We start from the raw sequence: 1,153,433 nt of genomic DNA on the forward strand, positions 1-1,153,433 counted from the left end.
CATGTATCTTAAAATGTAACCTCAAGAGATGATAAACACTGAAAAAAAAATTTCCTCTGCAGGTCGTTTGCTTCCTTTCTAATCAATTATTCGTAAGGTAACATGATGATGAGAAGAAATACGTAGGTGTAAAAATGTAAGCTGATAGGATAGTTGAGTGGGGAGATGCCACCAACCAATGATAAAATTTATGACCAGTGATGATGATGATGACCAGCGGTATATTATGCTTCTGAGTTTGTTGCTTTCAATCTCGGTTATTCGGGTTGCTAAGCCAAAAAAAAACAGTCGAAAAACACGGCCTGAAACGTATGGCGATTGAATACATCTCTCTGTTTCATTACATCATGTATTTAACAAAGTAGATCCAGCATTAGTAGTATTGAGAGACAGCTTTTTAAGTGAATCATTCCCTGGTGAAGAACGTCAGAACACTTCATCGATATTAGCTCTTTTCTATTGGTAATCGCTCTACTTCCTAATGACTCGAAGATATTTTCCTTGAGGAAAACTTCATTTAAACGACTAGGGCATTGAAAATCATCTTAACAACAGTTTCTACAAGAGAATTCAGTTTTCATTGCGGCAGATGTATTGATTCATAGGATTCTTAGCGTGACGATATGAGAGGCAACAAACAAAATGTATAAATTGAACGAAGACTCGAAAATTCACGAATGCATCAGGTTCACTCACAATAAAACCAAATATCAAGGCATATTCCCCCTCGACAGGGTCTCTTTTTTCTTTCTTCTTGGCGCAGTAATTTTAAATATCTTAACGCCGTCAACTAAAAACTGTTTATGCACGCATTTCAGCCCTCAATCCAATTTTAGTGGAATACGTGATGGGAATTAAGGTAAAATGATGATTGTTAGAGAATTTTTATCGGCCCAGAGTGCCACGTTTGATTCTCACGGTTTTGATTGGGTAACTACTCATCTTTTTGTTTGGAAATTACTTTTTCTTCTAAAAACTGAATGCGTGTCCTTGGGTTTCTTGTTCCACCCTAGCTGAGTCTGCTGTCTCCCTCGGTGGTACGGCCCATTTACATTCTTCGACGTGAGTTTTGACTGATTGTCCCATCTCATCAATGCATTTCTTCTCGCACGTGTCTCTCTCCTGCCCCTTCTAGATGCAAAAGAATTCCATCCCAAGTGGCTCCTATCAAATCATTTTTTATATTAAAAACTTGATAGGACACGTGCGTAAATGTGTGCATCTGAGAAGCAGGTTTCTCATCCAAAACACCAGTCGAAGACCACAGCGTGAAACGTACGGAGATTAAATACATCTCTCTTTTATATTAGACCATCAAATTGACATAGTAACGTAGAATTTATATTTTTCTTCTTTAAGTTGTTAACATAATTACTCCTTGCCTAGCTTGTAGTCATATTCTTGAATGATTTCAATAGAATATTTCTTTGAATCGATTCGTTTCGGGATATCCTCCTTTCATCATTTGTAAGGGATACACTCTTTTGGTGTTTGAAATTAACCCAGAGACCTTTAGTAATACACAAATATTAATGTATGCTTTAATTTTTTAACTACGATAACCCTCTTTACAATCATTTTAATTATTGTGCACTTATGGGTTCAATTTTCATTTCGCTGTCATGCCTAAAATACATTGGTTTTCATTAAAATTTTTTGAATTTATTCCTTCCATTAATTTTAGTCGGCAACTGTGCTCTTATTCTGTGTTTAGCTAAATTATGTGATATCTTTTCATTGTATTATTTGACTTTTGCTGAAAATTTTCCATTCCGGAAATTTGAACATCTGAAGGAACAGAAGATTGCTGATATCGAATTAGTTTCACGGTTTGACGTGTCTCTTCGTGTTCCAAGCTACGTGAGACAATGAGCATTTTGAAACGGTACCCACCAAATCGTTGACAAATCTTTTGTTATCTTTTGTGTGAATCTTGTCGACCATTATATATCCAAGTGAGCGCAACTGTTTTCCTTGTCACAGTGAACGTAAAGGCCCATCATTAACGTGGAATCCGTTACGGTGCATCACATCCAACTCACATAAATACTCCGTTTATCCCCAGCCCTGAGCATTTGCTAGGTTCACCTTCGGATTTCTCATGTGCCAGTGACATTATTCCAACATGGACAATATCGTGGGCAAAGTCTTCAAGATCTTCATCGCGGTGTGCATCTTCTTCACTGCTTCAGTGAGATCTTTGGAGGTTGACGTCATTTCAAGCGTACTGGGTGAGTAGACATCTCACTTGATGCAATGTTAAAACGTCCATCATAACGTTTTTTTGTTTTTATTATGAGGGAAACCATTACATTAGTGATTTTGCGAATCTGCATTCAAATTTTGTCAACGACGATATTTTGTGTGGTGCCTCTTATATCATCACCCTCGGAGCATTTGATTTGAGTGAATTTTCTATTCTTCTTTCAATTTTTGCTAATAACGATATTTTACTTGGTGCCTCATCACCCTCAGAATGCTATGAATCAATCCGTCTGCCGTAATGAAAAGCTAGTTCTCTTGTAGAAACTGTGGTTAACAAGTATTTCAAGTCATAGTTTTTTATGTTAACTTATCCCCTTTTGAAATATCTATGAGTCTTAAGGAGAAAGACTAGCTACCAGTAGAAAAGAGGTGATACTAATGATGTGTTCTCAGGTTCTCCATCGGGTATTTTAGGGCGGAATTCGACATTTTGTCGCCATACTCTAGCATCGTCGTTAGGAATTTAATATGGGCCGTCTTACTTACCTGAATGACAGCTCGTGAAGACTTAATCAGCATTTTACGCCGGAAGTCACCAGTTCTTTCTAAATAATTGAGGAATAGGACACTATTCCTTAGCGAAAATGAAAGGATGTTATTGAATGCAGTGTCGTGCGGTGCAGAAACATCGTTTTAAAGATGACGATAATAGGTATAAGGAATGTGATATGGAAGGATATAGGAAGGAACAAGAAAGTCCTCGAATTAGTGAATAGGAAAAGGAAGTTGCGAGAGAAGGCAAGAGTAGACAGAGTGTGAGGATGACTTGATCGTGAGATGCAGGGCCATAATACTCTGTTGACTGCGATAGAGGGTAGAATATTGGAAAAACAGCGGAAGAGTTAGAAGGAAACTGGGTAAATGAGTGTAGTAATTTGAGATAGGCTGTTATTGCTTCCTATTTTTCAGTTTATTTAGGGTTGATAAAATAAATTATCAGAATTGTCTTTAGCCAACAGCTCTTTCGTGAAGGGGATGCAACACTCTCGCTCGATGGGACTTTTCTCGTGACAAATTAAGTGTCAGCTGTCATCACGAAGTATTTTATCAAAATGGTACCTTAAGATATTACTTACTCCACCATAAAACAACGCAGTTTAACGAGGTAGATGAGGCTATAAAATAAAAAGATCTCTGAGCATGCCTTTCTAAGGTTACCCCATAATAAACGATCTAAATTTTGGCTAAAGATAATTACATAATGCATCGACGAAAGCTCCAAAAAATGCTAGCCAAGGGCGCGATGGTCAAGAATCTCACCGCAGTTATAAAAGTATCCTCAAAAGATATGAACTACTGCGCAGTATTAACTGTTTTTAGTTGTTGTTGGTAAATTTTGAAAATGCTGGGTAAAAAATTGCTCGAGCACTGAGAGTTAAAAAACCAGTTTTTAATGGTTTTTCTTTCTGTTAAAATAATTATGTCTGCTTACGGTTTTTACTGAGATGACCCAGATTGTACCGTAGGTTTTAGTCAGCCATTCGTTTTACAGAGAAAAATGGTCTTTCATTTTCTCGCAATCCTTTTGGTAATCGCAGTCATCTGCTCTGAGGCATAGTTATTTGGAATGAAATGAAAGGCATTTTGGGACGAGTTGCACAAATTTATCGCCACCGTAACGTCGCAGGTCATGGTTTGATGTAGGAATCCAATAAATGGCCATGGTTGAAGTCGTAAATTAAAATTGTGGACTCGGTCCCTTCCGAAATGCTAATTTAAAACTTTAGGACGCGCTCGGCCGGACCCCTTGTGGGTAAAAGTTGACTTTTAGAGACAAGGACTTACTCGACAAGTTTTCGTGGCAATTTTATTTGATTTCGTGGCTTCTTGAGGAGGAAAGGTCTTTACTGTAAGTTGATGACAGAAAAGAGTACATATTTTACTCTGAGGGATTTAGTGTGAAGTATTGTCTTCAAAGATTTTATCTTATCTGATAAAAATTCTTAAAATGGCTCATTTACGAAAATCGCTATTTAACATATTGCCGTTTACTTACGAGTGCTCACATTAAATGAGAAATCTTACGATTTTTCATGCCACGTTATAACTCAAGGTTATTCATTTTTGAGCGAACTATTTCAATGTCATGTTTTCACCATCGTATTAGAAGTATTACTCTTTTGATATAATGGCTTGCAGACTTAGAATTGAAACAAACACTCTTAATTATAAAATCTTTTATAATAAAAATACAAAAAAAATTATATCTATCACAGAAGCAACAGTATGTACACGTTTATATTACAGCTGCGGTTAAATGTACATCATTATAAAATTCAATATTCTGATGCAGCAAATTGATTTATTTGTCCTCTTAGCATTGAAGAGGTAGAGCTATTTATAAATACTTGGTAACCAGTGATTGAAGTGTAACAAGTGAACCCTCCAAATGAAATAGATCAAAACACTGAGATTTGGTTTGGGAAATCCTGAGTCTAAAAGTAATGAAAAAACAGAGAGCAGAATTAACAAAAACGTCAGCATTTCACTTCAATTTTTTAGTTTCAGTTTAGCCGGTCATCAGGTTCAACTAGTACTTTTGCCTTACTGTTAAAATCAACATCACTTATGGTGTAGCATTTGGTTGAGTATCAATGCTACCATAGATCACTAGCCTCCGTCACGCGTTTCTGCCTTGTCCAGCATATTGGCCTCCGAGTGCATTAATGTTCGAAATGTCTTGAAGACTCGTGGATGGATACTGTGAATGAGACAAAATTTTTACTCGTTAAATTATTTAGTTGATAGGGTACCGATCAGATCACATGAGTTTGGATTTTACTTCCAGCCCTATAATGTTTACTCTCAGTGAAATAAGTGTAATTTAAATTACGTTTCAATATTATAATAGCATGAAGAAAAAACTATGTGGACATGAATAATTTCTTGGACCACATATATTTATGCAGTGATTTTGTTTTAATATCCATATCATATCTAAAATTAGAAATCGCTCATTCAGTTAGGACATTATGGATGAAGATAAATATTCTTTGCTTATACTTTACAACTTTAGCTACCTACCTATTTGTACTCATAGCTTTGTTTTTATGTAAAATATGAGGTGGCTATAGGAGTTTGAGGTTTTGCCAAAAATTATAAATTGTGATAGTGATAAAATATGAATGCTGGGAATGGAGTTCAGTTTTCTTAATTTAAGCAATTAAATCAAGTGACTACATTTATTCTAGAGTCTCAATGTATCGATTCAGTTTCAAAATTTTTTGATCCAAAAGTGTGCTCTTACTTTTGAATATTTAGAATATTCTCCAAGCAAAATACAGTCGAATCATTTTTATTTATTTTTCATTAATTTTTTAAGCTTTGATTTTAGTTTATAATTTGTCCCTGGGAAGGATCTTGTAAGGTGCTTAGTTTTAAACCACAAAAAGGTGCCGGTGAAGTAAAACTATGGCCTTAGCAAAGGAGAATAACAATTTTACAAAAATATTAGGAACAGAATCCGGCGATGGAGGCGGAATATGTTACGATATAGCTTACGCGAGCAAAGGAAATTCCTAAAATTAAGTAAAAACGAATCGTTATTTTATAATTTACGAATTGTTCAGATCAATAAATCGCCTACAACCGACCTTTTATTGTCTATTACCAATACTTATAATAAAACCATTTGAATGTTTGAGAGTCAAGCCAAAGAGCAACACTGCCCTAAAGAAAAGAATATTATTGGACTACGCCCATCTTCCATTTCCAAACAACCGTTGTCTTCTTCAGCCATTCAAATTTTCTAAGCGTATGAATGGACTCAGAAGTAGAAAATGCTCACCTTTGATGCTGTCTCGCCGAACGGGATATCTGCTTGCCGTTGACCTCCGCCATTGGCGGCATTGACTAGTAGGCCTTGTCTGGGCGTTGACACGGAGCTTGACGTGTCCTGCGGGGACGGATCAACCTGTGTGTTGGCAATTGCCTGACTTGGATATGTGGAATCCCCCTGATAATAGGCATTGTAATCCTCCTCCCTGTATTGAACCTGAGGGGACGTATTTTGCGAGAAATACGGTGTATTTTGGGAATGAACGGGATAGTTGAGGGGGTGGGAGTTCGCGTTCCCACCCTCCCCCAGCACGTACGCGACGGGTCGAGTGTTCACGACCAAATACGGCGGGCCACTTCCTGGTTCCGGCGATGGGATCACCGTTTGGGCCGGCGGGCCACGGCTATCGAGCTCCGGAATTTGACTCGCAAAATCCAGATAAGCTGAGGAGGTAGAAATTTTCCCGCCGAAGAGAAAGTGGCCCGGTGTGGGGGTGCTGCCAGAGTTGGGGTCGCCGGCCGCCGAACTTGCCGGCGCGCCGACATGAACCTGTCCGACTTCGGGTTTCGTGAGCGAGCCGACGTAGACGGGAACTGGATACTGTACCGGATGTGGGACATAGGCGGTGGGCGAGAAGGTCCCCGGGTTGGTGACTTCTGGACCGGGTACTATTCCGTTCGCTGCGGGGGAATAATAATTAGTTCCGAAATTTTCACTCGATCCTCCTCCATCGCTTTCTCCGATGTCGCCGGGGTACTTTGGCTTCCCCCGCTGTCTCGACACGGGAACTTGCAGCCTTGCTTCCTCCTCCAATATCGAAACCGGAGCGTCGGCTTCCTTCGCTTCCAGCTTCCTCGAGTCCTCCCGCAAACGATTCCCCGACTTGCCCGGGGTGTGATCGGCGTACTTCAAGTTTGGGTCGACCACTATGACGAACTCTTTGCCGTCTGAATTCGCGAGCTCTATACTTTGCGATATCGTCAGATCGGAGCTGCTAAACGTGCTTTCTTGACTTCCCTCAGTGGGAACATTATTCGTCTCTTCTACGACGGTATTTTCGGTGGTGGAAGTGAAATTCTCCCGATCTAGCTTTATATATTCCAACTTGACCAGCTCTACCTTCACGTCCTCTTCGGGGTTTTCTGGTTGAGGAGCGTTATAAAAGTTTTCATTCGTGGCAAAAAATGTGGAAGGCTCTAAATTTGAACTGGCTCCATGTCGTAAATTTTCGGATGTCGTCGTAGATGTTGTAGGGCTGTAGCGGCTGCCAATTTTTCCTCCCTTGCCCACATTTTCCAGTAGTTTCTGTCGGCCAACATCCTGGATAGGCCCCACTGCGTTCCAAATGTGTTCCGGGGACCAATTGACCGTTTCTCCCTGATTGACCGTCTCCAAGCTCGGAACCTCAGCTGTCGTTGGGACTGGTTTGGCAGGGGTATTCTCGCGCTTATACGTGGGAGTGGGAATTGGTCGCTGATTTCGAATGGCATTGAAAATCTCATTCTCTCGTGATTCCAATCGGCTACTCCTCGGTGCGTTTGGTTGCGGCTTATCCCCACCTTTTCTGGGGCTGTTGTTAATCTTGTAGCTGAAATCCGGCCCGAGCGATGTGCTCGGGTCGTGGTAGTTGTTCTGTGGTCTTGGGTTCGACCCTCCTCTTTGATCTCCTTCGGCTCGCCTCAGTAGGGCCTTAGAGTAGTGGAGTAGGAACCTGGCTATGAACCTTGTCACAGCCTTCCTCATCCTTTCAAATACGCTATACACCCTGGCGCTCGCCCTTTGGACGAAGCCTGGGCTTGCGGAATCTGACATTGATTTTTCATCGCTCAACGTGGGCGTATCGATTCCATTGGTCGCCTCGTTTCTTGCTCTGGTGATGCCTTTTAGAAGCTGACTGTATGCTTGGCCATTTACTGTCGATATGACAGCTACCATTAGCGTCAGGAAGATAACCTCCCGGTATAACATCTGAAACATAAGTAAATTAAAGTTTCTGAGTGTTTACACTTGATTTACTGCTTCAATGAGACTTTTAATAGAATAAAATATAACAGATTATATAAATAATTTATATCATATTATAAATAAAGTAAGTAATATTAAATAATTGAACAGGCTATGAAAAGTTTAATTCCTCAGTTTAAATACCAAAATATTTCAATATCGCATGGTAGAATGTCATCCATGATAAGCATTTAAAGTGCATGCTAATTGTAAAACACGTTCCCGCGAGCTATATTTTTCTCATTTTTATCCGTTATTATAAATGAGTAATACTCTACTTGATTTTATTGTTGTTTATCATATACTTTTTATGCTATGGGTCGCATTAGTCCTTTTTGATAAATCGATTGTCGTCCGTGTTAACGTATGCCCTCTATGGATTCGGTTTTTCTAGAGGTGAATGGCTAAATTCAGTAAGAGATAATAGAATTCGTAATTTCTTTTCCTTGGTATTAGCGAAACAGCTTCGTGTCTTGTGCCTTAGATTCGCGACAAGAGGGATAACGAGGTGGGCTTTGATGATAAATAATTGAAGATTTAAGAAATTGATTGAAAGATGCTCGGATAGAAGTGCTGCGAAACATTAAAAATTGCGTGCGAAGGCGCGTGACATTAAACGTGAGGATATGGCTTTATGAGGGATATAAAGTGAGATTGCACGGTTTGATGGGTTAATGAGGTTATATGGCTGCGGAAGAGATTTTTGATTGGGATAAGGTTATGCCTATGTTTGGCCATTTGGAAAGTTAGGAAAAAAAGGTCGAATGATGAAATGCTTTTAGAGGAATGTAAATGGTGTGAGGATCAGGAAGGTAACCAGAGAAAACCGTTGAATGTGAGTTCTTAGAAATATAGGGGTTTATAGCGCACATAGTTATGGCAAATTTTATAGTTATGTCAGATCCATGTGAGGTGTAAATTACGGGAAAAGTAATTGAAAAATATTTCCGGAAACGAAAACCAATCGATTGATTTTTTTTTACTTCAATTTACGCATGTTATAAGGAAATTTAAAAAACTGCCGAATCCCGTCTCACTTTCTTTAGCCTTGCTTTTGCAGCTAAATGGAATTATCTCTGGATATAATTTACTTGGCTTTTCGAAATAAGGTATATTGAGTTTCGTGAGATTATATGGTGAAAAGGGAAAGTCGAGAAAAGTAGAGAATATCGTGCTCGGCTTCGTACACATACATGCTGCCTGGTATGAAGTGAACACTGGTTGAAAAATGGGTGAATTGTTTATTTAAATCGTTTCAAGCGATATATTATTTTATGTGCGAATTGTGTCTCGGGTGGAAAATAAGTAGAAGCTAACTTTAAAGGTTTGGTAACAATGTGAAAGCTTAAAATAATAGGATCTAAAAGTTAAAGGAACATTTTTAAGAGTTAGAGCGCGAGACATTAAAAAAGGAATCAGCGGTGTAATGCTATGAGCATGTATTAATTATTTTTTTTAATTTGCAGTAATGTACTGCACTTCCACCCAACCGTTGATACCAAAAATTTTTAACCCCATGTCTACTGAAAGCGTGTGAAATTAATATTGGAATGTTGCACTTTAACATCTTACATCGGCAGAGAAATAAAAGCATCAAGCCGCAATCAATAAGCTGAAATATTTATAGTTAGGCTATTAAATAAAAGCCCATATAAGGAACTCCAACTATCGGATAAAAATAAAAACAATATGATTTCATTCGCATTACCGTTATCAAGCATGCATCTCAAGTACGTCATGAAAATGTCAAAATTAAAAGTAATATGTTGTATATTGTTATCTAACTGAAAGCAAACTAAAAATGTAAGGCTCTGCGTCAAGAGGTAGCGTGAAAAATTAAACTATAAGTATTTATGATTTGTAAGAACCAGAACTAATTCATGGAAATTTCGAAATAAAAAGATTCAAGGAAAGTATTTATAAATTCATTAAGAACGCATCATTCCCGCACGACTGGTCCTATTTTTGAAATTTTCTCTGATATATTGCATGTTGAAAAATTAGCGCTATCATCTTGAAATTATCAGAATATGCAGAGAATTTATTTTTCAATATTTACCGGTATCTTAAACATAAACTTTTTAAATAAGAAAGTATTGTGATAAAGTATTCATGCATGAAATGCAGGTAAAGTTTTACAAGAATATTTAAACATTGATCGGGAAGATGATGAGGGTTCGCAGCTGGTTATACATAAGAAAAGAATGACAATAGGGCGTACGAAATTTGCCTTTTTCTTAAGGTATCACTTGTTTCAAAATAAGGCTCTTTCCTGAAAATTTTCGGGATACATGCCCTGGTTATTTATGTACACAAATCATACTCCGAAGAAATTACTGAGGTAAAACTTTAAAACTCGAGGCACATGATTTTATTGGAAAATTATGTATTCTATACTACACTATGTACCCTGAAATTATCGAAACATATCTACAGTAGAGAATATGGTGCATCACTGTTTTCAAGCATGCATCTAGGGTATGTCACGAATATATCAAAATTAAATGTAATTGAAAGGTTTGAAAACAAATTAGAAGCTTGGGAAAACAATAAATGAGATACGAAAAAAGACCGTTCGTGCGGGAGTGATAGTTTCTTTAAACAATTCTACAGGTCAGAGGCATCATGAAGCATCATTGATCATGAAATAATTAAGATGATAATTTCATTATCAATGTTCCCTGAAATTATCAAGATAATACCTTAGGAAAACAATTAACAAGACACGGAAAATACCAGAGAGAAATAAAATCAGCAATCCCCAACTAATAAGCTGAAATAATTATATTTGATCTAGTAAATAAAAGTCCGTATAAGGAAAAACCAATACAGAATAAAAATAAATTAAATAAAGTTTCATAGGCACCACTGTTATCAAGCATGCATCAAAAAATGTAATATAAATGCTATATAATGCAGGAAGTTGCTATATTTTACAGCGGGAGTGATATATTCTTTTAACAGTGCTGCAGTTGAGTGCACCATGCGGAATGCATGGGAACGTGCGAAAATGGGAAATAAAGTACTGCATAATTCCTCACCTTGAGTCCTCCAATTCGCGTTCTCCTGTGTAGATCCGTGCACTTTCGCCGCTATCCATTGAGCGGCTGGGCCATTCCGCGGAAGACACTCTCACTCTCGAACGGTTGATGCTTCTACTTGGCGTGATCCCCCGGCCCAAAGTGGCCGCGCGCCGGAACTCGGCGCCCGTCTATATATTTCCACATTTTTTTTCTCTCTTACGCGCGCGTCATTATCTTCTTCTTCTTCCGCGCTCACGGCGAGGAAATCTCTCCTCCGTGATGATGTGACGCGTGCGAAGAGATTTTTCGGAGTCGATGGAACGGAGGGAGAGGATACGCAACCTGTCGGACCTGTGCAGGCAGACCTCTTCCCCTCCCTCTGCATCGCCCATCTGCTTTCTTGCTTCCTTCCGCTGCCTCAAGAGAGGCGTCCATCCGCGGCCGAAGGTTCGGGAAGTTCCCCAAAGAGACCGGCTTCCCCCGAATACAACGTCTGCTTCCCACCCTCTCCCGCGGGGTCAAGACGGGGGAAAGTGTTGCGGTCTGAATGACGCACGTGTTGAGAGACTATGAGGTCTCTCAGTCGAATCTATCGTGGCGATGCTGTAACTCTAGTGCTTTAATTAAATATAATTTAGCGTAAAAAAACTTTAGTGCGAAAAAAAAATAAAAATAAAACCTAGGTTTCTAATACTATATAGCCATTATCAAGGTATATAGTAGCTGATTCTATATAGCAGTTGAAACCCAGGTTCTGATAAATAAAGTTTTGTGGATCATTACGAAGTGATTTATGTCGCACTATAGAAATGTGGTTCCACCAAGTGAAGCGTGAACGCTTGATATGTAAAACTTTATAATTCTTCGTCAATTTAATATTTTACGACCAAAGTATCGACGAGTCTGTTGCGAATAAGCTGTTACAGTAATGCTATAATTGAATGTAATTAAATGTTTTAAAAAAACTTTACAATGCCACATAATTTTAATACTGTACGACCAAGGTATCGATGAGTCTCTGGGGATAATGCTGTAACAGTGGTACTCTAATTTGAATATAATTGAATGTAAAAAAATAATTATAATTCCACGCAAATTTAATGCTGTACGATTTAGGTTTCGACGTGGCCCATCATCATCTGGTACAATTGTATCGAAGGCATTCCGTGGAATTATAAAGTTATTTACATTTAATTATGTTCAGTCGATTCTATGAAATCACGCCCGGGACAACGAATTATACTTCAATTGAGTGTCAGATTGTTGATGGAATGTCATCTATTAATGCAGGCTCTATTATGCAAGGATGGGAGGAGGGGTCTGAAAAAAACGTAGTTCCTGATCGGTGAATTCCTCTCGGCCCATGAGTTACTGAGTAGCCGATTTTTCGTTGAAAACGATTGGTTTCTTTCATTTCTCTTGACCACTATGTTTAACGATGATGTGTATTTTGGAGTATAGGTCTGGAAGAATTTAAATGCAAATTTTTGCCAACGTGTTGGTATATTTATTCGATTACGTTAAACTTCATCAGGGCCTTTTTGCAATGAATTAGATTGTTGTATTACTCATTTTTATTAACAAATCCAATTCATTGCAAAAAAGGAATCCCTATAAGAAATTAATCAACGTTGAAAAGGATATCATTCCCCAATTTTATTGGGGAAATATTTTGACGAATTTTTATCTATATATATTTTATACATTGCCTCGGTATAAAGCCAGAGAAAATCGCCAACAACACCCGAGGACAATAACTTTTTGTTGATTTTTTTAAAAGCTTCATGAAAACTGAGACGGGAATCCCATGTGGCTAGAGGTTGTTGAGATGAGCTAGGAGGATTCAAAGCATCGTGCAATGTTAGCATGCTCTCTTATTATCTGAAGTGTAAAAAAACATCATCTTTAAGTTGCTGTTGGCCTAAAATTTTCTCTCTGACTAAAGGTTGTTGACCTGTCCGCGGAGGAATCAAAGCACGTGAAAACTATTTTCGTCGTCCGAAAGTGACATGGGAATAATTTAAATACGAATACTTATTATGGGGGTGAGTGAGAGTACAGACCGGTGCAGGTGAGTCCTTGCTGTCCATCTGGTTTAATGCGCTTTCGAATGCTGGAAAAGTGATCTGGTTTTCTTTCGGCGTGGACCTCTCATTCATTTTTTTCCCTTTCTCCTCCTGCGCAGCGGTCAACCGAAGTTGGGTTTCTCAGTCTTGAGGATTCCCTCGTATCGCTTCCAGCCGGTCTGGTCATCGTCGTTTAGTTGGGCGTCTGCCGTGTCGGCGGTGGTGTAGTCCTAGGTCAATTTCAGGGCGTTGCCCTTGTTTTCACCGCGTCGAACGGTTTTGTTTTCGTTGCCTCTCGCGTGCAGACGCCGCCGATGCCTGACAACTATATCTACTTTATAGTCCTCGTCGCGGCGTCGAGTCTACCGATAATAAGATCGTCTTTTCATTTTTTTGTTTGAGAACTTCGCAGCTTCTTCTGTCTTACTTATATGATCGGTTTGGAAGCCAAGGGGTACAATTGATTTCTTTTTTCTATACACATTTAGGTAAATAAATTAGGCATAGGAAACAAACGAGATGAATTAGAAATTTGATATAGAGCATTTGATTTTCCACTCTATGTTAGCTCAGAACTCAGAACTAGACTCACTCGTATCCCTTGCCAACTAATTTTTGTGTATTTCTTCTAACAATTAACTTTACCTAACACTGCAGAGAAAAAAATCACTTGTACCCCTTGGCTTCTCACTACCTAATATATTATTTCCGTGAATGCTGCGTGGAAATGATTATAACCCATTGTACGCCAATGTTGCCTCTATGTAAAATCAAAAATTTATACATTTTCAGCTGTATTCAGGAAATACATAGACCACGTGTTCTTTTGTGCTGTAAAGTTTAATTACGAACTATTTACCTGCCATAATAATGTTGATTGTGTAGAATATGTTCACATTTTTAAAATGAGAAGTCTAGAAATAGTGCAATCAGGAAGTTGTATAAATTTGTGTTGCGAGATTTTTCCTGGAAAGATAAACAAGACAGCGAGTATAATAAAACGTGTTGATAAAATGCTCTATAGGCTGGTAACCCATGCAAAATCGTTTCCGTGGTAACTGCGGAGTGCATCCAAGAAGTATTTGCTTTGTCATAGCTTAGTAACTCAGGAATTGTATCCATATATTTATGAACGAAAAATACTTGTCTCCCCTTCCACAACTTAAAGTATTACAGATTCCTCCTGGAACACCATGTATATAAACTCCGCTATTTTCTTTTCCTGCATAAAAGTTTAACACCTATAGATTCAATTCCGTATGTACTCAGGATTTTCTTTTTGACCGAAAATTGAATTTCCCATCCTTTCTACATCGCTCCTGCGAATGTGGTTGTAAAAAATATTTCGCCTTGGTAATTACCGAAGAATTTCCAAAACTGCTGGTGTGGTGAAAGTAATTTTATCGTTGTAAACAGAGGGAGGAAGACTGGTTTTTTTGCTGATGGTCACTGGATGGTAAAGAGGAGAGTGAAAGTATATCTGAACTGGAAACCTCTCCAAAAGATTGAAGATTTTTATCCATTTGTTACGATGATTTCACTTAATTTAATTGGGGTGATTTAGCTGACCGAACCAAACGTTGAGTTAGTATTTGTTTTATAAAGTTCTGGAATAAATAATTTCCAATCAGTGAATACCAGCCACTATCTTTTGTCTTTTACTCATTTGGAATCAGGTTATTTCTATGTCTATTTGTCGGCATCTAATGTAGATCCAAATATAAATCTAGTTTGAAGTGATCGAAAATGTCCCATTAAAATTGCTCAAGGAGGAGTTGGGTTTCATCAGCACTGAGATGACGGTCGTAGTCATGGATCAGAGGACTTCCAGAAGTCGGCATGGCTCTTCTCTTGTTTTGAATGGGAATGGACGTAATTTTTCACACTGTTTCAACCTCTAACCACGGTTCATTAAAAAAATTATCTTTTATCGGCATAAAGGTCAAGACATGTCAATGCTGAAGCCTTTCGTGAGTTTTCCGGCTGTCGGTCCGCAGTATAACTCAACTACTAAGTCAACAGCATTTCTCTTCGTAAATGACTAGCAATAAGTAATAAAGATAAATTAAATGTCTTTGGCGTAGTTTTAAAACGCATATTTTGTTGTTTATCTTTCGTGACTGTGGCTAGAAAACTTAAGCAAACGACTGTATGGGGTATCTCAGGTACGCCATCTATAATTCATAAATTATATATTGTATTTTAGTCTTTACTGTGATTCAACACCTTTTTTTCAAGATATGATATATTGTTTTGTATAATTTATAAATAAATTGTAGGCTTAATTTAGGTTGGTACTTACATTATTTTTGAGGGAAATGGCAGGAAAATTTTATATTTTTCTATTGTTACTATACATTGACTAAAATGCTATGAAGAAAACAAGTACAAAAGATACCATCACGTAGAATTTTGGCGTCATTGAAGTTATAATATAATAAAATTGATTGTGTTAAACTTTTATCCCTGCACTCATACAACAAACAATTTTTTTCTGCCCGCCAATGACTGTGCGGGGTAACTCAGCTACCCCACCTATAAAAATTAGAGTTCTCAAAAACAATTTAAATTTTAAAAAAATCATTCGTCGCCAAAATAACGGCTAAGTGGTTGAGCTCAAATGCAAAAAATATCAAAGGAAAATTTAAAAAGTAAAAATTATACAACATTAACATAATTTGCGGTAACAGAGTTACCCCGCACAGTCACGGAAGGGTTTAAAACGAAAAAAATTAAAAGTTATCTAGTTCGACATTTCACCCAGAAAAAATTTAAACCGATTGAAACGCTTTTTAATTTACTCTTAACTTCTCTATGATCCATAGAAAAGCTGTGGTCCACTTGGCACTTATCGTTAATGCCGACTCCGGGTATCTATCCACTCTTCTTTCCCGACTATTCCACCTAGGCGCAAATTATCTCAACTGTCGGTCACCTCCTCCGAATACCATACCTACTAGAGCAAGATAGCATCGACGCCGAGTTTCTATTTCCCTTTCGTCCTCTCTTCATGACGCAAGTGACTTCAGCTTTCAGCTTTATTCCATAATTCTGAATGTGTATAATATTAAACTGACTTAGACAGGCGAGATGTAGCGGAAAGAATACATATTGGTTGAAGAAAACGAGTCAGCACTTTTTTCCACAAGTTTCACTTTGTTACTTCGCGTGTCGACCGCTAGGTCATCATCAGGCTCATAATTTTTTTCACAGACTGGCCAAAAATTTTGAGGGGGCGGGAGAATTTCTATTAAAATTGTTCTTAGAATGACCCATTTTCGTGAAAATACAATTGAAAGGCGTAGTACCAACGTAAAGCTTGCAAAAGAAGTGCTATCTTAATTTGCATACTCAATATGTACAGTGCACACTATTGTTGGAAAAAAAATCAATCTGCATTTGTATTAGCGAAAGGGTTCATTGCGATGCTTTTATCGTCAATTTAATACCACGTATTTTTCAGGCAATATAAACTATAGTCACACGAGGTAAAACCCTAAAGTAAATATGTGATAAATAAGTCATAAGTCCATCCTTATTTAACTATAGGTTAAATAAGGATGGACTATAGGTTAAAGGAGGTTAACTATAGGGGTAACTATAGGTTAAATAAGGATGGACTTCTCGACGACTTATTTTGGCGACGAATGATTTTTTTTTTACATTTAAATTGTTTTTGAGAACTCCAATTTAACTATAGGTTAAATAAGTATGGACTTATGGAAAAATTCAGTTTCAGAGCACTACACACACAGGTTCAACTGTGTGTGTAAAGCTCTAAAATTTAATTTTTAAAGCGAAGACCTTACGAAGTGAGATGATTACGGGGTAAATATAAGCGAGCGTACTCATTGATGCTACTTAGAAGCCAAAATGTGATATCTTAATTGGAGCCCCCACTTTTAATACTGTAATAGGAAATGGTATAAGTTGTGGTAAATGGTATAAGTTACTGTAATGGAAAATGAATTAAAACAAAAATAATTAAATTTTAATAAAACCAACTTCACCTCCACTTTCGTGATTACTTCAATTTTATGAAAAGGAAATTCTAATCGAAATAGTGTTCAAACAATCACCATCTTCGAAATCGACCAATCAGATCCATCACAGATCACACATTCTAGGATTTTACCATTTTAATGGTAGGTGTTTCTTAAAAAACAGTGACAGCAGTTGAGAGGAAGATATAAGACCATGCTTTCTGCTACACCACCAACATTATGTTCCCACAATGGAATAAATAGGCTCAACTAAACCAATGCACTCCCTGGGTCAGCAGAAAATGAACTTTTAAATGCTTTTTTTAATCTGGAGTATGATTGATTGAAGTAAAAATATGCTTCTACATAATGAATGTTTTCTCTTGTCCATTTATGAATTAATATTTGCCTTTTCAAAACCGAAAAAAACATTATCAAAACATGCACCCAGCATTATCAATACCATTGGCAAGTGAACAGAAGCTTACATTTATTCCAAATGAATCCACTCATTGCATTAACTTCTATTATTTACAAACAATTAGCTGTATGCACAGAAACAGGAAATTTGTTCATATTCATATTTACTATGAGGAGAGTGTGATGTGTGGCGTTGCTCTCATCTTATCGTCCGTTCATTTATTATGCACCTCTGCTTGAACGTGATGAAGATCACGTACGTCGTGATTATCGCTTAACCCAACGGAGAGATTTAATGGCACCTTGCCAACCCGTCCTCCCTCGGGCCTCCATCCTGCCCTCTTATTTTCGCTTACCTCTCGAATGCTGTGCGTCATGCAAAAAGAACTCGTTGACATCGCTCTTTCTCCGGTGCCTAGTTGCATGTTCATAGAAGCGAACCCGAAGTAAGACTTCTCCTAGTCACTAGTTCTTCGTCAGTGGGTTTGATTTGATTTTGTTTTTGCATATGATTTTGGAAACTGAAAACTATCAACTCTCTCAGCCTCATATCCTTCGGTCAACAAATCCTTTGAATTGATGTCAAGATTGCAGCCTATACAAGCGTTTCGTCAAATTATTAAAAACTTAAGCCGTCCATGGCAGTGAAGATTTCTTGGGTCTCACACCGGGTAAAGTCCTCCATATCTCCTTCCGAAGTTTGGATGTGCAACTCGCCCATCGTCCTCTTAGGTTTCAGGAATCCAATAATGGAGGTTTATCAGAATTCCTTTTTCCCCCGCACGATAAATGACTTTAAAAAATGCTAGCCGTAATTTCGTTGGAGCGTTTCCTATTTATATTTAAACGGCTGGTGTCCTAACACCCCCGCCAAACGCCTATTGAGGCGGCTTGAAGTATAGTATGAAGATTTAGATGTAAATGGAGGAAGTAAGTACACCTGATAATCAACCGGCCAAATATTTCGGGGTGATTTCAGCATCTCAACCCGGCTTTCCACCGCTCGCTACTGCCTTCCGGGCGATTTCATGGAATAACTCTCTATCACTAGCCTTCTGTGACCTTTCACTTCAAGGTAAGTAGAAAAATACGGTGGTTTCCTTTTTCTTTAATTCCCTAAATTGCAAGATTATTACTCAGGGAGTACGTATTTCATGCTTTTAGATTTTTAAATGACGATATCTATTTTTCGCGATTAAATGAAAAGTGAAATATTTCAAGCGCGCGAAAACGCGACGGCTAAGTATGAATGCTGGGAAAAGCAGACGTGTGACGTCTGGCCGCTCCTGCGTGAGGCCACCTGGGTGCGAGGCTATGAACGCTGCTACGATGCAAGCTGCTTGCTGCCGAGCATGGCGGCAGCGGCGTAGAGTACCCTGCCAGCAGGTAGCGCTTGGCTTAAATAAGTATTATAATACCCTATCAAACCAAGGAAGGAAACTTTCCGACCTTAGGCAGTTTTAATAGGTGATTATTAAGACATGCGTCATTCTGGTTCCCGCTGTCGCCAAGTGAGGTGACCTTGGGGCGAGGCTTTGAGCGCTGATACGACGCAGGATGCTAGCAGGTAGCTGAGTACCCTACTAGCAGGAAGCGCGTGGCTTAAATAAGGATTATTAATACCCTATCTAACGAAGGAAACTTTCCGACCTTAGGCAGTTTTAGTAGGTGATTATTAACACATGTTTCCCTGAGCTCTGTGCCCCATGCATGCATTGGTAATCTCAGACGATGTAAAACTCCTATCTACTCGTGTAGAAACTAGGTCCCTGTGACGTCACGTGGAGTGGCATTGCATGGGCGCCAATCTGACCTTTTTCAAATGAGGTTAAAATGGACCAATAACATTCGTCTAAAATGGGATTTCTAAAACCAAATAATTTGTACATTATGAATACACTAATGGTGGATATCTAACCGCAATCAATGCCTTTCGTTTTCTTTAACGATGGAAACTACCCTATTGGAGCGCAATGTGTAACTTTATTTTCATTCCATTCCGTTACAGCTAATTGAACATTAAAAGGACTGCGCATACGCTTAAGTTATTTTATTTTCTTTATCAACTTCGACATTGCCGTCAACATACGTCAATATGCAGCGATCGCAGGATTATATCGAAATCAACATAAATAATATTTTGTGGCTCATGGTCTATCAAAGTATTTGAATATATGTAACTAAAATTGTTCCAATAAATAATTTTTAACATCCAAGAAGAGATAGCGAATTCAATATTTTTCTATTATCTACAGATACTTTGAATGTGGTATCAAATTAATTTTCACAATTTTAACTAAATTTAATTTGTTTATTTGCCACCCGCTACTTCTGTGGATAAATTCCTATCTTTGTAATGAGATAGTGAGATGGGTGAAAACGAAATGCCGTCATCAACTTGGAAGCCGTGCTTTATCTGTGCATGTCATAATTATCAACCCTTGAAAACATTTCAAAGCTTCAACTCGTTGATAATTATTCCTCTTGAATTATGTTCTGTCACTGCAAATTACAGGCTTTTAATAACACTTTGGAGAGACAACTGACCTTAATTTTTAACTAAATGGAAAAGTTTAATCTGAAAGAAATGGATGGCATGAATATTATTACCAGATGTATTGCTGTCACTACCAGTGGTGTCATTGCAAAATTAGCAGAACTTTTCCTTAACTTTTCTTACAAGTTAAATATTACTCTGTGTTTTTTCTTATTAAAAATTATTATTTACCATTTGTTACAAGAATTTTTGTTTTGGTTAAGAATGCATGTATTAGAAATTTTTGTGGTATCAAAATCGATAAAAGTGTTATTTGACAATTACTTCTTTTCTTAATCAGTACCGAAAGGCGGTTCGGGCACCATGACACCATTGGTCACTACTACAAATATGTTAATATGGATAATGTTTCGGTAATACATTTTTTTGCGATTAAATGTTGTATTTTTCACTCATGAGTGGCGATGTCAGCCAAACGACAGTTCTACCAATAGACTTCATCTTTTTCCTTATTTTTTAACGCTGAGCTAAATTTATGTCAATACAAATATAATTTATTAAATTTTCTGTGCAATGATGAATAAAATCAAAGATGAACTTTGAAATGAGGTTTACATTTCCTTATGCGTGAGGCTAATTCCCACAGCGTTGGTATTAATTTTTCTTTTCTCAATTTAAAAATGTAAACTATCGTACTTCTTGGATTTTCTTCTCGAAAACTTCACGCTTGATGAAGCGTATTTACTCTTTTTTACTTACCACAGGTATTATATTCTCCTGTCTCATATTTGTTGATGGTCCAGTCTGTACCATTCCATAACCAAATCTCTTGTAGAAAATGCTATCCTATTCCATCTACCAAAAATGTGTCCTCTTCTGACAAACAAAATTGCGTCTTGGAACGCTATTTTTCCCTCTACATTACACTCTTATTACGAAATATGTCCATAAATTAAGAGTTATGAGTTTCTCTATCTTATTTTTAAAAATTTATCTTTAGAAATCACGTGATATTGCAAGAATATGTGTTCCTTATTTTCCTCCTAGTCGCCTTCCCGTTCTATGCAGGTTTTAGACCGTGGCCCAAGCGCTTTGAATCCTTCTTCATATAACTCTCCCGCCATCTACTTCGTTCACTTGTAAACTTTTGTTTCACCTCGACATCGACTAAAAACTTTTTCCTAACCCAAGTGAGTCTTCAGTAAGGTAAAAAGATGAAAATTTGAAGGCGCCAAGTTAGGGGAGTACGCAGAGTGGTTTAATATGTCCCAACTAGGGATGGTCGGATCGGATACCTCGGATCAAAATATCCGCGGATATTGCCCTTCATCGGATACATCGGATCCTAAGTCGCGGAAGACATCGGATCTGGATCCGAAATTTAAAATAATAGCTTCAGTGAATGCAACACCCCATAAGGGTGGAAAGAGTTCCGATTCTCTCTTCGAATGTGCCGTCGCAAACGATTCTTGTCCTACGCCACTGGTCAGTGGTTAATCCGAAGATTTTTCCTATTTTCATCTCAAAACCCAAGCGTAACAGTTTAGGTCCTGAAAATGTAAAGATGTTTTTAAAAAAACAACTTCAAAGCCTATAAAAATATTAAAATGTGTATGAAAATCTAAAAAGCATTCCTTCGATTGTGCGTAGGTACCCAGAGTAAACTTGAATAATTACTTCGTTTAATTGTAGAAATTTAAAAATGCATTTGGATCCGAAAATATCCGATCCGAAAGATTCGGCTCCGAAAATCAAGGATCCTATCCGGATCCGAAAAAAATCCTGAATCCGTCCACCCCTAGTCCCAAGCAAACGTAATAAAAAATTCCTTCCACGACATTGAACCTTATGACAGTGAGCACTTGGCGGGATTTCTTATCGACGGCGGCCACCACTGACCAGTTTTGGTAGGTACCAAGGAGCCCGTTTTGTTCAGGGACTACCCCCACTATCACTCAGTGTTGCCAAATATTGAAAAAAATCCCACGGCTCGAGAGCACAACAGTACTCATACTTTCTGGAAATGACTCGTATTCAAATATATTTAGTCTTTCATATGTAATTTACCGGTGACTGAAATTTGGACTGAATATTGTGATTAATTTTAGCATATTGACATATTAAATATGTTGTGCCATTGCCTCTGCTCCCCTCGTATTCCACAAAATCTTTCCATGAAATGTTTACACTCTCAGTTACTCAAAGCGGATCCAGGAAATTCAGCACCGTCGTAACCAATGAAAGTTTTGATGGCATCGTTTATGTATTGGAAAGGCCTAAAATGTTCTTACAACATATCTAAGTACCAGTTTTTCCATTAAGTTTCTCCATTAACTAACATTTAAGACCACTCCTACTAGTTGACATGACATTATTTTGCATCGCTGACTTTCGACGATTTGACAAATGAAAGTGAAAATACTCTTGCATTATTGAAGGTATCAGTATTTCTGCAAGTAGGGCGCTTTTTGCTTAAAGGAAAAGGCTGGGCAGGCGCTAAAGAAGGACGAATAGTCATTTCTTAAGGTAGCTGTTACCTCATTACGGCTTTGTTTTCTTATATATTCTAAGCTAACGACGAGGAGAAACTTAAGTAATAATTCATCTCTGTAAGGCATAGTTACATAATGTGGTAGCGGATATACTCAATATTTTCCTCTGTCAGCCAATGACTGTGAGTAACTACACAGTCATTTATGTAGGTAGTGTAGGTGTGCCTGAATAAAAATTTTCAAAAAGCTAGAAATACTAAATGGATGAATTTCCTCTTGGCTTTCTTTTAAATTTCACATGTGCACACTCACTATTCCTCCGGTATTGAAATGAAAGGTGGTTGCAATGTGTTACAAAATGACTTAATTCGTATGACGCGTTTCGGCTCGCAGAGCCATCATCATGTACAAGACACTGCAGTGCATAAGAACATTACCTTTCATTTCAATATGTCTAACTTCCACTGTAAATCGCCCGAACTAGTTAAACTTATTCCTTTGGTACCCTATTGCTAGATATCCGGCGATTTTTTGATATAATTTATAGTATTAAAACAATCGCAGATTGTTGTTTCAAATTATCACATAGATCTTGCTAAAATCGAAAAACTCTCATCTTTGGAGTTTGGAGTCATGCTACGATAATTTTTTTTTCTAATTACGTTGTGACAAATATCCCAGGGTGCCTTGGTCAGTTATATATATTCTTAGTCTTTCTTCTTTTTGAATTGGTAATCCACATTATTAATTAAATGTCTTGAAAATATTATTCTAAATGCGTGACATTCCTGCCTATTCTATCTAAATAATAAAAATCTTTCAATGGCGCATTTCTTATTGCTGGGTTGAGCAATTAAAAATCTCCCTTGTTAAATTTTCATAGAGAATTATTATTTTCCTTTTCATCATCCCGTGGAGGAAGGAAATTCAAAATAATGTTGGATCTACTATAGTCACTAAGAGTAAGCGGTGGGTTCATTCATTTCAAAGATAGTAATGCATATGTCTTCATTAACATTTGTTATTCTAAGCATTTGAAATAATATTTCAAGCTCATTGTATTCAATGGTTCAAATTCTGAGGGTGTAGGAAAAATTGATCCCATAATCATTTGATTCCATTAAAGAAGTCCAAGATGTTTTTGTGCTTTTATTAAAGGGTGGAAGATCATACAAAAATAAAATCAGTAACATTTTTTTAACAATATTAAAAATACATATATCCCAATGATGGTAACAATATATCTTGAAGTACACTAATTTAAAAAAAAAGGCTTAAAAATAAATGGCTATTATGTACTCCCAGAAGGAACAAAGCTAACCTAAATCTAAAATAGTTTGTTCTGCATGTTCAAACATATAATAAGTACTGCATATAACTCATACACACACACTCACATGATAACGCTCTTATATTATAAGGAAGTGACAAGGCAACTGAGCAAATGATTGCATGTTACACCATTTCATCATTGCAATCATAAAATTAAAATACACATCAGAAAAATACATTTATCGTCTAAAATTAGTGCCTACGTTTAAACAAATCACCGATAAGCATTTTGCATTCTTATCGGCAATTTAAATTTACATTATCGCTGCATTCACAAGGTTTACACATTAGTACAATGAATAGTCTTAGCGAATAGCTTCATTCATGGGACTCATCTTCTCTATGCACATAGGAGCTCAGTTATGATTCCAGATGTACATTGAGCACGTAAGTCACCATACCGTGTCATACAGATGCTCACGTTAGAGATACCATAAAAGTATGTGTTTCTATTCTAAGCAATGGTATTGCTATGCCTTTTTAGGTCATTAGGAGCAACAGTTTTTTTTATGACCTAAGCAGGGACACCACTTGCGTAAGATCCTAAATCCTTGTGATCGGGTGAGTATTCCCTTTCAAAGATCTCATCTTTGGAGTTTAAAAACGGAAAAGTCTATTACGATCGGGTACTTACATAACAACACTAAATTTAACTAAGCCTATTACTAACCTAGAATGTACGCAATGGTAATGACTTTCCCGTTTCAAACCAAATGAGAATAAGGTTTTACTTGAGCGTGTAGGTAGTGGGGTCCAGTCTCTACCCTAACAGCGCCCATGTATCACCATTTAGATGAATACTGACTTATATCTGATGTCACAGGTTTTTCTCACCACCTGTAGGTCTTCTTTCAAATATTGATGCTTTTGCGGAAAAAGCTCAGTATGCTTCAATGAACCAAACCGCAGGAGCACCTGAAGGCCACCATTGCTCCATACTTCAAATGCGAGGCATTGTCCACTTAAAAAAATATGAGGTTTTTATGCCTCAGTCAGGGATGTTTTAGGAAATATGTCAGCCATTTTTATGTGGCATTTAAAGCTTTGTCTTGTCCGTGTTTTCAAGTATATCTATACTTCTGGGATTTTCATCTCTCTTTTGACTTTCAGATTCATTACTTTCTCTCCAATTTTAACTTAACTAAGAAATCAGTCTTATAGATCTCTAAAATTAATAACATGGACTAACCGTAATTACTCTCAGGTACATAGTTTTTTGAGTATTATGAGCAGGTACTTTTGGTCCATTAACGGTGCCAGTTACAGCTCCTTTCGTACTTAATCCTATTGTAAAATAGATATGAACACAGTAAACTTAAGCTCTAAGAATGTTTTTGAATGAAAAGGAAGCAAAAATTTACAGCAGCTTATTTTATACAGGTACTAAAAGATACACGTTTTTTTTTTACTTTTTTAGAACATATTGGCAGCGGAAAAGTAACGATTTTCTTTATATCTACTCTAAAATTAAACTAATAGTTTAAAAAATAATTTCATATTCTACTTCCAACAGTATCTGTTTTAATGCAAAATAGTCACTTTTATCTGAGCTTTTTTATCCATAAAAAACTTTTGTCAAAATCTTATTGGCTTCATTTTATCGAAGTTTAAAACTTAAATTCATCCACTATTTGATTGATGGTCACTATACACGGCATTACCATAGATCCCGCGGTTTTGTAGAATATGGAATAGTTTTTTTTTCATATATTGCACACCTGAAGTCACAGTTAATCATTCATACCAACAATTCGCTTAATACTATATAATTATGATACATTTCATTACTTACTACGGAAATATGTGTGCCACGATGAGCATAACGTATGTATATCGCCCCTTGATGATCATATTGGTATTAATATAATTACAAATCTATCTTAAACTAAACAAATAAAAAGAAAACATGAAATAAAACCTTGTAAAAATACATCTAGTATCCCAAAACCAAACAGAGAGTAATTGTTTAAACCATAGTAAATAATTATTTTTTTAACATTCTTCGTTAAACCATAAGATTGCTCCTTTAATATTTTTATGCATACCATAGGTATATAAATACCCCATTGACAGCGTAACAATATTTCTATCATTAAAATCTGAAAGCTCTTCATTCCTTGGAACTGTTATGAATACCTGTCGGAACATTCTTGGTGATACTGCTAGACAGATGAATGCTTTGTATGCTTTGCTTTTACAATTTTAGAATGCAAATTTTAGAATAGGATTTTGAATACCTTGAGACAGATTTTTGGTGGTATATCAACTCGTGTCTCACATAATTTTCTGTTCCGAAATTATTTTTCGTTTCAAAGTAATGGATATTTTACTTGCACTGGCGAAAATAGTTTTTTTTTCTTCTAATGGTTAATTCAAAATTCATTTATTTTGGGGATTGGGTTGTGGTGCTGGATAGAATGTTGGCTTCCCACCCTGTGGGCTCGGGTTCAAATCCCGGTGGTGGCAGAGAATTTTCAGAGACTGCTCGATCCCTACTTGAATGTTGTGTGGAGGACATTTCAACCACAACACTCTGTCCGTCGGATGGGACGTTAAGCCGTGGTCCCCTTGGCGCCTTTCGTTATGAGCAGGCTTATGCCGACACCGGGTTTCTCTCTACTCTCTCTTTCTTCCTTCCCTCCAAATGACCACAGCTGTTGGCCGTCCCCTTCAAATACCACACCATCATTTGTGCAGTACATATGGTAGCTTCTTTGTGTCAATATTTTTTCCAAGAGAATATTTTTCTCTTACGGTCATATCTCTTCTGTCATTAACCAGCGATTATCACCGAAAATCCGATATATCCTCCGATTCCCATCATTTCGTTCCCTTTCATTCATCCTCTCACCACCAACCACGAATATTACAAATAAGGATCCTCAAGTCTGCCTCGTAATGTGTTGTCGCACACCGCGCATTTAAATGGGTTTACAAAAGTCGCTACTACCGTCGCTGACAGGCATAGTGATCCGAGTTCCACGGTGAAATATGGTATAACTAAGGGTGCTAACCTAAATTTATGCACATGATGATGTGATCTATCAAATTCAAAACAGTTCAATGCTATTCGTCTGAATGGGGAACATGCACAATTTTTTAAAAGTGCTGTAATAAGAAGGTGCCTACTTCAAATGCACTCGCCGAAAATCTGGCTGATGAATAATGGTTTTTGGCTGAGTCTTTAAAAATTCATCTTCATAGGCTGCTTGAAAAGACGACGTCATCGGAGCGTGACATCACGGTACGGTATCCACTGATGAAAGACAGAGGAAGTGGATTTTAAAAATCGGTCAATGAAGGGGCTCAAACGCAAATTTGGCGAAAATAATTGCTACTTTTACTTCTATATCTTGCATTCAAGGCTCTACTGCTCTACTCTCTTAGCGAAGTGAATGGTGTACCGTCCGATGACGTCAGAAGGCGTTCCAGGTCAGGTGAGTTCAAGCGATATTTCAACACTTTTAATTAGCATTTAATGAAGCTCGTGGAATGCTAGTAGAGTTTTAGCTTATACATTCGGACTCATGGGAAAATTGTCTATTCAGTGTGACTTACCAGCACGATGAACAAATTTCACGCATGTTCCCCATTACAAACATTATTCTGCAAAATATCGGGAAAAAAATGGATCGCGTTGCACCCATCACCGCGCCGCGGACGTTTTTGAAAACCGATTTAAAATGCGACCGAAGTGACAACAGGAATTAGCCTTCAATGGGATGGATTTGGGTCTCCTCTATGCAGTCTCCTTGCCACCGACGATTTCCTCAGCCCGCGTTCCAGAGTAGGACGAATAACTCACGCTCGTCCTTCTTTTCGGAGATTACGTCGTTCGGAGATTACGGAGAGCCAGGTCGTTCCTCTTGGCCTCGAATCCGTTCGAGGACGCCGTTCCTCCCGAGTGATGTGGAGGTCTCGGTCACTCCTTGACATGATCCCTCCAAGGACTTCCATCTCTTCTTTGATGTTTCTCTTCGCCCCGCTTACGGATCACGATGTCCCAAACGCCAGCATCTGCGGATGAAACGGTTTCTTTTCAAATAACGGATTAAATGAAATTCAACTTTGATTAGCCAGATTTCAGTGAGAAACCAAGGAGATTCCATTAATGTCATGCAATGGGCATTATCGACCCTTTCATACTCAGATGTGCTTCTGGGGAAACTAAATTAGAAGCATTCTGATTTTAAAGATGTGAATATTTTCTACTCAATCATAATGGGATAGTTTCCTTCATCAAATAAAAAACGAAATGCATTGATTGCGATTCGTTACCCACCATTAGTGTATTCATAATATACAAAATATTTGGTTTTAGAAATTCCAGTTTAGACGAATGGCAATGGTCAATTTTAACCGTATTTGAAAAATTACAGATTGGCGCCCATGCGATGCCACTCCACGTGACGACACAGGGACCTAGTTTCTATAGGAGTAGATAGGAGTTTTACATCGGCTGAGATTACCAATGCATGCATGAGGAACAGAGCTCAGGGAAACATTTTTTATAATCACCTATTCAAATTGCCAATGGTCCTAAAGTTTCCTTTGTTTGATAGGGTATTAATAATCCTTATTTAATTCACGCGCTACCTGCTAGCAGAGTACTCTGCTACCTGCTAGCAGCCTGCATCGTATCAGCGCTCAAAGCCTCGCCCAAAAGTCAACTCACACGGCGACAGCGGGAACCAGAATGACATCTCACGGGGTTTTCCCAGCATTCATACTAAGCTGTCGCGTTTTCGCGCGCTTGAAAATTTTCACTTTTCATTAAATCGCGAAAAATAGATATCGTCATTGAAAAATCTAAAATCGTGAAATACGCACTCCAGGTATAATAATCTTTCGATTTAGGAAAAAATAATAGGAAACCACCCTATTGCTGTGACAGCTATATATTTCGTTATTTAACTTTAAGTGCAGCACAAAAGAACACGTCGTTTAAATCTTTCCTCTATAGAGCATAAAATGTATACATTTTTCGTTTTACTTTGGAGCAACATTTGGTTATAATGGGTTAAGAATTAAATGCTGAATGTTTTGGCCAACGTTTCGAGGCCACTTATCAGGTCTATGAGTGAATATGATTATTCATGTATAATAATATTATGAAAATGATATAAAAATATTCCGAAAAGTTGGGCACAAAATTTTATGATTTATTCTTAAAAACTTACACTCCATGGCAATAATGAGCGTTAAAAATTGAATACAAGAGAAAGAATTAAATACTCAAACTATTTTACCCATAATAATCCCATGTTGCTTCTATGTTACATCAAAAGTGTATAAATTTTCAGCTCAATTCAGGAATAAGTTAAACGACGTATCCTTTTGTGCCGTAAAGTTTAATGGCGAAATATGAAGGTGCCACAATTATTATGATTGAGTGGAAAATTTTCATATTAAAAAAATAAAAGTCTTGAAATTTAATTTCTCCCAGAAGCAGCTAGCATGATTATTAGAGGTTTAAAATCAAAATTAGGCTACATAAGACTTGGACATGGAGTCAATCATTAATGCGTAAATTAAGTTAATTAACGTGGTATTACTTTCATTACAATGCATTTGCAAGTAACTCGATAAGTAACGCGGTTACGCACAATAATTTTATTTTTATGATGAATTTTTAAGTATAATGAAGGTTATATGTATTTGCTGCCTATAAGGTATTTATATTTAAACGGTTATCAAAGTATTTCCTAACCTTCGACAGAATTCCGAGAGTTTTTCTTTTTCCTTTAACCATTTGGTATCTCCTTACTTTCTATCGCAAAAATGCACTTATGTCAGTTCCGAGATAAAAACAATGAAAATTGTAACCCATCAAAATATCTTGCGGATATGCATGTCGTGAGGTTTCTGAGTAGTTACTCTTAAGTGTATTAATCCACTAATTTTGAGTGCAATCATTATGTCGAAAATTCTAAAAACAAGACCCTAAGAACACCAGTTCCGATTCAAATGTCAGGAGCATATTGAGGGTAAGCATGGGTATTTCCTGCGGTCTTATTTGCATACATCAACAGCGAACACTTTCCGTCAAATTCAAACTTTGCTAATAAAAAAGTGTTTCATTGGTTAAAATCCTTTTTTCCGCCCAGAAAACCTTCTAGATGCGTTTGGGAAGATATTTAGGTTACGTTGCCCCTATCGTTGTCTTTAGTAGTGGAGTGAAATATTTTATAGCGACTCATCGTCTTATTACTTCAGGATGACCGGTAACCATATGGCTATGTGCTCATTATCTCATGCTGGTAAATTTCTACGAGAGACCTTGACAGTAAGGATGAATCTTCAGGGCAAGAATATTTTTGGATGTAGGAAAATTAAAATAATCTATACAATGCCATTTCCTGTTTAATTTGATGATACTTGCATGCAATGCCGTAACTAGGAATATGCTTTGGGGGTGACGGGATAGCCTATGGTGGCGACTCCCCCTCCCCAGGTGGTTCGGGAAAATTTTAAAAAATTATACGCCTGGAAATACATTTCACATCATTTTAGAATTAAAATTTTAACTTAAAGCTGATGCAGCTATAATATGTCAAAGTTAATCCAAAAATTTAATAGTTTTTTCCCTGAATCTTTGGGGGGGGGGATCTATCCCCTGATCCCCCCCATAGTTACGCCACTGCTTGCATGTAACTTACAGGCAGTTGGCATATTGAATTTCCGTTTCGCACCCGTATCTTCCTATCAGTGAGCTTGTTTCGACCGGACTCAAAAGTAAACTTAAGTCAATGCAAGTTTCAACAACATATTTGTGACACATGCACGGCAAAAAGGAGTGTGCGTTCTCTTCAAGAGCCTCATGCGCACACGATGGTGGGATGTATCCATATGACTACGTTGGACGGAAATCGGTTAACGCTTCATCAATTCGATGAGTAGGATTCGAATGAATGGTAATTTTCTGGAGTAGAAATACTTGAGTCATCCGCGTATCAAAGGAATTCCTGTGTTTCGGCTTTGGCTAACCAAAATTGATAGCAAAAAGGAGTGCGCGTTTTCCTACTCATATGCTCAGAATGGTAGAATGTAGCCGTATGACTACGGTGGGCGGAAATGGGATGAAGATAGACTGATGTTTATTAAAAGATATATACACTTTCACTTTTACAGTGGTTAGCTAACAATACTGTGAAAGTAAAATTTTAAGCATCAACGATTTTCCCATAGTTTCCTGAGCGATCCAGCGTGTTAGAAGTTGACCTTGACTGTACGAAATTCTCAGTGTAATCATTATTTCGAAAATTCTAAAAACAAGACCCTAAGAATACCAATGCTTACCATCAATTACTATCAGCTTATCCTTAATCAATGGCTGAAACTTCCCCTTCCTCCTACGCATTTCTGATTCAATTGCCTCATTACCTCACAGCTTCGTGAGAAATGCTCTTTGTAATCACATTCGCTTCATTTCGCTCGTGAGTCGATATAATTACGTGATTCAGCGTCCTTGGTCCGCAAGTGTCCTTGAACTTCAGGAGCGTCTCGCGCTAACAAGCTGTATCCCTTCAAAGCACACTGAGAACGCGTCGTGCTTTTACCCTATTATTCTCATCCCACGTCGTTGGCGCCTCTCTTTCAAACTAGGTCGGTTACTTTTTCATGTTGCTGTGCTTCCTCCATCAGAGAGGATATCTATTATTGTCACTCATCAAGTTTGACTTTGGAAGGTATCAAATTAACATTCTGGAGAGTTATTTCCTGAATTCACGCTTTTTAAAGCGTTGTAACTGATTGATTGATTATTAATTATTCATTTATGCGTATACATCTACACCTACATAACACCCTGCGAGCTACCTCTAGGGTGTTTGGCAGGGGGAAAATATAGACTTCCTGCTTTTAATAAATTTTCGCTTTGGATGAATTTATAACTGAAAATGAACTATTACAAAAGCGATAGATTCTATATCGGATGGCTTAATGTACCATACAATGACTGCTACATATAGGGGGAGCTGAACCACAATTCTATCCTTTTTACATCATAAGATGGCATTGTCTTGTATACGTGTATAAACAGTTAAAATAAAACTTTCTTAAACTTTTTTATGTGACTTGATAATTTTTTTTGACGAAAAAATAAAAATTAGCTCAAGATACATTTTGCACCCCCCATGAGTTTGTTTTATAATCCGCTACTGATACCACATAATATGATATTTATTACTTTCTTATTGGATTTTAATAGATCTGTTGTCGTTATTGTTTGCTGAGAAATGTTTCAAAAAATTAATTTTCGTTTAAAAAAATTATTTTGTTCCTTCACAAATTTCTTTGAATTTTTATATCGCCTTACTTCGTGAAGTGTTTATTTAATAGTTTCTGCATTTAATTAATTTATTTTTAACTTTATGTTTTTAGTTAGATTAAATAACTACGGCATTCATATTTTCCGCCAATTCTTAATGGCTATTTTTGGCTTTTGACCGAAATTTAAACTTTCACCTATTTTTGCAAATTAAATCGAAACTTGAAGCTTGTACGTGGTTTAAGGGCTCCATCTCATTGATAATATTTGCAAGAATATTATTATTTTTGCGAATGTCCTCAACCTATTTCATCTCAGAGAAGCGTCTTACTTTGCCGTATCCATCCGTTCTGGCTACAAGGTCCACACTAGAAGGTTGTCTCTAGCCCAGAACTCAGGTGTGATGTTCGGTCCTGCGATAATCCCTGATGATCCTAGCACATGGGTGTGTCTGGTGTCATCGAGAGCAGCTGCAATAAGAAAAAAGAAATAAAGCTGTCAATATCCTCTCACTTCACCATCTTTACAGAAACAGTTTTGTATGCTTATCATACCTGAAATGAACACGCTATTAAATGCTATATTACCGTTTTATGTCCAACGTACCAAATATGTAAAACAATATTCCTCATGCATACATAGTATTATTTTTCTTTTTTACCTTTGGTCATTGCTATAACTTATTTGTGCTTTACATTTGTTTATTCTTATACTCAAAATTATAAATCTGGAGCAAGAATAAAGCTGAATAACATTTAGTTCTAATTTAATTTTGAAAGTTTTAATTAAAGCTGTAGAGTATAATACAAGACAAAATACTTGTGCATCGATAAACAAATTTGAGGAAATGAATAGCGATACCTAATATAATTTTTTCTTCCTGATAAGAATGGTAGGGTTAGAGGATGACGCACCTTATATAGATACCGAAATGAGAATATTGGAGAAATATTAAGGTGGCTACTTGTTTAGTTGGCCAAAAACATTTATTTAAATGAGTAAAATGAAAAATGGTATAGATAAATAATTTTAGATGTAGAACGTGCATGGATGAGACATGGAGACGTGTGATGGTGACTAGGTAGGCCTACAGCAGTTTTGAGTTTGCAACGGACGAACCCTAGGATTGATGACTTATGTTGGCAATGAATTTTAATATGTCACCATGTGAGATACATTTCGCAACTTTTCGTAATATTGGAATGGCAGGGTGGACGTGGGCGGGACCATATATGCCGAAATGAGATTAATAGAGTAATAACATCGTGTTTACTTGTTTATTTGGTCCGATATATTGGTTGAAATAAGTAATGTAAAAAATTAAAATCGCGTGATCGTGACTAGGCTATCCGAGAGCGGGATAGATTTGTGCAACGGACAAACCCTAGGGTTAATGACCAATCTATTAACACCAAGAATGAAGTTCGCCATGAAAAAATATATTGCTTAGCCGAGATTCGAAGCCGGATTTCTCGATTGCCAGTCAAGTCCATGTGTTTGACAATTACACCATCATCTCAGAACGTCTTTATAACGTATACGTCGAATTTTAACCAACAAGGAAATTGGGAAACGGCGAAATATTAATGAAAAACGCGTGATAGCGACTATGTAGTCCGATAGCAGGAACGAGTTTTGCAATGGACGAACTCTAAGGTTAACAACCCATGTTGGTAATGAATTTTAAGATGTCGCGAAATGGCGTAAGATTAATGAAAAACGCGTGATAGCGACTAGGTGGGCCGATAGCAGGATTGAGTTGTTAGGGTTAATAACCTATGTTGGTAATGAATTTTAAGATGTCGCCATGTGAGATGCATTTCGAAAATTTTCGTAGGATTGGAATGGCAGGAGGTTAGTGAGGTTGTGGGCGCACCTTATATGCCGCGCACTCCGACCCCGGCGTCCGGGCACCTCGCCGCAACCGGCCGTACCAGTCCCCGGCGACGCCGCATCACGAGTGGCAAGAACCACGACGGCTTTCACCACCTTTATACGGCCCCCGTGGGTTATCCAGCTTTTTGGGGATGGTCCAGTTTCGACGGAGGAAACCCGAATATCACTCGACGGACGAATGGCAAGTGGGTGGGCGTGGCCTTGGGAGGGTACCACCCCGCGAATTTCTCCCCCCCCCCTTAACGACACACCTAAAACTGGACAAAAAGAGAGAAATTTTGGTGTCGCGGATTTCGCCGGGTGGTGGGGGCGATAGAATATTTTATGACTGGTGATAAGTTCGATTGGCGATCATGGAGAATTCCGTGGAAAGCAAATGGCGTCCATGGATTTACCATTTTGGTCCCTCTGAAACAAACTTTGCGTTTGACAATATTTACAATAATATTGGCAATGAAAATAGTAGATATTACCCCGAAGTTTCTGCCTGTACGCCCATGAGAACCGACTTTTAGGAAATATACTCTTCCATTTCCTAAATTCTCCATTATGCAAGACAGTAACATTTTGTGAGGACTGAACAACTATTTGATATTCATTGGGTTGCGCGCTAGGCTTAGATCGCGTGAGCAATTAAGAATGGATATCTTTAAGAGCGATTCGGAGAACATCATACTGGAGTCCCAGGTCTGATGGACAGAAGCGATAAATTAAGAGCCGATTTGCCGATCGCATGGATAAGGGAATTCGCTTTTCCCCCGAACTATATACGACTTCAATAAATGCTAGTCGTAATCTTGTTTGAGCATTTGTTTTTTATATTCAAATGGCTGGTGTTCTAAATCCCCATGCCTCACGCCTTTTTAGGCGGCTTGCGGGGTAGTATGTAGATGTAGATAATATCCGTGGTACATTGATTGAGGGAGAAAAACTTACCTATACGGTGGAATAGCTACGAATTTCGGTTTTCGGTGGCGGTACTACGAAAATAGGGTTTTCTCGAAGCAATTAGCAATATTAGTTACTTTAATTACTATTTTTAAATATTATAATTTATTGTTTATACTGTAATTAATCAAAAATTACATTAACGCTACAACATGTATCATTATCATCATTAGTCAATAATACTAAGATTAGTTTGACGTAGCTCTCCATTTCTCTCTTCTATCCGCTAACCTATTTATAGCGACGAATTTCTTCTCTTTTGCATCCTTTATAACCTGTCCTATGTAACTCATTCGAGGCCGTCCCTTGCCCTTCTTCCCTTCCACCTGTTCTTCAACGATTGTCTCATCAGGCCATCATGCCTCAAAATGTGCTCAACTAAGATGCCCCTGTCCCGTCCCCCGTCGCCCCGATGCCCCGTCTTCTGCTTTAAGGTTTTTAGGAGGCTTCCCTTTTCTCCCACTCTTCTTAGCACTTCCTCGTTACTTATACGGTCAATCCATTTTATCTTCATCATTCTTTGGTAGCCCCACATTTCGACTTCTCTGCTGCTGTCAACGTCCAAGCCTCGCTTCCATAGAAAAACATACCACTATAATGCATTTAATATAATCAATAATACTAAACATCTCGAAGAATTGAGACCGATTGTGAACATATCGTCTTACTAATTGAAATTTATTTAAATTTATCTGCTATTTATTCATCATACACTATTCATTTTTATGTTTTTTTTCTGATATTGCTCTACTATTTGAAAGTTAAAGATTATGCAGCCCTAGTTAATCCCCATACTTGCTTTCTTACGAAGTAATTTTAGTAAATGCTTTAAACGTTGTTGAGTTACGCGTTAACGTCCATGAAAATATGGTGGAGTGAATCGAATTGCAAAATTGCTTCAAATTAATTTTTATTGAATTTCCCGCATTCCACAAACACATGATATTTCATGATAAAGAGGTCTTTGATATTTACAGCTAGTCAGTCGAAAATTTCATCAGAGAGTAACCTTGTAGTACCTTTTTTCAGGAAGATTTTACGGTCAAAACCGCTCATTGACTTAATATGCAACAGACATGTTAAGGACTTGGTATTGTTTTTTTCGAGTGGATAATCTATTATGCATTGAGGCTGTTTATCTAATCTCTATTCTAAGCAGTTTTTCTAACTTCTCAAGCATGGAAACTCGACCACCCGCCGGAATATAATTAACATTTCAACCAGCCAGTACAGGTTAGCATATGATGTAATTAATATTCCTTTCTTAGCAATTTCTCTACTGAATAACTTCTGACCGAATAGAGGTAACTTCCGAATTCGTAGTACAATAATGATTTTCGGATTGATCTTGTTAGGTGTTCTAAGGAAAATAATATTTAGCTTTGGATAGTACCTACTTTAACTCTTAGTGGAGATATCGTCATTTACGGTAAACTCTTTAACATTGTACATTATAAAGGAAATTAACGGAAAAAAGAACGTAAACAAAAATAAAAAGTTATCACCATCACAAAAAATGAAAATAAAATCATTTTTACCTACCTATATTAAGTAAGACTTGTTTAAAAGTCTTTCTACTACAATCGTGTATCGCCAACGAGATACGAACTATAGTCAACAGCACGAATCATATTTCTAAATTGGCATTTAGTGCACTTGTTAACTTTGAAATTAATAACTACCACACTTTCGATGTAATATATCAAAAACAACAACCAATTTCCTACCTTATATTTCTCCACTTTTCATTTGAATTAGTGGAGATATCGTCATTTACGGTAATCTCTTCCAAATTTTTCACTTCAATGTTGCATAATTCTGTCAATGTGCTTTCTTTGTAAAGTTATTAATTTTATTCTAGCTATTATTTAAACGTGTTGCATCATTAGTTTTGATATTATTGGAACACTCTATAGGCAGTTATAGGCAATAATATAATTCAATACGCTATTCTTCCTATATGACATGAATTACAGATAATCAGACACCTCATTCAAATTACGTAAGTCATTTGCTGTTCATGTTCTGAGTCGTTATTACTCTATGTACAAGAAAGAGTTAGTGTTTGCACGATAGTCGGGACTTGACTAGACTTGACTAGCTTTTTATTTTACCTGGCCCGGATTGGACCACAATCCGGTCCACTCTTCCCCCGGACCAGGGCGAGACCATAGTGGAAATTTCGAGAAATGTCTCGAACCGATATCACTTCAAACGAGACGATCGAAAGTTTCGAAATACGGATTTATTAGTTTAATTCGTTTTTAGTGTATGATTGACTTTAAACATCTGTCTGTCTTACAATACGAAATAAATGCGACGTGTTCCTGAATTGGTCAGTGATAATATCATGATAACGCTCGCATTCCTCCATAAACCTTGAGGAGAAGACGCGACAACTTAGTTGGCCACATTATATGCAGCATGATGGATTGATGAAAACAATCGCAGGGCAAGTGTTAGGGAAGAAGGGCAAATGACGGCCCCGAATGGGTTACATAGGACAGGTTATAATGGATGTAAAAACAAGAAATACGTCAAGGATAATATCAGGGAGGGGAGGGGAATGCAGAGCTGCGTGAAACCAATCTCAGGATTGTAGACTAATGGTGATGATGATGATGACTATGATAACGATGCGATGAACATTTGACAACTTAAAATTCTTTTCCGATACTATTATTTCTGGTGGCATGATCCTGGCATGTGGAGATAAGTAAGGTAGTTCTATTAGCTTACGACCTATCCTTAAAAACTTATTTTCTTTTTACCTTGGAAATTATATTTTTCAAAATAAAATTATTGGCTCTTGAGGAACGAGAGTCAAGACCGACTCGAGACCGAGACGATACCCAAGTTCAGAGAACGGTTCAGAGAGGCAGGGTAAAATCTTGCCTCTTCTCGCCTCGCGGCAACACTAGAGACAACTTCTAAGTAATGTTCAGTTTTTTAATTATTTGTGATTTTTTAGGCGAACATTTTCATCAATTTCGCTCGAGTGAGGGAGTACAAACTTTTGAAATTATCTCTTGTCGGAATTACAAAAATGAACATGCAGTCTCATCAAGTAGCATGCAAAAATTTCGTCTCGACTTTAAATTTAAATGTCGGCGATAGTTCAATATAGTGCTTTCCGCCTTATAATTTTGTAGTTTTTCCCCAAGTTTTGGATATTTCGTAATAATATTCAACCTTCAATGAGAGAATATTCAAGTTTTCTATTTGTTTTGCTTCTGAACTGAAAATAAATGAAACTGAAATATTATGCGTATAATAGCTCATGCTAAATTAATTTTCTGTAGAGAAGTGTGCGATTTTGGCTGTGGATCATTGCTTCACAACTGAGCGGAATGATCTTACTCCGGAAAATGTGTGAACTCTGATTTTTCTGGCTTAAACATTTATTCACCATTCCTAGTCCTACGGTGCATATGTTTTCGAAGAAGATGGCCTGCGTAAAAAAACCGTGGAAAGCTTGTTATGATGAAAGAGTGTTACAAAAATAGTGTTTACTTTTGTCGGTTGCACTCATCACACAATAGCACGATAATTTGGTAAGCATTGCATAAAACTGCTCTTTTTAATCACCAACCGGGAAAACTTAACATTTACAATTTTGTATTTAGCGATTACATTTTCAGTCGGTCTTTTTCTACGTACATTGCACTATTGACGGCACCCAAAAAAAAACTTGCTGCAATGAAAATCGCAAAAAAAAATCTTTAAATTTCCGTCGAGGATATTATCACAGTGACCCCGAGAACGGTAACAGAAAATCGGGAAAAATCATTGCTGTTGCAAATAGAACACAATAGTTAGGAACTTATCAGTTCACTTATGTTAATCACTTATTCCCTAATGTAGTAGTTCAACAACTGAAATTATAGTTTTGTAATTCACAATTGCGGTAGTAAACTGTTTCAAAAGTGCTGAGAACGTAGTTCTCTGCAACGTTATTAATAAGCTCGATAATCAACCGTTCCCTGATCCGATATGCCTTATAGTGATTATATGTTTTTATATTATATATGATTATATATTATATATGTTTGAGCAGTGAGCTCAGGTGTGGAACATCTTCACAAAGATTTGTGGAAATACGGTCTATTTGCTCCAAAAAGCATTAATAATACACCAAAAACCTAATCCTCCCACCAGAGATGCACAATTTATGTATGAAAGATAACTCGCCATGTTTTAAGTTATTTTCTAGGTATACTCTCGTCAATGGGCGCAGAGATTAATGTCGAAATTTTTTTTGCTTGGAATTACTAAAAGGAGTTAAGAGATTTAAGATAAGAAGTAGTTATGTTGAGTACCTTGGAGTACCTTGTTGAGTTTTGTATGTAATATTGTATTTCCGCTGCAGTATTTTTTTAGATGACTGGGCGTGTTTGGATAATGCATTTCACGGACAAAGTTGAGAGGAGCCCGTTGACAGAAATTTGATAATGAATGCCGAATAAATTTATCCGCCATAATATGTCGTTTTTTCAATTATTTATTGTATGTTCCACTTTAAAAAATCATTTTAAATGTGCCCATGTAATTTCTTTGGGGCAATTATAAGTGTCTACTAAGTTCTATTTGTTCAGCTGGTCGTCTTGCAAGAAAATAATCCTATTCCGAGTCGTACGAGGTATAGATAAATAAATTTTAATTCGGCCTATGCTCTTTGCCTGATTTTCCGTTACATGCTACGTGACCAAATGAGAACGAGGAAGTTGTTAAGTCTAACTATTGCTTAATATTATAGAACAAGCTATGTTAACATGATTATTAACAGCTATTATATGTATAATGAACTACGACTTAATTTCCGATTTAAGGATTATACATGCATGACTGAATTTGTAATGTTTTGCCGTTTTCGTCTATCTGTGAATGTAAGTTATATTTTTTTTCGATTTTTTATCGATTACAACTTATTCCATATTTTACTTTGGGACAGTGCGACAATTTTCTTGGAAAATTATGGCCAAACCAATTTGCACAGGAGCATTATGTTATAGGCTTTTTGCACGGTGATGAGTTTACTCGTATATTTAGCTAGCTCCTGCAGAGCTAAGAAATGAATTCAGAGTAGGGACATACAATCACATCGCAATCAGAAAAACAACTTGCAGTTAGGGCTATGAGAAGAGAGCGAAGCTTATTGTAAGGCCTCAATTTGTGGGATGTTGGAATTAATAATAGGGTGGTTTCCTATTATTTTTTTATTGCCTAAATCGAAAGACTGTTACTACTGGAGTACGCATTTCACGCTGTTAGATTTTTAAATGACAATATCTATTTTTTCGGATTAAATGAAAAGTGAAAATTTTCAAGCGTGCGAAAACGCGACGGCAAAGTATGAATCTTGGGAAAACCCCTTGTGACGTCATTCTGGTTCCCGCTGTCGCCAAGTGAGGTGACCTTGGGGCGAGGCTTTGAGCGCTGATACGATGCAGGATGCTAGCAGGTAGCGCTAGGCTTAAATGAGGATTATTATTACCTTATCAAACGAAGGAGACTTTCCGACCATAGGCAGTTTTAATAGGTGATTATTAACACATGTTTCCCTGAGCTCTGCGCCTCATGCATGCATTGGTAACCTCAGACGATGTAAAACTCCTATCTACTCGTATAGAAACTAGGTCCCTGTGACGTCACGTGGAGTGGCATCGCATGGGCGCCAATCTGGTCTTTCTTAAATGAGGTTAAAATAGACCATTGCCATTCGTCTAAATTGGTATTTCTTAAGCCAAATAATTTGTATATTATGAACACAGTAATGGTGGGTAACGAATCGCAATCGATGCCTTTCGTTTCATTTGATGAAGGAAACTACCCTATTCTGTCGTTACTTTATACAATTGAATTATGATATGCATATATATGTAATAACTTAGGAATACTGTAATCTGAAGGTGAAACCGGGCGTTGAAACACGGGTCGCGACTTTAATATAAATCTTTGCTTGCATTAGTCGTTGCAATAAAACCAATCTCAAAGATTACGCCACCCAACCGCTTCACTTAAATGACTGAATTTTTATCCACCACCTTCGTTGATAGATAATTTTAAAAATGTGTTTCTTTTTCAAAATCATTAAACGTACTGGACACACGCGTATGTATGGTCGTGATTCCAGCTGCAGACGCCATTTTGAATGTATCTTATGTAGGGGTGGGCATGAAATCTTGAAACAGCTCCTTGATTAAATTTATAAGTTCGAAAAAACGTTATCAATATTAATTATGCGGTCGGCACGACAATTTTTTCACAGTTAAATATGACCAAAATTTGTAATGCTTGAAAATTCCTTCGTCACATGCTATTCCATGTTTTCGTATTTAATTCGCGAATGTCGCTAACATTTCCGTCTCCAGTGTTTAACATTATCTCGTGGAAATTTCATGGTCTCCATTTCATGGTGTTTAAACTAAATTACGAATCCCTGATCTCAGTTTTTTTTACGTTGGAAATAAACAAATCTCTCACCCTACCAGTAGTGAATAGAGAAAAAACGCAAGGGGGACCGGGAGGGGGGGGGCTCAAATATTTCTTGAGCTACCTTTACTTTTATCGGAATGAAAAATAAGGCGCATACAAATTTTGAGAAAGTTTTATTTAAGCTGATTTCACAATTATACTAGATAATCTATCTTATGATATAAAAAATTTACAATTTTGGTTCAGCAATGCTCGGCAATGCAGATGACCCTGTAAGGGGGGGGGGATACATATTGGGGGCGCCCCCTGCGCCCCCAATATGTATCCACCACTGCACCCTACTTTATAGCATTGCGTTTCTAAATGACTTAGGAAGCCTGAATATAACGCTGATCGTTGAAAATTTTCCCCTACCATCTCTTTATCTCATGTATCAGGTTTAAAATTAATCTAAATCATAATAATCAGAAAATGTATAGTTTACTACACAAGGAAGGATTTTGGCCAGAGTAAGAAGCTAAGGCATACATCTGTTTTTTTAAGTACTAATTATTAACTATTAATTAATAATAATAATTAATTAACTATTAATATCAACTTAATTTTCATCATTGGCTTGTTGATTTATCGTTGGTTGGTGGTGAATAATGTGATTTTTACATTTCTAAAATCCTCTCTACCTTCGGTCCTGTGTCCGAGTGAAGACACCATCTTGTTCAGTCCAAGAGGCTAAACGGGTCCGTTGTTTCCCCCTCTATCCGTTCCTCCCCCTGTGCCCCCACCCCCTCGTGATTTCACTGTGACAGGCCCGTGCCGAAAAACCGGTAAGCTGGGTGCGCCGTAAATTTCATAAATTGACGGTAGGAGAAAATCTACCGAATGAGTAATCTCGTGTGTAATTTTAAAATTCGAGTTTATTAAAAGTGCTTGCCGGCTTGTCCTTGCTCGCGGATGTCTCTTTTTCTGGATGTAAATTTTAAAAACGATCTTTCATATAGCCCTCCCAGGATATAAGAATTAAGTATTCCCCTTTTTCTTTCGCCGTACTCGCTACCCTCGTTTTTATTCTCAAACCATGATCTTTTTACTCGTTACCAACGTTATGGTCCTTTTTCTTGATGGCTTCTATTGAAGTTCTCTCTTATTCCCAGTGAAATCTACTTATCAAAACTTTTGGCAGATTACCACACGTAGGTACCCTACCCACGTGTATTCTCTGTATTTAAATTTTGTTGTTCCTTCGTAATTTTTCACTCTGTCAGTATCTGCACCCGTGTTTTATTTTATCTCATGGGCATTCCATGATTTTAATATGCTGGTGTTTAAACTAATTTATGAAACTGATCTCAGCTTTTTTCGCTGGAATGAACTAACCTCTCTCGCGACTTCGTGGCATTGCATATCTAAATGAATTCATAGCAATGACTTAGAAAGACTGAAGATAATACTGAACGTTGACAACATTCCCTTACCATCTTTTTATCTAATGCCTCGGTTATATATAGTAATTACTTCGCATCTTTTAAGGTGCCTATCAATGAGATTTTATCCACTAGTTCAACCACTTTCCCCGAACCTCACAAATCCCGCCTAATCATCGCACTTGCCACCAAAAAAAATACTATGAAATATGAGGTAAAACTGTGACATGGATAGTAAAGCTTTATGGAGTAGTAGCATGGACAATGAATAACGAGGCTTTAAATAGGTATTAGTATGTGGGGAAATGGATAATGGGAGAGGGACGGAATGATGAGGAGCGAAGAACTGCTATATAGGGTGAGTGAGGGGAGGACCGGCTAAAGATAGCACTTTTTCCACAATTTTTACTTTTATTCTTCGCGATTCGACCGCTAAGTCATCATCAGGTACATAAGGTAATTGACCCAAGATTACCGATTGCGCTACGCACATGATATCCCATGGGAGTTTAACTACTAGTTTTTCTTTGGATCTACGCGTTTCCACAGAGTGACACTACGCGTTTCAACATACGCGTTTCAAAGTCCTACCTGGTTTTCTTCAACCAATATATATTCTTATAACTGCATCTCACCTGCCTCAGTCAATTTAATTAGGAAATAGATGCTTGGATGGACCTCACATAGAGGTCATCATTATCACTGTTCAACAATCCCAAGATTGCTTTGACGCAGCTCTCCGCTCAGTTCTCCTATCAGCTAATCCTTTCACAGCTACGAATTTCTTTTCTTTCACATCCTTCTTCACATGTTCCATGTACTTAATTCTATGTCTTGTATAAAGTTATGGAAGATTAATGACAGTAATAAGGGGGCGTGGAACAGGGTCCAAGATGTAATAAGAATTGGCCTGAATAAAGAAATGCACCGTGAGATTGTGAATATGTGGAAATTATTTCTGAAATGGGAGTGTGTCTTATTTCATGCTGTTTATTCAGTCTTTTCTTGCCTATTCCTTAAATTAATAAAGTAAAAAGCCTAGTTTTAAATTGTCTATCCTTTGTAGGTTTTTCTTTTGCCCTGGACAATTAGCTATTTAAAGTGAGATCCGAAAGTTTCATACGGAGTAAGATCTTGATAACTTGTGCTAACTTTTAAACGTTAAAAGTTGGGTCGCCGGAAATTACAAATAATGTCTTTCAAAAGCTGAGTTACGTCAAAATTGAGGCGTCACGCTCACAAATACGTTTCATTTCCATTGTAAGTGTTTAGCAAGTACGGTTTTTAGGTCAGGAATAAAAATAACTGTTCTGAAATCGTAAGATTTTACTTTAGACATTCAGCTAATCATTTTGGCCTCGGTATTTTTCACCGTAATATTTCCTATAACTTCTCTTTAAGCCCCTTTTTCATCTAATAGTCTATCGAATCAGTGGCGGATCCAGGATAGGGACAAAGGTTTTTAGTATTAGTGAGGGTAAACATTCCAGCAGTAGTGGGGATAGGAAAAAAATTTCCATTCTATCTAGTGTAAATGTGACACCCAAGGGGGGAGGGCTATAGCCCCTTAGGTCCCCCCCCCCCCCATAGGTCCGTCACTGTATCGAATATATTCAAACGTCGTAATTGTGCAATCTGCTTGTACAATAGCGGTCTATATTATGGTACCCCCTTTTATCAATCCCTATTTTTATACCTATTTTTCGGTACATGGGAATCTAACGGAAACCTCATTTGTTTCGCTGTGACGCAGTGCACACTTTGTGGCTGTAGCCTCCACCTCTCTAATGACTTCAACTGAAGATCATCCTACAGCTAAAGCAAAGGTCAAGTCAAACATCCTATAAGGTCAACTTCAAGGCCAGATATGGCCCGAGGGCTGACGCTAATTAGCCATCCGTGAAGCGGTCCACACCAACCGAACTTTGCCGTTACATTTATCGCTAATTTTTCTTCATGTGAACTTATCCCGGGACGTAATAGCGTCGAGAGTTGAACACAGGACTGCGGGGTATTGTGTCTTGGTTTTACATCTGCATTTAGCCTCCAGAAATACCGATTTCAGTGCCTCAGCGATACGTTTTTCTGATCCCCTTGAACTAAGATAAATAACAGAATTCTTGATGAAGGAAATTTTTCTCCCTTCCATGATTGTATACATCTCAACCAACAATGGCATACTACTTTTAGAATGGCGCCACTATTAGAATTACTATTTACTGTCCAGCATATCAGGGAAGGTGCAACATAGTCATGTCTTTCCACAGCTATGCTTTACCATGTCAGAGCTGACCAAATTCTCGTTCTGAATTTAGGGTACTTATCTGTGAAAATATAAAGTGAGTGACAAAGGTACTTAGGCCCAGAATTCATATTTTTTCAATCACTTTTTGGTCAATAAAACCTAGCATTTTCGCCGTTTCGCCGTCTGCCCGGGACTCAGTGTTATGTACAAGACTAATATGAGGGAGCGTAACAATCGTCATGTTTGGAACAAAATCCCCTCTACTGTACTTGCTCATTAAATTAATAGTTATTTAATGGTGTGCCGAACGGTCATCTGGTTTTTAGCTAAGAATTGACTCTAGTTCCTTCATTTTTCTATCTCAATTTGTGTACTTAGCCTCACTTCAGTTAAGGTGAAATTTTGTGGTACAAGCAACCGCTTATCTGCAGTTGTCATAATCAATATCGGCGATATTTTAAACGGAATCGATTAATTGGTTATTATTTGAAGCACCTCTAGGCCCTGTGGATCACACTTTGAGAATTCTTTCTCTCATTTCTTCGCTGTCTTTTCAAATGTCCTCCGCGATCAAATGATTTGATCCTTATCTCGGCACACTCCCCCGCGTAACTCACCAAAAGAAGGTCATTTCTCTTAAGAGAATGCAGCCGACCAATTTTCCTAAGCTTCAACGACCCAGATTTTTATTTTTTTGTGCCACTTACAACTCGGCTCTTATTTGGATACATTTATATTCATGATGTTAAGAATCGGGAATGCCTACAGATAAAGCCACACCTTTGGCGACTCGAAAATCAACCAGAATCGCAGTTACACTTTTTTTTTCGAAGGTAGTACTACCCATTTCTTCAAATAACGCCATTTTGGCTCAAACTTATATTTTCATTAATCCAGTTAATATGAAAGTATTATTTGTCCATTTATTCACCTCCTCAGGGGATGTACGAACGTCTATCCGTTCAACCATTCTTTAGCTAGTAGTAACCGTTGTTTTATATCTCTTTCTGGGATTTACTTTATTGTCCATAGACCGTTCATCACTCTCCAATTACCATTCTTCGTCAATGATACTGGAACTTGAATAAATGCGTCCCAAAATTCTACCGTTTTTCCCAGACACGTATACGAACTGTTGTGCCATATCCATCTCTTCTTGACCCTAGGATTTTTAATAATATAATATACATTTTCTTCCATACATGTTTATGTACAGGAAATTATTTCCATTCAGGGAAGTAAAATAACGTATAAAATCGTATCCGGCTCGATTTTGTGGAAGTTCTTTATATCCATGATAAAAAGAAGAACACAATGTTAATTTCCACACTTTTAATATTACAACTCAGCACCGACCACGGATTCAACACATAAGTGTCATTATCAAGGTCTATCTACCTTGATAATGACACTTATGTGTTGAAACCATGGTCGGTGCTGAGTTGTAACATTAAAAGTAAAATAACCTGTAAGGCAATAAACCTGTAATTTGGATAACTTCAAAATTCTTAAATGTGGAAATGGAAAAAAACAGAGTACCAAAAATACTCATTACCTAAACATAAACATTATTCATGCATTGACTCTTGCAATTTTCACTTCAATGATGCTCATTATTGTTCTCCTTACGATTTCCCAATTGGCATCCCACTCCTTTACATCTTTTTTTCGTTCTGATTTTGCTCCATGTTGCATTCCTCTTTGATAATTTTTCCTTCTATTGGCTTCACCGTCACACGCCGCCGGCTTAAGGTTTGAAACGCCTTCAGTCTCGTCATGTATGATTTTACAATTTCCCGGCGAACAAAACAAATAAACTTTCGTAGGGTTTCCGCGCGGTTAAGATATTCTAAGAGCGCCGACATTTCGGGCTCCGACTCGTCACCCATCCTCTGCTTATTTATTGCCTTCGGTCTCTTCTACCTTAGCTGTTTGGGATTCCTCATTACCTCTTCAATTTTTATCATTTGATGATATTTTACGTTAACTCTGCGAAACTAAAAAAAAAATGCCTGCGACTTAAATGTCTTATTTGAACACGTTAAAGTCTGAAGTTTGGCCTTGTGGGGCATGTTATAAGATTGTCCATTGATGTCCTTCAGTCAGTGATATCGAAATGCCTCACCACTTGTTATCCTTGCCCTTCCCCTCCATTGCTTGTTTGTAATATGAATCTTGCGTTTACGTAATGTCCTGTGCTAATTTTTTTTTTAGTTTTTCCTTTCGCTTTTTGAACCTGATTGATCTCCTTCTTATGATTTGACAAACTTTTGGATGTTGTTGAACTCTTTTCGAGATTCCCACCGGGTTAATTTGTCCATAACGGCCAACGTTTCAAGCTCCGACTCGGGGATCATTCTCAGGGCGGCTGATATTGTTTTATTTGTTTTTTTACCATAACAGACTTGAATAGTAATTTAAAATATTATCAAATGTTAAAAATTTATACCATGCCATTTCAATGAATGATTTCAACCCTACTCTGGCTATGTGCCAGATCGTAAAACAGTCCTTTTCATTATCACCCGGCCCGCCATTTCTTTTTGTTGCTAGTTTCAACCTGCAATGTTAGATCTTGACATAAGCATACTTTTGATGCATAAGAAACTGCTCGCCAGAAGAAGGAATTTGTTTTTCTTTATTTTACAATATGTGCCGGGCTTGCTATGAATAATATGATTCCAGTTCCATTTCTTCTAATCATATTATTTTATGTGAAATATGTCTTTGAATCATATGCACAATTTACAGAATATTTCCCTTATTTTCAACATTTATTCTGATACTAGAACTGCTGCTTCCATAAAATTGAGATATTGATGTTAACTTTCTCGTTACATGAGAATTTGACTTTCAAAAGTAATATTTTAAAGGTATCGCAGTTCTAATGCTTTCATCGATAGTATGAGCATGCTATAATTTATTTCTAACTCTAATGTTGTTGCTCATTGTTTGTTTTCATGGTTAAGAGTGATAGGAATGAAGATAATGAGTACGCCAAATTTGAAAGGTATCGAAGTAGTTGAAAAAATCGACTAAACTTGCACACAGGTGTTTTGTCGTCATGTTGAGAAAGGCAAAGAGGGGATATCTCGCTAATTGCCGCAGAAATTCTGCACAAAGATTCAAATTGGTAATGAATTTGATGTGTGTGAAAAAAGGCTATTTCATTTTCAGTGAAAATTTATGTATTCAATGACTAAGGGATCATGAAATATACAGTGTGTCCCTAAAAGAATGACCCGATTTTAACTTGTAATAATATTGAAACAAATGTCTCTAGGCAAGCGAAACAGCGCCAGATGTGATCGGCATTGTTTAGAGGTTTAGAAAAATCCGCTGAATGTCACTACGAGCGCTGATGTGGAGCGTGCAACCCTTAGACCATTGGTCTAACGCAGCGTTTCCCGAACTTTTTCTTTCCACGACCCATTTTAGCCCATACGTTTTAGCCGCGACCCCTTAAAAATGGTTGTCTAAGTTTAAGTACATAGTTCACCATATTATTTGTATACATCTCGCGACCCCTTTCCTAACGGCCCGCGACCCCCCTGGGGGTCGCGACCCCCAGTTTGGGAACCGCTGGTCTAACGATTAGGTCTAACAATAAGGTGCAGCCAGTCTTGCTGAAGATGACGTCCCCTGACATAACTCCATGGTCCTAGGTCCCCTGACATAACACCATGCGATTTTTTCCTTTTGGGAAATGTTAAACAGCGTGTTTACGTTCCTCCCTTACGTCATGGCATTGATGAACAAAAACATGAATATCAGCTGCTGTAGCTTCAGTGACAGAAGACACCTTACACTCAGTTTGGGATGAATTCAGCTATCGGCTAGATGTCGTCCGCGCAGCCAATGGAGGACATATTGAACATTTATAATGGTTTTTTATAAACTTTTTTCTTTTGTGAGTAATTTAGTATGCAATATGTTGATGTTAAGCCCTTCCTCCTAATAAATAATTCTATTTAAAATCGGGTCATTCTTTTTGGGACACACTGTATTTGACATTTTTGTCGAAAATATTTAGGGCTATACCACGGTAGCCAATCGAAGGAATATTACTTGAATCTTCATTTTTTGTTTTTTAATATAGTCATACCATATGTAGCCTGAACCAATTGAAACTTAATTAGCATACAATTATTCCACTAATCTCATTTTACATGGAAAAAGTTGTTGGCATTAAGTTTTGAAATAATAGTCGCACAGTATATCCCATGGTGGGGTTCAAATAGACGCTATGTTTTTGTCATAGGTAGGCAGTGAATTATTCACGTATACTTGCAAAATTTTACAAATTTTATGAAAATCTCTCTCAATCTACTCCGATAATATCAATTAAATAAATCTCCGAAGGTAAAAAAAATCTTTTGAGGGCAAAAAATGAGGCGGTATTACATAAAGAACTCCAAGGCACCAAAATAAAATATTTGGAACAGACATGAAAAAAAACTTCGAAATGAAGGGATCGGCCACAATTGGTGAAAAAATTATTGCCTTTATAGCGTTGCCATCTAGTGAGAAACCGAAGCAATTTGTTCGAAGGTGATGGAGGGGGCAAGCATCTGAAGAAGGGTGTAGGAAGAGGGTGAGGAGTTGATTCAAGAAAAGTGGCCCAAGAAGTCAAAGAGAAGGCTTTTTTATTCCTTGGGGGCTCTGTCATGGTTGAGGTAATCTGGATGTAGACGCGAGACGGGAGATGATTAAAAGGACTGTTTTACGATCTGGCACATAGCCAAAGGGAGTATTAACGAGCTTAAGCGACCACCGCTAATATTAACCCCCTCAAACGACTTTCTGTGATTCATTTTCGTACATATTCAGAATCAACTGGGCATAATTCGAGTGCTTAATTTCTTCTGAATGTGGTGTGACTAGTGTGATGAGAGTGCGCGCGATAAATTATCAAGGATTTCAGTTGTCCAACATGATTGCGGGCGTAAATTATTTATACAGTTTATTAGCTTAGAAAAAAGCTAATACTTCAGTTCAAACACTCATGAATCAATTTCGATTTTATTTCTGACTGCAAAAATGAACATTTCGTACATTTAGTACTTAATAATGTACTTTCTTAATACTTATCGATGTACTCTCGTTCATTTTGAAATACCTGCGACAGTTAAGCTATTGGATTCGGACTAGGAAACATAGGCCCTGAATATATAGTTAATAGTTTACTATAATTGCCTATATTATCTAACTGCATATATTTCTTGGCATGTTATAACTCATGCATGAATCATGCGCTAAGCTAACTTTTCGTTTCCTGTTACTAACTAATACTTTTATTTGCACGGTAGCATATTCGTGTCCTTAGCACACTCCTAGTTTCTGGTCTGACCGCGTGTCGTTTTCCCGAGTGCTTGGCCAGTGTCCAGCTAGCGAGTGCGGTTCCGATTAAGGCTGGGGTGAGTGTTGCATATCTGGTGTGGAATTAGCCCGTGCCGCACACCGTAGTTGCGGCTTGCACGGTACATCGTAGATATAGGTATAAATCTTTTATTTTAGGTGTTGCTGACGTAATAGGGTAGTTTCCTTCATCAAAGAAAACGAAAGGCATCGATTGCGATTCGTTACCCACCATTACTGTATTTATAATATACAAATTATTTCGTTATAGAAATACCGGTTTAGACGAATGGCAATGGTCCATTTTTATCCTCATTTGAAAAGGGCCAGATTGGCGCCCATGCAATGCCATTCCACGTGACGTCACAGGAACCTAGTTTCTATACGAGAAGATAGGAGTTTTACCTCGTCTGAGATTACCAAAGCATGAATGAGGCGCAGAGCTCAGGGAAGCATGTCTTAATAATCACCTATTAAAACTGGCTAAGGTCGGAAAGTTTTCTTCGTTTGATAAGGTATTAATAATCCTTATTTAAGCCAAGCGCTACCAGCCAGCAGGGTACTCAGCTACCCGCTAGCAGCCTGCGTCGTATCAACGCTAAGCCTCGCCTCAAGGTCACCTCACAGGGCGGCAGCGGGAACCAGAAATACGTCACACGGAGAGATTTCCCGGCATTCATACTTACCTGTCGCGTTTTCGTGCGCTTGAAAATTTTCCCTTTTCATTTAATCGCGAAAAATAGATATCGTCATTTAAAAATCTAAAAGCGTGAAATATGTACTCCAGGAGTAATAATCTTTCGATTTAGGCAATAAAAAAGTAAAAGGAAACCACCCTATTGTCTAATTCCAAATGTTTCGAATGACCCTTAGCATTTGCTATGAAATGGCAATTTTCGAGAATTTCCTTCGCTTGCAGCTAATCGATTGTATGGGATTTCGAACTATAACGGCTCGAACGGCTTTGACGTTCAGCCGGAACTTTGCCAAGAACTTTGTCGTGGAACTTTGTCGCGTCACTTTAAGAGTCGCAAAGAAGGAAATTCTCACTATTTGCCGCAGAAACTCTGTACAAAGATTCAAATTGGCAATGAATTTGATGAGTGTGAAAAAAGCCTATTTCATTTCCAGTGAAAAAATCACTGATTCAATGACGGAAGGGTCATGAAACACATTTTATATTTTTATCGCTTATCTTCATGACTAAACCTCGATATCTAATTGAAAGAGTACCACTTCTATCTCCTTATCCTTTCCTTTTTTACATTATATTCCTTACTACTTTACTATACTATACCTTGTGTAACTTCTTCCCAATTTAAGCTTATTTAGCATCCAATTATACCACTATTATTATGTTTGTATGCAAAAATTGTTGGCATAAATCTTCGAAGCCACTGTCGCATTATATAAAGCCGTGATGGATTACAAGGAGACGTGAAGTTTTTGTCTTAGGTTGGCAATGCATTAGTTATGTAAACTTGCAGAATTTCACCATTTTCAATGAAAATCTCTATCAAGAGACCTCATGGTATTCTTTCAATGGGAATCCTCCACGGTAAGAGCCGACTGTGAACCTCCTCAGTCCCAGGAAATATCTACCGTTATTTTGTGTGAATCATGCGTCTGTATGATGCTATCATCCATCAGTAAGCATTGAGCTAGTGCAGTAACGACATTTCACTGAGCTAAGCGGTAAAAATTCAAACATCGTTGTATCACATACAATACGCCGGGACCGAAGAGGTTAAGAGAAATCAGCTCTAATTGGTATTGTCAATCCACCTTATGATGAAAAAGTGACGTCATCCTGAGGAGAGTTTTCATGCACGATGACGGAATTGGATGACGTTGAACCCAGTCATTCGAACTCCAGTGACCTCGGTGGTCACGCAGAATGCGTCACTTACTAGAGGAGTTGCATGAATGCACGACTGACGTAATGTTGTCGTTTACGCCATGAGGGAATTGACCCATTTCCATTGCACGCTGAATGAAAAACTGCTCACGGCTTACTCAGATACTTACGTGAGTGACGTCGTCCGCCATTAAATATTGTGATTTCCATGATATCCGTTGCACTTTTACGCCATTGTTTCTCAAACTTCTTCCTGCCGCCAACCCTGGATCTACTAACCTATCCCCAGCGTACTACCCACATGCAATAGGGTGGTTTCCTATTTTTTTCCTAAATCGAAAGATTTAGACAATAAAAAAATCTCTCTGGACTCTCTGGACTCCGAGACTCATTAGACTCCTGGAGTATTTCACGCTTTTAGATTTTTTAATGACAATATCTATTTTTCGCGATTTGATTGAAAGTGAAAAATTTCAAGGGCGTGAAAACGCGACGGCTAAGTATGAATGCTGGGAAAACCCCGTGTGACGTCTGGCCGCTGCTGTGCGAGGCCACCTGGGTGCGAGGCTATGAACGCCGCTACGATGCAGGCTGCTTGCTGCCAAGCATTGGGGTAGCATAGCAGGTAGCGCTTGGCTTAAATAAGGATTATTAATACCCTATCAAACAAAGGAAACTTTCTGACTATAGGCAACTTTAATAGGTGATTATTAAGAGATGTTTCCCTGAGCTCTGTGCCTCATGCATGCATTGGTAATCTCAGGTAAACTTATATCTACTCGTATTGCATCTAGGTCCCTGTGAAGTCACATGGAGTGGCATCGCATGGGCGCCAATCTGGCCTAAACTGGGATTTCTAAAACCAAATAATTTGTATATTATGAATACACTAATGGTGGGTAACGAATCGCAATAAATGCCTTTCGTTTTCTTTGATGAAGGAAACTACCCTATTCTCTATCTGGGCGTTTGAAGATGAGGTCTTCGTTGAACGTACTCACTACATGTATATATACAAGGGCGTAACCAGGATCATGACTAGGAGGGGGCAAGCTATGGTCTAGGTGGGGAGGCAAGCCATGGTCCTGGGGGGGCAAGCCAAGTCGTGACATTTTAGCATGGAAAAGGTAAATGAAACCAACATTTTAAGAAAATTATAACATCGCTTTATTAGTTTACGAGATTATTTCCTTGAAAAATAGTTTTATTTTAGTTACATATCTTATATTAATACATATCATTTTTCTTAGGTTTAAAGAAATTTTGATTTTTGCTTCTGGGGGGGGGGCAGCTGCCGCTTCCCTGCCACTCACTGGGTACGCCCATGTATGTATACATTTATGCTGTGAATGATGTAGACATAAAGGTAACAGATTAAGTGAAGTATCGAGGATTGACGATAATTTTTTTAACTATCGTGAGTGGCACACATAAGAATATTTGTAGCAGAGCCCGGAAGAAGCTGTGTAGGCTGTGTAGGCAGAAGAAGTGTATTGTGGGAAGATTTTCGGAAGAGAAAGTAAAAGAGAGGTGCTATTTCACACTCGTCCGACCACACCTTGATTATGCAGTGAGCATATGCGATCCGATGCAGAAAGAATTAATCCGTGAACTTAAAAAAAATATCCGAAGGAAAGCAGCGATTCTTCAAAAACTGCTACGGGAGTATAGAAGGCGCTAACAGGAGTTAAAAGAATTAGGTTGGAGGCCGCTACAGTCTCGGAGGCTGCGCGCTAGGCTTACACGGGGCACGTACTTGCACAATCTGACGTGTGTACGAAGGTGCACTCAAAATTGCGTCGTGTAAAGCGGTGAATTTTTAGAACACAATGCGAGAATGCGTGGACGTAAGATGGCAAAATAGCCCCTGTTCTAATTCCGTTCATGCACTCGCGCAATTCCACGCCATTTTTAGAATGAATGCAGTTCTAACCTGCGCAATTCCGTGCTCCGTGTAAAACGGCCTTAAAAGTTCTTGAGAAATTTAGAATAGGCATCATTAAGAGCGACACGGAAAACATCATATCAGATCCCCACTTCTTTTCCAGGTCCGAGAGAAACGATAAATTAAGAGAGATATTTCGGTTAACGGATAGTTATGGGAATTAGTTTTTCCCCCGCACGATGAAGGACTCTAATAAGTGCAATACATAATTTCGTTTGACCATTTCCTTTTTATGTGTAAAAGGATAGTCTGCTAACACCCCCCGCCACATACATATTGGTCGTTAATTACACATTTTCAAAATTGCTTATTTTCATCACCTCTGCAGTGAGTATGCGGTTTATTCGATATTTTCCCTACACTCTCTCTCCCGTTACAAACGCTCATTTATTCAAAAGATCAATATATATTTTTTCGTTGTTAAACTTAGTTTTTTGGTCAATTGTAAATTTAGTTTTCAAACGTTAGCAATTTTTTTGCGCGTTCCCACTTGGGAACAACACATTTAAAAAACACATTTAAAAAATTTCGTTCGGGTTTTCTTTCATAATATCTCTTAATTACATGTTAAATAAAGAGGATATGCAATAATATCAGTTGGTGAGTTAGTTCGCTCTTTAAAGAGTTAATGGGGCTCTCCTCTTTCTAGATGAATCATGTAAGGTTGCAACAACCTACTTACCTCTGCCTCTCTTAGGTATCTTCTGTTCCAGGAATAACTTTTTCCAATAAGGATTCCAATACCTGACTCATACCATTTACGCTCCTCTTTCTAAAGAAAAATAGCAAATCCTGAGTACATTCATCTGAATAAATATTCTATTCATATACATTCATGCATGTAATTTTCGGTTGATTGGTTCGCTAGGTACGTCGCAAACTTTCACTCGTGGCAGTTGGCATCACTTTTTTTATATTTTGCGAGGTGCGCGCTTTATAATCGGTACCGATTTAACGGAAAAATCAACTCTCTAAGTTTTTATCTTGCCTACAGAAAATCTTTTAATATTACCGATTATGACACCAGTGACTGCATAACATGCAATAGAGTAGTTTCCTTCATCAAAGAAAACGAAATGCTTTGATTGCGATTCCTTATCCACCATTAGTGTATTCATAATATACAAACTATTTGGTTTCAGAAATACCGGTTTAGACGAATGGCAATGGTCAATTTTAGCCTCATTTGAAAAAGGCCAGATTGGCGCCCATGAGATGCCACTCCACGTGACTTCACAGGGACCTAGATGCAATACGAGTAGATAGGAGTTTTACATAGTCTGAGATTACTAATGCATGCATGAGGCACAGAGCTCAGGGATACAGCTTTTAATAATCACACATTAAAAATACCTAAGTTCGGAAAGTTTCCTTCGTTTGATAGGGTATCAATAATCCTTATTTAGGCCAAGCGCTACCTGCTAGCAGGGTACTCGACGCTACCCCCATGCTCAGCTCAGCTAGCTGCTAGCAGCCTGCGTCGTATCAGCCCTCAAGCCTCACCCCAAGGTCACCTCACACGCCGACAGCTGGAACCAGAAATACGTCACACGGACTTTTCTCATCATTTCTACTTAGCCGTCGCGTTTGCGCGCGCTTGGAATTTTTCGCTCACTTAATCGCGAAAAATAGATAAGTATCGTCATTCGAAAATCTAAGAGCGTGAAATGAGCACTCAAGGAGTATTAATCTTTCGATTTAGACAATAAAAAATAACAAGAAACCACCCTATTGTTTCACTGTACGTGGATTTTTCGGCTCCACTGCTGATCAAATCCATGCTAGATGTGCCGCTACAAAACCCACGTAAATGATATTATTCCAAGCTATAATGAAACGTAAATAGAGTTGTTGGTGCTCGCTGGGCTGATAATATTCATTAGGATCCTCCAAAGTTTAAATTATTTCTTAGACGTTTAATTCAACAGCTTTTGAATAATTTTTAACAAACCCAGAAATCCGTTTCAGTGTTATATTTGAAGTAATTCCAATGATTGCCTTACCCTGAAATTTGTAGTGTAATCATTAATGAATCTGGATATCGTGCTGTTTTTTCACTTTCCTGTTTTACTCATTATTTTAACTTTTTTATGAAAATAAAAAGTATTTTTTGGGGCGGAAGGGCGGTTCAATAAGGTAAAGAATAATGAAATCAGTTATTTGTGCTGCATGCGTGGAAAAACCAGTACCGAAGCTAGGTAGCAGCTGGCTGCTTAATCGGCCGGAGTGATTATTGTATCAGAAGTATTCTTTCCAAATGGAAATCCAGAGAGGAAAAGACTTTTGCCAAAGGCATTAGGGGTCCTGAAAATAGATCAAAAATCGAAGGAATAACATTTTAAAAAACATAAAATTAGTTACGTTAGGATTCTCTTTGAAAAATTATTGCTCACATTGCCTATTCCAGTCAAACCGTTACCCATATACCTTTCTGAACTTGTTGCTAACTAACCGATAAATAATTTAGCCAGATATTATTTTTTCGGATTTATCGCAATAGACAACATCATGTTGAGTCTCAACATGTGAGATTAAAGGGATAATTAAGCTTATTACAGCGATTATCTATTCATGGCGAAAGTTTTCATTAGACCTTAGATTTATTTACTGTTATGCTTGTAATATCTCAACCGGTAGAGGCTTAGCCATGGGAGAACATTGTTGTTTTTGGTTATTAAAGGTAAACGTCATACATGTGCGATTCAACTCCTTAAATCTAACTCTGTTCCTTTTCCCGCTCTCGAAGATTGTTCTCTTACTCGCAGTTTAAGCCTTTTCACTTCGAGAAATCGTGGCAGTCGGACCGTAGCGTAGCGCCAAAATGGAAAGCGGAAGGGACGAGAACTTCCTGATCAACTCCGAATGTCAGTGGTCGAGTACGAAGTTTATCTCATGACCTACTTATATTACGGCGCAACTGCTCCTATCGCACAACCGTAGCCAAATTCAAATTAATCGTCTCCTCTCCATTTTGTAGCTGACCTTTTGGTTTTTTATTTCGGATGAAAAATTTTCCAAAAATTGATTTCATAGAGAGTACACTCATATAAATTGATTTTTAAAGTTATTATTAGATTAATTTTATGATACATAGAATCATGAAATGTATTACAACTTAAAACTTTATTGCAATGATTCATATTGCGACTTCCCCTCATCTTAAAGCTTTTATATTTTACCTGAATTTTTTATGCTCGACTTGACACAAATCAGCATATAGTTAAAGAATGCGCCTATTCAACCTTCGTATTCGGATGAAAGAAAACTTTATTACTTACTTAAATCTTTGCGGAAATATTGGTATATTTTCTAATAATAAATTCTGGTAAACATTCTCACCCAATTTTCCATTCTTACATATTATGGATGAGAAGGCTTCTTCAGCTATCCCATTTTGTGGAATGATTGAAGGGACAATGCTGAGTCACTACCTGGGATTCATGCGGAGCAAAAATTTTAAAATAGACTAAATATTTATCGTGTCATGCAAACACTATCATTATCGATAGACAAATCGGAAACATCAAGATTTTTCTCATGGTAGTACACATTGTGGAGTAATTTTTAAGGAAACATTTTTCGTCGTTTTTACCGATAAATTGCCGTAATATTTTTTTTTTTATATTTTGAAATGCCTCGAGACATTTAGGCATAAAAAATTAAGCATTTTCCTTGAAAGATAACTAAATTCTTTTAGGGACATCGCTAATTTATGCGAGCTTTGTTCCCTCACTTGTTTTTTTTCCTCCAATCCATACAACATATTTTCGTTAAATCGTCATCATAAAACCCATATATTCCACGCATAAAAAATATTATTTATTAAAGATAAAACATATTTCAGTTTAATCGTTTTCATAAAACCTATATATTCGACGCAAAGTCATTGAACGTTGGGTTCTCGAAATAAGGTCATAATTATTATCTCTTTACTTTTTGGCGTGTTATGACTTTTAACGCTGTTTTCTTGTTTGATATTATCTTCATCATTCATTTTCGAGCGAATTCTTCCGATCATTTTTTTTGTTTTGGTGATATCTTGTCTTGCCAGCTTCTCCGGCACTCCATTAATTATATTTGATTAATTTTACACCGTGCAGGTGCTAAAAGTCTGGGAAAGAAGGATGTCTGAAAATTGATACCATCGCTTTTGAACGTGTTTTTCCACGTTCTTTCGCTAACAGTTAAAAAAAAGGGTCACCAATGTCCAGCACTTTTGGCACCAGCCATCTTACCAAAACCAGAATACCCTCCTGTTCTTTCGTCGTTAAAAATTAATTCCCCAATATTTTGGCAAAATGAGAACTAATTAGCTATTATTATGGATTAATTTCCGCTGTATTAGGCGAGTTGTGACGGAACAACATGGTGAAAGAATTGAATAAAATTTTACCTTACTGTACATTGTTTCTTCGGAAAAATTAACTGCGTAATGTACCATCATCAGTTCGATTTTATAGGCACAGAAAAATTTGATCTCGAACCTGATTATTTTGTTCAGCGAAACAATTATTAAAGATAGAATATAGTATAATAATAATTACATTTATTCCTCTTATTCATAAATTACAAAGCACATTTATACAATAAATAAAACAGTAAAGTAGAATAAAGGTACCCCTCAGGTACATCTGAATAGGAGTTACCATTATCTCTTAAAACAATAGCTGGTGCTGATTTATGAACATTAAAAAATATGTAATAGCACAAAAATAATTTTGATTCTCAAAGGTATGATGTGTACTTTACAAGATCGGAATAGAGAAAATGGCATTCAAGAATTATAAAATATAAAAATGCAAATTCAAAATAAATCATGAATTCAAATTAGAATAGAGATTTTTTTTAGAAAAACTTTTAGGATTATTAACTTTTAACAATTAAAATACAAAAGAAATAACAAATTAAAATAATCAAGATTATACAACAACTTTTAACAATGTTCAATATTTTCACTCTCAACAGTGAAATAATACATTGAAAATATGGAAATTATTTTCTGTTTCCTGCGAGTGGAATCATACCCTGTCTGTGAATCATGGAAATGGCCATTTTTGGCCGTTGAAAAATATGCATTCAACCAAATACGGTTTCTTTTCGTGGAAACATCGTATATTCATCATACCTGAAGATGCCATGCAATATAGCTGGATATTGTTCGTCTAAAAGTGTGGATAGAATATAATGAATACATTAAAATAGTTTTGCTTGATAAATTATTCCCCACTTTTTATATTAATATACATTAGTTAACATTTTTAAGACCTCCAAAACATTTTCGGAAATCATGATCTCTTTTTCATATTTTCTCTCATACTTGTAGTTTTCAAGTAGGCGCATCAAACGATGCAGATAATATCAATTGAATATATTTGGGTTCACCATATTTACTGAAGTATGTAAAATGTCTTTCTGCATGCACTAAAAACATTTTGCTTCGCATCTATAGCTATACAATTATAAATGGCTGTCTCAAGCATTAGCGTACAAATATGCGTAAGGATAAAGTAAATCGTACTACCTTGCTGGCGATGAGACTCCTCCAATTACGCCATTGTTAGCTGATATTCATTAAGTAGGGCCACGTACCTACCTGTGTGAAGAACAATAAAGGGGAACATTTATAAAGGATGTTTATATCTCGGTTTAAGAAGTCCTTTATTTTTATGTTTTTTGAATAATTTAACTAAGCAATCCATTGAAATTACTGTCCATTATTTACTATAAATCCATTTTCATATTTTACTTGCCTTGAGACTCATAAATCGAATACAATATTGTAACGTCTTCGTTTAGTCGGAGGAAAATACACAAATTATTACCGCACGAGCTCCCTTTTATCAGAATACTGTCTCTAGGTTAGTTAGTGAATAAGATGCATATAGCGAACCATTGCTTCATTTAGAACTTCATTCGAGGTTTTTTTAATACGAATTACTTGGCATTTACAAATTTTTGGAAATAAGCCAAGCAGTTCCAGATGACGGGATGAATGCAACTCTCAATACTTTTCCTAGAAACACGCCACATGAACTTTTTTAACACCGATGTACATCTTACTCACTTTTGCGGCTCACTTCGCGTGTGCGACGGTTGGACATGCTTCTCCTTCCGTGGCGTCGCGTAATACTGCCCCTGGCCTTTCAACTCCTTGAATGCCAACCCGGAACAGCGTGTGTTTGACCCAGTCCCCGATGTGACGCACGGACAGACATCTCACTTGCTGTCATGTATGCCCGAAGGAGGATAATTGGCATGTCCTCCTGGTATGGGAGTTGCTAAGAAAAATTATGTCCGATCCTAACCAGCCCTAGAGAGGGCCTATCACTGAGGCTCGACTAGGAATATCTCGTGACGTACCAGGTGTTTGGTTAAAACTTTTTCTTGGTAAAAATTTGTCATCCTGAATTTTTCAGAGAATATGCCAACCTTGGAGTGGATCCTTGTCAACATTCGCCTTTATCACAAATTAAAATTTTTTCTATAAAATTAAAATTTTTCTTTCTCGTATTATCACATGCATACTCTGTTATTGCTGATATTATCCATATTTTCGCCGAAAATCTATTTTATGATTCCACTTAGTTCTACAAGCATGGTCAAGCTTTACAATGTCTTAATTTGAAAATTGTTTGCAATAATTTTACTCTTAATAATATTACGATAGCTTATGTTTTAAACTGACATCACCTTGACTGACAAAATACGACCGTTTGGTCGCAAATGATTCATCCTCTTATTACAGAATGTTTTTGTAGTCAATCCCTGGAAACAGAGAGGAATAGAAATGTTTCAGCTCCATACATATGGAGAACTTGTTACGTGGTAGCAATTTTTTTGATTAAATGAAAGCCGAAGATAGGATTAAAAGAGCACACAGTAAACACTGAAAAATAAATTTGATTTATTTCTTTTTTAATGTGGGTGTATGAGAGGCAAATTGTGTGTTTGTTTTTTTTTTTTTGTTCAAAGAAAATTATCGGACGTAAAACGGAAGAAATAAGGACATTTCTTTATTCTTTTATGGAAATTTATGCTTTAAGTATTTACTCCTAATGAAGCACCTATCACCTATTTTGTGAGTTAGACACTCTAGGTAAAATGGAGATTGTTATTCGTAAGACGGAATTAAATTACAACTAATTGAATAGGTCAAAACAATATACAAAATTTCTTCCTTACGAAATTTCTAGTCATTTTATTAGTATTTTCTATCACTTTATGGATGATATTAAGGAGCTCTTGAATGATCAAACTAGGATAGTAGTTAACTTTAAAATTTGATTTTCGTTAAAAATGGATTGAATTGTTGAATCGCCCTTTTTGTTCATATAGATGGCTAAGTTCTAACAGCACGTATCTCAGAAATAGCAACTTTTCAGGAGAGCAAAAAAACGATAATTTTTTTATAATTGTATGCTGAAATTAAAAAACAAAAATTCATATAACTGAAAGAGAAGCATGCACTTGCCAACAAAGAGTTGTTTTTTGCTTGAATTTTATTTTTTAATGTTGGTTTTTTAACTTTGTTTAAGACACCTGTGTCAAACCGGCCAAATTTTGAGATACGTGTCGTTCGAACTTAGCCATCGATATGTGTTCATCACATGGTTATTGACCCGTTAGTCTATGACTCATGTTTTACGTAATCGAAATCGGTGAGACTGGTCCTCGGAGAAATGAGTGTTGGTTCTATTTGAAAACGGCTCTCTGACGTGGTTACCCGAGGAGATTTCGTTATTCAGCAAGCGGGTGGAGTGCAGAAAGTGATCGTATATAACTGGTTATACCGGAAGGCGAAGAAAGTTGAGGGAAGCCAATGAGGGAACAGTTTGCTCACGAGTGAGCGGTCCCTGTTTTAAAAGTTTGCTCTGGATTAATGCACCGATGGGGGGATAACGCCCGCCACCTTGCGAGATCGGCATTTGCCCCTTAGAGGCTGTAGAACTTGATGGAATGTCGGAGAGAACGCGATGCATACATGATGGTTAGATAAATCTTCCTGAGTAGCCAGGACGTACATCGTTCCTCACGTTGCGAAAAGCTCTCCGTGTGAAAATTATTCACCTTGACCCGATATCGAACCAGGATCCCTCGAATGCGTATATATTGATACATTTATAGAAGCTGGATTTATTGAAGTAAAATAGTGCCGGATAGTCTTTACAGAGGCTCCCAATGGGTGGAATCTGTCGCGTTGCTAAAAGATTCTCAGTATGAAAATCATTTGACCCGATATCGAACCAGGATCCCTCGATTGCGTACATATTGATAGAGTTATAGAAGAGGGTTTATTGAAGCACTATGTGCAGGATAGTCTTCATAATGGCTTCCAATTGGTGGAACTCGAATTTCCAAATGTCCACTGTCCATTTTGAGGGGAATTTGCTAATCTCTGAATCCAGCACTGCCAATTACATTGCATCTTTAAGCCGGATTCATTCTTACAATCGTAAATGAAAAACATGTTGCCTGAAAAAATCCGTGAATTTAGGTTGAATGCGCGAGTATGACAAAAAAGATGCTAAATGTTTCAGAAGTCTCTACTGATAAGCTTTATGCTAACAAAAAACACCTCTCTACACACGTCTGAACATAATACTATTTTCACAATCATTGACTTTACTTCGAATTAAATGTTAAATCATGTCATTTGATTATCTTCGGTGATGTTCCTTGTTATTTTTAAACAAATTGTTGATAAACAATCTTCTAGAGTAAAGGGAAACGGATTAAGTGTTTGGATGCGCAGAAAGAAGTAAAGGAACTCAAGAATCAAAAATTCACATTTCCTGAGAATCGTTATAGAGTTGCTAATATAATATTGTCGTATTTAATTATGCAGGAATTAAATCTAGTAGAACGAGAAAAATGTATTTGAAATTTCAATTCCCTTTATTCCGCCTAATTAAATTCGACTTTCACATAGCTTTGTTCCGTAAATGTGTCTTAGTTGAGTTGCGAGTCATTATTTTAGCTTATAAAACGCGGAAAATGGGGAATTAAATAAATCTGTCAGATACGAGCATTGGCATGTAGCATTCATTAGATAAATAAGGCTTTTGCTATCGCCTCTGCTATACAAGCGGTGATTCTCGTTCTCCTTTCCCCCGGTTCTTCGCTACTGCACATCCTATGCAATTCAATAAAATATTCCACGTTAATAGCCCAGTAGTTTGTTTCCCTTTATTTTTTCACATAGCTATTTTATATTTCACATAGCTTTTTCATATAGCTATAGCATTGTTTAGTCTGAAACAGAAAAATTTTCTGATCAAAATTTCGGCAAAAATAGCAATGCAATAAATCAATGTTATATTGCAGTCAATTCATTTATCTCAATAATATTAAATGCAATCTGTGAAGAATTGGAGGAAATATTTAGATTCGCCCCCTGCTGAAAGGGATAAAAACTGACGTAATCGCTTGAAATTTATAGTCGGCATTATTTATATCGATTTTTTTGATAAGGTGAACTCTACAACTCCCCATATTAACTAATTTATTTCCCCAATATTTAGCCATTAATTTACGTGAAGTGTCTCGGCTCTTCCATCATCAAAACTAAGCCGTTAACGTATCGGCTTTATTGACCGTGAAGGTTGAAAACTCGTGCTGCTGGATATTCGTGAAAGACGCTCATCTGATAAAGACGATAAAAATGTAGTGTCCCTCCTAATTAATGGGGCGTGGTCAGCTTCTTATCTAGATGCGGATCGGAATATTGAAACATCTATGTAAAAAATTCTAATTTTTTATAGAACCTAAAAGATTTTTTGAGTTCTTTTTATCTTATTCGAGTTCATTCGCCCACTTTCATATATTTGTACGGAAAAAAATGACTGTAGTGATTGAAAAAAATCTTGATATAAATATATGTTATAAAAATTAAAACTATTTTATTATTTTGATACTGCCACCGTCTATTACATAACCATCAGGGGAAAACAAAATCAGCAGAATAATATTGTGGAATAAGGATTTGAGTGGCATAAAATCATTCAGTTGTGAATATTGTGTTCAAATATTGGGTGAATGTGAAAAGGCGGCCAATTGCAATAAAAAAAATTTACTTTTACATAAATTTCGTGGACCCGGGAAATATTCTACATTTTATCCCAATGGAGAGAAGACCACCTTTTTTCATCGTAATAACGTAACATGCCAATAAATGTATTTTTACTGAACCCATGGGCTCGGGTTTAAATCCCGGTGGTGGCAGAGAATTTTCATAGACTGCTCGATCCCTGCTTGAATGATGCGTGGAGGACATTCCAAGCGCAACATTACGTCCATCGGTTTGGTCGCTAAGCCTTGGTCCCCATGGCTCTTTCGTTAAGAACAGGCTAATCCCAACGCCTGGTTTCTCTCCAGCCGTCCTTACATACCCTTCCCTCATGGCACAAATGACCTCAGCTGCAGGTCACCTCCTACAAATACCATAACGTATTTTTACCGCATTGCGCCTCAAGAGCATATTGAATCAGCCATAAACAGTAGGTATCTAGTAAAATGCAGGACCTAGAAAGAGGAGATTACGCGAATGGTATGATCTAGTCTACATAAAGATAACAGGAAGAATGAACAGATAATTAGGACGTAAGATATGAGATATCCACTTAATTAGCGCTTTCGAGGGAGTTTTGTGCGACCCTGATGGAAGTAAATTGTGCCTCCTTCGAGATCTATCAAACAAGCTTTTCAACAAATTAATCATTTTTGAGTTTAGAAAGCTCTATGTTCATTTGAATAATTGCTAAGAGGTGAACAGAGAGTAACTCTCTAGTTAATTCATCCTAATAATCGCTGGAGTGCCATGATTTTAGTAGTTGTATGCCGCTTGTAGTCATATTGAAAACGTGAACTTTATTTGGATCGGTTCCAAGAAGGTTGTTGACCCATTCGGGAAGTGATTGTCTTTTAACGGCTTGACCAAATCCCACGCCTGACAGAGTTTTTTCGTAAATTTATCAGTAGTGGGCGAAACTCATTTGGGATTTGATTGTGGCACATTTATAAATTAACATTTCATCGTTTAAATGAATGAATTGTCCCGTAATATTTTCGATGAAACTTATTGTGCTCAGTGATGTTCATAAAAATAACATATTAATTGCTCCATTCACAGTTTAAACATTTAAATATCATAGAAACAAAACTAATTTTGGAGTTGTACGTAACCCCGTATGCTATTGTCTGTCGGTGGGATCGCCTCCAGGAAACAGTAGTAATCGTAGTAATACTGTGTATGTTGAGTAACAAAAATGGCTTCCAGACGAACTTTTGATACATAAGTAATATACAATAAATATAAAGTACATAAGTAATATACAATAAATTAAATGATTGATGTGAGCCGTATGCATATCGTATTTTGCGCATAAAAATAGTTAACTTTGCTCATTAAAAAAATTTTTCACCAGGTACGACAGGCTGCTCTGATTCAAATTAAAAACTAAATTAAGCAAATTTGCGAGGGATGATATTTTCTTCAATTGCCAACGGGGTGAGATTTTTCATTTCAATAAAAGTTTTGAGGCCTGGCCATTTCTCAGTCATAAGGAACGAGAACGAGCTATTTACAATGGATTAGCACACTTCTTGACAGCACGATAAAATTTAAAAAAAAAAAGCTATCAAATGAGTCCAAATGAAGCGAAACAGCACTGCGCGTAGAAAGGGAAGCTTTGTCCCGTCCACAAAATGTATTCTTTATGTCGCGTTTCAACGTCATTTTGATCGTTGAGACTCGGAGGGTATTATCCTTGTTTAGTTATCATTCATTGTGGAAAATTGTCAAGTAAAAGGTTTTAGTTCACGGAGACTCGCCGGTATGGTTGTTGTTGGCAGTACTAAATGGAATAGATTTCTGAGGGGTGTTGAGTGAAATATTGATTATCAAATGCCATTAACGGGCAAACTCTGAGCATTCTGGCGTTGTCGTTTCGAATCGTGACGTTTACATCTCTTGAAAAATATTTTGTGGAATTGGCATATTTTTATTCCGTAGTGATCGTACAGATATGGTATCTATTTATTTAGTGGTGTTAGTATTTATTTATTGATAGTATTCTTCTTCTTATAAATCTCGATATTAATTACAGCAAACTATGTTATTCTTACAAATTAATTTATACATTTGTTTTTACAACCAAGTAACGATTATGGAGATGTTCAAGGATAATTTATATTTTATCTTACCTATGGAAAATTTAAATTCATAGGAATGGAATAATGTCGATGAAAATTCATTGCTGTTGTCATCAAATTAATACCACATATGCAATAATAAGAAGCGCTATTATAGAAAATATGTCATCGAATTTGACCCGCAAGTTTTTAAGCACAAAATCTCTGAATGAGCTACTTGTCTAAAAACCATTCTTTTGGAATGCTGTAATAAATTATTATCGGTAAGACAGATATTTCTCTAGTTATAAACCTTATAATTATAAGTCACAGGTAACTGTTATATTTGAAGAGAAATCACTGGGAGACACTAAGGCTTACCACTTTTTCTGGGGATGAGCCACCTGCGATGAATTCCGAACGAATTTTCATTAGATTACAAGTTTAAAACGTTATGTGCCTACTGTCATTTCTAAACTATTTATAGGTATATATCTCCATGAAGTTAAGATTTAGTCAAACCTCAGAATATCTTCATGGTGAATTCCCATCCCAATGTGTAAGATACGAATCCATTATAGTAAAGGAGTCTAGATAGTGGAGAATTACTTTGGAAATTATTTGAAGGAATCATATTCATTATCGCTAACCAGTCTATGTGGTGGGGCATTATTTGTAGGTATCAAAATCATTATCGTGAACCAGTCTAGGTGTGGGGATTTTTTTCATATTTCCTTCCCCGAAAGTCACTTCTACTTTCTTCGTGATATAATCGGTCAAAAAAAAAGACTAACGCCCGCGTATTTTTGTTATGTCACGAACCACACATCCTTTTAAAGTAGTCGAGACAGCTCTCCAATCGAAATCGGAGAGCGGGCGACTGGCAGTGAGTTGGCAGAGTGTTTTGTTGCCTCGAAGAAAGTATTTTTGCATTCCAGTTTCGATTTTTGTGGCCCGGAAGTCTTCAGAATCAAAGGCAACCGAATCGAACCTTTCGCCCAACCTTTTTTCATGTCTTCACTCGTCATTTAAGAGGAAATGGAACGACTTCGTGGGAAAATTTATTGAAGTTCATTTTATGTCAGCTTTCATCTTCTCCAACATCACTTACCTCATCGGCTTCCTCTGTGTTGACGTTTGTATGGGTGAAAGTTCCTTCCTATGAGGCATTCCATCACTTACGAGGATCAAATGAGATCAGCCGCAATATTATTATTATTATTTATTTCAACAAATCTTCAGAATGGACATCTTTTCCCTCTCTTCACTCCATCCGCAAAAATAGTATATCTCTCGATTAAAGGTATTCAATTATATGAAGGGCGAAATGCGCCCATTATAAACTATAGAGTTTTTTCGTCCATAGTTGCTGATGGATACAGAATATGTATGTACCAAATCCTATAATTATATTTTTCGAATGAAGTCGTTTTACCTCTTGCCACTATGATGTTTTCAGGTGGCTGAGGCTATTGTCCACGGAGGATAAAATTTTCCCATTTTTGAGTTATTTGAACTCAGTGATACAACCAAAATTGGGCTAGCGATTTCAAAAACAAATTAAATATTGTCTCTTATCAATTCACTCTGTGAAAAAAAATAAATTTAAATTATCTCTGAACTCCATTATTAAAGAATAAAGCCTGGATTATTTAGGTACTTCGATTTAAATCAAAGATCAATGTTTTCTAGTAATGTAAAGAAGAAAACATATTTTAATTTTTTTATCGAATAAGCTAGGAGTTTCTTCAAAATAACTCTGAGAATTTTACTTGTAGATCAGTTACTCCAAGAGTTATTTTTTCAAGATATTTTTAATTCTTCGACTTATTTTTGCATTAATTCTAGTTCTCCTCTTAATAATGAATTTGGATTTTTACGTGTAAATGAATAAAATGGACACCGATGTATTCATGAAACATTTATTTATGATTTTATATTACAATGACTTAGTAACTTATTTACTCATATGTACACATTTTTGCCCAACGGCATATTACATTAATACTCAACATTCTCAATTCCATTCTTATGAGATGCATTTAAATCCGTGATTGATAATGAAGATGTACAATGCGGATGATCGACAGTGTATTTACACAGACTTATGACGGATGCATCGAGAATTTTCAGTCTCAAATCTTCTTAATTGAATGTTAAGAAATGAAATGTCATTATTTACATGTAATGATTTGATGAATCTCATATGAGTTAATTGCTGAGAAAACATAAAATGATTTCTTAAGTAAGATTCATCAGGAATATGCCTATTAATGCTGTATTCTTCAAGAGTCTAGGTCGTGTAAAGAGTGGTAACAAAATGGTTATACAAGTGTATGCATGATTTCATTTCACCTCAGAGTGGCATAGCCAGGTATATCCTTCGGGGGGAGGGGTCCAAAACCAGGGGGGGGAATTTTTTAAAAACGGGGTACTGAATAATTGGTTTTAAACTAATTTTAAACCTTTCCATAATCGAAAAACTTCATTTGTTAAAGAAATATTGAGTAAATTCATGATTGTTCAATATTTGTTTTCTTTTATGAAGGAAAATAACTGTGTTTTTATATTTCGAGGGGGATCCGGATCCCCCGGTCTCCCCCTCTGGCTACGCCACTGCAGTCGGAGGCCATTAGCGTGATGAACAGGTACAATTTTGTTGCATTGGTAACTTTTCGCGTCTGCAAGGTTTCTCCCTTTTGTGATGGACTTCCTCAGTGTCCAGCTGGATGGACAGACTTTCCACTCTTCTTCACAACGGCTTGGAAGCCACTCCCCTTATCCGAATGGTACTCCACCGTCCGTACGGTGCCGTCGGGTTCATGGAGGCTGTAGGCACCCTTCACCACATCTCCATCGCGGGACTCCCATTGGTTCTTGATGTCACCGGTGTGCGGGTCGTTGACGGCGTACTCGAAATGGTACTTTGGGTGTCCCTGTTTCGGAATGATATTTTCGTTAAAATTACCACAAAAACGTATCAAGTGTTAGTATTTAAGGTATTTAGTTACTACAATTTTAATCAAAGACCATTGTTTATTAGAAAACTATTGAATCAAACAGATTTAATTTTTTTATTGAGTAAGCAAAAGGTTGCATCAAAATAACTCTGAGACGGTAACTTGAAGCTCAGTTATAACCGAAAGAGTTCTTTGTTCAAGATATTCTAAATTTATCCATATTGTTTTTTATTTATTGTAGTTCTCCTCTTAACGATATATTTAGCTTTTGTGCGTACAAAGGGATGAAATGGACAACTATATTCGTGATGGAAAGATTTTCCACCCCTTTCTCAACTATCTTTCTAACTTTCTCAACGCTATTTTAACATTTGATTCGCTTTCAAAAAGTATTTAATACTTTCAATCTATCTTACCAATAAAAATGAAATATCACAATCATTTTCGACCTGAAATTTTTGTATGAACATACCTCCTTTCCGTGAAATTTAACTGAAACCAAAGGAGAGGTATAAGCCATAATATCGGACAGACAGTTCATAGGACGGCTATTTATTTCTTCGATTATTTAAGCTTCATCATTCACCATGATACATTGTTTTAATTTCTGCCTTACCGTTGGTTATAGCGATTTATAAATCAACTACACCGTTACGTCATTTTTCTTTAATATATTCCCATAATAAGTTAAGGGGATCGTAACAGAAGCACTCTTGAAGGTGAATTTCTAAGCCTTCCATTTAAAAAATAGGGGTATTCTCGTTGAAGGCGAATAATATTTCCTCTGTTAGATTTTTTCTCAAGTGCAATTTTTGATCATGCCTTAAACTGACAATTTTATAATGACGTTGATTTTTAAAAGACATGATTACGTTTATAATAAATATTGAATTCAATAGTGATTATAACTCCTGATTTTTTAATTTTACTAACGACAGAGTAAAAATAATTGCCTCAATCTGATGAAAAAAATTGTGGACCGAGAAAAACTATCATCAGTCGAGTGTGGATTTGATCTAATTTATGCAAGTCATTCCATTTTCACTTAAATTTAAATTAATTGCAGTAATTTTGCTAAATTTTAATGTAAAAATTGCTATCATTGTTCAGTAAATAATAATAGTGAAAAATAGATCTTTACCGAAAATATGAATGATTGCATTCTTAATTGTCAATTTTATTAGCAATGCAGGTTTCATCAATATTTTCCTCGCTATCAAATGTACTTTATATTTAAAATATTTTTGTTGCAGATCATATAATTATGGAAATTGTCAATATTTTAAAAGAAAATGATATCATGTAAATATTTACGACACAGATTTTTGCATACTGTAATCATCTTACCTCTACTTTAATGTCTTTGACTTATTATTATCTTGTTTCCGTTGTCTTCAACAATGATAAACTCAATGTTTGTTTAAACTTTGGCATGATCACATGCAATCACGAGAATTTGACATTGAAATATTGCAAGCCTATAATGTTGCCCTGCCACTCCAATGAAGAAATTACAAAAGAAATTGATCGTGGAAAAGATCATTTTTGGCTAATATCAATGCTATTAAATATTTCCATTTTTTGTGTCGGAGACTTTACCGATGGAAGGTAAAGAATTATAGCATTATTGCTTAAGGTTATTATCGTTTATTGCATAAAATTTATGTAGAACCGAAAAATTAAAAAATGGCTCTTTTTTGCGAATGCGAAAACTTGTAATTTTGCCACTTGGAAGCTTTACCGCAAGGCACGATATCGCATAATTGCCTTTTAGAAATGGTTTCCGATGTCGAAAAAATTAACCGTAATAATTATTCTTAAAAAATCATACTTACGTAGTAATACTCTTCGTGACCGTCGGCTACGACCAAATGCTTCACGGCTGAACCAGTTTGGATGTGGCCTGCTGCACTTTGGGCTGCAAAACCGGTGGCATGCCCAGATCCAGAAGCGTACCTGATGCCAGAGAAGTCCAAAGCGGCCTGGCCACCATGAGCAATCCTGTTACCGTAGTTGGACCCGCCAACAGAATAACTGGATGCAGAACCTCCGTTATGTTGATTTCCCCCAACTAAAGCGATACCTATAGAGCCTGCGCCACCTCCGTGCCCTCCGACAGCTCCTGAACTGACAATCTGGCTAGAACTGCTGCCACCGTATGAACCAGCGACGTACCCTGATCCACCATTTGCAACACCATGACCGACCTGCGCGCCTAAGACATTGGCATACCCCTGGCCAGCCGCTGCCTGGCTTCCTGAACCATGGTTGATGTTTCCGGAGGAATAAGAGACTACCCCTAGGTTCTCTCCACCTTTCTGCAAGGTACCAGCATCGAATGACTCGCTGTATACAACTCCTCCATTTCCACCCAAGGCAGAGTAACTCTCGTGCCCGCCCTGCGCGGAAGCGTATCCGCCGATCCCACCGCTAGCACTTCCTCCACCAATGCCAACAGCTTGTTTCGATTGTCCAGCCTGGGCTGAGAGTGAGGAAGCCGTATCGACGTAAGAGTGTCCTCCGATACCTAAGCCAACTGATAATCCGCCGCTCTCTCCTCCATTAATACCGCCGATGTTTTGAGCATAATATGCCCCCTCAGAGCCTGAACTTTGAGCTATACCAGCACCGTAACCTGCATTTTCTCCACCGCTGACGAAAACAGCGCCCGAGCCCGCCCCAGAGTACCCACTCTGAAGTTGACTCCCTCGCACGGATTCATCGTAACCCCTACCAGCTTCCTGGTAGCCTAAATTGAAGCTCTGACTGGCCTGTGCCCCGCTATCTTTCGTCGCTCCCTGTATCCCTCCGTATTCGACACGACCTGCGCCCACTCCAGCGCCGAGGTATGACTGAGAAGAAGCTCCTTGGCCGAGATAGGACCCTGAGCTTTGACCTTGGCTGTAACCAGCCCCAGCTCCTCCGGAACTAGCTCCTACGTTAAGGTAACCAGCTCCAGCCGAATAACTTCCGAGTGACTGACCATTCCCACTATAGCCAGCGGCACCTAAGCCAACTTGTCCGGAGTATTGATTTCCTCCTGCTGCTCCAACTTCGGCGCCAAATGACCCTATCTGTCCCCCTTCGTTATAATTTGCGTAGGCAACCTCACTTCCTCCCCCAATATATCCTTGATTTCCAGCAAAATTTGCCCTGTATCGCTCTTCTACCCCTTGTCCGATGAATTTTCCCATGCCGGAGTAATCTGTGCTGGCAGCGTAGCGAGTATGACCGTCTCCATTCTGATTTCCTCCAAATGCGGCAGCTGAAGAGGCTAACTGCTGCAGACCTAGCGTTTTGCTTTGCTGAGTTGACAGTCTACCGGATCCCAGAACTGCCTGTCCTGCATTGCCTCCTTGTCGTAGTTTTTGGGTCGCGACCTGAACTCTAGAAGCACCCTGCGCAACAGCCTTACCGGCACCTGCGCTTGTGAACAACGCACCTACATTTGAGGCACCAAGGTTCGCGGATCCTGCTGCGGAAGAAGAATATCCTAACCCGTTAATTTGGTATCCTTGGTCTACACCACCAAAATCGGCTGCGAAGCCACCTTGATAACCGGCCGCTTGAAATCCTTGGGCATAGTTCAATGCGTTCGAAAGCTGAGCATTTCCTGCACCCAGGGTGTATCCTAGTTGGCCATCCGGACAGTTATGTCCCAGAGCTCCTCCGGCTATCCCGTAACCTGCAGCCTGTCCCGCTGTTGTGATAGCGTTCCCGATGCCGTAAGATAAGGCCGAGGCCGCCTGAGGAGCTTGCAGTGGCTGGGCCAGAGGAGCGGCGTAACCTCCCTTGCCTCCAAATTGGGCGGCCAAGTTGGCCTCCGCGGCTGCCGCGGCACCTTCTGCTCGAAGTTGGTCCGCGTACTGCTGGGCTACGTTTCCACCTTCGCCATTCTCCTCCTCCACGCCGTAGGCCATGTCCTGGCCCTTGTTGGCCGTGGCCGAGACCTTTGAGCCCATCCTCTTGCCGTCCGGTCGTAAGATGTATCCGTCAGCTCTGATCTCTCCTCGGCCTGCGGACGGTCTAACGGGCTGGGGATTTCCCTGCGCCACGGCCAGAGCCATGGCCAGTAGAACGTAAAGCTTCATCTGGAAAAATAGGAATTGAGCAAAGGAGAATTAGTCAGCGAGAGATTCCTGCTGTTTCATGGAGAAAAATAATTTATGCGAGCATATATTCGCCAAAGCTAATTGTTTGCGAGGAGACATGTTTTTCGTTTCGCTTTGGGACATTTTTGTTCGTTTTTTGTTCCACGTTATAAGGCACATTAGTTCATTTCAGTTTAATAAAAAAAATTCAGCAATGAATGTATAGATGAGACTGGGTTGAAATATATCACCACATTTCTTAACCACAGGCAGGAAAAAAATTATTCATATATTTATCATGTGGCGTTCATGCACTGCTTTAAGCGCAATGGGTATATTGTGATGGAAAATGTATTTCGAATGATTTAATTTCGTAATTATATCGTTCATTTACCATGGCAGAAAATAAGATGATATTTAGCACATAAATTTGATAATTTCCGCAGCAGACGTATTATGACGCTGGCTATATGGAGATGGAGAAATAATTAAGAGAGTAGCGGAACGGTCATACACCCGCAATATTACCTAGTGATTCGCCATGAATTCTGTGATGGATAATGCAGTAATAATTTCTTTATATTATTTCATGTTATAAAAGCTTATGATATTTGCTGAGTGTTAGAATCGCACTCCCACAGAACTTTTTATATGTAACTATTGCTTCCTTCAGTTCATCACACTTCCAAAGATTTCTCATCTTATTCTTAACCATGACCTTCTTCTCAGCCATTCCCGCTCACCTAACATCCAACTCTCATGAACTTCATTATCCCGTTGGCCGTCAATACCTGGTTCAACCACTTCGCTTCTCTCCTCGTCTCCATATTATGAATACACCTTCATAAATGTTGGTGATTCTCCCGGGTAGGATAAATTATGTGTAGGAAACTATTATCAAAGGATCCTTTATGCCGGGAAGATATTTAATTAGTGGAAACGTTTGAATAGGTTAATCCAATTTATTTCTAATTTCACCCTTCCGCCCTGTTTGACGCAATGCCTAAACTTCATACAACGTGAAGCTTAATTTTCTCGAGCACATTCTGCTTAATTTTCCCTACCATAGATATTGTTGTGAACATATTGTTATGAATTATATTTATTGGAATTTCTTATTATTGTGGGGATAAGTTACCATGACGCTGGCAATATGGAAATTTGTAAATAATTAAAATAGTACTGGAACGACCATGCATCCACAATATTACCTAATGCTTTTTCATGTATTTTTTGTGAGGCAGAACATTAATATTGTATTTTTTACGTAACTTCAAGAAATCAAAGTTTATTATATTTTATGATAGTACTTCATTATGACGTTGAGAAATGATGATATTTAAAAAAAATTCCCTTATCTAGGTCGCGTTTGAATCAATTTTGTGTTCTTTAGTCACTTAAAGTCATAATTTGTCAGCATGGATATGATAACATCACACTCATTGACGTGCTCGGTTTTGTCTTACAAATACTCGTTCCAGATTTTTATTGTGGTCTATTTTTTGGACATCTGTTTCCGGTCGCGAAGTTACTGTAGTGCATGTCACGGTGTAATTTAATCATCTTTTGCCGCGAAGTGATCTAATAAAAAAAAATGCTATTTTTCTCGACGTTTTGGTTTTCAAAAATCATGCGTGCCTCTGTGTGGGAGCAAAAAAAAGGGACAGGCTTTCGATTATATCGTCTCGCGTTCCCATCGCTGGAGGCGAGCACCTCATTCTTCGCCGTACAACGAGTTCTGATTGAGAGAAAGCGGCGGACCGAGCGAATGAAGTCAGCAATGCATAGTCAACCTCCTCCGATCGAGGAAGTGAGTGTAGTTGTGGCGACTCCCGTGAAAAGTAGATTTCACAATAGGGAATGTTTTGCTCTTTTTCCATATCCTTCTGAACCGGGACACTCTCTCATTATTATTACTATTGCATGCTAATTATTTCGAACTCGCCTATCGAAATTTGTCAACAAGAATGATTGAGATGTATTGTGGCACGCGTTTGTAAATGAACTTATGATACGGCTTGATATCGGAGATAAATTTTATACTATTAGTAGTCGTCTGTCTCCTTTACCAACCAAAGCTTTCAATTTTTTCTTCTTTCACGTACTTAAAATATGTTCGAATGAATACTACAAAATTGGCCATGCTTACCGCATCGTACATCAGATATTTCAAAATGTGCCTGATTTTGTCTACTATACACTACTACTTAAGTCTACTACTTGTCTACTACTTTAGTCTTTATTGTGCCTTTTGATTTTTTTTTTAATTAGCGACATTTTCGAAATGTTAAATTTTAAATAAGCAGCCCAAAAAGATGTGATCTAATTGAAAGTAAATTTGCAAACGCGTTCCTCAAAATAGCTCAGCTATTCCAACAAGAATGACTGAGCTGTATTGTGGCATGCGCGTGTAAATGTATTTTTCATTAGATTTCCCATTCGTAAAAAATCAAAATTCAAAAACTCGACTGCACGTGAAGCTATTTCATTTTGGCTCTGTAATCTTGTTTCCTGTTTCACCCTCTCAACCTTTCCCAAGCCAATGGAATATACCTGTATGGAATATACTCACTGTTGCCACTAATTCCCTCGAAGTTAGCGTCAATATATCTACCGAGTGAAATTTAGCTTTCAAACTGTGTTTTCGCACTATTTGAATAAAAATGCTATGATCAGGATGTTGCCTGTGTTTATTATTTTTACTGAAGTAGAATAATAGAGACATTCAGTGCTTTTATGTTTTACTTGGCAAAATTTTTACAGTGAAACTTTTTAAGTTGTATAAAATATTTTAAAAAGTCTTTGAAATGTTTGTTCAATAATTTTGTATTTCTCTTTTAGTTAACTTTATATTCTACCCTCATAAATCCTCACTGTTTTCCAGGGGAGGAGTTGAGAACTTATAAGTTGGAAACTATTACCAAATGATGCTATATTCCGGAAAGAGTTTTATTTAGAGGAAACGTTTGGCTGGGTTAATCATATTTATTTCTATTTCCTTTGCATCCTGTCTTAGGCAATGAACTTCATGCAGCGTATATTACATTCACAACGTAATTTGTGGGAATTTAGAGGAGTAAAATAATTTAATATCATAATTTCCACCTAACGAATCAGAATATCATAAGTAACCAATCAGCTGAGGCATAAGGTATTGGAAAACTATAAAATCATACGCATGTGAATTGAATATTCATGGAATTTTTAATTTCTTCTGGTTGTCATACTATGTTAAATAAATTAAAAACGTACGCGCTATTATTAATCACAATTTTAGCATATGGTTACTTCTCTAAGTTTTCCAATTCAAATTAAGGGAGGAGAACCCAAATATTCCGATATCTTACTTCATGAAATCTTGAGATATCTGAGCTATTTTTTGGCACGCGTTTGCAGATTTGTTTTCCATCAGATTTTCCATTCCCTAAAATAATTATAATGTAATACTCGGCTACATGTGAAGCAATTTTATTTTAGGCCCAGTAATTTTGTTTACCGCTTTAATCAAACTTTCTCAACCTTTCCCAAGGAAATCTTTCGTGAGAAAGAGGATACCGGGAATTTTTGTGGGGGCCACGCCCATTAAATGTGGTTTGATATCTGTATGGGTACGGAAATTCCGATATTTCCTTGCGAAACTTCTGAGCACCCGAAAATTGGTCTATCGATATGTATTAAGACTATATATCCTCAACAGGAATAGGTGGATCTAGAGACGGTATTAAGTGTAAGCAAGAATTAGGATCAGTTATCAGTTTCTATAAATGAAACGCAAATAATTGATTGATATTTTATTCTGCAGTTTAATCGCCCAATCGGTTCTTTGGTAGGCCTCCTGTGAGTCTATGGTATGCTTCTCGTCTCAATATGTGGAATAAACTCGTAGTTTCTTTCAGAAAATCAGTGAGAGATCTGAAAATCATTATGAAACTGCTTAGGTTTGGGCATTAAAGCACGTAGTGAGCATCTTTCTGAACCTGAAGATGGCCTTATTGACCGTTTCATTTTTAGTTCTGTTCTATGAATAATACTACGGCTAATATGAGTAATACTACGGCTTGATATCGGAGATAAATTTTATACTATTAGTAGTCGTCTGTCTCCTTTACCAACCAAAGCTTTCAATTTTTTCTTCTTTCACGTATTTAAAATATGTTCGAATGAATACTACAAAATTGGCCATGCTTACCGCATCGTACATCAGATATTTCAAAATGTACCTGATTTAGTCTACTATATCCTGCTACTTAAGTCTACTGCTAGTCTACTGCTTTAGTCTTTACTATGCATTTTGATTTTTTTCAGTTCGCGACATTTTCAAAATGTTAAATTTTAAATAAGCGGCCCAAAGAGATGTGATCTAATTGAAAGCAAATTTGCAAACGCGTGCCTCAAAATAGCTCCGCTATTCCAAGGTCTAATGAAATAAGATTTTGGAATATCTCTCAAGAGTTAATAAATATCACCAAGAAAAAAATTCATATTGCTCCCATGCAAAAATTACACTTTCCTTTGCTCAAATGGAATCGCTCGTGTCTGGCTATTTCAATTTCCAAATCGTGCAAATAATTTGATACTGGTCATGCATTCGCTAATTATCTATTGTATTCCTGTAAGTGGTTTAAGAGAAATATTTAACTTCATTCAACTTACCTTGTGCTTCCGGATCCCACGGCACTCGGTTGGGTTCTGCTCCAATTCCAAAGCTCAGGGTATCTTCCTCTCGCGTTAGGGTCTTCTTTGTCTCCAAGTGCACTCTTTCCCTACGCTATGAATGTAATGATTTCCTTTCCTCCTTTGAGTCCACTCTCCCTTTTCAAAATCCGCAGAACCAACCGATTAAAAAAAACCCTTCCGATCCTTCCAACGTATCGCGAGCAAGTGTTGATGATCCCTACTCCGCGCCTCGCTTTTATAGCTAAGGACGGGGCTGCTCCCCCTGCTCTAGCGGGATCGGCGTCCGGCCTTTCTCCGCCCTCAAGTCTGTCCCACACTCCCCAATGCTGCCTCTGCAGACCCGCTTCACCCGGTTGCTTGCCGTAACCCACGTGATGCGGTGCATTTGTTGGGGAAGTTCGTAGGGAGAGGTAGGGTGGGGTGTGGAGGGATTTTGGTTGTAGCTGGAACAGGGTATATCTGTGATGCACAGTGGGTGTTTAGAAAGATGGAAAATATAAATGAATGAACGGCATTCATTAATTGTCCTGGGGATATACAAAAAATAAATTTACTTTTTTGAGCAAATAAATAGAATGTTAGCATTGATGAAATATTAAAAATATGGAACTTACACCGTTCAAAATTTATAAAAATTTTCACGATTGCAAAGCTGAATGTATATTATTTTGGTATCCATTTCAAAAATGCTTGCGTATACTTTTTTAAAGTGAATAATGTAAGAACTGCACTAAAAAGCTATAATTAAAAATGGGAACACAGGCACTAAAATCCATGACAATATGCAAAATAATAACAGCATTTCGTGGTCAGAAAGTTACATATTATAATATTTCATCTTAAATCTAGCACCAGAAGAACAATTCATCAACATCTTTCTCTCAGAAACCTCTTGGTAAAAAAATGAAACCATTATGACAGCACATAGTATTCTGTGAAAACATTACAGACGTCACGGAAATATGAGGTAGTTTAAGATCGTTGTTTTGAGGGGGGATCAATACTTTCCGGGACGCGTTGGTGGTATGCAATACTTCTCAGCGATAACACGGCACCTCAGACAAGTTGCTTATATGACTTAAATATCCTCAAACGTTGTTTTTTTACCTTGTGAGAAGAGAACTTTCATTCGAAGTCACTCAATGATTACGATTTTCTTTTTTTTTGTGGAAATTATGCGGCCGCCCTCCCTCCTCAATCCCCATCTGGTAATGTGAAGAGGAGGGATTCTATTGGTGGGACAAAAATGTTAACTTCTACGCAACTTCTAGCTCAAAAATTATGCGTAAAAATTATTCTGCGAAAACAGAAAATACAGTACCCATCCGCAAGGGTATGATGTGAATTTCGTCCTCAGTCTGGGACAGAATGTGAATATTATATGGGTCATCTTCAAACAAAGTGAGAAAACTGTATAAGCATCTTTTTCTTCGTACATTCACCTTAAAACTTAAAACTTTGCGTAAAATACGATATTGTTCAAAACGGCAGTCAGGACTGATCGTCAGAGATATGATTGGGCGTTAAGGGGTTGGGAATCTATATGTAACAAGGTACTACAATATGCAAAATAATAACGTACTTCATAATGTTAGGCGTGTTAAAAAAAGTAAGAAAATATGCCAACTAATTTTTCTTGAAAAGAACTGGCTTCAAAATTAAAAGTGTGTGATAAGTCAAAATTTCTGCGAAAATCGGGGCAAAAAATTAACTTGAAGTTACATTAGTGGTATAAATAGAAGATTTTCATTTCCATTTCAGAAATTTTATGCTCTCTGGCATTATTTTTATTAATGCTCGTTCTTTTAAAGTTGCCCTCAATTTCTGACGGGAAAACTTTTTGCTCTATTTTTTCTCTAACAATTGATGTCTTCTTTTAGTAAGTTGTTCGAGACATAAAATTCATCATTTTTAAGCGACACTCCTCGATGAGTATATTGTATCGCTGATAGGATATCTATTCTTGTACAAATAACTCGAGGTAATTTAGCATTCTATCAAAGGTCATTTCGATCTGAGACGGCCGGGTGGACAAGTCCTCATCATCGCAATGATGTGAAATATAATGACCCTTTAATGTGATGATTTCCTCTGACCGCAAAATGATCCCAGACCCCAATCATGTCCCACGGATGTCCCACTAATGGCTTAAACAGTTTTTTATGGGTTGATGATGATTTATAACATGCTACCTAAAAATGTAGGTATTTTAATGTCGTAAATTAACCAAGTACCCCTTCTATTTCGGTTTTCTAGCGCTAAATAAATAGAATAATTTGGGAATTTAACGTGGTTTTTTTGGGCATGTTTGTAGAAGAAAAGAGATCTTTATGTAAATTTTTATCCAAAGTGACTTATCTTCAAGAACCTTTCTCCTAAATATGATCGTAGGATTATTTTTATTTCATCGTTGATTGCGCTTCTACTGCGGTAAATTAAAATTTTGCTTCTTTCGTAACATTGAATTTTTACCTTTATTATAACATTTTCTGTCAGTTTCAAAGCAACTTTTTGAAACTCTGATTTGATTTATTCACCATAACATGAGTGTGGAAAACCTCCTCTGCATATATTCATTGTTTTTTCTTCTAATGCAGACCTACTGCCTGATGCGTCCCTTATTATTCCGCTAGATATTTTTAAGAAAGTACTTGCACCATTCAGTGCCACTGTAATCCGAGAATTGAATAGAGACGGTGTGCAAACAAGTGAAAAATTTAAGAGGGTGAAGGCCTAGCGATGTGAAAGGATTTGAAGAAGCTATAAAGCAACGTACACGGACTTGAGCCCATTATGAACCCTTCTCATCCATGAGTGACTTTTCTTAATCAAGTTTCACACAATAAAGAATCAGCCGATCTCTTTTGACGACAATAAGTTCGTGGTTGGTATTTGGCCGAAATATCAACTGCCACAGGGCAGTGGCGTAGCTAGGAATACGCTTTGGTGGGGATAGAAATTATTTTAAATAAAGTGAGAAAAAAGAAAGAATGATGTTAATTGCATGGATTGACCGAATGAGACGCGAGAAAGGGCTAACACGGGACGCTGAGGGAGAAAAGATTAAGTACCTATCATCCAGGCATCGGGGTGTCCGAGAAATTTTTTAAAAACGACATGCCTGGAAAATGCATTTTACATCATTTTGGCTTACTAAAGATTTAACTTTAAGCAGTTGCGGTCATTACATGTAAAAACTAGACAATAGCATTAATAATTTTTCATTTCTATGAGACTTTGGGGGGGGATCTATCTCCTCATCCCCCCTCATAGTTACGCCACTAGCACAGGGAATAAATAGGCTCTACAATGTGGTCTATATAAAGACTTCACTGTTAAAATTAACTCTTAGTGAGAAATAAAGCTATTACCTGTCTTTAAAAAGGAGGTGAGAGTTAGAGAAAGCGAATATCCGCATGAATGTTATGGTCGCTGGAAGGAAATGTTTAAATCCCGAAGGGAAAACGAATTATCTCCAACTCTCGGATGTCCGGAGATTTTTTCTTCCTCTTCACAGTATAAAATATGAAATTCTTTGGATGGATTCAATTGGAATTCGTGAATGTAATTTGGCTAATTGGCATTCAGGTGTTTCGAATCATAACCATCAGTGCCTAACCATAAGAGTGAAGGAATTCCGTCCGCAGTAATTAAGTAAAGTAAGAAGACATTTTCTATTCCATTCTTTTTATTCCCCTTCGTACGCCGAATGCCTTGAATAAGTTCTTTCATTAAATACATTAAGTGCATACAGGGTGGGGCAGTATTTTAAATTACAGGTATTTTAAAATACGTATTTGAAATACAAGTATTTTCAAATACATTTATAATTAGTACTTGGTATTTCAAATGCACGACCTGAATGTATCATGTATTTGAAATATATATTTTTGGTATTTTCCCATTCTAAAATAAAAATACATTTGTAAAATACTTTTGAAGTAGCTCTGATAACACTTCTGTAGCATTGTACTTCCAATATTACTTCGCTTTCGTTAGATTTTTTTTTTCATGTTTGGAACCATCTATTACGTGCAAAGGAAGGTTATCTTTTCTTTTAAGGCCTCTTAGTTTCCATACGAATGTATTTTGTACACTAATGGTATTTCCACCACGACCTCTTCTGGTTGGGAAAATAGAGGTTCTAAAGACGGCATTTTGATGGTTAAAAAAAACGGTAGAAAATATGCCCAGAAGACATATTTTGTGCCCTCCTCCATGATCCGAGAGCAATTTCTAAGAGTTTATCAAAAGTAAGTCATTAAAACGTAAGCAAATGAAGTAATTTTTAATAAAATTAATGAAATAAACAACAGAAAACTAAACAAAGGATACTTCATTGTCCGAGAAGTTTTGGGTATCCTTAATGATTCAATAATTTACTATGAGTTGGTGTAACTTCACCGATTTTCTGAATTTTGAGGAGTCATAGTTGACATTTTTAAGAACACATTAATAATCCTAATCCACGTCACTCAAGAAAGAAATACATTTTAAATTTATTAATAATCACAGTGAAAACTGATAATTTATAACTGTGAACTGCCTAGCTAGCAATTTAAACAAATCCCGGTCAACAATTTCAACGGTCTTTTCTTTCATCTTCAAGACCAAAGTTTACCATTAGCCATAGGGTGATATTTCTGACCTCTTAAAGATGATTTAATGACCACTTTGTTCTCCCTAGGCAGTGAAGGACGAGCTTATTTACCCGTTAGGCTCCTGATCTGGAATATTTCTTTGGCTACCTTGTGCTGCTGATAGAAAAACTTGGAAAAATTCTGAAATTATCCAATTCTCCTGGATATTATATTTCATTTCATAATCATTTTACTGTTTTAAGTTGGTACCCTTACACACAAATTTCATGTAGTATAATAGTGTAAAACACCCAAAACAAATCTGTAATGATGAAAGGCGCTAACCAGCAGTATATTTTGAACAAAGATGCCGAAAATATGACACAATTTACGTCTAGCCAAGTACAAAAACGTAGCAAAAGAGAACCTTAACTCTTTGCACAAATCTCACGGAGTTTTCCGGAGTGGGTGAAGTCAAAGAATCTATCTACGTGTTTTAAATCGGAGATGTGAGCTGCATTTTGATAAAGAACCTCATTATTACATATTCATACTCTTTCACTTTCCCTACTCTATTTAATGCATTGGTGCATTGCATAATTTAGAATCTTTTGTTCTCAATTCTCCTAATATTCCTATTCTTGACTGCATCCTCTATTTTATCCACCAATGACTTTCTCCGTCCTTTCCTTTCACTCACACCTTTCCCCCGTCTGTAATAAATTCATTTCTTTGTTCGGCCCACGACCATTCTCTTCTATTGATCCAACCAACGTGATGCTCTATTTTCCTAAAGCTTTGGACTGAGAATGCCTTTATCTGTTGATGACTTTTTCACTAAATGCAAATCTTTTCCGGGATTAACCACCTCTCTGCAAATGTATCTGCTAGATGAGTTTTAGGATTCATACCCTGATGTGCAGGGCGTGTCAGGAGGAATTTTCAATTCTTCGGAAGTTGGTAGGAAATACAATTTAAAGCATTTTTAATACATAAACATGAGGTCACAACTCCTTGGTTACCGATCTTTGGCGACGCAAAAAGTTTCTTTGAGGCACTTTTCAGTCATCATGAAAAGTTTTTCCGTGGGTAAAAAGCGTATACGACATTTTATTTAATGCTCTGGATTTTAAAGGACATAAAATTATTAACGTTGGAAGAAAACAAGCTATAATAATGGTTGGAAATAATTAATCTCAAAATGAGTGAGACTTATCAATCCTATTGTTGATACTCGCTCAACAATAGTTTAATTTAGCTCAAATATTAATTATTCAATTATTAAATATTATATATTCGCTTATTTTTGTCCAACCTTAATTATTTAAATGCCATTATTATATTAAAGTTATCAAATGCTGGTTAGCCAAGAAAAACCGTTTTCATGGTAAATGCAAAGTGCATCCGAAAAAAATTTTTGCGCAGCCATATCGCAGTGACTAACGAGTTGCGATCCCATGTTTATGGACTAAAAATGGTTAAAATTGTTTCCCCTACAACATTCTGAAGTATTTCAGTTTAATCCTGAAACACCCTGTATCTTCAGGTTTGAACGCTCTCAGAATCGTCCACCTTGTGATTTATAAATTAATTAATTATTTAAATGCTATTATTGTATTAAAATTATTAAATGCTGGTTAGCCAAGAAAAACCGTTTTCATGGTAAATGCAAAGTGCACCCGAAAAAATTTTTTTGCGCAGCCATATCTCAGTGACTAACGAGTTGCGATCCCATGTTTATGGACTAAAAATGGTTAAAATTGTTTCCCCTACAACATTCTGAAGTATTTCAGTTTAATCCTGAAACACCCTGTATCTTCAGGTTTGAACGCTCTCAGAACCGTCCACCTTGTGATTTATCTCTAAGGATGACTTGATATTTGAGGTTATAAATGCTCCGTCATCTTAATTCTCTTGTTAATTGTAGTAAATTAATCCTCCTGAGCATAGGGTACTCCATACGGTACATATATACGAGTCACTCAACAATCAGGATGAATTTAGCTAACCTTGGTTCACTTGCAATTCCTATTGTTGGTTCGTCAAGATGAGAGTATCTCATCGGGAAGATCTTTGGTTGGTATATCCATGTTCTTGGACGCACGTTTTATTTAGTGGTTCAAACTCTTACCAAAGGACCACCACAAAAACCTATTGTTTGAAAAGTTGCCAGTAAGCATCATCTACAAATGAAACATGATAAACATAAAATCTTCGCGTATAAAGGTTAATTAAATCAAAGTGAGGGCTTTGGGTTTTTGTCAATATCCACGGAGAAAGAATTAGTATACTGCGATTTGCTGATGACATAGTAGTCATAGCTAACTCAGAGAATGGTTTGAAGGAGACCTTGAAAAATGTGGAAAGGGCGATCAACAATTATCAGCTGAAAATCAGCAAAAAAACTAAGGTACTTATAGTCAGCAAATTAGAGGAGTCTACGACCAACATTAAATTGGAAAACAAAAGCTTGAAGGGGTGAAAGACTTTTGAAAAGGAAGCCGATTAGCCAACGATGGACGAGGCAAGGAAGAAATAGTAGAATACACCGAAGGTTCGCCATGAAAAAATATTTGACTTAGCCGGGATATGTCAAGCAAATGTTTTTTCATGGCGAACTTCATCCGTTGGTGTATTTAACTTTGCAACCGTGCGCGTGACTGCGTACAAAGTCACTTGTTCCTGCAGTGCGAAGGAATAGTAGAATAGCACAGGATGAGTGCTGCATACCTGCAGTGGAATCAATCTTTGCTACACACGCTGGTGGTGACTTGCACGGTGCCTTGTAGATGTTGATGTAAAACTTTTATTTTAGGTGTTGCTGACGTCATTTTCGAATTCTAACTCCAAACTTTTGGAGTGTCCGTTTGCAATTGTTGTGAAAAGGCAATTTTCGAGGATTTTCTCATCTTCAAGCGAGCAGATTATATGGGATGTCGAATTATTCTGGCACTGCCGTTCAACCGTGGAACTTGGGCAAGAGACGCGTCACGTTGAAAGTGGCAAAGAATAAAACTCTCGCTATTTGCCGCAGAAACTAAGTTGGAAGATTCAAATTGGCAATGAATGTGATGATTGTGACAAAAGGCTATTTCATTCCGAGTGAAAAAATCATTGACACAATTACGGAGGGGGTCATGAAATATATTTTATATATTTGTTGATAGTCGTTTCAATTATTTAAAACTATTAGTTAGCAATAAAAAACCAAAAGCTTTTATAGAGTGATTCATGTATGAGTTAAGGCCGTTTTACACGGGGCACGGAATTGCGCAGGTTAGAACTGCATTAATTTCTAAAATGGCGTGGAATTTCGCGAATGAATGAACGAAATTAGAATAGGGGCTATTTTGCCATCTCATGTCCATGCATTCTCGAAATTCTAGCAAATCGCCGCTTTACACGACGCAATATTGAGTGCGCCTTCGTTCACACGTCACTTCGTTCACAGAGCATGCATTCATGCACATGCATGTATGGGCTCCGTATAAAACGACCTTTGCAACATGCCTAGAAATGTATGCATATAGCTAGTATTTAGAAATGTAGTAAGTTATTAACTATACATGGAGAGCCTCTTTTACCTAGGCCTAGTCACTAATCCTAGCTAAGCGACCTCAGGTGTTAAAAAATATACGAAAGTACAGTACTGAGAATTACGAAAGCACATTATTAAGTAAATAGATTCATGAGGCTTTTAACTTAAGTAATAGAGTTAAGTTTTAGACTACATATTGATTTAAAAGTATTGCAAAGATGTTCAATGAATGTTGTTCATGCATTACCGTCTGGTAAGAGCAAATTGACCCACGCCGGTGGAAGGTTGAAAAACGACGCGTCTGGACGTGGGTGGGTTTGGGGACAGTAAACCTCTGGGAGGAAACGTGGCAGGTTTTTCAGGAATCGTGATAAGAGAAAGGAACTTGCGAGAGTGGACAAAGACGGGACACTGGCGACGTGCAGTTCATTCGGGGGAAAAGATGTTTGACGCAAGGTTTTTTTCCGGAGCGCGTGGGCCACCCGACGCAGCGCCGAGAGACTCTTATGACATTGCCCGCGTTTCTTTTCGACCTGCTGGTCCTCCGTCCGGACTGAAGGGAGCGAGAACAGCTTTCTGGGGTGAGCGATCTGGATTGTGTCTACCCCCGCGGCAGGAAGCGTTTTCGTAACCGCTTCTCCTGCTTGACTCTTTAATTGGTTGTCCTTCGTAAGATTTAATTTGCTCGAATTTTCGCCAGTCTTCTATTTATCCGCTACACATCGAGTTTTTCCTTGCTGCCTTGCGAAGCTTAGTAAATGTGAGACTTGAGAATGCTTTTAATCATTCTCACCCCAGGCCAGTCAATTAAATGTAATTAGGTACCCTAAAAATTTGATAGAAAGAGGCAGATTATATATTTTTCATGGCTAAATTCGATGGGTCTATAGTTTTACAAAAGGAAAAGGCAGATTTTGTATTTTTTTCATGGCCAAATTATTTTTTAAACGCCGTCAGAGACGTTTTTGTAATTGGATTGCTGGTTCTATCATTTGCTGTAAATTCACGCATGTTTCATACTGTCGTATAATGCTGTCCTGTTGTCTCAAATCATTTTTCTCTCTGTAAATCGGAAGCTAATGCAACAAAACACATCTAATATTTGAATACAATTACTAACCTCGTAAAATATAATTGTGCCAATTAGGTTTATAAAGCACCTTTGTAGCGTCTTAATAATAGAATAAATCTACCTAAATTAATTTGACTCATGTAGCTATTTGAAGATATAGTGTTGGTCACTTCGGTTATTTAAGAAATTCAGACCAAAATGAATATTTCACCGTAGTCCTCAAAATTAGAAAATTATTTTTTCTCTCTAAGGAGTGCAGAAAATCAATATCTATTCTCATTTCAATGACGTCTGTTTTTGGCGGCTGTTGTTAGGATTTTTGTGGTGCATGCTAATGATTCTGCCGTACACGTGTAAATTTGTTACTTTCCTCGCGAAATTACCTCTATGTTTGATATCCTTCACAAAGAAGTGCAACTTCTCTCCTGGCTTAAAATATATTATTTATATATGCTGACCACTGATTTCCCACCGCTATGCCTTTCAGGAAGCCATTTCTCTCAATCCTAGACTTCTTTTCTGCTTCCTCTAGATCTAATTCGTCTGTCATTCCTCTATTATGACATCCAAAATTTCGTAGCTTACCATTCTGTCCTCTCTTTAAGCATATTCCTTGCAAAACAATCCATTACTTATTGGTGAAGCGACTTCATTACGTTCCTACCGCTTGGGTCAAAATTATCTGCATTTAAATTTATTGAGTTCTTATTCATATCCACTTCCTCACCCTCATAGCGCCAATTATATTCTGCTAAAGTGCGGTGTTGATGAAATGAATCATTCTTAGATCTTTTTCACGTGACGTCTGATATTGTGCATTGTCATTTTGCACCATTATGAAATCAATCGATTAGGCTTTAACTTTGTAAAAATCCAAGTTGAAATGAAAATACACAACCTTGGTAACTTTTCACTGGAAATTATTTATTGGTACGACGCGTTTCGACGCTGAGGCGTCATTCTCAAGTAATTGACAGTACATTCAAAAGTACTTGAGAAGTACATTCAAAAATACTTGAGAATGACGCCTCAGCGTCGAAACGTGTCGTACCAATAAATTATTTTCTAGTTAAAAGTTACCGAGGTTGTGTATTTTCATTTTGCACCTTATTATTTGCATGACATTTTTCACAAATAAGCTGAATTTATAGATTTTAAAAAGTGCATGCTGTTATGATACATTGGTGCTATAGGAAAATACAATGGAGCACTAACTCCAGCTCTCAAAACTTTAAATCCTTGGCTTTACATGGTTCTTCACGGATAATTACTTCAATTATCTTTGCATCCAAGCAGAAAACACCTGGTCGAGGTAATGACTGTTGGACGTTCCTTTTTTTGATTCGGCAATTCCCCTTTCCTTTCGGAGGATGTAATTTAAGTTTTTTGGTGAAAAAGAGATCAACTATCAAAACCCGGCTCTTTCCCTTCCACAGCGTTTTCATTAAATTCCAATACGGCTTACATACTAGAAATTTTCCAGAGCTATTCTAAAATTTGAAGGGATTGTTCTATCTCAGGTTTCATAGTTGAATAATTTTAAGCTCAGATATTTGATCGAAGTGATTTTATGAGATTTTTCCTTCTCAATTCAGAGTGAACACGTGAATGAGGCGAGTGAACCAACTTTTATGTAGCTGAGGCAGCGAAAAATTGACCGGGAGAAAATTATCAATCAGGTCTGATTATTATTTATCCCTGCAGAGACCGGTGCTGCAGGAATTGGAAGTAATCTTGCGCAAAATTTCCTTTCTTCTATGATCTTTACCATTCTTTTACGTACGTGATGCTGTGCCTGTGAGCGTTTTGCAATACCTTAAATTCTGTGGAGAACCAAAATTTATCGAGTGCTTTTTGGAAATGAAAGGAAACTCGGCAAGAGATTTCATTTTGTTTATCGCAGTAAGTAGCGAAAACCAGACGAGTGATGAAAAAAGTAATGGGAATCCTCATCATTGGAGTGATTGCGAAAAACAAGTGCGCGCGACGATCATTTGCGAGTGATCACTCGAAAATGACGAAAAAATGATCGAGTGGTTTAGACTGTAGAAGATAGATACAGCGATCGTGAGGGTTTCTTGGTACGTATTAATCTCCCATTGCTATTTTAAATCCTTAAGGCTCATGGAAGAAAAGTCAAGAGTGGAAGCATTCGAAATGTGGTACTAACGAAGAATGATGCAAATTGGATCGACCGAGTAAGTAATGAGGAAGAGCTAAGAAGAGTGGGAGAAAGTAGAAGCCTTAAGCAGAACAATTTAGTTGGCCACCTTATGAGACATGATTGCCGGATGAAAACAATTGTAGAAGGGCAGGTCGAAGGGAATAAGGGCATGGGACGGCCTCGAATGAGTTATGATGTTGGTTCATGAAACATCAGTCGAAATCTGACAAAAGCGTACATGATTTTGGATGGAGACACAAACCACAGAGTAATTTTAGAGTAATATTTAAGATTCTTATTTTGCTATCGTCTGTGCCCAAACCCTCGGAATGGGAAGCTTGGTAGCCACCAGCTAAGCCAATCATTATTTACCTTCGTTTATTTCAGCTCGAGACAGGGGTAGTTTGGCTATATCGGCTGGTCGGCAATCGCCGAGCGTACAACGCTCGCGTCAATCGTGAAGTGTATATGACTGGTGTAATAAAAAAGAAAGTTTCAGATTACTTGAACCAAATCATTTTCTAATTATAAAAATCTACGTTTTTACTAGTTGCTTTATTTATCAAATGCTCTCGGTAAAAAGGTTACATAAAAATAAATAAATAAAGTTGTCAGAGGACAAAGCTTTTTTGAAAATGTTATTCGAAAATTCTATTAGAGTTTTTTAGATTTCAGAGCAGTTTCAGGGATAACATGTACTAAATAGATTAAATTTCCATCATGCATACTAATGTTTTATAAATTGTGAATTTTTTATTGTTTTTCTTCTTACGAAATTGCTATTTTTTGTTAACTTTTATCTAGATTTTAAGAACCAGAATAGCGTGAGATCCATTTTCGGGCATTAATTTCCTAAAATTTTCTGGGGGACGACTCCCCAATACCCCGGTAAGGAGGGCCCCATTATGAGCCCCAGCCGAGGGCCTCCAAGCACCCCATACCACCCCTGCCTTGGGGTAATGTGCCTGCATCTGATCCTTGGGGTGTCTCGATCTCCAAATTTTCCGTCACACTTTTTTGTAGATATCTTTTATTTCGGACGTTATCCGTCCGAACTGACCCGGACGAGTTTCCATTCTCCCCGCCCTCTTCCTAGTAGTCGAAGCACTTTCCCGCATTCATCCGATACGTCGACCCAGTTTTCCCGCGCTCCCGTCTTACCCCGATGGATGGGGTGAACGAAATGGGGAGAAGGGAAGGTTAAAAATGGCGGGAGAAAAAGAAATGAAGAATGCTGCGCGTCCATTTCCATGACAAAATGGTGAACAAGGGACGGCTGCAAAGATCTGGGAAGTCAACTCATTCAGTGTTGCGTGCGGATTGAAATTGGAGAAGCCTCGGGGGAGAAATCTTGTGCGTGTTTGGCTCCAGTTGGTCGATCTGCCGTGACCTTGGATCGATCTTTCCTCTTGTTCGATCTCCCGGGCCCATTCGATTCACACGTATGCGATGGGTTCTTCCTCATTCTTTCATTAGAACGATGGATCGAGAATGCGTTTTTTTAATGCACATTGAGCTGAATTGGCATTTTATACACATTCAGCACCACGAACAGGACATTTTTTCAACTTGTAATGGCGAAATTATGGGGAATGATTTGCGTAAAAAGGTGTACGAGAGATGCGGAGAGTAAAAAAAGATCTATAAGTGAACATGACTACATAAATACAAAATTAAAATATTTCATTGCAAGGCAGTTTAATTCTTTGATTTGCTTTCAAGTTTTTTTTGTGATCATAATTTTGTCGGAAAAAATTAGCATGAAAAAAATCCTCTGGTGTTACTACCGTAATCATAATGACAATTAAGAGTGGTGCGGCCGTGTTTAATATGTTTTATGAGAAGGTAAGTTTGAGTAATCGTTATAACATACACGAAGTGCTTATGAAGATATTAAATCGTTGAAGTACAACGGGGTAGGGTGACGAGTAAATATTCAAGCCATTGTAACAGTTCTTGGATGATGAAAAAATGAATTTAACGTTGACTAACGTAACCTTCTTTTTCTTTTCGAAGTGATTCTGATGCTCATTCATTTACAATTCTCGATAACGCATTTAAATTCCTCACAATACAGTCTCCGAGGTTTCAATTCGTCTGATCTCTACTGAAAATAATAAGTGGACAATAGGCTTCACTTTTATCTTAATTTCTCCGTGTCACCCAATGTTTTGAACACTATTCTAGAAAATGAGAGATTCGTTATCCCTCTGAAAACCGCAGTAAAACCATCGCATCTCCTTGCACTGTGGGTGACTACCAAGTGAAAAAAGCAAGCTTCAAAATGCCTATCGGCTTGAGTAGCGTCGATAGACGTAGAAACAGGTGATGAAAGTGAAATTTGGCGCCTTCTTTGGGGACGGTATGGGTAGATAAAGATAAGATGTTATTTTTATTTATGGCAGTCATGTTCGCACATTAATTTTTTTTACTCGATGAATCGTATAAAATAAGTAAAAGGGAATATATTGAGTTCCAATTCGATACTTCGGACTCTCCGCGCCTCTCGTGCACCTTTTCATGCAAACCTGTCCCCATAATTTCGCAATTATAAGTTGAAAAAGTCGTCCTGATCGTGGTGTTGAATGTACTGAACCTCTTTCTCCCACTTAAGGCGTACTATCGCCTTTTGAAACTTCTAGGAACGATTGGCATCTAAGTGCTCTGCAGCACTCTCTCTCCCTGGAGTGGAAGTATCCCATCATATCTTTTAAATTTCCTTAAAATATCTCTCACCTTCTGGTGATCAAGCCATGAATATGCAGATATCTCATGGGGCACAGCTGTTTGCGCCTTGGCCTTTGATTACTTTTGCACCTACTTGCCGTGACATGTGGCTGGCTCATACGAGTGAAATCATGACATTCCTTAGTGAATGAGGGAAGGTTAGGGTCGGTCAGGAAATGCAGCGGAACTTGTCGCTTTGGATGGATAAGCTATATAATACTTCCTCTTTTCCTTCTTGTCAGGAAGCCAAGTCGCCTTGGGTGGGTTAGGAAGTTCTAAGATCAGCTCGGTTGTTTTGAAGTAGTCGACTTGAAGAAAATGTGGGAATGTGATGATAGGAATAGTTAACATTAACAGTGCTTTGTAAGGGTTAATCTCCGTTTGGCCACAATAAGAAGCATTCTTGAATGCAAGAATGCTTTTTGACATAGTTCAAAACTTAGACGTTTCTTTATTGTGAGCCATCATCGTATATTTGATAGATCTACGGCATTATTGAACAACTGCTTTATAATATTCGGTAGTTTGAACGATCATAGGCAGAACAATTATTTCCCTTTCCAAAGTTTCACATATCTAACAAAACTTCTTCATGACTTGAGGTTATATTGAATTGAGATAGAAAAACGAAAGGATCACATTGATGAACGAAGCAATTCTTGTCATTGGTAGAATAAGAATCAACATTAGGATAGTCAAGAACATAGGTGGATTAAGGTGAGGGGCACGGGAGCACGTGCTCAACCCCCAGACGCTTAAAAACTGACAAGGTTTTTAATATGGTTATGGTTACGTTCGTTTTGTTTTGTGTATTACGGAGCCTCCATCATTTAATTTCATGTTAAAATAAATAGAATATTTCGTACAGTAATTGTTGCATGTGGTTTTTAATCTCAAATATGAGAATACTGTTTACTTGTCAGACCCTTGTGCCCCCCCCCCCCAGAAAAAATCCTGGATCCACCCTTGGATAGGAATAAAAGAATAGGAGGTAAAACTTGATCTTTAGAATTTTTCCAATAATACCATCACTCGCAAAAATCTCTTTTTTCAACTTCAAGTAAAATCTTCTTCTGCATGGTGCTCGACGCAATGGATTGTATCTCCGCAAGAATCTCTCGCCGAAATGCGAATCCCAGAAGGTGACCGGCAATTTTCTTACATCTCCACCACCTTTGCGTTCACTTTCTACTTTGCTAATTTCCCTGCGAACATTCTACGCCATTATACGAGAGTGACAGCAAAGTCAAGCGAAATAAAATGCAAATTGTGCGAATGGGACATGTACGGTTTTGATTCTTTTTTCCACGATCATATTTGAGGATTCTCAAGTCCACCGCTGGAATTGTTGTCGCTGCGCGCGCATTAAAATCAGTTTTCAAAATCGCCACTCGCGGCGCTGCCGGCCATCGATTTTCACTTGTCACGAGGACATAAACGGAATTGGAATGAAACTGATGGAATAAATCATTTAAACAACACATTTAACGCATGCGAGACGATTGTCAACTAAAAAAGACTGCTTCCACTATGATTAATGGTGAAAGTCGCAATGAATGAGATACGGATGCGTAGTGACGCCGCCAAGTAAAATGGGCGCGAAACGGGAACAGATATTTCGCTTAAACGACAAGTTCTTGAGCCTTCTTCAATGGAGTCCCTCTACATTTTTCATTTCCATTTCTTAAGCGAAGCCGTAAGGGTAAAATTTTCTGTTCGTGCTAAGACGATTTTTTATTTACCTACTTATACAGTGAAATTTACTGTGGTTGGAGCATCAACGGGTTTGTGAATGGAGTAATCATTTTATGTGGGTCAATGTAATATCATTATTAAAAGTTTGATTTTAGACATCAAATCTTAATCCTATGATTATTTCATTTTCGTTGTGTGCTCATTTGCAGGTTTTCCTCGACTTTTTTTCATATCATAGGAAAGCATCTGTGTATCTCAAAATTTAGTTCTCTGCTGCACTTGCCAGGATTTTTCATTCGATTCTCCTCAAATGCACATCAATCAAAATAAATTCCAATTCTCCTACGATTACGGTGTTGGATATTTGGTGATCTTGACTGTTTTTACGTAGCCTAATAATGTAGCACAAGCTATCTCTGTGTTATGGATGGGATATTATTAATCGCGAACCAAAACTGGGAAATATTTTGTTCCCTCTCATATCGCTACATAACTGATGGGCTGTAATGTTAATTATAGTTATTATAACGGAACTTTTAATAATATTTTTGGAATATTGTGTTTTATATCATTTTTTTGAACTTTGTATAACGGAATTCTTTTGTTGTACTGCCTTGTTTCATTTGCTCGTTGCTCACAAATAGTTAGTGAGTTGATTTAATTATTTGATTTTTTTACTGGTATTTTGTTTTGTTAGTCTTTGAGGACACATGTCCTAGAGCAATAAATACATTTCTAAATCCATCCCAAGAGCCCAAATTTAACAGAAGTGGCATTTGATAACCTCGGCTGAAATGCTTTGAGGCTATCGACAGGGCAAGCTAGTAATGCTCATATTGAGAATGGATGAAATCTTTTTGGGTTTGGCGTCCAGTAAGGACTTAAATATTCTTACCCGGTGCCAACCCCGAGAAGATTTCATCAATATTATTCGCCGGGAAGCTACGATATTTAATAAGATCTTATTCTTTCCCGGCATATGATGCTGGTGAAGTCTTCACGGATATCCACCGGGTGAGTTGATTGCAGGCCGACGATTCGATGGATGCCTCCGCCATCTTCTTCAGGGCATGACAATTAGAGGATGTTGCCTTCCTATATATCGGTCAGTTTCACACCGTGACACAGGTTACGCTTTTAGTGCCGCCTGGAACCCTGACCAAAGAAAACTCAAGGAGGAAAGGCAAAAAAACCAGCGCGAGCCTATCAGGTGTGACCTGACGAATTTGGCGCGACACTGACCGGTATATACAAGGAAGGCACCATCCTCCAATGGCCTTGCCCGGAAGATTATGACAGAGGCAGCCATCGAATCGTGGGCCTACAATGAACACACCGGGTCGAAAACTCGAGAAGATTTCACCAACTTACGATCTTTCATCACATTGCAAATGTTTACTTTATATGTGTTCCTCATTTTATCGTTGCAGAAGATGAACGGGTGCTCGAATTACTGTCGAAAGAATTTCACATGGAGGCGGGCCGGGAAATGGCCGCGCGGTTCCAGGGAAGACAGGAGCCTCAGAGAAGCTTCAAGGTTGGAAACTGCTACCGCACCTGTCGCTTAGGACGACCTCCCCGTATCTGCCACTACCAATTCTTACTGGACTCTTACGTCACCATGGGAGAGTGAGTACTTCTACCACGGCAAACACATCACTGAACTGATACGCCTTTCTGTACATTTTACAATCCTCGCAGTTGCAGGATATAAGGAAAGGATATAATGTTGCTTATTATCCACTGCTCCATTACCGTCATTATCTCTAAGCACTCTAAACGTTGATCATAATTTTATTTAATTCTTTATTCTTTTTAAAATTCATGATTTCTTTTGCATTTTCATTGTTATTTTTATTATTCTTGAATATTATTTTTTTATTCCGATCTTGTACAGCACACATATACTTGATTACCTAAATTGTTTTTTTTTTCTATTTTGTTTTCTTTTTATAATTATAAATCAGCACCTGCCGCTGCTTTAAGAAATGATGGTAACTCCTATGCAGGTATACCTAAGGGGCCCCTTATTCCTCTTCTCTGTTTTATTAATTGTATATATGCATTTTTGCAATTTATGAATAAGTAGACAAGATATTATTATAATTACTATAAATATATTTCAATACGGCAATACATCTACGTGATGTAGTGAAATATATTTATGTACATAATATTTCCGATATTTGTCTGTCCGCAATGCATTTCCATAAGGCTGTACGGATTGCAATCAAAGTTAGTACGTAGGTGTATCACATGCTTTTAATGCCCTTAGTGCTACTTCTGGTGGTGTACAACGCTTACTTTGCGTTGTCATCTCAACAGTTTGTGACGACACGTCATACAACATAAGGGCAACAGACGAAGTGGGAGTTACGATAACCTCGAACCTCAGGTGGGGAACACATATAAAGAATATTTGCGGCATAGCTCTGAAGAAATTAGGATTCGTCAAGCGTATTGTGGGAATATTTTCGGATGAGAAAGTGAAAGAAAGGTGCTATTTCGCTCTCGTCCGACCGCACCTTGAATATGCAGCGAGCGTATGGGATCCGGTGCAGAAAGACTTAATCCGCGAACTGAATAAAATACAAAGGAAGGCTGCGCGTTTCGTCAAAAACTGCTACGGGCGTACAGACAGTGTTACCCAGATTTTAAGCGAATTAGGCTAGGAGCCGCTGGAGACTCGGAGGCTGCGCGCTAGGCTTAGATTGCTTGAACAATTGAGAATGGATATCTTTAAGAGCGACACAGAGAACATAATATTATAGCCACTCTATATTTTCAGGTCCGATAAAAGCGATAAATTAAGGGAGATGTTTTGCCGAACGGATAGATATGGGAATTCGTGTTTCCCCCGAACCATAAAGGACTTTAATAAACACTAGTCCCAACTTCGTTAAAGCACTTCCTTTTTTTAAACTGTAAACGGCTGGTGTCCTAATCCCCCCTGCCACACGCCTTTTAGGCTGCTTGCGGGGTATTATGTAGATGTAGATGAACATCTGTGGTTGGACATCCTGCTGGGTAGGTTCACCCATTGACGCTCTTAAAGAACATGACTCAGAGGATTACTACACTCGCCAATAAATCTTATCGGTGGAAATCTTTTTGCTGGGGTATGCGTTCACACGACGTATTTCGTCTAAGCACGTACCAACACATAACGATCAATGTAGTTAAGCAGATTCCTATGCGCAGTATTCGGAAATCGCTTTCTTTTTCGTTGCTTACTGTTAATTGTCTTCCGCTCACCGCCTTACATACTTCAATTTTGATCCAACTGTGGGATACATTATATGGGATAATTCCAAGTTTTCCACTTCTCTGGGTACAATCCTTTCCAAATAATACCGAGTGACTTGCTAGTTGTCCATAATTCTGAGTTACAGATAAACAATTGAGAATTTTAATCGTCAAATATTCAACAACTTAATCGTAGAAGAATTGGAATTATCCTGTACCCTTGGTGGAGCCTAAGGACTCCCCATACAAAAATCCTGGAAGGTCGTAGATGATCCAGGGAAAGGAAATGGATCCCATCCTGCATTCATAGAATTCCAACACCTCTGCCTTAATCCGGTGTGAGATCTATCTTCACCAATCCAACCCTTCCTTAGGGATGAATATCTGAGTTATTGTCTATGGGTCTAAATCGACACAAAGTCGCACTTCCGCTGCTATGGAGTTGTAATGAGGCTCACTTCAAGTCATAACACCTTGCTGTATTGAAGGCGGCCATGAGGTAGGAAGTAAAGTAAATTTCTCCCCCTCTACCTTTAACGTGTGACATGGGCGCACCCAGCAGGGGCCAGGAGGGGGCAGCCCCCCCCCCTAGAAACGAAAATAAATTTAGTTCAAAGCGAAAGTTTTACTTTTGTATAAAAATGATATAAGTGTAAAGCATGGAACTAAATAAAAGTCATTATTTATCAAATCAAATAATAATAAATATTAATAATTTGCTGTCATAATTTTCTTACAATTTTGGTTTCATTAACCTTTTCTGTACCAAATGGTTACAATTTGAACGACCACAGCTATTTTTCATCCTGTTTACGCCCTTTACGTGTGATACTCGAGCGAATCGCATACTTTTGGGCAAACTCTACTCACACCAAACTAATCTAGCCTAGGGTTTGTAACTAGAGTGAATGAGTGAGCAAACTTGGATAAAGCCATTCCCTGTCAATCATATGAGATAGTTTCGACTAGTTCTTTTTAGCATTGGATGCGATGCTTATCGTCCTATATCGTACTCACTCCCTTTTAAATATCAGAGATTGCTCACTGAGTACTAATCAGACATTGATGTAATATTTATCGCCATAAATAGTTCTGATAACATCATCGTGAATCATCATCTTATCTGCAGTCCACTTACGTGTTTAAATCAGATTGCGAACATCATAGTTACTGCCTACTTCTAATCGGAAAAAAAATTGATTAAAACTATCAAACTGGCGTGATAGGGAGTCGTTTTGTTAAATGTACATAAAATTTGATGCAAATAATTAAGCACTTGATTTATTTTATCAAACGCACTTGATAAATTTTATCGAACATTTCTATATTTCATAATTTCGTCTATTCTAGGTAAGAGTTTGGTAAAAATAACTGAATAAATTCGATACGCTTCAGAGCTTGGTAACTTTCATTGAAGATATGATTAACTTTACGAAAATGCTTGCTTGTTCATTGCTTCCTACAGGCGTAATTTTTCTCCAATTTTTTTATTTCTTTTGCGGAAACTTAAACTCCTAATTTTATGATTTTCAATCAGTACCTAATCTATGTAATCAGTTGATCTTACGTGGATTCATGATTGAATGAACGCCAAAGAATCATTGAAAGTGAAAATGGAAGAAACTGGTGATCGTTTAAGAGTAAGCGTAAGAGAAAAATGCTTCTCTTGAAAGATTTTTCTCCTTTTTCTTACTTATGTTTCGCCCTTTGCTCGCGGTTTCATTCTTCATTGAACATTTATGTGAGTGATCTAACACTCTATTACTTAATTTTACGCTAATGTGAAATTTGCTGGATTACAAAATGCTTGTATACGATGTATTTTGATGCCCGCGAACACAACGATCGTGTAGATTGTCGCAGCGAGATAACCTTGAGGCAATAACTTAACAGTTGAGCGTGTTTTTCATGGATTTCTTTGAGGCTCGTTACAAACGGCTTCTTATCCCCACTAGAGTAATGGGGACATACGTAAGGTGAAAGGAAGGAAGAGCAATAAGGAGAAAACTTGCTTTTAAAAAAACTCACCGAGACGAGCGACGCTCTGTACCGATACAGTTAAGTGGTCATGTCAATTGCGTGTGCACTTGACTATCGAACATGAAAGTGAGATAATACCAATTCCTTTTCTCCATGATTTCCAAACAAATGCTCTGTGGGACATACTGAAATTACATTGTGATACCTCCAGCATACTTATACAGTTCGACAGCTGCATGCCAGTAAAATACTGTTGGACGTAATTTGTTTGCATCGTAACCTTTTAAATTTCTTATAATGTTCGTGCAATGCAATCCCTCCAACGTACCCATTTCACAGTGTGACATGTGTAATGCTGTACCAATGCAAGTAAAATACTTTTGGACGTAATTTGTTAGTATATTATCCATTTAGATAGCAAATAATAATCGTTCAATGTAATTCCTCCAACATACCCATTACACTGTGCCACAGCTGTAATACTATATGCAAGTATAATAAGGTTCAGGTGATTTGTTTACATATTAACCATTTTACTTGCTTATAATTATTGTGCTTGAGGGATTTCACAGACATTTAAACAATCCCGACTAGCATTAGGGGAAGAAACTTGGGAAAAAGGAATTGTTGCTTGCCCGCTTTCGTGTCAGATTGTCGATTAGACACGCACTGGCATGACCACTTAACTACATCGGGGAAGACTGCTGTCGGTCTCACTCCAGGGCTGAGACAATAATTTGAAATTTTTTTAAGGGGATCGGATTGGTGTGGTGGCTTGAGTGTTGGCTTTCCACCTCGGGTTCAAATCCCTTAAATGCTGTGTGGAGGATATTTCAAGCACAACACTCCGTCTGTCGAATGGGACGTTAAGCCGTGGTCCCCTTGGCGCCTTTCGTTAAGAGCAGCCTAATGCAGATGCCGGGTTTCTCTCCACCCTTCCTTACCTACCCTTCCCTAATGGCGCAAATGACCTAAGCTATCGGTCGCCTCCTCCAAACAACATACCATACCAATAATATTTAAGGCCATATGCCAAAGTAATAGGTATGCCCAATAGCCAGTTATAATGTTAGTTATTCAACTATGTAGTAACAGTATTGAATATAAAGAGTGCGTGGATGACTACCGTTAATTTAATCTCCTTAATCCATTATTATTACGGATGGATGTGTGATGGATTACGCTGGGGTACAATTTTTAACTTATTTTCTGTTGACTTCCATTTTTGAGCCGCTTTGTATTGAAACAGGCATGCTGAATTAAAAGCAGTAGTTGGTTTTCTTCCACCACGTCAAGTCTTTTCATTATTCCTTTAGTAATTGTTACGAAATGAGGCATCATTGCTCTCCAATTGGCTGACATTAACCTAATCCCACTGGCGCCGGGTGACTGACACCGTAGGAGGCCAGTCACCCGGCAGTCAGGCAGGATTCATAGCAGTCTAGCTATGCCAAAGTAAGACTCTGGCACGTGGACCAAAGTTGACTTCATGTGGGACCTTAATTGTTGCGCGGGTTGCCCACACGGATTTTTTTGTCAATTCACGCGCATCTGTACCTTTGCATAAATTAAATGATTTTTTACGGTAAGATTTCACCCTCATTTTCAAATTTTGTATGACACATGAGAAAAAAGAGGGTATCCTGTAGCTTTTCACGATATTTTCTATTCACGAGCATATCTACTTTTTGATTTGCATTTGAATTAACTCTTTATGTATGGCCAGTATATACGATAAGATTTCCCTTAAAATTCGTTCATTTTCAAATTTTTTATGACGTAAGAGACGAAGAGATGGTATCCTGTTGCTTATAAAGGTGACGTTTAAGATAAAAACTGATATAATTTTCTTATCCGGAGGCCAAAAGTAGGTCAAAAACAAGTCTAAGTTCTAAGGCAAAAAAATGGCTATTCCCTAGAGCTATGAAAAAATTTGAATTCATGTTGAGTATTTACGCTACCCTTGTTTTTTATTTCACTCAAATATGTATCCATAAAATTTCCTACATTTTACCATTTTAGGTAGAGAAATTTAAAATACTCTGCATTCGCATTTTTCTGCCTCTTAAGATTCAGTTGGTGTGAATACCGATTGAAGCTAAATCATTTTAACAAATATCCTTTACTGAACTTACAAAATAAGCTCTTAAGATTGACAGCCGTGGAGCGAAAAATAGTAGCCCAATTTTTCGTTTTTGTTTAAAGGGGAGCGTAAAATATCTGATAAGTTATGAAGATATGACATTGACTTAATAACATACCATAGAACAACGACAGGGCTCGAGAATTTGGTATAATTATGCAGTGTGTCCAGCGACCGGGAAAATCGGGTATTGTGCGTGAATTTTAAGTCCCTGTAATTATGCGTGAATAATTCATGAATTTTTGCTCTACGAGGATATTTCAAAATATTTTGTTTCAATTCATTTCAGATTAAATTTTTCCAGTTCAACACCCATTTCCTGGCCTAAAATGTGCTTGTATTTTTAAGCGCAGTAGCCAATTAGAATTTTTATAGTCGCATCGAAGCGTGGAACGTCAGAGAAGACAACAGAATCGAAATTTCTAGCACTCTTGACTCAACTAAGATTCAAAAACACGAAAAATAGATATGCCAGATGACTTGAACATCTACTTATGAGGTCGAAGCAATTTCTAGGCTTGCATTGAATAAATTTGAGTTTTTAAATAGAATGTGCGCCAGCTAACCTATTCCTTATCCTTGTACATACATTAATATAATATTATGTAAAAGTATTGAAGTAATTTTGGGTGTTTTAAAATTCTTATCCATCGCAGTAATCACGTAAATTTAACCTGTTATTTTGTAAAATTTCCATGGAAAACCAGGAATTATGATGAATTTTTCTGCTTCAATTGGCTGTACGATGGCATGGAATTGAATCATTTTAGGATCTTTGGTGAAATTTTTGTACTAAAAAATATCAACGGGCAGTCAAAATGTTCAGCCTTTGGATGTTAAGTCGGTCATTAGCTTGCCCCCTTAGTATACAATGGATTGGCTTTGGAAAGGGATGCCGAATGCCTGTTAATTAATGGATGCATGGCTACAGCTTTATAAAATACCACAAAAGTTGGGCAGAGTTTCATTATTTATAGAATAAGTAATTAGTGTTATCATTGGTACTTTTTTGTGGTTTGAAACTATCGGTCAAAATGTTCAGCCCTTCAATTTTGTAGTGGATTATTAGTCTCGCTTATCGATGCACGAATTTTGACCGTAAAATCATCCTGTATACAAGAGCTGCATTCAGAATATCAATCTTTAACTCACTCGTCACACTTACGAATCCGGTTTGATTGCTAGAGTTCGAACTTCAGGGTAAAAAAATCCATATCGTTGCGTAATATTTGGAAAGTTGCGACACTCCAGAGCCTTAATGACCGAATACCTGTTCGCAATTCGTCCGTCATTCTCTTGTCATCCCGTAACCAGCTCCGGATCTGGCCACAGGGGGCTGCAAATATTTACCATTTTGCACGCTTGGATTCCTCTGAAACGGGAAGACCATATCAAGCTTCCAGGCTGGATATATTCAGAGCCGCTCGGGAGGGTATAATATTTCGATCCACATTTTAACCCAGACCTGGCGCATGGCGACGAATCCGTTCTGCGGTTTCGGGCTGTTTGACCGCATTAACCCGGAAAATCGACTCCTGACGAAATCTCAATGGAGAGAGGCGTGAGGCCCGCCTCTTCCCAACCGAAGTGTTTCCTTTCTCCCGATCTCCATCTATGTGATAGCGTCTCCTACCAAACAACCTTCCCGTCGCCCAATTAAGGCGATTCCGGCGCAAATCTGGCCCAAATTTGATGGACACACGATGACTTTGCTGTTGCTAAGAAATACTTGGCCCGAATCTTTGTCGAAGGTTTGTGAATAGACCTCAAACGTAAAAAGTTGAATTCCACAGTAATAGATGTGATCAATATTTAATAATTATGGTAACTAAGTAACATTGTAGTGATATTATTGAATATTGAGAGTGCGAGGACGACTACGGCTAATTTATCTCCTTAATCAATTATTTTTATATGCGATGAATTATGAAATAAATTTGAATTGATGTCGATTATTTCTACGACTCATTTTTCATTTTATTTCATTCAAATATGTAACCATTAATATTTATACTCTTCTTCAGTTCATATAGAGAAATTTAAAATACTCTGTTTGCGCATTTTCCTGTATTTTAAGAACAAATAACATTGAACGTAAAAAAATTAATTCCAAAGTAATACGCATGGCCAATGGCTAATAAAAATGTTAATTATTCAACATTGCGATACTAGCATTTAATATTAAGAATGCGTGGATTACTACGGTTAATTTCATCTCATTAATCAGTAATATTCTTAAAAATACTTGGCCCTAATTCTCTAAATATTTATTTAGAGAATTAGGGCCAAGTATTTTTACTATAATTATTTATATTAAATTATTATTCTATTCAATTTATTTCGAAATTTTCTTAAACATCGAAATTGATAAGTTTAATTCATCGTCAGTGAGTGGAATATGAAAAGAACTTCATCGTTGTCACGTTGATTTTAGTATGATTTCAATATTCTTGCTCTTAATCATATGTGATTAGGTGTGGCTTGGTACTTTATATAATGGGCGTTGAAACGCTGGACCTTAAACAAAGCCCTAGCCTTTTTCATAATTTTGAATGGCTTTGAATAAATTTGCTTCTAATTATGTTGACTTGATCTCCGCGTGATTTAAGTCGGCTGTTTGGTCCCCTGCTCATGTGAAGAATTTATGCAGGCAAGCTTTTTTCAGTTTGACCTGTTTCATTTCGTTCGTTTTCCTCGAAAGCAATGAACAGCCAGAATTAACGACCTCATGCATGCGTATGTTATCGTACCATTGTATTTTTATTTCTCTTTTTATTATAATCTGTCTCTAAATGCTTGTCCATACTCTTTGTCAAAGGTTTATGAATAGGCCTCTAGCGTAAAAATTGAATTTTAAAGGCGTCCTCAAGTCTCCACGTCTGATTGTAGATCTGGAACAATAAGGGACAGTCAAAATTTTCAGCCCTTGATTGTTATGTCAGATATTAGCTTAGTCCTCGATTTACAATGGCTTTGGAAAGGATTGTCAAACCTGTTGCCGGCCTCGGTGGAGGCGAGGTAAAGTCCGTCTTTTATAATATAGATTATTTATTTCTAAATAATTTCATCCAATTCAGGCGTGGTATAAAGGGAAGTTAGACGAAATTGAAATAAGAGGAATCGCACTTTTCCACAATAATTTAAAAGTTTAACTAAGGTTAAAAAAGTAGTTAAAAACTAAAATAATTTGCAACCTTTCTTCGGACAGCGCACTAAAGTAAATAAATAATTAATTCACATTAAACACAAAATAATTATTTTAAAATAAGCTTTCAAAGTGAAATGAAAAAACTAAAAACGGTAATACATAATGAAAATAATACTAGATTACCACAAATAATTAAAAATTTCGATGGGAAAAAATTGGAAAAAGTTGGATGGGAAAATTACCGCGTGGTACATTCACATACAAAATATTATTTCATTTTTTGATCCCCACTCTCGTGCGAAGTAAGTGAAAAGTTGAAATCAAGAGATTTCAACGAATGATACTGGGTCAGTGCTCCATGGAGTACGTTTAGAGATTCAGTGGGCCAAATTAAGCAGTTACATCGAAGTACTTAGGTTTTTACTCCTGCAAATGCGTGATATTCCGCGTAATCTGTTGATTTATTTTCAAAGCCTGCTACACATGAGTAGCTTGCTTACTCTATTAAAGAAATGGATGTTATTTTACGTTTGATCGTTAAGTTAAAAACCGCGACGTAAAAGGCCAATGGTGATTTTTTCAGTGGTACAGGAATAAATAAATAAAAGGAGACACATTCCCTCCTAGTGTTATGCTAAGAAAAAAATCTCGTTGGATGGGCATTAAATGTCGAAGCGTACGAGCAGATCCATTAATATATTCCTCATATTGATGAGTAAGGACTATTCATATGAAACAATATAGGATGGAACATCAACATTTCGCCATTTCTTCGGAGAGGGTATTTTTTTTATATTTGCGAAAATTATCTTAAAAAATCACCCAAGTACATTTCTGATACATATTACGATTTAATCTTATCAATTAATTTCCCAATTCTGTGAGACCGGAACATTCTATGCTTATTAAATAAATTGTGAAGGCTGATACTTCGTGGAAATCTATTGTAGGATATGAAGTAAAGATACTTTGCCTTGTTCCATATAAATATTTACTTAAAAAGGAGTCAACTAGTTGCATTTCTCTGCAGTAGATCCTCATGTTATCCATAAATACCGCCCAAGGCCACAGGATATATTTTTCAAATTTCAAGTTTCAATGGAAATTTTCCTTGCACTGACAAAAAAATGCCTCCAATATTACGGCTATGTTATGATGTGATGTATCACATCATATTGCTCTGGCATATCATGGCTATGTAATGAGTATGATTTATTAGATAAAATTGCGCTGAAACTATAGTCGTAAGTTAGTTGCCTTCAACGATAGGAGTTCAAAGCTAGAAAAATTCAAACTTGGCGCGCCGTAGTGGATTAAAAGTCAGTGGGATGAGGTTCGCTCAGAGAGCTAACGGGTTCGTATAAGTATGATTCTCTCTCCTCGCTTCGATATGCTGGGAGTCGTGGCGTGCTCCTGTAATCCAGCTACTTGGAGGCTTGGTGCAGTGGATGGTATGTGTGCGGGGGTCCTGGCGATGGGTTGTCCCACGTTGACTGGGCGTCCGCACTAAGCTCGGCATCGACATGGCCAACCTGGAGGAGTCTGGGTTTGCCAGGTCGCCTAAGGAGAGGCGGATCGGGCCAGGGGGGGAAACCAAGCAGCCAAAAGTCTCCGTGGCGAGCAGTAGTGGGATCGCGCCCGGGAGTGGGAGCCCACCGACAGCCCGCACACATATCCAGACCTGTACCTTTTGACACTTTTTTTCCCATCGGAATTTTCAATATTTGTAGTAATTGAGTCAAATTTCAGTTTATATTACAATTTTGGGCCTTTTATTTTATCTTGAAAGGTTATTAACGACACTATCAGCATACCTGAGTATTTTATGAACAAATGTCAGGATATTATTTCATTAGGACAAATGATACAGTATTGACTACGGAAAAATGTTTTCGTATTAAAAACTTGGTTTAAAAATCTTAATTTTTAATAATTGCGGTACCTAGTATATTTTTTTGTAAAATTAAATGTTACTTCGTTAAACAATGCATTTATAATTTTAGCATATTAATTACTACTTTACATACCTTTGAAGTATTTTCATTTGACCATTTGACACTTTTTTTCCTATCAGAATTTTCGATACTTGCGGTAATTGAGACAAATTTCAGTTTATTTTGCCGTTTTGAGCATTTTAATTTATTTTCAAAGCTTATTTACGTCATCATCAGTAATATACCAGATATGCTGGGAGTCGCCTAACTGTAAACCATGTTTATCATTACTAATTTTCTGGACGAATGTCTAGGCGATATTTGAGTGCGAAAAATGCTACAGTTATGACCCCCAAAAAAACGTTTTCGCATTAAAAAATTTTTTAGCTTGATTTTTAATAATGGCGATACTTGATATTCACCATCACACCATACATAGTATTAGTAGTAATTGAGTCAAATTTCAGTGTATTTGACCATTTTTAGCCTTTTATTTTTACAGAGTATTTTCGCCAACAACTGTAGTATGAAAATAAAAATTTCTTAATAGTAAAATGTCAAGAATATATTGAAATAGGAAAAATGGCACATTTATGACTAACAAAAATTCTTTCATATCGAAAAGTTTGTTTAAAAAAATCTTAGTTTTTAATAAATGCGATATTTGAGTCATCATCTGGTATATTTTTAGTAAAATGCAAATTCTACTCGGTAAAACAAAGCAGTTATACTTTTAGCATTTAACATACTAATTTTCATGCTTTTTCATCCTTTGAAATATTTTCATGAAAAGATATACACATTTATGAACTTCAATGAACACCAAAAATAAAGACCTTTAGGCAACTTCAGGTACAATTGATATCATCAGTCTAATTACAACTCAATAGGGGAAATAAATTCTTTATTTTTCACCATTACTAATTCTCAACTAATACGCCACGATACGCCATTTTGAAATGAAAACCACTATCTTACTAATCAAATACCGTGATATTCTACGACTGATTTATCTTAATTATTAACGTACGAGTATGTTTCATGCCATAAAAGATGCTTACTTTTTGAAGGCACTGAATTTATAAGTATTTTTCAAATCATGGAAATAATGAGTTAAAGATAAGCTTTACCTTGGTTGTCGCTGTAATCAATTTTTTTCATAAAGAGAAAGTAAATCATGTATGAAATAATAATCCATGCGTGCATACCTTTTCATTCATTTATATTTTCACCTATTATTAAATTTCTATTCCCATAGAACTCTTACTTTTCCGTGAATAAATATAACTCTAAAAAATATATTAATCACCCCTAAATCGTAGCGTTATTATGGTATTCAAAACAATTCATTTATTTTCATGGGCCTGTCTTGTCCATCATATATTGTACAATAACCTTGCAATTCAGGAAAATCAACTAATTGAGGCTAACAAGGCTCATTAAGTACAATTATTGACCTTTAAACGCATTAGGTTTATAAATATGTAGTTTTGATATACTTTTTATCTTTAACGATTATTTTTGGAGACTTTAAAGCATGTCACTTCTCTTCATTAATAAAATGAGTGTAGGTTTCATCTAGAGACTATAAGAATACATAAAAACTGCAATGATTTTCTAATGACTCTCAGTGATTCAGTCTTTTAATTCTACCAGCATTAAACCACGTGGGAGCCCTTAGTTATGTGAAAAAATACATTTAAAAATGCTTAATACACCAATAGCAAGTAGTGAAACGAATCGCTGTCAATGTCTTTCGTTTTCTTTGATGAAGGAAACTACCCTATTATAAAATCTAAATTAGTGCTATTTCTTTTCTATATCTCCTTGTAAAAACCTATCATAACATTATATTATGGGTGTTGAAATGCAACCTTAAACAAATCCCCTAACCTTTTTTTTTTAATTTTGAATGGCTTGGACTAAATTCGCTTCTAATTATGGTGACTTGATCTTCGTGTGATTTAAGTCGGCTGTTTGGTCCCTGCTCATGTGAGTAATTTATGCAGGCAAGCTTCTCTCAGTTTGACCGGTTTCATTTCGGCTGTTTTCCTCAAAAGCAATGAACGGCCAGAATTAACGACCTCATGCATGCGTGCGTTATCGTACCATCGTATTTTTATTACTCGAATGTCTTCCGTCGCGCAATAGAAATCCGCTCAATGACGCTGAAACTTGAGAGAAAACCCCTGTAAATATCGCTGTGGAGTGTACGAATATTAAAACGACTCCGAATGGATTCCATTCCGATCTTAAAATGTATTTAGGAGGGCATGTGAATTTAACGAAATCAAGAACTAAGAAATCACGGATTTTGGGCTAATTAATCATCTTGCCCCTGCGTAGATTTTTCGCGAGGAATAACCTTGCTTTCAGGTCGAATGATGGATTTGTTTCTCTTTGATCCATAGAATTTAAGTATTTTGTAGTATCTCTAAGTTTGAGGGCATTTTCTCGATTCGGTCCTCAAGTCGAAATCGCCTTTGAGCATAAACTTGGAGCTAGGTACTTCGAATGGACATGGTGAACTACTTAAGTAGTAAATTATTATTTTATAATTTTTTCTATTTGTCACTAAGTGGCATGTTACTAGTTCATGTAAAAACATCTTGACTTTTTGCTATATTTCAGTCGATTGGAGGGTAAATAACTTTTTGTTTCTACTTTTCAGTCTATTTTCATATTCTTTTCATATCTTAATATTTTTGTTATGTTACAGGTCACATTTTATTTTTATAGCATTTGGTGCATGAATCACTCTTGAATTGTTACATAATTCACGTACCTACCGTATCAAGTTGCCAACGTGGAAACCGCTTGAGCAGCATGTAATTGGAATTATTTTCAGGAGTTTAACATTTACCAATCTTCAATACCCTTTAATTGGAAATTTTTCGGAAAAAATGAAAGTAGTTATCATTTACTTTTTAAATATGTGCTCGTCTCACGGTAAAAACCGTTTCGAATAGGGGCAAAATTATCTTCCGACGACAGCAAACTCGTGTCTTAAATATATCCTGAATGTCAAAAGAAATTTTTTCCTAGATCTGAAATTTTTCCTACGTCTAGGCCACTTTGAAAAATTATATATTTAGTTTTTAATTTTATATTTTGTTGCTACCCTTCTACCAATTTTAGGAAACTTTTCTGAATATCCGACTAAGCATGAAAAGGATCCTCCTAGCTCAGTGTTTTCAATGCACTATCATTTCATTTGCGTTCATTTCCTACTTTTGGTATAACATCAAGAGAACTGTAGCTCATCTAAGCTCATCTTACCGAACTTTGATACTTAAATTTTTGTGTTAAATAGGGGTAAAAATAAATCATGAAAATAAACCCAACTCGCACAGAACCGGGATAACCGTATTCCATTAATGTCTGACGTTAGGCCCTCCTGATGAAATCAGGAAGCTTTAGCCAATCGTCTTGCAGACTTAACTACCGATCGCAGGTTAGAACCTTGCTTGAGTCACGAAAATCTTATTTTCATGAGTATTCAATCTTATACGAACCGTAAAGCTTCCACCATTCAGTATTCTCGACGAATCACGTAATGGACTCCATAATCTCAGCGAATTTCAACACTCACCGTCTCTGATTTGAGTGCATTTCCAGGTCTCAATTCTAACCTGCAAATCAACTATAAGCGCAGATGTTGAGTGAAGTACGTCTCGGTATGCTTACCGAATAGGCTTAGGCGTTTCTTTGAGATTCAATGAAAAGGAAATGGGAAAGTTGAAAGTCCTGTTGAGAGAGGAGAAATACTCGCCATAAATCCTCACATACGTGTTCAAATAATGATTATTTGGACAAGATGAACATGCGAAGAAAATCATAACCTGGGTGATAAGAAACAGACAATTTATGAAGAATCAGTGTATACCTGAGGTTCAAGGTTCACAAATGAGAATCCGACTTAAGTCACCTGTTAATTGTCGTGAAATTGGCGAAACAAAAAAAAATATTTTTCGTTTGCAAGCTAAATTTTTCTGGAATTTTATACAATCTAGCTTCACTATTTCATGAAGTAAATACCATTTTTCACATAGGATAGCAGATGCTTTTTTTAGAAAGACGAGCCATAATCAATGCATAGCAGACTTGACGAAACTTTCATCTTTAATAGTTGTCTTCAGAGAACAAATACTAAATGCATAGAATCCGTAGCACAATTTGCGTCTTTGTGTTATTGTGATTGAGATAGAATTCCAGAATGAGACCCACTTATTTATGCTCGCCGAATTGAAGATGGTAAGTATTTTCGTGGGTAGAAATAACATTTGGTTCTGCTCGTCAAATACTGATAACTAATTAAATTAACGCGAATACAGTATCACCTGTTCGTTTCTGACTAAAAGCTCTTAGCATATTTTTCAATTTGAATTTTGAGCGGTTAGCAGGAGTAAAAATTACCCCGACAGCTGTACAAACCTCGCACTAAAACAGAACAAGGATAATCTATCTATGAATTTCCAGATTCCTATGTTTTTAAATCACTCACCAGAGAATCAGGAAGTTGCAGCCAAACATTTTTCCTACTTGCCCGGTTTTTTGGAGCATAACTTAAGTCACGAATATCTTCGTATAGCTATATACTTTTTATTTTATAATAGTAGCAATAAATTTTAGGCCGAACAGTATTTCCATTAAAATATTAAATAAACGCACACACTCCAGCTGGTTTTTAACTCTCGAAGTCTCTTATTTGAGTGCATTTCCAAGATTCGGCTCTTAAGGCGAAATCGCGTTTGAGCTAGATACTCCGAATTCATCCAACTTTTATTGAAGCTATGTACTCCTAATAGACTTGGCGGAGCACTTTGCGCCCTCAGAGATAAGCCGGTAGTGTTTTTCCCTGCGATGAGCATTTTCGCCGAAGTCATTAAGCTTACAACATGGACGCGGGCCGATCATTAAATCCTGAGAGCTCGTTACGAAAAGTTCGTACGTGACGTCTGCTCTATCTCCGCCGACACAGGCGCCTAAAATTCCTTTACTTTCACATTCAATCGGTCGTAATGGATATTCCAACGCGTAGGCGGAGCCCCTCGCTCGTAAAACTCGGACAGTAGTGACCTGGGACGCTGTAAGGAATCCAATTCCTACCCATTCGACGGTGAAAATTATGCCCTCGGATTATATCGAGCGGGAGGTACCCACGCCTCGATTTTTGATCATTACTGGCGAGTCATAAGCCTATACCCTTCTCTCGTCGGCACAAGTAAGTTCCTCTACTTAATCGGACTGGCCCGGTCGCTATGCTTTCGATCCGTGCTTTCTCTTTATACCTTCCTCTGAATATAAATTCCGATCGTGTTCGCCCGTATTTTTCACGTTCTCTAGGTATCTCGAGAAAAAGGTGTGTAAGCTAACAACCTACACATTCAAGCGGCTCATTTTTCACTGACTTCCATGAAATGTCACACAAATTTCACACTCATGAAAAAAAAAATAGATGTTTTCAAGGTTGGAAAGAACATCCTCTCTCCTTTGCTTAGTTTATGTACCGTATATAAGGGTTACTTTGGCTCATTTTCAAAAAATTTTTTTTAATTCTTCACATTTACACTTTTTTAGGTCTTTATAACATTATAACACATAACTGTCTTTAGTACAGCATCCGAATAGTTTTAAACTATTTTTTAAATTATGTTTACTTAAGAAAATATTTTTAACTGGGCCAATGTTACCCAAAAGTTTGGGTTACTTTGGCCCAAGGTAGTTTTAACCACTCAAAAGCATTTTAAGAGTAACTAGGTCTAAATAAAGACTTGGATTCAGGAGAAATCAATTTATTTTATGTAAAACACATTTCGAGGCAAGTTTAAACATGTTTGTTTCAAAGAAAGTACATTTTTTCAAAATATATTTTTACATAAAGATCTTATAAGTAATTAAAGAGTTCAACTATACTAATGCAGAAAACATGAAGTTGCACAAAATGTGAGTGTTATTTTATTTTTATTTTTTCCCATTTATTATTTTAACCGAATTAAATTTTCTATATTTTAAATCCTTATCTATGGAAATATAAAAAAGCACGTAGCTCCACCTGTGGCCCAAACAGCCCCAGTATTTTTTTATAGTTAGTCTTGTTTCATATTTAAAATTGAATATAAGCCGGCATATCGATGGCTAAGTCCTAATAACACGTATCTCAAATTCGGCCGGTTTGAGACAGGTATCTTAAGCAAAGCGTAATGACATTAAAAAAATAAAATACAAGCAAAAAACAACTCTTTGCTTGCAAATGAATGCTTCTTTTTCAATTTTATGAACTTTTGGTTTTTAATTTCAGTGCGCAAGTAACAATTATTAATCGTTTTTTTGCTCTCCTGAAATCTGCTATTTTTGAGATATGTGTTGTTAGAACTTAGCCATCGATATGGACATTTTCAATGATATTTTTTGTGTAAGTTCCAACACTTTTATTCGGTTGTTTTGCCAGCCTCTTACGGAACTGCAGCCGGAAACAGGGCAGATGTAATAAAGAAAGGCCAACTACTGACTTTGACTCAGAAAAAAAACAACACAACATGAATTTAAAGGATTCATTATGGGTGGAAACGAGGTTAGCAAAAGTACAACCTACTTTGGTCCAGAAAAAAAGCAGGGCCAAATTAGGTCTTAATTGTGAGGTTTGGAGACCTGTTGCTATTTAGAACTTTTTACATATAAACCTTATTAGTACTTGAAATATCAACTATACAAATGCCTTAACTATTGAATTATGCTCATTAAATATAATTAATACTTACTTATCAGACTTGTGGCAGATGTAGAGCTGTTTTCGGAAACAAAAGTTTAAGGACACAGAAATACATGTCGTTGCACAAAGAAAAGAAAACCACTTGTGGTGAAAAATCAAAATGCTTGGAAATTATCACTAAAATCTTGAAACTTGATGCTTCATCCGAGTGAAAACTGCTGGTATCAGTTAAAAAAAACCTATTTCCTTGAGGTAACCATAGTACGTTATACTTTTTTCTCAGTTTGGGCCAAAGAAGGACCCCATGGCCATAAAGAAACCACTATTACGGTATTTCACTATATGCACCATATTTTAGCTTTAAATTTAATTCTCATTGGTATCTTCTGTGTTACTTTCAGGTTTGCTAGGAATCGAAATATCTTTGTCTTTAATTCACTTCACCCTGCTTTGTACCACACATGGCATTCGTATTAGCTTCCTAGACAGATTAGTCTCGGCAGTTCCGGCATTGAGTGAATGAGTGTTGCTATCGTAATCCTGCCTTCCAAAAACTGCAGGCATTCGTATTGCGAAAACGGGTGAATTAAAGGGAAATATCTAATCCCAATCCATTGAAATCGCCGCCTTTGTTGTTGATCTTACACGGTTACGAAATAACCTTGTGGTCAACAACACGACGGACGTTTCGTTACATGAAGAAGACTTACGGTCACTTATGTTAAAATTAGTGATAAATGTTCCCGTCAATTGGTCAACGACTTCCTCTTTTGCGAACCCCTTTGCAGCTGTTTCTATCAATGGCACACTTGAATTGGGTCAGCATTCTCCTTTACTATCGCGGAACGTGAGGCCATCAATTCTCCTCGGTCAGTCATCATTTTCATCGCTTGGTCATCGAATAACTAACTATAGTTTGACGTAGCTCCAGGCGATAAAGGCGCTGCTCAACATTGCGCCAATCTCTAGCGTCATCGGATATCGTCACCTTAAATTTAAAACCTCGTATATCAAAAATATCAAAATTTACAGTACATCGCCTCGCCGGAATAGGGTAGTTTCCTTCATCAAAGAAAACGAAAGGCATTGATTGCTATTCGTACCCACCATTAGTGTATTCATAATATACAAATTATTTGGTTTTAGAAATCCCAGTTTAGACGAATGTTAATGGTCAATTTTAACCTCATTTGAAAAAGGTCAGATTGGCGCCCATGCAATGCCACTCCACGTGACGTCACAGGTACCTAGAAGCTATACGAGTAGATAGGAGTTTTACATCGTCTGAGATTACCAATGCATGCATGGGGCACAGAGCTCAGGGAAACATCTCTTAATAATCACCTATTCAAACTGCCTATTGTCGGAAAGTTTCCTTCCTTGGTTTGATAGGGTATTAATAATCTTTATTTAAGCCAAGCGCTACCTGCTAGCAGGGTACTCTACGCCGCTGCTGCCATGCTCGGCAGCAAGCAGCTTGCATCGTATCGGCGTTCATAGCCTCGCACCCAGGTGGCCTCACGCAGGAGTGGTCAGACGTCACACGCCTGCTTTTCCCAGCATTCATACTTAGCCGTCGCGTTTTCGCGCGCTTGAAAATTTTCACTTTTCATTAAATCGCGAAAAATAGATATTGTCATTTCAAAATCTAAAAGCGTAAAATACTTACTTCAGGAGTTATAATCTTTCGATTTAGGCAAAAAAATAGTAAACCACCCTATATCTAGTTCGTTGACTACACTTTGCCCAGCCGCTAAGTATCTCTCCATTGCATTTCCAATTTTTTTATTTCAGTTATTATTTTGCTCAATAGTCAAGTATGGCAGGAAGTTTATATTTTAAGGGGAAAGAATATGGTTGGAAAGGAATGTGTTGCGCGATTGTAGTTATGCATGTTAACGCAGACGTTCATAAAAGTTTATAAATGCTTCGGTATTTAAATTAATCTGGGGTTATATCAATGGTATGGCAAATAAGATATGCCCATCCCATCTATAAATAATAAGTCGATACCAATAACAGTGATAATAGCGTTTGCTTTTCATTTGGAGTTAGCTTTTTAGTAAAATAATAGTTCCTCAAATCTTTCCAAGTATCTAGTATCATTTATCATACTATTGAAACAATCTGAAATCCCTTAAATATGATTTGGCACAAGACTATTTGAGAGTATATACTAAGAGTATTTTGTGAATATAACAATGTGATTTTTATTATAAATGCATCATCTTAATTGACAGATGTTTCTTGAATATCTTATTATTGCAAACCCACCAATATTTTTAGAAATATTCCACTAGTATTTTCATCCAACCAATTCTGTTCTTATTTTATCCAATGAATCACAATCCTGTGGCAAGGATCACAGTTAACTGCTACGCATCGCATGATGAAGCATTAAATTTAACTGTAGTCGTAATCAATTTTTAATCCAGTCGTTATATTTTTTCGATTTTACTGAAAGGGTCTCGCGGACAACTGCTACGCAATACGTGATGAATCATTAAATTTAACTTTAGTCGTAATAAATTTTTTATCCAGTCGTTATATTTTTTTCGATTTTACGGAATGATCATTTTTTCCTAAGGAAATATGATTCTGATAACTTTTCAAGTTAAATTTAGCTTTCTTTCTCATCTTAAAATACTCAACTATTGAAAGGAATAGTGCCGAGATATCAAAGGTTGGACAACTTGATTTCGCATTCGGGAAAGTGAACATATTTGATAAAATTTTATTATGTACTATAGATTATGCAGTGAACTGATTGACTTTAATGCAAAAAACATATAATAAAAAAATTCTCTTGTACACATCAGTGTATTTAGTTTCTCGTGATGAAAATACTTATTTAAACTCAACGAATTCACTTTTTTGACAGTATCTGGCTCTATTGTATTTTTTCTTACCTCCGCGTACCTTTCTTTTCGTTCGGCCAATATTATTCTTAAATCTTACGTCTTCTAGTCATTTTGGATGCTTCCATCTCGAACAAAGGGATAATGATCGAGTTCTGAGACCAGAGGCAACCGATGGCGAGCAATGAAGCCGCACCGGAAGGAGGTCAAGTGTTTTGAGGGAGTCGTTTTTTATGGTCATTTCGGCCCACCTGAGGTAAAAACCTGATCTTCATTGTGCCTCAAGTCCTGAGCTCAAGTGCGTAAGCAGAAAGAAAGGCAAAGTAAAATGCCCGACCTATCGCAATCACTCTGTCCCTCAATATGTCGACCAGGAAAGTCAATCGAGATAGAAATACTGACGTATCTTGATTTTCTGGCCCATAAATCCGTATGTCACAATATCAGTCAACAATGGACGAAATCTCAGATACTCTTTTATGGATCAAATTTTACTCATACGATTTTCTATGCAAGAAATTCAAGATACGCCTTATCCATACGAGTTACCCCCATTGCTAAACGTTAAATTAAGCGGGCCCATAAGTTTTTTACGTTAACTTAAATGCTCTAGCTTTGATTTGTTGCATTTTATTCTGGAAATACTTTGAAATATATATTATCTATGCTTATGGATTGCTATAAAATTGTATGCCAGAATAGCTGTCAACAATAGACGAAATTTCAGATACGATAAATGGATCAAATTTTACAAATTCAATTTTCTGAACTAGAAATTCAAGATACACCAGAATGGAATGATTTTTTGAGATACTACTTCGGCTAGGAGCGGTGAATATGTCTTCCAATTCTTCTTACTCGTCATCTTAGAGGCTTGAAATCATTTACTTATCCGAGATGCTAAACGTTTAATTAACTAGGATCCGAGTGGATTGGAAGTCAGTGGGGTGAGGTTCGCTCAGAGAGCTAACGGGTTCGTATAAGTATGATTCTCTCTCCTCGCTTCGATATGCTGGGAGTCGTGGCGTGCTCCTGTAATCCAGCTACTTGGAGGCTTGGTGCAGTGGATGGTATGGGTGCGGGGGTCCTGGCGATGGGTTGTCCCACGTTGACTGGGCGTCCGCACTAAGCTCGGCATCGACATGGCCAACCTGGAGGAGTCTGGGTTTGCCAGGTCGCCTAAGGAGAGGCGGATCGGGCCAGGGGGGGAAACCAAGCAGCCAAAAGTCTCCGTGGCGAGCAGTAGTGGGATCGCGCCCGGGAGTGGGAGCCCACCGACAGCCCGCACACATATCCAGACCTGTACCTTTTGACACTTTTTTTCCCATCGGAATTTTCAATATTTGTAGTAATTGAGTCAAATTTCAGTTTATATTACAATTTTGGGCCTTTTATTTTATCTTGAAAGCTTATTAACGACACCATCAGCATACCTGAATATTTTATGAACAAATGTCAGGATATTATTTCATTAGGACAAATGATACAGTATTGACTACGGAAAAATGTTTTCGTATTAAAAACTTGGTTTAAAAATCTTAATTTTTAATAATTGCGGTATTTGATTCATCATCTAGTATATTTTTTAGTGAAATTAAATGTTACTTCGTTAAACAATGCATTTATAATTTTAGCATATTAATTACTACTTTACATACCTTTGAAGTATTTTCATGAAAAGATAAATACCTTTTTGAACTTCAATGGGAACTAAAATAAGGGCCTATAGGCAACTTCAGGTATAATTGGTAACATCAGTTTCTATTTCAACTCAACATCGGAAAGCCTATGGTCTTCAACCCGCGTCCCGCCGGCTAATTTCTTGTGGCCCCTGGAGGCTTAAGGAAATGTTGTAACGTACCACACAATAATTATTATGCATCGACAAACTCGTCAAAAATAAGCAATGTCAAAAATCGCATAGAGTAATTGAACTTTTTAACCAAATGAGATTATTGTACTTTGAAATTGTTTTTTTTTTAATATGGTGATAAAGTGACGTGGAGCATTGTGGGGTCCAGACGATGCGAAATTGATTTTTGGCCCTCTCATTAAAAATGTTTGAAAACCCCTCCATTAGACTATCAGAATCCCCTTTATACTAGAGATTTTTTTCCCTTTTTTTTAGGAAATAGTGCAAAACATAATCCCCTGTTATGTTATCAGTGATGTGGTATACGTGTAGTTTTGTGGTATCTCCAACTCTAGTTCATTTACATAGACTGAGTTTTTATTTGTTTTCTTTCTGTTTACTCATTAAAGCGCTTGCGGAAATTGCCCTACGAACAGGACGGCATGTTTTGATCCACAATGCATCACAGGTGACGGATATGAGAAGACGGTGCTGACAGTCAACAGAAAAATCCCTGGACCAGCTATTCACGTGAGTATCTTGACTAAAGAGGCCTCATTTTACTCCTCTTTCGCTTATTTGGCATTTGGGTTTAGATATTCTTTTGTCTATTTATTTTATATATTCAAGCTATCATTCTGGACTGTAAAGATGTGTAAGTGACTCTGTGAGCTTAGCTTTACGCTGACAAAAATTCAGCGACTCTTGCCAGAACAGCGAAAAAAATTTGTTTTGCTTGCGGAGAACATTTTATTACAAGCCATTGTGCCTGCGTAATATCAGTGGGAGAGATCGTAAATGTTTCATTTTAAGGGTTGTTCGGTCGATTTCGGACACGAGAGATCTCAGTTTCGTTCTGATTTGTTAAAATTTTATTGTTAAATAATTTACTTTTTATCATTAATCATTCTAGCAATTTTTGTGTTTATCTGAATAAATTTTAAAAGTATGCCTTAATGCATAAACGAGTCTTGAACGTAGCCCGAACAAAGTCTTACGGTAAGTCTTTATCGACGATTCAACACCAACATTTTTTGTGAAAACTGCGAAAATGCTTCGAATAAACGATTGAAGGGGAAAACTTTGAGTATATTCAGAAATGAGTTCAAATATAGCATTAAAATTATAGAAATCCGTCGGAAAACACTTAAAACTTGGTTGTTACTTCAATGAGATGGAGAATAGGCTCAGTTTATGGAGCCAGGAAAGGAGATGAAGGATGAATAGAGAGCTGGTTTCGTGTTAATAGTAAGACATTATTGATGACGGAAGCGCAAGTGCCAAACCGTCAAACGCGCAGTCTGTACTCACGGTCGAAATTAATTATTTTCCTAGCATTATACGCGTACACACAACCATCATAGCCCGTATGCACTTTCAAATTCGAGAAATTCGCTTTTACAACATTAAGCTTAGTCAAGCATTCACTTTCATTTTTCACCCTTTCATCCAATCCTTTAATAATGTTAATAATAAGTGTGTTTTGGCTTCAGTACCATTCCAAATAAACCCAAAATGTGTGACTAAAAAAGTAGTACTTTCCCTAAATCTTTTACCAGTACCTGAACTCTATTCTCTCTCGTACGCCTCGCAACATTACAGCGGGCTGTAACTTCACCAAATTTGATTTTCCTGAGATTTTCAAATATAAATATATGAAATGGATAAATGAAAGAGAGTAGACAAAAATCGGCGGATAAATATTCTCATGTGATATTTCTCTACCGAATCGAGAAAAATCGAATATCCACTGAAAAGCTAGAAATATCCCCACATCCATTTCTATCCCATGGGATATTTCTCTACCGGAAATTTTGAATTTTTTTTCAGTTTTAGTCGGATTCTAGTTGAAGAAGGCTTTACATTTACTGTATTTAATAAAAATTTTAATGCAGCCCTCCCACATATGTGTTGAAAACGTTTAAATTGTTATAACATGATTATAGTAGAGGTCACAATAGATTTGTACAAGCCGAAGATATCTTTTCATCGTCTCTGCGAAATAATAATAATAAATTCGTTTATTTCGTGGGCCTTGTGGCCCATGAGAAAATTATTGTACAACTTTTACAAGTTCAGCATGACATTACAATCATAAAAGAAAAGAAAAAATGAAAAGAAATACAAAATATTCACTCGTTGCAGACCGCCGTTAACTTACAGACAATTCGGCAAAACAATATTAACGAAAGGAAAATTATCATACTGCGATATAACTGACTAATTATTACAAGAAATTAAGGTGACAATTTATTATGACAATAGTGCCACACACACAATATTTTCAAAAAAAGAAATGACAGATTGGTATAACACTCTAATTTGACACAATTTTAAACTCAATTTTCTGCAAAAATATGTTTGAACCAAGAATATGTTTGAGAAGATTATTGTACAACTTATACAAGTTCAGCGTGACATTACATTCATAAAAGAAAAGAAAAAATGAAAATAAATACAAAAGATTCACTCGTTGCAAACCGCCGTTAACATACAGACAATTCGGCAATACACCGCAAAATAATCATATCGTGATACTCAAGGAAAAGTACTCGAGCGTACCAATAGATCTGTCTGTCAATATCTTGCCTGGTATATTGGTAATATTCGTATGGCTAGGCGTGTACGATGTTATGGTGTCTTTTCATTTTTTTCTCCTACGTATCTCGGCCGCATAGTGAATAAAACTCATCGCGTATCCACTGAATGGATACTTTCTTTTTTTCCACTAACTTTAACGCAAGAAATCAGAAAAGAACTTATTTCCTACTTCAGAAGTTTTCAGGAGCTTGGTAACGATGCCAGTTTTCGTGAAGCGTCCTGCTTTCCTTTGATATTTTTGTTATTTTGTGCATAAAATCAGTCGGTGTTGGTTATGAAGCCCTCAAGTTTTTCCAATGCACGGTGAATTGAAAAAAACCGGCTTTTAAACTTAAAAATCTGTTTACCAACTGGATCACTTTCAGTCCGCGACATTCCTCATCGTTTATTCCATCGTTCCAGTTCAACAACTATGGACATATATCCCTTAACACTTAGGAAATGGACTGGTTTTGCGTGTAAGCATTTGTATATATTTTTAGTTCTATTAAAATGCTATAGCGGGAATGCAAGCGGAGAAAAAATTTTCATTCATATTTACTTCAATAGTAGAACATCATTGTAGAATACGACTCTTGCTAGGTATCACAAGTGCATTCACTCATCACTTAGTGGATAGTATACGGCTCGTGTCCGACGCGGATAACGACTTATTGTTAGTGAATAAATTAAATAAGTGAATAAATGTCACAACCCATCGAGGCCGGAACTCAGGTATAAAAATAGTTCTCATAATATGACTCCATCACCTACTAATTGAAAAACTAGGCTTTAATTGGAGAAAATGAGAGTACGGCAGATTTTTTAGTTTAATAGCTTTCATTTAAACCCAATTAGTCAATTTTAATGAATGATTCAGATTAACCTACACACGAGCAGTGACGCAGGGATATTACAAAGTGTTGTAATATTTTTTAAATTTCTTTCTTTGTGTACTTAATTTCCATTTTTGGGCACTATTTTTTCTCGATATGTTTTATGTAATTCTTTTTATATACAAGTTTTTTTTTATACAAGTGTTGTTTTTGTATCAATAGTTTTTGTTTTTGTAGTACAGCAGTTTCGTGAAAGCGTAAAAAACGAGACAAAAATGTATGCCGCACAAGCCAAATTGAAAGTTGAAATTTGGGATTATTTATTAATGAGTGAGTGTGCAATCATAAATCGAGGCGAAAGCCACGAGGGAGGTCCAGTTCCAATCTTTGTTTGATTTTTTGTTTGTTTCATTATTTATACTCGCGTTTGCTGATAGCTTCCTCGTTAAACTGAATGAGAAAAGTATCAGGAGTTGGAGTCTCCAAATCATACGACGGTGAAATACCCTGATTGAATACGTGGGTAACTGGCGTTCAAGTCTCCAAGTAAACTCAGCAGCGAGCGAGAATCGCTAGCCGTCATTGAGTTGAAAGTGAAACTGATGTTATCAATGCCATCTGAAGTTTTCTACAGGCCTTTATTTTTCATATCCATTAAAGTGCATTAATTTAACTTTTCATGAAAATACTTCAAAGGCATGAAAAGTGGTATTTAATATGCTAAAAAGCATAAATTCGTCGATTTACCAAGTAAAATTTAATTTTAATCATTCTAAAAAAATGCAAACATAAGTGGGGCAAGAATTTTTAAGGACAAATTTTTTCCGTAGTTATAACTGTAGAACTTTTCATATTCTTGGCATTTGTTCAGAAAATACGCATGGCATGTAAATTCTTACACGATAATAATTCCTATAACTCAGCATAAGTACGAGCTTGTTAACGCCATCAGAGTGTATTCAAATGGCGTAAATAAGCTTTCAAAATAAAATAACGGAAAAATTGGGCAAAAGATTTTTTTGTAGATATAACTAGATAAATTTTCATTCGACTAAAATATATACTTGATGATGACTCAGATATCGCAAATATTAAATTGTAAAATTAAAACTTTTGATAGAATTTTTCGATAAACATTTTCGTAGTAATAGATGTACCAATTTTCTTATTCAAACATCATCGTGACATTTTTCAGGAAATATTCAGTGTATTACAGATGTTTGCGAAAATAATCTGTAAAAAAATGCTCAAATAAAATAAAATAAAATGCTCAAAATGGTAAAATATACTGAAATTTGACTTAATTACCGCAACATCATCTTGACATTTTTCAGGAAATATTCAGTGTATTACAGATGTTTGCGAAAATAATCTGTAAAAAAATGCTCAAATAAAATAAAATAAAATGCTCAAAATGGTAAAATATACTGAAATTTGACAGCAAATATTGAAAATTCGGATAGGAAAAAAGTGTCAAAAGGTACAGGTCTGGATATGTGTGCGGGCTGTCGGTGGGCTCCCACTCCCGGGCGCGATCCCACTACTGCTCGCCACGGAGACTTTTGGCTGCTTGGTTTCCCCCCCTGGCCCGATCCGCCTCTCCTTAGGCGACCTGGCAAACCCAGACTCCTCCAGGTTGGCCATGTCGATGCCGAGCTTAGTGCGGACGCCCAGTCAACGTGGGACAACCCATCGCCAGGACCCCCGCACACATACCATCCACTGCACCAAGCCTCCAAGTAGCTGGATTACAGGAGCACGCCACGACTCCCAGCATATCGAAGCGAGGAGAGAGAGCGATACTTATACGAACCCGTTAGCTCTGAGCGAACCTCATCCCACTGAGTTTCAATCCACTACGGCGCGCCAAGTTTGAATTTTTCATCTTTGAACTCCTTTCGTTGCAGGAACTAACTTACGACTACAGTTACAGCGTAATTTGATCTAATAAATCATACTTATTAAATAGCCATGATATCTGACACGATATTTTGTTAGTGCGAGAAGAATTACCGTTAAAACTTTTAAATTATAATCTTTTGGCCATCTAAAAAATTCGTTTTGTGGATGGGCGCATGATTTCATTTGAAACATTCGGGGTTTAGAAATCTTTAAATATTATGAAGTTTTTCATGTTTTCAACTTTTAAACTCCTTTATTCGTATTTATTTAGAAAAATTTTGGTGCATTACCATGGCGGCAGAAATTACTAATTCAGCTGACACTATTTCATTTATTATCTAGTGTCGTTTTACCCTTGAAATTGATTTAATTTCGAAAAGAACAAATATACATTCAAATCAATTCATGGCGAGTAAACATTGGCGAATATATGTTCATTTTTTGCTGAACTAACCGTGAAGTTATTATCACTGCCTGGCGTTAAAGCCCTTGATCAGGCGTGTGTAAAATAATATTTTTGTTTATCGTATAAGTAAAGGTGAACCGAATTTTTTTAGACGTCCGAATGTATCTACTACAGGAGGCCAATATTGTGTATATTAATTTTTTATTCCATTTTATGCATCAATAGTTTCTGAGCCACCAGAAACTCAAGAACTTTTAACTATTAATAACTATTTCAAGGTTCGCGGCATTGCCGATAGGACAAAATAGTTGTACGAAGAATAAATTGTATCTACGTATAAAATCTAATTAAATAAATCACTGAGAAAGTTTTTCTTTTCTTACCTGTGATTACCTTCTTATATTTGGTACTTTTATTCCCACATTTTAAAGTTGAAAGCCAAGATTATAAATTTTCGCTGCTATCATTACATTAGGACCAGGCTCAGAAGAACGAAATAGTATCGAATTTATGAAATTGTTTCTTTCATGTGTATGCGATGTATTCATGATAAAATAATTTTTAATGGTAATTTCCACACCTTAATATAAAACTCCATGGTTTTGACACGATGAACCTTGAAAATGACATTGTCGAAATCATGGTCCGTAGTGGACTTCTATACTTAAGAGTGAAAAATACCTTTTATTTGTTTCTATTTTTCATAGATATATCGAACTCGTTAGACTTTTACTAGAGAGATGGAAAATATGCGTGTCATTTGCAACGGATGAATTCTCGATATTTAGCAGGAATTGTGTTCGTGGGAAGTCTATGTCCCTTTTCTCTTATGAACACAGATTCGCGTTGGAAAGAGTTTTTAGTTATTTTTATTTCGACTAAAATTCTATAGCCGGAATACATGTGGAGAAAAATTCTTCATTTATATTTACTCCAATAATAGAACTTTATTGAAAAATTAGATTTTTCTGGGCATCACTAGCACTTTACAACCGCATTCACTCATTACTTAGCTGAGACCATATGAATAGGCTCATGTCCGACGCAGATAATCACTAGGTTATACACGTGTTTGTCACAACCCATTAAGGTTGGAGCACAGATATAAAAATAGTTACCAGAATATGGCTCAATCACCTACTCACTGATTAACAAGGCTGTAAATAGAGAAAATAACAGTGTAGTAGAGTTAGTAGATTTCGAGTTTTCAGTTTAACCAAATTATTCCAATGTAATGAACACTTACTTTTGGTAACAACTTGATCGTAAAGCTCATACGTGAAAAGTACCAAGCGTTGAAGTCTCCGATTTATGCGACACTGAAATGCCCAAATTGCTTACGCAGGCAACCGGCGCGGGCGTTCAAGTCTCCAAGCCAGCTGACCCAGCAGCGAGCTAGAATTCCTTCTCGCGTTGAGTTAAGAGAGAAACGGATGTTGTCAATGCTACCTGATATTGCTTACAGGCCTATATTTTTAGTCTCCATGGAAGTTCATAAATACATTTATTTTCTTATAAAAATACATATATCTATTAGAGAATATAAAATATTCGCATTTAATCAGAAAATATTCAGGTACACAACTGGTGACGTATTCGAGCTTTCAAATAAAATTAAATGCTCCAAATAATAAGATATTATGAATTCATGACTCTAGTACCACAAAGAAAGAAAATTTTCAGTGATCGATTGCGTTACGAAATATAATGAATAAAATTTCAAACGAGAAATACTGAAAATAATGAATACAGGAATATGTTGCGATAATAGAGTTTCTAAATGAAACAAACTGCTACAATTGATATTTTTTACTGAGACACGAGAAAAAATTGAAAATTTCAACAATACAAAAATGGAAGAAGGCATAAAAATGTTCAGGTACAAATAATTATAACAAATAATGGCTTGAATGTGAATTCAAAGTAAAATAAAAGGCTCAAATAGTAAAATATTCAGAAATTTAAATCAAGTACCTTTAATATAAAAAAATTCGAAGGGAAAAAAATTAACAAAAGGCACAGTTATCTCAGATTATAATCGATATAATCTGAAGAGCTTTAAGCATTTCATTTGGTGTGTTACACCTAATTTGTAAATTTTTTCGTAGTCAAAGCAAAAACATTCTTCCTATTTAAATGTATTCTTGACATTTCTCCGGGAAATTTTCAGTATATTACTTATTGCATTATTATTGGCTAAAATAATCTGTAAAAATAAAATAAAATGCTCAAAATGGTAAAATATACTGAAATTTGACTCAATAACCGCAAATATTGAAAATTCCGATGGGAAAAAAAGTGTCAAAAGGTACAGGTCTGGATATGTGTGCGGGCTGTCGGTGGGCTCCCACTCCCGGGCGCGATCCCACTACTGCTCGCCACGGAGACTTTTGGCTGCTTGGTTTCCCCCCCTGGCCCGATCCGCCTCTCCTTAGGCGACCTGGCAAACCCAGACTCCTCCAGGTTGGCCATGTCGATGCCGAGCTTAGTGCGGACGCCCAGTCAACGTGGGACAACCCATCGCCAGGACCCCCGCACACACACCATCCACTGCACCAAGCCTCCAAGTAGCTGGATTACAGGAGCACGCCACGACTCCCAGCATATCGAAGCGAGGAGAGAGAAAGATACTTATACGAACCCGTTAGCTCTCTCTCGCTCTCTCACGCTGAATGAACCTCACCCCACTGACCTCCAATCCACCACGGCGCGCCAAGTTTGAATTTTTCTTGCAATAAACTTCTACTGTTGCCAGAACTATCTTAGAGCTATAGTTACAGCAAAACTTTATTTACTACATCATATCATAACAAAATCCTTGTATCTGATGCCTTATTTTGTTACTGCGATTAGAATTTCTGATAAATCTTTATACTTTTAAAATATAATATGTGACCTGGGGCGGAAATTTGGCTATCTTCAAAAGTCATTTCGTGGATGGGCGCGTAATTTCATTTCAAAAATGTTCAAAAATTAAGATTTTTGAACATTTTTATGCAAAATAAAGTTTGCCATGCTGGTAAAGTTAAAATTCCTTTGTTCGTATTTATTTGAAAATAATTTTGGTGCCTGACCTCAGCGCCAGAAATTACCATTTCGACCGCAATATTTCATTTTGGGTATAGTGTTGTCCTAGCCCTCATATTGATTTAGGGTTCTATCTATCGATCTAACCATCTGTCATTGTTCTAACAAAAGTTTTGTAAGCATCAGTATAAAACCTACTGAAACTGGCTCAAAGTCTTCTTGCGATGACAAAAAATATAGTATAAAAAACAAATTTGTCAATAAGAATAATTGACGTGAAAATGGCCGTGAACTCGCGCCCTAAAAATGTTATGCAACGAACATAATTTTGCGAAAAACCTGTGATAATTGCGAGAGAAATCTGTGAGAATAGTAGTAATTTTTGCGTTGGGCCAATCGAAAAAAAAACAAGTTGCCAGAACTTAAAAAAATAAGGCCATTTTCGAGTATTATGTATTTCTGTATTCATTAAATTTAATATTCACGAAAAGGAGAAGTGCCTATCAGGATTCTTAAAACAAAGGAAGCGCCTAAATAAAACGCACCAAAAATAGCTCAATGTCTTTTTACGCTGGGCACATTGATATAAAAATTATATAATTAAAAAACAAATGTGTAAAAGAGTGTAATCAACGTGAGAATGGCCGTAAACTTGTACCCCAAAAAGTGTTGAGCAACGATCATTATTTACCAAAATCCGCAATGGTTGCGAGAGAAATGGGTAAGATGAATATATTTTAGGAAATTCCCATCGACATAAAAATACAATTTTAAAATTAATACACAAATACCTTTATTAGTACTTTATATTTAATATATGTTTAATACGAGGAACATAACCAGTTTAAAATTATGGTATGCGTAGAGTCAACTTGGTGAAACAAGCCTCTATGCAAAAAAAATATATCTAACGCAAGATATCGAGGAAATTTAAAACTATGTGTATGTGAAATTTCTGCAAATTAGAGTAGAATGGAAAAAATTTCCAAACGTTTTATTATTAAATATGTTATTGTAACCAGAGGCATATACTACATCCACACTCAGCTTTTTGCGTTGGGCCCATCGACAAAAATACACAAATTCACTGGATTTTTTGTCAGATTAAATTGAAATGAGTGGAGAAGAGCCTGATAGGTAGTAAGGTTTGGCGCGCAATATTTATATCTGAACCTAATCAATCCCCACGCTTTACTCTCTGAGGGATGAAAAGTTATTGTTTTACTTTTTTGTGAATCTTAGACTTTTTTGGAAAAAGCGTGTTATTTAAATCTTTTTTTATCAAATTTTCATCTTCTACCTCTTCTTTGGTGATTCACGATATTGATTTAACTAGAGCTGTTAAATAAATTTCTGCAAAAAAATTATAACTAACGCCATCTATTGAGGAATTTTAAAATTATTATCCCATAAGGATATTTATTTAAGAAATTAGATCACAATGGAACTAATTATCAAATTCTGATTATTGAATATTGTATTTTCATCAAAAGCAAGCGAAAGTGCAATATTTCAGACCAACCCGACAATGGAAAATCAATTAAACATCAATTACCAAGTTGAAGTATAATTAAAAAATTACACTTCAGTATTACCTCATCTATTACAAATTCATATCATTGGTCTTTTTTGTGCCAATCGTTCCTAACGCCGACTTCCCTAAGCTACTCACATCGTTGTCTAGTTTCCCAACGAACGGAATTTTAGAGCTAATGGTCCCCTCAGCTTCAAGAATCTCGCAAAGGAATAATGGCTGCTACCCTCTTCACCTGTGATTGTAGCGGTGTTGCTCGTGCCTCAACTGCCGGAATCTCGTATATACTTGCGATTGATGACCAGTCATTCATTAAACTAATGCACCCTTCTATTATGAACACCGTAAATGGTTTCACTGGTGTGGAAAAAACATGATTGCTGATTAAATGTCATGATCCACAATTGTTCCGCCGGATATTAATGGGCATGTAACCCCCAGTCGGTCAACTTCCTCGAGTACTTCCGCTTTGTCTGATTTCTCCGAATCCAGTTTTTAAGGTCCACTTTTTCTCATTTTGTTTGCAAGGCATTGAAGCATAAAGCATATTTTTCTCTTGTATCTTCACGTGTTACCTTTTTCATAAGCAGTAGTGAATAAGCATTGATTATCTCTCATCAGCCTTTCACTAGCCTGCCTCTTCGTCTCATGCCGCCGGAATGATTACCCTTATGATTAAGTTTGAATAAACCAGCATATTATGGGAAATGAGGGTATGTGTTGTTAAAATATCTACGAAAGAAAATGAACTTTGATGTTATGCAATAAATTTTTTTCAAATCATACGTTATGGCAAAAATTTCTTCGAATTCAGTCTACTTTTTCTCCAGCACTTTGCTGTACTTTCATCTGTATGCTATCTGCAATATGTGGGTTTTGTCGTTTCATGTTTTTTGGCGGTTAAATTACAGTTGTCTTCCAGCTGCTTGACAATACTTTCACTTACTGATTGAGCACTAATAAAATAATAATGATCAAAATGTTAATCCAAACGTCCATTTTAAATGAGGGAAGCAAAAACATTTGAACTTGCGAACTTAATTCTTCAGCCTGACAGTACTGTACAAAGGATCCTCTCATCATGGAACGCTTAGCGCAAATAAACAATGTTAAATTATAATTTGCATGCCGTTTCTTAATTAATGCGGGAATTCCACTTCATCATAAATTCAGCAACTCTATTTACAAAGTTAATTGCTCATTTTTCTGATATATCACCGCAACACAATGTCTAAAACAATTCATCAGATAATCCTATCTCGCTACTTTTCCAGTTTATGCTGTTGAAAATTTTATCAGGCATCAGTTCACTTGGTCTCTTTACATCCTTATAATCTGCTTAATTTGCATTCACGATCAATTTTTGGTGCTCTTCTTCGTTATCGTTTTTCGTGACTTATCAATGTGTGAAACGTAAGGTAATATCTTGAAATTTCCTCGGATATATAAGACCCATGTCAATAATTCTCTATATCTCAAACGTGAAAATTTTACCTGAGTATCTTCTCACAGGGGCGCAGCTAGGAATCAAGGCTGGGGGGGTGGGGTTTTAGGCGCAACTAATACTTACGGAAGTGGGGGTATTGCATACCCACCAGGGTAAGTGGGAGTTGCGTGGGCCCTCCTCCAGAAAATTTTAAGATTAATGGTTCAAAATGACTAGTTTTACCGCTTTATGAGAGATATTTAATTAATCCTAACACTATTGTATAAGTAATACTAATCCATTAAGTAAAATGGATTAAACTTAAAAATTTATTTGAGCTCTGGGGGGGGGTTTTATCCCCCAAAATCCCCCTCCCTCGCTGCGCCACTGTTTTCTCTGATTTAATTTTCTCATGCATGACATACAAGAAAATTTTGTCTCGGGCCCACTGAAAATTCAAAAGAAGAGCTTAATTTTTTTAACAAGCAATAAGGTAATTAGAAAAGACAAATAATTACCGTTATGTTTCTCGATCGAGAAATTCTAATTTCTCTCTTTTCAACTCTCCGCATCTATCTTGAGCACTAAAAAATCCTTTGTTTTTATCATTTCCGGTTATGAATAATAGTTTCACGTTTTACCATTGCGTAACATTATCTAAAGAAGTGACCACTCCTTTTTTTTGGGATTTTCAGGCACCTTTTACCTTGCATCCAATATCTACATCTCCATTGATCTCCGAAGCCTATACTTCCGAGATCGAGTATATCTGTATCTCTCTCCTCATCTTTCGAACAATGCGCGATAAAAAAAGAATCCCATGACGCACCAAACAAGCAACGTTACTCCACAATGCGCGACCACCCGTCTGCAAGTGTCCAGCTTTCTCCGCAATTAAGGCGTCCACCGGATCGTGTCTCCCTGCAATCGATGCGATCGAAAGATTGAATACGGTCAATCGTGAGTTTAAATCAAAGCCTCATATTTCTCGTTTTTGTCCGAAGTGCGTTTTTTCCAGCCTTTATATCAACTCACCAACCTGTCTGTTTGTCTGTTTGTCTGGTACAAATCTTGTAACTCAAATTTGACTCACTTCCTGTGAAGAAAAAACGCTGAAATTTTGCACACTTCTTCATTTCCGATGACAATACATGAAAATATAACTTTTTCTCTCCAACCCCCCTTTAACCACCCCCCAGTCAACCTATAGCCCCCCAAAACATGTTTTTGATCTAAGAATTTTTTTGATGGTCCCCCAAATGGTCGATTTTCTTGTTTTGCGACCACAGTAAAAGTTATCCACTTTAGGCATATCCACATAGTAGGCATTTAAAAGCATAGGGGTGGCATTTTGAAACATAGGGGGCTTACCATTCACTGAAAATTTAATAAATATAGTGACTTTTTTAATACGTCACTTTTGGTTTTTCGGGGTCACTGAGTTTTTTTGCTTTGTGTCATATATAAACGTTGCTCATCCCCTGTAATCTAAATATAAAGGCTGGTTTTTAAAAAAAAATTTTTTATAAGAGCTTATTCTCTTTCACAAAACGACCATCTGTAGGTCTTCTTTTCTTGTTATTCTTCGGTTAAAATGATCGATTAAAATATTTTTTGACGAGGAAGAGCTAAGAAGAATGAGAAAAAAGAGAACTCTTTTAAAAGCCTGAAAGTGAATACGGGACAGCATTAGTTTCTCACATAATGAGGCATGATGGCCAGATGAAAACAATCGCAGAAGGACGTGTGGAAGGGAAGAAGGGCAAGGGATGGCCCCGAATGAATTATATTGGACTGGTTATTAAGGTGAAAAAGAGATGAAATGCGTCGCTATGAAAAAGCTAGCGGATAGGAGAGAGGAAAATCTGGAAAGCTGCGTTAAACCAATCTTAGGATTGTTCACTAATGATGGTGAGAATATTTGTTAAGCTTTATTTCATTTTTTTCGTAGTCAGTTTTTGTGGACTCAAATCTGATCAATGCTTAAATTATTGCACTTTTTTTATATTCAAACGCTTGAATGTTTCTTCGGGATGTTCATGCAGACTCGGCTAGATGCTTCATCCTTAAAAAGTCCTGGTGGTAAAAGAAACGAATCACATTATTTTTTTAATCGAGCAAATAGATTAGTTTTCTAATAGAACTGGTTCCGAACGAAAGCTAAAATATAAAACCTCAATATGGATTTAGTAGTGCACCAAAAGTGTTACATGAGCTGGAAATCGACCCACCAGGTCATTTTTTATAATCAAATTTCCTATTTCCCTTTTCCTTTCCTTTTGCGGCGTTGCGCGTCCTGCAATCACAACATGTAGTGATTAATCCAAAATTAAGATTTTAAAAAAATTACAAAAAATAAAGCAATTTTACATCAGGGAAGGGAAATTTCCGAGTGGTTTACTACTAAAATTACCATGACGTGTATTTTTAACTGGCAATAAGATATTAGAAAAGACACTCAAATGCACCCTAATACTCCGAAAACAAAGGTAAATGATTCGATTCAATAATGAATTTCAGTATATTCACGCAATTAAGACAAATAATATCGTGCGCAGCATGAAGCCCAAAGTAAGGTAGAGTTTGATGGAGGCTATTATTAAGCTTTGAAGAGCCTTTTTGCTGACATACATTTTATATTCTGAACCATAAATAAGAGAAACATGATGAGAACCCAGACCTTGCTTTCTCTTCCATGCTCCTTTCATTTCGACTGCATGTCGTTGGCTTAAGATATCCGGCGCAGGATATCACCATCGAATCGACAAATATTGCTTTCGTTCCATACCTGGATTCAAACGGTCTTTTCTATAAAAGAAAATCTAGGTCGCTTAATCGCACATTTATAGCACACCTTCCCTTAATAGGACGTATCCCTAACCGACTGGTCTTTTTACGCGACGCATTACTTAATCATAACTTATGCAATTATCTTCAAACTTGTAAGGCATATACAGACCCTTTATAACATTCGTCTTTATCTTAAATACAAAATATTATTTTCTTGTTCTCCACGACTTGAGCCTCTTTCCTAGATTTATTGATTTCAAATTTCTTTGTTCTACTCCTTTTTATGGATTCCGGCAATTTTTAAACTTACAATATGCTTTCCATTTAAGCTGAGGACTGTAGTATTTGATAAATTTTCATTCGGGAGAGAAAACCTGTGGGTTCGTAAAATGATGCTTGAGTGAATCTATAAGACGGTATTTCATTTTAAGGCTGATAAGGAGAGCACGTAATTTTCGAGGTTTATGGTTATCATATTTTTATGGAAAAGCATGGAGTAAAAAAATGCAGCTATTTCCCGAAAAAACTATGTCATAAGCTTATAGTTTACTTTTAATTATTCAGTTTATTATTAAAACTTCCAAGTAAATAATATATTTAACTAATATATATCTAAGATGCGCAGTGACCATTGCTGTTCCTTGATCCACCTGATCCCGAACTGATGAAGAAATTGCCTACCCAGAAGGATATAATGTTCAATTTTTTATTAGTAGTAAAACGTTTAAGTTCTATTTAAAGGGGGTCAATGTACGTTTTTAATTTGCTCCGTAGAACGTTATACGCGACCAAACCAACCCAATATTATTGTGTTATCAATATTATCGTATCATTTACTGAATTTGGTTGGACGCGTATATATAACGTTCTTTGAAGCAAATTAATAACGCACAATGACCCCCCTTGAATAGAACTTAAACGTTTTACTACTACAAAATTCAAAATTCAAAATTTTATCCTTCCGGTTCGGCAATTCTTCGTCTCTTGGTAACAAGAAAAAAATTCCGAAGAAACTTGTTCCAGAAATGCTTACTTTCTGAGTTTTTCATAACGGCTGAACATGTTTGGTCCGGAAAAGCATACTATCTGCAACCTGCAGTATCTTTGTGTAAATATTGCAGTGTGTGCGTCTCTGGACCAAGGTTTATTGGACTTTTTTCGTGTTTTGTTGGATACTACCACTTCTCAAAGTATTGCACACTTTTTTTCGAACTGCAGTGAATGTTTGAATGGATTGAAACTGAATTTTCTCAGCTATTTTATGAAATGCATGGTTTTCCGTTGCGTGCGTATTGCTAGCAAAATAACAGTAAAAGCAACCCGCATACCACCCCAGCTCTCCCCGATAAAAATTTCTGACTTCATGGCCGCCTCCGGGAATGTATGCTTCCTCCTTCTTCATAAGAAGCTTGAAAGAAATGCCGCCAGAGGACAAGAGCAGCGTGCATCAGGCGCGAAAGTCGTGAATAGGAATTCGAGACATCGCTCGCGGTGATTCCCGCGGTAATAGGCCGCTGATATTATTTTCCTTGGCGCGCAGTAGTCAGAAACTACATAATGGTTAGCCCCAGGTTACCTTTCAGCATCACTGCTTGGAGGTTTTGTTCCTCGGAACAAGTATTTCTCAACGGTTATGGATTTCATCCGAGCCAAGGCGAAACTGTCAGCAGTCAATCCAGCGGTGACTTCGAGAATTGCATTTGTTTTAAACCTCTTTTATTGTGAGTCCGTCACGAGCTAAGAAGTTGAATAGGTAACTAGGTCACGTTGTCTCGGATTGAAACTTAAATTTTTTAAACCTTATTCAGATCGTTAGCGATCTTTGCGAGACGGTATTAGTAGTATCAATTAGTGAGGATTTCTGACACTGATTATGAATAAAGACCTGTTTAAACCAGTGGCGGATACATATGGGGAGCGCTGAGCAGTGGCAAAGCGAGGGGGGGGGGGGAGTTTGGGGGTTAAACCCCCCCCCCCCTAGAGCTCAGAGAAATATTTAAATTTAATCCATTTTACCTAATTGCATTGATATTACTAATAGAATAGTGTAAGGATAAATAAAATATCCCTCAGAAAGCCATAAAACTCACCATTTTGAACCTTTCATCTTAAAATTCCGCAATTTATTAATCTCGCACATACCGCTTATCCTGCTGGGTATTCTATACCTCCACACACCCCGGTATTAGTTGCTCCTAAACCCCTCCCCCCCCCCCCCCCCCACAGCCTTAATTCCTGGCTGCGCCCCTGGCCCTGAGGGCGTGCGGCAATGTTCGGCAATGTAGGCGACCCCTAATAAAATGACACATCAAACTAAATTTTGGTTGCGGGGTCGCCTGCATTGCCGAACTTTGCAGGACCACAATTGTAACTTTTTTATGTCATAAGATGGCATTGCCTTGTACATGTGTGTAATCAATTTAAATGAAACTTTCTTAAAAGTTGCATGCGACTAGATTATTTTTTTATTGCGATAATAGTAAAGGTACCTCAAGATATCCTTTGCGCCCCCCCCTTGAGTTAGTTTTTTTCTATATCCGCTACTGGTTTAAACGATACATTAACACGTACGAGTTAATCTATCGTTTAAACCAGTGAATGCATGAACGATTTTTGTCGACTGGAACGAAACTTGTCCAAATGCATTAATCAAGTTAGTACAAGTTCTATTTTCTATTCATGCGTTCGCGCAAGTTGGATGTTTACACGGTGCATTTTGGCGTTCATTCACGCATTCATACATTTTAGGTTTGTACGAGCTAATTTACCGCTTACAGGCCATAAGAATTAAGAAATAGGTTATGTAAAATATCAAATCAAACTAACTTGGGCCAGTAGCGGATACCGAAAAAACTCAAATCTAAAGATATCTTGAGTTACCTTTACTTCTATCGTAATAAAAAATAATCAAGTTTAATTGAAATCCTAATTTAAAATAATCAAAATTTTAATGAAATTCATAACACACATATACAAGGCAATGTTATGTTATGATATAAAAAAGTAACAATTGTGGTTCTGCAAAGTTCGGCAATACAAGCTGGCCCGCAAGGGGAGGGGCGTGCGCCCCCTGTGCCCCCCATCTGTATCCGACACTGATTTGGGCATATTTTCTTTTACAGTACTTTTGGCACTACGTGTTAACTTCTATTATTTCAAATTGTTCCGCGGACATTTTAAATAACGTCCAAATAAACTTCCCACACTTTTTTTACTCGTGTATTTTTCAAGTATTTTGATATTCCATCTTACATGATCTCCCTTTTCTATAAAATAAGTATGTATCAGTTGCATGAATTGATATTTTTGTTCTATTTTGATTGTTTAGGAGGGCGAGCAGCTTGCAGAAAAATATTTCACATGAGGAGATAGGTCCTATAAAATATTTAATTGAAAATCCGTTTTGCAAGAATTGCTTAGATAAAATTTGTTAAGATTTCAATATTTTCAGAAACTTTCATCGCTGTACTTAGAACTTGTTTATCTTACTTACTGAACACGGTTGGACGCGTATAAAGGTCCGTGGAGCGAATTAAAAAGTAAAATGACCCCCCTTAAATAGAGCTTAAACGTTTTACTACGAATTCAAAATGTTATCCTTCTGGTTAGGCAATTCTTCGACTCTTGGGAATTCTATCAAGTGACAGCACAACAGCACAATCTCTCCACATCTAAGAAAAATATTTGCTAAATCTATCATTTACTTGCTATATTTAATCATAAACTGGATAATTAAAGCGAACTATAAGCTAATTGAATAGTTTTTTCGGCAAATAGCTGCATATTTTTTACTTCAACTATGTAATGCCAGTCAAACAACCTTCTGCTGAATGGTTGCTGATTGTGGATGAGTTTCACGTATTTTATCTGGTGGCCTGTTTGTTTTTGCATGTGCATTCTTGATTGAACAGTTGTTGACTCCCAGGAGTTGACTCATATAGACATAGCTGAGCTAAAATTTTGAACTTAATGCTGATAACTTTTCTTGAGCTTTTTCCCAAATTGATTCTTGTGTGACGTTACGTCGTAAAATCTGGTTGATTTTTCACGTAAGTCCAGACAAGGGAAATACTCCAACCGTCGGTCACATGCTGGATCAGGGAAAGACTCCACAAACAAGAAAAACAGCTCACAAGAAAAAGGTAGCCAAAAACAATTTACGAGTTATTACCGTACGATATCTATTCAAGGTAGAGTATTCAAAAAATCAGAAGTATTACAGAAAACAATGATAGTAATTCATGATCCCAAAAGAAAACATTACCAGCTAAATACCAGCAGAAAATTGCTCAAAATATGCCATGGCTCACAAGACATGTGACTCCCAGCAGGTCACGAGCAGAAAGAGGGCTCTCCTATTCAGGAAAAGCCAGGATTTGAGGGGAGGGATTCTTCCAGGGAGTGGAGGGGTAGGCAGGCGAATTCAACTACGGCGCCACTCTGCATAGAACGGCCGCTCCACAAAATCAGCATTCCCTGGTTTTGAGACAACAGCACTTGTAAACCCAGAATTTTCCCCTCAACTTCTGGGTTGCAGACATCAGAGGAATCAGAGGGATAGTTCATTGGAACACATGGAGGGGAAGGAGATACTGGTGTGAGGTGTTGGAGGGAGAGAGAGTTGTGATAGGACAATGGTAAAACTTCTCACTCCAAGTGCAATACTAAGGCCTTAGCACCGATTTCCCCTTGCTTGCCAAGGAGTAAGTATTCCTCCGCAGTAGTCCTATATAAGTCTTGGATTGCAGGTAGGCTGGGTTCGGTGCTGGGTTCGGTGCTGGCTTCGGTGCTGGCTTCCGGTGCTGGCTTTCGGATGCTGCTTTCCGGAGGCAGCATTTTCCGGAGACAGGATTTTGCGAGACAGGGTTTTGCTACAGGCGTTTTGCACGAAAAATCCTTTGCGCGAAAAATCCTTTGCGCGAAAAAACCTTAGCGCGAAAAGTTCTTGGCGGGAGAAGTTCTGCGGATAAGTTCGGAGGAAGTTCGAAGAATTTCTGGGGGGGGAGGGGTACCAGAAATTTGGGGGGGGGGGGGGAACACTAAAAAATGCCACACTTGACTTATTAATCATCTTTCGGGTACATTTTTTCTCAAGTGCATGCACTGCTCATTTAGTGAAGTGGGACGCTAGAGATCCACACTATAGTGGAGATCAGGGCACATTTATACAGATTTAGATTTTTTAATTTTCCTGTCATGACGAGTGTTGTAAAGAAAAGTCAACCAACGCCACATATACTCAGAAGATAAGAAGTAATGATACTAGACGTCGCAGAAGGGGAAATAGTGTAGTCATTGTAGGTAATTGTGTAGTCATAATGCTATAATATATAATATACTATTGTCATAATTGAACTTGGCAAATTTTAAATCTATATGCACGAAGGAAGCTCAAAATTATATTTGCTGAACAAGAGCAATGCTGTGACATCACTCTGTGTAAGCATGTGGCACAGAATTGATGTATAACTGTCCATTCAAAAAAATTAAAATTTAATTTCATGGAATAAAGTATACATTCTCCTCAAACTTAAAACTTGCATGAATAGCATTTTTAAACGTAGAAAAGACTTGATAGGAAACAGCATTAACATAATGTGACTTGTGAAGCACTCTACCATACCGATTTTGTGCAATGAATAGTGGACATACTGATTGTATAGATGTGTTATCTTTTGAATGTGTCTATTCATCTGGTATCTTCAACGAATCTCTCTCTGTTGATGGAATAGGTTTGCCGCAATGACATAATAGTAGTTGATGTGCAGAATAAGATGGCTGATCGCTCCTCCAGTATCCACTGGCATGGAGTTCTCCAAAAGGATACTCCCCACAGTGATGGAGTCGCCCAAGTAACACAGTGTGCCATCCCTCCAGGAACTACCTTCAGATATGTTTTTCAGGCAACTTTAGCAGGGACCCACTTTTGGCACTCCCATGATGGTAAGAGCTTGAAAATTCAACGCACACCTGTTTAATGGCATCAACAGATGCCTCTTTATGTGTTAGAGCCTATAAATTGAGCCAATGCTTAATATTAGCTTTCATTGACTAAAGAAACTATTGAAATAAACTTTTCATCAATATCTTTATATATATATATTTATTTTCATCTTATTTTATTTGACACTGGGCAGCTGAGACCCAAGAGGTTTTTAAAATGTGAAATTTTTATGGCTTATTGCTTAAATTATTTAATTTTTCATCTTTTAATCACATGATTTAATTTTGTTATCTTATTTATTTTTATTATTATAAAGTATTATAAAATTTATTCCTCTGTGTAAGCATGCGGCACAGGATTATAATGATTAAAAAGAGAAAAATATAATTTCCTGGTATAAAACGAAAATATTCTCCTCAAACTTAGACTTTCACAAGAATAGCATTGTTAAAGCTGGACAAGAAACATATCTGACAACTCTGACTTATTACAAATGTTATGCAGTTCATGTAAGAAGTAATAAATTTTACAAGCTTCTCCAGTTCCAATTCTGTCTGTATGAGAACTTGAATCATGTAAGAGGGAAGAATGCAGAACAGTAGGGAATGAGATTTAATGATAGAATGTATGGGAAAAGGCCTTCATTGGAATTAAAGGGGGAAATTCCATTTGGGGAGGGGGATGGTTGGGGATGATTCGCAAATTGCACCAAGTAAGCCTACCTTAACCAGTAGAGAACCAGTAGCCGATGATGACAATGATATTAGAAAACCATAAAAGATCGTAGACTTTCCTTAGGAACACTATTGATAAAATTTTCTCGGGTTTGGCAGCAGGTAAGGCTGTTTAAGGCCAACGTTTTAATGAGAAACTCTATCATTAAAACTCAGGGCTGAGACTGACTGAGGGAGTTTCTCATTTCAACGTTGTCCTTTCATAGTATCAACCCTCTTAGTGCTAACCTTCTTCCTGGTGTACTGGCGAGAAATGGGGAGGGTATTTTAATAAAATGTAGCAACTAGGAAAAAACAATACAAAGCTATTTTATTACTTATCCATGTACGGTTTTTTTTAATTGATGAGGCTAAACTGGTTAATGTTGGCAAAATACTTAACATTTGCTGAAATATAAATTTAACATAATAAGTTATAGCAAATTAAATAATGGACTACGTTAGAGCTGATACTTCAGCTCGCTGCACTTTTGCCCGAGTGGCATAAGCCAATATATCGGCCCGCCGCACAAAAAGTTGAACCCTTTAAGGTTAAAGTAATTAGGAAATCTTGTGTATTTTTTGTTGATGAGGAAAATATTTGCATGATCAATTTTGAAACAGTTGATTTCGTATCGATTTTCATCTAATTAACCACATGCTGTTACTGTGTAAGATAAGTTTTAGTAGAAGTCATTCACTAATTTATTCATTTTTCATCACTGGTCTACAATCCTAAGATTGGTTTGACATAGCTCTCCACTTATTTCTCCTATCAGCTAATCTTTTCTCACTTATGTATTTCTTCTCTTTTACATCCTACTTTACCTGTTCCACTTATGTAATTCAATTCAATAATATTTCCTCTTTTATTATTCATGAGAATGACATATATTATACCAAAATTAACCTCAAATCCCATAAACATTTTGATTAAATCACCAGGACCATAAATTGCCGATAATATAAATCTAGCATTAGAAGGATATAATTAACTTTTTCTGTTTTTTTTGCACTGGGCACTGAATGAGGAAGATTTTTGTTTGCTGTAACCTATCTTTCCCTTCCATATGCCAATATTTCTCCTAAGGGCTTCAAAAAATGGACGGCCTGGTGGGGAATATGGTGGTCAGAGCACCGTCAGAAGAGGATCCCAATGCGGGGCTTAGTGACACAGATTTCAAAGAGCATGTGATGTTGATCACGGATTGGCTTCATGACCTCACTGATGCACGATTTCCCGGAGTGAGGCGTCGCCTTCCACCTGAACAGCAGAGGCCTGATTCCCTCCTGTTCAATGGATTGGGGCGATACACTGTAAGCTTTTTATGTTCTAGATGGGGAATTTACATGGAAGTAACTCCATCCATTTTAAATTTACCGTATTTCTCCAAATATAGTCCCTGTCTGAATATAGTCGCCCCCCTAATTTTGAGGCTTCAGTTTTTGGAAAAATTTTTATAATGCATCTGAGTTCCCTTTCTACTTTTACCATTGGCATTTTTGGAAAAAAAGGGGGGACTATATTCAGACATATACGGTACTGGTATCTACTATTTAAGTTATGTTTTTACTCACACTCCAGTGATCGATCACTTAGCTCAATGAAAGGTTCTCTCTGAATGACTTCATGAGCTGAAACTCTAATGATGTCACCAACTCAGATGGTACCTAACTTTAATATTTTTTTTAATTTTATAATAGAGAGACAGTGGCTGAATGAGGAAGATTTTTGTCTGCTGTAACCTATCTTTCCCTTCCAAATTTGCCAAATTCTTTAAATGAATTGGATTTTTGTATCTAAACGGGGAAATTAAAAATTATAATTAAAAAAAGGGGAAATATATATGAAAATATGTTACATATTTTCCATGGTTTATACATTTTTTCAGGATCCTGCCTCTGGAATGTCAACAGGCACACCTCTTTGGACAGCCACAGTGTTTGTGGGAGTGAAGCATAAGTTCCGTGTTGTCAATGGTGGCTGCCTTACCTGCCCAATCAGTCTCACAATTGAGAGACATCGCTTCAGAATTGTAGCTTCTGATCTACACAACGTTGAACCAGTCACCGTAGACTCAATCGTCATTCTTGCTGGTAAATCCTACGCGACAATCATATTTTAGAAGACTTTAAATTGTGCTTCATGACACTCTCCACTTGTTTTTCATTCTAGAGTATTAAGGCTTTTAAAAGGAATAATTATTAAAGAGTGGCTTTATAGTTAAAGAGACTATTATAGGCAGGTGACTCTCTCAGTTCATTTTAAGGGTTAACAAGGGTTAAAGAAAGCAAAATGGAATGAACAAGTAAGACCTATATAGGTCTTTAACTATAAAGCCACCTCATTCCATTCCAAATTACTAACTCTCCAGTCTGCTTCATACAGATCTGTCTAAAGCAATGCATTATGTGATGTCATGATTATTGCCTACCAGTGAGCTATTTTTGTAAGGCTAATCCCTAAAGTCCATTAATTACACATGCAGAATTAAAATTGAACTGGTTTTTCATTTTAATTCTGCATTGCTCTATTTTATTATACAGTAGATTCCGTTTGATGGGTCCACCGGTTACTTGGGGCAGCCGCTTAATTGGGGCAGATATTGAAGAACAGAACCCAATAGAGGAATATCCCAGAGTATTCTCCACTTAATTGGGACAGCATGCCGCTTTATTGGGCCATGAGTCAGTGACATAGACTCTATACTCACGACGAAATTAAAATTTTTTGTTTTCAGATTACTATTTTTTTATATTTTCCTCCTTTGATTTACTCTAATTTTTCACAAATGCTCCTATTCTTGCCCTATTTTGAAAGCTCTTGTTGGAATAGTATCTGCTAATCTAATCTAATCTGCTAATAGGACTTTTTTTAATAGGTCTTAGTAAAAGACATTCATTCAGCATCGCCTGTGGCTGTGAAAAATATTTTTAACAAAAATGTTATAATTCTTAAAAATGATAATAAATTAACTAAACTCGCTGATTTATTAATTAAATTAATATTTTAATGAACTTATGTTGCATTATAAACATTCTTCAGTCTTCTTTCTACCATTTCAAAGTTTTTATGCCCATATACAAGAGAGTTCGCCTAATTGGGGCAGCTGCTTAATTGGGGCAAAGTGCACAAGTCCCGATATGTCCCAATTAACCGGAATCTACTGTAACTTCATTGAATAACATCTATTTTTATATTCATTGGTTGTAATGTTTAGCTATTTTTTTTCAGGAGAAAGATATGACTTTGTCCCCATACCTCCCGATAATGTTTCTGATGGTGACTCATTCTGGATCCATGCGGTTGTCACACAACAATGTGCAACTACGAACAACCCTCCATCACAAGTGGCAGTTCTCCACTATGTGACGGTGGATTCCTTTTCATCTCTGACAGAGGAAAAAGAACCCATCACAGCTGTGCCACCTATGGGGTTCATGCCAGCAAATGGAGTGGTAGGTTTTATAGGAATACTTATGCGATGTACACCAGAGCAGAGGTAAATCGAGATGTAAATTTTGGAGGATGGAAACTTCTCACCCAAACCCCAACATTGCAATAGCCTCAGAAAATACAGGCAAGATACAGATACAGAGATTGTTTGGCTTGAAATCACAAATTATGAGAGCAAAAAATCCACTGAGGAAAAATCATATCCGTTGAGTGGAATTCGAATCCAGTTCCTGCAAGCCCAGTTTTTTTCATTTTTGTAATATAATTAGTTCCCAAGCATGATATGTAATGAATATGCATACTATTCTATTCCCTTCCACAAAAAAAACTATACTATGGATTAAATGGGCACAAAGGCAAATCAAACTTAAATCAATTAATTTGTTTTGTAAAATTTGTTAATCAAATGATTAATAATGGCTACTATGTCTCTTTTGAAAGCCTCTTTCATCTATTATCTTCATTGGCATAAATATTAATCAAAATTTTATGGTAAAACTACAATTTACCCTGCTGATTAACCCATCCCAGGAAACACAATATGTTGCGGAAACGTTGCGAAAGGGTTCCGTGAGGTTGCCGGAGTTACAGGATACAGCTAGGTGTTTGACAACATTTCTGCAATGTCCTAATTGTGTCGCTCATACACTCGTTTGGTCTGAAAAATTTTATAACGTTATATTTTAGCCAGAAGATATATACATATTTAAATCCGATTCATACTACTCATTAGACACTGATTGTATGTGAGAGTGGGATATTCACTGGGGTGCAGAAAGGTTGCCACATGTTGCCGGTTGCGGATTGTTATTTGGACATAGTTTTCCCCAAACATATATTCAAATATGGCATTTTTAAACCGTATATTAATCTTCTGTAGCAAATTGGCTCTTACAAGAAAATTTTGTTTTTCGCCCTTAAAACAGAGTTAGTAAGAAGAGGAGGAAATAACCTCATCAATGGAGTGTTTAGCATTATGTCCTACATCTTTATGGATGATATCGGAGGGCTTTTCTTATATGTACTAACGGAATTCAAAGAGTGGCATGAAAAAAAGGTAGTTTAGCACCTTGCTAACCTGTGCCTGCATTTTTGGTGTGTTAATTGTCATTGAATGGATACTTATTTGGGGAATAATAATTATCACCATACTGTAACTGAAATCGAAATCCTTCATTTAAGATGCTTTTCATTAAAAACCAATGCTGGCATCTTACAGCCACAATGATGTTAAGGAGAAGGTAGGTATTGGCTGAGGCATGCCAATTCAAGGCACCAAAGAAATAAGATGAAGGGTGAAAAATCTATTTTGTCATACATAAATATTTTTTTTCCTTTAAAGGCATATTCTGAGTATTATTTTAAAGGGTTGCATAAATGTTGCAAGTATGTTGCAGGAGTTGCATAAGTGTTGCAAATACGTTTCACCAGGGGTTGCAGTTACGTTGCAAAAATGTGGTCGAGAGGACTTTTGACTGGTTTTGCAAGGTTGCCATTACGTTCCAGCAACTCCATGTTGGTTGCAGCACAATGTTTCTGCAATGTTGTCACAATGCTTTTGGTTTACAGGGATACTAATTCATAATTTACTGATAACATAGGAAGAAAATTTATTACTTCAAAGCCCTCAATGCAAATATTGCTACTGAATGGTACTCTGTCTATCTATTATATCTTATCTAGTACTCTGTAGATATGTAGTAATCTCTTGAACTTTCATTACAGTCTTTGAATTCATTGGGTGGCGTATGCAGGCCCAACCGCACCGAAATATGTAGCAGCTCCTTACGATTTAAGCCATCTGCAGTTGGTCCAAAACTCCCAAACTATACCTTACCTCCCAGACAAAAACCATTTCGATTTGTTGTCCCATTTGGATTTCATGTATTCACAAATGATGAGCTGTTCAGATCTGGAAAGCACTACAGATATTTTCGTGAGTATTAATCTCATTTGAGTATTAATTTACCCATCTTGGATGTAGAAGTTCTTTAACCAACTACGTAAAGGCTATTCTATAGATCTCAACCTGATTTTTTATTCATTCAAGGTTGACTTTTTTTAATCGATCAAAATTGATTTATTTCCAAGTTTTCCCTTGCCTTTAGAATTTTGCCACCTCCCTTTGCTGGACACTTGATATGCTATATTTATATGTCAGATAGTCTGAATTTATATATAGCATATAGGTATATTGCATATTTATAGCATATTGTTTGTAGGTCATCTTGTAAAAGCTTCAAGATACACTGATAAACAAAATGATGGCCCTTATGGAAGTGATTAATAGGTAGACTGATAATACTGATTAAAGACATGTATTTACAAAATTTTTGAAAAATGCTGCTCCTGATCACTGGTTCATGTTGTAGGTATCTGTTAGCTAGTCAGCTTGTGAGAAAAATTGTTTTAAGGAACTATAGAAAATGGATACAATAAGTAAAAATAAGGGTAAGATAACACCTATGTTAGTTAAATGCTAAGATAAAAGATAGAGATTAAGGAGATGATATCATTTGTTTTTAAAAAAGATGTTGCATTGATGTCATACTAATCACAAGGTTATGAAATAATCTTACCTTTATCAGCCATTAATTGAGGTTATACTTAGTTCTGATCCTTATTTACAAAAGGAATTGTTATGTTATATGACTGCACGAAAGAGTTTACATTTTTCAAAACAATTTTAGAGTCTGCATACAGGTAAAACTTGGAATGAATGGATTTTTAAAATCAAAGGAAAATTTTCATTGCATGAATATATGTATATGGTTTTTATCATAACCCTCCGGCCAGTGGAGTCTTTTAGAACTTAAGTTCTCACGATTGCTTTCCTTTAATTGCAAGGTCCTGGCATTCCATTAAGTTCTACAATAAACAACATGTCCATGATGCTACCGTCATCCCCTCCACTTTCTCAGCTGGATGATATTCCAGACGATGAATTCTGCTACCCAAGGCACGGCAGACCCCATCCCCTGTCACGAGGTGGTGGCGGTATGACTTTCAAAGAATGCTTCCATGTGGTTAACGTGCCCCTCAATGCTGTGGCAGAGGCGCTCATTATTACCGATGGTAAGTGTTTTACTTCAAAAGTGTTTTCAGCTACAGTTCAACTCCTTCTTTTTCAAAAACCAGTTCATGTTCCTGTAATGAATCCTGCAAAATTTTCAAACCTTAAAATATCCATCGTATCATCTTACCATCAATGCTTCTTCAACCTAGTTTTTCACAGATCAGAGCTAGAGGTTGCATGTTGCAGTTGCACAGTAGGTTGAGTGGCAATGGCAAAGTGTGATGTTCACGCAAAGTTAGTCATCATGTGCATGGCGGGTGACATGTTTTCAGGGTACCCTTTTTTTCATGAAATTTAGCCTGTGTGCAAAGAACAACTCTTAAAAATCATGATGCCCCACACTATTTTTCCTATGTATAGCCAAATGTAGGAAAGAAAGAGAAAAGAATGCCAGGTCAAATGAGTCCAACCCATCTTGTTGCTCATTGCTCTCTTACTGTCATGAAAATTGCAAATTTGGATGGAATACTAATTTGATCATCGATTATTTTATTCTCCCTAATAATGAATATCATATGGAAGCCTATAATAGCTTTCCAAAGTAGCGAGGAACAATCACATTCATGTATATTACTCTGTGCACGGGAGGTGAAATTCTCCTTGGTCCAATACAAACATAAGCGTAGATTATCACTACCCTAGTAGAAAAAATTGTGTTCTTTTGGTGTTCTTTATATGTTCATTCAGTGTTCAAGTGTTCTTTTGATGTTCTTTTGGTGTTCTTTTATGTTCACCAATTTCTTGGTGTGTTCTTTTTATGTTCAATTTATGTTCTTTTTATGTCCATCTCAGTGAACACAAAATGAACATTTTTCTTTATGTTCATTTTGTGTTCACCATGGTGAACACAATATGAACATTTTTTTATGCGTTCATTTTATGTTCACTTTGTGTTCATTTTATGTTCACCATGGTGAACACAAATTGAACATTTTTTTATATGTTCATTTTATGTTCACTATGTTGAACACAAAATGAACATTTTTCTTTATGTTCATTTTGTGTTCCCTTTGAGTTCATTTTATGTTCACCATGGTGAACACAATATGAACATTTTTTTATGTGTTCATTTTATGTTCACTTTGTGTTCATTTTATGTTCACCATGGTGAACACAAATTGAACATTTTTTTATATGTTCATTTTATGTTCACTATGCTGAACACAAAATGAACATTTTTCTTTGTTGTTCTTTAAAATAAACCAGTATAAAAATTCTCATTCCTTGGAGGTGATTGTGGATAACTGCAGTTCATGTGTCATGACAAGTAGCTTTACATAAAACAAGTAATACAGATGATTTTGGAGACTTTGTCTACCAAAAATGAGTTTGAATTTCGCCATCTTGAAATCCACAAAACTGTATTTTTTAGCAGTTTTCCATAATATTTCTAGAAATTTAAAATAATGAATTTCCGGGAAAATTATCCCAAAATGAAGGCATATCATCAAAAAATGGACATTGAACGATCCGAGAATGCAATCAAGGAACACCTGAAAACACTCTCAATATGTACTTTATTGCATACTAAACAGGGATAAGGCCTGAGCATTTGGCTTCTACTATTAAGTTCGTTTCTAATAAAAAAAGCTGGAAATAAAATGATTTGAAACTTATCCAAACACTGACATCTGATTCGCAAAGATGTGAAAGTGTTCATGGTAATGATGGGACTTCCGTGAAAGCTTTTTCTTTGTTGTTCAACAAAATGTTCTTTTTATGTTCATTTTGTGTTCTTTTGATGTTCAAAAAAGTGTTCATTTTGTGTTCAAATTATGTTCTTTTTATGTTCACAGACGAGTGTTCATTTTGTGTTCTTTTTATGTTCTTTCTGTCACAAAACACATAAAAAGAACATAAAGTGAACATTCGGTGAACATAGAAGGAACACAATTTGAACATTAAATGAACATAAAAAGAACACTGAATGAACACACTTTTTTCTACTAGGGTAACCATTTAGACAACGCATGCTTCGCATCCACAAGAGATATGGTCACGTATCCTAGTTTTGCCTAATTGTCATCACTGAATGAACTTGAGAGGCAGATGGGAACTAACAATATAATACTATCTAAATAATTTGATCTATACTTTGCAGAAAATTATTTAAATTTATTTCATAATCTACCCATCAATTTTGTACCACCTAATGCTACATAAAATTTGTGGGTTTGGAAATAGATAGGTATAAAAGTGGCTCTCATATTGAAAGAAATGGTGAACCCACATAAAATATGAAGTACATAATTCACTTTTTGTTTCACTTTCACTAGGTTAGACCACCCAGAGCAATCAGATATCCCTGCCGGGGATGACTGGATGACTGATGTAATGGGCAGGGTAGAAATCATTGGTGTATTGGTACTTGAGTTCACGTCTATATTTATGCAGATTTTTTATAAATGTTGTTTTATTCTTCAATGAGTCTGTTAGCAATGGTGATTTTATTCTCCCTAATAACAAATATCATATGGAAGTCTAAAATAATGATAAACTGACTTATAAATTTCAGTATCGTACAATATTGTATTCTCTTCAAATCAAAATGTAAGTATGTGTTACTGTCGTCCTCCAGTAATTACAGTACTCGATTTCCACACCAGTTCTGGGATCAATTCCCGTCAATGGTACATTTTTTCATAATATCCTTCTACTTTGTTGGACTCTTGCTATTCGCAATTATTTTCATGATTTTCACTAAAAATTTTATTTATGTGTGAGAAAATATTTTTTGATGTATCTAATTTTTTCCTATTTTTTTCACACAGAGGCTTCCCTTGAGTTATTTTATTTCCATTACGCAACACAATGCATTTTTAAGATACACATGTAATTCATTTTATTTTACGTTTCAATATGATATTGTAGACTAATTCTTAGAATTCAAGCCTAGTGTTCTTAGTTGAAATTTCAACACAACGGAGTAGGAAAAAAACATAACCGGAAAGCAATATGCTGGGTTGATAATTCTCTTGCTAGAAGAAGTAAAAGCAAAATTTACCTGGACAACATAATCTTGGGAGCCTCTTGTTACAGATGACTCGTATTCAGATGAGTGACCGCTTGTCAAAAAGATGGTTGACCATCTGAACCAACTCAAAGGAAGTGATCATTCTCTCCCAGGCTCACCCTCTCTGGATTTCAACTGTTCTTTTCCAATGATTCAAAAATTAGACTAGAATTGTAAGAAAGAGTCCAAAATACTAAATTCAAAAAATGAAAGGAAACCAAGTACAGGGGTATCTTAAAAATGTGTTGTGTTGCGACACGGAAATAAAATAATTCAAAGAACCTGCTGAGTGAAAAAATCAGATGCCGCATGTACACACAAAGAATTTCCTCACACAGAAAAAAAATTACTGAAATTCATGAAAATAAATTTGAATAGCAGACTTCTGTAAAAGGAAAAGCAGAAAGATATTATGAAAATTAAAGTACTACAAGGCTCGATCATGGAATGTTCACATGGGAGTAAAATGTCATTAAGGTCCATTAATGTAACATAGGGTCCATTGAATTTCTGAAGGAAATTTAAACTAGTACCTATACATTGACACCTACCGATCCTTGTGCCCCTGGTGACAAAAGTTGGAGTGTGACCCACATTTATGATAGGACTGCTACTACTGCCTATAATAATATAAACTCTTTGGCAGAGAGAAAAAGTTATAGATACTTAGTTGCAATAGGGTAGTTTCCTTCATCAAAGAAAACGAAAGGCATTGATTGCGATTTGTTACCCGGCATTAGTGTATTCAAAGTATACAAATTATTTGGTTTTAGAAATCCCAGTTTAGACGAATGGCAATGGTCAATTTTAACTGCATTTGAAAAAGTCCACATTGGCGACCATGCAATGCCACTCCACGTGACGTCACAGGGACCTAGTTTCTATAAGAGTAGATAGGAGTTTTACATCGTCTGAGATTACCAATGCATGCATGAGGCACAGAGCTCAGCGAAACATGTCTTAATAATCACCTATTAAAACTGGCTAAGGTCGGAAAGTTTTCTTCGTTTGATAAGGTATTAATAATCCTTATTTAAGTCAAGTGCTACCAGCTAGCAGGGTATTCGTCTACCTGCTAGCATCCTGCATTGTATCAGCGCTCAAAGCCTTGCCCCAAGGTCACCTCACTTGGCGGCAGCGGGAACCAGAACGACGTCACACGGAGATTTCCCGGCATTCATACTTAGCCGTCGCATTTTCGCGTGCTTGAAAATTTTCACTTTTCATTTAATCACGAAAAATAGATATCATCATCTAAAAGTCTAAAAGCATGAAATACTCCAGGAGTAATAATCTTTCGATTTAGGCAATAAAAAAATAATAGGAAACCACCCTTTAGTTCCACCTACTCTTTTCCAGAGCCTCCATTGCCTATTGGACATCCATTCCACCTCCACGGATATGACTTTCAAGTGCTCCTCCAAGGACTCTTGGGAAACAATTCTGCTGCGGATATTAAAAAGTCATTCTTCGAAGGAACATTACAAAAGAGACCAGACTCTCCCTTCCCACCTCTCAGAGATACTGTGGTCCTCCCTCCAGCTGGATATGCAGTTATCAGATTCAGAGCCGATAATCCAGGTAAGTGTGAAAAGAAAATATGGGATAGAAATTTTCAATTATCAGGAAATTTCTTCGATCCTGAAGGAGAACATGCGTGCCCTAGATACCTTACTGTTGTGGCATATGGTCCCAAAATAAGGTCAAGGACCATAATCATTACATGGTTTCTGTTCATGCACACAGTAGATTAGATCAAACTAACTCCCTCCAAGGGGGAAAATGGACCTTGTCTCCTGGCAATAAGATTTCATAGCTTGAGAAATCATCTATGTGAATGAATATGTAGTGTGCACATACCCTCAAAAATGCGTAGTGTAACCTCAGAACTTTCAATAATTCAAACTTGATTTTAGATTGTGAGAAAAAAGGTCTGGAAAGTCTGAATAAAATAGTAAATGAATCCAAATGCTAATAAAAGTTAGAAGGAAATATGTATTCCCTTTCATCAGCAGTTGCAAAAGCAACGAGGGCTAGCCGAAGAGCTAACAATTATTGGGATTTGGATTTCCAGTCTTCAGACATGTTCACATTAGCCAATTTATTTATTAGCTCAACTTATTTATCCCAAAAAAGGCCTTATAGAAGGGCATAATACATATTATGTATGTAGTTTTATGATGCACATTGTAGGCCATTGAAAAACTACATATGTATGCAGTTCTTTGCAGGAAAGGGTGGACTGACTACTCTTTGCAGCTGTCAAATGATGTGTAACTGTGTAGATTGTAAATAAAATAAAGAATTCCATCCTTAAGGGGGAACATACCCCATAAAAAAGGGGGCGTAAAAATCATCAACTTTAAGGAAGGCATCCCCTTTTTTTAATGTGAATTATTTTTTAAATTCCCTTTAATTTAATTGTTTATTCAATAGCCTTTAAAACACTTATTTCAAGAGAAAACGGTTTAGTTTAACTCTGAGCAATGAGAAAATCAGTGAAGCCAAATTCTACTCTACACATACTAATAAATACTACAGATTTCTCATCCTCATCCAGGTTTCAGATCAAGAACATAAGTTAGGACATAACTTAAAGAACTGTTCCCGATCTAGAACCTCAGCTCCACATCTGTTCAAGGTCTTACTAGACCAATTTCTTAAATATGATTTCAATTAGAAATAATTTTTGCCAATGAAGTTATTGTAATGGATTAGTATTTGAAATTGGTGGTCTTTTCAGCTACAGAGATGAAATTCCTTCAGAACTCTAGGATTTTTTTCAATTTCCTTTATGTTTTTTATTCCAGGCTTCTGGCTCCTACACTGTCATTTCGCATTCCATTTGGCAAGTGGAATGGCTCTTGTGATTCAGGTTGGAGAAAAAAGAGATTTTGTTCCTCCTCCACCTGGCTTTCCACCTTGTGGTAATTATATTCCAATGCTTGTGTGAATTTGAACGATCACTTACATCTCCTCAAAAATATCCATTTTTGAATGATTTATACCTTGCTAAGTGGTGCTAAATTGCAAGTTCTCTCTTTGACTTGATATTTGAAAGTTGTATTTAGCAGTAAAGATCTAGTTTAGCAATGATGAAAACCAAGCAACTCAAAAACGTCTAAAAGTGAATTAGATATGTACATAGATGTTTAACATCAAGTTTTGCAATCCTTATATGATGATAAAGTAAGTGTTGGATTCTAATTCTTAAGATTAATTTTGGTCTACAGCACTTTCCAAAACTATATGGAATACATATACATATCTAATAAACTCCAATTATAGAAATTCACTGCTACAAAATGGTAAAATGATTGATCAGTGCCTAATTCTCACAATTTGTATTTGTGTTATAGTTAATCATTACATATTATTATTATCCATTCACAAACATTTTATGCCAATGCTGAACTCTGTTTGAATGATTTGAACCCAAAAATGGGAGAAAATGAGGTATAATTCCAATGCTTCAAATCTATTTTTCTAAGAAGAAGCTGATGATACCTACTGAACTGTGTCAAATTCTTGAATTTTTATTAGTGTAACAAATAATTGATTATACAAATATTATTTCAAGACAATGCCTTGAAGATTATTTGAATTCTGTATCATGATCTGCATATTAACTGATAGTGAAAACTCATATTTTGTTTGTATGGATTATTCATTTGAAATGTTTTTCTCAGATCTTCTTGGAAATTTTCGTATTGTGAATATCCACCTCTAACCAAGAGTAGATTGCAAGTAAAAAAATGCATTACATAATAGCATTGTGAATAGTGTATGTTAATGGTTTAACAAGGACTCTTGACTTGTTTTGTTGTGTAATGGAGCTCATTTTAAATATGAACAAACATCTTTGTTCAGTGGAATATTGTTTATCAATACAATACATATCCATTATTGTACATTGGACAATGTTAATTAGTGTGGTATATTTATTCTATTGATGTAAGATATCAATACTTATTAAGTTAAACATATTTCCATAGTGTGCTGGGATCCCATCACCTGGCTGCATTGTCCAGTATTCATTCCATACTTAAATGCCACTATTAACGCTTACGCTTAAATCACTTCAATGGTAATTAACATCTCTGTAAGGGAGTTCCAAGTTTTACAATAATAACCACATGGCTTCAAAGCCCATGGCTGTCTGGACGTTTCATTCTAATATCAAAAGAATAAATACACCACATCCCTATGAAAAATTAATTTCAGATTTGAAATTGGATGGTATGGAACACCGTTTCTACAGAAAAAACAAAGAACTAGTGTGGAGCACAAAACCAGTTTATTCTTGAACCCAATCATTAGGCCATATTTTGAAAACATTCAGTAGTTACTAAGGTTTCAGATCAGGAACATAAGTTAGAACAGAACTTAAGAACTGTTCCAGATCTGGAACCTCAGCTCCACACTTGTTCAAGGCCTCACCTGACCAATTTCTTCAGATCTGATTTTAATTAGGAAGTGAAATGTTTTGAAATTTTTGATAGGGATTCGTATTGCGGCATGAAGACATAAAAAGAATTGACAGCAGCATTGACTTATGTTACATCAGCCCGATTATGTGAGCATATTTATTATTAATTTATTTTGTAAAAGTATCCAAATAAAATTTGAATGAATAATTTGAAAGTTTATTTAATAACTGACAGCTGACTGGAAAACTATTCATAACCCATGGTAAATGTTTCTTCATGAGGAATTATGGTCCATGATGGTGCAGTCTTATTTTGAACATGTTTTTACAAAGCCTTTTGATGATAAAATTTTCATCAGTTAAGCTTAAAAAATCATCATGTTCAGTGAGTTCGGCAAATATATTTGGTTGTAGTTGAAAATTATTTTGCACATGTTTAGAAATCTAGGTCACTTTCCACCTCTTCTCCCTGCTGTAGTTATACACTTTCTCACAACATATATGTATCTTTAAATACATTAGCGTGGTATAAAAACTTGATTCAGCAGACCTCGATGTGCAGATAGTCAAGATATAAGCATATAGGCAAGTTCAGCTGTACACATTGCATACATGTAAGTACTTTTTTGATAGAAATACCCGCCCAAAATAAAATCAAGAATAGGTAAAATTGGATTTCAGGAATAGAATTATTTCTGGGAATACTCCACGTAGTAAAAGAATATTGAAAAATTATTTTAAAATAATGTCTGAAGCATTGTTCTCATAAAGTACCATATCTATCTTTAATTTTTAATTTCAAAAACACGTCATTAGAACTAATATATAGTGTCATTGAATAAAAAGTGATTATTAAACTTAAAAGCAGTAAAATAAAAAAGCAAATATTTTTAAATATTTCAAAATCATTTTTTTAAATTTCTCAATATATTTCAAAATTCTTTGAAACAATTTCAAAATAATTTAAATATTATTTCAAAATTTATTTTGACTTTTCGTCATTTTGATCAGCCACCCTTACTGTAAATCTTTCCCCATAACCATCCCCTTCTGAGAATACTAAGCAAAAAATGAGTGCCGGGTGATCAGATGCGGAGAGGTGAAAAAGATAACGGCACCATATGAAAAATGAGGATAAAGGGCTAAAAAGTGGGATGCTTGCAAAATTACAATGATTTCATAACTAAGAACAATAAAAATGTATTAGCACTATGATTTTGTATATTTTTCTGAGGTTCTAATTTTTTAAGCAACTTTTGCATTTTTTATGGAACTCTTCATAAATTTTTACTGAGGCTATGTTGTTTCTCTCAGCAGTCCACTGAGAAGAAATCAGAAAAAATACCCTTTCTGCGTTTGCATTATGCCCTGGTATGCTGGATAAATATTCAGAAATTTTGAGCAGTTCTGAATGGCTAATTTATGGCTACAGAAAAAACAAAGAACTAGTGTGGAGCACAAAACCAGTTTATTCTTGAATCCAATCATTAGGCAATATTTTGAAAACATTCAGTAGTTACTAAGGTTTCAGATCAGGAACATAAGTGAGAACAGAACTTAAGAACTGTTCCAGATCTGGAACTATCTTTCATCTAACTATGTTTCAGATCTAAATTTACTCTATAGCACACTCCCGACTATCCGGGCTAACGATGGGGAGAGACGACACGAGTCATCGCAAAACACGGATAACCCAAACTTTCATTTAAATGTCTTGTAATGGTAATAATTTACGTAAAACAAAAATATTATATTATTTACGCAGTTATTCTGTTATTTTTGAGTGCTTCCCGGACTCACTTAGAGCTTTCTTCATAAGTCTGCGATCTTTTTAGTGGCTACAACAAGGTTTCACTCATATTATTACGGTTCCACATATGATCTGGTTTCGAAAACCACGCATCTGCAGCTTCATGATCAGGGATATACAAAAGTGGTTTGCACGAATGCTTCAAAACCACTTTGCGACGTCAGAAACAACACTTTCAGGCACCAAGCCACGTAGTCACGTCTCGCACGAGTTGCCCGGGTTGCAGCTGCAGCGGGACGTGTATCCGTGATCACGGAGCGAGATCGCGCACTGCGAGGCTTGAAATACAGGAACACGGAGCACCCGTGAATGCAGGTAGCATGCAAACTCTTCCATTTTACGAAGGGGAAGTCTAATGGAAATAATACGCCTGGTGTATCCTAGCATTAAAATACAATAATTCCAATAATTTTGTGTCCAACATTATTTTTTTATAAAGATCGCGGAAAATATTGAGTGAGAGTGAAAATCATGCACAGATAATCCACACCACGAATATACTGCACCTGGATAATTGGGTGTCTGCTGTATATGTAATCATTATTTTCAAAAAGGAGGACATTTTCCGATTCTTAAAAAATCCGTCCAGACACCGGACGAACATCTAAAATGAGGACATAATTGGATTAATTCGGACGTCTGGTCCCCCTATCCATGAGTGGTTAGCCGTATGCAGTGAGCATTCGAGCATGTAAGAAGGGTTTCCTGGTTATTAGGTAGCCCACAATGCAATAAAGTACTCGCACATTGCAGGTCTCTTAATCAGATTAAATTTCCCAATCAAAGTGAGACTTACCTTTGTTTTCTAAAATGCTGAGTAAACTTAAGCTTCCAATAATTTATGCTCAAACATGTTAATTTTGTACACAAAAAAAATACACCGAGAGGAAAAAAGTTAATTTCAATAAATTCGTAGGAAAAAAAAACAGAAAATTAGTTCATGAATAATGTGCAAAATTCAGAAATTTCTAACATAAAGAGATTGTGACTATTCTCACACTTGATTTCTCCATGTTCCTGGGTTTCACCGCGTGGATTTTCTTTGTGACGACAGTTTCGCCGGTATTCCAACCGGCGTCTTCAGGTCGATGTCGGGATTCAATTTTTGGTGACTTATATAGTTCATTTTTGGCGCCAATTTTTCATACTGGATGCTGATTGGTCCACCTTCTTTTCTCTCGTATGACCCTCTTCCACGAGCTGTGGAGAGGGTAGCCGTCTTCTCTATTCATGTTTTCCGGTGTCTTGAATATTTCGATAGCCTCCTTTATTAGATGCCTTTATTAGCCTCCTTTATTAGATAGCCTCCTTTATTTATAGCCTCCTTTATTTAGAAGACGGCTACCCTCTCCACAGCTCGTGGAAGAGGGTCATACGAGAGAAAAGAAGGCGAACCAATCAGCATCCAGCATGAAAAATTGGCGCCAAAAATGAACTATATAAGTCACCAAAAATTGAATCCCGACATCGACCTGAAGACGCCGGTTGGAATACCGGCGAAACTGTCGTCACAAAGAAAATCCACGCGGTGAAACCCAGGAACATGGAGACATCATCTAGACAACGCCGCGGAAAACTACGCATCAAATTCTCACACTTGTTGGGCATACTCTAATATATCCATAATGTCAAAATGTATGTATGTTCCAATTTTGCTTGCTCCCATTATTAGATGTTCAACTGCCCTCTAATTTATGTCATTTCATTTGCTTTTTGTGCCTCAAAAAAAATTCCTGAGACTAATAATCAGCACATATTTTTGTTCATACATTGATGATCACTTTACACTGAATCATGAGTTAGTATTTTCATGGCCTTTTCTTCTATGGATGCATACAAATAAAAATAATGCAAGTGGGATTTTTTCGTAAAATTTATTTTTTTGCAGCCCAATTATTTCATGGAGGGAATTATTTAGTAGTAGCTATTTTGGAGTTCTTAGCAGCAGAAAAAAATCATGACTTTCCATCCAATAGGAATGGAGTTATGGATGAAAATAAAAATCACCATACATTGCATCTTGCAGCACTGTAGGGGTCCTTACCAAATTTCACTTGCCCGTATTTTATGAATTACTGGACACTAACAGTTCACAAAATCTCTTTTCACACCAAAATGAATGGACACACTTTCATGAACATTGGTGTCTTGGGTACCAGAGCCAGGTATATTGGAATGGACTTGGAATGAACCATCATCAATTTTGGCAACCTTATGATGATTGCAAGTCAATCAAAACACATGTAGCAGAGTTGTGAAATAAAATTAAGTGGGCAGTACAATATTTTGTGTATCCTTGATATCCTTTTCCATGATATCTCTCCCCAAAAAAGTTGCCTTTAATGACAATGACATTGATTTGAAGTGACACTGTATTCTTATTGCTTCATATCAAATTTTATAAAAATACACACGCATACACATTTACGTGGGGTAGAAAAATATAACAAGATAAATAATAATTTAAAAATATTATTTGATTATTATACATAAAATGCCATCTTAAAACTTAATATACATATTTACAATTCATAGAGTTTGGATATGCAGTATTTAGCGATAGGGATACTTTGAAATTACCATAATATTCCAGAAAACTTAAACAATCCCCAAAACAACAATTGCAATGAAAAGTAGAATTATAATCATCCAGTAGACTGAAAAGAAAGAAGAAAAATTATTTATGATTTGAAAAATTATTATTCATATAATATAATATTATGTATTCAGATAGTCTGCAAGATTTATAACATACAGTGCAACCTCGATAAAACAAGACCCCACGGTGCTAATATAAACACTCGCTATAGCAAATTGTCGCTTTACTGGAGGTGGAACAAATAATAGCCAATATACCTATTGCAAACAGTTATACAGGAACAGGAGAGGTGCGGCGACAGAGAAATTTCAATCCGATAAACGTAAGCATAAACCCAGACGAAAGGCGGTGTTTTTTTAATCACTAAATTTCCTTCCTTATACAACAACTACCTAATCAAACAATTTATAAGTGCCGCACTGAATAAAAATTAAGCAAAGCATTGCTTTGTCAATCATTATGCCAATGCACAACCGACGAAGCCATTATTCTATGTACTTAATTAGTGCATTTACGTAATCATTCTTTTATTTTGGTATTTTCCACCGAAAATTCCAAAAACAACTGATAGAACTGTATTACGGAAATTTAATGTCTCAAATGCCATTCCATTCCAAAATTCCATTGGTGTATGTTTATTATTCCTGTACCTTAAGCAGCAGTTAAGTGAAATAACATATTGCATTTGTTTCTGCAGACGAAAACGGTGGAAGGTTGTATAACGATCCTGCCTCGGAAGACATTTCTATCGTATAATGTAACATCTTCATTATCTAAGGTAAAAAGTTTGCTAAGTTTGCGTTGTTAAAAAAGGTTCCTTTTTGAGTGTTACACTAGCGACGTATTCGAAATAAGACACTGAGCAGCACTGCAACAAGCACTGCAACAAAAACAATTAGAATTAAAATTGGTAATGTAATAAAAGATATTAACGTGATATTATTTCACGAAAAAAATAAGCAGATATAATGAATGCTGATGTCACTTAAGTAAAACAGAAGATAGATACTACGACAAATATAACTCATATGGGTAATATTTGCGACAAAGATACGGAAAGGCACCTGATGGACCCTTAGGCCAAAAATCTTAAGAGTATGAATTTATTGATTTAACATTCTCAATAATAACTGCGAAACATGAAAAAGGAATGCAGAATTTTTTAAATGAAATAAACTAAAATCGCAGCACCAGTTCTTCACATATGGCATCTGTGGCAGCGTCAAATAAGAGTCAGTTTCTGTTAGTTCTTCCAGTGTCCACCAGGGGATGCCCAGCCGCCTGGGTGACGGAAGAGAGTGCTAATACGACTTCTACCACTGACCCGCATACTTCACCCTTGTGAATAATGCATTGTGATCGTGACTATTACTTGTAACCGCAACAGAGAATAAATACTTCCATCAGGACAATTCACGCTGAGTATCATTGTACATTAGGGCGGATCGCAAAAATCGATTTTTTTCAAATCCATCTGGCCCAATGAAAAAAAGTTGTGGGACCGATAAAAAATAAGGCCTGAAAAATTTGAGACCTGTACGTGAACCCCTGACCCTCGCTCAAATGCAATTTAGGGGGGGAGGGTCAAAATTCGAAAAATATAATATTTTATGGTCATTCCCTATAGATTTTGCCATGTTACTGCCCTTTTAGGGCAAATATTTCGTGCATTTTGACGTATCTGCCACCGTTTAGCCACAAAATGCCTAATTTGAGTCCGCGTCCGCGAAGAAAATATTCCAACGCCCACGCAGCGTCGCGGATACCAGAGCCGCAGGCCGATCCCTTCCCCTCCACGCTCGCTTCTCCCCCTCCCACGCCTCTGACACAGCAAAATTCATCCCGCGCATGCTGCTAGGAGGTCGTTTATCTTTCATAATATAAATCAGAAGATGGTAGACGGTAAAAAACGATGCGTAGTGAGACAACTTGTCCCTTATTTGGCACCTCGTCGGCGTTAAACAAATCGATGTTACCTACTTTTAGAGAAGTGATGAAATAATTTTAGACCTGCGCACGCAGGAAAGGAGACTACGGTCTATGAAGACGCCTCTCGAGGGGCTATGAAGGTGTGCAAACTATGGTGACGCGCTTCTCTTCCATTATGAATGTGACTAAATAGATTTAGCGGTACCACAGGAAGTACTAAAACTTACGAAAATCTAATACTACTAATAGGCCAAAAGTAGGGTTTTATTGAAGTATAAGACTCAAACAATTTTAAAGGAACATTTTAAATTATGCGATATATTTGCGTGTAAGTGCATGGAGGAGCATAAGGTTCCCCCAATGAGAAGTATTTTGAGAGACAATCTGACGAAAAGAAAGATGATGGCTGCTGGATTGAACCCTAAAGAAACTCGACAACTTAGGAAAAAAGGGAATCGTAGGCGAGCGTTGAGTCATCATCGTCAATTCTTGCACGGGAAAATAGTATCAAAAGTTTTCTTCATCAATTCATCCGAAGAAAATTAAAATGGCTAGAAATTAGCCGATTCGTATCTCTACTTTCCTCATGAAATAAACATTAAGGACTATAACCTCAAATTGGAACTTCTTCGGGGAAAATGCGTCTGCCAACTGTGATAGAGGTATATGCAAGAACCAAGCAACAGCAATGATCGTTCCCGCAACTTTAGCTGACGCAAAAGTCATAACTTCGTAAGATATATCAAAGCTAGTGTACCGGAATTACTTACGTAGACAGAAAAAGATGCTAATTACTGTGAATAAGAAAAGAGAGGTGTCATCAAAGGGTCTCATTTTATTGGAATGAAAGACCATACTCTTGTCTGATGAAAAAAGGGAAGAGGACTTATCAATACAAGTTTATAGTGTGTGGTGTTAGTTGAAGAAACAGGGTCCCACTTTTGGAGGTTTGCCTCCCCCGTCGGAGGATTAGCAAAAGTTATAAAATCGGCGATTATCGATTCCTTTCCAAGTGAAAATTAGATACACAGAATTAAAAAGGATTTGATTATGATGGTACCAAGCGAATACCGCCCAAAAAGGAGGCATCATCCCTTTGCTATAAGCATAATTCCAACATCCCTTGCAGCGTGGGTAGACTCTTCTCGGGATTCCCACCGGGTTAATTTTTCCATAATGGCCAACATTTCAAGCTCCGACTGGGGGCTCATCCTAAGAGATAAATTTTGTTGAACCCCAAAAAGAGTTTACCCACATCATTCGCCGGGAAAGCATCAAATCGTATTTCATCCCTTCCAGTGGTCTATTTGCTAATTGCACTATGTTGACTTGGATTTGCGACATAAACGTTGGGAGGGTAATCTAGGGACCCAATATGCGTTTCCGCAAGGATGCGTTTGGCGACCAATCCGAGATATTTTTTAATTGCTGGATTTTAATATCGACGTAAAGTACTACCCGCTGATGATATGTTGGAGAGAGACTCCGGTTCCTTCGGCTATATCCGAGCTTAGCAGTGTGGAATTTAAAAATCTATTGATGAAAGTTCAAATTTAAATTTCAATATTCCTTTTATTATACATACGGACGAGAGATTCGCGAAAGAATTTACCAAAACTTTGTTGACAGCAGCAAAAGACAAGGAATGACAATAACATAAGAAATACAGACTGGGAAGCAGGTAATTGAATAATTCATTCGTGATTGTTCCTCACTGGACGATGCTGATAAATCAAATATTAGTAAGACTAACGAAGAAAGACGCACTTGGTGTGAATTTTGCTGCATCTGGGGCGTTCGATAGGGGAGCGGGGAGGGTACGCCGGCGGCCTTCACCCTTATTCATCCATTTAGTCACAGCTGTTGGACAATACCGGAATAGAAGTGCATAACCTAAGTTCCCAAACCTTCATAGCCACTCGAGAGGCGTCTTCAAGACCGTAGTCTCCTTTCCTGCGTGCGCAGGTCTAAAATTATTTCATCACTTCTCTAAAAGTAGGTAACATCGATTTGTTTAACGCCGACGAGGTGCCAAATAAGGGACAAGTCGTCTCACTACGCATCGTTTTTTACCTTCTACCATCTTCTGATTTATATTATGAAAGATAAACGACCTCCTAGCAGCATGCGCGGGATGAATTTTGCTGTGTCAGAGGCGTGGGAGGGGGAGAAGCGAGCGTGGAGGGGAAGGGATCGGCCTGCGGCTCTGGTATCCGCGACGCTGCGTGGGCGTTGGAATATTTTCTTCGCGGACGCGGACTCAAATTAGGCATTTTGTGGCTAAACGGTGGCAGATACGTCAAAATGCACGAAATATTTGCCCTAAAAGGGCAGTAACATGGCAAAATCTATAGGGAATGACCATAAAATATTATATTTTTCGAATTTTGACCCTCCCCCCCTAAATTGCATTTGAGCGAGGGTCAGGGGTTCACGTACAGGTCTCAAATTTTTCAGGCCTTATTTTTTATCGGTCCCACAACTTTTTTTCATTGGGCCAGATGGATTTGAAAAAAATCGATTTTTGCGATCCGCCCTATTGTACATCCTATACCATCCCATACATCATATATCTCGTACTGCAAGGGTCTTGTCGGGGAGTACGTTGTAAAAGAGTTCCGTTTCGTCCATGTTATATCACGCGGGGAATACTTATTAAGATACTTAAGATCGGGGTCCTATCTTCTAAGACTTCGACTTTACACCGCAGGCATCACGAGCAAATATGACGGGAGATAATGCTTTGGTGCTTTGAATTAGTATAATCAACCCTCCGAACTCTGGAAGTTCTCCATTTGCAATCTATCCCTTGCTTAGACGTGTTTGGTGCTTTTTGGCCATGGTATCTACCATCAAATGCTTTCTATTCGCGCAACTCACGGACGTGCAAGTATTCTGCCGACTGCTTTCTGCCGCCCGAGGAACAAAAGAAGATCAACCATTTGCGAATGTTAATGCCACAATATTTTCAACAAAATGAACTACTTATTTATCGAATGACAGTTTACTGCATGAATTTGAGACTGAGCACTCCATGTTAACTTCATTTCTAACAGATTGCAAGAAATTACAGAGCTTAGGGACTCTTGGTGAAAGTTTTCCGGCGATGGAAACTCTCGCTATGGCGATTGCCAACACAAAAAGGGCCTGTAAAAACGAATTTTTTCACATGCTTATTATAAAGTTAATTGACAGTGCCTTGGCTATCTCTCGTAATGGCGGGGATCTAGCAATAGCCCGTACTCACTTTAATGAGGTTCCACTGTAAAGTAATGTTCTTAAGACTAAATTCTACATTTCTGACAAAGACTCAAAATGAGCAATGACTAGTAAAAGTATCACATTAACAAAAGTGATTTTCACAACTGTTCACAGACCATTGTCCATCAGTGCTGTTATGTATTTCCCTCTATGTTTAATCTTGGATTTTAAAAAAATGCATTTTTCATGAAACAGTCCTCCAATACTCCATAGTTTTTAATATCATAGAGTGAGTACTTTAATTTTTAACTATAAATTTAGAATAATTCATGACTTGTTGCTTTGATAGGCAATCTGACACACACAACTAAATGCTATGAAATACATTCCTATGTCCAATGTGAAAATCGCATGTTGCATCATCCTTAGCTCAAGTTTTCATTATTGGCAAATTTGATTCAGAAGCATATTATTCACTCGGTTGTGTAGTCAGGAAGGGGTTACCTAGATGGCAATGGACTCTTACTCATTTAACTAGGTTAGATTTCTAGCTGCATCCAACTTAAAGTGTAACCATTCTAAATTTTTTTGAAACAGGAACAAGCATCACAAAGGCATTTCATGGGATATAAATCATTTCTTCGAGAATTTCCCTAACAATTTCATTGTTAATGAAAGAATACTGATTTTCTCACAACTAAAAAATCAACTGTATAGTTCATTCAAAATATTAAATTACTCGCCAATTAGATATACTCTCATGCATTTCGGAAAGATAGTGTGTACACTAATGTAAATTCCATACAGATCCAAAAATTTTGTATTGAAGTAAGACACAAAGGAAACAAAATGTTCTGTCAACTTACCCCACGTCTTGTCCTTCCTGACAATGGTCCCAATCTGCTTCGTTTCCCTTCGTATTCTGGTATCAGTGTTCTCCATGTTTTCAGTCAGGTCATCAATTATGTCTGAAAATACACACAATAAATGTGATAGTGTGAAATTACCAATGTAACTGTTGCAATAACTTAAAACATTATTTTCATACTAAGAATAATAAACAATAGGGTGGTTTCCTATTATTTTTTTATTGCCTAAATCGAAAGATTATTACTCCTGGAGCGCGCATTTCACGCTCTTAGATTTTAGAATAACGATATCTATTTTTCACGATTAAAACGAAAAGTGAAAATTTTCAAGCGCATGAAAGCGCGACTGCTAAGTAGGAATGATGGGAAAACTCCGTGTGATATATTTCTGGTTCCAGCTGTCGGTGTGTGAGGTGACCTTGGGGCGAGGCTTGAGTGCTGAAACGACGCAGGCTGCTAGCAGGTAGCTGAGTACCCTGCTAGCAGGTAGCGCTTGGCTTAAATAAGGATTATTATTCCCCTACCAACAAAGAAAACTTTCCGAACTTAGGTATTTTTAATGTGTGATTATTAAGAGATGTTTCCCTGAGCTCTGTGCCTCATGCATGCGTTAGTAATCTCAGACAATGTAAAACTCCTATCTACTCTTATAGAAACTAGGTCCCTGTGACGTCACGTGGAGTGGAATCGCATGGGCGCCAATCTGGCCTTTTTCAAATGAGGTTAAAATTGACCCTTGCCATTCGTCTAAACCGGTATTTCTAAAACCAAATACAGTCGGATCCAGATTTAACGTCTTCGCATTCACCGTTTTTCCACATTTAGCGTTTATTTTTTGGGGTCCGGATTCATTCCCTATTAGGACAATGTAAAAATTATCCGTAATTAGTGTTTCCACATTTTGCGTTTTTCCGCATTTATGGTCGTAAAATTTTTCCCCCTCAAGATTTTTTTGCCTGATTTAATGTTTTTTAATGACGGTACATGCAATTGATCATCCAAATCTTCGAATTTCTGCTCATTAGCAAGAAGAGTCTGATAAAAGTTTACCAAGAGTCGATAGAATCTACCGGGGAACGCTCCTTCGACTGCTTTCTTCCGCGAATGCAGCGCTGGGACCTTCAACTCGCAAGCTGAGTGATTTGTCTTCTCGTTATGTTTCTCTCCCCTTCTGATCCAAACTCCAGGCACTTTTTGTATAAGATCCGATCTAATGCAGCTAAGTCATCCCTTAATAACCTCGAACTACCTTATCCTTCACTTCTTGAACTTGACTTCGATGATACGTGATGACTGAAGACACGAGCTATCCTCCGATGGCTGTTACAATGATGGTTTTCTCGTAATGTTTTCAATTGCTTTACTTTACGTTGCCATATTTGCTCCAATCAAACTAATGAAAATTTGGTAAAAATTGAGGATTATATTTTTTTATGATAAGGTTAGGTTATTACCAAATCTTTATAAATTTTTCCTCCAAAAACAGAATTCTAAATTTTAACGGAAATACCATGCAATGCATTAAAAGTCCATTGAGTCAATAATTTTGCATTGACTGAGCACAGTATCAATAATTTCTATTAACTATTTCAAATTATTTTGTAGACAGTTGATTTAGAATTGAAATTTACATGACGTTCACAATGAAGAGGATTCATGGAAACCTAGGCATAACTACTGTCCTTACTTTTTAACAAGATATTTTATTTTAGCTGCTGGGTGATTTACAGCACACATTGAACTTCCTGTCAGATAAATGGATTAATATTAAGGTTTGCAACTTTCTGGCCACTCTATGCTCTGAAAATAAGACTGTGCACTGGCTTGAAAAAGGTTTATACATACTTTAAACAGTTTGAAAAGTGAATTTTATAGAAGAACAAGGAAATTTAAAAAGATTTAAAGAAGGCAGTAAAGACAAATTTGTGTAAAGCCAATGTTAAGAAAGTTTGAGACATTTAAAAATGATTACAAGTCAGTAAATTTCTGTATTGTGAAGTATTAGACTTATTGATAGTTTATGTCCGTCTAAAGACAGTTCAAGGCCTTCCATCACAGTCTAAAGCAGGTTAAAAATATTTTTCAGATAAATATGCTTAATTCAGGATCAAAGGTGAAATTAATACAAAATTATATTCAAGCTCAAACGTACTCGAAGATTCTGTCGTCTGCAACTTTCTAAACAACTCTATAAGGTGGAAAGTATCATTAGAGTCGACATGCACTATTGATACTCGCACCAGTGCTCATCGTTTCTGCTCAGAAAATTCGCTGAAATCATTCACCATGTAAACCAGGCCTTTCATTCACAAGCGAATGATTTCATTCACAAGATCGTTCAAATGAAAATTCACTGTGTAAAATGGCCTTAACCCTGCAACCGTACACCTCCATTTCTGTTACACTAACCGTACACTGGGGTACTGAGTGCCCCTAAGAGTTAAAAAACATATAAAATGCAAAAACTTATTTTTATTATAAAAAACATTGAAAACACGTTATTTGGGCCTTAAATTATTGCAAAAACATAAATTGAATTACTTGTTTTGATATTTTATTAAATATAACAAAAGAATTAAGAAACCTTACATTTTCTATCAAAGTCTTCTAAAGATGCAGTTTTTTAGTTCGTTCAACTCTTTCAGCAGGCTTTGTTGCCCAACGGTACTTATTTTTACCCCTGAGAACACTTCTTTTAACTGAATAACATTTCCAGGGACCGTTTTTTCAACTGCATTTTGTTTCTGATTCTTAATATTCATATTCCAGGTGTTCTGGTTCAACTTGCAAGTCTTGTGCATCTTCATTTCGTCTAGGTCGTTTTCTTGCATGTGTTGTTTGTCCTTCTTCCCCTTCAAAATCACTTTCACCAAGAACAAACTCATCTTCAAATGCGTCGGGTGAAAAAAAGTCTGACAACATCATCTCCTTCCAAAATGTCTTATTCATTTTCACTTTTTGACTTATCTTCAAAATTCTTAGGCTCAGAGGAACGAGCTAACTCACTTAAAATGTCCTCCTCAGTTCGTAGCCTATCCATGACTAATACAGTGTAAAAATACTTCGGTAAAATTCCAAAAAATCTACGAAAACGAAATATACACACTTGAATAAAAACTCACACTAACCGTACACTGGGGTACTCAGTGCCCCAAAAACGTTCCAGAAAAGGAATGCGATGTGCCACGGTCACAGCAAACAAAGTAACAGACAGGTCGTAATGGTCAAGTAAAAGTCACGGGAGCCAGCGACAGCCAGTGCTGCCAAATAAAATTTACGACAAAGTTAAAATTCCCAGGGGCACTGAGTACCCCTGGAATTTGACTGGCAGTGAATACAGTCACAAACCCATGATGAATCGGTACGCACACCTTTCCATGAAAGGGTTAAGAAATATATTTTATTGATATTGACCACATATTTAGCAAGCAGACCAATATAAAATGGTTAAGGCCATCAATATCAAAATCAAAATTGGCAACAAAAATTTTTCATGGCAGTATGAAACACAATGCCACAAAAATTGATAAAATATGAAACAGTAGGAAACAAAACCACAGGATACCATGAGTTGCTGACTCACAGAAAATATGACTGAGTATTATTAGGCTAGGAGGCAGAGAATACAAAGCTAGAAGTAAAATTTTACAAAGAGACACACACCTCTGAAATCGATATCCCCATGGAATTTATAAAGAACTATCAAATAAACTAATACAGTGGAACTTGGTTATAACGGCATCGGCTGTAACGTCAACTCGGGTTTAACGTCACATTTTATACAGACCAGCCAAAATTGAACATTTTATGTTGTACGAAAACCTGTTTATATCGTCAACAAATATTGCGACGCTCGGGTATAGCGTCAAAAATTTTGCGATTCTTAGGTTGCAAAAGTAGTAGTGTGATTGTATTATATCCCAAAGTTCATAGAAACCATGTGTAGAAACATCAAAAGCAAGCAATTTCTGAAAGGACTGTTCAAAAGAAGATCACAGATTTTTTTCGACAGTAAAGTAAGATTTTTATTAGGCTATAAAATATTTAATTGTGAATATCATTTTTTTATTAACGTTTTTTATTATACATATTCCAATGTACTAGTAGATTTCAATAAACAGTGTTGTATATAGCAGAACATTTACGTTTTTACTTTTTCCTGTCACTCAGATTTAAGGCTGATTTTTTTATAACGTCACTCGGATATAACGTTAAAAATCTTCTGGTCCCTTTGATGACGTTATAACCAAGTTCCACTGTATATATGTGGAGAAAAACTTTTTCAACAAGCTCCCAGAAATTATACCAGCATGAATAAAACACGACCTTTAGTAGACACATTCTTTGAAACTTATCACTCACCATTTTGGATGTCCACTTCATTACCAATCACTTTGGCAAGCTCTTTCTGGCGGGATATTACTTTAGATAACACCTCCAAACCCTCATCTTGCTCTGGAATTAAGAGTCAACTGTCAAAAATTGACGATAATATCTTCCCATAATGCAGAAGAACCTGAACGTAATCCTTAAATAGGTAAGCATGCAGAGGAGAGTGTTTCAAACTCTATCATAAAAATGATTGAGGATTAAGTAGATCCAGAACGTAAGTTAGAGTTAAAATTTCATATTTTATTGGTAAGCGATAATTTGATCCTCACATTTATTCTCCTAAAATGAATCAGGCAAGGAGCATTAAGGAACAAGATAGTACCGTTTCCATTGTTCCCCTGTAACTTGATATTTTCCTATTTTCCTGTGGGGTCTCGGAAAGGAAAAAAAAATGGCAGAGGCATTGGCTGATGTAGGGCCGAGTGTGGCTTCGTTAAATCTACGACGTTGTTATTATCCTACGGCGCTAAGTTTGCCCCGATTGTTGTCCAAGCTCTTGGGAAGGTTCATGCTATGTGCCTTTTGTGTTTTGCCTTAAAGTTTTCATGGCTGCAATTCTATTGCATTCCTCCTGCGAGAGCATTTAAACAAAATTGTTCGTGAATAGGACAAGCATCGTAGAGCAACGGCGTATGCGAAGGGAGGATCTGAACTTTTTCTACTCCCTCTTCTGCCGCTATTACCGCCGCAGTTATCAAAATTTCCTCTTTCAATTAGTATTGAAAGAGGAAATTTTGATAACTGTCGAAATTCCAGGCATATGTCTGCAACACCGCGATAGTATAAAAAAAATGCCGCAAAATTTTTTTCTTCATAGCTTCGATGCTCAAAATAGGGGTGTGCCTCTTACACACGCTTATACGGTAATATCATAATATTTATTAAAATGTGTGGAAAATATGTTTCATGTGGAAAACAGTGAAATTATACCTTACTATTGAAATAATAATTAATGCCTTCCATGGATGGAATCAACGAGTAAACTTTAACAATGTTATGTTATGTGTGAGTTGAGTGTTGCTGTGACAATTAGCGGGAGAGGAACAATGAGGCAAGTAATGGTGGACGGCGAAGGGGGGAGTATGGCTGTAAAAGTTGTGGCGTGCGGGTGTGTCTTCGCTGCCCAGAGTTTTGCAGTGGAAGCTTTTCAAAGTGTTTTAATTTTGTGTCAGTGACATTTGTGTTTTAAGGAGTGATAATAAAAAACATTACATACTATTTAATTCGATGTCTTTAGTCAACTTAATTCACTGAAGAGGGTTGCATAGAAAATCAATCTTAAGTATTTTTTAAGAGAAGTTATATCTTACGTTTAACAACTGTCTGCTGCTGTTGACGAACGTCATTGATGGAGTAGTTTCCCGAAGGTAATTCAGCACCACCGACAGCATTTTCTTCCTCATCATCATCTCTCCAACCACTAACACCCATGTCAGCAAAAGAACGGGCTCCACGGCCACTACTTGTGGCTGGAAGGTTTCTAGAAGAAAGAAACATAAAAATATACGTGTATAAGGCATATACATTAGAGTATAACGAACATAAATGTTCATCATAAAGCAGCACATGATACCCAATTTTTAAACTGCTTGTGCTATATGGGAAGTCTGCGTTAAGGCAGTTTTACACAAGGCACATAATTGCACAAACCAAATGCATGTAAAAACACATATTGTGTAAAGCTGTTAAAATGCAGGAACAGATAAATAAATGCATTAATGCAATTAAGGGAATGTAAAATAGCCTAATTCTAAAATGACTTCACTCCCGATTGAGAAAAAGATGCCGCTAAAGATATGAAACTCCATGCCCAGTGTAAACCAGGCTTTAAAAGGAAGGATGTTAGGTAAGTTACAAAGGAGGTGAAGAAGGACAGGCATGGGTCATTTTGACAAAATAAAGATAGTTAAAGAAATGGGCATGAGTCATTTTGACTAAAAAAGATAGCAAATGGGACGTTTGAACAGTCGAATCACCTAATACCTAGAATAATGAGCGTTTTATGCTATACAATATTCTAGGACACTAACTACTCCCGTCCCATTTTTCATTAAACATTAAAAATATATTGCAATTTCCACTTTTTGACCCCATACTGCAGATCTTGACGGAAACTTTGATTTTGCTTTGTAGGATTTTGATGTTATGAATTTCCAGATAGAAAAAAGTCTGAATTTATCAGTGAAAATGTCATTTTTTACATTTATTTTCATAGAAAAAATTGGAACTATTATACAGGGTTATTCTAAATGACAGACCCATTTTCAATACTTCATACTTATTCAAGCACAAATCCAAAATGAACAAGCTATATACCAATGAAAAGAGTAAGTTTCAAAGTTTTTTTTTCGTGAATGGCAGGTGAGAGTCATGATTTCTATGTGAATAATACAGCCCACAAAGAAAATGTTGACATATATACTGATGAAGAAAAAAATAAGCCTGTATCTGATTCAGTTGAGACTATTGTTAACTATTAGGAATGTTAAGAATATTACAGAAGATAATGTAGAGCCCAAGATTTTAACAATAAGTAGTGAAAATATTGAGGATGATGAAAAGGAGGTAGTGCAATACTCCGATAGTAAGTCAGATGGGGAAAATGAGGGCAATGTAGAAGTTGATACAAGAAGTAAGTACCTCATTAGATTGAAAAAGATTAGTTAGTATTGTTTTTTTATTGTTCACTAGCAGGCTACCCAGCGTTGCTCAGGATGGATAGTACCCAGAGAATTAAGTACCTTGGAATTCATGGCCACGTAGCTGGATTTATATGTTCTCTAAGTGACCATGTTAAGAAGTGTGTTCACCCAGAAGGGAGTCCAACCGCAGAAGTAGTATGACATGACGTAACAAACAGTAATGAGAAACCAAGCAAATATCGCATCGAACACAACTAAAAAAAACACTACAGAGTTTGGAAGCATGAGATGCACCTATGTAATAACTTTGGTCACAATCCATGCATTGGTATAGAAACTCTTAACAGACAGACAAACAGACATGTTTTTACACATGCATACAGATGTTGATGAGCTCGGGAACTTGCGAATTTGCCTGCTTGAAAGAACTTGGTTCAAAAGGGTCTTGTTATAACTATTTATGGGAGAAAGTTGTCGAGGAGGAGCTTGATGCTTTTGAAACTAATCACACTTGGGAATATGTATATGGATATGCCTGATTGAAAGAACTTGTTACAGAATAAGTGGGTACGTATTTAAATTATAGCAAGACGAAAATCGTGATGCTGTGAAATTCAAACCAATATTTGTAGCAAAAGGGTTCATGCAGTGGCATGGGGTAGTTCTTAATGAAAATCTCTCTCCTGAAGTGCATTTTCAATGCCAAAGACTAGTGTTTGCAAATATAATTGGTCAATTCACCATTTGGATGCAACATGTGTATTTTTGGGCAGTGAACTGGTGGAGGAAATTGATACAGCTCAGCTGGAAGGGATTGTTAGAAAGACTTGTGAAGGGAAGGTCCATAAGTTAAATAAGAACCCAGCATGATGGTTATGTACAGCATGTAACTGAAAAATACGAATTTCAACTTCTAAAATGGGCAAATCGCCTACACCACAATATGTATGAAAACTTTTAGGTGATACCCTTATAAGGGCATTTATATGTTTCTATGAGGAGTTAACCAAAGACAAAGGAGCTTTCACACTTATTGTTCATAATAGTCGATCCAAATTAAAGGCCTAATGCCATCAAGGTTCATGTCCAAGACACGAGTAAATAGATCTCTTCTTCAGTAAAGAGAAAAAAACACTTGAATAGGTACAAAATTAATTTACGTAATGATTAATTTACGTAATCTCTCTGTAGTAAAATATCAGTTTCAGTAAAAACCTAATCAAGGTTTTATTCAGCAAGAATAACACAGTTTAAGTAAACAACTTAAGTGTTGCCACGACAAATACAATTATTAAAATTAAGATCAACAACATAGTATATTTATACCACATTCACCCCCACTAAAAATCGATTAGTATCTGATGTAGTCATTTAGATAGGCTGGTAGCCTTCGCTGCCGTCCACGTGGAGAACCTTTCTGTGGAGATGGACTCTTGGGTTGTTCAGAGACACTCTTACTCGAATTAGGTATGCCCTTATCTTGCCCTGTCTCTTCATCGCATGAGGAGTTTTGTGATGTCAGTTCTCCGGAGTCAATAGATGGGCTCAAGGGAGGTCCGTCAAGCTTGACTGGGAAGTCCCCTCTTGGAGCCAAATGTCTAATGGAAACACTTGATTCTTGCCCATTGGGAAGCTTTACATATGCATAGTCTGGATTTGCCTCTATTAATTCGACTTCCTGAACAATCGGGTCATACTTGCTGTGCCGCAAATGGTTTTTCATTAAAACTTGACCTGGTTTAGTTAACCATGTAGGCAAGGAGCGACCATTGAAAGATCTTCTGGGATGAGTGAACATACGTTCATGTGGGGTAGCATTTGTTGAGGTGCACAACAGTGATCTAATAGAGTGAAGTGCTGACTGAAGCACTTCTTCCCATTGTTCTGTCTTTAACCCTTTTGACTTTAAGGTCAAAAGTACAGTCTTCCATATTATTCCATTGTATCTTTCGACCTGACCATTTCCTTGGGGGCTGTAGGCAGTAGTTCTACTTGTAGCAACGCCTAAGGAGGTGAGAAATGATTTCAGTTCATGTGACATGAACGAAGCTCCTCTGTCGGAATGTATATAAGCTGGTGTACCAAAGAGCGAAAACACCATAGTCAATACTCTCACAACAGTAGATGCCGAAATATCTGTACAAGGAAATGCAAAAGGGAACCTTGAATATTCATCAACAATAGTCAGTAGAAAACGGTTCTTGGATGAGCTAGGTAAGGGTCCTTTGAAGTCTAAGCTTAATCTCTCAAATGGAGAAGTTGCCTTTATAAGCTGCCCTTCATTTCTACAGAATCGAGGTTTTAATTCATTGCAGCAGGTGCAAGAATTAATCACTCCTTTAATTTCTTCTAGTGTGTAGGGCAGGTTTTTAGCTCTAACCCAGTGGTGCATTCTTGTTACACCCGGATGACATAAAGCATCATGTAGTTCTTTGAGGTTCATTCTTCCCTCTAAGTAGGTACTTGCTGTAATCCTCGACATTGTGTCTGCAGTTGTGTTTTGGTTGCCTGGTCGGTAAATGATATCGAATTTGTAATTAGCTAATTCAAGTCGCCATCTCATAATTTTCTCATTCTTTATTTTACTTGAGTGATACTGATCAAACATGAAGGCAACAGACCTCTGGTCAGTGATGACCTCAAAATGTCTTCCGATAAGGTAGTGTCTCCAGTTCCTCAGTGATTCCACAATAGCATAAGCTTCCTTCTCAACAGAGGAATGTCTTTGCTCAGCTGCATTAAGTGTCCTAGAGAAAAAGGCAATGGGACGTTCGGCTTGACTCAGGGTGGCCCCAATGGCAAACTCTGAAGCGTCAGTTTCTACTCGAAAAGGTGTATTTTCTTCTATTGCAGAGAGTGATGCCTCTGCTACATCTTTCTTGAGTGAATTGAATGTTGTCACAGCTTCTTCAGACAGCGGGAATGGTCCTTTTACCAGAAAAGGGCGAATCTTCTCTGAAAATTTGGGAATCCATCGGCAATAGTGAGCAAACATACCTAAGGTTCTCTGAAGGGCTGGCATGTCATTTGGGACAGGTAGGTTCATCAAAGGTGCAAGCCTATCCGGATCAGGCTTTATAACTCTATCTTCGATCAGATATCCTAATATTTTCACAGATTTAGTTGAATATTTACATTTATCTTGGTTTAATGTCAGATTATACTTTTCTACTGCACCTAAAAATCTTTCCAAATTTTGGTCATGTTCCTGTTGGTCATGGCCGCAAACTGTTACATCATCTAGATAAGGAAAAGTACCTTTGAGCTTTTCTTCCTTGATAATTCTGTCAATGTTTCTCTGGAAAGCTGGGACACCGTTAGTTACCCCGAAAGGAATTCTGCGGAACTGGTAAAGTTTTCCAGCAGCTTCAAAAGCAGTATATGGCTTATCTGATTCTAGAATAGGTACTTGGTGATAGGCACTCTTGAGGTCAATGGTGCTGAATATCTTGTATTGTGATACATTCCGTACCAACTCCTCTATTCTTGGGAGAGGGTAGGCATCAAGCATTGTAAATTTATTAATAGTTTGTGAGTAGTCAACTACCATCCTAGGTTTATGATTTTCTCCCTTAACTACAAAAACTTGAGCACGCCATGGTGAGTTACTAGGTTCTATTACACCTTCTTTGAGCAATTTTTCCACTTCAGCAGCGATGAATATTTTGTCGGATTCTGTGTGACGTCTTGACTTAGTTATGACGGGTTTGCAGTCTGGTGTGAGATTGGCAAATAGCGATGCTGCTGGAACTCGAGCAGTAGCTAGTGAGCAGATTTTAAGAGGTGTTTGTTCTCCATGGAATTCTATTTCTACAGATGAGTGACTCTTCAGAAGATCGTGCCCAATCAGGAAGTCAGCACACAGATTTTTCATGATTAACACCTTAATATTTGCATATGTATAGGTCTGAATCTTCAAGGTCAGCGTACCACATCCAGTAACATCAGAACTCAAAGAAGAATTAGCCATGGTTATCTTACCGGAGTAAGGCTTAACGACTATTCCGCATCTCTCCACAAAACGTTCATTCAAGAAACTAAGAGAACTTCCAGTATCGATAAGTGCATTTAGTTCCACTCCATTGATCAATACCTTAGTCATGGATTTTTGAAGGCATAGAGGTGCTGTTACTGCAGAAGCCAAAAACGACGTAGAAGCTGTTGAATTTGTAGATGAATGTTTAAATCTTGATTTACATACTTTTTGGTAATGTCCTTTTTTTCCGCAACCTCTACAGATAATATCCTTTGCTGGGCAAGAGTCCCTTGGGTGCCGTTTGTTACCACAAAAGAAACATTTTTCAGATCGTACCAAAGCAGCTGATGTTGTTGTAGTATCTTCAGGGCTATCTTCTCTATGGTCAGCAGCAGCAACAGGAGTTGAATCTGCTGTATTCAGATAAGACGCTGAATGTAGCTCAGCCAGCTCAAGTGACCTAGCCTGGTCATGGGCCTTCTCTAATGTGACGTTGGTGTTTTCCAGTAATCTTTCTCGAATACGAGAGCTCTTGAGGCCTCGTATGAAAGAATCCCTTATGTACTCATCTTTATATTTATCAGCTGTTACTGCTTGAAATTCACAATCTTTGCTCATTTGTTTTAATACCTGGAGATATTCATCGACTGATTCACCCGTCTGCTGAGTTCTAGATGCTAGGCAGTGTCTTGCAAATATTTCATTTCGTTTTGTGATATATAATGAATCTAGTATTTTGATGGCATCTGAGTAGTTTTCTGAGTCACTAATATACCGAAAGACGTTAGCAGATACATAATTGCAGAGTAATTGCAGTTTACCATCTTCTGAAACCTTGTTCACTTGGCCCAGGAAATTAGCAAATGTTCTTTTCCAGTGTTTCCACTTCGATTCAGCACCCACATGTGAAGGGTCAGTATCAAATCTTTCTGGCTTTAAAAGCTGTTCCATCTTACTAAAGAATTCTTGCTGAATAAATTGTAGTAAAATATCAGTTTCAGTAAAAACCTAATCAAGGTTTTATTCAGCAAGAATAACACAGTTTAAGTAAACAACTTAAGTGTTGCCACGACAAATACAATTATTAAAATTAAGATCAACAACATAGTATATTTATACCACACTCTCATCAACTTCTCGGATACTACTGACATAATTCGAACCCAAGAAACTGAAGAAGATATGAATCAATTAGTTAAGCATTTTCAATGAAAGCTGCGTCGAAAATTGGTCCACTGACCTTTCGCTGAATAATTCCTTCATTTGCCTCTCCTTGCTTCGCAAAACCTCTACCATTCGACTCCTTCTTTCTGCTTCCTGCTGAGTACTGCCAGGTCAATGCACATGAAAATTTGAATACAATAATCACATAGAAGTCATATAATAATGCATAATATAGGACCCAATAATTCAATGACAGGTGTATGATACATACATGGACTTCGACAAAGAAGCCTGCATTATTTTCTCCTTCAACTGAAAAACCTCAGAGGAGAATTGCTTCATTCTATACCTAATGGATGATGAAATTCGAGCATATTCCACGGACATTTTCTGCTCTTGACTTCGCAACGTGAATTGCTCCATGATTTCACGGTACAATTTTTCACAGCCTTCATGTTCAATGGCCCTAGAGATACATATAAAAAGATGACATTTTGTATGAAAATTAAACCATCTTTCATTCCTCTCATTTTGACTGAAATTAAATGTTCACAGACACGGACTTTAAATATAAAAAAGTCTTACCAAGAATCTTCCCCTACAGAGATGAGCGCCATGTTGATCCACAAACGTCAGGTATTTCACAACTCATTTGTTTCCGCAAATTGTTTTTAACAATTCATGTAAATAATGTAATAATTCCATATTCAAGGCCTATTTTGTTGTTATTTCTCTCGTGCATACAGGATAGCACAATTATTCCCTCCCAATGAGTCTTAATATGTTCACACTGATTATTCATTTGGAATTAACACGATTGATTTGGGGGTATATCCTATTTTATAATTCGACTTAGCGTCCTGAATTCCTTAGCATATTTACCCCGAAACGATCACTAAAACTATGTAACCATCCCCAAAATATTTTGTTTGCGTCCCTTAATTTTAATAGCACTTATTGATTACGTTTATTGGAGCTGACTCCCATTAATTTTGCAATAGATTCAACCTGACAGTCGAGAGGACTTGTTTATCTCATTTCTTGTGAGACCCAGTGCCATAATCCTCGTCCCTTCATCCTCATAGGGTCCTCTTTGCGAGTTGATCCATCCTTGAAGTATGAGTTACACAACTCATACTTCAGCTACTACACATGTGGGCACTATGACTATTGTGAAAGACGTCTTATTGCCCACCGTCATTCCCCAAGCTTCGACAAACTATTGTGGCTATTAGCATTATTTCCGAAACACCCTACCTAAATCTCAAGGATTAATCAACCTCAATTACTCTGAAGTAATTCAAACGAAATAAAACCTTCAATGAGTCAAAAACAAAATCTTAAATTTGAAGAATTGTTAAGCTTAGCTTAAGCTATCATCCGCCATCCAAAAGAGATGGAAATCAAGAAACAGAAAAACTTCCGAATTTATTGGTCATTTCATGATTCACGTCAGCCTTAATAGCGATTGACGCACATTTACATGGAAATTATGCACGTGAGGAAGATTATGCGATATATAAGGGAAAGGATATTAGCCTCTGAACAGAGGGGGGTGCAGGAAGCATAAGCTCTGTATTTTATCCAGGCCCCAAATTTCTCATAGATAAATGATATATAATGTATATGACGTAAAAAAATAAAATAGGGTAAATGTTTAAAATAATGACGGGCAAATAAAAGATTTTCAGACATCTAGATACCATTATTAAATCTTATCACTAAATTTGGGACTGATACTGGGACTCTTCAAAGATATTACACAATTCCCAGGGTCCTCATAAGGTTTCTCTATTCAGTAAATCATAGGAATTCATATGATCCTCTAAAAACTTAAGCCTGAATTACTTTTTTACTCAGTCTTTTACATGAATGTAAATGGACAAGTAAGAGATCTTGTGCCCCAATTTATATGATTTCCTCATAACATGCCAGTGGTGTAACTACGGGGAGGATGAGGGGATAGACCCTCCCCACAGCCTCAGAAATAAAAAAATAGTAAATCGTTTTCCCTGCTCTTATCAATCCGTCGAATTACCAGTGAAACCTCAATTTGAAGAGCCAAAATGATGCTAAATGCATTTCCAGGCATGCTATTTTACAAAAAATTTCCCAAATCCCCCATTACCTGGTGAGGGGGTCACCCCCCCCCCCTCCCAGGCCCCTTCATCACTCCCCTAGCATACTTGTAGCTACGCCACTGTGAAATGCTTTGTTCATACTCAACTATAACTTTCTTTTCATTAACTTTTATAGACACCAAATCAGGCTTAGCCCGACTTGCATAAGAGAGCATCAGGTAATTCAAAAGCAATAAATTCAAATTACTCATTTATAACAAACTCACTTTGTACACAATTTCCGTAACACTCTTCACCATATTATCTCCACCACTTTAAACAAAATTTAAGTTAAAAATACATTCACAAAACAATAAATGTCGGATATTTTCTTGACAGTCATATTAACAATTCCTATTCCCACATAATTTAAAGGTAACATAATCATCATACATGCCATCCTTATAAAGGAGATCAAATTAAATTAATGCACTTATAAACCACTCATCGAATCATACAATATCCTGTACATCTGTCTAGAGTTATAATTGTACATGCACAATAATTTCTCGCTCGCAATGAAGTACCTTGAGCCACTAAATATCCACTCTTTCGGATCCAACAAAAACTCTTCAGAAAATTAAATTAAAATGTAACACATAACCGGACACACTCGATCCCTCTTTTTTTGTATTGATCCAGTTGTCCAATCCTTTAGCAAACTTGAGCGACAACTCATGATAAATAAATAAGCTCAAAGTTGTAACCTCTTTGGAAATGTATGCGGCAAATTAGTTCAAAGGCACTGTTGCCACTCAACCATTTGCGTGCTGACCCGAGGTGGAATTTGACGCAGGAGCAGATAAGCTCCCACTGCCAGGATGCTCTGGACTATGTCTTTGTTTCTTGCGCTTCTTTTCCTTCTTTCGTTTCTTGCGTTCCTTCTCCTCGTCATGCCTTTTCTGCTTTTTGTGTTTCTTTTCGTGCACTTCCGTCCCTGCCGTTGAGCCCCCAATGTCTCCGCCACCACTACCACCGCCTGGAGTTGACCCCCCTCCCGTTCCGCTCACTACCGCACCGGGGGTGCCAGCTCCACCGCTGATGACACCCGAAGCAACACCACCACTTGACACATCCGTACCAACGCCTGGTGTGTCCCCACCTATCTTGTGCTTGTGTCTCTTATGGCCCTTCTTGTGTTTCCGGTGTGGTGCCTGATTCACGTATCTGTACTGCTCCGGAAGCTGGAAGAAAAAAACAATATAATATTATGATATGATATAATGCAATCTACCATAGGTTTTAAAAAGGGGCCAAGGTGGGTTGCCACTATCCTTGACAAATCAGGGCAGCCTAATAAATTTACAAGGTGAACAACTTTAGCAGAGACAACAGCCAATCAGCATGTATACTACAGAGTGTAAACCAGTCAATATGCAGCAAAAAAATGGCCAGCACAATAAAAAGGTGGCAAAAATCTAGTCTTTTCACCTTTAAGTTGAATACGAAGCAGGATGACTTTCAAAGTTGTAGTCATTACTACACAAGAAACATGGTTACAGAACCTGGAATCCCTTAATCATCATAACAAGGCTCTAGCTGACAAATTAATTGATGACTTTGATTAGTTAGCATACAACAGAGCCTCCATTCTCAAACTTTTCATTAACAGTTTCCCACTCTACCACTTCCCTAGCCTTTCCCATCATAAACTTCTCCACTTTTTCTCTCCTACCATCCTCCATTTCCTACCCTTATCCCACTCAAACAACTAGTTTTTGAATGTGATGAGTGGAGAAAGTATGGCACAAAAACGGAGATAAAAATACAGAGGATATTAACATGGAAGGCTTAACCACGCCTTTCAACTACGCATTAGAGCTCCTCTCTTCTTTGGGATGGATCTTCAAAGCTCTACTACATAAAGCTTACAGCTACAGAATTGCTGAACATTGGAAACCTTTGGTTCAGTGGCGGCGATGAGGGCCCCATGGCACAGAGAAGGAGGCCATGATGAGCAGAAAAAAAACATTAAATAATTCTGAAAACCAGTGGCAGATCTGTGGGGGTGGAGGCTATAGCCCCACCCCCATAGATAGAATGGACATTTTCTTTGGACCCCCAGTACTGCTGGGAGATTGCTCCCACTTAACCCCCCCCCCCCTTTTCCCTATCCTGGATCCGCCACTGCTGTAAACTACACTTTCTTAATCATAAAATCATTCGTAGGTTTTTTAAAGAAATAGGATGCCTTAAATTCATTTCCACTTATGCAAACAGCTTGTATAGGGGCCCCACAAAAATTGTTGTGGGGGCTCCGAATCAGCACCACCACTGCTTTAGTTTTAAGTTAATTTGCCTGTTAACAACATAAGCAGTACTAGCAGTAATTAGAGGCTAACTCAATTCTTAGAATCTCTTAAATGGAACTGCAAATGGTGCATATTTTGGAAAAATATAAACAATTAAATTATTAAGTTCATACCTATGGATTCAGATTTACAATGTAAGAAAACCTCAACTTCACCCGCAATGCCTTCATATCTTAAAGACTTATCTCACTGGAGGAATAACAGCAGGCAAATATTAGGGGCTCATGACTGGAGACAAACCAATTTTTCTTGGAAAGCCCAGAATGAAATCATGTACAACCTAATACAGTTGTGGTGACAGTTATGGCTACCAATAGTGGCTGATTTTCATCAAAGCAACAGTTTCTAAATTAGAGCCAATGAAAATGTTCTCCGCTTATTACAAAATTGATTTTAATTATGTACTATTTTGCAGTATGAGTTTTTTACAGCAATGCATTCCCTACTCCGTGAAAAAGCTCAGAATGTTTATCGATTCTAGTTATTAGAAATTGAACGCATAAAACAACTTCCGACAGCACAAATGGATGACTCTTGCCTCATTATAAAGCATAACAGCAATGACCGAAGATTGCCAAAAAAATGATCTTTCCAGAGCATTAGCATCAAGCTAAGTACTTACATACTACACTCTAAAATCTAGCAACCGATGAAACGTTAAACAGCCAGAAAACAAAAAGTTACGTTTCATTTTTAACGCTTCACCTGAACCAAAAATATGCCTATACACACAAATATAACACAAAATATGGGTATTATTGTGGAACATCTCAGATGGATTTTATTACGCACGATAAAATAAATAAGTTTTAAATACTATTTTCCTTTGGAGGAATAGAAAACTAGGAAAGTCGTTTAGAGAATAGCCAATTAGAATCAATAGAGAATTTTTTATAAGCTAAGGACTGTTGGCTAGTCAGGTCAATTTAATCGCATGACAGAACCAGTCAATCCACGCAGCAATTCTGTGCAATAGTAATTCAACAAGTTCAAATGCAGCTGAGACATGTACGAAGGAAACCTTCTACAAATTAGCTAGAAACCACAAGAGATGCTATGATAAAGATGCTTCACAGCTACATGATTATCTTCACTTACATAAACATAATGCTTGGCTACCAAATAAAATAAACTTACGGGCCCGGGGTGAAGCCTAAATCCTGCTAATTGCACACTGGTCAAAGGAAGAAGTTCTTTTCCCCCAATAGGTGGCTTCTCGATGACAGAGCGCAAGGAACTGGAACATAAATTAAAAATACATTAGTTTATATTACTCACTTCACATTTTCCAACAATAATTCAACGACTATTTACCTATTGTCTTGATTTCCAGGCGCATCTATCATACCAGGAAGATTCGGAAGGAATGAAGAAAGCTGCTCTTTGACTTTCTTGCCGCTGAACTTACTATATGAATGTTCTAAACCATAGTATGCCATCAAGTTCGTCGCCCCGGTTAAGTCACTCTCGCCTGTAAAGGTAAATAGGATCGTAATAGCTCAGGAAATGAACATCAAAAACCAATAACCCAATCGCGCTACCATTGTTTATCCTACCAGGCGGTTCCTTCATTAAGTAGAAGGGTCCGCTGTGGACGATGGACGGATTTTTCCCGAGGGAGATCGTCGTTTTCAGCGTTCCTGTCGAATCTTGACGAGAAACAACGGGGGACCGTGCCCCTCGGGGGGAAGATTTTGGCGAATATTGTTCCACCTTCCGAAACTGTTCAGCCATCATTTTCCCTCATCATTTCTCCGCTCCCCTACCGTCAGAAAAGGACTCACAGTTGCATTATGGGACATGCGCACCAACTCCATCTTCTGAGCGAAGGAGGCAACCAAAATTTTAAATTGAAAGGCGGCAACTTCAACAGGTGGAGGACAAACATCTCCATGCAATACGAATCGAAATCATGGCATATTTGATATTTTAGGTAAATAAATTTTCATAAAAAAATTAAGTATTAAGAAACTTCTTTGGTCCCATTGAATGGTTTGCTTTAGTTGGACTGAAAAGTGAAAATAATTAAGAGTGAACATAAATGATATATTGTTTCATAAGTATAAGGTAGTACAACAGTCGTATAAGGTAGTACCTCACATACGTTTCCCACCTAATTATTTTGCACCTCTCTTTACCTATGATACGTATTGGGTAATTGTAATAAAAGGTAAAGTGTTATGGAATTCTTATGGTTCTGATATTGGGAAATATAACAATTTACTTTGTAAACTAATTTTGTATCACAGGTCTTATAATAACTGCTTTTCAAACACGAATTTTAGTGTGATAAAAGCATCTTTTGTTAAAACAAACGATCAACAAATTAATACAAATTCATTAAAAACGCATGAGTAATAACACATTGGTGAATATAGCTGAAACAAGTTTCTCCCGACAAGCAAAATCTTTGCAAAACACTGAACAGCTATATATTTTATTTTTTAAATTTTTTATATATATATTTTTTCTGTTGTGAAAGTGTGATGGAATCGTTCTTTAAAAATAATTGTTCTCAGTTATCTTTTCAGAGAACCATCACATGTTTGTAATTGCACTTACATGCATCTCCCCAGCACAGAATTCCATAACTTAACTTTTGAATTAACAAGAGCATAATATGTTGGTCTTAGAAATGATGTTTATGGTGTAGACATTTATTATGTAGAAAATGCAGATTATGATGAAAAACTGTCAATCAAAACTGAAGCCACTTCACCATTTCCGTACTATTTGCTCATTCCACTTTAGTGAGTGGTCCAAATGAGTCCCAAGGTACTTAAAGTGAGTCACACATGCAATAACAACATAATTTTCATCGCTAACTGCAGTGAAATCTAACGAGATAGACTAACTCCCAATGTTACCTTCATATACGAGTAAGTCATATATAGAATACATATTGGATTATCTCAATCATAAGGAGAACACATATTGTCCAAATCACTTACTGAACACGTTGAGTACCGGGGTATTTAAATACCAAGGAATTCTGGGTGGAGGTGTTGAGATTGGAAATATGTGCCTATTAGGGCGCTATGCCGTTGGTTTAACATGGTTAAAAAGCTAATGTTTAGAATATAACTTTACCCTATCAAACGTTATGATTCATCAATTCATTATGAATAACGAACAACAACTGAAAACGTACTAACGAATACGCGTTGTACGCTTTAAAATTGTTTGGGTTGACACACCTAAATGCCAAGAATCTTCGTCATCCGTCCGGAAAGTTCGGGAAAAAAATGACGAGAATTCTCACCATCCGTACGCAACGTGTTAAGAATCTAAAGTCTTCATCTATTTTTTTATAAGCAAGAAAAGCTCTCCATAACTCAAGGTTATGTAATCTGCAAATGTTGCAAGATATCCATTAAAACTATATATGTGATTACATGAGTCGTTAAGATACACTAAAAATAGTAGGTACGTGACCAAGCAAACCCCTTTGTGGAACGACTGCATTTATAATTTTCACATGAACATATTGACCGCATGCATTTAAATAAGTCAGAATGATAATCCAGTGGTGTCCCCAGTATTCCGGTCTTGTAGTTTTTTAAAACACAATGTTATAGTTTATATGATGAATCAAATACCTATTTAATATCTATGAACAAATTTGCTGGGCACTTTTCTACATTCAGAAATGTCCCTCATGAATACTCTTACAGGGCTTAAAAATTCCACAAAATTTTTAAAATTGGTTAAGTAATAATTATTCGAAGCAAGTCATAGTTAATCATGAAGGCTATTTCTACATTTCAAGGAAAAACTTATTTTAGCCTTAATGACTAGGGGTGACATTAGAATTTCTTCAACAAATATTTTTTTTTCTTCGAGTAGGACATTGATGATCAATGGTTTTTATCTAAGTTCCTTGCTTCTCATAAACAGACATTTCAAAATTACTATTCAGCAAGCTAAAACGATAAAAAAAGTAACGTGAAAATTCCACAGAGAAAAAAATCATTCGCCTTGACAAGGATTTAAAGCCAGATCCCCCATTTCTGATCGAGAGCTTAAGCCAGTTAAGCTACCGAGGCATATAATAAACAGATAAATAATACTTGAATTTTAATATTTTTTTTTAACTCTTCATCCTGAAAATATTTAAGTAGTCTTGATTCACAAAACAAATTTAAAAAGTAACAAATCTATATTTCAGGCAGCAAAATTTGATCAGGAAAATACATCAGTCCCATTAATATGAGACACACACATGTATCCACTAAGAAAACTACACATTCATCCATTATAGATGAAAAATGACAAAATTATGAAACAGATACATATCCATCATCTCATATCCAAGACATATTTCAGAAATAAGATGGGTGTTCACAGTGATTTACATTGCCAGATATTCTGTGATGATATGGTACAAATTTAACCAATAATAGATCAAACAACATTCTGTTTTGGAATCACACGATTGAAAGAAAAAGTTAAGCCTGTCATTCTGAATCATAGTACACATGGGCTCAGCTTGTTAGTGAAGCAATAGTGGTCATAATCTTCACCATTAACTCTGCAGAATCCTCATCATAATAACAAACACTATGAACATAAATTTCAAAATAATTTATGAAATTACATTCTCTGCTATGAGGAAACTATTTTACAAAGGTTCAACCACACATAAAGGAACACTTAAAACCTCTCACATTAGCATCACATAATTCCTGACTGCATGGTTTGATGATAAAAAAATCACTTAATCACAGTAAGAATAAAAAATTACTTAGTAATTAAGAAATTATTTAAAGTTCATTTTCTTCCCTTAGTTACTATCAATAAGTAAATGAGATTTAACTATTTTCATTTTAATTAGCATTGCTACATTAGGCTATATACATACTTAAAATGCTTTACCACAACATCATGCTGAACAACATAAATAATTGAACCAAAATAACATTTAGAATGAATAATTTATTCGTTTTCCACATCTTCTGTGCTAAGGACACTCTTATTGCTGCGTTTTGGAGCACCTGTAAAACAAATGATATAGAATTGAATTGATATTTAACAGAAAGAAAACTTTTTTTAGCATTCTAAATTAATTCTATTACTAGTACATTTTAATACATAAAAACTTATTTATAATTACATTCACTTATTAAATGAGACCACTATCATGGTGCATTAACTTTAAAATACATATTTCCATTTCATTTTCATTTTAAATGCTTTTGAAATGTATACAATAGAAGTCCAGTATAACCAGTGTAGCATTAAGTGAGTTCAGTGCTTCGGGTCCATAATGAAAAGCATAGAGAAATCATTCACCCATAACGAGAGCTCATGTTTGCACTAGCAGTATAACTAGTCCATTTTGCTGAGAATGTCCTTCGGGATGTATTTATCTCAGGATATCCCGGCACTAAAGCTCTACTGCAGAATGGTTACAAGCTCATCTCAGAATGTGGGTGCAATTATTTCTAGATTGATGCATAGGCATAAATAACAAAAATTTTCAACTTATCATGACGAAATAACTGGATAAAGAAGTGATTTTCACTGGCTATAACGGGTTGACATTACAATGAGTGATTTCTTAAGTACCTTCAGCACTTGTTTTAACAGACTTCTACTGCAGTTCTCAGGTTGTCTCATTTTAAAATAAGTGAAAATTGTTTCAGTGATGTCTAATCCCCCAAATTATAATAATGAATAACACAGTGATAATTTTAAAGTATACCGGGACTAGTCGCGGTGATAACTTTTACGGGAGTCACCCGGAATGCACAATCGTGCGAAAGATCCACAGAGAAAAACTGCTTGCGGCATCATATGCCCAGCAGTCCAGCAACACCTTGTCCGGTAGTGTCCATAAATATCAACAGGGAAGAATGACGCCTCGGTAGCTTAACTGGCTAAAGCACTCGACCGGAAATCCGGGGATCTGGGTTCGAATCCTGGTTAAGGCAGATGATTTTTTCTCTGTGGATCTTTCGCACTCTTTTGCAACACAGTGATAGTATAAAAAATAATGACGATTAAATTATTCTCTTAAAATCAACAAAAGTTACAACCCCCAACTGAAGCATACATGTTATTGACCCAGGACAAAGTGGACACCTTTTTTTAAAATTTAACTGATGACCTGATATCCAACCAGTTTTTAACTCTAACGATGGACCTGATTTATCGTACCATACTTAACGTTATATTACAAAGTCAAACTTTATCGTTATGCAACTTTATCATTAGCCTCCCATTAAACCTTAAAAAGTGTAAAATGGGAAAAATGTTTAGAGTTAGGAAATAATTCTTTCAAACAGCCAAAACATTTCCTAAATGGTGCAACTTGCATCATGCATTACCACTGCTTTGACATTCTGAAATGCTAGAATTATATATCCCACACTAAAAGGAGTGAGAGTTGCCCAATTACCACAAAAAAAACAATACACAGGCTGTTTGCATGAATATAGTGCACACCAAGTACGATAACTTAAATAAGAATAAAAAACTAATTTAAATAATCTCAACCACAAATAAAAAGCATACTAACTTTGTATGAAATGGTCTGCTGTTCTCTTCCGTAGTTCCTCGACATTTTCTTCATTTGACGCCCACTCCAACACCAACCGCCTACCGTACAAGTGGGTGCTAAAACTTAGGGCCTTAAACGCTTGCTACAGGAAACAAAACAGACAAAAAATCCATTCATTATTATCATTTCTATGACTGTACAAGTTCAATCACTAAATATTTAAAATATCACTCCGATATAATTCCACAGATTTCTAAACTCTTCAATGTAGAAAATTTTCATCACCTTTGCATCCGCCTTAGTAAGGAACTCCACAAATCCAAACCCTCTATGTGAACCAGTACCAACCAATTTTTTTGGTAGCCGCACAGACTTTAGATCTCCAAAAGTTCTGCAAAGAAATAGATGAACAATTTTTCAGGACAAGAAATTACATATAACGAGTGGGCATTACAATGAGCTATAATGTGGCTCGTCATTATTTGATGACTAAGTTAAGTTATAATATCAAAGTTAACGTTAGTATAAAAAAATGACACAAGACTACTGAAACCAGTCAGGATGTACCAAAACAGTGAACGGAGTAGATCCTACTCAGTTTTTTCTTATTTATTTGACCATAATTAAAACCTCTTAATATTAAATACATTTTAACAGATGCTTAATTTTATCTCATCACACAATTTTGTTCTTTAATGTGACATCAGGGTTCCCACTCTAACTGAATTATAAAATTCACGGTTTCTTCCAGGTTTTCTCAGTCTGTATTTCGTCAAATTCATGGTCTGTTTTTTTTTAATCTAGGGATAAATATTGATCACGTAAAAATCACCAGCGTTTACTAAACATTTAACAAACGCGATTAACGCCAGCAATGCAAACGCAGCAATGAAAGTGCTCTTTTTACGTCACCTATCGTTTGCAAAATTTAGAGCTGGCTAAATTTTGTGAGTGGGAAAATGGAGGGTGGCAGGGAATTGAAGAGGCGTCTTGATTTTTTGCAAGGATTAATGAGCACTTTTGTAATCGGTCTTCCAATCACAGGCTTAAGGTCAGTGTCTTGTCATGGCACACAGACCAATAATTGCGCTTGGAATATACGAGTGCAGACAAATGCGTGGACAGTGTCTCCAAGACCTTGAAATATGATCGACATATCGATTTTTCTTTTGAACGGTCAATAGGGTAGTTTCCTTCATCAAAGAAAACAAAAGGCAATAATTGCGATTCGTTACCCACCATTAGTGTATTCATAATATACAAATTACAGTGGAACTTGGTTAGTACGTTCCTCCTTAGTACGTTTTCCTCCTTAGTACGGCGATTTCCCTCGGTCCCGGTACCATCCGAACAAAATACAGGTAAAAGAATTTGGTTAGTACGTTTGAAAAAATTGCGCTTTCCTGGTTAGTACGCTCAATTGCTTGCCGTGACGCAACCCGCAATTCGTTCTCTAGTGTCTTCTTAAGGGTCGCAAACGTCTGAATTCATGATTTAATTTATTATTATTAGCCATTAACATTCTTCCATTCATTCCACATCTCTTTCTTCTACCGTAATTTATCCAAATGCATTTCTGAATTCTTGTGACGTGCTGAATAATAAAATGCGGCCATTTTTCGGGAATTTCTGACTATGAAAAACTACAGCCAATAAGAAGCCCCAATTTTCCCCACCCCGAGCTCCTCACCTTCTGTTGCCTTTGGAGCGCTTGGGAGTGCCCACTGCTGCGCATGAAGTTCGTGAGTGGGCAATTGTTGCTATTGCACGAGTTATCATGATGAAGAAATGAGTCTTAACGGTATTAGACAATTCCCACATTGTCTAAAGCAGTACTGCTCCATAAACTCGACGTCGTGCGTATTTACTTGACTACTGTTGCGGGAGCAGACGATCCTCTGGATCTCCACGCGAAGCTTAGCTTAAAAATACTTGATCTCGGAACGAAAGCAGACGACATTAGACAAATTTTGAAAGTAAATTTCAACTGTTTAATATAAAATTTTCTAGTAATTACGTCGTAATCTAATAATCTTGCGTGTCATCAGTCGATATATCGATCGATTTTACAATCGAAATGGTATCATTCCAGAAGCAAATGTCTACGGCTGTTGCCGTAATTTGAAAGTCAATATAATTTTGCCCAATTTTTATCATGTTTAAAAAACCAGTCGACTTACTCCGGGTCGTTGTTATATTCTCCGAGTACGCTGTGAGAAAGAAAAATGACTTGTCTGAGCTTCACTCGTCCTCGTTCCGTAAATATATATAGGATAAATCACGGGAGATAGACGCCGTAATCATGAAATCGTCTCCGGGATGTCCATGAAAAATTGCGATTTTTATTCACATGGTATTGTTTTTCATGGTAGCGCTCATTTCCTTGATTTTAAATGTGAAAAGAGTTCAGGAAGGCGATCCTATGAGAACTACCGATAGTAATTGTAATTATGACGACTTTTTCACTGACTGCAATAACCCCGACTGCTATTATTTACTTTCCTCGTTAGTACGTTTTCCTGGTTAGTACGTTCATTTTTCGTGGTCCCTTCAGAAACGTACTAACCAAGTTCCACTGTATTTCGTTTTATAAATGCCGGTGTAGACGAATGGCAATGGTCCATTTTTATCCTCATTTGAAAAGGGCCAGATTGGCGCCCATGCGATGCCACTCCACGTGACGTCACAGGGACCTAGTTTCTATACGAGAAGATAGGAGTTATACGTCGTCTGAGGTTACCAATGCATGCATGAGGCGCAGAGCTCAGGGAAACATGTCTTAATAATCACTTATTAAAACTGGCTAAGGTCGGAAAGTTTTCCTCGTTTGATAAGGTATTAATAATCCTTATTTAAGCCAAGCGCTACCAGGCGGCAGGGCACTAGGCTACCCGCTGGCAGCCTGCGACGTATCAGCGCTAAGCCTCGCCTCAAGGTCACCTCACCGGGCGGAGGGGGAACCAGAAATACGACGTACGGAGAGATTTCCCATCATTCCTACTAACGCGTCGCGTTTTCGCGCGCTTGAAAATTTTCACATTTCATTTAATCGCGAAAAATAGATATTATCATTTAAAAATCTAAAAGCGTGAAATACGTACTCCAGGAGTAATAATCTTTCGATTAAGGCAATAAAAAAATAATAGGAAACCACCCTATTGTAGTTTTACAATCAAGTTTGACAGAATTTTAAGGTTTTATGACGAAATTCATGGCTTTTTCCAGGTTTTTTCACGGTAGATGAAATTCACGGCTTAATCACGGTTTTGAGGTTTCACGGTTGAGTGGGAACACTGGACATGCATCTCTTCATCCCATTCAAAATGACTGTTCCCCATTTTCCCTTTCCCCATTGCTCAGAATGCCTGCTCCCATCATCTTTTTCATCTTTTCCCTGGTCCTCCAGAGTTTTTTCCGCACCATAACCTAATTTCCCAGACATTTTCAAGACATCATGTTCTGATTTTTATTTCCCAGGCATGTCCATGGCTTCTCTCACCAGAATGAACCCTGCTACACCTTTTCAGAAAGTATTTTCATTATGGTGTTGATATATGCAGTTACTCACTGAAACAGTTCCGTCACTTCTTTCACTGTAGCCTCAAATGGAATATTCCGCACCAAAATCTTGGAACCTTCTGCCTTCCCAGCTGTTGACTTCTTCCTTGCTGTCGCCACATCTGACCTGCAAGAAAAAGAAAAATGAGAGATAAGTTCCACGAAAGAATATATCAAATGACGTCGTTCATCATTTTACATGAATTGCCATGAGAATGATTCCCCTGGATCGGGAATCAAACCACTGTCTTTCAGCTTTCCAGGGCAATGCGCAGACCTCTTTGTTATTCAGGTTCCTGATTACCCATAGCTAATGTACCAGAGCTCGTGGTACTAGATTTAGGCCATCACAGTCTATTCGAGATGGCAACGCAACAGAGAAAGGACTTCAATGAAGCCACTACCGGTTGAGAGCCTCAAACCTGTGCTAAAGCCTCACACGGCATAAGTGCGTAATCTCAAGGCAATTCATATAAATTTAACAGCCATTTATGGGGCAGAATCAAAATATTACACATTGTTTATCATTCATTTGTCCTTCATTTTAACTAACTTATGAAATTATAGGGGGGGAGGGGGGGACAACACAAGAATAAAACTCCATCATAATGACTGCTACCAGGAAATTATTATTATTATTAAGGCCAATATTGAAAGATTATGATGATTGGAGAAGAATATGAACTTCTAATGCCATTGTCACCACAAAGAGATATACAGCATTTGCTGGCTCTATGGCTAGAAATCTGTTGTCATCTTTGGTTTTTATTGAAGGGACAGCCAGCGCTCATACTGAAGCCAGAGCTCTACCTACTCTGAGGCTCAGCAGTTAGTCTAATCATAAATCTGTATCTTTTCTTCGCCACAAATATAATGATGATATCACTCACCCTCCGTGACTTTCAGTTATCAGTTTCATACTACGAATCATTCAGTAAATTTATCAATGTAACTATACAGAAGGATCGAGTGTCTGAGGGTAGGTGCTCCTCATCTAGTGGTCTCCAATTACAATAATTTCATACTTACTGGACTGCTCGATTAGACCGTTTCAGTTCAACGGAGTGTCCATCGATGCTGGAATTCTGGAGTGTCTTCAGAGCCTTCTCTGCACTAGCCTTCTTCATGAATTGCACAAAGCCAAAACCCATAGAAAGTAATTCCCCAGGCCTCCGTGCATCTTTTTTCTTTGCAATGGTAGCACTATGGATTTTACCACACTTTTTAAAATGCTGCAAGAGACCAGAAGAATTAAGTTTTATAAAATTTCAATGCTGACATTTCATTTCACATACTTGCAAAGAATTTGAAAAGGGTATAAAACAAATGCTAATGGAACTGTGCTCAGCAACAACTGACTCTCCTGCAATTTTGAGAGAAACAACTGTTTGGTATTTTGTCTGGATTATAGTTTCTGTCATCGCACGGCGATTTGTCCCATCTTTCTTATCTCGGACAGTATCAGCTCAGTACTATGTCACAACAAGTCATGCCACATGTCATCACATATGCATGGATTTTAGAATTGAGTATCCATAATTGTTTTATTATATTTCATTAGCAAAATTATAAATGAATACACAAGTTAGGGAAAATGCAATCTTATTCCTCCATGAAATAGCAGCGATACAAAAGGCAAATATAGGTAATACACGAATTGAGGGCCTTCATCCATCACTTTCTGATATGATGAGCACTCGATATAGCGAGCAAATTTCCAGGAATTGTGAGCACTCATTAAACCAAGCTTCCACTGACTATGACAGCTATACATGCCCAATGATGCTTAATTCTTTACTGCAATAATAATAATAATAATAATCTTTATTGGTCAATAGTATTCATTAGATACACAGACCTCGTCACAGATGAAATTCAATTGCACATACATATAGAATGTACAAGAAAAGATAGTCGCAGTTCATAGGCAGTGTACAATTAATAAAAATAATAAAAATAAATGAAATATAATAGAAAGTATATGAATATATTAGAATACAATATCACATGTGTTAAGAGTAAAATATTCACTGACAGAATACAATGGCTGTGAGGCTAGCCATGAGTGAATCACACTCTTGAATTTGGTCAAGCTAGCCATTCTGGCTGAGATAGGGAGATGGTTAAATAGCTTGATACCTAAATTATGTATGGAGAATTGGGTTTTGGTTAATCTGCACTGATTTAGTGATAAGGAATTCTTATTTCTTAGGCTATGGTTATGAGTTGTACTTCTTATAGGGAAAAGATCAAGGTTTTCTTTCATATATAGTAAAACTCTGTACACGTACATACTGTAAATAGTTAAAATGTTCAATCTAATAAATAGTGGGCGACAGTGTTCACGAGATGGAGAATTAGTTAGTATTCTAACTGCCTTTTTTTGCAAAAGAAACACTGATTTTATATCAGGGGCACTACCCCATATTTCTAGGCCGTAATCTATGTGGCTGTTAAAAAAAGCATAATATATAGATTGCATTCTTGCAATCTTGCATTGCAATCTTGATTGTCATCAGTCAATTCAGTTAATTTTTATTGGCATTAGTTATTTTACAAAATGCAAAAAGAAAATAGACTTGGTGAGCACAAGGAGAAGTGAAGTAAAATCTATGATTCAATTTAGAGCTACTTTAGCCAAACTTCAAGAGAAAGCACTATCGTTACCTCAGATTGAACCGAAAGAAAATAAGAGGCAACTTTCCAACTACATATAATATTAATGAAATAGGACTGTTAGTTAACTTTAATCCATTCTATGCAGAAGACTGCTCTGGGATCAGAAAATGATATATAATACCATGATTTTACAACAAACATCAGCAAGGGAAAGAATAGATAGAGGGTTTGGAAATAGGGGTTGCATACCACAAAAACCTATCATACAGCATGGGTGACATCCATAAATGTCATAAATAATTAAAAATATTTATTCAAAAAAGTGGTTTCAAAACTGATAAAACTATAATATTACGCCTTAAGTATGCAGAAATAACTGTGTTGTACAAAAATAACTTTCCGATTCTGGCAAAGTTACCATCTCATCAAAAATTGCTACGAAGGTACATACAGCATTACCCAGATGTTAAGCAAATTAGGCTGGGAGCCGCTAGAGACTCAAAGGCTCTGCTCTAGGCTTAGATTGCTTGAACAATGAGATAAGATATCTTTAAGAGTGACACGGAGAATATCACCTTATAGCCCCACTTAATTTCCAGGTCCAACAGAAGTGATAAATTAAGAGAGATATTTTGCCGAATAGATATGAGAATTCGTTTTTCCCCCAAACTGTAAAGAACTTTAATAAATACAGTGGAACTTGTTTAGTACGTTTCTGAAGGGACCACAAAAAATGAACGTACTAACCAGGAAAACGTGCTAACGAGGAAAGTAAAAAATAGCAGTCGGGGTAATTGCAATCTGTGGAAAAGTCGTCATAATAACAATTACTATCGGTAGTTCTCGTAGGATCGCCTGCCTGAACTCTTTTCACCTTTAAAATAAAGAAAATGGGCACTACATTGAAAAACAATACCATGTGAATAAAAATCACAATGTTTCATAGATTTCCCGAAGATAATTACATGAAAACGGCGTCTTTCTCCCGTGATTTATCCTCTATGTAGTTATAGAAAGAGGACAAGTAAAGCTAAGTCATTTCTTTTTTGTCACAGCATACTCGGAGAATATAACGACAACCCTGAGTATGTCAACGGGTTGTTTTTAAACATTATAAAAATTGGACAAAATTATATTAACCTTAAATTACAGCAACAGCCGTACACATTCGCTTCTGGAATAAAGCCATATCGATTGTTATATCGATCGATATCTCGAATAATAACACGCAAAATTATTAGATTACGACGTAAGTACAAGAAGATTTTATATTATACAGTTGAAATTTACTTAAAAAATTTGTTTAATGTCGTCTGCTTTCGTGCCGAGATCAAGTATTTTTAAGCTAAGCTTCGCGTGGAGATCCAGAGCATCGTCTGCTCCCGCAGCAGTAGTCAAATACGCACGTACTCCGGAGCATTACATCGTGCAGTACTGCTTTAGATAAAGTGGGAATTGGATAAGACTCATTTCTTCATCATGATAACTCGTGCAATAGCAACAATTGCCCACTCGTAAAATTTGTGCGTAGTGGGCACTCCAGAGGCAACAGAAGGTGAGGAGCACGGGGTGGGGAAAATTGGGTCTTCTCATTGGCTGCAGTTTTACATAGTCAGACATTCCTGATAAATGGCCATATTTTATTATTCATCACGTCATAAGAATTGAGAAATGCATTTGAATAAATCACGGTTTGCATTCTGTGCTACATTTGCTAGCAGATTTCTTACTTGTTTCGAAAAGCTGTAGGTAGCTTGAAATATCCGCTATTAAATGTTTTATATTTTAAGATTCTCGTAGCATTACCATTCATGAGGGAGGATATCTAAGAAACATAGGGCAACACATTTTTTGGCAGTATAAGGCAATCTTCAGTAAGTCGATGCGTAAAGGACAAATGTTGTCCACAAATCAAGGAAAGAATGCTTTTCTCATATTGATGTTTTAATTTTATACAGCTACCTTAACATAAGCCTCTGATAATAAAATTAATGAAACTTAAGGTTTCAATTTCATCTTTAGATTTCGTGCATTGGCTGGATTTCTACGGCTTTTGAGGGCAAATTATTGCAGCCATGAGACAATAGTTACACCATTGGAAGGAGAGAAATGGGGTTAGAACTACAATAGGATATCTATCCATTACATGTACAATTCACGAATATTATAATACTGTAGGGTACCAATCGTGTACAAATTTCTTCTGCTTTTTCTCGTCCGTGATTTGCGTTCTTCACTTTTTTTAAAGATCTCCAGCGTCTGCCGCCTGATCAGAGTTTAAAGAAAAACCAAATTTATCCTTTAATAAGAGTCCATTTCAGTTAAGGAACATAGAATTAATTTTTTATCCACGTTAGAACAAACTTCCTTCTCAAAAAATGACTAGTGTTCCAAAAAAGTGAACCCAACTTATAGTACCAATTATAATTCTCATACTCGCCTGCAGAAAGGGCGTTAAGACTTTTGGCCGGGCCATACGATATGGCCCCTCGAGAGTGGAATCGGTATAGGCGGTAATTTCGGGTCAGGCCATAAGAAAGTTACGGCCGGCCATACGTATGGCCTCGTTTATTAGAATAGCCCTGCAGGAAAGCGCAATTTTTTCAAACGTACTTACCAAATACTTTTGCATGTATTTTGTTCCGATGGTACCGGGACCAAGAGAAATCGTCGTACTAAGGAGGAAAACGTACTAACCAAGTTCCACTGTACTAGTCGTATCCTTGTTTGAGCATTTGCTTTCTATATGTAAACAGCTAGTGTCCTAACACCCCCTGCCACACTCATTTAAAGCACATTACAGGGTAATATGTAGATGTAGATCTCATGGTACCACATTGAAATTAATTGTTAAGTGATGGAAATGAAATTACTCCACATTTCAATTTTGGAATCCACTGATGCCAACAGTGAAAAATCATAAATAATCAGCACATGTACTTACTTCAATTAAATCTTCCTCTTTTGTCTCAAAATTGAGATTTTTGACAAACAGCGTGGCATCCGCTTCAGGCTCTTCATCCTCCTCCTCATCATCCTCGTTGACGGCCTCATTCGGTTGAGTATCTATGCACCAGCTTTCTTCCTCTCCTAAAATGACATTGTTCAAGTGAATTAGCATACAAATCAATATCCGTGTTTCATGTATAACAAGACATTTAATGGTGAGTTTCCAAAAACTATCTTAGCTACATAATCATTTGGCTAAAATCCACTTATTTTTCAAATAAGTTTTATCATTATGGGAGCACCTCTTTCTGATTCCGAAGCATTGAGGTAGATTTGAAAGAAATACTACCGGTTATAGTTTCCAAAAGTGCCAGTGTGTGTATATGCACATACATATATCAAGCCTAAACGCATTGACAGAAGTGGAAAGAAAGGGAGAAAAACACACAACACAAAGTGGACATGGATGACAGTGAATTGGAAGGTGGTAGAAGCCAAAATTCAAGGGATAAAAATGTAGCCTGACTGGGATTCAACCCCAAAATCTCCCAATTATGCATCAAGAACTTTGTCAAGTTACTCAACCAGGACACTCATTTTCCCAATGATTTCAGTAGAGGTCTACACAAAAGAGATTCCCCCTTAGATAGAGCTCACAGGAGAGATCAAACAAGTACAAGGCAGCAGAGCAACTCACCATTCATTAACACAGGAATAGGATGTGGACACAAGAAGGAAAACAAAGATACACACACAGAAGATACCAACAGAAGGGAAGAGAAAGAATATGCTTTTAAAAACAGGCCGAGGTCAAGTGAAATAAGCCATATGGCCATTTCATTTGTATATGTAGTCTTATTTTTCTTTAGTTGAGTTCAGTAATTTTACCAATGGTAAAACAGACCTACATCATTTGCCACATTCATATCACAGATGTATTCAGCATTTTTTATGGTAACACCAGAAACGGCTATCAAGCTGACCCAAATACTGGTTTCCAAATGCAATTTCCAAGAAACAGCATGACAAAAACCCAAATGTATTAATCATCTATATGAAGTGCAACTAGAAGAAACAACTACTTTTTTTATTAAAGGTTTTTAAAACTTCGTTTTTTTTAATGGCTTACCCTTAGTTTTTTAGAGTGACCTCCTTAACCTTACGTCAGCCATAATATATCTGACAGGAACAACTTAAGTTTTTTTTTCATTCCTTCGTACCGCTAGGCGGCATAGACCCTTGACGCTTATAGTAGCTTTTTGTTTTCACACGCTCTATGCAACCTTCACTTTCAGCATTTATGCCGACCAATCAGTGGTGGATTACTCAGCAATATTAAGCAAAAAAATGGCACAATAATGCAATATTAAAGCATTATTAGATAAATAAGGTAAGAAAATAAAAAACAATAATCTTATAGAATTGACATGCTAAAATACATTACATATAATAGGTAATACTTAATAGCCTAAAGAGTACGTTAAATTGCACCTTGCTGGATCAGTCCGGGGCTGTATGATGGCATGAAAAGGGGTATACATAACATGAAAGAAATTATGAGTGCGAGTGCACTAATAATGGTAAACTTTAACACTAGGAGGACGGGAGTTTCGCGCTACCTAGAAGGACGGCAAGGGGTCATTTGACCCCTAAAATGTATTTTGGAATAAAATGCCTAATTTTCATCCAATATTCAGTTTAATCGTATTGATTATTGAATCAGTTCATTAAGAACACTATTTAACATTATTACATATTATTTCCATCGTCAAAAGTTAATAACAATTATTTTAAAGAATCATGAATTAAACCGTATGTAGTAGTCGATTGCAAATCAAGTAATTAAATTACATACACTCAATACAAAAGTTGTGTTACATGTTTAAACAATAGGGGTACTGGGTTTACAAAATTTGCATTAAAATTTTTAAAACTTATTACTTTGTTGTAAATCTCAGACACAGTATTTTTTCAGCACTGTTTCCACAAAATATTTGTTTTGCGCTGAATGTGTTCATTGGACGATTTATTCATATACATCTAAATCTACACACTAACCCGCATGACGCTTAAAAGCGTTTGGCAGGGGGTGTTAGGACACGAGCCATTTGCACATTAAAAGGAATTTGGAAAATGGAAAAGAAATTGGTGCAATGATTCAATTTGATGGTATTTGGCACCTTTTTCTTTTTTGTGCCCGTGAAGATATGGCTGTTGGATTTGGAGACGTGTAAATAAATTGATGCATGCTATCCATCATATCTACTCCCGCTTTGTTTTTATTATGAAATAGGATGGTCTATGGTATTCTTTTATTCGTTTCGGAAATGGTGTCGTCTGAGATCATGCTGCTGAATGAAAGTACATTATTGGTCTAGTTTGCATGGTTCTACGTAAGAGTATGGCCTAAGGTATTTTTGAACACTCACGTTGAATGGATTACATGGCTATTTTAGGGGTCATGGATATTTGTGCGTCACGCCTGTTTTTTTCAGATCGTCCATGCAAGAGAAGTTTTCCATTTTTTATGACTTCCTGCCAGCTGGATGGATGGAAAATAGTTGTTACAAGTTACATTTATTCCTGAATTCTTGTATGTTACGGTCACTTTAGTAACTATTTATTTCCCCAACGCTTGATTTGATGGCCAATCATCATCTTTGCTACAATATGGAAATTCATTTAGGCTGTATTTTCATTTCACATCTGTCAAAACCCAGTACTCGATTCCAAATTTGTCTGGTTTATTTGGAATTTACCTCATAAAAGGACAGCTGCATTTTGTTGGATAGAGCTGTGCATTTGCTATCAAGCCAAAGTCGCCATCGGATTCACTTGGACTTCGTCGCTTCCATCACACGTAGATGTTGATGGATTGGTCAGAATGTCCTTGAACTGATGTTTGTGATTCACTTCCATACTGATCTTCAATATTCCCTACAGCCATTTGAATCGCGACGATTCTCTTCTCTTGATATATTTCTCGACTTCTTACTTTCTCCCTCAACTCGCTACTGATATGCATGCAAAAAAATCTACAAACGAAACCGCATTATGGTAGAATCTTCTCTAGTTGCATTGGAGGTATAGAGAGCTGGAGAGCATTAGAAATTCTTACAAAACGACAAAATTTTCAGAAGTAACGCTAATTGCCTTTCGAAAGGCAGGGGCTCAACCGCCAACCGTATCCTGATTCGTATCTTCCAGGAACTTGCAGTAATGCTTCTTCTCCGACCTACGTGCCGATTCCAAGGGTAGAATTTACAGTAGAATTTTACCCCCAATTCCTCCGCTCTCTCAAAAAGAGAGGATTTTTCCCCAGGACGCAGCGTGCAGTCAACCCGCCCCAAACCCCGACGGGGTCAGGCGGCACTAATGCTGGACACACGGCAAAGGGTCAAGTGACAGTGCCGTCAGGCCAGAAAAATTAAAGTTATTCGTAAACCTGATGAGTCGGTATTGAAAATAATGTCTCTAAGACCTCTGAATCTTGGACGACGGAAAACAATTCTTGGGATACGTGACGATTTTCCGGTGTGGGTAATACAATAATCATTGAACAATAAATAAAACAAAATTCAAACATCATAATTACATGAATTTACGCAATAGCGCGAAAACCAGTTGTGGGTCAAATGACCCCTAGCCGTCCTTCTAGGTATAACACGTCATAAAAATTTAAAACAAAACATTATTGTTGAATTTTCTCTAATTTATCAAAATATAGACCAAAATGAACAAAGTCAAAAAGTTTCAAAATTAAAAAAAATATTTTAATAAGAGAAAAATAAATTTGAATTCTGAAAATGGGTCAAATGACCCCTGCCGTCCTTCTAGTGTTAAAGGTGTACCACTGAGCCATGCTATGAGTAAATAATGTTTTTTCACATCTGTGCCTGTCAGGCACATTGCACCTGAACACAGCCATTCCAATATTGCGCCTGACAAAAGGTTAAATGATACACAAAGATATTGTACTTCATTTTAATTTCTCAAATCTAAAACACATGTTTTGATTGGCATGGAATCATCATCAGAATCTCCTAAATTGATACACTAATTCAGTGATTCAATGCAAAGGTTGGTAGGAATGGGTGAGGGTAAAGCTCACTCCACACTAAGCCAAGGGATGTGATACAACACACTAATGGGTCAAGGGTACCTCCACCTTAGGCTTTCAGTATTTTTTTGGGTGTCCAAATGCTTGACCAAAGTGACCCTGATACCCCCACAGAAACACAAAATGATAAAAATCTAAGTTACATTGATACTCTATGATAGAGACTTGAACTTACCTTTTTTGCTCTCATCCTTTGCTGTAACCACAGTCGAGGGTGTCGTAAATGTATCTTCAGGAGCCCATTCAAGATATAAGGGTAAGTTTTTAAACTTGGTGTACGCAAGTTTTCTAAATGCATACCTGGCCTCAGTTGGATCGGAAAATTCAATGATGGCTGAAAAAAATAAACTTCACTAGAAAAAAATTTCCAGATGAAATCTATGCTATCCCTGCTTATAATGAAGGAAACAACTGTTATGACCAGCAAGCTTAAAAATTCATCATTCATTCAAGCCAAGCTTAAAAATGAATTTGCAATGTCACCACACAGATATGAGAATATAATATGTAGCTATGTATGTGTGTCAATGAAACCAATACAATATATGTAATATGAAAAAATATTATCAATGTACAGAAACACCTGGAACGGGGAAAGGGTAGAGTTGGATAATGGGGCATGGGATATGGCCATGGAAAGGAAGAAGCAGAGAATGTACTTAGGGACAAGGAAATGGCCAATGTTTGTAGGTTTTGTAACAATTGAGCATTTTCAATGGCATTCAGCATTCACTTGCAAAGAAGTTGTATCATGTTAAAATCACTCCTTCAATGCATACAGCTAATTCAAGAGTCAGCAATCTTTCCCTGTCTATGTACACAATCAAGTCTGCTTAGCTATGTGAGAATTAAATATGAACGAGTATTAATCACAAGATATTTTTTTGATATAAATAATTATAGTAAACCTCTTAATGACAAACTTCTTGGGACTGAGAAAATATTTTGTTATACAGAGTAATTAGTTACATAGAGGTTAACAAGTTCTTAAACTATTTACAGAGGAAAAGTTGGATATCTTAATTCTTCATTGAGGCTTTCATGGTCTCTGGTTGATAAAAATAATAAACTTTTTCAGGTCTTTCTGCAGTTATCAATTCATATGGCAGAGAATTCGGTTTCAGGGGATAAACCCCCCTCCCCCAAAACTCAGAGAAATTTAATACATTTTACTTAATTTTATAAATATTACTTATAGAATAGTGTAAGGATTAATAAAATACACCTCAGAAAGCCATAAAACTCACCATTTTGAACCATTTATCTCAAAACTTTTCTGGGGGAGGGCACCCGCACCTCACATATTCCCTACCCCCTAGTATTAGTTGCTCCTAAAATCCTCCAGCCTCAATTCCAAGCTGCCCGTCTGATATAGCCTATTCATTCTTCCCACACCCCTTCCAGTCCTATTCTACTGACTTTCCCATCCCATCGATGAGCATTTTGGTAATAACCCAATGAGACAGAGACCAAAAGCTATAGGATGACACCCATGCAAGGCAATGTACAGTGGAACCTCGTTAAAGCGAGTACGGGCTATAGCGAGACCCCCGCTATAACGAGAGAAGGCCGATGCACCGTCAATTGACCCTATAATAAGCGTGTTAAATTATTCGTTTTTACGAGACCCTTTCGGTGTTGCCTCTCGCCATAGCGAGGGTTTCACCGCCGGAAGACTTTCATCAAGACTCCTTAACCTCTGTAACTGCTAGCGATCTGTTAGAAATGAAGTTAATGGAGTGCTCAGTCTCGAATTTATGTGGTAAAATGTCGTTCGATAAATATAATGATTGACGAAACAATGCTTTGCATGATTTTTATTCAGTGCGGCGCTTATAAATTGTTTGAATAATCAGTCGTTATTTGAGTAAGGAAATTAAGTGATGCAAAAAACCATCGCCTTTCGTCTGGATTTATGCTTACGTTTATCGGATAGATGTTTATCTGTCGCCGCACCACTCCTGTTCCTGTATATCTGTTCGCCACAGGTATATTGGCTATTATTTGCTCCACCTCCGGTAAAGCGACAATTCGCTATAGCGAGTGTTTATTAGTGCACCGTGGGATGTCGTTATATCGAGGTTGCACTGTACATCGGTTTCCCCTACTTGATAAAATGTTTTATCTCAAGATTATAGATTGAATAGGTCGGAGACAACTTATGTAAAGGTTACATACCAGTTAAACCACTGGGAGGAAGTACTACTCGTCCTAATAATGCATGCTTATCAAATATTTCCCTCAGTTCAGATGCTTCAGTCCCAGCAGGAAGATTTTTCACCAGTAGAATGGTTTTAGATCTCTTCTTTGTAGCCTGCACATAAAACAAAAGCTAATTTATGATACACGCCAATATTTAACATATAGAAGACAATTTTAAATATGAACTTTTTTTAACAAACATTGACACTTGAAGTCTTTGAAACATTGAAAAAATTTGAAGTCTAGGCAAGGACAGAAGATTATTATCCTATTTAACCTGAGGCTAACCTGATCAAAAGCACTTAAAGACACCCCATTTTCCAGTAGAAATTCCCTTGTTTTGCTCACTAACTGTGTTTCTCCTAGAGCAAGCCTAACAGCAACACTATTGCCACTGCTGGAATCTAGCACCTGTAAAACAAGACATAAATTTAGAATAATTACTAATACCAATGATAAATACATGTTACCACATTGTTTAAAAAAGCCTCATTGCCAAAAAAAGTACACAGTATAGTAAAAAAAATCTTTCATGTCATAAAAACCGTATGGTAAAAAATCGTTCCATAAAAAATTCAAATTGGTAAGTTAAATTTGCATAACCTTTGCTGTTTGTCACAAATATGTTATATGGACTTATTGTAAATTTTGAGGGTCAAAATTGGAAACCAGTCGCCACTATCCATAGGTATGACAAATATTTAAAGTATTATGAAATAGTGTAAGTACATAGCACACTTAAGTTATTTTTTTGTATGGGCAACTTAGGAAGAAGGAAAGGTTTAATAAATCTCACATTAATTATTAATATATATATACTGCCAATAAGGTAAAAATATTGTACAATACTTAAAAACCTTTCCGCAGACCAAAATGATTATGGGTTTTATTACCAGTACCCTGACAGCACACGAAAAATTGTAGACGTATACATTTGGGATATTTCTAGTCTACAGGTAACTTAACCAATGGAAGTTACCAGTAGACCATAAATATACGCGATGTACTACTACCGCAATTGGGATATTTCAAGTCTACTGGTAACTTAACCGATGTAAGGCTGTAGACCAAAAATATACGCGTGATGAAAAGTAAAGAAAACATTAGTTATCTCACATAAATGTCATGTCATGTATATTCATCATGACAGGTAGATTCCATAAAGTTACGCATGAAACGGCTAATTATAAATATACGCGATGTATAATACACGAAAAATTGAAGGCGTGCACATTTGGGATATTTCTAGTCTACAGGTAACTTAACCGATGGAAGGCTGTAGACCAAAAATATACAGTGCAACCTCGATATAACGACATCCCACGGTACACTAATAAACACTCGCTATAGCGAATTGTCGCTTTACCGGAGGTGGAGAAAATAATAGCCAATATACCTGTTGCGAACAGATATACAGGAACAGGAGTGATGCGGCGACAGATAAACATCTATCCGATAAACGTAAGCATAAATCCAGACGAAAGGCGATGTTTTTTTGCATCACTAAATTTCCTTACTCAAATAACGACTAACTATTCAAACAATTTATCAGCGCCGCACTGAATAAAAATCGTGCAAAGCGTTGTTTCGTTAATCATTATATTTATCGAACGACAGTTTACCACATAAATTTGAGACTGAGCACTCCATTAACTTCATTTCTAACAGATCGCTAGCAATTACAGTGGTTAAGGAGTCTTGATGAAAGTCTTCCGGCGGTGAAACCCTCGCTATGGCGAGAGCCAACACCGAAAGGGTCTCGTAAAAACGAATTTTTTAACACTCTTATTATAGGGTCAATTGACGGTGCATCGGCTATCTCTCGTAATAGCGGGGGTGTCGCTATAGCCCGTACTCGCTTTAACGAGGTTCCACTGTATGCGATGTACTGCTACCGCAATTGGGATATTTCAAGTCTACTGGTAACTTAAATGAAGGAAGTTACCTGTAGACCATAAATATACGCGATGTATTCTACCATTGCCTTCTAAGCTAACGAGCCGTATGCTTGAGATGGTAACACAGTTGGTCGTCTGCAGACCACGTTAGTGTATTGTTTTTATTGTTTATGAGTTGCGAGCAGTAGTGAGAGCTTCGTTTGTGATACGTGTTGGTTATTTCCAATGTAAAGCAAAATCTCCGACGATAGAGGCTCAGAAGCCCTCATATTTTGTATTATTTACAATATTAATATCTGAGTAAGTGCTTTAAATATAAACTGGAACAGTGGTTAAACCAAAAAGTCAGTAGCATCGTTGTAGCAGTCTGACAATGAGCCACGACCGTTGGAGGTGGATACGTTAAATGTAAGTTGATGTTATCGACGGCACCTCATCCATTTATGTAATTAGAACAATTTTGATATTTTCTAATGCCTGCTATGCTTTGACTGTCAATAATTTCATCCATTTCTTCGTAGGTACTGGTAAATTCGTCGTTAAGGACTGCTTGTGCTTGTATTATAAGGTGAACACCAGAGAATACAACTTAGTTCCCTATGCTTGGAGATTTTCGATTTTTACTAAAACATCTTTTGTGCCAAAATATGAAAAATATGAAAATACTATGAAAAATTTTCATCGTGACAACTCTCGTTAATTTACTGCTGGCAATCACAGTGCCAGTGTGGTTGTATGCAGTTAAGTTTGACAAGGTTGAAAAACATCAGCCAAGAGTAGTATTTTCAGATTTCCATCGTGATTGAATTGTAAACAGTGCTATTACGCTATCGATAAATGGACAGTTATGTAAATGTCAGTGGCGTGTTATCCTCCGTTGTTCACCGTGGGTATGACATATCACGATCAAGTTATCAAGATCAAAGCTGTGTGAAGTTTATTTTTCTAGTTTATCAACGAATAGCAGTGAGAAAAGTCACCTGTGCCACTTGAATGGGCTAATTAAGTCTCCAAATCGGTGAATATATAGTATTTTTCATCATAACGAGCTCTGTGATTGTAAGTTGTACGTGATTAATATAAGTATGGTAGTGACTTCCAGTTTTTTATGATTATATTTGCCTATTTCCCACTATGTTTTTATGGTGTGTGCTAGTATATCGTTTGTGGATTTACCTATATTATTGAAATACGTTGTTGCTTGTGTGTGTGTGTGTGTGTGTTGGCAGCGGAACCGATTCGCGATCTCAGATGTGAATTGTGTGCATACACTTGCTGTGAATTCGTATTCGTCAAACCAAGGAAATGGTGAAGCTTTGTCACGTTATCATGAAATAAAAGTTTCTTTCTACAATAATTGCATGTCTTGTGTTTCTTTAACTGTATATGACTTTTCATAGATAACTGCCTAAAAGTTATTTTCCATTATTTTAGAAAGTGCTTTTCTTTTGCTCCCTGAATTGGCATTATTGCTTTCCAAACCCCGCAACATACACGGAAAGAATGCAGAGCAACCGATTATTTGTTATTTCATAGGAGTTCAGTGTTTTTGTCTGTAATTAAGGTTCTCCTAAGTATTCGTGATGGATTTTTAGCATTTTCGTAGGGATAGGAATACCTTCTCCGCTAATGCGGCGTTAACAAATTCAACAGCACGGCTCGTAAGCAGTATTAATTAGGCATTGCATCCTATGTTAATAATAGATTTAATTGATAATTCTTCGAAGATAATCATCAAAATTGCCATAATTTCAGTTGAAAATCTACATTACGAATATTGCTACAAGATTAAGCAGTATAAAATGTAATATGTTTTTGTAAAAAAAAATATGCCTGCATTTGGTATAACCGTAGAACAAAATTATCATAAATGGGCGACATTTGCCCCTAATGTAGACCAAATATAGACGTCTACATTTGGTATAACCGCAGACCAAAATTATACCATTATAAGTTACCAGTAGACCAAAAAAGGAAGACATTTGCACCTAATGTAGACCGAATGTAGACCTGATGTAGACCAAATGTAGTCGCCTACATTTGGTATACGGCAAACCATTAGGTTTGCTGTATACCACATATAGACGTCTACATCTGGTTTACATATGGTATTCTGCAAACTTTGTGCTCTCAGGGTAGTTTAATAATCAACTTACAATAAAATCAAAATTTATTCACCTTTTCTTTAGTAGTATCATATTCTCTCGCTATTGCATCTGCAACAGCATTATGTCCCAGGAAAAGTGTATTCCAGTTATGAGTGGATTTAGCTTGGTTTTTCAGCTTCTTTTCTTTCTTCTGTTTGTACGTGAGACCCTCTGAAAATTTTAAGTAGGTACTAATTACAAGGATGGAATGAAATTATGAAATACTTAAAATATAATTTAAAACTAGCAACAGCATCAGGAAACATCAAATTGAGAAAGCTAACACTTATTTTTCTAATGAAGATTGTGCTGAAAGAAAAAAATAAGAAAGAGGTTCATTGGTCAGTAAGGAGTAATGAAGGAAAAGGGACAACAACAATCAGTAAATATGTGTGTAGAAAACTATAGTTAAAAGTTGAGGGTAAATAATGTTGCATATCACACGACTTCTCTCCCGCATGCCAAAGAATCAGAAAAAATGAACCTTTCTCGTAGACCATTACCATAGGGGTCATCCTTCTCCTCATGATATATTGATATCCTTTCCTACCTCTCATCTCATTACATTTCATCCCTTCACTCATAGCTAGAAGCACCGAATTATGCTCTGAGGAAATGGCTTTGTGGTGTAACTGGCTAAAATAGCTGACCGCCAATTGAGAGATCAGGGTTCGAATCCTGGCTAAATCAAATATTTTTTCACGGTAAACTCTCTCTGTATTTAACATAGGTGAATAGTTCAGGAGTATGACAGAAAAATCACAGCAATATGCACAATTATGTGATTGCCATACGTTCATTTTAAAAAATTAAGCCAAGCTATTTGAGCAAATGACTTTTAGATGAAAATTAACTATGAAAAATTTTCACGTGAAATTGTGTAGAAACAGCAATTTAAATTTATCTGCAATTCTGAATAATTTTTTTGTAATTCTAACACAAATTTCACAGTTGGTAAAGCTGATGAGATGGTACTCAACTTCATTCAATATAAGCAATAGTTACAATACATTTCAATTGCATTGTGACAGAATTTTACAATACTTACATAACTGAGGATGTACAAAATTTTATGCACAATAACTTGATGGTGACAACTCAATGAATAAAATTAAACAGCGACTTTTGTTCAAGAGAAAGAGCCACTGCTCTTAATAGCATTATTTAGCATCAGTCACCAAAAATAGAAGAGTAGGACCTTCAAAATGAAAGCATATCAAAAGCTACATACCTAAACTCTCATCTTCCTCTGGCTTAGCTTTACCAGGCAGGAGATGCAACATCCTACCATGAAATGCTTTTCCATCCAATTCTGAATATGCTTTGACAGCATGCTCCGGTATCATGAATGTGATAGTCCCAAATCCCTTTGGTTTCCTAGTCATCCAGTCCACAGGAACATTTACTTCCACAAGTGGCCCTGAAATTAAGTTCATCGTCCATCATAAAGTAAATACTGAGCGGCTAACACCTTCAAGCCGTCATAGATAAAAATTTGAACTCAAATGGATTGAAATTCTCAAAGGCAAATGCAACTAACAAATAAAGGATAATAAATTAATTGAAATGGAAAATTAGAGCACAGAAGATTCCGACAGTACAAACCATATTTTGCAAACAGCTGCTCTACATCTTCCATGGTGACAGTATATGCTAGATTACGCACAAATATTCTTCCAGATTCACCAATAGTCTCCTCATTTTGCAGACTTTCCTCTTGGTTCTTCCAATTCCATGGAGACTTATCTTGATCTTCAGCCTCCTTTTTATCTTTTTCTTCGTACTTGTTAACCATTATTTGTCGACCAGCTGAAAAAATAAAGCTCATGCTACAATATCATGAATCAATATCAACCACAAGCACCTTAACAGCATCAAAGATTACAACGGCCAATACTGAGTAGCCAGCTGGTCAGAGTTGACCCGTGACAGGTAAATGGGCCGAATGAGAGATTGGGGGCAAGGCTGCTAAGTAAGAAACGAAAGTACCCAGAGTATTTTAATACATAAAAAAGGCTCCTGTGATGAAAAGGTACAGAATGCATTCATGAGGTACCAGAAAAAAGGGCATTCCCAGGCATTCCTGATAATACACTTCTAAGTGACAGCAGACTCAAAAAGCTGTAACAACTCACCAAGAAATCCTTTGTTTTTTCCGAGTGCCTGCTTCAATTCCTTCTCCGTACGAAATCCCACATAGGCAATTCCTTTGATGCGAGGTGGCAGGCGAATGGAATACGGTTTTAAGGGATGGAAGAAATGCCGAACATGACTCTTCCTGGCTTTAAACCCAAGGCCACGAATCTTAACTGTGAACAACTCAATTGGTTCTTTCTTTGGCTTCTTCTTTGCAACATCTGACTTCTCAGGCTCTCCTTTCTTATCTGTCTGCACCCCCTTCAGCTTTTGCAGATACTGAAAATGTTGTCGAGCAAAGTGACACCATATGCAATGAGACAATGGATATTTAAAATGCTGACAGATTCAGTAAAAAAAGGCCGTCAGGATTTACTTTTTGTATCACGCTAAAGGCACTTGCTTTCTTATATGCAAAGTTAACTAAAATAAATAGTCAGGCCACCTATTGAAAATTCAAGCCATGAATTCTGGCAAAATATATCAAACGATTTCAAATGATTCCTGTAATATCAATGTAAGTTGGCATGTTTTTATGGATACTAAAATTCACACTAAGAAGGGCATGATAAAATAAAGCACCCCAGAAACAAATTCATTATTGATAAAATAAATTATTCACTAAATGATACATATATGAATGAATCCAAAAGTACTGGAAGGAGAGGTTCCTTTTTTCTATTCAAATATAAAATTCACGTCTAGTCACTTAGTACCCCAATTTCGACCCAGGGGCATAAAGAAAAAAAATAGCCACGCAGATATTATTGAAAAATGCAATCATTGGATTTTATAACCAATACAAATTTTAAATTCTTTTTAATTTCTTTTTTAAAAGTCTTGGGAGGAGTAAAATTCCAACATCATTCATATATCACACGGTATTTTCATTGCTGTGCAAGAGGAGCAAATTTCTTTTATTGTTTATTTGGTTTACACCAATAGGCATCAGCTGTAGTGAAAGTGCTAAAGGAGATCAGTTATGGCAGTTCCACACAAAAGGCATACATTTAAATTGACAGCTCATACTAGAGATAAAATCCAGCACATTCGTTATGCACCACCAGGTGAATGCATATTTTTCAGTACTAAACAATGCTTCTACGAATCAGCATACTTAATAAAACTAAAATATAACCAAGTTGCAGTCCTGGATTTTATGTCCAGCATAAATTGCATGATTAATGTAAACTAATATCTTTCAGATTTCCCATTACTGATTCCCTTCAAAAACACGGTAATTACAATACCGATGGGGAAATTAAAGCCGTTAGAATTTCCATCCAACAGAGATTCTGAACAAGAAATGAATACATATCATTTTCAAGCTGTACTGAAAGTGTTGCGGCTCAATTGAATGCAATACTTTTGGATTTGATGGTTTAACAAAATAACAAGATAGGAAAAATAACTTATTAAAATTCTGAGTTAAATTAAAAAAATGTAAGTAAAATAAATGCTTACAAACATACCTCAAAGTCTGAAATATCCTTGTTGGCAATGGAGGCCTTGTTGTCACCTTCATCTTCAGACCCTTCCCCTTCATCCTCTGCTTCATCATTGTCATCATCACCCTCAGACAAATCCTCTTCACAGCCATCACCCTCACTTCCACTTTTTTGTCCCTTATTTTCATCATCAATCCCGCTGTCATTCAAAGTTTCACTATCTTTCTTCGATTTTTTGGAGGAGATTTTTGCTAACTTTTCACTATCTAGCATATCATTACTCCAAGCAGCTTTGCTAGATTTTAAGTGCGTTTCCATATATTCAACAAATAGAGGGTCATCCTTATGCTGAGAAAGGAAAAAAGTTGTCCCAATCACAAAAGATAAGAAATTAAAAGTTTTTCACATAAAAGCTAAACAGAAAATAGGGCAGGATTTGTTAATTCACTAAAACAATTTCCTACGCAAAAATGTTAACTGCTGATTTATATGTTCTACCTTTTCTAATATATCACCAACATCATCTTCTTCTTCTTTCTCCTTTTTCTTCTTTTCTTTATCTTTAACTTTGCCAGAAGTTTTAGCTTTGCCTGCAGTGGAGTCACTTGCATATTTACTCCATGACTTGGGCTTACTAGGATCTCCTACAAGAGACAAGACAATAGAATTAGGGAAGGCTGAAATGAATATAACATGAGTTAAATAGAATGAAATACCATTTCATGTGCATTTGTAGAGCACATGTAAAGCATTTGTAAAGTATAAACTTATTAATTCTTAAACATTCAATACACAAGTATTATCCTTAAATACAGTTCCCAAGGATTTTTCACAATGAAAAACAAGTTTTTTTGGTGCCAAGTATTGAATTTTTGGAAAGTAGAGAATTTTTCCAATTCTCTTACATTATTTTGATTGAGATCAATGCATTTTTGCAAATAGACTGACATCTCCTTAAAGCCCAAGTCATTGTAGTCTCCTGCCAGTCCGCGAAGGTAGGTTCCTTATTCTTTCATCTCCTCTCCGGTTCAGAAATTCATCCAATCCACACACTTCTTCAAATCAGGGAAGAGATGATAGTCATTTGCTGCAATGTCTGATCTCATGGGCAGGTGTTTGACAATATCCCATTGAAATTTGTTGATGAGATTAGAGCTTGCACAGGTGAAGACGGAATAGTGCTGTTCTGTGGTCTTCCGTAATTATCCTTGGGACACACCTTGCACAAAGCTTGGCATGGCATATCTTCAAAGGTTTGTCAAAATCTTGTCAATGCAGATCTTGTTGGCATCAGGGATCATCTCACACAGCTCCTGAGCCATCACCCAGCAAAAGTTCAACACTGTGTCTTCCACTTTTGCAATTCAGCATGGAGGTTTTCGGGGTTACTACCTCGTAGATTCATCTCTGCAGACAACAGTTTCGCCAGCATTGCAGCAGGCTTGTTTAGGTCAATGAAGTGGAGATCCGTGGTATCGCCCGCCTCTTATACACCCCATCAGAGGTCGGTGTCTTCTAATTGGCTGGTTCAGGAGGCCCTAGTGGCTTCTCCATGTGTTAGGAAGCTGGTATCCATCCTCCCTATTGAGGTTGCTCAGTGTCTTCATTATCTCTATAGCTTCCCTAATGATCCGTGGGAAGTATCTCTTTTCATTGGCAATGACTTTTGCATTGCCATAGTCGGGATTGTGATTCGGCCCACTCCATGTGTGCTCAGCTGACAGCTCAACTGCAGTGGGTTATTCCAAACCCAGGGTGGGCCCGCATGGGATACACTCTTGAGGGCGGGGAACCAAGTCTGAGACTTATACGCCCATGCCATCTCAAGAGGGGAAGGACAGAGGAAGGATAGGTAAGGAAGGACGGGAATACCCTCGCCGCTATAGAAGCGACCAGGGCCCACTACTAGTGAAACCATATTTTAATGTTTCCACGAAAAGGAAGGAAAATCCTACGATTTTTCGTAGATTCCATGCAACTGCAACTCATTGGGAACCTTATTTTATGAACAACTCTCACTTAAATCTACACAGATACATTTTATTTTACAATTGATAATACAAATAAGCCAACTATCAACTTAACATCCATTGACAGATGAAGATTTGCAAGCATAAATTCCAAAGTTAAAGACATAAAGATTATTGCATCACGATATAACACATGGTATCAGGACATTTTTTCTACTTTAGGCCATTTCTCAACTTCCTCAAAAATGGATCCATGGACACACATTAAAATCAGTAGTTGAACCTATTTTCTGTTAAGATTTCCATGAAATGTATATTTCGTATATTCGCGGACAATGCCATTTTTTATCAACAGAAAAAAGTATATATGTACTTTTTTGTAGTCAAGGGTTTGTTGTTTTACTTTGTTGTGACTCTTTAAAAATGGTTGAAGAATAAAACTTGAAGTAGATAGTTGATCCTGTTTTTTCTCCGGACTAACTGTCGAAGCTTTCATAGTGGCACGAAGATTTCGTCCACTGGTTACCGAAACAAATAATTTTTTTTATCAGGTTATGGACCCAGCAGGCATAAGTGCGGAGAATTAAACGTGTTGGTGAAGAAGACTATCGTTTGAGCAAACGGTGATAAACTTCAAGTACAAATCAACCAGAGTCTGGCTTGGAATAACTCGTCGAACTCGTAAAAAGAAAAAGAGAGGAACGATGTCCGGACGGCGGCAAAATCAAATGATGGATAGCGAGTCAGCCCAGGGGCAGTTACCTGTGGCTGATAAACTTGAAGGGCCGAACTATTACGAGTGGACACTAGGAATGAAGGGGTTATTCTTAAAAGCTCAATGTATTGAAGCTATCAAAGGTTTTGAAGAGTGGACGATAGAAGAGAACGGTGTGTTAGTCGCGGCAGATCCGCCGGATTATGAGGTGAAACGGAGGAAAAGGCTGGACAACACATGTCTGGGACTCATCTATTGTAACGTTCAGAAGACTTTTCTGGAGCATGTGGACGCCTGCGATAATGCTAAGGCAGCGTGGGAAGCGTTGGAGACCATGTGCACGAGTTACGGCCGCTCTGAGCTATGCAGCTTCAATCGAGCTATGTGGAACACACAGAAGACTAAGGAGATGAGTATTCATCAATATGTTGCCATAATAAACGATTATCGCAGGAAAATCAAGAAATGTGGTATGGAAATTGATGATGATATGCTAGCTAATGTATATCTAAACGGCCTTCCATCTGACTGGAAGTTTTTTGTCCAGAGTTATAGGAAAGGGAAATTAGTCTCAAGAGAAGTATTGGGTGACATGCTTGTGGAAGAGCAGAAGATGCTATGCATGTCAAGAGAAAAGAAAGAACTCAAATCTGAAGATAATAGCGATGCACATCAAGTTTACAAGGTCACAAAGGAATCAGAGTTTTCTGAGCATGGAGTGAATAGATTTAAAGGGAAAGGAAAGAACAAAGGTAAAGGTGGAAGAAAAAGCCATCCTCCCATCTGTTATGTATGTGGAACAGAGGGACATCTATCTTTCCAGTGCCCCGACAGGAAACAAAATGCTATAGAGAAGAATCAGAATTTTGAATCTGTGAAGAAGGGGCGAGCTTCTGTCATCACAAGAGGATATAAAGCATTGTGTACTCACCAAGAGAAAAGTATAGGAGGTGGGGGATTATGGATACTGGACGGTGGAGCATCAGACCACATGACCAATAGAAAAGATTTATTCATAAATCTTTGTCCCATAACTGGTCAAGTTGTTGTGGGTGATGGATATGCTTTGGAAGTCAAAGGAATTGGCACCATAAAATTGGAGATCTCCACTGAATGTGGTGGCTTTACTATAGACTTCTCAGATGTACTGTACATCCCTGATTTGAAAGATAATTTGCTTTCACAAGGAGTATTGGACAAGAAGGGAATGAAGTTCTCATGTTATCAAGGGGTGAACGAGATATCAGATGAAGGAGAAGTTTTCTTAAAGGCATTTCTCGTAAATAATTTATATTACATCACTACAGTAGGAGGAGTCAGCATTGAAGATGTCAAGATTATTTCTGAGACAAAGAAAGCATCCATAGTATCTACCATAATATGGCATGATAGACTGGGGCATCTAAATGAAGATGATATGAAGAGAATTCCTTTGGATAAAAAATGTGGAATAAACCATTTTGATTGTGATACTTGTAATGCTGGGAAAATGAAAAGGTTAAAATTTCCTAACATAGGTGGAGAAGATACATGCAAGGTCTTGGATAGAATCCATTCTGATGTGGCAGGTCCATTTACACCCAAGACTTTAAATGGAGCTAAGTACTTTGTCACATTTATTGATGATTTTACAAGGTATTCTATGGTCTACTTATTGAAAAAGAAGTCAGAAGTATTTGAAAATTTCAAGAAATTTCAACGTAGAGTGGAGGGCCTGCACGATAGGAAAATTAAGGAATTCCAGAGTGACAATGGTGGAGAATACACAGATAAAAAATTCTCAGTACACCTGGAAGAATGTGGAATCTTACATCGTTTCTCAGTGGCATATACTCCACAGCAAAATGGGCTATCTGAGAGGTACAACGAAACTATTCTGAATACAACGAGATGTTTACTGATAAAATCTAGTCTTCACAAAAGATTTTGGGGAGAAGCTCTCATGACTGCTGTACATCTCAGAAATTTGTCTCCTACTTCTGCACGAAATAGCAATATTCCAATGAGTTTGTGGAAAGGACGGGAACTAAAAGAGATAGATTATAACTATCTAAGAGTTTTTGGATGCCAGGCATGGGCATGGCAGCCAAGAGAGACAAGAGATGGAAAATTGAGTCCCAGAGGAGAAGAAAGCATCATGTTAGGATATGAAGAGGGTATCAAAGGGTATCGACTTTGGAGTCTGAAAAAGAAGAAAGTAATAATCAGCAGAGATGTCAGGTTCAACGAATCAAAATTTCCTTTCAAGATGAGCCGAGATGATATCAAGATTCCCGATCTAGACAGCGATGGCGAACCTGACCCAGGAGAAGACATTGTGGAACAAGGCTATGTTTTCACAGGCGATGGAAAAGCTGAGGAGACTAAATCAAACCAAATTTCATCACACCCGGTGGTGATCCCAGGTCTGACTCCAGTGGTCCCAGATTCAGTTTCAGGGGGAGCAGTGCCTGAGATACCAGAGGAGGCAGCGCCTCGTGTTGCAGTTTTGGAGGATGACGTTGAACAGCCTGTCTTGGTGGTCTACCCCACAGTTACTAATTTAGAGGTACCAGTGACAAACCTTGACCCTGGTGAGGTCGCAGGTGAGGTACCAAGCCAGTCCATTCCAAGGAGGTCAAAGCGTGTTAGGAAGCCAACATCTTGTCAAAGCTGCAACTATGCTCATGCAAGTATTGAGTGTACTTCCATTCCAGGGACAGTAACAGAGGCTTTAAATAGTAAAGATTCTGAGTTTTGGAAACAGGCAATGCAAGAAGAAGTAAAAGTTTTGTCAGACCAAGGAACATGGGAAATAGTGCTAAGACCAGAGGGATTAAATATTGTAGGTTCAAAATGGGTGTTTGCTTTGAAACGTAATGATAAAGGGGAAATTATAAAGTTCAAGGCAAGGTTAGTTGCTCAGGGATATGGTCAAATTCATGGAGTTGATTACCATGACACATTTAGTCCTGTTATTCAAAAGAAAAGTCTGAGGCTTCTTATAGCTATTGCTGTTGAGACAGATTTAGAAATGGATCAGTTGGATATTGTAGGGGCATATTTAAACAGTAAATTAGAAGAGGATGTGTACATGGAGATACCAAAATATCTCGGAGAGAATATAACGGTTGATAGAAAGTTTTATGTATGTAAGTTAAAAAAGAGTATATACGGTTTAAAGCAATCAGGTAGAAATTGGTATTTGCATCTAAGCTCAATTTTGTCTGTGTATGGATTAAAACAGTGTTTAAGTGATCCATGTATTTTTAGCATGTCTGACCTTAAAGTAGGGGTTTATGTTGATGATATGTTGCTTGTCGGAACGAAGGACAAGATATCACAGTTTAAGAGTTATCTAGGTAAGCATGTAGGAGTCAAGGATCTTGGTTCAGCCCATAATATTTTGTCCATCAGAATACAGAGACCTGAAAGAAGTGTGGTATATATTGATCAGGAGAATTACATAAAATATATGTTGGAAGAATTCGAGATGCAAGATTGTCATGGGGTGAATACTCCTTTACCAGTAGATTTTCAAGAGAGAGATGTCGAAAACCAAATAAGCAATTATTTGTATCGAAAAGCAATAGGCTGTTTGTTGCATTTGTCTGGAAATACAAGACCAGACATTTCCTATGCTGTGTGTATTTTAAGTCAGTATATGGAGGAGCCATGTCAAACTGATTGGAAAAATGTCAAGCATATGTTTAGATTTTTATCTAAGACTAGAGGTTATGCTTTATGTTATCAAAAATGTCAAAGTAAAATTAATGCATACTCTGATGCAGACTGGGCAGGCAGTAAAGGTTATTGTAAGTCCATTACAGGATATCATATTTCTTTAGCAGGGGCTCCATTTATCTGGCGAGCAAGGAAGCAAAAATGCATGGCAACCTCATCAACTCATGCAGAGTTTATTGCATTGTATGAGTGTGTAACTGAAATAGTATGGTTATCAGAGTTGTTAATAGAAATTAATCAAGGATGTTTAATGCCTAAACCTTGTGTTATTTATTGTGATAATGAGAGTTCCATTGCCATTGCCAAAAATGATGTTATAACTGAAGGAAACAAACATTTCTTTGTTAAATACCATTTCATCATGGAACAAGTCAAAGAAAAAATGGTGTATTTTATATACGTACCATCAGACAAGAATACTGCGGATATATTTACTAAAAGACTGCCAGGGACAAGAATCAAAGTGCTATCAAAGATGATAGGACTTAAGGATCTGTACAATAGAATTTAAGATGTTTGAATATTTTATAATTATAATGTCTTGTGTTGTTTGGTACTCATTCAGAGATTGAAGGTGAAATGATTATTGCATTTTCAAAACAGGTATTGTCCGAGGGGGAGTGTTAAGATTTCCATGAAATGTATATTTCGTATATTCGCGGACAATGCCATTTTTTATCAACAGAAAAAAGTATATATGTACTTTTTTGTAGTCAAGGGTTTGTTGTTTTACTTTGTTGTGACTCTTTAAAAATGGTTGAAGAATAAAACTTGAAGTAGATAGTTGATCCTGTTTTTTCTCCGGACTAACTGTCGAAGCTTTCATAGTGGCACGAAGATTTCGTCCACTGGTTACCGAAACAAATAATTTTTTTTATCATTTTCTACTCCTTGAGGCAACAAGAATATACATTTGGGTAATTCCATGATAATTCATCTAGGCATGACACCCACCGATACGGATTTGGATAAAATTCTGCAATGTTCATCCTTCCATAAAGGAATGAAACCATGTGAAATTTTTCTTGACAATATCTTTACTAGTTTTTTTCCATGGCCACTTGAAGTTTGGATAAAACCGCAGTTTTTCACTGAATAGGGTCTCCGAGGGCACTTGTACCTCCATAGGTATATAAATTGTTTTAGTGTCATATTTCATCCAAATTTTTATGAAACTTTGCAGCCATAACATAGAAGGCATGGAGATCCCAAATATTAATTGAAGATGATGTAGAAGGGAGTGATGACCAAACATCAGATTTCGCTTTAATAAAAGTAAAAATGTGAGACGTCCTTTTGCCATTGCCTTATTTTACACTCCTTAGCATAGAGTAGACATGAGTCAACACATTAATATGCCTTGGGCGTATTTTTTAGACAGAGGATGAACAATGAAAATATGTATTGAAGTATTATTTTCACTGCAGTCGAATCTCTAATGAGTGTGACAAAAAATCATACTGGTGTTAAAAATAGGTTCAATAACAAGATCAATTCTATCAACAAATGGCATGATCATACAAAGAGCACAAACTTATTTAGACCGACACATTAACAGCATGAGATTTTCATTTTATTTTTGGACAGTTTCAAACCCCTATTGCTCAAAATGAAGTAAAAATACAACACTTATGCATTTGAGTACGTTTGAAAGTGTATTTTGTCCATGCAAGTAAATTTTGAAAATTTTTCGCGAGATCCTGCTAAACAATATCCTCCCAATACATATAAATTTCGTCTAGAATTTTGGCCAGTTTGTGAATATGATATGGAAAAGCATAATAATGCTTTTGTAGAGTTCCCCCTCTCTTTTTTCTCTCTCATAAAATCACATATGAGACGTGTACTCCGTCGAATTAAATCTTTAATTCTTTACTTTCATTCGCATTGAGTTTGAATTACGATAACATAAAAACTAGGAGCACTACATCAGATACAACCAATTAAAGTAATCACATTCACCCCGCACAGAAATTAAGCTGTAAAAAGATATTAAACTAAATACATTTTAGGAATCCAAGACAAAAATTGAGGTAATTGTTCTTACGAGGATAAAACAAATAGAAGCTATACTTACCCAGATCAGCACACAATTCCACAGTTATCTTGGAGGCATTTAGATAGGTGTTATTGAAATATTCAAGGGCAGCTTTACCTTCTTCTTCGGATTTATAACCAACAAAACCAAATTGCCGGAATTTGCCATCCTTGGTATATTTTAATTGAACGTCAGTGATGGTACCCTTTGAACTGAAAGTATCTTTCAGTTTGTCAACAGTGATCTAAAGGAGAAAGAAAACACAAAACGACACAATACGATAAACAATTGCCAAATAAAAACATTTCCAGCTTTTACAGATATATGTACTCACAGATTTCGGCAAATTTTTCACTATTAACCGAGACATAGTCGTTCACTAGAAGTTGTTTTCATCCACGTGCTAAATGCGCATTTGGTTAGGCATCTTTCAAACTTTCATGAAAAATTTCGCTTTCTAAATGATATAGTTTTCATACTTTCAAAGTGCTGTCGCGGTTGGTAAATCTCTTTTCCAAAATGTCTACGAATCTCCCGCAATTTTACCTAAATTTTCGTATTTAACGACGCTGGGAAAAATTTAGATTATAGGATTTAATTCCGACAGGGCGTGCGCAAAATTTTATCGGGCGCAGTTTTCCGAAAATTGCCAAATTTTTGTTGTTATTAGCGTATAGACGTGGTTTAGGGCCTGTGGGACTACTCTTTAACAAGTATTTGGTTTTTGTGAATTTTTAAAACGGCACATAACATTGTGTGACCTCTACAGAAAGCAGGGCCTATATAGCTCTCCACACCTTCCACCCCAAACGCTAGTTGGTGCTGCCAACCCTCTTACACAAAGAATGCCGTTGATTCTTTTCCATTTGTAATTTTTGGACTTTCCCATCACCCACAATGCCCTAGCAGAATCTACAATTAGTCCTCACTTTTCAACTGGCATCAGCCATTTGAATTTTGCTCATATGGATCAAAATGGGCTTACACTCACATTTTCTTCGATTTCCCATTCTCATTTACAGGATCCACAATAAATACATGTTGCCTTAAGAGGTTGCGGAATAGCCTCTCAAATATTGTACTCGTGAAACTAATTTCTCTCATGGTTGAGTGGGCAGAAACTTTTCTAAGATCCAACACAGAGAGGAAGACATTCAATGGGAACAACCCTGTTCAAGTCTGGCTGGAGGGGCGTTGGCACTAATTTATTAGATGGGATAGTTGAAGTCTTATAGCAGGGAGTTCTTCCCCGTTTGAAGTTAATGGACTAAAGTGCATCTGACACATGCACAAGTTCCAAGGAAGGGTATGGTATTTGCAGGATGAGCCCGATAGCTCACATCAATTGCAACGAGGGATATGGGAAGGAAAACAACCCATCAGCAATGGTATCCCTCTTTCATTGAAAGGTGCTATGACTTCCATGATATAATGTCTCATCAGATGGATGGAGCCTTGTTCTAAAGAGTATCACCCACACAGCTCCCAAGCAGTTAGGGATTGGGCTACCTTAGGTAACTTTTCACAACTATCGAACGATATTCACAACGGTGCAGGCCTACAGGATGGAAGTCAAAATTCTGACTAACATACCAACTGAATCCTGAGACCACATGCATTTGAAGGCTGGAGCAACTTTGAGGCTTGTGGGTGACAAAAGAACCACAGCAATGTCGAGGGGCAGTATTAATAATAGTAGTTGAAGAGGTGGGGGAGGCAACTGGTCTCCTGATGTGGTACACCCTAAACGTTTAAAGCCATCTCATAAAACAGGATAAATAAAAATGCAACTATTCAGCAAAAATAAATGTTCATATATTTTGACAACTTTGCAAATTTATGAGTCATCTTCATCCACAAGGTGAAATAATACATAAGCTGACAGTCTTCATCTTCGATACATAGTCACAAGGACCGCTCCTAGGAGCAACTATAATAAAATAAATTAAGAGGTTATTATAAATATGAAGTAGACTAAAACAAAAATCCTTCATGTTTGCTTTACATAGTAAAATCTAGATGATTGGGCCATGATTTAAATACTTATTGAATTTTCGTGAGCACCAGATTATTACAATGCAATTTCCAAGATTTGTTCTCGATAAAATTACAGATCACAGTCCAATGCACAAAGAAGAAGAAACCAAACATGAGACAGCAATACAACATGTGGCATGTACTAACTTATAACAACATAGAAACAAAATGTCTTCTTTTGAGCAATTAACATGGTAAAAAGACTGATATCATTATGTACAATTTTATATGTACCTATGTAACAGGAGGTACACAAGCGATTCACAGTAGCAAACGACAAGAGGGTATGATTACCAAATATCTATATACATGACTTTAGAATATTTATGCTTGACCAGCTTGTAGCAAAAAAATGCACAAATTTCAACATAGAGGCAATAAAATCATCATATGATGACAGTCACAACAGCCAAATTTTAGGCCGTAACTTCAAAAACAATTATGCCTTAAATGATTTTTTTGAGCGGAATCAAAATTAGATATCATTCTCACAGCACATAGTAAAGCGTACCACAGTCTGCACAAACAAGGTAGAGACATGAATCTTCTTTAGTGAAAGTAAAACCGGGTAAAGAAACACAAGTTCCAGAGTGAGTTTCCACAGCCATCTCGAGACGTCTTCGAATCTCAATAAGCCCATAGGGAACTTTTTTATACAGACAACAATTGCCACTGCAACTTATCTGGTTCATTCCATCTGCACCATAGCTAACAAATAGCCTATGTTCACCACATAGAGGGCACATAACATTGTCTTCCTGAAGTTCTTCCAAGTATCTACCATACTCAACTTCCTCTTTGGTTAGTTGTAACAGGTATTCTTCCAGCCTTACTTTCTCTGAAAAAGCAATTTTAAAAGATAATTAATTGGAAGTCTTCAATACATATATAAAGCAACAAAAATAGATTAACACAGAAAAACTACTATTATAAATGAGATAAATAACATTAGGAAAAAATATTTTTTAAAAATAATAATCAAATTGCATGAAAACTGGAAATAAGAATCTTTATTTTACAGTAAGAATAAAATAATTATTTGTGATTACATAGAATAAATTTTTTATACAAATAACAATTGCCACTGTAACTTTTCAGTGATGCTTTCCTCTGTTATTGTGAGAGACAAATTATGCTATTTTTAGTATGTACCTATTGATATGTGCAACCAAAAATGACTTCCAGGCAACTGCATCATAGATTAGCCATCAATGGCTATGGGTGACCTCCCCACCACCTCTTTTATAACCCTCTCTTGTCCCCAACATGACAAGAGGCTTCTGCTTCACCGGCTAAACCTATCACTAATTGCAAGTACCACTGGACAACAGCAATAATTGCTCCAGATAGGGCCAAACAGATATTGTGAGAGGGGTGGTTAAAACTATAGTTGGAAAAGATTATACCAATCACTGGATAATTTATTCTTGGAGAATAAATAAAGTCATAACAACTAAGTTCAGAACAGTTAGGCCTAAATAACTGATTGAAATTTAAGTGCGATGGTGATCAATGCCTCAAAACAGCATCACTTCATGTAATGACTGTGAAAAGAGGTGGAGAGAAGAAACTCAAAAGGATAACTAAAAGTACCACCTAAAGAATTTTACTGAAAAGATATAGATATATGGTAAAATGTAAACAAGCAGTTCATGGGATGAAGAGACAGATGGGTATGGAATTGAATTCTATATTGAATATCGTTAATACAGAAAAGGTGAAAAAAGGTAGACAGGAGAGGGGGAAATAAGGTTATGAGACAGAGAAGTCCCTCTCACCATTTTTAATGGTTGAAGAATACCACCACCGAAAACAATAAAATAACTTCTACTCCTATCACTTGCACTAAATTCTAATCAAAATTGTGGACAGAACTTTCAACCAGAACCCAAATATTCAGTAGCGAGCAAGTGAGCCAGTCACTGGAAAGGAGGTGGAGGGGGTACAAGAATAGGGTGGTTTCCTATTATTTTTTTATTGCCTGAATCGAAAGATTATTACTCCTGGAGTACGTATTTCACGCATTTAGATTTTTAAATGACGATATCTATTTTTGTGCGCGAAGTGCGCGAAAACGCGACGGGTAAGTAAGAATGCCGGGAAATCTCTCCGTGTGACGTATTTCTCGTTCCCGCTGCCGCCCTGTGAAGTGACCTTGAGGGAGGCTTGAGCGCTGATACGACGCAGGCTGCTAGCGGGTAGCTGAGTACTCTGCTAGCTGGTAGCGCTTGGCTTAAATAAGGATTATTAATACCTTATCAAACAAAGAAAACTTTCCGACCTTAGCCAGTTTAATAAGTGATTATTAAGACATGTTTCCCTGAGCTCTGCGCCTCATGCATGCATTGGTAATCTCAGACGATGCATAACTCCTATCTACTCGTATAGAAACTAGGTCCCTGTGACATCATGTGGAGTGGCATCGCGTGGGCGCCAATCTGGCCGTTTTCATATGAGGATAAAAATGGACCATTGCCATTCGTCTAAACCGGTATTTCTAAAACGAAATAATTTGCATATTATGAATACAGTAATGGTGGGTAACTAATAGCAAATAATGCCTTTCGTTTTCTTTGATGAAGGAAACTACCCTATTGAGCTTGAACCCATTCATGTTGGGGGCACCTACAATATTGTTAGCCATGGTACCATCTTGGTATGCCAATGCTAATACCAACTCGATTCTGTTTGTTGAGAGGCCTTAATTTCGGTACTACACATACATGGTAAACTTAATGCCAAGTTAATACTTTCAGACCTAAGAGAGAGAAATATGGCCACAGAATACACTCTTTTGAGAACTCATAAATACAACATATGAAGAATGCTGAGTATTTGACAATAGCAAGCCACAAAAAATACATGACGCAAATGCACTGACCTAAGAGTTTAAGTAGGACTAGTATTCAACAATCATTGCCTAGTAATGAAGTTTCGGTCGGTTGGGCCAGCTTTCGCCACAACATTGCACAAGTTTAAAGAAATACAAATAGTTTTGAAAATTGATAAGACAGCCTATTCAGCTAATACCATAACCAAATTACTGAAGATGGGTTTGAGGACAACCATTCAGCATGGATTTAGTAGAAAATACTTCAAATTAAGATTCAAATTAAGGCCTCATGAACACAAATCCTAGAATTGGTGTCGAGAAAATTAGTGTTAGTGGGGGCTGTCCGCATGTTGCCTGACAAAGCTGATTTATATCCGCCCAGACTCACTTTCCCCCAAAATCGCACAGACAAAAAAACACATTCGCTTCCAAAAATAATCGCTGCAACTAAATGAGGTTCCTAATCCTCCCAATTAGCACAGACGTGAAGCTCAAATAAATATATGGATCGAACGAATATCCTTACCTTGCTGTAAAAATTCCTCTTCTAATTCTTGGACCATTAGTTTTTCATCCAATTCTCCATTATGGTAATCATTAGCTGGACTAAAAAAAAAAATATTCTGAAATAACGCCTCAAATTCGCCAGCAAACATTCCACAAAGATAGCGAGAACTCACCTCCAATCCATTCGGTCAGAGAATTTTAACTCCTGCCACTGCCCTTGAATTGTTTCCATGACAAATGCTTTGAGCTCTTCTTTATTCGGTAAGTTACGGGAAGAATTATACAGGGAAGCACGCTGCTCCTTAATTCTTGTTCTGCACCGCTGAAAATAATAGTTACGGTGACGAAAATGTCGCAGTTAATTTCTATGGGTAGTCAAGACCGATGCAAAGAGCTCTCTAATTAGCATTAATACTTCGACCAAGCGATGTTTATTACACATAAAAGGCACCATTATATTTATTATATCTTACCTCTCTGAGATTTGTTTTCCAATTCGTTCTGCTATGAGAAAATCTAACACTACCGCTGTTAATATTCCTAGGTTGATACATGACGACGATTTTCGTACAGCCCAAAACAAAAAACTAACGTAAAATGCAACCCGCCAGATTCTTTGCAAAAATGAGTCGTTCCAATTAAATAGTTCATTTCATTAACAAACGTCATTTAAAAAAACTGTACCATTATGCGCATGACCTCAGGCAATATAGTTAAAATATATTTTTAAAAATTCTTACTTACTGATATAATTTACTTCCATTAACCTTTTTCATTAATAGAAAATATGTCATATCATAATTTGGCTCTTTGAACGAATTACTTCACGAACCGAACGTTTGACCGCGATTATTTTAAGATTTCGAAGTGACGGTGAGTGAAGGCCTCCTATCTTTTTGAATAAATACTATTCATCCACCATATGCATATTATTATTAATCTAAATTTACATAAAAATCCAACTAGCTGATGATTAATTCTGCTTTAAGAATTGCCCAAATCGATGAAATATAATATATTGTGTTAATACAATGGGGTACTTCAGTATTCCACTTCATTCGTTAACAAAGAAATATTGTGATTTTCGAATGAAAGAAGCTGATGACATGTCTAATGCTAATATTACTTAATTAATCAATGAATTAGGTATGATGGTTGCTATAGCCTATCAATAATTGTGGTATCACTTTTTATGAGTATCAATTATAATTAAAACTTTTGAGACAGTGAATTCACTAGGTCCTCAAATTCCTTTCATGCATAATGTTCTGCTGGATTATTATGCCACTCCACTTCCTCGTTACGGTACTTTACTGATGTTTAAATCAGTAATGACTAATTAGTAAATCAGTGACTGGCATGTATATATATTCTGATACCTCCATTTATTTCTCTATTACACTGACCAAATATATCAGTCTACTTAAATATTTACACTATCCAAAATTCATTTAACTCACAAAAATAATATACATATTTTTTCATTCATTGGTAATGAGAATGATAAAATTATTTCTGTTGAGAACACACATAAAAGCTGTGCTATATCTTTGGATTTCATGTGCAACCTATAGGGGAACAAACCTGCTATCATTTTGTGATTCCTAATTTACTCTTAATTATATTACATATTACAATTCATCTTTTTTATGAACAATGATCTACCTTAAATCTCATGTTAAAATTAGAATTCCTTCCCTTATCTAAAAACAAGCCTCTGTTCTGAAGGGCATTCTTTCTTGAGATTGTTTTCTATGGGATATATTATACTGTCAATCATCTATGGTAATGGAGCAGATATCCAACACAGATAATTGAAACAGATAGGTTGCTATTGAAGATACCGGTCTTTTGGGCTTGACTCGAGTCAAAGAAAGTTTGAAGTCGAGTTTGAAGAAAGGGGAAAATGCAGATCTGCATTTTCCCCTTTCTTCAAACAGTAATTTTTGCAAGCAGTTTCACTTCTGTAGCTCCATATCAGGTCAATTTAGAGATCTGAATAAGCCAAGTGCAACACTAGTAAAACTTCGGTCCGCAGAAATGGACCCGTGCGGAGTCAAGCTCAGAAGACATGTATCTTCACAAGCAAGCACCCTAGTAAGCTTGTATAAGAACTTCACTTGCCTTAACTCAGTGATGTCAAGAAGCCAAGTGTGATGCGTGCAAGACTTTTGTCAGAAGAAATGGACTATATGCGTCTAGCCAGAAAGACCTGAATCTTCACCAATGGAAAAAAGAAATTATCCATTCATGAATGTCTTCTCCTAGAGACTTCATAATCTTTACTTCACAGTATTCATTCTCCTGCTACTAATGATGCCCGGGGCTAATTAAATAGGGTAGTTTCCTTCATCAAAGAAAACGAAAGGCATTGATTGCGATTCATTACCCACCATTATTGTATTCATAATATACAAATTATTTCGTTTTAGAAATACCGGTTTAGACGAATGGCAATGGTCCATTTTTATCCTCAATTGAAAACGGCCAGATTGGCACCCATGCGATGCCACTCCACATGATGTCACGGGGACCTAGTTTCTATACAGAGTTACCTGTTTTTCATACAGATGTATACACGCCAATGACTTATGAATACTTACATAGATAATTTATATGAATGCAAATCAAATAATCAGCCCTTTACTTCAGATTACCAATTTAGAAAGAAGGGGAAGGCAAATTTATACAATAAATTCACACATATGTTATGGGTGCTTTATTAAGCATAGCTAATTCTACTACAAGGGTTCAAGAATGAATATTTTGGGCTTACAAAGGCAAACTTACAATAACATATTGATTAAAAACAGCGATACAAACTGATAACTTGATAAACAACCTGAAATGTATAACAACTTCCCAAATGAGGCAACCCAATCCTTTTTTTTTACCAAAGAGTCTAGTTACAATGAATACATTTTAGACTAAAGCACATAAAACATTTGACAGAGCAGCTTTAATAAGGATTAAAATAACCAAATAAAGATTAAATCACATAAAATACAAACTTTTTCATTAATAGCGACACAATCCTCCACACATACTACCATGGTATAATAAATAATAAGTATAATGGCTTTACTCCAAACACCATGGCATAACAAAGTTATGTATAAAAACAAGCCTCATGGGAAAATTTACATAGCCAGATTCTGTACTCACATAATTAATAGTGGAGTGAACTTGTGCCTTACATATAAGAGAATTTAATGTTACTAGCCCATTATTCTTAGCAATGTGAATGTTGAATTGGGTTGGCTACAAAAAATGATTAGAAAAACAGATCAAGTATTCAATAAAAATTTTTACAACTTACACTAGCATTCAAAAAACCTCACCGTTAATACTTACATATAATAAACTTCAAATTTTATGGTTAGGTACCAAAAAATGCATCCAACAAAACCTTTAATTCATTCTGAAATCCATGTTCAGGATAATTTTCTTTTCAGTCACATCATAGGAAATACAATTCTTTAATGCAACTGCTCAACTTCCTCATTTACAACAGCAGCTGAGTGAAGTGAGAGATGAGTGAAAATATTTTATTCTTCCAATACCTGATATATGACTACAATGTATTTTACAAATTATCTTTCCCTAACTGTCACCTATACAAAGTAAAAAAACCTGTCACGTTATCTACACAGAATTCACAGTATAGGCAATTTGAATGCCTATTATTATTCACAATGTGTAGATGTCATTTAATTAAAATATAATAGAAGATATAACGGCCTTGAAAAATCTTCATTGTAATTAGATAGTATACTTTTACAGCAGCACCATAGAAAAGAATTAACTAGTACACCACTTTATAATACAGGTCTTGCATTACATGGATGCAAGGAGTTAGATGTAATATCATGGCCATTGATTACAAAAATTAATCATACACATACATACAGAGTTACCACGTATTCTCATTAGGCAAGTAAAAACAATATTAAAAGTGTCATGCAAATGCATGGTTTCACCAAGTAGAATGGAACATCACTGCTGATGATAATAAGTGTAATAGTTTCAACCCAGCCATTCCACATACACACCAGAAGGTGAAAATGTCCATTGCTATTTACAAGACAATATTTTGAGAATTCTCTCTCCTTGATTATGCTCAAATCATAGACTAATGTATTTTGGCCCTTATTTGATGCCAACATTAGTTGATGAAATCTTCTTCAATAAAGCAGATACCCTGACTTGCTATTGACTATCTACATGCTTATAACATTTCTTATCAGCATTTTATTAATGAAAAGCTAACACACTTTTGAATTGAATGACAAAAAATATGGAATTTTAGACTTAAAAATGATATTTCTTAAAGGAAATTCTAAACAAAATCAAGACCAAAAATGTACAGAAAGGAACCAATAGAGCACCATAATTCTTGATAGCTTTTTTGTCAGTGGCTCTGTGAACCACAAAACTAATGGATGGATGTATTTTATCAGAACAGACTTATATAAGGTTATCTCCAGAATATAAGCCTTCCAGATTAACCCTATCATTGCACTGGGCTTATATTGTACTCGCTGATGCGATAAAAAAAACACCTATACAAATGATGATGAAGCGTACTCGTCTCGCTCTGGGAGAAATAAGCAACAATTATGACAACACATAATCATCATATGCAGAAAGAGGGACCAAAACGATTCCATTTCATGAGGAAGACAATGCAATAATTACCAAGGCTTTCTTAACACCATTTCATTCCAGTCTCTAACCTATTTACAAACATAGCCATGCAAATAAAATAAAAATGTAAATAGATCTTAAATAGGGGTTTGGGAAGCCCTTGGAGTTTACTGTGACTTGATATCTCATTAATCGATTCAATGTTTATGTGGTGTGGGTATCAAATCTAGCCAAATAGCTTATCAAAACAAGCATGACAATAAGGTTTATCATTCTGTTCCTTGAAAGTTCCTTTGTTGAGCTGCTTCAGACAGAAAGCGCAAACAAAGTGCTCTGGATGGAATTTCCTGAACATGGCTGTGATGCAACGGCCTGGAAGAAGAGATAACAGAACTTATGAGCTCAAGAGTAACGTAAGAAACAGCACATGGACAAACAAAAACATTATAACATCCATAATATCACAAAGGCAGTGGCGTAACTAGGAATATGCCTTGGGGAGGATGGGGAGCCCTGGGGAGGGAGGGGGGGGGGGGGGCGACCACCCCCTCAGGCAACCAGAGGGTCTGGGGAAATTGTTGAAAAATTGAATGCCTAAAAATACATTTACATCATTTTGCACTTCAAATTTAACTTTAAGCAGATGCAGTTATTAAATGTCGAAACTAGACAATAGTTTTAAATATTTTTTTTATTTCTCCAACACTTTGGGGGATCTATCCCCCCTGTCCCTCCCCATAGTTACGCCACTGCACAAAGGTATTAAATAGCACCAAAGGAAGATATCTGCAGAAAAGAAAACGTCCTCTCAGCTGGGATCTCAACCCTGACAAGAAACTTAGTGTAGTTAAATGAACATCGTCACTTTTTCCCACTAAAAAGAAAAATAGATTTATTATTCTTCTCAGAGATAGGGCTACATTTTATTTGGAACAATAAATAAACATAAGGTTTATTAAGAGAGGTCCTTCTGCCTGATGATGACAACCCGCATTCTTTCCATATAGGATTCTCCTTGCTTTCTTTGGCATGACTGCTGAACTCATTTCTCCTTCCCAAAATTCTACCCCATTCTCTGGTCACCAAGTAAAATCAAGTTATCTTAAGAATGGGCATCTTGGAGGCAACCCTGGAAATGGGTGTATCTAGGACTTGGCTGTGGGGAAGGGAGGGAATGAATTAGATTGAATAGCACTCTCAGGGTGTTCACTGTGAAACAAAAAAATTCCAAGATTTCCAGGTTTTCAATGGGAATGGCTCCATTCCTAAACCTAAGGATTTTTGGATACATGCACCTAACAGGGTAAAAATTATTGACCATAGGAATATTTAATACATATTTAGAGATCTTTTCGTAACTTTTTGAGATTGTACATACATATCTACGTAAGAAAGTTACCCCAATTAGATGAGATTCAATAAATTGTCTACATATTTCATTGAACTTCAGGTCATACATTAACACTTGGGGGAAAAACATAGGAATTATCATAATATACTAATGTTTACAAATAACACCATAGTGGACACCTTTCACCAACTCCCTAAAATGTATTCACCTAAAATATTCTCCGCATATCAGAATTAAACACTACAAGAGATCCCCATTAGAAACTGCCCTGACCTATAGCTGAAGTCCAGTACTCAAACAATTCCGCAATCTAAATATGAGCTGAAAGTGAATAAGTGAAGAATATTGAGCAGAAAATTCTTGAAATTGAAGGTTATAACAAAAATCTTCCAATGAAGGGATTCAGATCTCAAGGAAAATTAGAAAAAAATATAATACAATTTTCTTTTGTTTTGAGTATGTCACAAGCATTGGAAGGGTTATTTTTTGCCAAATACTGTAAGTAAAAAAAGTCGATTTTACCAGGAAACTAGCTGATTTTCCTGAGTTTTTCCAGAAGAACCAAATTACTATTGAGTATCCCAGGTTTTCCCAGTTTTCCAGGTTAGCGGACAACCTGATACTAAGCTCGGAAATAATATGCAAAAGTTTGCTTTATAGCAGGAATTTTTAGGGTCACAGGAGGAGTTCTATCCCCCTCATATTTTCCCTATAGTTAAGCCAATCCTTCTAATTAACTCTGTAGACCTTGATTTCTCAATGCCACCAATTTCCAGGGCTGTTCAGATACAGTGACACAGCGAGGGGGGTTTGGGGGAATAAACCCCCCCCCAGAACTCAGAGAAATTTTTAAGTTTATCCATTTTACTTAATTGGATTGATATTACTAATAGAATAATGTAAGGATTAATAAAATATCCCTCAGAAAGCCATAAAACTCACCATTTTCAACCATTTATCTTAAAATTCCGCAATTTATCAATCTCGCATCTACCACTTATCCTGGTGGGTATTCCATACCCCCACACACCCTGGTATTAGATGCACCTAAACCCCCCGGCCTTAATTCCTAGCTGCACCCCGGTTCAGATATATTTGAGGTAAATGACCCTTAAGGGAAAGCTACAGATGGAAAAACTGCCCTTTGAGCAGCCCTTGTGGACCTAAATAAAATTTCCAATTAGGGTAACAGGGCTTAATGTTATTTTCCACAGTTTCATAGCTTAGCCCTCATTGGGCATCCCTAGGCAGCTTGTAGAACAATCCATATTGCCTCTATCTTGATTTCCAACTGATTTTCCCCAAAGAGCCAATTGGGTTTGACTGTGAGTTATAATAAAATATTTCTTGAAAATTTTTACCTGAGTGAATCAATAATTCTGTATCTAATATGAAAAATTTAATCTATAGGTTACTATAGTCAGCGAAATAATAAGACTCTCCAAAAATTGAATGATTTATATATGTCAGACTTGTCTCGAAAACTGTCGTTATAATAAATTTAATTTATTAATATTTTCATATTAAAATAAAGAGAATATTTTTTACAGCCATTGTTTTATTTTGTATTAAATCTCAAATATGAGACGACAGTTTGCCTGTCAGACCCTTGTGCACCCCAGGAAAAAATCCTGCATCTGCCCTTGATTCTAGGTGAGTTTGATTAGGAAAATTTGTCTTGAAAACCCTGAACTACATTATAATGGCAATACACAATACCAATACATATCTCATAGCTTACTACATGTACCACTACAAATGTTCAAAGTTGACAACTTTCACTGGAAAAAATAAACTCCAGCCTTACCAGTGATTGGCTTATGGCATCCAGCACACAAAGAACCCCTCTTGGCATGGTAGTGAGTCTCACAATATGGCAAGCCTTCGTGATCAAAGAAGGATCCACCATGAAATGGTTGACGGCAATCCTGTAATTTGCAGAGAGGAAAAAAATTATGGGATTAATGAGGTGGTTAAATGGGCAAATATTTACATAATGAATAAAATGAGAAGCAATCTGATTAGCTTCCTCAACCACAGGCATAAGGTAGTGATTGTGAGGATATAGAAAGTGAAAAGACTAGAGTACTAAAGAGAGACTTTGCACTTTGCAACATATAAATCAAAAAGCAGGAAAACCGATATAATGCTAAAGATTGTTACTTCCTATTTGTCAAGGAAAATTTGAATAAAAAATAACTGTGTTCATTAGGATCTCTCCTCGGCTACATTTAGGCTAAATAGCTAGTTAAATAAATAGTTAGGTTAAATAAAAAAAAAAAAAATATTTTCATGAAAAACATTATCAGGAGCAAAATTATGAAACAAAAAAGCTATAAACTAATGTACTTAGGTAACCCCAATTGCAATCAGTGCTAGGTTAACAGGAAGGGCAGAGGGGTGACAAAGTGCTCACCACCCTCCTCCTAATATTTCCGGAAAAATTGAAAAGATGGCAATCTTTAAGGTGGTTCTCCAATGAAATATTTTATTTCACCAGATTAACAAACAATGTTTACAACACTTGATGAATATCTAAAAGCCACTTGTCTACGAATATCAGACCTCAGAAAAATTACACATTGCTGAGTGGTATTGCATACCACTAAGGATAGCATTGAACTTCCCAAAACCTCCTTACCCTTACCTTAATCCCTCCCCGATTCCAATAATCACATTAAGGTAAGAATATTCTATTTTAATGGAATTCGTGATCTCTGCATCAAGGAGTAAAGTCAAATCATGGATTTAAATTAAATAGAGGTCCTTGAATACCTCAAGTAACACAAAAATGTAATGGATTTTAGACAGCATGATGACTGACATATCATAAGAATGATCTTATTTTCCTCTTTTAACGTAAGACTTATATGTTAAATTAATATGATACATACAGTATAACAATATATACACTCCAATTGGAGAAATCAAGACATCAGTGACAGAAGGGTCCTAAAATATTTTACACCTTACATTCAGTGAGGAAAGTAAATACAGTGGAAGACTTATGACACAATTTCAAGACAAGAAGTAAAAATGAGATCCAGAAAATACTTCTTGCAAGTAAATAATATGGAAAGAGATTTGCTGTGTAAGAAAGAATACTTTCAGGCATGGGTGTCATAGCTGGGAGGGATACGGAGGTCATGTCTTACCCCATAATTTCGTTTCAAGCTGTTTTATTACACTGATTAACTTCACCAAAATTATACTTAGAATAATTTATCTAGACCTAATTTCACAACTTTAATGTATAAAAACAGTGTTCAGAGAGGAAAACTTTTAAAAATTACCCCCCAGACCCTCCAACATATGTTGTCCCCCCATAAGTAAAAGCAGATGATGCCCATGATTTCACGACTGCTTCTGAAGATTTTTCAAGAAATAAGTAAAAAGAAATTGGTACCCCCTCCTCATCTATCACAGAGTCTGGAATACATCCAAGATAGAAGAGAGATACAAACTGTAGAATTTGAAAGCGAGGATTGACATGATGAGAAGGGCAATAGAGAATAGAATATGTGAGAAAGAAATGGTAAGAAGCTGGATGAAGGTCTGTAATGCAGGACACGATAGAAAACCTAACTTGGATTTAATACAATAAAATGAATTTCATACTATGAAATCGATACTTTCTCAGAGAAACTTCAAGAGAGAGCTTTTGGTCAAGAGGGATATCAATATGATAGCCACAGGTAGTCCATTTCATACAACAGAAACATATATAAATAAATGGCAATAAAAAATTCATTTTCACAGTTGATTTGCATGGATGTTCAACAAATTCATACATTTTATGCTAATAAATATATCAGGCTGGTAAGAACTGACACTCTTCAGTATTTTACGAAAACAGAAAAACCGTTAACTTCACCAATTCATTATTGAGAACTAATCAGGCAAACTGATCATGAATGCTTCAAAGTGAAAACTTTTACTTGCATTGGATGAGAGTGCTAAGGAAAATCATTTAACTTGACTGAGAGTCAACCAGGATATTCCACTTAATGTTCAGACAAACAACCTGTTACACCAGCAAGTCATCATCTATTGATGCTATTTTCAGGGGGGCTAACTAATACACACAGCAGGGATGCAAATGTCCATGGGGAATGTCCATTCCCCTGAAATGGGGAAAATCTTTCATTTATGAGCTGCACACTGCCCACCACTTAAGAGCCATCGTAATAGTTCATATCTAAATACTAGCACTGTCATATTTTCCTAATTTTTTCAACTGCACATTCATTTTAAATATGAAATATCCCGGGGTGTGATGATTAATAATTAATTAACCGTTCCCTTACATTGCTCTTGCCCCCCTCCCCCCAAATATATGTATTCTATTCATACCCCTACCATGCAGAGGCTTAACAAGTGACATTTTTGAAATTTCCTTTGAGAGAAGATGACTTGGTGGATATACTGGTAGCATATCTGATCAGCAGTTGGAATATCTGGAGGGGGAAGGTGTGTTTGAAACATTCAGGATTTATTTTGGCACAACTGAAGACACATCTAAATTTTGGGTTATTCTGTACCAAAATACATCATGAATACTTCAAACATACCCCTCCCCTTCTCCAGGATAGAATCCTGGGTCAAATGATTTTTTCAGAGTGATTATCATCCTTGTCATGAAAAAAATTCCCAGCAGCCTCATTCTGAATAAAAGCTTCAAATAAGGAATGGGAAAACTAAGATTATAATTTTAGTGTCACATTTCCCTTTTGGCCTCATGGATTTCATTAAATGAATTAAATATAAACCAGAAAAAATGTGAAGCCATGGTTAAGTCTACCTCATTTCTGTACTGGAAAGATAATTGACCATTCCTTTACAATTCCGAAACTGCAGAAATACTGAGGAGGGAAGTACGAAAAAGAACTTATAAATGGAGGACACATGATCATTCCTAATACATACTTGCAAGGGACACAGGGACACGGCTAAAAAAAGAGGCATGTCCAGTTCCTTTAATTATGTAACATCTGAGCAATTAAGTACCACCATACTAAAGTCAGAATATATGATGAATGATAGCAAAGATATGATGAGATTAATGAAAACGCTGAAATGCTCAGGAGTTCATTAAAAATACACAGAAGATCATGATTTTATCGGGAACTACTGTCAGGAACTTAAGGGCATTGGTACATAAAAGCTTAATTGCCTCTTTGGCCATTTTGTGGGTTCACCTCATGGCTACCACTCCAGCGATATAGTTTATTTTTTCCAGCTCATCATCAATTTTAGGAATAGAAGAACATGGTCGCAAGGAAATACAGCATATAAAATTTTCAATTTATCACCCAGCATCAAGCCCAATAGGGAAGTGTTGACATGGATTAAAAAGGACTTTGATTTACATATTTAATCTCAAGATAGATTACACACATATTATTCATTAAAGGTCACTTAATTATAATCCTAAAGAATCCACTCTGCATATAAGCCATTAAAAATGTGTTTCTAAAGCATATCAATGCAAAAAAATCATCATTGTAAATGAAGAGCTCACAAATACTCATCCATCATATTCAAATTGTTAAGAAGCCAAAACTCTATGAAAGGTGGTATTTGAAATGGAAAGTGCAGAAGTGCCTATCAATCAAATACTTGTGCCATTAATAATATCAATGAAGTATCAAACAGCAATGAAAGAAATTTATTTTTCCACGTAAACAAAGCCTTGGCCTTGAGAATATATAAAAATACAATATCCTTGCATCGTTGACAAGTGCAAAATTTTTTTTGTAAAAAAGATAAATGACCCTGAAAATATCATGAAAAAATATACTTTCCCTAATTATCTAATCATAAAAAAGGAAAAATATGCCAAAAAATGCATATCACTGGCTTCCTGGAATTGCAGTTAGATGCAATCCCGATGGAAGCTAATTGTGCTCTACAAGAGCTTGAATCAGTTTCGTGATTGTTTGTTTTTTTTTTTCGTTGTTTTTTTTTATTTTTTGTTTTCTTTTTATTATCTCAATACATAAATTTACTGAAAAATTGATATCTGTTATATAAAACATGGTTTTCCAAAGTTAATTGGTGAAAGCATTTGACAAATCCTTTTGTATAAAACTAAAGATTTAGTTAAGTTCTTAAAATGAAATTACAGGAAATGAGGAAAGAACTAGGTCACGATGACAGTTTCACACTAACTTTTAGACCCAGTTCTGCAAATACTTGAAGAATTGTTGGAACACTTTGGTATTGGAGTGTTAAACCAGTTCCCTAGGAATTTCTAGAGGATTTTCCTCGACCGACATAGGAGGGTAGGGAGCATTTTTTTATTTAAAGCATCATAAAAAGGTAGGTAAGGGAAGGAGCATTAATTTTTTTGATGGAGAAAGTCCTCTCATCTCGGGTAAGAGATGGAAAATGCTGTTGAATCATCAATTCTCTCCATCAAAACAGTTCTTAACAACAGTCTTGACTTTCTAATCTTCCTCCTCTTCTTCATCCTCTTCATCCAAACCAACACACTTAGGGCACACTGGTTTTCCCTCCATAACGTAGAACGACTTCCCAGAGACAGCCTTCTTGCAATCCTGTGTGTTTGCCCATTTCCAGATGGACATCCCCATAAGGTTGTGTGATTTAAGGTTGAATGGTGCATGTACAGATTCCAGGGAGGGGAAGTTTGTGATTTGGAGATCAAAGTGTATTAAGAAAAGAATAGATGAGCACTTATAGATTGATAGAGTCATAAAAAGTAAATAAAATACATTTTGGGGAAAATATATAATTTTGGCAAACCCTTCATGGGCCAATTTCATGATACTTGACATAAAAACTGGACGTATCTTAGAAAAGATGTCTTGATTTCTCGATTTCTCCAGAGGAAATTTTACAGCCAAACAAAAAGAGAACATTTGTGGCTTCAATGCCAATAAGCAAGGCAATAATACGATTAAAAAGATTTAATATCTTTGCAAATAGGAAACAAAATAACATATAACTAATGTTGGTGATAGACAAATATTCCACACCATCCTTAAGAGATGAAGTATGCAATAATTCTGAAGTAAGGTTCAAAATTCGCCATAAATAGGAGACCTACCTCACAAAGCATCACTCGTAGCATCATCAGGAACAGAAACTGAAAAACAGAGAAAGACTACAAGTTGTAAATACCAAACCAGCACTTACCCTGCATACAAAGCAGTCGGGATGCCATTGCCCATTGAGGGCAGAGATATAATTCTCCATTATCGGCCTGTTGCAACCTCCGCATTTGGGAGCGAACATATCAAAGTAGTCATCCTTGCAATACGGCTTCCCCTCCTTCTCATGGAAGCCTTCCTCTCCAAACTGTTTGCCGCATTGGGCACAGAAGAAATGTTCTGTGTGCCATGTCTTCTCCAGGGCCGTCACGCATTTCTGGTAAAAGAACAAAAGAAAATGATAAAAGACTGATGAGGCACCAAACTGCATGGGATGCGGTCATCAAATATTGAAGGGAAAATCCATCAACCTGAATGAAACAACAAGAAGGTGTAAATAGAACAGCAGGATGACTTACGTCTAGAATGGGCCCATTGCAGTATGCACATCGAGGGGAGAAAAGATTGTGGTAGTCGGGTTCACAGTATGGCACTCCATCCCTTTCAAAGAAGTTTCGGGTGCCTAGCTCTGAGTTGCAATGATTGCATGTGAAATGCTCTGGATGCCATGTCTTGCCCAAGGCAGTGATGACCTAAGGTAGATAAAAATATCATAAAAATCATTGAAAAATAAAATCAAATCATACATTTCAAGAAAGAAGCTGATGATGGAGATAGTAAAAATCTAAAAGAATTTAACATGAAAGTCTTAGTTTCTGATAAACTTGTCGGAGTATTGATAAAGTACAAGGAGTAGTAGACTAGGATGTTTATCCTCAGACATCCATAAACACCCAATTGGTATTTAAATGAATCAAATTTTGTGGCACATAAAAATTTGGGCATTGCACCAGTCAAGTATGTTTAAAATAAATTTTGAAAAATGATGAGAGCCTGCAGTAAAAACTTATATTCTGAAGCACGGAGAACAAGAATAATCCTTGGACATAAATCCTACACCTGTGCAAGGACATTATCCATTTTATAAACGGGCACATCCAGTGAGTCCTCTGACAGAAAAGAAACTATGCTCGACAGACACATTGATCAGGTCCCCTCGCAACTTGGACTAGGCTTGCACAGCATCCATCCAAAATACTTAATCCTCCATATTTCATTGGTGAACACGAAAGGAAAAGGAAAACACAATGGGAACACTGTTTCCTTTGCATGGGCTGGGAAGGAGCTTTCTTCCCTTCCGTACCTGCCCCACAATGGGCTTGTCGCAGGCGCTGCAGCATCCCTTCTGAGTCGTGTTAACACCCTGTCGGCTCATGTCTGCTTGCAGGTTGCCAAGCATGGAATCCAACTGGTTCTGCTTGGCACTGGGCTGGTGCCTCGGGTGGTGGTTGGTTCCCGGCGGAGACTGCGGTGGGTGGTGGTGCTGGTGATGGGCGTGGTGGGGATGGGGAGCTGGGGGTGGGGTGCTCTTGGTGGCTTTGTTCGGCTTGGCGTACGGAGAGTCGGTCACCGTCTGGTGCTGGTGTGTGCTGGCGTTGATCTGCAAGGGTATATGGAAAGGAGGGAGAGAACACCGAGGGAAAAATCAGTCTTAGAAAAAAAGAAGAAAAAATTCAGTCTTAGGCAAAAACAAGAATCCGAGTTTTGTTTCCTAAATATTGGGATGAAAGAAGGTTTCTTTGGTTGCCACTAGGCCAGGTTGGGAAATGCCAACGTTTCAACAACTGACTCCACCATCTTTAGGCCGAAGTTAAATTGGTCACTCACTGAACCGTGGTATCAACGGAACAACTTCGCAAAATTTCCACAACAATCTAATGGCACCTGGGTTTGAGCAAATAATTGCAATTATCAAGATATTTTCAAAAAGGGTATACATTGATACAGGCCATGATTTGCTAAAACTCTGGTTGTTTCAGCCGAATTGTCGCGGAAATTTAGAAAAAAATATTCCGTAACAGTGCTAGCCAAACACTATCGCCTGATGCATCATGAAATCTTCTCATTGAAACGGTGTTTTACGTCAACGGACAACCTTAGAAACTTTCATACAAAGCAAAAATCAACCACCTGTTATTTTACACCAAAGTTATTTCAAAACAGTACTAGGCCTCAGCTTGGTGGCTGAATGGAAAAGATGCGAAATCTGGGACGTTAGAATAACAGATATTCGGGGGAAGTGACGCGGGCGGTGGTTTCAGCATGGGGATTTGGGGAAGAGCTTCAAGGGTGGGGTGTGTGGAAACGGGACCTATAACCGTGGCTAGGTGGGCGGAACTTCTTTCCTTTGCGTTCGCTCTGGCATTGGGCCCGAACTTAATGGCTATCCATCCCATTCCCCACCTCACCGGCCGAAAAGCGGTCGACTTCGGAATGACAAAAGAATAACACTTTCCGAGGCGCAGAATACGAGATCTACACCAGAGGGGTGTGTGCCAGGCAATGATCGTAATTATTCCGATCAATGACAAGCACATCCAACATCCAGGAGTTAAGACGGGCGGGATGGAATACAGAAATTATCAAATATGGAGTGAAAGAAGAACTGGTTCCTATAATATTCACCGTCGTTAAATCTGCTGCGCAACTCGAAAGCTTCCGAAAGAAGCCGCGAGGACGTGACTGTCTCCAGTGAGGCACGGCTAGATAACACTCACGTAAACGTATCAACCCGCTCACAAGACGGTGCAAATCTATGACGTAACGGGGATGAGAGGTGACGTACGTATTCAATGAAAAATACCCACGTACGCAATTCTGATAAGAAAACATACTTGAAGGCTTCCATTGTCAAAAAATTACTCAAGCGCGATATCTGGCAGAGGATTTGAAGAGGTGTTGCATAAGTAGGTAGCTGGTAACGGAGAAATTGCCGCGAAAGGCTTAGCCTTAATTCTTTAAGCTACACATATAAAAATTCGATACCAATCTTATCGTACTAATGAAATGAGAAAAAAAAAGACATGACTTAGAGAGAGGACTCATTCGCTGTACGTGAACTGTGGCGCCTGTATTACCTTATAGACACTTTCCTAAGAATTACTACTTTGAGGGACTTAGTTTTTTTACGAAATTTTAAATTACAAAACGGAGAGCCTCATAAGCAGATGTGAGATAATCGAAAAAATAATCTAAGAAACAAAGTAGTGAAATAAAACGTATAGCAACCTTATTTTCGTTCTTAGCTAATATATTATAACAAGAAAAAGGCCATTGCCCGTAAATATGGAAAATCCGCGTCGTAAAACTCTGAGGATACATAATTTACGAGTTTTTCAGACCTTCAATCAACTAAACTCACCATAAATACGAAGTTCATAGAGAAAAATCAACGGCCATCGTGTTTCAATTTGCGTTTACCGAGTACCTCGGCAAGAAAATTAACATTTAGATGTGAAAAAATTAGGAAACAAATAATAAAAAAATGATATTTTTTCCAAGTACCACTGATAATAATTCTTCGAGCTAAATCTGAAAACTAGGCGTCAGATACCTAACAGTAATTTTCTAGTACACTATGAAGCAGTAATTATAGGTAAAATATAATAGGCGTTTTGGTGAATCTAACGAGGTGCAATACGGAATTGACTACGTAAAAAACAGCCAAAAATAAGAAAATTTGAAAAAGGAAGATTTTCCGCGAGGAGCACGATAGACTCATTCGCTCTCGGATTCTAAAATCGGATGGACTAGATTCCCCATTTTCGATTCCTGGCTTCTTCCTCCAATTTTTTTTACTGCCGGTCTAAAAAAAGGACGAAAACAGCCGCATCTTGGGTTAGAGACCTTTCTACATTTCACAAATCAGGTCATACCATAAAATTGAAATGACATAACGACTAGAAATTGGTATGATACGAAGTTTACACCAAAATATACGATGGACGGATTAATAAAGAAAATTTTCTTCAGTAAAAAAAAACACTTTCACCTCACACTGCCACGGAGAAAGATGGAAATACTCCAACATATTCCGAAACAAAATGCACTAGTGAAATCGTTGACCGGCCTAAATTTGATAAATATTGACCTAGCGACGAATATTCTTTTATAATCTCTACGATTTCCAATAAAGGGTAAGAAAAACACCAACTGAGACAAAGAAACGAAAATGATGAGAAAGACTTGAACAGCTATAGATCGATTCCTTCGACGCAGTACGACGCGATTGGATGGAAAGAAGCACTCAACGTTCGTACACACTAAAAACATCCCTGCCACTCGAAGGAAAAAACAACGAGAGGTATAAATCCACGATAAAAACTACCAATATTGATTTCCACACTTTAATACAAAACTCAACTACCGACCATGGTTTCGACATGTTACGCAAGGTCCATGTAAATGGCATAACATGTCGAAACCATGGTTGGTAGTTGAGTTTTGTATTGAAGTGTGGAAATTACCATTTGTAGTTTTTATCGTGGATATATCGCAAACCCCCCAGGTCAAGCCTGAAACGATTTTATAGGAGCGGTATAAAGGTAGAAAAGTATTGGTCAAATCCTCGGTCTACCTCCGATAACAAATCAATCGACAAACACCCAAGAAGAAGACGACTGGAGAGCTGGCACGTAATCCAAGAGGCGGACGGCGGATAACCAGGTGGCCGAGGCTATCAAGCGATGAAGTTCAAAGGGCGCACGTGAGATATCTGAGGGATACAACGAGAGAAATGAGACGGGGATGCTAAGAGGGTCCGTCGCCGGTCTATGTACCCTCAAAGAGGACGACTCGTTCAGGACACTCCTCGGACTGTTCGGTGTGGACAAGAGTCGGTGCCTACACCTTCGGATAGACGCCGGGAAGAAACTGAAGACCAGGAGCGATCGAGGAGGATTCGTGGATATGCTAACTCCCCCTTTCCTTATCTTCCCCACCCTTCCCACTCCACTCTTTCACCCCCTCCCCTCTCTCTCTCGCACTCTCGTCTCCCATCGTCCGTCGGGGGAGCCCTGCTCAGCTGCGCCAAGCCTTCCTTGACCACGGTCTCGTCCCCACCACACAAGTGGATACATCCCCACGTCCACAAACGAACCCTACATCTAAAGTATTCTACCGATTAAGGTAGGTTTCCATGGAGTACTTATTTATTTATTCCCACACCACCCAAAACAGCTCACATTGGCCTTTTAGATCGGGGTTATCGACAAGATAACATTTATACACGAGCACGAACAAACATACCCAGGCGGGACTCGAACCTGCGACCTCTTGTTTGGCAGGCGAGGACTTTACCCGACGCCACCGTACCCGGCAGCTTTTTACATTTCCCTTTCATTCTACCTAAAACTCCTATTCTTTTCCTTTTTCTCCCTCGTTTACCCAACATTCTACCATCTAAAACCATTTTCAACATCACCTCCCCGTTAAGTACTCGCTCCATCCATACTTTCTGTCTCCTCCATATCTCATCTAGAAGCTTGCTCTGCTCACCCACTTCGTCGTTCCTCCTCCTTTCCGTCCACTTTACTTTCTCCATTCTTCTCCATACCCACATATCAAACGCCTCTAGTCTTCTCTCGTCCTCCTTCCCAAGTGTCCATGTTTCCACACCGTAAAGTGCTACACTCCAGATGAGACTCTTCACTAACCTTTTCTTTAAATTCTTACATAGAGAACATCTCATGAGGTCCTTCCTGTTCATGAACGCATCATTTACTACCGCAATTCTTTTCCTCATGTTCATACTGCGTTATCCGTATATCCGTTTTCGTCTAATGTGCAGCCCAAATAGTTGATAAAATACATTCCAATCTCTCTTACGATATTGATAAAAATGTTCCAATCACCCACCAACAGAAATTAACATTTTAATCGTGTCATGATGATAACCCTCCTTTCCACATAGGTACAAGAAGACAGTAATGTAAATTTTTCAAATATGAGACAGTAAAGTTGAGTTGACAAGAATCTACTTTATAGTTTAATTAATACAACATAATTATTTCGTTATTTCGCCTTGTTTTTAAATTATTTTCGACTGTAATGGGGTCTGAAAAATAAAGAGACGTTTTCCGTTTTTCGACGTCCCCTACTCCTCGAGCCATCAGCGGCGAAAAATCGACGGGTTTAACTCATTCGCAGAGAAGCTGATGGCGTCACAAACTATTGCCGATCGGCTCATCGCTTCTCCGTTACTTCTCGACTCGTGCATCCATCTCACGCGGGTTGTTGTCATTAACACTCGGGTGAGTGATTCTTTCCGTCAAGGATTGAGTCTCTCTGAACGAGTTAATGAACAAAAACTCCAATGACGTCCTCAACTCGTAAAAAGTGGGTGGCAAAGTTCGCATTTTTTCATTTTTGAGCTACGCGAAAATGGCTGTATGAGGAAGACTGAATTTTCGTCGTCACCCATGTTTTAGGCTTAGCATGAAAATTTGTGCATACAGTTACCATTGGTTTCACTTAAATTTTGATGCGCGCATTTTGATAATACATACCTTTTCTTGCATGAGTCAAAGTTACACACAGAAAAGCTTGATACGCTAATAAGCTTATTTAAAAAATAATGAAGGTTGGTACGTACCATGGTAATAATCATAGTATGGTCCATAGTAATTATGTCATGAAATTCTGTAAAAAAGAGTGGAAATGAGCTCAAGGTAGTTGAGATTCGTCAAGGTGATGGTCGTCTATCGCTTTTAATTTTAGAAATGGGGCTTCAATTACGCAATAAAAATGTAGGGGCTATCTTCAGTGGTAACGTCTCAATGCTAGTTTTCAGGTTCATCAAAGAAGTGCAGCTGGGAGTAGCATGAAAAATACAATCTCTCGAAAGTGACGGCACGAATATCAATCGAGCTGAGATTAGTATTTGAAATTCTATGCATAGTTGTTTGATTAATATCCTCGTTACGGTAGATTTATATGGAAAGTGACGCACCTATTTCACTAATCTTATCCGCCAATATTCGCCTCAGAATTGAGTCATCGTTTAAGTTGTAGTAGCCGCATGAATATAAAAGCTCTTTGCGTAAGCTTCTCCGAGAGGATCCTTCCTTTTAATAACACCGAATAGCGCTTAAAGCAAAGTGAAGCCATTTTTGTTATATTTTTCGCATAAATTAAAAAACAATGCAAAAGGATCCTGCTTTTTGATGTCGGAAGAGTGTTTTACTAGTTTCCACAACAACACGTAAAGTGCTGTTTGTCCCTCCACAGGATTTACCCACAGGAGAGATTAATATAATCCACTTATTTATGTAATGTATTCAAATAATATATAAATATGTACCTCACCAACTCACTGAAAAGAAGCTATTGGCATCGAAAGCTTCAAATAGTTTTTCTCGGGTGAGCTTTCTTTTTTAGCGTTTTATTTTATTGAGTGTGTCTGAGATAGTGACTTACTATTTTTATTACTATGTACTACTCGTATAATTTGTTGCGAAACTATATGTACAAAAAATATACATACATACATGTATATGAATAAAACCTTGTGAAAAATACAAAATTTTAATTATTTCATCATAAATGTTCAACATTTCCACAAGATTCTCTTTAATATTGAAGTAATCAATTTTAATAAAAATATAATCCTTGAAAGTGATAACAGTAGCGCATAAAAGCAAATACGATGACTCCGTTAGATAGGAGATGAGACACCTGAGGATATTTCAAGGAAAAATAATCCAAAATCTTGCGAAAGAAGATCTAATTAATACAAACATCTGCAATGGAACTAGTAGCCATGACATCATAACCCCTCTAGCATTTGGTAAGTAGAATATAAGAGTCTTGGGTTTTCATTTGCACTCCCTGGCGAGATGACCAAACGGCAGGCTATCTGTGGCGGCACTGGCCATCTAACAGAGTCTGAACCAATAATTATAACCAGAAAGCAGGGGCAGTCTGGCCAGGTCGGCTGGTCGACAATCGCCTAGGGCCCCGACCTTAGGGGACCCCCAAAACGCTCGCGTATATCGTGAAGCGTATATGAAAGGCGTAATAAAAAAAGACTCGAATTACTTGCGCCAAAGTTATTTTGCAATCATAAAATTCTACGTTTTCATTAGTTGCTTTAAACAGTATGGATACTGATTGTGAGTGTGAAAAGATAATATAAAAAATAAATAAAACAAAAGCGTCAGAAGGTAAAAGAGATTCTAACGCTTTTTTGAAAGGGTTATTCGAAAGCGTTATTTTGAAGAGTTTTTTTTCAGATTGCTGCGCAGTTTCAAGGAAATAATTTACTAAATAATAGAACCATAATCCATTCGTAAACTTTATAAGCTGTGAAATATTCACAGTATATTTTCTTAACGAAATTGCTATTTTTATTAACTTTTAGCAGTTCTTTAAGAAGCAGAATAGCGTCAAAATTTAATTTCCGGCATGCAACTTCCTAAAATTTCCCGGAGAAGGACCCCCGATGCGCCATGGTAACGGAGGCCTCATCATGAGCCCCAGCCGCCTCAGATCGCCCCTGCCAGAGGGTGAAATTAATCCAAAACACGCGGCGAGTATGAATATGATCACGAAAGAAACGTGGAAGGAGACTTAAAAAGAGTAAGTTTAGCGTCACCGAATCGCATATTAAACGCTATCGCTCTAAATCGGGAGTCATATTGGCATGAATCCCATCCCTTCCATCAGAAAATGGGAGTTATTTCGAAATCGAGGAATATTTTTAAAACTTGGGGGAAAATCGCGAGTAATTTACGATCGGGAGAGCAAACAAGATGAAGCGAAAAAGAGGTGGAGAGGTTTGAAAGCTAAAAAGCTTGCACCAGACTCGCAAAACTCTCCGCGCGATAGTTTTGGCTGGTTTTATTTCCAAGACGTCTCACCTGTCCCGACCGGAGCCTCACGTCTTCCACAGCTTAATCCCCCTATATCCTTCGGAGGAGACTAAATTTATATTTCCTTAGATAACATTCAACTGCCACGTAATCTCACGTTTTACCGCCAAAGATAACTGAGCGGACAAAGATTTTTTCTTCCTCAACCAAATACGTCTTTCCTTACGCATGATTAGAGATGCGTGAAAATCGCAAATGCGATAAATGCGATATTAATGCTATGTGCGTAAATAAATGCGACATAGATGCGATGATTGGACTTTTATGATATTTTTAGGCAAATTTGCCTTTTCGACGGCAAAATTCGTACATTTTGTGCCGAGCGCAGTTTAAATGCTCCGCCGACACTCACCGCTTAAAGCATGTGAGCGACTGGCCAGCTGCTAGTTGGCTGGGACTTTACGTGGCCGCGAACTTTCTGTATTTTGTCATATAACTATGTTTCACTACATTTTATCGTCATCTATCTCATTATGAATATTAAAAATAGACGCTACAAAATGCGATAAACTGTTATTGAAAATGCGATGAATTAAAAATGAAAGTGCGATTTTCACGTATCTCTACACTTGATGCATATTACGTGATAAGCTCCATACTCATTTGGGGCGATGAAAGTCTTCATTATTGCGTCCCTGTGCAGAGAATGAAGAGTGCGGACAAAATGTATCTGTTTTAAAGTTATTTATTCTTCCTCAACCAAAGACGTCTTTCCGTACGCATGATATATATTACGTGATAAGCCTCATGTTCATTTGGGGCGATTTAAGTCTTCATTAGTACGTATATCCCTGTGCAGAAAATGAAAAGTGCACACAAAATGCATCAAGTTAAATGAAATTATTCATCAAAGCTTTACCTACTCTTTAGTGGGCAAGTCAAGGGGTTGGGCGCAGAGAAAGGCAATGAAGAAAAAAACCATGAGTAAATTTCACATGAAACAAAAGTAAAATCCCATCCATTACATCAGAAAATGGGGAGTTATTTCGAAAGGAGAGATACTGTAAAACAAGGGGAAAATCTCGAGAAATTTATGATCATCAGAGCAAAAAATTAAAGTAAAAACATACGGAGGGGCTCGAAAACTTAAAGTCTTGCAACAGACAAACGAAACTCTACCTCGCGATGGATTTGGTATTTTATAAGTTTTTACTATAAATTTCGTTCTTATATCAAGAGCTTAATTATTATTAGTTACTCCTATAATTTGCCAAATAACATAGCTATTGCCGAAAATTGGCTCCATTTAAGGGCCAAGAACTTTTAAACAAGCCAATCGCCCACTTTATAAAAACTTTAGGCGATGAAAATCACCGATTGTGAAAGAAGCATTTTATAAATATTTACACTTCCATTTGATTTAGCTTCAACGGTCGTGAAGGTGTGCTCCTGCCTTGTTATTTCAGGAGTAGAATCTCCTTGCAGTGGGAAGAAAAAGCGAAAGAAGGTCATTCCATACTTATTTAACTATTATGCATTTATAAGACGGGATATGTAGAGGGTCAATCGGCCAATAGCGACAGGTTTCGCATAATAGCGACTATCAGTGATTTATAAAATAACCTTTGCGAACGATTTTAAATAAACTTTTTCTTTAACAGACGACCAGTTTCGCCCAACATGGGTTAGATGATTGCCGCCATGATTTATCACAAATTTGAGGCAGACAGTATTCAATTTATCAAATTATGAAATTAGACTGTAATCCTTCTGTGCATTCAACTAAGACCTAAAAGGTTAGAAATATTATTAGCAGATTTGGAGACTATTTAGTGAAAGAATAATTAGTAAAATTATGACACGGTAATGCAGGGGCAGATTACGTAGGCAACAGGTAAAAAAATGCCTATGTCTGCACAACACATACAGGGGACAGAAACAACGCCTAAAGGTGAAATATGATAATATTCTACACTAAGAAAGAATATATAGTGCCGCTTTAAACCAAGGTGATATTCATACAAATCAGTAGCAGGATGAGAGATAGATGCATCCGAATTCCTAGTTCCTACATGGAATAGACTCCGTCATAGCGCACCACATTGCCGGCTTATGGAGGACAATAATCAGTGTAATCAGACACCCAAGTCTGAGTAATGCGTATTTGATATGTGAAACATCATCGCTTTTATCTAAACCTTGAGACCTCATCATTCGTTTATCTAACTTTTTTTGCTATTCCATCTTTATCAAAAGAAATAGATGAATGACAAAGGAATTCAATGACGTCGACTTTACTGAGAACTACTCAAATGCCTGACACTCCCTTGATCGTAAATTAAATATATTCGCTTAGATCGCAATGCGATATCTATCATAGACCTGTCTCATCCTTTTACAGCCCTAAATCAAGCTCCGCAATTCTCCTAGAACTTATTTCACAACAGCTGAAATTATCTTCGAACCTTTCATTCTGTATCAAACTTTTATTAATACCTCGAATTGAAGCGGATCTTATCGGGTCAAATAAAAAAACCACAGCAAACAGCTTTCATCTGAAAAATTATGGCAGAAACTGGACTTACTACGAAGACGGCAGACAAAAACTACAGTTACGCAATAAATGATACGATATATTTTATTGCCACTATTGGTTATATTTGCTGCCATAATGCATGAGTGACACAAAAATGCACTATCCAATGAAAAATAGTGTATTAAGAATATGTTATCCGCTTATTACACATATTTGAGGGGAGAGTTTTTAAATAACATTCCAAAATTAAAGGAAAACAATCGTTTATTGCATGAGTCGAACCTGCAACGACCTGTTAGTTAGGCATCCGCATTAACAATTGCGCCCGATGACATCTGATAAACTACCAAAGAATGAAATCAGTAATATAAACCAGAATCTGAGCAATCAATTCAAATGTTCACAGTCACAATTTGTGACTCATACTACCTCTGAAGAACTAGGAATAGTGCCAGAAAACGTTCTCATCTGGTTCTGACCTGTGAAGAACGCCAATTTTCCGCCGATAACTAAAGCCATCTATTGAGAAATTTTAAAAATATTTTTCAATTTGGATATTTTCTTAATTCCCCAGAGCACAAAATAACAGAATTTCAAAATCTGATTATTGATTAATGCATTGCCATCAGATTGCAGAAGTGTGCAAAATTTCAAGGCGATCCAAAAATGGAAAGTGAGTTAAAAATCAATAAAAGATTCCATCGTTTAAACGGACGAAGCAAGTTCAGAAAAAAACGTCCAGTACCCACAGTTTATTTTCCGAGTAATGAAAAAATTATTTTTTTAACTTAACAGTGTATTTTACACTGTTTTTAGAAAATGCGTATTTTTTTATTATTTAATTTTGTAGCGTTCATAGGAGAATTGGTAGATTGAAATGTTTTATTTTACTGGTTGTGCTAATGGTGAATGTCCCAGTGAAATATATAATTCATCTTTCTATCCACCTATCAAGAATATGGATTACTTTTTAGGGGCGATAGGGCTATGATACCCACATAGATTCTTTTAATTTCTCCACTGATCTGAGGAGCGGGCAAAAAGAACCACGACCATATTCTTCAACACATGGAGTATCGACCTTGCCTGTCGATGAACTCGATATCAATTGCATTTTGCGCCCGACAGCTCCTGAGTCTTCGTGCCGTTGAGGGGTGGGAGAGAGGGGAGGAGGGCGAGGTGACGTCATGGAAGTCCCACAAGAAAGCATTCAACCGACTAAAAAGCTTGCCAGTAATTAATGGCCAGAATGTAGCCAATTTGGCTTCAGGTAGTCAAAGCGCTCTCAGGTGCGGCCATCAGTCTCGCACACGCTCAAAACCTATGCTAATCCCAAGAAGACCATCGCCAGACCAATGCGTGACTCCACGCCCGTCAATCCGCAGTGAGACCGACATTTATTTTTGAAATGAGGGATTTTGTGCCACCACTTTCAGCCTCCAAGAATGGAAGGCATCGAATTCTGCTACTGGAGGCTCCAGTAACCCAGCGAGGGGGAAGTTTTGGGGGATAAACCCCCCCCCCCCCCCCAGAGCTCAGAGAAATTTTTAAGTTTAACCCATTTTATTTAATTCGATTGATATTACTATTACTAATATAATAGTGTAAGGATGAATAAAATATCCCTCAGAAAGCCGTAAAACTCACCATTTTGAACAATTTATCTTAAAATTCCGCAATTTTTAATCTCGCACCTACCGCTTATCCTGGTGGGTATACTATACCCCATACACACTACAGTATAAGTTGCACCCCACCCCCCCCCCAGCCTTAATTCCTAGCTGCGCCCCTGGGAGGCTCAACTCATTGATATTTGATGAGATTTCGATTAAATACAAATTCAGGGCAGAAAATATATTATTTCCATTGTTGCTATCTTACACTGCGTTAATTCCGATTCTTTCGTAACTAAGGGTTAGGAAACCGTGCCTTGCATCAAGATGATAGAATAATAATATTACTTCATAAAAATATTTTTTTTATAAAAACGACGTTTTTCTCGCGACAATTTTTCAATATAATTTGATTTTTAAAAATTTGCTGTAATGACTTTCTATAATTTTCCTTGCATTTAATGATCGCAGCGCCGATTTCTCCACTGATCTTAAGAGTGAGAAAAAACAACCACGAGTATATTCTTCAACACTGGGGGTATCGACCTTCGCTGGCGATGAACTCAATATCAATGGCGTGGAAAGAATTGCACTATCAGAAATCATTAATCTAAACTGGAACACGAACCACAACACATGGACACCATTGAGGGATAGAGCGACCATTTGTCAACGCCGGCACACGTGGTTATCTCGTTACGGTATTTATGGACTTTCCAGGGGTAGCAAAGGCAACAAATAATGAAGACAAAAGAGGCAAAGCCAAATAAATAAAATTTTAGATAAAAGTCAATCAATGAACACAAGATTCGCTTAAAAAGGGGTATTTTACAAATATTAAATATCTCGAACTGTGATAATCGAAGTGAGAAAAGAAAATAATGAAATAAGCTCATACGATAGCCGCTGAAATCAAGGTAAAGAAAGCTATTTGTTTAACTATGTAAAGAAGACGAAAGAAAACTTCTCCGCATTGAATGGAAGTCCCTCACGGTTTTGCCTGGTAAAATGAATACTTTGAACAGAATACTATTCAACTATCGGCGATGATTTCGTCACCATGTAATCCACTTATAGGTGTAACCAGATGTAACAAGAAATGGAAATGCGATATTGAACAAGAAATTTTAAGCGTCACTAGGAAGATGCTATTTCGGAACTGCATATTTTTCAGGGTCCGCAAGAAACGAAAACATAGGAGATATCATTGTTTATTTATTTTATTTATCTCAATTACCTCCGAAAACAGCACATTAAGGTCTTTACACCGGGAGTTTAAACAATCAACAACAGACGATCACACAGACCCATGTCTTGGAAGGGGCAACCTATCAAGGTGGAACTCGAACCCGCGACCTTCGGTATGGCAGGCGAGGACTTATCCCCACCGCCACGAGGCCGACAACTCATATCTATTTTTTAAATATTTGGATGAGGCGCGTGACCACCTGCCACCCCCACTAAATCCGCCTATAATGACGCATACCGGCGAAAGAATATTTGCGGCATAGCCCTGAAGAAATTAGGATTCGTCAAGCGTATTGCGGGAAGATTTTCGGATGAGAAAGTAAAAGAAAGGTGCTATTTCACTCTCATCCGACCGCACCTTGAATATGCAGCGAGACAATGGGATCCGGCGCAGAAAGACTTAATCCGCGAGCTGAATAAAATACAAAGGAAGGCTACCTGTTTCGTCAAAAACTGCTATGGGCGTACAGACAGTGTTACTCAGATGTTACGCGAATTAGACTGGGAGGCGCTGGCGACTCGGAGGCTGCGCGCTAGGCTTAGATTGCTTGAACAATTGAAAATAGATATCTTTAAGAGCGACACAGAGAACATAATATTAGAGCCACACTATATTTCCAGGTCCAATAGAAGCGATAAATAAGATAGATGTTTTGCCGAACGAATAGATATTGGAATTCGTTTTTCCCCCGAACCATTAAGGACTTTAATAAACGCTAGTCCCAACTTCGTTAGAGCACTTCATTTTTTTAAGCTGTAAACGGCTGGTGTCCTAACACCCCCTGCCACACGCCTTTTAGGCAGCTTGCGGGGTATTATGTAGATGTAGAAAGATTTAACGAGGGGTCATTGACAAATTTAAAAAATATTGTCACCAAATGGAAAGAGCCTTTCCTGAGGGACTTTTAGCTAAATAGTCGGGAAGGAATAAGAAGGGGCTTCTACCTGCTCTGCAGTCACAGAGGGCTTCCTCCGAAAAATTTACTGTAGGCTGGAAAAATATGAAAGCAATTGCCTCCAGAGCGACTTGGTGGAATCTGTCCACGTTTTTGACGAATCGCGTAGAATTATACGAAAAAAATGCAAATTCTCTATCAATGAGGAAGTATGCTATCCCGGAGTGAACCGCAGACCAGAGAAATTAGGCGGAGCCCAGAGATGATATACGCACCCAACCTTTCGGCACAACTAGGCAACAGCCGCTCTTGTAGATGCCAAGTAATCATTTATGCATCGAGTGCCACTAGAAAACACTTAACTGCCATGCACTCCGAGTTCGGAGCCAAAGAGCAATGGATTATGGCATGAAGACGAAGTGTACTGCACCCCTGAATTCCAATTTCTACTTTCTACCTACTTTACTGACTACTTTCACCTCAAAAATGAGTTATTTTCCTCTGCGTCAAAATTTTGATTTTAGAAGCCGTTGAAAAATTCAACGATGCCGAGACTGTACATTTTTATCATCAATATTTAACTGCACTAGCCATAAAGGAAACGCCACACTTGGAATGAAAATCAGTATGAAAACCGACTCCATCAACAATATATGTAGTATAGATATTTGGAATGAGAGCAGCCGATGAGTAATTGTCGCTTCGGCACTTATGCTTCGATAGCCTTCAGACCTCAGATAGCTTCCCATGTCATCTCAACCACTCTTTGAATATCCGCGCCGACGACAGCGGAAATTACTGCATGGACGTACGCATGGACATAAATAAAATTCTGGCCGGGAGTGAGCGACACAAGATGAGAACCAGAGTCGAGGAGTACGTCACTTTGACCGTCTTAAGGTCACAGGTTCGATCAGGTCCTGTGCGAGTGTTCACAAATCATAATACACATTCAGAGAAGCCGATGAATTCATCTTTTACCGAGATGCATACCGCAATCGAAGAACGAGCGGCTTCTTATTAAATGGAAATGTGGATCAGTTGTCGAAAGGAGCAAAAAATATTACTCACATCGATAATTTATGTTGCAAATATGAGAAACACAGTAGCAGTGGCGCAGCGAGGGGGGAGGGCCGGGGGGTTCGCCCCCCCCCCGAAATATAAAAACACAATTTCTTTCCTTCATAAAAGAAAACAAAATGTTGAAAAATTATGACTTTACAAAAGATTTCTTTGACAAATGATGTTTTTTCGATCATGAAAAGTGTTAGAATTAGTTTAAAACCCTCTACTTAGTACCATTTTCATCAAAAAATTTCTACCCCGGTTATGGACCCTCCCCCAACGAAATTCCTGGCTACCCCACTGCACAGTATCTATGCAGATATGAATAGTCTGGCTGGGATGAGCATTGGACGGAGATCTGAGAGTGAAACTGCTCAAGTTCTCCATAAGGTCTCTTCTCTTTCATTCTATTCAAGAATACTATACTCACTCCCATCTATACAATCCCATCAGCCGCTTACCAAGCAATCTCCATCGAACACCGTTATCCGCACCCCACGTCCATCACTCCCTCACCCCCATTCCTCTTCGTACATACATCTCACCTCCTTCATTATTATCCATGTTCCACACGATGCGGCCGAAATTAAATGAAAATGAAACGCCATCCTATCCTGTTTAAAATCTAACAAAGATTTCGAAACTTCATACGAAGACTCACATGGAATAATAGTTTTGAACAATTTCCAAACAGGAAGAACTTCTATTATTAAAAAACAAACAAATTATTTGATATAATGAAAAAGCAGGAGCAATTTCCACAATTTTAAATTAATTGGTACTACCGGTTTCGCTTTACAGCATCATCAGGTGTATTATTCTTATCAAAATATTTGATAAGACAATAATTCACCCTAAAAAATGCTATTTCTTAAATTGTGAAGTACCGAGATACTCTGATGACTTAAACTTAAGTTGAATTCGTAAACTGAATAAATTAATAAACCCTTCCCCTTTCTCCCCAACAGTTGCAATTCCATCAGACAAATGCCTCCAAGAAGAGAGTCATTAATAAGTGCAGCGCCCAACTGAGTGATGATTGTGATTATCTTACTAGGTACCTGGCTCGTATCTTCCTTAGTATATCATACGATATTGCTCACAAATATCTCGTCAACCTTCGACCACAGGGAAGACCAAGTTTGCGAGACATGGAAAGTAATATACAAGAATTGCCATGAGAAAAAAAATCCTCAAGACCGGGAATTCCCATGGCAATTATATCGAGGTTCATGGTACTAGGTGTTAACGCGTTGCCATCCTTGATGGACCGCGAGGGCCTAACACCAATTCTTGTATATTTCACCGTCGTCCAAGCGGTAGGATTAGAAATATTACACATGGAAAGGAATATTTAGTGAGCGCAGCTTCCTGTTGTAATCGGTTAGCGTTCCTACCTTCGAACGTCGCCTTCCACGCGTAGGGTAAAATTTAATCAAGAATTATTTACTTGCTATGAAAAATTTATTCTCCAATATGGCCACATTTCGGAGCCACAAGGATCACCAACAAGTGCAGCACTCAATATAACGCTTTTCATTGCCAACCATTGAGAGAATCGCCTCTTACGCGGACGCTAAATATTCCCCACGAATGATTGACCTAAGAGTCTCTGAAAAATTTCTTTTCCAATAAGTCCAAGTCTTCGATCCGCAAGGATATTAGCATGCGCACCACCGAAGAAAACGCGTTCCCCAAGCCAGCCAACGTAACAGCTGCCTCTCATATGGATGCCCGCGAATCGCCAAACACTGGAATACACTGCCCGAGAATAGGTCTGCGAAAATCTTCTTCCCATAATAAGACCGCGTTTCCGAGCCACAAGGGATGAACATTAACACGTGGAGCGCCCGGCTATATCCACGTACACCCCTCCCTTTTGGGTATCCGGCTCGTCGCAACAGCTGCCTGTCATGCAGCAACCCGCGAATCGCCAAACACATTGTCCGAGAATGGCTCGGCGCAAATCTTCTTCCCGAAAAGACCATGTTTCCGAGCCACAAGGGACGAACGTTTAGAGGTACAGCGCTCGGCTATATCCATGTGCACCCACCCCATTTGGAGATCCGGCTCGTTGCCTCTCGCGCGGTGGAAAAATATTACCCACCCACGTTTCCGAGCCACATGGGAGGAACGTGAACAGGTGAAGCGTCCGACAATATCTACGTGCACCCGCCCCATTTGGGGATCAGGCTCGTAGCCTCTCCCTTGGATGACAAATATTGCCCAACCTTGATGGCTCTGCTCAAATCTCCCCATAAAGACCATGTATCCGAGCCACTCGGGGAGGAACGTTAAAAGGTGCAGCGCCCGGCTATATCCACGTGCACTCATCCCTTTTGGGATCCGGCTCGTCGCCTCTCTCGCGGTTGACAAATATTGCCCACCCCTGCAGCTTCGCGGAGGTGACGGAGTGTGTGAGCGGTGGGAGGGGAAGGAGGAGAGGGTGCTTCGCGGATGCAGGTGGGGGCGCGCGCGGTGGCAGGCCCTTACTTGGCCCACGGCGCTCCCGCGGACTCGAACAGCAGACGCCAAAAATAGAAGAGGAGGAGTCGGGAGGAGAGAAGGCGGGACAGCGTTTGGGACTTTATGAAAAAGGGTGGCCGAGTTTTATGCGTGCGTTCCGCTGGGTGGGGCCCCTCGGCGTTAGGGCGCAAGGTTTTGGGAAGCGGGTGGCGGAAACTTTCAAACGGGCGGTAGCGCAAGGAGATGTTGGATAGAAGTTCCATGAACATTTTGCATGACCAATAAATGACAGTAACTTCGAAATAAGAAGAAAAAAGCTCCTGTGTAACCGAGAGAGATAATACGATGATCGCGGTATGAGAAGGCAAAGAAAAAGGGAGTGTAGAGTCCGACCGAAAGAAAAATCCTAATATTTCCAAGGGTATGACGTTTATATATTGCTAAGAAAGATTTAATTTTCACCCGGCGTATGGCTGACGTAAACAGTTCTCGGGTTTACATCCGAGTTAGATCCTCTACCTCTATCCTAGCCGACGTTTCGACGAATGACTTTTTCATCGTCATCAGGGAGGTCGATACCGGTTCTCGAGTGACCAGGTTTACGTAGCGTCTCTCTCAGGTGAGGTCGGTTCCTATTGGTGGGTGCGTTTTTGCTTTTTCCCGCCATTTTTAAGATAGGAATCCAGATCCAACTCAAGTGGAATCCTTAATCTCTACCCTCGAGGTGGATCTCGATTGCCTACTTTGTAATTCGGTCCCATTATCCTTTTACTCGGAGGTGCCGTTGGTACTGCTTTATCCTTTTTCCGATGATCCCACTTGTTTCTCCAATATACACTTCACCACACTCACATGATATGCGGTAGACACCAGGTGCTTTCAGGCCAGCAGAGTCGCGCACGAACGAAAGTTAATTCAGCGGTAAATTGAAACTCCGTATGTTGTGTACATCCAGTTTTCGATAAATCCTACCGGATACTGTGAAAACATACTGTAATCTTATAGCATAAGTGACAACTAATAAAATACGATTATATCTTCCATTAAATTCTTTTGAAAAAAGTATGGAGTTCTTACATTGCCTATCCAATGACAAAAAACGTTACTGCGATGATGTTTTCAATATTCATGTAGATATTTGTAATATTTCACAAAATATGCATAGGTATTTGCACAACCATTTTCACCGCAAAGCAACATCTTCATATCCAACATAGTAATAAAAACCTCCTCCTTCCTTTCACAACTGCCTATTCCTAGCATAAAACCGTGTCATCTTCCGGACTTCTTTCGGGATTTATTATCCGTCTCTCGTTTCCATGCCAACCCAGCATGGTCCAATTCATCACCCACTTCAACAGGTCGTCAGCACTCCATGCAACTGCCACTCAATATTTCAGTCTCCTCTTAATTCTTCCTCTCCAGCTCCTTTGCTAACCTCCAATATCTACATATTCTTCTTACTCCCTAAACACATTGATGTCTAAATCATAAACTCTCCAATACGGAATATCGAAAATACTGCAAATTATAATTAACAAGATTTCTCATTAGAACCGTAAAAGCCGTTTTATACGGGGAACGGATTTGCACAGGTTACAGCTGCATTAATTTCTAAAATGGCGTGGAATTGCGCGAATGCATGAACGAAATTAGAACAGGGGCTATTTTGCCGTCTCGCATCCACGCATTCTCGCATGTTTTCTAGCAATTCACCGCTTTACACGACGCAATTTTGATTGCGCCTTCGCACGTACGTCAGATTGCGCAATTCCGTGTACCGTGTAAAACGGCCTTAAGAAAAAGATGAAATGCGAATTTTGCAAAGAAATTTTTATACAGCAGGAGCTAAGAGGGGAAAATTATGTTCGCTTTCTCAAGCATCACCATATAGCAGCAGTATTTTAGAGTTTCAATTTAAGAAGAGTTTCCTTAATAATCTAAAAACAGAATATGATTTCAAGGCTATGAGTGTTCCAATAGCAGCAACTACTTCAATACGAATGGTGAAAATAGAGAAAATTTTCTATGCATATGAATTTTCCGAAGGGGTCAGTAGCGCCTCTATATTTTCAATCAAGATACACATTGACAAATTCCATACATGAAACACTACATTCAACGATTACTGCCAGCTCTGCCAAGTTTCACCATTCAATTTGATTATGTAACCTCCTATTAATTGATGAAATCGTTGAAATTCAGCCGAGGAACACATATCTAGTGTATAACACGTAAACCGGAAGAGGTAACTCTGTGAAAGTATTTGATATCAATTATAAAGAACAAGAAATACTTTGCAAATTCTGCAAAAAATTTAATGTCACAGGTTCAACCAAGGTTTCGACACTATATGTGACAATATCAATGTCTCAAAAAGTTAAAAAAAACAATACCATGTTTATTTTCACTAAATTGTTGTACGGGTCGCAATGTTGCAATAGGGTGGTATCCAATTACTTTTTTATTGCCTACATCGAAAGATTATTACTCGTGGAGTACGTATTTCACGCTTTTAGATTTTTAAATGACAATATCTATTTTTAGCGATTAAATGAAAAGTGAAAAATTTCAAGCGCGCGAAAACGCGACGGCTAATTATGAATGCTGCGAAAACGCCGTGTGACATCATTCTGGTTCCTACTCCCGCAAAGTGAGGTGACCTTAGAGCGAGATTATGTGCGCCGCTGCGATGCAGGCTGCTACCAGGTAGCACAGTACCCTGCTAGCAGGTAGCGCTTGGCTTAAATAAGGATTATTAATACCAAACGAAGGAAACTTTCCGACCATAGGCAGTTTTAATAGGTGATTATTAAGAAATATTTCCCTGAGCTCTGTGCCTCATGCATGGATTGGTTATCTCAGACGATGTAAAACTCCTATCTACTCGTATAGAAACTAGGTCCCTGTGACGTCACGTGGAGTGGCATCGCCTGGGCGCCAATCTGGCCTTTTTCAAATGCGGTTAAAATCGACTATTGTCATTCGTCTGAACTGGGATTTCTAAAACCAAATAATTTGTATATTATGAATAAACTAATGGTGGGTAACGAGACGCAATAAATGCCTTTCGTTTTCTTTGATGAAGGAAACTACCTTATTAAAAAAGTGTGTAATTACCAGGACCTTGTCATGACACTATATGCGTCGAACCCTGTGACTGTTGCAAGAAATTTTGAGTGGAAGTTAATTTTTATCATTGTTTATGATACATATCGAGTGTTTCAACAAGTGGGCACTCTTCCGACCACACGCATTATCGAGTTACGCGTTCAACCTGTAAAACGCCACAGGATGAGGGAAACAAACGTCCACAACTCGGCTATCAATTCATGCACGGAAACTATTAAACGAGTTTGATGACCTTGGAACTCAAACATCGCGTTAAGACATCGCGTAAACTACATTCTGCACAACGTAGGGGGTGCTTCAACAAGCAATTATTTCCCCCCATCTGACATTCCTTACCCTCTAGTCGTGCGGAGAGCGGCGCGAAAACATTTACTTTCCCTAATCCTGAAAAACGACTTGCGCTTCCGAGACAAAACAAAAGGACTCAAGGAAATAAATAAGTGAAGCCGATCTTTTTTTTTTTTAAACACTCGTCTTTTCAATGGTGACAAAATCAATGGCGTCGGCCGGGGCACAGAGTGCTAACGGAGAAATTTAACTGATGTTGTCGTAGACGAAATTGTGCAAGACGTGAAGCAGAAAAAAGTGAACCAAGGACTCCCGGTTCATTTTCTAAGGTGGAAGGATGTTTGAGTGGACTGGGTAGGGAATTAAAAGGCGGATTACACAGGCCAACAAAAAAATTTTGTTTGAAAACTTTTTTCATTTTAATAGCTGATCCTTATAGATTTTGATGTGCCGAATCCAAACTGGCTTTAGTTTTTTTGTATAACCCATAGTTTCCAAGTAATATGTATTTAATATTAAGTCTAATACTGTATACAGGGAAATCAATGAAACACTGTGTTACATCATAAAATTGTTTGTATTTACTGTTCACTACATCACGATAAAATTTTCTGTATTTACCACAGCGTGATAATACAGGGTTCACCTGTCGACTGCAATTGGGCTACATTTTCTTTCCCTTTTTTCCTTGAAGCTTCTTGTGTAGCTTTTTCTGCGATGAATCGCTTGCTGAACTTCTCCGTGAAGTACCAACAGTAATCCCCATTATCTTCGTTCATTAGACATACTTTTTCAATTTTATTTAAACTATAAAAAAGCTGTTAAATTCTAAAAATATTGCTTCATTTCATATATTTTACTGTAACATGTGAATAAATGGTGGGTGATACAACATTAAAACCATTATATTTGGATTTAGCAACTTTAAAAACATAAGAATAAGGTATTTTCAGTAAAAAAGTTTTCTCATTGTTTGCCTGTATTATCCAAAGAACGTATCTAATCAAACGATGGATAATTGAAGGACTGGTGAACATGATATATTTTCTAGACTGGCTTCAACAAAGGCATGCATGCCATTTTCAACGATGATAGAGACTGACAAGGAACCGCGAGGTTCAACTCATCGGTTTCATTCCCACTTTTAAGACCCGACCCCCCCAGATTTTAGGGAATGGCAAAATATTTGAAAGGTTTATTACAAGAAAGTAATTTAATTTTCTAATTAAATTATTCAGAAATAATAATTAATGACTTAACTATTAGAGAATAATATAAATAAAACTAGTAAGTAGCAAATATCTAGCAATAAATATTAATTTCTAAATTATTTAACAGTAATAAAACTCCTGAATGGCAACCATACGGTGAGTAATTTCAACTGCCGTATATAAAAAAATAGCTTACGGATGTATTATATTTTGTGAGGGAGGGAGTGAGGGGGGATCCGGGGAGAAAAACTGATCTTTGCCTTCGTGACAAAACTCCTAGTTCCGGCCCTGCCTATCATTCATAAAGGGGAGAAATCTCTCATGTTTTTAATTTAATAGAAGATGCTGATACCGGGTGAGATTAATAGAATGAAATGCTTTTCTCTTCCTTAATGCCCATGATTGGCCAATTGATTGTGGCCATGGGGAGCCTGGTCCCCCTAATTTAAATTGTAATTTGTCCGAAAAAAGTACGAAACCTGTACATTCAAGTACAATGAGAAGAATTACATCAAAGGGTTAAATAAATTTTAGTCTTGGATAGTGCTTAAAATGCTATTCGCAGAGGCTAATTTAAATACATTTTCCAGGAGAGTGTTCCAGAGACTGGGTTTCACTGGGGGATATTCCATAGCCTACTTTAGTCCCAGGATTGCTGCCGAGATATGAAATATATATTTTTGCATAAATTTTCTCAGCTTGCGTGGAATTCATTCTGCTACAAAACGTAGCTACGTGGGTATAACGCTTTGCGCCTGATGTAATGGTCCTTCGTTCAGATCCCTGGTGAATGTTTCGATAACCCGCCAACAGAAATCCTCGTATCGCGAGATGGCCCAGGGAAAGGATCTGGCCCTTTACCCTGAGGGCGTAAATTGCAAACGACTGTGTCTTCAGAGGAATCGTGTTGATGTGGCGGCTAGTGTGTTGTCTTCCCACCCCGTGGGCTCGAGTTCAAATCCTGACTGCGTCAGAGAATTTTCAGAGACTGCCCGATCCCTATTTGAAGATTGTGTGGAGGACATTTCAAACGCAACACTCCGTCCGTCGGATGGGACATTAACCCTCTAAAACCCAATGTTGCTTCTAAGCAACATCAAAAATGTTTAAAATTTCAGCACTTTTTAGGAGATATCTAAACTAAATATTATTTTGTAGTGCAAATTTTAATGACGAAATATTTAGCTGCCACGATAATTAACATTTAGTGTACGTTTTCAAAATGAAAAATCTTGAAATTTGATTTCTCCCAGAAACATCTTTGGGTTAGAAAGGGTTAAGCCTCGGTCCCCTCGGCGCCTTTCGTTAAGAGCAGGCTAATGCCGACGCCGGGTTTCTCTCAACCATACCCTTCCCTCATGGCGCAAATGGCCTAAGCTGTCGGTCGCCTCCTCCTAATACGACTCCCACGAATGTTTCTCGAGCTCTATTCTCACGTTTTCAAACCAACCAACGAGTTTAATTGGTGACCTAGTGATGAAAAACATGCAATTCACGCCAGAGTTCATTTTTTGTATTATTTTGGCCTGCAGTTGGCGAATAATCTATTTTCAGAATAATTTCGCCTTTGGTGAAACGTGGTTCTGGCCTCTATTATGCGAGGGGCACTTAGTCCGCGAATACCTATCCGCCTGGAGCTTTAAAATGCTTGCCTTACCCCCCTTTTCCCTGGCCGTCTGCCATGATGTAATGGTAAGGGGATGGGAGGGTTTGTACCCGCCATAAGTCAAGAAGAGTGAGGACGCTGCCTCAGAAATTGAATAGGGAGTCGCCGGGTCGATTTTTTTTTCTGTTACGTGTCTTGCAAATGTTAGTCGACGACGACCGCGCGTGAATTGGTAAGCATTTTCCGTGTCCCAGCTCATAGATTTTAATTGAAGAGGTGAGTAGCTAAGGGTACTAGTGATTTTTTTCTAAATAGAGTTAGGCACAGAAATTTGGTGAAGAAAACAAACGATATCAACAAGATATTTAATTCTGCATTTGATTTTCCACTTGATGTCAGCATAAAACAGATACTTGTATCCCTGGGCCACCAATTTTCTATTTATTTCTTCTATCAATGTATCTATCTAGCTATGTTTAGAAAAAAAGTCAATTTTAACGCCTGACTTCTCATCCCCTCAATTATTTTTAAAAATTGAGTTGAACATTTTAATTTTAATTTAAGACCCATGAAGACACTCTCCTGCCCCGTGTAAAATGGCTACTATGCATAAATCTTTGCTAGTCGGCTTATTAACGCTAATTTTTAAAGATGTTTCTTATCTTCTGCACCATTCTGTGACCTTCTTTTCTCCATAGGTTTATGGTTGCAGTTGCATCCACGGCTCCCAAAAATCTCTCTTTTCAGCCTTGAGCTTCCTTGTATGAAATGTATCACATTTCCATTGATTACGATTTTCTCGGTTTTCGTTTTTGTCTTTTGGCTGTAATTTTTCTTCCCTAATATTTTTTATGAAGTTGTTGTACCTGAGCTATTAGCCAATTTCGTTTCAAATAGTTATCGTTTTCTATGGACTTCATTTTGTACTTTCTCATAGGTTTTTCTGTCGGTAAAACTAGTAATTGTGATGATAGATTCAAAAATAAGCTTTTTTTTTATATTCCACACTATGGCCGTTTTCCAATTCGCAGTTATTCACCCTTCGTGCACTTTTTGATCGTCAACTTACGGATGTGACGACAGCAAGGGTGGCTCCAATTGGCGAGGGCGCAAGGGAACGAAGGGTAAGTGAACAAGGGAACGTGGATGCTCCCTCGTTCACGTGCCCTCGTGGGAAGTGGACGTGAAAATGGCGGCAATGGAAAACTCATAAATCTTGAACTGGAGTTTAAAGTAATTTTGTGCTTATTATGTTAGCTCTTTTACGTAACATTATATCGGCATTGTGAACTCTTGCTCTCCAAATGCAAAAATATAAGTATTGAGGTGAAATTGATTCTTAAATCAACCACCAGATGCCCTAACACTACCCCGCGCGTCACATTTCGTTGCTGTCTATAGTTCGCATTATTTCCGTTCACACTTTATGGCGCTAGTAGAGCATTAGTAAGGGAGCAGGGTGCAAGGGAGAAAGGGAACAAGGGAATGAGTGTATACTACGTGGATTGGAAAACGGCCTATATTAATCAATAAAACTCTGCCGGTTCGATCTCTTCTGGTCATTATCAAGATAAAGTTAAAGATAATATTTTTAAACATAAACACTTTGTGGAACATTTAGAAGTTTATTTTTTCATCTATCACACCACATTCCTCGAAGTTAACTCGCAAACTATTGATTTGATATTTATTGTAACCCTACGGCAGACCCACATTTCTGCAGATTCAAGTTTGGTCATTCCACTATTCCTTAGTGACCATACCAAGTGTACTGCATAGAAGAGGCCCACGTCTACCCCATAGAAGGCTGATTTCTGTTGCTACTTCAGTCGCATTTCAATGGGTTTTCAAAAATGTCCGCGGCGCGTTGATGAGTGCAATGCGATCCACATTTTAAAAATATTTTGCAGTATAATGTTTGTAATTACGAGGAATAGCATAGAAAAGTTATGAATTTGATAGATCACATCATCAGAATTATAAATTTCGGTTAACACCCTCAAGTATACCTTATTTCCCCATGAAACTCAGATCAATGTTCCCGTCAGCGACGCGAGTGGCGACTTTGGTAAACCCATTTAAATGTGCGGTGGTTCACAACACATTTAGAGGATGTCTTGAGGATCCTCTTTTGTAATATTCGCGGCCCATACCTCACATTTATATCTTATTCGCCTTGTTTACGGCCAGCTCCAAGCTATTAGTGGCTGTGCGTGTAAATGTGTAGTACAGGTAGCGTAGCATTTATTTCGAAATGCTATTACTCGGCTACGAGGGCACGGGATATTTTACGAGGTTTTGTTTTCCATTATAGAAAACGAACCGACGTGGCTAGTGTGTCGGCTTCCCACCCCGTAGGCTCGGGTTCAAATCCCGGAGGTGGTGGAGAATATTCAGAGTTTGCCTGGTCTCTGCTTGAATGCTGTGTGGAGGGCATTTCAAGAGCAACACTCCGTCCGTCGGATGGGACGTTAAGCCGTGGTCCCTCGGCGCCTTTCGTTAAGAGTAGGCTAATGCCGACGCCGAGTTTCTCTCCACTCTCCCTTACCTACCCTCAGTGGCGGATTCAGGATAGGGACAAGTGGGGTTAAAAATTTCAGCAGTAGTGGGGGTCGGAAAAAATAACCATTCTATCTAGTGTAAATTGGATACCCAAGGGGGGCTATATCCCCCTTGGCCCCCCCATATAACCGCACTGCATACCCTTCTCTAATGGCGCAAATGACCTAAGCTGTAGGTCGCCTCCTCCAAATACCATACCATACCTTAAATCTGCCGCCCGGGGCACGAGCCCACTCTTTCCTGGGCCTGATAATATGTATAGTTCCGGGCCTGATGATAGGTATACGAACCCGGTCCTTCCGAGTGGGCCCCCCGAGACACACCAACTCCGCTCAAGAGAACACTCATCGCTTCAAAATAGTCTCCCCCTCGACTCCCAACATTTTGGCAACATTGGCCCACGGCCAAGAACCATCTGAAGAACCATCTCCCCCTTGCCACGAAATGATGGCGAAAAAAAGAGACAGAGGTGTGGGCTGAAAATAAAAAGACTGAGGAGAAAAAAGATAAACTTTCCGCCCCTTCGCAACTATTTTTACATTTTATCCCACGAGGGGGACGCGCGCGGCTTCCGTTTGAAGGGATAATGGAAGATTTTGCGGAACGAGGTCATTTCTCGCGCTTCCCAAGAGACACAAACCCGCTGAGTGATAGGGACTTGGGAGAAAAAGCGATGCGACTTAATCAGGCGAGGGGTAAACGGATTGGCCTCCTTGCAATCAGGCTGGTAGGAGTACACCTGACACAAGCAGAGACGCGGGCATTTTAAAGTGGATGGAAAAATGTACACTGAGACCTTTGGCCGATTCAGACAGGGGTTATCAAATTTATACAAGACAAGCAGGCCACCCGGCGTTGCTCGGGAAGGATAGTAACCAAGAGAAGTCGGAAACTTGGAACTTAGATTTAATGATCATTAAGGATTTTTGTATTTTCTCTTTGATAATGTCAAGAGGTGTGTCTACACGGCAGGATGTCCAAACGCAGAAGTTGTATGACGTGACGTAACAAACAGTAATGACAAAACGACGCTAAGTACGCTTCGAACGCAACCGAAAGTTCCTCTACAGGGTTTGGGAGCACGAAATGCACCTATGTACTAACTTAGGTCGCTTTCCGTGAAGCCGTATGTAAACGCATAGCGGACAGACAAACATACATCCTCTTTCATTTATATACATAGATTAAATGGTAAAGAAGAGTCCCCTAGCCCACTCTTGACCCTATCCTAATTCCGCTGCTAACTGAAACCATCTGATTCTTGACGATCGACTAGTTTCACTGGACTGTAGTATCACTAAGGACAGGCTTGATGATTTGAATTGCAGAGAAGCATGTAAACTTGTCTAATAAATTTTATGCGTGGACTTGAGGTGGGCACCGCCGCCGAATCAGCTTAAAATAAGATATGCAGGTCCCAAAATATATTCGGTACCACAAAAAATCTTAGTTCCTCACTTAGTGATGTAACTATTAAAATAGAGCATTAACTTCGGAATTTGAATAGCAATATCTCCACTATTGCATAAAATTTAAGAGAATCGAAGAAAAATAATATTTACGGTGACGCGTATAACTAAATATACATGTGAAAAGTTCAATGAAATATACTATCTCGACAGTAATAGTTCTAAGCCTAATTCAATTACATCAACTGGCAGTCAGCAGTTAATAACGGTCACAAATATTTCGAATAAAACACCTCCAAACGAATTAGAGGAAGACACGATAGGATTATTTGAGAAGCAATTTACAAATACTTATAACACAAAATTAAAAAATATATTAAAATCATTAAATGAACTAAAATAGGTTAGCAAACGATTCCCACCAATTCGGGTAGGTATTCTGTCTAGGTCTCCTTGCTAAATAATAAGTAATCACAAAATAAAGTAAGGAAAAAATTAGACAAATTTTCCTGAGATGATTGACCAGTTTAAGAACAAGAAAAATACTAAGCACTGCAGAAACAAGTGACTTTGTACGCAGTAACGCGCACGGGTGCAAAACTTAAACACACCAAAGATTGAAGCTCTTCATGAAAAAATATTTGACATACTGCCCCAGGAAAGTGCTTTCATCGAATAATTTTTCTCGGGGGAGCAACGCCTGAGCATATCTAATGGCCACGGAATTAATGCTAATTTGACATAAATGTATACTTAAGTAGACGCATAATATAGCAATGAGGAATATATCACCCTCTGAGATACTATTAGAACAGCAGGAAAAAAAGGCTGCATCAATTTTATACCGAAACGGAACACCTGCCGCGAAATTAATCATCAATCCAAAACTAGCTTAGGCACGCTTCCACAATTGATAACATCACCGCCATCCTGGTAAGCTTTCCGGACATATTATTGGCTCACACGGAAAGAATATAAAAATATCCCGTCTTGATTCCAAAAAGCATAGAGTCCATCTAGATTTACAGAAATAATGACGGAAGCTGTATCATAAGATGTGTAAAAGTGTTTCCATTTATCATACAGAAAAAAATTTTAGAACCGTGACAACGACAAACGAAACTTTTATCCATTTTATTTATCTTTACCTCCCCGAAAATAGCGCATTTAAGTCCTTTATAACTCTGATCTAGCAGAGAGAGAGAGCATAGCTATTATAGTCAGGTTGTACGATCACGTTCCTCGAGTGAAACGGGCAGAAGACTATTGCAAATCCAGATTATATTACTATCCCATGAGTGAATTACGACATCTTTTTGGAAGAAGTACCAAAGCCAAGGTAAAAATTACGCACCATACGAAAATAGAGGGTTTACACATCGAAGCCGCTAATAATGAAGAGTCCTACCTTGAAGTCGGAAAGAGACGCCATGAGGTCATCAAGTTCCTTGGTTGCAGACGAGGCGGCCGGTCCACTGGTCGGCGGATGATAGCCGATGTCCCTCGTTTCGCGGATGGTAGTGTGAATCGTAGTGGTTCGTCCGTCGATGGCATCCCTAAGGGGTGAACAAGGCAAAAGAGAATTGTGAAAACATCCTGGACGAGTATACAACACGCAAAACTAAATGTCATGCTTATAGCCTATGGTAGAGGGGTGGCCGATTGGTGATACCCTGGCGCGGCTACAGTCCAGCCGGCGAGAGGTGTCCGATGGCACTTTAAAAGGAGGGGCGGAGAACCCTGCGCCAACATGGTTTGCAACCAATCGCTGTCCCCCAAATGCACCTCACACCCTCGCCTAGTCATACAACGTTGTCACGTGCATATGAAGCACTGAAACAAGCCTGAACCACCAAAACAAACCCTTTCTGCGAATCGCCAAAACGAAGTATTCTTCCTTAGGATCCTTCACGCTCGCCGTCCCTTCTGGCTGCTTTCTTCACGTAACCCTTTTGTTTACATGTGATGTGGGCGTTTCCCTTTCTTACCTGGCAACCTTGCCCCCTACCCCTCCTAGCTGTCAACGGACAACTATCGGCGGCCGGACTGTAACCATGTATTTTAAAAATTGAACGGAAAACAGCTCATGTTGGCCTTTACATCGGGGCTTTTCAACAATTTTTAACAAATACACGTTCACAAGCAACCATGCCCTGGATAGGGGAAACCTACCCAGGCGGTACTCGCACCCGCGACCTCTTGTTTGGCATGCGAAGACTTTACTCCACCTCCACCGAGGCCGGCAAATAAAACTATATAATATATTATATTATTTTAATTATTATTAATTACATAAATCCCATATACCTTCACTTAATGGCGTAATAGCAAATAAAATGAAATAAATTCAGCTATCGAAGTTAAATCGAAAAAATTAATCGTTACGCTTCCATTTCGGTGGTGGAATTCGAAATTCAAATTGATGGTCAACGATTGCCCGCGTCAACGTAACTGGACGCTGATTACCGAGTGTAAATAGATGATATACCATGAACTACGACAGCCATTTCCTTCCATCAATATAATAATTTACGATGGCCAAAAATAATTATTTACTGATTGATTAATTGAAAAATCGAAGATATTACCATCGTATTTCTTCAGATGTTATTTTTTTACATCAAAAATAGAAGCAAATGTAAACAAAGGTATTACCAATTAAAAAAATTCAAGCACAAATACGCACATCAAGAATTAACCACTTGTCTTCCAAAAGTATGACATGATTTTTCGACAAAATCTGCATAAAAGAGTAAGTTATTCACAGAATTTGTAGTCAATCAACCAGCTAGATCAATGTAGAGAACTAAGACCCAACCATTTCATGTAAAATAGAATGAGGATTCGCACAGTCCGAAAATCAATACTCAAAACAGATGTTCCATTTATATGTCATTTTTCCTTCAATTTTCAAAATGTTACCGTAAATTTTGAACGAATCATAGGAAGGAACTATCATGAATTCAAAATTAAATTCAAGAAGCAAACAACAGACGTTTTGAAAAATCCTTTCCCACCTAAAGGAATAAAGGAACCACCTACCTGACGATATTTTTTAGATCTTCCCCGCTAATGCAAAAATTTGAATGAATAAGTGTTCATCGATTCTTGGTTGATGACAATGTGCTTTATTATAGAGAGTTTGAAATTGGGTTATTTGGGCCAATCTTTACTTGTTAGTTATAATATATTAGAACTAATGTATTGCTTTATATCACAGGTGTGTTTTCTGTTTCTTTAGTTAGTTCTTAGATTGGCAGACTTGTTATTCATTTGTTTAAATATAATGCTGCCACCTATAGCCTGTAGCAATAAATTTTAAATAAATAAATAAATGTTTCACAAAAACGACCGTTAGATAAGTAGCGATGCGTCCTCTTAAGATACGACAACGAAGCCTTGACTCAGGACGATTACAACAATCTACACATACAAATATATGGGATGCAATGCAAGTACGTCTAACCATGAAAGACAGGGACGAATTGAAGTCGCGAGCACTTACCCGTTGGGGACCACAGTGTCTAGTTCGTCGAGAAGACTGTCCACGGAAGGTCGCGGTAGGTCACGGCTGGCACTGCTCGGAGACCGTACCATGGATGGCGAGGGCGAGCCATTGGTCAAATGGGTCATCTCTGAAAAGGAAGACATTTGTTCGTGGTGAACACCAACCGCAACGTGATCAAGGCATGAAATCCAACTCTCATCAATACCACTGTTATAATCTTGCAATATTTTATCTCGTCCTTTAAGAGGAAATCCTTTATCTTGTACTTATATCACGCGCAAAATTACGGTCTGATTTAACATTTACTTTATAGGTAAACTGAGGTTAAATAGGTCATCCTATCGATAACATCAAGCTCTAAAAGTCAATTAAACTTTAATAACCAGTAATTATGTATAAGCATTACTTGTAACCAGAATCAATCAAATCCAACGACATCCTTCATGGTTATAGCATGCCATTAACAAAACTGCAAAAATGAACTAGCTATTCACAGATTTTATCGTCGATTAGCCAGCTAGATTATTTTTAGGGTACTGGGATACAGCCATTTCATGTAAAATAGTAAAATTCGCAAAGTCCAAAATTAAAACAAAAGCTGCGTGCTTGAAGAAAGTAAGACGAAGACAAACATAATTAATTGAGAACTTATCAGCTATTGGCTTATTGCTATTGACTCTCAGCTCATTGGCTTTATTCACGGGTGACATCATTCAATAAGGAAAACTGAGCTGGAAGAGATAACAAAATTTAATTTCCTCTCCAGATTCGAATGAAGATAACAACAATTTATGGCTTCGCTCGCTTAGTGACGTTTACCTCATTTAGTAAGCATAAAAACGATTCATGCTTATCACAGACAACTGCCCAGTTACCACTCGTATTTTGGATAGATCAATAATTGCATTAACGGATTCTAACTATTGACTATTACTAGTCAATGTGGAAAATGCTTCAAAAATCCCATTCCGTTTTCTCTTTCACAATTCCACAAAAAGCTTTTTATTTAACACCTATGAAAAACTAACAGGGCAATTACGCACGTGTTGTAGAGAAAGGCCTCATGTAGTTTAAGTAAACGTACTCATCTAGTGAATTCTACACGCAGTTCATATTGTTAATAACTGTGCAAACATTTTAGTGCTGTGTGCCTGCTCAACTGGTTATTGAAATATGATAGCAATCCGGTTCATTTTTGTAACGAGCACACAGTTTCGACATAGATGTTGAATTTATTCTTCATATTTATGAAAACATGTTTTTATTATTATCTGGGTAATCTCCCGGCATTTAGATAATTCGTTAGAATTTTAACCGGGAATTCATAATTTTTGTTATAGTCAAGGAAATGTGGTACTTAATCCTGTTTCCGTTTTTTCGTGGACTAAGTAGTTCTACTGTTATAAATAGCTGAGGACACTAGAATTCATGCATGGTATGCAAAGGATTTCAAATCTAGAAAAGAAAATCATACGAGTAATCCGACCGGCGCTAACCATTCACTCACAACAAGAGCTTTCCAAGAAACGACTTTTCCATCAGTCTAATCGTCCACTGCGCAAATGCGTTTTCAGCAGAAATGCACTTGACATTCGATGACATGCATCACATAGCACTCACCTTTTCTTTCGGAGTAGCCGGTGTATCTGGCGTTGCTGAGGTCCTGCAGCAGGTTGTCGAGCTCGGAGAGGTTGTTGTTGAGCGAGGGCGGGGGGTCGCGGTGACCGGAGCTCACGTGGTGCGACGTCGGGTACTGGCTCTTGGTTGTCGTCGTCGTCATCGTCTCCTGGATCATCCGCTGGTTCTGGTACGTCGGCTGTAAAGGCAAGGAGAAATAAGAGGTCAGATTACGTCAGACTGCGTGGTTTTCCCTTCCAGGAGCTCAGCTAGGAATTAATTCTGGGAGGGGGGGGGGTTTAGGTGCGACTAATACCGGGGTGTTTGGGGGTTTGGAATACCCACCAGGATAAGCGGTAGGTGATAGATTAATAACTTGCGCAATTATAAGATAGATAGTTCAAAATGGTGAGTTTTTACGGCTTTCTGAGGGATACTTCATTAATCCTTACACTATTTTATTAGTAATATCAATACAGTTAAGTAAAATGGATTAAACTTAAAATTTCTCTGAACTCTGGGGGGGGGGTTGTTTATTCCCCAACCCCCCCCCTCGCTGCGCCACTGTTCCCTTCAACTATATCTATATACTATAAATATAATATTAAAAAAATATAAACCGGCCTCGGTGGTGGTGTGGTGATGTCCTTGCTTTCCGGTCGCGGTTTCGAGTCCCGCCTGGGTAGGCTGGCCCTATCCAGGACATGAACGTTCGCGTGTTCGTCTGATTGTTAAAAACCTCGATGTATAAGGCCAATGGTGTTGTTTTCCGTGGTAGAGAAATAAATAAAATATGCCCACTTCCGACCATTGACTGACTGATTCATACAAATGCTTGGTGTGAACGAGACGAGATACGACAAGATGTAATAAAATCAACCCCTTCTAAAATCACGTGAAACCCTAAGACAAGTTTTCGAAACACAAAAAAATTATATCTATTACAGTGTTACCAATTTCCTATATGCCTCTACTTTATGAGAACATTTTAGGGGTCAGTAACTCGAATGTAATGCGTAATTTGAACATCGCGGAGAAGCTTGGTAATAGCACCAAAGTCATTGAAAAAGCCTATAGTCCACACACCTTGTAACAGTGAGAAAGCCTGGAAGCCAAGAACTGTTTGATATTCCTAGGATTCGATTTAAGTATGTTAGACATCATCGAAAAGCTATCCATAAGGATCAAACGGCAGGCTAAGATTGTAACAACTGTCATAGAGAATAAAAAAAGCCGCAGACCTTTTCCGCGGCCGTCAGAGGGGACAGATCCCCCTCAAAGCGAGAGAAAGCGAGCATGTAAACATATAGGCCCCTTCATGCACTTAACCGTTAAGGAAGTTGGTCATATCATCATCTGGGACACTTGACGTCACGCTGTTTATATTTTCACCTGAAGAGCCCATTCGCATGGCATTTTCACGCAGATAATGGCAAAATATACATTTATTTAAATATAAATGAATAAATATAGTGAAAAAGACGAAGACCTTGTTGATAAGAACCAGTAGAAATTCAAACGAACCAAAAAATAAAACGAAAAGATTTTTTGCATGCAATGACTCCAGTGCTTAATTTCGGCCGGACCGGCATCTCTTAAGGGGGTTTCACACTGTCAAATTCTCGTCAAATTACGTTCGAGACTCGTTGAACAATCTTTATTGAATCTATATGACGTCATGCCAATCGTCATGACTGCGGACATTTGGTCTTGAATGCTCTTGAATCACTTCGTTTCCATCAAATTCGTCTTGTCTTGAACGGTTCTAATTTCTATTGAATCTCGAATGGTATTGAAGCGTTTCGACCAATCAGTGAACGATACATAGCTTTCCGAGCCTTGCCAACGCGACCTTGGAGATAACTATTGACATCATGGCCGTTTGGGAGAGGAACGCTGTGGAAGCCCTCATTAGTTTTTACGAGGAAAAAAGGTGTTTGTACGAAATAAGCTCCCCAGATTACCACTTGAAGTAGAAGAGAAGTTCGGCGCTGCAAGACTTAGCCACTAATTTGTTGCCTGTAAGTAAAATTATAATTATAATTGTTTTGGTTAACCTTGACCTATACCTACCTCGTGAAGGTATTAACTAATGCAATATTTATATAAATATATATTACGTATATATTATATGTGATATCGGAATGCTTCGATAATTGTCGTGATAATATTTTGTACGTTTATTTCCTTAAAATTATAATTTCATTCACAAATATACATTTCTGGAGCTAGGGCTTGTTTCGTTCAAGTGGTGTTGGATATGTTTTTATTTAGATAAGTGGTGGTCCCGTAGTGGCCTTTATATCGAGTTTTTTGTAATACGAGGTTTCAATGAATCCTACAAAGAATTATTTTGTGGTTACAGCCGATATGGTCTTTTAAAATATATGTGTACTCGATACTCCCAACAGTTTCGACCTGGTACCACAGCGGAGGACGTGAAAACGAAGATAAATGGCCTCCGCACACAATACATGGTTGAAAAAAACAAATTAATCAGGTCGAAGAAGAGTGGAGCAGGAGTGGAAGAGGTTGTAAGGCCAAAATTGTGGTGCTACAACAATTTAAGTTTCCTTGAAAGGCATACGGCACCCAGGAAGAGCATATCAAACTTGGATCCAGTGGATCTTAACAAGGTATGCCGATGACACTTGCAAATAAATTCGTCTTTATTACGTATAATTTGTTTTGCTGGAATGTGCATTATTTGCTTCTGGCATGAAGTAATAACATGAAAAGTCAAATTCAAGGGGCATGTTTGGAACGAGTCTATTGTTTGAGATCGTCCATTGACTCCGTTATTTACCATTGTTGATCATCTATTTTGGTTTACTGTTTACGGAAATTTGTGATCTTACGTTGAGTGCCCACTTCAACGCAGTTCCTTCTGCGATATTTATGTTTTAGCTACGCTTGAATTCACGAAGGGACTTCTTTGCACTTCTGAACATTACATTAATTTTTTTGTCTGTAGGAAACCCCCAATGAAATACAATCAGGAGAGTTATCAGATGTCACGGCAGAAGAGCAGCATGAAATTGGTACCATCCCAGTCCCCTTATTCAGTGAAGAGTCCACCTCTGCCAGCGCTGACCACTGCAACATCTCCTCAAGAAGCGGGTCATCAAGAGGAGTACCGACCCCCAAGAGGAGAAGGACTGAGGAAGCAGACATAACTACCTTCCTCTCAAAGGCTTCGTCAGCCCTTGAGCAAGGGACACTGCGGAAAAACACAAAATTTGAAAATTTCGGCCTATTTGTAGGGCAAGAAATTGCCGATATTAGTGACGAAAAAAAACAGAAAGCTGCAATGCAGAAAATTTTTGATTTAGTAATGAAAGCTAAAGATGATGAGAATGAAAGTTTACTATTTTTGTATGTTTTTTATTTTATAATTTTAATTTACATTTTGTTACATTGAATTTGATTGTAAAATAATTGTTAATTATATAATTTGCTTGGTGGAATCACTGTTGTTTGGTCATTTCTTCAACCCTCAATGGCCATTAGTTAAAAAATCTTGAGTATATTGCATGATTTAAGAATTTGTTTCTACTATCATACCAAATAATCGCATAACATCAGGTAGTACGTAAGCTATATTAGTTGTTCAATTATTATTATTATTATTATTCAAATTCTGACAAGGTTGCAAACTAACTTAATTTGAAGAAGTTCTGGAATAAACTTTGGTTTCTGAATCTTAACTTATAGCATTTTAGCCAATAGTCCTTCTATTTCCATGCGATGCAAGGACGCAAATAAGTGCTCTCCTTCTTAACACGATTCATTCCAGCAATTTCCTATTTATTAACCATAGGTAGATAAACCATCATCATAGATTTTTTAATATTGGTTCATTATGGCATAGTAGGCCACTATCACACAAAAAAAGTCTTGATTTGGTTCAAATATAAAAAGCTTTATAGCGCAAGAAGGTTGTGAGTCATCAATAAAGCCAATAACACAAATGAAAAGTGGAATAATTTTTCATAGAACTGCAGAAATATTACAATCTATACTACCACAAAAATCACTAATAACAAAAGGGGGAATGAAATAGAGGAATTCATTAGCACTACCACAACCTACATGCCATTTCCCAATGGTAGTATTTCATCAGTCACAAAATATTCGCAAAATTCATCCCTAATAGCTCTCGCATCGTTATTGTGCCTATTTCCACCCTGTCTTACCAATTGACCGTCAAGTATTGGGCCCTCCCTCCACACTCCAGAAATTACCCTTCCATCACTCATCACTCTATCTACCAGACCTTGAGGCAAGTAATTAGCGTCCATCTTTGATCTCAAAAATTTGTGTAGTACTATACAGGCTAGTGTCACAATTTCCACTTTTTCAACAGAGAGATTGATACAGTTTAATAGTATTCTGAAGCGGTTCGCTAAAATACCGAAAGCATTCTCTGATGTCCGCCTTGCCCGGCTAAGGCGATAATTAAAATTTCTCTTCTGCAAACTCAGTCCCCTATCTGGATATGGTTTCATTATGTTATATTGTAGAGGAAAAGCATCATCTGCCACAATCACATGAGGGACACCGAGTACACGGCCAGGCAAAGCTATGTTCGGGGGTATATGCAAAGAATTTTGGCGCAATGCCTCAGCAAGGGTGCTCTCACGAAAAACACCGCCATCACTCACTCTACCATTCACCCCGACATCGATGTATAAAAATTTATATCTGGCATCTACTAATGCTAACAGCACAATACTGTGTGAGCCTTTATAATTGAAATAGAAAGACCCGTCTGCTCTTGAGGATCTAAAATGTATATGCTTCCCATCAAGAGCACCAATGCAATTGGGAAAATTCCATTTTTCCTGAAATTCCCTTGCTATTTCCCCCCATTCATCAACACTTCTCGGCATCTGAAATGAAAGATAATACATTAAAAATTCAAATCGAGGAATGTTATACTTATGTTCATATTAAATGGAGTATATTGTACAAATCTATCTAAGTATTTATCTAATTAGCTCGTTTCAAACAACTTACCTTCAAGAAATTCTCTTTCAGAACTTCATAAATAGCTCTGCATACTTGAGGTACAAAAAGAGAAATAGTATTGTGAGCAATCCTCGTAGAGTACTGTAGACTTTTGTAAGACTACAGTACTCCACGTAGTGGCTAAAAATCTCAGAGTCACCGCCAACCTATGTTTTGCCGAGATACATTCCCGTAAAATTGTGTCTCTTTTAGATATGAGAGGCGACACCAACTCCAGTAACTCTCTAAAATTGTTGTTATCCATCCGGAGGAAGTTGGTGAAAGATTCCGGATCCTCCGTTTCCAATTCCCGGTACAGCAACCTCATGCTACCAGCGGCATACCTCCGGCTTAGCCATTCTCTTGACCAAAGCCTTCGACGATTTCTCCTCCGACCTTGCAGTACTGCTGCATCTACTCCTACGCAAAATGCCACTCTTGCTATATTTGCGTTGTCATTATCCATCGTCGGACGCAAAACCAGATTTAATAATTGTAATGATGTATCAAATGATGATATCAAAACGTTGTTATGAGTACGGGTTTCTACGCGCTTTATCAGAGAATAGAACGCTATACGTTTTTCCTTTGTCGATCATGTTGACTATCGGTATTCAAGTCAATTCAAGCTTTCTGGAACAGTCTGAAAGAACGTTCCACTCGATTCAATGTGTGTTGAACAATCACTCTTGAAAGACCGTCTCGAATGGTCTTGAATCTTCATTTAGCGTTCAAGACGACTTGTTCAACGTTCCTTGTTCATGACATCTCGAATAGTGTGAAAGAGGCTTTAGGGAAAATTTGGTACAATAAATCGTCGCGGCGCCGATACTGATAACCGGTGAACGCAACACGTCCAGTATGATGCGGTTGTCATGAAACGTTCCCAATTTCTAAATACCTTTCTTAAATTAAGTCCGACACTAGACAGTTTTTTAAAAGTGAGTGGTTGAAGTTTTGATATGATTTGTCTCTATCCATTTTTGAGAGTTGTATATTCATCAAACGTTTAAAAAATGCCATCTTTTCTTTATATTTGGCAAAGAATAATTCCTAACTTCTATTAGAATTTCTAAAAAAATCGGAATTTATAGGGAGGCGGCGGCTTATATTTGAAAATCATGTTTGGATTAAATGTTTGGGCATGCGTTGCGGTACCTAAAATTTTTAGAAATGAAGCACTGACTGGCGCTACAGTTGCTTTATCACAGCGCAACCCCAAATACTGCTAGACAAACTCGATACAGTCACAAAATATCTCCCAACCACTTGGAATCGCGCATATTAGTTTTGAGTTCGGAAAGTGGGAATAATTTTAAGATGTTACGAGGGCGGACGCCAATAATAACCTCGGCAGGGGGAAGGCACGATTTTGCCGAAGAGGCATCTGGAAAAAAATAACACTCTCTCACAAGATGATCCCGGCGGCGACCTAAAATTAAAACAAAATAATGATTCGGGAGAAGACTGGTGGGGGGGATGTGGGTGGATTTGGAAAACTGGGTAACGTGTCGGAGACTAAGGGGAATGGGCGGGCAAGGTTGATGAGACGGATGCCCATCGCAGACGGCGATACGTTCAAACTTCCTCACTACGATGGGCTAACCAGCCCACGCGCCTCAGGAACTTGGTGATGGCACGTGACGAACGTTTGGGCTCGTGACACGATAAGGTAACCGAAAACTGAGGTCAAATCACTCCCATAACAAGATGACGGCTGATGAGGAAGGCGTAATTTTACTCACATACTCTTAGACTAAAATACATGTGGAAATGAAAGGTAGTTGCACTTTTTCACAGTTATTCAATCACCTCTCTGGTTATGTAAGGATAAATTAATTGGCTTAATGAAGTTGATGGTTTGAGGCATTACTTTATGGAATTTATTCATATTGAATGTTTTAAGGCCTGAGGATGACTTAGTGCGGTGATACCATGGTAGTGATCTAATAAATTTTTTAAGTGAAAAAATATTTTTTCATTTAATTAATTGGCTTACGTAAGCTTTCAAATATTTTTCACACATTTTCTCATCGACTTTAAAATAGAAGCCAAATAAGTTATTCCTACGCAATAAGAATAACTTATTCGGCTTAATGCGCGGGTATGCGTTCCGGTACCTAACATTCTAGAAATGAAGCAAAGAATGACTCTACAGTTGTTTAATTAGCTACATTTAATGGTAATTTATATTCAAGCATTAGATGATGACTCTGTGAGCCGAAACGCGTCCTGCGCATTAAATAACGGATAGCCTGGGTGTAGGAATGTGGAGTAAAGAGGTAGAAAGGGTGTGGCGGGAAGGTACTCTGATATTGAAGTAGGAAACAATATCAGGACTGTCGAAGTGGGAGTTAAGGGCATTGTAAATGAATTTGATGTCTGATTGAAGTCGGAGACGGGAGAGACTAGGGAGGGATAATGAGGATTAAACTGCACTAGTAGGTGCCTCGCGGAGATTTGGGTTTCTAAAATTTCATCTGGAGCTTGATTATTTTCCTAATAAGGTATTCTTATTATATAATCGTATATTCTAATTGCCACCTTACCCCTTTTCTTATTTGAGAGATTATTCTTTTCTGATAAATTCTCTCCCGGGTGATATTGATCCGTTTTCTCTGACAATTAAAAATTTTACTCACCTGGCATCAACATATTTAACGCATGAATGACTATACAGCTGGATAAATGCTTTTGCTTTGGTTTTTTTATTAAACATTATAATAAATTATTTATTTATTTAATTATTTAATATTAGTAGTTATATGTGCACTATGAATTGGCAGTCTTGCTGTATATGTGCAACTCTATTAAAAAAAATAAAAAATATATGTATTCCCAATTTTTTTCTGTTATTATTATAGTTAATTAATTAGCGCCTGATGATGATGATTATTCATTGAAACCCGGGTCGCGTTCTTATATAAACAAATAAGTGGTAAAAGTATTTGTGTATATCCAGGAAAAACTTATTATTATAGTATTCCACCGATTAAGGTAGATTTCCATGGAGTACTAAAGAAGTGGTCTGGGAGCCTCCATTTCCTTCCAGCACTGCCTTCTTCAATTCACTGTAAGGCCTACTCTCTTTTAATCTATCTAAAAAAACCTATTCTTTTCCTTCCCCTCCCTCGTTCCCCTAACATTCTACCCTCTAACACCATTTTCAACATCCCCTACCCACTAAGCACTAACTCCATCCATACCTTCTGTCTCCTCCGAAACTCATCTAAAAGCTGCCTCTCCTCGCCAACCATATCCAGCACTTCGTCGTTCCTTATACTCTCCGTCCATTTGCTCCCTCTCCATTCTTCTCCATACCCAAGTCTCGAATGCCTCCAATCTTCTATCGTCTTCTTTCCTCAGTGTCCACGATTCCGCACCGTAGAAAGCTACGCTCTGGATCAAACCCTTCATTAACCTTTTCTATAAACTCTTACATAACAATCCTCTCAGAAGCTCCTTCCTGTTTATGAACTTCTCCTTTGCTAGTGCAATTCGCTTCCTGATATCCTAGCTAATGTGTTCGTTTTCCTCTGATGTGCTGCCAAAATATTTGAATTGCTCTACCTGCTCAAGTTTTTTCCCACCTACTTTTATCTTAAATCTCACATTCCCCGCTCACGATGCTTTACAAAACTGCATTACCTTAGTCTCCTTGTGATTAATCCTCATCCCATACTCCTCGCAACGCTCGTCTAACGCATCCACTAGAGCCTGCAGTCCCCTCCCGATAAATGCTTGAATTCTACTTAGAACAAATCTCTATTTAAGATACTATAGCTGCAGTACTGTAGAATGCACCAGAAGATGACGCGCCATGTCGAATCCTAAGTTGTACAATATTTAATTTATGTGGAATTAAAAATTCTTTGACATTTTATTACAGAATAAATCCTTCTTCGTAGGATGAGTGACTAAAAACATCAATTGGACATTAGTCTAGGCTTTTGAGCAGAGGGAAACGTATCAGAAATGGCGCCTAACGACTTGCCCCGTTTAAATTTAGTTCCCCGTTGCGCCGATGGGACATTAACACCGCCATCTTATGGGGCACATAAAAAGTTTAATTCGGACCCGGGAATGCCATGAGTTTTTCCTACTTTATTTTTTTCCTCTACTTTATTTTCCGACTAACGAGAAGGCTACCACAGCTTTCGTTATTTTAGTAAATTTATTTCGTCCCTAACCTTGCCTTCTTCACTTGCACCTCCTAAAGATAATTGGCGATACCTCTTCTCATTAAGAGGATGGAAATACCGTTTCACAAACGAGACCTTTTAGCTAACCAGGCAATGAATCGAAGAAAGTAAAAAAAAATTCAATTTCTGCACGCGTCCCAGTAGCAGTGAATGATCGCTCTCGAGTTCATTCATCCACATATCCACGTCAATTTAGCCTTCCCTAAGTGACAGAGTTCACTCTAATAAGGAAACATGTATTACTATCCAATTAACGTGGCGAAACATTCGTCAACCGTGTCAAAGGAAATCACAATTGGCCGTGAAATTCCCCTCCGTGACAAAAAAAAAAATTGCAATGCACACTTCAATTTTATGAAGAAAAAGATCAGAGTTGGATATGATTCAAAATTAACACAAAATATTCATAAAATTTGTGACTATTCTTCTTTTACGTATATCCTTATCGTTGCAGCCACGAAAAACGAAATTGCCATCAAGTTAGAAAAGCACAATAGGTAAATTTTTTCCAGTCTACGACGATTTGGTAGATTTTATCCACCATGTCATATAAACACTGTAACTTTGTCATATACACCCTAATTATTAAATTTATGCTTGATGCAGAAGATTAGGACTGCAAATCCATCCATTTTAAAAATGTACACTCAATACTTGCCGAGGTAATTTTGAATTTAAGAGTTGTACACTGTACAGCGGCCAAAGATTTCTAAACCAAAGGAATTTTTCGCTCACGCCACGCTTGCTCGCATTAGTATTTCAAGCCTGTTCACGGCTAAGACAAAGATAGCACTAGTGTACTTCGTAAGAAGTAAGCTATTGGGAATGCAGTTTACAATTTAGTCAGGAGAGCGATCCAACGGAGAATGTTTTGTCTGGAGGGTTACGCATTGGCAGGCTTTCTGACCAACCTAAAATTATCCAGGTGAAACGCCGAAAATTTATGAATGCAGGATATTGAGCAATACTTATGATGGTACCTTCGTACTCAGTGAGATGAACAAAACAGTCTCAAAAAGAAGAAATAAAAGAGTAAGGCGACCATGAGACTATGCGATTACATATGAGTGGGTTGGAAGCGAAGGGGTACAAGTGAATTCTCTTTTCTATACAGAGTTAGGGACAGAAATTAGGTATAGAAAACAAAGGAGATTAATTATTCACTGAGAAGTGCATTTGATTTTCCACTCGATGTTAGCACAAAACAGAGACTCAATCGTTTCCCTTGGAAACCAGGTTTTTTGTGAAATCATTCTAACAATTAAACTTACCTAACTCTGTTAAGAAAAAAATCACTTGTACCCCTAGACTTCCAACCCACTCATATAAGATTAACTTATAGGAAAAAAGATAAAAGCATAAGATGAAAAGAAAAGATGTATCGCCAATAAACTACAAAGAACAATAAGCAAATTAGGACGCTATCGAAATACATCGACACTAGATGATTTACTTATTGAAGAATAACTGAAAATAGACGGCACTAAAAATAAATACTTACAGATTCAACAAAAGTCATCCTTATCACTATTTTGAATTTGTTCTATATTGAGCATTAAATTTCTCATTTTTCCCAAAACAAACTATAAGTATCGGCTGGATTTAACAAATATGCATTCGTAAATTATTTTCAACGAATAATTCAAGCATGTACTCCAAGAAGATTTTTTTCGGTACTCAAATACATATTATGATAGTTTTTGGAATGCATAATTGACATATTTAGTGCAAACTTGTCTTTTTCGATCGAAATTACCGATTCATCGAAAAGATCGATTATTCGATAATTTTGATTTATTTGTTTAAATTTTAGCTTTTTATCACCGATTGAAAATCGATTTCGGCAGATATCTTCCCTTTCGGAAGATCGATTTCGCTCGATCGAATCGATATTTTCGATTAATCGATGATTTCGATTTATTTGTTCAAATTTTAGCTTTCATTCAGATTAATAATCGATTTCGGCCGATATTTTTCCATCGCTAGTGGGGAGCATCATCTGAACTACACGGATACGACCCATTTGGACTCATCCTGTATTGGTAGGACGCCATATCGTAAATATCGTTTCGTGGAGTAAATGAGACGCGAGCTAAAGCGAATAAAAACACGCCTCTCCGCATGGGAACGGTGCGGCGTTAAATTATGCCGCACCACCAACCGCCCCGATTCTCCACACCCGCCGCTCTCTTTGGTCCGTGGCCACGGTAAACAACATCCGCGGGGGAGAATTTTTTTCGCGCACCTCCTACGTCTCACAAAAAATATATATACACGCAGTGGGAGGTGCAATTAAAAACAGCGGGGAGTGAGGAAAAATCGGATTTCGTACTAATCAAAGTGCACTTTCCGGGTATTTATTTATAGATTTTTTTACATAGAGCATGATGTAAAAGAAAAATTTTCGATTCGATGAAATACAAACTTTTATACGAAAAGAGAAATAGACTGTTTTATCTTTTGGATTATCATGTTTCATGCGATATTAAGTACACATTCTCATTCACTCTAAGTAATATTATGCACAAATTTATTCAGGATCTTTGAGTTGTACTTTCTGATTATGCTTTATTTCTCGGTTGATAATGTCAATGTATTTGTTTGGTTGCTCGGTTAAAAACGTCTAAAAACCACGACCATAAATGTTTATCATTATTGTAACTATAGTAATCACACCGATGCTCAAACGTGGAACTTCAGGAGCCTGTATCACGCAGTACAGCATTAATATTGTTTGTATAAGGAAAAAATTGGACATGTGGATTGAATGGACAGAAAAATTACGAGGAAGAAAACTGACACCATCCAGTCTCTTTCCCAAAAGTTTCAAATGATATTAGCGAAAATTACCGGCCACTTCTTATGATTTGGTGATTTCATTAGGTTTCTGGCTCATTCAAAGATATGGGAAAAGTATTGCAAAAAACATAATCGGGCTCAATAACAATTACACTTTCGAATTTGCCGTCGAATACAATTAAAAATCACTCTTTTAAAAAGTAATCATTAAGATTACAACTACTTTTAATCTTGCTCATGTGCATGATGTAATTGTTGTCAATATTTTTTAAACGGGGAAAACTTCCATGAAAACTATGGTTAAATTATTTTTGTGTTTTATTGTTAAATTATTTATGTGAAAATGTTTTATTTAGTCACTTGAAAAATCAATAAATATTATCCACCAAAAATTTACACCTTAAGATGAGGTTAATGAAGCCGTAACTGCCTTTCGATCAGGGCTCGCAGAATTCAAATGTTCACTTCTGATAACTAAAATGTAACGCCCGAGCTTTGGAGTAGATTACAATCACAAATAGATAAGAAAACGTATGGATTATGTGTAAAAATAAATTTAAAAAATTTACGATTAAAAGTAGAAACTACTATTTAAAAATGTATCAATTACAAGTAAATATTATTAAAAATATATTTCGATTACAAGTAAAAATTACATTAAAAATGCATCGATTTCAAGTAAAAATTACTTTTCGAAAGTTTATCGATTTAAAGTAAAAATTAATATTTTTTTAATGTGCTTTGATATGCGTACATTAGTATTTACTACTAACACTTCATTAAAACTTTAGTGTGCCTACATTTGTAAGTACTTGCTACTAATACCACAATCACGTAATATGAGTACATTTTTTGGGATTTTTTCAATACCTCAACTGTGTATTTTGAGTGTTTTACGGATGAATAATAAACATGTTTAACGAAAGAATGAATAAAAACGAACTGCATTTATAAAACCAGTCAATTTTTTCGATTAATCGGTCTTTTGGTTCAAATTTCGATTTGCTGAAAATTCGAACTTTTTATTTCGATAAAAAATCGATTACTCGAAAATTCGATCGTGACTGACATTTGTCCGTCACTAAACGCGGCAGAGTTGAAATATTACGCTAGCCCACCAGGGGAATGGGAGAAATGGTGAAAGTAGACACACTGCCCTCCTCCGCCGCCTTCATCCACTCCAAAAATACACGCTCTATCGGGTCGCCCCGCCCTTTTCGGATCCCATACCTCCGCCCCTCCACGATAGAGCGAGGAAAACTCTTCCGCACGCCTCCGTCCCCAAAAAAAACCTTCCAAACACGAATATTACATTAGAGGACTCTCGAGTCCGCTGCTAGAAATTAGAAAGTGCATTAAAATCACATTTTAAAATCGCCCCACGCGGCGCCATCAATCATCGATTTCCACTTTTCACGAAGAAATACACGGCAATAATACGTATCTGAGCCAATAAATAATACAAACTACACATTTAACAAATGCGAGAAGAAGGTCACCTAAAAAAGACCACTTCCGCTCCGGTTTATGGCGAAAGTCACACTGATACCGCTGCCTAGAGGCGCCGCTGAATAAAATGCGTGCGAAATGGCAACGGATGTAACGCCTAACCGCCATGTTCTTGGGCTTCCTTTAATGGAGTCCCCTTGCTTTCAAACATCAACCAAACCTACGTGACATGGCATTTGGAACGCACAGTTTTCCTTAGTGTTCACGGATTGTCTTTTTGCACCGAATCCAATATGCTCGCTGCATATTCAAGGTATGGCCGGAGGAGTGCGAAATAGCACCTCACTTTAACATTATCGTCTGAAAATATTCCCACAATACACTTGACGAATCCAAGCTTCTTCAGTGCTCTGTCACAAATATTTATTACGTGTGTTCCCCGCGATAGGTTCGAAGTTATCGTAAATAGGTGTCGTATAGTGCTCAGCGTCGCTAGGCACGGGTGCATATTGCACGGGTGCGCTTCCTAGATAGTAGAAGAATTGAACCACCGACTCACATCCATTACGTCCCTGCCCTTGATAACTCACTCCCAAGATAAATACGTTTTGCCGAAACTTTTTACAATAACAAACAAAAATTAAGCAACGCACATCACGAATAGTTACAGTGGCTTCAAAATTCGTGGGGCACTTGATGACGTTAAGTTTAAGTCAAGGCCGTAAGCACAAAACATTCGGGGTGGGCGTAGGGTTCAATGGCAGGATGCACGCATATATTTATCTCCCCAGGATTTCGGCTGTTTTTCAACCCCACTCGCTACAGTCTCGATTAAATTGTATCCGAAGACTTCAATTACCAAGTATTGTACTCTGAAGTACCATTCAGAAAACCTAGTTCTTCAATACAATCCGAGCCCACGGAATTATAATACTCACATTTGAGTACCAATAGTACATGATTATTGAAAGTGGAAAGATAAAACATGAGCGTCCACTGTTGTTTTGCGCGGGAACCTGTTTGGAAAGGATTTATTGGATAAAAAAAGTCGTCAATGCTGCAACCCATGATTTAAACAACCGAAAACAAGGTAGGCAGGTACCACCTCGAAACGGAAATTCACGAATATCGTCTGTTTGCGTAGGAGTAATATTGAATGGAAATCGAGCTGAACGGGGCCATGCGGAGAAAAATATACATCAACAGAGATCGAATGACAACCTAAAGATAGCACCGCTGGCTCATAACTCGAGGAAACGATACCCTAGCGCCGATTCCTAGAAGATCGTAACGCGGAAAACAAAGCTAAACATCAAATAAAAACCAAATACGTTTTTATGCTATATCTAATTTTGACATCAATAATAAATATTTATAACACTAAGATCCCCATCAAGGATCGTACGGCATTATAAATCCATAAGTTCATCTTACTTTACTCGATGGGGAAATAAAAACATCGCATGCATCACTTATCATGCATCCACGACATCCATTACATCCCTGGACAGCAACCTGTTACTGAGAGTATCATTATGAATTAAGTTTTGAACGGCACTATTTAAAAATAAGGCGCTATTTAATAGTAAAATTAAGTATTTACCACAAACAGACTAAAAAATAGCGCACACAGTTTCCGTATTTGTTCGCAAAACCGCCGATTTCAATTGGTGCTGAATATTATCAGTAAGTTTTTGCTAAAAGTTAATCTATTCTAAATTAAATTTCTAAAAATATAATGAAAATCCTTTTCAACAGGTACTTCATCTGCCAACACAACAAATGTATGAATTTCGAAATGAATTTTTCGAGAAATTCATAGTGGATAACATTTTTCGAAATTTGTGCGAAAAGTCGAGGAAATCACTGAAACCGTGTTCGTGAGTAGCACCAATACATGAAAACGAGAGTGCACGATAATATAAGGTAGAAAAAATGATCAGCTAAGGAAAAAACAGTCATTTTAAAGAAATAATACAACGACATCACACAAAATACGAACACGTAGACGGGGTAAGTAAACGAGAGGAAAGGCGAAAAGGAAATTTTGCCGACTGATCCAACGAAAGTAAATGCTTCTTTTCCTTCCGTCATTATAAATTTAGGACCCACTGAAAGCGAAAACACTAGAGTGAAGTCGTCGCGCAAGAGAAGACATCGGAGTAAAACAAATACGAGGTGCCTGACTGATTATACAAAGAGTCCAACAGGCATGAAGCCGACACCATCCACTAACCTGAAAACTGGGCGACGCGAAGTCACACCACAACAACCACAGGAAAACACAGAGATTTCTCACGTAAGCTCTCAATGCGAACATAAAATATGGCGTTATTTCACTAATTTATGCATTCAATAAAAATCATCATTTAAATTTCCAAACACTTTTAATATATCGCCAACCTCAGGTCCAGCAAGGGAATTTCAAAATTAAGGTAAGGACACTTGACAATATCAACACGTAGAGTTGTTTCTTAATCCGGAAGCTTAGGTAAGGCTTAATCCGGAGGAATTATAATAAATTTATGAATTGAAAGTTACTGGAAATTTTCTAAAATTACTTTTAATTTAATTTTACAAACGTTTACAACGCATTCTGCATTAAAATCTGACCGGACCCTACTAAAGATACGAAAACCTGATATCAACAAAAAATGTATTGAAACCGGAAATGCATTTTATTCAATTTAAATTTTCATAAATATCAGCACTATTTTCGACAATAAAACAATTTTTGGATGCTCTATATTAGACTATTCACATAAAGAGCATGGGTACCATAAATTTGAAGGCTGGGTTACAATATTCTCATCCTGGAAATTTGCATTGTTTTATTTTAACGAAATTATTGAAGTTTGGGTATTTTTTCATCAAATACCAGCCATTGAGATAAGACTGTTATCCCTAACTTATTTAAACATAGTCTAAGGCAGGATTATTCGTTAAAGATGTGATATTTATAATAAAATACCATCTGATGACGATCGGTAAAGCCCTAAAGTGAAGGTTTGAATTAAATATAAACGCAATGGAAAACAGCCCAAGATATTACTCTCGACATTAACACATAATGTTTATGATACTTTCTTCTTCTATATTTACTTTGATAAAGTCATCTCTGAAGGGGAAATAGGTGTAGTGTGCATGAAATTCGCAGAAGAAATATTTAAGAAAGAAAATCTCTTTTTCAGCGCACATTCCAAGTCACACACGTCATCACTTCGACTTACACACGTCCTGAGTAGATATTTCAGTATATTCAGTTTTTTCTTCCTCTTGACCTCACTAATAGTAATGATAATAACACTAGCTCTAGAGGCCCTATAGGTATGTATGAAGAGTGATCGTCCCAACTTCTTTCTATTTGGGCTTGGGAATTTTTTTGTGTTTTTGAATTTACGGCGATGATGCACTTCTTAATTTAATCTCTGGAAGTTAACTAACGAAGTCTATTTTCCTAAGTCTCTATTTGAAGCATGATTTGTGAGAGCCTAAACTGTGATGGCCATTTCACACGCAAGGGAACATCACTGACACGACTCTCGCTATACATCCCACGAAAAGAAACAGGCCAAAATGAAAACGCTCACACAAGTGCGGTTCCACTGAACTTAATTATTTCCACGAATCTATTTATTACCCTCTTGGCGAGTATACAGTACTTCCACCGCAGACAAGATATACCCTCTACAGGAGAAAAACACTCCGAAAGGATCCCCGTGCCCAATTCTGTAACATTGCTCCCAGTCCCAAAATTTTAAGTGCATTCGTCACGAAATGTGCTCTTTTAACACGAGGTACTTTGAGCATCACCACTAGTGCTGTAAACGTGAAAGACAATGGTGTACTCAGATACTTCCGACAATTTATCCGCAGCTCTCTTGGCGAGTGTAATGCAATTAACGCAAGGGTACCTATGCATCTGAAACTTGGCGAGGTGTAATACGTTTAAAGCAGTAAAACTATGAAAGCTAAATGGTGTCCGTACAAAAAAGACAATGCCCAGGGTTACCACGAGGTGGAAACAGAAGTGGTTAATTAATGTGGAGCGACGCAAGAGACTTTATTTGACCTTATAGCGAAAAGATTTCGGGAAGTATAAAATTAAAGACATGAAAATTTAAGACGTTGTTTTTCCTTTCTTTAAATTCAATTGATAATATTGATTTCTTCAGAAAAAGTTTTGGATTTTTGGCCATAGGTAATATTTAAAAAACTTCAACTCATCGTAAACATTTCGTCATTATTGCGAAAATAATTAGATCTTTAATTCTTTCAAAAAGTTGTATCAATGTCTAGTTTAGGAACAGAGGCCCCAGATGATGGTCGCATGAAAGAACGAAACGTTGGCGATAAGTTGAACGTTGTTTTTAATATTAATTAGGACCTAAACTTCATAACCTTACCGAAGCGCTAAAAATAGCTTACAAAAACAAGATAAAAATATCCACATCTCCTTCCTCACTATAAAATTTTTTTTTGACTCTTTGGCGAAAGAAAATAGGATAGAAAGTTACTAATTTCATGCATCGCCGCCTTCAAAAAACTCAGACATGTTCTAATGCTACATAACGATCAAAAACCCATTCCATCCCTTTCCAATAATTTCCACTTAAGGCCTTTATATTTCAATCTAATAGCGAGTAATTTTGAGTTCCCATTTGAAGCTTTTCCCTCATGTAAAATGCTTACAACCTGTACAAAAGCGAAATGTTACCTCATTCGACAATTTTAGAACGTAATTCTTTTACATCGCTCAAGGCAGTTTCAATACTTATTGGATAAATCTACGGTTATGTGAGGTACACGTGAGAGATTGTATACGATTGGTTTCTTCAGATTAGAGCAGAATTGGGCTTCATTTCATAAAGGCCTTATTTCAGCGAAGTTATGTAAGCAGGGAAAAACATTTTCGATATCTACCTACTTCTAAAATACTCCAAAATGAAGCAATGAGATACTAAATTACGTCTATCCTCTCTGTTTGCTTCAACCGACATTAAAAAAGGAGAATCATGAGGTAGTAGATACATTGCTTTTTGAGACGTCTCCCTATGAAAGTTTTAGAACCACACACCCAAAGTGTCGCCCAAGACGCCAGCCACACGTTTGGATGAATACCATCCTTTTATCCCAGCTTTTGAAACCAATGACGAGCCAACTTGGCGTGAAGAGCCTCCTTGAATCACAGGATTATTTAAGAAGAAGAGGGTTGACATAATCTGCCAGGAAAAACAAAAGTAAAGATGAAAGCTTTGGTAGCCTTCTCTTTTGTGATTTTAACGCAGTCGAGGGATTTCAGTCTGACCTAAATCACTAAAAACGTCCCGAAAAGATAGAAGCGCACATTCAATCCGGCCTAATACAACCAAATCATTCCATGAAACTACAGAAATCAGGTTTAGCTTACTCTAAAGATACATTGGGTTTCACAATTCGGGTTCATTCAAACTGTTTTGCGTACATATTTTACCCAGCTATTGTCCAACGATTTAGGGAGACATAGATCACCAAGCCAAAGTATTAAATTCGATTTACTCCTGTATTTTACACAATAATTAACCACGAATATCACAAAAGAGGATACTTAAGTCGGCCTCTGAATGTGTTGTCACCCACCACGCATTTAAACGGGTTTACGAAATTCGCCACTCGTGTCGCACACGCACAAATAGATCCGAGTTTCATGGAGAAATAAGGTAAAATTAGGGGTATTAACCGAAATTTATACACATGATGATTGGATCTAATAAATTCATTACTTCATTAATTCATTCAATGCTATTCCTCGCAATAACAAAATTATAATGGGAAGCATTGGAAAATAAGTTGATCGCATTGCACTCATCACCGCGCCGCGGACATTTTTGAAAACAGATTAAAACGCGACCGAGGTGGCAACAGAAATCAGCTTTATATGGGATGGAATTGGCCCTCCTCTATGCAGTCCCCTTGAGATACGCAATAACTGTTACTCCCAAAGTCAAATAAACCAAAATAGTAGTGGAAAATGGAATACTCCAAATATACGAGCGAACTTTTTGAGAAAAAATTCGACTTGAACTAATATCATATGTCTTCACCATTTTTCTTGCTCACTGAATGGTAAACGGAGGATACAAGTTTACGGTTAGAACCCTTGGTGTTTTCGTGTCACAATTCTGGTTCATTCAAACTGTTTTGCGTACATATTTTACTCAGCTATTGTCCAACGATTTAGGGAGACATAAATCACCAAGCCAAGGTATTAAATTCGATTTACTCCTGTATTTTACACAAAAATTAAAGAACAAGGCGGTAGATTTATTAAGACTAATATATCTGTCATCGCATGCGAATAAAATTGTGCGCTTTGCAATACCGAAGCCGAAAAGACAAAGGCATTCCATAAGGTTTGGACGACTTTAGGAGTTCAAAATAAACACTCTCGCGAAGCATATTTACTATTCCCATTTATCCTGAGCCCACGTCGAGAACAAGACAGAGACCAATTAACATCCGGCGTTTCACAACCGGGCAAGAGGCGATTGGGACAGAAACACGGGTATAATTTTGGTGCTTACAAATGCAAGTGCTGGAAACAGCGAGAATCACTCGTTTAATGAGACTTCATACGGAAATTATAGTGCAGCAAATACAAAATAATTATGGCTCGTTTATGTTGGATCAGATCAGGCGTCACCTCGTCATCGCATTTTTTGTTTTGCTCCTAAATTTTTACTCTAGATAGTTGACGCCAGTACGAACTAATACTACAGATTATTTATAGGTAAAAAACGCACCGTTCATAAACTACAGAAAGTTAAAGCCAAGCGCTACGACGGGCCGCGAGTTTGCCCTGTTCACGGATGCTCTGGAAAACTTATGACTTCGAATTGAAATTTTATTCACAATTTATGCATTGCCATTTCTTTTATAGTGTGGCTTTGAAGGCGACACGAAGATATGGGAAATCGGAAATGGTGGAACTATGCTAAAATTACAACGGATGTCAGTGAGAATAACTCGTTTAATGAGGCTTCATACGGAACTTTAAGTGCAGCAAATACAAAATCATTATGGCTTGTTTATATTGGATCAGATCAGACGTCACCTCATAATAGCGTTGATAACTCTTTGAATCAACCAACAAGGTACATTTCCTCGAAAAAACGTGACATTTTCGAGGAAAACTACCAAGTCTTGCGTCACATTACACTAATAGTAAATTAACCGTTAGATGCAAATAGAGAGAGAAAGGGCAAGATAATTTATTTATTTTAATTGAACATAAAAAGCAAGAAAATTCGAAGAAAAATTTGATTGCATCGCATAACACCATGTGCTCAAATACATATATAGGTTAACAAGGCTGTGGTAGACTCGAAAGATATTTTTGGAAGTGGTGTTCAGAATATCGAATCACCGATAGAGATGAATAAAATAAATTGCCGCATCCAATCTTTTGAAACCGAATTACTATGTTTCTCTCGAAAATTTCATGAAAAACTAGGATGGCCAAAGTTGGTAGATACGGATCATTAGGCGATTATGAAACTTCATTATTATATGCAAAGCTTGATTGTAATAACGAACCAATTTATATCTGGTGTTTTAAAATGTTAGCGGGGTTTTAACGTTTCACAATATTTATTACACTTAACTTGAAGCTTTAAATAATACATCCAATGGTGAAAGAGCAACTCAAAAAGTTTTGTTGGATGGAAAAAATGAGCATGCGCACCAAATTTCTCCGTCACCATCCGTTGGAAAGCGCTATAAGTAATGATGGCGAACAGAACAGAACATTTTTTGTTTCACAGTTTGCAAAGACAGAATATGTAGTTACTATGCAACATATCGATGGATAAGTTCTAACAACACGTATGTCAAAATTTGGCCGGTTTGAAACTTTCGTCTACAAAGACGGACAACCGCAGTGCACATCCTGTGCATTACTCTTCTGAGACTTTATTAGCAATTACCACAATCAATTTGCAATTAGTAGGACGTGACTTCGGCATTTTTATAGTGGAAACTGCCAGAATGCATATACGAAAACTGGGGATATACATTGTTTTTAGATGCAAATTTCCTCGATATTGACGCTAAAATGAATAATGGGCGCATTCAGGGCGCTACTCAATAAATAAGTGAGCGCTCAGAGAGCTATCACAACAGCTGTGGAATTTCTCTCCGAATCGAACCGCTACGCAGCAGCGCAGTGATTTTTCAGTGGTCTTTTCGGCCGCTACTTGCCTGAGCACTCGTCACTGATTGGCGGGAGCTCAATTATTAGCTCTAGGCGGCCAATGGCGTGTTGTTATATGATTCGAAAGCCTCAACATAGTGCCCGCTCAACCTTTTGCATGACATAAAATGTTTTTTTTTTTTACCACGTAGGCTAGCCTTTCGGAAAGAGTTTCCTTCTAACTTTACACGTGGATTTATTGTTAATGCTGCTCTACTCAGCAAGAATCAACTAGAGAATCTCCTTTAGAGATATACACAGCGAGGTTGAACGGGAGTCAGACATTCCTGGAGTGCTAAGGAAAGGAAACTCAAACATGGTCCCTCGCTAAGGAGAGGGAATTCCTGACGTAACTCTCGGAGACAAAGATTGGAGCTATTTCATTCATTGCCTCCGGGGGACTGACTATACGGGGTACTCAATCTCACGCGATTTAGGCGATCCAACAGGAGACGACAAAATGAAGAAACTGAAAAATGGAGGCCTTTTTATTCGCAAGCTGAAGCTGCCACTGCTCTCTTTTGAATTCAAAATTGGGTTAGATGCAAGTGAAAGCGTTGCTTAGGGTGAAGATGCTAAAAAAATGCAATGGATATTCCACGAATTATATCATTAAAAATTACCAACAATATCAAGTGAAGGTGCTTCTAGTAGGGTCAGATAAAAGTAAGGTTTTCTAGAGGATATACAGGGTAAAGAAGAATAATATCACGAAATTTTTACCCTGGATAGTTGATGCTAGGATGAACCAAAATTACTGATACTTTTTAGGTCGAAAACGCACTGTTTATAAACTACAGAAACTTTTAACCAAGGGTTCCGATGGGCCGCGAGTTTTCCCTGTTGCTGGAAGCTCTGGAAAACTAATGACTTCGAACTGACATTTTCCATCATTTATCCATTATCATTGCTCTCAGACGGTGGCTTGAAGGCGACACGAAGATATGGTAATCAATGCGATGGTGGTTGGCGTAACATGGTGAAACTCCTTCATGATGCACAAAGGTTAAGAAAAGACTTCGCTGTTTCACAAAAATACAATATTTTATTATTATTTTATTGTTATTTTGTGAAACAGCGAAGTATTTTCTTAACCTATGTGCATCATATGGTAATCAGAAATAGAGGAAATATGCTAAACTAACAATGAATTATACAAATTACAATGTCACAAATTACGTACCATAATGATGTCATTAAATACTTTTTCATTCGCAGTTTATCGATTTATCCATTATAATTGCTCTCAGACGGTGGCTTGAAGGCGACACGAAGATATGGTAATCAGAAATAGCGGAAATATGCTAAACTAACAATGAATTATACAAATTACAATGTCACAAACCGCCGACCATAATGCTGAGGTCATTAAATACAATTTTATTCATCATTTATCCAATGTCATTGCTCTTACACGGTGGCTTGAAGGCAACACGAAGATACGGAACATCAAAAATTATAGAAATATTTTAAAATTACAAGGAATAATATAGATTACAATGTCACAAATAATTTATCCAATGTCATTGCTCTCAGGCATCACGAAGATATGGCACATCAAAAATGGTGGAAAAACGTGAAAATCCGTCTTTGAGACGGTCGTCTTGGAGTGGGGTGGGAACTTTTCCTGAACTCATTTCGAGGAAGAACGGAGGTGGAGGAAAGGGGGCAGGGGGTGGAGGTTGGCAGAGTGGTGTCAGGGGGTGGGGGACGCGGGGAGGGCGAGCGTGGGAAGGGAGGGGGAGGGAATCACAGACTCGGGTTCCCCACAGCTATTCCCGGAGCGTGGATCACGTGACCGCACCCCGCAACGACTCCAACCCTCCCCAACCCCCACCCCCTGATGGCTCCACCTCTGACTTCCTCAAAGCCCACTCGCGAATGAAAAAAGAGAAGCACGGTAGCTGATACTCCCCGCTTGCACTACGCTCTGTCAGCTGCTACCAGCTCCTTAGAGGTACTGCACCAGAAGATAGCAACTTATATTAAGTTTTCGCCGAAAGTAGGGTCAAGAGGGTAAAAAGTAGACCTGTACGCGTGGGCTTGTCAGTGAATTTTTCGCGTCGGTTCCAAGGGGGCTTGTGACAGCCCCTAGCTAATGCATACGAGGGCCTTAGAATCCTAGGGGCACAAGCGAGATTTTTATAATTTTGGAGGCAAGAGGAGATAATGGTTGGAACGGTAGACAGTGTTGTGGCAAAGGGATACAAGAGAATAAATAGTAATTATAAACGTAAAGATTCAGTGATTCACTAGTATTCCTTTGCCACAACAATATTGTGTACCCTCCTACCATATTTGCACTTATCTACAAAATAATACAAATTGCACTGGTACCCCTTAGGAGATAACAGCTGATAATGGTTGGTAGGGTACACAATACTGTTTAATAATGTCGTCTTTATTTCACAAACGAATTTAGGACTAGATGGTCCTATCATGCAATTAATTTGTTTGACAATCACATACATCCATACTCTGGATGGAGGTCAAGCTACCCAGGCGGGATTCGAACCCGCGACTTCTAGTTTAGTATTAGGGGACTTTACCCCGGCGCCAACGTGGCCGGCAAAGGGATACAAGAGAATCGCTTGTAATTAAATACGTAAAGATTCAGTGATTCACTCGTACCCCTTTGTCACAACATTGTCAACCATATCAACCATATCTGCACATATCTCCAAAATAAAGTAAATTGAACTTGTATGCCTGGCCAACGGATATCCTCACTAAGTCTCTCACATGAATGATTATGAAGTCAGTGGATAGATAAACGATGGTGGTAACTTAGAAAAAATGCCAGACAATTTATGCAATATTATTTTCACTTTTAATATTAATAGAAACGCAAGTCGACTCCAGTGGCGTGGTGTGAAGTCCTCGCCTGCTAATCATGGAGTAGCAGGCTTGCGAGACCCGTTCGTGAGTGGTATCCAACCATTCAGAATGGGTACGTGAGAGATTCTGCTGGTCCAGTCCCTTCGAAAAAACTAAACATAAGCTACGCTTCCTAGGATTCCAGGAGCATAACGGGCCTAGGACATAATAGTGAGATTATTGTAAAAATAATGATAGTAAAGAGTCCTAATGCATGTGGCATAATTATTTTCTATTTTGACTTCATTTATCGTCGATAAAAAAGCCTAAATAAATCAAGACAGTGAAATTGAAACTATAAATATTTCTTTATCTCCTTTGGTCACATTTGATACAATATTTTGTGGGTTTTTAAGGCCTGGTACCACAGTACATAAACCCGTAAGATCTAATGCCTAAAAGAATGAAAGCATGAATGAAAGCAAAAATGCACCGCGCTTACCACCCAGCTCGTGCAAATGCATGTGCAGAAAAAGAACCTGTTCTAATTTTGTTCAACATATTCAATTTTCGTTTCAAGGTAACAACCACACAGGACCGAATCAATTATGAATTCGAGTAGCTTAGAGCTCTTAGCCAGCTCGCTACCTACACGGTTCTTTACGTCAAGATGTTAGAAGCTTTCAAACAAACCCTTTAGGAATACATCGAACATTGGGCATTTTTGAGGTCAAAAATGAAAAAAGATGTCGAGTTCATAGTCACTCTAAGAATAGGTGTTTGTTGTTGTTTTCTTCATCGGTATATTTTAGCAATGAGGAGAAGTTATAACTTTGTGCCTTAGAATGTTTGACTCTTTAACAACTGAAAATGGAAAATATAAAGGATAGATGGTGCATTGGGAGTAGGGTGAGGATAATCGCAAAGAGGAGAAAGAAAAGATGAAATATTTTCATCGCTGATTTGTGACTCGTTTAATTAATTGTCTTGGCAATCTCATCGGAAAAAACCTTTTTTTATTAACTGCCGGAGATCCCTCTCGGGTGAATGACCCTGTTTCTTCAACCAAGAACTACATCGGAAAAAACAGAAATAGAATTATAGGCGCTGAGAAATAGCTTAGCTGCCTGTATTTATTAGTTTCAGATGAAATGTCAGCCTACATATGATTTTTTTGTATTAAGGCTAATCTTTAAAATTTATGTATACTGGACAACATCAAAATAAAGCAATTATCGAGTACAAATATTCAAAATTGCTGATGTGATGTTGTATTTATTTTAAGTGAAAGTTAAGAAAAATAAGATAAAGAGGATAAAGAGTTAGCCGGGTGGAGAAGTTGGAAACGTTATAATAAAAAAAATTGGATCAAAATTTGTAGTGGCAGCGGGCACAGTTTAGAATGGCTCAAAAACAATTCACATTGAATTTTACCACTGCCAAAATAATGTTAATAGTATAAACATCCATGCAAAAGACGATGTACTTATTAGACCTCCAAATAACGAATGCTTAATAAGAGACGAAATCACCGTGATAGAAGTAACGATAAACTTTCTAAGACTTCGCATCCATGACTTTAAAAACGTCATTCATAAAGAAAGAGAAAAGACAAGAAAAGCAAATGCTACAGTAAATTAAACTTCAATAAACTTCACCACACAGGATGGCAAAGAAAACCTTTGGTTCTAGGTGAACCAGTACCTTTCTTTAAACTGATGCTCAGCAACAATTATATTTCGCCGGCATCGGTGGCGGAGAGTGAAAGTCCATACCTGCAACACAAGAGGTCGCGGGTTCGTGTCCCGCCCGGTAGGTTGCCCCTATCCAGGTTACGGATGTTCGGGTACGGTTAATTGCTAAGTTTAAAAAAAACGATGAAAAAGGCCAAGGGTGCTGTTTTCGCGTGGTACAGAAATATATAAAAAATAAATAACTAAACTAATTAAAACAGTGATCAACCCGAAGGTTAGTTTGGTTCGGTAAAGATAGAGATCACCCCGGAATGGGCCACAGGTGTGTGAACTTCTCACATTCAGGTCAGGGGTCAGTTCCTTTCCCTGGGCCACCTCGCGCTTCGGAAATTTTGGGGGCGTCTGTTAATTACGTGAGGTAATTTTGGCGATTTTTGGACTCCTCCTCCCCCAATAATGAGATATCGCGAGATTTGGCTCGAGCCCCTCCCTCTAATCTCAAGTGAGATTGTTCAAAATGCGTATTTTCAGTATAAATATGTTATATATGCTTCATTGCGTTAGATTTATTAAAAACATTTTATGTTTCATTATTTTTATTGAGATTAGTTAAGATTAGCATTTAAGAGTGCTAATTTCGCGGTTTTGAATCCCATTTACACTGTTTATTGTGGAAAAATATTATGTGATACTTGCAAGGACCCCTCTTCCCCACGTGAGATTGGGCGAGAATCGGCTTGACCCCTTACCCCTCACGTAATGAATGGATGCCTCCTTGGGAGTGTCTGAAGGCTTCACCCGGGATTTGAACCCAGGACCCCTTCGACAGCAAAAAGATCCACCAACTAGACTACCACGCTCACCAATAAATAAATAATGAGTCGAAATAAATGAATAAAACCTTCTACCGAACACGACACTGGCCACTCAATAAATCTCTGCGCTCCGTGTGTGGCCATCGTCAATTATCAGTGGCCCATTAAAAGAACCAACGCTGCTTCTCAGCGTAACAGAAGAGTCCGTCTTCGGCGGACCCGAACGCCTCCAACCCCGGCCTTTGAAATCTCGCCTAGCACCTCGTATACATTTCCATCTTCCCATGCATCATTGCTCGCCATCGGCGCAAGAGGGATAAAAAGGCTGTCTTACACGGAGCAGACTCAAGGGTAAATGGTCATATATTTTATAGCATGTGACCACAAATATGATCTATTTTCATAACTTTCAAGAATGACAACATCAGAAAATGTTCTTTGTGGTGCAAGCCTGCAATCGCATTTCATTACAGGTGAATAATTTTTTGAATATTTCGTAAAAAATTGCAACTTCATTTCACGTCATTTCATTAATTAAAAAAAATATTCTCGACCTTTGTCATATGCCAATGCCAAATTCCAAAGAAACCGGGAAGATAATTTAAAACTACTAAGTACCTTTAAACCACATTCTATCATGAATGGATAAATAGACGAGATGTTTGGGTAAAGTCGGATACCAAAATTTTCACGACCCATAAATAAAAAATATAATCGCAATCAAGCCACAGAATGAGGATGGCAACGAAAAGAAAATAAGGACAGCTCATAAACTTTTCCCAGGTTCAACGCCCAATTTAGGCGGTTTTTTTTATCGTTGAGATACAATAGAACATTTTACAACAACTGGGAAAATTCTACAATGGAAGATCATGTGCCTTGACTGGGGAATAAAAGAATTTTCCTTCACTGAATTTAAGTCGCTTTATGTTCATTCGCAGGTGGCATTTACATGAGAATAAGCCGCTAGCTATTCAGCGGCTAAAAAAAACTTTGACAATTTACATTGATATCTGTGGTGATATCCTACAAAAAAACTTGACGACAAATTATGTAGCGACCATTTATGCCAAATAAACATTCTAAAATATGGGCTTTACAACTCCTAGCTGATGAAAAAAATGAATATGTAAAAATATTTTTCCATTTCAGGCCGCTGTGAGACGCTTAAATTCGGAAAACGCCAGTTCAGGCTCTTCTGGAGATAGTTTTCGCGCCCTTTCGGTTTCGCTACGCTTCGGGATATATATTTCCACCTTCGAGGCGTGACTGACGCCGCTAGTTTGGACCGCTGATGGCACGTCGCCTTCATCGCAGAGGTTATTTCCGCGGAGTGCATGGGGGTTTATTTTAAAACGCCGACATTTTTAAGCTCCTATAAAGCAAAAACATATAGCTGCTTTCGTCGTTCGGAATTTTCTTGCTGATTCGACCAAGGCGGACGTAATCTGCAGTCTCCAAGCCGATATATTAATGATAAAGACATTATGCTTAGTCCAACATATCGCTCATTGTTTAGAGAAGGTTCTCACCAACATTTGGATCGAAGATGATACTATGCGGTAAAACTCTTAGTTGAAGTACGGTCTGAGTAAAACAAGGAAGGGAATAGTAATATTATGATACCAATTTAATTTAATTACGTTAAAAATAATACAGCAAAACCGCCGATAAAACAGACACTGATTACAACAAAATGTTTTTTAGCAAATGGAATAATAAGTTACATTATTGTCACCATGAGAATAATTACAGTGGCAGGTTCTCACCAACATTTGGGTCGAAGATGACGCTATACGGTAAAACACCTTGTTGAAGTACAGTCTGAATAAAACAAGGACGGAAATAGTAATCTTATAATACAAATTTAATTAAAATATGTTAATAATAACATAGCAGACTTTTCGGCGATAAAGCAGGCACTTAAAATAACTAATTATAATCAAACATCAAGTCGTAAGATTATGGCCAATTCATCAAACGTATTAACAGGATGAATGGTAATGGTGATACAAATCATTTTTCTCATTGCGTACGTTATTGCAGTTATAACCTTTTAAAACCAATTAAGCGACATAAATATAATCTGAGGTTTCAGGCTAGATGGAGTGGAAACGGAACATAATGAAGAAGCAGGAGCAATTTCCCCAATTTTAAATTTATTGGTACTACCGGTTTCGCTTACAGCATCATCAGCTACCAATGATGTATCAGGTACCTGATGATGCTGTAAGCGAAACCGGTAGTACCTACCAATAAATTTGAAATTGTGGAAATTGCTCCTCCTTCATTAAGCGACATAAAGATGGCTTTAAGTATCGGAAAGGTTCTCTGATTGTTGTAATCCTACCGAAATAATCCGTCAGGAAAAAGGGATAGGTATATTAGATAAAATTGGAAAATACTCCAGGAACGAAGCATGACATTACGTGCCATTTACGGAAAGATCCTCGAGACTATTCAGATGTCAGCCGAAAAAAATTATTGACCACTTATTTAAACATGGCTGTGTACTTCAAATGGATGTTTTCAAATCCTAAATGCACGATATATTAGTGGACGATGTCAACGCAGAGCTAATAATTTACTAATCAATAAAATTGTATCGTAGCCAGAATACGGACAAACGGATCTCAGTATATCAAATAAAAATTAATAATTACAAAATTAATTCAAACAGTACTGAGAGAGACCAAACTCAGATCAACGTTATTCGCCATGAGAAATCAAGATATATAGTTGAATTGCAGCTGCCATCTACAAGTTGTAAAACAGATTTTTGAGAGATTTTTTTAAGACAAACAGACAATTAGGTGCAACTATTTAGCCGTGGATCTGAAAATTATATTGCTCGACCTTTCCAAGGGGAGAAAAAATGAATTAAGAGTCAAGATACTTGATACTTAACATTAAAACTGAGTAGTGGAAAATGCCCATCCCAAGACAACTATTTAAGGTAAAATAGTCTGCGAAATAAATACTCCCATACAACCATGGAACACACAGGAGAAATACTTCCTGCCAGAATAAATTAAGTACCGAACGACAAAGAAGTAGATGCTAAATTGCTTGACGTTGGGATGCACTGGAGCTATTATGCAGAAAGAGCGGTTTCGGGTGCACATTACCCACATATCTTCCTAAGGTTTTTAATGGGGCACTAAATTGGACACACCGTTAGCAGAGGTACGCCGACGGGTTATTTGTCAATTTGAGGGATATTTTCCCCCTCAAGTCTCCGGCGAGGCAAAGTGACTTACAAGGCAGCAATGACTGTAGAGAGAAGGACAGAAATCAATTGAGTAAGTCTGAATGACAATCTATCACGGAAATTTACAGAGCTCAGCAGAGGGAGCTCCCTTGAGGTACAAAATTCCACTTAGCAAAGAAATAGAATGTGACAATTTTCATTCTAGGGAACAATTCATGAGTAATAGTTAACAGGGCTAGAAGAAGCGATAACACTATCTTAAGTTTCGCCACCCAAATGAATGACTGTGCTGACACAGAACATTTCCGAAGGCATAGCTATCTATCGTTACACTCCGTTCTTAAATATGATCTTTGACGTCCTCTAAGCTGCCTTCCTCCCGCAATTAAGAGTCAGCTCAAATTACTCGGTAAAAAAGGGCGGGAAATTTTTTCCGCACATTTCAACACACCCAACCTATTCCCACAGCTACATCTCTTCACTCATTTCTACTTTTAGGTTTTTAATTGGCCATAAATTGAGTCAGGGAATAGATGAAGCCATTAAGAAAGACTGCCTACACCCGCACAGCTCATCTCTTCGGTCACATTACATACAAACAATCAAGCATACAACATGAGGAAATACTTCAACCAAGAGATAATCTAATGATGAATGATGTTGATGACTACCATCATACACAGTAGGTCTCTACAGGAATATAAAAATGGTATCTACGGTAATAATAAAAATATCACTACAATTGTAAGAAAAAATCCTAACCAAATAATTAGGTAATAATAGTACGAAAAATAAAAACGTCACTACTTAACAGCAAAAATTACGAGGATTTAACGTTAGACAGCGTGAGCACTAGATATACCTAATAATTTAGCAAAAGGCCTTGAGAGATAATTGGCATATCGAAAAATCTCAGCCAACTTCACATTTCAATAACTCTCCATTAGGCTGACAATCGATGTACACGCTTATGAAAAGTTTAACCAAACGATCTCAAGCAAGAAAAAAGTAATGGCATAAGCAATCACAGTTAAGAAAAAAAGAAAGTCATGTTTTCTAATAAATACTAGCATTTAGTGAGTTTTCAAAAATAGGATGAGACGAACTTCAACAGCCCTGCCACTGTTCCCTCATTTACTTAACAGAAATGAGTTAAATGACTCAATACAGAAACATTAAGGAGGAAAAGTTTATTAAGTCAATAACACGAGTCTTTGATCGAAGTCGCCACGTTAATATCAAGTTAGGATAAACGAGCACAAATCAATCACATTCGCCTACGCTAAAAAAAAGATTGAAGATTTCAGGTAAAAGCTCAAAAATAATCCTGTTTATTCGTGTTCCCCAACTCTGAGAAGTCGCTTTAACTGATATGAATTTAACAAACCATCAACTACTCTCTCTTAGATTATTGGACAATTATTATCAGTAAATGCCACCGACAATCTCAGAAAAAACAATCATGCATTTACATAAAATATAACAAATTCTCACTGAAATGAACTTAGAAGTCGCTTTAACTGATATGAACTTAGCAAACCATCAACTAGTCTTTGTTAGATTATTTATTAATTATTATCAAGTAATGCCACCGACAATCTGAGAAATAACAATCATGCCTTTACATAAAATATCTCGAATTCTCACTTATTCATCTAAGGAAGTTAGAATTTCTTCATTTCTTCTTCGCGACGGTGACATCATAATCCATGAACTAATTCCACCACGCACGCCAGCAAACGATCCGAGTGGGAGTCTAAAAAACCAAACATCGATTCGAAACGCGGGAATAGGTCGAGGGGATGAATACATAAACAAAAATATCCAAACGGTTCGGGAACTTGGAACCGACAGACTGACTGGTTGAAGAAGAAGAAAGCATTCCCATACACATATATTTTTTTCCGCTACGTCGAGAATCGCATGCAGCTGGGCCTGCCCAAGAAGTCCCGAGGCGCTCACAAGGGATTCATTTAATGCGATAGGCGATAAAAACTTTTACGACGAAAGCCACGGCGCGGCTGTCTGCTCCCAGGGTCCACTTGAGGTCAACGTGGAAGCGTCCGCATTCGTGCCCACGCGCCCGTTTCCCGCCAAACGAGCGAGAGAAAAAGCGGCAGCCAATCAGGGCGCGCGAGGGTATGGCGGATAGGAGCCCCATTATAGTAACTTTATACACCGTTCCACTCCTGATTATCTCGACTCCATGTGCCAATAAGAAAAAAATCTTCGATTACAACTGCATGCAACTGTTCATCCCCATTTTGGCGTTCTCCTCGATCAGTCCCGCTTACGACACAGAATAAAATTCAAATAAAAATAGCGAGAGGATTCATTTAATGACTTCTACCAAGATTCCATTTCCCTACAAAGGCCGTTTTATGCGGGGCACGCATTAGCGCAGGTTAGGACTACATTAATATCTCATTACGGCGTGATGTTACGTGAATGCAGGAACGAAATCGGAACAGGGGCTTTTTTATGCCACCTCGCGTCCACGCATTCTCGCTTGCGTTACATGACGCTTTGACTGCGCCTTCGTACACACATCAGATTGTACAATTCCCTACCCCGTGTAAAATGGCGTGTAGGACTAAAACTTTGATCGAAATGCGTGCAACTGTCATTCTACAGCACTAGTCGGTTTGAACAATTTCCGTGCACGGAGGGAGAACTCGTAGGGTTTAGAGATGCATGGCCTAATAACGCATGCGATCACATTGCTTCGATATGGAAATCAAATCAGATAATGCTAAATAGAAGAGTTCAAGGTGCTATATGTGACTAAGTACTGAACTCAAGACCACAAAAACTTCACTACCTATGCTCCGAGGAAAGTTTTCTCACACTTTTGTCAGACTATCCATTTTATACCGACGAAACCCAATTTTTGAGGATTATACTCACTAAGGCAGGGAATAATTTTGTTTTAGGTTTACTACACTAGCCAAAAATGCCCTAATTATTGCTAAAAAATCTTTCACGTACCTACTTAATGTCTGGTTAAATTTCATTTTGATTGTCCTTTTTACTTCAGCACCGTAGGTTAGTGATAAAATAAGAATGATCAGCGAAATGGAACATTTTAAACGCATAACGATGCAGACGACGACAATATACACATGTAACTTTACCTTCATAATGTTTAGTTTTCAATTAAAAGACGTGAGTTTCCTAAGCACTAATTTATGTTATTTTTCATCAATTACAGATCATAAATAACCTCATTTCGCACGTGATAAATCAAGTTTTTTCATTTCAAAGACTGCAATTTATAAAAGCGATATTTATCTCGATCAAATCAACGAAATTTCAAAATATTGATCAAAATGCTGTATAATCTGATAGTTTAATTAACACGCTCCTAGACAAAATATTATGCGTAGAGAAAAAATATAGTCATATTTAGAGAGATCATCCAAAGGACATACGTTTTAGATGGTATGTATAGGAAGACTACTAGCTGAAGAATAGGGTGGTTTCCTATTATTTTTTTATTGCCTAAATCGAAAGATTATTACTCCTGGAGTACGTATTTCACGCTTTTAGATTTTTAAATGACGATATCTATTTTTCGCGATCAAATGAAAAGTGAAAAATTTCAAGCGCGCGAAAACGCGACGCGTAAGTAGGAATGAAGGGAAAAAGTCCGTACGACGCATTTCTGGTTCCCCCTCCCGCCTGGTAGGTGACCTTGATCGAGGCTCTGAGCGCTGATAGGACGCAGGATGCTAACGGGTAGCTGAGTACCTTCCTGTCTGGTAGCGCATGGCTTAAAAAAGGTTTATTAATACCTTATCAAGCGAAGAAAACTTTCCGACCTTAGCCAGTTTTAATAGGTGATTATTAAGACATTGAACGTAGGTTTTCGCAGCGAGGGGCATCGTTGATAATGGCTTCCGGGTGCAGCTGCGTGTTGCGCTTTGTCGTGCGAGCTTTCGCGACCGTTGCAGGACGCATCATCGGGCGATGAATGAAATTACGGAATTCGGTGGTCAATTAATATACTCGTCCACCTCCCCCATCCACCGGAGTAGTGGGGGGAGGGGGGCGGAGTTGACGTCAGCAGAACTCTCACCCCTGTCCTTGAGCGATGAGCGGACTCTTCTTGTCTAGCGAATAACCTTGCTGGTAACATATTTGTCGTCTTCTCTTTCGGAAAATCGTTTTCCACGTCTGGCTGAGTCTAACGCCGTCCACTCTGTTGAGATTTTGGGGGCATTTTTCAATTTCAATAGCCTCCCGAATTAGTCGTCGATGATAAAATTTTTCTTGGGCTAATACCTGCGTCTCGTCTATGCCACCATCCCATACGTCGCTGGAACGTCTGAGAGAATTTCGCGTGTTCTGAGAAAAGCCGGCATCGTGACGCGCCACAGAGCATTAAAGAAGATGAGCGACTTGTTTCCATCTGCCAAGGACCGACTACATCCCCTCAACGTGGAAGGCGTTTATAAAATCCCTTGCTCATGCGGGAAATCTTACGTCGGGCAGACAGGGCGCTCCGTGACTTCTCGTCTCAAAGAACACAGCCGGGCGATATTACATCGTGACACGGAGAAATCGGCGATAGCGGAACATGCCTACTCAGAAGATGGACATCGAATTTTAATCGACGAGACGCAGGTATTAGCCCAAGAAAAATTTTATCATCGACGACTAATTCGGGAGGCTATTGAAATTGAAAAATGCCCCCAAAATTTCAACAGAGTGGACGGCGTTAGACTCAGCCAGACGTGGAAAACGATTTTCCGAAAGAGAAGACGACAAATATGTTACCAGCAAGGTTATTCGCTAGACAAGAAGAGTCCGCTCGTCGCTCAAGGACAGGGGTGAGAGTTCTGCTGACGTCAACTCCGCCCCCCTCCCCCCACTACTCCGGTGGATGGGGGAGGTGGACGAGTATATTAATTGACCACCGAATTCCGTAATTTCATTCATCGCCCGATGATGCGTCCTGCAACGGTCGCGAAAGCTCGCACGACAAAGCGCAACACGCAGCTGCACCCGGAAGCCATTATCAACAATTATTAAGACATGTTTCCCTGAGCTCTGTGACTCATGCATGCATTGGTAGCCTCTGACGATGCATAACTCCTATCCTCTCGTGTAGAAACTAGGTCCCTGTGACGTCACGTGGAGTGGAATCGCATGGGCGCCAATCTGGCCTTTTTCAAATGAGGATAAAATTTGACCCTTGCCATTCGTCTAAACCGGTATTTCAAAAACCAAATAATTTGTGTATTATGAATACACTAATGGTGGGTAACGAATCGCAATCAATGCCTTTCGTTTTCTTTGATGAAGGAAACTACCCTATTTAAAGACTAGACAGTTCATTCCAAAAATGACGATGGCAGAGGCATACACTAATAACCTTGACGTTGACCAAAATAGATCGGGTTGGGATAATTTTTTCCGATTGACCTCTTCTCCCAAATCTTGATCTGTTTATTTTCAATATGGGAGCATATGTCTCCAGCCGACGCTGGACACTATCCAAGAAATCCAGCTATTTACTCGCGTTAATGGAGTCTTGCATTCCTGTCGAACTAAAATGAAGGCTATCAATGCTAATCGGGCCAAACAGCGAAAATCGCACGAAAGCTCACATTTCAATTGAAGATATTTCCTGCACGAAAGCTCACATTTCAATTGAAGATATTTCCTGCACGAGAGACACAAAATCTATCGTAGGTGCCCCACAACGGATCACACAAATAATGCATTGTTTCTGCAGAGATTGAATGAATACGTTATTAGTGTAAAGAGTGGTACACATTCATAGTGTGTTACAAATTAAGCCATGTTACGCCAAATTAAGCAGTAGTAAATGGGGACAAATACCTTGGCCACAATGTAATATAGTTGTACGTCAACTCTCAAGCCAGTTTTCCGCAAATAAAGTCCATTCTTCGCCAGCAAACGTCTTAACTTCAATACATTTTTTCTGGTATTCTTTACAATAAACTTCGTATTTTTTAACCCTCAAGAGTCTGTTCCATTCATTACACTCCCAATTTCACTAAAACCTAGCATTTTAATCTATACCCCTAATAAAGTTGCATCTCTCTTTCTTCTAGACTTACATGAAAATTTGTCACCTTTTCTCTCTTTTTGGCAATTTTGCAACGAACTTATAAAAACCCTTCAAATTGATCATATTTCTCAAGTTCCCAATTTAATTCTCACTCATTTGCAACTTTATTTCAATCAAATATACCTTAAAAAGGGCATCACGGTTGAGGTAATGTAAATTACAAAGAACAAATTATTATTCTAATTTAAGCTGTCAAGGAGTGTAAAATCAAGTAAAAAAATTTAAGAGTTTTTCTAAATTTGTTTACTTCGTGTACTTCAACTGATACTAATCAAGTAATGGGATCAGAATATGAGAGGGGGAATTCCGAGGAACCAGGATCGATTCTAGGTCAAGCACGTAGAGTTTCCCCCACACAGAAAACATAACAAAAAACCAAGTTTCCCACACACGAAGATCTGCCGATAAAAATTATTTCAAATTCAACTGTGACTGATAATCTTAATAAATACTAGCTATTTTTCACGATTATATAATTTATCGGTTACAATTTTTCTTCATCATCTTCAAGGTACAAATGGTGTGTTGTGCATTCAGTTTATACAATTTTATTGTGGTGGGGGAACGTAAGAGGAAAGAGGAGGGGGAGAAAATGGGAAAATCTTAAGAAGAGAGTGAATGGAATATAGAGGGGTGTGTAAGAGGGGAATATGATGCGTGGAAAAGCCGGAGAAAGAGTTATATGTGACTGATAGGTCATTTTTTTTTACTTCGAGACAGAGTTTTTGGACATGGAAGCACAAAACTACCTTATATGACTGTGCATGGGAAAAACGGCGAGGTAAGGGGACATCAATTTATTACGTGAGGCGTTTAGGGAGTGGGAGGAGGTCAAGCCTAATCTCACCCAATCTTCGGAAGGGGAGAGTGGGAGTCCTGGCAATTATCATGTTGTTGTTTTCCGAGTGGAACAGAGTAAAACTACGATCTTAATAATTTTAAATACTAGTCTTAACTAATCTTAAATAAAAATAATTAAGCAATATCTGGAGAAAGAAACAGAAGAAACTTTGTGCTTTCACACGACACATTTACACGATCATGGTTTCAACGTAAGACGTCATCATCAGGTTTAAACGACCATTAGGTGACGTCTTACGTTGAAACCGTGGTCTGGTAAATGTGTCTTGTGAAACTACAAAGTTTCTTCTTCTTCACTGTTCATAATGAATCGCTTTCACAAAGTTACGCCTCAAAATATCAATTTTAAACCATATATAACAAATACATCGCAATGAAACATACATTAACGTATTTTAACTGAAAATACGCATTTTGAACAATTTCAAGTGAGATTAGAGATAGGGGGTCGAACCAAATCTCACTATATCTTACTAATTGGGGGGGGGGGGGGTTAAAAAATCGCTAAAATAACATCATGGACGCCACCAAACTACCTGATGTCACTGTGCATGGGCATAGCATAAATGAACAACACGGCCCAAGGGGCAGGTGATATCGATGCAGGGGTTCACGGGAGGGGATGAACCTTCCGGTCGTAAACACTTCCTGGTAAACATTCCCATCGAGGCGAATAAGAAACGTTATACACACACACGTATATATACTCCCACCCGCGGTGACTTGATCAAAAGTAGAAATTCTCAAAGGGAGCCGCCGTGGAACTGAGGCGTGGGAGAAGACATATGGTAAAGGGTTGGGAGTCGAGGAAGGGAAGGAGAAAAAGAAGGAGCAGATGTGGAACTTGGAACTCCACGATACGCTTACATTTTTCTAATGACCACGCATCGATACCTATTTTATACTTGGGGCGCAAAAAGGGATAAAAGGAATTTGGTGAGGACGAATCTCGTACGAGAACGGTTTAAGGAACATATGTGGGACTCTACGATACACCTATATTTTTCCAATGACCACGCATCGATACCTACTATATACTAGGGGATAAAAAGGGATACCAGGAAATCGGTGAGGCCGAATGCCGTAGGGTAGGAATACTGCGGGTGGGTTGAAGGAACAGATGAGAAACTCCGCGACACACTCGTATTTTTCTAATGACCACGCATCGATGCATATTTTATAATATGAACTAAAAGGGTTACAGGTAATTTGGCGAGGCCGAATCCCGTAGAAGAGGGTTGTGGGGTCTTCTTATTTTCTGGGCCCATCCATTGAGGGCTCTCTTATCATTATTTTCGGAAAGGTCGATTCTCAGAGAATATGATGGCCTCCTCCCACACCCCTCAACCCACCCCTCTGAGACGTGGCCTCACCAAATCACCTCTCACCACAAATAGTACGCACGAGTAGACCCATTCCAAGTAACTAAGTCCCACTGTAATGAGGTCAGTAGCAAGGGTGTACAAAATAAAGTCACAGCAATGCCAAAATTCTCCATAGTTGCGCTAACCTCCTTAAAAAAATATTGTATAAAACCTAGTAAATGTAATTATTTAGCTATATTTACTCCATATTAAACTCCATACGCACTTGAGTCACGCGGATATTATCAAATGCGTGATAGAGGGGAAAAAATCAGTCAAGGGTGTCAAATTGAAGAGTGATAAAGAGATAGGGATAAGAGATATTGGTCTCAGCATACAAATACGCGAGATCCGAAGTCTTTGAGAACCTAAGTAAACCGACCGATACGCTTAAACAATAAGAGTATTGTTTCCATATCATTTTCCATGTCTTACAGCCAAATACATTAATCATTCAATGAACTCTATATTCTACCACTCTTAATTGCAGAAACCCTTTTCAGGAAGTCACTACCTGAAAGCGAATGGTATTAGGTACGGAAAATGGTAAAACGGATACATTTTCAATTACTAGGCATAAACCACCTTTCATATACGAGAAGATAGATACATCTGAAAGCACATGAATTACAGAGCTCGCATCGAACAGTGAATTTTGTGAATCGGTAAACGTCAAGCGGGCGGCGACGGGACAATTTGGGAACGCCATGGGATATGAACCATCCAATTCGTCGGGAGCGGCTAAACCTTTCCCGACCTCCCGCGGAAGGAAAGGGCACCACAAGGCGGAGGAAAGTGTGTGAGGATTAATCGTGGGAGACGCCGCGTGAAGACGCCAACCGAAGGGACTGGTTGAGTTGTCAAAGCAATGGTCCGCATATTCATGAAGTGTGGTGGGCACTGCTTTCTGTTATCCCGATCACTGGCCATAGGGCGAAGGCGGCACGAGCCATAGCATTCAAAAAACATCTTCATTGATCAATCCTTCGTAGACTGATCGAGTGGAATATAAAACGTTTAGGATGGAAATCAATCAATCAATTACAAGCAAACATAACTTCAGATGCCTCTACCATAAATCAAAACAGTAGAAATGTTTGCGCGCTATAGAAAAATAGGGCCTCTAACCAGGGGCTCAATTAGGAATTAAGGCTAGCGAGTTTTAGGCGTAACTAATACTGGGGGTATGGAAAACCAGCCAGGGTAAGCGGGAGATGAGGATGCCCTCCTCCAGAAATTTTTTAAGATAAATGGTTAAAATTGTGAGCTTTACGGCTTTTTGATGGACATTTTATTAATCGTTACACTCTTCTATGAGTAATATAAATCCAGTTAAGTAAAATGGATTCAACTTAAAAATTTCTCTGAGCTCCAGTTATCTCCCAAAGCCTCCCTCGTTGCGCCACTGCCCCCAACACGGTATGACATCATATTATTAACTTTCGGTCTCATTTTTCCCATTCATGAAAATTCAAATTACATAAATAAAACGATAGGGTTAAAATTATTTAAAACACTGTCTCTGAGCCTAATATCGATTAAACGTAAATGAAAAATGCCAATGATAAGCAAGTAAAATTAATTTACAAAAAAACTTAATTGAAATCCATGATTTCAGTGGATAGGACATTATACCTTATGCATAAAACGAGAATAAAATCTTCAAAATATAATCGGCGAAATGCCGATATCCTTTCGAACTTTATTTTGCGTTTGGATGCCGACGATATGTGGTTATTAAACACAAATACTCTACAAAAGCACAGAAACGGTTCTAAAAAGGCAATATCCCCGAAAACATTAGCACCATCGTGAGTTTTCAAAATATATAAGAGCTCGTATTAGGTTTTGAACGCTCCATTTTAAGAAAATAAAATTTAACAGTACAAAAATTTCTATTGGTTCTTACATCAATGCTAATTACAGCGCATAAAATTTTTAGATTAAAGTTAAAAGTAAAAATGAGTTATATCAAACAATTATATAAAAGTGCTTCATTATTTTATCATGACGATAAAAATACAGGCTGTCCGATACAACATATTTTGATCAACTGATACAGTATAGGAACTATAAATTACTGCAAAATAGGATTCCTTAATTTAAAAGTGCCAAAATCGACTCGAAAAATTGGTAAAGAGGCAACGTTAAAAAGAAATCCGTGAAAATCAGGTGAAAATATAAGCAGTGTGATATCTCAGTGGTCTGGGTTAATGCAAGGGCCAACTGCCTAAGAGTAAAAACTGGCCCATCTGTTCATTTATAAGATGGAGACATTCGAACTATAATGCCTTAAACTCACCTAAAGGAAAAAGTAGACTTAAAACTGCATTTATACCACTTGAAATAGAGAAAATTAAATACAGAAACATAATTCCAACATAGCTTATGTTGCAAAAAATAAAATTTCGTTTAAAACATTTTAAATTGTTTTTAAAAGTTCGTTTCCTGAGAGATGAATGCAGTTCCAAGACAGACAATTTTACGGGAGTTCAAGACTGATATCTCGACGCTTGCAAATCAGATTCTTGTAGTCAATAAAAATTTTTCAAAATTGGAATTACTTACGATACAACTGTAATGTTCAAGAATGCATTCAAACAGTTCTTTGCGCCAGCATTACAGCATATTCCATTTCTTTGGGTCACTTACCTGTAAATAAAGAGAAAATATACGTGAAATTAAGAGTGATATGCAAGCTCAAAACACACACTATAAAACATTGATTGACCTTTACCACCTCCTGGGTACCAAATATATTACGGTTCAATGATTCAAATATACTTAATGCATTACAAACTTTGTCAATTGCTATACGAAATACACTAAGTCTTTCTTCCTTTTTATGCAATCAAAAATATAATTCGAGCTCAAAATTGAAGAGTATGAAACTTATGAAGAGCAATGAGGCAATATAAAGAAAAAAAATCAATGGTGCCAGTAAATTAACTCGAACTTCACTTGCAGTATCATAGCACGACAACAGGGATACCCCAACTCAAAACACACATTATAAAACATTGATTGACCTTTGCCTCCTCACGGGGGAGCCAAACCAAAGACGAAACGAGGAAGAGAGACAAAGTCTTGAAACCGATCCCTCTTTCCCCTTAAACTTCCGCCGCTGAGGGGACTCTCAAAGGACGGTCATAAATCCACGCCCTCGGTGTCCGAAGCATTGTTGGGATAGCCAAGCGACAGCCCGCGGAGTAGGAGATCAATTTTTTACGTCTCCTCAAGAAGGGAGCGACCAGCTTCTTTAAGTGGACAGTGACGGATGGCCGCGATGCCCAAAGGCTGCTGGCTGCAGGGAAGCTGCCGCAGCGGGGCGTAAATTAGATACTCGATCGGTAGGTATAGGTGGGGAGAGCGGAGAGTCAAACCGCTGTCAAGGGACTTGAAAGATTTCTTGGACGGATTAATTTACATTTTTTTATTTCAAGAATCTTAAGATTACTTTTATTGTAAGAATGAAGATAAAAGTTACTCTGAGTATCACCTTTGAAGGAATATTTTTAAATAATGTAGGTAAAGCTTTTATTCAAGTGATTGTTCGAAGAGATTTAAAGGAATTACTCTCGTTTTACTTTTATTCAAAGATGGAACTGGCGCGAGAATTTGTGTTGAATGGATCCGTGAATTACATAGCTATAGCAAGGGAATATTCCTATCGACCTTCATATTTTTCGTCTCTTTAAGTTGGCACCCCCACTCCTGCTTCTACTCAATTCTCCCCGATATTTCACCCAAATAGCCTCGAATTGCTTCGGCCATTCGGAACATGCGAGTAGCTCCGACCCAGTTTACTGTCAATTAATTAATTTCAGCCGTAAATTATTATCCATTTATCTTATTATTGTAACCTCAGTTACGTAACGGAAGAAGAGATGCATTTTGAAACTGAATACGCCAGAATAAGGGAAAAGGATGGGTAAATGGATTCGTTTATGAGACTGTTTTCCTAGTTATAAAAATATTCTGCTTTGTATAATCTAATTCGTGACGGTCGTTACATAATTTCAAAATATTAATTTCAAAATCAGTCTTATGGCAGCTACATATTAAGTGTTTAGCAAAATTACCCAATAGAAAGAACTTAACAAGTATTCCTTCGAGTTCTCGCCTTCCAACTTCAGAACGCCTTTTTCTACATCGACAATCGAATTTCTTTAGTCTGCAAATAATCGTAATTACATCTTCCATAATTAACAATGATTGCCCCCTTTATGTGTCCGGCTCTTTATGTCTCCAATGGACTGAAGTTCCGCTATAATTGCAAAAACCGCCTTCACATGGAAGGCATGGGACCTAATATAGAGATGAAAGAACGGCTATGAAGAGGAAATGAATCATGAAGCAGTATCATCACCGAAATTACCAACACACCATTCTAAATGTACATATTACCCCGCAAGCCGCATCAATAACTGTGTAGCTGGGGGTGTTAGGACATCAGCCGTCAAGAAATGAAATGGCAATGCTCTAACGAAAATTACGCCAAGCGTTTATTAAAGTACTTAATAGTTCGGGGGAAAAACGAATTCCCAAACATATCCTTTCGTAAACATTTTTCTTTATCTTTCCCGTAGAACCTAAAAATAAACAACCATTACACTATACAAACACATATTAAGGTGAAATTAAATTAAATTCTTTTCAATTACCTTAATTTACAACAAAACAGCACGGCAATTGGATTCCTCAACTTGAAAACGAACGCAACAAAACATTGGCTTCTTTGTGAAGAGATCTCGGGATCGCCACCGGGCCAGGAACTGCATAACTGCGGCAGTATAGCTCTATTCACCTAGAAAACTCATTTCTTCATTGGCTTCTTCATCAAACATCTTCGAGCAAACGAGACAATTTGCAATTCTTGTGAAATTTTAGTCGACTGCAACCAGCGCATGCGGTTTAGAACCCACAATTTCCGCTCTAATTTTTTCTCGAGCATGAGATTCCCATAAATCAACGCATTCCTTACTTGCATGGCTCAACTATAGTTTCCTCAAAGCGATATGTCTATGTCTTCCATTGGATTGACCCCTTACAGGTTATGTATGATGAGACGCCTGGACTGATAGTCCGGTTGCCTGATAACAGGCGCAGCGTATTTTCCAAAATCTACCAGCTACTAGAGTAGTAGGCCTGTACTGGAAGTCATTGTTGGGCATTAGCAGCAACTCTACACAGGTTATTTATTACATTTCGACGACGTTTTCAAATTTTAGATTCATTTTAATATTAACAGATGTAAAAAGTTAGTACTGTTTATATAGTATTCACGCAGCCTAATGAAATTTTAATCTCACCAGCATCCCCATTACTGACTACACACTCTACGTAATTACGAGCATTGAACATAACTATTTTCCCGAAGAGTAACTCAGCAAAATGATTCGCGAAAGAAATATATTCCACCCAGTTTACCAGCCATTCAGAGAGGAAGAGCTTGAATGAATCAGATTGAAAAGCGGCAGATTTTTTTGTGCTGGGAAAGCAAAATACCCTTTCATAATTAAGAATCATCAAAGGGATGGGAAAAATAATCGGAGGAGGATGGCGAATAGAAACCAGAGAATCATGAGGAAGCAAGATTGATGGATACGGCGGGAAACAGACGAGAAGGACGGAGAGTGGATTGGAGGGGGGGGGCGTTGTTGGGAGATCCGAAGGCAATTGGATCGGAATCTAAAGCGCCAAGGGAGAGAAAACTAAGTGGGGTGCCGAGAGAAAAGAGCCACTGACAAATTGAGCAAGCTAGATAAAAAGGATGGGCATTAATTAACCACCACCACTAATGATTCTACGACCATTCTGTAACAACGTCTCGATCAAAGTTTATCGGACAGCGATCCATTAAATACACAAAAAATATACTTATCTTAAAATCACGTAAAATACGGTTGGAAAATATGTGGAAACAAGAAGAAATTACAGTTTATGCGAAGTAAAACCCAATTTATATTTTTCTAAAAACTAAAACGAGCAGTATACCATAATTATTCCGCGTACGTATACAGACTGTCCCACAGGTCGTGTGTCATTTTTGACCTCTAATTTTACTAACGTTGCCTCGATTAATATTCATGGAAATAGGTGTACCTAAGGGGAAAGGTCCTAAGTTTTGTCGAGTGCAAGCAAAATTTTAGAATTTTGACATTTTGACCTCACGATGCGGGTCCAAACCACAATTTTGAATTTGCCACAAGGGGTTTCAATGTTAAAATAATCGAGATTGAAAAAAGTCTGACTTTCAATGATGATGATGTCAATTCTTAGGTTTTCGGCCCAAGTATTGTACAAATACCCGTCCACTAATAGACCTCGAAGGCTAATACGAAGATCAAAGGTCATAGAGTAAAACGTCGGGGAATCATGACAACCAACGTGTCGAACAGTAGATTTTAAAGGATACCAATTCAGTTTTGCAGTTCATGGATCCGTATTGTTGATTGTTTGACCTCTGAAGGTCATAATGGGAGTCAAAGGTCATACAGTTAAACGTCGGACCAACACGACAACATACTTGTAAATGACCCTGTGAAATAGACTATAAACGATCAAGTCTCGAAGAATTATTTGAAATACATTAACTTTTATCCTGACGGACGACCTCATGAATTTAAATCGATAGCGTAGAGAAAGTAACGAAATTCTATTACCTAAAATAACTATGCCCATGAAGGCATAGTTATAGGTCGTTCAGTGGAGTAGACATGAAATTGTTGTCAACGGCTTTCGGGAGCAGCTGCGTATTTGCGCTTTGTCACGTGAGGTTTCGCGGCCATTGCAGGTCGCATCAACAGGGGATGAAATTTTTCATCGCCATATCATCGCCTGATGATGAGACCTGCGATGGCCGTGAAAGCTCGCGTGAAAAAGCGCAATACGGAGCTGCTCCCGAAAGCCGTTGGCAACAATGCTTCTCGCTGCGAAAGCCTACGTTCCAAGCTAGACATGAGATTTTTTCTTGTTTACTTTCTTTTACCGGCCTGAATTTTGGCCCCACAAAAGCTAGAAACACTTACTTGAAAAGATTAGCTAATAGGGGAATTGAGTGATATGCTGCGTCAAGCCGCCGTTTGCATGCTGCATGCTGGAGATTGATCACCCCCTGCCAAACACCCTAGAGGTGGCTCGCAGGGTATTATGTAGATGTAGATGAAACCAATCTTAGGGTTGTTGTGGTTATGATATGTGGTTACAATCTACGCCTTAGATACCATCGTCGCCATCAATTTTACCACTTTTGGTGGAGATGCCCATTCAGAATACGCCAAAAATTAATGCAGAAGAGGAGTTCGAAGCCGATCACCACTTCTCTTTCCTAGAGTTGCGGGAAATGACGTCAATTCCGTTGTGCATACCAAAAGATGAGACCTCCAATCTATGCGTGACATGAATGAGCATCGCACGCCCTAGGGCCGGCTAAAGAACCGCTCCACCGTGCGCTCCTGAAGCACACGCCCACGCACGGCCAACGATCCAATAACACGCGCGAGGCACGTCGTAAAAAAACGCCCCGTGACCCGAAATAGACGCGAGACTTAGGGGCAAAGCGAGTGGGGATTACCTCCATAAGGGACCATGGCGAGACGGAATGAACAAGTCCACACAAGCACCTCAGCGCATACAATTATAGAACATGTGCATCGGCACGGATGCTAAAATTATCGCCTGTTACCCCGTTACCTCTTGCACACTCCTCAAAATTAAACCGCACCCACATACTCACCGTTTTCAAGCGTCCCATCAAGCAAACCACGAATTGAATAGTCGATTAGAATTAACAATAATTCATAGGTACACACCACTATTTTCTCATCATCCCCCAACACAGAATGACCACTTCTCAAAAATCTTTCTCTCCTTGTCGGAGCACGATTATGGAACAGTGTTCCAAAGGATGTAAAAGATTCTCTATCTTTGTCTGTTTTTAAGCTAAGATTTATCCGATACCTACAAATTCTTGAAAGTGTATCACCTATTGTGTTACTTCTTATGCTTTATATTTTAATATTATTTCCAGCCTTTACCAGCCAGTAAAACAGCCTTTTTTCAATTTGTAACTCATTCGAGAGCGAAAAACAGAAAACAATTATCCCTAAACACAGACCTAGGTCACCAGATATTTGAAGGAGAGAACTCAAAAATACTACAAAGGAAATACCACAGCAAACATTTCCATCACCACAGAACGTGCAGGCATATCGATATTCAAAGACGCCGAGAGACTTCTTTCGTGATTAGAGATGAAAACTGGTGTGAAGCGAGTGTTGGAGGTAAAGAAAAAAGGAAACACGCAGGATTCGTTTGAGTCCGTTTGAGTGTGTTCTTGGCGAAGATAATAATTAACCTGGAGAGGAGAATATTCGGACTGAAACGAGTGGATACGAACTGCTGCTTCCGGAAGAGGCTTGCAGGTGGGCCAAGAACTGAAAGAACTTAGAGAAACTCCGTAGGCAGAGAATGAAACTGGTCAGTGGGAGTTAAGTTACTCCGAGTGGGAGGTAGGGAACATATGGATAGATACTGTAAATGAGCGTTTATCATCTTGGGGAAAGGGCACGTCAAAAAACGAGCACCTATCCCGATTGTCAGAAATTATTATAAATATTGGTAAATACCGTATTTCTTAAATAAAACATGGGTAAGAAAAACCCTTTCTAAAAAGATTTATCATTTTAAAGGTTATGGTACTCGATGATTTATGATTTTTAAGGTACACCTGAATCCTTTCGTAGCTTTTGCAAACCTATTTCCATTATCTTAAGATATCATAACATCCATTATTATAAGGTTTTAAAATACGAAGGAAATCGAGCAAATTTTTGGACTTATGGTAAATTTTGAGTTTCAGAATCTATATCCAGGACAATAAAAATAAAAAAATAAAGAAACAGCCATAAATTTGGGACAAAAGACTACTTTAAAAGCGGTTTTTCATACATAGCTTGTAACGAAGAAGCACCACATGCATCAATTTTGATGAAAATTAGTCATATTTTGGGTAAAAAAAGGGATTTTCCCCGTTTTTTGGTGAGTAACAACGCCTGTGCTCACGCTAATACAAGTAATAATAAACGAGAGTGGAAAAATAAGACTAAAACTTCAATTTTAATTGGTTTTCAAATTAAAACGCTACGATAAAAATTAATTCTGCCTCTTTTTTTCGAATAAAGTATCAAGAAAAACGAAAAAAGAAATTAGGGATAAAACTTCGAAGTAAATATGACTACAATTACGTATAGGAAAATAAAATGAAGATACGAAAAGGCAAGTGAGGCAAAAAAAATGAGTAACAGAAAATTCCTAGAATCAACATCCTTAGAGCATACCGACATCCACATGCTACCCCGTAAGCCGCCTAAAAAGGCGGTTGGCATGGGATGTTAGGACACCAGCCAAGAGTAGTGGGCGTCGATCACCAAATTATGTTCGTAATAAATAATATGACAACTACATCAGATGAAGCGAAATACCATCAAGTCACATGGTAAATGACTATGTCGAGCACAAAATAATTAAGAAATTATATTAAGTAACGGAAAAAGAGCACGAAGCTTCAAGGAAACAAATTTTTCCGGGCCGATTCCTCAACACTTACAACTCTTTACTCATCCACTACAAAAAAATTACGATAATTTCATAAGTAATTCATCATACAAACAAAGGAAAGCGGTTGATATTTCACTTCGGGTGATAACTCACAACAATAAAGAGCACACAGAATGAGGAAATATCACTTTTGTAAATTTTCGCAGATTTTTTTATTTGGTACAAAGTGTTTCGACGCTTAAGGCGTCATTCTCGAGTACAAAAACTACTCATTTGTAATCTAGAATGACGCCTTAGCGTCGAAACGCGTCGCACCAAATACAATATTATGTGAAAATTGACTAAAATTGTTTATCTTCAGTCAGCACGAATGTTCACCAAGATAAAGCTGAATCTATCGATTAGAAAGGGCAAATACTGTAAAGAGAAATATGAAGGAGAATATTTAATCAAGAACTACCTATCCACATATCCTTAAAAAATCTGATTTCAACTGCGCAGATACGTCTCTCGCAACAATGAAATCGAGATAATGGGGACAAAGATATGAGCGGGGTTCTGAGTCGTATCTTAACCGAAGCGTTTAATTTGGTGAAATTACATCATCGTCCGTGCTTGGAAACTGTTTCGAATCCACGAGATATGAGAGTCCTCCAGCTGCTCTGCCGATCCAACTGGCGAAAAACAATTAAATAACTCCACAGAATTTAATGCGCCTTCCGAAAGATGGATAAACCGGTTGGCAGCCAGGAAAACAGGACGATTTGGCAGAGAACAGTGGATCGCTTATATCCCGTGAGGGGACTACACCGTCTTCACTCCACGCGCAACCATTCTTGCCAATGACAATTGCGCCAAAAGCTTTGGCACCAACCAACTGCCTCATTTGCACGTAATATCGAAACATGAAAATTATGGGAGCGCGCATAGTTTTTGTTGAAAGAAACACAAACATTTCCATTGGAAGAACATCTCTCAAAAAATTAATTTATCGATTATAGATCAACCGCAGTTCTAATTGAGAAAGAATTGAGACGATCACACCCATATTTTATTTTGGTCATATTTTGTCTTGTTGGTGACGAATAACTTGAGGGAAACTTAAACAATCACGCTGATATTTATTAAATCGAGACAACACTTGCAAAATTTGTACAAGCATTCAAACAGCTCAAAGAATCAGCCTCGAATAAAATTAAAATCCAAACAAATTATCAAAGACTCTACATGATTATTATTAATTGAAACTAGCAATCGCACAGTGTTCAAGCAATCACGTTCCATTGAAGGTCCTGGAAAATGAAGTGAACTGGAATAACCCTTAATTAATCACTTCCACGTTTCACTGCACACGCAAAAAAATCAACTGCCTCAAGAAACGGTTTGAAGAGGAATCCTACGTATCTCTTTCAATGTTAATTCTTACCTAATTCTATCAAATCGCTTCGATTTGGTCTATAGTAAAGCCATACAACCTAAAGCCGGTGTGACGTTATTGCCTCGAAACGTCAAGTTCGATGAATACCAATAACATTACCAGGCCGAAGACCCCATAGGAATACAGCGTGAACCTCGTGTTGAAAGGAAAATAATATCAAACGCGTATTAAAATATAGAAGAAATGAAGAACGAAGGAAGAATCTAACCATATCAACTTGCAATTACGGCTTCTAAGATTATCAACAACACGGAAAATACCAACCAATACCAACCAACCAGGTAGAATGAGTAAAAAGTAGTATCTTCAACTTCTTACGACTTAAGAATAACAACGACTCCATTCACTCTCAAGACGGACGAGAACCCAAGAGACCCGAAAAGATTCATTTTCAGGAAGTTGATTCAACAAATCGTACACTCTCCGTTTCTCGGATTTAGAAGAGAAAGAGATAAAAACAGATTACACTCTAATGTGTTTACGCTAGAAAAACTGGGGCACGAGAATGTGGAACAAACTATTGCACGAAAAACTTACAAAGGAGAGACATTTTGGACATCTAAGAAACAAAAAGTTAGGAAAATAGTTGGGACTAAGTCCTCCCCCTGACTGAACGAGGAAAATAAAGAAAAAAAGTACGTCGTTAAGCCTAGAATCTAGTTCAATGAATCACGAGCATGTGCATGACTGCGGTATGCAGCGATAATCCGTCGTACATGTTGTAATTCGCACGTTGTGCATTTAAGTAATTATTTAATGTGGATTAAATCCTCTTTACTATTGTCAATCCAGCTTGTTAATCATGTCAAATCCGACATTGAAACTGAGAAGTAATATAAAACCACCGAACAGACAGGAACAAAATTAAACCAAGCGTCCCACACTTAACGTTGGTACAATGAAAACGAAAAAGCAAGTATAGGGCGACGAAAAGCTCTTGCAAGTGAAGGTTTTGCAATCTCATAATAACATCTAAGAGCACAGAAGTAGGACACCCGGATGAGGAAATTTCGTAAGCAGGAGACCTAGTTAAACCTTTGGAGATCAAATCCTCCTTACATCCCACGAAGTCATCCGCTGCAGAATATTTCTTAACTGGCAAATAAACACGGACGCTGCTCAGAAACGACGGAAGGATGCTCTCCAACGCACACAATACGAGGAATCGAACAATTTACAAGAACGGTTGGTATATAGGGCGTTACATTTTTCCAGCATAAATTTATCGAAGAATTGTTAGTTTCAGATAAAAAAATTGATACAAATGTAATATTAAACCGAAAAACAACTATCAACTTAATCGCCCGGGAAAGGAAATCAGAAATGTGTGTTAACCTTTGGCTTAATCTGGGTTGAGCTCTATCCTCACCTACGCACATCAACCTTCAACCCAACCAAGTGAGTTAGTGGGTTTTTCTATCCCGGAGATTCCACTTAAAAACTAAAGAAGGGTATTTTTAGTAAACATAACAAAATCACGGATTGAATCAATGAGTGAATAGAAACTTAGGGGACTAACAATACCGATCCTTGGAAAATAGTCATGCATAAATTCACCATATCTACACTCGCTCCAACTCATTAACTACTGTCACACCATGAAGGCTGACGAAAAATCGTAAAAAACTATAAAATACCAACCCTTTTCTTCCATACTGAACTCGACTACATACTTAAAATTAAACAACAAAAAAACACCTAGAGACATATCACCTGTCGCACCATTTAACCCCTCGCCTCCAACGATCACAAGCTTTGCAAACTTCCATCCCCTTCACCGATGACGACACGCCCGAATTTAGAGTTCCCGGATGTAGGATGCCATGGCGGAGGTAAGGGCAGTATATAAGAGGCAAGGAATTAAAAAAAAATTCGCGAATATAAAAAAATAACACTCCTAGTTCAGAAGCCCCACACCCGATCAAATATAATCCTTAATTCGCACGTGAGGATATTAATACGAAATTTTGGATTAAGACGAAACATCCAGGGCATGGAATATCCAAGCGTGAAGGACTACAGAAACAAGTGAGACATTCCGGCATTTCAAATATATCGCGAGCGATTTCTGGAACGCGTTGGATACCTCACGCGCCCCGAGATCACTTGAATGATTCAGCCCTGTCACATCCAAGGAACCTAAAATTCCAGCGGAAAAAAAATTGACCGACAGCACTACCAGTCTGCAACTTCCTTCTCTTTAAATACGCTTAACTCACAAAAGGGAATGACATAATGGGTTGAATCAAATTAAACTACCACGACCACCAATTGGATCCTTTTGCCCATGCCGACTCCTTCGATAAGATTTCACAGTAAATATTTACGACGTCTACTTAGCATTAATCAGATCACCCTCAGTAAAAATAAATGGTTCATACTTCACTCCCACTTTAAGGGAGTATGGACTACGCTTCCCAGTAGATCAATTACGGTATATTAAATACGATATCCTAAGAAGAAAGAAAAGAAAGATGAAATTCGGACAGAAAAAATATATAAAGATAAAATAAAATACTTCACTAGAGAAATACATCAATCCTTTCATATTTTTAATAGGTGAGGGTTAACTATAAACGTTATACCCCTGCTGGTATCAAGCGGTAATTCATAAAAAGTTACCTACAGAAATACACAACAACAGGACACTCGATCAATTCACAATGATTGAGAATTTAACCAAACGACTTAGATAAAACCATAGAGTAAGTATATACTTACTCTATGATAAAACACATTATTCCCACCCAAAAATGAAAGGAGAATCGTTCCTTGTGTTCTAATAGTGATAATGATAGGTTCGATCTGAATCGTATTACAACGAATATACTATACTGCAGCCTCTACTCGATTTTCTGCAATAGAAATAGTTTTGGGGAACTATATTTAAAATGGGCTTAGTTTCCTATTACTTTTATTGATTTATCAAGTTTATTCAGGTATCTGATTATCTCGTACCTTCCACTTGATAATAGGATCACAGCCACTTTCATTTTTTCATCCGTTACCAAATAATACGCGAAATAATATAATTGTTTTTCCAGCGACAAATGAATTTATATTACATTGAATCATTCTGATGGTGAGCATTTAGTCGTCAAAAAGTTGCTTAGTGACAGTATTTGTTAAGTCCACTTATCATGCGTATAAAACGTTTCACCAAGCATGATAAAAAAATACTTTGGGGATAAAATATTTCTCCACATCGAGGAGATAACTGAAAGCGCTTATCATTTGCCATAAGCCCACAATGTCGTCAATGAGATACTTATGTTACGTATTCACGCAATGCATCCCACACAGTTCAACCGGCGCCAAGAATGACTGCATCACGGGATCTAATCTAGCGCATGACAACGACGTAATGTTAGAACAAGCAGGCTCGTTTGTAGATTTCAGAAAAACGATCCCGGAGAGAAGCCCTGCAGTCATCTGCTTGGGCAAAAAGCCTAATTATCATAAGCCTCCGATGTGAAAGCATTCACCCACGCAGTTTGCAATGCAATTCGCACTTCAGGAGGATTAACAGCGGCGCTCTACGGACCGTGATAAATCATGGGGAAGAGATTTGCGAGGCGTGGTCAGCACGAGGACTTGCCAACCACAGAAAAACCATTGCAATAAGTAGACCCAGACAAAAACTACTTTTTATACACAATGTCTAAACTTCCAGTGTTCTTTACTGGATTCTATCTATGTAAAAATATTTATCGAAGAATTATTAAAAATTATTACCCAAAAGATGGAAAATACGTTTCCTTCACATATTCAGAACGTCAATTTGGAGGTGAAGAACTCCGTTGTTTTATAATAATGTTTTTACTAATTAGCAGCAGAACCTAACGGGATAAAATTAATTTCAAGGAAATAGTTTGGGCCCACATACAAGTTACTGAATTTGAGGGAAAATTCGTCCAAAAGTCACAAATATTTTATGAAAAATCCTCTCAGAATTCCGAGGCATTTAAAGCACGCTCTTAGCGTGCAGTAATGGGCTCATCTTTAGTCGGTCCAAAATTGTTTCTCAAATAAATTAAAATAATTTCCATCCATTATTCCATTCAATGATTAAATCAATCATTTCCTTAAAATATTTACCCAAAAACGGTAAATAGATTTAAGGAGGAGCTCAAAAGACTACGCGCTGTCACGAATTGAAAGTAATGATAGCCACTCATTACAGTGATTAATTTCTTTTGTTGTGAGACAATAGTTTTTCTTTTTACTTCCTATTGTGATTTTCTTTTTATTTTATATTATTATTATTTGGATTTGCGCTTCTCCTTGGGTGTATTTTTCATATTGCTTCTTCATGTTTGCCACATAATACGAGTATAGTACCCCTAGTAGCACCTAAAGGATTATATCTAGATTTAATACATATCATGATATACACTGCATACATATTATATCTGTATAAAATACATGCAAATGTCCTTTGCCACGCAGATAATATCTAGGTATTATACGTATTATATATTCCGCCATAATATGAATTTTATATAGATTAGATACGTATAACTCTTCGTAAATCTGTGTATTATACATATCTTATAAATTTCTGATGATCCCTGGTTACGCCGTAAGGATATTACTTGTATATTTTAAAGATTCTGGTACACATGGAGGACCATGGATCATCAGACATGTATAAAATATGTATAATATACAGTTTTGCTAATCTGTACACCGATTATTTCGAAATCTTAAAAATATACAGATATAATCCTTTTGGTGCTATAGGGACAGGCGTTACATTTTAGCTGTTACCCTAGTAGCACCAAAACGATTATATCTGTATATTTTTAAGATTTCGAAATACTTCGGTATACATATTCGCAAATCTGTATATGGTACATATTTTATACATGCCTGATGATCCATGGTCCTTGATGTACATCAGAATCTTTAAAATATACAAATAATAATCTTACGGCGTAACCAGGGACCATCAGACATGTATAAGATATTATGTGCGTGGTAGAGGACATTTGCATGTATTTTATACAGATTTAATATGTTTAAAGTGTACACTAATATACACATTGAATCTAGATATAATCCTTTTGGTGCTACTAGGGTAATTACTTGCCACCTGGATATTGACCTATGTGCCATAAAATAAATATACATCCCGCCTTTCCCGTCTTAATAATGTCGCCTTTCAATGAGTTCCTCCAACAAGCTCTTCAACCGTTCCACTTCGCACAATGCGGTGAGTTGACGAGCGTTTGGGGACACTATCGCCGCCGTGACGAATTGATAGCGTCGTAAAAGAGCGTACAAGACCGTAGACTCGGCCGTCACAAAATCTTCGGATTGAGTTAGCCGCCGTTAAGGGATTATCCTGGTCGCCACATCGCATCAACGTACACCCTCGTATACTCCGAAACTACTACGCGGACACACACGACGAACGCAATCAAATTCCCCCTCGCTGAACATCCTCGGAGGGACGGGATGGTGACTTGAGGACCGACGTTTTTATTAGTCACGCCGCGGCGATTACAAGCGTCCGACACAATTAGGAGGAAGCATCACTCCCGCTGAAGTGGTCTTCTTCGTAATGAATTGCCCGATTGAAACTGAAGCCATAATCTTTAAATATTTAGGATATACACCCTTTTCCACATTTCAATGCATTGCTTTGACAAGGTTCTTACTTAAAAGTCATGTAAATTTCAAGATAAATAATTGTGACTTCGGGATTATTGGTTAACTATGACACGAGTACATCAATTTTGGATAAGTTCAACCGATTCAGGGGTGATATAGTGAAAGTTCGACATTTTGAAATGGAAGGTAATTGCACTTTTTCACAATATAATTAATTATTATATTATTACAATACAATAATTATTACACTAATTATTGCATTAATTATTATGTAAAATAATATTATCGTGGAAAAGAGCAACCACCTTTAACTTCCAAATATCAATTTTGGTGGTCTCCAAAATGCAGGGAAATTCAGTTTTCAACTCAGACTATACTTTAGATAGAGGAGTTTAACCGCACAGCGTTATCATCTACCGAAATTTCAGTTAAAACCTTGTCAAGCCAAAGTAGCGATTTTCCTGCATCTCAAATTTGAAAATTCAGCCTCAGATTTATGTCAGATGAAAAATACTTCCATTGGAGATTCCAAAAGAATACTGACAAATTTCTACTGTAGTCTGCATGAAAATTGGAAGATAAAAGTTTAAAACGAGTAATTAGTCGCGAAAAAAGACAAAATACGACCGGTCAAAGCGTTGGTGCGTTCTCTTACAGGAAACGGCGATGAAAAGACTTCAACTTATTCATCACTTTGGCGAACTTGTATAAATTGGGGTGTGGGAAAAATAAGAAGAAGGAATAGCAAAAGCAGTAAAAGGATCGAAAAAAGGCAAATTTGGCGTTCGGTCAAACGCAATTGAATAAAATGACGTAGACCATTTCATAATTAAAAAATTTAAACCCCGCCTCCTATAACACCTCCACCCGAAAATATATTCAAGCATTTTTAGGCGTATCTTGAATTACTTCGATTTTTAGACACATACTCGTCGAATTTTGGAAAATCTGCGTTAAAAAGTATCTTTCAACGATAAATGCGGAAATTAAATACATACTTCACACGAAAGGAAAAATAATTTTCAGTTATCATAAGGTTTACATAAAAAATGTCCACCATTTTCGAGGATATTATCATCAAGTATCGTTTAATTTTGCACCACATTCATTGAACGACGGATTTCTATTGAAACTTAGTATAACGCATGAATGAAGTTCAAATTTCTCCTTCCTTCAAATCTTAAATGCCAATAGCCACGTGAATCACCACCATCGCCTAAGATAACACATAGTTCATTCATTTCAAATGTAAACACAATAAATCATGGCAGAAAAAGAAAAGGAAATCAAAAGGATTCCAAAGCTCCTTCACTCTGGCTAGCTCCAAAGCTTGCCCCGCAGGTACGAAGAAGAAAAGTTTCACGCCCCTCAACGTGGACATTTACGAGAGCAACAATTCCTCGTTTTATGCGAGAGAGGTGTTGACTACAACAGATCCAAGAAATCAACACTTCTGACCCGAGGACAAAGGACACTATTAAGGGCGGAACGCGAATGAGGGGGTGCGAAGTACCCGCTACCCAACGTCTAGAGTTAAAATTAGAACAATAATTTGAGTAGCTCTTTTTGCTAAAAAAAATACAGGCGAAGAGGTAGAACAGGAAAAACTCATTGATGATAGCATATTTTATTTAAACCTGCTACCGCCCATACATGCGAAAGAACTTAACGAGCTCGTTTACCAATTTTATTTTTAAAATAATAATGGCATTTTCTCTACATTTTACCGGTGCCCTCAGTCACAAACAATCGCTTAACCATTTAACCCCCATTTCCGCCCCAAAAAAATCTGCTTTCTATTGTGAATATTACGAATATTACAAAAGAGGAACCTCAAATTGGCGTTTAAACGTATTTTCAACCACCGCTAATTTATATGGGTGTAAAAAAAGTCGCTACCCGCGTCGCTTACGAACAATTTGATCAGAATTTATGGTAAATAAGGTATAATTTATTTATTCATTATTTATTTACAACTTTCTCGTGAACAACAAATGGAGGCCTATACTACGGAGAAATTAAACATTCATGCCCTGGATAGGGACCACCTACCGAGGCGGGATTCGAACCCGCGACCTACGCTTTGGCAGGCGTGGAATTAACCCCACCGCCACCGAGGCCGACGGATTAGGGATACTAACTGAAATTTATACACATGATGATGTGATCCATCAAATTCATTACTTTCCAATGCTATTCCTCGCAATAACAAACATTATATTGCAAAATATTGGAAAAAGATATCATCACCCCACTACGGATATTTTTGAAAACCGATTAATATGCGACCAAAGGGGCAACAGATATCAGCCTGCTATGGGATGGAATTGGGCCGCCTCTATGAGGTCCCCTGGATGAAGATATTTGATTATGATGCTCCTACGGTCGTCTTAAGTAATCTATCAATGGATGTTCACTCCATCTAAAACACATCCTCGATATTGAAATCAAATTTCTAGAGAATTAACTTTCTTCTTTGAAGCCCATGTTATTTGGGCGGATTACTTCGTTGAGGCCATGGAAACACTTCCTTGAAAAACGATTCACTGAGTCCGATCATAGTTAATAAATTCATCGTCACCAAGAATGCCACTAAACTAGTGTCTCATCGAGTAGCTGCACACAGCGTAGATATTAACTTCAAAAAGATGTAATATGATAATAATTTAACGAAAAACCGGAGACCATCAGTTAAAGGATTGGCTAACCTCCTAAACTTTTACCTAACCTCATACATATTCACGTTCATCAAAGATAGCCAACAACTTATGCCAAGTAAACAAGGCTGTAAACCAAGAACTAGGATAAAAAAGAATATCCATCCAAATGGGAAATCATATACACCTCCTCTTCGCCAAAAGTTTTTTTTTGTTGCCGATAAATTACCACATATGTCAGCCTAATAATTCATCGACTCAAGAAACTTCGAAACGTATTTGGTGGGAACGAATTCAATCACATTTTGGGTCACAGGAACAAACATTTTAACTCTCTTTCAAGGTAAAATTGGCATTTACAACTGACATTTAAAATTGCACCAGAGAAGCACCACTCACTCAGTGATTCACCCTAAATGTTGATTAGAATACGTCAAGGGTAGATCTCCCCCAGACCAAACCAGAGGAGACTGACATCACACAATTTGGGTAATGAGGCCAGTTCACTTCCCTGGGCCATCTCGAATTCAAAGATTTTTGCTAGAGGTGTTCGACAACCTTACGTTGGATTTGAACACCATGACTGGCATGCATGGATATGGGAATACTAAAACCTGAATGCCGGAAAAGATAAGGGAGGTCATCAGAAATCATTGGTAATTTTACGTACACATAGGGAAAATCATACACTACAGATTACTGACGTGGGCGAATAAGAGGTGAAAGGACATTATTCCCTGCCAAATATTCAGTGAGCCCAGCCAAAAGTTACCTGATGCACGGTAGACACCAGAGATCATAGGTAAGCACAGCTGTTCGCAAAAGTTAATATAGAACACCAGGACCGCAGTGATCATTAGACTACCTACATCCCAGAATAAGATCTCCAGAAATGCCAAGAAGAAGATCTCCTTGGCATTTAGAAGACGGGAAATGATAGGTTTGCTAAGTTTTTCCGAAGATATTTGGCGAGATTACTGCAGCAAAAACATCGGCACTGCCTGCGGTCCTAGGAATCAACTTCACATACAGAAACTATAGCATAACGTGACCATTTGACCACCGTGGTGAAACAAGATATACTACATTTAACTTTCCTCGATGTCGCCTTTAGCTGCGTAAAAACTGTTATTCTCGTGTCGAACAAATAAATGTTTAGTTTTTAAGCACGCCTTCACAGTGAGAGCCCAAAAAACGTCGTAGGAAATCCTTTCGCATTAGCACCATGAACCATAACGATTCAACATTGATAACGTATTTAATACACGAATAGGGAAGCTGTAAGTACTTAGTGAAGAATATTGAAGTATCAAACTCACATGTTTATTATGTTTGTTTACATGTACGTGAGTTATTTACTTCAGTATTCTTCTATTATACCTCACATTTATATTTGTTAAACACATGACACTGGTTCAATTAGACTATGTCCCATTGGGAGAAACTTATACCAACAGGCAAAGGCAAATAACGCTTTATTTCGGAACGAGATTTAAATAAAAATCTACAGACATCCAACATCCGCTAGAGAAACTAAATTTGCGAATCTTTAACAGAATAAATTATGAATGAAAATTTCTTAAGGACTATGGTGTATAAATCAGGCTGAAAATTTTATCCCGTCAGGGATTCGAAAAAAATTGTTCCATTTACATTATAAGAGGTTTTACGGCATGATAATCTACTGCTGTAATATTCATCGTGGACAAACCAAATGGATAATTATTACTGTCAGTTGCAAAAATAACGAAAAGCGAGGGGAAAGAGATTGCTGTACAGAGAAAACAGGTGGGGAAAGTGAATTAGACATGAACAAGGCCTTTATAACCCAAGGGTGTAAAGCAAGTTGGTCATGAATAACCTAGAACGTGACACGCAGCGACTCTATTTGAAGACAAGAGAATCTTTCACACCATTCCCACAAAATTATCTGCTTTGACGAATCCGAAGCAGAAAGAGTAATTAGCGGAACACCAAAAGATTAACTGCCACACGTCGGGACACGGATGAGTTAACCTGAGTTAAGGGTACGAAGTAAATATTGTTTGTTTCTTCCTGACAGTTGGCAGCATAATATTTGGATCGAAAAACACATTTGGAAGACAATTAATAAATACCAAATATTACACACATGTATGAAAGAATAAAACGATCATTATCAAGCGCTCGATTTTGAACGATCGAGATTCTAAGGTGCGATAAACGACGTAAAGAGAACGCAGGAATTTGAAAAGAATAACTTGAATATCCGGAACGATAGACTTAATATTAACGAAATAAATAAACACTATAAATTCATAAATATCATACAAGACCATTGAAAATGCTTTCTTTTTAAAGTCCGAATAAAATTACCCACTAATTTTTATTACTCTTTTGCATATTCTATTTATTTTACAATTAATTAAGAGATATTATTAAGAGAGAAAGGAAACCCGATCGAAATTTTTAAAATACGTGTTCAAGCAGGAACATGCCACAAAATGTTGCTATTGCTTGAAAAATAAATATGCACTCGACGAAAAATCTAAGTTTAACAATGTAATATATTTATTGATTTTTTGAATAAATGAGCATTTGTTACTGGAGAGCAAGTGTTGAGAAAAATATCGAATAAACCGCATACTCACTACGGAAGCGATGAAAATAACCAATTTTGAAGAGGTACAATTAACGACCAATGTGTACACAGGACATGTGATTCACTTTAAAAAAATATTTCCATACTTAATTTACATTACAAAAGCTATAAAAGTAAACACAGATTCGAAATATAATTTTCATGAATTTTTATACATGTGTTCCCAAATGGGAAAAAATGGGGTAGTAAACTGGTAAATAAACTAATGGTTTACAAGACCTACAAGTTACATATAAACCGAAAAATCGTCAATACACACTTTTATATTGCTTGACATGAAAGGTTATGTTGTATACTGAGCTCTTATGCTATCCAATGAACTATTAGACGTAATTTCTAGGATAGGTTAGATACAGAAGCATGAACGTAATTAGCATTCCTATTTTGAAAACCTTTAACATTTTCTAATTCAGCTGGAACAAAACGTTCGACGCAGTATCCATGGTTAAAGGAAGTTAACTAAAAATAAATGGAGAAGCATCAACACCATCAGTAATCATCAAATTCCATTCTCCTACAGATAAACACTATTTCTTGTTTCAGGTCTGGTTATGTATTGAGTGGAAGTTTTGTTGAAATATGGGATCTACTATTTATTTTTTGTTGAATTCAATGTGTCAGTTGAAGAAGTCTTCTGAAATCATTATTATTTCTTACAGTCTTCTAATTGCAAAAGCAAGCTAAATTTTTATTTCTGTAAAGTCTTAAAGACCTAAATGGTCCACGACACTACTGAACGTTTATTACAGTGTGTCCCAAAAAGAATGACCCGATTTTAAATAAGATTATTTATTAGGAGGAAGGGCTTAACACTAACAAATTGCATACTAAATTACTCACAAAAGACAAAAGTTTATAAAAAACCATCAATAATGCTCAATATGTCCTCCATTGGCTGCGCGGACGACATCTAGCCGATAGCTGAATTCATCCCAAATTGAGCGTAAGGGGTCTTCTGTCACTGAAGCTACAGCAGCTGGTATTCTTGTTTTTAGTTCATCAATGTCAAATGAATGTTCTTAGGTGATGGTGGTTCAGCACAAAATCGAATACGAAACGCCCGCTGAACTGCGATCACTGATTGAGTACGACTAAATTCGATAACCCAATACGCCTTCTATTGCACGGACGCCATCTTCAGTTAAGACTGGCTGCGCCTTATTGTTAGACATACTTGTTAGACCAATGGTCTAAGGGCTGCACGCTCCACATCAGCGCTCGTAGTGACTTTCAGCGGATTTTTCTAAAACTCTAAACAGTGCCGATCACATCTGGCGCTGTTTCGCTTGCCTAATGACATTTGTTTCAATATTATTACAAGTTAAAATCGGGTCATTCTTTTTGGGACACACTGTATTATTATTATTATTATTAAAAATTCAGATGGAGCAGCAGCACGACCAGTCGAGGTAAGTCTGAACAACTTTTTCTCCGAAGTAAATTAGAATTAGCAGCCTGGAAACTTAGGGAAAACGGGAAGGGTGAAAAAAGAGGATGATTGAAAAAAAAAGGAGTTCTCAGCTGTCGCAGGGACATAAGATCCCGCTGACTTCAAATGAAGCATAAATAGGACGCAGTGGGGAGATGAGAAGGCGGCCAACACACCCAGCCCCTCCTCCACCTACCCAGCGAGAGGACGAAAAATATTCGGGAATAACAACTTTTTTTTAGCGAAAAACTTGAATTCACCCCGTTCACAAAGTTCATCTAAAAGGGCTTTCAAAATTTCTGAAGGAACCCTTTGCGGCATGAACACCCACCAAGACGACATATAAGTGTGAACTCGGGATTACCACTGTTACACGTTTTACCACTGGGCCTTCTATGGTTATTTCTTCCCCTAAGGGTTTTAAGGCCTTTTTTCTACAGGCAACCTACAGCTAACATTAGTAACCGCTAAAAATAGTGAGTATTTAAAATTCCATCCTTACATAAGAGCAAAATATATACTAAATTCATATTACTGTTGATACGAATCACAAAACAATTGACCGAATTATGCATGCTACTTTTCATGACTCAAACAAAAAATTATTAGACGCATCGAATACTTCCTCGCCAAATAACATAAAGCCTATTACGAAAACTATAGTTGTAAATTATACCCTACGCCAAAGTAGGAAGTAAGTGTAGGTATATAAAAGGTGATATTTTAGTCCAGGAAATCAAAGCCAGTTTTTCTCGAAAAAGTACTTTTCAGAAAATATTATCTTAAATGTATTCCTTTGGTGCAAGCCGCCTTCCCAAAGTAGCACGTGGTTCGCATTCTTTTTAACTCTGGCAAAAATTATACGTTTCACGAACATAAAACTTCCACAAAAGATGAGAAGGTTTTCAAAAGTCATACCCGAAATGAAACGTCATGAAAGCGAGAGAGAAAAAATATCCGTTTGAACTTTGGCTTAAAGACAATTTAGTGGCATTTGTGAGTCAAAATAACAGTCTGTTGCATTATTTTCGAAGGTACCGATTAATTAAACATAAGGAGAGAATTCAAAAGCACAAGAATGCAAAATTTTTGCATATGAATCCGACTTTAAGATACTTAACATAAGCTGGAGGTCTCAACAAGAGGTTTTCAATTGCAATAAATGAGCTCCCAGAAATATTACGCACAAACTTATAATACAAACTGATATTTAATACATTCCTTATGAGTGCAGCTTTAGTATCGAATAGGATCAATTACCAAACTGGTAAAACGAATGATAAGTGTAATTCGACTCAAATGGATGGCATTCAAGAACCTAGGGTAGAAAAAATATCGATTAACACACTAGCATCACATTACGTTGCGTACCTCATACTCCTAAGCTTCACAAAACATTTACCCCCTTTACACCATATTACAGGCAATATTCTTCAAGTAATCCTCACCAGGGGCGTAGCCGGGAATTTCGTTCGGGGGGGTCCAAAACCAGGGGGAAAATATTTGAAAAACAGGGTACTAAGTAGAGTGTTTTAAACTAATTTTAACCCTTTTCATAATCGAAAAAACTTCATTTTCTAAAGATGTATTATGTAAATTTATAATTTTTCAATATTTTATTTTCTTTTATAAAGGAAAAATAATTGTATTTTTATATTCCAGACCCCCCGGACCCCGCCCTGGCTACGCCACTGATCCTCATTCATAAATAATCTCAAAATATATCGTCACTCCTTGGAAAAATATTTATCATCATTATCAGAACATTATTAAGGAATTGTGGTACAGTAACCATGAAAGAAAATACACAAACATTTAAAAATACACGCTTCCCACTCTAACTAAATATAAAGTGCACGGTTTTTTAACAGGTTTTCACGGTCTAAATGTCGTAAAATTCACGGTCTGCTAATAAGCCCTTTTAGGCAGAAATATTGATCACGTAACAATCACCGGCCGCACGTTAACTAAAAATTTAACTCCGCAGCCGTTTGAGTGCAAACGCAGCAATTATCTATCTAATACGACGTCAAAAAATCTCTTAGGACGTCACCCATCGTTAGCAAAATTCATGGCCGGCTAAAGATTTTGAGCGAGAAAATGGAGGGAGCAGGGTGGAAGGGAATATTAATAAGTGTATGAACTTTCGCCAGGGTTAATGAACACTTTGGTTACCGGTCTTCCGGGTTTGGTCCAGGCTTGAGGTCAATGTGTCGCCATGGCATACGGACCAATAATTGCGCTTCGAATATACGTGTGAAGAAAAATGCGTGGAAAGCGTCTAGGCGTGACTGACATTAAAATATGATCGAAATATCGATTTTCTTTTGATTCCTCAATCGTAGTTCTACAATCAAGTTTGAGAGATTTTTAAGGTTTTAAGACGAAATTCACGTCCTTTTCCACGTTTTTTTTTCATGGTAGACGAAATTCACGGCTTATTCACAGTTTTTAAGTTTTCACGGTTGAGTGGGATCCCTGCCAGTGGCGCCGACTCCATGGGGTATGAGGGGGCCCGAGCCCCCCCAAAAATTCGCTACAGATGTGAGGAAAAAATGTGTAATGCTTGTCGATTCTCCCCGGAGTGTCCAGTTACCGAGATTCGAGTGAACAGGGTTCTAATGTTGATCATATGACTCTTCTAAAATGCTTAAAAACTTAAAATTCACTACTTATAAAATTTACCGGGGTATGGTACCCGGTTTGGGCCCCCCCAATAGTTTTTGTAAGTCGGCACCCCTGATCCCTGCTGAAGTGCACAAAATGTTCTTTATTTTGACCCACGCGTGAGGGAAATCACTCATAATAATAGAAGGAACAAACAAAAATGGAAAATCTGAATTCTCCTAACAAAGATACTATGCTCGAGAGAGACATTCCATGAGATGGTACATCATCTGAACAGGTGTCCAACCCGACAGAACACAGGTATGTAAAACGCTTCCCACGACTCGTGGAATGATCTCCACGCCAGTTCACCCTGTCGCAAGATGACGGGCGGACAAAACAGAAGCGATTAATCCTCGCAGTTATGTCACCTCCCCAACTCTTTGAAAGAGAATGAATAAATCAGAAGGGAACAACTCGTTAACTCCCGATTCCCATCATTCACCCGCATTCGTGACAGTCTTCACAGTATTTTTTTCCCGCGCAAACGGCCTTTTGCCGCCAAAAAAACGCCCACGCCCCCTGGGAAGAAGAAATCAAGATGACTCCACGCGCTACGTTAATTTCTCACTCCCCATCGCTTTTGAAAAATAAAATCTCGAGGAGGACGTGACATGACGAGCACCATCTTGCGCGGCACGCGCCCAACGAAAGGGAACGTGTGCTTAGGAATAACAAAGCCGTAAATATTCTCGATAAATATAGTTATTCCTGCAAGGTTCTCTTATTATGAATCAGCGGCGCATTCTGGATGGCGGCGTGGTGAAGCTGAAATGGGTGCTGCAGAGGAGAAGATAAACCTGTCTCGTACGTGAAACTCTAGTTTGGCCGGCAAAAAATATACATAAGAATAACGGAGGATACTGAGGTTAAAAGTAGAACTGCGTACCGCAGCTGTGTAATTAAAGAAGAAGAGTGGAACCATCTCAGACTCCTTCGAGGATACTTGCGCGAAAAATACGCAAAGTCTCACCAAGAAATGCAGCCGCTGGATTATTCAAATTGGCTTATTTATTTGTTGAATGGGAGGTTCACAGTCATCAGGCAAGACTAACATCGGACGTGGGAATGCATTGTGCAATATTTGCAACCTTTTGAACATTAATTTGTAAGTAAGAGCCGTCAGAGTCTCCAAAAAAAACTATGGCCTCTGTCCATTCAAAGGCTCCACGGCCTCCCAGGTAATCCAAAATGTCCGTTTTCTACGCCCTTGTCCTCACCTTGACTAAATTTCAGAGTTAAACATTCTCAAAATCTCCGAAGTGTCCCATAGAAGAGTTCCTTGTAACTTCATCCGGCGACTATTCTCCAAAAATGTGAAACAGCCATATGTGCCAACCAAAATGACTGTTTTCTATGCCCTAGTTTAAATTTAACTACCTCGTCTGTTTTAAATTATATCAAAGTAATGTGAGACAACATCCCCAAAGTCACCTTTTTATACTTTCCTCGACCTTCATACAAAACTACCTTACCTTCAAACACACACAACACTTTCTCTATACCTTCCATTCTCGTTTCACGAACTACCTTTCCAACAAATTTTATCCGTAGGTCTCAATCCCAAGGTATCTCAAATGTTTTGTTACAAAACTTGCATTGATGTATCAATGGCATTATTTTGACCGAAATTATAATTTTAGCCAAATAAAAAGGTAGTAATTACCATAATAGGGTCTCCCGAAAAAACTATCACCATCGACCATCGGAAATGAAAGTCATTAACAAACGCATTACTATCGAAACTAAAGGTGAATTTTCGATGCACACCATTGATATCAAAATTTAGCATCTTATAACAGAAAGTCATAACTATACTCGTAAATGATTGTATCGAAAAAACGATCCTCCGTAAAAGGAAAAACCTATTTAATAAATACAAATCCTAATAAAATACTCGTTCGTAAGATTTCCACTTTTTTACTACCCATGGTGATCCGGATATGGAAATACACTGATACGCTCACAATACCTTCAAGTTTACTTTCTGCCATTTGCTCCGATTTCCAATTGTTCTATCCCAGTATTTTCCTCACATAACCAATACCGTACAGTCATGGTCCCATGAAATTCCTCTCTTAGATTAACTCTAGTTTATGCATTCCACTACCAGCATTCAAAAACTGCCAGAGCACTAGCCCGGTCAGGTCCTTAAAAAATCACTTGCTGCAGAAAAATTATGACTCCATTCTGACTTGGGAACTGCTGTGTAGCCCTAACCACTTAGTAGAATTCTGGCGAGGCTCGAAGCCTCTGAGATGTCGGTATTAATTTTCCACGAGGGCTTGGTGTTCTTGCGCCAAGAATAATAGTGAGCGGAGAATGGAAACGGCAATAATGAAACAGTTGGAAGTTCAGATCCACTCGGGCCATGAATGTACCAAGGCCAAATTGAACCGAGTAGTAGGTACTCGAAACAAAATTATTCGAAATATCCCAAAGCGAAACCATTAGACAAGGAAACGATGAAATAATTAACAAGATAGTCCTCAAAGTACTACTCACGCGGACCACAAACTGATCACCATTCAAGTTCTCCTTGGACCATTTATATGCCAATTTCGTAATAAATTCGCCAGGTTCTTTATTAAGTCTTTCATTTATTTCATGATACCGGCTTTTTATACAAGGAAAATAAGCAGCATGTGTCAAAAACTGTGGATCGGTCCAATCATTTTTGGATAGGTAAATAAAATCGTTTAACCGCTTAAAAATTGCTAATTTAACGAACCTTCACATCACAACGAGCAATAACATCACTTAAACGACATTGAGTGGACATGCCCACATTTTTCTGGGTATAGTCCGTATTTCAAGGTAACACCAACCCAGTGAGCGCACTTATATATGAATCAAAAACTTCTTGTGTGTCCCTCCAACGACCTTTTCTTCAACTCCTCAGTTCCGCTTTCACCATCCCTCACCTCCACAACCAAGAAAAAAGGACTTCGTGCGTGGGAATGCTTGGCAGAAAAACTACATTGTCTCCATTTCCACCTTTGAATCTTAATATAGAGCAAACTAAAATTTCACGGCTAATATTAGAAAGTTTGGCGTCGGAGTAGCTGAGAGAATCCACGTTGGCGCTACGAAGAGGAAAAAAAAGTAGTGTGCCTTAACTCTAGATAAGGGACCATTATTTGAAACTCCAATGATCGATGGTGGCGCTGCCGTCAGTGACGTCAATAACCAAGATGGCCGCCAGAACGATGGTTAAATAAAACAATCATGAAGAAGTTGCGGGCGGAGAGAATTTAAATCACAATTTCAAGAGCTAAAAAGATAAAAAATTTCTTCTAAAACCTCCATTCGGTGTTAATCTCGGCTTTCTTCGTCCACAAGCAAATTTATAGCTGATCTAAAATGCTTGTTGAATAACTAAAGGTGTTTATAATTTATCTAAGCATTAAGAGTGATGTTCGATTCTCGACTTGCATGCATCCGGCTCGCATTATGACATTTCCTATCCAAGTTCTAGTTCAAGTCTGTTTATCCATCTCGAGAGGCGATCTGATAAGATAACTTTTCGGCTCCACCAGAACGCGTGATGGCAGGCACGGTAGTCGAGGATTGGAAATTCCTTATCAAAATGCAACTTCTTATCTTGTCCAGGGGAAAAGGGGGCTCAGTCAAGTAGAAGAGGGGGTCAGATTGTGGCCTCATCTGGGCCAGGTAAAAGAAATAAATCAAATCAAATCTCTCACTAAATACGAAATTTTCACAATATTTCTTCACCAGTCATCGGGTTAATTATGAATAGAGCCGCAGATTTGAAAAATAAAAATTATTTAAAATAGGTACTTCCATTCGGGGAAATATTATATTTACCCTGAATTCGATCATATTATGTCAAACAGATTAAGAACTCCTGAATGAATTCGCATAAAAGTGTGAGTTGATTTGTCGATGGTCATGATTTATAGAGCAGCATTTTAATACTCAAGACGGCACTTGCAGGGATGTGCACGGAAAAGTCGCGAAGTGTATTACCAACTGTACTAAAAGAATAATGTCTATTTACGGCACTTATTTATTTCATGTTTAAAAGCAGCTAATGAGTTTTTAGACAAGGCGAACACCACCCACACATGGGGCTGTTGTGTTGCGATAATTTTAATCTCATCTAAGACTTTTTCCATGTTTTCCTTCGGAAAAATTTGATAAAGAAATAACATAAGATACGCTACTGATCGGATATCGCCTCGCTGTCATCAACTCATTACTCATCGCCACTATAAAACAGCCGAAATTATCTCAAAATTCCGCCATATTACGGGGATGATAAGCTTCAGCTACTCACTCGAGACTTTGCCCTTTTCCAACTAATCATCACTCACTTGGCTATCGATTAAAATTTATGACTCCTGTTTTTTTTACCCATTTTCATTCCGTTGCTTAAATAACTCTATATCATACATTGCGTATAATATCATACGTAGTTGGGCCGGTACGGCGTACCCCCTAAAATCCAAACTCGTTATACGCGTACCGGTTAAAATACATTCGCGGCCGGATGTATAATACATGTTCAGCTATTGGAATTTTTGGTGAGTATGCCTAAATTTTTTTCCAACTGCAGCACTGCACCCAAGTAATGGATATTGAATACCGGCGGAAAAAGCAAAGTTAAATAAATAGAGCGACATCGATAATTAATCCCTCAGTAATAAATAAATAGGATTATACACACAAACTCACTCAGCTCATGCATAAACATAAGAAAGAAAAACCAAGAAGAGAAGTCAAGTGAAATATTCCTCAAATTACAGTTGAAAGCTCACATCAAAAATGGAATGGATTTTAGAGCACTTCCGATACGCTCTAGGACTATAACGATAGTCTAAGCTATTTTCCTTGCTATTGATTAAATTAAATTGAGAGCTTAGCTTTGTTCATCTAATGATGATCTAGGTCCAGATACAACGTTTAAAGTCGTCCAAACTAATAGTCTTCTTTCATGTCCTCCACTACAAAGAATTTTTTTTAAACCGAAATTAGCCGAAATTAAAATTTTGTGAAGGAGTTCAGTTACACTTTGCCATGGTTGTCTAACACATCTTGACGAATGACATGCTTTAAAATGAGTTCTTCTCGGGTTTCCAAACGCTTTGCTCCTGAAGTTTCATGGCGGAGTTAGCGATTGAAACGTCGGCAGCAAAAGACCTGACCAGGTGGGAAACCCGAGTAGAATTCATCTCATCATTTCGCCTGGAAAGAAGTAAATCCGACATTCTTTAAGATTATTTTCTTTAAATTTTTCCCGTTTTAAAAAAATTCTTTAAGATTATTTTCCCGTTACGCCTTCTCAGTGAACATTAAATTTAATTGAAATACAGTTTTCAATCGAAATAAACACCATGCGAAATGCTATCTTTGGAACTCGCCAATGAAAACTTTATTCATTACCTCGTGAATTCGGATATTGGCATCTAACCTTTTCACATTTATAATTCGTGAGTTCAATTCGTTGAATGGTGCCATGGTAGATTTAAAAAATAAGCGTTGCTATATTCCAAACAGCATTTAATGAAAACTCTACCGGTTTCGACCTTTTCAGGTCTTATCTAGAGGTAATAGAACTTGTTCTGATATGATATTTCTTGATAATGACCTGAAAAGGTCGTAACCGGTAGAGTTTCGAATAAATACTGTATGTAATATAACAGCGTTTATTTTTGAATCTATCACTTAACTATTGGGCGCTCGTGCATAAAGAATCCGATTAACTCCAGTCCTTATCTTTACTCTGAGGTGGCGCACTGCAATCACGGGGCGTGAATGACTCCTAAAGCACCCTCGTATCATTCCTGACTCCTTTGTGCAACTAATGACGCGGGAGAAGGAAAAAGGATTGAGCGAGTTCAGGAAACCAGGCACGCCACAAAGGGAGGACGACGAAGAAACGATTGCAATCTGTGGAAGCGATTTAATGGGGCCACACAAAGGGCGGGAAAGACGCATTCGAGGAAGTCAAATGGGGAGATTTACGTCCCCCATGACTCTCAAAAAATGGGACCGCTAGCGCGGACCACCGACGCACGCCTTTCGGACGGTGAGAAAGAGTTTAGAAAGAGGAAAACTTAATGAGGTGTTTCTACGTTAGAGCTCTCGTGGGTCATTGCGGCTGTTGGTGACGTGGCTTTAATCAAGTGCATTGTGTAAAGATTTTCGAAAAAGAACGATGCCGTTTCACATCCGACCACACCTAAAATAGGCAGCGAGAATATAGGATCCGGTGCAGAAAGTCTTAATCTTTGAACTGAATAAAATACAAAGGAAAGCTGCGTGGTTCGTCAAAAACTGCTACGGGCGTACAGAAAGCGTTACCCAGACGTTAATTGAATTAGGCTGGGAGCTGCTAGAGATTCGGAGGCTGCGCGCTAGGCTTCGATTGCTTGAACAATTGAGAATAGGTATATTTACGAGCGACACGGAGAACATCAGCTTAGAGCCCCCCCCATATGTCCAAGTCCGACAGAAGCGGTAAATTAAGATAGATATTTTGCCGAAATGATAGATTTGGGAATTCGTTTTTCCCCCGAATCATGAAGGACTAGGAAGAACAATTAAGGAAGGAACCATAAATCCTAGTCGTAATTTCGAAATAGCATTTCCTTTTATGTGTAAACGGCTGGTGTCCTAACACTCCCTGCCACTTGCTTTTTAGGCGCCTTGCAGGATAGTATCTATAAGTAGATGTTTTTTCGAGTGTGCTCCGCGTACTTATTCGGTTTGTTGCCCGACGATTCGTGGCCGTAGCTGGTAACTTTTGCTTAGGATTCTCTAATTCTAATTATATTATAAATTCTAGAGACTCCTAAGAAAAAGTGACCGCGTCCAAATCGACTTGCTATTCATCACTAAGGAGTGTTTCCATCGCTCTGTTACGATTCACATTGAATCAAGATAATAATTTTTTGTGCTCAACAATGGGTGTCAGAGAATATTCGATAGGCTGGGGTGTACCCATGATCACCTCTGTTATCAGCAATACAGTTTCAAGATAAAATTCTACCATGATATTACAGTTTCATTTTTCAGTTCAATTATTTCATAGCTTAAAATAGAGCTACAGCAAAAATAAATTTAGGGAGTATAAAAGTTATAATTATCGTAATTTCATGATGACTACAAGAAGAAAATTGTCGAACAAGAAGAGGACGGGAAGAAAGGGAAAGGACAGTCCCGAATGAGATACATAGGGTAAGTTATTAAGGATACATAAGAAAATAAATGCGTTATTATGGAAAGGTCATCGGGAAAGAAAAAGCATTGGAGATTTACGTACAACCAACTTCGGATTGATGAGTTATAACGATGTCATAATTTTGAGAAATACACGATTCCTTACCTTCAATAATATATTTCATAAAAATAGGCCTTAATCACGAAGATCATGCCTTAAATCAGATTAAATACGATTAAAAAAACGCATATAATTATGATGCATTGTCTTTGTTCTTAAGGCCAATATTTATGAAACAGTTCTTGAAGCTAAGGAATCATATACTTCTTTAAATTATGATCATCAACATCATTTTAAGCAAAATGGATACTTTGAGGCATAAATTCGTGAAATCGCTTCACGTTGAATCAAAAAACCTTGTAGATTTCACAAGGATAATATTGATCTTAATAGAGAAACCTACAAGGTTCTTCGATTGAACATCATTATAAGTCATCGATTCGAAGTGTGTTATATGTAGTTTTCCATTGCTCTCTGTTGCTTGATAATATTTTCATAGCTACGCATTTCTTATATTTTACATCCTTAATGATATAGCCGAAGACTGCAGGGGCGCTCACGTCTCCTGCGTGCTACCGCCACCGCGAGTCCCGTTGCCAAAGACAGTTGAACCGACGACACGGACGGAGATGAATTAAGGGGCGCAGGTAGAGGTGATATTGGATGTGCTTATGACGGGCCGTCCAGGTGACTCTTGGAATGGTCCAAAACGGCCGGGAAAGAAAATACTCGAGAGTGAGACGAGAGGTGGAGGAGGGGAGAGGGAGGGAGAAGGAAAGGGGTAGGTAGAGAGAGGAAGAGAAGGTCGGAGTGGGATATCCGGAGATGGCGTCCAAAAATTTCAAAAGCTATCTCAAGTCCCCATTCCCTCTTCAAAGGTGACCTCTATCATCTGCTTCTGCTCAGCAATGAAAGAAATACATGGGAACCGATCCTTTTAATTACGTAAGAAAAGTGAATGCAATTAGGAACAGTTTGATTCTATAATTGACAAGTGAACACAGTGTGAAGTATCTTTTCTTTACATAAGAAAAGCGAATGGAGTAGGAACTATCTGCTTCTTTAATTGACAACACAGTAAGAACTATGCGCAAATTTAAATTCACCCACTAAGGGTCAGTTTTATATTGTCTACCCTATAAGCGATGATAATCATTTCGATCTCCAAAAGCACAGCCATGAATGAAATAAAGTTTTATTCCCGAGAAGTTTGAGTTTTATTCATGGGAATAAGTGCTGTCATTCAATTTGTTGAGAAAATGTTTTGACTCATAGTACAAATGCAAAGTACATTCATAGTAAAAATGCTCTTTACCTCATCAAATAATATTTAATCCAGAAGAGGGTCAAATAAAAAAGAGTATACAACGCAATATAAACATTCTATAAAAGACATTAATCATATTTCATTCAATTGGCATCATACTCCAACAATCACTGATTCCTTTCAATTGTAAGTAGCATGCGTACTGCCGAAGCTACTGTGGCAAGCATACGGTGAAACACCGGTAGTTATACCGCCGACACGCGGATTTAAGTTTCATCGAAAGCTAACATTTGTCGATAAACTGGAATCAAAATTAGCATCATACACTCTTCATCTTATAACTATTTTACGGATATATAGAATTAACACTTATTTTAATAATATATACACGTCCTTTCCTAACGTTGGTGTCTTCTTTTTCCAGTATCTATATGTAGTATGTGCGTGATTATGCGACGGATCAGACTTCTGCATCCAATGCATTTCATAATTTTAAAACATATACGTGAACGAATGAATGTTTATTATTCTAAAGGATAAGCTATAAGAACAAAGAAATGAAAATACGCATCATGTTATGCTCTGAAAACAAATATCACTTCGACAATATATTCTATAACAGCGATACAAAAAATCGGTTTCGGTTTTAAAGAAATCATAGCGAGGCTTCACAAGAAAAAAAATGTTTTGACAACAACACGATAAAATATTCAATATCATTCAAAACAAGAAAATATAAGTTTTAATACAAATCCTAATAAACACATATAAATAGTAAGTTTTTATAACAACAAAAAATAAACATTATAAAAAATAATCCCATAAAGAAGTATTAACAAGATCTAATATTTAGCTCCCGCAAGGAAAAGATCGTCTCGAGAAGATGAAAAGGAAGGCTCCAGATAGGATAAGAAACAATGGAGAAAATTGATCGATATTTGAGCCTCGGCCCATCGTAGGATTCGGTTGATGATCTCTAGTTCCTTTTTCAGAGGATTTTGGGAGCGACTCCAGAGTCCAGTTAGCAGCAAAGGCTAGCTGACGCCGTTCCCCACGACATCATTTCCCTCTTGCTCTAGAGCCTAAAGGGATCTCGCGGCCGCTCCAACCATTTGTCTCGCTCGGAACTCATTCTAATCTTCGACTGTAGGTGTTAAAAGAGCAGAGCGGAAGTTTTGGAAGGCATCCACTGCACGAATTTCATTGTGAAACGCGTCCAAAGCGAACCCTATGATTCGGCTGACAGACTTAGTGTTCTGAACGTGCAACACTAAAAATGCAAGAGGCTAAACTGCTTTGGAAAGTAGCCAAAGCATACGTGTTCGTACTGGGGAAACACTATCTCACTCATTAAATTTCTTTCCGAACGCAAATATTTTCCTAATCAAAGATTTTCAGAAAAAAAATGCGGAATAAATATGAAATTAGTTTCTTTTGCCATTCAAATACAACAACTTTACAAAACTACAGGTCTTCAAACAACTCTCTCATCGCTGAAGATATGTTAGATTCGATAAATATAAAAAGATAAAAAACACGCTTTTTCGAAAAACAGTATAAAAGGCAAATAAAAGTAAATAGCAAAAAAATACCTTTTCATCACTCGTATAATAAAGCATTACGCAGATTAAATTTATTGGGAATGATTGTACAAGTGCCTGATGAGTTAGTGACGGTTGGCTCGCAATATTAATATCCAAACCTAATTGGCACTGATACTTTATTCTCTGAGTGATAAAGGTTTTTTTTTCTTTATGGTGGACCAAAATTTCAAAAATTCCAGAAAAAATGATGAAACTATCAGGACACGATACACCTAATTGTTTTATGACCACCTACGCAATGTTTTCAATGACGCTACGGAAACTCCCACACGAAGAATCAGAGGAACACATTCATTATCATTACAACACGTAAATAAAGTAATTTCGAAGGTTGGATAGAATATGATGAAGGGCTTCGTTTCCCTGGGCTACTAAGAAACGATACAATTTTGGCAAGGGCTCAACTGAAATTTTACCCTAGAACTCTCAAATCGGATAAAAACTTTCACCCATTGGGATCTAACATTTCATGATTGCATTAGCATGGTTAGAATCAAATACTAGCTAGAAAATTACTCTGCAGTCTGTGGGCGAAACTTAAGTACGTATAAAATCGTATCCGGCTCGATTTTGTGGAAGTTCTTTATATCCATGATAAAAAGAAGAACACAATGATAATTTCCACACTTTTTTGAGTTGTGACATTAAAAGTGTGGAAATCACCATTGTGTTCTTCTTTTTATCATGGAAACTTAAGTACTCTATGTCACTACAGCTGTGCTCGTAACTTACAGTACCCATATGTCTAGGGCGTTTATGAATAGGAAATTGCAGATGAGAGGATCATACCGTAAGAGTAGGAAGAAAAGGCTAATGAATAGTCTCCAATCGAGCGTCTCGGTTTTTGGTGCGGAAACGTGGACGCTGACGAGGGAAGATGAGGAAAGACCGGACGGGGTTGGATACGTGGATTGGAGAATGGCGAGGGTGAGATGGAAGGAGAGCAAAAGGAACGAGGAAGTGCGGAAAGTACGGTGAGGAAAGAAAACTTCAACCAGATATGAATAAGTGGAGTCAAAAGGTTTTGATAGAGCGATTATGTGGAGGGGAGAGAATTCTGGTAATATTTGAAAAGGAAGAATGTAAGGAGAGTTTGGGGGGAGAAGAGAAAAGAACCGAAAGACCAAAGTTATTATGTATTTAGTTTTGGAATTACAAAATATTTCCGTCTTGTATTGAAATTATTTAAGTCGATCCTAAAGTCTTCAGCTTTATGACATTTACTGATCAAAATACAGTAGTAATTGGTAAAGAAACGTAAGCAATTTTATGCAATGCATGAATTACAATCAGTTGAAACTAAATCATAATTCATAATTCCGAACTACTAATATACCAAAATTGAAATAATGTTTCAAAATGAATAGCGGAATTTTAGCACTTTATAACATTAATTACAATATTAAACTAATAAACATTAATTACACTAAACTTACAGCCATTGTAAACTCGTAGAATTTTATGTAATACTGTATGAGTTGCTCTTTCATTTCGCCCTTAAAAGAACAAATTCACGTAGCTACAAAAACAATGTTTTGAGAGAAATCAATATAAAATTGTGATAATAATTATTATATAAACTATTTGAAAGTGGTAAATTATAATTTACCACTTTCAAATAGTTTTTCACAACTCTCACCAAAAAATGCTGCGAAAATAATCATAAAGAAGCCTTTAAATTGATTTAACTCCACACAGTCGTTTACGACAGTTACGTCTGATTGATTCTAAATGGGCAATTTGATACATCATTTTTAGCAGTAAGTTTAGTGTTGAGTTCGTATGTTTACATAGTTGTATGTCTACAGCGTTTTACGGGTTTTTACAGCACGGGGATGCAAATGGGACATGTAGTAAGGGTGGTTAAGGGTACAAGCGGAAGGCAGGAAGCAGTGGAGAGGCAGGATAACTTCAGAAGGCGGCTCTTTTGCAACGAATGGATTGGCAGCTGCCTCATGGCGGGAGACGCCCGCCGCGCCGTGGGCGGAGAAGAGGAGAAGCGGGAGGACGAGGTGAAGGTTGAGGAGGAAGAGGTAGGTGCCGCGGGGGCTGACGGGAAGTCGGGGTACTTAAAAAAGTGGGAAGGGGAATGTGAGAGCAAAAATACATGTTTGCAATGCATGGTCCTAATTGAAGTCATACATCCCGCGCCTACCACCTTCACTTACTTCACCTTCATTATTAACAAAATTCACTAACTCTTGCTTTACTTTGCGGTATTCCATTATAAGTTTCCTGGATATCAGGCAATTATCTATACCACTTATTTTTTATCAGAGCGCGACCCGGGTTTCAATTAATTATCATCATCTTCAGGCGCAAAATAATTAATTATTTGCGCCTGAAGATGATGAAAATTCATTGAAACCCGGGTCGCGCTCTGATAAAAAAAAGTGGTATAAGTAATTTTTTGATATCCAGGAAACTTCATTATTAACCCTTGAAAGTATTCATTATTACAGATATTCCACCGGTTTAGGTAGGTGTGCACGTTTTACATTTTCGTTATTCTCGAACCACGGGATACAGCTCTTATTGGCCATTTTACACCGGGGTGTTCAACAAATGTAACAAGTAAATGTACAACATGCCCTGGACCGGGGAAACCCACCCAGGCGGGACTCGAACCCGCGAACTCTTGTTTGGCAGGCGAGAATGTTACCCCGCCGCCACCGAGAGTAGGCTTATAGGTTTCACGGTCTCGGTGGCGGCGGTGTAAAGTTTTGGCCTGCGAAATAAGAGGTCGGGGGATCGAGTCCCGCCCGGGTATGTTGCTCCTATCCGGAGCGTGGATGTTCGCGTACTTCTAATTGTTATCTTGGCAAAAAACCCCGATGTAAAAGGTCAATAAAGGTTTTCGGTGGTATAATAAATAAATTAATACATTTCATTGATCGTCCATGGCTTTTCCTTTCTCAGAATGAATTTCTTTCTTCAGTACGATATGAGCACAATTCTGTAATTTACGGTATCTTCAAAATATTGTATCCAATACATCTTGCTAGACAATATGCCTGCGTTCAATTTTGAATATAGGAACAATCAAAATTGCACGATTCAGACCCCCTTAAAACGGCTTATATTCACAAGCAACTAGATATAAGCAATCACCAGCAAACATTATTCAGTGTGAGTAAATTACGTTACTTAATGATGCACAGAAACTTCTCCGTAGAAATCAAACTACTACGTGATTAGATTGTAATGTAGAGGTATACATGAAATACATACTAATTAATAATAGATCTTGGTTAATACGTTGTGCCGCAATTATATTCCTTTCTATTGAAATTTGACTGTGGTATAAAATAAAACTTCTTTCTATCTAATAATAATATCGTCTGGTAAAAAGTAGGGCACCATTTTGAGAACAGAAGGTAGGCAAATAAGGAGAGTCGAGAGGGGAAAATATAAAGAAAAGTGAAGTGAAATGGAAAGAACTGGGGAAGGAGGAGGATAGAAGGATGAGAGGCAGAGGTGGCGCCATCTGGCACCCGCACACAGAAATACAACTGTCTCGGAGACTCAGAGACCATTTAAGACCGCGGCGCATAAAAGAAGCGCAAACCTACACCCAGATATCAGTGATTTTGCTGTTTTTATAATGAAACGTACGATTGATTATTATTATTATAGGATTATTTGGACTGAAAGTTTGTATACGTTAGCAGTGTTCAAACGTTCATTCTGTTTCCGTAAAAAATAGTAAATAGAAAAAACTTAGAAAGCATCTATATTTTCCTGAAAACATCGTTTTCCGGTCAGAAAACCTCGGATTCGTCTTCAGCAGCCTAAAACACTCACACCAATCAAAAATCATCTCTTAAGCACTATTTCATAGCAAATAAATTCATATTTACGTATGCCTTCACTTTTAAATCGCTGATAATTTGCCCTACACACCTCGATTGATGGCGAAAAAGGGAAAATAACATAGGATGACGCCTTCGAATGTGGTTCTACTCTATAAACCCTGAAAATTTCAATTGATAGCATTATCTGAAAGCGAGCCGTGGGTCACGAAAACAACACTATACAACGGGTTGAGCTGGTTAAGATGCGTTCTCTGAAGAAAATATTCTACCATGTCCTTTGTCGATCGACGAGGGATATGAATGGCCCCGTTACTGAACGGGAAACGGTGACTGAAGAGTACAGGCGGTGGGGACAAAAAGGTGAACAGTTCTGAGTTCAAAGGAGTGAGAGAAGGATAGGAGATTGGGGACAGAGCTCAAAGGAGTAGGAGAGGGAGGGTGGGATACGAGCGGTTCGACATTTGCCAGAGACAACAACAGAGGGCGGGAAGGAACTTCAGGGCTGACTCGATGGGTTATTAAAAATAAGCAAACAAAAATAAACAGCGCTTAAATAAATCGATGAAAAAATAGCTTGGCCCCAAGAGTGTTTGGGAAGGGGCGAACTTTATTTTTTTCCTCTTCGGAGAAAGATGCCAAAAAATACTCCTGTGGAGATAAATCGCGCAACGGATGACGGGAAGGCTAAGTGCGATGTGGGAGTGGTAAGAAAGTCATCAGGATCTAGTGATATTTGAGATGATTTATCGAAAATGTGCCACGATAACGGAAGGAAATAATTTCGACGGATGTAAAGGGAAGGAATCTTTAAAGTGTAGGAATAGAAATTTTACGATTCACGGGAATGTCAAAACGTGTGCAAAAGTGATACAACTCGCGACAAAAAGCAGTCGACTTTCATTCTTTGCTGAAAATACCAAAGGATAAGGTTGCCGAAAAGACTAAGCAGAGACAAGTCACAATTTAAAAATTTCATTTGCAGTATTGTATTGTAGGGTGCGTCGACAGCGAAGGTCATTTTGCAGCTGTTTCTTTTAAATTATCACTGAAAAATATTTAAATTCATTAAATAATGTTTCTATGGTCAATTTCGATGCCACTGTACAGAGATTATTGTAGTGAAAATTATTTTCATTAATACTTTAAGCCTGATATGCCTCCACTGAGATGGCACAATTGAAACAATTATCTATGAACACATATATATTTTTTAAATCTATTAATTGATCACAAATTAAATACAGTTCCATTCCTTTTAAACCGCCAAACAAAAGGCTATATATCTAACGAATATAATAATAAGGTCAGAATGAATACCATGGAACAGCCTCGAAATAAATGATCTAAGTTTGAAGAGAAATTTCTATTCAATTATTCGTAAAAAAAATTTCGTTAACGAACTTAATTGTAAAGATAAACGATTGTAATGTGACCCGAGACATTTACTTCATGGATAAATCGACTAATTTCCCAATATTAATCCATTTGAAAACCAAAATAACGATTCAAGCGGAACGCTAAATCGTAGACTATAGCCCATAATGTCGCAAAAATTCTGTAAAGCATGCCAATACTTCCCATGAAATAGATAACCCTCAAAATAATTTGAATCTCCGTAATTTCCGAACAGAAATAAGAAGATTTAAATAAAAAATAAGACCAAAGAACTTCCTGAGGCAAGTGAAACTCTGGCTATTTAGCAATAGAAATAAAAATAGGGAACATCTCACAGAAGTATTTTCAAAACATATTCCTTTTTTAATATTATTAATTTGATATAAATTCCATTGTTTTTCTTTATCATATTTGTATTGAGTATTTCTTATGCATCAAAAGTTCATCGGGAAGACATTTTTTCATTCAAAAATATGCACAGTATTACGATTGTTTTTCTGAAGGTAATCCCAACAATATGCAAGAGACTCACCTATAGCTTATAGATGGTTTTGTATCGAAGATATTTTTAAATGTTTGAATAGTTTAAGGAGCAATAAATATATTCTTATAACTATAATCACCATAATCGTAATTATTATAATTATGTTATTATTATTTATTCATACTGGACACTGGATTTCATTATTGTGCTTTCCCTGCACACACTAACTAGTCGAACGAAATGAAAACACATCAGGATCAATTACGGCCATTTCATTAAGTGGTTTTTGGGGGAATTAGATTCTTGGCGAGCAAAGTTACATGTCCTCTCTTTTCTATTTTTGACCCGATTTCATATTACGTCAGGCTGCGTGTCTATTCGGAGATTTCAAGTGTGTTCCTGAGCAGTCACTCTAACGTAACTCCCAATCCCCCAGTGTTTACGGAAAACTTTGCCAAGAAACGCTAAGGAACGGTAATGGTTTCCTTAAGGTCTCAAACCGAACTTTGGGTCACAGTCAAGCAAAATCTAGAATATTCCCAAATCCGAAATACTTTGCCTATGTAATCAAGTGGTTTCCTGTTATTTTAAAATTGCCTAAATCGAAAGATTATTACTCCTGGAGTACGCATTTCATGCTTTTAGATTTTTAAATGTCAACATCTATTTTTCGCGATTAAATGAAAAGTGAAAACTTTCAAGCGCGCGAAAACGCTACGGTTAAGCATGAATGCTGGGAAAACCCCGTGTGACGTCGTTCTGGTTCCGTCTGCCGCCGTGTCAGGCCACCTTAGTGCGAGGCTTTGAGCGCCGCTACGATGAAGGCTGTTAGCAGGTAGCAGAGTACCCTGCTAGCAGGTGGCGTTTGGCTAAAATAAGGATTATTAATACCCTATCCAGCGTAGGAAACTTTCCGACCATAGATAATTTTAACAGGTAATTAAAGAGATGTTTCCCTGAGCTCTGTGCCTCATGGATTCATTGGTAATCTCATACGATGTAAAACTCCTAACTACTCGTATAGCATCTAGGTCCCTGTATCGTGGAGTGGCATCGAATGGGTGTCAATCTGGCTTTTTTCAAATGTGGTTAAAATTGACCATTAGCAAACGTCTATACTGGGATTTCTAAGACTAAATAATTTGTATATTATGAATACACTAGTGGTGGGTTACCAATCGCAATCAATGCCTTTCGTTTTGTTTGATGAAGGAAACTACCCCTTTATTCATTCATTATTCGGCGTCCATGTAAAACACTTTCTTCAAATCATAAAATGGATAAAGAGAGCAAAGATTTCATGAAATACCCACAAGTTATTGATGAATGAAGAGAAAAAAATCCATTAACAGCACCAAGGTGATGATTAATAAATACAGTAATTGAATCTGTAAATCTAAGATTTAACGATATGTCCCTTCCTAATGCACCAAAAAAATCAGCAAAAATAAAAACAGAGAAAGTAACAACAAAATTACAGAACACATCACCTCCTAAAAACCATCTCTGAGTAATATAAAATTGTTTATTCTCCAAAGGTCTTATCTCACTTATCGTAATCAGCTATTATATAGCGAAAGGTAATAGGATGGCATAGTATCGCACAGCATGCGTTACGCTAAAAAGAAACTTTGAAGTTCCAGTACGCATCACAGCAGTCGATAAAAAATAAAAGTTGTTTTACAGCCGCATTGAGTCAAAATAAAAACTAAGGTCCACTTAATTCCCATTAATGAAAAATACGTTATTTTAATTATTCTTAAAACTCAAAATAATATTTAAAATAACAATCTAGAGCATAGTAGGAGTGAAATTAAAATGAACCTCCGAGCACAATACGCTCACGCCAATTTCAAAATTTCCTCGCTCTAAGCCCGCAGTCGCGCGACAGTAACAGCCAGCCATCTCGCGGAGCTTTCTTGAAGGAGAGGAAGGCAGAAACTCGCAAGGTTCGTGAAACGTCCACGATGGCGCTCCTCTCGTCTCACACGGCGGCAATTTGCGAAACGCCATCCCTGAAACGCCGTGCACACGCTAACGTCTTCCGCTGGCTTCAGGAACCAGAAAATGACGCTCTATTTTTAACATGACGTATGATAAGCAATTCAGTGATGTCTCCACGAATCTAGGCCAATTTATAAAAAGACGGATAGGAGATGAGCTTTGAAGGATCTCTCAAAAAGAGAAAGAAAAAACATTTCATCTAGGGATTTCCAGTAAATTCGTATTTAATTTGACAGAAGTAGCAGGCGATTTATTTTCATTTCACCTCTAAATTACCACAAGTATATATTCTAAGAAATAATATGAAAGCAAAAGATTGGAGTGGTATTAGAATGACGGCAACTAATTTAAAATATGTACTAATGCCTCATGTCGGTGAAAATTATCTTTTAAAGAACACTTTGTCTACAAATAATAATTAAAATATAATTATGTCAACGATAATTTAATGAAAAAGGGAGTTAAATAGATTGCACCGGCAGTAATTAATAAAGATCGATTTATTCCAATGCATGGTTGTTAAAATAAAAACCAATCTTGAACATGTCACACATTTGTACATATCGACAGTAATGAGAAAAAATGAAATTTAACGCACTAGTAGGAGCGCAAGAAATTCTTGCTGCATTGGTAGAAAAATAATGATATTAATCCTGGCAGTGCAAATGCAAGTAGCCAGGTACAGGATGTGCCAAAAGAAATACGCACGAATTCATCAATGCTCGCATGCATATGAAATGTCATGGAAGCGATTATGAGTTCACTCTCTCAAACATCAGTATACCATTGATGAATTCGTATGTATTTCTTTTGGCATACATAGTTCGTGTTCAAATCAGGGACTATAAAACAATGGAGAAACTGATATGATCAACAACGTATGAGCAAATCTGAAACCTATAAGACTAACCAAATGAACCATTACGAACTTTCATGTATCGCATATATTCTCTATCCCACTATTGAAACCAGTCACGACTTTTCTCTGACCTTATTTTTTACGCAACTTACGAAAATAATAGCATATATCGAAAGTTAGGTCTCTCAATTGTCAGAGGAGTTTATAAAATGACCAAAAGGCATTATTATGTTCCGTAGCTTAACAGTTATTTCTTAAAATCCTAGCAATGCGATAAAAAGGAACGAGGAACCATATTTTCACACCAAACTACTTAGCACCAAATTAATTTTACAAGAAATGAAGAGATCATTTTCAGTCATCCGTTTCCGACAGTTTTATCAGTCATGTTTCTTTTTCAAAATATAATTTCCGTCACTGCACATCCGGTTTCCTGCACTGGTAATCATATCCCAAGTTCTCCGATGAGTGTTTAGGATGACATAAATCGCGAAGAAAGGCAGTAAAACTGGTTTCATGGACTTTGAAGTCTGCCATGGCAAACTGAATCGCAAAAAAACTGACGGAAATTGCGAAATATGACTAAAAGGAGGCCTCGCACTGAAAGACTAATGCCATCAAAAAACCTTTGCCAGGGAAAATACAACACGACAGCCAGCAGGTTATAAATATGCTAGAGTGCTAAGGAGAAAATATACCATCCATGGCGATTAAAACAGTGGACCATTTCTTACGATACAATGCGTACGTAGAGATTTAAGCACTATATGACGAAAGTTATCCTCGACGTTTATCAGAGTTACCTTGAGCGCTGCTTTCATACAAAACAGAGAAAAATCAATGCATATGAGCATATAAAATGCAAATACCCTGCTAGGGGCACTAAGAGGGCCACTACTCAGTATAGCACACGGACGCACCCTGTCGGTAATGCATCATTCTGATTACTATTGTTCCAGCGATCGTTGGTACTATCGTGCATTCACACAACGATGGTTAAAACCTGTGCTGCCCTCTAGTGCTGAAATCTAAAGTAAACGAGAAATTGACGGTTAGCAAAACTGTTGAGGTATGTAGGGGTAAGATATTACTGTGTTCAATGTGTATTTAACGTATAATTTTCTTCCACCCATATTCTTCCTTGCTTGGACAAATCCATGAAAAAAAGCTCATAGAGCAATGGAAGCTAAACAAACTTATCGTGTTTCTGTTGTCGCTTCTTCTTCGCAGCGCCTAACCACTGTAAAGTGTCAACGTTCGGAACTACGTGAACTATCGCCCGGACATGCATTCACACAACTAGTTCTGCCAACTATTGTTGGAACGATTGCTGGGACAATCGTACTCTGAAAGGGGCGTAATGGGAGGAAGAAACAAGGAATATCCCTCCCTCCTCCTGCTGTATTTCATTACGTTCAAAGAGGCTTGTGAGAAAAGTCGCACTTCAACAAAAACTTTAAATTGAGACAGTGATCCGTTGATGTGGCTGATAAATATATTACGCAAAATTTTACGGTTTTTTAAGATATATTAGACTAAAAAAATCATCAAACATATATCACTCTTCCCATTCAAATTAAAACTGCCGAAATATTCTGATACGACATCCACGTTTTCTCAACGCGACGGAGCACACTTCTCCATTGGCTTATTACCAAAGGCATAAGAGCTATCGCCAAAAGAATCATAAACTCTCCTTTTCGTTCTGATTTTCTAAAAATAAATTCAGATGGCGATGGCGCCTGAAGTGAAGCCAAAAACATTTTGTTTTCTTCACACCATTTTTCCATTCCAATCCTTTGCCAGCCAAGTGGCGCCAATGGCCAGCCAAAGCCGAAACATAGGAATTCCTGTGACACAAGAATGACTCAAGTATTTCGTTTCTGGGCGATTACCACTCATTCGAAACCGGCATATCGGATTGATGATGCGTTAACCGATTTCCGTCCACCGTAGTCATATGCTACAGCCGACTATTCTGAGCATATGAGTCATTACCGCAAATTCAAGGGTGATATGAAATCTATCGTCGACATGTGGTGTCACGGCAGCGTCCTTTGCGAAATGGAAAAGGTGGAATCCGGAGACACGATACTGAAAATGAGGATGGAGCCATAGAAGAAAGATTACAATAATAAGGGCGGAGTCTCACTGGGGCATCGCCACTCGGAGGGGGGGGCCTCATGCGCGGAGGGATGGGGTCCGAGGTTGCGGTAACCAGCCCCTTCGGCGGACCTCCCCTGTGCGCGGCCTTTCCCCTCGGAGAGTGGAAGAGCGATGGAACGTTGAACGAAAGACGTAGAACGGAAAAAATGAATGAATGAAAATGGAAGAAAATGAAAGAATAATGATGATATATTGATGAATAAAACAAGGTGGTGATGAAAAACTTTTAAACCTAAAAAAAAACCGCCCTTATAATAATAGTAATAATAATAATAATATGAGTCCTTGAACTCCTTTTTGCCGTCAATTTGTCACAAATATGTTGTTGAAACTTGCAGTAACTTGATCCGCATATTAGTTTACTAGCAGGACACACGGCGTTGCTCGGGAAGGATAGTACCCAGAGAAGTGGGGAACTTACAATTTGGATTTCATGATTTTATAGGATTTTAATGCTTCCTCTTAGAACGTGACAAGAGGTGTGCCTACGCAGCAGGATACCCAATCGCAGAAGTTGTATGGCGTGACGTAACAAACAGTAACGGGGAAACGACGCAAAGGACGCAAATGAAAGTAGTAAAACGGGGTCCAAGAGTGTCAGATGCACCTATGTACTGACTTTAACACGCTTGAAATAGACTCGGATTTAAAATCACTCACACGACCATCATAAATAAATAAATTAAACTTCATCTTACCCTAGGGTGGGCACGTACAAACAATTATACAGGAAAACATTCCCTCCTCGTATTTTTCGTTTATTTTTCCTATATAACTAAGCGATTCTGGTGTGGGTGGGCACACAGAAACACTTAGTTATAAAGGAAAAATATTCCCTCCATTTATTTTTAGTTTATTTTGGCAATACAACTAAGAGTTTCTGTGTGCCCACCCTAGGGTAAGAAGAAGTAACTTATTTATAGATTTTAGAAGTCGGTCGAAATAAGCCCACAGACGGCAAAGGACAGGTGTGAAACGGAAATTCGATATGGAAGCATACTGCCTATAAATTACATGCAAGTATCATAAAGATAAACAGGAAATGGCATATTACAGATTATTTAACTTTCCTTCACCCAAAAGCATGCTTGCTTTAAAGATTTATCATTTCTATCAAGGTCACTCTTAGAAATTGAAATACATTATATTCTGTCCTCGTTACCATCCTGTCAGTGTAGCTATAAGATTACGGGTCATACCGAAGAAGCAAGTTGGTGTATCATTAAAATATTTCACTGGATTCCTTAAGACGACCCAACGAGAAACGTACCTAAATATCTTCAATACCGCAATCAGAACGTTTTCTGGGCGGAAAAGAGTTATTCGATTCAGGCGATATTTTTCTACTCTGGCAAGAAGTTAATTATCAAAGAAAATGAAGATAATGGCATGATCAAAAAGCATTATGTTTTCAGGAACGGGTATGTGAAGCGTTCAAATTTTTAAATCGATAATTCCTTTACATTCGAGAGAGAAATTTCAACGAAGGAAAAATCGATTTAAAATAATTGTTCTAGAATAATTTACATACATAGTTCGAAGGATGCAAAAATTAAAAAAAAAAAATGCTAGACAAAATAATTCTCGCCTATAGGTACAACAGATGTCTCCAACGAGCCCATAAATATCTCATTTCTATTATTTTTCCTCGAGTCTCGTGAATATTACGATATCCCAAATTAAGACAAGATTAGAGAACGAAGTTTAGTATTTGATGGTAGGCTAGGCGTCTTGGGAAATAATATTAATTAGTATTCCACTTTTTAAGCACCATATTAACAATGAGTTACAAAGAGTGGAAAAAATTGAGAAAGGAAAAGTACACATATTTTATCTCTCTCGATCGACCGGTCGTATTTTTTCCTTCACTTATAACGCGTTTAAAATTAACGATATCATGTTTAAATTTTCAGAATATGAATAGTAAACCCTTGTTCACATTCAACCGTCTCAAACACACGAAAAGTTCCCTCTAGAAAATATTTGGGGAAAATTTTAAAACATTTTAAGCAAAATTTTCGCATTTAAGCTACCGGGAAGTGTTAACAAGGGCCTATTGTATAGATCCGGAGAATAACCACATGATAGGAAAAGTTTTACATTGGTAACGCGAGACAGAAAAAGGTCAGTTGAGCGGGAGAGACGGGTTCTTTTAACTACTCATCGCACATAATGGTAACATACGATTATCTTAAAAATCCCATACGAAAAGGTCAAGGATGCGGCAAGAAGCAAACTCCGTTCATGCATTAAGAAATAATTCGTACCAACTCCCACTTCATTTAAATCATACATGTGGAATTGATGATTCGTATAATTCATTCGGACCTTATGTCCTGAAGGTTTGACTCCACAATGATGAGAGAGGCAGGGCTTCGAAGCGAAAATATTCGAAAAGACTAAATGAGCGCGGCGAAATCAAAGAAATATCACCAATCCCGCGTCGTTTAAAATGACGGAACACGACACCGTGATAATGCCATGCCGGGAAGAGAATTTGGAAAGTATTCTGTGTCACTCTTTCGCACATGAATGCATACACCAGTGGATTTTCCGCCATTTAGCTTCAACGATAAAATGAAAACTTAAGATTCTACGGTGTTCGTTTAAAATGACAGGTAATTTCGGTCCATTCTGGCAAGGCCATTTCTCAAAACAAGTTTTATATACTCCCAAAAATCTTAAATTCTTTCCTTAATGTGTCCAGAATTATAATGGATTATCTTAGTTATAAATACCCATGAGTTTCTATACCGATAATTTTTGCCGGCAAACACGAGAGTGCAAAAGTTAAGATCTGATTATCCTAACATTAATGGGCAGCGAGTGACATTATTCGACTTTTTGTTATGTAAAACTGAACGCTAATATAGGAACAAAAATGGCTACAACTACTAACAGGGTGGTTTCCTATTATGTTTTTATTGCCTAAATCGAAAGATTATTACTCCTGGAGTACGTATTTCACGCTTTTAGATTTTTAAATGACGATATCTATTTTTCGCGATTAAATGAAAAGTGAAAATTTTCAAGCGCGCGAAAACGAGACGCGTAAGTATGAATGCCGGAAAATCTCTCCGTGTGGCGTATTTCTGGTTCCCGCTGCCGCCCTGTGAGGTGACCTTGAGGCGAGTTGAGCGCTGATACGGCGCAGGCTGCTAGCGGGTAGCTGAGCACCCTGCTGGCTGGTAGCGCTTGGCTTAAATAAGGATGATTAATACCTTATCAAACGAAGGAAACTTTCCGACCTTAGCTAGTTTTAATAAGTGATTATTAAGACATGTTTCCCTGAGCTCTGCGCCTCATACATGCATTGGTAACCTCAGACGATGTATAACTCCTATCTTCTCGTATAGAAACTAGGTCCCTGTGACGTCACGTGGAGTGGCATCGCATGGGCGCCAATCTGGCCCTTTTCAAATGAAGATAAAAATGGACCATTGCCATTCGTCTAAACCGGTATTTCTAAAACGAAATAATTTGTATATTATGAATACAGTAATGGTGGGTAACGAATCGCAATCAATGCCTTTCGTTGTATTTGATGAAGGAAACTACCCTATTGGCGTAATAGTTTTCATTACAGAAAGATGCACTCCATTTCGAGTACTCAGTTATCACACGGAGCAACTTGAGAGCAAATACGTTTGCGTGTACTTTATTATTTATGAGGTTGGAAATCAGAGGCAAGGGATGTAAGAAACTAAATAATCACCGTCATATCGACCGTACCGACAGAAGCGATAAATTAAGAGAGATATTTTGTAAAACGGATAGATATGCGATTTCCTTTTTCCCTCGAATCATAAATGACTTCAATGATTCCAGTCGTAATTTTGTGGGAGCATTTCCTTTTTATGTGCAAATGGCTGATGTCCTAACACCTCCTGCCACACGCCTTTTAGGTGGCTTGCGGGGTAGCGTGTAGATACAGTTATAGACATAGTTAACCAGGGCCCTTCACTTCGGCAATTTAAAAAATAATAAGAACAGGAAACCTCACTGCAAAAAAAATTCAACAAGCAACTTGACGAAATGCCTGTACACTGGATCAAAAGGATGTCGATAAAAATTAACAAGGAGGTCACGAAATGGCAAATAAAATGCTATCATCCTCATTTTGAACGATGAGTCGGCTGAATAAAGTTTAAAAGGCATGCCAACACGATATCTCCCATTATCTCGTTTTTCGCACACTTTGATGACTTATCGCAAGTCTAATAATAATGTGACACTAATTGGCTAAGGGTTGTCGTATGATTGACGCGACTCAAAGACGTCGGAAGAAAATGAAAATTATCTATAAATAAACCTTTCCGAGAGAAATCCGTTCGTAATTAGATATTTTTAGATTTCAAAAAACATATTTGCGCTGATCCACAATTTTTAATATCGGTTAAGCCTGAATCACACGATCATTTTTTTCGTCGCGAAAGTGATCACTATTCCCGTCGCGAAAAGCAATCGCTCTAGTGATCATTTTTCTGAATCACACGGTCACTCCCGCCGTCGCTTTTCGCATCATTTCCAATAGCACAGCTCGTTGTCATAGGACCCACATCACGAAAATATATAGCGTGTTTGCTTATTTATGTCGTTCCCACAATTGTCAAACGCTGCGCTGCAATCACACCATACGGTCATGCGTTCCGATTGGCTGATATGGGATTTTAGGGACGGTTTTAGCGACGGAAAAAGCGACCGGACGAGTGATGAAAAATAGCGATGGGAATCCTCATCGCGATCGTGATCGCGAAAAACAATTGCCTGCGACGATCATTTTGCGCAGTGATCGCGATAGTGATCACTTTCGCGACGAAAAAAAATGATCGTGTGATTCAGGCTTTAGCACGAAGGCATCACTGGACTTCGAGCCACGAATAGGACGATATGTTATTAGGAGGTCGACCGTTGAAACTTTTTGATACGTATATTGTTAAATCATTAAGCAAATTTCCAATAAATACAAAACACTGAAAGAAAATTTTCATAAAATGGAAAAGAGGAATCTATACCAATATAAAATCCCCAAATTCTTCAATCAATACGGTGAAAACAAAATGGTGGTTAGCGTTTCTAAATTGTTTAACAAATTACCTAAAGAAATGCATGGTTTAACCACATATCCGGATGTCAAAAGTAAACTTTTAAATTATCTACTTGAGGACTTTAATTTTTAATTTTAAGACATAAGTTTTTTATCGTTTCTTTCATTGTTTTTAGATGTTTTTAACTTCTTGTAAATGAATTATGGAGAACCTGCTGATGAGCCTGTTTTGGCTCAGAAGGTCTCCTAATTGTAAAAATATTTTTTTATTCTAACTTTTGTAATATCAGGGTTTTTCTCTTTTATCTTTTCTTACCCAATAAGTCAGAATATGTGTTGGTTATATAGTGAAAAGCGTGTTAAGAATTTGTAAAGGGAATGTTTTTAATGTATTATATATATTTTAATATTTGAGATATGTATTTTTGATGTATTGTAATGTGTTTATAAAAAAAAAATAATAATTAAAAAAAAAAAAATATATATATCTAACTCTATGTACCGTTCAAAGAACAAGAGTTGTTTAAATATAAATAGCGAATTAATTCGTAATACGCTTTTAGACGGGATTAAATGTGTTTAAAAAAGATCGTTTTAGATGGTAAAATATAGATAGTGTGAACGTATTAACTAAATAGTTTTCGTGGGATTCCTTAGCAGGCCAAGTTTCACTTTCATATGTCAGTGCCAGTGAATTGAAAAACTTATGTCCGACATAGAATTTACAAAACATGACAGGGTTGAACGCAAAGAGCATGAAATGTTTCAGAACAAGAAATTAACACGACCTACAGACATTCGGAAACTTAATTCTACACGGACGATAAGGGTAGTTTAAGTCTTCTTACTATTCGTAAAATAATCTGTATCCTCGAAAAGGATACTCTCACTCGAGCCGCTTTCATTAAGAAAAGTAAACAGCAAGCTGCTTGGGCAGTAGATAGTATATTCGTCTTACTGTATTTATAATACAAAATTCGTACCACGAAAAGTGAAAGAAAAATAAATTATCGAATAAAATCATAACAATATACATGGGCGAATCCAGGATTTTTTATGGGGGTGGGTGGGGGAGGCAAGGGTCTGACAGGCAAACAGTCTTCTCATATTCGAGATAAAAAATATTACATAGCATTAACTGTACGAAAATTTCTCATTCTTTAACATGAAAGTTATTAATGTGAAAATATTAATAACTTACATATATAATGACATTTTTCGAGCCTCTTCCTCACATGGGCGATGCTTTTTTTCGAGCTCTGACTAGCGAATGACCAATGGCCGGCGAATCTGTTTTCTTGAATATGGCTCAAGGCTTAAATAATTGAGGCTCCTTAATACACAAAATAAAACGAACGTGATGATAACCGTATTACAAGTATTGTATATTTTTTAAACGTCAGATGGGGGTAAGGGGAGCGGTACATGTCCCCGAACCCCCCCCCCCCATAAATCGGCCCATGAAATATGATACTATTTTATGAATGAAATACATGGAATAAAATACTACTTTCCACTGATCCATTGACTAATCACCGTTTAACGCATTTAATCACATTTACTCTCAGGGTTCCAATGAAGTAAAGCGTAAACGCTACATTGCATTGTTAAGACACCGATTCAGGTGGATGAGACTTGCATCATGACCTAAGGCACTCACCGAGATGGGTGGTGGAGGCGAGGATCCGAGGTCACCGCGATGTTCGTGTCGGACGATCCTCTCGATGGTGTGGTCACCTCCGCCGCTGCGGGACGAAGGGCCGTTGAGGGAGCCATAGCCACCGCCTGGGGAAGCGGGCCCACCGTGCGATATAGTGTTCTGAAGGTCTGCCAGCAACGCGTCTGCAAAGAGAATAAGAAGATGATCAAATATTAGTCCATGTAAAACACATAATCAAGACTGAATAACACACAGAATGAAATTATATACACCATCAGCAACAATAAAAAGTCAACTATGGAAAATCACTCAATCAAATATACATATTTGCAATTCAATATCGCAAAAAAATAGGGTATTGTAGACCTCTCTCTGGTTATTACAAGGAATTCCTAAGGGTTCAATTGAAACAAAGGAAATAGAAAATATAACTGAAATTTTAATATTAAATTAAAATTTACTTCTCAACAATGAAAACGCAAAAAATGTTAATATAAAAGCGTTTCAAAATATTGAATTTTTAATGATACAACAATAAACAACTCATGAACGTATCGACAATGCATTTATCGTTATAAATAAACGTAGGCATTTTTCACATTTGTGGGAAAAATATAAGGGTTATTGATTCATCTTTTCGAAAAACAACCACAGTAGTAAAACACACACAAGGTGCCTTGGGGGAAGGTTGTGACACTGCTCTTTGTTCAAAATATTACGCTATATTAACTGTACGTTAGCACAAAATAACTTCATTTAAACCATTCCTATCACTCAATTATCGATTAAGCCATTAAGGAAATAACGACTTCATCTAATTTGCTTAGGCATAGGCAGGATAATAACACCTAACAAAATATTTCATTACCTACTAATACGTATTAAAGAGCCACGAAAAGTAAACACTCGAAGAAGGAATTTTTTTTTGTAAATTTCTAGTTTCTTACTCCCAGCATTCGGGGAAATTAAAAGGAACAAGTGCTCCCTGTCTGTGGAGATCGGATACTGTAGTAGTGTCAAAATACGATGAGTAAAATTCAAAACGAGTTCCAATTGAAGCATAATTCTCCCACCAATATCGGATATTGTACCATTATATTAAAGACTTTCCAAAATACAAAACTACTCTCATTATAAGTGCGTTTCAGGATACTCTTACACAATAATTAAGCCTTAACGCCGTAATGAATTGCATAATTCCAAAGTTGAAGCACCTTATTCAAGTGATTTCTGTTAAGACTATCAGATATGAGACGTGAACGGTACCGATGAGATTAGGTGTCCACATCAGAAATCGTTAAGGAGAAAGCCGGAGATTATGAAACAGTGACCTCTGTTTGAGGAAAACGCAAGAATCTGAAATATGCCGCAAGGATATGAAGGATGGTTATTTTGATCGAGCGTTAAGATGGGAACTGATAAATGTATACTTAAATATCATAAAAATAAACGTTATTTTTGTGAGTTTTCTTTCACATGTTTTTAAGATTTTCAAAGAATTCGCCGACTTTGAAATTCTCTCAGCCACCACTTTCTCTCAAAAAGGTAAACTTTAGCCGGTAGATATAATCGATGCGACTTAATATTGTAAGCGACATGAAACAATTTCGGCAAAACAAATTTTAAATCTTAGGATGGGAATGCCTATTCAGGGAATATTGTATTTCAACTCCTAATTCTTAGTTATGTTGGTCACTTAAATTAAAAATTAAGAAAATTTAAAACATCAAATTTGATCAAGAATCAGAAAAATCATTCAATCGATGCATTTAAATTTATAAATTCAAATTCTTACTCGAGACGAAAACTAAGAAGTTCAATCAGATATGATTTTCCGAAAGTATAGACATGTCACCATCTGAATACAATATTTTTCTATTTTTCCAGGAAGATTTATCACGGAGTAAAGCACTATAAGAGCAATTACATTGGTAAGTAAGTTAAGAACTGATTATAATCATAAGTGGGCGATAATTTCAGAGAAGGCATCGATAAATAAGTCTTTAGTGTACCAAAAGAGCCCAAAATTTGTTCAAAAAACAAGCACAAAAGTATTTTGTACACGACCAAACTTAAAAACAAAGCAATGACCAACGAATAACCACAGCAGGAGAAAACTTTTCGCGATAAACTTGATTCTGGTATAAATACGAATTTAGTTATAATATTTACACGACTGCTCGATTATAGTAAACACAGAAATACAATAGATTCATGCTGAAATTTGAAAATTTTAATATCTAGGCCGTTGAGATAGATCGATGATCGAACCAAACTCCGAAGCCATTGTAGCCAATTTTCTAAACGATAAACTGCAATAAAAATTTGAAATCTCGAGAGAAATGGATATTTATACTGCACTTGATCGCAATTTTAAGATATTTAAATCGTCCTTAACTGGTATTTAAAGTTTATGTGTCACTAATTTGCCAGCTTCCATTGTTGTGAATTCCTGCTTCACTCATCCCTCCAACACAGAGTAAAAATAGACAGGAAATAGGCTAAATGGAATTCCTAATATGAGCCTTTAATTTGGAGAAGACGTGAAATGGAATAACAGCTGACTCCATCTGGCTAATGAAGGGTTATTTTAATGACGGCATATTAGCATGCTGATCTGCGCATTTCTCCAACTATAAAAAACACAGCATTTCATTCTTGAAGAGGCGCTTGGCAACGCTCTCCACTGTTGTCATATACAGTTTTTATACTTCGAAGCGCAGCGATCATGCCCTGAATCCTAATCACTCGGCCGGAATCTGTCAATCGACGACAGCCAGCGTCACTGGCAAAAAAAACAGAACATAGAATCATTTCAATCAGGAAAGTATGGACGTGAAATAGGAAATAGCCTTTCACAATGAATTTTCGCGACACTTCTTGCATTAATACTTCGAAAACTAGAGAAAAAATAAGAATATAATACTCGCAAGCCTCTTCCATTCTGTTCGCGGACATTAGCCCGTGCGCAGCATAACGGTTAAGGATGGAGGGCCGATCTCAATGGACCCATTGTCATTCTGCAGAGGATTTGTTCGTGGAATGACTTGAGGCAGTGCAGCCGATGGCGAGGAGTGCAACAGGTGTGCAAAGAGACCTACATTGTGCTGTTAGCGAGGTCACACATTTCTCAGCGATACCTTCGAGATGGACAGCAAGCTTGCCGAGGGGGTACGGAGAATTACGAGCCAAATAAAAACAGAAGACGAACTCAACGCCCACGCATTTACGATGTTTGCCTTCTTAAGCCGTCCCCTGAGTCTTCACGCGAAGCAGTTCCGCAAGGACTGAAGCCTGAAGCGATACTTTAAGAGAGATATTTTGACGAACGGATAGATAAAGGAATTCGTTCTTCCCCCGAAACCATACAGGAATTAATAAATGCTAGTCGTAATTTTCATTGAGCATTTTCTTTTTACATGTAAACGGCTGGTGTCCTAACACCCCCTGCCACACACCTTTTAGGTGGCTTGCGGGGTAGTATGTAGAAGTATATTTCTCGCGAGATAATTGTCTATAAAATGGTGAGATAAATACATTGACGGGGAAAAATTACTTATAAATTATTTTAAGCTATTATTTAGAAAAAAATCTTTCTGCAACCCTCATTTTCGTTCTGTGACTGTCTTTCCGCTGCCCCTTATTCCACTTGGGCTATGTCAATAACTTGACTCTAGGTTGACGATTTGCAATCGAGATAACGAAAACACGCATCCATATAAACCTATTCAATAGTTTAGTCGGAAAAGCGATGCAAAACCCTTCCTCATAACCTAAAATGTAGTGCTTAACTCATGGGGAAGTTGCCTCCCTGATAATACTTATGACGCAATACCATGTATACTTTCCATAGTTCATCATTCCAATGCCCCAAAAAGAGAAAAATATACTCTTCAAATTCAGGAAATGTCTCGTCAGGTCCTCTTTTTTCTACTCTCAGATGCATCCCAGCGACCACCGATTAGTTCGTCACGCCACGAAAGCGGTCGTCGCCGAAACCTCGGGTTACTCCCGTGATTGTTATAGCCGGAAATAATTTACGCTCGTCTCCACTCACGAAATTGGAGTGAACGGAAAAGCGCTTTTAAACGGACAGATGTGTTTGGCGTGAAGGAGGCCAATTTCCTCCATAACTGCGGTCCCCCTATCTCCTCTCACGCCATCAAAATTACGATCCCAATACGTGTCCTCGATCAAATACTTACCCAGGCTTGGGAATAATTTTGTTGTTAAAGTGCTCCATCGGTTATGACAGGTTTATGTGGAGCATCCTGTATACATTCCCAACCTGGACATCATTTATCAACCTGGATGCCATTAGAGATTGAAATAAGAAACAGGTGGCCAATATATATTATTGCCATCGGGAAAAATTCCCCTGGACCAGGAATCGAACTAAGGACACTTAGCCGTCCGGGCCACTGCGCAGAAACCTACGCAATCGGGTTCCTGAATTCCCTTGCCATCGGACTATCGGCCATCGTTTAGCACATCAGCCATTTTGGCTACGTATGTTATTGCAATCTTTAATTCACCATAACGATGGCTAAGTTCTAACAACACGTATATCGAAATTTGACCGGTTTGAGACAGGTACCTATCTTAAACAAAGTGTAATGGCATTAAAAAAAATAAAATTCAAGCAAGAAACAACTTTTTGTTTGCAAATGTTTGCTTCTTTTCAGGTTTATGAATTTTTGGTTTTTAATTTCGGTATACGATTAAAAATGTAAATAGTTTCTTTTGCTCTCTGGAAAGTTTCTATTTTTGAGATAAGTTTTATTAGAATTTAGCCATCGATAAGCCCCCTTGCCCTTAACTCAGTCTCTAACTCCTATTTTCTTCCATCCACAATGAAACTGGAGATGTACCTATTTTCTTTAGTCCCCAGGGGCTGCGGTTTGAAGACCCTTGGTGTAGTCGGTATTTTCGCATGTCTTATAGCGGAGGTCCTCGGAGCACTGGGGACAGCGACCCCCTGTCATCGCGGCGTTCCCATGCTCTCCTTCCGGGGAATTCCCCCCCACTTCCTCATTGCCTTATTCAGCCACTGAGACCTGTTCTCCGTCCTTCCCTAATCGCTTCTTTTGTCCTGCAGAGCACGTCCTCGACTCGTCCTATGCTTCCGCCCCGCCTCCGAAGCAACAGTCTCCTCAACCTTCCCCACTCATCCGAGATGTCCCTTATTCGGACGATTGGGTGCATAGTACCGACCACTCCGCTGAACTCCTCCGGGCTTCACATAAATTTCCACCGGGAAAAATTCTCCTGGACCATGAATCGAACCACGGACATTTTGCGGTCCGGACCACTGCGAAGAACAGTGGCGGATCTATAGGGGGATATCTATATTGGGTCGAAACACACTGGATAAAATCCATTGGGTCGAAAGAGACTGGATAATATCGAAGTCTTTGGGGGTTATCACTTTGTACAAAAGTATTTAGTTATATTTTCCTACATGATTACCTACTTTAACGAATTGAAATACAAATTAGCTCCAAACTTAGGCCAATTTTACCCGATTTTGGTATGTTACAATCCAGAGTTAGATCCAGGGAGGGGCTATCCAATTTACACTACATATAATCGTAATCTCAGGCCCCCTTTGTCCCTATCCTGGATCCGCCACTGGCGCAGAACACCACGCTATCAGGTTCCTGAATTCCCTTGGCATCGGACTATCAGCCACCGTTAAGCATATCAGCCATTTTGGCTGTGGCATTGCGTCGTTATCGGCAAAATATCATTTATTTCCCAAAAACAGCCCGGCACATACATAACTGTACTAACCTAAAGATCTTAGAAGGCCAAATTTATTGAAATAAATTGATGAATAGAATGAAGTAACGAATTTCTCTTTCTCACTCCATCGCGTCGTTCTAGTGTTAAGGGGCCTACTCTGACCCCTCAAATGTCCATGGTTCGACTCCCGGTCCAAGGGATTTTTTCAGAAAACTACGCTGAATTACCCCGAGCAATGCTAACGAGACTCACGGCACTAAATTTTAGACGCTCGCGGACCATCCAAAGTGGAAACGAAAGAAAGATGGGATTTCTATTATGCCACAACCGGTTGAGAGCCTCAAAGACCCGCAAGGCGGTAACGTCTTATATTTCAGGCCAACCCCGAGAACGGCGTTGAAATTAACATAAAATACCATGGGTAAAATTCTCCTGGACTATGATTCGAACCATGGACCACAAAATTCACTAACTTATTATTAACTTTGTGCTACTCCATTATTAGTTTTCTAGGATATTACAATATTACTTACAAGTAAAATTAGTGGTATAAGTAATGGAGAAATATCCGAGAAAACTTATCATGGACCTTTGGTTTTCAGGGCCACTGCTCCGAGGCGCTTCCGGACTTGAACAGAATGACATGACATCAATTAAAGACAACTAATAATGGGCGTAAGAATTGTTATTGGATATGCAAGCAAGTTTTTTCCTAAAGCATCTGCGATGTTCAATCATTGCACTAATGAAACGTCGGTCACGATGGAAAATCTCAATCAGTGGAAGAAATCCGACAAGAGTTCATTCTCCCGGGCTTCCATACGTGACTCGATTTCGTCGTGGCGTCCACGGCAGCAGCAGCTTTTGGGACTTGAATTTATTCGGACGCTCCCCCTTCCACGGCTGCGTGCCTCAAATACCGACAGTTCTCATGTCGTGTTCCTCTCCAGATTGGACGTCCGCAGAAAACTAATGCTCCGATCAAGATAGTCGTGGCCTCTTTCGAACCGGAAGAATCGGCTTCATCCTGCACTCCAGTCGCGACGCTGGCCATGGTGGTAGTTAACCAGCTACGGAGGTTACTTACGACATTTGAGAACAGATGAATGTTCGGAGGATCTTGGAATAAATTATTTTTGTCTTGAATATCATTAAATCATTAAAAATTACATGAAACAAAGTAAACTACAATTGTCTACGATCCCAACATTTTTATTAATCCATACGTCCAAGCAAAGTTTGGAAATGAGTTTTTGAGAGAAATTTAGAGTACCTAATCTATTGGAGAAGTTTCAGTAGGTCTCTAATTATCCAAATCAATTGAGGATAAAAAATTATCTCATGGTGAAATAATCAGAAAACTGATTACAAAATCACTTGAGGAAACGAAGGCTAAAAACCTGAGAAATATATTGTTGAGCAATGCTTAAAAAAATACCCAAAACCTCAATTCAGTAAAAAGCAATTATAAGAATGATGCCAGGTGAAAATTCATAGAGCTAGTAAACCTTAATAACTGCACGTGAATTTCATTAATAACCAAGGTTTTGACTAATGTAGTTAATATCAGGTCGGACAAGATACCTAACGATTGTGTGAGATTACTTAGCTAAAGATTCAATTCCCCAACAAAAAATTATTAATGTATGAGTGATATTGTGGTAATATTGTAAAAAAGATTCAACTACGTCATATAACCCTTTTCGAAGTCTTTTAAACAGTCGGTGGGGTACTTATATTTTGGGATATCACTATCTTGCTCATTCCTGCAAAGGTAATTTCGTTGTGTCTTTGTTTTCGCAGAGAAAAAAACCGAGAACTAATAACGCTTAAGCTACATATTTCGTCCTTTAAGATCACATATATTACTATAGAACGAAAAGCTGACTTGTCACACCCGTTTCTCGGCCGTACACATCCTCACATCTTCACCGCTGAAATTCAATCTCCGATATCATAGTAGGCCGACGCATTCCTGAGGCGAGGAACGGCGCGCGGACCGATATAAAACCCCTTTATTCACGAAGATAGGCGCGACACGAAAGTGCATCTGGTCGCGGCGTCCACCGAAGCTGATTAATATGCATAGGCAGCTGCTTGTATCCATTTACTGCGACGGCTTAAATCCACGACCAACGGACCAGACACTCACAGATCATGAACTCAGATATAACCAAGGCATCCTCCCCCGCCTACTTCGCAAGGTTAAGAAGACGCATCATTCGCCCTCGACCGCTAGTATTATGCCTGTGTATCTTTTCGTGATGTATTGCTCACTCATGACTTTGAGTAAACATATTGAAATTTTTAGGCAAATACAGTTCACCCTTGTCAAAATTTCTCGAGTGGGTAAGTTTCACGTTGGAGAGAGCTGCGAGTAAACATCTTCAAATTTGAGATCCAGAAGTTTTTTTTACATGGGTCTACTTTATGTATCATGATGAAAGCTTCAGTTGGGCATAAGTAATACGTCACAAAAAATATCGTTCAAATGGGAGTGAACTAAAAAGTCATTTTGAATTGAGATATCAGGAGTGTCAACAAAATTAGTGCAACTATAATTTGCTTTTCTGCAGTATTTCACAGTGCCTATTGTATTTCAAACGATTTTTTTTACCATTACATGACATTTCATTAAAATAAGTTCCTTCCAATAAAATTTTTTAAACAGATATAAAGGAATTAGGATGCAGGAGTCTGCACTAAATACTATAAATAATTTGAAGATGATACCATGTATTTTAAGCGCATAACTCCCCGTCGCAATAAGGACTCTATCCCCTTAGCGATTGACAACATCTCTATACGCAGAAAATTTCACGAAGGCACATTTGAGATTAAAGTGTTTATAAAAAATTGTCTACCTTATACATTCTGAAAATTCATGACGGTAGCTTATTTGAAATAAAGATATACACCGGCAACTGCCCGATATATATTGGTACCCAGATAACTTCATTATGGTATCTCCAGTATTTAGCGTGTTTAAGTAGCATTATCATAAACTGTTGTAATCAGTTTAGATCGTTTGTGTTTTTGTGTATGTCATTTCGTTACATTCCGCTGTGCAAGCTATTGCAATGGAACCTTGTGACAAGCCATGTGGCTTAGAGGAACCGAGTTGGTTTATTAACAAGGTCAAGTACTATGAAAGTTTTCGAAAAGTAAAACGACATAAATTCGAGAAAAAATAAATTCATAAATATACGACGCGGTCACGAGACGACAAAGACCTGATCGTCATCCCCGATATCCAAATCATTCACCCCTGACTTCTTCACCCAATTAACAACTCCCAACCCTTGAGAAAACCCCACAGTTAACTTGCAGTTAACCTCACCCGCACTCTCCGTCACCCCCACATGCCGGCCTCAACAACATCCCTCTCACCAAAGACACCGCTGGCGAGTGACGTAACGAGCCCGAAGACGCATACGGGGGGGGGGGGTAGGAGGAAGCGACCAGACTGGATGCAGACCCATCGCGGGGGAGAGGGAAGGCGATGGATGATGGGGGAGTGGGAGGATGGAGAATGGAAGAGGAAGACAAAGGAGCAAAAAGGAAGAGAGGTGATACGAAAGGAGCATGAAAGAGGCGGTCCGCAGGGTTGAGAGTGTAGAGCCAAAGTCAAATATGTGGCGGACCCGTCCACGATCACTCGAATAAAGGATTCTCGGGTTCTCCACCGGATAATTGGCTGCATGTCTCCCGATGTTTCGAAGAACGAACAGTTCTTAACCTTCCGTCGGGCGCTATGGATCTGACAGGCAGAGCGCGAGTCTTTTTTAAATTTCTCCTCACCACTTGGCGGCTTAGACCCTTGACGCTTATAGTAGCTACTTGTTTTGACACAATCTATGCAGCCTTTTGCTTTCATATCGTATATCATTATTTGTATACGATAGATATTTACAAATGTAGATGATATTCTGCAGATAATGCGCAGTATAATATTGAAAATACCAATCTATCATTCAGTATGAACGCGAAAAACATTTTTTTTAAATAATTCCTTAAATTTATGAGTTATTCTTCAGACATAAATAATAAAATCACAAGCTATCCTATACTAAAAAAACTAAATATAGTAAGTTCTAAATGTAAGCACTTTGGGAAGGTAATAGAATACGCACGGATTTGAAAAAGAAAGCTTCCATAAAACAATCCAAGGAATTTAATGCTACGAATAGTCATCCTATCAAAATGAACGTATTTTTCAAAAAAACAAGGCATCCTCTCAAAAACTGTCAGAAAGATAGCATTTTCTTTCTACGTCGGCCCCACATTGGCATATCACCATGAACCACTCATATGAACGCAAAGAAGATGAAGTCATGATGCAGATGAAATAATCACCTTGTGTCTCCAGAGTGCTGTGGAAAGAAAGATTTTTTCGCACGGAGTTCAAGGAACTCGGAGCAAGGGCGAGCCATGTTTGGAAGAAGGTGGAAGACGGGGTGGGATGGAAAAGGCGCTTCGATGTGGACAGAACAAGAACTTTCTTTTACGAAACCTCTTACCGGGGCTTGAGCAGGGATATCTCGACTCAAAATTCTTCCGGCCCATCTATTCACATGAATTCATCTTGTCAAGAGTCCCATACCCACTAACCTCCCACAACCTCTCTCCCATGGATCCTTCAACGAAATTGACTGCATTGGACACATGGGCGAAGTTTACAATTTTATGTTGGGGAATGGGCAGCAATACTGCCGGGGATTTAGGGCTATTGAACATCCGTTTAACACAACGGGGGATATTCCGTAGCCTCTAAGTTTTCCTCACTTATTTATTAAAATACCAATCAATTTCTATAAAAAACGTTTTTGTCACGAACTATAGTATCGCATGACAAAAAAGAATTTGTTCAGTCAATTTTTAAATGAACTTTGATGTAAACAAAGTTGCTGTTATGACTAGCTATCATTCTCATTCCTATAAATGATCGCAGCGCCGACAATGGTTCTTGGTGGTCATTTTTTGAACTAATTTCCATACTTAATTTTAAATTCTGAATAATAATCCAGATACCGTTAAAATCACAATAAAGTGTCAGAATATTGCACTGTCATCTGGTTTTGCGTTATCCTGTAAATTTCAGCTTGACTGCTATTGGGAAAAAGGGTTATAATTGAGTTGTAAGATTTGACCCGGACAAAATGAGAAACAACAAAGCGAGTTTATGCAAACGTTATAATTAGCCTCTGAAAACAAAATTTCAAGTACTATGTAATACTCAAATTTATTTCAATGTTGATGTTACTGTTTAAATTGTACTTGAATGTTCAGGTTTCCTACTTTTTTCTGACAAATTACCATTTAAGTTGGTGGGTCAGGCCCCCCCATTCCCCAAAATTCCGCTCATGCTTGGACATATGGGCGCATTTGTGGGGCTAGGGATATTTGTTCTCGGCCATTTTAGAGATCTCTTTCGTAAAATGAGAGTGTTAAAGGTATTTATTTTTTTATAAATAAAAATCTTAAAGCGATACTGTCTAGTTTTAGGAAAAATAAAACTCAAGGATGATGCTTGCATAAAACGATTTTGGGATTTACCAGATTCTTGGTTTAAAATGGGCAACGTTTCTTCTCCTTCTGCCGTACCCCTCGTCAGGCCTTTTAATCCTCGCTTAAGTTGCGCCTACATATAATATCTATCTATTTCAATGCTTTATCTATTTCAATATCTGGAAAATTGTGAGAGGTATAAATTTATTTTGAGCATGGGCATTGATTGCGAAAGTTTTAAAAACCTGAGAATCAATATACCATTGGTTTTCTTCGAAATCCTTTTTTTTTTCTTATTCTGAAAATATGCAGGGAGATAATATTGCGTATGCTGCGCATATATAAAGTGGGAAACTAATTGATTGATTGTGTGATTGACACAAATTAGTAGCCCAAACTGAGATAGGTGTGGGTATGTGGAATATTGGACGTAAAAGTAAAAAAAAATTCATCGGGAGGAAAAATCTGAAAAGTTGAAAAAGTCGATTAGTTTTCGAGATATATCGACTTGAATTAACATGGGAGCCTTATGGGACTACGACTTTATCGCTTTTATTTTGTACTTTTAAACGCCCGAGGAACAAGATATTCAATGGACATGGACAAGATTTTTTGGTCGATTTTTTGGTGTGGTTGCCATAGCGACGAATTGATATTTAGTATTTTTTATTACTGTTTGAATGCTCTCAATGCTTTTCTTATGGGAAAACTTTGGGAATTTTTTTGACCAACTTGCAATAATCGTACGACAAATTCCTTTGCCAAAAAGTTAGATAATTCTTTGGTTAATTTTTTGGCTATCTTAAAATTTTCGTACGTCGAAACAATTCCGAGGAATAAACGATTTCGATTTAACATTGTCGTGATGGGCGAATTTTCAAACTCGGATTTCAGCCTTGAGACATGTGCCATATGAAAATTTGGAATCTCCAAGAAAAACCGTTAGAGGGTTCTCCGAACCCTCACGTTTGAGCTTACTTTCGCCGTAACCCTCTTGGTTAATTCATAATTAAATTCCGAAAAATGTCCTGCACGCGAAAAATCATTGTCGCCATTTTTTTGTGGAGCATGCAATCTTGAATATCTTAGCAACCGTTTAAGCTAGAGAAATGAAATTTTCAGAGTAATACTTTTATCACAATGGTCAACTTTTGCAATGATGACCATTTCGCTCGACCAATTCATGTGCGAGTTATATCGATACCAATCTCCTTGGTTACGCTTTAAACGCTAATAACTTTTTTTTAAATCAAGGCATGAATGTGAAAGTCATATTTAATACTACTGTTAATGTCTTTTCTTCGATAAAAGTTAAATCAAGCGAATCGAGCGATTACAGTCGAAGTTATGATCGATAAAAGGTTGCATTCGATTGAGCCATTTTTCAGACCTATTTACATAGTTACGGGGATAAAAATTATGGCAATATGTAAAGGAAAGAATGAGTTATGCGTACACATTAATTATTTAGATGAGTATTGTTTCCTAACGAAGATATATCAATATGAATTTATATCTTTTTGTATTAGGTCCCCATAAGAAATACACGCATCGCCCTATATACGTCACTAATATAAGAACATAGGCGAAATTTTGAAAGCGGGGATAGTAGTGAAGAGAGGGATAAGGGTATGGCCATCGAATGGAGGGGTTATCAATAGGATGCGAATTTTTCAATACAGGTGGCAGTATAGTCGAATGTACGATTCGATTTTTATAGCAAATACGCAAATTGGCATAAAATGATAAGTGTATACGTTGGACCAATGAAATTTAGTGAATTGGTACATCATGGTATTCCTCACAATGCGCAATGGAAACATGTTTTGTATATAGTCTCACGCTCGATATATATCGAATCTACTTTTTCTTAAAATATATCGAATTGCTATAGCATATAGGATTTTACATCTAAGGACATAGTAGTCCAGGAAATATATAGTAGATACCCATAGACCAGAAATTAAACCAATAGCATTGCGGATTTTACAGTACAGATGTCAGTATGATCGAAAAATCGATTCGATTATTATAGCAAATATGTTAATTGGCATAACTTCAATAGTATTTCCGTTTGACCAATGAAATTTTGTGAATGGGTACATCTTTGTATTCCTCACAATGCCCAATGAAAATATGTTTTGCATGTAGTCTCACATTCGATATATATCGAATCTGCTTTTTCACAATTTATATCGAATAGCTATAACATATAGGATTTTACACCCACGGGCATTGTTGACCAGGAATTATATAGTAGATGACCATAGACTGGATATAAAAAAAATGTCATTGCGAATTTTACATTACAGATGTCAGTATAATCGAAAGATCGAATAGATTATTTTAGCAAATACGCAAATTGGCATAACTGGATTAGTAAATACGTTGGACCAATGAAAATTGGTGAATGGGTACATCTTGGTATTCCTCACATTGCTAAATGGAAATATTGTTTATGTTTAGTCTCACGTTCGATATATATCGAATCTACTTTTTCTTAAAATATATCGAATTGCTATAACATATAGGATTTTACTCCCACGGGCATTGTTGACCAGCAATTATATAGAAGATGACCATAGACTGGATATTAAAAAAATGTCATTGCGGATTTTACATTACAGATGTCAGTATAATCGAAAGATCGAATCGATTATTTTAGCAAATACGCAAATTGGCATAACTGGATTAGTAAATACGTTGGACCAATGAAAATTGGTGAATGGGTACATCTTTGTATTCCTCACATTGCCCCATGGAAATATGTTTTGCATGTAGTCTCACATTCGATACATATCGAATCTGCTTTTTCACAAATTATACCGAATAGCTATAACATTTAGGATTTTACACCCACGGGCATTGTTGACCAGCAATTATATAGAAGATGACAATATCGTGGAAATAAAATCGATATTTTTGCGGATTTTACAGTACAGATGTCAGTATAATCGAAAGATCGATTCGATAGTTATAGCAAATGCTGAAATTAGCATATTTTGATTAGTATATACGTTGCACCAATGAAATTTTGTGAATGGGTACATCTTGGGATTCCTCACAATGCCCAATTGAAATATTGTTTATGTTTAGTCTCACGTTCGATATATATCGAATCTACTTTTTCTTAAAATATATCGAATTGCTATAACATATAGGATTTTACATCCAAGGACATAGTTGACCAGGAAATATAGAGAAGATTTCTATTAACTGGAATTAAAATCCACGGCTTTGCGGATATTACAGTGCAGATTGCAGATTTATCGAAAGATCGATTCCATAATTGTAGCAAATACGCGAATTGGCATAACATGATTAGTATTTACGTTGGACCAATGACACTTGGTAAATGGGTACATCTTGGTATTCCTCACAATGCCCAATTGAAATATTTTTTGTTTATAGTCTCACGTTCGATATAAATTGAATTTACTTTTTCTTAAAATATATCGAATTGCTATTACATGTAGGATTTTACATCCAAGGACATAATTGACCAGGAATTATGTAGTAGATACCCATACACTGGAAGTTAAACCAATTGCATCGCGGATTTAACAGTACAGATGTCAGTATAATTGAAAAATCGATTTGATTATTTTAGCAAATATTTAAATTGGCATAACTTGATTATTGTATCCGTTTGACCAATGAAATTTGGTGAATGGGTACATCTTGGTCTTCCTTACAATGCCCAATGGAAATATGCTTTGCGTGTAGTCTCACGATCTATATATATTGAATATGCTTTTTCTTAAAATATATCGAATCGTTATTACATACAGGATTTTCTATCCACGTACATAGTTGACCAGGAAATTTAGGGTTGATGATCGAAGACTGGAACAGGATTGCGAATTTTCAAAACAGTATACTTGATAATTCGATACGAAAATGATAGCAAATATGCCAAAGCTATTTTTTTCAAATTGGAATATCTTGAGAATAACTATTTTTTAGTACCAAAGAAATTTGGGGAATCGTTACAATTTAGTATTTTACACACTGCATTATGGACATATGTTTTGCGAGTGGTATACCTTTATATATTTATCTAACGTATCTGCGTTTCATTTTCAAGTTTCGCTTATCACAACGCTTTTGGACTTTAAGAGTTGAAAAATAACCACAAAATCATCACTGTCTTGAAATTTTAAAAACCTTATTCCAATTATGTCTCAATGCTAAACTTAGCCTATTCAAATAATGAACTATCCGTCAAATGAAATCATATTGAAAATAACAAATAATTTTAAAAATAAACAATTAAGTGTCTTACCCTATCAAAAACCGGCAGGCAAATTTTTGAATATTTTTAACACTTATGGACACAATGCTCGACAACACGTGACACAACAATGTTACCACCCTCCTAATTACCCGCTTGAAGAATTCAAGCACCCAATCGACTCGTTAACGTCCCTATAATAGCTGCGATTTGATTCACTGATTGGGTGATTGATACAAATTAGTAGCCCAAACTGTGATAGGTGTGGGTATATGGAATATTGTACGTAAAAGTAAAAAAAAATTCATCGGGAGGAAAAATCTGAAATCTTAAAAAAGTCGATAACTTTTCGAGATATATCGACTTGAATTAACATGGGAGCCTTATGGGACTAAAACTTTTTCACTTTTTTTATGTATTTCTAAATATGTGAAGAACATGACATTCCCTTGGCATAAACTAGATTTTTTGGTTGATTTTTTGGTGTGGTTGTCATTGCGATAAATTGATATTTAGTATTTTTTATGATTTTTTGAAAGTGCCCCATGCTTTTCTTATGGCACTACGTAAAGAATTTTTTTGACCAACTTGCAATCATCACAGGACAAATTCCTTGAAACGCAAGATACTAGATTTTTTGGTTGATTTTTTGGCTATCTCGGAATTTTCATATGTCGAAACAATTCCGAGGAATAAACGATTTCGACTTTCCATTGTAGAGGTGGTCGAATTTTCAATCTTGGATTTCGGCGTTGAGACATGTGCCATATGAAAATTTGGAATCTTTAAGAAAAACCGTTAGAGGGTTCTCCGAACCCTCACGTTTGAGCTTACTTTCGCCGTAACCCTCTTGGTTAATTCATAATTAAATTCCGAAAAATGTCCTGCAAGCGAAAAATCATTGTCGCCATTTTTTTGTGGAGCAGGCAATCTTGAATATCTTAGCAACCGTTTAAGCTAGAGGAATGAAATTTTCAGAGTAATAATATTATTAAAATGGTCAACTTTTGCAATGATGAACATTCCGCTCGATCGATTCATGTGCGAGTTATATCGATACGAATCTCCTTGGATACGCTTTAATCGCTAATAACTTTTTTATTAATCAAGTTTTGAACATGAATGTCATACAAAATACGACTGAAAATGTCATTCATCCGACAAAAGTTAATTCAGGCGAATCGATTGATTAAACTCGAAGTTATAATCGATAAAAGGTTGTATTCGATTGAGCCATTTTTTGGGCTTATTCACATAGTTACGGAAATAAAAATTTTAACAATATGTAAGGAAAACAATGAATTATGCGCACACATAAATTATTTAGATGAATTATGTTTCCTAATGAAGATACATCGATTTGAATTTATACCTTTTTGTATTAGGCCCCCGTAAGAAATTCACGCATCCCGTCCAATTACGTCACCAATATAAGAACATAGGCTAAATTTTGAAAGCGGGGATATTAGAGAAGGCAGGGATAAGGGAGTGACCATAGAAGGGATATCAATAGGATTGCGGATTTTACAGTACAGATGTCAGCAGTGTCTAAAGTACGATTCGATTAGTATAGCAAATACGCAAATTGCCATAACTTGATAAGTGTGTACGTTGGACCAATGAAAATTGGTAAACAGGTACATCTTGGTATTCCTCACGATACTCTATGGTATTATGTTTTGTATTCAGTCTCACGTTCGATATATATCGAATCTACTTTTTCTTAAAATATATCGAATTGCTATAACATGTAGGATTTAACATTCAAGGACATAGTTTACTAGGGATTAAATAGTAGATACCCATAGACTGGATTTAAAACCAATAGCATTGCGGATTTTACAGTACAGATGTCAGTATGATCGAAAAATCGATTCGATTATTATAGCAAATACGTAAATGGGCATAACTTCCATAGATTTACCGTTGGATCAATGAAAATTGGTGATTGGGTACATATTGGTATTCCTCACGATTCCCAATGAAAATTTGTTTTGTACGTAGTCTCACATTCGATTTATATCGAATCTACTTTTTCTTAAAATGTATCGAATTGCTATAACATGTAGGATTTTACATCCAAGGACATAGTTTACTAGGGATTTAATAGTAGATACCCATTGACTGGATATAAATCCAATAGCATTGCGGATTTTACAGTACAGATGTCAGTATGATCGAAAAATCGATTCGATTATTATAGCAAATACGTAAATGGGCATAACTTCCATAGATTTACCGTTGGATCAATGAAACTTGGTGATTGGGTACATATTGGTATTCCTCACGATGCCCAATGAAAATTTGTTTTGTACGTAGTCTCACATTCGATATATATCGAATCTACTTTTTCTTAAAATGTATCGAATTGCTATAACATGTAGGATTTTACATCCAAGGACATAGTTGACTAAGTATTAAATAGTAGATACCCATAGACTGGGTTTTAAACCTATAGAATTGCGGACTTTACCGTACAGATGTAAGTATGATCGAAAAATCGATTCTATTATTATAGCAAATACGTAAATATGCATAACTTCAATAGATTTACCGTTGGATCAATGAAATTTGGCAAATGTGCACATCTTGGTATTCTTCACAATGCCCAATATAAATATGTTTTTTATGTTGTCTAACGTGCGATATATATCGAATATGCTTTTTCCTCAAATATATCGAACTGCTATAACAAATAGGATATTGCATCCAAGGGCATAGTTGACCAGGTTTTATATAGTAGATACCCATAGACAGAAAGTTAAACCAATAGCATTTCGAGTTTTACAATACAGATGTCAGTAGGATCGAAAAATCGATTCGATTATTATAGCAAATACGTAAATTGGCATAACTTCAATACTATATCCGCTGGACCAATGAAATTTCGTGAATGGGTAAATCCTGGTATTTCTCACAAAGCCCAATGGAAATATGTTTTGTATGTAGTCTAACGTTCGATATATATCGAATCTACTTTTTCTTAAAAGATATCGAATTGCTATAACCTATAGGATTTTACATGTAGGGACATAGTTGACCAGGAATTTTAAAGAAGTTACCCATACACTGGAAGTTAAACCAATAGTATTGCGGATTTTAAAGTACAGATGTCAGTATAATCGAAAGATCGATACGATAATTATAGCAAATACGCAAATTGGCATAACTTGATTGCTTTATAGGTTGGACCAAAGAAATTTTGGGAATGGGTATATCATGATATTTCTCACAATGCCCAATAGAAATATGTTTTGTATATGGTCTCACATGCGATATATATCGAATCTTCGTTATCCAAATTATATCGATTTGCGTTAAAATTTAGGAATTTACATCCACAGGCATTGTTGACCAGGAATTATAGAGTAGATGACTATGAACTGGAATTATAATATACAGCGTTGCGGATTTTACAGTGCAGATGGCATTTTAATCGAAAGATCGAATCGATTATTGTAGCAAATATGCAAATTGGCATAATTTAAATAGTATATGCGTTGGACCAATGAAATTTGGTGAATGGGTACACATTGGTATTCCTCACAATGCCCAATGGGAAGATTTTTTGTATGTAGTCTCTCATTCGATATATATCGAATATACTTTTTCTTAAAATATATGGAATTGTTATAACACATCGGAATTTACATCAATGGGCAAAGTTGACCAGGAATAATATGGTGAATGGCCATTGACCGGAATTAAAATCAAACGCATTGCGAATTTTACATTACAGATGCAGTATAATCGAATGATCGAATCGATTATTATAGAAAATACGGAAAATGGCATAACTTGATTCGTATAATCTTTGGACCAATGAAATTTTGTGAATGTGTACATCCTGATATTCTTCACAAAGCCTAATCGAATATGTTTTCCATTTACTGTCTCATTAGATGTATATCGATTCAGTGTTTTCTTAAAATATATATTGAATTGCTATAACATGCAGGATTTTACATCCGCGGGCGTATTTGACCATGAAATATAGGGTAGATGACCAGAAGGGAAGATAAATCAATAGGATTGCGAATTTATATTTTCACATGTGAGTAAACTTGACAATTCGTTATGATTATGGTAGTAAGTATGCTAATTTGCGTATCTTTTTTACTACTGATGTTAGACAAAAGAAATTTTATGAATATGTTTATTAAAGCATTGTTCATGCTGCACCAATGAAATATATTCGTTTGTTATGCTCCCATTCGACACCTATCGAATATACCTTTTGTAAAATATATCGAACTGCTATTACTTACCAAATATAACATCAACGGAGACAGTTGAACATTCTTCGGTTCTTTCTCCAATTTAAGTTTCATAACCGTATTTATATATTTATTGTAATCAATGCGTTTTGTTGTTATAAACCTTCCTTAGATCTAGAAAAATGACAGCATTGAGAGACATACATCGTCAGAGAAATCCGAACATTACTTCATTATTCGAGACATATTTATTCGAATAATCATTTCATTAGTCACTGTTCATTTATTTTCTAATAATGATGTATTTAATTTCATTAAGTCTGCTGTATTCAAACGCTAAAAATCAAAAATAAAGGTGATATAATCCTAGGTTAAGGGCTAAAATAAGAAAAATCGGCTACATTTCATAAGTTCATCTATCGTACACTATATATTTTTCTACATTGCGCAATTCATTCATATCAAAATGGTTTCCCGAAGCATTGATCACCGTGGTTACTAAGAAGGTCTTAAGTATTGTTGACAGTGAATGAGCGTATTGTCCGCATATTTCACTCATTCAAACGATATTTGGGGTGTTTCTTTCGCTTTTTGAACCACTTATGGGCATATGACTCGGAAACATGTAACACAACTATGTTCCCACCCCCCTAATTACCCGCTTGATGAATTCAAGCGCCCAATCGACTCGTTAACGTCCCTATAATAGCTGCGATTTGATTCACTGATTGGGTGATTGATACAAATTAGTAGCCCAAACTGTGATAGGTGTGGGTATATGGAATATTGTACGTAAAAGTAAAAAAAAATTCATCGGGAGGAAAAATCTGAAATCTTAAAAAAGTCGATAACTTTTCGAGATATATCGACTTGAATTAACATGGGAGCCTTATGGGACTAAAACTTTTTCACTTTTTTTATGTATTTCTAAATATGTGAAGAACATGACATTCCCTTGGCATAAACTAGATTTTTTGGTTGATTTTTTGGTGTGGTTGTCATTGCGATAAATTGATATTTAGTATTTTTTATGATTTTTTGAAAGTGCCCCATGCTTTTCTTATGGCACTACGTAAAGAATTTTTTTGACCAACTTGCAATCATCACAGGACAAATTCCTTGAAACGCAAGATACTAGATTTTTTGGTTGATTTTTTGGCTATCTCGGAATTTTCATATGTCGAAACAATTCCGAGGAATAAACGATTTCGACTTTCCATTGTAGAGGTGGTCGAATTTTCAATCTTGGATTTCGGCGTTGAGACATGTGCCATATGAAAATTTGGAATCTTTAAGAAAAACCGTTAGAGGGTTCTCCGAACCCTCACGTTTGAGCTTACTTTCGCCGTAACCCTCTTGGTTAATTCATAATTAAATTCCGAAAAATGTCCTGCAAGCGAAAAATCATTGTCGCCATTTTTTTGTGGAGCAGGCAATCTTGAATATCTTAGCAACCGTTTAAGCTAGAGGAATGAAATTTTCAGAGTAATAATATTATTAAAATGGTCAACTTTTGCAATGATGAACATTCCGCTCGATCGATTCATGTGCGAGTTATATCGATACGAATCTCCTTGGATACGCTTTAATCGCTAATAACTTTTTTATTAATCAAGTTTTGAACATGAATGTCATACAAAATACGACTGAAAATGTCATTCATCCGACAAAAGTTAATTCAGGCGAATCGATTGATTAAACTCGAAGTTATAATCGATAAAAGGTTGTATTCGATTGAGCCATTTTTTGGGCTTATTCACATAGTTACGGAAATAAAAATTTTAACAATATGTAAGGAAAACAATGAATTATGCGCACACATAAATTATTTAGATGAATTATGTTTCCTAATGAAGATACATCGATTTGAATTTATACCTTTTTGTATTAGGCCCCCGTAAGAAATTCACGCATCCCGTCCAATTACGTCACCAATATAAGAACATAGGCTAAATTTTGAAAGCGGGGATATTAGAGAAGGCAGGGATAAGGGAGTGACCATAGAAGGGATATCAATAGGATTGCGGATTTTACAGTACAGATGTCAGCAGTGTCTAAAGTACGATTCGATTAGTATAGCAAATACGCAAATTGCCATAACTTGATAAGTGTGTACGTTGGACCAATGAAAATTGGTAAACAGGTACATCTTGGTATTCCTCACGATACTCTATGGTAGTATGTTTTGTATTCAGTCTCACGTTCGATATATATCGAATCTACTTTTTCTTAAAATATATCGAATTGCTATAACATGTAGGATTTAACATTCAAGGACATAGTTTACTAGGGATTAAATAGTAGATACCCATAGACTGGATTTAAAACCAATAGCATTGCGGATTTTACAGTACAGATGTCAGTATGATCGAAAAATCGATTCGATTATTATAGCAAATACGTAAATGGGCATAACTTCCATAGATTTACCGTTGGATCAATGAAAATTGGTGATTGGGTACATATTGGTATTCCTCACGATTCCCAATGAAAATTTGTTTTGTACGTAGTCTCACATTCGATTTATATCGAATCTACTTTTTCTTAAAATGTATCGAATTGCTATAACATGTAGGATTTTACATCCAAGGACATAGTTTACTAGGGATTTAATAGTAGATACCCATTGACTGGATATAAATCCAATAGCATTGCGGATTTTACAGTACAGATGTCAGTATGATCGAAAAATCGATTCGATTATTATAGCAAATACGTAAATGGGCATAACTTCCATAGATTTACCGTTGGATCAATGAAACTTGGTGATTGGGTACATATTGGTATTCCTCACGATGCCCAATGAAAATTTGTTTTGTACGTAGTCTCACATTCGATATATATCGAATCTACTTTTTCTTAAAATGTATCGAATTGCTATAACATGTAGGATTTTACATCCAAGGACATAGTTGACTAAGTATTAAATAGTAGATACCCATAGACTGGGTTTTAAACCTATAGAATTGCGGACTTTACCGTACAGATGTAAGTATGATCGAAAAATCGATTCTATTATTATAGCAAATACGTAAATATGCATAACTTCAATAGATTTACCGTTGGATCAATGAAATTTGGCAAATGTGCACATCTTGGTATTCTTCACAATGCCCAATATAAATATGTTTTTTATGTTGTCTAACGTGCGATATATATCGAATATGCTTTTTCCTCAAATATATCGAACTGCTATAACAAATAGGATATTGCATCCAAGGGCATAGTTGACCAGGTTTTATATAGTAGATACCCATAGACAGAAAGTTAAACCAATAGCATTTCGAGTTTTACAATACAGATGTCAGTAGGATCGAAAAATCGATTCGATTATTATAGCAAATACGTAAATTGGCATAACTTCAATACTATATCCGCTGGACCAATGAAATTTCGTGAATGGGTAAATCCTGGTATTTCTCACAAAGCCCAATGGAAATATGTTTTGTATGTAGTCTAACGTTCGATATATATCGAATCTACTTTTTCTTAAAAGATATCGAATTGCTATAACCTATAGGATTTTACATGTAGGGACATAGTTGACCAGGAATTTTAAAGAAGTTACCCATACACTGGAAGTTAAACCAATAGTATTGCGGATTTTAAAGTACAGATGTCAGTATAATCGAAAGATCGATACGATAATTATAGCAAATACGCAAATTGGCATAACTTGATTGCTTTATAGGTTGGACCAAAGAAATTTTGGGAATGGGTATATCATGATATTTCTCACAATGCCCAATAGAAATATGTTTTGTATATGGTCTCACATGCGATATATATCGAATCTTCGTTATCCAAATTATATCGATTTGCGTTAAAATTTAGGAATTTACATCCACAGGCATTGTTGACCAGGAATTATAGAGTAGATGACTATGAACTGGAATTATAATATACAGCGTTGCGGATTTTACAGTGCAGATGGCATTTTAATCGAAAGATCGAATCGATTATTGTAGCAAATATGCAAATTGGCATAATTTAAATAGTATATGCGTTGGACCAATGAAATTTGGTGAATGGGTACACATTGGTATTCCTCACAATGCCCAATGGGAAGATTTTTTGTATGTAGTCTCTCATTCGATATATATCGAATATACTTTTTCTTAAAATATATGGAATTGTTATAACACATCGGAATTTACATCAATGGGCAAAGTTGACCAGGAATAATATGGTGAATGGCCATTGACCGGAATTAAAATCAAACGCATTGCGAATTTTACATTACAGATGCAGTATAATCGAATGATCGAATCGATTATTATAGAAAATACGGAAAATGGCATAACTTGATTCGTATAATCTTTGGACCAATGAAATTTTGTGAATGTGTACATCCTGATATTCTTCACAAAGCCTAATCGAATATGTTTTCCATTTACTGTCTCATTAGATGTATATCGATTCAGTGTTTTCTTAAAATATATATTGAATTGCTATAACATGCAGGATTTTACATCCGCGGGCGTATTTGACCATGAAATATAGGGTAGATGACCAGAAGGGAAGATAAATCAATAGGATTGCGAATTTATATTTTCACATGTGAGTAAACTTGACAATTCGTTATGATTATGGTAGTAAGTATGCTAATTTGCGTATCTTTTTTACTACTGATGTTAGACAAAAGAAATTTTATGAATATGTTTATTAAAGCATTGTTCATGCTGCACCAATGAAATATATTCGTTTGTTATGCTCCCATTCGACACCTATCGAATATACCTTTTGTAAAATATATCGAACTGCTATTACTTACCAAATATAACATCAACGGAGACAGTTGAACATTCTTCGGTTCTTTCTCCAATTTAAGTTTCATAACCGTATTTATATATTTATTGTAATCAATGCGTTTTGTTGTTATAAACCTTCCTTAGATCTAGAAAAATGACAGCATTGAGAGACATACATCGTCAGAGAAATCCGAACATTACTTCATTATTCGAGACATATTTATTCGAATAATCATTTCATTAGTCACTGTTCATTTATTTTCTAATAATGATGTATTTAATTTCATTAAGTCTGCTGTATTCAAACGCTAAAAATCAAAAATAAAGGTGATATAATCCTAGGTTAAGGGCTAAAATAAGAAAAATCGGCTACATTTCATAAGTTCATCTATCGTACACTATATATTTTTCTACATTGCGCAATTCATTCATATCAAAATGGTTTCCCGAAGCATTGATCACCGTGGTTACTAAGAAGGTCTTAAGTATTGTTGACAGTGAATGAGCGTATTGTCCGCATATTTCACTCATTCAAACGATATTTGGGGTGTTTCTTTCGCTTTTTGAACCACTTATGGGCATATGACTCGGAAACATGTAACACAACTATGTTCCCACCCCCCTAATTACCCGCTTGATGAATTCAAGCGCCCAATCGACTCGTTAACGTCCCTATAATAGCTGCGATTTGATTCACTGATTGGGTGATTGATACAAATTAGTAGCCCAAACTGTGATAGGTGTGGGTATATGGAATATTGGACGTAAAAGTAAAAAAAAATTCATCGGGAGGAAAAATCTGAAATCTTAAAAAATTCGATTAGTTTTCGAGATATATCGACTTGAATTAACATGGGAGCCTTATGGGACTAAAACTTTTTACGTTTTTTTCGGTATTTGCAAATACGTTAGGAACATGAAAATCCCATGAAATAAACTAGATTTTTTGGTTGATTTTTTGGTGTGGTTGTCATTGCGATGAATTGATATTTAGTATTTTTTATGATTTTTTGAAAGTGCCCCATGCTTTTCTTATGGCACTACGTTAGGATTTTTTTTGACCAACTTGCAATCATCACAGGACAAATTCCTTGAAACGCAAGATACAAGATTTTTTGGTTGATTTTTTGGCTATCTCGAAATTTTCATATGTCGAAACAATTCCGAGGAATAAACGATAACGACTTTCCATTGTAGAGGTGGTCGAATTTTCAATCTTGGATTTCGGCGTTGAGACATGTGCCATATGAAAATTTGGAATCTTTAAGAAAAACCGTTAGAGGGTTCTCCGAACCCTCACGTTTGAGCTTACTTTCGACGTAACCCTGTTAGTTAATTCATAATTAAATTCAGAAAAATGTCCTGCAAGCGAAAAATCATTGTCGCCATTTTTTTGTGGAGCAGGCAATCTTGAATATCTTAGCAACCGTTTAAGCTAGAGGAATGAAATTTTCAGAGTAATAATATTATTAAAATGGTCAACTTTTGCAATGGTGACCATTCCGCTCGATCGATTCATGTGCGAGTTATATCGATACGAATCTCCTTGGATACGCTTTAATCGCTGATAAATTTTTTATTAATCAAGTTTTGAACATGAATGTCATACAAAATACGACTGAAAATTTCATTCATCCGACAAAAGTTAAATCAGGCGAATCGAATGATAAGACTCGAAGTTATGATCGATACAAGGTTGTATTCGATTGAGCCATTTTTTGGGCTTATTTACATAGTTACGGAAATAAAAATTTTAACAATATGTAGGGAAAAAATGAATTATGCGCACACATAAATTATTTAGATGAATTATGTTTCCTAATGAAGATACATCGATTTGAATTTATATCTTTTTGTATTAGGCCCCCGTAAGAAATACACGCATCCCGTCTGTCTACGTCACCAATATAAGAACATAGGCTAAATTTTGAAAGCGGGGATATTAGAGAAGGCAGGGATAAGGGAGTGACCTAAGAAGGGATATCAATAGGATATCGGATTTTACAGTACAGATGTCAGCAGTGTCTAAAGTACGATTCGATTAGTATAGCAAATACGCAAATTGGCATAACTTGATAAGTGTGTACGTTGGACCAATGAAACTTGGTAAACAGGTACATCTTGGTATTCCTCACGATACTCTATGGTAGTATGTTTTGTATTCAGTCTCACGTTCGATATATATCGAATCTACTTTTTCTTAAAATATATCGAATTGCTATAACATGTAGGATTTAACATTCAAGGACATAGTTTACTAGGGATTAAATAGTAGATACCCATAGACTGGATTTAAAACCAATAGCATTGCGGATTTTACAGTACAGATGTCAGTATGATCGAAAAATCGATTCGATTATTATAGTAAATACGTAAATGGGCATAACTTCCATAGATTTACCGTTGGATCAATGAAAATTGGTGATTGGGTACATATTGGTATTCCTCACGATGCCCAATGAAAATTTGTTTTGTACGTAGTCTCACATTCGATATATATCGAATCTACTATTTCTTAAAATGTATCGAATTGCTATAACATGTAGGATTTTACATCCAAGGACATAGTTTACTAGGGATTAAATAGTAGATATCCATTGACTGGATTTTAAACCAATAGCCTTGCGGATTTTACAGTACAGATGTCAGTATGATCGAAAAATCGATTCGATTATTATAGCAAATACGTAAATGGGCATAACTTCAATAGATTTACCGTTGGATCAATGAAATTGGGTGATTGGGTACATATTGGTATTCCTCACGATGCCCAATGAAAATTTGTGTTGTACGTAGTCTCACATTCGATATATATCGAATCTACTTTTTCTTAAAATGTATCGAATTGCTATAACATGTAGGATTTTATATCCAAGGACATAGTTGACTAAGGATTAAATAGTAGATACCCATAGACTGGGTTTTAAACCGATAGGATTGCGGACTTTACCGTACAGATGTAAGTATGATCGAAAAATCGATTCGATTATTATAGCAAATACGTAAATATGCATAACTTCAATAGATTTACCGTTGGATCAATGAAATTTGGTGAATGGGTACATATTGGTATTCCTCACAATGCCCAATGAAAATTTGTTTTGTACGTAGTCTCACATTCGATATATATCGAATCTACTTTTTCTTAAAGTATATCGAATTGCTAATACATGTAGGATTTTACATCCACAGGCATAGTTGACCAGGTATTAAATAGTAGATACCCATAGACTGAAAATTAAACCAATGGGATTGCGGACTTTACCGTACAGATGTCAGTATGATCTAAAAATCGATTCGATTATTATAGCATATACACAAATTGGTATAACTTGAAAAGTATACCCGTTGGACCAATGACATTTGGCGAATGTGCACATCTTGGTAATCCTCACACTGCCCAACAGAAATATGCTTTGTATGTTGTCTAACGTGCGATATATATCGAATATGCTTTTTCTTCAAATATATCGAACCGCTATAACATATAGGATTTTACATCCAAGGGCATAGTTGGCCAGGTATTGTATAGTAGATACACAGACTGAAAATTAAACCAATAGCATTGCGGATTTTACAGTACAGATGGCAGTGTAATCGCAAGATCGATTCGATTATTCTATCAAATACGCAAATTTGCAAAAGTTGATTAGTTTATACGTTGGACCAATGAAATTTGGCAAATGGGTACATCTTGGTATTCCTCACAATGCCCAAATGAAACATATTTTGTGTATAGTCGCACGTTCGGTATTAATCGAATCTACTTTTTCTTAAAATATATCGTATTGCTATAACATATAGGATTTTACATCCAAGGACATAGTTGACCAATATAATTATGTGGAAGATAGCCATAGACTGTAAGTTAAATCAATAGCATTGCGGATTCAACAATACAATTGCCAGTATAATCGAAGAATGGATTCGATTATTATAACAAATACATAACATTGGCACAAGTTGAATAGTGTATCCGTTGGACCAATTAAATTTGGTGCTTGGTACATCTTGGTATTCCTCACAATTCCCAAAGGTAATATGTTTTGCATGTAGTCTCACGATTGATGCATATCGAATATGCTTTTTCTTAAAATATATCGAATCGTTATAACATAGGATTTTGCATGCACGTACATAGTCGACCAAGAATTTTAGTGTAGATGATCAAAGATTGGAAGGTAAATCAATCGGATTGCGTATTTTCAATGCACGTGTCAGTATACTTGATAATTCGATACGATTATAATATCAAATATGCCATATCTTTTTTGCAAATTGGAATAACTATTTTTTAAGACCAAAGAAATTAGAGGAATCGTTACAATTCAGTATTTTACAAACTGCATTATGGACATTCGTTTTGTAAGTGGAATATCTTTATATATTTTTCTAAAGAATCTGCGTTGTATTTTCAAGAGTGGCTTATCACAATGCTTATGGACTTTAACAGTTGAAAAATAACCACATAATCAACACTCTCTTGAAATTTTTAAAACCTTATTCCGATTTTGTGTCAATGGTTAACTTAATGGATCAAAGAATCAATTATCCGTCAAATAAAATCATATTGAAAATAACAAATATTTCTAACAGTGAAAAATTTAGTTCCTTACCCTTTCAAAAAACGGCGGGGAAATTTTTGAATATTAAACCACTTATGGGCACATGACTCGAAAATATGTGACACAACTATGTTTCCACCCCCCCTAATTACCCGCTTGATGAATTCAAGCGCCCAATCGACTCGTTAACGTCCCTATAATAGCTGCGATTTGATTCACTGATTGTGTGATTGATACAAATTAGTAGCCAAACTGGTGATGGGTGTGGGTATATGGAATATTGGACGTAAAAGTAAAAAAAAATTCATCGGGAGGAAAAATCTGAAATCTTTAAAAACTCGATAACTTTTCGAGATATATCGACTTGAATTAACATGGGAGCCTTATGGGACTAAAACTTTTTCACTTTTTTTATGTATTTTTAAATATGTGAGGAACATGAGATTCCCTTGAAGTAAACTAGATTTTTTGGTTGATTTTTCAGTGTGGTTGTCATTCCGTAAAATTGATATTTAGTATTTTTTATGATTTTTTGAAAGTGCCCCATGCTTTTCTTATGGCACTACGTAAATAATTTTTTTGACCAACTTGCAATCATCGCAGGACAAATTCCTTGAAACGCAAGATACTAGATTTTTTGGTTGATTTTTTGGCTATCTCGGAATTTTCATATGTCGACACAATTCCGAGGAATAAACGATTTCGACTTTCCATTGTAGAGGTGGTCGAATTTTCAATCTTGGATTTCGGCGTTGAGACATGTGCCATATGAAAATTTGGAATCTCCAAGAAAAACCGTTAGAGGGTTCTCCGAACCCTCACGTTTGAGCTTACTTTCGCCGTATCCCTCTTGGTTAATTAATAATTAAATTCCGAAAAATGTCCTGCAAGCGAAAAATCATTGTCGCCATTTTTTTGTGGAGCATGCAATCTTGAATATCTTAGAAACCATTTCAGCTAGATGAATGAAATTTTCAGGGTAATAATATTATTAAAATGGTCAACTTTTGCAATGATGACCATTCCGCTCGATCGATTCATGTGCGAGTTATATCGATACGAATCTCCTTGGATACGCTTTAATCGCTAATAACTTTTTTATTAATCAAGTTTTGAACATGAATGTCATACAAAATACGACTGAAAATGTCATTCATCCGACAAAAGTTAAATCAGGCGAATCGATTGAATAGACTCGAAGTTATGATCGATACAAGGTTGTATTCGATTGAGCCATTTTTTGGGCTTATTTACATAGTTACGGAAATAAAAATTTTAACAATATGTAAGGAAAAAATGAATTATGCGCACACATAAATTATTTAGATGAACTATGTTTCCTACTGAAGATACATCGATTTGAATTTATATCTTTTTGTAGTAGGCCCCCGTAAGAAATACACGCATCCCGTCCAATTACGTCACCTATATAAGAACATAGGCTAAATTTTGAAAGCGGGGATATTAGAGAAGGCAGGGATAAGGGAGTGACCATAGAAGGGATATCAATAGGATTGCGGATTTTACAGTACAGATGTCAGCAGTGTCTAAAGTACGATTCGATTAGTATAGCAAATACGCAAATTGGCATAACTTGATAAGCGTGTACGTTGGACCAATGAAACTTGGTAAACAGGTACATCTTGGTATTCCTCACGATACTCTATGGTAGTATGTTTTGTATTCAGTCTCACGTTCGATATATATCGAATCTACTTTTTCTTAAAATATATCGAATTGCTATAACATGTAGGATTTAACATTCAAGGACATAGTTTACTAGGGATTAAATAGTAGATACCCATAGACTGGATTAAAAACCAATAGCATTGCGGATTTTACAGTACAGATGTCAGTATGATCGAAAAATCGATTCGATTATTATAGCAAAAACGTAAATGGGCATAACTTCCATAGATTTACCGTTGGATCAATGAAATTTGGTGATTGGGTACATATTGGTATTCCTCACGATGCCCAATGAAAATTTGTTTTGTACGTAGTCTCACATTCGATATATATCGAATCTACTTTTTCTTCAAATGTATCGAATTGCTATAACATGTAGGATTTTACATCCAAGGACATAGTTTACTAGGGATTAAATAGTAGATACTCATTGACTGGATTTTAAACCAATAGCCTTGCGGATTTTACAGTACAGATGTCAGTATGATCGAAAAATCGATTCGATTATTTAAGCAAATACGTAAATGGGCATAACTTCAATAGCTTTACCGTTGGATCAATGGAATTTGGTGATTGGGTACATACTGGTATTCCTCACGATGCCCAATGAAAATTTGTTTTGTACGTAGTCTCACATTCGATATATATCGAATCTACTTTTTCTTTAAATGTATCGAATTGCTATAACATGTAGGATTTTACATCCAAGGACATAGTTTACTAGGGATTAAATAGTAGATACCCATTGACTGGATTTTAAACCAATAGCCTTGCGGATTTTACAGTACAGATGTCAGTATGATCGAAAAATCGATTCGATTATTATTCGAGAATCCAGACAAGGGAGACGCCAACTATCGGCCGAATTCGAAAGTAGAGCTTCGAGGGAACCTTTGGTGGCTAGGCATTTACCGCAGTAAGCCACGTTGATCAAGCATTGGTATTGTTCGGTATTCTCTGATTTCTGTAGTTATTTTGTTGACATGAAGCTATCATTACGTCGTAAGCAATATATTTTATCCATTGATATTGTGCTTGAGGCTTTTAGTTTGGTTTTATTGCTACAATTCGTCACTCAACTACACAACGTTGGTAATATAGAAACACGTTGCGAAATCATAGGCATTGTAGGGTAGGTAGTCAGTTTTCTCTGGATAAATTGTTAGTGTTAAGCTTGGATAACTTCGTTAGTAATGTACTTTATGCATTTATATAAATGTGTGTGAGGTCTTTTAATTGATTTTGAGCACTGCAATTCATCATTCCCCTTGACGGTAAACCCCGACGGTGGGAAACCACGTTGAGAAATCTTTGACATTGTTGGGTATATTGTGTTTTCTCTAATTACACTCGACGGCAAAAACAATTTTTTTGAGCCCTGATACCATTCCTGCTAATTATTATGCAAAATGACCTCCTGAATCCGAACATGACATCCGCTTTCATCCATCACCTACCATTTACAGGGGGAAGCCCCCACTCTAATTTTCATCACTTTCATATGTCTTGGAGGAATGAAAAGGATTATATTAGAATTTATATTTCTTATTAGGTTTTTTAGAGGTGAAAAGTTCTAAAACATGATAATTAATGGTAAGGTTGTAGATTTGGGGGGATTGATTTCCGTTAATGATTTTAAAAACCCATTAAAATGATGAACCTTTCCTTTTTTCGCAATTTTTTCACTTATTTTCTTCATTTTTCAGCTCCTATTTTATTTTCCCATACCCCAAATATCCTACAATGATGGAAAAATATACATATCAACAGATTATATCAGCAATAATAAGAATATTTAGGTACACGGCATAGAAAAATTAATGAAAATGTGTGCCAACAGTTGAGAAGGTACGCTACCATGCTGGTGCCCTCAATACCACACGCGCATCAACAAAGAGAAAAATAACCAGTGTGAAGTGAAGTAGAAGTTTCACATGCAAAAACAGCAGTAGGCCTAATATATCAACATGCCCGCATTCAATTTCCCTGAAAATCTCCTCAAAAATTTGATGATGTCTTTATAGAACCATTCCCTGTGTTAATCTGAAACTGCACTTAAATATTCTATGAAAATATCCAGGTGTGAATGAAGGAAATGCATTTTTAGTGACACGTTAAACCCCTTGGCCTAATACGCTGACAGCAGTTCACACGTTTCTGAGCTCATTCTCACAGCTAACACACGTTTCAGAATCCAAGCCAAGCTCGATTTTATTTATAATTCAGGTGTTTCATGTACGTCGAATCTTTGAAAAGTTTCCTAATCTGGGGGTCCACGAGTTCCTTCCTTGGTTTTAGCCTCACTCATTGTAAGACGAGGAAATTAAGTTAGAAATCGAAATTCAGCTCCTGTCTTTTCGATTGCCTTCACTAAGTATTTCATCTGTCTTAATTTGATGTGCAATGGTGGCAAGTGAATATTTTCTGTCGAAACCAGGGAAACATAAGCAACATTTTTATAACCATGAGTAAAGCTTTCTCGCAGAGGCCAATTCCGTACTATGTAATGAATTTTCACGGGCGCGGCCGTTGTATTCACAAAGAAAGCAGCACTATTTCGTGAAGCCTGATTGCAGTCCCATGAGTAGAGCGACAACTTTCAGATCAGCGCAAACTTACCAATTGTAATCACGACAATTGATTCTTTCAAGGATTCAACTGAAATATCTGTACGTCTCCTTCATATCAGCAGAGTATGCAGACAGGACAGAAGGTAACTCATTCCCATTGGCCAACAGGTCCACTTTAAAGCTTGTCTTTGACAAATCCATAAACAGTCTCCATTTTTTGGGTCACATGGCATCATCGGTTCTATCAATAATGCATTTAATTATAGAAAAAAACAAGTCTTTACCTTCCATAAAAAGTAATTTCAGTGCTGACTGACAGGAAAAGATTTTTATGCCCTTTTCTAAGGGATTGTCATTCATTTACGCGAAAGTATGTGCCATATGCTACAGTGGTTTGACCAAATATTTGGTTAAATTGCTGTAACAAGTGGTGCAACAAGCACTTGGAGCTTAATCCTAGTCCTGACCGCCAACTTGGCCGCCAAAGTAAAATTTATAAGCAGTTTTAAAAATTAAAAGAAGAGGTAATTGTTGCGATGCTTAAGTCAATTCACCGCAAACATAGTAGAAGCGATGAAGATGATTTTTACACATTTAATCTCGGTAATGATCACAACTCAAGCCCATATACTGACATTCACTTGGAAAAAGCCGGAGTGAAACAACTTCTACTGTAATCCTTGTGTAGGCTTTCGCGGTGTGGTGAGGATTCAGCGTGGAGGTTTTCGGGGTTACTACCGCGTAGATTCTGTAGATTGATTTGCGATCAGATTTGTCTGCAGAGATGAATCTATGTAACCCCGAAAACCTCCACGCTGAACTTCTACTGTTTTGCACAATTTTAACTACTTTGAAAAAAAGGATCATCCTTGTCCGAAACAGCGAAAAATGTTGACTCTGCGATTGCTAGAAATACCGAGGGAAGATTACGACAACTTCAATACACACAATTGATTAGAGAGGCTGATACTTTGTGCAACTCCATTCTTAAGGAGAAAGAATACTTTTTAACTGAAATGAGAATATAAAATCTTAGTCTTATATTTTTCGTGGACTAAGGAAGTATTACTTTTCCTTTTTGGCTGCGAAAGCTAAGAGTATTGCCGTCCAAGGCTAAGCGGGCGAGGCATTGTGAGGGCCAGCGTAGTAAAGTGAACCTTCCGAGGTATTGATACAAATTTTAATCATTGTTGCTATGCAGCAAAATATTTTTATTATTGCTGCTGTTTCTTGTTTTATATATATTTTTATCATTCGATGGAGGAAGACGTGAAATGGGAACTGGAAAATTTTTAAAATACGTGAAAATTTGCGAAAAAATGGCAAAATTGATAATTCTTAATGCGTTTTCACACAATTTATGGAGACTTATTCCCCCCGAATCTACCTCCTTACCATATTTGCACCCCTCAAAACCCTTAGAAAAAATTTAAATGCTAAAGTAATCGTTTTAATTCCTCCAAATGACTGAAAAGTGATCAAAAATGGAGGGGGGAGCTCCCCCGAAAATGGTGGGTGATGGGAAAAAACGGAGTTCATATTCGGATTTAGGAGGTCATTTACAGTAGAAGCAGCAGGAATGGTGTCAGGGCCGATAATCATGCCGTCCAGTGTTAATTTGTTAGTATTGTGATAACGTTGTAAGTAATATATGTTATGCGTTACCAATAGCCAATACTTTACAAAGCCAATACTTTCAATTCACCGCCTTGCTGGCTAAGGCAACCAACGGAAATTAACAATTCCCTCATTTAAAATACACTCTCCCTGCGTGGCACAGCCGCTATTCGTTGTTGCCCCTAGGTATCTATATACCTCTTCATAACCAAGAAAAATCTTCCTCGACATATTTCAATTGATACAGCGGGATGCCTCGACGATACTTAATACCACAGAGTTGTGCTCCTACTACGCCTATGCTATTATCAGAACCCTAACCTCGCTGCGTCGGCCATATTGTCAGCGCCTGCAGCGCCGCCATCGGTGATTTGAGTCTCGAATAGCAAATACTTAAGTGGGCATAACTTCAATAGATTTACCGTTGGATCAATGAAATTTGGTGATTGGGTACATATTGGTATTCCTCACGATGCCCAATGAAAATTTATTTTGTAAGTAGTCTCACATTCGATATATATCGAATCTACTTTTTCTTAAAATATATCGAATTGCTATAACATGTAGGATTTTACATCCAAGGACATAGTTGACTAAGGATTAAATAGTAGATACCCATACACTGGATTTTAAACCTATAGGACTGCGGACTTTACCGTACAGATGTAAGTTGATCGAAAAATCGATTCGATTATTATAGCAAATACGTAAATGGGCATAACTTCAATAGATTTACCGTTGGATCAATGAAATTTGGTGAGTGGGTACATATTGGTGTTCTTCACAATGCCCAATGAAAATTTGATTTGTACGTAGTCTCACATTCGATATATATCGAATCTACTTTTTCTTAGAGTATATCGAATTGTTAATACATGTAGGATTTTACATCCACAGGCATAGTTGACCAGGTATTAAATAGTATATACCCATAGACTGAAAATTAAACCAATGGGATTGCGGACTTTACCGTACAGATGTCAGTTTGATCGAAAAATCGATACGATTATTATAGCATATACACAAATTGGTATAACTTGAAAAGTATACCCGTTGGACCAATGAAATTTGGCGAATGTGCACATCTTGGTAATCCTCACACTGCCCAACAGAAATATGCTTTGTATGTTGTCTAACGTGCGATATATATCGAATATGCTTTTTCTTCAAATATATCGAACCGCTATAACATATAGGATTTTACATCCATGGGCATAGTTGGCCAGGTATTGTATAGTAGATACACAGACTGAAAATTAAACCAATAGCATTGCGGATTTTACAGTACAGATGGCAGTGTAATCGCAAGATCGATTCGATTATTCTATCAAATACGCAAATTTGCAAAACTTGATTAGTTTATACGTTGGACCAATGAAATTTGGCAAATGGGTACATCTTGGTAATCCTCACAATGCCCAAATGAAACATATTTTGTGTATAGTCTCACGTTCGGTATTAATCGAATCTACTTTTTCTTAAAATATATCGTATTACTATAACATATAGGATTTCACATCCAAGGACATAGTTGACCAATATAATTATGTGGAAGATAGCCATAGACTGTAAGTTAAATCAATAGCATTGCGGATTCAACAATACAAATGCCAGTATAATCGAAGAATGGATTCGATTATTATAGCAAATACACAACATTGGCACAAGTTGAATAGTGTATCCGTTGGACCAATTAAATTTGGTGCTTGGTACATCTTGGTATTCCTCAAAATTCCCAAAGGTAATATGGTTTGCATGTAGTCTCACGATTGATGCATATCGAATATGCTTTTTCTTAAAATATATCGAATCGTTATAACGTAGGATTTTGCATTCACGTACATAGTCGACCAGGAATTTTAGTGTTGATGATCAAAGATTGGAAGGTAAATCAATCGGATTGCGTATTTTCAATGCACGTGTCAGTATACTTGATAATTCGATACGATTATGATAGCAAATATGCCAAATCTTCTTTGCAAATTGGAATAACTATTTTTTAAGACCAAAGAAATTAGAGGAATCGTTACAATTCAGTATTTTACAAACTGCATTATGGACATTCGTTTTGCAAGTGGAATATCTTTATATATTTATCTAAAGAATCTGCGTTGTATTTTCAAGAGTGGCTTATCACAATGCTTATGGACTCTAACAGTTGAAAAATAACCACATAATCAACACTCTCTTGAAATTTTTAAAACCTTATTCCGATTATGTGTCAATGGTTAACTTAATGGATCAAAGAATCAATTATCCGTCAAATAAAATCATATTGAAAATAACAAATATTTCTAACAGTGAAGAATTTAGTTCCTTACCCTTTCAAAAAACGGCGGGGAAATTTTTGAATATTAAACCACTTATGGGCACATGACTCGAAAATATGTGACACAACTATGTTTCCACCCCCCCTAATTACCCGCTTGATGAATTCAAGCGCCCAATCGACTCGTTACGCTATTTAAAGCTGGAAAGTAATTCATTGATTGGGTGATTCATCAAAATTAGCAGCCCAAACTGTGATATGTGTGGGTATATGGAATATTGGACGTAAAAGTAAAAAAATATTCATCGGGAGGAAAAATCTGAAAAGTTGAAAAAGTCGATAACTTTTCGAGATATATCGACTTGAATTAACATGGGAGCCTTATGGGACTAAAACTTTTTCGCTTTTTTAATGTATTTTTAAATATGTGAGGAACATGAGATTCCCTTGAAGTAAACTAGATTTTTTGGTTGATTTTTTGGTGTGGTTGTCAATGCGATGAATTAATATTTAGTATTTTTTATGATTTTTTGAAAGTGCCCCATGCTTTTCTTATGGCACTACGTAAAGAATTTTTTTGACCAACTTACAATCATCGCAGGACAAATTCCTTGAAACGCAAGATACTAGATTTTTTGGTTGATTTTTTGGCTATCTCGGAATTTTCATATGTCGAAACAATTCCGAGGAATAAAATATTTTGATTTTCCATTGTAGAGGTGGTCGAATTTTCAATCTTGGATTTCGGCGTTGAGACATGTGCCATTTGAAAATTTGGAATCTCCAAGAAAATCCGTTAGAGGGTTCTCCGAACCCTCACGTTTGAGCTTACTTTCACCGTATCCCTCTTGGTTAATTAATAATTAAATTCCGAAAAATGTCCTGCAAGCGAAAAATCATTGTCGCCATTTTTTTGTGGAGCATGCAATCTTGAATATCTTAGCAACCGTTTAAGCGAGAGGAATGAAATTTTCAGATAAATAATATTATTAAAATAGTCAACTTTTGCAATGATGACCATTCCGCTCGATCGATTCATGTGCGAGTTATATCGATACGAATCTCCTTGGATACGCTTTAATCGCTAATAACTTTTTTATTAATCAAGTTTTGAACATGAATGTCATACAAAATACGATTGAAAACGTCATTCATCCGACAAAAGTTAAATCAGGCGAATCGATTGATTAGACTCGAAGTTATGATCGATACAAGGTTGTATTCGAGTGAGCCATTTTTTGGGCTTATTTACATAGTTACGGAAATAAAAATTTTAACAATATGTAGGGAAAAAAATGAATTATGCGCACACATAAATTATTTAGATGAATTATGTTTCCTAATGAAGATACATCGATTTGAATTCATATCTTTTTGTATTAGGCCCCCGTAAGAAATACACGCATCCCGTCCAATTACGTCACCAATATAAGAACATAGGCTAAATTTTGAAAGCGGGGATATTAGAGAAGGCAGGGATAAGGGAGTGACCATAGAAGGGATATCAATAGGATTGCGGATTTTACAGTACAGATGTCAGCAGTGTCTAAAGTACGATTCGATTAGTATAGCAAATACGCAAATTGGCATAACTTGATAAATGTGTACGTTGGACCAATGAAACTTGGTAAACAGGTACATCTTGGTATTCCTCACGATACTCTATGGTAGTATCTTTTGTATTCAGTCTCACGTTCGATATATATCGAATCTACTTTTTCTTAAAATATATCGAATTGCTATAACATGTAGGATTTAACATTCAAGGACATAGTTTACTAGGGATTAAATAGTAGATACCCATAGACTGGATTTAAAACCAATAGCATTGCGGATTTTACAGTACAGATGTCAGTACGATCGAAAAATCGATTCGATTATTATAGCAAATACGTAAATGGGCATAACTTCCATAGATTTACCGTTGGATCAATGAAAATTGGTGATTGGGTACATATTGGTATTCTTCACGATGCCCAATGAAAATTTGTTTTGTACGTAGTCTCACATTCGATATATATCGAATCTACTTTTTCTTAAAATGTATCGAATTGCTATAACATGTAGGATTTTACATCCAAGGACATAGTTTACTAGGGATTAAATAGTAGATACCCATTGACTGGATTTTAAACCAATAGCCTTGCGGATTTTACAGTACAGATATCAGTATGATCGAAAAATCGATTCGATTATTATAGCAAATACGTAAATGGGCATAACTTCAATAGATTTACCGTTGGATCAATGAAATTTGGTGATTGGGTACATATTGGTATTCCTCACGATGCCCATCGAAAATTTGTTTTGTACGTAGTCTCACATTCGATATATATCGAATCTACTTTTTCTTAAAATGTATCGAATTCCTATAACATGTAGGATTTTACATCCAAGGACATAGTTTACTAGGGATTAAATAGTAGATACCCATTGACTGGATTTTAAACCAATAGCCTTGCGGATTTTACAGTACAGATGTCAGTATGATCGAAAAATCGATTCGATTATTATAGCAAATACGTAAATGGGCATAACTTCAATAGATTTACCGTTGGATCAATGAAATTTGGTGAATGGGTACATATTGGTATTCCTCACGATGCCCAATGAAAATTTGTTTTGTACGTAGTCTCACATTCGATATATATCGAATCAACTTTTTCTTCAAATGTATCGAATTGCTATAACATGTAGGATTTTACATCCAAGGACATAGTTTACTAGGGATTAAATAGTAGATACCCATTGACTGGATTTTAAACCAATAGCCTTGCGGATTTTACAGTACAGATATAAGTATGATCGAAAAATCGATTCGATTATTATAGCAAATACGTAAATGGGCATAACTTCAATAGTGTTTCCGTTTGACCAATGAAATTTGGTGAATGGGTACATCTTTTTATTCCTCACAATGCCCAATGAAAATATGTTTTGCATGTAGTCTCACATTCGATATATATCGAATCTGCTTTTTCACAATTTATATCGAATAGCTATAACATATAGGATTTTACACCCACGGGCATTCTTGACCAGGAATTATATAGTAGATGACCATAGACTGGATATAAAAAAAATGTCATTGCGGATTATACATTACAGATGTCAGTATAATCGAAAGATCGAATCGATTATTGTAGCAAATACGCAAATTGGCATAACTGGATTAGTATATACGTTGGACCAATGAAAATTGGTGAATGGGTACATCTTCGTATTCCTCACATTGCCCAATGGAAATATGTTTTGCATGTAGTCTCACATTCGATACATATCGAATCTGCTTTTTCACAAATTATATCGAATAGCTATGACATTTAGGATTTTACACCCATGGGCATTCTTGACCAGGAATTATATAGTAGATGACCATAGACTGGATATAAAAAAAATGTCATTGCGGATTTTACATTACAGATGTCAGTATAATCGAAAGATCGAATCGATTATTGTAGCAAATACGCAAATTAGCATAACTGGATTAGTATATACGTTGGTCCAATGAAAATTGGTGAATGGGTACATCTTGGTATTCCTCACATTGCCCAATGGAAATATGTTTTGCATGTAGTCTGAAATTCGATACCTATCGAATCTGCTTTTTCACAAATTATATCGAATAGCTATAACATTTAGGATCCTACACCCACGGGCATTGTTGACCAGCAATTATATAGAAGATGACCATAGCGTGGAAATAAAATCAATATCGTTGCGGATTTTACAGTGCAGATGTCAGTATAATCGAAAGATCGATTCGATAGTTATAGCAAATGCTGAAATTAGCATATTTTTATTAGTATATACGTTGCACCAATGAAATTTTGTGAATGTATACATCTTGGGATTCCTCACAATGACCAATTGAAATATTGTTTGCGTTTAGTCTCACGCTCGATATATATCGAATCTACTTTTTCTTAAAATATGTCGAATTGCTCTAACATATAGGATTTTACATCCAAGGACATAGTTGACCAGGAAATATAGAGAAGATTTATATTAACTGGAATTAAAATCTACGGCATTGCGGATATTACAGTGCAGATAGCAGTTTTATCGAAAGATCGATTCGATAATTGTAGCAAATACGCGAATTGGCATAACATGATTAGTATTTACGTTGGACCAATGAAATTTGGTGAATGGGTACATCTTGGTCTTCCTCACAATGCCCAATGGAAATATGATTTGCGTGTAGTCTCACGATCTATATATATTGAATATGCTTTTTCTTTAAATATATCGAATCGTTATTACATACAGGATTTTCTATCCACGTACATAGTTGACCAGGAATTTTAGGGTTGATGATCGAAGACTGGAACAGGATTGCGAATTTTCAATACACGTGTCAGTGTACTTGATATATCGATACGATAATGATAGCAAATATGCCAAAGCTATTTTTTTCAAATTGGAATATCTTGAGAATAACTATTTTTTAGTACCAAAGAAATTTGGGTAATCGTTACAATTTAGTATTTTACACACTGCATTATGGACATATGTTTTGCGAGTGGTACATCTTTATATATTTATCTAAGGAATCTGCGTTTCATTTTCAAGTTTCGCTTATCACAACGCTTTTGGACTTTAAGAGTTGAAAAATAACCACAAAATCATCACTGTCTTGAAATTTTAAAAACCTTATTCCAATTATGTCTCAGTGCTAAATTTAGCCTATTCAAATAATGAACTATCCGTCAAATGAAATCATATTGAAAATAACAAATAATTTTAAAAGTAAACAATAAAGTTCCTTACCCTTTCAAAAACCGGCAGGGAAATTTTTGAATATTTTTAACACTTATGGACACAATGCTCGACAACACGTGACACAACAATGTTCCCACCCTCCTAATTACCCGCTTGAAGAATTCAAGCACCCAATCGACTCGTTAGGTTTAAATGTGCGGTTAACAATGCGGTGCCTTTCACACGCTGAGTTGACAGAAGAAGAGAAGCGAGGGCTGGATTTGGATAAGGTGACCCAAAGTATGGGTCATGGGAACGCGCAAGCCTTTCCACCGCGACAAGGTTGTAGCCCAAGGGAAAGGGAATTTTATCCTACTGAAATAATTAAGCATGGTGAATACGATAAAATAAACACGAGTAATGGTAGGAAGTGGGAAAATAGTAGTACAAACTAGGTTATGAAACGATAGAACCTAATAATAGACTGGTCCATTCGTGAACCTAAGTATATTGTTTTTTCTTTACGAAATGTAATACTATTTCCATAGGTTGTTATTAATCTTTTCCGAAATTAGATGGCGGCTACAGCATCTAAATTGAATTTATACGCGATGGGCTTTCTGTCTTGAAACGGGCTTCAGAAGACAAGGGGCTAAAACCCATGGAACATGGAGCGAGGGTATAAAGAAACTGTTACGTTTTGATGCACGCGAGTATTCGATGACTTAATTTAGAGCGACTGAATTTCTCTCCTTAAATGGACGAGCCAATCATTCCAAATTTTACACCCACCTTGGAATTTTATCGATCGCTTCTCACCGGAATGGATTTTAATGATGCTAAATATTAGTAATAATTGACGGCTGCGTAAAAATCGCCAATTCAAAAAAGGACTAAGAAAAAAAAACATTCTAATCATCTTCCGCATTTTTGCGCGAAATTAACCGTGGGCACGCTTCTGATACATTCCAAGTCGTAAATGGATGAAGACCGGTGACGTAATCGCCCGGTTCCAAAGCAAGTCTTTTTTTTATTTAAAGAAATAGGCACGCGACAGCGAATTCCTTATAGCTATGCGAAAACTATTTTTCTAAACTCTCTTCCGCAAGTTCGCTGGCAAAAGGTAAAAATGAAAAAAATCTGTTACCAAACAGCATAGTCACAAGGAGCGTAGACACTACATTTTCGCCTAATATTCCATAAACGAATGATGTTGGAGGTAAATATCTAGCAGATCAGAATGATGATGAGGAAGGAGGAAGAAAATAAAATACTGCAAGCGTTCGAGTTGGAGGTGTAGAGGAGAATGGAGAAGGTGGTGTGGACGGAGAGGAGGAGGAACGACGAAGTGCAACATATTTATTTATTTAAAGACACACTTCAAATAGCCTAATGGCCCGGAGGCAAGTAATCAGCAGAAAAAATGTCAACCCTGTACTAATATTACATAATTAGAAAACAAAGAATTAGACACACTATGAAAAATACACCCACCGAGAAGCGAGAATACACAGAAAAAAATAATAATAATACGTAGGTATAAAATCATTTCAGGCTTGATTGAAGGAAGTTTGATATATCAATGACGAAACAACACAAATGCTAATTTCCACACTTTTTATTTCCAAAACTTCAAGGAAATGAAAAATGCACAATGTGTTGAAACCATGGTCGGTTGTTGAGTTTTGGAATTAAAAAGTTTGGTAATTACCATTTGTGTTCTTTTATCATAAATAGCAATAATAATAAATAAGAAGAAAATCACAATAAAAATTAAAAAGAAACACACAAGTCTCAGTAAAAGAAGTTATGAGAGGCTACCCTTTGAATTTGTATTAAGTCTAACATATGGCGAGTGAGGAGAGAAAATTTCTAGAGGAGATACAGAGTTTATAGATGGAGCGCGTACTGAGTGAATATGGGATGTTAAAATCTGTTTAAGAGGGCAGAACTTTAGGTTAGCGAGGGAGGGGAATAAAAAAACAGGAGTTCTAGATAAAATGAAAGGTAGCCCTGATTGTGAGTTCTCATTGCTAGTCTCGGTGGCGAAGAGATACAGTCCTTGCCGGCCAAACTGAAGGTCGTGCGTTCGAGTCCCGTCTACTTAAGTTATGCCAATCCAGGGCATTGATTTACACGATTGTCCATCGCTATTTGCTGCAGCACTACGATGTAAAAGACCAAATATTGCTGCTTTCGGTGTGAAGTATTTAAATAAAATAAATAAATCAGTAAGTGCAGATTACGAGTGGAGATAGGTCGGCATTATACGCAAAATTCTTATAGGAAACCGAATTTCACCAGTAGATTACCTTTAGCAATAACAATCGGGCATTTTCGACGTACGTTGACTGGGCCACGGTAAAAGAATAGGGTGGAGAAATAACACCAACTACCTTCACTACCTACAAAACTTATCCGCATTCCATTCCTCCCCAATAGGGCTCACGACTCGAGGGGAAGGGTTAAATATTAAAAAAAAAAACGGTCAGTCAGCAAGCATGCATGTCCACGAGGCGCGGCGATGCGGAACGCTGCCTGAGATAAAGAAAAAAACAAGTCAGAACTCGAAGTCGTAAGATCACTTCGGCTAGAATCGAGGAAATTTCATCGCAAAAGGGAAAAATGCTTAATGTCACCCGACCCGCGACTATCTTCATTTCCCGGAGTGTGGATTTTTCCGCGAAATGCCTTACTTTGTTGGTTTTGAGCTCAGGCGATCCTAAATAAGACGGATTCCACGAGCGGTATATCGCTTAAGAGGAAGAATACCTCCTTCCCAATCGATCTCTTTTGGCGACAGATGGCAAAAAACTTATGCTATCTTCTTGAAATGTTCAGGGTAATCAGAGTAAGCTCAGTACAAAATTTGGCTTCACCTCAAATGCGAAGAATTACATCTGAGAAAATAATTTACAAAAATAATAAAAAGGTAAAATTCAAATTTGAAATGCATGTGAATGTTGACAAAAGCTGGCTCACATCCAGAAAGTACCTCAATGCTGCGCACGTAACAGTGCCAGAATCTGACTATATCAACAGCATCAAATAATCACAAGCAAGGATTGAGTATCATTCCATGTACTTTATTTCCAGTTCAGCTCGCTTATATATCGCATAACATATTCTTCAGATACTTGATACCACAACGCAAACATCGAATGGCAAAGTACATGACGCGCTCCGTTAGAACAATTAATTATCTGGAGAGAGTTTAAAGATAAATTATTATTTTTACTACAGGAAAATCAAAGTATTTTGTAACTATTAATGACAAATTATCAGCGGATTATCTACTGGCGAGTATGTTGATAGTTGTAATTTCATTTATGTTCTCACATATTTATTTCTTTATGGAAGATGTTTTGTCCCCATTGGTTGGCGACCAAACGATTTTTATTCAGGCACTCAGTAACAATAGTTCCTGATGTGATGTTTTTTTTTAAGATCATACATCTTTTTAAAAATGAAGAGTTAAGCGATCTCAGTTGAAGTCCTGTTAGTCATTTGCGCCGCTAAATAGTGTCTTCCAGCGGGAGCATAAGTTCACGACCAAAGAAAACTTCAAATTTCCAATTTCAGAGAATAGAAAATAACTAAATCATTTTTAAACCATTGTAGTATAATCAAAAGCGTAAAGCTACATTTAATTCATCATTATAAGACGGAGCAATGCCACAGTAGCGACTTAGGTTCCAAAACATATTAAACTCCATCAGGACACAGATTATGGCGATGGCAATACCAGCGATGTATACCTTTACAGCATGAAAAATGAACCGCACAGCATTGCACCTTTACAGCATTTCCCATCCACGAAAGAGAGATATACACTCAAGAAAACGGATCTCTCCTAAAGAGACAACCTAGCTGCTCTTCTCACCCGGAACCAATGAGCTCGGTGAAAATGGAATGGAGAGTCAACAGCCCTTCCGGAATCACTACACACTTCCCACAGAAGCGGATTCTCCCGCTGAACTCCAGCCCAACCATAAGGGGAAGAGAAAGATGTGAGGTACGGAGGCTGGGCGAGTTTGTTGCCGTATCGAGAGCACCTTGCGGACTTCTCTTCCGTCGGACGATGGCTGAGAAAGAGAGAGAGGCGGAAACATGCCTGATTGGGTGGCTCCTAGTTCGGTCGGAGGGCGGCAGATCACCGCTATAGCTATCAGTGGAATAAGGGTAGATTGGGAGGAGAGACTCGCGAGGGTACCCGGACGCAATAAGGGACCAAAAGATAACGGTTGGTTAAGAAGACGGCCACCAGTAAAGGTCACCTTTTCCTCTCAGAACAGAATGTGAAGTCAACGGGGAATTTACTAAGATACGGATAAGAGGGTAAAACCCTTGATCACGGGAGGCGACAAAGGGGAGAATGATTGGTAAAACGTTACGAAACACCGAGTTATATTCCGTCAAGCGTATTTCAAAATCATTTCAAGTGTCAAAGAGTAAGTCGTCTGAATAAATCTTTACGCATTTCGGAAGTTAGTAATGCCCAAATAAAACTTTGTATATTTTTTAAACAAATCCTGTTTAGATAAACTAATCTAATAGATGTCATACTCTATAAAACTATAAAAAACGTCACATATGCACTAGTTCGGTCGCCGCTATGCCCTCCTCTGCCTACCCTCCCAAGGTCTCGTCAGCCCGCCCAAAACAGCGGGCTGACCGGAATAATAATTGATTCGGATGGGTAGGATAAAGAAAGCTGCACAAGAAACCATCAGGCAATACAGTTATAGGCTACTGTAGTTATTTGCAGACCGATACCCGAGATCACTTGCGCCATGCATGGCAAAAAGACAGGAGGGACAAGAAAAGATTTTCAGAGTTTTCACAGGGTTTAAACTGAACGTAAACGTTTATATCATTAACTTAAACCATGAACATATACTTACAGAGACACCATAATATGATTAACCCCGTAGTAAGCCTGTGGTAAAAAATTGTAATACGCCCGATTAGAAAAAAAAATAACAATACAATAGCGAAACATATCTATTTTCATCACTTCTAACGGTGAGGAAGGAAATCAGAGAAACGGCCAAGAGGCTGATGGTGCCATTAAATCGTTTGATTAATTGTACAAATTAGCAGCATTAACAAGCCATCGATGAATCACTTCGTTCAGAAAAAAGGGGATCAACAAAATGCATCTGTATGCTTCGCCAAATTATCCTAGTCATCCAACATTTAAAAAAATTGGTTTCCATGGTTATAACCGCACTCTAAATTGCTCTTATCAGAAAAATAAGCAGATTATCATACGCCATTGTCGAGAGTTAAGTCTTTTTGACCCTCAATCATCTGGTCGAGCTCTTGTTTGTAAAATATGGAAAATCATTCCGAAGTAAATGCGAATAACGGTGAGGTATGATTGTAAATATCTTGGGGGCATAGGTGGATTTAGAGGGGTGGCACGGGGGCACGTGCCCCCCCCCCATACGTTTAAAAAGTAGACCAGATTTTTATTACGGTTATCATAACGTTCGTTTGTTTTTTGTATTATGGAACCTCTATCATTTAATTTCATTTAAATAAATTTAATACCAAAATATAGATAATATTTTCTACAGTAATTGTTGTATTTTGCTTTTAATCTCAAATATGAGAAGACCTATCAGACCCTTGTGCCCCCCTCCCCCGAAAAAAAACCTGGATCCGCCCCTGTTGGGGGGTACACTATTACCAACTACAATACTACTGCCGACTCACTAACGAGTACAATACTAATAACTGACGACAATACAACCAACAATAAGCCTAATGCGTCATTCAGATTACGATTGTTCCAGCGATTGTCGGAACTATCGTGCATTCACACAACGATGGTTAAAACCTGTGCTGTCCTCTAGTGCTGAAATCTAAAGTGAACGAGAAATTCACGGTTAGCAAAACTGTTGAGGTATGCAGGGTCAAGATATTACTGTTTTCAATGTGTGTTTAACGAATAATTTTTCTTCCGCCCATATTCTTCCTTGCTTGGACAAATCCAGGATAAAAATACAGCGAAGGGAGCTTCGCTTCCTTTTTCGGTCTCCCAGCGCCTGACCATTGTAAAGTGGCAACGTTCGGAACTACGGTAACTATTGTCAGGACATGCATTCACACTGCTAGTTCGGCCAACTATCGTTAGGACGATCGATCGGACAATCGTGATCTGAACGAGGCATTACTTAAGACGACGCATACCTTCTGTTCGGCTGATCTTTATTAGTGAACGCTCACTTGATCAAAATTAATACTATCATCTTGAAATAGTCACACAATAAAGGGTGTTTCAGGAGGTGGTAGGTAGTATCAGGATGTAATCTGAACGAGGCATAAGAACATAAAACTTCATTGATCACCATCAGTGAAACAGATGTCATTTCCCGGAACTGAACGATATTTTTCACTCGCTCTTTGTACCGCCGAAGGGTTAAAGTCCTAGAAAATCATTTCATCCGAAGAAATTGAGGGCATTAGCTCTAATTCCCCGTCGAACGAGGGTCAATTGGTGGCGATGCCCACGGAAGCGAATGCTCCGAGTGAAACTCAATACACAACTTTCAGACGCGGCGGCAATTTTTTTTCGGCAAACATACAGGACGATTGGAAAGCAGCGACGAGCAGGAAGAGTTCGGCTCTCAGCAGCAAGTGTCGTTAGGGCAGCACTTGTTTCTCACAATACGATAAAACGAATGCGTATTTCAGAGTAAAAACGTCCTAATCGCTGGAAAAAAGTTAAGTGGCCGTGGTTTTCTACGAACGTAGCCGGGCTCTATATTCGTGTTCGAAAAACTTACCCTAAATCTCGCAGTCTCACGCAGAGATTTATTTTTCAAAACATGCCTTTAATTTCTTGTTTAAGAAAAAGGGCCCTGCTTACAGCGGGAAACTTAAATATGGAAGTAAAGAAACAATTTATAAGAACCTACATCTGGAGTATGCTCCTATACGGAAGTGAGGCATGGACAATGACCGCAGCGGAGAAAGCAAGGATAGAGGCCTTTGAAATGTGGTGCTACAGAAGAATGATGAAAATCAAATGGATCGACCGAGTTAGTAACGAGGAAGTCCTAAGAAGGGTAGGAGAGAAGAGAAGCCTCATGAAAACCTTAATAACAAGACGGAACAACCTTATAGGCCACATCTTGAGACATGATGGCCTGATGAAGACAATCGTCGAAGGACAAGTGGAAGGCAAGAATGGAAAAGGAAGACCCCGAACAAAATATATGGAACAAGTAAAGAGAGATGTGAAAGAGAAGAAATACGTAGGTGTGAAAAGATTAGCTGATAGGAGAACTGAGTGGAGAGCTGCGTCAAACCAATCCTAGGATTGTTGACCAGTGATGATGATGAAGAAAAAGGCAGTAAGATAAGTAGTGGGGTAACATAAAAATATGTAATGGGGAGGCATAAAAAGGTTGAGAATGTCACTAAAATACCGCAAGTACTGGGATGGGACTCACTAGAACGGAGAAGAGCAATAAATATGCTTTGCGCACTCATCGGTAAGAAAGATCGCCAATACAAGATGAAATGCCGACCACGAAGGACCAACGTAAGAAAGTTTTCATATCTCAACATGACGATTGGAATACACCCCCTATCCTAGCAACATAAAGATTAACAAGAATAGATGCAAAATATTTAACCTGAAAAAATGATTTCATTACTAATTTTAAATTTTCGATTTCACTGATCTAGTTTTATTTTAGTGATGTATATTCCTTTCATGCTTGTAATTTGTTTAAAAAAATAAAAATATAAGTAGTTGAACGACCTACGGCCGTTTAACAGTTGAAAGAAAATAATAATAATATTAATATGTCTTCACTTTATGTCCAGATATGAGTCGTTGGATAACCATATGGGTAAATCCTAGTTTTAAGGGATATTATTAAATAGACAGCCGTTTTTTGTTACATAGAAGCAGCCGAATTACTTCGAAAATATATCAAATTAAAGTATCGCATAAAAACATGATGTGAATGCTTAGCCTAGAAAATTATCCTCAAATCGTAATCAGCGACATAAATAGTATCGAGTTTCGAATAAACCTCAATATAGCCGTTTCCTCGGAATTTTCGTCATGCTTGTTTCCCAGTACCTAGCTTACAGCGGATGAAACATGACACTTTATATCCCATTCATTGATTACCATTCATTTGGGCATACAAAGCTTCGTTTTCATTCATTCAAGATTCGAAATTCTAAAGAGAAAGTAACTTAGCTTAAACTCGGTCTACCAAAACAGAATTTTCTTCCAGTGCTTATAATTTATTATTTCGTGGTGTTAATTTTAGCTTAAAGCTGCTTACAGCCCCTTCCAAACGGTGGAATTTTACGCTATCCAAGCCTCCATTTACGTCTATAAAAAATGATATCAAAAAATACCAGACGAATACTAGAGATAAAATTATGAATATGCCTACAATTTCCTGAGCCAGGAAATCGTCGATGCATAATGGTCCTCAGGTAAATCACCTTTTTTTTCTTTTCTTTCTTTGACCAAATACAGTTCATATTGCTGGTCATGATATTAAGCGAGTAAACCTGTAGTCGAGTGCACATTAGAAAATTTGTCCTTATTTCCAAATATTATGCAACTGCCTGCCTAAACTGAATGTTCTTCCAATGCTCGTAAATGACTATTTGATGGTGATAATTTGATTCAATAAAACTAAGTAACGGGACTTACCTCTAAAAATGCAAAAATTAATCACGCAGAGTATGGTATAACGCAATATCAACTTCCTCTGCCAGTAATTTCCACGGAAGGTTGATAAAGTTAAGGAGGAAAACCGCACATGTGAGATAACACGCATGACGCGCAATAGCAGCGGAGATGTTGCATTTTCCTCAATTTTTCTGCTTACATACACTTCAGAGCGGAAAAATCAACAGATACCGCTATTTTTCCCGTCGTGTATCTTTCTCATTGAACATGCGACGCAACTTCTAACGAAATTATTATATTTTTCGCCCCGCACTCCGATATAATCAATTACAACCACATTGTTATCACTGAGAAATCTTCAATTTTTTGACTGAATGACGAAGTCTCATAAACGTTTAGAAAATTGGATGCAAATCACCTAGATCGTCTGCCGTTTCAGATACTGAATTGGAACCTCTGCCTTGATATTATGGCAGAATAAGTTGAGTCATGTAATCAGCGATTAAGGATGAATGAAAAGATGTATGTTCCAAATGAAAACCGATCGGAATTATTTCCATGTACGTCTAGCACATCCGTCCTGGACTGAGGCATAGCGAGTGTCCGGGGGATATGGAACCCCCCCAACAAAATATAAAAACATAATCACTTTGCTTCACCAAAGAAAACAAAATTTGTAAAGTCATCAATTTACAAAATATTTCTTTGAAAAATGAAGTTTTTCTCGATAATGTAATGTGCTAAAATTAGTTTAAAACCCTCCACCTAGTACTCGGTTTTTCAAAAAATTTCCCCCCCCCTGACTTTGGACCCCCCCTTAACAAAATTCCTGGCAACCCCACAGGTTCTGGAGAGGGACCCCATTCGCAGCCCATCGAATGCCGGACCGCGACATCCGGATGGTGCGGGGAACACTCTCCAGGCGGCGCCACGGGTCCGGAGAGGAAAGAGCGGCCTCGCGGTGGAAGGCGCCGAAATCCTGGAGAGTGCGTTGCCGCTCCCAAAATACACGCACACGTGCTTCCACTTCGCGAGAGAAATGCCGCAACGTCACCCGGGCGAGCAGACTGATATTCGTCGGAAGGAAATTAGTTCATACACATACACGTCATTTCCCACCCACTCTCGTCCCAATACAACGGCCGACAAAGGGAGCGCCGACTTCCCGCCCAGATTTCGAGTTCTATTTCTGCCATCAAATAAAATGAAAGTTCCACTTGCATCGGATTTCGCGTTCCTACCATTCCCCGCGAACCACTTTAATGCACCAGCGCAAGAGATGGAATCGAGGGCGGAGATGGGGGAGCCAGGGGTAACTTGGCCCTCCCGACTTAAATGGTAAAATGTCCGAAAAAAGTACGAAATATGTACGTTCAAGTACAATGAAGAAAGCACCTAAATTTAAAATAAATTTTAGTCTTAGATAGTACTTAAAATGTTGTTTACAGAGGCTAATCAAAACAATTTTTCCAGGAACACCTAGGGGCTACGGAATACTTTCACTGGGGGATACCCCAGACAGCCCCTATCCTCTGAGTCCTATATTTCCTAAAACTGGACAGTGTTGCTGTAAAATTCTCATTTTTATGAAAATTCATCCCATTGATACTCTCACAATGTGAAAAAGATCGCTAAAATGGCCTCTTTCAAGGAAAAATAGCCCTTTCCACACAAAGGCACACATGTGTCCAATCATGGGCTCAGTTTTGGGGGGAGGGGTAGAGTGAACCTGGCCTCCAACAGTGGGAATTTGTCCCAAGAAAGTACGAAATCTGTACATTCAAGTACAATGAAAACAAAATATCAAAAGTTTAAAATAAAGTTTAGTCTAACGTAATCCTAAAAATGCTGTCTCCAGAGGCTGATTTAAACAAATTTTCCAGGGGAGGGCCACGGACACCCCCCCCCATTTTACTAAGAGGTGTTCTCTAGCCCACAAACCCCCAGTAAGACTTCTACTATCCCATTAGGAGAACTGAACTCTTCGAAAAATATATAGGTGGAAATAAAGATCTCCGATAAACCAGGGGAGGTTATAGAAACTTTTAACCAGAAAAGTTTCGCCGGATGATTACGTAAAACAGGCTGCGCTAAATTCTCCTGACTCCACCTCCTCATAAAAAAATCCTAAAGTATGGTAAATCCCGTTAGCGTTTGCGGGTGAACATTAAAAACGTAATCCGATAAAAAGTAAGCTAGCCTAATTAGTAAAACAGCATTCAAATCAGCATCTAAAGTTCCAAAGACGGGTGAACAATAAGGCATTAAGCAACTCGGATTTTTTTACAAACAAGAATGCGATGGTGGTTGACGTAACATGGTGAAACTCCTTCATGATGCACAAAGGTTAAGAAAAGACTTAGCTGTTTCACAAAATAAAATATATTTGCGACCGGTTTCGATACAGCGTACAGGCCAGATGGTGATACGCTGTATCGAAACCGGTCGCAAATATATTTTATTTTGTTAAACAGCTAAGTCTTTTCTTAACCTTTGTGCAAACAAGAATGCAACAAGAGCAAATCAATAATCGACACCAATAATATTGAATTGCATATAAGTGAGAAATAACAGACTAATCCCGTCGAGAGCATGAATAGAACGATTGGATTTGAGCTCGACACATTATACTAAACAGACATTGGCAAAATAAATACCACACTTACCACCCAACAGTCAATGAATCTATCATCTTAAATAAAGTATACCGCGTGAGGAATTATAGCACTCGTATCTCATGCAGCGGTGTGAAATATTTATACAAATCCTTCACACGGGAGAGTGAGAATTAGTGCCATATTGGTGATACGTATAGACAGGAATAACTGGAGTGGAACAATTTTTTCAATCCATCATTGTAAATACGTTGGCACAACGTTTCCATGTCTAATCTCTCGATATTCCAGATTGCTTGCTGAATTGTTGAAGGCAGCTGAATGGATTGAATCCTGAAGGATTACAGGGAATTGGCAACTTACGATTGAAAAGAATGTTAAGAACTAAATTCCCTCGCAGGAGAAAGGCGAAATGGAGGGGAAATATAAATCGGTCGGATTACCCAGGAAAAACGACGAAATCTGCCAAGTAAATCACGAAGATAATCGTGGAGAGTGTGAATTGAAGGGATCAGTGCCAACCATCATTTCAAGTGTTTTGAGATATTCACATTTAAAAGTTTTGTTAGATCCATAAATGCACTGAATTGTTGAGGCCTTAACTTTGTAGAATTCCATTATATGGTTGGAATGAAATTACTTTGCTTTTCTACAAAACACGCACTTTATTGCCGACTCGTTTCACTAGACTCGTTACACTGTACCATTTTCAAGACTAGAACTAGTCTTGAAAATGGTACAGTGTAACCGAAACTAGTCGGCATTAAAGTGTGTGTTTTGTAGAAAAGCAAAGTAATTTCATTCCAACCATAGATCCATAAATCTTCGAAATCATTTAACAACCAATTTTAACACAATAGAATTAAGTCTTTATATTAAAATGTTCAATTAAAAAACAAATTGAAGCTTGTAGTTCATATTTTTCCTCAGCAGATAGAAGTTCATTTTAGCCGAAAATTATGGTCGGCACTCTTAAAATCCGACCCCTTCAATTAATAAAACTGCTACTCGACGGATAATAATGAAATAAAAACTGTAATTTCCTGATAATTGCTTAAATGGTGAGATGGATCCCACTACGACGCAAACTCTTCATGTGATTCACTTGGCGAATAAACGTATGTCGTGAGGAAATATTTTTTTCATTTTTGCTGCTAGATGTACATTACATAACGAAACACACACTACATAGAAATCAGCATGAGGATGAATTTAAAGGGAGAGAGACTACGAACAAAGAAAATGAAGCTAATTTATCACAGGATCAATGACAGTTCATTGTGAAGATAATGATGATGATACCCTGTGACATTTGGCTCTTTGAGGAGACAACATTCCTCCAACAAGATGATCTTTTCATTTCAAAGCAAATCACTTCTATCCCGCAATGGGCTCTACACAACTTTGTCGCCTTATATATTATAAAATATTCATTCAATTCCTATGAGGGTTGGTTTTTTAGGATCATTTAATGAAAAAATATATTTAAAAAAAATATAAAAATGTTATAGAACAAATTTGAACATTATTTTTTCCCTTTTAAAGCCAAATATGCTAAGAAACCAAATCCAGAAGAACATGGAAATTCCACGACTAAGTGACGTAGATACATCAGGGTTAGCAGAAAATCGAGAAAAAATTCAGTTTGTAACATTTTATCTCGAATGTTTAATCACAAAATACTCCCTTTTTTGCCGTACTATTCCGCAATGCAAATTCATCGCACCAAAACCCTCCGAACGTGTCAATTTTAATGCATTTTTCACCCCTAATTAACCCTTTAAAACCCAATGTTACTTCTAAGCTACATCAAAAATGTTTAAACTTTCAGTCCTATTTAGGGGATATCTAAGCTAAATATTATTTAGTAGCGTAAATTTTAAAGATGAAATATTTAGCTGCCAGTATAATTATCATTGAATGTAAAATTTTCAAGTTTTCAAAACGAAAAATCTTGAAATTTGATTTCTCCCAGAAACAGCTCTGGGTTAGAAAGGGTTAAGTACCAAACAGAAAAATTTTTATGCGCCTCTATTTTTGGATCAAAAGGCGGCGTACGAATTGAATCAAATGAATGGGTAATTAAAACATGCTATACAGAAGGAGACCTCAGTAAACGCCTTTAAAGGGATGTGATTCCTGAATGCGATGGTGAGAAGAAGTCACTCCGAGCCCATTAGCTCCACCGAAAGGGACCATTACTTCGTCATGCACTACACAGAACAGCGCCTCACACGGAGAATAGCAGACGCATAAACGACCGCATTTTGGTAGATGAACGAAGTCCGCATGATAAGAAGTAGTCAGACGAAACGAGCTGCCATGCAATGTCATCCCTTGAAAGAATCCACTAGGAATGAGATCATCAGGCCGAGCATTGAATTCAGCCATTTTTCCTCCTCATGCTTACAAATCTGTTAAATACATTATTGAGCCCGTATACATGGATAGACGGAATTAATATCGAAAACTTATATTTCTTTGGCGGTAATATTTATGAAGAGGAATTTTCTCGATAGATAAATCGGAATACAGCGTTATTTCCGCAGAGCGATCTCATTTTCACCAAAATTATTGTACTTAATTCATTGATAATATTGTTCAAGCCAATTGTGGCAATTTTAAAAATTTAATCACCAAAATAAATTTTAAAAGTTTTAATAAAATTCTTTACCAAGCTCCTCCTGCATGTGACGCGTCTTTTAGCTCAATAAGCATGCGCCTTAATGAATCTAGTTGCGTTAATCACAGCGACATCATCACGAATGCCATGAAAATTAATGCAATTGTAAAACATATATTACCCAATATTGCGATCCGATGTAAAGATTCTATGAGGTGCCATCTCCGTCCGTACCCAATGATGTAAAAAAACGAGTATTTATAACCCATTCCTAATAACATAAATACAGTTAAGTGTGAATTTCATTAGTGTTTATAAAAAATGACTGTACTAAAATAAGTAGAATAATTTTTTTTTATAGGACGACCGATATCAAATTTATTGAACGACGTAACACCAAAGCATCTTATAAAGTATCAACTGTAGGAAAAGTTCCATTTCTCAAATAGGACGCAAAACTCCTTAAATGGTCGTATTTTATCTTTGTTCGTGACGAGCTACCTGTTTAAAACGTCTCCTGGATATAGACAGTTACTTATACCACTTATTTTATAAGAGCGCGACCCGGGTTTCAAAAAAAAAAATTAGAATAAGAGTTAAGAGTTAGTGAATTTTGTTTAAAACGTCTTGAAATTCTTAGAGCTAATGGAGCAAACCCACATCAACATTTATCTGAATCTCATACAGTAATATTTTACACATTTGAAACTGAGAGAATATTTCCAATTCAACTCACAGAATAGTATTGGCAAGGGTAAACTCCACATTTCCTTAAAAAAATTCAGATTTTCCGGTCTTAACTTTTAAAGTAGCTATCATCATCACTGGTCAACAATCCTAAGATTGGTTTGACGCAGTTGTCCGCTCAATTCTCCAATCGGCTTATCTTTTCACATCTACACATTTCTTCTCTTTCACGTCCCTTTTCACCTGTTCCATATATTTACAACATAGTAATCGGCTTCGGTGGCAGCGGGGATAAGTCCTCGCCTACCATACCGAGGGTCGCGGGTTCGAGTCCCGCCTGGATAGGTTTCCCCTTCCAGGACATCGGGGTGTTTGATCGTCAGTTGTTAATTGTTAAAACTCCCTTTGTGCTGTTTTCGGAGGTAATTGAGATAAATAATAAAAAAAATCATTCGAGATCTTCAAAGACAAAGATCAAAGAAGTAATACGCTAAAAAAATGTAGTTTGACTGAGATAATGATGCATAAGGATTATAGAGTTTTAGGAATTTACCAAGACAATGGATATTTACTGAGGTAATAAGAACATGTATGCATGTAATGGTAGGGTACGCGCGAGGTCCACATCATCATGCAACGCCATAACTTCAACCGATCTGGTCCATTTACCCAGGGTGAATTACAAGATGAGTGGGAGGAGAAGGAGGAAGAACCGCCTGTGGAGTGACAAGCGAGATCAGATGGAGTTTCATAAGCGAAAGAAGACGACGAGACAGAGAGAGAGAGGTCGTGTTTTGAAGGCGCACGCCTCTTTTTCTCGAAACTGAATCGCGACACGAGAGAGAGAGAGATCCCCGTGGCTCGTGGCTTGCATCCGTCCGACGGTATTTACACGGCGGCGCCTCCCCGCCTTCATGTGTGCGAGGGCAGAGCGCTGATGGAACCAACTCCATATCTCCCTCCCCACTTAAATCTCAACTCCCTTATCTCGACGAGAGTAATAAATGCCCCACCCGGGATATTAATAAGTGAATCCTTCGCGAATCCTCTTGGCGATAAGTCTTTTAAACAATTAAAAAAATTAAAAAAACAATTGATATAATTAGTTCTTCAAGGGTGACTTTATGGAATCTGTTTGACATAGTGAAAAGTAAAGAAAAATTTGTAATTTCACATAAATATTTAATGTACGACCTTAGATTTCTTCGGTCGATTCTCTGTCTTCGATGCCTCTATTTCCTCTATTAACTGTATTTCCTCACCAGGAAATATATATGCATATGAGATTTTAAAAAAGTTTCTATTTATACCATTATTTATTTGTTACTTAAAAGTGTCACCAACCCGTAGAGATATTATGTAATAAAATGTGCACGCTATAAGTAATCCCATTAAGTGACGCGCTGCAGTTGGGAAATAGCTGTCCCGGTAAACCAATTTCAACCTTATCAGCCAGTTAACAATGTATTATTTATTGTTTGTGTTGTGTGGGTAGTGTTATGTTTGTATTAGCAGAAAATTAAAACTATTTATTGTTTTGAACAAAAAAAGTAGGATTTTTTAAACTATCCCTCTTTTTTATGAGTTTTTTTATTTCCTCATTATTATTTATGATTATTATTTCCTTATAATTATAATGATTTTATTTAATTATTATTATTACACAATTATATTAGCTTTATTTTATTGATTTTTATAATACATACATATATTTTTAGAACATTGTTTTCTTTATTTATCTTTTCAATATTTTTTTAAATTAAAGCAATAAAAATATATTGCAACATGTAAAGAATTAGTGTATTACAATTTACTGACTAAATCTGCAAGAACGGAAGACTCATTGAGGAATAATTTGTTCAGGCAGTTTATATGTTGTAGAAATTGCTGGGTTGCAATTACAGATGGTGAGAAGTGTGTGTACGCTATATTTTGGGGGTACTACATTGTTATATTCATATAAATGGGTACGAAAGGAAAACAAAGGTTAGGAGCCGTTGCTCTAGGCTATCCCAGCAAGAAAACATAACGCCTTCGCTTCGATGAATGGACGATAGGAGGTCAAATTCCACTCGCAGCAACGCGACCGCGAAGCCGGCGATCAGGATACTACGTGTCTGGCACGCAGATCCACACGCACGCGTGCCCGCGGATGGCCAACCACGATTCGTGCGTTAAAGAGCGTCAACGTGAAGCGAGGTAACCGCACCCTCGTCGGCCTTGGAAGCAAAACAAAACCGGTGCTTTGTCCCGAGGCGAGCGCGCGAAGAAATGGGCGAGTTCCGATGAGCGCACACAGAGACGAAAACTCAAAACGGCAACATCACGTCAGTTGTGGGAATGTTACAAATTTAGTCGCCAAAATATTTACCGTCTTATTTTACCGTCCTTCGTTTTTATTCGCTCATTGGCAGCGCCGAAGGCGCGTACATTTAACACTGTACCGGTGTGTCAACCTCACCTCAACCAGTCAGAATGACAAAGAATAAACGGTGGCGTGCGTACATGTTCTGTTGTCGTCTGTGGTTTGTGTGTAAAAGAAACTTACATACTAATTTGACTTAAGATTTTACAATAGAAGCCAAAATATAGTTATATATATATTATATAGGCATAAAGTCTATAAAGAATAAATAAGGTCTATAAAACGCATTATCCACCCCTACTCCGAGCCGGATGTATATACCGTCCTTATTTACCTTGCATAACCATTTGAGTAGTTAAAGGTACAGTATATTTGATCACATTTAGCCCGGTCAAAATAGACATTGTGCCTTGCAAAATTCCGCAACAACCTGAAAATGACAGGAAAGTTAGGAATACCAGTCTCTTAAAATCCTAAAAAGTCCCCATCGATCCTGTGAGTACAAAAAACTTTATTAACGGTCAAAGGTCACAAAAATGGGTTTTTTGCATTTTCTCTGGCAAAACGGTTAGTTTTACGATAAAAATCGCTCATACCAAAATTGTACGTCAGGAAAATGTCTGCAAAATTGTCAGGGTACTTATATCTCTAACATTTATCATTTCTGAGAAAAAGCCATTCGAAAGTTAGCTGGAGCTGTCCAATAATGTTAGAAGGGCGCAGCAATATAGTCATGCACATTACGGAGAATCCGGAACGGAGGTTGGTTCTTGTAGGCGATGGTAGAGCTCACCCAAGAGTAAACATGAAAATGAGCAATATTCGGCTACTGGGCATGCGAAAAATATTGCTGACAAAATCCTAGATCACGCAATTCTCAAACCCAATCCCAACCTTCTTTGTCTGGAGAGATCGCATATTCATTTAATCCAGCGATAGCGATTGTATGCGTGATTCATAAAAATTTAACAATAACATACAGGAAATATAGCACGGTTTTCATAATATTAATTTATAAGTAGGTACTTCATTTAACTCCTTTCAATACGAGTATTTAAATAATGTTTAGCAATAGTACTTAAGCTGGGAGTTTAAGTTTGTCCACAGGTTTTGGTATTACAAAGCCACCTTGCGGACTTCGCTTATATTAACTCTGAGCAACTCTTCCCGCATCATGACAATTTTCATGCTACGGCCGTCAAAAGCCCAGCCCCATCCCACTCAAAAGTGAAGAAAAACCACTTGTCATCACACCCACGACCAAACCCACGACTTATAGGCGAAGGAAAACAGATTTATGCAACGTCTGAGCTGAAAACAATGCACTCAAACAGAAAACACTGGATAAGACGGAGAAATCGATCCATTAATGCGAAAAGAGTACCGGTGAATCCGCATATGCTTTGCCAGATATCGCGACTCGAGCAGTTGAGAAAATAAATAGAATTCGAAAGTCTCCAAAACGGCGACATGATATAGCGTCGGCATTATTCCTAACTGCCGTTTACATCAACGCATAAAGCATCCCTCATCCTGAGCAAAACCGAGATTCGAATCTGCAAACTTCCGTGCAACTGACGAACAGGCAGACTTGCCTGACCGGCTCGCGCGCACGGCGATTTACAGCGATAAATAACCATCCGGAATGTGTGAATCTGATTTATGCCAAGCGAGTCGCAAACGTGAACCAATATTTACGACGTGACACGCCATTACCCATCGATTCGCGCCGCTTGAGCGAGTCAGAGAATGGATTTGAAAAATCGAAGGGCCCAAGAGCGAGCCCTGCGGAACCACCACCGGTAAGAAGGCGCCGAAGTTCCAGCATGACGAGTCCAAAGCCACTTTTTTCCATTTCAGTTTTTGCCACATGCCAAAATAAAAATCATAGATTAACAACGCAGCAAAATTAATATTGTCTTTGATAGATTTAGGCTCACTTTCGGAAACTGGAAAGGACTATATTGGAATCGCAGAATTACAAGTTTTTAACACGGTTTCTCTGCCAGAAATTCTTCTCATATGGATCGATATAGGTTTAGAAGCTGCCCGAGGACGCGGGGAAATCCGAAAAAAGTAAACCGGTAAACACGAGATTCATAGCAAAAAATCAAGTTTTGCCATTTCCGACTAAGAATCACCACAATGTATTTAAATCAAGACACCATATAGAATGGAAACCTATCATATTGTATTACTTAAAGGCCGCTCGGATAGACAATACTTACATTCCTTGTCCTGGCAACATTCTTTGAAATAAAATTATTCCATTATCGACAACAAATTCACATTTAACCGAATGATAGGGACCAAATTGAGCAATTTAACCTATTAAACCCACCTCCATAAGAGATCTTGAAACCTCACGAGTTCAAATTAGTGCTCAAAACTTGAAATTCACGAGTTCAAAACTGGCCAATATTTATGTGGTAGTGCTAATGAATTTTCTTAGTTATTAAAAATTAGGAGTTATACCCTCTAGAATGATACAGGGGAAAAGGAAGGAAAAGTGTTCAATACCTCTTCACGAGAAAAAGTTTTGAAACAGGATGCGTTGAAAATAATGCTGTGCGGAAAATTAATTAATCGTTATTACTCCAAGAAATATATAAGTAATATGATAATATTATTCTTCGTTAAAACTTTCGCGGGTACTTGTTGCGTTAAATTAAACTTTTGGGCTACGTCACCGCGTCAATTTTTGGGGTGGCCCCAACGTTCCCCGACCGATGATCACGAATATGAATCTGAAGCGACCAGCATCGGTGGGGAAGCGCTGGGGCCACCCAAAAGAATTAATGTGGCAACATAGCCCAAAAGTTTTTATTCAACATGATAATATTACTTTTTAGCGACAAATTCGCCACCAAAAAAGGCCATTCGTACTAGAGGTATTGGTCGTCTGTTAACCCTGCGTAGGGCTCGGCCGATCTGACAGGCACAGGCATCGGTTTTTCTTGTGCACCTCCCCTCAGAAGGTCAAACGATACTCGCGATTTTTACATTTTTATTTTTTTATGTACATAAATAAATACTCAGATATTATTGTAGAAAAATATTTTCCATTATTTCCAACATCTTGTTCATCCTGAAAACGATTGGTAAATTTTGGTTCAACTAAATACGACGTTTAAGAGATTTTTTCCGTCATGTGCCTGTCAGGCTCACCTCGCCCCGATTTTTAGAATCCCGGCTTGGGCCCACGCAGGGTTAAGGGTGGTAATTAAACAGAGAAAAATAATTCGAGTTCCGCGTGCTCTAACCGTAGCCAAACGTGTATAAATTACCAATGCTCAACAGGCCGTCCACGGAGACCATCTTCTCCGAGTCGAAGGAATCATACGAGTCCTCGTAGTCCAACGTGGCGGTGTGCTGCAGAGGTGTTCCCCATCTCACCCTTGGACCATGCCCATGCTCCTTCCTCTCCCCGCCGCTGGCCGTCGGCGTATCCATGCTTCACTGCGTGAGTGTTTATCGCTCCACTTCCCGAAAACGCCAATCTATAAATGTCACTCGCGCCCGATGATATTCCTCCGACTTGCTCGCTCTTGCGAAGACTGCGACGAAACGCGACGGAAATGACGACGGAAAACCCACTTTTGGGGGAATATGGGGGCGTGTGTCCCTGTATTACCCAATCGGGAAGCCCGAATTGGAATTATGCGTCGTCTAGGCAAAAATCCTTGAGCGAATCCTCTACAGAAAGGGGAAGAGTTTACTCAAATCCACAAGCACCAGATAAAAACACACAAGCCCCAAAATCACACAATCTTTGAAAAAAAAAATTTCCCTCCTCGATTGAGTTTAATTCCACAACTAACACTTTCCCTGTCTCACCACGGCAGAGCTTTATAATACTGATAATTTCACTAAAAGAAATAATACTTCTCCCTTGCCGTTAAAAAAATAAATTACTCCTTCTGTAGCAACGTAGTTGAGTAGGCAATACTGAAGTTTTCACACAAAAAAACATAAAACTTCTCTGTTGACGTCAATGTCTGTTTTATCAATCAGTCTTTTTGTCTCACTGCAGAGTTAGGCATCATGTATTATTCACTAAAATAAGCAAATTATTTCCCTTGAAGATAAAGCCTTTTTAAATCAATCAATCCTTTGGTCCCACCGCAGAGTTTGAAACACGGATGTTTTCACGAGGATGTGGAAGGTTGGGATGCAATCTTCGAAGGAACCCCTTTCATCCTTTGTCCCTGAGATAAACTTGTAAAAAAAATATTGCCAACACTTCTTTAGACAGGGAGAGAGGGCAAGATTTATTTTTTTAAACGTTTCCTTTCCGAGAAAAAAGGCAAGGCTCTCCAGCAGCAGCGGGGAGCCGGCGATGTGGAGAGAGAAGCCTTTTATGCTATTTCGGCCGCGTCCCAAACAGCTTCCGCTCCTCGTTTTCGGCACCCGGCAAACTGGGAGTCCTTTCGCTTGAGGTCACGACCGAAAATCCAAACGCCACAAGTATGCACACACGCCGGCACCAAAAAAAAAAAAAAAACACGAGGAACAGAACCCACGAAATCGCACTCGCTCGGAAACAAAACAACGCACACGAGCGAAGCGACCATTCACTGACGCTGATAACTCACTGTGGGACTGACACGATCCTCGTTTCGATCGCTAGCGGTCCACCATGAGATAAATAACACGTAAAAACAACCGAAGGCGAGGGGATTTCTTCTATAACTTCGGTCCGCGAACGCACACACACAAAATATCAATAAACACTTCACGGTGGCGATAGCCGAATACTATCCGTACACTCCGTAAAGAGTCCGGAGAAGTTGATGGAGATGTGCTAGGCTTCCCCCGATGGGAAACCGGGTTCGACGAATGGCTTGGAAATCTCCCGCAGTTACGGCAGGAGTCGAATCGGAAACGCACCGACCGGTCGCGGGACTGTCACGCGCTCTGTCACCGAGGAAAGGCATGAACTGTCTTATGAGGAGGAGGAGTTGCAAGGGGGGGGAAGAGATAGGAGGGGAAGGGGGGAAGGAAGAGGAGGGGGAAACGTGGAGTGGGGAGACAGGGGGAGGGGGCAGAGGTTGAAGGGTGGGATAAACACGTCAGAACACAAGACCGCAAGAAAAGATGGAAAGCTCACCGCACGTAGCATTGGAACGGGTCGCGGGATATGCTAGCACACAGGATGGCCGGTTACTTGAGGAGGTGACTGTCAGCGGAGGTCATTTGCACCTTTTAGGACACTCTTAAGAGGGTTGAAATTTCATCGAGAGACGATGCTTCAAGAACGACATCTTCAGCGACAGTGAGACAAGGAGCAAAATGCGACCTAAAAGAGAAGCTCCAAGGTTACTGCAAATTGGTACTTCGGGAGGATGTGGTATATAAAGTGAAATGATCGAATACTAAGTGACGCTAACAGTAAATTGGTCTTCTTCCACAGGCACATTTCCTTCGTACAACATATTTCGAAATATCGGTATTACCATCAGGAACATCGATAGGTCGAAGCGTGCAGTACCATCATAAATGATTCTATTTGATCCCCAGGTAATTGACTGCAAAAATTTTTCTCGGGCTTTGCACAGGGCGATGCTGTGTATGAGTGTCGAAGTTTTAAAAAGAACGACTTCGGGCACGCCAACATATCTGATGATTCCTGACCTCAGTTCAAATTGTAAATAATGAAAAACTGTTAATTTAAATCAGGGTGATTCCTGATGGACCGGTGAGAACCGGCCCTGATGATGCCAACCGAGCCATTTTTCTAAAAATCTAGGATATTACAAATCGAGAGTCAGGTCATTACAAAACATGAGCTAGATTACTAGAAAACAAGAGCCGGTGCAAATCCCAAGAAACATTTTGACAAGTTGTACCCACATCTACTCGTGTTTAAATGCAAATTTCCTATTTTTTCTCAAAGAGAAGAATCGCAATCAATCAGTGGAAGATGGAACAGTTCCACCACACAAAGGGGGCTATATCCCCATTACAAAGCGGGATATTTGTACAGCGGCTCGTAAAAACCCTAGGGCGTTATATTATCCCCTTCCCATCAAAAATAACTCGAAAAGCTGCATTGGGCAAATAAAGATAGTCCCTCTAAAATATATCATTTTCGATCACTGCGAAGTCGAACGCGATTTGGCGGTGACACATAAGTAGTTTCCGACGTGAGTAGATTTTTAAAAAAGAACTCAGGAGCAAACGGTATTCAATGGTAGAAATCACGCCACGAGCAATCTTAATTAGATTACTTTAAAAATGGGCTTAGACGTGTAGGAAGAAGGAGGGAAGAAGGTAATAAAGCGAAAATAAGGGGAGGTAGGAAGGATATCGTTGAACCTTCCTTGCAATCTACCTTACGCGGATATGGGGCGACATCTTTATTTGTGTTGACGCAACTGTTCTCCGACCGCGCTCACGGAGAAGAGAGAGGAGACGAGACCATAGCGGATCGGGGATCGAAGAAAATCCATTGATGGGGCGTGGGTGGAGGGGACGGATAGTGGACGGGAAAATAAGCACATTAGAGCTAGGGATGAGTCGATTCCATTTTCCTCTATGCGGATTCTTTGGCATCGATTTCCGATCGCATCGATCCTCGCTCTGAACAACAGGTGGGAATCATAAATACCTTGATATAATTCATTGTTTCAGGCGTGATTTCATGGAATTGATTAGGCCAAGTGAAATGCAAAAAATATATAACTCCTTAATACACCTAGGTCATACAGCATTAAAATTACGTGGAATTATAAAGTTTTTTACATTTCATTATTACTTGTAAAAACTATTAGAAAACAACCATTTGATAAACTCAAGTATTTGCAGGAATAAGTTAAATATAATTCAATAGCTCAAAATACAAATCAATCGTAAATCATATGAAGGAACTTGAATTTTCCAGACTAATGGCCTGCTAAAATATTGAAGATGTGTCTCTGAGTAAGAAGAGAAAGAAAGATCACTGCTTGTTATTCACAAAAAATTCAACAAACTATGCAAAATTTATTTTTCATTTTCCCTCACAATTTGCCAGATAAATCACAATTCAGTGGCGCAGCCAGGAATTTCGTTCTAGGGGGAGTCCAAAACCAGGGGAGAAAATTCTTTTAAAAAATGGGTACCAATAAGAGGGTTTTAAACTAATTTTAACACTTTTCATTGTAGAAAAAACTTCATTTTTCAAATATACCTACCGTAAATTCACGATTTTCACATATTTTGTTATCTTTTATAAAGCAAAGTAAATTTGTCTTTATATTTCGGGGGGAGGGGTCCGGACCTCCTAGACCCCCCCCTCGCTACACCACTGTCACAATTCCCCGACTTTTAAGATTTCCGGAAGAGTGGACGACTTCCTCAAAAAGTGTATTTTTAAACAAATCGGAGGCTTTTGTAGGAGGAAAATCTATACAGGGAGGGGAAGTAAAAGCAGTGATATAGTAAACACGGCGTGAGGCAAATGGAGAAAGCCTTTCCAAGGATTCAAGAGGGATTTTCAATTTGCGAATGGGCGACAGACGAGATGATTCGAAAAATTCTCTATGTAAACCTATTTTTACCAGCATAATACCATTGATAAAGATGTCTTTATCTCATTAAAGTATATTAAATAAAAAATTGACGGCTGAAACCCAAAATTACTGCAGGACGAGTACATTTAGATTGCTAAACAGCAGGAAATATTATTTAAATTATCATTTTAGCTGGATACCTGCGCAAAAATTGATATAAAAAAACATTAACCAGGCAAATTTTCCGAATATTCATGCCTTTGTTGTCGATGCTATCGAAATCGGCTTATCTTATTGTATCAAATAAAAATGAACAAATTGACACTCAAAACGCAAAATTACTGCCGAGAAAATATGACTCGAGAGTTAAAACGGAGGAAAAATGGACAATTTTTTCATACCTGAATAATATAACGCGAAAAACGTTCAATATTATTTAAAAAATATTCATCTCTCTGGAGCCGATGCAATAGAAGCCGGCTTCAGATCTTTGATTCTCGAAAGTGCCCCTAATGTCTCATTCAGATTACGATTGTTCCAGCAATCGTTGGAACTATCGTGCATTCACACAACGATGGTTAAAACCTGTGCTGTCCTCTAGTGCTGAAATCTAAAGTGAACGAGAAAATAACGGTTAGCAAAGCTTTTGAGGTATGTAGGGTTAACACATTACAGTGTTCAACGTGCATTTAGCGTATAATATTTCTTCCGCCCATATTCTTCCTTGCTTGGACAAATCCGTGAAAAATAATAGAACGATGGGCGTTTCACAAATTTTTCGTCCTTCTCTTGTTGCTTCCTCTTCCGGTTTCGCAGCGCCTAACCATCGTAAAGTGGCAACATTAGGAGCCACGTGAACTATTCTCCGGACATGCACTCACACACTAGTTTTGCAAACTATCGTTAGGACGATCGCTGGGACAAACGTAACAACATAAGGCTCAGAATCGGTGATATTGAGAATCGATATTTCGAATCGAACGATCCTTAGTAAGAACGTGGAAAAGCGGTGGGATCACAGCAAAAGAGGGCAGGGTAATGGATTATAAGGAGAAGACTCCATTCCGGGCACAACCCGTTGAACACAACCCTCTATGCGTAGCCCTCGCCTTATTCTACGATACGGAAGTGGCGGCATCTATTTTATGGCCATTCCGCACTTTCCATACTCGGTGGATTGCCCGGTTCGATCCCCTCGCGAGGCCCTAAACTGGAGCTGGACCGCTGCATTCCGGGCACAATACGACAGGGAGAATCCGCAGACATTGTAGCTGTCCTCTAGGATTTTCCGCCCCGTTTTTTACCTCCATCTGATGGATGAGTATTACCAAAGTAAATAAATGACGGGAGAGAGTTCAAAGGCGGATAAGACACAAACGTCCTAGTCGGCACTCATTCATGAAAACTTTCGCAAAGATACAGAAATGAAATAGTGTTTTAGGCAACATTTTTTGCTTCTTCCGAGAAGTGAATGCACGGTTGTACGAATTAAATAAAATAATTTTCTCTTCACCAACATTTTACGATCAAATTTCATCATCTTTGCATCTGATAGACGAACAGTAAGTATTTTGAGTATCGCTATAGCTACGTTTAAACTAATGAAGGTGGTAAGTTAGTGACTGCGCGATACGAAACAAGTAATTCATACTGTTATAAAAATAGTTTCTTTATCAAATAAGGCATCCATCGACGCTAAGAAGTAAAATCATGGTAAGTATATAGAACGCGAATAGTTTTGCCCTTATATTTTTATAATGAAACTTACTTTAGCTATACGAGCCGACTGTGGTGTCATTTTCGTGTAACTTACGTGATTTAACATCAATATCAGCATTCATACGCTAATTCCTCACAGAGTAATCAGGTGACGAGCTTAAGTTATTGCTACCATCGTTATTAAGGCGCAACAAACTTTATACCAGTCATTGACAATACGAATCAAATTTTCCACGATTTATCAACATTTTTCGTATGCTTAGACATCTCCGTAAGAATATACGAGGTGAAATTCGCGAATTTTTAAACGCATATTAAAGAAAATACAGCATGGAAAGTATTTTTCATCGTCACTAGTCGATGAGGCGTACTTAGGGGAATATATTTTGAAATAAGTATGAAAATGACATGTACTTCGCTTCCGGGACCGTCCCAGAAAAAAGAAAACATAAACACACAATTGGCACTTTCCTTTAGCTCTTCAAAAAAAGAGAAAAGAAGTTACCATGGACGGATTTCATTTAAAGTTATTATTCAAAAAACCTAAATCACCGAATGGTACACTAGAGAGGTATCCTGCCGCCTGAAATAGACATTTTTGGCACGGATATGCTTGAACTGAATCACATGGTTCAGTCTCCAAATGAAAATGCACTTTTAACTTTGTGATAACGGTGCTAATGTCATTTTGTACACAATTATCAGCCTTGAGGATGGCTGCTGGTATCTGCGGTGTAAGACTAAACGTTCGCAGATAATACACACCATAGCAGTGGACTGGGCGATAAACTATCTCGCACAAGAGAAACTTGTTCCCTGACGATATCACAGTAGATATATAAGGTATGTTTATTAGCCATCACCTACGTACATTAAAAAAACGTCACATAGCTTTCGCAACTCCCACTTGAAACACACTGACAGCTCCATCTTGAAAACGTCTTCCTACTGGAAATGAGCAAATACAATGAGTACATTATAGATAGTTCTTCCCACCCACAAATGTAAACATTTTAATGACTATGCAAACGAGAAGTTAGAGCTAGAGGAAGAGAGAGAACAATTTCCCATTAACGCTTTCTTTAAAGTTCTCACTGTCAAACCCATCTTCATGAATATGTAAACGGTAAGACGGGAAAAATGGACAAATTATCTCTCACTCATTCAGTTCTTCAAGCCGAAGGGTGGCTAGGTTGAGTGTAGGCATAGTTCCCTTCGCCAAATGCATGTGAATTCCTCATATTCTGGGTAGGATGAAAGCACCCTTGGTAAAATTATATACACACTATAGTAGAAGGCTATACACACTCAATTTTACCGGCAGATCGTTGTCCATAAGATACGATGTGTTAAATATAATTCGATGATAAAGTAATAGAGGTAACAATTTATTGTGTGCATACTAACGCAATGATGCGCCACTTAAGTATGAACACGATAATATATTACCTTCAGAACTTTATTATCAAATTATTTTACACACATCGCGTCTTATGGACAATGATCTGCCGGAAAAATTGTGTGTGTATAGCATCAAATTATAATGAGTAGGTAATTTTATGAATGGTACTTACCCCCTACCCAGAAAGTGAGGAATTCACATGTGGCCTAGTCCGGAGTTAACTCTACTGACACTAAACCTAGCCACCCTTCTCATGGGCATCTGCTGCCGAGGGGGAGTTTTCTGCGGGATACCCCCCCCCCCCTCAGAGCTCAATGAAATTTTTAAGTTTAATCTATTTTACTGAATTGGATTATTATTACCTATAGAATAGTGTAAGGATAAATAAAATACATCTCAGAATGCCGTAAAACTCACCATTTTGAACCATTTATCTTTATTTATTATGGCGGAGGGTCCCCGCACCGTCCGTTTACCCTGGCGAGTATGCCACACCCCCAGTATAAGTTGTGCCTGTACCCCCCCCTCCCCAGCCTTTATTCCTAGCTGCGCCCCTGGCCATCTGAATGCCAGATCTGGGGCCTTATTCACGAAGCGAAAATCGAGGACTCGACGACTTTATAAGGTGGGCGAAATTCACGCTTGTGACGTCATGGATTATCGAGGGAATGATATTCGATGCTCGCCATTTACACTTGGAAGAACTGACTGTCATTTACATTAAAGATGAAAAGCATTAAGAAAAAAGAATTTGACTACGCTGATATTGGGACCTGGAGCTCCCAATACCCGGTCAGGTATCTTATCAGTTACACCGCAATGCCCTCGTAGTATTCCTGACTAGAAATCAGGAGGTCCAGATTCGAATTCCAGCTAAGCCAAATATTTGCCTGATGAAAAATTTTATCCTTGCGGAAAATAATTTTATACGGCCTAACCACGACTCTACGAACATTTTCAAAGAAGCACTACATAAATAAGACTTAATTAATCGTCTCAACCCCCCATATGGACTTGGACCGACCTGGCAAACATGGCATCAGTTATTGGCAAAACAAACTCGTGTCTTTATCAATTATAGCCTTTAAAGAACCCGGAAGGCTAATGGAAAACATAACCCTAAAAGCATAAGGAACAATGCGGTTTCAGCCAAGTTAGGACCTCCAGCAAATGAAGCCACCAACCTCGGATGAATCTTTAAATGGAACTTTCGCCCTTTTGGCCAGACGCCCACTTGGAGGGAAAAATATTCCATTGGCGTGACCTCAAGACTTTTTATCAAAAGCTGCCCACGTGGTGTGCACCGCAATTGGGCCCACACCCTTGAGGGCCAATTTGTTTGAGCAGCTCTGAGCAAAGCAGGGAATGAGTGAGACTTAGTATGGCGCGACAGCGTGGGCAGCTCTCGAGCGGATCTCCCCGAAAAGCTCAGACGGCCGCAAGGGCGGTGACCCGCGGCACGTCCATCTCACCGCCATACGTGGCGAGAAAAGGAAAAAATTACTAGTTCGAGGTATGGATTAGATCTAGCGATTGAAAACAAAACAATACCAATTTCCACCGAATTCAAAACAATGGAATTACATTAATGGCCTAAGGCGTGACATCACGGAATTCCTAACAATAATAATAAAAAATTATTACTGTGCACTCATTCGTTCTTCGGACATTAAAAAACGAAAAACTAAAAAAAAACACAACTCAAAGAATACAGTGAATGACAGTGTGTGATAAATATTACGTGATAGATAACAATCCGAAATGTACCAAAACTAATTTCCACCGAATTCAAAACAATGGAGTTAAATTAATGGCCTATGGCGTGGCTTCGCGGAATTCCTAACAATAATAATAAAGAATTATTGCCGTGGACTCATTGGTCCTTTAGACATCGATAAATGAACAACTAAAAAAGTACAACTCAAAGATCTTGAATAAATGTGTACTTAATGTTACATAGATTGAATGAGAATGTGTACATAATGTCACATAATAGATTACAAAAGATACAAAAGTCTACTTCACTTTTCATTTCAACATGTTGGAATTAATCACATCCAAAGCTACATTTTAATGCATGGAAGATCATGCAACTTTTAATTTTTGTTTGTTAGTTCATGTAATTCGGATGATAAGGCGGATTGCAGGATAAATTACTGGTATTCCATACGAATTTTAGCTCCAAAAAATGCACAATCTTCATGTTTGAAATTTGTACATTCTTCCATTTAAAATACAATACTTCGGGAGGTACAGGACTGTCTTCAGCCAATCTTCATCTGATTCCTTGTACGTCGTATTTACATACCATCGCAACCGACAATCAATATGACAATACCAGATTGAGCTGAGACCAGAACTGAGATCTTCAATATATCTGAGAACTATAATCATTATTCTATACACTTGAGTTCAGTAATTATTCCACGTATTTAAGAGAAAAGGATTCTCCAGTCGGGCATAGATGTATTGCAACCCGCCCTGTGTCAAAGCTCTGGATATAGCCGGGCATTCAATAAGTTTTTCAAAAGTCGCCAATCGCATCGCAGACGGCAGCGCTATCCGAATTTAACGAGCAAATAAGCTCTTAATGAGGAATATTAACCAAAATATAGTATATTCATAACGATGTAACCCATGGAATTCGTAATTTTTCGATGTTTTCCTTACAACTGATAATACTCCATGACAAATATTGGGAAATAAATGGGTCGCTGCGTACCCGTCGGCGCGCTGCGGACTCTTTCGAAAACCGAAACTGCGCACTTACTAATACTGGGGAGTGGAGATAAACACCAAACACATTTGCGTATTAATTTTCGTGAGGCAAGCACCATAGGGAAGACAGAAAATACCCATTACGCCGAAAACGCCGCGTCGTCATCAATAATTACACGAAAACGAGCGACATATGGGATTGAATGAATCGGATAGCAAGCGTGAATCATCGAATATGAAAGAATCGGACAGCAAGTGTGTCCAAAGGGAAATGGGGGGATTTTCGTCGTGCGCACTCACGCAAAGTACACAAAAAACTATATTTACGTTCTTAATCTGGGGAAAATTACAGCGTTTTTTACTTTAACAACTGCAACAGCCATATGTCTCATATATAACTTCGCAGATTCCAGGTTTGATTGAGATCGATTTGACTCATTTTTGAAATGCATATATACTCTATCAATGAATACTCCAGCATTATATCTGCCAACAATGTAATGGTACCTCACCTGCCTTTAAAACAGATGTACACTCCTAATTTGACAAATAATTATACCTATTCAGTTTTCATGTATTTTGTTAGAGTTAAGGTCCAATAAGTCAATTCACTTCACTCAATTATAATTAATTTATCTAATGTGTCATTCTAATTTGATCTGGAGAATATATACCTAATTCCTACATAAAATGAGGATATTGAGGGTTTCCATGAGGTATAAACGTTCCTTTTCAATGCTAGGGTATGTTAAACCTGACGTAACGACTATGGTTGATCAGCCCCTTTCTTGTCCTCAACGACGAAATAATTATTCGATTACCTTGCAACCACCAATAAAGCCTCTCTATTTGACGGATAATCATAATACAAAATCTGAACTGAAATAACTCACTGATTTTTATTTATTTATTTATTATCAACTTCCCGGTATACAGCACATAACGGCCTATTACAACGACGGTTTACAACATTAACAAAGTACAACACAAACATTCATGCCCTGGATAGGAATCACCAACCCAGGCGGGATTCGAACCCACGACCTACGGTTTGGCAGGCAAGGGCCTTACCCCACCGTCACCGAGGCCGGCCATGATAATATTATCTGTCTTTAAAAGATACCTACAATAAACCATCTTTAAAAGTAACTTCACACTTCCGATTCCTATTCAATTCCCAACTTCAAAAACCCTTCAGTGCTGTTGGGTGAAAAATATCGGAACAAAGCCTAGCCCGCCACTGGAAAGTAATAACTTCTGATTCCTCAAGTTTTTATTCGTACTAGGGATAAATATGCTTACAGAATGAACATATGCTTAGAGACGCATCACATTCGCTAAATCCGTCGTATTTTGTCTTTTTTCTGCAAGACTTACTAGTTTCAAACCGAGGCAACTATGAACTTCAATAACTTGAAATAATATGGGTATAAACAAGGATGTGATGTGTCCTCTTAATCAACCTATCCTCATTTATATTCATCACCTAGAAACAGCACAATTTGGTCTTCAACAATTAACAAAGGATAACCGCAAACAACCATGTCCTGGTTAGGGGTGACCTACTCATGCGGGACTCGAACCCGCGACCTTCAGGCTGGCAGGCGAGGACAGTACCAAGCCACCACCGAGGCCGGCAATAAATACACTGGTACAAGTCATTTCACCTAATGCGATAATAAAAAAAAGTGAGAAATGCATCTCTTCCCCGATCTGGGAGAGTGTTAGAGGTTCGAGAGCAGCTTAAATGCAGCTGAAAAATTCATTTTTGGAGTATGGGGCCTTCAAAAGGCTTAGGAAAACCACAATGGCAATAAATTCGTCTGAATGTCATCGTTAGCCCTCCAAGTTCCGCGGGTGGATATACTATCGCCTTTTTCTTCTCAGCCGAAAAGTGTCACGAGCCGATAAATCGTCTTCGAGGTAGTTGATTGTTCAAATAAAAAATTATGCACAAACTAAACCCTTGCATAAAAAATCAAGTTTTATATACAGATAAAGTAATACATTAATATAAAAATGTAAAAAACAGCATGCTGACGCACCAAAATATATCATAACAGGAATTTTTTTTGCCTCCGTTAATAATTATCAACATAATGTGTTGAGAGTTCGGCTTTATATAAAGTTATTATTAATTCTTCCTTTTATTAATTATAGGCACCATTCTACTCTCCAAGCATTGAAATTCCTACAGGCCACCCCTATAATTGCCCCAATCTTACCCCATAACGTGGGGTAACATTGAGAGAGTGCATTTACCGGCTAGAAAAGACAAGGAGAAATCAAATTATTCGAATGTTACGCATTGTATATTTTTAAATAAGAATCAAACACATAATTGCAAAATACATGGTATTTTAGAAGGAATCTGCAATACTTCAGGAAGTAGTAGGGGGACAATTTTAAGCATTTTTTATCTTATAAACATGGGGTCGCGATTCCTTAGCTGTGATAACGCAAACATTTTTTTTGGATTCTCATTGCAGTTACCATGAAAACGGTTTTTTTAGGTAACCAGTCTTTTCAAAATTTTATTCAATACTCTGGAATTAAAAGGGCATTAAATAATTAAGGCTGGATGTAAATGTGCGATAGTAATTGTACGAAACAATTCATCTTTAAGCTCAGTTAAACGCAGTGGCGCCGACTCCATGGGGCCTGAGGGGGCCCGAGCCCCCTTAAAAATTCGTCATTGGGGTGAGGAAAAAATGTGACAGGGTTGTCGATTTTCCCCGGAGTGTCCAGATATCGAGAGTCGGGTTTTAGCGATCTAATGTAGATCATATGACTCCTCTAAAAAGCTTTAAAAAACTTTAAAACTTAGTACTTATAAAATTTCACGGGGCAAGACTATCGGTATGAGCCCCCCAAATATTTTTTATAACTCGGCATCACTGATTAAATGAGAGCGAAATGTCATCCATTGTGAGATTAATCGTTTCAGTCAATTAAAATAGCAGATTTCCGCCCAACCTTAATTATTTAATGTCTTAAAAATTTCCAGCCCGTGTAAGCTAGGATTTCAAAAAAGCACTTTTTAGGATTGAAAGAGGTCATATTGCTCGATGGGTTTCAGCTATCATTGTCCTCTGTCCCCTCGGAAAGCTATATTTTTTATAAAAAAGCCATTATATTCTCTCTCAAGAGCAATAATTTCTCATTGGACTACTTGCCATATTCTGTGCATAGGGTGTTTCCGGAGGAAAATGCGATACTTCAGGAGGCGAAAGGGGAGACAATTTTGACCATTTCTTTGCCCATTAAAATAGGATCGCAACTCCTGAGTTACTGATCCATGGCAACACAAACATTAATCTTTGAGATGAATAAAACGGGTGCTTTGAGCGTGTATCAGCAATAAGATTTCGCATTCTCACCCATTTTGAGATTAATTGTTTCAGTCAATTGTAATCGCACATTCCCGTCTAACCTTAATTATCAAAAGTATTAAAAAATTCAGAGTATTAAATGAAATGTCGAAAAGGCTGGATAACCAAGAAAAAGCGTTTTAATGATTAATGTAAGGACCCCCGCGCAGTGGCAACTTTTTCAAAGCAACTATTTAGTTGCTAAAAACCCACGTGGTCTATTCCTGCCGGCAACAGTCGACTCACCCTCGGAATAGGTCCAGATGCTATTATTTAGTTGCGGCAACTAAAAAGTCGCCTGTGCGCGAGGCCACAGTCAATACCGTTTGTTTTATTGGAACTTTCTCAAAGCAACTGAATAGTTGCTTTATAAAAGTTTCCACTGCGCGAGGGCTCTAAAGTACATAAACAATATATATGTGTTGCCATAGCTCAGTAACTAAGGAGTTGCGACACCACATTTATAGGACAAAAAATGCTTCAAATTCTCTCCCCAACCACCTCCTGAAGTATTACTCATCCCTCCTGAAACACCGTGTATATATTGGTATATTTCAATACCTTTGGCATTTCTCACCAGTGCCACTCCAAACTGCTCCTGGCGCTAAGAGGGTTAACCCTTTTCAGTGTGGCCACCGCATTATTATAACAATACCATCGTAAAGCTCCACAGAGTTCCCTTCTCATATCCTTCCTTTTATGCATCAGACTATCGCTCTTTTCCTCAAAGTTTCCCCACTCCCGGCGCCGCATCACCATAATTCATCCGGTGACTACTCAGAGCGGATGCCGCAGTTGAAGTAATCCACGTAGACCACCCAGAAAAATAAAGAATGCAGGCATAAACGTTGCTTCGCGTCCCGATAGGAAGAGAGCCCACGCCTGGAATCATTATTCTCCCGAGCAGACACGCGACAAGATTTTTTTTCTCGAGTGCTGGACGTCGCCGCGACAAATCTGTGGCTGACATCACCAACTCCTCCTCCTTCGCTGTCCTTGACACGGAAAAACAGGAGACCATGCTGCTTTCCCACCGAGAAAATTTACCTCTTGAGTAATCCAAGACGTTCAGAGAGCCTTAAGATTCCCCCGGGGAAACAATGCAAGGTATAAAGTACAAATAACTCCTTATAATTGGCATTTGCCTGCCTAACAGTATGATTCCGCAAAGTTCGCCCTCTATTCGCGACATCATGGATGCGATTCCCCCATTCCTCGACCGAAAGGGTCCTCCTAATCCAATTGAAATTCCCAATTATCATAATAATGGATTATCATTTTTACATTTAATGAAGTAATTAAAAAATGTTCGATTCTGTCTGAGCAGACTATCTCCTTATACAATCGTCATTATTTTTACTTATTAACACCAGTACAAAAGATCCGTAGTAGGCCATAAAAGGTGATTCAAAGATGATCGTTAGGGAGAAATTTTAATTCATCGCATTAAAATAATCCTGAATGAATCGAAATGATAATTTGAACGCAAAGCTGACTCGATTCCCAGGCGCTGATTCAGACTAGCCTAAAGCCGGATGCAAGAAAACTAGGCATAGCGATACCTCCACAGCACAAACGCTCATCAATCGCCCATCCAATCAAATCCGCTCATCTAGTATTAATAGGGCTAGTAGATGAGCGGATTTTATTCGGTGGGCGATTGTTGAGCGTTTGTGCAGTGGAGGTGTCGATAGGGCAAATGGTGTTTAGTTTGATTTCTAAGAATAAACTTTCTTTCCATTCCTTCAACAAATATACCTAAAAACATATTTCTTCGACAAAGTACGCCAATATATCTTGGCTGACGATATTTAAATATTTCCGACAAAAAGAAAAATAATAAGTCATTACAATGGAATTGCCAATGAATAAATTCACTAATAATTCATCAAATTTGACGATGGAAGCCAAGTTTTTAACGTGTCGCTCATGTATGAAGCAAGATACACCGCTTACTTCCTTCAACGTTAACTTCAGGATGGAATCTGCAAAGTTGGACCTACCCACAGAATCTCGCATCCTAGAAGCAAATCCGTGGAAGAATAAAAAAAAAGGAATTCAATCGAGTATAAATTGGGGACATAAGTCTAATTATATTCACACTCGTTAAAGTCAGCGAAAAATTGTACATATTTAGCCAAAGTACAAAATCAATTTTAAAATGTTTCGGATCGGTCGAATAGAATTTTGTGTACGCTGATATAAATACAGCTTTTCAATCCAATTTATGCCACTGAATTATAGATAGAAAACAATAAAAAATAGACGATGAAATCTTTCAGCTACATGTAGAGTTCACGGGACATCTTGAGTTTTATTACTGACCAGAAATAACCACATCCTATGGGTGCAGGAAACGTGAGAGGCCTGTGCGGAATATAATGAGTTTTCAGGTCTCCCTGGCAGGAGAATACCAAGAGATTAAAAACCTCAGAAAATATTACATCAGAGGTGGTTAACGCCCTTTACTGTTGGCATGCAAAAAGGGAAGAGCCACAATGCACGACTGAGGGTGGGTGAAATTCCTTCCAGTACAAAATTTTACTGAGAGAATGTAAACTAAATTATAATCTTCATTGGACTGCGGTTCGTTTTTTATTCATTATTTATTTACGGAATAAAAAGTAAACACGAAAAATATTATTATTGGCTAAAGTACCTAATCATAAAATACGACCATTCAGTAGAAAATGAGATATTTTCATTTCTATTCCGTACCTCGGAGTAGTATTTTGGCGTTAACTTTCCACTAAAACTTAGGCAATGAATGACTAAATAAATCACAGACGTATGATAAAATGGGTTCAATAACTTTATTATTAAGGCACCATTAATATGAACCTCCATGATACGAGTGAAACAGTCAAATATTGACAATGTCAGGAACAGAGGAAATTCTTTAAAAAATTGAATAATTTTTAACTTCACGAATGCATACCTATGAAATGAAAGTTAGAAATACGCAAAAAATAGTTATATAATAACAATATATCAATATGATATGAACAACAAAATTTAGACAGGAAAACAATAAAATCAAAAAATAATATGATTGAAAATTGATTCGATATTAAAAATAGACAGAAACCCGGATTATGATGAGTTAAATCACACAGTACAATCCTTACTGAAAATTATAATTTTAAAATAAAGTTCACCGTGTTGGCAGGTAATAGGTTGAATCCTCGTCTGCTAATCCGAAGGCAGTGTGTTTGATTACTGTCTGTGCAGATTATTCCCTCGAGTAATCCTCGTAATTATTACTTGTTATCAATAACACTGATGTAAAAGATCCACAGTAGGCTGCAAACGGTGATTAAAAATTATAAATATAAGAGTAACCCCTTAAAAGTCGAAGTAGTAAATGAAGACATTGAAAGGTAAATTAAAATTGCTAAGAGTCATCCGGATTTATCCCTTAAAGACTAGCTTCAATATAAATCCGCGATTCAATACCTAGGGGCAAATCTTAATTCCACGAAGCGGAGCTTATTTCTCTACATATCCAGGGATTAAAATGAATAAATAAAATAGCAGCCAGTAAGAACCGAAAAAGTGAATGAAGATGTAAAGAGGTAATATAGTTGTTCAAACTCCCTAGAATAATACTGGGTTACTCCAAAAACTTAAAGAGGAAAAATAAAAATGAGCAGACGTAAAGAGGAAATATAATATTAAAACTACAGAGAAGAATACTTCGTTACCATCAAAGCGTAAAGAGGCAATATAGGCATTTAAACTCTAGAGAATAATTGTGGGCTACTCCACCAAAACAATAATGATGACACCCGATAAATTGACGAAGCTCAAAGATTAATCAAAGCTCTTGAAATCGGAACATGAAGAATTTATGAACCAAAGTGAAATCGATTGCTTTGGGCGAATCCCAATCTCGCCCCGAAGCGAAGCTAAAAGCTAAAATCACCCCGGTCCCGCCCACTCGATTCGCCGGCTATTTCTAGCAAATCTTGCGGTCTATTTCCAGCGGGATGTATAAACAAGACAGCGTTACAGACATCCGAAGTGGCAGCAAGACAAAAACACATCCTCTAACTGAACATATGATCGCTTACCTCTCGACGTTTACCGTGGGAATCACTGTCTCACCAGACGTCACATTCAGTGACGCAAATGAATCATGTTCTCATAGATTTGGATCCCAAAAATGTAAAGAAAATCGTATAAAAAGAGAGTCGGCAAGATTTATACATGTGTTTTTTAATAACCTAATATGCTCATTGACAAGTTTAGTGTAGCTTTAATATATTACATTGAATAATAATTCCGATCAGTACACTTACATCACTGCACACGAGCAGAGCATAGAACATCAAGATAACGCCATCAAGACAGCAATTGACTTCTTCTGTGGCATTAACATTCATCAACATTACACGGCAGTCTACGTGGGGTTTTGCCGGTTACCCTCATGTCTAGGACAGATTTCGGACCAATAGCCATCACGGTGGAAAAGAGTTCCAGAGAAATATATATTAAAATTGCTGCTACATGCTCACTAAGATATGTAAACTTGAAATATCACTATGACAAGCCCTAAAGAGGAAAATTCCTAGACAGGGTTCACGCAGTGTATGTCTAATTCTACAAAACACTGTATAAATATTTTATTTAAACAATAAATTTTATTGCACACTGGCATCATTGGAAATAAACAATCTATTGAACTGAATTTGGATTGAATTCGATACTGAACAAGCAGCTGTAACTTTCTCTTCGTAGTAGGATTGGCATGATGAGGAAACTATTAAAATGCCGTAAGAGGACGAATACGTATAGCGGGTGGGGAAGCTGTGTGATTAGGTTAAGTTAGTCAGGAAGTCATCACGAGACTCCTCCAGGGATTTTATTATTTGTTTTACTAAATCAACGAAAGATTTTAAAAGTAGTTTACGACAGCATAGTTTTAAAAAACCAATGCTCCGGGATATAAGAATAAAAAAGAAAAAATATTGAAAACATATCGATACTATCACCTAAGATTTGTCATGATATTCATCATTTTAAAATTATAACTTAAAATTACTTTCTTCCATCAAAACACCTACAGTCTGTGGTCAGTAGTTCCTGTATCAAAAGCAGACAACAGCAGACAGCGAAAACTATTCTAACGATCAAGACTACGTATAAAGTCGAAGTGAAATTTAAAAAAATAACTATACAAAAAGAATATTAACTCTTCAACGTTGCAATTTAAGTTATATCGATATATATATTGAATATTCTAATTAAAATTCAACTGGGATATGTAATGTAGATAAAAAGAGTGGAATTTACACTCCGATCCACTCCACAGGTAATTACGAAGCACATTAATCGCCATTGTACGCATTTAAATTTTAAAAAATACGTATCATTTAAGAGTAATTTATCTACAAGTTAAAGACTAATTATGCAGAGAAATCGCTCATCATAGTCTAAAAATAAAAAAACAATCGAAGCAATGAAGCGGAAGCTATTAACTGAGAGCATCACGCTTTAGAAAATAAATGCCCATGGAATGCTGAAGACGTTTCAGAAAGGAAAAAAACCGGAAATGTGGGGAAAAAGATGATTAGGTACAGCTAGAATCTCGCATAGAAAAAGACGCTAACAACCACATAGTAAACTTTGCGATTTGCAGCTCTCTAAAGGTTCCCGGAAGCCTAATAAGAATCAGGGATAGCAATAGAAACTAAACGAAAGTCAAAAGTAGTAAAATTAATACGGTTTCCTTCCCAGGAGCGAAATGAAGAAACGAAACGTAATGGATTTAATTCCGGCGAGCTAAACTCATGGCCGAAACGAAATCTGAGTGAAAACTACTTCAGGTCGAAACTAAACTGAAACTATGGGAAGAAAAGAAACGTAGATTGTGTTTCGCACCGGAGGGACCACGTGCTTCACCTTCGAACAATTTAGTTTCGACCCACACACCGAGTACGAAGTATGGTTGAATGAAGCAAAGGTTCGGCCTACCGCCACTAGATGCATGGGGCACTCATATTTTTACCACAAACAGGAGAAAGGTGAACACATACTGGCCATTTGATTTTTATGCTCGATGTTTTAACCTCTCTACACGTATGATAAACGTAATGGGCCGAAACTATTCCCTCTTATCCCCTTCCACTCAACTTCTGGGATCGAAACTTAACAATGAGCAGTGGAGTTTCGATTAGTTTAGTTTCGTTCCCGGGAGTAAAGTTTCGTCCAGGGTCGAAACTAAATTCCTTGGTGATGTTCATTTCGAGCGGGAACGAAACTATATCTAGGCCTCGTATTTTGGTTTACCTCCGAAACGAAACATTTTCGCTTCGTTTCACTTGCCATTCCTGCTAAAAATATGTCTACTGCTACCGCTTCGTCTCTTCACATTGGCTTAACATTATAATAGAAAGTATCCCACTTGTTAAGGTTTACAGAGAGAATTTTGCGAATCACTCCGGCCTGTTACCCTTTCTGTGTTTTAACGTCCCTCTTCACCTCCGCATTTCCAATAGAAATATTCTCTCCTCGCCCACCACGTTCAGCGCTTTCTCGTTCCTCTTTATCTCCATCCATTTCACCTCCTCCATTCCAACATCTTAATCCCTACCAGTATTTATGATGATTTCTACTTTACAAATTATCCTTTCAACACAGAAGCTTACTGCAGCAAAGACGTTCATTTTTAAACCAGATAACAGATACCAAATATTTCATTAAATAATTCGTTTCTTCAATTTAATTTGGGTCGGAAGGTCTCCAAGAATAAGTTTCAATTGCAGTTCTTAATAATGCCTTTGAAATAATTTCTAAATTACGAGTGATATATTCCAAAGGAATTTCCACAATAATTAGTCGATGAGAAGACTGGAGGGTGACGGCTTAAGGTTTTGCCGCTGGCCGAAAATAATATGGCCGCTGGCCATTGAAAGATGTGGGTGCTAAATCGAGGTGAACTTAACGTTTTATGCAAGGGGGACAGGTTCGAATTCAATGATGAAAGGGACTGAAATATTTAATAATAAATACATCATCGTCAGCAACGAACTGGCGAATTAAGATTTCGTATGGATGGAGGGAGTAATTAGCAGAGAGGGGATAGCCGAAAATAGTGATAGATGGTAGAATGTTAATTAAACAAAGGATAGGAAGGAATAGAATAGGATTTTAAATAGAATGAAAGGGAGTACGCCTTCTTATTAAATAAAGAGTCCATGAAGGAAGGGGAGGCTGCCATTATGCTTCGATAGTACTCCATGGAAACCCACCTTAATCGGTAGAATACTAATGTAAGCAGCAGGCCCCTCTTACATTTAACAAGACGGAAAAGCACATAGAGGGAAGCATTCTGGCAGCCTTCCCTTCCTCCTTGTACTTTCTCGCGTTTCTTCAATCTACAATAAGGCAAAATCCCTTCCATTGTATCTAAAAATCCTTCCTCTCCCTCGTTTACCCAACATTCTTACCTCTGACACTGTTTTTCGCTTCTAAAATACTCCTTAGAAACCGAACTTATTAGGTGGAATACTAAGCAGCAGTCGTCTCTCGCATTTAACACGATAGACCCGCACACAGATCCACGCCCTGCAACTCAACCCTGCGGGATTCGAACCCACGACGCGTTCAGTCTCCGCTAATTTGTTAAAAAAATCCCCGGGTCAATTTTTCGGCGAAATATCATTAGATTCATGTTATATAGCTTAAACTAAATACATAGTTGGAAAGATTTTATCGAGCTACTTATTAAAATATGGAAGATATGATTTTTGGCCACCCTTTTTTCGATTTCAGCCCACTGTGCGACGTCTGCTCTGGCAATTGCAGACGTTACCCCGCGGTCACCAAGGCGCGGGACAGGGTTCAATGCATACAACTAGCAGAACCATCCCATTTTACTTTCTAACTCTAACAAGCGAACAACGCGCGGAGAGAGAGAGTAAATTTTCCTCGGAACGAGGCTAACATTGGGGTACATTCCCGAGCAGTGACAAGTGGAAACCGACATCGTTTCCCGCCGGGCACCTTTCCCAGAACGTCCCCACAGGAAACCTTCCCACCCTCTTCCAAGGAGACCAAGCAAAAGGGATGAGATAGAGAGGACGTTATTGCATCCGGAACGCAAAGACGAGCGACCAATTAGAGGCGATGGCGCAAGCCGCAAAGACTTACCCACTTCCTTAACTGGAATGGAAACTGAAGGAGGGATTTTTAAAACGTTCGCCGGGCGGAGCCAGACTAAGCACGCCTCATGACCAGATCTAGCGACAATATGTAGACATGTATATACTGCTACTACTAGAGGCTTAGAAAGTTGGCCACGGAGGAGAATTTTTTTTTGGCCTCCTCCCTCCGTCGATGTTTGCCAATAAATGAGATTGCCCCAAGGATGTTTACAGGGGAGAGTGGGACATGTACTCCATTCGTGTGGCATGCGACTTATCTTAAAGACCAATTCCATGGGTTTTAATGATTCAGACGAGCATGCAACGGGCATGAGAAAAGGATCAGGAATAGTTAACTCATTAACAAAACTTTAATACGAAAAAAGAAAATTAAGGAGGAAAATGTGACAGGCATATTAGAAGTAACTACAGTTTCCATGATAATTAATAATTAGATGCACAAATATATGTTAGAGATTTTCTCACCTATCCAAGATAAAAAACCTTCAATTTTAATAGTGACTGAATATAAATACATTTCAATTATGAGGATTGAGAAGCTTGCTAGTATTAATACATTTTCCGACAGAAAAAAATTACAAAACCCATCAAATAATCACTACTCTGAAGTTTTATCTAGGAAGATAGATTTGCAGGCTTTCCAATTGCGATGGTATTTCTTCTTCTTATAATAATACCCACTCCTTCAAAGTAATTTCACCATACCTTGTTTAAATAAACATATCCTTTCTTTATATGACGTAAATGTGGTGCAGCCTAAGATGAGCGTACTGTATCTCAGTAATTACCTATGGATTAACCACGCGGAAGCACGTATAAAGACAGCTGCGGAGGATAATTTGAGAAGAATACAGGCAGTAAAATTACATTCGATGATTATCACGATAAGAAGACGGCAGAGGATATCCAGAAATTCAGTTCTAATGTCGACAATTCTTTATCATTAAACATTTCTTACGCTCCGAATAATAACAAAAAATATTCAATAAAAATTGATAAAATAGCACTTCGAGGAAGACCAAGAGATGAGTGCGTGGGACAGGTCAAAAAGGTACTTCAAAGAAGTACCACATAGACGTTAAAAATGGCATGTCATTAAGAGGAATGCATGGCGGCAATATATCATATTTAGGATTGTAATTCCACGTATGCAAGTACTAATCTTTACAAAGTCAGTATGCAAATACTAAAAAAGTACATTGAAGTCTCTGGCAAAGCTGTAAAGAACAAAGCCACCCTCCAGGTTTTGGTGAAAAAAAACTTGAACACTAAATGGACTCAGAAGTACTTGCATTTTCCTGCCGTGAAACAATATCCTGCGATTAATAGTAAAGGCCTATATTATCAGTCAAAGTTGAACATGAAAACTGAATCAGTAACGAGTATTGAGAATTTTGCATAAGCATATAAATTAAAAAAAAATAGCCACAATTATCAAATACGAGGTAGGTACACTGACTTTTTGTCAAGAAACATATGCGGTTAACTGTTTCCAAGTGTCCAATTGTGTTGGCGATCCTTCTCGCAATAGATGACCTATTAATGAAAGAATTTCACCACACATTCCTTGATCAATCCTAGACTTGCCTAACGCGACGCAACCGTGACACGCGTTAACGTTCTGCATCTTAATCGACTCAAATCTAGATTTCCCTCCGATTTCCGCGCTGCCCACATATGATTCAATGTTACCTCCAACTTCGCGGTCATAATTAAGAATAATCATTGCACTCAACTTGAGCTAAGCATGCTAGCAGCGAGACACTACTGACTATAGGACCAATAGGGGATGCGATACTCACGCGAGCCAGCCGCGGCTAGCCGGCGGAATTTCTAGGTGAACATTGAAGTGGCACTAAGTGAAGGGTGATGGGATCCTTGAAAACATTTTGAATGCTCTCTTCATCTCGCTCAGCTTGGAAGCCGTCGTTATAATATTTATTTCTAGTTAATATCTAATACATAATTCGTCTCGCTACGCTTTTTCCAAGCTTTCAAAACATCGCGACGAGTCAGTTGGTGGGCATTAAATTCCTTTAAAAACTGTAAAGCTGAGAAATGGGTCGAATATTAAGTAAAATTTGAAATTATTTCAGACGTAAGGAAAAAGTTATTAATATTTTAAAATCAATTAAGTACAATTTATTGAGGCGATATCTTAATTTGCATTAAACAATTCAAAATAGCGAGTAAAGTTCATTACGGATGACCAAATGTCATCTAATACTAACTGAGATGAAACCTTTAATGCTTAATTGCTTGATTTAAAAGGGCTTCAATATAATTATTCATACTCAATTTAATTCTATTCAAAGTGGTATGAATTGTATCTTTTGTTTGAATAATTTTTAAATTCGTGATTCAATATTTTTTCAAGTTCAATTTTAATGTCTTTAAAATAATTTAAAAGGCACAAAAAAGTTTTGCAACGACTATTATTTCGTTCTTAGAAGAATTTATCATTCATGGCACTTCTCGATAAATGACTTTTTCAACACGCGAATACAATATTTTTCTAGCAGAAACATTTGCCGTCTAATCCGGCAACTCCTCCAGAAATGTTCTGCTTACTACAGCCAGACCGGCAAAACAACAATCAATGCAGTTTCTCTCTAAAAAGATATCGCACAAATAAAAAATATTTATCTATGCATGCATTTATTAATATAGTTAATTATCATTGGTGTGGAAAACACTCACCTTGCAGGAAAAGGATAAGTATCAGCGTAAGAAAACGACCAGAAACGGAAAAATATTTCTCTCGTACTTACCTAGAAAAAAAGAAAAAAAATTCATTAGCTTTCGGAGTACACATACAGAGCATTGTAAAAAAATGAGATTAAAGATTAAAATGACAACCTCGTTTATTAGTTTCCCTGACACTTAATAACCAATGAAGATTCCAAGTAATTTAACAATTACTATCAAGGTGTAATTTTCCTTTCAAATAACAGGGAACAAAGTTACGTTTCCGTTCATCAGGTTCATTCAGATATAACGTTTTAAAGCCTAGCGAGGACCAAACGGATAGTGGGACCGGGCATTTTCTACAAAATGCGAGTTGCTAGAACTAAAAACATCGACAATAATTTAATGGAAACATCCTTAAGAATAAATAAACTTCTCTCAGGCTTGTGCGCGGGCCAGAAAAATTAAGGAAACCCGAAACGTCGAATGCCTTAAATTTTCCGACCCGCGCGCAAACCCAAGAGAAGTTCATTCACTGTATTCGCCGGGAAAGAATTAAAACTTTGTGTGCAATGGGCGTAATATTACGCCACGTGAAATCCTTCGATTTTTGCTACTTGCTTAATATTATGCCAACTGTCTTCTGAATATTCGTAGTGTGCCATATGTTGAGAAAGTGGTCCTAACCTCTAAGTAAACAAATGTAAAAAACAAAATCAAAATTCACACTCCAGAATGATACCAAATTCCTCGCATTAAAGGTTGGTCGATAGGAAGTAAAACGAGAGGATTGAAAATGACCGGCACTGGGGTACAGATCTACAGTACTAATGTCAGCACGATAAGTGTTAAATTATAAATATACCTTTAGGATTTTCCAATACAACAGGACCTCTCTAATTGAGAGTAAGACTATTGCTGAAACCTAATATCCAGTCACGATATATTTCAATTGCAATAATCCAGAATAATCCGGACACAGATATCCCGACCCAAGGGAAAAGGGCTGGAGAAACGAATACGTACTGAGGATATAGTGAATGATAGACTTCGGTGAGAAACCCTGGAGGGGATGGAAACGAGAATTCTTTGAAAAAAATATTGATACGTGAACTAAAAGCTGCATGTAATCCGTCGTCCTACTTGGACGGCAAGGCAGAGCCTCCTTGACGGGAACATATGTTCTCACGGAAATAAAAAAAAGTACAAGCCGTCTATTCCTGAGGTTAAGAAGCTATCGGACCGTTTAAATCAAATGCTTGGAGTCTGAAAGCGGTAGAAAGGGGATATTGACGCCGATTCACGATACAAAACACATTCATCACTCCGACAACGAGCACCTTACTCCTTGAGACTACGGATAAAAAGGATTTACGGTACATTTCCTCGAGAAAGCTGAAATGCCGGAGAAATCCCTAAAGCCCTTAAGACTATCCGTTTCTGCTTCATTAAGACGAGTTGATTAGGCTACACGTAAGTTAATGGCAGGGGAAAGTATTGGCAAAAAGTAGTACAAGCACAAAAAATTTCGACGTTCTTTAAATGATTTATTATTACTGCATGTTGCTGCAAGTAGGCTATTGCCTGGTGGCAGAATTTACACACATGAATAACAAATGTACCTATCTAGTAACAAAGTAAGAAACAGAAAAGGTACTTATAGTAAATAATAATATATTAATACCGATATCATACAACTAACGATGAACCAATTTCACACTTTCCCTAATAAACCACTATGTAATTTACCAATAAATGATGAACATTTATTCCTAAAAATTTTCGCATTTGCTGGGAAGATCTTAAAAATAACTTCAGGTAGGTAAATTAGATAGGTAACTTCAGATAAAATAACTTACTGTTTTCTGCTTCTTGAACTTAATTTTGAATTTATGATCTTTCCTTCCTATGTATCAGGGTGAGCCCAGCTTTAGACCTATTTCTTTCTAACCCCGATCTTTTGTAAAGGCTTTGTACACCCCACATAACCTATTTATGGTTCATCTCACTTTTGGAGATTTCCATCATAAACACCCTAGCATAGCACTTTCCCCCTTCTATGTTTCCCTGGCTGCCTTTCGCTGAACTTTTTCAAGCTTTAAAGATTTCTAGCACAATTCTAGTTTAAATGATTGCTATAACACTCTCATGGTAAGCGTGTTCAAATATTAAAACCAGTGGAGGCCCCTTAATAAAATCCAAGGGAAGAGTTGTTCAATCGTGAATTTTCCAGTGAGGAGGTGACAATATTTTTTTTCCAATGTTGTATGAAAAGCACTATTTACTTTAGTAGAATTTCTATGATTCCATACGACAGCCTATAATTTGATGTACCTCCATTCTGCAGTAATTTATTTTATGATAATTCATTCCATTAGAAGTAGATATAGAAAGGAAAATAGCCATAAATACGAAAAAATGGCTTCTGAAACCATCTAATACACAGAGCAAGTTAAGAACCAATTGATAAATATGACTGACTCATATTTATCGATTGGCCCCATCACAAACGAAATAGGTAATCGGTACCCTACGTCACCTTTGACTTACACAATAACTACTTATGGTTTCGACTTATCGGAACTATGACACTGCTCAACACAAGGGACTCCTTTCCGCATTCATTGACAGAATTGATTCCATTTGTAAATTGCACTGTGTACAAATTGTAATTGTACTTGATAATTACCTGACGGTCGAAACGCGGCGTACTTTCAATAATAAACCTGAGGAAAAGTGCCATCTCTCTGTTCTTTCAATACTTAAGAGACTCGGAGGCTGCGCGCTAGGCTTATATTGCTTGAACAATTGAAAATGGATATCTTTAAGAGAGACACAGAAAACTTTATATTAGAGCCACACTACATTTCTAGGTTCGACAGATGCGATTGATTAAGAGATATTGATGCGTAGTTTTCCGCGGCGTTGTCTAGATGATGTATCCATGTTCCTGGGTTTCACCGCGTGGATTTTCTTTGTGACGACAGTTTCGCCAAGAAGGGAGAGGATCATACGAGAGAAAAGAAGGTGGACCAATCAGCATCCAGCATGAAAACATTGGCGCGAAAAATGAACTATGTAAGTCACCAAAAATTGAATCCCGACATCGACCTGAAGACGCCGGTTGGAATACCGGCGAAACTGTCGTCACAAAGAAAATCCACGCGGTGAAACCCAGGAACATGGAGATTAAGAGATATGTTTTTCCGAACGGATATATATGGGAATTCATTTTCCCCCGAACCATAAAGGGCTTTAATAAATGCTAGTCGTATTTTCCTTAGACCACTTCCTTTTTATGTAAGAACGGCTGGTGTACTAACACCCCCTGCCACACGCCTTTTAGGCGGCTTGCGGGGTATTATGTAATTGTGGATACATACTATTTGTAAAACATTAAATAAATATACCAGGTAGTACATTAAATCTTTTCCAATTGTAACGCAGTTAATTAGTTTTTTTCCATAGGCATGAATGCACCGACAAAACATTCAAATAACAATTTTAAACAGATAACTTATAACAGCAAACGTACTTCTATAACAGCCCATTCGATACATCAAGAAAAACATGCATAATTCCGCGAAATGAAATCAACATTTTATTTAAAACCTTTAACGTTCAAACACCATCATGCAACTGAAAAACGTCTCTCCTCCATTGCACGGTGTTTATTTTTGTCCCAGAGAGCTGAATGAGAGGTGAAGGACTCCCACGCGAGAAGAGGTGCCACCTCTAAAACTCTTACGCCACACATGTCCAATGCAACCGATGAGTAAGCTCGGAACCTCAGCGTCACAAGGAGAGGGTTAACCGAGAAGTAGGAGCCTTAGGGCGCGGAAAACCACGCAATGAGAAGATGGGGCTTCAAACGATGCAGCCAACGCATACAAACGCGCGACATTTGCAATGCACCAATTTTAGAAATTTGACCAGGATTTATTTTTGGTCTTTATTTCTTTGAGTGACCGATATTTCTTCGTGGTTAACCCTTTGTTTCATTCAAACCTTGCATTAATAAACTTATTTTAATTTCTTACAGCCAGAAAATTAGCAAAGGCGAAGAGGGCTTCCTACAAAAAGAAGAAACTTCTTACAGCTGAGAATACAAGAATAGTCGTAAGGAAATAATTTATCAGTTGTAAATATGGAGCATGTTTCTCTATGGAAGCGAGGCTTGGACGTAGACAGCGGCAGAGCATTCGAAATGTAGTTCTACCGAAGGTTGATGAAGATAAAATGGATCGACCGTGTAAGTAACGAGGAAGTGCTAAGAAGAGAGAGAGAGAGAAAAGAGAAGGCTTCTAAAAAGCTTAAGCAGAAGACGGTACAACTTATTTGGCCACATTATGAGACATGATTGCCTGATGAAAACAATCGCAGAAGGACAGGTGAAAGGGAGAAGGGCAAGGGACGGCCCCGAAAGAGTTACATTGGACACTTTATGAAGGATTTAAAAACGAAACGAAGAATTACATCGCTATGAAAAGGCTAGCGGATAGGAAAGAGGAATGCAGAAATGCGTCAAACCAATCTTAGGATTATTGACTTATGGTGATGATGATGAGCAAATTTTATCACTCGAAATGTAAGTTTATCATCGTAATAATCTATGGTTACATGGGAAATTTGAATTACTTACTGCTAGCAAATTTAACCTTTAGAAATGTCGGGGTATTATGATTATAGTACAGTGTTGCAAAGAGGATGCATGGAAACTCATTATTTAAAATTTATCAGAGAAAAATTACCACCTTCTCAATTTCTCCAGAAATTACAGAGGCTGGAGTATTCCCTCGCCCCCCTCTTAATCCACCACTCGGTTTGGGGAATCTATTTGAGAAATTTAAGCCCAAGAAATAATCAAGGGTGAAATAGATGATATATTTTAGGACTTGGTACCACACAAAATACCTTCTCTAACCGCGCCAATTGATAATATATCCCTTCCAAAAACTCCAACGGAGTGCCACGAACTTTAGATCAATGAAGGCACAAGAGAGGTAGTATGGAGGATTTTTTTTGGAGGGGGGAAGGGTAACGGTTCATTACTTTCCACGGCGCCTTGGTGGTAGGCAATATCTCTCAGCTATATTGAACTTGGGATGCAATGTGCGTAGACAAGTGGCTTTAAGACATTCATTAATTTAAAAAAATACTCTTCGTGAAGCTGGTTAAATAAACACTTCCATTAGATAGCCGACTGAAAGATTACCACCTTTACAAATTTTTCAGAAATTATAGGGGTCGGGGAATTCCCCCACCCTCTCTCAATCCGCCACTGGGCTTGGGAAATCTTTTTGAGAAATTTCATCCTAAGAAAAAATCAAAACTAAAATAGATTATATCATCAAGGAATTGGTACTATAAAAAATACATTCTCTAAATGAGACAATCGACAACATATCTCTCCCAAAAACTCCTACGAAGTGCCATGAACTTTTAAACCAAGCTATTCAGAAACACGAGAGGTAGTAGTGTTCAGAAACGACGCGAGGGGGCAGTTGTGCGAGGAATGGCGCCCCAGATGGTGGCGGCTGCCGAGAGTGTGAGCGTAGCACGCCGATCCACGCAACAACCGCCTCCCGCGAAGCATGAGGCAAGAGAGGGGCCGCTGGAATTTTGGAATCGCTCCAGCGGGAAAACTCTTTCGTTCCTTTGAGCGGGAAGCGGATCGCACTCGGGAGGGATGGTGAGGTCTTAGCGGGAGGGTGGGATGGGGGCGTGCAGTGATGACACGAACCAGAAGGGTACCCAATAGCAGGAGAGGTTATTGGCGCCATCCATTGGAGCTTTGGCGCCCACTGAAACATCAAAAGCTCTCAGACACATTGCAGGAAGTGAATAATTCCCCACGTGAATGTTCAAGTAAGCATTTACATCAAGCTGAAGTTCGCAACTAGTGAGATGGCAAAATTTACCGGATCGTCCGTCAGTATAAAAATAGGAAAATTAAGCAGCTATTCAGCTACCTACACGTTTCTTTAAATTGATTTTGTTTTCACAAAAAATTAATGCACAAAAGAAAATTATTAAACATCATGCAGTTCGTTACATAACAAACATTTTGCCGAATTTTTATTTTTTTTTAAGCATTACATACCATTGCAGAAGTAAAGAAATGCCATAGGAAAATTAAAATTTAGCACATCCATCTCTGGTTACTAAATACCTGTCAACGAGCGGATTCTCCGTATCGAAATTCCGTAGATTTACGTATTATGGAAAGTATTACAGGTACTGTACTTGGTACCTCATTGTAGAAATTGCAGCGAAGGATAAAATACGCATTGATGACACAAATCAGATGGAATCCTAAACGCAGCAGAGGTTACACTGTTTACACAAAATAGTTTAAAAAATGCCTGGCTACAATTTAGGGTGTTTCTGGCTATTTTTGGGTCGCTGAATCCGAAATTAACCTTTGTTTTTTCTATAACCCTCCATTTTTATGAGCAACCCCTAAATTGGGGAAAACAACCCCTGATCTAAACTTACCGCTTTTCACGCGGGACTTTTACTAATGCCATCTGCTTCTGATTGAAAAACCTGACGTTTTAATTTTTGGCGTTTTAAAAAACTGACGTTTTACAGGCGGCATCCATGGAGCTTGGCGCCGTAGAAAGCTCATAGAAAGCTCAACATTCCGAGCAACGAAGAATTTCCCCAAGGGGACGTTTAACTAGTCATTTACATCATGCTGAATTCTGCAACAATTGAACTGGCGCAATCCAGCAGATCGACCGTTATTATAATTTAATAAAGACACCGTCTTAGGAAATTCAAATTTTAACAGAACAGGAATATTTTCATATAAAATGGAATATTATTGGAATATCACAGGAAAGGAACAATTTCGCTGATGTAATATAAACTATGCAACGGTCAAGGATTTTATAGAGAAATTTTCAGGAGATCCAGGTATTCTAGCTGTGATTTTAGGTGCTGAATTTTCTATCGTTAGCACCCGTAGAAACTGCACCGAAGTGCAAGAGTCAGCACCGAGAAGCAATACTTGTCTCCAGCTGTACCATCAAGTAATGGGCTAAATCAGAAGCTAGGCTTATCTTAATAACAATTTTTTTAGGCATATTGTAAACGTTAACCCTTACAAAATCATAGCTACCAAATGCCATAAAAGGCCTCAAATGACTGCCTAAACGGTTCATTTCGTTGAATGGCTGCGGCGAACAAGAACCAAGGGCTTCCACTGTATGAACACTTTCAGGTACACATTTCAATGAATGTCAAATGCGTATGTCTTCCATAATTTCCCTTCTAACAGGAAACCACTATCTCCCGACCCTACGTCCGGGTTAGAGGAAGTTCGCGGGGGCACTCAGTCTATTTTATGTCAGCAACTATCTTTATTTTCACATGCAATCTTCATGCAGTTTCATCACTTCCTCTGACTAAACATCGTCTTGAGTCTTCAAATCGTCTGAAATGAGTCACATATAAAATTTAATCAATCCAAATATAACATATAAATAGTGCTATATAAATATAGGCGAAATTAAAATCAATGATTTTTCAAGAAGAAACAGTAAAATACGTATAAGTTCAACAGATTCAGGCGTTATATGGTGGAAGTTCGACGTATTTAAATAAAAGATGGAAGCACTTTACACAGTATTTAAATGCGTCCGACTCGTTTCGGCTCACAGAGCCATCCTCTGGTACGAGACACTGTATTAAGGCCTGTTTACACGGTATATTAACACGTACGGGTTAATGTCTATATGTATGAACGCGAGAATGAACGCCAAAATGCACCGTGTAACCACCCAGCTTGTGCAAATGCATGCAGAGAAAATAGAACCTGTTCTAATTTGGTTCATGCATTCGTACATGTTCCGTTCCGGTCCACAAAAATCATTCATGCAAGCAGACATTAACTCGTACGTGTTAATGTATCGTGTAAACAGGCCTTTACACATGAACAAATGAGATGTTTATGCGTAATCTGGTACAAGACACTGTATTACATATGAACAAAGGAGATGTTCTTATGTAATCTGGTACAAGACACTGTTTTACATATGAACATCTCCTTTATACCTTGATAAGTATGCACTGCAGTGTCTGGTACCAGAGGATGCTCTGTGAGCTTAAATGCGTCGTAGGAGTTGAAATATTGTGGAAAAGTGCTTCCATATTTTATTTAAATGAAATGCATATACTGCAACACATATAAACGCTTCGTTAAAATTAAAATATCGGACAACCTGCGCAGATAAAATCCTTAGTATGCAATGCATCTGCTAAATTGTGCCTTTTCAGTGGTATTCCTAAAATACTCCAATTTTATGTACGAATATTCCTTGTCTGTTAATATTTCGAACCAAACAGTTTAATTTTTTTAACGCGTGAGAGCCCATCAGAATTGAACAGAGTGGGCTTTTCTATTCTGCAACACATAGAAACACTTCGTTAAACTAAAATAATATCTCAGAAACACAATCTCCGCAGATAACTACAGAAAGGGTTTAAATAAAGACCCAAAAGGAGGAAACAAATAAAAATCGAGGATGAGAATGAAAATCGACGTTCACTATTTTTTTAATAATAAACATTCATTACGCCGACATCTTATTCATTCAAATAAGATCTGCGTATGCACCATAGGGGAAACGGTATCGCTTTCTCTTCGTCGCATTCTCATCAAAACGGCTCATAAATCTTGCCAAACAGCAAAAAAAGAGTGATACTATTCCACAATAATATTTTTTTAAATTAAGATCAAGTCAGTTTAACCAGTATTTAACGGGTTCAAATAAATGGCAGTTTTTTAAACATTGGCACACTAGTTATATTAAGTCCTACTTCTCTCAGGAAATTGTATCATTTATAATGATCACTGCTGAAGACAATTTAAATTCAAAACTCGAAGACATAACACGAGAAGAAAAAATAACTATATAATCAATAGAAGCGCGATTCACTTGCAGAAAAGCCAATTGGCCCACACCATCAGGAAAAGGAATAAGAAAATATATGATTTTATAGATTGACTTGGATTTCCGAAATAGCATTTGGCCACGAACCAGAACAAGCATAATGTTCTTCGTTGAAAAGACTTACAAAAACTGAACTACCAGCTTAAATATAAAAATCGAAGATGGCATTCGTATGACGAGGTTGGATTGGAATGAATATTATTATATGTACGGATTAGAATGTTGAGAATATATCCACAGTATCAGCAATAGCAGACGTTTTCGTAACGTAAGTCGACACGAAAAGTAGTTAACGCCAATAACAGCCCTTACTAATGAAACCTGAATACATTATATGGCAATTAATTGATAAATAGGTTTTTCAAATTTTAATGATTACCGAAAACTATTGTTTTACTATCTGTACCCACAAGTAGTTTTGGCAATACATTAACAATCAGTGTATTCGAAACCCAAGGGCGAGCTCGTAGGGTTATTCCCCTGGGCCGAAGTCTGAAGCTATAAGCTGCACCACAGAAGAAGGAGGACAGGAATGAAAAAGGAAGGAGGCGCCGCCGCGATAGGAGCCCGACGATGCCTCCTCGGACGGGATAGGGAAGGAAGGGATGGGACGAGGAATCCCGCACCGTCACAAAGGCGGGCGGGTCCTACCACTAGCGAAACCAAGAAAACCATTACTGTGCCAGCGATTTTAGAGGATTATTCTATGAGGCAGAATAATCCAACGATCAAATCGCTAGATACATTAACAATCAATCAGAATATTTTTTTCAGCAGAGAAAAATCGCTTAAAAGATTTAAACGATTGCATGAGCGCGTAAAATGGATCAAGGATCATTTTTATCGGCCATTTCTTAAAATTTGAATAAGACTCACCCGATTCAAACAAATATTGAGAATTTTCCTGATCCTCAGTGGTCAAAGGGGAATTTCCGTCTCAGTGCGCAGGTCTGACGTACTTTTCCTGGAGTTCATGCTCATTCAATATCATTTTCGACTTCCGACGAATAAAATGGCGAGCGGAAATGAGCACGACCTTGGATGAAGCCTAATGCATTACGTAGTCTTTGAATTACGGAATGACTCAGGCATGATAGTCCTCGGTAGAGGGTACTTTCTCCCCTTAATTGAGGCCCACTCAAATTTACGCCGGGCCCAAATACACCACGGACGAATGCCTACACTGATTGAATAAACTGGCCACGGAATTTAACGAGACCTATTTTAGAATGCAGAGAGAGTAGAACATTAAAGGCTCTCGCGCGCGACGATTGAAATAGGTCAAGCCTTTATTCATCTCCTGGATCGAGCATTGGATAGCAGGAGTAGCTTATGAATCCAGGAGGGTCGGTTTTCACTAAGGTATTCAAAACATGCATCACACCCGCACGAGCGGAATTTAATCGTGGCGGATTAATTGTTTGAATCCAATGCTACTGTTTAGGCTAAATTTACTTAGTAAATTCGGAGATTTTTTTCGGACGACGTGAAACATATACTACGTTTGCAGTCGTACTGTAGTAAACGTGATCACGGGGAGAAAATAAAATAAATAGACAGAGAAACAGAGAGAGAGATAAATTAGACAACTTTGTCTCGATTAATAGAATCAATGGCGTCACTCGCTAGGATCATTTATTGCATGTTTTTTTCTTTAATTGTTCTAACCATGCACGGATTTTCTATAGGAATTACTGACCATAGGAAAGTTTTGTCTTTGCATGAATAAACACGTATATTTTGCTATTATGCGTAATATTTCACTGACCGTGCGGTGTGGATGTGGCGGTCCTCTTGCATGTTGCAAGTTGGCAATTGATCGCCCTCTGCCCAACACCTTAGAGGTGACTCACAGGGTATTATTTAGATGTAGATGTACCAAGTAGAAATTTTCAGCGCATGTGGATTGCACATTGTAGTACGGTAGAAGCCAGGAAGAAGAGTAAGAGAGAAGAGAAGCCTCATGAAGCCTTAATAAAATGTCGGAAAACCTTATAGGCCACATTTTGAGACATGATGGTCTGATGAAGACGATCGTCGAAGGACAGGTAGAGGGCGAGAACGAAAAGAAAGGCCTAGAACAAAATATACGGAAAAGGTGAAGAGGAATGTGATTAAGAAGAATTACGTGTGTGTAATAAGATTAGCTGATAGGAGAATTAAGTAGAGAGCTCCTTCAAACCAATCTTAGGATTATTGACCACTGATGATGATGAACAATAATATTCACCTCAACCAATTATGCTGAAATATAATATTTTACTTTAAGAACCGTTTTCAATCGGTAAATTAGTATACCAAAACGTTGGCTTCACAAAAATATTAAAATTCAATTATTGATCATATCTCCAGAGAGGTGTGTAAGTAATGAAGACAGTTAACTAACCTAAGTCATTGCGATAAGAAATATCTCTGAAATGCCCTAATTTGAAATTCACATATTAGGATTGTTGACCAGTGATGATAATGATGATGATGAGTATAGTACACCCTTATCAAAATTTTTCTTTGTTAATAATGAAATTTAAACCCTACATTTTTTCCTCTGTTGTACTTTTGTTTTACTATAAATACAGGTAAATGTTAACAAAGCTCCAATTGACTAACCTGAAAAAATGAAACATAACTAACTGAAAAATATAAGACGATAGTCCAGTTTTAAAAAATACTTCAAGAAAAAAGACTATAAGACCGATTGAGGAGAAGTAATAGCTCTACTATGTAGTCAGTCTTCGGCTTCGTTGTCGTTAATACATATGGAATACGTACGAAATAATAGAAACAATTTACTGTTAAAGGGTAAGTTTACATGGTAAAAAAGTCTGATCATCTCGTCCTGCCCCAAACCCACATTGAACTTCCATCATCTTTAATGAGCAAGTATTTTCTGTGAATATAAAATTTTCATGCTTGGGATGTAGGAAAATGGTGAATAAAATTACCTCCATGCATCCTGGAGCGTTCAAGACTATTGCGTAAGTTTGACACAAGTGATACGTCATGCAATAATATACGACTCGTCGAGTAGGAGTGATACATCATGTCAAACATGCGTTTTCGTAAAAATAATTCTTTCTCGTTAATTTCACACGTTCTTTCCTTCGACGGAGATAGAGTCATACAAAATTATTTTCACCATCCGACGAGTGGAATGGCGCACGATGCATTTTAAACCAGGGAGACAAGTAAATGTTTTTGAAATTACTCTTACCCATGCCTTTTAAGTCGACTTCACAGCTATTTTCATTCGGACTAGCATCATGCTTCATCATTTTACTATTTTATTTCCATTTTTTTAGTAATTAATTCGATGATAACTTTGAAGGAAGTAAGACAGAAAACCTTTTTTTTGTTCGAATCATGACTGTTACATTGTGATGTACCTTAAAATTTCTAAAAAATCCCTCATAGTAAATACAAACAAGAACGATTTTCGAATGGTGCTTAATTATATAAATATTCACACGCAAAGATAATGCTTCAGTCTTAAATATATCAAAGAAACTTTGCTATAGTGAAATATGTAGCATAGCTCACAAAGTCTGGCCGCAATACATTTTGCTGGATCCGGCTCGTGGATTACATTTATTACAGTAGAGAAAAACCAAATGAGCTCAGTTTAACGTAACGAATACATGAGTTCCGCGATAAATTTAAATTTAAAGGTGACACGATGCGGTTCACAGACCACAGAGTAATTAGACCGGCCCGTAGAACGTGTTGAGGAGGTTAATTTGGAACGGGTGCCCCAGTGAAAAGTAGGTAAATGGCTTTCCGAAATTAATTCCTCCGCAAAAAAAGCCGGTACCAACGACTCGTCGGCGTTTGTATAATTTAGATAATCCACCGCAATCCCGGGAAGCTAGTACGTGGGTGGTAGCAGCGGTAATAATTAACCGAGCCCAGAATAAATAGGCTTCGTACAGGAGCCAGAAAAACATCGCGGTGACCTAGTCATCAGGCATGACCCGCAATCCTCGTCGGTTCCATAGAAATTAAAAGAGGAAAGTGGGCGAAAAGAGAAAAAGTTGAAAGATCCCAAATGGAGCGGATGAGTGCACGAAAAAGTTTCAATTCGCTTTACTTAAGACGATGCTTACGACGCATACCTTCTACTCGGCTGATCTGGTGACCACTCACTCGATCAAAATAAATACTATCATCTTGAAATTGTCAGGATATCGATGGCTAAGTTCTAACAACACGTATGTCAAAAATTGCAACTTTTCAGAGGAGCAAAAAAACGATTATTTTTTTACTAGTACACTGAAATTTAAAACCAAAAGTTCATAAAACTGAAAAAGAAGTATTCATTTACAAACATAGAGTTGTTTTTTGCTTGTATTTAATTTTCTAATGCTATTACACTTTGTTTAAGATACCTGTCTCAAACCAGCCGGATTTAATATACTTACGTGTTGTTAGAACTTAGCCATCAATATTCAGGTTGTTTCAGGTGGAATCTGCATTACTTCAGGAGGTGGTAGGGGAGACAATTTTAAGTATTTTTGTCCATGAACATGGGGCAACAACTCCTTAGTTTCACAAAGTCAAAATTTTCCTGTTTCTTTCACAAGAAAATTTTCATCGGAGAATATAATGAGGAATCATTTTAAATTTTGAGATACTCGCAAATGTTAAAAGAGTCTGCTCTTTACAACAAAAAATGACGATAATATTAGACATAAACTAAAAACAAATTTAAGACCATAGCATTCGACTTAACCAAGTACAGCATCAAGAGAAAACGGCCGATCGAGCAACAGTGACGTGTGCCCAATGTAAGCTCAGGTGAAAACAAGGTTGATAGAAAATTCAACTGAAACGCATGCATTACACCATATTTCACAATTTATGGCGGCTAAACTTCGCTTTCGAGCTGGAGTTACCCAGTCTGTATTTTATCAAATTCGCTGCAGTGGCCAATTGCGGCCATTTAGCGTGAAAATACTCTTACACTCACAGAACCGTTCAACATTATCGTACTTTCACCGAATTTAAATGTCTATTTCCGTGATTTCCATAAGACATGATTCGGGAACATGAGTATGTATCATTGATTTAACGCATTATCTGCCTCCAAAAGCTTTATAGTTTCATGGGACTCGATCCAGGCGACTGCCGAAGATGAGCCAACACCGAACAACGAGCCGAGAACAGCCCTGGGACATCCCTTGGGGGAGGATGACGTGTCCTCCAGTGGGAGGGGATGACAGGGAAACGGGCCAGCGAAGAGATGACACCACCAGCCGAGAACTAAGCCAGCCGGGATTTGGGACTTCATCCGACAATAGAGCCATTTCCACGAAAATACAAATATTTGCACTCGATCACAGAATTCAAATCTAATAACTACAAATTAATATGATAGCGATAAATCTACTGTTTACATCACGATTAATATGGTATACGAATATCATAAAATTATTTTTGTGAAAATGTCGTACATATTACCGTTTTTATTGTACTGTATTGTACTTTTTATTGTACTGTACAGTGAAGCAATTATCACTTTATACAATCCTTACAAAGCCTTACAACCTTTACAATTATGAAGATTTTCAAACGGGATTTCCAGATATTTTATTTGCACGAAAAAGTTTAAAGAAAAGTTTAAATGAATACTTCTTTACGCTGGAATAAACCGCAAATGTTCTCCTAAAGACTTATCTCAATTGCGTTAGACTTTTATTTGCTGCATGAACTCACATTTTTCTTTTCATATTTTTTGTGTGGTGTACCCTGAAAACACTACTGGAGAACAAGGTCAGTTAATTTCCATATTGTATTTGTATATATATTATACGCATATTGCCATTATTGGAAATAAATCCATCGATTCATTTCAGTGATTGATATATGCAGGGGCGCAGCTAGGAATGAAGGGTGGGGGGGTTTAGGTGCAACTAATACCGGGGTTTGTGGGGGTATGGAATACCCACAAGGATAAGCGGTAGGTGCGAGATTAATGAATTGCGGAATTTTAAGATAATTGATTCAAAATGACGAGTTTTACGGCTTTCTGAGGGATATTTTATTAATTCTTACACTATTCTATTAGTAATATAAATTCAATTTAATAAAATGGATTAAACTTAAAATTTCTCTGAGCTCTGGGGGGGGGGTTTATCCCCCAAACCCCCCCCCCCCCCTCGCTGCGCCACTTGATATATTGACAAGGGTCGACTCTTCACATTACGAAAATTTCAGGATGTTTAAGCCAAGTGACACATCGGTAAACTGGAGAAAATACGACCGATCGCTCTTGCACGATGCGTCTTCTTAACTAGCTCGTTTGTCTGGGAGGCTGGACTGGGGGCTTTCATCATTGAGGGGACCCCTGAAGGGGGCACGGACCCATGTGGGGCGAAACAGGAGCAGGGACAAGGGTATCGAGGGAAGCGCAAGGAAGGGGCGGGAAGCAGTTACAAAGTTTTCTCTGAGGGACAGTCGCCTCCATTCCTGAATTATTCTGTATGTTCCTCACCATCAACGACAGGGTAGATTTGACGCAACAGCAGACAGCCTAGTGAATACTACCACTAGAATCACACTATACGAACGAATTTTAGTTCATATTTCCTTGAGCACGATAATTTTGAATTCAATATCAAATTTTTTATGGCTTCCGTCTGAATCCAACACATTTTCGAAAAAATGCAAGGGTTCATCGCCGGTTTCCGTTCTAAATTAATTTCTTCTTCGCCATCTCTTACGTCTACAGACGTGCATCTAAAAATTCTTTTTCAACAGCTGATTAAGGGATAACAATTGTTGATTTTGATTTGTATCAGCAAGAAAATTTTTTAGTCCAAAATCACTCCATCCGGATAAAAATTCATATTTTGGCAATTATTTCAGGCAGTAAAAATTAACTTCCAATCCGGATATAATCATTTATGCTCAAGAGAACCAATAAGTGTAAAATAATATTGTTATTACTCTATAAATGCAGAAAAAATAGTTCGACTCATGTGCTTGACAGAGGGATAAACCGCTCGCCTACTAAACGAAAAGGTCCTTTATATAGTATCCACCAACAATGACGGGGCGTAAATGATCAGTGAAGAAGGATATGGCGCGTCAACCCCAGAACGATGCGGGCATGGGTCACGCGGGCACTGTCTCGTTATGATGCGCTCCTCAGAGAAATTGCTCCTGCTGGAACCTCGGCAATTTTACTCGACGCACCAGTCAAGCCCCTGAGCCGAGAAAGCAAAGACAACCACGGACACTAAAAGCTGGGGAATAAATGAAGACTCCGACGATTCCCATTGGTTATTTACGCTGGAATGCATTTTCAAAGTCTTATCACCCTCTCCGCGACACTTATTTTGTATGCAGCGAAACTTGAAATGGAAATACGTGAATATGCGATGAAATTGCAGAGAAATAAATATTACATTATAATTAATGTTTTATTTTTTGCTAGTGATTAAGTTATTTCTTATTTTTGTCTAGGTCATTTAATTTGATGATAATATTTACATAAATTTATGAATGTAAAGGAGGCTATATTGTACTTATGCTTATGTGTAAATATGTAAAGATGTGAACTGACGCCATTGGAAATCATAACCCTGGAACCTGCTGACAAGCATAATGCTCAGAGGGAACATACCGAAGAAAAAAGAATGAACAATGCCACCAACACCTTTGTAACCCATTCAGACGAAACAATTGACATGTATTTTTAAAAAAATTTCTTTGCAATAAATTATTTTTATTAGTATCATTATAATATTTTTTATATTATTATTATAGTATTACGTAATAAGGCACTTCAAATCGTATATCGCATAATGGGAGACTTGGGAAAAGCTACTGCAGCTACGCTCGCCCGTTGGTTTCCGACTGAAGGATTATGACGCAGGAGTAAGCTAATGAGTGTAGGCGAGGAAGAAAGGAGTGAGATGACTAATTCGGAGGGAGGTGGGGTAGACTCCAAAGACGGCAAGGGGGGCGGGTCTTTGGCTGGGGAAGGAGCGAGCGCCAATGTCGATGAGAGAATACGCCGACGAGCCCAAAATTAAAACCACAGCAGAATGAGACGAGCCAGCCTTTCTTCCTCCCTTTCGCCCCTTCCTTAAACCGAGGAGAGACCCCGTTTGGCACTCCGTGATTCACTCGCCCGCCCGCGTGTGTTTGGAAATACGCGAACGTTTCCCTCACTACAACTCCTTCGCAGCCTCCCTCCACAAGCAGCATCAATGGTCATATTTTAGTCTATAAAATATCAATTTCAAGTAAGGAAAAAAAAGCAAACTTTATTTTCCACAACTTAACCTTTTATCGTCGACTAATTTCGACTTTCGATACATTGTATCATTTTCAAGCCTAAGTCTGCAAGACTACAATAATACACTGCATCATTTTCGAGACTATAATAATACTATCGAAACTAGTCGACGATTAAAGTTTCTAGAAAGGAAAGTTTGTTTATTTTTCCTAACGGAATTCTACGCTCAGGACTCAAAAATTAAGGATATCAAACTCATATCAACAATAACGCTTTTACGTATCCATTCTTTTGGCGATATAAAAGTCATATGATTTAATTATCACTTCGGATATTAAAATTTGATATCACCACAAAAGAAGAAAAAATTATTAAAAAAAAATAAGTCAGAGTATCAAAATTTGATGCAATATATAGGCTATAGATGAAAGAGTGAATAACATCGTACCTTGGTCTGTTAAATTTTTCATAGCAGCGTCCAAAGCAGTTGATCAGAAATTGATAAGAAAATGATTAATTTTATTTGGAATTTAACCCTTCGAGTGCCAACCGATTTTCAAGGTACTATGCTAAAAGTGCCGAGGTATTTGTGCTGATTTTGCTGTAGGTAAGGGAAAAAATTAGGTCTCAAAAACAACTAAAGGTTTATATTAAAAAACTTTAGGAAATCTTTATTAGTATAAGAGGTTTCACCTTTTTAATGTATTATTTGACGAATTTTTGGCAATAAGATTTAATTTTCATTATTTAAATACAATAGTTAATGTTATAATAAAAAGGAATATTGACTATTGAATGATTAGTGAGCAATCTACATCTAACAGTGACAATTCAGGAGGAGCGCTATCGCACTCCTGACATTTTTCGCGAGAGATAAAAGGATGTGATAGCGCTCCCCAGCACTCAAAGGGTGAAATGGTAAGCAAAATGGCTAGGAAACCACAACTTTAGCCTAAAACAAGTTACAATTGATGATATAACTGGTAAATATCACTTCGGTGACGAAAATGTAATCATTTCTGATGCATAGAAGATAACAATTGTAATTTCTTTTTGAATGCGATGGTGGTTGGCGTAACATGGTGAAACTCCTTCATGATGCACAAAGGTTAAGAAAAAGACTTCGCTGTTTCACAAAATAAAATATATTTGCGACCGGTTTCGATACAGCCAGATGATGATACGCTGTATAGAAACCGGTCGCAAATTTATTTTATTTTGTGAAACAGCGAAGTATTTTTCTTAACCTTTGTGCATCATTTCTTTTTTATATAAAGTGATAAAAACCACGTGGGTCTTGCACATTACTCAGGGTGAATATTAATTACCAAGATGCCAAAACCTCCGCATTCATCCTTTGAGATACGAGGAACATTTACCAAACATAACCTTGGCTTCGTGCATCCTATCACTTCATTCACAGAAAAAAATTCCTTAACAATGTACGTATACTCTCGTACTTTCCACATACCCCTTTTTGGATCACTGACCAATTCGACCTTGCGATTCGGCAAAACATCCCAGATGTCGGTAAAATACACGGAAGCTATGCTGTGTGGTATATTTTCGGACCACTTACAACGGGAGAGATCGTCAGAAGAGTGGAGGCTTGGTTTTCATTCACAGCATAAACGACCCAAGGGCATCTAGGAATACAAGCCATTGAGCTCCCACTCCTCAAGATTGAACAGGAAGGTGGAGACGGAACGAAGGCCATTAGACGATCAAATAACGTAATGATCCGCACGACTCAGATTGTTACTTTGTGGCAATAGCAACCACATAGTAAATATGATAACCTTTAATTTTTTCTAACTTTACGTGGATGGATGTAACTTAATAACTAACCGCTAGAAAAATGTATTTTTCTTTGTGAGTGCATATTTTATGGTAATTTGTAGCATAAAGCGATACATGCTTGGTGGGAGCTCTTACCACGCCCGCAAAATTGAGCATACTATTTATATTATCATAGTTTTAAAAATCTAGTAATTCTCATGAGGTTCACCAATTATATGCTGCATATTGGTGGTCAGTCAAACACTGCCCACACCATAGAACGGGCTGTCAGAGTATTGCGATGTAGATACTACAAGGTCAAGGTGGCTTCGCAGTAAAAAAAAACTTAAGTGAGCATTGAAATCCAAAGTTCAGTATTAAAATGGGAAATGGAAAAATTAGCAAATGAAGGGCTTAAAAACAGATTTTATCCTAATTCTAATATTTCTCCTTCTTTTAAAATAAATGGATTCAACATTTCCGATCAAAATACAAATTATTTCTAACAAATTCTATCGTGGAAGTAAGCCAATCACGTCTATCACATTCAAAACGTATTTCAATCTTGGTAAATGCAGCAGTAGGTAAATAGCTCTCGTTTATAATTACTCACAGATAGCAACCGCTCAGTTGGCAAAACGTTGATGACAAGAATACAGGGCTGAAAGTTATTGACTCGTCGTTAATAATTAACACCCATTTAAAAAAATACAACACCTTTAGATGATATTCATCTTTAAGCATACTCCAACAATTCGAAGAAATTTTAGTACTAACACGGAGATTGAAACAAACTATGTCTACTCATAATCCGCAAAGGAAACATAAAGAGTACCTACCTACTCGCAAAAGAGTTGCGACATGTCGTTCAAATATTTACAAGCCACACAAAAGATAATAAAATCTTTAAAATCTGCACCTTCTCAAACAAATCGTCACGACCATCCTAATGGGAAAAGAAAACCTATACGTCAAGCGTGTCGCCAATCGCGGCTGTCCAAGCAGCACACATCAAAGCAAGCTGGGAGAAAAACTGTTAAAAATGCCGACGCTATGGTCAACATCACATACATTAAAAAACATGACTCATAATCATGGCATTGTATTGGCACATACTAATCGCTTAAAGCAACGACAGAGCACGCCTGGTGAAAATATCCCTTTCGCTTCCAGGCAGAAAACATCAAATCATTTTAAGAGCGGAAATTTTTAATTTTCACAAAAAGTTAAAGGATCATTGACCAACGGAATGAAGATGAAGAAATGTTGCAGTTGATGAGAAACAAACAGCCGTAGTAACTTTTCGACACGAATTTATCCACTCCCGCGAATTCCAAACTTTTTGATAATATTGGAAACCCTATCACTGAGCGAATAAATTACTGAGGAAAAATGCTACCTGCGGCTTTATGTTTCTTATTGATATGAATTTCCACAAAAAGGTCTCGTTAACAATCGATCTTATGTTACAGTTCCTTAACATACTCGTAATACAATCCTTTTCAACTTTTTTTGCTTCGAAAATATGTAACTACCCAAAAAAATATTTCATAGCCATATATAATTTCAACTATTCGTACTTTCATTAAAATTAACTCTCTTCTAACGACCAGACAACACACACAAATAACCGCGGATAATGTACGAAAAAATTAAACACAACACAGGAATGCAGGGAAATTTCGATGATTTTATTAGCGTTTACGAATATTTTCCATAATTCGAGTATTTATGAAACCCTTTCAGTGAACTACTGCAAAATATATTTATGCTTTAAAAGAAACCGATTTCTGATACGATATGAGATAAAAATAACACGCACTGAGGAAGGCGAACAATTTGTTCTCTCGCTATTAAATATCAACAGAAATTATTTTCACTAGAACATCTGCTCATGGACAGAAAGGTTAAGTATACATCTTTCGCAAAATGTGTTCCAAACCCTTTCTTACCGTACGGAGTGCGCGCTCTGTTTACACATTCATCTTTTTATGGGAAGATGTGCCCTATTTTCGGCGGTGAACCCCTTCACGGCACTTCAATGCTTCCACTCTTCTAGCGTTGGAGCACTTGGCTGAATTTCACGAGTCAACACGAAGAGAACCATCGATAAATGAAGACAGCAACAAAGGAATGGCTGAAATACCAATAAGACGTTGAAAACTGCTAACACACTATTATGAAGGAAATTCCATAAAATACTATCTCATTCACGTCATTAAAGTTAAAGCTTAAGAGGACGTATCAATTACTTTAGACCCGTCGTATTTTGCTTTTTTTCGAGGCGTCAAAAAGTGTTACAGGGTAGAATGTTGGTGTAAACGAAGGAAACGAAAGAAGAAAATAGCATTTTTAGGCATAATGAAAGGGAGAAGGCCATATTATGAACTAAAGAGGGATGTATATAAAGGGGAGATAACCAGAATAATTCCTAAATACTCCAGTCCCCTTACAGTCCCAACTTTTTGACAACTACTTTTTTTTATCAACAACGCATAGCAACGTTATTTTAAACAAACAATAAACAACCTAAAGCATAAATCTAGCAAAGCATACATTAATATTGAAACTAATGCAATAAAAAGCTAAATAATAGACGAAGTTAAATGATTAGAGTTAAATAAAATATATTAAATAAAAATGGAGTTGGAAAAGGTACGACGTTACAGTAACTAGGTATGATATTTAAAAATGTTTAAGGAGCAACATAAATAAGTTAAATATATAGATTTAAATAAAATATAGCAAGTATAAATGGAGTTAGAGAAGGCAGGGCAGGTTGCAGTATCCAGGAATGATATTTTAAAATATTTAAGGAGCAACAAAAATATATTATTCACCATTATTATCATTTGAGGAACTTCAACATGCATTTTGGTAGAGTTTTCGCCAGTAGCACCTTATTTCTCATGATTACCTAAGTGCGTTTGTGTAACCATTGATAGTGGGTGGAGGGTAAAAGGGATGGACGCAATTCTGAGCCATAGGCGTTGTCCCCGCCGGTAGATTGGCTCCATGAGGAACGGATATTAGGGAGGGGAATGCGAAAATTGTGTTCGTCGGTGACACACTGGATCAACTGTCGGCTTTCACGTTTTCAATCATATCCGGTTCGACAGAGCGAGAGAAGAGGCAGCGAGGAAAATCCAGCTGCATATTAAGGGAACAGAATAGGTTAACCAAGCGATCAAGGGCACCAGACGGACGCCACGACGGACGCCGCGCTCGACGCGAGCCAGCTGAACAGCCATGCATCCAAAGGGTGAGCTACGTGTCTATACAGAAAGTACAGGAGGCGTTAGAAACAGAACGCATTCGAGAAGATTGCACACGAATATTACATTAGATGATTCTCAAGTCCGCCGCTAGAATTGTCGTCGCTACGCGCGCATTAAAATCAGATTTAAAAATCGCCACTCGCGGCGCTACCTAGAGGATAGCTACCTAGCAATCTAGGTAGCTATCCTCTAGGTATTGCTCTCTCAACACTACTCTCTCATCATGTCGTTATTATACGGCAATATAGAGGACTCTGCGCTGTAGTTGAGCTGGTACGGCGTACCCCCTAAAATCCGAACTCGTTATAAGCGTACCGGTTAAACTACCATTTAAAATCTGTAAAAAAAAAGCCCAACTGTAAATTGTCCGATGGATTTCAGAAAGAAAAATCGGAAATGATTATTTACTTGTTCACAGTAATCTCGTGGCACAACTTGAAACTAATATAAGAGTTTGGCATTTCAATCGCGGCCGGATGTATAATACATGTTCAGCTCTTGACAATTTTTGGTGAGTACCGCCTACATTTTTTTCTCAACTACAGCACTGTCTACCAGTCACCGATTTCCACTTTTCACGAGGCGATACACGATATAAATACGTAAATGAGCCAATAAATCAGAGAAATACAAATTTCTGAGACAAATATGGGCTTATTTCTCGCTAAATTCGGATCGTCCCACCAACAGCGACGCGAGTGACGACCTAGGTAAACACATTTAAATACGCGGTGGGTGGCAACATGGCCGACTGAAGATTCCTCCCAAAAACCTTACATACTACCTACCCCTCTCGTGAATCAGACGATACCCAAGGAATAGGAGGAGACAGTTTGTCCGAGGGTAGGAAACGAAAGGAATAAGAAGAACACGCCCGTGGTCAGCGGAGCGGAAAGATTCACTCCCCGCTGAGGAAGGCCACGCGAGGCGATGTTGTGACGCGGAATTGAAGGCGGCGTGTTGAGGAGGGAGTGTAGGAAGGAAGGGGTTGAGGAGAGCACGCCGCCTGGGGGCGTGCCAATTAATGGCTCGTGACCAGGGCAGTGAGCCACGGGAACGCAGGGCGTTCGCTTATAACCCTCTAACCCACTCCTCGCCCACTAAGTACGGGTACATCTACAAGACACCCCGCAAGCCGCCCGAATAGGCGAACAGGAAGCCAGCCGATTTCAAAAAAGAAAGTGAGCGTTGTAGATATTTAATTAAAACTACTGCGTCCTGCCTCGCATTGATTCATCATCATTATTAGTCAACAATCCTAAGATTGGTTTGACGCAGCTCTCCATTCCTCTCTCATATCCGCTAACCTTTTCATAGCAACGTATTTCTTCTCTTTTACATCCTTCATAACCTATCCTATGTAACTCATTCGAGGCCGTCCCTTGCCCTTCTTCCCTTCCACCTGTCCTTCTACGATTGTCTTTATCAGGCCATCATGCCTCAAAATATGGCCATCTAAGTTGTTCCGTCTTCTCGCATTTATTGATATTTGTAATGCCTTGTTTATTCCCCAACGAACAATGGAAGTGAATATTTCTCGGTGTCAATTAATAAAACTTTTGGGTTAGACCGCGTCTTGTGACTTCGAAGTCAACGTTTCTTCCTTTGCCGGGGACCTCTTCTGGGCTAATGTGAAAGTTTTAACAGCTTCAATATTTCTCGAGTTTCACACCGGGTGAGTTCCTTCACATCACCTTCCAACGTTTCGACATTCAATGCGTCCATCGTCCTCAGGGATTCAGGAATTCAAGATTCATTCGATTCCTGAATCCCTAAGGTTAATGGCCTAGTTGTGCATCGAAACGTGAAAAGGAGATAAGGAGGAACTAACCAGGTATGAGAATAGGTCCGGTCGAGGGTAATCTATGAATCCTCTTAATACATTTAAATCTGCATATTACCCCGAAAGCGCCCAAATAAGCGTGTTTTAGGACGCTAGTCGTTCTCAAAAAAGAAGGTGCGCGTTGTAGATATTTGATCACTTAGTCCCGACTAGCATATATTGAGGTCTGCAAAGTCTATATTTTTCCGGCAAACAATGGCAGTGAAAATTTATCGGGTTTCACACCGGGTAAGTTCCTACAGGCCACCATCCATCGTTTCGTTGTGCATTTCGCCCATCATCTTCGGGGATTCAGGAATCGATTGAATATTGGATTCCTGAATCCCTGAGGACGAAAAGTTGGAAGGAGATATGGAGGAATCCACCCGGTGCGAAATCCGAAAAATATTCACTGTCATTTTTTGAAGTCATTTACAATCTGGCGGAAAAAAAGAATTAAAATAATTATCCGTCCGCCAAATTATATCTTATTTCATCATTCCAGACGAACATAGAAGCGTAATGGGTTCCTACGATGATGCTCTTCGTGTTGCTCTTTCGTAATGTCAATGTATATACTCTAAAGTGTGTTTAGTAACAGAGTTACGTCACCAGGCACCGGAACTCTGTAACGAAACCGGTTCGCTTTAAGTACATGCATGTGAGGCCTTTGCTAGGTTTTTTATCCAAGTGAATTGATCATGAGGAAGTTCCTCAGAGTAGAGTCTAGTAACATTTCTTATGCACGTTTTGTTTTTCAACGGTTATCATTAGCATAACCATATCGCGTTTCATCGCATAAATGAAATCACAAAGTGAAGGCTATATTAAGTGGAATGGAGAAAAATTGAGTGGAGATGCTTGTGTATGTATTAACACCAGCTATTATCCGGCGTTGGGATGCTGTGAATTTATGAATCAGTATCATGAAAATAACAACCGATTCTTCCTCATGAGATCAAGTAATTATTATAAATATCAGCTAACAGCATAAGTTTAAAACAAAGAATTTGATTGTTGACTGTTATAACCCCTCCAGAGCCAAAATGGGATTCAAATCAAGGCCAAAACAAATATGATAAAATTGATGGTATACCAGAATTCTTATTACGTATTTACAGCACTCAAGAATATTTAGAAGGTACGAATGAACAACGGAATCCCATTATAATCAGTCCCTCTTTGCAGTTGAAATATTTGAGCCCGATTAAGATCATGAAGAACCTTTCAAAATTAAGGACCTTATGAGGGCGTATTATTCCTGTTCAACCAGTAATTTTTAGCTACGAATTACTCTAAAAATTAAGTTATCCACTTCAAAAATTTAGAATAAACAGAGTAGAGCCCTAACAACATTTACCAAATCAACATTTCAAATTTTCAAATATCAACTCCACATTTTCTCAGACGTGAATTTTTGCAATTGAGACGCAGGAAAAAATCTACTCTTTACACCCCAAAGATTATTTTTCTTTTGAATGAATGATTTGTCGCAAAAAACGACGTATTTTACCTGTATTTCTTAATGAGTAGAAATTATTGTGCGAGTTTATTCCCTATTGTTGGTATTGATTACCAGTCTTGCCGCAGGTAGAGAAATAACATTTAACGTATTTCCAAGGAGGATACTCAATTGTTAACCAACGTTTCACCAGGTAACCTTAAAAAAATTATAGATTTTACGATTGGGAAAAGAATACCAAGCAGTTTTCATAGAATTTGATGTGGGACATAAAAAGGTGTATCGATTTTTAAAGCAGTATTTCTATGATTCTAAATTAAATTCTAATTCCTGTGTTTCATTGAAATTAGTTGAGAGTTCTAATTTTGGATGGGCTCTTGATGTTGCTACTTGGCATAATAATTTAATAAACAATGCTCCTCCTATTTATAGGCTACAATTAATACCATTACCGGTCGAGATGGTATATGCGTCCTCTTCTTATCGACGAAGGCTGAAAGACCATCCAAGCTAACATATAAACTAAGGTAACATGATTCTTGGACGAAATTTGATACAGAATTTGATAGTGTGAAACTGGCATTGCGATAGCATTTCGTCCACTAATTGCTTTCTTCGCTTAAGTCCCACTCTGTCCTCCCTCCACTGCACGTGTCAGGACGAGGATTTTGGGACGGCCTTCACAAAGTCGAGTCCTTGAACATAAATAGTTGGCAAGGCTCTAGTAAGATGCTAGCTGGGGGTCCAATTAGCGCGATGGTTATATTAATGTCTTACCAAGGGGGAGATCCGGGTTTGGATTCTGTAGCAAAGGCAGAAAAATTGCCAGAAATACCCTAGCCACTACATTGGTACACATACGAAAGAACATGAGTACAGTAAATTGCAGAATGTGTTAAAGGAGATAGAGATAGAAGATTATGCAAGTAGCTGAACGCCGGAATCTTACTGCAAGCGAACAAAACTATTAACGCCTATTTTTTGCAATGTACGCAGTGAAGCGCTTCCAATTTAAAAAAGCTTGAGAAACTTTAAGAAGTGCTTTGGTGGCTCATTATTTTTGTAAATAAATGATTATGATAAAAATGATACGAAAAAAATTATGTCTTCCTGACATCACTATATTTAATTAGCAACTAAATTTCTAGACGTGAAGGTCTATAAATAAAAAAAAAACACTTCAGTTCGCAAATGTTTCTAACATGATGTGTTCTTCCTCAGAGGCTTAATGCATCATTTTAGAATTGAAGCAACAAGCTTTATACAAATTGAAAGAGTAAGTTTCAAAGTTTCTTTCATAATGTGTGATATTGATTTAATTTAACAAATTAAATTATTTGTATTAATTAATACTTCATCATCATTATTCAACCATCCTAAGATTGGGTTGACCCAGCTCTCCATTCCTCTCTCCTATCCGCTAACCTTTTCATAGCGACGTATTTCTTCTCTTTTACATCCTTATAAACCTGTCCTATCCAACTCATTCGGGCCCATCCCATCGATTGTCTTCATCAGGCTATCATTCCTCAAAATGAGGCCAACTAAGTTGTCCCGTCTTCTGCTTAAGGCTTTTATGAGGCTTTATTAACACATACGTAAGAATTTGGGAAAATGGGTCCATAATTGAATTATTGTTTTCTACTTGTTGCACCCTATTGTTTCTTCGTCCTCTAATTTATGCATTGTTACCTGGCCACTATTAAATGGCAACTGCATGCTGTATGTGGTTCTCTTTCTTTAAAAATGAAATAAAAAAATAAAAAATAATTTAGAATAACCCGGTACAATGAAGATCACAACACAAATATAAAAATGTATATTTCCACATGGAAAAAAAACATTACTTGCTGGGATTTGAACTCAGGCACGGTGAGTCACGGCGCGGACGCCAATTCTATTTGCCCAACTCCAATTCGGCCTGGGGTGCCAGACCAGCCAGAAAAAAAGAAGCTGAAAGAGATAAACTTTGCGGCGGTTCTGTCATTTGGGCAGTGGGAAGGTAGTGAGGGGTGAAGCGGGAAGAAAAGTTTGGAAGGTCGCCTCTCAGAAGAGGATCCGGATATTTATAGAGACCGAATCCAATCAGCGCGCACCTGACACAGGATATATGCCTGCATTGAGAAGGCAATTCCCGCGAGGGATTTCAGTAAGGTCAACCGTAAAATGAAGAGTAAATCATTCTCTCCTCTTCCCGGCTACCCACAAAACAGCCTCGTCCTCTTACTCACAGAAGCTTCGAAAAAATCTGACCTTCGAAAAAAATCCAGTCCTTCAAATCCAAGAGGAATAAATATCTACTAATTATCAAACGATATTACATGATTTTCGAGGTAATAAACAGTGACTTAATAGCAAAAGTAAAACCTTGAGTAGCGTAGAATAAAAACATAAAAATAATGCCGAATAGAATCCACTTTTGCAACACTTTAAGAGAGTGATTTTTAATTAAAACAAGGATGACTGCGATCTTAATAGCGTAAAAAAATATTGACTTAAGACATTAAATTCATATTTTTGGGTAGTTCATTTTAAATGCAAAAAGAGTTAAAAGTATTGTATTAACTCAACACAGCCCTAAATAACTCAAAATATAAGACAAGGTATTCTACCGGTTGAGTGTACGTCCACATGGAGTGTTTTTGAAAATTTCATGGAGTAACTACCTTCCCTCACAAAGAAATTCCCCTCTTCAAGTCATGATAAACCTATTAATTTCCATTATATTAAATCCCATTTTCCTCCGCTTCCTCTCCCACTAACCTAACATTCTTCCGAATAAGTTCAATAGATTCAGGCTTCAATTGGTGGATGTTAGACATATTTAAATAAATAAAAGATCGTAGCACTTTTCCACAAGTTTTTTCTGAATGCGTACAACGCGTTTCGGCTCACTGAGTTGTACCAGATGATGACTCTGTGAGCCGAAACGCGTTGCATTAAAAAATCTTGTGAAAAAGTGCTACGATCTTTCATTTATTTAAATAACATTCTTCCCTCTAATGCGGTATTTAATATCCCCTCTCCGCTAAGTACTCTCTTCACTTAAATTTATACTTTGAGATAAAATATAAAAAGTCTTCTAATGAGGTTTGGGGCAGTGTGGTGACTAGAGTGTTGGCCTCCCACCCAGTGGGCCCGAGTTCAAATCCTAGCGGTGGCAGAGATTTTTCAGAAATATTCGATCCCTGCTTAGTTTCTTTTCAGAGGCACAGAACTCCGTCCGTCGGATGGGACGTTAATCCGTGGTCCCATTGGCGTCTTTCGTTGAAAGTAGGTTAATGCCGACGCCAGGTTTCTCTCCACCCTTCATTCCCTAATCTCCAACATGGCACAAATGTCCTTAGCTGTCGGTCGCCTCTTTCAAATACTCCTACCGCTACTCTCTCATCATTATCATCACTAGTCAGCAATCCTAAGATTGGTTTCACGTATCCCTCCAATCAATTCTCCTATCACCTATTTTTTTCACAACTACGTATTTCTTCTCTTTTACATCTTTCTTTACCTGTCCCATGCATTTCAATCGAGGTCTTCCTTTTCCGTTCTTGCCATCCACTTGTCCCTCGACAATTGCCTCCACCAGACCGTCATGTCACAAGAAATGTCCTAAAAAGTTGTTCCGTCTTCCTGTCAAGTTTTTCATTAGGCTACTCTTCTCTCCTACTATTTTTAGGACTTACTCGGTCGATCCATTTGATCCTCTGTATTCTCCTGAAGCCCCACATTTCGCAGGCCTTTGCCCTTGACTTCACTACACACAGCTAATACTAATCAACACGTTAATTTCGCTAATTTACATATCCTTAGCATTAACCAAGGTAATTGTCGACTCAAAAGTACCTCAATCACTGTGTAACCCGCATATTTACCAAATACAAAAAGTTTAATGGAAACAAAATGACCTTTTCCCGTGTATTAACCCTAGACTAAAAGTGTAATCGAAACAAAATCAGGATCCGTCAGGCAGATAAAGGTTTCGGTTGAAACGAGAAAGTCGAAAGAAAAATACTATCAAACAAACCGTGCGTGGGAGTCGAGAGAAGGTTAAGAGACGAAGGCCGTTGCGGTAAGAGGCGGGGGCAAATTACCGGTTCCCCCAGCACCCTTCTCATTACCCCGCTTTGCTCGTCCTACCCCTCCTAGGCCCTTGTAATTGCCTACCAATAAATCAAGTCACCAAATTCCCAATGAACCGAAGCCACGGAATCTTTGACAAAGGCCACAGCAATCCCAAGAGTACATGATTAGGGCGAAGAAGGAAAACGCCGCTTTCCGGTGGTGCATCCTATAATAGGGGGCCCCGAAAGAACTGGAAATCGGTTGGCTTGGAGCCCATCACATAAACACAAGAGGATTTGGGATCGACAAGATCACGTCCTACTTCCCACAATGCGCAGACATGTGATCAACCTATTTGAGATAGCGTTGCCTTCGAGATATAACAGACAGTACCTATACAATTCGTTATCTCGGGCGTGACTTCATGAAATCGACTTAACATTGTATAGTAATGAAATGTAAAAACTTTACATTTCCACAAAAATTCAATATTGTACGATCTAGGTTCCGAAGTGGCATGGCATCATCTGGTACATTTGCATCGAAGGCACAAGATAAACAGTCACACACAGATTCATTGAAAAAACACAACGGTCTGGGGTTTGGGTAAATGAGCGGGGGAGGGGAATTCCCAGGGGCTACGTTACATCCTAGGCCAAACGCTATGGAACTACAATTTTTTTTACATTTTGTTATATAAATAGAATCTACTTCTCTCATGGGGATTTAACACCTGGTATTTCTTCAGACAGCATAATCACTATTTTTATTTAAATTCCTAGCTAATGTGTTCATTACTAACTAATGACACAATATGTTAATTGTGTTGATTTGGATAGGTGAGAGTGGAGCTCACCTCGAACTAAGCCAAATCCTATTCCTAGGCCACCTAGCACTTCTTAATTAATGATCTAGTGGAATGAATTGTGCACGTGCATAACACACGGTTGTACACAAATAAATTTGATTCATGAAGGAATTAAAGGTTATTGTAATGATAACATTTTCTGCTTTTTAAATAAATAATATATTTTAGCTCTTTTTCACAATTTTTTTAACTGCGTACAACGCGTTCCGGCTCACTGGGCCATCATCTGGTACAAGACCTTATGGCCCAGTGAGCCGAAACGCGTTGTACGCAGTAAAACAATTTGTGGAAAAGTGCTACGATATATTATTTATTTAAATATGTCTAACTTCCACCAATTGAAGCCTGAATCTGTTGAACATTTCATGCCTTTATGTATACAATGTATGGACTCATTTTCATTCATGGCTTTGATGAAGGTATATAAATGCACCGAAATGTTGGCAAACATTTTCATTTAAATGCTTCAAGACGTATACTGCAAGGCTCTAATCAACGTTAAAAATTATCACCCACTCAGGTCCTTTCACATGCAACCGCATTTAAACATAGCAATGGGGTGGCAAAAAGACAACAAAAATATATCAATCCAAGCACTGGTCTCTGAATGCCCACAGGGGTAGCAAGAGTGAATTAAAGATAGCGCAGGTCGGAAGACAATGAAAGCAATGAGGAAGAGAATAGTCCGTCGAGCGGATGAAACAATAAGGGGTCAAAAAAAAGAGGACACAGCGGAGAGGGAGGCGTTTGAATAGGAGCCTAGGAGTAGACGAGCACTGCCGCGGAAATAGAAGTCGCGGACGCCATAAACAGTCGGAGAGAACGTTCTAAAAATACCTTGTTTTGTCACACGGAAGGAATCAGAGCGCCGAAAACGCAATTCAAACATTGGCCAAGGAGTTTCCCAGACACTGCCGACTTTGCGGGGCTACCAAATCACACCTCGAATTAAATGATTCAATTCGTTACTCTACATTATTAAACTTACGCAATTCATCTTTAAGTGAAAAAGCAAGTACTTTTACTCCCATTTCTCGAGTTGACTTGTAAGGAAATAAAATACTATGACATTTTTTGGTATAAAAAATTGTAATACTATTTGAAAAATGATTATAGTATCTGAAAATATTGATCGCATAATCTAGCTTATCTCCCTTGTAGAGTTCACCTATTTCAATCCATGATTCCCTAAAAACCCCAGGGGAAGGATGATTAGAATTACCCACGTCTAAGCTACAGCGGATTGCAAATTTAAATTAAATTCAAAGTGCACTGAATTGTTGAGGCCTTTACTTTGTAGAATTCCATTATATGGTTGGAAGAAAATTACTTTGTTTTTCTACAAAACACACACTTTAATGCCGACTAGTTTCGGTACACTGTACCATTTTCAGGACTAGTCTTGAAAATGGTACAGTGTACCGAAACTAGTCGGCAATAAAGTGTGTTTTGTAGAAAAGCAAAGTAATTTTCTTCCAACCATAAATTCAAAGTCATAGTTCAATTGCGTTAAACAATATTTGATACGACAATTCATTTCAGAGCGCTCGTATCACCGCATAAAGACAGTAGCGTAAGTATTCAGATTACATCTTCAGGTTGGGGCCAAGATCAGATCAGGATACATGATTTTAAATAAGGAAACCACATGATATTACATAATAAGAATGAAATACAAATACAAAAGATTAGGAATGATGATTCCTAATCTTTGATCATCATTCTACTCATTGATTAGATGGATAAGATAAACTAAGCGGCAGACGGTAGACAGTTTAAGGGAGTGGAGTGGGGAGATGTTGGAAACAAAAGAGCCTTAAACTGCGCACAACGGTGGGCGTGTCCCACGAGATGCGAGACGCAAGGATGACAACGCTTGACGTCACCCCTGAGCGCTCTAAAAACATCCTCATAATACCCAAGTAATCTCTCAGCTGCAAGCCAAGACGTGGGAAATTCATATCATCCTTCCTACATTTTTTAGAGAATGATGCATTAAACTCGGTGACCTCTACAGGAGAGATTGGCTAGATTATGTTTTCGATATTTTCAGAAACAATAATATTTTTTTCAAATATCATTGAAAACTTTTTCACTGCAAAACGTCAAAGCACTATATTTGCGTAGAACTGAACTCCAAAAATAGAAGCAAAAGTCCATAACACTCATTATTTCATTCAACGATAAATGGTGTAAACTTAATAATGCAGAGTAACATATTAATTATAATTGAGGCAAGGAAACTTTATAAATTGTAAACGTCCAACCTTACTGTAACCATTTATGACTGCCATAATTGTGGCACATTAGGGAGTAGTCAACATTTATTTTTCCATATAGTAAATAAAACTAATCCTAATAGCCACTGAGATAACATTGTAACGCTGAAACAGGTGAGATTTTCCACCGCTCTACCATCCTCCCTGAGTGATCAATATCAAGTTAATAATTTTTGAGATAAAAAGAAAAGAGGCCTTACATAGCGTAGAAAAATAAGTACGTGGATGTGTTCACTACAAGATTATAAACGCATATTTACATAAAATTCTTAACGTCGATGGATGGATATATTGACAAGCGGATGGATGATAACGATCCCGATGATAGCTGGTTTCAGAGTTTCAACGGCTAGACGCAGAAAGACGACGAGCCAAATAGGGTAGTTTCCTTCATCAAATACAACGAAAGGCATTGATTGAGATTCGTTACCCACCATTAGTGTATTCATAATATACAAACTATTCGGTTTTAGAAATCCCAGTTTAGACAAATGTTAATGGTCGATTTTAACCTCATTTGAAAAAGGCCAGATTGGCGCCCATTCGATGCCACTCCACGTGACGTAACAGGGACCCAGATTCTATACGAGTAGATAGGAGTTTTACATCGTCTGAGATTACCAATGCATGCATGAGGCACAGAGCTCAGAGAAACATCTCTTAATGATCACCTATTAAAATTGCCTATGGTCAGAGAGTTTCCTTCGTTTGATAGGGTAATAATAATCCTTATTTACGCCAAGCGCTACCTGCGAGGACTAATTAAATGGGGGATTTACGAAGGCTTCACTTGCAAAGATTGTTAGCGCACGCTCTGGAACGTAAGATTATAAGATTTAAAAAAAACTTCGTCAAGTCTAAAGCACTGAGACACCAAACTAAAGATTTATGAGAAATAATAAGTCTAACCAGTGGCGGATTAAGAAAGGAGCTAGGGAGGGCTACAGGCAAACAGAGGGTCATCCAATTAACGCTACATATAATGGTAATTTTGCTCCTTAAAAATAATTCAGTTTTCTAAATAATTCTGTAATTTTGCTCAATAAATAATTCTGTTTTAATAAAATCTAGTCATACAGGAGATCATTACTTAAACTCAGGTATCTTCGAAAACCCAAGAATCACGGATAACACCGTGGACCGCGGCACCGAATTAAAACGCAAACGCATTATAGAGATTTACTATGAGGTAAAATGACTAAAGATTGACATACGTTTTGGTTTTGAAAAAATTCTTTGGAAAATTAGTTATGAGACAACATAAAACTGTTGTTACAAGCCTCGAAATTCTCAAGATATTCGTAAACTCCCGGACACCCACTACTGCTGAGAGGTTACCCCCCCCCCCCCCAGGCATACCACCTAGCCCCCCCTCGTCCCTATACTGGACCGCCATAGCGTTTAACCATAGACTTTGAAAGTAATAAGAAACTTGATACAACCTGTCAGAAGAAGTGGTAACTTTACTGGCCAGAGTTATTTCATCTCGGAAATGCAATCTAATTGGAGGTGGTGATTGACATTTTTAAAAATTCGCCTTACCTAATTACAGGAGACACTGAATATTTTCCAGATAGGTACTTAAGAAAACAAGTCCGATGACGCAGTATTACATGAGAAAAGCGCAAGCACTTACGTAGGGGAATAGGTCGCAGGAGAGAACTCAAACGGCTGAGCTAAAACAGGAATAAGCCACTTAAAAAGAGTCCACTTTGCCACTCAAGCTCCGACACTTGCCGATTCGCATAAACATGCAAATTTATTCCCGTCCCAACCCCCCCGATCCCTTAGAGAGGTCGCAAATTATTATCAATTTTCCCCCCGGCCGATATCTTTGTGTCAAAAGGCTGACGATACATTCGAAGCGTTATTGAACCGCTTACGTAAACACTTTCCGCTTGCTCGTGCACGCGGTAACGGTGCGTGTGTTTATACAGGTTAGTGCGAGAAAGCGAGCACGTTATTTTCTTGAAAATTCAATAATATGCTGATTTATAAAACTTCACGTCATTCACTCACGGCCACAAAAAAATTGGGCCATCCGCACAAAGTTTTCTGGAAATATCACTTGAAAATTAGGACTTTCATTCAGGTTCTTGAGCAAGTAATAACGAAGTTCAAAGAAGTGTAGGAGAGAAGAGATCTAGCTAATTTTCATCATTCTTGGGTAGCAAACTGTTTCAAATGCCTCCTCTCTTGACTTCTCTGCTGCAGGAGAGAGAAGCCCAATGAAAACCACGATGAGAAGAGCGAACAACCTTATAGAACATATTTTCAGACATGATGACCTGATGAAAACAATCGTCAAGGGACAAGTGGATGCCAAGAACGGAAAAGGAAGACCTCGAATGAAATATATGGAAGAGGTAAAAAAAGGATGTGAAAGAGAAGAGATACGTAGGTGTGAAAAGATTAGCTGATTGAAGAATTGAGTGGAGAGCTGCGTCAAACAAATTGTTGTTAGGATTGTTGATCAGTGATGACACTTTTTTTCTTTACGAAAGTTGAGGAAGGACATTACCTGCAGCAGAGAAGTCAAGAGAGGAGGCATTTGAAACAGTTTGCTACCCAAGAATGATGAAAATTGACTAGATCGACCGAGTAGGTAATGAGAAAGGGCAAAGATTGGGAGAAAAAAGGAGTCTTCTATAAGAAGAAGATGGGATAAATTAATCGGCCGCGCCATGAGAGACGTAGAACACGATCGTGTTAGAACAGGAGGATACGAAGGAGCGATGGCTCATAATGAGTCACATAATACAGAGTAGTAGGAATGTAAAAGAGAAAAGATACGTCAAAATGAAATGGTTTGCAGATAGGAGCGCGGAGTGGTGAGGCGCGTTAATAACAGTCTTAGAATTGATGGCTCATGACTATGATAACGACCATACTTGCCTTGGCTTTCCAAGATTGATTAATTAATTGACTGATATCATAAGTCTTCTCGGAAAAAACATATATATGTTCTTTTTACGTCAATAATCACGTTAAAATAAAACAGGCTCGGCACAGGACTACTTCTGAAGTCATTAGCGACAAAATGCCGTAAATTAAGACAAATCACGTAATTTACATGAAAATGCGCCTCGGTCGATTTAATTAGCTGGAAAAAGTGTTTACTCAAAAAATATTAGAATTGAACTATCCTCTTTATCTGTATTCTCATTCTTCTATTGGATGTCGTCTATGATGGCAAAAAAATCTTGTACCATAAATGATGTGTTTGCTCCCAGTCGCGAATCAACCGGATAGTAAGGAATGAGAGCCTGCCAAGTAATGACACGAGTTTTCTGAATGCATTAAATATATGGAAATTATAGGCTGGTCACCAAACCCGCAAACGAGGCGAGAATCCAGTCTGCACGCTTGGATTCGTAAAAAAAATTGAAAAGCATCGGAGGGTACCATAAAATTTTTAAATACATAAAAAATGAAAGGGTAGAAAAAAAATCTTTAAGCGACGAGGAAATGATTGCGTCATTTCTTAAATGGTCCTTTTCGAGCATCTCGAACCAGTTCGTAGGAATTTTGTAAAAAAAACGAGAGGGAGAGGGGTAAAAATGGCCACCTTTGAGCATTAGATTAAACGAGCGGACGGACCGTGTGACATCATCGCGGAGTAATACGCTGGATGAGCGCCGAGGACGAAGAGCGCTCGGAGCGAATTAAAGCCGACTTAGCCACGCTGCCGAATTAGATGCGTAAGAGACACACTAATTGGCGCGGATGAAAAAATATGAATAGATGACTATCAAAGAAAAGGATAGTATTTTTACTAGCCCAAACTCTTCGAAACTAGTCGCACATATAGCGTGCGAATCAGCAAGGGCTAAGTATAATAATAATAAAAAATTCGTCTTTATATTTCAAGCGAATTTAGGACAGCATTGTCCTCTCTTACAATTAACTTGATTGACAATCACAAATATCCACGCCCTGGATGGTGATCAATCTACCCAGACGGGATTCGAACCCGCGACCTCTAGGTTAGCAGTCGAGGACTTTACCCCAGCGCCACCGAGGCCGGCGGCGCCGGGTATGTATGTAAATATGGGGTACTTACATACATACCCGGCTTCTCAAAAGTATTGCGGGTCCGAACAAAAACTACCATTCTATCTAGTGTAAATTGGATGTCCACGGGGGGGAATATAGCCCCCTTAGCCCCGCACCACTGATAGATCACCACTGCACAGTAGGCCGGCCCTTATTTTTCAGAATTGAGAAAAGTTATGTTTTCCTAGTCTCAAAATGATCCAAATGAGGTTCATATTCACGTGTTAAAATTTGGTTACTTTAAAATGATGGCAACCCGTGCCCCAAGGGCCCTAAGTACTGAGGACCCTCAATTGAGTAAGACGCAAAAGTAAAGCCCTTTAGGGCCAATTTTCTGTTTGTTTTGACCTATCTCTAAGCGTTTACGAGATATCGTCCGTCGTAATGCAATCCACCCCCCTGGGCGCTATCCCGCACCTGGGCGCCCCTGAGGTACGGCCCACACCACTTACTAGAGACTTCCCCTCCACACCCTCCCCTCCCTCGGCAAAGACTTTTAAAGTGCACTGGGGCGAACAATAGCCTTCAGAAAAACCTTGGGAAGAATAATAGCCTTACTAACCAAAAACCATAATCACTCGACTCCAAGCTAAATACTTTAACCTACAGACCCTGATTAGACTCGTACGTGTCACACTAATTGGCGCGGATGAAAGAATATAAGACAACAAGATTATCAAATAAAATGATAGCATTTTTACACGTCGAAGCTATTCCAAGCGCGCATAGCGCGTTTGAACAGCAGACTTCAAAAAAAAGCCCGAGAGGAATAATAATATTAATACGCAACAACTTTTTTCACAGCCATTCATTGAATTCCAACGATAAGTTTTGTAGCACTAAACATAAATGCAAGACGAAATTGGTTCCGGGGGCATCCGCGGTGTTTAAATTAATAATTTTTTTTCACGTAAATGCCGCGTCGACTCATTTTTGGTGGACGAAAGTTTCGGGCGAATTCCAGCTACCGAGCAAACCAGCGCGCGCCTAACTAGCATTGTACATAAGGAATAGAAGCTCTGCAGATCATTTGAACCCGAAGACGGGAGCTGGAATGCGCCCTAAAATGTCGTCCACCAAATAATAGTCAACTCGGCTTTAACCCGAAAAACAATCATCAATAAATAAAACACACTAAAAATAAAAAGCCAGAGAAGAATAAAAGTCCTAATTAGGAAATACTTTCCATAGCTATTCATTGACTTTTCACAATACGTTTTGTAGTACTAAACATATATTAAAAATACTAAAAATACATATCCAGAGAGGAATAATAGTCTTAATACACACATATACTTTCCACAGCTCTTAATTGGCTCTCACAATAAGTTTTGCTGTACTAAATATAATCAAGTTGAAATTATTATACAAATTAATATACTACGAATATTTTTTTATGATTAGAAAACATTATTCATAAATTCGGCCATATCGTGACAGAAATAATATTTTATATAAATAATGTCAAACTCTCGTGACCTTTACGGTCGTCCTTGAAACCGTTTGCAGAGGAGATACGCGACGAATAATTCTTAGCAACGAAACTGCCAATTATCTGGCGTACCATAAAGTATCCGGACATCGACGGCGCGATAAAAGAATCACGTCATCGGCGAAATCTTGGTATAAGTATGGACATCCTGAGGCTCATAGAGAGAGCACTGTCCAATAGCGATCTATCTAGTGGGTACGAGACGAGACAACAATTGATTTCCCTTGCAAACATCGCCAGCAAACTGCCTGAGAACTATTTAATTGAGTTCTCATTAACTTATAATATTTTTGGGTCGTCAATCCGTTATTAGGTAAATACGGAAAATAAAACGAAGCATTTTAAATTATTTCATTGTGTAAAATAAATTTGATGAATCATAATTTTTCAATCCACCGCCACACAGAACGACTCTGCAGCCAAATGAAGGCGTCCATCAATTACGTGAGGTTGTTTTGGCAATTTCTATAGTTTCATACCTTAATTTTATAGTTTCACAGTTTTAAACGTAAAAATTGTTTTCACGTGAAAAAATAGAGCAAATTTTTTCATTAAATAATTAAAATTTTAATCCACGAAGTAGCGGTGTAGCAATCATTATTTTTTTTTGGCGACTCGCAAGCCAAGCAAACACGCAGTGGTCACTAAAATGGAAAACATGACTCAAAAGATTGTTGTCGCTCTATACCTTCCTTATTCAGGAACATTGATCCAATTACAAAAATATTCGGTAAACCCTATAGTAAATACTCGAAGGTTGCCGAAACATGCCGAATCCATAAACACACGGTTTTTGAGGAAACCGTAATCGGACGGCGGACCAATTTGTCCCGGAGGCGTAAAAACAGACGTGTGATGTCACGCGTGACTTTTCTGACATCCTTACCCCCCCACCCTCTTGAGGCAAAAAAATACACCGAACACGGCCTACACCCACATGCGAAGAAGCTCTTACACGCTTGGCACCCGACCAAAAATCCGGCAGGAGCTCCACCGACTCGTAACGCGCGCCTATGGTGGGCGTCACTGGAAACGTGGGCGTTTGCCCAGGAAAATAACAAATACATAACGCACGCGCGCACGGTTGAATATACACATCCGCGCTTGCGTAACGCGACTTCATGCACATCTGTGTTTTTATTTTGATATTTCCTGTCTATTCATGCTTCTAAACCCTATATTATGATAAACACTGCGTATTACGTATTCTTTTAAGGAAGTAACGTGTACAGGTGTTACTACATTAGATTCGACGGATGAAATACGCCGTAAAAAACGTTTATTTACCTCAAGAATGTTTCCAGGAAACAATGTTTAATTCCTCCACAAAATTCAATGTTAATCACTAGATCTTAATTAGAATGGAAGTCCTAAGTAGAGAAGGGGAGAGGAGAAGCGTCATGAAAATCTTGATAAGAAGACTGAAAAATCTTGCGGGCCATACCTTGAGACATGAATGCCTGATAACAATGATCGAGGGACAAGTAGATGGTAAGAATGGACAAGGAAGTACACGAACGAAATATATAGAACACGTAAAGAAGGATGTGAAAGAGGAGAACTACGTAGGTGTGAAAACATTTGCTTATAGGAGAATTGAGTGGAGAGCTACTTGAAACCAATGTTAGGATTGTTGACCAGTGATAATTAATCACCATCATACAAAAGAAAATAATCACGAGATCCCTCCCGGCTGATATTGATCCGTTTTCTTTGCCAATTAAAAATTTTACTCACTTGGCATCAACACATTTAACGCATGATTGATTATACATCTACCTGTATAAATGTAATGTAATATGCAAATGATATGAATGTGATAAATGCAAATGTAATCGGTTTGTTGTTTCGTTTATTGCTTGATTTAAAAATGTAATTAATAATTTATTTATTTAATTTTTAGTTGCTATAAGTGCACTATAAAGTGGCCGTCTTGCTTTATGTATACATTTCTTCTAAAATAAAAAATAAATAAGGATAAATAAAAACGAACAAGTGAATCACTAGAAGAACAGAAACAAATAGAGAGGGTGAACTTCCAAAGGCCACCTTTTTAAACCCATTCCTACGAATCGGTTTAATTCACTAATAATTTTGGGAGGATGTACAAAAGAATAACTGAAATGCTAGGGGTCCTTTCCCGATGTTTTCTAAATTAGAGTAGGAACGACGAAGTGCTGGACATGGTGGGCGAAGAGAGGGAGCTTCTACATGAGATACAAAGGACATAGAAGGTATGGATGGAGCAAGTAATTAGCGGGGAGGGAATGTTGAAGGTTAACAATGTTAAAAGGTAGAATGTTAAACAAACGAGGGAGAGGAATAAGAAAAGAATAGGAATTTTTAGACAGAATTAAAGAAAGTAGGCCTTATTATGTCGCGAAGAGGGAAGTTCATGAAGGGAGGGGAAACTACCTGAATACTTCTTAAATACTCCATGCAAATCTACCTTAATCGATGGAATAATTTAATAATAAAGAGTAACAAATCTGCCGTTAAAGAGTTTTTGCAGAACTTTCCCCCTTCCAAATAATTGAATATAAGATGGTATAATATGTATAGCTTTCACCTATTCCATATAGCTGCCACCCAATGGATTTCAAAACTTTGGGGTGGAGAAATACGGGGGTGGACAAATTAGGTGAGGTAGATAGAGGTTCTACCATTCAATTACGCCCACGCTGTCGAAAATCTCAAGCCATGGCAACAAATAAAGTGGGAGACTGCTGAACAGCCACTTTTTCTAACGCTATTAACGGCAACCTTTTCTTCCGTGACCCTGAGAGGATGTGCACAAGAATTACTGAAATGGAAGGAGTTCTTCCCTGATACATATATATTTTTTAAATTTAGATTAGCCAAGTTGTGGTTAAAAAGTTTTCACAGAATTTATCCACTTCCAAATATTTAATAATGTAATTCATACATTTACCTACAAAACTTAACTGCAAACCAATTGAACCCAAAACTTTAGGGCGGAGAAATACATTACAAAAATTAGGTGTGGTAGTGGTGCTACACTTCAATTACGCCCACGGTCATAGCAACAAATAAAGTGGGCGACCGCTCAGCATTCACCATTTCCCGTGACTCACTAATGACCTTGAGAGGATGAACACTAGAGTAATTGAAATGACAGGGGTCCACCCCCGATATTTTCTTTAAATTATGGTAGCAAATTCGTAGTTAAAAGAGTTTTCACAGGATTCACCCACTTCCAAATAATGGATAACATAATATATACATTAACCAATAACACTTCACTGGTGACCAATTTAAATCAAAACTTTGTGGTAGAGAAATATGGGGGAGAAAAATTAGGTGTGGTAGTGGAGCTACACTACAATTACGCCCACGGTCATATAAACAAATAAGGCGGGCGACCACTCAACAGCCACCTTTATCCTCCGTCATACCTGTGACTCACTAAAACTCGAGCGTGGGTGCGATACACACGAAAAAAATACATCGCTAGACACTTTGAACGCGCGTGCCAAACTCCTAATATCCTTGGGAAACGGGGAGGTCAGCCAAAGGATCCATTACTCACTCAGGTAGTCTTCCCAACGGCCGTGATCCCGGAGGCGTCGGCCGGGAGATCCCGGGGGCCTGAGGCCTGGCGAAGGGGGCAGGGGGCTGTACCCCCGCTGCTGGGCCCGAGAAGGCGAAGGCGAGGAACGCCGACGGTGTCCGGTCATCGTGGCCATACCTCCTGGTGTACGCGAGCCTCTATAAACCTCACACTCCACAGACAGCGCACAAAACCACACCACACAATCTTATATCCCTTGCTGAACACTCCGAGAGGGGAAGAACTTGAAGACCGGCTTTGAATGGGGGAACAACAATACGAGGGAGGGACAGCTGCTGCCCCACAGTAAAAACCTTCTCACTCTTTTATATCTATTTTATTGTATTCCCTCAAGCGCAACCAGCGACACGGTGAGGTAGCCCAGAAGGTATATACTGGACTACTCTAGGTTGACACTTTTCAAGCGGGAAACACACTACTCCAACACACGTTCAGCAACAGGAAACTAATCGGAACACTCGCAAGCTGACGACCGTAGTAAAAATCTCCTTCAATTCCTTAGACGCTGACGAGGTCAAGACGCGGATGATTAAAAACAAGTGAAGAGCACAGTTCACCCCTCAAAACTCTTTAGGTCACGCCCTTCTCCACTGATATGGGCTGGTGGCAAGACTGCGCGGAAAATATCCTCACGAGTTTAACACGACGACGCCGAGATAAGGCAGAAAACCAACACGGCAGAACTCCTCGCGCGAACTGGGTAACACTACGGGCAATCTCTCCGTCACCAAGACAGCAGAAACACCGGTGACAGGACGCGACACCCTTCGTGGACTCTATACAGAGAGAGGAACACAGTAGGATATGAAAAAGGAAGGGAGATCAAGAGTGTTGGACGGATCCGTGTAACCCGGGAAAGAGTTGAGAAATACGGGCGAGGTACGAGTGGGCTTCGGCTCCTTCCACAACCTCGAACACTCCCAACTAGACGCCTCTGCTCCCAGCACTACCACCAGCTCTACTCCACGCTCACCACCTACACCACTTCGGCCGGCTCCCCCACTCCCTCAAGCGCTCCCCTCCAACAAGTCCAGAGAGAGAGGGCGAGAGAGAAAAAAAGCACGACGCGAAGGACGAAGAGGAGAGGAAGGAAGACCCGGTGAGAGGTGAGAGAAAATATAAGGGTCGGAGGAAGATGGGAAAAAGGCGGGAGAATTTAAAATTTAGGGCCGCAGCACGAGACTGGCTGGCCGCGAACGTCGAATCAATCAAAATAGTGAACTGTAATTCCACGTTTTATTCGTACCGACAATAATTTAACTCAATATGTATTTTTTTAAAAGTATTTGAAAAATCTCTTCGTACGCGGCCAGATCGAAATAATGCGAAGACACGTGATTCGCCTCCACCCCGACCTTACCCTAACATGGGCAAAAGCTCATTTGCTGATTCCATTGACGACATATATAAAGCATGGAGCAAAGCCAATCCGAGCCCACCCCTAATTATCATATGGAGGAGTAAAGTACTAGGTGGATATACATTATACCTTTAGCGGAGGGGGAGAGGCAGGATAAAGGACTGAGAATAAGTTATGCTTCAATTATTTTAAATAACGAAAGTCTGTGATATTATACTCTTAAAAATAAAATTAAAAACGAAGCAAATACTTTAATAATAGTAGATGGAAAGAAATTATAGGAATTAGTTTTCCCCCGACAATTAAGGGACTTTACTTAAAACAATGTGGGACTCTGCAGTCCCATATCTCCTACGTGAATCTCTTTTTCTTCACTACGGGTATTGAGGACTAGGTTGTGGACAAATTTAACCGATTCACGCTTGATATAGTGGAAGTTTGACATATTAAAAAATAAAAGTTAGTCGCAATTTTCCAAAATTTTGAGCTTTATGGAATTTTACTGACAAATCTAGGTAGAATTTGGCCTGATATGAATTGATAGCATTCCGAATTTTATAATAGGTAGGGAGATAGAGGAAGTTCGACACATAGAAATAAAAGGTAGCCGCACTTTTCCATATTATGATAGTTGAAAAGTATAAATACCTTTAATTTCTACATTCAAGATGTAGATAGAAATGAAGTACTACGTTAGCACTAACCAGCGCGCTAATTCTGACTTCAGTACCCAATATTTTCTTATTTCCCTCATTTCAGGGGGTGACGAAACCCCATCCCTCCCCCTCATATTCACCCCTGATCACTTCTTCAGTGCTGGACACGGCTCCGACTCGCTGCGCAGCCTACTCGAGTGCCCTTATTATATTCAACTCTTTGGGTCCAGAGCCGCCCCCGCGCGGCACACCAATCAGCTGTTCGCCGCGAGGGGAGAGGCTCCGGCGGTTGGGGAGGTGGAGATGCTATTCTCAACTTCACGACTCTCTCGGGACGCTCGCCACGCCAGCCCCGCGTCGAGGCCAACCACCACCCCACCTCCTCGCCCCTAATTCTCACCCCTCCCTTGGACCAAATCCCTCCTAAACATCCCCCCTTCCCTCTCGGCCAAAGACGAGAACTAGCCAGAATGAGCGGACAGCCACAAATGAGAAGGATGGGGAAAGCGGTGATGTCACTCAGGAGCAGACCCTTCCCACCAGAACCCTGTCCCGCAACCAGCCTTAAGCTCAAGCCGAGATCCAATTCAAAACAACCATCACCGAGGGACATAAAATTTGCTTTGCACGATCCATGCTTGATTATATTATAAAAAAACCGACCATAGTTTCGATTTTTATATTTTATTTATCTCAATTACCCCCGAAAACAGCACAATGTGGCCTTTACAACGGGTGCTTGAAATTGATACTGCAACCAACCATGTTTTCGATGCCTATATAATTATCAAGGCATCGAAGCCATGGCCAATTTTAATAAATATACAGCGCAGAACGTACGAAGGGAATTTTTAAAGATCGTTGGCTCTACCGGCGATTACTATTGATGATATCTTCTCGGGTTTGGCACCGGGTAAGGCTGTTTAAGGCCAACGTTTCGATGAGAAACTCCCGCATCGTCATAAGAACTGACTGCCGAGTTTGGTCCACGCCGGGTTTCTATACTAAGGTTTCTATACAAAGGAAGGTCTTTTTCCCCTCTCTGCCAAATTCAAGAACTAATCAGAATGAGCGGACAGTCACAAATGAAGATGGGGAAAGCGGTGATGTCACATTAGCACCGACTCCCCTCAGAGCCCTGTCTCGCAATTAGCCTTAAACTCAGGCCGAGATCCAATCCAAAACAAGCTTCATCGAGGGACATAAAATTCGCTCTGTACGTTCCACGCTTAATTATGTCATTAAAACCGACAACAGTTTCGATACTTATATTATTACCAAGGAATCGAACCTATGGCCGGTGTTAATAAGTATTCAAAGCAGAACGCACAAAGTGAATTTTATTTCCCTATATCGCGGTTAAACTAAATGGAGACGGAAAACTTACATGAATAATCAGAGTAGTTAAAATCGTATGCCTAAGGATACGGGGGATATCACTATCGTACCCTGCAGCTTCCAGTCCCTATAGCGGTCTCTCCGATACACAGGCGACCACGACGAGAGGGTTGACACCATTGTAATCGAATCAAGGAATATGCGGAGCGGACTATTGATACGGACGCGTAGGAAATGCGGGTACACGGAAGAGTGAGGCCAGACAGGCATGGAAAATTTTCAACGGATACCATCACCAATAATTTTAAAAGGTGATCCACTAGTTAGATAGCTGATATAGAAGCCATAGAGCACTCCTCGATACCCACATCTGCTACCTAAAGACTAAATATTTTAGATAAATTAAAGAGCAGTGTCTTTTCTGACGAAGTTAACCATATCTTACGAACGCCAACATACTACGGAAGATCAGATCATATAAATAAAATAAGAGAGATAGATTGTAGATTTATGGTTTTTTGGGAATATCCCGCGTCAGGTTATTAAAATGGCCGACGTTTCTTCTCCTATGCCGGAGACCTCATCAGGGCAAATGACGTCATTTGCCCTGATGAGGTCTCCGGCATAGGAGAAGAAACGTCGGCCATTTTATTAACCTGACGCGGGATATTCCCAAAAAACCATAAATCTACACACATGGACCGCGAAACCTTTAGTAAAGAGATAGATTGTAGAACATACAGATTCCGAATGTCATTTTTTCCACGATCAATAAGAGATTATAACGGCAGCAATAGAACTCGTAAATATATTGCATGACTTGTAGTGTAGCCTACTAACCTATGTAAAAATTAATGCATGTTTCTTAATTCGATTATTATTTCTAACAGCATATAGTAGTATAGTTTGTTAGTATACGGGACGTTTTTTGGACGGTGTGGTGTGCATGTGGGAGTCCAAATGCATGCTGCATGCTGGTGATTGATCACCCCCTGCCAAACACCCTAGCGGTGGCTCGCAGGGTATTATGTAGATGTAGATGTACCGTGCGTTAACGTGGACTTTAACGAATGCGAAATGGACTGGAGGCATTCGAGACGTGGCAACCTTCGGCACCCACGCGTGCGTGGGTGACGAGGAGAATGGAGGAGACATAGTGAAAGGAGGAAAGATGAACGACGAATTACTACACAGGGTATTTCAGGAGGAATCTGCAATACTTCATCAGGTGGTAGGGGAGACTATTTAAAGCATTATTTGTCCACCAACATGAGGGTGAAAGTCCTGAGTTACTGAGCTATGGAAACGCAAACATTTTTTGTATATACTTTTGCAGTTATCATGGAAACGATTTTTTTGGGGCATCCAGCCTTTTCGATATTTTACTTTATACTCTGAATTTTTAAAGACACAAAATAATTAAGGCTGGACGAAAATGTGCGATTTTAATTGTGTGAAACGATCTCAAAAAGGATGAGAATGCTCAAACGCAGTGTTGATACTCGCTCAAAGCTTTCGTTACATTAATCTCAAAGATTAATTGTTTCATACAATTATAAGCGCACATTTCCATCCAACTTTAATTATTAGATGTCCTTGAAAATCCAGAACACTAAATGAAACGTCAGAAAGGCTGGATATCTCTCCATCATTCCCTTCCTACCTTTCCCTCACGGCGCAAATGAGCTTAATTTTCGATCGTCCTCTCCAAATTCCCCTAAAAAATTTCTTTTCCAACCTAAGTTGAAAAAAAATTACGGCTGGATCGACTGCATAGTTTAAAAGCGAATCATTTAAATTGCCACTAATGCTCACATTCATACTCGCTTTATCAGGACAAGAAACGACCGCTTATTATGACGAAATTTTTGAATAATTCGACTTGACTTACCTCACGTTGCAATTAGCTGATAGGTACCTATGCACACTAGAGTAGTAAACTTAATAAAATATAATAATAAAAATGTATTGATGAAAATAAATTGAAAATGAAAAATACTCAATTTTTGCAGAGACCCGTTGAGAGAGAAGATTTTCTGAGGTTTCTTCAACAAACTCGGGAGTACCTGGGACGCGATTTATTAGGTTGGCGGCCTTTACGTTTTATCATTAAGACATCAAGGAGGTGGAAAGGTAGGGATTAGCTGGAGTGACGCGAAGGTGAAGTTCTGACGTAGAACTCTCCACGGTCAATTATAATGCCTTGAAAGGCGTTAAAATGCCAACAATACGAGCAAGCACGAAATGAACGTGCCCTAGCTGTTGACAGGAGGCCCTTTGAGGATGAAATTGGAGATGCTAATACGGCCACGCTACAGAGGAGAACAGCCTTGAAAGTTGGAGTTCGATAACCTTTGGCGCAAACCCAATCAGATTGTAAGGTTAACTGCTAATTATGGCAACTTTTCAAGCAGAATGATTGAAAATGGCTCCGACGGAACAGTATTTCCTGTACATTTACCAATACCTTTGATTTAATGGCCGTTTTAAGTTTTGTTTGTATTAATTATTCTAGGCATTATTTTGAGTTTTCGATTACAAGTATCCATATAGCCCCATGCTCTCTGGTGCTGCTTGAAGATTTCCAAGAAGACTTCATGAGAGTAGCATTTAGATACCAATTTGTCCTGTACGTACGCCTTGATCTGAGTACTCAATATCACGTTTTTACTTCCCGATCCAGAATCTGTATAGAAGACGATCTAGTTAGCTTGAAATGTTTTCAATGGTTGTCTTTACTCTTTTTTTTACGGGTTTTTCTAATATTGTGTGACTTTCAATATAAATATCAAAGATACTACAAGGCCTCCTGGAGAAGCTCGGGGAGGATATTACCCAAAGAAGTGGATAACTTGGAATTCATGGTCACATGGCAGGATTTTTAGGCAAAGGTACAAAGCAGTTATGGTGACGGTATATCGGTATCGATTTCCGTAAACCGCTCAGCTTATACCCCCCTCCGCAACATTGGTCATGTGTGATGTACGTGCGTTGAGCAAAAATGTCGAGTGAACGCATGCCCCAGTAAAAAGGTTTGCACCGAGAGGATTAACAGGTAAGTGTTGTATCCTTAGAGTTTTCCCCCTATGAGAGCGTCAAAGGGTGTGCCTACACGATAGGATATCCAACCGCAGAAGTTGAGTGACGAAACGTACCAAACAGTAATGAGGAAACAACGCAAAGGACTCATCAAACGAAACCGACAGTAGCACAATGGGGCTCGGGAGCATGAGATGCAACTATGTACTAACTTTGGACGCAATCCGTACAGCCGTGTAAAAACGTATAGCGGACAGACAAACAGACATCCTCTTATATTAATAAGGGAATAACATATAGGGAAACCCGGGGCGGAACGGGGTATGCGATTTTTTTAAGGGCGAAAAAAGGTGCTGCGCAAGGGATGATAACTATATCTAGTCCAGATTGGTGTTGCTTATAAGCTAAGCAACACCAATCTGGACTATTTATGGCTATTACCGCTTCTTTTCGGACTTAAAAATCACTTACCACGTTTCGCCCCGGCCTCTGATTTCTGGCTTTTTCCATTTACCACAGCACCGTTGTCCTCGCCCTTTTTCTATATTATATGCCCCTATCCCTTTCTTTCCTTTCAGGCTGAGGAAGAAGTCACTACTTCGAAAGCTTCCAATTTTATTTTCCCGTGTGAGTGTTTCTTTTTGTGTGTTTATTTTTTAGTGATAGTGACTTGAATCATATATAAACATAGACACATGAAAAGAAAAACTCACACGGAAAAGTAAAACTTGGAGCTTTCGAAAATGTAACTTCTTCCTCAACCAAAGAGTGGATATTTATAATATGTATTACTATTAAATATACATGTAAATATTTATACATATTTTATGGAATGCCCAGGGAGGGAAATATGCAGGCAATGAAAGCGAGAGGAGGATGTAGCACGGGGTTGAGGTCGGACGGCGGTGTGGAGGTTTTCCAGTCCGCTGCACAGATCGGTTAGGCGCTGTCGGGACGGATATTCTCACCAGAGGGGATTCGAAACGCGAACATGAAAGGGGCACGGGAAGACGGACGTGAAAAGAGAAAAAAATACAAAAACACCCCTCCCAGAAGTTTATGGAGTGATGGATGAGAAAGGTGATATTAAAGCGGTAGAAAAAAATTTAAATTAATTTTTTAACTGTAAATAAGGGAAGATAGAGCAGAGTGGTGAGGTTATGACGATGTCAGGAACTCCCCACACCCAAGAACAGAAAAATGATACACATTTGAAATACAATGGAATGTTCACACAGAATATAAACCATTTTCTCTATTGATTGAATGATTATTATTAGTAGAGCGGGCCCACACGATGAATTAACATTATTTAAAAGATTTTCCACTTTAATTCACATAAAGCAACAGCGATATGATTACCACGCGGCTATTGCCACAGATATCCCATATTTTTTTAGAGGACATTTACCCGGTGATCATCACTGATTAGATACGTTATCATATTAATGAATTGTTTTATAAACGGCGGCGTAGTAAACCCTAATATCTATAAAGTAAGCCTAGCGATGAACCAAGATAAAATGGGTCAATATTGAGGGGAGTGTTTACAGTTAGATGAAGAGAGAAAAGCCGTATGCGGAACGGGAAAAATAAATATCAGCTGAAAACAGGGCCCGTAGCTATGAACACTAATACAAGCGCGACAACACTTCTCCGTGACGACTGCCACATGCACTCAATAATTATAATATCGGGCAAACTTAAAAATCCCTAAGTATTTAATGTAATTCTGATCATTAATTAACATTAAGTAATTAATGACCAAAATTACATTAAATGGGATTCTAAGAGGCATGACAGTATTTTCAAGAATGTAAAAGCATTTATCGGGCTCAAATAGCTTTTTCCGCAGGGATTGGGTTGGTGTGGTGGCTAGAGTGTTGGCTTCCCACCAAGTCAGTCCGGGTTCAAATCTCAGCGGTGAAAGATGTTCCTGAGGCTGCCCGGTCCCTGCTTGATTGCCATATAGAAGGCACTTTAAGAGTAGCACTCCGTCCGTCAGATGGGACGTTAAGCCGTGGTCCCTTTGGCGCCTTTAGTTAAGAGCAGGCTAATGCCGACGCCGGGTTTCTCCCCATCCTTTCCTCTCCACCCTTTCCTCATGGTGCAAATGACCTTAACTATCGGTCGCCTCTTCCTAATACCGTACCAATAACTATCTTACGCCTTTAATAGCGTTTTTAATACACTATTCTCATATTCTACAAGCAATGCGGCCAATAACATGGCCGAAAAGGGACGTGTTAGCGAGGGGATAAAATTTTCCCCACTGCGACTCACCGGCACCTCCACCACCCAACCGGGAAACAATCCCTAACCGCAGAACTAAACAGACCGAAGCGCCTGCCACAATGTGGCCAGCAGTTGCGACCCCTAACCGTTGCACAGGGCCAGGGAAAGACAGTAAAAAAATGGAAAGCAGAAGAAAAGGGTAGGAAAGTAAATAGATATGGGTTTTAAAATAAGGGAAAAAACGAGGTGAGGTGGAGGTAAATCCTTTCTTAGAGGGAATTTCCTCCCGACCAGACCCAGAGGCCAGAAGCCTTGCAGTGCCGAACTTGCAGTGGGATACGACCGGATCCAAGAAAAAAATACGAAGATTGTGGGTAGCCGAGGGTGGTAAACTGAAAAAAAAGAAGATGAGGACATCGTGACAGACAGAACTCCGTCGTCGTAGGACTGTCTATATGTCTGCATTCCAATGAAGAGCCGTCTCACGCGACTGACAGGTTTTAGGCCGTGGTGGAAGCGGTCACCTGGAGAAGCATGGTTGGAAAACAACAATATTTTGGTCGCCTATAGTTAAACTACCGGGACTTCACGCCACTGAAACAATAGAAATAAAATATTCACCACTGACTCACAAAATATCTGAGATAATCCGCGAAGTAATTCCAAAATAGAACCGAAGCGACGTTTTTCCTTCCTAGTAAACGAACTTTTCACGGAAAATATATTACGAAACGTTAAGAATCCTTTCGACGATTAAATTGATATGCTAAATTCTGGGATACTTTAGCCCTGATAGTCAATACAGAAGATACGTTATCTCGATTTCTATATACTTATTTATTCCCATACCACCGAAAACAGCAAATGGCTTCTTACATCGGTAAACGGCCTTTGTAATTGCTATAGCATGCCGCAGGTGACATATCTATTACGGGTTAATCGTGAAAGAGATGCCTTCGACGTCCTTGAAAATGGACAGAAAAAGGCATAGAATGAGTGAACTTTGCTGAATGTTACTACTTGTGTTGAATCCGTCCCATCAATCCCCAAAATCACATCAACCTAAGGGAACGCTGCACCATTTTGAGAATAGGGATGGGTAGAAATGAGATCCTCACCTCACGTCACGGAAAAAACCTCACGCACGCTGTTTAGGACGGGCGAGTGATTGGGGCGGTCTGTCGGTAGGAAAAGTGGTTTCCACGGGTATAAAAAAAACACCCTCACCCTTCACCCCGCCCTGCGTGAGAATTGGGATGAATGAGCGGGAAATCGTGGACAAAAAACGTTCTCACCCAGAGTCACAGCGGGTGGCGAGGAACGGAATGGTAAAAGGCCATCTTGCCCTGAAAGCCCGTACTCATGGAGATATGAGAATGGGTTATCGTCCGACGCTCCGGACTGAAAAAAAAACACTTTCTGAAGAGGGAAGACTATTAGGGTGCGATCCGATGGAACGAAATCTCATTAGTAGGAAGAGAAGAGGGGTTAAAACTCGAGTGTAAAAGAAGAGTGGAATGGAAATAAAAGGGAAATTTGTAAGAGGAACTTCGACAGAAATAAGTCGTCACGAATGGGTGGAGAGGAAAAGCTAATCACCATTACATAACGGGAGTTTTACGTGAGGCACATTTTTTCCTTAAATTTTAACCCCCGCACACACTAAGTCCATTCAAACCATGGATAAAATCCGATCCAATTAGCTGGCGGTTACCCCTCACAAGCTTTTAGTTTTATTAGTTTTCTAAGCTTATTAAAAGGGTTGTTCTAATAAGAATAGACAACTTTGATGAACTGATTCCGTTTCACTGCCTTCAACTGAGGAAGGCGTATTAAACCCAAAGGATACAGTAATATTTAGGATTATTTGATTGTTCGGGTTAGCCGAAAGAATGGCGCGCCCCCATATTTATCCGCCACTGATGAAAAGAAATTCCCCTGGACCGGGAATGGAACCACGGACCTTTGGCTTGCCAGGCCACTATGCTATACAGATTCCTATGTTACCATAGCAATTGTACCTAATTTAGAAACCTGGATAGCGTAGTAGTCTGCGCGGTGGCCCGGAAAGTCAAAGGTCCTTTGTTCGATTCTCGGTCTAGGGGAAATTTTTCTCATGTCAATTCATGCACATTTCACCACCGCTCACGCAGCCGCCATTGAAATAATACCAAAAAAGGTTTAATTTATTTTTAGAAAATTCGAATCGGAGCTATTCGGATTAAATGTGTTCGTATGTAGAAGCGAAGAGTTCGTATTAGTAGACTCCAATGTATTCAACACACCCACGTCAGGGTATATCGCAAAAGATACCGACCAAATCACCACTCGCCATTAAGCGCCGTAACCATTCGGCGTAAATGACGTCGACTGGAATATGTTAATCCCCTCAGAACAGAGAATCAGCCGGGGCGGAAAGTCGGAAAGCAATCGGCAGTCTAATCCCCAGGAGACAGAAACTCACACGGGACGAGAAGCGGAGTGTGAATGATCCCATTGCCACGCCAGCGAAGCTATTACGAGGAAAGAATGGAACGGGGCGGTGGGAGGGGGTAATTGCGGAGGAGGAGGGCGAGGATTGCGAATGTCCGGTCGCCACGAGAGGGCGACACTCTAAAGCCGAGGCCACGAATATTACAATGGAGGATCCTTAAGTCGGTCTCATAATCTGTCGTCGACTATCGCACAATTAAATAGGTTTACAGAAGTCGCCACTCGCGTCGCCCACGGACATATTGATCCGAGTTTCACGGGAAAAGAATGTATTATTAATGGTGTCAACCGAAATTTACATTCATGGTGAGGTTATTTATAGTATGCATGACTCTTCAATGCTATTCCTAGCAATTACAAACATTATTACGCCAAATATTGGGAAAAAGTGGATCGCATTGCACTAATCACCGCGCTATGGATATTTTAAAAACCGATTAAAATGAAACCGAAGTGGAAACAAAAATCAGCCTTTTATGGGTTGGAATTGGGCCTCATCCATGCTCCCTTTTCCGAGGCCGAGAGGCGATGGCGGAAGTCAAATCATCAGAGCAAATGCAACGAACATTACAATCAAGGGACTACGTTATTATTTTTATTATAGTATTCAACCAATTAAGGTAGGTTTCATAGGCGGATCCAGGGGGGGGGGGCACGGGGGCACGTGCCCCCCCCCCAGACACTTAAAAATATGCTAGATTTTTAATACGGTCCCATTATCATTTCGTTCGTTTTGTATAACGAGGTATCCTTGTGCCCCCCCCTGAACTAAATCATGGATACGGCCTTACTTGTGCCCCTCCCAGAAAGAAATCCTGGATCCGCCCCTGGTAGGTTTCCATGGAGTACTAAAGAAGCAATTTGGGAGCCTCCCTTTCCTTCCAGCAGAATGCCTTCTTCAATTCACTGTAAGGTCTACAACCTTTCAATCTATATAAAATCCTATTTTCTTCCTCGTTTCTCTAACATTCTACCCTCTAACAACGTTTTCAACATCCCCTCCCCGTTGAGTACTCGCTTCATCCATACCTTCTGTCTCCTCCGTATCTCATCTAAAAGCTGCCTCTCATCGCCCACCATGCCCAGCACTTCGTCGTTCCTCCTCCTCTCTGTCCATTTCACCTTCTCCATTCTTCTCCACACCCCACATCTCGAATGCCTCCAATCTTCTCTCGTCTTCCTTCCTTGGTGCCTACGTTTCCGCGCCGTAGAGAGCTACACTCCAGATCAAACTCCTCGCTAACCTTTTCTTCAAACTTTTACACGACGATCCTCTCAGAAACTCCTTCCTGTTCATGAACGCCTCCTTTGCTAATGCAATTCGCTTCCTAAGGGACTATATAGGGTGCAGAAAAATTGTTTCAAGAAATTTTAACCCTGGATAATTGATGCCAGTGGATCCAAAATTACTGATAATGTTTTTATTGAAAACGCACCATTTTTCAACTACAGAAACTTTGAGCCAAGCCCTCCAATTAACCACGAGTTATCCCAGTTGCCGGATACCTTGGATACATCGCCATCTACAGCAGGCAAAGCATTCGAAGTCATGAGTTGTCCAGAGCTTCCGGTAACAGGGCAAACTCGCGGCCAATCGGAGTGCTTGTCTCAAATTTCTGTAGTTTAAAAATGGTGCGTTTTCGATCGAAATATGGATAGTAATTCAGATTCCTACAAGCATTACCATGGCTTCAAAAAGTTTTCAAGAGTAAATTACCGTCGAGTGCATTCAATGTTAAATTTCAAGAAAGAATGATCGAAGGCTTTCCCGAAGAAAGTTATTCTGAATTAAACGAAAAGAGGGATAGCAATTTTTATACAAATTATTTAATTGTTCAAGAGGCGTTTCGACCGTCAGGGCATTTTTCATTTTCCATTGCACTCGAAAGTGACGTGGTCGAAACTTGTCGAGTTCATAAATGTAAACAAGAGCGCTCTAAGTAGTTGCCCATTCACCAAAACCTTAGGCTGGCGTTGATACCCCTATCTTCACTATTATGATTAAGAGGAAAGGTATTCTGGATCTGGTTATGTTATAGTGGAAAGTTATTCTGGAATTCCAGCGGGTCATTTTCTCCAAAACAGCCGACGTCGACCCATGGTTATTATGTCCTGATGACGATGGACGACTCGTTCATCGAAACGTCGCCCGTTATGGAGAACCTGACCCTGTGGTAATCCCGAATAATCTACCAGGTTGTATTTCAATGTTCAGCGCCGTAAGTTTTCGCTCAAATTATAAAAGGCTCGTGTCCCTACACTCCTATACCCACACTCATTGTTGCGTCTTCCGCCAGCGTCCATCTCCACAACGCGTTTATACTCTTTTATTTTTTCCTCGACCACTTGTTCGCCCTGCCGCCGTCGGTCACGTGACTTGGGTGACACGTCGGTCTACTGGGAGTGCGGGGGAGGCCGAGACGCATCGGAGGGCGCGCGAGAAAAGAGAGAGAGAAAGCCCACACGCTAGACATCCCCACCTTTCTCCTTGCAGGGACGTTCTCGCTGGGAGAAGAGTCGGCCGCACAGGTACAGGGCGCAACCAAGCGTGAGAAAGAAGCACGAGATGATGAGAAGTGAAACTGTTTCACGGCCAACTATAACGCATCAAATCCATCACTCCCACGAATGCGTTTGATTGGCTGACTACGACGACACCGAGTGTTTTCAAGTTATTTATCACGATAGAAATTTCAATCCATTAGATTTAAGACACAGAGAAGGCTAATAACCAGAATATGATGAAAAAGATGGATGGCAATTTTACTTAGTAATGTAGGACGCGTTTCAACGGTCAGGTTATTTTAAAGTACAACGTAAAAATGGAAAATGTATATGAAAAATGATCTGACGGTGGGAACGCGTCGTACATAATTAAATAAATTTGTGGAAATATTGCCAACCCTCTTTTTCATTATATGAGGTTGTCATTCTACTCCATCTCGTCTACGTACGTTAAAATAACCAGAATTAAAAAATATACGTATTAATTGGCGGAGGTTGGCCTAGAGCCTAGTGGTTACAGCGTTAGGCTGCTGATTTCTGGGGACTGCTAATAGGATGGACCGGGTTGATATCCCTGGTGAAGTCTCATATCTCGTTCATTCTAAGAATAATACTGTTAAAGTACGACAATGCAGGTAAAGTGGAAAGGATAAGCGTATTTACTGATCAAAAATATCAATCAGATCATTGCAGAGAACGCTCATGACACCAACTACTCTCGTCCATTCTAGGCGTCTTAATTTCCCAGAAGTCTTACACAGGGTTTGACTCTCTGAGAGGAGTCATCTCGGGAGTCGAAATTACTATAATACTCACAATTACTACTTTGGTAATGTTATAGCTGAGAACAATCTGTTGGTTAATCGAGGGTTACAATGTTTCTAAAGATACTTTTTCAGCAAAGACTCCGGGCTGGATAACAGCAGGGATGACTAACGGCATATCCTCGGAATCCGTCATTTCACTGGGTAACAAAAGACTCTTTTAACAACACATTTTTTTAAACACGCACTAATCACCCACGCCACACGCCCGTTGAAGCGGCTTGAGGGGGTAAAATATAGATTTAGATAGAAATGTGAAAAAAAACAACAATTTATTATGGGGATGCACAAATGTGTCTGCATCCCCACTTGGGGACAAACAACCTTCCGAGGCCTTGGCCTTGCTCATCCCCACTGCAGCTACAACGGTGCAATATATGTGGCCACTTTCTATGGGAAGCAAAAAAAGAAATAAAATACTCGTAGCTCAAGAAATAGCCGGCCACGGTGGCGGCGGGGTTAGTCCTCGCCTGTCTAACCGATGGTCGCGGGTTCGAGTTGCGCCTGGGCATGGTTATTTTTAAAATGTGCCGTCCAATTATTTCAAAATGGTCGTAATGGATGTAACATGTGATCATTAGGGAAATTATTTGAAATCACGCACGCAAGGCCGAAGGTCAGGTTATTCAAACGGCCTCAAGTGTACCCCCAAGAAAAAAAAAACCTTTCGAAAGGCAATAACCTCCTCTCACGAAATTATTTTCAGGCTAAAGCCCGGCACGTACGCCTAAAATATCTAGTGTTCCCAAGAAAAAGGTTTAATAGAATGATTTTGAATTTTATGACTATCACACACCCTGCAGCTAAACCACAAAATCGAGTGAATGAATAGAGATGGGCCGTGAAATTTCTCCGATCTAAGCGTTGCATCCAAAATTAAAAACCTCTTATCCACCCCCTCGTTCTCATCTTGAAGGCTGTGGCGCGCCGCACCAATTAGAATTATTTTTTTTACCAACTTATAAAGAAAAGTACGCAGTATAGAGGAAGGAACGCACGAAACAATCGAAAAACGCTGTAATAACACTATCAATATGAAGACGCTCAAACTGAAACCTAGGAACACGGGTGGAAATGCATAAAAATTTTCATCCATTAAAATGATTGCAGCATAAAATACGACGAAGTATCAAGCAATTAAATAAATGGTGACATAAAAACTACCAATGGGAAGAATTAATTACAACCAACTGAATAACCGGGGTGAGATCATTGGGTATTGGGGGAAAAATTTCCCTTTCCATGCAAAGATGACAGCGCTCGATGTTACAACATAGATACTATTCGCGTGTGCAACTGGTGTGAATATGAGAACACGTAAGTAAACGTCGATGTAAACAACAATGTATACATTTTTCTGGGGAGCAGTACATTCTCCTGCGAGTCTTATATCACTTAAAATACCCGATTTGAATAGAAAGGGCACGATAGTAACACGAAAAATTCAACGAAAACATTGCTTAATCATACTTATTTTAATGAAGAGCCACCGAAAAACCACATTAAAGTAACAAAGATCTCAAGGTACGTTTGAATTTCTTTATGATAATTATAGATCCGTTGCTTGAGTAAAACCAAAAGACACACCGCTCCATTTTATCGGTATTTCAAATCTAAATACGCCAAAACGACAACAATATCACCAACCACAATTATTTTCACAAGGACAATCGAAATTGAGTGATACAGATGACGACAAAAACTTTCGAGACGAGGGTGTGGAGAAGAATGCAGAAAGTTAAGTGGAAGGAAAGGAGGAGGAACGACGAAGTGCTGGAAATGGTGGCTGCGGAGAGGCAGCTTTTCCCTTAGCGGGTAGAGTTTGTTGAAATGAATCATAGGAGGCAGAATGTTGGGAAAACGAGGGAGAGGAAGGAAGGATTTTATTATTATAGGATTTTTAAATATAGGATTATAGGATTAAATTATAGGAATAGGATTAAATATAGCATTATAGGATTTTTAAATAGAATGAAAGGGAGCAGGGCATATTGTGAATTGAAGAGGTAAGTCCATGAAGGGAGAGGAGACTGCCAAAATACTTTCTAAATAATTTTAAGTATACCCGGACGAGCCACGATGAAAACCAAGCGGAGTCACCCGCAAAGCATAAATTGTTAAAAAATTTCACAGGGAAATAAATCATTCGCTTTGACCGGGATTCGAGCCTGGATCCCTCGATTTCCGGTCGAGTGCTTCCGCCAGTTAAGCTACCGAGGCTTCTTTCCCTTCTTTTACAGAAATACTCCATGCAAACCTACCTTGATCGGTAGAATACTTTAATAATAATAATAAAGGTTAATTGATGATGGGTATTCGATTTAATTTAACACCCTTTCACTGCGAAGGAATGGCTTTATTTTATTTGCGACAACGGTGTTATAAATCGGTAGAATACTTAAATAAAAGTGAGGGGGAAAAGAGACAAAAAACGAACTGGCGAGAGGAGGCAAATGGGAAACGATAGTGGTACTGAAATTAAATGAAAAAATAAAACAACTGCACCACGGGAAGCACCGTGTGTTAGAGGCTGTGCTGCGAAGTGACTTCGCGAGATAAAAGAGGGTGACGGCGGAAAAAAGCGGGGGCGTCATTCCTTTGTTTTTCGTTCGCGGGGGAGGTGGTGAGGGGAAGCCGGAGGAAGGAGGAGGAGCATCATCCTGCCCAACCTTCGGCAGCTCCTTCGGGGAGCTCCAAAATAGCGCCGTGACTCTCTGCCTCCCTCCTATATTGCCTCTGGCCTCCTTTCCTTCGGATGGGCGGTCCTTCCACTTCGTAGTAGTAACTCACGGCCACCACTCGGGCGGAAACAAGAAGCTGCGGAGGGTGGCGGGGAAGGGGGAAGAAGGTGGGCCAGGTTGCAGCAGATGGCTCCATGCATGCATGCGGATGTTCCGATTCGATTCACACGCGGATCGATTATACAGGGTTATTATGAATGAAGGGACCATTTTCAAAACTCGTGTATTAATTCAACTACTAATCCAAAATGAAAAAGCTTTACACTAAAGAAAAGAGGAAGCTTCAAAGTTTTTTCATAATGTGTGATGTCAATTTAATTTAATAAATTTAACAATTTGTGATAATTATTTAATTATTAATCTATTTTATTTTTATTTCATAAATCCCAGTTCATAAAAAGTCTGACTAAATACATTTACGTACCACATAAAAAATGATCCGAGTAAAACGATCTCCCTCTTTAGGATTCCAATACGTTCGTTTCAACATTGAAAGTCATGCACGTCCTTTATCCTCTTCCCGGGGATATTGGGAAAAAAATTATATTGGGAGTCTTTTCTGCATACATTTGCGCATCATACTGCAACATAGCTTGTTGGCATTTTGATCTAACACGTACAGTAATAGAAATACGAATTTGAACACAATATATTCGATTTTGAATATGCAGCTTTCACAGGTACCTACTTTGCCCACCAACTCTTTTTTTTTGCTACCGGAACTGTCAATAGCTCAGCTCACGCGACCAATGACGTCACGTGAAATTCCCGGATATCATCCGTTTGACACCCCTGATAAAGTTTATTTGGCCGTGAAATTCGGATCGCTCTAATGGCAGCGTCGCACGAGGGGACTTTCGTAAACTACTTTAAATTCACGGTGGGTGAGGGCACTTTCAGTGGCAACCGGGTATATCCTACAATGTAATATTCGTGCACGTGGCATTGTAACAATCGATGCCCAAAATAAATCACCGCACTCATAGACAAGCGAATGGGCGTTGGGAGGGAGACACGAAAGTCGAGAAATGGTGGAAGTCCTTGAGGAAAGGTCACCCAGTCAAACCAATATGGATCGTAAAAACTTGAGAAGATGGGTGGGACGCAAAGTGGGTGGGAAGAAATAAAGAGAAATTTAATTCCATCCGCCATTGCTTTTTCAAAAAAATAAAATTAAACAAAATACAAATTTTCTTTTCCAGGAAGATTTTATGGATGAGAAAAAGCCTCAGGCATGCGGGCGAAAGTATAGAAAGGAGGAACATCGCGTGTGGGGTCGAATTAATAGTATGCATCCACGGATCGAGAATTTTTCTCTCGTTCCCCACAAAACACGGACGCTAATTCGATGGATAATGACGGGGAAACTGTCTCGCCTCGAGGGAAGAAAAAGAATTCGAGCTTGACCCAAAATCAACATTGGGAAAGAAGAAGGATAGGGAAGACAACGTCACGACCTTTAGAGACCCCTGAGGCATTCTTTCGATTTTGGAATACTTAAAGAAGAGTTAAGAGCTTAAAAAAAACAGAAATTGAAGGAATTGGAGGAAGAAAGTCACGGATTCCGACACGAAAATGAGAGGAAACCTTCCATGCCAAGGGGAAGGAAATGAAAAATTATGGAGAGACATTCGATTAGACTTGATAAGGTTTCAAAGCATGATGATTTACACATTTGGCATTTTCACGTATCGTTCTGGTAATATATGGACATAAGTTAGACATCTATATTTACTCAGAGTCCCACATTCCTTGCTCGTAATGATTTGAAACAATTGCATAACTTTGGTCTTGTGTTTGATTTCATTCTAAATTATTGTACCGCATTTCTAATTAACCCACTAGTGCCCGCAATCCTAGTCAACCGACTAGTTCCCGACAAGTCAACGGCTGATCAACCCGCAGCTAGATTTAGATAGGGGTTAGATGGCAGATGGGACTTTCCAGTCCTGATCTCACCCAATAAAGACGATTTTTTATTATTATTTACACAGTATTATCAGACAAAGCGAATTGTTTTTTTTACAAAAATACTCAATAGTTTAACACAAAGAGAACTGAATATGAAGTCGTCCTCTGTTACAGATTAGATACCAAAACTAGGTGGAATCCGTTTCATTCCTACAGTAAAGATAGTGGATTCTTAAGGATTTCAAGGGATCGAAACGAAGTAGGGAATGACATAGAGAATCTTTATAAAACGCAATCGCTCATGCGTGAGCTGAAGATGGACTGCCACGGAGAGAATCACAATGAGTGGATGGAAATGAAAGCGGAGAGAAAGAAAAGGAGCTAACAAAACGGAAACAAGGTCCACTTGAGAGGGTTTAACGAAGCGATGAACAGATGGAAGAAAACAAACGACGATCAAACCGACCGGAACATGACGTGGAGTGAAAATTAGCGTCGAGGTTATCAATAGGAACCGAGCTTGAGGAGAAAAAAATGAACATCTACACAGATATCGGCGGACACGACGAGGAGAGAAAGGCTGACGGAGAGAGCGATAATAGAAACTCAGCGGTTACTCGGGCGAAGCTGAATAAAATAAGCAAAAACATGGGAACATTTCTTAAATATTTCCCAGCATTCGAAAGTTTCAGAAAAATTCTTACGTGAATACTCATTCCACCATTCGAAAGAATTAGGGAGACATGATGGCCTCACGAAGACAATTGTCGAGGGACATGTAAATGGCAAGAATGGAAAAGTATAACCTCTAAAATAATATATCGAACAGGTAAAGAAGAATGTGATTGAAAAGAATTACACAAGTGTGATAAGATTAGCTTATAGGTGAATTGAGTGGAGAGCTTCGTCAAACCAATCTTACAATTAGGATTATTGACCTCTGATGATGATGAACAATAATAATCCTCCCAACTAATTATGCCGAAATACAAGATTTGCTTTAACAATCAATTTTAATCGGTAAATTAGTATACCAAAACGTAGGCTTCACAAACATATTAAAATTCGATGGTTGACCATACCTCCAGAAAGGTATGCAAGTAATGAAGAGAGTTAACCTAACCTGCGATAAGAAATATCTCTGTTATGCATTCAATTAAGATTCCCACCCAACCGGTATCAAGCTCATGCTTACAATTTTCAACGTTATTTCCAAGGACACTCTACAAATAGCTTCACATTCATTCACTTGGTAAGGTGAGGTTCGCGAGAGTGGGAGAATGGATTTACTTAGGGTTAATTTGAAAAATGTATCTAAAGCCTGAATCACACGATCATTTTTTTCGTCGCGAAAGTGATCACTATCGCGATCACTGCGCAAAATGATCGTCGCCGGCAATTGTTTTTCGCGATCGCGATGATTCCCATCACTATTTTTCATCACTCGTCCGGTCGCTTTTTCCGTCGCTAAAACCGTCACTAAAACCCCATATCAGCCAATCGGAACGCATTCCCCTATGGAGCGATTGCAGCGCAACGTTTGACAATTGTGGGAACGACATAAATAAACAAACACGCTATATAATTTCGTGATGTGGGTCCTATGACAACGAGCTGTGATATTGGAAATGATGCGAAGAGCGACGGCGGGAGTGACCGAGTGATTCAGAAAAATTATCACTAGAGCGATTGCTTTTCGCGACGGGAAAAGTGATCTTGATAGTGATCACTTTCGCGACAAAAAAAAAATGATCGTGTGATTCAGGCTTAAGACTAGCGAAGACAGAATCTTCCAATCATTTCAGCGGGGTGATTGGACTACATGGCCCATCACCTGCTCGCCACGGCCTTGTCACTAGGTGATTCAACCCGCAGGCTGATTTGAATGCGTAAGGGCTCCATCTCAAAAATCCCTATAGTAAGTGAACTCAGCCATTCACGAATTTGATCAGGTTCCTCTCTTGCACCTACTGTGATTTATAAAGTTATGAATTATAGGAGATTAGGACATTCAACGAAGATTTTATTGTGTGTGACAAGGGGATTTAACCCGAATTGAATCCGAGATCCCTCTATAAGCGAAGGCTATACTCACTAGGTTTCCACACACCCGAATTATTCAAGTCCATTACTAAATGTTTCAATATTATTTCAGAATATGACAATAAAGTTAAAACCAGATAAGTTTAATATTGAAACGGTGCAAATTCTTGAAAAGGTTTCTTCTCCCAATACATACCAGAGTACCAATATAATAACCTAATTTGTGATTGACTAACTTTTAAATAAAACTATCCCAGGATTACAATCTTCAAACTTATTTACTTAAAGGTATAACCGAAAATAATATGATAATCCGCGAGGAGAGGTCAATTTACATTTTTGGAATCCTAAGAAGACAGCAAAAGGGAATGTTAAGCAAATTAAATTATTTCGATGGCCATGAAATGAGGAAGGATGAAATCTTTAACTTCAAAACTCAACTATTCTGAAAAACCTCCGCTGACAAATAGTCTTCCAAGCCTTGTATTAACAGCCTAAACATGCCTGAGATTCTCCACCAACGGGATATCAATTCTCTCTTTACACCGCAGTGATAGAGGAGATAAATTATTTAGGTTATCAAACCTGCAAATCATGCCTTGCAATCTCGGCTCACAATGCGGTTCTCCCGTGCACGCTGACAATGAACTTAACCTCGCCTCATAACGAGAAACCCTCACATCATCGATCGAGTAACCATTACCTAATCTAGGTCAACCTCTATCGCGGGGAGCTTTTTTGTCAGATACACCTCTCTCCGAAAAAATGCAACGAAAACCAGAACGCCTTTTTATCGTTGAAACATTATTTTTTCTGCGATATTAAGGGACATTCAGGAAATTAAGCTTACGGGCAAATTAAAGATTAATTGACAGATAAAAGCGCTTCCCATGTACTTGGGGATTATTCCACATATCATACAAGATAACATCATGTTGTATGATATGTGGCTTGATGAGGTGGAAGTTGTTAATATTTTTCAAATGAAACATTGCAATCTTTCCACTGAATTTATTTAAGCACGACGCATTTTGTTGTTACAACAACATTCTCACATTAAAGGAAAAACTTGGGTGCACATGATTGACTTGATAATGTTGTTCTGACAGCAAAACGCGTCGCACTCAAATAAAGCCAGTGAAAAGATTCCAATGTTTCATTTAACTACATATAACATCATGATTAAACAAGATATTAAAATAACTACCAATATGAGGAAATTTAAAGATCCCGGCAGGAAAAATTAGGCTCATATCAAAATTAAATACTATATATCAGATAATTTTTAACCATAGTTAACCAATGACAAGTCCTGGGCTTCACATGAATGATTTTTTGCCACCCAACTGCACAAACATAATGCACCATTGAGCTGACTGTACGCATGTCACGTGAAACACTACCTTAGATAACACGTCTTAGATAAACTCGAATGGGAATCTCTGTCAGACCATAGATTGAAAAATAGACTAAACCTTTTAGATAAATTCAAGAGCAGTGTCTTTTCTAACAAAGTTAGCCATATCTTACGAACGCCAACATGCTACGGATGATAAGATCATATAAATAAAATAAGAGAGATAGACTGTAGAACAGACAGATTCAGAATGTCTTTTTTCCACGATCAATAAGAGATTATAACGGCAGATTTATAACCCATAAACAGATTAGATGCCTTGTAATGTAGCCTACTAACTTATGTAAAACTCAATCCATGTTTCTGAACTTTATTATTATTTCTAACAGCATATGGTAGTATAATCTGTTAGTATGGGTGTCGTTTTTTGGACCGTGTGGTGTGCATGTGGGAGTCCACTTGCATGCTGCATGCTGGTGATTGAACACCCCATGCCAAACACCCTAGAGGTGGCTCGCAGGTTATGTAGATGTAGATGAATACCCACGTAACCACTGAGACGCTGGAGGTACGTTGGGACCAAGGCGGTGACGTCACTCTCCCCCTACTTTCATCCTCGACTCTCTTGGGTCGGCATCGGCAAAGGATACGCGTGATTTAAATCCATTGCGCTCGACTCAAACGGCCTCAACGCTTTATGACGAATGGACGCTGGGAGAGGGACTTTGAGAACGGGCCCGAAGTGCGGCTCCCTTTACGATCGCTCAGGAGGGATCCCTCTGAACGAGGACGAATGGCCCTTGTGGGTGCTAAGTCAAGGAGTGCGAGGCTGATGGAGAGGGAACCTTATGGGAACGTCACAATAATATGGATGGAGATGAAGGGAAAGGAGCAGAGACGGTAAAATGATCGGGAAACGGATCCGTGCTCATTGGGGTGATTCAGGAAGTACTCGAAATGGTCAGGATCTCGATAATGCCCGCGATGTCACATGGCTCAATGGTATGAAGGAAGTCGTAACAGGAAATTGGTGAGGGGTAGGACATAAGATATTGGATGGAAGACATTGATCGTGGTAGTAGAAAGATGGGGAAGCAGCTGGGAAGAGGAACGGAGGACGGTGCCTATACCTTACTGAATGAGACATACATAGTAATACATTAATCAAAATATTAGAAATTTTACATTAAATATAATATTCAGGACCGATCAAAGAGGGGGGGCAAGAAGCCTGGGCCCTGGGCCACCCACCAAGCATGAGCCTTCCGCCAGTATAGAGGTAAATCTCACAAAATTGGAAAAACAAAAAAAAAACATCATAGCTGATGGGATTCCAATTGAGGCTGGGTTGTTTTTTGGTTTAAATGTAATCACATGTACGGAAAGCTCAAATTTACACTAAAAAAATTGTATTCACTAATCTAATCGAAAACACCGCACATTTTTCTGCACGTATGATACTGTGTCGCAATCATTAAATAATGACGCGCATTGATTAAATACGTTGTGAAATCTTTTGCAATCAACGCCTTAGTCATTAACCAATATATTCCATTTCACATTGCTAAAAATAATGCTTGAAAATAGAATGAGACACATCGAATGTGTGACTTTACATTACGTATTATTGCAATGGTTTCATGTTAAAATCAACCTAAGGTATTGTAAACTGAACATGGCATCTGACATGTAAACGTGGGTAAGATATTATTCAACAAAACCTTGCTGAATCAAGTATTTGAAAAGTTTCGCTTCCAGTAGGTATTAGCAATGTCCTTCAATATATTCCACTTAGAAGGCTTACAGGGATTGTAGGTGTTAGAAAAGTATGGTGAGGATAGAAGGTCATATCTACCTCTGATCAGTAGTTTTGACAGATATAGTAGGTCCGTCAGGTCATGCCTATGTCAATTCGAATTAAGGTTTATGTAAGTGATGGAGCCATAGATTTGCCATTAAGATACCTGACCAATTTCGAATAGTTTCTGAATCCAAGTACAGATAACTATAATTTTCATGAGGTAATCATTTAAACAGAGAATAACACGGTGAAAAAATCATTCATTAGAATATGTAATTTGATTTGAACCTTATAAAGTGGATGTGATAGAGATTGAACCACTTCCGAGAGATTATAGTTTAGAAAAGGAATCATCTATTTCGGGTAAAATTCAAGAGAGCGAGAATTTAAGCTCAGAAAAAATGAAAGAGCATAATAAGAAGTACAACAGTAATGATTTCCACAATTTCATTTCAACAGCCGATATTATCAGGCAGCAATGTCCTCACCAGGTTGTAGTCAGCATTAGGATCTGACAATAGCTTGACTATTCTACGGTATCGGCTATTTTTTAAATGGATTGCGGAAATCATAAATGTTATACAATGTCAATATTCTGTTTGGAATAAATCACTAAGGACTGGATTTTCGAGCAATTGGCACCTTTACGGAATTAATTCAACCAGTTTTAACAGGGAGAGGCAGTCAGCTGATCTTAAAGAGAGCGCGACAAGCTAAGATTATTGGGAGCAAGATCACTAATTATGAGAACAGACTTGCAAGATGCAAGGAATGGGAACAACAAAAGAAAATTACCAAGCTTTCCTCAGGTAATGGGTGATATTCCTCACACTTTTTTCCGCTCCGGATTAAAATGAATCCTATAGAAAAGAGATCGATTACACACACTTCACAATTCCACAACGATAACAGAAGCACAAACTACTTTTTTCTCCTTCTTTCGACAGACCACACTTCGAAGACTTGTCACAAGAACGTAACTTTATCACGGAAGGACGGAAGAAAAAAAATATTCATCACAGGTATGCCAGAAAGAGACACCTTTTTCCTTCCTTACGGGTTCGCACTTAACACCAACTTCGCGAGCCGACAGAAACAAATGCACATCAAAGTTCACTCGCACGTAAAAGTTCGACGTTCTCCGTCACTCGCTGCCGGCGGACTCAAATGTCGACACCTGTGATGAGGTCTTTATTTTCTCCGTTCGTAAATAAGTACGCTTTTTTTTCTTCTCTTCGTCGAACGTGCAGATAAAAGGGATGAGATATCGTCACTCACGTACGCACAAACGCAATATCCGCCGCCTGGCGGGGTTGGCCAGAGTTATATGGACAGCTGAGCGGGATCCCTTTGAATTAAAGCTTGTTGCGTAGCTTAATTGACGCAGGAAGCAGGTGGAGAGGGGGTTTGGAGTGGGTGTGGGTAGGTGCGCGGAGTTTCTGCCGACCCTCCTCTCAGCACGGAAGACAATGGTGTTCGAGTCGAGTCACGTGGTGCAACAACGACGGACGCCTACTACCGGCGCGCGCCACCTACACTGCGGAACACTCCTTCCCACAAGGATGCGATGCGATGAGATAGCCTTGCGACGGAACCGAAAAGGCACGAGGGACGAGACGCACGGAGGAATAAAGTACGAGGAGAAAAACAATAGTCAGTTTGATTTAGGCGGAGTCCTCGTCCTTAAGAATCACTCAGTTTCAGTGGCGCTTGACTTAATTAACTAACTGACGTAGGCAACCGAATTGTTTTCAATTGTCCCGTGACTTCAACACGTGAGAGCGAAACCTTCACTTGTTCGATCGGCCTTGTCACGGAATAGATATCCCACACCGCGAATCACCAAGCCTCTGACAGGCTTCAAAACAAGCCACGCTCTTGACCAAGACACTGGAAAACGATACAGAATTTCCAGATGAGGAGCACAAGAATGTGTAGTCAACGTATATCCTGCTCGAGTCTCTCAAGTCAATCACCTTCGTTGACCGTCGTAATGAAGTTAGCAATCAATCACTTCCACTTGCTCCAAAACTACCTCACAGCTGAAGACACAGGTACGCAAATGGTGACTTTCAATGTGTCACAGACGTAGACGTCGTTGAGCTCAGTTGAGATGTCCCAGATAAGACGTGGCACAGAAAAAAATGAAATCTTCCGATATCTCGGCGTGGGAATTGGGAGACTAAGGAAAACAAGAGTTCTTATTGAGGATACGAGCGCGTGAGTTGCGAAAATAACTAGACGGTGGAGTAACACACTATCATTGGCGTGCGAAAAAGATTAACTGACCTTCAGCGCGCCGCATCCGAAACAAGACGGTGAGACAGCGTACCGCTGAGAGAGGCGGCCAAAAATATCGTTCAAAAGGGTTTCACTCGACTGTCAGGGGTTTGAACCCTTGCGCCTAGGAAGGAACCACGACCTGACAGATGGGAGACGAAGACTCGAAGCCACCTCCACTGTAAAGATTCTGCGGGAAGAGATTTTTTTCAGCACGGGAAAAGAGGAGAACAACCACAGCGAGCACGGTAGGCCTGGCACCTGACTCCAGTGATCTTGGCAGATGGAAGACGGAGGCCTTTTTTTTTTTTTGAAGACTTGGTGGAATATAAAATCTGTTTCCACCCTCACTCCAAATATTTTGATTTATGTGTATCAATGAGGAAACGTTATCAGAGCACACTTAAACACACAAAACACACCACGACCTTTGCTTGTGAGAAACCGAAAAGAAATCGATTTATCCTTAAAGTTGACTCAGAAGCTGAACATTTTATCCACACCTTCCTCTTGGCGCATCGGAAACTATCCAATAGGGGTTAAGATGGCGAAGCACATGAAATTGGGGTTCTTGACTGTGATAACTACTGCACTCGTAGGGAACTCACTCTGGTGATCCAAAATAAAAGTTTCTTCTTCGTCCAGATTTGAAAAAGGGGATGTTGGTTATGAAAACTAGTGCGCTTTTTAAAAAACACCGTGGGGGATACTTGAAAAACTTTCTTCGTTACTCGGAAAATACCCAAAAGGGAGAATAAAAGGAAAATAAATTATAATCTGGGAGTCAAACCTAAGGATTTAAGTGTTGGAAACAGTTTCTCCCTTGCACCAGAGGCCAAAACACAGCACGAAGATGACTTCCCTCCTCGTAGAGAAGCGGGATATCAAGGCACCGGAACAGTAAACACTACACGATGATGCACACACAGGTAAGTACTACTCTCAACTAAGTCTCCCACGCACTACTGGAGACTTGGCAGGATGATGACTTTGTTTACTTCCCACCCTTTGGAGAAACGGGGTATCAGGACAACAGAACAGTAAGCTACACGATTATCCACACACACAGGTAAGTACTACTCTCAAATAAATCTCCCTTAAACCAGCGAAGACTTGGCAGGATGATGACTTCGTATACTCCACACCCTTTGGAGAAACGGGGTATCAGGACATCGGAAGAGTAAGCTACACCAAGATCCACACACAGGTATCTCCCTTGCACCAGTAGGGACTTGGCGGGCGGATGACTTCGTATCCTTAGCACCCTTTGGAGAATCGGGATAGCACAGTAAGCTACGCGGGGAGCAAAGGAGAAAGACCAAAGCACACCTTCAGCTGGTCGAGGACATACTGCGCAGGAGGCTCTTAACACGGGAGGCCGGGCACCCCCCTCCCACCGACTCTCCCTCACAGCCACCCCTCCCCCACCCCACATTTCTCCTTCCACACCCCACACACACACAGAGTCGGATGGGAGAGCCGCGGCAGCAAGCAGAGGCGACGTTTACCGCGAGTGGGCAGAGCAACAGGTGCCGCACCCATGGACCGCTCGCTCGCGCCGTAAAGCCCCCGTATCATTACCCAAAAGGGACAGGGGAGGACGCGTGGGGACGCATTGCCCGTGGGAGGGCGGGGTCCGAGGCAGGGAAGGGCAATGAAAAAAGTAGGCGCCGGGAGAGAACAATTCGTACCTAAGGCAGCGCGTCTTCAGATTGACTCGAAGAAAACATGTAAATACTGCTACCCATGATTGAAATAATAATAATACGAGGGTCGTTCAATGAGTAATGCCCCTTATTTCTTTCTCAGAACATATTTATCGCAAAGATACAGAATTTGTTTACAATATGCATCAAGATGTCTTATCCATGCCCTATTTTTCTACGTATTACCCATTACGTTCTAAGGACGTGCGCTAACATTTTGAGGGTGCGTGTATTCCCTGGTGGTAAAAGTTCTTGTCAAGTAGGCGTTACCATGCCGAGCGCCGCTGATCATGGAGGTCTGTTTCAGCATCCCCTGAGACTGTAACTTCCTTTACCCATCGCCCAACTCCACTCTTACCCACTGCAGCGATGCCATACACTGCAAACAAACGTTTATGGATGTTCACCACGCTTTCTTTTTCTGCACACAAAAATTCAATAACAGCACGCTTATTTTAACGTAAGTCATATGTAGATGCCATTTTGACGCTGTACTACGGTCCTACCATCTGCTAGAGCGGTATCAAACTTCATCAGCGCACGGAAAAAACCTCAATTGTGAAGCACCGACAAGGACTTAGATCCATGTATATCAATGACTTCTTAAAAAAATGTGGGGCATTACTTATTGAACGACACTCGTATATATAATTAAGTATTTATTGTCACACTCTCTTAGCACGCTTTATTATTTATTTATCTCAATTACCCCCGAAAACAGCACAATGTGGCCTTTACATTGGGAGTTTAAAGGACCAATAACAGACGATCATATTACGAGGGTCAGTCAAAAAGTAATGCCTCCCATTTTTTTTCTACTTAAAAAAATTAAGTTAAGTGAAAAATTTGAATTTGGCGCCATTCCTCAAACCTTCTTCTGCAATCCACTGCAGTAGTAACTTTCTGTGTCAACAGGTGGCAGCACAGCAGAAGTTTGTAAGATGGCCGACATCGATGTTCGTTTGAGACAGCGTTGTGTGATTGAATTCTTGAATGCAGAAGGTGAAACGCCCATACGCATTCATGAAAGACTGAAGAAGGTGTATGGTGTTGTGACAGTGGATGTCAGCACTGTTAGACGATGGGTTCGTCGTTGTAAGGAAGCTGAAGGGCAAACACCGTTGACTGACGAAAAGCGGAGCGGCAGGCCGGTGAGTGCAGTGACTCCACACAACATTCAGCAAGTTGATGACATCATTCGTGGTGACCGTCGGGTGACTGCAGATGAAGTGTGTCGCATTATTTCTCTCAGTAAAGGCAGTGTGATCACGATTATTAAACAATTGGGGTACTCAAAAGTTTGTGCACGGTGGGTTCCAAGAATGTTAACCGATCAGAATAAAGAGGCAAGGAAAACAATAGCCTCCCAACACTTGCAGCGCTTCCGTTTGGAGGGAGATGAGTTTCTGAAAAAAATTGTGACCGGGGACGAAACATGGGTGCATTTTTTTGAACCCGAATCAAAGAGGCAGTCAATGGAGTGGCATCACACAAGCTCGCCGAGGAAGAAAAAATTCAAAACTGTGCGATCGGCAGGGAAAGTTATGGCAACAGTTTTCTGGGATACAGAGGGTGTGATTCTGGTTGATTTTTTGGAGCAGGGATGCACAATAAATTCTGTTCAATACGTCACAACCCTCAAAAAACTTAAAGCACGTCTTCAGCGAGTTCGCCCAACAAAATCAATGGCAGATGTTCTTCTTTTGCATGACAATGCAAGACCACACACCAGTCGTCACACCTCTGACGAGATTGTCAAAATTGGATGGGAAGTTTTGCCTCATCCCCCATACAGCCCTGACCTGGCACCATCAGACTTCCATCTGTTCGGGCCACTAAAAGAAGCTCATCGTGGGATTCATTTTGAAAATGAGGAGGCCGTCAAAACATCCGTGCGTCAATGGCTTAGCAAGCAGAGCTGTGATTTTTACCGTGCTGGGATACATGCCCTTGTTCAAAGATGGACCAAAACTGTAGAGATGGGCGGAGATTACATTGAAAAATGACAAAATGATCCTCAATGTTGTGGTTTTCAACCTATGTAATTGCATTTAAATTTCCTGACAATTAAACATAGAAAAAAAATAGGAGGCATTACTTTTTGACTGACCCTCGTATTAGACTCGCTCTCTTGTTTGTCCTTCTAAGTTAAAATTTCCAGCTGTAAGTAGATCTTTCTATGTGTGGAATGCTCTCTTCGCCTGGGCTATTTCGTTGGTAATTTCTTTCTTGCATCCTCTATCTCTAGTTATCCCGCTTCCCGAATAAAAGAATTCATTCACCATACTAGCATACATACATACTAGTATATTTACTACTCAAAGTAAAATACACCAAAGGATTATATTCACCATGAAAAAATATTTGACTTAGCCGGGATTCGAACCTGGATCTCCCGATTGCCGGCGATCGGGAGATCCAGGTTCGAATCCCGGCTAAGTCAAATATTTTTTCATAGCGAACTTCATCCTTTGGTGTATTTAACTTAGCACACGTGCGCGTGACTGCGTACAAAGTCACTTGTTTCTGCAGTGCTTTACTACTCAAATTTCAATCACTTACTGATTAACCGATGGAATTACTAACTAATTCCTAACTACACCGATGGAATTTTCATGATAACTCAGAAATGGATGACAAAAAGAGGTCTCTCACATTGTACTCATCATAAAGGTATTATTAATATCTGTTTATATATAGTTTTTATAGCAAACGGTAAAATATTGAGCAGCAAAAAATGAAAATTAAATATGTTAAGGAATACAAGATGCGTTAACTACAGTTTTTTGGGTTTCACAGGAAACTTTCAGGGACCTTTTTAAATACCAAACTGTAATAGATTTATTCATTAATGATTTCATTTATGAAAAATACATAACCATAGAAAAAAATAACCTAACAAGGATATATTTCACGATATAGATATCTATTTCTGCAGTTTTAATAACAGTTCAATGAGCAAAAGAGAGAGAATTCAGTCCTAAAACAGGATATAAGGACAGGGATCAAGTGGCTGGATAACTATTATCTAAGGACAGATGATCAATATGATAATAACCTCTGCACTATAGCAGAGCTGGTCACATCTGTAAGTTAAATTGTGAATGTCAAGGCTCGTCTCCTCGATAGAAGCTAATTCTGAAGCTCAATTCTTTTCCACAAATCCACCTCTCCTCAATTAAGCCTGCTTTTCTGTGGCTCTATTGTGAAAGGCGCTAGTTATCTAGACTACTGATCGCCTTTCTATCCAGCCACCAACCCACCAAAAGACGCCACAATGGAGGGTTCACCAGTTAATGATCCACCGCGAGCGCTGGATGAAACAGAATATGAAAGAAAACGGGACAGAGTATAATGGAAGTAGGGCAATGGTATTCTGTTAAATATGTAGAAAGGTAGGCATGCTTCGTTGCAAATGCCTGATCCAATTTATTAAACAGATGAAGATCAGAAAATCCAAAATCTTTGTTTACGCTAATATAACTCTAACAGATCATCATCCCACCATAAACCAGTAAATTGTAAGCAATTATTTAGTAATTACGAATATTCCGATTCAATGTAAAGCAAAATATATAATAAACTTCCCTAAGATGGAATATGTCATAAATAACATTCCTTCAGAATTAACTGATAAACTTAATTTTACTACAATTCACGACTAGCTACTCATGTTTTGCTTAACTAGGTACGTTAATTGTTTACATCATAGAAATAAGTAGTTTACATAAACTCTCATGGATAACGATCATTTGAATGATTCAGTGACTCACTTCTTAAAATGTTTATTGCCTTTACTCAAGAACAAAATATGTCCTAAAAGAAAAATTCCACTAGAATATATACCAAAATATATTCTAAATTATTTTCGATTCAACTCATATTTTCTCAAAACTCAGCCGGATAATTTCTAAACCTACGCTAATTGTTAACACTATGTTAGGATCACATAACTTTTTTATCCAACAAAATATTCTGGGCAGTCCAGAATTTTCAAAACAAGAATTATTCAGAATTTTAAAGATCGATGCGACCTCCGAGTAGGATGAAACTAACAGAAAATTTTATCCCTGAAGACTGATGATTTTCATGAAGAAGTTATTCAATGGAAGAGCTGTGCCAATGTCTATAAAGTAAGACAAAGTTCTTCCAACAGTTATCTTCTGTCCCAATTCGTATTAACTAATCGTAATCCTGTCTCATAATAAAGTGGATGGATATTAAAATTGACTTTTAAATAAAAACCTTGGTAAATTTAACACAGATGCATTTGTAGACGACAGGGAAATGAAGCAATTTCACTGAGTGACGCATCAAAATATTCATTCATTATAAATTTGAAAGCCAGATCAAAACATTTATCTTAAAAAAGTCTTGTAACCAACGAAAACATATTGGCACTATTTTTTAAATGCATAATTCGAAGAAGGACACACACGAATACTTGGATTAAAACTGAAAAGAGAAGTGAAGCATGAAAATTCTCAGCGTGGGTATTCATTTTTCATCAAGTTGTAACGCAAAAAATCTAGCGCACATTTATCCCGACACCTGCGCGGTAAGAAGCTTGAATAAAAGTGAAACGATGAATAGATTCCCACTGAATCCCAACGTCTGATAAGGTACTTCAATAGAGCCGAATAAAAACCAGTCAACGAATGACGTGTTCGAGAATGAGCTCGAACGTTTACAGCCCGCGATCGACTTGATAAGAGACGTGGGCGGAATGGCGATATTCAAATCACCCTAGTACGTCATGCAGCACAATGAAAGAGGTATAAAGTTTCCTCTCCGTATGAAATACCATTGGCGATTCGAGGTTATAGCACCGATCTCGAACGTAATAAAAAAAAAGACACCGTAGGTAAAAATCAATAATTCGGCGGACAGTCGTCCCGATATTTTTTGGCATTTTTCAAATTACATAGCATCTATTGGTCTAATCTCATGTTACACGGGCAATATCCTAAAATTTTGATTTGTAAATCCTAAAAGATCCAAAATTTCTGCCGTATAATTTCGTCATTACTAGTGATTTCCACTAATCTGGCGTTTTCGGTAATCCGTCAGCACTCTGGTTCTATATCTGCCGGATTACCGAGAGTGCAATAAAAGAATTCAAAGAAGTAAGGCAAGCGTTTAATGATACCCAACTTAAGGCTTCTACAGACAAAGACCCCATAAAAACAACTACGCTTTTACGGAAACTAATATGTCTTGGACACAACTTGAGACTAATATCATCTTAAATTTGTCTGATATACCTGAAATAATTTCATAAAACCTCATATTTAAAAAAAGACATGGAATGAGGAGAAGACAGCGATGAACTTGAGTTTATCTGCACCATGACAGCGATGTGCTGAAAATTAAATATTCACGTCCGCAAGACTGCCGAGTCCTCTATAAATTCCAAAGTGTGACCGATAATTCGAGGGGAACATACGATATTCATTCACACTTATTTTATTCTCGAAAGGTGTATTTTCCTTATCATCGCGGAGTTGACTCAAGGAGATATCGTTTCGACACACTAAAGTCGCAATAAAAGCTGACGGCAGACGTTGGCGCCGTAATTCTAAAAGGATGACGACTCATTTTAACCAACAAACGCAGAAAATATGACTGATTACGATTTTCATCGAGTCCTGGCTGGAATCGCAAGAAAATGATTGAAGAAAATGTGTATGAGTTTCGCAGGTGTTATCTGATATTTATGACACAGAGTCACATCCGTACGAACAAATTTACAGTAACATTTACAAAACACTCAAATCAACACCTTTTTATAATCAGCCAGCAGTATGTGAGTTTAATATCCACAGGAATCGGCACATTATGAGAGGTGATTGATAATGTACAGAATTCATCGCAGGAGACGGAAAATGGACTTGACAGGGACGAATACCTTAAGACATCTCACACGATGAATTCTGCAATCACGAACATGGGAGAGAAAAAGATTACTTCCTTTAGCAAGCATACGGTGGTGAATTAATAATTTCAGTTGTTTTCTCTGTGTTCCCAATTATTTGAACGACGTCTTCGCTTCCTGCAAATTTTTAATACCTTAGGAATAGATTTTAGTTCAGATCATAGCCGTAGTAATTGATATCCAAGAGATAAAAATCCTTCAAGAACATGAATTTGTTGTGCATTTTTATTATCATCAATTCGGCCTGATAGATTTCCCAATTAATCCAGGGCCAAAGACAATAATTTATTATATAAACTCACCTCCATATTCTCTACGTCCAATTTTCCACAAATATGACATAATATGTGACTATGAAAAGAGAAAATTTAGTTGGAATGCAACAAAGCATGAGAGTTGAAGGTAGCAACTTTACCGGGAAAATGTTTCAATGAAAGACAACATGACAAATACTCCACCATTGCTCACTCATCACACATGTGAACACCTGGCTTGAAATCATGATCGAGAAATTCACAACACAGAAATGAACGACAGGATATAACTAACGACATGGAAGTCATTGAAAGGTGAACAATTGTTATCAAAAAGGGTGATATTGCGCAATCGTATTGTTGACACTCGTTTAAAGCTCTCGTTTGATTGAGATCAAAGGTTAATTGTTTCAGACTGTTATAATCGCACATTTTCGTCCAATCTTAATTATTTAACGTCCTTATAAATCCAGAGCATTAAAGAAAATGTCAAAAGCCTGGAAACCATGAAAAACCGTTATCATAGTAACTGCAAAGTGTACAAAAAATGTTTGCGTTGCCATAGCCCGGTAACTAAGGAGTTGCGACCCCGTGTTTAAGAGAGAAAAAATTGCTTAAAATATTCTACTCTACTTCTTCCTGAAGTATAGCAAATTCCACCCGAAACATCCTGTATACCTTGAAAATTTCAGGGTGATAACGCAACCTTTAAAGCAGTGACGTCATGGTAAAATTAGCAGTTCCGGAACGCACTTTCCTTAACTTTTTTTAGAAGTGTGTGTTTTCTTTATTACTAGTTATTATTTACGTTTTATTACAATTTTTTATTTTGGGTACAAATGTATGTATTAGAAATTTTTAGGCACTAACATTGATGAAAGTGTTATTTGACTATTATGTCTTTTGTTAACCAGTGCCGGAATGGCGTTCCGGCACCATGACACCACTGCTTTAAATGAATATTTAGTTGCGAAGAACGATAAAGTATGACCGGGTAGGAGGGTTTAGTGCTTAATCGTATGGTTTTCGAACCGGGTATCTAGCAGTAAGATGTGGAGTTACATAGCAATGAAAGTGGAAATAAATCTTCACGAAAATATGTGGGTAATCTTCGCCATTTACAGCAAAAGTGATTTCCATGGTGTTAGCTTTACCCTGCCGTTTCCTCATAATTCCTATTGATACACACTGTATAGAGCAGCTATACCTACACCAACGTCTAACTGCACATAAAATATAAAAACATAATTTCTGAGAAACATTATGTTTTTAGATTAAGTACGCAGGAAAAGATTGACAGAGTTAGACTCGATGTAAGCCGAAAATTTCACTCTAATACCGCAGGTTTCAAATGAGTGAATCGTCGCGAAAAATATCAGATGAGTAGGAGTGATGCGTCCTCTCAAAAAGAAACTGAAATGGACATTCACAACACGGAAAATCGTTTAAACCAAACGAAACTTTCGTGAAACCAACGGCGCACGAGGCTCAACCAGGGCAAAGGCTTCGTAGCCCACAACCGTCGTTAAGGCATATGCAAATGAGAGACGTCTAACAAGCTTCGTGGATTGAATAATGACGATAATTAATTTTTCATCGGTTAGCGAGGACACGAAACGCTATCCATTTGAATTACGTAACACATGGGCGAGCATAACTCGAGAGGAACACGACCCACAATCCCCGCAAACGTAATCGCCGAGAAAAAAATAATAATAAAAATGCAAGGCCACTGGAACTAAGGACCATCGGAGCTGGAGCGAGAAAGTGCAAAGGACGCATTTGAATATCCTTGAGCAGTGCACTATCTTAATAATTAATTAGTAACTTCAACCTGCTCATATTTGTCGCCATCCATATTCATGGTCAAAGGCAGATCAATGCGAATTTATTAAGTGAGGATTTTAAGAAGGGCGGATTTGATCCGTGTACAGCAATGAGAATAGAATTGCAAGGAAAGTGGCAAAAATTCCTGTTAATTAATTCCGAAATAGCAAACATTCATTAAATACTGAAAGTAGCAAATATTGGTCTATTGAGAATTTTCGCGAGATTAATATGTTAGGAACCATTATCATAGGTAGAGTTCTATTGTATGTACCTCAAGTGCTTTTCATGGTTTGACCCACGTTTCCACAATATACACTATGCCAATCACAAATGTATAGTATCGAAACCTGGGTCAGACCATTAGAAAATGTGTGGAACTTACAATATTACAACGAAGTTAGAAAAAACAACAACTTTTCTCTCCACAATTTACCATTTAATCATCGATTAGATCCAATACATCGCGTCATAGTCTTGAAAATGATACAATGTATTTTAACTATCCGAAGATTAAAGATTGAATTGTGGAAAGCAAAGTTGCTATTTTTCCAAACTTAAAATGGAATTCTACAAGGTTAAATCCTCAACAATTCATTGCAATATTAGTGTCTCTGTCATTATGTTTCCTGACCGATCCACAAAATATTGCCATATGTCATCGGAATTAAATTTTTTTATAAATATCAGAGTAAAAAAATTTAAGAAAATCATAATTACTTTAATTTTATTTATTTTCCCAGGCCATAGGAAAATATTAAACAATCATTTATTCACTTAATATTTTTAAAATTTAATTTATTATATTTATAATTATTATCATAATCATACCTTAAGTTACCCACTTAAAAATAATTTCTTGAGAAATGCATAATATTCAACTACTGCATGACCTAAGAGTGTTCAATACGTCGCACTCAAGGCAAGTCAATAGAACTTCACTTCTCCCGTGGGGAAAACTAGACGCAAATCAGTAGGAGGAAAGCGATAATCGTGAGGGATACAATTGGACGCCACCAAAGTTCAAGGATGTCTGCTAACGCGAAAGCGGAGTCCTTCTTGACGACGAGGCGGTGGCTTGAGCTATCCGTATAAAATACCCCTTCCATCAGATCGAAAAACCCACCCCTCCCCAACGCACTTCTGGTGACGTTGAGTTATGCTCGTAATAGTCTTCCAATGGAAGGCTGGCGTAACCGATAAATATGACTTCCTTCCCAGCAATTTATCCCGACCTCTTACCAGGCATCGGGCTGCGTCTGATTTCGCTTCCCAGAAAGCTTTTATTAACCGCACACATACACGAGAAATATCAGCCCAAGGCACTCTGGCACACAAACCCACACAGTCAAAACCTTGCGACAGGCAGTCTTCCGTACATATTGCATACGTGGCATTTAAATTATGACCATCTGCCTATTGTGCAGCCTTTAGAAAAAAATATATTGCAATCCCCACTATTCATCTGCCCAAACTATTGAAAGATAAAAAATGGATTTTAAAGAACGAGGCATCTGAAGCCGATCCTCAGTAATGACAAAATAGACACTGTCTTTACGTGAAAACAAATGTCTAAATTATCAAAACTGTAATAAATAAAAACTATTAATAAAGTCATATACTACTTGTAAATCATTTCTCTACAAACTATGGTATTGTATTCTATCGAAACTTTGTCAGCTGCCATCGTAAATTTAGACTTCGCATTGGGACAGTATGCCGCTACACTGAATTCTTACACTTCACCTGATGAAACCACATTTTAAAATTAAAATAAACTCACCCCGTAATGTATCACGAAAAAGTTTACTAGATATCGATATGATATTTAGTGCTGAAACATTAGACTTGAAAAATTATTCTTTGTGAGATATAACGAATTGAGTTGATTTCTTTTTTGAAGACAAGAATGAAAATAATTTGCACCATCGCGCATCAATCCAACCTCAGCCACATTACAGCGACGAAAGGCGATCAGTGAGTTACGGTTTAGGAAGTACAGGGCCACAAATAGGACCCTCAAATCGACCTCTAAATGTGTTGTCACCCACCGCGCATTTAAATGGGCTTACAAAAGTCGCCACCCGTGTCGCTGACGGATAAAGTGATGCGAGTTTCACGAGGAAATAAGGTATTGTTATCAGTTCTATCCGTAATTTATGTACATAATAATTTGATCTATCAAATTCGTAGAAGCTCCATGATATTCCTCGTAATTAAAAATTTTATAATACAAAACATTCGAAGAAAGCGGATCGCATTGCGCTCATCACCGCGCTGGGGACATTTTTGAGAACCGATTAAAATGCGAACGAAGTGGCAACAGAAACCAGCCTTCCATGGGATGGAATTGAGCCTCCTCTATGTAGTCCCATTAGAGAGGACTTAAAAGGCGGGCGAGACCGTTTTCTCTTCAATTTGTCATCGGAAGTGAATTATGCTCCACCCCAATCCAAATATACTCGGTGAAAAGCGATGCGGGGCACGGAAACAATGGCGACTCGAACGCGCGCAGGAAGATGCGGGCCTGAACACGAGCTGATAGCTGCAGTCCACAGTCTCAAGCCTTAACAATTGTCTGACCCCTGGGATGAAGAAAGGGGGGCTGGTAAATCAAGAATGTACCAGGCCCAGGATCGAACATCTGCTATCATAACTCGAAGACGCCACCTTCACGAGAGGAGGTAATTGAACTCTGGCCTCTCGTACCAGAATAGATACTTCTATTTCAAATCTCAATGGGCGGAAAAATTTATTGCATGTACTGTTTGTTCTACCAGATAAATTGTGTACCAGACAGAATATCCAGTATTATTGCAACGTAAAGGAAAGTGTACAAAGTATAGGTTTTACGCAATTGTACATGGCGAGAGCTTCCTCATTTCATTACACCTCCTCTCATTGAGTTTATATTATTTTAGTATTTAGAAAAATTCTCTCATCAATTTTTACTGAGAATTTTAGGTACGCACATGAGATATTTTACAGTAATTGTTTTACTCTCAGGCGATAAATGTTATTTTCCTCCCTTTTAAAACCTTGAAACGTGATATTACACTGTTCTGAATACCTATTTTTTATTAACGATAAAAACTTATGTTATTCTGCTTTAACTTTACATAATCAACTAATACAACTCTTTGCAATTATTAACAATCTATCTAAAATGCTGCATTAATTATTTAAAATCATTATTTAAGTAAGTACCTCTAGTCAACCCTATGTCCTCAGAGGACAAGGAAGTTTCAGTACTAGAAATGATGTACATAAAGTAAATCATTGAATTTTTTTAAATGCAAAATATTAAGAACTGGGGGAGGTAAATTCCCTCCTATTTTACAGTTTCTCTTCCAGGCATCTCTCGTGGTATGACTTCCTGCAAATAACTGCCCACATATTTAAATCATTACAGCAGCTGTATGTGACCATATATTCATTTATACAGCGTTAGTAGCGAGAATTATGGTCAATATGTACGAGAATTCCGCGCAAGGAAGGTAAACTCATCACACGATCTCGACGCCTTTCCCCTTGGACTTGAGGGCACAGTGAGTAGACAAAGTGAATAGCAAGAGGAAGAGGACGACATTTGCGGTCGCAGGTGATGTTCAAGAGGAGAGGAGGGATGCTGGGGGCTTGGTCCAGAGACGTGAGTGAAAGAGGGCGTTGTCATCCAGGGAGGCGACAGCCAGACGAAGCGGGGCGGGGGTTGTCGGAGGGAAGGGGTGGGGGGTTTGGTCGCGACGGGCGGACGGTGAGGGCCCTGCTTCAACCGAGAGTTCTTTTATTCATTCCCGTCGTGCAAGAATGAAGTCCGGCCCACGGTTAAGATATGCATGTATCTCAGCACAAGCAAGCATGCCCTACACTCTTGAACGAAGAGTGGAGGAGTTCCGTACTTAAAATACATTACACCTGAAGTGACTTTATTTGTGGGACCAATGCTAAGAAAAAAATTACCTCTAAAAAACTATATCATCATCATCTCATGAAAGTAACGTGATAAATAGACAACCTTTATGGATTACCAGACTACTGCGAACAATGTTTATTTTAATGAGAATTATTTTTATTCAAAAAAGGAAAGAGATAGTTCGCACAATAAGGCGATTTCGCAGGAGATTTGATAATGTTTCAGAGAAAAGGATTTACAATGGATTTAGGTATATATACCACGGATATTTTCTTTGAAGGGAGAATATTTGACTGTTAATTATAATAATACATACCATCGATTCCTACAACCATCTGATAGGCGACCTTCTACATCCCACGCACAAATTCAAAATACGGAGATACTTATGAGGTATTTGATAACAATCAGGTTAGACAAACCTGAGGGAGCATAAGATGGACAGGACACGAGGCTGAAAGACAACATATGCCATCATGGAGTCAAAATATTTATCCACTTACAAAGACAAGACCATAAAGCACGGAAATGTATTCTGAGAAAGTCCGTGAGGATAATAAATACGTATAGTGGAGAGTTAGATTTTATCGTCCTTAATACAATAGGCATTAAACAAGATGAGATACGAGCAGTTTAAAAATCATGGGGAAAGAAAATAAATCATCTGAGAGGTTTTGGAAGTTATAAATTCCCTACGATACTAATATAATTAATCTTCCTACTAAGATGGGTTCCAATAGATAAGGAGACATAATCTCCTAGCATTACACAGGTCAACAGTGGTTTTGGTGCCGGAGGTTTTAAAGCTGATTCTAAGTATAATTGGGGTGCTGAATCCAAATATGATATTAGTTTTTTCCTATCAGCTCTAGTTTTCCAGATACAGATATGTTGTTACTTACGTAAAAAAATGTTCAATATGATGATATTACATAAATGATAAAACCCACAAAATATAAAGACTTGATTTATTTATAGGAATGTTAAATCACCTACAATTACAATAGTTTTACAATACAATTGAATACAAATAGTAACATTTTTTACTGAAATAAAACAATTTAAAGAAAAAAAAGACGTAAAAACGTCACTCAAGACTACGGAAGCTCCTTTTGCGCGATTTTCTTGCGTGCACTTTGTTAAAACAGTCATGTTTTAAGCACCAGCAGTAATCTGCAATCATATGTTTATTCTATCTTCCTTGGTAGCGATCTTACATTGTTTTGATTTCCTGGTGAAATCATTCGCCTTGTTTTTCACTTGTGTCGCCTAAATTTTCAGGAAAACAGTCTAAGTGACTGTGTATAGTGAACTTTTATGCTAATATTACATCCAAGTGGTTTAAAGTTGGAGAGCATATTGTTTACTAGCTCAATATAATTTATCTCGCTTGTGATTTCCCAGAAAAAATTTTATTACCTAAACAAATGAAAGCCAACTGTTTTTTTCAATCTCATTCAATGGCTTGACAAAAGCAGGATCCCTTGTAAGTTGTCTGATTTGTGGCCCATCAAAACTACCAGCTTTAAGTTTTTCTATACTTATCTGCGGCATTTTTATTCTAAAGTAGCCGAAGCATGGTCCATCCTTGTCAAGAACCTTTACAAATTGCTTCATTAAGCCTAGTTTAACATGAAGGGGCGGTAAGGTGATTTTCTCCCGTTCACCAAAGACTCAGCAATAATGTTTTTACCCAATAATTAAGTTTTCTCTCTTTGACCACTCCTTCTTAATCCAGTGGTTTGTCTGTCCCTGCTAGCACTGAGGCACCAGAAACAAGGATATCTTGTGTTGCTAAATTGCTGCCCAAGAAGAAAGTTCACCAATTTTAAATCTACACAAATCACCTAGCGATGTCCCTAGTATTTTATCTTCTGTAAGGCCAATACTATTGTATCATATTCTTCTTTAATTTCAGTTGAATGAGCGATTGGTATTGAGCCAAACTCGTTAACATTGTGAAGGACACATTTTAAACTACGCTTGGAGCTATCAATGAACAAACGATTTACCTAGAACCGCGGGATAGGACTTTTTTGTCCCATACTTATGGGGAAAACATAAAATTTAAGTTTTTGTGTACACTTATTTTGTATGTTGCATAATAACAGTTTATTACAAAGGGGATCGATGCACAGATACCGTTATTCTGCCAGTTAGAAGCGCAGAAGGGAATAATCTGTGCACTGCGCCGGCCGCGTCACCTCTGTACGGCACTACGCCCCTCTTGGCAAACAACACTTTTGCTGTCAAAATAAGTTTACTGTATTCCTAGTTATACTTAATAAAACGTTTTAAACATTACCTAAAAACGTGTTTTGTTCACACAAACCACAAAAAACCGTCAATTATGCTTAAACATGACAGGATCAACGTATTTTGACAATGGGACAAAAAAGACCCATGCCGCGGTTTTGGCGGGGTTGGAAAGTTCAGCGGTTCTAGTGTTAAAAGGAAGGCAAGTGCTGTATAAATCTTAAAAATTTTGGGTTGGAGATCATTAGAGTCAATTAGGAGAGAAGCACGAATTAAACAGTATCTTTAAAACACACATTGGCGATCTTACGTGTACGAACCCATCAACAAACGCGAATCACTAGCTTCATATTGCGGTAGTCCCATTCCTTTCAGAAGACCTCTAACGTCTAAACAAAATGTAAGATTGTCTTCTTGAGTAAAGAGGAGTAGCAGATCCTTTCCAATTGTGGGATAAAAATTAATTTTTGTACCCTGTTCCATTAAATTCTTTTCATGCATCCTTGAAGCTAGTAGTTCAGATGCTTCCTTCGGTAAGTTCAATTCTCTAACGAGGTCGCTTAGTTCATCTTGATTAAATAGTTGAGGATTTGTTGATAATGCCTCGTAGTCACTGTCACTATCGTCAATAGAATCAGGAATGTGTTCACATGGCTCATATTTATCCTCACATACATCTCGTAATGTCTGAAATATTAGGATCGAGATTTCTTCTGAATGGGGTACTGGGTGTCTAGCTGAAGGCAAATCTGTATATTTCCATTTGTGGCGATTGTTTCGATTAATTCTCGAAGCATTTACCATGCAAAAATAACAGTCGTCAATATGGTTTGTAGGTTCTCTCCAAACCATTGTCACACCAAACTTTAAACTTTTCCTTTTTCCTGTAGTTCAATACCGCTGATGTTCTGTGCATGTTTTACACACAACATGCGGTGCCTACTTTTTACCTTGGTTACCAAGCTGAACACCAAAATATCCTAGGTACGCACGTTTCACAAAGTCTGTTATGTTTTTCCTATTTTCTTTTAAAGTATATTCCCCACAAATGTAACAAAACACATCACAATGATTTACACAGCTTCTTCGAATTGAACTCATTTTTAGAGGCTGCTTTACAAAAACTTTGAGAATTTGACCATTTGTTTTCGGAAATCCACTTACTGCTTACTTACTCCCGCCTCTCCATTTTCAAAGGCACACTCTCTCTTTACCCTATACCCCCTTTTTTACTCTTCTCCACTTATCTGTGATTCTTCCCACGTGTCGTTATTCTACAGTTATGACTAGGGTCCTTTTCCACCGTGGGTTTCCCACATCCCTTAGTTGTATCTTTTCCCACTGCCTCCGCTCTGTACGCCTGTCTCCCCCTTCTTCAAACACGCCAAATCTTCCCCAACCCCTTTCTCAAAGGTATAAAGGTGATTTTCAAAGTAAATACTGCAGAGTGATTATGAATTAGTCTATTTATAGATTGATTTAAATTTGAAAAATATTTTCTGAAATATATAAAAAATTTGAAAGAATATAACCATAAAATGCGCCGTATCTAAAAAAGTAGAGCTGTTACATAAAAACGGTTATCATATTTGGATTCAGCACCTCTAATATTGTTAATATCAGCTCAAAAACTCCCGGCACCAAAAAAAAAGTTTTTTTTTGTTGGCCTGTGTTATTCAAATGAGGTTGTTCACTTCGCCAGGAACTTCACTGAATATTTTTTTAATCGATAGGAACAGTCCACTACATACTACGCAGCTAATGAGCAAGCAAGAAAGGTAAAGCATTGAGGAAGAAACCAATACTAGGAAAAATAAATATTTGAAACTAGTACTTTTTAATTTATTTATTATAAAGTGTGCGACAACAGATTTTATTAAGTGGAAATAAGAATACAAAGCATCCTGCAATGAATGACCACATAACATAGGCCTATATTTATAAACGCATCATTTAACAAAATTTAAACAATTTTTAGCCTTGTGGCGCATTAGTTTTTTCTGCTTCCACCCGTTTTAAAAGGTATAAACTACACATTCGCGATACTTCTATTAATGTATAAAAACTCTGTTGTGTCTGTTAGCCACTTTACTGGTGGGAATATCCTTGGAAATATACTTTATTACTGTATTTGTTAAATTCCGTTGCGTATAATAAAATTCAATACCATAAGTGCATTTAAATGACTCTTTTATTCTCGTAAAATTTTATTTACAGCTGAGCTGGTTGTGGAACGTAACCGTGGTGACTGATAATAATTTTTCCCTTGGAAAAGATATTTGAGTCATAACTTCGCGAAGCCTCACAATGAAGTAAGAAAAAAAGGTTTATCTTATGCGTTCCATAGTTTATTTTAATGTACCTATTAATGAGTTATGACCAAAAATTTCACCCAATAGTACGCATTGACCCTTATGGGATTGTCAATGTTTTGGTAAAAGTGGGCGTGGTTGTCCTACCCAAACACCCTCATTCCGGCCACACTTCGCTCCGCGCTCGAAACCAATAGTGCCCCCTCCAGATATTTACAACCTCCTTGTAATTTATCGACCCAGGTTCCGAAAAACTATGCAATTACAAGAAAGTAGTTTGCCGAAACCTACGTCGGTGAACAAAAATATTTGAACAGGAAAGAATGACACTGCTATTTCCACAATAATGTATTCACTCGCGAACCGTTTCGATAAAGAATCATACAGATATCATATTCTGGCAAAATTAGCGACACATTTCCACAGAAAATGATCCATTGTATCGAAACCGGTAGCGACGTAATACATCATTGCGGAAGTAGCGAAGTTTTATTCTTTCCTGATAGTCATGAAAGAATCCCATCAAGTAACGCCTCAAGCCATTATATTTAAAAAAAATATGTGATCCATACCAAATTTTCTCGATGATTATATCACCTATTACCCGATTCCACTAGCTCCTCTTCTATCAAGTTAAAAACACCGTACGCAGCCAAACTTTACACGCTATTCGATAACGTTGACTGAAATTCAATTTTCACACGACCCGAACTATCGGCAAGGGAGTATTTTCACGAGTGGGTGCGTGCGATGTAAAAGGCGATATTTGGAGATGAGGGCGGTGCCGGGGATCGACGCCCAACGCCTCCGCATGGGGCGTCCCACGCGACATCCAGCCACGGCCATCGGCCAGGCGCCCTGCCCTTCCCTCCCGCGTCCACGTCGACCTACCCTGTCCCCGACCTCCTCGGCGATGCACGACACGTCGTCCTTCGCTGCATCGCGAGTTAACGAGGAGGGGAGGCAAATCTTAAGGAGACCACACAGGGCAAGGAAGGCCCGACGAATTTCCTTGAGAAATGAATCCACTATTCGGACTATTGCAACTTTAAATAGTATCTTTCTGACACAACTCCTTCAGAGAATTGTCCAACAGCTCGGCTGCCCACCGTGGATAACACCATATGAGGGTGTTTCAAGTGGAATCTGCAATATTTCAGGTGCCAGGGGAAACAATTTTAAACATTACTTGTCCATAAACATGGGGTCGTAGCACCTTACTTAATGACCTATGGATACGCAAACATTTTTTTGGGTGCACTTTGCAGTTACCATGGAAATGGTTTTTATAGGGTATCCAGCCATTTCGACATTTAATTTAATACTCTGAATTTTAATACATTTAATAATAAAGATTAGACGGAAATAAGCGATTATAATTGACTGAAACAATCTCAAAATGAGCGAGAATGCGAAATCGTATTGCTGATACACGCTCAAAGCTTTCGTTTAATGAAGGTCGAAGATTAATGTTTGCGTTGCCATAGCTTAGTAACTAAGGAGTTGTGACCCTGTTTTTATGGGCAAAAATGCTCAATATTCTCTCCCCTTCCACCTCCTGAAGTATTGCATATTCCTCCTGAAACACCCTCTACAGAGAATATGACAAATAGTCCAATGAGAGAGTATTGCACTCAAGAGAGAATATAATGGCAATGTTATACACATATATGGCTTTAAGGGGGGACAGAGGACAATGATAGCTGAATTTCATCGAGCAATATGACCTCTTTCGATCCTTAAAAGCGCTTTTTTGATATTTTAGCTTACGAGGAGGCAAGGTTTCCTCCAAGGGGTGATTTTTTTACATTCAGGTGTTTGCAATTTCTACAAAAAATTTAAGAACATACAGCTAAAAAGACACAATTTGCGTTAGACGAGGGAATTCCTTAATCAACTCAAGCGAAGCCCACTTAGCGATTGAAACGTCAAAAACCAATGCATCGAGCACAGAGTCAATATTGAACATACCATGGTAGGCGCCGGTTTCTACAAGTACCCAACACAAAGACTTCTTTCTCTATTTTACGCTTTCAATTACACATGTTCACAGAATTTGCGCCACGGCTAAATGGAAATGACGTCCATAAAATGCTATTACCGATGCGAGAGCATTTTAAACGACCCATTGGGAAAAAATGTGCTTGATATACGGCCGACAATAATGATGTAATGCGGAGATAAATCGACAAAGGGGACACAGGGCTGCACTTGCCCCGACAAGGGAGAACACGGACCAAGGAGGAAAAGCAAGGAGAGCAACTTCGCTCATACTGGTCCGAGAGGACATCAAAATGCACGCACAAAACGTACGTGGGCCACAAGGCCTTTTATTGCGGAAAGAGGTTTGCAATGCAACGACTTTTATGACTCTGGCTCCCGCGATCAAAGAATTATGGATCCATTGTCGAGATGGAGCAGTATTCTTCCACCGAGGAGCACCTGAGAGAAATTCCACCGATGGACACTGAAGAAATGAGAAAGCTTTTTGGTGTAAATAGTAAAATAAGATCGAGGGAAAAGTAACTAAATAAAATAAAGAAAGAGTTTATGGATAAGCTTAGAATGTGCAAGCCGAATGTATAATTGAAAAAAAAACGAAAAATATAACCCTGCTGGTATTAGTGCTAATACTACCGCGCTAACTCTCATATGGAGCTTATGAAAACGGTAGATTAAGTCTAGCAATTTGTAGTAATAATACTTAAAAATTATGAGCAAAATAGATCAAATTATATCGTGGTGCGATAATATGTCTGCTATATTATATCTTAATTGTTTGATCGAGAAATGATGGAGCAAATTTCAGTTCATGCCTTGAAAAAGTTAAACTTTTATTGACTTTATCATTAATAATGTTTAAAATAATAATTTTAAGCATTTCATAAGAAATTTTTTATTTTAATAAATAAATTTAATGTTAAACTACTTACTTTTTTATTGCAAACTATTTTTTCCATCATAAATTCTATCTCTATAGAAGCGGTCCGAATTGTCGATTCTGGGATTTTTTTAGTCTCCCCGAATTTGTTTAAAAAAACTCCCCGCGTCAATTTTACGGCAAAATGTCATTAGATTGACCTTATGTAGGCCAAATAAAAACAGTTGGAAGGATTTCATCAAGACACTTATACAAATATGGAAGATATGATTTTTGGCCAGCTTTTTACGATTTCCGCCCATTGTACAGCGGCGCCACGGAGCGGACACTTCATAACTGATACCTTGTTGATGTAGCCGCCTGAAATCCTCCGTATTCGGATTCACCTCCTGTTCTAAACAGTCCTTGGCCTTTACCTAGCTGGTTGCAGACTAGAATGACGGCTGCGTCCGGTCTCACCCACAGTCCTCGGCCATTCACTGGGCAATGTGTCCCACACCCTACAATGCCACCGCCCTAAATCGAAAACCAGCAGAGGGTGCACAGACAGGGTGCGAGTGGGGATGGCCAGACATAAACGTGCCCCGCCACCCTTTTCAAGGGGAGCACATTTGTCCCTCCTGGAATCCAATTTTTCGTCGACACGAGCTCACACACCTTTCCGACACGGGCAGCTGGTCAATGCGACCCATCCATGAAGACCTCTCGCACCTTTTACAAATCTCACCTAAAAGAAACACACACACCAGGGCCTATTCATCCCCTCAACCTAGTCGTCAGGTGAAACTCACCCTCGGACATGTCATACTTCACTTCCCCTACTTCCTCTCCAAGAGAATTGGGACCTTCTATCCACTTCCCTGTAACCTCATACCAGAAAAAGGACAGCGCAAGGCAACAACCTAATTGTAACCACAAAAGTAAAACTTTCACAGAATTTTATTATATGCAATTATTATATAAAAATATTCGTTATGATGATAGCCTGGAGGCGCAAGATAAATTAGCAAAAACAACGCTGCTATTTACTTAGGTCTAATTTTTTCCGATCTGGAACCAATAAGAGGACTGGTTTCTCTCCTTCTTTAGGCGAATTCCGAGGTAACAAAGCCAACAATAATGCCAAAGATTTCTGTCACCAGTGGAATCTTACAACAACATCATAATAGATTGTGACCAGCAATCTACTTCGTTATGTTATTTTTTTCCATTTAGTTCGCATCGTAATCGTGACCAGAAGACGGAGCAGAATATTTTTTCTATATGCCTGGAGCGTAACATGATGGGGAATACGGATTTCTCACCAGAATTGAAACGTCGACTCCTTACTCCTCGACTACAGTAGGGACTAACAATAAGTTTGTTCGAAATGGAATTTTTATAACATAAATTTGACGACTAAAATATAATAATAAGACTTCTATTCGATATTTGAGGTAGAATGATGTTAATTCTTTGTAAATGGTCAACAATGATCTAATTGTAAGTACCTTCGCACACATCCGCATAAATTATGAAAGAAGCTTGAAATGTCATCCGCATGAATTTTCAAAAGTTATATTGTCAATTTTCGAAGAAGAAAGATCTGCATAAATTGTCGATGGAAAAAAACCCTGGACCGAACCGCGGACCCCAAACCTTCCGGGCCACTGTGCAGATCACTACGCTATGGCATTGCATTTATGTCATGTATATATCACCGCCGTTCACGCGGCCTGAAATATCTTTCCGTACTTTGATGATAGAATTTGACCAACAAAGGTGGAGATTTATCGGTGGCTAACATTTATCCACTTATTATCATCTCATAACCTAATACTTACTGTATTATGTCATGAAGTAGTCGAATCTCCACTGGAAGTTAAACCAGATCGAAGCGAAGACTGATAGCGAAATTCCCATGGCGGCCAGTTCGTGCAAATTGAAACGGAGTTCAAAGCTGTGACTTGAAAGTTCCATTCTTTCGAAATCCCTCAGCTCCACAAAGCCAATGCCCACGATCACTATTGAAAGATGATTGAGCCAATAAATTAGGTCAAGAGCCTTTCTTAGATAAATTGGCACAAGCGATTATATCTATCCCCTTATCTGGGTTTCTATGCTACGTCATTTAATTGCTGCGCTAATGTTTATTTCCCGATAAAACTCGAGAGAAATTTTTGCTTCGAAATCGAATATAATTTAACTTAAACACGCAATACTTTATAGAACCACTCTTTCCAGACAAATTAGTATGGAAATTTCTCGAAAAAATACTTGATATCTCTAATCGCAAAAAGCAAGGCCTCGCCAAACTCTATGTTTATAGAGGTAAACTTGATAACATAATGTATCAACTGCAACAGCTGCTACGACCTAATCCATCATTAGTGGCACATACACCAATATAAAAATGAAATAATTTTTCGTATTGGTTACAAGTAAGAGAAATAAATTAAATGCCCTAAACAGAAAATAATGAATGAAAATACAACATTGCGAAAACGGCAAGGGTTATCAATCAAATATATACATTGTATCTTTTTTGCGCTTCAGAAAATATCCACATACAGCAATATGGCCAATACACAGTAACAATACAGCAAAAATTGGTCCAATAACAAGCAAATACATTAAATGTAACTAGGATCAAATATATCAAATATAACGAAAATCAAATCCATAAAAATACCGAAAACGACTATATAAAAATAAAGAGAATTGGAACGATGGAGGGAAATGTATAGGAAGTGATGCTATTACTGTTCAGAGAGGTATGATGGAGCCAAGTTTGTGAAGAAGAAGAGAAAGGGGGAGAGAAAAGGAATCAACGCTCAGAGGCAGGGAATTAAGAAGAGAGTGGAGGCGAAAAAAAAGATCGTTGAATGAGTTTTAACCTGGCATCTGGTACGTGGAACATGGAGAGGGTGCGGGTAGGGTGGGAGGGTACTCGGAAATTATGAAAAGAAAGAGTTCAGGAAAGTCTGTGATAGAGTTGAGGATATTATAACATACATAAATGTATTAAAATAAATAAAAGATCGTAGCACTTTTCCACAAAATTTTTTACTGCATTCAACGCGTTTCGGCTCACTGAGCCATCATCTGGTATAAGACACTGCAAAACATTTGAAAATCACCTTTATACCCTTAAGAAGGGGGGGTCGGGGAGGATTTGACATCTTTGAAGAAGGGGGAGAGAACAGGCGTACAGAGTAGAGACAGTGGGAAAAGATACTTCTACGAGATATGGGGAACCCACGTTGGAAAGAGGACTCTAGTCATAACTGTAAACTTTCAGGACTAATACATAATTACGTATGCTGTAAGGCATCAGACTGATTATATCGTCCTCGACATAAAAAATGGATGACGAGCCCATTATTCATTGGCAAAATTCGAAAATTTATCAACATAATCAAGCATGGTCTTTACTAAAGATACGAACACCCTATCACCTACTACGTAATCTAGCCACTAACTTCACCGAAATCGAGTTCACATTCATCTAAGCACATACCTATCGAGCTCAATCCCTCCCCTCTCCTTTCAACCCGCACACTTACCCGAGATGTGCATTGTGAGGCTCATGATTAATTCCTTTCTGGGACGACGGGAGAAATAAAATGGGATTAGCTGCACTGTAATGACGCATCGCACCCGTTCATTAAGCAATTATGAAGAGCGCTGCGCTCTTTCCGAAGGAGACCGCAATAAAGATGATGGGGGGGTAATCTTCCGCTCCAACCCCCGTGAAGACACGGTGGCGTTCATGTCGATATGCAAATCAGTTTTCACCGCCTTCTCCCCGTGAGCAAAGAGAGCGTGAAAGAATTTAAGAGCTGCGGAATGGCGATCTGGGTGGTCCGAGAGAGAGCCGAAGCTCTTGAGAGTCTCCGCCACCCGAGGGACATCGTAAATTTGGTTCTAAGTAATAATCCCGCGGCGGCGGGCCACAATTTTGGGGCCGGTAGATTTCCCAGAGAGAGAAATGATTAGTGAATGGAACGACGGTCAGGGACACCAGGAACCTCCCACGCTTAAGAGCCCACAAACTCTCTACGTCAAGATCTGCAGCATGAATAACGAGGCCAAACTATGGCTCCATTGAAAGGAAGTTACAGAACTAAGAAATTCAACCCCTCAGTAGCGAAATCTAACAGTAACATTATAGTTACACTCTACCAACTAGCTAGCACTACAACTAGCTTGCACTACAACCAGCTAGCACTACTACTTGCTAATACTACAACTAGCTAGCACTAATACTAGCACTCTAGCAATAATATACCTCACCCTAAGCCTTAGAATAAGTGCAATTTTCGGGTCCTGCGAATGCAAACAAGATTGAAATGAAAAAATCCAAGATCAGGAGATGATTTTGATTGGCTGACGACGACGACATTGCACTCACGCCCGAGAGAGCGGGATTTGAAGAAGACAAATGAATATGGAAACGAGAAATGCCAGATATCAACTGAAAATAAATAAATACAAAACTAAGATGCTAATATGCACCAACATTAGACTAAGAATATTGAAAATTAAAAATTGAATAGGTGGAATAATTCTTCTACCTAAAAAGCCGAAATATTAGTGATGGACGATGAAAGAAATAAATTGTAGACTAGCGCAGGCGAAGAATGCAATCGACATGAAGAGGAATCTACTTATGGTCAAGAATACGAGTATAGAAGTAAGGAAAAAAAATCACCCGATCCTATGCATCAAAACTTTTTCTTTATGGTGGCGAAGCATGGACGTCAACAGCAGCAGAAATGCCACGAGAGGAAGCATTTAAAGTGAGGTGCCGCAGAAAAATGATGAAGATAAAATGGATCGATTGAGTGAGCACTGAGGAAGTCTTAGTAGAAAGAGAGAAAAGAGAAGCCTTATAAAAAGCCTGAGAAGAACACTTAATCGGCCAAATGACGAGGTATGACGGCCTGATGAATATAATCGTGGTAGGACAAGTGGATGCGAAGAAAGGCAAAGGTAGGCACAGAGTGGGATACATAAAACAGGTTAACGATAGAAAATAGAATAATGCATTGTGTGAAATATTTGGTGAAAAATTTGGTGCTTTGAGGACATGTATTGTGAGTGTGAAAAATGGTATTTTGAGGGCTTTTTAAAATTTTTTCCTACTTAGAATTTTGTTTTGTATTTTGGGTTATGTATATTATTGTGTCTTAATCCACTTCCTAAATCTATGTTACCACCCGACTTCAATGTCGACTTGTAACTAAATATTTTAATAATAATAATAAAATACGCATGAATGCAAAGGCCAGCTGACAGGAGAGCACATTTGAGAGCTGCGCCAAATCAGTCTTCGAGTTGCTGACTGTTCTCTGGTTTAACCCACGAAAAAAATAAACACGAGGCTTTATAATGAGATGCCTTCGACGGCTGATGATACTGAAGTTTAAACAAGAGACGAATGAAAAGTATACCGATTTAAATAAAATTTACTAAAAACAATTTCACGAGCCAACCTTTTACATTTCCCACAACAGTACTTAAGTTACTGTGCCATCCGTATCTCCTATACAATTTTCCTCCCATCGCTCATCATGCATATCGCCTCGTTCCTTTCCTTCCTCTTGTGTTGAAGAGAATGAGATTTCATACACAATAAATTCACCAAATAAAAATTATTAAGATAAATCAATGATCAGAAATTACATATCCTCAAACGACGGTCACACTTAGAAGAAGTTGCAACTGAAGATCCGCGTGCATGAACCATATAATAGCCAATTTTTGAAAAACGGATATTTCCAAAAGACCTACCAGCAGATATTGCTTTATTCAATAATTAGTTCCTAATACATTCAGTAGACGTTTTTGAAAAAAATTCGAGTGCAAAAAGCTTTATTTATTTATTTTTCCTCGAAAATTCACCTATGGTTATTATCTAGTTCACGAACACATGTCTTCAATTCATCACGCATAACACTGCGATAAACTACTTTTCCTCCATTCTCGGAGCGAAAGATTTGACATCATGAAATAACGTTCATAATTTACGATACATAAGGTTGATTTTCTAGGCGGAGACAACATTTTACGACGTGATATCACCACTTCCCAAGCACATAAAATCAAGGAGATAATTCGGGCCAGAAGGGAGGTAAATAAAGATTTGCTCCAAGGCCAATGCAGAATCAACACCGCGGAACACTGTAATCGAAAGGTGAGAAATCGAAGAGGAAGAAATGAAAGCAGAGCGAACGGTCATTTCCTAATCTCTGGGTTAGCCCACGAACGATACACACACGAGAGCTTTATAAGGAGATGCCTTCGAGGGCTCAGATTTAAACTGTGTTATCCACGCCGACGCGAAATGGCCTCAAAAGAAAACAAAAGAAAACTAGCGAGTGGGCAAGAGCCTACGCCGAATGGGACGAAACGTTTCTCGTTAAAAACTTCAACCTATTTCCCAACAGGACACGAAAATTTTGCCATTAAAATTGATCCAGGAGGAAAAGAATGCATGCAAAGGATTACTCGTGATACCGTCTGATTTTTTTTACTTTATTGAAAATGCCTACATACAACAATATTACCTACTTACTGTGGCCCAATAACAAGCAAATATACAAAATATAACAAGAAACAAATAAATGGAATGTAACGAGAATTAAATGCATAAAATATAACGGGAATCATGTACGAAAAAATGTAACGAGAATATAGTCTTTAAAAATACCGAAAACAAGCACAAAAAATAAAGAATCGGAACAATGGCAGGAAATTTATAGGAAATGATGCTACTGATGATCAGAGAGGTAAGAATAGCAATAAGGTCGGTTACCATGGTCCAAAGTTACCATTAAATATTTCATTTTCGTATCAACTTGTCAGCATTATATATTATAAAATCATTCTAAATTTCTGGTCTTAGCGTTGGAAGAAGACGATTGAATACCTAGCCTGCTAACCCAATGGTCCAAGGGTGAAATTCAGCGTGAAAGGGATTTTCACCATTCATGGCACGGATGTATGCATTATTAACGAGATATCAACCGTAAGAGCAACTAAACAGTACCAACAAGCTTCTTTTAGTGAAGAACACCGAACAGTGACCATTTACTCTAAGTTTGAAGAAATAGCTTCTTACGATCCACGTCAATACCATTCCTTACACCGAATGTGTCAGATCACTCATCCGTGGCTTGATAAGAGATAAGCTCAACCTTAACTTATCGAAACTAACTTGGGGTTTGAACGAAAGACTATCGGATATATGCTACCTGACCCAGTACTTTCCTTTCTTTACACCAGAGGCTCCTAACCGGTGGTATGCGTACCCCCTTGGGGGCATGCGACGAACAAGTTGGGGGTACGCGGAAAATAATCGGTAATAGCGGACGCCAGCAACTATTTATCTCTTAACCAGGAAATATGCATACCAAATGTGCACGTTACATTTTTGGGGGTACAATATTAGTAATATACGTATACATACATATCGTGCATATCGATGCCTTTCCATTGGTCTACGACCTTGTCGCGGCGAAAAGGCTTGCGTGTTCCTATGACCTCAAGAGGATGACCTCAGACTGGTGGGATTAATTGGAGGCTCCCAGAATGCTTCTTAAGTAGTCCATGGAAACCTAACTTAATCGGTAAGTCACAAATTATCCTTCTGAATTTTTAAACTCCTTGGATGTGCCTGGCTTACCGCCGCGCAATTTACAGTTGAAGGCAGGCTCCGTGGTCATGATTTTCCGCAACGTAAACTAACCAAAACTGTGCCACGGAACGCGTTTGGAGATTAAAAAAAACTGATGATAAATGTCATTCACGCGACTATAATCACAGGAAAATTTATAAATGAGGAAGTTCTCATCCCGAGGATCCCTATGATCCCGACTGATATGCCTTTTAAATTTAAAATAATTAAATTTCCAATTCGAATTGCATTCGTGATGACGATAAAAAATCACATGGCCAAACGTTGAGCAGAATTTAGTAAACCAACGTTTTTCTCATGGCTAATTATATGATGAATGTTAACGGGTTCGTAAAGCATCCGCTTTATTTATTCTTGCGCCTGATAACAAGACCCAAAATTTTTTATAAAAAAAGGTTCTTGAGTCAAGAGAATAAATAGATACAGATTATAAGTACATATAGATTGAATGAAGAAAGTCTTTCTGATAGGCTATTGTAATACTAATTTTGTAGTTTCATTGAATGTTTTTCCTTATTTCATTTTAGCAAGCCAAATATGATTAAAATATGCTCAGCTGTTCTTGATACGTAAATGGTGTAACTAATATGTCCATTGATTGTTAGGCGGTACGAATTTCGCCGGGTCAGCTTAATATTTAGAGGAGTATGGGAGGAAAAAAGAGGTTGGGTTTACACAATCGGGAAAGTGATCGAAAAAGTAGGAAGAAGATATTTATCTCTCTTGAAGTTCCAACTCGATGGCCAGATGTCACCGTGGTATTTTTCCTCTTCACCTCCACTTCCTTAACATCCCATCCCCCTCCTTCCATTGCTCCCCCCTCCCTTCCGTCAACATACCGTGGGAGTTGCCTCCCTTCCCCAAGAGGGCGTGGGCTCCGTTTAAATGTGGGAGGAGGAAATGAGCCGCTTGCCCTTTGGCTCCGTTCCTGCCCATTTTATATCCGCCACCCACCCACCCTCTCCAACCCAAATTCCCCACTCCACCCCTATTTGGCCGCGGTGCGGAAAAAATTTGCTCCAAATGAAGTCAAGCCTTGCGGAATACTTCGCCGCCTCTTAGGGCCATATTCACACAGAGTTGTTCTTAAAGGCTTGTTTACCCGATAAATAAACACGAATTGAGGGGGTGAGAAGCCAAGGGAGAAGACAAGTCAAAATGCTTTCATTGTTTAGCCGCTAAACTAACCTCAACCGCTCTCCAAAAACTGATACAAAAAATAGAAACAGTCAGTTGATAAAGGACGACATATAAGCAAAATTGGACATTGCAATATTTCCACTGAGTTTTATTTTGACAACACGCGTTTCGTTGCTACAAACAACATTACCAAGTGTGTAGTTTTTGTAGCAACGAAACGCGTAGTGTCAAAATAAAACTCATTGGAAATATTGCAATGCCCAATTTTACTTATATTAAGACCTTCCAACACATCGTGCCTAACATCATACGAGATTAAGGACGAAATGATATTACGGCCATGGCTTTCTGGAAGCCAGCTTATTCCCACTTTATATTTAGGCAATTTTCTATATTCTCTCCGGGAAAGAAATCATATTTTATAGCGACTGTCTTTCGGGTTCCATAAAATCATATTTATTTTCAGTTACTTAGCATATGTACGTTCAAAATTCGGTCATAAAAGATATCACACGGCTTGTCCAGGTGAAATGGAACAGGTTTTTCTGAAGAGACCTGTTATTCGCGTTCCTAAACTATACGCATGTCATTTCCATACCACACAATCGTTTATGTGTTTGATTTGTAGATTTTCGATTCGATTTTTGCAGACTCCGGAAATGGAAAGCGTATGGATAGGAAATTAGTGTCACTTCATTGCGGGAATGATTTAAGGATACAGTTCTCGAAGTTCAACGCGGGAAATCATGACATTCGAGGGAGTGGCACTTCGAAACACCAAATTTTAGATACCCAACCCTCTTTTCGACATCATTTCGTCATACCTAACTGAAACACATCTATGTTATTCCTGGCTTTCTTCATTCAGGCATGAAGCAAACTTACGGTATACGAGCTCAAGAGAGAGATTATTTGGCACCCCGAGTAAGGAGATCGTCATGAAGGATCAAAGGTTTTCCCGGCAAATAGACTGGAGGAAGAGTTCTCGGAGGAAGAGTTCTGAATTCACCCTGAAGACGATGGCAGACTTAGCCTTCGAAACGTCGGTGCAGAAAAACCCTTGGACCCGGCTGGAAACCCGAGAACTCTTCCTCCAAGGAGATCGTCATTCGTCAAAAGCCAATCATGGATTTGAAAATATATGGCCACACTTCATTCCATAGGTTGCCACATCCGCAAAATTAATTAATTCGTACCATCATATCAAAACAGTCGCTGGTCACTACAAAATGTCCCATTCCTCACCTAGGCCATACCAGCCGTAATAGGATAGAAGCAGCAACCTTGAGCAAAAACGGGAAGAAAAAGTATATTGACTGTGCAATATAATTTTCAATGCAATTTTACAATCACTGGACAAAGATTCGCGTACAACATAGAATTTCCGAGCATACGCTGACTGAAGTCGAAGTTTTTGTTTCAACCTCCGCTGGCTCATCGAAAACACCATACAAGCGACAGGCGGGTTCTGCGCAGGCAGGGCAATTGCGCGTCTTCTGCACCACACGCTCAAGTCATTTCTGACAGTAATTTGTAAGTTTAAGGTTAGTAGTAAACTCATTAACTACACTGCCTCAATTGATTCTCCCGCCAAGAGTGCACTGCGGAGCGACAGCCAGAAAACTCGCGGAATGGCTTCAGCATTGACATGTCATGACCTTTATGCCGTTAAAAGAGAAATTTTCTTTAATGCAGTGTGGCTAGAGTGAAAACAGTGTGAAATATTACGTCCATTTCCATTCAAAACATAAGAAGGGACATGCTGTCTTCTGGAAGTGTTCTGATCCATGACAACGCCAGTATTCTCAGCGCTGATGCTGCCCAACTGCTCCTTGAGCAATTCAATGGGACATTTTCGATCACCCGCCGTGCAATGGCAACCTAGTGCAGGAGGACTTCCATCTTTACGCTGAAATGAGGATGTGGCTAGGAGGGAAGCGTTTCCAAACGGGCGATGAGCTTCAGGACAAAGGCAAGATTCATTGGAAGCCATTGGCGGCAATATTCCATGAAGAAGGTATAGCAAAGCTTGTCCACAGGCACGACCAATTCCTCGATTGCCTAAACAATTGTGTCGAAAGAACAACACAAGTGTGCTCAACATTTAGCAATGAAATAATTTTTAATCAATCACTTCGTTTTCTGTTCATGACCCATCGGAGGTTGAAAAAAACGGCCCTCGTATGTAAAGGGTGCACCAAATTTAATGGAATTACAAGGAAATAGCTAAGCGTTAATGAAATGAAAAATGTTGTATTCCACCAATTTATTTCTAGGTACGACACGTTTCGATGCAACGGCGTCATGCTCAGGTACTGCGGTACATCCTCAGGTACTTAAGTATGACGCCGCTGCATCAAAACCAGTCGTACCTAAAAATACATTGGTGGAACATGCCAAGTTTCTCATTTCATTGACGTTAAAATGAACTTCCACAAATTTGTGCCTGACATCTTTATTACAGTATTCTACCGATTAAGGTAGGTTTCCATGGAGTACTGAAGAAGTGATCTGGGAGCCTCCCTTTCCTTCCAGCGCCACCTTCTTCAATTCACTGTAAGGCCTACTCCCTTTCAATCTATCTAAAAATGCTATTCTTTTCCTTCCCCTCCCTCTTTTCCCTAACATTCTACCCTCTAACACCATTTTCAACATCCCCTCCCCGCTAAGTATTCGCTCCAACCATACATTCGGTGTCCTCCGTACCTCATCTAAAAGCTGCATCTCCTCGCCAACCATATCCAGCACTTCGTCGTTCCTTTTCCCCTCCGTCCATTTCACCCTCTCCATTCTTCTCCATACCCATATCTTGTATGCCACCAATCTTCTCTCATCGCCTTTCCTCAGTGTCCACGTTTCCGCACTGTAGAGCGCTACTCTCCAGATCAAACTCTTCACTAACCTTTTCTTTAAACTCTTACATAACGATCCTCTCAGAAGCTCCTTCCTGTTCATGAACACCTCCTTTGCTAATGCAATTCTCTTCCTAATGTCCTTACTACGGTATCCGGCACGATAGAGATAAAATAGCTAAGCATCTGCCGATACGTACGTCTTTGCATTACAATCAATCTATGCCAAACGGAAAAATGTCACTAGCATCTTTCACTGACCTAACAGAGGTAATTATACATCCCATCTCGAATTCAAAAACAAAACCATGATGATTTGCTTCGATTGGAACTTTCCTCAGGCAGCGAAGAAACCTGATCTCCCGTAACGCTTTCGACTGACAAGGAAAGGAGCAGAAAGTGGTTGCTCCATCCATGAAAAGTAGCCCTGGCTTAAATAAAACTTCATCTCGAATGAGCAATTTGAGCATGTTTTGTTCCTAATTACAGCTTCGCAGTCAGCGCAATTAACGGTTTTGAGAACCCCTATACCCTAAAGCTGTAAATTACGGGTTTCAACCAACGCCTCCGATACATCATAGTCGGAGCAGCGAATGGAAAATAAACATTTACAGTAAGACATTAACATGTAATCCTACGTTTAGAGTTGTGGCCGCATTCAAGTAAGCTGTTTGGGGTGGAGATGTAATTATTGGGGACAACTTCCACTTTGATGATACCGCAAAGATGGGAATTTAAGCCCCGGTGTTAATGCGAAATGACATCATCAGCATCACCTTTGAAAAATACTAATACCACGACCCTTCGTTGAGGGCTTCCGGGAGAAAATTGTTATCAAGCTGACTATTAGAGTGAAATACTATACATGGACTGAAGGCCATAGAAGTATTTAACTCGGGATTCAGTTTTTTTAACTTAAACAACTAGTATTTTAACTGGAATTTCAATGTAATTACAATAAGAATATTTAAATTTTTACATGTAAAAATAATATCCTAGGTAAGGAGTTTTTAGGCCAATCGGGGTTGAAAATTAGGCAAAACTATGAAAGTGAACCCCGAGCCAAGCGGAAAAATATCACGCAGCTGGAAGTATTTTGGAATAACAAGTAAAATAAGGTGAACGGTAAGTGTATTATGAACAAATACGTTAAGATGATCAATCAATGTACTCCTCGCCCTAGGATGACGCGGAGCGTCGAAACCATGGTAGTGATCCAATAAATATTTTATGTGGATAAACATAGTTAAATTTTCATTCATTATGGATAAATTCCATAAAAAACGCCTCAAACCATCAAAAAATAGGTGCATTAGAAGAACTTCCGCCTAAACGTTATGCAAAACAGATTCTCCACTATGGGCACTAACCAGCAGATATCATAACCCCCGAGTTTCGACTTAAAACGGCGAGCAACATGTGACAAGACCAAACACAGATAATAATTGAGAGGGTGGGAAGCTGAGGGGTACCAGTGATTTCCTTTCTATTAGAGTTATAGGTACAGAAATTGATAGAAGAAATATACAAAATATTGGTGGCCAAAGGATATGAGCAAGTCTCTGTTCTGTTTTAAGTATGCTAGGATGACCGGGACTAGCCACGGTGATAACTTTTACGGGAGTCACACGTAATGCACAAATTGTGCGAAAAATCCAGAGATTGATTTTTCGCACTCACTATTCTGAGCTGGCATCGAGTGGAAAATCAAATCCACTAGAATACATCTAATTGATATAGTTTGTTTCCTCAATTTATGTACCTAATTATGTTTAGAAAAATAAATCACTTTTACCCCTTGGCTTCTCATCATCTCAATTGAAATTTTCACCTACTCCCAAGGATGTTTTCCACTTCGTATTTCCAATTGTCGATGCAGAAATTTCTGATTAATTGAACATAATGAAGAATCTTCTGCTCAAGCAAGCGCAACAAAAGATACAGCCACATATTGATACTGGCCTTTTTCCATTCTATCTGATTTCAAGTTGGAAAATGCCACGAATGTAGCAAACGATTGAACTTAAATAACCATGGATGCTCATCACTGCTTTTTCTATGCCTCCTTGTTCATACAATTTTTCAGGGAATGCATGAATATACTTCTATCTTATATTATTAAGAAAATTACTGGAATCAAAGTCAAGCTATAATAGAAACCATTGATATGGTAGATTAAGACAAAAGAATGGATTCATAGACACTTATCCTTTGTTCTTGATCCAAAGGCACTTTCCCCATCATACTCCAGCGGAAGGTTGCCGGTCATAATTTATTTCTAAAATATCAGCAAAATTGTCGCAAATTAGTGACATAATTGATCTTTGAAAGAATTTCCAAACCTGACTGTTTTCAGTGAGTTTTTAAGAGGCTTATGAACAGTAAAATCGCGGAAAAACGTAATTCCAGTCTATATTGACAAGATAAGTTCTCCAGCTGAAGACAACGACAGCTGAGATCCCGAGGTAGTTAGTCAAAGGCATAATTTTCTAGCCGTTGTGTCCGTAGACCGTTTGCTGCAACCGTCAGAGATTAAGGAGATGTATGGGAAAAATTATGAATTTTTCAACCACGAAGGTCAGCGGAAAACGAGTCTTTAAAACCTGACTTTCAATACCAGCAATTGGTTTTTTGTTCAGGACTATCCCGCAAGTTCTAGGAAAACGCAAATTGTTGTGCATTATTCCAAGGCAAATACGGAGACCAATCAATACCCATTCATTCACCACTCTACAAAGGCTCTTGAGAAATCGTATAGGATGCTTAATCAAGGTTCAGAATATACCTTCGTACGGAAAAAGTGATCCATTATCACGATATATGCATCCTTGCCAATGGCGGCTACGAAGTTAAGAGGTACTTATTTTAAATTGATCTCAGAGACGATTTTTAGCATCCGGAGAAAATAAGACGTACGCCGACGGAGATACGGCGAGAATGTTTACCAGCGTATTGCAAAACACAACGCATGAAAAAAGAAGCCGGATAATAAAAGCAGGAACGAACGATCTTAAGAATTCAAAATACTCGTTTCCACAGAAAAAGACCACCAATGATGATGCAAAGTCAATTTACTGAACCTGATGACGTGACGAATCTATCTTTGTATAGCGATATAAAATGATGTAATAAAACGAATTAATTCTGGATGGACAGCAATTGGTATTTCCGTCACAAATACAAGCCTCTTTTGATGGTAATGGCTCATCAAAAGAAGCTGGAATGCATCACGCCATATTTAATTTATTCACGAAAGTTATAAAGTTGATAATAATATAATGCTGTAGTGTTTTCAGATATATAAATCCAGAAATTAATTCGACGCCTGAACTATAAGCCAATGTATATATGCGAATATTCCATCGTCATATTAGCAGGTACTTGGAAAGGCGGTGAGTAGTTACACTATTTCAACACTTACAGATTCCGCGAAGTACTTCTCTGGGCACAGCCTCACTATTCCACCAAATGGTACTTACCTATAAAAGAGAAAATGCACATTTAGTAGGCAAAAAGACATTCTTGACAGATTTACAGAGAGAGACTTTTTCCCTGAAGGATACTACTCCCTTATCCTCATGTTTTTATCCCACAAAAAGACATCTTTTCTTACACTAAATTTCCACATATACTTTTTTATCTTGTTTGAAATTTTTCTTATAGTGTATATTGTATATTTTCCATTGTAAACGTTTATTAGCCGTTTCAAATATGTTTGAATTGACGCTAACGAGGGATTAGGTGGAAGACGGGAAGTTATTATTCTTAACCTCGCTCTGAAAAAAGGCTCTATTTTTTTATTATTATTTTCATTTTTCCCTCTTGTTATCTTACAAGGATTTTTCACAGTGAACGGACCAAGTCAAGTTCAGCTGTGTTTTGTTATTACTTCCGTAATTATTCTATTGAAAGGAACCGTCGGACAATATGACAGGTGTCCAGGATGACTGACTTTTGTATTTTTGGTAGAGTTTTCTCCAAGTTTAGCTTTTTTAGCTGGTGTAGAACTTCGCACGGTGTGATTCCTGTTGTTGTTATCACTATTGGGCATATATCTACTGACTGCATCTTCCACAAGGCTTTGATCTCTGCTGCAAGTTCTGCATATTTGTTAATTTTGGTGGATTGTGATTTCTGTACATTATGGTTTAAGGGAATTGTCACGTCTATGAGGGTAGTGTGCCGTTTTATTTTGTCTATTATAACTATGTCCGGTCTATTGTTTTTAATTGCTCGGTCAGTTTTTATTTCTGCATTCCAGTATAGTTTGCACTCATTGTTTTCCATAACATCGGGTGGATGGTATTTGTAGTATGGTTCATCGGTGTCCAGGATTCTATTTTTTCTTGCCAGTTCTTGGTGCATGATTTTAGCTACATTGTCATGTCTACTGGTATATTCATTTGCTGATAGAGCCGTGCAACTTCCCATAATATGCTCTATTGTCTCAGATTGGTTCTTGCATCTTCTGCACTGATCGCTGTTTATGTTTTCTTTTAATATGAACTTTCTGTAGTTCCTCGTCAATATTATGCGATCTTGAATGGCCCTCATAAATCCGATTGTTTCCCCATATATATTCCCTTGTTTCAACCATATATTTGAAGCCTCTTTATCTATGTGCGGCATGTTTAACTGATGAGGATGGTGCCCATGAAGCTCTTTACTTTTCCATTGATTGATTAGTTGTTCTGTAGTTTGATTCGGGATGTCTAGTTCACGGTTGCTTAGATGTAGTGGTGTGTAGTGAGTGTCTGTTTTACATACTATTTCAAAAAGTTTGCATTTGACTCCTTTGCCATAGAAGTATTGTCTTAGATCAGCAATTTGCTTATAGCGAAGCTGTACAGCATCAAGAATACCAAGTCCTCCTTCATGTGTGGGAAGTATTACTCTTTCTGTGGAGCTCTTTGGGTGGTGTAAACGGTGTTTTGTAAGAAGGGTTCTCACAATTCTGTTTATTTCATTAAGATCGGTCAAGGTCCATTTGATAATTCCAAAGGTATAGAGAAGGATTGGTATTGCAAAAGTATTGATGGCTTTTACTTTATTCCGCCCGTGAAGTTCCGTTTTCAGGATATTTTCTATTCTGCTGTTAAGTTCTTTCTTTATGTTGCCTTTTAACTGTGTATGGGGTATGCCCATTAGTTGGGCAATGCCTAGATATCGGTAACTTTCGGTGTCTTTAAGGTTTTCTATTAAAGTATTTTCATCGAGGGTATAACCATCTGTGGCTGTTAGTTTTCCCCTCTGTAGATGAATGGATTTGCATTTGTCTATACCGAATTCCATTCTGACGCCTTTAGTAAAATTGTTAGTTATGGTTAGCAGTTTTTGTAACTGCATGGGCGAGTTCCCGTACAGCTTCAAGTCATCCATGTATAACAGATGATTTAGGGTGTAGTTGTTGTTTTTCGGGCTTGTTATTATTATTATTATCATTATTATTATTATTATTATTTTTACTTGACTAAAGACAATGGCGAGGAAAAACATTGCGGATTCCCTTGGGGATGCGGTGTACTTTTTTGTGGGTTTATATCACACCTCCAAGGCATTTCAAAGGACAATGAAATGTAAAAAACTTTGTAATTCATAATATATTTATTACTGTAAGACCTGGGTTTCGACGTGGAACGTCATTTCATTATGTCACGTCGATTCCATGAAGTCACGCCCGAGACAAGGAATCATTTCAAGGAAGTTAAAACTATTAGACCTCTCTCTAACTCCTCCACGCAACAACCTTGACTTGACAACATAATCCAAACACCTCGAGAGGTATGTGAAGCCTGTCATCGAGAATGAGAACATTTACCACTCTTACTTATTATTAGTGAGGTTACTCCCAGATATGATCTGAAAAACTATTATTAACCATAAAAATTACTGATTATAAACAGCCTGAAGAAGGTATAATAATGATTATTATTATTAGTATAGCATTCCACCGATTAAGGTAGGTTTCCATGAGGTACAAAATTAGTAATCTGGAAACCTCCCCTTTCTCAAAGCACTGCCTTCTTCAATTCACTGAAAGGCCTGTTCCCTTTCAATCTACCTAAAAATCCTATTCTCTTTCTTCCCCTCCCTCGTTTACCCAACATTCCACCCTGTGACACCGTTTTCAACACCCCCCCCCGCTAAGTACTTCTCCCAACCATACCTTCTGTCTCCTCCGTATTTCATCTAAAAGCGGCCTCCCCTCGCCAACCAAATCCAGCACTTCGTCGTTCCTTTTCCCCGCCGTCCATTTCACCTTCTCCATTCTTCTCCAAACCCACATCTCGAATGCCTCTAATCTTCGTCCTCCTCCTTCCTCAGTGTCCACGTTTCCGTACGGTAGAGAGCTACACTCCAGATCAAACACTTCAATAACTTTTCTTTAAACTCTTACATAACGATCCTCTCAGAAGCTCCTTCATGTTCATGAACGCCTCCCTTGTTAATGTTAAGCATAGAAAACAAAGGTATCTTCCGTCGAGGATAACCTGTGAAGTTATACCTACTTGTTAGAACAAAAACATAGGGTACGATGAGAAGAAGCGTCGTGTATGCATAACTACGATCACGGGACAGCAAGACGTTAGCTGCTGATTCTCTTTTGCAAGAGCTCATGTCACAGCGAGGAAGCATCTCAAAAACTGACCTGACGGAGCTGATGCACCTCCGTTATTACCATTTGCAAAGTACGACAGACCAATGCGGTAAGCTCCACTACAAATTCAAATCAAGTATTTCAGCATTCCTATAAGGTGGAACGAAGAAATACTCATTGTAAACAGCAAATTACTCATAGTAAACACATATACGTACGGTCCCACAACTTATTTATTGCTTTCGACTATTTTTAAGAAAGACCTTTAACTTGAAAATGACGCAATAAATGTTGAGATCTCACATTATTTGACGAACCAAAGTTTCAGCCGCGCGGGTAAACCCAGTTCACTCCAACCAGCCAGTAAACAATACAAAAGATATTGTACGCATCTGTTTGCGTTTTGAGTGTAGTGTGCTATTTATGATAGCAGAAACAAAAATACTACATTGAAAACATTGGTGATTTCACATTATTATCATAAAGATAAAATTTCTTCATTTTTTTTACAGATTTTTTGATATTTTTTTCCTTTATTTATTTTTCTTAAATAATTTATTATTTTTCCTTGCAAGCAGCGATTTTTATAATTTTGATATTTATTTGTCTTTTCTTTTGATTACTTTTAATATATATTCCTTCTTAATTGTTGGACTCATTCCAACGAATAATCAATTCAAGCATGAAAAAATTAGGACTAGAAGGATATTTGAAATCGTCGCGTCGACAGCAATGAATAGTTTGTGGAAGCGCACATAATGGCGTTTACTATGAGTCCAATACGAAGTGATGCAAGCATCCCCTTGAGACGGTTAAATCGAATGAAATCATTTGGCGATACAATCTGGGGCGAGACCACGAAGCGATTTGATTATCTACCGCGAGGCCGATCGTAAGATGGAAAAAAGTGATAAGTCAGCCGCTAGAGGGCAGGGCAATCTTCGCCCACGCCGAGCACCGGCTTTCTTCCACACTCAGTCGTAGGAAGACTCTCCCTCCGGAAGATGCAGAGCAACACCGGGGGTTTTTGAACTCTTGGCACACACCCTGTCTGCCTTAATGAGATTTAACCTCATAGGATATAGGGTTCAGCCCAGCAGTGAATTCAATGCGATTGGGGGGGGCATAATTTCTTCTCAAATTCCTAGCGAAAATAACGTGGTAATCTTAACTGTGATTTTTCAACAGCGTGCAGAAATTTGCTTCGCGGGAGGGGGTTGATTGTTCGTTATGCGGGTTGTCTATACTAAATTTTTGTTGTCATTTACAATTGTCGTTTGCATAATTTCGAAAGTTACATTCATCGTTAGTTGTAGGCAGAAATTATGAAATGCCACAATATCGAAAACTGGAGCGTCAGAGAACAGACGCTCCTGGGTTAGTGGCCTCCTTAGCAGGTGTATCGCGGATAGCCGCTACAGGGAACTTAATGGAGGTGCCGAACCCACAAAGCTAACCAAACTAGGTACCTGACTGTGCATTGAATTGTCCTTTACATCAGGGTTTCATAACATTTAACAATAAATCATGCCCTGGGTACAGTTAACCTACCCAGACGGTACACGAACCCGTTACTTTCGATAGGGCAGGCGTGAACAAATCGACCGCTCGTAGCTGCAAAGTAGTGTCTCAAATAATCATTTCATACAGGCTTATCTTGAATTTTTGGTCCATTTAATTGGAAGTGTAAAGGTTGAGCCTTACAATTGTACCAGAAATTTCGCCCATTGTTGACTGGTATTCTGACATACGATTTTATGGACGAAATTTCGGATACAATTATAGCGCTCAAATTTTACACATACGATTTTCTGGACTAGAAAGTCAAGATGCGCTTTTATGAAATGATTTTTGAGATAAAACTTTGCGCCTACGTCTTTTGGCTACTTTTCAGTCGACGTTGAGCTGTTTTCGGCGATGCGGTCGTTTAAACAATCTAATAAAGGAGGCGGGGCTTCGTGTAATCACTTTGTTATTAACGGAGAATAATAAGCCTGAGTGAGGGGATAAGAACGAGGAATTCTCTTCACGTGCTCGTCAGGAATCATCGGAATGCTGTACTAATAGAGAAGTTGAAAAGACGAAGTATCAAGATGAGCAAGAGAACATATATATTCAAGATGATGCACGGTCCCTGACCCTCGGCCTTGTGTCAAAACACTCATCAAATGAAATATCAGCATAAAAAGGCACTGGCGGGCAGACTATGTCTATTTTGGTGGTAAGAAATGGGTTTAATTCCGCCGCAACTGATCCTATACAAATTTACAACATCACGAAATTGGTATCCCGAGCGAAAGTAAAAATAAAAATTTTAGGCAATGAATGTCATCTGTATAATCATTAGAAACACTATGCATATAACCATCACCAGGTGCAAATGTTGACAACAGTGTTCACGAAATAAGTAAATAAATAAAAATAAAATATTCCTGATCAACTCTGCAGCAAAATCTGAGCGCCGCACATCACCACGTCTTAATCTCATACGTAGCCGACTTTCCTTCACCTGCTGCGGGCAGAGGTGAACAAGGGAGAAAAAAACAGGAAGTTTACGTCCCACTCGAGCTAAGAAGGATCGCTAAAGAAAAGAGAATTATAAAGAAATAAAAAATAAACTTATGCACGTGAAGCAAAGCGTGGCACACCGCGCAGCGCCCCCGTTCGACGACCCACGCAACAATCCAAACATTAAAGCTCTCCTCAGTCCCCCCCCCCCCTCCACTACCCTTACGTCAATTTAGCAATTCGGCCTCACGTGCCACAATGCTCGTTTTAAATTCACTTCTCCCCGCTCCTCAACCGCGAGTTCCAGCGCTCCAATTGGTGGTTCAGGAGTGGGCCGACTTCGTGTGGGAAGCTCTTTCGAGTTATACGAGGTCGGTGAAGTGGTATTCACGAATGTAAAGAGTACCAAAGCACAGACTAGCTCCGCAATAAAGAGAATTTTTGATGTCGCTGAGAAGAATATCTCGTTTTCAGGCCCTAAAAAAGAAAATATCAGCATAGAAATTCACTGGAATGAAAATGTAAATTTTAGGTGAGAATAAATGACTTTTATTCCGCCAAAAATGATCCTATATAAATTTATAATATCATCATCATGAAATTGACGCAAACGGCGCGTCGAACGCACCTGAAAGTAGCAGTGCGGGCTTTGAGAACATGAAATGCAACTATATAATAACTTTTGCCGCCATCAGTGCAATCATATGGAAACTCATAGCGGACAGACAAACAGAAATCCTCTTTTATACATATAGAGTCCACGGTAGGGAGCCAATTCCTAGACCTGATTGAGTGCGGAGTTCTGGTGAGATACTCCACGCGAGTTAGATCCAAAACAGGTTTAGAAAACATTTCTCTACGTTCTGCGAGAAGCTAGGATGATTTACAGTGCGACTTAGGAGAAATATGGAACAATAGAGTGAGATACAAGGTACACTTGATAGCCGTACTAGGAACACATAAATGGGGACAATGAAACAACCTTGAAGGGACTTTAATGATCTCATCGCCTGAAGTGCTTATTTCTGTATTTGCGTAAGCGTAATCACACAAGCGTATATTTCACTGACAAAACAGGCGCTCCCGTAATTACTGGTGACCATGAATTTCATGAATTCGGAAATGCGAGAATTAACAACGAGAGAGACATAAAAGAGTAAATACTTGGAGTGCATGTAAAAGCAAACGCCAGATTGCCTGATAATTGGAAGTTACGAGTAAAGAAACCAGCCCTTTCCAACATGGAATATAAACATGGCAATGCCGCTATTATGAAGAAGTAAAACCCGCTTTAGAAAATGGCACGAAGAAAAAAAACTGAGATTTGGGAATATTCCTTTCGAAAAAGATCAATAAACAAATGTAAGTAGTTTCCCTCACGAATTATGGAGAAGCTCAATGGCCATCCATTGACCTTCAATTATATATGTTGAAATAAAAACCAAAATCGTCCAAGTGAAAAATATCATATCCAAATTCTTGTAAATAAGTCAAAATAAATGTAATAAATGTAGAGAGGAAAAAATGGATTGGTACACATAACACACAAGTGTGACGTGGAAGATGGTAAACACCGAAAATCAGGGGCTAAAAATATGACCTGAATTAACCCAGCCAGCCCATATCTTTATACACTTTCATTTTCGGCATGTCCTACCTATTTTGGTTATATGTGTTTCTCTTCTCTTTCTATGCCCTTTTGTTAATTTATATTTATTAATTTGGTTTCCTAATGAGTTTGTGTGAATGGATGAATGAGTATTAAACTTATCGGACCGGATATGTTTATGATATGATTATCATAAACATATCCGATTGAGATCAATCAAGTTTTGACCTAATTCCATTTAACACCACCATACACGAGCCTTCGTTTATACCTGTGCCTTTGTTGACGAAGCGATATCCAACTTAAAAAAAAAGGATAAAAAGTAGATCACGAGTGTACTTCCCACATAATGTTAACGACCGAACAAACTTCGGCCATTTATGTCATCATTAGGGTTATTCCTCTTTTGCAGATGGATAAAAAGAAATCCCAAAAAATAAGCACCAGTACTTCTTCGCAAAAAATGCAAACAACTTCTCCGTGAAGGTGTCAGCCAGAAAGGCGAAATGATCTTTCAACGAATAGCTTTACATTAATGCGCTTATAGCTCTACAGAAAAGTTGTATGGATTAATTCACACTCAAGCGCAAGGCAAAGGCTTAAAAAATAATTGAGGATGATCTCCTTTTAGTCAGACTTAAGAATCCTAAAACACAATTTTAATTATCCTCAACAATAACTACTATAAAATTTAATAGTTTCGTGAACTCGGGCGTATGCAGCATATAGCCAATGCATCTGAAAGACACGACAAGTCGAGACAGTCAAAGGTATTCATGCATTTTCATTGGTAACGGGAATATGTTTTGGGTGAGCCAGCCATAACCAAAGTAGCTCACCTGCTTAAAATTAAGGACAGACCACGTAGTTGTTATCCCCCGTAATGTATTTAATTCTTTAGAAGGAAAAACTTTCTTATCTTTTCAATCAAATGAATTCGAGTAAGAGTCGTAATTTGATGTTAATGAAGTCATAACTGTTTTATAACACCGCCAGTTGATATCTCGGACCACATTTTGGCCAATAAAACACTGAGTCAGAAAGAAAAAAATAACTCTAACATTGGGCTTGATAGGAAATCTATAAATTTTAATAATACTTTTTACAATAAATCGTATTTTATGGCGTCATCGTAAAAAAGAGCGACTGATAATCAAGAAAGAGGCTAAGCACCTTTTACATGAAAGAAGACCAGTTCTGGGGAATAGATATAATGCAAATTGAATTACCGCCCCATTGTACTGTTACGATATGAAATTTATAATGACGAATGTAGAAAGATAAAAGATAAAAACAGCAAAATTATTAAACGATTGGCCACAACCTGAATACTACAGTCTAAATAATAAAGAATAATGATCTGAATAATAAATAGCAGGGAATCGTCGTGATACTTCCAGTTTGTCAATTAAATAGTAAAACAAAATTATTTCTCTCCGCTTATTAATTTTTTTACAGGACATTCCCTAGGTATAATTTTCCACAGGTTTTATATACCCAAGAACCGCTTTAACAACACTTCTAGAGGTAAGTAAAATGGGATTATTGAAAAATATGTCAAAGAAACAGAAATTATCCACAGGTAACGAAGTAAGTGACAATCGCGAAACCTATAACAGAATTCAAGCCTTCAGAACTCAGTTTTCCGACGATTTTGTTTGTTAAATATTGACAGAAAAATCTTCTCCTCATCTTGAAACTAAGGAGATATAGTGCAGCATTTAAAAAATCGTTACGAATCAAATCAGTGAATATAATCAGAGTGGCGTTCATACTCAATAGAATAAATATATGAGAAAAGCTTGCCCCATTACAACTGCTGCAAAGGAATACAAATCGTGTCATAACATAAGAGAGTACAAGAATTTTAAGGAGATATCGGATAATTTTCGCATAGGACGACATTGTTTGAGATATTCGCAAAATACTAGTTACAATGTAACACTGAGAATGTCCTTTTGGATGTGCAATGCATTTCTAGGCCCGATGATGATGATTAATGATTGAAAATATAATTTTCCGAAAACACAAGCACACAAATTATTTCCGGCCATATTTTATTTTATTTTAATAAAGTGGTACACATACAGCAAGACTACCAATTTATAATGCACTTATAACAACAGTAACATAAACACACGCCATTAAATTGAGTGAACTTGAAAATACTAATAATAACGTATTTCACCTACGATCACTTTGTAATTAACATAGTCGGTACCGTACTCTATTTTTTATACTTCATTGCGGAAAACTCACGTTAGCTTTTATATTTAGACAATTTGATACCTCCACTGCACAAAAGCTCAGCAATCGTCCACCGAATCAAATCATAGTCACCGAGAGACAATTTGCCTATGTGGCTATATGAGCTATTACAGAGCGTTTTTGTAGTGGAGGTATCGTAATCGATGCTGATGTCGTACCCAGCCATTATTAAAATTTTACACTTTCTTCTCACTCTTCAGTGTTCTTCACGACAAATCCTCGGTCTTGCAGGAGGCCCCTCATACTCAAAAAGGTCTTTCACGTGCATAATACCAATATTTACCTCTGGTACTGCATTTTAATAATAATTATTACTTACTATATAATTGCATTTGTTAGCACATAAAACTTTAGACGAAAAAATAGCGTTTTTGCTCTGGCTACTGCCAGCTGAGTGGATTGCTTGTATTGTTGGGCTCCTTGATGAGCGATTTAATTCGGTGGGCGAATGTTGAACGTTTGTAAAGTGGAATGTAAATGTATCGAATTATTACAGTTTTTATGAAATTGAAAAAGGGTATAGTTAAAATCCCTCACGAAACCAATATTTCAAGAGACACTATTTAAAGCACTCCCTTAGCTTATTAAATTTAGCTGTAATTTTATATGTCAACTTCGCTGACCATTCAATTTAACAAACATTGGGACCGAAAAATAAACAGTTCCGCAGTTTTTATACGCTTACTGATCCAAAAAAAAGACAAAACTATTTATAATATGAAGTTTTTCCCACGCCTATAAATGCACGTCACAGCGAACATATCGTCACTTTCCGCGTCCCCGCGTCTGTTCTCTCTACGGCTATCTCCCAATAATTTGGAGCAATTATAACCACCAATTGATACCAATTAGAAAGTGGCACGAACTAATAAAGGTCCGTTAGAAGAGAACACATTGCGACCATTTCAATGGGTTAATAGCGCACTCTGGTTACATCGTAGACGAATAAAGGGGAGAATGGGAACAGTGTCTCTCCCCATAAAGGAAAAAGAACTACAAGTGTTTCGTTCACGACTTCCACAGATAGCAAAGTAGGTTCAATTCATGAACTTAGATAATCTCACAGAATTAAATATTCAACCGAAAATAATTTTTCAAACCGCCATATTGATTAAAACTTAAAAGCACTACCAAATCCCCACATTTACTTCAGTCCTTTATTAGTAAACGGGCATAAGATGAACTAACCAATGGATTAATACATACCTATAATTTCTAAGTTTACTCCATACAACATATCATGGTAACTTATTTATCCTCGTTATTAAAATAATATAATTCATCGAAACAGTATTTGAAAGTCACTCTAGAAACTTATTATCAGAGTTTCGAAATAACAAGCCCCTTAGATTTCCCCTCGGCCAAAATAGGGTATCAGACTATCATCTGAATTCTTAGTCTAGCTCTTCGATGCGAATTAAATTCATGCAACATATATTTTCAGGGAAATAATATATATTCTACATTAGACCACTAACACGTTAATAAAAATGAAAATGAATCCAAAGCAAAAATAGGCAAAATTAGATAAAAATAAAATGAAGTTTCAGACGTTGTTTGAGAAGTGGCTTAATTCATTAGGTGAGGATAGTGTTTGCCTCGAACCATGCCACAGGTGCGTGACTTTCATAAAATAAGATATGGGGGCCAATTCCACTTCCACCGACACCTCAAAGAGTGAAGATTTAATTCTGAGGTGTTTAATGGACCGAAATATAAACAGCTTCGCAATTGTTATGCGCTTCCCGATTCCAAAAAATACTAAAAATATTTATAAAACAAAGTTTCCCCACGCCTATGCACGTCACAGAGAACTAATCGCCAATCGCATTCTGGAATTGCAAGTATTAACATCAATATGAAAAAAATTATACTCCATTTCGCTGGGATCATCGGATGTTAAGAGTATCAAAACTCTGAATATAGAGTTTGAAAGACAACGCATCCAAAGAAAAGTAAAAAAAAAAACCTACCGAAGACTGGAGCACGCATCGGTAACGACCAAAAACATTAGGCCACAGTAGATGAATTTCACACCTCATAAATACGGATCGCTTTGATCACAACAGACGGAAGGAAGTGAGGAGTAGAGAAAAACAGGAACGCTTTCAACATGAATTCATCTTCACACGCGTGTCGGTGGAAAATGCCTAGACGGTTGGAATTAACCTCAAGCGGGAACACCACGATTATTTTGCATTACGCACTCCTTTCAATAATAATATGCTCACGATTATCAGAGCCAGTGGCGTAACTAGGAATGTGCTCTGGGGGGATGAGGATGCCTGGGGGGAGCGACCCTCCTCCGGTAAAATTTTGAAAAATTACATGCCCGGAAATACATTTTACGTCATTTTGGCACTTAAATTTAACTTTGAGCAGATGCAGTTTGTAAATATTAAAACCAGATGATTGTTTTAAGTATTTTTTTAATTTCTCTGAGGCTTTGTGGGGACCTATCCCTTCACCCCCCATAGTTACGCCACTGATCAGAACTACAATATGAGTTTCTTTTACAGCACTCCATTTCTCTTTATCTAATGTTAGTTTCTTCACATTAAGTATTTAATACTGAAATAAATACTTGCAATTTTTCCGCGATTGTTATTATCACTCAAAATTATCACTTAAAATCCGAAGATGCAAGCGTGATCGGGTGAAATTTCTCCATTTTGAAACAACTACTTGCTATTTTCCACGAATATTAAATATAATACGACCTAGGTTTCAATGTTACTACATCATCTTCAAGGTGATTAATACATTTTTATTTTAGTATGGAAAAAATTCCACTCCAGCCCGCTTGAACCTTCAAATTTATTAAGCTATTAATATTTCTCCCCATACCACACAAACGAATTAATGCCTACTAAACGTGGACGGGATTTGCTAATGCAGGCGTGGATAAATAAAATTAGTTATTATAAAAATTTATTAATTATACATTATTTCATATAAAATTCCTTATTGAGCGATAGCTAGAAGTTTGACCATTTAATGACAACTTCTCCGCATTCGCTAGAATATTTAAATAGGCTTTGTAGAAAGTTTCTTTCTTCAAACCCTTTTCATGCTCAAAGAAAGTGACGCTTACAATTAGAGCAGGATATTATATCAGCGGATGAGATAATTTAGGAAAAAGATATACGTCCAAGGTAAATCAGTAACGGATACGGAAAATACTCAAGGGGGTGGGGGCGCAAAAGATATCTTGAGCTACCTATACCTTAACGTATTTAAATCGATATATAGATTTTTATATAAGCTAATAAATATATAATATAAATAGTTATAACCTTATATAAAAATCGCAATGAAAAATAATCAAGTTACATGCAAAATTTAGGATAGTTTTATTTAAACTAAGTAAACGCATATTCACGACAATGTCATCTTATGATATAAAACAGTTACAATTGTGGTACGGCAATGCGGGCAGCCCCGCAAGGGGGGGAGGCGCTCCCCTTGCCCCCCAAATATATCCTCACTGAGATAAATAAATATATATATTCAAATTTTCGAATTTAAGCCTCTTTGAAGAAATGATGATAAGAAATGTATGCTATCTCGTTAAAATCGCAAAAAAATAGTGCTCGAATTGAAACTAATGAATAGTCGACAGAGTGTATTAATGCAAATTAAATACATCGATGACTAGTGATATTATGAACCAATTTCGGATTAAAATTGAAAGATAAATAGAAGAGAATGAAGAATCTCGTTGAACCTCGGGAAACGATGCATGAAATAAAATGGCCCCTCGAGCGGGAATCGAACCACGGGCTTTTGGCTTTCCGGGTCCAGGTTCCTAATTTCTCATTGTAATTGTACCGAGCCTCAAGGTACTAGATGATCACCCTCGCGGACCATCAAGGATAGCAAAGTGAGGGAGAAAGGACATACGTGGCTAAGAGCCTGAAATCAGCGCAGTGGCTCGGAGAGAAAGGTCCATGGTTCAATTCCCGGACCATAGGAATTTTTTCTCGCGGCAAATCATGTATATTTCACCGCCGTTCACGCGGAAGGTTTTGATATATTACACACGGTAAACGATTTTCTTTCTTGACTTTACGAGCAAATTACTCCTTCACGCCAAGCTTGCAGTACCTGAGAACAAACGAGAGCCGATGGGCACTAAACATGCGCTGTAAAAAAAATAAAACTAGCAACAAGTGGACACGTCAACTTGTGACGAAGTGTGGGCACTCGGCTATGAAATAGTACCTTTTCTAATCGGCTCTGACGGTCACCACCAACCCGATCCTCATAGGGCTCTATGTGCATGAATGCACCATTCAAAAGACAAAAGGTCACTCGGAGAGGCTTGAGCAATACTCAATCCCAATACGGCGCTACTTAACTTTCAAGGACTCGAAAGGAAGGGATTACGTTTCGATAATGAGACAAAGAGATTGATGGTGAACGGATTACTACGGATTCAGGTGCACCATTCATTAATCCAGCTTCTCATGGAGTTCCCATTCGGGGCTCGTTCCATTCCACAAAAGAACATCAGAGCGTGCCGTACAACTAGATGGTTTTCTTTGCTGTTTCACGTTTAAATACAGGAAAGTTTTGAGGGCAAAACATTTCTCAACGATTGAACTCTTCCTTAGATTAATTTTCATCCACATTTTGAATCGTCAACCAGCACACAAAATGTAAGAGTCCCTATGATTTCAGTTGGTCTCACATGATTCGCGATTCACTCATAATTGAGGGATATATTGCCCAATCAGTTTCATTTTCTTGGGAACTTACGCTAACTACAAATTTGCCAATCTTTTGTCATGATTAATGAAAATATACCACGAAAGTTCCAAATTTACGAATGCTTTCAATACCTTGGCAAAAAAAATATTAAAATGCTGGGAGGGTTTTTTTTTGCTAATAAAAATAACTTTTATAAACACAATTTTAATTTCAATAGCTAAAACTTAGGGACATAAGTACTCCCAAGCATTCAAATAAGAAGGCCTTTGATTATTGACGTCCGTAATAATCACCTGTTTATTATCCCGTAGCGCAATATTATCATTGGAAATGGTATTTTTTTATTTAGGCGTACACCTAGTGAGGAAAAATCTACATAGATTTGCTCGAGTTTCAGTGATATCACTAATTTGAATTTGCATGCTAACACGCGATCGGAGTTTATAAACTAAGATGTAAGTAGATACCATTTTTCGAGATAGAAAAATATTTCTTGAGAAAAAATATCAATGGACAGATATAATAAATTATAAAAATAAAGCCATAACATCCCATTTGCACAAAATACAACGCCTGAATGGCCGATTAAAAACCTTACCGCAACCAAAAGTATTTTTGAAAATATTGAAATTAAGATCTCGGTGAAAATCGATCAAATGATAACAACACTGGAATGGGGAGAAAAAATTGTTAGACGGAATTATCATTCCAAGAAAATTACGTGTATGCCAGGAATTTAAAACTATCGGAAGGTCAATAACTGACGTGGGAGTCAACGAGTATTTTCTTACCGCTCGTAGCGTGTAAAGAATGGACATCGAAAGAGATGGACAAAGAGAACAATTGAAGGAATCGTATTTTTCATAGCAAAAGTACGGAGATAATTCGTTGTCTCGGGCCTAACTATGTGGAATCCACATAGCATAATGGAATATAAAAAATTTTCAGAGTAAAATAAACCGCGTTTAGGAGTAAAATGACTGAGAAACATGCGATTAATCGTATAATTCATAGGTGAGGCAAGTTATCCACGATTTTGTGTGCCAATGACCTTAGTCGTCGACGTGTCAAAAAAAAAACCTCCGTACATTCATAATGAAATGTAAAAAACATTGTAGTTCCACATTAATTTAATACTGTACAACTTCGGTTTCGCAATGGAACCTCATCACATGCTACACATGCGTGTGACTTGATTGTGTCTGTGACACAAGCGTACATGCATTTGGTGCATATGTATGTACACTAGTTCTCTGTCTTCAATGCAAATGTACCAGATGATGACGTGCCTCATCGAAAAATATGTCGTGCAATAATAAATTTATCAGGAATTACAAAGTTTTTTCACATTTCAATACGATAAGTGCGGAGGGTTTTTTTTGGTAAGTGGAAGACAAAGTTCATTAGCACACAAAAGCACGGAGAACTTTCTTCGCATATGAATGACATGCTTCACATAAAGGGTAATTGACCTCTAAGGCTTTTAAGCAATACAGAACAAAAGTAGAGTCTGCCATGGCCGTAAATTTTGGCACCACTAGTCCAATTAAATTATTGGCGTAGAGTAGTTGTTTAATTTGACGAGTGGTGCGAAATTATGCGGCCATTAGAGACTCTCTTTTTGTTTTGTAATGATTCACATATGAACTGAAGAACCTAGATTTCGATATGGCACGTCATCGTCTGGTGCATCGAAGACAGAGAATGCATGGTCATACACTAGGTTGTGACTATTTATTCTCCGTCTTCGATGCATATCGATGGCTACGTTCTAATAACACGTATCTCAAAAATACCAACTTTTCAGGAGAACAAAAAAACGATCAATTATTTATTGTATACAATTTTAATTGAATTTAAAAACCAAAAATTCGCAAAAATGAAAAAAAGAAGCATACAATTGCATACAAAGAGTTATTTTTTGCTTGAGTTAAATTTTTATAGACGGTATTAGCAATATTAACTCAGGCCAGCAAAATTTTGAGATAGGTGTTGTTAGAACTTCGCCATCGATGCGCACCATTTATTGACGTACCACTTCTAAACCTAGGCCGCGCAGTATTTTAAGTGGAATTATAAAGTTTTTAAAATGTCATTATGAAAAGCACGGACAATATTATTGGGTACGTCAACGACTAAGGTCGTTAGCACACAAAAGCCCGGATAACTTGCTTCACATATGAATGATACGTACAATCGCATACCTCTCAGTTATTTTACACCATAACGCGGTTGTGAAACACTCAAAAGAGGCTTAGCAAACATTTTCGTAAACACCTTGAAGATGGAAAAACAAGAAATTCGATCCGGGCGAGGCAGCTGGCACTTCATCTATCACCGACACGCGGAAAGCCGCGATGATTTCCACGGTGTCGTCCATAAAAAGAGTTCTTCCCAGCCGTGACGACTTTAAAGGGTCCCCCACAGACACCCACTCCTCAGAGCAGAGGAGGAAAAAAAACTATAACGGGAGCAGCGACGGGTAGGCTTGGAGTTCCTTCAAAGTTTCGATAGACGTCACGGGAGTACAACGAAACGACATTCACCTACATCTGCATGCTACCACGCCAGCCGCCTCAACAGGCGTATGGCAGAGGGTGTTAGGACAACACCTGTTAATGAAAAAGAAGAAAAAAAGTGCACGCATGAGATGTTTGACTACTGAGTCGATAGTGATGGAAAATTTTCTCCCAAAAACCGATTTTTCGAGCAATCGATTTTTAATCGAAACGAAAAGCTCGACTTTTAAGAAAAAAAATCGAAATTTGCATAAATAATCGATTCATCGAAAAAATCGACGGTTCGTAAAAAAGGTTTATACAAAAAAATGTTATTATTCATCAAGAAAACGCTCAATATACACATTTTAGCGGCGCATTACGATCATAATTCAGTTCTTATGGCAAGTTGGTGTATTTTCAAGGTTGGCGTATGGTAAGATGGTGTTGGTGGCGTTCGGTGGGGAGACCTTGGAATCGGAGTTTTTAAATCGATCAATCAAAATAGTCTATTTCACCATTTCCGCTTCTGCCAACTTTTCAACGATCGCTTCCTACCCTGATACCAAATCGTGCCAAAACCCTATCCCGAGACTTAATTATTCATACACCAACTTAAGTATTTATACACCAATTTGCCATTCCCGTCCGTCGGGCCTCCCCAAAAAACGCCCGGCTTACGTAGCCGGATAAGGGCCTGCTGCCTGTGTGCAGATATTACTAACTACCTCTTAAGCGGCGATGAATGTGTGCAAAGTGCACACGCAGGGAAAATATGACGATACAAGTCTAAAGGGATCAGTATAACCTTTCTAGTGTTAATAAAGAAGGATGAGAAAGACAGGCTTCTAGTGAGCGCGTGCAAAAGCGCACTACAACCAGTAGAACTAAACCTATAAGCCGACTTCGGAAGTCGGGAAGTTGGGCCCTTATTGGCCCAAAACATTAAAAAATGTACAAGTATCACTTTTTGTTGAACTTTCAAAATTATTTGATTTTTTTGTTGCATTATTATGCCTTCTGTTTGTTTTATTATTTTTTTTCATGGTTTTCAACAGTTTTTCATTGCTTTTTTTTCTTTTTGCTACCTTGCCATTCCCTATCAATGATTTCCACTTAAGTAGGATCAAGCCTCTAATAAAAGATTACAGAAATATCTCGTTACATTCTCTACAAGGAAGGAGCGGTTTGAGCCACCGACACGTTAAAAGGGGGTCACCGCTCAATCTACATAGTCGTCCCTTTTATGGTAGCGCCGGGTCGCGAGTTACGTCAAGAGGCTGGAAAGGGTGAAGAGAGAAGAAAATGTGTGGGAGCGTGTTGTCGGAGAGGGGGGGGAAGGAAGGAAGAGGAGTGTGGGAAGGGGGTTTGGCGAGTAAAAAAAAATGCGTGGGAGGAATTGGGGGAGTGGGGGGAGAGGAGAGATAGGCAAGCTAAAGAGGGGAAGTGGGAAATGAAAGACACACGAATTTTCCCCGATCACCGTCGACTCGCAGCAAATTGACCAAGGTCGGGCCACGTTAAGATAGTACATCACTCTCGCTAGACCAGTCATTTTAATGACGTATCGCTCGTTTAGAAACTAAATTATTATCATGAAATTTTCAGAGTGTGTAGATAGGCCTCAGTTAACATTTTCCCGTGTCTGAAACATATACTTCACCGCATTATTTTATCGGAAGGCAATACATAATAACAGATTCAGGAAATCTGAGAAAGTGAGTCTCTCATTCCCACTACTTGGGGTAATCTCTTCCGTACAAGATTTGCAAAATACTTTTAAAAGTCGTAGAAAATCGATGTAAATATAAGTATCTAAATTTTAGTCAACTTTTTTTTAATTTTCACGTCTTATGACGATTACAGTACCTATGTTTTCTTTTTAGAAAATATTTTATCAGAAATCAAATTTTGATGTTTGAGTTAGAGGTTAGTGTGGACAAGTGGGTTTACAAATAAAATCTCAAAATGGGTGACACTGCGCGATCGTATTGGTGTTATTCGATCAAAACTATCATTCCATTTATCACAATGATTAATCGTTCCACACAATTATAATCGCATATTTTCATCCAATCTTAATCATTTAATCGTTTATAGTCCAATGCTCCCATTTGGGAACGGATTTACAAAAACTTATGAAAATTATATTTCGTAACTGTGATTACTTTTATAGCTTTTACTATGTAAATAAAGAATTGAAGCATTTTTTAAAGTGAATCGCATGACTTGTATGAACATTGGTCGTTAACTATACCTTTTCAAAATTGGTTATTTTCATCACCTCTGTCGTGAGTGTGCTGTTTATTCGATATTTTTCCCTACAATCGCTCTCCAGTGCGAAAGCTCATTTATTCAAAAGATCAATAAATATATTACGTCGTTAAACTTAGTTTATTGGTTAAGTGTACATTTATTTTTCAAGCAATAGAAATTTTTTTGCGTTCCCATTTGGGAACATGCTTGAAAACGCATTTAAAAATGTTTGTTCGGGTTTCCTTTCATTATATATCTTAATTAGTTGTCAATAAATAGGATATGCGAAAAATAATAAAAATCGGTTCGTAAGTTATTTTCGCCTTTAAAGAGTAAAATGCCTTAAAAATCCAGAGTATTAAAGAATATGTTGAAAAGGCTGGATACCCAGGAAAAACCGTTGTCATATTAACTGCAAAGTGTATAAAAAATGTTTGCGTAGCCATAGCTCTGTAACGAAGGAGTTTCGACCCCATGTTTATGATTAAAAAAATGATTAAAATTGCCTCCCCTTCATCCTCCAGAAGTATTGCAGACTCCTCCTGAAATACCCTGTATATGCATCTCAGGGACATATTAAGGACATGCAGGAAAGGCTACGTGCACATGGGGTTGTTTTAAATCCTGGGAATATTATCTGGTAAAAAGTATTTCTGAAAAAAATCAATTATACAACTAAATGTTGGGATCTAGGTGCCGGCCGACGCAGTTCACTGACAGGAGGTGGCTGAGTAATGAAGTGCCAGTGGGTCATTGCCGGCCGGAATGTTGGGGAAGAACCCAGCTATAAAAGGCCGTACGCCGGAATGAGTTGGGCAGTCTTCAGAAACGATGCTTGCGGCTTTCTTATTGTAATATACGAGAAATAATTTGTTAACCAGGAGTTTTTTGGTCGTTGAAGAGAACGCTACACTAAACTGTACAACGAAAGGATAAGATTGATATCGCGGAGAACTCTTCCAAGATATTTCAAGGTTCTCGGGGAAGTACGAGTTCCTGAAATAATCCATTCTCCAATGATATACGCTGAAAACCTGATTAACATCCGATTTACAAAAAGCTATATGACGAGAAAACCGCTAAGTTATTTCAAATTATAGATGCTGAATTTACGATGATTTCCAACGATTTTAAAAGAGTTCCATACAAGTTTTTTTAAAATCTTCGACGGAAGAGATTACAAAATTGTAATTTTACAGACATAAGAGACACCATTTCCCAGATATCCTGAGTCTACGATGCTTTATTGCATTCAAATCAACTGGCAATTTGTTCCATTTCAACATATATATTTAGGAAACGGGGCGTTGGGATTTATGCGGAGCAATAGGATGCGAATTGTATATTAGAGGGCGGGAACCGAGGGAAAATTCGAGGAAATCGCCAATTGCCGAACGCGCTCCGTAGAATTTTGCGCGCCTTGCATCGCCATCATCATATCCGTATATTTTTCGAGTGGATAGGCGTGGGAGAGCAGGCGTTCACCTCACATCGCAGGAAACAAGCGAACGTCGAGAACCGCATCCTACGCCATAACCTAAGAGAGGCCAAGCGGGTAGACAACTTCGATGGGTCGATTTTCACGAAACGACCATCGAAGGCCGCAATAATTTGTATGCAGCAATTGAATGATGAAAACTTGTTAATTAATTAAATCCGAAGATCCAAGTGTGATGGGGTGGAATTTTTCCACAATGAAATAAACACTTGCAATTTTCCCCGATTATAAAATTTATTCCGACCTAGGTTTCAATGTTACTACATCACGCTCAAGGTACAAAACGGTTCATCTTCAAGTTTAAGAACCATTCTGTGCCTTGACGATGATGTAGTAACATCATCTACATCTACATAATACCTCATAAGCCGCTTAAAGAGGTGTGGCAGGGGGTGTTAGGGCACCAGCCGTTTAAGTACTGTAAGGAAAATTACAACAAGCATTTATTAAAGTCCTTTACGGTTCGGGGGAAAAAATAAATCCCATATCTTTCTGTTCGGCCATATATCTCTCTTAATTTATCGCTTCTGTCGGGCCTGGAAATATACCGGGGCTCTAATATTATTTTCTCCGTATCGCACTTAAAGCTTTCCATTCTCAATTGTTCAAGCAATCTAAGCCTAGCGCGCCTAGCATCGTCACCTAGGTCGGAAAAAAATGAATAACCCTGGAAAATATCAATTGCTTTGTTCAATATAATTAATTAATGTGATCCACCTTTCGTTGACCATGTACGTTTACCGATAACTATTGAATAGCTTTATTTTTCTCGACACGATCACGGATGACGCGCGAAAAAGCTTCAGATGTTTAGATTGAATCCACGAGACGATTGCCCTGAGCTTCACATAACGCAACGATTCTACGAACACCAGCAATACAGATCTATGAAGGGGCTTTGGCCACCGTCACCACCTAACATTTCCCATCTAGGCTCATAATAACTACCATAAAAATTTAAGCGGTGAAACGACCGACCGAATTAGCACAGTGATCTTATCGAATTCGTTCACAATCAAAGAACTAGCCTAAATCCCCGTTTTTGAGTTTAGGAAATCCAAATTTTCGGGGGAGACGACCCTCCTATGGTAATGCGGCATTCCCAAACCACCTCTTCGTATGTACGAACGTAGATATGCCAAAGACTGTCGTACACCGAATTAACTGCATTAAAATCAGGTTCAATCATTCAATTTCAGAAGCCAAAGGTTTGTACAATGTTCACACAGATAGGTGAGGATAGACATCACCCAAGATTTAGTCACTGGCGCGTGATCTCATCCGTTAAAGCAAGAAGACCAGTTCAACTCTTGAGCGAGCGAGCACCGAGGGCGAGTAATGCTTACTGGATTTTACTTGGTAGGACGAATTTGAATCCGAGACCCTTCTATACAAAGACAAATGTTATACCCACCAAGACACCATATTCCCGGATGGATGTTAAACTAACTTACAATCACGCTGTTCCAATATTACCATTCGTTTCCGATATGATAGATAAAATAAATTTGATAGACAGGATCGACCACATTATGAAAGTTGTGACCCGATTTTTAAGACATGATTTCAAACTGCGCGCAGTATAATGTGTAATTTCGGCCATATAATTCAAGAATTGCGGGAAAAATGGCATTAATTATATCAGGTTAGACGATTTTTCTATTTGGTAGCTAATCACTAATCGATAAAAGCTTCCATCAACTAAATCAGACATCGATTCATTCGGCAATAATAGTTAATTTAATAGAAAGAATGTGGATAAAATGGTAAACAAATTTCCTTAGCTTAAACTCAGTCCTCTATATCATCATCAACCAAAGTATAGTTCCAACAAAGAAAGTAGATAGGTAGGTAGTTGTCCCCATAGATACCGTCTAGTGAGATTACTTCAAACTTTCAACGCAACCAACAGAAAAATCAAAACCAAGATTCAAGTTTCTCACATTTTTCGCTTTAAGGACATCGATTACTATAGAAAAAGATATGTGATGATGCGGTAAACATCCACGAGTTTTTCATCACTTACTGCTTCCGCTTACTCTTAACGGGTGTCCACAATTCTTGCCGTTAAAGCACTTACCTGAAAAGAGAGAAAATCATTAGAAACATGATTTAAATAACATGTGGTATTAAAATAGCAACAAAAATTAACGTTTAGAGGGTTAACAATGTGGAAATCCTCTTTCACAAATATCATACATATTAGACGGATTCTGCCCGTAGGCATTGCTGAATATTTCTTATTGTTAACGACAGGACAAATTTCATGCATGGCGTTGCAATAAATACCTAACCATTAAAATATAAATGCAGGAATACCCAATAACGACATACGGAATGGGACTAACGATAGAAATGATGAATTTTGACCGTGGTATCACTCTGAATGGAAATATCATCACATTAACAATACACCAAGAAGCTACAGAATTTCTAGAGGGGATACATGAGATTTTGGTTTTCCACCTGGTGAGCTTGAAACTTAACGTGGATTAAATGTGAATAAACATTAGAAAGTCCAAGAGAATGAAGAAAAAACGAGACATTTTAAAAGGAAAATTATAATAATCACCGATTTGAGAGTGAGCCTCACGTGCTAAATGGACTCATTTGGTTAGGGAAATTATAACATACGGCATTACTATATCAGAGACTTCAGGAGAGGCAGCTAAGTTTGATGATAATACCAATACAAAGAAGAGATAACCTATGCCGTATCTCCGACCTAGTAAATGCTGCTAGTAAAACATCATGAGGAGTTCTCATTTAAAATTACGTAGGCTAATCTAAAATTGATCTCCCTGTCCCACAAAGATATTATCTAAATGCATTGCTGTTACCAACTGTTCACTTCATGAAAATATAGGGTTCTTTACGACTCCCACATCCCCATTCCTAGTAGGTACTTAGCAACACCTAATTTCGAGTATCTATGCTTCTCTCATCAGTCTTGTTTACTTAATCTCAACTTCCCTTAATACTTGAGCCAGTCTCGCCCAGTATGCTTTAAGTTCTTCCTATCTTCACTTAAACTACTCGCGCCCGAAGCCCTCAAACTCTTCCCACATGGATGCATAAATAGCTTCAGCGACAATTCTAAGGGTAAAAAACTGTGATCACATCCTTGATCTTCTATGACCCGCAATTTGGAAATGCAGATTTCATGGTTTTGACCGATGACTTTTTTTCACGGTTAATTTCTTCCTTAAGAGGCACGCATCCATTATGATAAGAGTCTCAAATCTATCGCATTTGTGCAAATAAGTAAGATGAGGATGGGGAAGGAATAATTGTAACGGAGGAGTCAGAAGAGAAAGCTTGTCCGGTAGCGTCGTGCAAAGAAGGAATACCATAAGCCGCCTCATCGGAAAGTAACTTGCTCTGTTTTGAAGAATCTGACTTTTTCCCAGGTCTGATGATGTTAGGAAAGTCTTCCAACGAAACTTAGGCCTACAACATGCAGGTCCTAACCCGTCCGGAAATCCAAAAAAAATTCATTCAAAACATTTTCCGAGCAGCGAACCAGAACAGCAACAAGGAAATTGGGATTCCACGCCGATATCGACAAGTGTCTAATTTTTCGGCGCATTTATTTATGCATACGTCCATTCGGAAATAATGATCCAAAATAAGAATAAAATTCAAGCGTTGGCGCGGAGAAGTAAGGTCAGGTTGGGGACATAACCAAGGTTAGTATTAAGGAGGGTCGTCACACATTGCTAACGCCCACTGCACTTCGAAAATCGCCCGACGAACAGTCCCGGCATGGAAGCGACGCAGCGCTCGGCGAAGTGATTCCCACGCAAAATCGAAAAACTCCCACGCGGCGGCATGCGTGCACACGAAGGCGCGCGACGCCACCCCGCGGAGCCCACGCAAACCACGATCCCGCGCGATGACGACGACCGACCTGCGCACCATCTGCCGGTTCGCTCCTCCTCGGAAAAAGCGGCAGATTTATGGCGCGGGATGATCGCACGCGGGAAATGAGAAGGAGGTCGTGAGAATGCCCACGTACGGGAGTTGAACGACACTGACGATCCAAATAACCACGTTAGTAGGACTTAAGAGAAATATCGAGTAGGACGTAAGAGAAGCATCGAGATAACAGGTTGGCAGTGGTGGATCTGGAAGTAGGGTGGTTGAGGACAATAGCTTCCTCTATTGAGTAGGCACAAGCAGTGGCGCAGCGAGGGGAGCTTTGGGGGATAAACCCCCCCCCCCCCAAAGCTCGGAGATATTTTTAAATTTAATCCATTTTAATTAATTGGATTGATATTACTAATCGAATGTTGTAAGGATTAATAAAATGCCCCTCAGAAAGCCGTAAAACTCACCATTTTGAACCATTTATCTTAAATTTCCGCAATTTATTCATCTCACACCTACCGCCGGTAGGGTATTCCATACCCCCCACACACCCCAGTATTAGTTGCACCTAAACCCCCCCCCCCCCCCAGCCTCAATTCCTAACTGCGCCCCTGGGCACAAGTTTACCAGTATCTCCCGCTAGAACGGTCGCAATTTTTCTTTCGTAGTGACGGTTTACTCGCCTAAAACTTATGCTATAAATTTTCACGTTATAAAACGTAAACCCTTTCTAGCTTGTACAAAAAATGTGAGAATTTTACCTCAGTATTTTTCTAGATGAAAATTATTTTTATACTTGAAAATAAAATTCAAGTGTTGACAAAGAGCTAACGTAAACGATCTAAAAAAACAAAATGATAGCATAAATTTAAAGGTTAAAAAAATACAAATTATCACCGATCACCGGCCCTCGTCAACTATGACCACGTAGGTGATGAAAAAGAATTGAAATATCTATAGTTGACTTGACAATGGTCGGTACTATTGCCATTTCGATGGCATTTTTGGCAGTGAAATCTTATTAACGTCGCTGTGGCTTCTTACGTCGGAGGGTGGCAAGTATCGACTGATTTCACCGTCCTCGACTTTCAAGTGAACTCGAAATTAAGCTACGTTAACATTTTGCTCTTTCGTAAACTGGCCCCGTTGCAGTCTTGCTAATAGTATGCCTATTATGCAGCCATCGACCATTCATATTTGCCCTTTACAAAGTTTGAATTGCAATCGTCAATTGTATATTCATAGTAAATGAAATAAATATTTTTCGAAGTTTCTTTGGGTTAGATTTCTGCTCCTGTGCAATCGAGATTATATCTGACTATCAGGAAAAAATAAAACTTTGCTATTTCTACAATAATTTCTACTTTAATATTTCCCCCTGGGGGGGCGTGGAGAAAGTCCAGGGGGGGCGTGGAGAAAGTCCAGGGGGGGCGTGACACCCAAATGAAATTAAAAAATTACAAAAATAATTTCCTCAGATCTTTGAAATAAAGTCTTTCTAAGTTTTCATAGATGTTTTTGTAAAGTTTCAATAAAGTTGTAAACTTTATCAAAGAAGGTTACAGTTTTTAAAACTACAAAACACACAAGAGTTCAAGGTTCTCAAAACCGTCCCCCTCCATAGCAGTGGAAATAGGGTATTACAAAATGGAAAGCTGATATGTGGTGCGGGGGAGGTGGGGGGGGGGGGCGTGGTACAAAAAAGTTTGGGAACCCCTGCTCTATCGAAACCCGTCGCGGTGTAAGTATTGAGTGAAAAAAATTCTTATGGAACTAGCGAATTTTTATTATTTCCTGATAGTAATGAAGGAGTTCCATCATGTAACGCCTCAAACCAATGCATTTATCAATATCATATCAACTATTTGTTACGACTTGAGAAAAACATAGCAAAAAAAGTAAACAAACTTCACCACTACTCCCTTCCAAGTCGAAATATCACTTGAAGGAGTTCGGCTAAGTAGAGGAATTACTACATAAACTCAAGTCACCAACAACACAAGCGCCGACGGCAACCTTCAGTGCGAAAGCCAAGAATCAGGGAACGGTAGAAATAAGCACTTGATAGTAAATGAGAAAAATCAACTCCTACGCTCATAGCAATTGGCACAAATTGAGTTTGAGGTGGACGGTGATGCATTACGTAAATCACTAGTTTTCTCCTGATTCGTTCCCACGGCATTCGCTACGTTCCATTACCATTTATGCACCGCTGTCGGAACCAAAGATCATCCCGATTTTCCTCACAGTCGCATCACAAGAGCCTTTCCTTCAATGACGCATTTTTGAAGCATCCACCGATTAGTCAGGAAAATACATGTCTCCGATACCAATCCCATCCGAACGAGACATTTCCGGTGATGCCACATCCTAAATTCACGATTCATTTCCAAGAGAATGAAAGTCTGGGGAATATTCTTTGCATGGGCGCAGCTAGGAATTACGGCTGGGGGGGGAGGGGTTTAGGTGCAACTATTACTTGGGTGAGTGGGGGTATTGAATACTTACCAGGATAAGCGGTATGTGCGAGATTAATACATTACGGAATATTAAGATAAATGGATCACAATGGTGAGTTTTACAGCTTTCTGAGGGATATTTTATTAATTCTTACACTATTCTATTAGTAATATCAATCCAATTAAGTAAGATGGATTAAACTTAAAAATTTCTCTGAGTTCTGGGGGGGTTATATCCCCCAAAAGCCCCCCTCGCTGCGCCACTGTTTCTTTGCATCGTTTAACACACATTTTAAGGCCTGTTTACACGATACATTAACACGTATGAGTTAATGTGTGAATGCATCAACGATTTTGATAGATCGCAAGGAAATATGTACGAATGCATGAACCAAATAGAACAGGTTCTACTGTCTTTCCGTGCATTCGCACAAGTTGGGTGGTTACACGGTGAATTTTTTTCGTTCATTCACTAGTTCCAATGTTTAGACATTAACTCGTACGGGTTGATGAACAGTGAATACAGGCCTTAAGAGTTGTTTGAGCACTAAACAACACATTCTTCATTTCTTTTGGCCGATTTTGATTCTGAATTACACGGAGGTTAAACAGGTAAATTTCTCCACTCTTTTTAAGGGAAAAGTCGTGGAAAGTTTACCGCTCGAGTCCAATCACCATAGAATCTGGGAAGAATACACTTACTATTAGAAAAACTTACTGCAACGTGCCTCTCACTAGATAAAGTTTAAAACTTTAGTTAACCGTGCGAACTAATGCTTTGAATTATCGAAAGGCTGAATTTTCACAAAATTTTCCAATGGAGTTGAATTTTCCATCCATTCAACTAATTCGAACAAGATATTGCGATTGCGGGTCCAAGTAATCGGAATGGAAATTCAGAATAAAACCACGAGAAAGTTAAATTATGAGCGGCACTTACTGAGTGTGCCAACCTGACATTTGTTACCTCATGTCCCGGTAGATGACCCAGAACTACATACACAGAGGGTGAAAATCAAGCATTCAGGGGTGAAAGAGTGAATCTTACTCCCTGTGTCGCCTCCAATCATTCACGAAGTTTTGCTATTGATACAGGGCCATTCGATTATTTGATTAGGAGGCGAGGGAATACTGCACTCGAATTTCAACCAAAATCGTTCTGTACGTCAAACTGTAAGGTTTCTATTTAGTGGATGAACATAGGCATAAACTTATTTCAGAAATGAAATATTAAAAAGTAAGTAATATCCTTTATGGTATGCGGCACGATGTGGTGGAGGTTCTTAAAGTTAGTTACATTAAACAGTGCAATATTTCCACTGGATATCATCACAGAATGGCAATCAAATAATTACTTAGGGTTGCACAGAATCCTCCACCAATTTATAATAGTGATGTTATCATGTGATATTATTTCTTGAACAAGATGACTCTGATTCTAGAGAGGCGGTGAAAAGAACAACTAATTGTAAGTTGAAGAGGAGTCGGAGGTTATGGGAAAAAATGTGTCCAAGAACATAGTGGTTCAAGAAGTTTTATTGCCACCCCAAGTTTTCAAATGATGATATCACGACGGTGCGAAATGTACACCTTGTAATCTCACTGGATTTGCTTTCCTTTCGCCGGCAAAGAGCGAGCGAAAGCGGGCACCGCTTTCTGGGAAATCCAGATGACTACTAAACACTTCAAAGATATCAGAGGCGTGGTTCTGCATACAACTATTTCCTCACCTTTCCCATCATTTTAAAAACGTGATGAGCTCCTTCAAGTGGGATCCCACAGAAACCTACATTTTTCACCAACAAAATCCCTAAAACATGTCCCAGACAGGAATATCCGAATGTTACTTTAAGTTAGAATGAATAAATAAATATCTATGTAGTTGGTTTTTCGATTAAACTGGTAATTATCTATATTTATGAATTAAGATTTTAATCCACAAGGCCGAGGATAAGAATGCATTATTTCAAATAAGAAATGGCATTGATGAAATAAAAGGCAACACGACAGGTGCTGGTTATAAATCTTCCGCGGGGTTGACTGGAGGAAATGGTTTTTCGGGTTTATCTGTAATGAGGTCAAGTTTCGCTAGTGTAACAGTGAGCTTCATTCGGAACGAAATACTCCATACTATTACTAGTTTCGTGAATAAATCGAAACCCGTGACCTCCAGCGAAATAAAAATACAAAACTCAACAACATAAAATTGTTTCAAAAAAGTTGTTAAGGTTTTTTTTCTGTCGGAGTTATGGCTCACAGGTAACAGACGATTTAGAAATACCTACTTAGAAATAATGATACTTCAATTATACTAAATCTGCTTTGCAAAGTTCAACGACAACACGAAATTTCCCTTCTTTGCGTCCGATTACTCTAGTACAGCTGAAGAAGACATTTTCGTGTTTCCTTGACAGAAAGCGTCCGTGTTTGCACGTCCTCAGTCGCCGAAAGGAAAGGAAAGAGGTGAGATTAATGGTGCACAACTTGCCGACGCGATAACATTATTTGAGGACTCTCGCTTGGGCGAAAAAATAAATTTAATACACGCTACGGCATTCATTTGTCCCTCAACTTTCACACCCGGAAATCCACATACGACGTTACGAGAATGTTCACATGAAAAAAGCGATCCATTTTTAGGGTTCATACTAACTTTAAATTATCACATTCCCTGAATATTCCCATGTATCTCGTATGATCCGCGTACAATAAGGGACCATAATAGCTGCTAAAGTTTAGCTCTGGGATAGCTTGACTGGGGCTACATAAAATAGGCCTTGCATTCACGGTTAATAACTTACTATATTTGCAAGTACTAGCTATCTGCATGCATTCCTTGTCAGGTTATAACCAGGGAGGGCAATATAAACTAAACTAAAGTCAAAAGCAGTAAAATTTCAATAGCTTTGTTCCCGGGAGCGAAATGTAGAAAAGAAACGAAATACATTTAAACCCAGAGAGCTGAACTCAGAGTCGAAACGAAATCGGAGTCAAAACTACTTCGCGTCGAAACTAAACCCAAACTCTGGGACGAAACGAAACGCAGATAATGTTATTTACCGAAGGGACCACGTGCTTCACCTTCAAACGGTTTAGTTGCGACCCGCACACCGAGTACGAAGTATGCTTGAATGAAGTAGAGGTTCGGCCTACTGCCGTAAGATGCATGGGACACTCATATTTTTACCGCTTACAGGAGAACGGTGAATGCAAAATAGCCATTCGATTTTTAAGCTCAATTTTTAACCTCTCTACACGTATGTCAAACGAAATTGTCCCCTCCACTCAACTTCTGGGATCGAAACTAAACTATGAGCAGCGGATTTTTGATTAATTTAGTTTCGTTCCTGGGAGTAAAGTTTCGTCCCGGGTCGAAACAAAACTCCTTGGTGATTTAAATTTCGTGCAGGAACGAAACTAAACCTAGGCCTCGTATTTTCGTTTCCCTACGGATCGAAACGAAACATTTTTGTTTCGTTTCACTTGCCATCCCTGGTTATACCTCATGCATGAAGTTATTAAGCTAACTTTCCGTTTTCTGTAACTAACTAATAGTTTTATTTGCATGGTATCATGTTTGTGTCCTTATCACTCTCCTAGTTTATCGGTCTGACCCTGTGTCGTAGTCCTGTATCTGGCAAGCGAGAGCGTTTCTGATAAAGGGTAGAATGATTGCAACATGCTTCGAGTGGAATCACTCTGTGACACACTCAGGTGGAGGCTTGCACGGTAACTCGTAGATTTCAAATCAATGGCACCACAGCCATCATTTATGGAATATGGGGACTTTATGGAATATTTCAGCAAGGTATATTGCAAGGGCGTACCCAGGATAAAAACGAGAGGGGGGGGGGCAAGTCATGGTTGTTCAAGTTGTAGCTAAGATTTAAGCATGGAAAAAGTGAATTAAATCAACACTTAAAGGAAACTGTAACAGCTCTTAATTAGTTTTTAAAATTATTTGCTTGAAAAAATATTATTTTACTCAAAGACATTTGCGATTTTTGCTTCTAGGAGGGGGCAGCCGCCCCCTCCTGCCCCTCGCTGGGTACGCCCATGGTATACTGTGAAATAAATTCAGGCGTTAAAAGTAGTAGTGGCAGCAGAACCAGATATAAAGTCAATTTGCGCCGTTTCAGCGCTACCCCGCATTGACCTGCCACGATGGCAGCAAAACAGTAATTCTCTGCCCATTTAACCACGATTTTCGTCTCGTTACTGCGCCTCAGGAGTTTTCCCCGATCATTATCTAATTTCATCGGCATTTTCATGGCTCTCTTGATCGTCATGAAAACTGATATGGCTCTTCAATATTTTCTAACAGAATAAAAATAGAATTAAAAAACACGCTTTTTCCAATAACAGTTTAAAATGAAATGCTAATTAGGTTTATAAGAAATGAGAGTAGGAGAGCCTGCTAAGCTGCCTGCTTATTATTTGCATGGTATTTAGCATACCAAATTCAAGAATTTACGTATGTGTTGAAAATCCTAGCTGAGAGAAGATAATTTTTCAGGTTTTAGGTCATTTATAATTTATTTACAAATCATACCCGGAAATAACGCCCTTAGCGTAGCCAACCCCTACAGGCCAAACCAATGAGAACGTACGAATATATAAAATTTGGTGACCTTTGCCTTGCAGCAATAAAGAAGTGTTTTTACAGAATCAATTCATTCAGGGGAACGCTTAAAAAGTCCATAAATTCGCAACATGGAAAGTGGCGCCCAATAAGTTCCAGCAAGGAATACGTACCCGACAAAAAAAACACAAGCCTTTCATTCATTCAAAGTTAGGCTCCAGCGGGCGATGATTCAATTTCGCAGTAGTCATAGGAACTCAACGTCCTTCCTAACCTTCACTTGGTTTGTCACGTCCGGCATGACGACACTGTCGAGTAAGAAACGAGATAAAACCGCGAAAGGCAGGAATCAACCGCTTCGAGAAAGTTCCCTAAGCTTTGACTGTGACTTATTACTCCAAGACTTAACAACTGCACCATCCTTCTCAAGTAGTTTCATAAAATTCCGATTTAATGTAAAAATAGACCAAATATGGTGAGAACCACAAAAAGAGGTGCGTACCGAGCGCAAAATGTTTTTCAACAAGCCAGCACAAATTACTATATATATATGTAGTATATATGTACATGTATATACTACATATTTATTACACGCGTATTGCGTAGAAAAAATGTTTAATGTTTCTGGAATCTGTAATAATTGAAATTTAAATAATTAAGAGCCAATACGTATAGCATCACTGCCCTACAACAACGCAAGCAATATTCATAAAAAATAATGTGCAAATAAAATTTTTCGCTTTTAATATAGTCCATATCGGATAGAACCACAGAGAAGATAAAGGTAGGATCGTACCAAATGGAAATTATTTTCAACAACCCTGACCCCCTTACCCTGAATATATGGTACCACACATCTTTACTTTAGAATTGGGTAAGCTCAAACTCACCCATCCAAATCAGCCATTTGGTTTAATCATTGGAAATGCTTACATTAGGTTCCTAATACACGCCTTCGCCTTGCTAAGTGCTCTAAGCCTTTATAATGTAGCCTATAGCGTCAATTATAAGTTATCAACGTAGCCAATATTTGATATTTACATTAATAACAAAACGATTCGAGCTAATATCATGCGAGGACTAAACAGAAGATTCGGATTGAATATTATTTATAATATGACCTGATTTTCGAGTTTTATTATGCCATAATGAATCAAAATCGACAATTTAACATTAAGCATTATGTATTGAGCCAATTTTTGTAATTGATTAGGTTTGCCGCTTTCCACGACGTGACGAAGCCGTGTGCGTAAAAATGTCCTTCCTTGGGCAAGATCGGGTGCCTCGCGCGGGAGACTGAATGATGACAGCGCGCGACAGTGGCGCCTTTTGTGGCGAAGGAATACGTGAGCGGCTTCTGGGTGTGGAGTGGACGAGGAATGCAAAAAGCGTCTCTATAGTGGGGAGAGCTGTTTAAAATGTCCACCTTTTTCCTAACATCTGCAAAAGAGCCGCCACATACGCTTATCAAAGACTTGCTCGATGGCCGAGTATTTCTATCCACACCAAATACAAACAATTTATAACAATATTTAATCTCTCATTCAACCACTATTTACCCGAAATTTCCAAAAATTGTGAAAAAGATATTTTTTAATACAATCAATGACGTTTTGATGTGACAATGCATCACCTGAACCTTGAAATAAATTATGGCTACTGCTAAAGTTTACATAATCATATACGACTGCATGCTTTTTATTTAACACAAGGATAGATAATTAGCCGTACAGATACCCATTTATAAATTACCAGCCCAAAGCGTATTCACTCAACTCACACCACTATTCATAGCATGCAATCAGCCTTCTCTCATCAATAATTCCTTCATCGTGACACCAAATCGCTGTTTGTTTCTACGAGCAATTAAAAATGCTGACGTTGTGCTCAAGGGACAGCCATATTGGGAAAAATGGAACAACTATCTTTTAACAACTAAATTATGAAACGGGAATTTCATTTAATGGATAAAAATAACATATTATTGCGATGAGGATACTCCTAAAGAGATTAACGAGACGGCACCCTATAGCTAAATCAGAAGGAATTGCAGCGAGTATAAGCAATTGAATCAAGCACGTTTCCACAGCGTTCCTTCCCGGTGACAACATCGCCAAAAGAGTATAAGGGGATTATAAAAAAAAGAAAGTGCAAATAATTGAAGGCAATAAAGCTGCCTACGAATGCATAAGCGCCCACGCCTCAGGGTGGTCGCAAAAAATTTCATTCGCACGTAGGGGTTTTTCATGGGCGGCGATGACTGGCTTTCAAATATTTTCTGCAAGACGAGACTAAGGAACGTGATGAACGTGAACGTGATGAACGTGATGCAAACTTGCTTGTGTGAGTTCAGAGTACAAAATCGCCTCGCTGACTTTAAAGGTGACGATGAAGATTTAATAAGGAGTGAACCACGATGAGAAACTTCCACGATAGGTGCATCATAAAAAATATAAGTAACTTAAAGGCTCGCTAATATAAAAAAATTAATTGTGGAGAGCTGAATCAAACCTATCCTCGGATTTTTGACTGATAATGACATAAATGCTTGTGAAGAGAAGTTCGATGATAACACGGACATTTAAAAAACTGGTAAAGAAATAGAGCAGCGATCGTATTAGTCCAAAAATAAATAATTGAGTTTTTTAACAAATTATAATTGTTTATGACAAATCCAATTAATTGCAAAAAAATCCCTGATGATTTTGTACCAATATATCGAAACTTTGGCAAATATCTACCTTGGAAACTTTTAAGACCCATACTCGAAGACAATAAATAAATAAAAATACATTTCAGATTTATAAGAATTTAGGCTATGCATTAAGTTTATTTTTAATATATTTTCTCGTTTTCCGATCATAAATAGCATATGTTTTAACTGGGTTTATGACGAATTCCTTAGATGAACAAATGATAATTATGACATTCCCATGTTCATAGTTCAACCTCGTCGTTTCATTCGGTGCTAAAGCCTAAGAATGCTGGGACTACGGCATATAGTCATGGACGTAGTTGAACAAACTCCACTGCGAAAATACTGCGAACAAGGCGGTACAAGTCAGTGACGAGGGAGTTTTTATATTTACGTGAGCTTCCAACACCTTCCAACGTATAAGCCGAATGAACTCGATCCTCGACCGGCATGCACCCTCACGGCGATTCACCGAACTTTCTGCACGAGACAGCTTACACTGCGCGAGGCAGTCAAGCGATAGTGGTGACCTCCACAAACCAAATGGGCTAAGTCAGGAACTATTACAAGAGGTAGCATAGATGATCGGATGTAGGAGTGAGAAAAAGTTCTCAGAAGTCGCGATTATCCATGAGGAGTAATTCCAGGCAGCTTTTTACACAAAAAAAACTCACGCCAAGTAGAGGCAAGCGTTTCAGACAGAGTAAACATAGGCTTGACTCAGGACATTCGCCTGAAAGACATAAAACATTTTAACGTAAACAGGACACACCCACGAATGGGTGCAGCGCTGAGGACCACTATCTTTAAAACAAAGCACAAAAATTCCTCACAAGGTGATAATCCCTCTGACCGACGAGTATTCTAATCATGCAGAGAAATTGCTACCAGGGGCAAGCTAGCGAGCTATTCAAAGAACCTGTAAAATGGGCCCCCTGATTCAAGTAAGACTGAAATATTATTAAGAACATCGTGCCTCAATTTGTCCGCTGAAAAAGGAAAAGGTATTCTGTCGCATTGATTACTTAGTCTTTAAACCAAGTCGATGACTTCACCCCAATTCGTGAAAAAGTTTATGATGGGGCTTCTTAGCTACCAGTAACTTAATAGATGGCTTCGGATCACAAAACAATAAAATTATTAGTTTATTACAATATGTTTGATATTCCAATAATTTGAATGAAGAATAATATATAACTTCAAATCTCGATGGTTAGCTCATTATTCTATAATATTATTTCAGCAAAGTAGAAAAATTGAACGTTACAATGATTATTAAAAGTATAAGTTTACGAACACCGCTCTTCCTATCTCATGCATCATAATGTATTGTATATTCTTGATCACATTATAGACAAAATGGCTTCTAAAGAACTAAATATTTTGATTGTATGATAAAAATTTTGGTGTTCCTCTCTATTTCACTTTTGATCGTTTAAAGGATTTGCATGCCTGTACGACCTCGTATATAGAGAACGGCGACTTAACATGTCAATTTATATCCCGTTCATTAATTGGAAACCATTTTAGATTATTGCTGCAAAGTTTAACATACCTACCTCAAAGAATATCATTTATTAATTTAGCCCACTTCTTTCGATTTCAGCCCACACTGCGTTGTGACACAACTTCGTCAACACTTTATTCCTCCAGTAAGTGGAACGAAACGTTGAGTTAAATATTAATAGCACGCAGACGTATTCCCGAAAATGAATTATAATAGTGGACTTTATTCCTCCCTTAACAGAATTTTAGATGTCAATCACAGTAAGGTCCATCCACAACGGTATGGTTTACTAACACGTTCTCTAGCATACATTATCACAACCTATGGATTCAATACGGCTAACAAATCTCCAGGACCCTCCTCCCCGAGCCTAGACTCCCACAGCCCCATGATTAGGTCATACATCTTTCACAGAAATGTCGGCAAATAAGCCCTTTGTTAAGATGTCTTTAGCAGTGCCAATTTGGGACTTTTCAAAGCTATGAAAGCATGATTATGCTGAATTTTACCTCCAGTTTTCCGGTCTGCTAGCTTAGTGGCTGAAGAGGTTCCACGAAAACTCATGCTTCGCATTCTTTACTTCTCCCCATGAGGCGTGAGTCAACTGCGTCAGCACTCGTCATAATAGCTGTGGAGTATGGCTGGAATTTGAAGTGACTTATGGGGCAGAAATGTTAACGAGGATGCTAATTTCAAAAGAATATTCGAGTCTGTTCATTTTAAGGCCGGCCGTCGTTCATGTTATGGGATAATGCATCCTTCATTTACCTTGAAGACTGCGGACAGTACTTCTGTGCTATATCATATCAGATTATCGGTCATATGATTCAGACCAAGTTACTGCTCGTGGGTTAGCCTCACCGATTTTTAAAATATTTCAAATAAAAAATTAACAACCCTGTCTCATATTTAACTGCTATTGATTGAAATAAACACAGTACACAGTAGGAACTTTTCACGTTTGCACTCATTTCAAAAATAAAAATTTTACCCCAATATTTTCTCACGTAATTAAAATTATTGATTAGAGATATAGGCAAATCTAGAGAAATTTATAACTTCATACGCGCAGAAATTTTCACCAATTCAAATTTAAAACGGGCAACATGTTACGAAAAATATGCGACCATTTGAGCGTTAGTGATGCGCCCAGCCGTATCAATTAGTATGGGATCGAATAAAATCCGCCATTTCGGTATCTGCCTCCGTCCAGTGGCGTAACTATGGGAGGGGATGGATCCCCAAAGCATCAGAGAAATAAAAAAGTAATTTTAAAATATTGCCTAGTTTTGAAATATAATAACTGCAGTTAAATTTAAATTTTTAGAGCCGAAATGATGTAAAATGTATATTCAGGCATGCCATTTTTCAAAAAATTTCCATCTCATCCCCCCCAGGCCATCTCATCTCCCCCGAAGCATATTCCTAATTACGCCTCTGCCTCCGTCCGATTCTGCCAGATACGGTATTTTAGTTTTAAAATCGTTTCAGGCTTCACTTGGTGGAAATACGATGTATCCATGATACAATATAAACTACAAATGGAAATTTCCACATTTAAATGCACAGATCCACTACCGACCGAGGTTTCGACATTATATGTCATTTTCAAGGGTTGAAGGGTTTACAAGGGTTATCCGACATTCTATGTCAGAATCATGTTCGGTAGTGGCATGTTATATTACAGTGGGGAATTTATTAAAGCAGTTATTTGTAGTTTATATTTTATCATGGATATTTCAGTTTTACCCTAGACCCTAAAATGAAGGGACCCAAGACGGTTGCAATCCAAAAATCTCGTGTAAAATACGTGGGGGGATTCTCCTTCCTGGGATTTTTTCATCGCCGACGAGGGGTCAGGAAGAGATGAGGGGAGGTAAACAGACGGTGTCTGCAGAGGAAATGGTCCGGAATCCTCATCTACGCTAAGGTGGAGGCGGGACCCGGTAGACACAAGAGGGTGGTGTGGGAGGTCAGGCCAGCACAGAGGGAGTAAGCGTGAGGGAAGGGGAGATGAGATAATGGCTTGGAGCGGGACGGGAAAAAGCACACGCGGCTTGGTGCAGCTGAATAAACCCTCGGAGCAAATATAAGCAAGAGTGCGCACGATGGCTGCGCAGTGACGAAAAACCAAGCCCCACACTAAAACCCCAACTTCGGTACTCTAATTAGGAATGAAGACGAAAAGTAAATGCCTATCAAAGTGATTTCATTAAAATACTGACTAGCCGCCAAATTTTTCCTGCTCAGATCAGGCTCATCGGGCAATGCCAGTGTTGCACCTAACTACGTTCGCATTGTTGCAGCATTGTTAATGGTACCAAAGACATTGTAGCAGCCATTGGACCACATCTTGTACCAGTCAGAAATTTTGGAAGCCAAGAGCTGTTTGGTATTCCAAGGATTCAATGTAAGAAGGTGAGACATCATAGAAAAACGATCCATAAAGAGGAAACGGCAGGCTAAGATTGTAAGAACGGGAAGAGTGACCGGAAAAGGCCGCAGGCTTTTTCCGCAGCGGTCTGGGGGTAAAGGTCCGCCTCTACAAGCGAAAGCAAGTTCGTAAACATATAGGCCCATGATACATTTTACCGTTGAGGCAGTAGGTCCCATCATCATCTGGAAGACTGACGTCAAGCTGTTTATATTATCACTTGAGGAACCCATTCATGACATGCTTCAGGATCAGGAATCAATGCATGCTCTTGTATATTTTCCTCTGAGACTTAATCGACCAAAAGTTGGTGAGGGTCTGTGAGGATGAAAATGAAGGCAAAGGAAGTCTGGGCGAACAGGCGAGGAGGGTCGAAGTTCAAACTCATTGCCGGCGGGCGAACGAAAACTTCACCGACTCCTCGGAAACAAAAAGTCGTATTTGATGAGAAGGTCTGCAGAAGGCGCGCCCATGGTTATAGGGGTGAGATAGAGGAGCAAAGTTCCCAAGTCTTCCGACTGGGTCAAGAAAGAGGCTAGCTCGTTTCTGAGTGAAACGAAAAAAAAACACGTGAGTGATGTCCCGAATAACACACTAAAAATCAGCGGCAGCGGACATTGGATATCTAGATCACACACCCAGAGATTCAACCCGAAAGTTGGTTTGGATAGGTAAGGGTAGAGCTCACCCTTTAATACGCCGCAAGCGTATTAAGTTCATCCATTTCAAATGGGGTATCAATGCCTTACATAATAATGCTTATTGCTCCATTATTTATTATACATATTATTTACAACAAAGACATTAACTAACTATTAGGAGCCTTAGGAAACCTAGAAGACAGACCTCTGTTTGATTATCATAATTACATAATTATCTTCCATGCATTGTTTTGAATAGCGGAAAAAGATCATATACCAACCTCAAAATTGAGATTACATGAAGATTTACCGCCCTTTTGTACTTAGGTGTTGTAGACTTTCCCTGGGTAATATCGCTCAGCAACGATATTAGTATGAGGATAACCAAAGGGATTCGAACACAATACCCTCGGTCAGTAATCCAACGCTCCACCCACTAAGCTTCTATACTCTATACTCCCATATATAAATTACAAACACCTTACACCACAAATTATACATAAATTGATTAATCATTTACTAGGCATTCCAGCAGATGAATAACAAAGAAGCTAACCCGCCTAAAAAAAGCACACTTGCCTTACAGATCCCTTGAGGATTTAAGAGGATAGGTTTACCACTTTCGTAAACAGTATAAATGGAGTTTTTGTCATCAAAACTTACTAAATAAATGAGTTCGAATTCCTATAAAGAGCGGCATATCTTACTTATAGAAATCAAATTATTACATTACGTGAATTCTATACGAGAAGAAAATACTCAAAATTTTCAACCTAATTTTTACCAACCTTGAAAAGTCAAAATTCTCTCTCTCCCGATAATTATTCTACAGCTCAGTTGTATTTGGATGCACAACGACACACAGGAAGGATGGAGAACTATATGTAAAGAAGGATATAAAATCCACACATTTTATCGCATTTATTATTGAGTTCACTTCCTGATCCAAATTAACCAAGATTCTAGAAATATTACGAGAGACTGTATATGCGACTGCATTCACCGAAAAATCATAGATTTCGTGAAAGTGAAGTTCTCGTCCAACCTAAGTAATTATAAAGAAGGATCCTCTGATCTAAGCGCCGACTAAATCTGGTGGGCGTCAATGGCAGGCGCTGAACAGAAATTTTGCAGCGAAGAACTTCTGAAGTAGATCGTGGCGATGAAAGTTTGAGAGCAGTGATGACTACGCAAATGTTTTAGTGCCTAGAAGCAGTCCTTCCCAGTTGGCAGCTTATGCGGAAGTTTTACCTCTGTCTGGAACTTCGGCTTAACTGCATCCTCGGAAACTCAATCTCGGCTACCTGCCTCTCTAAAATAGATTTTTCCTCAACCTTCACGTGCTTTGCACACTTTAAAACCGATGTAGTACACGGCTCTTCCAGCATTGTATCGTTTCAACATCGGCCTCATATATCGGTGAATGCGCAACAAAAACATGCTCTTTACTTATACTTTCTCTAAATGCCCGTCCGTACCATTAATTACGAGTCACATTAAAGAGGTCGAACCGCGAAAAGAACTAGGCATAATTCAAAATTTTCAGGCGTAACCTTATTTCATGATGATCTTCCATTAGGTAACTCCAGAAAATATATTTTTAACAGGTATTATTTTGCTATTGTACTTTTTACACGGCATCCGTCGGTATTAAAAAGTAAAAAAGCGGAGATAATTTAATCCTTGTGATCTTAAATAACTTTTTTCAGTAATTTGAACCGATCGTACAGCTTTGCGTAGAGTATTTACTTGTATAAAAATTTGACAAAGTTCCTTTTAAGTACCATTATTTGTATGTACGTAATTAAATTTAATGAAAATTTCAAAATACGCTCTTCCGTTATACTCAATGAACTTTTACGGCAACAAAATACCATTATAATACCGCGGTATATTTCATGGAGAAATCGTTTGAAAATCTGCCGTTTCATTCGGGTTCTTATGGGTTTGCAAATGTAAGTTTAGGGAAATTTTGATTACTCCTACAAAAAATAAGTAACTTTGACAAGAAACTGATACAATGACCATAACACCACAGAAAAAATGGTAATCATAAAACTAAGGCTCGTCACCGCGCTACTTTTAGATGTAATAGGTGATGTATGCTGTAATTGACATTCAAATCACGTTAGTTGCATGTAAATGGCGATACGATCGACTCAAATAGACAGAAAGTGTGCGAACCAAGGGGACTGCATAGAGGATTCCCAATTTTATCCCAGGGAAGGCTGATTTCTGTTTCCGCTTCGCTCGCATTTTAATCGGCTTTCAAAAATGTCCGCGGCGCGGTGATGAGTGCAATGCGATCCACTTTTTTCCAATATTTTACAATATAACCTTTATGATTGCAAGGAATGCATAAAAGAGAGATGAATTTGATAAATCACATGATCATGAATTTAAATTTTAGTTGACGCCCCTAATAATACCTTATTTCCCCGTAAAACTCCAATCAATTTGTCCGTCAGCGACGCGAGTGGCGACTTCTGTAAACTTATTTAAATGCGCGGTGGGTGACAACAAATTTAGAGGCCGACTTGAGGATCCCATTTGTAATATTCGTGGTCCGAACACTAGTATTGAATCATCATACCATCTATGCTCTTTTGTTATTTAAACATACATGGATGACGTGTACAATATCGAAATTTTAAAATAATATACGCGAAAAGCATTTGTATTCGAACAAAACTTACCTTCCACCTATTCTCAAGTACACGAGCTCAGAGTAGGTAGACATCAGTCACTATTCGTGTTCCACCGTCTTCGCGAAATTACACCGACACACCCGCACGGGAGAAAAATTATTTGCTCGTTCCACGGACACCCGCTAATCCAGAGATTTCAAAATAGTTTCCCAGCGAGTGATATGTATATATTTCCTCGCAGTTCGGCATTAAAAAATCAAGCGGACAAGATATACGATTCCCGTGAGAGGACGGTCGTAAAAAAAAACGTAACGATCCCAGCCTTTACTAAACACTTTTTCTTTCCTACCCGAGGATTCTCGGAATGAAATACCACTCACACACTCCAACGCACATAAACGGAGCGGCATCCTAAAAATACACAATTCGAACGACCTTCTCCAGGTGCCCTGGAGTCGGAACGCAAACGGGAATTTCCTTGGAACGATAAACTCGGGCGGATAACAGGTTCGCTAAGACTCCAAGGACGTTGGATCATCTTCCAGATCACCCCACCTCGGCGTCAGACCTCTCATTCGTCCAGCATCCACGCCGTGAACGCTACAGAATACGTTCCTTCACGTACGGAACAGAGCGAGGCTAAGATTTCCTTCTTTCCGTGAGCACGGAGAAAACATTCCACAAGGAATACCTAAGATCCTCGTAATATTAACTACGTAGTGTAAAATAATAGGACCCCACTCGGGTTCGGGTTGGTTTGGTGGCTGGAGTGTTGCCCTCCCACCCAGTGGGCTCGGGTTCGATTCCCAGCGGTCGCAGTGATTTTTTAGAAACATCCCGATCCTTGCTTGGGCGCTTTTTGGGGGGTACTTCAAGTGCCACACACTGTCGGATGGGACGTTAAGCCATGGTCCCCTTGGTGCCTTTCGTTAAGAGCAGATTGATAGAAAATCTAGCCTCTCTAATTTCATATTTGGGGGGGGGGTCCGGACCCCCTCCGAAATATAAAATCACAATTATTTTCCTTAATGAAAGAAAACAAATTATTGAAAAATCATGAATTTACAAAGTATTTTTTAAACAAAGAATTTTTTTCGATTGTGAAAAGTGTTAAAATTAGATTAAAACCCTTAACTTGGTACCCTAATTTTAAAAAAATTTCCCCCCTGGTTTTGGACCCCCCCCGAACGAAATTCCTGGCTACGCCACTGATTAAACAGGTATAAAATTTTCATATTTTATAGGTACTAGCATTTGTTGAAAGAGCTTTGCTCCATATGCAGTGAAAACTTCATCGCTCCTTCTAAGAAAGATTACCGCGAAATCATAATAACTGAATCCTATACATTCAAAATGTGCGGCATTTCTCCTTGATTGACCCAATATTTCACCGTAGTTCACGCGACAGACTTCGAAATACTGCACATTAGTTGCCGGTCTTGGGTTTTAAATAATGAGCATAAAAATGCAATAGAAGACGTACGGATTCCGTAAAGGTCTTAAAGGCATTACTTTCAAGATCACGTAACTCAAAATCCGTTATGAAAGGGAACCCGATCATGCATGCATGAGCACAAAAGGCAAATCTCGCTGAGGTCGTTACCTCAACGGTCAGCCACACGAGACATAAGATCCAATAACAACGCTCCATAGGGTGGGATGGGGTAGGTCATCCTCGAACGACGACCTTGAATCGATTAACACCTTCAACGAGACGGAGAACGTCCCAAGAGCACGGGTAGTGAGGTGAGAGTACAGTTGCAGATTAAGAACACAATTACAGATCACCATTTGGTTAAGGTAGTTTTTTTATGGAGCTTAATGCATCATTTTCACTGATCATTCCCCCAGATCCTGTCCCCACAGTGGAATTCCATCGTCAGCATGGTATTAGGCCACACAGTGCAATTTTAAATTGCCAACAGGGAATCTACTGAAGATGAGATAGTGCTAAGTTATTCCCTTCAGTTTATCAATGCTGACAAATGCTTCAAGTGGTTGTAACGGAAATCGCGGATCTCAGATCGGCAATATTAATTACTACATTGATATAATAATAGCTTCATATTACACATGAGGAGAGGTTATTACAATTGGGGATTCACTAATCTTTAATATAGAATTTTAATTTATATTTTTGTCTTCCTTAAAGCCTAATTGTAACATTGAAAGTCAATGACGCTATGAAAAATGCTTTTAAATAAGATTTCACTGATAATTTCGATGGGTAGGCTAAGTTTAATTTATAGAATAGAGCTTTATGATTACATTTACATCGTACTTATATCGAACTTAAAAGGAAACCTTTACCATAATAATTGATTCCGGCAGTAATTAATGGAATTTTCTCCACAGAGATACGAGTCAGATACGAACATGAATGAAATGGTGCAAGAAAATGGCTAATTTACTAGAAGAGTGGGAGAAAAACGAAGGCTTCTAAAAACCTTAAGCAGAAGATGGGACAACTTAGTTGGCCAAATTATGAGGCATGATGCCGAATGAAAACTATCGTAGAAGAACAGGTGGAAGGGAAGAAGGGAAAGAGAAATAAAGGTCGTAAAAGAGAAGAAATACGTCGCTATGAAAAGGCTAGCGGATAGGAGAGAGGAATGGAGAGCTGCGTCAAACCAATCATAGTATTGTTGACTAATGATGACGATGATGACCAAAAATTTAACCAAATAATGTAATTCAAAATCCATGGAATGAATCCTGGCAGGGGCAGATTCAGGATTTTTCTGGGGGGGAGCACAAGTGTCTGACAGGCAAACGGTCTTCTTATACTTGAGATTAAAAGAAAGATACAGCAATTACGAATTATTCTCTTTATTTTATTATGAAAGCTAATAATATTAAAATAAATGATTGAGGCTCCATAATACACAAAACAAAATTAACGTCATGATAACCGTCAAAGAAATTTAGTCAATATTTTGATCGTTTGGGGGGGCCCCTAAGGCCCCCCTATGAAACCCCGGACTTGCAAATTTTTTTACATTGGAATTTTTACCCGCGGTATCACAAATTTCACACGTGAACTAAGTTTCACATTAACTGGCACATTTCCAAGAGAAGTTCCTGCCACTTTAACGCGCGGAGGATATTCGTGCGAAACCGCGAGTCAGAATCGCGCAGCACAAGGGGTCAAATTCCGCGGAAGCAAAACCATATGTCCCCCGCGATCTTCAACCGTTCCCCTCCCTCACGGTCGTCACAGGAATGTTGAACTCTGAGTCGGAGGAAGGGGTAGGGAGGGAAAGCGTGAGGCTAGCCAATGGGAAGAAGGGAGGAGGAATAGTTTGGGAAAGGGACGTAGGTAGGACTGAAGGTACAGCCCACACCTGTGTATAAACCAATTTTTGGCCGCGACGGAGACATTTCCGCGAATTTCAGCTACGTATCGAAATGTTGCATTCGATATCTAACCATCCGTATCGTCAATCATGCCGCGTTCAGATTACGACTGTTCCAGCGATCGTTGGAACTATCGGGCATTCTCACGACGATGGTTAAAACCTGTGCTGCCCTCCAGTGCTGAAAATTAAACTGATCGAGAAACTGCATAACTATTAGCAATGCTGTTGAGGGGTGAAGGGTTAAGATATTACTTTACTCAACGTGTATTTAACTAATAATATGTCTTCCGCGAATATTCTTTCTTGATTGGACAAATCCATGGATAAAAAAAGCAATGGGAGGTTCACAAACTTTTCGTCCTCTTGTCGCTTCCTCTTCCGGTTTCGCAGCGCCAAACCATCGTGAAGTGGCAACGTTAGGAACTACGTGAACTATTGTCAGGACATTCATTCCCACAACTAGTTCCGCCAACGATCGTTAGGACGATCGCTGGGACAATTGCAATCTGAACGGGGTATTACGTGAATCGCTTTGAGGATAATATAATCGGCTCTAGAATTTCTGAGGTTAGTTTTCGGGGCCTTCAGGTTCGCATCACGTTGTCATTTTGACGGCGAAGTTTCACTTCAGCCTGGCCTGAAGACGCCAATAGCACAGTCGGTGAAACGTCGCCATCAAAATTACCAAGTGGACAGGACCCGGATATCAACTCTACTGCGTCTCTTAAATTTATTTCTTTCACAAAAACGTCATGGAACTGTAAAGGACAAACAAAGGACTACTAAAATACCTCAAAATTCAATTGACTATGTGAAATCAATCAATAAATATGGTGCTTCAGAAGAATGATGAGGAATAAATGGATCGACCGAGTTAGTAATGAAGAGGTCCTAAGAAGAGTAGGAGAGAAGATGAGTCTCATGAAAACTTTAATAAGAAGACGGAAAAACCTTATAGGCCACATCTTGAGACAAGATGACCTGATGAAGACAATCGTCGAGGGACAAGTGGATGGCAAGAACGGAAAAGAAAGATCTCGAATGATATATATGGAGACATTTGTTGAATGATTTATATATAGACTTTGCGTTTATTAATTAAACAGTCATCGACGTGACACAAGCGAGAAAAGAAACAGTTAAACTCCAAGAACACCAACTTATTTACTGGTTACCAACCAGACCGCACCGACAATTAACAATCGATAGTATCGATCAAAGGTATCGATACACCCAGTATCACAAATACATAGGAAATACATACATCACCATATTTATGCATTCATATTTTCCAACAACATTTTTCCTAGAAGCAGCTCTGGGTTAATAAGGGTTAGCACTCATTTGTAGCATATTTATTCTGAAATCGACATGTATTCTATCGTATTCACAAACGCTAACCCTACACCCATGCAAGCCTTATCCAGTCCGCTCAACATCTTTCTCCGAATCTGTCTTCGTTACTCCCTCACCCATTCCACACCTTCTCCCACCTATTCTTCTCACGTAGAAATGAAGGCTCAACATTCAGGCATCGAATTTACAGCCTCACTTCCATTTAATTTCAGAGCCAGTGAGTGGGTGGTGGAGTCAGGCAACCTGATTCTGACAATGACGATCCAGAGAACGTGGTTTAGGGGGTAATTCGCACACTATAGCCTGTAAAGGTAGTTGGCCTTCAAGGAAGGAAACGGTGCGATAGCAGGCAACCGAAAGCTTAGCGAGGCAAACCGCCAGAGTTGATTTATATGAGAGCGCTTAAGTTGGCCGCGCAGTGAGGATATGCCAACATGGTGGGCTCCAACTTCTACAATATTTTGAAATTAACGCTTGAAATTTTTCACAGTTATTATAAAATTTTATTCCAACCTTAGTTTCGATGTTCCTACACCATCTTCAAGGTACAAAAGTTGTGAAACGCACAAATTGGAACAATTTTTACCTTGAAGATGATAATGTTCCAACATCGAAACCTAGGTAGGAATAAAAGTTTACAAAAGTGGAAAATTGCAAGCGTTTATTTCAATGTGGAAAAATTCCACTCCATCACGCTTGGTTCTTCTGACTTTATTCTACAATATTATTGGTAATGAAAAACTTTGGCGATGGAAATGTTTATTAATACATCTTATTAAGTATCCTTACACTTCCCTTCTCTGTGAAAGTTGTTGGCAGCTTGTTTACGACAAACGTCGTTTTCCGTCACTCAGCATCCATTTGTCTCACAAGGGGAGTCCCTCAAGAGTCACTACCAGATCTCTTTCAAATTTTGCTAGGTGATACAAAATGGGCACCATATATTGATACGTAGTTTTTATATCAGCCGCAAACCCACAATACTTTTCGAGAATGTAGCGACGGAAAGTACCAGGAAAACGCCTAAATGTCTCACCGTCCGTTCTCGGACGAAGAGCACTGACGTGTAACGGTGCACGGTGTGAGTTGCATAAAGCTATGCTTTCTCCTGTTTCTTTCCGTCGCTAATCTCTCGAAAAGTATTGAGCGTTGCTGGATAAAACAAAAACTATAACACATGGGTATCCATTTCCTATCACCTAGCAAAATTCGATCAAGATCTGTTGGTAACACTTGAGGAACTCTCCTTGTAGGTCATGGCAGTCCTATTCTCTCATTCCTCATCCTTCAATTGATCTCTGTATTCCCCGTTTCCAATTCACTCTCGTTCTTCCTACTATCAGTTTTTCTGGAGGCCTCCAATCCTGGTATCTTGTCAAATTAAATATAACGGCAATAAAATTTCAAACCGAAATCAATAACATAAGAACCACCTAAATTCTTCGAATCAGCCAATCATATAAGTTCGCCTCAGACACCGACAACTAGTCGCGGGTTTAACGCCGCGTTCTCTGAAAATAATATTGTGAATCTCCCAGAATACATTTGAATTCCAAGAAACATACTCAATATTTAATGTAACAGTAATACAGTAACATTTAATCTAACAGTAAACAGTCAGTATTGTGAGAAATAAAGCTCCTTATTCTCGCAACTCAATTCCATCACCAGTTACCGAAGACACCATCGACTTGGACGCCGGCGCACGCTGCAAAAAATAATCCAGGACGCCGGCGCCATCGAATTTTTACCATCGGAGCACTTTTCTAAATCATAATCATCACGTGATTGGCATGATTTAGGAATGTGTCTGCACTCCAGTATCATGGAAACTATGAAATTACACCCTGCAGAGTAATACCTATAAAAACATAAAATGTTGAGCGTTAAAAGTACTCATAAATGAATTACATATTACCTTAAATTTAAATGCACTTAATAGTGAATGGCGAAATTTAGTGCACTGAGAGCTGAAACCAGACAACACGATCATTTTTCACGAAAAAGACTGCCTTTAAAACTAGATTGCGTGCGCAAAAGCCGAAAATCGCACTTGTTTACCAATGGCGTAGCCAGGGGGGAGGTCCGGGTGGTCCCGACCCCCCCCCCCCCCCGAAATATAAAAGCACAATTATTTTCCTTCACCAAAGAAAACAAAATATTGAAAAATCATGAATTTTCAAAGTATTTTTTTTTTATATATGAAGTTTTTTCGATCGTGAAGAGAATAAAAATTAGTTTAAAACCCATTCCTTAGTCCCCTATTTTTAAAACATTTTCCCCCTGGTTTCCCCCCGAACGTAATTCCTGGATACGCCACTGTTGTTTACGTTTACGCAGAGGCCGAACCTCCATGATCATGGAACATATGATTGAAAACTGGTCAACGCCGCGGCTACGACACCGAGTGCTATGAAAATAATAGACTAAATCTCCCATATTTAACTCAGTATACGGAAGCAAACTCAATTTCAATCTGAGTACTATAAATACTAAATTTCTCAATCATACCTATCAAGTGATTTCAACTTCTTCCTTTAAAACCTGGATTGTGTGCGCAAAAGTCGAAAATCGAACTTGTTTCTGTTTACACAGAGGCCGATCCATGGTGATCTGCTACGAAGGACTCCATGATCATTGAATATGCGATTCTCGAGTGATATCCCGTAGGCCGGGGCGGGAGGGGAGGCCGAGTCGCAAGAGAGGGGTGGAGTTGGACGGGCGACCAGACGCGAGATGGCGCTGCCGCAGGGGAGACTGGCTGAGAGGATAGACCGGGACCAAGCGCTCCACCTCCCGAAACACGTGTCAACACAAACGCGGATTACGACGGGATGCCGCGGACAGCCGAGCATTCGACGACACCAGCGGGTCCGAATCCCGCGAAACGAAGCGAAGCTGGGCCCGCGAGCAGGAAGGAGCCCTACGAGACGGAGGCAGAATACTTTAAAAGCAGAGGGGGGGATTGTTTTTCCCCACTTGCCCCTACTCCTTCCGAGAGATGGCGAACAGACAGGTAGTTGTGGCGATGGAGGAGGAAGGGAAAGAAACATCTTCGGAATGCAATCACGCTCGCCAACCAAACCGATCGAAGGGATTCTATATGTAGGGGGAAAATGGGTGGTGATACTACCATATGCGGATTCTCCCTTTAGCCAGTTTCACATGCTTATAGCTAAAACCTAATTAAACTAAGCCTGAAAGCTATGGCCTGATCAAACGATCATTTTTCACGAAAAACAAACATTCTTTTTAAAAATATTTTTAGACATTTCATACGAAAAAACACGCTTGAGTGTTTTATCTTATAAAATACGACACCATCACACGAACTTTCACTGCCACAAATTCATCGCAACAAAAAAATGCTTTGTGTTTTTCTTATATTATGATAATGAACACTAGAAAGTTGTAAAGTAGTAAAGTAGGCAGATAAACACTAGTTTGTTTTTTTTTCTTTTATTACAATGAAAATATTGTCATCTCGTTCCACCTAGGAGAAGAATGATAAGCAGATGTAAGAAAGAAAGCTGATAAAATAAAAAGAAACTACTAATATGATAAAAAATTACAAGAGGGTCTTAATTCACCAAGAAAAACTCTTTGACCGCTTTCAACCATGCTGAATAATTCTGAGAAATAAAATATAAAATCCGCACCAAAACTTATCATTTAGCCGTTAAATCTTATACACCCCAGTATTACGGAGACTGTATGAAATTACTTCCTGCAGAGTAATATATAAACAGAAAATATTGATTCTTGAATGCACTATAAGTAATATAGGCCTTCAATTTCAATGCATAAAAGAGTGAATGGCGATATTTATCCCATTGAAAGCTAAAACCTAATCACACGATCATGATCATTTTTTTCACATACAACTCCATTCATCATTTCGTCAATGCTTTTCAATGGCAGGGAAAATGATTGCGTAAATGATCCTCTGATTCCAACTTAAGGCTAATTTTTGAAGCAACAATCACAAAAACTCCCCCTTGTAGATACTTATGGTGCTGATTCAGCCACCTGATTATAAACGAGTTCCGTGAAATGACATTCCGGTAAAGTAGGGCACTCCGCTACCCATGCGAGATGACATTTTGCAATGGTGTTGAATTTTTGTGAAGCTTTAGAGAAGGCAAACTCAAGAGGAAACAAGCAAAAAACTTGCGGAGAAGACGGGACAACTTATTTGGCCACATTAACAGGTATGATGGCCAGGTGAAAACAATCGCAGAAGGATGGGTGGAATGAAAGAAGGGTAATGGATGGCCCCGAATGAGTTACATAAGACGGGTTATAGAGCATGTAAAAGAAAGGAAATACGTCCCTATGGAAAGGCTAGCGGATAGGAGAGAGAAATGGACAGCTGAGTCTAACCCATCTTAGGACTGTTGACCTCACAAGGATCTATGCAAATCTGGGATCAAAAGCATCGACAACTCATGCCTTTATCAAACAAACCCTACATTTCCGGTACAGAGGAATTTTTTTCCAACTCTTTTTAACGATAATATCCCGCTGGATAACTGGCAAACCCTTGCTTGTCAATTAGATGCATTTAGGATGCAATTATAATAAGATTAAATGCTTGCCAATTTGTAACCCATAGAAATTTTGTAAATGGCAGAATTCGATTAATATTAGTTCCATGTAGTGCGGTAAATGAAAGTTCAAATTCTTGTCGACACAAATTTCTACGATTGCGCAGTGAAATGCGCTGAATTGCTTATTTTTGAACAAAGAACCGTCAAAAACCCCTTCTATAATTTCCAATTTTCATGCAAGTACAGCTACGACATTCCAAATTCTTCAAACACACCAAACACTTGAAAGTTTCCTTTTTCTTCTATTTTGCAGCAGTAATGTAGTTATATCGTAATGTAGTTATAATAGTATAGTAAACCACCGCAACTTATACAGTACGACAGCAAAATCCTAAATAACTTTTCTTGATCTTCGATTTGAATCACCGATTTTTTTAGCTCAAATTCACATTATGAAACCTAATAAAATAGGGTAGATCATAAATACGTACTTCGATCAATATAGCATATAGCGTTCTGCGATAGAGATATTAGCTGCAACATTTAAAATAAATTGATTTGCACCATATATTAGCTTGAACATTGCTAAAGGTTTTGTGACTTGTAAAAAATCCTAACTTATTGATTTTAGTCGATATAGTGGTATAAGTGAAGTCGTGCGAAATTTTAAAACGTCAATATTGATGAGGCTATTCTGATCATAACAGTGGGTATAGATATCGCCAAATTTTATTTCATTCGTCTAATTTTAGTCTAGTGAGGAAAATAATAAAAAATATTGTAACATAAAAATAAATTTAATAAAATCTATTAGCTATGCATAGCGCGTCAGCCTAATGTGGATGGCCTTAGTAATGTTACATAGTACTTAACGATCGCTTTTTACAGAGTTTAGCTTCTTGCATTTGTGATTTTTTTACAAACGTTTTTGACTGCCAACTATTCACTGCATGAGAAAATAACCTAGAGAGAATAAATGACGTAGGACAGTGCCCTGTAATTAATATCGAGCGATCAAAATAGCTCCAAAAGTTTGATCTTAATGGGAACGCATAACGAACTCAGACTAGTTAAAAAAATATTTAGTAATATATTCGTATCAATAGGTCCTCTTCATTTTGCTATTTGATTAACAGCGCTACTTAGAGTCGTCAATAAATTTGAGGAGCATGCTCTTAATTAAAAATTCATAATATTAATTCATCAGAGCAACAGGTTAAAATGAGAACCTGAAAATTGATTTGGGCACGTTTTGCCACTTTTTCTGAGGATTTCTGACGAGTTATTAACGCCGATTGCTTCCATAGAATTCGGCATACATTCAATGGGGCATCACTTAAGTGACTCACCTAAACTGCAGTACTTACATCAGATCTGGATTTTAGCAGCAGGCGTATTATTTAATTTCATGAAAATAGTCCTGCTTCACCATATATATGAGAAGGAACAGTCTTCAGTAATCACGTAGCCTCAAAGAACGATAGAAGAGGTTATTAGATGCATAAGGGATAAAACTAATCAGGGTAATGGACAATGGCCAGTGTAAAACGGTTGATATAGCTATCAAGGGGTGAATATACGTACACTGGCAATGCGACTAATTGACTTTAGGACTGAGCGGTACCAAATAATCTCAAGGATGTCACACTGGATATACTACAGCATCACTTCTTATGCATACCAGTCCAGACCCGTACAAGGAATAGCCGAAACCCTTGTTCTTCGGGATATCCCGCGACCTTCCCGGCATCCGGTCGTAAAAACACAAACAAACTTGGCCTGGATGAGAGAGCGCTAACGACCCTGGGAAAAGTAGCAGACCAACACGTGACCCACACAACCCCATCCCATAAGGGTCTGAAAATCGAGGCCATACGAACCCGAACCGACATTCGGAATACAATTCATATATGGAAGACTTTTCCGATTTTTCGGGTTTTTGCCATGTCGCTCTCTAACTTCATGACAATATTTCCTGATCTACAACCAATCACTTATTCCCAGCCGAATCCAGTCAATTAATATAATCCAACGATATTCAGTCAGTGACGAAGTCTGCGTAGTAAAGCCTTGAGATGAGTTCGGGAGAAATCTTTCGAAAACTATGAGAAAAAAGGGTGGACGAGCAAATCGGCCACATAATGAGCCAATCGCTGAGTTTTTGTTCTCCATAGGAAAATATTTCCTTTCCGTAGAGTTTCCTGGCTATGGAGTCTCAGTGGCATAGATGGTCATGTCCATGTACAAGGGCGTACCCAGGATCATAACTAGGGGGGCAAACTAAGTTGTGACATTAGTTTATGAGATTATTTCCTTGAAAAAACTGTTTTCTTTTGGTTACATATCTTATAATAATACATATCATTTTTCGTGGGTTACAATAAAATTTGTTGAATGCTTTCGTTTCAATTCAGTACTGATTTTGCTTAAAGACTTTTGCGATTTTTGTTTCTAGGGGGGGCAGCTGCCCCCCCTAGTAACCCGGCCCCCCCTACCCCTCGCTGGGTAAGCCCATGTCTCTGTAACTAAGATTTTCCTATGGAGAAGAAAACCTAAGATTTTCCGTATGTTTTCCGCGACACAAAAATACTTTTCAGTTATGAAATACGTATTACCGAATACTTTGGCGAAGGAGTCCATCCCGATTTCGGATCAAAGCGAACGACCTCATTCAGGCTTCAATATGCAAAGAGTTCCCATTGCGAATGCACCAGAAGGACGATTTCGGCTCCCGCCCGCGAGCATCGCAGCAGATGTCGGAAAATTCTCCCTCGAACACTCTCCTTCACCCCTTCCTCTCGCTAGTGGTAGCTCACGACGTGGGTGGGGGCTGTGGGTGGAGAAGAGAGGGGGAGGGGCGGAAACACGTGGGACGTGAGGGAGGACGAGACTGAACGAGGAAACGCGAAAAACCTCACCCGCAGCGCCGGCATCACCACGACGATTATGTGCGCGAAGAATCTTACGTGCTTCAGCACTTACAGACTGTAAGTTACAGTACGTTCATTTGCCGGCCTCGGTGTAGTGATGGAAAAAAACGACTTCGATTAAAATCGAACATCGAGTTTTAATCGTCAAGTACCTCGTTCATATTACGATTGTTCCAGCGATCGTCTTCACGATAATTGGTGGAACTAGTGGTGTGAACGCAAGTCCTGACAATAGTATACGTAAGTTTTCTTGGATATTACACTATTACTTACACCACTTCTTTTTTACGTAGCGCTACCCGGGTTTCGATGAATTATCATCATCTTCAGCAGCAAAATATGATTTATTTAAATAGATAATTATTTGCACCTGAAGATGATGATAATACATCGAAACCCGGGTAGCGCTATGTAAAAAAGAAGTGGTGAAAGTAATAGAAAATTTATCATGGAATACCACAAAGTTAATAATGAGTTTGTGAATTTTGAATAGTACACGTAGTTCCGAATGTTGCCACCTTACGATGATTAGGCAAGGAGGTTTTACTATCCTAAAGAGGGCACCACTGGTTTCGAGCGTGGAGCTAAGTGTGGCCGAAATGGGGGTGCTTGGGTAGAACGAGCCACGCCCACTTTGACCAAAACATTGACAATCCCATAAGGGTCAATGCTTATTATTTGGTGAAATTTTTGGTCATAACTCATGAATACCTTAAAATAAACTATGGAACGCACAATTTAAACCTTTTTTCTTACTTCATTGGTAGTCTTCGCGAAGTTATGCCGCAAATATCTTTTCCCAGGGAAAAATTATTATCAATCAGCACGGTTACGTTCTACAACCAGATCAGCTGAAAATCAAATTTTACGAGAGTCAAATAGTCATCTACCTGCACTTTTACTGGTATTTAATTTTATTATAGCTAACGGAAAACGAAAAAAGGTAATAAAGTATATTTTAAGGATATCCCCACTAGTAAAGTAGATAAAAGACACAGAAATTATACATTAATAGAAGTATCGCGAATGATCTACGGTTGTACTCCACGGATCAGAATGTTGGGTACCAAAAAAGAATGAATTAAGGCGTGTAGAATTATCGGAAATGAAATTTTTAAGATCAGTGAAAGTCTGCACAAGATTGGATAAATTAAGAAACACTCAAATAAGAAATGAACTGGATGTCTAGACAGCCACCGATAAACTACAAGACTACAAACACAGATGGAAGGAACATATACTTCGAATGCCAAATGAAAGAATTCCAAAACAAGCAATGGAATATCAACCATTTGGCAAGATAAGTATTGGAAGACCAAGAAAAAGATGATAATGTGGAGCCGGAACTGGCTTAGTAGCCTAATCCTGGAAGGAAGAAGAAGAAGATAGCGAATGTTGGGGAAAATGCGATGACAATCACTGGCTATATACTAGTGATTATGGTCGCATTTTTCACTGAATGTAGTTCATTTTCATGACAAAACTTAGCCACCTCAAAATATCAGTCGGAGATTAAGTCCAAAAATTGTCAAATCAAGATGGCAGAACTTTGACCTGGCTAAAAACTTGGAAACAGCGCCTCTAGATATTTACAACCTCCTTGTGGTTAGGCGCTGCGAAACCGGAAGAGGAAGTGACAAGGGAAAGACGAAAAGTTTGTGAAGATCCCATCACTCCATTTTTTTCATGAGTTGTCCAAGCAAGAAAGAATATGGGAAGAAGAAGAAGTATGCGTTTAATGCACGCTAAGCACAGTGATAACTAAACCCAACATACCTCAACAGCTTTGCAAACCGTCATTATCTCGTTCGCTTTAGATTTCAGCATAGTTTTCACCGTCGTAGGGTGAATGCACAATAGTTCGTGCGATCGCTGGCACGATCGCAGTCTGAACGACGAAAAATATCGAGAAAATCGAGATCGAGCCATGATTTCCGATTTTCAATCGAAACTCCATTTTTCAACTTCGAACCTGATCATTTCGTTTGATCTCAGCAGCGTCACTATCGGCCTATGATAACGTCATCCGTCCCTAGTGATAGACCTTTTCTAAGGTAGGTCAAATTGGTAAGGAACGCCCTCGATCATCGAGAAAGCACCTCAATCAGTTGATCTTTTTTTAAAACTTTAGTGGAGCTAAATGTTTCCAAACAATGATCCCAAAATTTTAATATGCCTGCATTTGTAAATTTTTACTACAAATAATTAAATCATATATGTACTTCGATTGGATTTTTGGGACTTTTTCCTATTATTCAAATGTGTATTTTAAGTGTTTATTGAATGAATAATAAACATGTTTTGTACGAACCGTATTTAAAAAATAACCGTTAATTTAAATTAGAAAATTAGTCCGTCTTTCGGTTCAAATTTCGATTCTTATTGAAAGTCGGCTTTTCGTTTCGATTAAAAATTGATTTAACGAAAAATCGATTTAACTGATATTTTTCCGGTGGTGGCGAGGTTGTCCTCGCCTGGAAAACTGAAGGTCGCGAGTTCAAGTCTCGCCTGGATAAATTACCCCTATCCACCATAAGGTTATTTATGGGCGCCCATTGTAATTTGTTACAATCCCCTGATGTAAAGGCCAAATAGTGCCGTATTCGGAGTGAGGAACATAAATAGAAACATCGAAAAATAAGAAAAATTCCTGTTAATTGGGGCACATCCTGTCTGTTACAACATTCCTGATTTAGGCGGATACTCAATTTATCCGAAGCCTCAATATGGTTCCGTTCTTGGAAAACCGTCGCAAGTAAACTGCTGCTCCGTATATCAAGAGGACCAAATAACCGGAATATGTGGTCAAGTAAAAAATGGTACTGCTAGGCGCGACGGCGGGTCAATATCCTCCTTTCCCAAATAGGCAATCCCATTTTTACCCAAAAGGGAGTAATTATAATGACCCACTAAAACGCAGTTTCACTTAAAAGCCTCAAATCTCAGACATACCCTGCAACTTCCATGAAGAACTGGAATTAAAGCTTAAAATCTTCAGTAGAAGGATAAAAAGAGAGGATAATCAACGAAGTTTTTTTTTGACAAATCGATGGCCCACAATGGTATTGGGTATAATTAATAATGAATGAGTATTGGGTACTCAACATGAGCTTTCTATGGATGATATGCACTGAAGTAGGCGACTATACAGTTCTTTAGTAACATAGATGGTCATGTCTTTCTAACTCAGTCTCATCTCGAGAATTAATTACGGGTAATATAACAATTAGAGGATGGGTTAAGGATGATTCGAAATACCCACTGATCACAAAATGGAAAAACTTATCACTTTTTACCCCCACACCGCTTCCTTCCACAGTAAGTCGCACTATACCTTACAACTGACTTGCTGAATTACACTGGAGAATTTCTAAAAGGGAACACCGGAAATGTAAGCAGAATGTCATTTGATTACCAGATATATTTTAAATTTCGACGAAGTATCAATCTGTTATATACTAACATTCCGCGAGATCGATAGTTACAGTGATCATTGTCTCTAAGATAGTAATTTTTTTCAAGCAAAATCGCACCATTTCCGCTATTATCAGTGTTTACAACGATCGGTCCACTGTAAACCACGTCTAGCGTCATCAAGGCCTTGCCTCTTGATTGGCTAAATCAATGTGAATGTTAGTATCAAATCTTCGGCGCGACCACAGACAGGGCTACCAGAAATTGCTAATGATTCATCGCCGAATAGTATATTAGTCGATAGGTACGTAGTTACGGATACGGAACTTAATACGAGTGGTGGTAAGAAAAAACAAGTCTGACCACTCCAGAATTACCCTCACGATGTTTCACCACGGTTTTCTTCGACCCAACTCGATTAAGTCACCGATAAAAATTTGATAGTGTATTCTCCGCCAAAATATTAGCTTGGTCCCGCCTGTTTCAGAACTTCAGAACTTAACGGATATTCCCCTACAAAGGAAAGAGAACAGTGACTAATTTTGATAGTTGTTCAAAATTTCCGGTTATATTTTCATCCATCTCCTTCCCGTTTTCTATCATCCGATCCAGCGTGCCGATAATACGAAACGTTATAGTCGGTGTCGAAAAAATGCGAGTCTAAATAGGGAGAGGCATGTTTCAACATCCTATCAACGGTATCCATTGTCATGAGTAAGTGATTTGAAATTCAGCCACCAAACTGTTCTGGCGGGACTTGGCACGCTATATCAATTCTAAAATGATACAAGACTATGATATCTCTTTCGGACAATGCTTCGGAATCGGAAGCTCGGCCCACGATTAATGAATGAGGAATATCAAAGGAAAACTCCCAGGAAAGTGGTCAAAAGCATAATAGTCACATTCATGCATTAAAGATGAAACAGTTTCCCGAGACTGTTACATAACTAAAATTCCGAATGGACGCCCACGCGAATATAGTGACTCAGAAATCAAAGCTAACGGTTCCAGTCGGAGTATAGAAACTTTCGCTGGTGGAGTCCATACGTAAAAGAGTTACTTCTGGATTTCTCCGCGTTAATCATTAAAAATTGGCTGACGTTTCTACTCTTCTGCTGGAAGCTTTGTCAGGGCTAAGACTGGAATGAATAATGGGGAAATAATCGACCCGATGAGGTGTCCACCGTAGGAGAAGAAACGAGGGCCATATTTTAATCACTGATGCGGGGAAACCCAAAAATAACTACGCTACAAAACGTTAACAGCCTTCACAGCGCAATATTCCAATATTATAAAAAGAGCGAGACTCAAAAATACCTAACTTCGGCAAAACAATTTAACAACCTAAGTTTCAATATATATACTAAGTTTTATAATTTAAAAAATCTTGATGAAAGCGCACTAAGCGATAATATAAGTATGTGGCCGATCGAGGAGAACGCACAAAAATGGTACCAATAAAAACATAGGCACACGTAAAAAAGGGACACTCAAAAAAAAACGTTCAGACGTTTCAGCGGGTTGACCCGCTATCCTCAGTGCTGAAGGTTAATTTCTAATAAAAAAATTCAACACCGAAATTAATCTTCCTACTGTAAACCATCAACTTCCCTGACCTGGAGATTTATGTTAATTTATCTCAGGTGCAGTTTCATCAACGTTCAATACATTCAAGCTGTATTATATTTAATTAATGTATTTATTATAACCATAGGCATTCACACATCTCAGTAAACAAGCCATAAACCCGACGAAGGAGTGACATCCAAACGTAATCGATATATAATCCTTACAGCAGTGTCGGTCTTCAATATTAAAGTAATTCATGAATCAAGAGAACAAATTACGCCGCCTTTGAGTAAAATTTACACGTTTTCAATAGATGACGAACCCATTGTCTACTCTTATAAATGGAGTCATCTACTTCATGACTCTCACCTAACTCATGACGAGACTATTCTTTGTAATTACATACATTTGCGCCTATCTGGCTTTCAGTTTTCTGGTTCATTGACATATTCATCCAAATTTTTTTTTAAATATTGTTTCGGTAACATCAGTTAGGCTCAAAGTTATATACACCCACTCACGTTCCCTCGAGAAAAATTCAACCTGGAAGAATAAATTGCACATTGTATAACAGATATTTTGAGGCGTGACTTGCTTCATGTTGAATAAAAAACCTTGCTGGTTTCACGTAAATAATTTTAATATCGACCAGTTTCGTCGCTGTGCGACATCGTCAGGTGCAAACGCGGGGAAAGCATGACCATTACCATGTGAAATCTAAGAGTTTTTTTTTTTCTATTCAACTTTTATTCTGCTGTACTCTAATAATAGAGACACTTCGATGAGTGAGAGTCATAGAATAGACAAAGCGTGCCACTGAGTAACAGAATTTTTTCCGAGAGCACAGAAAGCGAGGGGGGCGTAGCCGTTGGTTGCCTGGCAGCGTAAAAAAAAACAATGAAGATCGTCACACGCACGGAGCATCACTCCGCGAGACGCCTAAACCGGATTCAGGCGAGCGTATATGCATTGCGATGCAGGGCCACGCAATGCACAGCTGTCTCGGAAGAAAGCATTAGCACGAAACACTTTCACGGAGGAATCGTCGAGATAAGCCACGGCAGGATAAAGCGTACGGAATTGTTACGCTCACAGTCACGGGATCACGAACGGTGATGCGCCGTCGTTTGTTCTCTACTCGGAACGAAACTGCGGAGTCAAGTGGAAGTGAATTGCTCACGGAGGAAGAACGCAAAGAGTGCATTTAGTTAAGTCGACGAAGCACTTCTTCACGAAGCAAGCATAATGGAAAAACGCGCCCAAAAATACGTGATTCCTTCGGCATTTGAAGGTGGCGACCGGCAGTTATGACCTTTACATCTACGAGGGTAAATTATGAGTAGACACAGATTCTTGTACATAGATCTTCATTTCGGAGGGGGGGTAGGGGCTTCCTTATATTTGTCCCTGAGGAGCCTACCATACGAAAATAAATGGATTGGTTAGGCCCCAATGCACAGCGAAAACTCGGTGACGGGAGGCGATCGCGCCAGTCAAGACACTTCAGGAATGTTCGTCAAAGTCATAAGGAGATTTCGGATCTGAGAATTTCTCTATTTTTCACGCGTAACCGGCCAAGAAATAGCTTAAGAGGACGGATCAACAATAGCACTGGGGGGCGCCTACTTTAAACCGAAGTAATTTTATATATAAATACAATACGAATATGAAATATATGAGGCAGTATAACTGCATGCTGCAGCCATACCATGGAGGATGATTTCGATTGAATTAATTCAAACGACGCTACGCAATTTTACCTTATATTTGCACACCCCTCCTTCCCCGGCATACGCCTGTGGGTAGAGAGATACCCTACATAAGCCAGTTAGTAAAGTTTGACGCCAAGGAAAACGCCGTATCATACGAGGGCTATACCACGACATAGCACCTCGTTAAGGAACGTGATTCCTCACAAAAAGCCACGCCTACCCTGGGCATTGACATTATGCCGTTAGGAAGGTTTAAGAAGTTCACGACACATGATGAGGATATAGGACTCAGGAGAATAATCTACATATGCCCTCAAGGAAGGTGCAGAGCAATTGAGGAGTCTGAAATTTGGTTATCAAGGGCTGGATTTCATCGAAACAAAATATAGAAATCACGATTCATCAAGTATAGTTTTGGCCAAAAGGAGTCACTTATAAAATGAGTGGATTCCGAAGTGTTAGTAAAAATATAAATAGCACGCATTCCACAGAAAAAGGTAAACATTATTTACAAATTAGTATCAGGTCCTAACATAAAATACAGTTTATATCGTATGGACTTTCACCCCTACATGAGGGCCAAAGGCATAAACGGAGATCAAAAGAGACTCGTCTCGTATCAGCTGTCACGAAAGCTTATTTTCACAGGATCATGGAGCTAACCTAATACGTAAGAATGACAAAATGATTCCAGTGATTCCACATGGATTTGTCAGAATGAAAGGTTTCACAATAGTTATTAAAATATCTCCCATTTAATCTTTATATACTGCATTTTTCCGGTGGAAATATTGTACACGCGTAGCGAAGATACAACCCCATTACGAAGCATGCCTTCCTAATAGTTTCCAACGGAATATTCAAGTTCTGTTATTCACTTCGCCACAATAATCTACGCATGACCATATCACAGTGAGGAATTACCACATCGAGGAGCTGTTAAACTTCGACGTCATCACTCAAGAACAACGTGCCCAAGAGGCGATGAAATCAAACTGACCACAGCGACCAAATAAGCCATCGCATCATCGAACCAGAAATACTTTTCACACTTCACACGAAATATCCACAAGTGAACTGCTCGGGTCCAACGAAACATCCGATGGGACTCACCATTCATGGCTGCACGCTCTCCTTAGAACACTCGGGCGAGGTCGGACGAATAAAATATCCAAATATCCTCGCACTTTCGGGTATCCACAGTCTGTCTGGGAGGGTGAAGTCACGTCGGAGATCTCCGGGAATGAGAAAACACTCCTCTGGGTGTCGGAACTTCCGGCGCAGATTTGCGGGGGCGTCACGACTGCGTCGCCTGCGAAGAGGCTGAGCGGCAGGAGCTGCGAATGGTCTTGTGCTCCGCTCGGAAGAAGGCGGGACAACTGAAGTCTCTCGCCGGCGAAGGGGAAAAAACGTGTGCCCACGAGCGTGGAGGGGTAAAGGCCGCCGCTTCGTCACGAGGGAGTCACCGTCTGAGTGAGGACTGCGGGCGGCCGAGGAGTTAAACAACAAGCCAGGCATTGGCTTCTATACTTGCTCCGCATTCGTGCGCAAAGGCAAAGCCAGATACAGAAGCGTAACTATGGAGGGGGGGATAAGGGGATAGATCCCCAAAAAGTCTCAAAGAAATATAAAAATATTTAAAACTATTGTCTAGTTTTGACATATGATAACTGCATCTGCTTAAAGTTCAATTTTTAGAGCCAAAATGCTGTATAGGTATGAGGTATTTCCAGGAATGTTATTTTTCACAAATTTTACCAGATTTTACTTGGGGGGGGGGGAGTGGTCGCCACCCCAGGCCATCTCATTCCCCCCCCCCCCCCCATGGCATATTCCTAGTTACGCCATTGGCTAGATTATTACACTAATACAAATACTATAGAGTGTATGTTATTTTCGGAGGCTCCACTGCGAAGCAGTAGCAGACCTAATGAGAACGCGTTCCACGAGAATGAAATCGCACTCTAAATTTTGTCTACAACAAAATACAAATAACTCCTCCCACAAGTAAAAAATATTTCACTGCCGGTAGAATATTATCACGCTTTATTCTAAAAAGAGCTGTAATTTTAAAAAGCAAAACGGTAATACATTTTTATAATCAGACGTTATCGTGAGGAAAAATAATATATCCACGACTAGGAAAACATAATTTAGCTAATTCAACAAAATAAGCCATTAATGTAGAGGTCGCAAAAAATCCGGGTATGATTGTTAAAGACGCTATACAAATAACACCAGAGAATACTTCACGATTATAGTTTTCTGTGGACTTGGAAATGTTTCGTTTTCCTAATGGCAGTAAAAATATTCTTCTTTTACATAATACTATTGATCTTTTTCGTATTTACTACCGAGCGCAGGCGGTCGTGAAAGTAGAATCATAATCCGAGCGCTGTGATGAAAATCCAACGCTGATATGAAAGAATATCGGAGATTTAGCACGCGTTTGGAAGAGCATAAAGCCGGCCAGCCACCTCCCTCTCCTACGTCTGGAGAATTTTGGAGGGGGGGAGGCAAACAGTGGTGGAGGGGGATTGACGGACGGCGCTGGAGAGGGGCCCCCGGCTAGCGCCGCCAACCCCACCCCCAACGCCGCCTCCGGACAACCGCCCCACCCCCCACAGGATTCGCAAGTCCTCCGCCCCCTCCAGACCGAAAAGGAATGGATAAATATGAGGGGCCTCGAGGAGGGATTCTCAAAATCGCATGTGACACCCAACTTGCGATGCTCGGGAAAAATTACACCGTGATGCTATTGGAGCTAAAAGTAGGCTCTCGATACCCGGTGAGGTCAATTGTAAGTCAAATTTTAATCATCCACTGCTCCTCCAACCTCCCGCTCCTCACCCTCCACCCCCAGACACGGATACCAATATACATGAATTTAAAGTTCCAAATCATCACATTCCCTTGAGAAAGCGACCAGCATCGGTCGGGAAATGTTGGGGCCACCCCAAAAATTGACGCGGCGACATGGCCCGAAAGTTTTTCATTAATATGCCGAGTACCCGCGAAAGTTTTAACGAAGAATTACATCCACAGTTCACCAGAAATATAGCTAGCAGAAAACTACTTATCAATAACGAGGTAGGGAATGGATCATAATAGAAGAAATTATAAGCTTAGTAATTTCCCACAATCTATATTTTACACCCAATCGTTTTTTTATGCAAACAAGTAATTATCAAAGTCGCAAGCCTCCTTATGGAAGGTACAGCTTTTTCTCTGTATATCTCAAGCTTTCTCTCATTTTAGATTAGTGCCAAAGAGCAGAAAACCAGATGGGAGTAAAATAAATATGGCGAAAATTGCAAATAGCATCATGTTTTCCAGTGAGACATCGTCATTCCACAAACTACTGCATGCAACTTTCGAAGTAATATCATGCAGCAAATTTTCACTAATATGCTCTGTGCTGAGAGACATGCTATTAATAGTCGACCCGATGAAATTGCTTTTGATGTGGGTACAGTTCTATCAGTTCACACAAAGAATTACTAGATTATAGGAGGCACACTGAATTGAAAGTTTCAAATAATTTCGCATCATTTTGGTAATCATATTAAATTTCTTCCTCACATTATTACTCAAAAACTTAATGAGGCACATCATAAGACAAGATGTTGGGACTAAAATAAACGCTGAAAAGCAAGTCAAAATTAAGAACGACATAAGTAGGCCTAGTATGAGATGTATAAAGCAAGTGATGTTGGATATAAAACAGAAGACCTGTGTAAGTGTTAAAATATTAGCAGACAGGAGAATTGAGTGGAGAGCTGCGTCAAGCATATCTTCGCATCGCTAACATGATGATGACGTGCTTGCATTTTATTTTTTATAGTCATACTTGAGTTAAAACGGAGTTTTTCATCAAACAGACATTTATAATCTAATACTTATTGATATTTTCCCTCCGCTCAGACTACAATGCCATTATAGACAGCGAAAACGAGGAGTTTCAAATTCAATTTCTAGAAATAATACCGCGGAAAGCCACCAGTCGATGAAATACGATTAGCGGATCACCCTTTGAAATTTTCATGTAAATGACATACACTTATTCAAGGTATTTCAGCGAACTAGCCATCGGCGTACATTTAAGGAGCCACCCGCATTTGTACATCGAGTGCGAAAATTCCGCATGGTAAAAAACATTCGCCTTTGCCGGGATTCGAAACCGGAGATCCCGAATTCGCACCAGATGTTACACCAATTTAACTCCCACGGAAGTGATGGAACACATGACGCAAATACGAGAGATCCGGGTTCGATTCACAGCCAAGGCTTAATTTTTACCGTGAGAAATTTCCGCACTACATGCACTTAGTTTCTGGCACCAATCGCCTTTAAATTACCGCTTATCACTAAAATTATCCCAATTTTTTCTTGCACTTAGGCCACCTAGAAAACAAACTAAGAGGCACTACGAGCAAGAAAACTACGAGGAGATACAAGGTATCTCCGCTGAATCAATGAAGCGATAGTTGCCAAGTAAAGGCGTATTTACTCTATACCAGTGGCGGAGCGCGGGATCCGTACCCTCCCACCCCCCGAAATATTAAGATATATAAAAAAATTAAGCATGAAGTAGGGGAAAGTATACAAATAATAAATTATCACACCGCCGTTAAAAAAGGCTAGTCCTTTCGTTTAAATAATAAATTATCAAACGATTCGTTTGTGCTCGGCTGCTCGGGTAGTACAATGGCGGTGTATGCTTAATCATAAAAGACAAATATTGAAAAACAATGAATTCCATAGATTTCTTAGAAAAATGAAGTTTTTTCGATAGTGTTAAGTGCTGAAATTAGAATGAAATAAAATAACTATGCTTTATTCCACACTTTATTTTAAATCGTACGACCGGTTTCAACGCTCAGTGTTATCATCAGGTGATACACTCATTCAGGTAATGAGGTGATACACTCATACACATTCAGGTGATGAGTGTAACACCTGATGATGACACTAAGTGTTGAAACCGGTCGTACGATTTAAAATAAAGTGTGGAATAAAACATAGTTATTTTATTTCATTCAACATGAAGCAATTCCACAAAGTAACGCCCAAGACCGTGTCTTATGCTAAAATTAGTTTAAAACTCTCAGCTTACTTCCCAGTTTTTGATAATTTTTTCCCAGGTTTTGGACCTTCCCTCCAAATTCTCGGAATTCCTGGATACGCCATCGCTTCACACCACTCACTCCAACAGGAGTTCATATCGTTCACTCTTGAGCGAGAGAAAAATAGACCCCCCAATCACTAAAGCCTTTCCTCCACGACAACCCCTCGATCCCAAAGATCCGACTTCCTCCTTGAAAGCGTGAGGGCCCCTCAACTTCCTCCCTCGAAATGCACACAGCAGCCCTCACTAACTGAGGAGGGAGCGGCGAATATGAAAGGCGGACTCTGTGATCGCTGCGAGTAAGTGCGGGGCGACAGACAGCTTCCCCAAGGAGGAGGAGGGGGAGAGGGTTATATCTAACGTAAGTGGTTCGGCCGACATGTTACGCGAGACAGCAGGGCGGCGGCGCTGAGACCTCACAAGGGACACACGACGACGGGCTAAGTAAAACGGAAAGCTAGTCGGTGGATGTTGTAGAGGCGAGGGGAGACGGGTGTTCAGCGTCCAGTCGCGCGGAAACGATCACTTCGGGAGAGGAGATAAACCGTCGCCCAACATTTCCATAATCAGTGGCGTAACTATGGGGGGGATGAGGGGATAAATCCCCCCCCCCACAGCCTCAGAGAAATAAAAAAAATATTTAAAATTATTGCCTAGTTTTCACGTATAATAACTGCATCTGCATAAAGATAAATTTTAAATGCCAAAATGATGTAAAATGTATTTTACAGGCACGTCATTTTTCAAAATTTTTCCCGGAACCCCCGTTACCTGGAGGTGGGATCACCACCTAGGCCTCTTCATCCCTCCAAAGCATATTCCTAGTTACGCCACTGCCCATAATGGTATTTTTGTAAGTCCATCATTAGTTTTGGTCAATAAGAGTTAAAAGATAGTTCCCGGCGTAATTCGGTGGAAATCTTTATAATTAACATTATGAGGGTACATGTGTATTTCTAAACTTCTTTATTTCTACCGGACCAGGTTTCGGCACATAATGCCATTTTCAAGGCCTTTGTATCTGTCCATCTGGACACCTCATGACTTCGAATGCTTTTCCTGCCGTAGAAAGCGATGTATCCAAGACATTCGGCAACATGGCACACTCGCGCCCAATCGAAGCGCTAGGCTCAAAGATTCTTTAGTTTAAAAATGGTGCCTTTTCGACCGAAACATCATCAGAAATTTTGGTTCCTACTGGAATCAGCTATCCTGGGTTAATGTAGTGACAAAATTTATCTCCAATTTGAATAATTACAGCGTGCGGACATCATTTTTAATTTTGCGATAAGTATTTGGAATTGCCCGCGTCCGAAATGTTCTGGACAAAATTCATCAAGTTTACTGAATTTGGTAAACATTGCAGCAGTGATAAAGTTATTAACGGTAGAAGTTTATGAAAAGAGGCAGCTATTTTTCTTTCACAAATATTAGACCCAGCGTAATACTATTTCCTGAGCATAAATCAGGTCATACGTACTGCTGTTGACAGCGATGCTCTCTCGCGGACTCCACACGAACTTTCTTCATTTATACCCGGAAACGAGAGACAATCATTCCATTCCATCACGTATTTCCTACTCCACTCCAGCGAATGTAACACGGAAGCCGTTTTAAATGAGCGATTGCCAGTAAAAAATGTAGGCACCGAAGTCATGCGCTATATGGTCCCCGTACTTGGGTAATTACAATTCAAGTCGTCGATTGAATACTGCTGGCTGCGACGGGGAAGAAAAGGCACTTAGGAAGCAATTGTATGTACCTGACATCGTCTGAGGTATCATCCATTGTTGAGGGAGTGAGTCCACGGAATGGACTGCGAAAAGAGGGACACAATGCAAAGTCCAAGCAAAATAAACGAAACAAAGAGAATTCTGCGTTGGAGTGGATGCAAATTAACCATCATCCTTTGTCTACTAAAAATGTCAGCCTCGATTAAAAGGTTTTTTTGAATACCGAGATGGGAAATGCGGAGTACAAATATTTTTTAACTCATGTACTTATCTTTGCTATTCAAACAAGAAAATATAAAAAGAAAAAAAAACATCTCTCATATCCATTAAAAATTAACTGAGGTCGCTTTATATAAATATAGCTGTAATATAAATTTAGCTATCCATAAATAACAAAGGAAAACAATGGGGCATTGATATATGAAATATATTTAATATAACTAAATTACGAGCTAACTTAAAGAAGAAAAGGAATTTCTCAATTGGCCGTATAATTTTATTAACAAGAATTATACGGCCAATTGAGAAATTCCTTTCCTTCTTTAATCTTTCGAGGCCGTAGAAGCTCAATCCCCATTTTTCCATTTACGAGCTAACTATTGATACGAATAAGTGAGGATTGGGCTCGTCAACAGAATTACATAGCAGAACAAAAAAGTAAAGAAAGGGAGAAAGTACAGCATAAATTAGATAACCCTATACAATAGATAGAGAAAGGAGTGTGTATGGATAGGAAATCCATACACACTGAAATACTATTCCATTCATTTTTTAATTCGCATTGGAATGTGATTTGAAGGATCATTAACCACAGTCTTTCTCGATTGTTTACGCACTTTAGAAATCAATTCGCCCACGCTCCAATTTTCCTCGTGATCTCATTAAAAATCCATGCACTTACAGCTGGTGGAAATCTTACCGAGTATGAACGACAAGACCTCAGCTACTACTCATCCCAGTCGCGGTACACAATTGCCTCCATCTCATTTACAAGTAAAGTGCCACAGCTAAATCCAACAACCACTCCCCGAGTAAACAAAAGAAAGATCATAGCCATAGATTCCTCCTTGTTCAATTATTTAATTATGAGGGAGGAATTACCACGGAATCTTCAAGCAAAATGTTCATTTTCTCACAAAACTGACAAGATGAAAATACCAGAGATTCTTTTGTTTTCTGCCTCTTCTGCCAACGCGAAGCGTTTAGGTACTCCGGAGACACTTCTACATTGGTAATAACTGCGAGATATCGTTTTTGAGCCGCTGCTATGGCAACCAAGTCATGACATTGCGCTCATGGCAATTTTACGAAGAACATCGAGAAATTCACTACGTGCATTTGGAAACTGACCGGTCCCATTAATATTACGGGGCTCAGATATAGCTTTTTTCATATTAAATAATATAAGATTTGGGTTTTACCTCCAACGTTAACTCTTTAGCCAGCAAGAAAGTATATGGAGGAACCAGAGCTTGTCAACATGGGAAATCACGCATTTTTTAATTTGTTCGGCTCATATATCGGTTTGAATTTTCATGAGATAATAAAATACTATAAAACCATACAAAATTAAGATATACCAGATGTTCTATCCACAAATTCGAAATTTTCCCATTTAAAACGCATGGCGGTCGACCGTGCTGAGAGGCAGAGAATGATTTGAGTGATCCTCTGCGCGATGAAAGCTATTGTGTCTCGCATGCTTCAAATGCGTGGTTAATATGATTTATTAGCTCAGATATTATAGCCATGCATTTCCTTGTGATAAGTGGATATCGATGACTGGTAGCGCCGCGAGTGGCGATTTTGGAATCTGATTTTAACCCGCGATGAGCGACAACAATGGGGTGCTCTCATAAAATGAAAATGTAATTTTCTTACATGTATAGATAAGTAAGTAAAAGTTATAAATTTTGCAAAATATGTCTTCATAATTCTCAATATTATTGTTGCTATAGAGCTTCAAAGTTCGCGAAAATCACTGAATTCTTTCGCGGTACCAGAACGCCCTGTGATGTCAGAATGCGAGTAAGCAGATTCGAGCATTAACAAACAGTAACGACGATAACAAACAGCTACGACGGTACTGATTCATCACTTGGAGGTTGTATAAAAAACAATTGTGTACAGTTTTAAAGATTTTACGGTATACGTATTGCGCAATGGCTGACTCCGACTTCGTAAATGTGCATTCTGGCAACATTCTGAAGACAGATTAATTCATGGTCGCTCATTTCTTCTACGGAAATGAAGATTTACATAGTTTTAGTAATTCGGTATGCATTTTTCATATGACTGATGATGAAATTAGCATGTACTACAATGAGAAAATAAATTGTACTGAGAAAAAAGTAGTGAGAGATACATAGGTTTTTCTAAAACTGGGACAATCAGTCTACTGGCACCACGTAAATATATTGTTTACTGGACTCTGACGTCACGCTCAGCCAACATGGCGATGGGTCGTTTGGAGCGCAAGATTACTATACAATTTTCAAAGTGGAATTTTACGAATAATACGCAGGTTAGAGAAGAACTACTTTCACTGTAATTTTCAGTTCAGAGGATATTTTTTTATCGTATAATCATCTATTTTCAGTAGGATTCCCAATCCCAGCGATTATTCCAACTTGAGAATCCTCTAATATTCGTGAAAGCAACCATCATTCCATAATCACTGTACACCATCATTCCATTGTGCAGTGTTCAGTACAAGTTTAGAGTCGAAACATCCAAAGTTTCGATTAATCGAACTGTCGAGTTACTCGCGCGCGAACACCCCGATGTAATCGAATAGAATGCCGGACTTCGGAGGGCGAAAATAAAATGAGAGAACAGAGAAAACAGGTTCGCATACCAAAATTATACAGAGGTCTAGTCGTTTTTTTCAGCAGGCAGAGGGACTGACAGCCCGAGTCAGAGTGAGAAGTGGAAGAGAATAATGATAATGACGGACAAAGTATGCGCACAGCAGGTCCTTTCTGACGCCGAGAGGTGATTGCTGTCTGCTTAGCGATATTTTATCAAAATTCGCCCTTCCCGCTTCAATTTTTTTTATTCCTCCCGACTTTCTCCATCCCGCACCTCATTTATAACTTCCTCCCTGCACTGCCATGTGCGTCAGAGGATGCCGAGGGCTTTGAGGATAAGGCGAAGGCCTCATTTGGTGTGAAATTTTGACGGGTAACTTGGTTCACGTACTACAACGAATGAGATAACCGACATTTCGAGGAAATTCGTCAGACTTTCGCAAGGACACAGAGGTAATTGTGAATGTAGTAATTCTCCTTTTACAGAGTTCCCTCCGAGAGAGGAAGTGAATGATGTTTCCGTGAAAATTCCAAAGCATTTTCTTCTGATTGTATTTTAGCGAATTATTATTAAAATTAGGTTTTACATGTTATATTTAATTAACATGGAGGTAGTATAATCTTTTGAAAGGTAATTATTTTATACTATGGGAAAATTGCTTAAGCCATTTAGTCCTCATATTCCCTCAATCGAGAACTAGTTAGACATTAATTCAACGAAACTCCGTGGAAGTGTTTTGTAGCCATTACACCTAAAAATTAGTACCTTCCCACAAATCTTTGAAAACAACAAGTTTAAATTATAAGTAAACATTACTTCCTTTTTTCCAATATAACTACTAGAGCTTTAAACTTTAAACAGCGGCAAAAATACGATTCAATATCAATCAGTATTTGCCGTACTAGTTACTTCAGATATATGTGGATGCATGAAGTTCACAATGAGATTATCTAGCCTCATTTAGAGCGAAATTTTGACGGGTGATTTAGTTCACGTACTATAATGCATGACATAACCGACACTCTGAAAATTTCCGAATTCGTCGGCTCATCTCGGATGCATCTTCGGAAAGCTGGTTACATCGAGACAAGGATGGGCACACACACACAAGTTCCCGGGCAATATGAAAGCGTCTCTTGTTTCACCACGCGAGTGATATTAACCCTTTGAGTGCGGATGGCATAGCATTGATGCCCAGCGTAGGTCCTGCCAACGGGCGGGTGGCATCACATTGATGCCACGGTGGCTTATGTCCTTCAATCGCTCCCTACGCTCCTCCGCTCTATTCTGTCTACCCTCATGATGGCTTCCCGCACACGCAATGGATTAGGCCACCTGAATATGCCTTCCGTTTTTGAAAAAAAGTTCATATTTGTTGAGTAATTTTTTAAAACATTTAGGGAGTTTTTTTTAATTTGTAAGAATTTTCGCCATTGCAAAAACATTTAATGTGATATTTTCTTTACAATTCTGAATATTTGTACTAAATGTAGCCACATTTGAAGGTTATTATTCTCGTTTTAGTCCTACTAAAATTTTTGTAAACAATATTTAGACATAATCTTCCTTCCATCTCATCGACGAAAAATATTTTCGTATTTCAAAATACGGTCACTTTATACACGCTAAACACAGTTGAATAATCTGTTGTTGTTTTTATTATTGTTTAAGCTTAATATTTACTTAATGCCGTTATAACTCATAAAATTCTTCCATAATATATTTGCAACTCATTTTCTGAACGATCCTTTCAAAATTTTGGTTACGGAAAAAGAAATAGATTTTGTCGACTTTTTCTCATTTATTTCGTATGAGTTTGTTAAAGTTACTAGGTGGGAATAATTACGACCACCAATTCGTTATTCACGGGAAATAATAAAGGTTCTAGGAAAACTTTTATATTTTTTCATTTTGAATGAGAAATTAGAATTGGGGAAATCCTCGGGGAAAAAATGATCGAATTTCGGGGCTCAAATAAAAGAGTCGTTTTACGTCACCGCGGAATAGACTACAAGTCGCTCTGAGTCGCCTGTTATCTCTATTTTTAGAAGCATTTTTGCCATTCTTATTAGAAATGCATGCAAGTATTCTGTTGTGTGCATGCCATGGAGAAGGTCAGCTCTTCCTTCTCAGATTTTGCGACTCTCGACATTAGTACAGTCTCTCTTTCGGTTGCGTGCATTTTCACTCCTCTATAGAGATTTTATTTTTTCTAATATTACCGTATGGCCTTTTTCTATTGGACATTTCAGTATCTGGTGAACTAGGCTTAGAATATCTCCTCGCAATAAAACTACCTCTGGCACAATTTACTCAAGTGTATACAAGGAACACTGCATTGGGTCTTCACCGCGAAGGTTTTTTTTGAAGCAATTTACATATTTTACTTTGACCAAATAGAGCTATTATAATCAGAAAAGAAAGTCAGAAAATTTTCTATTCTCAAAGAAACAATTATTTTTGGATTATTATACGTTGCCGTTTTATCTGGAACATACACGTTTAGACAGATACAAATTTCTTGTACGTCGGTTGTAAATGTTGACGCTCACATCTCTTTCTGACTGCAAAAGAGCAACCTCATCATTCTTGTGTATTTTGTAGGTGTAATGTATTTTATTGAAGTATATGTTATAGGTGTTAACTGAGGTATACGTTGAGGATTCAAGTATACGGGAGCTGGAGGAAATATTCTCGTCTGAAAGGCTTTGGTCCATATTGCCAATGCGTCTCAACATGCAGTTCTTCAAGGAATACCAAGCATAGGAATCTTACTGGTGGGGAATGGGAGACATTTTTGGTCTGATATACCTAATGTATGATTGTATGAAGTATTGTAAGATGGCTATCCATTCCAGATTATTGGAAAAGGTAGAAATATATTTTCGATTTTTCTTGCCGTCACAGCAATTTTTCCCGAGACCGATTTCAACTAATTTTCCGTTGCATGCATTTTGGCTGGAACCCTGGAGTAGATGATCCTATACCAAGAAACCCCTGGCATAAAATTCGGCCCTTTTGAATTTCTTCACTCAAAGAATGAAAGAAATTTACTATCCGGGTAAAGAACCCTGCTTCATGAGTCCATGTTGCTTTGGCGTCACAAACACTGTATAACATTATACATGCTTTCCGAGCCTAATGGCCTCGTGCAAGATGCTATAATTTACACTGGGCCGAAGGATCCTGATGTTGAAGGCAGAGGACATGCAAACAAAGTCATGCGAAAATTAATCGATAGATTTCTTCTCTGTGGGCACAGTTTATACAGTCATGTAGCCACGATTTTGAAATGGGGGGTCTTTGCCGGAGATTTTGGTGCCCTTCCACAGGGTGCGGGGGCCAATTTGCCCATTTTTGGCGCCTCAACGGGGGTTGTAATCCATAACTCCCTCCTGTGGCTACCCTACTGAGAAAATTATAATAATCTGTTCAAATATCTATGGAGTTACTCAAAAAAGACACTTACACCACTGAAACTGTAAGGAAAAACAGAAGATATAATCCTCCTCACGTCCTAAGAACGACTAAAAAGTGGCAAACCAGTATACCTCTGATGGTGTACGATGAGCAGAAGTTCCAGGGCTGTGTTTGAACCCTTTCAGAATTATTAGTTAATTTTTGCACCATTAACGCAATATAAAATGTCAAAAAGATAAAATAACTTTCATATGTTTGCATGCCAATTTAAGTTACTAGTAAATTTAAAAATTAAGAAATGTAAAAATTAAAATTCGAAAACTTTTATTTACCCAAAATATGATGCAGGGATAGTGGATTACATCTGAAAAAATATTTATCTTATTTATAATTCAATTCCGCCATCATTTCAGAAATTATTTCATGCTTCTTAGTTGCTACGTAAAAATATGTTGTCCGTCGTTCTTTATGTTTGTGTAACGGGTTGCATAAATATCCGAAGCATATATCACATGGGTGCGGATGGCATCACTGTGATGCCATGAACAAATTGTTTAATAAATACTCAAATGAATATAAAAATCCTTTTTTTATTGAAATTGTATTCAAGTTTTGGAAAAACAAAGTGAATGCAGTGAAAAGAAATTCTCCGCCCATGTGAAACAACTCTGAGAAAATGCTACGCAATGAAAGGGTTAACCCGTCGCTTACGGGAAGGAGAAAAAATTGAAAGGCGGGAGGCGTGAACGGGGGAGATCTGTTGAGCCGACCTAACCTACTTAACATATAAGGGAGGGACGTATGGAAGCCGGCCGCTATTCACACTTCACTACCAACACAGTCTCTTCCTCGCCAAAGTGATTTGATTCGAGGACTCTGCATGGGAAAGACTTTGTGCAAGTTTGCACACTCATTGCACATAGTCTGAAAAGTGGTGGATTAAAGATGAAAAATACAATAACCGTATAACAATGATGAATGAAAATAAAAATCCTTTCATAAATTTGTATTGTGGGTGCTCAAGATGTTTTAAATTCGTGGGGGAAACAGAACAAACCGATTGAATATTCCAGTTCGAGTAAATTCGAGTAAAAAAAATGCATGTCTCTGAGAGGCTTAGGAACGGTTATACCTATGCCCAAAAATTAAGCCTTTAAACAGACATACACTTGCACCGAAATTGTTCTGTTCCCTCCCGGTTGAAATATTGAGACAAAACTCTATGGCTTTGTTTATGGCAAAAACTAAAACAATAGCTTATTTCCCAAGGGAGTGAAAATATTGAAAAATTATTAAGCGTTGTTGTATAATCTTGATTTTTTTAATTAGCTATTTTGTATTTTCATATCATTTCTACAAGTGTTTCTGAAAAAATTCTCTATTCTACTTTAAATTCACAAAAGACATTTATTTATATGAAAGAATAATGGTCAACATTAGCAATTGTGACAGGGTTGTTAGGGCTCGGAGACGTTTTAAAATACCAAAATGCAGAACAAACTCGTTCCTGCAATCCCCTCTAAATACATCAATGAGAATATGGAATGATATCCCTGATTACATTGTTAAGGTTAATAACATTTACCAGTTTAATAGGCTTATGAGAGCTCACTTATATCAAACTTTCCGTGCAAACCTAAATGAAAAACGATCTGGTTCATTGTCCAATGCATAATAATAAGTGTATATATATTATGTTGGTATATTTGTAACTATTCATTTTCTGAAGATGTGTATAATTTATTTTTTGTTAATGTTTACATGGGTATACTCTTGTATGTGTGTTACCTTTTGTGCACACCGAATGAAAACTAATTTGGTTTCTTGTCCAAAGAACAATAATAAGAAAGTGTGCATATATATGTGTATATGTATGTATATATATTTCACACATGTGTGTGTATATAGCTTCAGAAGAGATGCATAATTTATACTTTGTATTTTTTTCCCTTGTGTATAATCTTGTATGAATACCTAAGCATGTTTTCACTGTCATGTAATTGGAATTTTGTCTATGTTAACATAAGTATACTCCTTTATGAATATCTACGAATGTTTCTATTGGCATATAATGCGCAGGTATGAAATTCAAATAATTGGTATATTGTCCATTTGCAGCACCAAAACTAAAAAATGTTAAATTGTAATCCTGTTCCATAGGACACTAGTCCTCGAACAATAAAATTCTATTCTATTCTATTCTATTCTAAATTCATGATTTATTTTGTATTTGCATTGTAACTTTTATTATACTTGAATTTTATTTTATTTATTCCGAAGTTGTACAGCACACATGTATTAGAATATTAGAATTGTTTTTGTCCTATTATGTATATTTTTTAATGTTGATAAATCAGCACCAGCCACTGCTATAAGAGATGATGGTAATCCCTATTCCGGTATACCTATGAGGTTTCACCTATATTCTACTTTACTGTTTTATTAATTGTATACATATATTTGGCAAGTACATAAAATATTATTATTTATTATTATCAATAAAATTCAACCAATTCAGGTGCAGGTTTGAGTGATATTTAAATCACCATGAAAACACGAATGGAACATGTAGAATACACTCTTGAAACATACATACGACTTGATGGCGAAATGGTATATTGAGGCCCAGTTTTCTTTTGTCCATTTCTCATTTTCATACGGACATAAAATATAGAAACATCTCTTGGATTTCCAAATGTGATGCATACTAAAAGGACATTGGGTTTGCTATGCGCCCTTGACAGTTTTTCGAGCCACAATAATAACTTTGATGCCACACATCACTCCGAATTAGCCACAACTACCCATGAAATATTACCATCCAGGTTTTTATTACTTTAATCGAGCAAAAACTGACCAAATCTAAGTATTTTAAAATGTGAAGAGTTCAATGACGGGATGCCAACGTAGAAGGGAGAAATTCTACCAGTTACAAATAAATGTAGGTTTTTCCAGGATATATAATTAAATTCATACTTAGTAAGTTACTTTTTAAACGCTAATAATAACTATAGATTGGTAACACACCTTCGATGCTATTAAAAGATATGGTTTCATGGATGACAAAGATTACTCTTCACATACGGGAGCCCCATATCATTAGTATTCCATCAAAGCTCAGTCTACCGCCTTTCATCCCATCCATTCGTGCTTTTCAACTCATTCCCAATTTACTCAGCATCGTACAGCCTTTAAAACACGATATGTAATACAACCTTAGACTTATTTCTTCTTTCCATGAAATAATTCGTAAATAGTTGTTTTAAATGATCTTGGGGGAGCCACGGAATGAGATCCACTTATCTAGAAAGAGATTAATTACATCCTCTAATTATTTTACGATACATAACATTAAAAATGATTCCTTTAGGTCAATTTTGAAAGCTAAGATAAGACTTAAGTTGGCACATATAGCACTTAATATAAACCGTAATATATACCAGGCGATATTCAAAGGCAGCTGACAAATATCCATGAATGCTAATGACCCGCAGATCCCAAATGATCTAGACATCAGACATGCCGAAAGGGGAAGACTGCAGAGACATAACAAATCGATTGAAATGTGACTCAGACAGATTCTAATAAGTCTTCGATGCCATTGCTAGTCGCTCAAACGCGTGAGTCATTTACAGCCGGCGAGAGAGAACTCTCGTACAACTTTCCAAGACCAAATAAGAGGAAGAATATACGCATAGCGAGATGAGATCTTTCCTGGGTGAATTTGACATAATACGTCAAGCTAAATCCAGTAAAGATCAGTAAAGAATAAGACTTCTAAGTCGGCGGCTATTACTTATCAACCACCAAAATACATTCACCCGTATTTCAAATATACATATTTCTTAAAAGAAAATGCATTAAATAATGCATCAAAACTAAAGCATCTTGAAAAAATTCACAGGACAGGATGTAACCTAAAGTGATGCATTGCTCTTGATATTATAAAACCGACGATGTGAAGTTGGAAAGATATTTTTGAGGAAATAATACAGTTTATTCAATCTTAACTCATTGGAAATGAGACGATGAAATATGAGCTCTCTTACTTGATTGTGGTCCAAAAAAGTAAATATGTAAGAAATTACAAGGATTCTAGAAGAGGAGAATCGATGAAAAAATAAATATACATTTTAATTCATATTTCGGAAAGATACATTTAACTGCTGCACTTAATGATTTAAAGAAGCACGCTCAACGGCTACATTCAATCGTTAAAACTTCAACGTATTTCATAGCATATAATAATAGGAGTATGAGATTCATTGGACCTACTGATACTGCTAGGTCCCATTCTATCTAACGTTTTAAAATATGTAGCAAGAGAAGAGTGAGGTCTACTCAGCTACCCGAGCTCACCCAACGATCCTTCGGATTAAGACCCTGCATGTGAGTGACAATATCTGGCACAAAGGCATCAAACCAACCATAAGATAAAGGGGAACAGCGAAAGGGGAATTTCTCTGCCAGGATGAGTTTCCAAGAACCGTGGATCTTACGATAGATAGGAGAGCAGGAAAAAGCTGGCGTGGGCACTACGTTGACAGAAGACTATCGACAGTTTACCCAAACGAAGATTTCCGGTTTGAGGCGATAATGTGAGAAAGAGAGCCGATAGTGAGAAAAAGCTGTTTTAGTACCTTGAGAGATGAAAAACACACATTCCTAAATCAATCGCTAAATATCTACAATTATAGTCACAAAGAAAATACAACTAATACGACAAAATTGCGTGCTATGTGTTTTGATATAATAGTATAATGGCACTGACGAAAACAACTCCGGGAGAGAAACACAATGATCGACTGAAAATTTTTCCGTGATATATTACATACTGGATGTGGATTTCTTATCAGGGATGCCCTATCAAAATATTGGGGGGGGGCCAAACCGAGTATCTTGCCCGGGGAAATTTTATAAGTAGTGAGTTTGAAGTTTTTTTTAAGCATCTGAGAAGAGCCATATGATCAACATTAGAACCCTGATAACTTATATCTAGTTATCTGGTCACTCCGGGGAAAATCGACAAGCCAGACCCATTTTTTCCCCATACCCATAACGAATTTTGGAGGGGGCTCGGGCCCCCTCAGGCCCCATGGAGTCGGCGCCACTGCTTCTCATGCAGTAAGAGTGAAAAACGTGAAGTATTATTTAATCATAAGAATTAGTTTGCTAAAAATGAAGTCCGATAGAAGTTACTTAAAGTATGTTATTTAAAACCTACTTTTGGCTAAGGAAAGAGGGATTAAATCATAACATATCTCTCTCCCCTCGTTACTTTGGCACTGAATGGTACCCATTGAGTTGAAAAACCATGTATACTTATATTGGAGGTCAGCGTAGAATCAATTGGCCCTGAAATGTTTCTAAGAACGGGAATTTCTACGAGCCAACTAAAATGAATTCAAATCTCATAAGACAGTACAATATACAGTCTGTATATGCAGTGTACATATTCTGATTGCAGTAACTATTATAAACCTAAATATTCTCCTCCAAGTAAATGATCAACAAGCTGATCAATCAGATGAGTGATGAATATCTAAAAGCCATTTGTCTACGCTCATCACAACTCGAACATAATACCGCTGATGAGATTTGCATGCCACCATGGGGAAGTAATGAATCGCTTCCCTCCCTCTCCACAGAACAACGACCTTCACCTTTTCCAACCAATTTTCATTTTCTATTATAATAAGAAAATTTAATTCATTTTATATTCATAATTTTTCATGGGATGAAGTTTTGGATAAGATCGCGTAATTTTTACAAGAAACACGTATAACGTCGTGCCATGTCCAACCAGATTTTTATTTACTTTATTTAACTCTATTTGCTTAATTTCGTTCGCTAATTAGGTTTCGATGGTATTAATTATATGCTACTGTATATTTTTATACGTTGATGTTTTAGATTGTTTATTATTTGTTTAAAAGAACCTTGCTATGCGTTGATGATAAAAAGAGAGGGATTTTCAAAAAGAATGTTTAACAGATAAGACGTTAAATAAAGAGTAGCAATACCAAATTGATTAATTGTAAGGAAATTTATATTAACTGAGGGATTGCGACGTCACACCCGATAATAAATAGATATAAAAACAACCGGTCAAGCGAGATTGACGCTTATCGAACACGTATCATAACAATGGATGATCAAAAACAAACATGCCTAGGGCAAGGATGACCTACCCAATAGGGATACGATCCTACGACCTTGGTCGGCTTAGGAATTCACCCCGTGGCCATGGAATCCAGCAAAGACTGTCAGTGTGGCACTCGAGAAGTTGTTTTCGCGGAGAAAAAAAATGAACATCTGGAGTCTCGACTCGATTCCCTAGGCGTGCCTTCGAGAAAGCATGCCGGACACGTCCCACTACGACTGTGGAGTTCACGCCGCTGCCGCTGCACTCGCTGCTGCCCACTCAACCCACCTGCAACCACGCGCCATCTTTCTACCTCCCGAAGTTCTCAATCGATGAGCAGTGTGGCCACGAATAGGACAAAAGAGGATCCTCAAGTTTGCCTAAATGTGTTGTCGCCCTCCGTGCTTTTAAATGGGTTCACAAAAGTCGCCACTCGCGTCGCTGGCGGACGAAGTGATCCGTGTTTCACGGGGAAATAAGATATAATTAGGTGTGTCAACCTAACTTTATACATATGGTGATGCGAATTAATATCAAATACATAGCTCAGTAATACAAATAATAACATTTTGAGAAGGCCGAGACAGTTACGTGAGTAGTGCGTAGTATATTTGATAAAAATGGGCACGAATATTACAAAAGAGGGTCCTCAAGTCGGCCACTCGCGTCGCTGGCGGACAAAGTGATCAGAGTTTCCCGGGTAAATAAATAGGGGCATAATTAGGGGTGTCAACCGATTTTTCATACATGATGATGTGACTTATCAAATACATAGCTTTTAGTATTTGTATAATAATTTTATTAATTTTCAACTTCCCCGTAAACAGCACATAGAGGCCTTTTACAACGGTGGAATTAACAAAGCACGACACAAACATCCATGCCCTAGATAGGGACCACCTACCCAGGCGGAATTCGAAACCGCGACCTACGGTTTGGCAGACGAGGAATTTAACCCACCGCCACCGAGGCCAGTACTATTACTTGCAATTAAAAACATTGTACTGCAAAGTATTGGATAAAAAAGGTGGATCACATTGCAGTTATCGACTCGCCGCGGACTTTTTTGAAAACCAATTGAAGTGCGACTGAAGCAGCCACAGCTGAAGACTTGTATGGGATTGGATTGGGCCTTCTCTATGAGTCCCCTTAAGTGCGGTCTTGCCCTCACAAACATCCGCTGCATCTGCGAGGAATACACACCACACAAGAGAGATACGACACCAGCGTATTCCTAGAAAAGGTAGGAGTGTGTGCACTGGAAAGGAAAAGGGAAGGAGAGCCTGGCAATCACACTCATTTGGTGCTTTAGCCCAAAAGATTTTATTCATTGGCGAGGTTGGAGCTTTCCCCAGACTAAAGTTAAGTAGTGCGAGATAAAAGCGTTTAGGGTGTGAAGGTGGAGAATAGGCCAGCCCTTATTTTTTCAAAAGATCCGATATAAAAATTCGTGGTCTCAAAATATGCGATATGCTTAATTATCCAGCCCAAAGGATTCAAGTCGGTAATTTTGGAAATGTAAGCATAAGATGGTACTCACATTTACAGCACATCAACATACAAATCGGCAATTTATGAAGTACAACACAATAACTGCACTTACCTAAAAAGAAAGAAAACAATGAATTAGTACCACAATGTGATTCCCCGCGATTTAATAAATGATGAGATCGTTAACCAACTGAAATTATATTTATCACGCGAGCAATAATAACTAGGCAGTTAGCGGCAAAACTTATTGGGTACCTATTTGTAGTTCTAAAAATTATTTGGCTCGTATTTTATGCAAATTTTTCAAAAGAGATCCCTGTTTAGTGTCATGTGGAGGGCACTCAAGGGCGACGCTCCGCAAGACGATTAAGAGACGAAGACGATTTCACTAGCATGATAAATTGAGTTTTTTTCTAACTCTCGACCTCACTTTTTCACGTTGATTAGTGTCTTGGAATGTAGGTCTTTAATAATAAAATGCAATTTTTTTGGCCATCGATTAGGTACATTTTTATACCTTCCTCAGGGATTTTTTTTACAATGAATATAATTTGTTTACATGTGTATAAACAAACCATATTCACTGAAAAACAGCCCTGAAGAAGGTTTTTGCAATGAATAATATTTGCACATGTTTGAATAAAGAAATCATGCGTAGAAGAGGGTATAAAAATACACCGAAACGTTGGCCAAAACAAATTTGCATATAATTCTTAAAGACCTACACTCCAATACATTAATCAACACTAGCATAATGCACACGCAAGAAACCAAATCCTTGAAATTCAAGAGCATAAATGAGAAGAAAAATACTTTACTAATGCAAAAGTTGAAATACAGAAACTATAATCGAAATTTAAAAATTGAAGTTTGAAGCCGGGTGTCTCTATACTCTACTTCAATTCAATTAATTTACTATGGTGGAGCGTTTTGGCCCATGAGATATTTTACAAGACCACAACTCTTCAGTAAAAAGCATTTGACATAGGTACAAAGAAAAAGAAATAAACACGACAGCAAGGCTCAGTAGATCCAAAAAAAAAGAAAAAAAAGGAGGGGAAAAAAAAACAAATATAAACTTATAAAAGCATAAACATAAAATTCCATTCCAAATGCGGATATCCGGGTATCTAGCCACAAATAATTTCCAGAAATTTTAAATACATTGGAAACAATATCACTATTTATTCAGAGGAAAACGTTCAGAAACAGGTCTAACAGAAAAACGCAGAGCACAAATAGACATTTTTATAATGAATGCAAAACACATTCTTCCCTCATCACATATTTCTCGTTCTTCTTATGGAAATCCCATCGATAAATTAAGTAAATTAAACCGTCATGAAATTTATGAATCTCACGAAGAATATGAGTTTTTCCCGGAGCATGACTTGAATGAAATCTTCTCGGGCTTCCAACCGGGTTAGGGTCTGCATTTTGTGGGACGAGGGCTGATGATGTACATCATGCTAGAATAAAATCAACTGATTAGGGCGTTACTTGTTGGAACGATGAAATGTTCATGGTGATACAAAACCCAGTACTGTTCCACAAACTTTTTATTATTACCTGTCAACTAGTTTCAACGTCTATACCGTCTTGATAATGACGGTATAGACGTCGAAACTAGATGACAGCTAAGTTTGCGGAACAGTACTGGGTTTTGTTTCACCATGAACATCATGCTTGAAATTTTGGGAAAGTCACCCAACTAAACGTCGGCCTACAACATGCAGGCCTTCACCCGATTGGAAACCCAAGAATAATTCATTCCAGGAACCTCACCATGCTGCTTCATTACAAAGACATTTAAGCTACGTCGGATGGGACGCTAAGCCATCCCTGCCCTACCAAACCCCCACGGTGTAAATGACCTCAGCTGTCATTCCTGCAAATTCCATACCATTTTAGCAATAGTACGCCTCCCACTGCAGATTCCTCCACAAACTTGGACGAATACTTTCTCCCGAGAGAAAAGAATATAAAAGGTGGCGTCTTTGGAATTCAGAACGTAGGAAAAAGAGAGAGAGAGGTAGAATCAGTGGAAGTTGTGAAGTGCGGAGGCGTGAAATGGCCATAGGAGGAGATTCGAGTGGGCGATTGGGAAACGGTCGAGGCAAAAGGACTAATTGGTTGGATATGGACACGCGTGGGCCTCAAGAGTGTGTGATTGCCTTTACAGGAACGGTGCGAGACAGCAGCAAGAGGAAAGGCGCTCAAACAACACTTCAAAATTAAGAATGTCGGCAGGCCTCGGCGGCGGCGGGGTGAAGTCCTCGCCTGCTCATGAATTTGAATGCTTTGACCGTCGGAGAACGCGGTGCATACTAGGCATCCGACAACAGGGAAAACTCGCGGACAATCGGGGCCCCTGGCTCAAAGTTTCTCAGTGAGTTTCTAGCGCATGTGATTTCGTCATGATACAGTGCTATCCAATCACAAAATATACAGGGCGTAGAAAAATTGGGTTACGAAATTTTAACCATGTTCAGCTAATGCCAGTAGAAATTAAAATAACAGATAAAGGCAAGGAAAGCCAGTGCTTGGAAAATGTTAACATTTTATTTGGTGATTTATTTTGTTTAAATTTCAGCGGGCAGTAAATGAAATAACTTTGGCCCCATTTAAAGAAAATAAATTTCATATAATCTTAGCCTTGGACTGTGTTGTTACTACACATGACTCACTCCTCAAATTATATTTGTATTTATCACATCCATTCGGCATTTGGCCAAGTGGCATAAAACAATTTTAGGACTTTGAATAAATACAAATGCCTTAGTGCCTTAGCTGCCTTAGTGGCAACAATTTTAGAAAAATATAGATATATTAATGCATTATCCTACACGCACGTCCATTCCTTGGACGGGAGAAAATCCAACCAGTGGGATTCGAACTCGCGACCCCTTTATTATTAAGCAAGGACTTAAAAAATAAAGACGAAATAATTACTATTACTATTTGTTTGATACTCCCACTTATTTAGCCTAGTCTGGAGTGAGCTGTACTATAATCTATCCAAAATAATCCTGGGTTATTCAAAGGCCATTTTACACGGAGTACGGAATTGCTCAGGCGAGAACAGCATTAATTTCTATTTGAATATTTCTATATGAATATATTTCGAATTGCGCGAATGCATGAACGAAAATAGAAAAGGGGCTATTTGGCCATCTCACGTTCACGCATTCTCGCATGTGCTCCAGCAATTCACCGCTTTACACGACGCAATTGTGACTGCGCCTTCGCACACACGTCAGATTGTGCAAGTACGTGCCCCGCGTAAAACGGCCATAAAAGAGAGGATGAAATAAAATTATATCCAGTCTAATGCATCCTGCCTTTAAGTCGAAAAGTAGAGGAAGCGGAGATATTTCCACCATCATGTCGCGATTATTAGCGTCCTCACAGGCACAAAAGGCGAACTTTGTAATAAATATACAGAAAATTTTGTCAGAAAGAACCATTCGATTTGATATAACAGACGATTTCAGGCTTAACTGGGTGAAACCTCTCTATTATGAAAAATGAAAGAATGAACTTTGTTAAATTCACTAATATATTTGAAAAGTCACGACCCATAACGTATGTACAACATTGAAGTTAATGCGTAGTTCCGCGGCGTTGTCTAGATGATGTCTCCATGCTTCTGGGTTTCACCGCGTGGATTTTCTTTGCGACGACAGACTCTCCGGTATTCCAACCGGCGTCTTCAGGTCGATGCAAAATATTAAGCGTTATAATATTAAGCGGAAAATATTAAGCCTTCGACCTGAAGACGCCGGTTAGAATACCGGGGAAAATGTCGTCGAAAAGAAAATCCACGCGGTGAAACCCAGAAGCATGGAGACATTATTTACAACATTTGATAACTTAGTTACATCGTCATGATGAACCTGAACCGTGTTTCATAGAATAAACCTTACGATGTAACTATGTACTAACACCTGGGTTGTGCTTTTTCAAAATATATTAGTGAACCTAACGGAGTTTATTCTTCCAACATCCAATTATAGTAAGAATATACCATCCTTTAACAGTTCCCATGGCTGATAACTTGAAACCCAAAAATAAGCTTACAATCATTAAAATAAAATCGGAAACAAGGAAGTAAATGAACTGACACAAATGGTTACAAAACGGAAACGTATTAGAAAGGAAGAAAGAAAAATGAGAATTTAGTTCCAGCGCGAGCTAGCAGAAAGAACTTTCAGGACAATTAACCCCTTTTAACCCTTAGACTGAACACGCCCTTACAAGGGTCATTTCCCTCCCCCCCATCAATCTAAAGCTTTCCCCCTAATGTTTTTTCGAAGAACGAACCAAAATGAAAGGGCTAGTACAGGCTCCAGAGTTGACAGGCATATTAAAATAGGATTAAATATAATGCACACCGCTATAGTCATACAGTGAAAGCTCTCATTCACGGACACATAACGGTCCTCAAAAATGTGTCCGTAAAGGAGAGGTGTCCGTAAGTCGGAGGTGACCTCAAGAAAACCTCATTTTTACGCTTAATATTATCCCTGTTACTATTTTTATAGTGCAAACCTTTAAGCCAGCTGAATTGAAAACTCTCAATTTTTTTAAAGATCGGTCAAAAAACACAAGGCAATAATGCCCGTTAATGAGTAAAACTGTGCCTAAAAAGTGTGTGCGTCCATAAGTGGGAGAGTACGTATACTAGAGGTCCGATACTTCTTCAAATGCATATCTTTTCTCCGTGGAATTGAATGTCCTTAAATCAGAGGTGTCCGTGAACAGAGGTCCCTCTGTACTTCAGATACGCTAGCTCCGGCAATCGATGAATTACTCCGGCAATTAATCTCATACTTCTATTTGCCGGCAATGATACCTAAATGAAAGATGAAACGAAAGCCAGAATCCCAAGCAATGAAACTGAGGAATCTATTCACGTCATTGGAGAATAAGCAAATTTAGACAGGCTTCAATTCATGGAATGACTAACATCAGACAGTTCAAAGGCAACAGCTTCAGCAAGAAATGTAACTCATAACCACCCTTCCCATTTTCTGTACCAAACATTTGCTGGTGAGGCTTTACTTCGTACGGTCACGGTATTTTGTGCCATGTGATTACGATGTCTTTTAATATTTCAACGTCCTCCCTACATCTAGCCACAAAATTAAAGTTAAATTTATGAAAATTTACCAAACATAATTCAACGTCTCTAACGAGTCAATTTTAAATTAAACTGGATGTACATTTGTGAAGAGTAAATAATAAAACCTTGTACAAGGGAGTGAAAAAATAAATTTCTGTGGTAGAAAGTCTAACAACTATGAGCTTGCATCTAACTGAATACCACAGGAAATTGCTAAAGAGAATACGGAAACGAAGTAAAAACTTTCCGAAATAGCTCACGCTTAATAAAAAAAAGGATTTAAATTACGTAAAATATGAATCGCTAACAGCAAAAAAGGTATCATGTCCAAGTTGGACGATTTTTCTTTTTTCTTCTTTGTGTTGTTGCTAGGTGCAAGACTCAACGTTTCCTACTAAAAGGAAACATGTTATGAAAACATATTCTCGGTGTTATTAGCATGACATGTTTCCTTTTAGCAAGAAAAGTTTAGCCTAGCACCTAGCAACAACTTAAATAAAAAAAGGTTAGATCGTCCAACTTGGACATGATGCCTTTTTGCAGTTAGCGATTCATACGTCAACCACACAACAGTTTTATCAAAAAATGGCCTTTCTTGCCACATTTTTGTAGCAACGATTTTTATATACAGACTTGCGACTTAGGAGTCGACAGTAAGAAGATGAATGAAGCAAAACTAAGACCGTGAATGAGAATTAATCCTTGATTACTCATACAATTACCGGAGAGATTTTTTCGGAAAAAATCGCAAGAAATGACGAGAAGAATCTGTTTCCAGCTTGGATTTTTTGGAAACAGAATTGTGAAGCGTCGTACAAACATTCACAATATATGACGTCTTACCATCGACGTTCGACCCCTAAAGGAAAACATATCTTAATGAATAAGACCTTGCATAATTAGATCAATTTTTACCAATAAATTTATATCTGATAATCAAATTTAGTTGTTTTAAATCGTGGTTTTTCATCCGTTTAGTTGCAAACATATTTACACTACACCACAGCACGAGACGGGAGGAAATAAGTCCATACCCTCACATGCTGGACCTTAACACACGCTATTTCAGTTCCTTTCTCAAGAAAAACGAGAGAAGCGGTAAGCTGAGATTTCTAAGAAACTCAGAAGAGAATTGCGGACTGTCGTCCAATTCTCGGAATCCCAGGAAGTCATCGGATTTCGCATGCAACGCGTGGAACACTGAAAACGGTGACGACCGCGATAGCGGAACAAGAGTAGTCCACCCGTTCAGTTCACGAGAAAGTCGGTGGCTACCGAAGGCAAATCATTGGCGGTGTTCCTTCTTTTTCCCGAAGGGATAAAACTGTTCCAGCAAGCATATGAAAAATTCTATAGAGATTATTATACACACAATGGAATATGTAGAGTGATGGTTGCTGAAAGTTAAAATAATAATAGCCTTTGTTTGCATATACAACTTGGTCCTTCAATACGATAAGTCTTGTCAGAAGGCTCCGTTAAAGTGGCATAGAGGCATATTGCAAGAATAATATTTCATATCCTGAATAACATTATCCGACTAGTATATTGTTTGAATTACATGCATTTTACATTTAATACGTAATTTCATTAATAAACGCAATGGCAATAATATGATATTATAACTTTAAGGAATAATGAAACCAAAATAGGAAAATTTAATATTACGCATAAATATCAGACCATTTTGAGGTAATTTTGATTATGTCGTCATCGTAGAATATCAACGATAAACATAATTGGAAATTTGGATAGAAGAGAGTATTGCATTGTCCGATTAAATCATTCAAGGCCTCGAAATAGATCAGTCGTAAGTTACGGCATACCACCGATTTTACAAAAACAAACACGGCTATAACGCATCAATATATCAGTGTTATCCATTAAAGAATAATGAGTCCATATGAATGAAAATTACACGTTAAAACTTCGAGGGAATACACGATAAAAATAGAACAAGGAAATTAGAATTTAGCTATTAAGAGTCTTTCGTCATATCTTTACAAGCATGCGGCGATCGAGATAACTATACGACATTCCTAATACCACACAAAAGTTTAAATAGATCAAACACGAATATTATGAAGTCCCCTTGACTTCTCAGGTGGTACGACTGGAATTGGCACTGTGAAAAATTGGCGCAACAAACTCAACCTCAGTCGTCATGGAAACGGCTGTAACACAAGCGACACTTTCCCATTCTCGCCGGGACAAATACATATTTCGACGGCCGACCTACTCTGGCCGCGAGAAGAGAATCGACATTCAAAACCGAGAGAAAGCAACGCACAGACTGGGGGGAGAGGCTGGATTCCCGACTATGGAAGTGCGATTGCACCACGTGGCGAACAACTGTCACAAGAGACGAATGTCAATGACCACGCCGATCATCAAGCGCAAAAGTTGAAGGAGATTCAATCTCGACTGGGTGTAAGCAAGGTTGCCTTGTCTTCTTCGTACTCGATATCTACATCTAGGTACATACTACCCCGCAAGCGGCCTAAAAGGCATGTGGCAGGGGGTGTCTGGACACTAAATGCTATAACGAAATTACGACTGGTATCTATTAAAGTCCCTTATTGTTCGGGGTAAAAAGGAATTCGCATGTCTATCCGTTCGGCAAAATATCTCCTTTAATTTATCGCTCCTATCGGACCTGGAAATATTGTGGAGCTCTAATACTATGTTATACCGGGTCGCTCTTAAAGATATCCATTCTCAATTGTTCCAACAATCTAAGCCTAGCGCGCAGCCCCTGCGTCTCCAGCGGCTCCCAGCCTATATCACGTTAGACCAATCCTCTGAATAGAGTATGCACACTTACAGCATACTTGTTAGTTTCACGTCAAACACATTAGATAAAAAAATGCGATATTAAATAAGCATAGTGAATTCTTACATTTGTTAATAATAAACTAAGGATAGGACTGGAGCAAAAAATTAATTATTTAATTCGAGCCTTTTTATTTAACTCGTAGTTGCTAATGTATCGCTTAACCAGGCCATTTGATGCAAGAGAGGAAAAACTCGATGGTCGCCCAAAAGATTTATTAACTTTGACTGAACCGGTAACAACTTAACCAAATCTCGCTTTTATTAATCCTTTTTTAAGTAGCATGAATGTAAAATACATAAACCAGGACAATTCCGAGTCATAAAAATCGAGGGCTATACAAAGTAATGTATTGTATCCACAAAAGAGGCAAATTTGATTGACAGCTGCAACTAGATAATTCGCTAAACTAAGGTGGTGTTTTGAGATGAGGAAACATGGTCGCTAAGTACAGTAGGAAGGGCGACGCGACGCTCACATAACCAGAGCTAAGTGGTCCCTATTTAAACATTATCCGTCATGCAGAATAGTTAGTTCACGCAACACATGTGCTGAATGCCGATCTATTTTTCCAACAATGATTTCTCGTTTCCTTCGCAAAAATAAAATTATACTCGCATAACTCTACAATAATATTCATTGTAAGCAAAGTCCTCTCAATGGCCGTTAATAAACTACATATTTTAACTCTAGTTAAAGTAGTATAGAGAACTGCCATCCAGAGGACTCTGATTGTTAGCAAACCTGTGCGCCGATTGGGGGGTTTTCGATTCGAGAGGCCGAAGGTCTTCTCGGATCGAATTAGTCTCTGGTGACCAAAAAGGATTTCCATGAAGTAAGAAGTGAACAAACACGATTTTAAAAATTAGCATCTCCACATCCTAGAACTGATTAAAGTTTGGGAGATTCCCGATCTAATTTTCGGAAGACTTTGAATTGGTGTCTCGGCGTAAACTAATTCACAGCGTCGGCGGCACAGGTAAAGAGCTTCAGTACCAAGATATATAATCGCAGATAGTGTAACTTAAACAATTCGCCATTTACTACTTCTTCGCTGATTGCCTATCAGTTTCTCTGGAGAGAAGAATTTTCGTCAGAGGTTAACGCCCACAGCCTTTTATTCCAATATAAATTTCTTAATTTATGTTTCAACTATGGAGAGAAATCAAGAAAATTTATATAAAATGCTGATGCCGACATCCGTCATGAATTCGCCAAACTCAAACAAACAATTTCATCAAATTCATCGGTACCACTGAATAAAATGAACCTCGATTAAATGCCCGCGGTCAGCACGTAGCACTGGCAGCTTTACGCCTAGCTGGATGCCATCTTGCGGCCTTCCTCTGCACTTGCTTGAACGACGCGAGTGTTGGTTCCAATTCAAATGTCGCGAGGGAGTTTCTCTTGACTGCAGACAGAGGGGGCAACTCATCACCATAGTTCTCTATCCGATCTACGTCCAGGCATCCAAATTTTAAGAAAATACTTTAATTTTTTAGAATATAAAATACATAAGTAATATTAAATGGAAAATAATATCACACCAACGTGAACAAAATCAAAATAACAAGTTCTATTAAAAACGATGCTTCGACTTTTAACATCGTAAACTATTCCATGATAAGAGATTTAGCTGAGAAATATTAATTTAATAACATTTAAAAATTTATCTTATGAAAGTTTACATTAAAAACGTAAATTATTCTTCGTAAAACAAGAAAGACTAAAGCATTATTTTATCACTAAAAAACACTTCAAGAAATAACCAAGCGTGTCAAGGAAATAATATTTTGCCACGACCAGTATATCACTATAGTTTTGACGTCATTCTGAGGAGGCCGATCTAAGAAACGAAGTTGATACAATTTGAATTGAAAATTTCAAGATATTATTTATACACATATTCGTCACCATTGGCTATTGTCTGGGGTTAAATTAGTAGGGTTAAATTGTAAAACATAAAAAGCACGAAACATAAATATGGAGACCATCATGAAATAAAGACATGATAAAATATTTTTAGATCTCCGTTAAAATTTCGGAAATTATCATAAGTGACCAATCGCGCATTTATATTCATTTTTATAAAACCTGTATTTAACAAGGAAAATGTTTAAACAACTCTCCGGGTAATTGGTTCCATTTAATAGATGTCCTGTTTAGCAATGAGAAATTTTGGACGCTCGCTTTCTGGGATCTCTGCTTTACTTCGTGCATTTGGTGTGATATTTTAACCGTAACCTACTAACAGATAGACGCAGCAACGGATACAGAAAAAACTCAAGGGGGGGCGCAAAAGATATTTTGAGCTACCTATACTTTTATCGTACTAAAAAGATAATGAAGTTACATGCAAAGATTAAGATAGTTTTATTTAAACTGATTATAAGCATATACAAGACAAAGCTATCTTATGATATAAAAAATTTACAATTGTGGTTCTGCAATGTTTCGGCAAGGGGCGCCCGCCCCCTGCATCCCTATGAGTATCCGCCACTGGGTAGAAACACACACACCTGCTATATTTCTAGAAATCGCTTTCGAAAATGCCATTTTTATACAGGTTCTAATGTCGATAACTGTATAACCGTGCGAAATACGTTGGCTACAATACATAACTCATTTTCAAAAAATAACTGATGTAATATACGCGGTGCCTTCAAAAAAGAGTCCACAACAGACTATTTTTTGGGGTGATAGCGAATGAATGCTGTAGTTGAAGTCAAATCACGTTAGTTTTTCAATTTCACATTAAATTGGCGAAACGTCGGCAGAAATAACCTTAAAAAGTGTTAACTTTAAAATTTAAGAATTGAATCGTGCACATTATCACATTATCTGTATTCTTCCTGACCTTGATTACTGTGGCCTATTCCGGCAAAACTTTTTTTTAATTATATAAACGAAAATAAACTGTTTTGAATCGTATCATAGGAGAAAAAAACTCGCAAACGAGGCCGCGCGAGACTGACCCATGATGCAACTTATGACCCAGCATTCCCTTCTCTCAAGGCCCGTCATCTTACAGGGGCCATTCCTGAAGTCTTCCCCAGAATACGGTGGCGCCACGAAAGAACTGGGCTACGTTAACTTTTTCATCGAACGCTGGACATGCGAAGGAATGTCGCTGCGGCAAACCGGAGTAAAAAATTAAGACAGCTGTTAAGTTCACGGGGATAGGCGTATGAAAACATCTCACCCATTCCATCAGATGAGTTCAAAAACACCGTGTGTGCAAAGTGATATATTAATTATAAACTTGCCTTCAACCTACAAGATGCAGCACGAAAGCTTAAGGTGTATCATGGCAGACGTTCTTTGGCACTAGAAAAGACTATTTCCTTCTAGATATTTCGATTAATCGACCTCTATGCTTTAATTTCGATTTTTGTAGAAAAGTCGAGCTTTTCATTTCGATAAAAAATCGATTGCTCGAAAAATCAATTTCTTCCGATATTTTTCCATCACTAGACGGTAATCAACGGCTGATTAATGTTTACGACTTTCGCTACCAAAATATGAAATTATACCTCCAAATTTGATTTTCCCAGCTTTCAACTGCAGTGGCTAATCGAGTACCTTCATGGTAATAGTGGATTATACCTTCCTTGATGGACTTGAGAGGAGGGATGGCGAGCTAGGCATCTGCTCCATAGAAAGTTGAATTACCCACTATGAGTGATAATTCCATTTCTTGGCTAAGACACTAAGATAGACACGATGTATACTATGTCCTCTCTTTCGTATCCTGTATTTCTCCTATCCTTCTCACATCTATGTATGAGATACGCGGAATATGGAAGATGAACGTATGCACATGACGTACTGCATTAGAAACAGAAAGCCCTAGGTGAAACGCCAATTCCTCAAAAAAAGACTTTAAAAAACATCAGGGGGCGTAGCTCAGATGGTAGAGCGCTCGCTTAGCATGCGAGAGGTACCGGGATCGATACCCGGCGCCTCCAATTTCATTTTTCACTTACTATGTATGTTTTTACGTGTTTTCGACCAATTAGATGTCATAGTGTTTTTAGTGTGCCGTACTTTCTTTTTTATTTCTCGCTAAATTTCAATATAACGACATCACACAATTATCGATACATATCTCGCCATTCCTCCAGTTCCTTAAGCAGGTGGAAAACGTATGTCGTCAGGCGTACTTCTTTTCTAGTTAATAGTGCCAAGAGTACGGATATTCCGTGAGAAAACAATTGGCGTTTTTATAAACCCTCAAATACATCTAATAATTCACCGCTACGTCTCCCCAAAATTATTTGGGCACCTGTCAGTAGCCCCTTCAAACTTACACATAAAATAGTAGATGAGTGGGGAAGTTAAAGTAATACAAGGAATTGGTAACGCCAAAATGAGACATACGGCACTGGGTTCACTAAACTGAAAGTCGAAGGAAATAGATAAACGGCAGAAAAAAGTTTCGAAGAAATACATTTAACCCCACCGCACATTGGGCTGAAATCGAAAAAAGCTGGCCAAAAATCAAAATATCGACTTTTTCATTTCGAACCGGGAATAATATATTATCATTTTAGAAGATCCAGGGCATGTAAAACTGAAGCTGATTTTCTGTCAAAAATTTTTGTTTAATTTTTATAGCTCGCCAAAAATCAATAAAAATCTATGAAATCGTGAGCGCGCGATTTATGCGTAAAAGTTCAACGTTTGTTCCCCATGCAATGGAAAACAGTTAATAATTCGGAATTTTTGAGGATATTTATTGATAGTACCACTCTTTTAGTTAATTAAGAGCTAACTTTTGTTTTAGTCAATTGTTATTTATTAACTTTATGATTTGTTAAAAATATCACTGTTTTTCGTTAATTTTTTACCTAATCTAGGATAAAAGTAGTTACCGCCGCTTGCCGCTCCTAAGATATTTACACCAGGAGTTAGACTGAAGTCCATATTATTAGTCGGAAAAGAAAAATCTTGCTCCAACTTGCTCCCCTCTGATTTTTTCGTGGTAAAGCAAAATGATGTCGGGCGGTTGTCGCGCCCCATGACCCGCAATACACGGCGTATGCTCTCGGGAACTTAGGATGACATGCGTCGTAGTCCGTTTGAGAGACTAGATTTTCCCTTAATTGCGAGTGCATTGTACTAAACTACTTGTTATTTGCTGTTATTTATGGTTTGTACCCTCTTCTGACGATTATACCCCTGGGTCTTTCCGCTGGATCCGCGTGCGGATGGTAAAAAACCTAACGGTTCGCGCGCTCTCCAAGCCCTTTGTCCTCGGCGGCTACCCCTATGCACCCAGATTTGTTCTTTTACTTTGAACACGTGCAAGTGTTTCCATTCTACAAATTAGGTTTTCCCAAAACATGCAGTCCATGCGATTAGCACGCTCATTTCTAGCCGAGTACTCAGCATCAGTCTCACATCAGTATTTCTTGCTGAAGTGTGTGCCAAAGGTCGTTTACAGTTTGGTTCCCCAGTTACGGATACACCATTAGTGACTCGCAGAGATTTACATAGTTTGATATTGGTAAATAGAAGGGGGACCATCAAGCAGAAGAAATCGTTAGTACTGGAGTTTTTACAATAAAAACTTTTTTGGGAGGACATGAGAATTTAAAAACTTTGCTTGCGGCCCTCATTCAAAAAGTGTTTTTTCATCAATACTTTCGAAAGTGGGATGCGTGCACCAGAGTGAATAGTAGATTTCTGAAGTTGAATCATATTTGGTTAAAACAGCCAATAAATCTTCCTGACAGTGTGTTAAAGTATCTCCCATGTTCGTCTCCTTCAGGTGAATGCTAATGTTTACGGATAAATGATAATATGTACTGCACGCATTTACAACTGCGCGTGTATTTCATACCTTGTTGCCTTAGTTCGTGAATGGTAATTATTTCGTAATTTATCATTGTTTTAGGTTAAACTGAAAGCACTCCTCGTGGAAGACCGCCACAGCATTTCGACACTGCAAGTGGAAGGTCTAAACCTAGAAAAGTGATAAAACTGCGAAGTTCTACTTTACTGGAGGAATCAAGTGTAGCAACTTCCATGGAATTCGCGAAAAACACACCAGAAAAGTTTCTATAATGGCCACAAACTATGACCTTTTCCATAGACTTCGGCTTACGTCAGATACTTTCATTTTTGTTTTGCGTGGATTCCCCGTAAATTAAAAAAATTACCAGAGAAGATAAAAAATCTTCTGGTGAATAGCGAAAATATTTTAGAATATGAGGAGTTTTTATCCTCTGGCTCAGAATAGAATTAAATGTAACACACCTTTGTTTTGAGAAATTTTCAATACAAATATTTGTCAATGGTTTTCATTTTTATTATTACTCTTCAATGACCAAAATTTCAGGTTTAAAAGACTAAATAGCAATTTTCAATCATCAAATATCTTATGAGAAGTTACTGGATAGCCTAAACATAGTTGAATATGGAAGATTTCTGTTTTTCCCTTGATATTCCCATATCAAAATTTTCGACTTGCCCCTGGTAACTACGGTTCCCGCATAACTTTCCCCTATTTTAAAATTTTACTGACCTCCTAAACAATTTTCTGGACTAAATCATTCTAAATAAGTTTCATTGTGTTTATACAATAACAGATTCGAAAAAGTTTCACTCATTTAGCAGTACTTAAGACTACAGCGATTTTTGGCCAGCTTTTTTCGATTTCAGCCCACTGTGCACCGTGACTGTGCCTAGAAAACTTACGCAATCGACTGTGTTTTGCATCTCAGGTACCCCATTTATATTGCATATATTTTGAGTTATATTTCAGTCTTTCCTGTAATTCAACACCATGGCTCTCTTTTTAATGATATCATATTTCGTTTAGCATAATTTTTACTGCATTTGTACATCAATTATATACTACGATGTAGGCTAGGTTTTTACATTGATTTTGTACGAAATGGCAGGAACCTTTCATATTTTACTATTGTAACCGTACATTGACTGACATGCCACGAAAAAACAAGTACAAAAGGTGCCATCGTGTAGAATACTAGCGTTATTGAAGTTATAATACATTTCAATTTATTACATTCAACTATTATCCCTGCAATCCTACTATAACAAACAAAGTTTTTTTCTTCCTGCCAACAGCTGTGGGGGTTAACTTTGTCAGTTACCCCACCCAATAAAAATTGATGTTTTCGAGAAAAAATTAAATGATTCGTCGCCTAAATAGCGACAAAGTGGTTGAGCTCAAATAGAAAAATATCAAATGGGCAATATAAAAAGGTATACTACATTAACGTAATGTGGGATAACTGAATTACCCCTCACGGTCACAGAAGGGTTAAAGAAAAGAATAAATACTTTCGTCAATAAAACTTTTATTCTTCCGAATAAGTCGAAATTGACGCAAAACACATTTCTTTTTATAAGTCAATATTTCATCACATCGATCTCGAAATAATCTATTTATTCAACTCTATGTCGATGAAAAAGGCGTTCGTATATTATTGTATAACCTATGGATTTGCATGCATTTTGTTGTTGCAATAGCATTACTTATATGGCAAGTGTATTCTACTTATTCTTTTTATTTATTCCTGTACCACCGAAAATAACACCGTTGGTCATTTACATCGGGTTTATCATTAAATCATTAAAATCCGCGCCCTTGATATGGATATCCAACCCAAACGGGACTCAAATACGCGACCCCTGATTAAAGGCAAGAGTGGCAGGCAAGGACTTTACCCCGCCGCTACCGAGGCTAATTGAGAAATTATCACTCACCCACCAGGAAAACCAAGACACTGTGACCAATTTTTGGAGCACAACACTTCTGGTACTTACCTATAGAGAGAGAAAACGTAGCAATAGAAAAAAATACATACGTATTGTTGGATCTTAATATCGAATTCAAATGGATTAACTCAAAGCTTAAAACGGCCTCAAAAGAATTTTTTAATAGCAGTACAAACAGAGAGACCAGCAAATCCAGTAACTTCGGCAAAATGAAGAGAAAACGATATGATCAATAACTAGTCAGGTTCAATAAGCAATAAATATCAATAGACACAAATAACAGCAAAGACGGCAAAACGATATGCTATTTAAGCGTCCAAGTCGGTGGTCGATGATGATTGGTTAGATTATGGCAGAGTGAACAAGTATTTCAAACAAGATTATAATTAGGCCATTTGGGGCAGGAAACGTGTTCTACATAAATCTCACAGGAATCCACCTATTTCCTCTCTTTTTACATTTTATAGAAAGAATAAATTTCTATTATGAAGAACAGAAGAAAGTGCGGCACACTAAAGAGGCACGACAGCTAAATGGTCAAAAAACCACTCCGGAAAAAATACATGAAGCAAAATATGGAGGCGCCGGGTATCGATCCCGGTACCTCTCGCATGCTAAGCGAGCGCTCTACCATCTGAGCTACGCCCCCTTTGATGCTGACGTGAGTCTTTCACAGTCGCTTTAAAACAGAGACCTTTGTAATCTTGGGCGGATTGCCATTTGGTCGCTGGTCGTGTATCGTGACTACCAGGCTGCGCGAATGAATGATAGCTTTCGCTCGGCGCCAGTGGCGTAACCGATGAAGGAGAGATGTTCCGTGTGAAAAAATTATGAATTAACTCTAATGCATACATAATAGACGGTATAAATAGCTACAAACACAACTGGCATTTGGCATTTTCTGTTCTGCCGATTTTTCTTCACCGCATTCAATATTTACTCAAAAATATATACTCTAATTCATACTAATACATACTCTAAAACAAGATTAAGGTCACTGTAGATTTAAGTTAAAATTAGCCAAAATTTATGCGCTCATATATGGGCCTCATTTATTGTAGTATCGCTAAATTCTTACCCAAGGTAGAGATCTTCCAATCCGTGGGATTGTTTCACTACGAACTTCTAATTTCATGCATGAGGAAATTGTTATCCTGGATAGGGCGGGTTAAGGAGCCCATTTCTTTTTGATCACGTTTCTTGATGACCCTAAAATCCACTCACATCCAATCATTCAACCCGTACGTTAGTTTTGATAGGTGAGGGTAGAGCTCAAGGGCCAAACCACAGGCTTGATAATAACATGTATTCAGGATAATAATAATAATATTTATTGTTCTTGGACAAATGTCCATTAAGAACATAAGATGAATATTACATACAAAAGAGATCACAAAATAAACTTGTTCAAAATATATCAAATATTTCCGAATGGAATTCAGCACAACTAACACATCAGGGCATAGAAAAGAAATCTTGAAGTTAACTCAATCAATCATAGCAAGAAAACCTAAGTATTCACATATACCCATCACAACATTTAGGGTAGAACATGAGATAATAATTAAATAACTAAATAAGTAGAACATGAATAATGATAAATCATTTACTCCAACAAATATGGCATTCGATTTCAAACAGACCTGAGGTTAATGTTCATCATCATCATCATTGGTCAACAATTCTAGGATTGGTTTGACGCAGCTCTCCACTCTATTCTCCTTTCAGCTAATCTTTTCACACCTACGTATTTCTTCTCTTTCACATCTCTCTTCACTTGTTCCATATATTTTGTTCGAGGTCTTCCTTTTCCATTCTTACCTTCCACTTGTCCTTCGACGATTGTCTTCATCAGGCCATCATGTCTCAGGATGTGGCCTATAAGGTTGTTCCGTCTTCTTATTAAGGTTTTCATGAGGCTTCTCTTCTCTCTTCTCCCTTCTTAGGACTTCTTTGTTACTAACTCTGTCGATCCATTTGATTTTCATCATTCTTCTGTAGCACCACATTTCGAAGGCCTCTATCCTTGCTTTCTCCGCTGCGGTCATTGTCCATGCCTCACTTCCGTATAGGAGCATACTCCAGATGTAGGTTCTTATAAATTGTTTCTTTACTTCCATACTTAAGTTTCCTGCTGTAAGCAGGTCTCTCTTTTGGTGGAATGCTCTCTTCGCCTGGGCTATTCTGCTGATAATTTCTTTCTTACTTCTCCCGTCACTAGTTATTTTAGGTTAGTTTTATAAAACATTAATCATGAATGGTTGAAATCTCAATGACGAATAAATAAATGCACACTTAACAAGTTTGAAAACCAGTAAATACTTTCCAATAGCATGGACATAAATTTTTAAACATGCTAGGGGAAACAATTCCTTTCCCTACGTCACCTTGCTCTCCGAAAATTTAACCAGGGTGCGAACAGGCACCACCCGCGGACCCGATAGCCTTCGGTCATCTGCCAAGCGCTCTACTCACTAGACTATCCCGCTTCCATAAAGTATAAAGTACCAAGCTGAAATGCATCCAACGACAGGAACTAGGAAAATTTAAGACCACTCGGTGTATGAAAGTACCAATACCATTTGGACCAATTACCGATGGATTTAAGACGTTTTTTCCGCGAACAATGTGTGAACATAATAATTTAGCTCTAGGATAGATTAACTCGGATAGGTCCAATAGGTACTCCTATTCGAGAATAGATAAATGAGACGCACACTATCGGCCGAATTCGGAAGTATAGCTCCGACGATAACAAAAGCAATTACGAGGGTCATCCAGAAAATAAGTTCCGTTTTGGTGTGTAGATCAACAGAGGCACTTTTTGACAAACGTGGCTACATTGTACAAAAGAGGGGAATCTTCTGAACAGAATGAGAGGGAGATAGGCTCAGTAGCCTTGAAAACAGAGTCACAGCAACTCGTTGAAATGGAGTCCTCGACGTCGCGTCCCGCCACCTAGGTGCCTGTTCCGTATCGAGTTGTTGTGCGCGGAGTGATTCAATTTCTTCATGTCCGTGATTTAAAATCGGTTGAAATTCATCAACAGCTTGTTTTTGTGTATGGAGAGGGTGTAATGAGTGAATCAATGGTGAGGAGATGGGTTCGTGAATTTAAGGCGGGAAGACATTCACTTGAGGACGAAAGTGGAAGAGGAAGACCCTCAGTTGTCACGGTCGAACTTTTGGCAAAAGTCGAGTGCTGTACGCAAAGATCGCCGTTCCACTGTGGACGAACTCCATGAGTGTTTCCCTGAGATCTCACGATCCATCATTCATGAGATTGTCTCGGAAAAACTCGATTTTCGAAAAGTTAGCGCCCGATGGGTTCCGAGAGAGCTGACGCCCGAACACAAGTCACAACGAGTGGCTGCAGCTCGTGAATTTTTGGGCCGCTACAGAATGGAAGGGGATCCTTTTCTCAAGTCCATAGTCACTGGAGATGAAACCTGGGTGTCGCACTATACCCCAGAGAACAAAAGACAATCCATGCAGTGGAAACACGCCACCTCCCCAAGTGCGAAAAAATTCAAAGTTGTCAAGTCCACCAGGAAGATCATGGCCTCTATTTTCTGGGACCAAAAAGGGATCCTCCTGATTGATTTCTTGCCTCAAGGAGAAACAATTAACGCCTCCCGGTATTGTGAGACTCTGAAGAAGCTTCGTCGGGCAATCCAAAGCAAGAGAAGAGGAATGCTGACCTCTGGTGTGTGCCTTCTCCACGACAACGCATGGCCTCACGTCGCTCGATCCACTACGGAACTTTTGGATCAGTTCGGTTGGGATGTTCTGACCCATCCACCTTACAGTCCCGACTTGGCCCCTTCAGACTTTCATCTGTTCACCAAAATGAAGTAGGGATTAGCCGGAGAACGTTTCACAAGTGACGAGGAAGTGAAAGAAGCAATCACCAACTGGACCAAGGTGGTGGCGGGAAGCTTCTATGAGGAGGGGATTTCAAAGCTGATTTCTCGGTATTCGAAGTGTATTGAGGTCTCTGGAGATTATGCGGAAAAATAGTACATATTGTCAAAAACGTTTCCTGCAAGTTTGAATTTTTTTCAATAAAAACTCGATTTAAAAAAGAAAAACGGAACTTATTTTCTGGATGACCCTCGTACCTTAGTAAACCACTTTGACAAATCATTGGCACTGTGAGTACTTTTTTGTTTCGTTCGTTATTATTGTTAGAATTAAGCTATCAAAATGTCTCAAGTAATATATTTTATGCATCCATATTTATTTGATAATGCCTTTTAGTTGCCAATCATTGCTACAATTAATCATTTACCGTGATTGCGCTTAGTAGGTTTCAGGCGTTTTAGGTAACCAACGCATTACACTTCTTCTTTCTACTCTGCTGAGAATAGTGTTTTTTTATTTGAGTCATGCATTTATGGTCATTAGGAACCCTTAGAGTAATCGCCACGAGCTAGTAGCGGATATGTCAGCCATAATAGGGTAGTTTCCTTCATCAAAGAAAACGAAAGGCATTGATTGCGATTCGTTACCCACCATTAGTGTATTCATAATACACAAATTATTTGGTTTTTGAAATACCGGTTTATACGAATGGCAAGGGTCAAATTTTATCCTCATTTGAAAAAGGCCAGATTGGCGCCCATGCGATTCCACTCCACGTGACGTCACAGGGACCTAGTTTCTACACGAGAGGATAGGAGTTATACATCGTCTGAGGTTACCAATGCATGCATGACGCACAGAGCTCAGGGAAAAATGTCTTAATAATCACCTATTAAAACTGGCTTAGGTCGGAAAGTTTTCTTCGTTTGATAACGTATTAATAAACCTTTTTTAAGCCAAGCGCTACCAGCCGGCAAGGTACTCAGCTACCCGCTAGCATCCTGCGTCCTATCAGCGCTCAGAGCCTCGATCAAGGTCACCTCACAGGGCGGCAGCGGGAACCAGAAGTACTTCACACGGAGAGATTTCCCGGCATTCATACTTACGCGTCGCGTTTTCGCGCGCTTGAAATTTTTCACTTTTCATTTAATCGCGAAAAATAGATATCGTCATTTAAAAATCTAAAAGCGTGAAATACGTACTCCAGGAGTAATAATCTTTCGATTTAGGCAATAAAAAAATAATAGGAAACCACCCTATTACTAACTTCCTGAATCTTTATTGCTATTTGTCGTTGCCCCTAGGAATCGAAATGCCTTCTGAAAACCAAAATCTTCCTTGACATTTTCTATTTCATTTTTCGCAGAGGCTCGACGAATGATGCTATTACATCAATGTCATCATCATTATCCTATCCTCGTTGCGTCGGCCATATTTACAAATTACGTCAACACCATCAGCGCCGCCATCGGTGATTTTTTGAGTCTAGTTATCTAGATGCAATATTTTACATTTCCCCGGCGAACAATATGTATAAACTCGTCTCGGGATACCACGCGGGTAAGATTTTATAAGAGCGCCGACGTTTCGAGTTCCGACTCATTACTCATTCTCAGTGGCGCAGCGAGGGGGGGTTTTGGGGGATAAACCCCCCCCCCCAGAGCTCAGAGAAATTTTTACGTTTAATCCATTTTACTTAATGGATTAATATTACTTATAGAATAGTGTTAGGATTAATCAAATATCCCTCAGAAAACCGTAAAACTCGCCATTTTGAACCATTAATCTTAAAATTTTCTGGAGGAAGGCCACCGCAACTCCCACTTACCCTGGCGGGTATGCAATACCCCCACACCCCACAGTATTAGTTGCGCCTAAACCCCCTCCCTAGCTGCGCCCCTGCTCATTCTCACGGCTACTGTTCCCGAAACGTCGGCGCTCTCACAAAATCTTACCCGCGCGGTATCCCGAGAAGAGTTTAGGTATAAACATCTGGATGCATTTCTTGGAATGTTATATCACATGCATGAATCACTTACTACGCTGACTCTTCGTTTTCTACTGTTAACTAATAGTTTTACTTGAATTGTAGGATGTTCGCGACGTTAGCACTCTTCTACGTTCTGGTCTGACTGTATAACGTTGTCCTATGTGCTTGGCCTGTGTCCGATGTACGAGCGCGTGCCTGATTAAGGCTAAGATATGTGCTGTATGCATGAAATCACCCCGTGCCACACACCCTGGTGGTGGCTTCCACGGTACATCGTAGTTGTAGCTGAATTTCGACAAACAGTATATTTTCATTACTTGCATCCGTCGACTCATTCAGGGGTGTCAACCGAAGTGCAACGTCTTCCCAAACCTCTCTTTGGGCCAAAAATAGAATGACTCCAGCCTGGCACTGCGATCAAAACATTCCACACTCATAAGCGGGTAATGATCCCAAGGAAAACTAAGGACACGACAATCCATTTCAGCTGGATAAGGTAGCATGCGAAAGGCATTAAACCTTTGAGGTCCATTTTTTTCAATTAAAATAGTCTGTTCCAAATGAAATTTTAGAAAAATATGAATTATTGGCAGGATCCATTGGTGCCTTTTAAAAGTTCTATTTTGTTGTTTAAGGTAAACTTCCACTGACTGTAATATTATGCTATAGGTTCAATGAAAGAGTTTATTATTTAAAAATTATTTATGTGCGACATCTCTCGAAACATTGCCCTTGTATAATCCCCTTATATTAACTGGTGATGTTGAGCTCAACGTTGGAGCTGATGTTTGAACCAGGCCTGTCGAGCTAGCCTCGACGTTGGATCGCAAAGGGTTAAAATATATCAACGCACTAGTAGCCACGCACCGCCTAGTATGCCCCTCTCCCTTGAATAAATAAAATTAAGAGGCAAGTATTTTTTCGTAACGCAATTATTAACGCAGTAACGCATTTCGTAACGCAGTTATTTATTTGTAAATACTGTCGAATATTTTTTGTTCATAATTGCTTACGTTGCTTAATATTATTAAATCGTTTCTTCTTTTATTGTGAGTCCTCTGTAATTGGCCTCGTGCTGTTTTTGGACTGGATTAAATAAATAAATATTAGCGGAATACATTCTCCGGATTATGCCACGCTCCACGAATGTTTCACAATTTTTTCCCAAATAATGGAAAACGTCAAGATGATTTGAATAGTTTGAATTACCTTTTGCTACCGTCATTTTACCCTGTTAATCCATTAATCGCTTTAAAGCGCATTCAACTCATAAGATACCATTGAATATTTCAGTAACGACGTACTCTGATAATGTAGATATGCTCCTTCATAGAGTCACCAATGTTTCACACCATCTTTTCTCCGAAACAATGGGAAACGTGAAGGTAATTAGGACTCACTCGAATTACCGTTTACTGGTTCCGTCATTTTATCCTTCTTATGCATAAATTATTTTGAAACGTATTTGAATCATAAAATACCACAGCATATTTCAGGGAAAAAATACTCTATTACAAGTAGTACAATAAGTACATCCAAATAATTCAAAAACTAAAAAATAATCACAAATATGTGCCTATAGGTATTTTCAACCAGCCCTTTATAACAGTTAGTACAATCGCCTTTTGAGCGGCCTCAGACGGAACAGGAGCGCGAGAAATTATGATTCATGGGAACGGGATGAGTAAATGTATCCTGCTCCATTGCTTCATCTCTCTTCTTGAGAGGGCAGAGAGGAAGTAAAGGAGACAGACCCCTCGACGCCAAGAGAGAGGAACGAGAGGGTATTTCCGTACCAAGGATCATCACCATCTCTTAACCCATTCCCTCGATCCCTCAAAAAAGACACCCTAGCGACCCCTTCACTACCGCATCCCCCATAACAAATGCAACAGAACATGATACCTCAAATCTCTCGATGCCCAGGAGACCTTCGCATTGTTTACACGATACTGTTTCCGGCGTAATTCGACGGAAATCTTTGATAATTAACATAATGAAAAGTACATGTCTTCAACCATTCTTATTCATTTCAACTACCCATACAGGCACATAATGCCTTTTTCATGGTCATTTTCAAGAATTTAATGGCCTTGAAAATGGAGTTACGTGCCGAAACCTGGGTGATGAGGAAGGTACACCCTGGATTACCTTGGTTCAAATGAGTGAATCAAAGCGGTCAAAAAGAGAAATAAACGTATTGTCAATAAAAGAGGCTTTGTTACTTACACAATATATTTTTTAAATGATGACCGGTTTCGACTATTACACCATTATCAAGTACAGAGAATATAATTATTGATAATTGTATAACAGCCGAAACCGGTCAGAATGTTTTAAATACATTGAGGAAGTACTAAGTGTCTTTTATTGATAATATGGAGCCCTTCCACCATTTACAAGATTCAAGTATCGGTTTAATTTCGAGAAATAAACATTTCGTTATAAAAAATTATTTGTATCTACATTAATGCATCTAAAAATATGAAAGACTATTAATGGTAGAAGAAATTAATGAAAACGAAAATAGAGAACAGAGGAAGGAAAGGAAAAAAATCACAGATATATTTTTAGAAAACCTTGTAGATACACAGTACCGGAATAACCTCAAAAGAAGAGCATTAAGTTCGTGAACTTCGCAAAGGCAAAATTCCTTCGCCTTGACGGTATTTATTACAAAATAACGGTAGAAAATAAAAATATATAATGATACTCCGATTGTAATAGGAAAACTCAACACTGTGAATACAGTTTCAATTTTAGATTATGAAAGGACCAAGAAAGTTCGAAATCATGATTGAAGTATCTTTCCCATTTATTTCCCATTTTCAATCAATATTATGACACTAGATTTCTATCGTTTGAAGGGAATTTTTAATATAAAATACAGGAGGCACGGCTAACCAAGACGTATCTGTTTTATTTCCGGCATCCCGGAAAATGCTTCCCGCGTGCTGCGAAAAAAGTTCAGCAAACATCCGTTTAAAGAACGCCCCTGACATTGTAAAGAACATCAAACGATCGATGGCAAAATAAAGCACGCCAGCATATTTTTTTGTGCATTCCCTTCGCGCGCACAATAAACATCCGTCAATCGATCCCTATACAAAAGAAGCGTACCTCTTTCTGAGAAATATTGGAGTCAAATTTTATAAAGGATGTTCAAATGGGCATAAGGGCAGGAACTGAGTATAAATCCACACGAAAATGAGTAGATAGCGTATGCGAAAGATAATACTTCACCACCAAGCAATTACTTCCAAATTGGCACTTGCTAGGAAATTGGAGCTTAAAGTTTTCATTTATATTCTCGCAGATAGTCAAGCCGTTTATTCGATTTGTTTCTATTAGTAATAAAACATACAGTAACCTATATATATAAGCGCAAAAAAGTCGATGAGATCGCTGAAGTAACTTCCATAACGCAGAGAAAAATAGTTTCTTTTTTCACAAAGCTTTGCTGAATGGATTTGGTGTTTTGGAGCCCACAGCTTCATTTCCTTTTGAGTAGCCTCAAAGTGACAAAGGAAACCTTAATTTTCGTGATCCAAGATAACCCTAGGATTCCCACAACGGGCCTCTCCAAAATTCAAATTTTGCGTCGAAAAAATTTGCAAAAAAAAATTGAGATAGCACAAAACGCCTTACACTTATCGCCTGATGACGAAAAAGTGGGCAAGGGAAGAATGCATTCTAAGATGGAAAAGAGGAGAAAATAAATCAATGAAGGGTAAAAAATTTGTGATGAATCAACCATTTCTAACCTACTTTGATAAAATACATTTCATGACTTCCCATTTTAAACATGTGAGCATTTTCTACTAAATCATAATTATTGTGAGCTACATATTTCGCCATTAGACTTTACCGCACAAAAGAACATGTAGTTTAAATATTTCCTGAATGTGGCTGAAAATGTACATATTTTTGATGCTACCTGGACGCAACATTGAGTAATACTGGGATAAAGAGAAAATTTCTAAGCGCAAAGGGGATCCGTCAGGGATGATTAGTAAATTGTTAGGTACACGTAAACCTGCCTTAAATGGTATTATAATAATAAATGGTATGAGGGTCCATTAAAAGGAAGTATCTCTCTATCTCAACCGATCGTGTTTTGTCTTTTTGTGATGAGGAATTATTCTTTGCCTTATTTTACAGCGTGTCGGCTTTGGTGGCAGCAAGGATAACTCCTCTACTACCATACGGAAGGCCGCGAGTTCGGGTCCCACGTGGATATTTTGCCCCTATCTATGGAATGGATGTGTGTGATCGTCTATTTTAGTCGGTTGTGAGACCCCCGGTGTTAAGGCCTCATTGTGCTGTTTTTGGGGATAACTGAGATCAATAAAATAAAAATAAGTAATAAATAAAATTAAGAATGTCTTTGAAATCTTTTCTCAAAAAGGCCTTCTGTCCTTCCCCGCACCAATTTAGAATGCACCATTTTCCTCTTTTTTCCATGCGTAAAAAATACATACCGCAAAATGAAAAGGTAATGTTTTCAGATTTTTTTGAGATACATTCAAATGTCGACAAGAGTCTACTTTAGATACCCAGAAACTTTCTACCGTATAGTCTAAGATTTAAAGGCACAACGTGACAAAAAATACCGGTCGATTGGATGTGGTGACCCTTATTGAAAACAGTCTCTTTTCGTCCTCCGTTCTATCCTGTATCCCGCTTTTCAGTACCTGAAGGAGGATTACTTCGATTCTTTCATCCAATCTATCACGGCAAAGGTGGATACGACAAACCTGGGCGCGTCGCGCCATTCCACAAAGCTACTGTACCCACACCCTATGGGCGGAGAAGAAACAGTTCCGTTCAGAGGGCAAGAAACGACACCCCTCCCCCCTCCGATTTTTTTTTCGGGAGGACGGGGGACACCCCCGCCTGATCATCAACCATTTCGTGGGCGTAGCACACCTCATTTGATTTTTTAGTTTTTTTTCTTCTCACCCCTCCCCTCTTGGTTCTTCCTTTCCCCGCCTGTGTAGCAGTCCCCAGGGAACTATAAAAAAAAATAAATAGGAAGATTGCCTAAGGCGCGCCCTAATAATACCACAAGGGTTGGAATGGGAAGTGGTACGGTTGGAAGGGCAAAGGGACAAAAGGACCACGCTTTAAACGACATGGGAGAGGGAAGGTGGGGGCGAGGAAGAAGCCGTCAAGACAGTTTGATCCTTGAAAGACGTTCCAACGAAAACAGAGTCACCGACATTTTTTCATTCTTGTCCTAATTACGGAAAAAACGGGTTATATAAACTAATTCCTCTACCGTTTCACGCATTCTTTTACATCTACAGACTATTAGTAGAATACACGACTCAAATACGAGGGGAAATGAAAAACTCGTTATACCTCACCACCGGACAGTCAGATTCAACAAATCATTCATTGTTACTGCATGCCGCGAATGGAACAATATTGACCTACCACTACGTAAATCATCATCACTCGCCTCCTTCAAAAAGGCACTACACGTAAAACTTCTTCGAGAACAACAGCGAGACATGTGACATCACGGGAACAGTACGAAAGATTCATCAATTATCTCATCCGGCTTCATCTAATTTCCCTTTTCTTTACAGGTACTGGGTGAAATTTTCCATGAAATTTTCCATGTAATTCATTGTATTTGTATACTCAGGTTTACATTAGCTTTCTCTGTAGGTTTTCGCAGGTTTTTCACGCCCCCCTTCTTGTGTGGGCGTTTTCCTGCAGTGGGTTTTTTCCAATAAGGACGACAGTCAATATCCTTAGGTTTTTCCCACGTTCACTAACATCTTTTTACACTTGGTCAATAGTAACTTTGTTAAATTATAATGCTAATTGTTGATTGAAAATGGAACTTCCACTTATTTTTATGTAATTTCTCTGCATGTAATTTCATGAGCAACTTGACAATGTATTTAACTGCATATATTTAATGTTTGACGAGGGGTTAGATGGAAGATGGGACATTCTAGTCCCAATCTCGCCCAATAAAGACGTATTATTATTATTATTATTTTGATGGGCTTCATCCACATCTGCATACTATCATTCATTTACATCTACATAATACCCCGCTAGGCCGCCTATCGATAGGCTTCATCTACATCTACATACTACCCCCGCAAGCCGCCTCAATATGGGAGTGGCGGGGAGCTAGGACACGAGCCGTTTACGCATAGAAATAAAATGTTCCGACGAAACTGCACCTTATTTCAGTATTTTATCGAGTGGGGGAAAACGAATTCTCATATCTATCCGTTCGGAAAAATATCTCTCTGAATTTAGCGTTTCTGTCGGAAATGGAAATGCGGTAAGGTTCTCCTAGTCGCTCTTAAGGCCGTTTTACACGGTACACGGAATTGAACAATCTGACGTACGTGCGAAGGCGCAATCAAAATTGCGTCGTGTAAAGCGGTGAATTGCTAGAACACATGCGAGAATGCGTGGATTCGAGATGGCAAAATAGCCCCTGTTCTGATTTCGTTCATGCATTCGCGCAATTCCACGCCATTTTAGAAATTAATGCAGCTCTAACCTGCGCAATTCCGTGCCCCGTGTAAAATGGCCTTTAGAGATATCCATTCTCAATTAATCAGGCAATCTAAGCCTAGCAGCTTTAAAGGCTCCCAACCTGATCCGCATATAAGCTGTGTGGCTAATTATGTTCACTATTAGCACTTTTTCAGGAATCGCGCCGAGAGTTCACGGATTAAATCATTCTTCGCCGAATACCATTTGCATGCTGCGTTTCAAGGTATAGCCTGGCGAGTGCAAAGCAGAACCTCTCTTTCTTTTTTCGCCCGAGGACTTCCCGCAGTGCGCTTTACGAATCTCAGCTTCTTCAGGGTTCTGGCTTCAGGGCTCTGAGACAAATATTTCTTGGGTGCTCACCAAGGTTCTTATGATTCCCAGGTGCTTAAATTTATCTAACGTCTCCATGCGAGCTGCATCTCTACTCCATAGATTGAATAGTCATGCATTGAGACCTTAATTTAGTATGTTAACATCTTCAGCCACTAAGCACAATAAGAGGAATTATATACAATACAAAAAAATGACTGAAGGAGGCATTTTAAAATATTGACTTAATAAGAGTGAAATAGAGTTCGTTCGGCATAGATTTGAGTAAAACACAAAAATTTACTTTTACAGACAATATTGAACGAATTTTTTCATAAATTTAGCACCCTTCTCACAAGATTAGTATTCCGTTAAACTCGCTTAAATGAAGCCAGGTTTCCTTAAAAAAAATCTACATACCACGTGGCAGATGGCTAAAATGATTATTAATTTACATGATAGTATTTAACTACGCCAAAGATGCATAAATGTTTCAATCCCTAATTTTTTCCACGTAAAAAACACACTTCATACTAGATTTTTACATCGATTATTGTGAAAATGGAAATGCCTCTTTAATTCATAGATACGGGTGATCATCATGTTCACTGTGGAGGCATGAATGCTTACAAAATGAATACTGAACAAGCTCATTCTAATAATAGGGACTGTACCACATATTTCATGATTCTCAAGAACGAAAATCATAATTTTTCTTTATTTTAAATGAAGCGACCCGGGTTCCGATGATTAATCATGATCATGCGTAAATTAATGGCTTTTATTATTAGATAATTATTCATCGAAATCCGGGAGCTTTTTTCATAAAGGAAGAGGTACAAGCAATAGATATTCTTCCAAGAATACTTAAAATGGAATATCACATGCTTAAAAATGAGTTAGTGAATTTAGCATAAATCATTCCAAGATAATGTCAGCGTATTATTAAGGATACGATAAAAACCAAGAAAAAATCAAGAAAATCAAGAGATAAATGGCACTGGAAATACAAACCTAGTCTTCTTCCCACTTGAATCCGACAGCGAACTCGCAAGAAGCTTAGTAGGAAATATAAAAACGCCGGAAGGTAGGCGTCAAGCAATTTTACGCGCATAAAAAGGCATTATGAAGGTGAAGACTCTCTCATGAATTTTAAATGCACAGCTTCATTGCGGACGATTTCGCCTCCGTTCCTATTCACAGTATTCTAGAAACTCCAGGTTTTATGAGCAAATTTCTCCGATGTAATTTTTCCTGTCATCTGTACAGCATACAAATGAGGCTGAGGTGTCATAATTACATCCCATATTCTTCCTCCGGTATTCTAGCCATAGCAGTAAATGCCGAGCAAAGTTACAGCGCGTAGGGAACGCATTCTGAGAGAGTTAACGAATGTCTCCAAGTTCAAAGTAAATTTACCTTTTCAAGAGTTAGTACCAACTATTCAAATGAGTTTTCCTTCCTTCCTTTGTATTTGATTAAATACACATTTTCTCAATTCTGGATTCCATTTATAATGATGGAAGATTATAAAGTGCGTTTCATTAGAAATCCTCCATACTTTAGGAGGTGGTAGGAGAGATAATTTTAAGCATTTTTTTGTTCATAAATATGGGGTCGAAACTCCATAGTTACTGAGATAAGGCAACGCAAACATTTTTGGGTGCACTTTGCAGTTACCACGAAAATGGTATTTCTTGGGTATCCAACATTTTCGACATTTTATTTAATACTCTGGATTTTTAAGGACATTACATAATTAAGGTTGGACGAAAATGTGCGATTATTATTGTCTGATGTAATTCATTTTTGAGCTTAATTACACGAGAGGTTGGAGCGAGTATCAACAATACGACTGCGTAATATCACCCATTTTGAGATGGTTTCTGATCAAGTAAATGAAGTCAAATCACGTAAGTTACAGAAAAATGGCGACATATACATCTAAAATGCCTTGAAAATGTATACTTACTCTTAAAAATATAAGGATTGAATTATCTAAATTCTGTGCACGATAACTTTCCTTTTTCACCTCGAAGGATATCGCTTCTTCAGGGTGAAACATTTCTCTTCAAAAATAAGCGAAAATATTTGTTTTGAAACGCGAAGTCACGAACGCTAAAATTACTCGCACGAGTGGGAACAGGATACCGTCATGGCATAAAGCCGTTTCCACAAAATACATTATGTCACATTTTAATGTTCCTAAAGGTTCGTTTTAAAAATAAACGACATTTTCAAGATACACTCTTTGGAATTCGCATTTTAAAAATTAAATTACACAGGTCCTCATGCATACACTAGCCTACGTACAAAAAATAAATGGTTGATTCAAAAATACAGAGTTTAATACAGGCATTAGGCAGAAACCATTCCCTAACGACAACATTCTCGCTAGGAATTCGGTCTACCCCATCTTATTTTGCGGCAGGATCGACTTGAGGGCCAAAAGACACGGTAGAGGGCGGGGAAAATAGGCAGGTAAAAGCGTGAGTCAGGACAGGAAAAAATAGACCTGGGATGAAGAGCGAAAGCAAGGAGAAACAGAAATGGACCGGTAGGAAAGGAATGTCAAGAGGCATGTAAACGTTTCTCTTGGAACCCCTCTCAGAAAAGTTTACAGACACGCTATATAGTGTCGGAGAAGGCAATGCTAAAAAAAAGAGACTTGGCCGCTAAAACGGTAAAAACAAAGGAGTAAAAAAGACCAAAAAACAACGGCCTACAAGGCTGAAAGTATACCGGGCTAATAGAAAGAAAATAGGCAAAAGAATTTAATGATATGATAGGGTTACAAAGCATGACCATGCAAGGGCAGGACAGGATTAAAATAAGGGGTAAGCCCCAAACGTTGAATTGCAGTGCAGTAACTTATAAGATCCTCACTCTAGCTTTTCTACCGTAAATATACAAGGGTCGTTTTTTTTCAAGCTCCTATGGGCCATGAACAGAAGGCGAAATGATTGCTAAAAATTATTTCATAAGAAAATATTGAGCACACTTGTGGCGTCCTGGAATAGGGTAATTTCCATCATCAAAGAAAACGAAAGGCATTGATTGCGATTCGTTAACCACCATTAGTGTATTCATAATATACAAATTATTTGGTTTTTGAAATACCGGTTTAGACGAATGGCAAGGGTCAAATTTAATTCTCATTTGAAAAAGGCCAGATTGGCGCCCATGCGATTCCACTCCACGTGACGTCACAGGGACCTAGTTTCTACACGAGAGGATAGGAGTTATACATCGTCTGAGGTTACCAATGCATGCATGAGGCACAGAGCTCAGGGAAACATGTCTTAATAATCACCTATTAAAACTGGCTTAGGTCGGAAAGTTTTCTTCGTTTGATAAGGTATTAATAAACCTTTTTTAAGGCAAGCGCTACCAGCCAGCAAGGTACTCAGCTACCCGCTAGCATCCTGCGTCCTATCAGCGCTCAGAGCCTCGATCAAGGTCACCTCACAAGGCGGGAGGGGGAACCAGAAATGCGTCGCACGGACTTTTTCCCATCATTCCTACTTACGCGTCGCGTTTTCGCGCGCTTGAAAATTTTCACTTTTCATTTAATCGCGAAAAATAGATATCGTCATTTAAAAATCTAAAAGCGTGAAATACGTACTCCAGGAGCAATAATCTTTTGATTTAGGCAATAAAAAAATAATAGGCAACCACCCTATTGGCCATGCCCGCCGCCTGTTGCCGCCAATGACTTCTGATGATTTTTGCCTTTGTCCTGAACCTCATCAACGAACGGCTTGAAAATGTTTCCTTATAGCCACATCTTCTTTTCAGCATAAAGATGGAAGTCACACGGCACTAGGTCGGCATTGCACGGTGGGTGATCGAAAATGTCCAATTGATATTGTTCAAGGAGCGCTGAGATGACGGTCATGTTCATGGATCAGAGCACTTTGCAGAAGTCAGCATGTCTCTCCTTTTGTTTTGAATGAGAATGGTTGTAATATTTTACACAATTTCACACTCTAGCTACGGTGCATTTAAGAAATTCTCTTTTATCGGCTTAAAGGTGTGTCAATGCTGAAGACGTTCGGCGAGTTTTCTGGCTGTCGGTCCGTAGTGCACAACTGGCGGGAGAATCAATTGAGGCAGTGTAGTTAATGAGTTAACCACTCATCTTAAACCAACAACTTACGGTCAGAAATGACTTGAGGGTGTGGTACGGAGGACGCGCAATTGCCCCGCCTGCGCAGAACCCGCCTGTCGCTTGTACGGTGCTTTTGATGAGAAGCGGAGGTTGAAAAAAAAACGGCCCTCGTAATATTTTTGCAAACGCTGAACGGTCAAATTATCTGAAACTAACAAGTTTGTAAGGGATCGGCCACAGTGGGCTTGAACATAGTATTTTTATGAATGTATATAGGTCATAGCTTTTAGCATGAAAATAGTATTTTTTTAAACAACCTTCGACGAATCAGAAAGATATTTTTCCTCATTTATTTTTCGATCGTAGTATTCAGCGTGTTAAAACCGTACTCTTCAACCAATGAAATAATTATCAACATTGATTCACAATCCTAGGATTGGTAAGACGGAATTCTCAATTCATATATTCTATTCGCTAACGTTTGTATGTTTACGTCCTCAATAACTTGATGCGAGAATAATACGGCAAGTTTTAATATCCGAACACGGAAAGTTGAAGAGCGGCTCTTGCAAACCCCGGGTCTGTCAAAGCCCTTCCTTTGTAGTGCTTATTGGTCATGTTGTGGGTCGCTCCTCCAAATACCTGTACCGATGGCATATATTCAACCGTTATAATGGAGTAGGTTTCCAAAGAAAATATTTGTAATATTCCACAGAATTTTTACTAGCAAACAACCGGTCTCAATAAGAATGCCGATAACATATTCAAGTAGGGACTGTTTTTTTCGTCCATGATTTCTTCGGCAACAGAATTGAGTCATTTACATTATTACACCTTTTCCTTATATATTAAGAGCAAGTTTTAGGCTGTTTATTTTTAATACATGGTTTTATTTATGCTTTTACATATGGAACAGTTAAAAAAGGATGTGAAAGAGAATAAATACGTAGGTATGAAAACATTAGCAGCTCGGAGAATTGAGAGCTGCGCCAAATCACTCTTAGGAATGACTAGTGATGATGACAATGTTTTTAAAATATTTTTCACGAAATTTTTACCATCATAAACTCTGTAACTAATGCATCATTGAAGAAAAAATTTAAAAAACGTGTTGTAACTGCAGATATGTAGTAAAGCTGTAGCGAATAAATAAAAATTTCGAGCAATAGAGCAAATACCAGAAAGAATATCCTAATACTATTTCGGTCATGTGCAAGTGAGTACGTCAAATATTTAGCACGAGCGAGGAGGGACGGATGAAAAGGTAGAAAACGAGAATGACAATTAAGAAAGAGAGAGAGAGAGAGGACAATGTGCATGCAGGAGGGGGAGCGAAGGCCTCAAGGTCGAAGGGCGATGATATCAATGAAGGAGGAGTGTCCCCAGCTGAATGCAGCAAGGGGTGGCTGGCGTCGTCTGGAATCGCGGGCTGGGCGGGCGTCTCTGCCGGCAGACGACCGCGTGCCTTCCCACCCATCGCAAAGCCCTCCCCGGGACGACTCGAAATACATTCCAGTCCCACAGATGTCCCCACCCTCCGCAGAGGACCAGGCTTTGAGAGGACGCATCACTACGGTTCGGCCAGTCTTTCTTACGAGACGCATTACTTTTAAAAAGTTAAAAAATTACATTATTTTCAAACTGTCGTTTAAAATTTTTGAAATTTTATCGTAGAATTCTGCGTGAGAAAGCAGTAGATTTCAACCAATAAAGCCACCATCATCATCGGTTCAAAATGCAAGGATTGGTAGGACAGAACTCTACTAAAATCTCCAATCCGCAACCCTTTGAACGTTTGCAGCATACACTTCGCGTGATGCAGACGCGCAGCTAGGAATTAAGACTAGGGGCTTTAGGTTAAACTAATACTGGGGGTCTGAGGGATAAGTAACACCCGCCAGGGTAAGCGGGAAATACGTGAGCCTTCACCAGAAATTTTTAAAGATAAATGGTTCAAAATTGTGACTTATACGGCTTTCTGGGGGGTGTTTTATTAATGATTGCACTATTCTATGAGTAATATTTATCCAATTAAGTAAAATGGATTAACTTTAAAAAATTCTCTGTGCTCGGGGGGGGGGGGTGTTATTCCCCAAACCTTCCCTCGCTGCACTACTGGTGTGATGTATACAGTAGATACTTGTCAACATTAGCAAGCTACTATAGCATAGAAATTTAGCCTAGGATTTTCTCTTAAGTAAATTTTCTTAAAGAAAAACGGGAAAATGCATCAAAAGAATACTTAATACACACACAAACTAAGATCTACTTTGAATATACACCTTCAATATGATAAAGCAAGTTTAAGCGAGTAATATGTAACGGAAAACAAACAACCCGCCACTAGGCAGTGATGTATCCTAGGAAGGGGGCTCCACAACCACTTCTCAATTCATAACAAAGACATTATATCAATTAATCAAACTCAGACGATTTTTAGAGGGGAGAATTCATATTGAACATTATTGAAAACAATTCCCACATCCCAATAAAAATTTTATTCTCTTCTGCCTGTCCGCCAATGTTGATGAGAACTAGGAAATCTCGTAAATGACGCAATAGCTGTCGAAATAAAATAAACATTCCGGTAACCATAGAAAGGTTATTAATCATTTGAAAACCTATATCCACTATTTCCGCAAAATGAATTTAATATTTTTCCTCCACAAACGTTGTTCTCCGATGATAAGAGGAAAAGATAAGGGTAACAAGAATGTAAACAGTTCAATTAATTACATTTTTATAATCAGTTTTTCTAGCTATTATAATTGACTGTATTACCAATGTAATTTAACCATAATTAACGTTCTCTGCCTTCAATTGCAGCAGTAGATTAATACTTACTCAAAAGTTAATGAGATGACGAGGCGGATTTTGTTATTATTAGCATAACAAAATTGCTGTGGCACGCAAAAATGAATGACAACGAATGTATCTGCAAATGTTTCAAATTTCATTTTGCAATAATATATGCATGAATTATTGCAAAAATTCAAAGATAAGCATTAGATAACAACAATTAATTATTGACATTATAAGTTGTTAAGCTGCTCAAATATAAAATGAGAGTTTTTCAATGTTATTGTCACAAAAAAACGACACCATTGTTAAAAAAAGTCAAATGCTCATAATCGTCGAGTGACTAGTGGATGGCAAGGACGCAAAAGGAATACTTCGGATTAATTAAATGATAAAGGAAGCGAATGTTAAGAGCCAAAAGAACCTCGTAGGTGTGAAAGATAAGCCCATAAGCGGACAGAGCTGAGAGCAGCTTCAGACCAATATCAGCATTATTGACCGATGATATCATGAAGACTCGGTCAAACAGTTTTCTTCGGTATGTCTTAAAGTAACACTGAAAATTGATTACAGTAAGAGGTAAGCCTGCTCAAGAGATAATAGAGATAAAACATGTTTCGCCTTTCCGTGCGTTTATTCACGTTCCTCCGGTGCACACCAAGATTCATCTATGGCTCACGCTATCAAACAATAGTAATATAAAATAGCAATCGCAACTTTAGTCGCTATTTGGTTCGCTAAACTGGGTTAGTTATGGCAAAAAGTAACAGAAATAAACGACTTGCCAGCATTCGTAGTTTAAACTTTATCTACTGCCACCCTGAGTCACTTTGCAGCCAATGAAATCCTTGGTTCGTGGGTTCAATTATCTGCTGAGTATTTGATTAGAATTTCAAGGTCATTGATATCTCTTACTTGGCAGAAAGCAAATCATAGAGATTACAATGAGCACCATCGGTGATAAATTGGTCTATTTTGAAATAAATTCTAGCGATTTTCCATGATTATAAAATTTATTACGACCTAGATTTCAATGTTTGTACATAACCTTGAATATGATGTAGCAATATTGAAACTTAGGTCTTAATAAATATGATTGTCGGGGAAAATTGCAAGTAGATATTTCAATATGGAAAAATTCCACTCCACCACGTTTGAATCTTCGGATATTAGAACTTGTTCCGGCTAAGATTTTTCCCTTTCTTCTCCGTATTCCACCCGTCCTGACCTTGACATTGTAATTGAAAAGCGGACAATCTTCCTCCCCATTTCTCAATGGATGCATTACTCCGAGATGTATGCATCATAATACAGAGGTATGATGCCCACATAACCCCATGACAAAAAAATCCTAAAAGCCCCCACTAGACAGAAACGTAGATGTTCATTTCACTAAACACACACTCCCCAAACAGGCACCGTCTCCTCCACCTCAATCCTTATATAAATAGTCGCCTCTACTTTAAGAGAGAGAAAAATGAAAAATAAAAGAATTTGTGATTCCGTCGAGGAACCTTAAAAAGACGAGGAAAGGGTAGAGTAGGTTGGGACAGGGGACGTGAGACGCGACTCAGAAATAAATGAAGAAAAACAAATGGAAGGAAAGCGTAGAGAAAAAATATTTTTTTCGACTCATAATGAATGACAAGGAAAGGGCGGTAAAAAGGAGGAGTAGAAATTTTCTGCCCATTAATATCCTTACCCATTATTTTTTTGTTATTTACGGAATAACAAATCTGAATAAATTTACCTGCAAAATTGTTATTTGCCTGCCAAAAAAATTCAAAGTATATCTTTGATTGTTACTGATCTAACTTTCTGAGCAAACAACTTGTGCGAACCATTAATCAAATTTTCCGATTAATTTACAGCCCCGTTAAATAATTCTGATAAAAAATTATAAATTACTGTAATTTTCTTTACCAACCGATAGATTTATTAGCCTATTAAAATACCGAGAGTAAACAATTCATTTTTAGTGGCTTAATTTTAACTTAAAATATTTCAATTATCTATTCTTTTCATATCAGAGGTTATTTTACAAGCTTAAAAAACAGAAATATTGGTGTTGTATATCATATCTATCCAATCATACTCGTGCGATTAAAATTTTGCAATTTTGCTTGTATAACAATGCTCTAGGTTCTCTACTTTTCTCTCGTGGAACATAAATTATGTCAGCTGTTCATGAAAACTAAGCGGAAACTTCAATATTGTTTAATTTAAGCTTACTTATGAGATAGTGGCTGAATTAGAAAACATTTCTTGCCGTAGAATCGTAATCCTCTTAATGAATTACAGGTACATTATAACTCAGGGTGTGATATAGACCTGCGCAACACTGAGGCATTATGTACTTACAAAGGCAAAAAATTAATTACGAACACACTCATTGTAGAGCTACATTTCTTGACATAACTAGTCAATAAATAGTGTATTTACCACGACTAGTGTCATTCATAATCGCAAGCAGTGTGAACAAACCACGTTTGCATTTAATTCTTCGATTTTAAGAAAACACTATTAGTGTTGCATTATTGCAATCCATTTTCGGATGTACGTCTGCGTGCTCTATATTTAAACTCGACGTTTCGTTCCTCCTGCAGGGCACGTCTTCAGGAGACTCTTTTCATATCAGAGGTTATTTTACAAACTACTGACGACGTTCTCAAATAAGACACATGAACACATGTATCGTTCCGTTCCGGAACGAAACGCCGAGTTTAAATATTAAGCATGCAGACGGTACACCCGAAAATGGTTTGTAATAGTGCATCTAATCCCTGCGGAAACCTTAAAACCTAAACTAATAGTGTTACTTATCATAGGCAATATGTTGAGACATGATGGTCTGATGAAGATAATCGTCGAGGGACATGAAGTTAGCAAGAACGGAAAAGGAATACTTCGAATAAAATACATGGAACGAGTAAAGAAGGATGCGAAAGAGAAGAAATACGTGAGTACAAAAATTAGCTTATAGAAGAATGGAGACTAAAGCTGCTTCAAATCAATCTTTGTATTGTTGAACAGTGATGATGAACAAAACACTAGAACATAAAACTAAATTCAAATTGATTTTATCTCTTTAAACAACCATGATACCGAAAATGTTTCCACCACAGACAAATGACGAGGATGGATTACGGATTCATTCTATTGCATTCTTGCTCGCGGGTGAGATTAAATGAGAGTACCTACGCTTCACACCCCGCAAGCGAAAGAATTAAGTCATTCAATCACTCACAATGCTCGGTATAGAGTCGACGAAATGAATTAAGTCCAGCGGATTGATGAAAGGGGTCGGTGGAGCACAAGGAACACGCCAAAGGAGGCGGCACAGCGGGAGAGATGGAAGCGGCAGGCGACTGACGAAAAGGCGATACCTATTCAGGAACAGCGGGGTTCCTTTCTTAGAGGAGCTTCCTTAAGACGGCTTGGATCAAAGGGAGAGATCAGACTAAAGGTGGAGATGGACTTATGAGGACGCATAATTATCGTGGGACCGGTCGTGTTTTATCTCTTTCCTCACGACTTACAAGGGAACTCCCTCAACTGTCATCAACAGATCTCGTTCAAAGTTTGGTAGGTGATAGGAAATGGATACTCATGAGGTGAAGTTTTTGATTCAGCCGCCAACGCTAAATACTTTTCGAGATATTAATCCTGAATCACATTCTCATTTTTTCGTCATTTTCGAGTGATCACTCAGAAATGATCGTCGCGCGCAATTGTTTTTCGCGATCACTCCAATGATGAGGATTCCCATAACTTTTTTTCATCACACGCCTGGTCACTTTTTCCGTCGCTGAAACCGTAACTGAAACACCATATCAGCCAATCAGAACGTATTCCAGTATGGAATGATTGCAGCGCAACGTTTGACAATCGCGGGAACGTCATAGGTATACATAAACACGCTATATATTTTCGTGATGCGGGTCCTATGACAATGATATCGGAAATGATGCGAAAAGCAACGGTGGGAGAGACCGTGTGGATCAGAAAAATGATCACTCGAGCGATCACTTTTCCGGTCGCGAAAAGCGATCGCTCGAGTTATCACTATGAGGGACGGAGCAAATGATGGTGTGATTCAGGCTTTAGCGACAGAAAGTATCAAGAAAATTCCTAAATGTATGCAACCCACAGGTCGACAGTACACCGTCAGTGCTCTTCGTCCTAGCAGCGAAGGATAAGGGTCTATTGTTGCGATGAGAGTTTCATAAATTTAAGTTTTTTCCTGGTACTTTCCGTCGCTAATATCTCGAAAATTATTTAGCGTTGGCGCCTGAAACAAAAACTACACCTCATGGGTATTCATTTCCTATCACCTAGAAAAATTCGAACAAGATCTGACACTTGAGGGAATTCCCTTATTAGCCGTTTACATCTTACGCTAATATCTTATCTTTAATTGAGGGGGTGGGAAGCCAAGGGGTACAAGTGATTTTTTTCTCAACAGAGTTAGTTGACGTTAATTGTTTGAAGAAATACATAACAACTTGGTTGCCAAGGGTTACGAACGAGTCTCACTTCTGTGCTGACATCGAGTGGAAAATTAAATGCACGATATCAAATATCTAATTGATCTCACTTGTTTTGTACACCTAATTTCTGTATCTAACTCTGTGTAGAAATAAGAAATCACTTGTACCCCTTGGTTTCCCACCCACTCAATTTATAGGGTATATATGCATAGTGTTTCAGGAGTAATCTGGAATACTTCAGAAGGTGGTAGGGGAGACAATTTTAACCACTTTTTGTCCATAACTATGGGATCGCAACTCCTTACTCACTCAGCTTTGGCTATGCAAACATTTATTTGGATGGACTTTGCAACTACTATGAATACGGTTTTTATGGGTATCCAGCCTTTTCGACATTTAAATCAATACTCAAGATTTTTTGGCACATTATTTATTAAGGTTGGACGAAAATGTACGATTAAAATTTTCTAAAACAATTAATCTCAACATTGAAACTCGCTCAGAACTCTCGTTTAATTAGGCATTTGTATTTCGAGAATCCTCCTGAAATACCCTGTAGAATAAACACTATTTTCTTTTTTCCAGAGTGTACCAAACTTATCCCTTTCGCAGTATTTATTTTCATGCTTTTCCCCTTGATGTCTTCTTAACCTTTCGTCAGGCACAATATGGCAATTGCTGAGTTGAGGCGCAATGCGCCTGACTGGCACATATGTAAAAAAAACATTATTAACTCTTATCACGGCTCAGTGGTACACCTTTAAAGTTAAAGCCACCATTATTAATGTACTTGAACACTTACATGATGTATTTCATGCAATGTATATAACCCTTAACATGCCGTCATATGGCCCCGGACTGATCCAGCAAGGTTCGATTTAACGTACTCTTCAGGCTATTAAGTATTATTAAATGCAGAGGCGGATCCAGGATAGGGACAACGGTGGGGCTTAGTGGGGTTAAAAATTCCAGCAGTAGTGGGGGTCGGAAAATATTACCATTCTATCTTGGGTAAATTTGATACCCAAGGGGGGGCTATAGCCCCCTAGTCCCCCCCCCCCCCCATAGATCCGCCACTGATTATATGTAATGTATTTTAGCATGTGAATTCTATATGATAAGTGTTTTTTATTTTCTTCACTTATTTATCTAATAATGCTTTTATATCGCTTTATTGTGTCATTATTTTGCTTAATTATGCTGATCACTCGGCATAAATGCAAAAAGTGAAAGGTTGCATAGATCGTGTCAAAACAATAAGCGCCAAGGGTCTATGCCGCCTAGTGGCACGAAGGAATGAAAAAAAATCTTAAGCTGTGCCTATCAGATCCATTGGGCCCGACGGAAGGTTGGCAAGAAAAAATAAGGGTAGGAAACTAACTGATGGGCGTGGTGCGGAAACCGAAGACACTACAGACAGGAAGTGATATCTGGGAAAACGAAGTCACATACAGCGAAACCCCTCGAGGCACTAACTGGCTCCCAGGGATCTACGATCGTCATTCACATCCCTACACGGCGATGAAAACTTTCAAAGGAATGACTGAAAAGAGTCTCAGCTAAGCTAATGGCCCACCACCGCCAGGGAGTTCATATGAAGACACGCGGGAAGGAACGCCTTTCAACGCATGGCATTGTGGGAGCACAGGCTCTCGACATTCCTCCACCCAACAATGAATCTCTTCTCTCGCGATGGCATTTGCCTTTCCAATGCTTTCAATACGAGCGAGAGTGTGATCCTCGCCAAAGATTACTTACCCCTTCCGCGAGAGCAATTCATCAAATGCCCAGAGGGAAAGGAAGCAGGGCGACTCAATGGCTTCTGATTACGGGACAAGACAAGGAATGACCTCGACATGATTCATGGAGCCATTTCACCACAGGATGTAAATAACGCAACCATGTAAAATACCTCCATCAGAGAAGATGATTTGAACTACGATTGTAGGTAAGTGTCAAAATACGCAGGAATTATGCACACTGACTTAAGGGCATGCAGATTAAAGTATACAGATTTAAAATATGCAAATAAAATAAAAATAGATATAATAATGGATAATATCAGCATTAACAGACCTGATGGACAAGAAGAAAATTAAAAATATGTAATGAGCATGAAAAATAATATTAATTTGAGATAAAAACGGGTGTAAATAACGAGAGTGCCAACAATGATTTCCCAGATGAAGATGAAAAAGCACCAATTATATAATTCACGGGTTTTACATCGAGTCAGAGCATTTATGATGGGCAACTTATCACTAGACTCTTGATTTCAAATTTTCAATCTGCCATTGCAGACTCTTTCTAAAGCAGTTAATCTCAGTCAGAGGAGTGCTTCTCGTTTGCCCCCCACATAGACATACACCCTTTGACAACGAAATGTTTTGCATAGATCCATCAGCTTCCTCAGGCCACTACACGATTCAAAGATAGCTGTAGACAAACTCATTTACTTTACCAATGGATTTTCATCTTAAAAATGGATACGACTGAATTTCCCTCACATCTACAGCATTTAAACACGTTACTTTCCACAAAAAACACTGGAGAATTTTATCACCTCCTGCCATATACCGTAACAACCGCCACCAGCATACTACACTTATGATAGGTAGGATACTTTTTTCAGAGGTTGCCAGAATAGGGTGAAGGCCGATCAAGAGATGCATATCGATTGGCGAAGTTCTAACAACACGTATCTAAAAAATAACAGCTTTTCAAGAGAGCAAAAGAAAAGATTTATATTTTTAATTTCACGCTGAAATTAAAAACAGAAAATTCATAAAACTGAAAAAGAAGCATACATTTGCAAATAACGAATTGTTTTTTGCGTGATTTTATTTTTTTAAATGCCATTGCTCTTTGTTAAAGATGCTAGTCTCAAACCGGCCAAATTTTGATAAACATGTTATTAGAACTTAGCCATCGATATAAGGAAACAACGCTACCTCTTTTCCCAAACATAAAAGAAATAGTCATACCAATCATATTTTTTCAGCGCTGTATTCATAATACGCACCTATACAAAGCTAGTTATATTATTTCATTTGAAATCTCGTGGAATCAGCAATTGAATCAAACCCCACACCAATTGATAGTTAAAGGATATTTTTGTAAGTCATAGGGTAGACCGGGGCACGTTTACGCGGATTTTTTTCAATATTTTCTAATTTTTATCTTTTACACATTCTTGGCTTCATAAAGCAGTTAATAGAGTCAAAATTTGTGTACCCAGTGGTTGGTCTATTTTTTTACCGTAAAAAAATAATATGTTATTATGTCCGAGGCTATTTCGTGTACAATGTTCCCCTTACATGCCCAGAGGCAAGCTACGCAAATGGGGCACGGTTACGCATATTATAAGTTTTACCAAGGAGTGAGTGAAATAAATATGTTATCAAATTACAATGTTTTATTTATAGCTTAAAACAGTGTTAAAAATAATGAAAGAAAATTAATTCATTATATTTTATTGGCTGAACTGAAAACATGGGGACTATCGCATGGGGAAAATAAAGTAATTAGTCAACTTCTTCATCTTCATTACAGTTTTTAACACACGAAAAATGAAGTATTTGCTTTTTCATACTGGTCATGGCACCAACTTTTGTATCTTAAACAGTAAACCAAGATTTGTCCTTTTTCGGATTGGTTGCATCGTTTCAAACAATAAATGAACAATCAGTTTTCATTTTCGTCATCAGATTTATTTATTATTTTATTTTTTCCAGAATGTACCAATGTTTTCCCTCTCGCAGTATTTACTTTCTTACTTACCTCCGCTGTCTTCTCGCTTTGCTTCAATAGAAACAAGTAAAATTTTCGCAATTTATTCTGTTTGTGTTGATGTGCCACCATTTTATTCTTTTTTTGTTGCTCAGTTAAACATTAATTGATTATCATCAAAACTAAATAGCCTGAAAATAGTAGATAGGTTTGAGATTTTACGGAGAAAAAAAGCTTCAAGGGCACGTTTACGCAGTAAGAACGTATAAATGTGCCCCGTTTCCGTGTTTGGATTTATTTATAATGTGCAACGTAAATTGATAACATCTCTGTTAATAAAAATACAGTCACTCAAGAATTAAATTTAGTCGAATTTAAACATTTTCAAAGCATTAATACGAGGAAACACAAGTTGAAAGAAAAAATTGCAAGATCCATTTAATTGCAACTTAAATATATCATCCAAGGAGCAGGAACAGATGGACGGAAGCAATTAAATAATTTTATTTAGACCTGGGAAAAAGAAGACACACCCTCCAGTTACTTCAAGCGCGTAAAAAGTGACATTAAATGACAACACGAAACACAATTGACAACCGTAAACATTATGTGATGTATCAACGATCCAGCGAGCCATTTCAAGGCAATAAATACGCCGGTTTCCAATTGAAGAATTGATAACTCCCAAGGAGAGCACAATAAGAAAACCGTTAAAAGCAATAAAAAGACGTTTCCGAAGAGGACCACAACGATTCCATCGCTTGCGGAAGATCCACTATTGGGTAGCGTATGATGTGAAGAAGAAGTTCGTTCGACGGTCGAATAAAACCCAATAAGAAGGCAGTATACTTCCATTCGCATCCCATTTTAGCTCGGCGACGCAGAAAAACGAATACTAGCGACCAACCGCGCGTCGCCATAAAATCCAATCAACAAATCAACCACTCAACGAGATGACCTCACGGGCTTTTTAACTTACGTCACGTGTTGCGACGATCACCGCCCGATACCGGACCAAGAATGGAATTGCGTATCTAGGCGACCTCCTTACTGCTATCCTTTCTTACCTCTCCCACTCCTTCCCTAGCGCCACTCTTGCAACAAAATCCCCTCCCCAAATCATCCATCAGTTTCCCCACGCCAAACACAGCGGTCAAGCCCGTAAGAATAAGCGAGGAGGTAATTGAAAGGTTTGCTTCTGAGGTGATTCACCAGCATTTTCAAGGACTCTATCTCATAGGTCTACTGGTGGTGTCGCGGCGGGGTAGATTTCTTGCCTGCCCGATCGAAGATCGCGGGTTCGAGTCCCGCCTGAGTAAATACGATGGCAGTAATAGTTCCCGATATATATATATATAGTTTAATATTTTCCGTTGTAAAAGGTGTTTCGGAGCTGTTTGAAAATAGAAAATGAAAATCTCGCGATAACTTTCACCTTAGGCCCTTCTTCCCTCGTATATACTCATATATACTTTTAAGATTTCCAAGTTTTAGGTATCAGGGTATCCAGGTGAAGGATGCTTGTGATCGTTCAATGTTAATTGTTGAATATTCCCCGCAATAAATGACTACATATAAGCTGTTCTCAAGGTAAATTGATAATTAAAAAACGCAATTCTTCCGATAACTTTCCCCTTAAGCCCTTCTTCTCTCGTAAATACTATGATATATTTTTAGTATTTCTAAGCATTGGGGGGATCGGGTTTGTGTGTTGGCTAGTGCGTTAGCTTACCACCCCGTGGGCTAGAGTTCAAATCCCGGCGGTGCCAAAGAATTTTCAAAGACTTCCCGAACCGTGCTTGAATGTTGTATGGAAGACATTTAAAGCTCAACACTAGGTCCGTCGGATGGGACGTTAAGGATCCCTTGGCACATTACGTTAAGAGCAAGGTAATCCCGACCCTCGGTTTCTCTCCATCCCTTCCAACAACCCTGCACGCATATTCAGAGCGGACGATCGACAAAATATATGCGTTTGCCTTCGATTGCACAATCACCCGGATGACGACAAAACGGAACAGCAATAGACAACGGAAAGCTGTTAAAAGTGCCATGAGAAGGATACCCTCAACGAAATTGTTGATATAATAGGGTTACGCTTGATTGAAGGGGGTGGAGTTATCCATCATTTTCATTTCCTCTAGCTGGTGCGCTCAATTGGAAGGCGGGTCCTCCGCCATGCGGACTCTGTCGACTAGGAGCCGTATAAAAAGTGGATGCCTCGAATTAAGTTTCGCATCCCATACGGACGAGGAGGCAGGAAGTTCCCTCTTCACCGAAACGCAGCCCCAAAAGCACAAACACTTGACTTGTGACTTCCGATCGAGAAGAAAAACCACATGCGATACTGCCTCCGTTTATGGACACGTCACAAGCAGTAAATTCTTCGACAAATTGCATAGATTAAATTCTGATTTACATATGTATTTCAATTATTGCATTTACAAATTTTTATTTCTTTTTTTTTTATTCCTGTATTACCGATAACAGTACCATTAGTCCTTTACATCGGAGTTTTTAACTTAACACTTAAACTTACAAGAACATCCATGCCATGGATTGTGGCAACTTAACTGTGGCACTCGAACCCGCGACATCTTGCGTGGCAGGCTAAGAATTAACTCCGCCGTCACCGAGGCCGGCTACTTACCAAAGAAATACGTAGCTCAATTCAGCATGGTTACTGTTAGAGATACAGTTATTCACCATTTAAGAGACCTTTTCCCCAGAGATTACAATAAGGTATCTGCTTAATCATTAAAATCGTTTTATAGCACTTAAAGTTAATGAAAAAATGTATTCGATATATATACACTAGTAAGACTGGATCTACAGCATGTTCTGCTACTACTCCGTCATTTAAGTTATTAAATAAGCATAAAAAATTATTTTCTTTACATGGAAACATTTTCCCTATTACAGCGTTTAGGTAATACCATATAATACATATAAATAATACAACTTACTCTGAAATGTAAAATATTTCACTTTGACGACTCTTAAATCAACGGTTCGAGACGCGTATGAACTCTTCGGTATTAATACATATGTCAATTAAAATATCAAGTCCTCGGGAAACTTATGGAATCCATTAAGCTCTTATAACGGATAAAATCACAATAGTTAAATTTTAAAAACTCAAACATACTATGATGTTTGTAATTAACCTTTGAGAGCGAACAATGTCAGACCAAAATTTTATACAACTGATACAGAGGCAAGTTGAGAAGCGATGGCGCAGTAAATCCAACGTTCTGAAAACAGATTTTTAGTCATCGTGTCCTCCCCTCTCTCACTCCAAGTGGATTTCCGCTTTGAACCCCAAAGATGGTGCCGGAAAGGAGACATTCCGACCTGAACTTCTCAAAACAATATCAGCCCCTCAACACGGTCGATGACTCAGGAATGGATCCGAAGAGACCAAAGACGATCCACCTAACCCCACCTTCTTCCTCTCCTCACGATTTATTTCCAGGGGACGCAGATGAGGGAAGTTGAAGACGAGAGAAAATAAGGCAGGCTTCATAATGCCCAGCCACGCTTCGACTCCTCCGAGAGATAGCAGGAAGGCTGCAACTTCCTAGATGACAAACAGATCTTCTAGAAACTATTTTAAGAATTTTTAAATATGGTCCAATGTCAGCCACAAATATGTTCCATAAAACATATTTTAAGTACCAAGTTTTCGATGATAGTTAATAACCTGTATACGCCAGGAAACTTTCCTTTATCTCTAACATGATTACATCTACATAATACCCTGCGAGCCACCTCTAGGGTGTTTGGCAGGGGGTGATCAATCACCAGCAAGCAGCATGCAATTGGACTCCCACCTGCACACCACACGGTCCAAAAAATGTCATAAATACTAACAAATTCTATTGCCACATACTGTTAGAACTAATAATAAAATTCAGAAACATGCATTAAATAATACAAAAGTTATTAGGCTACCCTACAGGTCATCTAATCTATTTGAGAGTTCTAACGCTGCCGTTGTAATCACTTATTGATCGTGGAAAAAAAGACATTCTGAATCTGTCTGTTCTACAGTCTCTCTCTCTTAGTTGATTTATATGATCTGATCTTCTGTAGTATGTTGGCGTTCGTAAGATATGGCTAACTTCGTTAGAGAAGACACTGCTCTTGAATTTATCTAAAAGGTTTAGTCTTATTTTCAATCTACGGATTAGTTGTATTAATTATTTTTTCCTCCATTACCTTAATAATGTATTTATGCCAAAAAGCCGAAGCCAATGGCTTTGTATTTTATTGATAGCAGTACATAAAACCAATCCAAAGGAGGTATAATTTCCTGCCCCTTATGGGACTCCAACACGGCTCCAGCTACGGAACAGCAGGCTATGACTTTACCCAGCCGCCACCAGGACCAACTATTTTATTTGAGCAACTTACCCATCTATACCTATCAATAGGTATCTACTAAACTTATTCAATACAACGGTTGCTTGATTTGAGCTCTGAGATAATAGGTCTGGAAGATTCTTTTTCTAATCTCGAAAATTTTCACAGATGTTTTCTGTTATCCAAAAAGTCTCCTAATTTCTTCCAAAAGTTCCCTCTGTTCACTAAACTACGACGAACACTTATTCGTTCGTTAGAAGACGAAGTTTTCGTCTTATACTAATCGTAAGAAAGTACTTTCATATTCATTACATTGCGATAATTCTTGGAAAAAGTTTACCATACATAATTTGAACATGCAATATGTAAACGTATGTTAAAAACATGAATAAGTTAGGGCACTCCAGATAAAATCCGATCGAACTGGAGTGATCCCTTCTCATGACTTTATCTAGAGCTACTTTCCCGAAAACCACAGCACCATGAACACGTATGTGTAATTAAGACAGATCGCCGCGGCCCACGGGCAAACACCATTCCAACGTATTTCTACCTCACCTTTGCAATAACAAAAAAAAAACTTTTTCTTCGAAAATGTACACAAAAAATTGTTTTTTTTCCACCTAAAACCCATTAGTTACTTGAACAGCGCCGAAACACAACATTAAGATGACGCATCATTCCCGCTTGACCAGTATTTTTTCGTGACGCGTTATTCATTTATTTTGTTTTGAACTAATGGTATCACCATGTAATTTCCGAGGATTATTAAGTAAACCCCTACAAAAATTTCCCCTCATCTTAAATTTGAAGACTCAACTTCAGTATTTTTTCACATGAAAATTTTAAGCTTGTAAGTTGCAGATATGTCAAATCATCACTAGGGTTTAATTCATACATATTCTCAGTTTTCCAAGATGATACAGTTCCAAAGACATGCGTCACGGAAAAAGAAAAAAAAATACGATCGTACAAGCGGGAAAGATGTGACCACTCCAGAAAAGATGTGCCTCATTACAAATATATTAAATACTCACCTGAGAGGACTACAACTTACATAAACGCTAATAGGGACCAGGTCTCTTGAAATATGTCATCCAAACCCATTACCTCCGTCTGAGGAGACCTGAGCACTCAAGGGCGGAAAGATTTCTGGACATTTACTACCTAACAACTCGTCTGACGGGGGACGAGAAAATCCATGAATCAGCGCTTTGTGACTCACAATAAAAATATGGGTCAAATCGGGAGGGTGTCAAGCCAAACATGGCCAAATATGTATACCTGCTCCCAACACTGAGAACGGGAATGTTATAAAAATAATAGGCATTTATGAGATCACGCCAGTGATACAAGTCCTAAAATATTAAATTTGTATCAACAGCCATTTTAGCGAGTCCCCGGTTTTGTGCTATCACACTGCTACCATACCTACCTCGTCCACATATCAGGACACAGTTCTTGCAGATTTTTTCACAAGTTTTTTACATGTAACAATATGAGGGTAGCAGAATCGGGAATAAAAATTTACTTTAGAAATGTTAAGTCACCTGAAGAGATATATTTGCACCCATAATATACTTAGGTCAAAATGTCTATCTCTAAGTTGGTATCTGATAAATATCTGTAAATGTCTAGCTCGAAGTGAACTCCAACTGATCTGCCCAACTGATTTAGTGATCTGTCATAATTACACATGTGTGTTCATGGTGCTGTGGTTCTCGGGAAAATAACTATTGATAATGCAATGAGAACGAATCAATCCAGTGGCTTCTTTAAATCGATTTGAAACGTAAAAAACAACATTACATAAACGAAAAGTAGGATGATAAGAGGTACTGATATGCCACTATGGACTTCCAATATGTCAGTGAGTACTTCAGTTTGTCACATCGCGCGAACAACATAATAGACAAAAAATTTTGAGGATAACTCTAACAAGATAGGGTACAAAACAAGTACCTATCTCCAAAAGAAATTGAGGGGAATAGAGGAACGCAACCACAGAGAAACAAGAGAACTAGATTGGGATGATGAGCTGAAGTAAACCAATTCTTGAAATGGAAAGGTATGAATGCAGGTATGAGATAATTTTGAACGTTATGGCAGGTACCATTTATTCATCATCATCACTGCTCAACAATCCTACGTAAGATTGGTATGACACAGATCTGCACTTAATTCTTCCATCAGCTAATCTTTTCATAGCTACGTATTTCTTCTCTTTCAAATACTCCTTTACCTTTTCCTTATTCCCATATATTATGAACGAAGAAAAATCTAAAAGAAGAGTCCAAAATCACTTGCATGAAGTAATGACCTGGATTTTTTTGTTGCTATTAGTACCTGAGGATGATTTTATAACTATTGAAACACGTTTAGAACTCTGTTATTAAATTTTGGGCAATACGATATCTTCGTTTATCATTAGATATGTTCCACGACATCACTCTTAAGAAAGTTGTTGAATTTATTCGAACTGCGCCACTAAGCGGCACCCCCCAGCAATCTTGGCGCCATGGTCAATTTCCACGTCTGCCCTTGCGATGACCCAGGTAGAAGAATTCACTATGATTCACATCCAATCTCTCCACTTCGCTAAGACCCGTTCTCCTCTAAGAAATCAAGTCAAGAGATTCCCACGTAATGGAGGAGTGAATAGGTAAACCACAAGAAAGGAGGTATAAGGGAAAGTTACCCACACAAATTAAAGGATAAAATGTAAGCCTCAGAAAAAAATCACTAGGTAATGTCAAAATTCCCTTTTTTAATTTAAATTCGTTAGACTTCAAAATCGCGAGTTTCAAATTTAATCATACTTCTTCATTTACTGGAAATATTTCGAAATTACTCGTTTAACAGAACGCTGGAACGAGACGTAATAAAATATAGATTGATTTCAACGGTTGACATTCAAATTTAACGCGTGTACAGAATAAATATCAAATAATATATTTACCATCAAATAATATAGTTAACGATTAATTTTAATCGTCAATGTTTGTAATAATAAAATATTTCCTCTTCGCTAAGGTCCGCTTTCTGATAAACATGTCAAAACATTTCCATGAACTAAAGCTATGTCATGGATGAATGAGAGAAATACTTGGCGGAGAAATAACTAAAACTAACGGATAAAATAAAGATAATTAATTAGAATTGAAAAAAGACCGCTAGAGATGGAGTGATCCGACATCTTAATTAAAAGTATGGCGCCTTGCTGGTTACAAGCGATTTTTAACTCAAGTTGGCGAAGATATTAGGGTGCCATAGTAGTGTTACCTTCTATTTACGCGCTAAAGTTCATATTATCGTACAGTTGCCGGCCTCGGTGGCGGTGGGGAAAAGTCCTCGCCTGCCAAACCGTTGGTCGCGGGTCCGAGTCCCGCCTGGGTAGGTTTCCCCTATCCAGGATTTGGGTGTGAATGTGCCTTTGTCAGTAGTTGAAATACCTCGATGTAAATGCCTCAATGAGCTGTTTTCGGGGATAATCGAAAAAAATTAATTATCAAAATCTCAATGACGTAAGAACAAAATTAAACTCCATGAGCGACTTTTCTGGTGATAGTTAACAGTCGCTAGCACAAGTTAGCGAAGAAATTAACGACTCTCGCTACGGTGACTGTATCGTCTTCTTATGAATACACCATGTTAACTAAAGGTAGCCCATAGCGACGAAAGAGCCAGAATAAACTCCCTGATCAACAGGCCATGCGGTAACCCAGCATTCGGTGGAATGAGGCACGGTGATTCACAACAAATCTCTCTTCTCCGCGAAGGTCCCTTCACTCGTAACCAGTCAGTCATATCAAGAGATTCCCAGGTACGTGATGGGAAGGGTAGGTACGGCGAAGAGAGGAGTAAAGTTAGCCGCCGCGCGATAACTGGGACGCCATTACCCGTGACTCCCTTTCAACGAGGCGTTATAAGGTCACGGTCGCACCTTCCCCGATGAGGCAATTCCCTCCGCTTTTCCTCACTTTCGCGGCGACTCCGCGCGCTGAGATCGCCGCTGGACCGTTTCGACCCGGCGGCGCGGCGTCGGGCGCACAGCTGTTCCTCCCACGCTACCCCGCGGCCGCATATGGACCGCTGGCGGGCAGCAAATGAGTCAACACACGTGCGTACCCTTTTGTGATGCGGTTTTACGACAGTCGAAGGCGATAATGTGCCCAGATAATCGCCAAAAGCGAATGCATACGAATGGCATCGCATCCAGAAGCGATTACACCACAACGGCAGTAAGGTACGATTTCATTTTGTAATGCCGCTCAACGGTTTACCAGTCACAGATCTCTCTACGATGGAATGGACCAAATGGCCTTACCTCCGAGTAAGGCTGAAATAGAGCGCATCTGATCATCATATGAAGGACCTTGAATAAAGACAAAGATGTTAATTGCAACATCCAATAATGGTAAAATATCCTTAACTTGATGCAAAAGAAACGCAAGGAGTCATTTCATTGCTATAAGTTGAGTGTTTACATCACTCCCACGACCTTGCGCCAGTTTCAATAATAGTTAATGATCGGTATTAAGATAATTGCACGTGTACATCATCGAGATACAATTGGTTGGGCAATATTCGCCATGATGCCTGTTCACTAGCACAGGTAATAGATCTAGAAGTAGTAAAACTCTACATAATGTCATTTGAGTTCACAATTTTTAATTACAAACTGCGCGGTACAGGTAAAAATAATATTTTTATTTCATCATTTACTTCAAATAATGTATGCTTTCCCAAAATTTCACTGATCACCTGGGCTCGGATTATTTTTACTTTAAGGTTACATTGGCGTTCCCAGGGGACTTAGTAAAAAAACGTTCTACGTTGGTAAACCAGGCAGGCCACTCGTGCTACACATTCTAATCCTACGGAGTAAATGCACTACGAATAGGCAATAGAACTCTTGAAATTGGCAGTTGGCAAGTCAGTTTTTATTTGTAAAATGTTTATCCAATTTTAAGAAGCTATCCAAAAACAGCCTTAGAAATATAATTTTTAGCTGAGAACAATGACAGCAATTATTTTGATTTATTCATGATGAGTCAAAGGGTACGACTGAAATATTTCTGGTCATCGGTCAAGATGGAGGTCTTATAACCAATAACGACAGACCGAAATTTTATTTCCAATCGTCCATATTTAAAACAATACTTATTTCTAGTCTTACATTGTATAACTACTAAATAAAATATGTCAACTTTAATAAGTCATCTAGAACTAATTGACCTTCGACCACACGAGGCTGGTTTAAGAATCCCAACTGCGGACAATATGGACCTTAATCGGACTGACGGAGGCCGTCAGAGCATGATTTTCAGAGTTAGAAAGTAGTTTCGAAAGAACCACTCAGGTCATGGCACCTATAACGCTAGTTTCCAAAAGAGGAAATAGAAAAAAATATCTTCTAGATCAGAAGATTGTTATTGCGTATCGGACGTAGCAGACAGAGAAGAAAGTAATGACTTTCGGTCCTAATATGACGGATTCAAAACAAACATCGGAGCGCTTGGATGCTGATCAAAGGGTTCCAGTTCAATTCCCGGATGAAGACTTTGGACACTTCCAAAAAAATCCTCAAAGAGCGAGGTGGCCCACGCAAAGGAACTGCTCACCCTGCTCAACTGCCAAACCTGAATGTATAATATTTATACATACGCCTATGGCTAAAGCCCTCAGGTCCTCACCCATTCAAATCAGCCTTCGAGTTGAAGTGAGTAAGTGACTCAGTAGAGCCAATACACATACGAAAAGGTAGAACGTAAGATCCGTAATTATATTCACTTTATTGTAATACCTTTTCGGATCGGAAGTTTTTTTTTCCGAATCGGAAGCCTTTTTGGATTTGAGATGGTTTCGTACCCTCCCATTTCGTACCTTTTTGGATTCGTCCCTTAATTTTATTTGACAGCTCACAACACGTGTTTCGATTTCCTTGAAACCATCGCCAGGTAGTGAATACCTGATGATGATTGCAAGACAATCGAAACACGTGGTGTGATCTGTTACAGTGGCGTAACTATGGAGGGGATAGTTCCCCCCCAAAATCCTTCGAGAAATAAAAAAATACTAATGAGGGAATTAAGTCATTGCAAACTTTAACTACGTATTTTTTTAATACCCACGTCCTTGGCTCACCGGTACAGCAAGAAATCCTACATTCATACACTCAAGAGTTTTGAGTTTAATCCCCAGCCAGCCAGTTAACAATTTGTTAATTAAAAAATGGCGCACGTGTACTGTTGTGGGTGTAATGTGTTGTCTGTGTGAAATAGAAACTTATAACTAATATTTACAACTGTAATATTGGCTTTTTGATAGCCATCACAATGGTATCAATCAATGTTATTAAATTATAACTATTTATTTTTATTATTTTTTGGTTGTTTTATTTTTTTATTAATTTTTCATATTAACGATTTTTTCATAAATATTTTATTATTTTTCTGCCAATTCTTTTTGGTCTTTTTTTAAAGTATTTTTTATATTTTTTTATCTTGGCTACATAGCATTAGCAAAGATATTTTTATTATTATTATTTTTTAATTAAATCTTTAATCAAACAAATATAAACCTTTATTTGTGACAACTCGACATTAAAAAGAAGTGCGGGCTATCTTCAGGAATGCACAGAATGTAGGATGTAGCCATGTGGCTACGGCGAGCGTATATGAGTTTTAAAAAACCCCATCCTCCAAAGTAGACATTAACCCCAACCCAGCTCTGTCCGCTGCCACACCCGGCATCTAATACGCACGGTCACTGGGAAAGCGCTTTCGCACTCCGGACGGCGCGGCGTCGCTCGCGAGCAGGGCGGAAGGAATTTGGCCAATTACCCATGGCCAAAACGATGCCGCGGACGCCTCAACGCCAAAATTTGTCGAGATGAGGAAGGGGTCAAACGGTTGGAGGAACCTCATCATGTCCCCAGCAGAGTGCCACGAAAACAATTTGGAGGGCAATTCACTTCGCTCTGTCACGCACGTGCCAATTCCAAGGAGATTACTCAAGTTTTCCCAAAGTATTATGACTGATTTACAAGATGAATAATCTCCAGCATTATCTCTCGAGAATGTGTCGAGTAACTGATTTAGCGTCTTTATTTAAATTTGAGTATGACGTAGGTAAGCTTCTTCCTACATTCATACACTCATTGTTCTCTTCCTCCTCCCTAATTCTAAGCGGTTCGTGCGAAAAAATGTATTTGCTTACGACAGAAAAACCTAGATTTTTCTCAGGGGCCTAAATATGGGTACAATATAAGACATGGTATGTAAAATCAAGGGTTAATGACGGTATAACCACAATCATAGTGCATTAGCAGTAAGTACTTGGATTCAAGTGAGTAGAATCCAGAACAGTTTAAAACCAAAGCTCTACCGTATTTAATCGTGGAAAAAAACATCGTCTTAAAATTTACTCAGGGAAGTAAATTTAATTTTTACAACGACCCAACCCATTTTCGTCCCAAAAATAATACTTTAGAACTAATCGCTTATCTTCGTTGATATCCCTCTGGCTCACAATAACGCGTCGGAGAAAGTTTAAATTAAAAAAACATTTTTTTTAAATTTGTTAACACGGTGGGTGATCTTTTATGGGAGGATGTGAAACCTTAGATGAGACGTTATTCTCCACGATACCAGTCCATACGCTACGTGACGCAGCAGACGTGCATGGTTAATTTTTGAAGTTAGTTAATCCGTGTCTATAAGTCACTTCAATTTCCATCAACGTTGTCTTAGCCATACTTTAAACTGTTTAAACAAGATTCCGTGCCATTCCTCCTTCGTATCTTTACGGACTTATTCTTTACATTAAATACTGCTTTTCTAAGGATCACAATTTTGCAAGATAATAGATTGGCAACATCAAAAACTCATACGCACAAGTACCAATGACCAACATTTCCACAACAAGTACCAAGGATGTCAACATTTCTCCGGACAATCTCTGAGTAATCCGTCTGTATTAGGGGACACGGATTTTCTTTCGGATTCTTCTTCACTACATTATTGCTCCATTCCTATTACGCCGGTGATAAGAGCACTATAAGCGCTAATGCAAATATTGACAGCAAGAGTTTAAGAGGGGTGTGCAGGCGTGGGAATAAAAAGGGATCTCATGTGATGACAACTCCGTCCACGCGTCGTTGTCTCTCTTCTCATCCAACCGATGAATCCTCTCCGAGACAGTCAAGTGTCGGACATCACGAGTGCATGTAATGTGACGCGTCTCTCGGCCTGTCAGCAACCAAGATTGACGGGGAATGGTCAAGTTATTCGGGCGCACAGAAGGATATACAGTCCCAACACGATACTCCACTCAATCGTTCAGAAACATGGTACATCTGCATCAATTTTCGTTATGTAAACAATTTGTTTTCAAAAAATGTTAATAATACATCCGACTTCCTTATATAAAAATTCCAAGTTATTGGAAGGAAAACTATGGGAATACCAAGCGCTCCAAGTTGGGCAACTTGATTTTACGCGCAAAAAACGGGTACTTCTTTTAGGAAAAATTAAGTACAGGAAAATAATATGGCGCGGAAATTTTTTTAAGAAAATGATCCAACGTACAAATAAATCTCTTTCGTTTGCTTTTTGTTTGCAATGAAATGATTCCCTCGTTTATACAACAGCGCCCTCAAGCAACCAATTTCTTATCAATTTCATGAATTACATTTTACTACTTATTTTGGTCATATCCGGTGATAGTGAGCATGATATTTTAGGTCATAATTAATTGAAGGATTTTCTGCATAATTTCTGGTTAGACCTAAGAATCAGTATATTGTAATTGGATTTAAATTCATAAGTTCTGGGCATAATTAGTTCACTACTCTGGTAATAAAATGTTCGCAAAACTTTGTAAATAAATAAATGACTCACGGGTATAATGTTAACATTCGTAAACAGAGGAAAGGCACTTTGTCCTTTTAAGTCGCGGAAGGAAGGACACTTCGCACTGGCGCCAGAGGGATCGGCCGGAAGTATTCGTCACCGCGCTGGAGGCTCCAGGAAAGGGATGACAGGTACATTTCCACTCGACTGGAGGAAGAGACGAGTGAGCTGAGTGGAAAGAACAGGGTGAGCCAAAGACACTGGTGGGCGCCAACGCGTTTAGCACCCAATCGGACGAGAGGGGAAAGAAGGGATGAAACGGTAATCTACACCATCGGTTCCCACGGGAAGATTTCACGTGGAGAGCTCGGAGCAAGATACGAAGTACAAGTTTTAACCCTCGAACCGGTGCGCTGGCGTATAAAGTACGCCAATGTTCGAAAACCAAGGATTTCAACATTGTACGTACATTCTAGTCTACTATGGCCTCGTGTGTTCTTACGACTAATGTAGAATTTTGACTGTCTATAGGGCAAATTTTCAAATCTCGAAGTATTTAATTTACTTTTAGACCGGCAAGAGGAACCGACACCCGTGGCGTATAAATTACGCCGCGCGACCGGCCGTGTATCACCTGTATCGTCTATTAATGTAGAAGCTTGACCTAATTTTTACAAATAAAGAAATTTTTTAACAAAAATCGAGAGTTATAATACGTCGATTTGCATATGCCTTTATGATATGTATGCATATAAATATCATAAATGCATAGGCACATCGTGGACAATGGAGGCCCGGTCGTGTAAAAATATCAGGCGCGCCCGCTTGAGGGTTAATGAAATTTTCAGAAAATTATCTAATAATCCTGCTGGCCTCGGAGGCGGCGGAGTCAAGTCCTCACCTGCCGAACCGAATGTCGATGGTTCGAGTCCCACCTATGCAATTTGTCCCTATCCAGGGTATGCATATTTGTGAACATTTAATTGTTAAATCTTATGAAATTTCCGACATAAAGGCAGAATAGCGCTGTTTTTTGTAGTGTTACAATATATAATATGTACATGTATTCCGTCGACTATACTAAGTAAAAGTCATTTTTATGAAAATTTCAATTTTATAATCGTATTTCGTCGACTATACGAAGCACAAGTTATTTCCATGATAATTACAGAATTTAATCTTACCATTTAACTTTTACTTTAACCATTTAACAATTACTTTGTCGACCTCATTAAGGAGCAAAAAATTAGACTTTCCTTAAACGGTTTCTAGGTATAGTAGTTGGAAATTCTCATTTCAATTCAATGCAAATGGATTCCTTTGTAACCTCGTAATGGGGTTGCTCCACCATTTAAGGATTCTCACCTAACAGAGCGGCAGGACTCCAGTATACCACCAGTTAGCTGGTCCTCTACGAAGAGCACTGATGACTGAATTCATTTGAATTACCAGGAATAAGTCAGAAGAAATGCAAAGGCATATGCCAAGCTACTAGATACATTAGGTTACGGAAAATAATATGGCCGACTGCGGATAACGAATTAATCGGTCATTACCAAACCTATTGCTCGATACCAATTAATAAGTAGACACAGTTTGATATACATCTATAACTACATTCAATCAAATTGTAAAGTGGGAGTCTAAGGTAAAATATCTAAAATGCAGACAAATTCGAGCGTAATTGGGACCCTCAGTAACACTCATTACACCTAGACAACGAGAACACAATGTCCAAACAATACCTATAGCCCAATAAATATTATATTTAATTGAAATATCGGTAATATCAAGCGAAGAGAGCATCTAAATCGATCATCTATATTAAAAATATTACCGAAATAAATCAAAATATTACCATCCCATTGTTTATATGTCCCAGAAAAATGATATTAATGGTTAGCTACATATCTGATTCCGCAAAAAAGACTGTCAATGAGAAATACATTAGTTTAATTCAAGTGTGTTATTCTTGAGATGAATGTGGCATCGCTCTTGACGTAAGTTCGTTCCAAGTATACTTTTGCTGAACCTTGGAGTTGAAATTTTCAAAGCTGAAAAATTATTTTTTCACAAACATATCTAGATAATTGATCACTGAAATAGTTCACTAGCTCATGTTAGCATCCTGTTGATTTTAATTATGCTAAGGTGTTGCAACGGGATTATTAAATTAATGAGGTTCGATAAACTAGGATTGATTGCTTTTTTCACCACAATGTAACTGACCCTACTATTTGTAAACACATATCACCTAACCGTTGTGTTTTATGTGACTTGGAAGGCGTACTTCAATGTTAAAAAATTAACTGGGAAAGCGCGGTTACATATAAATGTATCATAGCAAAATTTCACTGCAATCCAAATGAAAACAATAATAATATAACTTTATTCAGGTCATACACAATTACAGATATCCCTTTACAAAAGCAGTGGAATATATTGTTCCAACAGAACTGGTGCTAATAATACAAATTTTCCTTTATTGAATTCAGTGATTCTTATTCTTTTTCTTACCACTTGGGTATTCAATTTTAAGAATCCATTTATTATGCATACTTAGAAAACTAACACACATGATAACTAAGTTGATTTCAGAAACACACAGCCATTACATGCACACAAATTATCTTAAATTAAGAACATTTTACGCCATATTTCTCAGTAAAAACTCCACTTCTTCGAAGCACATAAACCCTTTTTTGACAGCAGATGTAAATCCTCATCTTTTCTCCTCCTTTGCCACATTGCTTGGCAACATACTGAATAATTTTGGCCCCAAGTATCTATATGATTGACGAAAAATTTCAGTTGTTGGTCCAGTCAAGAATAACGTTTCCGTTTTACGAATTTATTACAACTATGCTTCAAACGTTACCGTGGGACTCTTTTCTGCAGTGTGAGGAGCTTGGTGTCTTTGCCGCGTCTGCTCTGAATTATGGCAGTTGAGAGTGGAAGAAGCGAAGGCGAAATATAAAAAAAATACAACCGAAAGCAAGGCATCAGATTTCCTGGCCACATGTTTTTTCCGAGCGAGTGCTTTTGCGCACTTTTTCCCGCGACGTCTGCTCTGGTGCGAGTTCATAGCGGCAGAAATCTTTTTTGTCTTTGCCGTCCCCTGCTTCAGATTCCTGTGGAAATAAAGAATCCTCAACTCCCTCTGACGAGAAGACCTCGCTCTCACTTAGTACGTCCATTAACATCCCATCGCTTCAATTTTGTCCTTCGTTATTGTTGTTTGTCAAGTCATGGACGAAAATTAACCAGGTCGAAAACTGGAAAATTAATATTGGCCACAGATTACTACCACTTCGTCTGGGAAGACTTCGCTCTACTAGCACTATGAACTGAAGGCGTAACTACGTGGAAATACTTCATATGCATGTTCAAGAAGACGAATAAAATACACGCACACAAATAAATACATCGTCTAAAAATTCCAAAAAAATGCAATAAAATGCCTTAGGTTTACACATTACATGTGTAATTACCAATGTAAACTCAAGTATTCACGAGGCTCGAGGCCACGGTGATGAGGTCAAATCTGGTCAAAATGTAATAAGTTCTCACTTAATACGTCCAATAAAATCGCATCGCTTCAATTTTGCCTTTCTATATTGTTGCTTTTGAAGTCTAGAACGAAAATTAACTGCGTCGTCTAAACGTAGTCCCCAGGTTAAAACCACGAATAAAATTGTTTAGTATTTTTTTATTCCAATCACCATATCCATCCTTGCAAAAATTCGTAAAGCCCGAGTTTGAAGTGCTATAATTCGGTAACGACATGATCATCAGCAGCAATGAAAGAAACTTAATACATACGTTATATCAATACCATTAGAAACTCATCTTTACATTAATTTTTTTATACGGTTTTATATGAGGGCATGTAGGGTTTTTGACGGTTGAAAAATGGCAACTCCACTTTGAACGCTTCTTTTCAAGCAACTGTAATTGAACCTAATTACTTTTTCTCAGTACTTTTACCAGTATTGGTAATAATACGGTATAATTGGTATCATCCCTTGAGATTATATGTATTTAGAAACTAGATTAAAAGAAAGCGTGGCATCACTGGTAAGGACTGCAACTCGTAAGAGAGATGGGTGACGAGGGTGCGGTCTCCTCCCATGCACCCCGTGGCCATTCTGCATACGCCTGAGAATCGCGTGGGCCGCTCTCGGATGACGCCATCCATATCTGCCGCGTTCTGTAAGAGGCCCGGTCACTTCCCGTTTAAAACGAGTGCGCACTAACAGAAGACGAATGGGTCCTTTTCACCGCTAGGTCGGGTGCTACTGGAGCAATAAGAAAAACGGAATTATTCAATCTCCTGCCGGGGTCTTGGTCGAGACACGCCTTAATTAGCGGACAAAAGGGTGCGGAGAACTGCGGGCATTCAATCTGCGTATGCAAATCTTTATTTCCTCTGGCAATACCTTGGATCCTTGTAGGGAGTCTGGGATATGTATGGTGGAAGCTTAAAAGAGTTAATATTACGAATATAGAAACGGGATTGTCGGCGGCGGTTTCCCCCCGATCCCTAGACGTCCACTTAAATAATAATGTTTTCACGACTGCGGCAACAGGTAAGCTACGAACGGGGAATGAACTGGAAATATCACCTTCCATTTACACAAACCTTATTTAGCAAATAACGTGATGCCTAGGAGAACGTGAGAGACAACTACGGTTCAGAAAATTGAACCACTTGAAGTGGAGGAGGCGGATAGTGATGAAGAAATGTCGGTGGAAATCGATATATCGAGCAATCGATTTTCAATCGCAAAAAAAGCTCTGCTTTCCAAAAAATCGAACTTTTAACCAAAATATATATTAATCGAAAAAATTGACATTTATTGTTCATTCCAAAAAAAAACTAAAAATATACATTTGAGTAGTAGATATAAAATCCCAAAAAATCTACTCCGAATGCATGAATGAATTATAAGAAGCAGAAATTTACAACTGCAGCCACAAACATTTTTGGCATCACCGCTTGCAACCACTAGGTTCCAATCAAATATTTAAGAAAGATCTACAGAATGAGATGCTTTCTTAATGATCTTCTTCTCGTGCCTTTCCAATTTTACCGGCGATAGATTTCAGTCTTTCACTTGGGACGGATAAAGTTAACATAGGCTGGTAGTGACGCTGCTGAGATCCAACGAAATGGTAAAGATCGAAGTTGAGAAATCGATTTCGGGTCTAAACTCGGAGATCATGGCTCGCTCTTGATTTCCTCGATTTTTGACTATCAAAAATCGATTTTCGATTTCAATCTAAACTGATTTTTCCACATCTTAAGGCGGAATCACCGAATGGCATGAAGTGCCATATTTCGCCAACAATTCTATCTCTATCTTCAAGGCAAATATGTTACATCTATATGATGCGCTACGAGCCACCTCTACGGTGTTTGTAACGGATCCAAGTAGGCACAAGGTGGCTGCGCATTCGCAATAACCTTTTCTAGGGTCAAAAATTAAAAATAAATGGTAAATGTTGTCAAAATATTTTACTTTAAAAAATGGCGCCCAACCTTCTTTGTGTCAATTGCATAAAAATATAATTTGCAATCGAAATAAAATAATAAATCATAACGTTATTGTAGGGAATATCCAATCATCAATCTTCCCTAACATGGAAAGGTCAGTCAGTTATGAGCGGAATCTCGTGTACGCGAATACCAAAATAAACCCGCCAATGTGATATATTTCGAAGCCTGTCGTGTAACCTTCGTTGAAATATACATGAATTGCCGTAATAAAAAATTTTCATAAAATGTTAAAGTAAAATTTCATTAAAATTGCCATGGGAATTAATAAACCTGCACAGCAGTAGTCTGTGCAGGGGTCATTGGTTCGATTCCCGGTCCAATGAATCCAGAGTTTTTCCATCACGGTAATTTATGAATCAACTCGCATAATGAAATATTTTCCCAATTTTCACAAACACCCCTCCCAAATTACAGTCCGCAAGACGTAACCCACCCCAGCATTATCCCCATCTTGTAGGCAAGCAACTGGCTTTCAGACGAGACGAGAAATGAGAAACGCGACAGGGGACAGATGTTCTTGATCTTCAACACGCCACCGCATACACGAATCCATGACTTTCGTCGGCAGGCAGCTGACTTGAATTCCCTTCTCTCCGCCGCTCGTCTTTTTTTCGTTAAGTGAACGAGGCAATTGCGGTCTCGCAAGGCATTAATGCGCAGACATTCGTTGGCGGGAAGAGTGCTCCAATCCGCAGGGTGCCGCCGAGGGGCCGGCTGAGGCAATAACAAACAAGAGACGGTCGAAATTCGCACGCGAGCGAGAATGATAGTGGGTGGGTCTCGCGAACCACTGCTCCAGAAAGAGTCCGTTGGATGGCCCGAGAAAAATATGTCACAGCCATAAAAATTGCTCATTAAAACTAATCTACAGTCGGCCATAAAAATAGACTTTTCGCGCTGTACATTCTGGAAACTGCATTGGAAAATCTTAATTTTTATACAAATTTCTACGACGATCCTTGTATTTAAGCAAATGGAATGCGCTGATTTATGTTCGATTATAATACAAGCCATTTAGGGAAAAATTGTTGTAATTTTCTTCTTACTTTGAGAGAGAAGATAAAAGGAAAACTTAGGGTCGTCACCAGAACTAACTGTTTGAGGTATTAGTGAATTGCTTCCGTAATTGAAGTCAAATCGAGAAAGTAACATAAACATGGATTTCAGTGACTGATATCGCTGTAAAAAGCGTTAAATTACAAACAAATCGCTACCATTCTCTTTGTGGATAGCATCAGTGGCGTTAACTAGGAATATGCTTTGGGGCTGGGGGGGTATGGAGGGGATAAGGGTTAGTGAGGATTCTTCTTCTTCCTTGGCACTACAGCCCGGTATGGGCTTTGGCCTCCCTCAAGACGCCTGTCCATTCTCTCCTGTTCTGCACTTTGTCCCACCATCTGACAATCCTCATAGCCTTCATGTCTTCTTCCACATCCTGCATCCATCTTTTCTTCGGTCTTCCTCTTTTTCTCTTTCCATCCATATTTCCATGTAGAATCTTCTTAGGCATCCTTTCTTCACTCATTCTTTTTACATGACCTAGCCAAGCTAGCCGTTGGGTCTTCACAAACCTCACTATGTCTTCGCCTCCGATAATATTTTCTATTTCCTTGTTTGTTCTTATCCTCCAAGTTACCCCATCTGTCACGGGACCATATATCTTTCGCAAAACCTTCCGTTCAAATATCCGCAGAGCTTGCTCGTTTCCAGCGGAGATGGTCCACGTTTCTGCTCCATATGTCACGACCGGTCTGATAAGTGTCTTATAGATCTTGAATTTCATCTCCTTAGATAGAAGAGTTGACTTCAGGAGCTTAATATTAGCAAAGTAAGCCCTATTTCCAGCCATTATCCTCTTGTTGATCTCTTCCGTCATTGAGTTCTTACAGTTTAAATTAGTACCGAGGTAGCTGAAATATTTTACATTTTCAAAGTTGTACTGCCCAAATGTAACGTTTTGAGTCCATCTTCTGTCTTCCGTGGTCGACATTCTCATGTATTTCGTTTTTCTCTCATTGATTCTGAGCCCTATATTCTTACTCTTCTGTTCTAAGATTTTGATTTAGTGGGGATTAGCCCCCCAGAAAAAAATTTGAAAAATAACATGCCTGAAAATGCATTTTACGTCATTTTGGCACTTAAAATTGAACTTTAAGCAGATGCAGTTATTATATATCAAATCCAGAAATGATTTTAAAATAATTTTTTGATTCCTCTGAGGCTTTCGGGGTGGGGGAATGCATCCCCTCACCCCCACTCCATAGTTACGCCACTGGACAGCATAACGAAACGATTTGAACGAAGCATATCTCGAGAACAATCAGCTCAAGTTTCAGATCCCTGCAATCACTGCACGTTACGTTATTCAGCGATTTTATGATGACTGCAAAGTGAATTCAACAAAATGCTTGTGTTGCCATAGCTCAGTAACTAAGGAGTTGTGACCCCATGTTCATGGGACAAAAATGCTTATAATTGCCTCCCCTACCAACTCCTGAAGTATTGCTGATTCCTCCTGAAACACCCTGTATAAGGATGAAATTAGCCACATTACATGCATTCTAAATTTGTTTTTTTCACAATCAATAGATGCCGTCTGTAATTCCGAAGCATTTAAAAATAAAAAAATGCGATAAGTAATTGCTTTGAATTTCGTAGTAGCTGCTTGAAAAGCAGGCGTGAATTCGACCTAAGGAGGCTGAATGGTCGAGTGTGCATCTTGAAGAGCGTCCGATTGCATCTGACGCTTTAGTCGAATATTTAGGCCGAGCAGTTAAGCTGTCAAAGAAGGAAGCGGGCGCAACACTCTCCAGCTTCATCCCAAAGCATTAACCCAGCTGTATGGTGGGAGCAACAGTCCCATAACCAGTTGCGCAGCGTAGGACATATACGTACTTGTTTCGCCCACACGGAGTGACGAAGAAGTTTATAGTAGGGTATTAAACCTTTAATCGGCAAAATTTGGGAGACAAGAGTTATGCGAAGAAAGGCCAATACCCTGAAACGGATTTCGCAGTGAAAATCCATCATTACCAAGGGCATACGCTTTCATCAAATGGCCGATGACAAAGAAACATTTTTTCACAAATTGATAGGATAAATGACCTTTATGCTTCTAACTAATGCACATTCATTGGCGTCAATATGTCGCATTTACCCACCATGAAGATTGAGAAGAAGTTATTAAAATACAGTAATGTAATGTAAGCAACATCCATTTTATCTTTTTTAGCTATTACTTAAGTCAAAATCAGGAGAGGTGATTGAAGATGCTTAACAAGAGTTCTTCACCACCATCAAGTCAACAATCCTATAGATTGGTTTCACGCAGCTCATCACTCAATTCTCTTGCTAGCTTATCTTTCAGCGTATTCCTTCTCTTAAACATCCTCATTTATATGGTTCCTCATTAACAATAATTAAATGTAATGTTGAAGTAATGTGTGTATTTTTCCGGCGAGCCAGGGTAGTGAAGATTTCTCGGGTCTCACACCGGTTTGGGTCCTCTATATCTCCTTCCGACGTTTCCATGTGCAGCTGGCCCATTGCCATCAACGATTCAGGAATCCAATCTGTCTAATTAGTGAAAATATTGGACTCCTCAATCCCTGAAGACGATGGGCAAGTTACACATCAAAACGTCGGAAGGAGATATGGAGAATCTTACCCGGTGCGAGACCCGAGAAATCTTCGCTTTGATCGAAAGTTACAAGCTAAAATTGCTAGCAGAACAAGGTTGGCTACAGCAGCCAGGACGAGGAAGACAGCACGAGGCAAATCTTTGGTGCAAGCTACACAATAAGTTCCTACCAATTGGCAGTCTCCAAAAACCTACTTCGTCCACGCAAGAGGGCATTATCCGGTCAGGAGGGAAGGGTGTGGACGTCCGTGGGAGGAGAGCAATGTGTGGAAGGGGGGAGAGGAATACTCTCGAGTCGATAGCGATCTGAATTCCTTGGAGGAGGAGGAGACAAACGAGAAAGGACGGACGAGGACCTCGCCCCACCGCCAGGACCAAACCAGCCTTGCATACCACACCCCTCACCTGATATCTCAACCGAGCGGTAGGTATGTTCCGAAAGACGATTCATGCCATTTCCATACCCTCCTCAGCAATATTTGGCAATGAATGTGCACGTGTTCAACAGAGCCGCATTCATTAAATCAAGAGGCTTAGGATGGAACGGGTCCATCACTTTGTCAGCACCGATTCCGGTTCGCTTTCTAGCATCGGTTCTCGGTCCCAGTTCTGAAGTAAGAGATTCATTTTCAAAGGATATCAATGATTACCTTAAGAATACAAAGGAAATTGCCTAACACAACAAAGAAAATTATCCCAACAGCCAATGGTCACCTTACATAATTCTATGAAAGTATGTAATGTAAATTATGCTCATGAAATGTTTTCAGACAAGATTTCGTTCCTAATTCTTTTCAGCTTCAGTTGAGATCCCGTTTTAGAGGAGGGCGACGCCAACTCATCTGAAAATAGGATATCTATCTTATATAATATACTGAGTATGAGAATCAGAACCCGATATTTCATCAAATTTTTGCACTTTTTTATAGTTGGAAGTCCATTTTTAACCGCTTGTGACTGATTATCGTCGTCACGAATATTACATTACGGGATTCTCAAGTCCGCCACTAGAAATATTGTCGCTCAGATCAGATGTCAAAATCACCACTGGCGGTGCCACTAGTCATCCATATCCACTTATCACGAAAAAATATATGGCAGTAATACGAATCTGAGCCAATAAATCTTATGAACAACACATTTAACGCATGCGAGACGATTGTCAACTAAAAAAGACCAATTATACAACGGTTAATGGCGAAAGTCTCACTGCACGCGATACATCTGCCTAGTGGCGCCGCCGAATAAAATGCGCGCGAAACGACAACAGATATTACGCTTAACCGCCATGTTCTTGGGCTGATCGCTGTAGAGGCCATCGGCGTGGACGCCGGCGCGTGTCGCAAGCCACTAATAATGCGTCCGGACGCGTACACAGTGGCAGACACGGAAAAAACTCAGGAAGGGCGGGGCGCAAAAGATATTTGAGCTACTTTAATTTTATCGTAATAAAAAAATCAAGTCACATGCAAAGTTTAATAAAGTTTTGTTTTAACTGGCTATACATGTCTATTATTCTAACACATTATCAACGCAAAATCGTAGAAATTTCCTTCTTCATAGGAAATTTCTGAAGAAAAATTAAATCATGGTTTCGCTAGTAGTGGGCCCCGGTCTCTTCCATAGCGGCGAGGGTATTCCCTTTCCCTCCCTTCCATTCCTATCCCTACCCCTGAGGCGTCGTCGTGCTCCCATCGCGGCGGCGCCTCTTTCCTTTTCTTTCACTTCCAAACCCCTCCCCAGGAGCGCGGGCGTATCAGTTGTAGTACTGGGTCCCGGCCCCGGTGGTTGTAATCCTGAAAGAACCCCCCTTGGGTTCTCAATGGTGGCTATACACGTGTACAAGGCAATGCCATCTTGCGATATAAAAAAGTTACAATTGTGCTTCTGCAATGTTCGGCAACGCGGGGAGCTCCACAAGGGGGTTGCGCCCACCCCATAAGTATCCGCCACTGCGTCTACATCGAATATTTCCTGTCAGGGCCCACGTCTATTCCGGCTCTTAGATTAAGAACCGATGGAACCGAGAACCGAACTAACCCATATAAACAGGAAACCTTGGACACCAATAAGAATAAAAACTCGCGACGAAACTCCAAGATATGAATTATCTACATGGCAGCCGGCCTAGGGTAAGAGACCATGTTTGAGTGAAATTTACATGCATCCGTATTCACAAAATTTGCGAGGGAGGACATTGGTCACAATTGGTGGATACGATAAAATAAGCGACCCTAACACGGTGCACTCCTATGAATCTTGAGAATAAACTACGGAAATGGGCTGGTGTTGAACGCGTCTCTTTGTCACCTAGGAATTCCTATACTTACAGTTCCAGAATTAACCATTTATAATCCAGAAAACTAAATAAATATCCTTTTAAATCTTCATTTCCATCACATAAAATAGTCTAAATAAACCAATAATTGGTACTATCATACCCAAAGCTGTAAAACAAAACATTTGAAACTAATGTATTGTACACTTTACCATCCCAACCAGCCTTCAGATTATATCAAGGAATGGGACCAAAGAAAAATGAAAAACTTGGGTCATTTCCACAGGCACTCAATTGCTGACGAATACCTTCGACCGTTGCTGGTCATATTTTGGATCGCATTATTGGCATAAAAATATCGAGTCCGATAATAAGTCTGTGAAATTCGCTAAGTTTATCATTTTCAATACGCTTATCCGATGACCATTGAGTTCATAAATGAATATGTAGTAAATTCAACAGATTTAAAGGAGGTATCATATGGACGTTTTTCATTATATATGAGATACAAATGAGCATTTACACACATTATTTGTGAAATAGTCGTTTATTTTATAATAAGAACAGCTATTGTGGGTGAACTCTTCTCGGGATTCCTACCGGGTTAAATAGTCCTTATTAGCCAACGTTTCAAACCCCGACTCGGGGCTCATCCTCAGGGCTGCTGAGTGTTGTCTTATTTGTTTATGGTTGCAGCCAACATTCAGCAGCCCTGAAGACGAAACCCTAGTCGGAGCTTGAAACGCTGACTAATAAGGATAATTTCACCCAGGGGGAATCCCGAAAAGAAGTCACCCAAATTATTCGCAGAGAAAGCAGCAAATCATATTTCAAGAACAGCTATTCTTTAATTCGGCAACGCTAAGAGATTCTAATCTATAGCCTAACACCGCATTATTTGTTTCTCTCTCAGTTATTATCTTTTTGACATGAATAGGTACTCGTTTAATGGAAAAGAATGGAACAAACGTAGATAGCTGAGGAAACCAAGGGAAGTGGGACAGATGGGGAGAGATGGAAAAGACCAATGGACCAATCTAAGACGCAAAAGAGATTTCCAAAAAAATTCTCGACAAGACCTTCCGTCCCGATTCCGAGAATAGAATGGACGCAACGAATGGAATCGATGACTCAGGCCAAGTTAAAGGCGATAAGTATAACTTTCGGGTAGATGCGTTTTGCCATTATTACTGAAATTTCTCATCATGAAAATAACGACACTTAAACTGCACAAACGCTCAACAATCGCCCACCGAATCAAATCCGCTCATCTAGTAGTCTAGTAGAACTAGATGACAGTGGCGTAGCCAGGAATTTCGCTCGGGGGGGGGGGGGGGATCCAAAAACAAGAGGGAAATTTTTTGAAAAACAGGGTACTAACAACTACAACCTTGTTTTGTTTTCTAGAGGCTAGAACGAGAGGGTTTTAAACTAATTTTAACAAATTTAATAACCCAAAAAACTTAATTTGCTAAAGAAATATTTTGCAAATTCGTGAATTTTCAATATTTTGTTTTCTATTGTGAGGGAAAATTATTCCGTTTTTTGTTTTGGGGGGGTCCGGGGGTCCTGGCTACGCCACTGCTAGATGATCGGGTTTGATTTGGAGGGCAATTTTTGATCGTTTGTGCACTGGAGATATCAATAACCACTAATCAATCCTATATTGTTGAGGCGCATCCATCCACTCAATTCTTCTATCAGCCAATTCATTCACGAACATATATTATCGCTCTTTCACATAGTTGACGACCAGCTCCTTTTATAATATCATTCTACTGGGAAAGAGGAATTTCAAGGCAGCTGAGGTGGAGACAAAACGTTAAGTGCACATTGTATTCAAATCCTACTAATGGTCAGTAAGACACCGCGAGAACGCGTGATCTCCGAAAACTCGTAATGTGGAAAACGTTCATTTTGGCGAAACGCCACATATTTCTGAGTTACACCAAGGAGTCGAACTAAGATATTAAAATAAAATATATCACCCTCCAGAAAAAAAATCTGTTGTATCTTTTTTGGTGCATCAAAATGTTTTTATTTCCCTTACAATATTGATTATTAAATATATAATTAATCTTGATTTTTTAATCCAAGAGTTAAGCTGCCGCTTAATAATTAATTTCAGCAGTTATCTATCTCTAACGCGATATTTCGGATCATTTTCGTACCATGTGGCTCGCACACTCCGAACTCCCTGTTCGAACAATGATGATAAGAGAACTCACAATCTCCGAAAACTCGTCATGTGGAAAAACGTTCCTTTTGGCGAAACGCCAGAGATTTCTGAGCCACAGCAGGGAGTCAACCGCGAAGATGGAGATTCAAAGCATATCGTGAACCACAATTAGCTCAAAGCACGCGAGCGATTTCACAAAAGCATGAGGAGTGGTGCAAAATGATCCATTTATGGCGCCAATGACTCCGTTAGATATTATAATGAATACAAGAATACAGTCCAGAGCCAAGAAATCTGTGAAATTATTATACCTCTCCAATGATCAACGGTTATGAATGAAAAACTAGGTCAATCACCCTAAAACCTACAAACACCCAGTATTTATTATCACCTAGTTTACAAAAATAGCTCTACTATGCAAATGCATTGTCTTGTTATAGTCTTCAATCAACACAGGCTTAATTAAACCATTTATTGGGGAAAGTAACATAGAATGCACTAGGAATTAATACTCAACTATATCTTCTGAAAAACGATGAATCTCTTTAAATACCAAGCACACAATTGGTAGGACATTATTCGTATTCAATAAATACCAATTGTGAATCCGTCTCTCCGTTTAGAGAAGCCTCTCTCGTTGATCGTGCTCAAGCCCAAGTTTTGTTTCTGGATGCGACAAGTACTTAGCTCTCCACCTACCATCCACGAAGATCAAATGCGAAGACGTTTTAACATTCACATTAAAAAGCATAAGTCAATGTCTACAAATTCAGTATTTCTACCCGAAGTTTGGTTTGGATAGGTGAGTAGGTAAGATTTCTGAGCCACAATCACCTCAAATCACGCGACCGGTATCACGAATCCTGTGGCGCAGCTAGGGATTAAGGCGGGGGATGGGGGGTTTATGTGCAACTAATACCGGGGGTGTGTGGAGGTATGGAATACCCCCCAGGATAAGCGGTAGGTGCGATATTAATAAATTGCGGAATTTTAAGTTTAACGGTTCAAAATGGAGTGGTTTTACGGCTTTGTGAGGGATATTTTATTAATACTTACACTATTCTATTAGAAATATCAAACAAATTAAGAAGATGAATTAAACTTAAAAATTTCTCTGAGCTCTGGGGGGGGGGGTTTATCCCCTAAGCCCCCCCCCTCACTGCGCAACTGCACGAATCCATGAGAAGTGGAGCTAAATCGTCCATGTATGGCGCCAGTAACTAACTTGATATATTAACCACGAATGGCGAATTCGCCGCACACTAGGCCATAAACAAGCTTTATCCCACCGATAAAAACCACCCTTCGGACTGAATTACGATTAATAGAAAATGACTTAGGTTATATGATGCGAAAATTAAAAGTTCTCTGCACCTACTCACATATTTCGATCATCATTTCTGAGTTCGGCCGGCACGACGAAAGAACTAGATTATGGCTCTGTTTAAAAAATCTTCAGGCGAATTCTTTTTTTCCTTTCTCTAGACCTATATTTTTAATGTTTGGGCAGTGTCATGGATGTCTTGAAGAATTTAAAATGTAAATTTTTGCCAAAGTGTCAGTATATTTATACCCTTCATCAGTACTTGGTATGAATAAGAGCAGGTACATAAATTTGATACATAAAAGGCCAGAGATTTCTGAGGCACGGTAGGGAGTCAACCGCGATGATGGAAATCCACAGCACATCGAGAACCGCAATTAGCTCAAATCACGCGAACGATATCACAATACCTTGAGAAGTGGATACAAGCAAGATCTACCCCACCGATCCAAACCAACCTTCGGACTGAAGACAAGATGATAACAATTAATAGAATATGGCTTAGGCTATATGATATGAAAATTAAAAATTCTCCGTATCTACTCATCTGTTTAGTCATAATTTCTAAACTAACGACGAAAAACTTAGATTATAGCTAAGTTAAAAAAATTCTTAAAGCGAATTTTTTTTTCCTTTCTCTTGACCTCTATGTTTAATCTTGATTCAGTATCTTGGAGGTCTTGAAGAATTTCAAATGCAAAGTTTTGACACCGTTTCCGTATGTTCATACGCCATCAGGAGTTTGAATGAATACGAGTACATGGATTTGATTCATAAAAGACCAGAGATTTCTGTGGCACGGTGGAGAGTCGACCTCGATGATGGAAATCCACAGCACATCCAGAACCACAATTATCTCAAAGCACGCGAGAGATATCACGAAACCACAAGTAGAAAAATAAATAAGTGGTGCAAAATCATCTATTTAGGGCACCACCAATAACTCCGTTGGATATTATAACGACCGGAATACCTTTAACTTTAAGGCGGATAGTGGCAAAAAAACTAGAAATGGGTCTATTAAAAAAGTACACAAGACAAGCGACACTTGGGCCATCCAATTTCATATTTTGAGCTATGACTCATCCCTATGAGAGAAATTAAAAAAAAACCTTCAATTCAGTACTACGCGACACCACCTGAAAATGCATGGAGCATCTTAAGGCCTGTTTACACGATACATTAACACGTACGAGTTAATGTACGTTTGCGTGAATGATTTTTGTGGACCGGAACGGAACATGTACGAATGCATAAACCAAATTAGAACAGGTTCTATTTTCTGTGCATGCATTCGCACAAGTTGGGTGGTTACACGGTGCATTTTGTCGTTCATTCTCGCGTTCATACATTTAAACAGTAACCCGTACGTGTTAATGTACCGTGTAAACAGGCCTTTAAAACACAAAAAGGTATAAACGCAGCCACAAAACTGAGACAATATTACCTCCAAAGGTGGGTAGGCAATCTCAGACAAGACCACCTCTTCATAAGATACAAGTTTAGGATTCCATACGGGGGAATGTCAGCACAGATTTCAGCTACTTACCTAAAAAGAGAAAAAATACACATCAGTAATACATCAAGAGATAACTAAAATACAAATGTTGCAATAAATAACGCAGCATAAAGAATGGAAACTTACAGATATTATAAGTAAAAAGTATTGGGATTGGAAAAACGATAGTTATCAAAGACGGGCATAAAATTGATCATACGCCGACTAAATCGGATGATTCATTCCCGATCATAGATCTCATCAACTCAACAACGCAAAGGCGATAAGAAAGCAAGTGTCAGAATACAGAATATCACAAAGAGATGGTGGAGTATAGACTAAATTCAGTGAGTATAGACCCGAAGAGCAATGGATAAAATTTCATTATCTACGTACTACCTACTCAATAAAATAACCGCGGAGTAGCCAGCGTCACACCTTTACGAGGTCGACCGCAAGTGTACGCAAGGTGCGAAAATTATAAAGTGGTAAATCAGTTTTTTTTCTTGACCTCAATTATTTAATGATGATTTGCGTCTCAGAGTATAGGTCTGAGAATGATATATAAAATTGTCTGCCAACGTTTCGACATATTCCTTACATATTTTAGTTTTAAGGTTTTCGCAGCGATTAGATGCACTATTATAATTCATTTTCGGGAATACGTCTGCGTGCTATTAATATTTAACTCAACGTTTCGTTCCACTTACTGGGAACGTCGTCAGGAGAATGAAAATATAAACACCTATCATACCGTTGGAAAAACTGGTCCATTGTTGTTAAGGTATTTAAAAAAGTAAATAAAAATAAAATAATAAAAAAATCGGCTTATTAGAGAGGCGATAAAAATTTCTAAACGACCAATGAATTTTAACAGGGATGATAGATATAATTTAAGCCATGTGTGGAAGAGATACATTTCGAAAATTTAATTACAATATTCCACCTTTCATCTTCCTTTTTTATATTAGATGTTTTAAAGAAGTTGGCTTTTATTTTATTTTTATTTACTTTTTTAAATACCTTAACAACAATGGACCAGTTTTTCCAACGGTATGATAGGTGTTTATATTTTCATTCTCCTGACGACGTTCCCAGTAAGTGGAACGAAACGTTGAGTTAAATATTAAGCACGCAGACGTATTCCCGAAAATGAATTATAATAGTGCATATTCCTTACATCTTCTTCAGGGATTATTTAACAGACCATTTCAGGGCAAATTAAACAGAATTTTTTTTCATAAATAATACATGATTATGTGCTAAAAAGACCTGAAGAAATTATAATAAATATATCGAAAGTTGGCAAACAATACTTCAATTGATTCCCAGACCCGTACTCCGAAACGTTTTCCATCACTATAATGGGGAAAAATAATTTCCTTTTACTGGGATTCAAAACCTAGAATCAACTAAACTCCACAGAGGAAGAGCATGCCTTGGTAATGTAAGTGATTATTCTCTCTACCGCGGATTCGGGATACCCGGGTTTCAATCCCGGGCAATTCTTATTCCTCCGAGGAATTTTCGCATTTCATCGATTGCCCAAACGGGGAGAATTGTCTAATGATTAGAGATGCGAGAAAATCGCAAATGCGATATAGATGCGATGTGCGCAAATAAATGCGACATGGATGCGATGACAGGACGTTTATGATATTTTTACGCAAATTTACCTTTTCGATGGCAAAATTCGTACATATTGTGCCGAGCGCAGTGTAAATGCTCCGCCGACACTCATTGCTTAAAGCATGTGAGCGACTGGCCAGCGGCTAGTTGGCTGGGACTCTACGTGGCCGCGAACTACAAGTGAAGCTACACCTCCGCCACTATATACGTCTAATTCCTTAAATTTGTTATTGTTCTACAACATAATTATTCTGTTTATTCAATATTATGTTTTTTACCATATAACTGTGTTTCGCTACATTTATCGTAATCTACCACATTATGAAAATAAAAAAATAGACGCTACAAAATGCGATAAAATAAAAATGAAAGTGCGATTTGCACGTATCTCTACTAATGATATAAGACGTTTCAAAGTCGGAATCATTCCTCGACATCATGGCAAATATTTAATCAGATGACCAGACCCGAAGATGGTGATGGAAAAATGTCAGTAAATATCGATTTTTAATCAACATGAAAAGCTCAACTTTTCAAAATAAAACGAATTTTGAAGCAAAAAAATCGATTATTCGAAAAAATCGAAATTTTTTTTATATAATAAGTACAAAAACATGTTTCTTTATCATTTGATAAAACTTTTGAGTACACATTTGGGCGTAAGATAACACAAACGTAGAAATAATTGAGTTTTTAGCAGCAAAAATCTATAAATGCACGCAAATTGACGTTTTGGGGATCACCGCTTTGAACCATTCCGCTTCAGAAAATTTTTGAGAAATTTCAACAGATGGACATGCTTTCCTGATGATGGAGAGCGTGCCTTTTACACTTAAATGCCCTTAGAGAAAAGTCTTTCGCATAGGACGGATGACTTTATCATAGGCCCGTAGTAATACTGCTGAGATAAAACGAAATGTTCAAGACCGATGTTAAAAAATCGAGTTTAGATCGAATCTAGAAAATCAGGGCTCGATCTCGATCTCCTCGATCTTTGACTATGAAAACTCGATTTTCGATTTTAATCGCAATCGATTTTTCCATCACTAGACGAGGAAAGATTCCCCGAAACGTCGGTAATCACGAGTCCACTTTCCCGGTAGAAAACCAGAAAAATCTATCCAGTAAATTCTCAAGGAGAACACGATTTTTTCATCCATGACGAGAAATTGAGGAGTCTTCCTGCGGCTAGTTTAAAAAGCGCAGACGAGGCAGACTGACTGAACCGAAAAGATTACCTGGAGGAGCGGTATGGAATTTCACCACAACGTTTTTCTTTTGTTTTGCGGCTTCGAGTAGATGCCGCATAGATTTATCAACGCCGTGTGTGCTTTCTCCAGGCACGCACTCTTAAAGGAATTTACGAGAAAAAAATATTTTTCAAAGCTTTGAACGGAGCAACTTAAAATGCTGATGCGAAAACCACGATAAAAAAGTTGGAGGAAGAGAATTTGGGCTGTGAAATGTCTTGCCGCTCTGGGAACCAGCATTCATGCAAACTAGACCCCCGCTATCCAATGAGTACGTTAGATTCGGCATACAAAGTGAGCCGATTATGCGCGCACGTTTTAAAATTTCGCCGATTTTGTTTCCTATCGCTCTATGTGATATTAATTACGTAACCCTAACCCAAACCTTTCTTAAAAAAACGCATTTTTTGACAAAGCAAAACTTATATGCACAGGTGCTCTTTACACTGATTCCTCTGCTGGATACAATTCCGATTCAATATACGATGGAACACGATCCGTCCTCAGGAACGGATTAATATCCTGAAGAGAGGATCGTAGGGTCGGCCGAAGAGAAAAATCTTTACCAGTGGATAGCAGAACTCTACTACGACGGACTTAGCACTCGCGTACAACACATTATCTTGAAAATCGAATGAAAACCTCCCGAGACAGAAAAATCCGAATTTCTAACGACTCGCGGCCTCTCTTTTTAACCCCCTTTTTACTATACTCCACCCCCCAGTCCTTCCCGGTTTTCGGTGGTTCTTCCCATGAGCCGTTATTCTACAGTTATGGCTACAGTCCTCCTTCCACCTTGGGTTCCCGTATCTCTTTAGTTGTATCATTTCTCACTGTCTCCACTCTGTACGCCTGTTTCCCACCCCTTCTTCAAACATGTGAAATCCTCCCCCAGCCCTTTCTCAAAGGTATAAAGGTGATGTTTATAACAAAAAGTGTGTCTTGTACCAGAGGATAGCTCTAAGAGCCGAAACGCGTCGTAAGCATAAAAATAACGTGGAAAAGTGCGACCATCTTTTATTTAAATTTGTCGAACTTCCACCACACAGCGCCTGAATCTGTTGCACTTGTACAAACCAACAGTGAAAATTGGGAACTACGCAGTAAATGCACACGACATAATCATTTAATCCAGCATAAATAGAAAAAGGATGATACATTTGTAATAATAAACTTCTCCCTTTGAGCTCAGATATAATCACGCACAAACTAAATATTTGCGCTGAGTACCTACCTAACTGTAAAAAGAGTGAGGAAAACGTAAATTTTCTTAAGAAGCCACCAAATTGTTCCTAAAGGTTTGAAAGTGACTGGACATGCCCGCCTCGGTGGCGGTGGTATAAATTCCACGCCTACCGAATCGAAATCTACCTACCGCGAAGGTCGCGGGTTCGAGTCCCACTTGGGCAGGTGTTCCGTATCCAGAGTATGGGTGTTTATGCGTACAATTGTCCCTAAGCTAAATAAACATAAAGCGGAGCTTTCAGTGCAAAGGGAATTATTCGGTACACTTGAGATTGGTAGGGAATTGAGAATATACCTTTTATGGCCAGAGCAAAAAAGCGTAAACGAGGTACGATATCAAAAGCAGGTGACCTTCGTTTAATAATCACGAAAACACAACAGACTCATAATGAACGAGCTGAGGGAATTCGCTCATTAATCATGACATACGATCATTTCACTAATGACCATCCGTCTTACACAATCATGGCAATGGATCCACACTCTTTCCCGCCAAATCAATTTCTCACAAAGTCCCACAGAGTGAGAAATGGAACATTATCTGAGTTGGATTGATGATCCGGTAATGAATATTTATTATCTGAATCTGCCCTGATAGTGTAGTCGTGCAGAGAGAAATGAAACATCGCGAATTAATTCAAGAGATTGATGAAAAAATTATGAGTTATTTAAGATAAACTTACACATTGAGGCATTCATGGCAGAATATGGGCAATAATCGGCAACCTTTTAATACCTATACGCCATACATTTAAATGAGCTTAGCAAAGGTTGTAACAAATACTGGTGCATTTTTTGTGGTATTTTAGCAAATAATTGTTAATACCATTAATAATTATTTTCTTAGGGTAAATTATCATCTCAGTGATTTATTTATTTAATGAAGTCCAAAAATAGCACATGGCCAACGATAGAGGACTCATAATAACAAAAATAATAATTAGCAAATACTAAGCAAAACGTGAACTACAATGAAAAAAATAATATTCAACAGTATTATCAAATAATAATCTAAGAATGGTTATAGTCATAGGGTGGTGCGAGGAGTAGGTGGAAAGTTACTATAGAGATGGTGCAAGATAGATAAAGGATGAAAAGAAGAACCAAAATTACGAACACTTTTTGATTAGGAGTCAGTGGAATAAGGGAGTTTGAATGGAAAAGAACGTTTAGAGACAGAAGGCTGGTTTGGGCAGATGAGGGAAAAACTCACGCAGAAAAATGGAATAAATATTAATAAAATAATTAAAATAAGATAAAAATTAAACTTTTCCCTATGTTTTGGATAAATCCTTTTTGCATCCTTTATTTTAAGATGGATAATATAAGTAGTACATTTTACGTGCTGGAATTCATCCCCGTGCCAACAGCCATTTGCGAGAAATTTTTCTTTCCGAAAAGATATATTGCGACGGGAACGATCAAGATATCCAAAGTTCTGGTTCCTAGAAACCATTCATTAGGAAAAACATCCAAACCGTAAATGAGTGATTACTCCATCTCACTCAAAGGTCAGGTCGTGATTTCGAACCTTGAAACGGAGTCGAGGTGCATTAAAACATCGCATATGACCATAAACTATGCACGCAGTCACTGGCGCGGGGGTAAATTTACTACAAGGATGAAATTCACCATGAAAAAAAACAATTGGCTTAGCCGGGACCATCCTCGGTCGAGGTGAATAATTGGCTCATGATGAACACAGCGTCAAGATATATTCACCACCATAACCAAGCACGAGCTACACTAAGTGTTAGTCTATTTCTGTTTTCTCTTGATTCATTTTACACTTCAACAAACTAATTCATGACACATCAGGGTTACCGACATAAGGCCTGGCGCAAAATCCCGGGCGACAAAACCCCCGCCGCCATAAGGCCCGGCGACAAAACCCCCTGCGGACATAAGGCCCGGCTTGTAATTATATTTGGCTAATGCATACCGTCTGGATTTTCAGGTGTTGTGTGAACCCTAACAAAGCATTTTATACCCCTGTATTGTGTGCACCTCCATATAAATTTTTTACTAATTTTTTTTGTGAACTGTACGTATTATTCTCTAAAACGAGCAACTTTTTGACCTTTTGACTATCGATGAACGTTAGCGGCATTGTATCACGAAGTATCCTCTCAATCAATGTTTATATCTTGTTTATTATGATTATTTTGATTGTTGGTTTTGTCGCCACGTGGATTTTGTCTCGGACGTTTTGTCGCCACGTGGATTTTGTCTCGGACGTTTTGTCGCCGCGGGGATTTTGTCTCGGACGTTTTGTCGCCACGTGGATTTTGTCTCGGACGTTTTGTCGCCACGTGGATTTTGTCTTGGACGTTTTGTCGCCACGTGGATTTTGTCTCGAACGTTTTGTCGCCACGTGGATTTTGTCTCGGACGTTTTGTCGCCGCGGGGTTTTGTCTCGGACGTTTTGTCGCCACGTGGATTTTGTCTCGGACGTTTTGTCGCCACGTGGATTTTGTCTCGGACGTTTTATCGCCACGTGGATTTTGTCTCGGACGTTTTGTCGCCGCGGGGATTTTGTCCCGGGCGTTTTGTCTCGGGCCTTTCGTCGCCGGGGATTTTAGGAGCGGGCCTTTTCACTGCGACCCACTACGCAAACCTTTATGGGTAAATAAATGATGATGATGAATTCAGAGAGCATTCTATTCCACAATCATGCATGCAGACGCCTGTAATTGCAATGGCTATTGGAATAATTTTATGAGTCCCGGTCTTATTACGTGAGATGAAATACACGGTTCGTCTCATAGTTTGTATGCTTTGCTTGAATATAACTCCAAAGAGGACCTGAGAATGTAAGTCAATTTAAATTTTTAACTAGTAGTGAACAGTCCCATTGGTGGTAATGCCTATATATTGACTGCATGTGACATGTACGATGCTTATGCGGGTTCCTTCGACGGAAACTGCACATTTACCAAATTAAACAAAAAAAATCTCCCGAATCACCTACAGGGCAGACCCCACCGAGTTTAATTTCTCCCTAACCGGCGTATTAATCAAGCGGGAATCCGACGCAGCAGTTACTCAGCAGTCTTTCACCGTTGGGATATAACCTAAAAGAAAGGTGAATCGCATTCTTCTCCTGATCACTTTTCGATATTTTTATTCCTTTTATCAAGGAGGAGAGAACACACACGGTTGGGGTGTTATTAAACATCGATTTAGCCGCTGTCGCCATTGGGACGTGTTTGGCCATCGCTAATTCACGAAGAGTGATTTAGCGGGATTCACCGAGAGCCCCAAGGGTATAATTAAGCTCCTTGATCTACGGCCTAAGATATGACGGACATTTCGCTCAACTGGTTTCACTGCTAGACCTTTGAGATAAACTTTCGTCTAAGGATTAACATTGGCTCGTCTATTTTCTTCGCAGTATTTCATGGAACGTGATCATTTGAATTACTGACCGCGATGTGCGTGATACCAACATACGAAAGAGGATGCTTATTACGCTTTCCGAACGGAAATCTAAGGGCATAAATCTATAAATAATGGCTCCTCGTGCTCAAATCCGACAATCACAACGGCTAGAGAAAGTGTGATTGTGAAAATAACCCAAAGAGAAGGATATAGCCAAAGAAATATAGATGAATTTCATGCCTGGATTTCGAAGAAGTAACATTCGATTATCGTTTGCCACTTAATACGATATATAGCTGAGGAATTGCCTACTTAAATAAAGGCTAGAATTATAATTTTTCAGTATTTTATCAACTTTAACATTGAGCAATATATTTTTACTTAATTTTAAGGTGATATGTTGATCACGAGGATAAATATAATGAAATGTTTATTGTTCTTGGGCCCTTGGTCCACTAAGTACATACAAAGGTAAACATTAATATTAGAGCTCGAGAACACAGTATAGTACAGTAAATTGTATGATACTTTCAGGCTGTTAACAATTGAAAAGTTTATATAAAAGGAGGCAAGTATGTATTCCCTCCTTGTTTTAGCTTTAAGCCATTCTAACTTAGAGAAATAACGGGATATATGTTCATCTTTTTATGATCATAAGTGAACCGGACACACACATTTAATTGCTGTTGAATCAGGTTGTTCATCTCTTTAGTTAGGCCATGATACAAATGACTACAGTAATCAATATGGTGGAATATAGCGAGGGTACAACGGGTGAGAGGGCTAAAGGTTTTTACGACGATACGTAATTTGACACCCAAATAACGTATAAAATCGTTTCAGGCTTGACTTAGTGGGTTCGATGTATCCATTATAAGTACTACACATGGTATGGATGAAACCCGAGAAGCTTTCATCCATGCTATTCACCGGGAAAAGCTCAGATTCTTCACTACAAATGGTAATTTCCACACTTAAATAAAAAACTCAGCTACCGACCATGGTTTCAACGTATTAAAAACCTTGAAACAACACCTTAAAATGACATAATATGCTGAAACCATGGTTGGAAGTTAAGTTTTGTATAGAGTAGAAATAACGAAAAAGCTTCACAATAAATTGGGGGAAATGAACTAAATTCTCGCGGAATATTAGAAAATAAAAAAATGATACCTATTAATAGAAGCATAAATCTGATACTTCAAATTCGTAGGAAGTATGTTTCAGAGGACTGCAAGTACATCATTTGGTCCATGGTAAACGACTACACGAAGTCCGAGTCGCTCCTCGTCATCAAGGTGATATTTCAAATTACATTTATGCATTATATGCATTTGATAAAATTAAGATACTAATATTATCGTCATTTTGATGGAAACCGGAAAAAAACTGTGGATAAGAACCTTAATATTTAGCCAGATTCCTCTTTTTCAACATGAGTTTGTTATTTAATGGGGGTTAAACGTACATCTCGTAACACAGTAGATACGTTTCCATAGGGAAAAATATCGGTCCCAGCAATTAAAATATTATTTAAGAGAAGTAATGAGGAGTTTTCTCTGTACCACTAGCGTCTCAAACCTCGTGAGTCGCGCTGGGCAAATGCAATTCGAAACAACTAAGTCATGAATGGGCCCCTCAGGTGAAAACGCAAACAGTGTGACGTCGTAGATACCAACTGCTTCAATGGTACAGTTTAACCCAGCGGCACTCGCGCGAGATACTGAAACACAAATACACGCGCGGGATACAGCTATAGCCTAATGCAAGTTTTTAATCACCTCATATGCAACATTTTTTTCTTCGATGTATATTTTTACGAAATGAGACTCCTCCCTACCCCTGACAACACGTGGCGAAAACAAAAAGAAAACAAAATATCTCTATTACAATTGTATCCCACGCGGGTGCCTTAGGGTTAAAGAGGGGTGTAGGTACATGTTCACGCATATGGCTGAACATTTTTTTAACGTTTATGGCCGAATATTACCCGCAATAAATGTAACGCCATAATTCAAACGGAGATATCGCTCGAGGGAACCAATCAGCATTCTTACTCACAATGGAAAACGAGTGGGTAACGAGATTACGGGGTTATCAACTTTGTCTCCTAGTACATAAGCCATTAGGGTGGTTTCCTATTTTTTTTTATTGCCTAAATCGAAAGATTATTACTCCTGGAATACATATTTCACGCTTTTAGATTTTTAAATTACGATATCTATTTTTCGCGATTAAATGAAAAGTGAAAATTTTCAAGCGCACGAAAACGCGACGGCTACGGATGAATACTGGGAAAAGTCCGTGTGACGTCATCCTGGTTCCTAATTCCGTTGTGTGAGGCCACCTTGGTGCGAGGCTATGAGTGCCGCTACGATGTAGGATGCTAGCAGGTAGCAGAGCACCCTGCTAGGAGGTAGCGCTTGGCTTAAATAAGGATTATTACCTAATACCCTATCAAACGAAGGAAACTTTCGCACCATAGGCAATTTTAATAAGTGATTATTAAGAGATGTTTCTCTGTGCTCTGTGCCACATGCATGCATTGGTAATCTCAGACGATGTAAAGCTCCTATCACCTCGTATAGAATCTAGGTCCCAGTGACGTCACGTGGAGTGGCATCGCATGGGCGCCAATCTGGCCTTTTTCAAATGAGGTTATAATTAACCGTTAACATTCGTCTAAACTGGGATTTCTAAAACCAAATAATTTGTACATCCTGAATACACTAATGTTGGGTAACGAATCGCAATCAATGCGTTTCGTTTTCTTTGATGAAGGAAACTACCTTATCAGGTACTTTCTTTCTTTCCCATCCATTTACTCTCTTTCCCATCAATTTTCTGCGGCCAAAATTCTTAACACACATTCCACGAATCTTGTACCTTCCCATTTCCTCTTGGATACACCTTCACTTTGCAACCACCAACACGATCCGTAGGCCCATTTAAGGATGGCGAAATATGCTAAATTGATCTCAACACGTGCGGTCCTTTACTTCCTTCCCCTTCTCTCCAACCTCCAACTGCTCCGACCCATTCACGGGCGTCTTCGAGTTCATGGTCCTATGGTATCGACGTCACGATATTCCGAGGAACTAAATCGCAGGCATTCCACGAGAGACGAAAAACCCGGCCACTATAGCAAAAGAAATCGCCATTCTCCCATTGTAATAAAAGTAGGCACACGAAAATTTGGCAACCTCAGGACATAGGGTGTAGCGGATTTTGTGAATACCCAGACGAAAAATCCGGTCACTACAGCAAAGGAGATCGCCATTCTCCCAATGTAATAAAAGTAGGTATACGAACATTTGGCAACCTCACGTCCTAGGGTGTAGCGGATTTTGTGAATATCGAGACGAAAACTCCAGCCACTATAGCAAAGAAAATCACTATTCTCCCATTGTAACGGAAGTAGGTATACGAAAATTTGGCAACCTAAGGACCTAGGGTGTAACAGATTTAGGAATATCCGGGATAATTCTTATCTAAGTAAGTGAGAAGGGAGATTTCCGCGGGGTGCGATAAAATTCTTCATTTCCCGTTACTACCGCGTCGGTTGCTGCGGTGATGACAACGGTATCCCTGGCACTAATGCCACGTTGATTCAAGTGGTCCTCTTCATCCCGCAGTTGACAAAAAAGAAATAAACTCGCGGTCTGGAGCAGACCTACCTTAGAATTAACGAATGCAGATGGGGATCGAGTAACAAGAGCGCAGAGATCAGTTGGGGGTGGTTATATGAGAGTGGGGGTTGTAGCGGTGGTTTGAGTGTGGCCTCCCACCCCGTTCGCTCGGATTCATATCCCGGGTGTGACAGAGTTTTTTTTTCAGAGACTGCCCCCATGAAAGGTACTTCAAATACAGCACTCCGTCCATCGAATGGGGCATTAAGCTATGTGGACCATTGTAGACTTCGTTCACTGAAGTCAGGCTCATCCCAATGACGGGTGTCATCTACATCTACGTGGTACCGTGCAAGCCGCCACCAGGGTGAGTGGCACGGGGTGATTTCACACCAGGAATGCAGCTCTCGTCCTAGCCTTAATTAAAAACGCGCTTGCTTGCCGGACACAAGCCAAGCGAACAGGGCAGCGAGATGCGGTCAGATCAGAAACTAGGCGAGTACTAAGGACACGAACATACTACCATGCGAATAAAACTAGTAATTTCTCTCCAACCGTCCTTCCTCACACTTCCCTAAGGTGAAAATTCCCTAAATTTCCCAATTTCCTAATGATTACAAACACAAAAAGATCAGTTATTTGCGCCCGAAGTCTCCAGAAAAACAGGCAAAAAGAGAGAAGAAATCTCGGTTCACGCCAAGTCACGAACTGTTAAAAAGATTGCGTGTAGGTATCTGAGATTCCGAGCGTGTGAACAAATATTCATCAACCTCGTGCCTCTGCATAACTATAATCCGTTAATAGGATTCCAAATATGGAGAGACACCGCTATTCGCGTGAGTTAAAAAGGGGCTCCACTTTCACTCATCAGGAAAAGCACTCTCCGCCAAACACCCGACTAGCACGAAAAAAGTCGAAACCTTAAATGGAAATCATTAATTTGGTCTTCGATTGTACACACGTCGGGGATTAGGAGGATAAAAAATGCGTAAACAGCTCTTGTCAATAAGACGACCCCGCTAGCATTTTGGTAATACGTACTATGGACTAAGAGAACAAGTTTCGGGAACGACGTATTTACATCTCCCATGTGGAGCTAAACGTAACAGCCGGTGAGAGACAATCTCGAACTACGGCTGGACACGGTGCTATTGATTCATAGTACTGCAATGCCAAGAAGGGCCATTTCTCCCTTCCACAAGCTAGTTCCATCAATTCATTCATGTTCTTCATCATGTGCCTTTATTTACCGCTCTGAAGTGCCAATCTCTGTCTCACCCTCGACAGACTTTTCCTTCAACTTTCCTCCATTATATTCCACACATGATTGCTATACCTTTACTACGAAGTTATATGAGAAATCAATGCCGATAGAGCAGTACTTATGGGATGAAGAGGCGTCATCTTCATTCTCCTTGTCGACGGTCGATACTGGTCCCATCCAAATAAAGCACAAAAATACCAAAAGTTAAGGGGAAAGGATACTTAGGGAGAACTTCGCGATAATGGTCGCTGGCATTTAGTTCCGAAAGCGACCGCTGCAGTTTGAATTCGAGGAGAAGTTGTATGAGTGGAAAGGGGGCATCGAGGTTATGGGTTATGTGAAGTATCTGACGAATCACCTCGGTCATTCTCCCGTCCCGCGTTCCACTTCCATCTTAAGTTCACAATAGGAGCAACTCCCTTCGAACATAATATACTATAAAACCCACTTCCGACCACTGACTCAATGATGCATACAAATGTTTGGGGTGAACGAAATTGGATACGAAAAAAGTCATAGAGCCGACACCCTCTAAAATCGTCTGAAACTCTGGGAATAATTGTCGAGAAATTAAATTTTCTACCTATTGCAGTGTTACCCACGGCCGCTTTCCCTCAATTTTTTGAGGATATTGGGGGTCAAAATATTGATGGAAATGAGGAATTCGAACATGTTTGTTAATGACACCAAAGTCATTGTGGCAGCCATTAAAGCACCCCTCGTAACAGTGAGAAAGCCTGGAAGCCAAAAACTGTTTGTTATTCCTAGGATTAAATTCAGTAGGTCAGATACCACCGAAAAAAGCGATCCTTAAGGAAAAACGGCAGACAAAAATTTTAAGAACTATCAGAGTCTGGGGGGAGGGCAGAGCCCCCTTAGCGAGCGAAACCTGAGCTCTTCCGCCCCCTTCCTCGTTTACCAAACATTCTTTACTTCAAGTCTCCAGCAGTTTTCAGTATCCTTTCCCACTTAATAATCGCTCAATTCAAAACAGAACTCTAATTATGAAGCACAAAATTAAGATGAATTCATCAGAGCAAAAATTTATAATCCTTATAATTCCTACTCGACAAGCAGAAGTAAGAAAGATTTTTTAATGCTCAGATGATATCTATTACGACTTATGATTATTATTATTATTATTATTATTAAATAGAATGCGAATATGAGGTATCGATAGACTTTAAAATGCGATGAAATAACTTTGATGATGATGTAACTTAAAATCCGCTTGTCATCTTACGTTAGTGTAAAAATAAAAAGCATACATAGAAATGTAGATTCAGATACTCTAAGGATTTCGTTTGCATCAAGTGCGATTGTATATAAACGGAGCTGAGCAAAATACAGGTCGGGGAGTATTTTTTAAATTCAAAATACAAAATACCACTCCAAATGTATTTAAAATACAAAATACAGCATACTATTTTGAATATCTTTTATAATACAAAGCACATTCATATGGAAAATAGGAGATATTAAAAAATATGACCTGCCTTGGCACGTTGTGGATAGTAGCAAGCATGAAGAAAACGATTCTAACGAAAACGAAATAATCTCTGAAGCATAATGTTTCAGAGGTGTTATCAGAGCTAATATATAAGTATTTACAAATGTATTTTTTATTTTAGAATGTGAAAATACCAAAAATTCGTACATGAAATAGAAAATACAAGATGAATTCAGGTCGCGCATTTGAAATACCAAATACCAATTACAAATGTATTTCGAATACGCATTTTAAAATACTTGAATTTGAAATACTGGCCAGCCCTGTACATAAATCGGGCCCTAGTTATACACCCCAATGATTAGACGGTGAGAGGAAAGCGTTGAAATAAGGAAGAAAAGATACGCCTCACAACTTCTGCTAACAAGTTCTCTTCACCACTAGGACCAATTGAGAAGATGAATGCGATGGGTGGTGCAAAACACTCATTCGGGAGGAGCCTCGCTCTTGCTACATTTTCGGTGAGAGAGAAAAAAACAAACCTAATATTGCGCAAGGCAAACCAACCACACAAGCGACAAGCTCCAAAACATACTGGCGACCTTTCGCAAAATGTAAGACCTTACAGCGGGATGGAGCCAGACGAGAATCGCAGTTAAGGTATTTGATGCGCCTTGACTTCACCACTAATTTACCAAGATGACAAGACGAAAACTTCGAGAGTGAAAGAAGCTAAAATTAGGTAGGATTTATGTTTCTGCGTCTTCTTACAGACAGTTAACGTGATAAAATGAATGTTTCAAAAACAGGTTTACCTTTGAAGTTACCAAAACATTATTTAAATTTTTATGATCTTAAATTCTTATTCATGCACACAAGGGCACATTCCGGTTTGATTTGTACTTGAAAGATAAATTAACAAGTAAGTAGACTTCACTTTTTGCAAATGAATCTTTGAGGGCAAAGGAAAATATTATCCTCACAATAGCATGTCGTTCACATAAAATTCTCGTAAAGTTGACTCATTCTACGAGGCAAGTTGACCGTTTGCACACCTTTCGCAAGGCGATTCAGGAGGTTTACTTTACTCCTCAGAAAATTTAAAGGATTTTGAATATTTGTATTAGAACTGGTGCATATTGTAGCGGAAGCAGCACGACAAATCAATATTTATTAATATTTTTATGAGCTTCAAACAGTAAAACAGTGTGAATAAAAGTTGCACACATGCGTCTTAGTTCATAATTATTCTCAGATCAGAGCTTTCGTTTTTCTTTACGAGGCATCACGAATGCATGGAGACTAACAGTTGGGGTCCTTTGGTCCATGAGGGAAAGGTATAGATAGAAGTGTGTAGAGAAATCCGGCGCCGGCATCAGCCTGTTCTTAACCGTTCACAGTCCAATGTTCCCATTTGGGAAAAGATTTATTAAAAATTCATGAAAATTATATTTAGTATCCGTGATTACTTTCATAGCTTTTGTTATTTAAATAAAATATAGAGGTATTTTTAAAGTGAAAAGCATGACTTTTGTACATACATTGGTCTTTCAATATACCTTTTAAAAATGGGTTATTTTCATCATCTCTTTAAGGGGTATGTGATTTATTCCATATTTTCCCATACCCTCGCTCTCCAGTGACAAATTCTCATTAATTCAATAGATATGTACGTATTACGTTGTTAAACTTAGCTTTTTAGTAAAGTGTATATTTATTTTTCACGCAATAACAAAATTTTTTGGCGTGTTTGAAAACGCATTTAAAAATTTTTGTTCCGGTTTTCTTTCATAATATCTCGTAATTAGTTATAAAATAAATTGGATGTGCAAAAAATTATAATAATAAGTTGATAAGTTAGTTCGGTCGTTAAAGGGTTAAGGAAAGGCGGCAAGGGGACCACGGATTAACGTCCCATCCGACGGAAGGAATGTTGCGCTTGAAATGCCCTCCAGGGATCGGACAGTCTCTGAAAATTCTCTGCCGCCGCCGGGATTTGAACCCAAGTCCACGGGAATGCAACACTCTAGACGCCACACCTACCCGATCCCGCAAAGAAAGAGAATTTTCTTTCTCGTATTTCAGAGGAAACTACGTCATTCAGCCGCCGCGGGGTGGCCTTCATGTATTATAGTTTAAAATTAAAGACGTTCTAAAATAATGCAAGATTATTTTGTTCCAGCAACAGGTACGCGCAAGTATTAATCCGTTGCAAAAGTTCAAATTTTTAAAATATAATGTACTTATTACAATTGTTCCTGGATGTTTTAAAAGGATTTCATTGCTCCTAGAATTATTATTTACAACACATTCTTACGTATTTCGGGAAAATTTGTACTCAAAGTCGACAGCACTACCATCGATAATAAACTTTGCTGGAGCACATTTAATTTTTTATGCAATTAGAAGCGCAAAAACCATAAGATATGACAAAAATAATGATAAAATCGAGTTAACATATGTTATTGATTACACGATGATTCAATAAATCGATTCGTGATTCGACAATAATTCTATTAATTAAATTCTCTAAAATTTCCTCATAAATACTCAGAAATATTATATGAGTGCAATTACATCCCAAATTGTTTTTCTCCCACTAGGTTTTACTGCTGTCAACTCTAACAAATAGTGGAGACTAAGTCTTTTCTGGTCGAAAGGCATGTGAGCAATCTAGGTAACCTGCGCAGGAACCAAAAACCTCTACGCCTCCCCTCACTCTGAAACCGAAATACTTATCAATTCGCCCTAATGGGAATCGCATACTCCGTAACGCAGACGGAAAGAGAGGAATTCCAGCCTATACCTTCGTAAGCGGTGGGACCACCGCCGCGGCTATACTGCTCATTATCGGGCAGCTAAGGCTTGCCTCGAAGAGATAAGTCCATTAACTCCGTCCACTCAAACTCTTCCAAAAGACGAATATTCACAACTAAAAAATGCGTCGGAATCCGTTAAGTACTTAGACACGGCCTACGGTGAGCAAGGTCGAAGGTTTGAACGGTAGCAAGATTACCCACAATGCATTATTGCTTCAACATTATTGATCCCCGCTATGAAACAATCCGTTTATAGTTTTAGGGATTTCGTTTTGAACATTTTGACCAACATTTATTGTGACATTCTATTAACAACTTAACACCTTTCCACACTGTTTTCTAGTCCTCTTTTTTTTGCTACGTACTATCAAAGCGCAATGCATAAATACAATACGCCTCAATGTAATAGCTCATATAAGTATTGTACAAATAGGTACAAGATATAATTTAAGAATTAGGGAATGAAAATCAATTAACCAACTTGGAATGTATGCGTCCATCATCGATAACCGTTAATTATAATAGTCCTAAATAGATAGCCGTGATAAACGACAGTTTATGCACTCCATTTATGTTCACATCTATCCCTCGTCCTCTTCTCTATTTCTATTTGTTAGGAAGTCTCTCCATTCATCTTCTCAATGGAATTACGAAAATTACTATATAACTACTTAAGTAATAACTAGTTCCTAGTGAATAAGTAACAATAACTAATTTACTCTATGGAAAACTCTTCCTCAAATCAAAGTCTGGCTACGCCCCTGGCAGGTAAAGAGTTGCCGCGATGGGTAGTGTACACATTTCTGTTACTTGTGATTCAGCCATGCATTTAAAACTAGATGAAGAATCATTATAAGTTTTTGTTATTAACATTAACTATACTTCAACCTAGGTCCTCGGCGGCGGTGGGGTAAAATCCTCGCTTACCATACCGAAGGTCGCGGGTTCGAGTCCCACCTGGGTAGGTTGCCCCTAACCAAAGCATGGGTGTTCTTGTACAATTAATCGCTAAATGTAATAAAAACCCCGATGTAAAGGACAAATAGCGCTGTTTCCGGAGGAATGGCAATACATAAATAGGGAAATGGTGACCTTGACAAACCTTTTACAGGGTAATAAGAAGACTTACAAGATGTGCATAAAAACCTTTTCAAATTTTGTTCGTTTTTATCAAAGCATTACCCTTAGACAGCAGTTTTTGATTCTTTAAAATCCAAAAATTCGGGCAGAACCCCCTCAAAACCCCCAGACTCCTCGATTTGCATCCGTTACCCACCCCAACTCCATGGCCCACACCTAGTTCCCCCTCTGTGCTCTACCCGGAGGAAGTGACCGAAGCATTTGGTACAATTCGCATACGCACACCGAAGTAAATGACTGGACACGCTTTTAAGCGATGGAGATCGGGGTCACACTGTCCGGCGATTGGCCAATCGAAGAAGCGGGTGGTGGGGAGGAGGGAAAAAAAACCACCGAAGTTGGATTTGGAGTTGGAGGAGGCTGGAGAATGGATGGGGAGGGTGGAAGGGGGAGCGATATTGAGGAGACGGTGTTAAAGGTGGTGCGGGAGACTCCGACACGAGAATAGATAGACAGACCTCTCGACTCGACGCGGTCGGCTCCTTCGAGGGTCGCCCAACACATTCACCGACCTCGGGCCGCGGAGACGCCAGCATGCAGGTCAGCACCATATGGAGAATCGGCGACACAAAACGCCTAGAGCTCGTGCAATGGCGTGATCTATCCCTAAATAGCCCATGATTAGGAGGCTGGGGCGGAGTTAGGAGGATTGTCACAAGGGTCACGACCCCCCCATCTCCAATTTCATCAAACATATTTTATACGGATGAGTCGATTCCAAACGTCGATTCTCGATACCACCGATTCTCGCACACGGAATCGAGAAGCGATCGCCTGATGTCGATTCCGATTCCATCGATTTCAGCTGATCCATTGTGTACAGTAAATGATTAAGTTCATATTTCTATCTAAAACAGTTTAAGTTTTTACTAAAGCTGAGGATATATAACTATAATGCTATACCGCTATTTTTAATAAATATAATTTTTGGGCCACTTCATTAACTCTAATGAACCGCAATTTCGAGACTCCCTCCTATTCCATGGCATTAAAATATTCAATCATATGCGTTAAAATTGGGGATGAGTCGATTCCAAGTGTCTCGATTCCACAGATTCTTGGGAAAGGAATCGATATCGAGAATCGATCGCCAAACATCGATTCCGATTCCATCGATTTCAGGAAGATAAATATATTGAAAATAGACAATATGCTTGGGGCATAATGACCGCCACACACCTGAGCCATTGTCCACGGAACATTATTAAGTTAACAATTTATGCCTGAAACTGTTAAAGTGTTTATTATTTACGTAAAGTTACGTCGATAAAGAAATCTTCCCCACCGAGCCATTCTCACACAAGTTTAAAATAAGAAAACACGTTAAAATAAGTTACCGCCCAATTTTCATGAGCTAGTGACGTAATTGAAGTTCTGGTCCATGTATTCGTCCTGGGAGAACCTTTTATTGGGAAAAGGAATAGAACGCTCAGCAACGAACCTCGCGAGGTTCGTGTACAGGGATAAGGAGCATCTGAGAAGCGAACATTCGCTCGATAGGAGTTCGTGACGTCATCAAATTATAAGCGAAAGGGTTATGGTCGGCGATTTCTCGTCGCGATGAAGAATCTCAGTTTTTACGGTGAATGACTAGAATTAATTCCTCTTGGGTTTCCAACCAGGTACATGTTGTAGGCCGACGTTTCTTTGAAAGACTTTCCAAACAGGAAAGACATTGATATCCAGGTATTGTATCCACATACATATTGCGATCGTTCATTATTTACATCTATAAAATTAAATAAAGAATTTATTCGCATTGGTTTTTCTTGCCTATTAGAATTACCTACGACCGCGAAACCCTCCGTATACGCCAGTGGCGTAGTGAGGGAAGGTTGGGGGGTCTGGATCCCCCCCGAAATATAAAAACACAATTACTATGCTTAATCATAAAAGAAAACAAAATATTGAAACATCATGAATTCATAAATATTTCTATGAAAAATGAAGTTTTTCGCAACGCGGAATTTTCTTATATGCTGGTGGCCGGAGCTCCCAGCCAATGGGCTGTCTTCTCCGGGTTTCTTCGAATGAAGTTTTTTCGAGTCTGAAAATTTTTAAAATTATTTTAAAACTTCCACTTAGTACTGTTTTCAAAAAATTTTCCTCGAACCCATTGGTTTTGGACCCCCAAACGAATTACCTGGCTACGCCACTGGTATGCGCCTATGTATATTAACATGAATACCAAATATTTTATCTCGATATAGAAGGCTCGATGCACATTAGAAATAGTTTAGTATCCTCTTTATACGAAAGGACTCCGCCATCCCTTAGACGTTGAACTCCCTCCCATTCCTTAGGTCCATGCCCTTCCAGGATATCAAACGCTCGACTTGACGCAGGCCAACGACATAGGAGGGAATGAGAGGAGAGGACAGCACAAACGACATTGCGCATTCCCGAACGAAGTTTTGTGGGAGTCAAAGGCGGAGGATGGCAGAGAGAGAGCGTGGGGAAGGAGCATGCAGAACGAGTCGAGAGAAAAACGCGATGGAGACGGCAAAGGGTGGGGATGCATTGCATGGTATCCAGGGAGACCAACCACTCGGGATAGACGAGGAAAAAACTGGAATTAAAGGTTAGCGGGAAAAATACGGGAATTTCCACAAGTTACAGGGGAAATTTCTATTAGAAAAAAGGAGTCAGGTACATCAGGCTATGGCAACGCACACATTTATTGGATGCATTTTAAAGTTACCATCAAAACGGTCTTGCTTGGACATCCGGCCTTTCTGATGTTTTATTTAATACTCTAGATGATTTAGGACATTAAATAGTTTAGGCTGGATGAAAATGTACGATTATAATTGCCTGATAAAATTAAATTCAAAATAGGTTATATGGCGAAAACGAATAGTTGATACTCGCTCAAAGCTCACGTTTAATGAAGCTCAAAGATAATTTTTTTAGAAAATTAGTTTTCGTGGTAACTGCAAAAAAAATGTTTGCGTTGAAAAGCTCAGTTAGTAAAGAGTTGCAAAAAGGACTTAAAATTGCCTCTCCTAACACCTTCTGAAGAATTGCAAATTCCTCTTGATACACTCTGTATATTGACATTTTCTTATGTAATACAACCTAGATATTGAGTTTATTAAGTTGAAATCTTTGAATCTTATGGGGATATTTTCACTCTTCCATCCTGTATCACTTAATGAACATTCTACGGCCGTGCAGTATTAGAATAAAATAAATTCCCAGAAGCAATTGCCAATAAAAGGCAATTGCGTTATTACCCAATCCCTTAACTTGCCCACGGCCTTGGGGAATTCCCTTTATTCAACTACTCAATAAGTGTTTCAACCCCATGGATTGTTTACGTAAGGGTAGATTTCATCCCTGTCTAACGCTCACGCTTGTAAACATCACACTATCAAGGCAATGAGGGCGTGGTAGTTCCTTTACCTGGCAACCACGCTCTCCATGGATTTTTGCTTGGGGGTGTCAGGAGGCTTCACAAGGGATATATGAACTCTTGACCTTTCGTCAGCACTGAGGCGATCCACATACTATTCTACCATGCTACATTTTTTCCAAGCACCCTGAACATATAATGTGTTCCTTAAACTCTGTCGCTCACCCTGAATTGGTATACAACCTAATTTGCACAGAGCAGCACACGCTGAAATTATATGACTAATGTGTGCATTTTGAAATATGTGTATCGCTGTTCTTCATGAAACATAAAATTTAACAAATGAGGGAGTGAGAAGCCTAGGGGTACAAGTAATACTTTTCTAAACAGAACATAAATTGATAGAATTAATACACCAAAACTTGGTGGCAAAAGTATACGAGTGAGACTTAGTTCTATGCAGACATCGAGTTAAAAAAAAACAAATGCACAACTCAAATCATATCTAGTCAATCTCGTTTGTTTCCTTTACCTATTTTCTGTACCTATCCCGGTTTAAAAAAAATACACTAATGCCCCTTGGCTTCTTAACCCCCCAAATATCATAGCGACAAAACGGAGAGATAATGGCTGTACTCCGCGGTAACGGTGGCCACCCTGGGTGTGGTATAACGTTATGTGTGGAGGAGTGTTTTTGATGGGTTTAAGTGGGAGAGATTCTTCGAGACAGCTTTTACGATCACGGGGGTAGACGACCATATTCAGGAGACGCTGAAGGGAGGAGCGTAGTGAAATACGTATCATTCCGAAGAAAACAAGCACGAGTCATAAAGCAAATTACGAGCGGACGTTTTCCACCCCCAGAGAAGGCACGCACCGACGAGGCCTCGAGAACAGCAACGCAAAGAATTGACTCAAGTCTCAGCGTTTTCGTGAGAGGAAAAATAAGGAATGCTTGATGAGAAGCTAAGCATAACTGGAAAACAGCGATGAAAGTGTACATGGTTCTCGAGCCTCATCAAAATCTCATTTTTTCGCTTAATTACCTAGATTCTTTATTCGATTACATGTATGATCTGCTCCGGATCTAGGATAGGGCCTCGGGGGTAACCTCTTAGCAGTAGTCAGGGTCCGAAAGAAATAACCATTTTATCTAGTGTGAATTCAATAGCCAAGGGTGGGGGGGTTTATATCCCCTTTCTGGATCCGCCACCGTACAACATTATTAAATGCATATGATTGAGATATCAAAAAATTTTCATCTTCTAGAGGAATATTAGTAAATTTTAAATTAATAAGGTTTCATTAATAAAGTAACTTTGTAATTCCACTATCAATGACTATAAATGCAGGAAAACTATAAATAAAGATTTCAAAGTACACTAAACATCCTGATTTTGACTGTTATCCTCTCCGTAAGGGTGAGTTAATCTAATGTATTTCAAACGCTTGCATCGATAGGTTCTACCAAGTGATATGAATGAAATAATTTCGACTAAGTGCTTCCAAAAATTACAAGTACAAAAGCGTAATCAGATAATAATGAAATACACATAAATCTACCAAAAAAAACGGAATGAAGAAATGAAACAAGTTTTTACGTTTTCCAAGTTTTATTTTCACAAATTCTAAAATCTGAACGCAATTATCAATTAACATTTAAAATTGGATAGCTTCTAAAACCAGTAGTCGAGGAAAATTGTTGATAGGTTTACCGATGCTTCGAAGAAATGCAACAACCTGTTACATGGCAGAGTCTCATACGCTATACTGTTACTTAGTTAGAGGAAATAGTCAATGACATAAGATAAAACCTATTATCTACCATTCTATCAGAGAAAAAATTACGTCAAGTTTTTTCCACTCCAGACTGATAAAATAATTATCATGAGCCTTTGAACGCGCTAAAAATGATTTTGCAACAACAGTAACAAAAAGTAAGCGAGGAATTAACGCAGACAAAGTTCGCAATGAATCTGGTAATGATCCACACATCTATGACAGCTATGATATCTAGGAGTAGACATCTATCATTGATATCTTTAGGAGTAGACATCTATCTTCCATAGATGTCTACTCATAAATGTCATCTGCAATAATAAACAAAAGGAAGAAATAGAAAATTAGAATTATGGAAGCAGAAAGTAAAATATATCAGTCTTTGCTCAGTTAGGTATTTTAAGTAGCCACCATCGGAATTAGCTAGGATGTCACTACGTACAGCAAAATTTAACTTCTACATATAACACTATTTCGTGGAAACATATCTAAAAAGTGATACATTTTAAACGGCAAAGATTAACACAAAATATTACGGAGCTTATATATTTTCAATCTCTTTACTTTATCCCTTAATTCCTCAGCTAGAGACGAAATGAAGAATACACTATTAAAAATTATCGGCTACTTTTATAACGCACTTTATTCCCAAATTAAACTTTGATCATAGAGATACGATACAGGAAAGTTCTCAGAAAACAGCTGAGAACACATTGAATTTTTTTTGTCAGATAAACGTGACAACGTAGCTTGATGTCAGCGGATTAAAAGGATCGATGAGCAAACTGTACACTCCACGCAGCAGGTGATAAAAGCACACGTCAATAGCTATTATTAGCACCACGTTATACAAACTTAACAACAAAATCAACACCATTTAGGTTGTACAAACATTTATTTATTTTCATTCCTTTTTCTAAATTGTAGATTTCATTTAAATATACGTGGAAAAAATTTATAACATTAGCCACAATCCTGTGGCTGAGTCTAAAGGCCTGGTTACACGGTACATTAACACGTGCAAGTTAATGTACGTTTGCGTGAATGATTTCGGTGGACCGGAACGGAACATGTACGAATGCATGAACCAAATTAGAACAGGTTCTATTTTCCGTTCATGCATTCGCAAAAGTTGGGTGGTTACACGGTGCATTTTCGTGTTCATTCACGCGTTCATACATTTAGACATTAACCCGTACGTGTTAATGTATCGTGTAACCAGGCCTTTAGACTCAGCCACAGGATTGTGGCTAATGTTATAAATTTTTTCGGGCCTTAATGTTCGATACAAAAATGAATTCCTGCGCCAAAATAAGTGGAAGGAGAAAATAGGGAATTGCATCACGCGTCTCGCTGAAGCCCCCTTTTGGGTATATAATTTACACTAGATAAAAAGGTAATTGTATTGAGTTGTTATAGTATATACGGGAGCAGGGGCGGATCCAGGATTTCTTTCTGGGGGGGGCACAAGCAAGGCCGTATCAAGGATTTTGTTCAGGGGGGAGGCACAACGATACCTCGTAATACAAAACGAACGCAATGATAATGGGACCGCATTAAAAATCTTGCATATTTTTTAGGGTCTGGGGGGGCACGTGCCCCCGTGCTCCCTCCCTCCCCCTAGATCCGCCTATGTACGGGAGAGTAGAGCCCCTTAGCCCCCCTTGTCCCTATCCGCTGCTGCACGTTTCTAATCTTCATCACAGTGTTTAGCTATAGCGCTAGGGGAGTCAGATAGTTTGTGCATCAGTTAATGACGCTGATCAAAGCGGATGTCTAGCACGCGAGTGCAGCAGAGGAAGCCGGAAGGAGGAGGGAAAGGGGGCTGCGTGTCTTTTCTCCGAAAGGGCGATGCGAGCAGACTGGGAGCATCAGGGAGGGTAGGGGGAAACGGAAAAAGGCTGAAGCGGTTCGTCTGGATGATGTCAATCCTAATTGCACGCACTAACTCCACCTATACACGCGGTGCATTCCATTCTCCTGTCGGGCTGCTATGATTCCCTCGAAGCTTACCCTCACACTCAGAGCACCTCATGGAAGAAAACCAGATATCCAATGTTGACGTGAAAATCATTCGATTCCAAGAAACGGGACAAAAATTAGATGCAGCCGAACAGTGGGAAATTGTGAAAAATAAACTGAAGAATAAGAAATAGTTTAGGTAAATTTATTATTTTTCATACTTAACCACAATTACTCAACCGGCTCAAGTGAGTCGAGTGGAAGTCAGTTTCAAAATACGAACTCCAAATTAAACTCATCTGAGTTTTAAAGTGAGTGCAGTTGGGATTCAAAATAGAGTCGGGTTCTGCAACACGGCCCTTAGAGTAAATGTGGACAAGAGCGATTTTCGACTTCTGCGCATGCGCCCAAGATTGAATGGGCCATAGCCGAGATTCCACACGTGATGAGCTTGATTGGCTGAATGCGACCATAGAGTTAGTTTTCATTTTTTTTAACTTGAGAAGAAGGAGAAGTATGAGGATCTTAATAAATTCTGTCCATTGCTAATTAATTAGTCATTTATTCTGCAGTGCATTTGCAATATATTTTTCAAACTGATGTCTTCCATCCACAGATGGTCAGATACGGAATAGCTTGGCTTCACTTTGGGAGGGTATGCCATCATTTTATTGTTCTTGAGCTCAGCGTCAATTTTTATCATCAATTATCACAGCATGTAGTTAGTTTTCAATGAATTTCGAGCGGCCATTTATCTGTTTCCGGTAACCTTACCGTCAGTGACTGCAATCCGCCGACCAGCAAAGCTATCCTAACACGCGCATTCATCATCAGCGGAGAGGACCGTCTAGCCCTCCACGTTGGGCGATAAACCCAAAATGGATCCCTCTAAATCAAGCGGCTGAATTTCAAACGGCCGAGAACCAGAAGCACTCACGATATGATTGGAGAATTCCCAGTCCACCATGTCATATGATGCAACTAAAGAGAGTCCCAGCAATCTCCACTTCTGTCTCTCTTGCGGAATAAATCGAAATAATGGCATAAAGCCGACGCATCATTGGTGAACGAAATGAAGAAAATGATACAAACATTTTTAAGTCAATAAACCTCTCACAGGAAATATAAAGCCATGAATATCTAATATCCTAAGCCGATGGATTTTCTTCAACCGCCGACTCGTGATAATCGAACTCCTTTGATATAATACGATTCGTATGATATTATAATACACGGTCATTGTAAAATTACTTTGACTGTGATTGGAACGCTGTAATTTATCATTCAAATGAGGCGGTTGTTCAGTATTACGCTTGCTATTTATTGGACTTATTTTATAACTCCTTTATCATAACTCCTTTGGGTTTTCTCCTTTGAGATTACACTTAATCATTCAATTAATTTTTTTAAGAAATACACGTCTTTTATCGTTTTAGCACGACTTTTTATTACCTTAATATGCTAACTAAATACACTAAAGGGTGCGATTAGCCAACAAGGTTCAATTAAGTATGCCAATAAAGCCATTGAATATTCCAATCACAGTCAAAATAATTTTCCAATGACCGTCTGTTATAATATAGTACGAATTACATTTTATAAATGACTTCTCATGAATGAAATTAGGCATGAATGATGCTTAACCAAGGCGCAATTCATCAATACAGAAATACGTCCCATGAGCAATTTCAATGCGAAGTATATGTATGTACCAACGTATCACTAATAAATGCAAGCTAGATAAATGTACATTTAGATTTCAGGCACATGAATACCAGGGCTAAGACAAATATATCGATTCACAGTGATAGGTTGAGAAAATAACTATACAGTGCAGGCTAAAAAGAACCAACAATTATCAGGATAATTCAAATAAATACGTAGAAGGATTATAATTACAAACACCCTGTAATTTACTTCAGTTTCATGCAATGAGTAATTATCTGCTGAAATTCAAGTACAAATAGTTCTTTTTCACCATGTCAGACTCCATTTTCCCGGTTTTTTCGTCCAATGGGTTGAAGAATATACCAGAAAAGTTGGGAGATTATATCAAGACACAAAATTTTATAATTTCTTAATTTTTCATAGTACTGCATAGTTTAGCTACTCAGAGAAAGAGACAGATATTTACCAGCCAGTCAACGTATTGAATGGCGATTCAATTTCTCAAATTTGACCGCATGCTGAATTAGCACAAGGTAAAAGCGAATAAATCTCAAGACTTCATCGACTTCGCAGACTACTCTCATGAACGGAATAAATAATTTTTAAAGTGTCACGGAAAACTTAGCAACCAAATACCCTCCTGCTTCCAAAAGATGACGAAAACTGACACAACGGTCATGAACAGAAAGGATAAGGAACGTTAGCTTTTAAGAAAATACGAGAAATTGAGGAATACTCGCCCTTCGTACTGGCGCGCTTCAGGAACCAACTAAAAGAAAATACTCCATCTCCGCCCCAGTAAGGGCAAAGTATGAAATAAACCCGAATAAAAATACAGAGGTCAATTTTCAATTTAGGGCGTTGTATTATTCGGTCATCAACACCTAGGCTATGTTCTCATTGAAGGACAAGTGACTTTTGAGCTCAAGAAGTCGTTTGAGCGAAAGGAGGAATGGATTGGGCTAATCACGAAGTTGACATTTTCTTGCTCTTCGATTTAGCGTGATGGCACAGCGCAGGATCCCATCTGACGAACTAAGGCGCGGTGTGATTTGCCGCTTCAGTTTGCATTCTAGATGTAATTCCTTTTTCAGTATTTATTTCTTTCATCATGGAATGTTACTCTCGATAAGAACCATGTCTCACCATAGGATAGGGATTTATAGCCTCAAAAGTCAACAGAAATATGCAAAAACATAGCAACAATGGCAAAAATAATATATGAGTGGTTTGGAAGCCAAGGGGTACAAGCGATTTTTTTCTCAACAGAGTAAGGTAAAGTTAATTGTTAGAATAAATTCACAAAAACCTGGTTGCCAAGGGAAACGAGTGAGTCTCTGTTCTGTGCAGACATCGAATGGAAAATCAAATGCACTACTAAGTATATAATTGATCTCGTTTGTTTTCTTTACCTAATTTCTGTACCTAACTCTGTATAGAAAAGAGAAATCACTTATACCCCTTGGCTTCCAACCCATTCATTTATGACTCCGGTGAAAATGGTGAAAAATCTTGATTGATACATCGATTCGGATAAAGATAAAATAACCATATATAATACGTTCGCTCGTCATTTACGCCATCTCTTAAAAACTACTTGAACGATTGCAACACAGTTGGGTGGGATAATACAGAACCCACATGTTCACTCTTTTCCTTCATAACTTGGGGCCCTGGGGCTCCTAATAGTGGGTCCTTATCCTCCCTCATATAATTGGAGTATCACTTAAGAATGATAATAATAGTAGCATTTATTTACCATAAGAGCAGATTGTAATACCGTAAATGCTACCTTTGGAAAAAAACAGACAATGACAACCAAAATATACGACAAAAGACGCAAGCCTGATATTCTTCCCAGAAACTTTGATTTCAAAAATTCAAATTCCCATTTTTTACGCATTTTGGAGCCCAGAATTTTAGTTTTAATCTTAACAACAGATGAAATTGAACAATTCAAGAAATTTAAGGAAACAAAAACGTAAAACTAATATAAACTAAATTTTTTGACACAATTTGGGGGGCTCATGACCCTTATTACTTCCTCTTAAATCCGTACCTGCCTATAACTGTAGGCGCCGGATCCAAAAAACGAAGAAATACAGAAGTTTTTCTTCTTCAAACTGAGAAATAATCGGTAATTTAGGGATAAATAAGTTCAACAGATTCATGCGTTATATGGTGAAAGTTCTACAAATCTAAATAACAGATGGTAGCACTTGTCCACAATATTTTAATGCGTACGACGCCCTCGCACAAGGTCTTGTACCAGATGATGGCTCTGTGAGCCAAAACGCGTCGTACGCATTAAAATACTGTGGAAAAGTGCTACCATCTTTTATTTAAATATTTAGAGATAGATGTTATTTCAAGATAATTTTATCGTCTCTTTAGCTAAACCTTTAAATTTACAATTTGAAAATACAATGGATTCTTTTAATCACACTCATGCATCCTTTTCGTTTGTACTTCTTCTTTTGCCTTCTCTCGGCTATAATTATGAACTGACGGAACCATAAACACCATAATCAATTATATACTGGAAAGTTTATCTAGAGGATTATATTATGAATGATATCAAGGAGCTGCTGACGCTGAGTGATCAAACTAAAATAGTGTTTAATTATAACATTTGATTGGCATACAAAAATGATTGAATTATTTCAATCCATCTTACGAACTGGAAGTGTAATTTTACGATCAGTTTCGACCTGGAATTATGCATGAACAGACACAAGAAGGAAAGCAAAGAATTACACACTCACACGAAAGTCGAAAATACACTAGAACATGCATTTAAGGACAAGGTAAGCTCAAGTGAAATAAGCCAATATGTTCCATACATAACTTCATCCATTCACACAATGCCATATGCGTTATCGCACATATTTTTTAATCACTAATTGATTTAGTACAAGAAGAATATTACTTTGGAATTTTTTCAAGACGGAGGATTTATATCATTTCTCAGTCGCTCTCTTCGATAACAAGCGATGAAATCCGACCACTACGCAGAAAACCTCTTTAAATTGAGTCAAGGAAAGATAAGGCCAGACCCCCAACATCATTTGAGAAGAGCCGGGGATTTTTTTCAGGTCGAGGTTAAAAAAATAACACGAACTTCTTTACTTGTTATGAAACGACACTTTTTTCCTCCTCCACGCAATTGTTTCGACACCAAATAAAGAAAATAAGATCGAACCTACACGACGCGACGTCGCGATCATGAATGGAACGAGACTGGTAGGCATAACAACAAATTTGTTTACAAATTGAGTGTTAAGGCCTGTTTACACAATACATTAACACATACGGGTTAATGTCTAAATGTATGAACGCGAGAATGAACGCCAAAATGCAGCGAGTAACCACCCAACTTGTGTAAATGTATGCAGAGAAAATAGAACCTGTTCCAATTTGGTTCATGCATTCGTAGATGTTCCGTGTCGGTCCACAAAAATCATTCATGAAAACAGACTAACTCATACGTGTTAATATATCGTGTAAACCGGCTTTTTTAGTGGAATATGCGACCAACATTTTGTCGTTGCATTTGAAGCAAATCTATGCTCTGTCAGGCTATCTATATTCTGTCAGGTTTATGGGAAATGTTTTGTATTCCTTTTAGTTCACTATAAAAACTTTTTTATAAAAAATTATTTTCATCATGTATTATTGAACAACGATACGAAGAGTGTTTGTTTTTAATGGTGAATCCACGGTGGAAGCGTCAAAAAAAGGTTATAACCAGGAATATTACAATAGAGGATCTTCAAGTCGGCCTATAAATGTGTTGTCACCAACCGCGCATTTAAATGGGTTTACAAAAGTCGCCACTCGCGTCGCTGACGGACAAATTGATTTGAGCTTCAAGGTGAAATGAAGCATATTTAGGGGTATTAAGCGAAATTTATACACATAATCATGTGCTTCGTTTCTTTTTAATGCTATTCCTCGCAACGACAAACATTGTGCTGCAAAATATTGGAAAAATATGGATCGCATTGCACTCTACACCGCGCCGCGGACATTTTTGAAAACCGATTAAAATGCGACCGAAGTGGCAACAGAAATCAACCTTCAATGGGATGGAATTGGGCCTCCTCTATGCAGTCAGTATAACTGCGGCGACGCCGAGTTTCTCATCAAACTTCCTTCCTACCCTCCATCGTGGCATAAATGACCTTAGAAGTCGATCGCCTCCTATAAATCCCATACGGCACATGACAATATCGCACGGCCCTCAGCTCAGGTGGGTGGTTGACCGAATAGAGAGAATTGGAGCGGGAGGGCAAAGACATCGCCTCTGACCGCTGAAATCAACACTCCGAGAGAGAGCAAAGGTGTGACAGGAGAGCCTCCATTTTTTTCTCACGCGAATGAATAATGCGAAGCGATCGTGCAGAGGTGCAGGCGTCACGCAATCCCCATCCACTTACAGTCTCATTCACAATCCACACCTCTCCGGCCCGCGTTTCAATTGAGTCGATCACACGCCAACGACCGAGACAGTTCGGATTTCTTACCAGCGCCACTGCTACCGTGGAAATGTGAACTCGCAAGAGAGAAGCTTTTGGTTGAATGGATCAGAACGGCCGCGAATATAATTACCAAAAGGTCTAAAGTCTATAACACGAATAAAAACTCTTTCGTACAATATTTCGTCCCTATTGTTGAATATAACAGTGTTATCTGGCATCCTTATTACAAAGTACATATAAATAAAATTGAGAGAGTACAAAACAGATTTTTAAGAATAGTAAATTTCTACGCTGGATTTCATGCTCAATACACCCCATATAGAGAAACTCTTCAAATATTATATATGGAACCTTTACTGGTCAGAAGGAAACTTAACGATCTGTTGTTTCTATATAAACTATGCCATAATTTGGTATATTGCACTTGTCTTAATGATATTAGTTTAAATTGCTTAGTTACCTCAACAAGAAATTGCGACACTTTCTTTGTTAAATTTTGTAAAAACAATATTGTTTATAATAATTTTGTCACAATGAGGTTATTTAACAGTGCATCACATGTGACTAATGCTGACATATTTTATGATTCTTTTGACTCATTTAAACGAAATATGTTAACATATTTGCTGTCAATACACTACCTATCGACTTGATGTAACTTGTATATGATATGCTACTTTTGTTGCACTATAATTGTAACTGTGAATGTATTAATTTTCTTGTAATTTTCTATACATTTAATATTTGTAAATTGGGTTTACTCCCGTAAAATAAATATTATTATTATTATTATATACAGCATGCATCGGGCAACTAAATTAATATCCGACCTGCCTCGGTGGTCTCTGGTTGGAGTCCCGCCTGGGGATGGGTGTTTTAGAATGTGCTGTCAAATTATATTAAAATGATCGTAACTGGGCGAATATGTGTTCGTTACAGATATTATTATTGTCACCACCACCATTATACGTCAACAATCTTAAGATTGATTTGACGCAGATCTCCATTCCTCTCTCCTATCCGCTAGCCTTTTCATAGTGACGTCTTTCTTCTCTTTTACATTCTTTATCACCTGTCCTTTTTACCAATGTAACTCATTCGGGGCCGTCCCTTGCCCTTCTTCCCTTCCACCTGCCCTTCCACGATAGTTTTCATCGGGCCATCGTGTCTACTAATTTGGCCAACTAAGTTTTCCCGTCTTCTCCTTAAGGTTTTTAGAAGACTCCTCTTTTCTCCCAGTTTTCAAAGCACTTCCTCATCACTTAATTGGTTGACCATCTTATCCTCATCATTATTATTTCACAACACCCGAAATACACTCAACAGATTATCAACACCCCAAGAAATATCTAATATTTTTAGAAAATGCTTGCAATCCATATTTAAATGAGATGGTAACATAATAACAATAATATAGCTCCATATAAAAAATTGGGAATACGTCCAATTGCCAAGGAAGTTAAATAACGGGGTAAAAATTACTATATACAATAAACTTAAGCAGAATGCAAACAAAAACAAATAATCTAGCTATTTCTAAAATTTTAAATTTAAACGCGTTCTTTGCCTTCTGTTTACCGGTTACGATTAGGGAGCCATTTCATTTAATCTCAATGAACCTCCGATTTTCCACAGGCGTTTTATGGCTATGCTTGTGCTTAAACGATACATAACTTCTTACAATTGCAAGATAAAATCAGGAAAATGATGGAGCAACAGGAGACCATAGAATTTCGATACACTACCGAGAAACTCCCACGTAAGATTGATGCATATTCCCTTCAGGGGCTTAATTGCCCATTTTAACTACTGCAAACCGCCACAAGCGATTTTCAGCAGCACTGCTGTTCACGTCTCCGTGGGCGGCGCACTACGCTGTTTAAAAACGCGTAAAAATATCTTCCCATCAAGGCATGAGCATTGCGCTTAACCACGGCAGCTTGAACAGGGAAAGTATGTTGTGCAACGCTAATGACCTAAGACACGTTTTAATGCTAAACAGCAACCCACTTAGCGAGCATAATTCGAGGTAGCGGTCCATATTTCACTCGGTACAATACCTTTCGTCGACCCAACTCGGATAGGTGCCGATTGATGAATGACGAAAAGTCATGTCGTTGAACGTGAAAGTAAGGTAGCATTAAAAAATTCGTAATTGATGATGCGAAAAGAAAGAGTCATTAAGAGATCTAAACGTAGCCTTAAGGCCTGGTTACGCGATACATTAACACGTAACTACGGGTTAATGTCTAAATGTATGAACGCAAGAATGATCGCCAAAATGCACCGTGTAACCACTCTACTTGAGCGAATGGATGCACAGAAAATAGAACCTGATCTAATTTGGTTCATGCGTTCGTACATGTCCCGTTCCGATCCACCAAAATCATTCACGCAAACGCACATCAACTAGTACATGTTAATGTGCCGTGCAACCAGGCCTTTATGATATGAATAGGAAAAAGTTTAGCACATAGAATAGTCCTAATTTTAAGATAGAGGTAACTAAAATGTCAAAAGAATATTCTTAATTAACCCTTCGAAGACCGAACTAACTTACCTACTGATTTTTATTATTTTTTGCATATCCTCATTATCTTACGCCTTATTAAGAATTATTACGAAAGAAAACCCGAATAAAAATTTTTAAACGTGTTTTCAAGTACGTTCCCAAATTGGAACACACCACAAAAGTTCGATATCACTTCAAAAATAAATATGCACTTGACCAATAAACAAACAAGTTTAACAACATTTTATACATTGATCTTATGAATAAATGAGCATTTGTTACTGGAGAGCGTATTTAGGGAAAAATATCGAATACACCGCGTATTCATTACAGAGATGATGAAAATTACCAATTTTGAAACGGTATAATTAACGAACAATGTACACACATTTCATGCGATTCACTTCTTTAAAAAATACTTCCATACTTTATTTGCACAATAAATGCTATAAAACAAATCACAGATATAAATATTATTTTCATGAGTTTTTACAACTCTGTTCCCAAATGGGAGCATTGGACTAAAAACGCTTAAGAATATTTTATTAAGACCTCTATATGAGTGAGATTTTCTCTCAACTTGAGTCCTAGAGTTGAATTATTTAAGCAAAGTAACGATATAAACAACAAATGGTAATAAATTTTTTTACATCTTACATTTAAATGCACTAATCCACTACCCCCCATGGTTTTCACTCCGTACCATTTCCAAGGAATTACAATAGAGTGTCGAATCATGGTCGGTATTGGAGTTTTAAATTGAAGTGTGGAATTTGTGTGTTGTGCGTTTATGTTTTATTATGGATGTATAGCATTCCCACCACGCCAAGGCTGACAGAATTTCATGACTGACACGATGAAGAAAGTTTTAGCACGGAGTACTGAAAAACTTCAAACAGTAGGGCAAAGAGCAGATTAACAATTAAATTAGCTATTATTAATATTTTATTGATGGACGCATTCAAATAAACGCGTGAAGTACAACTATAAAAAGAAGCATTTTTCATTAATCTCGATCAAAAAGGTTTTCTGTAAACGTATAGCGATTCTGAATCTAATCATGATTAGATTATAATCATTCGCAGAAAATTCCTTAGATAACTGAATATTTAGGGCAAGCAATGCATCCAATTCGATTATAATAATTGAATCGTGTGAAATTTAAACTGCGACAAACCACGGTGAATCCCCTACGCTAGATATATCTCCAAAGTTAAAGCCAAAGATTCATAGGAGTTCAAGGTAACAAAGGAAAAGTGGAGTTGAAATTCTGTCCATCATCACCAAAACTATGAAATCATCCATTGAGAAGAATGAACGAAAACTTATCATCTAAAAATTAAAGCACTGAAGGAACAAGTGACTTTGTACGCAGTCATGCGCACGGGTGCAAAGTTAAATACACCAAAGGATGAAGTTCGCCATGAAAAAATATTTGACTTAGCCGGGATTCGAACCCGGATCTCCCGATTGCCGGTCAGGCGTGCTACCAGTTACACCGGTCGGGAGATCCGGGTTCGAATCCCGGCTAAGTCAAATATTTTTTCATGGCGAATTTCATCCTTTGGTGTATTTAACTTTGCACCCGTGCGCGTGACTGCGTACAAAGTCACTTGTTCCTTCAGTGCTTTGAAATTCGTCGCCGCAGACCAGCGGAAAATAAGGGTTTTTCTCCCCGACAGTGGCTTAGTAAGCACGACCCTCGCCACATGTGCCACAGTGTGGACTTGTGACGTCAACATCTTGTTCGGTAAAACCCATCCCGAAGTTCGCTCTGAGAAGATGGCTTGGTGGTGTAACTGGTAGCACGCCTGACCGGCAATCGGGAGATCCGGGTTCGAATCCCGGCTAAGTCAAATATTTTTTCATGGCGAACTTCATCTTTTGGTGTATTTCTCTAAAAATTACTAAAATAAAGAGAAATTCCACTAACTTTACAGCACCAATATCAGTTGATAACAAAGTGGGAGGTCACTCATCCAAAAAAAAATATCAATGACTTTCAGCCCAATTTTAAACTGAGAAAATGTAAAAAAAAATCCCGCAAGCCTATGAAAATAATCTGAAAACCTTTGCCCCGAAGAATCAATAAATTCCAATGAAACGACCCATGTAACTGAAAAGTCATAAATGATCTAAGCGATGAAATTATGAATGAATGGTCAATGATGAATTTCTTCGCCCCGAAGCTAACGAAATAATGCCTTCGGAATGTGTACATGGAATCGTTGCGCAGTAGCGAGAAATATCCAGCTAAGTTAGTCATGTGACACAAAAGCCACAGCAAATTTTAAAAAATTAACGCAACATTAAAAATCAAGTAAAATTTTTATTTTCGTTAATTAAATATTACCTTCTGAATTTATCAAGGAGGTGGTCTGGTAGCGTAGTAGCGAGAAATATCCGACAGTTAGTCACACACAATTACCCATCTATATAAAATCACTGCAAATGTAAAAATAAATGAACGCAACAGAAGCAACTAGCCATCATTTTTTTGGGAAAAACAATACTACAGAAGAAATTCATAGCAAAGAAGAAAACGTAGTATTATTTATCCCTAAAAAAATTATCGCTAGTTGCTTCTGTTGCGTTCATTATTTTACATTTGCAGTGATTTTATATAGATAGGTAATTGCGTGTGACTAACTGTCGGATATTTCTCGCTACTACGCTACCAGACCACTTCCTTGAAAAATTCAGAAGGCAATATTTTATTAACTAAAATAAAAATTTTACTTGATTTTTAATAAAGACGTTCACTCATTAACCTCACGTCTCAAGCTACCAACATAACTTCACACTTATGGGATGCTAAACTCAATGCTTACCTAGCGCCACCTTTAAGCGGACATGCATATGTCCGACTCGCTCACGAGCTATCTCAGTTCAGGAAATAAAATTACTTGATTTTCTAGATTTCAAAACCATAAATTATACTCTCATTGTCAGACTCTGACGGCACATTGTAAAATATTGGGGATTAGGTTGTTGTGGTCGTGCAGTGTGTTGCTTTCCACCCACTGGACTCCGGTTCAAATCCCCGCGGTGAGAGAGCATTTTCAGAGACTGCCCGATCCCTGCTTCAGTGTTCTGTGGTAGACAAATCAAGCGCAACACTCCGTCTGTCGGATGGGACGTTACGCCGTGGTCCCCTCGGCGCCTTTGCTAATGCCGACGCTGGGTTTCTCTCCATCCTTACTTCCATAACATTCCCTCATGGCGCAAATGACCTCAGCTGTCGGTTGCCTCCTTCATATAACATATAACATTTTTTCAAAGAGATGACTGAATGCAATCCCACCGAATGGAATATGGGAAAAACTATCGGGACTGCAACAGGGTCAGGGACTGGAATGCGCTGCCAACACTTTCAAAACCCACTCGTCCATCGTCCTCAGGGCTTATAGCAACTGTTTTTAGCGTGCTAAAAACAGTTTCACCGAGATTCAATTTATTTTCTAAAAAAGTGAGATGGAAAATTACACGAGGTATTTCCTCGTAAATCTGAGAACAAAATTAATTATTTATTTTTAGCGTTCGCTATTTCAGCATAATTCTCACAACTCAATGATGATGTCATATAACTTAAGCAGATTACCAATCTTAATTACAATTTTTTGTCGAAGACTTTACTGCGATATACGTAATGAACTGCTTTGTCTTCAGAGCGAAGCCGAAAATTTTCCCTTACGAATCTTCCCGACGACTGAACAAAAGTAATGGTAATTTTAAGATATTTAACTGAATCTGGCGAATTAATATTCACTCACTTATGCGAAAGCAGCTCCTGAATTCGACCATACAAGGAAAACGACAAGCCGAATGCGAAATAAAAGTTTACTCTCGTACATATTGGAATTATTTATTTTATTAAGGCTATTTTTAAATTACAATTAGGAATATGTGTGCAAAATCAACAACATCTTACCCAACATGTAATTTAAGACGCGACGTAATTCCTTTTAGAGCTCAAGCCAGCCTCCTAGCTGCGATTCGCCTCTTCATGTGCCTACGACACCAAATACACGGACCATTAAATCAAGTCCCTAACGTGATTTCAATTGCAAATGAGCGTACTCCATTCCTCCCAAACAACCTCGTTTCTTCACTCCCTAGAATTACCTCACCCAACAACAACTCACAACCGTTTTCTTCAATCGGCCGACAAAGGGTAAACGATGGTAGCGAAGACCATGGTAATTGGATAAGACCTCTCACGGAGGTTGGTTTGCGCTGCGCGAGTCAAAACATGTCTCTCGTGTAAGTCATTTGAAAAAATGTTGCTTTCACAGATAATATCCATGAACGTTAAAAGCTAACATTTTTATACATAATTGATGATTAAATCCTAATATTTTAAATTTAATCTTTTTCTGGCTGTCTGAGCCGGCCATTTTCACTAAATTAATGAGAAAAGACTACAAGTACACCACTAATTTACAAATAAACAAAAAAAATAAACACAGACCATGGTAATTGGATGAGTCTTCTCACGGAGGTTGGCTCGCGACTGCGCGATTCAAAACATATGCTTCTCGTTCGCATTTCGTGTAGGGACGGGATTAGAAAAAATGTTGCTATTACAGACGATATCCGCAGATGTAAAAAGTAAAAAATTAAATGTAATGTTGATAATTAAATCCTAATATTTTAAAGCTACTTTTTCCGACTGTTTGAGCCGACCGTGGCGCCATTTTCATTGAATTAACGATAATAGATTACAAGTACAGCATTCATTTGCGAATAACTCAAAAAGTAAACGCACATTCAACAGAAAAAATAGCGAAAAATTAACTGTAGGTAGAGACCGTAGGTAGGTAGAGAGTGAGGTAAAGTAGGTAGAGAGTAGGAAGAAACGAGGTAGTTCTCAGGAATAGGGGTGTTAACAGAAAATAAAAAAAAAGATTAAAAAAAACGTGGTTTTTCAAACACTATAAAATTCACCCAAAAAATTAGATTTTCATTACTCGAAGAATGAAGTTTTTTGTGAGAGTAGAAATGAGTTTACAAGAGACTGATAGGTGAGTAAGGATTGGTTCAAAATATTAATATCTGAAAATAATCGGCACCCACGCTTCATTCTCCGAGAGATGTAAAGCTTATTTCTTTACTTTTTAGTGAATTATGTGAAATACGTAGGTATGAAAACATTAGCTGATAGGAGAATTAATAGGGGACAGTGGCGTAGCCAGGAATTTTTTTCGGGGAGGTCCAAAACTAGGGTGGGGGGGATTTTTTGAAAAACAGGGTGCTTAGGAGAGGGTTTTTAACTAATTTTTCACTTTTCATGGTAAAAAAAAACACTTAATTTTGCAAAGAAATCTTTTGTAAAATCATAGTTTTTCAATATTTGGTTTTATTTTGCGATGCAAAGTAAGTGTGCTTTTATATATCGGAGGGTGGGTCCGGACCCCCCGAATCCCCCCTCTCGCCACGCCACTGATTGGAGAGCTGCGCCAAACCAATATTAGGACTGTTAGCCAGCGATAATGATGATGAAGTCTATCATTCGGTCGATGCTAGAAATAGTGCCTACCAGCACGTTAACTTTGGATTCATTCAAGAACTCAAAGGAAAAGAAAATGCTGTCATCAAAAATCAGTCGAACATATCTGCAGAATAAAGAACACACTACACGTAACAAATAGGCTATTTCTGAAATATTGAAAAGCGGGTATTACAGGATTTTATTCCACACTGAGATCCAGATAGCATAAGTTCGGAAAATTGCAATTGAACTACACTCGAGTTACACTATAGACCACGTAATACATGAATTCAAAGCCAACCGTCCTGGAAACGGCACAATGGTTTCGAGTATTCACGAACTTCCAGACACGATGAATGGAGACTTTATTACCATCTCCGCACCTATAAGTTGAGAACGTAAAGTAATAAAACTGTATGTGAATTCGAAAGCGCGAAATCACAAAAAACGTCCACCCGGTGATTTAGCGCCGGAACAGAAAAATAAGACGACGATACAGAAAGAAAAATGAGGAAAAATAGGCGAATTGCTTCCCCGATATCAAAGAGCTAACCGTGTTGCCGCCCGGCCGGAGGGAAATTCTTTAGTACATCGATAATGTCAAGCCAATATAACCATCTACGGTTGGCACAACAGAACAGCTGGCAGGCTGTTCCCATGCCGCCCTCAAAAGAGAGAAATCATCCGTAAACATCTTATGCAAATTTACGAAGGAATCGGAAATTGCCAGTTGTTAAAGGAGAAGATTGGACCCAATGCGGCTCCGATGGTGTATCGCGAGACGTTCCCAGTCGGACACGGCCATACGGTCAAGCCACACCGAGAAAATCGTTCGGTGATGACACAAGCGAACAATTTATTCCGGTTTACTCATCTAACTTTCGCGAACATGCGTTAAAAGCAATTCTGCGCAGATATTCCGAACGTAAAACCGTTTAGATTACTGCCCGAGGTGAATTTCTTCGCATACTTGATTTCCCAGAGCAAAGCCAACAACGAAGGAGTTTATCAAGGATAAAGAATGTGTTAGCATATAGCAGAGTTCAAGGTCAATTTCCCTCTAGAACACATTATATTTACGTACTTACATACTTATTCTGGCACATTGCTCAAAAAATGCCTAAACAAACGTCTACCACAGTCAGGACTGATATTTTGGGGGAATCCAAACACGATGGTTGCATGAACTCTTTTTTTAAGATAAATAGTAACTCCGAGTAAATACCACTAATTTTTCATTAAAAACCATTGAATTGATCAAGGAGCACCCTTTAGGATTTAGGAGGATACTATTTGCAGTTTCACGCTTTGACATTCCTAGGACCGAATGGTTAATAAATACTAACTGGAATTTTACCAAATGTTTTCATTACCCTTCATCGTCATTATAAATCACCAATCCCAGGACTATGTAGCCACTCATTTCTCCTGTCGACTAATATTTTAATATCTACATAATTCTTCTGATTAACATACTTCATCACCTGTACACTGTATCTCAAACCTGGCCTACCTCAGCCGTTCTTCGCTACAACTTGTACTTCGACAATAGTTTTCATTGGGCCCTCGAGTATCGTAATGGGGCAAATTATACAACTGCTTATTCGACGAGTAAATTCGAAATTAAAGCGAAACTTGAAGCTCGTGCGTGGTGGAAGGGCTCAATATTAGCAATGATAAACACTTCGTTACTTCAACAATTTATTTAAAGATTACTACCGGTTTCGGCTGCTACGTAGTTATCAAGTACATATATAAATCCTATCCTATAATTTTTATATTCATCAGATGCGACATATGGAGTATATTTCTCTATGGAAGCGAGGCTTGGACGTTGACAGCAGCAGAGAAGTCAAGAGTGGAAGCATTCGAAATGTGGTGCTACCGAAGAATGATGAAGATAAAATGGATTGACCGTGTGAGTAACGAGGAAGTGCTAAGGAGAGTGGGAGAAAAGAGAAGCCTCCTAAAAACATTAAGCAGAAGAAGGGACAACTTAGTTGGCCACATTTTGAGGCACGATGGTCTGATGAAGACAATCGTTGAAGGACAAGTGGAAGGGAAAAAGGGCAAGAGACGGCCCCGAATGAGTTATATAGGACAGGTTATAAAGGATGTAAAAGAGAATAAATATGTAGCTATGAAGAGATTAGCGGATAGGAGAGAGAAATGGAGAGCTGCGTCAAACCAATCTTAGGATTGTTGACTAATGATGATGATAATTTTTATGTACTTAATAATGGCGTAGCAGGCGAAACCGGTAGTAATTTTTAAATACATTGAGGAAGTAATGAAGTGTTTATCATTACTAATCAGTAAACTCGCTTTTATCACAGTTCACCCTTACGTCTAGAGGTCGACCTACCCAGTGGCGCAGCGAGGGGAGGTTTGGGGGATAACCCCCCCAAGAACTCAAAGAGAAATTTTAAATTTAATTCATTTTACTTAATTGGATAAATATTACTGATAGAATAGTGTAAGGATTAATAAAAAATATTCCTCAGAAAGCCGTAAAACTCACAATTTTGAACGATTTATCTTAAAAATTTTCTCGGGGAGGGCACCCGCACCTACCGTTAGGTTAACACCAAACTAAAAGTGCCAATGAAATGTGTTTCATATGAATATATTTTTTCCTGCGTCCAAACGGCCCTCACTTTGTGAATGTACTTCGTAAAATGAGGGTTTTTTCAAAAGAATCCAGACTCTTAATGGAGACATCAGATAATCCAAGATCAAATTGACGGATACGGTTAGAAAACGGCCATCCGGTGTACCATCTAACTTACCATCCCAAGAGTGAAAAAATTAATACGACGTAATTTTTAAATATTATGGAGGTATTGGCTCTGGACGACTATACATACCCTGAAAATTTCAAATATAAAACCTAAGTTCAACCACGTAATAAGTCACCAAGAAAGACAAAATACGATCGGTCGAGAGGGAGTGATGCGTCCTCTTAAGGGTACCCGCATGGCGAAGAGGTAGAGGAGGAGGGGGAGATAGAGGTGAAGATGGAGATTGAGGTGGAGGTAGAGGTAGTATCGCATAGTAAAGAGGTTTGCGCACGCAGCTTTCCCATAGCCTCGACCACGAGCCAGTCTTTCACCGCGTGGTATCAAGTAGAATGGTTATTTGGTTAGTTGTAACATTTTTACTACGTTAAGCGATAGTAATGGTGATGGTGACGACATGTCATCAGCATGTAAGTGGTGACTGATTGGTCGTAAAGTAATCGCGAATTCAGTGCTCATCACTCGTAAATCAAGCGCGACAAGATATGGGAAAACATCACCATCTGTATTTGCAACTTAAGTACTACCCAGACAAATTTCAGGAAAACATTAGAATGTCACATGAAACGTGCTTTGAACGCACCAATCACGGAGAAGCCTCCCGATATACTTCGTGATATACCAGTCGAACTCGTTCGCCTTTGAAAGCGGTCCCGCGCGACCTCCTGGTGAACCGCGAGGTACACCTCTACCTCGACCTGCTCACTATGCGTGCGCCCGTAACACACAATGCATTTGTATTACCTTGAGGTACCGCGACCTCTACCTCTACCCTCACCCCCATCTCTTAAGATCTATTCCGACGCCTTGTTTCTCTCCACCTTCAGAAGTAATTTCACTCAAAAAAAAACCGTCATGCGATCACCAACAAACCACCTTTACTTAATGACCCGATTTGTCCATAGCCTTCCCAAATAACTAACCCCCCATCCAGGAAGGGATGGAGGGGGGAGGGAGTGGAGACATCTGGTGGTGGAGGGGAGAAGATTCGTCTCGGTTCCCACTTTGGATGCCCGCCTTGTTTATTTGACGTCGCGAGAAGGGAAACACGGATGCGTTCTCCCGAGAGGTAGGAGCGCTGAAAGGGGAATAAGGATGGAAAAAATAGATGATTTAGAGGACTCCCGATGAGAATTAAGTGGATGGGAGAAGGTTTTATTTTCACGGCGCATCCTTAAGACCCTTCGAAAGCACTGTTTTCTCAAGGGGGCTAGGAAAAGGGTTTTTTTACGAGCGGGAACATGTAAGGTGTGAAATGGCCGCATTACACAGCGGTTGGGTCTCATAAGAGACAATATATTAACAATTTGGTTTAATGATTAAATCATTACATGATAAAATATACACAACAAGTGGCAATTTTCACTCTTTAATATTCAACTCCACCTTCGATCATTAACTCAAGGTTGAACCTTGAAAATGATATAGAGTGTCGAAACCATGGTCGGAAGTGCAGTCATATTTTTAGGTGAGGATTACAATTTGCTGCTTATATTTTAATATGGATAAATTTCCACCACGTCAATCCTGAAACGAGTTCATGCATTAAATAAAATGATCACGCGATCGTGCACTTAGTGTTCATTCAGTGATTCAACCTGAAGCATGGTTAGGATAGGCGAGGGTAGAAGGTACGTTGCTAAAACAATTCCCAAGTCGCACCACGATGTCTCTACCCAGCACTTCTCCTACCAAAGTAAATACCAACATTTAAAATAAAAAACAAATTCCTTTACAAAAATAAATTAATACATCTTGAATTGAATTAAATTGAGTTTATATATTTACAATTGAACCGCTATCAATCGATAAGAATTATCATTTCAAGGAAACATTCCGCATGGATAGAGAAAAAAATCACCGGATAATTCTTGATAAATATTCGCATTTTTCGGTCCCGAGATAACATGGGAAAATCCATATAGTGCCAATTTAGCTACGAGAAAGAGATTTCAATATTTCCGTATTCGTGTACCTAAGGTTAGGGCACAACAAGGCGAAGCAACAATAAAATAAAAAAAGAGGCATTAGCGAATATTGAGAATCAGGAAATGAATCCCGATTCTTATATATACCACTTCTTATATTTTACGAGTGTAATGATATGAACTGTGAACAAATATTTATTGACTTTCGTTGATTTATTAAAATATTAACTGTAACTATTAATTTATAGTTATAGTCTCCTCTTAGTACGTGAAATTTCAACTAGCATCGCCAATAGACACCAATGGCCAGAACAATACGAAGTAAAAACTTAACCTTTACATTCTGTGCCACCTTGGCTAACGCATATTGCGTGCAATGTTAGAAACATCGTAAAATATAAATAAAAGATACGTTGCCCACTATTTGGGCGATATGAATTTTCACTACTGAAGCTATATTTTACCTAAATTTCCTATATTTTAAACTTATGGTTTCATCACTCTTCACTAATCATCACTTTTATTTGCACATCATCACTGGTCAACAATCCTACGATTGGTTTGACGCAGCTCTCCACTCAGATCTCCTATCAGTTAATCTTTTCACACCTACGTATTTATTCTCTTTCACAACCTTCTTTACTTGTTCCATATATTTTGTTCGAGGTCTTCCTTTTCCGTTCTTGCTTTCCACTTGTCCCTCGACGATTGTCTTCATCAGGCCATCATGTCTCAAGATATGGCCTACACGGTTGTTCCGTCTTCTTGTTAAGGTTTTCATGAGGCTTCTCTTCTCTCCTCTCTTCTTAGGACTTCCTCGTCACTAACTCGGTCTATCCATTTGATCTTCATCATTCTTCTGTAGCACCACATTTCGAATGCCTCTATCCTTGCTTTCTCCGCTGCGGTCACAGCCCATGCCTCACTTCTATTTGCGCAAAATGTCATTTTTCACACTTAAAATGCATCTTTAATACGAGTGTAATCTTATGGGAATTATAAATTAACTATGAACCTCAAAAATGCCTGAGTTGTATAAATAAACCTTTTTTTTAATAATGTGACAATCTTAGAGGCTGTGAGAAATTTCAAATTCGGCACAATTACGTGATTTAAATAAAACTGAGAAATATATCATTCGAAATTCATACTCAGCTCAAAACTTACTTTTTCCTACTTGGCCCAACCAAAAAGAAATCAAATTAAAATGACGAAACTTTCAATCCCATAGTCTAATTATCGTTCAAACTATCGAAATTTGAAAATTGACCGATTTCTTCCCGCTCGCCGTAATGACTATTTTTGGCGCTGTTTTACATGGCTGTAACTTTACAAACATTAAATTAGAACATTGTGAAATAAATTATTAACCTTAATAGGTATATAAAGTTATCTTTTTATAGAAACGTCCACGATGGTACCACGCACTGTTCATAGGGACATACATGGCTTTGAATTCCCTACTAATATCTCCATTCTCAATGACGAAATGGGCAGCGAATCAGAAGGAACTTAATTGCTCCTTAAACCATCGCGCATTCCGAATTAGATTTAATGGGATATTGGAAGGGAGTTCTAGTGGGGATTAAGGGATAGAAACTTTTAACCCGCAATCACTTTCGGGGGACGTGGCTCATTTGTTCCCTATAGCGATGGAGACCCCCTCGCGGTCCAGACGCTTGTAGACAATCGTCTTAGCCGACTGGAATGCGCGCTTCCAATAAATCTCCCTTTTGAGCATGGAATTCCTTACGCTGAATAGGGGGAAGCGAGAAAGCAGCGACAATAGCGCCTCCTTCCCAGTTCTCACTTGTTCGAGGCGGAGAATCTCGCGCACGCCGGTGGTTGGCGATGCCTATTCGCGGCTACGACTGTTCACAGCGCACGCATTCCAGCTGTCGTCCTCCTAAGGGTCTCCGATAGTCGAGAGAACGTACCACTCCCGTTTCACCACTCTTCTTACACGACGTATTTATTTATTTAAAGACACTTTCAAATATGCCAATGACCAGTTGGGAAGTAGTTAACAGCTAAAATGTAAAGCATAAGCTACGATTACATTATTGTAGGTAGAAAAAAAGAAACAATACGAAAAATACATTCAATACCCAGACAATACCCAATACAGGCAATATAAATACATTCCTTAGAGAGAAATGCCAATCCACAAAATATAAATATCTAATATAAAATAAAAAGAAATTCACAATAGAAATTAAAAATAAAGACCCAAGTCTCTAGAGTCAAATACTATGAGAGGCTATGCATACTTTGAATTTGCGACAGCATTATGTCCTTTGACCTCCTTCTTAAAATTATTTGCAGATATTGGGTAGGGATTTAAGAGTTTCTTGGGTAGTGAGTTCCATTCCCAAATACCTCTATTAAGAAATGGCAATTTATTTGTATATAATTTGTATTTTTACGTAACTGAACTTTTATATTTAAATACAGACAATTGCTGCCAAGGTTCTCCTCTACATACCATCAAAATGAGTACTAATGCATACTCAATTTTTTAAGGTTGATAAAACGAGTTATTACTTGATATAAATGATATTTCCGTCAGTATTAACATTAATAAATCGCGACATACATCCCAATGAAATACTTCAAGAACTATCACATACGTAAATATAAACTAATCCAGAAAACTGAAGTTATCATGTTGAGATGTCTGTACGCAGAGTAAACCACAGTTAGTACTGGAGCTCCGGCGACCATGCCGGTTGTCTCAATGGCAATATTTAGCCACTAACGAATTAAAACTGGGTTCAAAAAATAAATAAGCGCAAAACGCATTATACAGAGTGTTTCGGGAGGAATCTACAATACTTCAGGAAGTGGTAGGGGAGATAATTTTGAGTATTTTTCGTCGTATATACATGGGGTCGCAATTCCTTAGTTACCGTGTTATTGAAATGCAAACATTTATTTGGATCCACTTAGCAGTTACCATGAAATCAGTTTTTCTTGGGTATCCAGCCTTTCCGATATTTCATTTATTACTCTTGATTTTTAACGACATTAAATAATTAATGTTGGACGAAAATGTGTGATTATAATTGCAGGAAACATTCTCAAAATGGATGATATTGTGCAATAGTATTGTTGGTACTCGCTCAAAGCTATCGTTTGATTAAGCTCAAAGATTAATTGTTTCAGACAATTTTAATCGCACATTTTCGTGGATAGATGGATATATTTCCGCAGACAACACTATTTTCGTGAAAGGAGGGATGCACGCGATGGAGTCCAGGGGAGATGGAGTAGCAGACTGAGGAAACTGATAAACACGTTTCACAAACCGATGACATCAGAGTTCGAAAATGCATTACGGACCCCCTGGCTGGATTTCGAAACCTCACCTCACTTTTAAAACGATTTTTTCCTTCGATTTCTCTTGGTATCGCTAAGGCTCACGCGATCAAAACATGGTCCGTCAAGCGCAATACAGAACACATACACTTACTAAAAAAAGAAACTGATGAAAAATTAAATACTCTAAAAATATTTTGCTTTCAGGCACTAAAAAAATACAGTAGCATAAAGATGGCACTAGAAGTATCTTCCACCCAATACCTAGTTAGCTTTATATTCTACCAAAATAACTCATCAAAAAAGCGATTGAAAGTGGAAACTTATTGCTTGCCCCTGGGGTATCAATTTATACTGAATAAAATCGTAAATTTGTTCGGTAGTCAAATATATACAGGAGAAGAGAGACATTTATTGCTTTCAATGACATTATTACTGTATTTACCACTTTGGGCTCATTCATTTCTCGATGACGACTCGTTTCCATCGTGTCATCACAGTTACCTCGAACAATAAATGCCTCACGACGGGGCGACTGATTACCTACCTTGGCTCTTACGGAATAAGGATACCGAAAGGAGAGCGATACTCGTAATAGAGTCGGCTCTTATTGGAGCATAACTTCAATCTTACACTCGTCCGGGGGGATTTGAGGTTGGGGCGCGCACGCAGGTGAGGAAATCAGGGATAGAAAACTTACGCGGCGGCGGGTAGAGAAAGGCGGTGCTGAAGGTCGGGGTCCTGGACGTTCCCGGTTCGAGGTCCGCAAAAAGTCGTCGTTCGAGGTCTACCGCAGTTCCCGCGTCAAGGTCCCAAAGAGTCCCCGGAGAATAGATCCGCAGAAGTCCCCGAACGACGGCAAAAAGAACTTTTATCGAAAAGCACTAAGCACCCCGGGGCAGGATTTCTGTCCTATATGCAGTGCGGGGGGCAGGGGGGTTTCCCTGGGGGTGCGGGTGGCAGGAAGGGTGTAGGAACAGAGGCGTAACTATGGGGACATGAGGGGGATAGATCTCCCCCCAAAGCCTCAGAGAAATAAAAATGATATTCAAAACTATTGTCTAGTTTTGACTTATAGTAAATTTTAACGTAACCTTTTAATGAAACCCAAATTTTTAAGTGCTAAAATTATGTAAAATGTATTTGCAGGCATGTCATTTTTCCAAAATTTTCCTAAAAGGAGGAGTGGTGGGTGGGAGGTCACCCTTCCCCGTCCCCTCTCATCTCCCTCCAAAGCATGTTCGCATATACGCCACTGGGTAGGAACGTGGGGGTAGAGTACCCCAGTGCATGGTCCAGAGAAGTCCGAATTCTCGGAAATGCTCCTTGGATCCACGCACGGAGTCGAGGGCGTGCAATCCAAAAGAGACGAGCTCAGGGCGGGAAAAGTGGCGTCACGCCTCCTTCCCCGCCACGCACTGCATCTTCCGCTCACCACAAATGACACGTTGAGCGGTCCATTAGAAGCTTCCAACAACTAACCGAATGAGCGTATGAAACCGTTTCAGGCTTGACGTGGTAGAAATGCGATATAATCCTGATAAAGTATCAACTACTAATGGTAATTTCCACGCTTCAATATATAACTCCACTACCGACCATGGTTTCGACACACTATATCATTTTCAAGGTGAAAATTACATACCTTGAAATTGACACAAGAGTGTCAAAGCCATGGTCGGTAGTGGAATTATGTATTGAAGTGTGGAAATTACCATTTGCTGCTTATATTTTATCATGGACAACGAATGGGTAATGTTCATTCAGAAATACAGAATAACTCCCCAACGGTGTTCCCTGTCACGGAAAGGTGGGAATGCAGGGTTAAAGGGTCAAATGAATTGTGTATCGGGATTTCTTTTTGAACTTTGACTTTGATCACAATAGAGGGTAATCGATTCTTCCTCTTCTAACGCAAAAAATTACCGTGGCTTGAAAATGGTTTGACAGTAATTGAGAGAGAGACCGCAAGGTGCCGCCCCACAGAAACATTCCCTAAATTGAGATAATTTTCGGGAGCATCCATTAATTACATGAGGCGTTTAGGGTGGGATTCTCACCCAATCCCACGTGGGAGAGGTTGTCCTCGAAAGTCTCGCGTAATTTTTTTCCCGCAAAAAACGAGATATTGCGATCTTAGTACTCATAAATATTAATCTTAAATAAAAACAATTAAACAATGTGATATTTTAATAAAGCCAACGTAATGAAACATAGATTAACATATTTTCTCTGAACATACGTAATATTTTGAACTATCTCACGTGAGATTACAGGGAACCTCGGTACGATTTATCCGTCAGCCATGCAAGTGGCGACTTTTCCAAACCCATTTAAATGCGCGGTGTGTGACAAAACATTTAAGAGGCCGACTTGAGGATCCTCTTTTGTAATATTACGTTTCAATGTACTACGCCGCGCTTTTTCGCCGAGAGCACCCCGCGCGGGAAGGAAGCTTTTATGGGGATAAGGATACGCCTCTATATCCATGGAGAGGGGGAATGGCTCTCTCGGTGGAAGGGGTTGCGATGCGATCACGAACAATTCTGACCACGGCGCGCATTCGACAAGGGCTCTTTTGCTCAGCACGCCCCGGCGACGCAGAAACATTTCTATTTAAATCTCACGAACTGGTATAGCGTTGAAGCAAATCCAAGCAACAGTAGAGATCAACCCACCCGGCTCATAAATGGAGGAAATTCGCATAGATACCGCATAAATAGGGATTATCCGACGAAGAGAAGAATTTTTTTAATTCAATACCGAATAAATATAGCCAATTTTATGGCCAACAGTAGCTCTGAGGTTTGTCGAGGATCAATGCGAAAACTAAATTAGATCTCACGAACTGGTATTGCGTCGAGGAAACTTCAAGGACCACCAGGGGTCAACTGATGAGGCTCATACATAGAGGAAAATTCGTATATATGCCGCATAAAGTGGAATTATCCAATGAAGAGAAGAATATTTTATTAGTCAAATAATAAAGCCAATTTTATGGCCTACTGCAGCTCTGAGTTCTGTTGAGGATCAATGGGATGACTCAATTGGATCTCACAAACTAGTACTGCGTTTAGGCAAATTTAATTTAGCAGCAGAGATCAACTCACCTGGCTCTTAAATGAAGAAATTCGCATAAATACCGCATAAATAGGGATTATCGAACGATGAGAAGAATATTTTATTCGATACCGAATTAATAAAGCCAATTTTATGGCCAACTGCAACTCTGTAGAGGATCAATGGAATGACTAAATTGAAATATTGAGCATAAACTTAAGTGTCATCGTTGTGACTTAATACAACTGCTACGTGACTACATGAAATAAATTAACTAAGAGCTAAGATCCACATATATTTTAAGCTAATACGTAATAATGCTGAGAACAGAAACGCAGGGCACCAGAGACAGGTTGGTAACATAAATACATGGGAATTCACAGACTTGTATTGAGATGCATATCCCTAAGAAAACGTTCTCGATGAGTAGGAAACTCTTTTTTGTTGTAATTGCCCCCACTGCTTGGAATATCAATCAGGGAGCCCATATAAGATAGGTACATCGAAAGACAATATACAAATAGCCACTAAACGATTCATCATTTCTAACATTAATGTTCACTTTTTAAAATATATTTAGTTTCAATGACTAGCACTACAATAGGGTAGTTTCCTTCACCAAAGAAAACGAAAGGCATTGATTGCGATTCGTTACCCACCATTACTGTATTCATAATATACAAATTATTTGGTTTTATAAATACCGGTTTAGACGAATGGCAATGGTCCATTTTTATCCTCATTTGAAAACGGCCAGATTGGCCGCCCACGCGATGCCACTCCACGTAACGTCACAGGGACCTAGTTTCTATACGAGTAGATAGGAGTTACACATCGTCTGAGATTACCAATGCATGCATGAGGCGCAGAGCTCAGGGAAACATGTCTTAATAATCACTTATTAAAACTGGCTAAGGTCGGAAAGTTTTCTTCGTTTGATAAGGTATTAATAATCCTTATTTAAGCCAAGCGCTACCAGCCAGCAGGGTACTCAGCTACCCGCTAGCAGCCTGCGTCGTATCAGCGCTCAAGCCTCCCTCAAGGTCACCTCACAGGGCGTCAGCGGGAACGAGAAATACGTCACACGGAGAGATTTCCCGGCATTCATACTTACCCGTCGCGTTTTCGCGCGCTTGAAAATTTTCACTTTTCATTTAATCGCGAAAAATAGATATCGTCATTTAAAAATCTAAATGCGTGAAATACGTACTCCAGGAGTAATAATCTTTCGATTTAGGCAATAAAAAATAATAGGAAACCAACCTATTATTTAGTGCAATCCAGATAACCAGAATCAATTTCAGAAAATTGGATGGAGCAGATTATTATTATTAATGTACCTATTCGCTCCATTTCAGCGAAACATATTTATATACCGATAGTAGTTTTAGTAGAAGTAGAGTAGACAATGGCATGATCGGAGCAAGCATTCGCGACGAAGACATTATCCGCAAACCAAATTACGCCTAAATTTTCGATCACGAAAACTGACGATTTATTATATTCGACAGTCCATACCATTACGAGGGAAATATTCAGGTCTTAGAAAAACTAAAGGACAGCATCCGAAAAGACTGAGAAGGTACGGTATGATTATGCAATTAACCCCAGAGTCCAGCACGGACATAAATCAAGTTGGGTAACTTAAGGGATAATTGCGGGAAAAATGAGATGGGTAACAAGGAGATTCCCTCGAAAACAAAATCGGCAATGATAAGAAATGACGACACTTGCGTTTTTCATCCCAAAGAACGGGCTTGGAAATTCTGCTGAAATGAATGTGCAACAAAATCAAATGAGACGCTAGAAGATAAAAATAATTATCAACTGATTAGCTCAAAAAGATGAATATCGTTAAAGCACGTACGATAGTGCTACATGATAAATGATTGATGATGACATTTCCCTAGAACTCCTCACGATGTTAAAACACGTATATACATCTCAGTTTTTAAAGAAAAGTTTTCGATTTGATAAATTCCAGCATGCTGAAATAAAAGGGAAATTGACTATAGTATATTTTGGATTTTAATTTTTTATGTGATATTATGCACACATTCTCTTTTACTTCACACAATATTATGTACAAATTTACTCAGGATATCTGAGTTGTATTTTTTATTACGTTTTTTTATTTGCTGATTAAGTTAATGTATTTTTTCGCCGTTTAATTATTAACGTCTAAAAGACCAATGGGTCCAACACAATGTTTGTTTATTTATTTATTTTAGAGCTAAAAATGGTGGTTCAAACGATAGCTGGACTTGTGAGTGAAAAATAATCGGGAGATTCAAGCTTAATGGCCGAGGTAAAGCCACTATCGCAAACCGGTTACAGATTTAACGCTGGTACGAGTCCTTTGCATTTTACCTCGATACCTAATCACGATTACAGAACAGGAGAGTACACCCGCGGTAGGGGGCAAACGTAAAACGTCACGACGCGACGAGACGACTCTTACCGAAGATTAGCATCAGCTAGCATCGTCAAAGGATCGAAGTTATTACAAGAGCTTTTATCTCGAGTGGCGTCGCACACGGGACACGGGGAGGATTTTCTCCCTTAATCTCCTGCACGACATCCAAGCGAAAAGGTATAATGTAGGACTGGCCCTAAAACTACCTGATCGTTTGATGGACCTAAAGAAATAAATACCTGAAAGAGGATCTTCTTAAGGAAGCGATGACAGGATATTTTTTTGTTATAAGACGACAGCCCTCGGATTACACGCATAAAATTTTACGAAAACATATAAGTAGACATGATACATTATGAACGTGGAGCATTGGAGAAAATGATCACACAAGAATAGAGCATCTCGAGACCTTGCACAAGAGGAAGATACTGAAGATATAATGTGCAGAAAAAACGAATAACGGGGAGGTATAGCGAACCAATGGAGAAGAGAGGGCAAGTGGAGCACTATACGTACACAAAAAAGCAATTACGCGGGTTGGCTACTCCATAATTCACAGAAGTTACGTAGGAAGTATAATAATGGGAAAAAATTAAAAATGGACAGATCTAAAAGAGTATTAAAGGGAATTGAAGAGAAAGTACCAAGAGAAAACTACTAGAGGCAAGTCAGGAAGGTTTAGGGAAAGATAAAACAGAGGGAAATGGCGGCATCTCTTCAAAAACTAGTATTAAAATTATTTGTGGAGTTATCGAGATGGCCGCTTCAAAATATTTCTATCCGCGTCGCTTACGTGCTACGGCACGGATTGAGGAAAAAACTAAAATAATTTTATATCCATCTAAGCGGATAGCCTCAGATTACGGCATGAAAGCCTCTTTTTAAAGTATGTAATTAGACTACCATGTGCGACACACCTCAAAATATCGTTTAAAAAAATAAGGTCCACTAAGGCAGGAATCACTACAGAAAACAGAATTTCCCTTTAAAAAACGGGATGCACGTCGCCGCTAAAAAGGTCTTTTCCCACAGAGAACCGTGAAAAAAGCTGTCGACGGCAAAAAAAAGAAGGAACCGACCGAAAATCGGCGCGAAGAAAATTTACGACTTCCAGCATACGCACCACACTAGGCCGTCAACTGTTAATTAGAATTCCGAGGAGAAAGTCAGGATTATGGCACCGGGTTTGAAGTTTTAGTGAATCGTAAAGTAGTCACCGAAAAACAGGTGGACGAAAATTTTTCCCGGGCGCGCTGCCAGAGAACCAAAGATAGCAAATTTTTGATGGCTCATAATGGAAAACTTGACGGTAGGGACGAACTTCCAGGGAGATGAGTAATAATCCTTCATCTTCCTCAAGTTCACTGCACGCTTCATAACTCATGGAGCGTGAAGAAACGCGTTTCGGGATGGGTTTGACACGGTAAGAAAACGCTATGGAGCCACAGTGTTTTTTATTCGGGCGGAGTTTTCGGAGAAATTATGGATGGAAGGCGAATCTCCAAAGATTGACTTATTTGACATGGACATGCCACTTAGCAATAGCAAATAATCACGAATTTCCGATTATTCTCCTCAGTGAGGCTTATAAATATACAAAGTTCACCAGAAAAGAAGTCCGCACAACATGCGATACCGCTAAGCCCGATAAAACCCAACTGTCTCTCATTAAATTTACGTTGAAATAATTACAACGACTCAATGCATTAAGTGCAATGTGTATTAATATTCAAAAACTTTCGATGAATAACCAAACATAAATTATAATTAGGTAAGGACAGCTGTACTTAAATTAGACTTTAGTTTTAGTACTTTCAATATTAGTAATTACTTAAAATGGAGGATATATTATATAATTGTTTTCTAAAGTTGGACTTGAAAATTATAGCAGTTCTGAAAATTAGTTTATGTTCTACGAGTCGCCCTGAATGATGTCAGTTCTTCATTGCTCAAGTAACCGAAGCATAGCACGTAGCATATTTGTGTAGAGTTTTTGCCGGTTCCCAGTCATATTCGCGTAAAAGCCTAGTAACCCTCTCTGCTCGCTCGTAGCAGCTTTAGATTAATCGCGCTAGTCATGGAAAAATCGACTTAGATTAAAATCTAAAATCGATTTTCAAATGCCACAGATCAAGGAAATCGAGTCTTAATATTCGAGTTTTGATCCAAACTCGATTTTTCAACTCCGATGTTGACCATTTCGTACGATTTCAGCAGCGTCACTATAAGCTTATGATAGCGTCTTACGTCCCGAAAAACTATTATCTAAGGCCTATAAAATTGGAAAGCACGCCCTCCATCATAAAGAAAACATTGCGATCAGTTGATCTTTCTCAAACATTTTAGGGAAGCCGAGTGGTTCCAAGAGGTGATCCCAAAACTTCGATTTGCGTGCATTTGCAAATGTAAAATATACCCAAAAATAAAGCTAGCATCCTTAGCAGATTTTTTGAGATTATTTTATTTTTTCTGCCTCTAAAATGCGTATTTTGAGTGTTTTCTGCATGTAAAATAAACTTGTTTTTGAACAAACTGTATTATTTTAAGGAACCGTCGATATTTTTTCCATTAATCGATATTTCAGTTCAAATTTCGATTTTTGTCGTCAAGTCGAGCTTTTCGTTTCGATTAAAAATCGATACTCGTAACATCGATCTTGACCGACATTTTTTCATCACCATCATCGCGTCACTACCCTTTAAGTGCTTAGTTCATGGATAAAAACTTTTAGCTAAATATGAGACTTTATTCCAAGATAGGTTCTAACGTATTTTTTTAATTGGCCCCATAATAAACAATAATATAAACAACTAGTTCTAAGTGCGTATGGACCGCGATCTCATTCAGTGACGAACTATCGTCCCCTAAATGGCACGCGTCAAACTCACAGAGAGAACAGACGCACACAAACGGTCCATCCGCAGCCATTTATGGACACGAAGGCCATCCAACATGACCGCCGATTTTAAAGCGAAGATATGAAAGTTCGCAGGTCCATTTTGAGAGTAATTATGGCCGGTTCGTGACACTTACATGATAGTAAAAGCGAATCAACTAAATCAGAAAACGCATCAGCATATTTTTGGGGGAAATCGGATCGTAAGCTGTTCCATCAAAGGTGTCTCTCAAAGGTAGAAGAAATGATAATCATTCACTCTAAGCTATCCAATGCGCTTCACTGGTTTGGCATATTTTTAAATTCAAGCAACGCAGTCTCAAGAAACATGATTCTAGTCCCTTACAGTTGTTTAATTTTAAGTTAAATTTGGTATCATCAAAGTTATAGCCCTTTTTTATGATTCTAAATTAAGTGAAAGTCGATTCTTCATGAGGATGAATAATGCAATTCAAAAAAAATGTTTTACCACACAACTTCACCACCTATTAAAATGTGAGTTAGAAACTTCTCGAACCAACGCAGCGTAGATTTCCATCGGTGCGCCTATTAATAGGACCAGTTACCTTCGTTTAGCCATAAACCTATCGACCGATATGAATTAAATAGATCACAGATAAGAGAAAAGAATAGTTTTACTCCAAATGATAATATGTAAACAGGAAATTTAAAGGGTTAAATTCCCGCGATTATGACGTCATTTCAGGAAATAGCTCGTGTGAAATCTAGTGCCACTACGATGGATGCTTTACGCATTAATAATGAATTAGATACAATTATAGAAGACATTTGGAGCACAAGGCCTCGGAAAATTTAAATTGATATGAAAAAATTGATACCATTCATTGCAATAAAATCTCCTTCTGCCAACCCATTTATTTCTGCATGGTTATAAATCTACCGAATTTTTTTCCGCTACTTTTAGGAACCAATAAAGTTCAATCGAACTATAACTCTTAATAAATATTGCTCCCATTTTCAGTCAAATAATTATCATTTAAGACCTGATGCCTCCCCGACTAATATTTGAGATCAATCCTTCCTGGGATTTAATCAAGTTCAGGTACCCCATAATACCACGAGGGCATGATAGACTGCAAGTTGATATTAATATAGAGTATGGCCGACATATTGCAAATATGCAATTTTAGGCACACTTTATTTTCCAAACCTAAATCGAAGTTCGATGTACATTATCATCACAGTCTTCCAGCAGAAAAATATATTGTGTTGAAAATTAAATGACAAAAATAATTAATTATGCTCCGCATAAACAAGAGCAAACATTGGCTTTTAACCTGAACACTCCTGGAAGACGTAGGGCGGATACAAGGACAGAACGTAAGGTGGAAAGGGAAGATGCGACTACCGTCATCATGAGTAGGCGAAGCAGCCGATCTTCCGAAAACAAAATTGCTTTGGCATTCGAAACGGTTAACCATCCTTAGAGTGTGGTTGATTAATATTTCGAAAGATGCCGCAGGTATAACACGTTTTATTCACATTAGAAATTTCTCCACACATATTCAAAACTGCCACAAATACAAAATCATTCAACTCGTTGGACTTTTCCGTGGCGTTCTGGATCCGTCGATCTCTCCACCTTCCGGGTTTTCGCCGCGTTGGTTGTCAGAGGTTGACGACAGTATCGCCGCGATTCCACCAGGCGTCTTCAGTGATACCTCCACTGCACAAACGCTCAATAATCGATCGCGATCGTCCCAACGATAGTTGGCCGAACTAGCAGCGTGAATCCATGTCCTGACAATAGTTACTGTAGTTCCGAACGTTGCCACTTTACGATGGTTAGGCAATGGGAGACCGGAAGAGGAAGCGACAAGAGAAAGACGAAAAGTTCGTAAAGCTTCCTTTGCTCTATTTTTCCAGCCTTTATATCAACTCACCAACCTGTCTGTTTGTCTGTTTGTTTGTCTGTTTGTCTGGTACAAATCTTGTAACTCAAATTTGACTCACTTCCTGTGAAGCAAAAACGCTGAAATTTTGCACACTTCTTCATTTCCGATGACAATACATGAAAATATAACTTTTTCTCTCCAACCCCCCTTTAACCACCCCCCAGTCAACCTATAGCCCCCCAAAACATGTTTTTGATCTAAGAAGTTCCAAATGGTCGATTTTCGTGTTTTGCGACCACAGTAAAAGTTATCCACTTTAGGCATATCCACATAGTAGGCATTTAAAAGCATAGGGGTGGCATTTTGAAACATAGGGGGCTTACCATTCACTGAAAATTTAATAAATATAGTGACTTTTTTAATACGTCACTTTTGGTTTTTCGGGGTCACTGAGTTTTTTTGCTTTGTGTCATATATAAACGTTGGTCATCCCCTGTAATCTAAATATAAAGGCTGGTTTAAAAAAAAAAAATTTTATAAGAGCTTATTATCTTGGATTAGTCCAAGCAAGGAAGAATATGAGCGGAAGAAAACATTTTCGTCGAACAAAGTAATATCTTGACCTTCATACCTCAACAGCTCTGCTAACCGTCAATTTCTCGTTCACTTTTGATGTCATCGCTACAGGGTAGCACAGATTTTAACCATCGTCGTGTGAATGCACGATAGTTCCAACGATTGCAGGCAGGGAAGTTCAACAGGATAGGGGAAATATTTCCGCAAGCATTTGCGACACCTATTCTTGTAGTTGTTGCTAAATATAATATTTGTAGCCATTAAAATGCATAATTCAGCCATGAATTTCCAATTTACGCTATATTGCCTTTCCTTATGATAACTAAATGTCTATTTCTAATGATTTTTATTTTCGGTCGAAGTGCTATTAGAAAAACAAATGAAGGTGACATCCGCGTCCTCTCAAGTGAACTGTGTTGTTGTTTTGGAGTTCTGTAGTGAAATCGAAGAATGTCGGCATTTGCCAGCGTGTATCGCATCGTAATAGATCTTCAAAATTTGGAGTATCGTAAGAAATACGTTACTGTTGCGCAGTTAAGGACTGCCCTTCCAAGGGCTGTAAGTTTGTCTGTTTTCCTCGACAAGTAGCCAGGTAAGTCACATTCATTTTATTGCATCTGCTGTCATGTGTTGTGAAATACTTCTCAAGAACGTAGTTGTTGGATGTTTAAATTTGGGTAACTTAATCCAACTCTTTAGAAGAACAGTGACATTTCAGTTTATTTCCTCTCAATTGATAAAGACATATCTTTCCCGTGGAGTAAGTATAGGACTGTTAAGAATGATCAATCCAAATGTAGTTCATCTGCTTGAAGCGATTATTATTAAATTCCAAGGATCTCGAAAAAGGAATGCATAATTTTTACTATGCTTAGTTAACTTCCATCCTTCGCTCGTCACATTGTTTTTATGCTTCTATGTGCTTGCTCCGAACATCCAAACTCGGTGGTTTGAAGTTACTATGCATTAGAATTACTGTTTAAATTTATTTAATTAAGTTAAATCATTTTTAATTAATGCCTTTATTTTTCACTTATCTACACCAAATTGTTTTGTTAGTGTAGTTAACTTTATGAATTTTTGTGTTGGTGTCATGTGAATCTTTCTTTAATTTTAACCTGGTATTGAAATACTCTTTGCAACAGTCTAAGATAATTTTCTTCTAAGAAATTACTGAGCTGTATTTCTAGTTCCTTAAAAAGTTTTGAATCATCGCATCATCCATGCTGCCATTCAGAGGCGTAACTAGGACTACGCTTGGGGGGGAGGGGATAGCCTGGGGTGGCGATTCCCCACCTTCGTTGCGGAATTTTTTTTTTAAATAACATGCCTGGAAATACATTTCACACAATTTTCGCACTAAAAAATTGACTTTAAGCAGATGCAGTTATTAAATGTCAAAACTAGACAATTTCTTTTTGTTTCTCTGAGGCTTTGGGGGGGATCTATCTCGATTCCCCCCCCCCCCCTATAGTTACGCGTCTGCTTCCATTTTTGTCATACAGCACTGATTTTTGTGGATATCGTCTAAAAATTGTTTAAAAGTGCAATACTCAGTTATGGCCAATTCACTTAGCTAATTTTATTTGAAAATCCTAGCATTTCTCATAACTTTCTTGTGTTTTTCATAGGGAGGTTTATTTTCCTTTAATTTCTGAAACGTTAAAAGTGATGTTCTCTGATTGTGTTTCTTGCTATTCTTTCTTTATCCAGGAGTTGATGAATCATTCTTCAGAACTTCATCATGAAAAAATATGTAGCACAGAACTATTCGGCTAAGTTTGTTATTCTCATGAATAATGTACTTATTGACAATAAATATTATTTTTATCTTTTTATATTCGATTTTAATTTATGTGCAATAACCTAAGATAAACAATAACCTACTGCCCTGAGGCCTTGATGGCTCTTTCCTTCAAATAAAAATTATATGAAACTACCCATTCGCTCCTGAGAATCAGTTATTTTGTGCGTACGAGTTTGCGGGCATTCTGAGTTGAAGCAAACCGACTTGAAATAATGGAATGGGAAGGGAGGTCGTGTTTTAGTGATTTGAATTTGGCGGCAGATGCCGATGCTGCTGCCATCTGAACTTATAGTAGTAAAACTCTTAACTGTCAAAGAAGTTCTGCGTGGAGTTGGACATCTATGATTGCAGGAACAATCGTATCTGAAGGCGGAATTAGGGCTACTGGATGAGCGGATTTGATTCAGTGGGTGATTGTTGAGCGTTTGTGCAGTGGAGGTATCGTCTAGTCGCAGTCGACTGAAGACGCCAGGTGGAATCCAGGCGATACTGTCTTCAACCTCTGACAACCAATGCGGCGAAAACCCGGAAGATGGAAATATCAACGAATCATACAACTCAATGTCGACGCCATTGTCACTTTTTGGATACCCCATGACAATGGACGCCAAAAGTTATCAGAAATTCACTCTTAAAATAATAAATAATTCAATTCAAGAACGCTTAAATCATTAGGTGAGATCACGGATAATATCTTATTCAGAGCTCGAAACTTCGTCAATGATTACAATATCCTCCACCACATGCTCGAAATTTACCACCAAACTGACTTTCAAACACGCACCCTAGACGATCAATCCTCAAGTGAATGGAAATAATACGGTTCACCGAAGTTAACCGTTATTAATAATTCAAGAAATACGGTCAGCTGTTAAACCACATGCACTCAAATATACTTGCTACATTAATTTTTCAAAATTACTTTTTTCTCAGAGGCGGCAATTTAGTGTTTATACTTTTATGGCGTATCATGTGGATACTCTTTTGGAACGGATATCAATTGTTTAACGTGGGCAATAATCATCAAGCTTTTGCCAAATGATAGCGGTTTTAAAATCATTCACAGCGGTGTTCCCAATGTGAATACAGACAAAGTTCCACGATTAGGAAAAAATATGTAATTTCATTGATTACCACCACGTTCACGACGCAATTCTCAGCTGCAAGTGCTATAAAATCAGTTTAAGAAATGTCTCATATCACCGAATACAAAAAAATGAAAAGCTGTCCAAAGAAGGAACTCTAAAGCATGACTTGATCAAAAAGGAAGGAGAGAATGAATCATAAATATGTGATATCCTTAGCATAAACAGGCTGGCAAAAAGATGCTCATAGTCCATATACATTGCGAACTTATTATTCGCGTCAACACATCATAGTGGAAACAAATTTAGATTGCAATTATGTAAATTATTGTATTATAATAAAAATGCAGTTCAATGCATTGCCCAATATTGATGTGTGTACTTTGAATAACCGACATCATTTTTATACATGTTTTAATATACTTTTTAATTATTAATATATAACTTGCAGAATGACACTTATCAAATTACCCCAAATAAACACTACGCGAAGTATTACGCTGAAACTGTAAGTTACTAGCTTCACGTATCGGATTGAGAATTCAAATATAATTCCCAATCAATCCTAATACCTTCCTGTCTCGCAATATAGGTAAATTAAACCATTATCTAGTGAAAAACGATAGCAGAAATGAAAGAAATTGCAAAACATTACTCTCTCCCTCTCTATTTGTTGAGTTAGCAGTGGAAGCGATTGCGTATTTGCCTGCAGCTGAAGGAGAATTTTGGCAATATTTTTTTGATTCAAAGTGCTAAGCAATCATTTAAAAGTTTTAGAGCAAGAACTTTCAAACGAGCACTTTTACACTAGTGGTGAAACATGATAAAATACAAACAAGAGATAGTAATTTCCAAACTTAAATGTAAAACTCCACAACCGCCCATGGTTTTGACATTCTACACAGACATTTTCAAGTTGAGTTAAGAATTATTCGACACTAAGTCATTTTCAAGAGATAAAATGACATAGAGTGTCGAAACCATAGTCGTTGGTGGAGTTTTATATTAAAATGTGAAAATTACCATTTTTTTACTTTATCATGGATACATCACATTTCCACCATGTCAAACCTGAAACGATTTCATAGTGCAGTACATCAATACACAAAGTTTATATAAATTATATTATGAATTAATAGAAACAAAATAACTAAAGAGCAGCCAATTTTACCCTTTAATATCCACTCAAGACATGTTACTCAGGCCATTTAATTGTAATCTCCCTCCGGCCACTAATCAAGCAATTTTCCACTCACATCCAGGAGAGAGCGCGTGCTTCCGGGTGCATCTGTAGGGCTGGTATGTCCCGGGGACGACCTTCCCGTACATGGTGCGATCCATAGTTCCCTCTTCAACCCCTTACTCACAGAAACGACGATAAGGTAAGCAGCAGAGCGCGTGGCCCGAGATAAGGAGCCAGCCGAGTAGGATGAGAACAGAATTCCCTTCCGGAGCACGGAAAACGAAAAAAAACGGTGCCTCACGCAACACAAACGGGGAAACTCTGCCTAGAACACGGACAACAGGATATTTCACTTAAAATATCACAGCACACACGATGAGTATGTCACGTCCACTGAGAAGGATGGGATCCAAGAGGGTAAAACTCGGTCGACTAATCCTTTCAACTTCTCTTCGTATTCACAGATGTATCCAACAAATAGGATTTTCAATTGCGGTTCAAACACGAGGTATTATAGTCAGTAGCTGGTCTAAAGGATCGAGTTCCTTAACTTCTCTTCGCCAGCACGTATACATATATCCAATAGGTCATTCAGTGAGGAATCGAACGCAGGATACCGTTGTCAGTAGCTGTTATAGCCCCTTAAACTCTTTTCGCGTCCACGGATATCAATCACCAACAGGACATTTAGTGGGGTTAGAACACAGGACACGGTGGTCAGAGGCTGACCCTTTAGATACTCTCTCTTCACTATTCTCCGCCTATACGGTTATGTATCTCCACTAGAATAATCAGTTGGATTTCCAACACAGGAAACCGCAGTCAAGGGCTGGCCTTACATGAAATTCTCTCCAGTTTAAGGGATAAGTGCCGTCCAGATGAAATTAGAAGGGTTCCGCCGCAGGATACCGAGATCAGTACCTTTATTTTTTCGTGTCCACAGATCTATTCAAACAACTGCACGCTCAGTCGATGGTCGAACAAAGGGTATCGTAGTTAGAGGCTGGTCTTATAAGTAGAGTTCTTTCTTCCTCTTAGTATGGGCAGGTTATCCTTCCAACATAACATTCAGTTGGGTTTTTTGCTCACAAGACTCAGTTGTCATTGGAGAGCACTTCTCTATAATTAAATGAATACGCGTGAACCATATGAAACCGAAAGAGTTCCTTCGAAGACACTTTTCGGGGGTAAAAACTCACGACTAAATACTTCGAAGGGTATAAGCAGTAAGTCTCTAAGAAATATCACGGACAGATGGGGATTTCTAACCTCTCAAAACAATACATTTACTCTTCTCAGCCACTTTAAATTTTTTCCCCGGAATAATCTCGACAAAGTTCACGCAAGCCCAAACAGGCGTTTCGGCGTCGGATGATCGTGGGGTGCCAAGCTGGCGGACCGAGTAGCTCTCTTGGAACACGACTGTCTTCGTTCGGGTTGGAGAAGTCAGTGGTCTCCGGGAGGGGTTCGAGAGAGGAGCAGCACAGTGGAAGGGCGGGGAGGGGTTAATAATGCGGGGTGTGGAGAGCCGTGGGTGGGTTGGAAACGGGTTGAACTCCGCGACCGGGGAAGGGGGGGCTGGAGAAGAGGAGGGAGGTGACTTTGTGGAGAAGAGGCCCGATGCGCAAATGTCTCCAGGCCTCGGCAGGGGGTCGTTGAAATGATCAAGGAATCAAAAGTTTGATGGCTGCGAACACGGCGGTACAGAAATCAACAGCTCAGGTTAAGCTCCAAACTCGGTAGCCTCTTGGGAAAAATTCCATCGACTTCTCTTCGCATTCACAGATCTATCCAACCAACAGGACATTCAATTGAGGTTCGAACACAGTTTATTATAGTCAACGGCTGGTCTCAGGGGTCGAGTCCCGTATCTCCTCTTCGCTAGCACGGATATATATCACCAATAGGTCGTTCAGTTAGGGATCGAACACAGGATACTGTAATCAGAGGCTGTCTTACCGGCTATAATGCCTTAACCCCTCCTCGCTTCCGCGGATATACATCAACAGGATATTCGGTCGGGGTAAGAACACAGGACACCGTAGTCAGAGGCTCGCCTAATGGGTACTCATTCTTAATAATCCTCCACCGGCATGGATATATGTTCTCACGGATACTTGGATATGGTTAAATGGATATGAACTTCTCTTAACCGTCACGAATATATCCCTCCACAGCGAAGTATCCAAATGGGTAAAGTAGCACTTGGCCGCTGATCGCAGGACCCCTAGTTCTAAAATTTCCTGCCTTTGGACACCTCCAAAGAAAACTCCTCATAGCGTGAGGTGTCACAGAAAAGGGTTAAGCCTCCCTGCCCAGAATGCGTGAAAACAAACGTATGGATTACTCTGGGTTGAGCTCTACCCTCGCCTATCCAAACCAAGTCTTGAGTTGAACCACAGACCGATAGAGAAACAGGCATATACACTCGAGGTACGAATGTAGTCAATGAATGTTATCAATGGCTGCCCTTAGACTGAATTCCCCTATAAATTCTGTACGGGCAGATTGATCGCAGGTCCACTTATCTTTGAGTCTTTACGGCTTTTTCAAGAGGTAAAAACTGCAATATTATTACTTATAATACTCCTAAGCGTATACTTAAATAATGAATCAACTATAAAGCTGCTACTGACGGGGGACAAATTTGAATGGAAACCTGCAGCTTCGCGAAGATTGTCTTAATTTTCTAGGTAATCGAAGAGATGTTCCAGCGGAAGACTATTCCGTCAGGATCTGAACAAGAGATGCAGTTGTCAGGCACAGAATTTTTCCAATATAGCCAAACTTGTCGTCGGGCTATTTTTTCGGTGATGGAAGCTTCACTCACAAGCACCCAAAAAATATAAAATACACGATTTTCTGGATGAAACTTCGAATAATGGTTCATGTAAAAATCAGTGAATAGCACTTCTGATGTCATGGAAACCTAGACGTGTAGTTATCAGTCCGCAAAGAGCGCGGGAGAGAGCTTGCATTCGCGGGCAAGGTGGTGTTTCATCAGCAGTTCATTCAGTCGCAGTTCGAGCGCAGGAGTGGTACTAATATCATTGCCTGAGCTGAGATGAATCTTCTCACTTAAATCGAAATTCTACAGACCGATATGATGGCCCGTTAGTTCGGCAAAGCAAATTCTTCGAAAACTTTACCTTTTATGCAAGGATACACGAAGGCACTCCTAACTTTGTGGACAGTCTTTCGTGTCTTTTCACAAAGATGTCCAAGTCTCCCAACCTGACGTTTCGTTCTTTAGCTTAGCGAGTCTGTTGAGCAATACTACTATACACTTTAATATAAAAGTGGCAATTCGCACACAATGGATGAGCTCCACTTTCACTGGAGAAAAATCGGATAAGTATCCAGAATTGGTTCAGAGCGATGTGTTATCGACAGTGTGAATCCAGAGACTACTTTCTCCTAAGCTATCGGAACCGAGATATAACTCCGTATGTCCTATGGAGTCGCCAAGCAATCTGAGGGAGGAGATGGCTGATAAGCAATGCCTACTTCAAGCGGAAAAACCGACTTTCCCGGGTGAAAAATCTGATAATTCACTGTATTAGCACACGAGGAAGAGTGATATCTAAATGAAGATCTATGGCATGGCTTAGAAAAGCGAAAGAAGTGAAATTTTCTCGATCCAACTCACGCAACAAGACCAGGCCAAAAGGAAAATAATGAGGGCGCATACCCTTAAGGCAACAAATAGACACCTTAAAGGCTTTTTACAAGTTTGAAGAAAATAATTAAGTATATTTGACGCCTCAAAAACTTGGAAAACTTGACGTTTACATGTGCTTCGCGATGAAATTCTTGAATGGTGTCCAAAATAAACACAGAAAATTCTTAAGGATTTATTTCTGGAAAGCGACAACCGAAAACTCAAGAGATAAGATTCGCTAATCTTATGCTCCAGCGACCAGCTCCACATCAATCCCCAAGTTCTTCGCAGAACCATTCACACATGAGCTAACAATGCGATAAGTTTCCAGCGATAATCGGCACGAACCAACACCGAGAGTGAAATGAGAACACGAGTATGGGACAGCTGGAAGTAACAAGACAAAAAACACTCACAAAGAGCGCACACCTCGCGAGAGAAACACGATGAGAGAGAAAATCACCGGCAAGAAAAAAAATGAAACGCGAAATGCGCATACTCTCAAGGTCCGCGAGAGAGGCCGCTTCGCGTGGTTACGGAGAAAGCCGAAAAAACACGAGGACTTGGACTTGGATGCATCACGACCGCGGACTGAATGGACGGCCCTGTTTTTCGGACGTCACGCGCGATAAGAATTTCGCGCACGACCTTCAGCGGGAAGAAGATGGGCGTGACCTGAGATGAGCGAACCGTAATAGCGCGCGAGCGTCGTGTTAAATATCTCCACGCGGTTACGCAACCTCTCCTCGCATATGACGCGAACAACGCGTAAGCGTGCGGACACGCGAAGAAAACAAAACACTGCCGCACCCGAAAAGGGGCTCCGAAATCTACGTGCGAAACGCACCGGATGACATCGATGTAATTCCACCTAGATCGACGGAAGGCAGTGATCGCTGCTAGTTTTCCGGAGCACGACCCAGTGAGCGACTTAACTGAAAAGCGATCATAGAACTCGTCTCAACGAACACAGCTGGCGCTACCACCGATCACACTCTCTCGCGAATAACAGAGGCAAACACCGACTTCAAAGAGGACGAAGCGAACTGTACCCAGCGTCACTGACAAAACACTCCTGGTCAAACACAACACAAGTCAGGGAAGAATTTAGCACTTATACCACCTTACTAAACACATACAGGACTATCAAAAGCAGCAGGTTCCCATAAACATAAAAATATCAACATCCGAAACGGAGTGAGCCTCAACGATAAATATTTCCCACACCAGGACCACGATAAAATTGATCGCACACAACCTGAGAAGGATAATTATCTAGCAATTACTAAACCTCAGCACACACAAACACGAAATTACGCTAAGCAGTAATTTTCCATCAACATCCACGGCGGTCTAAACTTCATTCGAAAACACCAAAAACTCCATCATCAACCGTTAACAACAAACTGCCGCCTAATACGAAGAAACAACAAATCCACCCAAGAAATGGGAGAGGCACTGGCTCACAAAACGCACAGAAAATAATTCACGAACACTTTTAAGTATCCTTAATCATCCCTGGCGGTCCAAACATGGTTCTAAAACACGATGATTGAAAAATCATCCACTGATGAGGCTTGATTGCTCCCCAAGCCGAAGCGACACCAGTGCTATCTCATGAAAGACAGACACCCTGAGTAGGGAGAAGACACTTAAAGCAATAACATCACACACTTATTAAGAGCAAGGGGAAACAAAGAGTAAAAAATAGACCATTCCCTCAAGCCGACGGTCTAAATATTCTCTCTCTCTCCCTATTTTTTCTTCTTACTCTCTTCTTTCCCTTCTGCATTCAAACCAAAGGGAGAGGAAGGCGAAGTAGAACCTCCCCTAAATGACTAGGATGGTTCAGGCGGCCGCGCTCTTCCAACTATACGCGGGCCAACTATAGACAGTCAGCTGTTCGCTCGGCGCCCGCGAGATATAAACTGCCGGCTTAACTGAGCCAGGGATACACACATACACGCCTTTCGGTTCTTCTCCCCCTCTCTCAACCTCCTCCCTCCACAACCATCAACTTCCCCTGAAGCGCTTCGCGGCATTTTACCCCCACTCCACACCCCCAACACCTCCCCCCCACGTCTTTTCTCCTCTCACGAATCCCCATTCCACCGCTAAACATCTCTCTCCCTCCCACTAACGAAAAGGCTGGGACGTGAAGGAAAGAGAGAGCGGAAGATATGAGTATCGAAGAATGAGGAGGCTAGAGTAAGGGGCGGACACGTTGAAGCCAAAGTAGAGACCGTTTATGGTTGAATAATTATTGCAATAATAGAAGGTCACCCGGCGTTGCTCGGTAATGATAGTGCCCAGATAATTGAGAAACTTGGAACTTGGAATTCATGGTAAGATTTTTAGGAGAAGGATCAAAGCAGGTCCGATGATGGCATACATATGTAACAAAAAGAAATGAAAAAAATTGATTTCCATATACCGCGCACGGGATCAGCTTATACCCCGCTCGACAACATAGATCATTATGTGTCCGTCCGTGCGTAGACAAAAACGTCGTATGAACATAAGCAGAAAGGTTTGCAACGAGTGGATTTATAGTTAAGTATGAAAGAGTTATGTTTGAGAGCCATTTTAGGTATAATTTCCCTTTGAGCGTGTCAAGAGGTGTGCCTACCCGACGGGATGTCCAACCGCTAAAGTTGTATGACGTGACGTAACAAATGGTAGTGAGAAAACGACAAAAAGAACGAGCCGGACATAACCTGAAGTAGAACTACGGACATTAGGAGTATCAGATACACCTACGTACTAACTTCCGTTGCAATCCGTGCAGCCGTATGGAAATGCATGGTGGACAGACAAACAGATATCCTTTTTTTATATAGTATATATATTTTATATTCATAGATATAGATAGAAGATTTCGGGATTCCTACCTGATTAGGCATAAATAGACTGCCTTGCCCTGTGGGAAGCCCGAAAGACACTCACCGCTACCACTCGCCCGGAAAGAATTAAATCCTTCTCGATTTTTCCAGTAATCAACCTTTCATTGCTTGTATGATATTAGGCACGATGTGGTGGAAGTTCGTAATATTGTTTGCTATTTATTTCCCTATCACGACTTGTTTTACCGTTTTCCGGCATAGAACGAATACAGATTCCTATACGGCATGATATGTACTAAAATATTTAACGTTTTTCGTGTCTCTTTACATAGGTGCGTATGATTTAGATGGAAATCATTATTTATAAATTGATTTCAAAAAACCTTTTGACTAAAATTTATATTAATAAAATTGATAGTTAAAGACCTTACATGATTCCCTCGATAGAATGTTGTTTAATAAGACAACGATATAGTTAATTTGGTTTATTTGGAGTTTAACTCCCAAACCGCGAAAGTAGACTTGGCAGGATATGTACTCATACAACCTGCCCGCGACAACGTTCACGACAGGTCATCTCATTTTCGAGACGTTTCAAAAAATTCAGGGAAAGTATTTGTAGTAAGAAATCGAATAACCACGTTTTTAGCAGTAAAATACGTTAAAAATACCGTAAATATGTTAATATATCATTCACGACTACGCACCTACATATTCAAGGCTAATTGTACAAACAATCTTCTGACTGGATATTACATATACGACTTTATACTCAATTTACTAGCTTCTTCCACCAAAAAATCGAATTATTTTATTTATTAAATCGAATTTTTTTATTTTTTAAATTTCACAAGTGCGCGCCAAAAACCCTTTATTTCACAGGATCAGTCAATGATAATTACTATAAAACCAATTATTCCTTTTTTCAAATAAATGAGATTAATGACTATCCATTAGGTACCTGGAAAAGGCGATCGAAATTTGCTCCATTAGGGGAATTGAAGTGTAGGAAGATATCCGGCGAAGGCATTAGCCTCTCCATAGGAAAGGCGCCATGGGTGTGGTGCGGTATTCGGAAAACGTAAGAAACAGACAGTTGATGCTTTAACATCACCATCATTATTATATTTTTTTTCCTTTTCTAGACCTTGTTTAATATACGATATAATATTTCCAGGAGTTTAGGTCAATTTTAAAACAAGAAAACTCCAAACTCCAAAAAAACTCCAGGAAATATTACATCGTACCATCATTATTTACATAAGAGCTCAAGGATAATTTAAAAAGTAGCCCACCGTGAAATTGATAGTTCCAGTCTAGTCCTTTATTCGTAGTTTTTTTTAATCATTTTACTTCATATTTTACTGAAATATGACCTTTCCTGCGTCTGATGCTGGTGAATTCTTCTCGGGTTTTCCACCGGTTGAGTTGATTGTAGGTCGACGTTTCGATGGCTGGCTATACCATGGCGTCTCCTCGGCAATCAGGGCATTGTCTTCATGACGATGGCAGAGGCAGCCATCGAAAAGTTGACCTATAATCAACTCACCAGGTGGAAATACAGAGAAGAATTCACCATCATATTTTACTCTTAAAATGCCAACGATGCTTCTTTTATTGCACTTTGAATGGCTATCATCTTAAGTGAAAGCCACGGCATAAAGGAAATGCTTAAGCATTAAATTCGCTTAGTTGCTATATGCTATAGCTAAATAATTAGTCAAAGAATATAAATGTTTCACTAATTATTTCCAGCGTATATTAGGGGAGACCGGGGCACGTTGACCATAGGGGCAGGATGGCCCAGTCGAGCTAATTCATACAATAGACACCGAATCGTGCTAGGAATCTATCAAAAGGTTGGTAGCACGCTTCCCCTTTCTCCACAAGACCAATATGACTGGCGGAGCAGTTTTTGACGAGTTATAGTGATTAATTGTATTTGCGCGTGTTTCAGTAAAATTCTACTCCCAGCTTAAATGTGTGTTATTTAAGTTTTGATTATTTTGGGCCCAATAGTTGAGTACTATAATTAAAGATCACAATTTAAGGATAACTTCTGTGTGGCATACAATCTAAATTGCTGCAGTGAGTTTTGTAACAAATAGAATTTATTGTAAACATGGCGATGGGGCAGGTTGGCCCAGCGACGACGGAGCACGTTGGCCACCCAGACGGTCTCTTCTATCATCAAATGATCTGTCATTCGGGTGTAAATGACTTAATATTGTTTCAAATCGGTTACATGCATGCTTGCCAACAAGAGTGTGGCGATGTACCTTTTGTTAAGTTTTGTTACCTCTTTGGACCAACAAATACGTTTATTAGGGTATTTATCGTAGCCTGACATTAGCATGTCATACGTTCCTCCTTCTCCAAAGCTATATTTACATTTTTCTGGTTTTTATACGTCACTGTTTATGGAAATGTGCTTAAGCAGTTCATCCGAGAAAAATGAAAAAAAAAAGTCGAGAGGAATTACGCATTTTATTGCCTCTTCAGTAGGAAGAATTGGGTTCCAATTTATATTCAGCTCGAAAGCTGGATTTCCCCTTCCTCACTTACATGGATTATTTTATGTTACATTTGAGGGTAAGCATGCATCAATAGTCAACTCCAGAGGTGCCGCTGGGTCTGCGATTAGTCGTCTTTGGGAGCGTTGGGTTGCGTCTGAACTGATTGGGCACAAAGATTCAAATTAAATTCACAGAGGCTACTAAAATATAAGCGCAGTGGTGAAGACAGACATCTTTTTGAACGTAACATAGTATCGAACAATGTAACGCATGTCAACTGGAGCTAAAAAAAATAAAATACGAGCGTCCGATATAGGAAGATGAAGATTCACTATGCCTAAAGTGTGCCTTTTTCGACGATCAGCCTGCAGCACAATGTATTCAGTGCACAAATTGCAAGCGTTGGGCTCATCAGACATGTGTGAACAATAAAATCCGCGTACTATTTTACAAGTGCAATAACTGTGCTGATCTTTTGTATCTGGACAGTCACAAAAGTTAACTGGTTTGTATTAATACGCTATGAGTCCTAATAATTTAAAGCTTTCCCGTTGTTTTAGTAAAATGGTTACGTACAATGAAATATTTTTCTTGATAACAATTAGTTTTATATTAATTTCCTAAAATCATACTAGTTAACTTATCAAAAAATACATGGGCCAATGTGCCCCAGCCACTGGGCCAACTTACCCCGATGTAGGGGCAGATTGGCCCACCTGTCATATGCCCAGTATTTATTTATTTTTTTAAATTTATAACTCTTATATTCAATTTTAATTATTGGCATCCAGATTCAGAAAGACTGTTCTATAATTTAGCAATAATTTCATAAAGTTTAATATGCATGAATAAATAATATTAAAAAATTTTTAAAAATCGGGCCAATGTGCCCCGGTCTCCCCTACGTATATAAGATTAACATAATAGTATTAAGGAATTATTAAGATATTCTATACTTTATGCTTAACTTCTTCCTCAAATCGGTGCGAAATATTATTTAAAAATTCATTTCAATTCGAAGCAATTGCACCAGGGCACATCAAAAACCACTGATTTCATGGGAACAGTCAACGATAACAAAAAAAACATTTATTCCTTTTGTTCAAGGGAAATTAATGACTGTCCATTACGTTGAACTAAGAATCATATAAGTTTATTTTTCAATGTTTCGAAACAGCAATTGTCTCAATTCACACTTTATTTCAAATAGCCCACGTTGATTTCTGAACATCATTCCAAGGATTTCAAGTTTTTTAAGTCAATTTTACCTTTAAAATGGTATGAACTCCCCCCACCCCTCGGTTGGTTTTTGTGATAAAAATTAAATAAAATTACATACAACATCAGCATTTCGGGTGCGAAAGAAATTCCAAGAAACACCAGAGCCAATAACTTTAGCTGAGAGGATATTTTTCCTTAAAGAGGACCCTCATATCTCCCTCGAAAATTATCTTTTGCGCTTTTCGAGTCGATTTTCTCGTTTAAAATTCACGTTATCACCTCGAGATTTTCTGGGTATACGGGAAGGTCGGAATTTCACTGATACGCTACCATGGACCTTATGGAGTAGGTTATTTTTAACAACAAGCTACTTAAAAATATTTTGTTCAGTTGCACAATTTTTAAGCTAATCACGATTAAAGTTAGTCAACCAGAGCGCAGCGCGGACTAATACAAACGTCCTTAGAGAGGCGGTGTCGTCGAACCGAAAGTGGTTTCGAAGCGCCAATTCGCACATACGTGTATCAGCAGCGCAACAACGCAGGTGTTTCAATAACGCAAGCGGCAAGAAGCGAGACTAAGTTCTAAGGTTTTTGGTTCGAATGAAGCTCGTTGTAATTTTTAAGTAATTATCATTAAGTAATTAATTTGTCCTAAGTAATTTGTCGTTAAGAATAACTTACTCTATAACGTCCATGGAAGCGCATCAGTGAATTTATGACCACCCCGTATAGAGAAGAACTTATACAACATTTGCTCGTATTTCAGATACAAAAATTTTGCATCGAAGAAAATTCAGACGAATATGTTTCTAACACGCAAATACTAGCAAAGAGGTGAGCTAGCTTTCATACCTACCTCATGAACCCCGAACATTTCAAGGTGACAGGATTGAATTTTACACGAATAAACGACACGAAAATAGACCTTTAGAGCGGGATAGATGAGTCCTCTTTTTAGTTTTTTTTTAAATACAATTATATTGTTTGTAGGATGTCATTATGATTTTTTCACTGTGACCCTAGAATATGCTCTTAATGGTCATAATTACAAGTCTCAACCAGTAATACCAAAATATAATTAAGTATATAATATTTTTTTGAATTCTGTTATGTGGGAGGCAGGATAACTAGCGATTGGAGAAGGATGAAATTATCAGCAGAATAGCCCAAGCGAAGAGATCATTCCCCTAAAAGATAGATTACTTACGGCGGGAAATTAAAACGTTATAGAAGCAAGTGATGGTGGTTTGATTAGGTTACTGTATTTTAATTACCAGAACTTTCATTAGGAGTATACTTCACCAAGGAAGTAAGGCATGGACAATGACAGCCGCGGAGTAATCAAGTGTTAAAGTCTTCGAAATGTGGTGCTACATATAAATGATGGGAATCAAACGGATCGACCGAGTAAGTAATGAAGAATTCCAATGAAGAGTAGGAGAAAAGAGAAGCCACATGAAAACCTTTACAAGAAGTCGGACCAACCTTATAGGCCATGGCATACACATATCTTGAGACGTGATGATCTGATGAAGACAATCATCGAAGGACAAGTAGATGGCAAGAACGGAAAGGGAAGCTTTCAAATGAATATATGGAACAGGAAAATAAGGATGTGAAAGAGAAGAAATACGTAGGTGTGAAAAGGTTAACTGATAAGAGAACTGAGTGGAGAGCTGCGTCAAACCAATCCTAGGATTGTTGACCAGTGATGATGATGACGATGATGGTATTTTATATAATTACTACGCAATCAAGCACATATTAAATTTTTTACACTAAGAATACGCTTTTTGAAAAATATCACGGTAGATTAAGGTCAAGGGGGTCGAGCCAAATCTCACGACATCTCGCCAAAGGGAAGAGGGTGCGTCGAAAGACACCGAAATCGCTCCATATGATTAATGGATTAAAATATTTATAAGGGGTGTACATTAGATTGATAGCGACAGTATTGTTTGAAAATGCGGGCTTGAGGTTCACCGCTCATTGAACGGCAACTCGTGAAATTAATAACGCACTCACCAGTGGAAGAGTGGAGTGAGCTTCATCATTAGATGTGTCCATCTCGTATGTAAATACTTTCCAGCATAGATGCAGGATCGCCTAGATCATGACGTGGAGCTTATGTTTGTTTTGTGAAGGCTCACTAGTTTATCAATATTTATCGCATTCTTTCAGAATATGTCATAACGTTCACATGGAGACGCGATCATCACACCCGTCTGATACCTAATCTTCCGTGAAGAGAAATGATTGATAAGGGCAGTGTACACAACTTATCTCGGTAAAGTAATATCGATATCGTCCCTCCCTTTATGGAAGAAGTTGTTGATGATAAAAACGAAATATTTTCCTCCCATCAGTTAGTTATTGCTTACTCTCAGTCAAGCTCCTTTACATCCGTCCATTGACCCATAAGTATTACTTTTTAATTAATTTTTAATACTTTTAATTATACCTTTAACTACCAAAGATACAAAACCAATTTTGGAGCATTAGGTGACCCCACAGGCTGCTGCCTGATGGAGGGATCACCTTCAGAAATACAATGTGCATATTGCTGCATATTACTTTTTACTTTAACTGTCTGTTGCAGAGATTTAAGAAATACAATAAATTTCAGAAATACAATCGTAATTCTGTGGATATTATTGCATAACAAAAAATGTCTTCCAGATGAACTATTGATACATAAGTAATATAAAATAAAGATCCACTTAAGAAAAAACAATGGAACTAAAATAAAATTCACAAAATTAAAAAGGAAAATGGTTTGGAAATACTTTAATGAGATATCCACTGTAAGATTTTTATTGTGTTTTCTCGCGACTTTAAACGTGCGTGCAGATACCACGAGAGTGAGAGGCGGAATGTACTGATAACACAGTCGAAGTATAAAACCATCTGACTCACACTTACGCATTCCAATCATCATGATCCAGCCATTTTTTCCAGGTTGGTACTCAACAAACAAGATTCTTTTTTCTGTTCTCTCTCTCTCTCTCCTCGTCCAAGTAAGTCTACAGGAGACTTGAGGTAAATGTAATTTTCCTAGACGCGATGCAATATCTATCACGGATTAAAACACTGACACAAAAAAGACTTCCATTGCTTTTTTTTTAATGTTATCATATTTGTCCACACGCACATGGGTAATATCACACCGTTAAAATCTTTGGAAACGTATGTTTTTCACCGCTGGGTCGTTTAGCGCGGAATTGTAAATGGGAAAAAATTATAAAGATCAGCGACAAAGCAGATCCACGAAAATTTCAAGAAAATAAAAATAATCAGTATAAATGCCATCTTTCATCAGACCTAAGAGCGTTGCATCATCTTTCAAGCATATTATTAAAATAAAGTAACGTAATTCTGCTGACAAGCCGTTTGGCTTAGCAGGACCTAAACGATATTATGTATGTATTGATGTATTGATTATTGATCCTCTTTGGTATATACTTTTCTTTTGTTTATATTTTTTTATTATTATTTTATATTATGTTTGTATATCATCATAAGGAATTGCATTTTGTTTCTATTACTTCTGATTATGATAGCATAATGTATCTCATTATCTCATGTATCCCATTATCTCATGTAATAAAAGCACTTTGATTATTAAAAATTATTCATTTTCACTTTAATTTCACTGTTATTTTGGGAATATTAATTTTTTATGACAGTTCTCTATTATTCATCTTACATTACGAGTTTCATTTTTGCTAATACAAATTGACAATACCATGTAAATATGATCTTGCTGCTTGGAACTGCATTGGACTCTTGAACCCTCAAGCAGAAATGATAAAGTAGTAATCAAACAGTAAAAAAATGTATAGTTACAGCAGTAATTAAACCACCATTTTATTTTACTTTAGTATTTCAACAATATTTGAGCGAGCATTTAATTCTGTTTGTGCGTCAATTTTTCAATGCGTTTGCATTTTGCTTTTATTTGATAACTATTCAAAATATCATGAACGATATGTATTTTTTGCTTCTAGGAGTATGTACCCACAACATTGAATAAATCTCTTCTATTCAAATCAAAAAGTGTTATAAAAGAATCGCGCACATAACCTCATTCGGTTACGTAGAAACTTCAGGTAACTGTTTGCTGTTTGTATCACCAATAATCAAAGGAGGAAAAAGATTTAAAAACATTCTTGATCCGAGCATTATATCCGATCACTTTCTTTTCATACATAATCATTGAGAAAATTCACATATTTACGGCGAATACGGTTCACTTCATTATTAATGGAATCAAATTTCTCCAGTCTCTTGACGGCGTAATAGGAAATTATACTAATTGTAAGTTACTTAAATTACCAAACTCATAGACATAAACCCAGCAAGCAGACCCAATAGGTTTATGATGGGTTGAGCTGCTGAAAAAATTACTTCGTAATACATAATGATTATAGAGTATGAAACATGAACATTAGGAAAAAGTAAAAAAATTCAAAATAATTTAAGCAAAAAGTACAATACCAAATCGATATAAATAACGATGACGCTTCTGTAACACAAGAGTGGAGAACGGAAAGAAAGCCATTTAAGAGTTCAGCGTGATCCCGTACGGAATTTCACGAAAGGCGATGACGAAATGGCCAACCCAAGGCGAAGTCAGCCTGATGAAAGCTTGCGTTTCCCACGATCGCTGTCATAAGACAGCTGCGCCTTCATATCTAATCAACGCACAAATCGATCGCGCTTCAAACATAATGACATCGAAATCATAAATAACGCATCGCAACGCTGAATATTAGTTGAAAACCGCGAGAATTCGATTTCTTAAAGCCTAATACCACTGTTCTATCAAGCTGGGATACTAATGCTAAAATTTCAACACACCTCGTTGCATAATTTAAGAAGTACATTACAATCGAAAAGCATAATTGTTCCTAATATCAAGCGGTACAGACAAAGCTTCTTGCATCAGTTCGCTTCGTCAGTAAAATTAAAGAAGACGTAGGTCCTTCAGTTAAACTAAATTTTTAAATTCAATCCTATGTTCAACAGAAATTCGGTCATATTTCAGCAACGTCTACCATCGTTCTATTTTGATATGGATGGGATTTCGTTACATCCATAATAAAGGATTTATATCCCAGCATTGCCGGATGATGTTCCGTAAATCATCTTTAGTGACGCAATAGATCCGTAAAAAATAACTATCGTCCCACCCTTTCCATCAAAAAGCTGTAAAGGGAAGGATTTTAAGATCAACAGTAGAACCATGTGGTGATGGACACACGTCAAAACAACTGATGATAAGGTAAGGAACGGTTAAATAGCAAAGATTACCATAATTTCTGTATAAAAGAGGATATAATTCCCAAAGGCACCAAACAATAGCCTGTGATACCGTTACAGGCGTGACTGCCTGGCGTGATTGTTACAAGCGAGTTTTACATGAAAAAATTACTCAAATTCCACTGATGAAAAGCTCTTCAAAGACATTTAGGCAAAATTGCAAACTTCGACATTTTCTTGACTAACGGTAATTTAAGATTTGTATACCATTTATTTGCCAGAAGAAAGCTTATGAGATAAGACCGTGACTCCTTGACGTAATAAATCTTTGAAATGACACACCCACTAGCGCTTCAAATATTTTCGAAATTAGTCAGCTCCAAAGCCACAATATTTTGAATTTGAAGAAATAAGTTGCGCCCAGTATGTCAATATTAAATGAAATACCGATATTGTCATAGCTTAGATATCAGTGATGAAATATTGGTAGACATAAAAGCTCATGAAATCACAATACCGACGAAAAATTTGATAATAAAAAGTTCTGTCTACCTTGTCATCTTGTTAAGCGCGACCACAGACAGAGCACAGGAAATAAAACAAGTCACATCGCTCGCTGCGTCCACATATCAAATTCATGCCACTTGATTGACTCGGTATTTCCGACGACAGAGTTTCAAATGTCCCTGCCTCATCCATATTGCTCAGATGTTTAGATGAAAAATAAAAATGAAAAGTAATGGCCCAGGAATTTCGTGAGCTTCAAAAACTTTCCCAATAACGTTAACACGAAAGCCCTATCTACTGACAGATCCATTTACCAGTCTTTCCAGTAATACTGGGAACTTACTGTAGCAAAAATATTTTAGAGGATATATCATAGAGGTATTTTTAAAGATTTATAACATATTTCTCTTTTAGTTTTGATAATTTCGTTTCATTTCCATTGTTTTCTCTTTAGTTTATCTGTACTATACACTACTACACTACTCATAATGAGGAACGGCGAAGCCGTTCGAGGTATGAGTAGGGAGCTTCCCTACCCCCTGGCCGGCGAAGCTACAAGGCCCCTAGCTGAGGTGAGATTATTCGAACTAAAATTCTTCGAACGACCAAAAATGTAGACGGCGAAGCCGGAACCGGGGTTTTTAAGGGGCGGAGCCCCTTAACGAGCGAGTCGTATAAATATAAGATGCATGTAAGATCAGTCACCTGATGATGCAACTACGTACGAAACCCGGGTGGTGCCCATATTAATATAATTAGTGAACCTGACAAAGATTTACTCATTTACTTCCAATTGTAGAGGTTTCACATAGTCAAGCCTGAAGTCATCAGTTATAAGTCATAAAATAGACCGGCCGAGATGAATTAATGCCTCCTCTCATAAAACCTAATACCAAGACCCTAGAACATAACCATACAACACCGCAAAGACTGTCTAAAGCAGAAGCATCACTCCCGCTCAACCGGCCGAATTTAGACTTTTTTCGAGGAAGACGTACCACTCAAAGCTTTCCTGCATCTAGGAAATAAAAAGTTAACACCTTATAAAATACATACCGAGGCAAATTGTGTACATTTAAAACACAGAGTAATGTTGACAAAGATTTTCTCAATCATCATCACCAATGATCAACAACCATTAGATTAATTTATCAGCTAATTTTCCACACCTACGCATTTCTTCTCTTTCAGATACTTCTTTAACTGTTCCATATATTCGGTTCGAGGTCTCCCTTTTCCATTTTTATCATCTACTTGTCCCTCGACGAATGTCTTCATCAGGCCATTATGTCTCAAGATACGGCCAATTAGGTTTTTCTGTCTTCTTGTTAAGGTTTTCATGAAGTTCTCTTCTCTCCTACGCTCCTTAACACTTCCTCATCACATCCTCATATTTTCAATAGATACTGAAAATTTTATGATGATGGCTCACGTTTTAGATAATAATTAAGGGACCAAAACAGGCCAGCCGATCGGAAGTGATGCTTCTCCTTAAGCCCGTATGACACTTCCCAAGTTATTGGCCAATCTATTGGATATTGGATTGTGGTCCAACTGACACACACCAATTTCTAGTCAAATATCCTTTTCACATTATTGGACACAATTTCTTGCCCAATTTGGAATTTAGAACAGGTTCTATTTTCTCGCGGCCAATCTCCAATCAGATGTCAGTTTTGTTGACTCCTAGTGGCCAAAACAAGAAGCTATTTTCAAAACAGCAGGTTTGGAATTAAAACATTGTTTTTTTTCGAAAATTTGCTAGAAGTTTCTAAAATATGGACGAAAGAAGTTGTTTCGCTATTGTTTGAAGCGTACAAATCACACGGATGCTTATGCAACGTAAACACATCGAAATTCAACGGCGTTCTCTAGCGGAACATTAGAACACTATTTCGGCCAATATTGGAGCAAATATTGATGCGTGTCTTACGGTACGTAACGCCCAATATTTTAAACAATATTGGGCGCCGATTTATTGGTCAATAAATTGGAAAGTGTCATACGGGCTTTTGCGTTCGTTCACTAGCGAATCTTACATGCTTGTCAAGGTAAAATACCTCGGTTGCCCGTGAATATCAAGAACGAGCAAGGTTGACGGCGTCTGTCAATCTCATTGTGTGTTCATTCACCCATTAATTTTCATGGAACATTTGAGGCGATCCGATATCGAATATTAGTGACGGCTTATACACACAGTCTTCTTCCTTTTTCGCCTCCTTGCCTCTGTTTACTCATCAACTCTAAGGGCGGCCGGATGGCTTCCCGTCAACATGGGCATAATGTCAACATGCTTAACCAACACAGGCGCTGCTCCTCTTCAATCAAAGTGACGAAGTTTCCTGCGGAGGGCATCGACACGGCGCGGCGCTACGTAAGTTTCGAACGAGTCTTTTTCTCAATTCGTCCCTTTAGCCACAAGGTCAGGCAATCGACAGTTGATGTCAATGAAACGGAAAAAGTAATTCATCGATAAAACTGTAGATAAACATCTTTGCACAGTTTTGCATATACTCTTTATTCTTCTTACGTTTCAAATAGACCCTAAGTATGTGTGTAAGAATGTGCCCCCGGCCTCTGTACCAACATGCCTCACACATGGGACATGTTGGTACTCGTGTATTGTTGAAGGAGAAAATTTTATTTTACTATTTAAAAAGAACATTTTCCAAGATAAATTTTAATTTATTGAGGGTGAATAGTTTTTCACGGCGCTGGCAGAACTCTTGTATTGAAACCTCTTACGGATGAAAAATAAATTCATAAGACAAAAGAGTACCCAACTAGTCCAGATCTCCCCTACCTTTTATTATTTGGAGTGAGTCAATATTTAAGAATTTTTGGGTGAATGGCAATCCACCGACAGCAATAAAAGCTTGTCTATTAAAAAAAAATAGACTCGCAGTTTTAATCAGGCATCTTCAATTAAATAAGTCGGAAGGTAGAATTCAAATTCCAAGTGTCTACACCTTGTTAATGACTCATTTACCAGTCCAAACTTCGGACGATGCATTGATAAATATCATAAAGTTTTTTACTCATGGGATAAAGTTTTTAAAGCTGACCGGAGGCAAATTTACAATGAAATGCAATCAATACTATTCAGTTAATTTAGTTAAAAGAAAAAAAACTATTATTTTATTTTATTTTGCTACTCTTCCAATTATATCGAAAAGGTGTGGGGAATGACGCAATTCACGGTCATCGACATTTAATGAAAAGGCCATTTATGAAATTTTTTTCCATAGATTAAGAGTGATAAATGTCACACTATAAGCTAATTAATTGAAGTATGTGTGATAAAAAAATTCCTAAGAATTAAATTAAATCAACGCCGATGATGAACGGGTACAGAATAATTCTGAGTAATCGATGCCACACGTGCTGTACTAGAAAGAGAAATTAGTTCTTACGACTCTATTAAACTTCAACCGCCGCATCATAAAAATAAGACTCATTCCATACACTCGCATACTTTATCGGATATAATGTCTATGATGTTCAATATCTATCGCATATAATAGCACAATGAAAGTTAAACTCAAACGAGGTCTACGCGATACTGGAAACTTATGACTAGCCGCCACTAGGAACGTAAAACAACTATCCAGATATTCGTACAACCAAAGCCCTACTGTTCTGCAGTGATTACTCTAGGATGGGTGTATTCTTAACCCAATTGCAACCCTTAAAGGAAATTTGACCGCATCAGGGCTAAAGCGATACGATAGTCTCGCAAAAATAATGACGATCAAGGACAAAGCATTTAGTTCATCTTTTTATTGCGGCTTGCGATTTCATCGCACTGTGGGTATCATTTCCAGGTGCTCTTAGTCTCACGTGAAATGAATCTCATCCCTTCCTCAACGATAACGCGAAGTCACCTTTCAACCACAACATCAACCCTTTCAAATTGTAATCAAGCGAAGACGATTAAAGGAACAAAATCATTTCCAAACAAAAGAACTACACTTCATCAATAATATGGTGTGTCCATGGACGAAATTAAAGTTTCCAAAACAATCGCTTGATTTACGGGACAGAAAAGACACTGAAAATTTAAAGCTATTCACTTTGTAGCGTCCGCAACAGGCAATTACACCCAGCACGCTATCCACAAAAGGAACATCTCCTGGCAAGAGAATTTGAGAAGCTCTACTGAGAATCAGAGGAAATAAATCCCACACATACGTTCTTCATCACTATTTAATCCATTTCCCCACTGATTAGATCCCACTCTTTCGCCATAGGTAATGAGAAGAAAGTGAATCAGCATTATATCTCTGGTTTTACCGTCTCAACGTATTCTTACTGTTAAACCATTTGAGCCAATTAAGACACCGTATTCCATCTAATCAAAAGTGAACAACTCATAAAAGGTTATTTTTGTAAGGTTCTTCGGAAAACAGTGGCAAATTTATGTTTAATTGGAAAGTAAATCATTAAAATCAAAATGGGAAGGTAAAAATACCCAACGTTCACAACAAATGACACCAGAATCACTAACAATGACTAGAAAAATAAAATTTTGCCAAATTATAGCATAAAACCCATATAATATTAAAATAATTAAAAATTTTGGACCATAAAATAATTTATATTCAAGCACAAACTTTTCCATATTTTTATTTCGTTTTGTCATTCGTTTATATCTATGCATAATCACTGTATATTACTAAAACTCGTTGACAACGCTCGCATGTATGTAATGTATATACACGTAAATCAAAAAAATAATAGTATATGCGGCAATAGCGCTAAATAGAAAATTGTTAATAGAGGTCATTAGGGTACACAAAATAAAATTTATTTTCTAGAGTGAAGATCATCTTCCAAACATCACGAAACGAGCACAATCAAAAAGAAAGCTTGCATAAAACAAAGTTTTTTTGTACTCAAACTGACAAAACATGAGCATTGTATGGATTTTAAGAAATGCATCACCCTAATTACATGTGTCTTATGGCATTCTAACTAGTTGTTTAAGAATAAACAATGAATTGACGAAATGAGGAGATGTAACTTTTTACGCACATATGGGAAAATGCAATAATCTATATAGAAGAATATAATAAAAAAATTAATGATTATGATCTATAACTCAATTATAATGACATATATACGGAGATTCCTAAAAATAAAAACTTTATAACTTCACTTCAAACTAAAGTAAATACTCAGCTAAAAAACTTTTTAAAGAAAATAAAATAGACTTTAACACATTATGTGCATTCACAAAAAACAATGGTACTAATCCAAAATTGTATGGTTTAGTTAAAGACCGTAAACCTAATATACCTACCTCTAAGACCGGTGGTAAATAAACTTAGCAATTGCACTAAAATTTAGAGCTCTTAATTCCATCGATAAAATATTTCACGGAAAAACCTTAAAACAATCGAGGATATTCTGGAAAAAAAAATCATTTTCCAAAAAAAAAATTAAACTTACTTCACACAAACAACGCTATATAGTCACATACTCAAATTCACTAAATAAAATAATCATCAAATACAACATCCCCATACCGTGGGGTCATCTAATATTAGTAAATTTTCTGAACAAATTACGAAGGTATTCAATAAAATAAATTATAAAATTGCACACAAAAATCATAACACTCTAAACAAGCTTCTATACGCAAAAATAAAATCAGAAACCCCTAAAAATCTCAAAAGTAATATAATATATAAAATTTCATGCCTCGATTGTAACACTTGCTTTATAGGACAAACATCACAATATTTAAAAAATAGGATTTCTCAACACAAGTCATCAGTAGAAGGTGGTATAACACTGTGTGCTCTTGCTAGCCACAGCATAAGCAATGGCCATGTTTTTGATTTTGACAACGCCGAAATTTTAGATCATGAGGTTAATTTGAGAAGAAGACTTTTCAAAGAAATGGCTCATATATCTAAATTAATTAACAGTTGTAATTAAAAAAAACAGACATTGAAAATCTTAGCTAAATTTATTTTTATTTAATTAATCAAAATTATTGGTAACTAGCTATGGTATAGCTTAGTAACCTTATATCAATACAAATTAAGATAATAAAATAATAAAATTATGCACGCTTACATCATCTACTCTTCGAATTCAAGCTAACATCTAAATTCCAATCAAATGATTCATGACCACAAAAAATGCAGGTGCTTCACTTATAGCGATGACCCTTCAAGGTAACTTGAATGACGAACATGTACGAAGCTACAGAAACTGAAAACAAAAACTGAAAGAACAAAAAACAAAAGCTGAAAGAAACCCCCCAGTATTTTCAGTAATTATCAGTGTTTGAAAATTTAAACATCAAGATTTACATTGGTGCGAAAGATCCACAGAGAAAAAATCATCCGCCTTGACCGGGATACGAACCCGGATCCCCCGATTTACGGTCGAGTGCTTTTAGCCGGTTAAGCTACCGAGGCGTCATTCCCTGTGGATATTCCGGTAAAGGCGGATAATTTTTTCTCTCTGGATCTTTCGCACGATTGTGCATTGCGGGTGACTCCCGTAAAAGTTATCACCGTGGCTAGTCCCGGTATACTTTAAACTATTTACATTGGCTTTAAACAATAGTACTTCATATGTGTACATGCATATAATGGGAATCAATCGGGTCAGATTGCAATCAAATGCAGGACACTCGACACACAGACACTTGACGCCATAATTCCATATGTTACATTACCTACTAATAATAAAACAGCAGAATTGACTTCAAGGTCGTTCCGACCTGCGGTAATTTATAATAAATGTCTATACTTGATGACTAGGCAGGGATAAGCAGTTATGTCACGCGTGTGGAGATAAAAACATCACTTCAAAGTCATCCTCGAAGACCTCTCGACGCTGGAAAATGATTCTTCCCATACCTCCTCGGAGATGTTCGCTTCGTCTTCGAAATGACTTGAGGAAAAACCGGACTCCACAAACACAACCCGGGATAATCTATCACACGAGTCGGAGGCGATACGCCCAATGGCTAGTTGCTGAGTTTGTGCCATCGCGGTTGACTTAAAAATAAGAAGATTCTGCAAGGGGGAACTTCGAAAGTGGAGTCAAGGCTGCGGGAATAATTTATCTCTGGAAAAATCCAAAACACACCAGCAAAAAGACTCCGATTTCTCATAAATTCAGCGTCTTCGCTGCAAATTTTCTCTCGCTACTATTTAGAATTTCATGAATTAAACATCGTTCTTGCACAAACCGCGAAATTGACGAACGTGTGGACGTAGAATAGCATTCATCGAATGTAGACGATTTTCGAGTGATAATAATAATTTATTAATCCCAAAATTTTGATGTTACAACTGTTAAAAGCAAAGAAGAGGGAGCTAGCTGTAGGTGGTCTTCACGGTAATAAGACTAAAATAGAGCCATCAGCCTATAACTTAAATGTATGCCACAAAAATAAATGTAGTAACTATTACATAAACATTGTTACAATCAAATAGCATCAAAATAAATGCTCAATTTTTTTCGGGATAAAAAACAATATAGGGCAAGTTTTAACATTTTATTAGAGAATTTAATTCAGAACATTTTTTCATTTCAGCGTGCAGTAAGTACGATCTTTAGCTCCATATAGAGAAAGAAACGTTTATGCAACCTTAATCCTGGTCTGTTTGTTACAATGATTGACTCACGTTGCCCGAAGTGGCAGCTTGAAATTACATGAGGGAATGAATGCTCTCTAAGTATTTTTTGTCCCGTTCATTCAGTCAACCCACTATCGAAGCAATCATTGATTTTAACGTAGATGTAGAAGATAACGAAAATCTGAAAAAATACGATGAGTGTTCAGAAAATAATGGGAAATTTAGTTTTTTTTAATAATATTTATTTATTCGTCTTTAATGTCGCCTTCAAAATAGTCCCCATTTAATGCTCCTTATATCTGAGCATGTTCAAAACCATATATTTCACTTTTTCCACGTTTTCATCTTTTGTTGGATGTCCTGGTTCGTCATCTTTAACGCATTCACGGCCATCATGGAAACGATTATAACACTCGTCAATTATTGTTTTACTCATGTCTTTTGTACCCATAGAAGTCTATGTAGAAGTGGCTGAGGGTTGAAAGACCTCAAGATCCCTAGACAGCAACTAGAGCATTGGATTGTAAATCACTCTCTCTCCCAATCAGCACCATTGAAGATTCGCAAGAGATCCTTCTATACAAGAGGATTAAAGCTTCCTCGGCCATCGTTGGAACTGGTGTTCCCTCGGAGTAAACAAATGCTGCAGTTCTCGAGGTGGCTGCGCAATTATGCAAAACCTGAGGTCAATACTGGAACCCCAACCTCAACATTATTTTATTTTGATTTCAAATAAAATGGTACCCATACACCAAGATTGCCAATTTAAAGTGCACGAATAACAAGTAAACTTTAAACAAATAAGCTAATTATGATTACAAACAAAGAGTTACAGAACAAATCAACAAACCTATTACAGTGACCAGTCTCAACGGCAGTATTTAGCAAGTTATGAATTCATAAGGCGTTAAATAGGATGGTGCCAAGTAAGTAAACTTTTTAATTGATTATTAAGTTTTAATTAATTAATTAAAACGGATCAATTTCAGTCGGGATAGAATATAACAGGACGGAAAGCAGGGAAAATAGAGAGCGCTTCATTACTGATAGCCTGCAGACTATTGGCATGAAGAGTAGGGAGGACGAACTGGTGTGACGAAAAGGTACTCTAACGTTGAAAAAGGAAACATTTTCAGGTCTGTAGTGGGAAATACAATACAGTAAACAATATCAAAGTGGGAGTTAAGGGCATTTTAAATTAATTTTACGCCTTATTGAAGTCGGAGACGAGAGAAGCTGCGGAGTGATAAGGAGGATAAAACTGCATTTGTAGTTGCCTCGCAGAGATTTGGGTTTCTGCACTTCGCAATATTTGAAAAAAAAAATTTGTAACACTGATAAGGGGGGCAAGATTACTGGGAGCAGACATTGACCACATTGGGGAGCAATATGTGATTATCGTAAGTACTATGGATGAGAAGTAGGATTGGAGTGCGTTTGTGATCGGTGATATCTGTGAACCGGTAGATTAAAGCCTTAGAGTGATTATAATGGGAAATGGAAAAAATTGACAAATGAAATACTTATAAATATTTTTAATCCCAAAATTTCTCATTCTTTGAGTGTTTTATTTGATTGACAATAAACTTACAACACAAATAATCATGAAACCAAACACTGTCATCGTAGTCAGGTACCATGGCATAGGATTTTTTCATTTCAATCGTGGTTGCACATGCACATTCATATATCGTCCTTCTTTAAATTTACTTTCAGGCTGCACTTCGCTAATTCTGAAAGCCATCCCTTCTTCTCAATTGACAAGTCACCTGAATGAACACACAGTTCCCAGCAGATGCAGTGTCGTTCACATAGGGTATGCCTTAAGAGAAACCACTAACGTTGACCAGAAAGGAAAATCCGTTAATAATTTTAAAGAATAGTTGAATAACAGTCTGAAAATTTCTAATTAAATTCTTACAAAGGGTGTTTCTGGAGGAATCTATCATACTTCTGGAGATGAAAGGGGAGACAATTTTAAGTATTTTTGTCCATAAACATGGAGTCGCAACTCCATAGTTACTAAGCTAAGGAAAGTCAAACATGTTTTTTGGATGCAATTTGTAGAAATATGAAAAAAAAAAAACATTTCTTTTTGTACTCCGGATTTATTAGGACATTAAATAATAAAGGTTGTACGAAAATGTGCGATTTTTAGCTCTGGTTAAATTAAGCTTAAAGATGAACTGTATCAGGCAATTATAATCGCACATTTTTGTCCAAACTTAATTATTTAATACCCTTAAAAAACCAGAGCATTAAATAAAATGTCGAAAAGGTTGGATGCTAAAGAAAAACCGTTCTCATGGTAACTGCAAGTTGCATACAAAAAAAGTTTGCAATGCCATAGCTAAGAAACTAAGGAATTGCGACCCCATGTTTATGGACCAAAAAATACTTAAAATTGTCACTACTACCACGTCCTGAAGTATTGCAGATTCCTCCTGAAACATTCTATACAGCATGCCTTAAACTATTTTCTACGCAACTGTCACGTATTTTATGGCATTTTTCGTACTCAAGAACAAGCTTCAAAAAATTCCACCAACACCGCCAAGCCACTGACGTCGTCGGAAACAAACTAATGTGCACCGTTCAATTTCTTCCATGCTGGTAACATAATGGAAACGGAAAAAAGAGTAATTCATCCAGGAAAATCAGGTTTGTAAGGAAGTTGGTCGAAACTGCGAGTATGCTCATGAGTTCATACTGCAGTGTTATTACTGAGATCACGAGTAGATATTAATAATTAAATAAAAATATTGAATTAGCGTAGCCACGAGAAAATGGTGCATTGAACCAATTCAATTCAATGGCGCTATTGGAATCTCACTAGTACACTTTCTCACACTCGGCATTGGCGTTAAAAATAAAACTTTTTCTAGATTATAGTTGTAAAAAAATTATTCTAACAGTCTTACAACCCAATGTTAATTGCATAATTTTCTAGGCTAGAAATCTTAATCAATAGAGGCATTGCTACGACGAAATTAACAACTAAGAAAAGAGTAGGTATCTATAAACACTTGAATGAATAAATAAAACAAGAATTAAACAAATTAGATATAAATGGAAATATGAACATGAGGAATGAGAAATTTTTCCAAGAGAAAGCACAGGTACCGATAAAACGGGGTGAATAGAAACAATTTTCAACTTTGGTTTGAAATTTCACATACTTGCAGTTGTTCCATATAAACAATTTTTTTCCCAAACACAGGTATCTGTTAGACCTATTTGTTTATAGTATGTAATTTTTTAAATTTTATTTGATTTTAACTTCAATTTCATGTTATTTTCTATTGAAACGAATCGGGGGTGAATGGAAACAGTTAAATATGGTATTTTTAATTTGTAATGGATAAATACAAATTTATTTCTCAACATAATGATTTAATTCAGTACATAAAAGAAGTTACATAACTGCAAGTAAACAAATTGAATAGGTAGACAATTACCGTATTTAACTAGATTAAATTATGATAAATTGTGAGATCAGACCGGTCATCTTTGAAAAATTTTTCTTGCGGGTGAATAAAACACTAAAAATGATTTGTTTCTATTCCCCCCATAAATTCTGAAAACCTAACCTAAAAAATATGAATAATTTTTGAAATAATATTGTTTAAGTTAACTTAAAATAAGCCTGAATCTTTTATATGAATAATTAAACTATGTTTTTACAGCTATTTATTTTTAAGAACACTACGTATTCTGACTTACCTGGAAAGTTCAAAGTGGATAAAAAAAACAAGAATCACGTGGTAAAATTCAACATGACAAACAAACAGGAACCAGTGCTGCCAACCAAACAAACCATTATTTCACTTTCAGCCAAAAGTGTACCAATCTAAAAAAATGATAGTTGCCGCTATTTACCCATAGTTATGTAGGAAATAGATTATACATAAAAAAAAGAAGTTTCGTTTCTATTCACCCCAATGTTTCTTTTCACCCCGTTCTACGGTACCTACATTTCTGAAAAGTATAATTTGTAGAAAAAAATAGACAATCGTTAACAAATAAAAAGACACTACGAGGAAAGACATCCACGAAAGTTTACTGCAGGCAAAGCTAATGCTAATCACAGACGTAATATGTCGACCGGTAAGAATGAAAGGCTTTTAAGATGAGGAAACCACAGCAGAAATTAACCTCCGGCAGAGCACAAAATCCGCTGTCTTTTGGGTGACTACCCAGACGACCTTGAGGTGATAAGGCCATTGAATAACTAGTTACGCAGCGTGTGCAAACAAGATTCGAGAAGCCAAAATTCGACAGTTAAAACTTTTTGCCCATCTCGATTGAAAAAACTACGACAGCAGAATACTGAGAGAACCCGAATACACAAGTTATCCATACATTGATCGAAAGATGGAGGGAAAAAATATGAGATGGTAAAAATACTAAAAATTAGAGTGAAGCATAGTTGGGGATAAATACGAACGATATACGATGATTGGTAAATTCCGGGATCTACAGCCGCGTTTGTCGTTTTTGATCCGAACAAGGAATTTGGCAGTCATGGTGAACAACGACGCAGAACCTACGCAAGAATGAACGATATGGGAGATTACTAAACGGATTCTGCAGCATAAAAAATAGGCAATACGTAAATAAATAAAACTTATACTACTTCGATTACAACTGCCCCTAAGGAAAAATGATGATATGCGAGGAGTTGCACAATTTTATGAAATACGATTAACTTTAAAATAAATTGGCCAAGATAGGTATGAGTTAGACAGTAAAGCTATCCGATAGCTAACTCCAGTGGCGCTGACTCCATGGGGCCTGAGGGGGCCCGAGCCCCCTCAAAGATTCGTTAAGGCGGGCGGAGCCCCCTCAATAATTCAAGAAAATAATTAATTTATATTATGCTTTGGGAAATCACAAAAAATATATTCGTATTTTCCCTTATTTGACGATAGATACCTTTTAAAATACATTCAATAATGTGTTAAAACAAATAATTTTAAGGTACTAAGGAGGTTAACTGAAAACAAGTGGTGTGAATTATGATAGTGTTACGGTGCTGAGAAACACTTTGAATTTAACCTCTTCCCGGGGTAAGACCCCCGATATGGACCCCCAATATTTTTTATAAGTCGGCGCCCCTGGCTAACTCCATCGTGGTCTTTGGTGAGATTATAAAAAACGAGCCAATGAAAGGTCACGGTAGCCAAGGGCGTACCCAGGATCATAACATGGGGAGGAAGCCATGGTCTAGGGGGAGGGCAAGCCATGATCTAGGGGGAGGGGGCAAGCCATGGGATTTATGAGTATATTTCCTTGAAAAAATACTTTTATTTTAATTACATATCTTATACTAATATATATCATTTTTCGTGGGTTTAAAGAAAAATTGTTGGATACTTCAGTTTCGTTTCAATTCAGTACTGATTTTGCCTAAAGACTTATGCGATTTTTGCTTCTCGGAGGGGGCAGCTGTCTCCACCTGCCCCTCGCTGGGTACGCCCATGACGGTAGCTACAACGTATCTGTGGCTACAACTACGGGGTTCAAGACCTGGAGGTCATTGCAGGAAGGAAATACATAATCTACACATGACTTTAGGCTTTAATTAGTGGACCTCCGTGAACAGTCTAAATCAGACTGATATGATATTCTGCATCAAAATCATAATTTCCCCATTTTTTTTTAGACACATAAACAGTACTTTGCTTGGATATAAAAAGGAGGATATACAATTGTTAACAAAATGTTTTAAAGGATAAAGGAACTCCGGAATAACGATTCGCATGCTTCCTTTAAAATTTGATGGTAAACATGAAACCTGCACACAAGAAATAAAACACCTAGAAAACCCGCCAAGGAAAAAAACTCGCTCCAGCAGTCCGCAAGGTGGCACCAGGCGTTGCGAATGAATAGTTCCCCCTATTTCCCCTCCGGCCAAAGCCAGGGGGCGTAGCTCAGATGGTAGAGCGCTCGCTTAGCATGCGAGAGGTACCGGGATCGATACCCGGCGCCTCCATAACTTTTTCTTCCCACACAATGAGGTAATTCTCCTTTAATGGGCACGAAATTTATTTATTGACTTTCATATGGCTATTGCATACCATTTCCCTGCTTTGTGACCTTTTTTCCACTTACTACGGCGTATTTTCGCAAAGACACGTAAATATACTTTGTTCGTTAGAGCCCCATCCAGTTTACGTAAATATCCTGACTCTGCGCCACTATCCTCATTAATGCAGCGAGGATAATAAATCAGGACATGGTTAAGTATGACCCACGAAAGAAACAGCAAACAATCCTCCGACATGATTTATTCTTACAATTTTTTTCAAAAATAATTGCCAACTGCCTCGGTCACCACTATTTTCTCATCTCGAATACACCAAGACAATTTTTTAAAGATAATCCAAATCTCATCTACTTACGGTGCCAAATACGAATACCTACCTACACGCCGTCTCTGCGATAGCATTGAAAAATTACCTGTCCCACTGAGTCCCACTGAGCTTAATCAAGGTATTTACCATGAACTGCAAGCCCTTTTATGATGAGTTTACCAACCAAAAAGAACTAAAATCACTTAATCAAAATTCCCTCGGGTTCCAGCCACCCGTGCATTTCTACATCACAGAGCCAAACATCAACGAGGCAGACAGCCCTCAAATCGCGGAAAGAAAAAAAGTCTGGAGATGGTAAACCGACAAAAATTACTTTGGTGCAGAAGTAGACGGCGATATAAAATTAAAATGACAATAATTTTCCTTGCAGCTGAAAGTTTCAATTATTGAAATTAATTAGAAAAAAGAATAATAAATAATAATCTAGATATTGTCCGCGAAAATATTAAAGAAAAAATAAAATACCTACACATACTCTGTGACTATCCTACCTTATTGCGATTATCCACAATAAAAATTACAGAGCCATGATGGCAAAAAAATCATGCCCGTTGTCATACGTGCAATATTCGACAGCATACCGCATCCAGTAACAGGTAAATAAGAACTGCAATGCGGCAAGAACGCGTGAGAATTGCGTTTCCACACTTGCAACTCTATGATTACACAAGAGATGCAAGTAAGTAATGGACATGTACAGGACGACATCAACCGGTGGAAAACCCGTGACACTTTTCTGCAACTGATACGCCGGGAAAACCTAAGACCATACATCAATAGTAGGGTATTGAAACAACGAGCTCCAGTATCCGAGGCTGAATTCGACCGCAGGAAATCATGGAACTGTGAGCTATCTTCATCAGTCTTCAAATCTTCGTTACTCTTTCGAATAATCAACGTCAAAATTTTATCCCTCGCATACATTAAAATTTTTAACTTCACTACCGTAGGTTAATGTACCGAAATAAATGTATCAATAAAATGAAGTCTAATTCTCCCATCAGTCGATAAAGCAGGCGTTCACTTTAAACGTAGTTCCTAAATTGATGCTATTTTGAACCTTGAGATCAGTGTTTTTGGGTAGTGTAGAGCAATAAAAAAATACGAACAAGTTTGATGAAATAGCGACAATAACTATTAATAACCCAAAGCCGTTTTTAATACATGTCCAGATTTGTTTGAAGGCGACAGAATCTTGATATTACTTATTAAGCAACTTAAAAATCGCAGCCTTCACTCCTGCCAAGGGCAGGCTATCATTTGATTACACACCGAGGTTGCCGCGGACGAAGACCGCGGAAAACAATATCGGAATACCACACTGCGCATTCCACAGGGCATTGAAATAAATGCCCGAAATGCCATCATGTCAGGTTCACTGAGGTTAATTAACCATTTCTATTCTGAAACTCACATAACCTAAAACAAATTGAAGTCCTCGCAATGCCCAAAGTCTATAAAGAGTGCCAATGGGTAAAACGTTGCCATCACACAAATAACCGAGGTCACAACATGCCAATAAGAGTAAAGAACCGGTTATGACTATTGCCAAAGAAACGAAAGACGCTCCAACTCCACAGCGAAGAAATTGCCGACCTCGCACTTTCATTAATGTATTACTCGAATAACGTTAAGAATAGCAGTGTTCCGTAAGAAGAAATTATAATAAATATTTATTTTTCTACATGAATGCAATCAAATTGCCTAAAGCTGTCTGCTTCAGAATAATATATGCCATGATGCGAAGTATTTGAATGCAAAAATGAATAACAAAGCGCTTAGTTCGCTTTTAACTGAATTAAAGAAATCGAGTTTCGACGTAAATAAAACAGGCCCAGTCTCAAATTTAGCATTTGCGATCAAAATGTCATTGAATTTGCATTTATATCTACTGACCTTCGATTGTGATGCCGAGTAAACCGGCGTTATTTAATGCGAAGAGACTACAAGAGCTATAATAAAGGCTGAAAACAAAGACCCCAAGTGAGATTTGGAGGATGATTGAAATTCATTTCACGTGAAGGAGGACACAAACATGTTTTGTTGACATTAGACATTTGGGATGAAGAATAAAAATTTGGTACTCACCAAGGTCATCCATTGCTCTTCAGTCCTGATAATTATTCACAGGTATCTTCAAGTAACCAAGGGGCTGAAAAGGAACCACTGTAAGTGATAATGCACTGATATTTCCCGACGAAAACTCTCACTGACACTATTCACAAGGTACGATGTAAAATATGGCGGATGAGCACATTCTTTTCTTGTGACGTCAGAGGGTGGAAAATTCGGATCCTATGTGGAGCGAAGCACTCGAGAAATTTCATCACCGATTGGTATTTAACTCGCAAGAGTCACTCAAAAGATTGGTTTTTATTTATCCTATTGAAAATGTGTATATTTAGAGCATAAATTTGGAAGTTTAATTTTGAAAAATGTATTTTACGCTATTTTTTTCTTATAATTAAAAGCACTACTACGCTTCATTGAGACAGTTGCGATTTCAAAGACTCTCGCTGATATTTCAAGGCTTCAGCAGTAGGTGAATTGGTTAAAAAAATCCATCAATGGAAAATCTATATTTATGGTCGATATTATTAGAAGTAGGGGCTCCTGCTCCACTAATGAAAGGGTTTTTCTGCAACTATCCAGCAATTAATTTCTGGATAGTTTCAGAATGATTGCACGTGGGTTTAATATCTTATTGAGAAGGCCTAATGTAATTCATTATTATGCACATAGGCATGACTGGCTTCACTGAAATCAGTACTGTAGCGAAGGAATCAAATTTGACATGTAAGCATGATCCATTTCCACAAAATACAACCATATCCCTCATAGCATAGCATACAGAGACACAGTGCTGCATTCTGACTTTCAAACATAAAATAGCAGAATTTTTTTTCAAATAGCCTTTCGCAGAGAGAATGTGAAGCCTTCAAACATTTCTGATGATCATTAGCGAACAGCAACATGTACCAGGGAGTTTGAAATATACAGGTACTCCATAAAATGTATGAATGAGATCTGCCACAGATGCTCGCAGTGTGAATACTGCTTCATTAAAAGAGACGATCTCTCAGATTTCATACCACATGAGGTTATCCACATCTCCTTCCTGCAACATTTCGACATTCAGTAGAACACGAGAACATCTCCTGAAAGTCAGAGGTGATGGCCAACCAATTTGGGGCCGCTGAGACCTCTACGCCAGAAAAAAATGTACATAGGGCTGCAATTGTAAATGGAATGGCATTTGGGTTCCTGAAGAAAATGAGCATGTTAGTTGTTGAAACGTTAGATGAAGAAGAGATGGAAAACCTTGAACAGCATGGTACCCAAGATATAGTAATCCAGTAATATCGTTTTATGCATGTATGTTTAGGAATGCATCAGACATTACAATACTCACTCATGTTTGTGAGAAAGTTGATGAGTAAAAGAGGAAGATAAAATTATCATTGTGACCATATTTACTAATGCTAAACACCACAGTTCGATGGTAGGGATAATAAACAGATTCATATGGAATGAGATTGAAATCACACTGTTGGTAAAGGATTCTCTCCCTAGAAAGTAATTACTTACCCAATCATTCCTCCACACCAAAGACAACCAAGGAGCATACAAAACCGTATCAGCAACGCTCTCCATAGAACCGAAGGCCTCTGCAAAAGAGAATAACTGACAGGTTTCATACAACCAGTAAAAACTATTGTTCTCTTTCCAGAAATTAATTACTTGCTTAAAAATCACTGCATGTGTGTTGTTGTTTGGCTTGGAGGAGTGATTGGGTAAATACCTTCTGTAGAGAAATAGTAATTTCCCTCCAGTGAAATTAGGTTCCAATTATGTGTTTCTTTGCACGGACATAAAATTCTTGGAAAGAACACTAATGATAGGTTGCGTGTTTGCTTTGCAAGAGCTCATTATCCAAAAACTGAACATAAAAATTGTTGACAAAATCTACCATCTTGATGAGTGTGTTCTGTAATTAGTTGAATCCCCTTTTCTAATTATTTCTTATTATGTCCATAGGAGCATTTATCAGTCAATCCTAAACAGACTTGTGTTTTCAAAATTACCAGTAGACCAGCTGAAGGTTTCTCTTTACATCTTTCAGAAATCCAAATCCCTATTGATAAAGGCTTACAGTAATTTCATCTGAGGCACCATTTCATAATGCAGATAAAGATTAGCACTCCACAAGTCTCAAACATGGAGGATAGCAAATTGTTCTCGAAATGAAGTAAAGAATTGCATTCTCTCGTTAGAAGCCTTCATAACAATTCAAAGGCTTGCTTCACCAATCTGAATCACCAAATCTTACTGTTACCTGGTTAAAATAATACAAAATTGAAAAAATAAGCATACAAAGAGTGCATGTTAGAGCCATCCCTCACTATGAGGGCGTCAGTTGAGCAGAGGTTACCCCACAAGCATGAGGCATTTGTTTTGGTGAGGTTCTTCTTGAGTGTTTGACGCTGAAAGAGCTACTCCCAAGAGACGGACTTGCAGAACCTTCTCCAAGACCACCACTGACTCTGCAGCCAAGATAATAATGTAGCCTAACTCCCTATCTTCTTTTATCTCTCAAGTCTGGTTGCATACCTTGAGCTGGTCACAATTAGGGGGGAATCATTAATGACACTCTTTCATGGAAATAAATTAATTTTTTTTTTCAATCAGTTTTTCTTTTTATCTTAAAAATCCACCACTCTCCCCGTACTGGTATGCACATTTCATGATCTCATACGCAAATGAAGCCATGCTTAGTTGAACTGCTTCTAACTGAATCAGTGTATGAACATATGCAAAAATAAAAGATAAATATAGGGTGGTTTTGAAGATGTTCACAATGAAGTATTGGCTTTTCTCCTTTTAATTTCTTCAAGCAGTTCTTCTTATCAATCTTCTAAGAACTTGCCCGAATACGGCAGTCCATTCACTTTCACCAAACACCATAATGAGAGTAGGAATCCACGATAATGATACAGAAATTAACCAGCAACAAAGACGGATGATTGGAAGAATAGATAAAACCTAAAATTTGACATGCACATATGTGCATTGACAAGACTAGTCTAGCTCCAAAACCAGTCATAATAGCATATGTACTTATTATCTGGCAGAACTGCAGAGTTGATTCTTCCATCACCAATGCCAAATATGGATACTAAACCACTGACAATAAGATGAAAGGTAGGTTTAATATAAAAACATTTATTCTTACAAAATATAAGGGAAAATTATGTACAAATATTTAGCAAAGATGTACACATAGCTATACACCAATTCAATAATGTAGACCGAACATTACCAATTACTGAAATTGAAATTATATCCAATATTTTTCTTTTTCTTTGCAGGCAGAGTTCCAGAAGATGATGGTTCAACATCACTAGCTCTGAAATAAATTAGCAAGGAATTTTTTATCAAACAAATCATACAAAAAATCCACGAAAATTAAAATACCCTAATTCAGGATTCACTGGAAAGGTATTAAGTTCATTCATCCAAGTTTTTGGTTCGATAATGTGCAGTTAAATTTAATGCCAGAATTATGTGATTGTTCTTCCACAGCTGCCAGTAACATCAAAAAAATAATATACATACATATAATTTCTCGTGTGTGTGTGTGCGCGTGTGTAATTTCAATGAAAACTTTTGTATTGGTCTCACCTCACCTCAAACTAACTACCAAGACTGTTTTGCAATATATGTACAAATGTTGTGCCTTTCTATTTTCTGCCTTTTTAATATTTTGACATTACCCAATGAGGATCTGCTGGCCTCTACCAAGAACATTGGTCTCTATACATGATCGTTGATTAGTGGCTGGCACAATGGACCACTGGGTCTAACTGCCTTGGTAGCACAACTACCCCACCGAAGACATCTAATCTAATTCAAAACAGTGCAAGGGGCTAAACATATCAACAAACTAGTTCCTGTAAGATCTCCACTATTTTTCAATGTTGTACCCAGACTAACGTTGCATGGGTGACCATTCATACCTTAACCATGGCACTCTTGTGGCCCCCGATGCTTAAAAATCCGCCTATGTTAAAAAAACCCAAAATCCACCAATGATAGTATCTCAAGTGTGTCCACAAGGACCCAAAATAGCAATTTATAATTTATTAAAGTAATTAAATAGATGGATGGGAAATAAAAGTTATAACGAAAAGAGTCTTCCTCATTCAGCCATTTTATTTCTCATAAATTTAAAACGAAACAATGCAAAAGTTGTTGCCCACTTGTTAAAAGTTAGTGACAACATTGGAGTTTTGGCTCATTAACTCATTCAAAAAGATATGATCCTTAATGGAAATAATCACTAACCAGAGGGCCAATATAGCAAAACACACCCACCACCAGCTAAATTATAAGACAACCTCCCTAATTGGAAGTCATCTGCCTGGTCCCATACCCTTCCAGTTGACAATGCACGCAAAAAAAACCCATAACGAACTTCTCAAATTATGAAAATTCCCTAAAACAAAGTCAGAGGTAGGGCCCAAAACATTAAAAGTGCCCCATATGACATATTATTGTGAAAAAAAGTACTATTATACATTTACAGGTATTTTTCCTATCCATATTTGCATAAATGTAGGAAGTAGAATTGCAGCGGAGGGTACTGCATCTTAATGTTCCGTGCTTAGCCATGCAGGGATTCACATCCGAAACCTACAGAGCAAAGGGCATGAAGGAAACTTGACGCTGCCATAGTCAACTCTGATGGTTCCCCATAAGAAACATGAAAGAGAAACCAAAAGCTACGCTCTGTGCGGCTCGGTCTATTGGTCAGCTATCTGTCTCTTTTGTTAATCTTTTAAGAGTAACCCTTCATTTGGATGATTTTTCTAAGTAACACTTTATCAGTAAAATGGAAGTGAAAGGATCATTTGTACATAACTTTCAATAATCCAGTCCGACCATTAACTCCATTGCTACGAATAACTAATGCTACATGGTAAATACACCCACTTCTCGCAAAAACTATGTGCCAAGAAAAAGAATATTTGTAATGACAAGACAGGAGACCAATGATTCTGAATTAAAAACATTACATTGTTTCAGAGGGATAGCTATATTGGTGACAAAAGGCACATTAGGGAAACCACAGTTATTTTTAGCACATATTTATAAATGTAGCTAATGGCATCAAAAACTTACTTGCTAGTCTCAGCAGTGTCAATGTACTTTCCAACACCTGCACGGAAAACCTTAAGGTTGCCACTTTTATCCCTTTTAGCTTGCTTTGTTACAGTAGCTGCTGCAGCAGCTGCCTTCTTCAGTTCCTCAGCCCTTTCAGCAGCCAGCTATTAAAAAGAAAGTCAGCACCTTCAAATAACCGTTGGCAAAATTATAGCAAATGTTAACAGTAACTGAAATGCTACTAGCAACTGTCTTCATAAAGTTACCCAAAAGCGTAATAAGGGGGATCAATTCTAATGAGAAAAATCATCTACCTTAATCTGGATTTACTATAGGAACCTAAGGAATTTTGTCCAGAGTGCTCTCCTAGAGCAACAAGTAATTCATCATGCTACCATCACATCCTCAAATGACAGTAACATCCACAGAGTAGGTGGAAGACTTGGTATTTTGATTTGTTGATGCTCTAGGAACAAATTTCTGGGCACCGATTTCAATCAATTTAATTATTTTGTTTTTTCTCCGGACAATTTTTGCCCACATTCATCCTATTATTTGCCTTTGGAAATTAGTTTTTGGATGACAAGTGAATGAATTGCTATTTTGCTCTCGCCAGGCCTCACCATGAATATGCATTTAGCATAAAGCATCAGGCGCAGAAATATTCGACCCGTGAACTTAATAAAACACTTATGAAAGTTACACAATTCATCAAAAACAGCTACAAGTGAACAGAAAGCATTACACAGACCTAACAGTAATTAGGCTGGGGGATGCTGGAGACTCAAAGGCTACGTGCTAGGCTAATATTACTTAAGCTGATGAGAATAGATATCTTTCAAAGCAACACAGAGAGCACCAATGAGATCCCTAAATGCGACAAATAAATTAAATGAAGATAGATATTTTACTAAGGGGAAAGGGAAATCATTTTCCCATGGACAGTAGAGGAAAATAATGAAAGCCAGGAGAGATCCGTGCACCTCCATTATGTTTTCATCTTTTTCTTTCTCTTTGTTAATAGCTGGTGTCCTAGCACCATCTGCCACATACCTATCCAGGTGACATCAAGTCTGACCAAATTGATTTGCATGCGTAAAACTTGCCTGCTCATCTGCCTCCTGATAAGGGTCTACAAACACTCTGGCTGATATCAGAACGATGTCTTCAATTGGGCGATCTTTGTTGTCAGTTTCAATTTTTTCTATGGCACTCAAGGTATCCAGCCCACCAACAACACGTCCAAAAACGGTATGCTTACCATCAAGATGACGACATGATCGGTATGTGATGAAACTAAGGAACAAGATTGATGATGAGATAGTTAATGTGCATTAAAAAATTGAGAAAATCATGAATTGACCGATGGTTTGATCAAATAAGGTAAGTATACATACGAATTTTAAAATAATTTGAAAATACAAAGACTTGAGAAAGATAAGGAGCAAATTAATTGGAGATACCTTCTTTTCGTTTCAAGCCACATGGCATATTCTGCATATAACACAATAAAATACATCACACGCCCTCAATCACCAGATGCTTAATAAAATATTTGAGAATCATGTGGAAATAATTTAGGCACTGTTTCATACCATTGAGAACTACAAAAATAACAGCAATAAATTTACACAAGGAATGAAAACCAACCTCACTCGCACTATAAATAGATCCATTAGTAACTGATTTACCAAGAATGGTTCAAGAAATTGATTCATAGATACTCACAACTGGGAGCCATTAGTATTTGGTCCTGAATTAGCCATGGATAGAATTCCTCGACCCGTATGTGTGAGATTTGGCTTAAATTCATCCTCAAAAGGCTTTCCCCAGATAGATTCACCACCATTACCGGTCCCAGCGGGATCACCTCCCTGTATCTGTAGAAGGATACAAGAGTTCAAGACAGCTTCCTTTGTTGAAGCTTTCGCAGATCATTATAGCTGTTGATGATGTTTTTTCTGGTGTTCCTGGCGTACTTATTGGGTTTCTTGCGCTTGAAAATAGGGTGGTTTCCTTTTATTTTTTTATTGCCCAAATCAAAAGATTATTACTCCTGGAGTATGCATTTCACATTTTTAGATTTTTAAATGACAATATCTATTTTTCACAATTAAATGAAAAGTGAAAATTTTTAAGTGTGCGAAAACGCGACGGCTAAGTAGGAATGATGGGAAAATCCTATGTGACGTCATTCTGGTTCCTACTCCCGCAAAGTGAGGTGACCTTAGGGCGAGGATATGTGCGCCACTGCGATGCAGGCTGCTACCAGGTAGCAGAGTACCCTGCTAGCTGGTAGCGCTTGGCTTAAATAAGGATTAGGTATTAATACCTTATCAAACGAAGGAAATTTTCCGACCATAGGCAGTTTTAATAGGTGATTATAAAGACATGTTTCCCTGAGCTCTGTGCCTCATGTATGCATTGGTAATCTCAGATGATGTAAAACTCCTATCCTCTCGTGTAGAAACTAGGTCCCTGTGACGTCACGTTGAGTGGCATATCATGGGCGCCAATCTGGCCTTTTTCATATGCGGTTAAAATTGACCATTGCCATTTGTCTAAACTGGGATTTCTAAAACCAAATAATTTGTATATTATGAATACACTAATGGTGGGTAACAAGTAGCAATCAATGCCTTTCGTTTTATTTGATGATGGAAACTACCCTATTGGCTACAAACAGGGGTGGTCTAGCCAGGTTGGCTGATCGGCAATCGCCAAGGGCTCCGAGCTTTCTGAGTCCCCACAATGCTCGCTTCTACTATGAAGCATACATATATGAAAAGGTGATATAAAAAAAAGACTCAAAATTATGGAATTATAAAATTCTACGTTTTCATAAGTTGCTGTATTTACAGCATATTCAGGGTAAAAAGATCGCATAAAAAATAAATTTACACAAGATAAAGGATAACATGCTCATTTTTGAAAAAGCTATTCGTCAGCTACACTTTTAGATTTCAAGTCAGTTTCAAGGAACAAATTCACTAAATAGAGAGTAGAATAGTTCAATTAAATAAGCTGTGAAATTCTCACTTTTTATTGTATTTTTTATATGAAATTGCTATTTTTTGTGAACTTTTATCCAGTTTTTAAAAGCCAGAATTGCGTCAAAATCCATTTCCTGGAGTCAAAATCTATCAGAAAAGTTTCCTTACATTTTCCCTATCCCCTGGTAAGGTGGGCGCCATCATAAGCCCTGGCCGAGGGCCCCCAATCACCCCAGACAACCTCTTGCTACAAGCCCGGTAAGTACATGGGGTACACCCTAAAAAAACATCATCAAGACAATTGATCATCCTTGAAGAAGGAGGCAAAGATAAAATAACTTCGAAACTGAGATTTTAAAGTACATGAACAATTATAGTTATGGTTAGGCCATACAATCATTTCAAGCGTTTTTTTTTTTTTTAACCTTTCTGCTGTGAATGAACAGGATTGGTCTTCACAAGTAGCCCATTTCGTTATGCACATGATGAGTACATCTCGTCAGATTTTTTTTACATATTATTCATCACATCACAGATGAGAATGAAAGGCTTATGTGGTCGTAGGGATAAGCCTGTTATTAAAGTAGGGTCGAGATTAGAATTAATTAATATTACGTATTTGGTATTGCATAGCATATATGTACTCTCTTTCCATGGAAATTTTAGAGTAATGACAACAAGAATGTATTTTAATACCATAATAATACTTCAATCAAGCTGAGCTAACTCTCTTGTAAAGATACACATTCCTGCATTAAATTACAAAAGAAAAACCATCCAGAAGAATGAATATATGCGTGTAAAAATGTTACAACATAAACAGTTGGCCGTGGAAATATGTCACAAAAAGTCACGTATTCAATTAAAAAATCAGCTCTCATGATACCAGGTTTTTCACAGTTAACACAAAAAAGAAAACTACATTATTTTAATATAATTGGCTTTTTATGAGTCTTAAACTTACAATTAGCAGAATACAGCTAGGATGACATATTTTGAATTTTTATACCTTTTCTTATTGCATAGACTTTTTCCAAAGCGGGGGATTAGTTTAATTTAAATACGTATTAAAAAAATATATACATAAAATTATACATAAAGCACTCCGCTGGAAGTCGAGGGATCCGGGTTCGAATCCCGGTCGAGGCGAATGATTTTTCCTCTGTGGATTTTTTGTGCAATTTTTTATACCTACACACAACATGATGTATAATTAAACAATTAAATAGTATGTATGTCAGTAGAAAAGAAATAAGCATTGAATTATTTTATCAAATAGTCGATGTATATTTGGTAAAGAATTACTAAATAAGCTCATCAAATGATTCAAATGGAAATTCAACGTACCATAAAGTTCCTTATAGAGCGATGGAATTTTGTGTTATCATAATATCCCCTGTCACACAATTTCAAAAAATTCTCGCAGGTTTTGGGAAGCATTTCACAGTGGAGCTCCAAATTCAAAGGCCCCAAGCTTGTTGTTAGTCGGACATAACCTGAAAAGTTTTTAACTAGCATTAAAATTTCTTATGCATTATAAACAGCGGGATCCAAAAATAATATCAAATGATGCACCATAAAATTGATGATTTGGAAAATATAAAAACAATAATCATGCAACCGATGAAAAAAATCAAGCCCTATTGAAATCACTTCAGTATTCACTTCACTATTAATCACTAGCAGGCCAACCATTATTATGAGGAAAATATAGTACCAAGAGAAGAAGGAAACTTGGAATTCATATTCACATAGCAGGGTTTTAAGGCATACTGAACAGCAAACAAGGGAAAAAACGATTTCTGTATAACGCGCACCGGATCAGCTTGTACCCCACTCCACAATCAATGTTAAAAGTTGTGTGAACTCATACCCCAGCAAAAATGTTGGCACTGAGAAGATCAATAGGCAAGTGTAGTATTATTAGAGTCGCGTACATATTCCATTGGAGCGAGTGAAGAGGTGTGCCTACCCGGTAGGATGTCCAACCACAAAAGTTGTATGACGTGACATAACAAATGGTCATGAGAAAACTACGCGGCGGATGCAATCAAAAGTAGCACCAAAGGGTTTGGAAGTATAAGATCAGTGGCGCCGATTCCATGGGGCTTGGGGGGGCCCGAGCCCCCTCAAAAATTCGTAACAGATGTGAGGAAAAAATGTGTAAGGCTTGTCGATTTTCCCCGATATATCGAGATTCAAGTGACCAGGGTTCCAATGTTGATTATATGACTCTTCTAAAATGCTTAAAAGACTTAAAATTCACTACTTATAAAATTTACTGGGGCAAGGTCCCCGGTTTGGGCCCCCCCAATATTTTTTGTAAGTTGGCACCCCTGTATAAGATGCACATGGGTACTAACTTTGGTTTCAATTCATGTAGCCCTATGGAAATGCATAGCGGACAGCAGGGTTGATTGATTCAAATCACTTTGATTTAAATCACGATTTAAATCACTTGATTTTAATTTTTTTAAATCAGGTGATTTTAATCATAATGTGATCTATACGTTTGATTTTTAAAGAGTCAAGAAAAGGAAGCTATAAGTGTATAATTTTGATTTTTATTTCTTAATTAATACAATGAATCGACAGTTATCAGCACAATGGTGGCTCTTAAATAGAAATGATACTGAGGAATGCATGTAACATGAAAATTAAAATAAAATGGCTTTGGTTAGAATACTAGTGTATCCGTTGAAAAAAGTTTGTTTTCTGATTTAACTTCTAAGCGTAGGCACCATACAAAGTTGCAATTACAGAATTGTTCTAAACTTCATATAATTTAGAACCGCATAATATAGCACATTTGATACTTCCAATGGCAATTTTATATTATGCCGGTGTAATTTTTAATTTGATACCATTGGCATTTCCATAGTTCTCTCCCCTGATTGACTAAATGTTGTATTAAGTTTAGAGTATGTTGCCTCTTATTGTTTCTGCAAACGATCATTCTCCAATATGCTGCCTAAATAGTTAGTATTGCAAATAACTGAATTTTTGATAAATGGAGAATCATAATAATCTCTTTAAAATCAATAAAATCCGATTTAAATCAAAAAAATCAACAAAAATGATTTTTTTTAAAAAATCATGATTTTTATCAACCCTGGCAGACAGACAAACAGATATCCTCTTTTAGATACAGTACACTCCCGATTATCCTGGCTAATGATGGGGAGAGACGGCATGAATAATCGGAAAACACGGATAACCCAAACTTTAACGTCTTGTAATTTTCATCATTTCAAACAATATATTATTATCTATGCAGTTATTATGTAATATCATCATATGTATTTTTATGGCTAACTAGTGTATCTTTGACGAACGGACTACTTATCCATGTTATTACAAGTAAGGCTCATGACAAGAGACTCGAAACAAAACTAAATGAAACAAAGACACCTAATCACATATTGTTAACACAATTCCATGGACATTGACCATATGAAATACCTTTTTTCTTCACCCTTTCGTATCTCACAAGATCCTCGGCCACAATGGCTGCTTCGTGGACTGTTTGAGGAGCCATAGCCGTAGAGGTAAAACCAGCAGCAACAGCACCAGTTGAGTAGTGGGCCTTATGGAACAATTTACCAAATTATATCATTACAGTAGTGTGTAAATCATACAATGAATAATAAGTTAAGAAATTTAAGTATCTAATACATCCTTGTTACAGTAAAATTATCTTTTACTACCATTACAATTTCAAAAATATTGTAGATATATGATTTTTTGGGCATCTTTCATGGTTTTGGACTAGATAGATACAGAGAAAGGCCTGAAAAACCAATATCCACAACTTCAAGACTCAGCTGAGACCTTCATAAAAAAGGAAAATAAGGCATTATTTATTAACCCCTCAACGCCGTCATGCGTACCCAGTACGCGCCCTTTAAATTTCGTATGCCGCCGTCATGCGTACCCAGTACGCTTCCTGACCTACTGTTTATAATATTTTTTCTCCGCCAGATATTGTATGTTAAATTAAAACTAATTACTCTGTCTTTTGAAGAAATGTTTTTCCTTTTCAATAAAATATTTATAGCGGTTTTATGCCTTCAAGATTTTTAAAAAATGCTTCAATAAAATTCCGTTTCAAACCAGCGCCTTGACGACTTCGGTCCAAAAACTCAACGCCTTCCTTCAACTGTTCTATCATGAAAACTTCCGCCTATTCTGCTTGAGAGACGTCTAGAAGGGTCAGCTAATTTAGCTTGAGATACGGTATCTTCTAAGCTCAATGCCGTCTCTCCGTCTTCTCCTTGTTTGTCGTCACCTCGAGCCCCAAGTGTGTTTGGTCCGCCTCGTTAGTCCTTAGCGTCCTAAGCGAAGGGGCCATGTGCTTCGCTCTGCATTTATTTATTTTTTCTGGACAGTAATCAACGAAGATAAGATTCCATCGAAACAGTCAGCGTATACCAGGGCCCCTTCGAGATATTTTCTCGCCTCTTGAGGGAGCTTCTAAACCACGAGCTTCAGTCCACCCAGTCTGACCCAGTCCACCAGAGTCATTCATGCTGTGTGGTGTTCGTTCAGGCAGTGAGCTGAAATTCTCATCGGGTGTACTTCCTGTGTGTGGCATTTTTTTATAATTGGGGATCCTACGAAATGGGAATAGTATTGAAAGGCAAAAAAGGGACTCGGAAGTCTGTTTGTGTGTTAGGCTATAATAAAATCATTGGTGGGGTGAATTTCAAGGACCTGTTATTGCATTCGTACGTAATGGAAAGAAAACGCCATTACAAGTGATGTATGAAGTTATTTAGGAGACTATTGAATGAGGCAGTCCTAAATTCATATGTTGTTCACAGGAAAAACACGTATAAAAATTTGACTTATCATTTCGCGTGCCATTGGGCGAGGTAATATTTTTGAAATATCCAACGTCATACGAACTGTTTGGACTTGGCCGTCACTCATTACACAATTTAGTACCAAGAATCACAAAAATAGATTTCCTAAAGACTATTCCTGCAGCTGGGAAGAAATCAAAGTCTCAAAGGAGGTGTGCAGTTTGTGCGTAACATGGGAAATGAAGAGTTGCGTGTACTGTTGTGAAAAATGTGCCGTGGGATTATGTTTGGATTGCTTCAAATCATGTCAGAGCAGATTTTCTATGGTAAATCATTTGAATATTTGCATATTGACGTTTGAAACATTAGCATGTGATTACCTATATGAAATGATACGGTAATAATGGAGTAAAGTCAGAGAAGTGGGCAGAGTGGTAAATTTTCAAGTAGGCGAAACGGGTAATCCTATCGAAAGTATCCAATCTGTTATGAAAATTTCAACCCCAAATAACTAAATAACATCATGTAATTGTATTTTTTAAATGCATGGAATGTTAGAGGTCTCGTAGCTTATTCGAAACCAAATAAAAATCTTTCAAAATTGAAAATTTATTCATTAGTTCATAAAATGAGATACATAAAACAATAAATATTTTTTCAAATCGCTCGAAAAATTAATATATAGTAGCGCATTATATTACGCAAGTATACAAAAATTTTCAACGATACTGATCGTATATTATGAAAGATATAAATTATTGAATGATAGTATACCAAAAAGGCGAAGATTTTTAAATCTCATCCGGCCGCTGAGATGGGATTTAATGAAATGCCTGCCGCGCTTGAGGGGTTAATATTAGTATGATCCTACATGATTTATAATGACTGAGCTTAGCAAAAACACACTGAGGCATAACTTTTATAAGGAGTGTAATTTTATGCTCCCTAAAAAAATTGCTGAATCGATATAATACAAAATGAGTTAGATTTTTCAATATTTTATGGCATGTAAACAATTAAATCACTCTTTCCCATCCTTTAAATACACAAAATTACACCAAATTCTACAATCCATTTTCAGAATCCTTAAAAAAATATTGATTTCGCATACTCTGATGAAAAATAGAGAAAAATTTGTTACAACAAGTCAAACAAAAAAATTAATCCCCACACAATTGAAGAAGGTCATGATTATCAAAGAAGAGTCGAAGGTCAGGAGGATGATATGGGCATTGAAAAATTAGCAGTTTCATATGAGAACCAAAAACCTCAGAAGAAATGTACTCTGCATTGTATATCCACAACACAATTTTCTCTCAGTCCTGAAATTCTTGGCTGCCCAATCAAAACAAAGACAGATCATTTAAAGAAATAAAACAGGGACCAAGAAGACCTTGATATAACTTGCTAGATGAATATATATTATGTAAAAGTTGACAACAACATCAGTTGAAGCTTTTAAATGAAAACTAATAGAGAGATTAAATAATTAATTAAAATAGTGCAATGAATTATATGTATGCCGTCTCATAGCTAGGGCATGATTAAAACTCAGATGCAAAATTTTAATTATCGATGATAAAACTTCAATATTCCTCCAGCCTTGATTGGCATCATTTAAAATCAAAAGCGTAATTGTATTCTTTCCATTCATACCAATTTATTATAGGACCCGAAATTGAAAGATATGCTTGTAAATAAAAATAGGTCTCTAAAATTAAAAAAATTACATGGGGAGCATTATAAGGAAGGCTGCATTCATTTTTTTGAAGTCTTAGAAAAATCTTAACATTTAGTAAAGTATCTCCCATATAATTTGCTCAAGCTCATTATTTCCTGCTGGGGGGACATAATGAATTTGCCTGAATGATCATTCCTATTATTTTTTGCTTCACAAAAATTACAGTTTTGGCTATAGGTAATACTAAAAGACATTCAGCTTATCGCCGATCCCTTGTTCTTTAATGTAAACACCATCTGGGCTATTTTAAAAGTATAAAGACATTGTGAAACAGTTGCATTTGAGACAATTGCTAAGGCAAGTGGCTCCAGCTGCCAGTTGCAGCCCTGTGGTCAGATAAGAGCAGGCGCCTAGGACTAGACTCTGTTTGTTTTATCTTTGCGGGTGAGCTGGTGAGGCTAAAGCAAATGGGGGTGAGGGGAGGGAAAGCAACTCAACACACGACTTTCTGTTTGCCAATCAGTAGACAGTGGGCATGGCCTAGTGCCCCTCAACCAATCCAACGATTTGATTGATGGGTTTTTATTTTTCATAGGAAAATCCTCCAAAATCGTTGGCACATTAATGGCAGAGCCAGGTTTCGCTGTTAGTGGGCCCTGGTTGCTTCTATAGCGGCGAGGGTATTCCCCGTCCCTCCCTTCCAACCCTATCCCAGAGGTGCCGTTGGGCTCCTATCGTGGCGGCACCTCTTTCCTATTTCCTTCCTTTCCAAACCCCTCTCCAGTAGTGCAGGCATATCAGTTAAGTCACTGGGTCCCGGCCACGGTGTGTTGTAACCCCAAAGGACCCCCCTTGGGTCCTGATCTCTGCCCCTCAGACCTCTGTCATGTCAACATCATGCATCTGCTCGTGGAGCAGTGTTGCCAAACCTCACATGTTCTCCTTGTATGTCTTTAGCAATGCCTTACACCAATGGTGCCACATTCAGCATTGTAGCTGACAATGCCCTGGGCTTCTATGAAGTGATTATCCTCTATGCCTTTCAAATGAGTAGGTACATTGTCTTGGGTCTGGTCCAAAATACCCGTGGCCACATATAAGTCACATGTTTTCGGCTACAAACTAGGACGGCTGTGTACATTTGGCAACGTTACGTTTGCTCCTGTCCTCTCTCTTTCTATCTGCTCTAGTATTACTCTATAGCAGAGTGGATGACAAAATATTTTCAATAAAACTAGAAACTTAATTCATTTCAAAATGATTAATGCTCTCTAAACTAACATCAAAAATAATACTTCTGCCTCAACTGTAGGAAAATAAACATAAACTAAATTAGGGGTGACAGCTATAATACAATGCATGATACCTTATATTAAGTGCTACACTTGTTCATAATACATAAATGCACCAAAATAATTTCATTTTAATGATGCTTGCCAGGAAAGTGAATAAAAAAAAATATAAAAGTTAATAGGGAGTTTCCTTCATCAAAGAAAACGAAATGCCATGATTGTGATTCCTTACCCACCATTAGTGTATTCATAATGTACAAATTATTTGGTTTTAGAAATCCCAGTTTAGACGAATGACAACGGTCAATTTTAACCTCATATGAAAAAGGCCAGATTGGCACCAATACGATTCCACTCCACATGACGTCACAGGGACCTAGTTTCTACACGAGTAGATAGGAGTTTTTCACTGTCTGAGATTACTAATGCATGCATGAAGCACAGAGCTCAGGGAAACATCTCTTAATAATCACACATTAAAAATACTGAAGTTCGGAAAGTTTCCTTCGTTTGATAGGGGAATGATAATCCTTATTTAAGCCAAGCGCTACCAGCTAGCAGGGTACTCAGCTACCTGCTAGCAGCCTGCGTCGTATCAGCGCTCAAGCCTCGCCCCAAGGTCACCTCACAAGGCGGCAGGGGGAACCAGAAATATATCACACGGACTTTTTCCCATCATTCCTACTTAGCCGTCACGTTTTCGCACTTGAAATTTTTCACTTTTCGTTTAATCAGGAAAATAGATATCGCCATTTAAAAATCTAAAAGTGTGAAATTTGTACTCCAGGAGTAATAATCTTTCGATTTAGGCAATAAAAAATAATAGGAAACCACCCTATTGTGCAGCCTCAGACACAGCAAAGGAATCACACTATTGTGTTAAGTTCCCCGGGTCACGTGCCTCTGGTTGTTCATTTGGGGCCACACTTTTATTTAACAGGAATTCAAGTGCCAGATTACGCAGGAATTGAACATGTTAAAGAATAAATCAAGATTTGCATCAAATGCGGTATATATTTGGTACACTTACTGCATTAAATTTATCTGCGACCTTTTTTTCTTCATCCTTCTTTTCGGGAGCCTTGTACTCTTTTTTCAGCACATCCAATATTTCTCTTGTTTCCATATTGATATTTTTAAGATTTGCAGCAGGGTCTCCACGGTCTTGAACCACCTCTGAAATTACAAAAATCAATAATGAACCAAGGCTTTCATTTAATAGTTCATAATAAAATTTTAATTGAGTATGTAACCAAAGTAATTCAGTATGTACAATAATAATTCAAATGAAATTATTGGTAAAAATTACCTCGGTTAGTTGTGAAAATACTCACTAGGAAAATATAACCACTAGGGCAAAAAAATTTCATGCACCAATATAATGATTTTGAATGACTACCTCACTAAAACTACCAGTTTTCATGATGAGCATTGTGAGTAAAAATGCAGTACCGCCGCAATAATTTGACTGGAGTGTCATAAACTTATTTACTAACATCTACATACAAACCTTCATCCTCAATTTTGAGGTTATTTTTCAAATGGTGAAAAGAAGACAGGTTAAATTTCTCGATATTGTTCGGGTCTTGCAAAACAATAAGATCTTTTCTTTCAAATGGTTCGTCATTTAAGAGATCTTTCCAATTTTTCACTTTTATATTCAACTGCTCCACAGCCTAGGAATGGGAGATAAATAAAACGATTGCTAAAACAAGGAATTATAATATTGCCAACAGAACACAGAATGGATACTTCATTAAAAGTAATGCTTCCATTAATTGAACAATTGAAAACATGAACATGTTTACCTCAAAGCAAAATACATTTCCTGTTTTCGTAACTGCGACTATATGCGAGTTGTTAGTAAATGTTTTGTACATTACTGGGCAATGGTACTTGTCTTCATGATTTTTGTGGAAATTCAGCTTAATCAAACTTTTACTGTCCATTGGCTAGAAAAAAGAAAAGAAAATCAGTGAGTCACTGACATTTAAGGATGGAGATGGAGTATTAACATTTACTTACTTCTCCTGTAATAGGATTGACTTTAAACTTCTTCAAAAAGGCGACTATAGCCTGTAGTTCAAAAATGTTCCCATTTTTATCACAATAAGGATGCTCGAATGGAGTCAAAGATAATGAGCAGAAATCAAAAGGTAAACGACGAAACCCTGCTTTATCTCCTGTCGGTGGACCAGATTTTTTCCCACCGTACAACGTCGTCCATTCTGTACACGTTAGGTACCTGATGAGATAAAATGCTTCCATTAAAAATCCTTAAAATTAAAACAGAAAAATATAATTAATTAAGTTTACAAACATTTTGTCCTTCTGATGCTGTCGTTTCCCCATCTTGATATTTTTCTAAAAACCACAGTAAGTTATAACCTAAGATGATTTAGAACCTTCGAACGAGCTTCGCTTAACAAATCACTCACTGTCGGTTTCAAATGAAGTGATTTCTTATTTAAGAAGACAAAATTTTGAAAATAATAGATTTCACAAGAAAAATTAAGGAAAACATCTCATTTCATCGCAAGGATCGCCAGTTTACAAACAAATGTCACTTCGCCACTGATTCGAATAACGCTATTCATATTGGTAATTAGTTTCAGAACTTGCTGCCAAGTGGCGTTAGCAATGCAACAACAAACAATTATTCGAAATGGAAAACACGATTCATCTTGGTTAAATATTTCTAAAAATAAAATAGGCAGGGAATTAGGATACAGGTAAATTAGAAAATCAAGTATATTACAATTATTTGCTCTCGATACTGCCTGCACTCGACTCATCCTAATGTTTTAACTTAACTTTTTATTTTTTTAAACGTAATTTTTTAAGCATTCCCGCAAACTTTTGCGATTATCAAGATATGAATGCAAATATTAATGAGCCATTGGCAAGAAATGGAAGCGAGGTTTTAATTGTTCCTGAAATTGTATGAGTATTGGATTTTTCGTAAATAATCTATCTTATTCTTATATTTTTGGTTGTTTATTGTCAGAAACTTGTCGAACATTGTGAAAAGCTTTATTACTGTTAGCCGTAAAGCAAATACAAGGATTCAAATTACATGGAGACGGTATACAGAAATATTTTCTCATTCAATATGTATCTTTTCCGATTTATTAACATTTGTAGCTAGAATTTGGAAATGAATACTAACTAGTTGAGGCAATTAACAGTAAAGACATTCGGTCAAATAAATGAAATGATGACAAGTTTTCTACAGAAATGTAAGAGTAATATGCCGCCATTACGTGTGATTTAAAGGGCAGATAGGTGATGTGTCTTCTGGAGTTGTATCTTGAAGTTTGTAGGTCAATTATATCTACAATAATAGAGCTTGTTGACTACTGCGCCGGTGAATTTCGGTGTGAAGTGGTGTAAGTTCTAATTACCTGAATGAAAACCATCCAGACTATACCAAATGTCATCTGATTACCAATTCCTATTTATATTACAAAGATTAAGATCACAAGAGACGTAATCACAGCGCATCTGTCATGCCGCAGAATAATCAATGTTCGAAAGTTTGATTCAACATGGCCGTTCATTCCCAGAATACCCCAATCCTGATATCCCTGATACGAATGACCTCGAACTGGGTGATATGAACTCTTTGCAGTACTGAGTAGCTTGAATTGAAAAATTTATATATTAACGGGTGTGTGTTGAAAATTTTTTCTAGGTGTTTGTTAAAAACTGGAGGATGATCTGCTCAATATTTTAAACTTTCTTTTGTTTTCCAGACGTTTGTGCAGCGGTGCAACCTGTGTATTGACATTGGTGTTGTGAGATGGAGGACGTGAACGGTGGTGAAGATTCCGACATAGAAATAGTTGTTGTATAATGACTTGGACAGTTGGGCGGGTGCAGTATATGGGAATGGGACATAACGTAGCGCTTTGAATAACAATTTTCTGTTTGATGGGAGTTGGGAGCCGCAACATTTTGTTCTAGAAATCAGCTGGTGGGGACATGTGTTCGCCCATTATGTGTTAACATCAAGTAAGATTGTTTTCCATCTGAAGCTCGTCTTTTTATCTCCTTCTCTCTCAAAAATACATCGCTTCGTTAGTCTTCATGTCCGGATCAAATTCTAAAAATGTATTTCGGTTGGACGACCCAAGATTTAGAATCACCCCGCTTCAGCAGATGGGAGCTGCATGTACTGGGGCGTTTATTACATCCCTTATGATGACTCCCCTGGATGTCGTGAAAATACGTCTCCAAGCGCAAGAAAAAGCTATTCTGTCTCACAAGAGTTTCATTCCCTGCAGTAGTGTTGTAGATCATCTTTATCCCTGCTTCAACTCCGCCAATTGCTCTGCCACTCAAGTTCAACATGACTGGTTCCGGAAACCCAATCATCTTAATGGGACAGTTGATGCTTTCGTTAAAATTTATAAGATGGAGGGTGTCTCTTCTCTTTGGAGTGGCTTGAGTCCCACATTAGTTCTTTCCATCCCAGCCACTGTCATTTACTATGTAGCTTATGAACAACTGCGAGTTAATTTGAAAGATTACTACAACGACAACTGGAACAAAGGGAAGCCAGCTGTACAACCCACATGGATACCTTTAATTTCGGGTGCTAGTGCACGTATATGGGCAGCCAGTATCGTCAGCCCTCTCGAGCTTGTCAGAACGAAAATGCAGTCCAAGAAGCTCAGTTACAGCGAAACCTTTCAAGCTGTTAGATCTCACTTGCAACATCACGGAATTCCCGGCCTATGGAAAGGTTTAGGGCCAACTTTAATGAGAGATGTCCCATTTTCAGCTATCTATTGGCTCAACTATGAAGGTCTCAAAAACTACTTCTCTCAGCAATCACCATCCTTCAGTTTCAGCTTTTTCGCCGGTGCAGTATCTGGTGCAATTGCTGGAATCCTGACATTGCCATTTGATGTCGTGAAAACGCTCCAGCAAATAGAAATTGGCGACAAGGGTTCTCAGCCCAATAGAAGAATCCGGAAAAGTCACAACTTTAGCTGGTCCCGAGCGCAGCATGGGAAATCAACAGCTGCAAATTCAGCAAGAAAGGCTACCACGGCTGTCATGATGAAATCCATTTATGCCTCTACTGGGATCAAGGGGCTGTTTGCTGGTTTTGTTCCAAGAGTGGTGAAAGTGGCACCTGCCTGCGCAATCATGGTGGCAACCTTCGAATATGGGAAGCAGTTTTTCGAAAAACACAATAGAAAGATGATTCTGGAGTCGACTCAAACCAAGGTGACCGCTAAACGTAGGCGTAAAGAAGTGCGTTCTTTCGACATTGAGCTATATGCTTAATGTGTTCTGCAGCCAAGCTGTGAACATGTCTTCCAGTAGTCAAATTGTAGTGGAATTTCAATTCTTATCGAAGTGGCTTGCTAATTCTTGCCAAATTCTGTGATCGATCGTTGATTTAAGAAACTGTGTAGTTTTGGCTATGTAATCTATGTGACAATTCTTTGGAGGCATATTTGTTTTGTAATCTTTCACTGCTTGTTTTGGCTGTTAGGAGGTATGTTGTCTTTAGAAATCAAATTGTTTTGGTAAAGAAACCTGATTTGCAAACTAAGTGAGCTTAATAAGATTAAGTTTTGTACATACTTCCTCTCGTTTTTTATAATAAATTGATCCAGTCAGATGTTTTTTTTTACTGATTCCATGTTTCCTACGTGCTCCCATCCATCTATTATCGGTCTAGTAGATTCTCGGCAAGTGGAGTTACACATCAACGATTTAGCATCCGCTATTCTTAGAATTTATGAGCTGATGACTGTTCTTTATTTGTTATTCTTATGCTGGAGATCAGCTTTAATGCTGATATTGGTCTACATACTTGAGACTGTGTATCTCATTTTGTTAACTCTCTTCAAGAGAGAGCTAGTAAAATAGCAGGCCTGTTGTAAGTTGAGATTTTAAAAAGTGAGAAGTTTGCACTGAGTTTCATAAGGTAGGGATTAAGCTCAGTGGCTATTTTGGAGAGGTGGCTTTTTTAAGTTAAAATTTTAGATTGAATAACTTGGGACTTTGGGTCACTGAAATTCTACGAATTGGGATGAATGGCTTTGGGTTAAATTATGTTCCACAAAGGAAATTATTTTTGCTAATTCTCATCATTACACTCAGGGCAGCTGCATGACTTAGCATACATCAGTTTTCTACCATTTTATGCCTGAGAGATGACAATTCAATATAAATATTTCTGAGGAGTTAAGTAGTGTTGACCCAGCATCCCATAATTAGTGATTGATTGCTTGAACCAATTTTAAACAGCCCCGTAAAGGAATGATCTTCAGAACTTGTTGCAGAGGTGAAGGTATCATAAATATTTTACTTTAGTTCTAACACCATCCCTGGGTCAAACCCAACCTATTAATTGAGAGACAGCAACTCAATTCAGTGACAAAAAACGACTCTCCAAGCAGAAATGACAGCATTCACATAGATAGGTAGACCTACCACATGATGAATTCTTGGAAGGGTGATAGGAACGTATATCCTGCTTATAGTGAACCTGATCGAGATCAGTACAGCTAAACAGCAACATAAATCACGCTAGCTGCATCAAAAGAAAAGAACTCTTCCGTGCCACATGGAATTAATCATCTATCTAAGACATCTAAATTTTTAAATTGAGCTATACCATTTTTCCGAACTGACGGCAGCTGACCTTGAGCGTGCTCGTAACCCACCCACTCTTCTAGCCAATCACAGAAGAGCGACAGGAGAAAGTGTGTAGGAACCCGCAGTCTATCTCCGAACTCCGTGCTGTGCAGATCGCTCTCCAGCTAGCAGTGTTGCCAAATCGAATCGCTCAGCGTTCGTCCGAGAATCTTCTGCCGCCCCCGAAAGTACCGTTATTCTCAAGGCTGGCAACGCCGGTCGGCCGGATGGAGGGGAGCGGAAAAGGGAAGGGAGAGGTGGAAGGGGCAGCGCTTCTGATTGGCTACTTGCTATTTTCCACCCAGCCGCCATCAGTTCGGAAAAATGGTTTAGTGTCCAAACAACTGCCCTCAACCAAACTGCAATCACTGATAGTACCTAACTTACCCTGAGTTTTTTAATCCATCATAAAGAGGAAACTTCAATTTGAATCTAACCCCATGGATATCTATGCATTTTGTTGGGGGTGTTCATGTAAGCAGGCTTAGTGGAAGGGGGGTTTCAAGTTAGCTTGCTTTCCAAGAGAAGTTGCAATGGGGAGGAGGTCATAGCTTTGCTTATGTTAAGCCCATTTACATGACACACAAACACACATGAGATAATCTCCGTTTGCACGAATGATTTTTGAGGACCGGAACATGTATGAATGCATGAACCAAATTAGAACAGTTTCTATTTTCTGTACATGGATTCGCACAAGTTGGGTGGTTACATGGTATATTTCAGTCTTCATTTGTACGCATTCATACATTAATATACATAAATAATGAGGGAAATGAGCTCTACAACCTCAAAGATGCAGTATGAAATGAAACTCACTTGGCCATATATATACCTCTTCCCGTCCACCCTACAAAAATTAAACACCATGTTGGTGCGCTGGAAAGGGGAGTTTCACCACAAGGACCAAACCCCAGCCTCTTAACCACGATAGCCCTAGTGAAAACCTCTATAGATTTTTTTTCCTGTAGTAATTTGATAATGGGAAATGTGTATTCCTATAAGAAACTTTCATTTTCCTATGGGAATGAACATAATTCTTACAGTATTTCCCAAAACAATATTGGAAACCAACAGGGCATTTTTCCTAGTGTTTTGGAAAATACTAAAGGAATTATGTACATTCCCAGAGGAAAATAAAAGTTCTATGTAAAATAAATAAAAATCTTATACAAACATTAAAGTTTCTTATAGGAACAAATGTTTCCCATTGACAAATTACTAATAGGAAAAAAATCCTATAGATATTTTCACTAGGGAGCCAACACACACACATCCAATCTATCCAAAACAAGATACTTTGAGAGGGCTGTGGGGACCCAAACTAAGGCTTCTTGGTTTACAACCCAGGATTCTTCACAGGGCTAGGTATGCCTAGTTTTTGGTTGATGTAAATATGTACACAATCACTTGGAAAACAATCACACACACATTCACTCACCCATAGATGGCTTCAACAGGAGGGACAAGCTCACAACAGAGCGTTTTCAAGGTTTAGAAGAGTTTTCATTTCATACTGCATTAACTCGTACAGGATAATGTACCATGTGAATAGGCCTTAAGATGTGAAGGTGTTACTCTTTAGCGAAGGAAAGAGGAGTGGTGGAGTAACAAGTATTACATACTATACAGAACACCCATGTAGTGTATATCGTTATGTGCCCAAATGTCAATTAATTAATATATACTACAAATGACTTTCATAGAATATTTTTTACGGTACTCATGTGGAATTACTAAAGAAAATTTTCAAAACTGATATAAAATATTTATGCAGTTATCTTTACAATAAGAAAACAAAAAATCTTACGTAAGAGAGCGGTTTGAAGGGAGGCGTTTGACCAATGCACTATAGAAGGGGAACAGGGGTGTAAATGGCCTAATATGTGCCTCCATAATATATAAATTCTCCCGAAGATTTATTATGGACAGAAAATCACTGAATCCTTCCAAGGCATAAACTGGTGCTTATCTACTTACAATTAAATGGCAATATTTTGTGGTACCACGAGGTAAGGATGGGCATTTGATAAGTCTTTAGAATCTCCAATAAATTGCCCTCTTAGTATAAAAAAGTGATGTAAACCAGAAAGCAGCACTCGTGACTAGTCAGCTGTTATATTTTCAGCTGTACCTATCCCATAGTTTTATTGTTGTTACTGATTCTAGAGAACAACTTTCATTTGTTTATAAAAATGGATTAAAGGGAGTTTCGTGCGGTGATGAAACACTTGTTTTCGAAAGAGGTAGCGCTGATGGAAATCAAAGCTGAGTTGCATAAAGTTCATGGCACATCTGCTATTGGGCTTGCCACTACTTACAATAGGGTTAATGAATTTAAACTATGCCGTACATGCATAAAAATGAACATTGTTCCTGATGCCCTGTGGAAGGGTCTACCACCGAAATGACTGACAAAATTTACAATATGGTGGTAAGTTATAGACGAATCAAAGTGCGCGATATAGGTTAAGGCCACAGGCATGTCGCAATGCACAATTCTTTAATTTTGCTCAAAAATTTCGGTGTGAAAAAAATCTCGGCAGGATCGTTGCCACGTTTGTTCACTGTGGAGGCAAAACACAATCGTGTGGTAAACTCAGAGGCTAGTTTGGAACTTTTCCTTCGCCATCCTGAGGATTTTCTGTGTCAATACATAACTTTTGATAGAAAATGGATTGATCACCAGACTACAGAGACAAAAAACGGGTAAAAGAATGGAATTTTGAGGATGAATGGGCTCCAAAGCAGGCGAAGATGGTGAAATGGGCCGGTCAGGTCATGGCGACAATATTTTGGGATGTACATACGCGGAATAATCTACAACGATTAGTTAGAAAAGGGAAAAATGATAACAGGGGAGTATTATGCATCGTTATTGGACCGGTTGATGGGAGAAATCAAGAAAAGCATCCTTATTTGAAACAGAAAATGTTCTTCCTTCATCAAGACAATGCACAGTTGCACACCTGTTCCGTTGCAATAGCCAAAAACTATGGAATTAAAGTTTCAATGATTACAAAAATCACCCAATTCACCAGATTTGGCCTCCAGTGACTATTTCTTATTTCAAAACTTGAAGAAAGGGCTTCAAGGGCAAAGGTTTACGTCAAAGGAGGTCATCACCCTATGCCTATTTTAAGAATATCCTGAATTTCTACTTTTAGGATGGCTTAACGTACTTGGAAAAATGCTACCAAAAGTTTATAGCGCTGAAAAGAGATTATAATGAAAAGCATAAAAAAATTGACCCTGTATAATTTGCTTTTCTATCTTTTTCTGAAGACTTATTGAACGACCCACGTAATATCGCAGAAAATAAAATTTGTACGGTGACTTTAATTGACCTACCAAAGTTTCAATGAGCTATATCACCTTGAAAATGACATTTTAATGAAACCTGGGCCAGTCAATAAAACTGTGGACTCTAAAAACCTTAATCCTCGCTTGTGTTCCCTGGCAATTGTGTCTAATCACAAGTTCTCTCCTTAAAATACACATTCCCAAGATTTTAATTATGATCAACCTCTACCATTAAGTGTCTATAATTTTCATAAAATATGATTTGATTTTTAATATTGCATGTAAGGATAGATAGGTTCCACTTTTTTGGCAGTTCTCATTCCATGTCAGTACAAACACATTTTCAGCGGTTTACTCCCTCACACTGACACCACTGGCATAAATTTTCCCTCCTTTCTATGAGAATTGGAAAATTATTTTCCTCTAAAATAAACCTTTGTTAATTACTCCATGGAAAGCAAAAGAGATCAAACCAGCAAAGATAAATGACATATAAACAGAATAGGTATTTGAGCACAGAGCTTGTAATACAATAGAAGGCACCACTAGGTAGCGTTTGCACTCTTAATGTGAACCCTGTCCCCGCAAATTATTTTGCACTCCAACTTCTGTCACAGGTGGTGCAAGGATCTTTAGGTGTCAATGTATTTGGTTTTAAATTCCCTTCAGAAGTACACTAAAGTAAGTGTGACGAGACCAGTTCAGTGGCTACGGTGCTCTACTCGCGTGCTGGGATCTCACGATAGTCTCTCGTCTACAGTAAATTTTTTTCATAATTTCTTTCTAATTTTTCTTTTACAGAAGCCAGCTATTCGCAATTATTTTCAGGATTTTTTATGAAAATTGTATTTCTTTGTGAGGAAATTCTTTTTGTGCACGTGCGGTATCAGCTTTTTTCCCACGAAAGCTTTCTTTGAATTACTTTATTTCCGTGATGCAACATGACATATTTTTAAGATACACACGTACATACTTGATTTCCTTTTAAGTTGCAATGTGATATTGCGGACTAATTCTCACAATTTAAGCCTATTTTTCTAAATGGATAGCATTCTTTGTTGAAATTACCACACTGCAGAGTAGGAACTTAACTGGAAAGCGATATGCTTTACATTTAAGAATTGATGATGCCCTTGACGGAAGAAGTAAAAGCAAAATTTACCAACAAGATGCTTATTGTGAGCCTCTTGTAACAAATGGGTAGCATTTAGATGTGTGAGCGCTCGCTGAAAAGATGCTTGTCCATCACCAACTCCGGCTCACGTCCTCTGGATATCAATGCTTCTCTCCCAACGATTTGAAAACTAGGCTTAAATTGTAATAATGAACCCACAATACGACACTGAAATATAAAAGGGACCTTAGTTCCCTCTCCATATGCAGAAGGCAAGAATAAGAATTGTCCTTCATGCACCATTTTATCACTGAGGTATAGACTTCATTTGAACTACCATTTCCATTAACTCTACTTTTGAAATTACAACTTTATTAAACAACATTACCGAAAACATCAAAATATAAAAGACAAAATACTCCCTGATTTGGCATTTACTGTGACCACACTGGAAAACCAAGCATGAGCAGTCTTTTAAGGCAAGATAACTCGATCCACATTCGAAACACTAAGCTTCACACTTGGCAGCCATTTGTAGCACAACCACTTAGCTTACTTTGTCCAATGGCTCTCAAGCTACCATTTGCATAAATTAAAAAAATACAAATAATAGGTAACTTGAAAAATCACTGCGCATGATAAACTTCAGCAATTTAAAGTGTTTTCAACTTCCACAGGAAGTTATGTTCTTTATTTTTACACTAAGTACCTCTAACGATGTCACTCGATTGTTCTTTCTCGCAAATTTCACTTACATACATGGCCTAAAGTCCACTGAGATTCTCCTACACCTTCCTAAGCACCTCACACCTGCAATTGGACATACTAATTAGGAATTCCTAGATTTCAACATCCTTAACATCCAGATATGTCCTTCCGATTCTTCCTGTGCCATCTGGTTTCTACTGGATCAAATCCCCTTTCTGAAGACCCTATAACTGCCCATTCTGGAGTAGGAGCCATGTAATCCTATATTGGAAATAGAGAAAGAGAGTATGAAACACAGAACAAAGCATGAACAATAAACTGCGACAAATTATGGAAATGACTAATAGTCATAAAAATAATGCTTTTATTGCCAGTTATTAAGTAAGATGCATTAAAGGAATACCAGCTATTATATAAAATATTAATATCACAATAAAAATAATAATAAAACCAGTACATGCCACCACTTTGAAGGTTTCAAATGATGATTATTATTCAACCTGAAATTTTGAAAAAGTCTACTTGAAATTATATTTGACTTGATATTTAAGATAAAGTCGTTTTTTCTCCTAATAATCTTTTTTCTTTTGCTTTGTATGGCTCATACATGAATGAGAACTAAATCAAAGATACAGTGTCCGGCGATACGGTGGAAATCTTTGATATTCAGCTTATTAAATACACTTGTCTGTTTCCACACTCTTTTATTTTCACCGACCATGGTTACGGCAACTTGTGCCTTATCAAGTTGCCGAAACCATGGTCAGTGAAAATAATAGAGTGTGGAAACAGACAAGTGTTTTTAATAAGCTGAGAACTAAATCCTTATTTTTCTGATTGTATGTACATATTTCTTAGGCAATAACAAATAATTCCAAGAGGTATTTTGAAAATAACTTTTTTAATCAAGGGTTTAGCACACTGCAAAAAAATATGTTACCCTTTTCCATTTAAGTTCCGACACTGAGAGCTAAGAGAGGGAGTAAGCTTTATAGAGGGACTAAGCACTATAGAGAATGTATGTTACATGTCCATTTCATAAATGAATCATTCAAAACAACAACACCCAAAATACTAGGATTCAGATCTCACATAGTCAACCAAATTACACGTAAAAGCATTAGGCCTTCCGCAATCGAAGAAGGCTGAAATTGCAGTTACAATTATAAAAGTGTCACAATATGCCCACTAGTGTAGGTAAACGAATGTTAATGGGTACTTCTCAGCATTGGCACCTTGAAATCAGGGCGCATACTTCATGACCCATAGGTATAATAACATTATGTAATTTTAATTAGTTCAGCAATATTTTCAACAAAAACACTGCATTAAACAAGTGATTTTGTACAAAGTCACATGCACTGATGCACAAACACACCAAGGGTGAAATTTTCCGTTAAAAATATTAGGTTTAGCCTGGATTCAAACCTGGACCTCTAAATTGACAGTCAGGAAAGCTATTTAGTTGCACCTGCAAGCCATCTCCATCAAAGGTGAATCTCATTATGGTTTCCAAAGCTAGTTCAATAAAACCAGTATGAGCTTCCCCATGGAGGAAGATGGTTTGAAACTGTACTTTCACATTAATATTTAATCACGACCATGGTTTCAACGTTAGACGTCATCATCAGGTGAACTCTACAGAGGTCCATCACATCCTTTTATACCAGGCTAGGAGGGGGAGGGAGGAAGGTAATTAGGTTGAAAGGATTGGTTAACAGAGAAGAGGGAGGGGGGAAAAAAAACCTTGGTCATGTGGTATGGAAGAAGTTAGGGGGAGGAGGCTCCCTTATGGGGGGCACGGCAAGTGCCGTGCCCCCCATAAGGGAGCCTCCTCCCCCTAACTTCTTCCATACCACATGACCAAGGTTTTTTTTTCCCCCCTCCCTCTTCTCTGTTAACCAATCCTTTCAACCTAATTACCTTCCTCCCTCCCCCTCCTAGCCTGGTATAAAAGGATGTGATGGACCTCTGTAGAGTTCACCTGATGATGACGTCTAACGTTGAAACCATGGTCGTGATTAAATATTAATGTGAAAGTACAAAGTTCTTCTTTCTTAATTTAATTATGAATCGCTTTCACCAAGTTACGCCTCAAACAATTAATTAAGTTTGAAACTGGTTAGCATGTCTGAGCGGCAATTGGGAGATTCAGGAACGGATTCTAGCTAAGCCAAATAATTTTTATCTCGGTGAATTTCTGTGTACTTTTTCTATTTATATCTAATTAATTTTTCGGAATTGGCACCTATTATTTCCCTACCCTGACTAGCCCCCTGTTTGCTGAGACTGAGAGGAGTTCAAGATACTGCTCCCAAGCATGATACTGATACATACATAGTGGTGGCATGTGGTCATTTACACATGAGTCATTCAGTGATTTTAGAGTCAGTCTTTCAAGACTCCACAATAATTAAATTACAATAACTGCATGGAATTGTGGGCAGAATGTACGTACTTCTTCCCCAATTTCTCCGAGACGGGAAATTGATGATTAAACTTGAACAAGTAAATTAAACGAAAAATCATTAGTGGAATTCTCTCACTTTCAGTGAGCCCTTTTTCATTCATATCCTTGAAGATTTGCCTATGATAATGCCACCAATGACTAATTTGAAATAATAATTTTTAATTATGCCCATACTTCCTATACTCTAACCCATTACTTCTCAAAAGCCATACCACTTGTTTATCTCTCGGATCAAAAACTTCCCCAATGATAACATCCTATCATTGACTCTTAATCTATAAGGCCTTGAAAGCATAAAATAGAACACATTGCTATAATACAAAGATAAAAGAAACCTTGCTCATCCAATCAGACTCAACCCAAAGTGTGGTTCTGATAGGCAAGGATGGAGCTCACTAAGGACTAAACCAGCATCGAGATTTTAACACATCCACCACCTTCTTTCCCAAGGTTAGCCAACACTTCACCAAGTTTTGTTCAAGGTGTGCTATTTGCACCAGGACCCCTTGATAAAGCTGAATCAATGGTCTACCAAATGGATCAACAAAAATATATTGTCCTCAAGGACTAAACAATATGAATAAAAAAGATTCTTCTTTATCCCTAACACAATAAATTGAGAGAGGCAATTGGAGAGAATCAAAAAAGAATGCAACTATTTATGATTCATAACAAATTTCTACCTCATCCCGAATAAAATATAGAGGTAAGGCACTTATCCAACAGCAAGGCCTTAACTTATCTACTCATTGCATTCCATCACTCAACAGCTTCTAAGAGAGAGAGAATTTTTTCGGGTCTTTCATAAGGAACACCAATGTATAAATGTGCATAGACATGTACAATAGGAAATTAGACAGCCAAAATAGAAGATTAAAAGATACATATTATCTGTTCAGGATTGTTTCTTTAGATATTTTTACTATTGGACTCAGTGCCACACTGTCCCTGCACCTTAGGCACAAATCCTAATTAAATTCTTGTTATTTCAAAGAAGGGAAGGGTAGGAAAAGATGAATAAAGATAGAAAATGTAACTGACGCAGCAATGAATTTCATTAAAATTGGAAAACTGAATGACTCGATAGATGATACCATCAAATGTTGGAGTCCATAGAAAAGTGAGTACACTTCACACATGTTAGGCATACAACTAACGGTATTAAAACCTACCTTGGCACTAAAGGTTTGCTCTCCATTTGACGCATAATACCTCTGCATCAGTTCATGGAACTTGGCATAATCAATCCATGTGTGCCACTTCCCTTCAACCTTGAACTGCAAAAATAAACATGGTGAGATGAATGTTCAAGCCAAAAAGACATTGCAATCAGGGACAATAGTGAAGTATACTGAGAGTCACAATTAAAATTTGGAAAAAAATGACAAAATAGTGCCAGTGCCTCATGCAAAAGCACACTAAAATGAGAGAAAGCTTCAATGGCTTAAGGTATAATCAGTTAATAATTTCTTGAACATATGCTACCACTACCGAAAAAGTTGTCATTCCACATCTAAAAAAATTATTTTCATCAATGTCAAGAACATCATTAAACACTGATATTCATCATTCTTCAGTAACAAGAAGATTACCGTTCAAAAATGGGCATATTGCTCCATAGCAGAAGTCAAAGTTACATGCACAAAAAGAAACACAGAATAACTCTTAAGGATAAAATTGAAAAATAGGTCCTAAATGGGGTTATATGTATTATAAAATTAATTATACTTGAGTTAATTTCTCTAAAATCAAGTCAGAATATCTTTTGATGTACTTGTTTTTACATCTTCAAATTCATTGCACATGATTTAAAAAGTTAATATTTTTCATGTGAACATCATCATCATTAGTCAACAATCCTAAGATTGGTTTGACGCAGCTCTCCATTTCTCTCTCCTATCCGCTAATCTTTTCATAGCTACATATTTATTCTCTTTTACATCCTTTATAACCTGTCCGATATAACTCATTCGGGGCCGTCCCTAAACAAAAATTAACATAGGGGTCCGACAAGGATGTAAAGGATTCTTCAACATGCATATCAATGGCTAAGTTCCAACAGGACATATCTCAAAATTTGGCCAGTATGAGTCAATAATATTGTTTAAAAAAAATAAAATTCAAGCAAAAACCAACTCTATTTGCAAATGTAAGCTTCTTATTAAGTTTTATGCATTTTTGATTTTTAATTTCAATTAAAATTATAAACAATTAAAAAAAATCGTTTCTTGCTCCCCTGAAAAATTGCTATTTTTCAGATACATGTTGTCAGAAATTAGCCATCGCTATGGAAGAAGCAATGAAAGAAATTGGGGACAAGGAATAAAAGAAATAAAAATGAATGGAGATGAAATCAAAATGTTGTGCTTGGCTGATGATATCACTTTTGAAGCAGGAAACAAGAAAAACTCATGCAATTGAAGACAGGGGCAAAGCTACGAATTAAGGCTAGGGGGGGTTTCAGGTGCAACTAATACTTAGGAGTATGGGTGTATTGCATACCCACCAGGGTAAGCGAGATTTGTGGGGGGGGAGAGGCCCTCCTCCAGAAAAATTTTATGATTAATGGTTCAAAATGGTGAATTTTACGGCTTTCTGAGGGATATTTGATTAATCCTAACACTATTCTATACATAATCCTAATCCAATTAAGTAAAATGGATTTAGATCAGAGAAATAAAAATATTTCTCTGAGCTCATGGGGGGGGGAAGGGGGTTTTTATCCCCCAATACCCCACTCGCTGCGCTGCTGTGGAGGGTCATACTAGGATGCTGTAATAAAGCAAGAATTATGATGGAATTCCTGCAGAAGACCATGAGGGAACCAAAAAAGTAAGCTGAGAATGAGGACCAAATGCCATTGTAGGCAGGGATGCTGACTTACAAAAAAATATTGGGGGGGCCCAAATTGGGGATCTTGCCCCAGGAAATTTTATACGTAGTGAGTTTTAAGTTTTTTAAGCATTTTAGAAGTGTCATATGATCAATATTAGAACCCTGACAACTCCAATCTCGATATCTGGACACTCCTGGGAAAATCGACAAGCCTGACACATTTTTTTCTCACACCCATAACGAATTTGTGAGAGGGGTCGGGCCCACTCAGGCCCCATGGAGTTGGTGCCACTGATTGTAGGACAGAGTAGATAGGCCATGTCCTAAGGCACAGTAATTAAGTAAGAATTATAATGGAGGGAAAAACTGAAGAAAAATCCCCGAAGAAGACCATTAGGAAACCAAAAGAGCAAGCTTAGGATACGAAGAAATGAAGGGCTGCTGTTTACCAATCCTAGGATTGTAGTAAATATTACGAACGATGGAACAATTTTCAGAATGATTACTTTTCCAAACGTTCCTTTTTACCATCTGATATAGCGACTAAATTTCATAAATGTGGTTTGTAACAACAGTTGATATATTTATTGTTTTTTTTTACTGATTTAATTTATAAGCACACTTTAAGTCTTGTTTAGGCTTCAACACAATACCTTTAAAACAGAGTTATTTTTGCTTTTCTTACCTTTTCATGTGCTATTAGCACACAATTAGAATGTTCATGCTCAGAAGCAATTTCATAATTTGGTAAATAATCTACCAATTTCTGAACAAAAGATACTACTTCTTCATGCCATGGAACATTTTCCATTGTAAGTGAGCTAGCTTTTGATGTGCCGCAGTAAGTAACTCCCTGGAAAGATATAAATATTATTAACCATGGGCAAAATGCACATTGAGAATCACAATGCCAAAGACAGATGATAGGCATGTACTTCACCAGAAAAATGAAGCTCGTTCATACACAATTCTAACCATTTAGCATAGCTTGCTTACCTTAATTTCAATGAAATCTGGATTTCCTAGGGCTACAAGTTGAGCATAATTTTCTATTTCTTCAGCATTCCAAGCTTTCACTAATGTCAGCCTATACACAGTGCGTTGACCCTGTGATTGAATAAAAGTGTCGAAAAACAGCTTAATAAAAACCAATGACAGCTAAAATAAAGTTTTGCAGTCTACTTGGTAGAACTGTTCCATCATGTGATGAATTAAAGTACATGCTATTTTCCACTAATGTCTAGCAGTAAACTAATTTTGACAGTAGAAATGGATCCTTGAAAATACCTTAAAAAATTGTCAATAAAACCAATATCTACTGCAAAAATTGCCAGCTTATTTAACCATCACGCAATGGATGACATTGATGATATGAAATGGCACTAACCTTCTCTGAGAGTGCTTTAAGGCTGTCAATGAACCTCTCCCAAAAATCTTTGAAAAGTGGCCTGTCAATTTTCTTCAAGCTATCCTTGGTACTTGCATCCACACTTACATAAAGTTGAGTGACAGGATCCATTTTCCTGCAATTAAACATGAAGGGTGAAGATTCTTTGAATCAGATACTTAGGATGCAAATTCACAGAAAAATCATATCTGAATTCGGTATTTTAGATTAACGCTTCAATGGAATAATCGTCTCTTAAGAGGAAGTAAAATATCCGATTCTATCTTCCTATCGGCATTGAATTAGGTTGCTTCCCTTATTCACTTGAGAATTTGTTTCTATTGAGACGATTCTACATAAAAATGTTTGAAAATTTTTATCCCAAATAATAAGGTGCCCTCAAATTTTTACTTCTTTGATGATGTTTACAATTTATGTCACTAACGTATGATTAAACTGCAATCCCTATTCCATTAATTTTCTTAGACTGCATTTGGTTATAACTTAAGTTTATCACTGACTTCCAAGCCTAGTATGCAATTCAATATGTTGATAGTTGAGCGTTGTTTGTGAAGTGTATGGAGATCATACGGTTCAGGATCTCAAATCTGGAAAGCTTGGGTTCGAATGAGTTCTGGATATCTTCTTTCATCTGCAGTGGAGATCCCACAGCAATGACTTTGATGATCGATTTCGGTTGATTTCATAAGAAATGATCATTATGCAATGAATTCAAAATAGTTTCCTATGCCTCCTTATGGTTAACAAGGTACTCCAAACAACTACCAAGAAAATTATTCGTCAATACCTAAAATCAATGATCCAAGTCTGTATCCAGTCCAAAAAAAATCCTAGATCCATCCTCCTCTAATTCTTAGTAAAAAAAATCCAATCTTTATTTTGCACAGAATTACCATTCTCTATCCAATTACAGTAGACTCGTTAATACAAAGAACTTTATTACGAAGTTCTCATTATTACGAAGAAATTTGTTGGTCCCGACAAGGCCTATACAATTTATAGTAAAAGAAACATTATAAAAAATTTTCGTTATTATGAAATCACTAACCTCAGTCCCAGTCCCGGCTGTTACAAAATGAACATTATTACAAAGTTCCACGAAATTGCAACAACATTTAGGTGGATATACAGTTATATACATTTACATATATGTGAATAAACACCATTCACATCTATGTTCCTCTGAACCCAAATGGTACATGAAGGCATTGATCAATTCAAAATATGTATACAGAACTGATAATTTTTCATCTTTTCCACATTACTTCTTAGCTACAATTACTTCATCAAGTCAATGTCTTTTTAGATTACTCATTTAACGTATTCCTTTCCATCAGTCTACGTCAATTCTCTGCATGGTTCCAGTGATAATTCCATATCCTTTCCTTCTAAGCACTGTTCCCTAAATTTCCAACTTTAATTGATTATGACTTGTGGCTAGCTATTTCAGCAATTATAACAAGACCAGTAATCTTTGAATGGGATCAACAAGTCAATAGTGGAATTGTTGTTTCACATCCTATATACTACTAATCAACCACAAAAAATTACCTTATTTCAGCTGGGAACTGGGCATTTGTTACAAGGAAAGATGATATTTCTTTGGAATGCAGCAGTCTCACTAATGTATTTATTTCTGGGTACATAATAGGTTCCCCAACGAGTGAAAGTGCACAGTGCTTCACTTTCATACCCTCATCCAGTCTTTCCTTCATGATACCAGGAACGCCTGCAAGCCAAAAGCAACAATTCAATCAGTAAATGGATATTTCAGTTCAAACTATAAGTAACTGAGCAAATTTCTTTAATGATCTCATACAAAATATCATCATCACCTTTAAACTGATTTATCATTTTGTAGTGGTTGTCCAGTGCACCATTTACAATCATTTCTGGATCATCCATTTTCCATTTCCACTCAGTTCCTACAGGGTTGGAATGATGCCTCCAACAAAATACGCATTTGTTGGCACAAGCAAGACTTGGCGTTGTTTCCATACAGCGATGACTCTCGATTCCATAGAATGTGTGCTTGTAACATCCACCTCTTCCACGAAGCATTGACTGAAAAAAAATGAAGAATTTCAAGGAAAAACTACAAACAGTCCAAAAATAAGGTAAAAGCATAAGTATTTAAAAGAAATTCGTGCGCAAATATGAAAGGCCAGCAGACAGTTGCATTAACCCAATCCTAGGATTGTGGACTGATAATGATAACGATGAATGTATGAAATAATTACTTTCAAAACTGGCTTCAGATAAGAAATGCTGTATTCTCATAAAGGGAATGGGAATGAAAATAAAAGCCCAAAACACAAAAATTCCAATTTCGCTTTCTTATAACTCGAAAGATTTCAGCCAACAATTAGATAAAAAATGCAAAGGGCATCTCAATCATCAGTGGTAGGTTGAAAGACAAAGTAAGAAGAGTTATTAGTGTATCAGGCAAGGTTACTAACTTCAGGAAGGAGTACATACTATCTTTTGAACGGTGAAGGGGGTGAAAGAGTGGGGGAAGAAAAGAGCCAGGGGTAAACTGATGCAGAAGAAAGAACAACAAGAAAGAAAGGAAGTACTTAAGACATAGAGCCAACATGAGAATAAGTCAAGTCAATACTGAAGAAATTAAAAATGGTGAATCACCGGAAGGTGATGGAATACCAGTTTGAACTGATGCCAATGGCAATTGATGCACTACCAAGGTACCTACATAATATCTTAACAGCACAGAAAATGGTGAGACTACAGAAAGGGTGGACAGTGCCAGTTGCAGCACAACAAAAATTAGATAAATGGGATTCCAGGAATTAAAGCTGATCTCATTAATACACAAAACCAATATAATATTTTTTTAAGTAGCTGAGCTCTACAATAAATATATTAATTCTATGTTAAAATTTCATGCCAAAAGAGTACAGAATGTACCTGCAGCAATAAATCACAGCCCTAAAAGAACAACACATCGCCTTTTTCCCTAGCATTGAAAAATGCCGTTCACATCTTTACATAAGAAACTCAACCTAATAGCCTCCCATGCAACAAGAGGAAGACAGCTCATAATCTGCTGCCCGAAGATGTAGATCTGGAGTAGAGTCTGGCCTGCAGCCACAAGCCATCCCATGATGCAGTCGGTGATACGAAAGAGAATTTTGAGCCTGATGAGTACTGTGTTCTGCCATACTGCCTCCTTTTGTGAATAAGGCGTGATTCTGGTCATGCTCCCGTCCAGTGAATGAGATTAAATATGTATCATTTGTTTTCCATTTTTTGTCCCTTTCAAAAATTACAGCATGTGCGTACAAAGAGTAAATTTTAGGTGGGCATATTTATTATTTCCATTTTGTTTAAATTTGAACTTTGAGACCATGGTAAATGTATATTTGTAATTTGAACACTCAATTTAAAAGTAAATTCTTTGTTTTATTTTCAATGATAGTAATGTGTAACATTTTATTGTTCTTTTGCCATAGTTAAAATATAAGTGCCAACAAGATTTCTATGTCAAAGGCTCTTCTCAACCCAAAACCATCAAGCCGATAAGTTTTAATCAATTCCCCTTTTCCCAGGCACGTGGTATATCACCACTGTCCATCACGACCAATGCAACTCCAACCCTTCACCTTGTCGCGAGGACATGGTTGCCGCGTCGCCGTCACCCAAACCGCTGTGCCGTCTGAGGGCGGCCTAGGATAAAATGTGCGGGGAACATACACTGTTGCGAGGGTCATACTATGTTGCATCGGCGACGGCTGAGCCACCGTCTGGAGGGGTATATAAACCCCGTGAGTCCCTCGCTCACCCCCCACTCTATCGGGCCATTAGAGTCAACCGGATCGGTTCGCCTGTGTCACCTCTGCCCAGCGCAGACCGACGGGCGACCTGAGCTCTCCTCAGTGTCTCCTCATCCCGGATCGGCTCGCCTGTGTCACCGCTAACCAGCGCAGACTGACAGCCGACTCGACCTGATAGACCCAGCCCTCTGGGCTTGCATTGTGAGTGTGCCGCAATACTGTGTACTCATTATACTTGTGATTTCTCTGTACTTGTGATTATTGTCATACTAAAACTACCAAAAGTAACACCAACTGCTTCTTGCTCATTGATCCCTCCTATGTCCCATGCAACAACCTTTTAAAATACCCTTTGGTTGAACAATCCTAAAAGAGGAGATTACAGACGACACTAACAAAAAACAAGTATCATGCCCCTTGAGGGTGAATGTTGCAACAAATGTTGAAAATTGTCAAAAATCTAGCAGTAGACATTATCCCAGCAGGCATTTAGTATTAATATTGAAAATCAATATTCCTGTATCAAATACTTAAACCCATAATAATATATTTCAACTGAAAGAAAGCATACCTAATAGGTAGAGGCAAAGATTATCGGTGAATAAAAACTGTGAATTTCGTCATAAAAATCTGTCAATTTCGGTTTAAAATTTCGTCATAAAACTGCAATTTCGTCATAAAAAAATAGTTTCGTCATAAAAATTCACTCGTCACAAATATTGTTTTTATCCCAAGAACAATAATCACCAATAAAAATGCTTATTGGCATCTTAAATATATTTTTAATGGTAAAAACCATGACAAAGAAGGGTCAAAGCAAATGCTAAAGGAATAAGTTAAGCATTTGTTACATACACATCATAAACACTTTTTGCTATGTATGTATGTATTTCAACCGCATACCGCTTGACAAATGTGGGATTTATATACATGGGGAATATTTTTGATTGGTCTAAATTTCATTGTCTCATTGGCCTGCATGATGTAAAAAACTTATAGTTTTTACTTAACAAATTGATAACAAAAGTCTTTAAGGTCTTACACAAAAAATATAATATCAACACATGCAATTACATATGTGTTTGTCAATTAACTATATTTTTTTAATATGCCCTCTGAGATTATTCACACTCTGGAATTTAAAATTGGCTGAATCCTTATTTTACTAGAATTGAGATCCATTGGTCAAACTTGACTTTAATTATACATTTTTGGAAGTTTAGTGGTTCTTTTATTTATATTTCCATGCATGGAAAATCCTCTTCCTGCATCTACATTTGCCACAGGTATTCACAGGGTTTTCACAAAATTTTCTACAAAATGGGGAAAAATCATTTTAAAGGGCAAGAATTAGTGGAAGTACTGAAAATACTTTTCCTTCTTCCTGAACTGATCTAACAGAATCCTTCAGAGCAGAATAGCCAAAAAGTTCTTGAGTTTCTGTTAATGATTATATGAGGACATAAGCAACAATTGTGTCTAAGTCCTTCACATCAGTTGTCAATATACACCTTGAGTTAAATAATCTTCCCATGGCTGTAATAATGTTCCTCCCTGGGTCACTATACAAGGAATGACAACTTGATATTAGTCTTTATCCTATTTGCTTCAGGACCTCACACATGGAAAGTTTCACAGATTTTTTGAGACTATTAAGCGAAGATTCATTTTCTTTTCCAAACTGTGCATTGCTGACTAGGGTAAAGGAATTCTATAAATTAAGGTTGATTCGGTTCTTAAATTTTTTCGGCTCTCGGTACCGTTCTGGTTCTCCCCCATCAGTTCTCGATACTCGGTTCCAAGGATGAACTCTATTTAAATTTGCCATTAATTCAGGTAATTAAACAACCACAAGAAGTGAATGAAAATAATTTCACGAAAAATGTTAATTAACAAGAAAGGTCTGTTAAAAAAACTCAAGATCGCCTCCATAATTTTATTTACCAAGTAAAAAAGTTATATAACACATTGTTAAGAATGCATGATCGACCAACATGTCTCATTACATCAGGCAGCCACTGGTTCTTTCTCCAGGTTTTTTTTGTAACTTCTAAGTGAGATTAAAATACATTCTGTGATGTAACTAGCTTAAATTGTTACTTAAATTGACAACTGATTTGCATGCTTCACTCTCGCAGTTCTTATAACCTCAACAATAAACTGCTCAACACGCCGGTACAGCGACAACATTCATAAACTAAGCGGCCATGAATTAACGTAAAATTGTAATGCGGGGTTGCATTCTGCAGGATAACCACACTTCTCGACGGCTTGCATAGGTTTATCAACTTACGAATAGGCTCTCGAAACGCATCTTGCTCGTATATCGCAGAATTGCTGTATATACACATGAATCAATCTTAACACCACTCTCAGACGAAACGATTTCCCGCTGGTGCCGTTCACGGCACAGCACACGGCGCTGCAGAAAGTCGTTTCGTCTGAAAGCCGCCCGAATTTCACGTGAACGGCGGCCGGTGAAAAGTCGTTTCGTCTGAAAGCGGCCTCAATGTAGCATAGCCTATATTTCACGCCGTAGACGGAGCATCGCCGGGCCGGATTGAAATGGGCGCCTTGCCGTCAACGCAACGGTGTGATTCGACTCGTTTGAAGATATCCATAGATCTATAGTATGTTGAAAGAACGTCACCGTGCCGTGGCCGGCTGCAGGCGAAAAGTCAGCTTGTTTGAAAGCGGCCTACGTGGCAGCGACTACAGAATGTTACAATTTTGGCGAGAGCGACAAATTGACGACCCCTTAAATGCGCGTGCTAGGGAGCAACTCTCAAAAGAAGAAAGACATTGACGCCATGCAATCGGAAAGTAATATATGCGTTTTCAAAACTTTTTTTTTTACTTTTTGGCCTTGAATACGCTGCGAACCATTTCGGATTTGGGCGCCAAATTCAAATCCTCGCAACAGTTCCGAGCCGGTTCCAAAGCACCGACTTTATGCGCTCGGTTCTTGATACCGGTTTTTTAAGAAAACTTAAAGTAACGGGGTATTTTTTACCGGCAACGGTGGAAAATATCGCGCCAAATTCGCAGAAAAAGTGCTTAAACGCGAAATTTCGTGGAACCAAGTGAATTGCGCGCAACCTTGAAAATTTCGCGTTATATTTCGCGTTTCGCGAAAATTCGGTGCCCCTACTAATAGGCAAGGTAAATGACTTTATTGGGAAGATTGAAAGGATCAAGATAGCAAGAAAATAGAGGAAATATCAATTGGAGTTAATAATGCATGTAAAATATCTGCGCCTAATCAGCACAAAATATTTAACTCTCAATTTTTCTAAGAGGCACGCATGTCACCCTCAGGGTCCATAAAATAAACATCCCCGAGGAACACTTTTTCTTTCAATGAAATTCAACTCAATCAACCCCAAATGAAACATCAAATCCTAAGCACCATGACTGCTGCTTTAACAGAGCAATCACCCAATGAAAATTCTAGCACTAAGAGTTTCTCAAAAGTAAAAGATTTATAAACATACTTTTGTCCAACGGCAAAGCTTTACTCCAGAGTGACTCCCAATTAGACGGTATCCTTGTTTGGTCAAAGATTCTCTTAGCAGTGGAGTGATCATCTCCTTGGGCCCTGTATCTGTGCCTGCATCCTCCTTAGCGCCATCTTTCATGTGCTTCATCATGCTACCCAGTTCTTCCAAGTCTAAAACCTGACCACCAGCATCTTCACCCGAATCAGAGTCTGACTCTTCATTGTGGCTATCACCCCCACTTGAGTCACAAGATGACTAAAACAAAAAAAGAACAAAAATTGAAAGAGGAAATGAAATATTTTAAACAATAAAAGAAATAAGGATAATGGAAAACTACTTATGTGCACTATGCAATGCACACTTGCAGCATGAGCATACCTAATTAAGGGAGTACAATAGTGACAACAAAAATAATGATAGAAATAAAACAAAAGAGAGTTACCTAAATTAACCTCAGTACAAGACAATCATAATGGAGTGCCCAAGAAAACATACTCATTCAAAACACTTTCCTCCAAACCAAACTTATATTGCCATAGAAGATGGGATTACAAAAAACAACTTGATCAAATAATGTTGCTTGAATGCTATTTACAAAGACAAAACTTCACACAATTCTAATACATGCATAATTTTTAGTAGCAACAGATGTGTGCACATATACTATACATAAGTTTTCATACACAAAATGGCTGAATATGAACACAGAAGTAAAAAAAAGAGCTTCATTTATCATTTTTATTTGTGAGTGCTGCACCTACATATATTTCACACGCTCTTAATTTGTAACAGGCTCAAAAAGAAATATTTTCCCCCGACAGCAACTTTTTTCACTTAGGTTTCCAACTTTATATACGTGATCTAAAACTTGCAATTAGACGTTTACAATTAGATACTAATTGCAATTCTTTACTCAGGTTTAGCATTCTCATACCTGAAGTGCACATTAAATCATTTACATCTTAAAAGAGGGTCATTCCATATCAGTTCACCCAGGCATGGCACCCACCGTCTCGGATTTTAATGAAATTTTTTTCACTAGCTCATTTAATCACTTTTTCACAGATCTTAACAAACTTGTACATTGCATGTGCTTATGATAACCACTGGTTTTTTGGATGAGTGATTTCTAAACACGAGGAAGAACATGATGTGAAAGTGAAATTTATGCACCCATATCGAAAATCCCCATGTGATGGAATTGGTGGTACTGTAAAGCGTTTAGTTTGCCCGAGAGAGCCTCCAGAGATGTTCGGGAGATGCCTTAAACACATTGAAGTGTATTATTTAAATAATTTTATATAAATTAGTATTTCCATTTATCCTCTAATGCACAGTAAGAGCATAATGTATTTTGATACCAATTTTTCCATAAACTAAAACACTTGAAAAATGGGTAAATTCCAGGAAAAAAGCATCATTTCACATTTCTGAGCCATTTGGATTTTTTTACCCTCAGCTGCCACAAGCCAAGTATTGCTATTAAAAAAAATTGTATGAACAAGAGCCACATTCACTTGACTACATGTTTGGTCTTAGATTTACTGACCAATATTTCAAATATATCCTCATGAAGGTATGGATACACTTATACTTATTATCTTACAGTACGTGTCCAAAATCCCTCTCACAGGGGCAGAAAAAAAAGTAAAACCTGAAATACTCATAGTGGCAGTCAAAACACCACCATTTTTATTTCACAGTATATTGGAGCACATATTAACCTTCAATTAAAAAAAAATTGGATGAGTTAACTGCTCTGCCTTTTGGTGATAATTCTGAAAATATGAAGAAAATATGAAGTAATTTGAGCTAAAAAAATCGGTTAATTAACAACTGTTGACATCATTTTGGCCAACATAACAATGCAAGGGGAATAAGAGACATTACTATGGAAGCTATGTACTTGGATAGACAAGGGGTCAAAATTTCATTCAAATATGTTATGTGGTTTCTGAGTTATGAATTTTTACCCTGTGCCCTGCACTCTGGAATTTGACTCCCACTAGCGCCACTTCTGAGCAAACATCTCAAACTTTGACTCCTCATATCTTGCAAACTATGAGAGTGAGAGAGGAAATATTTTACATGGGTCATTAGATAGGTGATAGTAGCTAGTGACAAAAATTTCATCAAAATCCGAGTCGGTGGGTGTCATTTTGAAAATTTCTGGGTGATTTGACGTGGAATGACCCAAGACTGAATTTCATTAAGATATCCTGAAGATTTCTTCAAGCCCTTTGATTGCTCCTCTAGTAATAAACAAGTGCTCTGGGAAAAAGGGAATGATTTTTATGAGTGAATTTGGGAAAAGAAAGCAGTTAGAAGGGGACAACACAGCATTATTTCAGAGTGGGCCTGCAGGCATTCAATAAATATACAGACATACAAATCCATCTATTTCACCTATTGATAATTGCCTGGAAAGAAACTGGTCGAGTGCCTTAATAAATCTGAGTGAAATACAACAAAGTTTTATTTTTATCTATCATGTCAAGATTCCACCAAGTAACCTTGCCAACCATTGATTTCATACATTCTACAGTTCCATTGCAGGAGACTTTTGTTTCTCTTTTGAAACGTAGGCTTTCGCAGCAAGATTCATTGGTGTCATAAGATTTTTGGAGCAGCTGTGTTCATTGAACTTTGTCATGCAACCTTCAATGGCCACTAATGGTCGCAGGTCCCATCATCAGGCAAGGCGGTAGCCAGGGGGGGGATCAAGGGGGATTGATCCCCCCCCCCCCCCCCCGAAATGAAAAAAATTAAATAGATACTTTATGCTCGCTTGGTGCTTACACGATGATATTATATAGTGGCGCAGGGACATCTAGTTGTCCAATACGACTTAAGTCAATGATTATCTAAACGAATTTGTAGGTGCAGTGTGTGTAGTTGCAGTGCAGTTTGTGAAATAATAGTGCTGTGAATTAGTAGAGAGGTGAGTGACTTATGAACCTCCTGAGGGACTGCAGAATTGACATCGACACCAAGGAGTTAATTCACTTGGTCACTGCAAAAAAAAGCTAGAAGGCTAAATTCAATTTTATAATAATATTTTTATATTTTCCTTTAAGGTTTTATAATAAATATGTATAATTAACCGTATACGCTATTTTATCTATTTTATAAAAATAATTTTATGTTTGTCTACTATTCCATAAACCCCCCCCCCCCGAAAATATTTTCTGGCTACGGCCTTGTCATCAGGTGATGAATGATGATACCTACAATTCACCTTATGATGCGACCTGCAATGACCACGAAAGCTTGACAAAGTGCAATATGCAGCTGCTTCCGAAAGCTAGAGATACTTTTTTTAATCTCTTTCAGCGGATGTTTCCCTTTCTACAATAGATAATCTTTCTCACTATCCCTCACTCAACCCTTCCACCTGTTATGGGACAACTATGGTTCACTCAACTATACAACTTCCGACAATACAAAGCCTAAATCTTTCACAGGAGCAATATTCACCTCAACTGCCACTCCTTCATCCTCTTCCTCCTTGTGGCCTTTCCCCTCCCCACCGCATCCACAGCCAGCCTTACCCTTCCATTTGGCCACTTTCTCCCACAAGCTTGTCTGCCATACTTCAAAGTCCTCCAACAAACCTCCATTCAAACTTGTCACGGGGTTCTCATCTCCCATTCCAAGAGCAATGACTCGCACAGCTTGCAGTAAATGCAGACAGCCATCCATCTTCTTGCCAACCTGTACAGAAGTTTTATTATAAATAAATAAGTCACTTTTCGATTGAATTTTTTTGGAATTTCGTAGTAAAAAAAATTCGCTTGGAAAATTTTCAATTAAAAAAATTAAATTGTACCATTTAATTGAACGTTTCAGTTGAGTATTTCCAATAGGGTGTATATGGATTACTTCCACCAATTGCACAAAAAATTGGACACCAGAAAAAAAAAAAATTTTTTTGGGCAGCCCATGGCTTAAGGAAATCATCAGTCAAGACAGGTTTCACTGTTCTTGGAAGGGACAAACAACACATGCAGTAGAAGGTAAGAGGGTTGGGAGGAAGTAAAATAAGTGGTGAACTGAGACACACCAGGATTGAAACAGTTGCACTAGTGAATGACTTGCCAACTGATGTACATTACAGATGGCAACAAGAATGAAACTAAATTTTTTACAGCTTAAATGGTAGAAAAGAATATTGGCAGTAACTATGGGATAAAAGGAAATTTTATGGTACACTTTTAGAGAAAATATCTTTCATTTATACCTTGTTGAAATTGTCTCCATACAGCGAATTTCCAAGGCCAAAAACAGCATACTTCATGCCTTTCAGCAATGTTTTCTGCACTCGAAAATCATTGGAAGCTTCTTCAAGCCATTTGAAAAACCAGGAAGCAGATTCTGGAGGACTACCGTCAGTATAAGTGCTCACCACAAAAATGCATAATGAAGTATCATTGGCCTATAGTTCAGGAAAAATGAGACAGCATAAAATCGAAATTTTCATAGATAAGTAAAAAGTTAAATATCAATTATCATTGGTAAAAAATGATACTCACTTCATCGCTGAGATTATCCTCAGGGTCATACTTGGCTAAGTCCACTATATCGTTCTTCAAATCTCGTTTCTCGGCACTTATGGATAGTGACTGAGCGAAAGCCTACAAAATAAAAATATGTAAAATGGTATGCAATTCAATATGAAGCACGGCACCTCATGTGAAGCGGTAAAACATTATTGAGTACCTTAGCATTTCCTGTTTGTGTGGCATAGAATATTTTAACGGAATCGATAGAACCCTTAGTTGTCTTGCACGTTTTCTTAGTTTTACAGCAACCTTTCTTGCCACCGCACGACTTTTTCTTGGGTTTAATTCGCTTTATTTCCTTGGCAACAACTACTCTCTCCTCGGGAACGATCTGAGAAGATGTTTCGATCAAAGCTTTCGTTGCCAGCACCGGTTTATCAAGTTTTCGGTTAGTAAATGTCCAGCACAACAATACGATTATTGCTCCAAACATAAAAGTGGAGAAAAATAAGTTTCCGATCAATGGCACGCCTAAGAATAAAATCATGATGATTGCTTGTCTCTTAAGGCTGAAAAAGGGGGAGTTAAACCTCAAAACGTAACGGAGGCAAGAAGACTTGTGAACACTCGTTACTACTTCTACCACTCTGTGCTCTACGAGAATGTAGGTCTGTCATCACAGCTCATGTCACCGACACCGAATCATAACATAACTTGAACGATTAAAGGATTACATTAGTAGATGCACTCTTGACAATGCAATGGCTCACAGCTGGAACTTCACATCCACCACCGCCTTTCGGCAATTTCAATGCAACTTGTACAGAAATAGTACGCGTCGAGAGGAGGTAAATGATGATTCGATCAGAAATTCCTGCCTTCCACCAATCCTCACATCGACCACTCGTGGTGGTCCCGAGGAATGGTGATAATAAACGTTCAATCGACTGAAATATTCATATTTTTTCTTTCGGTGATGATTAAGAATCGAAAAGTGGTGTAAGCAATGATTCACACCAGCAAGCTGCCATCCACGCTATCACTTTAAGTCCTAAAAACTGCCTTATTTCAATGCCTACGTGATGAACCTCATTCGACTCATGTACACCGAATAAAATAAACAATAAAAGAGGAACGAATTGCGATATGTGCGCCAAGATGTAATAAATTCGAATGGTTGACCCGGATGACCACTTCGAACAATATTATCTTGGCGAACTTTCGAGCTAATCTCGAATAAATTTCAAAAGAGAATAAGCTATTTAAAATATTAAGAAGTTATAGTGCGTATATTTCCTTTAATGGAATAATTTTATCGTTTAAGCGAAGGAGGTCGATTTAAAATGTGATCCGTTGGTGTTTTGGGTTCAATACTTGACGTTATCTTTGCGTTATCAGTAACGAGTTTTGTTTCTGATTGAAAGTCAATTCGTAAGTTGGTTATACTAAGGAGTCGAGTTGGCGTTTGGGATTCTTTTGATTCTATCACGACCATTTATTTCACCATAAATAACTTATGGTCACTGCTCACAGCTGCCCGAGAGAATTTCCGACTATCAGGAAGACTATATGTTATCTCCGACCGTGCCACAGACTCTTTTAGTATTTTGGAGAAGTTTTTCAGCAATGCTTACTCTATTATAATAGTTATTTATGCAGACATGGTAACTCAAACCTCTGTATTTGGCCATAAAACTGAAAATTGTATCCTCCAATTCATAACCCACACCGGTAAAAATTTAAAAAATTGCAAATATATCCAAAGATAGCTCAACATACCTCTTAAATAATCCATATTTTTTCAGCTTGGCAGAGATGTATGTTCGAAAAGACAGCCATTTTTCCAATAGTATCATGCCCTTGCCATGGTGTCAATATTTTTGCCATATTCTGTAGGCACTTGCAAATTTATTTTGAAGGTACTATCTAAAATCAGGTAGGACCTCAGATATCTTTCCATCATTTTTTGGGATATCTTCATTATCTGAAAGATTCCATCCCAGCTTGTTGGAATCAGTTTCTACTCATTACCTTGGAAAATATAGCAGTTCTTGTTGGAGGTTCCTTTAACCACTTTTGCTGTTGTAAATGTACCAGCCTTATAGGGATGAGGGGGCAGTCGATCACCGATTTTTATGGCACAGTCCAACTTGGTGATGATGCTCTGCTTCCATGTGCTGGCTATCTTCTTACTTGTTTCTCGAACATATATGGTGATATAGCTCAGTGGCGCAGCGAGGGGGGGTTTTTGGGGGATAAAACCCCCCCAGAGCTGAGAAATTTTTAAGTTTAATCCATTTTACTTATTTGGATCAGTATTACTTATATAATAGTGTTAGGATTCATCAAATATCCCTCAGGTAGCCGTCAAACTCGCCCTTTAGAACCATTATTCTTAAAAATTTTCTGGAGGAGGGCCCCCACAACTCCCGCTTACCCTGGTGGGTATGCAACACCCCCACAGCGGTAAGTATTAGTTGCGCCTCAAAACCCCCCTAACCTTAATTCCTAGCTGCGCCCCTGATATAGCTCACACTGTTTTCTTCTAGCTTTAACTCTTTCACTGGGCCAAATGCACATTGTAAGCACAATTGCTAAGAAAAGATAGATAACACCTGATGGTGGCATTCAGAAAGAATGGATAACAAGATACAGCCCTAAGAAGGACCATACCACTTAAAAATAACCAAAATACCACCAGAAACTTCAAGAAAGGCAAGGCCAATAAAGAGTGGCCTTTATTACTACATGATGGATGGACAAGTGAAAAGATACCCAGATCATTGAAGAAGCACAGTCTAATCACCAGACTCGACAGTGCAAGAAAAATTGGTGACCAACTTCCTCCAGTGAAAGTCACACCCCACCATGACCAACATGAAGGAGTACATCAAGTGGCATGCTCCACTGGGAAATGTTACATTGGCGAGACTAGCAGATCATTGTAAGTCTGCCGGCAAGATCACCACGAAGAGCACTAAAAAAATAGACAGTTTCACTCATTCGCCTTAGTGCCACGTAGACCGCACTTAGAAGAGGGAACTAACCAACAGAAAAGCAGCTCTCAAAGATGACCGGACAGAGGCCCTTATGTATAATGGAAACCAAAGCAGCCACCCAGCACACATGTCTTCAACTTGAAGACACAAGCAGCAGCAGGGGTGCATCTAGGAATTAAGGCTGGGGAGGGGGTTTTAGGCGCAACTAATACTTACGGGTGTGTGTAACCAATACCGAGGTGTGTGGGGGTATGGAATACCCACCAGGATAAGCGGTAGGTGCGAGATTAATATATTGTGGAATTTTAAGATAAATGGTTTAAAATGGTGAGTTTTACGGCTTTCTGAGGGATGTTTTACTTAAACCTTACACTATTCTATTAGTAATATCAATCCAATTAAGTAAAATGGATTAAACTAAAAATTTCTCTGAGCTCTGGAGGGGAGGGGAGGGTTTATCCTCAAAAAGAAAGAGAAAGCCTTCACACTTATGAACTATTGCCACTTATTGTTTTAGTCACATCAGAACTGTTATCAGCTTCAGAATCACTAGAATACTGCCAAGTTAGAGCACATACAGTTTTCTTGGTATATATAATATGTATCTTTATCAGTGTCACCGGACATTTTATTGCCATATTCCCTAGAACTTCCATCAGCTGCTTCACAACTTGGAAATCAGACATATATAGGCAAATCCTTCATTCCCTTGCCAATTTCAGTAGCCATGATTGGATAATGGTTAACAAGAAATGTTACATGTAAAAAAAATCAGTCAATTGCCCTCAAAACAACTCAAAATTTCACAAAAACACCATGTATAACTTTCAAACGTACTAAAATCAAAGAAATAACTACATACTAGTAATTACTAACTACATACTAATATGTAATTAATATGCATAATACAATTAATAACTACATAGTACTAATAATCCAAATCTATCATGGGATGAAAAACAAGAGACAAGATGATTACATACTTATTTGATAGGACCACAACGTCCTCTATGAAGATTTTATGGGAAAATAAATTGATACAAATGAAGCAAAATAATTAAGTATGATTTGATGATGATAATGACAAAATCACACCTGTATGGTCAAATAGAATGAAGGATTGAAACAAATTTGATGGATAAAAACAAAACTTGATTCCATACTCATGCTTGGACTGGTGTACTTGGACTCTAATAAATGGAGTGCCAATTAGTATCACCAATAACCATTTTTTAAAGTATCAAAAATATTTTTACAGCGCATATGAAATGTGTATGAATTAAAAGCTTCCTTCTTTAATGGTAACGAGAGATCAGTAGATACATATAGTGATGAGAAACAGAAAATGCTTATGGTTTAGTTTTTTAATTCATCAGAAATAATACATCCACACACAGACACATCAGCAACATTCACAGATCATTTAGAGAAGATGATAATAACAAAAATCACTCAATTCGATCACAGGTACTTGTACATCTACAACCATCACAAATTTGTAAATAGGACAAAAAATAAAATTAAACAAAATATCCGAGCAATTATTGGAAATGAAAGTTAACAAATGAGTCAAAAATATCAGTGATTATCGGTAAATCTCAATTATCTTGATTTCGATTCGGTAAAAGCAAGAAAAAACCCCACATTATTAATTAATCTGTTTTTTAAAGGATTTTTTCCCTTTTGTTTCAATATCACAATTCACAAAAATAAATTAGCCATATAAATTGAAAAAGACTTTCCACATAAATGTCCATGACTCTGATAAGTCTGCGCGATCTTGGAGTAAGATTAAAAAGAGGAGCTATGCACCCACCTTCCTTTTCAGATAAAAAAATATGAAATCGTTTCTATGCTAAAAATTCAATCATACTTCTAAATCAATGATCACAGGATATTTGTACATTCTTGTTGGTATGTGTATCATAGAAAATATTTCACATGGTGACATGATGGATATAATTTACATGGAACAACTATTATCTCAAGAGCAATGGATAAATATGACATGGCAACATTACGAACATGAACAAAAATAAATTTAATTGGAGTGCGTTTGGCAAAATACCCACAGATGGTTCGGCTCTTTCACTGAGAAAACCTTAACTCAAAAACTCAATCACCGCATTTTCAGTCATTGCATTCAGGAACACGCCACTGGAGCTTTTTCCCAACTTCATATAGAACTTTCAAAGCAGCAGACGCCTTGCCTTCTGCTTGCAATCGAGTGTGTTCTTGGTACAATTGTAATGCTGCCCTGGCATCCTCTATGGAATCGTGAGTGATTGACTGAATTTTCACACCTGTCCCATTGAGAAAACAAAGGAAACGATTAGTGCATTACATTAATGGAGATTGCAATGCAGATGCTCCATTATATCACAGAGATATAGATAAAGTGAAATAATGACACCCTCAACCTAGTGTAAAACTAAAGAGTGATATCCCGAGCACAATTAGTCTTGTCTCTCTGTAGTGACATTTATGAATTCATTTAAATTATAATGTAAAGAAAGATACCCTCCTATAAATTCTATTCACGATTTCTGTCCCCTAAATATTAATTTTAAATTATGAAATTAAATGTGGTATGTGTCATAAAAATATGTTCACAGAAACCTTGTTTCATAACAATATGCATTAGTTAATAAGCATCTATTCTTACCTAAAAAGTGCCAGGCCAGAAAACGTAGTGATACCATTCTATGATGAGGCATATGGAATAGTATAACTGTATCAATAACTTGTTCGGCAGGAACAACCAAGTTGATAACTCTAAAAAAAGATAAAGATATGTATAACCTATCCAGTTTTTCACACACTTATACAGTAATTTCTGACGATGAATGCATGCATAAAAAATACAGCAACCAAATCATGGAAACACCACCAATTTATTGAAATATTTATTCCCAATTACTAAAACATATAATGCAATAAATTGATGATGACCTTTAACACAGAGCATTATCATTTCTGCCTATAGTCATGCTTTTCTCCTAAAAGCCATGATGAACCATTATTGATTTTCTGGTAAGATAAAACATCCAAGGTCACAACCACTGGGGCAAGGACCCAGTACAATAACCGATATGCCCAGTCATCCTATGGAGGGGTTTGGAGGGGAAGGAAAAAGGAAAGAGGGGCAGCTGCAATTAGGAGCCCACTGATGGCTCTGAGGTGGGGATAGGATTGGAAGGAAAAGGATAGGGAAATCTCAATGCCCCCATTTAGGGCGGTGTGGGCCACTACTGAAGAAACCATAATTTGACGTATCCATGGAAGGGGCAGATTTTTCAATGGAAGAGTAAAATTTTTCAATTCTTCTCTAGAAGGTGAGATGTGTACAGGTGGAACAATGGCCCAGGATGGGCTTCAGGAGTTACTCTTCCAAAGGCTGGGTCTATAAGCCTTTGCTTTTCACCTCCGAAGGGGGAGGACAGGAAATGAAATAAGGAGGAGGATGAGAGCCTGATGAAGCCTCCAAGGATAGGATACGGATGGAAGGGTGGGGGTAGAGAAAAACCTGCGCCGTCATTGGGATGACAGGTCCCACTACTACTATGGAAACCATGCTTTGCTATTTCTACAGAAAGGAAAGATTTATCTATGAGGAAGAAAAATCCTATGATTTTCCATAGATGTGAGATGCGTACAGGAGAAAGAATGCAAATGAAATGAAAAAAAAAATTCAAGAAGTTTGCACAAAACAGAAAGAGTAGTTTCACGAAGAATATGTTCCATGCCATGGGTTTCATCTCAGTCAAGTCCATTCTGAATGAATTTTGAAATAGACTCTGTACAAAATATTCTTTCTGAACCATTTATCCTTATATTTTTACTTTTAATGATGATAAAAGGGGCATGCTTAAGGCATCAGGATTCTTGGGTTACATGAGGACTAGAAAATTATTAACTATTAATGTAGGCTATCATCTGCCCCTTATTTTGTAGTCCTATTCAGCTGGTTTAGCATGGAAAATAAGTACAGATTATTTTTTTAGTTTCAAGACATAACTGCTATTTACACACGGGAAAGAAGCTAATTAGGCCATTTTTTCAAAAAATAATTTTTTCCCAAAATTTCCTCATTGAAAAATAAGGTACACATCTTATACAAAGGATATGGTATACAAGAAAATAAGCTAACAATAATCATTTGTTTTACTCTGAACAAAAACGATAGAAAAACAAATACATAGTGCCCAAAATTAATGTTATCCTAATAATCATCCCTTTCATGATAAACATTAACAGGTAACAATTGTTCCACCTTCTCCAACATTTTGTTTTTCACTTACCTGAAATCATTTTTGAGCCCATGACCAACAAATTTGACTCCATTGTCAACTAGAAAGCGAAGTTTCTGATATGTTGACTTAAGAGTTGTGAGATGTTTTGAGCTGAAATTGGCATCCAAGTCACCAGGCTTGATGCCAGAGAATTTTGTTTTGTAGTCAACAACCTGCTCTTGAGTGGATATGTAATCATCAATGAATGGAGTGCCTTCAAGAGGTCCTTGCCTGAATCAAACGAAACATAATGTTGTACACATACATCGGAGAATAAAATATTCTTAAAAAAAACTACGAAAAAGTAAAAATTCATCACAAGAATTTGGTAGAAAGAAAAGAAAGTTAAGACAAACAATAAATCTTCCTCTATCCACCATTCTCTAGTATGCAATATGAAATGGAAACTCAGTTGGCCATATTATTATATCCCAAAACCAACTGTCGACCAACTTGGACTCAATCCCAGGAAGGCACCACCGCAAAATGAGCCTAACAGATAATTAACCTTTTCCCTACCGTACACGTATATATACGTGTGGACGTTTCCTGACCCGGGAGACCACGGACGTATATATACGTGTGAGAGCTTCCCGGTCAAGAAAACGAAACCCGTATATATACGTTTTCTAGCTCTCCCCCTTTCAGGACGGTCGTGGGTTTGGGTCGCCATTGTCTCGGGACCCAAGGCTTCGGGGTTTAGGATTAACCCTCCGAATCCGGGAGCAGGTACCCGGACCCTTCGTCTTTTATAACCCCTCTCAGCGGTAAGGGACAGCGGTCATACAATTGTTTATAGAGTCAATTTTCGAAATAAATTTTTGCTCATTTCTCAAGAAATATAAACTAAGAATTGAATTGTTTGTCTTTTGAGCCACGTTTAGAATTTTTAAACGAAATTCTACGACAAATATTAACTTATATCTCGAGTTATGTATAAACATCAACATGGAAATTGTTGCTGCGTTAAATGCTTTGATAATGGCCTTAGAACTTCGTTTAAAATTTGACAATGCTCAGATAAAAATGAGGAATTATATTCTATGTCTGTAATTTACGTGCAAGCAACAATTATTCATTTGCTAAATACATATAAGCAATACATAAGTTGACAGCGAACCAATGCCGCAGGTATGGTCGTAAACCCGGAAAGGAGGGAGCACAACTACTCTCGGAGTCCGAGATAATGCGGAGTCCCACCGTGGAGGGGTCGAAAAAGGTTCAGCAAGACCCTTCTTAACGAATGCCCTCCAAAAATGCTCCGTACCACGAGAAAGAAGAGTCTCTTAGGGCTCGGTACAGCAGTCAAGCTAAGACGAAAACTCCGCGGTCTCGAAAGGGTTAAGGATAGGGTTAGGAAAGGAAGAAAGAGAAACAGAAGAACCTGACAACATCATTAAGGAAACGCAAGCTACCATTGGTGAAACCAGATTTGATGTTCCAAGAAAAAGGAAAGTTCATCCTATGAGAAGAAAGATCCAGAGATTATTCTCAAGATACATAGATAAAAAGTATCAGCTTTGGACATGATCCCCACAATGGATATTCCGGAGGTTATGAAAGGCATAACTGAAATCATCCCTGGAGTAGGCCAGAGGAGTGACTACGGACACCATGGTAGATTACGTTTCATTTTTATGCAATGGTGGATTCTAGCTCAAAACATTTGCCAAGGGTGTACATACTTCCACGAGAGAGGGAATTTTAGGAATAATAGTACCATATCTTTCAGCAGCCCTCAGTCTTTTTCTATGGCATCATACTTAATGGGTGAGGAGAGGCAGCTTTTAGGTGAGATACAGAGGAGACAGAAGGTATGGATGGAGGGAGTGCTTAGTGGGGAGGGGATGTAGAAAACAGCGTTAGAGGGTAGATATTAGGTAAATGAGGGAGAGGAAGGAAAAGAATAGGATTTTTAGATAGAATGAAAGGGAGTAGGCCTTATTGTGAATTGAAGAGGGAAGTGGTTGATGGGGAGGAAGGATCCCAGAATTCTTCTCAAGTACTCCATGTACTACCTTAATCAGTAGAATACTTAAATAATAATAGTCATACTTTAGCCCATTATTTTCTGTTGGAGACAAAGTATGTACTTAGACCATTTTACCATGGATTTATGCACAGTAGGGATATGACAGAACAAAAGATATGAAGGAAAATAATTGGTATTCATTAAGGGTAACAATAACATACGCCATGATTGAGATTTGCAATCCAACCAATACATAACATGTAGGCAGTGGCGGCTGGTGGTCATTTATCTAGGGTGTGCATTAGAGCAGATATATAGGATGATTTAATTATATTATGTTAATCCTAATCCATGAGCATCATATTTCGTCGTAATAGAATACATAGCAAGCAAAACATATCACTGGTACATTCTACCCTTAAAATTGCATGAACAGAAATAATATTAGCATGCATGAAAATAATTATTCTCAACACACCTTTACAAGTGACGGTAGTTGAAATTCATTCTCTTTTCCTTACACCCTATGAGGAAGTAGTGTAGAAAACGGCCATACAGATGGCTCTGTAGACGGACTAGGATCCTGGGCGCAGGTAGTGTAGGTGGCGGCTACACCACTACACTACCTGCTAGTCAGTCACCAAAAATATGCGCGTGCGCACTCGCATCGTTTTGGGTCTGCTCCCATCACCCATTAGAACAGCACATACCCCCCCGCTTACCTCGTCCCGCCAGAGCTCCCTCAAGCGATCGCACAGACCGAAAATGCGCCCGGCATGATGCCACGGGATCGCATACTTGTAGAGCGGTGAATTCGAAAAGGAGATAGCTGTAGCGTTCGGAGGCTCATGTTTCTTGCATATGCAGACAGTACTTTTATCCTTCTCGTTGCAAAGGAATAGTTTTCTTTTATAATTTATTCATCTTTGGGTGTGCACTTGCTAACATGCTAATACGCACGCGCCGCCACTGCATGTAGGTAATAAAAACAGCAATTTCTTCACTTACCCTCGAATGCATGTGATACGAGCAACAGACATATGTGATGGCTTAATTGTTGACATCTTTCCATCACTTCGAAGTTCAGCTTCTTCCTGATTTAATGTTACAAATTCAGCATCCATTGCAACTATTTCACCTGTAATTCAAAATTTGTCATTAGCACAGTAAATTTTTTTTTGAAAATAATGAACAATAAATAAGCTTTGAAGAATGAAAACCTTGAGGTATATTATATATCGATGTCTAAGTTCTAACAACACATATCTCAAAATTTGGCCGGTTTGACACAGGTATCTTAAACAAAGTGTAATAACGTTAAAAAATAATTGTGATGTGTGTGTAATATAAATTAAAACACAGATCCCAATAAAATTTAAGCAAAAACAACCCTTTGTTGGCAAATGTATGCTTCTTTTTCAGTTTCATGAATTTTTGGTTCTTAATTTTCAAGTACAATAAAAAAATTAATCATTTTTTGCTCTCTTGAAAAGTTGCTATTTTTGAGATTACTGTTGTTAGAACTTAGCCATCGATATGTATCCTAAGCTCAATTTTTTTAACCAAATGTATTTGATTCAGTATAGCAGTACACAAAATTTGCAAGCAGGACATATGCATTGCAGGAGTATCCCAAATGAAGGGGTGAGGAACTAGCTGAAGTCAGATATGTATGTACTCGGGTTGCTCTGCTTACACAAGCTATACAAAGCACTATTAAATATGTATGAGCACTTGTGGGTGATTCAGAAAAGGTGCGCCACTGGATAGTCAATGGATGATCCTTGAATAATTTTGAAGTTCTTCATGTAATAAGATGGTGAATGGAAAGGAGGTGTCACTGAATGCTGCATAGAGGGAAGAAACACGTATGTGCAAATATTTTCTCTAGAGGGTGCAACAAACAATCCAAAACTTTGCAGAGCAAAATGATGTGGTTTGGTCAGCTGCAATTAACGTGAATTCATTGTGGCCATGCTTACCAGATTTATATGTAGGTTCATTTCATCAATGCATAAACAATTCAAAACATTTTATTTAGTTGAAGCATTCTTCCAAGAATTTCATTTTCTATTGACTGAATATCAAGACGACCCATTGTGGACAACTAGCAGGAGGCCTAGGTTTTACAGGATTCAAAATGGGATATGTACTAACCTTCTGATGGCATCTCATCTGCAGCTAAAGGTGTAAATGTTATCATTTTGCGGCCTCCATTTCTTGCCAGGCATTTGTCTTCTCCAAATACATCCAAAGATATAGGATTACGTATTGGAGGCACAAAATCAGGAGGAAGATCACTCCGTATCCAATAGAGAACACAGGGAATCTTCCACTCCAAGTTGAACCACACAACTTCCTGGGCAACAATGGGCATAATACTGAAAGGAAAAATCAAGATGTTTTTCTTCATTATGACGTATTAATACAAAAATTCAGAATACACTGCTCATGATATGAATTAGTGATTAAATTTTATAAGCCCAATTTTTTCATTCACACAATTTTCACAGATGTGCAAAATAAATTAATGTTGGCAAAGCAGAGCTACAATTTATTTTTACTGGTCCAGCTTACAAAAAATAACGATGATAAATAAAGGCATAAATTACTGTGCATTTATATGTGATTTATTTACAGGTTAATACCTTAAATAAATTGAAAAATATAATATAAATACAACATCTTCAAAGGAAGAATTGCCTTTTTGTAACTGCTATTATTTAATACAGTAAGCTTTACAGATATGCACCCCAACGTCAATATGAAGTCATATGACATATTTTTATACTGGCCTTATCAAATTATTCAGATTATGACTTAAAATCTTTACAAATGGATATCATAAGGCAATTAACCAATTGATGAAAAGAATGTACACGTAGTAAAACAACAAAGTTACCTGAAATCATTGAAAATATACCACTGACTGACTGGAGAACCAACAGAGCGTATGTGATATCCAGGCCCAGCTTTCACAAGGGCCACTAAATGGTCCTTCTTGTCCTTGATACTTGCTTGGTCATGTATATGGCACACCACAGAACACAGATCATAAACAACAGACTGAATAACACACCCATCCTCTCCTTCATTGTCTTCAATTGTGGTTTCTTCTTCAGATTTTTCTTTGTCTGCCAGTGCCTTTTCATCATCAGCCTGGAGAAATCAATTAAAAGATAAATGAAATTAGACCAAAAGTATCTGCAGCATCATGAGTTTGGAATATGGGCTCAGGCTAATCCACTTTGAGGGGAAGCTGAGTAATCATAACAGTTGGAGATCTTGGAACCACAAAGAAGCAAAGAGACAAAAAGCCTAAGTCAGTCTATGTTTGAGCTAGTGGCATTGGACTACTTTTAATGAAATGCAGCCATGTGTCAGCAAATGTGGTATGAGACTTGGAAGTTGAAAAAGAGTCAAGTGGCACAATTTATTTGCAAATAGGGTAGTTTCCTTCATCAAATAATAATAATAATAATATGTTTTATTTGCCCAAAAGACCAAGGTACATTTGCACAGGTATAAGGCACGTCCATCAAAAACATCACAAGCATAAAATAAGTGTACATATATATCACATATAATAAAACACTCATAACAAAGAAAGGAAAAAAAAATCACGTATAACATTCCATCAAGCCCTTAGCTCATGTAATATTCTTCCAAAGAGTAATATGAACCTGAAAGAAGGAACCTTTTTAATTGTATTTTGAAAGCGTTAAATTTTTTAATATTTTTTAAATCAGCAGGGAGTTTATTATAAAGTCGTACCCCCATTTCCCTCGGGCCCAGTTTGTTTAAGTTTGTTCTTGTAGTAGTGTAATGTATGTCATGCTTGCATCTTGTGTGATGGGGGTGATGGTCACTATTAAGGGGAAAGCTTATGATATTAGATTTGATGTACAGCACAGTAATCATGATATAAATGCAAGGCAGAGGCAGAAGGCCTAGCTCCTTGAATAGGGGTCTGCATGAGTATCTGGATGGTTTCTGGGCTATTATTCTTACAGCCTTTTTCTGAAGTCTGAAAATGCGTAATGAGTTGATATGAGAGGAGCCCCAAAAAATTATACTGTGTAAGATATGGGAATAAAACTCCCCATAGTACAGAGTAAGGAGTGTATCCCTTCTTACTGAACTACTGAGTTGTCTTAGTAGGTAACATATGGAACTTAGTTTATGACTCAAGAGATCAGTATGTTGGTTCCAAGAAAGATTTGAACTCAAACATACACCCAGAAACTGAAGAGAAGACACTTGCTCAATTGATTTGTGATTACTCTTAATAAGTAGGCTTGATGAGAGATTTTTCGTTTTGGAGAAATGAATCAATTTGCTTTTTTCAGCGTTTACAATTAAATGGTTTTCATTGGCCCACTTACCAAGTATTTCCGTAACTTGCCTAGCTTTATCAATTAGGTAGCTACGTGAAGAGGAGGAGATGATCACATTTGTGTCATCCGCGTATAGGATTGGTGTAATATTATCTGTGTATGATAAAGTTGTAGGTAAATCATTAATGTATATCAAGAATAGAAAAGGTCCAAGAATAGACCCTTGTGGGACACCCATTGAGGAAGAACAAATACTAGAGGTATGTTTAGTGCCATCGATCAAAAGATTTACCGTCTGAGATCGATTGTGAAGGTACGATGCAATCCAGTTGAGAGGTGTGCCTCTGATGCCCATACTATCTAGTTTGCACAAGAGCAGCTTATGATTCACAAGGTCAAATGCCTTGGAGAAGTCAAAGAAAAGCCCCAAAGTTTCACGTTTGTTATCAATGGAAAGTAGTATATTGTCGATTGCTCGATAAATTGCAGAAGTGGTAGACTTACCTTGAAGAAAACCATGTTGGTCTTTGGAAAAGAGGTTAAATTTGTCCATGTAGGATATTAATTGAGTGTACATGACTCTCTCAAAAATTTTGGAAAATGTATTCTGTAGTGAAATCGGCCTATAGTTATTGAGGTCATCAATGCTGCCCTTATTTTTGTAGAGAGGAATTATTCTTGACCTTTTTAGTGGTGTTGGGAAAATGCCCAGTTTCAGTGATTCATTCACTAAGTGTATTAGAGGTAACTTTATGATATCAAAACAGGATAATATCACTTTCCCAGTTATTTCATCTGGCCCAGTACTTTCTTTGCGGCTTAGTTTGGTAATGATTGACTTGAGATCAGATTCTCTGCAGGGACTGGTAAAGAATGACATAGTAGTGGTGAATGACGGTCTGAAAGGATTATTGGATGAGGTTGAGCTAGGAGTTTTGGAGAAATGTTGATTGAAAAGATCAGCAAGGGCAGTGTAATTTATTTGAGCGCCTGTTGTAGTGTCCTTCATTTTCGGTAGAGAGTGATTATTAAGATTTCCTTTGGCAGCATTTATAATTTTCCAGGCAGTTTTTGTTTTGTTGGTTGCATTAAATAATGTATTGTCATTAAACGTCCTTTTTGCAGTTACAATTAATTTCCTATACCATATTTTCATTTCCTTGTAATGTGCCTTACAATCCTCATTACCAGATGCTTTTGATTCAATTGCGAGGTTTTTAAGGACTTTCGAGTAAAATTGAATATCCTTGGTGACCCAGGATTTACGTTTACAGTAATTCTGGATTTTCTTGGTTTCTAGCGGAAAAGCCACATCAAAGTGATATTGGAAGGTAGTGTAAAAAGCATGAAAGCTTTTTTCAAAGGAACTAGCACGATATACATCAGACCAATCCTGAGCTTGAAGAATGTATTGAAAATATGCGACATTGTGATCACTGAAATTTCTTTTATTGATCACTTTGTGTGTAGAATGAGTTTTGATTGATACTGTAGTGAGAATGGGAAAATGATCAGAGATGTCAGTTTCTACCACAACAGTTTTTGTGGCATTGAGATCAATATTTGTGAGGATATTATCTATAAGTGTTTGTGATGATTGAGTTATTCTTGTTGGTTTGAAGTTAGTTATTTGAATACTGAAGCTGGTGATTAAATTGAGAAAGTCAGTTCGATCCCTTGAATCTTGAAGCAAGTCACAGTTGAAATCACCTGCAATAATGATATTGGAAGGCTCCGGTGCTTTAAGCAGCATCTCAAGGAAAACATTAAATTTGACAATAAAATCGTTAAAGGCACTTTGAGGAGATCTATAAATAGAAGCAATTACATAGCATTTGTTATTCTTAGTGACGCCGGTCACACAACTCTCAAAGATTTGGTCTTCGTTCAAAATGGGGGCATTTACAGGATAAATATCAATGGATTCATGAGCATAAATCATAACTCCACCATTTTTTAACTTAGACCTACAGTAGGCAGTAACAATTCGATACCCTGAGAGACACATTGATTTTAATTCATCAGACTTCAGCCAGTGTTCATTCAAGCAAATAACATCTGGTTTAAGTTCATTGACCAGTACTTCAAGTTCTAGAAGTTTATTTCGTAAACATTGCACATTAAGGTGTAGAACGATCAGATCTGATTGAACTATCCTTGAGGGAGGTTTACGCGATCTTTCCGAAAAAAAAACTCTTGATCGACACATAGTTAGGCCAAAAATCTGGACTCAGAAAAGATTTACCAACGTCAGCACTCACAGATACCCGGAAAGATGCGTATTCACCATTCTTTACATCAAGTTTCTCAATTTCTAAATCACGATCGGATATGGATATCCTGTCCGTGATAAACTTCTTTAATGAAATTACCGTGAAGTCAGGGCTGAATCTCCAGACATGCCAATGTGTTTTCCGGGGAACGCCTGCAATGGCACAGTTCGAGTTCGTTCCGACGATCGTGCGGAATTTTCTCCTGCGTTTCGATGATTTTTGAAAGATGAAGCCGTCAGCATCATCTTGCAGGGAGTTCACTACGTTATCGGGGACTTTCACTCGATGAACAACCTCCGTGGTGCTCTTATCAGGCCGAGCAGCAATGTTAGCAAAAGACACTTTTTTCGACGATTTCAACGTTGTCACACTATTTTTATCACTTAATTCACCGGGAGCGGAATTATAATCCACCCGAATCATTGGGAAAGGAGGCTTGGGAGCACCGGACACAGTAGGGACACTTTCACGTACGTTGCATGTTCCTGAGGTACCATCGCCACGAACTTGGGCTGGCGTTGCAGCAATAACACGAGCATCACTAACACTATCACGAGCATCACTGATACGCATTATGCTCAGATCCTGCTTTAATGAATTTATCTCACTTTTTTGAGATTCGATCAGTTTTGTACAATTAATTAACTTAGTTAATTAATTGTACAAAAAAATTAATTAATGACAAAGAAAACGAAAGGCATTGATTGCGATTCGTTATCCAACATAGTGCATTCATAATATACAAATTATTTGGTTTTAGAAATCACAGTTTAGACGAATGTTAATGATCAATTTTAACCTCACTTGAAAAAGGCCAGATTGGAGGCCATGTGATGCGACTCCACGTGCTGTCACAGGGACCCAGATGCTATACGAGTGGTCAGGAGTTTTACAGATGAGTCAGAGATTACCAATGCATGCATGAGGCACAGAGCACAGGGAAACATCTCATTAAGCATTAAACACAACATTAAATAAGGATTATTAATACCTCATCAAACAAAGAAAACTTTCCGACCTTCGGTAGTTTTAATAGGTGATTATTAAGACATGTTTCCCTGAGTTCTGTGCCTCATGCATGCATTGGTAATCTCAGATGATGTAAAACTCCTATCCTCTCGTGTAGAAACTAGGTCCCTGTGACGTCATGTGGAGTGGCATCGCATGGGCGCCAATCTGGCCTTTTTCAAATGAGGATATAACTGACCCTTGCCATTTGTCTAAACCGGTATTTCTAAAACCAAATAATTTGTATATTATGAATACACTAATGGTGGGTAACGAATCACAATCAATGCCTTTCGTTTTCTTTGATGAAGGAAACTACCCTATTTCCTCTCACTCCTGCATTATGTATTTGAATATAAAAATAATTAAAAGCAAAATGCAATCACAATGCAAAAAAAAAGAGCCTAAATGGAGTCCTTACCTTCTGTTCCTCTGTTTTAGGCCGACTATTAACACAAGGAGGTGGTTCAATTTTCTTTATCCTCAGAGATCCACTTTCCATCAAGTCAATTTGGATGTGTAGAGGCAACCATGAATTACTATAATACAGATGTGAGCTAGATGTGGTCTTAGTTTCTAAATGCCCGAAAATATAAAAAAAGGAAAAAAATTACTCAAATATGTATATCACTTACATGGTAAAGGTTCACTATCATAGTTAAGAAAACATATTAACATTATAGATATTAAGGACAAAAAATGGCTTTTGATTTTGACCACTTAAAAACACAGACAACATGAAAGTAAGCTAACATGTAGAGTACTTGGCTCACCTATACAAATGTTGCTACTACAATGTGAGAATGAATATATCCTAGGACGATCATTAATATTTTAGCAAGCATTTGAAACTTAGGGGAACCAGCCACCATTAAAAGAATTCCTCGACCTAAATTTGAAATACTTTTCTGGGATTGGAAATAAAATCAGAGAATTTTCTGGTTAGCTAGTCCCCTCTTCTAACTAGAACAATTTTCCCACCCACTGGTAAAAAAATGCCAAGAATTCTTTTACCCACATTTAACTCTTATGTTAACCTTCCAGTAGCATGAATATTTCTGTGAAAGAAATGAACTTACATATTACTTCTGACAGAGCACCACTGTTACAGTAAGTCATACTTAAAAAAATGCAGAGCAGTCATTCTTGAAAAAATGAATTTAACTCTTTGAAATTGACTTTTTCGAAAGGAAAACCAAGGAAAAATCACAAGTCATTTAGCCTAAAGATGGAACATAGCATTAAAAGAAAATACTATGATAAAAAGTAAAAAATAAGTTAATTTATTTTAATTCCAACAAAATTTCACACGTAAAGTTGGATGTAGAGTGAACATTAACTGGAGGATAAAATTTCGCTAGTAGTAGTAAATCATAATATAATCACCTGCTCTTCCTGCATGCCTAAAACGGCAGCCAGCTCTGGTACAATTGGACCCATAGCGACATTGCTTCACGTTTGGATTTAGTTGGTCCTCAGTATTGCCTATATTTTGCTGAGCTTTCTGAACAAGTAGGTCCATCTGAGTCTGCCAGAAAGTCTTGTCCTGAAAGAATAGTTGCCAAAGAAAATATATTAAATCATAAGCTATGCATGGATTCAGTTTAACACTGCCAATGAAAGAAAAATATTAGGTTGTTTACCTCATTTGTTTATAGAAATGTTTGCGTACGATGCCCAAGAACAACTTGAAATACTTCAAAGCCGAAACAACCCTGACATCAACTTAGTCAATGACCATTTGTACTCATGGAATTCTCCCCTCATTAACTTGTTTTCCTCGCCTCACCAATTAGCCCTTCACCCATCTACCTCATCACAGTCCGGGGACTCGGATACACAGACACCCAGGCCTCTCTCCCCTACCATGATTCACACACCAGCAACCCATCATTCTGTCCTCCCCCTTTTTCCTTATCCATACCCCCACATGACACACATGAGAGAATTTTGTAAACCGGGCCAGAAGATGACACATTGTATTGAAACTGCTCACGAGTGACTGAATTATTGTAGAACTAGCAAAGTTTTATTCTTTCCTTATAGTCCTTATTAAATGCATGAAACTATTTTAAACAATTATGCACTGATAAATAAACTGAATAATCACAGGAACCATTCTATACGTATGTCTTTCATAACTTTAAAATTATTTATTCAAGAGGAAGCTAAAGAAGAGGGCAGTTGTATTGAAATCTGGTTCATCACCCATGCATGTGAATGAAGTTAGATTAATCAATAAAAATTATACAATTATTACCCATTAATTTTCTAGGAAATAATCCTAACCCATAAAAGAGCATATATTTACTCCTATCGACTCACTTTCTGACTTTCCATACCACAATTGTTAACAAGGATATTTGGAAGAGCTTGTATTCTCCTTGACTGGTGGGTGGGTTGATACCTTGAGCAGTGATCACACCATGCAGGTGTTGTCTGTTCAGGGCATAGACTTTGATGAAGAATATCAGAAAAATTATATTCTTTGTTATTCTTTCCTGAAAAATGAATGAAACATGCTTTAATGCATCAGGCAAGTACCTTGGGGTGATTATTCAAGAAAAAGATGATATGTGCATAGAGAATTACTCATAGGAAATTTTACATCCTTTAGCTCCTTTGTATGGAAATTTACCATAGGAAGGGTAAAACCTTTAATGAAGGGCTAAGATTTCATTCAGAGTTCAGCACAGACATGAATTTAATTTTGATGGTAATAGTATTAAAGTATATGAGTGACAAAGTATAAAATTAAAAACAGAGATGAATTGATAAATTGATAACTTCAACAAAATTGAAATAATAGCTTTCAAAGCTTTAAGAACTTTCATTATTCTCTCTAAATACGAAATAAGGAATGCCAAAGTAAAAAAAATACTATAGAACAATTGAAGAGAAGAGACTACATCAGACATGAAATCAATGTCAAACAATAATTATTAGAGATGACAATGGAGTTCAGTAAGATGGAGCTCATTCAATAAACCATCTCCTCTTGCACAAATCAACAATTTAATTACCTGATGACAGGTCAGGATATATGAGGTTGCACAGCAATAGAGAAGACTCTTTAATAACTTCATTTCCACACTTGAGGCATTTGTTTATATTTTTAAGTCTCGTTCCAAATAGACGACTAATATCTGTTTCCTCATTAGGATTTTCTTCACCAATTTCCGGCTTGTCCTTTCCTTTTTTCTCTGAATAATAAAAAGAAAATTCATCAGCAAGGGAGACAATGATACAACTTTTATAACTACATCAAAATTCAGTGTTTATTACAGTTTCTGAACGTGAGGAATCATAAATCGACTCAGAAGGCTGCTTCTTAGCCTCCTATCACCAAAATATTTTGAAAATGTGGTCATCAATGTACCCAGTAAAGTGACCCTCCCAAAATGCACCCCAAAATATTTCTCGCAACACTGTCTTATACACTCACAAATATATTTCAAAGAACAATGCTCATACAAAGAAATAAGCAAAATGAGAAATAGTGCACTCAATAAGCTGATGTTAAAAATACTCAAAGAAAGTCTTATGAGTGATGAAAACTGGATTTTTGAAAATTTTTTATCAATGAATCATTTATGATAGGAACATAACTTCAGCTAGGAAATACATTTAACCCTTTCAGTGAGACATTTTTTTTCTCCCTGTAGGTAGAAATATTTTTTTTTGCTGTTTTTAATTAATATGTGTATGTGATATTATAAAAACTTAAGCCAAAACGTTAGGATATCTTTCATGCAGAAAATTTTGTGGTCCACATTCATTTTAACGGACAGATATAATAACTAGGGAGTAAGAATCTCTTAGGTCATGCCCTTTTTAATGGACATTATAACTGAAAGGGTTAAAATCCTTGGAATTCAACTGTATTGTAAGTTAAGTGAAAATGAGGAAAATAAAAAAATGAATGTAACAGGAAAATGAGAAACAGACTTGTTGCAACTTAAGCACTGGAAAAGAAGCCATGCCCATGAGTATTTCATCAACGTCATTCATTAAGAAATCCATAACTCCTTATCATTCAAAGAGATACACTCCTAAGAGTAAAAGTCACAGAGAGAAATAAGAAAAATGAGTTGTTATCAAGAGATCTATCACTTGATTCATACTAGAGAATATTAAGAGGAAGTTATAATCTTTGCAATGTGATTTTCTTGAATGATGATTTTGACAACATAAGTGATAGGAATTATTCCACCCCACAGTTGAATCGGACTCTATAAGTAAGCCATTAAATTTAGACAAAAATGCAAATCAGATTCTATAAATTGAGATTCAGCAAAATTTAATTCATACTCTCTTCTGGTCCATTTTCTTTTTCTTCATCAGAATTAGTTTTATCCACCTTGGGCTGCATATCTCCAGATATTGAAGGGAAGTCCTTTTCTTTATACACAAACTGATCAGGGAGAACCGGAGATTCGGATCGTAAGTACATTTGCTGGGTTTCAAACTGCTTCCTCTTCCTTTCTTCCAAAATTTCAAAATGCATCTGATGCAGAATGAACCTATTCCAACTCTGAAACGAAACGTATGATATGAATATGATTGAATCGCTCAGTGCCATCAAATTTTGATTGCATGAGACTACCTTTATATTCTACATGTCTATGGTCACAAATTCTTACTATCCTGAGGCATTGGTTCTCAAACTGTGTAAGTCAGCAGGACAATTGGGCCAAAAAACTAAACAGTAATTTAAGGAATCACTTATGGACCACCAACATCTCTGACTGTTTTCCCAATTAAATGCCCCCCTTCCTGAGGGCATATTAGGGCTATGGTTTATATCTGCGGGTCACTTATCCATGCTTCCAATGTTTTCCCAAATATATATCAAGTGGGAGAGAAATAGGGGGAATTTATGATATGAAGAGCAAATTACAGTAGTTTGCGGACAATATCGGACAAGGACAAACAACTCAGTCAGCTATAGCACAGCATAAAGCTAAGAAGCAAATTGGTGGTAAGTTTCACACCCAAACTCATCCACAAAGCCATTGAGATTAAGAAGAACAAACATGTCATCCTGAAAATAGAGGTACAGCAGACTACCGATTATCCAGCTGCGGTTTATCAGGGTTGCAGATTACCCGTGCATGATTTACACTCTCTCTCAATTTTTTCTGCGATCTTTCTAAAAAAAAATAAAATCGGACGCAAAAACATCGGAATTACTACATTAATGCTAGGATACACTGCATTATCATTTCATTCAGAATCCCCTTTGTAAAACGAAAGTGATTGCGCGTTACCTGCATTCGCAGGAGCACCGTTTCATGTTTTCCAAGCCTTGCAGTGCGCGACCGCACTCCGTGATTACGGATACTTGTCCGGCAGCAGTTGCAACCCGGACAACTTGTGCGAGACGGAACTGCGTGGCGTGGTGCCTGACAATGTAGTTTCCAACGTTGAGCAGTGGTTTTGAAGCATTTGTGCAAACCACTTTTCTGTATCCGCGATCACACAGCCACGGATGTGTGGTTTTCAAAACCAGGCCTAACATGGAGCATTAATAATACGAGTACAACCATGTTATCGCCGCTTATTAGATCGCAAACTGGCAAAGAAAGCTCTCATTGAGTTCTCGAAGCACTCTATAATAACAGAATAACTGCATAAATAATAATATATTGTTTGTTTTACGTAAATTATGAACATTGCAAGACATTTAAGTGACAGTTTGAGTTATCTGTGTTTTCCGATTATTCGGGCTGTCCCTCCCCATCATTAGCCCGGATAATCGGGAGTCTACTGTATATATATAAAAGAGGATGTCTGTTAGTCTGTCCACCAAGCATTTACAAACGGATTGCAACCAAAAATAAGTATGTAGGTACATCTCATGCTCCCGAAGTCCGTAGCTCTACCTTTGGATTTGTCCTACACATCTTTTTCCTCGCTTGTCACGTCACATTATAAAACTTATGTGCTTGGACATCGTTCCGGGTAGGCACACCTCTTGACACATTCAAAGGGAAAATATGTATAGTAAAATTGATGGTTTGAGGCTTGACTTGGTGAAATTTCTTCATTTTAAATAAATTTATAAAGTTTTTTTATTTAAAAAGGGAAAATATAACTCAAAAGATTCGACACTTAACTATAAATCCTCTCGGTGCAAACCTTTTTTGCAGGGATGTGCATTCACATTACGTTTTTGGTTTATGTACGCATGGGCACACATAATGATCAATGTTGCTGAGCAGGGTATAAGCGGATCCTGCATGCGGTATACAGAAATAATTTTTTCCATTGCATGTGGTTACATATGTTTATGAACTATCATCATATTTGCTTTGCTCCTTTGCCTAAAAATCCTATTGTGTGACCAAAATTCCAAGTTTCTCACTTACCTTGGTACTATCCTTCCCAAGCAATTCGGGGTGGCCTACTAGTATAAAATAAACAGAATCAAGTCACCTGAAAATATTCTCTACTTCCCTTGTACTGATCAAACTCCCACCCTAACTTCCGATTGACATTTATATGAGCAAACATTGGCAGCTGGTGACACTCCCATGAATAAGTGACATGCGTGGGTAATGAAAAAATGAGAAAAATCCTGTTTAATGCCACATTTTGAGATAAGCACTCATAACTGATTAATTGGGAACTATTTATAAGTCCAAATGAGAATTACCTAATCTCTCACAGACATTTAGTCAGTAGTGAACCGCTGCTCTTAAGGGATCAAATCTAAGGAGAGCCACTACCCACCTGTATTAAGCGAATGAGATCAGTTTTCTTCTTAGACTCCCCTTGATCAGAAAGAATCAGACCAAGAGCAGAGGCTTCTGGAATGGTACGGAAAGCTCGCAGAAAATTGCTAGCTTGACACGGAAAACCATGAGATATATCCAGCATGTGAAAAAGGAAGCCAAGTTCACAGGATAAACAAAATTCTTTCTGACACAGATGAGATAGAAGTATGGAGCGTACAGGATCTATATAGTGCAATACCTGGAAAAGAAAGGGGAACTTATAAAATGAGGAAAATACCTGAGAACTAATTACCATTCTTCAAAGAACAAGTTTGCCAAAATTAGGTATATGCTCCTGATTCACAAAATGAGAGAGAGAAGGAACATGCTGTTGTAGTGCGTAAGTTAACAAACTGAACCACCTTGAAAGTTGCCACAGTCACCAATAGACCCAGAGCAGGAGCAAGTTAAATAGAAGAAGAATGAACCAGGAATGATATAAATGCTAGAAAAAAGTACACAACAACTTGCGAAAACATATTTACCTGTAACATTGAATTGCAGTACGCATTAGGCAAAGTGGCTTCGAGGCCACAAAAACCAGTTTTATTATAGAGGTCAAAATCAAAATCATCCGCTCCCATTTTGGAATACTTCACCTCGATCTTACGGTACCTATAGAATTTGTATTATTAGTAACTCAAATCACGGGACAATTCAAAAGCTAACGAAATAACATGCAGAAAAAGGCATATAAAAATATCATATCATTAAAAGAGACAAATGGAATTAGGAAGTAGTGCATTACCACATAATAGGATGTCCAAGTTGTGAAATAAAAGGCCATGAATGACCTTTTTTTTAAATTGAAAAAATGGGGTCACTAGTAACATAAAGATTAGATTAAGTTATAAACATAAATATAGCATTTCAGTGCTGAATGGCATAAGAACATTCCCAGTGGATTTATGAAATTCATTTTAACATTCATGGTAGCTCCTTTTAACTTACCAAATTTAGTGCATTCAATGTGAAGTGAAAAGCAAAAAGCATTCAAAGCAAAGTGTATTCAGGATAATATTAAGGGAAAAATCATAGTTGAGACTTCACGTTGAACAAAAATCAATGCACAAAAATACCAAGACAGTCATTACCTTCTCGGGATGGCCATCACGGAACTTCCATCTTCCCCCATCTTGCCAGGTCGAGTATCGCTGGAAAAAGATTTATGACTTCTACCTCGTTTCTCCAATTTATACGGAACCTGTGAATCAAGAGTTAAATCAATTAATCCCCAAAAACAATCTGTAAGACTGAAAATTCATTGTTTTTCATCAGATTCATAGCACAAAAATTAAAAAGCCTACCCTTGAGCTAAAAATCTGAGTTACTGTGATTACTCGTTTCCAATTTACAAATCACAATTCACAGCTGCTTCCTGAGTTTCTAATAGAATTGATGACACCCACACTAATAAACATAATTTCCAGTTTCTAGGAGTTTACCAGAGGGTTAATCCCTGTGTTTTCGACCTTGAAACGCTGGTAATTTTGAAACATCTACCAGGTCCAAGAGAATTACATCCAGTTGTTACACTGTGCAAAAGCAGACCCCTCCTTACCAGAGTTAGCCTCACAATTCAAGTAGACAAATCACACCGAAATAATTGGAAGATGTGTATCACTTGTGACTCCTTTCTAAATCAATCTTAATCACAATATCCTTAACCAAAGATATCTAGCAACATCAGAAAATTAGGACAGAGGAGAGACTAGTATATGGGGAATAATACACATATAGAGAGAAACATAGAAGCTTGGGGTGCAGAACCTTGTCATAAGGCATGCTGCCTATAAGCTTCTAAACAAAATAACACAATATTCAATTAAAAATTCAACAATAGCATTCCAACTCCAACTTGACCCAAAACTTACAGCTTTTGACCAAACTTAACTAGAGTTAAACATTTGTTTTCTCACTTATCTAATCTTAATTATATAGATGCATTTTAAACAAATTCATACTTTCACGACACATAGGGTAAAGAAAACTAAGCAATTCCATGGAATACACATATGATGCTCATGGTCATTAAGAACATGAATAACATGAGGTTATAATGAATACTAGAAAGATGGACAGCAAAAAATCAATTGCATCTGTGAATGATTTCTTTGGCGCATATGAGCAAGGAAGATATCTTTCATAGCACAAGAAAATCATGCCTACTGCTTGAGGCATACATGGACGTTAAGAATCCTATGCATAAGGGACATTGTTAAACATTCAAAGAAAATATCAAAATAACAGTATTTATTGTAAATACTCACTTGATTTCTCTTGCGATTTCCAGGATTTGGAGCATAGCCAACGGTGCCCACCATTTTCATTGTTTGAAGAATTTGAGGATCAATAGCAGGAGTTCTCCTAAGGAAGAAAACCAAGATAAAAGAGATATATTGATGAATAGGAACTATTTGATTAATTTTTCTTAAGCTTGAGATCATCTCCAGCAAGGTCATAATAGAAAGCCATAGCTTTAAGCTTCACATAAGGAAAAGTAGTGACTTAGGGACATTTATTAGTGCCCGAAGCAATTCTCTTCTATTATTACAAAGAGGGATTTCAGCATTTTATGGCAGAGAAATGTAGTAGACTGTTGGGTCACTGACCCATATAAGGTATATTGTATCCTTGATTTAGTCCTCTAAAAATGCACTGATGTAAAAATTTGACAGAGCAAAGGTCATTTGATTCATGCTTTGTTATTATACCAGATGCTCTCTGCTGGCATTTGAAATAAACCAGGGTAGGGGAATGATTTTTATTGACTTCATTTTTTTCTAAATAAACTCCTTAACCCAAGCACAAAGGCTACTAAATTAAGCATGTTGAGTCAAATATAATGGAGAATACATTTTTCAAGAATATTAATGGAAAACAAAAACGCAAAGAAAGAAAATATTCAAAATTACACATTTCTTTCAACCCATTGTCCGTTCACTCATCCTAGAATCCCCTGAGTCCTCCAGGAAATTTATAATCTAAAGAAATTTCAGGAGTTCCCGGTTTCCCTGATTACTCCCAATTGAGTGGGTTGGTAGCCAAGGGGTACAAGTGATTTTTTTCTAAACAGAGTTAGGTAAAGTTAATTGTTAGAATAAATACACAAAAACCTGGTCGCCGAGGGAAACGAGTGAGTCTCAGTTCTGTGCTGACATCGAGTGGAAAATCAAATGCACAACTAAGTATCTAATTGATCTCGTTCGTTTTCTATACCTAACTTATGTACTTAACTCTGTACAGTGAGTCCTCGTTCTACGTCACCCCCTTTAACGTCATTTCGCGATAACGTCACGAAAATTTTGAGACTGTCATTCGTTTATCGCACCTACGTTTCGCGATAAAGTCAAGTCTTTTAAATTTCGCGCGAAAAAAAAGGCGAAGCGGCGGGCGTTGCAGGTTGTTCGTTTTGTGGGCGGTAATACAGTCAGTCTAAGCAAAGTGTAAAACGGTGTATTTTTTCTTAATTGCGAATACGGTTTTAGCAAAAATTTCTGCAAAATGAATTCTTGCGTAGGTGCGCAAGGTTTTACTTGACATAATGCTTTTCAGGAACCTAAAAAGTGATTTCAAGGCATTTTTCCGTGTAGAACTCGGGGTTTTTGTCGTCACTTTTTTTGACGAGTTCACAATAATTTTGGTTCCTGTAACTGCGATGATGTTTCAGCGATGATGATGCCCAGGCGACGCTCGCCCGGGCGACTACCATAGCGAAGCCGAAAAGCAAATGCTGGAAGATACAATAATGGAGAAGGATTTACGTCACTGCTGCTATTGTCGTCGATGAAGACAGGAACTTGTATTTATGCGATAGTTTGGCATTCCACAGTAAAAAATGCCCCAAATATAATACGCTAACATTTTTTTCGCGTAGAAATTGTGAGGTCTAGGAGCCGATATTCACTTTTTACATTGTTTTTAATGGGATATTATGCTTTGATTAACGTCATTTCGTTTATGGTCACATTTTTCAGGAACGGTAAGTGATGTTAAACGAGGACTCACTGTATAGAAAAGAGAAATCACTTGTACCCCTTGGCTTCCAACCCACTCAATTGAACATACATAAAAGAGTCAGCTATTATCACAATTCAATTTGTGACTAGCCGAATATGAAAGGAGTGTGAATAACCAAATGCAGACATTGAAAATGCAACCTCCTTTCTTGAAAAAGAACATAAAATACTTCTTAAAACTAATACCGGATACTCTTTTCTTCAACAGATGCAGAATTAACTAAAATATTAATTAAATTACTAAATATTACCTGAATGCTGGCCTTAAAAACCTTTCAGGCCAATCTGAAAGAAGGGCCCCAGTGGAGCATAAAGGAAAGGGAACAGTTGCAAGTGGAACGTTTTCATCGAGTATGCTGATTGGGGGAATGCTTTCCACTGGGTCAGCAAATTCTGTCTCCTGTGAGAAAGAGTTGAACGAAGCATGATCTCCACCAGAGTTAAATAAATGCACAGAGCCGCCACCATCCCCAAAGGCCAAACACTGACACGATGATGACACATCAAAAGTCAGACACATGGCTCCACCAGTATTGACCTGTAAATGATCAGAACATTTCTTCAGACATTTCGTAAGAATAACAGACTTTTTGGTAGCACATAGTTAACTCTCCATTGGGCTCAATGGATCTGACAGACTCAGCGCGACTTTGTTTTTATTTCTTCGTGCTACAAGGTGGGATATACTCTTGGCATATATATGGCAAATATGACAACATTTAAGTGTTTGTTTACACTAACAATGGTTCTTTAAACTTTAAAGGTGTTCTACTGAGCCATGCTAAGAGTAAGTAATGTTTTTTCAAATCTGTACCAGTCAGGCACATTGTGCCTGAACTTAGCAATCCCAATTTTGTGCCTGACGAAAGGTTAATATTAGAGATGGGTCAAATAGCATTTTTCTCGAATACAAATACCTAATATTTACTCGAATATCGAATACTGTATTTATGAATACTGAGTAAGCATTTTTCCACCATACAAACGTTAATAAAAATAATTCTGAACACTTTGCTAGTCGTTCTACTTTAATACGGTCCCTAAATCCTAATGCAACTGTCATCCACCATTGCATCAAACTTGTGTGCATGGTGAGCACCGTGCAATTCTTTTGTTTTTTATTATGTGCATATTTAAGATTATATTACCAGCAATGCCTTACTGCGCTTATTGCAAGCCTTGTTTTAAATAAAGAATTGACAGGTACTTTAAAATTAAAATAAGTAAAACGTAAATTTCGTCATGCAGCAGTGTGTCATACCAGAAAAAGCCATTGTCGTGTGCATTTTTGTTCTCTATGTTTCTCCCGTGGAGTCAACAGCATAATACATATTTTAATGCTTGATTTTAATGATAAGTTTTCGTGAATTGAACCGACATAGAGTGTAAACCTTTATGTAAGAACCAACCATTGTCGAAGGATTTAATTGGAATCACGGATGATCTGTGCTGTGCATTCGAAATTTGAGTAATTGATAACTATGTGTCATTGAATATCGAATAGTGAAAAATGCTCATTATTCGAGGTACTTGATGATTCGACTATTCGAATGTCCCATTTCTGGTTAATATAAAGGTAAAGGCAGAGGCAAGTTGGGAGGAGGGGCTCATATGAAGGTGTAGGGCATGTGATGGGCATAACATACCTGGAAAACACACATATCCCCAGGTTGGGTGAGAGCAGCAGTATCAACTAACTGGACCTGCCCCAAATTTGAGACAATGCAAACCCTCGAGGAAAACAGTGGCAGGAATCGAAGGAGAAGAGGGTCTAATGCCAAGCTGATAGGAGTCATAGCCCGCATCATCCTGAGATCATACGCATTCATAAAGCGATCCACAGCCATGACACCATGCCTGTTACAAAGAAGAAATACTTCAGAGTTTGAAATACCCTCAAAAGAGTGCATAAAAATATGTACATCGGCTCATTTGAGATTACTGTTAAGGACAGAGAACCAATCAAGAAAAAGGTTATGGCTAGTATTTAAGAAATACATCATCAAAAGGTTTACAGTTTAAAGCATTTCACAGGGCAACAACCAAGATTGAGGATTCAATAATCCCCATTTTAGAGTGCAAAGCAATACAAATAATTCATGTGTGCAAATGTATTGAATTAAATGTTTACATGCAGTTTGTTCAGTTTTTAAATTCACTACTCTAGGGAGTCTGTCATTATTCTAACTTGATTTTTTAAGATGGCCACCATATGCTACACTTCCCACAGCTTTCTTTCACATTATTCGCTGTTGGGCCAGCAATACATTTCACCCCAATATCCTGATGTTTTGGTAATCAAGAGATTAGGATGTAGGGTTTAAGCAAAAGTCATATTGCATAGCGAGTGTTTTTGTTGACTGGAATAGTAAAAATTGTTAACATGTGCATTTAATTTCGTTGATGAGTATGCTATCAATGAGTTTTATGCGCTTGATAGAAAGTTAATTTTGTAATGCTAGAATAATGGTTTTGTGATTGTCGTTTTTTGCCAGAAGAGACATTTATTAAGGCTAACATACCAATCAAAAAGATAGAAAACCATGCATTAAGAGGCTTTCTCAAATATTCGATATCAGCATGAGGCTGACCATTAGTTTCTAGATTTAAAAAAAGTTACGGAATGGGGCAATCATTACTTATCCTTGGTGGTATGCAATTTCTCACAAAGATTAAAGTCAGAGGTCACATAAGCATAGATAAGAGACTTTTAGATATTCATGCAATATTATTAAACATTATTTGGTAAGTTAATGATAAAAAACTTGCATTGGAGAGTCAGCTTAAACATCAGCATTATTCGCACGATCCAACTCAGAGGATCAAAAATCCGAACCCAACAAGCACCTTTTCAATTTTTCCAGAAATCACGGGGATGCCCCCCCCTTTATCCGCCACTGCTCTAGTATCAGAAAGAACATTTACTGCCCAAAATTCAAGCATTGCTTAGACATTTGCATTCAATAAAGCCCTCCAGGATCCTTGAAATCTAGAGAACAGCCCCAATTTGCCCAAATGGTGATCCAACACTTGGACTTCAGCAGTTACATAATCATCTCACCTATTGGAAAACCCACAAGTGACGAGCATGTTGGCATGAATGTCCAAATCTGAGAGACTTCCGGTGTGCGCATCGATGGTATGTTCCACTTTCAGTGTGTACGGGTCCCTCAGGTGAACTCTACCGGTGGGGTCACCGCAGCAGATGTACCTCCCTCCACTAACTTGCTGACGCAAAATTGCGCATCCATTCTCTCCCACACTTCTCTAAAGGGAGAAAAATGACTCAATCCACAAAAATTCACACATGCATACTTGTACTCACATTTGGGAAAGTAACAAAAAGACTAGCCAATTAAAGTTAACAATTATATTTGAAAAGATTAACTGTGTTAAATTAATTTTTTTTTTCTGAAAAAATAACTGATTTAAGTTGAAGAGTATGCATAACTCTGGCTGGCATAATGCACATAATACATAAATGGTAACAAAATAATACTAACAATATTGAATTTTTACTGAAGCTACCTTAATAATTATCTAAAATCATAAAAATCAGAGGAAGCGAAAAACTATAAAAGACACTTTTAAAATCCCAGTCAGAGAGGATTAAAATGAGCATAAATACACACCACATTAGTTTCTGCAACTTTAGCCAAGTCGAATTCGATCAATTTGTCTTGATGTCCACCCATGAGGAGGGATGTAGGAGATACTTGGAGCATACACTGCATATCCTCCATATTTTCAGAACTACAAGGCAAATAAGTAAGAAGAATGAAAATAATTTCCACATTATAACAAAAAATAATAAAATCAAGATAAAAAGAAAATTGACATACAAATGGGCAGATAAGAATACGTACTTAAAGGAATGGTGTCTTAAGGCCGTTTTACACTGGGCATTTACTTGCATGATCTGACGTGTGTACAAAGGCGTAGTCAAAATTGCATCGTGTAAAGCAGTGAATAGCTAGAACACATGCGAGAATGCATGGACGTGAGATAGCCCCTGTTCTAATTTCGTTCATGCATTCGCACAAATCTGCGCCATTTTAGAAATGAATGCAGTTCTAACCTGCGCAACTTCATTCCCCATGTAAAACGGCCTTAACGGCACTAATGGATCAATCGATATGAAGTGGTAAAAAAACAATGAAATTTTATTTTAAAAAAATCATCTCATTTTCATAAAGTCTACAAACAAAGCAACTACAAATGAAGCAGACAAGTTAGAAATGAGTATTAATTACTGATTTTAAAAATTCATCACCAAAATTACAGTAACAATTATGCATAATCAAATCTTGTAAGGTCGTCCATTCTAAAGACCACCTGGCAACTGTCAAATATTGCAGTAAAATGTGAAATAATTGAGTCATAGAAATTGCTAAAGTTGCAATGCAATTTGCAATTCATACAATTATGATTAACAACACAAAGGATGTCGTATTTTGTCATCCTCATAAGTAGGCTACAACATAAGACAAGGTCAATGATTACAACGAAAATAACGATTCATTCTTTCACCGTAAGAAGTAAATTACTACATTTTATTATCTTTATGTTTGCAGGTGAGCTTTCAAGATAGCACGGACACTCTTGGAGGGCTTCGCTGATGGGGGAGGGGTTGTACTGACAATGAGTAAGAGAGGAGGAGCAAACTTAAAAGTTGCCAAATGTACATAGCCGCCCCACTTTGTCAATGAAAATGTATGATTCATGAACGGCCACAGGTATTTTGACCCTGGTACCGAGGCAACAAACCAACTCATTTGGAAGGTATTGAGGATAATCCTTTCACAGAAGCCATAACATTGTCAGCTACCATGCTGAATGAGGCACCATTGGTGAAAGGCATACTTAGTCACCTACAAGGAGAATGTGTGAGATTTGGCAACATTGATCCATGAGCAGATTCACGATGTTCACTCGACGGAGGTCTGAGAGGGAATGACTGAGGCCAAGCCTACTGTTTGCTGATTGGCAAAGGGAAAGTCACATGTTGTGAAACTTTCCTTCCCCTCACCTCCACTTGCTTTAGCCACACTAGCTCACCCGCAAAGATAAAAGGAACAAAGTACATATGGTAAAAATTAATTGTTACACCTACAAATTACAGCAACAGTAATAGGGAAGTTTCCTTCAACAAAGAAAACGAAAGGCATTGATTGCGATTCATTACCCACCATTAGTGTACTCATAATATACAGATTATTTGATTTTAGAAATCCCAGTTTAGATGAATTTTATTTTATTTTATTGTCAATTTTAACCTCATTTGAAAAAGGTCAGATTGGTGCCCATGCGATGCCACTCTATGTGACCTCACAGGGACCTAGATGCTACACAAGTAAATAGGAGTTTTACATCGTCTGAGATTACCAATTCATTCATGACGCACAGAGCTCAGGGAAACATCTCTTAATAATCACCTATTAAAATTGCCTATGGTTGGAAAACTTCCTTCGTTTGATAGGGTATTAATAGTCCTAAGCCAAACGCTACCTCCTAGCAAGGTACCCTACGCTACCGCCATGCTCACCAGCAAGCAGCCTGCATCATAATGGCGTTCGTAGCCTCGTACCCAGGTGGCCACACACAGCAGCAGCCAGACGTCACACGGGCTTTTGCCAGCATTCATACTTAGCCGTTGTTTTTTTGCGTGCTTGAAAATTTTCACTTTTCATTAAATCGTGAAAAATACATATCGTCATTTAAAAATCTTAAATATGTACTTCAGGAGTAATAATCCTTCGATTCAGGCAATTAAAAATAATAGGAAACCACCCTAATGCTACATATAATCCAATTTCTTCTACTTGATTACTTAACAACACTGGTAATACAGAAATTAACTCTTAAAAAAAACCCTGTAAATCACCAAAATAATGATGAATTCAAGATCAATGTAGCACCATTATATTTCTCCTTAAGCACAATTAAATCACTACCTATAAATGTTATCAGAACTCATTGATTACCTTTCACAACAAATATCTAAATCCACCTTAGCGAAGTATTATTAAAATATTATAAAATTATTACATATTAAAGTTACCAAAACTTCAAAAAACAGAATGTTTTTGCTATATATAACACTGATAGTTACTAAAAATGGTTGTTTGTGTGATTAGGGAATGTAAATATTAGAATTGTAGCAGCAGAGACCTTTCGACAACATCATAAAGATTCACCCCAGTATGGAATATATCAATAAAAATTCCTAGATACCTCTCCAACAGCTTGACTAGTTAAAAAAAATTATTGATAACATCTGCTACAGGTCATTACTTGTAGGTAAATATAGGGATTCCTCTTCTCATCTGGCAGCGTAGGCTGGTTTGGCTCAATGCAAGAACTCCGGTTTCAAATGGATGGATTTGACGAACCTCCTGTGTAGCATGCACTTGAAAAGACGTGTATTTCTGCATTCCTAAGCCATAATAGGAAGTCAAGTGACCCTATTTCCAAAGAGAAAAGCATTTATCACTTTTCGGTCATAATTTATATAATGTATACACAAATTAACAAATTAGAAAGCAACTTTGAATGGTAGATGCATGAATGGTGAAAGTATACAGCTTTTAATACATAAATAGTGAAGTTTAAAAAAAATAGAAAATTTATTTTCCCAATATGCATCTGAAGGGATCAACTATCGCTAAAATTGACATTCCTTATAGTTAACACGGTAAAAATATTTCAACACAGCAATTTAGAATAAAGTAAATGTTATATGAGACAGTGATACGGTGGAGTGATATAAAAATAAAATGTATGTTCATATAAATACTCTGAAATCCCTAAAGCCCTTGTAACACAGAACATTAACACATAGCAGTTAATGCATGAACAATTTTGGTACAATTGAAGGGAACATATACTAATGAATGAACCAAATTAGAGCAGGTCACATTTTCTGGTCATTCATTTTCACAAGTTGGGTGGTTGCATGGTACATCTCTCACTTCATTCACGTTTTCGTGAATTTAAATGAATTAATGTGGTGCATAACCAGACTTTAAAATCATTTCTGGGTAATTTCATCAAATGAAAAGTTATGTGATTAGAACATTAATTCAGATTATGCGAAATGGCCATTTTACAGGATGACTACAATATATATTTCACTACCGTGAGGATATAACAGAGTAAGCTTGAGAATAATCACGACAATGATCATTCATTTGCATAAACATATTACTTGGATGTCAGCAAGCTCATTGGATGATTCAGTCATTGGCAGCAAAATTTATGATAGAGAAAACCACAATACAAATCGGCATACCCCTTGATTTCCCATCCAAAGCAATTCCTCCTGAAGATCAAATGCAACAGCAGAAACACCAAATCTATCTCCACCATCAGCAAGAACTGTGTGGGTTTCCTGAAACTCTGATTCTGTAAAATTCTCCACAAAGTGTTCTGAGACCGGAACGAAGTCGGCACCTCCATAATGCGATGCATCACCATCATAAACTGGCAAAAAAATAGTAAAGATTTTCATGGACAAAACATAAGATTAAAACAAGGCATGCACGATATCCAAGGTTTCCTGATAAAATACAATATAACACTTACGAAGCATATCATCGGCGTTGGTGCCAACAGTAGGGTCGTAATGACTAATACCACTGAAATCCATTGTTTACGATAAACTTCAATATATTCTGATGCATGCCTACCTAGAATGGCGAGATATTAAGATTAGTCCCCCAACTTACACCTCAAATACATTTTGATAGACAAAATTAAACCTACGGCAAAGAGAATGAAATGTAAACAACCGAACGAAAGCCTGTATAAGAGCAGGGGAAAAATCCAAGGCTGATGTACTCCTATTATACATAAGCACAACAAAATTCTAGTTCTTGCAGACTATACCAAACAAATACTCATAATGTTTCTCTAAACTTATGCATCTTCGCTTCAACTGGCTTGGTCACTAGTTCTTTTAGCATTCTAGAATACATACAATACCGAAAAAAATTAATAGAAAATTATAGAAATAAATGTCCTCATGAAATTATACATAATAAGACTATTCCATAAATGCGCTTCGCAGAATTGTGTACGCAATAAAGAATGTAAACATTCAAAACAGCTGTTTGTCAAACCGAATCGTAAATAACTTTACCTTCAAAAGTAGGTCCAATAAATCAGGTATTTGATGGTTACATAACAGAAAACTGGACGCAGAAAGTGAATACCATCATTAACATTATTTAACAAAAAATTAACATCATCTCTTTTAAAACTTAAAAACTTTCTCCAGTCATTCGCATTCAACTTTGCCAGCGTTGCCTGCCAGCTTTCATTTATAACAGATGACCGTCGAAATTCGCAACAAGAATTATGTGCGCGGGAGGCTGAATGGCGGACACCAAGGCCACCTTTCATAACATGGTCCATTTATTAAAAGTTTTACTTTTAAAGCCGCCATGCTGATACAGATCACGGGCATTATAATACAAAAACCTGAATATTGATGGTGCACCGGCGTGCAGCCAGGAATTAAGGCTAGGGGTTTTTTTTTTAGGAGCAACTAAAATGGCATGGAATACGGGAGATGTGAGTGCCCTCCCACAGTAAATTTTTATGATAAATGCTTCAAAATGGTTAGTTTTACGGCTTTCTAAGGGATATTAAATTAACCCTTACACTATTATATCAGTAATATTTATCCAATTAAGTAAAATGGATTGAATTTTAAAATTTCTCCGAGTTTTGGGGGTTTTATCCCCCCAAAACCCCCCTCGCTGCGACACTGATGGTGCATATCATTGCATATGATTAAAAATTCCAGTATACTGTAAAATTGATTCTTAACATACAGACATTTCTTTTGAGTGAAGGAAATTGTCCCACCATAATTGCTCGCGGTAAGGATTCTAGTTATTGACCCAGTGTAAGTACCGTGGGCAATAGGATAGTTTCCATCATCAAAGAAAACGAAAGAAATTGATTGATATTTGTTACGCACCATTAGTGTATTCGTAATGTACAAATTATTTAGTTTTAGAAATCCCAATATAGACGAATGGCAATGGTCAATTTTAACCGCATTTGAAAAAGGCCAGATTGGCGCCCATGCGATGCCACTCCACGAGACGTCACTGGGACCTAGTTTCTATACGGGTAGATAGGAGTTTTACATCGTCTGAGATTACCAGTGCATTCATGAGGCACAGAGCTCAGGGAAACATCTCCTAATAATCACCTATTAAAATTGCCTATGGTCAGGAAATTTCCTTCGTTTGAAAGGGTATTAATAATCCTTATTTAAGCCAAGCGCTACCTGCTAGCAGGGTACTCTGCTACCTGCTAGCAGCCTGCATCACAGTGGCGCACATATTCTCGCCCCAATGTCACCTCTTTTTGTGGGAGTGGGAAACAGAATGACGTCACACGGGATTTTCCCAGCATTCATACTTAACCGTCGCGTTTTCGCGCGCTTGAAAATTTTCACTCTTCATTTAATCGCGAAAAATATATACCTTCATTTAAAAATCTAAAAGCGTGCAATTCGTACTCCAGGAATAATAATCTTTCGATTTAGGCAATAAAAATAATAAGAAACCACCCTATTGCTTAAGCAATCTTCAAAGAAGTCAAGGGTGGAGGATTTCGATATGTGGTGTCTCTTAATGCCGATAATAATAATATAATAAACATAATACTGATGAAGATCAAATGGATCGGCCAAGTTAGCAATAGGAAGTTCTACATCGATTTAGATAAAAGAAAAGCCTCACGAGAATCCTAACAATGAGGGAAGGCAAGAATGAGATATGACGCCTGAGCCAATCGAAGGTAGAATAGAAAAATAATAGAATAGAAAATGATATTTACTATTCCGGGACTACTGTGTCCCTTAGGAACATACATGATAATAAATATAATAGAGTCAGAAATATTACAAAAAATATGTAGATTTACATTATACATCGATGTCACAGAATGCAACTTAATATATGACAAAATAGAACAAATAATAAATATCTATATATAATTATCAGCAAGAAAAACGAATGAACTCATAAATACATCTGATTTTATTGAATTTAGCAGAATATTCAGTTAACTTACAATATTCAATTGACATGTAGCAATATTTCATATTATTTCTTTTTGAATTGACTTGCATTTTTAGATTTTTTTAAATCGCATGACAATTGATTCCATATTTTGCAAGAGGTGACATAGAAAGACTTAGCGTAAATAGATGTTCGATAGTGTGGTATGTAAAGTTCCTCCATGTGGCGTGTTGGACGTTGGACGTCGAAGGTAGAGAGAACGAGTGGAATCGCAATGGAAGGCCTCTAATTAAATACAAAATTATGCACACAAATTAAGGACACAAAAAGAGGAGAAATATATACACATGAAAAGATATGGTGATTGAATTGAATTGGTTGGAGAGCAGAGTCAAACCAATCTCAGTGTTGTTGATGATAATAGTGATGATGACGGCAAGTTCTAGAATGACTTGATAGTAAGCAATAACTGGCTATGAAGAAGGTAACGAAGCGATGCACAATATTTTCACTGCCACCTACTGAGTGAAATCATTTTTCCCTACTGACACGAATCTATTAATCACCTCGTGAACATAAAGTAAGGATAAAATCGAAATTCCCTTCAAAATTTAAAGATATAGGAGTTTTGGTGCACACTCTTTTTTACTAGTTAACGGGGTCGCTTCCAGAGAGGTAATGGGTAAAACTAATAGACAGCTTCTCGAATGTGCGTCCTAATGAAAAGAATGTTTGCTCGCTGCTTTGAAAGAATTTGCATTGGCACCGTATTCATTAAACGCGATGTGTGGATAAAGCATGTTTATAAAGGAGCCCGTGTGCTCTGGGATTAGTATTGGGTTTGGGTACTATCCAATTAAGACGGATTATTAGCAAAGCGATTCCCTCAAAGGGATAAAACTTCGGTGGCAGAGCACGGTGCAGTTAAATTCCGAGGATTCATACGATAACTAGCTTACAGTACGGCTTACTTTTACGGTTATGAGGACAAATTTCACGGTCTTTGAATCAATAACGCCGAGGTAAATACCTTTCCTTATTTGTGGATACAAAACTTCGCCGACAAGTTGAATGAAGTCATAGAACGATTCATTGAGAGCATTCTTGTTTGGCTGAACATGCTATACAGAGAACAGTGCTTGCTCAAATCTTTGAAAAGGGTGACGTATTTTTTTTTACGATTTCAAGTGAACGAAACAGAAGTGGCCCACTGTGACAGGGAATTCAAACTTTCCTTATTGGCAATGCGATGATTACTATTAATTATTACATCGCGTCGTGTGAATGCCACCTGCATTTAAAAAGTATGCCGAGATTTTGGAAATTCGTACATATTTACATTTTTATGCCTTTTTGGATAGAAATTATGCGTGAAAACTGCTAAAAGAAGACGCCGGAAGCTCTGGAATGCCAACAAAAATTTTCAATCATTACGTGTGTATTTTAAAATGTTAAATCAGGCTTCATTGCATTCCATACAATTTTCAATCAATAAATTGGATACATAAGTTGGATTAATTTTGAAAATATATAAGCTACATATTTGTCTTCTGTTAATAGCGCGTGGACATTTATTATAGGTCGTATTAGTCAACTCATGTTACCTGAGAATTTCGCTTAGTCCGCAAGAGCTCGATATGCGTTAATAATTTGGAATTAATGTCATGGCTTTTATTATATGTACTCATAATGCATACATTCTTGAGGAATATGTGTCGTCTTTTATATTGATGAACTGTGCAGTGTGCACCGTAAAATTTCATGGAATGTTTGTTAAGTAAATGAAATTTAGGTGAAATGAGGAAAAACTCAAACCTAAAATGACTAATTGTAAGTGAGGAAAAAATCGAAGATGTCATGATGCTTATAGGTGTAAACGTGAAGCTCTTACTGTGCTACATCTAATCTTTATATATGAAGCAAAAAAAACCAAGTTATGGCTAATAATCTAGCTATCTATGATTTACAATGGCTATTGTCGTCATTGAGACAGCGGTAAACAATGCAAGGTTTTGAATAAAAGGAAGCCAAAACGAAACGATTTTTTCAACCATTTCATAACAATAATTCAGTAAAAAGAAGCCATAATGAAGCGTTTCCTACACATTGGATCCGCAGAACTAGGGTCTTATCCATGATTTGGTATATTTGAAGCAGAGAGTCAAAATATTGATGAATGACCTGGCTATTCAAGGGACGCATTTAACCGTCCAAATATTTATTTTTCGTGACTTATTACGTGCGTATAACCATAGAGTAAGTATATAATATACTTACTCTATGGTATAACTTACGCCATCACTTCATGATTTTCAGTGTAAATAAGTGCACGATTATCAATATTTTTCTGTATCTAAAATTTGAACATAAAACCTATTTATTTTAAAATTTATGATTGGTTTGTTAGCTACATTACGATGCTCAAAGCCTTAGGGTAGCAATATGGAATGAAAAAACTCAAATGGCCGTTTAACGGATCTTCACGAATTTACAAATTCGCGGAGGTTTTAACGGCTATTTTAGTTTTTTTTATTGCATATTGCATCTTTGAGGCCGTAGACACGGGGACTGCATAGAGGAGGCTCAAATTCCATCCCATAGAAGGGTGATTTCTGTTGCCACTTCGATCGAATTTTAATCGGTTTTCAAAAATGTCCGCAGCGTGGTGATGAGTTCAATGCGATTCCCCTTTTTCGATATTTTGCAGCATAATGTTTGTCACTGCGAGGAATTGCATGGAAAAAATTGAATATCATCGATCACATCATCAAGTGTATAAATTTCGGTTAATACCCCTAATTCTACCTTATCTTCCCGTGAAAGTGGGATCACTTAGTCCGTCAGTGACGCGAGTGACGACTTCCGTAAACACATTCAAATGCGCGATTAGTCACAACTAGCCACTCCTATCCAACGAATTTCTGTGCAGGAAAAATTTAATTCTTTGACTGTAATTCACTACCATTCTTGAACCCCATATTATGCCTATAAAATAATGTCAAAACAATGCAATGATTGCAACTTCAGTCATGGAACGAAATTGTGCAATTGGTTTATGTATTTAAGTGCAAAGAAAGAAATCGATTTAATGACACTTTTATTTCTCAGATACTCTCTCTATCTCAATGAAATGTTCCATTTCTAAGTTGTGCATTTTCTGCTTTTCCTTTCTTAGCAAAATTAAATTTGCATTTAAAAATGGTATTTTAATATTGTTCCCAGTGACATTTTCCTAAATTATTATCCTTTATTACTATTTCAATCAGCATTCTTGCCTTTAAAAGATGGTCACAACACATTTGGAGGCCCACTTGAGGATCCTATTTTTTAATATTCGCGGCCGTGGAGCTCAATTCTTACGTTTTCGCTTAAAAATTAGAATGCGATTCTACGATGACTTGTAACCACGATAAGTCGGCCACAGGAAACGAATTTGTTAAAACGAACTTACGCAGACGCTCATTCCCGAATGTTACAGGTATTAGACAGAAATATTTCGGGGTACATGGGGAAATATGAGGAAGATGAAAGAATTGAATGAAGCGGAGTGTTGAACCAGTGTTGACTGTAGTCGTAAAGGCACCCCTCCCAAATGCTTCAGCACAATTGGGCAGAATGGAGTTTGGACCGCTTCCATTAAATAATAGACGAGGGGAGTTGGACGTCCGCTCCAACGAGGACTTTATTGCGTGGGACGAAGGACACGTTCGGGAAATATTGAAAAGGGCATTTCTCCCCATTGCGCCCGTGTGTACGAATCCTTTACCGGTGAACACTTTGGACAGGGTGTTTTGTGCGACCATGTGGTGGATTGCACGAACTGACCTCATTCGCGCGCTGTCGCTTGATTAATACTCGAGACAAATCATACTGGTCCACGCATTTCAGTGAAGTGAAAGCTGCGCAGGTGGTGAACAATGAGGGATGGGCAGTTTTTCAAATACATTTATTTTAAAATACGTATTTGAAATACAATTCTAATTTGTATTTAATATTTCAAATACACGACCTGATCGTATCTTGTGTTTTATATCTAAAATACAAATTTTTTGTATAGTCCCATTCTATCATAAAAAATACATTTGTAAAATACTTTAGGAGTACCTCGGGTTGCACTTCTGTGGCATTATGCTTCAGAGAATTACTCTTTTTTGTAAAGGCCAGGTTACACGGTACGTTGACACGTACAAGTAAATGTACGTTTGCGTGAATGATTTTGGTGGACCGGATCGGAACATGTACGAATGCATGAACCAAATTTGAATAGGCTCTATTTTCTGTCCATGCATTCGCACAAGTTGGGTGGTTGCACGGTGCATGTTGGCGTTCATTCTCTCGTTCATACATTTAGACATTAACCCGCACGTGTTAATGTATCGTGTAACCAGGCCTTAAGAATCGTTTTCTTCATGTTCGCTACTAATCGTAACGTGCCAGGGCAGGTTATCTTTTTTAAGATCTCTTAGTTTCCATACAAATGTATTTTGTTTTTTAAAAGGTATTTAAAATACTATTTTGTAATATGTTTTTCAAATGCCCAATTCAAATGTATTTTTCGTTTCAAATACATTCGGAGCGGTATTTTATATTTAGTAATTCAAATAATCCCGGGTCTGTACTTTGCCCAGCCCTGGGGACAATGAGATAGAAATACTCCAATTCTTCCATGCTGACACGCTGCACTTTAGAATAGGACTCTACTGTGTATAAAAACAAATCCAATTTATTAATTTAAAGGTTAAAAAAATCATGAATGTGTGGAATAGTTTTCTAAAAATGCCGAACTCGCTGGCGGAGTGGTTAAGTTCTCGCCTTCGAAACAGGAGGTCGCAGGATCGAATCCCGCATGGGTCGGTTGCCCCATTTCCAAGGTATAGTTGTTAGTGTACGTTAAAATAGTTAACACGTTGAAAACCCCGATATGAAATGCTATATGCAGCTGTTTTCGGAGGAATGGGAATTTAAAAACATCCTGTATCTCGAAAGCGACGATTGGTGCCGAGATCGCAGAAGGTGGTAATGCCATTCAATGCCATCCAAGTTTCCCGACCAATTAAATTATTCCGTTCGCGAACTTAAAAATGGAGGCTAATATATCTCAGCGAAAAATCTCTGCATCATAAGGATTTAAGGCACACTCCCCATGTGGTTAGTCTGTAATGAAACCAATGAAAGCACCGGGATAATCCAATAGCTTTGATGTTACACGTAGCTAGATCCCCGTATTTTTATAGTCAACTCGGGAATTAAAATGCATGAGGGGGACTACGAACATAAAAAATTAGTATATAAGTAATCATTAGATGAACTCCAGGGCTCACATACCTAGCTACATTTAATCTCCAGACAGCTACTTTAGTCCTCTCCATAGCGCATGCCAGAAATAAGTCCCCATCATGCTATCAATTTCAGATTTGGTAAAGTATGCGTGTTCTTGGTAATTCCTCGAGTCCACGAAAACCTAAAATTCGTTCTTTACGCTAAAAAGGAAGAGATTTTCAGTGAAAATATGTTGAGTACCTGTCCAAACCCTCTGAAAATTTCGGAAGATTTGAATTCAGTTTTAAGTGCACCCCCTCCAAATGAACCCTCCCGAAATGCATTTCCAAACTTAAACCTCTTTGAAATTTTGTTTATAGTTTCGACCTTGAAGGCAGCTGTGATTTATAAGCTTGCACTGATATGATATCCGTAGATTATTTCATGGCCTGAGTATATATCATAGAACAAATTTTACACAAGGGCTTGGGAAGAAAAAAATTCGGGTGGAGGGTTTCACTTGGAGAGGGGGTGCATTTCGATGCAGAATTTATTTGGAGGGGGTACACTCAAAACTGTATCTCCCAAAAATACTGGTGGGATACCCACACGACACTCCTTTGTCTGTTTTCTGTCATCGGCTTTCATTTGTTCACCCAAACTGTTTTCCCCTCCCACTCCCCTCACGCCACTTCAATATACCTCGCGCCTCAGCTCTGGTATAAATGCATGAGAGAGTGTCTATTTTATTACCTTGAAAATAACATAGCGTGTCCAAACTATGGTCGGTAGGGGATTTATATATTTTAGTGTGGAAATTACCAATCGCTGTTTATATTTCATCATGGACGGGCGTGCAGCTAGGAATAAAGACTGGGGGGGATTTAGGCGCCACTAATACTGGGGGGTATGGAATGCGAGAGGTGCGGGTGCCCTCCCCCAGAAAATTTGTAAGATAAACGGTTCAAAACGGTGAGTTTTGCGGCTTTGTGAGGGATATTTTTATTAATCCTTACACTATTCTATAAGTAATATTTATCCAATTAAGTACAATGAATTAAATTTTACAATATCTAGGGGGTTTTTGTCACCCAAAACCCCCCCTCGCTGCGCCACTAATCATAGATACCTAGATCGTATTTCCACCACGCCAAGACTGAGATTTCATAATAACGGCGGGGAGATAAATTCTTTGAAGTCCACCCACTGCTCACTACAGCCATTACCAAGTGCCCCTCCTCACCCAAAAAATGTTGAGAACACTTCAGGAAAACTAACTTAATGTTCGTTAAAGTATATATTTAAAGTCATTTTGTCGCTATAGGTCATTGCTAGTACTTAATATTTTGCCGCGTGTAATCGGAATGATACCCTCAAAATCGACGCATATGTACCTATACTGTATGCACACTTTAATTATATTCTTATGACTGTACTTTATGGAAGGTTAGAGATTTCTGATCCTCCCGATCGCTACAGGATTTCCTATTGCAGAATTTGAAATGACGATACTAGATCCTTCGCTTCCCACAGTCTGACCGGTGCTGCCGCCAATCGCCTCCTCTACGAAAGAGCGTACGGTGAACTCTGTAGCGTTTCACCTTTTCGGAAGCTTGTGGAAGATCTTCTTCGCGATATTTTTTTCTCCATCCATCTCTAGAAAACGGCGTTGGAGTCGAAGTTATGGATGGGATCTTCCGAATGACTTTTTTTACGAGGAAAATAGGCCCGGATGTTTACATACCTTATAGTTGCACGTAAAAAAGGTCGAACACCTTTTTCATTATACTCTCCCGCAAGTCATGGGTGGTGGCTAGACCTTTTAATCTTAGCAGAAAATCAAAGTGAGATATCATCACTTTTAGTCCATCAGAAAAGTGGTTTGTTATCTTCATTTTCCCAGTGAACGATTCTTAAGGGAGAAAATGCAGGGTAAAATAATGACGGTTTATTCCTTTTTAAAATCTTATAAATACTTAAATTGACGAAATGTTGATAATGTTGCCCTACATTACCTAGTTTTTCTTATGAGTTTACGAGGCCAATGCTTGTCGGAATTGACTTAAAAAATTATCCCGCAGCGGCAACAATCAAAGAAATATAGGATAGATCACACCATGCCCAGACGTAAAGCAATTTAATTTATTTACATTCAGTCCAAAAGTTTCTATACACAAGAACCCAAATTTTTTGGATGTACGACATCAGAACTTTATTTCTTTCCTTTTGATGGCACGCTTAAACTCTTTTCATGACTTCTCTTGAAACCATGGTCTTGATTAATCTATTGTGATTGTGAAGACGCCTCACGAGGCAGCGGGCATTCTGGGTTAGAGAGAATGGCTTGTAATCGCGTGAGTCTCGAGTGAAAACATTACTCTTCTTTCTGAAGCTATTCCAAACCATACATGAGAATGGTCACGTTGAAAAAATAATAATCATCCATATTAAAATTTTTATAAAAAAATAAATATCTTATTTTGCATAAAAGTAATAATCTGAATATATTTTCATAGCTTTCCCGATTAAAACATTTTATTCCTAGGGTAACGGTCGAGAAACATTTAAGTAATATTCCACATTTAGCATGAAAAAAACTCGCCCAGGTGATCTAAACATCTATTTTAATATTTGCAGATAGGGAACGGACCTTCGTATAATTTTCCCCGCTTTCTCCATTAAAACATTATAATGTAAGCCATAAAAACCCCCATTTTCAGAAAAAGTTGCAGAAAAAAGATGAAATCATCACAGAACTTTAAAATGGGAATATTTTACAAGAGGGAGTTGCATATGATGGAATCAATCATAAAATGGTGAAACCTTTCGAAAACTATGCATCGTGATGGTAGAAAGTCCTAATTTCGTCCTAACAACTACAGCATGAACCCAAAGCCAAATCAGTGAATTTACAATGATTACTAATGAATGATTACAATGAATAAAGTTAGTGGAGGCACAAATTATCGGCTAAACTCATTAGCTAAGTAACATTCCAGGATGCCTGGAGGCTAATTGTGCTGAGGAATGAAAACGGACATGCGGACTAATTACCTTGAAAACACACGCGCACGGCCTCAATGAGAACACACAATCAACGATATCCCAGCTCATCATAAATTCTATTTTGCTTCCTTCACCGCGTGGAAAGACACACATACACACTTTGTGTTTGCGGTGCGGGACCGGCAGCCACAGATGCGATTTATCGTACCCCACAATTGTGACCCAGCAAGCAACCTGATGAGATCGTATCGCAATGCCTACTCTGCGATTCATTGATGTGACGAGAAGAATTTATTTGCAGACGCCAACTGCGGGCATTCCATCAATCCAGTAATGGAACCTCCTTCAATATGATGTGCTTCTGCCAGTAAGAAGCTGACTGAATCAATGCAATCATTCTACATACGGACCAAAATATGTCCGAACGTTTCGTCCACTTTATGAATGGGAAAATTATGAAGCGTTTCATTGCAATAAAATTGAGATGAATGACTTCGAGAAAAAGCCATGAAAAGTAGCATAGCTAAGATTCATCAAATACAAGCGTAATGATTAAAAAATATTTTTTAAAATGATTATACTTACGGGTACGCAATGTGTCACCAACTTGAGGCATTTTAACGCAAAAAATTTTAAGAGTCAAAGTATTGGGAAAAAGCGTCATACCTTTAAATAGAGTCATAATAAGAAGTAAGTTATCAATAAGCCTAGAAAATGAGCTTTTGTTAACTGTAAAGACTGAAGATATACTTGGAAAATTGCAGTAAAATCGATGATGCCAACATTACGGCATTATACCTCGCAATCAAAACAAATGTGTAGGGACCACCACTGGTTTAGGTGAGTTTATTCACATAAGCATCTATGCTAACGCCTAGAAATAATTTGAGATATTATTATTCTTTTGTTGGTTTTTCATTATTTTAAAAACTATTTTCGGATAAACACTATGAAGTGTACATGGCAGTAGTACGAATGATTAATATTCACAAAAAAATTAACACTTTACCTTATAATTTTATTTCCAAAGATTATAAATTATAAAATACCACGGAAACAGCAAATACTCAATAATAAGTCGATATTCAGTAGGGGAGGGTGGCGTGTCTAGGGCATAGTGTACTACCTAGGGAACCTGGGAACTATCGGCAAGTGCTTCGACCTCGGGGCTTTAATGTAAGCTATTACGTGAAAGAAGCACTAGAGTGTAGCATCGGTCAGTTTGAGTTCATTTGGATTATTTTTACAAAGGAGACGCTAGTTTGAAGTTTTTGACGCTGAAAAGTAAAACTTTTTGGTTGCATATCGAAGTCTTTTACCAAAAATTGATCACTCCAACACTGGCTATCGTAGCATAGGTGAAATCGACATATAATGGTAATTAGTATTAGCTACTCATTTGGTATTTTAGACGTAATATTAAACAGTTAATTCATCCGACGTTAGAAATCTTGTGCCAAGGAACACATGCCCATGATGTACCCAGGAACATTTTACAGTGTTTGTGATTTTTGTAGTCAGCCGTAATTTATGGTCTAATATTTTCTATAATTTGCTTTTTCGTGTGGAATTCATTATAAAATTGGATTTAAAAGAATGCTCTTAATTTTGGAGGGTTATTGCCAAAGTTCATTTTTACCTGAAAGGAGCTATATTTTAAAATTGAATTTTTACCTAAGCTACGTTAATTTTATTTATAAGATACTTTAATGTATTTTATATTTTAAAATTTCATAAAAACCATATTTCACTTTTTTCCATTTTTCACTTTTTAATTACTGTTACCTCCAATCTAACTTGTGTTCCTTGTTACAATAGGTACATGAACCTGATGTACCTAGAAACAATTTTAAACACTTAAAGAAGTTTTAATTAGATCGATTAATAGTCAAGGCACAAGTCTAAAACTTAAAACTTATGTTAAGTAACCCAGATGGATTGAATTTTTACCATTAGACTGAATCTTCAGTAAATATATTTTGCTTTATATCAAAATTTGAAAACGTGTTCCGCGGTACAACACTCTCCCCTATATATAATGATCTGCGAAAGAACCAGAGGAATACTAAAAAATGCAATTCAATGGGGAACATGCACAATCTTTTCAAAGTACTAGAATAAGAAGTTACCTATCTCAAATGTACTCACCGAAAATTTCGCGAATGAATAATGTTTTTTAGCTGAGTTATTAGTCTTTGAAAATTAATCTTCATCGGCTGCTTGAAAACACGACGTCATCGGAGCGTGACGTCACAGCACGGAATCCACTGATAGCAGACTGAGGAAGTGGATAAAAAATTGGTCTATGCAGGGACTTAAACGTAAATATGGCGAAAATAATTGCTGTTTTAACCTCAGAGTAAGGATTGGGGTAGAGGGCGCTTTCAGGCTGCGCAGTTGCAGATTCTTGTAGTCAACATGGTTACCACGTGATCGTGGGAAGTAGTGCGGGAATCCCTTGTGGGAAGAATTGTGGGAAGTGTGGGATGTATGTGCTGTATATGCGGGATCTTGACTACATGCGCAGTAGCCAAAGCGCACTCTCCCCCATCCTTACTCTGAGGTTTTAACGTCAAACAGCAGATTGTGAGTATGTTGGGTTGCCAAGGCGTTATTGATTTAAATGAGGGGGATTGTTTGGTGAGATTTGGAAGCAATCACTATTTTTCAGGAAGTAAGCCGCCATAAGGGAGTCGACCAAAAGTAAACTGTCGTATTGTGCTGTCTTAAATCCCTATTAAGTCAACTTGTCCTTTGAAGAACTACTATTAAGCTCGTTGATGATTTTTACTTCGATATATTGCGCTCAAGGGTCTGCCCTTCTACTCTCTTAGCGAAGTGAATGGTGTACCGTGCGATGACGTCAGAGGGCGTTTAAGGTCACGTGACATCAAGCGATATTCTATCACTTTTAATAAGCATTTAATGACGTTTGCGTAGTGCTAGGAGAGTTTTGGCTTATATATTTGGACTCGTGAGAAAATTGTCTATTCAATAAGACTTACTAGCATGATGAACAAATTTCATGCATGTTCCCCATTCCCCTCGCCGCTGTCATAATCAAACATGGTCCTACGGAAACGATAAATTATGAGGGCTATTTTACCGAGCGTAAATGTATGGGCTTTCATTTTTCCTCCGAACAATAATAGACTTTAATAAATGCCAGGCTGAACTTTGTTTTAGCATTTCCGTTTTATTTGCTAACGTCTGGTGTCCTAATATCCACCACCACACGCCTAGTGGGTCGGCTTCCGGCGTAGTATGTAGATGTAGATGCAATGCATAAACCATCGAAAACTCTCATAGCCATTAAAGGAAGATTAAATAATGTTTGCCCATAACTCTCCTGTGTACTACCTCAATATATCGATTCTTAACTGCAAAAGATTATGAGGAAACGACATGACGATGTTTTCCTAAAATGTTTTGAACACTCGAATGAGCGATAAGTTGGTAAATGTTAACCAACTTCGCTATGATTTTGGAGATTATGTCGGCTGAATTCCGTTAAATTGACACCAAAAAACTCCTCCTGAAAGTGCAATTATTAAAAACATTAGAATAACGCTATTTGATATTTATTCTGTTATTCATTTTTAGGATGAAAAGGATACATTAAACATGAATAAAATGACTACCAGAGGGGACGAGAAAGTTAATTAATCAAAAAAATTAATCAATTCAAATTATCAATGCCGTTTGCCATTATTTTAACGTTTCTTAAAGTCTTTTAAAAACGCATTACCTTTACTGGTTTATTGTCTGTTATCTTTAAAAAATAATGTAATCTACTCTTGGTTTTTCCTCTACAATTTTCCTCCTCAGTTTTAAGTAAGATTTCAGCAAGGTATCTTTGTCAAGTAATGCATTTTAAAATCCAATAGTCACATAGAAAACATCAATAAAATCTGGAGGGCTTCATTACATTGAAACATCGTAAACAGCAGTGGTATATACTTTTTATGAGCGGTTTTAACACCAAAAAATCTCCCCTCAAATCGCTCAAACGCTCGCATCCACACCATGGAATAAAACTATTGTAACAACTGATGGCTTGGGGATTATTTTTACCAACATAAATGCCACTGAAAACAAATAAATACTAATGAAATAATTTGGTGAGATAAGTTCATGAGAAAAACTGGACATGATTCAATAAAATGTAACTATATGTTATGCATCATCATCTCGGGATAATCTATTTCACAGCCCTTTGGAAACATTTTACTTGAATAACACCCATTATTAATTCTATGAACAGCTTCTTGCTTACCTAGTTTCTATTTCAAAGTCGACTGTGAATTATACTTTTCATAATTCAGGTGATAAAAATTGGGAATAAGTTAATTTATTAGAACAAAAACTAGTTCAGCGTTAAGACTTGGCGCTAGAAGGAGCGCAGGAGTTATGAGGGTCACAGATGGGCAAAATGGAAAGATATGGATACATTTGAATCATCAGCTCACACAAATTTTGACCTCGGAAATCAAAATTTAAATGTAGAATGCGATTGTATGAAGCATAAATATATCACAAACAATAGACAACGAAATTTCTAGATCTTCATGCGCGAAATTAATTAAAATTATGGGCAAGTAAAGGTCAAAAGAAAGAGTGAAATCCCAGTCACTTTAAGTCCATTCTTAAAAAAAAAAAACTCGATAAATGTTTCATAAAGTTAAAAATTGCTCTCATAACTACGAAATTTATTCAATAAAAAGATTAACCTTGTGAAAAAGGATAAAAAACTGTAAATTTAGAAGGAATATAATACATTCTAATCCTCTCCACAACATTCGATAGACGACTACCACGCAACAGGCACAAGGTGGATCTCAAACAATAATGGTGAACCTGCACGTCTTCTTTCAATATAGCAGCTGGTGTCGCTAGCTCAAAGGGATTACAGACTCGGAAGCCTGAAAAAAAAAGAAATAGAAAGGAGGGCATGAATAAGATTGGCGATAAAACGTCAAGGAAGAAGCTACTCACTCCGACGAGGCATATAAATGGAGCCAAGCAAGCGCAAAGTCTCTACAAGTTTACGAAAGCGTTCGGCGGGGAATGAATGGCAAAGAGGCGGCAAAGGCCACTCTCGGAGCGGAACGAGAATTTTTCGCCACGAAGGCGTGCCCGTACGTGACCCGGGTCAGTGAACCAGTCTTGGATAGCCGCGAGGGATGCAACAGTAGGTCATCAAACGATTCCCGGAGGATTGGCCAATGTGTGTGTTTGGGAAAAATTTCTCCGAAGGAAATCGCTCTAACCGTGAGGAATATGTAATAAGAGTGCAGCGACCTCTGCGGCTCTACCTCTAAAAGGACGTTCTGGCAATTTGTGGGGCGGGCGTTGAAAGATTGGTATTTTCCTGGCGGCGTGGAATTAATTTGTGGCTGAGAATTTGCCTCGGGCTTATCAATGCTTATGACCATATATCCATGGTAAAATATAAACTAAAAATGGCTATTTCTACACCTTAATATAAAATTCACTACCTATCATGGTTTCGACCGAGAAGACTGCATAGAGGAGGCCCAATTCCATCCCACAGACGGCTGATTTCTGTTGCCACTTTGATCGCATTTTAGTCCGTTTTCAAAAATTTCCGCGGGGCGGTGATGAGTGCAATGGAATCCACTTTTTTCCCAATATTTTGCATAGTTATGTTTGTGATTGCGAAGAATAGCACTGAAAAGTTATGAATTTATAGACCACATGAACATGCTAATAAATAAACGTTAACACGCTTAATTATACCTTATTCCCCTCTGAAACTCGGACGACTTAGTACGTCAAGGCGCGAGTGGCGACTTTTGCAAACCCATTTAAATGCGTGGTGGGTGACAACACATTTAGAGGCCGACTTGAAGATTCTCTATTGTAATATTGGTGACTTCGAAATTCGAATGTAAAGGAGTTTTATATTGAAGAGTGGAAATTTACCATTTGTAGCTTATATTTTTTATGCATATAGGTATTGCATTTCCTCCTAGTCAAACCTGAAACGATTTTATACCTATGACCACAATCGAGTTAACGCATGGATCGAGTAGAATACAAAATTATGAGATGAAATTGCCACCAGTTTTCATATGAAACGAAAAGAATTTTCTACGCTATCCAACCAATATTATACTCGTATATCTCTTGTAGTCCACTCTATTCTGTATTTTAGTAAAAAAATCCTGCCTGAATAATGCACTCACGCACTCTTTACGGAATAAGAGTAAGTATAATGGAATATTACTTACAGAATTATTAGTTTAATGTACACTTTTTCAGTTATTAACTTGTTAAATCTGTGGAAGTGATAAAAATAATAAAAACAGTTTCAAAATATTTGTATCGTACTGGCAAAAATGCATCAGTGCCATATATCTGGGAAAAAAATTATTTCAAACAACTTTCGTTTCATTTTTGGGTAATGTTTGAAGTGTTAAAACATAAAAGAATAGATATTAAATGTATGAAATGTATGTTTTATAACCCAAGATCTGAAAAAATGATCTAGAATATTTTTTTATCATACGCTGAAACAGTTTTATATGGTAGAGCACTCACATTCAAATTCATTCATCCCGCTTTAGATTTTCTCCACGGGTAATTCGTGCGGCGTAAAATATTAAAATAATGATTTGAGACTTTCCCGACGTGAAATGTTAACGATTTCCATTCGGGGTATCCGACGAGACTACATTTCGAGGAAAAAGTCGTACATCGAGACCTCCTTAGGAATGCAGAGTGCTCCAGAGGGAATTCCGAGTATAATATATTGTCAACTGAACTTTCTTCAAAATATCATTCTTGTTTTGGAAATTTTTTTTGCGAAAAATTTAGTACTCATCAAGGTAATTATTGAATAGATGTGGGTTATCCCGCCAAATTTCGACTAGGGGTTTGAACGTTGGATCACCTACTTTCACCAAATTTCACAAAGTCTCTTTGTAATACATACTACGATTTACAAGATTTTACAATGCGATGATGATGGGATAGCAGGATAGAATAAGAAAAATCGAAGAGATTGTCAACGTTCGATTTGAAAATTTTTATTTGATATAAAATGTAGTCCATTGTTTTACTTTTGTCAAATGATAAATGAGATATCTATTTCAATGTAAGGCCTTTACATTGAGCCATTTTATGCCTTATAATCTTCCTTGCTAAGGGAGATTTGAGTTATAGTGCGAAGAGCTTGACGCCGCTGCCACGGAGGCCAGGGGTCTTCATTCAAAACTTTTCTTTTCTTTCTGAATTTCTTGATGAAATATTACACCACCAAGTCTTTTGCAGGATTTAGTCAACGTATTAAAAATAATAAAAATCTAAGAGGTAGTAACATCGTACAAAATGGATTTTCAATTTTTAATTTGTTATAAATATTATAAAATTGTATAAATTTCATAATCCAATCCATTGTTAATCAATTTCAGTTCAAAAATTAAAAAAGAGATATTTCTCGCTTTAATATTTTCCTTATTTCCGGAGATATGACGTGTAATGTTTAGAGGCCTTCGTAAAATTGCAGTTTTGCGACATTGAAACATTTTTCAAACCGTAGCACGTGTTACAAATAAACTTCGGGATTTTTTTTTCTTAATCCACTTAGACTAGTTGCTACATTTAGTTGAAATCGGTGACTAAAGCGGAAAACACCTGGTGGAATTCGGATGGATTGACCCATGGTCTTTAAGTTAACAATTTTTATGTAATATTGCATCGTATTTAATGTTACTCTTCAAAGAGTGCGCGAGTAAATTATTTTGGCAATAAATTCACCATGAAAAATGATTATTTATTAACCATTACTTAATTATCATTTGCCAATCCAACTGTTTGTCCGCAACGGATTCCAGTGCAAATAAGTTAGAAATGATTCATTTGGAAACACTATTCAAAGCCGTCTGGCGGACGTCTCAGAGAGAGTCTAATTGTGAGCAAGAAAATTATCTGGAAGCGGAATGGGGTCCCTCACCCGCTTCTACAGACACGATATCATCCCGTTTACAAAGTGCAGACCCTCCTTTAATTAACTCAGCGCCCTATATTTGCACATATCCAGCCACGCGTGCGCAACCAGCTCTTCCTTCAATTGCTTCACGCTTAGTACATCAGGAATTGATTAAGGTTAGTACGCCACTGCCGAAAAGAGAATACTTTAAAGATGAGTAGTGGTAGATTATTGATCGTCAGATCTTAAAATAATCATACTTTGGTCGACAATGATTTTACTATTACTATTTACTATTTTTTCTTTCCTAAATGAAATATTACCTCTACCTAATATTTTATAGGATAATAGAGGAGGATTGCGTTTAAAATATTAAAAAATTAGGAAATTCGAAGGGATTAATGATAATAATCTTGATTCCATAGGCATTTGGTAGAAATAACGAAGGATTGAAAAAGAATATTTTTTTCTAAAAGGCCAGTGCTTCAGGAATTTGGTAGAAATTAGTTTTCCAACAGTAAAAAAAAAACGATTTGACCCTTTACAGAAAAGTTACTTCATTTTCATAAATGACTATTTTCCGCGAAAAGGATTTCTTAGTTGATAATGGCGAAAGAAACTGCGCATTTCAGTCTCTAGTAGCTTAAAATCGAAGAAAAATTGGTCCGATGTTACCATAAAAACACTATTCTCATTAGTTCGCGTCATAATCTACATATTTAGCTGCACTTTACTTGTCGATCTAGCGTAGGAACTTCTATTAATCGTAAGAGTAGTAAAAATAATTCCATGACATATATATTAGTTAATATATATGAAAGATAAAAATTGCTTTTACATGATACTGGGATTGCCGAATGCAGATTACAGTTATTTAACCTAAGGAATTTCTTTGGAATATAATTTTAATAGCCATCACAGTTCTTACGGGTCGGCTTTCTCCAGAAAGAAGAACAGAAGAGTTCAACACTCTCAAAAATACCGAAAATTCGCGATGCCGAAAATTCTCAATTTAGCAACGCCATCTTGTACGGCCTAGGACGCAAGAAAAAGTATCAATGTGCATAGTGGTTGATCCAGAGAGGAGCCAGGAGGGCCAATACCCCCACCCCCTTGGGTATCTAATTTATACTAGAAAAAATGATAATTTTGTTCGGATCCCCATTTTTACTGGGAGTTCACCCCCCATGCCCACCACCTAGCCCCCCTTTTCCTCATGATCCGCCTCTGAATGTGCATAAAGTACAAAAAAATCCTCATTATTAAGGCGTGGATGAAAAGACAGAGAATTAAAAATTATATGCAATTATTATAGGCTTGTGCTTCAGGACTGTCTTACAAAATTTTACCCTTATAGCCGCAAAAACCATTTTTATACGTGATCGAAGGAAACCATTTTTCAATACGGAAATATACGCAATATACGTTGTTTATAAACATAATGATCCATGAATACCTTTGATACATAATCCCTTTCCACTCTTTTTTCAGTAATATACATCTTTCTCGTCCCTAGAAACAGGAGAATCTCACGAAATTGCGGTAGGAGTGAGACAGAACACAAAATCTTCTCTAGGTCTAACAAAATTTTTTCGAGGTGCCCTGCCAAGTACGGTTGTCTTGAAAGATAGTGCTGGTCTATTCACCCATGAATTACAATCGATCAACCAGAGCACGGAGCGAGAGGTCGATTGCCTCAAGGGTGGAGAATAGGGCAACAAAACCCCATTCAACCTCTCTCGCCTGCCATCTTCCGAAGCCAGTGGCAACCGACTCACTTGGCCAACATTCACCCGAGAGAATTGATTACGAATTAAGTAGCCCCGATCCTTCTCTTTTCAGTCACCAGAGTAAACCGGGAAGGCAGTATTTGCAGCAGGAGAAAGGCACGACTTCTTTCCATCCCTCCCTTTTCTCGCCTTCGACGGAATATTTCCCAATATTCTTCGGTCATGTTTTTCCTTATCCTTTTCGACGAACAGGACTTCTCAATATCTGTTCGTGTAGACCATATTTTTCTTTCGTAGCGACAAGAGAGCTCGGTTGCAACACAAAAACGGTCCAACGTGAATCCCAAAGGGGCCAAAATTTGGTTAAAGTGGGAGTTATGGAGGCGATTGACCTCAAGTGGACTCAAGGAACGATAAGGAAAAGATTCAAGCGGATTTTTCCCAGGATTCATGTTCAATCTTTCCTACTGCACTCTATTTTATGCAAATTTGAGCATAAAATAAATTTCGATGTTGTTATACAAGATAGAATAATTGCGGACGCTAAAAGAAAACATATGAAGAAGAATCCTCATCTGACGTCAACACTTACGAACAAGGAGAGAGAACGAGAAAAGACAAGAAAGTGCGATATGATAAAGATGGGTAGTGAAGAAGATAAAAAAGAGCAAAGATTGCATTGAGGAAAGTATACCTGGCACGAAGTTTATTGCTGTCTTCTACCAAAATCTGTGGTAATTGTACCTCGATAGTGAAATGTTTACTGGTACTTTAATAAAGTCACTTCAAAATGGAATGGAATCGTGACTTACGGATGTATCAATGTTTATCTCAACTAAATATATATCGTAAAAGCCCCATTAAAACATTGATTCTTTCTGAAATTCTGTCACCCTAGCTTTTTATGGGATTCAACGTTAAAATATCGGGAAGTTTAATAAGCGATTTAGTTAAATTTATGCATTATCAACTTGCAGTTGTTTTATATTTTTGTGCTCCCAATTGAATCCTTACGTCGGAACTGTTTTAACTCAGGTTACAGCTGCACGTACCTACAAATCTCCAAGTTATTCGTGGCCTGCTTCCCCAATCTAATCGAGTTTATAGAAGCGCAGTGGAGCACTGCTGGATGAGAATGAAGAATTTAGGGGTGTATGGCCCGCCCTATCGAACCAGAGCACCAGGGATACGAGATTTTACCGGATTGCAGGCACCTCTTCCCACTGAGAAAGCATATCTATTTTTCACGCTCCACCGAACAGAATCGAAGTCTGTCCATTACCCAGCCTCCTTCGCGAGTGGTCGTTAGATAGGTGTTCTGATGTGAAGCCATAGGAAAAACAACATCGTAACGGACAGTGTTATAAATACATCGGTAAAAGCTTCTTAAACAATGAATTTAAACTTTAATCAGAGCCTCGTATGGAGCAGAGCAGTAAAAGAAAAATTTTAGATTCAGAGAAATAACAGCTGACCTACTCCGAGCCCATTTTGGTAGAGAGTGATTAAAAGTAGATTGACAATGATGAATTTGGTATTGAAAACATTTAACAGGAAAGAGTAGCTGACTTCGTACGTCTACTTTCCCTATTAGCTGTATCAAGGTTTATATGTGCATTTATGGAAATGTTTTCCTACTTTTCGAAACTTACATTCCAAAGAAAATGGAATATTTTCTGGCTTAATAGCATGTTATTTCTGAAACAGATGGAAAGATGGCTGTCAATAAATTTTATCATTTAAAATAACTCGTACCCCAGGCATCAGAAAAAATCTGCGTTCCGAACACTTCCATGCTTTTAACAAAAGAGAGAGATCGAAGAGATAACCGAGTATGAGATGCGAATGAAATAACTAAGGGAGTGGTAATAAATTGTATTTATTTACAAATAAATTATTGCTAAATGCATTAATGAATAAAGCTTCACAAAATCAAAGTTAAAACATGCAATAATAGGTAAAATTACTGAAATGTATCAAATTCATTGTAATTATTGGCAATACTTGGTGGAAAATAAATTTGACTCATGGGTGGAGAAAATTGTGCAATTACTGTAAATAGATGCAATTTCATGAAAAATATTAGGCAATTGTATAAAAAAGTTAATATGAAACTCGCATAAGGTCCTTTCAGTGGATAATGATATGATCATTTGTTGTTGAACGACGAAGCTACCCAGCAAAAGCAAAAGAGTTCTCACATCAACAGATTTCCGGTAAATCCCCTCGAGTTAATGTATTCCTCGTTCAGACTTTTATGATAAAATTTACGAAGAAGGAAGTCATATAACACCACTTTCATTAACGACTCATTAAATCTGGTGCCTTTCCCATCAAACCTTAATCTCAGAAATTATCATCGTAAAACCAGAAATATAACCCTTCGATATGGAAAATAGGAGAAAGACCAACGGGCTTTTCATAAAATAAAAAAAAGATCTACATGCTATATAGAAAACGGTACCTTAAAAAAACGAAAAAAATTATCCTCAGCAATGGTAAATTAAGAACTAGTTGATTGGTATGGCTAATAAAGTTCGAAAGCAATAAAATTCATAAATATTTACATACAAATAAAATATGACTATCCAAGAGCAGTGTTAGCAGAACATATACACGTCAAAACTAATTCTATTGATTTTGAAATACTAATTTAGTTATTCTAACCACCGAAAAGAGCACGATAGGCCATTTTGATTTATATCAGGGTTTTTAACGTAACAATTAAACGTACACGAACATCCATCGTCTAGATAGGGGAAATTGACCCAGGCGGAACACGAACCCGCGACCTCTCCTGTAGCAGGCAAGGACTTTATCCCGCCGCCACCGAGGCCGGCGATGCTTATACAATGACATCTCACGTCCAAAACGTGGCAATATAGTATGGGATGGCCGAAGAGGAATTTTTTTCCCAGTAATGGAATTTTACAAAGTATATCCCGAAACTTAAAATGCTATTCGAAAACCAAAGATGAAGTAAGAAGGCAGGCGGAGTAACATCCATCTTAAAGTTTCTCCGCGTTACTCATCGCTGCTCTGGCCGATGGGCACCTTATGTATGACCTTGACCATGACTTTCAACATTAGAGTAATCGATTGCTTCCGTGATATAGCTCAACAAGAGGTGACGCCTGCAGGCCACATCACAATAATTCCGCGGAGATGACTTCGCACAATGAGAGGCAACGTCAACTATAAATCAGCCCGAGGGGGATTGATATATCTCGTCAGGCGGCGTTGCCAAGGAGCTCGAAAATAGATCTGGAGACAGCAGAACGGATTCGAGTGAGGCAGGAATGAAGGCCAATTGTGTTAATTTAAGGTTCATATTTAATGTAATAATATCGATTTGTAGCTATGCGGATGGAGCCAAATTGAAATGGTATAATCCCAGATCAAGTGATACCCGATGGGTCTTATTAACTGATTCCAGCTGTTTTACCGTTTGCACAAATTTTATTTATTTTGATCGGATTTTTTCCATTAAACTCAATGCTCACCAAAGAGGAGAAGTATCATGACTTTAATAAAATCTATTTAAAAATATTTCATTTGCTAACTTTTTTCATTTACCAGGTGTATACCTGATGTTCTTAAAAATGCTGCAAAATATAAGAGGGGGGAGACAGGCCGAACGATTGAGACGAGGCTAAAAGAGCACCGAAGATATTTAAGTTTAGCGAAACCAGAGACATTGGCTGTGGCGGAACAAAGTATCAATGAAAATGATGCTATTATAAAGGGAGATGCAGATTTTTTTACCACGCACAACACTACTGGGACCGCAAATCATGGAAGCCATTGAGATCCGCCTGAATTCACAAAATTTTTATCGTCATGCTGGCTTACATCTAAACAATGCTCAGGCACATGCAATCATTTGCATGGAAACATACAGAAATTACATAAAATATTGCAAAAGAACATCAGCCAATCAAACGATACCTGAGATTTATTGCTGATCTCGTCAAACGGTCAATTCCAGTCAATTAATTTCGGTGTGAAATCCTACATTGAAACAGAAACACGCCTTGATAATGGAAAACAAATCGTTTTCCGAAGTTTCGGCCAATATAGTGTATAACGTGGTACAGAACCGGAGAAGAATAACTTAATATTATCCTATTTCAATAATATACTCTTGCAAAGAAGCTGATTATTACTATTATTTATACATATCCTTAAGGTTTGGAATGAAAGTGGCCGTTCGCAATGGGGTTTAACTGTATGTTGGCAACACCAATTACTGTTGTGAATCGTGTATTGCATATCATCACGGATACAATGTGTGTATCGTGTATCAACCTTTTTGGGCCAGCCATGGCGATTTTAAAAGTGATTCGGCAGAATTGACACTACGCTACCACTGATAATTTCAAGTTTCAATTGTAAAAAAATATCTAAAAAAGAAGTAAGTAAAATAATTTATTGGATTCTCTGTCCTTTGAAGATTGAACATTCATTAACCCAATGGTAACAACGACCACTGAACACGCTAGACCGCCTAAATTCCCTAGATTTCCTAGACATCTTTTACTCCTGATTTCCTCCATTTGTGAAGCTGATATGACTTGCCACCCTTAGCCAATATGTTCTGAGCTGGAGAGTTGTAACCGCATACTTTTTCTACTAACTGCTTTACTAATAAAGGCAAGTTTTTATCTAACCATTGACTCAATTGTGGTCGTATCATCTCAACAACTATATCCTCTAACGTTTTAACCTTAGAGTTCGAAGCATTATTTTGTTGCATGTTATTTCTATGTTTATTTTGAACACCAAATGGACCCTTATTTGAACTAGGTTTCTTTTTAGACAGCAGTTACACATTTTCCCCCCAAAGTAATTGCTTTAGGAACCGATAGCCCTGATTTGCGAGAGCATATCACTCCCATTTCGCGCGTAGGTTTGTCGCAAAGAAATTTTATGAAATGAATATTCAGTGTATATTCTGGTTTTGACCAATATCATAATTCTGCTCGTATTTTATTTGGCGCGTAATTTGATTAAGGCTCAGACCATAACTGATGATAATGGTTTCACTGACGGGGAAGTTCTTCCTTTGAAGAGATATTAAATGTTAATTTGCATTTAGTGGGCCCTTTTCGCTCTGTAGCGTTAAGGTGTTTTTCCCCGTCCCTCCCTTCCGCTCCTATGCTTTCCCAGAGGCGTCGGCGGGCTCCCATCGCGGCGACGCCTCTATCCTTTTTCCCTCCTCTCCAGCCCCTTCCCGGGTGATCGGGCGTATAAGCCTCGTGCTTGGTTCCCGGCCCCGGTGTGTTGTATCCTTAAGAGGGTTCACCTATAACCCTCAAAGTTCTTGTTAATTTGCATTTAAAAATTGTGTTTTGATGCGATTTCATAAGGATTTAAACTTTTGAGTATCTCATACGTATCTTTTACGTGCTTTTAAAGGTGAGTGACGTTTTTTTTCTGAGAATAACTGAATTCTCAAAAATAACCAGAAGACTGGATGGAAAAATTGAATTATTTGTAAGTACTGACATGCAGCCAAAAATTTCCTCCTTTAAAATTCGTTAGCAATTCTAGACACATTTATGAATTATCTCCATGTCTAATTACGAGTGCCAATATCTATTACGTGTTATATTCTCCGAGTCACTTTTTAAAATTCCCTGCTAAGGTTTGCTGTCCAAGGTTTTACTTTGCGTCCACGCGCACACATTTCGATTGATTTGATTAGCAAGTCAAATGAATCAAGCCGGCGAGACGTGTCTTTTTATTTAGAGATTTTATTTATTCAAGGGATTTATATTTTTAACTCCTGTTGGAATCATCTGCTTTATTATTGAATCGAAATTTCAATCAAGTCTGCCCGTGTATCACTCAACGGAAAACGTTTTGTCACGGACATGGCTTTCTAAAACCTTTAATCCCTCTGGGCGTTCCTAAAATTTCGAGTATTTCACGAATGCCGTGTGCCTTGGTTCACTTTTCCGATGCAGCTGATGGATGACAGAGAAGTCGCCGTCGCGGCCGAAATCGTTTGGGAACGAACGGATATTTTTCGGGTCCCTTTCGAACACATTTTTGGGGACGTACGAAAAAAAATTGCCGTCTGTCAGTGACCGGTGATGGTGCAGAAGATCCGGGTCAACAAATGAGTATTTGTGGTTTTGGGGAAATACTTTTTATTCCCCACCACGTGTTGACCCCATTTTTCATCGCCAGAGGTCCTGTCGGTCGGTCTTCTAGCGGTTGCATCGGGTCGCCGACACGTCCTACGCTTGGGCGATTCCGTCCGCAAGTCATGTCTGCGGTAGTTATCCGAGTAGGTGACCGAGAACGGAGGTGGAATGTGCTAATGTTCACCCTTTTAAGGGTAAGAGGAATTATTTTGGGAATGATGGTTTTGCGGAACGTGATAGGAGGAAGGTGGTAAACTATTACATGTACCGTTTGACTTTTGATAAAAAAAATCCTTTTTTTTTTTTAATGTGGATGATTTCGTTTTAACACTTTTCGTGCAATGGGCGTATTATTACGTCTCGTGAAGTCCTTAGAGTTATGCTACGGACGTAAAATTACGTCATCCGTATTTTGAAAAATCATCGTAGTTTTCCATTTTGTTTTAACAAAGAGGTAAACTTATAAAACTATCTTCAAAATAAACAAATTAAAAACACGAAAGCAAAATTCGTTCTATAAAATGAAACCAAACTCCTATTCCGCGCGTAAAAGGTTGATCGATAAGAAATAATACAATAGTACTGAAAATGACCAGCTTAGGGGCACAGATATACTTTACTAAGGTCGCACGGTAAGAGCTAAATAATCATTTTATTACACTCACTACTCATGAAAAAGGGGTGTTATGAGGGCTTTTTGGAGGATGGAAGGGGAAACTTGATATCCTACTAGGTGGAAGACTCGACTTTAATTGCAAGACCGGGTTCAATTCTAGGTTGTAGACTAATTTTGCACTCACAAGGAAGGAAAAGTATTCATATTTTAATAAGACATTACCGTTCAAGTATTTGATTCCATAAATGTTTTCATGGATATGATACATGGGAAGAAGAGATAGGGAAAGGATAAATTATTTTGAGATGTGGATGCGAAGAAGGCTAGAGAAAGTGAAGTGGGTGGATAAAGTAAGGAATGAGAAGGTGCTGGAAAGAGTTGGGGAAGAAAGAACAGTGCTGAGAACTGCGATGAGGAGAAAAGGGAATTGGATAGGGCATTTTTTGAGAGAGAATGGGATTTTGAATGCAGCAGTCCAAGGAACAGTGGAAAGAGAAAAGAGAAGAGGAAGAAGAAGACTGAAGATGACGGACGCTGTGAGGTTAGGAAGATGCTACAGAGAGTATGAGGGTTCAAGGTGAACCATTCAGGGATACAACACACCGGGGCCGGGAACCAAGCCCGTGGCTTATACGCCCGATCACCCGGGGAGGGGCTGGAGAGGAAGGGAAAAGGAAAGAGGCGCCGTCGCGATAGGTGCCCGTCGTCGCCTCTGGGGTTGGATAGGTGCGGAAGGGATGGGACGGGGACAACACTTCAACACTATAGAAGCGAAAAATGCCCACTAAATAGCGATACCAAGCAAAGCTTTTAATGTCATAACAATTTTGGAGGATCATTCTATGAGAAAGAATAATCCAACGATCAAATCGTTAGATAAGAAGAAGCTACAGGGAAACTAAAGAAGAAGCCTTGTACAGAGTGAGGTGGAGCCGACCTGCCAGTGAAAGGCAAAAAACTAGATGATGATGATGATGAAATGTTTTCATTTTCAGCAATAATATCGAAGTTTAGGTTTTAAATGCTGTCCTTAGCATATGGATACTTTGAAACCGCCTCAAGCACAATGTTTCAATTTACTCCGAGGGAAGTATTACCTTGGGAGGTCATTAGTCCGTTATCTTGCTTCGACAGTGTTTGATGTTGGCTCATGCATTCTTGAGTGCCTGGAATCTTACACAAAGGTCTCGAGTTCAAATCTAATGAAAAAATTCCAGCACTCCCAAATAAACTCCTCGGTGTTAGGTGGCTCTGATACTGTCCAGATAAAGATACTGCCCATACCCTGCTCTGGACATATGTTCTTCACACATATTCTACCCTTCGAGTTGAAACTCGAAGTGAGTGAAGTATGCGGAAATAGGATAACAATTTTATTTCCGTGACAGCAAGAGCGAAATGTTATCAAACATCAGTATTATTACTTTCATAACAGAACAAGTGTTTGTACCCGAAGGTAAATTTGCATCTCTGAGGGTTTATTGAAATGAACACAAGCAATTTTCCACGTTAAAAAAATTTATTCCGGAATAGATTTGTATGACATCGAAACCAAGGTCGGAATAAAAATTGATAATCGTGGAAAATTGCAAGAGTTTATTTCAATATGGAAAAATTTCACTCCATCATACTGGGAACTGCGGATTTTTATATGAGGGTATAGTTGAAGTGGCCTTTCCACAGCGAAAATGGGAGTAACTTATAAGTTCAAGAGAGTATTTTCATGAAGCCAATCACTTAGCATTTTGAATCCGTAAGGACTGCGGGCGTGGCGGTGAAGGACTCAAGACTCTTGGATCTGGACCACACAAAGTATGGTGAGCGGTCTAATCGGTTTGAGTTGGGGGGACAAAATTATGAGGGGAAGGAAAAGGAAGGAATATGTTTGAAGAGTAGATTTGCAAAGATAAGGCCAAAAATCTCAAGATTGGTTTGACTCAGCCCTCCACTCACTTCTCCAACACAATAGAGCAGTTTCCTTCATCAAAGAGAACGAAAGGCATTGATTGCGATTCGTTACCCATCATTAGTGTATTCATAATATACACATTTTTTGGTTTTAGAAATACCGGTTTAGACGAATGGCAAGGGTCAATTTTATCCTCATTTGAAAAAGGCCAGATTGGCGCCCATGCGATGCCACTCTACGTGACGTCACGGGGACCTAGTTTCTATACGAGTAGATAGGAGTTTTACATCGTCTGAGATTACCAATGCATGCATGAGGCACAGAGCTCAGGGAACACATGTCTTTATAATCAGCTATTAAAACTGGCTAAGGTCGGAGAGTTTTCTTCGTTTGATAAGGTATTAATAATCCTTATTTCAGCCAAGCGCTACCTGCTAGCTGGGTACTCTGCTACCTGCTAGCATCCTGCGTCGTATCAGCGCTCAGAGCCTCGCCCCAAGGCCACCTCACCTGCGGCAGCGGGAACCAGAACGACGTCACACGGAGTTTTCCCAGCATTCATACTTACAATTAGCCGTCGCGTTTATTCGCGCGCTTGAAAATTTTCACTTTTCATTTAATCGCGAAAAATAGATATCGTCATTTAAAAATCTAAAAGCGTGAAATACGTACTCCAGGAGTAATAATCTTTGAATTTAGGCGATAACAAATAATAGTAAACCACCCTATTATATTTTTATACTTAATTTTATCATTCGTTGTTTTCTCAATTTATCTTTTCCGAGGCCTTCTTCTGCCGCTATTCCTTTTCATTCATTCATCGATGATTGGCTTCAACACTGCATCATATTTCATGATGCACCCGATAAATTGTTCTGCCTTCGTTAGATTGTCAGAAGACTACTCTTTTGGCAATCATTTACTCCTAGTCTTCCTCAGCATTCCTTGAAACCACATATTCCATTCATCGCCTTCAAAATATTTTCCACTTCATAAGTTTCATTCATCAAATAATTTTTGAAATACTGTGAAATACAAAATATAATTTTCAATTCTCCTACCAGCTTATATTTTAATACTTACGTAATTCTTATGTTATACATCCTTCGTTGATTTCTCTGTTTATCTCATCTCCGAGGCCTCATTCCGTTCATTCTTTTTATTTATTCATGATTGTATTCAACACATCGTCATTCAGGTTTTCTTCGGCATTCCTTAAAACCATACATTTCATTCATTGCACTCAAAATATTTTCTACATTACACGTTTCATTCATGAGAGAATATTTGAATAACTGTGTACTACGAACAAATATATTTCCTCTGTACCTCACTATTACTTTCTGTCTCATGGCAGTTCATTTGGCTACCTGCCGTGCTCTTCTTTATGAATTATGTCCAGTAATTGTAATGTAATTCTTTGAGAGACTTTTCTATCGAAATTCCCTTTTCATCACATTTAACATGTAATTTCAGCGTCTTACGGTGTGGCTAATCCACTGTGTTCTTTTTTTGGATTAGCTCTTTCATTGACCTGTTTTTCAGCACACATCCTCCTTCTTTATTTATTCGTTCTCTTGATATTCACCATTCTTTTAGAACACCCGGGAAGATGATTTTATTTCAGTTTCGACATAAAATAATCCTAAACGCAATAAAAACTCAACGAGAAAACGCAACCTCAATGACGGTGGAAAGAAAAATTTCCGCATAGCAAAATGTAAGTTCAAATATAATATTATTACAAATGCCTAATTTTAATAGTAAACTGTGATTGCAAGGACGGAAACTTTCAGTCATCGAAAGAGTGAAAATGGAAACGAAGGAGAATATAACCTGAAGCGTAATTAATGAGGGAGGCAGTCATAGTCTGGAGCCATAAGTTTACGATGAAAAGGGTATATATGGCTTTTCCATCATAAATACGTCGTCTTCTGGTATGGCAAAAAACAACCAATCAATTAGTGGAGTACCAAATGATGGATGGTGATGATGTGGTGCGCATGTATTGGAGGAGCAAAAACCATGTGCGGCGCCGGTTGGAACAAACACAGTGACTTCGAGATCGAATGAAAAAAGCTAGAGGTTCATGGAAAGCAGCTTTGCATCTCCCGACTAAGGGGAGGTGGGCGCCTGGATCGGAGGACATGCGGATGGGGTGGGTGTTCTCATGCGGAAGGGTCAACTCCCCGACCCTTGAAAAAATACGAACCCGGAAGGAGCGAGGGTGAATGACCCTATTCTTGAATATAGACCACGCACGGCATGAAGGAAAGTCTAGTCGGCTTGAATGGGGTGAATGTAAATGTGAGAGGAAGATGCAAGATGGTGTACATTTATGGTGCATATTGAGAGAATGGGTTGGTATCGGTTTAGTGTGTGGCTAGAGCGTTGGTTTCTCACTCCGTGGGCTCGGGTTCAAATCCCGGCGGTGGCAGAGAATTTTCAGAGACTGCCCAAAATATGGCATAAAAAGTTTATCCATTATTTTGTCAAAGGTTTTCATGAGGCTTCCCTTCTCTCCTTAGGTTTTTCTCATCACTTACTCGGTCATAATAGTAATTAAGGGAACATTGAAAGAAAATTACCCTGAGGATGAACAAGAAAGAAGCACTTGAGTTAATGTAAAAATGAGGAAGCAGAACAGTGCAAATTAAACTAACTTTGATGAGTAGGGGAGAATTAAAGGGATGTGCTGGGGAAATTATGGATGCTTAACACATGGAAAATAAAAATTTCTTCGATAAAATTAAAACGTCATATATTGAAATATTCGAAGACATGGGCTGCGAATTTATGACAAAATGGAAAACATCCGATGATGATAAAAAAATCAAAAAAGAGCCTTCAAATGATGTATCTCCGAATTTAAAATACAGTAGGCAGTATAGATGTATGTGGGCACGGAAATGCAACAAAAATGGCGGAGAATAGAGTCACCAAGGTTTTTGCAACTGATAACTGGTAACTCATGCCGGGAGTATAGGCATGAGTGGCTGAGTGGATTGCAAAAAGGAGTTTACCGCCTGAATTAGCTTGCTCTTAACGGAAGACTCCAAGGGGCTATGGCTTGATATCGTATGCAACGGTTGGGAAACTGCACTCAAAGGGGTCATAAACCTCGGCAAGGTTTTTTTTCTCACCGTTGAAATTTGCATCCAACCCTTGCAATGATAAGTATGATTCACTCTCAGTGGCGTTTGAAGGCGCGTGTTATCGAAATTACATTCCATCACGAATGGCTTGGATACACCCATCAAAACTGGTGTATTTAATGTTCCAAAATCACTATAAAAACATACCACATATACAAGAATTTTTACGCATTTTTTTGCGAAGTTATACGCTTTATAAGCATTGACAGTATTATTTTAATTTGTCGCAGTGAGAGGAGATAAATCGAAAATTTTCACGCATCATGAGAACGTTGCGACGCTCCGCGGGTGTTAGAGTATGTTCAGTTGTACTCATCCCACTCCTGTACTACTTCACGTTGATAGTAATGATTAATTGACTTATGTACTTGTCATATTGGAGCAAAAATCTCTACAAAATTGAAAGAACAAATTAATAAACTCATTTGATATGAAATGAATACAATTATTTCAAATCTTTAATGACGTTTACCTAATAGCTGTCATTAAATTATCCATTTTCTACTCGCAAATACTGTAATATCGTTTGAAAACACTACGTAAATGGGACATATCATCACCAGTATATGATTGTGCTTAGTACGTATTCGGAATAAGAACATTGTGCGAATAAAATGAAATATGCCGAACAACAAATCTCCAGAATTAAAACTGTCAATGATATTTTGCTCACACTCATCGTCTTTTCCATAAGGATCCTTTTCAATGCCATCAATCAACTCCTTCCAACGTATCTTTTGCCGATCCGCGTAAAGGCATCTCGTTCGTAGGACAATTGTATAAAGGCTGCAAAGAATTCCATAACATATAATTCAAGGATGTTATTTCTTTCGCTACTTAAACTTTAAAAAATGTGATCATTTAATTGAATACACATGTAATCGGTACAAATGTTTCGACGTAATCTCATCCTTTCGCGAAGTTTTTATTCTTCACTATTTTTATTTTTAGACTTATTTAATATTAATTTGTAGACTTCTATGAGCTCTAAAGGCACTTTAATACAAAGAAATAAAGTTTGTGCCTGCTTATACGTTATATTTTTACGTATAAGTATGATTTAAACCAATATTTTTATCCACATAATAAAAATATGAAATTTTCATCTTACGGCGCAAATTTCGACTGGATAAAATTTTATAGAGTTCGTTGAGCTCTAAAGTAACTTTAATACAATTTAATAATATTTATGCTTGCTTATACGTATAATTATGGTCTAAAATAATACTTTTACCCACATGTTCAAAGGCCCTCATGACAAACATTTCGACTGGATGAAAATGTCACATCTAGCAACCCAGTAATCAAAAGAACAAATAAATTTACTTAGAATAAGGGTTTTGATAATTTTAGGCCGGGATAGAATAAAAAAATAAGGGTTGGAAGCTCACCGGGAGAGAAAGAGAGGAATTTTAAAGGCCTCATTTCCGCTCCTCCACGTTTCGCGACAGTTTGGCCTGAACAATTGTTCCCATGTCCCGCCGACGCTCCCTCAATTAAATTTCGCCTTTTGCCCAGAGTTAATTCCCCCACTTCCGACCATTAGTCTCTCTCCGCGTTCTGCTCGCCTGTGCCTTTCCCGGCGCCGCGCAATGCCGGGGTCAACTACCTGAATTCTGGCCTCATCGCGGTGAGCATTCATCCGACAAACCCTATCTCAACCACGGTCTACACACCCATCTTACGTCAGCATGTGACGAAGCATTGAATTAATGACGGATGTAGTAATTTGAATATGAGTTTTAAGTAAATAGAGGGTTTAGTGCTCTATATAAAGGAATCCCAACATCTTAATTTTACTTATAGTGGAAAATGTTCAATAATTTTAATGGGAGAATCAGTTAAAATTTGAATTAATCAATAGAATTTTGAATGTGAGTTTAAAGTAAAGAGAGTGTTTTCAGGCCTCATCTAGTGGAATCGTAACATCTTATTTTTACTTACAGTGAAAAATTTTTAATAATTTTTATGAGATAATCAATGTTGGAGATTTTAGACTATTAGTTGAATCACACGACAGGTTTCAAGGACTGTTAATGAGATAACCTGAGAAATATTTGTGAAAAAAATGCCGTAAATTTGTCTATTTTCAGTAAAAAAGTTTAAGTTTTGGAGTTTAGGCTCAATCTAGTGGAGTTACAACAATTAATTTCAACTACAAATAGAAAATTTACAATAATTTTTTTCGGGAATCAAGTCATTGGAAATTTTCTACTTTAGTTAAATGGTACCACTAGTATCGATGAATTTTGATGACAAAACCTGATGATAATGCAAATGAATTGAAATAGGTCGCGATAAAAAACTATTTGTAAAAAAATTAGCGGGACTTAAGGTTTGACCTAGAAATATTTTATTTTTGTTTGTAGATTTCTCAATAAATTTCTAGGAATATAAACAAAATTTCTATTCGGTGGCCAATCTGTAAATAATTTTCGGTTTCAACGACTTTTGAAAACCCATCCTGATGATCATATAAATTCATCGATATCGGTCGTGATAAAAAAATAACTGTAAAAAGAGCCATTAATTTTTATTTTTTCAAAAAATGTTTTGAAGTTCAAGCGGTATGGTTTGATTAAGGTATGATTTGGAAGTACTTTATTTTAGCTTGAGGAGTTCTCAAAAAATGAATTTGAACGAAATTTTGGCAAGAACTTATAGGAAAATAATTTCTGGGAGTATGGTAAACTTGAGATTCAGTGGTAAATCAGTAACTTGTTACGCTGTTCAATATCACCATTTCTGTGGACACCAACATGGCTTCAGTTTCGACAGAGAACTGAAGGTTCATCGATTGAATCTGACATAACTTCTTCTTGGTAGAATCATGGTGAAGTTTTCATCGCAGCTCGCGCGCCTGGTAAGAAACAATTAAAGTTTGCAATATTTTTTCGCAGAGGAAAAAACGTTTTAACCAATGTATCAGTTTAAATAGAGAGTACTTTGAAGGTGACTAGCGTTTGTAACACAAAATATTAAATTTGGAATTAAAAACAATAAGCCTGGTTATTTTTGGGTCCACCCTCGAATATTAATTAGTATTACTTTGGGTTTCAAGCGTTTTAGAGTTAAATCTCACAATCAAGATGATCATTTAAGGTCTTTAGGGGAAAACTCGAGAAAAATTTATTTCAATCAGAGAAATCAGGAAAGGCCGTGGATTTCGCAACTTATTTAAATAAATCATCTGCTCTGCCGCTCTGAAATAGTAAAAAGGCCACTGGGCCACATTTTGAGAACCAAACGCATCGAAGAATACATGCGCATGCGCATGAAAGACGTAGATTCTTACTCCAAGTGCTTCAAGGGAGTATGTTGAGAGAGACTCTGAAAGAGATGGTCTATAAGCATCCGGGATACTTGAAAGCAGCGCTTGGGAAGTTTCAAATTGGCCAAAGTGCTTTTCCCTCGCGATGAAATTGGGCGAGCTATATTCCCCAAAGATAGATCCGTGGGCTCGAACCCGCGAGACGCCATTTCTATGAAGGAGAAAAAAAATGACGACGGCTTTCCGCGCGAGTTCCCAATTTCCGATTTTGGCGGGCGTACCCAAGACGGAGAAAACGAGGGTTTTCGGCGCCCGAGGGCCCTTCAGTCCATTCCATAGCCTTCGTCCTTGGATCCTCTTCATCGCAAAGGCTTTTTCAATCCATTGCAGCCCCTTCTTTGCAGGCGCCTAGTTTGGGACGATATACTCTGGGAGTAAGGCCGCCTCCAGAACCATATCACCACGTTATTCGACGGCCCTCTGGTTAGTGCAGGATTGGGATTCGATCATTTAAATTTTTTCCCTATTTATTTAATAAAATATTAAATTGTAGAACCTTGATATTTGAAAAGAATTTATTGAAAGGTATCAAATACGTTTTAGAAACAGAAAAAATAATGATTATATTTGGTGTATATTTCAGATGTATAAGTGTTTCAGGAAGAGAATCGAGAAATATTTGATAATGAATTTCTGAATCCTAATGATGGTTCCTTACGTATCCAAATTCACATGATGACCTTCACAGTTAAAAATGAGGGTACAAATTCGTAATTTATTATTGATTCGAAGTGCTAAAATTATATTATGTTGTCATTAAAAAAATTTAAATTTGCAGTCGGTGTACGTGAATCCAATAGATTACCTATTTAAATGTATGCATATATTTTCTCGCTCTATATCGCTGCTTACAGTTCCGAATTTGAAAAGTTAATGATAGTGGAACTATTTCGCTTGATTGAAGACAAAAGAGGTATCGTAAATGGATTTATCTAATTTACCCCTGTCAAGGCTAATATTTTTCTCTGTGGATTTTTCGCACAATTTATCTAATGTTTCTTTCGGGTTGGGAGAATTCATTAAAATCCCTGTCATAACATTAAATTCTTAACTACCTTATTTAAATACCTCATCTGTATTCAACCCGTATGCGTGGAAATGTTATAATCTGAACATTTTGATAACTGACGCGCGATATGTACTCTAAAATAGTGTTAACTTCGCAAACATACATATTTCAAGTTCTATACGAAATGCTTGATTGATAGATTTACGCATATATTTAAAATATAAGTGCCATAAGTTACATTGAAAACAGGAGTGATTTCATTCGTGATCGTATATGGTTAGGATAAAACTATTACCAAAAAAGCTATTAAAAGAACGTTTAAAACGGCGAAAGCCACGTTAAACGAATGGGCCGAATTTTTACTATATAAGGGTTGGCTTTTTTCAGGAATCAGTTTTCCGAAATTTATTCAAATAACATATCCCAATTAAAATATTACTAAAATCTGCTATCCCCTCATAAGTCTCAACATATCTCAAAATCGATCTTTCATCATTTTTTATTGCTTTTTGATTAATTAATTTTTAAATTATGGATGCATAACATGAGTATTTCCAAGTCAATGTAAAATTTGCATAGATGACAGGCACTTTGACATATCCTACAAATACGTTGTGCCTATGAACAGGAGACAAATAATGATATTTCAAGATAATCTGTACTAATATATATTCTCAAAATACGAAATATTTAATGCAAGACCTTATCAAACGAAGAACAAGAAAATTATTTCATTAGACTCTGCTGCACTACTCTCGACGGGTTCAAGTAGAAAATGTATTCGAAGGAGCACAATTTATGGTTTGATTAGGTTTGTAAGCCATTTCAATTATTTTGCCTGAAATTTCGTTCTAAAAGCATTAAAGGAGGGAAAATTAATTACTGGTTGGAGCAAAGTGCTGGTATTTAGCTTAAAAACATAATTTTGACCTGCAAACAACAAGAATTGTGAAAACGTTATTTATTTACGTTCATTCACGTTTCCTTTGTCAGGGAAACGTCAAAAAATCAAACTCTCCAGTACAATAAAAATTCCCATTACATATCCGACATCTTTCCAGCTCTATCCCCTTTCAGGGTAAAATTAAAAAGAAAAGGAGTGGAATTATTATTATTTTTTCTGAGGAGGAAAAGGTCGAATGTTATGAATGCTTTGCAGAAGTTTTAAGATTCGCAGCAAGAAGAGTCCATTTTAATCTCTAACTCTGGAAATTATTACGCTAATCAAATAACGTTTTATAAACTTTAGAGCACAATTATATAATGCCTTTATTAATGGAAATAGTTAAGATAACTACAAATAACCATACATTTTGACTTCCGATAATATCGGAAACATCTCAACTCGCTGAGACTGATTCACTAATTAAGGCACTAATGGCTTTCTGAATGAACTACCTAATGCTTCTGGACTCTGATGCGTTTTTAAGCTACCCAATTGCTAAAGTAAACTTAGATACAATAATGATTTTTCCTTGTGAAAAAATCTCTCTGAAATTTGAAAAATATCGAACAACTTGGATTTTGGGCCACGGGAAAAATATCTTTCATAGAAAATGAAGTATTGACGTGCTAAGGAAAGACCCGAAACGTATTGAGGAACAAGGATTGCATGGCAAAGTTATTTTCAATCGACTCCACCCATTCTATAAAAAAGAAATATTAAGGAGCCACTTGCGTGGCAAGGAGCTATGCCATCCGTAAAATTGAAGACTCTTATTATTTTTGTCCCGTCAAAGACATTTGAAGCTGAGAATTTCGATACAGCTCGAGTCCATTTAACATAAATTTTGAAGCAAACATAAATAACTAAACATAATCAAAGCTACTTATGCCATCACTTAAAAATTTCTCCATGATTGGAAACGCTATTTGTGCATAGAAAGAGAACACTATTTAGCATCTATTCATTGAAAAAATTGAAGCAATATTAGTAGGCCCAAATATATAAAAAAACTGATCATCCGCAATTCCTGCCGAGATGGCTTGTGATAATTTGGAAATCAATCTTATGGTGGAAAACCTTTTTTTCATCTCACTTGCTAATATACTGGAACTAGAACGGTCTTGAATTCAGGCGAACGAATCCAATCTGAATTTAGACCCATGAAAGACTGAAATCTAGTATTTTATTAATAAATACTCCTGATAGACTGAAGTTTTCATATTGTAATTCTATCATAATGTGATAAATTTGTGATACTTTAAATTTTACTCTCTAAACCAACGACGAATAATTTTATACCTACGAGGAATGAGGCTAAAGGGATTAGAAGGGAGAAGCTTCAAGCTTAAGCAAACTTACCTCCCATTTCATGACTGTCTAGTTACGTCGCACGTACAGCCTAGGGCTAAAAATTTCGTATCTCCATGTTGGAAGCGCCCGGGTAGACCAGAAGTCCGGGGAGTTTAACTGCGCGCTAATAGCTCTTTACCAAGAGTCACCAGGTCACCACAAAAAAAAGAGATCGTCTCAGAAAAATAAAAGAAAACTCTCGGTGGTGATTTTCTTTAAATACAGTGTAAATACCTGCGCAGGAAAGAGCTGGCACCGCGAAACGTTTTACATCTTAATGACCCACCGAACTAAGCTGTAGGTCGCATCCGAAAAACCTAGTATAGTAGTTACCTCTCCAGGCTATACGTTACACGTGCAGAGTGACGATGGTGCACTATTTGCTAGCAAGAAAAAGAGGAATTTTTTTACAAAAAACAGTGGTGATTGGAGAAGTTTGAAATTAAGCTGAACTACTATTATATTATTACTTGCACTTTCTCTTATATATTAGCTGAAATATTTTATCCGCAATCGGTCTTTGAGAGGTAGCATAAAAAAGGGAGGCAATAAATATTCTAGGGTCAACCACCTATATAAAACGACTGTAGCTTGACCGTATTATATAATGCAAATGATGAACAAAGCTTATTCAATAATTGAATTCGAAGTTATAATCTGTGCATACTTATATGCAGTGTTTTCGATTGTCAAATGGTATTGAGGCAAAATAGAATAAAAAATGATAAATAAGCGCAAAGTTTTATGAAAAATGCTCGTTTTGAAATGGATAAAATTGTTATTTCATTAAGATTGACAATAAATTTTAAGATTTACATAAGATTTATAAAAAAGGTAAGCTTATTTTGGCCACGTAACAATTATCCTTAATGACGATAGAGAAAACAACGGGAGTCAAATAATAATGAACAACAATATATTGTTGTTGACAACGGGGAAATAAAGAAGAAGGCAGTCAGGTAATGAAAAGAATAGCGTTCGGTCGTACGTATCGCCGATTCCCGAGGTCCCGATTTTTCGTCATTAACACTTATCAATTGCAAATTACGTTAATTTCATTTGTGAAGTCATGGTACGTGTTGTCACTTCCGGATTTTTTCCCAAGTAATTACCCAGGACAATTGCGTTAGTAATTTATGTAAATTTGATTTTTGTAATTAAGGTAAAAGTTTCAGCTTGAAGTATTGACATGCACATTAAAGAGTAATGTAATGGCTAAAAGTATCGAAACTTGGCTTTAAGACCAAGCGCTATTTAAGGTTAGGGCGTAGATTAATTTAGCGATGAGATTTTTAGTAAGCAAAGTTCACGGAATGGGCCAAGAAAGAGAGAAGGCTACATGGCTTTTCGGTACTCGTGCCGCCCCCCAAAAAAAGGGTTACAAAAACTGGAGTGGAAAACCGGAGGAGAGGCATGGTGAAGGCTATCCAGGCTTTTGGCTTGAGGGATGAAAAAAATCCCATCCTTTTCATTTCATCTTCTCAAACCTTATACGTCATACACACGCGGGGAACGGAAGGAAAAAGCCTTGACTCTCACTCCAAATTCCTCCCAATTCCCCAATTTCATTCCTCAAGAGCGCCTCAAATTCACCCACCCTAAAACTCCTCCACACTGTTCGCCCTTTTAATTCTTCGTCTTTCCTTCCATTCCCTTATTTTCTATGACCACGTTACTTTTGGTGAACTTCCACCCATGGCCAATGCACTTAAAGAGCCACTTGACTAAATTTGAGACATATTAAAATAAACTTGTAATTTTTCACGATTATAAAATTTATTACGACCTATGTTTCAATGTTATCACATCATATTCAAGGTAAAAAATCAATTTGTACCTTAATATGCATTATATATCTTGAAAATGATGTCGCGAAATTGAAACCTAGCTCCTAAGAAATTTGTTAATTGTGGAAAATTGCAAGTATTTATCGCACATTGAAAAAATTCTGCTCAATCAAGCTTGAACCTTCGGATTTTAACAACTTGAGACGCTTTGGCCGTCAGAAGAGCGATTAAATCTACATAATACCTTAGGGTGTTTGGCAGGGGGTAATCAGTCAGCAGCATGAAATTGGACTCCTACATGGACATCACACGGTCCAAAAAAACGTTACGCATACTGAAAAATTATGCTACCACATGCTGTTAGAAATTATAATAAAATTCAGAAACATGCATTAAGGTATACATAAGTTCGTAGGCTACACTACAAGTCATCCAATCCATTAGTGAGTTCTAACGCTGCCGTTATAATCTCCTATTGAACGTGGAAAAAAGATATTCTGAATCTGTCTGCTCTATAGATTATCTGTCTTCTTTTATTTATATGATCTGATATTCCGTAATACGTTGGCATTCGCAAGACATGGCTAACTTCGTTAGAAAAGACACTGCACTTAAATTTTTCTAAAGGTTTAGTTTATTTTTCAATCTACGGTCTGACAGAGATTCCCAGTCGAATTTATCTACGAGGTCAGTTACACCAACAAGATTATCGAAACGACTTTTTAACCGTTAACGATTAGTCGTGGTATGATACAAATAACATCGGATACATAAATCTTCATCATTCAATTAGTGATATCTATCTTCTCGAAAACATCAAAATTATGTATTACCTATTCATTCCATACGTAAATAGGAAAATTCCACAGGTAAAATAGTAAGCATCAGAGATTTATTACCGTTGGATAAAAGGGCAGAATGTAAACTGGAGTCCATCAAGAGTATTAATAAAATACAACATTCCATTCTTTCATAGATGTTAATTCAAATTAGATTCATTCACTCGGAGTCGAGACCATATTAATTCTGATAAATAAGCAAATGGGACGAAAAAGAGTTTAATTCCCTAAGATTGATTTCCAAAACATCACAAGACATCTCGGCAGGAATTACGGATACTGAGTTTTTTCATATCTTTGGAGTCAATAATATTGCTTCAATTTTTCTATGAATAAATTCTAAATAATGTTCTCTTTCTATTAAATAGCGTTTATAATCATGGAGAAATGTTTAGTAAAATTTGGCAATAGTAGCTTTGATTGTATTTAGATATTGATGTTTGCTCTAAATTTTATGTTTGGAGCAAATTTGTCTTTGGAGCTACTACTAATGCTCCAATTTTTCTATAAATGGATGTAAAATAGTGTTTTGGAATGAAGTTCCTTTCATAAAGCAATCCAACCTAGACTACATTATATCACCCCCGCAAGAGATTACGCTATGTATGTCTTTTCGGTCAACCGTAGTCTCTGATGCTTACTAAATTTGACTGAACTTCCACTCTATGCCCATTCCCCTAATATTCACCAAACTCCCGAAGAAATTCAAAAGGGTCCCAAGAATGCCTTCAAGCATCAATGCAAAAAACAAACCTTCAAGACTTATTAAGCGTGAGAAGTAGAAAAAAAACATGGTGTGCTGGAGGAGACGTATGCGTTTCGTTGGCCACTCGGGCCTTCATCTCCGAAACCGAGTCTTCCCACCAAGTTTCCGCTCCGATCCGAAGCCGCAAAAAAAGCGAAACGAAACACTGCCGAAAACAAAAGCATAGCGATGTGAGGTCTCTCTCCGCCGCGTAGGGAAATTTTCAAGCCGCGAGATACAACGCCCCAAATCCCTGGGGCCGGATTTCGGTCGTCACTTGTTCTCTTTTCGGGGATTTCTTTTTTCAGGGACGGTACAACGCACTCTTTCTTCGGCTATATTCGCCATTTGGATCCGCGGACGCGATCCCAAACTACTTTTACGTTTCTCGACGGGAAAAATTTGAGCAAAGAAATAGGCCCAGGAAATTGTCGCGTATCCTCACGAAATAAATCCATTCCTGGTGCGTGCTATTTCGGTAAAAATATTGCCTGAAAAAACCTTAATTCCTTCGCTAAAGAACGTTCTGTATACTTTAAGTGGAATTCTTAACGCTGAGAGGATGAATAGGCGGAGATAACATTCGGTAAATAAACGGCAAATTTATGGGTTCAAGAGAAACAATATAAATTATGTTGGATTTTTAATGTCCCAGAGCACCGCAAAATAGAATTATAGCATTCTGAAATATTGCTTTTCATTGCCAATAATATTTAAGAATTGCAAATTCAATTTTCTATGCTGGAATTTGGTAACGCATTGTGCGGTATCCTGAAGTGGATTAAATTATTAATTATTATTATTTAAGGGAAATAAAGAAAGTAGAAATATCCAGGGATAAAATATGAACGCCTTATTTAAAAGAAAATTCATATTTATACAATTTCTTAAGATTTATCAATAACACAAATATCCTTTCATTTTGCACCACAAACCACTGCAAAAAATTATGCATTCAAAACCAGTGTTAAGTATTCCATAGCAGGGAATGAAGAAAAATGAACTTCATAGCAATCATTAAAATATAATGTCCTCAATCAAATAAGAAATCAGTGAAGAAAATGATGCAAAATTGAATTTATCTTATCGCTGGCAAGATCACAAGAATATAAATAATGAACATACATGAATCGCTAACTTCAGAAAGGTATCATGTCCAAGTTGGTCGAAAATCTCTAGCCAAATTTCTTAAAATATTTCACTTACTTTATTAGTAAATATACAAGTTCCAAATGCCCGGACATATTAAAAAAATATTCAAAAAGTTATATATGTGGCGCATGTGGGTTTACTACTTTTTTGCTGCTTTTTTGTAGCCAAATTGGACATGATGCCTTTCTGCAGATAGCGATTCATATACTCTTAGAGAAAATGGTCGACCAATATGCCACCAATTGGCCCAAGTTTCATCATAATTTTACACTCAACTGCCACTCTATATATTGCTCATGCGACTTAAGTAAGAATACTCAATTACAGTTTAACCTAAAAACAGAAAAATTCTCGAGAAAAAGTAAAGTAATCGTCACCTATATTTTAAGCACGGGAAAACCTCTCGGTCAAAAAGTATGAAAAGGAAAATTAAAATGCGTGAATTATGGTGGAATCAACTTTCTGGGAGGAGAAAATGCAAACCAAAATTATCGCGTGAGAAAATTTTTTTATGGGCACTCAGACGGCAACTACAAAAAAACAAGCAAACCCGTCCCAAAATTTGTCAAAGTATGGGCTACGATTTGGGAGAATTATTTCCGGTTACAGCCGGGATTGCTATATTATGAAAGATAGTTACATAACGGTAAGAAAGATTGCCATGCTATTAGAAAATAAAGGCAAAAATTATCAGAGTGCTAAGGGTATCAGAGACGAAAATTTTATAGACACTCAGACATAACTATTCAAAAAGAAAAAAAGGAGTAAACCTGTCCCAAAACTTGTCGAAGTTTGGGCCACGATTTGAGTGGATTGATTTCGGCTGCAGAGGGGAATGCTATGTTGCAAAATAATTGCCACCTATATTTTAAGTAAGAGGAAACCCAATAGTCAAAATTTTATTGTTAAAAGGAAAAGTAGATTGCAGGCAAGAAGTTGGAATGACCTTTCTTAGGCGAGAAAATAAAAGCCAAAATGATCGCGTGGTAATAGTTCTAGAGAAGAAATTTTTATACACACTCTGATGGTAACTACTCAAAAAGAAAAACAAATATAAATCCGTCCTAAAACTTGTCGCAGTTTGAGCAACGATTCGGCTGCACTATTTCAGGTTATAGATGGGAGTGCTATGTTAAGAAAGATAGTTGCATAACACCAAGATAGATTGCTATGATATCCTCTTCAGACCTAAAAGTGTGTTTTCCGTAGAAAATTTGTGTTACGTACATGCATTTTATTGATGTTATATAAGGTCATTTTATCGAAATCAAGTACAATAGTATCAACAAATGGTACTCACCCTTCTTAATGCCACTCACTGCAGAATTTCACCAAAGCTAGAAACTTGTAATCAACCACTCATGAAGTTCAAGAGAGTGATGGAAAACAACCAAGTATATTCAAGCGCATAATGTTTGTATTACGATACAACTGACGCACAGCACTTACAGACACTATTAGGTCAGGAAATGACAAAAAACCAGAAGAATCATATATGATACGGTGGGACTGAAGAAGTTGTGATAAAATAAAAGCCAAAATTATGACGTGGTAATGGTACTAGCGACGAAATTTTTATAGACACTCAGACGGTAACTGCTCAAAAGAAAAACAGGAGTAAGCCCGTCCGAAAACTTGTCGAAGTTTGGGCTACGAATTATTTCCGGTTGCAGAGGTGATTGCTACGTTAAGAAATATAGTCGTATTACACTGAGAAAGATCGTTATGTTATAGGAAAATAAATGCCAAAATTTTCGCGTGGTATTGGTACTAGCGACGAAATTTTTATAGACACTCACACGGTAGCTGCTCGAAAGAAAAACAGGAGTAAACCCGTCCCAAAACTTCTTGCGATTCGGTTGAATGGTTTCCGGTTGCAGAGGAGAATACTATGTTGCCGGCTGCAGTGTGTGCTTCGCTGTCGCTCGGTTGTAGTCACATGATTGCGACGGTGAGCACGTAGCGGCACTAAGTTTTCCCACCCCATCTGGTTATTTCCTTCATTTCCCCCCCCCCCCCTGCTTAATCCAACCGAGGGGGTAGGGAACCCCAAGAATACCCCAGAAAAGGTCACAGGGTCGACACCCTCACCGATGCAATGGGGAATCATGATTGCGCTTTCCATCTTGCATCGTATCTACCGCGAGCGATCGCAAAGTGGCCATCGTAAGTTCCGGAGGCGTCGCGGTTGAAATCCAATCATTTCGGTTGCGTCGCACCGAAAGAGAAAAAAAATCACTCTTTCCGCGTTGGAAATTGCAATGCCACTGGAAGAATAAAGATGAGGTTTTCCACAAGACAGCTACGCATGCGAAATGATGATGTAAAAGGGAAGTTGGCGAGAAATATTGAATTTTGTAGGGAAATTCTCCCAGAACATAAGTGCTTAAACCTCAATGCTCACTGACGAACAGTAAGTTAGAGTAATTCTACAAACAGCTCTAGTTATTTTTCACACTTCATTAATTTGCTCAACCGGCTTGAATGCTTTCACATCATTATCAACAGCTGTCTCCAAAAAAGTGTGGAAAATTACTATGGCCGTTTGTATCATTACTATCGATGAATTTATATTAAGTGAACTCGTCGAAAATCAATATGAGTATGTCAGAGGTAATTTAAAATGACAACATGGGTGTTTTTTAAAGGCCGACCCTGCGTTTTTAAAAATATGGAATACAAAAGTACGTAACATTTTATCCCGTTTTCAAAGACCCTATGCTCAAGAAACCTCGTAAGAGACCAAGTCAATGTGAATAGTAAAGCAAAACACAGAAGGAATGCGTTAGTCATAAGTCAAATGATAATTTTTGAGCTAACTTGATAAAAAAATCGATTAACTGAAGTTAATAAAGACCCGAAGGTGTGTTAAAAGTGTTTCCAGTAAAAAATGAAGATGAAAGTCACACATTGAAAATCTTTTTCCAATTTGAACTGGAGACCGATGAAACTTTTAAATAGAGACTTATATAAATAGAGAGTGTATTTATTGCGAAAGGAATAACCACTAATTTTACCTAAGACGACAACAAATTTTATACTATCCTTCCATCGATTGCCATAGTGTTATACGAGATTCGTGATATAATCAACGCAGAAAAAGCTATTATTGCAGATTAATTATCAGGGATAAGTGGAGTTAAAAGGTATACGGAAAAATTAGGACATACGTGATCTGGCATTAAAAAGAAGCCCCCTGAGATCCATACTAAAATTCCAAATCACATTTAAGGGCTCATATCCCTAAATGAGAACTCTCTCGAGAAGAAAATTATGCAGCCGTTGAATTATTCGTGAATGTATCCTTGAACCTGACACAGCTAGTTCCCGGCATGAGTCAAATTTTGCATTATAAGTATTTTCGTGATACTTAGTTCAGTTCTCTTCAATCTCATTAAATCGTGGAGCATGGCCGTCCACAGCTTCACTGCATGGAAACTAAGGCGACTTCCTCGTGATTCCGTGTAACACGAATTTACATATACCTCGCAATATTTGACCGCAAGTGGTGAGGCAGTCTTAACGGGTCTATGCGCCACCTTAGCCGGGATCTGTATGTGCATGTCATCAGCCAACACCAAGTTGGACGACTTATAATCTTGGCTTGAGGCTCTCGTTCCTCATTAGCAAGCAAGGAGGTCGCAGAAGAAAGCATCCTGACAAAATGCAAATTCGTTGTTTTCTGCACGTGGGCTTAGAGTCATAAACTGAGACATACCCAAAATAGAAGCTGCTACAATTGCATAGCGGATTGCAAAAAAAAATACGAGAAGGAACTCACCACGACGAAAATAGCTGTTGGTGCAAAAGCATAAAGCAATCCCGTTGGTAATTAAATAGACAGTAGGGGTGATTGAGTGTTTCAATCTCTTCATAACATGCCCAATTTTAAATAAAATTAAAGAAAATAAAATAATTTTTGAAAGACCAATTTAAGTTTATTGCCAAGGCCAGACGAAAATGAATTTCTAAAATTAACTTTTTCCATTAGATTGACATTGGTTTAATTCAATGAAATTCGAATCATCTGCAGTGGTTGTCAAAGATAAATTTTCTAGGAGTTATGTACAGAATCTATGAACCGTGCATAACGAATAAATCCTCTCTTGTGAATTAAGAGGGGTACAAATAACGCTGACAAAAATATTTAATTACCCGTGGCCTAAAGTAACCTCGAAAATAAGGGCATTAACAATTTTACGAGCTCAGGCACTAAGCAAGTTTCGAGCAATCCATTGCGGCGAAAAAGAAAAAAAAACCGGCCAAATCTTATGCTATAAAAAAGCAATTTCATTCTGTCATTCTATTTGTTACAAAAAATGCTATTCATGATAATCCGAATCTCTAAAGATCTCCACATTTATAACCCTCATTGCTGAATCTCTCGCCACTACATGGCGTGGGCTAGCAAATTAAGTACCATGAGAATGGTGGACGTTATAAATCCGCGTCATGTTCAAATGTATTACGCGAGAGACCGCAAGATAAGGTAGAACAACGTGATAAATTGAAGTATTTTAAACTTTTTTTAATGCCCACTTTTTACTGACGAACATTTGTCTAGTTACTACGCCTTTCGACTCGTAGCGCCTCCATCAGGTCAATAAGATAAATTATTCCGCGAGTATCGTGGTATTGGTAAATTTCCCCGGGAAAATATGACATGAATAACCCAACCCATAAAAGTTACACATATTATGGTACAAGGCTTGTCCACTAAGATGACCGGTAATTCATTACACCCATTCATTACTTAGATACTTGACCGGATATTTTAAATCACTACCCCAGCATGAATATTTTGTTTATGGTTACGCCTTGAGTATCAGCGAAGGATGGAGGATAAAAATCTTTGATGCCTCAAACAATGGTCTAACAAAGCGAAATATTAATCCACTATCGAAATATATGAAAACTGACCTGCACGGTCACAGCACCCACAGCGGTGAATATAGAGGTAGAGGGGGTTCAAAAATTTGTTGACACCAAACTGCTGCTGGATTCCAGATATTTCATTACCATGACTACGTTACACCGGCCTATTGCAACTGGTAGCCATTAAAACCCATTTATTGATGAAATTGGGCTTTTTATTGATGAAATTGGGCGTAATTTAGTCCCGGAGAGAGCTGATCTGAAGTTACGATTATACATAGAGCTGGACATGGCGGGAGGTTTGGGTGGTGCCTGTCCCATCAACTTAAGCTATAATTTGTCAGAAAAATTGCGAAACCTGTGGAAATAACAAAACTCTTTAATATTAGATAGTATTTAAAATTATATTTTCAGAGGCTAATTTAAACAAATTTTCAAGTGATATATTCAATGTAATAAAAAGTAGCGGGTGTAACTTTGTGGAAATCCCTTTTCGTGGTAATAGAAGAAATAAAAACTTAGCTATTTCCACATGGTAATTTACTGTGACCGACCATGGTTTCATTAGAGGTCTCACCTTGATAATGTTACGCTGTAACGAAGCCATGGTCGGTCACAATAAATACCCATGTTGAAATAGCCAAGTTTTTATTTCTCCTATTCCTACGGGTATTCGATAGCCCCAAAACCTCCGATAGGATTGCGTCCCCCCACCAACATAAAACTCTAATCTCCGCCCACTCAACTGGGCATGGTTAAGAGCTTTTGGTGAACAACGTTGACGCATATGATGCGAAGGGCTCACCAAAAGGAAATATATACGCGGTATGGAAGCATATTAATGCAAGCACGCACGATCATCGCGCTGATAGCAGCGAATATATACACTCGGGGGATGCAAACGTTTGTTGACTACAAAACATTGCTGAATACGAGATATTTCATTGCCTGGACGAGGCTACACGGGCCTATTGCGAGTGGAACCGTCTAAAACGTGGTAGGGTATTGAACCGGGTACTTCAGATCTCGACTCCAACCCAGACAGCTACTCTAATTTTACGATTATACATCGAGCATCAGCTGGACCTGGGTTAGAATTTTTTGGTGCAAAACGTTGACGCATATGATGCGAAGGGTTCACTAAAAGGAAATATATATGCGGTATGGAAGTATATTAATGCAAACATGCACGGTCTCCGGGCTGAAAGCAGTGAATACATATACTCGGGGGATGCAATCGTTCGTTGACTCCAAAACGTTGCTGAATTCGAGATATTTCATTGCTAGGGCGAGGCTACACGGGCCTATTGCGAGTGGAAGCGTTTATATCGTCGTAGGGTATTGAACCGGGTACTTCAAATCTCTACTCCAACCCAGAAAGCTACTCTAATTTTACGATTATACATTGGGCATCAGCTGGACATGGGTTTAGAGTTTTTTGGTGAAAACGTTGACACATATGATGCTAACGGTTCACCAAAAGGAAATATATACGCGGTACGGAAGTATACTAATGCAAACATGCACGGTCACCGCGATGAAAGCAGTGAATACATACACACACACACACGCTCGCTGAGGGGATTCGAACGTTTGTTGACTCTAAAATGTTGCTGAATTCGAGATCTTTTGTTGGTCGGCGGGACAGACGCGAAACGCGGGACCTATTACCGGCAACTGTCTACCGTTTGATGTCATTCCATTCCCCGCTACTCACTCTCAGCTGCACACAAGTCGCTATCTGGTTTCCATTTGCTCTCCGCCGCCGCGTCGCGTTTTTGCCTCGGTGGCCATTTTGATGTTTCGGTGCACGAGGGTCGCGGCCCCCGGATGGCTGCAATCGAAGAAATGTCAACTCCATGCAATGCCCCGAAATTCCCCTGGGATATCAGATGCTCGGTTCCGCGAACTGTTTGCGTCCGATAGGACCTGCTCTTTAAAGCCGCGGCAGGCGAACGTGATCCGGTGTACTACACACAGCGTTTGGCGGGCGGGTTTCACGATGTCTAACATTGAGACATGTGAAAATAAATTAAACATGTATTTATATTGAATATGCCAAGGAAAACTTGGTGGAATTGGTTAACATTTTAAGTGGATGAAGATTATTTTCGAGTTTTGCATATAAAAAAAATAATAATAATAACAACAATAATGACCGTTATTAATAATATACCAGATAATAAAAAAACAACCAGAATAACCTCTTTAACCAGATAATATAGATAGGTTGATTTACAAGAAAAATAGAACTTGTTACATGTTAAATATTGCGGTACCATTCTCATATAACACCGAAAAGACGTATAGGCGGAAAGATATATAAAGAACATAGAAATTATAACCGGTTTTATGTCACGTGTCCCTGATACCAGTATCTTAAAAAAATACAAAATAGTGTAAAAATGCTCATCCTTAATCCAAATGCTTACATCAAACTGCAAAAGGCCATAATTATTTCAACTTACAACATCACGAGAAAATTTCTCAACTCAACAGAAGGGTAAAGAGGTACTTTGTTGTGAACGATGTGAACCATTGTCTTAACTCTTTGCATAAAAAAATCAATGAAAACTGAAGAAAAATAGCAATACCACATTTATTTGCTCTTGATAATACCCCAAGGAGCAACAGAATGTACACAATCAATTAACCAGACGCATCACTTTCACTTTCAAAGTATATGATAAACCTGCACAAAGATATCGAACAACATATTGAGGTGAGTATAAAACAAAACAGCAGTTGTATAAAGATATCAATAATAAATGCAATAATGAACCACAGAGTAGATCTCGTATGAGTGAAATGAACAGGGCTGCAACGTCACGCATTGGATCAATTGATAACTATATTACAATATTATAATTATATGGAGCAGGTATGTATGAAGTACCGACCTAAATGTCTGTTATACTCCGTTTTCAATTAGCTGGAAGGGATTTCCTTAATTTTGTGGACATAGGTGAGAAGGAGAAATGATATTTGGTGGGTCCATGTGATTGACATTACGGGTTTTCTTGGCGCACTTCTTGCGTTAATAAACGAGAGGGTAGTTGGGATAAATTCATCTCTGAACCTAAATGATTCGGAAACAGAAAATGCTGAAGGAAAGACGCCAAGGATTTCCACCTGTCTTTGACGGCTAACCAAGATAATTTTCCCTGTGCAAAGATGCTCGTCATAGCCAATCTGATACAAGAATTATGGATCTTCTGGAGTTTGTTAATACTAAGTTCTTCCGAAAAATCACGAAAAAATAAGGAGGAACAATCTAAGTGACGGTAATCTAATGCAGTAACTGATGATAGCCAAGTGTTAGCCGGTAAGAAATGTCTCTGGATTTTAAATGGGGATAAAATATTATTTACACGGTTGGAAATCTTTTATTATACGTGGCACAATATGCTGGAATTATTAACATTAGTTAAATGATACACCGAAAAAAACATGTGGAAATATTGCAATGGGTAATTAAAATAGTGGTTAGAAATGTATTACAATTGTCTCTGAGAACGACATATACGATCGAAACTTTTCGTAAAGAAATTTTCTGAGAAAAAAAACAAAGTTTTCGCTTTCACTTATTTAAAGCGTGTTTAAATGCCACATTTTTGTTAGATGTTAGATGATTTGTTGTTTCCTTAAAAGTTTTACGAAGGAAAAAACGTTGTAAATATATTATGTCGTCTTATAATTTTGGTGAGCTTATTATTTCTATGCTCTAAAAGTAAATTTAGCCATTTGAATATTCATTCATGGGAATGATGTAATGGTAGCATACAAGAAAAAAGTGCTATATAAAAGTGAAAATCACCAATGACTATTGTGGAAGTTCGTAGAAGAGGTACGTGCTGAAAGTATCAAGATATTAATTAACTTGTTAAAAGAAGAGCAGATAGTAATTATTGATCACAAAGGCATGGGGAATCAGCCAAGAAAATTACGAACGAAGACATATGAAGGAAGGTAAGAAACCGGTGATTTAGCAGCTCATTTGTAGATACATCCAGCATTATTGATGGAACTAATAACTTCAGAACTGTTTCAAAGTCAATGAGGAACTACTTACATAGTACCATGGCTGAATCGCCCTTCGCGCTTACGATAAAAGATTTCCCGCGACAGTGGGCCGAAAGTGACGCGTGTTCATTGTGTCTGTCGGGTGAAAGTTCCCGCACCTCATCACCAAGTTTACGGCTCCCATCATTACGACCATCATATCGACTGTGTTCCAATATTTAATGCCTACCACTGGCATAAATCAACGCACAAAGGCGATGACGGTATCGGGGTTTTATCGGATTCAGCAGGTCGATTTTCATGAGGCTGCAAGCACCGACCCCTCCTATTTGCTTCCAGTGATGGGAGGAAGCGGATGTGAAGAGAATGGTGAATGGTTGGCGATAGAAGCGATGCCTGCTGGGAAAGGGTGAGGGATTCGAGGGAAACCTTCCTGCTGTACACACACAGGACAGCAGAGAAAGCCTTGTCAAGATGCAGTCTATTATCAAGACCCTGAGGATCAGGCATTTAATAAATTATAGACAATGGGGAGATGGATTAACCCGAAGATCTCTACGTCTGCATAATATTTTATGAGTTCTCATTAAGCAAGGCCCTATAAATCCTAGTCTCTAACTTAAGCCACGGTCATATTAGGCTATTTAGCAGCCGCTTCCAATTAGTCGATGGTAATATTGGCAGCAAACAGCCTAGTCTGATCCAGAATCAACGACTGATGAATGCCAGCAGGCTAGTGTTTACTAGACACAATCAGAAGTTGACTACTTTTAACTTTTTAGCGCTGCCTACGCATTTTACAGTCACGTGATCTCCTCGCTAGCGCCAGCCGGCCAATGTGAACCCCTAGTTGTTCACAAGCGGCTGCTAAATTAAGACGTGTCTAGGTTGTTTTAGGTGAATATGGTTGACACCAACAGGTGTTCGGGCCAATGCATTATAAGATTTCTAGATTTCAAAACATACGGACCTCCTTTTCAGTAATACATAATATGGAGGCACCACTTACTGCCGCACATTATCCAATAATCACATTGCCTATAATCACGCCGGGGTCACCAATGTGGAGAGAGATAATCAGAATATCTCCACGTTTATCTAATTAATTTACTAGAGCTAATGAAGCAAGGCCCTTTACAATACTAGTTTTTGACTTACTTAAAATATACATAAATAAAACAACCAGACCTCACTGCAATTATATGTTTTTACCATAAATACATGTTTTTTTTGGCAATTATAGCATCTCAATTTATGGCAGAGAAAATTAAAGAGAATTATTTAGCTAATACTCTCAGTGAAAGGAGGAAGCGTGCGTATCGTGCAATGAACTACTGCCGATAGGGGCTGTGTCTGTTGGTAAAAGGGTGAGGGAATTGAGGGATATCCCCCACTCCGTTACATCTACATGGCGCAGTGAAGGAAGCCTCGTCAAGGTGCAGTGTAAATGGCTGCGAGAGGATGCGAGGTTGGATATAACACCCGCGGGAGTAATCTCCACCGCTTCCTTCCGCCGTTCCCGGATGACATTAGCGACGTTTTCTGCTCCAAGCGAACAAAGTCTCTTCTCCTCATATATGGAAAGCCGTTGTCGACTGCTGGCGTGCGCGTCCATCTCCCCGATGACCGATAGACATTGTGTCGAGCAGATTGCGAAGAACGCGGATGCAGAAGACGAGGTATATTGCACTAGGCAATCCAGGGACTTTACTTTAAAAGTAATTCTGAGCTCCTCATGGGTGACTCAGTTAAAGTGCATTTTTAATGGACGCAATTACTTTCGTATAAAATCGTTTCAGGTTTCACTTGGTGGAAATGAGATATTTCCATGATAAAATATTAGCAACAAATAGTAATGCCCGTACTTTAATGGAAAACTCCCCTACCGACCATGGTTTCGACATTCAATTTCATTTTCAAGGGCACGAAAATGAAATAGAATGTCAAATGATACGAATGTCAAAATTGACATATACGACATCCAATTTTTAATGAAGATATTAAGTAGGTAAGTTTGGTGATCTCCCCTGTATTTAAATTTTTTGAATACCTGTTTTGTCATAACGTCCCCTATGTGATGAAACCAAGGTACAAAAAAGTAGCTGTAGAAATGTGTGATAATTAATTTTGTAATTTTCGTCCACTCCCCAGTGACTAATAGGCATTGTCGAGCTCATTGCGATGAACGCGGGTTTGGGATACGAGGTGCAATACGCACGACGCAATCCAGGGAGTTTACTTTAAAAATAATTGTGAGGTTCTCAGGGGTGATTCTATTGAAGCCCATTGTTAATTAAGACAATTACTTTCGTATAAAATCATTTCATGCTTGACTTGATGGAAGTGCGATGTATCCGTGACAAAAACTACAAATGGTAATTTCCATACTTTGGTACAAAACTCAAATACCGAAAATGGTTTAGACATCTTTGTCATTTTCAAGCACATGAAAAAGACAATAAATGTAAAATGACGTAAATGTCGGAAATGACATGACAAGGAAGATGACATAGTGTTAAAACCTTGGTCGTCAGTGGAGTTTTATATTTAAGTGTGGAAATTACCATTTGGAGTTTTTATCATGGACAATTCATTTCCTTAATATGTCTTCCCTCGTAATTCTCTCTGCTGATTTCCCAAGCTTATGTGATCAATCGACAATATCTGCTCCTCTTTCAGCTTGTTAATACGTCAGTACTTCCATCTCGTGCGTATTCTAAGAATGTCTATTAATCTCCCCTTATATTAAAGACGAAAGTTAAGTTCAGTAGGGTATCGAGTATTTCAACTATTCAAGTATTCAAATATTTCATAAAATATTCCCTCTCATTCGAATCCTGCATATCGAATTGATGATGCGTTTACCGATTTCGGCCCAACGTAGTCATGTGGCTACATCCCACCATCTTGAAGAGCATGCGCACTCCTTTTTCGCTTCGAATTGTCACAGATATGTTGCTGAAGCTTTGAGTAAGTTAATGCGTTTATTAGTTCACTTGCAGGCAACCCGGCGTTGCTCGGGAACGATAGTACCCAGAGAAGTGGGAAACTTGAAACTCGGATTTCATGATCTTAGAGGATTTTAAAGTTTCCTCTTTGAACGTGTCATGAGATGTGCCTACCCGGCAGGATGTCCAATCCTAATTAAGTAGTATTTCTTTTACTTATTTCCATTACCCCATAAACAGCACATTTACGGCCTTTAAAATGGGGAATTAACAAATAACAATGACGGAAATTCACATGCTCTGGATAAGGGTAACTTACCCAGGCGGGACTCGAACCCGCGACCTTCGGTTTGGCAGGCGAGGACTTTAACCCGCCGCCTCCGGGGCCGGCATGTGACGTGACGTAACTAATGGTAATGAGATAATGACGCAAAGGATGCGTAGGACGCAATTGAAATTTTCACTACGGGGTTCAATAGCATGAGACGTATGGAAACACATAATGGACCTCTTTTATATATTTAGGTTAAAATATGAAGTCTCTCGGTTCCTTTTGAGTATTTTTTTCATACTAATTGTGATCATTTTTCTGCTTTCATGATGGTGCGATCAATTTGTAACTAATTGTAAGTATTCTCACTTGATAATGGAACTGTCGGCGTTCAATAGAATTTTTGAAAATATTCCAAATTACTTTAATTTTATACTGTATATATTCCAACATTTTTATTGCATTCTCGCAGAACTGTGAGCCCTTTTAGGCATTGGCTAATTAATAATTGTAAAAAAATTGAAGCCCTATTTGCACTCTTTGCAGCTACAAGTAGACCCAATCAGTTCATCATAGCTCGTATCTAACACATTATCGCATTTCTCCATTCTTAAATGATCAGAGAAGTAAAATGAATAAGCACATGAAATCAATTCACTATTTATCCTTGAATTAATTATATTTCCAACTCTTGAAACCTTTCAGTCTTCTCTCGAGAAAGCATCCACGTTTTCCGTCTGGAACTGGAAAGTTTAATTCCTCTAAAATCCTCTAGTGGCCTCTCCTCATTCCTCTATTTGTCCTTAATCCTATTTTCTCCCATTGTTACTCGAGAGGCAATTAGTTTCCTCCTCAATGGCTTCCAGGTGACCCCAATATGCAACAACTCTATCATCACTACCTGCCTGCATGCGACATTATTCCCACGAGCTGGAACAAAAAACATGCAAATCCTTGGAGCGTCGTTCACTATTTTCGTTCTAAGAATTGTACATTTGGGAGAAAGAATAGTCTCTCTTCGATGGCTTCAAGTAAACCCAATCAGTTTATTACTGCTCTAAATACCTCATTATCGCATTCCTCCATACTCAAATGATCGGAAAAGTAAAAAAATATGCACTTGACATCAATTCACTCTTTCTCCTTTCATTAATTGTATTTAAAAAAGAATTAGAAATTTGCATGCAATCAAAACGCAACTGATATAAAAAAACATATCAGTGGAGTGTGTTAAAACGATAAAAACTAAATTAGTTAATCTCATCTGAATCTGATCCTCATATAGAATAAACATACGAAATTAAAGGAGGAAGTTTTCAGACAAGTACGCAAGGTGAAATTCCACTATTTCGTCCTAGCGCTAAATTTTCCTCAGAAAAGGTCCCTCTTTAATTGCTCCACAGTGAAAATGAAAATTTATGATCCACAATTAATCGGTGCCATCAAATATGGTATCACTCTTTTTGATGCGAAAAATCTTCACAAATAAAACTGCTAGTCCATCCGTGGTTTTGAAATAGTGCATAATCTGGCGATTCTGACAGACATATCACATCCTTAAAAAGTATGAGAGGAAAATGATATTTCAGTAAGAATTCGCCCATTAAAGATTAAGCAAACGTAACTAATAAAACTTTGTTTTGAAATAAATAATTTCAAAGGCTTTTTGTTTATAATTAACCACTTTATAATTGTTTTTCTCAACTATTAATTACAAAGAGCCGTGAAAAACTATTAGAAAGTCGTCAGTTATTATCACAAAACATTTCTCAAAACAGTATTTTGGTGGATACGACTGTGTGATCTTAAATGAGTGAATTACCAGATGACTATTGAAACAGATCGCCTAAAATCTATTACGTAATTAACAGGTTATTATTCTTTCTTTTCGGAAAATCATTAAGGAGTTTTACCTAATTACGCCGTTTATCACTGCATACATTCAAACCTTCAATTAACTCCATGAGTAATATCAGATGACGATATTGAAACAATTTTCAGACGACTGTCAGACGTTTGTATAGAAACAGGTCACCTTAATTCTATTGCGTGTATAACAGCAGATGTTTCTTTTCAAACGAAAAATCATTAAGGACCTCCTCATAGTTACGCCGTCTATAAATGCACACCCGCAAAATTTCAATTAATTCCATTCCTAACGACTCTACGACTCTTCCCCACTAATTTACCTCCTGGTTAAGCTCACTCATCCTTCCACTCGTTTTGTTAGGAAGCAAACATTCGCGACTCTCCGAGGTGACCGGACCTTGTCCTTCCGCATCAACCGTACCACTCCCAAATCACATCTCAAACTCCTCCTCTCTTCTGTCACCGAGTTCCTACCCCCCAACCCACTAATCCGAATGGTCCATTCATTCATTTCCGGGATCTGATCGTCACGCGGAGATCGAACAAAAGAAGGTGTGGAGTCCACCGGGCCGGTGACAAATACCTACCGCTCTCGCGAGGTCACCGTGGGGGGGAGGTCCGGAGAGGGAAAGAATTAATGTTTGGCGGTGGACGGCGGGGAAGTCCCTGCGGTGGTTAATAATGGTATGGAGAAGTGGGCTGCGTGAGCGACTGCGAGTTGAAAGGTTGGGACAATAGGGACCCACTCCGATTCACCTCCTGCATGCTTTATTCGTCATTCCCATAAAAATTCTCTCTCACCTCCAACTTTTCTTCCAGCTATTTTCACGATTTATTGATTTTAAATTTCTCCAAAAATATTTCTGATCGTACGGAGAGAGTCCAAATATTTTATTGAAGGAGCAGAAGCACTTAATTGAGAGCTTTTGCATCATGACTTTTTTTTCAAACTGGAGAATTAATCGGAGAAACGCTCAGAAAGTATATTCCGAATTCATATCTATTATTTATGTACACATAGATGCAACACAAAGAATATGCATGAGAATAATATAAAATATAATCGTTTAGCGTAAAAGTTCTTAAGGGAAAACTTGATATGTTTATAATGATTACATTAATTTAAAATATTCGAAGTACCAAAAATAATTTTAAAGTAATTGTTGGTGTATTACAGACATTACAGAATTAACCAACTTTTCTCTTTCCTTTAACTCATTACATATCGTCGTTTCTTGAGAAATATAAGAAAATTTTAAAATGGAAAAATGTAGAGTCATATGTATAATCTTAAATGTTAACATTCACAATTGTTTCCTAAATGCTTTTGAGCCATATAAACGCATTTAAGAGACCGTAGTTCCCTGATGTACCATCCAGTTTTCGAAGCATTTAGCGTTATTGATATTTTCTCAAAATTAGAAGAATATTTTAACTTGATCAAGTTGTACTCAATCAATAATTATTACATAAAAAATGAAAAGTCATTGCGTATTATTTGAGCCAGTCAAAATTTTGTTCATTAACGAAAAGAATCATCTTACTTATAGTCAACTTAAAAAACATTACTCCAGGTTTTCCTTAATTCGTCACAGTATCACCTTTTTCCTTTGATAAATGAGAGATAATAGGATGACGCACGTAAGAGACCGTAGTGCCATTTGAAGTTTTCCAATTGTACCAACCCCTATTACCAACGAAATGATTATGTCAGGCTCACGAACATTTTTCCATCCCTCTTCAAAAAGAGAAATTTATGTACATTTAGAAGTTTGGTTAGTTACAGCATTCAAAATACAATAACGGCTTTTTATCTTAGTATCATTTATTAAATAAACGGTAAATAGACAATAAAAATATCTAAATAAGCGATTATAGATGCGGACCAACGAAAAATCCATTTCGCATTATTTAATATGATGAAAATGCTCGAATTAACATATGTTTGGATGCAAAGATTTTTCATAAAATATTGTGTAAGGTCTTTTTCGGAAAATAAATTTTATTTGCGTAACCTTAAGGTATTATAAAGTAATTAAGAGGCGACTTTTTGAAGGCATATATTATGTATTCCATACTAACATTTACATACTTTTAAGCATGAATTTACCATTGACCAGCTTTATTGAAGTAAGTGAGATAGAAAACATTTATATTGCTGAAGAAGAATTAAAAAATAATCTTAAAGGACATTTTAAAGGAAGAAAAAAATCATAATAAAAAAGATGGAGAATAAATTGGACTACATGAGCCTTATGTATCACTTCTCAATCATAATGCGGACGTAGAACGATTGGGATGAAAAAGCAATGTTTGATGAAACTGCAAGCGCGTCATTGCATTTGGTATGATAATACCCATAAAGTTATCATCTTCATGTTTTACTATCAAGTTTCATATTTTTAACACAAATTAAAAATGCATTCGTGGATGGTAATAAACACGTAAGAAGCAGGCTAAAAACCCTCAGAATAACCTAAGAACACGTAATATTGGCACTGAAGACATTCATTCCATTTAATATTGCAACGTAAATATGAGAAAATTGCAAAAACTTTGTGCATTTTGTATGATAACACCCGTAAAGTTATCATCTTCATTTTATATTACTCAACATACATTTTTTTCCAAAAAACAAAAATGTAATTGAGGATAGTAATATAAACACATATACAGCAAAAAAAACCTATCAAAATAACCAAGGAACACGTAAAATTGACCCTGGAGACATTCATTCCATTAGCTATTACAATGGTAATCTGAGGAAATTGTGAAAACGTTGATGCATTTGGTATGATAACACCCGTGAAGTTTTCATCTTCATTTTATGTTATTATTAAATTCCATATTTTTTTCACATTCCGCACAGTCATCCTCGAGCACTTTCATAGCAAACGACAGTGCACAAAGGATAAAAATACGACCTTCCACGTCCTGTCCTACTTCAATCCTTTCTCGGTCACCATCACTGCAGAAAATCTGCTCCAAATTCCCTAAGTCCACTCTAAATTCCCGGTCGCGACACTCGGATTTTGTAGGACATAACAACTATGCCCTCTGGATTCCAGCTAATAGTGGAAGAGCCCACGCTTGTGGCCCGCGACCCTGTCGTCGAGATAAATGAAATTTTTTCTTCAGTGGAACCACAAAAATCCACTGCCACTTCTAAAAGTCCTATTTAAGACCTTATCATGGTGGAGTAGGTTATAAGAAATAGACGACATAATTATAAGAGACTCAATTGTATTTTTTCCTGAATCATACTTATGTTCAAGATATTTAATTACGACAAACTAATTTTAAGATTATGCCGTTTTTCGTTCTCTCGACTTCTACGTTTAATATTGATTAGTATCTTGGAGTGCCTGGTGAAATTCGCTAACGTTACGATATATTTATAGACCTTCATCGGGGCTACGAATGAATATTAAGTCGCTCCTGATTTTTAAAATTTTTTAATTCTATTATTTGAAAAAAATCGTAGTAACCTTTTATGACTTCGTATATCAAATTTATATACTCATATTTGTATCCCTGATAAAGTTACATAAATATACTGAAGCGTTGGTAAAAATTTGCAATCAAATAATTCAAGAAATGCAGAAAGGCTTCTCGGGTTTTACACCGGTAAATGTTCTCCATGTCTCCCGTCGTTTCGAGCAACGACTCGCTGTTCTCATCAGGGTACCTTCTATACGCGGTTTCATTCTGCAGCTGATACGCCGGGAAAACCTAAGATCATACATTACTCAAGGCATATACTCCAAAACCATAATCAATGTTTAAGTTTATGAGTTAAAGAAAATATACTCAGCAACTGAATTTCAAAGGCTATATTAGGGAATACTTATTACTAGGTTTGCTAGAGTTTCCTACAGGATTGAAAGCGTTGATGAGTACCGATGTTTCACGACGTAATTATCTTCAGCGTTACATTAAGCCTTAAGATGATGCAAGACTGATGGGATTATGCGATAATTGAATCAATGATGTAGGAATATCTATATTTCTCTTCTGATATGGTGCAAATTTAAATTTTCTCCATAGATAGCAATATTTTTAAAACTCCAATAGTTTATTTTACACCTATGTTGATGAAATGCCTAATATTAAAATCAGACGATGTAAATGAAGTCTTAATTTCGCAATTTCAAGTGCTCTTGATTTAGTTTCTATGTTGAAGATATTTCTTTCCAAGACTTAAGTTATGTGCAGTAGAATAAATCCTCATTTAAACTCTAATGATGATTAATGTAGTTGATACTTCAGTGTCCATTTACTCGCTTATTTGGCAGATAATCAGAGAAAACATCGTATTTACTCTTCACAACGGTATAGTTTGCCATTATTGAGGGGGGAGATATTGGTCACGTAATGATTGAGCGGGTAGCCTTAATTAAGCCCGACGTTTCCATAAATAATGAAATACAAGCGAGAGAGCGTACCATTGAAAATTGGCCTCATTTATCAGAATTCTGATTGGAAAAGGAACCTGGGCTTCCTTAGGAAGAAGGAATGCCTTTAAAATAAGCCGCTGTAGGAATCTCGATAGCACTATTTTAATGTGGCGTTAATTGAAAAATTCCTCCACGGAAACAAATATTAAAAAAAAAACTTCAATGATTTTTTTTCACCAATGTTGATCAAATACCTAATATTAAAATCACGTGTAATAATGTAAGAATATCTTTCTTTCTTACTTACTTTCTCATCCTCTTTGTTGGTTGTGGTACCTATAGATACCACATACATTCAATACATGAAATCATGCATTTATTAAATGACGTTATATGGCAAATAGATTTTTCATATACATAAATAACACTGGCGAATGGTATGGCTCAAGAAAATCCTTGCAAAATCTCAGTCCAACTAGAAAAAAATCCTATGCCCCAGAACCAATCGATATATTTCACTGAGCCGTTCGACTCTATGCCCATAAACGGGTCCGTGGAGGGGCGTTAAAACGGCGGGAAATCCTCTGATTAGCGACACCGCCGAGAACCTCAACGGTTCGGCAGAGCATGAATTCCTGATGCACCTTCCCAATCGGAACCCCTTGCCGCGCAATTGCTCAAAATATATGATCCAATAACGGCACGACTTCTTTCGCCACTTCCTGCACTTAAAAACGGTCCCAAATTCTCACTTCTACCGACCAATTCCCTGGTCCAACCCCGTTGCCGCGCCGGTGGCTCCACGATGTGACGGACGGAGACCTAGGGAATCAAGTGGAGGAAAAAAAAGAAGGGAAGCGGGCGCATTCTCGATTTTATGGAAGCGGCCGGGTCGTTCCGTGAGAGCTCACGTCGTCGTTCCGCTATTCGACGCAGGGAGGAAAGGGTGGTGTGGTCTCTCTCTCTCTCTATCGTGCTCTCTCTGCCGGCAGTTTCGGATGGAATTCTAAAGCGAGCCTAATACACTTAGCACGCCTGACCGTACACCCGCGTGTCCCCCTTTAAGCCCGTCGAACAACGGATGCGACGCTAAGCGAGTTGAAGTATTCTTGCTACGTGGCTCCCGAGCACATATACTCCATTACCCTCTCTAATGCAGGCCATGCGAGCCGATGCGAGCTATCAAGAATTTGTTTAAAAAAATGGGTCATTCTAAATGGCTATTATCGTTGTGTTATTTCTCCGTGTATTTCGGTAGATTTGGTGAACCTTCTTCGGAGAGAAGAATTTAGCATTGACCCAATAAGAGCCGGGGATCGGGTTGGTGCGGTGGCCAAATTGTTGGCTTCCCATCTCGTGTGCTCTGGTTCAAATCCCTTCGGTTACAGAGTGTTGCAGAGATTGCCTTGACCCTTCTTGAATGTTTTGTGGAGGGTATTTCAAGCGCAACGCTCCGTCCGTCGGATGGGATGCTAAGGAGTCAAACTAAGGAGCGAATTGCACTTCGTTATCCTCCCTATTGATGATTGATAAAGTAAACCGAAAAACCAATCACGTAGGCTTCATTTTTATTTCTTTTTTAAACTAGCTCTCGCATTACCGACTCCTTTCGTCGGGAAAACCTATTTGCGGCCGAACAGCAAACCACCTAAATTCAACCGACATGTGACTTTCTTATGCTCAAAACTAGTCCGAAACAATATTACTTACCTCAAAAAATATGTCATGACCTGCTTTACTGTTGGCAACCGATGTACTGGAGAAAATCATTCATATCTCTCAGACATCTCATGGACTCTTTCGATCTTCGAGACTAAAGTCACTGCAAAAACAAACCGTGATTATCTCAGTAGAGAGACGCTCATGAATGAAGATATTATTGCACATTCTTGTCCATATGAATGCACGTATGCATGATAACAATGAAATAAAACAATAAAATCATATAATTATATATAAATAGGCTGTTATCAGCAGTGACGTCGCGTCAAAATTAGCAGTGCCGGAACGCACTTTCCGTAACTTTTTTAGAAGTGAAATACTACACTGTGTGTTTTATTTATTACAAGTTATTATTTACATTTTATTACCAAATATTTTGTTTTGGCTAGGAATGCATATATAAGAAATTGTGTGGTAACAAATTTGATAAAAGTCTTATTTGAATACATATTATGTCTTTTGTTAACCATGACACCACTGGTTATCTGCCTTCTTATTACCTCCATGTCATTATCTCTATATTATCCTTCTTTATAATTTAAAAATATGCCTTTTCTTAAGAATACTTGCATGGGAGTAGAAATAATCTAGAGCGCCCATCAAGTAGAATCGTAAAAGGATAACAAAGAGGATCCTTCATTCGCATGAAATTCGTAAAATACATACATATTACCCATTTATTTTACATTCACTGTCATAAATATCTTCCACAATGACTGCTTGCAGCAGTAAGTTTCAGTTGCAAGACCAAGAGGTTTATCTCGGACATGCGTCGCTAAGGAGGATTAGCTATGATGGTAAACTTCTCTCGGGATTCCCACCGGGTTTGAAAATCCATTTCTTCCGAAGTTTCATGCTACTACTCGTGGCTCATCCTCAGGTCAGATGATTGTAGTGTCGAGGAAACTGGAATTTTTATCGAGGAGTTTCCTTTTAATTTTTTAATATGAGTTTACCCTGAGTTAACCCTCCAAGTGCGGCGGGCCGATATATCGGCTTTTGCTTTTCAGCCGAAAAGTGTTACGAGCCGAAATATCGGCATTGAGGTAGTTTATTGTTTAAATTAATTTAATTTTTTGATAATTAATTATGCAGCAAATAAACTCTTGAATAAAAAAATCAGGATTAATAATACAGTAAAAGATTCGTATAATAAGAGCAAAATTTAAAATTATCATGCCGGCATATCAGAAAAGACATAACATATAAAATGATGTTTCCTGGAGTTTAGGTCAATAAATTAAAAGTTAGCAGCCAACGTTTCGTTTTATTTTAAAAACATCTTCAGGGCTATGTTAGAAAAAAAAAATGGTGACACAACACAAATCGACAATAAAAGGTGGTATAACTCTGTGTGCTCTTGCTAGCCATAGCATAAACAATGGCCATATTTTTGATTTTGAGAACGCCGAAATTTTGGATCATGAAATTATATTGAAAAAAAGACTTTTTAAGGAAATAGTTTATATTTCAAAAACAAAAAATTGTTGTAATAAAAAAACAGACATCGATAACCTCAGCAAAATTTATTTTTATTTAATACATCAAAATTAATGGTAACCTAGGTTGTGGCAATACCGTAGAAACCAAATATCAATAAATGTATTCAAAGTTTAGAGGTATGTCAAAATTTTTTGTATAATCCATTCTGTTCATATATATATGTTTATATATATTTCTATTAATTATATTGTTTATATAAAAAAAGGCACGATTGCTCCTTTTTTATGTATATATATATTGTATATTGCCTAATTCTCTGCATTTTATATTGTTTCACATTTTTTTTCTAACATAGCCCTGAATATGTTTTTAAAATAAAACGAAACGTTGGCTGCTAACTTTTAATTTATTGACCTAAACTCCAGGAAACATCATTTTAAATATTAAAATAAGGTCAAGAAAAAGGAGAAAAAATAATAATAATAATAAAAGACATAACAGCATTTTTTTCGAGGATATTACGTTTTATTTTAATACCTTTGGCATTTATCCCCGTGCCACTACATGAGGGTGGCACTTAGAGGGCAAAAATAATAGTTAACTATTAGTTAACTCATAGTTAAATATAAGTAAATTTTTAGTTAGCCCTCTCAGTGACACCTTAGTGCCTAAATAGTTAACTATGAGTTAAATTTTTGATAAATATTAGATAAATAATTATTATTAAAATAAATATTATATTATAATAGTTAAATCATAGTTAAACTTGAGTTATAATGAACCGGATCTATAAAATTAAAATAACAACTGCAGCGATAATCGCTAGTATCTTTGCCTTCTTGAGGAAGCGATCGCTGTAAAGAACTGGAATCCCAATTCTCCATGGACCACTCACTACACTTCGCACTCGTTGCGCGGCACATTCCTTTGCCCTCGCAACCAACCCACGGATCGGTGAGCTCCCGCTGCACGCCAGTGGGTTTTTCGCGGTGCGGTCGGAAACCCCGTGGAGCGCCCGTGTTCTACTTCCTCTTTCCATTTTTTTTCACCTCCCTTACCTCCTCCCGATACTGTACCTCCACCCCCACGGATTCGGCCGACTTGGGTAATGACGGAGACACGGTCAAAGCGCGCGCGGCCCTTTTAACTCCACCCACGATGGGGAGAAGTAATGGATTCGCTCTATGAAGCCGCGATTGACGGCATTCAGGCCGACGACGCGATGTTCATGTCACGCGTGACCAACACCCGAAAGAGCTGCGACTCTTCAACCGTGACTCGCAGTGACCACGGAATGAAGAACTGAATAATGAGTCCAAAATCGAGTATACATGCCCTAATGACTGAAAGTATATTCGGCCAATTAGAACATCGAATTATTTTCAATGAATGCGCACAAATGGAACAAAATTATGATGTAGTGTAACCTTTGGAGAGCAAAGATTCTGGAGCTGGTCATAAAATCATACGACGTAGAATTTGAGTTTTCCCGGCGTATAGTTAGATAAGTTAGTTTCTCGGGTTTCCCACCTGAAGTGATATTGGGTAATTGCTTCAAACATTTCAACGGTTGAGTCTACCATCGTCTTTTTTAGGGGTTTAATCTTTACGGTAATTATTAATTTATTCATATCCTTCGTTTTCCTTTATTTTGTTTATAGATGTAGCGATTAATCACGATATTAAAAAAATAGAAAGGTTTTGTGCCGTACTAGTTACTATTGGGATCGAAATGTAAAGGAGGCGATTGAAATTAACCTGGATGAGAAGAGCATAGATAGAGATAAAGGCTTCCACTTTAGTAGTACCTTGAATATCATAATTAATCGCTACACCCGAAAACAACAATAAGAGCAATCAAGGATATGAATAATTAAATAAATAAGCACCGTAAGGATTAAACCCCTGAAGACGATGAAAGACTCAGCCGTTGAAACGTCGGGAGCAGTTACACAAAGCTATACCCGGTGGGTAACCCGAGAAAATTTTCATCAAAATTATACGGTAACTCATATTAACAGGTTGAAACGTTCACTTTTAATTCACAAGTCAAATTAACATGTAAATCATAAACACATTTGTCTTAGATGTGTGAATTGTACTACGCTAAGGACCGAACGCCATTTCAGCATAACCTGAATACCCTTGTTTTCTTGCGTCGTCAAAGAGTATTGTTGTCCACCTTTAATTTTCCTTAATTTTTTCCTCCTAACGTCAAGGAAATTTTTTTACAAAGTTGAACAATTCAAATATTCGAATAGAACCTAAGTGTTCAACTGAAACAGCAGGAGGGATACCTTGAAGAGAATAAAGTTAGTAAAGAAAGCGTTCAATATTAGCACGGAGCTAATGAGAGAATCATGACGCATAAGTGACAGAAAAGCCTAAACAAGAGTATCGTAAACAGCAGTATATCCGCTAAGTAAATAGTGAGAGGATACAGTGAGGAGAATAATTAAAAAAAAACCGAAGTGATGCGGTTCTATTTAATTCCGAGAGCCAAGAATCCGAAGCTAAGTATAAAAGCTGAGTATTAAAAAACGGGAACTGGTGTAACAGTTTAACTATTTGATTTGCACATTTGATGGAGAGGAACGCATAAGTAAGGACATAAGGAAGATAAAAAATTCAATAAAGGAGGCGCTTGTAAACAGTGCTGAGCTGATGAGAGAATCGGTATGTAAGAGTGTGAAGAAAAGGCTAGCGAAGAGCTTTATAAAGTGCGTTTTACTTTGAGGCGCGGAAGAGCAGGCACTGAAGATATAAGACAAGAAAGGAGTGGAAATGTTCAATTTGGAGGTGAGGAGAATAGAAATGGTGAAGCGAACACAGAGGCAAGGACAGAATAAGTGCTAGAGATGGTGGGAAGAACAGGAAATTTTTAGAAGGGATCTGGAAGAGACAGAAGACTTAGTTCTAAACGGGGAAGGAATGCCTAAAACTGAGTTAGGAGGATGAAAGGTAAGTGGGGAAGGAAATAGGGTTTATTGGCAGAATAAAAGTAAATAGAGTTTAAAATTTACTGAATAGGAAATCTGACCGTGAGAGTGGATATTTGATTTGTGGATGGCATCTACCAAAGCACCATTGTCCTCGTTCTTTTTCTATTATATGTTCCTATCCCTTCCTGTCCTTACCTTTAGACTGCAATTTGTGATTCTGTACAGGCGGCTTATGATGAAATTGGTCGTGAATATGGTCCATACGGTTATTATTAGGGTAAAATTTAAAATTAGAAAATACTCATCTGCAGCAATAGTCCGAAATACTCGAAGCTTACAACTTATCGCGAGAGCAACGAAAGATTAAAAAAAATCTTCACAAAATATGCTGCTCTTATTTAGTCAAAGTGATTTTATGGGAGGAAAAGTCCACAGATAATTTGAGCGTACAGAAATTTTAATGATATAGCGGTAATGCACAAAGGTTGAGAAAAAGACTACGCTATTTCACAAAGTAAAAGTTTTATTTTGTGAAACAGCGTGTGCCTTTGTGCATCATGAAGGAGTTTCACTATGTTACGCCAACCACCATCGCATTTATATAGCGGTAAATTGCTTTAGATTCACACATCGTACCATTCCGTAATGTTGGATAGGTAATTATAGTGTCTGTTGGATATATACCCGGGCGATTACAAATTGAATTAGTATGCTCCTATTTTTAAGATTTTTAGACATTAGAGAAATGCATTAATACCTTGAAGTACCACAATAAATATCCCTTCTCATTCAATCCAGAATCCTTTGATTCTTGCCACTGAATTCATTGGAGCAGTCCTTTGCGGTCTGAAATATACACTGGGTATAATGAATATTGGAATGAAATCCAAAAACGATAATGAGAAGCGAAAGAAATAAATCATGCCTTACCCATAATATCATGAAAAAATAATGAAATTATCAAATATTGAAAACAAAAGACTGAAAACAATTCCATTTGTTTACTCATTTAGAAACGAAACGGCACCCTATAGTACTTTTACGAAGTGTTGCGAAAAGATTCAAAGTCTTACTTGGAGAATCATCGCGGTTAAATGAACGATGCGGGAACCAGAAGTGGACTCAAAAAAGAGGAAAATAAGGAAAATTATCACTAAGTATACCATCATTAAGAGAAAAATCCTCACTCCCTGGAACGAAAAAAAGGAAACACCATGAAAAGGTAATTTTGACCCGGAAACGGAACAAAAGAAGAGCATATCTTTTACGTAATTAAAATTCCAAAGGAATCGAAAGAATGTACGGGAGGCAGAATTTCATTTAATTTTCTAGGTTACGGGTTGTTATGAATCAATACAAAATAAAAAATATCATGTCCCGAAGCTAGGCTTATTCAATTTAGGGCTCTTGTGAAAAATAAGTTAACGCGTTAATTAATGGACCCTTGCGATCCTAGATACGGGAAGGACTGCCAAATCACAGAGCTAGATGAAAAAGTAATCGGCAAAAAGGTGGAATTCAGCGGCTGCCAGGAAAAAATACAGTCCTACTATTATGAAATTACATATATATAGGTAAGTGTTGATATTAATTTTAGAAGTCTTACTCCCCTCATTTTTCGAAAAAAATTCAAATCTCTCCTCAAGAGTCTGAAATTGACTGATCACCAATGGAAATGGAAGCTGGGAGCAAAATACAAAGTAAAATTACCTCTATAGTTTACCTAGACGACTGAGAATCGGGGACTAACCCCTGCAACCTTCATTATTCCTACCAGCAAATTTTACTGCATAAAAAGTAGTGTTTGGGGAGTGCGTCTCCCGCCGCCTTTTTGAATGTGTTGGTGTGGTTGGCCGGCGGGCCGTTCCTGGGCGCTGAGTGCGGGAGGGTGGACTTCCTTTTTTTCTTGGCAGTCTACAGTCCGCTCTCGAAGGGACAGTACGAAGAGAGAGCGTGGAAAGAGGAAAGAAAGTGTGAACCTTTCTGTATCTGTCGCGAATAAACCTTTGGCCACTGAACAAATGGTCCTTCGGGCCGGATACCTGTTTATTCGCGACTGTGTGATAAGTACTGCATGAGGCTACAATTGCAGAGGAACAATTGTGAATTACAGTGAGCATTACACTGCCATTCGACCGGGGAGGTGCCTGTGAACTTCGTGCCGTCGCTCCGTCACGCCGCAGTGAGTTAACCCATACCCAAACTTTTGGATGGTGGACTGTGTATCTCACCCCTCCCACTGGCTCCCTATCCTCCCTCCTCTCGCAAAAGCCCCTACTCCTCTTCCCCCGCGAATGAGCGTGCTGTACTTCCCCTCACCTCGCTGTCTGTCTCTCCCCTCTCTTCTCCCACTGACTTCCTATCCTCCCTCCTCTCGCGAAATCAGCTGTGCGCTGCTCGCCCTGGTTTGCGAAGTTTCTTACGGGGCTGTTACTCGTCTGTTTTGCGCACTTTTAGGCGCAAAGTACTTTAATAGTTTACTTTCCCACGTCTTCGTTTTGAGCATTACTTCAATACCGGCTACCCGTCAGGATCCTAGTAAACATTATGTCTATGACGACGAAGCAACTGATTGCGCAGCAGGAACAACGGGATCGTGCAATTACTAGGTTAGTGCCGAATTTAAAGAAGAAGGGCGCTGCAAATATCACTAAGGAAGCCATTCAGAGTAGAATCGACTCACTGAAGCAGTATTGGAACGATTACACTTCCACGCACTTTGAGCTGGTGACGCGGGAAGACGTGTCGAAGGAGCGTTATTTAGTGGATGGACAATATGAGAAGACGGAGGAGATTTATTATGATACGTGCGCTGAACTAAAAGCCATGCTCGCCCAGTTACTTGATGTACCTACGACCTCATCTGGACAAGGTGGAGCTGATCAGGCCGATCACGCTAATTTCCAACTTCCCATTCAGCTTCCGAGAACAACGTTGCCGAGCTTTTCGGGTACATTTGCGGATTGGGAATCGTTCTGCGATCTATTTACAGCAATAGTGGACGGAGAGCATCGATTTTCTCCTGCTACAAAGTTGCAATATTTAAAGATGTGCCTAAAGGATTCTGCAGCGGAGTTTGTAAAAAACATCTCTGTTACGGACGCCAACTACAAACCGACCTGGGAGGCCCTGAAAGCCAGGTACAGTAATCCACGACTGTGCTTGCACACTCATCTGTCTACTCTAATGAATTTGCCAAAGATGATGAAGGAGTCAGCATCGGAATTGCGGACGTTAGTTGACCGAACGATTCAGGTGGTTCGAGCGCTAGAGAACCTGGGTCGTCCAGTGGCAACATGGGACGACTGGCTTGTCTTCATCACGGCTCAGCGTTTGGATAAAGAATCGCGAAAATCATGGGAGTCACACCTGACCACCAAGGACCGGTTGAGTAATCTCACACCAAATAGTGAAGCGAATCCAAACTTATTTCCCAGTTTTAGGGAGCTCGTAGAGTTTCTCGAGGGTCGTATCCGTGCCTTAGAGATGATAGCTCCTCTTACGAGTTGGGACAAAGGAAGTAACACGACGCCCAAATTTTCCTCGTCTGGGGCGAAGTCTTTTCACGTGGAGACTAAGCGACTATCTTCCACAAGCACCCGTAATTGTCCTATATGCTCAATGGACCACTATATAGCCGTCTGTTCCGGTTTCCTAGAAAAGACTCCTGTTGAACGGAGAGATGAGGCTCGAAAATTACACCTCTGCTTCAACTGTTTGGGTCGTCATCGCTTCAAGGAGTGTAAGTCTGTTAAGCGCTGTGTCACTTGTCGTGGACGACATCATTCTTTGTTACATACAGTAACGGTTGGCAACGATGTGTGTGCTGCTAAAGATACTGAGGCTGAACCTCAATTAAAGTCTCATGTTGAGGCAAATGGCATAGCAGTAAACACACTCACGGCCAACTTGGCTGCTCCAATCCACTCCGTAATTCTCGCTACGGCTCAGGTACTGGTCACGGGTCCTCGAGGGGTCCAAGTAAAAGCTCGGGCGCTGTTAGACAACGGCTCCGAAGTATCCTTCATTACCGAGGTCTTAGCACAGCTTCTTCATTTACCCCGCCAGCGAACGCAGATTCCTCTGTCAGGAATCGGCGCAGCTGAGGCTGGCACTGCACTGAACATCGTTCAACTCTCACTGTATTCCGTTTATTCGCCATCTTTCTGCCTTGAAGTTAAGGCCTTAGTACTACCGCGGCTCACGAATCAACTACCTACAAGAGAGATAATTGAGGCAGATTTGTCTTTGTTCTCCAATCTGCAGATGGCTGACCCACTATTTTATAAGCCTGAGACCATCGACCTCATCCTTGGTGCAGATGTCTACGGATTATTACTACGCCAAGGCCTGCAAAGATTCCCTCACCGACAGATCATCGCTCAGAACACTGCTCTTGGATGGGTCATCTCGGGACCAACTGTAGGGAGCGAGTCACGGCGGGCGGGATCCACTCCAAGTCGGTCTCTCGTCTCATTGCATTGCGAGGCTGTACAGAATCTGCTGGATGATCTTCAGCGATTTTGGGAAGTAGAAGAAGTTCCTCCCTCCACGAGAACTTTGCGCCCCGAGGATGAGCGATGTGAGCAGCACTTCAAGGATACTCACTCTCGTGGGTCGGACGGGAGATATATCGTTCAGCTTCCAATCGTATCAGAGCTTCCTGTAACTGTAGACGAGACTCGTCGAACGTCTCATAGTTCACTTGCGTCGACTGAGCAACGATTCGTTCGGGAGCCCGAGATAGCCGCTGCATACCGAGACTTCATGAAGGTTTATGAGGAACTTGGTAAAGGTTCCAACTTCCGATTCTCAGATAAAGCGGGCCTGGTACCTACCTCATCATGCTGTCGTTCATACCCCATCGTTGAAGCTCCGAGTTGTGTTTGATGCGTCTCGCCGTACTTCACAGCACTACTGTCTGAACGATTTTCTTCTATCTGGTCCTCCTCTGCAAAAGGACCTCGGGCTGGTGCTAATCAACTGGCGACGTCACCGCTTCGTATTTACCGCTGATATTGTAAAGATGTTTCGTCAGATATGGGTACATCCTGCTGACCAGGACCTGCAAAGAATTGTCTGGCGACCGCATCCTAACACCCCAGCGGTGGAGTACCGGCTCACCACGGTCACATATGGCACAGCCTGCGCACCATTTTTGGCGATGCGTTCCCTTCTTCAACTTGCCGAAGATGAGGAGCACCGGTTTCCTCTCGGAGCTGCCTGCCTTCGCGAGGATTCATACGTCGATGACATCTTTTCGGGAGCAGATGAATTACTCATGGCTCAAAGGATCGCTACGCAACTAGTGAAACTGCTGGCCTGTGCAGGAATAGAACTCGACAAATGGGCTGTCAACCATCCAGCTCTTTTGCAACGACGTGCCTCACAGCGTCGTGAATGTGAGCAGGAAAAATCTATTGACTCAAAGGAGCCTATAAAAACTCTTGGCCTTATATGGGAGCCAACAGCTGACCTGTTTGGATTTAACCTGCGAGTAACAGAAATCCACACTATGGCTCTCACTAAAAGGACGGTGCTCTCCAAGATGACGCGTCTCTTTGACCCACTAGGCTGGGTCGCTCCAGTCACTGTCGTCGCAAAAATACTCATGCAAGATATGTGGATTTTAAAGATAGGTTGGGATACACCATTACCTACGGATATTAAGGTTCGATGGACTAACTATTTCAATGCAATTCCTAGACTTTCGAAGCTGCGAATTGATCGTTGGCTGCAAACGACGCCGACCTCAAGATGCGAGCTTCACGGCTTTGCAGACGCATCGGAGAGAGCATACGCTGCAGCAATTTATCTACGTGTACTTGACGACGCAAATCAATGTCGAGTATTTCTTCTCGCCGCAAAATCCAAGGTTACCCCAGTTAAAACTATAACAATACCAAAGTTGGAGCTTTGCGGAGCCGCACTCCTTGTTCGTTTGGTCAATCATTTGCAGAAAATAAAAGCATTCTCGTCGCTACCAGTCTTCGCGTGGTCGGACAGCCAGGTAACTCTCGCCTGGCTCCGAAAGCATCCTAGTTATTGGAAAACCTTCATTGCAAATAGGGTGTCATTTATACAAACTGAGCTGCCTTCTGCTGTGTGGCAGTACGTATCTTCAGAGCAGAATCCAGCTGACCTCCCAAGTCGAGGCTTACACCCTGATGCTCTTATAAATTCATCTCTATGGTGGCGAGGACCAGAATGGCTGCTATCTACCCAGGAAAATTGGCCAAGACAACCTGAACCTCTTATTGTTCCTCAACTATTCGTCGTTCAAGCTGCAGAAGAGAATGCAATATTGAAACGGTTCTCTTCGATAACCAGGCTGATTAGAGTTATGGCCTACTGCCTAAGATTCATTGCGCGCTGTCAACGATCACGGATTCCTAATACCAACTTTCTGTCAACTAGCGAGCTCGCTGCCGCTCGTTGCAAGGTGCTCCAGCTAGCACAATCGTTTGCCTTTTCTGAGGAATTGAAATTACTACGAGCGGGCAAGCCTCTGCCCAGGCGTAATCCGTTACGGGGCCTGAAGCCTTTTCTGGACGAAAACGGTATTCTTCGTGTAGGGGGTCGTCTAAAAAATTCTACTCTTTCATTTTCTGCTAAACACCCATCCATCCTTCCTAAAAGATCCCATCTAAGCCAACTTTTAGTCCAATTTGCTCACCTTTCCTCGCTTCACGGCGGACCTACCCTTACCCTCAATATTTTACGGAGCCAGACTTGGATACTGGGGGACGTGGCACTTGTTAAAGAACTCACGCGGCAGTGTATGATATGTCATCGTGCAATTCATCTGGAAGCCGTCAGCGACCTCACAACTCACTCGTTCCTGGCTGCCTATCGACGCTTTGCTGGACGTCAAGGTGTTTGCCGCACGCTATACAGCGACAATGCAACCACTTTCCAAGGGGCCGCCAAGGAACTGCGGAGGATGTTCGGCGCAGCTTCGGATTTCTACGCTGAAGTTGCTTCAGTCCTGGCCAATGATGGAACAAGTTGGTCTTTCATACCACCGAATTCTCCACATTTTGGTGGTCTATGGGAGGCTGGGGTAAAGTCAACGAAACATCACCTTCTCAGAGTAGTTGGTGAACATACCCTCAAGTTTGAAGAGTTCTCAACAGTTCTCATTCAAATTGAGGCCTGTCTCAACTCCCGACCTCTCCATCCATTGTCCTCTGATCCAGATGACCTAAATGCTCTGACCCCAGCCCACTTTTTAATTGGTGGTACTTTGTTTCTAATTCCAGAACCTGAGTGTCCCAATATTTCAGGTAATTGCTTATCCAGATGGCGTCTTCTTCAACGGCTGCAGCTGAACTTTTGGAAACGCTGGTCACGAGAGTACCTTCACCACCTGCAGCAGAGGACCAAATGGCGTGATACAAAGGAAAACTTCACTGTAGGACAGCTCGTGATCGTCCGAGACGACCGCTACCCACCTTCCAAGTGGCCATTGGGCCGCATAACCGAGGTTCATCCTGGATCGGATGGATTAGTTCGCGTGGTAACAGTGAAAATGGCGAATACCACGCTGCAAGGTCCGATCGTGAGACTCAGTCCGCTGCCAATGCCAGCGGGACAGTAGCCGTGATACCGGCCGATCATGGCGGGCGGACTGCTCCCTGTGCACTGCAGACAGTTCTTTCGTCCTTCAGACGAGGCGGGCGGAATGTTTGGGGAGTGCGTCTCCCGCCGCCTTTTTGAATGTGTTGGTGTGGTTGGCCGGCGGGCCGTTCCTGGGCGCTGAGTGCGGGAGGGTGGACTTCCTTTTTTTCTTGGCAGTCTACAGTCCGCTCTCGAAGGGACAGTACGAAGAGAGAGCGTGGAAAGAGGAAAGAAAGTGTGAACCTTTCTGTATCTGTCGCGAATAAACCTTTGGCCACTGAACAAGTAGACTTATTAATATTGCACATTGATAATCAAAGGAGGGGTCAAATACGTTTAAAAAGTGAATTTTTAGGAGCCCATTAATATTTTGTCGTGACTACGATCATTGAAGCGTAGATTTTTACATATAGAATAAGCGAAATTTAAATGCCAGAGAAAAAGTATTACTACTCGTCTCCTTAGCAATGGCAATTCTCAATGCACTCGTGGCCCCCAAAAGCCACAATATAGCAAAGGAGTTTGCAAATGACTATTGTATGCTATAGAATTTACTTAGGGTTTTAGGATTTTGGATACTGACGTAAACCCAGGAAAGAAAGGCTTCATTGTATGCTATAAGATGTTACATCATTCCTACATAATTCCTTATTCCGGCTGCAATACATCCCATCTCCTAAAGACACGAATAATCGAAGAAACGGCAGCTTCGCTTTTAGCAGCTACTTAGCGCGACTTTGATGAGTTAAACATTCACAATTTAAGATATCACGGCTAACTTAACCTTAGCATTGAATGTAAGTCCCCAAATTGTTACAAATAGTTGGCACAACCCTGTGGCCATTATATTGCAACTAATGTCAACTAAATTTATATTATTAAAAATTAAATTCATATTTGGTACTATATAGTATTTGAAACTATTATAGAAATACCGCGACCTTGTTCATGCAACAGAAACGCAAGCAAAAGGACAAGACAACTTTTTAGACGTCTTTCTATCCAAAAGGGCACATTTACCTTAAGGTGACTTTTTTTGACCCGGAAATGCAGGAAATATGAGGAATTTGCATTTTAGGCTAGTAATAATATTTTACAATGGGTCACGTTAAATTGCTTAAGCCCTATGCTATTAAGTAGGAATAAGTTTTCAAAAATGATAAAATACATGCATTGATATGAAAATGATGTCAATATTATGAGTTGCATTGAGTAGCCACACGTAGCCAAACACTGTCATGCATTATATTTTGTCAATTTCGTTTGGATAACATTTTTCATCATTAGATGAACAAACTGCAGTTCAACTAAATTATATTTAAAGATGACGCAAAATGTGCCAAAATTCGAGCAAAAATTGTATCATTTCAAAGTGGAAAAATATTTCTAGCCTGAGAAAAACTTTATTCAGGAAACGCTGAAACAAAGTCAAATGATTTCACCAAAAACTATGCATTGCCTGAGATCATTTTTAATCCATCATGCTACTACAGGAAATGAGTTTGAATTCCTTATAACTCTTTATCATTCTTTCCAATCCTTGTTAGCGCGACAAAAATTAACCCAATTAAGAACCTTATTAGCCATTAAAATTTTGCTGTAGATGCTCATAGAGGAAATGAGTTAATGTGGTTTTTTTTCCTCTCAAAGGGCAAAGTAAAATATATATGTGGTTACAACTTCGACAGCCAACTCATCCAGTGGCATAAGTTTTTATTTATTTATAGTAAATCGCTTGGGTGGTTTGATTGCGCGCGTTTGCCTGAGTGGTTTCATATTAAACATAAAATTACTCAAATATGACTTATCTTTAACTCTTCTTTAACATAATGAATGCACTGGTATATTCCAGTATATTCAAATATGACTTATGTAGTTATATTTTATTGACCTTTAACTCTTATTTAACATAATGTATGCACTTCTGTATCCCAGGTTTCGGCACATAATGCCTCAAAAATGGCTATATGTGCCGAAATCTTGGTAGGTAGAAAGAAAGGAGTGTTAAGAGGAGAAATAGACAAATACTTTCATTGCGTTTAATATTAAATATTTCTAACGGATTACTCCAGAAACTATTTATTCTAACCAGTACATTTTTTCAACCTAGAGAAGTTTTTAGGCTTTCTGATTTATAATCATGAGATTAAAAAACAGAATTCCGAACAGGTGGTATCACAGGTAGATGATGGAGGTACTAGAAAATAGATATATATTGGAATGCACTCTATGATTATGTCCCACGTTAAGAGATCTAAAATTTCCCGATTTCATGCATCGAAATAGAGAAATTTTACGAAATCACGTCTTTTTTTTTAATCCATATCCTGCGATGTATACAACTAATGAAACGATTACGTAACGCGTGTAACTTATATACAGAGGATAAAAATGGTACTAATGGGTCGCTTCAATTATTTCGATCACCGATCACCATTCACCAGAGTGAGTCTACATCTACTTCTATATCTAAATACTACCCTGAAAGCCGTCTAAAAGTCGTGCGGCAGGGGGTGTTAGCTTTACTCATGCTCAAAAGAAATAACGACTAGCATTTATTTAAGTCCTTAAAACAAAAGTAACGATTCCTCTTTCACCATCAGAAGTAAATTATAATTAAAATTAAATTTCGTAAAAAGTTACCGTTACAAGTAAATATATTGCAAAAGTTACAAGTTATGCGATTACTCTTTCTCTACAACTTACCAGCACTGATTATTGCTGATGTCGTTACGACCAATATCGGTCACTACAATTACGACATTACAATCACGAATGATCGACGAACGAAATCGGTTGTGAGCTAACAAAAGGGTTGTGTCTTCGTAGGAATGATTCCGATTGTCTTTCGATCAGACAAAAGATCTCAATCGCTCATATCGGTTGTTCACGTCCGACCCATCACTACAAAAATACACACATCGAATCGTATTGTTTCTTTATTATGACGTAATAATGGGTGCTATGGAGAAAATGTTTTATAAATTTAAATGTTTTATTTTAATTTCTCGAGTTACTTAGCATACTATTGGATTGGGGACGTAGTCCGTAATCACCACCTATAAGCCTGATTACGTTAATAATTCGTTATTTCATGCACGAAATATTTACGTTCCTGTTTAGAGCATTTTTATCTCTTGGCAATAAAAATTCAGTTAGTTAAAAGTTGATATTTCTTGCAACGTTAAAGCACGGTTTTACCAGTTTACAAGAGGTGGTGCATTAATTTGTTTCATCAAACTTTAATTTTATACTTGCTAATGGATTAAATTACTTGTACATGGATGCAATCGTACAGCTTTATTCTAATTTATTTATATATAGTTTGTTTTACCAAACCACCATATCAAACCTCTAGCTATAAACACCAACGAGAGACTATGACATTTCCTCGACCCTTCCATGTATCCATCCTTCATTAATTTGTTTCGCAATTTTTTCATAACCTGATTCAGACTAAAAATTATACCGGTAAGGCTAAACCGTCATGATTGCGGTTTATTAACGGTGAAAGAATATGATGAAGTAATTTTCAAAGGTTACACTTAGCTGTCTCATATTCCCTCCCTCTTTCGGAGGAAAATTAACTCCTTTGACGACAGTTGAAAAGCGTGGTACGCAACGTATCCCGTCGTCACTTTCCGCTCAGCTCCACAATTTGCATAATATGCTCTCTCCCAATTGCAAGGCGCCATGCTATCCGTCATTCGTATTTTGAGCACCACAGAAACATAAATCAACACTACATAGCTACCCCACACATACTTACTCGCTCTCAAAGAAGTGTGATCTGATTTGAATGAATTAGTTTGTATATAAAGTGATATACAAGTACAAGATTTGTTAAAAGAGACGCTGAAATATTTCCTGTCGATTTATTTTAACACGACGCATTCCGTTGTTGCAAACAACATTATCAAGTGCAATATTATGCCTCATCCACCCTGGAACCTTCTATATCCCACACTCCGCCCCTCTTTCGAGACCCTATGAGACGACCCTTTCTTTCACAACCTTCAATATCCCCACTTTTCGGCACCCAAACCCTATCCTTCTTCTTACCCCATCCGCTAAAGCACTAAGGAAGAAATATAAGGCATAATATTGATGATATTGTTTGTGAAAACAAAACGTGCCGTGTTAAAATAAATCCTATGAAAATATTGCAACATCTCTTTAAATTAATACTAAGAACTTCGACTACATAGTGCCACATATCATACAAGATACGGTGCAAAAGAGGTGGCGATTACATATGATGCACTAAGTTTTAAATTTTTACATGATAATGGATAAAATTACTTAGTTATGGCTACAAGCGTTCACCGTACTTCTAATTTATCATTTAATGTCATTTTTAATTCGCCTTTGGTGCACCATAGTGACATAAATCAACACTACATAACAACCCGCTTACATGCTCGCTTGCTCTCAAAAAGACTGATCCAATTTATATGAAGTAGTGCTTCAAATATCTTGATCCATACTAATGTCCATGCAATTGTAGTTATGCAGTATGGGTTACAAAAAAGGTTCTCAACAAAAGGAATAGTCCATATACTCCTGTAACATATACTCCTGGACGATTCCTGACTTCTTCTATTACTGCATAATATGTAACTCCGAGGCCGCACTTAAGAATATTAATATTTGGATACTGTATGCCAAATTCTAATGGTCGAGACCTGTGACAAGGGAACTCAAGTAGAGGTAAGTGGATGGATCCGGATTACTTTGGTAGGTACCTACCGGAGTACTGAGACAGGTAATGGAGTGCCCATGTGTTTGCGTTGGTACAAAAATATCCAGATGTATAGGTAATTATCCAGACCCATAGTAAAAGTCCTCCCGATATGGTTACATACTTGATTGCCTCAGAAAGTAGTCAAGCGTCCCTTGGAATACAACATGGGACTTAAGGTGGATACCATCACCGCCTCTGAATACCAAATACTTCATAACTTACAAGAAGAATGCAGTGAAACCTCTGTTCACGGACAGCTGTGACTTATGGATACATCTGACTTAAGGACAGTATTCAGTTCGCCGACAGAATTATATGCATGTATATAAGAATGAAACTTCTAGTACACGTGCTCTCCCACTTACCAACATGGACACTTTATAGGCGCAATTTTACTTACGGACACCATCGCAATGGGTTTTCTGATCGATCCCTAAAAAATTGAGTTTTTTATTTATAAGGAATTCACTCAGCTGGCTTATATTCCCACACTATTACACTTATGAGGCACTGTAAAGCGCAAATATGAGGTTTTATTTTGAAAACCTCCGACTTACGGACACCTCTCATTACGAACACATTTTTGAGGACCTTAAGTACCCGTGAATGAATTGTTTCACTGTATATGAATACTTATTGTTTTCACTGTCCAGTACTTATCCTGGGACTCATTTATCCATCTGGGTACTTGAGTACTATCTAATTACTAAAGCACCCACACTCGATTATATTCGGCAGATTCTTTAGTATGTATAATTCCAATAATATTTTGAAGACAATCAATGGTCATTAAGTATATCGTTGAAAACCATTAGAATACATCTCCGCCTCACTCTTTAGGTACCTCTTCCCCCAATTCCGCAAACAGTGAGGCGGTGACACTTACCAAAGGTTTTTAACAGTACTGACAAACAACCGCAAAACTTTTAACGAAGACTAAAAGTCAGTGGTGTGCAGAAATAGGAGCATGTTTTTAAAATTTCATGACTATGGCGCAAACTTCGTTTTACGTAGGAACTACATTAACAAGCGATCACTTTCCAAAAACTTTCTACGAACTAAACCAATTCACTATCACGCTCCTTCCGTGAGCTTGCCTTCCTTTTTTACGACCCCTCACGGAGCGTCCTCATACCGCACACTGATCATCCTGCTTGGCCACCGTGTCCTCCCACTTTGCTCTTTGCGAGACCTTGTCCCTCCACCATTATCCCTTCATTCCCCCCTCCATTCCCTCCGGTCTCCGCTACATAATTGATTCGGGGGCTCTCCGTGGAGTAGCGTCGCGATACTCGTGGCCGTGTGCGAGGCGAAGCGGAAGATTTTTCGAAGAGCAGCGTCAAATGGGGAAGGGAAGAGTGGGAGGGAAGGTCACTATTTCCATTAGCGGTGCCGGCTCCATTCGATCCCATATCCCCATGCCAAAGCCTTTCGCTTTTTTATATATATATCTTCGATATCGGAATCCTTTTCCCGCCAGCTATTTCCAAAGATAGCTCCTCTTCAAGCTAAATTGTTAGGCCTTACGAGATCAAACCCCTCCTCTCGTTCGTAACCCCGTTTAGAAGCCTCTAAGACACTTTACACGCGGCGATTAGAACTGGAGGTCTACGATCCAAGCTCAAGGACAACTTGTTCAATTATTTTCGCTATAAAACCCTTCGTTTTCTATTTGAGGGTCATTAAATTTCCGCATGATTTAATTCCCTAGCACCTCTAAAATAAGGTATATGAGTATTTCATAAAAATGACCACATCAACTAAAAAAATAAAGCTTAAGCTATCAACACTGGAAGACTTTAATTCAAGCTGATGGATAGGGAATGAGAGCTACTGGGTTAAGCTACGAATAAATCTTATATGCGATTCATTAGTGACATAAATACTACCTTATCTGTTTAATTTAAAAGGATTTAGTGTTGTTTGGAAATATGTTACCACAGCAAATAAGAATTGTTAATGCGACTTAAAACATAATTTAACCTTTAGTGCCTGTTGAAGTTAATAGTAATTGTTTTAACGAAGTGTTAATTTAAATCAACAAGGGAAAGTGTTGAAGTTTATAAATAAACAAAGGGTTGTCTAGGATAAAACGTTGTTGACAAGTTACCAGTGCAGTTGAATAAACAAGTTAAAAGAGACAACAATATCGTGTATAATTAAAAAGAATAATTGTGTTATATTAGTGCCTTTAGTTAAGTGTTTCTGGCAACGTGGCCGGGTTGAATGCGATTCAATATAAGATATGAGGGTTTCGTTGTATATGGCTTCAATTAGAAAAAAAACTTAAGGAAGGTGTGCCAGTCAAAGATGAAAGTATATGGTAGAAATGTTGCAATCAAATAATCACTCAATTATCGAGATTCGGAGATGGGGCTTGGGCAATGAGAACTTACAAGTCTTCCTTTATCAGTGTTCACAAAATATGACACACAATAAATATAATTTCTAATTGATACGATCCTGCAAACCACAGTGAAAATTTAAAAATAAATGTCAGAAAATTTTGAAAGAATATTCAACGAATGTAACCCGTACAAGTACAGACGAGAGAGAGAACACTAACCAGTGAAAAAAATCTCTCTCTTTGAGATCTTAAATATCCCTTACGGTTTGATCTGCTATATATTTTATAGAAAAGTAATTCCAGGAAATTTTATTTACACATATTCCATTTCCATGCGTCTCAAGAACCTGAAGATATAAGATGGGTACGAAGTAGCTACATCAAAGTAAGTTCATCGGAATAAAAATTAACTCCCAACTCAAGCTACAAAATAATTTTTAAAAACTCTTAATAATCTCTTTTTCCATTTTTGAGCAATTTTCACATCGCAAGGGATTTAAATCCACTCTCAGAGAATAAGGAGGTAATTACAGTTACCATTTAAAATAAAAATATTGCCGCGTTTTAAGACAATGACCCAATTCTAAGTTCATATCCGGGTCTCAAGGGCTTAGAGAAACCTTTATGTGCTCTTCATTTCCTTGAGCCTAGGTGGGGAATCATTCTTTAAAAATTGTGAAAAAAGGTACAATTTATGGTTTCCTTTCTAAAAATGCTTCGTGCATATTTTAAAACTTTTGAAGACAGTTTAAATAAAATCCCTGAGGAATAGAGAAGGTAAAAAAGCATATACCATAAGGAATGCATCTATGCATAATATCAAATGGCGAATGAGCACGGATAAAAGTTTCGTAATAGGCAACGGTGTATAATTATACGATTACTAATTTGGTTTCAATATGAGAAATTGTTTTCGCCAAGGCTAAATGGTAAGAGATCTTCACAGTTGCAAAACCGTAGCGAAAAATTCATTAAAGTTTTTTTTCAAAATCAATGTTATATGTTCTTCTAACGTATTAATCAAGAAATCAATAATTTACTGAATAACTAACGTAATTTACGTAAAATTTTACTCGCGTTATAGAAGAAACTCAAAGGCTTATAAAATCTTCTCGTAATACTTTAATTTTATAAGTTATGCATGGGATTAAACGAAAAAAAAATGCAAAAATTGGTATTGATTGTGAATAAAAATGTATGCATTCGCTGTAATTAAGTATAAATTTAATCTTGCCAATGGCATAGGTACTTTTGCATTGTTAAGAGAGTAACTATTTAATATTTTTTCTATTGATAACATATTTTTAGTATAGTGTAAAGTGAAAAGCATTAAGAAACAGTGTATATTTTTCTGCTCAAAGCTCATCTCCTCCTAGGTTTCGAAGCATAAGAAATATCATTAAGAGACTCACCAAGCTCACTAAAATAACGTTCATAATGAAGCTATACCATACCTTATTATTTATTCCTTAGTTAATCATATCCTACATTAATATTCAATAAAATCCTTCGTATAATTCAAGCGCATATAGAGGTATCCCGATGAGCAGAATCGGAAAGCAGGTACGGGAGTATCCGAAGATTTAAGGTGGATGGACGAATACATTATTATCTCGATGGAGGGAGAGGAAATAACGCAGCTGTGGAAGCATATTCCTCTACATCATTGTTCCAATTCACTCTAAATGCCAGGATCGTGATAAGAATAATGGGGAAAATAACGGCGCGTTTGAAGGAAGACGCAAACAATACGTAATTGTAATTTTCCCTTGCTGTGCCTAAATTCAACAAAAACTATAACGATTGTAAATATGATTATTCAGTTAAGTTAAAAAACGACTGCATAAAATGTGTTTAGGCTCTGAAACTGATAAAGGATCTATAATATGAATAAAAATTTTGGTTACCAACTTTTTTTTTCAAAGGAAAGTCGATTTTTTCTATTAATCGATCTTTTGGTTAATTTTAAATTTTCTGAAAAATTAAATTACGAAGAAAGGTCGACCTCTAGAAAATTCGATTTTAAACGATTATTTTTCGACCAAATAATCTTTTGGTTCAAATTTCGATTGAAAAAATCGATATTTCTATTTCCATTAAAATCAATTTCTCGAAAAATCGATAATTTCGATTTTTGTTTAAGAGCCGATGTTTTAATTTAGATTTAAAATCGATTGCTCAGCAAATCGATTTCGAACGAAAATTTTCCATCACCACGTCCGGGGTACCTAGTGCCGCCCCATCGTTATGCCACAGGCTCACCAACCCGTACGAACACGGGAGGGGGGGGGGGGTCAGAGCCTTCAATCGTGAAATCTGACGAAGCTCTCCACCGGAGGCCATCATCGGCTTTGTCGGTCACGGAGACGCTTTTGTATCGGACAGAGTGGGGCACTCCAAAGGACGAAGGTGACAGAAGGAACATTCTCCCTACCCCATGGGAAACGGCGAAGGTCTCGGGTCAACGAGCCGCACCAGCTGGAGAGTTCACGGTCTTAGCCGTACGCCGCCTGCTCCCAAATTGACTCATCTAGGGCGGTCTGTGCCGCCACAAAGTAGACGCAGGTTGCAGGACGGGTTGGAAAAAAATCGATGGCTGACCTGCAGCAGAAGATCGGCACCAAGCAGCCGAAGTCGTTGAAACTCAATGAGATCCAAACAATTGAACGCTAAAAGATCGTAAGATTTCGAGGCGAATACAGTAGATTCCGGTCAATTGGGACATATCGGGATAGGCACACTTTGCCCCGATTAAGCGGCTGCCCCAATTAGGCGAACTATCCCATACCCGGGCATAAAAAAACGTCGAATGCTGGCATGCTGTCCCATTTAAGCGGAGAAAACTCTAGGATATTCTTCTATTGGGTTCTGTTCTTCTAGATTTACCCCAATTAAGCGGCTGCCCCTAGTAACCGGTGCACCCATTAACCGGAATCTACTACTGATAAAATATTCTCGGGTTTGGCACCGGATAAGGCTGTTTAAGGTCAACGTTTCGAAGAGAAACTTCCTCATCGTCATCAGGGCTAACCCTCAATGCACAAATTGTTCGAATAATCCACAGAGTAAAAGTCATTCGCCTTGAGTGGGATTCGAACCCGTATCCCCTTACTTCCGGTCGGGTGCTTTAGCCAGTTTTAACTACCGAGGTATCATTCCTCCCTGCGGATATTTGTGGACACTGCCGGACAAGGTGGCATGGACTGCTGAGCATATGATTCCACGAGCAGTCCAAATCGTGCTCACAGCGTGACAGCCGGAGAGCTAGGCCCGGACTTGGAACACACAAAGGTGTTCTTTGACTAGTTTTAAGCATACCGGGACTAGCCGCAGTAATACATTTACGTGCGTCACCCGGATTGCAAAAAACGTGCGAATAATAAAATTGAAATAATCATGACTAAGAATGACTCTCATCTTTAAAGTCAGTTTAAACTCTGATAACGATGATGGAGTTTCTCATCGAAATTTTGGCCTTAAACAGCCTTACGTGGTGCAAAACCCGAGAAAATTGTATTAATTAAACGCTGATACCCGCTCTGCAATAATACAAATTAATTACTGATGTGACTATATTGAAAAGGACCGAGCATTGAACTCCATTAAAGTACGTGGAAATCACGCCAAATTGAAATTACTTATTTAATTCGGACGAGATTGCGACTTGGATTGTAAAAAAGTGGGGCCCTAATCGGCAGTTTAAGAACCACAAAATATATTATCCATACACCTGACTGGTTTAATTCTAGATTCAACCAACCCTATTGCGGCGTTTTTTGACCATCATTCCATTCCCTTGAGTTCAGTGGTGAAACCTGATTATTTATCATCGTTTGATATTTATCATTGACGAGATTGTTTCGCAAATTGGTTATTAAGATGGTCAAATATAGATTAAAGACCATGAAAAGTGATATGAGGGGTTGGGAAGCCGAGGGGTGCAAGTGATTTTTTTCTAAACATAGTTAGGTACAGAAATTAGGGAAAGAAAACAAACGAAATCAACTAGATACACTGTAGATCACTTGATTTTCCACTCGATGTCAGCACAGAACAGACATTCACTCGTATCCCTTAGCCACCATGTTTTTATATATACTTCTTCAATAAATTTCTGTACCTAACTCTGATTAGTAAAAAAATGCCTCGTGCCCCATGGTTTTTAACCCCCTCATATATGTTAAAAGATCTTATAGAAAATGTATATTGCAAGTATTAGGAATAAAATTTTAGCGTTGGCGACAGTAAAATGTGGTTAAGAATCCACAATTGCAATTAAAAATGCACAACAGAGAAGGAATAATTATGACCTGACGATGCCTTAATTATGCGAAACTTAAAAATTATCATTCACCTCACGAACAAAAGTCGGTTTGGGGCATGAAGCATTTCAATTTTATGGTGATCGATTAAAAGACTCTGAGAGAAAGGGCTTAACTCAATGAGTCTACTGCTAAAATAATTAGTAATGGTTGGATAGGTGTGAAGAGATGATATGAGAATAGAGATGAGAAGATGTTTAACCTTTTAAAAATCCAAATATGTATTCAATTTATAATTAAAGTCATTCTTGATGAACTTCTACCCTTCCATTTTGGTCTTCAGGTTAAGTATGTCTTATAAAAAAAGAAAGCTAAAAAGGTGAGAATTTTACGTAAATAAGTCGTTTAATAACGGGATAAAAAATTCCTCCTTACTAGTACATATTTTACTTTAACAATCCTTTACTGGAGACAACTTAAATTCGCGAAAATATCACTGTTCACCGTGAAGATGACTGAATGACTGCATTGCGTTGCTTTATCACTTAAGATTATTAAATATAACCAATTTTGATAATTTTACCTTTGTATATTAACACACTAGTGCGCCTAGTGATTATTTTCTGATTCATTTCCATGTATAGGTGAACGGATTTCTTTTAGCGGAATATATCAACTTGATAGCTTTCTTAGGTGACTCCATGAATATGTGCTATCGCCTAATCCTCATTCTCACCCTTAAATTCGTTCATTATTCTCAAGAAAAAAGATAGTTGAGGTTGGCCATGGATTTGTATCTAGGTGTCAAGTATTTCCTAAAAACTTATGGCACTACCCACTGATTTATTACTCCGGAAATACATTGCTTTCTTTCAATACTCGTAGAAAATACGAGGAGAAGGCTAACGCTGGAAAATGAGCTTTGTGGGAACTGATTACCGGGCATATTGGGATAAAAACACGGATCAGAAAAGATTTTCATCAAGGAACGGCGCCTATTGTATTCTTGGACGAATTTGTTGTTTCCTATTCTAAGGCCACGCACATCAAGCAAGATAGCTTTGTAACAAATGAAAAATGTTAAATTTCCAACTAGAAAATATTATTACGGAGAATACACCTGTTCAAACACCGTGCCTCATCACCCAGTAATAAATAAATTATAATTATTTAACATTTTCCATTCTTTCTCCCTATCCTTATATTCTTAAAAACCTTCTACGCGGATAACAAAATCCTACTAACTATTGCTATCTTCACGTGCAAAGCCTTGCATCACATACAGCTTTGTCTTTACCAAAATAGTTAGGCATAGAGTCCCTCACTTACGCAATATGTCCTCTGATGCTGTATTGTCTTCTCTTTCCTTGTGTAATCTGCAGAATTTCAGACTTAAAACGGACTTCAACTTTCTACACAATATCTAGAACTCGACTTTTGACTGCCCTGAACTCTCTGTTGAATTTTAGAATACCGACACGTTCCACCCGCTCGCTCTCCTTACTCCATCAGCCTATTCCCGGAACTTCCCCAACCAAGCGCTCACCCTTATATCGCCTCTCCTCCCTTCTAAATTCGCTCCCTCCTTCCAAAGATCCTTTTTCCCTGTCACGCAAAAAATTCACCGCACAAGCTCTGACCCATATGAAGAAAGATTTCGTGCTTTCCCGGCGAATGGACTTGGTAAAGAGCTCTCGGGATCGCCACCGGGTCAGGAACTCCATATCTGCCAACGTTTCGATGTCCGACTCGGTCAACGTCATCAGGGCTGTGAATCAGAACTCGTGACACCACGTTAGAAGCCAAATCTAAGAGACTCTTGGGTCTTGTTGAAGACTGAAGTCGAAATTCACAGCCCTGATGACGATGACCGAGTCGGACATCGAAACGTTGGCAGATATGGAGTTCCTGACCCGGTGGCGATCCCGAGAACTCTTTACTCTGACCCATATATCTGCTAATTGCATGTTATACTTCCCTACTGGTTAATTATTTGTTTGTTTTTATGCTGTTATTGTATTGTGTATAATTCATATCATTGTTAAAAATTTCACTGTAAATTGGCGTCACGGCTGCATGTGAAATTTTCTTAAATAAATAAAGTCCAATTTTGTGCGAGAGAATAAGTAGCGCCACTCATTTAGCTGGGTAGCTGCGACCTATTGTACACTGCGCGAGCACTGATCAATATTATACCTCCTTCCACATTTTATAGCGGGATTAACGACGTTTACGGCCATTAAATAGCTATAATCGGATAAAGGAAGCGTTAGCAAGATGTAGGTGATTGAAAGGTCTACGGCCGTTGAACAATTGAAAGAAAATAAATTCCCCAAGGCCGTCCTCATTGCTGGGCAAACGTGGGGGGTGGGAAGTTACAAGGCTGACAGGGGGTAATACACGGAAATCAAGCTGAACACTATGAAACAAAACAATCGCGCAAGCTCACTCACTCACATAGCAGATTTGTTCTAAGGAACAAATTACCGCGTAGGTCTCAATCACACACACATTTTATGTTTGCGAAGCTTCCGCTTACGCCAGTGACCCACTCACACACAAGAAACAGACAAAATTATAAAATTAGGAAAATCACGCTCACACTCACGCACCTCGTGGATTTGCTCTAAGCAACAATTTACCGCGTAGGTCTCAATCACACACACATTCAGGTTAGCAAGACTTTACATCTTACTCTGAGCACCACATACCATCCTAATTTATTGGCGTAGCCAGGGAGATAGACATTGGGGAGCAGCTTTCTTTTTCTACCTCAGAATAATTTGCATTGAAAACCCAATAATGAATCGTACCATTCAAACACATACAACGATATTCAGAGATGGCCTGGCCGCGTAAGGGGATAGTTAAGAAAATACAGGAAAAATTAGCATAGTGGGTTCTTTTCCATCCAATTTCCAAGAATAAGGTCGTCCTGATCTATTCCTCGCAGAGTCAAGCAAAGGACATGAAAAAGGCAAAGCTCATTTATTTTTAATCAAAGAATTTATTTTATCTTTATTTCCTGGAGCAAGCGACCATTAAGTAGACACGATTTCATTCTCAGAAACCTCAAAAATCTCAGAGAGGACAACAAATAAGCAGTCTTTCGGATCAAATGAGAAATAAAAATATAAAGCCGGCGAGGAATATCCAAGATTTCCTATGTTTTTTTATGCACTATAATTTTCTTTTTCCACCTCAGAAGAAACCAAAGGTCAAATTATCATATGCCTCACATAAATTTTATAAATGGAAAAGTAAGATAAACCACCAAATACTAATTTTTTAGCAATTGTCCTTGGGTATATCTAACAGAGGCACGAAGTAATTCGTGACACTGCGTTAGAAACCAATGCTAAGAGACTCTTGGGTCTTTGTGAAGACTGAAGTTGAAATTATTTATTTTCATATGAAATTTTGGAGATGTATAAGAATAGGACTAGGATTCGATAACAAGTAATGCATCACCATAAGAAATAAGGAATGTTAATCATCCATCACACTCTGAGTTTGTCAATCAAAACAAACGCTATTCATTGACAAATATCTACGTTCCAAGACAGCAGAAGCAATTCGTTCTTGTGGCTTCTGTTCGTATAACAGACATATCCATCAAAATAGGCATGTGAATGGATCCAATAAAGATTCATTTGATTGGATTTAATCGTAGTGCTAAAGCACACAGGGTAAGATCACTGAGGGTGTAGTAGTGACAAATCTCGAGCAACATTTGACCGCACGACTTATAGCTACTGTTCCCTGAAAATAAAGACGAATAATTTGCATGCGATACTTAAATACGAGATAAGACCACGACAAATATGCTCTGAGATTCGGAAAACATTGAAAATTTTTAAAAAAATTGATATTATTCTTTATATCTAAAGCAACTAATGTAATAAAAAAAATAAAAATACTGAAAGACTACTTGTTTATCTATAAACACAGTTTTTAATATCCTTCAATTCCTCGAAACTATCACAATCTCAAGTTTTAAGGGATTTGTTTTTGAGGGATGAGTAATTTTAGATTTTTAGTAAACAATGGTACTAATACCTATGAAAGTAAAAAAGCTTATCGTAGGAAATATAAAATTCATAGAATTATATACGCTCTAGGAATCCAAGAAGCTGGCTCATTACGTGGTACTGCGGAGAAATAGTTATACTGATGAAAATATCGTATTTTTAAATTATGTGCAAAAGAAAGAAAGCGAAATACGCCTCCATTCATGTCTTGCAGGAGTAAAATCGCAAATTGATCATAAAATTAAGGAGGAATAATTCATTTAAACGATTTTCCATTTTCAAGTTACAAGATTTCTCCCTTGAAATAGGCTATAAACCCTATATATTTCAAAATTTTCTTCGAAATAACAGCCTATGAGTATTAACCTTAGTAGAGTATACGTCTTGAAATTTTATCCTCTCAGGGAAAATTAACAAATACAAGTTGCAAATACATTCGGATGGATCAATTTTTTTGTAAATAAATGTCCATTTTTTTTTCATCTCGGAATGAAATATTCCGAAATTACAAAAAATTAAAGGATCTACTCTTCTGCAGGCATCGGCCGCAATGATGAAGTTCCGAATTGATCCAAAGTGATGGGATCTTCATGAAATGGATATCAATATATCGCCAGTCGAAAAATTATTGCAGCTCGAACATTTAAAGACACGAGAGATGAGTGATACATGCATATTCACACCAATACTGGCTCTTAAATTTACAACAGTTTAAAAACTTACAATAGTTTGCCAAAAAACAATCACAGGGAGCAAAACAGTACATACCTTCCTATAGCATGCAAAACTCTGGCTATTTTGTAACAAAAATATTACAGTGGATATCTCATAAAATTTTTTTCAAACCATATTCCTTTTTAAATTTTATTGAATTGATTTCTATGCCGTTGAATTTCTCTTTAGTGTATCTTTAAGGTATATAACTTATTCATCAAAAGTCCATCTGGAAGAAAATTTATTGAACGCAACAATATGCGCAGTACTACAATGGCATTTATGAGGATGATCCCTGCAGCAGGAAATAGACTTTACGGTCACTTAAAGCGCCAAAATTGGTTTTGCATGAATGGTATTTTAATTGTTAAATTACTTGAGGTGCAATAAATATAGGGGAATCGGGGCAGAACGGGATAAGCGATTTCAAGTGAGGAAAAAAGGATGTATTAACCAAAACAAGTCCAGATTGGTATTGCTTTACTTATAAGCAACACCAATCTGGACTAGATATAGTTATTGCCGCTTGCGCAGCACCTTCTTCGCACTTAAAAAATCGCTCCCCTCGTTACGCCACGGGTAAATATAATTATTTATCTCCATCAGTACATGAGAGGCATTTCCTGAAGAGTAATGTAACTACCGAGAATATATTACTTTTATCCTACCCATGTGTATGCGAAAAATAACTTCTTCCTTCAGCTCGAAAGGTCACAAGAGTATCAGTGAGGTAAATTGCAAATAAAATGGAATTCCAAGTTTGGGCTCGGGCACGAACGAATGCAAAGTCAGATATGTATGGGGAAAAAGCATATTCCCTGGATTCGACACCAATCGTGTTCCAATGCAATGACATCCATGAGAGCACAAAAATGTGTCTCCACATATAAGTTGATGGCTTTGTAAACTCCGAAGCACACCTGTGAGTCATAAATGGCACATCTTATTTCTGGATGCAATGAAACGACTTTAACATGGGACTGAACTCGCTGAATACCTTTTTGAGGTGGTTTCGCGCTTTAAATGTCTTAAAAAGTACCGTTTGTCCGCAACAGAGACTCGGTAAACGCGTAAGTATTTGCTACATCTTCGCTATAAAAAAGACATTTCGAAGAGATCCGGTCCTCCCCTCAGCGTTATTTCCCGAGGTACTTACAGTATCAAATATCGGTAGTATCTTGCAGTATAAAACGACTTTGGCATGGGACTGAACTCACTTAAATACCTTTTTGAGGCGGTTTCGCGCTGTATCTACATCAATAACAGTCAGATATTTCCTGAGGAGTATTGTTACAGCCGAGAACATATTATTTTTATCCTACCTATATGAGAATATAAAAAGTAATTTCTTTCACCGGCTCAAAAAGTCGTTACAGTATGAGTGAGGTAATTTGCAAAACAAATGAAAATATTGCGACATGATGAATGAAAATAAAAAGAAAAGAGAAAAAATTGAAGTGAAATGTGACAGAGGGGTCATCCTCATTGTCGAACATTGCAGAACCACAATTATAACTAATTATATCATAAGGTGGCATTTTCTGGTATATGCGTATTATCAGTTTAAATAAAAATTTCTTACACTTAGCATGTGACTTAATTATTTGTCATTACAACAAAAGTAAAGGTAGCTCAAAATATCTTTTGCATCCCCCTTGAGTTTTTTCTGTATCCGCTACTGATCGCAACCTTACTACCAAGAGAGTTGTCATTGCAGACTGTGGAGGAACGAGTTAATGCAATAAATTTTCTGAAATTTTACCTAGTAAATAATCACGTTTGGTTTTGCAATCTGCCCCAAAATTAACTATGTTGACCGAGAGAACGGGACCTTATTAACGTGCGTGGAGTCATAACACTAGTTCTACGGAAATTTTGGAGATCAGGCTAATTAGGACAAAAAATATTAGGCTTACAGAATAGTTAGAATGGATCCCTAAAAATAATAGTAATTTTTATAAGAAATCAACCTGAAAACGCTAAAAAACTTTAATATTAATATTGGTTGTCAGTCAGAAGAGTTACAAAATTAGATCGACAGAGAACTAGGTGGAGTAAATAAGAAGACGAAAAGAGTACACCCATCCACCGCTGAAATGAGGAAAATAAATAGAAACTAGTGTAAAGTATTTTAATGAATCACACGCGAAGGCTTCGTCGTTTTATTCGGTCAAATTGCATCATAAAATTGGCTGATTTTGAGATTATTTTACATTTAAAGCGATAACATGATAATTGGGCACTTAGGAAGGAGGACGAGAGAAGACTGAAGGCGTTCAAGATTTGGGTGTGGGGAAAAGTGGAGAAAGTAAAGACAAAGAGAAGGAACGACGAAGTGCTGGATATGGTGGGTGAGGAGAGGCAGCTTTTAGATGAGATACGGAGGAGACAGAAGGAATGGATGGAGAGAGTACTTTGCGGGTAGGGGATGTTGAATTTAGTGATAGAGGGTAAAATGTTAGGTGACTGATAGAGAGGAAGGAAGAGAATAGGAGATTTTGGATAGATTGAAAGGGAGCAGGCCTTATTATGACTTGAAGTCCAGGGATAGAGGGTAGACTGATAGAATACCACAGAAATAATCGATGAAAACCCACCTTAATCGGTGGAATATTTAACAATAATAATAACGCGATAATAAAATGTGCTTGTACTAATAATTGAAGCGTTGACATGGGAAAGGTAGTAAGTCAGAAAATAGTCGAAATTTCGTTTATTCATGGAGGAGGTAGTACTATCATTTGCAAAAGTCTTGCAACAAATCGAGCGGCGCCACTTTCGCTCCACAAAGATTGTGCCCGGAAATTGTATGGTTTTCGGGTGTATGCAACAATCCAATACTATTATTTATGGTTCAATGCATGGAGAACGGGTCATTGGGTGGTTGAGTTTTTTTGTCATCCTTTTCAGTCTCGGGATTTGACCGCTTCCATTTAAGTGAAATTAATGTTCATGATATTCCCCCAAACGCATTGTAGCATTTAATGAAGTAGGAAAGATCGAAGGTAATTCCTCGGAGAGATTTTAAAAAGTTGGTAGCTTGGCTCTTTTTGAGTGATCTCGGCTCTTTTCAGAGAGCTGGAAATCACGAGTCGTTCACTGTGAACATGGCAGACTTTTGTTTACATCTATCGACTCGGGTTGATGTTTTAATACAATATCTACGACATATGATACGAGGCAGCTTTGAAATTCCCAGTGTTTCATCGTATAAATATCTGAGCAAACACGTAAAATATGAATTAGTTACGCTGATCGGCATTAATCGTTGCGCAAGTAATAACAGAGTTCTCCGACGTCCGTCAATCGGTAAAGATGTATTCCTTTCCACTTATTCAAAGTATGACGAGGAAAACTTAATTCCAGCTAAAAGTCCCATTTTTAATGATTGTCGGATTTCAGCAGGTATTGTTTGATAATATGTTCTACTGTTGAATTAGTGTGAATGCGAATAATAACTCTAAGCTGCTATGTCGTTGATGATTAAGTTATCTTATTTAGATGCAATCATTAACATATACACTGATGAATTCGGGATAATGTAGATTACTTACTTAGCATTATTAATTGAATTATCTTCTTGCATTAAGTAGGTTACATTGTACAGGGTGGGGCAGAATGGACTCCCTGGTTTCAGACAATCACTGTAGAGTGCGCAGATGTGTTAGTGGGGCGGGAGTAGTGTCGTTTGGCGGGGGAAGCGATGCCATTTTTTAGTAATCGCCATGAAGTGGTCTGGTGAGCATCAAGGCTTTGTCATAGAAACGTTCTTTATAAACAATAATGTTGTATTGGCGACGCAGAGGGCTTTTCGTGGGCAGTTTCGTTTGCCTCGTCATAACAAGGTTCCTGATGCAAAAACCATTACGAAATGGATCACTTGTGTGCGGGCGACAGGATCTGCACTTCCTAGAAAACCAGCAGGGCGACCTAAAAGTGTTAGGACACCTGAAAACATCGTGGCAGTGAGAGCGTCCATTGAGCAGTACCCATCGCGCTCTGCGCGGAAACATGCTGCTGCCCTTGGAATATCGTCCAGAACATTAAGGCGAATTTTTGACACTGACCTTCACTTACACCCCTACAAGATGATGGTCGTTCAAGAATTGAGTCCACAAGACTGAAACGTACGGATGCTTGCAATGCAATTTTAACCTCTGTGCAACCCGACGCTATTCTGTGGTCTAGCGATGAAGCGCATTTTCACCTCTCCGGCACAGTTAATAAGCAAAATTTTCGGTACTGGGCGACTGAAAATCCTCATGAACTTCACCAAAGACCTCTTCATAGCCCCAAAGTCACAGTTTGGTGCGCCGTGTCCTCCATAGGCATTATTGGGCCTCACTTTTTTGAATCTCGAGGTTTAACTGTTACTGTTATCTCTGAGCGTTATTGTGAAATGCTAAAGAGCTTTTTTCAACCTAAAATGGAAGAGTATGGTCAGCAATATGACACATAAGCCTTTTGATTTCAACAGGACAGTGCCACGGCTCATACCGCCCTTCGTTCACGCCAAGTCCTGCAAAGACAGTTTCCCGGCCGCCTGATCTCATTACGAGGCGATGTTCCGTGGCCCCCTCGCTCCCCGGATTTGAGTCCATGCGACTTTTTTCTTTGGGGATATCTCAAAGCTGAGGTTTACAAAGTTCGACTAAGGACCTTGGAAGCTCTTAAGGAGGCAATTACAGATGTCATCGTTGGAATATCAGAAGATATGCTGAGAAGAGTTTTCGAAAACTTTTTTGAACGACTCAATATGTGCATCGCTCGCCAAGGTCGTCACCTGGATGAACAAATTTTCAAATTCAAATAAAAATAAAATTGCATTGAATGTAGTTTTGGAAAATATAAACGTTTTAAAACTATCTTTGTTAGTTTTTTCACAATTCACCCGTCAAATCAGGGAGTCCATTCTGCCCCACCCTGTATTAGGAAATGTGTTTGTTCGCAATACGTTTTATGTTTAAGGCATCAGTGGAACTGCAGCTCATTTCATAAAACCTTTCAAGTCGAGTAAGAAGGACGTAAGCAAATCCTAACAGAATTTCAGTTTGTAATGAATGTATGCGCTTGCTTCATTAGAAATACAAATACCGAGTGTGAAACATAATAACAAATAATTATAACTTAAAAAGACGATACCATACCGAAGTCGCAGGCGACAACATCATTATATTCCTAATGTATGTACTAACAAGCCGAAACATAGAGTATGCGAAAGCCTCCGTGCTCAAGTTATAATCATGTAAACGAATAAAAGACTAATATACCGAGAAAGTGATTATTTTGATGAAATTCGTTCAAGTGAGAAGCCGTTGCAGAAGCACATGAAGGAGCTCAGTGTTACAATAAAATTAAATAATTAAAATTATCTCTAAGTGACCTTGAGCTAGAATTAGCTCAGTGGATAAACATTCGGGATAGAAGGGCCCCGCGTTCTAGTCCATCCCGTGACCGAAAAAATTTTTTTCCTCCGTACAGCCGTATTTTATTTTTAAGTTTTTTTTTTATTTTTTAAATTTATGTTAAGAGGGTACCAGCTGTTGAATTTGAGAATTTTTTTGCAACAATTTCTAATTTAAATGACCGTGCGACGGGAATCATGCGTAGTTAGCGCGGTAGGACGAATCAATTGCGTTTTCTTGAAGGAAGTCCAATCAGAATCACTGGTGAATGTAATTCCTAGTGCTATATGGTTTCCTTTACAGGTCCGTAACTGCTCAACATTATTAACCTTTGGAATGAGAACTATCGTAATAATCTAAGTTTCAATATACGTAATTTCTTAAATAGATCAATTTTATCTGATAAAAAAGAAAATTATGAATGATATTTTGCAGCGATTATGCTGTCCGTCTATGTAGTATGCTGCCTATTTGTCATCAACTTGTCGCCATTTCCTACCAAGTAAATTTCTCCAGTAAAGTTTTTCAGAACAATTAAGATATAAATTAAGTGAAGAATTTTACTTTTAAACTTTAGGCTTCAGTATTCTACAATCAGTGTTTTTTTAATACAATAATTTTGTTGGAAAGGGACAGAATGTGAGACTAGCTGATCTACTAAGTACAATCCTTGGAATAACCTATGTAATGGTAATCCTTAATCGTGCACGCACCACGGCGCTTATTTTTAAATATAGGAAAGGCTTATCTTGAGGTATTTATCAACTATTTTTCTAGTGCGTACTTTCTTCAAGCGAATTGTGACATCAACATGTATATGATAATGCTACAAATTGGCCCTATTTACACTATTTAGGAGGTACGCGAGAATCACTTACGGCCTGCAAGTTTTACTCCAGTTAACCTACTTCCTCTTCCCTGGCTGGTAATGTTGCGATAAAGATGTAGGGCAAGACGAGGTGCAGGACCTATTAGCTGACCAAAACTACGGCCCGGGAGCACCCGATTCAGCGCTAAGAGCTGAGGGAGCGGCTAAATTATGCGCAAAGTATTTTACCTCCCTAATAGATGCGCAAAGTATTTCCCTCCCTAAAAAAGGGCGAATATTGGTTAAAAGTGACTTTCAATTTAATCTCTGTCCGTTGTTGTTATTGGAAACCTTACCAATGGAGGCATTCATGGATAGGGAAAAGTCGTACTATTAAGTCACTCTTTAAGTTGGTTGTCCTTAATAATATAATAATGGCCGAAATATTAAAATCGAAACAGTAACTAATTTATTATAACAAAAAGAAGATTAATGCGACATGATCACTAAATATGTTAGTGCTATCGTAAAAATTTAAGCCTCTCCTAGATATGTAAAAAGTAAAAATAGAGACACATTCTGCTTGCAACGATGAGGCCTAGCGATTTTTTTTTGCAATAAAAATTCCATTTTTTTCCGAAGAAACATTTCCATCGGTGTAAATATATTTATCCAATTAACAAATTGATACTTAATGAAGAAGAAAGCTTATGGAGCTATCTTTATCAGCTTCAACCTACGTAAAGAACTATTTAATGCCAATCAATTAAATATGGTGGAGACGACAGAGTCGTGTTTTTTCCGAAAAATTGCCAGTTAATTTTTTTTTCATTTATTAATTCTTCTATATCGAACAAATATTTCAACAACTTAATATAAAGTCTCCTGAACGACGTTGAATCCCTAAAAAAAAGGGTTACGAGCGAGTTGATTTCTGTGTTCCTAATGGCGAAATCGCCCCAGCCGGCCTTATGGGGCTTACCATTGGAAGCCAGGCGTCATAGGTACCCACTCTTTTAACGGGTAAATATTTTCAATTATCTACTCCAGTCAACTACGGGTTCAAAAATAATCTCAAACGCCGCGACGACTTAACAACATCTACGCTCGTTTACTCAACTGAACATCGTAATGATTTCCTACGTCTCACTCCCGTGTCACGATGACCCGTTCGTGAGTCGTTCCCGAGCTACCATGAAGAGTCATACGTAGGTAGTGATCATTCAAACTTAATCGTGGCCAGAAATCGACAATGGAGCGAAAGTGGCGCCGCTCGATTTGTTGCAAGACTTTTGCAAATGATAGTACATGCTCATACCAATGGCATGGACTAGGTAGAAAGTTAATTGGCACAATATATCAGTTTCTACGATTGACGAAGTTTGTACACTAACATAAGCTTCACAATGTTGGCAAACCTCTGTCTTTCGTGTCTTGTAAAATTCACATTCAGTGACTTAGCTACCTTTCCCATGTCATAAATTCAATTGATCAATCAATTATAAGCCACCGGTGGACAGGAACAGGGAACGCTGTACGAATAACTGATGTGGACAATCGTAGAAATCTGTCCAGAAAATTCTTGAAGTCTACGAGACCTGATGCTGGATGCTGAAGATCAAGGTGTGACAAACAAGGAGGTTTATCGAAGAATAGGAGAAGAATGGACATTGTGACATTCACCAGAGAAGGATCCGGAACGTATTCCATGTCATTTGATATAGATAGCAATTACGTGAGTAATATAATGGAAGAAAGTTTTGAAGGAGGAATCTCCCAAGGAAGACCAAGAGATAAATACTTTGGGCAGACAAAGTAGGAAACAAGGGAAAAGAACATCAGGAACTAGAAGAAACAAGCTTAAGTAAAGGAGAAATGTATGGTTGCAGCAAACCTATCTTAGTATTGTAGTGCTGTTCAAGTATGTAGTGTAGAAAGGGTGTAATTAGCATTTAACGAGAAATAAAACGAGTCAAGGTGCTCGAACTTTGATGATATCGCTAATTTGCGGCGAATAACGAACTTTCAAAGAAAACCAAAGACACAGACGAGGATTCACCAGAGAAAATTGGCAACAAGGTCACGGATAAGCAATTAGGGCAAAGGTTTGAACAAATTTATCCATTCGAAGCAACACCGCTCGGCCGACAAATGACTGCGGTTATTTCCCCGCGAGAGAAACAGAGGAAACGAGAGTGAGAGAATATCGAATAGTTGGAACAATAAAAAAAGAATACGAGAACAGACAACGCCCGCTCGGCACGTAAACATTGGCAAATATTCACGTTCCCACTAGAGATGCTCTCATGGAGGGAGGGAAAGAAGTAAAATAATAAAAAAAAGGAAGGAACATATCAAAAATCTCTCACGTTCGTCTTTGGAATGAGGAGGGGAGAATTTTGCCCGGCCCTAAAGGGAACGGCACGTATGAATTCCACTGCGCTAGTCATGAGGTGGCGACTGTTACGGGGAATTGCGACAGGAGGCACCAGAATTGAAGGCAGCGAGGGTTTTGGGAAAAGGGTGCACATATACGGAGAAAAAAGGGGTCTCTCTTCCCCTCATGTGGAAGGAGTGAGCGCGAACCAAGTGGTTCGTGAGGTGCGCGGGGAAAAGTGTGTGGGGGTGGAATATAAGGAAGGACCCCTTTCCTCTCTGGAAACCCCTGGGGTACCGTTTTAATTGAGACTTCTCGCTTGAATTTTAATCGCAATCAGGGACTCTCACAAGAGGAAAATGACGGACTCCATACAAGGGGAGCGAGTTTTTTTTTCTCTCTCTCACTTTGCCTTCTCTACGCACGTGCAAGTTGGGATATGAAGAGGAACGAATATATATTTTTATATATTTTTTTGGGGGGAAATTTCCATCCGAAAATCAATTAAAACCGGCTTTTACTCTCTCACGTCCATGTTTCCTACGGAAAACGTGCTTCTTCCGGATGAAACGAATGATATCCTATTCTCACCGCCTTTTTCCTTCGTCGATCCAAATTAAATGTAAGCACCTAAAATTGAAGATGAGAATGGTCGAGTTGTTGAGCATTATTTTTCTTTAATAGTAAGCCGAGTTTTAGAAAAAAACCAATGGAAGCGAAATATTGTATGAAAATCGATGAATTAGGTAACGATTTTTGAAATCCAACAGCGTGGAGAGAATAGGGAATCATAATTGGTAGTGCCTCTTCTGCGATCTCAGCTGCAAAAGTTAAAATTAATTCTCTACGTTTACAAAGAGTCAGCTCGAGCGAATTAATCAACTGAATGCATTAACGAGCATTAATGAAACCTAGCGGAGTTTTATCATTTTTATCAAAGACAAGAACACAAGCCACCAACAGTACCAAATTAGCGCTATTTAAACGAAAAAATAAATTTTCTCTAGTGCGATATATCGGGCTATTTTGGAGTTAAAAATGTTCCAGAGAAAACAATCGCGGATATCTTTGGTACCATTGTTCACGTACATTTTGCTTTGGTAAAATTTAATCCCTTATCTAACGACGAATTTTGTGATATGTCGAGCTTTATAATTCCAAAAGAGTTCTTTTATTATCGTTCTCAGTGCATGTTTCCTCTAACTGCTGAACTTAAAGATGGAGGCTCCGACGACAATAAAAATGTCTTCATTTCCACTATTCGTAAGACTAGGAACCGTTCGGTATTATGATATACATGGTGTTTCTGGAGGAGTCTGCAATACTTCAGGAGGTGGTATCGGAGGCAATTTTAAGCATTTATGTCCATAAACATGGAGTCGCAACACCTTAGTTACTAAGCTATGGCAACGCAAACATTTTATGGATGCATTTTGCAGTTACCATGAAAACGATTTTGTTTTGTAGCCATCTTTTACGTCATTCTATTCAATGCTGTGAATTTTTAAAGACATCACATAATTAATGTTTGGTGAAAATTTTCAATTATATTTGTGTGAAACAATGACTCTGAAAATGGATGAGGTTGCGCAATTGTATCCTTGATACTCGCTCAAAGGTCTCGTTTAATGAGGCTCAAAGATCAATTGTTTTTGGGAATTAAAATATCACATTTTTGTCCCACCTTAATTATTTAATGTCCTTTAATTGTAGAGTATTACATAAAATATCGAAAAAGCCGGATACCCAAAAATAAACCGCGTTCATGGTAACAGCAAAGTGTATCGAAAATGTCGCGTTGCCATAGATCAGTAACTAAGGAGTTGACACTCACTAAACTATATTTATGGACAAGAAGTGCTTAAAATTGTCTTCCCTACCACCTCCTGAAGCATCGCAGATTATTCAAGAAACACCTCGTATATTATTACTCGAAATATTATGTTAAAGGAAAAAATGAACGCGCACTGAAAATCTATCAAATTTCTTTAGCTTAGAATCACATTCGGTACGTGGAGAGGTATAAACAGACTTTCAAAAAGGGGGGGAGGCAGAATAGAGGCCATCCCTTTTGGACCGCAAAAGCTAAAGGTGTATTGGTTATCCCGCCAGCAGTGAAAGTAAAGGGAAGGACGTAGTACAAGAGGCAGGAGGAGGAGGAGTGGAGAGTCTAGACACAAGACCGAAGAGTGGCTTAAGGGGAGAGCGGCTTCTATCTCATCTCGGTTACGTGTGGGAAGTGAGTGGGTGGATAATGGTCTCTCTGTTAATTAGTGCGGCTAGGGGGACGAAAGTGAAGTGGGTTGCAAAGGTGTGGGGCTCAGAGGAAACCCTTTCCTTCTTTACGGAGTCTGCCGGCGTAGGAAACAAAGGCGAAGGCGTTGAGGACGCCGGCTGGAACGGATAACGGGACCGTGCGAAACCGGCTTTTTAAGAGGGAGACGTGATTCGCGGCGCAGCAAATGGGCGTAAAGGGTCTTTTTGGGTTAAGAGTGCGTAGTCTGGGCCCTTTTCCTTTTAGACCGCAAACTCCCTCCTCAATGGAATATGCTCTCCGCTTTATTGGGTTAATTACCGCGAAGGCGGTATCGTTTCCGTTTACGGTAGGCTTGAGTGGACCTCGAAACTATTTATCAAGACAAATGAGATGTTTGCGATCCCTTTGATTTTCAAGGTTAATTTTTCACTCAAATGAGTTAATTGTGGTTTCCGCTGCAGATACAGTAAGTTATTGGATTCGAGATTAAAATAGCACAAAAGATGCCACATTTTTGCCAAAGATAGTGGTTGGATCACGTGACCATTAACTAACGAAAAATAAAAGTTCCAATCCCCTTGATTATCAGGGATAATTTTTACTCACATGAGTTGTCGTTTCTGGTACAGTTACCTAGATTAAAACTGTAACCAATGACAATTTTTGCCAAAGATAGTGGTTGGATCACGTGACCATTAACTAACGAAAAATAAAAGTTCCAATACCCTTGATTATCAGGGATAATTTTTACTCACATGAGTTGTCGTTTCTGGTACAGTTACCGAGATTAAAACTGTAACCAATGACGATTTTTGCCAAAGATAGTGGTTGGATCACGTGACCATTGACTAACGAAAAAGGAAGTTTCCGATCCCGTCCATTCTCAGGGATAATTTTCACACACGTGTGTTATTTGTAGTTTCCGTTATAGCAACCTAGTACCTAAGTCATGACGTTCGCCTTGAGAATTAAAACTAATGAGAATTTTCCAAGAGTAGGTCTGGCTGGGCCTCGAAACTATTTATCAACATAAAAGAGACGTTTGCGATCCCCTTGATTTTCGGAAATTAATTTTTCACTCAAATGATGCAGTTGTGGTTTCCGCTGCAGACACAATGAGTTACTGGATTCGAGATTGAAACAGTGCCTAATCACAATATTTGCTAAAGATAAGGTTGGACAACACGACCATTTACTGACGCATTATATTATATAATTGCAATTTAAATTTTTTCTCAAGGTCTCACACAACGAGGAAATCGCCAAACATAACTGCTTCAACTTCATTTGCATTTCCCTTCTGATCTGTTGTTGAGAATATAGAAACTAAGTATTATTCAACAATCTCATTATACCAACTTATATAACTTATTTTATTGCACTATCATTAAAAGCAGCGAAAAATGGCTAATTATTTTTAGCTAAGTCATCGTGCCGTCGCCAATTTAATAATAATTGGTAACATCGCTGAACTCCTTCACCAGCTTCTTTCAATTGTTGTTCCTCCCACAAGTAAACATTTCTCTGCATTTTTAAAAATACCGTGTAATCCATTACTAATGTGTATCATTTCGACAAACGCTGCTGAGAGATCGTTTGGAACTCAATAATTTCCATTTTATCATTAAATTTGAGTTTGTAAAATACATTGAATCTAGTAGGATGTAACATATATTAACTAATATGATTTCAGGAAAAATTTCGATTAAATCGAAAAAAATATTTAAAAAAACGGGATGATAATAATAAATAGGTAGGTGTGGGATTTGTTGTTAGAAAAGTGACACCAATATCGAAATTTGTTGAATATAATCATAAGATAATCACTGGAAGAGCAATTAGAGGGCATAGTAATGATAATGTGTCACATGTCACAAACTGAAAGGGAGGAATGACCATCTTAAATTTAATTTAAGGAATGCACCCCTCAAGATTTTCTTGCGTAGGAACTAAACATACAATTTTTCATGAGATAAAAATTGATTTTGTGATAATCAGGGGCGCAACCAGGAATAAAGACTAGGGGGGGGGGGTCTAAGGCGCAACTAATACTGGTGTGTCTAGGGGTATGGAATACCCGCCATGGTAAGCGATATTTGGGGAATACAGTCTAGAAGAGCCGCGAATGTTGCTCTTCCAGCTTTTTCCTACTTCTATGCCCTTAACACTGTTTGGGGTATAATGGAAACATAATGTGATTAAAATAGTGCATACGATGCATTAGGTAATGCTGCAGGAAACTCATCTGCCGATGATGGAATGGAATGGAGTCCCTATATACGTGTCCCACCTCCTCAAAGTCGCGCGACACTGTTTGCGGATAATTAGCATCGCGACAATATTCTCCCCGTCATCCAAAGGACCCCTGTGCGTGAGGAGGTGTCGCTAGGTGTCTCTCTCAAACGGTATTCCGCAAATAAGGCCGACTCGCACATGCGGCACGTAGGCTACGGCAGTGTAATCGGCCCCTCACTGGCTTTGATGGGCTGCGCTATTGCTAACTGCGGACGGAAATAATTCTCCCTGGCACAACTAGAGTCACGCACACCGTTAAGAGCATAGAGGAAGGAATGTAACTCTTATTAATTCACCAGAGCATTGTTGGATCATGCTTATTAGATAAATACTATTTAATAAGGGGTACAGAAATTAGTATAGCATTTAAAAAAAGGATTGGCATAGTAAATACCCAATGATTTCGAGATAAATAATTGGAGGGTCAATAAAATCAGCGATATTTTGAGGCAATAGAAATTGAACGAAATGATGCTAGCACCTGCTCATTTAGCATTGATTTGGTTAGCTTTTTTTTAGTGAATTTGCTACCGTACACACGTATATAACGGATTTTTTTTCGGATGATTCGCCCGCTCTTATTTCACGATGGCATAAGGAAGTTGCCTGCTCTAAATTGCAATTTACACATTGTGAATGCTAAGTTACAAATAATTTAATTAAAATAATTCCTAAACGTTCGAATACATTTGAAGATGGCCTCTAAAAAAGAATCTCCACGAATTTGACAACGTATTACATCATAGAAATTAATAAGATCATAATAGCGAATGAAAAATGCTTGGTTTAGCAGAAGTTCGATGACACTATATTTTCATGTCTAAAAATTTAAATTAAATGAGAGTATGAAGTAAAAGATTTTGCTATTATAAGTTTTCTTGGGTATTATACTATAACTTACACCACCACTTTTTTAAATAGCGAAGGTGAATAACACTTCATTATCGGAGAGGGAGACGTTTCACAAAAGATCCTCGATAGCGCAGAGATTGTGTTTCGGAAATGGCTCTTTGATTTTCTCTTTGTTCATTTTCGGTCCAGGCATGGGTTTTTCTTTGTCTCTGTGATCTGCTGTTGGTTGTTATACCAATTCTTTTTTTGCGCTATTTAAAAAAGAAGTGGTATAAGTAATAGTGTAATATTGAAGGAAACTTACAATGGAATACCACAAAGTTAATAATGAGTTGAAAATGTTATTCCTCTATTGTTTTTATGCATGATTTTCCTCGTAAATAAGTTTGATTATAAACCTTGGGATAGTGTGGATGAATTTGATAATACATTTAACATTTCATAAAATAATAATGTGATTAAAAATCTCGTATATTTAAATAAGCAATGTATGAAACTAATGGCTTTTTACGCAGTCATGCAAACGTTTCATGAAATGCGAGAAAAATTTTCATGGAGAACTTCACCCTTGATGTGTATATTAAATGGCTTAATCATAGATGGGAATCATTAAATTACTTCAAATAGAAAATATTGGGCGCAATCTTTACAAATTAACTGAAATTGATGACCAACAGCAGATCACAGAGACAAAGAAAAACCCATACATGGACCTAAAATGAACAAAGAGAAAATCAAAGAGCCATTTCCGAAAGACAATCTCTGCGCTATCGAGGGTCTTTTGTGAAATTTCTCCCTCTCCGATAATATGGTGTTGTTCACCTGAAACGAGCCGTACTCCCTCAAAAACCTTTATCACAAGATCTTTGGTGGTCGTCATTCGATCTGTTGGGTTCATATACCTTTTGAAGGGTCATCAAGGGTCATCTAGCAGATGGGTCTTATTTCAACCTTCGGCAGGACCAGACATCCCTCGCAATTTTCTCTCTCTCCCACTAGACTCCTCAACCCTATCCAAAGCTGAACTATCTACCCCTCAGGGTCGTTTCAAGTCCTCTTAACTTTCTTTCTCCTTACTTTTTCGGATATGTATGTGTGAGGAACTAAGGGAATCAGGCAGAGAAAGAGTTAAAGATAAGTAAAGCGAGATAGAGTTGTTTGGCCCACTGGGTGAAGCACCGTGTCGAGAATCCTAGAGGAGCCTCTCTTAACTTCGCGGAAGTCTTTTGAAGTCTCTCTTACCATCATCTTGTTTCCGTTGATCGAAACGATCCTATACGGGAGGAAAAATCTTTGAAACAAGGGTTATTGACGGAATGAAATGAAGGAATCATACGGTACTTGGCCTTTCAAGGTTTTGAGTACGGTAGCGAAATCAGAATCGTCAAGTCAAAATTTGGAATTATCGAAAACGTTCTTGCTTGGATCTCACGATACGTGGCACTGAAAAAAGTCTGTGTGGCTTTGTTGCTATGTTGCCGTAGGGAGCTTTCTCTTTCGTAGAACACAACGGGCGATCGTTATGGAAACGTTAAAAAGACGAAATGAAATTAGGACAATATTTATTGAACCATTCGATACTTGACCTCGTCAACTTCAAGGATGCTGGGGAAAACCGGATTTCCAAGACCAGACTGAGAATGCGCATAACCGTTTTTGTCTGAAACTTACGATACCTGGAATCTGACATGGCTAGTGTTTTTTTTTCGTACTATCACGGCAAACTTTGTTTTTCGTGCAACAAAATGCAAGCTATAACTTGGATAGTGTAAACAATGAATGCCCTATCAGAGCAAATCATTGGTCTCATCATGAAGTTGTATGATCATCCATCATTAAAATATTTTACTAAAAGTAAAGAGAAGTGTGCCCTGTACAACGAGCGTAAAACATATAATATATCGCGCTACGCATACTAAATTCGAAAAAAACATGCTATGATTGGGTTCCTCAGGTGAGAATTACAAAAGTGTAAAATCAGCTTTCTGGGTTGAATTGAGACCATGAAACCTTATCCTAAGGAGAATGAAGAAGCACACCTGTTCACGTATATGACCTGACTTAAATATAAAAAAAGCGATCGCAATTCAAATGCTACAAAGAGCATATTAGATTGATCGACCGCTTCTTGGTCCTAGTTGGAGCAAAAATAAATCTGTGACTGCACCTTTAAAAATAAACAAGTTAAGTGCGATGATGCTGAATTTCCGGCATGATACCTCTGAATCACAAAATAATTTTTTTTGCATAAGTCGATGGCTACTTGGACTCTTGAAACTTCAAAGATAGATTGATCATTCTTTCGACATGCTTTCCTTGAGGACAATTGACGATGAAATTCGCCAAGTACGCGGAGAAGATCTCATACTTTTATGTTACGCACTTATTCGACTAACAAGGAGATCTAAGTAATAAAATTTGGCCTTTTTGGTAAGTTACAGAAATATTTCCAGACATGACAAAAATAATGAAGCAATAAAAACGTGAATATGATTTTATGATGTCGAAAAGCTTCATTATTTTCAAGTATATATTTATCAATATGATAATATTTTAGATTAATGAAGCGGGAGATTAAAAATAAGAGAGAGAATATATAAGGATAAGATAAAAATGAAGTCAGATAAGGCCTCAAAATTCGTGACTTGAAAATGATCACAAATCGACATTATACCAACATACTTTCACGATAGCTCTTTCAGCCTTTCACAAATATTTTAATAAATATATTCGTTCTCTCTCGCTATTTTAACCACGTACAGCACCAAGTCAACTTACTTACCAAAGACTCCGCAAAACATAGTCACTTATTGTGATGCTGAGGTGAGATCAGTTAAAATAACAGTATTTACGATGGGCTTGGTATATATATATTGTTTATTCCATCTTCACTCAATTTTTCGATTCAATGGCTAAAGTAGATGAAGGGAATCTGACAAACGACATTAAAACCACGGAAATTTTTTTTTCAAACATTTTATCTTTGAATTCTTAGCATTCAAATTAGTGGGTCATCAGATTGCATATTGTAAAAACTCTTCTCGGGATACCGCGTGGGTTGGATTATATGAGAGCGCCGACGTTTCGGGTACTGACTCGCTACCCATTTTCACGGCTACAACGAAACGAGAAATATATACGAAACGTCGGCGCTCTCATATAATATAACCCGCGCGGTATCCCGAGAAGAGTTTTTACATTTTGTTCGCCGGAAAAGTGTTAAATCTTACATAGATTGCATATTGTTTTCGATTTCCAAGAGAAAAATTAACTGTAGTACACTAAATGTCCAATCCTGAATCGGTTCCACGCAGAGAAAGATATTTTATTCCGAGAAAAGGACGTAGAACCCAGGCTACTTCCTTTACAAAGGCTTCATAAAGTGGAGATAGAGGAATAAAACATTCAGACACCACCTTTAAAGTCAATGTTAGCGGCTTTCTTGGAGCGATCCAGAAATGGGAAGTAAAGCATTATCTACGTGAGATACTCTAATTCTCTCTCGGGACGTTGCAGGTAGAGTTGAGGTGTTTTTCTCACCGCACTGTTTTAAGCAGACAGGGGATCGATGGAGCTGGCGTTGCATTCGCAAAAGAAAAAAAACGGTGAAAACAAGGTGAGAACCGTACTTTACAATTCGGCTGATAGGATGGAGTAAGGACTAGATTGAAATTGACTGAACTAGGTTGAACGAAAAGAGGAACGTGGAGCCTGAGTCTGTACAGGAAGTAAATAAATAAATAAGACCTGGTAAGTACCAGAGTTGGCAACTGAGGGCGAAAGAAACTCAGGTAGAGTTAATGGAGATGAAGGGAGAATCTGTAATTCCACTAGCCAATAGACTCATAAATAAACGCTGTTATAAATCACACAGTAAAATAATTCTTTTCAATTTTACATAATTGACTGGTTTATATATAATTATACTCTTGATAATGACCTGAAAAAGACAAAAGCGATAGAGTTTTCAATAAATGCTGTGTGGAATATGACGTTTATTTTGGAATCTATCATGTCACCATTCCACGAGGTAAACTCGTGAACTATTGATTTGATACAACGGCTAATGTGGATAAAGGAATATTGAGTGACGCCTGTGTCATATATTGGTCGCGTTCAGGTGACTCAACAGTTGCGGCACCGGTGGAAATTATCTCCTGAACGCTCACCGGTTACTCACCGGTGAGTCAACATGTTGCAGATCAGACGCCATTTTTTCCACCGGGATTCATCTCCGGTGCGAATTGGTAACATGCTGAGAATCAATATGGCTGCGCCCAAGACTTCTTCTGGCTAAAATATAACTTGTGTTTATATTTACAATGGGATGACCATTCAGATTGAAGATAGCCCAGAAACTCACGGAAACTTCATGCTAAATCATATTTAATATATTTGGCATGAAACCGTCGTCGACGGCGATAAATAGAGCCAAATCTCTCACTACATCGTTGGCGCCCATTTTCGGATGTCTGTCTGCTACAAGTCACGTGGCCAGAATTTGTACCGGTTACTGATTTTCCCGTTCAGCCGATAGTATCGCGCACTGCTTACCGGTGAGGCACCGGTGACACACCGCAATACTAGCCTGAACGCGACCATTGATATGAGGGCTACAGATTTGAAGGAAATGATTGAGAATTGACTTGATTCTTGACAATAAATTTTTTTCTGTCTTATCAAATCGTTTTTGATAAAAAATATTTTGTGCATAAATATGGCCGTGGGCAACTAGTTTGAGATAGGAAAAATAAAACATGGCCATATGATATTTATCAAATTATGTATGCATTATGTGCGTAAGTAGAAATAAGAAGATCTCCGAATCTTATGCTAGAGATTAATTTTGATTTGAATGCAAATAAATATGCACCTATTAATATAGACTTAATTAAAAATAGCGGGGTAAAAACAATTAAAAATAATTTAAAATTCGAATGGTTGTGTACTTGTGTTGAAGACATTATCTAAAAATTTAAGTGAATAAAGAGAAAATAATAAAAATAATACATGTTGAATTTCGACATCGTAAAATATTTTAAGTGAATGAGGTTGGTGTTCCATGGGTAATACTTCGTTACTGTGAATGCGCAGTATAACTTTACTGAATGATGAAAGGACTCACCCATTTTCAAAATAATTCTCGATACAAAATTATAACTCCGAATACACAGGGTAAGTAATATTTTATTCTGTTATTGATTCAGGAGAACTAGAGAAGAGATGACAGAATAACCATTTGAGGCTGCGTATAATCAAGACGACATTCCTAACGTTTTTACCAAATGGTTCACGTGTTTTACGAAAGAGAGTAGGCCTCTAAATGTGTTGTCACCCACCGCGAATTTAAATGGGTTTACAGAAGTCGCAAAAGGCGCAAAAGAGTTTCACAGGAAAATATAGTATAATAAGGGGTGTTGACCAAAATTTATATACATAATGATGCGGTCTATGAAATTCATAACTTTTCAATTATTCCTTACAATTACAAACAATTTTACGGTACAATATTGGAAAAAAGTGGATCCGCGCTTTTTCCGCATTTTTGAAAGCCGATTAAAATGCGACCGAAGTGGCAACAGAAATCAGCCTTCTAAGGAATGCAATTGGGTCTCGTGTATGCAGTCCTCTTGCCATAGTTATAGGCAGGGATGGCAAAATGATGGAAACTATACGAAAGGCAAAAACCAGTAAAATTTCAATAGTTTCGTTCCCGGGAGCGAAATGTAGAAACGAAACGAAAAAGAATTAAACCCGGGGAGCTAAACTCAGGGTCGAAACGAAATCGGAGTCAAAACTACTTCGGTTCGAAACTAAACTAAACGTCTAGGACGAAACGGAACACAGAAGATTATGTTTCGCAGCGGAGGGACCACGTGCTTCACCCTCGAACAGTTTAGTTTCGACCCACACACCGAGTACGAGGTATGGTTTAATGGAGTAGAGGTTCGAGCTACCGGCATTAGATGCAAGGGACATTGTGGCGCTCGTATTGTTACCACTAGCAGGAGAACGGTAATCGCAAACTGGGCGTTCGATTTTTAAGCTCAATGTTTTAACCTCTCTACACGTATGTCATACGCAATGATGATTAAATTTTTTATTAATGATCTATGATGAATTTTTAGCAATAGCAGAAAAGAAAGTCTAGGAGGAAAACTGGGCATTCGATTAACTGGCAATTCGATTCGAATGGGCCGAAACTATTCCCTGTTATCCCCCTCCACTTAACTTCAGGGATCGAAAGTTACCTATGAGCAGCGGAGTTTTCATTAATCCAGATTTGTTTCTGGAAGTAAAGTTTCGTCCCGAGTCGAAACTAAACTCCTTGGTGATCTTAATTTCGTGCGGGAACGAAACTGAACCTAGGCCTCGTATTTTCGTTTCCCTCCGGATCGAAACGAAACATTTTCGTTTCGTTCCACTGGTTGTAAGGAGATATAAGGAACGAGATGAAGCGATATTCAGCGAAGCTCTACTGGGGACGGTGAGGAGAGGGCGGCGGCATTAGACTCGTCGGCACATGCAGGCAGGGATGGTGAATTTAGATGAGACCGAAGCGACGGGAGAGTTAAAGTCTGGTTGAGCTCGGTGAAGGCTTGACGGCAGTAGTGGCGGCATAATATAAGGATCTAGCGAAGAAGGGATTGCGTGCTGGTTTACCAGGCGAGAAGAATGGTTGGGAGGATGGGGGAACTCGAGGTGAATAAAAAAGGGACGTCGACGCGCGGCGGTTTGCTGAGGGTTCAGTTTTTGCCAGATCCCTGTGGTTTTCGGCAGCGGCGGCCTGCGGCTGCCAAGGCGGTAAAAAGGTGCAGGGAATGGTAAGAAAAACCTCAAAAGGGATTGGAGAAAGTGGAAATAAGAGGCACGCTTGTGAGGGACTAGGTGCTTTCTAATAGTCATGGCTGGCAGGGAAGTAATGACGGGCAAGACGTAGGCCTTACCGAGCATAATTATGGGCTTTATTCGGGGAAAAAAATATTCCCATCTAAACGTGTTCAAGTTGCAGCCATCACCTCTTTTAAAGTATTCCACGAAGGGACTAAGTACGCAATGGAAGGACTAGGTACTTTTTACTAGTAATGGCTGTAAGAAATAATCTTTGGCTCCCATAATTTTGGGTTTTAACCTGGGAAAAATATTCCCATCTAAATGTGCTCAAATCGCAACCATTACCTTTATTAAAGTATTGTACTCATGAAGGTAGGTTTGCGTGGAGTATTTAGGAAGTGTTCTAGTAGACTCCTCTCCCTTCATACACTTCCCTCTTCTAATAACATATAAAAACTCACAATAAGACCTATTCTTTTTCATTTCGTTTAAAAATCTTATTATCTTCCTTTTTCTCCCTCGGTTACCCAACACTGTACCTTTTAACACCGTTTTCAACATCCCCTCTCCGCTAAGTACTCACCCCACCTATGACTTTTGTATCCTCCGTATTTCATCTAGAAGCTGCCTGGAAAGGAGGAGGAACGGCCAAGTGCTGGTAAAAAGGGTAAATAAGGCGGGTGGTGGTGGGTAGAAATATGGTGGGTGAAGAGAGGCAGCTTCTAGATGACATGCAGAATGCATACATGATGAGGATACAGAAGGTATGGATGGAGCGAGTACTTATTGGGGAGGGGATGTTGAAAATAGTGTTAAAAAGTAGACTGTTGGGTAAACGAGGGAGGGGAAGGAAAAGAATCGGGTTTTTAGATTGAATGAAATAAAGTAGACCCAATTATGATTTTAAGAAGGAAGCCCAGAAAAGGAGGGTATAATGCTAGGATACTGCCTAAATACTCCATGCATACATACCTTAATGGGTGGAATACTTTGATAATAATAATTGATGAACTCACTTACTGTATGCTTTGTTAATTTCCTATCTCTTACGTCCGTTTCAAGCGAAGATAGTTGTTTGAAGGCGAGGGAAGTTTAACATTTAAAGGCTGCCTTTGTTATGGATGAAAATTAAATTAACTAGAAGTTCTGCTTTGCTAAAATCGGCGAAACTTCGCGTATAACTCATATCGATTTCAATTCAAACGTTCACCAGTACTCACATATATTAGTCACTTATGACTCCTACAGATGATTTCGTTACATTAGACGTATGACGGAGTAATGATCAAGAAAGAAATTTCTAGCAATGTAGCCCATGGCTGTAAGGATTTTAAATGCTGATGGATTTTACCGGACGGAGACGAAAATATTTGCCGAAATCCGTAAGGCAGGAAATGCTTATACTTATCATTATTTTCTTCGGGGTATAGAGATTTGCGTGAGAGGGCGCATTAGGAAGTCATAGCGGAATCGAAGAAAGGAAAATGAAGGAGAAAATAGGATGTGCCGAGGGAAAAGGGGCATTAAGGGTGGAAGGGTGAGATATCGTCCGGATCCAGCCTCTTTTACGTGCTGCGAATCTTCATTCATCCAACCTTCGATTATCTCAGACTCCATTTTCCCGCTTCGAGTGGTGAATAATTGAAAGTTTAAGAATCTACGAGCCCGATTGAATACTATCCCTTTTTTCGATCAGAATTCTGAAAGGAATGTGTCTTCTAAGGCAAATTCTCTCTCGCCCAAAGGTGCCATAATATTGAGCTTTTGAATGCCATATTATTCTTTTTTCCAGCATTAGGATTACGATTTATCGCTGATAAGCAATCTCACATCTACGCGTTCTCCGCTGCATGGAAAACGGAAATTGCGTGTTACCCTACTCCACTTCCAAGATAGAGGCAAGAAGTTAGAGTGTATTCTTCGATAAATTAATCCTTAGCTGAGTAAGGCTTTCCTCAAATGAAACTTATGTATTCAATATTTCGGGAATGTTATCATGGCTTGGTATTTTACTTTTAGAAAAGAATTTAATGTGATTTATGATAACTTATATTAGTTTTGCCGCTACAACAGGTGATAATTGGCTCGGTAAAATAACAAATAATGGACAAAACTCAACAATATTACTGTACCGAATCAAATAATTTAAATCAAGAAAACAGGTAAGAATTGAACTAATTATTTATTATGACTGAAAAAAGGGTGAACTTTAAAGTAGCTTAAGAACATTACTTGGAAAGGTGACACAAGTCATAGTCAAACTAGGGTCCTCGGCACATTAGGCACTCACCGTAAAAACTGAACTGCGACAAGATTTGATTTAGAAAATACAAATCTCATGATAACCTTAAGGAGAAGACGTTGGCTTAGTTAGCCATATTATAAGGCATCATGGCCTGATGAAAACAATCATAGAGGTACAAAAGGATGAGAAGAAAGGTAAGGGACGGCCCGTAATGAGTTACATAGGACAGGTTATAAAGGATGCAAATGAGAAGAAATACTTCACTATGAAAAGGTTAGCGGAGAGGAGAGAGGAATGGAGTGCTGCGTCAAACCAATCTTAGTAATGTTGACTAATGATGATGATTCGGAGAGAGTAGAATATTTGAATGTAATTTAAAATAGGAAAAGGCTGATACTAGGTTTCCTTACACATTTGGCAACTATCTATGGGGTGTCAAATTATTTCTGGCTTTAATAGAGCCACGCTAAGCCGAGCAAAAAAAAAAAGTTTCCAAAATTCTATTCCCTGCTTTAATTGGAGTTCGAACTCTCTCGTCTTTAGAAACATTCCGTACTTCATTTGGGCCAAAACCTCTCCAAAGCATTTTGCGCACTTCCTCTCTCTTACTTGGAACCACTTACCCGGCATTATCCACCGACCTACCATTTCTAGCGGCTAAGAGACGATCACCCAAGGTCTTTGCCAAGGAATATAGCAGTGTGTCCCCGCGGAGGTGGAGTTAATATGAAATTAAATACAAAAAGAGGATGCTAGAATATTTCACCGCAGATGGTTCCTCAAATCACTCGAAAAAATTGTTTCTGGTATAAAATTTCGTACTTCAGTGACACATGCATAATCATTTCTTCAGAGATATCATTTGCTACTAGATATGGGTATAAAACTCTTCCTTTTAGTTTCCCGAAACCGCTCCTTTTCACCCATAATTAACTCTCTTAAGTACCAAATCTTATCTCTCATTTGTATACGAGACTACCAACGGGATTTAATAAGGATTCCCTCGAGAGTAAAGATGTGTGTTCTCGCCAAAGTGAGAATAATACGAAATTAGAATGAAAAAAAGGTCATCAAGATACTTTCCGGACGCGGTTGTCAAGCTGAGTCGAATAACTTCTTTCGGACACGAAATTCCTTATTTTAATTGACATCTTCATTTAGAAAGATCATTTAATAGTTTAGAGGACGCATCACCCACCTCGAGACGTATTAATCGCTGAAAATGTTGCTATTACCTTAAATGTTACGGGATACATAAAATCAATCCCTGTCGACATTTCTCTACTTCTCCAATTCGAAAATGTCACCTCTGTCTTTCTTCAGATGTATTTTTTTGATGGACAAGAAACGTTTGGAATCATATGAGGAAATTTCCAATATAATACATAAGATTTTAAGCAAGTAGTACGCAAAAAAAAAATGACCCATCAGGACAGAGTAGAGCTTCCTTTAGATACCAATTGCTTCGTACATCAGGGCTCACTTGAGTCCAGAATGATCATCTCATACGCCATCGATTAAGGGAATTAATGGATATTGGATGCAATATGACCAACGAGATTTAGTAGGGTTTCCATCGAGAGTGTAGATGGGTCTTCCCACCGAGGAGGGAGTATTTCTAAATTATATGGATAAAGAGTGGGCCGGAGTACCTCCGAGTACATACTTAGCTACCTTGGTAAATCGATAAATCAGTTTTGATGATAATATGTTCTGCGCTAGCAGGGATTCAGATACTCCCTTTCCGGAAACAATTAATACTTTGGGCAAAAATCCCTGTGAAACATTAACGCACTTCCTCTCTCTTCTTTTAAACCGCTTACTTGTTTCCAGTATGAACACTCCACGTGGCTTGTATTGCAGTTTTCTTGAGTAATGCTTAGTGACTGGTACTTCTCCCCTAATGGATATAAATCGTAAAAAAGCCTCCAGAATACATACCTGAGGTTGTTTTCCCCAGTAAAAAAATCCGGTTTTGATTCCGGTTATTTTATTCTACTTTCTTCTCCCATTGCCATTCGGATATTCCTTTCTGCGACGTCACTCTTCAAAAAACATCATTCAATACATAATTTCAAACGCAATCTCTCCGTGATACGCACTTTCTGTTTTCTCCTTGGACCAGCTCACCTTTACCCGGAATGCGCAACCTACATGCCATTTCTCAAGATTCTCCCAGATTCGAGGCGACCAGCGGCATAACCACGGCGCTCCCCGGGTCAAAAACCCCTGAGCCTTTGAAGCTTCTACTTCATCCTAATTATATAATTAATTTTTAATGAATACTCGTAGAAAATTACTGATTTTAATCCTTAAAAATCACGTTTTTAGCATCAAAAGTCCCAAAAGTTTCGGGGGAGGACCCCTTTTGCCCTGGGGTGATTTCCATACACCACGGAAGGACCCCAAAATCTCTGCTAAACCACCCCCATTTCAAAATCCTGGCTACGCCAAGGGAGATGACCATGGTTTCCTCGAGGAGTATAAATGGATGTTTCCGCCGCTGTGGAATGGTACGGAATTATGGGGAGGAAGAAATTGACGGAATGGAGAGAAAGGAAGAAAAAGAGGAAGAGAAAGGGAAGGGTGGGAGATTTAAAACGGGTGTAGGGAGAGAGATAAAAAACAAGAGAGTGAGAGGTGAAAGGAGGATAATGGATTCTCTCTCACGTGGTTCTCTCGTGTGTGTGGTGAAAAGGGAAGAATACCATTATAATTTTATAACTATCAACAAAAAATCAATAGGGATCTCATGGTTATGAAATGTCCAAAATTGGAAGATTGGTTTGACGCAGCTCGCTACTCAACTCTCATCTCAATTAAGAATTTTATACATATTGTTCACATTTTATTTTTTATTTTATTTTTTTATTTTATTTATTATTTTTTATTTATAATTTTTCCACGTTTTATAATCGAAAAAAAACTTCCTTTTTCAAAGAAATCTTTTGCAAATTCATGTGCTTTCAAATAGTTTGTTTTATTTTATGAAGTAGAGTAAATTTGTTTTTATATTTTTGGGGGGGTGGGTGGGATTCGGACCACCTGGTTTCCCCCCCCACTCGCTTCGCCATTGTTCTCATGGTTTTCAAAACACGCATTCCACCTCAATTCTTATTGGCACATCAATCCCAAAACGATCCATTTGATCTTAATCATTCCCATCACATATCACTCAACACATAATTTGGACCGCAATCCCTCCGTAATGTTCGCGCGTTTCCTCTTCCTTCTTTTACCAATTCACTTTTACCCTGAATGCACACAAAACGTGCCTAATCTTGAGCCTCCCCTGGATTCATGGTGACCAACGGCATTTTCCAGAGTTTCCCCCGGGAGTATAAATGTTTGTTCCCGTCGATGTGGGAATAGTATTATAAGGAGGAAGAGGATATGGTATTTAGAGATGACGACCTACAACTGAGGTCATTTGCGCTATGAGGGAAAGCTATGAAAGGAATGGTGGAAGGAAACCACGTGTCGACAGCCCAAAAATACGGAAAAGGCCTGCTCTTAACGTAAGAAACTAAGAGGACCATGGCTTAACGTCCCATTTAACGGACGAAATTTTGCACTTGACATGTCCTCCACGCAACATTCAAGTCAAGGATCGAGCATTCCACCGCCGGGATTGAAACCCGAGATCGCGGGGTGGGAAGCCGACACTCTAGCCACCACACCACACCGATTCCCTTAAGGAATTGAGAAACTCTCTCATTTGAAGACTATTCTCTAATTCTCTCATTATTAATTCTCTCATTTGAAGACGGTATGAATTTCATTTAAAGTTCTCAAGTTACAGTTGTATGCTTGTGGTATGGGAGAGCTTTCATACAAAGTAGCATAATTATGTCATCAGCCTCTACCTTTCCGAATACATCTACATATTTTACCGTAACCCTCTAAAAGGCGAGTGGCGAGAAGTATCATATCGATGGATAAGTTCTAACAACAAGTATCTCAAAATTTGGCCGGTTTGAGATAGGTATCTTGTAAGGAAACAATTCATCATATGCTATGTAAGGAGTATGTTTCTCTATGGAAGCGAGGCTTGGACGTAGCAGCAGAGAAGTCAAGAGTGGAAGCATTCGAAATGTGGTGCTACCGAAGAATGATGAAGATAAAATGGATTGACCTTGTGAGTAACCATGAAGTGCTAAGGAGAGTGGGAGAAAAGAGAAGCCTCCTAAAAACATTAAGCAGAAGAAGGGACAACTTAGTTGGCCACATTTTGAGGCAATCGTTGAAGGACAAGTGGAAGGGAAAAAGGGCAAGGGACGGCCCCGAATGAGTTATATCGTACAGGCTATAAAGGATGTAAAAGAGAATAAATATGTAGCTATGAAGAGATTAGCGGATAGGAGAGAGCAATGGAGAGCTGCGTCAAACCAATCTTAGGATTGTTGACTAATGATGATGATGATGATGATGATCTTAAACAAAGTGTAATGACATTAAAAAAATAAAATTCAAGCCCAAAGCAACTCTTTGTTTGCAAGTGTATGCTTCTTTTTCAGTTTTACGAATTTTTGGTTTTTAATTTCAGCGAGCAATTAAAAATATAAATCTTTTTTTTCTGCTCTCCTGAAAAGTTGCTATTTTAAAGATAGTGTTGTTAGAACTTAGCCATCGTCATGCTCAAAGAAAAAATAATGTAGGCGCTTAATATAATGGCAAATTTACAATCCCCGATCCGCTATAAGGAGAAAGAGATTGAGGGAACGGAAAGTGAGAAAGAAGGGCAGGAAGAGAGTGGGAAGATTAGGAGATTTAAAACGGGTGCAGAAACGTATAAGGAGATAGAAAGAGATAAAAAACAAGAGAGTGAGAGGTGAAAGGAGGATAATGGATTCTCTCTCACGGGGTTCTATCGTGTGTGTGGTGAAAAGGGACGAATTTTTTCTCCCTCCCCTTCTTTTGCGGTTTATTCGCACGGCGGGAGAGGGGGGGTGGTGGTTGGAAGAAAGGTTCGAAGGGGAAAATTAAAGGCGACAAAAAAATGACCCGAGACCGAAGAAGAGGGCGTTGCGCGGGAGATTGCTCGCTCGTCAGAAGAAGAATGAACACAGAAGGGAGACCTTTCGGGAATGGGGAAACACAGTCACGGGTTTCGAAATGAGAAATGGACATAACATTAGCATTGGCGAGACCGGGAGAAAGTTTTCCCCTCCCTTCGAAAGGCACGTAGATTCGGTCTGGGAGGATCCCGGATTTAGGTGGAGAAGGGATCCGAAGACTTATAGAAAGGATTTCTCAGTCAAATTAGTGAAGGGAAAAACATCAGGATGGGAGACTGCTCGGGTGGGTTTCTTCTCTTGTTTCTGAGCGCTAAGAAATTAAGGGAACTTGAAAATAGAGAGAGTTACGCAAGAAAAGATGTGAATTTCGTGGAATCGATGGGCCCCCACAAGAACATGCGTGAAATTTATGGGATGAAAATAGAGAAGGAAATTCTCACTGTATTGTACGACCACGTAATTACTCATTATTGTAGCTATATTTGCATGTTTTAGTCGCTAGGAATAGAACGTGCATGTTATATATTCATTGAAATATCTCCAGAAACGAAACCAATGAAATGAAAGAGTTACATCTGCATCGATTTGTCAAGAAATCTCCACTGTTCCAATCAAATTATTCACTAAGCTGTTTTAATATTTAATAAAACTATTCTGTGCTCATAATTATTTTTTCTTATGAGTTACATGTCTGTAGCTAAAGCCTAGGCTTATTGCTAGAAGTAAAAAAGTTAGCAAAATCGTGATTTGAAAATAAAAGTCAATTTAAAAATCATTAACGAAGTAGAAAGAAAAGCACAAAAATATTCATTCCAAAAAGAAGAGAATTTCCCTACGGTAGGCAAAAAATCAAAAAGAATTCTCTTCACCCAGTTTGGGAAGGAGTGACTAGAATATATTATCGATGCCATAAATAACTAATGATATAATTAAATAGGAGTTATTTCCCTTTCAAAATTTATTTGTGAAATGCAATATCAGAAAAAACGCCTTAATCTCACATTTTTGAAAGGGGAAAATCTTGCGCATAGCTAATTGAGGAGGACGTAAACGATAGGCATCACCTCTTTCAAAGGCTAAGGATATTCAATCATAATTAATACACACACTCGAAATCACGGAGGCTGTAATCAAGGTGAAATTTTATCTTGTGCACTTGGTTCAGGCAAAAATGGGACTCAAATACTCCTAAGAGGGGTAGCTCTCTAAGGTTTCAGACGGAAAAATATCATGCTGATGATTCCTCCAGATCTGGCATTCGTTTTAATGCCCATGAAAAATCAAACCTGTCTTTGCCTCCTTTTTACAGCGCAAAAAATTCAGAGCAAATGCGTCTCCGCTCTAATGAAAGGCATTTTTTACCACTTCATCCCACTGATTATCATGACCCATGAAGAAGCGAGTTTTTCTGTTTAGTTTCAAGACCGATCACTCGCAAACCTACCGCGGGAAGGGAAAAATACAGGTAATGCAATTTAATCAAATGGATTATTTCATCTTTAATGATGAAAAAAAAGCCTCCCATACAATTCAATCCATGAATCATAGGCGGATCTAGGGGGGGGGGGGGCACGAGGGCACGTGCCACCCTAGATCCTTCAAAAATATGCAAGATTTTTTAACACGATCCCATTATCATTGCGTTCGTTTTGTATTACGAGGTATCCATGTGCCCACCGGAACAAAATCCTGGATACAGCCTCGCTTGTGCCCCCCCTCCCCAGTAAGAAATCCTGGATCCGCCCCTTCCATGAATCAACCAATAATCAAAATTTGTGAACAGATCAGAGAAATTTACAGTATAGTTTCTGAGTGTTAGATGAAATAGGAAAGGGTAAGGGCAAAATGTATATGACATATATTTTAATAATGATATACAAAAATCAATAGGCATCTCATGGTTATCTAATATCCAAAATTCAAAGATTGGTTTGACGCAGCTCTTCACTCGATCCTCATCTTAGGTAATAATTTAGTACATATTATTCTTCTGTTTAATCTTAATGTATCCTTTCCCTTCTCAAAATTCCGGAATCGCAACATGAATTCCTTTATGTGATAGATTAGGTTTTCTTGTCTTTTTCTCAGGGGTTTCAAAAGGCGCTTTTCGGTCCGACTCACATTAAAACTTCCTTATTACGCACAAAACGACATGAATGCGACTCGAAAGTCATAATTCGTTGTATCAGGCGTGACTTCATAGAATTGGCTTGTCATAGTTGAATGCAAAAATTTTCCACATTATTCCTCGTCTTCGATGCAAATGTACCAAATGATCACGAACCACATCGAAACCTAAGTCACTAAGCATTAAATTTATGTGGAATTCTTAAGTATTTTGCAATTCATTATGGAAAACAAGTAGTTTTCCGAAACGTCGGCCAATGCGACAGCAATAGGATAGTTTCCTTCATCAAAGAAAACGAAAGGCATTGATTGCGATTCGTTACCCACCATTGTGTATTCATTAAATACAAATTTTTTGGTTTTATAATTCCCAGTTTAGACGAATGGCAATGGTCAATTTTAACTGCATTTGAAAAAGGCCAGATTGGCGCCCATGCAATGCCACTCCACGTGACGTCACAGGGACCTAGTTTCTATACGAGTAGATAGGAGTTTTTCATCGTCTGAGATTACCAATGCATGCTTGAGGCACAGAGCTCAGGGAAACATGTCTTAATAATCACCTATTAAAACTGGCTAAGATCGGAAAGTTTCCTTCGCTTGATAGGGTATTAATAATCCTTATTTAAGCCAAGCGCTACCTGCTAGCAGCCTGCGTCGTATCAGCGCTCAAAGCTTCGCCCCAAGGTCACCTCACAGGGCGACAGCGGGAACCAGAATGACGTCACACGGGGTTTTCCCAGCATTCATACTTAGCCGTCGCGTTTTCGCGCGCTTGAAAATTTTAACTTTTCATTTAATCGCGAAAAATAGATATCGTCATTTAAAAATCTAAAAGCGAGAAATGCATACTCCAGGAGTAGTAATCTTTCGATTTAGGCAATAAAAAAATAATAGGAAACCACCCTATTACCTGGTGTAGCGCTCGAGAGAAATGACTGAATATCAACTTTTTGCTTCGTCTTAAAGATTGTGGATCTACGAGGCGCCACGATCGAAAACGAAGTGTCCCAACACGAGAGGTAACCGAGCTCCTTCCCCTGATTCAAACTCGCCCTAACCCAACCTCAACCTACCCCCACACAAAAATAGAATCCGACCGGGCTGGAAGCAATATTAAGGGTTAATTAAGCCCGAGTTACGCTGCGGTCCCCGGGACGAAATAGTGCATGTCCCATTATCGCCCTCCCGGAATGAATCCCCGGAGCGTTTGAATAGAGGTTTTCCGGGAGTCACTCGAAGCCGCGCACTTTACAACTGAAGGGACTTTTCGTGTCCACAAGGCTTGAGGACCCAAAGGATTTCATTCGGCGTGTTAAAGAGAGAGAGAAGGATGGTGTCGGCCGAAGGAACGGATAAAATGAAGGGAGAAAATCTCCCGCCAGGGCGAGCTAGCTGGATTAAGGGTCGTGTGGTTGAATCCTCTGGTATGTGGCGTGAGGGTAGAAGTGGGGTAAAACCCCCTCGGGGGACGGGAAATTCCTCTTTTTTTTCATCCGGTCCGTGGAGTTGAATCGACAGAGGGGAGAAAACGGATGAGGGTCGATATGAATGGGGTGCAGAGGCGATTGTCACAAAAAGAGGAGGAGGAGGAGAATGCTTCGGAATTGGGGGAGAGAGCGATATAAAGCGATTTTAAGGCGGGATCGGAAGATTGTGGAAGGATGGGGAAGGGACAGTTTTCTCCTGTAAGGCCATGGAAGATTCATTCCTTCCTATTCATTAAAATACTCAAAGGAATACAAATATCAGAGGACAGAGGAAGAAAGATTTTATTTTCCTCAATTGCGGAAGGAAAGTGATTGGTGGATTTTTTGGTGGACGATTGCAAGTAGGGGAATTTTGACTAATTTATTCTTGTAAGAAATGAGCAATAAAATAAGTAACAATAGTGAAATGCATCACTTGATTTATTTTCAATTGTGCCAGTATAAACAGGTATCAATCAATTCAAGGACTCTTTTTTCTTTGAGAAAGGAATGTGATTAATATTTTGGCGGATGATTTTTTTCATTGGGTCATGCGGGTGCAGAAATTTTGACAATCTTATCCTTTTAGGAAATAAGCCATAAAATGAGTGATCATAATGAAATGCATCTCTGATTTTTTTACAATTGTGACAAGATGAACGGGCATCAATAAATTGTTGGACTCAGGAAAGCTTGGCGGGAATGATGATTTTAAGGATTCCTCTTCCAATAAAATATCATTTAAATTACGTGATTGAAAACAATTTTATTAAATATTATCGCATTATCGCTCTAATGACGAGTTTAGACCTTTTCCAAGCCTGAAGAATAATGTTATTTTCATTCCTAAAGTTGAGAGATAATTGTAAAACAAACACGTCTTAGATGACACCTAAAATAGCGTTCAACGTTCGCTTTGTTAGGATACATATTCAGCTAGTAAGCGATTTTTGTCAAAAGTTGTTACGTTTAAGTTTCATACAGCAGATATATAAAGTAAAATATACATATAAAAAACCTTGCTAAAAAAATAAGTTAGTCTTCATGAGCTAAAAAACTCTATTTTTTCAAACGCTTCCTCTATCCACCTTCAGGAACGGCGATGAAGAAGGACTTGGCTTTCAGATCGTCGGCCTCAGCCAGGTTTAAGGTCCAAAGATGTTCAAGAGTGATATACGCGTATGCCACGTGGTATTTAGGATTTTGTTCGGACATTCGTGACCGTCTGCTGGTCACTCCTTCAAAGAAATAGTGGTCGTTTTTGGCGATGCTGACTTATTATTTTAAGTGGGAGAGGTGAGCGAGGGGATGAGGAATAAGGACGTTACCAACAAAGTTGACAAAAGAGATGTTACTGCGTGTTTTTGCCAATATAGAGTCAGATGTACCTGCGCCACAAAACCTTGCTCAGGGGCCACAACGAAATCGATTACAATTAATTTAAAAATATTTTAAAGTAATTTACTTACATTTCTCTCACGAAAGAAAGGCGATGGCCCACATACATCACGATAGCCTGGAAGACATTAGAAAAAATTAAAATTTACTTTTCATTTTCTTAGGAATCAAAATTATTATTATTATGTTGTTTCCTTTATGCTTTACAGAGACCATGGAATTAAAAAATCTTAGTTAACATTCAATCGATTGCTAATTAAGCTCTGGCATTTTTCTTTATTAATCATCCGTATGGAAGACGCCTTTAAAGTATATGAATCAAAAGGCACCCTTAATGTGCAGGAATGTTAAAGAGAAATTAGCCAACTCTATAATTTTTGTTTAAAATTTTTAAAAGTTAAATCTGTCGAAATTATCCGCTCTCGTCAATGGCATGTGTGAAATGCCAGAGATCTATTTGTTAACTTAGATCGCAAAAGGAAAAACGAAATGACCGTAGCTATTACAATAAAATTTAAAAGAACATGAGTCTTCGGGAAGGAGGTTTAATGATGCGTATTGGAATTATATGGATGATGCTCCTCAAATGAAATTAGAATATTATATATACAAAAATTAGTGTTCATTTCATGAACCTAGCCTTTCTCAGTTAAAAAATTTACACAGTTACATTTCCAAACAGCACAGGAGAAATTTGCAGAAATAAAAGTGACGCATATGCGGTAATGCGTGAATGGTTGGCCAGAGTAACTCAAAAAATGACAATCTTCGTCTTCTACCTCTATCGCACCAACATCAAACCTAATAATCATTATTTTATGGGTGCAACATTTAAGTTAACAGATTTACATTTTTTATCGTACACATGGTAACATGCCAGACGTAAACAAACAATTAAATCATATCTCATCACTTAAGAAATACTAGTACAAATACAAGAAGTTTTTACGCATATTACATTACATATTTTGTTAGTTAGGTTAGTTTTCACTGGTAAATTCTTTGATGCATGATTACTAAGTATACATAAAATTTATTTCAATTCTTATCTCAAAGAATTCTATTTATACCTATGAAAAAATTACCCCAATACTCCGTGGGGTGGATGCATAATACTAATCCCTCCTCATCAAACGCGTCACTGATTATGTCGCAAAGGTTAAATAGTTATTAACGTCGGACGGTCAAGTTGATCAGGCGTTACCACCTGCCTCAAGAGGACGCGTTCATTAATATAGCCGCAGATCCTCGGGCAACCATCGCACGTTGGTCGTCGAGTACTGCCCACCCCTTCGGCCACCTCTTTGCAATCACCACGGCGGGTGATTACCCCACCAGACCCTCGCGATGATTTCCATCGTTGGCTCACGCGCTGATTTCAACCTTGGCGCTTAATGAAGTTCGGAAGGCCTCATAGGTTCGACCAAAATAGGTACGAGTGGTCCATGAAAACTCTCCCGCACAGGTGGAAAGGGAATGAGGGGAGTGGGATTGTCGACATTCGCTCTAATAAAGCTATACCGCGCGGCACATTTCACGAATTTTCTTCCGAGGCCCAGCAACACAATGGTAACTTTCGAGCCGGCTGTGTCGTAGTGAATATATAGAACAGAGGAAAAGTTTGTCTTTAGTAAATGAATGACATCGCAATTTGATAACCCGTTGCTGGTGTGAACGATGAGGTTTTTACTAGTCGCTCCACCCCAGTTTCCAGATGCTAATGAGTTCCCCTTTCCATAATCCACTGTCGGCAAAACTTCGTCCCCTGAATATTATGCTTTCGCTGCCAGCTGCTTGCTCAAACTAGCCTTCCCAAAAGCTGCATATATTCGGTCGAACATTAGCGTGCACAGGGAAGCGTGTACGATGGAGCATCGCACGTGTATTTCATTATTAAATTACGCTCAGGAGAATTTGATGATGATGCAGCGATTAGGTTGGCGCACTTTTGTGCAACTGCTGCCAATTTTCGACGGATCTCAAACAATTTAGCCGTTTAAAGAGCTACATTAATGAAATCATCAAAATCCGATGAGAGAGGACTTAAATGTTAAACTACGTGTAATTTTTAAATACTTTTAACTGTTCAATTTACTCAGATGATCACCATATTAATTCCAATCGTGTTATAAAATTTTTTTCCTCCCACTTTTCATAATATCGTTCTTCGAATTATGTTTTTTTGAATACAATCCCAATCTACCGATATTTTTCCTCAGGTCATACATTTCACTGAGAAGGTAAGCACTACTTTTCTCGATTTACCACGAGGTATCAACAACGAAGTAACCATAGAAGGACGCTTACGTTAGGCACGACGCCATGAATGGATACAATGAATTCAACAGAATTATAACACCTGAAGAAAAGCGATGGATTTGACGCAAGTTACGTTACACCTAGTGCTTTTCCCCCCTGAGTCCTTTCCTGGCAATGAACCTAGGGAAGGTATTAGATAAGTCTATGTAATTCTTCCTTTCCAGAATCTCACTAACAGAAACGTTAAAAAGAAGTAATCTGAGCAAAAGGCACTGGAAAACCAACAAAAATAAAGTTTTTCGATGAAATATAGGAGCGAGAATTCCATTTCGCGTGATTCCAGCTTAATCACGTGAACAGACAGAAATCCCTCCGAACGGCCTTGCTTCAAACACCGGCGATGGAAATTATCATTGTGGGTGATTAGTGACGGAGCGAAACAGTGAAATTGACCCAGTTGTGAAGAGCGCCCCCTCTGATCCACTGCAGATAGGAGTGTGAAATTATACGCGACGACGACACCGCGCCACGAGGCATACAATCCAGACGTGGCGCAGTCAAATGGGTACGGCGGCATTCATCAGTCGAATGGGACATTACCGCATCGCACACCGCTGCACAATCGAGGGCAAACCGTTCCCAATCGGCATAATTGCGAAGAGATGTCGCGGGCCAATTACGCGGTTTCGAGGACCAAAAGAAAAAAGGATTAAAAAAACGTCGTGGTCGACATGGAAATCTTCTCTGAGTCCTTCAGTCTGAGGTAACTTTTCCAAACTCTCTTGAGCGAGGCAGTACTCACCTAACTCCTGAACCCGAAGACTTGAACATCACAGAAATCGCTTTTGATTAAGGAGATCTCATGTCGCGGCAGTTTGAAGAACAGAACACCCACATGGGGGTTTCAAAACGACTCAGCCATCTGCAGGAACAATCGTTAAGCTTGAAATAAGTGACCCATTCCATTCTAGAATCTAGGCCACTGGGCGCATGAGTTCTCTCCAATGTAGTACGACATCATGGATTACACTCCGAGAACTTTGATGTGCGCGTTGGTAATCTATGGAAAACTTTGAAAGCTTGATTTATGTGACTTGTGAAATAATTAAGCTTCTAATTAAGCTATTCCACAATTCATTACACTTTTAACAAAGATAATACACGGGGTACCTGATGCCATATATTCCATGTCAATCTACTTGATGCCAGGTTTCCATGTCAATATCTCTACGAAACTCGATTTAACTTTTTGTTTATAAAAAAGGATTGTTAAACTATAGGCCGGTTTTATATCGTTTTCTCGGAGCATAAAAATTAGAGTTAATTTTGTCTTCAACTTGAGGTCACCAGGCAAATTTTTTCACCATTCATTACTTCAACTTTCCATTACTTGTAATCAAAGGTTACGACATTATCAGATTCTGGTTAGCGCTTACTAGAAATAATAAAACCGGCTGAAAATATGTCCACTGCAGGTACCGATAATTTCTTTAAACAGCACAAATAAACTTAACCTGACAGCGGGATAATTCTTTTAGTATAATTAAAGCAGAAAATATCTCTTTACTCACATAGTAATTAAACCCGAAAGTTAGTTTGAATAGGTGAGGGTAGAGCTCACTCTAGACTCACCCTTAGAAGTGTGTATGACATAAGTTTTAGGGGGACCAATTATTTTCCGTGTGCCTCCTCACAATTAGAGGATTTTTGATCATGAGTGCCCTAAGTGTAACGATTCTTGTTGACGACGTGAGGAAACAATGAGAGCCACGTGATATTGGAGAAAAATTCTTTTTGACGACTTGAGAAGCCTATCTATTATTCCTCAGGTCTATGTCCAGTCACGATTTCACATATCTCCCTTTTCAGTGAGGATCTTTGACCACATTTAAGGCTCTAGGGATCCTCTCAGCATTGACGCGAAAACGCATTTTTGTACATGGGTACATTGTGACTTTTTTCAACAAAAATTAGCGAAGAAAGGCTGTTATTCGTAAGACGTGTGTACTGTCAGGATTTGATATCTCTTCACAGTGAGATTCTAATACCACATTTAAAGGTTCTAGGGATCGACCCAGTATTGACGTGAAAACGGTGGACTTGTTACACCATTGGCCAAAATCGACGCCTAATCACCCATTCTGCCGACTTCGTTCATTCCTACTCCTCCTTTCTCGCTTGACCGCTTCGATCCCATGTTCCGATCCAGCCAAGGGAAAACTTCGCTCCATCGAAAGCACTCCTGACCGGCAGACGGCGGAATAATTTACCACGGATCTCGATGGCGAGAATTCCGAGACCGTAGGGACGAGGATGACCACTTTGACCCCGTATCCCATCAACCCCTTTACCTTCTCCCCAACCTTTTAGAGTCACCAACGTCTGCTGGAGAGGGGTCCACTACGCATTGGTAGATCTATAGGGGGGAAGTTGGTTATACCCCCCCCCCCATCGGGTCGAAACATGCACTAGATAGAATCGAAATTTTTGGAGGTTATCTCTTTGCACAAAAGTATTTTGTTATATTTTCCGGCAAATTTACCCACAATAACCAATTAAAATGCAAAATAGTTTTAAACTTAGGGTCAATTTTACAGAATTTGAGTGATAATAAAATGAACGACTACAAGTGCTCAGTAATGTCTATTTTTATCAAAGAATAAGCCTAAAACTTGACCACAGCTTTTTAAAATTTGAAAATCCCAAATTAACAAAATCTCCAAAACCCCTTCTAGCAGAGGAGGACCCCCAGACCTCCGGTTTGCACCCACCCTGGTACAAAGCTACATCCAGCACTGGCTAGGGGGCTCCTCCGCAGTTCCCCCACCAAGACTCCCCTATCCTGGATCCCGATGAGTGACTTATGCCCTATCTTGCATCCGCCACGGCCACTACGTAGCTTTTATCGGAGGGCGTCGACCGTGTCCATCGGTGCTTCTATTAGTCATACGACCGATCGCCCCTGCATGCATTTCTAGTTCACAGTGTGTATAATGCCATTTCAGAATGTACCCCTATAGTCAGTGGTGTAGGCAGGGAGGGCACAGGGGGCACGTGATATCTTCAAATTAATCAACAAATGATAGAACAGCAACGAAATCCAGTCGTGACATGGCTCCGCTACTAAGTTGCACCTGGAATATTTTTTTTTGAAAATACTGCAGGGATGCATCAACGGTTATCAGCATCTTATAATTTTGTCTGTCTACAAGTAAAATGAACATGATAAAATTATCAATTTACATAAGACATCCTTTCAAATAAACCAGCGATTTTTCATCAAAAGGATAATATAATGGAAAATTATAAGAAAGAAATATTTTTTTTAAATATCAAACGAATCGTTTAGGAACCAAGAAGCTTAATTTAAGTCAAGGAAACGGTGTGATTGTAAAAATTAGGGATGAGTCGATTCCAAATGTCGATTCTCGATTCCACCGATTCTCGGGCACGGAATCGGAATCGAGAATCGATCGCCTAAAGTCGATTCCGATTCCATCGATTCCAGGAAGATAAATGTTTTGAGCATAGACTATAAGTTTGGGGCATAAATGCTGCCACACACCTAAGCGGCCGCGGTGTCAGCCTTGCCCGCGCGGAGGATACGCCCCGCACGCGGGTGCTGCGACAAACATACCTAAGCGGCCTCGGAAACATTAAAATGTCGGCAAGAGCGACAAACCGACGAACCCTGAAATACCTCGTGTTCATGAGCAACTCTCAGAGAAAAAAAATTGGAAACCACGGGATCGGGAAGCAGCGCATGCGTTTTCCGTTCTTTTATTAACCGCTGGTCACGGCAAATCAAATTGTTACGATTATGAATCACATTCGGAGAATTCATCTGGACCACCAATTTTAAAGTATAATAGATCGAAATATATTTTTTTACTTTCGAATGATATTTGAAGTCTGATGATAATAAAAACGTGCAGAGAGCGAGTTTTTCTGTGAAAAAAGTTTCTTATAGGTAAATACGCGCTGAGAGCGGTTTTTTTTTATATCAGTAACTTTTTTAGACTAACACGTGCCTGCGTCAATAATAAAAAAAATAGACACATTCGCGTTTGTATAGCCCAGTTTCATCAATGCAACCCTTGAGGAAGTTGATACTTGCTTGGCATAAGCCGCCGCGGCTTCCGGGCGGACTCGACAGGTTGCGTTCGGCCGCCACCGCGCACCCGCCAGGCTGCTCTGGTATGTATCGACGCCATGAACGCTACTTTATTGTTTAGCCACCGCGGCCAAACGAGAATGTAGCTACCGCGGCTATTGTTATTTTTAGGGATGTTCGGATCGGATACCTCGGATCCAAATACCCGCGGATATTGCCCTTCGTCGGATCCAAAGTCGCGGAAGACATCGGATCTGGATCGGAAATTTTAAATAATAGCTTCAGTGAATGTAACGCCCCATAGGAGTGGAAAGATTTCCGATTCTCTCTTCGAATGCGCCGTCGCATGCGATTATTGTCCTACTCATGAACTGTTTTGTTTGAAAGCTCTCGCAGAGGTTGCAAGTAGAATTTCAGCCGTGGCCAGGATTTTCAGCATTTCAAAAGTAACCATGTCGTAGATTTCAGAAAACCACCCTCGGCCGTCCATCAGCCCGTGCCTCTGTTGTTTTTTTTTCGCATCCGAAATCACACGGACCAAAAATCATTGTCTTCTAAGGAAAATATCAAATCACACGAAAACAATTGAAGCGTGTTTCATCCCTACCTCGTCTCACCAACTTACCTTTTTTGGCCTATCTGCTTCAATTCTCCGTTTCTAGACTACAAATGCTAGGAGAGTGACTTTCTGGGAAAGTGTTAAAATTAGTTTAAAACCCATTATTTAGTGCCCGGTTTTTTCAACAATTTTCCCCCCTGGTTTTGGATCCCCCCCCCCCAATTGAAATTCCTGGCTACGCCACTGCTCCTTCCCCTCCACCTCTCCTTTACACGCTTTTGCTGCCCACTCCTTCCTCATGCTGAGCGGTTGAGCACCTCGTCGCACGTGACGTTATTACCGTTTTAAATACTTTTAATTGTGTTGCTGATTGCGCAGTTGCAATGTAATTTAATGATGCACCAATAAAAATGTCTTTCATTGTGTATAAACATTTCCATTAACAGGAGAACCAATGAATGCAGTGTGCGTGCACTATGGCGTAAATTATTGCGAGGATGTGCTAAATCCACCTCACCATACTGAAGCATTTTCGGATGAAACAAGTCCGTATGCGATGAGAAAGTAAAATTCGGGGGAAACGCGTGTGAGGAAAATTTGAATTCAGTCGATAGCAGGGGGGTAGCCAGGAATTTTGTTAAGGGGGGGTCCAAAACCAGGGAGGAAAATTTTTAAACAACAGGGTACAAAGGAGAGGTTTTCAAACTAATTTTAACGCCCTTCATAATAGAAAAAACTTCATTTTTCAGAGATTCATTTTTTTTTCATTTTTGTAAATTCATGATTTTTAATATTTTGTTTCCTTTTATGAAGGAAAGTAATTGTGTTTTTATATTTTGGGGGGTCCTCTCGCTACGCTACTGGTCAGTGGTTCATCCTAAGATTTTTCCTACTTTCATTTCCATACCCAAGCGTAACAGTTTAGACCCTGAGTATGTAAAGATGTTTTTAAAAAACAACTTGAAAGCCCATAAAATAATTTTTAATTTATAAAAATATAAAAATGTGTATGAAAATCTAAAAAGCATTCCATTGATTGTATGTACCCGCAATAAACTTGAATAATGACTTTGTTTAATGGCAGGAATTCGAAAATGCATTTGGAATCGAAAATATCCGATTCGAAAGATCTGGCTCCAAAAATCCTGGATCTGTCCATCCCTAGTTATTTTATTCCATTCAATTCTTAGAGTTTAATGACAGCGATGCTACAGATAAATCAAAATCCCACCTGCCATAAGGAGTAAGAATCGATGGAATCGGAATCGAGAATCGGGAATCGATTTGAAGGAATCGAAATTGGAATCGGAATCGAAAAAAAGTGGAATCGACTCATCCCTAGTAAAAATATCTAATAATCAAATATGTCATCAGAAAGAGCAAAGACAATGACTTATAATGTCAAATAACAAGAGGAAATAGCACTACTATTAGAAGAAACAATCTTTGATTAGCATAATTAAAAAGTTTTGCGTTTCACGATTATGCATGCAGGAATTAAGTTTATTCTTTGGCAGTGTTAACTAAAAATTGAAATGGCCTAGTTTCAATCAAAAGCAAATCACAGCTCTTCTTAGGAGAGCATTTTAGAGCACCACATAGTGAGCACAAGACCTTTATCAAATATTCCAGTCAGTTATGGGGGAAAAACCAGATAAAATAATCCTTTGGACTCTTTTCAATCTTCAGCCTTGCTTTATAAACTCCATCATTTCCTTCCTGGGGATTTGGGATAAAACCTTCTTCAGAAATATTGCTTCGCGACAAATTGGTTTTCCAAAATTACCCCTAGCCACTTCCGTTGTATAGTAACAATCGATTTCCTCTTAGAAACGGGACAGAATTTTATTCAATGGTATTAAATGTTTTCAGGGAAGTCATACAGCGTATAATGGAGGTGTGAAGTAGGATTTGTTATCTCCAGCCTAAACCTTATGGATACTCTTGAAATACCTTCATTCCTGGGCCTCCACCAATGGCATTTAAATCACGAATTTTTTACATTCTGTTCAAAATTCGAATGCTTCATTTGGACACTTCACTTCATAACCTTTAGAATTTAGTAAGGCTCCGTCAGCTTGGAAGGGAAGGAGAGAAAGAAAGATGAAGTCTGGCAACTGCTTACATAAAATATTTTTTCTTGATAACCTCCAATGTTAAAAATTAAGTTGACCGACCGAATATCAAATGAAGAAATATTGAATCAATGGAAAGAGAAAAGAGCTTATTGAAAACGGTTGTAAATAGAAGAGTACAAATTATTGGGCATATGACAAGGCATTGGGGATCCTATTGACGATCCTGGAGGTACATGTCGATGGAAAAAGGCCCAGAGGAAGACCAATACTCCATCTCATAGGCCAAATAATAAAGTAAGTGGAATGTTTCCTTGTTGTTAGAAACACTTTAAAATTTTCACAATTATAAAATTTTACTCCCGATCAAGATTTCGATGTTACTACATAATCTTCAAGGTATCAAATAGCCACAAGGAACAAAATAGCTATTTCTACAAACGAGCTATTTTGTACGTTGCCAATGATGTGGTAACATTGAAACCTTGGTCGGGAGTAAAAGTTTATATTCGTGAAAAATCGCATGTGTTTCTTTCAATACAAACAATAAAAGTATATATGATGCAAAAGCTAGGGGGAAATGAAGAGAAGGCCGGAGAAACGAGAAGAATGAAGACTGCCAACGTTTGATTAGGATTCAACGAGGATCAACCATCTTAGGATTGAATCCCAGAGGAGGAGGAACCTTGATCGGAATCCGTCTCAACTGAAGTAAATGAGGCGGTGAAGCGATTGTTGATAACCGTCGAGTTAAATGCTGAGCTGTTAAATCCAATGAGCAGTCGAAGCTAGGCCTAAATTTTAGGCCTTTTGTCCCCATAAAAAATCTCGCATCAGAGGGTCTAAACCTCACCTAAAGTTTTGGAATAATAGCGGAAGGAAATAAAAAAATAACTTTATTAATTTCTGATATCGTCTTCTTCAGTAACATCTTCAGCTGGGAAATGCGACGTAACTAAGCATTAAGATTAGTTATAAAATGAAAAAAAAAAACGCTTTCAACACGACTGTAAATATTAATTTCACAATGCGGGGGTATCGGAGTAGTTCCAAAAGTTACGAAAGTACCCCGCGAGAAAAAAATTCATTTCACTAAAGAAAAGAACCGTCACGATCACTCGCACTTCGAATTCCTCCGAACACTCCTTTGAAACTGAAAATGACAGGAATAGAATCTGGTTTAAAATTAACAATAAAAAATCTTAGTTAATCTAAAAAAAACGAAGGAACAGGAAATAGTTACGTCCACTACGCCATAATTTATACACTGACGGAGGTTGTCCAATGAGTCATTCAAGTACTTGCCCTTCAATATAGGCATGGCCTCCACTAACGATTAATTATTAAAGATGGCCATTATGCTGGCCACCTTATTGCTTATCTTCTGGAAAGTTCTGGCACATCAGAAGGGACTATATTCGGAGAAATACTGTTATTATTTTTCAAATTAAATTAAAATTTTCCCTAGAGTAGTTCCAAAAAGAAAGGGATTCGTCATAGAATTCGTCATAGAATAGTAAAAATTCGGTAATTTAAATGCCAGGTCCGGCCAATGTGATGTAAAGTGTACTAAACTGGTAAAAATGATATCTTCAAAAATTGTAGTGCTTGTTACTATCACAGTATACTTACGCACATAGTTTTCGGGGATTAAGTTCTTTTTTTCACCCTGACCTTAAGCCTGAAAAAAATTCCTATGCGGCGACAACCCGCGATACATATGTTGAAGTGACCACCTAGGGAAACTATCATCAGATATTTTATTTATCGATGAAGCCACATTTTATACTGCATGCCAATAACAAACGACTTATTTGTATTTGAAATGCATGCTATTCCGATGCGACTTTAGAACAAAACATCAGTATGGTCAACGGGAGTACCACCCTATCTCCCTCGAAGCAAATTGATGGCTACGTGCTTCAGTAGACGATGTTAAGTTTACGATAGTAGACGATGTTTAGTAGACTATCTACAGTTTACGATGAGTTCAACTAACGATGGATACGGAATGACCTGATTCTGTGCCGAATTTTAAGCAATTCCAAACGACTTCTTTCCCCTCACTTCACTACCGATCTTCTGGAACGAATTTATGTTGCAAAGCGACGGTGTACACAACTTAAATAGCTATTTGATCTTTAAACTAACTATGCTGACGATCCTAAGTAAGTTCAGCACTTTAACTATCGGAATTCTTAAAAAAATATTATGAATAAATAACTTTTTCTGATTTATTGAGGAGCATTCACAGTAATTGGCATTTAATAAACTTAATCAACGCTAAAGGGTCGTTATGAGAACTATTACCTGTGAGGTCTTCCATAATCTGTCACCAGGGCGTAAAAAGTGAGCAACATTTGAGTATATTTAATAGTATCATAAAAAAATAATTTACCATGAGCATGACATTATAAAATAAATCAGGCCTCATATGACTCCATTAACTCAATAAACTTCACACCATCATCACTAAAGTAAATAATTCGCCCAATGAGCTCGTCCGCTAACAGCCCCCCAATGAGAATTACGAACCTGGTAAACTCTAACGCTGACCTTCTTTTAAAGATCTACCAGCTTTTGATGAACATACCTGTGACTAAAGTAAAACAGTCTTACATGATCAAAAACTAAACAATAATGAACTGGTTTAAAATGAGCCTCAGTAATAGTTGAGACATTTTTAATAGACATTTTTTCCAATTGGAAGAGTAGGCCAAATAAAAGTAGAGAAGGCATTAAGAAGAGTTTGTTTTGAGGAAAATTAATTACTGTAGAAGCTCTAAAATAACTGGGCTTTCTGTGTATAGTTAGACTCTTGCTGTAAATAAGATTTCCTGCCAGAGGATACTTCAAATAATTCATAAATAATTCAAAGAACAATGAATGAACGCAATAAATCCAGCCTATCCATGCTAGCAATTATTTACAAAGATAATCTGACGAGATTAAAAAATATTCCATACTTCTGTGCGGTCAAAAACGAATAAGCTCTTATTGAATAAATGCTAATAAAAGCCTGTGGCCGTAACCAGTTTCATCATTTCATATGTTTGGACATTATATTTGAGTGTCCAATTTTTTAAAAGACGTATCCCACAACATAGCCACAATGTTTTTTAATCTACAATCAACTCTCAGTTAGCGACCTGTTCACGAACCAGAGTCAACAATATAGATCTACGGCAAGATATCCACTAAGTGCCTTCTCTTTTCTGTTGAGGCCGCATATCCAGGGCAAACAATCTCGAGTACTTCCTTATAGCTCTATGAAAGGGCTCCACGTTGCTTCTGAAACCAAGGCCGAAGTACTCATCACTAGATTGCTTTTTCCTAAACAATGTTTCTATTTCTGAAAAAGTCCACTTTGGAATCCCAATTTCTTTTTCTAGTCGATGGTCTAGAGTGCATCACGGAGTGCTAAAAAAAACGGAGATATAAGAAGAGCAGACGAAATAACATCACCGAAATGGTTAGTAATTCTCAGTTGCACATAGAAGCTGGGGCATATTATATTTTGTCAACTTAATTTCAGTCAAAGTATTAGCTAGAAATTAAGTTCATTTCCACTGTCGTTGAAGCATATCATATTTGACCACGTATGATAGACAAGATTAAGTAAAGTAAGAAGGAAGTTCAGTACGTAATCAACAACGAATTTTCTTCATTTAAAGTATTCTAGCGATTATGGTAAGTTTGAATATAATATTTTAGAACTATTCTGGCAGTCCCCCTTTCCTTTATGATCTTCCCTCTTCAATTCATAGTAAGGCGTACATACCTCCCTTTCTCTATACATAATCCCTTTCATTCTATGTAAAAATACTGTTCTTTTCCTTCCTTTCCCTCGTTTACCTAATATTATACCCTCTAACACCGTTTTCAACATCCCCTCTCCGCTACGTACTCCATCATTCCATACCTTCTGTCTCCTTCGTATCTCATCTAATAGCTGCCTATCCTCACCCACCATGTCCAACATGTCGTCGTTCCTCCTCCTATCCGTCCACTTCACCTTCTACCCACATCTCGAACGCTCCAATATTCTCTCGTCCTCCTTACTAAGTGTCCATGTTTCCGCACGTAAAGCGCTCACTCCAGATCAAATTCTTTAAACAATGAATATGTAAAAAAATAAGCAATATATTAGGTGCGCAACTAAGTTCCCTCTGTTTGTTGATAGATGGCTCTAGCAGTGATTACTGGTCGACAAGGTCGGTAAAAGCCGACCTTGCTGGTCGATTTTGATGTATCGGAAACGTCACAAATCAAGCTTACACATTTGGTTAACAAACCGCTCGACAACGATGGCGAGTTTTTTTTTAGCGTCATATCCTTGTTGTTGCGTGAAAATACCCGAGTTTGTGCTAGGTAACCGTCATTTGCGGGGAGTGTTTATTTTCTTCTTTCATTCGAAGAAAACAGAGGCTGAAGGGCATCGAGAGCTCCAAAAAGTTTACGGAGATGCTGCTCTAAGTGAAACAACGTGCGGTTATTGCTTACATCGCTTCAAAGACGGTCATTCCAATGCTGACGCGAAGGGAGACCAAAAACCTTCGAAGACGCTGAATTGGAGGCATTGATCGATGAATATCAGTACCAAACTCAAGAAGAGCTTGCTTATGAAATAGGAGTTACCCACCAATCCATTTCTAAGCGATTGGATGCGTTGATTTTTATGCAAAAGCAAGGAATTTCGATTTCTTATGATTGTAAGTGATTCCACAGCATGGCAACGCTCGACCCCACGTTGCAAAACCCGCTAAAACCTACCTGTAAACGCTCAAATGGGAAGTTCTGACCCCCCTGTTGTATTCCCCAGATATTACGCCGTCCGATTATTACTTTTTATTCTATATGGCACATGGTCTGGCTGATCTGCTGTTGCGCTCATACGAAGACCCAAAAAATGACATGATTCGTGGATACCTCATAAAATGAACACTTTTACCGTTACAGTATTGGCCTCAGCCACATTAATGGGGAAAAGTTGTATTGTAGCTAGCGATGGACAATACTTAATTGTCCGGACTTCCGTTCACACTTCTAGTTCCGCCAATTCTCGTTAGGGCGATCGCTGGAACAATCGTAGTCTGAACGAGGCAACATTTGGATAAAAATTTTGCCCAACCAACTGTTCAAGTGATCACGGGGTATCACCAAAGAAATAACTTCTAATCCTCTTGTTGAACCTCAGTGCCATCATTTCTATTTGCCTGGGAAGACGTCCATTAGAACTTCAAGCAAAGGATCAAGCACGGAATCTTTAAATACCTATTTCGTTGAATTCTTTCCTTAATTTCCTACTTCAAACGGATATAAAGTACTCGTAAATTGCTCTTTAAAAAAATATCTCTTACCGAAAGATTCTGCGACGTCATTAAAGGGTCTTCATCCCCTCTCCTCTCCGTTCGTCGTGTTTAATGAGGAGGAGGTCGAGACTGCGTGGCTTGTTTGCTTTAGCGTCTTTGGATCCACTTAGCGGATTCCGAGGTTCTTTTTTTTTCTATCTCCGGTGACCGAGGAGTGGGTAACGGGGACAAAGAGTATTCTGGCTCCGGCGGAAAGGGAGGAAGGTCTCTTTGTTTGCACTGGGGATGACCTTTGGTCTCCTCATCTTTTTTTTTCACTCTTCTCCAGAGTCAACTCAGAGATCGATGGGTCGATAGGTAAGAAAAAGGTCGATTGGACTGCCCAGACTAGGTAGGAGCTGAATAGCATCCGTTGCGAAGAAGCAAACTTCATTCATGCCCTACGCTAATGATGGAATAAACAATGGCAATAATCAGTGCGGGTTAGTTACAATTATTTACCATTCAATTTATATAGACTGATATTTATAATTGGCAAATGACTTATTGTGCTCTTTTATGATTGTATGCGCATTAAAATGGCATATTTTGTCATACAATCGTGTACGTAGTCTAATTTTTGCAAGTAAATAAGTTCATCGAAACCATTTTGTTCTCTATGCGATAATTTGAAACAAATTAATCTGATAAACGTGAATTTAATGAGCTTTCTCAAAGTATTAAAAAAAATGATTATCATACTATGATTATTTTATTTTCCACCATAGTTACCTGTAAGTACCAGAAGAATGGGCTCTTGAATAGCGTTGAAACTTTCCTAGAAGATTTAAAATTTATGAACGGCTGGATATGTTAATGCAGTGTTGGCAATGTTAAAATGAGGATGAATTAAGCATTTGAAAAATATTATTTCTTTGCCTTAATTTTAATACCCTATTCCAGGTTGATAAATAAAATAATGATTTAAAGTGGAAGTATGAACCACTGCCTATAAAGTGATATGTATCTGTGGAAGTGAGTACCTATGTCGTTGTCCTATCCAAGGATAATAAGGGGCTGTCTGGGCTGCTTGAGGGCCATCGGCTGAGGCTCATGAAGGGTACTCCTTACCAGGGGATTTGGTAAGGTTCGGTAAGGTAAATTGCATGCCTGAAAATGGATTTTAACGTAATTATGGCTCTTATCAACTAGATTAAAGTTAACAAAAATATCCATTTCGTAAGAATAAAATACTATGGAAAGAGAGAATTTCACAGCTTATAAAATTTAATACTGTAGTATGGTTCAATTATCTATTTAGTGAATTTGTTCCTTGAAACTGCACTTAAATTTAAAAAAAACCTCTTGAATAACCTTTTCGAATAACCCTTCGAAAAAGGTTCTCTTTCATTTTCTAACACCTTTATTTTATTTATTTTCTATATAGCCTTTTTAACTTTTCTAAATAACACTGTGAATATGATTAAAAAAGCAATTAACGAAAACGAACAATTTTATAAACGCAAAAAACTTAGTTTCAAGTAATCTTAATATTTTTTTTATTACTTACTACACATTCGACATACGCTTCACGATAGATGCGAGCATTATTGGGGACCAAGGAAGTCGGGGCCGGAACGCCCCTGCTTCAGCCATAGGAAAAATTTACGGTGAGCAGGAGCGGACCTAGGATTTTTTTCTGGGCGCAAGTGTCAGACTGATCTTCTCATACTTCCGATTAAAAAGAAAAATGCAGCAATTACTGTAGAAAATATTCTATTTCTTTTGACCTGAAAGTATTTATAAAATTTTCAATCATTCAATTAATATTTCATTGAATGATTGAAAGCTCCGTAATACACAAAATAAAACGAACGTAATTATAACCGTATTCAAAATTTCGTCTATTAAGCGTCTGGGGGGTAGGGGCACGTGCCCCCGTCTCCCCCTTAAATCCGCCTATGACGGTGAGAGTTCATAAACTGGCATTTAATTGATATGTATATAAGGAGATCAAAAACTTTTCCGCCAAAAGAGAAATTCAGACTCATCAGCGCCAAAGTAACCAAATCTTTGCCACATTGATCCAACGGAGTCAACGTATCATATTGACTCCTTAAGCTCGCAGCTTCAGGTAAGCCTTTAGGCGTGATCGCACTTAACGGCAGTGTCGTAAAGGGTAACAAACTTAACTTCCCGCCATATGATACATGCCAAGCAGGGTGAAAGTGAGAAGAAGCGCCGTGAAGTGGCTTTTAACCCTATGAGTGACGCCACTCCGAGCGCACCATTAAATCTCGCTCACCCAGACAACTCAGGCGTACACATCAATTCCAAATTCATTCTCATGTATGCATGACATACTCAACTGTGTGACACTGGTGCGTTCTCTGGAAAGGATCTGAGGTTCTACCTCCCGGCACGATGCGTGTTTCTACGCACGACCATATACGTTTTGAATAACGAGATGTGATAGAGCAAGGTCGCTCTTCAACCACTATTTATTTATCTCCATGCTACACGAAAACAGAGGAAAGAAATCATCAGCAGAATAGCCCAGGCGAAGAGAGAATTCCATCAAAAGAAATATCTACTGACAGCGGGAAATTAAAACATATAAGTAAGGAAACAATTTATCAGAACATTCGGAGTGTGATTTTTTAATGTAGTGAGGCATGGACAATGACAGCCGCTGAGAAATCAAGGATGAAGGCCTTCGAAATGTGTGTTACAGAAGAATGATATGGATGAAATAGATTGACCGAGTAAGTAATGAGGAAGTCTTAAGAAGAGTAGGAGAGAAGAGAAACATGAAAAAACGAAACCACTTATTAGGCCACATCTTGAAACATGATGGCCTGATGAAGACAATCGTCGAGGAACAGGTAGATGATAGAACGCAAAAAGAAGACCTCGAATGAAATATATAGAACAGGTAAAGAAGGGTGTGAAAGAGAAGAAATACTTAGGTGAGAAAAGATTAGCTGGTAAGGGAATTGAGTGGAGAGCTGCGTCAAACCAATCCTAGGACTGTTGACCCGTGATAATGACCGAAAACAGATCATATTGTCCTTTAACCCACCGTCACCGAAGCCGGCAACAAATTAAACACTTAGATCAATCAATTCAAAAATGAAATAACTTTTTTATATCTGCACTTTAATTTACAGACGGACCCGGGTTGCAAAACTGTTGTAGCTCCATCATAATGCCCAAATGATGACAGTGCTATGTGTGGTTAATGGATTAGGGAGTGGATGAAACAAACTTTATTTTCATCATGAATGCTTTAAGCCTCCACGAAGATAAGCCTGGGACTATTGCTTATAGTTCAATTAACATTAACAGGAATAAATTTTAAGCAGCATTTTCCTACATTCATTTTTAGCATTCATACCAATTACTTACCATTAAATCAACTGAAAATATATTTTCTATCTAGTTAGGGAAATTAATATACTTTTCAAAAAACGATTTATTATTTAATCCCAAGGATTCAAAGGAATTACTAAAAGATACAATGAAAATAATTCGAAAAATGGGGTACGAGTCGTGTTCCATCTTCAGGGCTGAATGCCGTGGATAAGTAAGTGGCCGGAGGGATACCAATCAGTGGGAATTTGAGGCTCAGAGACCGCAATATAACGCGACCACTTTCTGAAGCACGACATTCAGCCCTGAAGATTGAGTGCGACTCGAACCTCGAAACGTCGGCAGCCATGGAGGAGTTTACCCGGTGGAGCACCCGAGAAACCTTCACTACCAGCATACGCCGGGAAATAGCCATATTTTTTTCATGTGGTTCCACTTTACTCGTGGAATGGTGGAGCAAATGAAAGATGTTCACCTTCCCAAGTTTCAAAGACTTGCGAGCGGTGCAGCCGTGAAATAGAAGAAGAATTTTTCTGTTTTTATCTCTCATGATTGTATCAAATGCCGCCGCCATCCACGCATTTTTTTATTGCCATGACAATTTTCGGACTTCTACGAGGAGCGACGCAATCAGGTTTCTATGTACTATGCATTAAAAATTGGTTGAAGGTCGATGAAGGTTAATGGTAGGACAGTTGGGGACCGGGTGCGCTGGAGGGACGGGAAGAAGAAAGGTAAGGAGATGGCCAAGGCACCTCTGGCCATGCGTGACACCATGTCTCAAGGGCAGAGCCAGAGGAAGTAGGAGTTTTGCCAGGGGGTGCAAAGATGAATTTAACGCTCCTCGTAAAATTTATTTACGTAAAGGGCATCAATTATACTTTTAATCGTGATTATATGACAAACGAATAAAACATAATATTGTTTTTAAAAATGACGTAGTATTATCGACTTAAACTATACTTTTCCTTTGCTTAAACTAGTGCAGCCATTAAACCCTCTATGAGAGCATATTTTTTTAGCCAGCAATCGTTGTAGTACAATTAAGAGGAATATTTTATAACGCACACGAAAAAACAGATAGTTCTCTTCTCGTAGCATCATCCTTCGTATAAAAGTGGTCAATATATGAGGAGTATAAGTGACTATTTTCAGTAGTTGTAAATAGCGTATGTCAGGGCTGGAACTAAGGGTTTTGTAAGGGGGGTGAGCAAAGATCAGTTTAACACCACCTCCTCCCCCTAATCCTCCTCACTCTCTCTCTCTCCCCTCCCCCACCACTAAAATATAATACATCCGTAAGCAATTTATTTGAGATATGGTAGTTGAAATTACACAACGTAAGTTTCCTATTTATAATTGTCATTAATTTATCATACTTTCATTAATGTACTTATCGTATAAATTAATCGTAGTTTAATAATTCGCAAGTTAATGATAATTGTTAAATAATTTAATTAGAAAAACTAAATGACTTTATAAGTAAAATTTTTAAATTTTGCTGCCCCTTGAACTCTGCCGCCCAGGGCTCGTGCTCCGCCCTAGTTCCGGGCATGCACCGCCAGGGTTTATGTAGAGTGAAGGATCACTTACACTTAAAGATAATACTGGTCCCCTAAACTTGTCGTGCCACTTCCCCTTTAGTGCGTATTAAATTAAAAATCATTACCGTTGAAGAGGTGGTTTAAACACTCACCGGCAGCCTGACCATTTACTCGGTATGAATAGGTACAGGGATCATAATTGAGAGCGTCGTCGTCGGTGGATGGAAGGTGCACAAGGGGCTTACTAACCGCAGGTGATGGAAATTCAGGGAAGGGAATGGGATGAAGTGCTAGAACGTAATAATTAGCATTGAAAGTTGAGCTACAGCTTCTTAGTGCCAATAATGAGTCATATAAAACGTAGACAAAATATTCTAAAAATTGCAAAATCTTCAAGGATCACTTATAATTTCATTAAATATCGTGAAAATATATTGCCATTGATTAATATACAATGGCAACAGATCAAGCATTCAACGATATGCAATATTTCAAAACTCCATTATCCTGTGATTTTAAACTGCTGAATCATTTGTAGGCGTTTTAGTAAAAGTTGTAGAAAATCATCAAATAGGATTCTTTCAGTATTCACACTCGTCCGCCTCGTATTCAATCAATCTATAGTCACAAATATTAAATTTCCTGGCGATTGACGCGGAATCCTGTAAAATTCAGAAACTCTTCCATTTGGATCCGATCCCTATCAAGTTATGGGCACTCCGTAAACACAATAAAGATGGCATCCTCAAACAATCGGGCACATGCTAGGACGATCTCGAGAAAATGACCATGTGCAGGTTGACATACTACACTCAACAAGGGTAAGATGGTAATCATAGTTATAGATCTAGATAGGGTGGAAAGGTGGGATAGGAATTGGCGCTCATTGGTCAGTAGCGGATACAGAAGAAACTCAAGGGGGGGGCGCAAGAGATACTTTGAGCTACCTTTAATTTAGTGGTAATGTCAAATAATTAAGTCACATGCAAAGTTTAAGAAAGTTTTAATGAAACTCATAATTCGCATATAAAATACAATATCATCTTATGATATGAAATAGTTGCAATTGTGGTTCTGCAATGTTCGGCGATGCGGGCGTCTCTGCAAGAGGGGGGGGGGCGTCCCCTATGCTCCCCATATGTAAACTGCGCTGTCATTGGTTGAATACGAACAAATGAAATTTCGAATACTTCGCCCTCTCGAAGTCTTACGATAACCTTCCACCTGTCCCTCCCAAAATAAAACCCGATACCGATAGGTAATATGAAACCATTACAGAGGAGACCAAAAACACGGAGGTCGTCCAATTACCTGGGTCCCGCGAATGTAACCCAACACGGAAAAGTAATGTGATACATTTTTCGCAAGAAAAAAGAGAGCTCCATTCAATCCACCAACGCCTCTGCGAATGTAAACCAATACAGAAAGTAATCTGATACGATTTACAAAGAGAAAATTGAGCCCCATTTTAACCACCTGCGCCTTCGCTAACGAAGCCCAAAATCAGTAAGGTAATTTAATCATAGAATAAAATGCATATCTAAGCGCAATGGACACGAGGAACAAAAGCCATTTTAAGAGCAGACATCACCTTTAAACAAACGTAAACTATGAAGTTTAATTTATACTAATGCTGACGGTAGTGTAAGTGCGGAAGAAATAACAGGTAGTTTTGCATACGGGATGCTAAGTGGTATATTATCGAAATTTATTTTCAAAAGAGCTCCGCAGATTTTTATCGACTTGTGGACCACCTCGGCGATTCACTCCATACGTCTCGGATGTGGAGCCCTTCTAAGCCCGGAGCGAAACAGTTAAGACGCGGTGTCCTCGGTTGCGGTTACAGTTATTATTTAAACATCGATGGGAATAATTACCTGAAATTGCAACATAATACCAAATATTTTTCTACCATTAACTTTCTTTAGAGAGGCACTTTTAATGTTTTGAACCCAATCCTAAACTTTGCTGTGGGGTGTTTTCGTAATAAGTATAAGTTCGTTCGAGAATTTTTTTTGAGAGCATTGACCATTTGAAGGGTCCGAGACCGGGGCAGTATCATCACCTTCGATGGATCGAAAATAATTGCAAAAATATTAACTTTTGAACGCCCACTCAATTGACGACGGAGATAACGTCGACAAAGCAACGAGAATTCATCTCTTAGATTTCACTCAAAACTGGAGAGGAAAAACGAAATGAAAAATTCTAAACCATGCACCAAACATCCCCTAGAATTTACGTGGAATTGGAAAGCTTTCGATAATCGTCCACATGATAAATTTAAAGCTAAAGTCAAATGAGATGTAAAAATACCCGTTGGGAGGTGAGGGGAGGGAGGACTGTTGCTTTTTACGATCGATGATGCACTCGTAAGGTCTCCCTTGCGAGTACCAACCGAACTTTCGAAAAAGAGAAGGACAGAGTGATTGATAGCCTAGTCATCGGCATGATGGTGATAGATTTGAATGGGATAGATTGACGGCGTCGAATCCCCACCAAGAATCGAGCATTAATATAACTTGATGCGCGACTTCGAAATAATATATCACCTCCGCCTCAAGCGTAAAGTCGTGTAGACAGGGAAGCAACGAGGCCGAATGTAAGATTTATGCAACGTTTTCGCAACGTTGATACGAGGAAAAATAAGAAAAAGATTTAAAAAATAGAAAATTTACTCTGTGAGACTAGTAAATGGATTCATCTGTAAATTTTCAAACATCACAAGTACCTAAGCTGTTAATTTGTCCTGGTCAGCCACAATATGTTGCAAGATAGGTCACAAGAAGGTTGAAACTTTCGTTTTGGACATGACCGATTGGTTTCTTAAAGAGATTTCGTAATTGGTAGATACGTATATACTTTATTATTATTATTATATTTATTATTCAGACTATGTCTATGCTTGGAGATTTATCTGGGCCTCATAGAGCATAAAGAACGTAGAACGTATGATAACTGAAGACAAACAACCTTTGTAAATTTCCACAGAATTTTGTTTGGCTCGACGCGTTTTTACGCTAATTCGTCGTTTTCGAGTAAAAAGATATTAACCGGTCAATATATTTTTACTAAAAATTTCGAAATAGCGTCGAAACGCGTTGTACCAATATTTTTTTTAAAATAAAGAATTTCCAACAAGTGAAAGCCGATTCAATTGATTTCCTAGATGTGTGATATTAAATAATAGTATCCTTATTGTTTCTTACAAAAATATGAAATGACTAGAAAAAAGATGACATCGCACTAGGGATATATTTTCATAAAATTTATATGTACTTAAACGGACCACGGAAGAGGTAAGATGTGGTAGTTAAACATGCAATGTAAAGCAGAGACAGCGACAACTAATAAAGTTTGAAGATGAATGAGAAAATATGGGCGATAATAAATCATGGGGTTAGGTTTTAAGACACTTTCTATTCAAACAGTATTTGGAACAAAATATAAAAATAAAGCTTTGGGCTATGATTGATGTGAAGGAAAATATAAATAGTTGGTACAGGCGAAGTGCGTATCCGAAACATCACTGATATATGAAGTGAAGGGATGAATATAGGAAAGGAAATATATACACTCGAGATGGGATGAGTACGTCCAACAAAAACGCGCTATGTTTACCCAAAAAGTTGTTTTCGTAAGATAGGTGGGCAGGCTTCCACACCACTGATATTGATTATCTAAGACTATGCCGAAGTATTGGGAAGGACATGATCAGGGCAGGATTTACCAAAAGTTACGCTTTAGGCACCTATCCGTTGAGCGCCCCTCCCCACTTGAGCTTTCCTTCCCCGATTTTTATGATTAGGCATAGCCACTCGCATGCGGTTAGGTTCGGAAAAAAGGAATTAACAGATATATTGCTGACAGCATAAGTTTATGCTTGAATTTTTACGCAGGGAAAACATATATGGATAATTTAATTAAAGAAAAACAATTACTTAGTATGAAATTACGTGAAACAGTTAATCTTTTAAGCAACTAAAACACTTTATGAATATCCTTTCCAAGAATAATGTCTAGCCTTAGTTCAGATGACAAAAAAGAATACTAACTTCAAAAATAAAAACATTACATACTGCTGTAGCTGAAATAACTGCCGCCCTTGAAGGCGCCCCTTGGACTGCGACGCCCCTTGGCACGTGCCTATTTTGCCTCACGGTAAATCCGGCCCTGGACATGATAGGCAAATAGGAATAGTTTTTTTTTAGACGAATTTACATACGAGCTAAAGACAAACACTAATATTATATCACGCGCCCAAATTAACGAGATTAATTTTGATGTAGAAATGCGTCATTGTGAAGTACAAACTTGCCAATCATAAAATACTCTTGGATAAATGTTTTCCGGGTCAAGACCGCGTTGATTCATTTTAGCGGAAGACAGTTTAGGGCGCATTCCAGCTGCCGTCTCCTGGTCCTAATGGCCTGCAGCCCTTTTCGATTCCTTGTATGCATGGTGTTTCAGAAGGAATCTGCAATACTTCAGGGGGTGGTTGGGAGACAATTTAAGTAGAACAAATATATGTTAAATGAATTGTAAGATGGTACAATTATAGTATCATAATACTTGAAGTTTGATGTGAAATGAACTGAACAATAATCAAAATAATAGCACCGTAGAATTGCGAGGCTCCCAATAAAAATACAATTTTACTCATTGTTATCTTTTAACCCAAGCCTGTAAAAAGTCAAGTGTATCGCACGAAAATTGCTCAAGGAAGCCGGGCACGGCTCATAAACATGATTTTTTTTCCTGCTCCGGGTAGCTCTTGCAGCGAATAACTCCTCCGCGAGAGCTAACGAGTTTACAAGACTTCCCTTACCTCCTGTGCATCTTGGGCCACAATGCTACGTGAGGGCGAAGGAAATATAGTGCATCCATAGATTTTCGAGAGCGGAATTTTGATCGAGGCTCACTAATTGACGACACGTGTCGAATATTATTGGAAATATACATGACACATGATGCAGAGGTGTATAAGTTGGACTATTATATTCCCTGACGAAACGTGTCGAATATCTTGCCATGAACTAGTCTAGGATACGTGGGCCCAGTGGCGTAACTATGGAGGGGATGAGGGGATAGATCCCCCCAAAAGCGTCAGACAAATAAAAAAATATTTAAAACTATTTTCTATATTTGACATATTATAACTGCATCTGCTAAAAGTTAAATTTTAAGTGCCGAAATGATGTAAAATGTATTACCAGGCATGTAATTTTTCAAAACTTTTCCTCCGTTGCCTGCCCCTCCCCCCAAATCATATTCCTAGTTACGCCACTGCGTGGGTTCCCGATAACTTCTGGCCATTCAGTGAGACGGAGTAAATTTTGTTGCTTTGCCATGAAAAGTAAGGAAAGAGGTTAAAGGAAATAGCAGTATGAGAAACGGTTGATTAGAGTCAGGAGATATGAAAAAAAAATCATTTTCGGCAGACGTTGTAATTCTCGAAGCTTAAGAAGACGAACTTAAAGCTTAACAGTATGGTTGTAACCAATAATTACGATTAATCTAAGTGTGATAGGCATTGCTTATGTTATTCTTTATTCTTAATCAATAATATTAGAAACTGATCAACAATCGTTGCTCTCAACAATCAAATCAAATATCCTCTTGGAATACATAGATGCAAATGGCGCAAAGCAGTTATTCGTGTTTCTGACAGTGTTTCACCCAATTTGAAAGTCTGAAAAAAATTAGGATTACACTTTGATGTAGGGGTAACAACATATATTTTTTTAGGCGCGTCTATTGTTTCCTAAAATTTTAAATTTAATTTTGAAAATTTCAAACTTATGCAAAAGTTTAGTTTTCGGTCAAAAAAATTGAAAAAAAAATCAGGATAGTAGAACGTAACAATTTTTACATTTTAAAATTAAGAAAAAGATTTAACAAAAGTAAAAACTGGAGATATGGTTGAAAAACGAAAAATCGTGTTTCAATTTTTTTTGGGGTTAATTTCCATTATTATGGCCTGAAACTTTGTGGAAACAAATAATTTTTGATGCACTTTAAGTGTATATTTTTTATTTTTCAAAACATCTGGGGGCACATTTCATCATCTTAACCGGCTAGAAGACCCTTTATGAGAAATAAGGAATGATACACGGGTTGAACATCTTGCGTCACCATTATATTATGCTGCTCTTTTACGGAAGAAACATCTACTCACTGTTATAGCTAGGGCCATGTAGATATTTCCCGCTGTAAGTGGATCTTTTGGTGGAATGCTCTCTTCACCTGTGCTATTCTGCTGATAATTTCATTTTTGCTTCTTCCGTCGCTATGTATCCTGCTTCATAAATAGTAGAATTCATCCTCATCTCCCAGATTTTGCTTCCTTGCTTAAATAGTCTTACTTAACTTCTTTTCTTCTACTGCATACTAAATGCTGTCTTTATCAGGCCATTATGTACTGAGATTATGTTATCAAATTTTAGAAAAAACAAATAATCTACGCAACTTGAGAATATCAAAGTGATACCCACGAATATTACAAAATAGGATCCTTAAGTAGTCCTTCAAATGTGATGTCACCCACCGCGCATTTAAACGGGTTTACAAAAGTCGCCAATCGCGTCTCTGACGGTCAAATTGATCCTAGTTTCACGGGGAAAGAAGATGTAACCAGAGGTGTTAACCGAAACTTATACACATGATTATGTGTTGTATCAAATTAATAAATTTTCAACGCTATTCCTCGCAGTTACAAACATTTTACTACAAAATATAGGAAAAAAAGTGGATGGCATTGCACTCATCACCGCACCGCGGACATTTTTGAAAGCCGATTTAAAGGCGACCGAAGTGGAAACACATATCAGTCTTCTGCGGGATGGAATTGGGCCTCCTCTATGTAGCCCCCTTGATAATACCTCAAGAATCCAAAAAAGTAATGCGTTGCGAAAAAAATGATGAAGGTAATAGGCCAAGCGTGGTAGTGACGCGTCCTCTTAAACACGTAACGGCTGGCTCATTCAGCGTGTGACGTGAGGGTATTAACGAGTTTACACCGAGAACCATTCCTCCCATGTTTCCCGCGACACAAATCTTAAATAAGGGAGGGCGAATACATAGGGCGGTTGGATTCTCGTATGCGGGCCATTAACTGCGCCAGCCGAGCCGACTCGGAAATCTCCGACCACAGCAGAAAGAGATGGCGCTAGTGGTAGTAGTAGTAATTCATGGCGTGGACTAATCGCGAGGCGTTTACCTAATCGCTCGGCGAGGCCGGGACATTCATTATTCGCAGCCACGGGAGCTAGCTCTGCGGTGCAAATCAGGGCGCCTCCGATCCTAGGGAGGTGGGATATTTTTTTTCCTCTTCGTCTCACTCCGAAAAGAACTTCAAATCGACCGACCGCTTACTACCTGGCCTGTTCCTCCACGTTCCCTCTCTCATACCCAGTGGCGTAGCGAAGGGTCCGTTCCTCCCACCACCCCCCCCCGAAATAAAAGAACACTTTGCATCACAAAAGAAAATCAAATACTGAAAAATCATGAATTTACCAAAGATTTATTAGGCAAATGAAGTTGTATTTTCGATTATTAAAAGTGTTAAAATAAGTTTAAAACCCTCTACTTAGTACCCTGTTTTTAAAAAATTCCCCCCCCCCTGGTTTTGGACCCCCCACGAACAAAATTCCTGGCTACGACACTGCTCGTCCCCCTCAATAAAATGATCCTCCTCCCCGGTATATTTCAAGATTATATTGTAAGAATATCTACGAAACTCCTTCTTGATCATGCAAACTAAAACAATACTCTTAAGGCTACTACTCATTATAATTTGCCAGGGATACGACACAAGTCACAAAATTCTGAATCGCCTCTATTTAGCGGTACACTGGTAGAGCCCATGTCTCACGATTTTCAGCTTACCACAATAGGTTTAGTTTGAAGCAAGGAGTGATTCAATGTGTATTTCTCAGTAAAGTATCTGATGATCATGCGAAACATTTTGTTCGTGGGGGGTCAAAACTAAGGGGGGGATTTTTGAAAAACAGGGTACTAAGTAGAGGGTATTGAACTAATTATAACATTTTCAACAGTCGAAAAAACTTCATTTGCCAAAGAAAAAAACTAAAGCCACGCTCAATATAAAATATTAAACATGATTAAATGTGCTCTACGACTGTAAAAATAATTATTCGAAAACAAATTCCTAGGAATTTGAAAATTTCTAACTTATGTAAAAGTTTAGTTTTCGGTCAAACATTTTTGAAAAAAATCAATGAGATAGAAAGTAATATTATATACTCTTTAAAATCAAGAAAACGATTTTACAAAAATAATCATTGGAGTTATGGTTAAAAGACTAAAAATCGTGTTTCAATTTTTTTGGGGTTATTTTGCATTATTGAGACCTAAAACTTTGGGGAAACATATTTTGGATGCACTTCAAGTGTATATTTTTTATTTCTCAAAATATCAGGGAGCACTTTTCACCATCTTAACCTGCTAGACCCTTTAAGTCATACATTACACCATTTACCACGAGTGCTGGTACACTTTAGCAGTACTTCATTCATCAATAGGAATCTGGATAATGAAGCTTGATTTTATTAACTATTGTAACTTTTTTACTATCTGATTAAACAAGTCTATCAAACTTGGATTTGACTCATTATTTAAGTTGACCTTTTGACTCGTCATACATTAAGCACGGTTCAGTGAATAAAGTTTGAATTTACTAGGAGCATGAAATCAATAAGCGCTAGTCAACCTATGAATGTTAAAATACAGAAATTAAAAAAATATACAAAAAAATACGCGGTTTCATTATACCAAAAACTACGCGCTTTCACTTTTTGAGCAAGAAGGCTGATTGAATATTCATCGGAAACGCGACACTGATTCTTATTTGTGAATCAAGCAAAGGCATTTTGTTGAGGCGGTATTTATAAATTCTATTAGGAGAAAAGTGATCGTTTTCATGGCCTTGAAGTAAAAGTACGATTATATGCTTCAATTAATCTAACAGACAACATACTGAGCACGATTTAAGTGCGCTATGAGATAGGAATCAACTCAGAGTGCGTATTACTCATCGGAACCATTGATTGGAAGAAATGACTGAAAAAATTTAACTCACAGATGAAGCCTGCACCAAAGATAAAATTTCAGAAAACATTGATTTAAAGTAAAAGCAGCAATAAAGACTAACGTAAGTAAAGACATAGCGGCTTTGCTCGAAATAAAAATATAGGTACTGAAAGGATAAAATAAAAAAAGTTTTACTACATTCACATAATTTAGGCTTACTGCATTATCCCGCAAAGTCACGGAAGGTTTAAGGAGGGATTATGCTTGGAAGGATTATATTATCAACTTAAATGCTAAAAATGGGGAATAGAAACAATTATAAACGAGAATTCGCATTTAATATTCGGAGAACTACACTGGTATTACTCGAAAGTGACTCTGCCTTTTGAATTAAAAGACATGTAGAGAAAACTCAATTTATAGGCTTGTACTGATGGAGCATCAAAACTAGCGGAATATTCACCCCAAACATGACACCAATTCCAATTTATGAAAGCGAGCACATAACACTTACAGCGAGGTGGGATTTATAAATGCCACGCGGAGAAGAGAAAAATTCTCCGACCCTGCGAGGTAAAAGTAGGCTTATATCGTTTAATTAATGCATCAACATACCAACACACTGGACTCGATTAGAGCATGTCGTATTTCCTCAGAGAGGGTATTACCCATCGGGGCTAATCCTGGAAAATTTTGTCGGAACTCGTTATCGCAGACTTTTAGTCCGGGGAATCCCATCCCATAATTTTCGTTCTTCATCACTGCGAGCAATCTGATGTAGTTAACTCCAACTTGTCCCAATGCAAATCTGCGAATGAATTTTATTCACGCGGAAACATCCAATCTCAGTCGACGCTGACAAATTTCGTCGCCAGAAAATCCATAAAGAGCATCGTACACATTTTTCACCAACTAATAATCTCCGCCGGACCGAAATTAATTCCTTTTTCCCCAGTAGCACCTCTGGCTACCACTAAAGACAGGATATCTTTCGGGTATTCAGAGACCACCAGTTTTCATCTAAGAGGAAAATGTTCATATTCGAATAGTTTCCTCCATGCAATTTTATTTTTTTCCCTAAGAAAAATATTGGGGAGTTGCACGCGGTTTGGTATAATTGCCTTTTTAATATTCAACAAGGAGATTTACCCATGCCTATTTAAAACTCTTGATTCCCACTCGGGATCAGCATTATTACGTGCTTCCAAATCCGGAAGGTTGAAGAACAAGGTTTGTGAAGGTTCTTTAATCACACTGCTCACTTAGTTACGCCAAGTTTAGGAAGATCCTAGTATCTACAGTTCCGTATCAAAGTGGCTACATGGAATGGAGTCGATGGTAATATTGAATAGATATAATAATCGCTAATTTGAAGTCCAAAATGATAGATAAAAACCACGAGTATAAGTAAATAAAGGCTATTACAAATACCTTAAATGTTTCCCTACCAACATTATCCAGAGTAAAGGGCCAATTTATAGTTGTGCGTAAAACTAAATAGGATTGAAAAATGAAAACAAATCCTGAATAAGGTTATCATATTCCACCTGATGAATATGTTATAACTATAATTGAATGGAAGGTATGGATAGCTAATTCAATCGTGGAAGATACGAAATAGGAACAGGAATTAAAGACCTCGCTGTATAATTGCAAACAGAAAAGTTTTGGAAAAAACCTGACACCGTTTTGACAACTAGACAGATTAGAAACAATAAATTATGTGCACAATATGTCTTACGTTAGCAAAATTACCATTTCACGAACGCGGAGATCTTTCGTTCAAATTTGATTTTGACTATTCAGTCTAAATTTTGGAAAAAGGAAAATAGAAATATACACGTGAAAACGACGGCAATATTACAAAAGCATAAGCTAAATAGCAATATTCGAAAAGTGGTAGAGGTGGTGTGAGGGTTTTAGCGTATTGATTGAAATAAAAATGGAGATTTATGAAGTTGGATTGGGATGGATGATAGTGAATGGATATTACTATAGCTAAAAGTCAAGTGCAGTGAATTTCATTAATTAGGGGCAAATATTAATTCGTGCATTACCCATCATCGAGAAAAATGGTAGAATATAGGTACCTGCAATTACAAGATCTGGATTCGTACAATGTCACGAAAATACTGTTTTTGGTCTTTAATATGCATTTATTTGAGCTAGTGTACGTGATACAGAATTAAGCTTGATTAAAAAGCCCTTTGCCTCATAACCAATTATAATGAAATGTAATTTCTAGCACATTACCTGATTACTGCGCTTAAAGCGTTGGCTGAATTTTCCAAGACTTTCAATCAATGTAAAGGTAATACTTCACAAGGTCAACGCGAAAGAAAACATTCATTTATTTGTAAGCATATCAGCGCGGATTAACCAAAGTGAACGACAAATACTTCATCACTCAGACCCTTTTACACTGATCTTTTTTTTTAAACCCTGAAACGACCCTGGAATTATACTCACAGCCATTCAAAGAAAAGAAGATCACTTTATGCTAAGTATCGTGTGACGGAAATACCACGAAAAAGGTACATTATCCCACTTTGCTACCTTTAGCCTGAGGATTAACGTTATATAACTTTAATAGGGCAGCTCAAGAAGCACACTATTTGGGATTAATCGGATTGGGGGAAAGGGACAGAGCAAGTCTTAAGGATATAAGAGGACTGAAGGAAGGATTATCTCAAAAGGAACATATTTTCCACCTTTTGAATCGTAATCGAAGGGATAATTCGTTTTCAAGGGGGGGGGGGTCTCCTTGCCCCTCCGGATTGGTGGTTGTAGATTGTCTCTTGTTTCCTACCCCCTTATTGTTCGCGTCTCTCCCTGCTCGCCGTTTCAAATTAAAATCTTTCCCATTGTCTCGCTTGCTCCTTGCCTTCCTTTCAATGGATTCATGCAGCGCCATTCGCTTTATTCGTCCCTTCCTTCTGGTTCCACTTGACTCCTCACTTCTTTTGCCCCATTTCATCCCGTTCTTTATCCAATTCCCCCATTTAACCCGGCAGCTCCGCACCACCACCACCGTCTGGTGTTCGAAATTCCAATTAACGCGTGACTTCCTCCTCCCCTGCCGTGCGACCTCCTTGCCCATGACACAATCTTTGGCTTTACAATAGAGACCTTTCCCCCGCAATGGAGTATACCGCGGCGCGAATGCCCATTCAACCGGCAGGCGTTTCGGAAGCACTGTGCCAAATTACAGTCCGAGTAAGTTGGATCCATTGGGAGAATATCACCGGAGGGTTAGGTCTGGATGAGTATTCCAAAGATAGGCAAAATTTCGTGGAAAGTCTCCTCGCAGAACTAATCAACGATATTCCTCAGGTGATTGCACACTCAATTCCACGTTATTCGTAGCGTATAACCTCGCAATCAACGGGTCATGATTACCATATTTACCGCTACTCCTCCGTTATATCTTATCATCTTGATTTTTACAAAATGTCTTCATCTCTGAAATTCTAAAAATATAAAACATATAAGTGTGGATAAAATCTTTTGAACAGTACAGTGTGAACAAGATACTCAGCCAGTCGTCTCCTACTCGTCGAGAAAGAAGCCATTGGCTTCGAAAGCTTCAGATATGTTCTTATTTTTTGTTTTATTTTATTGAGTGTTAATGCTTTACCTACCGTTTTTCTAAGTATGTGCTACAAGTATCACTTACGAAAGTGTGTACAAACTGTGTGCTGTGCATGTACGTATATACTTTTTCCCAGCGTCAATTCTAAGGTCTTCCTCATTTCATTTTTCAATATATTTCGCATTTTTAGACCCAAAAACCTTACAGAGAGCTAAAATTTATTATAAAGTTGTATTCTTATTTATGGATAATGTTTTATCATCGCAGGTATGCATTGAACTAATCATCCATTTATCCAGGGACATCGATCGAATCCATCGATCAGGGACTCACGGTACAAGGTTATACAGATTTGATTTTAACTTTTGTGGAATTTCTGCGAAAGCCTATTCTCGGGACCAATCAGCGAGATTTCATCATTAAAAAGCATACACGAGTTAAATAAATTTATCAAACCATTCATATTTATCACGCTATAGAGTATAATTGGGTGGATAACCATTTGAACGGGAGCAAAATTTCTCGGAAGCTATCCTCTCAGATACAATGAACGAAGCCCATCATGTCGTTCATTTTTCCCATCGATTTTTCACAGTAATGTAACGCCGTTTCGACACTGGTTAAGAAAAAATGTAATATTCAAATAACCTTTTTATCAATTTTGGTGCCTCAAAAGTTCCAATAAAATCATCGCGACTAAAACAAAAAAAATTTTTAAATATGCACACGTAACTTGTAAGAAACAAAAACACTGAGTAATATTTCACTTGTAAAAAAGTTAAGGAAATTGCGTTCCGGCGCTGCTAATTTTGTCATGAACCCACTGATTATTCATACTGTAAAGTCTTTCAGTGAACCAAATATTCTTTACCATACAAAAGCGAATTACCCGCACGGCTTTCAGGACAATTTTGAAACGTGCATCTTTTATATACCAACGATAGCTTCTAACATATTGGAAGCTAGCTGAGCGTAGTCATGTATTACATAATTGACAAGTTTTTCAAATAAAGCGCTGTAGAAAATAGAAATATATTTACCAATATTCTACGTCCCATTCAATTTTCTTAATCAGCATACTATTGTATCTCATTTCCTCAACCTATTCAATGAGATGCTTCCCCATCCGTTAAGCTGTATTACAGCATCGCTTTAATTGTTGAGTAAAATAAATAGCAATCAAAGTAAGAAAATTATTAAACGTTAAAAATACCTGAGTGCACCCTAAAGAGTAATAAATTTACGATCCACGCTGGTGAAAATAAATCAAGCCAACTACTTCCTTGAAATAATTTTTACTACCTTATCTCAAATTCCCATAAAACAATAGCAGGGCAGTAAATACGTCACAAGCCATTTACCGCTTGGTGTGATTCGTCGCAACTCCGCACTGGCACTCACATTCCAGACGCTATAAAAGCAGTTCCGTTTTCAACCCTTTATACTATCACGTTTAAGGAAAAAACATTTTTATGGTTATACCTGAGACATAAGCATCATATTTTTATCATCAATGATGCTAAAACGAGCGAACATTACCAACATTTCCGACGGATAAACACTATTTCAAGACTAACACATCCTTCCGTCAACGAAAGATGGTAGGACAGCTATGGCCCCTAACAATAGAAATATCAAGAGTTTGCATGAGTAAAATTTATGATGCATGAGTGATGTGGGTTAGTTTCATATACATACACGAGAAATATAGGCCATCAAAAAAGGCGGATTCCGAAGATAAGTTTTTTGAACCTGAAAAGGATTTTTCGTGTTATAAAATTTATCAAAAGAGTTGAATCAATTAATGCGCTTCAATATCAAATAAATATTGGCGATATATTTCTATTCACAACACACGAATCATATATGTCCCACGCATCAATATTTAATGAAGATAATGTTTCTTAGTTGAATGAGAATTTTCAATAATGCATTAATGTTCGAGTGGAAACATTAAAATTACAATGCATAATGACTGAGATACGAATTTATTCCCTTGCAGAATACCCAACCAAATACAAGTCTCAAAATTTGAAAACAACTAATAAGACATCCCTAGAACTATATTTCTACTCCACATGCAAATTGAGCAAGCAAGCACAGCCCACGTAAATAAAGAATTCGCAGAATACTTCTCAAAATTCATTGCCATACAGGACTGCAATTCCACATATTTGTATCTACGCAAAGGTTACACAGGTTTTTATTTTTCTTCCTTTCCGGTCCCTCTCTATACTCCGCGTTTTTGGAAGCATACGACGTTATTTCTGGGATCTGAAGCATAAATAACATGGGGTATTCAGACCGAGGAGACCACAGAAAGAAATAAAATGAAGCCTAAGGTGTCGACGCTGGTATTAAAAACCTGTCTGATTCCTATTTCTCGCTTCCAGGGCCGGCTTGAGGGCCAGGAAACCAAGGCGACGAAGCAAAGGGGGCGACCAAACGCCAAAATAGCAAGCAATAAACAAAGAAATAAACAAATTTGGTTACCGATTTTATAAAGTTATGTTTTGCATACAACTTTCTCGTGTGAATTTATTTTTGTAATATATTATTTGGTACTATAGCAAGTACCGTTTAATCGGGGTTTATTCCATACTCAACTCCCCCAGTAGGTAGGCGACACAAGTTTAGACAACAGCAGTTTACCCGAGTAAGTATTTTGGCTTGAGCCGGCCCTACTCACTTATTTCACCAGCAGGAGTAAGAATAAAATTGTATGCACAATAAATTCAGATATCGTATTTGGAAGGGAAGGTGCGAAGAGATAAGTGAAGCATGGGGTCCCAGCTAATGCTTAAAGTTAAGAGGAACCATCACCCCCTCTCAACCAATCATATTTTGCCTTTTTTTTTGGTGACACATTCGTCGTTTAAAACTAAACGTATGATCTTGAAATTTTCATTGCACAGAGAATACACTTTTTCCACATTTTTCTTTAACTTGGATATTAACCCGTGTGCCGCGGAGTGCTATCGTCCTCCTCCAATCTCTCGCGAAAAAGTGCAATCTCTCTTGCAACCTCCTGCAATGCCACTATTAGATGCTGATAGTTCACTAATCATTCAATAGTCTATATTCATTTTATTATAACATTAACTATATTCTTTAAATTATAAAAATAACTCACATTACCAAAAATTCGTCGAATAATACATTAAAAAGTGAAACCACAAATCAGCAAAAATGCCTCGGCACGCTTAGCGTAGCACCTAGAAAATCGGTTGGCACTATAAGGGTTAAATCTTAGAATATAACGAAGAAAAACGTCCAAATTTGAAGGCAAATGATGGTAAAGGCCTAACTTAAACTACCTTAAGATTTCAAGACGGTGAGAAAAATCTTTAAACCAGTTATATATGACTAAAAAATGACTCACTAAGCGGTGCTGATTCGTCCTATTGAGGATACTCCAATCAACCCTCCATCGCCGACCTTGAATTAAACTCGTTATTCACCCTCAGGGCAGGGAGTCATAATTACTGAAGTCATTCAGCAACCAGTGTGTAGTTGACATTCGAATCCTCGGCCAAGAGGTAAACCCAGAATCCATCACTTTAGAGATGGATTCGTCAGTGAGTGTTGGTCACATTAGCGATGTTGTTTCTTATTAAAGCGATTTGTGTTTTTCTTTTGTTTTTCATATAGAATTCTATAGATTTGTTGTCATAAGATATTAGAGAGACGTAATAAAAAAGGATAACCTAACAATCATATACTTTGCTCCAAAATGCTTAGTGCAATCACAATGTATACTAATTACACTTGATCCGACTTTGTTGTTTTTTGACGTATGATTTCGATGTCAGGCGTATCGAAACAAATTTTTGTACAAGTAATGAAACTCTGTCCCGCTAGCGTTCATATTCTCGATTTTTTAAAAATCTTTCCATCATAATCAATTACGATCCAAGAAAAACGATTGATAAACATATTATTTTGTTAGCATTTCATGACATAATAAGCATTTCCTGATGTTATCACGGAGTAGTCATAGATATTTATTTAAAACGAAATAAAGCTTGCTTGTTAAGTACATACTATGCGCCAAACTACAGTGCTGGCTGACTTAAAACGAACTGATAATTCATAGAGCAAAATAGGTCGCATAAGCTTCATTAAGAGAATGCTCAAAGTTTCATGAAATAAAATATATGACATTACGACGCATTATAGGATGCTGAATGATGCAACTAATACAGAAATCTATTTTAAAACACCTCCCGCGAATCATTCGCTATGGATATCATCATTAAATCTGCAAGTGATTAGCCGTCAGTAATACATTTAAGATTTTAGCCCTCAGCGGTTAACTTAAGTTGAATTTTTGATGAAAATAAATGAAAATATTTAAGAAATAGATTTCACTCGATTCAGTTGTTCTAAAAACAGCAAAAAGTTCTTGACCTTCCAAAATTAGTTATTTTCCCTCTAATTTCAATTTTAAAAACTTCATATCTTTATAATATTTAATGCTGGATGATTGAAAAGGCACTACAGTAATGAATAAATAATTCTAATAATTTTAAAAGAGAACTATTATAAAAACATGATATATAAAAAAATTCAATTCTAAAATTCTAGAGTGAAAGCTTTGACGAATAATATTTCAATTACGTCCTCGCAAAATTAGATGCAAAGCACTCTATTACAGTGGATTATTATCGATTTGACTGCATTACATCTTGAAAGCTAGGGATTCAAATATTCCAATTTATGCATACGCAATAGCTAACAGAGCGAACAGATGCCATTCAAATTGCATAGACTGTTGGATTAACCATTGATGTGTATTTGGCTTCACAAAACTATTCCAGACATTTACATTTTAACATAGGAATGCAATCATCTCGCTAAAATTTGAATCTATGCGCAGTTTGGGAAACGCCACATTTGAATAATTCCTCAAATTCCTTATTTTCTTGACTGTTATAATGGCCATCATTGATGAGAAACTAATGATCATGAAGCTATTAATGTCATCAAATCTGGTGATCCTTTATTGTTATCAATTGGTAAAGCTATCTCTGATTATTCCATTTGTTACCCTCATTAGATTTGATAGTTATTAGGAGAATGATCGATCATGGAGCAACGTGTGGTGGAATTAATTCCCTATGAATTGGAACATGCGTAGCTGACGAAGAGTCATTTAGAGTATAATAATTGGTTCTATAATATAAAACGATCAGTACAAAAAATTTCAAATCTAATCAATTCGAATAGTACTAAATGTAAATGGATTACATTTGCGACCGACGCGTTAATCTTGACACCGAAAATTTGAAATATTAAAATATGCAGGTCTCGTTTTAGAATTTCAAACGCTAAACATTAGGTAATTGAAGTCACCAATGGCATTAATCCATTCGATAAAGTTATTCTCTGACAATTTATTCCCAATATCATTCAAACTTACAGATATCCAATCCTTTCAGGTCCAATTAAATAAGTATTCACGCTGATTTAAAATTCAAATTCACCTGAAATAAGAAAACAAAATGAATCACCGACGAGTGGAATAAGTGGTATTATTTTATCTGAGAAACTACTGCTAGTTACCTCTACCGATGTCAACTAGCTGTCTTCAATTACAATCTAAATAAATGGTTAACTCTCTGTCAAATATATATTCAATAACAGAGGACATTAAATATTTCAATGGGAAATGAAAGAGTGTAATGGTATTAAGTTATTAAGTATTTATTTACCAATAAATGATCAAGCGAGACATTGGAAGATAATTAAGCAGCCATTTATCCAAAGCAAAGGAGGTAGGGGCCAGTCGGCTATATTAAAAATGAATATTTTTGTCTCTTGTTAAATCTATTATGATTTTTTGTATGTGTTATCAAACGATGATGCGCCATGGCAGATGGTATCCATCTAGGCTAACGATGCCGGAGTAGAGAAATTTGAGCTAAATCAATCATTCAGTATTTTCTGTGCAATAATTTTTCCCTGCAACACTTTCCCAATGTACTCGTATTTTAGCCAACAACAGCACTATTTTGGTGCAAAGAATGGGATTTTATTTCAACTATGGATTTATTTGATAATTGCTGACTATGAGCATAAGTAATGCTGTAGTGAGCCAAAGATTTTCTTTCATCATGATCCTTACGGTAAAAGCATTGATAAAGATATTTTCGTGTGCCTAGGAAGGCCTCACCGAAAAACCTACATTAAAATACAGCTATTCATTTACTATTAACAGAAAATACAGTTCGTAAAGCCATTGTTTTTTCCCTTCGTGGATTACTTAAAAATTTCAAACAATATTTTGAAATGTCATGAAAATGACTTACACTTCGTTTCTCGCACAAACCTCATTCGGATGCATGTGTTATCAAAAAATATTATTTTGTATTTGATATAATACAAAATGGTTTGCCATGATAGATGACACCGTATAACATCGTAATGGATGGCTCTCCTTGATTTTTTGTGAACGTGAATTTTTATGACTTCATTATGGCAATCAGACCTCATTATCTGACTGAAGCAAATACTGCTATTTGCAGCTTCATTGCCGAAATATACTATCTTATCCGCAATAAAAAAGATATTCAGACCTTACCACCACATTTAAAAACTATAAGCAGTAATGGAATCGCACGAATTTGCACTAGAGATTCCAAGCAATTTATAGATTATTCCCTCATTCCAGGTGACACCCAAAATTTCCTTTAATCATCACCCCTGATGAATTCGCACATGTATCCATCCACATAATGGTCCCTCACCACCCCAAGCGGTCCACTCGTTTTATTATCACCTCACCATGGGACACTGTCAGGCGGGAGAGCGACAAGCGAGGATTTGACAAGGTGGGGCGGGTGTGTGCGGGTGACTCCGTTTCCAAGACCCTCGGAAAATCTCTCTCCGGTTAACACGCTCAAATTGCTCCGAGGCCAATGGCCCGCGGAACGGCGGACCTTTCAAGGGGATGAAGGCGGCGAGCGAGATTTCGGTTGAGGAGTTGTCTTTTCACCTGTCCGGCTCCCATGCGTTCCATTAAGGCTGACAGGACGGCTGGTCTGTCTCAACACACGAGAGAGAGAGAGAGTCTGCTATCGCCGCTCTCCCACCACCAAACTATACGAGAAAGGATATCGCAGCCAATCTTGCCGCCTGACCGGTTTCTGCCCAGAATTCTTAATTGAGGGGAAAGAGTATCGCCGCCAGTGCTGCCATCTGTCCGATGTGGACGTAGAATCCCTAATTATTCACATATATCATTTGTTGTAAGACCTTATCTAACTGCCCAGTGGCGCCAGCTGACCGCTTTACGTCTACATTTCCTAATTATCCTCACATTGTAGAACACTATCTTATTTCATGTTTTACCACCAGAAGGGCTAACGTCCATAAATCCAAATTACTTTTGACCTTGCCATTATTTGGAGGGCTTAGAAACATATTTTTGTTGGTAAAAAATCAAAGTTTCTCAATAATCAAATAATAATTCGCAAAGAAGTTGGAAATGTGCTGCGAGCTCCCGGTATGTGCTGTTATAAGGCGGTCCCAAGTGTAACTACGCCTTGAACTAGGTAGAAAGACCATTTTGGAGTCTGTTGCCATAGACATCTCAAAAATAACAGAAATTGACTTACACCAATTTATTTATCAGCCCTCAATTTAATCTCTCCATTTTTAATACACGATTATATTTAGTCTGTGTATTACTTCATTGCTTTCAGCATATACGTTGGAAATAATTGTGAGCTTCTCACGCCGAGTCCATGGTGGCGGTATTTATAAAGACATATTATTTGGTAAAAATGTAGACATAATAAAATTTTAGGATACATATTAGCTAATACCTTGTATAATAGAAATATCAAGCTATATAGCATAAATATGTATTATTTTCCAACCCTTGAAAAATCCTAACGTCTTCGATGACATCGCGTCATTTTTCTTGGCAAGACTGTCAGTCCAAAAGTTGGCCGGCTATTTTGCACATCATATGAATGAAGGGATGAGGTTTGCAGTAAATTAGTTCGGGATACTTTGAGAGATTGGTAGAAGAAAAGCGATGAAGGTCAGGAAGGAGGGATGTTTCATAAATATGGTTCCAGGCTCATGGTAAAATGAAAACTGTGTTAAAGGTACAATTTTATCCAACAGTTTTAACCACAAGCTTTCGATAGTGAAAAAGTTGCATTTTTATAAAAAAAACCAAGCTGTTATAAAAAATGTCCCGTAAAAATGACCTTGTAAAATTTCTACTTCTTTCTATTAGTACAGCTACCCTTTACTTCAGATATGAGATTTTAAATCAAATAGTAATAAGTATCTAGATGAAAAATAGAAATTAAAAAAATTCCTTGAGTTCGTCACGATTCGTGATTAATTCTGTTGCAATGCACCCAGTGGGATGGTATACAGATAAAAATATTGTTCCTGCCACATTTCACTTATTCAAAGTCTTCTGAAGGCTTGGTAAATAACGGTGAAAGATATGTCATCTGGCCCGTCAACTTCCAATCTGCTATGAAGGCTTTGTCGAATTTCAAACGTATTCAAGTAATTATTTCACTAAAAATATAACTTAAAGCTTCGGATTTGATTTCATTTTGACCGCAACAGCAAGAAGCATTGGTAAATGTAAACTCATATGACAATAATTCAAACAATGGACAAGGAAACAAATATTTATTTCCGGGAAAACATGAAGTTTAGCCTTCGAAGCCATGAATATGATAACTAAGATTTAACTCGCAAAAATGGTAACAAAAAATATATCATGGCTGTTAATTTTGATTAAAATATAATGCCAAACCAATATTTACCTTGAATGAAAGTTAATGAGACTGTGAAAGGAGATATATTATACATGAAGTTCTTGTTTAAACAAAAGTTTATCAGTCAAAATCGGTGCAGCCGTTGGAAAGAAAATGCACAAGGATCTATGCCGTGTAAGGGAAAATCTCCAAATTCCTTCATGTCGCAGTCACGTCGGGCATTGCAGCCGCACTGAGCATTGAGACGTCGTTCAAACGACGTCAACAAATTTCTAGAGGACTCGTATTGTTTTCCTTTAATCTACAGGATGATGACTAATTGTACAAGGATTTTTCGGTGTAATCCAATTTTTCAATAACATTCCAAATTTACGAGGTACTATCGTAATATCGTAATAACCGTAATATCGGGAATAAAAGCCAAAATATTTTAAATAAGTTATTAACCCGGGAGAGGATTTAATTTCCTCGTATTATAATGAAGCCATAAAAATCGGCATTGATACGGAAATCTTACAAGTGAAAGACAATACTGGTTTTATTCTACGAAACCTAATTTTAAGAGCAAAAAAGGAAACGTCAGCAGTTTCATTGTCTTTAAGACTAAGGATTGCATAAGTTGCATTAACCCATTTCCACCCACGATAGCCATATGGCTACATCCTACCATTCCAACAATGAGTACCTAAATGAGGCTCTTCTAGAAAATCCGCAATATATTTTAGCTCTCGCACTAATACAGATGTATTTTTGAAGTTTAAAATAACTTAAAATACTTATTCATTTATTTTTGAAGCCAACATAAATGAGCCCACGGAAGAAAATAGACGGTGCGAAACGGAAAACCAATTTGAACGCCAACTCCCAGTATATTAAATGCAACTATCAAAAATACGATCAGGAAAATGGCATGGTATAGATTATTATAACATTCCTTCATCCAAAAATATAATTGGTCTGAAGATTCAACCTTTCCGTTAAGGTCACTCGTAGATATTGAACGACATTAGATTGTGCGAAAAATCCACAGGGAAAAAATCATTCGCCTTGACCGGGATTCGAACCCGAATCCCCCGATTTCCGGTGGAGTGCTTTCAATTACCACAATTCATTAATTCAATTACAAAAAATTCTCACAATTACCTAGTTTCCACCCATGGCTACGGGTTATTCTGAAAAAAAGTTAATGTATCACCGGAATATTTCACTGGATTAGTCATGACAACCATTGGAGCAGAGAATGAGGGCTCAGGGGAGCCCTTAGAGGTTACAACACACCGGGGCCAGGAACCAAGCCCGTGGCTTGATCCGCCCGGTCACCCGGGGAGGGGCTGGAGAGGAAGGAAAAAAGGATAGAGGCGCCGCCGCGATGGGAGCCCGCCGACGCCTCTGGGAAAGGATAGGAACGGAAGGGAAGGGACGGGGAAAAACACCTTAACGCTACAGAGCGAAAAGGGCCCACTAAATAGCGAAACCAAGCATACGCAATTAATTTACCACCATCCCGAGGAGATTTTCCTATGAGGAAGAAAAATCCCAGATAGGGACAGTGGGAAAACCATTGGAGCAGTGTATCCAAGCATCTTCACAATCGCAAGCAGAAAATATTCTGGACGAAATGGAGTTAATACAGCCAGATAAATTCCGAGTAACAGCCGGCTCCTAGTTCAACGCCTGATAAATAAATAAATAAATATGCTCTTTGGGGAGCTCTATTCCGATTATTTCGAATCCGACTTCTTTTTTTGGTCGGCTGCGAAACAAATGTTAGAACAAATGCCAAAATATTTTACTGCTGCAATGAAAAATTCCATTTCACCATCCCAAATCTCATACTTGAGGTGAAAACTGAAATGCTTCTATTTAGCCCACCAATTGATTGTCACTGTTGCTGATTCTCGTGCAGAATGTCGGCTCGCCTGGGTTAGGTACACCGAGGTGGAAAATTCCTGGAAGAGCTTAAGTAAGTGGGTGATAACACGAGCCATTTCCAGCCCCTCTTCACAGCTCTCCCCTCAAAGTGGGTGACAGATGGTAATTGCACGATTTGGATATCGCTCGTGTGAGGGTCGGGTACGCCCGGATGAAGAGGGCTAAAGCCGCGGATAACGAGTGGGAGAAAGGCCCGCAAGCTCTATCTCAACATCTTCCTCGTCGTGGGAAGAGTTAGCGTAATATTTAACTCTCAAACACATTTGGGAATTTAGCGACGCAGCTACCGGAAATAATAGAAACAAGGAAATAAGGTGTTCTTACTATAATTAGAAAATTCTGATTTAGTTCATGACATAAGTAGTATTACTTGAAAAAAGATCTGATGCTTTCCGGCGTATACTGCTTGTGAATATTGCTCGGGTTCCACAGGGCTATCTTCTCCAAGGCTGCCATGGCATGAAGGAGATTACCCCGTGTAATACCCGAGCGTACTTCACTATAAGTGCTAATACTTGTTCAAATCGAAGGCTACGATAGGAAGAATTAATAATTTTCAAAGATTTCACTTTTTAATGATGACTTCAGGTTTAGCCCTGCCAAATCCTTCCAAGATAGAAAATTGTAATTTAAAATGGTCACTTATGATATTCAATGTGCCCGATCAGGGTTTCGTAACGAGGTTACATTTTCAGCCAACGGCAGGCAACGGTAACGGTTGCATAGTATAATTAAACCTTCAGATGTAAATTAGCTTCGAAATCCAGGTGGTTCCCCATAATCATCATAAATAAACCTAACAAAGAGTAACTATTTTACTTTCCACAATTTCATTTTTATTTCAGATTTCTTTGAGGGAGAAAAATTAACAGATAATATGGTGTCTGGCGTAACTTGTGGACTGCATAATTCATGTTGGAGCAACAAGAAAAAAACTTGCAAACTTCCATAGGATGTGACTTTCACGTGCTGTCCGATTTTTTCGTCTGGGATTCGTTTCAAACTCTGTAAGTCAACAAAAACTTTTCCCCTTTAAACAGAGATAAATTGACTGCGGTCTATTTACCTAGCACGTTTTACATCAAAATAAACAATGAGAAATAAGTATTAATAATAATAATAGCAATAAGAACACAAGTATTGCTGTAAATCTCTAATTGGTTGAACATTAGATAGCCCTTTATCATATCATTATATTCCATATGGTTATTAATTATCTTCAGAGTGACAGTTTTCAAAAAACATGGCTATGATATTGGACATGGATTCTGCATAAATTATTATTCTCCATGAAACGCATATTCTCAAATAAACCTCTAAGCAAAACTAGATTTACTTTATGCAATGGAATAAGGATAGGAGGAGTTCGTCGTCTTAGTCAATCAGATAAAAATTTCCCCAGTTTTAATAGCTGATTCTTATCCATTGATAATTCTTGAATAATCGAATAGTTTCGGGAATAAACAGAGAAAGGTACGTAAGGAGGATTAAAAATGATATTCATAGGAATGCTAAGCAAACGAGACACGCGTACTCATTTCTGTAACCTCAATTGTTAGATCAGGTTTTTATATCGGCCATTATGAAAATGAAGATGAGCTGTAAATGTATGCAGTACAAAATATATTTATGCGACTCAGTAATATGCTCTAACTTATTGAAACGTTTTTGCCCACGTCAATGTTTTTTTCTCAAAAATTTCTTTCAGGCTTCTCCTTTAGGAGAAAGGCAACAGCTCCACCAATTCCCATTTAGATTGACCTTTGTCATTTCCAGATATTCTTAAATCGATCCAAATTGGTCCCAGCAATTTTTGTAGCATATTTTACTCAGTTGAACGAATTTACGTTTAATGAAAAACAAAAATCGCATGTAATGAGTCTTCAATATTCACTGCTGTCCACGTGAGCAGCTCCATATCGATCGGGAATAAAGGTCTCATAAAACAGAGCGCAATGACCCAATTGCGTGATGAGGTGCATATTCCAAAGTAATGAAATCAGCGGAAAATTAGGTTAAAGGGATTTGTGATTTAGAAATCCATTCGAAGACGGAACCTCGTAGACTGGTCAAATGAGGGAGCAATTTCATAAAGAAGGGATTCGAGCCTTCGAAAAATATGCCTTGGAACGTTCCCCGACGGAATAATATTAAAGTTTGACTAATGCTTCGTTATCATGCTAGAAGATTGGATTTTTTTTTCTCGTGACTCAGCATTGCTCATTTCATGTTATTGGCTGGCCTCCTGATATAGGTTGGTATATAAAATGCTGCCAAATTCACTTTTGATAATTTTACGGGCAGAATATATACAACATTGGGCACAAAAAATACCAAAAAGCTCAAGTAGGTACGTGTACAACATTGGCTTTACGCAAAAAATTTGTCATTGACTGTTGGAGATAACTCAAGGTGGGTATTTTTCTCTAATGCAGTACGACTTTTGTTTTGAAGAATCATCAATTGGTAAACTTTGGAACGCATTAATCTCGTATGCATAAATATTTTCGACTGATATTTAAAAATTACAACATAATTCGTTGTGCTGATTCGTTAAATCAGGCACATAGGTTTTCCATATTTTTTCAACGTTTTCTAGGGATTCCACATCAATATGAAATTTTAATAAGCAAAATACTACTTTTTTTTTACCTTTCTCTGTCAATGATGATTAGATGTCCTAAAGCCGAGGTTTTTCTGTGCAGGAAGCGATAGAGGGCTTACTTCCAAAATCGTAAGAAGCAGCCTCACTGGAGACTGAAATAACAAAGAGAAGGAAGGTCAATAAAATTCACTAACTCATTATTAACTTTTTGGTATTCCATTATAAGTTTTCTTAGACGTTACACTATTACTTGCACTACTGCTTTTATAAGTAATAGTGTAATATCCTTGAAAACTGAAAGGTCTTAAGGAAAACAAAATTTTCGCCTAGGACATTAAATGTTAGCATTATCACTCTTGAGTACTTTTATACCGAGACAAAACATTATACTGGCAATTCAGCCTTCTAGGGCGGAACATACTCAATGTTACCATTAAATGATAATTGCTATTGGATTGTTTATCTCCCTAATCTCAAAAAGTAATGAAATACATTCAGCAACAACTTGAGAAGAATACTTAGGCAGAGGCTTCTTTAAATGGTTTCAGAAAATATACACTAGGATCAGAAACTGCCATGCATGGAGTAGTTCACATAAATATCATGCTAATGTAAATGGGTGAAGGCTATAATCCTAGAATATTCACCAATTAAGAGAGGAATTAATATCATTAAAATATCTCCTTCTAATTTTTCCCTATTACTATAGGGATTTCCACTGAAAAGATTCCAATAAATAGACGCAATGGCTCAGATGGATTGAAACACCAATTTTTTTGCTTATATTAGAAACCACCATTAAAATAATATAAAAAAATATATCGTAAATTGAGGAGGGCAACTTAAAGGCTGAGGAAGAGGGATGGGGAAGAGTAATCAAGTTAGCCAATGCATAAGAGACGGGAATGATAGTTAAGAAAAAGTAATCACCCCACTTTATGCTTTTTCAATTAAGCCACCATCATTATAATAATTCACGAGCATATATACCTCTGCTAATATAAGAGACTGGCAATTTTACACGAATCTCCGCCCGCTTTCGATTGAATTCGTGTCTACTTCAGATATTAATGACGCAAAATGTATCAAAATGCGTCAGAAATTTAGTATTTTTTTGGGGAAACCTTGTCGCTAGTATACATGAATATGTTAGACTTCCACCAAATTACGCCTGAAAACACATCTTTATACTTCAATATGCACCTTAATCTCGGCTGTTGCTTGTTGTAGCTATCTATCGCAAAATATTCCTGCGAATAAGAGGGATGAAACTCTCTGATTTCCTACTGCATTAGAGTGGTCCCCGTGCTGACGTTTCGACAGCAGACTCTGCAGTCGCCTTCAAGGAATGAGGTAGAAGGAAGGCCATCATTCCCTTACATAGAATCAGCTGTCGAAACGCAGGCATGGAGATAACTAGAATGATTTTGTGCTTTCGCAAAGAATCGATTGCGCGAAAAATTTTCGGGTGTCTCACCGGGTGAATAATTCGATCTCCGTCAAGAAGATAGACATACCCGGTGGAAGATCCAGCAAAATTTCATTCAAGCCATACCAGGTTGCAAACCAAAAAATCAGCCGATCACTGCTTTTTACACGCTTTTTCTTAAATTTTTTCCTCCGTTTGTCTGCTTCAAAAACATTAAAAATTTCTGGCGGTATTTTTTACCCTATAATAAGGTAATAATGGGATGTTAAAAAGTATCCAAAAATGATTTTAGCAGGAAATTAAATAAAACTCATTCCTGCATCATTCCAAAAAAGAAGCTCGATAAAGAAAAAAAACCCAAGAAATCTCGGAATCTGAAGAAAATACAACTTTCACCTTTCGAAACTACAAAATCATTAACCCATTTATGCCCAGTGGGTCGTTTTCGACCCACGGGATTTAAAAAATCCTAGTCCCTCTAATTTGAAGTATTTTTCTACATTGTTGTTATTTTCGTCTTACAGTGAAGCAAGTGATTCATTCCTGAAGTAATATTTCCAAGGATACATTTTCAAATCATTGTAATGTGAGCATAAAAAATTACCTCTCTTTACCGCGATTTTCGAATAACTTTGACGTACAATGTAACCAAAATTTTCAAGCTCAATCAAAATGACACGACATGCTACAATACTTTGTACACTCAATTTCATTATTCCGTATTCAATTACTAAATTTCATGTCTCCTGTGTCTGTCACGGGTCATGATATTGGTGTGGGTCGTTTTCGACCCACTGGGCAGATAAGGCTAGTTTGTCAGGCAACTCCAGACGTACTAGGTTGACCAGAATTCGAGCATTCTCTCTGCTGAACTGCGATAAGATTCTTTTGGAGTGCATAAGTCCAAATAAATTTTGGCATGGCAAGGTTATTATATAATTCCTAGAGGACATATTTTTATTTTATAAACATATTTTTTTCGTGAGCTCATTGACTAATTATGTCTCTAATTTAGTCGCAAACAGCTGACTACAACAGAAATACTTCACGAGCTATAAGAGTTGGATGAAAAAGTTGTAAAAGATGAAGTATATATTTACATAACTCCTCCAGAAGATGGAAACGAAACATGTGAGGATTCTGGGGACGAAGAATGTAATGATCCTGATCGTCTTTGTGGCCGGCAGCTGCAAGCGGAAGGTGACTTCAACATTGACATTGAAGATGACCCTGGTGAAGTTGATGAGGAAATCAAATTCGTTGAAGAATCATCCCATTCTAAAAGGAGAAGAAAATCAACCAAAACCCAAAACATAACACGGAGATGGGTCAGTTGTGATCTAACTACCCCTGTTTATGATTCTTGGTGTACATGTTTTATACCTCCACTGACTTAATCCTCGTCCAGTCACCCATTAGAGTTTTTCGAACTTTTTATTGATGACAACATCATTACGAAACTTGTTGAGTTTACAAATCAATATGCAGCAGCGAGGAATAGGTGTGTGCAGGTTTCCAAGGAAGATATGTATACATTTTTAGGCATATTGTTTTTGTCCGGATGTAACTGGCTCCCAAGAAGAAGAATGTATTGGGAAGAAAAGGAATATGTCTGCAATTCACTGGTGTCTAGAAGTATGAGAAGAAACAAGTTTGAGGATATACCTATTTACGAACATCCATTGTGCAGATAATAGTGCATTAGACATATCCGATCGTCTCGCAAAATTGCGTCCAGTCATTTGTGAACTCAACAAAAACTTTTGTAGATTTGCGCCTTTAGAAGAATCAATTTCTATCGATGAGGCTATGATTCCATACTTTGGAAGGCACGGATGCAAACAGTTTATTCGGGGAAAGCCAGTGAGATTCGGTTACAAGGCCTGGGTAGCTGCACTCCGCCTAGGGGACTGCATCCAATTTTATATCTACCAAGGGAAAGTAAAGGAAAAAAGGGTTTTCACTTCATCAAGAGGGCTCGGTGAATCTGTGGTGATGGGGTTAGCTGAAATCCTAAAAAAAAATTATCCACTGCTGAATTTCTCCCTGTATTTTGATAATTTTTTCACTTCTACGAATCTAATACACGAACTAACAAAATTTGGCTATGGTGGAACGGGAACCGCTAGAGTGAACCGAATTGATAACTGCCCCTTGCAGGATGTTAAAGTGTTTAAAAGAAATGAGAGAGGTAGATATGACTGTCGTGTATCCCGGGAGGACAATATCAGTGCAGTTAGGTGGATGGACAATAATGTTGTCAAAATGCTATCTAATCAGTTTGGCGTCGAACCTCAGCAGAAGGCAACGAGATATTCAGCATCCGTAAAAGGAAGAATTGAAATTCCACAACCCCACGTTATTGCCATGTATAATCGAAACATGGGTGGTGTAGACCGAATGGACAATAATATTTCTAATCTAATTGGCATTCGTGGGAAAAAGTGGTACACGCCCATATTTCTCTGGATGATGGATGTATGCATGAGTAATGCATGGTGTCTCAGCAGGACTTATGGTATGAAACTGGACAGTTTAGCTTTCAGAAGAGAAATTGTAATATCATTATTGAAGAAATATGGTATTCCACCACAACGAGCAGGGCCAACGAGCAAGTTTTCACCTCCAGAGATAATCCGAACGAGTGGACCGCACCATATCATTCTCACAGATCAGCCAAGAAGAAGATGCGTTTTATGTCGTAGTAAAACAGTAAAATCATGCCATAAATGTTACATTCCTTTGCACGATAAGTGCTTTGAGGAGTACCATAAAAATATCTCTGACTGTTAAAACTTAGAAGGAAATAAACAATTATTTTATATGAATAGTACCTTAAAATATTTAATTTTATTTTAACAAATTATCCCAAAATGATGTAAGTTTATTAAAATTTCAATTAAAAAACAAAACACAACAAATTGGAAATCCTAAAGCAGTTGCACCTCAATAACTCTGAAGAGCCTACTGGAAAACGCTCCAATAGTCAATATCCTAAATGTGCTCACCAATGCCCAGTGGGTCGAAAACGACCCATGTCATAATTTTTAAACAAATGCTTCAGGATTTATTTTGATATTTTTTCTGTTGTCCAGAGGAATAATAAGTTCGAAAAATGTAAAAAAAGTTAAATTTTCTTGCAAAAAAATTAGTGGGCATAAATGGGTTAAAGTCTATTTTAATGTTAGAAAGTGATTAATTTTCCGAAGAGTACTTTAGTATTCGTTACGCTTTCGAATATTTACATCATACTCTAATTTATGGTTCCATAAATTTCTAAGACAAAAGTTTCATTGATATTCGACATTTTTTATACGCTTTCTCTTAATTTGCTGTTTGTCTGTTTCATCAAAGGAATCATGTATTTGATTTTTGACCCACTTCCCATCGTCGGATCGGCTTGAAAATTCGCACAATTCCTTCTGATGACGATAAAATATTCGATAACCAGAAATTAGAAATTTCGTTCAATTTTTCTCTAATTTATTAACTAAATTTCCGTGTGGAAAATAGTTGAAACGTTTCTCAATTGGTGACGTTAGTTTTAAAATTTCCGGCAGAAATTTACAGCTCTGGTTTAATCGATGATATGATTCACCTCTAAATTGTAGGAAATAAAAATAAAATGAAGAAGATTAAAAATACGTTGTTTCCAAATACGTGTTTTTGTAAAAAGTGCACTGAAAAATAAAAAAATAAGCGTTTCATCTGTCGGTGAATAATGCGTGGGTGCTGATTAGGTTAGGATATTAATATTGCGTGTTGATCCTTAATCACTTAACAGGCTCTTCTACACTCATGTCTAATTGATGTAATCACCAACAACGCTTTTATATTTCAGCGAGATTAAAATGTTAATTCTTACATTTTCGTGCTCTTACACCCGTGTAGGAAAAATCTTGTTTTTTTTTTAATCCCTATTTATTTAAGTTCTCTTTGAACTAGAATGCAGAGCATCTGAATGAAATCAACGAAATTACCCGCCAGAATGCAATTGGATGCCTGCATTGAGCGGAGGAAGTGTTCTTGCTGGAGAGTGGCGATGAAAAGCAGTGTGTACAATTGAGGTCTGTGACAACAGAGGGGCAAGTGATAAGCGAGTATGTGGCGGCAGCAAGGGTGCTGCTCCTTTGATATCCCCAAAATCCTTCGTTCGTGGCGCAGTACGCTAACAGCAGGGCGGAATTAAAATCCACACCACATACCTCGACCTTAATAAACGCCATTTCTACTTTCATTCATTACTCCTCCCCCCATGATCTCATCAACCCTGCATCCATTTCCCTAAGAGGAGGGGAAATCCTTTTGACGGCTTCCGGGACGCATTTGATGCCAGCATTCACTCATATAAGAGGGGGCTTTTATTTGCCGTTTTCCCTATCCGTTTCTTCAGATACCTATCTTCTCAACAGTATCCAGGACCTAGCTACTATTTTTTACCATTCACCATGACCCATAAAAAAGCTACTTACTACCACCACTCCGTGACATTTTTTTCGCTTGTCACAACTTACTGGGTAAAACGCAAACTATGCAAAGCAATCTTCCAGTAGAGTCACCGATAGGAAAACCACAATAGACATATGCGTAAATGACAGAATTCTTGACCTATGATATGAGATTGTTCCGAACAATTTTTCCCTCCTTTATGTAACCCGTATTAAAAATCTCTAGATGTGCGCGAAAGCCAGGAACATCCTAGTGAATGTTAAATACATCGATTTGAGGTCGTTCATACGGAATGAGCAATTCAAATACAGTGCCCATTAACGATGAAAAAAGAGCATTTATTCTCATGGATTCCAACTCACAAGTTATTTTAGCTACAATTCAGACGTCATTATCGTTTCAAAACTAAGTTTTCTTGGATAGTTAACTTTTACTTTTACCAATACTTTTTTACATAACGCAACCCGGATTTCTATGAGTCATCATCATCTTCGGGCGTAAAATATTATGTATAGGTACATCTTATTGCTGTAACCTATTTAGCTTACGGAAGAGGAATTTTCAAAATCAATCTTTCTTTTCAAAATTTATTTTTCGTTTCAAAAATTTTCTCTTCCTCCTTTAGGTAACTAGATTACAAAATAAGATAAGCACATAATAATTTAAGCTTGATGATGATGATTTCTCATCGAAAACCGAGTCGCTTTATGCAAACAAAGTATTGGTATAAGTGAATGGGTCGAATATCGCTTGAATTCTTCAAGCGGGTAATCGATAGGTATAAAGGGACACGTTTGTGTCACGTGTTGTCGAGTGTTGTGTCCGTAAGTGGTTTTAACATTGAAATAGTCACGATGTCGTTTAAATGGGAGGAATAGACGGTGAGTAAGCTAATTCGTCCTTAAGAATGCTTTACTTATGCTCTAGGGATCGTAAAGTAAAGAAGATACACAGATCTCAACTTTGTAAGACGTCTTTGTGTATGAGTCTCAGGAAAATAACTCACTTTTTTCGAGGTTTGAACACTTTTAATAAAAGTATGGTCCCCGATTATATCCAAAGAAAACAAAATTAATTCCAATGAAACGTGCACTTCCCTCGGCTGAAAATCTTCCGTTTTCTTCACCATAGACACTTTGCGGATTGATGCTTTGAATCACAGCTTAAAAACGGTGAATGCTGAGCGTTAAAATCCATACAGTTCCAATAATCTTACCGCGTCGTAGCTAATCCAGCTCCCGACGCACGGAGACGAATCCTGCCGCGTGATCGAAAAATCCATTTAGTATCCGGCGTCGCAAACTTATTTCAAAGATAACTGCATAAAAACTTCGATAAACCTTCAAATAATGATCTATTGTAAGTTACTTTGCGTAAAATGGCCGAAAACACATTAGAAACTCTTAAAAAATGTAAAATTTCGTCGAAATACAGTGGTCGCCATTTTGTAACTGCATGGTAAGAATTTATCGAAGGCATTCGTGAAAATTACGAAAACTAAAAGATATACTACCATAATAACATATTAAGGAGTTTTTTTATTTAGTAAGAATCCACATTTGATTGCACCATCTACTTCACTTGGAAGATTTGCAGAGAAAATGGAAGAATGGCATTTTTATTGAAATTTGCTCACGTTTGAGCCTCTGTATCTCGGTAACGGGTAAGATTCATGTCAAATCCATAAGGTTCAATCGTTTTTGTGTTAACATGCGAAATTTCAAGTTTCTAACTCAAAAAAGCCACTTTGTAATTTTGTCCGGCTTTTCCGATTTCCGCCCACTGTGGGTCACCTTAGTATCCACACTGTCCAGAAATCACGGATCATTCCTATCCCAATCTCTTTTCATCCCCAATCAAAGGAGATTAGAGAGGAGTTGGAATTAAGATGGATGATCGCGTCGAGATGCGTCATTTCGCGCTCTTAGCTCCTCCTAAGTTTCGATTCTTCCCATCGGCGTTTCCTTCCCACCGTTCCAAAAGTCCACCTCCCTCTCCATTTCACTCAAACCCTCCTGACTTTAATCCACCTTTCGAGAAAACACGCCAAATTCCTTCCCAAAAGTTTTCCTTCCCCGAACGTCAATTCTTACGCCATCATACTCTCCGTTTTCCTCCTCATCAAAGTTGGCCACTTCATAAATGCTCCAAAATTCGTGGGAGGGAAAGATTTTTAATTCTTCGCAGAACCCTAACGCTTCCAAAACAATTACATTTCGATTGCCGCTCTTAAGTGAGGAATGACATAAATTTATCGATTCAAGCAGTGGAATTCACGGAATCATACTCAATAAAATGGATAGTTTGAGGCGGGACTTCGTGATATTACTTCATGTTAAAATAAAAATCTTGTAGATTTCCCATAGATAACTTCATCGTCAGATGTGAAGACTTCGCACGGTGACGAAACTAGTCGAGATTAAAGTTATCTATGTGATATCTACAAGGTTTTTTGATTCAACACGACTCATACTCAGTTTTATCAAAGCTACTTGACTCACAATTCATAATTCGATGTCAAGTCGCTCCAGCTAATGCTACAATAGTTACATAGATTTTCGCAAATATTACAAAAGAGTCGGCCTAAAGTCGGCCTTTAAATGTGTTGTAACCTACCGCGAATTTAATGGGTTTACATAAGTCGCCACTAGCGTCGCTGACGGACGAATTAATTCTTTGGGGATATTAATTCTTTGGGGATATTAGGTATATATAGGGGTGCCAACCAAAATTTACATTAGTGATGATGTGACTTATAAAATTCATATTTCTTTAATGGTATTCATCGTAATTACAAACATAATACTGCAAAATATTGGCAAAAAAGTGGATTGCATTGCACTCATCACCGTGCTGTGGGCATTTCAGAAAACCGATTAACAGGCGACGGATGTGGCAACAGAGATGGGCCCTCTATGGAATGCAATAGGGACTCCCTATGCAGTGCCCTTGTAGATTAACTTCGAGCGCAACGAAAGCGAGAAAATCCAATGCTGATCGAGGGAAAGGGAGTGAGCAGAAGATCCAATGCATTTAAATACCCACAAAAGCATTTTCTAAATTAAGGATTTTTTCTCTAAGTTTCTCTAATATTGGAAAAATAAAATTATTGACCGGGATTGACGAATGATATTTTTCTCAATGGAATTTTCGCACAATTTGTTAATTGCGGGTGTCTCCGTGAAATTATCACCCGATGACTAGTCCCAGTAAGCTTAAATTAAATGAAACGATAAAAAATTCCTTTTAGTGGTTCAACGTATAGTGTAAAATGCCATTCCACGGCGACGTCGATATCTAGGCATGGCAGATGATAAAATAATTATCATAACAATATAAACTCTAATTTTATGCCCAAAATATCTTAACTTCGTCAAAGTTGCATCAACTAAAGAATCTATCAGCCATTTTCACAATTTTAAGCTAAGGACTCGCAAAAATCGCCTATATTAAAATCAACAATATCTCATTAATGATAGTAGCCGTGCAGATACTTATTGTACTCAGCTATTGAAATCCTAATGTGAAAACAGCAATAGCTTCATGCGAACGTCATGGGAAAAGACAGCTTTTAAAAGCCCTTTCAAAGTGCAACTCATGTTTTCGATGAGGATCTGAGGCTCAATAACGACAAGAGTTACAGCAGCGTTTCAGTTTCAAACACTGGCCCTTTTGATTTGGAATTCCATTAGCGTTAATATGTGTTCTACACTACCTTTGAGCCATCTGACACTCAGCGTCATGTGCGACTGATAAAAGATAGAAAAAAAAACTGAGTCACAAGTAAATGCAAAATTTTCATTTGAATTAAAAAAACCCAAACATCAAATTCTGTCAAAAAGGAAACATACACCAATTACCATAACAAAAAATGTTCCCTGATAACATTGTAGAAACAACATGATTACTGATAAAATTTCTTTCAGTATTATGGGAAGAATTCATTTCATTATTATATTGCAATAGAATATTAAAATAATTAGAAAATAGTGCAAAGGAATTATTAGCCTTTACTTAGCCTTTTACTTCTTTCTTATTTCCTGAGACACTAGTTTTTATAGAATTATAAATGTCTTAACATGAACTTAACTTCGCTGAATTATATCTCGCAATAAATCAATGACAGTTTGAAAGTTAAACTACGATGTGAAATAAGAGCATAAAAATACTTTGGGCAACTAGCGTCTCAGTCTTGCAATACGAGCAAATAGAAGTCGAGCGATTCGAAATTTTTACTGAAATTAGTGCGGTGCTCTATTAACGGAAATTTATTTTGCCGAGTCCACGAGACTAACTTTCCACCGCAACAAGTAAGGTGTATTTCGCTAGAAATGGCACCATTAATTTTCTTCTAGCCTGAATGGCCAAATTATTATTCCATTATAGGTTTAAAATTGATTAATTATTTAATGACAGGATTTCCAGCCGTATTGTATTATATGCGAATATTGATTAACCAGGAACACACAATTTTGGAGTCAATGTTAAGACATGGAAAAGGAGGTCTTCCATGGTTAAGTTGAGAAATGTTCGTAACTTCTCCGTCGTTATAATTTTTATTTTCTGATACCGCTTCAAAGGTTAATTTCAAATCATTACGCTGTAGTTATATTCACTCGAGTAAACGCGTTAACAGATAACGGTTAATAATATTCCTGATAGGAGTATATTTATAATTTTTTGTTAAAAAAAAACAAAAAAAGCTTATTTTCATAATTTTTATATCTATGAGGCTACTAATAATTGCCGCAGAGCACGATATAAATATAAGTAACAAATTAATTTTTTATCCACTTATCATAAGCGAAGTATACTTCATAAACAGTACAAACTTCAAACCTAATTAATAGTTATGCGATTACACTAAAAAAGGTTCTAGCAAGAACTTATACACTGTGTATAATATACAGGTATTTAATAAAATCCAGATAAATGGGAAAAAATCCCAATAAATGTTTCTGATGATGAATATGAAGTGAAGTTGCAAATAAATAGCCTAGATTTACCCGAAAAATATACTTTTCGCAGATTACTAACACTATCCCGGGCAGTAAACTTAATGCCACAATTTTTTTGAGCCCATTATCCACAGCCTTATCCACAGTGGCTTTTTTTCCTTAACGCGTGGCTACATCGGGACTTCCTGCTTCAATTAGGGTATCGAATATCGCCTGGAACGTAACCTGTTCAATTGATGGTCGAGAGGTATTTAATTGGACTCAAGGTCTAATTATTTCTCCTTCCAATCCCTTCCTTAATTGCTCCTCCATCTTCTTAACTATCTCCCTTACACATTTGGACGCAACATGAGATGAACCAAAGGTGTTTCATTCTCTAGTCTTTCAGAGAATATCAAGTTTAGGAAAGAGTATTGAGTTTCATGGCAATATGATATAAACTAAAGGTGTTTCATTCTGAAGTATTTTAGAGAATATCAAGTTTAAGACAGAGTATTGAATTTCATGGGTACAGTTGCCATAGCTACTTCCCTAAAAATAAAGACAAATGAATGAAAGAGAGGAGTTATGAGTACGCTGCTTAATGAGATGCTACCTTATTGTATGACCTATATTCATTATTGCCATTCACATATAAACCACCGCAAATAAGGTTCAACCGAAATTGCATTACTGAGTAAGGCATTTATAGTTTATAATTTGCTTTACCATGTCCAAATTGTTTTCAATGGAAATTTTAGAAATAGGGTTCAAAACATAACTACAATAATTAGAACATATGGCCATGCTACACTTTAAGCCATCTAATGTTTAGACAGAATTTTAAAGGAAAAATAATAACTTTGATTCATGTGGAATTTTACAACAAATTTTAAAGGAGGCTAGATTAAGAGATTGTCGACTTAAAGCATTCTCGGGATTTCGAGTTATGTTCAATATCAAGTTCAAGTTACCCAGTTGTACTAGGGCAGCCGTCGTCGAGCACGGAGATCAAGTTGATGCGTTGTCTTCCCAACCCGTGGGCTGGGATTCAAATCTCGGTGGTGGCAGAGAATTCCCAGAGAAATGCTGCGTAACATTGTGTGCGTAGGTAACATTATAGCGAAAAGGCCAAACAGGTTCAATAGGGAGGATGGATTCAGCCGCATATGGAGAGGGTTCCTGGCCCAATCTAAAGACCAACGGCTATCGCCTTCCGCGAAGATTCAAATCGGGTCGGCAATGGGTTACCGAAACCTATATAAGCTCGGGACGAGTACGGTTTCCCTCCCATTCTCTTGAAAACGCCCCCAGTAGGAGGAGTGAAACGTCAAGAGCAGATAATGTTATCTACGCAGCATTTCCCAAAAGCAACCACCAACATTGATAAAAAAAGCTGTGAAAATTTTCATACGAAAATTTCCAGAGACCTTCAAGATTCGTGCTTGAATGTTGCGCGGAGGACATTTCAAGCGCAACAGTCCGTCTGTCGGATGAGACGTTTAGCCGTGGTCCCCTTGGCGCCTTTCCATACCCTTTCTTTTGGCGAGTTTCTCTCCAAACTTCCTTCCATACTCTTGCGCAAATACCTCTCAGCTGTCAGTCGCCTCCGCCAATTACCTCCACCACCACTCGGGGAGCAATAATTACAGGTATCCCCAAAAAAATATGACGCTCTTCTTCTCATGCTTTACGGGATAAATATTGCATGCGACGTAATAAGGATTATATAAATTTTTTCATGGCCTTTGATTTGCGATCAATTTTATTAGGTTAGAAACTCTCATCGGATTCAGTGGGTCTCATAATGAAGTAATTTTTACCTAATGAAGAATACTATTTAAACTGGTGATATTCATAATGTTGAACAATAATAACGTCATTATTTACAAAAATTTAGGAGACGATTGAAAACGCTAACATTGCTATCTATTTTCTCATATCACTAACTTAAGGCAGATCTTACATTAAAGAAAGAACATAATTTTATATATTGAATAAAATAACTATGAATGAGGAGAACAAATGGTGACTAGAAATGAACATCCCCACATTGATATAGAAAGCTTAACTTGGCCAAAAAACCATCCTTCCGTCCAAAACCGGGGAGATCGAGCCTGATGAAAGGCTATCTCTCACAATGATTTCCATTAACGTTTTAAAACAACTAAGGATATAAAAAGAAGATGTAAACGAAATATACCTAGAATTAACCAAATTAGAGTTGAGAACTAATGCAAGCGTGAATTCCACACGGATGTACAAGTGGAGCCGTGAATTCACAGAATACGTAGTAACTGACAGGGGAAATGGATAATTAAATCACTTGTAAAGTGTTTTGAGATAGGGAAATAGGAGCGGCAAACTCAAACAGTAACATGAACCTTTGATGCGGTCTTAAAAAGTTGCTCTGTCATGGGAAAGGAGGCTGTAATTACGCGAAATTCACTGCACGCACGACCTAGGTTTTGACCCAACACGCCAACTCCATGTGATTAAATAATTAAAATTACGTGAAATACCGTAGTTACTTCTCTCATTCCAAAATGTGAAGCCAACTTGCAAACCAAGCGGACAACGCCAAATCTGCGAAAGTGAATGATTTTTCTGGGTTTTCTAGGGCATACAATTCATTTTATAACAGCTTAATGAAACGTTGTCAACGTCATCAAAAACATCAACCAGTAGATTGGTTTGATGCTGGTCTAAGCTCACTACTCTTATAAGCACATCCACATAAGCTTTACATCCCTCATCATTTGATTATTTATTTCATTCGAGGCCTACTTCAATGGCGCTACCATTTTCCTGTACTTCAGCGATAATTTTGATCAGACACACAATTTTCAGAATCATCACAAATTAGATCATAAACACAATTGCCATGGATAAGTTATCTAGCGATTCGATCGATGGATTTTTCTTCCTCATAGGAAAATCCACTAGGATCGCTAGAACATTAATTGCTTATGCTTGGTTTCGCTTATAGTAGGGCCCCCTTCGCTTCTATAGCGTTGGTGTGTTTTTCCCTCGTCCCGTCCCTTCCGTACCTATCACTTCCCAGAGGCGTCGGCGGGCTCCCATCGCGGCGGCGCACAGTGGTCCCAAATCGAAAAAAGCTGGCCAAAATTAATTACGCCGTTGTTATTATGTATATATTTGACCTAAAGTTCTATTCTTATTGTTTTTGACCCGCTTATTCTGAATTTATAACTATTTTTTATGTATTTGCAATAATTTTATTGCTATTTCACATTTTGTTTAAACAATTAATTTTTTTAACATTGGAATTTGAGATTATACTGGTGATAGTAAATTAAAATTTTCATATCATAAAACTGAATTAGTTATTTAAAACATACATGAATGCATATAAAATGACTGCATTGTTTATTTTTGGACAAAATTTGAACAACTTATTTTGAATGAACCAAGAGAACATTTTCTACTTTCTCATATGTTTGATCGTATTTGATACGAAAAATAAGTTAATATTAATTGGAAATTTATATTATAAGTATATTATTAATATTATTGTACTGCATTAATAGTTTAAAAATTATAATATCTAATTCTAATTAAGTAGACAATTTTATAGTTCCTTGTAACGTGCCAATGGATTTGGAAGCAATTTTAAACGGGGTTCCGTATTTCACAAGTTTCAACGGAGGCATTATTACAATCATTGAAATGTTATAAACAATATTTCATAACTCCTATAACTCAAGTTAAACGCCAAATTTATTGATACGCTTGCAATAAGCTCTTTACGAAGTGAGGCATCAATTTAACGAGCACATGATGTGGTACGAAAAATTAAATGAGATTTTCCATTAATTTGGGCTTCTTTAATTATCAAAAAAATAAGTTAACATTTCTCCTTATCTTTCTCAGCCATTGTTACGAAAAAAATTTAAATACATTCATAATCACTATTCGACAAATCCTCATCACAGTCGTTATCCACTCAATTCATCCAGGATTAATAAACTCTTTACCTCGACTGGTAATTGAAGTAATTTCCTTCTTTGAGCCTTAGAAATACTTGATATCATTGCATCTGAAGTTAGGAGTAATCTTTTAAACAGGTCTTCATTCGTTGCTATCAAGGAAATTTTCCTTGCATGGTGCTCCCTGAATCTTCTTATGTCCTTATTCCTCGCCCCCGTTGCCTCCTCGGACAAGTGGACAATAGGAAGGGCAGCTTCTTTAGATGTCCGTCGGAGGAGCAAGTACAGATGTTTCGTGAAATTACCAGAAACGATCATGGAAAGGGCTTCTTCGTGGGAGATTTTACTTTGCCTCACATCCTTGGCTCTCCATTTTGATAACACTCGCCGCGCTCTTGAGAAAGTGGTTGTTGTCACCTCATTTATTATTTTCGCCACGAACTCATCACCTTTGCTTCGATAACTCATGGATGCTCTACTGGCGATGTGCTAGCTCTAAGATCCTCCGTTTTCCATCTCTAGGCCCTTTCACTGGGCTTCTCAAATTGTTTAAATAAAGGCGGAGGAAATTTCAACTTCTCATTTAGGCAGTCAGCGAACTTTCTTCTAAAAAACCTGTCATTTCTTTTTCTTTCCTTCCACCGGCGAAGATAATTTGAGAGAAAAAACACTTCTCCGCAATTTTTTTAGGATAACTTTTGAATTAACGTCCTCATCTAACTCTAACTTGTTGCTCCAGCAATCCAATAAGTATTGGTTTTTAAACGATACGGACCCTTTTCCACTTTCAAGAAATTTTTCATGCATCTCAAGACGCGTGAAAATTTTCAGAATTATCGAACTAAAACACTATGGGCACTCTTCTTCAACCCCACAAGTCTTCTTTAAAAAGTTCGAGGATACTCGACTTTTTCAAGACTCGATCTTCACGCTTGAGGAAACTAACTTTCACGTCTTTCGTTTGGCAAAATCTGAGTAAAACTGAGTTTTGGCGATAAAGTTTCGGGCAAGCGATGTCTAGAAGTAATTTGGGGGTTCCACAGTGTGAGGTTCGCGATGCTATTATCTCCATTTTCTAGGAAATATCACATTTGAAAGGTGAAAAGGCTTACTCCGTTCATCCCCGGTGGCCAAAGTACAATTCATAACAAGTGTACAGAGAGCGGTGGTTCTGTTTTCCCGATGGGCGCAATCAATAGCCCAGGCCTTTTCGGCCGTCGTTTGCCCTGCATGTGGTTGAGGAGGCCGCTAAGGAGGCGACAGAGGGACAATGTGCCGCGTGAGGGCGAAAACTAACCCGTCTAACGGAAGGAAAGGGTGGAGTAGCATTTGAGGGATTCTTTTTTGTTTTGAATGCATTCATGTTTTTGAGGATTACTATAAGCACAGCTGCGAACTTTCGTTCCATAAATATATCCTTCCGCTCGAGTCCTTAAGCAATGTTTATGAGAGCATGGGCACGCGTAAATAAAAGGTAAGGTCAAGTGGAAACTATTAATGATAAAACGTTCTACGTATGACAAGAGATGTTTATTCATAGGGTAAATATTTTTTGTAGAAATAAAATATCCAACAATGTGGAATAACACCCATAAATACTGGATTTCCTCGAGCCCTACCACGCGCCAGCCAGGCCGCCGCCCGCGTCAGCGCATTGCATCATTATAGTTAAATCAATGCTGAGGTCGGAGTAGCAACTAGTAGCAAAAATTTTCTTCACTACTGCGTTGCATATACTTTTCCCTTTGTATTGGTGTAAAAGACACCGTGCATTCACGTGCCTCTCTAAACGATATTGTACATTTTATTTGAAAATTCGGGTAAAAAACACAAAAAGTTACAAAATATATATAAAATAGTAAACATAGTAAATTCCGAATAAAATTTGTGCCCCACTATGTAATAATGTTTATATTTGTAGTTAAAAATGTTTTTGGCCAAATATATCGCGTAAAGATTGCCCTGCATGACGCTGAACTTCCTCAAAATCGACCGATTTCACGCAACTGTGATTTTTACGGTGAATGCTCCATGTTTGACGGATCACTGCAGCCGCTCTGATGAACAAAAATACTAACTTAGTAGTGTATTTTGTAGACCATATCCTGTAGAATCCGAAAATAAGGTTCAAAAATTCCTTGAAAATTTTCGAAAAAACGACTTTTGGCCAGCTTTTTTCGATTTGGGACCACTGTGCGGCGCCTCTATCCTTTTTCCTTCCCTTCCTTCCCCTCCCCGGGTGTCTGGGCGTATAAGCCGCGGGCTTGGTTCCCGGCCCCGGTGCGTTGTATCTTTCGAAGGGTTCACCTAGAACCCTCATACTCTCTGTCCTGGATTAGTGCTATTCACGAAGAAAAATCGGGAGTGACGACAGGTACCGTAACTTCACAGATCAAATTAACGCAAATTGCAAAACAAATGTTATGGATAAGGATTCAAGACGAAAAATTAGGAGCGATGACGGTTACGACAGAACGCCAATTTTTGCCATTACTTCTATTTTTTTTCCTCACGTCGAACAAAGATAATTGTTGTCCACCATCACGTGACTGTCCACTTCCGTCGTCAAGGAAAATTAAAACATGACGCATATCCGTCCTTCTTGATGGTGTGAAACTGCTTTTCTCAAAATCATTTCAAAGATAGACGTCATCACCACTGGTCAACAATCCTAAGATTGGTTAGCGAAGCTCTCCACTCAATTCTTCTATCAGACATTCTATTAACGCCTACGATTTTTTTGCTTTTTTCACATACCTTTTCGTACCTATTCCCAATATTCATTCGAGGTCTTCCTTTTCCGTTCTTGCCATCTACTTGTCCCTCAACGATTCAGGCCTTCATGTCTCAAGAAATGATCTATCAGTTCCGTCGTCTTATTATGATTTTCATGATGCTTCAATTCTCTCCTAATCTTATTAGGAAAAATAGACGTATCTCTCTCTTAAACAGGGTCTCGAACCATTGGTCATCGTGCCTTAAATTGATGAAAAATTTAGAATTTGAATTAGACTTCCTAGTTTAAGCCTAAAAGTGTTTCAAGCTAAATCATACATATGTTTCAGAACAAAGCCACCACTGGCTTTTCCTTCCACTCTCAGTCTCGAGCTGCCTTCCCTTAGCGAACCCCAAATTGGTTTTTACACACGATTATTGTGATATATGCATACATGGTGGAAATCAGAGAGGCAGAATTTAAAATACAAAATGTGTAACATGAATTTTAATTAGCCCGAGCGCATACATTACGAGAAGAATGGAGAGATAATATTTCCACTCTGCATTAATTGACTCGGAAGCCGTCTGCGTGTTTTTATAATCGCGCGGATAATTAACCTTGTATTTTCTTTCAAGGGACTGAATTATCTCATGCCCATAAATCCCTTCGTTTTTCATCCTTTACGCCATTAATTTTCACTTCCCTCAAGTAAAATTACTGCCTATATCACCTTCTCACAAAAGAACATTTGCGCACGTTTCATCCAAAAATACTCTGCGAAAATATTTGAGTTTTCAACGTCTTTATTGCGCCTCTTGAATTTTTCCGCGCGCGAAAATGTGGAGTTTCCTCGGTCTGAATGACTTCGTTCATTTATTTCAATCCTGGCTGCGAAAGAGAGCGAGGTTTCTTGACCGAAAGACCCTGCAGGCAAAGTTACCGAAAATTCAACCGTTTAACAAACACTACTGTGATGGAGTGGTGCGTAGTTTGAGAGCGTCCCTGGCGCTAGAATGCCTTATCGTCCGTGCTAAAATCTCCAGATGGAGCTCATCTGAGAAATCACGCTCTTCAGCCCTCTTGAAAGTTCACTGGAACTGCGTTAAAAAGTTTCAGCTTTCTGCAAAAACTAGGGGTGGAGATTACTTTAAAATAGCCAAGGTAATAATTTTCAGCATTTTAAGAAATAAGCATTGGATATAAAAAGTATTACTCTCTACGTGCTAATTTGGAATGATATTTGGATAAAGTGACCGACAGAAAAGGTCATTTGGGCCATACATAAAGGTACGGAATTATCCTAATTGCTGAAAGTGCGCGAAAAATCTCATCTATCCTGATTTTGCAATGCATTGAATTAAACTGTCCTTATACACACCTATATTCCATAAATATTGAGGTTCGCCACGATACGCTATGGTATTTTATGGAGGTGACCGACAGCTGAGGTCATTTGCGCCATGTGGGAAGAATATATAAGGAAGGGAGGAGAAAACCCAGGCGTCGGAATTTACTTGCCCTTAACGAAAGGCGCCGAAGGACCATGGCTAAACGTACCATTCAATGAGCGGAGTGTTGCGCTTGAAATGCCTTCCACAAATCACTCAAGGAGGGATCAAATTATCTCTGAAAAATCTCCGCAAACGCAGGGATTTGAACCTGGGCTCACTGGTTGGGAAAGAAACACACTAGCAACCACATCAACCCTGTTCTCACTTCACGCTATTCCCGTTAAACCAATTGCGAAGGATGAATTCAAAATTACTAATTCATGCAATGAAATACGATAATTAGTGTAAAAGAAATACATCTTAGCAATTGTTACAATCCCGAGTGAATGGAACAACTCCATCAATGTTTTTCGCCGCGAGTTTTTTTTAGGGGTATTATCCTGGTTAAGGGAGGTTTTTACGGAGAAATTTTATGCCGTAGGAAAGAAAAGGAGAATCCTGTATAAGTAAAATTCACACCACTGTGGGCTAGTCTAAGGTGAGATCTACCCTCACAAGCCAAAGCTAACATTCGGGTTAGTCAGTGCTACCTAGGTACAATATTTGTGCTACCATGTATTCCAACGACAGTGTATCGACATACCTACGCTATGAACAGAACTGCAAAAATTGCTAATGCGCTCGCACCACCAAGGTTAGCAAATTGAGCTCAGGCAAACCTCGCTCGCGTATCTGGATCTTATTACACCAAGAGATAGGAGTGATCGACTCATTTCATGATTCTTCGTCAACCTTCTCGGATCTAACAATAATGTTCGGGTCCAAGCCCTCCCCAGAATACGGAAATGCCAAACTTGGAAGTGGCGTAGTATATTTAACCTTTTGTAATCCAGAGCTGCTTCTTGTTGAAACCTTATTTCAAGACTTCTCATTTACAAAATATGAAAAATTTCTACTCGATCATAATTATTTTGGCTGCTAATTATTTCTCCATTAAACTTTACAGCACAAAAGAACACGTAGTTTAAAAATTTCCTGAATAGAGATAGAAATGTATACATATTTTATACGTACTACTTAGAAGCAACATTGGCTTTTAAGGGGTTAAAGGAAGTTCGAGAAACCAAACGCTAAAAAATTTATCAAAGAAAAAAGACTTCGTAATCCCGAGTTTGATGCAGACAATCGTAGAGGGACTAGTAGATGGCAAAAAGCAGACACTTTAAAACGTTTTCAATAAATAGGGAACAACCCATTAAGGTGGTTTCATTGGTAACTCGCCAAACTAGAAATCTTGAGTTAACGAGGGTATATTGGTCGAAGCAAATGATATGTTGAGGATAATTCCGTCCTAAGTGTATATCTGTAAGGCTAAAATTATACATGCAATACTCCCAGAACCAATCCAGTGTCCAGAAAACGTACGATTCCCGAGAAAATATTTGAAAGATTCCAATACTCCGGAAAACAGTAGGTCACTAACCGTGCACGTCATGCTCGACTTCATTCCATTACCGAACCCAACCCTATTTTTTAATCCCCTCTCCAAAATTCTTATCTTCGCTCGTTTTTCTTAAGGATTAGCTCCTCCTCCTTGGTATGCGCGGAGTGCACGAGAAATTATTTACATAATTCGCAGGTGAGGCGAGCGGAGGAGAGACCAGGTTTGCTCTCAAGAATATATTTTATCCGGCTCAGACTCGAAAGGAAATTAATTTCCCTCCTTAATCCCTTTTTGCGGAACGACCTTTTTTTTTTTTCATAATTTCATCCCGCTCCCTCCGACGCTCTATAAGGAGGCCAACGATTAGCGCGCGGATATATATGGAAATCGGTTAATCCCACGCTAGGTAAGGATGCCGCAAACCTCATTAAAGTTTGCATTTTTAATGTTTCTCATAATTTTTAGTTCCAACATCATTCATAGGTCATGAGATAGAAAATTTCAGAATTCGACCCGCTATCATGAGCAATTGCATCAAGTTGTCGTAAATTTTAGGAAAAGTTACTACAAATTTGAATATGTTTGGTACAAAAACCCACTTCCTACCACTTACATACTCATACAAATTTTTGGGGTGAGCAAGACTAGATAAGACAAAAAGTCATCCAATCAGCCACACTAAAATCATCTGAAACCCTAGGAAATATAGTCAAAAAGCTAAATTTTCTATTTTATAACTATCTATTCGTTTGATATTAGATGCATTGATCAGTTCGATAAATGAACACCACAATCCAATGGTGGCACTGCGATGATTAAAAGGAAGGAGAATGATAGATAATCATATCGACAAATTTGTTTGTGCAAACAAAAGAAGCAGAAGTGAAATAGGAAAAGTGGGAAAAGAAGAGGAAAGAGCAAAATCGAAATTGAGAAAAATTTTAAAGAAAGGAAACTTTTTATGTTATTTTAGAAAATTCAAATTCCTTATGGCTTGTTTCAATACGAAAAATATGTAAAATAAAAATATAAATAAAAAAATAAATAAAAGGGTATTGAAAAATTGATAGAACTAAAATTTGCTAACAAAAGAAGTAGAATTTAAATAGGAGAATGAAAATATCTCTAGTATTTCACCAGAAGAATTGAAATACTTTTTCATGAATCGTGCAGTAGCCAATCATCTATAGACATGCGCATAAACTATCATTAACATATCCGTGTATATAAGCTGAATTGTGATTGCTTCATCGCTATAGCGAAAATAAAAATAAAACATATTTTTACGTGAGCCGATGAGTATATGTTAACAAAGCAATAGGAAAGTATTTAAACTGGCTGAGTACATTTTTAATTTTCAGCATAATTTCCTTTCAATTCGAAACATACCTATTGCAAAACGTTTCTTGTAATTTCCGTAGCCAATCAAAAAGCATGATATGATGAGGGCTAAAAATGAATCTGTTTCCTTGAACGAAGTCATCATTTGGCATTAAAAGGCAGTCAAAAATCTATTTGATAAGTTCCGTTAGAGAGAAAAGTTGGTTAGTTAATGGACCAAAAGGAATCATACCATTCATGATGACATCTATGGCACTTAAACGTAACATGCAATAACGTGAAGGAAACCTCGGGAAATATTTTACCCTTTAGACTCATTAAACATAGAAGGAAAATGATTAAAATTGGTGAGCTGATGTAGTGGAAGGATCATCGACAAGCACCAGCTAGGAAATTGTACAGGGGAGAGGAGAGGAAGACATTAAATCTCGGTTCACTTCCATAATATTCTCTCATCATTTGCCGTCTCCCATTTCAGTCTCAGCATAGTGCTTGAGTACCTTGAGAATATGGCCTGACTCAGTCTTAAGGTGAGGTTAATATTGGAGCATGTGCATAATGTGGCCGTAATGAATATCCATTTAAATGGTTAAGAAACGGATACGGAGCTGTTTTGGGCATGTCAAATTGAATCTAATGCATATATAAGGAAACAGTATCATCAAAAGCGCTGGTATCTGTCAATGCCAAGCCTCTTCCTTCAATCTCCTCGAAAAGTATTTGGCAAGCTTATAGCAAAGTATTAAAATGATAAATGAGAATACGAATGTGTGATGAATTCATCAAAAATATGCATTAAATTCTGTGGTTCCTACAATTCTGTTTTGTTTCTGGCTGAAAGAGATTATCAGTTATGTCCTACGGAAAAAAGCTATGAATAGCAATCTGTGAACTGTATTCAGAAGTACGCATCTGCAGGGATCATAATGGACCACAAAGTGGGGTTCGTCATGGCTTTTCTATTTTAAGATGGTACACTGTTAGGGAGGAGAAGTTATCAACTCTGCGTAAGAGTGAATCATCATCAACAATTGATATCGCCATAGGGATGAGAAAGCTGTATTGAACGAATATAGTGTAGATTGTGGTGAAAAGTTTACGAAGGATACTTTACGCAGAAGGGGGCTTGGAGTAATGTGAGTAAAATGAGTGTTATGTTTGAGTGAGCCAAAAACTGAGTTGAATCGCGGAAAATTGGAATGAAGTGAGATGAGAAGATGTGCATGACAGATTCTGTGGTCTGACATGCATTTGCAAAGGGTTTTGGGTCTCCAATTTTGTGTAGAGATGGTGAAATTGCTGGAGTAGCACTAACTAGATCCATGAAGGAAGAGAAAAAACTCGTAATATAATCACTAACGTTAATTCATGGATGGAAACATTTCCGAAGGCAAGTTCATCTCCATTATTTTCAACGATCTTCCTAGAATTAGCAACGTTGAATGCTTCCAGTTGACGAATGACCTGGTTTCAAAGCTGAATACGTTGCCTAACAAGAACAATTAGTGGAGTACGTTAACAGATACTAGCTGTTCTGAGAAATTCTAGTGATTCAGAATGTTTACAGTTATCCGGTAGTGATCTTTTGATGCACGCATAGGAGATAATTTCCTCGATATCAGTTACTTAGGGTAGTGACCCCCGAACACCCCATGACCTAATAATTTTCCCAAAACTGCGTAATATCTTAGTCAAAACCTCGCAGTGCAATCTTAAAAATTACTAATATTTGATTTTTCTCTCTAAATTCATTATACATTACGTTATTAAGTTAAAGTATATAAACCCGAAGTTAATAAATTTGAAATGCACCTCACTGTTTGCACTGTTAAGTATGTCTCATATGAATAAAAGTTGTGCTTAATGTTACTTATATATTAGGAATTAAAAAAAAACATAATTTTTATTGATTTTTTTTGTAGTTCAAGAAAAATCTGTGCCTTAATTTAAAATAAAATTTGCAGTTTATTTGAAAATGATACCACCCTTTGTAAACCGGGTCTTGCTATAATTAAAATTCATAGGGTGATGTTTTCAATTTTTATTTTTTTCCATCATGGAGACATTTCACGCAGTCACCTCTGTAACCGTTCGATTTGTAGTTAGCATATGCTTACATTTCCTCCTTCCACTTCACAATTCATCTCAAAAATGAGTCCTCCCTCTCAAAAGCATTTACATACCTCTATTCTGCTTACTCCCTTCTAGTTTTAACCGCTACCACAGAGCGCCCAGGGTGCTCATCCCACTGCCCTACTCCTCGTTCCTCCCTTCTTTCACCGAGACGTAACATTTCCTGCTTCCCAATTAGGGCGTATCCTTGCGGATGGCTGGATGTTTCTCCTTCAGTCTCCGCTGCGGGAAACGGCCGCGGGAGAAAAGGTGTGCGAGGGTGAATTTCGCTCTCGGATGAGCAGAAGAGTATGAGAATCGGAAAAGTAAGGGTTTTAATCCTTAGTTACGAGGAGGAAAATGGGATTCAATCCGATGAGATTCATTCATCGATTTTCAAAACCATTAATTGCTTATTTTCGCCATCACGACCACCATTAATTCTCTTCGATCGTCGCGAGCCGCGCTATGTTACTGTTTGGCTGAATCTTATTTCTCACGCGGACTATAGGGGGGGAAAAAGGATTTAATTTCATCTCATTCATTCTTCTGAGATGAACCAATACGTTTAAACATCTCAATGTAATCCATTAACACTATTGCAGCGATTTGATCGGCAAGTTGTAAAGAAACCACTGAAAATGTAAGCACCGATTTTTTTCTAAAATATCACTGTTCTGAATGAAAAAAAGTGTCATTAGGATACATTTTTCCAAAACGCAATAAACTCGGAATCAGTACAAAAATGTATAAGATTAAAAATGTGAAAGAAATGCTACAATACGTCAAATAACTGTTTCCCTGTTGTCGCAGCTCACCCGGTAGATCGCTGACATGAGAAAAAGGTAGGGTGGATTTCAATTTTTTTGTGATAAGGTTGGAGTGGGGTGGGAGTCGGAAGAAACAAGGTTTTACGGTGGAAGAACGTATTGGGTGGGAATAATGAGAAGGAAAAGATTGAGATAGTGGGATGCAATCTAGTGTGCATCGCTCGATTTTCAAAACTGCGACTTGTTTATTTTTCCATCACTGCCACCACTGGAATAATCATAAACTATGCTTTAGTTGGTAAACCAGTGGCGCAGCGAGGGGGGTTTTGGGGGATAAAACCCCCCACCCCCCAGAGCTCAAAGAAATTTTTAAGTTTAATGCATTTTGCGTAATTGGATTAATATTAATTATAGAATAGTGTAAGGAGCAATAAATTATCCCTCAAATAGCCGTAAAACTCACCATTTTGAACCATTTACCTTAATTTCTAGGGGAGGGCCCCCGCATCTCTTGCTTACCCTGGCGGGAACTCTATACCCCACAACCCCTCCAGTATTAGTTCCGCCTTAAACCTCCCTTAGCATTAATTCCTAGCTGCGCCCCTGTTCTTGACTGCTCTCGAATATTACTTTCACGCCCGATAGAAATGGGAAGGGGAAACAAAGTGGTCTCCTTCATCTTCTCTATTTTCTTCATCTAATCCATCCCTGTCAACTGAATGTAAGCGTTGCAACCTCTCAATATGAGCCATTAACGATTATGGAGAAATACGTCATGGCGACTGAATATAGGATTTAATTCAATTCTATAAAAAACTCCATAACAGCGGCGGTGAGTGTTCTGAAATCCATTCGTTTTCAATATTTGCCACATAGTACTCGCAATTGCGGGAAGTCAAGGTCAGCATTACATAAGCGAAAGAAATGAAGCACTAGTGCGTAATTTTGGACGGTAATCTACGCTGGGATAAATATTTACTCACTTAGAACAAATGACTTGTCCAAATGTTACTACTGACGAAACAAATGTCCACTTCCGGTTAAAAAACGGTTATTATGCTCTTGTTCATTCCAAAATCTCTTATAGTATAATCTGCTGGGGCAATGCATACACGAACACATTTAAGTGTGCACTCGTTTTGCAAAAAAAATAATTCGGGTAATATTGTCCCAAAATTCTTATGAACACTCATGCCCGTTGTTTGTAGTCCTAAAATTGTTGCCACGAAGCCATTTGTATTTACTCAAAATCCTAAATTTTTTTGTATGCCATAAGTGGCAATATGCCGAGTGGATGTGATAAATATAAATATAATTTTTAGGAGTGAGTCATTTGTAGTAACAAACCAAGGTTAACATTATATAAACGCTGTTTTATTTACGTTGGGCCAAAGTTATTTCATTAAGTGCCTGCTAAAATTAAAAAATTAAATCTTCAAATAAAATGTTAATACTCGGCAAAGACTAGGTCAGGTCCTATGACCTTGGGGACCACCTAAAACTCCTCTTATATCTTGTTATTCAGCTGTAAAATCAAAGAGTAGGAGTGAATAAAATTTTTATTATTATAAACAGTACTGAAAGTTTAGAATTGGATACCCTACATCATATTATGTATTAATTATGCTCAACAGATCCAGGTGTGACATCATGACATGCGGTCTCTCTTTCACACTGCCCCTTTTATTCTCTTCAACTGAAAATTTTAATTCCTGTGGGTACGGCAATTACTATTGTTGCTGAAGTGAAATAAGCTCGTGTATCAACATCTATACCTACAGTAAATATATATCCACCCCCTTGGTCTTCTCGATTCTGTGGTTCTTTTCCTAGTGTCGTTCTTCAACAGCTATGCCCAGAGTCCTCCTTCCACCCTAGGGTTTTCCCGTGTCTCTTTAGTTGTATATTTTTCTCACTGTTTCCCCACTGTACGCCATTTTACCACCCCTTTCTCAAACTTATCAAATCCTCCCCTACCCCTTGCTGAAAGGTATAAAGGTTGTAACATAATGTAAACAAGCCACCATGTTGTTTGTAAATAATTTAAAACTAACAATGGTAGTGAGGGACGGGGAGATTGTGGTGAACGGAAAAAGGGGAGTCGTGTATGGAGAGAAGAAAGAGATAGACGTGATAGAAAGGATCGGGAGAAAAATTAAAGAGTGGTGTATTGTGCGACCGGAGGAAGAAATACGGCAGAACCCAGGATCGGCAGGAGGAATTAAAGGACGCGGAGAAGAAGGAGGCGTCTACGAGGGAGAGAGAGAGAGCGGAGGAAAGGGATACGAAGAGCTCAAGACTCCCACACTGGTGCAGTTCATGGCGGTGGTTCAGTGAGTGGTAGTACGGATAATATAAATGGGATTGTATTAGTCATGGTGGCTTTTTGATGTTGTTTTATGCTCCCAAGTTTCAAAATATAGAGCTTGTTTTTGAATTGTACTGAAATTATTTGTTAAGTTAGTAGTGGATATTTTAAAACGTTACAAGGTGATGTTATCGTGTACTATAATTTATTGCACCAGATGGCTCTATGAGCTCTGGGAGTGGTACTGATTTAATAATTGTGGAAAAGTGCAACTGCCTCTTATTTCAATACCTTATTATAGTTAAAAGCTCTAAGTATCATTAATTACCGTAAAATTGGGATTACTCTGCCTGTCAGCGTCGCGTGTGACGACTTTTGGAAATCCATTTAAATGCGCGGTAGGCGAAAAAACATTTAGTAGCTGACTGGAACACAATATTTCAATATTCAAGGCCGGGATGTTGAATATACGAGTCTCGTAAACTAAGAAATTACGTACTGGCTGATTTTTATAGTGAAACGAGCACTATTCTTGATTAAAATATGTATTTATCGGTACTGCTTCTCGAAAATCTATTGAATTCTGAAGCAGTTTCCACTAATGCATGTTAATGTGGTAAGTGTGACTGTAAATTGTATGAAAGTGGTTTGGTTGTATTGAAACCTATTTGAAATAAATTAGTGTGCACCACACGAATATGAATCCTTATTGAAAAGGTATAAAGTTCCCATAATATATCACTCTATGGGTCTTTCAACTATGCCAGAGGATGATCGTAGGATGGAGCGCTAATTTTTTCCGAAGAATAAACGTAGATTCCAATTATTCTCTTGGATGGGAAAAGTATGGCAATTAGATAAGTAAGGTTACACTGTAGGAGTTATGAGAAGGCTGATGAAATGAAATCCAGTTACGTTTTCATCGCTCGATTAAAAAAAAGTGACTTTTTTATATTTTCCACGCCAAAATTGCGCAGCTGCTCCTGAGTTTCATTTTTCCCACGAACGAGTGAGATGAAAAAAAGGTAACTTTTTTCAAGCATTTGAGCCGAATAAATGCGTAGAAACCACTTAATTGACGCAAATGGTAGAATGTACACTTAAATAACGCAGGAAATTGCACGATAATTGATTTCTCCATCTAAAATGAAACTGTTCTTGGCTGAAATAGTATTTCGAATGTCGAATTCTGTAAGAGTATGATAACACTCAAATACTGTTTCAAAACGTACGTGTTATATTTTAAAGATATTAAAAAAAGTTCTTTATGCGTCAAAAACATTATAAAGTAAGCCTCACGCAATCAATCAGTACTTCAAGCCCAAGATTGGTATTGATAGTTTCGTACAGTTTGATAGGGTAGAGCTCGACACAGATAACGTCACAGGCTTGTGTAGGGTATGTACCAGCTCATTTACTTACTCACGGAGACGCTTTCCTTTTAGGGGATACCAAAAGGCCTAAACCGGGATTTAAACCTGAGATAGATACGGGGCAGGATCCTTCAGGTATGAGCAGAAAACTGCTCCGTTCGCTATATTTTAAGGAATATTAACTAATCGTCGGATTTTTGTTTTTAGATTTTCGCAACGAGAAGATGCACCAAAGTCATCCATTTCTTGGTTTCCTGCTGCGAGAATGAACTTTAATCGCTAAACTCATCGTTCCTCCTACTTCTTCCTCTTACTCTTCGAACGAAGCCTGGAGATCTACAGGTTTTTATCTGGACGAACCGTTGGAATACCAACCATCGTTGTCTTGGGTTCGAACAGGTAAATAAATAAAAAATAAAAAAAACAAGTAAATATAGCTAGGAGCAATGAAAATTTTTCAATAATCATCGAGGGGAGATTAATCAAAAGAAACCTGAAAAAATAGATCCTCAAGTTAGAAGAATATAAATAATAAAATGAAAAATATATACGTACCTATTATTTAATAATTTTTGATGATCCCCATGATATTCGATTTCGATAGATTTACTCCATTGACTAATTTAAATTTCAGTGTAGTGAAGTACGGCCTCATTAATATCACTATAATGTAATCAATATCATGCTTTCTTTGTTAGATTAAAATAAAAAATATAAAAATCGAATGCATAAAAGAAAACAGAAAATATGTCGTAAAAATTGCTATACTCATATTTAAAGAAAGGAATCTTTTCCTCACACTGATCAGGTGATAACCATTATCCCTATCAAAATTTATAGGCCGTTTCGAAATCTCGACTGCCTCTCTAGTAACCCATGTATGTCGTGCAGAGTTTGTCGCAATGACTTTGGCTTCATCTTGGAGGAAGTTCAGCCCTGTTATCGGCTTGGAACGATCATATATAATATTCGAACTGACGATGATGAGTCCGCTACAAAAATAAACTGGTCGAGGAGGAGGCGTTTGTCCTATTGATGATGGTTTTTCGGGTGTGCCACGAATACTTCGTGAGTTTATTGCCCGACGTTTTGTGCTCATTGCTAGTTACTTGTTCTGAGCGAAGATTGGCCCCATTTGGTTGGTGGTCACTTTTTCTCTGGGGAGATTCCCTCCGAAAAAGTTACCAGTTACTTGAAAAGTCGTGCCCCACTAAGTACGCGGGTCACACCCGGAAAAACAACATCTACATCTACATACTACCCCGCAAGCCGCTTAAAAAGCGTGTGGCAGGGGGTTTTATGACACCAGCCATTTGCGCAAATAAGGATATGCTTTTAAGGCCTACACGGTACATTAACACGTACGGGTCAATGTCTAAATGTATGAACGCGAGAATGAACGCCAAAATGCACCGTGTAACCACCCAACTTGTGCGAATGCATGCACAGAAAATAGAACCCGTTGTAATTTGGTTCATGCATTCGTACGTGTTCCGTTCCGGTCCACCAAAATCATTCACGCAAACGTACATCAAGTTCAAGTTCAAAATGTGTTTATTTCACAAGCAAACATGTACATAAAATTTGAAAGAACAATAACAACAAAAACAATAGCTCGTGAAGCTCGTCTAGGCTTGCGCCTCTTCAGCGTTACTGGGGATTTGTCACTGGTACGGGAGTGGCATTGGCCCGGCATTTGCCTTCAGGAGGTAAGAAACCCGTAAAACTACCGTCAGGCCACCACGGTTCAATAAATCATATACAATAAACTCAAAACAATAGTCACCAACGTGGCAAGGTAAATTACGGTAGTAACTTTACACTTGTACGTGTTAATGTACCGTGTAACCAGGCCTTTACGAAATTACGACTGCCATTTATTAAAGTCCTTTATGGTTTGGGGGAAAAAGAATTTACATATCTATCCCAACAGGTATGAGAGATTCAACGAAGGTTTTTTTCCCTCTCCGGGTTGGAATACAAGGCAGTGACCACACATCTACTCCCTAAAAGAAAAGTGGAGGGAGGCAGGTGCGTGTTGAAATTGTACCTTGGTATGAATAGGAATAGGGGAAGTAAAGTTTCAAGTTGAATAAGACGGAGAAAATGAGATCCAATTGCGTTCTCATCGTTCGATTTAAATAAAATTCGTGACTCCTATATTTTCTACATTCTTCCCCACCAGCGAGTGACTCTCTTCAATTACCGAGCGCCTGCATAGTAAACGCTTTAAGCCTCGCTTCGCTGCGCCTGAATTTTATCCCTCGCGCCAACGAGAGAGAAGGGGAAGCATTAAAAAAAAGGGGTTAATTTATCTCGCCCGCTCCCTTTTCCGAACGGGGGCGAGCACTTCATCGAGTAGGTAAACCTGTACACGTACTTCTTCGTTTTTAATGCTCTCGCGTTCGTGTGTAATTAATGGCAATTGAAATGAATTCATTTGAGAGGGTGAAAACTGGTGGTGGTGGAGGAATTTCACGAGTATTACATAGAATAGGATGCAATCCAGAGAGTTGAGAGACGTTCGTAATTAACAAATGTTGAATTTGATTTTATTCGCAGCTCGTCGAATGCTTCTCCAACTCTCTGCATCAATCAAATTAATATGCCAAAGGTATACCTCGAGAGAAAGTTTGACGGGTTGAATGAAACGTAAATTTAGCGTTAGCCGAAGTATTGCAATGGATTCATCAATTTTAAAAGGAAATTCCATTTATTGCGTGAATACTGGGAGATATTTCCACTTGACTAATTCATTTTCACTCATACTCGCGAAGGAATACTGATAAATTTACAAGTGCTGGCTTAAATCGATATTGGCTGATTAGTCTTTCATTAATAATACTCTTTACATATCATAGATATCTCACATAAAACTTCATTTCCCCCTTTTCGTTATACTTTTACATATAAAAGATCAGATAATATACATATGTGTTCACTTACTGCCCGCTTTTACGGAATTTTATGAAGCGAAAGAGACGAGGTAATTTAAGGGAGTGAACTTGCGCTACCCAGGCGAAACGGAAGCGTTGAGGAAGTGTTGGGGAAGCGTCGGACGGAGTGTTCGGGAAGTGGCGGGCGAGTGTTGAGGTAGCGTTGAGGAAGTGTCGCGGAAGTGTCCGGGAAGCAGATTATGGCCCACCTGGAACGCTTCCGGAAGCGTTTCGGAAGTGTTCGGGAAGTGTTCAGGAAGTGTCCATCCGACACCTGACGCTGCCACATTGCAAAAAAAGATTTCCATATGGAAAAATAAAATTTTAATTGTAAATCATGGTAATAATAATGAACAGCAGGTTTTTTTTTAAAATGAAAGGTAAAAATTTATGAAAAAAAATGCCGCGCTCAAGAATCGAACCTAAGATCTACGTGTACGAGTCGGGCTCGGTAACCACCTGTCTACCGCTCTCGGATACTGACACGTTAATTCTAAGGCATTATAGCAGCTGCGACCCTAGCTGGCGGCGGTGGGACTTAGGAAATCTACGGCGGTACGACCATCCTCTTCACTACCATGGATTGCACTGTGTAAAGCCGTAGCTGTTTTTAGTGTACTACCGAGATAACATTTAAAATGCTCCTTAATATCCCACACAGCACTCAACCGCTACTTCCACTCCCGCAATACTTCATCGATGCTCCCGTTTCACGTGGGTTGTTTGCGAATTCTCTCAAATGCAACTTCAACTGTTATTTACCCTTTCAATCATACTTTATTAATTACAAATTAGCAATCCTTTGAGGAAGTCCTATGACTGAAATAGCGAAGCCGAAGTGTCGAGAGAGGGGAGTGTTCAGGAAGCGTCCGGGAAGCGTTTCAACCCGGGAGTGGCGAGGAAGCGTCCGCGAAACCGAAGTGTCGAGAGCCGGGAAGTGTTGAGGAAGTGTTCGGGAAGCGTTTCATCCCGGGAGTTGCGAGGAAGCGTCCACGAAGCCGAAGTTTCGGGAGACGGGAAGTGTTCAGAAAGCGTCCGGGAAGTGTTTCAACCACGAAGTGGCGAGGAAGCGTTCGGCAAGCGAAGGGACGACAGTCAGGTAGTGTTGAGGAAGTGTTCGGGAAGCTGCCGGGAAGCGTCCACATACCGTTAAACGCTTCCTGAACACTCCCGCAACACTTCCCGGACACTTCCGCGAACGCTTCCGCTTCGACTGGGTATTTTGTTCTTCAAAATTGCCCATAATGATCATCACTTTCTGTGTAACGCATTTGTACTAAAAGATTATTAAAATAAGACATTACAATATTTCCACTGACAATGAGTTTTATTATTACACAACACGCTTCATCGTTGCAAACAACGTTACCAAGTGTTTATAACGACGAAACGCGTTGTGTAATAATAAAAATCTGTGGAAATATTGCAATGTCTTATTTTAATAATATTAAGAACCTCCACCATATCGTGCCCAACATTATACAGGATATTTTACTATAATAATTCACCACTCATGAAGCAAAGACAAAAATATATAAAAGCAAGCAGTTTATAAATACATAGATATTTAATAAAAATTAGCGGATACTTCTCATGAACAAAAAAAAACGCGGAAACCCGCAAAAAATCGTACTGCCAAACACCACCGGAGTGGAGTTTTCAACATAATGAATCACAAGTATGAAAATTAAGGAGTGTATTATTCTTATATTTGAAAACCTGTCGTAATCACTCATGCAATCCCTTAACTGCATATATCAACGCCAACTATGTTTTCAATATTTACACCATTGTAAGCAGCTCGTAGGGGAGAGTTGACTAAATCGCACCGCTTCCCAAATCGCACCACCATCCTATAAACCTATGTATTTGATGTATTTGCAATCTAATGACTGCATTTGGAACTTCGCGCATCACTAAATGAGGCCACCAGAGAAGTGACAAGTCAGGTGCGTAGGTATTTAGAAAAGAAGTGTCTCCTCTGCTATTCATTTCGCCTTTTTACAAGAATATTGAAAACAAATAAGTGGTATTTACAAAGTTTTAGCTGCATATCATATGTTTGAAGACTTATTGTGTTTCATTTCGTGCTATTAACAGCGTGGTATGATCTTGTGTTTAGGCAGTGGAAATGATTTCGTATAAAATGGCGGTCGCTCCTAAATCGCACCACGTCTCTCCATACCTTTGCGATGTAAGAAGTCTTAAATAAAAGCTGTCTTGAAAAGACTATTCCAAAGCAAACACTCTTCTACAAAAGACTTATAAATCTTGTTTCAATTATTTCAGAGTCTTTATCAAGCAAAAACACATCTATTATTAATGTCAAAGATATGACTAATTTAATTTTTTTCATTACTTATATTACGGGTATTTTAATGCACATGTTTGCTCTGTTGTGAGATTTAAAAATAACCTCGAAAAAGTTTCCTCTCTATTTCTCATTGTCGTTGAAATATCATCTCCAAATTTTGGCCTCCAGTGGTGCGATTTGAGAAACCGGTCGCCTAAATTGCACCGTTTGCAGAGATTTCAAATTGAATTTTTAATCATGTGTTCAACTTCGATTTGATCGTCCCCAAAAATTGTGAGAGAAGTAGATATTCCTCCTCGTATTAATCAGCATCAAAAACGTATATTGCGTCTCTAATTTTTGAGTTAATTTGTTTTTTTTTTCCAAAATTGGTGCGACTTAGGCAACTTTCCCCCATATCTTAAATTAGGTCTCCCAAAAGAGTATGTCTCAATTGTCTCATGCTACAATTCTGAATACAAAGTAGTGGGCTACATAGGTCTCAATAGAGAGAAGGATCAAGACGGTTGCGTCTCCAAATGTTTCCGGCGGGAATTCAAGGAAAAGCCTCTTTGATTCAATATTACATTCATTTGCGTTTGGTGTTTATTTCCGGGAGAAAAGCTTTTAGTCCTTTGGTGAATCCAAGTCCTCGCTTGCGTTAACAAGCATCTCGAAACCGGAAAATGGATGTCTCAGAACGAGTGAGACAAAGACTGTAGACAGATACTGATAGTTTCTCTTGCTGATATGAAGCTCTCGATTTTACTCTTTTATCGAGCTTTTAATAGATTCTATTTTATATAAATATATAAAATTCATAATAATCATTTCAATAATTATAATTATTGAAATATATAATTCATTATAAGTATTGAAATACGTCGATGCATCAACTATGTTAGTGATAGTTCAAAGGTAGGTGTCATGATGGACTATTGGTTAGTTCCGGAGGATAGCGTATATAAATGAGGCCGAGCATTCTAAGGGAAACATTTAAAATTTTGAATATTGCTGACTGAGTTTTTAATATACTTTTATAAATTGGTATATTATTAACCTAGATACTTAGGTTTAGGCTAGTGTAGGTTATTACTAGGCAACTGGTAGGTACAAAAGTTCCATAATACGCAAAGGTCAACTTAAGTTATTCAAAAGTTATTGTCCTAAAGGTCTCTATCGTTGTATTCATCCATTTTAAATATGCAAATGTTGTCACACAAATACTTCAAAACGCAATTTTATATTTAATTTATACAAGAAAACATAGAATGGTCGCAGAAAAATATTCATAGTTAGAATTTTCTTTGAAAATCTATACGGAACCATCAAGATAATATAATGGGAGTCACTAAAGTCAAGGCTTTTTCTTTCTACGATACTTGGCTTTTTTATTTATGGAATATCTCTCTGGATTTCATGCTATGATCGTTGAGAGAAAGCCGAAGATTAAGTCAGCTAAGATACAATCGTCTTCTGCGCAGAGTAAACCAATTTCAGACATTCAAATCAAAGAGCGCTTAGCGCTTGCCAAGACCAGAAGACCGACCTAGAATTCGTGAATCCATATTTTTATTTAAAATAACTGAAAAAAGACAGCACTGATAAGTGACTATGATAAAACCTCAAATCCATGAAAAGAGCACAGTGAAAGTAGAGACCCGGAATGAGGACGAAAATGCGTGCAAAATATAAGCAATATGATAGGAGACTGATATATATTGCCCTCGAGAAAGTCGAGTATTTCGCAAAAAGAGAACTAGATATCTTAAATATTCCAATGAAAAGAACGAAAAAAAGATTGTTATATAGCATTTGCAATTTTATAGCGAGGTTTGCAAATTCCTTATTTTAACGATAGAATAAAAAAATGGGGCAAAAATAGTTTCTAATTCTATGTGATTATTTAATAACTTCTAACTACTAATGCAATATATCCAATATAAATTAAGTATATAATTAAAGCAACTGTTAGTACTACAGGATAAAATATTGTGACAAATATTTCTCTAACTCATTCATAAAAAAAAACAACAATGGCTAGTTGACAAAGCAACTTTATATGAAACGCTCAGCAGGAAAGGATTACAAACGTAACATACTTAAAAAATATTTCAACACAGCAGAATGATCAACTGCATAAAAATTCATTTTCCGGGAGTAGAGGAAATGATTGCATCAGCTATTCAAATGACTTAACTGATATTATTTATTTATATTAACCACCCCGAAAACAGCGCTTTAAACGCCTTTACAACTAATTGATTCCAACGAATAATAAAAATGGACACAAATAAACAGGCCTGCCTTGGAAAGGGGTAAATTACCCATGCGGTAAATTGAACCCGCGACCTTCGGTTTGACAGACGAGGACTTAACCCCGCCGCCACCTAAGCCGCTAAGCGTTAAAATTAAAATAATTATTAAAAACGAAAACAATCAAAGAAAACAGGGCTAGAAATGCGTGTCAGTATTTATTACATAAAACTGAAACTTGAGAAGCAATGATGCTAAAGAAGACATGAATCATGGTATCTTCGCAATCAAATGAAAAAAAGTTTGTCTCCAGAGACAATTAATATCTAAGGAATCATTCAAAGAATAGAAAAAGGAATGAATGTCAGTCAAATCCTCACATTTATTTCATTTCGATATCTCCGAAGGCATTCTCGAACAGCCATTTTGGTCGACCTTGGAGAGCTCGTCTTTTCACTTTTTTCCCTTTCTTTCCTGATATTACGAAATTCCTCAGCTTTCTTGGCACGCATTCCTGCGGACACTCCATTGTTTCCTCGGCAAATCCGTTTTTGGACTAATATCATTCAGTCTATTTTCTTCTCTTCTTTTCTATCTCAGCGGTAGATTGCCGTCGAGTCTTTGTTATTTTCTTTGAGCCGAATTGAGTAAAAGTGGATTTTCTTTTGGATATGCGGAAAAAGACGGAGGTCTTTATCTTACATTACATGTATTTCATATTGCACAGCGTTATCGTCTTGGTCTATGCCATGCCTACGATCCATGCCGTCGATTTATGCTATTTCCTTTTCTAATTTATATTGTATCGTACTGATTGATACTGCAATATATATTTCTATATAAGACGATGGTGTTGTGCTACATCGAAAAAATCCGGAATTCAGACCTGACTGGGACTTGAATCCAAAACCTCTCTCTCGCCAGAAAAATGCTCTACCAGTTACGCAAACAGGCGCTCCCCCGGCAGGCGAAAGGTTCTCAGTAATTTAATTATTCGTAAGCCTTAATTCCCTTTAAAACCTGTCTATAAATCACGATACAAGTTACAAACCAAATAGAAAAAAATATAGTTGATGGTTTAAAGCGTTACTTTATGGAATTTATTAATATTAAATGAAAATTAAACCATGTTTTTCCACTTAAAATATTTATTAGATCACAACCATGGTTTCAACGCACCGCGTCATCCTCAGGCCTATTTTATGTGGAAAAAACAGTATAATTTTCATTCAATAGAAAAAATATATTTTGAGCTTCCGGTTACACGCATTTGGTGACGCTTGTAACAACACATGGCATTTTTTCGGGAGCCGGGAAAAGTCTCTACTTGGTGGACGCCAAGCAACCAGACATTATGAATATTGCTTGTAAGTGGAAATGAAAACACCAATTACGATAATAAACTTGCAAAAATAAGTTGCATCTTTCCGGTAGCATTTAAAAGGGTAATATCTATTTAATTCTTCCAGTGAACCACATTTTTAGCTGTAGGTTTTGTGAAGTATCGCGAGCAAGAAATGTGAGTCTTGACATTGAAGATAGGAACAAACTAGAGCAGTAGGAGAATTTTTAATATTATCTCAATTGCGTGGCCCAAATAGGTTTACTGGCCGCGCGATAAAAGAAGACGGACACAATGAATGGTACGATGATCAGGAAGGAAATTTTGTTAGCCAAAGAGGTGTTTGTGAAAAGGAAGGAGCCGATGAGAGGATCGCTTTGAAATATTGCTTGGAATAGGTTGACGCAGTGTTTGGCGTGGTGTGCGATAAAGGGAAACATCTGGAACGGATACGGAGATGACGATAGATTAAGTACTAAGATCAGAAGGTACGCAAAAAAAGGTATTGTAGAAAAGAGTTTTGGGAGTGAAACTGACGCACCCTCTTTGGGGAAACGGGGATAGGGGAAAGAAGAGGACATATTTTTTAAATATAATCGATAGAATCTTTTATAAAGGCATTTTTGAGAGATGAAAAGGCAAGCTCATTTGGAGCAGCTGGTGATATTTACAAAATGATAATTGATGCTGTAATCCTAACTAGACCGGTTGAATATTTTCTAGGTAATGTGTATTTTACCTGCTAAATCCGACATAAAAAACATGTTTACCATTATTTTTGGGCATCGCTAAGCGGGGAAAGAAGAGAAAATGTTTTTTTGCAATAGAATTGCTTTTACTCGGAATTGAATAGGGAAGTTTCACTACTGCTGTAATCCGAACTATACCAATTGAATATATTGCTGGCAATGTAAATATAGCATGCAAAGTCAAACATACACGACAAGGATGCCGCTATTTTTGAGGTCGGTAAGCGGGGATAGGATAACGAAGAGAAAATATTTTAAAAATAGAATGAAAGGAATCCGTTTTACTAATGCAGCACCGGTTGAATATTTTCTAGGTAATGTGTATTTTATTTTCTAGGTAATGTATATTTTTATTCCAGGTAATGTAAATATTACCCAAAAATTCAAACATACGAGATACGGATACCATTAATTTTAGGGATGAAAATTATACATCATCTCACTTTGCACCCAGAAAACGTCTCCCGCTTCGTAATGCTGTTTTCGTAGATGCGTGGTTGTGCGAAAAGATGGATTTTATGCGATATTTTCCTCGAAAAAACGGAACGAAATGATTTTCAGTGGGAGCGATTTCCGAGAACGACTTAAAGCCAAGAGCGCACGGCTATAAAAAGAGAGGTAAAAACTTAAGCGATCGCCGAGTGAAGAGGATCCTTACTTTTCGACAAGGATACGGGCCAGGTGTTTACAGCTGCGTGGCCTTTTAACAACCACTTAGTAGCCAAAATCGTTCGAAGCTCCTGAGGTAACCCATGCGGTGCATTTCATGGGAAAACTGAGCAGCATTTTACGGCAGCAAGGGTTCAAGAATTAAATTTACACCGCCATTTCGATCGAAAAATGATTCATGCGAAATATTTTACTTAGGCCACGAAACATGAAAGCACTGAAAGTAAAACCAGTAAAAACTGAAACATATACCAGCTATATTTTCTGATGGGTTCAAAGAAAATATTTTTTGGGAATTAGTAAGCGAAGAAAGAAGATAACTCAATTTAAATATAGTATTTATAGAATTGATTTTACTGGGAATTGAAGAGGAAAGTTCATTTGGAACAGGTAGAAATATTTGCAAAATGCTAACTCATAATTTAGTTCGGCTGCATTAACTTACTGCTCAGTTACAAGTATTCAAATCAGGATAAATAACTGGAATCGAACTAAAATACTAACCTGAAAATTTTATCTGGAAATATTTTTAACCGCAATTTTCTTTTCTTCATAGCGCAATACAATATCTGTGGCTGAATGCTAGCCATTTTTCCACCCTCACTCCTTAGAGAAGGAGTAAAAATAATAAGTTCAGAATAAATGATCTAAAATTTATTTAGGTGAATTTGATGCCCTACTTATAGTATAAAATTTACTCTCAGCCGCAAAAAGCTTTCATCCCACAAATACTAATGGCACAGATTGACACAAAAATCACTGAATTAGATGAATACTAAGCTGTTACCAAAATGTAATTTCCCACCACCGTATCCAATGAATAATTGTGGCTCCACGTTCATTTCTGTGGATACAGAATTCGGAAAGCGGGTAGCATTACGGCCGAGCAAACATAAAAGGTTGAATTCTTTGCAGCGCGTAAGAGATGAAATATGAAAAGGTGGAGCTAATGGTCTCCGAAAGGATTGAACGTCCATAAGCCGATCTTTTTTGAGAACGCACGACCCGAGGAGTGAAGCATTAAGTTTTACTTGACCCGTGACATAATTTATATAGAAAAATTCGTTTCAGGGCATTAATATCCAGCTACTTTTTGAGGAAACTGTTGAACATGAAAATTGAATCATAATATCCACAAATTTAGGGTTACCACCGTTATTTATTTCAGTCCAGCCGATTATTACGGAATAAAATCATAAATCTCTGTTAAAGGAAAATATTTGATTCATAACGTAAATTTAATGGCAAAAAAACCTGTCACAGCACGATGGGGTATAAATCTTTGGATTAACAACGAACGAAGTCCCATTTTCAGGCATACGCAGTACTGCTACTATTGCAGAATTTGGTCACCTCGAAAAAAAGGTTTGCAACCGCTTTGAAATGCTTACTTTGCAAGACATTCTTGGTAAATATATACCCTTTTGAAAAGTAAGGCCGTTATAAACTTCAATGAGGGGTATTTATGAGATAAATGTAAAGGTTCCTATCTTGCAGATAATGACAAATTCCCCACAGTCTTTTTAATTTTCAATATCTTTTTCTCAGAGAGATTCTATTTTTGCTTGCAAAATGTGTTCTCATAACTAGACTCAGTTTATAGTTTATCGTGCAAAATATTCGGTGTTCCTTCATTCTGCAATGAATTATTCTTTTCGCTTATATCCATTACTGTTCTTCGGTTTCTGATTATTTTTTCGTAGAATGACGTCTCACATAAATAATTCTTCATTTACATCTTCATCTGGATTATAATAATTTCTCAACTATCGTGGGTAGCACAGAAATGAAATATTCTTGGCAAAGCATAAAAGATGCTAGGATTCGTGAAGCGTGTTGTAAGAAGATTTTCAAATGAAAATGTAAAAGATCTTGAGAGGGTACGTCAGTTTCACTCCACCGGTTTTTTGTATTGTGTATAATTCGTTTGGTACCTTTTAAACGTTACAGGTAAATTTGTTTGAAAATCCGAAAAAAACTGACTTTTTTGAAACGTTTCGCTATCATCCTGAGAAATACAAGATTCATTAAGTAGAAATATCCGTAAATATTGAACCGTGAAAACTATTCCGCTTCAAATTTTTTGAAAGTCACACCCGGAAAATTTTCAATGGTCAAATTTTAATGCTTATGATTCCTTCCCAGATTCGTGCATTAATACTTAATGGATCAAAAACTGAACTTAAGAATAAAACCCTTATTCATCATCCTGAAATGCACTAAAAACCATTGTCATACTGCATTATGCATCCGTCTGTCTGAAACCTTGAAAATATCAATGAATCTAAAAACATTGGAGATTATGAGTTTAAGAGATTAAAAGAGAAACTCGGGTTATTAAATCTAAAAATCATTGTGGTTCCGGAAAAAGCGTGAAAATTCCCCGATATTGATCTTCTCCGTCCTTACATCCACAAAATAATCCATTGTTTACCCACTCTCAGCCGTCGCTCGTCACATTTGAATGGTATGGATGCATCATTATATTTGCTAAAGAAATAGAGATTTATGATTGCATAAGATGAAGAGACACTCGGGTGAACAACTCTCAACCCAACTTACCTCCGGATTCCGCGTAAAAATCGTGTATATAACTCGTCTCCATTTCCGTACTTACAAAAATATTTTTACATGCATCGTCGAATTATATTTTGAGCGAGAGGGACAGTTGAATTCTGAAAGAATCGGTGAAAAGTTTGCGAAGGTATTTATTTTCATGGATTAAGGTAACCGCAACTGTTTCACTGCAGCGGACGGTTACAAAAATCCTAAATAGGCGAAAAATCTCCACTTCCGCAAAGAATTATGAAACAAATTCTTCTTAGATGCGAAATTTAAAAATAAATGCGTCAATCGAGTTATTTTTACATTAAAACCCATATTTTATCTTTCTCAACGCACTAAAAACCATTATTGTTAGCACATGGCAGTGAACATATGCATACGAAACGTGAATACCAATAGATGTTGAATGGAAGTCGTAATCATAATTTTATGAGGGCACGAGTGACTTTGGTGAACCGATCTTAACTCGACGTACTTCCGGTTATCCGTAAATAAATCCCTCATACAACTCATCTCCACAACATCCACGAAATCATACATCGTCGACTCACGTTTATAAAGAGACATTATTCTATGGTGAAAAAATTGGGAATTTTTAAGGTGCTCATTTTCATACCTTAAGGTAACAGAAACTGGTCCGGTGAAACGAGGTGGAAATGACAGTCTTCAATTGATGAAAAAACTCTACTTCCGCAAACCCAAACGAAAGTAAATCATCTCAGATACGAGACTCAAAAGCAAATGCTTCAATCGAGAAAGTGTAGCATCCGGATTTTCCCTTTCACAACGCACTAAAAACCATTACTATGCAGTTTTAGGCAGTATTAATATTACAGTATCCTACCGATTAACGTAGGTTTCCTGTAATGATAATACTGCATAAAACTGCATAGTAATGGTTTTTAGTATGTTGTGAAAGGGAAAATCCGGACTTTGATTCTAAACTTTCTCGATTGAAGCATTTGCTTTTGATTCTCGTATCTGAGATGATTTTAGGCAGTGAAAATATGTAAAAAAATGTAAATATCAATAGATATAAGATAGAATTCGATATCATGATTTGTGACGATATGAATGACTTGTGGTGAACAGATCTTTACTCGACGTACTTCCGGGTATCTGATAAAAAAAAATCCCCTATGTAACTCGCGTCTATATGAGGTAAAAAAATTGCGAGCATTGAGAGAAGGTGTTCATTTTCATACCTAAAGCTAACGGAAAATGTTCCAGTGCAACGGGGTGGAAATGACAATCTTCAATAGATGAAAAAACTCCACTTCCGCGAAGTCACACGAGCCATTCCAGATTCGTAAAATCAAGTGAGAAAAATGAAACCAAGGAAGGCACCGAGTGGAAAGTAATGGCAAGATCCATTTCCCATTCGTCATGCTCGCTGAGCGTCCTTTCAGATCTCCTCACGAGGGATGCACTTCTGAAGAACGCTTGAATATCTCGCCTTCGTCTGAGCCGAAACATTCTCGCTTCCACGAAAAAATACGGGAATAAAACTAACTTTCAATGCGCCTCCTCAGGAACGAGGTTACTCAACCGAAGCGTGAAAAGCGAACGATACGTTTTGAGCCGGCGGCAAAATTAGCGGCTCAAACAAGACACGAGTATGAAATGGCATCCTCTTTGGAGACAAGAGAATGACGTAATTCAAGTTCAGCCCTCTTCCAACCCTATGATCAAAGAAGGTAATGTGAATAATTATATTTCGTTAAGGATAAATGGTACTAAATAGAGCATGGTAATTTCTAAATTAGCAATGATGACTGCTAACCCTGAAAGACTCAATTAATGGAAATAGCATTTTGGCATAATGTTCAAGTATTCGCTAAATGCTAGAAAACGGTTTATTAGTGATTGGTTAACTAGCTCCTAAATTTTTCGTAAGCTTTTTTGAAAATCAAATTTAATTAAATTAAATAAACTTAAGGATAAATTTCGCCATGGAAAAAAATTTGACTTAGCCGAGATACGAACCCGAATCTTCGGATTTTCGGTCATGTGTAAGCCATTTTCTCAGAGCGAACTTCGTGATGGATTTTATCGAACAAGATATTGAGGTCATAAGTCCTTACTGTGGCACATGTGGCAAGGGTCGTGCTTACTAAGCCACTGTCGGAGTGAAAAACTCCTATTTTGTCGCTGGTCAGTGACAAGGAATTCCAAAGCAATGCAGAAACAAGTGACTTTGCACGCATTCGCAGAGTCAGAACTTAATCCTTTGGTGTATTTAACCTTGCACCCGTGCGCGTGACTGCGTACAAAGTCACTTGTTTCTGCAGTGCTTTGCATTCAATTAGTTGAATTGTTTATGTATGTTATGCATCATGTGTATAGGGTGGAAAAAAAATTTGCCACAAAATTAAAAATTTTAACCCTGGACAGCTAATCATACCAAAACCAGTAGAAACCAAAATTACAAACGATGTTCCGATCGAAAACACACCATTTTTAAACTACAGAGCCAATTTCTCCGTTATACCGCGAGTTTGCCCTGATGCCAGATGCCTTGGATACATCGCCATCTCCGGCAGGCAAAGCATTCGAAGTCATGAGTTGTCCAGAGCATCCGGCAACAAAGTTTACTCGCGACCAATCGGAGCGCTTGGCTCAAAGTTTCTGTAATTTGAAAATGGTGCGTTTTTGGCCGAAACATCATCCGTTAATTTGGTTCCTACTGGCATCAGCTATCAAGAGTTAAAATTTCGCGATTAAATTTGCTCCACTCTTCAAATCTTCCGAAGAGGGTATAGTGAAACTTGCCCACAGGCACGACCAATACCCCCAACGACCCAATTGACGAGGTTATTATGTCGAAATGATACCACAAGTGTGCTCAACATTTAGCAGGGAAATAATTTTTAATCATTCACTTCGTCTTTGTTCATGATCCATCGGAGGTTGAAAAGAAATGTCCCTCGTATATACATATAACGGAGTGGGTCCGCGGATAAAAATGGAAAACAACAAATATTGCAGTGCTATAAAATATTCTGCGTACCAGAAAATATCTTTTGCTGTATCTGCTAAGGTGCAAATTCCATCGCGATGCAATGAAAAGGGCTGATTAAAAACAACCATAATTTTCACATCAATATAAAGCTTCTCAGTTTATAGCTGGATTTGAGCGGACGTCTTTCCTCTTTCCGTGGTGCGTACAATGTCATGGTCGTGCAATGCTTAAGTTATCCAGCGAGGTTTGCCTTTCTTAACAAACGGTATACAGATTACTGCCTCGTGAAGATGAGTTAACGTATTTTTTGCTGAAAAAATTCGAAACACTGAGTATATTTCAAGGACTTAGTGCAAGAAGGATTTTCATTATAGCGGCTGGGCCTCTCCATTAAGCAGAGAAGATATAGCTGGTATCGAAGCCAGCTAAAAAGCCTGGAGATGCTGTGACTGCCGAGATTATCGAAGGCGCAGCCTAAACTCGCACCCAGGAGCAGACTTAAAGAAAACCGTATGGAAAGTGGAAGACCCCTTTGTGACATATTACAGTGTAATAAGGGAAGTTAGAAATGAGTTGAAAACAAGGGAAAATAACCTTTGTGAGTAAATCGAGAATTAGTGTGAAAGACCTGATGAGAGTGTTCAAATTATCGAGGCTCAAAGTAAAAGACTGGATGATTACTATGAACAAATTACTTCGTTAAAGAGTGAGTTTGCATCTTAATGAAGCATTTTTCAGAGGTCCCAAATCGTTCTAATGATTTAGAACAACATCTCCTATAAAATAGTGTGGAAATATATGGTCCTCTCTATCCTCAAAATGAAAACCTCCCATCTTTTTTGTGTGAACTTGATGGGGAATTTGGAGTAGATAAAAATAAGAGGTGCATTGACAACTGTTATAACCTGAAACCAAACCTGAATGAACCTGGAGGAATGACTGTGAGGTTTCTCAGAAAAAACACCAAGGCGACCTTCTAGAGTTCATTTCAAATATCTTTTCGACTCAGAGGCAGGCCCAAGTATTTTTGGGGGTTTGGGCGGAGGGCTCGTGAATTCCTGAAAAATCAATCAAGTGCGATAGGCGGTGCTTAGCCTCCGTGAAATCCAGTCGCTTCCAGACCTCCGTGATGTACGCTTCGTGAGTAAGTTAGCAGCGTCGCCAAGTGGGAGAAGGGCTTTAGAGGCAATCTTTCGTTTCATTCGCTGACAAAGTCTTTCGAGAAAACATGGCAACGCTCACCTCTATCACCCTCCATCCCAAACCCACCGAGTCGCGAGTTTCACCACCTGCCGCGACGCCGCTCGAAACATTCCGAGCATGCACGACTGGGCCAGTCGTAAAGATATTTGAAAAGGTACATTGCGCCGCAGCGTATAGTGAGGTGGAACTTTGCAACACAGCATTTGAACCTGGAACCTCCCACAGTAACCGAAAAGTCCGTCCATGTCAACGAGGCCCTTTGCCAGGTAGTTAATGTTAAGAATGTGCCACTGAAGGAATTATTGTGAGGTTTCTCAGACAAACCGCTAAAGGTGAATTCATTTCAAATATCTTTGCGACTCAGAAGAAAGCAAACCCAAGTTTCAACACGAACTGAATAAACCAAAGAACTATGCCTACCTATGGATTCGGGGGAGGAATACTCATGAGAAAAATAGAAAGGGAACCTGTATTTGTTTCAACATGTATGGATTATTTAAGTAAGCTGCCATCATACTTCATCCAATTCGGTTCGAAATTAATATATTACTTGATCTTTATTTCATGAATTGCGCCTTATTGTGTTAATAACAGTTGACACTGCTGAATCACAAATTAAGATAATCACCTTATATCTCCTGCTTTCTGATCCATTAAAAAGGGCGAAGCATCATTCCCTCGTCTAAGGCTCTCTGTTTGAATATGAAGAGGTTTGTCACCCATACTTCTTGCTGTATCTTCGTTCATTCCCACCTTTTTCTCCTTCCAATCCTCCTCTCTCTTCTCTTCCATTTCTCCTTCCATTTCTCCTCTCACTTCTCCTCCATTACTCAATTCCATCTCTACTGTCTTCCCCATTTAGGTCTCCCTTAAGAGTACTAATTATTCACTTTCACTTCCTTTCTCCGCCACATCCGTAAAACTTGCTCTCCTCATTCATATTTCATAAGGATTTCTTCGTTTTAATTACACCGGTCTCCCTTAATGTCGGAATCATCATTTTACATAGCAACAAATCCTGGCTTCTGTACCCATAGCGTGGTTACAAGAATTGTTGAAATTGAATTTCAATTGAATTTGAGCCAAAATTTCCATAAATATGGTATTTTGAAGTTACCATGTACTGTTAAATTAATACGTGGTCTAACAACTTTCAAAGCTAACCCAAGCAATTTTAATCAGTTTTCATCTCACCTAAATTAGAGAGTAACTTATCATCTAAGTTTACTACAGTTAGAAATGCAAGATATATCTTAGGACCACGGAAAAGAGAAATCTTTCAAGAAATTTCTCCGCTTCAAAACTTGACAGCATTAATGTTCTATTTTGAAAAATGTGTTACGTAAATGAAACAGCTTTGCCAAACTGAATGTTTTTCCCGGTACACAAATGCACTACGCAATGTGACTCATCGACATTTGGCATGTGGCCATAGACACCCATATCATTACCTTAAGTGCAAAATCTAGCAAGTAAAAAATGTCATGAGAATTAAATTTTTATGCATGTAGTTATAAAACCTCGCATTTCGTGTGATACAACAGAAAAAATTCTATTAAAATTGAATCCAATGAATTTAAAAACCAAAACAGTTACTGAAACGTTGTATGAAAAGAAAAATTAACATTTTTTTTGTTCATAAAGTAAATGTATATATTTTTGATTTACGAGGCTTTATATTTATGGTGACGATATAATTGTTTTACATATTAAGCGTAATCCGTGCCTTATTTGTGGAAACAGTAAATGTTTTAGGTAATAACATGACAACTGAGTGAATATCCTGCAAAATAAATCCTGGTTTCATTGTGACCAATCGCTTTTGTCATCATATTCCAACATGTCTCTGAATGATTTTCATAGCATTTAATCCCCGAGCGTAATTTATTTAATTATATTTCCTCTTATTATAGAAGCAGAGTTAATTTTTTTTCGAATATCTTCATTTTTATAGTTAAAATCCCTTATGATGGTTATCGTTGTTGACCCAAAAGAAGGCATTTACGAAATTAAGAATGTAACCACTCTATGCTTGTGTATATTAAATGACATTTCCAAATTTAAAATGACCATTACAGATTTTTGCAGGTATTGAAAAGAATTATAGTATCATTGTTAATTTCAAAATTTCATCAATTAGGCAACGACAATCTTGAAACAAACAATATGTAACGAATTGAGTAAAAGTACTCTTCTCCTTCAATCCTGGAGTTGTTGCTATGGATGTTATTAGCCCCACTTACATCCATTGCAGCGTGAATTTCGTAATAATAGCGCCCGAAGTAAGCCGTGGATATTACTTCAGTACCTAACTCTGAAGCACGTCGGTCCAGACATATTATGTTCCACTTGACGCCGACGTGCGCTCGAAGGAATCGTACCGAAAAATAATTCACCAAACTGGAAGATATCCAACTTGGATAAAACAGAAGTAAGAAATGAAACGGCCGAAGCGAATTCGTATATACTTCTCGCACCACATCAGCTGTGGGTCAAGGTTCATTGAATACAGCCCGTGGCACGAGGGACCAAAAACCAACGAACGCAATGAAACACTGTAGCGAAGGGATTCACCTTTTGACCCACGAAGTTAAAAATTCGCGTCACGCCATACGCTGACACATAACAAGACAATGAACGAGACAATGAAATAGGGAAAGTAGAAAAATGGGGCACAATGCGAGGACTTTGAAACGAGACCAATACTCCAACCACGCCACAACGGAAGGCCCTGGAGGATAAACAAATCTCTTTATGATTTAGAAGAAAGGGAAAATCCCTAGTGTAACGCACACAATGTTGAATGATGAAGCACTGTACACAATGACCAAAACTAAAGAAGGAATTACATATGAGCCGCAGGAAAAGTGTACTGCGGAGAAAAGACAGCATTGTAAGGCAGATGAAATGAAGACCTCGAGAAACTTATGTATCTTCGCTGACGTTTCCAGACAAAAACATTTTTAACTATTCCTTTACTATGATAAGTAAATGAATATAATAACAGGAGCCAAATGAATGTTTTGCGCAGCTGTTCAACTTAAAACCGTCACATATGTGTATCAAAGCTTTCATTCGTGCATTTGATAAAATGCGAGTTACGTCTTATTTCTCATCTGGAACAGAAATGCTAGCCATTAAGGATAGATGAATACAAGAGTAAGTAAGTAACCCGAGCAGCTTCATTTAAAATCACAAAAGCAACTCAATCCAATGTTTCCCCAATGTTTCATGAGCAAAAAGTGGTCGAGAGATTTGAAAAAAGTGTAAGCACAATTATTTAAACCCAATATTAAATCATTTTTGTTAGATATCATTAAGTCAAGTTTAACGCATTAACGAAAAAATAATTTTACATCAATTATAAAAGAGATGATACCGTAAAACCTAGTCTACAACTTTAATAAAGATAACTTGACATATTAAGAATCAGACTAATTAAATTACGTATTACTTCAAAAATTATATTAATTGTGTCATCGAATTAGTAAAATTTATGATAATATTTATGCCTCTATAGTTGCAAAAAATGTTCCTCCAAGTTACTTTCCGTGGGAAATCCAGATTTTCTCAACTAATGGTCATCTTTAGTTCCGTAGGTAATACACCCAATGCACCTAACCATTACATTTGAATAAAATGCAATGGTTAGGCGTATTAAAAATAAGATAGCATTCTCCACAAGACAACAAATTTTTCGGTACAATCTCTATAAATTTGAATGATTACCAATATTTAAAAAAATGTAAATAGTCTCTTGAGTATTGAAAAAATGTAAGACAGGACACTTATTAAAACCTCAGGCCTCCATAACCATCACAAAACAGTGTTACCCGGATTTAATGTCGAAGAAGTGGGCTTCTTCGTGATCGGAAATTTGACAAAAAAGGTGTTTAAAGTATTAATGCCGTATCTATTCGAGTTTTAGATATTCACGTAAATGGGTTTATTCACTTACCCGAGATATAGATTTTGAGTGTAGCTTTTATACAGCAACGGCTCACGAAAAATGTACACAATATTCTTTGGTTTGACCTAAAAAAACTGTCCTAATATTTAACTGCATAATACAAAATTCAAAAACTCGCTTATAATGAGGAATATCTTAACTGAATTTCATTCTTACGAACGATTGAGGTAAAAGACAATAAAAAAAGAGTTCCACTACCTATTCAGACAATTAATAAACAGCTTTTACCGCAGACAAAGGAGTCATATGTCCAACGAGTGTACTATATAAGAATGCTTTAAACAAACCCTTATAATACTACTGAATCTGCCTTTTAATTTTCATGGGGTCCACTATCAGAACCTACCCTTAGTTTCCATGAAGGGACAGAATAAACTAAAATGGATAAATGTAAAGGTAAAATAGTAACTGAATCCGTAACGAATAATGCCCTGGCTTTTCCCTAAACAAAAGTCTCCTAAACTAAAACTCGACACTTTATTTTATTGCCATGAGTCCAAATAATATTCTAGGTATAAAAAGTAAAATCCAATTCAAAATGAGATTTATCCAAACAGATGAAATTTTCAGTAACGTTCAGCCCCTCAAAGCAATTTAGCAGCGCATAAAAACGGTAAAATATTACGTAGAATATTGCCCAAAGTTTACGCCTCTCATCCATATATTGCAAAGCTTGAGGAAGAGCAGATTTCTGTTCGGTGAAATGAATTCGCTTGGATTCCTTTCATTTTGGAATTTCAAAGCGCTCCTTCGGGAAGAGAGAATCCGCTTGACCTTGCTCCAGATGTTGAATTCCGCTATGTCTCTTCACTCTCTTCCCTGGCGAAAGAAAAAAAAACATGGGAAGATGTTGAGGTTAGCGGCGCAAAAGTGTTATTCGTACGAAAAAACTAGGGCATGATCCCTGGGTCGTATGTTTCATTCGGCCGCGTGCTTCCATTTTTTTTCCTCCAAGAAAATGTTTCCCCGGAGCGTCGAATGGATGCTACACCAAAAGCCTGGAGAAGGGTAAACATGACATCGTTTTTATTGTGGCCACCGTAGATGTCACGATGGAACTTAAGCATGGAACTTAAGCATGCATTACATTCTTTCATTTTTACACCCAGTGGCGAAGCTGAGGGAATATTAGCAGGTATCCTAGCTCTTTGGTCCCATCAAAATCGCATCCTTGATGAGATGATGCGCCTCAAACTTTCGCAAAAAAGTAAGCGAATAATCTAAAATATTATGCTAATTAATCACTGATTGTGAGCAAAAATTGACAGAGAAGGGTTAGAATAATATTATCGTAAATATAGGTAGGGTAATGTGTAAATAGCAGCTGATAATAAACACAAAGAAAACCAAGATATAAGTATGCAGCTGAAGATAAGAATTGAAGACCACTATTAAAATAGAGAAACAAAAACTGAAGAGATGGATGAATTCTATTATTTAGGAAGCAGGACAACCCAGGCGGAGAGAGCATTCAACCACAGGAAAAATCTATTTACAGGGGGAAATTCAAGCATAGAGGTAAGGAAACATTTTATCAGAACTTATATTTGGAGTAATATTCTCTACGGAACTGAGGAATGGACAAAGAAATCAAGGATGGAGGCCTTCAAAATGTGATGCTACAGAAGAATGTCGAGGATCAAATGAATCGACCGAGTAAGTAATGAGGAAATCCTAAAAAAAGCAGGAGAGAAGAGAAGCCTCATGAAAACCATGATGAAAATACGAAACAACCTAATAGGTCTCATCTTGAAACATGATGGTCTAATTAAGACAATCGTAGAGGGACGGTTTAATGACAGAACGGAAAAGGAATACCTCGAATGAAATAAACGAGGTATTTGGAATGACATCTCATTGAATCAAAAATTAGTGAAATATTTGAAATCCATTGGATACTAAAGTAATATTAATACAAATGACTTGAAACAAGGATCAACGGGAGATTCTGAAAGTATTTTAGAACTAAAGGAAATAAAAAAACGGAAATAAGGAGCATGGTTCTCGATTAATACGCCAGATGTAATGGGAAGCACAATTGTAAGAAAGGATGTCCTCTGTAACGACTACAGCTCATAATTTGAGACATGATGATGATAACCAAGGGTGTTTTATAATTATAAAGTATCTCAACAACTAACGTAAGAAATGAAATTGTAATATTTCTGGAGAGATATCTTTTCAGGCATTATTTCATTTACAATTCATTCCCTTAAAAAATGATTCAAAGAAACTTATTGGGGCAGCTTAACTTAAATGGTGCTGTATGGATGAGAGAAGATGACATACCTCAAAATATTTAGGCAGAAAATTATAGTATTCATAATGTCGTAAAAGGTATACTTAAAGAAAGGAGTGCCAATTCAGAGAATTGTAATTGTAGTCTTGTAATGGAGATGCTGGTTGATTTAAATTATGATGGCCACGTACAGGGAAGCACCAAAATTAAAGTAATCACCAGATGGGGGTAAAAATCTCTCAAACCCTACTAATCCGTTCCAAAGCAGGATTTGTGCCCGGAAGCGAATCAATAGAGGCAATATTTTTCCCAAAACATTATCGGTCCTTCATCTGTTAATTTATCTGCGGCAGGTGCGACTTATCAAATTTTATCTCCAACCACCGTTGTCGCAGTTAGAGGATGAGTCGTAAATATATTACTATTGCTAAAGTTCCAACAGCACCATCGGGGTTATTGAGAGAGTGAAACGGAGGATTCTATGCAGGAAAGCATCGGATTAGTAATGATAAAAACCAAGATTTGATCACCCATCGATGAAAAATCTTGGATGAATAATTTGTTAAACTTTTTTCTCGATAATTGCGCGTCATTCCCATCTGAATCTGAACATGTAAACACACCCGAGAACTTCCTGCACCTGAGGCTCATATTAAACGCTGTAGCCACAATGCTCTTTTGAATACAAAAGAGCTGGTCTTCGCCGCAGAAAGGTGTGAGTGTATTTTTTATGCGTATTAGTAATTTTTAGAGATTTAGGACAACTACTAGAATAGAAAATTAGCATACGTTCGGTGTATCAAAAATGTGTTTGTCTAAATGCAGAAGAAATATTACGGTCGTACCCATAAAAAGTAGAGGGATGTTAGGAAACTATCTTCAGATGTAGGGTATAACAGGATTCTTTGCCTGTCACCAGCACGTATTTCCTTCAGGCTCTCCATAAATGAAGACTCTAAGAGAATAAGTAGCTGAATATAAATCATTAAGAATGATTTTACAGTGACGCGAATTACCAGGAGAAGGAAAAAGTTATTGCCATATTATATTAAAATCTAATGCCATAAATTAGCAAAAAAGATATGCATTGATTCATTAAATATTCATTACTACATCACGGAAACAATCGTAAAAACATTAGATGATTTACATGCGTGACTTTATTTAATAAGAAGATAAAGACTCGATCGAATCACTGGTGGAAGGAGGGTTGGCAAAAAAACCATCCCATGAATAAAACAGAGCCTTCGAGATCGTTCATCGGATGAAAATATATAAATCTTAAAACCATCTGTAATGATCAAAATTCTTAATTTATAATAAAACTAAGGATTTACACCATATTTTAAGCCGTGTGTTTGTATTGGTTTTTGTACTCTAAGCCATCATCATTTTTTAATAAAACTTCGCAAATTTCAGTTTTATTTTGTTTTCCTGTACTTTGCCTATGCAAGTGATTTTCAATTAGCTGTCGAAGGTATCTGGAAAACATTTGAAATGATATTTATTGGGCTCGTGAATGCTCGTTAATTCCATTTCATTTTATTTGAATCATAATTATGACTAGATGTAAAGGTTACAGAAACAAATTTCCATAATTTTATTCTACCTTAATAACAGGGAAAAGCAAAATGCTTGGTGCAATTTTTCATTAATTTTAGCATTTTGGCTAATTACTCCTTCATTTTATCCGTTGTTATTTACTTGGGGTAATAAAAAGCGTAATTAATGATTGAGGGATGAAAGCTACCGGTGATTGAGTAATTAAGCAAAAAAAGTAAATTGCTGTTTTGAATACAAATTTAATGGACCTCATTTCGCGAATGGGATAACATTAAAAGTGGAAAGGCCTGAAATAAACCTTTATCAGGTCCATCCAAGCGCGAAAATACTTGAGTATAATATGTAAGAATATTCAAATCAAAATAATATCAGCATGTTCAACTTAAATCCTCTTGGTGCAGTAGCAATACTAATCAGAACTAAACCTACCGGTGTTCTAGAAAATTCACCAGGATAACTCCCACACCCTAAATGTTTTAATATTCCACTCCAAATTTTCATGTAGATATTAAAATGATAACTCTTGAACAGCAGGTATAAAATTTTGTCTTCATTTTCCATTGCAATTAATATGTTTCACCGACGATTTGTGTGTGAATTTTTACCCAATCACCATGAAATTACGATGCACAGGTCGTGCCAATCATAATGAATCTGGGTGAATTCTTATAGGGATTCCCACGGGGTTAAATTCTCCATATTAGCAAGCGTTTCAAGCTCCGTCTAGGGTTCATCCTCAGTGCTGTTGAATGCCGTTTTATTTCTTTATGTTTTCTAAGTCTCATTGTGAAAATAAAGTTTTTAAACTATAAATATTAACTTAAAAGTAAGATATCAGTCTATCGCAGCTATGTGTATTTAAAAAATGATCTATTTCTTCTAATGGCATTTTTTTAAATTATGAAATTTAACTAGAAAGGCGAGGGAAAGCGTCAAATCATATTTAAGTGGGTGAGAAGCCAAGGGGTACAAGTGATTTCTGTTTTCTAAACAGAGTTAGGTACAGAAATCAGGTAAAGAAAACAAACGAGGTCAATTAGATATTTAGTAGTGCATTTTATATTCCACTCGATGTCAGTACAGAACAGAGACCCACTCGTATCCCTTGGCAACCAAGTTTTGTGTATTTCTTTTAACAATAAACTGTACCTAACTCTGGTTAGGAAAAATGCCTCATTTAATAAGAAAACTGTCGAACATCATCCCTCTCCGGTGAAAATTTGTATTTCGCCGTTCGTAGGTACTTACTGCAGGAATTTAGACGTAGAACAAATGTGGTTTTTTAACAATGAATATAATTCTTCTTCTAACATCTCAGACTAAAATTTGTACTGTAGTGCAGTCATTTTCAAGGAAATTTAGAAGGCAATTAAAAATGAATGTAGTCGAAACCTGGGTGGCAAAAATGAAAATCATGCAAAAATGTATAATCACGGAAATTAATTACCATGGGATTTTTACCCAGTTACGGCTCACTACAAAAAGCTAATTTCATTCCGTATTACATTTTCCATCATGATTACTGCATTCAAGGAGTAATTTTCATTTTTAAAGGAAAGTTTCTCTTTTTTCCTCAATCAATATCCGATTTGCTGAGACTTTCGAGTAATCCCTTCGCGTTTGAGTGTGTCCCAAACCACAACAGCTATACCGCTGCTAAAAAGGACGTGTCACATGCCCTAATGGAATACTCTCATTATCCGCGACGAGTAACTCGTTTGATACTCGTTTGATATCATCTCAAAAATTTCGGGGTATATAGAGTAAACCCTTTTCAACATTTTCCTGTGTCTCGAATTTCAAATTTTCATTTCAGAATACTCTCACATGCAAACACTTTATGGTTGAAATACGGGCTAATAATAGGGTGGTTCCTATTATTTTTTTATTGCATAAATCGAAAGATAATTACTCCTGGAGTACGTATTTCACGCTTTTAGATTTTTGAATGACGATATATATTTTTTGCGATTAAATGAAAAGTGAAAATTTCTAAGCGCGCGAAAACGCGACGGCTAAGTATGAACGCCGGGAAAACTCCCGTGTGACGTCGTTCTGGTTTACGCGGCCGCAAGCGAGGTGACCTTGGGGCGAGGCTCTGAGCGCTGATACGACGCAGGATGCTAGCAGGTGGCAGAGTACCATGCTAGCTGGTAGCGCTTGCCTTAAATAAGGATTATCAATACCTTATCAAACGAGGAAAACTTTCCGACCTTAGCCAGTTTTAATAGGTGATTATTAAGACATATTTCCCTGAGCTCTGTGCCTCATGCATGCATTGGTAACCTCAGACGATGTTAAACTCCTATCTACTCGTATAGAAACAAGGTCCCTGTGACGTCACGTGGAGGGGCATCGCATGGGCGCCAATCTGGCCTTTTTCTAATGCGGTTAAAATTGACTATTGCCATTCGTCTGAACTGGGATTTGTGAAACCAAATAATTGTACATTATGAACACACTAATAGTGGGTAACGAATCGCAATCAATGCCTTTTGTTTTCTTTGGTGAAGGAAACTACCCTATCACTATTGTAATGATAACGATTGAAGTACGTTGTACTTCACACCTTTTACCAAATTTATTCACTCGCTATCGGTTTCGATACAGTGTATTAACGTATGGCTCAGTATCGAAAGCGATCGCGATTGAATAAATTAGCAAATTGCAGAATCAGTAAAGTTCTATCCTTTCCTAATATTCATGAGAGAGTTCCATCAAGTAACGCCCTCAAACCATTGCATTAATCGTTAACTAGCAGGCCTCCCGGCGTTGCTCAGGAAGGATAGTACCCAGAGAAGTGGGAAAAAATTTGAAGTACGACCGTTAGCGGAAGATACTGAACTGTAAGCAACTGAAAAAACGATTTACGAATAGCGCGCATTCGATAACCTTATACCCCACTCCATAAAATTGATTGTTATGTGTGCTTACGTGCGTAGACAAAGAACTTCGAGTGAACACGCAAATCCCAGCAAAAAGGTTTGCGCCGAGAAGATAAATAGGAGAGTGTCGTATCCTTTTATGTTTGCCCATTGAGAGCGTCAAGAAGCGTTACCACCTGGCAATATTTCTAATGGCAGAAGTTTTATGACATAACGTAAAAAATGGTAATGAGAAAACAACGCGTCGGACTCAACCGAAAGTAGCACTATGGGATTTGGGAGCATCAGATGTACCTATTGACCAACTTCTGTTCCAATCGTTGCAGCCGTATGGAAAAATATAGCGGACAAACAGTAACCCTCTTTTATATTTACATAGATGATACGAAAAACTTCGCTGCATTCCACTATACTCCGTTCATTTTATCTCTGCGGGTGTGGCTAAAGCAACTGGAGTTGAGGGGAGAGAAAGTTTCTCGACACGTGGCTTTCCCTTTGCCAATCAGCAGACAGTAGGCGTGGCCTCAGTCAGTCGCTCTCATAGGATGACTTCTCTGCGTCGAAAAGTCGTCGTGCATAAAAATCAATCAGTGGAATATAATAAATTTTTAATTTTATTAACGAGTAAACGAACTTCCACAGCATTAATACGATAGGGATAACCATTGCATTCATTGAAATGAACTCTGTTTTCCTAAGAACCTAATTAGTTTTATTTAACATAAATTATTCTCTGTTCATATAATCTTTGCGGGTGAGCTGGTGTGGCAAAAGCAAGTGGAGGTGAGGGGAGAGAAAGTTTCTCGACACTTGACTCTCCATTTGCCAATCAGCAAACAGTAGGCGTGGCCTCAGTCAGTCGTTATCAGACCTCTGTCGAGTTAACATAGTAAATCTGCTCGTGGAGCAATGTTGCCAAACCTCATGCCTTATCTTTGCAAGTCTTTAAGTATGCCTTTCATCGAGGGTGCCTTATTCAGCGCTGTAGCTGACAATGCCATGGGCTTCTGTGAAGTATTATCCTCAATACCTTCCAAATGAGTTGGTATATTGTCTCGGCACCGAACTCAAATTACCAGTGGCCACCCATGACTCACACTTTTTCAGTGACTTACTAGGACGACTATATACATTTGGCAACGTTAAGTTTGCTCCTCCGCTCTTTCTCAGTACGACCCCTACCATTGGTGGATCTAAGGGGGTGGCACGGGGGCACGTGCCCCCCCAGACCCTTAAAAATATGCAATATTTTTAATACGGTCCCATTATTATTGCGTTCGTTTTGTATTACGAGGTATCGTTGTGCCCCCCCAAAGTCCTGGATATGGTCTTGCTTATGCCCCCCCAGAAAGATATCCTGGATCAGCCCCTCACCCCTACCCTAATAGTGAGAGTGCCAGAGCTCTCACGAAAGCTCATCCGCAAAAATAAAGTGAATAGAATATAGTATTCTTGTATGAGTAGGGATTCGAACTCTTTAAAGGGGATGTAATGGCTCTATCCTTGTTATCTCCCCTGAATCGCATGGCCCACTCAAGGTTCTTCCCCTTCAACCAACCCCATTTCTGTCTCTCCAAACAACCCAACCGCTGCCATGGCTCCGCCCTCTCATTCCAAACATTATTCCCGTCCCCTCATTCCTCCTTCCCACATCCCCCACCCCCACAGAAAGCCACCCCATCTTTCATTTCCAATCCCTCAAGAGCTAGAACCAACGAACCAACCCTCCCGCGGCCGTCCCTCTTCTTTTATAGCGTCTTGCTGTCACTTCCAGCGGAACGCATCCCGAACATATTCTTTCCACGGTTCTGTCTCCCAACTCATCCCACAGTGCTTGTGACACATCCATCCCCTAACATAGGGATGGGGAGTGGGGTGCCTAAGCACTGCCGCCCATGCTTCCCACGAGCCTACAGTCCTCAATGTAAGACTATCGAGTTTTCATAATAGTATATAAACACAAACGGTAATTTCCATAATTTAATTCAAAACTCAACTACCGGCAGGGGTGCCGACTTACAAAAAATATTGGGGGGGGGGGAGGGGGGGGCAAGCCGAGGACCTTGACCCGGTAAATTTTATAAGTAGTGAATTTTTAGTTTTTTAAGTATTTTATAAGAGTCATATGATCAACATTAGAACCCTGATCACTCGAATCTCGATATTTGGACACTCTGGACTTGGGGAAAATTGACTAGCCTGACACGTTTTTTCCTCACATCTGTAACGAATTTTGGGGGGGCTCGGGCCCCCTCAAGCCCCATGGAGTCGGCGCCACTGACTACCGGTTATGGTTTCTACATATTTGGTCCTGAAAATGACATGTTTGTTTATATCTTGAAACCTCGGTGGTTCTACATTGGGGACTGTGGGTTCGAGGGAAAAATTTTCAAGACATAATGTGTTGAAACCATCGTCGGTAGTTGAGTTTTGAATGAAAGTGTGGGAATTACCATTAGTGCTTTTATCATGGATGTATCGAACTTCCATAAAATCAAGAAGATTCATCAATGTAAGACTATCGAGTTTTCCTAATAGTATATAAACACAAATGGTAATTTCTACAATTTAATTCAAAACTCAACTACCGGTTATGATTCCAACATATTAGGGCCTGAAAATGACATGTTTGTGTTTATATCTTGAAACCTCGGTTATTTTACATTAGAGACTGTGGGTTCGAGGGAAAAATTTTCAAGACATAATATGTTGAAACCATCGTCGGTAGTTGAGTTTTGAATGAAAGTGTGGGAATTACCATTTGTGCTTTTATCATGGATATATCGAATATCCACAAAATCAAGACTGAAAAGATCATATATTGAGTTCATTTCATCTCGTAACAATTAAAATCGCGCCAAAATCAGGGCATTTTTCTTATTTCAACATATTGTCAATTCATATGAGTGATATCCTTCATCTACATATTACCCTACAGATGCGTTTGGCAGGGGGCTATCACCTACATCTTTTGGACTATCATCTACAATCAACAATCACCCACATCCACCATGCGCAGCATCATGCATGAGGATTAAAGTTTACTTTCACAATCATGCACTACGCATCATTTACGCTACATGTGACACATAAACCAGGGGATTACTCTATATCCTGGTTAATGAGTTCGTGTGGTGGCTAATGTGTGGATTCCCACCTCTTGGGCTAGGGTTCAAATCCCGTTCATTTGATTGTCTGTAAGAGGCGACTTTCATCTTCCTTACCTCATTTCCCTTCCCATACAAACTCAGCGATAACTCCTTTCCTTTCGGCTCCCACGATTCCCCACCACCCAACCCCGACAGGAAGTGGCCACGTAAGGTAAGACATCTTCTTAAGAACGTGAGCGTGCTACGCACCTGAGAATAACAGAAAAACGCTTACCAGGGAGAGATGACAGCGCGCGAGTCAGTGGGCGAGTGCACACTAACAAGGGAAGATTAAAGAGTGATTGTTGACGACATTGAGTTGTTTCCTTTTTCTGTGCGATTTTCCCGATCAATCCCCGGGCGGCGACGACGAGTGGGCCTTGGCGACTTACATGTCGAATTTTTAAAATTTACTTCCACACCACCGCCAACAGCACATACTGGCCTTTTAAGTGGAGTTTTTCTACAAATTTAACAATTAAAAGTGCTCGAACAACCATTCCCTGGATAGGGGGCACGTTATCATCTTCATATCTAATGAAATCAATCGCCATTTCTTCGCACAGTTTGCAGTCTGGGTATGATCTACACAAAAAACGAGGAAGTTCTCTATGAACGAGAAATGAACCAGTTATATAATATAAGACACGGTCTCAGGCATTACTTTGTGGAAATGCTTCATCATAAAATAAAATAAATTACTTGGTCCTACTCCGCACTTTATTTTAAATAGCACGACCCGGGTTTCAGCATCTTACCTGATGTTAGCATGATATGCTGAAACCCGGGTCGTGCTATTTATAATAAAGTGTGGAATAGAACCAAGTAATTTATTTTATTTTATAACAGTTATATAATGACGTCATCAACTCAGGGTACGTTACTATCTTCATATCCATGGAAATCAATCGCTTTTTCTACGCTCGATTTGCTGTATGGGCATGATTTACGTGGAAAATGAGGAAGTACCCACTCATAAACAACCTAACCTAAATAAGTATTTCCTCGGCTCACACACAACTGACTGCGACAAAAGCTAAAAGCTAAAACTCTCCAATCCACGACGAAAACTCGGCTGATTTACACCCTAGTGCCATCTTCCGGATTGCGTCCTCCCTCTCTTAAACCACACCCTTCCTGTTTCGCCCTTCCGTCTGCTCTCCGCCCTCACCACTGCAAAGGGAGGGAGACTTGACCTATGATTCCACATCCATCTTCTCCAACCACTGCACTCCTTTCAGGCGGCGTAAACGCCGAAACATCGCAGCCAATCCCATCTCTTGTTCGTTCTCCCCTTCCCCCTCACATTCCCATTCTTCATCCACAGGAGGGGAGTGGGAGGTCGTGGGAGTTTTAAGGACATGAAGTATGCATTCGCCTTTTAACATTTTGCATGTTCCCTCGAGAAAGTAGAGGGGTTGCCCTCCCAGGACCACTTGGAGACGAAACTTATGAGCGCATGCATGGAGACGATTTGAACGTGAGAACATGGGAGGATGTAAGGGCGGAGATTTTATGAGGCGCCTTCGGGGGATAATTTAACGCAGATGGCAAATCCGGTTCGCCCCATATGTTTTGCCGCTGCGAACGTGAAACATTATCCACGCGGAATCGGGTGACTGATCTTTGTTCTCACTTGACTTCCAAATTCAAATTCCACGGCTTATCTCCACATCCTCCGACTCTTTCGAACTTTCCTCTCGATGTTTACATAAAATTTTAGATGAGTAAAGGCCTGTTTACACGATACATTAACACGTACGAGTTAATGTACGTTTGCGTGAATGATTTTTGTGGACCGGAACGGAACATGTACGAATGCATGAACCAAATTAGAACAGGTTCTATTTTCTGTGCATGCATTCGTACAAGTTGGGTGGATACACGGTGCATTTTGGCGTTCTCACGTTCATACATTTAGAAATTAACCCGTACGTGTTAATGTACCGTGTAAACAGGCCTTAAGAGCTGATTTAATGAAAAATACTTAAAAATAGAGAACGTTGTTGTTTTTGAGACCTACTTCATTAAAATGAACGCATATAAATATCAATAAGGGAACGAATAAATGGATCTATATCCACTAATTATTTTTACTATAAATAAAGCCAAATTAACTTCATCTTCCCGAGACGATCTTCCGAAGCCCTTAGCCTGCCGATAATGCGGCACAGGTAGTTTGAATCGTTCTCCTTGGGATAAATGCCCCAGGTAGCCTTAGATAAGATTTCCTGACTTATTCCAAATTAAAGGAAAAAAAGTTATGCGTGAAAACAACAAGGAAACCTTGAATGCTTGACTAACAGGAATCAGATGATGATTGAAATTGAAGGTCTAATCGAGTCATGACTGCCCTCATGAACTAATGATTTCCAAACACTATTGAAAATGGCAATCAACGTCTTACACATGAATTTCTTTATCATAGATAAAAGAAGTTCCTCCGTCTCTTTCAAACTTTCCTTTCGGTCTTTACATAAAATTGGCAAAATGGGCAAGAGCCAATTAAATGAAAAATACTTCAAATTTTTTTTCTCTCCTTAAAAATTTCTTAATCACAATAAACACGTAAATATTTCTAACAAAATGAGTGAAATGGATTTATAGCGAGTAAATAAATGTATTTATTATAAATAAAGGCTAATTAAACAAATCTTATCGACACGCAAGTCTTCGGCCAGCCGATAGTTCGGCACGGACGATTTGAATCGTTCGTCATGGCATTGACGACCCTCTCCGCCACGGATGTGATATCCATACTTATCCCAAATCAATGGCAAATTATATCATGTGAATAAACCAGAGTAAAACCTTGAATGCTTGGTTGGTAGGACTAAGATTATGAATGAAATTGAAGGTTTGTTCGAGATATTACTGTTCTCATGAATGAATGACCTAAGACACTAAGAAAAATGACAATCTACGCATCACTCATGTAATCCTTTATCATTGCTAAAGTAGGTAGAAAATAAGGTAATTATAATATTTGAAGGCTAATTTTACTTTTCGTAATGAAATAAAACTGTACTACAGAAATGAAATTTTAAAATTTTTGTCAAACTCAATTTTTTAAACCTCCCCCTTCCCAAAAGCTCGCAGAAAACATAGAAAAGGTCTCCCCAGGTCCCCTATCATGGTCAGTCCTTCCATTTTTCTCAGCGGCTATCCCATTCCCCTCATTATTCAACCACAGAGACCGGCACAGAGGCAACCTTATGGCTTAAAAGCCGTAGATTACGAATAATTGACATTTTAGGATAGTATATCCCCACAACGGAGGTAAATTCTGCTTGTGTATAATACTTGATCTTTCATTGCTGGTGACAATGATTAATCGAGAATTACTGAAATGCACTTGATTATGGTAATGCTAGAGCAATACAAAATCTTAAATCCCCGAAAACCTTCATTCAGGCCCGGGTTAATAATTGCCAGAGATGGTGATCGTCGTAACTGTGGCCTTCAGACATTACCTTACAAATCCAAATAAAGTAACGCGTAGTACTTTGAGACACGGAAAACTAGAAGTTTCAAGAAAAAGGTACGAGCATAACAAACTCTTTGGGTATAGATGGAATGTCGAGGAAAATTGAGATGATGCCAGAGGTAATTTGATGGACTTGGTTGACCTCAAAAAATCATTTCTATAAGTTTGATGGCATTACTTCTACTAGAAATGAGGGGAAGCAACACATTTTGGAGCTGAAATAATGACATAATGTGTCATAAATTAAGAAACTTCAAAGATAGGCCCATTTACTAGATGGAAACGTAAAATAAGCCTGGTTTCTCTTTCTAGTGATCTTTGATAAAGGAAACTCGCGCCTTAATGCCCCACCAACACCCGTGTCTCCATTATTTGTTCTTCAAGAAATATATTTCGATTGAGCAGGCGTCTGAAACGATCGGAAATCGTCTTCCTCATTCCTATTAGTCTTTTTCCAGTGTCAGGTCAGATTGTAGCATTGTCCTCCTTTTAAGAAAATTATTTCTGATATTTCAACTTTCTTTACAACACTGATACCTACTTGTTTCTATACATTTTTGAAAATATTTGTTTACAACACTTAACCCCTACGGAAAATTAACTATTCAAATGCTGAATGACAAAATTACTGAGAAGATAAGAAATTGTTGTTGATTCTAAATATAAATTTTTAATATGACATTTACGTTCGCTGCCTTATATAAAGCCCTTTTTTCTTAAGAGGACGCATGTCTGTCGCTCGACCGACCGTTTTTGACCATTGATAATTTGCTTAAATCTGATGCAATCGTCTCGAAATTCTTAGGGTTGGACATAAAACCTTTTTCATAAAACCTTTCTCATCATTTAGCTAATTATCTAATTTTGAAAAATTTCACCAGAGAAAATTCTTGGACAAAATCATCAAATTTCAGATAAAAATATTGTTTAAAAATACTAAAGAATGTTTAAGTCTACATTAACTGTTTTAGTCTATGTCATGCGTCTACAGCAACTTTCCTGATAAGTAAAGCTTAAAAAAAAGAGTATGCAACCAAATATACAATTATATTTGCTCAATAGGAATTGATGACAGATAAATAACCTCTTGAAATGGAAATGTTGGCGCATCTTATGACTAAAGTAAATGTACGAGGATTCCTTCTTCCACATCTTCACTCCAATTAGATCTCTATCCTTCTAAATCTCTTCCTCTCTGTATTTAATTGTTCTCAATTTAGTCAGTATGCCCTGAACATTTCAAGGTGATAGCAATATTAGTGAGTGAGTAACCTGCTACCTGCAGGCACCGGAAGAACGGAAGATATGTGTCCACTGAAGATATGTTTCCCTCTGTCTCCCGTGTCTGCAGCCAATTTCCTTATTATACCTAACTAAAACTTTAAAATTACACCATTACGGATCATGAAGGGTAAAGGAAGTGTATTAGAAGAAGAGTTAAGTTTCATTCCATTACAAACAAAGTAAGACGAGTCTTAAATAGTTCCAAGGAAGAGAAACTAGTGAGATGCCTCTTAAGCCCGTTCTCGTCGCTTGGTGAACTTTTGGGCGTTTCCCCCTAGCGGGATATCGGGGAAGTGACAGTTGTAAGGGAAGCTCCCGTCTCAATTCCCGACGCACGGCCATGTCTCCAATTCCTCTTCTTCTTCTGCTTCTTCCACTTCTTACTCCGAGAGTTATGGCGTCCGGGATCTCGCTACGGATTACCCACAAATCCCTTCTTCCGCAACTTCACTCCATTTTTCTCTCTTTCCTTTTCTCTCCCAGTAATTAATCGTTCCCAGCCTCGGAAGTGATTTGCTGCTGGGCTGAGGACTTGTCTCCAATTCCTGTTTCCGGGGCGTGGTAGTAGTCTCGAGATTAAAAAAGTGCCAAAAGAAAAAAAAAAACGTGGAACCAATCAAGAAACATTAGACTGGTGATTCATCAGTGGAAAGTCATCACGTAAGGAAGCGAGTATCAACAACGGAAATCACGAATCGCATTTGATTTATGAAAAAAACATAAATATCGCTTTGAATTAATACTAATAAATCCAATATAGGCTAATATCAATTCATCTATTGAAATCCATCCCATAAGAAACAGAATTTTTACAGCGGAAAAACGAATCACATTTAATTTATACAAAAACATTAAAGAACAGAATATTGAGAGTGTACAATCAAATATACGATTTGATTGCACACTCTCTACATACTTAGTGTGCATGCAATTGTATATTTGCTTAATATAATTGATGACAGATATAATAATCTCTTGAACTGGAAATATTTGCTCAAGCTATGATTAAAGTAAATGCGCGAAGATGCGAAGATCTTTTAGTCCAAAATATTTTGACTTCCCTCAGTAGGAATGAACAAAGTGAGAAAAGCCACTTAGAATAGTTGACTTGGCCGTTAATGGTTTTTTTCAAGGTTTTTCCTTTTTCCAATGTCATTCGGCTTACCGTGTCTTTCAATGGTACATGGATAGTAATAATACTTATATACTACTATCTCAATTTTACAAGCAAAAAAGCAGTTCAATTTTGGTTCATTTCAAAACGTCATTCATCTCATGGTTGCCAGCTAGTGCCGTGAAATTTCGATTTCCGCGCCGAAGCTTCTACGCAGTGTGATGTATGATGATGAAAACAAGTTATCTTTTGAATAGAGGACATCTCTCCTAATATTTGCCGAAAACTCGCAACTTCTCAGAGTAATACAATCGCATTTAGAGACGAATTTTGCGAACTGTGATACCCAATGAGGTGCATGAGTTGGCAAATTGTATTGTCAAAAGCATGAAAGATGATAATAGTCGTAAATATAGTTTGAAATAAAAAAAGTTCCAAAACCGCTATTCAATATACAAAATATTTATGTAAAAATTTTTATAATACAAATATGACTGCTGTTTTTCTTGGCATTATTTTTGTGAATTGTTATAAAAGCTACATGAAATAAAACCTTGGAAAATGGGCGCGATAATTCTTAGCCACTTGGCTGTAAGTTCTTGTTGCTAAAGAAAATGTGTGGTTTCATGAGGAGAATTCGCTATAAAACTATCAGAGAAACTGTCCCTAACTATACAGCGCTGATTAAGTACCCAAAGGTTGCGGTCGATCTAATTCTATAACCAGATAAAGAGCCTTTGATATTTATATGACATTTTGCATCATTGCATAACGTACTTGCGCTACAGCTATCCCTTTCGGTGATCATTCGATAATCAAAAAACGAAAATCATGTATTATAGTTATGCACATGAAATCCTGCAAGACACCATTACCTTCTGTAACGCACTGTAAGTTGCAAATTAATGTACTTTATATTTTAAACCATTTATGTAGAAATCTGAGGATCATGGCTCGCTACCTAATCCTGGACGATAAGTATTTCTGATGTTTGCATCTCAATTGTAAACAATTACCTTTGTACGTCATTACAGGGTTATATGAATTTTTTCATTTCTATAAATTGCGAAATAAAATGTAATACAAGTTTAGACACAGTCAATTCCAAGTCTCAGGTTATAAAGAGCGAAATCGTACATATAGAGAAAGCTTAGAGTTCTTGCCGTTCGCTGAATTTGTGAAGAGCCTACTGGCCTACGTGACTTAAGAAGAACTTTTTGACTGATAATGACACACAGCGGAAATTTTTGACAAATTTAATGGGAATCTCTGTAAAAGATAACATCAAAATAACCCCATCCTTCAAACATGTACACGATCAAACGTGAGACATAAGCATTTTATTTAACTTTAAGATGGTCTATTTTTTGCTGTTAAGAATAGCGGGTGGGGCTTAAAAATTTCAACTTTAAGAGTAACGAGCGAGGACAAACGGAAATGTGTTCATCAAGAATATGACTTTGAGGAGAGCACTTCAAATGCAGCATTCTATCCGTCGGATGGGACGTTAAGCCGTGTTCCTCTTTGCGCCTTTCGTTAGGAGTAGGCTGATTTCGATGCTGGGATCTAGTCAAGAGACCAAGGGTGTACATATTAAAATTTAATAAATATACAATAAAACTGTTTGAAATGAAAAATGCGCAAAATAAAAAACATAAACTGAAAGTAACTCTGCTTTCATTTAAACCATATTCAACACTGCGCCATTCTTTCGTCATAACACAATGCATTGCTATTACCTTATCTTTGGAAGGAGTATAAGATTTCAGACTGTGGGAAAATTATATAAAAATAACTCGTTAACTGCCAATTACAGATGATAACTATTTGCAAAATCTCTGTGATAAAAATCCAAAATGGATTAGTTTCATCATCAAATACGTAAAAGTAAAAAAATGTTTGAAAACTCTTTTTACGCTATATTATTAGCTAAACAATGCTCAAATTTCATTATAATGGCTTGAAACGTATGGTAGGAAAGGCTTTAAATGCGCAATTGCACAGGGAAGATACGAGGAAATTGATTTACGGTGAAAATCGAATATCACTGATCAAGGGTCACCCACACCGAATTTTCGGCCTTCGCAATTTCTGGCTGGATCATTAGCAAGATCCCATATTGCAGCCGCTTTTGGACTCCCACTCCACGCTTCACTAACTTGCAAATGCAGCGTTCAACTCATGTACTTACTCCGCTCCGGAAAGACAGGGGAGTTCATCACCCTGTCATTTCATTAACCCCTCAACGCCGTCATGCGTACCCAGTACGCTTCCTGACCTACTGTATATAATTTTTTTTCTCCGCCAGATATTGTATTTAAGATTAAAACAAATTGCTCTATCTTTTGAAGAAATTCTTTCCCTATCCAATAAAATATTCATAACGACTTTATGCCTTCAGGATTTTTTAAAATGATTCGATGAAATTCCGTTTTAAACGAGCACATTGACGACTTCGGTCGAAAAACTCAACGCCTATATTTATTCAAATCACTCGAAAAATTATTATATAGTAGCGCACTACATTATGCAAGTTCACAAAATTTTTTAACGATACTGATCGTATATTATGAAAGATATAAATTATTGAATGATAGTATGCCAATAAGGTGAAGTCATCTTAATATCATCCGGCCGCTGGGATGGGATTTAAATAAATGCCCGCCGCGCTTGAGGGGTTAATACACTTTTTTAACGATGAACTGCGGCTTCATTAGCTCCAAAATATCCTTCTTCAACCGAACGTGCAATTAATTCATGCATTCACTCTGTTATACAGGGGTGAGGTTGATTTTTACTGGCCTATCCCGTGACGTTATTATCAAAGTCATTGGTGGGAGAGAGAAAATGATCCAGATGGTGAGCCTGTATTTAATATGATTGAGCATCAGAGTCCTCGGGGGTGTAATTACTGAGCTAGAGCATGGAAAATTCGTGATCGATTGGTTCTCCCTTTTCATGAGAGCTGTTTGCACATTAAAACCTTCAGGTTGGATGGGCAGCCGCTATAATTCGTTCCGCTACAGCTCGTAAGCTCGAGGCAAATTGCAATTTGATGCGTCCTCAAAAATTCGTTAATTACGGCGTACCATCCGCTATAACAAGTGCCTTCCCTCAAAAGATAGAAATTCCTCACCGGACCCCTTTGCACTCTCATGTTATGATTTAATTCTTAATAAACCGCGCGATTGTAAAACACGATCAACAGTTAAAGGCTGAAAATCTTCGCCAGAGACCAATGATTGCGAGACAATCTCGTTATGATTTTACGCCACTGAATACGAGGTGAATGTAATTCCTTTAGAGCAATTTGTGATTACTTTTCACGAGGATGTGGATCAGTGGCTGCGTTCGCGTATTTGTAACCCTGAAGTTATCTACTGCGCTCAAGAGGATGGAGGATTTCAAACACGCAGGCTATTATGCTCATTATTGTAGCTGATTACCTAACGATTTGATCGTTGGATTATTCTTCCTCATAGAATGATCCTCCGAAGTCGTTAGAACATTAATAGCTTTGCTTGGTTTCGCTTTTTAGTGGGCCTTTTTTCGCTTCTATAGCGTTGAAGTGTTTTTCCCCACCCCATCCTTTCCTTCCCTATCCTACCTCAGGGGCGTCGACGGGCTCCCATCGCGGCGGCGCCTCTTTCCTTTTTTCTTCCTCTCCAGCCCCTCCCCGGGTGATCGGGCGTCTAAGCCACGGACTTGGTTCCCGGCCCGGTGTGTTGTATCCCTGAAGGGTTCACCTTGAACCCTCATACTCTCTTTTGTAGCTGATTATCTGGCGATTTGATCGATGAATTTCCTTCCTCATAGGAAAAATCCTCTAAATTCGCTGGCACATTAATGGCTTTGCCTGGTTTCGCTATTTAGTTGGGCCCTCTCCGCGTCTATAGCGTTGAGGTGTTTTTCCCCGTCCCATCCCTTCCGAACCTATCCTACCCCAGAGGCGTCGACTGGCTCCTATCTCGGCGGCGCCTCTTTCCTTTTTCCTTCCTCTCCAGCCCCTCCCCGGATGATCGGGCGTATAAGTCTCTGACTTGGTTCCCGGCCCCGGTGTATTGTATCAATTAAGGGCTCCCCTTGAGCCCTAAATCCGTTTGTTGTATCTGATTATTTCGTCCCTTTGTTTGATTAAGCACATACTATATCTACATAACACCCTGCGAGGCACCACTAGGGTGTCTGGCAGGAAGTCATCGATCACCAGTATGTATGTACTATGCCAGAGGATTCCCACATGGTCACAAAAATGATACGCATACTAACAAGTTATATTTACACGTCCATTCAAAGCAAAACTGGCCAACCACTCATGAAGGCAATCTGCCAATAAAGCTGTAACATGCAAAATATGTGGAAAGAAAAAAATACGAAAATTAAAAAACAGGAATTAAGGTACACATAATTACATTAAGTTATACATAAGTTAGTAGAATGCACTACAAGTCAACTGGCCTATGCTGTCGTTATTGTTGTTTTATAGTATTGATCGTATAAAAAACGAAATTCTGAATATCTATCAGTTCTACAGTCCATCTCTCTCATTTTATTCATATTATCAGATCTACCGTAATATGTTGTTGCGTTTCGTCGGAAAATACACTGCTCTTGAATTTACCCAATAGGTTTTGTCTATCCTTCAGTCTACGGTCTGACAGAAATTCCCTCACGAGTTTATCTAAGAGGTCAGTTACATTAACAAGACCATCGAAGCGACTTTTCACGTATCAGGCAGCTCTTTTTCTACGCGTGTTCTAACTCTGTTTTCAAGCCTATTTATTGAGGATCCTGAAAACTGGCGTATTCCAAAAGGGGTCTACTAAAGATATTTGAGGGAAACTTTTTATAAAGAATTGGTAAGAAAGTTTAGCCTTGGACTGCAAATTAAGTTTACTTGGGGAGTTGCATGTTAATTTCCCTTCTACTAGAGCAAAATTCACTCTCAAAAGTATATGGGGAACTGTTTGATGAATTGAATCCTCCTGCAAAACGAATTATGTATTTAATACGGAGACCTCACTGTCCAAAGCAATCCCCCAAAGCGAATGCGTGGCATGGTATTCTTAAGGCGAAAGGAATTAGACAACACACATTACATAAGCATTATTCAATCATTCCAAGCTATGTTTGATCGAGATCATATATGAGAAAAAGTGAAAGGTGAGCTTGTCCATAGAATCCAACTTCGCAGGGAATGGAAAACAAGCACAATGGAAACGAAAAATTAACTGAAGCTTTATTGGTGTTTCCTTTGGAAATAATTGTCAATATAGGCATAGGACCTTTTCAAACAATCGATGGAGCAAATTAAAACATATGGATAGCGCCAGAGTGCAGAGTTTATCTCTTCAATATTAAAGGATAGTAAACAAAATAAAAAACAATATGGTCTCATATATGTATTCATTTAAATTTTCTACGAAAAGCTGATAAAATTGGGATAGAATGATGCAGTATAATGTAATAATTCCACGGAAATTTGACTCACAAGCATTTCAGTCTAATTCATTTCCTAACGCTATGGCCTTACAATTAAGAGATTTATCAAGTGAGAAAAATTCCATCGAAAAATCTCCAATCGGAAATAATCACCATTTAAAATAACATAATTATATATTGAGATGTCTCTCATAAACAAAGAAAGTAAAAGTTCTCCTTAAAATAAAGTCAAATTTAAATGATCTTTGTTTCATTTTAAGGTAAAAAATACAATCCAGCGTGCATCACAAAAATAGATTAAAGGGGTAAGTTCTCGTGAAAAAATTATTTTCTCGCACGAGGAGAAAATTAATTACTAACCCTAATAAGCGACGATTAAAGACGAATATTGTTGAGCCGGTACCGCCGTATTCATTGCATAAATGATCGGGTGAACAATTTTTGAAGAATCTGTTGCCAACCACAATCTGTGAAATTACCTACGACCTTCATCATTTCAAATCAACGGTTGAATGCGATAAAGCGTAAAAACGTACTCACGAATTTTGCGACTAGCTGACTTCATTCTTCTATATTCAGGATTCTCTCGTTTTCATTCGAGTGAGGTGACTGCTGAGGGTAAGTTGTTATCTTCTGGGACGTAGTAACTGCCCTACATGAAGTCTCAATGAAAAAAATGCTTCGAGAAACACAAAAACTAGTAGTAAAATTTATACTCTACCCTAACCATAGTAAAAAAGGAAAAATAAGAAATACTATTGTAAGCGAATTTTATTCAACCTTTTCATGAAGGTCATTAGGTTACGCGGGAGAGGTTAAAAAAAACACGCTTGGTTGATACTTTCAATCAGCTATCCCAAGATACAGGAAAGAGATTCACAGTGTTTGACTGACAGCTATTGCAGGGGGTCTTTTTTGTGCTCATGATATTTTCTTGACGGAAAATGAGACTTTTAAAATCTCTTTGTGATGTTTATCCACGCAGGATCACCAATATATGATTTGAAAATTCCCTTTTACCGCGCTTTCTTTTCTTCTTCAAAACCTTTGGTCAGTGATAGACCTTCCCGCTTGTTTGAATTTCCACAGCGGTTGTTGAAACCACATCCCGTATTCTGTGGAACAAACTGGATTGCCTATACATGTTTTGCCTTTGATGCGAAACTTACTAGCCAAGACCAGGATCGAAAAATCATTGGTTTCCGGTTTAGTTCCCATTTTTTGTGAACTTATTTCACATAGAATATTATGACAGACCATACACCTTCACAGCCTAAATGTCATGACCTTAATTAAACCTTATAATTTCCCCGTTGAATAAAAACTTCATAAAATATGGCAATGTAATTTTTACAAAGGTTTTATCGAACTACAACAATATCATTGGGTCATTTTGGCTGCTTCATTCACATTCTATTTATTAATAAATAACTTATGTGGCTGGCAAATTCACTAACCTGGAACACTTGATCTTTAAATGTAAGCTGATTAATATAGGGTAGCGACACTTTACCGGTATTTTAAAGTTTTGAGTTAGAATATTGCTCCATTCAACTCATTTCAATAGCCGAATAACATCACTGAAAAGATATCATAACATCTAAGTGCGCGCATTAGTGCAAAGTTAATGTGAATATTTATCAGGGTGATTCTCAAGTTTTTTTTACCCTAATGAAATTTCGCAATGTCACGAAGGTTGCTCACTGCCTCGTAATATGCGCATAGGAAAGTTTTTTGATTTTATGTACATTGTACTAATGCTAGATTATACTCAAGTGGTAACAGAAATGCACACCAGTGCACATATTGTAATGAGTACCAATTATTTACTGCCATCCAAAAGCATGCCTGATGATAAATCGTTTGCATCACCTTATTTAGGGTGGTGTAGTATGATCGGTACGTCGGATACCGCGCATTAGTTCCGCTCAAGCAAACTCATTATTTTCTTGCAAAGTTTCCTCCTTTGATGATAACCTACATCGCAAAACGTAAGTTTAACACTTCGTTAATAGCTATTTGTTTCTAGAATTAGGATAATTAACAAGTGCCGTTAAATAGAATGAAATTCTATCATTTACCACGAGACAGTAGTACACACTTCCTTGCATATGCAAGTTCGTACTTCTATTAACCGTGGGATTATATGAATTCTGGTTTGGACTGAATTTTGAGCCCATAAAAGTGAATACTGAATACCAGTGCATACCATTGTCGCCCTCGGTGGCATTGGCAGGCAAGGACTTAATCCGCCGCGGCAGGTAAAATCTTGGCCTACCTCACTAGAGGTCGCAGGTTCGATTCTCACCTGGATGGGCTGCCCCTACCTAGGGCATGGTTGTCCGTGCAAGTTAAATTATTAAGTTCAAAACCTTGATGTTAAAGGCTAATGGTGGTGTATTCGTTGGTACAGGAATAAAGAAATAAATATCTCATGCTAAGCTCCAGAGCTTCAATGCCAGCCAAGAGCAAGGTCCACGCGGCTAAAGAGGCGAGTATATATGCATTCCGGACTACACTATTCCCATGGACCAACGTTTCCCCGTCTTTTCTTCTTCCCGAACAATATTCAGCTCTGTCCCCACACATCCAGCCGTAGAACACGAGCTCCTACTTCCGTTTTCCCTTCACCCGACTTGGGGGCCGTTGATAGGGATCAGCGAACGATTCTGATGCTTTCCCGAGAAAACGAAATTCAAAAAGAGAGGAGGAAGTTAGGTGGGGGAGGCGAGAGGATGGAATTCTGGAAGTGAGAAGAAGAAGAGGACCAAGAAAAAGTACGAAGGAGAAGAGAGAGGCGGAGAATACGATGGGAAAAACGAACTCCCTGACTTCCTCCTCCTTCGTTTACCTGTCCTCTGCGGTCTCCCATTTATATTTATGTGGCTTATTCAGTGGGATTTGCACCCGGCCTCCCTGTCGCCATGGAGTGGTTCTTGGTAGGGTGAAAAAAGAGAGTTTCTAAGAAGGTGGCATCCTTCCTTGCACAACCAATATCTTATTTCTGTTTCTGGGAAGAGCGACAGGAGGATTTGGTCGGAAGGGAGAATATATAACTGGGGCAAGTCGTGGGTGGAGTCGGAGAAGGAACTTCGTTGCTGAACAGCGTGGCATGCAGGCATCTTCCATAAAAGTTGGTTCACGTGGGACTTTAAAACGCGAGAAAGCATACGATTACATCTACATAATGCCCTACGAGCCACCGCTTGGGTCACACATTTGCCGAGAGTTTGCTTAAGCTCAACTTTTTGAATAGAGATGTCATGGAACAGCATATCTAATGATTGAAGAAGATCTCTCATTGCCAACAAATTTTAATAGCTGACTACACGCATTTTGATTGTAACACTATCATCGTAAGTACGTTTACCGTTTCAATACTGTTCTTCATTCGCTCCAGATTGTGTCTAGTGTTGTTCGTATGTTGTGAAACTACAGTAAAAATGTGAGACTGGGTAACCAAAGTCTTCATATCCGTGAAGCCATAATTTGTAGTGTAGCCTACTATTAACTTTTGTATTCCTTGATGCATGTCTTTGAAATTTTCTTTGTATTTCTAAGAGCATGTTTTGCATTTTATACCTTCATAGACAGCTTGCCTTCACTATTATTATAGTTGGCAAGTTTTGCCTTTGCATGACTGTTGAAGTATAACTTTGGAAGAGCGACAAGAGGATTTGGTCTGAAGGGCGAATATATAACTGGGGCAAGTCGTGGAAAGGAGTCGGTAAAGGAACTTTGTTGCTGAATAGCGTGGCATGCTGACAGACATCTTCCATAAAGGCGGGTTCGCATTGGACTTTAGAACTAAGGAAAGCTTGTGTAACATTGCTGTGGCCATAATTAATGATGATTGTGTAACAATCGAAACACGAGTGGTACGCTGATACAATAAAAAATTGTGGGGAATACGATGTCTTCGTTTATCATTCTTAGGTATCTGGTGGGGGTGACCAATCACTGGTATGCAGCAATGCAGCATGCAAGAGGATTCCCACATGCAAACCACACATCATTAAAATTTTACGCAGGAAGTTATAGTTCCATTTCCATGCAAAGGAAAAACTTGCCAACTACTGATGAATGCAATCTGTCAATGAAGATAGAACATGCAAAGATGGTGTTAGAGATTCTAAGAAATTTCAAAAATATGCATTAAGGGATACATAAGTTAGTAGGCTATATTATAAGTTGTGACTTAATGGATATGAAGGCTTTGGTTACCGAGTCTCCTTTTTCTACCGTAGTTTCACGACATGCAAAAAATACTGCACACAGTCTGGAGCGTAGAAAGAACAGTAGTTTTACGGAAAGCGTAAGCACAGATTTGAATGGAAAAACTCTCAACCATGATGACACTTTCCTAATCATAGAAGATAAATTTATAGCAATAATAGTGCAGAATAAGTGATTAATTAAGTAAAATAGCGGTAAATTACATGGAAGTGAATTATTGTCATGTAGGTTAAAATAAAATGAAGTCAACCTCCCAAATGTAAGGATTGTACATTTTTTTCCCAAACTAATTAATACTCAGAATAAGGTGGAGAAGACTACCTCTAATCAAGATAAATAATGGCCTCAGTTTTCATGTGGTGGATTTTATTCAAGCACGACGATAGAATTTAAGTATACCGGGACTAGCCACGGTGATATCTTTACGGAGTCACCCGCAATGCACAAGTTATGCGAAAAATCCACGGAGAAAAAAATCATTCACCTTTACCAGGGTCCCAGTGAAGACGAATGATTTTTTTCTCTGTGGATTTTTCGCACAATGATGGTAGATGAAGCCACATATATTTGTATTTTTCCTCACCTGAATCATACTTATACAGACCTAGTGGTTTCAAACAATAACCGTCATTCTTATTCAATTCAAGTTCGATTAAAATATGGAAAATTACAAATATCGGTGTGTTCTCCTACCATAAAATTAAGATACACGGAGATTTTGCTGTATGGACGATCCAGAAATAAAATTTTAATCCCACTCGTATTTTATGTGACTACTCAATGAAGCTTAATTTTAATATCCTAGTACACCTACAGAGAATATACCCCTGATCATATCGTCCATCTTTTCTGCGAAGAAGAATGAAAAACTAATTTTTTTTCACTGACGCGTCATGAGGAAAGTAAACGGAATCGACCAAGACAATTTGTCTATGCATTCCCGACTCTGATCATAAAAGCAACATTCATCTCCAAAAGAATCCATTTCGTCGACATCTTTTGCATGAGTTTTCTGCAGCATCACACCTTAATATTCAAAGCCTGTTCGTATAAAAATTAAAGTTCTGTTGGCGTCAATATATTTAGCCCCAAAATCGTAAAAGTCATGAGATTTTACGATCACACTCGCGGAGAATGCAAGCCGTCCTCAATGTGGTGTCGGCGTAAATTTTGACGTGTAGTCGAAGGAAAGTCTCAGGGGTGATTGAGTACAGTAGATGAGCTGCGGTATTACAATAATTACAAAGTGAAGATAAATAAGCCTCATAAATTCTGACAATTTGAATTTTTAAAATTTTTTAAATCGAATTCTTGCCCGTTTAATTTTTTTCCTCTCTATCGTCCGCTACCGCCAGAAGCCTTTTTGTAACTTTTCCCTCATTATGATAATATCCTCTTATTGCAACCATCGTATCGTATTGAAACTACAGCTGATCACCGTGTCTTCAATGACCGAGACTCTTCTAAAATATCACAAATTGCATGTACAGATCTTCTGACCTTTCTCTTTTCCTACTTCGCGTTCCTTTGCGCACGACGAGCAAGAGTGATTTCTTTCATTGTTTCACCCCCCAACTTTCTTTCTCTAAACCTTCTCCTCTATTTAGACTTCCCATCTTCCATTCACTACTGTTCAGAATATGTTCCAAATTTTGATCCTTTTTTGCATACCTCATCTACCTCGCACCATCTCCATCATAATTTTCTTCCTACTCCTCACACAACCCTATGAAGTCTACCATTCATTGATATAGGAAGGCTGCGCGTGTCGTCAAAAACCGCTACGGGCGTACAGACAGCGTTACCCAGATGTTAAGCGAATTAGGCTGGGTGCCATTGGAGACTCGGAGGCTGCGCGCTAGGCTTAGATTGGTTGAAGAATTGAAAATGGATATCTTTAAGAGCGACACAGAGAGCATAAGATTAGAGCCACACTATATTTCCAGGTCCGATAGAAGCGATAAATTAAGAGAGATGTTTTGCCGAACGGATAGATATGGGATTTCGTTTTTCTCCCGAACCATAAAGGACTTTAATAAACGCTAGTACCAACCTCGTTAGAGTACTTCATTTTTTTTTAAGCTACAATCGGCTGGTGCCCTAACACCCCCTGCCACACGCCTTTTAGGCGGCTTGCGGGGTATTATATAGATGTAGATGTAGATATATTTGGTGATACTGTTTCATATTAATTTTTCGTTGTTGATTACGTTTTTCTTTCAATCCATCGTTTTCTTTGTTATTATGAGTCCTCTGTAATTGGTCTCATGCTGTTTACTGCATCAAATAAAAAAATAGCCATTCAAATACTAAGAATCTGAAGCTGTGTGAAGTAACTTCCACTAGGTATTTTGAGTGCATTCCCAAGCGTGGCATACCTATTTTATTTGCAAATAGAATATGCCTAACCCCTATGAATTTGCATAAATGTTTGGGGCTCAAATTGAAGAAATAATAGTAACAAATAATATATTTGAGCTTCGGTGACACATTTTTCCAATTATTAATTCTCAAATTTCTTTTTCCCGAATCTTCGTATGATAATGTTGTGTTTTATAGTACTTCATTAACATATGGTGAATGATAGTTTCCTTCTGATTGAGAAAACGAGTTACAAAACCAAAACGATTAAAAAATCACAAACATTCCATGGAAATCCCAGGGAAAGGAGCTGATACCAGATAACCTGACTGCGAGGAAGTCACTTGCCTTTGCCTAATTTCGGGGTGAGCCCTACCCTCACTTACCATAACCAACCTTCGGGTTAAATCAATGAGAGCGCGAGTGGGAAAAAATGAAATGAGATAGGGGACAAAAATTTGGAATAAAACACTGATAGTGCGATTCCATGGAATTAATATGCAAAATTGAGGGGTTTGATTTTGCAATTAAGAGTTTATATGCGTAAAACAATTGGAGCCTTAGCGTCAAAATCAAATATTGGTTTCCCTACAATAAATTCATTAATAAAGTAATTCAAACAGCTATGATTACAACTAAGTTATAATAAAATATTAGGAAAACAATTTTAATGATTTATATATCTTTTTTCCCAAAGCTTATCGTTCTACTTTCAGATTTTATTTTGGAGTTTCGTAAACGTCACTGCACAATTCTTTCCTGCGTGTCATTTTGTTCCGTGTTTACACCAATGAAAATAGATTTTGAAAAATGTAATATATTAATGATTCATTTACTCCCAACATTTTGGTTTTACATCTGGTAATAACAAAGGAAAAGCAGCTTTAGATTGTCCCCTAGGTCATAAGATCAGAATTGAGTCAACAGCAAGTAAAAAATCGCATGGCAAAAAGGAATGCAGTAAATATTACATAAGTGCTAAACGATTTTAATTTCTCCTGGTGAATTGTATTCATGAATTCTTCTTGGGTTCGCAACCAGGTTACCTCAGTCGTACAGACCGACGTTTTGGTAGACGACTTGCCTTCCAGCAGCCCCCCCACCCACCCCAGAACAAAATCCTGGATATGGTCTTGCTTGTGCCTCCCAGTGTGAGCAATAAAAAAACGGAGAGAACGTGATGCGTTAGCATCCGGCCTCTTACAAGTGTGAAATTGTACTTTCATTGTGCAACACGCCTTGGAAATGGATGGACAAGTCTTCCAAAACGTCGGCCTATACGACTGAGTTTACCTGATTCAAAACCCGAAAAAATCATCTACATAGGGGTTGTAAAGAAATAACACCAAAATAAATCGAGGGACCCGGGTTCAAATCCCGGTCAAGGTGAATGATGTTTCTCCCTGTGGATTTTTCTCATAATTTGTGCATTGCGGGTGACTCCCGTAAAGTTATCACCGTGGCTAGTACCGGTATACTTTTATTCATCAAAATGAATGTTCAACCATTTCTTGAGAAAAGAGCCAGTCTTCGGCAAATATTAACATTATTTATTTGAGAATTTAATTTGTTTATCTCCAGTGGGCAGTAAATTAAATATCTTTGGACCCATTAGAGAGAGCAACGTTTGGATAGCAGTGTCAAGCAAGTTAATTCCTTTGTAACTCGTTTCCGAATGAAAACGATGCAGATGTGTGTTGAACACTCCATTGCTCTACGTTGTCCTTTTCCTCCTCTGTCTTCCTCTACCCAGTCCGTTGTTTCCCTTCATCGGACGCGTAAAAATTAGGCGATAAAGCCCGTCCGCAGTTGATCCTTTTAAGCTCACAAGGGCGGAGGAAATAAAGGGAATGTAGCCAGGGAAAGGATGTTGTTGCGTTCGGAGATATTAAGCGGACACGCGAAGAAAAACATTTTTGCATGTTCCCTCTCATAAACAACGTGCGTCATTGCGGCGAGTGGGCAGTAGTCGGCTCTTGGAGAAGTTGACCTTTTACGGAAAATAGTCCCACGTCCAATTCATTTTAGGTACATCGCTCGAAAGCAAATTACCTACCGGTTATTTTGCGTCTCATATTTTTTTTTAACTTTTTTGCTTCTCAAGTAATTTCTCATCCAGATTATTGTTGGCCCAAAAACAGCCGACTGCTCCTTCTGCAGACGATTTATTCAGCAGCAGATGGTATGTGAAATTATGGCCCATCAATTACAACAATCTATATTGACCGCTTCTTCGAGCAACTCTTTTATGACTTTTCTTTATATTTTATTCTACTTGTTACAATGTTTTCAAGCTTTGATTATATTAATAAATATCTCCAACAAAAAAAACTATCAATTGTTAATAACAAGGAGCAGGGAGAATTATACGGCCAATTGAGAATTTCTTTTCTATAATTTTTAATAAAAAAATAATGAAAAGAAAATACAGAAAAATTATCACAATGATAAAAATTGAAACACGCAATGGAAAAAGTAATGAAATTAATAAAGAAATTGAAAATCAACTGAAGGAAAAAATATTATAGATTAAATAAAAATAAATGTAATCTTTATGTTACCAACGCAACGCAAACAGATGCGCACAAAAATTATTGTACTGTAAACTGGATGGCCGTGGTGAGCTTAATTTACCGGTACGGCTGAAACGCGTCTGCCGGCGGGCTAAATAATATCAGTCTGTACTATGAACATCTCAAAGTTGTTAAATTTCTGAAATAGTATTTATTTGACCCAGAGTAAAATTACTGTAATTTAGATGGCTGTATAAAGTCTATATCCCAACAAATTTGTTTTAATTGGTTCATTGTTGGCATGTTATTATTTCGAAAATCAATCGAGCAATAATAAGTTCGTTGTACCCGCCAGAAAATAAGTTTCTTTCATTTGTTCAATTGTTAGTTGCAAATTACCGGGTTCAATAAAATTAGTCTTATTTAATGAAAAATTCGTGAACTGATGTTAGAATTGAAGAAAGATTTGATGCTTTCCCGGCGAATGATGTGAGTAAACTTCTCTCGGGTTTCCCACCGGGTTAAAGGCTTCATAATGGCCGACGTTTCGAGCGCCGAGTCAGAGCTCGAAACGTCGGCCATTATGAAGCCTTTAACCCGGTGGGAAACCCGAGAGAAGTTTACTCACATGATGTTAGAATTTTTATTACCTTCTCTACTTGTATCTAAGTATTTACGTATTTATCAAACTCGATCAAAAAAGGGGGATCGGGTTGGTGTGGTGGCTAGAGTATTGGCTTCCCACCCGGCGGGCTCGGTTTCAAATCCCGGCAGTGGCAGAGAATTTTCAGAGACTGCCCGATCCCTGCTTGAATGTTGTGTGGAGGACATTTCAAGCGCAGCACTCCGTCCGTCGGATGGGACGTTTAGCCGTTGTCCCCTTGGCGCCTTTCGTTAAGAGCAGGCTTACGCCGACGCCGGGTTTCTCTCCACCCTTCCTCCATGGCGCGAATGACCTCAGCTGTCGGTCGCCTCCTTCAAATACCATACACCATCGGTCAGAAAAATATATTTTGCAGTAGTAGATAATTTGCTTACTAGAACCGTCAAACTTTGATGTGTTAATGTTTGTTTTTGACTTCCTCACACGTTTTATTTCTTCAAAGTTTCTCAATGATTACGAGAGTTATTTTCCACAATAATGCTTTTAGTTAGCTACAAATGTAATTATAATTATTGATACTCAATGTCTCATTTCTTACTGACGCATCAATGTATTCATGACCTCATAAAAAATTCAGTTAAATATCATCGCATCGCACGACTATCTAATAAATCGACCATTTTTTTTTTAGCATTTTCATGATTTTAAAAGAAATGAATAAATTTATAAAATAAAGTCATGATACTGATTTAATACGTGATAAGCTGTGTGAAATAATTCTAAAATCATATTATTATCACTTATTAACATTTATCATGTATTATTTGTAACATCATCATCATTTTTTCAGAATGAGTTGTCTGGCTTCGACTTTGAAGTACTATGCCTATGAATGTCATCCGAGATATTCTATTATTTTGTGTAAACGTTTTGTCGACCGAAAGTTTTGATTTTATTTAAAATAAACTTCCTATTATATATATTTGGAGTTCTTCATTAATTGGATGCCATCACATTTGAGGCTATTTAAATACTAATGGTCATTATCTAAAAAAATCATCATTATCTATCATCATTATCTAAAAAAAATGTTATCCATTATCTCAATTATCATACGAGTTAATAACATGTTATTAGATGAGATATTTAAATAGGCTTTTGATGGCAGAAACACGCGTAATTACCTTTGAGCACCAGGGGCTTCGCGACTACGTAATTATCAGTTATTTTATCTCGCAGGCATCGCAACTGTGTAAACTTTTTTTTGGTGATTATCTGGCATGTGATATTAAAGTATTTTGGGCTTATTGTTCTGAAATACATTATCATACAATTTTTATAATTTGTTTTAAATTCTTATTGGTACAATTATATGATAAAAATTTCAATGGGTATCATTATAATGACTGGTGCACATTACGCCAGATACATGAACTTGGACGTTCTGTGAATTGGCGGAATCAAGTGGCCAAAAATAATAATGTACTCTGGTCCCGTGCTTTTCAATGATTGAGTTAGTAAAATACATAGAAAGTGTCTCATTTGTCTGTGATGATAATATTAGCGATGAAATGTGACTTTTTCAAGAAAATGCGGATTATTGTGAAGAACATCCGGCAAGTAGAGTACTTATGGAGGCTCGGCATCAGATGGTACCTCTAGAAGTAGTATTAAACATATTGTATGACTGAGAATTCAGTTGAAGGTAGCAGGAAAAACATCTTTGGTAAATGATAAATGGGGCCGCAAAACAGGCTTTGTGAAAGAGTGGATGTCAATAGAAACATTGGTATGTCTGACGTCTTCGAATTTATTGATGAATAAGGGTTGACAAGACTGAAAAAACTAACTACAACGGGATAAGAAGCTATATGCTTCAAAAAGCGAGGAAATATGTGCAACATGCACAAGACAGTTAATTTTTATTTTTTTATTTTCGGAAAGTTATATAAAAGAGATTATATCTAATGGTTTTAATATCATTTCCGGACTCGATTATGTTTCGATGTATGCATGTGCAAGCGATGAAAGAAACTGAAAGCTGATGCCGGCACAAGTATAGTTTCCCTTGCCAAGCATCTTAAAAGGTAGCTTGCAGGTGTAGCAGGTGCTTGCAGCATGCATGTAAATGTATTCTGAATTACTGGGCCATAGACGGCACCATTTACCCGAACCTGTGTCGTTCCGGACATCGTGTGAAAGCTTTTATTTGACTATATTGCATCCGGTGCTGGCGTGCATGGCAACGGCCTTAATTTTTCCAAAATATTCTGAGGGGTTAGGAGTAGACTGTCAGTTCCTTCTTGCCGATAATTGCGAATATAAAAACATCATACATAATTCCGTTCCATAAGTCATTGACACGCCTAAAGGACACTGACTATTCTGCATTCGAAGGATACTATAATTTCTAACCACTGCTTCCGATTCAATGATGATCTTGTCAAAGACACATGCCGTCTCAAAACCTAGATCGGCTGCATAAATTGTGCTACGCATGAACTATTATATTAGCTTTCTACAATGATACGCATTCTTTTCGTACTTTTGGATGACATATTATCCATTATACCCAATCTGAAACAATTTAATATCTGAATCTCCCATGCAGTTTTAATACCAGCACTAATGAAATTATTGCGTCGCAGCTTTTAGCTATTTATTGCTTCATGCACGCGAACGAGTGTTAAATTGATAAATTAGCAGTGGTAGAGGAAGGTAGAAAGTTGATGGTTTTACTTTCAAAGCTCTGTGTAAGGGCAATAAATTGTACGCAGATCTAATCTAAAGTGGGAAATGTTTCAAAATCATATTAAAGGCTGTCGCTAAGAAATTTCATTCACGAGAGAACGTGATAAACTCCACTTCGAAGTGGAAATCGAGGTTGTCAGATCAGCAGAAAACTTAAAAACAACCCATCGCTGTGATACATCGCTTAACTTTCCTCCGCTATCTGCTATTGGTGTCCGGTCTGGCTAATTTACAGCCAGATGGAATAAAAGCCAATTTTTTTGTTGGATAAATTTCAAATTTTCAAAACCTTGAACTTGAAATTGCACTGTAACCTAGTTTGAAAAAAGGGTGATGCGTAGTTATTAAATTATGGGTAAAGATTGATTGCCCACCATGAATGAACTTGCTTGCGCTAATAAAATGGGAAAATTGAATTTTCATGGTAATTATTTCTTCTTCAACGGTAGGGGAAACAATTTTAGCTTAACCATCAGTCTTTTTCATTGGTTATCGTTGTAAATAATAACGAAATTCATTTATAAACATGAATATAACACTAATTTATTGCAAACACTTCTGCAACAGCCTTAATTCAGGAAATGATGAAATTTTAAAATTGAATCGCTGAAAGCTATATTATTAAATTACCAACTACGCAATTCGGCATCGCTAACTTAGAATCATGCTCTTAAGCAAACCTTAGAAGTAATTCGAAGTTTAAAGTTTTATTGATGTAGCGAAGGTGTCATTATTAAAATAGGCAAGTAGGCAATTCTGAATCTTTACTTTTGTATTGTTTTTAGCAGCTCTTTAGTTTACGTAGGAAGTACTCGTAAGCTAGGGAATAGTTTCCCGCATTTGAGTTATAAGTTTCAGGCAACGTTTTCCCAATAATTTCTATATATTATTGGAAAATCTGAAGAGTGGTTTTCTTTCTTTTGCTTTTAAGATCTTGAATGTAGAGGTTTAAAAGATAATGAATAATAGGAAAATTTACAAAAAGGGACTGTATCATAGTCAGGTCGTGCATAGTGCAGTCTTTTGATCGCCTTATCAATTTTCATCCATGTTCTAGTAACTATTCGACATTTCTTCCTATTTTATATCAGGCACTGTCTGAATCAAATTAATAAATTATAGAATTTCTTCAATAAATTGCTGAGAGTACACAATCTCGAAAAGACGCATTTATCAATAAATGATTTTAACGATAAACATCATAATTTTTATTTCGACAATTTTTGGTACTGTAAGTACTTAATAATGTTTAATTTCAATTCTCCAGTGTTTTGATCCGGAAATCGACGGTTGGTGGAAGACATGTAAGATTTCCCTTGCGCGGGGCGGGTTTTTACTCAGTTAACTAGAGCACCGACTGGCCTTGAAAATGGAAGACAACATGTCTTCCGAAACGTCAACCTTTACGGCTGAGTTAACCACGTTGAAAACCCTAGAGGAATTCCTCGATGCATTTATCAGTTTGCATTGAATGGAAATCGGAAACCCTCAGCCTCTGATCTAATTTGATGAGACCTGCACCTCAAATATTTTATATATATTACTTGAGTTTATTGCTTTAATTTCGTATAACTGCAATTAATTAATAAAGATATCTCGTAAAAATATTATAATCCTCATTGGACGTAACCAATGACAGATTTCACATACTTGAACTTAACCCAAACTTTCTTCCTAGTGCCATCCCGGAATGGAAAACACCCATAATTTATTTGCGCCTATTAGAATCAAAGTAAAGGAAACTTGTAAATATGTAATGGTAAATATATTTTCAATGACATATTTCAAGGACATTGAAATATTTAAACGAATTTAGTAATAAAAATACCATGTAATTTATCCAACTATTTTCCATTTTGCTTTAGTAGCAGATTGTTAAAAGTCCTATTTGGGTAAAGGTTTAGTGAGTTGGTTGTATACACTTGAATGCAGGGGCGGATACAGAAAACACTCAAGGGGGGGGGCGCAAAAGATATATTGAGTTGCCTTTACTTTTTATCGCGATATCGCAATAAAAAATAATCAAGTCACAGGCAGAGTAAAATAAAATTTTAATTAATGTAATTATACACATATATAAGACAATGCCATCTTATGATATAAAAAAGTCACAATCGTGGTTCTGCCATGTTTGCCAATACGGCCGGACCCGCAAGGGAGGGGCGCGCGCCCCCCGCACCCCCCATCTGTATCCGCCACTGCTTGAATGAGCAAAGCTAAGCTCACAACTCATATAAATAAATGTCTATTTCTTGATAAACATAGACATAGAAAATAGTCACCTAAGTCGTTCAAGCACTTCTTCAGTTTGTAGCTTATTTCTTATATAGTGGCCGAAAATCTGAATGATACCAAAATCTGTTTTTGGTATTTTAAGTTCTTTATTTATTTATATAAAACCATCGAAAAGAGCACTGTTTGGTGTTTACATCGGGTTTGATAACATTTAAAAATCAAGCGTACACAATCATCCACGCCCTGGGTAAGGGTAACTTAAACAGACGGGACTCGAACCCGCGACCTTTGGTTTGGGAGGAAAGGAATTTACCCCGCCCCCACCGAGGCCGGCTTAGTAAAAAACTTAATAACGATTAATTTCAAATTTTTCGTATATTTTGATGCGATTAGGAAATCGACGGTTGGCGGAAGAAATGAAAGATTTCCACTGCACGGGGAGGGTTTTTACACAGTTAACTAGTGCAGCGACTGGCCTCGGCGTAGGTGGTAGATGACTATTAATCGCGCCGATCGCACCTGTCATGGACAGCGTGTCTGGGTTCGCGGATCGCGCCAAATGGTGAGCAATGGCCTAGCATCGATCATTGGGACGAGGCAGTTATAGGCGAGGCTCACATTAGCTCTCCGATAACCGCGAAGCCTGGCTACCGTTCGATGGCCCAACAAAGCCGCGATGTGTTCTTTTTTTATCCCGAGAACAAATGGATAACACTGTTGTTGGACCGCTGGGATAGCAACCCGATTATTTTGGAGCCAACTCGAGCGACGCACAAATATTTTCACCAATCGCCGAGCGTACGGGAGTGGAATATTTTCTTAATTGGGGGGCCCGTTTTGGATGTCATTACGGTCCCATGACATTGGTTGATATTCTGTTATCTTGAAAATGAAAGTTTTGCCCGAAATTATCATACTGTATTCATGTTTCTCGAATGATTTAATGAAATAATTCCCTTATTGGGCATTTTTATTTTTTTTGTGATTGAAAAATATTTGTGTGGAAACACACTTCCTCTATTACTTGATATTTTAATATAATACGTTTCAGGAACTCTGTAACATTGCTTTGAGTGTATAATTATGAACAGACATTCATAAAAATTCATGCTTAATTTATCAAATTGGGAACGTTCTTCGGTATTGAGATTGGTACAAAGATTATGAGTAAAATCGTATAGTAATTCCCATAACGCATTAATTACGCAACCTATATATATTTTGCTATTTCCATTTATTTTTTTCATTGGAGACATAACATAACTTCTCATTTTTATCAGAGGCAGGCTTGTTGAAAATCTATATATATAAAAGAAAGTCGAAAATCGTGTTAGTTAGAACACTTACAACTCGAGAACGGCTGCACCGATTTTAATGATATTAGGGTCTTTGGATTCGTCTCAGCCCCAGATAGCATATAGGACATAAAAAAGGATAATTTCGCCAAAAAAATTCATCTCTTTCTTAGTGATATGTTTTTAGGAGTTAGTAACGCAACAACAATGGATAAGTCGGTCAAAACTACAAATTAAATTATTTGTTTTGTTTTCACCAATTTAATAACTAAACTTCGTATCAATATAACATTTTAATTACTAAATATATTCAAAATATTGAAATTGTATTTAAAAAATTTAATTCGAGCTAATTGTAAGCCCAGCTCGAGTTGAATATTCACTAGCATGCTTGTAAAAAAATCTCCAAGCAATTGTTGACAAACGGTAATGTCCGTGTTCCTGTCGAGGAATCGAGCAGTTTGATTTAGTTTCATTGGAAGGTGAGCTCCGACGAAATCACCAACTATATTTCTGAATATTTTAAGTCCTTGGACGTACCTGGCTTACCAAGGCACGATTTACAGCTAAATGTAGGCTCTGTGTTCATGATCTTTCGAAACCTAAACCAACCAAAACTATCCAGCGGAACGCGTTTGGTGATTAAAAAAAAGAGAATGAATGTGATTCACGCGACTTTACTCAAAGGAAAGTTCAAAGATGAGGAAGTTCTCATTCCGAAGATTCCACGATCCCAACTTATATGCCATTTTGAGCTTAAACGTATTCAATTTCCCAATTCGTGTTGCATTCGTGATAACGATTAACAAATCTCATGGTCAGTCTTTCAGTTTTTGTGATGTTCGTGCTCATGTGCTAATGAAAACCCATGATTTTCACATGGTCAATTATATGTGGTATGTTTACGAGTCGGGAAACCATCCGCTGTATTTCTTCCTTTGCTTCAAGGGCGCAGCTAGGAATTAAGGATTGGGGGTTTTAGGCGCAGCTAATACTACGGGTCTGTAGGGTATAGAAAACTCGCTAAGGTAAGGGAGAGGTATGAGGGCCCTCCCCCAGGCATTTTTTAAGATAAATGGTTCAAAATAGTGGGTTTTGCGGCTGTGTGAATAGTTAAATATGTTTTGTTTGTTACTCATCCGTCCCCCCAAAATAAGTAACAACAATTTTTATAAAAAAATTCCATAAGTTCTTGGGGGGTATTAATCCCCAAAAGCCCAGGTCGCTGCGTCACTGCTTCGCTTCGCTATATTTAATTAGCTTCATCCGCTTCATCTTGCGCCTGATAACAAAACAAAAACTGTTTTTTATCAGAAGATGCTTGACGCAAGACATTAAACCCGAATGTGTACGGCACACCGTGGTGCGTTCACGCATGTATCACGTTTACGCAGTGCATTTTTTCCAAACAGAGATACTATAACTGGCGCGTCTTTTCTAACCATCAGGTTTACGCTTGGATCTAAAAACTTTTTTTACAGTTAATAACACAAATAGCCAACAACTGATTGCGTATATTTTTTAGTTCATTATCTGCTTTATAAAACCATAATGCCCAAAATTTCTAAATATTTAACGTAAGAAAATTCATTGAAAAAAACCCGCGTAAACGTGCTCCGATCCACCCTATGTAGATTCAGTAAAGGAAATGTCTTTCTGACAAGCAATTTTGATACTCATTTACGTAGTTTTATTGAATTTGTATCCTTATTTTATTTCAATAATAAATTAAACATGATTAAAAAATATACAGCCACTCTTGATTTATAAATGGTGTTACTAAACTGTAAGTGCATTGATTGTTAGGCGGTACGAAGTTCGCCGGGTCAGCTAGTGACTATATAAATAACCATGGACAAGCCGAGGGCATTCACTTACTGAGTGCTCTTAAGGGGTGCAGCGCAATTCCAATGGAGGATCAAAGTCTCACCGGGAAGAAACAATTCTGCATGACCTTTGGTTGATCCAGAATTCTTGTTTTAGCATTGGAGTAGAGGAGTATAAGACATGCACAGTAGGGTGGGCCGAAAAAAGGCTTTTTTTCCTGATCAAATTTGCCCTATGCGGGAAAGTTGCGAAATGATATAAGGATCTCGCACGCAAAATTTTTTTCAAATCGGATAATATTAACCACTGCCGCCCGAGCTCTAAAGTTTAAAATTTTGCGAAAAATCAGGCGGATTTCAGAATCAAACGGCTATGAAGACGAATTTTATGAAAATATGGGATAATGAATAATATCAAAGAGTGGATACACGTTTATAGTTTATTAGAATGAAATTTAAAGTATTTTTGACGAAATCTATGGTTAAAAAAATGTCTATGAATTAACAACAAAATTAGAATATAGACCACCCGCACAACACAACTCATTTTTGCCTACATTTCTAAAACTCCACTTTGGGGGCTAAATTGCAGGTAAAATAATACTTATTTCGATTGAATTTCATTTCTTATCAAATAAGTCATCATATGGTAGCATATAATCCCACAAAAAGTAATGATAAGGTAAATTATTTGAAATTAACATCAATCATAATGACGAATAACGTACCTGTGGAGCTATTTTCAACAAGAAATTCAGCCAAGGTTGAGAAAAAACAGAACCTGAACACCAAGCATTTCACTAAGTAGCTTTCTGCTAGTTTCGTAAAGAAACTACCGAGAACTCACCACGAGGAAGTGGCTACCATCGAGTTCCACCCGTGTCCCCCCCAGCCAACCTTCCGAAGGACACGATTGTGAAAGGATATCAATTACTCTGACAAAAATATTTTGAGATTTTTTTCAAATTTCGGTTGAATTTCTCCGTCTCTTTTGCACGATAATGCCCATCCATGCCTGCATTCTATTCTTCACACGGATTTTGATGCTAACATTATCATCTGTACTTTCCTTTCAACTGCTTGTGTATGGCAGGGAAAAGGTACCTCTAATATAGATCTTTCCGTAACAACGTCTTCCAAGATTTTGTTTATCATCCCAGCTACCATTGGTTGTTGATTTACCTCAATTGGTTCCCAGTCAACCAAGTCATTATAATTTTGAGCATCGAAGTTAAGAAGATTTTGTGCTTTCCCGGCGAATGGACTGAGTGAAGAGTTCTCGGGATCGCCACCGGGTCAGGAACTCCATATCTGCCGACGTTTCGATGTCCGACTCGATCGTCGTCCTCAGGGCTGTGAAGTGTTCATTGGCGATCCCGAGAACTCTTCACTCCATCGAAGGTTAGCTTTGGAAAATTCGAATTTCCTCAATTCCTCCTGCTAAGTTTCTCTCGATTTTAATGTATTGGTGATGGCCATTGCACGAATTTGTCTGGGTTCATCGGCCAACATTTCAAGCAGAATACTCTCTGGGTGAGAAAAATTACATTTCCCTGAATCATAGAGTAGCGGCGTAATTTGATGTCTCTATCTATGTATTTCATAAGAAGAATCATGTTCATAATATGCTTCGGGCCTTCTGTTCAATATTGTCCCAATTTTATTGAAAACCGCATTGGAGCAGGAACTTCGATGACAAATTTTTCCAGGGTCATCAATTCTATTGACGGTGCTGAACGATAGTTCATTGCAATGAAGCAGGCAAACAAACCAATGCAAAGGTCTTCTTAGGGCCATTTCCATTCTCCTGATTACTCCGGCATGGCTTCCGGTGTTAACCTCAGTTCCATCGCACACAATTGCTTGGAGTCCATCGATAATGATCATTTCCTCCCCTAGAAAATTCGTTATGGAATCTTAGAGGCCAATAGCTTTGCTGACACATGGGGTGACATGCCATAAGTAGCGTGAACCGGGCTCTTGAACGAGAGTTACATGATCCTCACCTATTGTTTTTCACTTTGATTGCCTATAAACGAAAGCAGTCTTTCCTCTCGTCGTAGTAAAGCGCTTGCAGTTTAACATTTCCCACATTCCTCCGAAGAGACGTGAGCAATCTTTCTCTTTCCCTTCTAACTTTTTTCTTGTAAACAAAAAGTACATTGACTCCTTCAGTTACCAACCCGATATCTATTAGGTGCGCAGATGCAAGTGCTGCAGAGGTATGGTTTGATATGCAGAATTATTAACAGGATGATGCAATTCTTGGCAATTTCAAATTACTTACACTAACCTTTTTCCATGAAATCCTCTCCTTCACTTGCATTACATAACTCTCCGTTCAATGTCATTTCATCTTCTGAGTCTTCCGAACAGAAGTGTTATGACAAAATAGGGTGGAACATTCGGGTGTTCCTTTTTTCCTTCCAACCTGCAAAGCCTCGTTTTCCTATTTTTGGTCTCCTGCACATCGATGGCGCCTATCTTCATTTTCCTGCCACTTCTCCGTCCTTAGGGAATTCCCATTCTAAACAAGGCATTTTCGAAATAATATGACAAACAGAATGAGTCACTAAAGCAATTTACTTGCCGCAACATCAAAAAGCTGACGTACGTGACGAAGAAAGTCTTGCTTCAGATCAATAAAACCTTCTTGTTGACAGATCGAAGAATATTGCGATTATTTCCATGATATTGAATAATTCGTCAAACAATTTGCCTATATCCAACAACTGGGATAGAGGATATTTGCCAAATGCCTTCAATGGCATAAGCCACTGTCTCCGCGATTACCGGCAGAGAAATAATGGTATTTTAACTTTCTTCTTAAATGTACCGAGAGTACAAAAACATTTTCATCATCTCTTCATAAGTGGGCGAATCACTACCCATGAAATTTTCGGGGGCAACAAATATCACGCACTCCACTCCACACTTGGTACGCTTTCCCTCTATTCTAACCATCGCGTCAATCCTCCCGTAATCCTTTGGAAGGTTGACTGGGGGGACATGGGTGGAACTCGATGGTAGCCTCTTCCTTCGTGGTGAGTTCTCGGTAGTTTCTTTACGAAACTAGCAGAGAGCTACTTAGTGAAATGCTTGGTGTTCAGGTTCTGTTTTTTCTCAACCTTGGCTGAATTTCTTGTTGAAAATAGCTCCACAGGTACGTTATTCGTCATTATGATTGATGTTAATTTCAAATAATTTACCTTATCATTACTTTTTGTGGGATTATATGCTACCATATGATGACTTATTTGATAAGAAATGAAATTCAATCGAAATAAGTATTATTTTACCTGCAATTTAGCCCCCAAAGTGGAGTTTTAGAAATGTAGGCAAAAATGAGTTGTGTTGTGCGGGTGGTCTATATTCTAATTTTGTTGTTAATTCATAGACATTTTTTTAACCATAGATTTCGTCAAAAATACTTTAAATTTCATTCTAATAAACTATAAACGTGTATCCACTCTTTGATATTATTCATTATCCCATATTTTCATAAAATTCGTCTTCATAGCCGTTTGATTCTGAAATCCGCCTGATTTTTCGCAAAATTTTAAACTTTAGAGCTCGGGCGGCAGTGGTTAATATTATCCGATTTGAAAAAAATTTTGCGTGCGAGATCCTTATATCATTTCGCAACTTTCCCGCATAGGGCAAATTTGATCAGGAAAAAAAGCCTTTTTTCGGCCCACCCTAATGCACAGCGGATGCGAGACACCTAGGGCGGGATCGCGGGGTTACACTCCTGTGCCGAAGTCTGAAACTATAAACTTATCACCTCTGCACCACAGAAGGGGGAGGACAGAAAGGAAAAAGGAAGGAGGCGCCGCCCCGATAGGAGTCCGACGAGGGGAAGGATAGGAAAGAAAGGGCGGGACGGGAATATCCTTGCCGCTATAGAAGCGACCAGGGCCCACCATTAGCGAAACCATACTTTAATATTTCTACGAAAAGGAAAGATATCCCTATGAGGAAGAAAAATTCACGATTTTTCGTAGATGAGACAGATGAATTAATTTTTAAATAAGTTAAAGCTCTCGGTGCGAAATAGTGAGTTTCCGGGTCGATTTAAGGTCAATAAAATTATTGGTATCGCCATTAGTATTCAAATATCTTATCTTAATATTTTTGCAAGAAGTTATCTATATGTATACATAAAACAGGATATCTGTTCGTCTGACCGCTATACATATCCATACGGCTGGGTGAATTTCTACCAAAGTTAGTACGTGGGTGCAACTCACACTCTCAAAGCCCGTAGTGCTACTTCTGGTTGTGTCCGACGCGCCCTTTGCGTCGTTTCCTCATTACCGTTTGTTACGTCACGTCATATAACTTCTGTGGTTGGACATCATGCCGGGTATGCATTGATTTTATTTATTTATTCATTTCAAAAGCCCACACACAGCAATTATTGTCAATTTACAGTGGCGCAATAACATATTATAATATATATATAAAAAAAGAAACACTCACATTGAAAAAATAAACTCGTCGAAGCTATCGAAGCACTTCAGGCTTCTTCGTCAGCTGAAGAATGAATGGTGAGGAAAGGAGAGGGTTGGAAAAGGGAAAAGAGGGGTAAGGGGAGAGGTGTATGGGGAGGGGGAGTTAGGAATAGGGGTTAGGATGCAACGTTCAGACCCGGAGAGCTATTGGCTTGAAAGTGCCAAATGCACGCCAATTCGAGGGTGTGGAGGTTGAGGGCGGAGTCGGTGGGAGGGAGGGAGGCAATAATGGATACTTTGTAGCAATGATTGAAAATGGAATCATGTGAAAGACAATGTGTAGGAACTGGTAGAGAGGAGTGGGGGGAAGATGGACAACAGGAGGCGCGATGATTGTTAATTCTGAGATTGAGAGGGGTAGTGCATAGGCCAATATAGAAAGCAGGGCAGAAATTACAATGAAGAAGGTAGATGATGTTGGTGGAAGTACAAGTAGTGGAGGGGAAAATCGGTAGGCATTTAAGCTTGGGGAGAAAAGAGGCAGGGGGTGGAGAGAATATCTTGCAGGTTTTACACCTGGGACGATTGCAAGGTGAGGGTGTGGAGATAGTGACTGACTGTGACTTTTGGAGAGGGCGGGTGGCTTTAAATATGGTGTTTAAATTCGGTGGTCTCTTAAATGTTATCCGAGGAGTGGACGGGAAAATCTGAGAGGTGGACTTGTGTTTGGAAAGGATGGGGTACAGGTCCTTCAATAAGTTTTGTAGCAAATGAGCACCAGGGAAGTAGGTTGTGAGCAGAGAAGGAGAGCAATGTTTGTCTGCGCGGGGTTTATTGTGAATAGCCGGTTTTTTTCTTATTTTGTTCAACAAGAGTTTTTCGGGGTAGCCGCGGTGAAGAAGAGAGGTGTGGAGTTTGGAGAGGAATTTTTGAAGGTCTTCGGGGTTATTACAGATTCTGTGTCCCCGGACAGAGAGGGAATAAGGGATGGAACGTTTGGTGTGTGGTGGATGGCAACTGCTGTAGTGAAGGTATTGTTGTTTGTTGGTAGCTTTGATATATATATATATATATAAATAATATAAAACAAGAAACAAAATACATATTATGTTACGGGAGTCACATCAACCTAAAATATGACGAGAATCAAGCACATAAAATATAACGAGAATCAAATTAAAGAACACAAGTATATAAAGCTAAAGAAAATTGTAGCAATTGTAAGAAATGGGAAGTGTTGTTATTGATGCGCAAAGAGGTAAGATAGAGCCAGGTTAGTAAACACTTTCGGGGATAGGGAAAAGGGATCAATTATTTAAGCGATCAATTAGCGATTTCGTTAGATTTTGTTGAATAGGCACATCTTGACCCACTTAAAGGGAAAACATAACTCAAATAATTCTAAAATTAGCTATTAATCCTCTTGGCGCTAATATTTTTGTTGGGGTATGCATTCATACGACGTTTTTGGTCTACGCATGCGCGGATGCACACAATCAATGCTGTGGAGCGGGGTGTAAGCTGATCCCATGCGTGATACACGGACATATTTTTCTCCATTGTTTCCTGTTACGCATGTATATGTATATCATCATATCTGCTTTGTTACTTAAACTAAAAATGCCATGTGACCATGATGTCCAAGTTTCCTGCGTAAGATCCACAGAGAAAAAATCATCCGCCTTGACCGGGATTCGAACTCGGATCCCTCGATTTCCGGTCAAGTGCCAGTTAAGCTACCGAGGCGTCATTCTTCCCTGTGGATATTTGTGGACTCTACCGGACTAAGGTGTTGCTGAACTGCTGAGCATATGATGCCACAAGCAGTCCAAATCGTGCGCACAGCGCCACAGCCGGAGAGCAGGCCCGGACGTAGAACACAAAGAGGTGTTCGCTCTTGACTAGTTTAAAGTATACCGGGACTAGCCGCGGTGATAACTTTTACGGGAGTCACCCGCAACGCACAATCGTGCGAAAGATCCACAGAGAAAAAATCATCCCCCTTGACCGGGATTCGAACCTCTTCCCTGTGGATATTTGTGGACACTACCGGACAAGGTTCGAATCCCGGTCAAGGCGCGATTATTTCCTCTCTGTGGATCTTTCGCACGATTATGCATTGCGGGTGACTCCCGTAAAAGTTACCACCGCGGCTAGTCCCGGTATACTTTAAGCTATCCAAGTTTCCTTATCCATAATCCTTCGCAGACAACGCCGGGTGGCCTGCTAGTTTGAAAATAATAAATTGTAATAAAATGGTCCGAAAAAGTGAGTAACGAGTTGGCCCATAGTATAGAATGAGTTTATAAGTAATCTTAAAAGCTTAAGAAGAAGGCGGAATAACTTAAACGGTCACATCATGAGACATGACGACCTGTTGGCCACAAACGTCGACGGAATGGTGGACGGAAAGAGAGGCAATGGAAGGCGCCTTATGAGTCGCATAAGTTATTAATGATGTATAAGAGGACGTCCACGTAAATTTGAATAAAATAGCTGATAGGAGAGCAGAGTTACGCCAAAAACATGCTCGGATTGTTGCCTAATGATGAAACAAGAATTCAAAATAATGATAGCCATGATTTGGGAACTAAAAAACAACAAAATAATGGAATTTAAGTATACCGGGACTAGCCACGGTGATAACTTTGCGGAAGTCACCCGCAAAGGGAACACCCGGAATTCGAGGGATTCAGGTTCGAATCCTGGTTAAGGCGAATGATATTTTTCTCTGTGGATTTTTCGCACAACAAAATAATGCGTATAATTATTGCTTGCACTGAATGCGGAAGCAAAAATTCGAATTAGATAATATTCAGTATGTTTTTCTCTCTCACTTTTTGCAACAACCATAGGTCTAGTTACGATAGATGAAGATACACCTTAAGCTGAGTCATTATAGAGAACGATATGCAATGAATGCGCTTGTATGTGACTTTGAAAAACCCCAATCACATTCACGAATAATTCGCTGAAAAGACAAAAATTCAATGCATAGCCTAATATTCCTTCTTATCGTAAAAATAATGCAGTTGCTTCAATATTAAATTACTGTGACTATTATAACAAACTTTGTTCAGTAAACCGTTTAATATTTAAAAGCTTTCTCTCCAGTTTCATGCTGATTTATAGGGTAGTTGCCTCAGTAGTATTATTAGGCCTGTTTATCCTACATCATCATCATCATCACTAGTCAACAATCCTAAGATTGGTTTGACGCAGCTCTCCACTCAATTCTCCTTACAGCTATTCCTTTCACACCTTCGTATTTATTCTCTTTCACAACCTTCTTTGCCTGTGTCATGCATTTTTCGAGGTCTTCCTTTTCCGTTCTTGCCTTCCACTAGTCCCTCGACGATTGTCTTTATCAGGTCATGTCGCAAGATATGTGAATGAGGTTGTTTCATCTTCTTATCAAGGTTTTCATGAGGTTCTTCTTATATAACACTCTTTTTAGGACTTCCGCATTACTTGGAAGATCCATTTCATTCTCATCATTCTTCTGTACCATCACATTTCAAATACCTCCACCCTTGATGTCCCCTCTGCTGCTGCCATTGCTCATGCCTCACTTCCATAGAGAATCGTACTCTAAATTTAAGATATCCAAATATCGACAACAATACCTTTTCCTATACAAGATTATCGCATATTTGATAACTGCGTGCCATTAGTTCATCTTTGAATTGTTTCTATAATTTACTACACGTTATCGAGGGTATAATGAGTATAAAAAATAATATATCAATTAATTGATGGTCTTATCTTTCGATCACAATATAAAAGATATAATATTCACAAAATCCAGTCTATGTTAAACGAAAAAATTACGCTCTTTCCGCTAGAATTGATTGCGTAGGCCATAAAATATCTTTATAAACAGCTGTTTTTTGAGAAAAAAATATTAAATGTATATTTTCATTTTACAAGGGGATTTTGCTGGTCAGTTGTGAAATGAAGTGTGCACGAAACAAGCAGGAATTGCGTACGGGTGATGAATTAGATTCGATGCAGCGTAAACGCAATTTGCTCAATACCAAGGGTAACTAAATTAGAGTTATCCGAGAATAAAGCAAATTATAAAATATATATCCATACGGCATGCATATTTTCCAATCTTTGAAAAAAAACGCAAATATACACGGGATGTATTTCTCTTGTCAAAAAACTTGATTGAATAGATGAAAATTCTGCTAAATTGAGTTTCAGCATGTCGAGTGTATCAGGAAATGTGTACATCACAAAAAGAGGTGTCAGAACGTGATAGAGAAAAACAAAAGAAATGAAATGAACCGATTTCTTTCTTTATTAACACGCGATAAATTCGTTATCGTATTCAATTAATAAAATTGCTTGCAATCACTTGGAGTATTTTCAATTGGTAAGGGAATTGGGACGCAAAATCTATCAATTTTGCTTTAAAAAAAAGATTGCAAACTTTTTTTTTGCGGTATTGACGGTTTATTTGTGTATTCGTGTCAAAGGAAAACTAGCTCCCCGGTGAGCATGGATACAATTTGTAGTTGAGAACCTTAATCCTGATATTGCCCTGCCAGCTATCGAGCCAGTTATCGAGCACTTGACATTTCCTTTAAGGTATTAAAGAATGTGACAGAATATCACATTGAAAGTTGCATTGATTCTTCGGTACAAAGAATTACGATTATTTTAAAAACATATATAGAGCATGATAATTTTTATATTTTCCTTTTTATAACCTACGAAAGATACAATCAACGGCCTTTTCAGTGAACAACTGAATATTTTATGCATGAACATACCAAATTAATTAATTTACTTAGAAAACTCTGCCAAATAACGAGAGAAAATGCTATTCCAAAAGGGAACAAATAAAATTTGGTTCATTAAACTAAATGAACACTTTAACAATAAGTAAGATTGGATGGGAAAACAAAGGGATTATTCTAAGATATTTTTCATCGTTTGAAATCGAAGGTTACCAATAATCATCTAGTCCTGTTTTCATCTTTTCCAAAGATCACACAACGGCAAAAATATGATTTTGATTAAGTGCGCATTCACCTTCAAATATGACTACCACGTATCATTACGCATTTATTATTTTTACAATTTATTCATAGCATGGGCGATATTACGGAGACTATCTTAAGAACACCATGGCCTAGGTTATCCAGACTAATAAAAAGACGCAAAGAATAAATGAAACTAGATTTTAACAAGGCATTAGCATGAGTGCATCAAAACCCTGTAGAAGACAGGGGAAAAAACATTATCTAAAATACAACGAGACTATCCGAGGCTGTGGAGGAATAGGCACTATTTTCCGGCTCAGCTTCCGTTTGTTTACGTTCCATATTAGCCGCATTTTGCTCGGCATTTTTTTTTACAGCTCATTGACTGCCAACGAACGAGTGCCGAGAGACTGAAAAGCTTCGATATTCCCGTGGCCGTCTCTTTGTATTATTCCCGCATTTTTTCCCTCCGTGCCTCTCACCGGAGCCAATGAGGAATGGCAAGACACCGTGGCTGGATAATGGCTATGGAAATGAAGCCCACGTCGTATTGAATGAGTTCTCAAAACTTCTTTTGCTGCACCTGTATCCCAGTATCATCGGTTCCATCAATGCCTTCTCTCCCGACGGAAAAAAATATGCCGATGGCAGAAAAATGTACTGCTTACGGAAAATGTGATGACCTTCTGTCCTGGGAACGATAGGGAAGAATTTGAAATGGAGGAGGAAGTGCAACCGGATGATTATTGGGACGATATAGGTTCCACAGCTTGGTACTTCTTCCTAAATATCCGATGAACCTTTCATTACATAACTAGATTTTGTTGATTTTAAATAAAAAAACTTTGTAAATTTCGCATAAGAGGTACTTAGAATTTTTCACAAATCTTCTAAATAGTATTGATTGACAAATTTTTACATTTCACCAAGGATACTCGAAACTTTCTCGATATCACCAATTCCAAAGTTAAGCAGAAACTAGAATTTTCCTTTTTTAGAAAGCATTCATACACAGATCAAGTACACCGCTCCTCATAGAGACATCATCATTAACAAAAAAAGGCTGCTTTCCATTCACTTATTCACAAACTCCTTACATATCAAATCATATGTGAAATTTACAGTCTTTTTTTAACATGAAGCAACTTCAAGAAGTCACGTCCCAAAGTATTAGATTTTGTTGAATTGATATCGGGATTATTGTGCGGTAGTCTGGGAATTATGACTGGCTTTTAGTTCTTCTCTAAAGATCTGAGTACGGTCATCTTAAACAACTTTGCTCAGCTTCCATGAAGGAAATCATCATCATTAGTCAACAATCCTAAGATTGGTTTGACGCAGCTCTCCATTTCTCTCTCCTATCCGCTAATCTCTTCATAGCTACATATTTATTCTCTTTTACATCCTTTATAACCTGTCCTATATAACTCATTCGGGGCAGTCCCTTGCCCTTTTTCCCTTCCACTTGTCCTTCAACGATTGTCTTCATCAGACCATCGTGCCTCAAAATGTGGCCAACTAAGTTGTCCCTTCTTCTGCTTAATGTTTTTAGGAGGCTTCTCTTTTCTCCTACTCTCCTTAGCACTTCCTGGTTACTCACACGGTCAATCCATTCTATCTTCATCATTCTATGAAGGAAATATCTGATATATAATCGAATCCAATAGAATAGCTTTCACGGTCGAAATTAATCAGAGAAATTATTCCAATGAACAGATTTGATGCCGAAAACAGCAAATATATATTTCATGAGAAAAAGAAACGAAATAAAAAGTTGTTTTCATTTATGAAGGAAAAAGTGTTCTTTTTATATTTCGGGGGGAGTGGGGGTCCGGACTCACCGGACTACGCCATTGCCATCGTGCCACTTCTGCTATGAAATTCGTTTCTTATCTATTTTCAAAGTCGTTTTGAGATGATTCCTCTTTCTTAGGCAGAAGACCTTTCCTAGGCACGATTGGGAAAGAAGTTAAAATGGATTAGGAAGCGCAAACGGAAGATTATTGGGGCGATATAGGTCCCACAGCCCGGTACTTCCGATGCACATATCATCATATTACTAGATTTTGCTGAATTGAGAATGGGAGTATCGCACGGTAGTCTAGGAATGGCGGCTGTAAGGGGTCGGAAGCAAGTCAAGGATAGACTCACTATTACGATATCGTTGGCTGAGTCCTTCTTTAACGATACCAGTACGTTTCTCTGGACAGTGAGGACAGGGAAATATTAATAAGACATTCCTTGTACAACGTTGCTCTGCTCACATTAAGGGAAATATCTGATGTATAACGGCATCCAATGTATTAGTTTTCAAGGTTATTGAATTCATTAGAATATTGATGCCATTGACCAAGCAATATCCATGAACTTCTTTGACGCAAAAGTGCCCCAACAAAATATGAGAAAAAATCAATAAAATAAAGTGTTAAAAGTGAAACATAAATTAAGTAAAAAAAAGTAAAAACATATATTATTAAATAATTAAAAACTGTCTTATCTTTGCTGTTTGATGAAAAAAATGGTAGGAAACACTTACCAAGTAGTTTATTTCACATCGTTTACAGCTTTTACAGTTTATATATTCCTAACAAGTGCCCTTCTCCCAACTTTCATATCAGATTATTCTTATAGACCTCAATTCAAGATTCCCAGCAAATCCGGCAGGCTGCTTAAGCTATGCATTTCATTCATTATCTTATTTCAATTTTATTTTACAAAAGGATCATTTCATTTCCCAAAACGAGTGAATTTTACTTTTGTCATTCTCGATCAAAAGAAAGAAAAATTCTTGAGCATGAGTTACCAATTTTCAGTGACCTTCCATAAAGTTATAATACCAATATG

The 1,153,433-nt window shown here is 38.0% G+C and overlaps 15 protein-coding genes and 4 non-coding genes across 34 annotated transcripts; 7 read left to right on the plus strand and 12 right to left on the minus strand.

Annotated features, from left to right (window-relative positions):
* Positions 1–1,241: 1,241 nt before the first annotated feature.
* Positions 1,242–153,080, plus strand: LOC124159080 (laccase-1-like). Of its 8 annotated transcripts, none has more exons than XM_046534612.1 (13): positions 1,259–1,327; positions 1,795–1,955; positions 2,066–2,231; positions 95,299–95,497; positions 118,152–118,272; positions 137,975–138,185; positions 139,990–140,216; positions 140,792–140,996; positions 142,135–142,358; positions 144,082–144,292; positions 145,204–145,431; positions 149,805–150,026; positions 151,256–153,080. In XM_046534612.1, exons 3-13 carry the CDS (start codon positions 2,126–2,128, stop codon positions 151,396–151,398), a joined length of 2,097 nt encoding a protein of 698 aa, XP_046390568.1. In that variant the 5' UTR covers positions 1,259–1,327; positions 1,795–1,955; positions 2,066–2,125; the 3' UTR covers positions 151,399–153,080. The 8 variants fall into 8 exon arrangements, with proteins under 8 accessions (XP_046390567.1, XP_046390571.1, XP_046390568.1 ...); XM_046534608.1 differs by having other exon boundaries at positions 1,795–1,885; positions 1,984–2,231; XM_046534614.1 differs by having other exon boundaries at positions 1,795–1,885.
* On the minus strand, positions 4,491–11,217 carry LOC124159082. Its single transcript, XM_046534617.1, has 3 exons — positions 11,089–11,217; positions 6,053–8,011; positions 4,491–4,966 (listed from the first exon to the last, which is right to left on the minus strand). Exons 2-3 carry the CDS (start codon positions 8,009–8,011, stop codon positions 4,886–4,888), a joined length of 2,040 nt encoding a protein of 679 aa, XP_046390573.1. The 5' UTR covers positions 11,089–11,217; the 3' UTR covers positions 4,491–4,885.
* LOC124159079 (fibroin heavy chain-like) lies at positions 68,950–78,285 on the minus strand. Its single transcript, XM_046534607.1, has 3 exons — positions 78,069–78,285; positions 71,160–73,415; positions 68,950–69,300 (listed from the first exon to the last, which is right to left on the minus strand). Exons 2-3 carry the CDS (start codon positions 73,413–73,415, stop codon positions 69,079–69,081), a joined length of 2,478 nt encoding a protein of 825 aa, XP_046390563.1. The 5' UTR covers positions 78,069–78,285; the 3' UTR covers positions 68,950–69,078.
* A 4,060-nt stretch (positions 153,081–157,140) lies between the features above and the next one.
* Positions 157,141–176,194, minus strand: LOC124159084 (syntaxin-8). The gene is made up of 7 exons (XM_046534619.1): positions 176,042–176,194; positions 175,728–175,922; positions 175,533–175,619; positions 168,985–169,154; positions 167,645–167,737; positions 163,280–163,381; positions 157,141–157,341 (listed from the first exon to the last, which is right to left on the minus strand). Exons 1-7 carry the CDS (start codon positions 176,071–176,073, stop codon positions 157,283–157,285), a joined length of 738 nt encoding a protein of 245 aa, XP_046390575.1. The 5' UTR covers positions 176,074–176,194; the 3' UTR covers positions 157,141–157,282.
* LOC124159083 lies at positions 171,643–175,327 on the minus strand. The gene has a single exon (XM_046534618.1). The coding sequence runs from the start codon at positions 175,241–175,243 to the stop codon at positions 171,668–171,670; it is 3,576 nt and encodes a 1,191-aa protein (XP_046390574.1). The 5' UTR covers positions 175,244–175,327; the 3' UTR covers positions 171,643–171,667.
* A 1,580-nt stretch (positions 176,195–177,774) lies between the features above and the next one.
* Positions 177,775–181,665, minus strand: LOC124159085 (mediator of RNA polymerase II transcription subunit 19). Of its 2 annotated transcripts, none has more exons than XM_046534620.1 (4): positions 181,430–181,665; positions 181,203–181,359; positions 181,026–181,125; positions 177,775–178,760 (listed from the first exon to the last, which is right to left on the minus strand). In XM_046534620.1, the coding sequence occupies exons 1-4, from the start codon at positions 181,623–181,625 to the stop codon at positions 178,332–178,334; spliced, it is 882 nt and encodes a 293-aa protein (XP_046390576.1). In that variant the 5' UTR covers positions 181,626–181,665; the 3' UTR covers positions 177,775–178,331. The 2 variants fall into 2 exon arrangements, with proteins under 2 accessions (XP_046390576.1, XP_046390577.1); XM_046534621.1 differs by having other exon boundaries at positions 181,445–181,664.
* A 2,363-nt stretch (positions 181,666–184,028) lies between these two features.
* Positions 184,029–218,652, minus strand: LOC124159086 (probable RNA-binding protein 19). The gene is made up of 17 exons (XM_046534622.1): positions 218,248–218,652; positions 217,953–218,157; positions 209,966–210,111; positions 209,492–209,815; positions 208,019–208,298; positions 207,489–207,692; positions 207,115–207,303; positions 205,915–206,054; positions 202,127–202,249; positions 201,815–201,950; positions 199,812–199,970; positions 195,512–195,657; positions 190,978–191,180; positions 189,959–190,075; positions 186,676–186,781; positions 186,409–186,532; positions 184,029–184,882 (listed from the first exon to the last, which is right to left on the minus strand). Exons 1-17 carry the CDS (start codon positions 218,281–218,283, stop codon positions 184,824–184,826), a joined length of 2,697 nt encoding a protein of 898 aa, XP_046390578.1. The 5' UTR covers positions 218,284–218,652; the 3' UTR covers positions 184,029–184,823.
* Positions 218,653–219,706: 1,054 nt separating this feature from the next.
* LOC124159087 lies at positions 219,707–223,885 on the minus strand. The gene is made up of 4 exons (XM_046534623.1): positions 223,764–223,885; positions 223,464–223,612; positions 223,310–223,389; positions 219,707–220,788 (listed from the first exon to the last, which is right to left on the minus strand). Exons 1-4 carry the CDS (start codon positions 223,842–223,844, stop codon positions 220,439–220,441), a joined length of 660 nt encoding a protein of 219 aa, XP_046390579.1. The 5' UTR covers positions 223,845–223,885; the 3' UTR covers positions 219,707–220,438.
* A 2,109-nt stretch (positions 223,886–225,994) lies between these two features.
* Positions 225,995–801,825, minus strand: LOC124159088 (leupaxin). 7 transcript variants are annotated; one of them, XM_046534627.1, is made up of 11 exons: positions 515,759–517,513; positions 490,619–491,436; positions 362,380–362,561; positions 270,275–270,470; positions 268,652–268,781; positions 266,555–266,702; positions 237,608–237,904; positions 236,823–236,996; positions 236,450–236,680; positions 231,096–231,216; positions 225,995–228,309 (listed from the first exon to the last, which is right to left on the minus strand). In XM_046534627.1, exons 2-11 carry the CDS (start codon positions 490,773–490,775, stop codon positions 228,164–228,166), a joined length of 1,782 nt encoding a protein of 593 aa, XP_046390583.1. In that variant the 5' UTR covers positions 490,776–491,436; positions 515,759–517,513; the 3' UTR covers positions 225,995–228,163. The 7 variants fall into 7 exon arrangements, with proteins under 7 accessions (XP_046390583.1, XP_046390585.1, XP_046390584.1 ...); XM_046534629.1 differs by lacking the exons at positions 490,619–491,436; positions 515,759–517,513 and adding an exon at positions 801,693–801,825; XM_046534628.1 differs by lacking the exons at positions 490,619–491,436; positions 515,759–517,513 and adding an exon at positions 769,685–770,775.
* On the plus strand, positions 646,259–646,331 carry Trnaa-agc. The gene has a single exon. It is a non-coding gene; the product is annotated as a tRNA-Ala (tRNA).
* Trnaa-agc lies at positions 650,689–650,761 on the minus strand. Its single transcript has one exon. It is a non-coding gene; the product is annotated as a tRNA-Ala (tRNA).
* Positions 742,982–743,053, plus strand: Trnaa-ggc. Its single transcript has one exon. It is a non-coding gene; the product is annotated as a tRNA-Ala (tRNA).
* Positions 799,150–799,222, plus strand: Trnaa-agc. Its single transcript has one exon. It is a non-coding gene; the product is annotated as a tRNA-Ala (tRNA).
* A 2,986-nt stretch (positions 801,826–804,811) lies between the features above and the next one.
* Positions 804,812–820,122, minus strand: LOC124159089 (RING-type E3 ubiquitin-protein ligase PPIL2). The gene is made up of 11 exons (XM_046534632.1): positions 819,860–820,122; positions 819,565–819,784; positions 819,348–819,491; positions 819,050–819,215; positions 818,570–818,715; positions 813,224–813,347; positions 811,109–811,257; positions 808,497–808,648; positions 807,875–808,064; positions 806,787–806,932; positions 804,812–805,011 (listed from the first exon to the last, which is right to left on the minus strand). The coding sequence occupies exons 1-11, from the start codon at positions 819,889–819,891 to the stop codon at positions 804,921–804,923; spliced, it is 1,560 nt and encodes a 519-aa protein (XP_046390588.1). The 5' UTR covers positions 819,892–820,122; the 3' UTR covers positions 804,812–804,920.
* Positions 820,123–821,099: 977 nt separating this feature from the next.
* LOC124159090 (solute carrier family 25 member 40-like) lies at positions 821,100–823,177 on the plus strand. The gene is made up of 2 exons (XM_046534633.1): positions 821,100–821,209; positions 821,295–823,177. Exon 2 carries the CDS (start codon positions 821,629–821,631, stop codon positions 822,835–822,837), a length of 1,209 nt encoding a protein of 402 aa, XP_046390589.1. The 5' UTR covers positions 821,100–821,209; positions 821,295–821,628; the 3' UTR covers positions 822,838–823,177.
* Positions 823,178–828,968: 5,791 nt separating this feature from the next.
* Positions 828,969–848,947, minus strand: LOC124159093 (S-adenosyl-L-methionine-dependent tRNA 4-demethylwyosine synthase TYW1-like). The gene is made up of 12 exons (XM_046534634.1): positions 848,048–848,947; positions 847,861–847,962; positions 847,569–847,763; positions 846,806–847,042; positions 843,323–843,583; positions 837,873–838,101; positions 837,589–837,766; positions 836,017–836,152; positions 835,626–835,736; positions 835,315–835,482; positions 832,967–833,071; positions 828,969–829,585 (listed from the first exon to the last, which is right to left on the minus strand). Exons 1-12 carry the CDS (start codon positions 848,375–848,377, stop codon positions 829,472–829,474), a joined length of 2,166 nt encoding a protein of 721 aa, XP_046390590.1. The 5' UTR covers positions 848,378–848,947; the 3' UTR covers positions 828,969–829,471.
* Positions 848,948–852,178: 3,231 nt separating this feature from the next.
* LOC124159094 (PAN2-PAN3 deadenylation complex catalytic subunit Pan2) lies at positions 852,179–883,813 on the minus strand. 2 transcript variants are annotated; one of them, XM_046534636.1, is made up of 24 exons: positions 883,650–883,813; positions 883,300–883,474; positions 883,094–883,197; positions 882,801–882,991; positions 881,804–881,973; positions 879,142–879,262; positions 878,571–878,776; positions 877,156–877,366; positions 875,761–876,047; positions 873,761–873,857; positions 872,585–872,694; positions 871,976–872,105; positions 871,447–871,689; positions 869,023–869,245; positions 867,735–867,914; positions 867,037–867,212; positions 866,098–866,257; positions 865,133–865,287; positions 859,996–860,252; positions 859,251–859,474; positions 858,102–858,231; positions 855,131–855,352; positions 853,495–853,604; positions 852,179–853,132 (listed from the first exon to the last, which is right to left on the minus strand). In XM_046534636.1, the coding sequence occupies exons 3-24, from the start codon at positions 883,155–883,157 to the stop codon at positions 852,960–852,962; spliced, it is 3,840 nt and encodes a 1,279-aa protein (XP_046390592.1). In that variant the 5' UTR covers positions 883,158–883,197; positions 883,300–883,474; positions 883,650–883,813; the 3' UTR covers positions 852,179–852,959. The 2 variants fall into 2 exon arrangements, with proteins under 2 accessions (XP_046390592.1, XP_046390591.1); XM_046534635.1 differs by lacking the exon at positions 883,300–883,474.
* Positions 883,814–953,532: 69,719 nt separating this feature from the next.
* LOC124159724 lies at positions 953,533–955,869 on the plus strand. Its single transcript, XM_046535635.1, has one exon. It carries the CDS (start codon positions 953,533–953,535, stop codon positions 955,867–955,869), a length of 2,337 nt encoding a protein of 778 aa, XP_046391591.1.
* Positions 955,870–956,005: 136 nt separating this feature from the next.
* Positions 956,006–958,579, plus strand: LOC124159726. Its single transcript, XM_046535636.1, has one exon. It carries the CDS (start codon positions 956,006–956,008, stop codon positions 958,577–958,579), a length of 2,574 nt encoding a protein of 857 aa, XP_046391592.1.
* The last annotated feature ends 194,854 nt before the right edge of the window (positions 958,580–1,153,433 follow it).

Source organism: Ischnura elegans, chromosome 5, assembly GCF_921293095.1.
Source record: "Ischnura elegans chromosome 5, ioIscEleg1.1, whole genome shotgun sequence".
In the NCBI taxonomy this organism is placed as follows: domain Eukaryota; kingdom Metazoa; phylum Arthropoda; class Insecta; order Odonata; family Coenagrionidae; genus Ischnura; species Ischnura elegans.

Excerpts from the sequence above, each read along its gene's own strand:
- LOC124159080 (XM_046534611.1), top strand. The coding sequence starts at position 2,126 with ATGGACAATATCGTGGGCAAAGTCTTCAAGATCTTCATCGCGGTGTGC. Across the intron at positions 144,293-145,203 it reads AAAGCACTACAGATATTTTC|GTCCTGGCATTCCATTAAGT; the intron begins GTGAGTATTAAT and ends TTTAATTGCAAG. Across the intron at positions 150,027-151,255 it reads ATTCAGAGCCGATAATCCAG|GCTTCTGGCTCCTACACTGT; the intron begins GTAAGTGTGAAA and ends TTTTTATTCCAG.
- LOC124159082 (XM_046534617.1), bottom strand. The coding sequence starts at position 8,011 with ATGTTATACCGGGAGGTTATCTTCCTGACGCTAATGGTAGCTGTCATA. Across the intron at positions 4,967-6,052 it reads TCGGCGAGACAGCATCAAAG|TATCCATCCACGAGTCTTCA; the intron begins GTGAGCATTTTC and ends TCTCATTCACAG.
- LOC124159079 (XM_046534607.1), bottom strand. The coding sequence starts at position 73,415 with ATGAAGCTTTACGTTCTACTGGCCATGGCTCTGGCCGTGGCGCAGGGA. Across the intron at positions 69,301-71,159 it reads GTCACGAAGAGTATTACTAC|GGACACCCAAAGTACCATTT; the intron begins GTAAGTATGATT and ends ATTCCGAAACAG.
- LOC124159083 (XM_046534618.1), bottom strand. The coding sequence starts at position 175,243 with ATGGAACAGCTTTTAAAGCCAGAAAGATTTGATACTGACCCTTCACAT.
- LOC124159084 (XM_046534619.1), bottom strand. The coding sequence starts at position 176,073 with ATGGCGCTCATCTCTGTAGGGGAAGATTCTTG. Across the intron at positions 175,923-176,041 it reads TCTGTAGGGGAAGATTCTTG|GGCCATTGAACATGAAGGCT; the intron begins GTAAGACTTTTT and ends ATGTATCTCTAG. Across the intron at positions 163,382-167,644 it reads TGAAGTGGACATCCAAAATG|ACATAATTGATGACCTGACT; the intron begins GTGAGTGATAAG and ends GTGTATTTTCAG.
- LOC124159085 (XM_046534620.1), bottom strand. The coding sequence starts at position 181,625 with ATGATGGCTGAACAGTTTCGGAAGGTGGAACAATATTCGCCAAAATCT. Across the intron at positions 181,360-181,429 it reads GCCTGGTAGGATAAACAATG|GCGAGAGTGACTTAACCGGG; the intron begins GTAGCGCGATTG and ends TTACCTTTACAG. Across the intron at positions 181,126-181,202 it reads CCTGGAAATCAAGACAATAG|TTCCTTGCGCTCTGTCATCG; the intron begins GTAAATAGTCGT and ends TTTATGTTCCAG.
- LOC124159086 (XM_046534622.1), bottom strand. The coding sequence starts at position 218,283 with ATGTCTCGGTTAATAGTGAAAAATTTGCCGAAATCT. Across the intron at positions 207,693-208,018 it reads AAAAAACAAAGGATTTCTTG|CTGGTCGACAAATAATGGTT; the intron begins GTGAGTTGTTAC and ends TTATTTTTTCAG. Across the intron at positions 191,181-195,511 it reads AAGAGGAAGATTTAATTGAA|CATTTTAAAAAGTGTGGTAA; the intron begins GTAAGTACATGT and ends GGTCTCTTGCAG.
- LOC124159087 (XM_046534623.1), bottom strand. The coding sequence starts at position 223,844 with ATGTATCAACCTAGGAATATTAACAGCGGTAGTGTTAGATTTTCTCAT. Across the intron at positions 223,390-223,463 it reads TCTGACCGAATGGATTGGAG|TCCAGCTAATGATTACCATA; the intron begins GTGAGTTCTCGC and ends TTTTTTTTTTAG. Across the intron at positions 220,789-223,309 it reads AGAGGAATTTTTACAGCAAG|AGAAAGTAAGGCTGGAAGAA; the intron begins GTAAGGATATTC and ends TTGCTTTTTCAG.
- LOC124159088 (XM_046534625.1), bottom strand. The coding sequence starts at position 424,665 with ATGGATACGCCGACGGCCAGCGGCGGGGAGAGGAAGGAGCATGGGCAT. Across the intron at positions 231,217-236,449 it reads CCGACTGCTTTGTATGCAGG|GATTGCCGTCAACCATTTCA; the intron begins GTAAGTGCTGGT and ends TGCAAATTACAG. Across the intron at positions 228,310-231,095 it reads ATGCCATAAGCCAATCACTG|GCCGTTGCATCACAGCCATG; the intron begins GTAAGGCTGGAG and ends CTCTTCTTCCAG.
- LOC124159089 (XM_046534632.1), bottom strand. The coding sequence starts at position 819,891 with ATGGGGAAACGACAGCATCAGAAGGACAAAAT. Across the intron at positions 811,258-813,223 it reads CGAAAGGGTGAAGAAAAAAG|GTTATGTCCGACTAACAACA; the intron begins GTATTTCATATG and ends AAAACTTTTCAG. Across the intron at positions 808,649-811,108 it reads GCTCTATAAGGAACTTTATG|ATACAGGGAGGTGATCCCGC; the intron begins GTACGTTGAATT and ends ATCCTTCTACAG.
- LOC124159090 (XM_046534633.1), top strand. The coding sequence starts at position 821,629 with ATGTCCGGATCAAATTCTAAAAATGTATTTCGGTTGGACGACCCAAGA.
- LOC124159093 (XM_046534634.1), bottom strand. The coding sequence starts at position 848,377 with ATGATTTTATTCTTAGGCGTGCCATTGATCGGAAACTTATTTTTCTCC. Across the intron at positions 838,102-843,322 it reads AGCTTTGCCGTTGGACAAAA|TCAATGCTTCGTGGAAGAGG; the intron begins GTATGTTTATAA and ends ATTTTTTTTCAG. Across the intron at positions 836,153-837,588 it reads CAGTTCCCAGCTGAAATAAG|GAAAATGGATCCTGTCACTC; the intron begins GTAATTTTTTGT and ends GTTTAATTGCAG.
- LOC124159094 (XM_046534635.1), bottom strand. The coding sequence starts at position 883,157 with ATGGATTTCAGTGGTATTAGTCATTACGACCCTACTGTTGGCACCAAC. Across the intron at positions 871,690-871,975 it reads ACTGCAATTCAATGTTACAG|GTATTGCACTATATAGATCC; the intron begins GTAAATATGTTT and ends TTTCTTTTCCAG. Across the intron at positions 865,288-866,097 it reads TAGGCATGCAGGAAGAGCAG|AAACTAAGACCACATCTAGC; the intron begins GTGATTATATTA and ends TCGGGCATTTAG.
- LOC124159724 (XM_046535635.1), top strand. The coding sequence starts at position 953,533 with ATGACGACGAAGCAACTGATTGCGCAGCAGGAACAACGGGATCGTGCA.
- LOC124159726 (XM_046535636.1), top strand. The coding sequence starts at position 956,006 with ATGTTTCGTCAGATATGGGTACATCCTGCTGACCAGGACCTGCAAAGA.